Source organism: Schistocerca nitens, chromosome 3 (genome assembly GCF_023898315.1).
Source record: "Schistocerca nitens isolate TAMUIC-IGC-003100 chromosome 3, iqSchNite1.1, whole genome shotgun sequence".
Taxonomy (NCBI): Eukaryota; Metazoa; Arthropoda; class Insecta; order Orthoptera; family Acrididae; genus Schistocerca; species Schistocerca nitens.
This window is the reverse complement of record NC_064616.1, coordinates 563,055,673-564,209,105: the sequence shown is the minus strand read 5'-3', so window position 1 is coordinate 564,209,105 and position 1,153,433 is coordinate 563,055,673. Positions and strand designations below refer to the sequence as shown.

General features: G+C 43.0%; 1 protein-coding gene, 1 non-coding gene and 1 pseudogene across 2 annotated transcripts; 2 read left to right on the top strand and 1 right to left on the bottom strand.

Annotated features, from left to right (window-relative positions):
• Positions 1 to 358,511: 358,511 nt before the first annotated feature.
• Positions 358,512 to 1,114,750, top strand: LOC126249336 (uncharacterized). The gene is made up of 5 exons (XM_049950992.1): positions 358,512 to 358,519; positions 358,767 to 359,153; positions 556,548 to 556,580; positions 814,503 to 814,550; positions 1,114,664 to 1,114,750. The coding sequence occupies exons 1-5, from the start codon at positions 358,512 to 358,514 to the stop codon at positions 1,114,665 to 1,114,667; spliced, it is 480 nt and encodes a 159-aa protein (XP_049806949.1). The 3' UTR covers positions 1,114,668 to 1,114,750.
• Positions 771,319 to 771,436, bottom strand: LOC126250318 (5S ribosomal RNA; annotated as a pseudogene).
• On the top strand, positions 781,171 to 781,245 carry Trnat-ugu (transfer RNA threonine (anticodon UGU)). The gene has a single exon. It is a non-coding gene; the product is annotated as a tRNA-Thr (tRNA).
• Positions 1,114,751 to 1,153,433: the final 38,683 nt, after the last annotated feature.

Below are 1,153,433 nucleotides of genomic sequence, written 5' to 3'. Positions count from 1 at the left end.
GTGGTGATGTCATGCTCACTAGTTTGAGACAGCCTTGTATAAACTGGAGGTGTCTTTTTCCAATTGCTTTTCTCATCAGTAAGATGTCTCTTCTTCGATTTACTTCTGGAAACTTGGGATGTACTTGGCAGTGAAGTTTTACATACAGTTTCTTCGTTATTCTCTGATGAAGCAACATAATGTAATTCAATATATATATATATATATATATATATATATATATATATATATATATATATATATATATATGGTTAACTCAGCAACAAAATCTGGTAAAATTACCACGTTATAAAAAGAAAATATATCAGCAGTAGCAGAGTTTCATATTCGAACGTGCAGCAATACAAATAACTGAAATGATAACACCAAGTCCCAGTGTCCTATTTCGAGTACACCAAATTTTATAACAATGAATAAAAATCCAATTGAGCTAACAATGCAAGTAGTTTAAAAGACACATTGTTGACTATAAATAATCACAAAAAGATCTTTGCCACATATTTCAAATTTTACTAAATTGTCGATAAAGCAAATACCTGTAATAAAGAAAAGTGTGCCTTAGTATTCAATAATCAATTAATGGTAGGATTTATTGCTTTTAATTTCCTGTAAGCATACATTTGTTTTAAAGATCATCAACAAATGACGTAGAACAGTAATAGTTGCAAATTAATAATTTATTGTGTATTTATAAATAAATATGTGCTCTGTCCTCAAAGTAGGACACTGGTACTTAATCGGTTAAGGGAAATTTGTGATTATATTGAGTATATGTTGGTGGGTAGGATACAGCATGTTATTTTGGATGGACGTTTATCGACAGTTGTACAGGAAATTTCCGGCATGTCCCGAGAAAGCGTGCTGGGACCCTTTCTGTTAAAGTTGTGTATTAATGACAAGACACACGATATCAATAATACCCTCAGATGTTTTGCAGCTGATGTACTTGTAATGAAGTACTGTCTGAAAAATAGTTGCACAAATATTCAGTTAGATCTTGATAATATACGAAAGTGGTTCAAAGCCTGGCAAGTTGCTTTAAATGTTGAAATGTGTAAAACTGTGCATATCATAAAACATTACTGCGACAAGAAAATGTAATAATGCGATCATTACTCCTACATGAAATTTCTTCAAAAGGTTTTATAGAAGGCATTTTTTATTTCGTTTCTCAGCTGTACCATTCACGCATCTAGTACTTGACAAAAATTTCGATTATTTATTTCTGAAACTGATATTTGGGAATAGTGTCAGTACCGCATTACACTATCAGTTACAGCTGTATGTAAGACATTAAGACAGTGTGGACGGAACCCGACTGGGACTCGCGCAGCGGCAGTTAGTCAAGCGGACGTCGGTCAAGTATTTCTCCGGTTTTTGGACGAGCGGCCTTAGTTGGCAATATTTTGAAGAAAAAATATCACCTATCGAGGAAAAAAAATCACACTCCACACGTGTCTGGTTCAAAAAATGGTTCAAATGGCTCTGAGCACTATGGGACTCAACTTCTGAGGTCATTAGTCCCCTAGAACTTAGAACTAGTTAAACCTAACTAACCTAAGGACATCACACATATCCATGCCCGAGGCAGGATTCGAACCTGCGACCGTAGCGGTCTCGCGGTTCCAGACTGCAGCGCCTAGAACCGCACGGCCACTTCGGCCGGCCACACGTGTCTGTAAAGCGTGTTCTGATGTCAGTAAAATTAGAAGCTGAAAAGAAGGTCTTTGTGGCGTCCAAATTGTAATGTAGATCTTTACACGTCTGAGTGTTCCAAAACATGCCACAATCCGGTAGGAACAGTGTGTACAAAGTTTGTTTAGCAGAATAAAAACAAGATTCAGTAAAGCGTTTTTCATATCTCCTAATATTTATATTTTTAACAAAAATTTTAAGTATAAATTAACCAGGCTACATTGCTTCAAACGAGATATCAGACAAGTTTATTTCATGCACAGGCGCAAAGCTATGATTTTTTTAAAAATGTATTAAAAACAGCAGTCCAGCTGCCCCATCCAGAGTGTCTCAGGCCAGCCTTGAGTGTGATAAAGTGTATTGTTACCATATGCGATTTACGTCACTTTCAGACGCATCGTACATGTCGAATTTTCTAAGATATGTTTGAAGCAATTTGCATTTTACGGTAGTGAACTGTTCGCTTCTCGTTCAGTATTAAGTGACAGTTTGTAGTACGCGAGCCTACACCGAACAGTTACTATTGAGCTGCCGTACAGAAACGTAACGGTAGAGACAGGTGAACGAGCGGTGAAAATGCACACGACACATTGCAGAGGCCACGGTGTTTCCCTTAAGGCCCGCGACACCCACAGCTTGATTCGTAGACACGAGCGGAGCGGATTTATTCCGCGGCTCGGTGTCCAGCGCGGATTGAAATGCGTGCAGCATCGCGTGATTTAAGCGGCGTGTTGCCCGCCACCCGTCACCCTCGTGCCTTATTTATTTGTTTATAGTGATGGATTTACGCTTTCCCCCTTTGCATACTGTTTTTGTGGTGTTTGTATTCTGGGAAAGTGGCTTTGTCGGCCCGCGGTGCGCCTTGTAAACGTAAACAAGGAGATCTCGTTACTCGGGCCAGGTAGCGAGCGCCAGGGGGAAATTTGTTGACTTATTTACCGACGCTAACCGAGCAGCAGACATTATTTGGCTGTTGGGCAGTCTTTACCTTCACTTAGTGGCCAGTAGCCGCGACGCAGTCGCTGCGGCGCGCTCCGATCCGTGTTTAGCCGCTTCCTAGCATCTGGGTGTTAGACATTACATCGGAATGTGTACCTTCGTATCGCCGCAAATGGGCGCAATCCCTGATGGGAGGAATGTGTACCGGAGCAGCGTGGGAGACTGACAATAAACACGAGTTGGAGAACATTTCGGGGACAGTCCGGTATCTCAGACCGCAACTTAACTACACGAGGTATGAAGCATTTCTCGTGTGAAAGTTGCCGCGCGGGTTTAGCCGAGCGGAGCCGGCACGGTAACTCAGCGTGTTCGGTCAGAGGGTTAGCTGCCCTCTGTAATAAAAAAAAAAAAACTGCGTTAATGGATCAACGACGAACTGAAACGGATGTCTTGCGACGTCCGCCCCGAGCAGATACAACGAACGAAAACGAACAAAATGAGATTAAAAAAAAAAAGCGGTCTAAGGCGCTGCACCCTCGGGCACTGGTGTGTGTGTTTGTCCTTAGGATAATTTAGGTTAAGTAGTGTGTAAGCTTAGGGACTGATGACCTTAGCAGTTGAGTCCCATAAGAAATGGTTCAAATGGCTCTGAGCACTATGGGACTCAACTGCTGTGGTCATTAGTCCCCTAGAACTTAGAACTACTTAAACCTAACTAACCTAAGGACATCACACACATCCATGCCCGAGGCAGGATTCGAACCTGCGACCGTAGCAGTCGCACGGTTCCGGACTGCGCGCCTAGAACCGCGAGACCACCGCGGCCGGCAGTCCCATAAGATTTCACGCACATTTGAATTTTTTTTTTTTTTTGTTAAAGTTACAATCCGGCTACCTGCCAAGAAGTCACTGGAACAATTTGTGCTGTGAGTGGTTGATCGCTGTGTGTCGAGGCATGCCCGTACACTGTCGCATTGTGTCCCTCGAAGTGTTTAAGCACAGATGCGTGAGCTGTAATTTAAAATTATAGAAATTTTGGATCGGAAATTAACTGATTTTAGCTGACATACGACGAATTAATCTTCAGTACGGCAGTATATTCAGTCACCTTAAAACGAAACGGTAAACTACCACTGGTGAGTACTGGACTGTGGGGCAGTGACTCATAATTACAAGTTAGGATTCCCTCTAGGTCACAGACAAGAATGGAGTCGTTTGAGATCACTAACTGAGTACATTTCGGTGTGCATGCTGTGAAACTTGCTCCCACATTGGCCACAAGGTTGGTAAGGAGCTTCTCGTGGTTTCATTCCCCCACCAGCATGACTGATAACTACTGAATGGTCGTTGGTGATATGAACGTGCTGCAGTACATTTCCCCAACGATCCAACGCGTGCTCTATGAGATATATGTCAGTAGAACAGGTACATCAGTCCATCCCCTCTCTTTCCGAGAGCTGCCCCACCTGTGCTGTTCGATGTGATTGCGCACTGTTACGCACAGAAATGAAGACGGTGAAGAATTAACCCCTGAAAAGACCCAGATCCCTCTTCACAAAATAATACCTGGACCACCATAACGATCAGGTACGACAATGTTACTGGGAACATCATGGGTTCCCACCTCTCGTCATGATACTAGTCCCGAATCTTACACTAAACCTGATGTCACCCGAGAAGAGAACGCGACCCTACTTCTCACTGGCCCAGTTCCTATGCTCTTGGCACCATCGCAGACGGTATCGCCGTTGTGCAGGTGTCCAACGGAACACAGCGTACTGGTCGTCGGGCAAAGAAACAACGCCCCCGCTGTCATCGTGTCACTCCGGAGCGAGGTGCTGCGTACCTTGCAGTCCTGTTAAACGTTGTTGCAATTACAGTCAGTGTTTGAAGTGCGTACCCTCTTGCCTAATGCACAATTTAGCGGTCATCTGCTGCTATAATCGACCGTGATCGACTAACGCCTTTCCATTGGGCAGCTGTGTCTCCAGTTCTGAACACACCCCATGTACGTGAAAAGTCGCGGCGCGTACGTCTGACACTGCAGAAAACAGAGCAAACGCTTTCCAAATGTGGAGGTGATTGGATACAATCGAATACAGTGCTATACTACGCCTCCCGATCAGTGCATTTGGACTAGGTGTTGGCAGATGTACTACATTTACAAGTAAATCTAGAACACAGAACGAGAGGTTATGTCATGATCGCATGGATGGAACTGACAAAATCGAGAGAATTGCGAAAAATGGCGGGGGGGGGGGGAGAGCTATAAATTGACCGAATATACACCGAAATGCGGGGAAATTGAGGAAGTATTTGCGTATATGCGGCACCAAGAGGAATCCGAGAAAATGTCGACTTGGAAGCGAAGGGAGTCAGGGAAGCGGTCAATTTTTTTTTCCATCGAGGCAGCATTTTACTGTATGTCTATTGAGGTACCAGTGATAGACGCGAGTTGACTACTGTATTTGACGCTTTTCAGGAAGACAGAGGACCATCTGCCTCTAAAATTACATTCATCTGCGTTAAAGGATGACAGAGACTGGACGGCGTGATCAATTGAGATGGAGCTGTAACGAGGTACGATTTAATGATTGACTGATGATGCATTCTAGAGTGGGGGAAGTTGCTGTAGGTCAGTTTTTCCACTGTTCTGTCAGGATGCATCAGTTGCGTGACATAGCGTGCGTCCGACTCGTACAGAGCCATGTGTTCTGAATGTGATTTAAAGCACTGTCTACTTGCTATCGTTAACGGTAATCCTGTCGGTCATCAGAGGACTTCCACATCATGTGTGATGAAATGTGACACATTCTTCTAAAGGAACTATGATTTACGCGATGTACTCCAACCACCTGTCGCAATTTGGGTGTAAAATCAAGACTTCAGCTTCATAACTAAGTTAGCGATAGGTGCTTGTGAAGCACTACAAATGCCGTGTGTACATTTGCATGACAGATGTGCTGTTTACAGAGTTAGTGGGGGAATGACTTGTAATTTTCACATTTCGGACACTGCTACTATGTGTTTGTCTGCTTCCTCGCAAGGGTTATTTCCCGTTACTAACCATAATTTTGTATAATGCTGATGCAGGCATAGTATAATTTCTGAAGCGTGATCGGATGTGAACGGTGCACGCTATACGTCTCTGGAAAGCTATGTTGTGCTCATATTACACAGAGCCAATATTTTAAGAAAGTAGTTTTTTCGTTTTACAGTTCGATACCATAGTTTATCATTGAGAAACCGGGAAGAAGGATGTATGTCATGCGCTTGAAATATATTTTTTACATTGGAATACTAACAACGTTGCATTCCATACGACTGATGGGTCGGAAACTCAGGCGATCTAATATAACAGCCTGCTTTAAGTGCGGAACGTTGTAGACTTAGGAGTGCGTGTGTTTATGTTATCTCTTACTAATACCTTCCAGGTACTGCTCCTAGACTCTAGAACCATACTTTAAAGTTGATGGCGTAGTTGATTTTCGTAAAATGCTTTAAACTCCATCTGTCTGGGGCTCCATCTGTCTGGGGCTCCATCGAGCATAAAAATCACCCGTTTCTTTTCTTCTTAACCACCTGCTATTACAACACAACACTTTCAAATCTGTTACAATACACCGATAAGGGGTGCTAACCACCTCTACGTGGGAGCATCTGGAGAAATATTGTGTACTTGGATGGGTGAGGACTCGGCTACCTCCGTCCATTCACGATATGCGGAATGTAGCGGTCTACTTCTGTCAGCTGCAGATTAAGTCGGTAACAGCGCTGCAGGGCGGGCTGGCCAAAGACAGTGCAGGGAGGCATTTTAGCCTCTAATTTTATCCTAGTACTGCGAGAATACTCTGTGACTCTCATCCGCATAGAGATAGATCGTAAATTATGCACTATGCTCGAGGTGCTAGAAATAATTAGAGCTCTGTCTGGTATACTTTGTGATGGATGTGTTTGAGAATTAACAATGAATGGACGTACTGCACAGTCAGCTATACGCATTCACAATGATACTTGCAAAGTGGGGAGGGGGTGGTTTAGCTATGATACTGAAATTGGGAAACGTGCTGTCACATCATTGGTAGGTGTTGAAATAACTGTAAAATTGGTCAAATTGTTCACACAATCAACTGTAATGCTTATTATTTCAGTACATCGGAGGTGTCTTCTCCATCCCATCCGTCCGCTGGTACGCTGTTGGTTTCCACATAATGACTGACTGACATCGCTTGTTTGAGTTGGAGAAAGAGTTTTGGTGGAGGGACAACACCTTCTGGGGACGAATATCACCGAAACAGTGATCGCGTACATGACTGCAATATGAGGAATCAGTCGAAATGCCGGCCGTGGTGGCCGAGCGGTTCTAGGCGCTCAGTTCGGAACCGCGCGACTGCTACGGTCGCAGGTTCGAATCCTGCCTCGGGCATGGGTGTGTGTGATGTCCTTAGGTTAGTTAGGTTTAAGTAGTTCTAAGTTCTAGGGGACTGATGACCACAGCTGTTAAGTCCCATAGTGCTCAGAGCCATTTGAACCATTCAGTCGAAATGGAATGCGGAGCCATCAGCTCTTCCGTCACTGTGACAGATGCGTTTAAATGAAGAGGTCATCAATAACTTTCAGACAGCAATTTGGAAACTCTCCACAACGCCGTCACACTCTTCCAGTTTTCTTATGTTGTAACTGTATTTTATTTAAAATCATCCAGCGTGTGTGGCATGTTATGGTAGGCGCAGTAACAACATGATATACACTGTGCGATGTCTTGTTTTCTGCGGAGGCAACGGATTAGAACGTGTTAATGTCAGTTTAGAACCTGACACAGACCTCGAAGTCGTGACGGAAAATCAAAATGTATGGCAGTGTACAAAGCGTGTTACAGCAGAAAAAGAGCAATGTTTCAAACAATGACACAGGGTCACAGGGAGCATGTCTTGCGACTTACAGTATAGTGTGTGGGATACGGTCATCGTCCTACAGTAGTGTGTAGTTGATAAATACCTGTATATTTAAGAGGATTGTCACATGTGCTCGATGCCGGCATGCAGATGGGATTTGTTTTCTATATATAGGAGGAGAGAGGTGTGCTAAAGATCTTATCAAGTTCTATATCGGATGAAGTTAGTGAAGCTTTTATATTTCGTAATTTTTCTCTATTGGATGGTACAGAATAACGATGATAGCATGTTGGGCTGATTGACATGAATGGGACCTGAGGGACGTGGATCTGCTTCAGACTATAGTATCTGTATGTAGTTTGGGGACGCATCACAATGTGCCAATTTCCGCCGAATCGTCAAAACACGGTCCTGTCTCAATAACTCAGGTCGCTCCGTTTCTCCACGGGTTGCAGAAGGTGGTGGATATGGCTTTCTCAGACTTCTACCCAGTTCCGACTTAAATTGGAACGATCACATGTGCAAAGCTGGAGAAATAGCAGCAGTCGCAAGATGCGTATGGACCAACTAAAACCACGTTTACTGTAGCAGACAGGTTCGAGAAAGGTGACCCATTTCAAGATATGAGAGTGCCAGAAATGTGATTCACTTATGGCTGTACGGTGACTCGTTTCGAGATATTGGAGTGCCAAAAATATGATTCACTTGGGGTTGTAACCATTACAGGACTTCTCCATAGGATATAATACAGATATGTGGTTGAATGGAAATACTTGATTCCAAATCATAGGCATCATTTCTAGCAGATAGCGCAACACAGCACACCATCTACTACTGTTTCTGATCCTTCTCCAGCAGTCACCTATAATTCAATGGATATATCATAGAGCCTCTGACATGGTATCAAGACAGAACACGTTACAAATACTCGAGAAATATCTAGTGGCGGCGTCGTGATGGGGTTGCAAATAGCGGTTTCATACCACGTTCCTTAGCCGAATCACTTTCCAAATTCAGCGATTTTATGACGAGGTTGCATTTTGGGCTACGTGTAACTGGACTGCTGGTCTGATAATATACATTCCTACGATCACCGTCTCAGTATTTGTCTGGAAAAACCACATGATTCGTAGATAATGCCATACAATGATGTATAAAGCCGGTATAGCTTTTAACATTAATACCTATGTGTGCATGTAGAACGAAGACTGCTTGTGACGGTAACATACAGTAGTTGTTGGGATTGGGTTTTTTAACATCTGATGGCTTTTAAGCCGATTAAACCTGTCTTTCTAAGACACAGTGGTAGCACTTGCAAGAAAAACTTATGAGACATGTCCACCCATCGTTGATTTTCGGTCAGTATTATTTCGTATCGCCAGCGATCAGTTACTGACAAAGTATTATACTTAGTAGTAGGGAGGGTGTGATAGGTTCGCCTTGAGCATCAGGTTTATAAAAATATGTTTGTGTTCCGACATGTGCAAAGGAAATGACTGTCCATTTGTAAGGAAGGTGTGGATTTGATGTCGAGTACTGAGGTGGCAAAGGGAAGAGTATGTCAAGTCATAAGAATGGTACTCACATTTCTATTTCCAGAGCCACAGCCGTCAACAGGTTGTATTTCCAATACTTCGCTCATTGTCGAATGTCGTTTAACTGAGACTGTGATCGTAGCATTTAGTTGTAAGTACAGGGATAAAACATATATTTGACCAATTCCTTAGGATGATGATTCTACCTGTGCGTGCTTGGCATGCAGCGCCAGTGACCTGTGTGGGGATGATTCACGTTTCCCATTAACGATAGGAGCTGTCTAAATGGAGAGGCTTATTGGAGTGTAGAAATGTAGATTACTTAACTGTGTTGTCCTCTAGACGGCCGAATAGGGAACTAATACTTAGGGTGTGTTGGATATCTTTCGTGACTGCGTGGAAATTTGAGACGATTGAATATGGAGGTGTGTTTGTGCTGGACCGTTATTTCCTCCCATGTAAATTGTTCAGCTGACTACTTCTGCACATTTCACGCCTTTAATTAGTTAAGATCGATTGTGGTGTGTGCATCTAGCATGTGGAAGACATATTTGCCAGTCCTCTAGACATGAGGAACACCTTAATTGACATTGTAAATTATAGGGATGATTTGGAATGTGCTACATCACCGACATTGATATTCACAAGTGGAAATATCAGTTGTCTCTTTTTTTTTTTCGAGTTTCCATGTAAATGTCGTCACAGACGTGGGAAGTTTCTAGTTAGTCAGTGGTTTACAGCATGTCCCATCTAGCTAGAGTTTTGGGTTTGTAGAGAAATAATTTCCGGTCTATATCTTCGGAATTATGTTGCGCGAGCGATCGGTAGCATACTGCTGTGTGATTGATATCGAGAAGTATTTCGAAAATGGTATAATATTATGCAAACCATACGAAAATACATGTGTTCTTGTAATCCCAGAGTCTGGAGATGGGTGTAGACAAGCAAGCAAACAAGCAGGTCCGGACCAGAAACAGTAACGCGTTTTTGCCGAGGGGGAACAAACCCAAATTTGTAGAACCGTTTTGAGAGTGACTTCGGTCCGCTGAGGACCTTCTGATCACCTGTCGGGGGTGGAGTACTGCCGACCTCGCAGGGATATATCTGATGCTGTGAGGAGTGTATATGGTGCTGTCTGTCTTTGCAGTATATGTATGAATTATGTAAAACGGATGATTTTGTAAGGTGCAGGATATGAATTGTATGTTTGCTACATCAACATGGTACGCGGTGATATATTGCTGGGTTGGAGATCTGTTTCGTGCTCTAATATTAAAGCTCCTGTCCTTAGGGAGAGAGCAGTGTAGTTGAGTAAGAGTCTTTCTGTATTTGAGGATCTGTAGGCCACTTTGCAGGGTTTAATTTTTCTTGCAGAATGGTGATCTGTACAAAATACAATCATAATGCTCTATTCATTCATAAGATATGCTTTGTGCCAAGACTTAGGAGCATCTACAAGCTGATTCAAACAAGATGGAGGCAAGGTATGTACCGAAAGTTCGGAGAAAGCAAGTGTTCAAAGACAAGTTAAAGCAGACCATCCATCTCTGCCGGCAATGCTGTCACTCATACTGTTTGTGTAATTGTTATGATTCCCCCCCCCCCTCCCCCTTACGTCTGTGCTTAGAGAGTGCTCTCTTTCCAAACAACAAGAATCCTTTTATGAATAATGGTGTTTTCTTGGGTGCGCACAGGCTTTTAGCAGTGAGAAGGATTAACGTGTCTGCGACATATATTAATAGCAGGTTGAACATTACACATGATGCGTCAGCCACGCTAGGTATGCGTGCATGGCTAGATGCAATTTCGCACAGCCCATTATGATCACTAGGAACAAAGCACCCTGTGCTATTCTGTGATGTCAGTATCTGCAGGTTTTGCTTCAGCAACAGTAAACACACATGCTGCCTAGAGGCTTCTAGCATATGAGACCAGCGTGAGTGCGCCTTGGAGTTCTGTGACATCAGTATAACACTGGAAGAACTCTAACTGTATACCTGAAAATAGACACGAGTTTCACCTGCTCGCTGTAGGCAGTAGCGGCATGAGAGTGATTGCTCACACTGGCCTGTGTCCAGTGTTGGCTAATGGTGGCGTCGACGCTCACACGACCTTGGAACGTCTGTGCTCTGCAAATAGGTCTTCGCTCCCCTCTGGCCATATCAGCAAAGGTGCCTAGGTGATCACGTATTTTGAGACTAATTTCTCAGGTGTCAAGTATCAAAGGGATGCCACCGCCTCATGCTTGAGGCACCTGAACGGGCACCTGTGTGTGGCTTGGTATCTGATGGCCACGTCACTTCGTGGGGGCTGCCAGTGTATCCTGACTTCTGGGAACAGGTGCAGTAGCCTCCTGTGCGGTCAAGTGGATAGTGGGCAGTGGCAGTGCCCGCGCACGTTGTTTGCTTTTCTGTTGCATTATTTTGTGAGCAGGTCTGTAGGCTGTGCTATGCATTATTTGGACAGTTTGAGTTGGGTCTGAGCACTATGGGACTTAACTGCTGAGGTCATCAGTCCCCTAGAACTCAGAACTACTTAAACCTAACTAACCTAAGGACATCACACACATTCATGCCCGAGGCAGGATTCAAACCTGCGACCATAGCGGTCGCACTGTTCCAGACTGTAGCACCTAGAATCGCTCAGCCTCCCCGGCTGGCAGTTTATGAGCTGATTTCGTGTCTGCACATCAGTGTACTACATTATTTAGGAGGAGTTTGCATGTCTGTGTGCTGTGTACTGAAATTATTTCCGTAATTTAGGAGTTCTTTGCGTGTCTGCAGGGCATTATTTCAGTAATTGATGAGCAGTTTACAGGTCTGTAGCCTGTGTGGCGTGACTCCAAGCATTTCAGAGTGTGTGTTTTGTATCAGCGTGATAAATATACTTTCTAAAATCCATCCCTAAATATATTGTTCCAGAATAAATAAAGTGCACTCCTTCCTCTCTCCAGCAGCCCAGTGCAGGCTGAGTCATTTTCTTCTCCAGACAGCCATCTTGGGTTATGTCATGGAATGAATGACAGCGCCCTCTGTACTGTGTACTAGGCCAGTTGGACTCCAGACCCTATGCAACCACACTCTTTCCCACCATTTCCCTCCACCATCTTGGATTATGTCACAGAACAGACGATAGTGACCTCTGATGGCAGTACTGTGTACTAGGTCCAGACCTCGCAGTGAACCCACTGCTTCCTGCCAAATTCCGCCATCTTGGATAATGGTACTTCCATTGTCAGCTGATGTCAAGGCCGCCATCTTGGATTACGTCACAGAATGGAATGGATGACAGCACCCTCTGGTGGCAGTACTGTGTACTAGGTCAGCTGGACTCTGGACCCCAAGGTGACTACACTTGGTGGTACTGCCTCTAATTGTTTAAATAAATAGTGCATGCAAAATAGAGACTTATGTGCAGCACAGGTTGAGTCCTCTTCCCGCCATTTCCTAGGACGAGGTGGTGGTCGGATGACTTAGGTTAGTGGAGGTATCCCAAGTGATGCATCTTCCCATCATTTTCTTGGGTTAGTAGAGGAAGTTGTGGAGTGTTGAATTGTCTTGATAGTGTTAGAACTTCCCACCACTTTCTGGGGGAACGGAGGGGAGGGGGTTTGGTTAGTGGAGGTAACTCAATTGACTTGTCTTCCCACCAAAATCCGCCATATTGGATGACATCATACGCTGTTGCCATGTCTACAGGCTGCCATTTTGGATGACGTCATCGCCGCGATCTTGGTAACATCTGGCAACAATGGGAAGTTGGGTAGCAGTCTCCTAGCTCCACTACTAACAAGACTCATCTGACAAATGATTTTCTTTCATTGCTCCAGTCCATGTCCACTATTGGCATCCATGAGAACATGGAATCGCACTAGAGATGGCTCTATGGCTGCCCGCAACTTCTAGAACGTTGGACCACGGAATATTTATCTTACACGATGCAGTTCACGCACTGCTTAAAGATGGCACATTGTGTCTAGCATTCTGATCCATGGCAACAGTAAGTTCTTCAACAACTTGTAGCACAATTGCCCATTGGTCTCTACCTGGAACAATTTCCAAATCACCAGGTAATTCGAACTTTCAATCATGTTCTTCAACATCACTGGTGCTGAAAGATGACCTCTTCCTAACCCATAAATGCGTCGATAGTCGAGAGGAGCAGCAGCACTAATCCTGTTGCTTCGATAAAACAGCTTCACCTGTAGAGCGCTCCTCACCTTGTCAAGACACATGTCGACTGTCTGCAACTATAATTCACACTAATGCTTGTGTTTCAACCCCACGTCGTCACACCAGTACCGACATCTAACGGCAAGTCATGACACTAACACTACTAACAACGAAAATCATGCACAGTACTGTCGGTACATCATTCCTATAACACTGAGTACCCATACAATAAACGCTTTTACGTCTCCACGGACTCAAGTAGCTGAAGTTTTAGGCGCTACAGTCTGGAGCCGCGCGACCGCTACGGTTGCAGGCTCGAATCCTGCCTCGGGCATGGATGTGTGTGATGTCCTGAGGTTAGTTAGGTTTAAGTAGTTGTGGGTTCTAGGGGACTGATGACCTCCGAAGTTAAGTCCCATAGTGCTCAGAGCCATTTGAACCATTTTGAGCTAAAGTTTAATTATAGCCACCATGTATTATAGTTTTCTATTTTCTTTTGTTTTTGTTTTGGAAAAGGATGTATCGGTCTGTTACATGGTCCAGGTATTTGATTTGAAACTGTAAATTGGGAGTAACTGCTGTGTACCAGGTTGAACTGTAAATTACATGACGAGCAAGGGAAAAATATTTCAAAATTATCATATCCACAAGATGAAGACAGGTAACTGGTTATGATCAATGCATCTTGAATATTTTGTAGCTGGAAAGAATGCTGTAGTTTTTGGTAAACATTTAGCTGCGAAACTCATTGTAATTGAAGATATAATGAAGAGAGCTGGTGGTCCTGTATTAGCTGTTCGTACGTCAATTCCGAAATGGACTCTGGTTGCTGTAGCTACTATGTTTCGTGGACAACTATCCTGTATTTCTTAAATGACGACATTTTCTCCTTCGACTGTATATGCATGGTGTTCCAGGGAAACTGTCAATATTCAGGGATATGACAGGAATGATCATTCAAAACAAAAAAAACTAGTAAACGTGGAGACTAAGATGCATACATTAAGAGCTACGAGCACGTGTTCATCTCTTTGATACTGTGAAGAAATTCTCATCCACTGCAAGCACTGCATATTCCATACTTGAGCGCATGTTTACTACATTTTTTATCTTATTTTGGTCTATACTACCACCTCAAAGTAGTTGCAGTGGAAGAGACTTGTTTCACAGAATCGGAGATGAACACGTCCTCACAGCTCCTAAGGCATGCGTTTTAGAGCCCATTTTTACTTGACTTCTTTGCTTGCAATGGTATCCCTGAATAGTGACCGCTGCTCCTGGGATAACATGTTATTTTGTACATCCCCCATTTCAGTTTTGACTTCATGAAATTATTAAGTAATTTGGATGCTGAAACGAAATCACCAAAGAAACGAACAAAAAAATGTGAAAATGGTATCTGTTCTTTTGTCCGAAAGAACAGCTCTCAAAGAATGAAATTACAGTGAAATCCAGACCATTAGCTGCCTACAGCCGTTGATAAACATCAATGGGGACAGTTGAAAACGTGTGCCCCGACCAGGACTCGAACCCAGGATCTCCCGCTTACCTGGCAGACGTTCTGTCTCACTGAGCCATCAAGCAGGGGCACTATAAGTGTAGTGTATGGACAGTAAGTTGGAAATGTAGGTCTCACGGGGAGCGTGCCAGAGATAAAGTCCTGCAGCCTCACTGCCCTGTGTGTCCTCGATGACTCGGTCGGATAGAGCGTCTGCCATGTAAGCAGGAAATCACGGGTTCGAGTCCCGGTCGGGGCACACACATTCAAATGTCCCCGTTGATATTTATCAACGCCTGTAAGCAGCTAATAGTCTGGATTTCATTGTAATTTTAAAAATTTTTAGCAAACGGAACCCAGCATGTTATTCTCAATGGAGAGATGTCTACAGACGTTAAAGTAACCTCTGGCGTGCCACAGGGGAGTGTTATGGGACCATTGCTTTTCACAATATATATAAATGACCTAGTAGATAGTGTCGGAAGTTCCATGCGGCTTTTCGCGGATGATGCTGTAGTATACAGAGAAGTTGCAGCATTAGAAAAATTGTAGCGAAATGCAGGAAGATCTGCAGCGAACAGGCACTTGGTGCAGGGAGTGGCAACTGACCCTTAATAGACAAATGTAATGTATTGCGAGTACATAGAAAGAATGATCCTTTATTGTATGATTATATGATAGTGGAAGAAACACTGGTAGCAGTTACTTCTGTAAAATATCTGGGAGCATGCGTACGGAACGATTTGAAGTGGAATGATCATACAAAATTAATTGTTGGCAAGGCGGGTGTGATGTTGAGATTCATTGGGAGAGTCCTTAGAAAATGTAGTCCATCAACAAAGTAGGTGGCGTACAAAACACTCGTTCGACCTATACTTGAGTATTGCTCATCAGTGTGGGATCCGTACCAGGTCGGGTTGACAGAGAAGATAGAGAAGATTCAAAGAAGAGCGGCGCGTTTCGTCACAGGGTTATTTGGTAAGCGTGATAGCGTTACGCAGATATTTAGCAAACTCAAGTAGCAGACTCTGCAAGAGAGGCGCTCTGCATCGCGGTGTAGCTTGCTGTCCAGGTTTCGAGAGGAAAAAGACAGTTCGACCTCTTAAATATAAACATATAAAATAGCCACCCTGAACTTCAATCATATTTATTCTCCAAATAAAATACTAGTATTTAACCAATATTTTTGGGCCGCGGGTGTGGACGTGGCGTTCCTCCAGGAAGCCGTCTCTCACGTAACAGCAATTATACTAGGACACGAATCCATATTGAACAAACGTACGAACAGTGCATTCCATGCAACCCTATAAGGCTACTTCCGTCAGGCTATGGTATAGCGTTCAATTTAACAGCCTCTTCTTGAACATACATTCAAATAATAAAAAAAGGCACACGAATTGGTAGACATGATGTTTATGTACAGACAAACAAATGACTACAATTTCAGAAAAAATGGATGTTTTGCTCAAGATAAAAACTCCATAAATTTAGCAGTCAATAATGCGTTTGTCCACCTCTTGCCGTTATGCAAGCAGTAATTCGTCTTGGTGTCGATTGACAGAGTTGTTGAATGTCCTGCTGAGGGATGTCATGCCAAATTCTGTCCAGTTGGGGCGTTACATCGTCAAAATCCCGAGTTGGTTGGAGGGCCCCGCCCATAATCTGCCAAAAGTTCTAAATCTGGGATAAGATCCGGCGGCCTTGCTGGCCAAGGAAAGGCTTAGCATGCACGAAGACAAGCAGTAGAAACTCCCGTCGTGTGCGGGTGGGCATTATCTTGCTTAAATGTAAGCCCAGGATGGCTTGGCATGATGAGCAACGAAACGGGGCGTAGAAAATCGTTGATGTACCGCTGTGTTGCAAGGGTGTCGCGGATGACAACCAAAGGGGTCCTACTATCAAAAGAAATATCACCCCACACCATCCCTTGTGGTTGCCAGGCCGTATGGAGGGTGAAATTCAGGTTGCAATCTCACTGCTGTTAGGGGTCTCCAGACACGCTTTGGCTGGTCATCGGGGCTCAGTTCGAAGCGGGGCTCATCACTGAAGACAAATTCCACTCCAGTCAATGATATTCCAGTCCGAAGATGTGTCTGGAGACGCTCCGGACAACGGTGTGATACCGACCTGAATGTCACCCGCCATACGGACCGATAACCAGGAGTCAAGGTCGTGGGTGTCATTTCTTTGGTTGTCACTCACGGCACATTTACAGCGCAGCGGTACGTCGACCTCATTCCACGCCCAGTTTAGTTGCCCTTCATGGCAAACCATCCTGGCTTACACTTGTGCAAGATAATGTCCGCCGGGACACGGCAGGAGTTTCATATGCTTGTCTTAGTGCTTGACAAACACTACTTTGGCCAATAAGGTCACAGGATCTCTCCCAAATTGACAACTTTTGGAGCATTATGTGCAGGTGCACATCCCGAAACTCTGTTAATTAATGTCAAACCGAATAGCGACTTGCATGAGGGGCAGAGGTGGGCCTAGCGCTATTGACTTGCTCAGTTTGTGAAGCTCCTCACCTTGAGGAAATCATTCAATCTTTCTGAAACTATATAATTCGTTTGTTTGTACACATGCATCACGTCTACCGATTCGGATAAATCCTTCTTGGTGCATCGCTCCTTTTTATTTTATTTTAGAGTGTAAATGCTCCCTCTCGCTCCCTCCCGCCCCCCCCCCCTCCCCCTCCTATCACGGTTGAAAGACTCTCACTGCCCGCCGTGCTTTCTTTAGATGGAACATAAGAAAGTTAATGATTTCCGCTCACCGTTTATCATGGACGGTGATTCTGAGTGCATTCTAGCTAGCGATGGTCAGACCCCCAATTTAGTTACTGTGAAGAGCTACAGATTTGAGACCGAGAACTCCACCATGGCTGCTTCTACATTAGGGAGGACTTATATCCAACTCGATTTGTCACAAAAGATATAAGCCTGGGAATAATGGTCCTTTTCCTTTTCGGATAATACAGCTTACCACATGTCTTACACCACAGCAGAGTTATCATTGGCGTGGACGTTGGAGGTACAACTCTCAAGTTTGACAGATGTTAGGGTGGAACTTGAATTGTAACAGATATGGCACATCTCTGTCCATCAGCGGCATAAATATCCGAACAATGCAACATGATGGACACAACATGTTAAAGCCAAATTAGTATTCTTACTGAAATCTAAAGCATATTGATCCTTTTCCCTAAGGCAAACACATAGTGATTTTAACAATTTTCCACATAATATCGCTGTTATTGATCGTTTAAAGCCATGTAAATCACATTCAGATCTTCTGCTCGTTAGTATATTCGAGCCCGAGGTTTTGCAAAATGTTCCCACTACACATACTCCTCGCATCATACAGTGCAAGAACTACTGATGCACACCTTGGCCGGCCGGTGTGGCCGAGCGGTTCTAGGCGCTTCAGTCTGGAACCGCGCGACCGCTACGGTCGCAGGTTCGAATCCTGCCTCGGGCATGGATGTATGTGATGTCCTTAGGTTAGTTAGGTTTAAGTAGTTCTAAGTTCTAGGGGACTGATGACCTCAGATGTTAAGTCCCATAGTGCTCAGAGCCATTTGAACCATTTGCACACCTTGCGGGATGCAGTAGACAATCAGAATGATATAAAGAGACGTCACCTATCATTTCAAAACCTTATGTTGTTCAGCCAACATACGCGCTGCGATATTCAACTACTGGCTCAAGACACCTAACCCAACTGTGACTCATAATCTGCCATAATATTATCAGTCCGTCATGCATTTTACGCCTGATGAACTCCTCATTCTTGAAAGTGCTACCAGAAAAAAACCGCCTGGCGTGAATGGTCTTCCAACAGAGTTTTACAAAAACCTAGTACCATATTTTAGGTGACCAACAATCATGTTAAATGAACTTGTACTGCGAACACCTGTTCTTGCAGAAGGCGTAACTTATAATTCCAAGACAAACCCACTCTCTCACCATGCAAGATTATCGCCGTCTGACACTACTGAATGAGGATTTGAAACTGTTGCCTTGTACTCTTGGCGTAGGATATCAGCCCTTTTATACTTGTTGGTTGTTGATTTTCACGCAGAAGTGCTTAGCTATGGGGTTCACATGCCACTCTAACGACGTTCAAGGCAGAGTTGTCCGCTGTCATCCACCTTGTAGGCTCCTGCAACTCCACCACTTCTTAGTAAACTCCACCACACTATGACAGGATTCTGTGACGGCAAAACTGTTGGTCAGGTGTTGCAGATGACGCTACTCTTACTTTGTTTCTACAGCGAAGGGGACATACAGACAGAGAAACATTTCATCAGAAAGACAGCGAAGCCAACTTATACAGGGTGTTACAAAAAGGTACGGCCAAACTTTCAGGAAACATTCCTCACACACAAAGAAAAGATGTTATGTGGACATGTGTCCGGAAACGTTTAATTTCCATGTTAGAGCTCATTTTAGTTTCGTCCACCTACGCTCAATGGAGCACGTTATCATGATTTCATACGGGATACTCTACCTGTGCTGCTAGAACACGTGCCTTTACAAGTACGACAAAACATGTGGTTCATGCACGATGGAGCTCCTGCACATTTCAGTCGAAGTGCTCGTACGCTTCTCAACAACAGATTCGGTGACCGGTGGATTGGTAGAGGCGGACCAATTCCATGGCCTCCACGCTCTCCTGACCTCAACCCTCTTGACTTTCATTTATGGGGGCATTTGAAAGCTCTTGTCTACGCAACTCCGGTACCAAATGTAGCGACTCTTCGTGCTCGTATTGTGGACGGCTGTGATACAATACGCCATTCTCCAGGGCTGCATCAGCGAATCACGGATTCCATGCGACGGAGGGTGGATGCATGTATCCTCGCTAACGGAGGACATTTTGAACATTTCCTGTAACAAAGTGTTTAAAGTCACGCTGGTACGTTCTGTTGCTGTGTGTTTCAATTCCACGATTAATGTGATTTGAAGAGAAGTAATAAAATGAGCTCTAACATGGAAAGTAAGCGTTTCCGGACACATGTCCACATAACATATTTTCTTTCATTGTGTGTGAGGAATGTTTCCTGAAAGTTTGGCCGTACCTTTATGTAACACGAACAGGAATGGCGACATAAGCTTCTGCTCTTAGAAGCCTTGTTACACGAACAAAAGACGAGGACATTGATCGCCTCCAACGAGCTCATTTCGCCAATATCTAAGTTTTATCCTAAATCCGTCAAATTGCGGCGGTCTTACCATTTCCAAATGACATTACACACTACATACTCCATACTGCTGCTGGGTATCTATAAATCTGAACGTTTTCAGAGCGTCTATACGACCATACCAGTCTGTAACGGAGGTCTGGTGCTCTATAATCCTAAACTTGGATGTTCTGCGACGTACCTCAAACGTACGCACGAGGTTCTCATTGTCCGTTGAGATTCCATCAGTAGACAATTATTCCAACTCTTCCGGCCACGTGATTAACGCTTTATACTTACATCATTCCTACGAACTGATTATTTGTAAATTCGCGAGGTACTTCCTGGAGATCAGCTATACAGAACAATAAGTACTGGACTAGTGGGTGTCTTCCATCTCAGACTGGTAGAAAATCCTCAGCCCCACCCGAGGGTAAACAAATATCTAGGTAGACTGCTCAGACATTTCGGGAAACATGCAACACAGTGCACTACCATCGCCTGTTAGACCTATGTGGCACGATGTGGTCATGAACACGGTAACACTCCAATAAAAACAACATAAAATTCTCTTGGCGCACGCTCCACGTTGTGCTCGCTGCCGTCTAGTAGAAGCGCTTGCACACAGATTTACTTTTTGCGACCAGATTCTCATTTGACAATTGACGAGGAAGAGACGGATCTTTCTTCGGCGCACGGCGGCACACGTCACTGACGTATCAGAAGTATTCCGATCCGACCGACGACTCTTTCCATCACCTAAACCCATCCTCTTGTGCGACATGAAAGTGTTAACGAACAATGAGCTGGTCAAGTTTGTGACACCAGTTTTAGTTTACAAAGCATTGCGAAGCGAGAAATAGTGAATAAGACAAGTCAGAATTTTACCCTGTGGAGATGAACGTGCCCAGTGAAAAATAAGGTGGTGTTCTACGTCAAAAACAGAATTTGAGAGACACCAATTGGATTACGTCGTTTGCAGCTGTGTCCCATATTTGATGTCTTTTGTTTTATAATTTGCATCCTACAAATATATGCCGTTTTAAAGCACCAGCGCATTAAGGATATCCTGAAAACTCGTCGTTTTCAGTACGATTTGTTGGAATAAAATGACGGGAAACGTAATATTAGTGGTTAAAGAATTTTCGTATTTTTGGTTGTTTATAATTATAAACCACGTGTTATGAACTTATGCACTTTCAAGGTAACTGCACATTAAAGATTTATCAACAAGACGTCGTTCTTGGTACGATCATGGATGCAGGTTTCTGGACCTAGGGTATAGGGTGCAGAGCTGTAGAACTTCTCTTGATAAGTCAGATATGTACTACCAAAGAAAGCAGCTACTTGGGTAGCGGAGTACTTGTCGAGTAACATGAGGTTTTTTTTAGGCTAGGTTGTGCTATGCTGAACGGTCGCCACTCAATATGCAGGGAGCGATATCAGGTCGCGTACAAAACACACTTCGACTGTCAAAACTTCAACAGTAAATAATATAAGTGACAAAGTTCCCAAATTTAATGCTCTCCACGAAATTTGCCGGCCGTGCGGTTCTAGGCGCTTCAGTCTGGAACCGCGTGACCGCTACGGTCGCAGGTTCGAATCCTGCCTCAGGCATGGATGTGTGTCATGTCCTTAGGTTAGTTAGGTTTAAGTAGTTCTAAGTTCTAGGGGACTGATGACCACAGATGTTAAGTCCCATAGTGCTCAGAGCCATTGGAACCATTTTGAACCTCCACGAAATTTCTCAAGCTCAGATAATTTTCGAGACCGACAGTTGGCTGAAACCCGAGGTAGAAAGCTCTGAGATATTTAGCGACTAATGGAATGTATTTCGGAAGGACAGATTAGACGCGATAAGAGGTGGAGTGTTCATTGCAGTTGACAAAAGTATTGTCTCTATATCGGTGTGACAGTGATATACAGTGGACACGTAAAACAGGTTTAAGTCAAATGAAGTTAATTCCTGGGAGTTTTTACGGTCAATATCACGGAAATACCCAGAACATGCAGTATTAGGTGGAGGCGACTTTAACCTACGGTGTATTGACTAGATCATCTATGGATACACTGCATGTGATATAGACAGTCTCATAAAATACTGTCATGAAAAACTAATTAGACAAATCACACGCAATGAAAATATTTTAGTCCTTGTAACTACAAACAGACCTGACCTTATCGACTATGTAGGTATAGAAACAGAGATAAGTGATCATTATGTCATCATAGCGACTATGGTTACTAACATGAATAAATCCGCCTAGAATGCCAGCAGTGTGTTTCCGCTAGAAAGAGCAGATAAGCAGTTGTTAGCATCCCACTTGGACAATGAAGAAGAGAGAGAGAAAAAAAAAAAGATGATCGTGTGGCATTGATGGCCGGGAGGGCCCATCCGGGGAAGTTCGGCCGCCGGGTTGCAAGTGTTATTTCAGGTGACGCCTCACTGTGCGAATGGCGTGTTGTTAATGATGAAAGGATGATGACCACACAACAGCCATTCCACGAACGAAGATTATCTCCAGCACGGCCGGGAATCGAACGGGGGCCCGTTGCATGGTAGGTAAACACGTTACCACTTTTTTCTTATCTCATTTTGTTCGTTAGTGTTCGTTGTATTTGTTCGGGGCGGACGTTCCATGATTCTTGTTAGAGTTCATTGTTCGTCTATAAACTTAGTTTTTTTTTTTTATTTTTATTATTACAGAGGGCAGCTAACCCTCTGACCGAACACGCTGAGCTACCGTGCCGAGAACTCAGCTAAGCAGGCGGACACTTCGGGAATATATGGACATCACTTAGCTCCAGTATGACGGACGTAGAGGGATTATGGGAAAAGTTTAAACTGATTGTAAATTCCGCTCGAAGACTATGTGCCAGTCAAGAGGATCAAGGATATAAAGGTCACTTCGTGGTTTAATAATCAACTTCGAAAGCTGCTGAGGAAACGGATTGTTGCACTCTCAGTTCAAAAACGAGCGCTCAAATGTTTACAGGAAAAAGTTAGTACAAATTGGTGCGTCCGTAAGAAGATCAGTGCTCGAAGTATACAACTACGTCCATCTTGCCGAGAACCCGAAAAAATTCTGGTCATACGCAAAATCATCGAACGGGTCAAAGGTTTCTATTCAGTCATTCGTCGACCAACCTGGAGTGGCAATAGATGACAGGAAAAGCCAAGCTGAAACGTTAAATTTCACTTTCCAGGAACTAATGAAGGAGGGGGATCGTACACATCGCTGTTTGACTGTCGAATCAGGAACATACAAATTGGCACACGTGCAAAGAGAAGCAACTGAAAGAGTTGAAGACAAGCAAGTCACCAGGTCCAGATATAATCCCAATTCGGTTTTACTGAGAGTACTCCGCGGCATTCACCCCTTGCTTTGCCAGCGTTTATCGCGAATCTCTCTCCCAGCGAAAAATCCCAAACGAATGGGAAAAAAGTGGGGGTGACTCCTGCATATAAGAAAGGTAAAAGAACTGCCCCTCATAATTAGAGACCGATGTCCTTAACACCGGTTTGTTACAGAATTCTAGAACATATTCTGAGTTCGAATATACTAAATTCCCTAGAAACCGGTTATGTACACGAATCGGCACGGATATGGAAAATATCGCTCGTACGGAAGTCAGGTTAGCCACTTCTCGCATAATATCATATAAACCATGGATGGGGAGCAACAGACAGATTCCACAAACCAAGATTTCCGGAAAGCACCTGACACGGTGCCCCACTGCAGACTGTTGGCGAAGGTACGAGCACGTGGAATACGTTCCCAGATATGTTAGTGGCTCGAAGACTTCTTAAATAATAGAACTCAGTATGTGGTCCTCGACGGCGAGTGTTCATCAGACACAGGAGTGCCCCAAAATGGTTCTGAGCACTATGGGACTTAACATCTGTGGTCATTAGTCCCCTAGAACTTAGAACTACTTAAACCTAACTAACCTAAGGACATACACACATCCATGCCCGAGGCAGGATTCGAACCTGCGACCGTAGCGGTCGCGCGGGAGTGCCTCAGGGAAGTGTCATAGGACTGCTATTATTTCCTATATACATAAATGACCCGACTCACAGGTTGAGCAGCAAATTACGACTGTTTGATGACGATGCTGTGGTGTACGGGAAGGTGTCGTCGTTGACTGTAGGAATATACAAGATGACGTAGACAAAATTTGTTTTGATGTAATGAATGGCAGCTTGCTCTAAATGTAGAAATATGTAAGTTAATGCAGATGAGTAGGAGAAACAGTCCTGCAACTTTCAAATACAGCGTTAGTAGGGTGCAGCTTCACAAAGTCGAAAACAGTTTCAACGGTTGTATACATGGAAAATATCTTCTATGATGATTTTATCGAAAAATACTTCGGAAAAATATTGTTTGTTTGACATTACAAATACAGAACTGGAAACTGTACATTTACATACATTAAAAAAATTGTTATAAAATGTGTTGCATCGTGTGTAATAAGTTGCATTTCATCTACCATAATGACAACTTCTCATGAGGTACTAACTCAAAATGAAACACGTTACATAAAATAAATGTTTAGAATGTACGTAAATGTACAGCTTCTAGTTCCATATTTGCATTGTCAAACAAAAATGTTTTTCTCGAACACTTTTCCATAAATCATGATAGCAGATAGTTTCCATGTGTATTATGCACATTGTTGACAACAATAAAGAATAATTTATGCGATCTTGGCTACTGAAAGTTTTTATTTTTCCGCAAACTGTATGGGTTAACGATCAACAAGTTCCATGCCAGAAGAAGCTGATACCGACGAAGGTGGTTTTGATGAGCAGAAGATGGGCTGTAAAGTTTGGATGGAGACCCTCATAAAAGGAAACAAGCAGAAAAACTGGAAAAAAAAAATAAGTCACTGGCTCGAAATATGTCGATTACATGTTCGCTTCCAGCCTGGTGTATTTATTTAACAATTGTGGTTTATAGAAGATGGTAGGGCATATTTATTCACAGAGTACTGAAATTTATGAGAACATTCAATATATTTATAAACATGAACACTTCCTGTTTAGACAGGTAGTCCTCCTTCGCCTGTACACCTTGCATGCTCTACAAACGTGCTTTCAAAATTAAGCGTTACTTTTTGTTTATGAACCTCTATCGTAAAACCTGGATTCTACATTATAAAATCAAGTTTAACTGTTTATAAGTAATTTGACAATTGTCACTGTCACCCGAAATAACAGAAAACGTTCTGAACAGTGACTGCTTTCTGGTGACGCCGTAACATAGAATGTCTTCATTTTCTCGAAATCTGCCCGCAGCTCGTGGTCGTGCGGTAGCGTTCTCGTTTCCCGCGCCTGGGGTCCCGGGTTCGATTCCCGGCGGGGTCAGGGATTTTCTCTGCCTCGTGATGGCTGGGTGTTGTGTGATGTCCTTAGGTTAGTTAGGTTTAAGTAGTTCTAAGTTCGAGGGGACTGATGACCATAGATATTAAGTCCCATAGTGCTCAGAGCCATTTTTTCTCAAAATCTTAGTACAATATTCAAATTTGAACGAGAAAGATTCCAAAGTATGCAGCTACTTCATTTTCTTAAGAATCTTTATGGATTGTTATTTTCTGTATTATCTTCTTTTTTTTACTTCTTATAAACCAGGTACTGAGGCGTTCGCATTCTGTTAGTCATACTCATCAAGGGCAAGCCTTGCTTTCAGGTTTTCACACTTGAGAAGCTCCTAAAATTAAATGGCTACTAGCTCACACTTTCCTGTGTTCATCAGTCCTAGACCGGACCGGTTTATTATCCATCCACCGCTGTAAGGCGTGATAATTTTGTAGTTCCACATAGAATTTTGGTAGAAATTTGTGCCTCGGGCACAGATGTGTGTGTTGTCCTAAGGTTAGTTAGGTTTAAGTAGTTCTAAGTCTAGGGGACTGATGACTTCAGATGTTAAGTCCCATACTGCTTAGAGCCATGTGAACCATTTCTGTTAGTTGCGGCTGCGAGCTCGTCCACCCACTGAAGCTGTACAACATCTTACTTTTGCATCGCTCACAACGCTACCGCCGTGTAATACATTTTCATTTGGTGGTTGTGTTACGAAGACCGCCCTGCCTCTCGGGCGCAGCCAGGACAGAGGGTTGGTAGTAGGTCTCCTGGGTGCCGTCTCGAGTGGGGAACCGGGAGGGCCACGTGTGGGGTGCCAGCTCGCATTCTCGGCAGAAATGTTTCTGATACTGGGCCCATTACTTCTCGGTTCGGCGAGTTCTGTGGTATGAGAAGACACTGATCTCCGAATCATTATCGCTATATTGGTTCATTAAAAGCTAGTCCAGCGGATTGTCATTATACCACTGTTACATCGAAGAGAACCCCTCCTATTCAAGTATAACATGAATTCCAGTGTGTGGTTTTTTGCGATAGAGCGAATACCACAAATTATCTCAATGAAATTTCTGTGGTCAGCGCGACAAAATGTGAATCCTAAGGCCCCGGGTTCGATTCCCGGCCGGGTCGGAGATTTTCGCCTCTCAGGGACTGGGTGTTGTGTTGTCCTAATCATCATCATTTCATCCCCATCGACTCGCAAGTTGCCGAAGTGGCGTCAAATCGAAATACTTGCACCCGGAGAACTGTCTACCCGACGAGAAGCCCTAATCACAGGACATTCAGTCAGGTTGGACGTGAGTTGACGAAGAGTAGCAGTGTCATTTATTGTCTGGATTCGTAGACTAATATACAGGATATAGTGGTTCCAGGCTTGAACATCGTCTGTGACGTCATCTCACATTCAGTGGGTAAATTTGCCGTGTAGGTCCATTTCGTGACGGAAATTAAATTGCTTTGCTGTAGCAGTTATTGTTTTATCACAGTGGTTCAAACTATTCCCTCGAAGTATCATCTTCGGCGTGTCCTTAATTCTGACATGAATGTGCTTTGTCTGAGTTTTTTTTTTTTTTGCTGTATGGCGCGTTGTGTAGTTAGTTGGCCAAGTCTCAACTTAAAGGTGTTACGTGGTTCACATCCCGGTCGATTGTGCAATATTTCCGTTGCTTGCCCCTACTCTGGCAATGATGTGTGTGTTTGAGACATGCCAAATTATAACTCAGTTTGTAGTGAGAATTAAACTGTAGATTCCCCTATTAGGCTGGGTAAGTCATTCAAAGGTCGGAAAAAGGCAAGGGCGTATCAACAGTAACAGGTTCGCTCCTAGTGACGCACTGTGGTGTGCAAACCAACTTGCGGATCTAGGACAGTTACAATTTAATATTATTGTCGACAAAATTTTTAATCTCGTGGCGCTGAACAACTTAGAACAAAATGTTCTGTCCTATCGTCGAAAATGTACTTAAACGATGTGCAGATAGTCAGCTGTCTGCTGTATAGTTAGTTGGCATGGTGAGACATGTATACTATTACTGCATGAATGTCGAGCATAGTTAATTTACAGACATAGTATAATTCATTAATTACCCTATATAAACGATTTAGGAGACAATACGAGCAGCTCTTTTAGATTATTTGCAAACGATGCAGTGATTTGCCGTCTAGTAAAGTCACCAGGAGGTCAAAACCAATTGCAAAATGATTTAGATGAGATATACGTATGGTGCGAAAAGTGATAATTGACTCTAAATAATAAGTGTCGGGTTCTCCACATGAGTACTAAAAAGAATCCGTCAAATTTCTGTTACACAATGAATCACACAAGTCTGAAAGTTGTAGATTCAACTAAATACCTAGGTATTATGCTTACAAAAACCTAAACTGGAGCCATCACACAGAAGAGGTTGTGGGAAAGGCGAACCGGAGGCTTCGCACGTGCAACAAATGCAGTAAAGAGACTGTCTGCGCTAAGCTTGTTATTCCTCGTTTGGAATACTGGTGCTTGATACAGGATCCTTACCAAATGAGATTGACAGAAGACATCTAAAAAGTTGAAAAAAGGGCAGCACTTTTTGCATTAGCGCGTAATAGGGGAGAGTGTGACGGACGTCACTGGAATAGGCTGGCAATCATTAAAATAAAGTCATTTTTCATTGCGACACGGTCTTTTCACGAAATTCGTTTAATTTTCTCCTCTGAACGCGAAAATATTTTTTTAACCCCCACCTACAACGAGAAATGACAATCGTAATAAAATAAGAGGAATCAGAGCTCGCAAGGAAGAAAATTGGTATTCGTTTTCCGACAGTGGATCACTAAACGAAAAGTTTGAATGAGACTCGATGAACCCCTGCTGGGTGTCACATAGCTGTAGATGTAACTGTACTTGAAACAGATACGAATATTTGCTTTTTCGAATAAGAACTCTCTGTTGATGATTACTACTTCTGCAATGTCAATTTTTACTTTTATCTGCGCAATGCGTTTAATTTCGTATCATCTAATCTGACTGCAAAAGACACTGTTAGTGAAAGTGTCGGCAGCTTGCAATATTTATACTTGAACATTCACTCTCATAGTCTTTATATTAAAAATACGTCATAAACGGGTAAAAGACCAAAGTAATGAGAAGCAGCAAAAATGGGAGTTGCGAGAAACTTAACTTGGTGCTCACTAAGTAGACGAAGTTAAGGAATTCTGTTACCTTGCAAGAAAAATAACCATGAGAGACAAAGCAAGGAGGACATAACAAGTGTGGGGTCCTTCACATGAGTATAAAAAAGAATCCGTCACATTTTGGTTACGCAATAAATCACACAAATTTGAAAGTTATAGGTTCAACTAAATACCTAGACATTACAATTACAAACAACGTAAACTGGAACCATCACATACAAATGTGTGGACGGGCAAAGAGGTTATTCCTGGCCAAGAGAAGTCTACTGGTGCCAAAAATAGACCTCAATTGCGGTGTCATCGTAAGACACCACTCGTGCTCTGACCGTCAAATGTCCGCCAGCGCGAACGTCAGTATCTGCAGACTCTGAAGGGTGGCGCCGGCGCACAGTATAAGCAAATCAGGTGCCTCGCCTACCCCCCCCCCCCCACCCCCCACACCAGTCCCGGGAAGACTATACGACACCAGCGCCCGTTCAGGTGATAGCATAAAGGACGCCGACGAGAGCGCTCGGGGACCACTTCGTCAGCGCAGATCGTCTCCACAGTATGACAGCTCAGCTCCACTGGACATCGGCTGTCGACTTCATAGTTAATTAGGTCTGTGAGAACCAGCGCAGCTAGCAAGATCGTTTACTGTTGAGACGAAAAAAGACTTTATTCACAGATTGTAAATCCTTTATATTTTCTACATGACTGCTTCTCAACAGATAGCTAAATATGTTTGATTATTCATTTACAGCGCTGACTAATGGTATTCTGTAGTGTGCCCATCTACCCTGGTCTGTCTCCTGCTTTCTAGTTGTAACGGAACATATTAAAGGCTTTACTTTCCCGAAGTATGCGATACCCTCCAAATTCAACCAGTTTAATGAGTATTTATGATTATAGAAAAGTTATTGTGTATGTTAACAATGATTGCACAACATGTCTCCATAAACAGTCAACCCATTAAATTATACTGAATAACTGACCCACACAAAAGTTAATATCACTTGAGCACTGATACAGCAAATGTCATCATGTAAAAACACTAAGTTCATCTTAAATAATATGAAGTACGAAAAATAGTGGCCAACTTAGGTATTTTGGATCTCCTTAAATAAAAATCACCCAGTGAAACCTATTTGTTCACTAGGAGCGTTTTCACTCAGTATTCACGTAATCAATCCTATTTTAGACGAAAACCAATGTAATTCTTAATAATTCATGTTACTTACTTATTTATGCAAATTAGAGAAGTCAATTGACAAACTTCTAAAAAACGACCTTTTTGTAACAAAGAATTATTCTGTCAAGTCAACAAATCTGTCTGTCATTTTAATAACATGTTAAATTATGTCACTCGATGCAAATTAATAACTTTTCTGCACAAATTATGATAACAGATGTACATGTGACTCATAAACTATATCTCTTTTTAGTAGTTCTTTGACAATGTTATAAATACAAGCAGCGAGAAGGGTCGGGAAGCAGTCGGAGGCAGTCAGGGGCAGTCGGAATGTCACTTTGGTGAAGTGTGTTTCTATGTTATTGTTTGGGATGGAAAAACAATGCAAAGAACATGTAAAGGAAGTACTACTTTGTGTTGTGTTATGGTCTTTGGTGGACAGTGGAATTAATATGGCCACCAAAGTAATAAATGTTTGATGTTTACATATGTGTTGGTTTCGCTCGTTCTTTATCATCAAAAGCACATGAAAAACACGGGACCTCATGTGTTTACCCTAGACAACCAGATTTAGAGCCAGCATCAGCATCGAGACACAGCAGCGATCCAGCAAGCAGCAGCGATTACTACAATACAATACATTTTAATGGCGCCAACCTAACATCAAGTGCTAACAAGCTCCGTAAATTGGAGTGAAATAGTGCGATTACAGCAATTAGCAATATCTACGACCAGGCGGACCATTACATAGTCCACGAATTTCTGTTGTGAAAACCCCGAAATACAACATTAATTAAAGGAAGAAATTTCTGAGAATGTACATTTGGAACATAGCATTGTGTGGTAGTGAATCATGGACAGTGGAAAAACCGGAACAGAACAGAATCGATGCGTTTGAGGTGTGGTGCCACAGAAGAAAGTAGAAAATTATTTGGACTGATAAACTAAGAATTATTGAGGTTCTCAGCAGAATCTGCAAAGAACGGAACGTACGGAAAATACTGAAAAGAGGAAAGAACAGGATGGCAGGACATGTGTTAAGACATAAGGCAATAACCTCTTTGGTACTAGAGGCAGCTTTAGACGGTAAAAACTGTAGTGATTGATGGAGATTAGAATACCTCCAGCACATACGGTGCAAGTGTTACCTCCCAGCATCGGAAGTTTTGTAGAAAAATGCTTACATGGAAGAAGAAACCCGCAATTATTCGTTTCGAGATGTAGACTACAATTTTTCACCTTGTTCATCTGCACCAACTGTTAATACAGGGGCAGCGGATGTACATTATGTGATTAAAGGTATCCGGACACGTAGCTAAAATTGACTAACAAGTTCGTGGCGCCTTCCATCGATAATGCTGAAATTCAATACGGTGTTGGCTCACCCTTAGCCTTGATGACAGCTTCCACTCTCGCAGGCATACGTTCAATAAGGTGCTAGCAGGCTTCTTGGGGAATGGCAGTCCATTCTTCACGCAGTGGTGCACTGAGGAGAGGTATAGATGTGGACGGTGAGGTCTGGCACGAAGTCGGTGTTCCAAAACGTCCCAAGGTTTTCTATAGAAGTCAGGTCTGGACTCTGCGCAGGCCAGTCCATTACAGAGACGTTATTGTCGTGTAACCACTCAGCCATTGGACGTGCATTATGAATAGGTACTCGATCGTATTGAAAGATGCAACCGGCATCCAGGAATTGCTCTTCAACAGTGGGAAGTAAGAAGGTGCTTAAAACATCAGTGTAGGCCTGTCCTGTAATAGTGCCACGCAAAACAACAAGCCTCCTCCATGAAAAACACAACCAAACCATAACACCACTGCCTCCGAATTTTAATATTGGCACTACCCACGCTGGCAGATGACGTCACCGGGCATTCGCCATACCCACACCCTGCCATCGGATCGCCACATTGTGTACCGTGATTCGTCACTCTACACAACGTATTACCACTGTTCAATCGTCTAATGTTTACGCTCCTTACACCAAGCGAGGCGTCGCTTGGCATTTACCGGCGTGATGTGTGACTTATAAGCAGTCGCTCGACAATGAAATCCAAGTTTTCTGACCTCCTGTCACAGTACTTTCAGTGTATCCTGATGCAGTTTGAAATTCCTGTGTGAATGGTCTGGATAGATGCCTGCCTGTTACACATTACGACCCTTTTTAACTGACGGCGGTCTCTGTCAGTCAACAGACGAGGTCGGCCTGTACGTTTTTGTGCTGTACGTGTCCCTTCACATTTCCACTTCACTATCACGTCGGAAACAGTAGACCTATGGATGTTTAGGAGTGAGGAAATCCCGCGTACAGACGTATCACAGAAGTGACACCCAATCACCTGACCGCGTTCGAAGTCTGTGAGATCCGCGGAGCGCCTCATTCTGCTCTCTCACGATGTCTAATGACTACTGAGGTAGCTGGTATGGAGTACCTGGCGGTAGGTGGCAGCACAATACACCTAATATTAAAAACGTATGTTTTTGGGGGTGTCCGGATACTCTTGATCACGTAGTATAAGAGCAGATATTTTTACATGTGGTACCCTAATATGTACACCATAAGTGTGTTGGTTGTTTTGTCTCCGTGTCGACCAGTCTTCCTACAAACACACCATGTAATTTACTACTGATGTTTTCTGCACAGTTGTAACTGCTCCCCTGAGTGGGCTAAGCCTGTCAGTATAGACGTCTACGAAACGTAAAAGCATTTGACTTGTCATAGTTATAATTATTAGTCTGCAAATGACGTAAATACTGATATAATGTTGTTCAGAAAGACTGTCCTCAGTTGCCGATAGAAATATCTGTACTTTACCCGTATATAATTAAACCAGCAACGACTCAACCACTTTGGTTTCTCATATCAGACACTTTGTTTGCAACTGATATACGAAATTTATCTACTTGCAATACTCACGTCCTTCTTGCAACGTCATATTCAGTTCTATTCAACATATAAATTCTGTCAATGTTCTTGCGTACACCCTCCCTTCTTCTATCGTCGATCCCTTTACTGAACAGTCTAATCATCACTGAGTTGGCATAGCTTCCCTCGGGTGTGTGCACATGTGTTTCATGTAATGACATGAACAGCCCATTAGGGTTGATAACAACAAAGCAGCATGGTATACGCCTCTCCCATGATCGTCAGAGCAGCGTACTTCTCTTCTGGACAGTTTATTTTCCTTGTGGTGCTTTTACAATCAAACAGTTACATCAAAGAGGCACTGAGTTCATGGGAAGATCTAGATATTCATTTACGTGTAAAGGACTTTAATCGCCTGTTCATTAATAAAAACGTGCGGTGACATCTGATGTCTCCAAGAATATGGTCACCTCTCAATCGGCCAATGCTTCAACCTAAGCGCTGCAAACCAAAAAATATCATAGTGCAATATTTTTCCATTCTTCTAATTTAAACCCTGGTATATAGCTTATCTCTTATACCTAGTCTCGACTTCCTACTGACCTACAGTTTATGCTAGATTTGTAGACAGTCTGAGTAATGAGGAAGGAATCCAGGCTGGAGATTTCCAAATAAAGAGGGAGGAATACATCAGATGTGAGAGATGCTTGACGAAGATCACTTTGGTTCAAATGGCTCTGAGCACTATGGGACTTAACATCTGTGGTCATCAGTCCCCTAGAACTTAGAACTACTTAAACCTAACTAACCTAAGGACAGCACACAACACCCAGTCATCACGAGGCAGAGAAAATCCCTGACCCCGCCGGGAATCGAACCCGGGAACCCGGGCGTGGGAAGCGAGAACGCTACCGCACGACCACGAGCTGCGGACGAAGATCACTTTAATTATACTTCATGGAGTTTGAGAACAGCGTTACATTAGTATAAAATTTCAGCGCACAAAATATGCTAGTCCACAGCTCGTGGTCGTGCGGTAGCTTTCTCGCTTCCCGCGCCCGGGTTCGATTCCCGGCGGGGTCTGGGATTTTCTCTGCCTCGTGATGACTGGGTGTTGTGTGATGTCCTTAGGTTAGTTAGGTTTAAGTAGTTCTAAGTTCTAGGGGACTGATGGCCATAGATGTTAAGTCCCATAGCGCTCCGAGCCACTTGAACCATTTGAACAAAATATGTTTCAAAAGATTTGCAGTGGCACGAAATCTTCTATCTTTCTGCTGGACTAGGAAGTATTCCCTTAGCGAGTTCTTAAGAAGTACGGCCAGCCCAGAAGCGACGTTTTATGTTCCTCAGTTGAGGAAAATTGAAAAAAAAAAAATAGCTGCAGTAAACATGTAAAAAAGGTGCATGGAGGTATTTAACTGTATTATACTGAGAAAGTGAGTTAATTTAAGTAGGTATGACTTTAAGTACTAAGTGAGGAAAAGTCTTTGCCTTAAATACTGGGTGATTTTGTGCACCGTGTACAAACTGTAAGGGATTGATCGATGACAGGATACGGAACGAAAAAGATCGGATGAACTTATGTTCGGAAATGCACGGTTTCCATGCTAGAGTGCTAGAGACCATTTGTTCAATCATGCTGCGGTCTAATATGCGCTGTACCATGCAGTCACAGTTGCAGTTTGCATTGTTTCCTCCTAGAGGGTAGTGCTGTTCCTCATACGTTATGCCCTAGCGTCCTCTCCTGCCATAGTAAGTGGTAACGTTGTGTCCGATTCATTTCTGTTGCTGAATCACCTTGTAGTGAATGTGATACAGCGTTGTACACAATGGTTCCGTATTCTAATCGAGAGCTTGCCTATATGGTGTTTACTTACGAAAAGGCAAATGGCAGCGGGTGGCGGACAGCAAGGTTCTATCAGGAGACCTATCTCCGCCGACAACAACCGCAGCATTCAGTGTTTGCAACAGTTGTCAGCGTTCGTCTGAGAAAAGGTCGTTTCGGGAAGCAGGAAATCATGAAGGACGTACCCGAAATGTTCGGACCCCAGACTTGGAGGAAAATGTGATTAACATTGTGGAAGGCGACCGCCGTGTCCGTACCAGGCAGTTGGCCCACCAGTACAGGGTAAGCCAAACGACCGTGTGGAACATTCTCCATGACAATTATTACTATCCTTATCATTTACAGGGCTTACTGTCTACAGATTTCCACATCGGGAGCAGTTTTGTCACTGGTTTCTTCACCTGGCAACCTCAATCCCGGGGTTTTTGTCATCCATCCTGTTCACGGATCAGGCCACTTTTACGGGGAGCGGTGTCTTCAGCTTTCATAACAGTCATCTGTGGGATAGTATGCAGAACCCCCATTGTATGGTGACAGCGAATCATCAGCATCGATGCAGCCGGAATGTGTGGGCCGTGATAATTGGTATTGTGGGACCAGTCTTCCTCCCACGTCGCCTACAGACCGGAACTACTGGCGTTTCTTGCGGGTGACTTTGCCTCCCTTGCTGGAAGAAGTGCCACTGATGATTCGAAGAGTTACGTGGCTGCTACACGCTGGTGCTCCAGCCCACTTCACAGTTAACGTCCGAACATATCTCAGTTGTCTTCCTGGTCGATGGATAGAACGAGGGGTCCAGCTGTATGGCCAACTCGTTCACCGTACCTCAACTCCTTGCGATTTCTGGTTATGGGGCCATCTCAGAAGTATCGAGTATGCAGAGCGAATTCCAGATGTGGAGGCACTGGAGCAGCGTGTTCATGCTGCCTTTGACACTGTTGGGATGCAGCCTGGCTGATGTGAACGTGAGAGACAGAACGTGCTACGGTGCGTACACGCATGCGTTGAGGCACATTGAAACAATTTTCAACACATACTGTAACTGTGGTTGCATGGTATAGCTTGGCTTTGAGCACTATGCGACTTAACTTCTGAGGGCATCAGTCACCTAGAACTTGGAACTAATTAAACCGAACTAACCTAAGGATATCACACACATCCATGCCCGAGGCAGGATTCGAACCTGCGACCGTAGCGGCCGCTCCGCTCCAGACTGTAGCGCCCAGAACCGCACGGCCACTCAGGCCGGCAATTCCATTTTCAATCATCGTAAAGACGGAAGTAAGTATTATATTTGTGAAGTACCGAAAACATATGGAACCCACACAAGGCTGCACAGTCAGAATTCCACGCTCGCACTTAGTTATTCACAGTGCCAACGATTCATACATTATATACAGTTTGGTTATAATTAAGCTTGTGCTGTTTGAGTCAGTGTAGATGGAAAATTATTTACCCTATGGTTACTTAATTTTATAGGAATGGTTATCAGAATGTGTGCTGTAGGATCTGCGTCTTTAGTAGTGTTAGTGGCATGACTTGCCGCCAGGCGTCGGTACTGGTAGGCAACATAGGACTGGAAGACAAGTATCAGTGTGCAGTACTGTTGCAGACAGCCAACATGGGGCTGGGCAAGCTGGGCAACCTTTATTATTGGAACAACATCAATGGTGTTGCTGCTCTTCGCGACAATCGGTAAGCGGATCTAAATCCCCTATTCAGTCACTCGTTGACCACGATGGCACCGAAACAGAGGACGACCGAAGAAAGGCAGAAATACTGAATTCAGTGTTCCGAAACTGTTTCACTGCGGAAAATCGTAACACGGTCCCTTACTTCAGCCGTCGCACGGACGCCAAAATGGAAAATATTGAAATAAACGATATCGGAATTGAAAAACAACTGCTATCACTTAGTAGCGGAAAAGCATCCGGACCAGACGAGATACCCGTAAGATTCTACAGTGATTATGCTAAAGAACTTGCCCCCTTTCTATCAGCAATTTATCGTAGATCTCTGGAAGAACGTAAAGTACCTAGCGACTGGAAGAAAGCGCAGGTCGTTCCCATTTTCAAGAAGGGTCATAAATCAGATGCGAATAATTATAGGCCTATTTCGCTTACGTCAATCTGTTGTAGAATAATGGAACATGTTTTATGTTCTCGTATTATGACGTTCTTAGATAATACAAATCTCCTTCATCATAACCAACATGGATTCCGCAAACAGAGATCATGTGAAACTCAGCTCGCCCTATTTGTCCAAGAAATTCACAGTGCCGTAGACACTGGCGAGCAGATTGATGCCGTATTCCTGGACTTCAGGAAGGCATTTGATACGGTTCCGCACTTACGTTTAGTGAAAAAAATACGAGCTTACGGAATATCGGACCAGGTTTGTGATTGGATTCAGGATTTCCTAGAAGAAAGAACACAACATGTCATTCTTAACGGTTCAAAATCTGCAGATGTAGAGGTAATTTCGGGAGTACCGCAAGGAAGCGTGATAGGACCTTTATTGTTTACAATATACATAAATGACTTAGTTGACAACATCGGTAGCTCCGTGAGGCTATTTGCAGATGACACGGTTGTCTACAAGAAAGTAGCAACATCAGAAGACTCGTACGTACTCCAGGAAGACCTGCAGAGGATTAATGAATGGTGCGACAGCTGGCAGCTTTCCCTAAACGTAGATAAATGTAATATAATGCGCATACATAGGGGCAGAAATCCATTCCAGTACGATTATGCCATAGGTGGTAAATCATTGGAAGCGGTAACGACCGTAAAATACTTAGGAGTTACTATCCGGAGCGATCTGAAGTGGAATGATCACATAAAACAAATAGTGGGAAAAGCAGGCGCCAGGTTGAGATTCATAGGAAGAATTCTAAGAAAATGTGACTCATCGACGAAAGAAGTAGCTTACAAAACGCTTGTTCGTCCGATTCTTGAGTATTGCTCATCAGTATGGGACCCTTACCAGGTTGGATTAATAGAAGAGATAGACATGATCCAGCGAAAAGCAGCGCGATTCGTCATGGGGACATTTAGTCAGCGCGAGAGCGTTACGGAGATGCCGAACAAGCTCCAGTGGCGGACACTTCAAGAAAGGCGTTACGCACTACGGAATGACTGGAAAACCGTGACTTGGTCAGATAGGTCCCGATATTAGTTGGTAAGAGCTGATGGTACAGTTCAAGACCACCTACAATAAATCAGACCACAACACAGAAACCAAGATGGCGGCAGTCTTAGGCCAAGTATTTCAGCGGTACCCTAATACAAATTATTTACAAACTTCATAAATAGAAAGTAGACTCTAAATTGCCTAAGAAATGTCGTATTGTTACGTATTTTTCTATATTCAAACTTAATTAAAAAGTTATATTAAAGTCACAAATTATTTGGTAAGTACTATGACGAAGTAAAATTTGGAGATGCAACTCAAAATCAAATTCAGACTACTACAGAACACATGCAAATTGCATATTTCGACACTAACAATAATTTGCAAAATAGAAGCTACATAGCAATAATAACTGAAGGGTGCAGCTAAAGCTCGAAATTGTATTAAATAACTGCAGTTAATTCTAGTCACTGCCATTATGTAAAATGCTAGAAGTGGTTTGATTTTGAGTACCTGTTAGATTTATTTGCTGCTCAGCTTGGCCTCTTTGCGTTTTGTTATTTTTTCTGCGATGTCTTCAAGAGTTCCTCTTTTTTGTTTTACTAGTGTTCGAGCAATTTCCTTTGAAACACACTTTTTACTCAAGAGTTTTGTATAATTATTAATAAAATATTGGAAAGCACTTCAATACTTTTCTTGATTATTGTCTTTAAAGGAATGCCACATCTGCATACATCACTGAGGTTACCAATGGCATTTTAACATAATTAAGTTCCTAAGGCAAGTGCTGCATCTCTTTGATTTTTCATGTTTGAGAAATTCATATGTACCTCTAATAAAAACTTGAAAAAGTTTATATATATTACAAGTCAAGGAAATCGTTATGGAAGGAGGACACTTTAATCCCCCAAGATTCAGTTGGTTGAAATAGGAAAGATGTTCTTTGGTTTCACACTGCAACAAAATTTCATCCTCTGTCTGTAACATTTCTTCACAGTCTGAACATTTTCCACCTTTTCTCAGCTTTTCAAGCACTGTTTTGCTACTGTAGCTAGCAATGCAAAGCAAGACTTTCAAATCTTCATCCATCATGGAATTGTTTGCTAGTTCCTCTAGAGCAGTTTGTAATTTATCTAAATTTCCATATGTTTGGTATTTTATGCTGTAATTTACTTTTACTGCAAAATCATTTAAAGTAAATTCACCATGTTTAGTAGGTCCGAGCATTTGTAGACTTATTACTTTGAGTTTCCTCTCAGAGTCCAAGAATTGCTCGACTGAAACATTATATGTGCATCCACTTAGCCTTCTGTAAGTTCCAAATCTTGCTTCTAAAGCATCAGTGTGTAATTTTGCAGTAAGAATGTAGGACTAGTTGTATGTGTTAAAAATATATTTCCATAACTGAACTGTTGTTGCAAGTGTGTGAGAGAAAGCAGTATATGTTTCATTGGTTGGTTTTTCCATGACTAGGCAATGCATGCCAGATATCAACATTTGTTTTCAAATTTTCAAGTAACAGAAGTTTGGAGTCAGTGGGGCCAGTGATTGGGCTAGCATTATCATCTGATGTGTATTTGCCTTTCATGGGATGCTGCACATTAGAAACTGTCCACCATTTAATGATTAATTTTAAAAACTAAATAGTGCCATCAGAAATCTCAATCCACTGACTTTTCAAAATTTCTTGTGCTGCCACATTTTTAGAATCAAAAATATTGAGAGCAAGGGTAACATTCTGTCTCTCAATAGAAGTTGGATATATTGCCTTTCTCAGTAGCTTTGGGGCAAGTTTCAACAGTTTATTTTTCCCAGAATAAAAGAGGTTCCTTCAAATGTGAAAATTTTGTTCCACTGACATTATATTCACATGCAGCATTCCCTTCATCATTGCGTAGAAAGACGTTAATGCAAGCAAATGTATCCTCAATATTATGAATGATTAATTTTTTTCCATTCAACCAGTTATTTCTGATACACTTAAGCAAGTGCACAAGATCAAACAGAAAAAAGAGAAGTTTGGATGGAGCAATTGGATTTGTAATACACAGCTGTAAAGTGTCACCACACACAAGCTCATACATTTTCCTATTAGTGCTATTGTTATCTGTTACCAGGCATATTGCATCATATCCAACCTCATGCATTATCTATGTCAATTGTCATTTTCAGTAGTGCATCGGAATTAAAAATTTTTACAGGAAAAAGATCTACTACTTCTTTATAATCAAAATGTAAAGATGATGCCATGAAAACCTGCATTGTACTTGCTGTTGTAGTACCTGAAGTATTCTCAGCAACACCAAGTATCTTTCCTGCCTCATAAGAGAATTTTGAGTCAACATATACTTCATCAAGCATCACGGATATTACCTTGTCATTTTCCTGAAGAGATTTATTTTTTCCCTCAAAAAAGCTATGTGTGATGGACCAATACAAGGTTTATTTGGACCCATTTTCATAGAAACGGGCTTAAATAGACAGGATGAGGTAATGTCAACACATTTGTTTTTGTCGAGTTGTGGTAGGCAGAAGGAAACGAAAAGCAAATGGTTACTGCCCATATCAAAAGCTCAGTTGAATATCGACTTTGATTTGTTATTGCAAGTTGTAATTGCTCCAAAACAGATTCTATTTTAGGGGCTGTACCATCATCAAAATCACTACTAGCTTTCAGTGCTTGTTTGAGAACATTGACTAAAATTATAATCTTGTCAATGGTACCAATAGAGCTATATGTGAAACCATTTAGGATACTCACCAGATTGTCAGATTTCCTTGATCTGTCACATTTCAAGTTCTCTTGCCCCCCGATTGTAATATCCATTTCAAGGTTTCTGTAGGCAAACACACATTTTTGTGAAACACTTTTGTTTCCAAGGAATTTGATATCTTGAAGCACACTTAAACTAATGACACATCACTGACTGAATCATCCTTTAATTTAATAAAAGACACATAGTCATCCTGTAATAAAAGTGTACAAGGATAAACATTCCTTTTCTGCACTTCGCTTTTAAATTGCTGGAAGTCAGGTATATTGTCATTTTTGCACCAATTACTGAAGCTACATTCATCACATTCCAGTAGCTGTTGAACACGTTCTTCAGGATTCTTCCTTTCCTTAAGAACTGGTACTGTGTGATAAGAAGGTTGGTACTTTTCGTGGCACAAGTATGGGTTCACTATTTTCCACAGTAAAAATATATTCCCTAACAACAAACTTAGGTTCAAAATGCTTAACGCATACCACAGTTTTATCGTTCACTTGAAAATTATCTGTATGAATTAGTTCAATCCATTTGTTCCTCAATTCTGTTTCTTTGAGAAACTTAAATGAGGAAGTATCGTATGTTTTTTTTTCCGTAATTGGATTTACATATTGGTACACAACACCTACGACCCATCGCAAGAACAGTTTACACTATAAATTATGACGAACTTACTAGAGACTCTAGAAAATAAATACTAACCTAGCACTTGTGACGACACTCACAGCACGTAGCACAAATAATAGTTAGTAATAAATGATTTCGCTAATAATATCTTGAACGTGAAGTATACAATGTTACACACACACGTTACGGAAACACAAGCGCGCTGTTTCGTTTTACCCCGCGATTGCCGCCATATTGTCAACTGTCGATAGTTATGATTTATTTAGTTAGGTCTGATTTATTGCAGGTGGTCTTTTACAGTTCAGGTGTGGTACAGAACCCACGGACTATAGACCCAAGTTGTCAACAAGGCACTACGCAAGTTGGTGCGAGCTACATAAAGATGTGGGATGTGTTTACTTGCAATTGGTTTGGTCCTCTGGTCCAACTGAACCTACCATTGAATGGAAATCGATTCCGTATTTCTGGATTTCCAGAAGGATTTTGACACTGTACCACACAAGCGGCTTGTAGTCAAACTGCGTGCTTATGGAATATCGTCTCAGTTATGTGACTGGATTTGTGACTTCTTGTCAGAAAGGTCACAGTCCGTAGTAATTGACGGAAAGTCATCGAGTAAAACAGTAGTGATTTTTGGCGTTCCCCAAGGTAGTGTTACAGGCCCTGTGCTGTTCCTGATCTATGTAAATGATTAGGGGGCCAATCTGAGCAGCCGTCTTAGGTTGTTTGTAAATGACGCTGTCGTTTATCGACTAATAAAGTCATCAGAAGATCAAAACAAACAGCAAAACGATTTAGAAAAGATATCTGAATGGCGCGAACATTGGCAGTTGACCCTAAATAACGAAAAGTGTGAGGTCATCCAGATGACTGCTTAAAAGGAATTCGTTAAACTTCGGTTACACGATAAATCAGTCTAATCTAAAAGCCATAAATTCAACTAGATACCTAGGTATTACAATTACGAACAACTTAAATTGGAAGGAACACGTAGAAAATGTTGTGGGGAAGGCTAACCAAAGGCTGCGTTTTATTGGCAGGACACCTAGAAAATGTTACAGATCTTCTAAGGAGACTGCCTACATTACGCTTCTCCGTCCTCTTTTAGAATACTGCTGCGCGGTGTGGGATCCTTCCAAATAGGACTGACGGAGGACATCGGAAAAGTTCAAAGAAGGGCAGCACGTTTTGTATTATCGCTAAATATGGGAGAGAGTGTCACAGATATGATACAGGATTTGGGCTAGACATCATTAAAAGAAAGGCGTTTTTCATTGAGACGGAATCTTCTCACGAAATTCCAATCACCAACTTTCTCCTCAGAATGCGAAAACAGTTTGTTGACACCGATCTACATAGCGAGAAATGATCACCACTATCAAATGAGGGAAATCAGAGCTCGTACGGAAAGATATAGGTGTTCGTTCTTTCCGCGCGCTATATGAGGTTGGAATAATAGAGAATTGTGAAGGTGGTTCTATGAACCCTCTGCCAGGCACTTGAATGTTATTTGCAGAGTATCCATGTAGATGTAGATGTGTTCGGCTACTTGGAGATGATTTGTAGCTATTCATGGACTTCATGTTCCTAAACAACCATGGAATCTTTATGCATGTTACCGGCCCACTGTTGTTTGCCATTGGTGTGAAGAACATTCTTGACTATTCAAGCTGTTGATTTGGCGACTTAGACCACCCAACATTTATGAAACATATTTGAGAGGTCAGTTCGTGCACAAAACCCTCAGCAGCGGATCACTTGCGCATTTATGGAAGGCTGTAGAGGCAGCATGGCTCAATAATTCTGCAGGGTTCTTCATCAATGTAGTCTCTTTTTAAGACAATGTATTTTTTGCAGCATTTTACAATGGATGTATTCCCTCTCTGCAGCACGACTACGTAAGGCCTAAAAGATGCACATTTACGGCTAGTACAACGAATATCACATAGTTTTCGCCTAAAAAAATAATTTGTATAAAAGTGCGTCCTACTGATTCATTTTTATTTTCTTTAACCGATAGCAGTTCTCCAATGCGATATTTCAAGCTTTTCCAGTGGCAGATTTTCGAGCTCTGAACTGAGTAGCATTGTAACTTTTTCACTATACTGACACTTCATTCCATATATATTATTCATGTGTGTCGAGCATTGATCTAGGATGCCAGCCAAACTGTGAACCAAAGAAGGGGGGCACATAAAATGGTTTCTCTTTTGCAACTGCGCGACTGAACCGTTCCACGAGTCAGACTGATGTGGTTTGTTAATAATTTATAACATATTTGGCGCCAGGCTCCACACTTCAATTAATTTACTCTCTACTGCGTTGATGGTTATCGAACTCTGTCCTCATGATTGCCTTCACTATCAAGCTACCCCAAATGTTTGGTGCCAGCACAACTATGCACGTTATTTTCGCTTAGCATCCTACGCCTACAAGTGAAGCAGTACTCTGCGACAGCTCATGGAATTAAACAACATTAATCAGTGCCCTTAAATGAAATGTACAGATGGATGCTGATTAAATCAATGAAAATGCAATGTCATATCATTTCAAAGCACTCAGATATGCCGAACTTGCTACGTAATAAATCCTGTTTTCGTTACACTGCATATCTGAATGGATTTCAGCGTTTTTAGTGAGAAGATTCTAGCCCTGAAGTGCCATTCTCGGAGATCGATAAATCCCATCTGTGGCTTCCATAAGTTTTTCGTTGATCTCAAATCTCTTTTCAGCATCATAGTTCTGTAGATAGGGAATATCTGGAAGTAAGAATGACAGATATACCAAATAAGATAAATATTAGAACAATTTATGCTTAATGCCGTTTATTCTGCTGTTACCGAAGCATATTCATGAGCAGATGCATAGTCCTAACCTTTATCGTTTGCAGTCTTCGGCTTTTTTTCAGTTTTACTAATCCACGGACTTGCCTATATTTACAATGTGACATCTCCACAGTCAGGTGGCATTCTGCGTTTAGCGCTTCAGCTAAAGCTTCTCGACCAACGCTCAGGAGCATTTGAATAACAGGTAGCTGCTATGTTGCAGAGAGACTCTTCTTGTTGCCTAGGCGATTAGAAAACTTACCGTGTCACATGACTGGGATATCGTCAGAACTTTTACAATTCGTCGACATGAGTATCGACCACAGGATCGACAAGACGCACGACACCATCGCGGCCACATCACGGATGTTGGACCCATGGGACACTCCCATTTCTGAGACCGTGCGAACACTGTGAATTTCCGTGACACCGTCCCAAGAGAGTATCTCGATTCATGGAAGTCCGCCGTCGCATTTGTCAGCAGCCGTACGAAACGACGTGGTAATGGCAGGACTGTCCGTTGACTGGTGGATTGCAACAATGGACACAAGGACTACAAAGCAGGACATCACACGTTGTTTCAATGCTGAACAATAACCAATGAGCAGCCATCCATCAGGGCCATCTTCTCGCTATGGGTCACTACAGAAGCAACAGACTCAAGCGTGTCTCTCTGATCTTTGCCCGTCACAGATGACACTGTTTAGTACAGGCACGGGATAAAAGCACTGCATACTCGAAGCATCATAAACGATGACTTGTGCTGACGAATAGCGAGAAACGATGATGGCACGATACGGCACCACGACGCCTCCATGCATTCATCAGGTGAAATTAATGGCTACAAGTTGCTAGGTAGACGTCTAAAATTAAACTGCTTACGGGTATAGTTTTATTTTTCCTGTCTAGGACATGAAATTGTTACAGTACAATTTAAATGCAGGTACGGATGAAATTCAATGAAGTACGTATAGAAAGTAATAACAATAAAAAATATGTATATTAATATTTTAAACAAGAATGCATGGAAAAAACACAGGAATATAAAAAAACAGTAAGATGATTGTCCTCATATTCTGTGGAGAGCCCAGAATTCGGTGGTTTTGACTGTTTTCTTATTAGCTGCAGCAAGACCAGAAGGCATTTTTGGTCCTGCATGTCACCACACTGATAAATTTCATACTCACTGCCACAGCCCCATCTCCCGAGGGTGGCTTTGCATCGTGACACCCCAGTGCTCAGTCTGTTCAGTCTTCCATGACTTGAACCTGCGATTGGTGCGTGTGCCTTAGGCAATAATCTCGCCAAAGCTCCACTCTGCGACTTCCGGGAGATGAAGGAATTGCTGTAGTTGACTACATGAAGCTCTGAGTCTTGCTAGTTGAGGCTCGTGTCAAACAAGGGATGCCTGGGATCAGTTTTCTGTTTCTTCTTCTCTACTTCTGAAGCTGCTTTTCTGCGAGTACCTGGCGGCGCCACACCCATAATTAGGTACTGTTTTTGCTGACAGGAGATGATTGTAGACAGACTGTCATAATGCGACCAGTCTCTTCCAAGGTTGTATCAACCTGTCTGGCATGCTCCGAATTTTGGGATGTTGATGCAAAATATTGTGCTGTGGAGAAACATAGTGCCAAGACAGATGTTCGAAGCATTTTGGTTCAGCGTCCCAGATGGTTCCCCTAAACTTACGGATGATGTTTTTCCGTGAAGATACTTTGAGTTTCATTTCTTCGCAGTGGCCTTTTAATGTAAGACAATGGTCCATATTTATTTCGAAATATTTGGGAGTGATGGCAGTGGAATAATTTTTCTCTTATCCAAGTGATGTACAGTTTCATTTTAGCTTCCGATGGAATGCACAGACTTGTCTTCCCATGATTTGGCTTCAGATCACTAGAAAGTACTTTATACATACTTTTTGAGCCAATATGAGTCCGCAGCTCGTGGTCGTCCGGTAGCGTTCTCGCTTCCCACGCCCGGCTTCCCGGGTTCGATTCCCGGCGGGGTCACGTATTTTCTCTGCCTCGTGATGACTGGGTGTTGTGCGACGTCCTTAGGTTAGTTAGGTTTAATTAGTTCTAAGTTCTAGGGGACTGATGACCATAGATGTTAAGTCCTATAGTGCTCAGAGCCATTTGAACCATTTTTAGCTTTGATGATGTTCACAAAAAAAAAAAAAGACAGAACACCTTGAACGGCTAGAGACAGGACGTTCATATTCAAAGAACACGTACATTAGTATGCTCTGTAGAAATGATTAGCATGAACCTTGTCGGCCCACGGATTCAAGGTCAACATCGATAAGGCGGCGCAACGTCACCTACCGGTAAAATGTGCCTGCGGCTCTCGTTGTCGCTATAAACCGAAGGTACTGGATCAGTGTGACTTGCACAGACGTGTAGGATGCCTCGCAGACGTACCGCCAAATCAGTGAGTTTGAAAGAGGCCGCATTATTGGCGTGAGAGAATGTGATGCATCCATCCGCGAAATTGCTGCTCGTGTGGGACGAAGTGTTTGGGTAGTGCAACGAGTGTGTACAGAATGGTTCACGGAAGGCGGCAGAACATGACGAAATGGGTCAGGTCGTGCCATCCAGACCAACCCCAGAGAAGATCAACACCTCATCCCAATTTCATTGTAGAACAGGTCTGCGTCCTCATCGGCTCTGGCGTAACAGTGGACCAGTGTAACACATCATACGCTATAAGGGTGACAGTCCGTCGCCGTTTATTACGGCATACGTTACGTGCGCCTCGTCCATTTCTCCGCCAACCTCTGACGAGTGTGCAGAAACATGCTAGATGGAAGTGGTGTATGGAACGACGTCACTGCGTACAGGAATGACTTCAGACAGGGTTTTTCGGACGAATTCAGTTTCTGTTTGTTTGAAAATGATGGTCGCATTTTGGTTCGCCGCAGACAGGGGGAGCGGCATCACAGTGACTGCATTCGTAAAAGACATACAGCGCCAACCCAAACAAAGCCTTCTGCTGTGTGGTGCTATTGGGTACTACCACAAATCAAAGTTGGTGGTAGCCATACCCCTTCTGCACAACACCCCAGACGTCGTTTTACAGCAATACAACGCACAACCACATGTTTCAGCACAACCACATGCTTCTGCACGAACACGTGCCTTCTTGGTGCCACTGGACGTCAGCCTTTTGGACTGGCCCGCCAGATCACCAGAATTCTCGCCAATCGAAAATGTGTGCGATATCGTTAAACGACAGGTGCAGCGCAGTTACCCAATGCCAACCACCACAGATGAACTTTGGAACCTGGTGAATGGAGGATGGATGGCTACACCACAGAACAACTTTCGCGCCTTATACGAGTCGATGCCATCATGTACGGAACAAGTTATTAGGGCCCTTGGGGACTCTGCCTGCATCGCCACAGGAGACGTGCTGAATCGAGGTGACTGAAATGCTAATCATTTCTGCAGAACATACTACTGTACATGTCCTGTGAATACGAACGTCCTATATCCAATCGTTCAAGGTGTTCTGTTTTTTTCTGAACATGAGTGTATTATGTAAGACCCACATGAACTCCAGTAGTTACGTTTACAAGAATGTATTACAAAATCGTTATGTTCGGTGACGTTATTGTATAAAAATACAAACCGGGCGATATTTTGCCGCAAACATGTTCACCTTTAAATTTTGAAGAGATCGTGTAGTTAGTTAGCTCTGTCTGCACGAAGTTCCAGTCGACAGGTACTAGTATAAGTCAGTACTATAAGTTTCGTATGGTTTAGTTGTCACCTAAAACTTGTAAGTAGGCTGTTTAGGTTTTTATATTGATAACGCCACGTAGCGCTCTGATGAAAATCACTGGCTGTGCTGTGTGCAGTCAGTGGCTGGTTGGCATTGTTGTAATACTCGCCATTGTAGTGTTGGGCAGCTGGATGTGAACAGCGCGTAGCGTTGCGCAGTTGGAGGTGAGCCGCCAGCAGTGGTGGATGTGGGGAGATAGATGGCGGAGTTTTGAAATTTGTAAGACTGGGTGTCATGAACTGCTATATATATTATGACTATTAAGGTAAATACATTGTTTGTTCTCCATTAAAATATTTCATTTGCTAACTATGCCTCTCAGTAGTTAGTGCCTTCCGTAGTTTGAATCTTTTATTTAGCTGGCAGTAGTGGCGCTCGCTGTATTGCAGTAGTTCGAGTAACGACGATTTTTGAGAGGTAAGTGATTTGTGAAAGGTATAGGTTAATGTTAGTCAGGGCCATTCTTTTGTAGGGATTATTGAAAGTCAGATTGCGTTGCGCTAAAAAATATTGTGTGTCAGTTTAAGCACAGTCATGTATAATTGTTCAAAGGGGACGTTGCATATGTCGACCCTTAGCCGAGGATACCTCACTGGAATCTTCTGATTTTTTTCTTGTAGTTTGTGTAATTAGTGTAGCTTTTGTTTATTGCTAGCGCGTAATTATAGAGAGAATTTCCTTTGTAGTTGCAGTTTTTCATTGTTGTACAGTGAAACAGTTGTGGCATGCATGTAGATTTGCAGCAAGTATTTCGCAGCTGCGTTTGCAATTAACGAGATACTATTTTCAGTGCTACGTTAATGTTTGCTCTTCAAATTGTGCTTTTCTGTGTTATCGTGTGAAATATTGTGACAATAATGGCGTGTGAAAAACGTAATACTAGGCTCCAAAGTAAACTGAGAAACGACAGTGAAGACGAAAGCAGTGTGTTCGCGCAGCCGAGAAATGAATTAACTAATGTTCAAAGTAGTAATTTGGTAATTGTGCATAGGGAAATGGAGCGGGCTGCAAACAATGGTGTAGACAGTGAAACAATTAGTGAACAGGGAAGCATTATCGATCGATTGGTCGGCAACAGCTTGCCTCAGGAATCCGAAATGACAGGACACTATCTTGCAAATACTGTAGATTCAGGTTTTGCGTCCTCACCGTTTTCTCAAATAAGTCAAGACACATTTTCTGCTTTTCAAACTGCGAATATCGCCGGTTCAAATGCACTGCCGAATAGCACTGAGGAACATGTTTCAGACACCGGTGCATTGTTATTACAATTAATGCAACAAATGGGACAAAAGCTTCAAAAGTTAGACAAAATGGAACAAAATCAGAGACAAACACAGCAACAGTTAGACACAATGGAACAAAATCAGAGACAAACACAGCAAAAGCTTCAAAAGTTAGACACCACACTTGAACAAACACGTGAAGATTTAACTACTGAGTTACATAACATTGAAGTCTGTAATGACGTAAAAACACGGATTTGTGAGCATTTTCAACTTATTTTTTCGCGGCATGAAAATGCATTACAGAATCACGAAGCAGCCATAAAAGAACTGCAAACTATTGTTCATCAAAATCATGAGACCTAGTAAGCTAAAATTGACTCAGTTGCATCTACCGATTCGGTTACGCAACTTGCAAAAACTCAAGAAAACTTAAAGGACACAGTAGATGCTCTGAAAATTGGTTCAGAAAGACACATGGAGGAAATTAGTTCATTATCAGAGAAAGTAGTTGAACTTTCGGATCAGCTAAATAATTTATCTACGAAGGTAGATGATAATCTGAATGACACAAAACCGGTAGTCTTTAATGACACAGAAGAGTGCGAACAAATTAGGAAATTCAAACAAAATCAGAATCAAATTAATACGCAACACCAAAGAGAAATCCGGGAAGTACAAGATCACCTGACACAGGTAATACAAGAATTACGTATTTCAGAGGACACTCGCGCTCCAATACGGGAAGGGGGACATAGAAATACGGAACAGCCACAAAATAATAACTCAGGGCACATCGGAAATTATGAAAGAAATTGGCAAGGTACACCGAATTTTGAGATGGAATCGCCGAAACGACGTAACAATGACCGACATGCGACTCGCCGACATGATGATTTTGACTATACGCAGTTCATTACTACACGTAAATTCAAAACATTTAAGAATTCTGGCAATGACATTCATCCACAAGCATGGCTCCATCAATTCTCTCATTGTTTTCCTCCCAACTGGTCATTAGAGCACAGATTAGAATTTATGTGTGGCTATTTAGAGAATGAACCAGCTGTAAGAATGCGATCGGTCATTCACGATTGCCACAGTGAAGGTGAATTTTATCATGCCTTCCTCTCAGCATATTGGTCTCAAGCTACACAAGACCGAGTAAAACATAGCATCATAATGATGAAACATTTCGAACAATCTGAATTCTCCAGTCTTGTGAAATATTTTGAAGACATGTTGCACAAGAATCAGTACCTGTCAAACCCATACAGCCCCTCAGAACTCATCCGCATTTGCTTAATCAAATTACCTGAACATTTGCGACATATTATTTTGGCAGGACGTTGCAAAGACGACATTGAAGCTTTTCAGGGACTCTCACAAGAATTAGAAATTGACACTGACAATCGCGGAACGCGAAAACAGGTACACAACAATTACAGGTCACATCCGTCGCAATTCTGCGATGAAAGAAATAATAACTGAACACGACAAGGCTATTCTCACAACACAAATCGTGACCAAAACAGACACCACCCGTATGACAACCGTTGGCAGAGTAGTAATAATTACAGGGAAAGATCACCTCTCCGCAGTAATGACTATCACAGAGACAATCAGAGGAACAGACAATATGGGAACCAAAATAAATATTATCAGGGGAGACAGAATAACTTTGCCGGCCGCGGTGGTCTCGCGGTTCTAGGCGCGCAGTCCGGAACCGTACGACTGCTACGGTCGCAGGTTCGAATCCTGCCTCGGGCATGGATGTGTGTGATGTCCTTAGGTTAGTTAGGTTTAAGTAGTTCTAAGTTCTAGGGGACTGATGACCACAGCAGTTGAGTCCCATAGTGCTCAGAGCCATTTGAACCATTTTGAACAGAATAACTTTAGACGGAACAGTCCAGCGCGCAGTTACGATTCAGGGAGAAATTCTCCACCACGTGACCGACAAGAAAGAAATTATGGAAACTACCGACATGGCGACAGACGATATGATCGTAACGACAGACCTGAATTGCATCAGAACTGGCGGGATTCAAACAGAGCAGGGCCCTCTCGACAAGGGGAATTTGTAGAAGTTAGGTCTCCAAATCCCAATAACGACGCGCGCCAACAAAGAGACAATAGGTAATGACTCATACCGCTGGCAGCCACAAAACGTACGTATGAAACTGACGCCGTAGCTAGTAATTATGTAAAAATGGAAGACATTAGGGACATCTTACTCCAGGAACACGACGTAAAACATAACAACATTGCATATCCTGTGATTCACATTACAGTAAATGATGTAAAATTTACGGCACTACTTGACTCTGGCAGTCCCATTTCAGTAATTAGTGAAACAGCTTTTAGCAAATGCAACAAATCGAACGATTGCCCCACACCTCCATTACGTAAGATTAAATTACAAGGTGCAATCTTAGCAAAAAGTGTATGCGAACAAACCAACTTAGAATTCTTTTGTCAAAGCCACAGCTTCTCTACGAACTTTCTTATTGTTCCATTATTGTCGACGGAAATTATACTGGGAGTAGACTTTTTGAATGAATACAAAGCAATCTTAAACTTTCATGATGCTGAAATAAGTTTAGAGAAAGAAGGTAAGTCAATAGCTTTGAAATTTGAAGATTGGCTCTCAAACCATGACGAGGAAATTAATCGGTTTTACCTTCTGTTAGACAACAGTTCGGAATTTTCTACGGAACTAGACACTAACAATCACTCTGCAAGTACTGACAGGGATGATGTCGACGGCATATTAGAAACTAATGAGTTAATTCAGAATAAAATTCAAACAATTGAGAATTGTAATGACACTGATGGGCAGGACCTTTTTGAGATTTTACAAGCACATTCAAAAATGGTTCAAATGGCTCTGAGCACTATGGGACTCAACTGCTGAGATCATAAGTCCCCTAGAACTTAGAACTACTTAAACCTAACTAACCTAAGGACACCACACACATCCATGCCCGAGGCAGGATTCGAACCTGCGACCGTGGCTACAAGCACATTCCACAGTTTTTACTCACAAAACAGGAACAATAAAGGAATTTCAATACCAATTTCGTGTTCGTGAGCATACTAAATTTTGTGTTAGACCATACGTAATTCCAGCACATTATAGGGACCGTGTTAGAACAGATATACAATCTATGCTTGACGAGGGCATTATTGAGCCTGCAGTAAGCTCATACAACAATCCATTACATGTTGTTGAGAAGAAAAATGGATCGATCAGGCTTGTCTTAGATTCGAGACAAATCTATACTATTATTATTCCTGAAACAGACGGGCCGCAAACGTTGGAAGAACTTCTTCAAAATTTTAATGGTGTAAAAGTGTTGTCTTCCATTGATCTCAGATCCAGCTTTTATCAGATCGAACTTCATCTCACTGGAAAAAATACTATTTGGAACTGGGACGAACAAGCACAGTTGAAATTCAATTGTTTGAAAGAATCGCTACTTAACGCGCCAATACTAGCTCATCCAGATTTGTCACAAGATTTCTGCCTTAGCACGGATTCTTCTAAAGTCGGTCTTGGTGCCCATTTATTTCAAGAAGCCATAGAAAATGACATTACTGTTCAGAAAACCATTGCTTTTGCTAGTCGAGTGTTAACAAAATCTGAAAAAAATTATTCCGTTACTGAATTAGAAGCTTTAGCTATCGTTTGGGCATTTAACAAATTCCGTTTCTTTCTTTCTGGTAAGCACGTAAAAGTATACAGTGATCATCGTGCACTACCGTTTCTTATGTCTTCAAAATTAAATCATGACAGTTTGAAACGTTGGGCATTGTTTCTGCAAGAATTCGACTTCACAATAGTCTACATTCCCGGCAAGGAGAACATTGTTGCGGACGCACTGTCACGCGCACCGGCTGGGCTCGAGAAAAGTAACACAGTAGGCAACCTCGAAAAAAATTTCAGTATTCTTTACATTCAGAAAGTCGCCTTTGAAAACTTCATCACCACAGCTTTAAAGGACATTGCTCATGAACAAGATAAAGATCCGATTTGGAAAGACATCAAAAGTAAATGGCATGAAAAGCCGCACACTCAGATTCGGAATTATCTGGTTAGAAACAACATACTCTTCAAACGCTGCACTGTTGATGAAAAGCTATGGGTACTTTGCATTCCAGACGATTTTGTTAATAAGCTCATTTGGTACATTCATTTCAGCTACGCACATTTTGGTCCACGAAATGGTTATCATATTCTTCGAACGACTTGTTATTTTAACAATATGGAAAAGAGAATTAGAAGAGTCTTGTCTATTTGTAAACTTTGTCAAAAGGCGAAACCATCTACTATCTCACATCGTGCTCCGTTGTTTCCTCACTCCTGCCAGCTAAATAAAAGATTCAGACTACGGAAGGCACTAACTACTGATAGGCATAGCAAATGAAAGATTTTAATGGAGAACAAACAATGTATTTACCTTAATAGTCATAATATATATAGCAGTTCATGACATCCAGTCTTAAAAATTTCAAAACTCCGCCATCTCTCTCCCCACATCCACCACTGCTGGCGGCTCACCTCAAACTGCGCAACGCTACGCGCTGTTCACATCCAGCTGCCCAACACTACAATGGCGAGTATTACAACAATGCCAACCAGCCACTGACTGCACACAGCACAGCCAGTGATTTTCATCAGAGCACTACGTGGCGTTACCAATATAAAAACCTAAACAGCCTACTTACAAACTCCACTCCGCTGGATGTGAACATATGCAACAACCTTTCGCTTTTACGGTAAATGCAACAGTAACTGAAATTTCTTTAAACATCGTGATAGAAAATCTAAGATAATAAACTATAATGGAAAAAATATTGTGTTATCGTTCCAGACTAATTTAAAGTTAAAAGTCGTGGCTTCTCTTTCCCTGTAGTCTAGCATCATTATGATGATAAAAAGAAACTGCTGTTTCACAAGTCTCAGTTTGTTCCGGACATTTATTCAACACAAGGGAAGCAACTGCAGTTCGCGAGTATGGAGCGTAGTCATAGCAGACACCTTGAATTCCAGTGATGTCTGTCCTTGTTTTGGTAGTAAAACATGCGATACATGTAGTCTGTCACACAACTGGATACAAATGGGGAAGCCAGTGGAGACTGCTAATCCCAATGTGGTCGTCGTTCCCTTTACACACAAATTTCCATCTCTTTTTGTTCTTCTCAGTGGACGATTATTATTATGACACTCATAATTTCCTTCACTATGAGTGATGCTGTGGTGCAGTTACACAATTTTCCTGCGCATCTTAACAGCTGTTCCTTTCCAGTTACATTATTTGGGAAAATGTAAAAAATTGCCTATCGTAGGAAATACACAATTAATGAACATCATTTCATAAGAATATGTCCGTATCGCCTTCCGTCTTCTTGGCGGCGATTCTAATGAGGCGCACTTGAACTACATACAGTTTCAAAGACTGTAGTCTTATTTTTTCAACGTAAAATCTGTGAACTTTAATCAGTCCAGCACACGGCTATATTAATGTCCTTACGGCTGAGCGATCACTGCATCAAGTCAGTGTTTCTTTCCCTTATAACTAAATTTGGTTACAAAAAAGGACCTATATGAAACAAAAAGAATAGAATTTGTTATGTCACTACTTTGCGAAACTTATTGTCCTTACGAGATTTACAATTAAGATTCCATTTGGCGCACCAATATATTTCTATATTATACCTATCTGAAGACGTCTACATTTTTGAACATGACACACTCACGCTCAATTGATTTTATACCTTATCGAGAGAACATAGTCGTATGACAAAGACCAAACAGCTCTTTATACACTCATAACTTAATGAAATAAATATTAATACGACAGCTGACTCACTATATTGAATATGTTGCTAACCATTCATGGTTAGTTCTTCTCAAATGTGAGTTTGATAAGTTTATGTTGGACGTACGGATAGTAGTCACTTATGTCAGCGTAGAGATGTTGTGTGAGGTAAGTGACTATTTGGACTATCATACAGACTGCTCCGTCATATTCTGGATGTGTTTTCGCAGTTTCTGTGATCGTATTACATTCGTTGTGTCCCTTATTAGGGGCTGCGTCATCGATGACTACCTGTGGATGTTACATCTATGTCGGAATTGCTGTTGCGTTATCCAAGTGACGTCATGAATTAGCGTATCTACTTGATCGGAAGTCTGACATGCAAATTTGAATGAAATTTTTTCCACTGTGTGTTGTCGTTAGCCAGTATTTTGTTTTTAATGATCAGATTTAAAGTTTGGTGGACATTCCTCCAGAAACGTTACATATTAGTTATGGGATGACTTCCTCCATGTGATTTTTCCTGTTACTGTCTGGGATGATCTCGCAGATTTTGTTGTCTGCACGATATAGGTGTGCGTAGGCATAATAAATCGAAAATCTTGTGTTTCCTCGCTATCTTTTCAGGCGTTTCAGGACTCACTGTTTCCAAACTCGTTGTTAATAAACTTTTGACCTTGCAATGGATCCGCCTTTGTTTGGTAGGTCCGTCCAATTCCGTGCGATAATTCTGTCTGGCACGGTTTCTGAGAATAAACCAAAGAACTTGTGGCAACTGCTCTGTTGCCACCAGGCAATGCAACCTTCGTCACAGACGCCTTTCCGGTCTGGAATGCAGCTTTCTTCTATTTCGATATGTGTGTTTGTAACCATTGTAAAATAATTAATAATTACTCCTGTAGTTGTGAGATCTTGGAAGGATAGACTAGGATTCATAAATAGATGGTAAACGCCATTCAGGATTTTCCGAAACTTCCGATAGTACTACCTGATGCTTCATGTGCGATACTTGCTGTCAGAGGCTCTGCGACAGTTGCAAACAAAACCATTGAAAGTGGACGACTTACGCCCATGCATGGCCCAGTGCGGTTAACCAAAATTCACAAAGCTATGAGTTTTTGGTTAAGGGGGTCTCTACATAGCCGAACTGCCTAAGGCACGCCTGTGGGATGTGTAAAAGGGAGTTGGGACTATCCAACGTGTTGCGATATCAGTCTTGACGTTAACGTAGATTTTTCTTTATTTGAACTAGTTCTGTTAATAGTACGTACATGACAGTTGTAGGAAATAGGTAATTTTTTATGAATGCTGTATTTCGTTCAAATGTATCGTTTAGAATATTAATTCTGTATTTCATTAAAATTTATTATTCACAAGTTTTACGGACTACTGATGATCATGGTACATTTTGTTCTTACCGAAAGATTACTTAAAGGAAATATTCACGATTTATTACACACGCAAACTAGATGAAGGTGAAATTTTCTGTAAGCAAATAATTGTTCGTTTCTAAATCGTTACAGTTAATTTGCAAGCCCTCATTCTCCTATTTTCAACAAGCACTTTACTTTCCCCAAAAACTTCACAATTCAAAAGCTACCAATATTCAACTTTTTTTTTTCTTCTAGGAAGTTACAGTTTTAAATTATTATTGTTTCCAAAATTCATTACCATAGTTTTGTATCCCTGATTTTTCTGATTAACTTGTTAGTGTGTTAATTATTCAAGTAGGAGAAACTCCCTTTCTATAAATTTGTGGCTGACTTAGGGAATCCCATATACCTTAAAATCAACTCCATGACGTGGTACTTAACAGTTTTTGCCTTTTTCTAGTAATACAGATTTTAGTGAAGCAAACTTCTGTCACTGTCTATTGTGTCATGGTTCCTTTTAATTTTCTCGGTTTTTGTCTATTAATATCTACATATAATAAGCTTATATTTCAACAAAATGGAATTTCTGGCACTACAGGCAACTGTAAATTGGAACGTTGTACAAAAATTCAGTCAGTCTGTGTTTGGCTACCAGAATGTAAACATCGTGTTGCAAGTCAGTCGCTAGTTAGCATTTATTACGTAAACATCATGTAATCTGTAGCTATCTACATGTGTAGTCCATGTACGAATCGTGTAAATGGTGTTAGCCTTCCACCATAAAGCTTCGTGATATAGTGCTAATTGGTGTAGCGTGCGAACGTACACTGAAGAGCCAAAGAAACTGGGACACCTGCCTAATATCGTGTAGGGCCCCGCGAGTACCCAGAAGTACCGCAACACGACGTAGCCTGGACTCGACTAACGTCTGAAATAGTGGTGGAGGGAATCGACATGATGAATTCCGCAGGGCTGTCCATAAATCCGTAAGAGTACGAGGGGGTGGAGATTTCTTCTGAACAGCACGTTGCAAGGCATCCCAGATATGCTCAATAATGTTAATGTCTGGGGAGTTTAGTGGCCAGCGGAAGTCCGACGCAGTGCACAACGGACATGAATGGACGCAGGTGATCAGACAGGATGCTTACGTACGTGTCACCTGTCAGAGTAGTACCTGGACGTATCAGGGGTCCCATATCACTCCAACTGCACACGCCCCACATTATTACAGAGCCTCCAACAACTTTAACAGTCCCCTGCTGACATACAGGGTCCATGGATTCATGAAGCCTCCTTACTCGCACACGTCCATCTGCTCCATACAATTTGAAACGACACTTGTCCGACCAAGCAACATGTTTCCAGTCATCAACAGTCCACTGTAGGTGTAGACGGTCCCAGGCGAGGTTTAAGCCTTTGTGTCGTGCAGTCATTAAGGATACACGAGTGGACCTTCGGCTCCGAAAGCCCATATCGATGTTGTTTCGTTGAATGGTTCGCACGCTGAGCCTTGCTGATGGTCCGGCATAGAGATCTGCAGCAATTTGGGGAAGGGTTGCACTTCTGTCAGTCGTCGTTGGTCCCGTTCTTGCAGGATTTTTTTCCGGCTGCAGCGATGTCGGAGATTTGATGTTTTATCGGATTCCTGATATTGACGGTACACTCGTGAAATGGTGGTACGGGAACATCCACACTTCATTGCTAAGTCGGAAATGATGTGTCCCATAGTTTGTGCGCTGACTGTAACACCACGTTGAAACTCACTTAAACCTTGATGACTTACCATTGTGGCAACAGTAACCGATCTAACAACCACGCCAGACACATGTTCACTTATATAGGCGTTGACGTCAGTATTCTGCCTATTTACATATTCCTGTATTTGAATATGCATGCCTATACCAGTTTGACAAATTGCCTATTGGCTTCTGTCTCGGGTTCTTCGGCCGACGTTCATCTAATGATTTTTCTGACGTTTCGCCAGCACGAGTGGCTGGCATTGTCAAAGCTTCACCCTCCATTGCCGGTGGTGAACTGGAGCCGAGCTCGCGGGCGCAGACTATATGTACCTGGCGCGCCAACGTCCGAGGGCTTCTCCGCGGTCATTTCCGGTGCGGTTCTCCTCTTGCTACCTGCGACGGTCGTTCGCTGCAGTACGGGAAGCCAGGATCCGTTGACCTTAAGGCTTTCCTCTTTCTTGTTCAAACTGTTCGCGTGTTTTTGTATTTCTACAGCTTCTCTGAACAAGCGCGTGTGATAGTGGTTCTCTACAGCCAGAACTTCCGTGTCGGCGAATTTTATTACGTGGTCGGTCTCATTCAGTGCGTGTTCTGCCACGGCCGATTTCTCCACCTGCCCCAACCTGCAATGTCGATTATGCTCCTTGATCCTGGTGTTAATGGATCGTCCAGTCATCCCGACATAAACTTTTCCGCATGTGCATGGTATGCGGTATATTCCCGACATTGAAAGTGGGTCTCTTTTCTCCTTCGCCGATCTAAGACACTCTTTGATCTTCCTTGTCGGTTTGAAGATCGTCTTTACGCCATGTTTGCGCAATATACGGCCGATTCTGTCCGTCACTCTGGGAATGTATGGCAGAAAGGCCGTACCCGACATTTCTTTTTCTGGTTCCTTACTTCGCCGAGTGTTTGGCTCAGTTACACTTCTAATATAATTTGTGGAGTACCCATTGCTCCTCAGGACTGTTTCCAGGTGTTGCATTTCTCGTTTGAGGTGTTGCGGCTCACATATTCGTCCTGCTCTCGTTACGAGCGTACTAATCATGCCCCTTTTCTGGCTCGGGTGGTGGTTTGACAGTTTGTGCAGGTATCGGTCCGTGTGAGTCGGTTTTCGATACACGCTGTGTCCCAGGTTTTCGCCGTCCCTTGTGACCAGCACATCTATAAATGGCAGTTTCTTGTCCTTTTCTACTTCCATGGTAAATGTTATGTTGGCATGGAGGCTGTTCAAGTGTCTTAGGAAGTCACCGAGCTGTTCTTCACCATGGCTCCACACCACGAAAGTATCATCGACGTACCTGTACCACACCTTAGGTTTGCAAGTGGCCGAGTCCAGTGCCTGTGCTTCGAATTGTTCCATGAAGAAGTTGGCCACCACTGGACTGAGAGGACTACCCATGGCGACGCCTTCCAGCTGTTCGTAGAAGTCGCCATTCCACGTGAAATAGCTCGTGGTAAGACATGCATGGAAGAGCTTTCTGATGTCTAGCGGGAAAATGGAACCGATGTGCTCCAGAGCGTCACTGAGTGGCACTTTCGTAAATAACGAAACAACATCAAAGCTGACCAGGATGTCGTTTGGTGCAAGCTTCAGTTTCTTCAGCTTCTCAATGAAATGTCCTGAGTCCTTAATGTATGTGTCGGTCTTCCCCACGTGTGGTTGGAGCAGAGAGGCCAAGTGTTTTGCCAGCTTATATGTCGGTGATCCAGGAGCGCTAACGATCGGTCTCAGTGGAACGTTGTTCTTATGGATCTTGGGTAATCCATACAGCCGAGGTGGTAGGGCTTCTGTGTTGCGCAGGTTTCTCTGTATGTCCGCCGGCAGAGAAGACGCCTTGATCAATCGATTCGTATTCCGTGTGATACGTTGCGTCGGAACTGCGCTTAGTTTTCGGTACGTCGTCGGATCTAATAGGTCTCGGATCTTTTGCTCATAATCTTCGGTCTTCATTACGACGGTCGCATTCCCCTTATCGGCAGGCAGTACCAATATACTCTTGTCGGCGTTGAGATTCTTAATGGCTTGTACCTCTTCTTTCTTCAGGTTGCAAGCTGGCGGTTTTGCTCGGCGCAGTATCCTGGCTGTTTCCGTGCGTATTTCCTCTGCCCTTTCACAAGGAAGGGCACGAATGGCTGCTTCGGTGTTGGCAATGATGTCCTCCATAGGTATGGTTCTCGGGATGATAGCGAAATTACCTCCTTTTTGAAGAACAGACACTTCCGCTTCGGTCAATTGTCGTTCAGTGAGGTTGACCACTGTGTGTGACATGTCGGGAGTCGCCTTGTCGGTCTGCTTTGGCATCTTTCAAACTTTTTCTTCTGTCGCTCGGTGCAGCGCTCGAGTTCGTTCTGCATGCTCCTGTGAGTGATGCTGTCGATCTTGTCCCAGTCGTCTCGATGCATTCTGCTACTTAGTTGATAGAAAATGTCCAGAAGTTCCTGATCCGTTCTTGCCAAGTCTCTCCGTGTTGTATGTATTCGCTCACGAAGAAAAGCTCGTTCCATTCTGTCGTAGATACGATGTGCTTGGGCGGTGGTGAATAGGCGCTTGCATCTCAAGAACTTCGGTGTAGCACATTCATCTCGGCACCGTGACAGAAAGGCGAGAGAGGACATCAGTCGCGCTTTCTTCTTCCGTCGTTGGTCAAGGCGTCGGTACAATCTGCAAATCTCCTCCCTGTAGAGGCGTAATACAAAATTGTTGAGGCTTTCGTGGCCACTTGTTGACAAATTGCCTATTGGCTTCTGTCTCGGGTTCTTCGGCCGACGTTCATTTAATGATTTTTCTGACGTTTCGCCAGCACGAGTGTAACTGAGCCAAACACTCGGCGAAGTAAGGAACCAGAAAAAGAAATGTCGGGTACGGCCTTTCTGCCATACATTCCCAGAGTGACGGACAGAATCGGCCGTATATTGCGCAAACATGGCGTAAAGACGATCTTCAAACCGACAAGGAAGATCAAAGAGTGTCTTAGATCGGCGAAGGAGAAAAGAGACCCACTTTCAATGTCGGGAATATACCGCATACCATGCACATGCGGAAAAGTTTATGTCGGGATGACTGGACGATCCATTAACACCAGGATCAAGGAGCATAATCGACATTGCAGGTTGGGGCAGGTGGAGAAATCGGCCGTGGCAGAACACGCACTGAATGAGACCGACCACGTAATAAAATTCGCCGACACGGAAGTTCTGGCTGTAGAGAACCACTATCACACGCGCTTGTTCAGAGAAGCTGTAGAAATACAAAAACACGCGAACAGTTTGAACAAGAAAGAGGAAAGCCTTAAGGTCAACGGATCCTGGCTTCCCGTACTGCAGCGAACGACCGTCGCAGGTAGCAAGAGGAGAACCGCACCGGAAATGACCGCGGAGAAGCCCTCGGACGTTGGCGCGCCAGGTACATATAGTCTGCGCCCGCGAGCTCGGCTCCAGTTCACCACCGGCAATGGAGGGTGAAGCTTTGACAATGCCAGCCACTCGTGCTGGCGAAACGTCAGAAAAATCATTAGATGAACGTCGGCCGAAGAACCCGAGACAGAAGCCAATAGGCAATTTGTCAACAAGTGGCCACGAAAGCCTCAACAATTTTCTATACCAGTTTCTTTGACGCTTCAGTCTAATTCGAATATTTTGTCTTCTGCTTGTTATCAAGCAGATCATCAGGCAGGGAACACTGTTTGAAAAAAAAATAACAAATGTTTTTCAAAGTTATTAAAAGCTAGAGGACAATCAACAACGACAGACCAAGATAGGCTTAGTATCAGAGGTAACCGGTTTGAATCCTCCTGGTGGAAGACATTTTCACCAACATTATTTGATCAGTATGGGGGTGTGAGGTGGTGGCGTAAGGTTCTTGCTTTTGTTTCAGTGTCTTAGATTAAATTCCAAACCTTTCCATAGTGTCTCATGGAATGACGATCTGTGACACTATTTATGGTGACTCGTCTGTCTGATGGGGAAGTTAAGTTCGACTGCTATGTTTATGCTATTTGAGAGCAATAGGCTGTGTCCATGCACAGATCCTAGTGGTAACGAACCCTCTCTCCTCACCAAAAGAACATTTCATTAAGTATTCCTCCTACTTCTACATTATCAATTTACAGATTTCTCAGCCAACTTTCGGAGTATAAAGTAGCATAAAAACTGAGTCTCGTAAACGCCTACCAAGTTTAAAAAGTTGCGAGCTATGTTTAACTCTGAATACTTTCGAGAGTTTGTCTGAGTGTTAGACCAAGTGGATGAGTTTGCGGCCTGACCGGCAGCAAAAAACATTTCATCTGGGTAAAGGCCCACTGATAGAAGCAACAATCCTACCTCACTTACAAGCTCGCATAGGCATGATCGGCAGACCTATGATCACGTGCACAGTACTAACTGAAATACTGATAATGCCGAGTATATTAGGACACCATCGAAATTGCTTTAAGTCATTTGCATGGCACAAGTACGTCTCAAATTTTCGGACAAATGCTTCTTAAGTGGTGCGTTTCTCTGACTGGCAATTAGCCGAAAGTTATGCTAAAGCAATCTACAAACCTCTGATGTAAGGAAATTATGCTAAAGTGGGGGAGACGGTTAGTTATATTTGGTAATGGTGGAAGTGTGTGTGTGGGGGGGGGGGGGGTGCGGGGGAGACAATAGCAGCCTGTGAACCCCCGGCCCCTTCTGAATCGAAACCTGGATGCACACCGCTATATGACGGCCGTCTCTCTTCTCTCACCACGATACAACACAGTCATGGCACCACTCCGTCTACACTTGGGTGGACAGCTAGCATTAGGGTGGTCCTTGGTCCTTATCTGGGGGTTAAATAAAAATGTCACGTGATTTGAGTACTGCCCCTCCCCCACTTTTTTTTACTTTTGGCATCTTTTGACAATGTGCCACATTTCGTCATAATTGATTAATACTGATCCATGCTGCAACGTACTTAAATATTTATGTAAGATAAGTGTGAATATTTTATATTGTAATGCATATCTGAAATAAAGCTGTATATCTATGTTTCGCAAATATGCTTAAACATATACAAATGGGAGAACTTTAAGGACTACTATGTAACACACTACTGCCATGTAGCATAAGAAATTTGTGTTAAAACTCGTCCTGATTTATGCTACATTCACAATTTTCTTTTTAGCGTCTTTTGTTTTTACAGTCAGGTTATTGCCCCCAGTGACCTTGTACACATCGCAAAATTAATTAATTCCTTTTGCTCTTCATAGGATGTTGATAGTCCGTTAAAATTTTACATTACTTTCTTCCTTCCACATCATATGTCCCCTTAAGATTTCTCGTAACCGGTTTGGCACTAAGGTAAGAAATAGAAAAAAGAACCTTACTTAAGAAATTTAAATCTGCGCTTAATCTCTTCAACATATGCAAACTCTTGACTGAAAGAAAGTCATCACTCCGCTGAAGAGTGAAAATTTCATTCTGAATTTTTTTCAAAGAAATTTTCACCATTTGACTGTGAACTGTTCAATTATTTTACACAGTCATGATTTAGGCTTTCTATCCGTTCACAGGCGCATGTTAAAATGTTAAAATATGTCTGACCTGACTGTGACATGTCCTCGAAAAAACGTAGTTCTGTTCTTATAGATCAATTGTCGTATTACAAGGTACGAATACATACCCTGTCACAGACGAAGACATGTCACATACAGGTCAGACGTATTTTAACATTTCAACATGCACTTGAGAATGGCTACAAATCCGAAATCAAGACGGCTTAAAATAAATGAACAATTAACAGTCAAATGGCGGAATTTTCTGTCAAGACATTTCCATATGACTGTGGTCTACCATAAAGGAAAGATCATTCTGGGATCATCCCCCAGGCTGTGGCGAAGCCTTGTTTCCGTAATGTCATTTCTTCCAGGAGTGCTAGTCCCGAAAGTTTTGGAGGAGAGCTTCTGTGAAATTTGGAGGGAAGGAGGTGAGGTACTGGCGGAAGTAAAGCTTTATAGGGCGGGTCTCGAGTCGTGCTTGTGTACCGTAGCCGCGAAAGGCAAAGGTCCCGACCACAAGTTTCAATTCGGCATACAGTTTTAATCTGGCAGGAAGTTTCGTACAACACACACTCCGCTGCAGAGCGAAAATTTCATTCTGGAATATAATAGCAGTCAAGCACACGCGTAAGCAGTAACAAACAACAGATAGTGACATGACGCAGCTTCTCGATCACTGCGCGGTGGACTCCTCGTCTTTAGTTTCAACAAAATAAGTCTTAACGTTCTTGTTAAAACAAAAGGAAAAAAAAACCAAGGGGGTGTTCGTGAAAACACGAAATTCAAGAAAAGAAGGACCACCCTAGTATACACTTCTATTACTCACCGCCGCGCGGGATTAGCCAAGCTCCGGCCAGAGTGGCCGAGCGGTTCTAGGCGCTACAGTCTGGAACCGCGAGATAGCTACGGTCGCAGGTCCGAATCCTGCCTCGGGCATGGATGTTTGTGATGTCCTTAGGTTAGTTAGGTTTAAGTAGTTCTGAGTTCTAGGGGACTGATGACCTCAGAAGTTAAGTCCCATAGTGGTCAGAACCATTAGATTAGCCAAGCGGTCTAAGGCGCTGCAGTCATGGGCTGTGCGGCTGGTCACGGCGGAGGTTCGAGTCCTCCCTCGGGCAAGGGTGTGTGTGTTTGTCCTTAGGATGATTTAGGTTAAGTAGTGTGTAAGCTTAGGGACTGATGACCTTAGCCTTCCGAGAAGGTTTCGGTGCCTAGGTGCATCTGGCCACTATGTATTTCTTAGTCGGAGGGACTGAAAGCTATGGCGACTTCGAAATAAAAAGTCTACTGTACGCTAAGCTATATGTTTACTGCAGCTAAGGCTTCCCCTAGCGGATATTACTCACCCGGAGACATTCCCAATGAAACACATCTCCGCGAGGTCGTAACCGCGCTGTTTTTATGTCTGTGCAGTCATTAAAGTTACTGCAGCGAGCCCTGCTTTCGCTTCATTTGTCACCTTTCCACCTAATCTTCCCATAACCCCTGCCCCCACCTCAACTCCACGCTCCCCTGTTCATTCAAAATTTTAATTTGGTTTTCTCTCCCTTTCTCCTGGCAAAACACTCTTCTTTTTCCCTTGTTCTTATCAACTGAACGAAGTCTTTTGTCTGCTCACTAAACTGGACAGAATACAAAGAAGCTACTGATAACTCAAGAAACTATTCTCACATGTTGTTTTCGGTTCACTTGTATGCAGAAAAGTGCGAACACGCCTTGACTCTTTTTTGTAGCTGTTATGACACCCTTACAAACGAATGACTGCCTTGCAATCATTTGTGTACCACTAATAACAGCAATCAGCGTCGAATAACATTTGAAGAAAGATAAACGGCCTATATGAATACTAATATTAAATGTGACTGATCGTTAAATGTTGGGTAATCTATTTTCGGATTACTTCCAAGACTTAGTCATGTAACTGCAATGACAGATTATAGGAAAAAGAATTCCAGTTAATAGACACTGACCCGAGAATTTTTTATGTACAGTGAAGTAAATGTGTTAATTCCTACACTTTCACGGTGTTATGCTTTTCTGTTGAACATTTATTCTCACGGTTCGAGCAGACGATCGACTGCATCAAGTTTTCTATATTTTGAAGCACATGATAGAAGCAGAATCATAGTTTAACTACAGCAGTAGTACAAAGGAGTGCTACAGTTATAATGATGCAGTGTAATGGAGAAACGAATAAATATTACAGGTAAAAATATGAACAACACTTTAACATTGCAGGGCTGATAAAGGAAGGATAAGTGCAAGAGAGAATTCAATACAAAACTGCATCCCAACGTAGTTGCATCTCAGATCAATATATTATAGATAATATAGATATGTACGCTATAAGACTGCAGCAGAAAATTACTTTTTGGAGCAAAAGGATGAAAGTCCAGCTGTTAAGAAACTACATCATGCAAGAATATGGCTGAATATGAAACTTGTTTTAGTAGAATCTATAAAACAGCGTCCACAGGCAACTCTGGCTATTTCGTAAAACACAGAACCACGAAGTCTAAGCTCTGGAGCACTCAGTTTGGCACAGCTCACACAAACTTTAGCTCGTGATCTGCCTAGGTTAATAACAAATTTCAAACCATATAGTATGACAACAAATCAAATGTCCTACTTAAAGATTTGAAATGAAGCTGTAAGGTAAACATATAAAAGCTCTGTCACCAGCAAATTACAAAAATAGCTTCAGTTCATAACACTGGAGGTACTGTGCCTTCCTTACATTCGTTAGCTTTGTGGAGATTAGAATCGAAAGTGTTTGATTGAAAGAAGATATTTTTGATATATGTTTAAGAAGAATTGGCATGTTCGAATCCATAAAACACTTGAGGTTTTCTTTGTCTTTTATAGTACATTGAACCTCAGTGAGCTAAAACAATAGCCATTGGAAAAAAGTCTTAATAAAACGCCGATTGACAATGCAACATTTGTGAAAGTGAGTTTAGCAGGAAAACATGTATATTATACAAAATTTCTCTAATTCTGTGAGATTATAAAATTAATTATATGAGAAAAGAACGTTTATGTATTCGCCATTTCAAGACTGATTGACATCATTAATTGATGAAAACCGTTGATAAAAAAATACTTAAGATGAGTCAGCTGAAGGAATGTAAAAGAATAGAAAAATAGAAATGTTTTCAGTATATGGAATTCTGTAAGTATATGAGCAAATTGAAGTGTTCAGATACTTTTCTGGTCGCTGTGTTGGGGATATAGTTGAACGTCCCTGTCTAAGAGTCGAATTAAAATTAAAGATCAATGGTTGTTTACTTCAAATCACTGAGCCAAACAGCAAAGCGAGCACTGACAAAATTGTGAAAAATATTTATGAAGCATGCTTTGCTGTTTTTCGTAGTCTTTGCTTCAAAATAAGTTTAAATCTACCTCCCCTTTTAGAATTTCGGTCTTATAATATTCCGAGACAGCATATACATTAAAAATAACTTGTGAAATGCTAAATCAGACGTAAGAAAGAGACTGAAGAAATAATTCAGATAAATACACACAGTAGTCCATTTCACACGATTTGTCATGATAAATGTCTGACGATAACTGTAAAAAAGGAATTTTACTTATCTATCTACCTAACTTTTATCTACCAACTGAAAAAAATCTGACAGTACAAGAGTAAAAATGAAGTATAATTAGTTGTAAAGTTCAGTCTGAACATTTATCTCAAGAGTCCTCAGTACATTATTACAGTCTTTCATTCAAAAAGAGCTGCAAAAATTGAAGATTTAACGCCTCGTTCTTTAATAGCTACGTAGGCCTAATAAACAAAGGAACAGAAGGCATGCTGTCCTGATTCACTCCGTGGCCATGAGTGATGCGAATCACGTGCTGACGAAAAATCACTCTCGTGCTGATAGTTGAATTTCTTAAAATTTGTTTTTAATATGAATTCCTGAGATGCACTAACAGCTGCGTTCGACGAGCCTGAATTACGATTAATGTCCGTTACTGCAACCGCGTGAGACTACGAACTGCAGTAGAATGACGAATTTGTAAAATGAGATCGCATCCTTATGTCCAAAGTATACCTGTCCTAGTAACGTATTTTTGCAGAGAAAGAGTCATCCACATTCTCTACATATCGGTACTGTATGAAGCACAGCCACCCATACAGGTCACACTAATATTCAAACAGTCGGATGTGCTGTACTCTGGCCGGAGAATACTGAGATGCAGGACAAATTTCAAATCCTGAAATCCAGTCTTCACGGGAAAAACGTTTAACGTACTTTTTGATTCTCTTGTATGTCAATAATACCTTTTCAACTTCGTAAGAAGTTTAACCAATATCAAGACTTAACCTAAATGAATGTCAATAATTCTGAATCTGATAGGAGAGTTATTACACATCATGGTTCTAAGTAATTACACCTGTGGTTCTGTATTTCCAAACGTAGCTATAATTTCATATGCGATTTTTTATATATTTTCAAATCTTGCAGGTGAATCATTGTAAAATTCAAGCATATCCTTCTCAATGATGTTGCCTTCAAATATGAATCGCACTCGACATCAGTTATCTCAATTTGCATTTCATTAGGTGATACTGAAATATTAATTTAAAAATTAAAGAAAAATAAGACTTATTTTCTAAAGTATTATAATCTGTGAAACTTGTTACAAATTTACTCCCAGGTTTCTTACTTTTTCTTCATTGTTTCTAGTATCATACAATTTCTCTTAAACTGTATTTGTACATATTATATATCGAGATACGAGTCAACTCTACATTCTTCGGTTACTTTTCCCGAAGAACTAATTTGTATTTGAATGCATTAACTTGGTCTCACATGTTTGTAATCATCATTGCCTTGTAATTCGCTTAAGAAAGTAGAAATTTGTCGTTGAATTAGGCCTAGAGACTTAACCAAATTAATTACTTTTTTGGTAGATATTAATATATTTTCTGTGTTAAATTTTTTGCCATAAGATTATGTATAAAGAAGTCTATATAGTCAACTTGCATTCATCATAAAACCATACTTTTTTCAATGATAATATACAATTACTTTGATACGCTAATGAATAACGAAGGTAATTCTCTTGGATATCTGAAGATCGATACGTACGTACACACACACACACACACACACACACACACACACACACACACACACACACATCATTTGAAGATTATATGGTAAGATACCAAGATCTTCGTCACGGGCTATCAGTTTGACACCCATGTTCTACGATGAAAAATTCTTTTTTCGTTTAATTGTCGCTACTTTATCAACACAGAAGAACGTTTTATTCTGTTCGCCTTGACAAGAGAGCTCTTTCTGTGTGATGTTGCCCTAAAAGCGAAATTATTCACAAACAATGTAAATGTAGCCTACCTTTCAATGCTCCTATCCTTGGGTCTCGCTTTTTTATGGACTTTCGGTTATGCTGCATTCTGCAGCATAAAAAACAATATGGCAGTCATGCAGAGTAATATGGAAACATGTGCTGTAATTCAGATTATGGGTTTTCAATGGAAGTAGAAAAGAAATTATGTAATTAATTTGTCACTGAAAAAATACTTATCCAGTAAATAATAAACTGGAAACTTGGGAAACATTGTTTCTTTGTGGCTACACAAAGCCTATCTTGAAGAAGACTATTGGGAAATTAGAAATGTTTGTGTGATTTAACATGTGCGGAATAGAACCATTTACATGTTCGTCTGAGATGTTGGCCAGGACCTAGAATTGTAGCACAGTATTTTACATATCAAACTACATGTGTAAGTGTAGAGGCGTTGGTTCGTCACTTGTTGAGATAATTTTGAAAAGATGTGCAGTCCCCTTCTCATAACGAAGCAAAGTGTAATACCGACCGTCTTTTAGGATTGTTATAGTGAAATACGAACAGTCAGTGCACACAAATGCTGTTATCAAATTGTACAGAAAGAGGTGCATCAAACAGTCAAGCAGGAGAGACGATGAAGAGTAGCAAGGGGGGTTCGAGACTTTGTATATCACTCTCTCTTCCCCTCACTCCACCTAACAAACAGAGGAGCATTGCTGGAGCCACGGCTACAATATCTTAATATGCACCAAAATAGTATTACGTGAATGAGATTTTCACTCTGCAAGCCGGCCGCGGTGGTCTAGCGGTTCTGGCGCTGCAGTCCGGAACCGCGGGACTGCTGCGGTCGCAGGTTCGAATCCTGCCTCGGGCATGGGTGTGTGTGATGTCCTTAGGTTAGTTAGGTTTAAGTAGTTCTAAGTTCTAGGGGACTTATGACCTAAGATGTTGAGTCCCATAGTGCTCAGAGCCATTTGAACCATTTTTTTTCACTCTGCAGCGGGGTGTGTTCCAACAAACTTCCTGGCAGAATAAAACTGTGTGTCGGCCCGAGACCTCTGCCTTTGTTGGGCAAGTGCTCTACCAACCTAGCTACCCAAGCACAACTGACAACCCCTCCTCACAGCTTCAATTCCGCCAGTAACTCGTCTCCTACATTCCAAACTTCACAGAAGTTCTTCTGCGAACCTTTTTTAGCATTCCGTGACTTTTTCTTCTGTCGTAGACAGAAAACAGTATTTAGACTCTCCACTTTACCAAATTTACTCGATGGTGTGTTAGTGTGTTTCTAAGCCTAGTGTCAATGTTAGAATCGTTGTATATGTGCAGGTTCTGTTGAAGTAAATGGAACTCGTGAACAGATTCCCAACATACGACAAATAACCGAGAAATCGTGGGAGTTCTGTGTTATTCTCTTCATCTGGTTTCTTGACTATAGGAAAGTCTTTGATTGTGTTGTTTGGGAAAAGTTGTGACAGGTTCTTGCAGGACCTCGTGTCCCACCACACTTGACAGCGCTGATCAGAAATCTGGACAATAATCATCTCGCAACTGTGAAGACAAGTGCTAGCACATCTGATTTCTTTAGTGTATCAAAAGATGCCAGAGAGGGTTGTGTTCTATAGCCCCAACTGTACAAAATCTACGCAGAGCATGCCATTAGGAAAGCTCTTGTTGGATGGAGTAAGGCATCTAAATTGGTGGTAGAATTAGTAACAGCCTTCGATTTTCTGATGACACCGTGCTCTTAGTCAGCAGCGTAGGTGAACTTGCTGAGATACTTATGAAAGTAAAGGACTTTAGCCTTTCATACAGGTTAGACCTCAGCCGCAACATGTCCATACTCATGATAATTGATCGAGGAGCACAGGTTCAACTCACAGATCAATTAAAGGAACTGGAAGTAGAGCATTCTTTCATCTATCTAGGGTCAACCATATGTGATACGGGAAGCGGTGAAAATGAGATGAAAAGACGGATCACCCTAGGGCGAGTGGCTGTGAGTAAACTCGCCAAGATCTGTCAGGACACAGAGGTCCGGCTTTTTGAAACATTCGTGTTTTCCATCTTCTTTCATGGTTGTGAAACTTGGACCTTTAAAGCCAGAGACAAGCAGCTTATTGATGGATTTGAGATTTGGTGCCGCCGCAGGATGCTGCACACAACATGAACTGACAAAAAGGAAGAAATGTGTCCATTAGTGAGCATCACAATATCGCCAGGCGTTATCTTCCCTTATCACCCAAAACATTTTTCAATTTTTTGGCAATATTGTGAGAAGAGATGGAGGAAACCTAGAGAAAATAATCGTGGAAGAAAGATCGACGGCAAACGACTGAGGGGCAGAGCAGCAAACAGGTACAAGCATTAAATCAAGAAGCTCTCTGGCTTTCCTCTTCATCAAAAATGGTTCAAATGGCTCGGAGCACTATGGGACTCAACTGCTGAGGTCATTAGTCCCCTAGAACTTAGAACTAGTTAAACCTAACTAACCTAAGGACATCACAAACATCCATGCCCGAGGCAGGATTCGAACCTGCGACCGTAGCGGTCTTGCGGTTCCAGACTGCAGCGCCTTCAACCGCACGGCCACTTCGGCCGGCCTCTTCATCAAGTTCTAAGAGAAATTGGTAACCATCGAGGACGGAGACACCTGGTTCGTGGGGTTACGGCTCTCAACAATGAGCTCAGCGACTTGTGATGGTGGTGATTTGAGCCAAGGAGAATTACACGTCTTTTTAAATCAGCCACACTGAATTACAATGGAGGGACCGGGCAGCAGAAAGTAAGGACTGGGGCAGGGTGTTCACTTGGAATAGACAAGCTTGCATCTGGGGCTGGATGATGTCCTTCTCGCTGCACAACATCGGCAGGGACAGCTAGCCACAACCGCGCCGCGATTAAAATATTTATCGTCGACGTGTGCGTCATTATGGTACGCGAGATGGACGGTCTCGAGTTATTAGGCCGTTGTCCCGGCTTGTCGCAGCAAATAAACCTGCTAACAAAGTGGGCGGCCGCTGCAGCTTTCTATATAAGGGCGGCGGGACTCGTCAACTTTTTCCCCGGCGGCTGGCTCGAACCCGCGACCTCCTGTCTTCATTGTCTTACGTGCTATTGAGTTTTCTTACGTCCTGATCGGCGGGTTTGACCGCGTCCGTTGCTGGCGTGCGTCTTTTATTTCGTGTGCGGCCTTTGAAGGCCTATATTTTTACTCAGCGGATCGGCTGCAGGATAACGCTGTGTCAGTTTCCGAAGGTGAATTTTCTCCATTACATTTCCAAGTCGACTCTCGCTTCGTACGTTATTCAGGAGGCAGAGTTTGATCGTAGTTACGTATGGAAATTCACTATTTCTGTCGTCTCGTGCCCTAGCCTCAAGTAAAAGCACTGACACTACGTGAGCTGACGAATACGAGCAAACACTCCGTCGCAAATTGCAGACAGCCGTAATCTGTATTAATCGCTCGGACAGAATTAAGCACCATGGCAATGAGCCTCGCTGTAAATGAATTTGATAAAATAATTCAAGATTCAGGTGACTTCAGAATCGATTGATAAAAAGAAACATCGCAAAATGCTGCAATACACACGAAAATAATACTTTTTACTTGATAAATAACGTGACATTTGTCTATCCCATATTCTTGTTTCAAACGAAGATGCAGGCAGACTTTAGTGAAAAACTAATTTCAGCTCGTGCATCTGTAATCAAGAGTAAACACGAAGCCTACAATAATTTCCATAACGTTACTTAACAGAAAGTTATAGGATATTCAGATGGTATGTAATCTTCCACCCAAGAAGTGGCAGATCACTCAGGCGTTGGAACCGAAGAGCCGGCCGGAGTGGCCGTGCGTTTCTAGGCGATACAGTCTGGAACCGAGCGACCGCTACGGTCGCAGGTTCGAATCCTGCCTCGGGCATGGATGTGTGTGATGTCCTTACGTTAGTTAGGTTTCATTGGTTCTAAGTTCTAGGCGACAGATGACCTCAGAAGTTAATTCGCATAGTGCTCAGAGCCATTTGAATCATTTGAACCATTTGGAACCGAAGACAACAAACAGAGAGGCGAAATACACAGTCCAATCATACTAATGTGACCACCGTCAGTGTTCGATGTCAACATCCAATAACCACTCACAGATGGCTGGAGGCAGCACTGGCAGTGGAGGGTATATAAAGCGTGTCGGATAGACGCGCTAAAAGGTGCAGTCGTTGTCGTAATGGGGAAACGGAGCGATTTATCTGACGTCCAAAGGGGCATGATCGTTTGTTTTCAGGCCGAAAAAAAATGGTTCAAATGGCTCTGAGCACTATGGGACCTAACTTCTGAGGTCATCAGTCCCCTAGAACTTAGAACTAATTAAACCTAACTAACCTAAGGACATCGCACACATCCATTCCCGAGACAGGATTCGAACCTGCGACCGCAGCGGTGCGCGGTTCCAGACTGATGCGCCTAGAACCGCTCGGCCACTCCGGCCGGCCTTTTCAGGCTGAAGGTGGAAGCATTTCCCAACTGGCTAAGTCTGTAAACTTCTCGCGTGCCGCTGTGGTTAAAGTATACCGTACATGACAAAATGGTACTATCCAAAAGCCCCACCGAAGCAACTATGGTGCATCACGGACCATAGATTACCAGGACGAAAGACGGCTGAGCAGTTTTGTAAGAGTGAATAGGAATGCAACTGTTAAACAACGGACCGCCCAGATGAACCAAGGGGCTACCAAGTGTCGTCTCAATGACCGTTCTGCAACGCTGCGTTTAGGTCTCCACAGCTTTCGCCTGGTTCACACACCCGTGCTCACTGCTATTCATCGGCAATGAAGATTGGAATTTGCACGCCAGTAGCGCAACTGGACTTTCGCTGAGTGGCGACAGGTGGTCTTTACAGACGAATCACGTCTTATGCTTTATCGGCTAGATGGACGTTGGTGTGTACTGCGTGAAACGTCTAGAACCAAATAATCCAGGCCGGAGGAGACATCGTTATGGTCTAGCGAATATTTTCGTGGTATTCCCTGGGTGATCTCGTCTATCTGGAAGGCACAGTAGATCAACACAAGTATGCATCTATCCTTGGCGACCGTGTCCAACTCCATATGCAGTGTGTTCTTCCTCGGTTCGATGGGATCTACCAGCAGGTCAGTGCAACGTGTCTCACAGATCGCTGTGTACGTGTGCGGTTCAAAGAGCACCATGGTGAGTTTACCATAGTTCCCTGCCCACCAAGCCCCCCGGCCTTAAACTCAGTCCAGAATCTGGAGTTACCTCGATCGGGTTGTTCGCGCCATGGATCATCAATCGAGAAATGTAGCTCAGCTGGCCACAGCACTGGAGTGGGCATGGCTCCAGATCCCTGCCGGCACTTCCAGAACTCTCTTCCTCACAGGGGTCCGCGCTGCAAATGATGGTCATTCAAGTTTTTGACAGCTGGTCACATTCTGGCACAGTAATACATCTTGGTTTTACAAATGGAATCACAAATTGGGTGACTTCCATAACAATGTTTGACACCGCCATACATTCACAAATGAGAAATTCTTAAATAAGCAAGCCTGGTGTAAAAAAACCAACATGACACGAGAATTTGACAACATTCAAGTTAGATTTTACAGTTAATATGACACGAATGGTTTGTTAACTCATATTTATCGAGCCAGACTAGCGCTGCGAACAGTCACACGTGGTTGGTGTACTCCTGTTCACAAAAAGAATGGATGCGTCGAATTGCGGACCAAGATCACTAATGTCTGTCTGCTGCAGGATCTTGAAGCACATTCTAAGCTCGAACATTATGATGTTCAGCTACCATGGGAATATTAACTGTCATGGATGCCATTCTTGCCACTTAGCTCGTTGCAAAGATATAAGGAGAAGTAAGCCTTTCTTAAAATTAACTCTATACTTTTCATGTGGTGGAGAACTGCTGTTTATATCCCTAACGAACACGGTTACAAGAAAGACAACCATGCTGATTAATATTTACTTGGTAGCTAAACAACACTTGCTTTATACTTTTTTCATTTTTCTTCCAACTAAAAAGTTATAGGCGTGGTTAAGACAAATGAGTCCCCTGTATACCGATGATTCCGTTTTCCTAGCTTTCCGGAAGGTGTTCGACAGTGTGGCACACTGCCATCTAATAATCATTATCAGTAGCATACGCAATATCTTCTCAAATATGCGATTGGCTTGAAGAATTTTTGACTGGTTGAACCCAGTGCATTATTATGTACGATGAATGTTCAGTAGAAACGAAAGTAAGAGCGGAAATCACCAAGCAAGCGTACAGGGCTGATAATGTTCGCAATATAAGTAGGTAAAATATAACTTGTAATACAGCGTTGGCAAGTCTCTCTGCTCGCGGACGATGCTGTTGTTTGCAGGAGCGCATCATGGGTGAATTATCGTGTGGATAATGTGAGTGAATTTGGCAGTATTTTCAACATCGCATATTGTTATATTATAGTGAAACAGAAAACATATCGTAATTTATTACGTAACTACATATGAGGCCTGGCTATAAAATAACGGTACTATTGCTGAAAAACATTTTATTTTAAAAACATACATATTTAGCTATTATCACACGCAATATACCTCTCTCCTCCAACCCTACAACTCTCCTTTCGAATTTTCCACTGATGGAAACAGTGCTGGGAGTCTTTCTCTGTTGGCTCCTTGATCACACGTGCTGCTTCTTCTTTCATTGCTTCAACGGACCGAAATCTTGTTCCTTTTAATAGAGATTTGACCTTGGAGAACACACAAAAATCACATGGTGCTAGTTCAGCCGAGTAGAGTGGCTAATCTCACGCTGGGACGCTGTACTTCGCCATAAATCTCTTAACAGATAATGCGGTATGAGCCAGTGTGTTGGCTTGTTGCAGACTCCATGACTTGTTCTGCTACAGTTCGTTTCGGTTCATACTTATTTTCTCACGGAATTAAGCAAGAACCTCAAGGTAATAATACTGATAAATAGTTTGACCTTCAGGAACCAAAAGAAGTTACACAATTCCATGAATATCGAAAAAGTTACTATCGCTTTAAATCTTTAGTAGCTCATTCGAGCTCTTTCGCTCTCGGTGAAGTTGGGCCCTTAGGTGAGCCCTTCAATTGCATGGATTGGCGCTTGGTATCTGGATTGTAAGTGAAAAACCAAACTGCAGTCACATGTTATCACTCTTACCAAGAAATTAGGATTATTTTCAGTGGTATTCAAAGTGCCCGTACAAACATTTTCACTACCTTCTTTTTGTTGGGTCGAGATAATTTTCAGCGCCAGTTTCGAAAACTCTTTCCTCATAGCAAATAGGTGATGTAATATTTGTCTTACACGTTCTTTGACAGTTCCTACAGTTTCAGCAATCGATCTAATAATACTCAACCGCCGGTCAGGCAGAATCAGAATACCTACTTTCTCGATATTTTCATCCGTTTGCGATGCTGAAGGGCGTCCCGTGCGTGAGTCATTTTCAACGTAGACTTGGCCATCTTGGAAAAGCTTGAACCATTCAAAAACTCGCGTACGTGACATACAGTAGCAGTTTCTCCAAGTTTAATGTGCAACTTCACGATCATTCGTTGCGCTATTATTACAGTTATCACTTTTCTGGCGAAACTAAATAACAGCTCTTGCACAAACGAAGGCACGGCATGATTTGTCTGCAGACACCAGAGATGCTGCATTCGACTGAGAACGCATTATACTTCACAGCTATTTGTCATTCATCTTTGGCCTTGCATACTTACTCTGTTGACAGTATGACGCACCCCTCCTATGTGAGCCACATCTGACAAACGTACAACGCTCTTCTTATTCTTAGCACCGTTAATCATTGATGACAAGGTTGAACATCACAGTGGAAGGCAATTTTGCAGTAGTGGTAAGTTAAATATCCAAAATAAAGCTTCATTCAACCTCCTTCATCAGTCTTCATCTTCACAATGTTGACAACACTCGTCACATATGTAGCCAGCCGCCTTTCTCTGTTGTTTTTGGCAGCTGTCATGGCATGGTGTTAAGCAACAACAGCATTGTGTCCGTGATGCACCTGTTTTTCTTTCCACAACATGTAAGTAAGTTTTCTAGCAGTCGTCATCTTTCCCGTTGCCTAGACATTGTTGTTTTGATGAACTGGGTTCAACTATGTGGAATTGTTTACAGTTGTGTGAACAGATGTTGATGAACTGGAATCATAGTTGCTTTCTACTACAACGAGACTTTTGGCAAACGAATCCTTTTTCCTTCTACTCTGATGTGGTGTTGACTCCATAGGTCCATTAGGAACCTTCTACATATTCGACAGATTCTCTGGAACCCTTAAACTATAACCAAAACGTTCTTTGACTTTAGATCACTACCGCTTACTAGCAACCTATTTTGCAGAATTAAGCGTATTCTCTGTTTCTTGTGTTGCATCTAAATCGTACACAATTTCCTGACATTTAACACGGTTAATCAAAAATATCTACTGCTCTATTTTAGGCGATGATGAAAGTAGTCTGCCCGATTTTTGCATTTGTGGGTGTTTAGTGTCTTTATTGTCCAACACAGACTTTTGATAGTATTGTATTGGGTACCATGTAGTCCTGATGCTTTCTACTATTATATAAAGATAAGTCGTTGTTTAACGTTGTTACCAAAAATCTCGAAAAGTACTTGACCGATTTACTTCGTGTATATATATTGTTAGCAACAATCTAGAAGATTTCTTGATCGATTTACTTCAGATTTTTACACAGTACTCTAATAAATATTCTGAGTGTCATAGGCTATATATTTTTTTAGACAATAATGTATATATTTTCTGTTAAAACCGACTGCGAGAAAGCAAATGCACTGCTGTGATAATGTGTGGTTTCGTTTTCTTTCTGACACTCAGTTTTTTCTGCGATCGCATGGCATTTAAACCATTAGACAAATAGTTTCTCCCACATATATTCTTTCTCCTTATACATGGTTTTAAACCAAAACTGTGTACACAAGGTGCTGTTTTCTTTTCTTCCTCACAGTCGGTTTTAACAGAAAAAAGTTGCATTTATGGTTTATCGGCTTACGATTTGAATACTACCTTGGAACATGAATCGTCCAAAACTTTGTAAACCTACTCGTTTCCAGATTAAAATTATGCAAAATACTGTCATTGAAGCTACTATCCTTACAGATTCAGCAGGAGGAGAGGCCTCTCACATTCCGTATATCAACGACCCTAATCAATTTAGCCATTTATTTCAAGCGACTTCAATTATTAGTCAAGTTTTCGTTAGCTATAACATTAAACAAGGCTGAAGGTCAGCGAGAGTGGGGAAAAGGAGATGGCATGAGTTTGTGTGTGTGTGGGGGGGGGGGGGGAGAAGGGAATGGACATTGGGAGAGAGGGAAGGAGAGGTTGGTTCAAATCAAATGGCTCTGAGCACTATGGGACTTAACATCTTAGGTCATCAGCCCCCTAGAACTTAGAACTACTTAAACCTAACTAACCTAAGGACATCACACACATCCATGCCCGAGGCAGGATTCGAACCTGCGACCGTAGCAGTCCCGCGGTTCCGGACTGCAGCGCCTAGAACCGCACGGCCACCGCGGCCGGCGGAGAGGTTGGAGACAGAGAGAGAGGCAGAGAGAGAGAGAGAGAGAGAGAGAGAGAGAGAGAGAGGGAGAGAGGGAGAGAGAGAGAGGAGGGAGAGAGAGAGAGGCGACGAGGTGAAGGACAGAGAGAAAGGGGAGAGATGATTGACAGAGAGAGCGGGATAAGATCAGTACTTATATCCAGTTGCCATGCATGTTTAGCAATTACAAGGCATAGCCGGGTTCGCTAGTATAATCATATTTTCACATTCCAATCGTTTAGTAGCAACAAAGAGATTCCAAGTTTCGTAAGGTGTGCACACTTTTACACTTCTCACTTTATTCGTTTCTATAGGTTCTAGTTTCACGCGCGTTCCTTGTTTATCAGTAGCTTCCTTCTTAGGGGCCACGTTGAACCAAATCCTGAACAGTTCGAAACAAAATATATTAGCAAAAAACTTAAAATGCATTTTAAATGTTCGTGTATATTTAAAATAATTCTTCTATTGTAAGGAAAGGTAAAAAAGTAAATACGTATGGCAAGAACGCCAGAGAAACCACGAAAGGGCAGGTACAGCCTCCTAAGTATGAAAGTTTTTAATATACTTCGCATCCGTTGTCATCTTGCCTACGAGATGTATGAAAGTCGTGTGGGTAAGTAGATCTGCTAACTGTAGGTGACTGTCCTGTTAGAAGTGTAGTGTTGGAGATCATGAGAGAAAGGAGAGTGTGATACGTAGTATCGGAACATTACCTACTCCTCTCTAACAGCACCAACGGTGTCTCCGAGCTTATCGTCTCCGTCACACGGACGGATAACCATCAACGATGTCGCATGCCCTTACTTCATGGAACACAGCGGAGAGGTCTGGAATTCAGTCCAGAACCTTAGAGCAAGGATTATTGATCGGGTGACCCGTCCTGTCCCATCTGCCGTAAAGCCAAAGGGAAAATCGTCAATAGCATGCGGCGTACCTGGACGGTAACCCAGCCTAGTACTGGCCACGCCCGACGAAGCTTAACTTCAACCGTCGTATCCGTGTCGGTACGACCGTCGACGTAAATGAAGGTAATTTAGGGACAGTATGTTAAATAATTTGACAATAGTCGGAAATTCAAATTTGTTTATAGTTACGTGAGTGAAATACTTGGCTTCAGTAACATTTACAATAGATGTCTTGGGGGAACGCGAGAACTAATGTAAGAACAACTTTAACAGTTGTCCAACTGAGTGAAATAAGATGGAGTCCGACTCTCGTAATGCCAATCGTTGACTTCCTAAGGTGTCTGTCTTCGCGTACATTACAAAATAAATATAATACGTTATTTACCTTGCACTATAGGTCTCATAATACCTATTGTGTACAAATAAAATTACTGCCTACTTCTTGCGTTATTACTTACTTCTTAGTAAGTAGTAGGTGTATTATTTACTTCTTGCAGCTCTAAGGTGGATTTACAACCATGCTTCCACCTTGAGGTGCGTCACCCAACAGTAACTTGTTTTGTCAGTGTATTTCAATGACAACAGGAGGGTTCAGCTGTAGCGCATCCCGAGAAAACCTTACCATTGCATCTGTTGTCAAAAACAGGAAACATTACATTGGCTGGATTCATCACAGCAAGCTTATAACAAAGGCTGCAAAATTTCTTATACTGCGAAACTATCTTAACTTACCCTACAGGCAATCTTTTCACTTTTAATGAACGGCAACCCTCTCTAAATATGAGTAATCGCAAGATTATTTCCATAAGATGGAGTATCCGGTTAAAAGATTACTGTTAAACGTTTGCAGCTCGTCACAATGTTTAAATATTTGGGGTAGTAAAACGAAGGGGAAATGAAATGAACATTTGAAATCAGTAGCATGGAAGATGATTAACAGAATTAAATTTGTTGATATGCTTCTGGCAAAGAGGAGGGCTGCGAAAATTCTGCTTCCTTCATCACGTATCTCGCATGAGAAAAACATAAGACAGATCTGAGGGCATTCCAAAGCATATAGAAAGCCATTTTTTACTCACACCTTAACCATACTTGCTGAAAATGTAAGTGGATTTAGATATGTACCTTTAACGAATTCAAACAGTGGCATTAGCGCTGTTGTGGCTCTAGTAGTGAAAATTTCATTATGGTACGTCAGGTATGTGTCCCTTAGTCCACTACAGCGCATTAACATAGAATATAGCATGTATGTCTTTTAAGTGGTACGAATCATGTCGGTACATTACTGATAACAAGAAAATTGAAATTTATAGGACGATTTAGAGTGCGTAGTAGAACGCAGTCAGATTACGAGTGGAAGGAACTCGAAGGAAAAATTCACATCGCAGTTACGCGGTGCTTATTTATGCACCGAGTCTTCCAAAATTCCATTGAGTGTCTTTTATAATGTACAAGAGACGCTGTTTGATTAGGAGTAGTTTTCTGTTTCCTTAGGGATCTGTCTTTCAATTTCGATATTTTATTCGGCGCACTGATCATCTTGTTACAGCTAACAAAATCGGTTCGCATGGTTTCGAGCCACTTAATTATTTATAATTACCTGAGCTAAAAACTACCGCTAATCGTAGTACACCAACCAAAATTTGTGTAACATAACACAAGTAGATCAATTTAAAATTTCTACATTGAATTTTTATTTCGTCTTTAAAGAAAGCGAACTTCAATTTTAAAAAAACACATTCACCGTAATCATTTAGAGACATCCAAGATGAAGAGAGCTTAGAAGAATAAAGAAAATATTCTTTTGGTTATTTTACGCAAACAGAACTAAATTTCATTACATCTATCTGTTTATATTAAAAAAAAGGGCTACCAATTATTTGTTGGTGCCTCCAACATGACGGCTGCATGCCGCGTGGTTGTGTGTCATTTATTGACTCTTATTTAGATTATAGTATGCCTCTGGGTACAGAAGAGTTTGACGTGGGACAGCCACGACAGACAGAATAAAAAATTACATAACCAATCATAGCTAGATAAACCAGTGGAAGCAAAAACGATAAACAACTAATAAGTACACGCGAAAAGAACTAAATACGGAAAACAAAATGTACACTTGCTACACAAGAAGACTATGTCGAATGATCTACAAGTGTGATAATTCTCTTATTATTTTACGGAAAAGTACTGTCGGTGATCTAATATCGCTATCGCAAAAGCGAATTGTTTGCGGAGAATTTTTATGTTGTTGGGGTTTCGTGTTGCTCTGGTTACACCTGACGCTACAATCAGATATTTTCAATAAATTTGGTTCCGCTATTTGAAACTAGTGGTTCTCTTCGTTTTCTGGCTCCTGAATCTGTTTTTTCATGCAATGGATACAAAGTAAACGCCTTTCTATTCTGTATTAGGCCTAAAATTCAATGTGACTGAAACTTCGTTAGTACAGAAAGTGGCAGTGTAAATGTTTAAGGGGCTGATATATACTGGTAGTGTAAATGTTTAAGGCACTGACAATTATTGTGTAATCGTGGATACTTTTTTCTTTCTAAGGAGTTCTTAAAACTGCTACGTGGAAAATGTTAAAAGGTAAATCATGAATTCAGTGTCTTACTTTATACTGGCAGCTTAAAAATTTCGACGTTTTCACCTCAAAAATATTCGTCTTATGACATGCAAGAGTGTAAACGTCCTGCTATTCACGCTTACATAATTGTGATAATAGTATCAGAACTGCAAAAGAATATTTATTTTCGTAAGTTTGAAAATAACTTTATATGCAGGACTGTAATATAGACAAAGCATAACTTAAAGATAACAAATTTTAGTGGCGTGACAACCATTCTTAGTCAACCATTATTAGTGTATTCCCATAAGGAGACACAAACGAGCACGAAGTCCGCACACCATGCTAGTTACAGCAGGTGCCCATATCGTCTCATCTACTGTTCTACAGAAAATTCATCAAGACCATCCCACACTTCCTGTAGACATTGGTGTTGGTCATCGTTGTGCTGAAACCAGTGTACAATCGCAGGTCAGCAAGCTATAAAAATGCATGGTCAATATGTTTAGATACTTTGGTACTTTGATTGTTGTGTTTGTGAGAAAAAAGAGCGTTAGTCTGCACAAAACAATAACTTTGCAACTATCTAGCCTTTGTTCGAGCAAAATACATGGATATTGTGTCCCGTGCTCTGACATTGTGTTTCGTAACTGCTTCCTAAACATGGAATGTAAACGTGAAGGTGAGTACAAGGTCTTCTATCTGTGTAATACAACATGGCACTTGAGAGGTTGTATCACTGCGGCTTGTCTGTTAACATCAGCTTCCGCAGAGTCATCTTATTGTATTTATACAGATTGAGCTAGTTCTTGAAGAGATCATGCACGGATGTTTTTTGACATCTGCAATTGTGGAGCATTAATTTCACAGGGCGCATATGATAGCACAGTCCCTATTCAATTATAGAAGTAGCCGAAAACGCTTAAGTTTCTATTATAGACACGACTTTTGATCGCAACCCATAATGATAATGGGAGCTGTTTCTGATCTGGGTCCTGCAGAGGCCAACATAATGTTCAGCGCAGTCTATCCAGCCACACAGAAATGTGCAGCTGGTATGCACCAGCTCTCAAAAAATTTCGTGATTGGTTTAATGAAAATGGTTCAAATGGCTATGAGCACTATGGGACTTAACATCTGAGGTCATCAGTCCCCTAGAACTTAGAACTACTTAAACCTAACTAACCTAAGGACATCACACACATCCATGCCCGAGGCAGGATTCGAACCTGCGACAGTAGCAGCAGTGCGGTTCCAGACTGAAGCGCCTAGAACCGCTCGGCCACATCGGCCGGCGATTAATGAAAAAAGAAGTTGAGATGGGGTAATACTTCACCCTGTGAAACTTTCAGAGAAGTCCTTATTTGCGATGTCGTTTATCGCGTGTCACAATGACTTGAAGGTTGTATATGTTGTAAAGCGTTGACCCTATATGTAAATTTTTGCACCATGTCGTTTTGTGGTAGGTTCGTATGATAGCACCAAGTCTCTTCACCCGCGATAATTTTTTCGAGAAAAGACCTGTCCGCGTTTTGCACGTCAATCTAGTTGTTTTTGTGCCGGAGTTATGGTGTTCGGGACAAACTTTTCTCTTCTTCAAAACATTCTGAAGAATGTCTTGAAGACCTGAGTTATAGATGTTGCTCCATTCTGATTTATGACAGAATAACGTTGACAGACTACTGCCGCACGTTACCACTAAACACTGCCTCCTCACAAATGAATGGTCGTATGCCCATCTGTTGTTTACAGTGTTGTTAGTTCAAGTTAGTACTATAGTTACTGCGCTGATGTCACTTATACGCCAGGAATAAAATCTGTCTCGGAAGTTTTCAGACAGACTGTGTAGTCACGCTGTGTTCGTAGACAATTGAATTCACTGGAGAGTATCGAAAAAGTAAGGGTCGCAGTAACTACACACCGCACATTCACTTGCGGCAAGTCACGTTCGTGCTGTCATAAGACGTATGAACACTCAACAACATTTCTTTAGTTTTCATGTCTACTTGCGTGAAATATCACTCGACCACTAAAAGGTATCAGATACTGTTGGTTACTTGTCATTTCAGATAACATCTCGCGGCATACAAAGCCTGTATGCTTTTGTCTTGAATTCAGTGCTTTCACGACTTCTATATCGTATCTTCTTAATGCGAAGTTGTGTTTTGCAATTTCCACACTACAGTATGTGCAGTACCTGATTCCAAACTGCACCATCTACAGCACTATCATGGACTCTGTAACAAAGCTTGTTGTACTTTAGCAGGATTTATGCTACTTCAACGTGTTCTCGATCACTATTCACTATACATTGCCTCTGTAGTCGTGCGCTCCCAAACCAATAGCAACTAACTTTTTACAGATACTATAAACCGTAACGCAGCATTTGAACCTTTCAGGCAGGCTAGAATCAGTGAATCAAACACTTCCACCACGCTTGCAACCATTCTTCTTTGTTCTAGTGTTAGTCGGCCATTCGTGACATAGTTTTATCTTAAGCAAAAGATGAATTTATTTGCCTGCTAATTTAATTTTTAAACACGCTCTATAATCGTGCTAAATCCAGGAGTGAAGAGTGTCCATCATGTGCGGACTCTTAGATCTGCCTACACTTTATTCTTGTGAAGAAAAGCACACTGTAGATTCTCAAATCCACGTCTCGCATGGATTTATTTATACTTACCTTGGTCAGGTTAATCCTTGCACTAAATTAATAACAGTGCCCAGACACTTTTAATAATGCCATTTATAAGGGACAAACCTGCCTCCATAGCCTATGTCACTAACGCACTCCTGTGCGGTAGCGTTCGAATCGGAGGTAAGCCGGTTCTAATCCTGGTTGTGGATGAAATTTCCACAACCAGTATTTGGCCAGTCATTTGAGAAGAGGTGGTGACGCAAAGTTTATCATCAGTCTTTGCCCCAGTATCGGCAGTGTCTCGTGAAGTGAAACCATGTGATATTTTTGATAGTGAACCGTCGGTCGGACAGAGACATTAAACCGGCGACCCCCTTGGTGTTATCCTAGGGATATAGGCTATGTGCCGGCACCTGGTTTCACCCTCTGCCTTTTCTCATCATCATGCAACACATACATGACTACACACACCTATTGCAGTAGTTTGCACTTAAACAACACACAACAAACACACTTCGCGACGAATACAAAACACCTTTCCAATTCAGATGGCTGAACCTGCCCTTCGGGTTCTCCCAGACAATCATGCCATACGACTTGACTTTTTACTGTGTTAGTAACTGGCGTAACAAACGGAACGCTCCCCAGATCTGTCTACACCTGCCCACCTTCATCTAAGATATCTTCCTTTATTGTAATGGCTTGTTATGTCAGTTCTATGAAGTCAAAGTAAGCCCTGCATCAGAGTTACACAGAGTTTTATGAAGAAAATGAATTTTTCTACATTTTTCAGTGACTCTGGAGGTCAATTTTAACAATGATTCAGTAACTCAAACAAGTGTTCCAGAAGGCTCACATATTGTCGGTCCTGTTTCCATGAAAATCTTGTTTATAATATGCTGACTGAACCGGGCCAACAAACGGACAGAAGGGTTAAAACATAAAAGAGCTAAGATACATGTCAAACAGAATGTGATTAGATTGCATTTTAATTATGGATTACAAATCTGTTCTTCGATCTTGGTAAAAGAATCTCGTACGTTATCGATACAATTAATTAATATTAACTGGAAAATTTTCCATAAGGTTCGGGATTCGGGATTTCAGTCGGATGACGTCGACATCTTGAGGCGATATTTCGGCTAATAACCCTTCAGCCATCATTAGGAATCACATGGAGCATTGCCTTTTCGATTAAAGAAATGGCCTGTTTCGAAGTGTTTAGACTTTGTACATAGACTGCGATTCTTTACTTGCTTCATAATGTCTTTAAAGCAACTGTCGAAAATTAAGTTGAGCAAGGCTCTCAGATCAGGCTTTGCACATTACTTTGTGGTAGCCATGCCCCACAAAACCTATTATGGCACTATGAGTAATCTGAATTCTAGTAGAAGTTAGCAATGCTGGGGATAATTTCTAAAACAAAACAAAAATACGAAAACTTGAACCATACGAACAAAGCTGATAAAGCAAATAGAGGTAAAAACGTAGATATGAAAACAGATGACAAATTTTAAGAAGTTTTATGCACTAGTCAATAATATCTGTTATGGTAAATCAGAAGTAACTTGTATGACACGAAATTTTAGGTTATTATGGGCAATCGAATAGGAATAGATCGAGTGTCTCAATCAATTTTTGATTTACGGAAAGAGCCAAGAATTAAACAGAGTTGTATCACAACTCGAAACAGTGGGAACAATGTGTCAAACAGAGGACAATGTAGCTACAGCAATGCCTTTCAATATGAGACGCTAACAGATTATTCTGTAGCAGTCTTGTATCACAAGATTCATTGTTCTTCATTATTGTCAATTCTGTTCCAGGAAATCTCCACATGTCAACTGTAGCCTGACAAAGAGTAAGTTACAAAAGTTATTCATTTTTATGTCGTAAGGAGAACCATGACCACTGTGTTAATAGTAAGGTTTTATCTAGCATATTGGAATCGCTTTGATACTAAATAAAATCTTATTATCACAATGGGTGCGTTTCCCCTTACGAAGTAAGAATGTCCAACTTTTGTAAATAAATGTAGTGATACCTGTAAGATGGAAACGTCTCCTTTCGAAGGTTGGATACTTTATGCTTGCGACTACCACATGCCGAAAGTAAGCTTTATGTTTCGTAGATATGCAGAAGTGTATTTATGAATACTATAACTGCTTTAACGCGTGGTTAACTCAGTTCATCAGCTTTCTTAAATCGACTGAATTGCGGCCAGTAGTACTGGTAATGTAGATTCTGGTCTACTTTAACTTTTGGCCATCGGGTTGCCTACACACACAGGCTGAGGACTGAAAACATGTTAGCGGCAATGGCATCATCAAGATGGCGGATAATTAAAAAGTCCAAGATGGCGTTGACGGGAAATTTATAAATGCAAAATGTCTGGAAATTCTAAAGTGCAAGATGGCAAGAAATAAAAAAAATTAAAAAATCTAAAAATATGAAAGGCAGAACTATAGTCAATTCTTTTATCTTGGCGGTTCGCACACGCCCGCCCAGACGCGGGAGATTGCTGCGTTGCCAGTTGTACGCGCCAAGAGAAGCAGCGCCATAGTATAGTTCGCTAACTTACGTTTAGGGGGGAGCGCGCAGTTTATGAAGTATAGCCACCACGGCCGCATTAACCCTTTCGCTGCTACAGAGACGTGCTCCCTGCATTCTGCGATGTGCGCGATTTTGTCATCATTGCACTGCTCGCCTGTACAGACACATGGTGTTTCGACTGCTTTGACACACTTTATCATTCGATTTCACAAAAACTATTTGGCTCAAAAATTTGATTTTTACACATCTTCTTGACTGATACCTTCCCCCCATAAATGACTGAATTTTGTTTCGATGTTCAACGCAGTTACTGTGCAGCATTAGATGTAGTAAACCAGTGCACGAAATTTTGAAGAGTTTGCAGAGGTAAAAGTCCATAGCGTATACTTTCCACATGGTCGATTTTAGTTGCCACTAGAAATTTCAAAAAATTACATTCAAACGAATAAAATTCATGAAGTAAGACACTTCGATATTGTTTTTAAAATAAAGAAAATATTCAGCACCTATCAAGGTTCGAACTCGGAACCTTTCACTTAGCTGCCCTACACTTAACCATTACGCTAACACAGCTCGTCCTTAGGTACATCTCCTGGAGGACTTTAAAATATCACGCAAAATACGGACAAACTCTGTTGGTATGATTACGAATTACTCACGTTTCGTCGAAGTTCAATAGGAAATAAACAATTACCGCTGTTCTTTATTGCGAAAAAGCGGTTAGTGAGAATGATACAAACACCTTTCCTTGCTATCGCCTGAATTAGGAGGCTTATTGCTTGTTTGGTTTAATTAATTAATAGAATATGAAGTAATTAGTATAAAGAATGCTTTTTTCCAAACTTTCCGTAAAAGAAAGTCTGCTATCAAGACATTACTATTGTTCAATTACTTTATTTATGACTGAACGTTTCTAAAACTGAAGACACTCGTCTGTGCTCTGCACTGCAGTCGAGCTCTGGCAACGTCGTTCTCTGTTCATTGGCTGACTTTGTTTTGTGACGTCAGATGCGGAGAACGAACCTAAACTCGGCCGCCTTCATATATTACGCGCACTTTAGCCTACCTTTACTTTACATGCCACCCCTTTCTACTCTCCAGCAAATCATAGCGAAGTATTAAAAAAATGTTCAAATGTGTGTGTGAAATCTTGTGGGACTCAACTGCTAAGGTCATCAATCCCTAAGCTTACACACTACTTAACCTATATTATCCTAAGGACAAACACACACACACCCATGCCCGAGGGAGGACTCGAACCTCCGCCAGGACCAGCCACACAGTCCATGACTGCAGCGCCTCAGACTGCTCGGCTAATCCCGCACAGCAGCGAAGTATTAAAATGAAGCAGCCTATCACAATGTAGTTTCAAAGATTAAGTACATAAAACAAGTTAATGAAAGCAAAACCCAGTTGTGCCTTGTACCCGACACACCCATTTCCTTTCCCTCCAGCCAATCACAGTGAAGTATTAAAGCAAGGTGCCAAGATCGAAGACAAGCAGTAAAGTAAAGTATGTAACCTTGAATTGAAAGTCAAAGAAACGCATTATTTACAAATGCCAAAGATATTCATGTGTACATACCTCTCCATTTAGTCAGCGTGTTTTGCAAATGATGAGTAAAAAAGGCGAAAAGTTGCATTATTTCCGTGAAAGTCAAGTGTATTTCCATTTACAAAGCTGTATTTAATCAGCGCAATTTTAACATTATATGTAAAAATTGCGCCGAGTTACATTATTTTCGAGGAAGCCAAAGATAATTACATGAGATATTTGTCTCTGAATTGCATGTACACACACACACACACACACACACACACACACGTATCCAAAAAATTCATACGATTGTATCTTGCAGTATTTCATAGTAGTTTACAGGGTGCTCAAAAGAACTCAAACACTTTAGTTTTTTTTGCACATTGTTGAAAAGTATGTATCCAAAAAATTAAGAAGAGGTGAAACTTGTAGTATTTTTGGCTGTGTTCAAAAGCATCCGAATACTCTAATGCTTCTTTGTGTCATAGTCCAAAGAATACCCAAAAAATGCATAAAGGTTACAATTTGCAGTATTTTTGACTATGCTCAGAAGTTCCCAAACACACTGAATTTTTTGCATCATAGTCGAAAGTATTTATGCAAACAATTACATGTTGGGTATAACATGCAGTAATTTTGGCCTTGCACATTAGTATCCGAATACGCTGATCTTTTTCCACTTGTTCAAAACATTTTTCCAAATAATAACGTAAGGGGTGTAACTTGCAGCATTTCCACATCTAAAAGTGTTTAACAGATCATTATAATGAAACAGCCAATCACAATGTAGTCATCTCGGCCACACTCAAAATTATATGAAGGGTCTAACTTCCAGTATTTCTACAAAAAATGGTTCAAATGGCTCTGAGCACTATGGGACTCAACTGCTGTGGTCATAAGTCCCCTAGAACTTAGAACTACTTAAACCTAACTAACCTAAGGACATCACACACATCCATGCCCGAGGCAGGATTCGAACCTGCGACCGTAGCAGTCGCACGGTTCCGGACTGCGCGCCTAGAGTATTTCTACATCACATGTCACAAGGTAGACAGGCAGGCAGGCATAGCGAAGATTGAACTCGCTAAGTGTTTTGCTTGTTCCAAGTATTGTCTTACTGACATCTAATTGGCATAATACGATATTCATGCCATCTTGCGTAACACACTTGGGCACTATTGTTTAAAGTATACTTTTCGACCAGAGTAAAAAACGTCATTGTCAGGTCAAAAAGTCGTCTCTAAAACTGATACCAAAATCAGTCAAACGTTATAGTGACCCCTAAACTATTTTCCTCATCTATGATGCTTATTAATTGTCACAGTGTCCTTTCCACGTTGAATCTGTCTGTAGAAATATGTGAGCAACGTTAAAAGTGCAACGTTCGGCTCACACACACACACACACACACACACACACACACACACACACTCTCACACGCACGCACATAAACGCGCGCGCGCATCAAATTTGTGTCTAACGTAAGATCGCGAATTGCAAAGTACGTGCCCTAACGTTATTTTCGTACAGAAAACACATGTGGTCTGCTATGAAGATGGGTGAACTTCCTGCAGAATAAGAAAATGAGTGTAAAACATACTCCCCATTATTTGAAAAAATGTTTATGTAGTGTAATTACCGAATTAGTAACACATAGTTACTGAAGGTAAATTTTACTGCAAAACTTCAAGACCCAAAATAAAATCAACTGCAGCTTTATACTCCAAGTGCTTGTCGTCGCCAACAGATGGCTGCACTTGTAGTTGCTCGTAATTCGATTATAGTAATGCCGTGTAAGACACAACAGAGCCTCAAATTAATGATTCTCCACATCTAGGATGCTTGCCGATCGCCACAATGCCAATTCAACTTTTAAAATGTCCGCAAAAATACGTCAGCAAGTCATAAAAGCGCGATGTTTACGGCGAGAAGTGGAAAGCTCTTCAACAAGAGCTCTTCACCAACCTTGTGACCAGCCTGGAAGCAAATTATAGAGCATTCACTGACGTCTGTGGTGATCACACATTCTACTGAGAACCACCTTTGTGATGCCCAGGGTATCACAGTAACTGATGGTGACACCAGCGTATTTATTTACTGTGAATAAAAGTGTCATCTCTTGCGTATTTCTTTCACTTACGTTCTGTACTCCACTGCAGCAGGTCTTTCTTTTTATGGTCAAAGTTTCATTGAGTTATGTTAGTTGGCAGTGATGCATCATGCTGAAGTTACTTTTCACCTTCAGTTCTGCATAGCAGTATATTTTTCAATCGGAAATATGGTGCTAAGGCCCTCTAAACGCATTACATACTTTATTTCTTGTAAAACACTACTAAATAACACGAACAGGCCGGCCGCGGTGGTCTCGCGGTTCTAGGCGCTCAGTCCGGAACCGCGCGACTGGTACGGTCGCAGGTTCGAATCCTGCCTCGGGCATGGATGTGTGTGATGTCCTTAGGTTAGTTAGGTTTAAGTAGTTCTAAGTTCTAGGGGACTGATGACCACAGATGTTAAGTCCCATAGTGCTCAGAGCCATTTGAACCATTTAACACGAACATCTAATAAAATACGAATTGTAAAACACCACACACACGCAACATAGCCAAACACCGTTTTCGGAAGGAAGATGATGTTCTTATTACCTTCCATCACTAAACAGGACAACTTCTCCTTTCTTTACACAAAACATGACCACAGACGTTGACTGACACATAACATATTCAAAGAAGATGACAGAGTCGATATCTCAGAAGAAAAAGATTTGATAAAATTATTTATCGTTTATCGAACACAAAAAACAGATGTAGTTTGTTTATCGTAATACCTGAGTATAATTACAGATTTAGAAAATTTAGACTTCGCTTCAAAATAAAACTGTGACATTTCGAGCTCAGAACACACCTTGCGAACGCAATAGATATTCAAATTAAATATTTTCAGATCTAAGTTCTCTGTATTATTTACAAAAATATATGCAGTTTGCATACTGGCGTTGCTGATAAAAAGTTTAGGTTAAGATGCACTTGTTGATGACGAAAGTATGATTGCTGTGCCACTGTTTGAAAGCTATATGGGCCTTGATATTAAATACGTCTATGTCTAAATTGTCTGTATAGCTTACTGAAAGGCACACAGCTCATTAACTGACATTACTTCAATAAATTACAGGTTAGTACAGAGATATAGTTCTATGCCTGTACCATATATTAAATTCATCTAAATATGTAAAAACTGCAGATCTACCTTACAACAAGGAGTGCACTGAGCATTAGCGAAGTAAACGTGACAACATTTTATGCACACGAAAAGCACTTAATCTAAGCACCTTTGGTTCCATAGCAACTTCATCAAAATGCAAATGCTTTTTGTTGATACATCAAACAACGACTGTCGAACACAACCTCTGGTAAGATGAGGGTGTTGAGACACGTTTCCTCCCAGTATCATTATCATCTTACCCAGTTTTGTTCAGTTGGCAAGGATCCAGCTCTGTGGATTAATTTCATCATTATTTATTTATGGAACGTTTGATGTTTTTATATGTCACTCATCACTGTGTCTTTCACTTTTTTTCTGTAGTCATTGTAAACTTCATCTGACAAAAATTTTCGGGCAAGTTGATACTTTTTGGGGAGAGTTGATATGTTTTCTGGGCAAGCTGATATATTTTGAGGTAAGTTGATTTAGTTTTTTGACATGTTGGTAGTAGCTACAGAATTGCATTTTTGCAAAAATTCACCAATGACAAGCAGGTATATAGCTGTAATCTAAAAACTAGCAAATTAAATACCGTAAGTTACAATCTAAAAGCCAACTTTTAATATGCCTGCAGCAGTGAAAGTTCCCTGGGCTATATCTCTCTGATGTGTCGATTAGTGATCATACACGCACCCCCCCCCCCAGCCCCCCCCCCCTCCTCGCCAGTATATTGGAGTTTAGTCTTGTGACGTATCCCAATAAGTCTGCAATATAATTTAGAATTTCAATTGAAGTGCTGATGTTGCATTCTTTCAAACCCAAATTTTTCGGAACTTGGGACCATCCAATGACCACCACAGGAACGAGTTATGACAAGAATAATTAAAGATGTTAATACCATAGTAGTATTACTTCTACTACAGATGGTCGACTTACATTAATTGGGTTACTTGCGAGGATAGTTGTCAGGCTCCAAATCGTTGTGGGGCCCCAGATGATTTTGATGACAGCAGACCGTATTTGTAAGTACTGTAATGCAATGCAACAATATGACTTGCATCAAATTAAAAGACTTAAATCAGACCTTGCACCGAGCGGGTTAGCGCAGTGGTTAGCACACTGGACTCGAATTCGGGAGAACGACGGTTCAGACACTGGTCCGATCATCCTTTTTAGGTTTTCCGTGATTTCCCTAAGTCGTTTAAGGAAAGGCCTCTTTCCATCTTCGTCCTTCCATAATCCGAGCTTGTGCTCCGACTCTAATGACCTCGTAGTCGACGGGACATTAAACACTAATCTCCTCCTTCTCAGACTTGGTTGAACAATTTTAGACTACAAGGTTCGACTTCTTCTATATCATGCAAATCTGCACATAATGATGCGCAGACGACACACAAGTCGCCAAGTCGCCAAACTGATCTCCTTCCAACGTAGCCGGCTGCTGTGGCCGTGCCCTTCTAGGCACTTCAGTCCGGAACCGCGTGACTGCTACGGTCGCAGGTTCGAATCCTGCCTCGGGCATGGATGTGTGTGATGTTCTTAGGTTAGTTAGGTTTAAGTAGTTCTAAGTTCTAGGGGACTGATTACCTCAGATGTTGAGTCCCATAGTGCTCAGAGCCATTTTTGAACCTTCCAACGTAATTTATACTGAAATATAACAAACTCTACATATCATTAATGAGAGGTAGTAACCTCAAAAACATTGACCAAATCAGGATTTCCAGCTATTGTATCTGAACAACTTATGAACAAATACGAGATATACTTACACTCTAAGATGCAGTAAGAGGCGGACTGAAGATAGGTCATTCGTGCCTCTCTTATTTTGAAAAATGAATATCGAAAATAACAGCACCGATGGCTATACAAAATGGTAATAGTAATATACATTTAATCTTTGAACAGCGAAAGAATTACGCTCTTCACATTGTACTCAATGATTTTTAACATGCTGCGCTTGTCCGCAACAATGGTTACCATTTCATACTTCAGACTGCAGTCACTATAGTAAAATCTAACTTTTGCGTATCCACGACTGAAGAATATACTGAAGAAGAACTTTTTCGAAAATGCTACATTTTGCAACTTCCTGATCAACATGACAGCGATGGCACTCACATGGTCATTTCTACCTGTTGCATTTATGGTTTTTGGAGAAAGGAACCAAATGTAAAGGCATATGCACCATCTGACAGCAGATGTTATCGAGCCTTAGATGTAATATCCTGAAATGCAGCAGAACACAGCATGTGACCAGTGCCTGAGACAGGGCGCTGGATCTCAAGAACTCGATGCGGCCAGAAAATGCCCTGACTTAATGGTTCAAATGGCTCTGAGCACTATGGGACCTAACATCTGAGGTCATCAGTCCCCTAGAACTTAGAATTACTTAAACCTAACTAACGTGAGTACATTACACACATCCATGCCCGAGGCAGGATTCGAACCTGCAACCGTAGCGGTCGCGTGGTTCCAGATTGAAATGCACTGACTGTTCAGCAACTCCACCAACAGTGAACCGCTTCCATACTGCCTGACCAGCTTTCAGGAAACTTCTGCAGTTCGACCTACTATTGTGAGGTAGCTGCTTAAACTCACTCACAAACTTTGTTCCGGACATTTCTGGGCGACACAGAAACGTGGGCATGTATAGTTGTTTCTTCTACTCGTGCTTTTCTTTGTTATTTTGAATATAGTGTGTGCTTGTGGTAGTAGTAAGTAAGCAACATGTCTAAACAGGCTCTGGCTCATGATACAATTCAGCATCTGCTAGATTAGGTACCTCAGTTGCAGACAGGAAGTTGAACAGAGGGGAGTCGATCAGTTTTTATGGAAATTATCACTGGAAATGTCATGTAGAGTTCGCTTGCTATTTTCAAAGACTTTGAATGAAGCGGTATACACTGTGGGGGCATTAGCTGAAATTGATGTCACCGAACCACTGGAAAAGTAAATGACATTTAACACAGGTATCAAGTGTTTCAAATGATACCGTTAAGCATAATTGTAGGGAGCAGCAACTCCAAACATGTAAACATTTTGGAAAATCGGAACGGTATTGTACATGAAAAAGTTGGCTGAGACGGAAGGTGGTCACAGGGTAATCCTCTGTTAGTTGAGGCAGGGGGTGTTATGTCCGCTGTACAATGCTGCCAGTAAAGCTTAGCATGGGTCACCTCCGTGCAGAATCAATGGTAGACTGTTTTCTGAGAAGCTGCGTGAAAGGGGAAGTTGTGCAAATTCTTATTAGACACTAGACACAAAGTACTGGTAACAGTGTATTTGGTGTAGTAGAATTAAATCAGCGATGCTGGAGGTTCAATGGCATTGCTGGGGAATGTTGATTCTCTCGGTCGGGCAGTGTTAGGAATACGAGTAGTGGAAAGTAACTTCTGGATAATCGTAGCTCTCCCTACAACTGATAAGGCTATGAAGTCATATTTGGTCTAGATTTCCTGGTTGCTCATCACGTCAAAGTCAAGTCAGATCAATGTATATTAGAACTGAATGGAACACAGTCACATCTCGGTTTTATGGCCAGAAAACGAACATTAGCACAAGGAAGACCTGAGAAGCCAAGTAAGACGGCTAAACTGTGTACACTGACTGGACCATTGCCTGTCACACCTCTAACTCAGTATCATACTCCCACGGGGAATGAATTGCCTGTCGATAAGGAACTATATAGGGTTCTGTGACATTTGCGACCTGTCAGGGAAGAGTTTATAAATCAATAACTTTAAGGTGGGATCACAGAAGAGAGTAGCAGCCCTTGGTCGGCTCCTACTGTCATTGTCCTAAATGAGTCAGATAGCTGTAAGGCATATCGATAATGTTCTCATTACCCTTATTTAGATCAGAAAATAGTTACAGACACTTACCTGATGCCCAATATAACAGAGACTCCAGATAATCTGGGCCAGTGTAGTTATTTTACAACTATGGACCTGCGAAGTGCGTACCGTCAGTTACAGTTAGCGCCTGAAGATCGTCTGAAAACCGTATTATCAGTGCCGTCCAGACCTTTATAATATTTTTATGTGCCATTTGGTGTGAAACACACATCTGCAACCTTCCAGCAGCTGTTGGATGATGTATTACGAGGATTAAAAGTAAAGCGATGCATGGTATATTTAGACATCATTATGTTTTCCAAGGGTATCTAATAGCATGTAATGCACTTATACAAAACTTTTGTCCATTTATGTGTACGACACTTTACTTTTTGCCCAGAAGAATCCTATTTCGTATCACGAGCAGTCTGTTACTTGGGCCATATTATCGGCGAGGATAGTGTATACTTCTGATGTCACGAGAAATTTTCCGACATACACTACTGAAAAGGCATGCTGTGTTATTTAGGCTAATTATTATAGAAAATTGATCCCCAAATTCCTGAAATTTCAAGGCACCTCACACAGCTATTAAAGAAAGGAGTTAAATTTCAATGGTCTCTTGATTGCGAAACGGTATTTGTAAAACTGAATCATTTTTTGACCTCTAGTCCAATTCTCACTTTTTCAGACTACCAAAAGTAATTTATGCTGCCATGTGACACAAGGAATTTGTACTTTAAGCCAGGAAGTAGACAAGTAGTAACATCTAACAGCAAATGTGTCATGACAACTTCGCAAGGGACAGAAAAATTATTAGACTACTGAGAAAAAATTGGTAGCCTCAATATTTGGGGAAGTGTATCTCTGTTGCTGTTTTTATGGATGAAGCGTCAAAGTAATAACTGATCATGCAGCATTGAAATGTTACTAGAGCTCAAACATCCAGTCAGGTGTTTAACTATATGAACATTATGACTGAGTGAATTCGATTTTGAAGTTGTATATCGATAAGGTAAATCACCAGGCAACGCAGATATTCTTAGTTGCAAAATGTGCGCCAAAGAATGTGTTACTACAGACACAGAAGAATGGTGAGAAACACAGAGTCCTAACCTAGACTGTGAACAGTTCCCAAAGCAGTCACAATTAACCATACTAAAAAAAGCATTATTATCAAAGAAACATTTCAGACAATGTGTGATGAAAACCAACCTCTATGTAACAAAGGGAAAGACTAAAAATGTTTGCACACTATCAAGGGCCCTATCAAGTAATAGAAATGACACCCCCACACCCCCACCCCACCCCTATTACTGTTAAGCTGCCACTAACAGCCAGCACATCGGAAGTGCATGCAAGTCGTGTTAACCCATTAAAAGGGACCCCAGAAGCGCTGCTACCATTTCTTTCAGCATCTTTGGAATAGAGGATGGGAGTGCGTGGGAAGAAACAAAATAAGTGGAAAACTGGGCGAGGATGACAGGACACTCCTATAGTTATTCCGACACATTGCGACGAGCAGGAGCCGGCCGCGGTGGTCTCGCGGTTCTAGGCGCTCAGTCCGGAGCCGCGCGACCGATACGGTCGCAGGTTCGAATCCTGCCTCGGGCATGGATGTGTGTGATGTCCTTAGGTTAGTTAGGTTTAAGTAGTTCTAAGTTCTAGGGGACTGATGACCAAAGATGTTAAGTCCCATAGTGCTCAGAGCCATTTGAACCATTTGACGAGCAGGAATAATAAAGTAACAAAAGGATTTCCTCTTCCATTAGGGCATGGTGTGGTTCTACCCATAACGGAGGGTGGCAGTTCTAGTACCAGGTATCGAGCTCAGGAAGAAGGGGAAAAAGAACATGGGAAGCCTTGCCATAAGTCCGCTGTGCTGTTGTGGACTGGCAGAAGCTCTCAAAGTAGATCTTCTAATAAGTGACATGTTGTTCACACAACAACCAGACGTAATAATATCAGACCATCAATGGATCTTGAGACTGAATTGTAAAGTTTGGGCACTGGAAAACGAAATTCAGCGGTTAGAAAATACTTTTAGCAAACTAAAAATCGTGATGAAAAACAAGAGAAGGTTTAACGATACACCGAGGCAGTATCAGCTGCTACAGTCAGCTTTTATACGATTACAGAGGCAGCTACACTAAATTATGGAGTTAGTCCCATGAGTCTGACGAAAAAGTGGTTGGTTAGATACAGGTGGTCGAAATCTGGAAACCGTTTTCGGTACAGCGGACACAGATGATCTAGGAAAGATTAATAAGGTAGTACAGAAAGTACAACCGGTTTAGAAGTCAACCAGGGAACTGTAGACCTACAATCCTTGCAACTCGCCGGCCTTGAAAAGGATGTAGTAAAAAATACTAGACAGCTATGTTCCTTACCTGCAATACTGATGTCCCACTTTCAGGCATCGGCAGACGCAACTAATCAAAGTCTTGTTACGTACTGCCTTCAGTCATTTAAAATCAATCCTCTACCATGGATCAGTTCCTAGAAGGGCAATGTAAGATTCAGGCAGAACTGCCTGCACTATTACAACTGCTAACTGCGGTAGGGCAAGAATTTTTATCGCTGTACCATCATTTGGCCACAGTCATCAGTACACAAGAGGGTAATCGGCTGAAAATTCATACACAAATAGCATTAACTTGCAGAGACCACAGATTTGAGTGTTATGCCCTCCATACTTACCCTGTAGCCTGGGGAGCCTCGCAAAAGCTCGTGAATCTGAAAGCAGGCGAAATATTATTAGTGACCCTGAAAAGACAGTCGCACGCCATGCACTGCACGCCGGAATTACTGTGCTACCGAGTAGAGCCAATCACCATCTGCCATACACAACAGATACACACTATTCCAAAGTCGTTCAAGCTCATCCTCTTTGCAATTGAATGTCCTAAACAGATAAGCACAGTTAAAACGGAATTCTTCCAAAGAACAGGATTTCGTTGGTTATACTCTGTGGCAAACCCAATGTTCATCGTTGTTATTTGTTTTGCGCAAGGTCGTTACAGTGGCCCACATCATATAGAGCTAAAGGGATAAGCGTTATTAATCAACAGCACAATATTAGGTATTCCCACACCGACCTTCAGATTATCCGCCACCACCATTAGAAACACAACCCTAAATATCATTTACATATTAATATACCTAGACAACCTATCTTTTGAGATCCTACCCATTGTACACCTAACTTGCTTGCATGGCTGTTTGGACCCGACTCTGCTCGCCTTTCTGTATCAGATGATAGCTATGAAAAATGCTTGCGTATTAATGGAGAACCATTTAGACCACGTGAAAAGGTATTGTACAGAACATCATTGCGAACTCGTACCTGTAGGAACCACAATCTCAGCTGCCAGCATGATTTTATCGGTAACATGTACTGCTTACTACCAGTACAAGCGAAAAGTTATTCAGATCCAGTTCATACCAACCTACCAACTACCGCTCTAACCACTAACAACGGTACCAATGAGGGACAGTCTTGCGAAGGACAGAATAAATAATGGACCACAAACTCAGTGCTTGTCAGATTTCGTAAACAGTGTAAGGACCGACTGTCACTGAGAGCAGTGTGGAGGGTGTGAAGTGTAAATACTTGCAAGCAAATCAGTGCTTATGCTACAGTCTGTTATCAACAGGAACCCAGATGGCCAAATTTTTCTTAGAGGGAAGGTCGTGTAACAGAGTAGGACACAGCCCGTGCTCAGTGCCTTAGACAGAATGCTGCGTCCCAGGCATTGACAGCCGCTGGTCAACGCCTTGCCTGTTCAGCAACTTTCGTAACAGCGAGACACTTCTGTGCCACTGCTTCAATGCTTGGGACCCTGACAAGCCACCAGGAAGCTTCTGCAGTTCGACCCACTCACGTGACGCCGCTGCCGAACTTCTGTCACAGACCTCTACTCCAGACGTTTCCGCAGAACACAGAAACGTAATCCCTTTAGTCTAGTTAGCCCCAGGCAGCTGCATTGGAACTCCTAGGGCCACCCTGTAATTGTTGAATAGCGGGGCACTAGTATGACGTCAAGTCTGCGCCGATCGACGACATAACAATGACGCTGCCGTCACTACTGTCACCCTGCCTCGAATCTCTGTCTGTCGCCTAACCACCCAGGCACTTGGGTAGCTCAGCACTCTCCTACCTCCAAGGTTCTACGATACGGAGGTCCAACCATCCTCATCTTTGCCGAAGTTCCAGCAGAAGACCCCTTCATTATGTGTCACTGGGAGCACATTAAAAAAAAATCTTTATTTACCATCAACAATAATATTTATACATCACAAGCCCACCTCCTTATTTGATTTGTGGGTCTTACTTGCTACTGTTAGTTACAATTAGCAGCTAATTACAATATATTAAGTCGTGAGCTACAGCTATAATCTAATTTCAATGGGCAGCTATATACAGCTATTTATTTTAACTCCTAAGATTTTTAACTAAACCTACGTTCTACTTCCTGCAGCGTCACAGATGTGTCAGCAATGTACAAACCTACTTTATTGCCTTGCCCATCGAGCTAATCCCGATGGGCGTGCCCCTGACACTAGGCAGGTCAGGATGTTAATCGCTGCAGGTTCCTAAATCTAGATTTCTAGACTAATTCCTACTAACTAGTTCTAACCTAAGTCATCTCCAGTGTATTGTCAAATCCAGGTTATTTTTTTCCCCACTCCCCCTAATCCCGTACGCGGCGGATTCCAGACTAAAGGGTCGGCCTATCCACGCACAGGCGGTATGGGAGTAGGGCACGTATTTGTCGTAATCTGTGCTATTTAGTTTTGTTCCCTCATGTATTCTCTCAACACTTTCTGTGATACCTCGTTGGCAAGTCTATACAGTGTTTGGAAGGTGTCTTCTTGTCTTATCAGGTGGTATGTGTCATAGTCGGGTAGTTGTTCGCGTAATGTAGAGGCAACATCATTGAAGAGGGGGCACTAGTAAATCACATGATCGGGAGTGCCCTCCGGTTCACCACATTCACACGCGGGTGTGGCCCCTTTCCCGAACCGACATAGGTATGCTGGGTAAGGTCCATGTCCAGTGAGAAAATGGATTAGTCCTCTGGTGGGTTCAAAGTACTTCATTTTTAGCCGTTCCCTAATGCTTGGTATCAACTCATGTGTCCTGCGCCCTGTTTCATCCGCGTCCCACAGTTCTTGCCATAATTGTACTCCCCTTTGCCGAATCTCACCCTTGTCCCCTGCCCCAATGCCTAAAATCTCCTCTATTTTTGTTACATTTCCCTTTTTAATCCAGAACCATGCAGCCTGCTCCCTGATTTTGATGTCCAAGGGGCAAAGCCCCATTATGACTAGTAGTGCTCCCCCTGGTGATGTTCTGTAAGCCCCAACCGATCTAAGAATCATATTCCTCTGAACCCTTCTCACTGTCATGGCGGGCACCACCCTCGTGAGCCTGTGTGCCCAGACTCCCGAGCCGTAACCCACTTTCGATGTTAATATACTGTTATGATAGAGTCTTATGAGATGAGGTGGAAGATGAAATCTTTTGTGTCCTATGGATATGAGGTTGTTCAATGTTTGGAGGGCTTTCTGGGTTACGGTTTCGATGTGTTTCCCAAAATTCCACTTCTCATCAATGATGATGCCCAAGTATCGTGCGTCAGTCTCCGAAGAACCGGCGAGCGCTCGATTCGTACAGTCGGGTTACGGATTAATTGTCCCTTCAATAGTAAGTAGGTTGACTTACTTGGTGACACCGTCATTTTGGTGTTTTGGCACCATAGTTGTAACTTGTTTAGGGCACTCTCTATTTTAGGTTCAATGTCTTCGCGGCTACGGCCGCCGACCAACAGGAGGAGGTCATCTGCATAGGCTATCACCTCTAGCACTTCTTCACTTTGTTGCAGGGTGTCTAATAAAGGCTCCATGTGAGTGTCCCAAAACAGGGGCCCTAGCACGGAACCCTGAGGACAACCCTTCGTTATAGATTTTCCAATTGTCTTGCTAGAAGATGATAGCCAGACCTCCCGTTCCTCGCAATAGCTCCTCAGACAACCATATAGCGGCCCTGGGCACTCCTTCTCCCGCAAACAGGAGAAGAGCGAAGGCCACCACAGGTTGTCGAAGGCGCCACTGATGTCAACCATGATGCCCGCCACGTACTTATGTGGGGTAGAGCCACAGACCCCAGCAGCCAGGGCGATTGCATCAGATGTCGATCACCCAGGCCTGAAGCCGAACTGCCTGTCGCTCACCCCACGCAGCACTCTATGTGCAGCCAGTCTGTCAGCTAGTAGCTTTTCTAATATTTTCCCTAGTATGTTAATCAAGCAGATTGGTCTGTAGGATTTTACATTTGTTGGATCTTTATCTAACCCTTTCCGAATAATGACTACATTCGCGGACTTCCACACCCTTGGAATTCTTTGTTGTATCAGACATTCGTTGTATAAGTGGTGCAGCTAGGTGGGGAGCTAGGAATTGCACCACCTCGGCTACAATGCCGTCTGGCCCGGGAGCTTTACCCCTTTTAAGTGATTTTATGTGGGCAGCCACCTCTTCCTCCGAGAAAGGGTAGACTGCCGTATTGTTGGTGTATTCATTGAGGTTGTCTTGTCTTAGTTGTTGTTACTGATCAGATTCCCCATCCGCGCTATCATCAGGCAGCAGGGACCGGAGGAGGACCTCAGCAGTTTCCTGCCAGGATTCCGTCATCCTGTCCCCGTGCCTGACTGTTGATAATTCCAGTGGAGAGCGGATCTTCTCTCGTACTAATTTATACGGTGTACCCCAGGGGTCCAATGCCAATTGGCTCTGGACGAAATTTTCCCAACTTTGTATTCTAACAGCCTGGAGTTCTTTCTGAAAACGAAGTTTAGCCTCCCGATACTGCATCAGCCATCTTTGCCGTTCCGGCCAGACGACACTGCGCTGGTAATATCTTCTCAGCCTTCTAACAGACCGGCGCATATCCTCAAGTTCGGGCGACCATGGTGATGGAGAGGCTGCTATGGCCTTCCTCCTGGTCGGTACGGCAGCTTTCACCGCGCTAGTTATTGCATTGGTCAGTTTCTCTGCTCGGTCGTTTACGTCTATGTCAAAGTCTGCGCCATCTTCTGGCAAGGCAGGAATTACGCACTCCCTCGCTAGTCGTTCCCAATCGGCCCTTCTGTAATTACACTGCATCTCCCACCCCATGGCCCATCGGGACCCTCTTCCACCTACAATGAATGTGATTAGGTTGTGGTCACTTGTAGTGGCGTTTTCTTCTACTCTCCACTCTTGTACTGTGTTAATTGCATTGGGGGTGGCTAGAGTTATATGAATGTTCGTGCCTGGTCCTCCTCCCCCTGCATAGGTTGGAGGATTAACAGGCTTGTTGGCTATCAGTAGTTGTGATGCCATGATAAAATCCTCTACTTTCTCTCCGTTGGTGTCCCTTGTGCCGCTGTGCCACAGGGGGGATTTTGCATTAATATCAGCAGTGATTATCATCTTTCGTCCTTGCAATGCCGTTGTTACTGTAGCTAGATGGTCAAGATGTGTTTCAATGTTATCTCCGTACTGAAAGTACATATTAATTAGTATTATTGTTTCACTGGGAGATAGCAGTTCCACGACATTGCAGTGACTATTGGTGAACTGTGATAGTGTAGTTACTTTCAGGGCTTTGTTCGTGATTATTATTGCCGCTGTCGGATTATCTCTTTGGCTGATGACCTGCCACGTCGCGGCTGCAAATGCAATTTTTCCAGCTAGGGAGTACGGCTCTTGTAGACAGAGCACATCCAGTCTCCTCTCCTCCCCTTCTTTTCGCAGCTCCTGCATTACAAGTCGACTGTTATGTGTGTTGAGTTTGCCAATGGTAATTTTTGTCATCTACGGAAAGTATGTATGTATGTGGTCTTCTGGCCATGTCTTGTTCCAGTCATACGTAATACGTCCATTAGCCAGAACTGACTGTTCGTAAATGTCGTTTAGGTCAAATTTTTCTCCTCTTCTCTCGAACACTTTCTTTAGTAAGTCTCGCAGGGCTCCGAAGTCGGTGGGGAGATTCACTGACTTAAGCTGTATTCTGTCTACAGCCTCCATTACCGAGAAGGTGACTCCTCTTCCATATTCGTGTCCTACGCGGACCACATGTCGTAAGGCAGTGGTCAAGGTAGCCGGCTGCTCCAATCTCGCCAGTTGCATGGTAAATTCTAAATTTGGATATATCCGAACCGGATCTATTGGCGGTAGTCTTACCACTGGGGTGTCTAGAGAGCTTGTTATTGTGCTCTCTTGCACCGGCTTTTGTTCTTTCTGGTTACTTTCATTTACTAGGACCTCAGGATAGGATGCCTTTGCCGTTGCTGGTGTTTTGTCGGGTTCACTTCCCTGCTGAGAGAGGAGGGAGTAGCCATAGGGATAGTTTCCGTCTGGATACATTTATCGATTTTCGGTGGATCTGTTTGGATACTTTTGTCAGCTGTCTCAGGTTTCGGATCCCTCGAAAGAGACTTTATGAATTCTTTGAACCTATTTGCCCTGATGGCATCCCTCCTCCTTTTGCTAGGGGATTTTCGCTTTGGCATCCTGTTCTGTTTGACGTACTCAGCCATAGTCCGTTCTGGATATCAGTCTCTGCTCCAGCATGCGGTACGTAGGGCAATTTCGTCCCGAGGCTCCGCAGCTTTTCTTCCCACGTCTTTTGCAGGGAATGCATACACTTGCGGCTTTACATTCTTTTCGTGTGTGACCATCTTCGCCGCACCTGGAGCAAGCCGACCCCCTGGTGCAGTGCCTCAGAATGTGGTTCAGGTCTCCACAATTATGGCAACGAGGTACCACAAGGTAATCCCTAATATTAATGGCATGAAAGCCAACATACAGTCTGCCCATTGTTATTATCTGCTTCCACATTGGTGCTGTGACCTCGGCGACGTGATGCACAACATCACGATCCCGAGGTCCCGTTTTAAATCTCAGCTTAAAAGAATCCTTGAACTCATTTTCATTCATTTGGTCAAAGTTTTGGTCCTTTATGCTCTGGTACAGTTCTTCGTTTGTCATTTTTGCTGGTACGTCGTATAGGATGACCAAATGGTTCCTTTTTCTCGGTGGTTCACACTTGACCACCGAGTTCAGCTTGGGATTCTTTAACAATTTTTCTTTGTCTTCTTCTGTAGCCACCTCCACAATCACTGAGTTTCTACTAGGTTTAACCTTATTTATTCTAATTTTATCTTTTGCCGGATCAATACTGGGAGCACATTGCAGCCAATATTCACAGTGACAGCAGCGACGCAGGGCCGAGCACCTACGGGAAGCAGCGTGAGATTCCAACGACGTTCAGCAGCCGCGGTGGTAGTGCAGAGTAAGTGCATCAGCCTACATAGCCCGATCGGAGGCCGGCGTACCGAGAGCCGCCGTGTCGGTGTACCTGCCGCGCTCGCCATCGACACTAGCAGCATCGATATCTAACGAATGTAAATAAACAGAGGAAAAGGGTTTCTTATATCCACGAGCTGCCTTCTCTGCTTCGGCGGAGAATCACCGCCAACACCTAGCCATCATAAAAAATCCATTATAACTCGTTGTAGTGTTCAGGTAACGAGCCAACAGTGTGGACAATACTGATTATTCCATAGTGTGGTTACAGGGTGCGTTGTGTAGCAGTCACTGTCCGCTGCTTCATCTTACCAGTGGAAATGCCAGGCTATGGCAAATCCACTACACAGAAAGTGTCATTTTACTCTATTAAACCTCTCTAACATTCTGGATGACATGACGAACTGGTGATTGTTTCCACGTTTCTGTTTCATTTTATGATTCTGCTGTGTCGTTCGAACAACATACTGCCAGGGCAAAAGCGCCACAGGCGCAAAGATGTGAGCTGGTACCAGTGCCATAGAGACTTGCCACTTGCGCGAGTTCTACCAGCACCACGGACGTCGTTGAGAATGAAGATATCGGCCTCGGCCAATTCCCGGCCGAGTACAATCTGCCAATGATCGAATGACAGCGGACAGAAGCCTACTCGAAAGTTAGAAGAGGAGTTCTCGCCCATTTGGTTAACGAACATCGTCCAGGGCTGACATAAACAGGGAACGTCGTTTAGTGAACTCTTAGAAGTGAACAGACAGTTGTTGTAAATTGCACTGTGAAGTTTGCGTACGATTATTTGCCGTTGAGCGCCTTTTCTGTGTTATATTACAAGTAGTGTTGCAGACTTCAACTAGTCACCAAGATAAGTGAACCTTTTCAACTCATTTGTGTGACTTTGTTACTAATTTGTTGGAGTGTTGTAGAACCTTCGTTCTATCCTGTTAGCTGGCCTTTGGGCATAGCTGTGTAATAGTGACACGAAGAAATTGCCTTAGCGGTGTACTGCACCAGAAGCCGTTCCACGAACTCACAAACTCGGCCTACCGTAACAACAGTGGCAACTAGCCGTGCACGGCAGTAGCAAAGAGTCCTTTACTAAACTGGCGACGAAGATTTACAAAAGATTCTTCACTGACTGAACTCTGCAGAACCGTGATCTTCTGATTACACAAAGTTGGCACTGCTGGGCTTATGTAAACACAGTTTCACAGCATTGGAAATCCCTTATTTCTGATATACTACACATTCCAGACTTTGGATTCAATCGGATCATTCTTTCTGACTACCGCCATATCATCAGAAAAGTTTTTCTTTGGGTGTGTCGTATGTGGGTATAAAATACGGTTGTAATTCTTTCTCATCTCGAAACTTCGGTTGCAAGTAGCCAGGCCTAAGTCTCTGATAAGGTCAGAGATTGTTCTAGTAATTTCTTCGATCTGCTGGAAAATTCAATGTAGACGCCGAGCAGGACATCCAGAAGCGGTTCTATTACTCATTGAAAAGACAATGGGGACAGTTTCACTTCAGGCCAATTGTCAGTAAAAATCGATGACCTGCGTAAGGCAAAATTACTCTGCAAATGTTCAATACTTTTTGTTCAAGAACAGGTGAAAAGCAGAGCAAGAAGTTAAAGATACTTGCCGTTCCAACACTCTGTTTACTCACGCTGCGAATGAGTAACTACAGGCACGTTTACAGAATACCAGAACAGTGGTATCTTTGGTAACTAATATAAATTAAAATTAATTTGACATAAAATATACAATAATTGACCTAAAGTGCTCATTAGGGTACAGACTCATATCTGAGTGAAAAAAAGCAAATTGGCGAACGCTTTCACATAAAATTAAAATTTTTTTCTAATACACCTAATTCATTCGCCCACCTAGATAACTGGCTGCGTTAATAGCCAGTTTCCGGGATTCGGGGAGGCGGGCCGGCGGGCCGGCTCGGGATCGAATCCAACCGGTGGATTAACTACGAGGGTCGGTATTTCGCCCAGCCTGTATCTGGTACTTCGACGATTGCCCACATCGGATTATTTCGATATCGGGCTGGTACCCACGTCCTGCTTCAGTTATTCAATTCGCAAACATTTCGAAAACGTTCAAATGTTTTAAATAGGATAACATTTTATTCCTTTATTTATTTCTCAAGTAAAGACCTGCTGCCTGGTGTTATACGTCAGGTCGTACATTATGTGATTATACATGTCAAATCGTACAAATTATGTTTTATTACTAGCACCTTTTTTGAGAATTTTGCAAAAGGATAACAAATTATATATATAAATTTTTATAAATTTATGGATATATAATTTGTTATACTTTTGCAAAATTCTCAAAAACATGTTCTAGAAATAAAACTGAATATACCGGGTGATCAAAAAGTCAGTATAAATTTGAAAACTGAATAAATCACGGAATAATATAGATAGAGAGGTACAAATTGACACACATGCTTGGTATAACATGGGGTCTTATTAGAACAAAAAAAAATAAAAAAGTTCAAAAAACGTCCGACAGATGGCGCTTCATCTGATCAGAATAGCAATAATTAGCATAACAAAGTAAGACAAAGCAAAGATGATGTTCTTTACAGGAAATGCTCAATATGTCCACCATAATTCCACAACAATAGCTGTAGTCTAGGAATAACGTTGTGAACAGCACTGTAAAGCATGTCCGGAGTTATGGTGAGGCATTGGCGTCGGATGCTGTCTTTCAGCACCCCTAGAGATGTCGGTCGATCTCGATACACTTGCGACTTCAGGTAACCCCAAAGCCAATAATCGCACGGACTGAGGTCTGGGGACCTGGGAGGCCAAGCATGACGAAAGTGGCGGCTGAGCACACGATCATCACCAAACGATGCGCGCAAGAGGAGATCTGTTGGACATTTTGTGAACTTTGGGTTTTATTAGAACAAAAAAAAAAAAAACAATGTCATTCCAAGCATGTGTGTCAATTTTTACCTCTCTATCTACATTATTCCGTGGTTTATTAAGTTTTCAAATTTATACTGCCTTTTTGATAACTCGGTATATACAGGGTGTTACAAAAAGGTACGGCCAAACTTTCAAGAAACATTCCTCACACACAAATAAAGAAAAGATGACCGTTATGTGGTCATGTGTCCGGAAACGCTTAATTTCCATGTTACAGCTCATTTTAGTTTTGTCAGTATGTATTGTACTTCCTCGATTCACCGCCAGTTGGCCCAATTGAAGGAAGGTAATATTGACTTCGGTGCTTGTGTTGACATGCGACTCATTGCCCTACAGTACTAGCATCAAAGACATCAGTGCGTAGCATCAACAGGTTAGTGTTCGTCACGAACGTGGTTTTGCAGTCAGTGCAATGTTTACAAATGCGGAGTTTGCTGATGCCCATTTGATGTATGGATTAGCACGGGGCAATAGCCGTGGCGCTGTCCGTTTGCATCGAGACAGATTTCCAGAACGAAGGTGTCCCGACAGGAAGACGTTCGAAGCAATTGATCGGCGTCTTAGGGAGCACGGAACATTCCAGCCTATGACTCGCGACTAGGGAAGACCTAGAACGACGAGGACACCTGCAATGGACGAGGCAATTCTTCGTGCAGTTGACGATAACCCTAATGTCAGCGTCAGAGAAGTTGCTGCTGTACAAGGTAACGTTGACCACGTCACAGTATGGAGAGTGCTACGGGACAACCAGTTGTTTCCGTACCATGTACAGCGTGTGCAGGCACTATCAGCAGCTGATTGGCCTCCACGGGTACACTTCTGCGAATGGTTCATCCAACAATGCGTCAATCCTCATTTACGTGCAAATGTTCTCTTTACGGATGAAGCTTCATTCCAACGTGATAAAATTGTAAATTTTCACAATCAACATGTGTGGGCTGACGAGAATCCGCACGCAATTGTGCAATCACGTCATCAACACAGATTTTCTGTGAACGTTTGGGCAGGCATTGTTGGTGATGTCTTGATTGGGCCCCATGTTCTTCCACCTACGCTCAATGGAGCACGTTATCATGATTTCATACTGGATACTCTACCTGTGCTGCTAGAACATGTGCCTTTACAAGTACGACACAACATGTGGTTCATGCACGATGGAGCTCCTGCACATTTCAGTCGAAGTGCTCGTACGCTTCTGAACAACAGATTCGGTGACCGATGGATTGGTAGAGGCGGACCAATTCCGTGGTCTCCACGCTCTCCTGACCTCAATCCTCTTGACTTTCATTTATGGGGGCATTTGAAAGCTCTTGTCTACGCAACCCCGGTACCAGATGTAGAGACTCTTCGTGGTCGTATTGTGGACGGTTGTGATACAATACGCCATTCTCCAGGACTGCATCAGCGCATCAGGGATTCCATGCGACGTAGGGTGGATGCGTGTATCCTCGCTAACGGAGGACGTTTTGAACATTTCCTGTAACAAAGTGTTCGAAGTCACGCTGGTACGTTCTGTTGCTGTGTGCTTCCATTCCATGATTAATGTGATTTGAAAAGAAGTAATAAAATGAGCTCTAACATAGAAAGTAAGCGTTTCCGGACACTGGTCCACATAACATATTTTCTTTCTTTGTGCCGGCCGAAGTGGCCGTGCGGTTAAAGGCGCTGCAGTCTGGAACCGCAAGACCGCTACGGTCGCAGGTTCGAATCCTGCCTCGGGCATGGATGTTTGTGATGTCATTAGGTTAGTTAGGTTTAACTAGTTCTAAGTTCTAGGGGACTAATGACCTCAGCAGTTGAGTCCCATAGTGCTCAGAGCCATTTGACCTTTCTTTGTGTGTGAGGAATGTTTCCTGAAAGTTTGGCCGTACCTTTTTGTAACACCCTGTATAATTTGTTGAAGTACAAATGTATATAAACAATTTTGTTGGTAACTTAGAAAATGATGATAAATAAGATACATGATAGGTTGTGGATGTATTTTAAATTAAATTTGAAAGTTTATTTAATGCTAGAAGCAAGGGATGGCAATTTGACATAGATATGATGTGATTACATCTGTTGCGTATGTTGTCTTGACTGCGGTAATACTTAATTTATAAGGTATTGAGTAATTACATTAATTAGTGTTTAAATGGGATGACACCACATGCAAACTGTTATGGTGCACAAATTCCTTCCCCTCTATCATTAACACTAACAAATCCAAACGTTAACGCGTCAGCCCACCGAAAATACGGGATAAGGTAAGGAAAAGGAGGAATAAATAAAGAACATATGAAGAATAATGAAGAAAGAACACGAGGAAAGGCCTGCTATCAGCAATAAAACAATTATAAATAAATGCCATGTGTTTCAGTGTTATATTACCTCGCAATGGCTTGTCATGGTCGTTGAGTTACCAAAATTATTATGTAGCCACTTGTTGACTCGAATTTCCGGCTCCTCATCTACTGGCGATCTGCGAGTGAATTTATATTTAAAATTTTCTCGGTGTTACCTTAGAAGTTACTGTCCCTACAGTAGAGAAGGAAATGAGACTGTGTATTTAATTACCGCAGCTCCATTGCTAATGGATTGTGGTCGATACGTAGAACCATGAACGAGATCTTGTTTCATCTGTTTTGTTTTTTCCTAAGCTCTGAAAAGAAAGTATTATTATACTGACTGAGAAGAGTGTGGCGGTTATTCAGTTTTTGTGGACAAAGAGACAGCACCGATTGAAATTCACCGTGAAATTAAATCTGTTTCTCGGCCAGGTCTGATCGTTGTACTTCGGTTTCAATCAGATGACGTCGCCAACAACGCGGACAAAAATGACTGCGTGAAAATAGAGAGCTGGTCTGGAGTGCCCCACCAGATAACAGCTACGGCGGAAACGACGTTTCACTGTCTCGTCAGAAGAAACAAATTGTTAAAAAGCATGCAGTGGTGTCATTGTACATCTCGATTTACATCGTAAAATGTGACTTGGCACAATGTATCTTCCTTTGCGAAAAAGAGAAAACTGTGGTAATTGAAATCAACTGTTAACCTCTGATACTTCTGTAGTAATTTTGATAATGACAATACAGCGCCTCCAATGTGAATTAAGATTGAAATTTTACTTTGGGATACAACTGTTAGATTTTTTTTTATTTTCAAAAGAAACACTCCCGTTTACAAGGGAGTATCTGAATTTACATCTACCTCTACGAACCCATCCAGAAGCCACCGTATGGTGCATGGCGGAGGGTACCTTGTACCACTGCCAGTCATATCCTTTCCTGTTCCACTCGCAGAAAGATCGAGGGGAAAAACGATTGTCTATATGCCTCCACATGAGCCTTATTTTCTCTTCTCTTACCTCCGTGGTCCTTACGCGAAACGTACGTGCACGGTAACAGAATCGTTGTGCAGTCTACTTAAAATGCCGCTTCTCGAAATTTTCTCAATAATGTTTCGTGAAAGGGATGTCTTACCTCAAGGGATTCTTATTTGAGTTCCCCAGAGCATTACCGTAATACTCGCGTGCTGATGGAATCTACCGATAACAAATCTAGTAACTCGTCTCTGAATTGCATCGATGTCTTCCGTTAATCCGACCTGTTGGGAATCCCAAACACTCGCGCAGTACTCAAGAATGGGTCGCACTTGTGTTCTATTCACTGTTTCCTTTGCAGATGAATCACACCTTCCTAAAATTCTACAAACAAACTGAATTCGATCATTCGCTTCCCAATTACCGTCCCTACGTGCTCTTACTATTTCATATCGCTTTGCAACTTCACGCTTAGACACTGCGTCAAGAAGCACACTACTAATGCTGTATTCTAACGTTATTGGATTGTCTTTCCTACTCATCTGCATTAACTTAATTTTTATACATTCACAGGAAGTCATTTTTTCTGTTGTCCGTCATTCTGTAGTTGCTTCAAAAATACGCAGTGGTGTGTTCTGTCTATGCAACTAATTGAAGGCAGTTTGTCTATTGCCGGCCGGCCGAAGTGGCCGTGCGGTTAAAGGCGCTGCAGTCTGGAACCGCAAGACCGCTACGGTCGCAGGTTCGAATCCTGCCTCGGGCATGGATGTTTGTGATGTCCTTAGGTTAGTTAGGTTTAACTAGTTCTAAGTTCTAGGGGACTAATGACCTCAGCAGTTGAGTCCCATAGTGCTCAGAGCCAGCCATCTATTGCCATACGCGTTTCGCTTCTTTTATTTGTTTAGCAGCTTCAGTGGCCTGTCATACATGTTTCCTTTTATACATACGATAAATGTATTATGTGGTAGTTACAATATGTTACTACTTTACATTTCTTCATGATTTTCTCTTGTTTTTCAGGTTAGAATCAACTACTGTAGCACAAATTTCGTGCTGAGAAATTATTGTTGTATGTTACTTACGATTTCCAGCACTGTTAGCCTATGTGCGTGGTTCTGGAGATGTGTTCGTTAGTCTCCATGCTCCAGTTGGCCGATTTCCGGCGTTCTTTCACCAACATTTGTTTCAACACATCGTATACATCACTTGCACTTTAAATTTTGTGTGCAACGTGTGTGTGTTTACGGTGTGTAGTATTGACATCAGTCGCTCTCTATTTATCTTTCGTCTTTTGTTTGTGGTGTATGTGTGTGGAGCGTTGCTTCCTGGTGTGTCCTTCTGTGTCAGACGATGGCAACGACTGACGACGTTCCGGCGCAAAGGCCGCCGTTGGCACAATAAGCGAGTCTACTGCCACGCTATCGTCTTGTGTCGCGTCATCCGTCGATGGGGGCAGCGTCATCGGGTTGAATCCGTAACTTGTAGAACGGATGTGTCGTCATCGCCCTGTATTGGAGGATGGAGCTGCGACTAGACAGTGGATATTGGCTCTAGTGGTGAAGTGGTAGCGGTCGTGAGGGGTGCTACAAAAGTCACAGGAAGCAGCGTCGGCTGCGATGGCGAGTCCGCGTCACCTAGCGGCAGTTGAGTGATTCGAAGTTGGATACATTCGAATCTGAGGTGTCCCTCCTTCCCACAACTATAGCCGGTCATCGGTTTCCCGTCGTAGATGACGATGACACGGCAACCACCGAAATTCAGATATGGAGGTACAGGTTTTTAAGTTCTATTCGGACCTGTTGGACGCCGTTCAGTACAGGATATGTCTGGAATTGCGTCCATTTTTCCGCAATATGATTATGCACCGTGGCGTAGGGGCGCAGCACTGCCACGGCGTCCTCCGCCGGTATTTCGAATGAAAGTTCGAATAGTCTGATCGTGCAGAGTCCCATGCCAACCAATCGACGTGCACAGTTCCCACATTGCCATCAGCGTGGCAGAAACGGAGGCCCTGTTCGGTCTCCCGAAGGATCCGTTCATATGTTGCGTCGCTGACGCACGCCCGGGTTCCCGGGTTCGATTCCCGGCGGGGTCAGGGATTTTCTCTGCCTCGTGATGGCTGGGTGTTGTGTGCTGTCCTTAGGTTAGTTAGGTTTAAGTAGTTCTAAGTTCTAGGGGACTTATGACCACAGCAGTTGAGTCCCATAGTGCTCAGAGCCATTTGAACCATTTTTTTTGAAATCACGTACTCTCTCTTTGCAAACTGCAGCACACAAAACGCCTTCTGTTGAGCGGACACCATCTTACTTCTGATCTTACTTCTGACTGAGGCCACACCCATTCAAACAATACACATTGCCTTGCCAGCACGTCCCATGTTTCGTAATTCTTACCGTCCAAAATCAGGCCATTCTTTTTGTAACACTCTCTTCTAGCACTATTTTTTTTGTCACTAATCTATTATAAGCCAGAAAAAATTTAAGTAGGCAAGCGATGTGGTGTTTACCGGTTTCTCAGCTTCGAAATTATGAGGACCTCTCCTCATATACCAAATACTTATAACCATACCATAACTATAGTAGAAAACATAAATTTGTTGGTTGGTTGGTTGTTTGGGGAAGGAGACCAGACAGCGTGGTCATCGGTCTCATCAGATTAGGGAAGGATGGGGAAGGAAGTCGGCCGTGCCCTTTCACAGGAACCATCTCGGCATTTGCCTGGAGCGATTTAGGGAAATCACGGAAAACCTAAATCAGGATGGCCGGACGCGGGATTGAACCGTCGTCCTCCCGAATGCGAGTCCAGTGTCATAAATTTGTCTCTGCATGAGTAAATACTGTACAACCATGTCTAACTTCTTGTTCGCATCAGCAGACTTCTCTGTAAAATAATCACCTTGGGGTTGAAGCTCTTTCTTCCTGGTTTGATTTATCAGTACATATGTTTTTGGATAGGGTTCGCCTTCAGCAAAACACAGTTTTGTTTTTTAACCCAAACATGTTTCACTGCAGTTGTAGCATCTTCAGTGGGCTTTTATTTTATGACTGTTAAAGATAAAGAATGTTATTTACTGTTTGTGTACATGTAACTATTAGTTTTTAAATCGTAATTACAGATATTTGAAAAGAAACATAAAATTATGAGTTCATACCTTTTTACGGCATGGTGTGGTTTTTCTGATGTATTGTTGTTCTACAGTGACTGTTTTGTTCCACAGTTTGTAGTCTGCAACCGCTTACACCTTAAAGTAGATAAATTGTTTAAGCCAAAATTATGATCTGAAAATTGTTATTTCTATGTATGTAAGTAATTAAATCTGTCTCTCTCTCTCTCTCTCTCTCTCTCTCTCTCTCTCTCTCTCTCTCTCTCTGTGTGTGTGTGTGTGTGTGTGTGTGTGTGTGTGTGTGAGGGACGGGGGGTGGGGAGAGAGAGAGAGAGAGAGAGAGAGAGAGAGAGAGAGCAGGTTTGAGAATTTTTCATTATTATTATTATTATTATTATTATAAATATTCCTTAATTCGAAACCAGAACAGGTGTTAGCATTAGTGACATAAAAGTAGATATCTTAAGTGTTGCGAAACAACTCAAATCACTTAAGAGAGGCAAGTCTTCCGGTCCAGGTGGTATACCAATCACGTCCCTTCCAGAGTATACAGACACAATAGCGCCTTTCTTAGCAATCATATACAACCGCTTACTTGACGAAAGATCTGTTCCTAAAGACTGGAAAGTAGCACAGGTCATCCCAATATTCAAGAAAGGAAATAGGAGTAACCCATTGAATTACAGGCCCCTATCACTGACCTCAATTTGCAGTAGGATTTTGGAGCATATACTGTACTCGAACATTATGAACCACCTTGAAGGAAATGACTTACTGATACATAACCAACACTGACAGAGAAAATATCACTCTTGTGCAACACAGATAGCTTTTTATTCCCATGGAGCAATGAGTGCTGTCGGCAAGGGATCTCAGATCGATTCCATATTCCTGGATTTCCAGAAGGCTTTTGATACCGTTTCTCACAAGCGACTATTAATCAAACGCGTGCGTATGGAATATCGTCTCAGTTCTGTGATTTCCTCTCAGAGAGGTCACAGTTCGTAGTCATAGACAGGAAATCATCGAGTAGAACAGAAGTGATATCTGGCATTCCGCAAGGTAGTGTCATAGGCCTTCTGCTGTTCCTCGTAAATGATGTAGGTGATAATCTGAGCAGCCCACTTAGATTGTTTGCAGATGACGCTGTATTTAGCCGTCTAGTAAAATCATCAGACGATCAATTTCAATTACAAAATGATCTAGAGAGAATTTCTGTATTGTGCGAAAAGTGTCAATTAGCACTAAACAAAGAAAAGTGCGAGGTCATCCACATGGATACTAAAAGAAATCCGATAAATTTTGGGTATACGAAAAATCGCACAAATCTAAGGGCTGTCAATTCGACTAAATACCTAGAAATTACAATTACGAGCAACTTAAATTGGGAAGAACACATAGATGATATTGTGGGGATGACGAAACAAAGACTGCGCTTTGTTGGCGGAACACTTAGAAGATGCGACAAACCCACTAAAGAGAGAGCCTACATTACACTTGTCCGTCCTCTACTGGAATATTGCTGCGCGGTATGGGGTCCTTACCAGGTAGGATTGACGGAGGACATCGAAAAAGTGCAAACAAGGGGAGCTCGTTTCGTGTTATCGCGCAGTAGGGGCGAGAGTGTCACTGACATGATACACGAGTTGGGGTTGCAGTCACTGAAACAATGGCGGTTTTCTTTGCAGCGACATCTATTTACGATATTTTAATCACCAACTTTCTCTTCTGAATGCGAAAATATTTTGTTGACACCCTCCTACGTAGGGAGAAATGATCATCATAACAAAATAGGAGAAATCAGAGCTCAAACTAAAAGATTTAGGTGTTCCTTTTTCCCACGCGCCATTCGAGAGTGGAATGGTAGAGAAGTAGTATGAAAATGGTTCGATGAACCCTCTGCCAGGCACTTACGTGTGAACTGCAGAGTAGCCATGTAGATGTAGATTATTATTATTATTATTATTATTATTATAAGTACTTTTGTGAGTGTGTGTAAAGGGATTGGTCTTGTCTAATAATTCTTTGAGGGCAGAGAGCAGAGTTCCATGTGTATTCATTTATAACTTGTTGCTGTATTTGAGAATTTTCAAATCAGTACTGATGTTTGTTGGGTTATGTTTCTTGTCCATAAGGTGTTCAGCAAATGTGGAATGACAGCTGTTACTTTTTAACGCTCTTCTGGGTATCTGGTATTAAAGTTTCTGCTTGTCTATATAAACTGATTTGCAGTCCTGCCATGTTAGTTAGTAAATACCAGATGTGTTTGTCTGTGCTTGTGTTGGTTGTCCTTAGGTTTCTCTGTGTTGAGTTGTCTGTCCTGTAGGCTATTTTTACCCCTTCCATATGCTACACACACTGATCAAAACCCCACTCACTGAAAACAACTCTCCCTCTCTCTCTCTCTCTCTCCCTCCCTCCCTCTCCCTCCCCTCCCCCTCCCCCTCCCCCTCCCTCTCCGTCCCTCCCTCCCTCCCTCCCTCCCTCCCTCCCTCCCTTTTCACACACACAAAAAATGCACAGACACCTCTGAAAGATTCAGAACAACAACCAGGGACACCTTCAACTGTTCCACCGTGAGCCATCTTGTTTTTACACCTTCAACTGTTCCACTGTCCGCCATGTTTGTTTTTACAGCTGGTAAACAGTGAAACAGTGATAGTGACAGCGACAGTGACAGCTCAGTATATAGTGTTTGACAGTGATTAAGATGAGGAAAAAGAAAACTTAAGTTTCAGTGAAACATAATGTAAATACACACACACACACACACACACACACACACACACAGGTTTAATTAATTTCAGACATAGAAATAACAATTTTCAAATCGTAATTTTGGCGTAAACAAATTATCTACTTCAAGGTGTAAGTGGTTGCAGATTACAAACTGTGGAACGAAACAGTCACTGTAGAAAACCAATATATCAGAAAATCCACACCATATATTAAAGAGGTATGAATTCATAATTTTATGTGTTGTTTGAAATACCTGTAATTACGATTTAAAAACTAATAGTTACATGTACACTAACAGTAAAGAACATTCTTTATCTTTAACAGCTATAGAATAAAAGCCCACTGAAGATGATGCAACTGCAGTGAACTATGTTTGGGTTAAAATACAAAATTTTGTTTTGCTAAATGCGGACCTTATCCAAAAACATATGTATTCTCTGTAAAAGCTGCCGAGTGATCTACGAACAGTACAAAATCACGTAGCATTCGAAAGAAAACTAAATAATTTTTATTATTATAGGTGTAACTCTCCACTCGATATACCCATCAATTTTCTCTCTGCCAACATTGTACTCAGTGCGACTCGTGCCTTCCTTCACCTTTCAAACATTTTTTTTTTTTGTGCTTGCTATCTTCGTTCCTTTCCCCTCACATAATTGTCTGTTGAAACGTATGTATAAGGTGTGTCACAGTTGTTTACGCATAAGCATTTCATGCTGCCTCCCGAAAATTCATATGAACAAAAGACAAAGAAGACATCGTCTACTAGAACCATTTACAGGAGCAGAAAACATATGGCTGACAATACTGACAGTGGAATAAAACGAGTTTAGCCATTTGAATACGAGCATACTGACAACTAAATACATCTGTTTTAAAGAGTTTGTGACTGTAACGTCTGCTAGGTTAAAAACCGGGATTCTAACCAGGAACGTTTCCTTTCGGAGGAATATTCTTACCTACTACGCTGCCAATTTATGACTCACCATACACGACTTACCCTCACAGCTCAACTCCTTCAATAGTTTTTAAGTAGTGGTGTATGTAAGATACAAGTTGCTTTAGGTTTACTGCACACAAATTATTTCTCGAAAACATCGCACACAATCTTTATACAGGTAATGTGTGTTGTTGGCAAGACAATGAGGGCGAGCAGAAAGGTAATAGTTACCTTGGCTGGAAACTGTTAGAAAATAGAGAAAACGAGCTCAATGTCAGCATTTCAAATGTCATTCTGCGGGAAAAAATTGTTCCGTTTAAATGAACTGTTGAAACTGTATTTTTTATTTAAATTCTTTTGTCTCCATTTTACCCCGTTTCAATGACAACATCAAAAAACTCTTAGTGGCAACGTGCCTGCCACGGATGTCATTCAACCAAAGCGATTGTGAAATGTTGTCGCCAGACTGCGTACCTGCAAATACCATGCCGCTAGTGCCATTATTCCTGTTTTAGAAGGAGCGTTTTGGCGGTATAGCGTCAGAAATTACTGTAATAGTCTTAAATTTGTCTGTGTTATTGATTCAGTGATTGTATATTCAACGAATAGACAAGTTGATATACTTATGGCGTTCGGAGAATGTCGGTAGAATTGCTTAGATTCGAAGCAGAGCAAATTGAAGATGGGAGGTATCTAAATCATGCTGCAGGTAACGAACTGTGTTTCAGCGACTTGTGGCACGGATCCGCTTTAATGGCTAGATGCAACCGAACCAGAATCTTTCAAAGAAGGCAGAAGACCTCTTAGAGGCAATGGAAGTGCGAAATTCTCAATGATACTTCCATTCCTGCGTCGCGCTTACATGTTCATGAAGCGTGACATAATCTCGTTGAAACATACCGAATTTTTTCTCCGTTTCCTTCATTTTAGACCGACATCGATCTACGAGATCAACGTCAGATACATCTGTTTTCCTAATTTGGTAAACAAACCATACAATAAACTTGTAGCCAAGGTAGGCACCATCAAAAGATATAGAAGTATAATAAAATTGCGACAAACACTTGATAATGGCCGGCCGGGGTGGCCGAGCGGTTCTAGGCGCTACAGTCTGGAACCGCGCGACCGTTACGGTCGCAGGTTCGAACCCTGGCTCGGGCATGGATGTGTGTGATCTCCTTAGGTTAGTTAGGTTTAAGTAGTTCTAAGTTCTAGGGGACTGATAACCTCAGAAGTTAAGTTCCATAGTGCTCAGAGCCATTTGAGCCATTTGAACTTGATAATGACTACTGGTCATTTGTGTTTATCACAACTTTATTATGATTTTACACCTTATAACTTTGCCTTCTTAGCTACAAGTTTTTCTTATATTTTGTTTACTAGCTGAGAACAACAGATGGGTCTCATAACGATTTCATAAATCGAAACCAGTCTAAAACAAAGCTAAAAGACATTTACGATCAAAGAGTGACTTAAAATCCACCAACATACGTACTCACCAGTCACTAAGTGTAGTTCATTTTCAGACAAGATTCATCATCCACACCTCATTTATAAATCAAAATCTGGACTTCATGAATGAAATACATTGCACTGACAAAACTAATTTGAAATCCAGTTGTGAGGAAAATATCCGGAACGCCCACTGTTCTTCAGAAGAAAACCCACACTGGTTGCGTCAGCGAGACAACTAGCACGTCTGGAGCATAAATAGTACGTGTGGACTCATCCATGATAAAATCATCACATCTTTATTTTTCTAATGAACAAGCAAATACTTAGTGGTATTTTGAATTTCTCCAGCACACACTGACAGAATTGCTAGATGCTGTTCCACTAGAAACATGATTGTTAGCGTTGTTGGAGCAATACGAGTGTCCAGCACATTTTTTGTTGGTGGTATGGCGTACATTAAATCATTTTTCTCTTTTTGTTTTTGAAGGCTTAGAACCTATAATTTTTTTTAACAACGATATATTCTAATATTGTATTTTGAATATTGCATTTGTGGATAATCTAATCAATATTTGGAATGAAACTATAGTCATATTATACACAACTACAACATAGTTGTTTAAGACATAAATACAGTATAATAAATATGTTCATGTCGTTCTGAGTTATAGATGTTTGGCTTTTCTGTCTCGGAAGTTGAGATGTAGGTTTGTTTGATCGTGTTCTGTGAGACGTAACACTGTCGGTGCGACATGACGATGCTTGTTGGATATATTTTTTTTCAGTGTAGGTTCCAGGTGTATGTGTTTGGATTCGAGCGCTTTTTTTCTTGCTGGTAGTTTCTACGAAAAACATGTTTATATCTGCTTTGTTGTCGAAGTAATGTCGACCATAATTTACTCTCTCTGCAGGAATCATTGTGGTTCATTGTACACTTTGACGATATAAATCAAAGGTAAATGTTTGGCTGAGCTGTGAATCTTCGGTATTTAGTGGCAAAAAGACTTCTAATAATTTTACCGTATACTAATGTCAGTCTCACAAATGCAGTACGGTTAGGTTTTGGTGTGTTCTGAGCATCGATGTATGAGCTACTGCATACGTAATAGCCATGTACTCTAGTACTGTTTTATTCACACATCTTACTAGGATCTTTTTCTATAGTACTCTAACCACTGTGTGTCTTGCAGCACTTTTAGAACGGGCATAGGATGTAGCTGGAGTTACTTTATTTTACATCCGCTCGAAATTGTGTGAAGGATGTTAAAAGATTACAGTACGGCATTCGCCTTACAGTGAAGAAGAAATGTTCAGTTTTTATTTATTTATCGTATATTCTTTAAACACAATATTAAACATGATACAAACAATAACGCATGTAATTTATAAGCAGAGATTTAAATTTTTGACATCAGTTGCGCTGTTCGTTGGCACCAGGAAACCGTCGAAAGTTCCACAATACGCCATATTACGACATTCTGTAATAATGTGACGACCTGTTTGCCTGGCTGCTCCACAACCGCATTTTGGGGATGAAACCTTACCCCATCTATCCGTGCTTCTGCCATGATTACTGCATATTCTATGAATCGCGGTCCATATTTTGCTCGATTTGTCGAAGCCTAGAGATTTCTTTCTCATGCAGGGCAAGTTATGGCTGTGCGGAGGTCGTTCCCACGAATCGGATAAGTTGAACTGAGACGTGTTCAATTCCATGGCTGTTTGCGCGGATGGCTTTCTTCATCGAAGCCGGTTTCTTTCTATGATAACGTCGTATTCATGGATAGGGAGTAGTGGGTTGCCTAGTAAGTGTTTAAACTCGGGGGGCGGAACAAGGCTCAGTATGGGGACCATTAGACGACAGTTGATATTGCTGTACCACTGATAATCCTCATTGCGTTGCAGAGCTTTGCGTCTAGTGTTTGTGTTTGTATGTGCTGTTGAGCCATCAGGGACACCATTTTTCGCAGTATAGTAGACCAGTGCAGGTGCTGATGTGCGCAGAGTTTTAGCAGCCGAGCCCCTGGTCGTTCCACACAGCTTATGTAGGATGTTGTTTCTTCGCAGCGGTGTTTTCCTGATGCTTCTTATAATACAGTCTCTGAACCAATGAAACCCCTAGATACTTTGAGTGCTGACTGTGGTGCAGTGGTCCGTCGATTGCAGACTCAGGCTGTCGAGGACATGCACTACCTCAACAGAGGCACTATGTGTGGTGTTCGGTGTCTTCGCGATCGACATAACGATCAGATATCGGGCGACATGCTACTGCCTTCAGAGGAGAAGACATGATAAGATCAGGGAAATAACAAGGGAAGACATCGAACACAAACGTCAACTAAACAGTTGGCGGTTGGATTTCTGGCAACGGGAATGGGACCTAAGTGACAAAGGCCGCTGTGCTTACAACTTTTTCCCGAACATCAGCGAACAGTTACAGGTGCATCATGCCAATCCTGGCCACAGCATACTTCATTTGCTGTCTGGGCACGGTCCATATTCAGCGCACCTACAGCGCTTCTCACTTTCTGCAGACGGCAGCTGCCAATACGGTCAACGTGGTTTCCTTGAACACACCGTTCTGTAGAGTGAGCGGTACTCGCACACACGGCGGAACATAACAGGAATCACAACAGAACCACTACAAAACACACTTAAGGACTCAAAAAAATTGGGACAGCTAAAGGAACTGACAGGCCACAACTCTAAGACAGAACCCACCATGTACAAACAAATTAGGTTTTACAAGCATCGTAGCAGACGACAGAGAGACGACTGGGTTAGATCAGATGAGGAACCCAGCGCTACGGACTCCTCAAACACCGACAGAGGACGTAACACATGATGAAGAACATGTAGACACCCAAAAATAGGAACATTAAACACAGATCAAACCTGAGAGATATAGTTATCATTTAATCGTAGCCGGTTACTGTACCAGATGCCACGTTGAACCTGTTACTATAATAACATAGACTTTTAGCATATAGCGTAAGTTAGAATAAGAATAAACACACGATAGAATACATGAAGAGAGACAACACATAGTATACATAACACATATCAATAGTAATCCTTTATCACATAATATACGGACACAATGTAGGACCTACAACCTAGTGTGGTCGGTTATTGGACGAGGCGCCACGGTAAAATTGTAAAACACTAACTTAGAATTAATCAGACTATCATATCAACATTCCTTATTAAGTAACCTTGGAAGGCACTGCACAGAAATGTCGGGCTCGATGCCACATTCTGAGACCACCTCCCTTCGCAGCGCAGTTGAAGGGACCTCTACTACTCAAATTATCCTATCCTCTTTTATTGTCCTTCTTAAACAGCTTTTTATTTTACAATTTCCTGTTTCCAGTGAGATGTATAATAGTTTCATAAGCATAAAACAGCTGCTATTTACGCAAAGAAAGATGACAAAAGATGTCCACAAGACCACATCTCCATGTCGTGCAGCCTCAGACACACAGGAGAGCTGCAAGGTGGGGCCGTTGGTCCCGGCTGAATGGACCGAGTATATCACTACAACCCGCACTCAACTTACTAGTCTATTAGTCTAAATGCAGAACGAAAAAAATTACCAAAATAGACCTGGAGCTGTCTATTTGCTGATTTGTTGCACAAATGAGAACAAGGCGTCTCTGTCTTGGTGGGATTTGGCTTCAGTCTCCCTCTTCGAAAGCATGTTCCCAATGTCGCCGAATCAGATGTTAAGATGGCTTCTGTTTCTACAAAATTTCGAGGTCCCACTGCCATCGCCCAGTCATCGGCATATTCGAACTTACTAAATCTAATTCCATGGGTATCGGAGATGTACAGATGAAGCAGTACTGGGGTGAGGACAGATCCTCCCTGAGGTAGGCCATCATTTAGCGTCTTTGAAGAGTTTATACTGTTGCCTAGTGTGACCCGAAATAACCAGCCAGTGTGTATGCTATTAATAAATTGGATTGTTTTTTGCACAGGATTATTTGAATGCGTTAGAAGAAAAAACCCTGTCTCCGTACTGTTTCACAACCTGCCGAGAGATCTATTAATGCAGTTGCTTTTAAATTCTCTCGAAAGCCTGTTTCTGTATAGATCTTGAGTGACATTGTCTGGTCTGTATAGTTTCTTTCTGGGAGAAAACCATCTTGTTCAGCTGGATTTTTCTCAAGTATTGTAGCCGAGATTCTTTTGTAGATGATGCTTTAATGAAGCTTGTATATTCAGCTAAGAGGGGCTATAGGGCCATAGTTATTCGGCTCGTTGCTTTGTTTTTCTGGATTAAGGATAAAGATGACGTTAGAATTTTTCATTCCTTTCTCGATTCTTCCTCTCTTCATATAAAAGTGAAGAAATACCCTAGACGTTTTTGGCATATTTACCACAGATTATGGTGGATTAATGAAGAATTCCATAAGGCTTTAGTGTCTTTCTCGCTTTAACTTATTTGAATGACACTGTTTTCCCTTGACAATCAATGTCTGGAAAAATACGGTCTGGTGGGAGCTGGATGTCTTCAAAGCCGTGAATTCATATATGTTACAAGTGGTATGTACTGTGTCCCCTGGGTTTCTCAGAGCAGTCACAACGTGGGATATGGATGCTCACCATCGAGGTTATCAACGCCCGAAGTGATTCGCAGTCCTATCTGGGTGCTAGGGCGCTTCACTCCTTGCATCCTTAAGACTTCCACCTAATTTTTTTAAAAGTGCCCAGCCTTCTCTGCTAGATCTTTTGAACGACAGATTCGTAATTGTTTCTGCCCATTTCTCGCCTCGAGCCATGTGCAATGTGCGTAGCAGATCGTCAGCTATCTCTCTGTCCCCTCCTTGAAGGGACTCCTTGTATAGGCCTTCACGCTGAGCTTTCCATCCTACTATGTACGTCTTGCGGAATTATCTAGTGATGATATTCTCGTTTATTTCAGTCAGTGCTCTTCTGAACCATTTATAGCTTTCGATAACACGTGGAATCCAGCCTACGGATTTGTGAAGGTGTTTGGGGAGTTCTTCCAGTCTGCCGTCTTAAAAATCCACCTTGGACGGGAACATCTTCAATCATCGTCCGTGTTTACGAAGCATAAATAAGGGTTTTATTCTAGGTTCCAAGCAGCTTATTTAAAGATCCCTTCATTTTTGCATCAAGTAGCTGAAATAGACTGTTATCATCGGCCAAGTTCTCTAGTCTTTCAACGATGCTGTCGTTGTTTCTATATTTCCATTGTGTGTGATGACTGTTAAAGTCCCCCACATAGATCGCTGGGAGGCAGCAGAGGCAGGATTTCAGGTGTTCAATCGGTGGCGGTGTATTTCTGACAGTTTGATGACTACTTCATGAGTGTTGCTTGTGACCGATGACTTAACCAGGTGAGTGTGTTCCACGGAGGAGCGAACACACGTTGCTTTTTTATGTTTTTTTTAGGTATATGTCCGTGAGGTAGACCTATGCCATACAGATATACTGCCGGCCGGTGTGGCCGTGCGGTTAAAGGCGCTTCAGTCTGAAACCGCGTGACCGCTACGGCATGGATGTGTGTGATGTCCTTAGGTTAGTTAGGTTTAATTAGTTCTAAGTTCTAGGCGACTGATGACCTCAGAAGTTGAGTCGCATAGTGCTCAGAGCCATTTGAACAGATATACTGGAATTGTTGATCCACGAAGGATGACACTTACAGAGTACGCAACCACTCCTTGAGTATTGTTCGTCGGTCGGTAATTCTAACCAGGCTCTGCTAGCGGAAGAGCTAGAGATTATTCAGAGAATAATTACGTGCGCTATCATGAGAGGTTTTAGTCAGCCTGAGAAATATTAATAAAATCTAAAAGAGGACGCTACAAGAAAGGTGTGGTATCTCGGAAAATTATTTTGGAAATGCTCTGCAGTCACGTAACGAATCTGGGTTTATATTAATTTCTCCAACGTATATTTAACGTAGTTACCACGATATTAAGATTAGAGATTCGGGCATATACAGAAATGTACCGACATTCCTCTACCATCTAGAAACGGAATCAGGAGGATGGGAAATAATCTGTTTATAGGATGTTTCAGAACTCGACAGCAGAACTTACATCTACATCTACATCCATACTCCGCAAGCCACCTGACGGTGTGTGGCGGAGGGTACCCTGAGTACCTCTATCGGTTCTCCCTTCTATTCCAGTCTCGTATTGTTCGTGGAAAGAAGGATTGTCGGTATGCTTCTGTGTGGGCTCTAATCTCTCTGATTTTATCCTCATGGTCTCTTCGCGAGATATACGTAGGGGGAAGCAATATACTGCTTGACTCTTCGGTGAAGATATGTTCTCGAAACTTTAACAAAAGCCCGTACCGAGCTACTGAGCGTCTCTCCTGCAGAGTCTTCCACTGGAGTTTATCATCTCCGTAACGCTTTCGCGATTACTAAATGATCCTGTAACGAAGCGCGCTGCTCTCCGTTGGATCTTCTCTATCTCTTCTATCAACCCTATCTGGCACGGATCCCACACTGCTGAGCAGTATTCAAGCAGTGGGCGAACAAGCGTACTGTAACCTACTTCCTTTGTTTTCGGATTGCATTTCCTTAGGATTCTTCCAATGAATCTCAGTCTGGCATCTGCTTTACCGACGATCAACTTCATATGATCATTCCATTTTAAATCACTCCTAATGCGTACTCCCAGATAATTTATGGAATTAACTGCTTCCAGTTGCTGACCTGCTATTTTGTAGCTAAATGATAATGGATCTATCTTTCTATGTATTCGCAGCACATTACACTTGTCTACATTGAGATTCAATTGCCATTCCCTGCACCATGCGTCAATTCGCTGCAGATCCTCCTGCATTTCAGTACAATTTTCCATTGTTACAACCTCTCGATACACCACAGCATCATCTGCAAAAAGCCTCAGTGAACTTCCGATGTCATCCACAAGGTCATTTATGTATATTGTGAATAGCAACGGTCCTATGACACTCCCCTGCGGCACACCTGATATCACTCTTACTTCGGAAGACTTCTTTCCATTGAGAATGACATGCTGCGTTCTGTTATCTAGGAACTCCTCAATCCAATCACACAATTGGTCTGATAGTCCATATGCTCTTACTTTGTTCATTAAACGACTGTGGGGAACTGCATCGAACGCCTTGCGGAAGTCCAGGAACACGGAATCTACCTGTGAACCCCTGTCTATGGCCCTCTGAGTCTCGTGGACATATAGCGCGAGCTGGGTTTCACATGACCGTCTTTTTCGAAACCCATGCTGATTCCTACAGAGTAGATTTCTAGTCTCCAGAAAAGTCATTATACTCGAACATAATACGTGTTCCAAAATTCTACAACTGATCGACGTTAGAGATATAGGTCTATAGTTCTGCACATCTGTTCGACGTCCCTTCTTGAAAACGGGGATGACCTGTGCCCTTTTCCAATCCCTTGGAACGCTGCGCTCTTCTAGAGACCTACGGTACACCGCTGCAAGAAGGGGGGCAAGTTCCTTCGCGTACTCTGTGTAAAATCGAACTGGTATCCCATCAGGTCCAGCGGCCTTTCCTCTTTTGAGCGATTTTAATTGTTTCTCTATCCCTCTGCCGTCGAAATAATCTACCATTTTGTCATCTGTGCGACAATCTAGAGAAGGAACTACAGTGCTGTCTTCCTTTGTGAAACAATTTCGGAAAAAGACATTTAGTATTTCGGCCTTTAGTCTGTCATCCTCTGTTACAGTACCATTTTGGTCACAGAGTGTCTGGACATTTTGTTTTGATCCACCTACCGCTTTGACATAAGACCAAAATTTCTTAGGATTTTCCGCCAAGTCAGTACATAGAACTTTACTTTCGAATTCATTGAACGCCTCTCGCATAGCCCTCCTCACACTACATTTCGCTTCGCGTAATTTTTGTTTGTCTGCAAGGCTTTGGCTATGTTTATGTTTGCTGTGAAGTTCCCTTTGCTTCCGCAGCAGTTTTCAAACTCGGTTGTTGTACCACGGTGGCTCTTTTCCATCTCTTACGATCTTGCTTGGCACATATTCATCTAACGCATATTGTACGATGGTTTTGAACTTTGTCCACTGATCCTCAACACTATCTGTACTTGAGACAAAACTTTTGTGTTGAGCCGTCAGGTACTCTGAAATCTGCTTTTTGTCACTTTTGCTAAACATAAAAATCTTCCTACCCTTTTTAATATTTCTATTTGCGGCTGAAATCATCGATGCCGTAACCGCTTTATGATCGCTGATTCCCTGTTCTGCGTTAACTGTTTCAAATAGTTCGGGTCTGTTTGTCACTAGAAGGTCTAATATGTTATCGCCACGAGTCGGTTCTCTGTTTAACTGCTCAAGGTAGTTTTCAGATAAAGCATTTTAAAAAATTTCACTGGATTCTTTGTCCCTGCCACCCGTTACGAAGGTTTAAGTCTCCCAGTCTATATCCGGCAAATTAAAATCTCCACCCAGAACTATAACATGGTGGTGAAATCTACTCGAAATATTTTCCAAATTATCCTTCAGGTGCTCAGCCACAGCAGCTGCTGAGCCAGGGGGCCTATAGAGACATCCAGTTACCATGTCTGAGCCTGCTTTAATCGTGACCTTCACCCAAATCATTTCACATTTCGGATCTCCGTCAATTTCCTTCGATACTATTGCACTTCTTATCGCTATAAACACGCTTCCCTCAGCCACAGCAGCTGCTGAGCCAGGGGGCCTATAGAGACATCCAATTACCATGTCTGAGCCTGCTTTAACCGTGACCTTCACCCAAATCATTTCACATTTCGGATCTCCGTCAATTTCCTTCGATACTATTGCACTTCTTATCGCTATAAACACGCCTTCCCCTTCACTGTCCAGCTTGTTTCTGCGGTATACATTCCAATCTGAGTTTAGGATTTCATTACTGTTTACGTCTGGTTTCAGCCAACTTTCTGTCCCTAGTACTATATGGGCGTTGTGACCGTTTATTAATGAGAGCAGTTCTGGGACCTTTCTATAGACGCTCCTGCAGTTTACTATTAGCACATTAATATTGTTATTCAGGGAGACCCTACATTTCTCCACCCGATAGCGGAGGTCGAGAAATTTGCACCCCAGATCTCCACAGAATCGTCTGAGCCTCTGGTTTAAACCTTCCACTCGGCTCCAAACCAGAGGACCGCGATCGGTTCTGGGAACGATACTACAAATAGTTAGCTCTGATTCCACCCCGCGAGCGAGGCTTTCCGCCTTCACCAATTCCGCCAACCGCCTGTACGAACTGAGGATGACCTCTGAACCCAGACGGCAGGAGTCATTGGTGCCGACGTGAGCAACAATTTGCAAAAAAATGGCTCTGAGCACTATGGGACTTAACATCTATGGTCATCAGTCCCCTAGAACTTAGAACTACTTAAACCTAACTAACCTAAGGACAACACACAACACCCAGCCATCACGAGGCAGAGAAAATCCCCGACCCCGCCGGGAATCGAACCCGGGAACCCGGGCGTGGGAAGCGAGAACGCTACCGCACGACCACGAGATGCGGGCAACAATTTGCAGTCGGGTGCACCCAGTGCTCTCTATCGCCGCCGGTAGGGCCTCCTCCACATCTCGGATGAGACCCCCCGGCAAGCAGACAGAGTGAACACTGGCCTTCTTCCCCGACCTTTCCGCTATTTCCTTAAGGGGCTCCATCACCCGCCTAACGTTGGAGCTCCCAATAACTAATAAACCCCTCCCCCCGTGTGCCTGCTCGGACCTTGCTGAAGGAGCAGTCACATGTCCACTCACAGGCAGAGCGGGCGATGCCACACGGCCAGCCTCCACATTTACCCTCCGCCTCGTGCGCCGCGAACGCCGCTGAACCCGCAACTCCCCTTGGGGAGAGGGTGGCCCAACCGCGCCCGGTACCCGCGAAGATGCCTCGACAGCAGGGACAGTGGGTGAAGCATGTAACACCTGGGGTGTACCATGCGACGCACCAGACTCCCCACTGCCGCTACACTCCGAGGCTGTAGCCTGAAGACGGCTGACCGCGGCCATCAACACGCTCAGCTGTTCGCGAACAGTGGGCAGCTCCTCCTGCGTCCGTACACAGCAGTCACACATCCTGTCCATCCTAAGGAATCAATTTACTGAAGAGAGTTAATCAACTTTTAACTAGACTGCTAATTCTCTAAAGGCGGCTGTTTATTGACTAAACTGTGGTTGCTAGCCACTTCTTGTAGAAAACAATGAAAATAGCACTACCTGTCTCTGGACTGTATTGAAAACAAACACTAGCACTACTGGCACTATGGTTGACTAAAGGGACTCTCTCTGACTGTATTCAAAACAAACACGAAATCTATGGAACACTATTAACAGCACTCGACAATTAAAGCTTCCTAAAAGCAAAAACACACGGAAGAAGAAGTGACAAGTAAGAATGGATTCCACATAAAACAAGAAAGAAAAACTGTTAGGTTGTGCACGCTGACCAGTTATGTAGATCTACGAGGGCTATTCGGAAAGTAAGGTCCGATAAGTTGCGAAATTGGAACGATAGTGAAATAAAAAATGTTTTATTTGAAACTGTTAGCTACACCTTCCAATTACTTCTCTACATATTCGTCGCTCCGAGTGAGACATTTGTCGTAGCACTGAACCAATTTTCCAATATCCTCGTCATAGAAAGAGCCGCCTGCGCTATCTGCCAATTCTCTACGCTGATCTGCAGCTTGTTACAAGAATATTGTCTTCATATTCAGCAGTTCATGTGAGCATAGATGAAAATTAGACAGAGCCAAGTCCGGGCTGTATGGTGGCTGATCAAACACAACCCAACGAAAACGCTGCAGGGCCGTTCTCATTGTGCAGTGTACGGCGGAGAATTACGAGGGCTATTGCGAAAGAAGGTCCGATCAGTCGCAAAATGGAAACCACCGTAAAAGTGAAAAATGTTTTATTTGCAGCAGTGAGCTACGCCTTTCAGCTAGTTCTCTACATAATCGCCGCTCAGGCTTAGACAACTGTCGTAACACTGTACCAACTTTCCATTACCATCATCATAGAAGGTAGCCACCTGTGCTTTCTGCCAATTCCCTATTCTCGTCTGCTGCTCGTGGTCTGTGCCAAAAGATGACTTCACTGGCAGCGGTTCATTTAATCAGAAATGAAACTCAGGAGGAGCCAGTTACGGGCTGTTTTGTGGGTGATCAAAGACTTCTCTTGGAAAACGCTGAAGAAGCATCTTCATTGCCCCTGCACAGTGCTTCCCCTCATTTGTACCATTTAATTTTGTGACGATTGAAATGAGTTACGTATCTGTTCTGTTCTTTTCACATACTGCATGCCTTTATTTGAAGCACATAGCATCAGTTATGAAAATTATAGTTGTTTTCAACAAGGGGACTGGTTTTCATAGGCAAAAAAGAGAAAAACCAAGACATTCTCTCAGTATTACGACGGACCATATCGCATTTTGGCACTCGCATCCCTATGCACACTGATTTGCAAAAGTGGTTCAAATGGCTCTGAGCACTATGCGACTTAGCTTCTGAGGTCATCAGTCGCCTAGAACTTAGAACTAATTAAACCTAACTAACCTAAGGACATCACACACATCCATGCCCGAGGCAGGATTCGAACCTGCGACCGTAGCGGTCGCTCGGCTCCAGACTGAAGCGCCCAGAACCGCACGGCCACTCCGGCCGGCCACACTGATTTGCAAACAGCACTGAGACCGTATATTTTGACAGGTCAAAGCCATGCTGCGGTAATCTGATACCATCACCAACTGCTATTCCTCTCGATCCCGCACGAGCTAAACCTGGCATATAACAAGGGATTCAATAACGTGAAAATTTACCGCTTCTGGCGCCCCTTCGGTACGTTCTACTTTCCAAGCATCCGTATGGGCTACGGGCAGGTGATTAAACTTTATTTCGACAATCTGTGTTTCACTGAAAGTATAGTACTCTTTCGTCATGTATCCTTGTTCTTTTAACGTTACTAACTTTCTTCTGTGTCATAAACTTACAGACCTCCCTTACATATTCACTAAAGAGCCAAAGAAACTGGTACACCTGCCTAATATCGTGTAGGACCCCCGTCAGCACGCAGAAGTGCCGCAAAACGACCTGACATGGGCTCGACTAATGTCTGAAATAGTGCTGGAGGGAATTTGACACCATGAATCTTGCAGGGCTGTCCATAAATCCGTAGGAGTACCAGGCGGTTGAGATCTCTTCTGAACACCACGCTGCAAGGCATCCCAGGTATGCTCAATAATGTTCATATTTGGTGGCCAGCGGAAGTGTTTAAACTCTGAAGAGTGTCCCTGGAGCCACTCTGTAGCAATTATGGACGTGTTGTGTGTCGCATTGTCCTGCTGGAATTGCCCAAGTCCGTCGCAATGCACAACGGACATGAATGGAATCAGGTGATCAGACAGGATGCTTACGTACGTGTCACCTGTCAGAGTCGTATCTAGACGTATGGGAGATCCCACATTACTCCGACTGCACATGCCCCACACCATTACAGAGCCTCCACCAGCTTGAACAGTCCCCTGCTGACATGCAGGGTCCATGGAATCGTGAGTTTGTCTCCATACCTGTACACGTCCATCCGCTCGATACAATTTGAAACGAGACTCTTCCGACCAGGTAACATGTTTCCAGTCATCAACAGTCCAACGTCGGTGTTGACAAGCCCAGGCGAGGCGTAAAGCTTTGTGTCCTGCAGTCATCAAGGATACACGAGTGGGCCTTCGGCTCCGAAAGTCCATATCGATGATGTTTCGTTGAATGGTTCGCACGCAAGTGTTGTTAATCCATTCCCAGCATTGAAATCTGCAGCAGTTTTCGGAAGGTTTGCGCTTCTGTCACGTTGAACGATCCTCTTCAGTCTCGTTGGTCCCGTTCATGTAGGATCTTTTTCCGGCCGCAGCGATGTCAAAGATTTGATGTTTTACTGGATTTCTGATATTCACAGTACGCTCGTGAAATGATCGTACGGGAAAATTCCTACTTTATTGCTACGTCGGAGATGCTGTGTCCCATTGCTCGTGCGCCCACTAGAATATCACGTTCAAACTCACGTAAACCTTGCAAACCTGCCATCGTTACAGCAGTTACCGATCTAACAACTGCGCTAGACACCTGTTGTCTTATATAGTGTTTCCGATCGCAGCACCGTATTCTGCCTGTTTAAAAACCTGTGTATTTGACTACACATGCCTATACCAGTTTCTTTGGCGCTTCAGTGTATTATTCTCGGGACGAGAGGCCCTTCATCTCAGAGACATATTGAGGATAGGCGTGCAGACCAGTACGACGCCAATACGTTGCTCTCTCCCGGATATTTAAGGTCCGATGAGGTGAACTGCGCCGCAACTGCACTGCGGATCACGCACGATTCGTCTTGTTTACAAGCAATTTCTCGATTAAAAGAAAGCGCGTGTTCGGTTTTGTCCCTCAAACCGAGGCGTTCCTATCAATTTTCCCGGGAAGGGAACCTCGTTAGTCCATTCCTGCTTCCCACTAATTAGGTGACGAGGTATTTATAAAACGATACAAAACACATGACGCCGGCCGGAGTGGCCGAGCGGTTCTAGGCGCTTCAGTCTGGAACCGCGCGACCACTACGGTCGCAGGTTCGAATCCTGCCTCGGGCATGGATGTGTGTGATGTCCTTAGAACTACTTAAACCGAACTAACCCAAGTTCTAGGGGACTTATGACCTCAGCAGTTGAGTCCCATAGTGCTCAGAGCCATTGGAACCATTTTTGAAAACACATGACGGGCGCGATCACTGCGCTGCCCATTTTAAGGAAATACTGACCTCAAGCCATTGACATCTAACATCGCGATGGGAATAATAGAGTTTAACAATGAAGATGGGGTCATTAAAGATGAAGCAAAAGCTAGAATTGTTAATTTCTTCACCGAAAAGGATTTTAACGACAGTCGGTAAAGAAGCTAAATGTAACAGAGTAAAGTTGTCGCCGGCATCTGTGACCGAGTGGTTCTAGGCGCTTTAGTCCGGAACCTCACTGCTGCTACGGTCGTTGGTTCGAATCCTGCCTCGGGCATGGATTTGTGTGATGTCCTTAGGTTAATTAGGTTTAAGTAGTTCTAAGTCTAGGGGACTGATGACCTCAGATGTTAAGGCCCATACTGCTCAGAAGCATTTGAACTATTTCGTTTTTTAAATTGTCGTTTAGTTGCTCACATTTACCATTTAATTTTGTGATGCTCTATGCCGTTGTAAAACACACATAACATCATTTAATTAAATGATAATTGTTCCGAGGTACAAGGAAAATTAGATTGCTCACGCTCTCCTGGTCGAAGAGATTATTAGTGATGAAGCATAAGCTCATACTGCAGATGGATAGGGAAGGAAATCGGCCGTAGAATGAATTTCTTTATTTCCGCCACTCATCACAAAACCTTTGGTCTTTAGAATATCGGTTTCAGTTAGTAGTGGCGGAAACAAAAGACAATAATTCTACACTTCCTGCATTATTTCGCCACCACGTCGCAACTTGTGAAATCGACCCTGTTTCTATCAAAGGATACATTTCGGTATTTGACTTAAGCCATTTAGGAGAACCGCAGGGAGCCTGAATCTGGGTAATCTGGATGGCCGAAAGGGGATCTGAACCATCGTCTTACACAGTGCGCCACTTCGCTCCATATCGTTGTTCAATTTGGCGACTGATTAGTTGTTGCAAACATTATTTCTGGCAAGTGTATGACGTATTAGTGGCGTTTACTTCACCTGCGTGTGTGCGTGTTAAATCAAGCTGTATGTTGCAGTATATAGAATCCTATTGAAGAAGTGCTGGGTACCGAACAGCAGTTTTAGCTGTGTATCATGGCAATGTTGCATAACGTGGCTGATATTGAGTTATGCTGGCACATTTGGGTATCACAGTCAGCTTATTTACAGAATATTTATGCGAAAAATAGATAGAAAGCTGTATATAATTACATCCATGTTCTGGGAAAATGTCAAACGCTTATAAAATCATACACTATTCGACTAACAAATTTAACGCACATTTTTCCTCGACTATCTCACTATATAAATTGTCGCGAATATTAAGCATGCCGTTTCTTGTAGAGTACTATCATTTAATGGAAACCATTGAATTTATATCTTGAATCAGTGAGGAAAATTAGAAATTTGAAGTTACGCGTAAGACCTAACAATGTGTATGAAAAAAGAGATCGTGGATTGTAAGCGGATATTGTTCTGTATAACAAAAACTATTCTCTAACGTTGGCTACATGCGCTGAGCTGAATTTTGCCAGTAATTTGACAAAGAAATATAAATCCAATATTGAACAACTTCTGTATCAGCTTACACAGCACTTGGCTGGTCGAACGACCACACTTGATACCATTTATAGAGGTGCAGATTTACATTTTAGAGGCACATGTCAGTGTTCACCAGTTACAAACATTTCCGATTGCAGATTATGTAAGTGGATGTAGATGTGGAAGTAGATGTAGATGCAGAGGTAGATGTAGATGCAGAGGTAGATGTAGATCTAGAGATTTGGATTTTGGTTGTGGCGTGAAGTGGTCGACAGCGCACCATGCACAGCAACTGTCTCCACCAAAAATTCGTTGTGTTCTGTTTACAACAGTCCAAATATTTCTAAGAAAATAGTTTTCACACTCTCTTTTGGTCAGTATTCTCCAAATGCAACAAACGCATTGCCCAAAAATTTCTCAGAGGTAATTCTTCAAGTTATATGACCGTTTTCTTTGTTGCGCTATACCAATGGCGTCAGGTATTTCATCCACCTTTAATTATCGGTCGTCCGAAAACACAGTGTCTTCACCTGCACTTTCAGGTTTGGAACGTCTTTCACATGGATCATCTTCGAGAGAAGTAAGACTCGTTTGAAATCAGTCGCCCATTTCTCAGTTCTTGATAGAGGGGTGACCCTCTTTATAAACCATCACACACTTTATACGAACTTTCATTGATAATATGCGGTAGGAAACAATTATTTTTACAAGAGAACCATATTAGAGTGCATCAATTGGGCTGAAATAAACAACATATCGTTAACAACACGCGTAAGGATAATTAATCCACAGATCACACTGATCGTTGACTTAGGTTATTGTGCAACATGTATCAACGTAACAAAAATAAATTTTATTGATATCAACACCATATCTTTGCCAGGCCGAGTTAGTTTCACCTTAAGAGCTCAGTTCCCATTTTCTGTTCCCTGTTGCTCTTACAGCTGCAACGCAGACGAATTTATTATTTGCATGTTTCAGTTTTTTGTAGGTTCTGTTTCTCATCTTGTGTTGTAAGGCGCGTACCAACGAGGCTTTGCTCTTTGTGTGGCTGAGATTGGAAACCATTCAGACTAAAAGGGGGTTCCAAATATCGAGTTAAAAAACTCATCCAGACGTGCCTGTAGTACTGGAGCAACGTCTGTTAATGCGGTCCACAGATTCCATCTAGGTCTGTCTCTCCTCGCTGTACCCCTAGCTCATGTTCTGTGCTTTAACTACAAGTACAGAGACGTGTAACTCTCATTATGTGTCCCAGTTTTCTATATCATGCCACGGATCCTACTACATTTTTATAAAGGGTGTTCCGGAACTATTCGTTGAGAATAATACAGCAGGAAGAGAACATCAAATGGTTCAAGTGGCACTAAGCGCTGTGGGACTTAACATCTGAGGTCATCAGTCCCCTAGAACTCAGAACTACCTCAACCTAACTAACCTAAGGACGACATCACACATCCATGCCCAAGGCAGGATTCGAACCTGCGACCGTAGTGGTCGCGCGGTTCCAGACTGAAGCGCCTATAACCGCTCGGCCACACCGGCCGGCAAAGAACATGAAAACAAATATATTTATGTACGGCACATACGGTCCCTGAAGGTAATTTCTGTTTCTAGGGCCGATTTATATTTAAGGTAGTTTAGCACGCTAATTACAGCAGTGGAATTTGCAGGAACTGCTCGAATGCGGGAACACTGGCCTGTATACACGCAGTACATCGCCGGACCATTGATTATTGCCTTGTCCGTTCGAATATTCCTGGCATGTCCGATATGGTACCAGCAGCGACGGCAGTTTTAACAACGAAATTTTCTTTTGTTTGCACAACGATTTCATACACCAGCTGTTCCTCATTTTTCCAGAGGAAGAAATACAGACACGTGACGCCAGATAAGCTGGGCGGCCAAGCCCAATGACCACCTCTGCCGATCCATCGATACCCAATCTTGGCTCTCAGATGATTCCTCACTGCAGTGCTTAAATGGGCTGACGCCCCATCGTGCTAGAAGTACATCCATTTCCTAACGTTCAGAGGTACATGTCCCATGAAGATACCATATCTCTTTCCACTGAGGCGGAATGGAACAATGTGTGGCCTAATCAACCTATCACCGAGAATGGCAGGCCACACATGAACACCGAATCGCTATTGATGAGGACGAGGTCGGGTGCCTCGTGGATTTACGTGTGCCCAATCGTGCGATTTGGGATATTCGAAAGTCAGTACACATTCCCAGGCAGCGACACCGACACAACAGCCTACGTCAGTATTACTAACAAAATGTTCCCCGACATTACAAGCTGACTTCAGAGCCTTATCGAAATGTATTTGTTTTAATGTTCTTTAGTTCCTGTATTGTGAACGAATAGTTTCGGAAAATTGTTTCATGAGACGACTTTGGAGTTAATGAAGGGTTTCTTGTAAGGAGTAAAAAACTCACCAACAGACGGGTAACTCTTCCTTGAACTCGATTTATCTATTCCTCCATTACATCTCGTTAAGAAATTGAGACACTTGAGTAACATCCAAGAATATTTTCAACCATAATTTTCTATACGAACTACGCTACTGGCTGTTGCAGCTACAACACCAGAGAGGATAGCTAATAACAAACTTTTACTGATTGTGCTTATTCAGTATATGGGGAGAATACCTTATTAAACTTGTAGGAGTTTTGAGGGTACACTGAGTGTGAAATTAAGTGCATGAAACTGCCACCTCTGGCAACAACAATAGCACTAATCCCCTTGTGTATCGAATCGAACTGAGTTTGGATGACGGAGACGGAAGACGTCCTATGCGCTTTAGCTCCTTGCCAGGGTCCATCAATCGTAGTGGCTGGTGAGTGCTGGGGTGCCAGGTCTCTCAGCAGCAAATGATATTTTTTCAGAGGGTGGAAGATTTGGACAGCGTTCTGGCCAGGGCAATAATTGATCACCATCTGTAACGACGTAGTTCAGTGCAGCACGGGGAACTTGTTGTCACAAACATCTCGAAGATAGCGGCAACACTGGGATTATCGTGGCAGACGTCTAATGGCTGCTGTCCAAATTGCCAGCTATGTGGACCAAAGATGGTCGCGTTGTGTCGCCATTGGCATTCCATAAAGTGAGCCCGTACGAAGATGATGAGTGCAGCTTGTCAACGTTCGTTCTCTTTCGAGTCTTCACACGTATACAAGTCCATCGCGATGCTGTACACAGAATTTGGACTCCTCTGAAAGGACGACGTGTTGCCACTCTTGTTTCCAATGTTGTTGTTGGACTCCCCACTGCCCGCTCGACTGTCTGTTGCCGTGTCAAAGGAAGCTGCGAAAACAGTCCCCATGCTGAGAGATCAGACGTCGTACTTTCCATAATTCCCTCTCGGGTCCTATTGTCGTGAGGCAGTTGTGATTTTGCATGGCGTTAAATACGGCCAACCAGAACCCACAGATTCCGTGTCTGCTCGACTTTCGCGGTATTCCGACCAATGCGAACAACATTATTTTGGAAAAATAAACCGCAGTCTCGATAGGCCACTATCCTGCTACTGTCGAACTCCGACACTTTATGCTAGACGATACTGCCGTTGAAAGAAGGCATAGTGCGATCTTTTCACACACAAACAACATTCAAATGCGATTTCTGAGTAGGAAACACGCTGCGTAACTTTCCTTATACAGAAAATGCAGGTGGAGTTACTCCTATCTACGAGGGTGGTCCCTACTTTATTTCTCCACCTTATAAACTTACCCGGGACATGCGAGGGCCGGCGAGTTCGTCTGGTATGTGTTGACCAGACTCACTCCGGCTTTTGATGCACACTGCACTATCTAGCTAGCATGTTGCCAGTTAGCACGGAATTACCACTACAAAGAGTGTCCGCATGTGAGCTGCCCTCTGTCATGCATTTATTCGAAGCAAAACAACTATCAGCTGTCGACATCCATCTGGAGTTCACCTATGTCTATTGGAAAAGCTATATGATCATTCAAATGGGGATGAGACCTGCCTCCATAATTCGGCCCCTGTGACAAAACGTCAGAGTTTGGCGTGGAAGAAACATGACGAAAGTGCCTCAAAAAAGGCAGAGGTCACATGTTCGACATGGAAAGTGATGGTAACCATCTTTTGGGACTGTTAGGGGTTGTTACTCGTTAACTACCTGCCTCGCAAACACCACAACGAATGCAAGGGGGTACTGTAATGTGTTGACGAAACTGCGAGCTGCCATCAAAAGAAAAGGTCCTGGATTTTATCTCACAAGTTCTTTTCCTTCATGACAATGCCCGGCCTCATACAGCACGGATGACCCAGGCGGTCGGAAGATTCAACTGGGAAGTGTTCCCGCATCCTCCATAATGTGCCCCATGTGCAGTGTTTTGATCTACGCTAGCAACAGCCGAACTTGGTTGACGGGACGTCATTGTCCCGGTGTAGCGGAACCCCTCTCCTTCAAACGGGTTTATCTGGAAGCACGAGCGAGCTTTGGGGGAGAAGAAAGTTGACGGCAGAATATGTAACAGTTTTGCCGACGGACAGTGGAGAACGGTACGCTGGTTGTCTGAAGCGCCGCCGTTTGTTTAGTGGAGGCTACGCTCGACAGAGCGGTTAGCGGCTTGCACGGTGTGTGTGGGAGACAGTGGCTTGCAACAGCCGGCGTGCACATAACGTATCTCTGGAGTACAAATGCGTGAAGTGAAATGGAGCTGTGACGTTGATGGTACATTGCTACAAGCACTGTCGCTCAGCAAAATTATTGTCTTTTTTGCGCTACAATATTAGAAGGTGCATCCATTTTATTACTACTGATCTTCATGATTAAAATTGATGTTTTGTAATTGTGCAGCTTCAGTTTAGAGACGAGGCAGCTGCTGAGAACATATTTCATAAATAGTATTGTGAAATAAAGATGGCACTATATAAACTACTAGTTCAGGTCTACTTGTTAAAACAGTTATTACTACGCTATTATTAGGCCACGGCAGTGATGAGAGTGATAGAAACATAGTAAAAACCGTTGAAATTTACTGTAGAAAAAGATTAGGTTGCTTTATTAAATTGTGAAGTTTTTTGATTCAATTCAGAGGTTGTTGGTGCCTTTATAAGGTTTGTTTCAGAACTATTGTATTGTTTTTCAATGTTTGCTTCCAAAATTATATTTTTTTCAATGTTTCAGTGTTTATGGTAATTATGGACAAATCTGAAAAGAAATTTTTATTCAGATTTGGTCTTTAATAAAGGTTTCCATTTAAAAAATAGACAAACGTAAACCAAGACACAATCAATGGTTCCACCGTTTCTTACTGTGACCCAGCTACCTGTAACAATATTCACCAGATCTTCTCCCAAGAGATTTTCACATATTCCCCCAGTTCAAAGGTCGTTTTGGAGGTAAGCTCTTCAACACCGATGATGAAGTGACATCAACAGTGAACAGCTGGTTACGAGCACAGAACCCGACCTGATACGACACCAGTTTGGAGAAGCTTGTGTCACATTACGAAAAATGCTCCGAAAAACATGGCGGCCATGTAGAAAGATGACAGAATCATTGTGCAGTGTCAATAAAACTATTTCGAAGTGATAAATCGTGTATAACGTTATTTCGTAAGATAAGGAGACTTACTCATTGGACGCCCCTGGCAACTTTACGGTTGCGCTGAAATGCTAATCATTTGAATATACGAACCTGTATTGTTGCATGCTGTCTTCATGGTGTTGCAGTTTTAATGGCCAGCATTGTATTAGTGGCGTTCAATAAGTAATGCAACACATTTTTTTTTCTGAATGCAGGTTGCTTTCATTCAGGATTACAATACCCCATTGTTATTCCCCACTCTTTGAGCTATGAAATCTTTTCTTTCTAACATAATCTCCGTTGAATGCGACGGCGTTACGCTATCTTTCCGGGAGGGCCTGTATGCCCGCAAGGTACCACTCTACTGGTCGGAAACAACGTCGTGCTGCATCAGTAACCTCCCCACCATCCACGCACTCCTTCCTGTGGAGAGCCTCCTAACAGGGGGAAGTCGGAAGGTGCGAGATCTGGGCTGTAGCGTGGATGAGGAAGAACTGTCCAGTGAAGTTTTGTGAACTCCTCATGGATGCCCAGACTTCTGTGCGGCTTTGCCTTTTCATGGAGAAGCAGAAGTTCGTTTGCTTTTGTGTGGCGACGAACACGTTGAAGACCCACATTTCAGTCACTACTGTGTGCGACCGGAAGATCGGACAGGTTTGCACGACCCTTTTGCGATGGATACAGACGCCTCTCAATGGTTCACCCTGATTTTGGTCACTGCCAGATCTCTCTGCAAGCGCCTATGAATATCTAATACGCTCTAATTTTCCGCCAAAAAATGGTTCAAATGGCTCTGAGTACTATGGGACTTAACATCTGAGGTCATCAGTCCCCTAGAACTTAGAACTACTTAAACCTAACTAACCTAAGGACATCACACACATCCATGCCCGAGGCAGGATTCGAACCTGCGACGGTAGCGGTCGCGCGGTTCCAGACTGTAGCGCCTAAAACCGCTCGGCCACTGCGGCCGGCTTCATAAAAGGACACTTAAAACTTTCATCAAAGTACAGTTACTAAGAGAAGATTTATAATATTCAGCTTAAAGCTTCCTATTAGTGAAATAACAGTGTTTATAATGTCATGTGTTACGTAGTTAATATTTTTTCTCATATTACGTTGTAACTAAAGTGCTCAGACATAATCATAGTCTACTGACAGATTCATTTCTGGGTCCCCATGCTAGTAGCTGAGCCAGATTTAAATTTCATATTTACTCTCTAACATTTGTGTGCTATAATAAGCAACTGGCTACAACTACTCCATATACTATATCCAGGGACCACATGTTCCATTTGAGCTAAACGGTATAAGGAAGTGAATGCACCTCGACAACAAAAATAGTAATCAGGACAAGTGATGCAGTTACTTGAAAACTCCTTCAATAGTACTAATTCCCGACAATTAGATTGACAGACGAAACCTTTGTCCAAGTTAGTAGTGCTCCATCAGTAAACATTTAGCTATAATGATTATTAGCTCCCTACTGTAATGTACATACAGTAAGTGTTACTGAGAGCCAGTTGTTGCCTAAACGTATTAATACTCCTCCCGTATAGTTAATGTCAACTCGTACATTACTTGCTAAACTGGAGTACTGCGTAGTATGTTATCAGCAAAAGGCAGTTTCGCTATCAAGTAAAGTCAACCCCAACAGTTAACTTTCTTCATGAACCGTGATGGTACTTGGTACAACGTTGTCTAATTAGGCTGGAGACCGTTTCCTTTTACGTAATTACAGTTTACCTAATTAGTAATAGAACCGCCTTCCTCGGTGGCCGAGCGGTTCTAGTCGCTTCAGTCTGTAATCGCGCGAGTGCTACGCTCGCAGGTTCGTATCCTGCCTCGGGCATGGATGTGTGTGATGTCTTTAGATTAGTTAGGTTTAAGTAGTTCTAAGTTCTAGGGTACTGATGACCTCAGATGAAGTCCCATAGTGCTCAGAGCCATTTGAACTAACAGAATCATGGTTCGATTCCCACTGGTTCTGCTATTGCTTCATTTCAATAGAAATCTTTAGAGAAATGAAAATAGTCCGAAACCTTATCCAGCATACGCACTATTACGGTCAAAGCAAAAATCCTTTCAAATAAGTAACATTATCAGTGTGTTGCTAATGGAGTCGTAGCCGGTGGTCTTGTAAGTGACTTCAGAAAGCGTTACAAGACCAGTATCTTTTTGCGAACTAGTGTTTAAATGACCATTTGAGGATTCAAATTTTCATTTAAGATTTGCGTTACGCGTGAGACGGTAGCTAGTGCGGTAACTGGCAGAGGGGAAATGGCGAGGTCGGAACCGCGCGCGGGGCTCGCCCGCCGGCGGCAGGAAGTGCGTCTTATCGGTACCGATGCGGGCGGCACGGTTGCCCAATTTGAAGTGTCCCGTGACTCATATTTACGGAGGCGCGGGTGTAGAGTTACCGCAGGCGGATGCGCTATCCCGCGGCGATCTGGGCCCGGCGGGCGCACTGTCCATCTCCGGCGACAGCTCTGGGAAGCCGGCGCGCCGCACCGAGCCAGTAGCCGCCGCCCCCGCCCCCGCCCCCGCCGCCCGCGCCACTGCTTTTTGTCAGTCACGCTCCGCCAGCGCCACCGCCCGCTCCCACCCCCACTGCTCCTTCTCCTCTCCTCACCGTCTTGCTCAGAGCTTCGCTATTCTTGGTGTGCTCGTATGACTCCGGTTCCCATCAACCACCGTTAGCGTGAGAGCATCATTTTGTTTAATACCTAGTCTCACGTGGTTTGTTCGCGGTCTCCCGTGCTGCTCCTGACCAATGTTAAATCACCTCTTGAGGTACAATTAACCGGCCAAAATGTGAGGGACGTTCAATATGTAATGCAAGACTTTTTTCTCGGCAAATTTCGGTTGAAAAAATGCGGAATTTGTTGTGGGACATGGGGATGCATTCCCGATTCAGGCCATATAGTTTCATTAAGTTCCGGTAAGTGCTGGCACTATAAGTACTCTTCAAAATCTCGTATGTAATGGAGTTGCGTTCCAAGCACAGTGACGTCATTGAGTTTCTTTTGGCGGAAAATCAGCCGGCCGGAGTGGCCGAGCGGTTCTAGTCGCGTTTGAGTAGTTCTAAGTTCTAGGGGACTGATGACCTCAGCAGTTAAGTCCCATAGTACTCAGAGCCATTTTGAACCTTTTATGAAAATTACGTGGAGTATTTCAGAACTTATGCTCAGTAAATAGTTATACACTTTACAATTCTACAAAGTTTGTTAACTTTTGTTAAGGTAGATAGTTGCTTTTCAGTTCCATAAAACAGGATATTCGGAATAATCGTAGCACTTGGGATAGGGCCCTGCCTAAGCAAAGGCTGAGGATAAAATACGGGTGCTCAACACAAAGTTTGCTGGACACAAATTTATTATTGAAAAAGAAACCGCGTAACTGGTCCACGCAGTTTTACAATACTCAACTGGTAATTTGAGATGAAGGAGGTGGCAATGTCAGTCTCTTGTGCTATTCAAAAAAGGCGGCAAAGGTATCCATGGCTCTTGTTGTGTAACTAGCTCTGATAGTTCTCTCTTAGCGTCAGATTTTCGTTGTACAGAGCCAGCCAAAGTATGCCATGAATAATAATCCAAATTACGACCACAGCTGAGGCTTTATTATATAATCTTGTAGTTCTTGCCTCGTTCAGTTCACAAGATGCGAACACTTTGCCTGCTAGACACGAACTGACTCATGCCACAAAGAAGCTTTGCAGTTCGACTTCCAGATCCACCTTTCCTATTCCTGCCAAGCCAATTTCGTTGCAGAGGGGTTTTCTCCATGTTTTACATGATCACATACCTACATGCCCTATGTATGGACCAGTACCATTGTTTTAAAGTATATTATTTTTGATGGTTGGTTGGTTGTTTTGGGGAAGGAGACCAGACAGCGAGGTCATCGGTCTCATCGGATTAGGGAAGGACGGGGAAGGAAGTCGGCCGTGCCCTTTGAAAGGAACCATCCCGGTATTTGCCTGGAGAGATTTAGGTAAATCACGGAAAACCTAAATCAGGATGGCCGGACGCGGGATTGAACCGTCGTCCTCCCGAATGCGAGTCCAGTGTCTAACCACTGCGCCACCACGCTCGGTTATTATTTTTGAAATTACATCCATAGATTAATTACAATTTCATAAATTATCATAAATAATGAATAAAACATTTACGTGGATGTTACATCAAAGAGCATGGTTACATAGAAGTCACATCAAATAAAAGCAGACGAAGAGGAGGAGGAGGATCTTGGTGTTTAACGTCCCGTCGACAACGGGGTCATTAGAGACGGAGCACAAGCTCGGATTAGGGAAGGATGGGGAAGGAAGTCGGCCGTGCCCTTTGAAAGGAACCATCCCGGCATTTGCCTGGAGTGATCTAGGGAAATCACGGAAAACCTAAATCAGGATGGCCGGACGCGGGATTGAACCGTCGTCCTCCCGAATGCGAGTCCAGTGTGCCAACCACTGCGCCATCTCGCTCGGTGCAGACGAAGAAGTTAGATAAGACAATTATAGGTAATATCGATAATAGTGTTACAACTTCTCTACAAACGCACTTTTAGACGGCAAATTTTAATATCTTGTGGCACTGTTGGCCATGGAGTGTTGCAAAAGTTCAACAGCCCATACTGAAAAGACGCTTTACCCACACTCAATGGACGCGGTTTCTTTGAATTACGCGAGTCTCCTCTTCCTCCTTCCTCTTCTTCTTTTACCTCCTTCCGTTTCTCTTACTGAGCTGATATTGTTACATGGGTTTTGGCAATGTCAGAAGTAGTTGGTCTCCAGATACCCTTCTTGAGGCCACCACTCCCCCTCCCCCCACCAACGGACGGAATTTGTGTACCCCATTTGATTGCATCTAGAGTTATCTCATGTTCAAGTGGGAGAATGTGTTTCTCAATGTTTGCATAGCGTGTATCTGAGGTTGGACGTGGAGTCCAGCCCAGTATTTACCTATTTCGATGCTGGAAACCGCCTAAAAACCACGTCCATGCTGCCCGACTCAACAGAACTGTCGTTAACTGGCGAGGAGAATTCGGCTCGGGTCAGACTCGCGTCCCCGTATCCGGAAAGCGGCGCGTTTAAGCGCTTGGCTATCCGGGCTGGTTCTGTGGGTAATGTTAGTTCAAATGGCTCTGAGCACTATGGGAATTAACTTCTGAGGTCATCGTCCCCTAGAACTTAGAACTACATAAACCTAATTAACCTAAGGACATCACACACGTCCATGCCCGAGGCAGGATTCGAACCTGCGACCGTAGCGGTCGCGCGGCTCCAGACTGTAGCGCCTACAACCGCGTAATGTTAGTGTTATAGCCGTAAATGTATGAGGGTCGTCCAGAAGATAAAGAACATTTTGGCTTAACTAAATAACCACAGATGATATCAACATAAAACTTTATTTATGAAGTTGCAGTACCTTACCTACGGTATCGTACCTACCTTTCCAATGTAGTCACCTTAGCTGTCAAGACACTTATTGTGACGTGGGACCAATTTTTCAGTTCCCATGTTGTCAGTGCTTCTTTGATGTCTCCATTGTTTGGAAACCGTTTTCCACCCAAAAATTCGTTTGGTTTCGGAAACAAGTGAAAATTACTTAGTGCCACTGTAAGTAGGCTGTTTATGTTTTCTTATTGGCAACGTTACGTAGCGCTCTGTATGAAAATCACTGGCTGTGCTGTGTGCAGTCTGTGGCTAGTTTGCATTGTTGTCTGCCATTGTAGTGTTGGGCAGCGGCAGCTGGATGTTAACAGCGTGTAGCGTTGCGCAGTTGGAGGTGAGCCGCCAGCAGTGGTGGATGTGGGGAGAGAGATGGCGGAGTTTTGAAATTTTTAAAATTGGATGTCATGAACTGCTATGTATATTATGAGTTTTCAACATTATTAAGGTAAATACATAGTTTGTTCTCTATTAAAATCTTTCATTTGCTAACTATGCCTATCAGTAGTCAGTGCCTTCAGTAGTTTGAATCTTTTATTTAGCTGGCAGTAGTGGCGCTCGCTGTATTGCAGTAGCTTGAGTAGCGAAGATTTTTTGTGAGGTAAGTGATATGTGAAAGGTATAGGTTAATGTTAGTCAGGGCCATTCTTTTGTAGGGATTTTTGAAAGTCAGATTGCGTTGCGCTAACAAAATACTGTGTGTCAGTTTAAGCACAGTCATGTATAATTGTTTAAAAGGGGACGTTTCACCACATAAGGTGAACTTCTTGTGTTCTTATCCGCCTGCTTAGTTGAGTGGCAAGGTGTTTGCCTACCATACAGCGGGCTAAGGTTCAATTTCCGCCCAGATTGGAGATATTCTCTGCTCGATGACTGTTCGTTGTGTTGTTCTCATCATCCTTCATCATCATCACCGACGCGCAAGTCGCCCATGTGGCGTCACCTGAAATAGAATTTGCACCCCGGCGATCGAGCTACCCCGGATGGGGTCCCCCGGCCAACAATACCACACGATCATTTCATTACCTGCGCTGTTGCTGATTCCGTAATGAGGCTGATGCGCTCCCACTCGGATCCTCATCTCGCACACTGGTTCTTGCTTGATTAAACATAAGCCACCATTTCCTCACTGAAGAACTGCTCATTGTACCTAAACCACAAACATTTTATACTTGCAGAATGAGATTTTCACTCTGCAGCGGAGTGTGCGCTGATATGAAACTTCCTGGCAGATTAAAACTGTGTGCCCGACCGAGACTCGAACTCGGGACCGAGTTCGAGTCTCGGTCGGGCACACAGTTTTAATCTGCCAGGAAGTTTCATTTTATACTTGCCTATAAATTTTGATAGTCCGAACATTTTGTGCATTCAGAAAGCGAATAACACGACACACTTCGCATTTGGCGAGATTTTCGATGGGTGCCGCCACTTCGAAAGATTACTGAACAAACAGGTGTAATCGCTCGCCAACAAAACTTAGCTCACAGTGAGACGAGGCGTGGAGCTAACTGACACTCTTGCGATAGCGATCTTGGGGGATCGGCAGCAGACGTGGGGCTCAATCGTTCTTTACTTTCTGGACGGCCCTCGTAACATAAGGAGGTTCCTTTAGAAGATCGTACAGTCCAGAATCAGTATGCCTATCAGGCAAAATCACCGTGAGCATTGAGGAAATCATTCCACCGACGCACCACGTTGCGGATACCCGTTTGATAAAACACCATGCCCTGCTCCGTGAAGAAGTCCGTAACTGCCTGCTGCGTATTCTTGTCCGACAGGAATGGTGGATCCTTCAAGGTCTTTTTTCAGGGACCAAAGGTGTGATAATCACGCGGCGAGAGGTCAGCACTACAGGACGGGTACTCGAGTGTCTGCCACTTGAATTAGCGTAACTTCTGCGATGCGCCACTTGCGATATGGAAACGTGCGTTACCATGAAGCAACACCACCCCTTGGTGCCCTATTCCACAACTGTGATTTTGACAGGCATGCTGCCCCACACGCATTCTTCACTCTCCGATGGATGGAAAAGAGTAAGAACACATTGGTCCTGTTTGGACTCAGTTGGTAATAACGTCGCCGTAGCACATTTACCGCAAGTACGTGGTAAAGACACGAATGTCACACTGATTCCTTGTCTACACGTCTGTGCTTATATGCCTCCATAGGAGTCGCGCTACGTTGGATATACGCTGCAGCAACTCCCTCAAACGGAAACTTTTTGATCACATTTATAGTTTACTGTAGCACTCGATGACGACTGTGTTTTTAAAGTGTAGCTTCGCGTTTCTGTTGTTGTATCCGACGAGAGACATAAAGGAGACAGTGCTTCGTATTGCCTAATCATAGCATTTTTCTTTCCAACAATAAGGGATCGCCAACTTTAACGAATGTTAAAATGTGTGTGAATTCCTAATGGACCAAACTGGTTGGTTCAAATGGCTCTGAGCACTATGGGACTCAACATCTTAGGTCATAAGTCCCCTAGAACTTAGAACTACTTAAACCTAACTAACCTAAGGACATCACACACACCCATGCCCGAGGCAGGATTCGAACCTGCGACCGTAGCAGTCCCGCGGTTCCGGACTGCAGCGCCAGAACCGCTAGACCACCGCGGCCGGCACCAAACTGGTGATGTCATCGGTCCCTAGACTTTAAACACTACTTGTACTAACTTAATGTAACTTAGGCCAAGAACAACACATACATCCATGCCTGAGGGAGGACTCGAACCTCCGGTGGGAGGGGCCGCGCAATCCGTGACACGGCGCCTCAAACGCCGCGGCCACTCCGCGAGGCAACCTTAACGTTCCTGTTTGATAATCACCACCAACTGTTTCACTTGTCATTCTAATCGGACATGGCCAAATGAATTGATGATTAACCAGAAATCTAGCAGATGTGTCCTTGCCGATCACATATTGGTGGTGAAAAATTCTTCCAGTACGATAATTCGAGCCTACTACTTTCGAACCGAGCATTACTTCACTAGCAAGCGTTAATCATCTAGGCTACAGTAATCCCTTAGAAGTTCCAAACAAAAATATAAACTGGAATGAAATTTTCACTCTGCAGCGGAGTGTGCACTGATATGAAACTTCCTGGCAGATTAAAACTGTGTGCCGAACCGGGACTCGAACTCGAAACGCAGTGCTCCAGAGTTCGAGACTCGGTCCGGCACGCAGTTTTAATCTGCCAGGAAGTTTCAAAAATATAAACTCAGAGGAGTAGTGACCAAACTGCGCAAGCTTGGTTACATGATACTACTGCAGTTACTACAAAAGTACATTATAGACTTGATGTATCAGATGCGAACCAGGTTTTTCGTGTTGAATGATCAGGTTGCTACTTCATGAGAGGTAAGGCAGGAGAAGACACGTTCGTATCACTACGCAGTATGATTCCTGAGGAGCACTACCAGAGGTAAGTGTCAGTAAAAATCCAATATTTTCCCACACCCTCTTGCTGTGCTTTACACCTGTATCTTACTCCTCAGCGCTGATAGTAAGAATTACTATCCATAGGAATCATTATTCAGATTTTAGATATTGGTAAACAGGAGTTTTCGCGAAATGAAACCGGCCTCCCGCACACTGTTGGGTCCAGTAAAGGGTCGTTGTATCACTGGAGTGACCGACGTGCCTAACTTGCACGAAACGACACACATTTACACACTATGACGTTCCAGAGCCTATCATATTACATACATACTGTGAGGACTGTTTTGTAGTTTCTCTTTTGACGAAGAATCTTACTCTGTACGTGGCTCATCAGTGCTGTGGCATCAGTAAGAAATCCATGTTGTAGCCATTTCAAATCACCACAAATTTTGCCATTAATATTCGCAGGTCATGTGAAACCTCTTCACGTTTTTTGATAAGAGACACGTGTATCAAATGACCGATTTTCTCTTCAAGGCACTTATCGTTTTATTAGCGTTCAAATGTTAATCAAACGCAAAAGATGAGAGCGTATTTCTCGAACAGGAAGTGAGCGAATATTGTTAACTGTAGATATCACATGTGATTTTGGACGTCTTGGCATGTTCACACTGAGATTTCCTGACTGCGGATGATGGCATTAAATTCCACTCCAAAATACATTTCATACATGTCCTACAGGATTAAGATCCGGAGAAGCTGGAAAATTTAACTGCGAGAAACTCATTCTCCGCAGCAGTTCGACGCGGACGCGCAATATACGAGCCCATGAAGAACGCACCTTCACCAACCTGATATCTTTCAACGATGTTACTGTAACCGTAATGGATACCATTTCCCGTCCAGATGAAAGTGAATGGATAATCATTCTACAAACTGAAATGGGACTTAATTGTGTTCAGCAGGACTATATTTCTGTGCCGGCCGTTGTGGCCGAGCGGTTCTAAGCGCTTCAGTCCGGAACCGCGCTGCTGCTACGGTCGCAGGTTCGAATCCTGCCTCGGGCATGGCCGTGTGTGCTGTCCTTAGGTTAGTTAGGTTTAAGAAGTTCTAAGTCTAGGGGACTGATGACCTCAGATGTTAAGTCCCATAGTGCTCAGAACCATTTGAACCATTTTTTTATATTTCTGCATTCATTCAAGAATAAAGATACGGGTCATGCGCTGGCTTGATTTGATTAAAATGCGAGAGGCTTGGTCCCTGGGCTTTGACTTTGACATCAGGTCTCTGGTCTCATCTCATTCTTTGACGTCAAATGTAAAAGAGGCGATTCATCCGAATAGCGTAAGGCAATAATTATCAACCTCCGGACTGAGGATGGCATGGAACTCACAATTTCTGAAACTAAATAGCTGATAAATATGTTCGCTAGCAAGTGTAATACGAGTTTGACATCGAATGACATATGTGCCTTGTCAACAATTTTAAACCAAATTTTGTGGTCCACTTTCATAGGAAATGCTGAGGCAGGATTTATCTTCTTTAGTCAGCGAAGTGTACTCAAGTTTGTGCGTGTAATGTGTGGATGACTGCGATGTGTGTTTGTTCAGAGCAGTGGTGCGTTTGTTTCACTGTGGTTGATTTTAAATACTTCTTCACGACGTGGAGTCAATCTGGCTACACTGGGGTTAGAAAATAAAAAGGAAGACAACTTAAACAGTCAATAGACGAGAGCTCATTAGTAACCGGACACTAGCTCCAGTTAGATAACGATGCGAATTAACTTTGATATTGCCTGTTCAAGAGAACCATCGCGGCGCTTACCTTAAGCGTGTTACGCAAATAATGAAATGTCTCGATCTGAAGAATCGGTCTCGCATCTGAACTCCGGTCTTCCTGAACGCAAGCCCATTGAGCAACCACTGAGTCCTCTCGCTCAGTATTGTGGGGATAACCTTTCTACGTTTAGCGGAGAATGTAGGGACAATGTGACTCTAACTACATTTTTGCACGAATTCACTTATTTTAGTAATGACGATCACTTCCATTCAACAGATAACATGATAAGGCACCTAATTCAGGCCACCCCAAATACATAAGTAAATACAAGATGCGTCTGTAAAGTTCAGTGAATGATCACAGAAAATAAAGAAACCGAGAGTTACATACGAAATACCTTTACTGGACTTCACAGTAATCACCATTAGCTACAACGAACTTCTACTATCGGTTCTAGAAAAAAAAAGCACTCCGTCTTCAGGCCACGAGTGGCCTACCGGAACCATCCGACCGCCGTGTCATCCTCACAGGAGGATGCGGATAGGAGGGGCGTGGGGTCAGCACACCGCTCTCCCGGTCGGAAGATGGTATTCTTGACCGAAGCCGCAACTATTCGGTCGAGTAGCTCCTCAATTGGCATCACGAGGCTGAATGCATCCCGAAAAATGGCAACAGCGCATGGCGGCCTGGATAGTCAGCCATCCATGTGCCGACCACGCCCGACAGCGCTTAACTTCGGTGTTATCACGGGAACCGGTGTATCCACTGCGGCAAGGCCGTTGCCCATCGGTTCTAGAGCTGTTGGAAAATGTTAGCAAACAATGCTTGTGGGATCTCTCGAAGCATCGTGAACATGCGTTGTTGGATATCCTCATCATTACAGGAGAAGAGACCTGGTGCTACCAGTGCGATCCGGAGACCAAGCGACAGTCAATGGCATGGTGTTCATCATCTCCCCCTCCTCCCTCGGGTAGAAATTCATAATGGATCAAGCTCTTGCCGTCGAAAGAGGCGATCAACATCGCCTTAATCTTGGATTTTATCAGCAGTTATTTTTTCTTCTTTTTGTTTGGTGGGGAAGGGGAGTAGGCGGCGTGGAAAACTATGAACACTGTGTCACTGACTATCACTTGGTGTCAGCGTCGTACGCGTAGCACCAGGTCTCACCTCCTCTAATGGTGCGGATATCCAGCAACGCGAGTACACGATGCTAAGAGCGATTCCACAACAAACGTTTCCTGACAGATGACGACAGCTTTACAATCGCTGTCAGAAGTGTGTTGTAGCTAATGGTGATCGCTTTGAAAACCAGTAAGACAATTTGTTTGTAACAAGCTCTTGTTTTCTTTATTTTTCGAGACCATTCTCCGAAATTTCCAGACTAATTTGTGTATCTATGTGCGGTTTCCACTAAGTTATAGATGATATAGTCACGAAATTTCTGAAATACTCAAATATCTGTTAGCTTTCACACAAGCTTTGCCAACTGCACCAAATATAAGAAAACACCGAACTCAGGTACGCTTTTTGGCTTTAGCTGAGCTGTTGAAGCCCATCAGCTTGTACTCTGCTGTTGTAGCGATCAGACAGATTGTCCGTGAATCTATTCAGACTACCACAGTTTTGCGTCGCCAAACTGTTAGAGCAGCGCTTTGATACTGTGCTGAAGTTGTCCTGATCAAGGCAAGTCTACACGTTCTGTACCTACGATCTTTATTTAAAATATTCAAGAAACTGGAAGCGCGAAGAATAAAATACACCAACAAAAAATGACAGCAACTGATGCGAGAAGTGCAAATACCATTTTAACAGCAATAACACTCAAACCAGGTAGCTTGAATGTGTGAGTTGGATCAGCCAAAGGATTGCTGTCCGAATACAACATTCCAACGAATTTCATCCTTTCCACATTTCGCTCCATCAACAGTTTCATCTCAATGACTTGCAAAACAGCTTGCAGTTCTCCGAATGGTGTCTAGGAAAGCTGTAAAGTGATGCAGTATTTCAGTGTAAGAGGCTGTTTACGGATAAAAAAATTGCTTGACAAGCCATTGGGCAAACCAGTCTTCGCAATATGCGCTACCGATCAGTTTCAAACCCAAGTCGGCTGTAAGAAATGCATGGACAATTACTTTTGTCTGCCAACGTATGGACCGGGCTTTTAAAGAACAGTGTCATTTGTCCCTCTTTTATTCACAACACTCCAGACTTTACTAACAGATCGGCTGCTGCACTTATTGGAAGAAATCTCACAGGACATAAAGCAGAGATAACCAAACTTTTTTGTCTTGTAGATCATGTGCCAACTTTCTATTGTTTTGGGTAGTCCCGTGCCTTTCATATATTGAATTTTTCAAATTCGTCGACTTCAATACAGTGCTACTCATTTTGACAGATTTGATTGTAGAGATGTAGAGTAAAAAACAGGCTGAGTTTTGTACATTTGCTGATTTAAAGTAACAAAATGTAACTCTAGTAAAATTAATACGTACGAGGGTAGCCCAGAAAGTAATACAACGCATTTTTTTCCTCAACCAAAAACAATTGTACGAATACGAAAAGTTATGTACGTATTATTTGAAGTCTCCTGAGTGAGCGCACCAAGTTTCCGTCACTTGCGACAGATAGCGTAGCTGCAGGACAGTTTCAAAATGGCATCTGTAGGTGATGTACGTTACAAACAACGTGCCGTCATTGAATTTCTTACTGCGGGGAAAGAAACTGTGGGAAATATTCACAAACGCTTGTGTAAAGTCTATGGAACATCTGCTGTCGACAGAAGTACAGTTAGTCGCTGGGCACGGAGGTTGAGGCGGGGCTGCACGAATTGCAGCGGTTGGGGAGACCATCCACACCTAACATGTTGCAGCGAGGTAATGTCATGCGCGAGGAGAGACGCCATTAAAAGATGTCATTCGTGGAAGACGTTTTGGGGACGATGAGAAGGTGATTCGCACAGCGAAGCGCTGGCTCCGCCATCAGGACAAGGATTGGTACCGCCATTGTTTCGCGCTGGAGGAAGGCCATAGAACGGGATGGAGATTACGTGGAAAAATAGGGTGTGAAGATAAAACACTATTCTTTCGTGTGTGTAATTCTCATTGTGTTCAATAAAGATTTGCTGAAGAGAAAAATGCGGTGCATTACTTTCTGGGCAACCCTCGTAAACGCTTGTGATGTGAGGGAGAAGCCTGATGCTTATTTTTAGAAGACTTTCAACTGCGTTGAAATCCCTTTCTACGAGGTGTTAAGACAGAAAAGCTATCACAAACTTCCTCGTGTTAGTCCATATTACAGGATAAGTAATAGGCATATGTCACTGAAGCCAGAAGTGCTGATATTCCTTTCTAAGCTGTACCTTAAACCATTCATCACGAGGAGCGGGCCGGCACGCTCCTGCAATCCCTAACCAGCGACGGAAGGCGTGACGGAGCGTTGCCCCTAACCCTTCTCAATGACTAAGAGCGTGATGATGATTATGTTTGGTTTTGGGGCGCTCAACCGCACGGTCATCGACACCCTTACGAGATCCCAGTTTTTACACAGTACAATCTTGCCACCGTCACGAATGAAGAAGAAGATGATGATGATGAAATGATGAGGATAACACAAACACCCAGTCCCCGGGCAGAGAAAATTCCGAACACGGCCGGGAATCGAACCCGGGACCCTGTGATCCAGAGGCAGCAACGCTAGCCACTAGACCACGAGCTGCGGAAGACAGAGCGTGCCCGCGCGATCGCCGTCCGTGGGAGATGATTTTGACCTGTGTTGCTGGCTTGAATAGTAGAACTTTATGCTTGGCTGTACATCGAAAATACGTAGTCCAATTCAAATGTACAAATTTCTGAATTGAAAATTACCGTTGAGGCAGTTTTTACGTATATGGTTTTTAAAAGTTGAAATAAGGTTTTTGATAAAAAGAAACAGTTCATATTTCAGAAACTATAATTTAACTGAATTATAATCGAATCTAAATAAATATAAAATGGTTCAAATGGCTCTGAGCACTATGGGACTCAACTGCTGAGGTCATTAGTCCCCTAGAACTTAGAACTAGTTAAACCTAATAACCTAAGGACATGACACACATCCATGCCCGAGGCAGGATTCGAACCTGCGACCGTAGCGGTCTCGCGGTTCCAGACTGCAGCGCCTTTAACCGGGCGGCCACTTCGGCCGGCAAATAAATATATACCCTACATTTTGAAAAAATCACACACAAAATATTAAAGTCTCATATCTTTACGATAATATTGAAAACAGATTGTTATGCATAAAGTTGGCATATCTGTGCAGATCAGCCTTCTCAAATTCTGTGGGGGAATTATCAGATAGTCCTTTGACACGAGTTGTTTTAAAAGATCGACTCATTGTTGGCGTTGTGGTGACGGTACTTGCCACTCGAGAGAGTACCGCAGTACAGTCGAAACCTGTATGGGTTGGCAGTACGAACTACACCGAGGTCCGCCTGGGGCCGCAGCTACCAACCCCTTGGGCATCACGTGTGTGGATAGCGACTGGTACCTGAGCACTGAGCGACGGCAAACAGTTCTCTTCAGTGCGCCGAGTCGTGTACAGCCTGCAGTTACCCCCAAGTCTACAAGCTGCAGTGTCCGTCCGTCGTCTCCGAGACTCGAGCTCAGCAGGCATCGTAGGCCAGCTCTGGACAAGACTTAATATTTGAGAGGACTTTTAACAAATTTCAAACGTCTAAGAAGCATAAATTTGTACCTCTCCATACTTAATAAATAGACTATCATTTTATTACTAATTGTTGGGATTCGTTCTGGTTCAAGATAAGCTACGCAGTCCTCCTGCTTTCCCAACAGGCGTGTGTGTAACAGGGGGAAGTAGGGATTTTATTACTGAATTACGAAAGTCATAAAAGCTTTTTTGGCCAATATTTGTTATTTATTGTGTACGAGTTATATATGGATGAATGGAGAAAATGTACGTCGAGGTTTCTCCTTCATTTAAGACTCTTTCTTTGAATCCTATAATATGCCGTCATGTGATCGAAATGGTCGAGACCGCCCATTGATCTTTTGTACTTCAGAACCATCTCAGCTTTCTGAATTACAACGCTTCGACGAGTTGTGGTATCAACCACTTCCCAGAAAACTCTGAGATAATCATCAGCACTTATCTTTTGTCTTTTTATTTGAGTACACAGATTCCCTCATAATTATAAACATCCACTAGTTCCACATTTTTTTTGGTTTTGAAGTAACCATTTCTAATGAGTTGCCTCTACGGTTTTTCCTGATGGTTCCTGTAACATACGTATTCCTCTGAAGGAGTTCTTGGACGAGATTTACACTGCTATAGAAATGATCCATAACTAATGGATGTCCAGACCCCAATATTCCATACATTAATTATACTGATATGACAGTCATAGTAATAAATACACGAACAGCACCAGAGTATAGTAAGGCATACTTTAGTGGAACCTTTTCTTCCGTCGGCGTGACAGACTTACGGCGATGTTACCTTATTATTATTTGGAAACGTTTCTCACATGTTATGTAGCTGAAGTACAATTCTAAGGCTTTCCCCCGTTCTACAGAAAATACTACTTATTTCGATTTAAAAAATAACAAATTCGGTGTCGTAATCCAGCAACAATAAAAGCCAAAGTTATTGCTTACATCAGAAAATTCACCACATTGCCCCTATAGATTAGCGAAATCGGCATCTTGATGTGTTTACTCGTTCTGCACATATTTGAAATGGCCTATCTTATCTGCCTCGTCATGTGTATTACCCGACTTCTATTGATATGCTACACACGAACACAAGTTTGCTATGTTACAATAAAGTACATAAGATGAGTGCTTCCCACACAGAGCGGAAATGAATTCTTGTCACGTACATCCAGGTAATTAGTATTAGTGTCCGACACTGCAGCAACCGAGTAAGACAAGTACGGGCGGGGCAAAAGTGATCATGGCTTATGAAGGAATCATCATGGTATTCAAGTGAATTTGCGGTATCGATATTGTCCTTGGCGACCACACACGGCGCTCCACGCGCTGCACATATCGCCGTGGAAGACAAGACTCTTAATGCTTAGAGTTCCATGTCTGTAATATTACGTTGTTTTCCATACTGGAAAGAATGCCATGCTCCTAACATTACGGGCACAACATCTTAGTGAGGGCCACCACGCCCGTAAAATTACGCGCAATATTTCTGATTCAACTGTTACCTCTGGTGAGACGTCCAGCAGATATATGACGGCGTGTAAATACTTCTAGTACATATTTCTGCCAGTCTGGTTCACGACAGCGCAGTCTGATAATCGAAACAAATTAGTCAGGTAAGTATGAGACAGCACTCTTCGTGCGTTGTGTACTGGAAGCAATATGTCTGGTCATAGTTCTTTCAACGATGCATATATTCTTCGCAATCTCGAAGAATCTGAAGATGATCGTAGAGATCGTTTTGATACTGCCGACACAGATGAAGATCCTATCTTACACAGATAGGAAAGCAGTCACCCAGGACGACATTCGAATATTTATTGTAGTCGTTTCGCATATGAGTGTCAGTGAGCGACAATCAACTACAGATTACTCGAGAACAGATGCGGATACGTAGTTTCAGTGTGCTGTATGGGAAGTGGCGTTTAGTGTGGAGCCAGTTCTACCACACAAAAAAGAACTATTTGAAATATTAATCTTTCTCCTAATATATTTTTCCATTTCACCGTACACAATCCAGTCACATTAACGTGACCACTATCTATGTTCGACGTCAGCGTGAAATTACCACTCACAGGCGGTAAATGGCAGCACTAAGTGTATAAAGCGTGTCGGGGGGACGAGGATAACAACGCATCATTGTCTAATGCGGAAAAGTAGGGATTTATCTGATGTCCAGAAGGGCAAGATCACTGACTTTCGGGCCAAGGGTGGACACGTTTCCGAACGAATAAGTCTGTAAACTGTTCGGGTGCTGCTGTGGTTAAATTATTCCGTGCATGGCAAAATGGTGCTATCTAAAACCGGAACCGAAGCAACTGTGGTGCACCACCGACTGTAGATGACATTGGTGAATGACAGCTGCAGTGAGGTGTAGAGGCGAACAAACGTGCTACTGTTGAGCAAGTGACCGCACGGATGAACCCAGAGGCTACCAACAGTGTCTCCTCAACGACCGTTCAGAGAAAGTTGCTGCATATGGCCTCAGGAGCTGGTGCCTAGTTCACTCACCCGTGCTGACTGACTGCTATTCATTGACGATGTAACGGGACGTCCACTTGTAAGTAGGCTGTTTAGGCTTTTATGTTGGTAACGTCACGTAGGGCTCTGTTTGAAAATCACTGACTGTGCTGTGTGCAGTCTGTGGCTGGTTTGCATTGTTGGAATATCTGCCATTGTAGTGTTGGGCAGTTGGAGGTGAGCCGCCAGCAGTGTTGGATGTGCGAAGAAAGATGGTGGAGTTTTGAGAGCGGATGATCTCGACGTGTGTCCATCAGAAAGAGTAAATTTGTAAGACTGGATGTCATGAACTGATATATTATGACTTTTGAACACTATTAAGGTAAATATACTGTTTGTTCTCTATCAAAATCTTTCATTTGCTAAGTATACCTATCAGTAGTTAGTGCCTTCAGTAGTTAGAATCTTTTATTTAGCTGGCAGTATTGGCGCTCGCTGTATTGCAGTAGTTCGAGTAACGAAGATTTTTGTGAGGTAAGTGATTCATGAAAGGTATAGGTTATTGTTAGTCAGGGCCATTCTTTTGTAGGGGTTATTGACAGTCAGATTGCGTTGCGCTAAAAATATTGTGTGTCAGTTTAGTGAATGTCTGAGAAATTTCAGTTTTGCTCAGCTGTTTGAAAAACAAATAACGTAAGGAGTTTATCAGCACAATCATTCATAAATTTTTCTAAGGAGAGGTTTCACACTGAGTGGTGGCAGGTGGCCTTTTCAGATGAATCACGTTTCATGCTCCATCGGGCAGATGGGCGTTGGCGTGCACTGCTAAAACATCTGAAAACAAACACCCTGCAACAATCACCCAAGTGTCTGCGCCGGAGGAGGGAGCGTTATGGTCTGGGGAATGTTTCCGTGGCATTCCTGGACGGTCACCTCATTGTGAAAGGCGCAGTAGATCAGCACAAGTATGCATCTATACTTGGGGGTAATTTCCACCCCTAAATGCAGTTTGTTTTTCCTCGGCATCATGACGCCTACCAGCAGGACAGTGAAATGTGTCACACTGCTCGCAGTCTACACTACCGTATACCCCTGGCCACTAAACTCCGCGATTGAAACCCAGTTCGGACTCTGCGGGACCACTTTCATCTGACTGTTCGCGACATGGATCCTCAATTCATAAACCTAGCGCTGCTGCCAGTGGCACCGGAGTCGGCATGGCTCCACGTCACAGTCTGTAGCTTCCACAACCTCATTGTCACTCTTCCTGGACGTATCTCAGTGGTCCGAGCTGCAGAAGAGGTGGTTATTCAGGCATTTGACAGGTGGTCACATTAATGTGACTCGACAGTGTCTATTCTTTCATTTCATTGAATATTGAGACATAAACTCGTAGTTTTTACTCGTAAACTGTATACGAAACGCAAAATTTTTTTGCGCCTGTAAAAGGCAATCTCTTTCACCTCCTGTGACGTTGAAAGGTTTAATAGTAGAATGGTATAGTTACGCTTACTTGAAAACCAATTAATAAGCTTTATTTCAAAGTAAGGTAAATAAATTTACGTTCATTCTTGAGTTTGTACCAGAGAGTCACATCGTAGTAAAAATGCACAGCACTCGATGGAGACGGAGATAACAGGCTGGCACTAGGGTGGGTGGATTTATGTAAGTGACTGGCAGTCAAAGTATTGAACAGAGAGCCGCCTCGAACCTTGCGCCGGCCGCTGTGGCCGAGCAGTTGTAGGCGTTTCAGTCCGGAACCGCGCTCCTGCTACGGTAGCAGGTTAAAATCCTGCCTCGGGCATGGATGTGTATGATGTCCTTAGGTTAGTTAGGTTTAAGTTGTTCTAAGTCTAGGGGACTGATGACCTCAGATGTTAAGTCCCATAGTGCTTAGAGCCATTTCAACTATTTCGAACGTTGCTGTATCCAGACTTCGCCGTCTTACAATGGGTGGCGGCACGGACGCCACCAGATGACACCATCCTTGTTTCGATTCCCAGCATGCAAATGCAACCACAAGCGAGCCTTTTTAAAGACACTACACACCGATCCCCACCCAGATCTCGGAAGACTCGCATTCAGAATCGAAGGACGTAGCACAACGCTAATGGTCTCATAACAGCTAGCAAGTGAATGTAGATTGAAAGTGCTAGCCCGTGATCTACAGCACTGTAATAGACAGTGTGAAACTGGAATTACCAAGGATATAAATGTTATGTATAAATACATCACTCTTGTAAACAGCATAAATAAATATACTTGTCCTTCAACCATTTCAAATGGTTCAAATGGCTCTGAGCACTATGCGACTTAACTTCTGAGGTCATCAGTCGCCTAGAACTAATTAAACCTAACTAACCTAAGGACATCACACACATCCATGCCCGAGGCAGGATTCGAACCTGCGACCGGAGCGGTCGCTCGGCTCCAGACTGTAGCGCCTAGAACCGCACGGCCACTCCGGCCGGCTTCAACCATTTAATAAATGTTGAAATGTCTGTCCCACCTCGTACCATAATTTATTCAGGGATACCTAAATCTTAATGGTCCAAATACGAACTTAGTGTCTTAATCACTGCATCACCTCGCCCAGTATTTTCCATGAATACTTGTATACGCACAGCAACCTTTCGAGAGGTGCCTGAATTGTGAACTACGATGATATACTAACTTTTGTTGTGTGTTCCGAAACCGTGATTGTTTTATCATGTCAGGGATGGTCATTTATTATATAAACATTTCAGACTGTGAAAATATTTGATTGACAAACTTATGGGTTGTACCTCATTTCTGCACTGGTAGCTAGTACCGATTACTGTTTAGAATAACTGCCAGCAAGTATTCGCGAATGCTGTATAGAGCTCTGCAGCGTATCGGGAAATTTCGGGCTCATTAGAACGTTAGTATCGTTTTTCCAGTTTGTGTTAAATAGCTGCAACTCATTCAGAAAATCTTAGAGTAAGAGCAGCCCCCACCACCTCCCGCACTTTCAGGTAACTTCATTTACCATATTTCATCAATGTCCGGTCCCATATAGCGAGGAGTATGGAAACCGCCTTCAGAGCTTGTTCCACTGACCCTTCACCAATCGAACATGTTTGTATTGTGGTTAATCGCGGTCCTACAACAACCAATGACGACGCTTTATGGGCACGCTTTGTGTAAGACTACTTTCCTTGAAATTAACCCGCACTGCCTCTACCCTATGCCACGAAATTTAGAAGCTCTCACTGCTGCACGTTTGGTCATCACATTACCCTCAATTCAGGAATTCAGAGATGCTGTCTAATACACTGTCCACTTACATTAATCTGACTACATGTCAAAATAACCACTTTTTCTAGTGCCAATCGCTGCGAGATGCGCAGGAAGAGTGTCAAGTCAGCTTCTGGAAGGTACAGGCAGGGACGTATAGCCATGCCGACCCCAATGCAGTGTCCAGCTGTGTTTCTCGGTTGAGGATCCGTGGTGTAAGCAGACCCATCGAGATGGTCTCACAGATTCTCGATTGTGTTTCAAATCAGGGAAGTTTGGTGGCCAGAGGAATGCGGTAAACTCATCCTGGCGCTCGTGGAACCATGAACATATGCTGTGAGCTGTGTGACAGGTTGGATTTCCCTGCTGGTAGATGCCACGAAATTCGTGTATGGGTGGACATGAGCCCCAAGTATAGATGCATGGTTGTGTTAATTCATTGTGCCTTCCAGAACGACGAAATCATCCAGGGTATGCCGCGAACACATGGCACAGACCAAAACGCTAGCTCCTGGTTGAGGAAATTTGCTTTTAGACATATCACGCCGTACATGAAAACGTCCATATCTCCTATACAGCACAGAACGTGAGTCATCTGAAATGGTCACATGTCGCCACTCAGTGTACTTCTAGTTTCGATATTTTTGTGCAAATTCCAACCTTCGTTGCCGAAGGACAGCAGTCAGCACGGGTGCATGGGCCAGGCGTCTGTTGTGGAGACCCATAGACAGCAACGTATGCTGAACGGTCGTTGAGGAGATACTGTTGGTAGCCCGTTGTTTCATCTGTTCAGTCAGTTGCTCAACAGGTGAACGTCTGTTCTCCCATACACGTGCCGTCGTTCAGCTCTATGAGCTATGGCCCATGGTGCACTGCAGTTGCCTCGGTGCCGGTTTTGGATACCGCAGTTTTGGCATGAACGGTATACTTTAAGCACGGCGGCACTCAAGCAGTTCACAAACTTAGCCATTTCAGAAATGCTCCCATCCTTGGTCGAAAAGCCAATGAGCATGTCCTTTTGGACGTGAGATAAATAGCTCTAATTCCACATTACGAGAACGACTGTACAGTTTTCTGCATCTCCCCGACATGCTTTATTTATATACCCTCCACTGCTCGTGCTGCCATCTGTCACCTGCGAATGGTTATTGCACGTGTACATCAAACGTACGTGGTGTTTACATTAATAAGATTGGACTGTGTAAGTCCTTTATTGTAATGTAGGCCTAGTTAATCGATTGGATTAACTTCATTTCCATCACGTGTGTCATTCTATAGGCTGTAGTTTTCATATATTTTAGTGTGTAATCTTCGATGTTCAGTCTCATATTCCTGGCTTACGCAGTAAATAATAATTTGCCTCCCATACTAATCAATTGTCTGTGCTACCAGACAAACCAACTTTGACCCCCTACCTTTTCTCTCCACACATGCTACGCGAGCCACCGTGCGGTGCTTCGCGGAAGGTACCCTGTACCGCTACTAAGCATTTCCTTTCCTAAGTCCTGTTCCTCTCTCTTAAAACATTACGCTAATATCGTATACACCGCCTATGGCCTTGATAATGGCCTCAGATCGGCGAGGAAGAAAGATCCCAAGTTTCTTCAGGAATGCCACATCCAGCTAACGCCATTCCTTGATGGTTAGATCCTGTAGAGCTACCGAACTGCGGGGTTGTTGACAGCTATATTCCACCCACTGTTCCATATAGTCCCATACGCGTTCTGTGGCATTAACATAAGATGATTTGGCGGGCTAGTCCAGATGCGATAGGGTGCTCGAGTGTCTGTAAAACCAGAAAAGTACGTGGTAGATCTGTGAAAATGGTTCCCATCGTCTTGGCAGACGAGAGTGGCCACACATTGCGGGTTAAACGCCTCACTGAGTCGTCGGTACACTAGACGTCCTGCTTCACTGGAAACAGGCAAAATCGCCACTCGTCACTCTACGCGCCTTCCGACAGCTACTCGCCAGTTTTTGTGTTGTTTGGCTTACTGAATACCTGCAACTTTATGTGACGCTGTAAGCAATGGCCTTTTGCTAAGTACCAGACAGCAGATGTCCATTGCATGCAGATTTCTTCGTAATGTTGGCTCGAAAACTGGTTGAGATGAGCCATTATTCAGTAACAGCTGCAGTTTCTTTCGGCTTTGAAGCGGGCGCCATTCCTTGTCGGCGCGTTGGACAGACCGCGTTGATACACCGACATAATGGGCAGCTTGATTCACTGGCTGTTAATATGCATGTCCAAACACGGTAGCTGTTTTAAGCCAATCTGTCACGTCCCAGCATAGATGCGTCTCAGTGCGCTGATTCCGTACAAAAAAATGGTTCAAATGGCTCTGAGCAGTATGGGACTCAACTTCTGAGGTCATTAGTCCCCTAGAACTTAGAACTAGGTAAACCTAACTAACCTAAGGAAATCACACACATCCATGCCCGAGGCAGGATTCGAACCTGCGACCGTAGCGGTCTCGCGGTTCCAGACTGCAGCGCCTAGAACCGCACGGCCACTTCGGCCGGCTGATTCCGTACAGTCGAATGGCTCATACATAGTACTGCAATGACTTATGTGATCTGCTTCATCGATGGAGGATCACATGACCACCTACTGCCAATTCTATGCCATCTGCAGCGCCCCAAAGTGACCAATATGCTGTTTTCACGGAGTGACTAACATTTTGAGCAATGAGGGTATCAAAACTTAACAGATAAATGAAATCTGAGATATATCGAATAAAGACTTCTGGAATGAAACATACGTACCATTTTATAAAAGTAAGATCACGTTGCAGCTCACAAGGAGACTGTGCGAACTTCCCCTCATCGATTTGATTCATATTAACGGGGTACTGGACCCGAGTAGGATACCAACGTATGTAAACAGGAAGACACAACTCTTAACCGTTTTCGAGAAAACCGAGATCGAAAATTTCAGACATGCTTACGTACTTCGTAGGGCCGCTAGTACTGAAGGAGTCCATAGCGGAGCAATTGGGCTGTTGGCTTCGTAAATGCTACTTCTCTGGATCGAATCTGGCTAACGGTTTGCTTTTCATTCCCACGTACTTCTAACAACAGATTCATTACGACCATGCCCGCATCTCGTGGTCGTGCGGTAGCGTTCTCGCTTCCCACGCTCGGGTTCCCGGGTTCGATTCCCGGCGGGGTCAGGGATTTTCTCTGCCTCGTGATGGCTGGGTGTTGTGTGATGTCCTTAGGTTAGTTAGGTTAAAGTAGTTCTAAGTTCTAGGGGACTGATGACCATAGATGTTTAGTCCCATAGTGCTCAGAGCCATTTGAACCATTACGACCATGAAAATTATCAACTCCTAATCATTTATTTACTATTTTCCTAGCTTCATCCCGGAAAAAGGGGAGGAAGATTTTTTTCAAGTAAATCGGAAATAAAAGGAAGATACACGAGAACTTCAATCAAATCAGTATAGTCATTTTATTTGGGATATTCTATCTACATTTGTGACAAGTATAATGTGTAGCCCAAGGAACACTGCACCCATCGTGATGATACTGATGGTTCATATATGGAAGGCAATAATTTTAGCGACATACAGCACATGTAACGAAAGCCGAAATTTTGCGTGTGCGTGGTTATTTCAGTGTGTCTATTGCAAAACAAACTTGGTTTACATTTATAAGCGGTTCACAGACGCACATGACTTCGCGGCCTACGACGCATATCGAAGCATATCACCTGATATTGGTGCCGATAGCACATAAAAAAGAAGTACGGGCAGCGAGGTTCGATCCAGAGACCTCGCGGTTATAACACTAAGAGATTACTCTCTCGACTGCGGACTGCATGAAAAATAGCGTCCATACAAAGTACGTAATCACGGATAAAATTTTCAAACTCGATTTTTTCGAAAACGGTCGACAGCTGCGTGTTCCTGTTTACGTATGTTGAAGTCCTAGTCGAGCCCTACAAACCCTGTCAATATGAATCATATCGGTGAGGCGACTTTCGTACGGTCCCCTAGTCAGGAGGTTTAAAGACAGTGAAGTTACGAATAGTGTCCGATCCCGCAATTAGTCATCATATGATTGTTGAGGCAGACTTCCGTGCCTCAATCGGATGTTGAGGGGCGGGAAGTGGAGGCTAACCGCCGGAAGTCAGTTAAAAAAATAAAAACCAAGCTCCGTTACACCTCCAACACGTTTTATGGTCGTAAAAAGTAGACTCATCACAATATTATGTAAGGGTCTGTCCTTTAACATATGCCATTTTGCGCTAATAGGCGTACCCACCAGGTTTTTGGTGCATGTGATGCACAAGAAGTTAACAAATTACATTTAAATAGCATTTATCACGGAGAAGAGGATGCCTTCTAGTTTATATGAGAGCCTACAATCCACATCATGTAATGAAGGTGCGAGCAATGCGGTATATCATGTTTTGACTGGCATAATATCTAGCCCTTCCATTTTCGTATATTAATGGGCCAGACACTTATTCTGCAATATTATTCAGTCACTTCAAGCGACAAAGTGAAAAAAAATCATCAAACGGGTCTCCTTAAAAATATTGTTTTACCTGCCAATACTTCCATTCCAAAAGCAGCAACTGACAACGAATTCCACCAAATGGTTCTTTTGAGAACCTACTGCATGTGCTGTATCCATAAATATTGGAGGCATGTCACAGCCAAAGAATAAATGTTACACGATTTCGGTCACTGTAAAAAATGTGTTCTCTTCGACTTCCTAGAAACACACGGAAATTTTTGCAGAGGCGTCCAAAGATTGTAGGATTATTGCCAATGGCTGAAAGACAGTACAGTCAATATGGAAGTGAAAGCAAATAGTGCATTGTAAGTCGTACGGATACGAATGACATTGGCATAATTCCTTATAGCTCGGTAGCATAACATCAGTTTATGAATTTCCAATTGAAGAATTAACCTTCATGCCACATATAAATTATAATATAAGCAAGAAATTTATTGTGCCACAGTTTTGCATGGGGCTACCTTCTAAGAGTACAAAATTTGTTGCACTGCTGTCATTACTGAACGTATGTATTTTCCCATAATTACAATAGCAAGCTCCCTGCTTCGTTTACCAGTGGAAGGCAGCAATGAGGCTATAGCTGTGTCTTACTTTTTAGAACTGACTGCCCAGTTCAGCAATATTCTGTATGTGTACGCATTTTCTGAACACTCAACATAGTATTCCAAGCTGGGAGTCGGATTCAAAAGGAGATGGACCTTAGAACAAATGACTAAGAAGCGTTCGTCTATTGTTCATGAAAATATTCGATTACTCCTCACAACCATACTTAATGATTACTGTGGTGACTATCAAATAGTGCTCAAGGGCTGCTGTCCGGAGAGATTGTAAGACAAGACACCTTTGAGGGGTAAAATTCGAATTGCTCCCATTCTGAACGAGTACTATAGACCTTACAATGAATATTCATTTATGGAGAGACCTTTTCTATTATAAGGACATATACGGTCTTCCATATCTTAGATTCAGATCCAACAAGAATAAAGTTGATGATGGAAGCTGACATAAGCAAGAGCACTCTACAGTCCTGACACTCATATATAGTAAGTCTATGTAAATAGGTATTCATTTAGTACTAAAGATGAGATTGCTTATCAACCGTTACTAAACGGTCATCCAACTTTTTCCATCAAACCAGAGGTGAAAACCGTCATAAGGCGACTTAGTGAAGAAAACAACCGTACTGTATGATTCGAGAGGTGAGCACAAATAATAGGAACTGACACTTACAGCATAACTAAACACAATCTTGCAAAGTATAACAAATTTTGAGGAGAGCTTTGCCAGCAAATATCGCAGCCATTCAAGAAGTTAATGACAGATTTCATTTGTCTCTTTTATGTGCTGCTTGAGAGAATAATCTTGCAATTAATAAATGAAAAAATCGACCCGCTGCTCATCCGAGAACGACAGCTCGTGTAAATGTTAATCATAATATCTTCTTTCCCAAAACAAAATTTCTTTATCTACTACCAGAAATCTTCACGACTGAATACCTTTTTACGGAACTCCAAAGCCATAAAAGCAGACAGACGAACAAAGAAAGGCTTACCTTAAGCAAGTGCATTGGCGTCGTCTTTGTTCAACACATATGGAACTGATTAACTTCTACATGCAGTGACCCAAAGTTTTACCTAAGCTGGCAATCGTGCTGTCTCAGCACAAGGGAGGAAAGTTGAAATTGTTCAAATGGTTCCAATGGCTCTGAGCACTATGGGACTGAACTTCTGAGGTCATCAGTGCCCTAGAACTTAGAACTACTTAAACCTAACTAACCTAAGGACATCACACACATCTATGCCCGAGGCAGGATTCGAACCTGCGACCGTAGCGGTCGCGCGGTTCCAAACTGAAGCACCTAGAACCGCACGGCCAAAGCCGGCAGTTGAAATTGTAAAGCAGAAGTTTTTCACAGCCCGAAACACTCTTTGAATACTATAAAAGGAACTTTTTAGAAATGAAACCTTTGAAAACACACACACATATTTTCCGTCTGAGGAACGGTGCAATTTCTTCTAAGAAATAATTCCATTGGAATACTGCGTAATCCCAAAATACATACACTATCTGATGGAAAGTATCCGGACAGCCCTGTCTAAAACGAAATTAACCACGAAAAGACGCGAGAGGTGGACTCGCTTGTATAACAGTGGCGGGGAGTATTGTTTTGTCAGTAAAGAACCAATTAGGCATAACTGGTCGGTCCGGAGAGCACAGTCACTTCGAGCGTAGATTAGTCACTGCATATCATTTGAGAAGCAAATCGATTAGGTACATTTCAACCCTTCTAAAGCTGCCGAGGTGGACTGTTGGTGATGAGACTGCGAAGTGTAAATGCGAAGCAACAACCACAGCTAAATCAAAGTAAGGCAGGCCTCTTGTACTAACGGTCAGGGACCAACGAACGTTGCGGGAGAGGGGGGGGGGGGGAGGGAGAGGAGGGAAGTGGTTGTAAAGAACCGCATGAAATTAGTTGAAGTCACTCTTGAGTTCCAAAGTGCTAATAGCAGTCGATCTACCACAATAACTGTGCTTGGGGAGTTAAAAAGGGTGGAGAATAATGGTCGAGCCGCTGCTCATAAGCCACTACACTTGAGATGGCGTTAAGGGCGACTCCGCTGGAAAGTGGAGTGAGTTTGAGTGATGAATCGCGTGAAATCCTGTGGAAATCCGATGGAAGGGTCTGGGTTTGACGAATGTCTGGACAAAGTTACCTGCTATCGTGTGTAGTCTCAGTGTTGAAGTACAGAGGAGCTGGTTTTACCACAAGGAGGTATTTTTCGTAGTTAGTGTGTGAGCCCCATATTGCACATCAGAAAACGCTAAATACGGAAGGATATGAACAGAGGAACAGTTCAGAGACGATGATTGTATCAGCATGACAGTAGACCATCTCGCAAAGCAGCATCTGTAAGGCAATGGTCTGTTACTTATTTTTATTTATTTATTTATTTATTTACACGTCCAGTTCCGTAGGACCAAACTGAGGAGCAAATCTCCAAACTCATGGAACGTGTCAGTACAGGAAATTTCAACATAAAAGTAATAACAGATAAAAATAAAATGTTTATGAATCCGAAAAAAGTCAATCCATAAGTTTAAGTAAACGCAATCAACAACACAACAAGAATCAGCTTAATTTTTCAAGGAACTCCTCGACATAGTAGAAGGAGTGACCCATAATGAAATTCTTCAGTTTCAATTTGAAAGCCCATGGATTACTGCAAAGTGTTTTTAATTCCAGCGGTAGCTTATTGAAAATGGATACAGTACTATACTGCACACCTTTGTGCACAGGAGTTAAGGAAGTCCTATCCAAATGTAGGTTTGATTTCTGCCGAGTATTAACTGAGTGAAAGCTGCTTACTCTTGGGAATAAGCTAATATTGTTAACAAGAAAAGACAGTAAGGAATATATATATATATATATATATATATATATATATATATATATATAGAGAGAGAGAGAGAGAGAGAGAGAGAGAGAGAGAGAGAGAGAGAAGCCAATGTCAAAATACCTAGACCCGTGAACAGGGTTCGAGAAGAGGTTCGTGGACTCACACCACTTATTGCCCGAACCGCCCGTGACTGAGCCAAAAATATCCTTTTACAATGGGGAGAGCCTCCCCAGAATGTAACACTATTCGACATTAGCAAATGAAAATAAGCGAAGTAGACTAATTTTCGTGTCGAACGATCACTTACTTCAGATACCGTTCGAATAGTAAAAATGGCAGCATTAAGTCTTTGAACAAGATCCTGTACGTGGGCTTTCTACGACAGTTTTCTATCTGTCTGAACACCTAAAAATTGGAGCTCTTCAGTTTCACCAATAATATGCCCATTCCGTGAAATTAAAAAGGCAGGTTTTGTTGAAATGTGTGTTAGAAACTGTAAAAACTGAGTATTACTCTGATTTAGCGTTAGTTTATTTTCTACAAGCCATGAACTTAGGTCATGACCTGCACTATCTAAAACCTGGCCAGTGTTGCACACAACATCCTTACTACCAAGCTAGTGTCTTCAACAAACAGAAATATTTTAGAAATACCCGTAGTACTAGAAGGCATATCATTTATATAAATAAGGAACAGGAGTGGCCCCAACACTGATACCTGGGGCACCCCCCACTTGAGTGTACCCCACTCAGACTCCACATCACAGCCATTCTCAACATCGTGAATAATGACCTTTTGCTGTCTGTTGCTAAAGTAAGAGGTGAACCAGTTGCGAGCTACTCCCCGTATTCCGTAACAGTCCAACTTCTGGAGCAATATTTTGTGATTAACACAATCAAAAGCCTTAGTTAAATCAAAAAATATGCCTAGAGTTCAAAACCTTTGGTTTAACCCATCCAGTACCTCACAGAGAAACGAGAATATAGCATTTTCAGTTGTCAAACGACTTCTAAGGCCGAACAGTACATTTGATAGCAAATCATGTGATATAAAATGATCAATTATCCTTACATATACAGTCTTTTCAATAACTTTAGCAAACACTGATGGCATAGAAATAGACCTAAAATTGTCTACATTATCCTTTTCTCCCTTTTTATAAAGCGGCTTTACTACTGAGTACTTTAATCGTTCAGGAAACTGACTACTCCTAAAGGAAAAAATTACAGATATGGCTAAATACAGGGCTAACATGTGCAGCACAGTACTTTAATATTCTGCTAGACATGAGAGTCCTTAGTCTTCAGTGATTTAATTATTGACTCAATCTCCCCTTGTCTGTATCACAGTGGAGTATTTCAGACATGAATCTCGGAAAGACATTTGCCGAGAAAGTGATATGATTGCCTGTAGAAACTAAATTTTTATTTAATTCACCAGCAATGCTAAGAAAATGATTGTTAAATACTGTGCATATAGCTGACTTATCAGTAACAGAAATATTTTTACTACGAACTGACTTTATATCGTCGATCTTCTGCTGCTGACCAGACACTCCTTTCACAACTGACCATATGGTTTTAACGTTATCCTGTGAATTAGCTATTCTATTTGCATATCACATACTCTTTGACTTCCTAATAACATTTTTTAAGCACCTTACAATACAGTTTGTAATGGGCTACTGTAACCTGATTGTGACTACTGCTAACATTTTGATATAATTCCCGCTTTGTTCTACACGATATTCTTATCCCACTAGTCAGCCACCCGGGCTGCCTGTTATTGCTAGTACCCCGTTTAGAACGTTTTAATACAAAGCAACTCTCAAAGAGCATGAGAAATGTGTTAAGGAAGGCATTATATTTATCATCTGTGCTATCGGAACTATAAACATCCCGCCACTCTTGTTCCTTGACGAGGTTTAAGAAACTCTCTATTGCTGTTGGATTAACTTTCCTACATAGTTTGTAATTATATGTGACATTTGTTTGGGTACAAAAGGCTGTTAGTGTTAAAATTTGTGCATCATGGTCTGTACGGATATTCACCCTTTTACTAACAGAATGACCATCTAGTAATGAAGAATGAATAAAAATATTATCTATGTCTGTGCTACTGTTCCTCTGCACCCTAGTTGGAAAAAACACAGTCTGCATCAGATCATATGCATTTAGGAGATCTCCCAACATCCTTTTTCTTGCACCGTCATATACAAAATTTATATTGAAATCACCATCTATAACTAATTTCTGGTACTTCCTACAAAGTAAATCAAGAACCCTCTCTAGCTTGAGCTGAAATGCTCTGAAGTCAGAGTTAGGCGACCTATAAACAACAACAATTTGAAGTTTCGTTTTACGAATTTCAACTGCCCCTGCACAACATTCAAATATCTGCTCTGTGCAGTGCCATGATACGTCTATGGACTCAAATTAAATACTGTTTTTTATGTACATAGCCACTCCCCCACCCCGCAAGGAACTCGTTGAAAAACAGCCAGTTAATCTGTATCCTGGTAAAGGAAGCCACAGAATTGTCAAATCATTTAAGTGGTGCTCCGATATACCAATAATTTCAGAGACAACATCTGTAAGCAGTTCACTAACCTTATCTCTAATACCTCTTATATTTTGATCAAATATACTAATTCCTTCTCTACTTGGAAACCTAACGTCCTCTGAAGGTGAGCTCATAGTTAGAAGGACTTCCTTTAAGCAGGTATACCTACCAGCTGACTTCAATCTAAAAAAGGTGCAGCTCTAACATCAACTACTACAGGAATTTTTCCATGAGTGATCCCACCACCGCCGGCCGCGGTGGTCTCGCGGTTCTAGGCGCGCAGTCCGGAACCGTGCGACTGCTACGGTCGCAGGTTCGAATCCTGCCTCGGGCATGGATGTGTGTGATGTCCTTAGGTTAGTTAGGTTTAAGTAGTTCTAAGTTCTAGGGGACTGATGACCACAGCAGTTGAGTCCCATAGTGCTCAGAGCCATTTGATCCAACCACCACCCACTACGCTGTCACCTATAAGCTGTGCCGGCCTCCCCTTCCCATACCTACATACCTATTGAGGTGCAGACCATGCCTAGTGAAACCTCATATACTGATAGAACCAACTGATACAAGTGAAATGTGACCCATGCCCTCTGCCATCAGCGCCTTCTCCAGCCCCAAGTTAACGCGCCTAGCAGCCGCATTAAGATGAGGCAGATCATGAAGCTGAAACAGTTGCACGAAATACACATTAGTGCCACCAGTTTGAGTAGCTATCTTTACCAGGTCACCACCTACATCATATTCCCCGTCCCCATCAAGACTGTTCCCTGCTCCACCCACTATCACTATCTGATCCTCCTTAGTAAAACCCCTACCTAACTCCCCTATGCCGACAGTCACCTGAGCCAACCCTACACTAGGCTTCACAATGCTGGTGACCTGGTACTCACTAACTAGCACTTCCTGCAACTGCTGGCCCACACCTCTACCGTGCAAACTACCTATCACCAGTACCTTCTTCTTTCTGTTAGACTTTACAACTGACCTAGGCCTTCTAACTGCTGAGGCCTTCTAACTGCCTGTTCCCTACAACTACAGCCACAATGGACTCCACTCAACTCAGGCAGTTGGTCAAATCTATTGCATGTACGCAAAGTATAATTGTCTGAATACCTCCTCCTCCTAGCTGCCTTCTTGCCAGCTGCCAGTCCCCATTCCCCACCACCCTTCACCCTCCTCAACATATGTAGATCCTCCTTTGCGCGTTGTAACTGCACCTGAATGGCACAGATCTTACGCTCTTGCTCTTCTATCAACTTATTTCTACTACAGATTCTGAATTCCCAGGAAAGGATCTCGCTAGAATGCCCACTGGATTCCCCACTGCATTCCCCCCAATGAAAATACTTTGAACAAATCCCACACCATAACCCACTACTTACAAACTACGACAGAGCCCACACTTCTCACTCATGGTAAAATTTTACAGTTACTGAAAAAAAACTATATGTCTACGTTACCTAAGGTCAGTTACACCAGTAGAACTATTTATAGAGCTATAGTGGTCTCGAAATTCTCTCTCTACTAAGAAAGCAACTACTTGTATTAATACTACTACATCACAGCTAATACCAATACCAATAAAACTTCAAAAAATAATTAGCTGAAACCAAAAAGTCAAGCGTCCACTGGAACACCCAACGAAGTTAAAACACTGAATGAATATTTCAGTGAAATATTTCACTAGAAACAATAAGAAACGTCAGCTGAAAACTAAAGCACGAAATTTACTAAACGACTTCAACGCACAGAAGACTCTAAAAAACACAGTGAGCGAATCTTTCCAAAAGTTTATTAAATCGCTATTTCACCACAAACAGCACGAAACGCCGCTAAAAACTATTAAATTTAATAACTGTATAACAGGTCACAAATGACTTTGTCATTAATTAGTTTTATAACCGCTACAGCTGCAACTGCACGCCGCAAAATGTAAACACACTACTGAGGCGCGAGTCTTGGGCGAACGACGCAAGCAAACTCACGAATAACTGTGAGTCAATACCACACGAGATTAATGAAAATCCACTAACAAGTTACTTTTAAAGCAAATATTAACAGAAATAAAGTTTAAAATAAGTAACTGAAGACTAAAACTTTATAAAATATTGACGAGCAATTTCAACAGCAGTCCAGCACACAAGGACAATAATATTCTGGAAATGGACTTACATCCCCAGAGACCCGATATGAACTCAGTAGAATACTTTCGGGATGAGTTGTAACGTCGACTTTGTTCCACATCCCAGCATCCGACATCACTACCTTCTCTGGTTTCGGCTCCTGAGGAAGCATGGGCTGCCATTACTCCATAGACATTCAGATACTTCATTGAAAGTGTCCCCAGCACATTTCAAGCCGTCATAAAGGCAAAGGATGGACACACCCTCCATTAATTTCCATTAACGTGGGTCTGGATACTTGTGATCACATAGTGTAGCCGTTTATTGGATCTCATATTGCCTTTTGAGCAAAAATGTCTGTACAGAAAGCTGCAGGTGATTGCCAGGAATAGTGCTGCTCCCAAATTGATGGGAACAGCTTTGTTTGCATAACCATAAACTGCGAGTATTTCTGCTCTTGCTTTGTGTTTCTATACATGGTGAATCACCTCAAATTTGTACCGTGAATATTGCGGAAATGGAAAGGGCTACTTCTGTGCGGTTTTCACAGAATGGATTGGTAATCAGGGGCTCACATTGTTTGACAATAAACAGATTGTAATAATATTTAGAAAGTTTTTTTTGTGCAAACATAGACTTTTCAAATGTAACAATGCCTGTTGACACTAACAAACTAAAAATAGAAAAAATTGGAGTGTCAGTAGTGTTTGTTGTTGGATTCTAGTGCGAGTCTTTTACGACATATCGTGTTTTGAAAGGTTCCCACGCCGACACTTGTACAATACCTGTGGTATCACACACTAACGAACAACTCAAGTGCATACACTAGTTATGTGGATTCTGAACAGCAAGAAGACAGCTGATCATCACAGGTTGTGTTTAAAATGACCACCGGCAGCTGTAATATACGCTTCCAATCTGGTATGGAAGGACAGCTGTACACGTTCCAGCATTTCAGCGAAGATGTCTGAGCAGGCTGCATACGATCGGTCGTAGTCGGTATGCCCCTGTAGACATCATCTTTCGGCTTTCCCCACATGAAAGAGTCTACAGGCTTGAAATCTGGGGAACAGGCAGGACAAGCTGCAAGCCCTCTTCGTCCAGTCCAACGACTTGGAAACAACGTGTGAAGACATGCTGTGGTACTTCGTGCACTATGGGCTGGCCAGCCATCGTACTGGCACCACAGACTATTCTTAGTCTGCAGAGGAACGTCTTCTATCAACCGTAGAACATGGTCCGCGAGGAGGCTGCTATAATTGTGCGTGTTGAGTATTTCGTCTATGAAGCACGGGCTTGCGAGCTGATGGTACGCTATCCCACGCCACACGTTTACACTCCACGGACGCTGACGTTCCTCCTGACGAAGCCAATGCGGAGTTTCAACAGACGAAAAGTGCATCTCTCGGTGGTTTACCTGGCCATGATTGGTAAATGTGGCCTCATCACTAAACAAGATAAACGACACTTGTGGGTATCCTAGCATAACCCACATGTATAGAAATTAACATTATTCTTATAATCGTTTCCATGCAGTTATTGATAGAGAGAGATTTGACAGGGATGGAACCAATGTCGGTGGAGAATGCTTAGGACACTTGCCTGGCTCATGCCAGTTCCTCGTGTGATTGCCCAGGAGCCAACGAGTGGCTCAAATGGCTCTGAGCACTATGAGTCTTAATATCTGAGGTCATCAGTCCCCTAGAACTTAGAACTACGTAAACCTAACTAACCTAAGGACATCACACACATCCGTGCCCGAGGTAGGATTCGAACCTGCGTCCGTAGCAGTCGCGCGGTTCCGGACTGAAGCGCCTAGATCCGCTCGGCCACCGTGGCCGACGCTAACGAGTGGATCAACTGCAACAGCACCAAGAACATTAATTTCCTTATTTTCTGTCTTCACTTGTTTCCTTCAGTAATGATGTCTACATGTTACATTACCACTTTCACGTAGAGACCGATGACCTTGCTGTCTGGTCTCCTTCCCCAAACCAACCAACCACTTTCACGTAACTAGTGGAAGAACTTAATAAATAACTGCCGAGATGGTTGACATCTGTTACGACATCTAGCCCCATACACCGTACAAGAACGAACTGCACTTTACTGCCACTCTCCATTAACCATATGAAAACGTCGTCTTTTTCTGCATTGGTAAATCCCTTCGTCCACTCGCTACCTGCTGCTTGGACTGTCACACAGTAACTGACTAGCAAGTTTCAGGGCACTCAAGGAACGCACAAGCACACTGTAAGCATACATAACAACATCGTCGGCCGAAGTGGCCGTGCGGTTAAAGGCGCTGCAGTCTGGAACCGCAAGACCGCTACGGTCGCAGGTTCGAATCCTGCCTCGGGCATGGATGTTTGTGATGTCCTTAGGTTAGTTAGGTTTAACTAGTTCTAAGTTCTAGGGGACTAATGACCTCAGCAGTTGAGTCCCATAGTGCTCAGAGCCAGCCAACATCGTACCTAGCAAGAACACAGACTGAATAGCGCAAACAAGTGTCGGTGTGGGAACTTTTCAAAATGCGGTATCTCGTAAAAGACTTGCACTCGACTCCTGTAACAAACACCACTGACATTCTAATATACCCTACCTTTAGTTTGTTAATGTCAATAGCCATTGTTCCATTTAAAGAAGTGTATGTTTGCAGAAAAACACTCTTTCTAAGTATTACTACAAACTTTTTATTAGCTAACAGTACTGGCCCCTGACTATCAATCCATTCTGTGAAAACCGCACTTCAATAACACTTTCCGTTTCCGCAGTATTTAGGTGATTCACCCAGTATATCTCGGTACCCATGTCTTGTATAACACAGATCACAGCATACAAAAGCAGTGACTGCAGCTATCAGTGAGACATATCGAATCATTACACGTTGTCTACAGCTCATGCCTCTGGAGATGTTAAACGGATTTGTTGAAAATGAACTACACCCTTCTGGAAGAGGTATGATATTTGAATTACTACTTTCTTCTGGCCACACAGAAGAACGAACCACTTAGAAATTACTCAGTCTGCTTGGTTATGGTATCACAAGAAGCACAAATAATCTTCAGGTTTATGGTTTCACTGGAAAGTCTGCGTTTTGTGACTGACAGGCTTAGAAAAAGTTCCTGTTAGCGACATGCGGCTGTCCAGTTCTGAAAAATAGGTGTGTAGTATTTGTAACTTTTTCATTTTATTCTTAGTTGACCCGTGTACATACGTTTTCTTTGCCTATGATAAAACCAGAAGATACTATGTTATTTATACCTAAATCGCTCCTGTGACCAGATGTCATCCGTATCTTATCTACTGTTTCCAGCAGTCAGTAGCAAAATTTTAACACTACATTAAGTACTGAAGTACCTAGTCTTCATATAAAATAGTTTATATCTAATATAATTTGATTCCTCTAAGAATTACGCCAATATGATCTGTTGTTTCAGGAGAATGTTTTGGTCTTCTTCCTACTGTGTAAGTGGATTTTTACCTTCTTCAGTTATAATCTCTCCATCGTATAGAATCATCAGTCACCTGTTGTTTCTCTCCTAGAATTTAATTTTTCTTTTGTATAATTTTCCTTGATGTTGTGCACAGGAAACATGTAAAGTCTTACTTGTTGGACTCTGTCGCTTAGATTTTATTAACGCCGAAATAGTCAACTCTGATTAGCTTAAAGCCTTTTGGTAGTCTCATCACATAAGATAAAATATTACTTTTCTTGTGCGCTGCAGGGTGCAAGTAACTGCTCCGGGACTGACATATTACGTTATAAGGCGCGCCTCACGACTCCTGATGCCGTCTCCTTACAGCAACTCAGAAGAAACTGGATTCGAAGTCCACGTCTTGGCTGAAGGCCCCCCACCGGGCGCCGTCTAGCGGCCTCCTGCAACCTGCCACATCCCACGTGAAAGCGTGTCGGCAACACCCCTGCGCAGAAAGACCTGGCAAGCCGTACAGCACATTTACGAACATATCCTGTACCTCTTCTAATTATGAAGTGGCAGCCAAACAGAAATCTTTCAAAATTATTCTAAACGAGCTAGCCGCATATTAGTTTGGTTTGTTGTTAAGAAGATAACGCACAATCGCCAGAATCAAATTTATGACGAATTATAGCACACGTAAAATAAATCATACGACTGTTTGAAAATCGATTATACATTTTTTAGAAATAAACATTCAATACAAGTGTCAACGAATACAGTATAAATATATTTGCATTAACTCTCATTACAAGGCACAACGTTCCAGCATTTTTCACGCTAATTAGTCACTTCTCAGTTTTGGTCCTGGTAGTTCGCATTCAGATATCTTAAATGCCGTTTTCTTGCGTGTGTATCGTTGTGCACATAGTAGTGTCGTACTATGTTGTATTCTCACAAATTATTCCAGTCTCCCATGTGACGGAAACTCGTTGCAACGTTCAAGTCGTAACCACTTGAAATAACATTCTGGAATATTTTGTGCTTTTCGAGGACGCTGTGTACCTCAACTGATTCAGTGTTACAGTATTTTATGGAACGTCGTGAAAGACGTAGTAATAAGAATTTGAAGTGCTGGTGAATACCACTACTTAATAAAAAAAGTCATAATGATCACATCATAGTATCGCACTTAGTTTCTAAATGTTTGTTTGATCCGAATCGTTGGAAAGTGTGCTGAAGTTTATTTACAACTATACACACAAACAAATCTCTTCTTTGTTAATTAATCATAGCCATACTGGCTACGTTCAGGAACCATGAGCTGTGCTGATTAATTATTTATTTGTATTTTCTGCTACCTGTTATTTGATTTATATTTAATTCAACATACTGCGACGCGTTTTGAGCATGTTCTGCATATCTTCAGGCGTTTATGCATATAGGAAATTGTTACTTAAAAAACTGTCTTCAGTTAAATTAACATAGAATTTATTGTTCAATTTTTGCTTCTGGAGTGACTGTAGGGTATGTGGAGTGAGCGGGTGGCATCGGTTGGCCAGAAACTGATGTCAGTGCCGTCTTCTGCTAGTATGGAGCTGTGTCTCGTTGTTTATTATGACTGACACTACAGCTATTTTGGCGTCACATCGTTTGTATCATTGGTACACTTTCGGAGCCGTTGTGTAATATTAAACTATTTCACTGCTTATATTGGCACTGTTTACATAAAGATTGTGTAGCGAATTATTTAAAAAAAGACATGTACTTTTCCGAGTCTGTCCATGTAGTGTATACTGCCAACCTGCTGTTACTATGGGGAACATCAATTGCTGCATTATCTTGTTTTAAAGCAGATATACTTATAGAGCTGCCGGCATCTAGAGCCACAGAATGCTTCTTTTCTTTTTGAGAGCAATCGAAGAACTGTATTATGTCATTTACGTCACCAGTCTGAGTCATTTGCGGTAAAGACTTCTAAAATGACGTATGTTTTACGATTTACATACAGTAGTTCAAATGCTATGAAGTAAGTGTTCTGCTGTAATAAAATTATGTAAAAAGTAAGCTCCTGCAAGCTTATTGGTCTAAATTGGCAATTAGTATGATTATCTTGAGATGGCAAATAACGATTGCGTAAATTGTCTAGCAGCACATCACTTTTTATTTCAGGTGAGCTATTCTTCACCGTGTATGATTTAAACGACCTTTTCACTAAAACGAGAATATTAAACATGGCGAAAAACGAAATTAAATGAGTTTCGACTAAGGTGAGAGTAATTTGTCACTTACCAAATGTTTGCCGGCCGGTGTGGCGAGCGGTTCTAGACGTTGCAGTCTGGAACCGAAAGACCGCTACGGTCGCAGGTAGGAACCCTGATTCGGGCATGGATGTGTGTGATGTCCTTAGGTTAGTTAGGTTTTAGTTCGAAGTTCTAGGGGACTGATGACCTCAGATGTTAAGTCCCATAGTGCTCAGAGCCATTTGAACCATTTTACCAAATGTTTAAATGAGGTATTTGTTGTCTTCGCCGCCACGTCAGGGAAACGCTTTCAACAACTAGCGATGAATCTCCGTGAATAGCTCGTTGGACGGATACGTAGATGATGACCCCACAACGCTTTAAATATAGTGGGTGCTCAGCAATATATCCCAGGTGTCCGATTCTTTCAAAATCAATCCAACAAGCGCTTACGAGGTTTGTCACCACGGTAGCTCTTCTTCCACAGTTTTCTTTCCTTTTCAGTGATTTGATAGAGGACTTAAATTATTCTCGGAAATGAAACAACAGAACTATAGGTATTTGAAAGACACAACTGCCTTTGTTCTCTCTTGAAGAAATGCTGTTATCCCTGTTTTAATGCTGGTAAGATACCTAATTTCACTGTTTATATTATAAAGAGACGAAACTGCACAGCCGGTCAGCATGTGATAATTTTTTCGTTTTCATAATTAACTGTCACCATGTTTTACAATTACGCATGGTACTACTGCTCAGTTTTACAACAGTGAAATGAGGAGTAGAATACCTATTCTGAGTGAAGACACACTGTGATTTCAGGCTGACTGTACTTTATTAGAAGCATAATTGTGACTACTCAGAAATCAAGAATTAACGTGGTGAGTTAATCGAAACGTGTTGCATTCAGAAGTGAGGCGACATTCTTTACCCGTTAAGCGAAAGTCAAGGAGTCCCACCGACGGCTACATCTACATGACTACTCCGCAATTCACACTTAAGTGCCTGACGGAGGGTTCATCTAACCACCTTCAGACTATTGCTTTACCGTTCCACTCTTGAAAAGCGCGCGAGAAAAAGGAACACTTAAATCTTTGCACGTGACCTCTTATGTCTCTTATTTTATTGCATGTTCGGAGGAGAAAGTTTGTGACCGAATTCGTTAGAAGATCTCGCCGGACGAGAAACGCCTTTGTTTTGGCAATTGACACCCCAGTTCACGTATCATATTCGTGACACTCTGTCCCCTATTTCGCGATAATACAGAACGAGACGCCCTTCTCTGAATTTTTTCAATGTCCTTCGCAGTCATATCTGGAAAGGATCTCATTCCACACAGTAATACCCAAACAGATGACGGATAAGCGTGTTGTAAGTAGCGTCTTCAGTAGATCTGTTGCATATTCAGGATGGTCAAGTGTAGTGCAAGCAGTTGCATATTCTAAGTGTTCTGGCAGTAAAACACAAACTAGTTCGTTTTCCCACAACTTTACCTGTTTGATCGTTCAAGTTTAAGTTGTTCGTAATTGTGATCCTTAGTAATTTAGTTGAAAGACAGCCATTAGGTTTGTGTGGTTCACCGTGTAACCAAAATTAAACAAATTCCTTTCAGTACTCATGTGAATGACCTTACACTTTTCAGTATTTAAAGCCAGTTGCCACTTTTCACACCATATTAACATGTCTAAATCATTTTGCAATTGGTTTTGATCTTCTGAATGACAGCATCATTTGCAAAAAATCTCAGATAGGGCTGCTCACATCTCCTAAACCGTTTGTATGGTTAGGAACAGCAGAGAGCCTATCACACTTCTGTTTTACTCGATGTATTTCCGTCATTTACTACGAACTGTGACTTTTCTGAAAGAAAATCACGAATCGAGTCGGACAACTGAGATGGTACTCCGTAGACACGCAATTTGATTAGAAGTCGCTTGTGAGGAACGGCATCAAAAGTCTTCTGCAAATCTAGAAATATGGAATCAGTTTAACATCCCTTGTCTATAGCACTCATTAATTCGTGTGAATAAGGAGCTAGTTCTGTTTCATAAGAACGATATTTTCTGAATACGTACTGACAATCTGTCAACAGATCGTTTTCTTCAAGGTAATTCATAATAATCCAACAAAGCACGTGTTCCATAATCCTTCTGCAAGTCGGTATCAATTAAATGTAATGGTTATTCCGCGGTTTACTCGTTTTCTTGAGTATGGTGTGATTTGTACAAGTTTCCAGTCTTTAGCTACAGATTTTTCTTCGAGTGAACGTTTTTATATGATGGCTAAGTATGGAGCTGTTATATTAGTATACTCTAAAAATAAACCTAACTGTTATACAATGTGGACCGCAAGACTTTCCTTTATTGAGTGATTTACACTGCTTCGCTACACAGAGGATATCTACTTCTAAGTTACTCATGTTAGCAGCTTTTCATGATTCGCATTCTGGAATATTTAATAACTGAGATAGTTTCTGAGTAGCGTTTAACATCTCGCCAACGGAGGCATTATTGCAGACGGGGTCGTATTCAGCTATAAGATGCATCCGTATACCACTTTTCAGTCTCAGAGGAATGCGAACGGAAAATACAAATCATTTATATTAAGGTCAGTAAATCTGGAGTCAAACGACGGTCGTTTCGAAATCAGTTCGAGCGGGATGGTAAATGGTGACGTTGTTTGGTGGCAATATTCCACGGGTTTGGTTAGTTTCGATTGGAACGTGTTGAATATTCACGAAGATTTGGTGCAGAATCAAGGGATAGAACCTGATATCAGGAAAACACAGATAAGAAAAGACGTAAATCTTATTTAAAGCTGTAATTTTTTATCTTCTTAATTTCCAAGAAAAAAATTTGTTTAACACTCACTGCCAATAAAAGATCCAGCAGAAGGTTATTTTTGTGACTGCAAGTAGCTTAAGCACATACCTAACTTATTTATTTATAAGCCTATATAGACTAGCACGAAATTTTAACATTAGTTTACTTCCATTTGCAACTGTTTTAATATCAGTTTATTCCTTGTTTTTCTGAAGGCGAATTTTCTTTATTCTTCATAATGAGCTTCTTAATTTAACCCACATAAGGAATATTTTTATTATCATTTTATGGAAAGCAGCTTAATATAAGAAAATATTCATCTAAAAGAAGCACCATTCACTCTATAACAGTTTCATATTGCGTAACTCGGAATCCTGACACTGGAAACGTATACAGAGAAGTTTATACTAACTAATTAGTATCAGTAATCTATTGCCATCCTAGCAGTTTGGAAGGTTCGACGACTGCATTTAATCCGTGGATCTGAAATAGATGAGAATTTAAGGGATGTGAGCAGTCTTCTTTTCGCTTAAGCATGACTGAATAAAGAACTTGCCGGCCCATTTTTCTCGTATTACCGTCATTAAGTCACATAGGTCTTTCTCTCTTCTTTAAATCTGAACAATGCTCTTAGTGATCCTACACATCAGGTCGTACAGTATTTTAACACAATTAACTCAATACTTTAGCTTTGACTTAAAAATTTACCAACAATATTTTTTCAGGAAGGCTTTATGGCCACGCCTTTTGTACCAAGTTTGAAAACAATGATAACGCTAGTGATTTAGTTATTTGTTTTAAGAAATGAAAACTAAAATACAGAAATCTAATTTTTTATTTAGTTACTTCTTACTTGCAGATGCAACACCGCAGCTTGCGGTGGACAGGTGAAAACTTCGATATTGATAAAACTGATAGTGAAGTAGTGGGTAAAGGAATGAAGTACCAACGGCACGCGGAGTTTCTCATTATCACAAGACATGATGAGAATTAAAACACTTAAATTTCTTTGATATCTTGCTTCCTCAAGGCAGCCTCCTGGGTGCACCTCCATATGTACTGATAAAGATAACTTTAAAAATTCTTGGATTAATGTCAGTGAGACACCTTATTCTGTGTGTAAACTGATCATGACTGGTGCTTATGTCGAAATTTATCTAAATATGAACAAAATCTACCTTATTAACAAAAGTTTTTAAGAGTTGTTTCAGAACGAAAAAAATGGTTCAAATGGCTCTGAGCACTATGGGACTCAACTGCTGTGGTCATTAGTCCCCTAGAACTTAGAACTACTTAAACCTAACTAACCTAAGGACATCACACACATCCATGCCCGAGGCAGGATTCGAACCTGCGACCGTAGCAGTCGCACGGTTCCGGACTGCGCGCCTAGAACCGCGAGACCACCGCGGCCGGCGTTTCAGAACGCTCAGTGCATTAAGAACTGGCTGTAGCCACCTTTTTTTTTTATTACGGATGAATTCATGCCATGTTTTCGATGAATATGTGCTGGACTCTTGAGTATATCGTTAGCTACCCTCTCAATAACAGATCGCTCTGCTAAAAAGAAAAGGTTCTTGAAGATACAACGTACTTGTTTGGAGTTTTGATGTTGTGGAGCCGCCATGCTTGCTTACAGAGTGAGTGGCTAGCTGTGGGTGCTATTTGTATTCGCAGGACAGCCTTCCTACGCACTGGCACCTGCTACGCCATACAGACGCCACTGCATCGTCGCTTCCTGGCGGCCAAGTCTTCAATCGAAACAAAGAATATATTCAGTAATACCATTACTACATAAAAACTCTCATTTTTATACAAATGTTCAGCTCAGGCAATTCTAAGACACACATGTATTTTCCGCTTTTGTTGCTGTATGACTTCCATAGAAAATATTACAGATAGAAAACACATAGTTCCTGCCAACGTGAATCTTCTCGTAAGCAGATGGTTCGATGTAGGATACGATCGGAATTTTATTATGCTTCATTTTTCTGTATGGTAATTATTTTGGTGAAGATACATATTTCTGCCGCGAAATCTCCAGTCAGTTTCCATACTGGATCCTGCTCTTCACGTTGATAATTGTCTCCATACCGATATATTCATCAGCTAACTATAGATTTTCGGTCATTTTTGATATTTATTTGAACAATTGTTAATCCTCACTTACCCCATTCACAAATATATAGAGTAAACAGAGCTGCCTATCAAATGGAGCTTAAATGGTTTCACTATCAGAAATTACGCACCCCTTTCTACATCTAAATATATACTCTTGAAAGCCACAGTAGGATGCATGGTGGAAGATACCTTGTGCCATTGCTAGTCACCACCGCTCCTGTTCCACTCGCAAATGGAGCGAGACAAAACGACTCTCTACATACACTGTTGCTTTTATGGTTTTTTCTTAAAAAAAGGGCAAGCCACGAAGGAGTTACGAAAATTGTTCACAAATTGATATTCATAGAGGTATCGGAGAAAAACCATAAATTGTAAGCTTTTGCTGCCGACGGATGAATGTGCTGTGGCGCTTCAGGGGAATTTCACCACGCAGGAGACATGCATTCCGTGAACTCAGTTGGACAGTAACTATGTCTCGCATACAACAGCGTGAACAATATAGCCGGCCGGCGTGGCCGAGCGGTTCTAGGCGCTACAGTCTGGAACCGCGCGACCGCTACGGTCGCAGGTTCGAATCCTGCCTCGGGCATGGATGCGTGTGATGTCCTTAGGTTAGTTAGGTTTAAGTAGTTCTAAGTTCTAGGGGACTGATGACCTCAGAAGTTAAGTCCCATAGTGCTCAGAGTCATTTGAACCATTTTTGAACAATATACGCAGATGTCAGCATCTGAAAGAGAACGTGTAGTTGGACTGAAAGAAGCCGGTTGGTGTAATCTGAGAATCACTCGACATTTAAATAGGACCGATGCCACTATTCGACGATGTTGGCAGGAATGAGCGGACCGTGGCCGAACATAGCGTCAAGAAATAAACGGTTGACCTAGAGAGATGACAGTACGTAAAGACTGAGCAATCGTCAGAGAGGCACTCAGAACCCCGGATTCATCATCATGATCGATCCGACGTGCAACTGGTGCTTCAGTGACCACAAGGACTCACAGAAAGGGGGCTGAGTTCACGGCGGCCCTTGTACCGACTGCCATTGACCTCTGTACATCAACAAGATCGTTTGCAGTAGAGTCGGGAACATCCGGCCTGGAATCTCATTGAGTGAAGTAGAATTGTCTTCACTGATGAGAAACGTTTCTAACCGAGCCCCGATGAGCAGCGAAGCCGTGTCTTGAGACGCCACGGAGTGCGGTGGGATACCAACCCGATTGTCGCCAGCCAAACGGCCCGATATTTAGGAGTCATGGTCTAGGGTGCCATTCCATTTCATAGCACGACTTGGTACGTTGACGATATTTTAAGCCCTGTTTTATTGCCCTTCATGGCAAGCCATCCTGTCCTTGCATTTCAGCAAGATAATGGCGGCCCGCACACGACGAGAGTTTCTAGAGCTTGTCTTTCTGCCTGCCAATCGTTTTGCAGTGTGTCGCAAATATCTGTTCTCTAAATTTTCTGAATAATGTTTCGTGAAAAGAACATCGTCCTCCTTCCGTGGATTTCCATTTGAGTTGACGGAGTATTTCCGTGATGCTCGGGTGCTGATGGAACGTACCGATGGCATATCTAGCATTACACCTCAGAATTGATTCGATGTTTTCGTTTAATCTGATCTGGTCCCCACCAAAAGCTCGAGCAGTACTCAAGAATGGGTTGCACAAGTGTTCTGTCCACAGTCTTCTTTGTAGATGTCTTTCACTGTCATCGAAATCTCCTAAAGAAGCTAAATCAATCATTCGCCTTGCCTATAACTGATCATATGTGCTCATTCCATTTCATGTCGATTTGAAACGTTACGCCTAGTTATTTAACTACCGTGTAAAGCAGCAAACCATTACACTGTATTCGAAGATTACATGACTATTTTTTCTGGTCATCTTCACTCACTTACGTTTTTCTACATTTAGAGCAAGCCGTCATTCATCACACCAAACAGAAATTCTGTCAAAGTCATCCTGTGTCGTCTTGCTGTCATTCAACGACGACAGTTTCCTGTACACCACCGCGCCACCAGAAAACAGTATCAGATTGCTGTTTATCCCCGGTGACATAAGTTGGAGTACGTTACAGAGTTCATTACCTTCTGTTACTGGTGTTGTGTTCCCAATGTTGTACTGGCGTTCAGACCTTGGGTTTGTGCCACCCATCTACGTTTGGTGGTGAAATTGGCCTTACTTTGGATTGTTATCTCCTTTACTTGTTTCCTCTTTCTTCCTCTTCGCTGTCTGCAGAAGCAGCTGACAGCAATAAAAGTAAGACCAATGGCCAAGACAAGGACAGAAGGCTATAAACCAAGTAAACATAATGAATTCAAAATCTGTGTATTTCAGTTGGTTATTATACAATACGTGGCGGGGAAAGCTCTCGAATCTTTTCTGCAACTAAGCATAAGAGTTTGTATGAATTAGGAATAAGTCCTTTTTACAACTTTATTCTGCAGATGGTAAAGACGTGACCAGCGTTTGGAATAGATTTTGACTACGTGCTGGACTGGAAATCGTCTAAAAACGCTTAGGTCTAGGGTATCACAATTTTTTTTAAGATCACCCCGATACAGCTCCGTTTTCTCCGCAGTGGTATTTTGGTGGTAATATACTGCGTTGCCTGTGTACATACGGTTATTCAAAATGTATAACATCGATTTTTATCACAAAGAAAGTCGAATGACTTCAGCCAGAGATTTAATATTGGAGAACTTACTATTCTCACACCGGAGGGAAATGATGCTATGGTTTAGCGTCCCGTAAACATCGCAGTCGATACGAATAACTAACACATGGTAGGAAGTGATGCAAAAAGGTATCGACCATAGCCTTTTTTGAGGACGTAGCTGCTGAATAGTCTTAGAGTAGCCATTGAAAGTCTAAATTGTGCTGGTCTAACGGGTATTTGAACCCACATCATCAGTAAAACAAGTCCAATGAAAACCTAAACTGTGATGGTCTAACGGGCATTTGAACCCATATCGTCATTAAAACAAGTCCAGTGCCTTAACAATCGATGTGCAACTCCCCTCACCAGTTCCAATCTAAATTACAGCCTTCATTAGTTTTACTAAAAGAGTTAGATATCTTTCGTTGGCATATTTTTTTCAGGGGTGCTGTACTGTATAGGTGCGTAGAAGCTACATGTTTTTCCTGGTGCACCCAAACTACAAGAGCAAAGTTCTAATATTAAGTAGTAACCTACCTGTTGATTTTCTGTTATTATATCTTCTATGGAACAAAGCTGATCATCTGAATCTCTGCAGAACATTAAATAATATCGTTTTTCCTGTCTGCTTAGCACTTACAGTTCGCTTTTGTAAACTGATGGACTGATGAGACATACATTTATTGTAAGAAACTCATTATAATTTAATGAAACATATTTTATAATTGTTTAGTATCGTTGAACATGTCTGGTATGCTGTCTGAGGTGCCAGTGATGTTATACCTACACAAGATAAAATTTGTATTATTAATATCGTCGTATTGGAATTCCGTTAAATTTCCGATCCGTTGTAACTTCGTGATTGTGACACCTGCCTTATGCATTTCCTGTAATGTAATCACTGACAAACTCCTCAAAATATAGTTTGACGGAACTAAAAAGAATATATTGTCATATGAATAAATGAAATCTCTATCAGGAACAATACTTAACAGTCTGACTGGACAGTATTCAATTACCATGCGGTAATGAATCATTGGTTGCTCGGTGTGATTCTTGGTATATAAACGTAAACAAACTAACTAAATTTGCAACATTTTATCTAGATGGGTTTTCAGTGTGGTTTTTTGATGCTATATTCTTTGCCTCGTAAGGGGGATACTAGCTGGTAAGTTGTGAAAGGTAAGTGATTTCGGGCCTCTTCCTCCATGAAACGGTACGTCTTTCTTTATTTTCAATAAAATAATAATATCGGCCTAAAATTTATTTATCATAAGCTGGAGCAGTTATCCTATCCGAACGTTTTCTCAACTACAGAGATTCAGATTGGAGTGCATATAATAATAGTTAAAACACTGTATAATGGACGATAGCTGTAACATTGTAAATTACCGTTTGGGAAGTAACAAATTCGGCCAAAAAATGGCTTGGTCGTCAAAATACATCAGTAAAGTATACTATCCCAATAGTCGCAAAATATTTTTTTCTTACGTACGGGTACAATTTGTGATAGGTTGTCAGAGTCTGTTGTCATCGCATCAAGGCCGAATACTATCTAGAGCTACGTTAAAATAAAATCAAGTATGACGGACCGAGTAAACTCAGGCGACTTTTAAAGACTGCGCCTTCAATAGCGAGAATAACAGTCGATAATTTAGTCCAAAGAAGCTAAATTGTCGTCCTTGCTTCTCACAGTACACTTCACGGTTAATCAACTCTCCATCATCCTTTATCTTTATCATTCTTGGCCCATAAATTCCTTTTAATAATAACGGTGATTTTGGTACCATGTTATATTAGTGAAAATAAAACAAAAAGTGGTCTTTATGTACATGCACTTACTGAATGTGGCTTGACTTATTAATTAACTTTTCTACTTTAGCAACAAAGTGGTTAATAGGCGACTAAGTAGGACACTCCAGATATTGATTAAACAGCCGAAAAGAAAGGGCTAGAAACGGCACAAACTAATAGACGTGACAAAACTGATTCTTCACCTTCAGAGTGACTTAATGAAAAATCCAAACACTATAATTGTACAACAATGTCAGAAAACAGCCTGGATTAAAACAAGACTTGAGGCATACACTTGACAGCACGAGTGGACGACTAATAGTCGTTGCAAACAGGGAAGAAATAACTTATGAGCGTCACATTTTGAGTGAAGAGTCTTACAATGGAACTGAGAATGATACAACTGACGAACCGAGTAACGAACGTTAATTGTAACATAGAGAGGTTATTTGAAGCTAAAATAAGAGTTGAACTGTACTCTGAGTAATACAGTGTTAACAAACAGAATAGAGACAAAAAAAAAAAAGAAACTGGTTTAACCTCTCAACGCATAGTAGTTGTGAAAAATTATGTTAATTGAATAATAAACGGGAAACACTGTGTCGAATTTCAGACGAAGTGAAACGACGATAATAAAAATAATCCTACATCATGCCGCACCCCAAAGAAAACCATACTACTGAATCAATTCGTATCCTCTTCTTAGCAACACTGTTAATGAAACAAAAGCGTTGACAGCGTGAATGTCTGAAAATTTCTGACACATTAATAAATAATTCTAGGTGGGCTAACAGGCAGTGATAAAATGGAAATAAGGTAGTCACGAACTACGTTAGCGAAATACTGATAACGTCTGTTAAACTTAGATACCACAGTAGCATAGTATCCCAATAACACGACAGCAACAGACATGAACAAAGCGCATGAGAAATACCAAACGTCCACGACAGGCAAACCGGACCAGAGAGCTGCTGCATCTTGTTAAATGCTGTGTGGAAAACAGAACACTTACGACGAAAATCAAAAGACAAAAAATTCATAAGAAACTGAAAAATTATTTTAAAGAAAGTTAGGAATAACCCCATGAACATTTAAATTTTGTCCAGTACCTGAGGTTTAAGTCGTTATTTTATTAGATACATACGATACCAATAAAACCATATGAAATTCTCTTTTTCGTATCTTCGGAGTAACATATTGTATACAAAATTTGTACATGTTGTTGTCTTCAGTGTGGAAACTGGTTAGATGTAGCTCTCCACGGAAGTCCACCCCGAGCAATCATTTTCATCCTTGGTTGACTACAGCATTCTACATCGATTTGAAGTTACTGTCTTCTAGCTAAAGACTCACTTTACAATTTTTACTCCATACTTCCATTGACTACCAAATTGACGATTCCTAGATGCCTCAGGATGCGTTCTGTCAACCCATCCCGCCTTTTATTCAAGTAGTGTCAGAAATCTTTTCTCCAATTCGGTTCAGTACCACTTCATTACTCATTCCATCTACCCGTATAATCTTCGGCATTCTTCTGCAGCATCACATTTCAAAAGTTTCTATCCTCTTCTTGCCCTAATCTTTTATTGCCCGCGTTTCACGTCCTTGAAATAGTATTGTCTAGACTTTGTGGCTAAATATCGGATTGTATTAACGGAATGAAACCTGACACACCGACACATAATCCGTAGGTGCTACAGGCCCTAAGTTACACTGCTTCGTTTCTTGTTATGATTATACTGCTCTTCACACTTCGGTCGAGTGTTGTATTATATTTCATCAATATAGCTCTTTCCACTGGAATCCAACAGCTACTCAATTGGTATTTCGTTAATGTTCATCTTTATTATACCATTTAATTACCAAATGATGCTAGTTTTGTCAACACAATATATAGGAACTATATGCTGGAAAAGTTGTAAATCGCAATGGAGGTATAGATGCACCCAAACGCATAAAGAAATGACTGCGTCTGTACCCGAAGGCGGAATATACAGTAAATTGCACTTCCATTTGAATATTTTACGTACTAAACAGAGAACAAAAAGCAGCTTTGAGAATAAACTGACTTCCGGAAGAAATTCTCGAGATATGATCATAAATACACTCAAAATAGGTTCATAGAGAAGTACGAAGAATGGAAGAAGTTCATTCCGATCGCCTGAACAACAGTGTAATTGAAGTTCTATTCATGACAGGAATATCATAACACAAGACGATGCTCTGGAGGCTTCGCTCCTATACAACAAAATGAACTGGCTGCAGTTTCAGAACAATCATTTAGAAGTATAGCTGAAGGCACGATGATGTGAAGTTCAGACTGCACTATTCTAAGAAAGGCAAATAGATAGAAGCAGATGACTGGACACCGGTATAAAATGGATTAACGGAACACGGAAAATAGTAAAAGAAGAACTGTGTAATTTGTTGTGGGTTTGTCCAGTCAGAGTGGCAGCACTAAGGAAACGTTCAGCAACGACACTGGGGGACGTTACAAACGCCATTGTGCATCAAAATTCCGAAAGCGTAAGTCCCAAGGATGAGACAAGAAACATATTACTTCCTTCTACATACTCGTGCATCTCCCGTTATTTTCCTGGCGGTGAAACTAAAAAAAAATCGGCTTTGTGCGGAGGCGCACACACATTCGTTCTTCCGCGAACGGAATAGGAAGAGCGCCTAATGATATGGGAACAGTACGTAGCCTTTATGACACAAAGAAGGATGATTTGTGAAGGTCAAATGTAGGAGGAAGAAAAGGAAAATGAAACATCGGATATTCAAAACCAATGAAGTCACAACGACTCGATCTTACACTTCAATAATTTCGGTAAGGTACGATGCTGACCTCGGTCGGTATATATCGTGCATAGACAGAATAAGAATGGAGAACGTTTTGGGAAGCTCAGAGGCTAAAAAAGAAGCTAACTGTTTGTAAATGAAAACATCCAAAGAAAACACCTTTACTGCTTTTAATATTCCTCTGACTCTGTTTCTGTACCATGGCGTAAAAACGTAGCTCGTCGCAGAGAAGAACGGATAGGCATTAAAAGTAGCACACCGAGAAACGGTAATAAATGGGCTTTATATTCCACGAAAGAACATAGCTGATACTGAAATACTGAAAGAGAAGTTAGATGTAAAACAAGTGGTCAGGAAATGAATTTAACCTACTCCTTGTAGGTCTAGCTACCAAGCAGAGCAAACAGTGAAATGGAGGTATGAGTTGGGCTCTTTTCAGGACAAAATTGGCCAGAGTCACAAAGTAACAGCTGGCACCGGAAAACCTTTGATGAAGACTGTTCACACCGAAGGGATATTAGTTGGTAGTAGTAATAACAACAGAACAGCTGCCAGCCGGAATGGCCGTGCTGTTCTAGGCGCTACAGTCTGGAACCGCGCGACCGCTACGGTCGCAGGTTCGAATCCTGCCTCGGGCATGGATGTGTGTGTTGTCCTTAGGTTAGTTAGGTTTAAGTAGTTCTAAGTTCTAGGGGACTTATGACCTCAGCAGTTGAGTCCCATAGTGCTCAGAGCCATTTTTTGAAGTAACGGAACTCAGTAACTATATCAACCATGCAATGATTAAATGAAGATGGTAACCGATCGTATACGTTTCAATTTATTACACCACTATCCTTCGTTCGTTTTCTGAGGGTGGCATACCTTTGTTTTACGCAAATTTCATTTCCACAATGCATATGTTTGCCCTGAACATCAACAGAAAATTAAGCTGGACATCAGGGTACAAGCCTTCTTTTGTATGAAGGAAATGCAAGCCAAAATGGTGGATACACTTACATTACTCAGTGAAAACTTGTTTTCTTTGACATATTTGTTTCCACTAATTTCAGGACGACAGAATTTATTGATTTTGACAACATAATCATGCAACAAATATGGATCTTATGCCTGTTAAATCATCTCTTCGAATAAACAAACAGCGAGGTATGAACCCATCACATATAGAATATTGAACGTCAGAAGGATCTGTCCTTAAAAACCACTGCTTCAATTTTGTTTATCTTTATCCCAAACACTTTATGTTAAATGTCTTAACTGTCAGCAGCACATATTCGGAAGTGCTACTAATGCCATTTCTTAGTTTTTGTTCTTAAAGTTAGCATGAGAAATGAGTGTCTCGTAAGGGAAAAAAACTATTTTGCGTTAAGTACTTCAGCTCTTTATTGCCTACCTGAAAATTTCGAGCTCTGCGATCTTTGTTTCCGTGGCAATCGAAAGCTATTGTAACTCAAATTTTTGAGTATATTTACACTCAAGCTCAATGTTTTGATAACTGGGTTTGTCTGCAGTGCTTTCAGTCATTTTTAATCTACAGTGCCACGCATGCAGGGATAATCTAGAGAAATTGCAAAGCCTTGCATGACTCAGCAAAGTTCTCCAATTCCTGTAGCTATTTGAACAGCTTCATCTGAGAGCATCTTGCGGTTGCTCTTGACCTTTTATCGGTCTTCTTTCACGTATATTGTGAGAAACGGCGTTCTATTACGTTGCACAGCAGGAGACCTGACGTTAATCATGTCTCTGATGACGACCCTTCCTCCGCAGGTTGCCAGTTGGGAAGTCTTTGATCAGCTCACAGATTTATGAGGTAACTGACGAGACTTTAACTTGTTTACGAACCAGCATGGGGGTGCGTATCGAACCTTTTTTGAAACCAGGCATTTGAGCGTGCAATCAAATTTTCCGTGAAGACATCCAAAGGTATCTCACGCGATAATAAACAGCAGTTCATAAAACACACTCTTGAATAACTACTGTGATTTGTGTGTGAAAGCCCTTCCCTTAAAATGAATAACGCGTTGTTTTGTTCCACGGCTTCGGTTCACATCAGTAAAATATTTCTGCGATTCCTCTGAAGCTCGTGCTAAATAAAACTGTAAATTTTCCACAGTATCTTATTATTCGAGTGATGGCATCTGCGTACTGATTTCGCAAGTCCTAAAAATTCCATAAAATTTTGCTGTAGTAAAATAAGCAATTTCTGGTCAAAACCTGTTGTTTTCTCATACGATGTTTAACAATACTAAGTATTGTCACACTTCTCAATTCCGTTTGTAAAGCTCACTGATTCCGCTCATGGCTTTCATGATGGAATCGTACAGTTAAATAGAAGTCATAGAATAATATCTTCGTGCAATTTTCATTGAGTGAGATATCTTCCTACAATTTTCAGTGAGGAAGTTGTCGTAGTGAATCCACATTTGGAGGGAGTGAGGTACAAATAAAAGTGCGTTTATTCATATTTAGGTCTTCTGTAGCTCATTACAAGCCAAAACTTTAATGTCTCCTTCAGAAAGTATAAATCCAATCCTCCGGCTTGTCATTGTCCTTCTCAGTTGGTGGTATCTTAAAACATTGACGTCTTTGCGATGCTATTTTCTAATCTTACCTTTTTCGGCGAGTTGAGATTCACATTCTAATTTGATTCAGAACCACACTTGGACAGAAAGGAGGTAGTATAGCGGGATGTCCACACGAAAGAATACAGAAAACTATTTAGACAGCAGGAAAACATCTATATTCAAATTCATAGGGCGATAAACAAATCCTTTGCTCTTTAAAACAAGATAAAGGAGTTATCTTCCATTTTGTTCGATAACGACAGTGGAGTCCCTGGAGATATTTTTTAGGGATTCATCTTGTAATGTGTCCGGAATGGTTTAGACAAGTCACATAACCCATGTATTCCCACTGTGCCGCTTTACAACACAGTAAAGGAGTGGTGCTCACTGACATTTCTCACACAGTGAAACAATTAATTATGTAACCCTTGTCCTTCATGTAAAACGCTAACTTTAAGAAACATTTATAGTTTCCATATGCTGACTGTTTTTCCGGCAACAGCTACTTAATTGCAGTGGCAATTCCAGTTGCAGATACAACAATGATGAAGTCTAGTCACATCCCATTTGTCACGCATAAAACATTCTACACAATGATGAAATGAAAAATTGCGAATGATGGAATTCAGAGATAAAGAGAAGAAGAGGTCAATGTGGACCCACTTCAAGGGCAAAGAAGTAATTTCAGTATGATGGATGTATCTAAGAGCCTACGCGATGGAACTAAAAGCAAATGAGACGAAGACGTGAGTCAAGCGCTAAGTGAAGTTAACATACCGAACGATTTGGTTTTGTAGTTAAAGCACTGTATTTCAAAATCCCCACCTTTGTCAAAAATTGGTCTCTACTGGCCTCGTCGTCAATTACTGAATGTTAAACCCTAATCCTTCTTCCATGTTTTTCAATTAAGGATACTAACTGAAATAATATTGGCGTATTCCAATAGCAGAAAGAACTTCGAGAAAGGAAGTAGTATTCACAACACTACAAGATATCAAGAAGAGAGGAAAGGACATAAAAGGTAAATGGCATCAGCAGCAACTTTATGCTGACCTGACATAGTGTAGAGACGCGCGCGATATATGAATCATTAAAGTGTCTTTTATTTCAATCTAATGCCGCTCACGTATGATTATATTAGATTAGTTCGGTACGATTACTCTAAGCAAGTCGTTTTATTCGTTTTTAACTTACCGTAATATATTCAGTACTGGAAAGAAATCAGTTGTCAGTGTCAAAATGTGTGACGTTAAACTGTATTAAAAGACTTTTAGGAGCAACATTATAATTTCTGGAAATATGTATTAGAACAGACTACAAGATAATGCTACTGTGGTTGATTGTGTACCATGTAAATACGAAGTGCATTCAAGTTCTAAGGCCTCCGATTTTTTTTCTAATTAACTACTCACCCGAAATCGATGAAACTGGCGTTACTTCTCGACGTAATCGCCCTGCATACGTACACATTTTTCACAACGCTGACGCCATGATTCCATGGCAGCGGCGAAGGCTTCTTTAGGAGTCTGTTTTGACCACTGGAAAATCGCTGAGGCAATAGCAGCACGGCTGGTGAATGTGCGGCCACGGAGAGTGTCTTTCATTGTTGGAAAAAGCCAAAAGTCACTAGGGGCCAGGTCAGGTGAGTAGGGAGCATGAGGAATCACTTCAAAGTTGTTATCACGAAGAAACTGTTGCGTAACGTTAGCTCGATGTGCGGGTGCGTTGTCTTGGTGAAACAGCACACGCGCAGCCCTTCCCGGACGTTTTTGTTGCAGTGCAGGAAGGAATTTGTTCTTCAAAACATTTTCGTAGGATGCACCTGTTACCGTAGTGCCCTTTGGAACGCAATGGCTAAGGATTACGCCCTCGCTGTCCCAGAACATGGACACCATCATTTTTTCAGAAGTGGCGGTTACCCGACATTTTTTTGGTGGCGGTGAATCTGTGTGCTACCATTGAGCTGACTGGCGCTTTGTTTCTGGATTGAAAAATGGCATCCACATCTCATCCATTGTCACAAACGATGAAAAGAAAGTCCCATTCATGCTGTCGTTGCGCGTCAACATTGCTTGGCAACATGCCACACGGGCAGCCATGTGGTCGTCCGTCAGCATTCGTGGCACCCACCTGGATGACACTTTTCGCTTTTTCAGGTCGTCATGCAGGATTGTGTGCACAGAACCCACAGAAATGCCAACTCTGGAGGCGATCTGTTCAACAGTCATTCGGCGATCCCCCAAAACAATTCTCTCCACTTTCTCGATCATGTCGTCAGACCGGCTTGTGCGAGCCTGAGGTTGTTTCGGTTTGTTGTCACACAATGTTCGGCCTTCATTAAACTGTCGCACCCACGAACGCACTTTCGACACATCCATAACTCCATCACCACGTCTCCTTCAACTGTCGATGAATTTCAATTGGTTTCACACCACGCAAATTCAGAAAACGAATGATTGCACGCTGTTCAAGTAAGGAAAACGTCGCCATTTGAAGTATTTAAAACAGTTCTCATTGTCGCCGCTGGCGGTAAAATTCCATCTGCCGTACGGTGCTGCCATCTCCGGGACGTATTGACAGTGAACGCGGCCTCATTTTAAAACAATGCGCATGATCCTATCTCTTTCCAGTCTGGAGAAAAAAAATCGGAGGCCTTAGAACTTGAATGCACCTCGTAGGTGGAAACAGCTCGGCCGACCGTAGTACCTAGAATAGCAGCAATCATAGGACTGTAGTATTTGACACATACTAGATTTTCTAACAGTAAGAATGGAACATCAAACTGTCTCTGTTGCAGATAAATGACGAAAGAAATAAGTATGCGGAACTACCGGCTAAGGAATACGAAAGGATATTCGACTGACTGAAGTTAATAGATATTGCGACTGCTACGGTCGCAGGTTCGAATCCTTCCTCGGGCATGGATGTGTATGATGTCCTTAGGTTAGTTAGGTTTAAGTAGTTCTAAATTCTAGGGGACTGATGACCACAGCAGTTGAGTCCCATAGCGCTCAGAGCCATTTTTAATAGATATTGTCAACTTTCCTTTGCTACAGATGAGCGCTGTGCTTTAGATTTCCCTTTCACTGTAAACATTTCGTGCAGAGTATAGTATTGGATTTGCGTAGTTGACGAAAAAGAGGATAAGTGGAGTTGGATGCTGGAGCACAGCACTGGCCTGCTCTTCTACAGTAGCAGTAACAAAGGGACCTACGAACTTCTCTTCACCGATTTGATTCGTTTTGATAGGGCGCATGGGACTCGAATAAGACTTCAACATACGTAAACAGGAAGTCGCAACTCTCAGCCTTTTGCAAGAAAATCGATTTTTAAAGTTTTAGGCCTCTTACACAATTAAGTAATTTATGTGGTCGCTATTATTAAAGGAATCCGCATCTAAGCGAGTAAGCGGGTAGTTTCATAAGCGCGAGGCCCCTGGTTGGAACCTGGCTACGGGTACTTTTTGTTTTCATTCCCGCATTATTCTGCCAAGGTGCAGTATTGAAGTAATTCCTCCCAACTGTACATTGCTGGTGAAGGCTTGCGACTTTTTTTTTGTACATGTAGGTGAAATATCTTATAATACTACTACATAATAGCGCGTACGTTATCGAACAAAATAGAGAGATAGCTTCTAAAGAAGACTGCATATAAATTCAATCAACTGTACACCATCAGTTGTCTGTACCAATATACGGTGATATGATTCGATACGCGCGGTACGCCAGTCAATTGTGAGATGACAGAGAAGCGTTTACGAATGTAAACCAAGTTTGTTTTACAGTAGACCCACTGAAAAATCATGCACACGCGAGAATTCGGCATTCATAACATATGCTCAATGTCGCAATAATTCTTGTTTTCCATGTTTTTACGATCAGTATCATCCTGATTCGTGCAGTGCTTCATAGACTACATATTATACTTGTCACAAATGCAGATACAATGATATAAATGAAATGACTATGCTGATTGGATTGAATGATCTCGTGTATCCTTTTTTTATTTCTAGTGTCCATGCGAAAAAAAGTATTTCTAATTTTTCGAGAATAAATATCATGTAAATAAAAATGGAGCATTAAATATTGATAAAGAATTGAGTGGGAATGAAAAAAAAGCATTAGCAGTAAGATTCGATTCAGAAACTTCGCGCTTATGCAACTACATACTTACTCGATCGGCTGCGAGCTGCTTCCATATTTGCGACCAAACAAAGTACACGTGTTATGACTGCTGATAACACTAGTAATTATGAACAAAAAACATCGTATGAACGTAGGTTATGCTTTTTACAGGTTCCGAAGAAACTAATGAAAACAATAGGGAACAGAACAAATGCAGGTGATAGTAAATGACACATTGTGAGCTAACGTTTTATTTAATTTTGTACACTTCCTCACAAAATAAGTGCAAAAAGCCCACCGTCAACAGCAACGCATTTTTCCGCTCTTGTGGACAGCTACTGGGCTGCTGATCTGAGCTGATTGGAACTGTCCGTCACTCGAGCACACGCGTATAAAATACGAGCGAGAAGTTCCTCCCTTTGTGTCCACTCGGCGCTTGTAGGCTTTACTCTTAAGACAACCCCATAACCATTAATCTATTGGAGTAGGACTGGGTGACCTCGTTGGCCAAGAAAGGAATCCACGGCGACAGATCCAAAGCCAAACGAAAGTTTCAGTGAGGTACTGTGTCACTGGCCGTACGGAATGTGCAGGAGCTCCGTCGTGCTGAAAATACGTACGAAATGGTCAGTAAAAGCAACACTACGTAGCCTACTGTCACTTTGGTTATATTCGCATGTGAGTTCTGGTGAAATAGTACATGCGACTGACGCCCGTGATCTTCAAACTTCTGCATAATGCTGTAGTATACAGAGAAGTTGCAGCATTAGAAAACTGCAGCGAAATGCAGGAAGATCTGCAGCGGATAGGCACTTGGTGCAGGGAGTGGCAACTGACCCTTAACATAGACAAATGTAATGTATTGCGAATACATAGAAAGAAGGATCCTTTATTGTATGATTATATGATAGCGGAACAAACACTGGTAGCAGTTACTCCTGTAAAATATCTGGGAGTATGCGTACGGAAAGATTTGAAGTGGAATGATCATATAAAATTAATTGTTGGTAAGGCGGGTGTCAGGTTGAGATTCATTTGGGGAGTCCTTAGAAAATGTAGTCCATCAACAAAGGAGGTGGCTTACAAAACACTCGTTGGACCTGTACTTGAGTCTTGCTCATTTAGTGTGGGATCCGTACCAGGTCTGGTTGACAGAGGAGATAGAGAAGATCGAAAGAAGAGCGGCGTGTTTCGTCACAGGGTTATTTGGTAACCGTGATAGCGTTGCGGAGATATTTAGCAAACTTCAGTGGCAGACTCTGGAAGAGAGGCGCTCTGCATCGCGGTGTAGCTTGCTGTCCAGGTTTCGAGAGGGTGCGTTTCTGGATGAGGTATGGAATATATTGCTTCCCTCTACTTATACCTCCTGAGGAGATCACGAATGTAAAATTAGAGAGACTTGAGGGCGCACGGAGGCTTTCTAGCAGTCGTTCTTCCCGCGAACCATACGCGACTGGAACAGGAAAGGGAGGAAATGACAGTGGCACGTAAAGTGCCCTCCGCCACACACCGTTGGTTGGCTTGTCGATTATAAATGTGGATGTAGATGTATGTCGGATACGGTAAGAAATTAGCATATGTTCATTTGAAGTTTTTTGATCAGAATCACCAGAACTATCACCCTTCAAAGCATGCACCTTTCCTCCTGCCTCAGCCTGAAAAAGCACGCCTCAAATTTCCGAACTCGATCTTACAGTAGACGGTCGAGAGTTGCATCTTCCTGTTTACAAACGTCGACGTCCTAGTCGTACCCTATACTCTCTGTCAATATGAATCAAAGCGGCAAAGGCAAGTTCGTACGGTCCCTTGTAAGAGCCCCTCCGAATGCCATGTCACCATCTGAGGAACGGCTCGCCCTCAACAATACCACACCACCAGCCACCTAGGCTAATGGCTGGGAATAAAAGTCATGATACAGGCACACTGTGTACGCTACCATCTCTCCTCCCCCTGGAAGATATTGGTAATGACGGTATTCTCCACTGTCGGAATTCGAGCCGGCTACCTCAGAGACGAAGGCCAGCCTACCTCTGCTTCGGAGACCGGTCTGATATATGGTGTTTCACCAAAGTACTAACTCTGCGTGTAGAAAATAATTTCCCATTTCTTCGTCCTCGACCTGGATGCGAAGCGGAGCCCGCGGTGCCGGTGCCAAGAAGCGCGTGCCTTACTATAAATACGGAGAGAGGGCGGCAGTCCGCGAACGCAGATGGAGATGCAGATGTACCGAGGAGACAAATATATTCGCTGCCGTGTAACACAAATCCTGTGGCCGGGAGCCGAGGGATATTTCAGACGGGAGCGGCGTCCTCGTCATTTTATTAAATAAAGCTGTTATCAGCTTTTATCGGGTGTCAGTCGCAACCGTAGAAGCAACACTTGGCTGCCGGGCGCGGCGCAAAAAAACGGAGCTCGGAGGCAGGGCGCAGGTAGAGGCGCACTCTTCCTTCTCTCGCCAGACCAGCCGCTGGCACTGCTTTCCCTAAAGCTTTCGGCTTTTCCACTCACTGTCACGTCGCACTGGAAGGTACATAATACCTTTAATCAATGTTAACAGGGCTCTGTGGCTAAATTAAAAAACTAATAAATAAATACATGGTCATTTAGAAGTCCGCTAACATGTGAATATTTAGTACCTCGCCGGATAATGTAGGTTGAGAGGTAAAAATTGACCCACATGCTTGAAATACCGTGACGTTTAATTGAAACAAAAAATTGCATAAAATGAGCAAAATATGGCACTTCATTTGATACAAAAGCAATGATTAGTATCACAATTAATTTATAGCAAAGACAATATTCTTTATAGTAAATGTGCGTCATGCCGGTCGTCATTCGTCAACAATGCATGTAATCGAGGAAAAATGATGTGAACAGCACTGTACAGTATATTAGCGGTCGGACGATCGCGGTAGACTTGTGACTTCAGGTACCCCCATAATCTATAATCGCATAACTTGAAGTCTAGGCACCTGGGAGGCCGAGCGTGGCGAAAGTTGCACGCGAGCCGCAGCAAACGATGTGCCCAAGAGATCTTTCACGCGTATGGAGAGCAATTATACATAAAAGTCACACTTCCCACCATGTGTTTATCAGCCAGGCTAAGGATGACACAATTCTGTAACACATCGGCGTACCTCGGACCCGTCACGCCGACGTTTTGTAAAGCAGCTACTCGTACTTCCTCGAAGACAAAGGAAACGATCACGATTGTTGTGGTAAATTCACGCCACGCCGTGACTTTCTCGACATTCAACGGCCTTCCCACGACAGTTCTAGGATTTTCGGTAGCTCATACTCTGCAGTTGCGGGTGTTGTCAGACCCTCGGAGTGTGAAATGGGCTTCTTCCATACAGAACACGTTAGGCAATCAATCGATATGTTCCCCCATTTTTTGAATGCCCACACCACAAATGATCTCCGCGCTAGAAAATGGGTAGCTAACAGTTCATGATGACTCTGGATTTTGTACGGACAGCATTGGAGGGCGCGTTTTAGTGCTTTCCAAACAGTAGTGCGTGGAATGCAGGTGCGACGTGCGACTTCACGAGCGCTTACTTCACCATGCGGAGGTGAACCCGCTAATGTCACCATTTGTTCCTGAACTGTCCGAGCAGCAGTAAGTAGCACCTCTGCCTGGTCGCCCACTATGGGACCGATCGTCTAAAGAACCCGTGGCTTCGGACTTCGTGATTATTTTCTTCCCAGCGACACATGTTACACTACCTTTAATCGTACGAACACCCTTCTTATGGCGATTGGATCGCAAAGCTGCGGTAGTGGATTCTCTATTGTGATAGTAAAGCTTCACTAACAGTGCCTTTCCTAGTAAACTCAACATGCCGCAATTCCTGGCGCATCTGACTCCCTTACAGTTCTTTCTACACACGATTCTCATGCGGCGTCACTTACGTGGTGTTGTCAAGCGCCATCTGCTCGCCAGTTTTTGCACTCGTTTCTGGTTTCAATAAACCTCGTATCACTTCAGGGTCGTATATCAATTTTTACCTCTCTACATACGTTATTCCCTGAACTGGTGCAATTTCAAATGTGAACGGACTTTTGACTCACCCTGTATATCAACACATTGTTTCTGATGTAAAGTATGGCAGAATGGAACTTACGACTCATGACAGGCACGTTTAGTTAAATTAATTGTTGGATAGTTTTTCATTACGTGCCTGCAGGCAAAGAACTCTAATGATAAATTGTGACGATATTTACAACATTCATTAAAATTGGATAATGTTCACAATACCAGTCATATAAACATCTTTTAGTGATAAATTTTTCTCAGTTTTTTTAAAAGGGTAAAATTACAAATGTGAATTATTAATAACAGACCGAACGCAAGCATCTGAAACAGCTATCGACAGTGAAGGGTCAAATCACCGGTAATGTTAATAAATAAACCAACGTTAGCCTAAAGCCGCTGAAGACGATGTATGCATGAAAATAATGTTCTTCAGAGCCACTCTTTCAGTGTGACGATGCAGTAGGAACTGTACTGGAAACGCCAACACAATAGACACTTGCTACTCATGCTGAATCACAAAAGCGCGATATGGGGTGTGGCACTCACGTTCAATAGGCAGCCACGTGTCGCCGAGTGGAATGCTGTGGGAGGCAAGCAGAGAAAACTAACTCCGGTGCATCGCGACAGGATAGGTGTAAAACAAAATATAAAGCTATAGCTAGAGAAATGGCGACTGCAACGCATTTGGCTGTAAAAAAGGCAATGAGTGGAGCTATCAGGGGCTACCGTAGCAGAATCTTATCTAAAGACCTCTCACAAAAGCCAAAGAAATTCTGGTCGTATGTAAACGCAATCAGACACGGAAAAAAAAGAATATCAGAGGAAAAACAAAAATCCTGAACTCCGTTTCCATATGTTCCTTAACAACCAAATTACAAAAGTGCTATTGTGAAGTAGGCCGGCCGGTGTAGCCGTGCGGTCTGGGCGCTTCAGTCTGGAACCGCGTGACCGCTCCGGTCGCAGGTTCGAATCCTGCCTCGGGCATGGGTGTGTGTGAGATGTCCTTAGGTTAGTTAGGTTTAAGTAGTTCTAAGTTCTAGGGGACTGATGACCACAGAAGTTAAGTCCCATAGTGCTCAGAGCCATTTGAACCATTTTTTTGTTGTGAAGTAATGGCTATTTCTTGTTGGAAACATCATAGCCTGGAGCGTTGCTCCCATTATGAACTGTTCTACCAGTACATATAAGGGATGATCAAAAATTTCCCGTATAGGGGCGTTGCTGCAGCGTATATTCAACGTATTGTGACACCGGTACGGGTATATAAGTATCGACAAGTAGGCAAGGGGTTAGTGTGGTATTCGTGTCCTTCCGACATGCGTTCATTAAAGACGAAACGTGAACTATGGCGACGTTATTACAAAATGCATATCTAACGTGTTGTTATTCTGTTCTTGGCTGCCGAAGTGACAACCATCGCATAATGTAGAATGTGAATGGGGCTGCATCTGAATCGAAAACCATCGTTGTGGAACAGTGCGCCAAGTTCCACGCTACGTAAAATGTCTTCGCAGTTGCGAATATGGACAACCATCAGCTGTAAGACGGAACGAGGACAATGAAAATTTGTGCATGACCGTAGTAAAATTCCATGGGAATTCGGAATAACACAGGCAGTGCAATACGATATCTTAAGTTCCGTGCTGGTCGCGATTCGACACAGTACACACGTCTCCATATGGCAAATGTAGCGTAGAAGTTTCGTCAACTTCAGTGAGAGACACTCAGGCACCTGACCTATAGTCTTCATCTCTTCCCCGAGCGACTATCACGGCTCCAGTCCCTTAAAAGAGGCCTTGAAGGGTCGACGATTCCTGTCGGACTATGATGTACAGCACGCAGTCACGGACTTCCTTACGCAGCAGGACACGGTGTTTTACCAAACTGGTATCTTCCACATGGTGCCTCGGTGGGATGATTGGCTCAATGCTCACGGCGATTTTTCCTAATTGACATACTGATTCTGAACTGTACGGCCTTCGAACAGAAACTGTTTGATCGTCTCTTATACATGTCCAGTTTTTGATCAATTATCTTTTAAATTTCGGACACAATTTCTCCACATGCTATTGCCCAGAGACAAATATTACAAGTTCCTCATTGAGATATGACATTACTATCTCTTTATCTAGTCTGCTGAACATTTAAACCATTCCACATGGTTTAGTTGCCCTTTGTACCTTGGTAATCACTGTCACTATGAAAGCCACAAGGTCACTAATATCTGTTTCAACATGGATATCTTCATAATGCTTTAGCTACAAGAATAGCAATAACACCACCAAACTAGTGATTGGAAAGAGGTGGCAGGGAAATTTCCATCTCGATCACCTGATCGAACTTCAGAAACAAGGGAAGTTCAAATCAAATGGCTCAGAGCACTATGGGACTTAACATCTGAGGTCATCAGTCTCCTAGACTTAGAACTATTTAAACTTAACTAACCTAAGGACATCACACACATCAATGCCTGAGGCAGGATTCGAACCTGCGACCGTAGCAGCCGTGTGGTTCCGGAGTGAAGCGCCTAGAACCGCTCGGTCACCGCGGCCGGCACAAGTGAAGTGCCCAGGAAGATTGCCGCTAAAACAGTAGATATGAATGTCAGTGCGTTGCACATTGTATTACTCGTGGCTTCTCTGCCATCGTGTTTTTTCCCACCCTTCATTACATGCGTTGTATGGACACGCTTTATGTTTTTAGAAGTGGTAAAATGCATTGAAATCGTGGATAAGTGAGAGCTCGTTGTGATTTAACCCCTTTGTCAAGATGGGCACGTACCCGTTTTCTCGTTTTGTTTCAGATCTCTGTGGGACGGAATCCAGATAAACTTCAACGAAATTCCGTACAGCTGCAGTTTCACAATCCTCCAACAATGTTGTCTGTCCGTATTGCTGTGGTGCCGAGAAGTGCGCGGAACACAAATATGAATTGTGAAATCTGTTCGCTGTGTTTATCCACAAGGCTCTAAAAGATAGCAGATACTTTCGCCTATGTTGGAACCGTTGTCATTGGCTTCCGAAATGGCCGAACGGTTCTAGGCGCTTCAGTCTGGAACCGCGTGACCGCTACGGTCGCAGGTTCGAATCCTGCCTCGGGCATGGATGTGTGTGATGTCCTTAGGTTAGTTACGTTAAAGTAGTTCTAAGTTTTAGGGGTCTGATGACCTCAGATGTTAAGTCCCATAGTGCTTAGAGCCATTTGAACCATTTGACTTCCGAAAAGTTTTCAATACATTTCCGAAATTTGTCCTCATGGAGAAAATACCAGCGCACGGAATACCAGACCAGCTATGTGATGGATTCTGTTCCTAGCAACTAGAAGACAACATTTCGATCATAACAAAGAGATACCTTCAGGCGTGAAAGCAGCTTCGAGCTTGCTCGAAGGGAGTGTTATATTTTATATGTTTATTTAACCTGTTCTGATTAGGAGAATCAGGCTCTCTGTTACATCAGACAAGAGTTTCACGCACACAGTACCTTTTTTCATCATAGTTGCCTAGGGAATAATAGTTTTACTAAGACAAATAGTATTAAAATTATCTACGTGTGTACAGTGACAATGTGAGATGTGTTCGATCGGTTTCATATCCGGCCAGTTGGGGGACCACTACATCAACTGGAACTCGCTAGTCTGTTCCTCGATCCACTCGAACACGCCCCTGGCTTTGTGTATTGACTGTGAACTAATAAAGTTAATACTAGAAGTTCTTGTGTTACTGCAGTTGCTGCTACTGATAGTGACCATAGTAGTAATAATAATAGTAGTAGTAGTAGTAATGACAATAATAATAACGATAATGATAGTAGCAGCGGAAAAAAACTTTGGAAGTGTATAAAGTAGATTTTTTCTGATACAGCGAGTTCTAAGGAAAGTAACTTTAAGGAGCACTGCGTCAGCTAAGAATAGTGGGAAATGAGGAAGATCAGATTGGAAAGAGTGATGTACAAGAGCAACGAGTGCGTTCAGGAAAAATTGTAATCATTATCGTTGATTTAGCAGATATGTGATTAACTGTCTTCTGAAACAGGAGCTGTTATTTATTTCCCTAATATATTGCGGAGGTTATTCCAGAGTAGAGTTTCTTCTACTGAGAAGGATTTCGAGAAAATGGCTGAACAATAGAGGGGGCCAGAAAGAATTTCTCTCTTATTGGAACGGGTGCTTCTGCCATGTTCTTCAGACAACAGCGTTTAGGTCGAGGAGGGATTTGGTGGACAGAGAGGTAACTAGCAAAACCTCATTCTGTCTCTTCGAACAGTCAAATGCAGACCGTTTCTGTTCAGTCTGTGACCATCACCAGGTGGTACTGACAGAGGAAATAGTGAAGATCATAGGCAAAGAAGCATGTTTCGCCATTGGTTTGTTCAGTATACACGAACACGTTCATTCCATCCCAGTGGTAAACGCTACAAGAGAGGGGCTATGCATTACTGTGTGGTTTAGTGTTAACATTCCGAGAACGTCAGTTTCTAGAAGAGACAACCAACATATTGCTTCCCGCGGCACAGATCTCGCAGAAACACAACGAAGGTGAAGAAAATGAATCATCCGACTAGGCGACACGATTCCATTGACCCATGGTTCAAATGGCTCTGAGCACTATGGGACTCAACTGCTGTGGTCATCAGTCCCCTAGAACTTAGAACTACTTAAACCTAACTAACCTAAGGACATCACACACATCCATGCCCGAGGCAGGATTCGAACCTGCAACCGTAGCAGTCGCACGATTCCTGACTGCGCGCCTAGAACCGCGAGACCACCGCGGCCGGCCCATTGACCCATGGTCTAGTCTTAATGGTTCTGCGCCCACGGCATCCGTAACTGACGAAGTCTATAGGTCAGCATGGAAAAACATAGAAGTCGTCTGCTGCAGACCTCCATGTTCTCGAAAATGACAAAAAAAAAACCTTGGTGAAAAGTTAGTATTAGTAAAGAGGACATTTATCTGTGCTACAACTGGCCACCTCCTAACCGCCCCTTCTGCATGGGTGCGGTCAACTTTATATTTTCAAAGGGGTACCCCCCCCCCCCACAATTACTGCATACATTTCATTTACGATGTTAATATAAACCTTTGTGTTCTAGCGCTTGCTATTGATATTCAAACGTTACTTGAGTGTTGAAAATGTGATTGTACGGTTCAAGTAATATCGCTAGACACTGACATTTCTGGCACATAAGATACTTACATGGTAACGTAGTTTTCTGTGCCCTACAGCGTTGATTATGGTGGGTCCCCACACGATCGGAACGCTTGATTCGGTGACCGCTCTAGAGCCCCGCCATCAGAGCTGCTGATTTCGGTGTGTGTTTCCATCCACAGCCATTGTAAGACGGTGAAATGTCCGTGAAGTGATATGATACTGAAAGGCGCACGTGTCGTCGATACTCAGCGGACTCAAGCACTCCAATGGTGAGAGGCAAATGCACTTACCGATATCAAGCATACCGATGGGAACAGCAAACCGTTACAGCCACATCGTTTTTCCTGGAATACGCTAAACGTAGTTTATAATAGACAATGAAATGGTTAAGCATATTGTACTGTACAACCAAATGTGCAACACTAAAATAAATTTTTGACGTAAATATCAACTGTAGGAACACATTTACATCGTAAATGAAACGTAGAATCAAACCCGCCGGTTCTTAATTGCAAAAGCAGCACACTTGATAACTGTCGATTCCAGCGCCACAAACCAGTCACCGTCATGAATTGAAAACACTGATTTGGTAAACCGTGCGTACATTTTGGCGTAGAACTCGAATATGCAATAAAATGGGGGGCTCTGATTTGAAAATTCGGGATAGTTTGGTGTCTCAAGTTAAAACAAATATCCTGTATATTTATTACTGTCGCCGAGTACAATAACACTGTTTATACTTGAATGGTACTGAAGTACAGTCACAGTCCAATGTAAATCTAACTTTAAACTCTGGCACACAGTTCCGATTATTAATACTAGCGCTTCCAGATATGTGTTATGTTGATGTAACTGTGGAGCGAGCGGTGCTGCGCTCTGACGTAAGTAGTCTTCCAGCAGAGGCGGCGTGTGGAACCTCTTGATGGCGTTTCTTCACCGACGACTCTCATTCGTACATTCGTAGCTGCATCTGGAAGCGACTATCTTTAGCTTGCGAAGCCCTTGTGAAATACGAACGGTAAACTGGACTCTCACTCTCCGTACGACAAGACTCTGAAAAGAAAGGTTGCATTCTTCATACACAGTACGGTGTCATGTGTGAGCTGTGAGACGTGGACATTCAACTCCTTTTCGCCTACTAGTGGTTTTACCATTCCTCAACAACTTTCTATAGATGCTCACGACAGTAACACGCAAACAGCCAACCAGTATCACCTTTTCCGAAGTACTGGCTCCCAGGTACCAGGCCCCACAATCCTCCTCCCGTTGTCAAAGTCGCGTATGTCAGTGGACTTCACCATTTGCAGTCCGTATTATGGCCACAGCAATTTCCCATTCGTCTCTACTCTGCTGATACACTTTCTTTAACTCGTTATATGGCTTCAATACCACCAGGTGGTATTCAGTTTTGTGGTGTGCAGTGGTCATAATATTTTCGGTCATGAGTGTATACCTAACTGTAGTAGTCACACTATCAACTTATTACGCACAACACGTATTGTGTTTTCAACAATTACCAGTAGGGAGTTGTGGGCTAAGCCACTGGTTAACTGTACATTCTCCCGTTCATGATCTGTTCAGTCCATTCTCAAGTTAATCAAAGTGTCTGTCGAGGAGAATATTGTTATCAGATCAAGAGAAACTACGTTTCTAAACCCACAGCTTGTCGAGAGAAAATACGTGCCGTGCGGATTTTGCTTCAGAATTTTTGTAAGATCAGGAACTATTGTAAAGTTAAGCTTATCCATTACGAATATTGTAGAACCCGTGACTGTTGATTGAATGTAAATACATAAAAATGAAAGCAGTCTTTTTTTGAATATTTATTTTTATTTGCATGAACTAGTTTTCGAACCTTTTCAGGTTCATACTCAGATCGTTTTCCGGAAGTTACATATCTATTTCTAGCATAATGGTGGGTGCTGGCTCTGTGACAATAAAATGGGACATGAGTATTGTTTAAGTGTCTATATGGATGCAAAATGTTTAGTTTTGTACATACTGCGACGGTATGGGCGGCTATTTTCTGTAGTGTCCACCTGTCTGCTTCCATTGTGATGGGCAGTTGGTTACACCACTTGTGTAGAAGTGTGTGAAGTGATGTACCAACTGGCCATCATAATCGGAGCTACAGATGGACACTAACAGTAAAAAGCCGCCCATATTGTCGCACTACTTACAAAACTAAACATTTTGCATCCATATAGACAGATAAACGATACTCATGGCGATACGTTAAAGCATGTTCCATTTTATTGTCACAGAGCCAGCACCTAGCATTATGCTAGAAATAGATAGCTAACTTCCGGAGAACGATCTGAATATGAACCTGAATAGGTTCGAAAACTGGTTCATGCAATAATAAATAACTATTCAAAAAAGTGACTGGTTGCAGTTTTATGTATTTACATTACTGTAAAGTTATTTTACAACCTGTGTTCCTTCAGACACGCATGCATGTCTGAAGGAACAGACATTGTAAACAAGTATTACAAGGCAAGACGTACAAAACGATGATAATAACACTACCGCTGAAGACGTTTCTCTGATTAACTCTGTTGCAGAAATCCAAGTAAAGCTGCGAGCAATAAGAGCGTACAGTTTGGCGTATCGAGGTTTCGATCCGGCACACATTTTCATGTCACCAAGAGGTAATATTTCCATACCTAATACAATTGATGTCGAAAGAACTCGCAGTTGGCGAATAAATTTCGTAGTATTGTAAACTTCGAACAGTCGGAATGCCCGTGTTTGGTTCTAAACATGACTGATATTTCAGTTCCTAAATCCCGACTGTTATGAGTTCGGGCTACCGTATCTCCTCCTTCCACGGCCGGTCTCTCTCTCTCTCTCTCTCTCTCTCTCTCTCTCTCTCTCTCTCTCTCATATACGAGTAGGGAAATATGGGCTCTAAGATGCATAACTGAAGGGAAATTCCTTGTATTTGACACTGTGAAACACTTATTTTCTACTGAACAACTCCTCATAACTCTTAAGGTATGCATTTTAGATTGAATGTTTTCCCGACAATTTTTTCTTGTTTTGGTCCATAGTAACCCTTCCTAAAATGTGGAAAGTAGAGAGCTTGCAGTAGATATTTGTTTCACAGTACTGAAGATGAAGCTGTGCTCAAAGCTTCAAGCTTACTAAGCATTGCTGCTTCGAAGGATCGTTCCTGTCATATTTCTGAATATTGACCATTCCTCCTGGGACATCCTGTATTTCTCTCCCTCCACCTCTTTCCCACTTTCTTTCCTACGCACGAACGCACGTATGCTTGAAAATAATTTGATTATGATCTGTGCACATTTCACATATTTTTCTCTTAAGATTACAAACATTTGCTTATGTACACTTCATATCCTTCACTGATGTGTGAGACAGAAACCTAGCTGCAACATTTTCGGATCTTTGAGTCTGAATCACGTTATGATTTTCGTCTCTGTCAGACTGAGATGTATTTCATTTATGACAGGCAAGAACATTCCATCAAAAAACAGAAAGAATACAGTTTACTTTTTGTAGTGGGTGCCGTAGTGTTATTGGAGCTTCTGTAACAATGTAACGATTTTTATGAAAACGCAAAATTCGTAAAATTTGATTGAAATAGTGACAGGAGGATAGAGAGGTTAACATGCGTTATTTGTAGGGAAGAAAGAAGTGGATGGTTTATTGTCCCTCCGACGACGGGGTTACCAATGGTGCAGCACAAGCTCTGATGCGACTTGACTGGAGCACTGAATCGACTACGGCCTTTTCACAGGAAGTATACTGGTATTTCCTTTAAGCGATCTGGATAAACCACAGAATGGTCGGGCGAGGATCAGTGTTTAGTCATGGCGCCACTTCGTTCGGGACAGACTTCAATCAGAAGAAGAATGCAACGTTAAAGCGAGCGACGTTTCGACTTACTACAAACAATAATCATTACAGTAGTTGGCTGTTAACACACTGCGGACGGATTCCTAGCTTAGCCAAGTTTTGCACGCCATCCGTTACGGACGGATCTCTAGATAACTCGTGTTTTCTACACACTGTCTGTAGATCCCGTCTTCTGAGTTACACTGTAACTATTTAGTTTACTTAGATGTTTACACCAGTAATCAATGTAACACACTTGATTGCTTCCATGTACTTTTCACGTATTTATTAGCACTTTCATTGTATTTTGATATTTCAAATAGTTGCTACTTTCGTCTTAGTGTTCCTCCAGCTTTTGTAGACGGTCCTATTCAGAAAATGGAAGGAAATGAACGAATCTGAAATCCTTTCTGAGGTTTTGACGATGATTATTCAGATGTTTCTAGTGAAAATGAAGATACAGATGACTGTGCGAATGAATGTTTTTATGGTTCTTCGGACGATTCGAGTGACAGTAACATCACTAGACCTGCAAAAAAGCTTAAGGTGGCAGGGTTTTGAAGTGATTCCTGCAATAATGATGAAGATGATTCTGTTCTTGCGAATGACTCATTTTGTTGCAAGGTTTATATTTATTTCTCCTAAAGCTTTTTTTTTTAATTTATCGGCTTTCGGTAAGTACCCTTACAGCCATCCCAACACCGAAAATCTGATTCTGTGGTTTGTTTTGACGATGCAGAGTATACGTTAGCGTAAGTCGTATCCTGGTTAGAAGTTACAAAGGCTTAACAAAGGACAAATCCCGACATGAACCAACGTTTACATCCACGTTTTACGAGTAAAGAAGACGAAAATGTAACACAGGACACACAGCTGTAGCAAGCGTAAATCCTACTGGCAACACATTTAGGATTTTCCTAATTCAACCCATATTAATGACTTTGTTTGTAAATTAATAATAAAATATTCTTTTGTATTTCCTGTAAGAATTGTCTCAAAAGCAGCGTATGGAAAACTGAATATTTCTGCAGGTCTACAAGTACCATCTGGACAGTGTGCAATAGATTTGGGTATTACAGCCATACGTATAGGTATACCAGGATTCAGACACATACATGTAAGAGGAACTTAGTGACATACATTTATAGGCTGAGAGTTCCACGTAGGAGTGTAGTCAGTTACTTGTGCTTTGGTCTTCTCCTGGCATTGTAATTACCAAGATCATTAGATTAGCAGCCCAGGGAGCTATATCTGGATGTTCGCATTGTTACTGAACTCGTATAGTATTTCATACGTTGCTATATGGTTGGATGCTAACAAGGTTTGGAGGCAGCTTGGAAACTGATGACCAAGCGCCAGAAGATTGCTTTTAAGGACGTTGATGTGATACTTTTTCCGAGGATATTTCAGGAACATATGGTCTGAATCTTCTTCCTTTTCACAAACACTTGGAGATGTGGCGCTTAGGTTGTGCCGACAGAAGTGTTTGTTGAACTTCCAATGATTAAAATTCAGCCGTACCATAACTTTCGTGAAGCTCCTCGATGTTTCTACGTGGACTATTCGGTAAGTAATGTCCGATCGGGCGCGAAATGCAAACCAAATCGAAAATACGATGAAGCTTTGCACAGATGTGTTGGGCATTGTCTATAGTATGCACGTCGATCGCGTCAAATCGCTCCTAGATAAAGTGTGTCTCCCTCAAGGTATGAGGGCTGAGGGCCTGGTGAGAGATTTCGCCTGATGTCATTTAGCACACATAACATAACTGTCGTGCGTTTCCTTCTTCATGACAATTCTCGGCCGCACTCTGCAGGTGCAATGAAGATGCTGCCGCAACTTTTTCGATGCAAAGTGTTTGATCACGCACAATACATCCCGTAATTGGATCCTCCTGAGTTTCATCTCTACTGATCACATGAACCGCTGACTATGAAGACAATATTTTGGCACAAACAACGAGCTGTAGACCAACATAGAGAATTGGCGGGAAACACAGGGGGCTACTTTCTATGACAGGGGTATTGTAAAGTTGGTATAACGCTACGACGGCTGTCTATGTAAGAGCGGCGACTATGTGAAGAAGTAGCGAGAAGATGTAGACAATTGTTGCAAACAAAACATTTTTTACTTTCAGAGTGGTTTCCATTTCGCGACCGATAGAACCTTACTTTCTGGACAGCCGTCTTATCTTATTATATCAAGATATTGTTTAATCGTGGGACGATTAGTGCGTAGAGACTGCCTTAGATTTCAGATGTCCTCGATCATTCCTATTGCTAGTCCGATGACAACCATTTTCTGGGCATGGGTGTTATGTCGGTGAGAGTCAATTTATCACATACAATTAGTTCATTTTAACTGGAGACATTGAAATATCTCGCAACTAAACATCGGATCAAGAAAAGTTGTAATTCCAATTTGTCTCGGAGGTGGACACCCAGTGTTATAGCCCTCTGCGTGGATGGCGAGGGCCAACTTATAAATCTTCAATGGGAACCTCCGCTTTTTGTTGCAGATTAAAATTCTACAAAATTTACATAGTTTTGTCTGAAGCATTTTCTTCGTTTCACTACAGATGGCGCTGTAATCGGAGGAATAGAAATGGGTACACAGTTGTAATATATACACTCCTGGAAATTGAAATAAGAACACCGTGAATTCATTGTCCCAGGAAGGGGAAACTTTATTGACACATTCCTGGGGTCAGATACATCACATGATCACACTGACAGAACCACAGGCACATAGACACAGGCAACAGAGCATGCACAATGTCGGCACTAGTACAGTGTATATCCACCTTTCGCAGCAATGCAGGCTGCTATTCTCCCATGGAGACGATCGCAGAGATGCTGGATGTAGTCCTGTGGAACGGCTTGCCATGCCATTTCCACCTGGCGCCTCAGTTGGACCAGCGTTCGTGCTGGACGTGCAGACCGCGTGAGACGACGCTTCATCCAGTCCCAAACATGCTCAATGGGGGACAGATCCGGAGATCTTGCTGGCCAGGGTAGTTGACTTACACCTTCTAGAGCACGTTGGGTGGCACGGGATACATGCGGACGTGCATTGTCCTGTTGGAACAGCAAGTTCCCTTGCCGGTCTAGGAATGGTAGAACGATGGGTTCGATGACGGTTTGGATGTACCGTGCACTATTCAGTGTCCCCTCGACGATCACCAGTGGTGTACGCCCAGTGTAGGAGATCGCTCCCCACACTATGATGCCGGGTGTTGGCCCTGTGTGCCTCGGTCGTATGCAGTCCTGATTGTGGCGCTCACCTGCACGGCGCCAAACACGCATACGACCATCATTGGCACCAAGGCAGAAGCGACTCTCATCGCTGAAGACGACACGTCTCCATTCGTCCCTCCATTCACGCCTGTCGCGACACCACTGGAGGCGGGCTGCACGATGTTGGGGCGTGAGCGGAAGACGGCCTAACGGTGTGCGGGACCGTAGCCCAGCTTCATGGAGACGGTTGCGAATGGTCCTCGCCGATACCCCAGGAGCAACAGTGTCCCTAATTTGCTGGGAAGTGGCGGTGCGGTCCCCTACGGCACTGCGTAGGATCCTACGGTCTTGGCGTGCATCCGTGCGTCGCTGCGGTCCGGTCCCAGGTCGACGGGCACGTGCACCTTCCGCCGACCACTGGCGACAACATCGATGTACTGTGGAGACCTCACGCCCCACGTGTTGAGCAATTCGGCGGTACGTCCACCCGGCCTCCCGCATGCCCACTATACGCCCTCGCTCAAAGTCCGTCAACTGCACATACGGTTCACGTCCACGCTGTCGCGGCATGCTACCAGTGTTAAAGACTGCGATGGAGCTCCGTATGCCACGGCAAACTGGCTGACACTGACGGTGGCGGTGCACAAATGCTGCGCAGCTAGCGCCATTCGACGGCCAACACCGCGGTTCCTGGTGTGTCCGCTGTGCCGTGCGTGTGATCATTGCTTGTACAGCCCTCTCGCAGTGTCCGGAGCAAGTATGGTGAGTCTGACACACCGGTGTCAATGTGTTCTTTTTTCCATTTCCAGGAGTGTAACATGCTACTTAATGGCCCTTGAATATACAATGGCACGTACGACCCTAACTCCATGTTGCGAGGGTAGAACAGGCCAGTATTTCATAACTTTTAAGTAGAAACCCCATTCGCAACGTCGTATTCCTCCAACATATCAAACAGGCGGCTACTCGGCGCTCCACCGTTGCTGTGTAGCGAACTACGACGTATCATAATAGGCAGTACACTGCGACCGGACTCACATATCGTGCAGACTTAGAACAGAGAGCGGCTCTAGACATTACGATAAATGCGCAGTGTTTATTGCCTGCACACCTACCTATCATATGGAGAACAGACATGCAAGCCGACGATGAATGTTGCAACAACAGAACAAAAAACTGAAATGATCCTAATTTGCGAAGAATGTAGGAGAAATGTTGTGACTGCTGTTGTCTTGTAAGCCAAGCGTTTCCCAGAGAGAGCTCGTTCTCGTTCTTTCGTTTATGATGTGTGATGTATGATGGCAGCGTAAAGACTAGCAAAAGGAAGCGAAGCAACCGTGTTTCAGGAGAAGCTACTGAAATAGCTATACTAGCGGCAGTGCACCACAACCCACGGACGAGCCTGGCAACTACACTGCGGTATGCGCGTAGTTAATATTGTCACAATATTGCATCGTCATAAGTATCATCCACACCACGTGTCACTGTATCAAGAACTTCATGGCGCCGATTTCCATAACCGGGTCGTGTTTTGTGGATGGACACGTCAAGAAATGCAAACGACCCGCACTTTCGTCGAGGTACCATTTTCCAATGAATCTACGTTCACAAACCACGTTAGCGTTAACCGGCTACATGCATTACTGGAGTGAAGACAATCCCCACTGGTTACAGCAAGTTGACCATCAACGTCCTTGGTCGGTTAATGTATGATGTGGCATCATGGGAAACAAACTCATTGGTCCGTCTTTTATCGATGGCATGTAGAATCGACGCAAATATCGTATGTTTTTGGAACAGGAAGTACCGGTACTACTGCCGGATGTTGCCCTGGACGCTCAACAACGTATGTGGTTTCAGCATGACGGTTACTTAGCACATTACACAACTGAAGCATGGGAGATATTAGACCGTGTTTACACTGGTCGGTGGATCGGCAGAGGTGACCCTATTTATTGGCCCGTCCGCCCGGATAGCTGAGTGGTCAGCGTGACGGATTGCCGTCCTACCGGCCCGTGTTTGATTCCCGGCTGGGTCAGAGATTTTCTCTGATCAGGGACTGGGTGTTGCATTGTCTTCATCATTATATCCCCATCCGGGACGCAGGTCGCCCAATATGGCGTCGAATGTAATAAGACCTGCACCAAGGCGGCCGGACCTGCCCCGCAAGGGGCCTCCCGGCCAATGAAGCCAAACGCTCATTTCCATTGATTGGCCCGCTACGTCGCCGGAATTGACGTCACCGGATTTCTTTGTATGGGGATATTTTAAAGATAAGCTGTACCAGAAAGTGCCAATAGACCGTGAGGACATTGTTAATCGCTTCAGAAACGCCTGTGTTACATTCCCGCAGATCTGCTTTTGTCCTGTGGACGGTCGTTTGAAAATCGGGTCACTAAGTGCACTGAAGTTGGCGGTACTACCTTTGAACACTTACTGTAATTGGAAATGTAGAGAACCATTCGCTTCGAGCCACGCGGATAGTGGCGCGTTGAGTAGTCCCCCTGTTCGATATAACGGAGCAGTGTGATGTTGCGAATGGAGTTTCGAATTAAAAGTTACGAAATACTGGCCTGTCCTACCCCCGCAGCGTAGAGGTGTGGTCTCACGTGCCATTGTATATTCAAGGGTCATTGAGTAGCATGTCGTAAATTACGATTGTGTATCCATCTCTATTCCTCCGATTACAGCTCCAGCTGTGGCGAAAAGAAGAAAATGCTTGAGACAAAACGTATGGAGATTTTGCCGCAGAATCGTAATCTGCAATAAAAAGCGGTGGTTCCCATTGAAGATTTCAAAGTTACCCACAACCGCCCACGCACGTCGTGGGGTGGGGGATCGAGTGTGGCATCATTGGATGGCCCCCTCAAACAAAAATTGGAATTATAACTTTTTTTTGAACCGATATTTAGTTTTCGAGATATTTCATTACCTTCAGTTAAAAGGAACACCCTGTATAATAGCTCATGTAGAGATGCTCTCTTTGCGCTTCACATGCGCTTAAGCACCGTCGCGGGATAACTAACGCGAGCAATGAATCACAGAGCTACGTCTGCACAGATTGTTTCGTCTTTTAGGTGGCAAAAGCAAAATGTCAATGCACTAAAGTCACAGCCGAGAAAGGCAGCGGCGCGACAAACATCGCGTGGCAGGGAGGCGGTGACGGGCGCGGACCGCAACGAGCTTTGTGAAAGTCCGCTCGGCGCCCGCCACTTATCAGACCCACCATTTCACAGTCGGCTGCGCTCCTTCTTAAGCAGAGCATTTTTTCCGAGCTCTCTTTTTCTGGAGCCTTTGTGGTTTGGCGTGAAACGCGCGGCCAGGGAGCGCCGAGCGCTAGGGTGCCCGCCGGCAGCTGCCCCGGCACCTCCCTGCCGGCACTCCGCGGCTATTCACCCAACCGGGGGTTTCATCCCAGCGCAGCTAACCGAATTACTCAGGCAGCGTCACGCCCTTACTACGTCCAGGAGGTCTACTTCAATATTCAGACCGCAACTGGGAGCAGGCGAAGTCCAATTTTAAATGCCCGAAACCTGAGTTTGTCATAATTTTAAATATCCGTATATGTGGATAATCGGAATACAAAATATCACATCTTTGCAAAACGTTGACAACATACAACTGGTGTTTACGAGCACTATCGTATCAAAAGTGTGCGGACGCCGCTACGCAAGGCGGTATTGACCACTAGATGTCACGAACCATTTAGTAAGAGGAAGCTGGCAGTGTTGTGTTGTCGGTAGAGCAGCAGTAGCAGCCGAACAGGTCGGCCAGGAAAGCTCAGTGAATTCGAACGTGGAGTAGTCAATGGATAATACCTAAGTGACGTATTTGTTTTCAGCCCTTCTAAAGATCCCCACATGCCTGTTGGTGATGCGATTGTGAAGTGGAAACACGAAGAAACAACCAGAGGTACATGAATACAAGGCACACGTCCTGTACTGACGCGCAGGAACCGTCGAGCGTTGCGGAGGGTGGTTATAAATAAATCGCTTGAAATCAGCGGAAGGAATTAATCGTTGGTTCCAAAGTACCAGCAGCAGCGCAGCTGGTACAATTCTTGAGCGTAAAGAGTTAGAGTGGAGTACAATGCTAATACGGAACACGTTTCTGTGGTCGATGCTAAGCGATACTTGAGGTGGTGTTAAGAGTGACAACACTGGACAGTGGATGACTGGAAACGCGTGATTTGGAGGGAGGAAACAAGCTGCACCTTGCGTCAATCCGATGGTAGGGTTTGGGTCTGGCGAATGCCTGGAGAATGTTACCTACCGTCACGTGTAGTGCCAATAATGAAGCACCGAGGAGACTGTGTTAACGTGTGGGGGTGTTTTTCGTGGTTAGGGTACAGTCTCCTTATTGTGTTCAAGAAAACGCTAAATGCGGAAGCATATGAACCAATCTTACAGCCTTGTGTAATGCGTACACTAGAGGCACGGTTTTGAGGCGATAACTGTATCAGCGTGACAGTTTACTATGTCATAAAGCAGTATCTGTGAGGGAGTGGTGTGTGGGTGACAACATTCCTGGAATGGGCTGGCCTGTACACAGTTGCGACCTGAACTCAACGAAACACCTTTGGGATGAGTTAGAATGTCGATTTCGCTCCAGTCCCAACAAAGGAAATTGCTTACAATACATTAATACGTCCAGTCTTAGAGTAGACTATTGTTGTCTGTATGGGACCGACCCTTACAAGTTGGGTCTCATTAGAGAGACTGAGAAGGTTCAAAGAAGAGCAGCAATATTCGTGACTGGTACATTTAGCCATCGCGAGAGCGTTACAAGTGTCATAAAAAGTTTGAAGTGGGATACGCTTGCAGATAGACGACGCGCTAAACGGAAGGGGCTGCTCACTAACTTCCGAAATCCGATCTTCGCCGAGGATGTAGAGCATATATTACTATCACCAACTTTCACATCGCGCAATGATCACCATTCCAAGATAAGGGAAATTAGAGCTCGTACTGAGGCGTCCAGTCAGTCGTTTTCCCCTCGCGCAATCCGCGAGTGGAACTGAGGGGGGGGGGGGGGGGAGGGAATATGACTTTGGGGCCAATTGTGCCCTCCGCCACACATCGTTTGGTGGCTAACGGAGTATATACACTCCTGGAAATGGAAAAAAGAACACATTGACACCGGTGTGTCAGACCCACCATACTTGCTCCGGACACTGCGAGAGGGCTGTACAAGCAATGATCACACGCACGGCACAGCGGACACACCAGGAACCGCGGTGTTGGCCGTCGAATGGCGCTAGCTGCGCAGCATTTGTGCACCGCCGCCGTCAGTGTCAGCCAGTTTGCCGTGGCATACGGAGCTCCATCGCAGTCTTTAACACTGGTAGCATGCCGCGACAGCGTGGACGTGAACCGTATGTGCAGTTGACGGACTTTGAGCGAGGGCGTATAGTGGGCATGCGGGAGGCCGGGTGGACGTACCGCCGAATTGCTCAACACGTGGGGCGTGAGGTCTCCACAGTACATCGATGTTGTCGCCAGTGGTCGGCGGAAGGTGCACGTGCCCGTCGACCTGGGACCGGACCGCAGCGACGCACGGATGCACGCCAAGACCGTAGGATCCTACGCAGTGCCGTAGGGGACCGCACCGCCACTTCCCAGCAAATTAGGGACACTGTTGCTCCTGGGGTATCGGCGGGGACCATTCGCAACCGTCTCCGTGAAGCTGGGCTACGGTCCCGCACACCGTTAGGCCGTCTTCCGCTCACGCCCCAACATCGTGCAGCCCGCCTCCAGTGGTGTCGCGACAGGCGTGAATGGAGGGACGAATGGAGACGTGTCGTCTTCAGCGATGAGAGTCACTTCTGCATTGGTGCCAATGATGGTCGTATGCGTGTTTGGCACCGTGCAGGTGAGCGCCACAATCAGGACTGCATACGACCGAGGCACACAGGGCCAACACCCGGCATCATGGTGTGGGGAGCGATCTCCTACACTGGCCGTACACCACTGGTGATCGTCGAGGGGACACTGAATAGTGCACGGTACATCCAAACCGTCATCGAACCCATCGTTCTACCATTCCTAGACCGGCAAGGGAACTTGCTGTTCCAACAGGACAATGCACGTCCGCATGTATCCCGTGCCACCCAACGTGCTCTAGAAGGTGTAAGTCAACTACCCTGGCCAGCAAGATCTCCGGATCCGTCCCCCATTGAGCATGTTTGGGACTGGATGAAGCGTCGTCTCACGCGGTCTGCACGTCCGGCACGAACGCTGGTCCAACTGAGGCGCCAGGTGGAAATGGCATGGCAAGCCGTTCCACAGGACTACATCCAGCATCTCTACGATCGTCTCCATGGGAGAATAGCAGCCTGCATTGCTGCGAAAGGTGGATATACACTGTACTAGTGCCGACATTGTGCATGCTCTGTTGCCTGTGTCTATGTGCCTGTGGTTCTGTCAGTGTGATCATGTGATGTATCTGACCCCAGGAATGTGTCAATAAAGTTTCCCCTTCCTGGGACAATGAATTCACGGTGTTCTTATTTCAATTTCCAGGAGTGTATTTATATTTGCTGATGACACTAGTTTGGTAATAAAGAATGCTGTGTGCAACATTGGCTAGGTTTCAAATAGTGCAAATTCGTGACATAAATTTATGGCTTGTACAAAATAAACTAACGCTAAATCATAGTAAGACTCAGTTTTTACAATTTCTAAGACACAACTCAACAAAACCCGACGTTTTAATTTCACAGAATTGGCAATTAATTAGTTAAACTGAACAGTTCAAATTTCTAGGTGTTCAGATAGATAGTAAACTGTCGTGAAATCCCACGTTCAGGATCTTGTTCAAAGACTTAATGCTGCCATTTTTACTATTTGAACGGTATCTGAAGTAAGTGATAGTTCGACACGAAAAGTAGTCTCCTTTGCTTATTTTCATTCGCATATGACGTATGGTATTATATTTTGGGGTAACTCTTCCCATTCTCAAAGGATATTTTTGGCTCAGAAATGGGCGGTTCGGGCATAAGTGGTGTAAGTTCGCGAACTTATCGTCGACCCCTGTACGTTAGTCTGGGTATTCTGACATTGGCCTCTCAATGTATATTCCTTACTGTCGTTTCTTGTTAACAATATAAATTTATTCCCGAGAATCAGCAGCTTTCATTCAGTTAATACTAGGCAGACATCCAATCTGCATTTGGATCGCACTTCCTTGGCTCTTGTGCAGAAAGGTGTACAGTATAGTGCTGCATCAATTTTCAGAAAGTTACCACAAGAATTGAAAGATTTTGGCAGTAATCCAAGCGCTTTCAAATCGAAACTGAAGAGTTTCCTCATGGGTCACTCCTAATCTGTCGATGAGTTCCTTGACAAATAAAGCTGATTCCTGTGTTATATTGTTGATTGCATTTACATAAACGTATGGCTTGTCATTTTTGGATTCAAAAACATTTTATTTATCTGTTGATATTTTTATGTTGTAATATCATGTACTGACTCGTTCCATGACCTTGGAGATTTGCTCCTCAGTTTGATCCCACGGAACTAGACGTGTAAAATAAAAAATAAAAAACGCGTAGCACAGCAAATTAGTGTGAGAGCCTCCTCTGAATCTTTACAACAGGTTTTGACTTTGACTTTAAGCACGCCAGTCTTTTCTAAGCTCAGTTAGTGGAGATGCGACCGTATAACCGATTGCTGAATCCAAACTCGACGTTGCCTCCACACCTCGGTGTGATACCCACAAGGAGCTGTTGTGCCCTGTACACCAGTACCCGTCTGTACTTTGCGGCAACGTCGCTGAAAAGCATATCATGAGTCTCCAAACTCTACAGGATCGAGCGTTAAGGATGGTGGTACATGTGGAGCTCCACCTTCAGGGATGGTGCACCACAAAAATGGCGTTCTGCTGCTGGAAAACGCAGGCTTCGTAAAACCCGAAGATTCAGTCACTTGGACACACAATATACACTTCCGAGTGTCAACGAGATGGCCGAAACTGCTCTTTGGTGACGCCAGTTAGCACCAGAGTACAACAAAGAAACTGAATACGGAATAAGATAAACCGTAACTGAAAAATAAGAAGAAAAAGCGCAACAAGAATAGAAGGAGTTACCGCAAGGTTTAAATTCGACAAAATAGTAGGGAAGAAGAAATTCCAATGAAGACCGGTCGTTGCATAAGTGACATCATTTTCACAAGCTCTGTTTTCTTCATATGTTTCTTACTTGCTGCTGTCCTCAATACTACTCCTTGCGTATCAGGTACAGTAGCTATCATCATTACATACCTGCAGTACATGATGTGGTACACACAGCGCATTAGCTGTGCGTATGTACAACAATAAACTTATCTTTATCTCCATCTCCATTTCACTTATACGACTGTGAAACGAACTACCCAGTAATCTGCTTTTTATTCAAAATGGCTGTGCTTTCGAGAGTAGATTGAAGCCTTACCTTTATCACGGGCGTGGCCTCCCTCCCCGCATGTCTCAACTGTTATCATTCCGTTCAACAGAGGACCAGTATTTCTGTCACATTATCAACACTATCCGTGCTATCCTCGTCCTTATCTATTTCTGTTTTCTTTTCTCCATCTCATTTGCTACCTGTACCCTGTTGTTACTTGCTCTTCTCGTGACCGATCAACTACCTACCCTCTTTTCATTCCTTTTGTACTGTCGCCTACATTTCTGTTTGATGACTTTCCTCACATTCAAACAAAAACTTAATGCATTTAAGAGAGTGTTAATTAGACTGACAGTTCTATAATATCGTATATTAATTACTTTATCTATTGATATTATCAGTTTTAATACTATCATTATTATGGACCGATCATACACTGTGCATTTTGTAACGGTTACCACATCAGTTACTATCGTTATTATTATAATTGTTCCTGTTATTATGTGCCTCGGTGGCTACAAATCCAGAGGCTCGTGTTCGGTGCCCTAACAATCCTAGGACTTTTGCCTGTCACTTATCACTTCTTTCACTCTGGCAATGATTATTGATATGAAGAATGCCGAGTTGCTGTGGTGCTGAACCCACATTAAAGTGTCGGTGCCCCTATAACTGGCTGAGTAAGCCAGTTCAAAGGTCGAAGGAAGGCAACAGCATGCGACTACCAACAGGACCATGCCAAGTAAAGCACCGTGGTATTCAAAACCATCTCCAGACTGATGACTGATTTACTACTGCTACTATTATATACTACACACACTGTAATGCTGTCTTACTGAGGAAACTTTGTTAGGCCTGCATTACATTGTCGAAGTTCTTTGATCATAGACCTTTGTTAAAGACTTCACCAGACTTTTCTGACCGAAGTACTTCACTGGAGTTATTACACTATTAACAAATTTTTCGCCATAGTTTTTGCGGAATGAATGCTGAACAGTTAATGGGCTGTGCAGCAGCATTTAATCTAATGCTGGCGGCGAGCGCATTTCTCAAAAGGAAAGATAAACGGAAACGATTGTGGGTGAAATCATGGATAGTGAGAAGAGAAGCTCGAAGCGTTCATCAGAATTTGCTTCGTGAGCTACAGTGCGAGGACATAAAGAGCTTCGAAAATTATTTGAGAATGGAAGAACAAACATTTCAATTTGAAATCCTCCACGGCGCAGCCATATTGAAGACAGCTGATGGCTGCAGCTATTTCTTTATGGTAGTGTAACCGATTATTTAGGTTTTTATAATAATTCCTGCAAACAATATATTCATTTAAGAAATTCGACTTCTGCTAAAGATCGTCTGATGGCTAAGTTATGATTTTTAGTAACAGGCGAGAGCTAATTCGAATTTGCAGTATATTAATTGCATCCCACAGTGTAACGTATCATGTACTGTTCCAGAAACGAGTGGACCAATACATAAATCACTTAAGGAGGAATATATAAAGTTTAGGTTACATTATATAGAGTAAGAAATATGTTTATTTCACTTTTGTACACTTCGCTGACAACACTTTTGTTTACACATCACCATAAATACCTTAATCCCTTTAATTTCTTCTTTACATCATTCATGCTGTAGCCACTTCGAACGCTGCTGATGATACAACTTTATGACGGTCTAACTGCTCATTTCGGTTTATACACGGTGGTCAGAAACCGTGTGAAAAGCTTGTAAGGATGTCTCATGGTCGGTTGTGCTGAGAAGTAACTGCTAAGAAAAAAATTCGATATGTTGCGCCTTTTCTGGATTGATTAGCACTGAAGTTAGCCAATTAGGCCGTTGGTGTCACCATACGTGTTGTTCGTTTGATTATCTAAAGCCGAACAAGATAGCGATGTAACAAATTGGACATAGGACTGTAGTGAGGATTGACCCCCAGCCAAAGGCTGAGCTGTCTCGTGCGTTATCATTTACGCTATGAGAACAACTAACACGAATTATATTTGGCGGGCAGCTTGAATTTGCGCGCGCAACGGCCTGATTGCCTAACTTTAATGCTTAATTAACTCGGAAACGGTGAAACGTATCGAATTTGTTTCTTAACTATTATTTCTCAGCACAATGTACGCTGCAACACCCTTTCACTATTTTCAGACCGTTTCAGACAATCCTGTATAATCAATGTCTTTGGTGTGCGAAGAACGTCGTTTTCTTCATGCCTGCAAATCATCAATGTGGTGGCAGCCACACACCAAATAAACTTTGAAGTCATTTTAAAGGTTAGAAACCACTGAAGCGAGTCAAATAAGCATACAATATGGCGAACTAGGCCCGCACTGTAACTTTGATCAAAGAAATCCTTCATAGCTCCCTAGTTCACTGTCAAAGATCTGATCATCGGAATTTGATTAAACATCTTTTCAAAGCAATTTGACAGAGTAAACGGGCCTTAGAAGAGAGGGGTTCAAAACTCTAATTCTGCCACATGAAATAAATGGTTAAATAAATTATTGAATGCTATAAGCCCTGCGGCTGTAGTGGGAATATCGATGAATCTCGCAAAGCTATCAGGCTGCTGCTCGCACCCAAACAGCAGGAGACGCTGGTCACACTTGTTTCCACAACTTCACTGCTGCTGGCACTTCTCCGAGTTCAATGAGTGCGACAGTTTTCTCAGTTGAACTTAGTTTCAGGCAACCTGGCTATAACGCATGCTGTATCGGCAACGTAGGTGCTGGTATGTGTGTGTGTGTGTGTGTGTGTGTGTGTGTGTGTGTGGATTTAGAGCACTCAACGGCGACATGTACCGTGACCGCATGTTACCAACGTTACTTCGAGTACGCTGCAGAAGTTTTGCTCGGGAGCCTTTGCACACCTCCATACAGCCCCTATCTCTCCCCATGCAATTTACATTCTTCTACTTTTTTACCGTAAATACTTTTCCATGAAAGTACTGACCGTTTTGTCTTACAAAGTGATGAATTTATGTTCAGTTTTGACGAGTCTTAACAATAAACGTAAATTCAGTTGGTAACGACTGCCTGTTATCAGGGCGACGTACTTTTTAAATTACTTTCATATGGTTTGTGAAATGTTTTTAGTACAGCTTTCCTGTGAAATGACTACCTGATAAATACTGTAAATACTGTAATACATAGTTAACGCCTTTGATTTGCATAGCATCATTACCTTCTTCTGCGTTTGTTGCCAGGAAGATGGGGTGATAATAAATATCTACGATGTCCTATTGTTAGAGTCAGTTGCAAATTTCAATTCCAGTTACCACAGTACGTCGACTTTAAAAACATTCATTGTAATAAAAACCACAAAAAAGTGATAGTTGCGCAAAGAAATACACGTGAGAGTGTAGTAACGGAAGTTGAACCCAGATATATCAGACAACGCAAAAATTTTGCACTAAATATTTCCCCGGCTTATAAGAAATTCTACTTGTATGGAAGCAAGTTTGCTTTGGTAGCTGAGCGGTTAATAAATTTCGGGATCATTACTTAATGCCACAGCCCATCTCTTTCATCATCCTCGTAAGTACTAGCTTGTACTACTCATACTCCGTGGGTAATGACCTCGAAGTCGACAGGATGTAAAAGTCAGTACTGCCTTTTTCTTTCTCAGCTGTGAGTTCAAAACACAACGCAAAATAAATTGCACGAACCAGGCCTCTTTACATTAACTACTGCACGGACAGCAGAGTATTCGATTTTGTTCCCCGGTATTGCTAAGTTTTTTTCCTAGGAGACAGCTACTATTAGCCTCACCGGGATAACTGAAGAGTTTCTTGAAGGAGAAGCAGTGGTTCCACTTTGAGAAAACCGATATAAACGGTGGAGATAAATCCGCATCGAGTGGGTACACGAGTCCGCACTACTAAGTTATTAATCTCTTAAGGCCAGTCAAAGAAAGACCTTGAAAAACTTCCAAAATATGTTTCTCATTAGCAGATAGAGACGCTTTATATTTATTACTCTCAAGGCATTAGCTCTCGCGAAACAGCGTGAGTGGCAGATGAAATAGGCAATTGAGTACAGGCTGTAAGGTGACTATGTCTTCAGATGTCTCTTATATCATCTAAAATTTTCACTGATGTGCATAAAATTCAAATTATTTATATGTAAATGAATATTTAACTTTGCTCCTGGACTCATTGCCCTTAGCTGTTTGATCATCAAACTGCCGCAAAGAGACTATAATTGTCCAGAAGAGTATTACATTCCTCTTAGGATCACCTGTAATGAGTGTGCCTTTTGCTTTTTTTTCTGTCAACCCCTGTGGGTTGTTCACGTGATTACGGCGTACGACGCAGGTGGACGCGTCCGGCCAAAGGGACGCCAGAACAGTGTCGGAGTATGAATCGAACGGTAGCAGAGAAGCGATCGACCACGGATGCTGCGAGAGTGGGCACAAAAACATTGATAAAATCAACATCTAGAATAGAAAGCTTCGAGTATTATAAGTAAAATGATGGAATGAGGTTGTATCGACAAAGTGTCGAACATGAGTAATCAGTACTAGTTTTGTATATAACAGCTAGCGTTGACAGACAAAGTGAGTATAATAATCCACAACTTAAATCGAATGATTGTGGGTCTCTACTTTCATTTAATCGTTTTCCTACAAAGCATCAGTAGGAAAGGAGCGATGCACTCAAACAAGGCTCTCCGCCATATTACAGGTAAAACAGAGCGGATTAATTGCATGCTCCGGAGGACACTCCTTGAATGTAGAAGACATCATGAAACTCTCTGAATATAAAACCTATGGAATTCAGTGCTCAAGAATAAATGTTGCATGTTGCCGACTCTTTCATTGTTATTTGCTCCTTCAGTCCGATTACAGCAAATAAAAATGAAACTACTGGACGGAACAACAGTAAAATTGACATTTAACAGACATAAATTTTGATAGTGCTGTTGTGTTATATGGCTATCGTAATTAACTTCACTGGTTTTCACATACACTAATGAGCAACAACATTATGACCATCTGACTAACACCGGGTTCGTCCATCCCTGGAACGCAATGCAGGAGCGATTGTGCGTGGCACGGATTCGACAAGTCCTTTGTAGGTTTCCAGAAGTATATGACACCAGATGTCTACACACTGGTGACAGAACGCCCTTAAGTTATGTGTATGTAGATTCTGGGCAGGGAGCTGGCTCCTGGTAGCATTCAAGGTGTGTTCCACCATGTTCTTATCAGGCGAATTTGCTGGCCACTGCATCAACATGAGTTTGCTATCATGTTCCTCAAGCTACTGTAGTACTATTCTGGCCTTCTGAGACGGACAATTTGTACTGGAGTAAGCTGTCACCAGCGCACCGTTAGGCAAAGATATAGCACGAAGACAGATAGTAGGCGCTGGACCAAGTGCGCCTATCACGAGAGAGGCCAGACACACCGACAAGCAACACGCCGCCAACGCCCTCTCGATAGCAAGTATTTAGGCCGCTGTCGCTGACCGGAGGGCCTCACTGACTTACTCAGTCATGCGGTTGGCGTCCGTCATTAATTCGTGGAGCGGCATAGTTCAGCACAGGTTACGCCAACACATAGCGTGACCAGACTAGTGTAATAGCAAGATTATCGATATTGTCTGCAAGAGGACTATTATAGCTGAGTCTGTACCACGACACATGGACTCTATACAAGATAAGTTCAAATGGCTCTGAGCACTATGGGACTTAACATCTGAGGTCATCAGTCCCCTAGAACTTAGAACTACTTAAACCTAACTAACCTAAGCACATCACACACATCCATGCCCGAGGCAGAATTCGAACCTGCGACCGTAGCAGTCACGCGGACTGACGCGCCTAGAACCGCACGGCCACCGCGGCCGGCACAAGATAAGTAGCTTTTTGTTCTCGTAAATAAAGAACCGTGTTAATCCAAGTGTGCATTTGTGTTGTAGAAGTGAATACTGGCCACCCATAACAACATCCTCTCCCTTGCTCGCTTGGTACAAGAGTCTACACAGTTGTCCTGTTGAATGATATCATTGCCATCGAGAAAGACATCAAACTGGAATGGATTCAAGTCTTCCGCAAAAATGTTCACGCAGTGCACAGCTCTCACTGTGCCTTCAATTACCACCAAAAGTCCCATGGAAGCCCAAGTAAATGTCTTTTTTTTTAGCAGCTGTCTTCCAGTATGATAGTTCATCCGGGCACGACCATTCTGACCTGACGCAATAAGGAACACGACTCTGTAGCTAGATACGCCACTGTTCGCCACCTATCCTACTTTAGAGAGCGGGCAAGCCTCCGGGCCCCACGTTATGTGATAAGGTGTGGACACCCAACACGTTGTCACCTGTTCGCGGTTACGTCATCCTTCAACCACCCTTCGTGGAAGCTAACGACAGCTCCACCATTTTCAAGATGATACTTCCCTGGCGTCAGGCCATAACGACTTGCTGTTTGTCGAAATCGCTTGTGTCAATTGATTTTTCCCATTTGCAGCCCATATATTCACTACAATGATTCGCCATTGATCTCTGCTCCGCTTATATACTTTGCTTATCGCGTCACGTGCCAGAATTGCCACAAGACGGCATTCAGTGTAGCGCTGGGTAGTGGTTCAAATGGTTCAAATGGCTCTGAGCACTATGGGACTTAACTTCTGAGGTCATCAGTCCCCTAGAACTTAGAACTACTTAAACCTCTAACCTAAGGACATCACACACATCCATGCCCGAGGCAGGATTCGAACCTGCGACCGTAGCGGTCGCGCGGTTCCAGACTGTAGCGCCTAGAACCGCTCGGCCACAAAGGCCGGCTGGGTAGTGGTCATAATGTTTTGACCTAACAGTGTGTTTATTGTAACACTACGAGCTCTATATCCTACTGTAATTTCGCATTTTGTTTCGTTTCAGCTAATACAGTGCAAATATATAAAACAGGAATCGCTCGGAGTTCAAAAACGTTCAAATGTGTGTGAAATCTTATGGGACTTAACTGCTAAGGTCATCAGTCCCTAAGCTTACACACTACTTAACCTAAATTATCCTAAGGACAAACACACACACACCCATGCCCCAGGGAGGACTCGAACCTCCGCCGGGACTAGCCGCACAGTCCATGACTGCAGCGCCTGAGACCGCTCGGCTAATCCCGCGCAGTTCGCTCGGAGTAGCTACCGGTCATACAATATAGGAATTGCGAGTCCGCCTTGATGGAAAATACTTTTTGTTATTTATTTATTTATTCCCCAAACTAGTTTCAGCGACAAATATCTCCATCATCAGCGGATTCTATACACCTACAACATGCAGAAAATACGAGTAGCATAGTTATACAAACACTGTATCACATTATCACATTTGTAGTGTTTGTTTTTTTAATACAGTTTTCTGTGTCTACTTTCATAGTTCCTTATTTATTGTACGTTATAGCATTTTTTAAGAATTGTTGTCGCTGTTTGAGGCATATTTTCTGTGCTTTTTCTGTTGCCGTTTCTTTCGGCGTACATCGTATCATTTGCAACTATATGAGCGGCTGTTGTAAACAAATAAGAAAACGTGAACTTATGATGCTGACATACATAAGTCCATGTTTTAGTATTTGTTTACTGACAGCCGTCGACGCAGTTGCAGATGACATGATGTATGCCGACAGCAACGGCAACAGAAAAAGCACAGCTGGTCGTGGTGGCCGAGCGGTTCTAAGCGGTACAGTCTGGAACCGTGCGACCGCTACGGTCGCAGGTTCGAATCCTGCCTTGAGCATGGATGTGTGTGATGTCCTTAGGTTAGTTAGGTTTAGGTAGTTCTAAGTTCTAGGGGGCTGATGACCGCAGAAGTCAAGTCCCATAGTGCTCAGAGCCATTTGAACCATTTTTTTGAAAAAGCACAGAAAACATGCCGCAAACAGCGACAACAATTCTTATAAATATGCTACAAAGTACAATAAATAAGCTAGTATGAAAGTATCCACAGGAAACTGTATTCAAAAAAACAAACAGTACAAAAGAAATAATGTGTTACAGTGTATGTATAAAACACTTAACACTTGTGTAAAACGCTTAACTTCGGTGGTCTGACGGGAACCGCTGTTACCACTGCAGCAAGGCCACTGGCTCGTAATTAATAAAGTGAAGGAAAATAATACGATGACTTTTAGACTCTGTAATTAATTAGAAGGAAACGAAGTGGGGGATACGCCGAAATGAAATATGCTAGTAGCATTACTTGTTTCTATATAGGCCTACGATAATATCTATATAGGCGGAAACGAAAATGAACCCCCTGATACAATAGTTCCACAAGAATGAAGCCCTTACACAAAGTGTACTTAGCATCACAGTGTTACATGCTCATAGTCATACTGTCTTGGACAACAATTTCTATATTTTGTACCGGCCTAAAGCTATAATGCAGTCATTCAAACGTGTGTAGACATGACTATCGAATATTCCTTTGCTTCTGTTTTACGCTACTTCCACCTGTTGTAGCAATTATTCGTTGGATATTGTTAGCAACGGAAACCGGTTGCGAAGCCGTCCCTTATTTTCCACACGTACAGAGGGACAAATGTGAAGATCGTGCTAACAAGGGAGCTGAACGAACATCTCGGATGGCGCCATGGATAACGCAAGTATGTGAGTCCTTCCGGAAGGGCATTTCTTTTTTATGTTCCAGGAAACGCCTGGAATGTGTTCAACGTTCTGTCAACAAATGCTAAGAGTAATTTTATCATTGTAGACTATGGTATTCCATTTCAGCATGCCCGTAATTAGCCCTGTTTGTCTCTGTCTCATACATGTCTGGTCGTCGTCGGGCCCACACATCAGCATTGATGCAAAAGCAGATTTTTCTCTCATCACATACACAATTCATCCCTCCAAATGCGTCTTTCGCTACGTTATTGGAGATATGTCTCCATTGTGGTGAGATTTGAGAGGAAGCTCAGCGAGCGTAGCTTTTGCTCATAGCGATGCCCCAGCAAACAGTTCCAAATTGTCTTCAGAAACACTTTGGGTGCAGTATAGGTTTTAATTTATGCCATAGTCGTGATGTAGTCACCAATAGCGTCTCCTCTGATGTGGCAGTCCACGAATGAATCTGTTTTCTGCTGTTGCCCAAAAACATGAAATTAAAATAAGCGATAACCGGGAAGTGTAGTCAAGGGGAACCGAAAGAAAGTGTGCCGCAGCTACACAAAGTGTCCATCCAGTGAGTCGTAAGGCGCATTTTCTCTGATATTTCAGCAGGGGTTTGCTATTTCGTTTTTGCAATGTGTAGCTGGAGTCAGCACAAACAAATGCTGCTCATCACGTCTTTGATGTACGCCCAGTGTCGACGGAAAGCTTAAGCTTCATTCTCACTGCAAAAATGACTATATTTAAAGAGGAATTTTACTTGTTCATTCGACAGAGTGGTCCCAAATTAGTATAGTGCGATACTTGTTTTGACGATATACATTAACAGGAACTGTGAAATAGGAAGACTAACCTTGGCGATAGCAGTCAGCGAGTGCCAGGGCGTCACGCGGGGCGCTGCTGGAGCACCGGTTATCCATCGGGTTTTACTGGCTCTGTTACTACATATCGATAGAACGAATATCGCACTAGACTAATTTTGGACCACTCTTTCGAATGGGTACGCGGAATTCCGCTTTAAAAATAGTTTTGTTTGTAAAGGGAAACAAACCGACGCTTTCCGTCGACACTCGGCGTCGCGTGAAAGACGTGATAAGCAGTATTTGTTTGGATTGACTCCAGATTCCCACTGCAAACATATAATTGCAAGTATCTGCCGAAGCACCACAGCAAATTCGCGTCAAGATTCTTAGGAGGGATACCAGATACATGAAGTGCGTTTAGTTAGGCACTTGCAACTGAATAAATTGCAGAAAGGATACATTGAGGGAACGAGACCCTGATAAATTGGAAGAACCAGATGTTGTTGAGACTTTCAAAGTTACCATTAGGCAACGATTGATGGCAACAAAAGAGCTGAATACAACAGTAAACGACTAGGTAGTTTTGAGAGACGAAATAGTGAAGAAAGTAGATGATTAAATGGGCAGAAAAACAAGATTTAGCAGAAATCCTGGGATAACACACGAGCTATTTAATTTAATTAACCAAACGATAAAATATAAAAATGCAACAAATGAAGTTAAAGGAAATGCAGACGTCTATAAAGTGAGACTGGCAGGAATCGCCAGGCGTCAAAGCAAGTGAGAAGTTTAAAGTTTTAGTATAAGGCGTGCATGGTTGGGCGAAATGTGGACGCTGAACAGTTCAGACAGTGAGAGAATAAAAGCTTTTGGAATATGTTGCTAGAACAGGTTACCTAAGGCGGAACGGATCCGACCGGCAGCCGCAACGGAACCGACCGGCCGCCATGTCATCGTCAGCGCTTAGGCATCACCGCAAGATCATACAAAGGGGCATGTGGTCAGCACACCGCTCTCCCGGCCGTTGTCAGTTTTCGTGAACGGTGCTGTGACTTCTCAATCAAGTAGCTTCTCAATTGGCCTCACAGGGGCTGAGTGCACCTCGCTTCCCAACAGCACACGCTAGCCAAGCCCGAAAGCAATTAATTTCGGTGATCTAATGGGAATCGGTGGTACCATCGTGGCAAGGCTGTTGGCCTGAAAATTAGATAGGCAGACCGAAAAACAATTAAGGAGGTACTGAATCTAACAGATGAAAAGAGAAATTCGAGTAATGGAAGGGACTGGTTAGGAGAACACGCACTGAGACACTGGGGAATCGTCAGTCTGGTATTGAAAGCAAGTGTGGAGAGGAAAATTCTAGATAAAAACCAAAGTTGTCCGTAATAAGCGCACTGAAATGGATGTGGGTTGCAGCAGATGTGAGAGATGAAGAGGCTTGCTCAGGATACTCTAGCGTGGATAGCTGCTTCAAGCCAGTTTTAGAACTGAAGACCACAACTACGCGATACATTACATGTTTGACTACGTGGTGCAACACACACACAAACACAGTGTATTCAAAGAGGATACTTCATGAGAAAATAAAATTTCAATACTAAATATTAATACACAGACCCCTCATGCGAAAAACAAATCCATGCTGCACCAAACATGAATCATGATCTGTAATGAAACAAGGTTGTGACATAATAGATGGTACTACCCATGAGTAGCTGCCTAAATCCAATTTGGTATCCCGCCAGAGTTCCTGATCTGCACGCATTTCCGTGTTCTTTCTCATGCTGCCCATCTCGATGGAAGAATACAAGTGTATATTTTATACCCAGCGTTAATATGTAAAACTCCCCTTACTGTTACTGAGTTAAGTAAGTCTGTGGCCAGGCGACTAATGGTGACACTGTCACAGAAATAGCTCTAAGTACATCTACATGGACACCTTCAAAATATTGGGCTGGTGCATAAGTTCATGGCGTTTTTCCATAACAGATACACATAACAAGACTTAAGTCTTTAATAATACATTCTCCTTCCCTATTTACATCAGTCTCCCAACGCTGGTGTAACTTTTCGATTCGGCGACTGGAGAAATAACGTGGTTTTGGGGAGCAGAACCCGTCGAGCCATGTGCGGAGCGCATTTTCATCAGGAAAGGAAATTCCTTGAAGATTGTTCGACTGAGAGCGGGAAAGGTGAAAAGCAGAGGGTGCAAGATCAGATGAATAAGGTGGCTGCAGAATGACTTTCCAACCCACATCCTCCGTAGAGTTTTCGTCAGTCTAGCAGAATGCGGGAGGACGATGGTTCAAATGGCTCTGAGCACTATGGGACTCAACTGCTGTGGTCATCAGTCCCCTAGAACTTAGAACTACTTAAACCTAACTAACCTAAGGACATCACACACATCCATGCCCGAGGCAGGATTCGAACCTGCGACCGTAGCAGTCGCACGGTTCCGGACTGCGCGCCTAGAACCGCGAGACCACCGCGGCCGGCTGCGGGAGGACGTTATAGTGGAGTAGCATCACTTTATGTAGTCTTCCTGGTCGTTCTTAGACTGCGCCTGCAAGACGTCTCATTTGTTGACAATAAACGTCAGCAACGATGGTTACACCTCGGGGAAGCAATTCGTAGTATAAGTACATCACACAGTCGCTGTTTCACCAGATGCATAACATTATCTTTTGTGGAGGGGTGCAGGTATTTGTAGTGGAGTTGCTGCTTTGTTTGAGCTCCACCATTCCTTTCTTTTCCTTATGTCAGCATAAAGACATAGTTTATCGTCACTAGTAACGCCTCTGCCTCTGAGCACTATGGGACTTAACATCTGAGGTCATCAGTCCCCTAGAACTTAGTACTACTTAAACCTAACTAACCTAAGGGCACCACACACATCCATGCCCGAAGCAGGATTCGAACCTGCGACCGTAGCGGTCGCGCGGTTCCAGACTGAAGTGCCTAGAAGCGCTCGGCCACAACGGCCGGCCACCAGTAACGGTACAGGATAGGAACGGTAGGTGTTGTTCAAATGGTTCAAATGGCTCTGAGCACTATGGGACTCAACTGCTGTGGTCATAAGTCCCCTAGAACTTAGAACTACTTAAACCTAACTAACCTAAGGACATCACACACATCCATGCCCGAGGCAGGATTCGAACCTGCGACCGTAGCAGTCGCACGGTTCCGGACTGCGCGCCTAGAACCGCGAGACCACCGCGGCCGGCTGCGGGAGGACGTTATAGTGGAGTAGCATCACTTTATGTAGTCTTCCTGGTCGTTCTTAGACTGCGCCTGCAAGACGTCTCATTTGTTGACAATAAACGTCAGCAACGATGGTTACACCTCGGGGAAGCAATTCGTAGTATAAGTACATCACACAGTCGCTGTTTCACCAGATGCATAACATTATCTTTTGTGGAGGGGTGCAGGTATTTGTAGTGGAGTTGCTGCTTTGTTTGAGCTCCACCATTCCTTTCTTTTCCTTATGTCAGCATAAAGACATAGTTTATCGTCACTAGTAACGCCTCTGCCTCTGAGCACTATGGGACTTAACATCTGAGGTCATCAGTCCCCTAGAACTTAGTACTACTTAAACCTAACTAACCTAAGGGCACCACACACATCCATGCCCGAAGCAGGATTCGAACCTGCGACCGTAGCGGTCGCGCGGTTCCAGACTGAAGTGCCTAGAAGCGCTCGGCCACAACGGCCGGCCACCAGTAACGGTACAGGATAGGAACGGTAGGTGTTGTTCAAATGGTTCAAATGGCTCTGAGCACTATGGGACTCAACTGCTGTGGTCATAAGTCCCCTAGAACTTAGAACTACTTAAACCTAACTAACCTAAGGACAGCACACAACACCCAGCCATCACGAGGCAGAGAAAATCCCTGACCCCGCCGGGAATCGAACCCGGGAACCCGGGCGTGGGAAGCGAGAACGCTACCGCACGACCACGAGATGCGGGCGGTAGGTGTTGTTCACGAGCCAGTTGTGACGAGCAAGCAGAAATGCACATATGACCTCCCGCAGATATTTGTGATTTTGCCATAGAGCGTGCGGTATCCATGTACCCTATTTTTCAACCTTCCCCATTGCATGAAGATGTCACACAATGTATAATGGCCGCAGTTGATCACATTTGCAGTTCTCGAGTACAGTAACATGGATCCTTGTGGATTAATGGGCATAAACGATGTTCATCAACCCCCGAAGGTCTTCGTCAACATGGAGAGTTACTAACGAGAAAACCAATTTCTTCTCGCGCTCTGTCCAGTGGCGTTATCTCCATACACGGTGCAAATTTTTCTGGCTGTCTCCGCTGCTGTCACTCCTCTACTGAACTCAAATACAAGAATACGTCGGAAATATTAAGATTTCTCTACTTGACACTCCATTTTCTAGCGTCCACAGCTCCACTCACTATCTCCAGATGTCTAAATGACAATATGTAAATTCACATAGCAATAATGAACTGCAAATAAAAAATGGAAATCTATAAATAAACACACAGCAACCGGAATTCCAACATGCAAAACAAAACCGCTACGAACTTATACACCAACCTAATACATATCGACAAAACGAATATCACACCAAACTAATTTCACGCCGCTCTGTCGAATGAGCACTTTAAAAATTATCTTGTTTGTAATAGGAAACAAACAGACGCTTTTAGTCTATACTCGGTGTCACATGAGAGATGTGATGAATGGTATTTTTGTTTGGGTTGACTCCAGCTACACAATGCAAACATAAATATCCAAATATCTGCCGAATCACCTGTGGAAATTCACCTGAAGGTGGGATACCCGGTATATGAAGTGCATTTATTTAAGAGTTTATAAGTAAAAAGAATCCAGAAAGGTAGGTTCAAATGGCTCTGAGCTCTATGGGACTTAACATCTATGGTCATCAGTCCCCTAGAACTTAGAACTACTTAAACCTAACTAACCTAAGGACATCACACAACACCCAGTCATCACGAGGCAGAGAAAATCCCTGACCCCGCCGGGAATCGAACCCGGGAACCCGGGCGCGGGAAGCCAGAACGCTACCACACGACCACGAGCTGCGGACAGAAAGGTAGGAAATTAAGGAGATGGGTCTTGGATAAATTAAAAGAAGCGGAAGTTGTTGTCAGTTTCAAAGGTACCATTAGACAAAAATTGACGGAAAAGGAAGACAGGAATTCAATGGAAAATAACTGGATGGTTTTGAGAGATGAATTAGTGAAAGCAGCAGAAGATCAAATAGGTGAAAAGACATAGCCTAGTAGAAGTCCTTGGATAGTACACACGATATTTAATTTAACTAACGAAACGACAAAACATAAAAAGGCGGCAAATGAAGGACGTTAAACGGAATACAGATATCTAAAAGAAGAGATTGACAGAAAGTGCAGAATGGCAAAGCAGGTGAGTAATGTAAGGCTGTAGGTGACGGCATGTTTAAGGAAAACGTGGACGATAAACAGTTCAGGCAAGAAGAAAATAAAAGCTTTCCAAATATGGTGTTGAGTATTAGATGGTTAGATCGAAAAACTACTGAGGACACACTGAAGCCGGCCAGTGTGGCCGAGCGGTTCTAGGCTCTTCAGTCTGGAACCGCGCGACCGCTACGGTCGCAGGTTCGAATCCTGCTTCGGGCATGGATGTGTGTGGTGCCCTTAGGTTAGTTAGGTTTAAGTAGTACTAAGTTCTAGGGGACTGATGACCTCAGATGTTAAGTCCCATAGTGCTCAGAGTCATTTGAACCATTTTTTGACACACTGACTCAAATAGTGGAGAAAATGAGTTTGAGTAATAGAAAGGACCAGTTATTAAGACACACACAGAGGTGTCAAGGAATCGTCAGTTTGGTAATCAAAGGAAGTGCGAGGGGAGGGGGTGAATTGCAGAGGGAGACCAAAGCCTGAGTATAGTGAGCAGGTTGAAATGGATGTAGGTTGCAGTAGTTATGAGAAACAGAAGAGGCTTTCTCAGGTTACACTAGCGTGAATAGCTGTATGAAACCAGTCTTCGGACAGAAGATGACAACAACAATGTTATACGTTACACGTTCGACTAAATGGTGCAGCACACACACACCGACACTGTATATTCAAACAGGATAGTTATGAAAAATAAAATTTTTCTACCAAACACACAGCACTATTATAGCCACAACCTGTCTCTAACAATCGGTGTTACCCCAAAGCGTGACCCCAAAGCGTGACCCTGTAATGAAAAAGAGTTGTGAAATAATCTGTGGCACTACCCACTAATAGCTGCCTAATACCGTTTGGTATCTCACCAAAGATCCAATTTCGTATTCTTTCTCACGTTGTTTACCTCGATGCAAAGACGTACACATGAATCTTTGTCGCCAGCGATAATATCGAAAACTTCCTTTCATGCTACTGAATTAACAGTTGGTGGCTAGGCGACAGAAGGTGACACTATCACTTCACACAAACGGAAACAGCGCCATCAACATTAAATACTTCGGTGTGTTAGAGAGACACAGTAATAACACTCCCTCGCCCGCCCAGCTAGCCGCGCTGTCTAACGCGCTGCTTCCCGAGCGGCGAGCGGTTCTAGGCACTACAGTCTGCATCCGCGCGACCGCTACGGTCGCAGGTTCGGATCATGCCTCGCGCATGGATGTGTGTGATGTCCTTAGGTTAGTTAGGTTTAAGTAGTTCTAAGTTCTAGGGGACTGATGACCTGAGCAGTTAAGTCCCATAGTGCTCAGAGCCATTTGAACCATCTGAACCTTCCCGAGCGGGAAGGCGTGCCGGTCCCCGGCACGAATCCGCCCGGCGGATTAGTGTCGAGGTCCGGTGTGCCGGCCATCCTGTGGATGATTTTTAAGTAGGTTTTCCATCTGCCTCGGCGAATGCGGTCTGTTTCCCCTCATTCCGCCTCAGTTACACTCTGTCGACGATTGATGCGCAAATACTGTCTCCACGCACGCGTACGCCATAATTACTCTACCATGCAAACATTTGGGGCTACACTCGTCTCGTATGAGACGATCCAGGGGCCTGCGCGGGGGGGGGGGGGGGGGGGGGGGGGGGGAGGCGCTCAGTTACTCTCTGTTCGGTGTCGGGTGTCGGTGAGGTCTGTGGACTGCTGTGGCCTGTTATGGGGTTGTGAACCACTGATGGCTACGGTGGGACGAAGCCTCTCCGTCGTTTCTAGGTCTCCAGTCCAATACACAGTACTTCTCTCAGTTCCTTCGCGAAACCGAATAGGAACCGAAACGACTGCACTGTATGATGACTTCCAGAGCATGTGAACCAAAATGTGAGTACACTGGAAAGTATGTTGACGACTACATGGTTCCGTTTATTTCGCGGAGAAATCACTACCACAGATTTAATGAAAATATGAAATAGAATTTTAAAGTAGATAAGGTAGAATTATGGACACAAAGAAGTTGGAAATGTTTAAGCGAAGAAAAATTGAAGTGCACGCGTCGCCGGAGGAACTGAAGTCGTCCCAGCAGCGTAGTGTAGCGATTAGCTGCGCCGCTGTTCCCGCGGCAGGTCGAGGTTAGTCGCGGTCTCTTTGTCGCTTGATCGGGGCCCACAGTTGCTTGTCAGCCGTTCTCGCGCTACCTACTTTGCGCCCTTCGACACAACTGAAGCGGCGAAGCGCTTTCACTATGTCTCTGACAAATGACTGGCAATTTGTAAATGTAGCTCAGAGCATTACTCTCGCTTTCAACCCGCGTGTCTTCATTCTCGATTTGAGAATGACTGAACTGCCTGTGGACCGCTGGCTGCTCCTTGCACTGTTCCGAGAAGTGAACCTACTAAAAACGCTTCTGCTGCCAAAGATATTGAACTGTAGTTTCAAACAGCTTTAAAAACTGTTAAAGGTATCACCTGCTACCGAAAAATTCGTCTCATGTTATTTATCAGTAGCAGTTGTTAATAGAAAGAGCCCCAAAATACAACAGGCAGTTATTTTCTCCTAGCTGCATTAAACAAAGCTGTTCGCATGACAGTGCACTGTTATCTTCGTGTATAGCAAAAATCTTATTTCAGAATGCATTCGGTCTTTAGATTGAACTTTAGGGTGTTGCACACAGATGGGCAAAATGTGTACTGCTGTAATTAAAGCTGTTTGTTAGCTCACATAGTTTTGTTTCTTGCCTTTTAACTACACACATCATAAAAACTTTTGCATCACCTCGGTTCCGAGAGTTCCGGAACCTGTACAGAAAATACGAATAGAGATCAACATAAACATCATTTCCACCCTTTTTATTGCTCATGAAAACCACACATTACATGTTGTACCACCATACAGCGAGATCTTCATAGGTGGTGGTCCAGATTGCTGCACACACTGGTTCCTCTGATACCCAGTAGCACGTCCTCTTGCATTGATGCGTGCCTGTATTCGTCGTGGCATACTACCTACAAGTTCATCAAGGCACTGATGGTCCAGATTGTCCTACTCCTCAACGGCGATTAGACATAGATCCCTCAGAGTAGTTGGTGGGTCACGTCGTCCACAAAACAGCAATTTTCAATCTATCCCATGCATGTTCGATAGGGTTCATGTCTGGAGAACATGCTCGACACTCTAGTCGAGCAATGTCGTTATCCTGAAGGAAGTCATTCACAAAATGTGCACGATGAGGGAGTGAATTGTCGTCCATGAAGACGAATGCCTCGTCAATATGCTGCCGATATGGTACCCGTGGTCCAGGGGTAGCGTCTTTGATTCGTAATCAAAACGTCTTCGGTCCCGGGTTCGATCCCCGCCACTGCCTAAATTTTGATAAATAATCAGCATTGGCGGCCGAAGACTTCCGGCATAAGAAGTCAGCCTCATTCTGCCAACGGCCTTGTCAAGGAGGGCGGAGGGAGCGGATAGAGGTTCAGGGCACTCTCTTGTCCTAGGGGTGGGAAATTGCCCCTGAAGGCGGAAGAATCAGCAATGATCAACGACATGAGGATGCAGAAGGCAATGAAAACCACTGCATTAAAGACACGTAACGTGTATCCACAGGACATGTGGCCTGTAATTGAAGAAGTGTCATGATGATCTCTCCATTGGCAAAAGATTCCGGAATAGTCCCCCATTCGGATCTCCGGGAGGGGACTGCCAAGGAGGAGGTTACCATGAGAAAAAGATTGAATAATCAATGAAAGGATAGCGTTCTACGAGTCGGGGCGTGGAATGTCAGAAGCTTGAAGATGGTAGGGAAGCTAGAAAATCTGAAAAGGGAAATGCAAAGGCTCAATCTAGATATAGTAGGGGTCAGTGAAGTGAAGTGGAAGGAAGACAAGGATTTCTGGTCAGATGAGTATCGGGTAATATCAACAGCAGCAGAAAATGGTATAACAGGTGTAGGATTCGTTATGAATAGGAAGGTAGGGCAGAGGGTGTGTTTCTGTGAACAGTTCAGTGACTGGGTTGTTCTAATCAGAATCGACAGCAGACCAACACCGACAACGATAGTTTAGGTATACATGCCGACGTCGCAAGCTTAAGATGAACAGATAGAGAAAGTGTATGAGGATATTGAAAGGGTAATGCAGTATGTAAAGGGGGACGAAAATCTAATAGTCATGGGCGACTGGAATGCAGTTGTAGGGGAAGGAGTAGAAGAAAAGGTTACAGGAGAATATGGGGTTGGGACAAGGAATGAAAGAGGAGAAAGACTAATTGAGTTCTGTAACAAGTTTCAGCTAGTAATAGCGAATACCCTGTTCAAGAATCACAGGAGGAGGAGGTATACTTGGAAAAGGCCGGGAGATACGGGAAGATTTCAATAAGATTACATCATGGTCAGACAGAGATTCCGAAATCAGATACTGGATTGTAAGGCGTACCCAGGAGCAGATATAGACTCATATCACAATATAGTAGTGATGAAGAGTAGGCTGAAGTTCAAGACATTAGTCAGGAAGAATCAATACGCAAAGAAGTGGAATACGGAAGTACTAAGGAATGACGAGATACGTTGAAGTTCTCTAACGCTATAGATACAGCAATAAGGAATAGCGCAGTGGGCAGCACAGTTGAAGAGGAATAGACATCTCTAAAAAGGGCCATCACAGAAGTTGGGAAGGAAAACATAGGTTCAAAGAAGGTAGCTGCGAAGAAACCATGGGTAACAGAAGAAATACTTCAGTTGATTGATGAAAGAAAGAAGTACAAACATGTTCCGGAAAAATCAGGAATACAGAAATACAAGTCGCTGAGGAATGAAATAAATAGGAAGTGCAGGGAAGCTAAGACGAAATGGCTGCAGGAAAAATGTGAAGACATCGAAAAAGATATGATTGTCGGAAGGACAGACTCAGCATATTGGAAAGTCAAATCAACCTTTGGTGACATTAAAAGCAACGGTGGTAACATTAAGAGTGCAACGGGAATTCCACTGTTAAATGCAGAGGAGAGAGCAGATAGGTGGAAAGAATACATTGAAAACCTCTATGAGGGTGAAGATTTGTCTGATGTAATAGAAGAAGAAACAGGAGTCGATTTAGAAGAGATAGGGGATCCAGTATTAGAATCGGAATTTAAAAGAGCTTTGGAGGACTTACGGTCAAATAAGGCAGAAGGGATAGATAACATTCCATCAGAATTTCTAAAATCATTGGGGGAAGTGGCAACAAAACGACTATTCACGTTGGTGTATAGAACATATGAGTCTGGCGACATACCATCTGACTTTCGGAAAAGCATCATCCACACAATTACGAAGACGGCAAGAGCTGACAAGTGCGAGAATTATCGCACAATCAGCTTAACAGCTCATGCAGCGAAGCTGCTTGCAAGAATAATATGCAGAAGAATGGAAAAGAAAATTGAGAGTGCGCTAGGTGACGATCAGTTTGGCTTTAGGAAAAGTAAAGGGACGAGAGAGGCAATTCTGACGTTACGGCTAATAATGGAAGCAAGGCTTAAAAAAAAATCAAGACACGTTCATAGGATTTGTCGACCTGGAAAACGCGTTCGACAATATAAAATGGTGCAAGCTGTTCGAGATTCTGAAAAAAGTAGGGGTAAGCTATAGGGAGAGACGGGTCATATACAATATGTACAACAACCAAGAGGGAATAATAAGAGTGGACGATCAAGAACGAAGTGCTCGTATTAAGAAGGTTGTAAGACAAGGCTGTAGCCTTTCGCCCCTACTCTTCAATCTGTACATCGAGGAATCAATGATGAAAATAAAAGAAAGGTTCAGGAGTGGAATTAAAATACAAGGTGAAAGGATATCAATGATACGATTCGCTGATGACATTGCTATCCTGAGTGAAAGTGAAGAAGAATTAAATGATCTGCTGAATGGAATGAACAGTCTAATTAGTACACAGTATGGTTTGAGAGTAAATCGGAGAAAGACGAAGGTAATGAGTAGTAGTAGAAATGAGAACAGCGAGAAACTTAACATCAGGATTGATGGTCATGAAGTCAATGAAGTTAAGGAATTCTGCTACCTAGGCAGTAAAATAACCAATGACGGACGGAGCAAGGAGGCCATCAAAAGCAGACTCGCTATGGCAAAAAAGGCATTTCTGGCCAAGAGAAGTCTACTAATATCAAATACCGGCCTTAATTTGAGGAAGAAATTTCTGAGGATGTACGTCTGGAGTACATCATTGTATGGTAGTGTTACATGGACTGTGGGAAAACCGGAACAGAAGAGAATCGAAGCATTTGAGATGTGGTGCTATAGACGAATGTTGAAAATTAGGTGGACTGATAAGGTAAGGAATGAGGAGGTTCTACGCAGAACCGGAGAGGAAAGGAATATGTGGAAAACACTGATAAGGAGAACGGACAGGATGATAGGACATCTGTTAAGACATGAGGGAATGACTTCCATGGTACTAGAGGGAGCTGTAGAGGGCAAAAACTGTAGAGGAAGACATAGATTGGAATACGTCAAGCAAATACTTGAGGACGTAGGTTGCAAGTGCTACTCTGAGATGAAGAGGTTAGCACAGGAAAGGAATTCGTGGCGGGCCGCATCAAACGAGTCAGTAGACTGATGAAAAAAAAAAAATGGTTACACTATCGGTCGGAGGGTGGCGTTCACGTATCGTACAGCCGTTACTGCACCTTCCATGACTGCCAGCGGCGTACGTCGGGACCACATAATGCCACCCCAAAAGAGCAGGGAACCTCCACCTTATTGCACTCGCTGGACAGTGTGTCTAAGGCCTTCAGTCTGTCCGGATTGTCTCCAAACACATCTCCGACGATTGTCTGGTTGAAGGCATACGCGACACTCATGGGTGAAGAGAACGTGACGCCAGTCCTGAGCGGTCCATTCGGCATGTTGTTGGTCCCATCTGTACCGCGCTGCATGGTGTCGTGGTTGCAAAGATGGACCTGCTCATGCATGATTGTTTACATCTTTGCGCGGGTTTAGTGACATCTATGAACAGTCAAAGGGACTATGTATATGATACAATACCCACAGTCAACGTCTACCTTCAGGAGTTCTGGGAACCGGGGTGATGCAAAACTTTTTTTGATGAGTGTATTTGCTATGTTACAACTTATAAAAATAGATACGCGTTTCAAAGTTTTACTGTCCTTCAAAGTAGTCACCTTCATTGTGTATAACCCGTTGCCAGAAATGTGGAAGTAGTAGAATACCCTTAGCAGTGCCATTCGTATTGATAGGGTGAGACGAGAGGTCTGTTGCCCGACGAATCCTTGTAATATTTCTGAAGCGAATGCCATGAAGTGCTTCCTTCAATTTAAGAATTAAGTTGAAGCCACAAGGACTTAAGACCGGGCAGTGTACAGGCAGACTCCGAACCAAGCAGTCGCACCAGCAGCGGTAGCAGAGCAGCGGTTGTCTGATTCACAGTAATTTGAGACTAGTGGTTAGCAAATTAATGAAAGTTATCATTTTTGCTTAAGTCTTGGTGCATATCCTTGTGTACGGCGGCTTCCTAGTGTAATTTTCCCTCCGCCAGGCCGCCACGTCACAACACTAAGTTTATATCTCGTGCTGGTACACAGCATATAGTTTCGTTCAGTGCATTCTATTAGTTTGCAAACTTATCTCGTGCAGTAGCTTTCGGGTAAGGATTGTTTCTATTAACAGGTAAATGTAGATACATTCACTTCATTAGAGAAATTTATTTCTGTTTAAGGGCATAGTCAGAAATCTGCACGGAAGTTTTTAGTGTTTCTTTATTCTCGTCCTTATATTTTGCGCACATTCCAAACTCAGTAGTGCCATTTGAGATCTTATGACTATTTTTACACAGTACAATATGGCTAGGAACTGTGTTTGTTGTGAGCGGACCCAAGGAGAACTGGCTGCTGTTCGCAGAAAGATGGAAGCAGTGTTGGCTACCGTCGACATGCTTTTGAGTAAAGCTCAAAGTTGCGGCGCTGGGAACGAGATCTGCGACACCTTTGGAGGCGTTGGAATCCCCTGGTGACCCAGGTGTCGCTGCATCTTCTGATACATAACCATCTGTCCTGTCCGTCCTCATTCGAGAAGGGGTGACAAAAGGTGGTGGATTCGTGTGTCACTGGGCGGAAGGAGAAAGAGGGAGCAGATCGGGTGGCTTTCTCCCTACGCCTTAGTAACAGGTACGAGGTGCTATGGCTGATTTGGTGAAGACAACTAGCATTCCCCTCCGGGTGCAGGCTACGCTGTCTATTTGTAGCATCGCTCCCAGGGTTGATCGCGGTTCTCTAGTTTGGAGGAGAGCGGATGGTCTAAACCAGAGGCTCAGACGACTCTGCGACGGTATCTAGATCTCCGCTATCGAGTACAGAATTTTAGGGTTTCCCTTAAGGGGTCAGGCGTGCACTACACGCAGGAAGCGGATACTGGGGTAGCAGAGTATGTGTAGCGTGCACATGGGACTTTTTAGGTCAGAGAAACCCTTCCTTGGGATCAAAGACGATTTGCCTGATAAATTAGCCACAGTGTCCGCAGAGAACGTTCGTCGTCGTAGATCAGAGACAGAAAAGGTTAATATGATTTTACTAAACTGCAGGAGCACCTAAAGAAAGGTCCCGGAATTAGTATCGTTTACTGAAGGTATGGAAGGTATGAAGGAATGCACAGATAGCCTTAGGAACAGAAAGTTTGTTGAAACCAGACGTTAATGACAACGAGATCCTAAATTCACATGGGAATATTTATCGTAAGGATAGGTTAGTTGTCAATAGAAGTGTAGTGTTAATTGCAGTAAATAATTCGATAAAATCTAGCGAGGTTATCACGGATTTCGATTGTGAATTAATCTGGGCGAAGTTAACAATCAAAGATCGACCAAATATGGTAATCGGATGCTTTCATAGAGCGCCTGGGTCAGGAGCCCTAGTCGCAGAGCGCTTCAGACAGAACTTTCAGAATATCTAGTGATTTTCCTGATCATGCTGTTGTAATATAGGGTGATTTCAACCTCCCAGGTATAGATTGGGAGTGTCATGCTGTCAAAACTGGTGCCAGAGACAGCGATTCGTGTCACATTATTCTGGATGTCTTGTCCGAAAATTACTTTTAGCAGATAGTTAGAGAAACAACTCGTGAAGGTAACGACTTAGACCTCATGGCAACAGACCTGAACTTATCGAATCAGTTGACGTAGAGGAAGGTATCAGTGATCATAAGGCTGTGATAGCGCCTATGACAACGCGTCTGACAAAGAATGTTAAGAAAGGTAGGAAGATATTTTTGCTTAGCAAGAGTGACAATATACAAATTTCTGCGTGTCTCAGCAGTCAGCACCAAATATTCGGTGATGAGAACAAAGATGTGGAACACGAAAGGAAAAAATTTCAAAGGAATCGTGCAATATTCCGTAGACAAGTTTGTTCCGAGTAAGGTCTTAAGGTATGGGAAAGACCTACCATGGTTTAACATCCGTGTTAGAAAACTGCTACCTAAACAAAGAGAACTTCAGCTCAGATTCAAGAGAAGTAAAAACCTAACTGACAAACAAAAGCTGAACGAAGCGTAAATGAGAGTAAGGAGAGCAATGAGAGAAGCGTTCAATGTCTTTGAGAGTAAAACTTTGTCAGCCGATCTGAGCAAAAATCCTAAGTGGTTTTGGCCATACGTAAAATCAGTAAGTGGATCAAAATCATCTATTCACTCACTCAGTGACTGGCACCGAAACGGAAGATAACAGAGAGACGGCCGAAATACTGTATTCGGTCTTCCAAAATTGTTTCATCGCGGAAGATCGTAACACGGTCCCTCCTTTCAATAGTCGTACGAACTTCAAATTGACAGATGTTGAGATAGCAGATCGCGGAACAGAAAAACAACTAAAATAACTTACTAGTGGAAAGGCGTCAGGATTATGGGAAAGAACTTGCTCCCCTTCTAGCATTAATTTATCGTAGATCGCTTGAGCAACGAAGGGTACCTAGCGACTGGAAGAAAGCGCAGGTCTTTCCCATTATTAAGGAGGCCCGTAGGACCTACATCGTTGACGTCAATCTGTTGTAGAATTATGGAATATATTTTATGCTGAAGAATTATGACGGCCGTGGACAACGAAAATCTCCTCTATAAAAATTAACATGGATTCCGCAAACAGTGATCCAGCGAAACTCAGCTCGCTCTGTTCCTCCATAATAGACCGGCCGCTGTGACCGAGCGGTTCTAGGGGCTTCAGTCTGGAACCGCGCTGCTGCTACGATCGCAGGTTCGAATACTGCCTCGGGCATGGATGTGTGTGCTGTCCTTAGGTTAGTTAGGTCTACGTAGTTCTAAGTCTAGGGGACTGATGACCTCAGATGTTAAGTCCCATAGTGCTTAGAGCCATTTGAATCATTTGAACCTCCAAATATGAAGAGCGCCGTAGGCAATGGCGCTCAGGTTGATGCCATGCTCCTTGACTTCAGGAAGACGACACCGTCCCGCACTGCGGTTTAGTGAAAAAAAAAAAATACGAGCTTATCGAGTATCGAGGCAGATTTGCGACTGATTCAAGACTTCCGTGCCGACAGAACTCAACACGCCGCTCTTAACGGAACAAAATCGACAGATGTAAAGAAAATTTCCGGAGTACCACAAGGAAGTGAGATAGGAACATTTTCGCTTAAAATATATATAAATGGTGTATTAGAAAATGTCGGAGACTCTGAGACTGTTCGAAGATGATGCGGTTGTCTATAACAAAGCAGCAACGCCAGGAGATAGTAATGATTTGCAGAAAGACCTCCAGAGATTTGATGAATGGTGCAGGCTCTGGCGGTTGACCCTGAACGTAAATAAATGTAACATACTGCGCATACATAGGAAAAGAAATATCTACACTATTGATGACAAACCGCTGCGAACAGTATATACCGTAAAATATATAGGAGTAACAATCCAGAGCGACCTTAAGTGGAATAACCACATAAAACAAATATCAGGAAAAGCAAGAATCTTAAGGGAATGTAACTCATCCACGAGGGTAGTGGCTTATAAGGCGCTTGTTCGACTGATTCTTGAGTATTGTTCATCTGTCTGGGATCCCTACCAGATAGGACTGATGGAAGAGATGAATGTCCAACGAAATGCGACACGTTTCGTCATGGGACCGTTTAATCGGTACGAGAGCGTTATGGAGATGCTCAACAAACTCCATTGACAGACATTACAAGAGAAGCGTTCTGCATCACGGAGAGGTATACTACTGAAATTTCGAGAGAGCGCTTTCCAGGAAGAATCGGAAAACATATTACTTGCGTCCACATACGTCTCGTGTAATGACAACGAGGAGAAACTTCGAGGAATTAGAGCCAATACAGAGGCTTATCGACAATCATTCTTCCCACACACTATTCGCGGGTAGAACAGGGTTGGAGAGCTTAGTTGCCGGCCTGATTGGCCGAGCGGTTCTAGGCGCTTCAGTCTGGAACTGCGCGACCGCTACGGTCGCAGGTTCGAATCCTGCCTCGGGCATGGATGTGTGTGATGTCCTTAGGTTAGTTATGTTTAAGTAGTTCTAAGTTCTAGATGACTGATGACCTCAGAAGTTAAGTCCCATAGTGCTCAGAGCCATTTGAACCATATGGAGAGCTTAGTTAGCGGTACAAAACGTACCATCCGCTACACACCATTAGGTGGCATCCGGAGTATGATGAAGATGTAGATGATGTAGATGTGGAGTGTGGTGGTTGGTACAGCACTTCCCGGCGTCATCGAGCGAACAAAACAGTCACATCTCGCGCCATATGCGCCGGAACATTGTCCTGAAAAATGATGGGTGGTTCTGCAGAAATTGTCGGCGCTTCTTTCTCTAAGTTGGTTGCAGGTTGTGTTCCAAAAACGAACGTCTTAGAGAAAGGCGTGGCAACAGTTTCTATAGAACCATACATCATTTTGCAGGATAGTGCTCTGGCGTATATGGCGCAATGTGTAACTGATTTGTCCGATGGATGGGACATCAAAGTGCTGTACAACGCACCACTCTCCCGGACTTAAGCCCTTGTGATTTCAGATTGATTCATAAACTGAAGCAAGTACTTCATATCATTCGCTTCAGAACTATTACAGAGATTCGTCAGCCAATTGGCCGCTCCACTCGCACTGTCGAAACAACTGGCGCTGCTAAGTGTATCCTACGACCTATCCGTTGCTGGCAATGAGTTATATACACTGCTGGTGACTATTCTGAAGGACTGTTAAGCATTAAACATGTACTTATTTTGTAGAAGTTGTAAATACGTAGTTGGCAACATTAAACTTGCAAACCTAGTGTTAAAGTGGAAGGTCGCACAGTCTTGCTTTAGCCTTGAGAGCCTGTCCATGTATTCATGTGCAAGTTATACTTTGTGTCACCTGTTCAGAAACATTGCACAAACTTCCATTAACAATTTGAATAACTTCTTTATGCATCCATTATCATCATGTCGGACAATACACGCTACGCAAACGTTTAGAAGACTTTGTCACATTTGCACATTGATGGAGTACATTGATGTCGTACTATGGGAGGGGATGGGGAAGAGTATTTAATGGGGAATTTATGACCTTGCTTAGAAGTTTGGTCTTCTTAAACCCATAAGCAGTAGCAGCAGTATCACGTTAGATGCTAGACTTCACTGTTAACTCTTTAGTTTTCAGTTTACCACCGTCTCAGGAAGTATTTCGCCCTCCTGTATTTCCATCGCAGTTCCGATGGTAGTTCATGCGCTTCTACAAGGAAATGATGGAAGGTTACAGTCATTAGACAGAGCATAGGCTGGGAATGGGGACAGATATACCGCGAAACTCCCTTATTTTACCTTCGTGGTCTTTCCAAGAGAGATGCATAGGAGGAAGTAATATACTGATTTACCCTTCTGGGAACATAGCACTCAGAATTTTAACAGAAAAGCATTTCTTCATGTAAAACACCTTTCGTCTAGCGTCGGGCGCAGTAGGTGGATGGGCATCACCACGACGTTTCAGCGTATACTAAACCTACTTGTGACAAAAGGTGCTCCTCCTCTCTGGATCTTGTCTGTTTCATCTATGAATCCTATCTGGTGAGAGCCCCAGAGATACCAGCAATGTTCAAGTATCGGTCGAGGGAGGGTACTGAAAGCTACCTCCTCGTGGGTGCACTACACTTCCTGAGGACGCTCAGTAAATCTGCCATTAGTTTTATGTTGCCGTTCCACTTTAAAATCGCTCAATACGCAAGCTGCCATATATATAGTTAGTTCTGGTACCTATGGCCCTTATGACTATTTCTAATTCTAGGGATGATTTCCACAGGAGGTAATTTATCATGCTAATTACAGCTCTGGAAGTGACAGGAACTGCTCGAATGTGCGACCATTGGCCAGTACGCACGCAGTACGTCGTCGGATCATTGACTGCCGTGTCCATTCGCAGATTCCTGGTATGTTCGCAATGGAACCAGCAGCGACGGCAGTTCTAGCGAAGAGGTCTTCTGTTTCCACAAGTGAGGTCAGGTGACCCGGGCGGCCATGCCACAGGGCACCTCGACCGATCCATCGGTTCCCGAAGGTGGCTCTCAGATGATTCCTCACGGCAATGTTGAATTAGTGCTGGAAGTACATCCCATGTCCAACATTCAGGGGTACATTCTCCAGCAGGTCTGGCAACAACTATTTCCCCGTATTGTAGAACGTATGGTTCGATCAGCCTATTACCGAGAATTCCGGCCAACACATTAACATCGAATCGCTTTTGATGACCACGAGGTCGAGTACCTGGCCAAGTCACGTGCGCCCAAAGATGAGAATTGGGGATATTTGAATGGCAGTACTCATTCCCAGTCAGCGACACCGACGCAACAGCTTACGTCAGCATTACTAACAAAATATTTCCTAACGGTATAAGCGGACTTCAGAGACCGTATGTTTTCATTAATGTTTAATCATGAACACACATCCTGTAAAGTGACTCGTTCCAGATCATTTTGATAAAATGATGGTTGAAATGGTCTATGGAACATGTAACTGCCTAACAAACTACCTAACTACATTTTTTATGTTCTCTAGCTCCTGTATTAATCTGAACTAATAGTTTCAGAACAACCCGTATTTAATACTCATGACAGCTTCTAGTAAACGTTCTGCTAGGGTGTAATCATATAGTAAAGTATTTTTCCACCTATTTATTGGCAGTACATCACATCTGTTTAAGATGGTGGTCAACAAATTGTGCCAGTAGTGAATTATGGTGAATTGTCACCATGGCTCCTGAGTATACTCTGGGGAGGGAGAGGTTATTCTATTTAGTGTAATTCTTTTAAAGCGTATTTCGGTTAATAACCCATAGAACTCGTGAGCACAGCGTGTTAGCAATGTGAAGAGTTTTCGGCAAATTGTCAGAGTAGCGAAATAGTTCACGGGTGAACTATTTCGGCCGGGTATCAGTTTCCAAAGGGCACAATATTCATACAGGTGACCATTTTGTCACCATCAGATGCGCTGATCAACTGCCGAAATATTGCTGAAATGCTGCGCCCGTTGGACACAGAATCTGGCCATTCACCCCTGAATTACTTAGTCATGAATTACGCTGGGAAAGGTAGAGAAAGTGCATTGTCAGAGTAGTTTGAGTCTTGAATGAAATTTTCACTCTACAGCGGAGTGTGCGCTGATATGAAACTTCCTGGCAGATTAAAACTGTGTACCAGACCGAGACTCAAGTTGTGCCACAAGCGACTTATGGTATTACTCGAAGTATATTACATGATTTTATTTTTATTTTCTGTCACCAGATGTTTAAATGTCGATGTGTCGTGTACGGCAAGAAAGGAAGAATGGAATCCATTGTTGGTGTTAATAATGATCATCCTCCTTTACCCCCTGCATTACTGCAGATCTGTATCTTGAGGCTGAAACTGACTTTTAGCGAGGTTCTGTTCTGAAATAATGTATCACTTCTTTGGGATGCCACTCGCGTATTTTAATATAGCCACACGAGAAGACTACATGATCTTAATACAACACTTTCTGATACAGCAAAGTACATGATCAAACACAGCCGGCCGCGGTGGCCGAGCGGTTCTAGGCGCTACAGTCTGGACCCGCGCGACCGCTACGGTCGCAGGTTCGAATTCTGCCTCGGCATGGATGTGTGTGATGTCCTTAGGTTAGTTAGGTTTAAGTAGTTGTAAGTTCTAGGGGACTGATGACCTCAGAAGTTAAGTCCTATAGTGCTCAGAGCCATTTGAACCATTTGATCAAACACAATGTTTACGAAAATGTAGCTTTACACTATTTGTGGCACGTGTCTGTGCCTCATAACTACCGGAGTGCTGAATACTGGCAAACACATTCTGCCACAGACAACATGACTGTACATCTCGACTACCTAAGCCAGAGTGACGAACAGGAACTTAAACAAAAATTGGAAACACATCCTACGACAGACAACATGTCTGTTCTTCGCGACTGCCTAATGCAGAGTGGCGAACAGCCCAAAACACTTCGCGCGCCATTCCAGAAAAGGCGTGACCCGAACGCTTCCGAAGTGCTTCGTCTGCAGTTTCGTCAGTCTTTTATTTTTGATATAAATTGTTTTTAATAATTCTAAAATGACTGTTTGATAGTCAGCTGTTGAGAGATATTTATATTAAAAAATGAAGTCACTCCAATGAGTACATCAACTAATAATAATAACAATACTTCAACGTTTTGACGCCCTTGCTTCGAACGCAGCAGCCAATCACAGAGCAGTAGCATTATGCAGGCAGTCTTTCTCACGAAATGGTACCGAATCGAACATCTGTCACAGGTACCTCACAGTACATTTCGCCATCTATAAACTTCTTGCATCTCCACTGATCTCGGAACAGCTTCTTGGAGCCTAATACGATGGCTGACTAAGCCAGAAATATTACACGGGTCCATCTGAATTATAGTGGAAACAATGTTTCAAGAACTTAGTTGTTTTAACCTCGATCAGGTTGTAGTTTCCAAGGTAAATTCACTGAACTTATTATGGCCGTGCCTTGTGGAGACCATGACAGCAGACTTCATCAGTTGATGTTTGTAGGTCAATGTTGTACAATGATTTTTGTGGATTAGATCGGACTTTGATGACATTTTTCCGTATCCTGATCTTCAGTGCGGGAGCAGCTGTTAGGAGGGATAAATACAGCGATGGAGCCTTTGAAAACATCAGGCAGATCATGCCCAATACTCTACAATCTGAACTGCTGTTATCTCTAATGACTTCCACGTAGACGAGATGTTAACCTCAAACCTTCCGGCTTTATTTTAGACACGAACGCGTTTATCATGAGTAATGAGTCAGAGAGATTTCTGAAAAGTCTCTCTGGAAATTTTTTTACGTAAGTTTCGCTTGTGCGCCTGTCATTTCAGAGGCACTGTTACAGTAGCTTAAATTATTTATTATTTCATTCAGAATTCAATTGCGTTTTGGTTAACGTTTCTTGCTAATGGGCACTACTCAGCGGTTGTTCAAAAATGTGTTCAAATGTGTGTGAAACCTTATGGGACTTAACTGCTAAAGTCGTTAGTCCCTATGCTTACACACTGCTTAACCTAAATTATCCTAAGGACAAACACACACACCCATGCCAGAGGGAGGACTCGAACCTCCGCCGGGACCAGCCGTACAGTCCATGACTGAAGCGCCTCAGACCGCTTGGCTAATCCCGCGCGGCTCAGCGGTTGTTAATTTATGTAAAAATGTGAAACTGAACACTGTATCTGACACATGTTAATTAATCACCGTGTAAAAGAATGAATTAGGGGTCCCACAGCGACTAAATGAGACAAGAATCACACTTATTTTGGTTTATTCTGATAAAGTTATTTATAAAACAAATTACAAAAAAAGACAATATTAATCTAATAATACCTTGGCACATCTGACAAAAAGGTCAGTAGGAAGAATGTGAATAATCACGCAAGTGACTTAAATGTATTCACGAAGTGTTTAGTGATTGTTGTGATGTTAATTGAAAGTCAAATAGTACTACAGAAGGGAGTACATCGCACCTGTGGTTGGAGTGAAAGCAGTATGATCACTGAATTAAAAATTCATGTCTTCAAAGCGAAGCTTGAAATGGTCGAAATTTTATAAAATTACTTTAACTTCTCTATGCATTGTCTCGCAGCTACAGCTCAGTGTCACCATAGTTCTGCAGGTGGAAGCTGAAGCGTCTGTAGAATCAGTCTTTGGCAGCACCAACGACTTTTGGCAATGGTAAAGTGCTAATCAGCCCGAAATTTTTCTAAGTCCCTCGATACATCAGCCCTGGCAGCGACGATGCTGTCTGTGTTTGCGCACGATGCTTTGTATGCTCCAGTGCGCACAAAGAGGTGTCCGGTGAGTCCCTTGGGCGTCATTCTGCAAAATGACTCTGAGCATGTTGCCTACTTTTACTGCCCTGGCAGTCCGTCTGCTTCTGAACTGTGCAGTATGTTTTCAACGTCCTCTCATTCATAAAAGGCATACAAATCTGAATCAAGAGTAAATGAAGAGTAATGTTACGTTAGTCAATTGCAAACAACAACTAGTACGGTAATTCATCACATTCCTTGGCATCAATTAAACATTTGATGAAATGGGTTTTTCATTATGAATTTACATACCTTACGTGACTTTTTTCTAAAAAATGGACATGTAATATTTTATCAGTTTCCATACAATGATATTTTCATAGCGTACACTGTCCCAACTTTTCTTGTCCATAGAAAAACGTTAGCTTCATACTACCATTAGAAACACGCCTAGAAAATATTAAGAAAGGTTACACCAAACTCATCAGAAAAATATACCGCTAATGTAATAGTATGTTTAGTGAGCCTATTACGCTGGTAGTATTAAGAATTTAGTGTTGACGCGCCGCCTATCACTTATATGCCGTTTTTCAATCCTCCTTACATGCTTCCAAACATATGAATGGCGCTGCAGTGCTCTGCAACATACAAAACTACTTGAAGATATATTAGTATTCAGAGCACGTTACTGAAAGTTGGTATCTCCGAGGTAACGAAGTTGTAAAATTTTACGGTTGTTACAAGATAAACTGAATATTTGGGAGACTTGTTTTTTTTTTTTCAGAAAGAAGCCTTGAAGTAAAGACTACAGTGTATAGAAAACTGCAGTAGCATACCCATTACTGGAAAAAAAACCACCTGTAAGGAGAAAGTTGGAATACTCTAAATACAATCCAAGATAAAACACGATGCACCACAAAGAAATTATCCAAACGGGATGGAAATCAGGAAGTGTGGTGTACATGTACAGACAAACAAATGATTAGTATTTCAGAAAAAGTAGATGAGTTATTTACGAGAAAGAGCATCACAAGTTGAGCAAGTCGATAACTTGTTGGTCCACCCCTGGCCTTTACGCAACCATTTATTCGGCTGGACATTGACTAACAGGGTTGTTGTATGTCCTCTTGAGGCATATCATGCCAAATTCTATCCAATTGGCATATTAGAACGTCAATACACATAGTGCTCCAAATGTTCTCAATTGGGGAGAGATGCGGCGACCTTGCTGGCAAAGGTAGGGTTTGGTAAGCACGAAGACAGACATTGGGGACTTTCACCCTGTACTAATGGCCATTATCTTCCTGGAATGTAAGCCGAATGTGGCGTAGAAATCGCGGCGTACTGCTGTGCTGTAAGGCTACCGCAGATGAAAACCAAAGGGATCCTGATATGAAAAGAAATGGCTCTCCAGATAATTACTGCTGGTTGTCAGGCTATATGGCGGGCTACAGTCAGGTAGGTGCCCCATCGTTGTCCGTCGCGTCTCCAAATGGGTCTTCGGCCTGATTCTCATTGTCTGGAGTAGAATTGTCCCACTTCGAACTGAGCCCCAATGACCAGCAACGACGTGGCTGGAGACGCCGCAGACGAGGTGGGATACCAAACAGACTGTCGCCCTCCATACAGCCTGACAACCAGGAGTGACGGTACGGTGTGACATTTCTTTTCATAGCAGGACCCGTTGGGTTTTTTAGCGGCGGAACCCTTCAGCAGAGCGATACGTTGACGATATTCTACCCGTAATATTATTGCCATTTATGGCAAGCCATCCTCGGCTTAAATTTCAGCAAGATAATTCCTACCGAAACACATTGAGATTTTACACTGCATGACTTGGTGCTTAGCAAACCCTACCTTCGCCAGTAAGATCTGTTTCCAACTGAGAACGTTTGGAGCATTATGGGCGGGGGCCCACCAACCAGAACGGTGTTTTGAGATCTAACGTACTAGTAGGATAGAATTTGGAATGATATCCCTCAATAGGACATCCAACAACATTATCAGTCTATGCCAAGCCGAGTAACTCCTTGCATAATGGCCAGAGACGGACCAACACTTTAGTGGCTACCCCAAAAGCTCTTTCTATTGAATAATAATCCAAGTTTTCACAAGTTGTAATCATTTCTTTGTCCACATGTAAAGGGTGACAAGTATCGAGCTATATGAAATAAAATCGTCATAACTTCTGCACGAATTGCGTTAGGACGTTCAAACTGCAAGGTTGACCGAGGGGCATGCGTGATTAAGCGTGATTAAGCGTATAGCGCTTGTGAAGGCCTACTATGCGAGCAATAACAGCCCAACTGCGGCTCAAAGTAAGTTTGCGACCGAGTTCAAGCTGAAGACAACCGGTCCAGTTGTTATAACAATCAATAATTTTATTCTCAAGTTTGAGAGAACGGGTAGTGTTCGTGATGACAGTGTTGGCACTGTCGGTCGTCCAAAAAGGGTGAAAACGCCTGAAAACATCGAGAAGACACGTGCTGTGTTTCAAACCATCCCCAGGAAATCGATCGCACGGGCTGCGCAACAGGTGGGAATCAACTGGTAGACACTGTGGCAAATTGCAAAGACCTGCCTCTCTTTCCATACAAAACTCAAAGCCATCAGCCATTAAGCCCCAGTGCCATGGAAAAGCGGTTCTGTTTCGCCAACACTTTTGTCCACAGAATTGACGAACAGGACTTTGATGTGAATATGGTTTGGTTTAACGACGAAGCCCACTTTCATTTGGTTGGAGGCCGCCATATTCCCCGGATCTAAACACATGCGACTCCTTTTTGTGGGGCTATATTAAAGACAACGTGTATAACAACAGCCCCAAAACCATTGCTGAGCTAAAAACAGCCGTTCAGGAGGTCACCGACGGCATCGATTTTCTGACACTTCAGCAATTCATGCAGAATTTCGCTATTCGTCTGCGCCACATCATCGCCATTGATGGCAGATATATCGAACATGTCATAACCTAAATCCGAACATCTGCAGTGACCTTTACATGTTGAATAAAGTGTGTGCATGCCGTAGTTTGAACTAATTTACGTTTTTTTTCATATAGTTCAAAAATTGTCACCCTGTATATCACATCTACCGGTTTTCGTCGCATTCCTTTGTGGTGCGTCGTTTTTGGTCTTAGAGTGTATTTTAATACATGAAACCCATATGTAACGAATTTTGAGATGTAACGTCTAGAGAAAGTGACTGTAATACTGGACCCAGAAATACATCAGCTCTGTTGAAATACAGGATGATCAAAATGTCAGTATAAATTTGCAAACTGAATAAATCACGGAATAATGTAGATAGAGAGGTACAAATTGACACACATGCTTGGAATTACATGGGGGTTTTATTAGAACCAAAAAAATACAAAAGTTTAATTTATGGCGACAGATGGCGCTTCATCTGATCAGAATGGCAATAATTAGCATAGCAAAGTAAGACAAAGCAGAGATGATGTTCTTTACAGGAAATGCTCAATACGTCCACCATCATTCCTCAACAACAGCTGTAGTCGAGGAATAATGTTATGAACACCACTGTAAAGCATGTCCGGAGTTATGGTGAGGCATTGGCGTCGGATGTTGTCTTTCAGCATCCATAGGGATGTCGGTCGATCACGATACAGTTGCGTCTTCAGGTAACCCCATAGCCTATAATCGCACGGACTGAGGTCTGGGGACCTGGGAGGCCAAGCATGACGAAAGTGGCGGCTGAGCACACGATCAACAGCAAACGACGCGCGCAAGAGATCTTTCACGCGTCTAGCAATATGGGGTGGAGCGCCATCCTGCATAAACATCGTACGTTCCAGCAGGTGGTTATCCGCCAGGCTGGGGATGATGCGATTCTGTAACATATCGGCGTACCTCTCACCTGTCACGGTAGCAGTTCTGCTGTCCGGCGCTATCTGTCGGACATTTTGTGAACTTTGTGTTTTTTTTTTTTTTTTTGTTCTAATAAAACCCCATGTCATTCCAAGCATGTGTGTTAAATTTTACCTCTCTATCTACCTTATTTTGTGGTCTATTAAGTTTTCAAATTTATACTGACTTTTTGATCACCCGGTATAAATCGGGTACACAACACTGTAAATCTGTGTTTGCCGGAGTCTACGTTCTGCCCTGTCATGTACTTGCTTCTGATATTCTGACTGTGGTTCTGAGGTATTGTAATGCGCCGCGCGCCTAGCTTCGTTGACGATGTTTCTTTCTGGTTCTATCACATAGATTGTGGTTAGGAGTCTATGAACTTCTCTAAGGAGACTTTTGACACTAGCGATGCTGAACGTCGTAATGTGGCTTTCCGAGTACAAGCGTAGCTAAACATATACATGTAGTATCCATAGAGGTAGCTCTTAAGGATTCAGAATTTACAGGAGGCATTCAGTAAGTAGTGCTACACATTTTTTTCTGAAGAAAGGTTGGATTTATTCAGGATTCCAATACACTATATTATTCACCATTCTTTTGGTTGCAAAACCCTATTTTTCAAAATAATCTCGGTTCAATGCGACGGACTTACGCACCATACTGGGAAGTCCTGTATACCTGCTTGCATGGTAACATTTTAGCGGTCGACGTCGGAGCCTACGTCTTGCTGCACCAATAAATTCCCCATCATTCACGTTCTGCTTCCCACGGAGTGCGTCCTTCATTGGGCCAAACAGATGGAAGTCGTAAAGTGCGAGATCCGCGCTGTACTGTGGATAAGGAAAAGCAGTCTAATGAAGTGTTGTGAGCTCCTCTCGGGTGCGCAGACTTGTGTAAGGCGTTGCGTTATCATGGAGAACGAGAAGTTCATTTGCGTTTTTATGGCTACCAACACGCTGAAGTCGTTTCTTCATTTTCATGAGGGTAGCATAATACACTTCAGAGTTGATCGTTGTACTATTATGGAGATCATCAGACAAAGTAACGCCTTCAGGGTCCCAGAAGACCGTCGTAGTAACTTTAGCCGCTGAGGGTGCGGTTTTGAAGTTTTTCTTCGGAGGGAAAGTGGTGTGACGCCACTCCATGGATTGTCATTTTGTTTTCAATTTGAAGAGACGAATACATGTTTCATCGCCTGTGACAATGTTAGACAAAAAATTGTCATGTTCAGCCTCGTAGCGCGCAAGCAGTTCTGCCCAGTGCGCCTGCTTAGCTGGGTGGTAACGTGTTCGCCTCCAATGCAAGCGGGTCGGCTTCGATTACCGGCCGGGTTGGAGATTGTCTCCGCTCGGGAACAGGGTGTTGTGTTGTCCTCATGATCATTTCATCCTCATCACCGGCGCCCAAGTCGCCCAATGTGGCGTCGAATTAAATGAGACTTCCACTTGGCGGCCGAACTTACCCGAGTAGGGGCCTCCCGGCCAACGATGCCATACGCTCATTTCCATTTTTAGTTCTGCACAGATGGTTGTTCGTTGCTCTATATGGTCTCTTGTTAGGCGACGAGGAAGCCAAAGGGCACACACCTTTGAGTTCCCCAATTGGTGTGTCAACACTACCAACAGAGACAGCCAGCCGAACAGCGAGATGTTTGATTACAACCCGTCGATCACCTCGAATCAGACAGTCCGTATCCTCCAACACTGCAGTAGTCACAGCAGAGTGCAGCCGGCTGCCACCTGGGAGATGTACAGGTTGAAGCGATCCTGATTACAGACACTTCAGCCAAGGACTCACCGTGCATTTTCTCGCTGCCAGGTCTCCATAGACATTCTATAAGCGCCTATGAATATCTGCGATGCCCTGGTTTTCCGCCAAAACAAACTCAGTAACAGCTTTCTGCTTGGAACGCTCCTCCGTTACACACGCCATTTTGAACGCTGCGTATAGCGCCGCTGCCTATCGGAACTTCATGAAACTTTAGCGGCTGATTCAGGAATGTTCCATGATGTTGCACAACACATTCTGCATTTTTTCAACTGAAATTGGCCAAGAAAAAGAAATATGTTGTGTTATTTTTTGAATACTCCTCGTTGTTTACAAATTTAGCTAGAAATCGAGAGTCATAATTACTTTTTAGTTAATCAATTGAAAATCTGATGGTACACGCTGTCTAAAATAACCAACCATACGACATAAATTAGTAAATAAATACTACTCATCAATTCTAAGGCTTCTTTACAATGGAAGTAATTTACTATGTTAAAATGGATGTTAACGAAACAACAATTCAAAGAGATTTTCTGCATCGGAAGGAATAAACGCTATATAAATATCTTCAGAAAATACTTGAGAGTTATCATCATTTAAGGAAAAAATCAAATATACTGAAAGAAACCTTCATTCGACGTATATGTGAGTGAAATAGGTGAAGAGACATTTTAAAAAGCGTATACCAGTCTGAAGGAACCCTGGTGTCAACACTGAGTTTGATACTCAGTAGCCATCAAGCGGAAGATTTAGATGTAACAATCACACATTTATAGTGGAGAAAAATATCACAAAACAAAAACCTCTTTACCAAGGCCAAATGTGCACAACTTTTAAGCGAAGGCTATCCATTTCGTTCTTCGGCAACATGCTCAAGCCAACGAGAATCTTTAAAACGTTCTGTTTAAAGAGAACATCGTAGACCTACGCGACGTACTTCATATAAATTTTTTTTCAGGCACGAGCAGTACACCAATGTTAAAAGATTTATAAATATTGCGCATGCTAGTTAGTTGTGGAGGACTAATATAGACAGAAGTGCAAGCATTATTCAGACATGACATGAATAGAAAGGAAAGCGAAATTCGCGGAGCTCGCTATGTTTATAACAAGACAGCTCTTGGAGTTTTGGCTGACTTCATTGTTTCTATCAGCTTTTTACAAATGTCTAAAGCACACCGGATATTAAAGAACGGTGAAGCACTGTGGTTATGTGCAGAGCATTACACATAGTCTCAGATAAAATACAACATACGATATTGAAAAAACAGTGGTCATACAAATTTGATTATGATAGTGCTCACTATAGGATTTGAATCTGAAATCCTACTTCTTACTCGAATTAACGAACATAAGTAATTGCATCTAAGACTTGGAAGTACAATATATTTCATATTTCGCAGATTGTTCAACTTCGGTGTTGCAACGGTGAAAATATCCTACTGCAGCTCGAGAAATATACAGTTTGGCTACAACTTCGACAAAAGAGGCTTATCTTTAATTTTCTCTTGTATATCTTAACATGCGTGAAAATAAGAACATAATGATGAGTTGTGGTTGCCAGTCCACGTAATGCCCAAGAAAACTGCATTTTTACGAAATTTTGTTACCTGAAAATGGCAAACGAAACAACATCAGTTAAGAGACTCTCTTATTATTAATAACAATAAGAAGAAGATAAAGAAGAAGAAGAAAAAGAGCAAGAAGATTACTATGAGAAGATTGGTGCCCTTATTAGAAAATTGAAAGTTTATCAGTAACATACTCCTGTGTCCTCTTTAGGTGTTTCAACTTCTTTATTTATTTTTTCTTCGTCACTTTTTGTTTTAATGGCGATTCCATTTTTACTTAGTTTCTCGTTGGTGTGAAGGATAGCTGAGTATGCTGCCACCTACCCAATGGCTCTTCTATACGTGCCACCTCTTCTGATTGCTTAGTGACACACTGAAACGTACGGTGTTGCTCCTAAATATCAGCTGATTACATTATACAGCCCATGTCCTATACAAAATCCGCGAGCCCTTAAAAATCATGGAGGTTTTATTTAACTTTCATCAATTTTCACATAATTCCACTCCATGTTCGGCAATGTTATTATTTATACATTTTGTTACTGATGTACCGTCAATTCCTTCACGCACTTTCGGTCTTTGAAGAAAAATGCAACTCACACCAAAGCAAGCAGCTCTGCATGGACCTACACTACCGGTAATTAAAATTGGTACACCAAGAAGATGACGTACTACAGACGCGAAATTTAACCGACAGTAAGAAGATGCTGTGATATGCAAATGATTAGCTTTTCAGAGCATTCACACAAGGTTGGGGCCGGTGGCGACACTTGCAACGTGCTGACATGAGAAAAGTTTCCAACAGATTTCTCATACACAAACAGCAGTAGACCGGCGTTGACTGGTGAAACGTTGTTGTGATGCCTCGTGGAAGGAGGAGAAATGCGTACCATCACGTTTCCGATTTTGATAAATGTCGGATTGTAGCCTATCGCGATTGTAGTTTATCGTATCGAGACATTGCTGCTCGCGTTGGTCGAGATCCAATGACTGTTAGCAGAATATGGAATCGGTGGGTTCAGGAGGGTAATATGGAACGCCGTGCTGCATCCCAACGGCCTCGTATCACTAGCAGTCGAGATGACAGGCATCTTGTCCGCGTGGCTGTAACGGATCGTGCAGCCACGTCTCGATCCCTGAGTCAACAGATGGGGACGTTTGCAAGACAACCATCTGCACGAACCGTTCGACGACGTTTGCAGCAGCATGGACTATCAGCTCGGAGACCATGGTTGCGGTTACCCTTGACGCTGCATCACAGACAGGAGCGCCTGCGATGGTGTACTCAACGACGAACCTCGGTGCTCCAATGGCAAAACGTCATTTTTTCGGATGAATCCAGGTTCTGTTTACAGCGTCATGATGGTCGCATCCGTGTTTGGCGACATCGCGGTGAACACATATTGGAAGCGTGTATTCGTCATCGCCATACTGGTGTATTACCCGGTGTGATGGTATGGGGTACCATTGGTTACACGTCTCGGTCACCTCTTGTTCGCATTGACGGAACTTTTAACAGTGGACGTTACATTTCAGATGTGTTACGACCGGTAGCTCTACCCTTTATTCGATCCCTGCGAAACCCTACATTTCAGCAGGATAATGCACGACCGCATGTTGCAGGTCCTTTCCGGGCCTTTCTGGATACAGAAGGCCAGCATATTCTCCAGAGCTCTCACCAATTGAAAACGTCTGGTCAATGGTGGCCGAGCAACTGGCTCTTCACAATACGCCAGTCACTACTCTTGATGAACTGTGGTATCGTGTTGAAACTGCATGGACAGCTGTTCCTGTACAGGACATCCAAGCTCTGTTTGACTCAATTCCCAGGCGTTTCAAGGCCGTTATTACGGCCAGAGGTGGTTGTTCTGGGTACTAATTTCTCAGGGACTATGCACCCAAATTGCGTGAAAATGTAATCACATGTCAGCTCTAGTATAATACATGTGTCCAATGAATACACGTTTATCATCTGCATTTCTTCTTGGTGCAGCAATTTTAATGGCTAGTAGCGTAGGTTTTCATCACATTGACAAGAGCAATGGTCAAGGACATCTAAAATAAAAGGCAGTTACTACTCATTAATTCATCCCACGATTCCTAGAGTACTGTGGTATGATAAGACACAAACATCAAAGATCTTCACGAAAGTTATAGCACGGCTTACATTTAATAATCTGAAGTTCAGCAAACACCTCTAACGGCTCAGCGCCACCGCTCATGTGTTTTCGGAGAGGAAGAACATCCAAACCATACACTCCTATAATATCCTTGGAAAACGTATCCCATAAATGTACGTGCAAGTAATCATCGGGCTCTTGGTCATCAGTTCTCAAATGGTCTCAAAACCGAGTTAGTATGCAACTACATAGTACGTATAAAATACTGTACTAACTCTCCAATCCCGATATAGCTCCCTGCTCTGCTAACCTAATGCTCTTCGTAGTTAGAATGCCAGGAGAAGACCAAAGCACATGTACAGGGTTATTACAAATGATTGAAGCGATTTCACAGCTCTACAATAACTTTATTATTTGAGATATTTTCACAATGCTTTGCACACACATACAAAAACTCAAAAAGTTTTTTTAGGCATTCACAAATGTTCGATATGTGCCCCTTTAGTGATTCGGCAGACATCAAGCCGATAATCAAGTCCCTCCCACACTCGGCGCAGCATGTCCCCATCAATGAGTTCGAAAGCATTGTTGATGCGAGCTCGCAGTTCTGGCACGTTTCTTGGTAGAGGAGGTTTAAACACTGAATCTTTCACATCACTATGCGTGAAACTTGCCCGCACGCGTTCAACCGTTTCTTCGCTCACTGCAGGCCGACCCGTTGATTTCCCCTTACAGAGGCATCCAGAAGCTTTAAACTGCGCATACCATCGCCGAATGGAGTTAGCAGTTGGTGGATCTTTGTTGAACTTCGTCCTGAAGTGTCGTTGCACTGTTATGATTGACTGATGTGAGTGCATTTCAAGCACGACATACGCTTTCTCGGCTCCTGTCGCCATTTTGTCTCACTGCGCTCTCGAGGGTTCTGGCGGCAGAAACCTGAAGTGCGGCTTCAGCCGAACAAAACTTTATGAGTTTTTCTACGTATCTATAGTGTGTCGTGACCATATATCAATGAATGGAGCTACAGTGAATTTATGAAATCGCTTCAATCATTTGTAATAGCCCTGTATATGACTATATTCCCATGTGATACTCAGCAAGATGTGGGATGCTTATCCTATAAATGTATGTCACTACGTACATCCTATGTGTATTTATCTCCACTGGTGTATCTATACATATGGTAATAATATGCAAATCCGGTTCTTGCGTACTGTTTGCATGTACTGCCTAGATGGTACATAAATCTGCACAAATATTCAATTCTACATCCGCAGCTACTGAAACAATTCTTACAGGACATACAAAAAAATATTTTATAACTAATTTAGATACATAGTCATTAATATGGACTGAAGTGAGGATATTCCAGATATGTACCAACGGCAATTTTTGTGTTACGAGTAGGATTTTTGTAGCACACTATCTCTGTGTATCCGGTGTCACATTTTCGTCTTGATTATTCGTTTCCCTATACTGAGGATGTAAAATCTGTTTTATATCTGAATCTGTCCTTTATTAGGCCTATCTAACTTTGTACCAGGGTATGACTTAAAGTAATGTATACTGCGAATACTCAAAACAAACAGTAGTGTAACATGTCCGGTGTTGACATGGCTGCATGGGCACGTTCCGAAGGCCAATAAGAGAAAAAAATAAAACTGCCAACACGTAACGATGAATACGAAATAACATTTGTTTACACTACACACATCAATAAAGTTTTGCATCACCTCGGTTCCGAGTGTTCCGGAACCTGTACAGAAAATTGGAATAGAGATCAACATAAACATCATTTCCGCCCTTTCTATTACTCATGAAAACCACACATTACATGTTGTACCACCATACAGCAATACCTTCACAGGTGGTGGTCCAGATTGCTGTACACACCGGTACCTCTAATACCTAGTATCACGTCCTCTTGCACTGATGCATGCCTGTATTCGTCGTGGCATACTACCCACAAGTTCATCAAGGCACTGTTGGTCCAGATTGCCCCACTCGGTTCCAAACAGGTATCCGATGGTTGTCTGGTTGAAGGCGTATGCAACACTCATCGGTGAAGAGAACGTGATGCCAATCCCGATCGGTCTATTCGGCATCTTGTTGGGCCCATCTGTACCGCGCTGTACGGTGTCGTGGTTGCAAAGATGGACTTCGCCCTGGACGTCGGGAGTGAAGTTGCGCATCATGAAGCCTATTGCGCACAGTTGGAATGGTAACACGACGTCCTGTGGCTGCACGAAAAGCATTATTCTACATGGTGGCGTTGCTGTCAGGGTTCCTCCTATCCATGATCCGTAGGTAGCGGTCATCCACTGCAGTAGTAGTCCTTGGGGGGCCTGAGTGAGGTATGTCATCGACAGTTCCTGACTCTCTGTATCGCCTCCATGTCCGAACAACATCGCTTTGGTTTATTCCGAGACGCCTGGACACTTCCCTGGTTGAGAGCTTTTCCTGGCTCAAAGCAAAAAAAATGGTTCAGATGGCTCTGAGCACTATGGGACTTAACATCTGAGAACTACTTAAACCTAACTAACCTAAGGACATCACACACGTCCATGCCCGAGGCAAGATTCGAACCTGCAACCGTAGCGGTCGCGCGACTCCAGACTGTAGCCCCTAGAACCGCTCGGCCACCTCGGCCGGCGCTCAAAGCAACAATGCGGACGCGGGTTCGCCTGGACGGGGGTCTCGCTCGCTTGCCACTCGGCCACTCGCTCACTTGCCACAACAGTGAAACTTTTCTGTATATAAAGAACTGCCCAAATCTTAACAGGCAACATTTCAAAAACGAGGTGGCATTGGCACCTACAATTTTAGGGTGTGCTAGGTGCCTATCCACACGATAAGCAGGCGAAGTGGGAGCTTATAACTCGATGCACCTCCCAGAAGGTCCTCTCGTGAGTTTATAATGTGTCTCATCAGATCACACAACCATCTCTGCACTTTACTTGTAGCATACAAAACACCATCACATAACAAAATAAAACAACTCTTATGTGGCGACTATTACGTAACAAAACAAAACAACAGCTATGTGGAGACTGTCAGATCAGTAAACTACTACGCTAGCAATAATGAGACATTTAGGTCAATTAATTTTGAAGTTATGGACAGTCAAGCAATGTATATATTTATTGGGCTACTCTGTATCTTACACGCTCGTTATGCCTAGAATTACAAATTATATACACAAATTTTCCTCGTGAATTAGTCTATCTATTAGCAAAAACTGTATCAAAATCCCTAGACTAGTTCTTATGATTAACCTTCACATACAGACACGTAACAGCTTACTTCAGTTCATAATATTCATAGATGATAATGCTGCAACACATTTACATTTGCAGCACCATGAAGAGGGAATGCAGCAAACTTCTGATTAGCAGGAAGCGTACTGCAGGTCTAGGTATGCAAGTGATAAGCACTTCAGCCCACACACACAAAGCACGTGCGAGTAACGCTATCTACATTTTGTATATAATGGAAGACTATGTAGTGAAGTGTTATTACTGATGTAGTAAGGAGAAACGTCTATCAGCACAGAACGAGGTTCGTGGCATATCGAGATTGCGATTTACTGTTCCACAATAGTGCTGCTCCAGTTGGTCTGCATCTCATGGATATCATGTGAATACGGAATAAATGGGTTCAGGAGGACCATACTAAATGGTATACGAGGTGTGGCTAGAAAAAAACCGGACTAGTACTGGTGAAACAATAAAACGAATGCAATAAGGCTGAAAGTCGCGTGGCCTGTCACGTGACTCTCGCTCCGCCTACTGCTCGAGTTTCATCTGCCTCCTGCACTCAGTCTGCCCGTGGCGTCTGTTTTAAGTAGTTGACGTTTTGTCTGTGCGTCGGAAAATGTTGAGTGTACAGAAAGAACAGAGTGTTAACATCAAATTTTGTTTCAAACTAGGAAAATCTGCAAGTGAAACGTTTGTAATGTTACAACAAGTGTACGGCGATGATTGTTTATCGCGAACACAAGTGTTTGAGTGGTTTAAACGATTTAAAGATGGCCGCGAAGACACCAGTGATGACACTCGCACTGGCAGACCATTGTCAGCAAAAACTGACGCAAACATGGAAAAAATCGGTAAACTTGTTCGACAAGATCGCCGTTTAACAATCAGAGCAGTGTCTGAGTTAACAGGAGTTGACAAGGAAAGTGTTAGGCAGATTCTTCATGAAAGTTTCAACATGAACAAAGTGTGTTCAAAAATGGTTCCAAAGTGTCTCACAATTGAACAGAAGGAACGCCGAAGAATGATTTGTTCTGATATCCTGGAAAATATTGAAAGTGATCCCACCTTCTTACAAAATGTTATTACTTGCGATGAATCGTGGTTTTTTACTTACGATCCCGAAACTAAACGCCAATCGATGCATTGGAAAACTCCTGGTTCTCCACGACAAAAAAAAGCACGAATGTCAAAATCGAAATTCAAGGCAATGATGATTGGCTTTTTTTTTTTTTTTTTTTTTTCATCGAAGGGATTGTGCACATTGATTGGGTACCAGAGGGACAAACAGTGAATCAGCATTACTACATTAGCGTCCTGGCTACCCTACGTGAGCGAGTACGGAGAAGACGGAACGATTTGTGGAGAAAAAAGTCATGGACCCTTCACCAAGACAATGCCCCAGCTCACAGTGCGTTGTCAGTGAAGACGTTTTTGGCAAAACACAACATTCCCATCTTAGATCATCCACCCTACTCAACTGATTTGGCCCCCTGTGACTTTTTTCTTTTCCTTAAAGTCAAGTCAGCTTTGAAAGGAACTAGATTTGAGACTGTTGAAGCAGTAAAAGAAAAAGCGACGGAAGTAATGTATGGAATTACCGAAAATGATCTGCAGCATTGCTATGAACAGTGGAAAATTCGTATGGAGCGGTGTAGAGACCGAGGAGGAGAGTACATTGAAGGAGATAACATGAAATTGTAAATAATTGTAAATAAATGTTTTTTCCAGCATCAGTCCGGTTTTTTTCTAGCCGCACCTCGTATAGGATTTCAGAGGTCACGAACGATTAGCGCCAAGAGGACAGGCACACTATTTGCTCGGCCGGGCTGGACCGCAGAGCTACCCCATGCACCTTGACTCAGGAAATGAGTTTGTCTGCAGCAAGACAAATATGCTCATGGCCTGTTGGATTATTTTGGTCCATCAGGATCTTTCTGCAGAGCGACCATTGTTGTCGTAGTAGAGATAGGCGTGCCGAGGGTGTTGTGTCCAAGTACAATACTGTTCGTGATTGCGCATTAGCATCATGATTGGCGTATCCGTTGTGTGAGCTCGGTGAAGAGCGAACGTTGCAAGACTAAATTCACTATCACCATACTGGTGATTTTATACTGTGCGTAATAGCATGGGGTGCCAAGGTGTACTCAATACGATTATCTCTGATTCACATAGTTGATCCTATGGGAAGCAGATTTTACGTTTTTAACGTGTTGAGGCCAGTGGCTGTGCCCTACTTTCGTTTTCTCTGTGACAATATCTTTCAACAAGATACCGCAAGACTGCAAGTTGCCCCCACTGTTATAAGCTTTCTCGGTACAGAAGGTGTACGAACGTTGCCCTGGTCAGGACGTTTTCCATATGTTTCACGTACTGAAACATGACTTCTTTTGCTTCGTTGGGGACTACAGTCTTGCAATACTTTTTGAATGCAATGCTCGCCATTTAACTGTATGTGTTAATATTCATTTATTTATACCACTGCTATTCCTGCTTTATAGCCACTATCTGCTTTTAGTTCGCACTCACATGCAGTGATGCGACGATTAATGTATAGGGGTATTGCGATATGCACATCTGCAGATGGCAGTAGTATTATGTACACCACGTAGAGAAGGGCAATGCATTCGCAGAGCTGTCATTTGTACTCAGCTCATTCATGTGAAAAGCTTTCCGACGTGATTGTGGCCACACGACAGGATTAACCGACTTTGGACTCGGAATAGAAATTGGAGCTAGATAGTGGGACATTGCATTTCATATCTGTTGGACCCTCTACGATTTTAAAACAGTGGTCTGATCAGATGAGTCCGGATTTCAGTTGTTAAGAGCTGAAGGTAGGATTCGAGTGTGGCTTGGTCCCTATGAAGCCATAGACCCAAGTTGTCAATAAGGCACTGTGCAAGATAGTGGTGGCTCCATAAAGGTGTGGACTGTGTCCCCTGGTCAAACTGAACCAATCATTGACTGGAAATGGCTATGTTCAGCATCTTGGAGACAACCTGCAGCCATTAATCGACTTCATGTTCAGAAACAAAGGTGGAAGTTTTATGGATGACTATGCGCCATGTCACGGGCCACAATTGTTCACGATTGGTTTAAAGAACATTCAGTACTATTCGAGTGAATTATTTGGCAGCCCATGGAACATTTATGGGGCATAATCGTGAGATCACCTCGTGCACAAAATCCTGCACCGCCAACACTTTCGCAATTACGGACGGCTATAGAGGAAGTACGGCGTAATATTTCTGCACGGGCCATCCATCGACTTGTCGAGTCCATGCCACGACGAGGTGCTGCACCACGCCGGAAAAATGAGGTCCGATACCAAATTAAGAAGTATCCCACGACTTCTGTCACCCCAGTGAATATTTTGCAATATTTCGACGACAATATGTCATTTTGACGCGTCGGACATTTTGTGATCTTTCATCTTTACACCTGATAATAGATATAAACCTGAAATCGGAGAGTGCGAAAGAAATGTTTATTATAACATACAGTCAAATGACGGAAATTTCATTCAAGAAAAAAACGTGGTCATGAGTTGCCGAGAGACTGGCACGCTTCAACTCACCAGGCACTGCGATTGATGAACTCTGCTACAGTGTTGAAGCAGCATGAAGTGATGTTTCGACTCGATGTCCACCTGGGACAGAGCTGATATTGCTGCCAGAGGTGGCACCTCTATGGCTGTGAGCACTATCGAACTTAACATCTATGGTCATCAGTCCCCTAGAACTTAGAACTACTTAAACCTAACTAACCTAAGGACGGCACACAACACCCAGCCATCACGAGGCAGAGAAAATCCCTGACCCCGCCGGGAATCGAACCCGGGAACCCGGGCGTGGGAAGCGAGAACGCTACCGCACGACCACGAGATGCGGGCGGCACCTCTATGCACTAAATCGTCCTATTATACGCGCAAACGAAGTTGACACTCGGCGCGGTGGCTCATGGGAGCGACTGTAAAGGCATTTCCCATTTACAGTCGCTCCCATCAGCCAGAGCGCCGAGTGTCAACATTGTTTTGCGCGAGTAATACTTGCATACCACGTCAGTCCACGAAGGTTCGAAGCTAGATTAGTAAAAAATACAGAAAAGTTAAGATAATGCCCTTAATGGGTCATGCGTTCCACACTTGAGTACAACGATCAGAACGTTAATGCAATCATTTTAAAGTGTCAGAAAAATCCTTCTTCGAGACATTGTCCAACTCACCCTTCACTTTGACTTCAACATCAGTTATGTCGTGAAAGTGTTAATGCTTCATATAAATTTCTGCAGTAGGTCGTTTAGTCGTAGGTTCGTATTGATAACACCAAGTCTCGTCACCCGCGATGATATTTTTCAGAAAAGGATTATCCGCGTTTAACATTTTAATCAAGCTATGGCAAGCTTTCAGGCGTCGTTGTTTTTCTTCGAGAGTCAGTGTTCCGCGACAAATTTTCTCTTCTTCAAAACGTTCTGCAGATAACTTGATTTAGAGGTGTTGCACCACTGCAGTTTGTGCAACAACGACGTTGAGACACTACGGTAGCACGTACACTTCTTAACACTGCCTGCTCAGAACCAACTGGGCGAAGCTACTTCTGTTGCTTACAGTTGTTAGTTCAAGCTGCCACCCTAGTTATTGCGCTGACATCGTTTATTCGCCAGGAACAAAATCAGTCTAGAAACTTTTGGTATGGGTGGTGTTCACCCAAGTCACCAACAAATTTAATCAGAACCTCGCAGGACAAAAAATTTGTCACCTCTAGACCTATCAATACAAGCATCATTTAATAACGTACAATTCCTCCCTGTACTTGATAACCGTCTGGATTCGGTAAGGAAGCCAGTCTACAAGGTTGAGCAAGTACGTGGCATGCAGGTTAAGCCACTCGCTGAGGTTTTGATGGCGCAGTTTCACCAAATTTCGGGGATGTTGATATCGAGATTTTACCCGCTTTTCCAGCATGTCCCACAGATTTTCCGTGGGGTCGAAGTTAGGTGATTTTGCATGTCAGTCGAGATGTAATAGGGTGGAGAAGTGTCCATAAAATCAGATACGTATTCTTCCAGCCCAACGAACTTCGCTGTTGTCATCTTTAGGTGCCTGTGTGGGCAATAGCTTCTTGCGAAGTTACTGACTCCAAACGTTCTTTGTATACAGTTTCCGTCACAATGTTCTCGGTAACAGGTTGGAATGGACCTTCATTCAGTGCCTGCAGCAATTTCTGTCGGATTTAGAAGCGATTTTGATTCACAAGCTATGAAATGTGTCTCCGGCATTTCTAAGGATCTTTTCCCGACCACAATTCTGACTTCGAGTTTCCTGGCCACACATGTTACACCATTGCTCGTAGATACGTTGAACAGTCGGCCACGAAACACCAACAAATCCAGCAACTTCACACACTGTATGGTCATAGGCGCCGCCAAACACGGTTACCTCTGTTTGCCACTCTGTCACTTCCTTACAGCCGGCCGGGGTGGCCGAACGGTTCTAGGCGCTTCAGTCTGGAACCGCGCGACCGCTACGGTCGCAGGTTCGAATCCTGCCTCGGGCATGGATGTGTGTGATGTCCTTAGGTTAGTTAGGTTTAAGTAGTTCTAAGTTCTAGGGGACTTATGACCTTAGAAGTTAAGTCCCATAGTGCTCAGAGCCATTTGAACCATTTGAACTTCCTTACATTTACCAATGCCTGTGTACAATGTCCTTTTGAAACATAAATGCCTCCAGTGATCGCTACTGCCTTACGCTCACTTCGTACTTGACTCGATCTCCGGGCCATCTGTAAAGGCTCAGCGATTCATCTGGGCGTGCATACTTGTGTGATTGGTTTTCTTGTCTGGTGGTCTTATATTCCTTCTGCTATACTGTGTACGCACAATTGGCAAAATTTCATTATTTGCTGTCCTTCCCGTTGCTGCAGTTTTAATGACCAACAGTGTGATCTCAAAGGAATACTGCACCATCTCATCACTAAGGGAAAAAATATTATAAAATAAAAATAAAAATGAAAACGACCTGTTTGGCTGAGGTACAAGACGGCAGCGACTGATGCGGGCGAGTCTTGTGCACGTTTCCGGACGGCAGCGAGGGCAGGCGTCTTTGTTTTCGCGGCTGCGGTCCACGCTACGCCACGCCACCACGGCACGGCGGGGCTCGGCGCGACGCATTCCGCGGCTGCGTTTCTTGCGCGGCCGCCGTCCGCAGCGCCCGCTTCCTATATTAGGAGCCAGACTAGTTCTACAATGTGTACCGAGAATACGGAAACACTATGTCACCGTCTGCTGCCTGTCCCGCCAAAAGAAACTAGCCGCATTAACCTTATACGATTGCGCAACACTTCCATTCGATATATCTATAGCGGTATATAGGCTACAGAAAATCGCCTTCGCCGAATCCAGTTCTTTAACTTTCCTGAAACCGATACGACGCTGTGCTCGGCTCGACCTCTTGGCGACAAGTTTTCGATGCGGCCGCGTGGATTCCCCGTGTCGTGAACCTCTCTCGGTGTTGTATGCTTAATGCTAATCAGCAGACTATCGTATTTAATATTACATTGCTGAAAAACTAAAGGAACCGCCCAGATAGCCGGTAGCGTTAAGTTTAAACCGTTAACGCGCCGCTTCTAGTATTCAGGGATTCGAGCCAGCCCGGATCGAATCCACTTCGCGGATTAGCGACGAGTGCTGGGGAGCCCGCCAGCCTGGAAGGTGTTTTCAGGCGGTTTCCCACATCCAAGTCGGTAACCGCCGGTCTGGTATCCACGTCACGCCTCAGATACACACTACGCTAACATTTAGAAGACATTTTCACAGTTGAAAATGTGATTTACGTATAGACGCAGACAAATGGAGTGCGCATATTCCGTTTCGGGGAGGAGTTGAGGAAAGGCAGTTATCTCTAATGTTGCTTCAACCCATATAACAGTGCCGATCCCTCAGAGAACGGAAACGAGCAACGAAAAAGAAGATGAATAAAAATAAGATGAAGATTGAATATTGCAAATAAAAATTAGTTTACCATGCATTTTAATTTCATTTTGTTTTGATTCACCCCTGATTTTTGGTTTTAAAGTCTCCTCACCCAGTCGACCTCATCAGCTCCGAAAACCTAACTGTGCCGATAACTGCGCTGCTATACATGTAGTAGAAACAGTGTAGAGTGAAACCTATTTTTAAACGCCGCAGAAAAGTTGCCAAATAGCACGGATGATTTGGAATTATAAACAAACTTTCTTCGAAGTCACCGAAAACTGTATGTTTGTTACGGAGCTTATTTGATCTTCATTTCCCTTTTTCAGTCACTCGCCTCATCTAGCTTTTTCTTCTCTCTTGGTTGTTTGTATTTCACCCTTTACTCACCATCCTCTCTCTCTCTCTCTCTCTCTCTCTCTCTCTCTCTCTCTCTCTCTCTCCCTTTTTCCGTCTCCCCCCCCCCCCTTGATCGATTCCCATTGCTGCTACAGCCGCATGTGTAAACCCCTATACCTTTCCGCCTCTATGGCTACGCGATCATTGCGGCGGAATGCTAACCGATGGGCCTGGGTTCAGTTCCCGGCCAGTTAGGAGATTTTTCTCCAGTCAGGGGCTGGGTGTTGTCTTGCACTTACGTTCGAATCGTCATAATTGACAGTCCGCTATTTATATGGCTGTAAGGGCACGTTCTAAAAGACAATACATCAAAAAAGATCCATATACCTGTGTAGTTCTCTTTCTTTCGCTCCTATTCTCAAAACAAGATAGTAGGCTGCACTTATTTCTGTTTTTAGTATTTATATTAATGTTATTTTACATTTTGTCTTTGTTCTTTGTTTCAAATATTTCGGTTTAATACTAAATATATGACCTGTTGCAGCAAATGTGTCATTACGAGCCGGCCGCGGTGGTCTAGCGGTTCTAGGCGCTCAGTCCGGAACATCGCGACTGCTACGGTCGCAGGTTCGAATCCTGCCTCGGGCATGGATGTGTGTGATGTCCTTAGGTTAGTTAGGTTTAAGTAGTTCTAAGTTCTAGGGGACTGATGACCACAGATGTTAAGTCCCATGGTGCTCAGAGCCATTTGAACCATTTTGTCATTACGAAATAATCATTACTGTCAGTCCATAGGAGGCTTCAGTAGAGTATGTAAGCAGTTCGGCTAAAGTTTTCCCTCCGTTGAACCGAAGGTAGTATTTAACTTCCCATCGATATCAACAGACGAAATCCTCTGTTATGCCGGCCATCCTGATTTAAGTTTTCCGTGATTTCCCTCAATCACTCCAGGCAAATGCCGGGATGGTTCCTCTGAAAGGGCACGGCCCACTTCCTTCCCCATCCTTCCCTAATCCGATGACCTCGCTGTCTGCTCTCCTTCCCCAAACAACCCAACCCAACCCCTCTGTTGTGCAAGGACTGGGGAGGAAATCGGCTGCGACTCTTTAATGGAATCAACCCGGTATTCGCCTCCTTAATCATACCGGCCGGACAGTAGCATGAATCCCAGTCCTCTTGAAAAACGAGTCCATGTGTCAAGTATTTTGCCACGACCCACTTTCATTAAGGTTAGTGTTGATACTACGGTGAAAGAAACTTAGAAAACTAGCAATAGAATTTGTACTGGTATTTAGTTAAAGTTGTTGTGAAGCTTCCAATAAAAGGACAGTACCGCTAAAAACAAACGTTACATATTCTATCAATACATATTCTTCTGTTTTACGTCTTCGTTCGGGAACAAAACAGTAAACCTCACTCATTAATGACAGGACAGGAAAGTCTTAAAATGTATTTCGTGTATGTTTTGGAGCAGAGAGTCTAGAGGAAAGAGCACAGCTGTCACATATACCTCTGTGCAAAAGAGTGAAAAACGTACGAAGTAACTGCGTGACACAACAGAGTCCGTACTCAAGTGTAGACCAGTGTGTTCTTAACAGGCTGCCATTTGGCAGTTTATATTTTCTTCCCTTTAGTGTTATTTCATCCCCTCGGGGATGGGCGGGTAGGTGGTCTGTCAGCCTTACAGCTGTCCGCTCTTCAGCCAAGCGAATTATAAAAAAATTGCAATGAGAACTACACTCCTGGAAATGGAAAAAAGAACACATTGACACCGGTGTGTCAGACCCACCATACTTGCTCCGGACACTGCGAGAGGGCTGTACAAGCAATGATCACACGCACGGCACAGCGGACACACCAGGAACCGCGGTGTTGGCCGTCGAATGGCGCTAGCTGCGCAGCATTTGTGCACCGCCGCCGTCAGTGTCAGCCAGTTTGCCGTGGCATACGGAGCTCCATCGCAGTCTTTAACACTGGTAGCATGCCGCGACAGCGTGGACGTGAACCGTATGTGCAATTGACGGACTTTGAGCGAGGGCGTATAGTGGGCATGCGGGAGGCCGGGTGGACGTACCGCCGAATTGCTCAACACGTGGGGCGTGAGGTCTCCACAGTACATCGATGTTGTCGCCAGTGGTCGGCGGAAGGTGCACGTGCCCGTCGACCTGGGACCGGACCGCAGCGACGCACGGATGCACGCCAAGACCGTAGGATCCTACGCAGTGCCGTAGGGGACCGCACCGCCACTTCCCAGCAAATTAGGGATACTGTTGCTCCTGGGGTATCGGCGAGGACCATTCGCAACCGTCTCCATGAAGCTGGGCTACGTTCCCGCACACCGTTAGGCCGTCTTCCGCTCACGCCCCAACATCGTGCAGCCCGCCTCCAGTGGTGTCGCGACAGGCGTGAATGGAGGGACGAATGGAGACGTGTCGTCTTCAGCGATGAGAGTCGCTTCTGCCTTGGTGCCAATGATGGTCGTATGCGTGTTTGGCGCCGTGCAGGTGAGCGCCACAATCAGGACTGCATACGACCGAGGCACACAGGGCCAACACCCGGCATCATGGTGTGGGGAGCGATCTCCTACACTGGCCGTACACCACTGGTGATCGTCGAGGGGACACTGAATAGTGCACGGTACATCCAAACCGTCATCAAACCCATCGTTCTACCATTCCTAGACCGGCAAGGGAACTTGCTGTTCCAACAGGACAATGCACGTCCGCATGTATCCCGTGCCACCCAACGTGCTCTAGAAGGTGTAAGTCAACTACCCTGGCCAGCAAGATCTCCGGATCTGTCCCCCATTGAGCATGTTTGGGACTGGATGAAGCGTCGTCTCACGCGGTCTGTACGTCCAGCACGAACGCTGGTCCAACTGAGGCGCCAGGTGGAAATGGCATGGCAAGCCGTTCCACAGGACTACATCCAGGACCTCTACGATCGTCTCCATGGGAGAATAGCAGCCTGCATTGCTGCGAAAGGTGGATATACACTGTACTAGTGCCGACATTGTGCATGCTCTGTTGCCTGTGTCTATGTGCCTGTGGTTCTGTCAGTGTGATCATGTGATGTATCTGACCCCAGGAATGTGTCAATAAAGTTTCCCCTTCCTGGGACAATGAATTCACGGTGTTCTTATTTCAATTTCCAGGAGTGTATAAACAATATTTGGTGTTGTGTGTGTGAAATATTATGGGACGTAACTGCTAAGGTCATCAGTCCCTAAGCTTACACACTACGTAAGCTAAACCATCCTAATGACAAACACACACACCCATGCCCGAGGGAGGACTCGAACCTCCGCCGAGATCAGCCGCACAGTCCGTGACTGCAGCGCCTAAGACCGCTCGGCTAATCCCACGCGGCTATTTGTTGTTGTTTTCTACTTTAAATTAAAAAATCAAGTAGGACAGATAGAAAACGGAAACATATAAATTCCAAAAATTCGTCACAGGAAGATGAAATTTTTCTGATAAAAACACCAAATCACTGCACTTCCACTTGTAAAATGAAGGACCTGCACTAGGGTGAGAGACATTGCCGGAGGAGAGAGTATGTTCACTAGCGTTGATGGGTGTGTATAGAAAGATAGGGGTCTGTTTGATAGGAAAATCTATGGTGATGAGAGGTAGGAGATGAGGTGGATAATGCTGCGCGGGGTAGCCTCGCGGTCTCCGGCGCCTTGCCACGGTTTGCGCGGCTGGCCCCGTCGGAGGTTCGAGCCCTCCCTCGCTTCGGGCATGGGTGTGTGTGTGTTGCCCTTAGCGTATGTTAGTGCAAGTTAGATTAAGTAGTATGTAAGCCTAGGGACCGATGACCTCAGCAGTTTCGTCCCATAAGAACTTACCACCACACCACACCTGAGGTAGATAGTGAGAAATACAGTCGGTGGGAAAGACCGAGGCTTTGGATTAGTATGTCGTCTGGGTAGAAGAGTGGTTGCAAGGGAAAGGGATGGTGATGGATGGAGAGGAAAAGGCGAGAGGAGCCCTGATATGGAATGAGACCTGGCAGTAAGGGCGCAGTGGAAGTTTAGTCGGTCTGTAAGCTCCAAGCCAGTTTGAGTGTACGGTTCAGGCTGTTTCTGCACTGCACGGTAAATATTTACGATGCATCTGCTTACACTACGGTTGTCCGCCCTATTCTGGAGTACTGCTGTGCGGTGTGGGATCCGCATCAGGTGGGACTGACGGATGACATCGAAAAAGTACAAAGAAGGGCAGCTCGTTTTGTATTATCGCGAAGTAGGGGAGATAGTGTCACAGACATGATACGTGAATTGGAGTGGCAATCATTCAAACAAAGGCGTTTTTCGTTGCGACGGGATCTTCTCATGAAATTTCAATCACCAGTTTTCTCATCCGGTTGCGAGAACATTCTGTTGGCACCCATCTACATAGGGAGAAATGGTCATCACGATAAAATAAGAGAAATCAGGGCTCGCACGGAAAAATTTAAATGCTCGTTTTTCCCGCGTGCCGTTCGAGAGTCGAACGGCAGAGAGACTGCATGAAGGTGGTTCACTGAACCCTCTGCCAGTCACTTTATTGTGAATAGCAGAGTAATCACGTAGATGTAGACATCTTGCTATGAAAGTACGAAGTCAGGCTGAAAAGCAATGTCTCCAAATTTCTTATGCGAAAACTATTAAAGTTTTTTAAATAAAACAAACGTTATTAGCACTCTACATCTTTATTCGTGTCAAAATATTTGCAGCCCTCCCCCGCTAGTGGGCTGTGAACTGTAGCGTGCAAAATGGCGGTGTGTAATGTAACGACGTCGGTTCAAATGGCTCTGAGCACTATGGGACTCAACTTCTGAGGTCATTAGTCCCCTAGAACTTAGAACTAGTTAAACCTAACTAACCTAAGGACATAACAAACATCCATGCCCGAGGCAGGATTCGAACCTGCGACCGTAGCGGTCTTGCGGTTCCAGACTGCAGCGCCTTTAACCGCACGGCCACTTCGGCTAACGACGTCGGTGCGTGAGGTACAGCGTGCTGTAATCTAGTTCCGAATTCGACAAGTTCGTCCACATGTGGAGCACCCTCTCCTTCAGCGTGACAATGCCAGACCACACACGAGCGCTGCGACATCTGCAACAGTCCAATGCTTTGGGTTCACTGTTATCGATCTTCCTCCACACAGTCGCAACTTGGCCCCATCCGGTTTTCATCTGTTTCCAGAACTTAAAGAACACCTTCGAGCACTTCGCTTTCATAGTGTTGAAGTGGTGCAAGTAGATGTGAAGTTGTGACTCCGCCAATAAAGTCAGACATTCTACAGTGACTGTGTCGACAAACTGGTCTCTTCTCGGGAGAAATGTGTTTGTCGCCAGAGTGACTATGCTGAGCAGTAAATATGTAGACATGAAGACTAAAGATGTAAAATGTTTATAACGTTTATTTTATTTTAAAAGTTTGAAGAGTCTCACATAAAAAAATCCGCAGGCATTGCTTTTCAGCATCCCTCGAACTACCGAGATAGCAAAATTGTTTCACCTGATAAATTCTGACTTCGTCAGTTTCTATATTGATTTCAAATTCTCCCATATTTTTCAGTACTAAGATTACTTTCGTTTTCCGTTTGTTCACTTTAAATTTCTCTCGGGAGAAAATCAGTCTTATCTGAACGGGCATGTCTTTATCGTAATACAGTGCTCGGCCAATCTGAGATTCTTCAAAGATCTGATTACGAAATCTGGCAATTTTGTATTTTTTAATGAGGCAGAGGTGTAACTGTTGGAACAACCTTGCTGTCCAGTGTTCACTTAGAGTTACTTCGATACCCATCACTGCCCACCGTTTCCTCTCGATTGGACTTCCCACCCTATACGCGGTAAATCGTAACGAATATCGCGCATTTTCCTTTCCGTGACTGCTCCTGCAGCCATTTGTGTGGCGGTGCAGACGTCGGACCTTACCGGAGGCTGAGCGCTAGCGGCTCGTTAATGAGCTCTCATTCTGGAGAGGGAGGCCTTATTACGGTTATTATGGTTTGTGAGCCGTGTAACAGTTACAGCCGCAATGGATAATTGCTCCGCTATGGAGCACAGACGGGTTATTATGTGATACGTAGTGCGAGCAACAATCTCAGGCGGCACCCGTTAGTATAAATAGTGCAAAAAGAAGCAAACGATATTAGCTGTTCTCAGTTTTGTTGTGCATTCGACTGAAGAAGAAGCGGTCAGTAGGCTCGAATATGCCAGTGTGCATTTACTTCCGTTACTGCTGGATGTAATATTTACTGCAGCTCTGCTACAGATTGGTTTAACGATTGTCGTTCCAAACACCTCAGCAACATTCGTGGGAAAACATTTACTTCGTAAAAAGAAGTGGATACTGTTAAGGTTGCTACATCAAATGCGACAATTCGACACTGTTCTGTAGCTCTTTCTGAAGGGACGTGATTTACAAATCTTCCAGTTTTTCTTCTTTTTCTACTTTTCATATTGTGCTATTTTTCTGTCTTACAGTATTTCCGCTTATGTCTCACCTGTCGTAAACAAAAATATAACTTAACACTACACTACATTAAAATCACTCATTTAACAGAGAAACGAATTTTCTATTGGGCATAGAAATACGAGGGGGCGTCCCGTAAGAAGACTTCCCAATTTTATGAAAAACTTTATACAATTTATCATGTTCAAATAATTTTTTGACATTATATAGTGCATCTGTTACTTTTCTACATAGGTGCCACTTTTTTCCAGGCATCTTTGTTAACTAGAGACAATTTTTTTTTCCAAATCAATGTTCTACCAGGTAGGGCCTGTGCTCGTAACCGGGTGTTCACTGTTGATATTATTCCATCATCTGGTGTTGAAGCACTTACTTCCAAGATGACCTTTGAGTTGGGGGAACACGTGAAAATCACTTGGGGCAAAATCTGATGAGTACAGAGAATGCGAGAATATTTCCTAGTTGAATCTTCAGAGCTCCGCCTGGGACATTCTTGCTGTATAAGGCCGACCATTGTCATGAATAAAGAGCACTTTGCAAGACAAACGTCTAGGACGTTTTCTTTCGATGACAGCCCGCAGTTTCCTCGAGACGAGCACAGGACACAACCTGGAAAAACGCTGTTTTGGAAAAACTTGTGTCACGTTATCAGAAACGCTTGGAAAGTAACAGAAGCACTGTACAGCGCCAATAAAATTTTTTCTACATGATAAATTGTGTGAAACAGTTTTTATATGTAAAATAGGGAAACTTAATTATTGGACGCCCCTCGTACATAACTACTGTCCCAACGAAATGGTGAGGAAAGAGGAAAGGCAAATCTGTTTCTAAAAAAACGATTTATTCCATTTAACTGGCTTGGGGTTAAACTAATCTTCTTGTTGCAGGATGCACTGAAGTATACCAGTAAAATTTTCACTTATTGTCTCACGTAGGGATAGCATCCCTCCTTATAATTAGCAAATTACAATACTCGGTGAAAGACATATTTTGTAATCTCAGAGGGCACATCACATCACTTTACTGCATCCGGCACTGTAAATCACGGTAGCGCAAAGAAGCGATGCTCGCTTCACACGAGCAATTCTGCAAAACTTCTCTTAAGTGATGCTTCCGACGTCTGAAATGAATCAAAGTTTGAAAGAAATTCTGTCAAAATAAATCGCTATATAGTAAAAATTTCTGTCCTTATTATTCGTGTTTCACAATTTAACAGTTTGGTTCACCTCAACAAAACGTGGTAAACAGAAAAAAGGAAACTCTTTCCAGCCTGTGCTTTTGTTTCGTTTAACGCCTCTAAAGAAATCGATCTCGACGGAACGGAAATCCCAATTATTCCTTTTGTTTTGTGTGATATCTCACGAAAGCGGGTGAGATGGGCGTTGTTTAGGCACTAGACTCTTACACGGGAAGACCATGGTTCAGTTCCCCCAATGGCCATTCGCATTTAGATTTTCCGTGACTTCGCTAAATTGCTTAAGATCGATTTTGTAATGGTTTCTTTTAAAAGGATACGTCCGATTTTCTTCTCTATCGTTATCTGTTCGGATCTTGTACTCCGTCTTTAATGGCATAACCGTCAAACGGATGATGTAGCATCATCTTCCTTCCTCCTTCCTTTGAAATTCCATAACGCTTTTTGAGCAGTCAACCAAATCTTCTAACGGAAATAGTCCCTTAGGAATTTTCTTTTGATTCTGTGTAAGCACATGTATGAGAGCAGCTACAATACACATCAACACTAACAGATAGAAACAAACATAATTTGCTGTGAAAGATTTTTCATCACAGGCTCAGCGAAGTCAGCTCTGACATCAAATAAAACGAAACGACTTGGTGACCTTTAGCTATATTTCATTCGGTTGGTTAATGAAAATAAGCTAAACGTCCGTACCTTAGCCCTTTAGCAGTGCTTTCCATCATTGTGAAGCATGTAGCTCTTTCGGAGAAAGAAACGAGAGCATCGAGTGTGTATTCAGCATGAATGTCATTATGGTGACAGCATTTATACCCGTAATCCATTAGATTTCTGCAGCCATCAGCGGAACTGACTTTTATTATTACCCCAAAATTCACGTAGGATGAACTGGAGAAAAAGTATGGAAAACTTTGTAGGAAAACTTATATGTTTCTGTAAGAGCCTCCATGCTTCAGAAAACGTGATCAATATTTTAGCATTGCCCTTTCAGTGTCTCCATGTTTTTATTACAGTTTTCAAGTACCGATACCGGTGCAGTGACACGTGACCTCATTCACATTATCTCTAACTCACTTTCTGAACATCTGTACTGTTGACATCGGTTTGAGACGCAATGAAAACTTCGGGATATTAGTGATAGCGAAACGTTTGCCGTAACATGGTTTCAGCACATAAGAGGAAAAGAAATGTGGCGTTATTAAAATGGTTCAAATGGCTCTGAGCACAATGAGACTTAACTTCTGAGGTCATCAGTCCCCTAGAACTTAGAACTACTTAAACCTAACTAACCTAAGGACATCACACACATCAATGCCCGAGGCAGGATTCGAACCTGCGACTGTAGCACCTAGAACCGCTCGGCCTCTCCGGCCGGCGTGGATTTATTATTTTGAGCTCAGCGATAAATGGTTCAGACATTGAAGTAACATCAGCTACCAGTAATAGTAACCTTAACATCTCTCTACAACTACGCCTTAATCAATAATCCGTGGGTAATGACATTCCAGAATACCGATTTTCTCATACAGTAAAACTTGGCAACTTAGTGACACTTTTAGCTGACAACTTGCAACATAACCTTATACAAATATGTGCGGCAATATTTAAACTTTACATACATGGAATTTTTATTATTTATTCTTTAAGGATACAAAGGACTTACAAATGGTGGAAAAATCAAAATTTATGACTTTATTAAATTCTATAGCCTTTCCGGATTACATTGATATATTCATTATAGGGTTTCAAATGAAAAATAAACTATATATACCAAATTTTAAAGTTAAGGTCATGTATACCGCCATGCCCCCTTTATTTGTGTTACAGAAAAAAGTGTTATTTCGAAAAGAACTGTGAACTTTCTGTTTCCAGCGATTATACGTATGATACATTGTATATGTTGGTAACAGTGCAGGTTTATAGTGTCCGTAAATGATTACCTTTGCTAGTATTTACTTTTGTTTCGCTGAAGCAGTTTATTTACGTGTTATTGAATGTTTGTTGCCCTAGTGCTACATGCATTTGTGGAAGTACATATCCTTTCGTGCGTAATAAATACGAACTATGCCACGCATCAAGAAATTCAATTATAAGAAATTCCGTGGTAACCAGTTCACAATCAAAGAAAGCCACACTGTTGAGAGTAACCTACGTATCAGTTCTTCAGGGAAGAAACTCCCAAATGGTACGCCTCCTGGTGATTCAAATTTTTGTGTTAACAATGACGCTGTTTGTAGTGGATTTGTTGTTGTTGATGTGAGCATCTTAACTTCTTTGACGAAGGAAGTGTCGAAATGTAAACAATGTGATCGTGTAGGCTGTGTGAAGATAACTGAACAGCAAAGTAGCAAGAAGGGTTCAGTGTCAAAATTAGTTTTCTGTATAGATCCTCAATAAATTTACCTCGAAAATGACTTCGAAAATTATGCATAATTCATATGATGTGAATTTGAAGTTAGTGTATGCAATGCGTGCAATAGGAAAGGGGAAAAGGGCGCTCAAACATTTTGTGGTTTGATGGACCTTCCTCCTCCTCCCAGTAGGTTCAGAAAGTACATAAAAAGACTTTTAGGTGCCTTGACGGTTGTGTCTAAAGCATCTATGTAACGCGTAACAGAAGAAATTGTAAATATTAGTGGAAACAGGAACATTGCTGTTGCACTTTATGGGACATGGCAAAGTCGAGTACATCGTTCCTTGAATGGTGTTGTAAGTGATACTTCTCTGAAGAATGGAAAAGTTGCTGATGTTGAGTGGTTATCTAAGTACGGCCACACCAGCCATGGTAACACTGAAGGACATATTCAGCATCAGTGTTCTAAGAATTATGATGGTTACACTGGAGGAATGGAGTGTGATGGAGCTCTAAAAATATTTCAGAGGTCGATGCCCGTTTATAACGTTAAATATACAAAGTACCTAGGCGAAGCGGACTCTACAGCTTTCAATAAAATTAATGAGTTCAATGTTTATGGTGATACCTTCGTAAAAAAACTGGAGTGTTGTGGACATGTGCAAAAGAGGATAGGTGCTAGATTGAGGAAGCTACGAAGATAAATGAAAGGAAAGTTGCTATCTGATGGAAAATCTGTCTGGCCGAGGCAGATTGACAGAAACTGAAATAGACCTTCTTCAGAGTTATTATGGACTGGCCATTAGATGAACTGCAGTTCTGAATGAAGTTACAGCAATGAGAAAAGCTGTATGGGCCACCTACTTTCATAAGTTGTCCACAGATGACCATCCTGTTCACATACTTTGCCCTAAAGGAGTAGATTCTTGGTGTGGTTACCAAAAAGCAAAAGAAAGTGGTCAAATTTACCATCATAAGCATTCTCTTCCTGAGCCTGTTATGAATGAAATAAAAGCAACTTTTAGAGACCTGAGTGACCGTGTTTTGTTTGTAAATGTCTTCAAAAATGGTACAAATGACTCTGAGCACTATGGGACTTAACTTCTGAGGTCATCAGTCCCCTAGAACTTTGAACTACTTCACCTAACTAACCTAAGGACATCACACACACCCATGCCCGAGGCAGGATTCGAACCTGCGACCTTATCGGTCGCGCGGCTCCAGACATTTAGCTGGCCGGAGTTGTCGAGCGGTTCTAGGCGCTACAGTCTTCATGGGGGCACTCAGAATACAATTGAAAATTTCAACCATGGCATATTGGAAGGATTACTTAGGAATGTTTTTGTAGGACTAAATTCATTAAAAATTGGTGTTCTAGATGCAGTGATATGTTTCAATGATGGAGTGATAGGAAGGTTGGAAGTCCTGAGAAATTTAGGCATAAAATGTGAATATAATATGGAAGATCAATTGCTTGCGTGTGACAGACAACTGGTGCATGAAACTGAAAGATCCGCTCTTCAAAAGTACCAAAGAGGCAAGAAATGCTAAAAGGTCCGCTTAGAGGGAGCTTGAAGATGAAGTAATGCTACAGGATGAAAATTATGCTTCAGGAATGTTCTGAGGCACAGTTTAATTGGACTCATATCTTCCGTCGCAATTTCCCGCAAGTTCATAATTCAGGTACAAATATTTCTTAAAGTTAATAAAACACTGCTCTAATTTTTTTCTGTAACCTGCAATAGTCCATACGTATGTAGTATACCTAAGCTTTAGTGCAGACTCCACTAAAATATTTAAAAAATAACATTTTATTAGGAAAAAATTATAAAAATTAAAATGTAAGATGTGATATTTTTTATCCTTGTAATATACATAATAGGTGGAATTAAATAGGTCTAGCACCTCAGACATCATGTCATGCATATCTGGTAAACATTTGGTCTCCTTCAAATGTATAACAATGGATTAAATGGTACCTCAATTTGAGGAAGCATTTTTGAAAAAAAAATTGCATCAAATTTTTAACAATTTTTTCAATAAACCTAAGCAGGTTCAAAAATATTCAAAATACTTCTAATTTGTTTAGAAAGTGTGCTGCATTACCTGATATCAACAAAAATCATTATAAACAGTGCCTGAAAGAAATAGGTGTTGATTTTTACATAATAATGAGCCGGAAAAGTACCCTGTATCCTTAATTCTGATAGCAATAAAGGTTTTACGGGCGGTGAGGTATTTGGAATATGGAATACAGTCACAAAGATACCCTCCGCCTCAGAACAACGTTGTGATCTGAAGTCTAAGACAGGGAAAGTAGAGTTGTCACAAAGATTGACTGCCATAGCATTTCTTTATGAAACACAATTATAACATTTTTTAGAAATGCGCCCATTTTTATGAGTTTGTTTTACCCATACACAGAAGAATATTTGCGACAAAGTTTTTCAATTGCTGAGATTTTTTCCTAATTTTCTGAGTATCCAAACCTGTACAGGACTATCCTTATCGAAACAAAGTAAGAGTGGAAAAATATCTGAACTGGATTAACTAAGGTAGTTAGATACAACTGTTACACACTTACGCATCTGTTCAGTGGAAACTTATACGTTTAACTTTATAGTTTGTAAAGAAGGTAACTAGTTCAAACCTATAGACACTTACTTAGAAGTTCAGTGGTAGGAGAAAAAACAAACTCATGACTCATTCAGCACAATATTCTGAACAACTTTATTCACTTTTCCAGTGGCTGATGTGACTTTTTTTTTAAATTTAACTCATATAAAGAACGGTCTGCACATATAACTTGTTTATATCAACTTACCTTCAGCTAGTCAGCTCTTGAAAGTTTATGGCAGTAGCAGAAAGTTTCTAAAAATCTACAAACACGCCTTTCTACCTGCAAAAAAGTGGCTTTGTGACCAGCTCAAGTGTAATGTTCGTATTTGAAGCTTCCATCACTAACGGCAATGATGTATAAGAACCCACTGCAACAACTATTTACTGAATGTTGTCCAGAGTTAGAGTATTTAAGAACAGAAACTCCAGCGAGCTGTTGTCACACAGTAATACCTCAATAACAAACTTGCCCAATTTCACGGTATACTTCCGCCCGTGACCTAATCTGTGCAGTTTTATTACCAAGGTCTCTGCACGATACTCACACCGGAGATTTTAACGCATTGTTAGAATCCTCTGTAAAAACTGGCTCGCCGCGCGGAGTGGTTGCACGGTTTGAGGCGCCACGTCGCGGATTGCGAGGCCTCTCCCGCCGGTGGTTCGAGTCCTCCCTCGGGCATGGGTGTGTGTGTTGTTCTTAGCATAAGTTAGTTTAAGTAGTGTGTAAGTCTAGGGACCGATGACCTCAGCAGTTTGGTTCCTTAGGAATTCACACATATTTTTTTGAAAAACTGACTCGCGAAATTTTGAAAGCGTCTCTCGACGTAGCGCGTGACGTGTATCGGAGGCGAATAGGTGAACGCTTACGCATCTGTTCGGACTGCCTGCGGCAGAGCAGAAATTGTCCTGCATGTTGTGGAGAAATCACAATAGAAATTAGACCGCGAATAGATCAAAAAATGTATTTTCCACAGAACAATCACACTTGAATTAGTTGAATTATTATCGGTGCATACTCACGTGGAATTAGAGTGGCCCATAGCAGAGTCACAGACGTGTCATGGAAAGAGAGGTTGTGGTGGACCATTATGAGAGACGACATTATTTTGGATGTGAGTAACTACCGTCACATCTTTAGCGAATGGAGGAATACTGTCAATACTGAGAAGTACAGAGATTGGGTAATGCAACCCCATATGCATTTCTCTAAATCTGCATTTGATCCATGGGCAACACCGCCTGTCTGCACTATCGGACGCATTTCTTCTAGATACTCACCGTTACGCTGGTCGTAGTATGCTTGGAAAGCATAAGGAAGACCAATTGCAGCCTGTCAGCCTCTATCAGCTGCTATTCCGAACGTAACAAAACTATTTCCGAGGAATGGTATCGACTGACAATGGAGTTTGTGCATTACCTCTTAGTAAGCGCGTTACATGGCTGCAATAATGTGTGGTAGTAAGGCGTAACCATATCTCTTATTAAAAGTAACGATTAATGAAGCAGTAGAATCTTTCTCGAGGGGAGAGAGAGAGAGAGAGCTCCGAGAAAAAGTACTCAGTGCGTGGTGGGGACTTTCTACATCACTGTGCTACACTCGCCTGTTTCTGAACTTTTTGGAGGTGTTTTCTCCGTTTCGAGGATGCTAGTGGCTCATACTGACTTTCTTCTTCATTCACCGAAGGTAATGTTACTTCACAGGGTGTTCATCAGTCCCACTGTCATTTCAAACAACCATTACTTAGAAGCTGTCAGACGTAGAGAATCGTGGTTTATTGTAAAACTTTTAGAAGCTTTCGATTTCTTCTTTGTACTTTGTTGCACAATTGACCTGGAGTGTCACCATCTAGTGACAGAGCTGGAGAAGTCACCATGTGTTATCTGGCGTGGAGAGTCCAAATCTCAACAGTACTACGCAATTATCGACGCCAGTGTGGGAGCTCATCACCGGCAAGAACAAGCGTAATGGGGTGGTTCAAAAACTTTAAAGAGACAGTCCGTGTCATAGACCTTCCTCGAAGTGGACGTCCCTGTTTGTCTCAAGCGCGTATTTACCGAGCGCAGGCCGTAGTTCAAGGCTGCCCGCCGAAGTCAAATCGTCAGGCATCACACGAATAGCAGGAATCTAGATCAGCTGTCGATAAAGTATTACATATGGGGTTACGTCGTTTTGAACACGATGTGAAAATAGTCCAACCATTGGTAGCCAAACAATCGTCCTCTGTAGTATGCATTCGAGTGACCCATGCTGGTCTCCATATACGCTGACATAACTAACTCAAAACGTGCGTGTTTTAGATGAGGCAACTTTCCACAAAAAAAAAAAAAATGGTTCAAATAGCTCTGAGCACTATGGGACTTAACGTCTGAGATCATCAGTACCCTAGAACTTAGAACTACTTAAACCTAACTAACCTAAGGACATGACAAACATCCATGCCCGAGGCAGGATTTGAACTTGCGACCTTAGCGGTCGCGCGGCTCCGGACTGAAGCGCCTAGAACCGCTCGGCCACACCGACCGGCAGCCTTGCACATTTCTGGAACACGTGAATCGCGGCAAGATTAGGACATGGGGCTCGGAACACCTACACAACACACGTTCACACATGTTTGGTATCCCGAAGCTTAATATTTGGTGTGACCTAATGATAAGTCTCCGCAGAGAAAACCATAATGAGAAATGTATATCTGGGCATACTCCAACATTTCCAGCTACCTCAGATCGAAGAGTTAACCCATCAATCATTTTCCAGCAAGATGTTGCTCCCCCACATTGGAAATTGAACGTGCATTATGTGATGAAAGACACATTTTCGTAAAGGGGGATGAATTGTATGGTCCCATCGCGTGGTCTCCACGATCTGCCGATGTCACGTCCATAGACTGCTTTTTGTGTGGTTTTGTCAAGGATGGCGTATACACAGCACCAGTCAGTGACATTCCTACTCTTCGGGCACGGATCAATGAACCAGTCAGATTAGATGCTGTAATGTTGATCCGTACATGGGCAGAAATTGAATATCACAACGATGTTCTACGAACGACCAGCGAGGCAAACATTGAAATTGTAGCACATCAGAAAAAAAAGTTTTCCAACAAACCAAGTTTCTCTGTCTCTAATAGTTTTCAAGTTACCATTTTTCGGAATGATATAGGAACTGTATGGATGTAACAGAAATAAGTGGAAACAATAGGTATATTTCTTACAACCATGACGAGCATTCCTTGGCCAATCTGCTCCAGGATATCACAACGCTGCATAAGACGACGTCAAGTGGAAAAGCTCGGTTTTTGTGAGTACGATACTGCTTGGAAGAGGAACAGAGAACAGACGGCATAAGAGGTCTGAATATGCACTTATCGCAGTTTTAAAAGTCAGGCCATTCCCAGACGCTAATGGTGAATTTTTCCTTCAGCGTTAGTGAGGAGTTGAAACGTGTTTCGCTAGACTATCAGAAAATAGTTACAGAGAAGTCGCATAGGAGCTTAAAACCATGCGTCCAATATCGGTAACCATATTCTTTCTTTATGAAAATGCTCCGTAACATCGAAAGAACTTTCGTGTTTGATTTTTTTCTGTTGTGGTTGACGAAGTTCATCTGAAACTTACTTTCTATTGAAAAGACGGTGATTCTCTGGATGAATACCACCTGATGGCTGGAGACGAGGTTTGGTTTCATCTGACAGAAGATATTTGTAGAAAATGGTTTAATGACTGGCTTTTAATGATAAAGAGGTGCGTTAAATGTAATTAGCGGAATAAAAGTTACAGGAAAAACTCTCCTATTACCTTATTTATTTATTTCATCTGGAAAGATAGTGCTCTCAGGCCCTCTCTTACACCTAACCAGACACCCTTAGTGAATCACCATTACGAGCAATAATATTATTAATGATAAATAATAATAACATTATTAATGATGACCGGGTTTATAGTAATGAATGTACTGAATTTAGCAAATGTCAGTCACAAATTTTGGAAATTTGTGCTAAGACCTTATGGGACCATCGGTCATCGGTCCCTAAGCTTCCACATAAACTAACTTACGCTAAGGACGGCACACACACCCATGCCCGAGGGAGGACTCGAACCTCCGACGGTGGGAGCCGCTCGGATCGTGACGAGATGCCTCAGACCGCACGGCTACCACGCGCGACACTCTCTCAGTCACATTAACATTGTACTTGGACCAGTTGTTACTGCCTGTAAGAGTAAAGCAAGCGCTCTGATTGAGTGCTTTACTCATGCTGGGGCTGTGCAAACAGAAAAACTACGTTCCTCTACATATAGCCTTCCCCTGCTTTCCTTGAACCATTCCTTTGGAATTGTGGAATGAGTCCCTCACCAAGAACCACGAAACTTATTCCTCCCAAAACTGGAAAGCTTTTGCTAGTGCTCAGTTTTAAAACATATTATTAGTGGAGACCACTGACGTAATATTTCTTTTTCTAATACTACTTTGATCTGTCCTACGTCTTTTGAGAGCACAGTGGTTCACTTCTGTAGAGAAAGAGATAGAGACAGTGAACGAGAGAGAGATCTAACGCATTAGAGGATTTACGAGGTAATGTAAACTTCCGAGCTACCGGTAATGGTTCAAATGGCTCTGAGCACTATGCGACTTAACTTCTGAGGTCATCAGTCGTCTAGAGCTCAGAACTAATTAAACCTAACTAATCTAAGGACATCACACACATCCATGCCCGAGGCAGAATTCGAACTTGCGACCGTAGCTGTCATTCGGTTCTGTGGTGTCACCGCCAGACACCACACTTGCTAAGTGGTAGCCTTTAAATCGGCCGCGGTCCGTTAGTATACGTCGGACCCGCGTGTCGCCACTATCAGTGATTGCAGACCGAGCGCCGCCACACGGCAGGTCTAGAGAGACTTCCTAGCACTCGCCCCAGTTGTACAGCCGACTTTGCTAGCGAGGGTTCACTGACAAAATACGCTCTCATTTGCCGAAACGATAGTTAGCATAGCCTTAAGCTACGTTAATTGCTACGACCTAGCGAGACGCCATTACCAGTTACTATTGATGTTGTAAAACATGTACCGTCAAGAGCGATGTTCACCAATTATGGATTAAAGTTAAGTATTCCAGCAGCTACGTACGTTTTTTGCTAGTCTCATTTCCTTGACCTGTTCCAGACCTCACGCCAGCCTGCGTGAGCTAAAACGCGTGCCTTTCGGCTTCCTCTCATAGTGGGTTGGCTGTCTTGCCAATCCACAACAGGTTCCAGACTGTAGCGCCTAGAACCGCACGGCAACTCCGGCCGGCCGTACCGGTAATGATTAGATTGTAATGACTGAAACACTTCAGTATGCAAGGCTACAACAGAATTGTAAACTTGTTTTATATGCTTACACGTGTCATTGTAGAGCAGGGCTTCACAACATACGTGCTCGCGGAGCAAGCTGTGAGCAGCAAGGAGCGAGCACGGAGCAGCGCGAGCACGCTACCCCCACTACCGGACCAGAGCGGAGAGTGGGGAGAGTCATGTGAAGCACACAACAGCTGCCGCCAGTCAATGTAAATCCGCGGCCGCCTGCAGGGATATTACTCACGAATTATACTGCGACAAATGAAACAAATAAAGGAGAATGTACACGTGCCAGATAATTTTATTAGCTTAGTGTATGCCTCTACATTCGTATTAATTTGTGAACTGTTACACAATAAAAGGTGTCACTGAAGTGTGGGATTCTCGGTTATCTTGTACTTTTTGCCCTTTACAATTGCGTTTATGTTCGGAGTAATTGTTCTTGTGCATTGTAGGCGCAGCGTGCAGTTTAAATTTCGATCAGAAAATGCGTTTCTCAGGCGCGTCTTGTTACATTTCATTGCAGGGAACAGTTGTTCACAAACATACGTGGAACCGAACATTGATATTATTGTAGCCGCCGGTTTGTGCAAACGAGGAAATCTATGCTGAGAGAAGTGTCTGTAGAATTCCAAAATGTTTTTCTTGTTCTGAAATTTGTCTCTGTATTCTCTGTCACACTGCAGGTCAATAAATTCTAGTTGCAGCTCAGGACGAATCTCTTCAATATTCGCTGAATATAGAGAGGAGAACAGATCAAAATCACTGTCTAGTGCTGTCAGATCTTGAAAGCGTTGATCAAATTTTTCCTTAAGGGCAACTAAACTATGTGAATAACGTTCACAGTTTTTGTGAACATCTTGCATGGATGGTAATTTAGGAAAATGAGCTAGATTTCCTATTTCCAGCTGACTCACCCAAAATGTCAATTTCATTTTAAAAGCTCGTATTCGATCTATGAAATGAGTAATTAGCAGATCTTTACCTTGTAGTGAAATGTTCAAAGCATTCAGATGGTTAGTTAAATCTGCTAAGAACGCGAGATCACATTTCCATGAAGGCTCTTTCAGTTCAGGAACACACATGTTATTTATTTCCATGAACATATTTATCTCATCTAATAGGCAAAAAAATCTATTTAATAATTCGCCACGACTAAGCCAGCAGACCTCGCTGTAATAAGGCAGGCTACCATACTGGTTTTCTACATCCTCAAGAAAGCTTTTTAATTGCCTGTGTTGTAGCCCATGCTTCCTTATATAATTGGTTGTACGAACAACAACATTCATCACATTTTTTAGAGTGATACTCTTTGCACATAAGTTTTCCTGGTGGATCACACAGTAAACGCCCCTTATGTCATTCGGCACGGTCAATTTTTGCATTTTCTCCTTCAACAGCGCACGAAACCTGATTTTTTTCCCTGTCATCGCTGGTGCACCGTCTGTAGACACTGAAACTAAAGAATTCCACGACAATCCTATATTTTCAACACTTTCTTCAACACTACTTAAAATATCACCTCCAGTTGCAGTGTTCTTCATGGCTACTAGATCGAGGAGCTCCTCCCTCACCTGAAGGTCTCTATTAACACCTCTAATAAATATGGCAAGCTGTCTGTTCCAGTGATATCAACACTTTCGTCCAGAGCTAGAGAATACGCCATAAAAACTTTACAGATATTTGCAAGCTGGCTCTGTACGTCGTCTGCCATGTCCTGTATGCGACGCATAATGGTCATGTTAGATAATGGCACAATCAGAAACTGTTCAACTTCAGATGGACACAAATGTTCCGCTGCAGCTACCAAACATTCTTTTATTAAATCGCCATCAGTGAAGGGGCGCAGGGATTTTGCTAAAAGCAAAGCAATTTTGTAACTCACTCTGAGAGCTGCCTGTTGATTTTTCTTCGTCGTCCAGATCTTCTTCGGATAGCTTCCTTTTAAGTTTAGTAACTTCCTGTGCACGATCTGGTCCATCACATTTTCCACTTCCGTAGTCTTTCGCGTGGTACGACATATAATGTCGCTGCAAATTAAATTTCCTAAAAGAATTCAGCGTTTTGTGACATACTAAACATTTTGCAACTCCATCTTTTTCTGTAAACAGATACAATTCCTGCCAATGGCGGTTGAACTGCGAAAGCATGGTTGGGGTTACACAACGGCGACTTGATATGATTCTTAACCAGCGAAGTGACTGTTAGAGCTGATCGTAGTACTTTAAACGTTACACAGTAGGTGCGAATTCAATAGGCATGCTGCGGCCCTATTCAAACGTGCGCGCGCATTTCCCCTCCCTCCCTACTCCGCGACCTTGCACCTGCTCGCGAGCACATGCCTGAGCAGACGCGAGTACTCGCGCTCAAAACCGGCCAGTTGTTAAGCCCTGTTGTAGAGGGAGGTAGGGTGTCTGTGAAACATAGCTTACCCTGCTTTATTTAGTATGTGATCACTGGAAGATACCCTGGGGGAATTCCTAATGTTGTGCTCCTTTTCTGGACATGGCTGTGGCTGGAAATCGACCATGGGAATCTTCGAGGAATCATCCTCGAATTCATTTCTAGTCAGGCAGATGAATCACTGAGAACACACATCAGGGGAGTCGGATTGCAATTCGGATATATGGAAATATGAAGTTAGTGTTTAAAGCATTCTTTCACCTTGCTCAGCAGTTTAATAGAAGATGAGTTACGATAGGTCAGCCAAGCTGGTCGTGGCAAGGGAAGAGGGAAAGTCTCAGAATACAATCAAACGCTCATGTTTCGAATCGACAAGGTCATTCGTTGCTTCAGCACTACATTACTTCTGGGTGAAAAGTTAAGTAGATTCCAATCCGGATTCTCTCACTTGTCCTATTACTCATATTTGTTTTAGTCTAACAGCAGGATTCGAGCAAAAACTGGAAATACAGCTGCATGAATAGAAGTAATCAAACATCTGCTTTCATAGCAACACCCAAGTGACATATGAAATTATTTTGACGTAGGATGAGGAGAGTGAGTGTTCCATGTCCCGTCTACAATGCCGGCTGGGGAGGCCGAGCGGTTCTAGGCGCTACAGGCTGGAACCGCGCGACCGCTACGGTCGCAGGTTCGAATCCTGCCTCGGGCATGGATGTGTGTGATGTACTTAGGTTAGTTAGGTTTCAGTAGTTCTAAGTTCTAGGGGACTGATGACCTCAGATGTTAAGTCCCATAGTGCACAGAGCCATTTTTGAACCGTCTGCAATGAAGTTCTTGGCGACGAGTCAGTCACCCACCTGCCCAAGCCTAGATACGGAATTTGCATTCACCAATCTCCCAAAGCATAAATCGGGATAGTCGGACTGTCTACTCGCCTATCCCGAATAAATCGAGGGCATTTACCACTGCACCATCTTTACTCAGTTTGTGTAATAAGTCAGTCTTTATTTTTTTTATTTTTAGACCAAATGTGTGTTAATTCACTATCTCCCCCTAGGTTATTATTCAATAATATGCGGATTTCTACTAAATAGTGCTTTATACAGTTTCTGCTTGCACAGTACTTCTAGGCGATTAGTGACATACTGCATGGTTTCAAGTCCAAGTTCATGGCTTTTCTCTTAACGAAATCTATTATTATGAGTTGATAGTATTAATAATAACGGCCTTGCAGCAGTGGATACACCGGTTCCCGTGAAATCGCCGAAGTTAAGCGCTGTCGGCTGTGGTCGGCACTTGGATGGGTGGTTAGGTTAGTGTTGTTTAACGTCCCGTCGACAACGAGGTCATTAGAGACGGAGCGCAAGCTCGGGTTAGGGAAGGATGGGGAAGGAAATCGGCCGTGCCCTTTCAAAGGAACCATCCCGGCATTTGCCTGAAACGATTTAGGGAAATCACGGAAAACCTAAATCAGGATGGCTGGAGACGGGATTGAACCGTCGTCCTCCCGAATGCGAGTCCAGTGTGCTAACCACTGCGCCACCTCGCTCGGTTGGATGGGTGACCATCCAGACCGCCATGCGCTGTTGCCATTTTACGGGGTGCACTCAGCCTCTTGATGCCAATTGAGGAGCTACTCGACCGAATAGTAGCGGCTTCGGTCAAGAATACCACCATAACGAGCGGGAGAGCGGTGTGCTGACCTCACGTCCCTCCTATCCGCATCCTCCTCAGAGGATGACACGGCGGTCGGATGGTCCCGGTAGGCCACTCGTGGCCTGAAGACGGAGTGCTTAGTCTTAGTATTAGTAGAATTCAGCAGATCCTGTTTTTGGAATAGGGACTCAGGACTGTTGCCTGCTCCTATCGATTTTGTTTGGATGGTGGGGTTATGCAGTCATATTATTATTATTATTATTATTATTATTATTATGGACTAGAATCAGCTCGATTCTGGACCACGCTAACGATTATATTCCCTTTGTTAGTATCCTTTTTTCTATCTTCGTTGTATTTGTTTTCATTCAAACGCTCTTTTGTCTTCTCTATTCATAACTGAAAATCTGATAGAGTTTCATTAATCCATTCACCCATTTCTGATGTTTTGGTTGTAAAAATACCGGACAATTTAGTTAGCGTAATTTGACTTGGTTCCGCAGTTATTACTATCAAAAAAAGAGAGAGAATTAGAGTTTAATGAGCGGACGACAACGAGGTCCCTAGAGCAGGGGTACGAATTTGGGCTGGGGGAAAGGTGAGAAAGAATTTTGACCCTGTAACTTCCAAAGTGCAACGGGGTGTCAGGGGCAGCCTGGTGTGGTCGGTGGTTCTGTACCGCAAATGAATGTGGATGCAGTAGAAGAACGCTGCTCGTGCATTATTTACGTTCATTCAGTCTTTGATGCTGCTGATGTTCATCTTTGGCTAGAGCGACAATTAGAGAGGCACAGTGCCTCACGGTGCATTGACATGTCGCCGCTGGCCTGATCAGCTAATGAGCACCCCGCCACTGTGTCAGTTGATGTCTCGACTAGAACTGGCCGCGGCGTCAGCTGCTGTCACAGAGAATACAGCAGGCTGCGTCTCACCCCAGTGGCACAGGACGAAGGAGTCCTCAGTTTGAACCTCGTAATATGCGAAGACGGCTGGCTCCCAGCGTCGTAGTCCCACGGAGGCGGCAGAATGCAGAGCTGACAAGCACCTAGGTGGTCACTCGGTGGTTGAAAGTTCGAGGCTCGGCGGCGGTGGTAGCTGCTGCGTCATCGGTAAGGTGGCTCAGATTAAGTGTTATAGCGTAGCCCACCTGTTCAACTACGACAGGCTGGCCCCTGGAGGATTTAAGTACTGACATCTCAAGCTGACCACGCGGAAAAAAGTCGCACCGCCGTATTTCAGTGTCACACAGAAGCATCTCGAAAAGAGCCCAGTGTCCTAAGAGGGCTATTTCCACACGGCAGTGGGTTGAACGACGAGAGCGCCCTCTGTCTGCTGGGGCGTTGTGTCAGCAGGCAACTGACTGCAGCTCACGGGGTGACTGCTAATGTGCTGAATACGACACTTGGTTGCGACTATGGTCTGTATCGTTTCAAAAGGAACCATCCTGTCGGCAACCGATTTAGGGAAAACTGAGTGGCCGGCCGTGCAATTGAACACCGGTAGCCACCAGCTACGGTTCCATTATTAGAGCCAACATAGCAGCTTGCTTGGTACTCGTATTTCTGTTCTCACTCAAAGCATTTCAACTCAATATGATAGAAGAAGTTAAAAACAATAGCTATTTCCTGCGGATAATGCACACAGAAAACAGCATTACGGCAAATTACGACATGAAATCGTGATGGTTATTATGTTTTTAATATTTTAATCCAATGGGGCTAGCTTCTGAGTAACAGAGAGGATAAAGAAGATGAGGTCAGCCTTCTGCATGACGAGAGAGATATACAATAAAAAGAATATGTCCACAGAGGCAAAGATAAGCCACTACAAAGCAACAGTGAGGAATGCAGTATTATATGCTGCTGAGACTATGACACTAGGAAGAAATGGGGTAGAACGACTAGAGAAAGAATAGAGAAAAATGCTGAGAAAAATACTAGCTCCCAAAAGAGATGGAGAGAGGTGGATGCGAAGACTTAGGGAACAATTGTACCGGAACATGAGAACAATATCCGGGGAAATCAGACTCAAAAGTGCACGGTTTGCTGGGCATGTAGTTAGGACGAGTATGGACAAAATGTCGAAGAGAGTGTGGGAAACAACAGGGAGGACAAGGGGAAAGACAGAAACCAAGTAGATTGTTGAACTTCGCAACGACTGGTTGGAATTAGGGATCAAGGTCGAAGGAAAGGAAAATTGGAGGAACAAATATACACCGACAAATATGCCGGAGATCAATGACAGAGAAGAATACAGGAAAAGATTAGAATGTCACCAGTGGAGCCGCCAGGAGAAACGGAAACTGAAGATCTCGGAAGAAGAGCGGGAGAGGAGAAGAGAAAGAATGAAGAGGTTCTGGGAGAAGAAGAGGAAAATGCAATCTACGAAGGGGCCACCCGTGGTCCTACAGAGGCCGTAACGCAAGAAGAAGGAGCAGTTGGTTAGGCCAATGAAGAGCATTTTCTGCAGTGCCATTTACTAGACGTGGGCATATGTCAAAAGAAAGATCTTTCTTACGTTAGAAGGAAGGTAGTGCGTAGGTTGTGGGGAAACGGGTATCACCTGAGTTAGCACTTGGACCTAAGGGCTACACCCACTCCTAACCTTCGAAGAGAACACTGGCATCCACTACCATCACTCCTGTTGTTCGTCGTTTGCTACAAACTAGCAGAGTACCGGGCAGTGCCCGGGTATGTATTTACTCCAACGATCTATTATTCGATCTCTTCCTTCTCTTTCTGTCCATCTCCTCCTTCTTCCCTTATCTACCCATCTGCTCCTTCCCCTATGTCCATCTACTCCTGCCCCCTCTCTGCCCGACCATCTCCTCCTACCCCCTTCTCACTCCACGTTATCGCACCTGCCGCAACAGAATGTTGCTTGTTCGTACCCCCACAATATTTCCTTGCTGGTAGGTAGTACACTACTGGCCATTAAAATTGGTACACCACGAAGATGACGTGTTACAGACGCGAAATTTAACCGACAGGAAGAAGATGCTGTGATATGCAAATGATTAGCTTTTCAGAGCATTCACACAAGGTCGGCGCCGGTGGAGCCACCTAAAACGTGCTGACATGAGGGAAGTTTCCAACCGATTTCTATCACACAAACAGCGGTTGATCGGCGTTGCCTGGTGAAACGTTGTTGTGATGCTTCGTGTAAGGAGGAGAAATGCGTACCATCACATTTCAGACTTTGATAAAGGTCGGATTGTAGCCTATCGCGATTGCGGTTTATCGAAACGCGACGTTGCTACTCGCGTTGGTCGAGATCCAATGACTGTTAGCAGAATATGGAATTGGTGGGTTCAGGAGGGTAATACGGAACGCCGTGCTGGATCCCAACGGCCTCGTATCACTAGCAGTCGAGATGACAGGCATCTTGTCCGCATGGCTGTAACGGATCGTGCAGCCACGTCTCGATCCCTCAGTCACAGATGGGGACGTTTGCAGGACAACAACCATCTGCACGAACAGTTCGACGACGTTTGCAGCAGCATGGACTGTCGGCTCGGAGACCATGGCTGCGGTTACCCTTGACGCTGCATCACAGACAGGAGCGCCTGCGATGGTGTATTCAACGACGAACCTGGGTGCACGAATGGCAAAACGTCATTTTTTCCGATGAATCCAGGTTCTGTTTCAGCCTCATGATGGCCGCATCCGTGTTTGGCGACATTGCGGCGAACGCACATTGGAAGCGTGTATTCGTCATCGCCATACTGGCGTATCACCCGGCGTGATGGTATGGGGCGCCATTGGTTACACGTCTCAGTCACCTCTTGTTCGCTTTGACGGCACTTTGAACAGTGGACGTTACATTTCAGATGTGTTACGACCCGTGGCTCTACTCTTCATTCGATCCCTGCGAAACCCTACATTTCAGCAGGATAATGCACGACCGCATGTTGCAGGTCCTGTACGGGCCTTTCTGGCTACAGAAAATGTTCGACTGCTGCCCTGGCCAGCACATTCTCCAGATCTATCACCAATTGAAAACGTCTGGTCAATGGTGGCCGAGCAACTGGCTCGTCACAATACGCCAGTCACTACTCTTGATGAAGTGTGGTATCGTGTTGAAGATGCATAGTCAGCTGTACCTGTACACGCCATCCAAGCTCTGTTTGACTCAATGCCCAGGCGTATCAAGGCCGTTATTACGGCCAGAGGTTGTTGTTCTGGGTACTGATTTCTCAGGTCTATGCACCCAAATTGCGTGAAAATGTAATCACATGTCAGTTCTAGTATAATATATTTGTCCAATGAATACCCGTTTATCATCTGCATTTCTTCTTGGTGTAGCAATTTTAATGGCCAGTAGTGTGATATGTGTACCAGGTTCGGCTGAAATCCATCCAAGGGTTTAGGAGGAGCTTCTTGACCGTGGCATTGCCCGTGTACGCTCATTTCACATATATTTCATATACCTTTATCATATTTCAAACATATTTGTACACAAAGTATACCTGTATCTCTTGCAAATTTCACCCTGTAGTTTCGTTTTCACCCATATCAGAGTCTATGACGCCGTATCTCATGAACTATGTGTCGTACTATGATAATTTTGTACGGCGGAGTCAGGGATTTTCTCTGCCTCGTGATGACTGGGTGTTGTATGCTGTCCTTAGGTTAGTTAGGTTTAAGTAGTTCTAAGTTCTATGGGACTGATGACCATAGATGTTAAGTCCCATAGTGCTCAGAGCCATTTGATAATTTTGTAGGTACATTCAGTGGCATGTGTGGATACTGTCCTCGAAGTGAGTTTGCGAAAAGAGTTAGTAGCAAAGAAATAACAAATTAAAAGGTAATGCATGATGCACCAGTTTTTTACGCATCTCAGTGTTTAAGACGTCATACCTCCTGAAATTGTTTCGTACAGTGATATAATTTTACAGGTGCACCCAGGATTATATGTGAATACTACCTGCGAAATGTGTCGCGAATGCAATCGGTAGCAAAGAAGTAATAAATTACACCATCATACATGATGTGGGAGTTTTACTGCGTGAACAGTGAAATGGCGGAGGTTGTCATCGAGAAAAAATTTCTTTAAGGGTTGGAATGATGTGTAAAGTTTGTTGAAAGTCATTAAATGCTCTCGTTCTCAGATACTGGATGAACACATTTGGGTATTGCCGGCCGCTGTGCCTGAGGTGTTCTAGCCGCTTCAGTCCAGAACCGCGCTGCTGCTACGGTCGCAGGTTCGAATCCTGCCTCGGGCATGGATGTATGTGGTGTCCTTAGGTTATTTAGGTTTAAGTAGTTCTAAGTTCTAGGGGACTGATGACCTCCGATGTTAAGTCCCATAGTGCTCAGAGCCATTTTTGAACCATCTGGGTATTCGCGCGCGGTGGGATACGCTTCTTTTCACCCATTTTTCACCCCTTTGATAGGATGGTGGTTCTTACACCACAACGATTACGTTCAGACAGTAACCGATATGTGTACGAAGCTTAACGTAAACGGTCCAGTGGTTTAGAAGGAGATGTGGAAAATACATACATACGCACGTACATACGTATGTTTTTTATAAAATCTATGGATTTCTACATTTATATACTGATCTTGGAAAATGGTAGGCGTTCTAGTCTCAATATCCTCCAAGGTAGCGCCGGCCACGGAGTGCCACACATCACACGTGCAGTATTTGTGGGCCACGGGCGGGCCAAGGGCACGGTCCTCCTCCTAAATATCCCGAGCAACGCTACGCTACATTTCAGTGAGTACTGTTGTCTGGCGTAATTCGGTCGCCACTACTCTCGTCAATCGTGCAGACACGTAGTGTCAGCGCTGTTTACCATTCGCTATTTATTCCTAGTACGGAGCTCGTTCGCAGCGCCAGTGGATGTTTGTACAAGAAGAGGCAGTTTAGCGATCTATCGTCACAAGCCTTTAAAAATTAATAGGAATGATAGCAGAGAGGGATGAGAATTCTCAATATACACTGAAGCGCCAAAGAAATTGGTATAGACACGTGTATTCAAATACAGGCATATGCAAACACGCACAATACAAGTGTATGGCGCAGTTGTTAGATCGGTTACTGCTGAAACAACGGCAGTTTATCAAGATTTATGTGAGTTTGAACGTGGTGTTATAGTCGGCGCACGAGCAGTGGAACACAGCATCTCCGAGATAGCGATGTAGTGGGAATTTTCCCTTACGACTTTTTCACGATTGTACCGTGAAGATCAGGAATCCAGTAAAAGATTAAATCTCGGACATCGCTGCGGCCGGAAAAAGATCCTGCAAGAACGGAACCAACGACGACAGAAAGAATCGTTCAACGTGACAGAAATGCAACCCTTCCGCAAATTGCTGCAGATTTCAATGCTGGGCCATCAACAGGTGTAAGCGTGCAAACAATTCAACGAAACATCATCCATATGGGCTTTCGGTGCCGAAGGCCCACTCGTGTACCCTTGATGACTACACGACACAAAGCTTTACACCTCGCCTGGGCCCGTCAACGTCGACATTGGACTGTTGATGACTGGAAACATGTTGCCTCGTCGGACAAGTCTCGTTCCAAATTGTATCGAGCGAATGGATGTGTACGGGTGTGGTGACAACCTCATGAATCCATGGCCCTACATGTCAGCAGGAGACTGTTCAAGTTGGTGGAGCCCCTGTAATGGTGTGTGGCGTGTGCAGTTGGAGTGATATGGGACCTTCGATGCGTCCAGATACGACTCTGACAGGTGCCACGTAAGTAAGCATCGTGTCTGATCACCTGCATCCATTCATGTACATTGTTCCGCTCCCACTCTTCCGGATTTATGGAGAGCCCTGCAGAATTCCCTCCAGCACTACTTCAGACATTAGTCGAGTCCATGCCACGTAGTGTCGGGGTACTTCTGCATGCTCGCGGGGGCCCTACACGATGTTAGGCAGGTGTACCAGTTTCTTTGGCTCGTCAGTGTACATTATGCAGTCATATAAGCGAAGGATACTGCAAACTTGCTATGAAACAGCATTAAAATGCTATGTTAAATGTTTAGTTGACAATGAAAGAGCAGATGTTTCGACGAGGAGGAAGTCAATGTTCTGTACATCAGGAAGCACTTTGTGCTAAATTTGCAGCCACGGAGCATGTGAAGAAATTGGTGGTACGAATAGTAAGATTTCTGACCTCGCACAGATTATTCCGCAGTCAGTTGCAACACTCCTCGATTGAACTGAACGAGGACTATGGAAACTTTATACATTACTGCAAAGTACGTAGATTAACTCAAGGGGCATGCCTGGTAATATTTTTCGATTTAAAAAACGCCATTTCTTAATTTATGAAGAAAAATAAGTGCACAAACGAAAATTAGAACGTCCGGAATGGATTGTAGATCTTACTTGCACACTATCCACAGTAAGACACTACAAGGAGAGAAAAAATTTATTTCTGGTTTGATGGGAATGGATTTAAAAAGAAAATCGCTTTGTGGAAGGGTCACATCGTAGCACATAGACCACTTCCCTATTCTCAGTGGCATTATGGAAAATGCGAGGTTTGAAGAATTCCTTGTGGTCTTGAAAGATTTGCAAGAATAGTTCTTAAACATTTATGAGGACGCTGCCAGTCTTAATCTCCTTTCGAGACTGTTTGCCGTTTCAGCTGCAAGCACCCCTTTAACAAAATGGCTCTGAGCACTATGGGACTCAACATCTTAGGTCATAAGTCCCCTAGAACTTAGAACTACTTAAACCTAACTAACCTAAGGACATCACACACACCCATGTCCGAGGCAGGATTCGAACCTGCGACCGTAGCAGTCCCGCGGTTCCGGACTGCAGCGCCAGAACCGCTAGACCACCGCGGCCAGCCACCCCTTTAACATTAAAACTGTAAAAAAAATAGTTCAAATGGCTCTAAGCACTATGGGACTTAACATCTGAGACTAGACTTAGAACTACTTGAACCTAACTAGCCTAAGGACATCACACACATCCATGCCCGAGGCAGGATTCGTACCTGCGACCGTAGCAGCAGTGCGGTTCCGGACTGAAGCGCCTAGAACCGCTCGTCCACAGCCGCCGGCTTAAAACTGTTCAGTACATCTTTATTGCTCATCCCAAATAGAGTGCCGGCCGGGGTGGCCGAGTGGTTCTAGGCGCTACAGTCTGGAACCACGCGACGAATGCCCTTGAAGATGGCGTTACATTTAATAGATCTCTCACTTTCAAAAAGCACTGCATGAAATGCAAGTCGAAAGTTTCCACTGGGGGAAACTGGGCGGATCACAGTAGGGTAGCCAACCTGAAACAATCCGAACATCTGCAATGGCACTATGCTATTCTGTGGCAGAGTATGCCTGTCCTGTTTGGTATAATTCAACTCATGCCAAACAGGTGCCGGCCGGTGTGGCCGTGCGGTTCTAGGCGCTTCAGTCTGGAACCACGTGACCGCTACGGTCGCAGGTTCGAATCCTGCCTCGGGCATGGGTGTGTGTGATGTCCTTAGGTTAGTTAGGTTTAAGTAGTTCTAAGTTCTAGGGGACTTATGACCTAAGATGTTGAGTCCCATAGTGCTCAGAGCCATTTGAACCAATATCTTACTGCCTAATCTAGACCTCAAATTACAGATCAGCTAAGATACAGATCAATCTGTCATCACAACCAGTGTGCCTATACACTACCTGCGAAAAGCCACTTAACCCAAAAAGAGCCCCAGACTCCGCAGAAGTGTCTCTCTGCACAAGTGTCACTCCACCCAAATGATCCAACTCCCTTCCTCATCGACGAATATCAAGGCGGACACAGCCTGCTATGTATTGTGACGTTGCAAGGCCAGCTACCACCAACACTTTTCCGCAGTTGGCTGTCCTTAGCGTTGCCACTAGAGTTCCAGGTATTTACAGTCTTGTTTATACCTTTTATTCCTTACATTGTTCATTCTGTAACGGCGCTACTGTTTGGGAAAACTGCAATGCATATGTGACGAAAAGGAAATTATATCACAGAATAGGTAAATGACAGTGCGCAGTGAAACATATCACTCTTTACCTCGTCAGTGGGCTGTGTTCTTGGGCTGTTTTGGATGCCAACATATGGGTAAAGGGAGCTTTATTCAGCCTCGGGCTAATGGACTTGTCTTTCCACAATCCTTACAATGGGCTGTGATCGAGGTCTACTATTCTTGATTAAGGACGAATGACTGGCCCTGGAAATAAAGTTTCGAAAAGTTCAGGCAGGAAACAGCACTTTGCCGACGATTGCTATAGCGTATGCAGGAAATGGTCACTCATTCTTTTATTTGTGTTACAGCCTACTGCCTAATGTTCTAGAATAGGCCTGCTTCAATATCTACAGTTTTATTTCTACATTAACTTTACATAAAATATGGCGATGTGCTAAAAAGTAACGCCTCCGAATTTTGTATGTGAAAATTCTTAAAGCTTTTTGAATAAAATAAACGTTATTAACATTCTACATCTCATTCTTCATGTCTACATATTTATTTCTCAACATAGTCATCCTGGCAATGACCACTTTTCTCCCAACGAGAGACCAGTTTGTCGATACCGTCACTTCGAGTGTTAGACTTTGTTGACTGTGCCATAACCTCATTTCTATTTGCATCGATTCATCAGTATCAAAGTGAAGTTCTCGAAGGTGTGCTGTAAGTTTTGGAAACGGATGAAAATCGGATAGGGTTAAGTCCTGACTGTATGGGGGATGACCCATGACAGTGAACCCAAGGCGTCAGAATGATGCAGATGTTGCAGCGTTCCTCTGTTGTCTAGCATTGTCATGTTGAATCAGAGGGTGCTCCATGTTTTTACGAACTCTTCGAATTCGGAACTCGATTATAGCATGCTGTTTCTTATTCAACGACATACGATACACATCAGCATGTTACACTATCCGATTCGGAGCCCACTAGCGTCAGAGGGCTGCAATTATGTAAAGGTGAAGAATAAAGACTTAGATAGCCAATAACGTTCGTTTTATTTAAAATGCTTTAAGAGTTTAAACATAAAAAAGGTGAGCGCATTACTTTTCAATGCGCCCTCGTAATAACGACTCTAGAGTTAAAAATGAAGTAAACATTGTTATTACTATTACCGTTACTATTACTAGCGCTAGTGGTCAATGAAATGGCATCAGTTCTGCTCCTGAATTTCATTAGCTGAAGGGCTTGACTGCAAAATTGTTACGTGGAACGGAGCTCACGAGATCAAAAGTCAGCCGGCAGCCCTCACAGGGAGGTGGGGGAGTTGAGTGCCCTGCGTTGCGAAGCTGATGTTTCAAGAATGTCGAGCTCATTATTTCTGGAGCGAATGACCTTCAGTGAACAGTTAAGTTGTTCTACCTGCAGGAAAGTGTTAAAAGAGTTTGTTAATGCGTTTACATAAGCGGAGGTGGAATTTTGCTTAAGCTGCCGGTTTTTGATACTGTATGTGTTTTGCAGTCTCGTGAGCGTACAAGTACTGGGTGGAGAAAGGTCGCATAACAGAGCGAGGAGCCATCAGCTAACGAGGCAGACTGTTTCATCCCGTGGAAACCCGAAATGTTATGTTTTTGTTGTGTGTCCTTTTTCTGTTCGAGTTCAAACTGTTACCCCGTAGCTGTCTGTATTCGATGTAGTATTTCGAAAGTAGTCTGATTGCTACAAGGCATTTATTAGTGGTGTAGCAGTACTGACAGTTCGTTAGACGGGACTGATGAAGGACAGACAAACGCTCCATTTTGCAGGATATGTTCAATCACAGTCTATCGATAGCTTTTGCAACTGTTTTTCAAATGAGTCTAAAGTTTCTCGCTTTTCTCAGTTAATCTTTCACGGTGCTAAAAAGTTTTTTTTTTTTCCGACAACCATTGTATTCTAGGTGCTGTGAACGTTACAAAATTATCTACTCTCATGACTAGCTGTCGTGATGACGCACTATTTTATAGACTTTCTCGGTTTTTAGGACGAAATTAATTCAGGTCCCGTGTATATGTACTCAATTTTAGTTTTCCTATGGACTCTAGGCTGTCAGACGGTTGTCTATTGGAAACAAATCACAGAGGGATTGTTCTTCCTTTTCCGTCTATATGAACATGTGTTATTTCACTTATCACTTCCTCTTGACCAGCATATTACAAGTCGATAAAGCAAACATAAGAAAGTGAAATCAATACCAGATAAATATACAGAGTGAATGATGCATACTAGAATGTGGATTTTTGCAGTGTAGTTGAAAGTTAGTCTTGCGCTCGTTGTTAGCTGACCATTCGAGACTCAGACTAGGAGTAAATAGACCTTATATCTCACTAATGGATTTTAGAAAGACAACTTCTTTAATGATTTTGTCTCACAATGAAGCTATGCTTAGGACTCCGTTTCTCAGTGATGTCACGCCTCTTTTCGACTCAAACGTTTAGAATGACTTGGACGTTTCTGATGAAATAATTCTTGTTGTAGGAATAAAGCAACATTCAGTCTGTGGAGGAGGGTGATTAATGTATTCTTTTCATTTTAATCACAATCATAAGCTCACCGGCCAAAAAATTAGTCATCCCTGGAGAAATCGTTACAAGCATTATTTAATACCGTCCAATATTGACCCTAGTCTTAATAACCTCCTGGATTTAGTTAGGAAATGGGTCCACAAAGTTGTGCAGGAACATCGTACCAGGTTACGCCAGTCGCACAGGATTTGATCACGCAATCCACCAAATTCCTGGGATGCTGACGTCGGCGTTTTACCCGCTATTCCAACATGACCTACAGATTTTCTATGTGGTTCAAGTCAGGTGATTTTGTAGGCAGTCGTGGTATAATAGGGTGGGGTAGTGTTCAGAAAATCAGTCACATATTTTTCCAGTCAGTGAGCTCTGCTGTAGTCGTCTTGAAAAGTAGGGTATCAATAGCATACTCATCATGCAGGAGTGGACTGAAAGGGAACACTTGATCATTAACGATGTTTAAATAAACATGCTAGTTCATGTTCGTGATCACCTCTATGAGCGGGCCCAATTCATGATAAGAGAAACAGCCCTAAAACACCATAAACCCACCTCCAGGTTGAACCTGACCTCGCAAACATTCAGTTTGAAATACTTCATTTGGCCTTCGGTGCATTCGACGACGTGTGTCGTTTGAATAAGGTAAAAAAGTGATTTTTCAGACCACATTACGTCCGCCAGCCAGCTACTGTCCACGTTCGATGATTTATAGCCGATTGCAGACGCGCAAAACTATGTTCCCGTGTGAACAATGGCCTTGTACAAGGTAACCGTCTCCAGATGTTCATTGCATGCAGCAGTTCCTATCGAATTTGGAAACGATTTTGATTCATAAGTCGTGACACGAGTCTCCTCTCAGCCAGGATATTTTTTGGGCCAAAATTCCGACGTCGTGTTCCGTGGTTACGTACCTTACACCACTGCTTGTGGACACGTTGAACAGTCAGCCGCAAAACACCAATAAATCCAGCACAATTCACACACCATATGGCCAGGAGTATGGTCAAGCACAATTTTTCCTTTTTGCCACTCTGTCAAGTCCTTATATTTATCCATGTTTGCATACAATGACCGTTTCGAACATAAATGGGTCACTGATCGCTACTTCTTTATGCTCAGGTAGAGGCAGTGCGCGCGCGGTTGAACTCTGAGCCAATCGCTGCGCCATCTGTAAAGGCTTAAAGGTACATCCTTGTGCAGCGCCGACTAGCCGCGCGATTTAAGGCGTTTTGTCACAATTCGCGCGGCTGCCGCCGTCGGAGGTTCGATTCCTCCTTCGGGCATGGGTGTGTGTGTTGTTCTTAGCGTAAGTTAGTGAAAGTTAGATTAAGTAGTGTGCAAGCTTAGGGACCGATGACCTCAGCAGTTTGGTTCCATAAGATCTTACCACAAATTTCCAAATTCATTCTGGATTGCCCACAGAGTTGACTAATTGTTTGTCCGGTATGATAACGTCCTTTACAAGTTTCGTCAATATGTTGGCCACCTTCAGATTCTATACCTCTACGGCTTTTGGTGAACAGTTATCATACTACATTTAACATGAGAGATCTGAGAACCAAATTGTATACACCAAATACCACTTGTGAAGCATTGAATTTCAAGAGGGCCAATGTGTGGCTGAAGCCGTTAATGGTTGTTATTATATGATAAGCGTTACTGTGTCTCAAATACAAAAGTGTATAATACGTGTGGTGTAATTTCATCTCTCCGCGCAAGGATACAAATGTTAACACAAATCCATAATTTCGTCTGCATGCTCACTATAATTTTTCTTTAAGCTGCATGTTAAGAGACATCAGAAAACAGTTCGCTTAACAGCTACATATTTTACTTTCATTAAATATCCGATGAAGTTACTCGATTTCGCTTCCCATATTTTTGTGGAACAATGCATTAACCGCTACCAAGCACAGTTAAACATAGAAAATTATGCATAACATGCCATCAGTAAGAAATATACCACTACAGTTGCGTTTGAAAATAAACTTACGACTCTTGGAAACACTCAACGTCTTATAATGCAGCTTGGAGTGTTTTACTGTACGGATAAGTGTCAGCACGATACGTTGTCGCAACGTTTGATGTCTTCAGCAGTGTTAAGTACATCGTATTTTTATCACTTCTTATATGTCATTTACTGTCTGCACTATTTATTTTTTTATGTGCACCTCCACTTTGAAAAAAAAAAAAACATGGCATGAACTTTGTCACAGCCATGATGAATGACCAATCTTGCTATATGCTTAGAATCGGTATAGTAATACGACTGACAATTTAGATTTGAATGTACGATGGTAGATTTAAATCTACATCTTCTACGTCCCGCACTAGTGAATAATTGGTTTTAAGACTTCTACCGGACTCAGCTACAGCAGTAGGAAAAGTAATGTTTGCATTTGAGGTGACATATTAGCACACTGTATGTTTTGAAAAGACGACTCAAATGGTTCAAATGGCTCAAACCACTATGGGACTTAACATCTGAGGTCATCAGTCCCCTAGACTTAGCACTAATTAAACCTAACTAACCTAAGGACATCACACACATCCATTCCCGAGGCAGGATTCGAACCTGCGACCGTAGCAGCAGCGCGTTTCCGTACTGAAGCGCCTAGAACCGCTCGGCCACAGAGGCCGGCAAAGACGTAGGTGTGCGGTTCGCTTACGTGAAGCAGCATCAAGAGCACGTTGAAAAATTTGTTGTTGGAATGGAAGGATAATATTTAGAAAATCAAAGGTGGTAATACAGGGTGTTTCAAAAATGACCGGTATATTTGAAACGGCAATAAAAACTAAACGAGCAGCGATAGAAATGCACCGTTTGTTGCAATATGCTTGGGACAACAGTACATTTTCAGGCAGACAAACTTTCGAAATTACAGTAGTTACAATTTTCAACAACAGATGGCGCTGCAAGTGATATGAAAGATATAGAAGACAACGCCGTCTGTGGGTGCGCCATTCTGTACGTCGTCTTTCTGCTGTAAGCGTGTGCTGTTCACAACGTGCAAGTGTGCTGTAGACAACATGGTTTATTCCTTAGAACAGAGGATTTTTCTGGTGTTGGAATTCCACCGCCTAGAACACAGTGTTGTTGCAACAAGACGAAGTTTTCAGCGGAGGTTTAATGTAACCAAAGGACCGAAAAGCGATACAATAAAGGATCTGTTTGAAAAATTTCAACGGACTGGGAACGTGACGGATGAACGTGCTGGAAAGGTAGGGCGACCGCGTACGGCAACCACAGAGGGCAACGCGCAGCTAGTGCAGCAGGTGATCCAACAGCGGCCTCGGGTTTCCGTTCGCCGTGTTGCAGCTGCGGTCCAAATGACGCCGACGTCCACGTATCGTCTCATGCGCCAGAGTTTACACCTCTATCCATACAAAATTCAAACGCGGCAACCCCTCAGCGCCGCTACCATTGCTGCACGAGAGACATTCGCTAACGATATAGTGCACAGGATTGATGACGGCGATATGCATGTGGGCAGCATTTGGTTTACTGACGAAGCTTATTTTTACCTGGACGGCTTCGTCAATAAACAGAACTGGCGCATATGGGGAACCGAAAAGCCCCATGTTGCAGTCCCATCGTCCCTGCATCCTCAAAAAGTACTGGTCTGGGCCGCCATTTCTTCCAAAGGAATCATTGGCCCATTTTTCAGATCCGAAACGATTACTGCATCACGCTATCTGGACATTCTTCGTGAATTTGTGGCGGTACAAACTGCCTTAGACGACACTGCGAACACCTCGTGGTTTATGCAAGATGGTGCCCGGCCACATCGCACGGCCGGCGTCTTTAATTTCCTGAATGAATATTTCGATGATCGTGTGATTGCTTTGGGCTATCCGAAACATACTGGAGGCGGCGTGGATTGGCCTCCCTATTCGCCAGACATGAACCCCTGTGACTTCTTTCTGTGGGGACACTTGAAAGACCAGGTGTACCGCCAGAATCCAGAAACAATTGAACAGCTGAAGCAGTACATCTCATCTGCATGTGAAGCCATTCCGCCAGACACGTTGTCAAAGGTTTCGGGTAATTTCATTCAGAGACTACGCCATATTATTGCTACGCATGGTGGATATGTGGAAAATATCGTACTATAGAGTTTCCCAGACCGCAGCGCCATCTGTTGTTGAAAATTGTAACTACTGTAATTTCGAAAGTTTGTCTGCCTGAAAATGTACTGTTGTCCCAACCATATTGCAACAAACGGTGTATTTCTATCGCTGCTCGTTTAGTTTTTATTGCCGTTTCAAATATACCGGTCATTTTTGAAACACCCTGTATATATCATGGTCTGAGCGTGTGGAGGGGGTAGCTGCGAACGCACAGCATTTAAGTGAGAATGCAGTCTCATTGTATACGAACTGGTTTTGTATTTCACATTTCGCAACAACACAGATGACAAACAAAACAAATTTTCAATATTATTTAATTGTTTTTGGTGCGCTTAAGACATAATGCCATTTTTATCTGGTACGAAGTGTCGGCATGCAGATAGGCGTGGACATATTTACAGACATTTGTGCTTGGGATGCCATGTAATCATGACCTATTTTGTTTCATAATCAAAACAAAGCTTTCACAATTATACGATGATCGAAGTATTGTAACACTTTTTCAACCTCATTATGGAGATGTGGAAACTATACCTGACGAAAAAATATAGACGTAATGGACAATTTTTAATACAAAAGGATTTCTCTTTAAAATGGGAATTACATTGCAGATCAATCAGTTACATGGACACATGCGTAGGGGCACTTTCAACTGAAATGTTAAACTGTATCGAAAACAGCTCAGAAACAGATGTAAGACTGGCAGTTTTCTCAAAGCGTTTAGAAAAAAATTCATTGTATTCTTTCAAAGCGACAATGAATTCTTCGAATCTCGCGTTTTCTTTAATATCAGTAAGCGTAGGGAACTGGACTCTTCTGGTCTGAATTTTTCCCTTCTACAGTTTGATTTTATTTTTAAATACACCTCAGTCAAATCAGAAACGAGTTGTTTAACATCTTGCAGTGTCTTACTGTGGGCAGCGTGCAGTCAAGTGCACTCAAAATGCGAGGTCTGCAGTCCATCCCAGATGCTCTAATTTTCATTCCTGCAGTCCTTTTCCCTTTATAAATTCGACAATATCGAGTTTTAAATTAAAAATCGTTCCAGTCGTGCCCCTTGACTTAACCAACGTACTTCGCAAAAATATAATCTTTGTTCAGTGGAATGATGCTTGTGACTTCAGAAATTTTACTATTCGTACCTGAAATTTCTTCACGTTCTCCATGCCTGCAAATAAAGCATAAAATGCTACTTGGTGTACAGAACAATGAATCCTGTCTAATAATCGTTGTAATTTTTTTCTTTCATTGTCAACTAAATCTTTAAATTCCTTCTGTATGGCATTTTTATGTCGTTTCATAGCAAATCTGCAGTATGCGCCGATTATGCGACAGCATAACAGATATTGAGAATTCTCATCCCTCTCTTCTGTCATTCCCATTCATTTTTAAAGCTTATGACGCTAGATCGCTAGATCGCCTCTTTTTGTGCAAACATCCTCTGGACCTGTGAACGCCCTCCACACCACAAGCAAATTACGAAGGGTGAAAGCCCTAACACCTCTATTCTGTCGAACCGTTAAGAGTTGTGCTGACCGAAGAACAAGCACATCGGACATAAAAAAAAGTCACGTTACAGGTAATAAACGTATAGCATCCCAAGACCCTTAAAATAATAACTTTCCAATTTTATGCCGGTGGATGACTTCACAGTCCCGCTATTTCTGCCACCACTCGGGCATATCAGCTAAATTATTAGACTATCATCCCTGATGTTATAGGTAGTCCTGGATATTTCAAAGAAGTTCAAATTCGAATGACCCAGACGTGCGACTGATCTTGAAAATTCCTCGTTCTATTAAGTTGCACTCTTAGCCCCGAGGCTTTTTGTCTTATAAGACAAGTTAGTAATTTTACTATCCTCCTTAATATGTCGGAAAAAAAGTTATCCGGCAGTTTGATGTATACATAGGTACCATTTCAACGTAGCTGAAGTACCCTCAAAACATGAGTCAGCCTCCTCCAGCTTGCAATTTCCCTTGATAACATCGTCTCGGTAGTCTTTTTGACAAATATAACAAAATGGTTCAAATGGCTCTGAGCACTATGGGACTCAACTGCTGAGGTCATTAGTCCCCTAGAACTTAGAACTAGTTAAACCTAACTAACCTAAGGACAGCACAAACATCCATGCCCGTGGCAGGATTCGAACCTGCGACCGTAGCGGTCTCGCGGATCCAGACTGCAGCGCCTTTAACCGCACGGCCACTTCGGCCGGCACAAATATAACAAACATTCATAAATAAGCAGAATCGTGATTCGTCTGAACAAATAACACATTTTCAATTTAACGTGTTCCACTGTTGGTGTCTGCTGCTGACGTAACTGGGAAACGTTGAGAATATAAGCGAGTAAGTGTCTCATGGATGCAACTCTACAGAAAATGCGACGAAGTTCTCACCCGACTGTTCATTTGGAAACGAGACGGAAAGTTCAAAGTTGCCACTCACCAGCAATTGCAGCTTTGTAACGGAATGCTAGACAGGACACATGCCGGTACTTTTTCTCCGCCATTATCATCTTTCAGCTGCAGTTCGAAGTATCTCCGAGGATCATTGTTGGTAAACCTATTCAGAAAATTCTTTACCATTTATCTGTGAGCCCAGTGGTGTGGAACTAGTATGATCTGTGGGAGAGTCTGCATTATAGGTAAAATCCTTATCAAAGGATTATTGAGAAGGCTGAAATGCGAGCGTTCTTATCGCATTCTTGTAACAAGATATTTCTTATCGGCAATAACTCTAATTACGCACAAGACACAGTTCCAAATTCTACAGTTAACAATAATGCTAGTTTTTGGTACAGGCCACATATATGCCATACCTACCACTCTTGGAATTTGGCTACCCTTACTTCCTCCCACTCTTTTCAGCTCTTGCATATGGTTCTCATTTTTGCCTGCACTAATTTTTCGTCAGGTGAGATATAATTCGAAGGGAAACGAGGGGTGCTGTTAGAGGTCATGTTACGGCAATTGGAAATTTGTGGTAAGGTCTTATGAGACCAAACTGCTAAGGTCATAGGTTCCTAAGTGTATACACTACTTAATCTAACTTAAACTAACTTTCGCTATGGACAACACACACACCCATGCCCGATGGAGGACTCGAACCTCCAACGGGGGGAGCCGCACGGACAGTGACAAGGCGCCTCAGACCGCACGGCTACCCCGCGCGGCTATCATGTCACGTGGTCGGGTCATAATTCGTGCTTCGATAGCTTAGTCGGTACTAGAATTGCCCTCGAAAGTGTAGATTCCGTTTTTTAGCTCTTGTCGGGTATATGTTTGAAAACTGTCAGGATGTTTCGTCTGAACCTGGTTATAACTGTGTTCTGCTGAGTTGTGCTCGCATTGGTGTTTGTTGAGAGTGAAGCAACTCGATAGCTACGGAAACGCGGACTGCCGATTTACTTCGTTTTAAAATGTTGCGAAAATGTAGGCGCTGATATGATTTTCTGGTAAGTCTCTTCCCAACAGCGATTCCAGAAACATTCATCCGATTTCATAAGACCATATCTTCCAGATGACTGAAGATAGAAACTAGAGTTAATTTTAACTTACAAACAGAATTAGAAAATTCATTATTTTCAAAAGAACCACTTGACTTTACAGAAGTGTATCTATTGCTTGCATACGTATACAACATTGAGGTACTTTTTACAATTAGACTACGTTTAGGATATAAGTTTTCATTTGCTCTTTACAAATGTTCAATGTCCCCTCCACCGAACACACGGAAAACACCCAGACAATAGTCAAACTCGTCTCACACTATTGAGAGCATGCCGAGTTACCGTATTCACTGCCGTTTTTACGCGTTATCCCAGTTCACCTAAAGTTGTTGGGAGGAGAGATACTCAGACGGCCTTCTTCACAGACCACCACAAAAATAAATCACATATCTTGAGATCAGGCTACCTTGGAGGCCAATGGTGCAATAACACGTCAGTATTCCCAAAAAAATGGTTCAAATGGCTCTGAGCACTATGGGACTCAACTGCTGAGGTCATTAGTCCCCTAGAACTTAGAACTAGTTAAACCTAACTAACCTAAGGACATCACAAACATCTATGCCCGAGGCAGGATTCGAACCTGCGACCGTAGCGGTCTTGCGGTTCGAGACTGCAGCGCCTTTAACCGCACGGCCACTTCGGCCGGCCCAGTATTCCCCTTGCGGACAGTCTATCGTTGAGATATCTCATTATTAAGAAATGCTCTTACATGGATGGTCAAGAGTGGTGGTGGTGCTCCGTCCTGTTGAAAAACGCAATTTTTGGCGTACTCTCAAAATTGTATAAAAAGGCAAATGCCCAACATATAGAGGTTAATATCTGTAACCAATTATTTCTCAAAAAAAGAACGAGTCGTAAACATTTTATCGAGAAGCAGAACCATACACATGAAACTTTGAAGAGAGTCTCTTGTGCTCGTCTACGGCACGTGCCTGCCGTATTCATCATCGTGTTCTTCAAATTTAGCCGTTCACTTTTCCACTTAAATGTAACGTAGCCTCATCGCTTAACATTGAATCTGAAAGAAAATTGTCATCTTCAATCTCCACACTCAGAATGAATTCACAAAAATCTATATCTTCTTATTCACAACTGTCATGAAGGACTTTTAGACATAAACGTCGAGTCAGAAGAAGGCCAGACAGATACATGAGGAATGGCTAACTTTCAGCTGGAGTAAAGAATAGATATCTGGGGACTACGTCCAAAATTCTGTTGAATGCTCTCTACGTTTTGAACGAGCACACGGGGAGCGGCTGTGGATTTTAACTTACATGTGCAACCATTGTCTGGCAAATGCTCATGCCATCGTCGAATTCTTTCAGCTTTAAGAGGAATAATCTCATATTCCCGACGATAATTACGCCGCATAGCTGTAATGAATAGCAGATGTTGAAAAGGAGAAGACTAAACGCGTGTCTTGCTACGTTATAACCGTCTCGACTCGACGCGCATTAGTAATGAACTAGATAGCGAGTGAGGACGTGCACCAAGGAGACACCTATCAGCTAGCACATGAACCGGAGCTTACGAGTTATACCAAGGTAAACTTTTAATTTAGATACGTACGTTCAAAGTCACCCCAAGTTTGTAACTTCATTCGTGCAGAAAGTATAATCTTGTTAAACTGGATGTATCATTTTAAAACAGCCTGTGTTCCTCATCAATAAACCACGTAATTGAACACTGTTAATAATCATTAATAACTCATCGAGCACAAATTCTCGTTCTGCATTCCTAACCTTGCAGCATATCTATAATTCTCAGCTCGTGACTGCCCATTCTCTCTCGTTCTTGATAGACCACTGGGAAATACACGGTTATGAACGATAACCTTACGACCACCGGTTGTATGTCCGCTTATGGAATGCAGCTCAGTAGTGATGCTGCGTGGCGTAGATTCGACAAATCCTTGGTAGGTTTCCGGAGTTATGTGTGTACAATGGCAGTTACTAAGGCGACAAAATTCGACCTCGAACTTTCAGCTGAAGGTCACGAAGGTCGTACACGTGGCCATCACATGCAGCCACCTGTGACATCACAACCTACAGGCCACTCATGTGTCACGTTACAAGCCACGCACTTTTTCAATAACTTCACAGTAGTGGCCATTAGCACTAAACAGAACTTTCCCGGCAATTAAGACGAAACAGCCAGTCTCAGTGTAGCCCCATTCCCATCTTGGCTATGTTCAAAACTATCCGAGTGATCTGGCTCAAATGGCTCTGAGCACTAAGGGACTTAACTTCTAAGGTCATCAGTCCTCTAGAACTTAGAACGAATTAAACCTAACTAACCTAAGGACATCACACACATCCATGCCCGAGGCAGAAGTCGAGCCTGCGACCGTAGCGGTCGCACGGTTCCAGACTGTAGCGCCTAGAACTGCTCGGCCACTCCGGCCGGCCCGATTGATCTGAAAATGCGCCATGTTCAAAAGCATTTATCAGGAAAATTATGTAAAGCGTATAACTTGTACAATTTCCACGTACTAGATACATAAGTTTCATCGTCCACACACACACACACACACACACACACACACACACACACAGACACACATACGCGCGCGCTCGTGCGTGTGCTCGCAATATTAATGCCCATTAACTTACAGGTTTAGCAGCACAGCAATCGTGAAAGTTCTGAGATCGTAGTTCATAGTTAGATACACCACACCTAGTGTAAGGCACAGCGGATCTTCAAACTAAACATTTTCACATTTTAATTGTTGTTGTTGTTGTGGTCTTCAGTCCTGAGACTGGTTTGACGCAGCTCTCCATGCTACTCTATCCTGTGCAAGCTTCTTCATCTCCCAGTACCTACTGCAACCTACATCCTTCTGAATCTGCTTAGTGTATTCATCTCTTGGTCTCCCTCTACGATTTTTACCCTCCACGCTGCCCTCTAATGCTAAATTTGTGATCCCTTGATGCCTCAAAACATGTCCTACCAACCGATCCCTTCTTCTAGTCAAGTAGTGCCACAAACTTCTCTTCTCCCCAATCCTATTCAATACCTCTTCATTAGTTACGTGATCTACCCACCTTATCTTCAGCATTCTTCTGTAGCACCACATTTCGAAAGCTTCTATTCTCTTCTTGTCCATACTAGTTATCGTCCATGTTTCACTTCCATACATGGCTACACTCCATACAAATACTTTCAGAAACGACTTCCTGACACTTAAATTTATACTGGATGTTAACAAATTTCTCTTCTTCAGAAACGATTTCCTTGCCATTGCCAGTCTACATTTTATATCCTCTCTACTACGACTATCATCAGTTATTTTACTCCCTAAATAGCAAAACTCCTTTACTAATTTAAGTGTCTCATTTCCTGATCTAATTCCCTCAGCATCACCCGACTTAATTTGACTACATTCCACTATCCTCGTTTTGCTTTTGTTGATGTTCATCTTATATCCTCCTTTCAAGACATTGTCCATTCCGTTCAACTGCTCTTCCAAGTCCTTTGCTGTCTCTGATAGAATTACAATGTCATCGGCGAACCTCAAAGTTTTTACTTCTTCTCCATGAATTTTAATACCTACTCCGAATTTTTCTTTTGTTTCCTTTACTGCTTGCTCAATATACAGATTGAATAACATCGGGGAGAGGCTACAACCCTGTCTCACTCCCTTCCCAACCACTGCTTCCCTTTCATGCCCATCGACTCTTAAAACTGCCATCTGGTTTCTGTACAAATTGTAAATAGCCTTTCGCTCCCTGTATTTTACCCCTGCCACCTTTAGAATGTGAAAGGGAGTATTCCAGTCAACATTGTCAAAAGCTTTCTCTAAGTCTACAAATGCTAGAAACGTAGGTTTGCCTTTTCTTAATCTTTCTTCTAACATAAGTCGTAAGGTTAGTATTGCCTCACGTGTTCCAACATTTCTACGGAATCCAAACTGATCTTCCCCGAGGTCGGCTTCTACTAGTTTTTCCATTCGTCTGTAAAGAATTCGCGTTAGTATTTTGCAGCTGTGACTTATTAAACTGATAGTTCGGTAATTTTCACATCTGTCAACACCTGCTTTCTTTGGGATTGGAATTATTATATTCTTCTTGAAGTCTGTGGGTATTTCACCTGTCTCATACATCTTGCTCACCAGATGGTAGAGTTTTGTCATGACTGGCTCTCCCAAGGCCGTCAGTAGTTCTAATGGAATGTTGTCTACTCCTGGGGCCTTGTTTCGACTCAGGTCTTTCAGTGCTCTGTCAAACTCTTCACGCTGTATCGTATCTCCCATTTCATCTTCATCTACATCCTCTTCCATTTCCATAATATTGTCCTCAAGTACATCGCCCTTGTATAAACCCTCTATATACTCCTTCCACCTTTCTGCCTTCCCTTCTTTGCTTAGAACTGGGTTGCCATCTGAGCTCTTGATATTCATACAAGTGGTTCTCTTCTCTCCAAAGGTCTCTTTAATTTTTCTGTAGGCAGTAACTATCTTACCCTTAGTGAGACAAGCATCTACATCCTTACATTTGTCCTCTAGCCATCCCTGCTTAGCCATTTTGCACTTCCTGGCGATTTCATTTTTGAGACGTTTGTATTCCTTTTTGCCTGCTTCATTTACTGCATTTTTATATTTTCTCCTTTCATCAATTAAATTCAATATTTCTTCTGTTACCCAAGAATTTCTATTAGCCCTTGTCTTTTTACCTACTTGATCGTCTGCTGCTTTCACTACTTCATCCCTCAGAGCTACCCATTCTTCTTCTACTGTATTTCTTTCCCCCATTCCTGTCAATTGTTCCCTTATGCTCTCCCTGAAACTCTCTAAAACCTCTCGTTCTTTCAGTTTATCCAGGTCCCATCTCCTTAAATTCCCACCTTTTTGCAGTTTCTTCAGTTTCAATCTGCGTTCATAACCAAGAGATTGTGGTCAGAATCCATATCTGCCCCTGGAAATGTCTTACAATTTAAAACCTGGTTCCTAAATCTCTGTCTTACCATTATATAATCTATCTGATACCTTTTAGTATCTCCAGGATTCTTCCAGGTATACAACCTTCTTTTATGATTCTTGAACCAAGTGTTAGCTATGATTAAGTTATACTCTGTGCAAAATTCTACCAGGCAGGTTCCTCTTTCATTTCTTCCCCCCAATCCATATTCACCTACTATGTTTCCTTCTCTCCCTTTTCCTACTGACGAATTCCAGTCACCGGTGACTATTAAAATTTCGTCTCCCTTCATTACCTGAATAATTTCTTTTATCTCGTCATACATTTCATCAATTTCTTCATCATCTGCAGAGCTAGTTGGCATATAAACTTGTACTACCGTAGTAGGCATGGGCTTTGTGTCTATCTTGGCCACAATAATGCGTTCACTATGCTGTTTGTAGTAGCTAACCCGCACTCCTATTTTTTTATTCATTATTAAACCTAATCCTGCATTACCCCTATTTGATTTTGTATTTATAACCCTGTAATCACCTGACCAAAAGTCTTGTTCCTCCTGCCACCGAACTTCACTAATTCCCACTATATCTAACTTTAACCTATCCATTTCCCTTTTTAAATTTTCTAACCTACCTGCCCAATTAAGGGATCTGACGTTCCACGCTCCGATCCATAGAACGCCAGTTTTCTTTCTCCTGATAACGACGTCCTCTTGAGTAGTCCCCGCCCGGAGATCCGAATGGGGGACTATTTTACCTCCGGAATATTTTACCCAAGAGGACGCCATCATCATTTAATCATACAGTGAAGCTGCATGTCCTCGGGAAAAATTACGGCTGTAGTTTCCCCTTGCTTTCAGCCGTTCGCAGTACCAGCACAGCAAGGCCGTTTTGGTTAATGTTACAAGGCCAGATCAGTCAATCATCCAGACTGTTGCCCCTGCAACTACTGAAAAGGCTGCTGCCCCTCTTCAGGAACCACATGTTTGTCTGGCCTCTCAACAGATACCCCTCCGTTGTGGTTGCACCTACGGTACGGCCATCTGTATCGTTGAGGCACGCAAGCCTCCCCACCAACGGCAAGGTCCATGGTTCATGGGGGGTTAATTGTTGTATGAACCACATAATGTCTTCAAGTTTTACATTGTTGTTTTCCACTCTGAAAGTCTGGAAAAAACATGTCAGCAACACAAAAATGCAATGTTTACGTCAAGTGTGACTATGTTATGTCCACACTACTCATATCCATCGAAACTGATACCTAAAACATGACATGTTCCCCAATGCTATTTCCAAATCCAGTTTGACACAAAACACATGTGGATAAAAAATAAGTTCCCAAGTAGCCAGACGACATTTAATTTTTCGAACTAAATGAGGCAGTTTATAGTGCGTCCATAATTAAAGTTTCAGTTTCAAAGCACTGTGGAAAGAGAACCACTGCTCACAGTGACGTCAAATTTGAACAGCATGTTATTGACACAGGCAAAACGTCAAGGAACAAAAAATAAAAAATAAAAATGTTGACCAATAGATGGCACTGTAAGCGACGGAATATGCACACCAACAGATTCGCGGCAGACGATTATTAGTCAGTTTCTGTCCGTGACCCCCAACAGGACTGTCTCCATGAAGGGTACCGCGTTGCTGGTAAAGTTCTTTTACAAGAACGTTGACTGTGGGTCAGTAGCCCTGCAGAAGTTCCGGACATTCGAGGATATGAAAAAAGGCAATGGTCTGATGTCTGCCAAGGATATGGAAAAATAGTTACAAATTTCGAAAAGACAGGTTCTTTTAAAATGCATTGTGGCAGAGGGAGGATAGGCGTTGATCCTATGTCTGTCAAAGATATGACTACAGCACTGCAGAGAGGTCAAACGGTGGTATGCAAACATGCAGTACACGGGGAACTGCCCAAACTTCGGACATGCCTGCGATCACGGTGCACAAGATCGTACGAAAAATCCTGCACTGCTATCCGTAAAAAATCATTCCTGTTCAGGAGTTGCTTCCTGACGAACTGCCAACAAGACAAACGCTCGCTCTGGATTTCTTACACGCATGGAAGTGGGCAATGAACGGCCATGGAACATTCTTTGGACAGACGAAGTCGATTTACATCTCCAAGGACGTGTCAATATGCAGAATTGCAGAATATGGAAAATGAGAAATACGCACGCACGTAAATCGGTAGCACTTAATTCTGAAAAGGTGCCGTGTGATGTGGGATGATGGTACATTTTATCATACGGCAGCATATTTTCGAGGAGATGTGTACTGCGGGTCCTGTTAGCTGCACCGTCACTGGTATTCGCTGTGTGAGTCTTTAGCGCATCAACGTCATTCCAACCCTTCAACAGCGTGGATGTGTGGGTAGTATAATTTTTACGCAAGATAGTGCTCCTCCTCGCATTGCACAGACAGTGAAGTGGCTGCTGCAGATGCATTTCGGAAGTACTAGAATTATCAGCCGTCATATCCCTACAGCCTGGCCGTCCAGATCACCTAGGTTATCAGAAAGATGTGTCAGTGCTCCAATTCTAACGCAGATGAATTGAAGAAGTATGTTGCGCAACGCATTCTGATCGTGATCCTCAAGACACTCCGAACTGTTGTGGAATATACTGTTTCTCGATTTCAACACGGGGCAGAAAACAATGGACAGCATATTGAACATGTCTTGCGCCAGTCCCACGATAGTTAGAAACCCATGTTATTTCGCTTTTTATGCAGTTTTTGGCCTCAGGACAGTTAAAAACCGATATCATTTTGCTTTATATGCGGTTTTTGGCCTCGGGACAGTTACAAACCGATTTTCGCATCCGATGCGGTAAGACCTTACCGTGGTGGCCGGGCTTACCTAACTAACGGTATCACAGCTGTTGACTACCGCTCTTGTGCAGTCATCCACATTGGACAGTACGGACTTTGTAAAGTATAGCTCAAACCATAACCGTCGTATTGCGATCCATCTGCCATTTGTAGCCAACCCCGTTAAGATGCTTACAGGGAACTTTAATTATGGACGCATTGTACCTAAATGAACCTGCACAAAACACATGTAGCCTAAACTATTATGCTAAGCAGATAAGCATACTAACAAATAAGTAGTCTGAATTACTGTCGGCTACTGTAAGTATCCATATAATATAATCAGATGTTTCAAACATGTCTCCTCGACGCAGTAGCCAATAACCCACCTGGGCAAACTCTATACCAGTTTCCTTCGAAACACAAAAACGCTATACACTCTATTAGGCCTCTGACAAGGGAACCTCCCCGTCGCACCCCCCTCAGAATTAGTTATAAGTTGGTACAGTGGATAGGCCTTGAAAAACTGAACACAGATCAATCGAGAAAACAGGAAGAAGTTGTGTGGAACTATGAAAAAATAAGCAAAATATACAAACTGAGTAGTTCATGTGGAAGATAGACAACATCAAGGTAAACGTGACCCCAAGAGCGCCGTGGTCCCGTAGATAGCGTGTGCAGCTGCGGACCGAGAGGTCCTTGGTTCAAGTCTTCCCTCGGGTGAAAATTTTAATCTTTTATTTTCAGACAATTATCAAAGTTCAGTCACTCACACATAATCAACTTCGCTCTCCAAAATTCAAGGACATGTTCAGATTTGCTTGGACATATGCAGGATTTGACGGTCTACACACGGAAAAATTTGAAAACGTTAAAAACATATGTTTTGACAGAGCACAGGCAAAACTGTGCGACTGTGAAACTGTTGCATTCATTTGTTGCAGTTTATGTGACAAACTCTTATGTTTTCACACTTTTTTGGGAGTGATTATCACATCCGCAAGAAAACCTAAATCGGGCAAGGTAGAAGAATTTTTTTACCCATTCACCAAGTGTACAAGTTAGGTGGGTCGACAACATATTCCTGTCATGTGACGCACATGCCGTCACCAGTGTCGTATAGAATATATCAGACGTGTTTTCCTGTGGAGGAATCGGTTGACCTATGACCTTGCGATCAAATGTTTTCGGTTTCCATTGGAGAGGCACGTCCTTCAGGCTACTAATCGCACGGTTTTGCGGTGCGGTCGCAAAAGACTGACACTAAACTTATTACAGTGAACAGAGAAGTCAATGAACGAACGGACAGATCATAACTTTGCAAAAATAAATAAAGTAAAGTTTTCACTCGAAGGAAGACTTGAACCAAGGACCTCTCGGTCCGTAGTTGCTCACGGTAACCACGGGACCACCGCGCTCCTGAGTTTGCACCTTACAAGATGTTGCCTATCTTGCACATGGACTACTCAGTTTGTATATTTTGCTTACTTTTTTCATAGTTCCACACAACTTCTTCCTGCTTTCTCGATTGATCTGTGTTCAGTTTTTCAAGGCCTATCCACTGTGCCAACTTGTAACTAAATCTGAGGGGGGTGCGATGGGAAGGTTTCCTTGTGAGAACCACATTTTTCTATAGACACCAGAAAGTCTTTTCTGAAGAATTCCTTGGGACTATGCCAAATTTCTCCTGTTCAAACGCTTCTTATTGTTTCACGCTAGTAAATTATTTACTTGTTTCGCAAAAAGTAATTTGTTAGGAACTCTGCAGTCAGATGCAACTATTTGCTCAACCATTCTGCGCAACTTGCATCTCAATACAGCTAAAACTCTTATTATTAATAGTCGCTGTAATTACTCAACACCTAATAAATCAACAAAATTTTGAGGAATCCTTGGTTTCCAGTAGCTCGCTGCATTTCGTTTGATTTCTTATACCAAAGATATCTGTAAATTAAGAAGATATACAGTGTGTGTGTTGCTGTTGACAACAGTAACGTATGCTTCAAGCTCGATTCAGTTGTGCTCTGGTCTGTTTTTTCTGGAAGTGTTAGTTGAATAATAACAACATGGATAGCTTTACAAATGAATAGGTGAACAATCTGCTTTCCGTTTATCAGCTGTTTCCTCAGCGATGCCTTGAGTCATAATTATGGTGTAACAGCCTTAGTGTGTGTCATTTTCTTTTCTTTAAAGATGAAGTTGTGAGTAAAGATGACCATTTAAGCAGCAAGAGCTATCGTATCAATAGAACAATAGAAGAGGAAATATTAAAATTGTAATCTGATACATTGCTAAAATGCCCAACACCAATGATCAACATCTGCCTATATTATTTAAAGTCTCGTCTCAACGTAATTCAAAGTGAAAGTTTATTAACACAAAAACTAAAGACTACGCAGTACGATACTAGTCCAATGAATACAACGCATAATTTACTTGCACGAGCATAGCATCTTGGCTTTGAGGGTATTTCTATATCACGGACATGGATCGATAATGAATACGATGGGTCATCATACTCACCACGTATAACAACGTGCACGAAACGATGTGTACTGATACACTTGTGCCTGCACACTCTTGAACTCTGTGTTCTTACCTGCCACAGATCGTCACCTATCCTACTTACAGAACGTGCAGGTCTCCAACCACCACATTCTGTGATGAGTGGTGAACGTCAAATTGGTTCAAATGGCTCTGAGCACTTTGGGATTTAACTTCTAAGGTCATCAGTCCCCTAGAACTTAAAACTAATTAAACCTAACTAACCTAAGGACATCAGACACATCCATGCCCGAGGCAGGATTCGAACCTGCTACCGGAGCGGTCGCGCGGTTGCAGACTGTAACGCCCAGAACCGCTCGGCCACCCTGGCCGGCGGTGAACGTCTAACACCTTGTCGTGTATTCATGGGTCAGCATAATTCAACCACTTTACATAGTTGCTCATGGCGATACCACTCAACGCCGTTTTCAAAATGCTCGATCTCAGGCATCGGGAGAGAGCTGTCTACCCTTTGTCGAAACAACAAGGCTGATAGCTTCTTCTCTCTCTCTGCAAGGGTATGGCAATCTCTCTAGCAAGAGACATGTCGTATCTTGAGTTTCCCGCAGCTGGGCATGCGATGAAACACTCTACTGCTGATTAGACGAGGTCTTTTTCAGTGCCCAAGGTCTTGCACAGAACCTCTCTCCCTCTCTCTCTCTCTCTCTCTCTCTCCCTCTCCCTCTTCCTCTCTCTCTCTCTCTCTCTCTCTCTCTCTCCCTCTCTCTCTCTAGCTCCACTCTTTGAACTGCACTCAAGTTTGTAACGTGTTTCATATCATGATGCCATTTTTACGCAGTTCAGGTGAAGCTTAAGTATTTTTGACGCTGTGTGCACTTGTATTACATGACAGGTACAGTGTTTGACATAAACATCTTTATAAATATTACAGAGGTGAAAATAGTGTATATTCACGTATCTTTGAACATGACACAAGAAGAATTCAGATACTTTTGAACATTGTGACCGCGCTGAATGGCCGCGCGGCCTCAGGCGCCATGTCACGGATTGCGCGACCCTCCCGCCGGAAATTGGAGTCCTCCCTAGGGCATGAGTGTGTGTGTGTGTTCTTAGCATAAGTTAGTTTAAGTATTGTGTAAGTCTAGGGACCGATGAACTCAGCAGTTTAGTCCCTTAGGAGTTCACAAACATTTGAACATTTTTGAACATTATTATTGAATATTTTCTTTTAATGTCCTATACAGTCCTAGACTGTGATTGATTGTTGGACGAGAGAGGAGAGCGACGGGGAGAAAGGACTGATATGGCAAGGGGACGGGTGGGGAGCATGAATGCGTCATGTGCTCAAGGTGAATGATCGCATTCAAGGACGAATTTGGAGTTGTTAGTACCTTGCCGTCCTACATCTACATCTACATCTACATTTATACTCCGCAAGCCACCCAACGGTGTGTGGCGGAGGGCACTTTACGTGCCACTGTCATTACCTCCCTTTCCTGTTCCAGTCGCGTATGGTTCGCGGGAAGAACGACTGTCTGAAAGCCTCCGTGCGCGCTCTAATCTCTCTAATTTTACATTCGTGATCTCCTCGGGAGGTATAAGTAGGGGGAAGCAATATATTCGATACCTCATCCAGAAACGCACCCTCTCGAAACCTGGCGAGCAAGCTACACCGCGATGCAGAGCGCCTCTCTTGCAGAGTCTGCCACTTGAGTGTATTAAACATCTCCGTAACGCTATCACGGTTACCAAATAACCCTGTGACGAAACGCGCCGCTCTTCTTTGGATCTTCTCTATCTCCTCCGTCAACCCGATCTGGTACGGATCCCACACTGATGAGCAATACTCAAGTATAGGTCGAACGAGTGTTTTGTAAGCCACCTCCTTTGTTGATGGACTACATTTTCTAAGCACTCTCCCAATGAATCTCAACCTGGTACCCGCCTTAGCAACAATTAATTTTATATGATCATTCCACTTCAAATCGTTCCGCACGCATACTCCCAGATATTTTACAGAAGTAACTGCTACCAGCGTTTGCTCCGCTATCATATAATCATACAAATAAAGGATCCTTCTTTCTATGTATTCGCAATACATTACATTTGTCTATGTTAAGGGACAGTTGCCACTCCCTGCACCAAGTGCCTATCCGCTGCAGATCTTCCTGCATTTCGCTACAATTTTCTAACGCTGCAACTTCTCTGTATACTACAGCATCATCCGCGAAAAGCCGCATGGAACTTCCGACACTACTACTTTCGTGGTAGCAGATTTCTACGCACTAGTCGCGCAATTCCTGTGAATTAAGGCCCGGTGGTTTTTGGACACAAAGCTGGTGCCCGATTGTGTCTCAAATGAGTTCCATCGGGTTCAGATCAGGCGAATCTGGTACCATGATAAACTGAGTCCAGTAGAGTACTAAAAACTTGTTCCCAAAAAATAAACCCGGTCTTATCGGAAATGCGTATTGCATTACTAACTCAAGGCATTTTTTCCGGAGAGCCTGAAATGTGCTGTTATTAAACACCTCGTTAAGAAACGTGATAAGAGAGATGTCAATAACTACCGACTGGTTTCATTGCTGACATAATTTTCCAAAATTTTTGAGATCATGTGTTCTGGAATATTATCGCATCATCTCAACAATAATATCCTCAGCAACTCACAGTTGGTTTCAGAAGAGTTGCTCCACTGAGAACGCTATTTAGACGTTTATTCACCAAATTTTACAAGCATTAAATAATAAAATAGCACCGTCTGGTACTTCCTGCTACCTGTCTAAGGCATGGCTGTATGAATTAGAGTATCCTCCTAGATAAATTGAAGTTTTATGGGACTGATAGTATAGCAAACCGATGGAAATGTCATATCTAATGAAAAGAATACGAAATTTGTGCTTAGTAATTCAACTAATATAGTCTGAAGAAATAATTCAGAGTGGGGAGAAATCACGTATGAGGTTCCCCAAGGCTCCGTCTTAGGTCCACTATTGTTCCTCATATATGTAAAAGACCTTCCGTTTAATAAACAGGAAGCAGAATTAGTCCTTTTTGCAGATGACACTAAGATTGTGAACAATCCAACCCTACGTACAGAAACATAAGAAGTGGTAAACCAGGTTCTCAAAAGTATCATTGACTGGTTTTCTGTGAGTGGTCTCACCCTCAATTTTAAAGAGACACAACGTAGTCAATTTTACACATCTAGGGGTGCAACACCAATGATAAGTTGGGTTGTGGTTGATTTGGGGGTGAAGAGACCAAACAGCGAGGTCATCGGTCTCATAGGTTTAAAGAAAGAAATCGGTAGTGCCCTATCAAAGGAACCATCCCGTCATTTTCCTGAAGCGATTTAGGAAAATTACGGAAAACCTAAGTCAGGATGGTCGGACGCGGGATTGAACCGTCGTCCTCCCGAATGCGAGTCCAATGTGCTAACCACTACGCCCCCTAGCTCGGTTAATGATAAGTGTAACACATGGTGAGTAAATAATAAATATGGTGAAACTTCAAAATTCTTAGGTGTCCACACTGATGAGAATTGAAACTGAGAAAAGAACACTTTGGAACTCTTAAAACAACTTAGTTCAGCCACATTTCTCTTAGAGTATTGCAGATTTTGGGGACAGACAAAACAATAAGTTGACATATTTTGCATATTTTCATTCGCCAATGTCATATGGAATAATTTACTGGGGTAGCTCATCTTTAAGAAAATCTTTGTTTTGAAAAAGCGTGCTGTAAGAACAATATGTGGTTTTCACCCACGATTATCTTGTAGATAACTGTTTAAGGAATTGTGCATTCTGACTACTGCTTCACAGTGTATTTATTCCCTCACAACGTTTGCTGTAAATAATCCACTACAGTTCAAAAGGAACAGCGATGTGAATAATTAAAATAGTAGAAGGGAGAACTACATTCATTACTGCACATTAAGTATGTCTTCAGCACACAAAGGGGTGCACAATGCTGCAACAAAAGTTTTCGATCGCTTACCCAGTGATATAAAATGTCTGATAGGTAGCAAGTAAAATCTGAAAACAACCTGTAAAAGTTATTCAACGTGGTGGCATTGCTGTCGGGATTCCTCCGATCCATAATCCGTAGGCAGCGGTCATCCACTGCAGTTGTAGCCCTTTGGCGGCCTGAGCGAGGCATGTCATCGACAGTTCCTATCTCTCTGTATCTCATCCATGTCCGAACAAGAGACGCCTGGAGACTTCCCTGGTTGAGAGCCCTTTCTGGCACAAAGTAACAATGCAGATGTGATACAATATACACAGTCAACGTCTATCCTTAGAAATTCTGGGAACCGGTGTGATACAAAACTTTTTTGATGTGAGTAGTATCCGACTTATTGAAATTAATTATTGGCTCAAATAAACAGTAGTGGCTCAAGCGCTATTGGGGGAAGGATATAGTGTCGTTATTTTCCCGCTGTTACAATTGCGTATATATATATATATATATATATATATATATATATATATATATATATATATATATATATATATATGTGTGTGTGCGTGCGTGTGTGTATGTCGGGAGAGGGGGGGGGGGCAATGTATATCAGCAAACTGTTAAAAATGGGAGGTGTAAACTGTTTGCCGACACAGTTTGGTTGTCAATAAAGCTGTATGTTGTCCACCAAAATTTACGAACTGATTGATTAATCTATACTTACTCTGCCTAAATAGTGAGGTGTCAGGACTGTGAGGTAACGGGCGAGTTTTGGCGCCCTGGAAATAGAAGTTCGGAGGTGGCGTGGCCGCACGGGCCGCTCAGCAGGCCGGGGCCCGACAGGTAACACGTGTGCCGAACGTTAGCTGGACAAGAGGGGTAGCCCCAGCACATGGTCCAGGCCGATCACGTGGCTAGGAATTCCTTGGTGACGCTGTGTTGATGAAAGAGGCTTGTATGCCGAGAGTGCCAAAGATGACGGACTTTGTGAAACCATCATGACAGACATTTCACAGTTCGTATAGAAATTAATAGCAGCCAGATCAATCGTGAAACCTCAAAAAAAAAAAAGTGCATTACCATTATTTGCACGACGATTCTGATGGTGTAATCAGATTTTCAGTATCTCTATTAGTTTAAAGTACAGTATCTGACGATAAATTATACAAGTAACACCCAGCAACGAATTTCCAAAATCTAAACGGTTCGTCCGATTTTGTCGATCGACGTGTCTTAGAAAGCTATTAGTGTAAACGGAAACTGGTATAAATTACAGACACGTAACTTGAATATTACATGAGTTATTGGAGGTCAAAGTGACCGATTACTATCGATCGCGTCAGGCCATAAGTACTCCACACTTACACGAAAAAAACGTAGCAGCTTGCTTGTAAATATATTTATTCATCTATGTCTTTCTTTATATCCGTTATATATTCTTCATAAAGAAATTGGTCTATTATTTACTGTGTTTAGAAAGCACAGAGACATTAGGATACAGGCCTACTTTCTTTTTATTCTTTTGATATATGTTTATTTTATTTGTTTATGTATTTAATAATGTGTGTTAGAGCGTGTTTAAGGTCCAGCCGTAGGAATATTTATTTAATTTTAAGTTATTTAAATGTAAATCCAGTATTTCGTATGTGTTTCAAAATGTTTGTGAGTGTACATTGGCTTGGAGAAATGAAAGGAGCGCTCTAGCCAATCACAGCGCTCGTTAATAAGGGAGGCGATTACCGAAGTGAATGGAGGGGCAGTTTTGAACAGTGTGGCGCGAAGGACAGTCGCACAGGACACGAGGAGTTCTGAACAGTACGGCACAAGACATGGGAGGTGCTGGACTGTACGGGAGAGAACGGACGAGGGACTTGGGAGTGTAGAGCGGTTTGCGAGTGGCCGCGAGAGAGAGAAATACATTGGAGTGCCGACTTGTGTACTTGTGAGATTTCCGTGGCTTCTACGGTGAAGACGTAGTGTACGTTTAGAAGTGAATATCTCGTGACCTATGTTGTTGTTGTTCATAACTCATTACGTGGAGTTGGAATCTATTGTTTCCCTGTTATTCAACTTATATTTTATTTAATTGCTGGACCATCGACACCAATAAGTGTTTTGCAGAAATATACCACATTCTCAGAAGTACTTCTACTATCGTACTCATCATTTAACGTCGATAAGATAGTACCTGCAGATTTTATTTAATTGCAATCTTTCATTTATAAATTTCTACATTACATTCCCAATTGCCGAGTGATAGGAATCTTCGACCATTCGATTCATGTGTATATTCATATTGTATACTGTAGACTCAGCAGTATTTGGCTTGTAATGTGGCAACTACGTATCCCAGCCCCTACACAACGAAGCCAGCCAAAACTTAAGTATTTCAACGCTGAGTCTCAGGATACATAGTTGAGTGCCACACCACACCATCACATCATCTTTAATTTGAAAGCCCGCAGGACATTAACATGATATTTTTCAATTAAACGTTGGACTGTGCTGACAGAGGGGAGGAAAGAAAATTTTTACAGTTTAACGTCCCATCGACGACTAGCTCATTAGAGACGGAGCACAAGCTCAGATTATGGAAGAATAGGGTACGATATCGTACGGACCTTTCAAACGAACCGTCCCGACATTCGTCTTAAGCTATTCTGGGAAGCCACAGAAAATGTGGATCTGGATGGTAGAACGGAGATTTGAATCGCCTTCCTGTGTGTTACCAATGCAGCACTTCCCCCGGTACTGAGCTGACAGTGAATGTGTCCGTCGAAAGGAGAATTTTTAGTCAGGCTACGTATAGACCAGCGATGCAATGGGCGATGCTTAAAATTTCATAACCACGGCAAAAGTGAGGTCGTAGACAAATTCTGAGGAGGGGTAGGAGGAGATTAGTATTTAGCGTCCCGTCGACATCGAGGTTATTAGAGACGGAGCACATGATCAGATTATGGAAGGATGGAGAAGGAAAGCGGCCGTGCTATTTCGAAGGAACCATCCCGGCATTTATCTTACACGATTTAAGGAAATCAGGGAAAACCTAAATCAGGATGGCCGGACGCGGTTTTGAACCGTCGTCCTCCCGAATGCGAGTCCAGTGTGCTAACCACTAAGCTTCCCCGCTCGCTCACAAATTGTGAGAGAGCAAATAGAAGTGTTTGTGTTGGCAAGATAGACTATTTTGTAAATCGCACGACTGGTGTCGACCAAGCCAGAAGTGTCGTGTGGTAGGAAGCGGAGATTTTCTCTGCTTGGATACTGGGTGTTGTGTTGTCTTCATCATTTCATCCTCATCGACACACAAGTCGCCGAAGTGGCGTCAACTACAAAGACTTGCACGACCGGTCTGCTAGATGGAAGACCCTACACACGAGCAAATAATAATAAAAAACTTCTACTTCTATGATTAAATGACGGCTGAGAGTACAAGTGCTACAAGTGACATTTTAAAAGAAAATTATCTAAAGACACATTTGGAAAGACGAAGTGTGGATCTCTTCTGAGAAAAAGAAGTGCAAGCGATTTCCTGCGTAGAGCCGCAGTCTCTGATGATGAAGTTTAAGCGCAAAGCCAATGCCTGGACTGCATTTAGAATACAGCTAGTAAAAGTGAAATGGCAGACAGAACGGTTGCTGTTATATTTAATGAAGGTTCAAGCATGTATTTTTTGAAAGTACAGCAATAGCTTCATGTGTATGCTTTTAAAAGTACTTATGACAATATTTAATGCATGTTTAAATAGGCCATATTTTGAAATACCGCTTGCACATCTTTAGGCAAAATCATCATATTAACACACCAGATCATAAGGTCCTTGAACTTCGCCATACATACGTAGAATGTGATAAGGATTTTGTCCTCTCTGAAAAAGCCAAGAAGCACTTCAAACATGTATTTGTTAGACAGGATGGTAGCAATGAATTACGTCAGAAGAAAGTTTTCTGTAAAGGAAATTAAAATAGAAAACTTTCTTTCGAGTAATGCCATGGATGCCATTCCAAAGGACGAAGTTGTTAAAGACGCACAAAGAAACAAAATAGAACAGTGGAATACCACCTGGATCTGAATCAGAAAAGAAAATCCTCTTACAATGCGGTTCAAGGATTCGCTAAAGAAGGGATCTTGAATTTACAGAAGCGGATCCTAGGGGGTCCAATACTTGTACCCTATCAATACCTCTTCTGCTGCCTTTGCCTTAAGATGAGCTTTAAATAAAATTTTAAAAACGGAAAAATCTTCAGGAGGTGAAGAAATGCGTCCTTCAACATTAGCATGTGATCTGTAACAGTATATGCCGTTCCCGGAGAGTGGTTACCATGAGTACTAGAAGAGGGAGTGTAGAAAGAAAATGACGTGGTCAAAGTAGACGAGGAAGATTGAAAAATGCACCCCACAGTGGTACAGCATCACGAGTATTGCCTCAGGAAGGACATTCTTCAAGAGATACCACGGAAAGACATTTTTATGAGTCTGTAGGCACTGACTGTGAGGGGTGATAGAATGTTACTATGAACAACCACACCAATAATTTCCGTTTTGGTATATTAATTTTATTTCCTACTTAACTGTTGTTTTTCAGCTTGTATTAATTTCTCTATAACTTCTCATATATCGTTGTTTTATAGTGAACGTGTATTGTACTATGTATATCATGTGTGCAGAACCAAAAATGGTTCAAAATAAAGCACAGTACATAAAATTATTTTACACTTGTAGCCTACCTGTTGCACTCTAAAACGTTTTAAGACACAAGCAGTATGAGTATTTTTAATATCTTATGAAACATACTACTGGCGAATTAAAACTTCTACGATATCTACAGCTATACACAGACTAACTGACCATTAGGAAAAAAATATCTGATGTCTCGATAGTAACTCACATAATTTGTAAAAGTCATTTAAGTTTGGCAGTCATTTACTCTTTGCTTGAGCAAGCACTTGTGCCATTTGTACTCTCAGCCCTTCAGATATGGCATGAGTGCGTATGAACAGTAGAAAAATTTAATGGCAAATGTAGCTTAGTATTTCATCATTATTAACACTCGCTTCAGCCTGATGAGTCCAATTTTTCTCCTTTTTTACGACTGCAGTAAAGTTTCAATCGCAAAACCCAGTTCTTCTTTGCAATATACGCATCTCAAATTAAAGTGTGAGTCATCTGAAGTAAACTATTGTTGGGTTTACAATAGTCCTTTATTCTGGACATTACTAATGATACTGTATTTTGCTGTTTACGGATGCTAAAACTTCCTAAACCACAGGAGAGCAAAATGTATGGAGTTTTAATATACACGGTGTTTCAAAATTTCTGTTAACCCTTTCGCGGGCTGTGGGAGATATACTTCCCACTAATGGTATTCCTTTACTGCATTCATGGAAATATGTGTTCCCACTTCCGTACGCTCCTGGCCCCTAGTGGTAGTCCGCTGCACTAGCTCTGGTTTCTGTTTGTTGCTAAACATAGCTTTTAGGGCTGTGGGAAGTATATATCCCATCAAATAATGGTGTTCCCAGGGTTCTTGGGAAGTATGCTTACCACCAAAAGTCGTTTCTGAAAGGGGCTCGGGAAATATATATAACACAAAGTCTTTTGTGGTCCTTGGGAAGCATACTTACCACAAACGTCGAGGTACCACAATGCTTCTGGGAATACGTCTTACCACCGCTGTATTTGCCTGACATGTTGTGGTAGTACACTGAACCAGGTGTATGAAAACTGCTACAACAATCAGTCTGTGTGTATCGCGGGATCACTACTGTTGTCGGAATAGATTGCTTCGCTTCAAAAGTATATGTCTGTGTCACTATTATCAGCTCGTAGCTTTACTATTTTCACATTGTGGTAAGTAAATTTTAATATTGGTGACAAACATAATTGGAATATCACATTATCACTAATTGTTCGCCTCACAATATTTCTTTGCTTTTCGTAGCAAAAATGTCAAAGAAGCACGCCTATACTAAGAAATACACACCAGAAGAAGCATTGGAGTTGCTATTTTCACTACCTAGCGATCCTGAGGATTCTGAAATAGAAAGTAATGAAGCATCAGAAGATGAATTTGTTTCAGACGTTGATCCGTGTTTGGTTCCACAACCTAATATCAATGACAGTGCAAACAATTCTTGCTCCATGGACGTCGATATTTCTAGTGACAGTACCGTAAGTGCAGAAGAGCCATTGGCAGAAGAGGAATGGTCCGATGACACTGCTGTTTTCGACTTTCTTCGCGTTGATACAAAAGGAGAACCAGTTGTTAACCACCCATCGACAAAACACAGCACAGAGAGAGACTACTTCCTTCCTTTATTTACCGATGAGATGCTGGAGTATGTGGTTCAGCAGACAAATACGCAGAGCAACAGAAACAAAACCGGCAATCTGGTCAGACTGTAAGTGAGTCAACAAATAACTGGACAAATTTATCTGTAGAGGAGTTGCAGGCCTGGATTGGAATGAATATCTTGATCGGTGTGGTTGTGTTGCCAAGTATAGTGCACTTCTGGAGTTCAGAACATGCCTTAGGTCAGCCTTACATGTCTAAACTTATGACATGCAAACGTTTCAAAAAGATATGTGAAACTATTCACATAAATGACAACAGGCTGAATCCTCCAAGAGGGCATCCAAACCACGATAAACTTCACAAGGTCAGACTTATTATAACCTTACTGAACAACACAATTCGTAAACCATACACTGCTAGTAAGGTATTGGCTGTGGATGAAAGCATGATACCTTTCAAGGGACGGTCTTCGCTCAAGCAGTATATGCCTCTCAAGCCAGTAAAACGAGGATACAAGGTATGGTGTTTAGCAGATTCAAAGACGGGCTATGTCATAAAATTTGATATTTACACAGGAAAATCAAATGACGGATGTACAGAAAATTCTCTGGGAGAGCGTGTAGTAATTAGCCTCACCCAAAACCTGAAATATAGCAACAGTTTAGTAGCGTTTGACAACTTCTTCGCCACAGTGAATCTAATACAAATGCTTTTGAACAATGGAATCTATTCTATAGGGACTGCCAGAGCAAACCGGAAAGGGCTTCCTTCAATGATGAAGGATAAATGTACCTTGAAAAGAGGAGAATTTCAGTTTCAATGCAAACGTGGCATTACAGCTATAAAATGGACAACAAACCTGTCACTATTTTGACAACTTCAGACAATCCTATAGATACCACACTTGTCTCAAGAAAAAATAAGGGTGGCACAACCAGCATGGTTACGTGTCCCACAGCTGTGGCAACATAGAGTACCATAATGGGAGGTGTAGAACACTTTGATCAACTTAGAGAACGTTATGCAATAGATCGACGTTCTCGTAAGTCGGATTCTCTATTTCCTATTAGACATGGCAGTTGTAAATGCCTTTATATTGTAGAAAACTAATAAAGGACGAGAGGGATATGATGATCAATTGAACTTTCGATTACGACTCGCAAAACAATTGATAGATGGTTTTACATCCCGCAAATAAAAGGACGTCCAGTAACCATTCTAACCAGGCAGAACACCGTACCAGATCATGCTAGACTGGCAAAAGTAGGCGATCATATGCCTGTCTTAGAAACAACCTACAGACGGTGCCGAAAGTGTTCAACAAAAGCTCGTGACAAGAGAACAAAATATGTGTGCTGCTCCTGCAACGTACCCCTGTGTATCGAACCATGCTTCCGTCAGTTTCTTGGGAAATAAAAAGAAAATGTAACAATCATTTGAACATTTTGTTGAAAAACAATTATTACTTGTAAATTTGTGATGTAAATATTTTTGAAATAAAGTAAAATAAAAAGAAATCACCGTCTTCTTAAAAAAATTTTACATGTAATGCCAACCTGTTACAGCTTATAAAATGGAAATGGGATATCTTCTTCCCACCAAAGTGTAAAGCTCACAAATCGGTTTACCACCGAAAATGTAAGGTTTAAAAAGGTGCTGTGGTGATATATTTACCACCATAATTTTTAGACCTAAAACACAAAAATAAAATTATCAAAAAATAAAATATAATAAATTGATCACAATTCTAATTCGATGCAAAAAAAAAAAAATAGCTTCGCTGAGTCACCACAAAAAATGCGCCCGTTAAAGGATGGCATATAGGGATTGCTTCTGAGATACAGTTTGGATACGGGATTCACGTTCGGAAGTATACTATTTGGATGTGAAATAAATCTGATGGCTGAATCATTTTCAAATCTCCCCCGTGACGCCTTGCCCAAAACTCTGACCCGTGTGCTTCACAAGACCTGTTCCACGTGGCGAGCCTGCTGTTCGTTGCACAAGCTGTATGTTCGCGGCATGCTTTCACATACATGTCCGAGGAGCACCATAGTCAGCCTTACTAGTTGAGAACGTACCGGTTTCTCGCAACCGACACTGTAGTCGGACGAAAATGGTATTTGATGGAGTGAGGCAATCCGGAAATCGTTCTCGATACATTCATTGTGCAGCTTTACCATTACGCAACATACCAAGACGCGGAAGATTTCAAAATTATTTGATTTTTCAACTTATTTTTTACCCAAACTGTACATTTCCGGACGTGAAATCCTTATCAAAACATTATGTAGTAAGTTTCCCTTACAACGACCGGAAGCTTGTAAAAGCAATTATTAAGAACCCTGTGTTTTGTGCAGGCGGTGTTCCACATCTCGTAAACATTTCGAGAAAGTCAGTTTTGTGTGACCTCATAAACTGCTAACAATCGAACGCATGCTTACTACCAGTCTCAATATTTCAGATCGCCTGGCACAAAGCAAAATCTTTCATAACAGAAACCTGAAATATTCGCATAAAAATTATCTATGCACCCTATATGGCGTCAGAAATGCTATGTCGTCAGTGATAAAACTACAAAAATAAGCAGCTATTTTGCGTCATTGGAAATAAAGCACATAGCAAATAATAATACAGGACATTGCCTAGCAATAAAAGTGAAGCATGGTCGGATTCAACCTAACATCGACGAGTATGTAAATGATTCTCTGTGACAGGAAGAAACGCCACCAGAGTGCATCAGCCTTGTTCGTGTTTAGTATTGTTACCAGGTCTGGTAGGGTATATAAGGGACATGAACAGCGTCAGATGTTGACCAATCACTATGAAGGGCGCAGAAATGCCACTTACTCTTGTGAGAATGGTTACCAGCACCTCACAGTGTTTGGAATGGGCCTCATTGTGGATCTCCATTGGGGCGACTGGTAGTATCGTTCCTTGACTAGATTTCTGGGCCATTTGGACATGGCAGTGGCGTGGAGTTGGACTGCGTCGGAACGTAATGGCACAAATACTCGTCGTCAAAGTTCCAGGCGACCACGTCCGACCACCACAAGGGAGGACCGCCGTAATGTGCACCAAGGGTATCGTAGCCCCTTCACAGATGCGCATGCCATCCGAGAACAAGTAATGGACTCCAAGCAACATTCCGTGTCATCTCGTAGCAGTGGTCGGAGATGGGCAGCCGGACTAGGTGCTTACGGTCCCAGGCATAGTCTGCCGTTAGCACCACAATACAAACGGCTGCGTTTGGTGTGGTACCGTGACCAGCAAACATGGACTGCTGATGAATGACTTCACATTGTGTTCAGCAATGAATCGGACTGTGCACTACCCCGGATGACCATCGTTGGCGGAAATGGGAGGTCCCATTCTCTCAGTGTTTTGGTGAGGCACATTGGTGTTACTCTTGGCGTCATTGTGCCATCGGTTATGACTTCAGGTCACGTCTGGTGGTGACTGAAGGAACTGTGATGGCAGAATGATACGTTACGAAACAACGTACTGCGTCCTCCCTTGTTACCTCCTATGCGACAGTATCTCGGTATACGTTCCCTAATGTATACAGACATTAATGATATGGGCCCGTAATTTAGTGGATTACTTCTACTGTCTTTCTTGAATATTGGTGTGACCTGTGCAGCTTTCGATCTTATGGGTACGGATCTTCTGTCGAGCGAGCGGTTGTAAGTGATTGCTAAGAATGAAGCTATTGCATCAGAATACTCTGAAAGGAACCTAATTAGTATACTGTGTGGGCGGGAATACCTGCTTTCAATAAGTGATTTAAGTTGCTTCATTACTCCGAGGATCTCTACTTCTAAGTTACTCATGTTGGCAGCTGTTCTTGAACCGAATTCTGGAATATTTACTTCGTCTTCTTAGGTGATCATACTGATAGGTGGGCTCATACTGCCTAGTTCCTTTTAAATTTGACTTGACGTTGTAATCAATGAAATAAATTCATATACCCTCTCAGTCCGCCAAGTTTCATTTCGTTTCTTCCTCCCCTTCCGCATGCTTCACCTGTTTTGGTCGAGCAGTGTTCACATGAGTGATTTTTAATTGGTGTGGGTAATATTTTCTCAAGGGAGAATCTTGACCACAATGGAACTGTAATATGCAGGCTGAAAAATCATATGCGAGAAAATGGTTACGTTCGCAGTGTATTTTATGTGGCAATTGGGATATAAAAATGTTAAAATAGGGCGTCACTACGCTGATGGCTCAAGTCAGGCCACGTGCCTACTTCATTTGTAGCTTCTATCTGACACATTGTACGAATAACTCGAACGGACCGCCATTTTAGACCATAACGTACACAATTTGTTAATTTACATATCACACTGAGAACCAAAACCATAATGTTCTGAATATGGATGTTAACCACAGAACTGATAAATTTCACAGCATGGACATTTTATAATGATGGAAATGTATACAGATATACAGGGTTTAGCGTCCCGGCGACGAGGAAGTCATTTTAGACAGAGCACAAGCTTGGAATTGGGGCAGATAAAGAAGGATACTGCCTTCGTCATTTATTAAGGAAACCATCCTGGCATATACTCCAGTAGTTTTAAGAATATCACGAAAAATCTAAATCTGGATGGCCAAACGTCGATTCGAGCCGTTAAAGGGATCACTGAGGCATAAGGCATTGTCTCCATAGAGTCACTGTCAGTCAAACTGTAGACGTATCCGATAGACGTTTCGGCACAGGTACCCGGTACCGAGGTCTAGCTATTGTAAGGTGGCTATAATTTCGCACGTTACAAGCACTCATCTACATACTTTGGCGTGATTTACAACCGGAATTAGGTAGGATTTGGTAGGTTGTATTTCGTATATATGAATATTTAAAGAAGACTGACATTGTCACGTACACCTTGTAAATAGTTGTTAACGCTTATTGCATGAAAGGTGACGGAGTGTCTTTGTTATCAAATCGGCGCAATGAATGACCGCCTATACTACTAGAGGTTGGAACGCCAGTGGAAATGAAACGGCAGGCATAACTCAAGCCCTGGGTTGAAAAGCCAGCACAGGTGTGTTGGTCCTGCTTGACACAGGAAGTAGCAGAAACAAATGGTTCAAATGGCTCTGAGCACTATGGGATTTAACATCTAAGGTCATCAGTCCCCTAGAACTTAGAACTACTTAAACCTAACTAACCTAAGGACATCACACACATCCATGCCCGAGGCAGGATTCGAACCTGCGACCGTAGGGGTCGCGCGGTTCCAGACTGAAGCGCCTAGAACCGCTCGGCCACAACGGCCGGCTAGCCGAAACAGATAGACGGTCTGGGCACCTGAGCGCGGAAGCACAATACACGGCGGCCGGCCGGTGTTGCAACGGGGGCCGAAAGGATAACCGGATAATACTTCCGAAACTCTGAAAATCTTGGACGCAGCAGAGAGGGACGAGGAAGCGTTACCTCGGAAATCGCAGGCTGCGTTGTTTCCGAGGATTTTTACTCTGAGAAGCGTACCATTGTATGAGTATAGGTATTTCCTCGCAAACTTTCCGCGCTGGACGACAAAAGATTAAAATATGGTTGGCCGGCGTTTGGAAGAATCTGTAGAGAAGAAGAATATTCCTTGGTATCGGGGACATGATTCGCCTTCTGACTTACGAGGGAGGGGAGCCGAGCTTTGCTGGGAAGCCAGCAGTGGAGAGAAGAAGTCTTCCGTTTTGAGCGCACGGGTTTCACGGTCGCCCATTATCAGCTTTTGTTGGTACAGACGGACTTGCTGTCTTTGCTCTCAGGAGATTTTATAGTTAGAGCGGTTAGGCACTGTACTGTTGCGAACTTATACGATTCTGGACTTCGCCTCCAGGTAGGGATTCGTCGTTGAGTACGCAGTGTTCAGTGATTTAAAGCACTTACTCTGTCTAGATTCACGTAGAGACGTTATGTGAATTCCGTCCTTGCGGCTTGGAGTTCGCGTTTCTTGTCTGTAGAACACAGAAAGGAGAAGGCAGTATTAGGTTATAATAGTCAGAGGACTACCTTCTGCCGTCCTAGTCTTCGAAAGAGTTTTATTTTTTAGCTGGGATCCTTCCATCATCACAGTCATGTACGAGAACCATCACTCCGACGCACGGGATGCAGTTCATACAGTGATATTGCTAATTGCTTTGGCTTATTAGAGCTATAAAGCTAAACAGCTATAATCACGTAAATTTTATTTCCACTGAGTTTGCACACCACTGTAGATCATCTTTGAAAGTAGTGTCTTCTAGTGTTTGGTACGTAGGTGATGTCAGTCATCTTGTGTTAGTTATATTATATCGGGTAGCCATAAAAAGGGGCTGATTTGGGCAATTGATCAAACATATTATTTAGGAAATCCATTTTTAACTCTTCATGTCTATTGCACATTGATATATAAACACTTGTAATTGTATAAAAGGGTTTTAGTCTACAATAAATGTATAAGCAGAAGTAACATTTATCATTTAGTAGTTACTAGTTCCCTTAATCATTAATTTATGTTTATGCTGTAATTTATATGTTAAAGACCAAGAAGTTGGTAATCACAACTAAGAGATTCTAAGATCTGCATCAGGGGGTAGTCAAACATGGCCAAATCTTCATTTTCGTGTTCAGTATTTCCGTTGCGCACATTCATTTTTACACCCACCTGGATGAGGATGATGATGATGTTTGGATTGTGGGGCGCTCAATTGCGCCGTTATCAGCGCCCGTACAAATTCCCAACCTTTTCTCAGTCCAGTTTTGCCACTTGCATGAATGATGATGAAATGATGAGGACAACACAAACACCCAGTCATCTCGAGGCAGGTGAAAATCTCTGGCCCCGCCGGGAATAGAACCCGGGACCTCGTGCTCGTCCTGGAGTATCACCTTGGACTACAGAGCAGTGACTTTCAAGAGGTGTACGGGTTGATGGAATGAGAACAGAATAACAAATAGGTTCCATCTTAAACACTGAAGGATGGAAACAATGGGAAGGTGAAGATATTGATAAGGGCCAAAAATACAAGATTAGTTCCTGATATCAGCTAGTGGCTAAAACTTCTCCATGGAGCGCTTCTCAACTGTCATCCAGTAACTAAAATTTCTTCTTTCTCTTTTTCTTTTCACCTGTACAGGGGCCTTCTGCCACACACGTACATAGAAGTGGGTGACCGTAGTGTTAAATGAGAATATAGTGACGAAAGAACCCCAGAGCATGTTGTTGTGCAATGTCGGGATAAGCCGATCTGTAGTGACACTGAGCCAATGAGGCAACTGATAGGCTACATTAGGAACTGATATACACTACAGCACAAATGACAGGATCTCAATCTGCTTGTATGAGGAGTACGTTCCGTGATGAATCCTACCAGTGATGCTGCGCTCGCAGCTTGAGCGGTAGTGATACTGCTGAAAGAATGAGTGCTGCAGAAGCTGCTACACGGACTTTCAAGGCTTTCCAGTTTGCGCCACCACATGGCAAGAACCAACAACTGAGAAGTCATCACCAAGGGATGAGGAAATCATAGAGGAGTACAGAATGATCATTGTCATTAGACAATGATGCACATGGCGCCGATGATTTGCAGCATAATAAAGAGAGTTTTTGTCAAATGTAGTTACAGATCTGTTGTAGTTAAAGAAGTACTGTAGTTTGGTGGTTTGGCCTATATAGGCAGCCTCCAACTCACAGGGGAAAGGAGGATACGATGGCCGGGGCTGCAGTAAGTTATGGAAAGCAGGCAGAGCAGTCTGCCGACCGCAAAAGTAAGACTCCCCCGTCGAGGTGGAGGTAGCTTTCTCATCATTTTCTGTGCTTTTTTTGTTCTTATAAAATAGTACTAATAATAACAGTTCACTATAGTATGAATGTAAATGTGATACATAATCCTGTAAGGAAAATGGTATAACGTAAAGGAGTAAATTTCACAGTTATAAAACACTTCGACAATCTGTCCACATAAATGACAAATATAAGTGGGAGAAGTTATGATTGCAAATGAAAATTAAATTTATTTCTCTGTGACAGCTTCCATATCACAAATGAATTCCTCAGTACAGCTGAAAAGGCAGTTAATTACGTATAAATTACTAGCTTGTGTTTTAATGTATGTGTGCAACTGTTGTTGAAACGACATGTTCCATATCAAAATAGTTATCCAAGATGCGATCTAGGGGACACGTAAGTAAATAACTAATATTAATTTCGTGTGACTAAATGGCCGGATGCAAGCCTTTCAATCGAACGCCATTTCATTGAATTGCGTGAGCCCAATCTACACAGCTGGCCACCGTAAATGCAACACCCTGAAGGAAGCATCCGAATCAAGTGAAATTTACACCATGGGTTTGCAGCGATGAGATATGCAACTGATTAGAATTTCAGCGCAGACGCACATCACGCGCGCCTGTGGCGCCACCTCATAGCGCCATTTAAGGCTTGGCGATTTCGACGAGTGTACGTTCGGCACGTGTGTTTACCTTGTGGTTGTTTCACAAGACGATCAGTTGTGCCTCGTAGACAACAGCGAACATCTTTTGATCAAGTATCCGAGTTCGACAGAGGAAGGATAGCGGCTTACCGAGATTGTGGATTATCATACAGAGAAATCGCTAGTCGTGTTGGACGAAACCAAACAACTGTAATGCGGATATGTGACCGTTGGATGCAGGAGGGTACGACGGACCGACGTGGTCGATCGCATTCACCTCGGTGCACCACTGCACGTGCTGATAGGCAAATTGTGCTCATGGCAGTGACGGATCGCTCAGTGACATCCCGAACCATAGCACAGCACATTGCGTCTGTAACGCATCATCCAGTGTCTGCGCGTACCATTCGACGCCGTTTACAGCAGAGTGATCTGTCCGCAAGACGTCCATTGCTTCGTCTACCATTGACGCAGAACCACAGACGTCTCCGTCGCCAATGGTGTGATGACAGACGGATGTGGACGGCAGAATGGAATGACTTTGTCTTTACTGACGAGGCACGCTTCTGTCTTCAGCACCACGATGGTCGAATTCGAGTGTGGAGACACCGTGGAGAGAGGATGATGGACAGCTGCATTATGCACCGCCACACTGGTCTTGCAACGGGTATTATGGTATGGGGCGGTATTTGATATTACTCTCGCACGCCTCTAGTACGCATTGCCGGTACTTTAAATAGCCGGCGCTACATATCCGAGGTGCTGGAGCCAGTTGTCCTTCCTTACCTTCAGGGCTCGGCCACAGCCATAATTCAACAGGATAATGCGCGACCACACGTGGCACGCATTGTCCAAAGGTTCTTCGTCAATAACCAGATTGAATTGCTTCCCTGGCCGACTCGCTCTCCGGATCTTTCGCCGATAGAAAACATGTGGTCCATGGTTGCTCAACGAGTGACCCAGATTACATCCCCAGCTGCCACACCAGATGATCTTTGGCAACGTGTGGAAGCTGCTTGGGCTGCTGTACCCCAGGAACACATCCAACGTCTCTTTGACTCAATGCCGAGACGTATGGCTGCGGTTATCTCCAACAATGGCGACTACTCTGGCTACTGATTCTGGCAGGAACCACATGTCACAGACGTCTGTAAATGTAATCATTTGAAACTTGGTCAACATGTTATCTACAAAATAAATTTTGTTGTGCTACCTCTTGTCTTTCTTGGTGTTGCATTTACGGTGGCCAGCAGTGTATATCGGTTATCTAGCCGGGGAAAGGTGACATACAGTTCTACTGGGGAACCGAATCACATGTCGTTCCTGGCGACTCTCCACATAATTAAGAGCTGAGGGCTTGTTTAAATGCAGACTGAAGGTTTTCAAGATGCGATCGGGATTCGACCCCTGGACCTCTCACTTTCTAATTAGTGAATTCATTTATTTTTTCGTCTCTGTTTGCTGTTATGAATTCTTTTAGTCTTGCGCTTTTAGTTGTAATTTCCTTCAGTTTAAAAAGGATTTATGTTCTGGGAAATCAATCGTATGAACAGTGGTACAGTGACGTCAACTTGGTTCATGGACTAATTTACGCATCAGATTAATGGGTGCATAGGCACTGCAACAACAAAGTACAAGGGACAGTAAATCTTATTGCTGCCACAGAACGTGATGACTTACTGTTTGTGTAACCACATAAAAGTTTCATTGATGTGTCTAGCACTGAATTTGATATCTCCAGAGACACTGCCTGTCAAAAAAAAGTGAAGCACCCAGAATGGAAGGGAGGAAACGAAACAAAGCTTCACAGATATAGAAGGTATATGATGTAATTTCAGTGATTACAAAACTGAGTCAAATTCAAAAGGAGCTTGTCAGTATGAGACCACATATCAGTGTAGTGTTGTACCCTTTCTAGCCTAAATGCATGCACTGATTCGATTGGGGAGGCCGCTTTATCCTCTCCTGAGGAAAGCTGGCCCAAAGCTGTTGTAATTGGTCCTTCATAGACTGTATATTGGCATTGGGACGGAGTTAACTTCCGAGCTAGTCCCACATATTTTCCATCGGGAACCGACCTGAGCATCTTGCTGCCCGCAGGTGCACCTCAACATCACGCAAACAGTTCAAAAAGACACGAACTACGTATGGACGTGCGTCATCCTATTGAAAAATGCCACACAATATTGTCGTATGGGAGGTAAGACATGAGGATGTCCGTGACGTACCGTCGTGCCGTCAGAATTCCCTCAGTCTCTACCAGCTGTGATCTGAAGCTATACTCCTTGGCTCTCCACACTATGACGCCACGAGTAACGCCGCTGTGCCTCTTCAAAACATTGGAAGAATGAGGTCTTACCCCAGGTCGCCGTTGTACTCGCCGACGATGTTCATCCGGGGTACTGCAAAGCCCGATTTATCGCTGAGCACAATGCGACGCCAGTCATCGGCAGTTAATACTTCCGGTCACGGCATCACTCCAAACGCATCGTTTTTGTTGTGCTGTTAGCGACAGCCTACGCTTGGGACGGTAATTCACTTCTCCGACTGCTGCTAATCTCTAACCAATGGTGTGGGGACACACACAATGTTATAGAGGGTCTATTACTTGTTTTCGGATGGCGGGCGCAGATATGAATGTATTGTGATGCTTGGTGCACAATACGGCGATTTTCCCTTGGTCAGATGTGATCGATCAGTACCTTGACATCGAGTATGCCTGCCCTCGAGTCCCATGCAGTCCAACAGGGGGCCTGTCCAAAAAATTTGGATATTGTGCAATTCTACCAACCCGCCAAATGGAGATCCTCAATAATGACGCTCTTCCAACCTCTGTCAGGCGCTGATAACGCAGTCGCACACGAGTACGCGACATCTTGCATCCTCCAAACTGATCACTCAAAATCCGATGCTGCTCACGTCCCTTGCGTGCATTGCCCAGTTGTCCATGATGGCATAGTCCCTACAAGGCCTGGTAACAACACTGTACACGGGCAACCCTAATACAGTCTGGTGGCCTTTCTGTGACAGTGGCCTGCAGCTCTAATCATTTACATACCCGCCGATTGGATGTACGTGTACGACGTTACATTGACGTCTTACCATGTCTTCTGGGTGCTTCACTTTTATTTGTTAGGCGGAGTACGTTCAAAATCTCTATAAAACGGAGGAAACAAGAAGTATAAACAATATGTTTATTCGCCTGTTGGCCACAAGACCGTACTGACAAAATTTACAAGGCTGCTGCCGATAAAGGCCTGTCTGGAATCAATCAAGCCTCGATTTCGTGGTGTACGATATTCACTGAAATTTGAAGCAGACAGCTGTGCAGTGCGACGCGATGGTTGCCTAACCTACTGCGGATAAAACTGACAGCATGAAGTCTACATTTACGTCTCCATCTGCGTCTGCACTCACCAAGCCACGTTGTTATGTGTGGCGGAGAATTATTTACAGCCCTCTCCTGTTCCATTCGCGAATGGTAAGTGCCGGCCGGGATGGCCAAGCTGTTCTAGGCGCTACAGTCTGGAACCGCGCGACCGCTACGGTCGCAGGTTCGAATCCTGCCTCGGGCATGGATGTGTGTGATGTCCTTAGGTTAGTCAGGTTTAAGTAGTTCTAAGTCTAGGGGACTGACGACCTCAGATGTTAAATCCCATAGTGCTCAGAGCCATTTGAACCATTTTTGAATGGTAAGTGGGAAAAACTAGTGTCTCTAAGCTTCCATATGAATGCTAAACTCTGTGCTTTTTTTACCCCGTGTTCAGCTCACAAGGTGTAAGAGAAGGAAATGTGTGTCACCCTGTGCAAGCCTTTCCCATTGGCGTCTACTGTTCAAAGTAAGCCATTAGCAGCTAACAGCTTACTGCTCTTATTATTCGTGCTGACACTTCCGAACTGTCCTCCACGTACCTCACAACTGTGGCCTGGATGTTATGCTCGTTGGTTATGTCTTCGGTCTTCAAACACTGTGATCGATCTCGGCGCGATGTTCAACTCCAGCTTTGCTTAGACTTCCACAGAGTGTAAATTTAAGCAAAACGCAAATCTTTGGAGACTATTGTGATAACCCTGTCTTTGTTCGTTCCCAGTTTCTCCGATACAAGTATTGCAGACAGTTGCTGAATTTCCATCCGCATTTGTGTGACTTGGTCGATATTACCTGCTGTTATGTTCTATGGAACGCGAACTGCATGAAGGGTATCGTAGACAGTTCTCTTTCAGTGCTGAAAGCATTTGAAACAACCGTTAACACGTGTTCTCCTGGATGACCCCGTCACCTCCACCTGACGCGTCTATGTCGATCTTGGACAAGTGATACGGCATTTTGTTGGGAATCTAACGCCTCAACATACGCGTAATAATGTACTGAAAGGTAGCACTTCCCGAAACCCACACTGACATCAGCGGGCGATAAGCCAACCCCAAGTCGTAAGTACGTAGACTTAAGTCCCGACTAGCAACAGTAATGAAAGAAAATTGACAATATGCGCAAAAAGTAGCCTATTAATTCAGTCTACTGCCACCAGAACTGTTGCCGTTGGAGGTATTATCAGAGAGCCACATCTATTAAGCTAAAACAGTGTGTAGATATGGACAAGAAGTAGTGGAAGTACTGGAAAGGCTCCCGGAATTTTACAGCTCTGGAGTTTAATGAGTATCATCATAATAGTCTCTCGCTTACTAAATCAACCTATTACGCCTCTATTCTTCGGAACTTCTCTATTTTGCATGTAAATCCTACCTCTTAAGTAGTGTGCCATACTATCGAGTGATACTCAAGACTCTGTCAGACGAATGTTTTGAGAGCTACTTCTATCGTGAATGAGTTACAGTCCCGTCTGAAACAATGAATGTCAGCCAGGTATCTGCTTTTCCTACAACTGGTTAACGTAATCGTTCTAGTGTTTATCGCTCAAGACAGTTACTATTAGATTTTTTATGGTCTTATGAAGCATCATAATACTGTCGTTTGAAAACGTCCATGACTGCAACATTTTTAAATGTTTTTTTATCATCACACATAATCACATTATGAATTTGATAAACGGTTTCAATCATCTTAAATGGTTCAGAAGTTTCCATCCATACTGTTTTCCACTTTTTAGTCTGTATTTTGTGAAACAGAAATCAGGGACAGATCTTCCATATAAATAAATATTTGAGGACTATTGTGATAACCCTATATTTGTTCGTTCCCAATTTCTCCGATACCAATATTGCAGATAGTTGCTGAATTTCCGTCCGCATTTGTGTCACTTGGCGATATTACCTGCTGTTATATTCTATGGAACGCGAACGGCATGAAGAGTATCGTCGACAGATCTCTTTCAGTGCTGAAAGCATTTGAGACAACCGTTAACACGTGTTCTCCTGGAGGACCCCGTCACCTCCACATCACGCATCTATGTCGATCTTCTTCGTGACGCGTGACAAAAGAAAAAAAGTTCAAATGTGTGTGAAGTCTTATGGGACTTAACTGCTAAGGTCATCAGTCCCTAAGCTTACATACTACTTAACCTAAATTATCCTAAGGACAATCACACACACTCATGCCCGAGGGAGGACTCGAACCTCCGCCGAGATCAGCCGCACAGTCCATGACTGCAGCGCCCTAGACCGCTCGGCTAATCCCGCGTGGCCGATGCGTGACAAAATGTGGTGTTTATATGATGCTCCGTTACACTTTCTTCCTTGTCACCACGTTCGACTAGCCACAGTAGATATATTTTCTTTAAATTAGCGTCTTAGATGCTCCGTTCGCATCTCTGTATGTCCATCGATGCGCCTCTACATGCCGTTTCCATAATTATTGGTAATTAGATATCTAACAATTCACCGTTTTTGACAGACTCACCTTCTACTACCGTGCATTGAAGGACACTCACGTTAGAGATAAGCTGCATGACCGTTTCGTTCGAAATCGGATCCATGGCATCACTTACCACAGATTCTCACCAAATCGCTATGAGTTCCACAGTAGTGCATACATGGCTGATCGTCCTGGGCGCAAAGAGCTCGGCTGTGATCTTCCTGCAGTAAGTGTTTTTACTCCAGTGGAGAGTCCTTGTTTCATTCACCATTCTCAGAGGAAGATAAATAGATTTTTTCCTAAAATTTCATAATTGAAGACATGATGTCTCAGGAAACTGTGATCACCTATAATTACAACAAAAGAAGACTCCGTCTGTGCCACTTGTTATGTTTTGTTAGGATCACCGATTTCGATCCTTGGTACAAGTAATTCTCAGATTATACATCTAATAAATGAAGGTAAAGGAGTACTGTACTACAAATCTGATTTAATGTGGCGTAAACAATACAAACAGTGGTAGTATACGAATAAAAAATAAAAAATCATGAAGTACTGTCACATTACGATCAGCTTTGTACATTTATTGCATGTGTGGTTCTGGGGATCGCCTGTATCAAAACTCGAAAGCTATTATCTCAACAAAACATACCAAGAGGCCTAAACTGTTTGTTAACTATTTTTTAAGTTTACTTACGACGACAATTACGTGGAGTGTAGAACATACGTTCCACAGCTGATTCCTTTCTACAGACTCTGTGCATTCCATTGCCATTGGCATCTACTGCACAAGGTGTGACATTGGCAGCTAACATTTTACTGGTCTCATTATTCGTGCTGGCAATTCCGAACAGTACACCCTATCGTCACAGTTGGAACCCGGAAGCTATCCTCGTTGGTAGCAAGTGTTACTTCTCCATAGCTGTGACGGATCTCGATGCCGTGTTAAACTCGAGCTTTCTCCCACAGAGTATATACACTCCTGGAAATTGAAATAAGAACACCGTGAATTCATTGTCCCAGGAAGGGGAAACTTTATTGACACATTCCTGGGGTCAGATACATCACATGATCACACTGACAGAACCACAGGCACATAGACACAGGCAACAGAGCATGCACAATGTCGGCACTAGTACAGTGTATATCCACCTTTCGCAGCAATGCAGGCTGCTATTCTCCCATGGAGACGATCGTAGAGATGCTGGATGTAGTCCTGTGGAACGGCTTGCCATGCCATTTCCACCTGGCGCCTCAGTTGGACCAGCGTTCGTGCTGGACGTGCAGACCGCGTGAGACGACACTTCATCCAGTCCCAAACACGCTCAATGGGGGACAGATCCGGAGATCTTGCTGGCCAGGGTAGTTGACTTACACCTTCTAGAGCACGTTGGGTGGCACGGGATACATGCGGACGTGCATTGTCCTGTTGGAACAGCAAGTTCCCTTGCCGGTCTAGGAATGGTAGAACGATGGGTTCGATGACGGTTTGGATGTACCGTGCACTATTCAGTGTCCCCTCGACGATCACCAGTGGTGTACGGCCAGTGTAGGAGATCGCTCCCCACACCATGATGCCGGGTGTTGGCCCTGTGTGCCTCGGTCGTATGCAGTCCTGATTGTGGCGCTCACCTGCACGGCGCCAAACACGCATACGACCATCATTGGCACCAAGGCAGAAGCGACTCTCATCGCTGAAGACGACACGTCTCCATTCGTCCCTCCATTCACGCCTGTCGCGACACCACTGGAGGCGGGCTGCACGATGTTGGGGCGTGAGCGGAAGACGGCCTAACGGTGTGCGGGACCGTAGCCCAGCTTCATGGAGACGGTTGCGAATGGTCCTCGCCGATACCCCAGGAGCAACAGTGTCCCTAATTTGCTGGGAAGTGGCGGTGCGGTCCCCTACGGCACTGCGTAGGATCCTACGGTCTTGGCGTGCATCCGTGCGTCGCTGCGGTCCGGTCCCAGGTCGACGGGCACGTGCACCTTCCGCCGACCACTGGCGACAACATGGATGTACTGTGGAGACCTCACGCCCCACGTGTTGAGCAATTCGGCGGTACGTCCACCCGGCCTCCCGCATGCCCACTATACGCCCTCGCTCAAAGTCCGTCAACTGCACATACGGTTCACGTCCACGCTGTCGCGGCATGCTACCAGTGTTAAAGACTGCGATGGAGCTCCGTATGCCACGGCAAACTGGCTGACACTGACGGCGGCGGTGCACAAATGCTGCGCAGCTAGCGCCATTCGACGGCCAACACCGCGGTTCCTGGTGTGTCCGCTGTGCCGTGCGTGTGATCATTGCTTGTACAGCCCTCTCGCAGTGTCCGGAGCAAGTATGGTGGGTCTGACACACCGGTGTCAATGTGTTCTTTTTTCCATTTCCAGGAGTGTATTTAAGAAAAACGCTGAGGGATTGTTTGTCCCATTACGTTGTAAATCTAAGGCCTCAACTAACGAGTAATGTACCGAAATATAGCACTTCCAGAAACCTATACTGACATCATTGGACGATGAGACAGCCCCAAGTCGTTAAGTATGTAGACTAAAGTCCTGATTAGCAGCACAAAGTCAGTAACTAAAGGAAACTGACAATACGTGCAACTAATAGCCTATTAATGTAGTCTATTGTCACCAGAACTGTTGCCATTGCAGGTATTATCAAACAACCATATATCTTAAACTAATAAAAAATAAACCTCATGTTTAAATATTACGTCACTTTTGGATTGGCACATACTATCAACCCTTAACTCGTATATGCTTTCTCCTGAAACATTCAGTGTTTAGATGCGTTCAAGAAGTACTAAAAGGGCTCATTTCAGTTCTCGAAACTAAGCATTAACGGTGGCACAACTTGCCTTTTACTGGTAAAACATGTAATAGGATAAGCAACATTTTAAAAATAAAGGGATTCTCTAGGGTTTTCGAAGTCCCACATACATTAGGAAGATGTTTCATCAGTTTGAAGTATAATTAACTGACCACGAGAAGAGGAGTTAATAAGAACACCTGTCAAGAGCATCAGTTCAGCTATATAGGACAGACTGGGAAGTCAACCCATACTAGACCCAGGAACATCACATAAGCTGGAGATTAAAGAAGCCAGACTCGTTTGCTGAACATTGCTTGAACCAGGACCACAAATATGTAACAGATACAGAAGTCCCACACACAAAGGGAAAGGGTGCAAGGCACACTCAATTACAAATATTAGGAATTAGAGACAGATGCGCGTATCCCCACATTTAATATTGAATTAGAAAACTCATTTCAATTATTCACGGATTGTAGATAACGTTGCAATTTTCACATGGGAGAAAAATCTTGGTGTCTGCATACATGAGCAGACAATCACAGAAATACCCGTTTCTGTGCACATAACTCTACAACACTGTATGTTTACTTACAATTAGAGTAAATTATGTCCTAATGAATGTTACAAGGCTGTACAATATAAACTCATCTATGTCAGAACCGTCAACAGATATTTATAGTTTTAATCGTGAATCGTTAGATTTTGGGGTTGATATGTTTTTATCTTTGCTTGGTTGCTATCTTTGGAATTAGTTGTGTGCTGGATAATAGGCTTACAACCATAAACATAGCTCTTAAGAAAATAACAAAGTTTCGGGAAACTAAGCAAAACTATTTCGTGTAGTTAATGCAGTATACAAAGTTTCACCAAGAACCCAAATCTGAATTAGTTAAAATGGCTATACAGAAATTTCCTTCTTTCAGTTCATGGAATACCGCAATGGATAGTCTGCACACACAATCTGCAAGCGTAGCGCGCGTTGGTTGAAGCTCGTATACGAAAGGGCTGAAATTTAGATTCCCATCGGCCGTTCACCTGTCCCATACAATGTTTCCCGCAATTTCCCTGGATGGCATAGGATGAATTTCGGGATGGTGCCTTTAAGAACGGTGTGGCCGATTTCTTTTTCTAGCATTTCCAGTCAATAGCTGGTACTCTGTCCTCGGCACATAAATGCCTTTGTTGCTAAAATTAAAAATTATGGCAAACGACAAATAAAAATGGTGGACTACGGGAGATTATAAGTAATGACGTACAAACAAATTCTTGACGAATGGGGTCAATGCCGAATTAAGGATTTGGTGATTATGTAGGATGAACCTGAACAATGTAGCCAAACTAAGATATCACGATTAAATAAAGTGTATTGAGTAAATAATCCTTTCCAGAAAAGTGTGATTCACACACGTTATTCATAACGTTCAGCATAGACTAACGCATTGGCAAATTTTATAAGAAATGGTAATTAAACCTCCAGAACACTCATCATTGGGATACACTGGAATCCAGTGCCCCGCTGGTCACCGACCGCCGACGTCGAAAGAGCTTGTGATATTAGTAACCACGTCGTGGAGGTGAGGCGTATTTACACGTCCTGAGGCACGCTATGGAAGTAGTGCCTTCGCTGGCATCGAGGTACAAATGCTGCTACATGTCGTTGCTTCAGCCCACTTCCTCGTGAACGTGCGAACGAACAACGAAAGTGTCTTCCTCAGCCGATGTTCCGGACCAGTTACGTGTTTCGGCAGTCGCTCAACGTCAACATTTCCGACCTCCCCTGAACAAGATTCGCTGAAAGGTGTCTTGTTTCAGATCCCCGCCACTTGAAAAACTCAGTCATGCTGTCTGTAATGCCACCTGAGTTCGGGCCGGTCTATTAGAATGAATGCGGCAGTCCACGTTACGCTGTGGGCGTAGATATCTCCAAATCCGTGGGGTAATTGGAACACCACCTCTATTGATACGTGGCGGCTTTCGGTTTGCTAGACTGTACCAGTGCTGAGTAAGGTGCTACATGCTATGCCTCTTGCTTGGAAACCAAGCTTCTCGGAACATATGCTCGTAAGAACATACTTGTTCCATATCCTCGAAGGGACGGTGTCCAACATTTTGTTCTAGCGTTCAAAATCACCTGTGTGGACCTACAATGCAGTTATAAGAAATATACTGTGTCATCAAAAGGGATAACTTCATCAAATGTTTCATTTATTTGAAGAACTATGTGTAAACTAATATAGGCTATCCTTCAAAACCTATATATACCCTTACTCTTGAGCTCTAGTGTCAGAAATTATAGGAATTTCATAAATTAAAATAACATTTATCAGCAAAAAGAATTTAAAAAAAGTCAGCGATGATGAAGTTAACATGAAAACGGGCAACATTCCCAGATGTCATAAAGAAGGTAGAAATTACCAAAAAATAAGAGAGGAAAGGTTATTTAAATATGATAACTCTTTTGGAACGATGTGTATCACATGTAAATATTCAAAACATTAAAATAGACAAATTTAAATACACACACGTTAGACTTCAAAGAAATTTCTGAATTTTTAATCGGAAAAGGATAATTTTTACAAGATTTTATTGGAAGGATGGTCAATTACACACATAATGACTTGTACATTGAAAACCCTTCATCAGGCATGTTTGAGAAATAAAAACGTTTCCCTCTATCATTTGTTCAGAGATACCAACCTTTCATCTCCGCAGAACCGGCAACAACATGTTTTAGCCTCTCTTCTTCCTCAGCACTACTCAATACAGCCAGACGTCGTTGTGTCTTTGAATTGAGGCACTTTTCTTTATTTTCAGTAGTTCTAAGCGGAATATTATCTCTTTCAGTTGTTTCTCCTTTGCTCATCTCGTTGCTAACCACTGCAGGGAAGCTAGTTGCAGACCAGCATTCTCATAATTTTATTAGATGCGGTCACCCATCTTGATGTTGATCCGTCTTGGCATTTTAACAGCATATAAAACAAAACTAAAGTGCAAGATCTGAAAAAAGCATGGAAAAGTGTAGAAAATTCTGTGTTGTCAAAGTTGTTCAGTTTCCACCAAGTTTCCTGGGGTAATACCACTTACTCTTACTCTCCTGGCCTAAAAACCTCAGTAGGTTTTTGGGGTTGTGATGTAGCCTTCTCCACAGCGTTCTATCCTTGGCATCTTCTTCCCTGGCTGCAAGTATCTGAAGATACGTGCCCACCCGCTCTCTCGAACTTATTTTCCGTCTGTCTAAAGGTCTACGTCCTTCCGGTTTTTTTCTGACACTGCTCTCAATCTTGATCCTTCCTCCTCTCTATAAACGTGGCACAGCCCCTATCCTGGACATCTAGTTCATTAGACAGTGTGAGCCGGAACCGGAACTTCACCGACGATCCTTCTGGGATACCTCCCGAGTAATTTGACACAATGGACCGACAGTCTTCGGCGTCTCGTTAGAGTAATAATGTAATTATGATTTATTCAGTTTATTAGCCCAGCTACCTCCGTTTCTGTGAAAATGACGTCAAAACACTGAAAAAGACTGCAATACACAATGAACAAAACGTACAACACATTTGATTTCATATAAAGCCTGTGTACAGACGCAAAAGGACTGTGTTGTGTTTGCCGTCACTGCCGGCACAGCTGAGTATAGGCGTCGTTGTGCCGCTATTCCACTGCATTCAGTGAAACCACACGCGAAGTACACACCTGTCAACCCTCCATCATTAAGCATATCCATACTGCTCTGTATATCTGTTAACGTACAACTAACACTGCTGGAAAAACAAACCCGACAGAGGGCGAAGAATAACGTCGGCGTTATGCCGTTATTATTGTGAACAGCAAGTACCGTGAGTGTATGGAATAAATTTGTTTCCAAACAATACTCGAAGCGGCTACCGTGGACATTTGCACTGTTGTGCACTATTTTCTGTGCAATATAGATACGAAGTTAGTTGAGGCAAGAAACCAAACGGAATGCAATAACTCCATAACAAACCGGTGGAGACCGTGGTTCCTTCGTACCAAGATACTCGGAAGGTATCCCTGAAGAACCTCTGAAAGTTTGTTGGTGGAGTCATGGTTCACCCTGTATATCTCCATGAGCTCCCTGTTCTTTCTTCTTCGCCACTCTCATCCCTCACAAATTGGTCCAGATATCTTCCGCAGCATTTTATTTTCAAAAGCCTTCTTCATTCTCTCTGTATACGTATCTATTCTCCATTCTACCAGATAAAGTAATACTCGTCCGATTGAACTTTCTCATTTTGAGAAGACAGAAGGAGCGATCTGTTTTGCTTACTAAAAACATTCTACAGCCAATATCACATAAATATTTCTTTATTTAAAACGAGCGGTTTTGTCAGACTTTGCTGACCTGAAGATTACAACAAAGTCTGCCGCAATCGATTGTTTTGAATAAAAAAATATTGATGCGATCCTGGCTTTAGAATGTTTTTAGTTACTCGTCTGATTATAGTTTAATATGTCCTTATGTTGGTTCTTCTTTCATCTACTTCTTCGAAGGCGAAGATATCATCAAACTGTGGGAAACATTCTCAAGTCATATTATGAAATCAAATATAACATAATATTTTCATCTATAACTGATTTTGAAAGAAAATTATGCGACGTTTCAAGCAAAGCAAGTAGATTTTTCTCAGATGTGAGTGAATGAGCAGGGCGAGAGACATATGAAGATTACCAGTAAATCGTCTCCTCCAAGACGGAAGCAAAAATGTCGACAAAGACATGTAATAAACACGTACAATGTGGCAAACGAGCTAACTATACTCTACGTGCAGCGCAAACTATCGTGCCTCTGTTGGCTAATTAAGGGATTTTGCAGGTCTTTAAATAGGCTACAGCCGTTTTCAAAAACTGGCGAACTTATCCTGTTTGACAAAGTTATCCTACTTGACAGTAAGGCTGTCACACGGGATATATATAGTTACGTCAATGACGAAGTGAGTGAATGACGATTCGTATATAATGAGTGAAGGATTACACAAGTACCGGTAACGGAATTCACTCAGCGATAATGTAACTCTAGCTTCGCGTCTGAGATCATTTCCATTAGCCGCAAGAATAGGGCGGCGCTTCGTCACAGTATCTCGCGGTAGTCGCGATACGAAAAGAAACGAGTGGCGAGTCAAAAAAACCGTCGGTAATTACGAGTGCGATTGTTTGCGCGGGTGTGCTTACGGCTGGCAGCGTGCGCCCGCGCGGGGCGGCCCCGTGGCGGGTGGGGCGGGGCGAGGGGTGGGGGGCGGCCGGCGGCCAACGGGCGCGCGCCTCGGCCGTGGGGGCGTGGCTCCCGCCCACGGCGGCGGGCCAGCACGTGTGCGCGCCTCAGTGCGGTGCGCGAGCGTGCGGCGTGCGGAGACCAGGCAGTGCGGCGTGCCGCGAGCGCGACCGAGCGCGTGTGTACGTGCAGGGTGCTGCGGTGATGGAGCAGAGCGGCTACACGTCGCCGTGGGCCGCGGTGCTGGGCCGCCACCACGCCGCCGCCGTGCCCGTCATGCAGGACCACCACGGATACGGCCCGCCCGGCGCCGCGCCCATCGACCTCCACGTGTCGCAGCCCTTCCCGTACTACAGGTGCTCACCCTAGCTACTTGTATTCTCCGCTGTCGTAAGTCGCCGACCCTCGACCCTCCTCACCCAGCCGTCGACGCGCCCCGCAGGCCTGCGGGACGACAGCTTTCCTTAGCGCGGTCGTCGATCCACGTGTGTCACCTGTGTTCTCGTCACACACCACGGGCATAACGACGCAGCACCAACGCACCCCCTCCTCCTCGCAGAAACATCACGGCAAGAAACCGTACTGTTTAAGTCTGCGCGCATTGTTCAAATGGTTCAAATGGCTCTGAGCACTATGGGACTTAACATCTGAGGTCATCAGTCCCCTAGAACTTAGAACTACTTATACCTAACTAACCTAAGGACATCACACACATCCATGCCCGCGGCAGGATTCGAACCTGCGACCGTAGCAGTCGCGCGGTTCCGGACTGCGCGCCTAGAACCGCTAGACCACCGCGGCCGGCTGCGCGCATTGTTATTATAGGTAATAGGTTATGGTACCCACAACAGGATGCTGACCTTTGATGTGTCCGTCACTCATAGCGTCATCTCGTACATTTATTACCGGCCTTCGAAACCTGTGTCAGCTAGAAATATTTTACCAGCTTTAACTTTCTTTTTATTTATTTTGACGTACTGATTGGCGAAAGATGGCGTCACCTTACTGAATTTCTCAAGTTTTCGTTGAAGGGAACGACAGTAAGATTGTCATCTTTAATTAGATTATTTCCCAAAAAATATGCACTTCACAATTTCTCCTCCGGATACTTATTGGCTGGTGGTGTCAACGGAGCTGAGTGCAATGGCCAGCCTCTTCTGCGAGAGATTGTCACAGTTATGCCTCTCTTTTGACAGACATTCTTTTATCTCATTTGCACATGGAAAACAGGTGACTGATAGACGAGACTACAGCTAATGTCGGAGTCGGTAAAAAAAGGTCTTACGCAGGATATTAACCTAAAAAACCGCTTGTTCATTTCCATGCTAAACTCTTTCCCGCTACATCAAGTTAAAAGAAGAATTTGACCAGAACCGGTCTTGACAAGATGCCTGGATACTCGTCGACCAACAAGCTCTCTTCTTTTTTTCCTCTTTTCTTACAATTTTTTATACCTCTGGGAGCAACATTTCGGAAAATATACAGCGGAAAGAATGATCAGTTCGGCGGAAAATATTTTGACGACAACCGCATTCGCTGCACAAATTCTTGGTAGGAATAATACCGCATTTCTGTGGCTAGGAAAGGGCGTTTCACAAGGAGTTCGGTTTGTTTCGAGATACTGTGTACTTGTGGGTAGATTTTGAAACTACATGCGCGCGTGCTCCTAGCTTCAGCCGGCTATTAGTGAGCTGTCACTTTCGCTCGCGAGAGAATTTGTAAACACGCACGGGACGGGCGTCGCCCGGCCCCGAGACCGGTTTGCTATTTGATGTGAAGCGACCCGCGATTTGCGTGCCTCACAAGTGGAGCTGCCAGCGGCTGACGTGCGTTCTTCTTCGCACGCCGGCCGGACATAAACAACGCTAGTGCCACGAGGGGCCTCTCGTTTACTTCTATTTTGGAAGGCCGCCTGCATACCGTTATGCTAGGCCGATTAAAAAAGAGCACAAAAAGAGGCGGCAGTGGGCTTTTGTCGCACGGCGAGTTGTTCCATCAGACGCGCCACGGTCGGCTGCGCCAGCATCCAGAGGGCTGCTAGGCCGCTGCTGTCAAATTGGCCATTCACTACTCGCACTCACACACTCTCCTACGCTTCTTCACGCACAGATCCAGGCCCACATGCTGCCGCTCCTCCACCACACATACATGTATTGTATTCTAAGAACAAGGGAGCCACTACACGTTTCACCAAAGTTCTTAAAGCGCATCATGTAACTTGGAAACTTTCTCCAAGGTCTCAACAATGGAGAAAAGTGTCCTTCAAAAAAAAATACGTTTCCGTTTTTTATTATGAACAGATGCCAACTACAAATAAAACTATGCCTTAAAGGAAGCGCTTTCGCAGAAGGATCTGTGAGACGTAGGTCATCCCTGAAGCATTATTCTAAGCGCCTATCGGGAATAGGAATTTCATTGTAACGCAACCTCATTAGATTAAATTTATCCGTTAGGATGTTTAAGAATCGTGAATGTTTATTGAATATGAACACAGAAAACGGCAACCAGTCACATTTTTGAAACAGTTATTTATTACATAAACTAGTTTTCCGAACCTATTCAGATTCATATTCAGATAGTGCACAGGAGGTTACATAAATATTCCAAAATGTAATTCTGAGTGCTGTCTTTGTGACAAGAAGACGGAACATGTCCTAATGCATCTCCATGAGTATAGTTTATATGGCGATTTGGATCCACAAATGCATTTTGTACTTACTGCGACAGTATGAGGACTTTGTTGTTAATATCCAATCATCATCTTCCGCACGTGTGAAATAATAAACTTCGACCATCCCAAGAGACTGTTTAGTACGAGTGTCTTTCCAAATCCAGGCCGGGGATACAGCAACAGTTGTAATTAATGTACGCAACACAACCACATATAGCGCATTATTCCATTTATTTTGCTCAGATTTTTCAGACAATTGCCCCAGCGGTGACACGTGACAAGTTAAAAGCACCGCTCGGTACCATCATCAGTGCAAAGTCTCACTTTCCATCTCCTCAAATAGAATCTAGAAACATCAAAAGTAACAAAGAAACAAATTATTAAAATAAGTGCAAAACATTTTCGCAAGCTATGTAGCCTGCAAATCGTCGGCTGAGAGTAATAGTAAACTATATTTCAAGGGCTTGTCACTGTGCAATTGGACAAGCGCTTCTGTTCTCGCCCGTGGCTTTTCTACGTCTGCATCTCATCAATTAATTGTGAAGCATCTTGAGTATCGAAGCGCGTTGCTCCTATAGTCCCTGTGCGTTTCCTCCACTGCAGCTGAGATCTGCGTCTTCTTCTCTGGCGCGGTATGCACTTGTCAGCACTGCACACCGACTGGAAAGGAAAAAAAAAGGAACTTGTCGCAAAGGTGTAAATATATTTTGACAAAATATAAGAACATATTAAAATGCAGCAAAGCAAGCGCATATGTATTGCAGCAGTAACACACTGTCACTGAAAATGTTGCACGGTAATTTGAAGCAAGGCGAGTGCGTCATAAATTAATCGCGCTTATTCCACTGCGCAGATACGTACCTTTTTTTATGTATTGATAGAAGATCGTCTACAAATGATAATGGCTACTGTTTAAAACCTTCTCGATTTTCACGGACATTTTTGAAGAGTTGAAGGTAGAATCTGGTTTCACAACAAACGTACCTAAATATTAAGTTGCATCGTCTACATAGACACTCGCTCCATACCAATTGTTTGTATACAACTTGGGGAGAAGCCATATTTCAGTCATTTTGTAAAAGAGTTAAGTTCTTTTGTTTACTCAGTGTGTCCGTTGATATCACGCCTAATTTTTGATAACTGAAAAATTTGTTAGGAAGGCAGACTTGTTGTTTGTCTTGGAATAGGGTAGCTTAATAATTTCGTGAATGTCAAAGGATCGAGAAAGCACTTGTGGAGCCTGGCGTGACTATCCTGGTTTGTGAATGGCCCGTGCGAGAGTTACAAAAACTATTAGGGGCGGCATAGCGCCCCTTTCGTGCGTAATTAGCGGCACGCGACTCCGCGATGGGGATGCTCAACGAGGAGCACTCCACCTGAGTGGCCGCTCGAGCAGGGGCTGTTTTAGAGGATATTTTCTCATTGTTGTGGTTCGCTTCCAGGGTTGGCAACTTCCACCAGCAATTACTTTTGTATACACATTCCTCTAAAACGCTACTTGCTACATGCGAGGCTGTCATTTAATTTCAAGCAAAGGAAAAATCACTACGACAAAATACGTAACTCGGTTTAAAATACTAGAGGGCAAAACGTATGATTTAATTTCTGGAACCTGGTAATATTAGGATTTAGTTTGCATATCGAACAAACGTATAAAATTTGACAGATATTTTTCTGAATGTTCGAGCTGTGAATTGCAACGCGAAATTTGATATGCCTCCTGTAAGTGGAAGAAGGAATTGCTGATTGCCATTTCAGCACCCATTTAAAGTGTAATATGACGCATTTTTGTATTTGTGTTTTGCTTCGCAGACTGATATTCAGTATAACAATAATGCCTAAGTAGCATTACCGTAAATTACTGATGGGGAACGGAATACTACATATAATTCTAAATATGCTGAAAGTTTCTTTTCTGTTACTGAGAGTCATATTTTAATCCTTTCAAACTTTGTCTTTCTATCCATAAATTTGTGGTATTAGAAGATGATATAAACTAAAAATAATTCTCCTTTTTATTACTTAGCAAATTGTCTTGGCATAAATTCAAAGTGTTGTGTTTTAATAAAGACAAGGATGTCAAAAAGAATATATTCCTCCCGTTCTCAAATAAAATATGGGAAATATTTTTTAAACCTCTGTTGCCTTAAAGTGCTTGGCAAATATTTTTACTGTAGTCAATTAGAAAATTACTTATTTTCAAACAGAGCACTAAATACATATTGTCTTATATTAAGCAGATCATTCTCAAAAAATAAATATGACAGGCAAAGGGTGAAAGAGTAGTTCTAAATCACATTTTACGTGATACTATTTGTGGATTTTAAGAGTTTTCTGCGTCATTTTAACCCAGAGATATCTTTTAAAGCATCAAAATAAAGTATCATAATGGTTACAATATCATACTATTGACAACATCTAAAACACCTGAAGTTTTGTAATACAGTAGTCAGTTTTGTTTGTGCTCTAGAGCGTTTCACAAATATATAGAAAAAGCAGTAAATTCCCATGTTTATTACCGGACTATCTGGACAGTCTTGTTTGAATAGTCCGTTACAGACTTGTACTGTAGAACGCATGTTGTAATTTTGTACCACCCGCTACAAGAAGATATAAAATATTAAGACTTCTTGAGCGAACAGTGAAATAGCATGAAAATTTAAGATCTTATTACCAAGATTTAATTTTTATCTGCTAGTAACATGAAGTATGTTTATTAGTGACTGCCTTCAAACAGCAGCATAATAATTTCTCGGATTTTATATCATTTTTTGGGATTTAGACAATTTTCTGAAAAGGTTTCTTAAAAAAGAGGCATTTGATTTCCCCTTTAAAGTTTGTGTCCTGCTGTGTTACGATAAGAATTTTGTCTGCATTCCAGGCTTTGAGTTTGCATGGAAACAGAAGTTGCTTTTCGTCTAATCAGAAAATAGGCGCAATTGTGCAGTTATATGCCAGAAATATTCGTGCAATTGAATGTGTGTATAGTTACAATTTATGTCCGCATACGTATGTTTGCAATTATTGAAGTTTGTTACTGCTGGAAAGTGGTTTCATCTCTTGTTTTGTTTTCGTTGTATCATCAAATAATCGCGTTTTACGCTTTTCCCTTTTTTATTGCCGACAAAATTTGATACAAAGTCTTTTCGTAACAGCCCAACATCAGATATCTAGACCCTACATAGATATCTAATGTGGAATTGAATGATACCGGGGCATACAGTCTGTTTTTAATATTTTTAATTACGATTGTATTGATAAATGTGCCACGTAAATAATGTGACAAAATATCGTCGTCCTTGTCCAGAGGAAATGGAATATGTAAGCTCATACAACGAATAAATATTTATTTTGACAATTGATGTTAAGGACTACTACGATTAATTGAGTTGTACATTATGTTTTCTTTGTCACTGATAAAAATACAGTGTAACGTAGTCCAAGTTGCATAGTTTGGAAAATGGGATTGATGAGCTGCTGGTTTTACGTACGACCTACGTTTTAAATGTTACTGCACGCATTGTTTCCCAGTTATTAATAACAACAATAATGGTAATAATATTAAGAGCCACAGTACATTAATATGGAATTCTTCTATTATAAATAATTTACTATACAGCCCAGTCACAGTGAAAAACATAACGTGTGCTCTGGTTATATTCAATTTTGTGTTAAAGACGTACATACACAGTTGAATATGGTACCATCCTTTCGAAATGTACCGGGACAATGTTATTTGGTGATAAATAATTTGCCTGATGCAGAAAATGCTACGTTGATTTTGTGAGATTTCCAGTTACCGTCACAGACATCAGCGAGTCATTTTGTAACATGGAAAACCCCAAAATTATATTTTTTCGTCCATGTTACATGAATCTACTTGCAGTAATTTTAGTATTCATTCAGTTTGCTCGCTGTGGGTGACGATGCCTGCAAATCGTTCACAAAATTATTAAGTGTGGGTGGCAGCTGGTCATAACAAAAGTAGAGGTCATGACATTTTGTGAAGCAGTTTTGAGTTCCGAATCTTCGGCCCCATTTTCGGAAGAAGCTTTGCAGTGAAACTAATGCAGACATTATGTACGGCATTGTTGGATGCTAGCGGCCCAAATATAATAGAAAGCGACTGGGAGATAGGTGGACGTTGACGCGAGATCCGAAGAAGGCAAGCGGATGGTCGTAGGTAGGAGTAATATGGCACGGCCACGGCTGGGGACCAGTTTCTGGTTTCTTGCGCGCTGCCGATGCGCGTGATGGATGTGCCCCACGGTGACAGATGGCACAATCCCGCTGCCATTGTAGTCTGACCCCAAGGACACTCCTCCTTTTTCTCGGCCGGTCGGGAGTTGGAATAATTTGGCTGTTATGATATGAAACTGAATCCCCCCCTTGCGCCATGTCAAAGCGCAAGAAAACCTTAATTATCATCTCGCAGGAACTGAAATACGTCCATCTTTGTGTAACGGATCACCAAGTACCCTTCATAATGTCTTCTGCGTTTTCTCTCCTGCTGACAGATGAATAATTGCCGCTGTATTATGCTTCGAAGCGAGCATCGTTGTGAAAAAAAAAATTTCTACCTTCGGGACATCAGCAGTATAACGCAAAAATTATGTCGCTGGGTAGTACGAGTGTGTTTGAAAAAACTGCTTCCGTTTCTTATGTTTGTGGGCAAACAGCATACTCTGATAAACCGTCATGGTCGCTCGAGACCGCGATACCTAGCTCATCGAGACTAACACACTTTCAGATACATAATTTCTAATTCTCATCGTAGGTGAGCTTGTCTTCCGAAACCGTCATCTTATACTTCTTAGCCACCATTATACACCATTCCTGACGAAAAGAAGAAAAAGCAGTTACCACACTGTAGGACCATCAGGCCCTCTCTTACATTTAACGAGGCATTTTGCATTACAGTATTCCCATTACGACAATTTTATGAATTAGATCTAATATAGGATCCAACAATTAAATGTACTATGACATAAATAGTGGGAACAGTAGTAGCTACAAAAGAAAAAGAAACACAATTTTCTCAGAAAACTTTTATGTCGACTGACGCTGGCCGCGGAAGCCTACGCAATTACAATAAAGACAAGTTACACGCAGCTAGGTTGGAGCTGTGAGCTCTAGAACGAACAGACATGAGAGAGGATTAGGACAGGGAATGAAAAAGAAAAATGATAAAACACAAGTCATGATGATAGGAAAAAAATAAGGCGTCATGGCGGAGAAATGGTAAGCGTCGCTGGGAGAAGATGGGGGCATTTGATTTACTCTTTGACGGAGGGAAACTCTCCCTGACGTCGACATTTTTGGGGACAAATAATGATATGCACAGGAAGAACTGCTTCAGCTCTCGCGGTACAATACGAACTTTACATTACAAAAGACTGGACTGTTTACATCGACAATATATTTTGAAGTGCGTCAGTTACTGAAAATGACTGCTTCCTGTCAGATAAACTAAGTGACAATTTGAAAAGAGAGACTTGCTTGTCCTCATAAACATATTTTTCTAAAAATATTAAAAGTTCTTCATCTTGCACAGCCGAATTATTGATAATTGTTTCCAACTGTGATGACGGGAGTAAGTTAGTGATGATGCAGCTTATCCAAACAGAAGTTTTCTATTTGTAATTACCTAAAAATGCCCTAAAGTTATTGCATATTTCTAATATTTCCACGGTAAACTTCTAAATTAATGGAAAGCCTTCTGATGCCGCATTACTACTGACAAATTTAAAGGGATGTTTCGAAAAGAGAGTAAATTTTCTTAAGATGGTCAACCGAATAAAATTTATCCGTTTACATGGAACACGTGTTACCTGTGTAGTTCTTGGTGAATGAACGCGGGGAGCCAGGCAGAACATTCGTTGTCAACTCGACTTGGTGGACTTGTAGCACAAACACAGCAAAAAAAATTGCCCGTATCTTTTCCCAGAGGACACACACATCAGCCTCCGCATCGCGTTTCCTGCTTCGGTTTACTTCCGACTGCATAATTTATTTACTTGAAATCTGCTGAAGAACTGGGTATGAAATCTTTTTCAAACACGTCCCGCATTGAGCTGCTTGTGTTGTGCTGATTAATGAGCCATGCCGCATTGTTATCTGAAGTGTGCGTCTGGGCTAAGTCCAGGAACCTGATTGACCATATTCTTTTCATAATATCTTCGTGTGTGTGTGTGTGTGTGTGTGTGTGTGACGGGGGGAGGGGGGGGGGAGGATCTTGTGCTGTCTGTCTTTCGTTCCCTGTTGCTTTTGCCGTTTTACGTTTATTTCATGTACTTTCAATTTCCGAATGCGTTTATTCTTTGCCGGCCATACCTTTCTTCGACATTAACACAGTTCGCATTAGTAGGAACGTTAATTGTACATGTGTACTTATGTACCTATGTAACAATTTTGGCTAACATAGACATCTATTTCGGTTATCTGGATTGTAATTAGAGACACTTCGTGTCTAAAATAAACCGATTAGATACCGATATAACTTTCTTATTGTATATAAAAAGCCAAGTGATGATTATGAGCTCGTTCAGTATGTACTGATTTGTTTGGTAAATAAATATGTGACTGACTGAAAATAGTGATTGTTTCTAGACAGTTTCAGACTCATTGGTACTCCAACTTTAAATCTACTTCTCACATGTGAACTGAAAATGCAACGTTTTCGCAACATAAATCTGTCGCTTTTAGCGTGTGGTTGCAGAAGAACGAAGCATTTCGTCAAAGAACTTGGGAACTGCAAAGAACGACGTAATTTCCTTTAGGCTAAACCCCCTTATTTATGTCAGTGCTGCTGCACTACAGTAGACAACGTATTTATCGATAAAATGCCGTCAGAAAAACTGGAGAGAGGTAGTAAAATTTCGCATCTCTACTAGTAATTATAGCTGTTTGGTGTACCTAACGTTTACTGATGTTCCTGTAGCCATATTCCGCTAAACCCCACAATAAAACCTGTCCGCTCAACAGCTCCCGTCGATGCCTCCCGTCGGTACTCGCGCCAGTGTGGAGTTAACACGAATATAAAATTTCTCTCCGGCTACAGTGTGCTTATGATTATGGCTTCTATTTATGTTAATTCAATTCAGTTGTGCGCATTACTCAGCAGCTCCGGGCTTATCCCAATAAACAAGACGTACGCAGCTCTTAGCAACTTGTACGGCGGGAAATATACGACTATTTGGTGTAATAATATCAATTTGGGCCACGGCGGTGGTAGGCGGGTTCGGCTGTTACACATGCCGGCGGCGGGACGCGTGGGAGCTGACAGCTTTACATTTCACAGCTGAGTCGTCTTTTTCACTGTTCGCTGCAAAGAATCTCTGTGCCTGCCTGTAGCAGCTTCGCGTGTTATGTGATGTTTCCAACTGCTCAAAACAAATACAGATCAACATCCTTTCTTTCTTTATTTGCTTCTACCGTATTTGGTCAGCGTAGCCAGCCGTGTCACCTGACAAGTTATAAGTAACAAAACCGTCACAAGGATGTATTTTAATAATGTTCTTCGTTTTGATAAATTTCTTTGTTGTCTACCGGTGGAGGCTACACCTGACGCTGGGCCCACTGAGGCTCACTGACGCCAGTGCCTAGGATGCTCCACAAAAATGCTAAGGCATCTCACAGGAAACGACATACATTACACGTCAACTATTATGTATTTGGCAATTACATATTGACTAATTTATCTGGACAGCGTATATATAATATATAATGAATACACATTTCAACCGCCGGGAGCTGCTGTTAAGTAGTTCTTTATTTACAATCTGTTTTACTTACTTCACATTATCTTCAGATATCAAGATTATTTACAGCAGAGTCCATGGCAACAATGATACGACATCAAATTATATAAAAGTTATTCTGCATCGCTGTCGTCAAAATTAAGTACGTTAACCAGTCAGTATTAAAATTCACAAACACTTCGTCTACCGATGTGATAAAATTCTACGTAGTACATGGAGTGCTTCCAAACTGAAAGGTAGAATTGTATTAATCGACTGTTCCGTCAGTTCTTGGTAGAATATTTTATATATTACGAATGAGAAAACACGCGACACTGGTGAAACAGTCAACAATAGTTATTATCTACTATTTACCTGTTTAGTTCCACTTGTTACGTTGTTCCTGTGCGTGTTATTGGACCTTTAAAATGGATTATCATGTTCAGTCACCTCCTTGGAACATGTCACCAAATTTTACTGTATATTGTTGAATTTATTTTTCCTCTCTCAACAGTTGTTGTAATTTGTCATGTAGTTAATTATATAATGTGTCACCTATTGTCCCTATCCTAAATGCTTTTACATCGCAGTTTTTACTACAATAATCACTCTCGTTTTTGTCTTAAACCAAACATCAACGGTTGTCATCTTTGGAAACCAACTGAGATATTCTGTAATTGCCATATTTTAAAATCTTTAATCCTACAAAAATATCACAGCCACATGCACATACATCTTTGTACCTGACACACCAGTGTTGTGGGTTTTTTCATTCATAATGAGAAGATGGAAATTTATCATAACAGCATGCGAAGATTAACTGTGTTTCTAGATTTTATTATTGACTTCTTAATGTACTTTATTATTGATGGCAGAGATGCAGAGTTTATTGTATTTGACGCCAAAGCATTGTTGCCATGTGGGTTACTGTAAATTATTTTGATGCCTGAAGATCGAAACTATAAGTAAATAAGGATTTATCTAACACTAGCTCTTGGTGGTTGAAATATGATGTTTTTTTTTTCCATACGCGTATGATTTGTGAGGTATCATACCGCTGAATAATAACGTCAAACGTTACATTCATGGGGTATTTTATTTATTTGTGGGGTGTTGGTCATTTAACTCGTCGTCAGTTAAAAGTTGTACACACATTGTATTCTAATAAGTAAATGCAAAATAAAATGCGGTAGGAAGGTTGTTTGGCAGCCTACTAGAACCTTTCCTGGTTTTTCGAGTTTTGCCACTATGAAACTTCTTAACAGATATATCATATATCTGCCTCCTTTATTTCAGCTTATATTCAGTTGTCAGAGAAGAAACACGAAGTGGTCCTTTTACGCAGTATGTTTATATCTGACGACTCATATAGATGAAATGCATTGCACACAAAAAATAAAAGCAGTTCTGAACACGAAGGTAGTGAAAAAATAATTTTAGATTTGCAATTATTTCTCATTATTTCATTTAGCCTTTCAAAGAGTACGTACAGTCACTACTTATCTTTAGTCTTCTTCTTCTTCTTCCTCCTCCTCCCCTAAACTTCATCCTGTTACAATGAGTCTGTCGGTCTTTAAGTGTCCATGTATTTTTTTAATTTCAGACTTTTCTCGGTTGGTTGTTTGGTGGTGAATTTATGTGGAAAGGTCTTCTGAGACTCTGTGTGCTTTCTGCAGTCGCCAGTAGGTCAACAGCGACTTCCTTGATACTCTTTTGGGTATTGATTAGTCATAGGAATTTGGTTTTTGAATCCCATTTACGACACTGAAAACTATCGTAGCTAATCGTGAGTCGTCCGTTCGTACTCTATGTAATTTCAGACGTCTCATCCGTGCTTTTACACAGTCATTCCGCTAGGGTATAAAATTCTTTTGAGCTTTAATGCATCCAGATACCGTATTGGATCTTGCGTCCGAATATTTGCCACTATATTTGTCGTTACATTTTCTCGATGACATTGACATTTGTGGTTTATCATGATGTCTCAACTGTTTGGTAGTGCCGTCTTTTATCTTCATTGGAAATGGATTTTCCGTTACAAATATAACAGATGTTTGTTTAGACTTTGCGTATGTCATATTAGATTCTTGTTAGGCTGTTCTTCGTTGGGGTAGAGGTCTTGCACTCCAAAGAGTTATTAATATGTCGCGCTATATGTGAGACCGTAGGCATGTGTGTTTGTGTTTATTTACATGCTTCTGTTATCGGAAGAGGCTGTAGCGCGTATCAACGAGAAGTTAGTATCACCAGGCGATCTGTATTTAATGATTAAAAGAAATATTGAATTACTGTCTGGAAACGGTATTTTTAATATTTGTGGATTAAATCTTCGACGTCCCTGCTTTTTTCCTGGAAATTATAAGAAAGTTCTTGTTAATATTGGCTTACAGTCATACAGTGAAAATGTTGTTTCCCTCTTGAGCCAGTGTGCAGAAATTGATAACATACTGGGTTTACAAAGATAGGTTTAATATTTCCCATAGATGTCGTGAAGGTAGCCATGGTCTTATAGGAAAAAGTTCACGAAATCACAGCAATAATCTTCTGATGACTAGTGCATAGTGGTTGTATTATCACGGCTGTAGCATCACACGATTATAGCTTCTAGTTCACGTTACACAAATGTGGCGGGGCGCTATTCCGCTTCAATAAAACACATTATACGAAAAAACGAAAATGTTTTACTTTATTTTAACATCGAAGGATTTGACATCTGCTGGAACAACTTTTGTTTCGGATCTGGTGTTAAAACAGTGTGCTATGGCACAGAAACACTCTACAGTGAAAGGCTGTATAGCTGATAGGGGAGCTATACATCACCGCGGTACACATTATGTTCTTCACTTGTAGACGGCGTATCTTACTAATGTTGGCAATAAGCTTACGTGGTAATATTTTCAAGAGTTTTATGCCTATAGGCCCTAACACTGGAGATAAAAATTAGAATTTCGGTTTCTGTAGAACGGTGTCTTCGATGTGCATCTGGCGAAGGTTATGTTTTGTTAATATTACTATCAAGATTTTATCTTCGTTAGTGTCTCACACTTGGTCATGTGCGAGCCACATTTCATCTGAAAACTCATATCAAAGTACCTTCAAACTCTGACAATAGCAGCTAACCCTTCGATCTGTAGCTGCAAAGTACTTGGTCTAAATAGTACGTCCTTATAGGATTGTTGGGCGAAACACGTCAGTAATATCAAACTTAAGACTGCCCTGTGACTACATGTGATCACGTTCTTTTTGCGTTGGCTCTAGAAATAGCGGTACATTTGCCTTTCATGCCTGGTGTTGCTCTTTAGTAGTTATTTACCCTTTCTATGCACTACGAGATCGATGGAATCAAATCACTACGTTATTTGTGCTATGATTCAGGAAGAAGGTATCCTTCACGTTGCCGAGAAAGGGGGTAAAAGGAGGGTTCAAATGACTGTTTATCTGTAAAGGAAGCCTACACTAGGTCTGCCGGACGAGGCGTCATGTGTACCGGCACATGTGTCATCCTACATGAATGAAGGGGAACTGAAACGATCCTGCACTGTGCTTTCGTATCTCTACCCAGTCCAATCTAAACAAAAAAAGAAAAAGAAAATGAAATGAACAGCAGCACAGATTTAGCATCTTCATGATTTACTGTCAACTGCATACCTCGCTTAGTAGTGTGACTTTTCAGTGAAATGTATGAATTTTGTTGGTTGCAGATATATGTAGGAAGTGTTGTCGTGGTATCTAACTAGGCACGGGCTGGAGATCACAGCCGGAGAGCGTGCCAGACGATTTCAGATTCTCTTGATCTGCGTATTCGAACTAAGTGCCGTTATTTCTTTCACTGGCATCATGGAAATCTGTCACCTGACGCCCTCCGCTAAATATGCAACGTACACCAGACCACAGATGACGTTTTGGAACAAAAAAAAAGTGAAACGCACCTGGTGTAAAATTCTCGTTTATTAACTGCACAAATCTTAAGACGGAGAAACCAGTGATAATTGCGCTTAAGATTTATTTCTGTTTGTCAAAAGGTGCTGTTAAAGTGAGTACGATATCTCTGCAAAATATCGCTCTTTAAAATTAGTTCGTGGCTAGTTTACAAAAGGCCATCATCACGAGAAATTTCGTTCTCAGTTTACAAAAACGAGTGGCATATTTTGTGGTTGTTGGGAGCTTTTATGTCTATGTTCGTTTACTATATGTTCAGCCCCCTACACTCGCATCCAGTTACATCCAGACTTGTGCGCCCAAAATTGATATAGCTCAAACCCTTCCAGCTGTCGTGGTGTCTTTCGTTGTTGCAGGCTGAAGGGAGAACAAGCGTCGGACCATCGGTGTAGCTAACGCTCTTTTGACAAAATACGAGGGTTACCGGAAACTACGGTTACAAGACGTGTAGTTTCAGCACGGAATGTCCGTGGGGGAAGTTGGTCACACTTCCGTGTAGCGGGAAGCCAGCGGAAGGAACGAGCATTTCCAACAATCAGTTGCTCGTCGATTAATGTTGTGGTGACTGCTATAAATGAGCGTTCTCATTCCAGCTTCCGCCAAATGCGAAGTGCGCGCTGTAATTCGCTACCTAAATGCTAAGGGATGAACGAAGCTGCGATTCGACGCGAAATTATTTCAGTTTATGGAGAGGACGTAATTACAAGGCAGCATGTGACGAAATGGATACGGAATTTCAATTTTGGAATGACGGAAATTGACGATGAAAACAGAAGTGGAAAGCCGTCTGTGTTGTGACTGATGATGTGCTGCAGAAAATTGAAGAACATCTTCTCTCTGATCGCCGTTCGACAACTGACGACCTGCATGCAGTTTGTCCAGGCATTTCACGAACTGTTGTTCATGAAATCGTAACTGATCGACAAAATTATCGCATGTTGTGTGCGCGATGGGTGCCCAAGCACACAAAACGAACAGAGTCAGTGCCGCTCGCGAATTTCTTCACCGTTTTGAGACTGAAGGCGAGGCTTTTCTCAACTCTATACTGACAGGAGATGAAACTTGGGCTTATCACCAACTCCAGAGAGCAAACGGCAATCAATTCAGTGGCGCCACACTCATTCTACTTCAGCCAAAAAATTGAAAACTCAGCAAACAGCGAGGAAAATCGTAGTGTCAGTGTTTTGGGACAGAAATAGGGGCTGTCCTCGTTGACTTTTTGGAAAGAGGTGAAACAGTAAAGGCTGCAAGATATTGTGAAACTATGAAGAAACTTTGGAGGGCCATGCAATCCATCATCGCGGGATTCTGACAACGGGAGTCTGTTTCCTTCATAACAACGCGCGTCCTCACACCGCTCGTGCAGCACACGAGTTGTTGACTTCGTTTGGTTGTTTCCAGCCACCCCTCTCACTCCCCCGATCACGCACCTAGTGACTATCATCTGTTCACTAATTGAAGGAACGTCTTCGTGGAAAACACTTTTCCGACGACGACGAGGTAAAAATCGAAGTGAAGAACTGGCTGAAAAAGATGGCGGAAGATGTCTATGATACAGGGATAAAAGAACTCGTCCCACGGATGAAAAAAGTATATTGAAGTGAATGGTGATATGTGGAAAAATAATGCAAGACCTATACTACAATGCATGCAAATTTTATTAAAATAAATTCATTTTTTGTACTTCAAAAAATTCTTCTAACCATACTTTCCGGATTAGCCTCCTGCAACATCGCGAGGACGACTTGGCATTCTCTGCCACGAAAGACACATGAAACGACTACTTGATCTGGTGCACTGAACGGTGGATGCCGCATATAATTTGTCATACAATGTATTCGACTTCGCTTCCAATGACCGTTCAAGAGGGGACAGTGGTTCAGAGAACAGGCGCGCTTTTGCAAAAGCGGGATTCACGTCCGTGTACGTCTACGGCGATTTTCGTTTCATGTGGTCTGCCTAAATCGATAATGACGAACGTAAGAATGACTGTTTCAACAAGTACACCGCCGAATTATTTTCTCGTTTTCTTTCAATCACGCTAACTCTCCACGAATAATCGCCTGTTTACATCACATGCACTGTCTCTAAATGAAGCACGAATAATCTTATTTGTGTCTGCAAGCTTAACGTTAAAGTGTTTTAGGAGCCTCTGGTATAGGTCTGACATCCGTGAGGCACGGAATTGTCAAGCTTAAAAATGTGTCAGTGTTAATGAAATGTGAAGTGCGAAGTTCGTAAGTGAAAACGACATATTGACCTTAACGATATATGATAGTTCTGTGAGTGAACCCTTTGAGGTTCGTTGTAACTAGCCATTAATTTCACGCAGCTGGGTAATTCTGGCAGTCTTTTTCTTGACTAGTAACAAATGTGAAAATGGAATGAAATAATTGAGGCACTTCGCAAAATATGAAAATAGCTCAGTCTAGAATATTTTCAGGAGTAGCATTGGCTGATCAATAAATTTGTGGACACAGTGCCCAGGAAAAGAAGATTTGGCATACCTGAAGGGGAGACATGTTACTCACAACAGTGATGTTCTAACGTTCTTCACAGTACAGCAGTTGTAGTAAAAGTTGCTCAAGTGTTGATCGAAATTTTTTGCCATTTTAGAAGGTGTTATTTACTGTCACGCAACACAATGAAAAACTTATTCAGCTCCGACTGGGTATATACCTGTGCATAGGCTTTATGATTTGGGAGCGTGATTAAAAAAAGTGATTTTCAAATTATAGAATAGGTTTATTCTAAAAGTGTCATTCATGGTTAGTTATTTTGATGATTTCAAATCTTCATATTCTTTATATAAGTTTAATTTTTTTCGGGAAGCATGTTTGTTTTTTGTAGAACCTATAGCCTACCTCTAACAACATCTAGCATGTAACTGTCTGCGGGGAATGAAGGATACGCAGTTGCAATAGTTACTTCACTCTGCTATTAATAAATACAGAAATTTGTTCTCAAGAGAATACCTACCTACTAAAAATTCCCTTTTCTTTCTTGCGTGCGCATGTACAAACCAAAATACTTCTTTTATATTTTCATTTTAAAAATAAGCGTTGAATTCATGACACTTTCTCTGCGTTTTGACTTGTTATCAGATTTTTTCAAACTATTTGGTTATGTTTAAGACAGTACAGAATGAAATTATACTTTGATCGCGTTTCTGGATAGTTTAATAATTTACGAAGAAGCCTTTTGTTTATCTTCCTGTTTATTGAAAGCCAAATAACTTAACCACATCTGTTAATACGATTCTTAAGTTACGTTATACACGTTCGATGATGGTGCTAGAAAGGCATACGTGAAATTTAGCTTTAGTTCATTTTTATTTCCCATTGAGATTTTTCTATAAGAGGCTATTATTGGAATAATTGTTTAAAGCTACAGTCCGAATTACACCTACGATGGTAACATATGATTACACACAGAAAAGTATGCCGTTTGCCGAACAGTTGCTTGACATACTGATTGTCGAGCAGTGACAGAACAAACCCATTCCACTGTTTTTACTTGCGTGCTAAACCACTCACTTCGAGCAGTGATAGAACACAAACCCATTCTACTGTTTTTGCATGCGTGCTAGACCACTAACAGAAAAAAAATGGTTCAAATGGCTCTGAGCACTATGGGACTTAACATCTGTGGTCATCAGTCCCATAGAACTTAGAACTACTTAAACCTAACTAACCTAAGGACATCACACACATCCATGCCCGAGGCAGGATTCGAACCTGCGACCGTAGCAGTCGCGCGGTTCCGGACTGAGCGCCTAGCACCGCTTGACCACCGCGGCCGGCCCACTAACAGAAAATAGTATTTTTGCGAGCGGACAGTTATGTATTAACTGTATGGAATAAAGCAGTAAAAAAAATATTCCATCATCTTCAGATCGTGCATCCAGAACAGTAGTACTTCTTCGGCTGTCAAACACACAGCCATCTTAAAGGCGAGTCGATGATATGATTCTAAACTTTTGGAAGAAGTCAACACTGTTCTGAGGATGATATAATTGTTGATTGTTCGTGTTCATTAAAGGGATCTGAAATTGATCTTACAGTGTTCTGCTGGTGATATATTGACTGTTCATGTTTGTAGCTCCTTAAAGGGATTTGCATCTGGTTTCACAGTCAAAGTCTGATAGTTGAGATGTTGGAATATTTTAATATCATGAAGGCTGATATTTGGAGAACAATTAAAGTATTTCATTTTGTTGAATCTTAGCAAAATTTCACACTCCCTACGTCTTTAATGAATCCTTTAGTATGCAGCAGATTGTAGACTATGGCAGCCCTACCAACTTTCCAACAAACCATTAATCGTAGGCTTTAAAATCTGTTACAAAATGAATGAATGACTAAAACTTTAGTTTGTTAATAATCTTATTCCAAACAGTAAATCTAGTGTCAAAGCGAACACCACGCACAATTCGTGTACTACCGGACTTTTGAGGAGATCGTTGAACGTAATAAATGCTAAGTTCACTCTTTAAAGAGTTGCTTCCGGTATGTTAGAAGTATGATTTTACTGCTTCTTGTGTCGGGTAAATAGTAAAATATATCTAACCGCCGTGCTGTAATCGAAAGTTATTGTTTACACAGTCTTGTCCCCCTCGCGATAGAAAGTGCTTTCGGTATTCAGCCGACGATCTGGACATGCTGGAACTCTGTCGACATCAGCGTGACAATGCTGTTTCTCTTGTATACAGTCGCCGTATCAGATAGACAGGCGAACACGTATTCACTAGCAAACAGGAATAAGAGTTGTTATACTCTGAATGAAAAGCCAGGTCAACTTAAGGAGTCAATGCAGTGTACTGTTCAGTTGTGTATATTGACTACCTATCGTATTAGAGTGACAACCGTCAAGAGAAGTTTACGTTAAAAAAAAAAAAAATGCACTCTTCGCTTACCACCTGAGGCGGAGCATTGCTATAGAGTGTTAACTAGCTAATAAATACATATTACTGAAAAGATCCTACTATTTGCTGGGGGATGTATACCATATAAAAATGTTGTTTTACCTTCTTATACAATGCAGGTCTCGTATGTAACTAACGTATAGAAATTGTACAGTCTCTTCTCAACGTTTCGGCAACTGGTTATGTTCAGTCCCCCAAAGCTGCACAGTAAAACGTATTGAATCATTCACATCCCATTGCAAGCACTATATGTCACAACTTTTTAGTAGGCTACGCTATTTCTCATTGGAAACTATTCCCACAGTATTTGAGGGTAGAATAATGTCTTTACTATCTGTGTATAATGCAAACGTTGCACGTACGTGGGACTGAGTGGGAGCAACTTAAAGTCGAGGAGTGTACAACGACGTTATATGGATTAGAACAACTGTACGACGCCTTCTACGATTACATGTTTCCCCCCGAAACATTCACACTTCTTTTATATAAGTAGCCGTATGTCTCAATACTTACCAAGACCAGACTGTTTTAGTGTATTATTAGTTTCTTCTTTCACACGTAATAGAGTTAAGATATGCCTATGTCCAACAAAACATCACTCTATGCATAAAGTTTCAGGATTCATTTTATAGATTTCTGGCGTTTTGGATCGTCATATTGTGGTGGCCGATACTATTTCTTGTTAGCGATATTAGGGTGTGACAGTGATACAGATGGATTACTGGCTGATACAGTATCATCAGTTCCTGAACATTTTATTATTAATATCGCCTGATTTGAGCGTTACACTAATCTTCAAAGATGGGTCAAGAATATAATATAAATAGCAAACGAAAAAAAAAACACTGTTGACTATGAAGAAAATAATTTTTATCATTTTGTGACTATAAAAGCAAGTTCTAACAAAAATGCAGTGCAATGCTCGTGTGTTGAAAATATGACACGCCAATTATCAATGAAGAGATCCGCTACGAATTGCTATATGTGTTACTTCCTATCGTTAATGTCGAACATGATTTTGACCTGCTTCCACAAGCTGTGTTCCATACCCTGAACTTCGCAGCTTAAATAGTGAGTATATCCAAATCATTAAGATGTTTGTTTAGAAATTAACTTTTACAATAGATAAATGCTGTAAGTTTCCTTAATGTATGTCCGAATGGAAGTATAGCGCTCGAAAAGCGTAGCCTACACTGAATATGGAGCAACCACTAACGTTTTAGGGGATGGTCCAATCAAGCAATCTGTAGTGAAGTGCGTCATTGAAATTGACCTTTAATCACAGCCTAAAATATTTTCTTCATTTCGTTTCTGAACCCAAAGCGCGTTTATTAATTGCTTGCCCTCCTGTTGCGCTCTTCCCGTCGACGCCGGCGGCTGTGCGGGCTGCCAGATCGGCTGATAACGTCCAGCTAATCTCCATAGATGAAATAATTGACGTAATGAAGCGCGCAGTGCCCCCATCTGGCACGCTCCATTGTGTCCGGGTAACAATCTCGTGGTATATTGCGGATGCCTCGCGAAGCGCAGATACGGGCTGGCAATCAACCTCGCAGATCAGAGATTAATGACTTCGGCCGCCGGGCTCACTGCTTACATAGTAATTATCACGCGGAATCGGCTTCGGATCGAAGTCGAACCTGGACCTCCCGTCGATTAAGTCTCTCGAGGGTTGATGGGCTGCCAATCCCCCTGCGCTAAGAAGTCCAAAAGAACGACTGCGATATAAGATTACTGCTTCACACATGGATACGTTCACATACTCAGTTTATGAAAAAAAAAATGAAAATAAAATGGCCACACTTCTTTGCAACTCAGTGACGGTGAACTGCAACTTTATAGGACGGGAACATGGAGGACGATTTTCACGAAATAACATGCATTCCGATGCTTCACTTGTGTATTTGCGCTTTTGCTGCAAGTCCGGTTTCGCAGCATTTCCATCGTAATTGTGAGGATGACGGTGAGTATGTGCCAATTAATACATGGCTGACCTCTGTACCGTGCAGTTGTAACCGTCATTCAGTGAAAAATATCGGTAATCGGAAGAGACTAAAAACATAACGTAACATTTTGGTTATTTATTTAAATTCATGTTATGAGACTTTCACCTCGAAACGCATGTTAAGATGGCTACATGTGCTTGTAATACAGTAAATGAATGTTAGTCGGTATGCCAAAGTTTGCTGAATAGTACTTTCTTTACCTACTCTGACAAGGGAACTGAAATTGTAACCAGAACTATACCGAACAAAAAAGTTGAGGCGCTATGAAGGTTACTTATTTAAATAAAGATGGTGCCAATCGCATATTCTTCAGTAAAAATTTTAACAGCAGTACATTTCACAGCGAGTCCGTTATCGATCTACAACATTCCTCTAAATAACTTACCTACGGTCGTTACACTGTATTATAGTTAACGAAATTCATTTTACTTGTGGCTGTACATAATAAACAGAACCCATACCATTTTTCATTAGGCCTAGGAAAACAAATTCAAACACAGATAGCAATCTGGAAAAGGTAGCCTAATTTGAATCCTGTAGTGAAGGTAATTTGGATACGTAAATATATAATGTAAGTCAATGACTGCGTCAAGTCACTTTCCTTTTTTTCACGTAACAGTTGCAGAGAGCGCACCATCCACCAGGACTTGCCGTTCTAATCATTATTCTGTAGGTTCTTCTTGTCTATGCGACAATTAGGATAACGATGTCACAGTGTTTATTTTATGTTTTTTGACTTTGGCTTTTTCCTCTATTATTGGTGCATCATCTGTGCAACCATCTTGAGTTTCTGCCGTTTTACTCATGGATATTTCCAGAAATTACTTGTAGCATGTTAGAAACTGGACCCGTCTTAAGAAAATGAAATTTCATTTTACATTCACATTGAAATCGGTACCATTGTTCAAATATAATCATTTCATGTATGAGTATGTATTTCAAAACATACACAGAAGAGAGTTTGCTTCACTGATCAACGCTACAAATTACAGACAGGAAACGTCTCAAAATACACGTGTACGAAATTTTCATATCCGAACATCGCAGAAAATTTCAATTTCGGTACACAGGGTAAGCTACATCTTATTCCAATTTTCATCAGTCAAACGATAAGATTGGAAGGTAGGAGACGAGGTACTGGCAGAAGTAAAGCTGTGAGTACCGGGCGTGAGTCGTGCTTCGGTAGCTCAGTAGGTAGAGCACTTGCCTGCGAAAGGCAAAGGTCCCGAGTTCGAGTCTCGGTCGGGCACACAGTTTTAATCTGCCACGAAGTTTGATAAATATAAAGTATAAAAAAACTGTATCCATGGAAATATGAGTTATAAATCTACATCTGGCTCATCGAGATGAGAGCACTATAAATAAAAATTATTGTTCCATAAAGCAGACTGAGTTTCAAAAAATAGGTATACTTACGAGAATGTTTTCTTGTTGGACACGATCTGAACAAAAATTTCTGTAGCTCCTCGTACCCTCAACGAAACGTGTTTTGATTTTAACCTGATTTAGTTGCTATACAATGGAAGCGTAAATTTCTTTAATGTATAGCAATGAGAATCAGAATATTCTGTACACAGAACACGGTTTTATGCAGTATTTTGCATTTTTAAAAGTACTTAATGTACGAAATCTTCCTGTTTGCTTGACGCTATCCTGGAATTTACTTCAATAAAAGTGAATTCGAAATTGAAACTGTCTTGTTAACTAGTGGAATTGAATTCGTTCTTTTTACACTTGTGTGATAGTGAACTTGTTTTCCGCCTTCTACAGTAAGAAACAAATCTTTTTCAAAACTTGATGGTAGCGATAGTATTCACGTCACAAAGATTACGGCGAGTCGCATACGCCTTTTCCGTAGCGTTTTTTCGCGAAAATAGTTAGACTTCCGATTTCAGTTTACAGGAAAGGTCTACACATTTGCCTTCCAGAACGAATTCGATAAATGAAGTTCTCTGCTGATGGTTACTGCATAATCTTAAACATAGCTATACCTGCCGTGCTTTAGAACTATTACGAATGTGGGCTGTTAGGCGCTGGAAGTTCGTCCCGACAAGCAAACGAGCTGCCGAAATACACTTGTTAGCGTTTTCACGGTGTCGGTGAGCTGCGATTCCTGTAGGTAGCCGAAGCAAGAAACAGCCGTTCACACCGATACAAATGCCTGTGTTGCTATGACATCAGGTAGCCGAGCTGCGTATGTAAATGAGACAGTGGCGCTCACGGTGTGTGCTGTGGTGTGAAGAGGGCTACATGTACAAATAAAAAATAAAAAATAGTCCACCACTCCGCGACATAAACGAAAAAAAACCTGACTTCGAAGGTTATCGGCAGGGAAATATTTTAGCCCCTCGATGAAAATCCTTCTGAAACGGTAGGCTTTTTAAAAGAGGGGTTGTAAGACTATTAAAACTCACTAACATGGCTTTAGGCGTTTCTTGAGAAAGGTAATAGACGCACAAACTAATTTAGTACACAGCAGATCATGGTCAGAAGGCGGCAGATTATCTGTAATGGCGGCTTTAATAGAGGAGGCAATCTACAGAGGAAGCTGTGCCGTGGGTCAGCGGTCAGCGGGCAGACAACTTGGACCGCTTGTTCGGGACAATCCCCCACCCTACTGCCGCTCCATGGCATTCCCTACTCGCTCCCCACACCGCCTCAATCTCCACCACGGCTGTGAATATCCAATGAAATATGTCAACTCTCATCACGATACGTTGCAGCGCAGTTTTGACATTCTCCTAATTTCAATTTTTTTCATCGGAAATTTCTTAATAGACTATACTTAAATCCTTTAACGAAAAAGAATGAAACTTTCCGGCAGAATTAGTGGTCGGTAGACCCCATCTGGAGTTGTACTGCCGCCTAGTGCATGTCTTTTCATTTGACGCCCATTCAGCGGTTTTCGCGTCGATGGTGCTGAAATGATGATGAGGACAACACAGTACCCACGTTCCGGACGGATAAAATCTCCGACCTGGTCATGAATCGAACCCAGGACCCCCTGTTTAGAGGCAGCAATGCTAATCCGTATACCACAAACTGCGGTCATTTCATTTACTGATTGACTCTCAAGAAAATACCCACTCGATTTCTTTAAAGACTTACCCGCAAGAATCCACACTTGTGACTTCACTATACTTTGATATTTGCGCTTATTATTGAATCTGCAGTGCAGAGAATCAGAGCTCGACGTAGAACTGGTGGGCCTTACAGCATATCAGTGAAACCACCCGATGTCGAACCCCGAGACGTTACCTCATGAAGACAACAAAGTTTCCTTTCGTGTTAGTTCCAATCGTTGTCGTCTGTTTCACCTCTGCGAACCCTGTGTCGGCGAGACTGGTAGTGATCGCGTGTGACAGTAATAAGACAGCCTGAGCCGAAAGCGCCCGGTGTGATGGCTGTATGCTCGCTGTCCGGTTTCTCAGGCTCAGTGCACGCGTCACCTCGCTTCACGCTGCGGCCACATGTGCGGTGAGATACAATTACCGTTATCTGTAACTTCAATTGAAACGCTGGACTAACTGCCCGTAACCTTTAACGAAGTGCACCTCTAATTTTGTCTGTTATTGTGATCAGAGAACAACGCTAGCGTGACACGTCGCCACGAGACTCTTAAGACACAAATCGCATGTGCCTACTCAGTCACATCGCAGCTGATTTCCTTTCAGTTCTTATTTCAATCTCTCGCTATATTCTGCGAAACAATGAGAGACCTGAAATTAAAGCAAGTATTTCTGAGGGGTACATTTTCCCCTGTAATAGGATCAAAAAGTTATCTTTATTATAATCGAAAGACGTATACGAAGTTTATAATAAAATGCTTTCAGGACTTAGACGTTGTTCGACATCTAGGCCATCAGTGCTTTTACGGTGTTTTCATTGCTTCGTTTTTAGAAATATTACTTCGTCACCATGTCGTACAAATATATACATTATTTTAAATTTGAGATTACTCTTGTTCGGATCATGAGCAGACATACTTTACGCAGCTGTGAAGAAAACGTCTACACCATGTATGAAAACATTTTTAATTTAAAAATAAAAAAGTAAGCAAATTACGTTAGTCCAAAAGAGTTGAAAATGATTAATAGTACTTGGCATGAAAAGTATGTTACTTTGGTAAAGTGTAAAAATCTTATAAGAAACTGAAGTCAGCTTTCTCACGCGACACCTAACATCTTAGTCAATTTGTATGAGAAAGTTAATTTTTATGACTGTCTATAATGTCCGTATTCTCAACGGGAAATTACTCCTTATTAAAAAAAATCATGATAAATTATTGATTGTGACCGATTACAAGCTCATATCTCCGAATAGGATTTCTTTCGAAATTTGTCTACGGAAGTTGCAGTGAATTTATTAGAGACCTAAAACGCAAGCGTATTTACATTGTACTTTACTATTACTACTTGTGACTAGTTATTGTCGCATTAAGTGGAAACCAGAAATCTAAAGAGTAATTCAAATGAAAGTGTGCAAAAATTATCGCTTCTGGATAATACAGTACTGAGTACATATGACGTTTATAACTGACAGCGAAACACTGGTGCGATCGTGGCAGCAAACAGTTACGGAAATTCATAATTTTGGTACTTACTAAGATCGTGTGCCTTGTTAAAAAAACTGTTAATTAACTTCCTCCGAGTGAGAATGCAAACCTAAAAATTTAAACATAGTTCCAGTCGTGAGTAATCACTAAATAATCCATCGGAATGAATAATTTAGGTGTTAATTTTTATATGGACAACAATAATGCATCATCTCTGTCTTAATAATATAGTCCCCACACACGAAAATAATCACTTGTTTCAGTATTTTCCTCTAATATATCACATACACTAAGTGCTTTGAGGTTGTGAAGTGTCAGCTGTATATATGCCATCAGTTTCTGCTCTGACATTATTAGTACGCTAGCCAAAAGAAGCACTTTAACAACTTCACACAATAATTCAACATCGATTGCACCTAATCAGCACCAGTGGTAAGGGTTCCTGATACTCCTTAGCATTGTCTCTGTTTCCAGTCGCACTTACTCGCCGATCCAAAACTGTTATTTTACTTTTCTGACATGGCAGTTACTTCAGCTGACAGACTTCCCAAGAAGAATTCATGTAGTCATAGATGCGTGTGAGAACTGACTCGTAACAGGCCGTGAAACTGCAGTTTTATTTCTAATTTAAAAACTAGATATAATACGAGCGTCATCCGCCCTCTCCACTCATTCTCTTTTTTACTAATATCGTATTTATGAATACAATGCGCTCTTCTCTATGTCTTTTCTTTCGATGATAAACTGGAAAAGTTATTGTCCCGTTGTTTATGACTAAGTTCAAAAAATGGTTCAAATGGCTCTGAGCACTATGGGACTCAACTGCTGTGGTCATAAGTCCCCTAGAACTTAGAACTACTTAAACCTAACGAACCTAAGGACAGCACACAACACCCAGCCATCACGAGGCAGAGAAAATCCCTGATCCCGCCGGGAATCGAACCCGGGAACCCGGGCGTGGGAAGCGAGAACGCTACCGCACGACCACGAGATGCGGGCTGACTAAGTTCTCACACATCTTTTTCTTACTGTTAGGTAATGCATTTTGCAGATTGTTACCTGATACCCTGCAATAGTTTAAGCAGCTGGCTTTCATTGTCTGTTCCACAATAAAATTCCCAGATACAGTGCACGTCTTTCGATCTGGCAGGAATTATGGAATGAGTTGTCTGTGCCATTGTCTAGATCTCCGTCTCGCTGTAGCCATAGAGTGAGTTAACGAATCGACAATATCTCTGATTCAGAACGGCTAGACAGATATTTGAACCATTTCTTTATTGGTTTAGAGTATAGCTGCACTACGTTTGGAAAACAGACGCTCGTATTCGGCTACACGTTTACCTTCGCGCTCGTTATTCTGAATCATTCTGTATTGTATCTTTATGGGCACGTACGTAGGATAAAGTTGAAAGACCCTACAAGGTGCAAAATCTGTAGCTTTCAAGCCAATGACTGGTGAGATCTCAGCAACAATAATTCGTAACGTGTCTAATTTTCCACAAACTGTTTCTATTTTGATGTGTTGTCGGAACCGTGATTTGAAAATGTGTATTCTCTCATACATAGCATAGCTGAAATTTCTGATTAAATTACTGTTGGGGCAGCTTATCACCTGTATTTAAATATGACGATGTTCTTGACGGTAAGTTTGCTTTATTTCCCAAGAAGATAGTGCCAGTTAATTAAATCGATGGATACTGAAACTGAACTAACCACTTCAAATACGCAGAGGCCAAGCTTCCTCGCATTTTTGTTGCCTAAGAACACTCTGCTCTTTGGAGATTCAGACACACGCTGGTACCAGCATTGTTTTCGACGTCTGGAATCTGACGTCGCGGAATAAGTTTTCTTTTTTGTATCGTGTAATCCTCCTTTCCAGATAGGCCTCTTGGACGTTATGCTCCACTCAGTAGTCCTTATTTATGATATTAATATTTACATTATGTTATATTACCCCATCTTCAGACCGTCATACAGTTGTCCAGATTAATAGGCCACGGAGCAGATACAGCAAATAAAATTGCTTGCAAACAGTAGATCCGCTGTGTCGGTCAATTATAGAAGTTGATAATCGAAGAGCGCACTATCAACAGTGATGACAACGTTAAGGCACATACGAATGTCAGAGAGACTGAACTTATTATGAAAAGCTTTTTATTATCTGTTAGAATAACTGTTGTTAGCGCGTTCTTGGATCATCTGGTTATTAAGTTGGCTTGGACATGGAACTCCTACATGATGGACCCGAACTCGATCGATAAAATTTCGGAGGTTGCTCTGGGATATTTTCTGAATATATTGATATGAAGGACCCACGGTCTCCGATGACTCGTTGCAGAATAATTGCATTCCGTTTGATTTCGCACCTCCATTTACGTTTGTATTTGCGTTGCACTGAATATATCGGCACAGCGGTGGAAATGTAAATGGTATGTGCTGTGTGTCTTGTTTGGTAACAAACTCATTCCATTTACTCACAGTACTTACTGGTGGTAACAGTAATGTACAATTCAGTCGTCGCCCTCAAATTTGCATTCAGCACTAGTTGGTTCTGCCCCATGATTGTTTCTCTGACATTGTTAGTTGTATGTTAACAGTGGTACAGAGCATTATGGATGAGTATACTGATGAAGATTGGTCGATATGCACTTCGTGCATGGATTCGCTGAATGCAGTGGAAGAGCGGCAGCCGGCCGCTGTGCCCGAGCGGCTCTAAGCGCTTTAGTCCGGAGCCGCGCTGCTGCTACGGTCGAAGGTTAGAATCCTGCCTCTGGCATGGATGTGTGTGATGTCCTTAGGTTAATTAGGTTTATGTAGTTCTAAGTCTAGGTGACTGACGACCCCGGGTTCGATTCCCGGCGGGATCAGGGATTTTCTCTGCCTCGTGATGACTGGGTGTTGTGTGATGTCCTTAGGTTAGTTAGGTTTAAGTATTTCTAAGTTCTAGGGGACTGATGACTATAGATGTTAAGTCCCTTAGTGCCCAGAGCCATTTGAACCATTTTTGACTGATGACCTCAGATGTTAAGTCCCATAGTGCTTGGAGCCATTTGAACCATTTTTTGAAGAGCGGTACAACGACTGTTCCCGCAGCGACAACAATCACATCATAATACTTTTGCAGTTGTCTGATGGTTTTTTGTGTTGTAAAAAAAAATGGCTCTGAGCACTATGGGACTCAACATCTTAGGTCATAAGTCCCCTAGAACTTAGAACTACTTAAACCTAACTAACCTAAGGACATCACACACACCCATGCCCGAGGCAGGATTCGAACCTGCGACCGTAGCAGTCCCGCGGTTCCGGACTGCAGCGCCAGAACCGCACGGCCACCGCGGCCGGCTCATTTTGTGTTGTACGTTTAGGTGACTTTATTAGTGTTGTGAAGGTATTATCAGAGAAACAAAGATGACTGACGTAACAAACCGAATGAATCATAATTATATCGTTAGCCTAAATTATTAAGGGCTACCGGAGACAACAGATCCTCTGTATCAAATTAACCATTAAATATGCGTGAACAATCTTCGACATTTTATCGATGGAGTTCTGGTTCACGCCGTATGTGTACGCCATATGATCTACTCGATGTACTCCGTGGTCGCCTCATATGGACATCAATAAGGACGGCTGTGTTTGGAATTGGTTCAAATGGCTCTGAGCACTATGGGACTCAACTGCTGTGGTCATCAGTCCCCTAGAACTTAGAACTACTTAAACCTAACTAACCTAAGGAAAATACACACATCCATGCCCGAGGCAGTATTCGAACCTGCGACCGTAGCAGTCGCACGGTTCCGGACTGCGCGCCTAGAACCGCGAGACCACCGCGGCCGGCTGTTTGGAATTATTTAACTCTGAAGTCGATAATATAATGTAAATATATACGTCATAAATACAGACACATGAGTCATATACTCCTACCTCGAGTTGTAAAACTACTGTAAGCTACCATAAGTAAGCGTAGACTACGGTAATTTTGCTAGTAGCTATGGTCAGTTGAGATAGGACCCCCGTTACCTATACATTGGGTATGTTCTTATCTATCAGGCATTACCTCATAACGATCGCTTTCTTTACAAATTCGATCAGTGTCTTACTATATTCCACTAAATACAGGAAGTGGTGAACGGTCTAGAAACTGAGTGAGGGTATATAAATGGCCGGGTAAACTACGGAACAATTTTGTTCTACGTAGTTATTCTCCAGTCTGTTACTTAAGAATAAAAGGTATTTATAGTAAAACTGAAACTACCAAAGTTTAATTCGGGTCTTGCCGGCCGCGGTGGTCTAGCGGTTCTAGGCGCGCAGTCCGGAACCGCGCAACTGCTACGGTCGCAGGTTCGAATCCTGCCTCGGGCATGGATGTGTGTGATGTCCTTAGGTTAGTTAGGTTTAAGTAGTTCTAAGTTCTAGGGGACTGATGACCACAGATGTTAAGTTCCATAGTGCTCAGAGCCATTTGAACCATTTTGAAATTCGGGTCTTATTCGAAAATTGTTGACTTTTTAACGCGAAACAGAGGGCCGTTGTAGCAAAAATAAAGTAAGCAATACAGATTTATCATATAGCGCTAGAAAATGCCATTTCCTCAACAAAAAGGTAAAATAAAAATACAACAAAACAAAAATACATAAAACGTCGCTTCAATACTTCGTCGAACTTATATAAAACATGTTCCTGTTATTTATAAACAGCTTTCGCATTTATCAGTAAGAGCAGTGAACTCTTGTCTTTGATCATGATGATGACGATCTATTGAGAACAAAATAAATATAATAGGTATACATATTTTTTATGTCTGTGAATGTAAACTGTACTTTCATCAAAAATAATTGCTTTGGTTATGTAACAGAGCAGCATTTATGCGATCAACTAATTTTTATTACTTATAAAATGAAATTTATATTCTGTAAGGGTGTAAAATACACAGTGGACTAACACTGAATGATGCGCCGTTCTCATTATGCGCAAAACAAACAACAAGAAAAGAGAAGTCGACGGCTCCCAGTTTCTCTCTTACACATGCATTTGTGTTGGTTTCCCCACCAAATCTATCAATTCTACCAATACTACAGGCAATCCTACCATTTTCTATGTCATTTCTATAGCGCAGCCGGCTGTTGTGGCCGAGCAGTTCTAGGCGCTTCAGTCTGGAACCGCGCGACCGCTACGGTCGCAGGTTCGAATCCTGCCTCGCTCATTGATGTGTGTGATGTCCTTAGGTTAGTTAGGTTTAAATAGTTGTAATTTCTTGGGGACTGATGACCTCAGATGTTAAGTCCCATAGTGCTCAGAGCCATTTTTCTATAGTGCACCAAAACTACCGAACCTTAGAACACAAGTCTACTCCTAACCACAATTCTGACGTCGAGCGACTTAAGGTGGGTAGGAATAAGAGTATGTAGTGGTTGAACTGTGGGTACACTTTGTCCAAAGTGTAGCCACCAAGCATGAAGGTGAAATGGTGTTTTAGAGACTAAACTCATACTCGTGACAGACGAGGTCAAACCACCGCGGAGCCATCATATTCTGATTGTTCATAGTTTCCTAAAATTACTCCATGTGAATGTCAGAATGGTTCCGTGAACTTGACGTAGTCCAATTCATTCCTCCTCCTTTCTTCAACTTTTGACACGTCAGTAATATTTTTTGGGTCGAAAGGATGGTTCTCTTCTCAGTTGCAAAGCCACGATGGCACAGCTTCCTCACATCTTTTTTTCGACTTCGGAGACTAATGGCGTTTCTCTAGTAACTTATACAGTATAGTTAAGCGACGAACTGATCATCACCATGGACAGATCTGTCTTTACTACACAGCTTTGATTTTCATTTGTTTATTCCTAATAGAGTGATATACTGGAGGGAGCCTCGTCAAGTGTAAAATGAACGACGGACTTCTTTGGACCTGAAATTTAATAGAGCAAGAAATTTTACACGCAAATTGGATTAATCATCCTTCTTAATAAAATGACACTCATAATTCTAACACGCTCAGCAGGAGAAACGTATCTGGGTGAAAATGTGGCACTGACATTGTAAATGTATGTTTATATACGGTATGAGTAACGACGCGGGCGTGTTCATTATGCTAAGAGGCTGACATTAATTGTGGCGCGTTTATATATTACGGCAATTAGCGCGCAGTCGTATGCAATTACCAGCGGTGGCACGCCGATCGCGTGCGGGATAGCTCCCGCCTCTGCGGGCTGCCGCTGCCCCCACAAATTACCAAATTCCGTCTAACGACGCTCACAAGCACGGCTATTGTCAACGAGCGGCCAACACCTCTGCCCGGCCCCATCCACGCTTTTCGTTGCAGATTCAGAAGTTCTGTACGTTGTGAACCTTCCCAGACCCAGAGGATATTGGTTCCTATCGCGGACTGTTTATTATTCACCCCATATCTCGATCTTTGATGTATGTGGGCCATTCACACCTTCTCATTTCGTATGATTACTAAACTAGTCCTTCGCGAAACTCGTCAGTGCAGCTCGAGATTCAGAAACGAAAAAACCATACAGCTTCCACAAGAAAATAAAAATAAACGCTGCCTGTAACGTCCTTAATAAAATGAATGGCCCATTTGTTTATAATTAACTGTGTCAATATAATATGCTACTATACAGATTCTAACTCGTTGTAAATGGTTGGACATCACTACCGCTCTATTTTCTATAGGACTGAACACAATATTAACGACATGCCACCTCTTACGTTTATTATAGGCCAAAAGAACTATTTGTCATAATTCTTGTACGACTAACACCTCCAAACAGGCTTCTCAAAAAATGAAAAAAATCTTAATTCCTCTGCAAAAACGGCCGGTACACATGGGAAGATTCCACCTGGATTACGTCATTATCAGACAGAGATTCTGGAATGAGATATTGGATTGTAAAGCGCACCCAGCGGGAGAAGTATATTCCGATCAGAATTTAGTATTGACGAAGAGCAGTCTTCTGAAGTTTAAGAGACTCGTCTGGAAGAATCAATGTGTTACAAGTGGGATACTGAAGTGCTACGGAATGGTGGGATGCGTTTTAAGTTCTCTGTCTGTAGATACTGCAATAATGAATACCTTAGCAGTCAGTTCAGTTGAAGAGCTGATCTAAAAAGGGTAATAACAGAAATTGGACAGACGAATATAGGCGCAAGGAAGCCAACAGTGAAGAAACCTTGGGTACAGAAGAAATACTTCAACCAGTGGACGGAAGAAGGAAGTACAAAAATATTCAGGCAAAGACAGGAATACAACAATGTAAGTCACTTAGGAACGAAATAAATAGAAACTGCAGGAAAGCCAAGGCGAAATGGCTGCGAAAAAAAGTCAGGAAATATATATATATATATATATATATATATATATATATATATATATATATATATATATTTATTTATTTATTCGTCGGAAGGACTAATTCAGCCTCGTAGAAGAGCCAAAACAACCTCCACTGAAATTAAAAGCAAGGGTGACAACATTGAGAGTGCAATGGGAACTCTACTGTCAAATGCACAGGAGGAAGCGAAGAGGTGGCAAGAGTGTTTGGAGAACCTCAACTAAGGGGAAGACTTGCCTAATGACGTCATGGAATAATACGTGGGAGTCGATACGGAAGACAAAGGGGATCCAGGTTCAGAATCTTAGCTTAACAGTGATTTGGAAGACTTGCGATCAAAGAAGGCAGGTAAATAACATTCTTTCGGGATTTCTAAAATCATTGGGGTGAGCCGTGTTCAATCGAATATTCAAGTCAGTGTGTAGAATCTATGAGACTGGAGACATATCATCACGCTTTTGAAAAAATTTCTGTCGCACAGACGTGAATCAAGGCATTAGAGATGGCTGTATTATAGATGGGTGTTGTAAATTAGATGGACTGATAAGATCAGGAATGAGCAGCTTTTCCGCAGAATCGGCGAGGAGAGGAACATAGGGAAAACACTGAATGAGGAACAGTATGATAGGACATATGTTAAGACATCAGAGAATAGCTTTCATATCTATAGAGGGAGCTGAATAGGATAAATCTGTAGGGGAAGACATATATGGGAACAGTTGAACAAAAACAGTATACTTGTCATTCAACCTTACATATGACATTGTTCTACCAGGAAGTAAAGAGAGGATCCACAAATAAGATATTGGAATTATCTGACAAATAATTGAGGACGTAGTGTGCGAGTACTACTATGAGATGAAGTGGTTGGCACAAGAGAGGAATTAGTTTCCTTCAATCTACTGATAGTATTCAAAAACGTGAACCCTCATTAGTAAACGATGTCTATGTAATATCTTCTTAATTTGGACTGTAAAATATCGTTTTAATGTAATATTCTTGTAACAAATAACATTAAAATATGGTGTGCTATCGTCGTCGTCAACTAACAACGCCATCGAAGATGAACGGAAACGTGAGTATCGAGCAGTACCACCAACGTGAATTACAATGTCTTCCATTCGTCATAAGTTAGAAATGGTGTGTGATGGTCGCACGTGGAGATACGGGACAGATGGCTCAGCAACAAGCCCTACTTGCTTGGCTGTGATGTTGGAACATTCTATACGTTTACCGAAACCTATTAGTAAACAGTATTGAGGCTTGAGACTGGGGCTAGTATTTTCAGCGTGCAGCGTGTGAGTGAAAAACTCAGCACCGTTAATATTATTCCCCTTCCTGTAGAGAGAAAGCGTATAGAAATTAGCGAAAGTAACAACTAAACTAATTTATTACCAAACAAACTGATGAAATAGATGTATACACTAAGACACGCACTTTGGTTGGTCGAAAACGTTGGGCCGGCCGGAGTGGCAGAGCGGTTCTAGGCGCTACAGTCTGGAACAGCGCGACCGCTACGGTCGTAGGTTGGAAACCTGCCTCGGGCATGGCTGTGTGTGATGTCCTTAAATTAGTTAGGTTTAAGTAGTTCTAAGTTCTATGGGACTGATGACCTCAGCAGTTAAGTCCCATAGTGCTCAGAGCAATTTTTTTTGAAAACGTTGGAAAGCGATGCTTCGTCTGGACTGGCATACAGCGATGTAAATGGACCATTCTGTTTTAAATGCACAGAAGCGACAATAGGTAACTGAAATACTGAGCGCATCTGGGTCACTCGCGATTCGTATGATCTACAGAAGCAAGAAGTTTTCTCATGGTGGTGTCACTAAATGTATCAACTGATCTTTCTAACAATCTTCCTGAACAGTGACTAGAACGAAGGTGTGCAGCTAAGTTCTCTCCACGTCCTCCAGATTGAATACCGCTGGGCGTCTACCCACGGAAAATCCTACAAGACGTGTAACGGCTAAAACAGCTGCTCCCTCTAGATCTACATCATACACCGCAAGATACCTAATGGTGTGTGGCGGAGGGTACTTTTTGTAGCACTGAGCCCTCCAACCCTGTTCCAGAAGCGAATAGCGCGTGGGATGAATGATTGTTGTTAAGCCTCTGTATTGGCTCTAATTTCTCGAATTTCCTCCTCATGGTCATTACGCGAGAATATGGGAGCACGTAATATGTTGTCCGACTCTTTCTGAAAAGTGCTCTCATGAAATTTCAATAGTAAATCTCTCCATGATGAACAAGGCCTCTCTTGTAACGTCCGCCAATGGAGTTTGCTGATCACCTCCGTAACGCTTTCGTGCCGACTAAACGATCCCGCGAAGAGGGTGCCGCTCTTCGTTGGGTCTTCTCTATCTCTTCTGTCAGTCCTATCCGGTAAGAATACGAGCTAGGTGAACAGTACTTAAGAAGCGGGCGAACAAATCCCTTATAAGCCACTTCCTTCGTGGATGAGTTACATTTCCTTAAGATTCTTCGTATGAATCTGAGTCTGGCATCTGCTTTATCCACTATTTCCTTTATGTGGTCATTCCATATAACGTCACTCTGGATAGTTATTCCTAGATATATTACGGCAGATACTGTTTCCAGAGGTTTGTTATCAATAGTGTAGCTATACAGTTATGGATTTCTTTTCCTATATATGCGCAATATGTTACATTTACTTACCTTCAGGGTCAACTGCCAGAGTCTGCACCATTCATAATTTCCCTGGAGGTCATTCTGCAAATCGTTACTATCTTCTGCCGTTGCTACTTCCTTATAGACAGCTGCATCTTTTGCGAATAGCCTTAGAGAGCATCTGACGCTTTCTACTAGATCATTTATACATATTGAGATTCAATAAGAAATCTGAACTGTAAGCGCAGCTATGGGAGTGCACACCGTGACAACTACTACTCAAGTAACAGCTCGCCGTTACTCCAAGTTTCCGGGTTCTGGCGGTGAATGTGTTGGGCAACTATAGTAGTTCTGTATTTACAACTACATATATACTCCACTAGCCACTCTGCATTGTATGTCAAAGGGGTACTCCGTACCATTACTATCAGTTTTATTTGCGTCTTGAAGGAGAAAAAAATGACTCGGTGTTTGCCTCTGTGTACATCCCTTAATCTTCCTAATCTCTTCCTTGTGATTTCCACACCAGATATCCGATTGTGGCGGAATAATGGTCGCACAGTATTGTTCCAATGCAGATTCCTTGAATTTGCTCAACAGGGTTTGGCGAGAATTTCGTCATACCTCTTCGAAGAATTCCCACAAAGTTCCGCGAGCATTTCTGTTAGAGGTTCGTGTTTGCTGTACGAACCTGTTATGGTCCCAATAGTGCGTCACCGAATTCTTTCAGTGTCCGGCTACTTGATGATTCCTAACACCGGAACAACAGAACTGTCCGCCATAGCGCGTTCTATGCGATTTCATTTTACAAATACATTGCATTTTCTCAACAAATCCAAGACTTTCACCTTCTTGTCTTTTTACCAGTTTGATATCACCATGTTTATTTCTTTTATTTTCCTAAAGTGAACCGCATATACATTCTTACAGGCCATATATATTTTGCTAAAAAACTTACATCGTCACGTGTTTGTATTGCAAGGTAAATAATACATTCAAAATGTATCAGCAGTAGCGCATCCTCAAAAGATCTCGGATGCGACTACTATAGATCCTGTGCCAAGAGAAAATGCTGAGTAATCATTGGTTCTCTAGAGCATGCCTGAAAGCGGCCAGAAAGGAGGAGGAAAGAAACTGAACAAAGAAACTGTTCCACGGCAGATTTCGGCTGTAAGCTGATCACTAGGAACCTACCTAATCGAACGACCTTCATCTTACGAGGTGGCGTCATGTTAAGACACTAGACACTCATTCGGGAAGAGAGGGGTTGAAACTTCTTCTCTGCCATAAGGCTTTAGTTTTCCATTGCTTTCAGCGCATCACGTGATGCGTATGCTGGGGTAGTTTCTTCAGAATCCACGACTGACATATGTCCCCCCCCCCCCCCCCCGCATCACGCTCCAACAGCGGTGGTGTTCCGTCGCTGATGACCACATTGTCGACAAGACGTTAAACTCTGACCTTTCTTGCTTCTTTCCTAACGCGGGAATTCCCTGCTTTGCCCCATGTCTTTGGATGGTAAACCAGTTCTTGTTACACTTTGAAACGTGGACACGTACGACCACCACTTATGACTAATTGCTTTATTGGGACACTAAGAAGGCATTCAGGACTTTGCGTCATCCGAACGTTTACTGCTGTTTTGCTTTGTTCCTGCCAATATTTGAGAATATTTCTTCCTGGCTATACGAATATTATTATTATGATGGCTAGGTACTTTGTTTCCGAGGCTGACACTGACGTAGGTGAATTAGTTGTTACGTGAAGCGACCACATAATGGAAAATGGAAACATTTTTCTGTTTATCTGATTCACAAATAATCTAAAAAAGGAGGAGCCTCTAGTGTCACTTATCGCATACACAAAGCCTGTTGTCACGACAGTGTGTGAGAGAATCGCGCATAATGAGAAACTTTGTGCTAAAAGTGGAACTTAACTTTTCGCAAAAATTATTGTGTGATAACAGTAGTAATCTCTTTACACATTTGTTATTGTTCGCAGTATAAATTTATGCTCTTGAACGGTAACAGATGTATGACCACCACTCTCATCTATGCATAACCGCCACTCTTGTTCTTGGACACTATGTGTAGTTTTCTCTCAGGAACAAAATAAATCATTGCACAAGCATGAGCGTAACTAGTAATTTCCAGTGCCGTATTTTTTCAGTCTTGTTCTAGGTTCATTGAGAGGAAAAGACAAATAATCATAGACAATCAATCATTTAGCAACTTACGAAATATGAGTCTTGTATTCCTTTTGTTCGTTAAGGTTTTCCGCATCTCCGATGAGATAAAAATTGTTATAACCGGTGTTCATAATGCAGAGCTTAAGACGGTTATTTACAAACTGATTGTGTTTGTTTGTGACTCGTATGTAACCAAATTTGATCGCCTGTCATGATATTTAGATAGCTCCTTTTACTACACTTAATCCCAAATTATTTTGCAGTAGAAGTGATACTATTCAAAGAAACGTTCTCGAATTTTGTTGGGAGTAATATAAAAAGCATTATTTGGAAATTTACATCGCTCAACCTGGGTACAGCATACGTAATAGTTGTTTTATTTTTAATGTATTATGATGACGATTGTTTTCTAAACGTAATGCATTATTCGTCCCAGTCTGTGCTTCCTTTCTCTAACACAGAGGACACATAATTCGTACTTTACCCTAGTTTTGTCCTTTGATCAGTAATGCAGATTTTGATCACTTCAACGAAACCGCATTAATTCTATACATATTTTGTATTTTCTTGTAATGTTGGAATTTTTTACTGTACACTTCCCCCCCCCCCCCATTTACGTTTTAGATAGGCACTGACGTAGATTTGGTAACATAAGAGAAGTAACACTAGACAGATATAACCAGCTGAAAGTAAAAGCTAAAGCGTACACCGATAATGCACAAAAACCTCTCGCATTTAGCGCCAGAGAACCGTGTTAGTAGTGGGCATATTTGTTCTTGCACGCTTCGTCGCCTCCCATGTAGTTTCTCCGATAACTTCGAATAATCAAATATGGCGCTCTTAGGAAAGTTACTCCCATGTAGTTTCTCCGATAACTTCGAATAATCAAATATGGGGCTCTTAGGAAAGTTACTGTGACTACAGCTAGTTAATTTCTAGGTATTTAAACTATTATACCACTACACGTATGTTCTCTGTAGTCGCTCTAACGAGTTTAAGCTTTTAAACCCACAGTGGGGTTGGTAATGAAGTTCACTGGACTGCACCTTGCCTTCTTTTGAATACTAAATTCGTTATTCCGTATGAAAAGCCAATGAAGAACTTTTAGTTTTTTTTTTTTTTTTGCTTAATCAGGAAAACAAATTATTAATAATTTAAATCACTTCGCTTGCTCTTAATACTTGTTACAGGCTCATTGCCTTCCTGGCGGTAATTTAATAAAATGTTACAGCTATCCCCATTAATTTAAGACGCAGAGCGCAAAATTAATCAATATTGTACCAGCAGGCAGAGTACAACTCTCGTACTACTGCAGCTAGAGTTAGCCGTGCGGTTTGTGATACGCAGCAAGGGCATGCGGGGTATCATGACACAAACATACCGCACCAGCCCGTTACCTGTCAGTTTTTCCGGGTATAATGCGTCTTAGGCAAAACATTAAGGAGGACTGCAACACTGTTGGAAACTGAAGGAGCCGTGGCTAATTTTCAAATGTCAGCTATTCAGATGAGGTTAATAATTTTCTTGCAATGTCTATAAAAATATTTTGTCACTGTGCAAGAAAAAGTATTGACTTTTTACCTTTAAATAATCTTCTTTATTATGAAATTTTATAAAGGGTAGAAAAATTACGTGTTTTTAATTTACAGTGGCAAACTTCCGAAATGCTTGTTTGTAAGCGCTGTTGCGCTTCGTCTTCATGTATACTGAGTGTTCCAAGGCATTTTTACAAATGGATATGACAGCCATGCTTTTAGAAAATGGTCTATTATTAAATCTTTCGGTAGTAATGGCCAGGAAAAAATTTATTTAATGTACTTCCAACCAACAAGAAACAACGATCTGGAATACTGTAGCCAAAAGATGTAAATGAGTTTTCTGTAATTATTTTCAACCGAAGACCTGATTTCCAGTCTAAAAATTATCTTTTTAATCAGCAAATGGACATTTTAGAAACATAAATGTAACAAAAAGACTTTGCTCTCTACAACATAAGAAATAAATTGTAAGTTGATCAATACTGCTACAGAATTTTCTTTCCTTTAATGTAGCTTGAATAGTCAATTCATAGAAGATTACTTTGATAATATCATGGGATCGCTTCTATATACTAAGAACTTCCCAGGGATTTTTTTTTTTTTTCCGAGAGCCTTATTCTATCACACTTACTTAGCCATCCTCCCATTTAAGACACTGAAGTTCACCATTCAATTCGTGCTTAATAGTATTTCTAATGCGTATTTTTTTTAAAATGCTGTAGCCGTAGATCTACGACACACAGCAAAGTCGTCACGGTGATAGTTATATCATGATAATTCATGGTATTACCCTGAACTAGATTTATTAGGGAACAATGTGAAACGCATAACTCACACAAGATGTCCAGCTGATCAAGAATCTCCTAAGTTGCTCACGTCTAATTCTTTACAATTTTTCTCTGTTTGATGGCCACTACAATTAACAAATTATACGCATTGGTTTCCAGAGCCCTTCCATAGTTCTCTCTCTCTCTCTTTCTCTCTCTCTCTCTCTCTCTCTCTCTCTCTCTCTCTCTCTCTCTCTCTCTCTGTGTGTGTGTGTTTTCATGAAATCATCTTGTCTCGTTTTCTTGGATAACAGTTCGATAGAATCACTAGTAAGTAAAACAAAATGGAAGTTGTAACGAATGAACTTATGTGACTTTTCGCATCTAAATAATTTGAATCATGATTTAAGATTTGTCATGACTGCAAAGTTAAAAAGGAATTTGAATCTATTTAATTTCGTGTAGTATTTAAAACCCTCAAGTTTTGAGTACAGAGATTTTACGTCTTTTTACATGTTAACGTTGTCTCGCCGGGTTTCATAGTAAAGCATAGGAGCAAGGGCTCCTGTTACGGTCTGAGTTTGCTACAAATATTAATTTATATTTACATAAACAGTCGATACTTTTTAAACGTCATTGTAAGAGTAATCTTTCTACGTACCCACAAAACTAGGTAAACTGGACGTTGTGTAAATTTATTGATCCGCCCGTTCTGAGTCGCCTTGCCACGGTTAGCGCGGCTCCCTCCATCGGAGGTTCGAGTCCTCCCTCGGGCATGGGTATGTGTGTTGTCCTTAGCGTAAGTTAGTTTAAGTTAGATGAAGCAGTATGTAAGCCTAGGGACCGATGACCTTAGCAGTTTGGTCCCATAGGAACGTACCACAGATTTCCAATTTCCAAATTTATTGACTGCTTTTACGAATATTGAGCATACTGTAACGAAATGTATTTTTTGTGACTAGGGATCGTTTATACTTTCACGTAATTACTATGTGCTGTACTTCTCACTAGCTTATTCAGTCCTTTCGTAAAACTCTCGACTAGACTTATCCATAATTTCGAGTAACTGCTTCAGTCGCTTAAGTTTTGAATAAACATATTAAAAACCTACATATTGCTGACGTATGTACCACCGCAGTCAGTTGCATTTGTTTTTGTCGATATTTATGATGCTGACCTCGCAATAAGTGTTTATGGCGCATTACAACCTTTACATTTCCTTCGGTAGGCAATTTATATATTGAATACTTACCCTGATTTAATCTATTTCCTATATTTCACCAATCTTTTGTTGTACTTCTACCTACAATACGTTTATAAATAGGTGGGTAGTTCTTGTTGTAGATATCGTTACTTCATTTAAATCGAAATGCTTCGGGGAAAGACTGTCTTAGGTGCTACTAAATAACTCATACTTCATTAAAAGACGGTGCCTGATGTCAAAATTCGTATATCTCTTTCTTCACGGTGACGGAGTATCTCAACGAAGTCTTCTTTGTAGACGTTGCATTTTTCGGAAATACAGTGCAATTAATATGATAATATAATGACACAAGAGCTCATGGCTGTGCTGTCGGTTGTTGGTGTCCGAAAGTCACAATGATTTAGTTATTGGTCCTATCGCTATCATCAGGTGCGTTGATTTTTTGATGGAAGAATAACACGGGCGGTATATTTGTGCACTATTTTGTTATAAAATACTATTGGGGGAAGCAGAGGAATCAAATACTATTATGATTTTGTAGCACACTGTATAATACGAGAAAGCTCGAATGTGTATTGCAAGGTCAGTTTAAAAATTAGACACAAAAGAAAAATTCGCATCATTGGTCACCAGTGTATATACAGCTACATTTCCGACACATCTATGGTCTCTCTTGTGTGTACATTGACCTGAACAGTCTATAATTACTGCTGAGTTTATTATCCTAGACAATTAGCCCAATTACGAATAGTATCCTGGACTAGGAATACCTTTCAGTTTCTCTCCTCTAATACACGGATATTTGGTAATTCACTAACCCAAACGTATCGCTGTATTATCGTAGACTGTCAGAAGGAACAACGTGGATAATTAGGAGACTAACTAGTAATCGAGGCTATTTTTAGATATTTCACGTCAGAAGAGCTTAACGTCACTGAAAATAAGAGAGCATTTCGTGTATCGCATTCGAAATACTATTTAAGTTATCACGAGCCCGATATCTGCGAACATGAAACATTGCTTTTGAATTCAGGATTGTTGTGACGTTTTGTGTGCTGATCTAGTCTAACATTTGGAGGAATTACCACCATAATTTGAAAATACTTTTAGAAATTTCATTAACGTGATAAATTTTATCGTCGGTTATACAAGTTTCATTAAACATCGTAAAACGACTGTCCCAGAATTATTCGTTCCATAGAATAGCCTAATACGTCAGTAAACGTATGCACACAAGGATTGTCCCTAAACCCACCTCCCCCACTCTCCTCTCTCTCTCTCTCATATTTTTCTTTCTACAGTGAAATAAAGGAGTCATCGTGGAGCACTCTTTCTCCCTCTATTCTGCCAATATGACGACTAGAACTTGCAATGAAGTACCCTTTGTCGCCTTTTCCACCTATCACATTCCGTGGCGAATGCTATGCAAATTATTAACGCAAGGGACAAGGGTTTTTTCCCCTAGATTATTAGGGGAGCATTGTCGACAGCACAATTGTCACTTTCTGCAAGACAAGTTCAGAAGAAAAGCATGATCAATATATCTTCTGAAGTAATGGCACTATGCAATACAGTGAAAAATTAAAGCGTTCGGGGTTGGTCGGTAAATTTCAGTGTACGGTTCCATATTAGCGCAGTTGATCATCCAGCTGTTGGTATTTATTTCCGTTTCATATGTCATCAACAAAGCAAACCAGCAAATTGAATACTTGTAAATCTGATATCGGACAGCTCTGAGCGAAGCACGTTAAGTAACTGAAAGCCTTTCCAATGAGCTGTCAGGAGAGTGCAGCATCTGATAGACGGCACTTGGGCTAAGCTGCAGGCAACGCAGCGCAGCGCCGCGCCGCAGGGAATTAATACGGCAGCTGATCCGATAAGTCTCTATTGAGTGTCCATTGTTTCCCAGCTCGGTAATAACCTTTAATGTGAAGAGTTGCCTCATCTCAGCAAGTCCCCAAAAACACACACAAAAATTTGCTGGGCGTCTAGAGGACTGTAGGATACATCGGAATTCAATACAATACGTCCTGCCCAACGGACATGGTTGTTTGTGAAGGCATACCAAAACCCACGGCAATAAAAATTTATAATTAAATTAGTTACTGTAGACATAAAGAAAATCGTTAGTGTAGACTGACAATTTTATTTTAAATATTGTTAACAGTAAATGAAACAGTTACCTTCATATTGGATTACATAGTGTCACTAAGCGTAATGCGGCCATCGACCTGCAGACTAGTTTGACTACAGAAGTGGTTTATTAGAAATGGTCGTTTTTGAGGCTATACTTCCTTGGCTTTCTTCACACGTTTATTAAGTGCTTTAATTGAAGTTTTGAAATCTTGCAAAATGGCTCAAATGGCTCTGAGCACTATGGGACTTAACATCTATGGTCATCAGTCCCCTAGAACTTAGAACTACTTAAACCTAACTAACCTAAGGACATCACAGAACACCCAGTCATCACGAGGCAGAGAAAATCCCTGACCCCGCCGGGAATCGAACCCGGGAACCCGGGCGCGGGAAGCGAGAACGCTACCGCACGACCACGAGCTGCGGACAAAATCTTGCATAAACCATAGCACAGCAGAGGATGATCAAAGTAGCAAACACAATATAAGGTAATGAAAGTTGGATGTATTCTGAATGTGAATGTTTGTTTAGTGCAATATACCAAAGCCAGTCCAGTGACGGTAATTGGGTTGACTCTTGCGCAGCCTTTTCAATAGACAGCGGCGTATTTTGGAATTATTGCAGATGCAGTGCGCCCAAGGCCTCTTTTTTGCTTATTACGCTGCATCCTTTACTAAACAGTACATTAAAACGGTCGTTTTATGCTGTGTTCAATTTTTTTTTGCCCTGGGAATATGTTTCTCTGTAGATAGCATTACTGTAGACTACAGCACCCTTCGCCAAATACACACTTCACTTGACCAAGCCGTGCATATCCTTAGCATTGGTGTCAGTATCCTGTTATCTTCTGTGGTGTCACGAAGTATCAATATCACGACGATAGGAACATAGTTATACAGGGTGTTTCGAAGCAGTTCGTCCGATTTCATAATATTACATGTTGTTGTTGTGGTCTTCAGTCAGAAGACTGGTTCGGTGCAGCTCTCCATGGTACTCTATTCTGTTCAAGCCTCCTCATCTCCGAGTAACTACTGCAACCTACATACTTCTGAATCTGCTTACTGTATTCATTTCTTGGTCTCCCTCTACGATTTTTACCCCACATGCTTCCCTCCAGTACTAAATTGGTGATCCCTTGATGTCTCAGATTGTGTCCTATCAACCGATCCCTTCTTTTGGTCAGGTTGTACCACAAATTTATTTTCTCCCCAGTTCTATTCAGTACCTCCTCAATAGTTACGTGATCTACCCGTCTAATCTTATATATGAATAAAGAAAGATAGTAGTGATGGATTTCAACTTACACATAAGACCACAAAATTTTTATTTCAAAAGAAGGATCCGATTTTACAAGGGTATGTCTATTCCATGTTTGCACATACAACCCTTAAGTAATTTTTACAATGACTTTTAGAATCAAAATTTTCATTTTTATTGCGATTTAGTATAACATTGGTGTTGTTTCTTGCAGCTTAGGTTCCAAAGTTTTCTATCTTTCCCATCTTCCACCTGCAGATTACTCTCTGACACACCTCTACGTCTCACTGTACCAATCTCTTTTCGACCGTCCTCTTTTTCTTGTCTTAGTTGGGGTTCATTCCATCACCTTCTTAGGCCACTCAAGCGGCGTACATACCCATAACATCGCAGTAGTTTTGCGTCGAATGTATCCACTACAATGGTTTCCAGGTTCATTCCTTTATGTATGTCCTCATATTTAATCTTATCCCGTAGTGACAACCTACGGCAACACCTCCATAATCCCATCTGCATTGACAATAATTTCCTCTTAATTCTTTTACTTATTTCACGTTTGTGCTTCAGATGCTTCTACACTTTCTACAATACTTTCCAAAATCCTAATATTCGTTTTCTACCTAACCCGGCTGGATTGCCATGAGTGTTTAGCCGGCCGCTGTGACCGAGCGGTTCTAGGCGCTTGAGTCCGGAATCGTGCCTCGGGCATGGATGTGTCCTTAGGTTAGTTAGGTTTAAGTAGTTCTAAGTCTAGGGGATTGATGACCTCAGATGTTAAGTCCCATAGTGCTTAGAGCCATTTGAACTGTGTGTGTTTAAGTGCCCTTTCCGAGACGGGCATGATCACCGGCCCCGGGTCGAATTCGCCCTGCGGATTAACGACGAGGATCGGCGTGTTGGCTAGCCTGGATGTAGTTTTTAGATGGTTGCTCACATCCCACTAGGTGAATACCGCCCTGGCACCAAAACCCGCCTCAGTTACACGATTCTCAAACATTTGGAAAACTTTTACTCACTTTCACATGAATAATACTACACGCATATAGTTCCATTACAGGGGGTAACGGGGTGGCGTCAGGAAAGGCAGCCGGACACCCCTTAAACCAACCATGCCAAATCCGTTCATAACCAAGCCGACCTTGCGCTGATGCGGGACAAAGGCACAACAAATGAAGGCTCCCCATTACTGACATAATTCGAGTGCACCATAAAACTCTATTTAATAGTTCGGCTGCTTATCTACCCGGCCCACACCGCTTCTTAATTTCGCTTTTACTGGATCCTTCTATGTTAATAATGACTCCCAAATATTTATACAAGTCCACAGACGTTACTACCCCAAAATCGAACTTCAGGTCTTGACTCACTGCCCCTGTAATCAAATATTCCGTTTTCTCTAAATTAGTGGTTAAATCTCATTTCTGATATTCTCTATGCAACTTTTTAACCATTACGCGAGCACGTCTGGAGTTAACTGCATTCACTTTAGTTATGCACCGTCACCGTTCATCCAAAGTTGTTTGTAGGGGAACCACATAAACAGTTACCTCCACAACCCCCCCCCCCCCCCCCCCCCGATCCGAACAAATCACGTATCATAAAGTCAGGCGACGTTGAAGTCCAGTGGTACAATGCGAGATATGCGAGATCTGTAGGCTCCTTATCGGTGACACAGTTCACTGTTTGAAATGCTCTGATATGCAAGGGACAGTGGGGTGGCTTTCAGTCATCTTGAAGAATGAAATTTTCGGCATGTTCTCGCAAGTGTGGAGAAAGGCAGATCTCCAACATATCCAGGTACGTGTTTCCTGTAACCGATTTTTCCGAGTGAGCGAGCTAATTAGTTGCTCCAGAGAGACCCTTCCGGGAAACGCATGACTCAGCAGCTTACATCCAGCTCCACTATACATTTTTTTATTTCGACGCGTATGTAGAACTGCGAGGGCGTGCTGAAAAGTAGTGTCTCCAATGTTTTTTTCTGAAAACTCTTGAAGCTTTTTAAATAAACCGTTATTAGCATTCTACGTTCTTCGTGTCTACAGTCATATTATTTCTTAAAATAGTCATCCTGACTAAGAACAACTTTCACCCAACGAGAGACTTGTTAGTTGAAAGCGCGACCGAAGAAAATTTGACTTTGTTGACGGAGCCACAATCTCGCCTCTGCTTGTACCGCTTCATCGCTGTCCAAGTGACGTACTCGAAGGTGGTATTTAAAATCGGGTGGTGCCAAGACGGGACTGTGTGGAGGATGACCGATGACAGTGAAACCAAGGCGCCGGATTGTTGCAGAAGTCGCATCGCTCGTGTGTGGCCTGGCATTGTCGTTCTGAAGAAGAAGGTGCTCCACGTGTGGACGAAGTTTTCTGCAGTTACAAACTCGATTACAGCACACAGTTTCTCAGGCTCCGACATAGTTACGTGACATACCGCCATGTTACACGTTAAAATTCGGAGCCCTCTGGCGGCATAGGGCTACAAGTATGCAGACGTGAAGAATAAACATGTAGAGTGTTAACAACGTTTGTTTTGTTCAATAATCTGAACGTGCTTTCACCTAAAAAAATACGGAGGCATTACTTTTCAGCGCACCCTAATTGGATGAATCTTTTCATACTCCCTGTGCACGTTGTCAGGATAGTACACACCTTTTTTATTGAGCCCTTAAGTGCATCAATACTGCGCCCCTGTCAACAAGTGGACAGTCTTTTGGGGTGTTGCGGCTGATGTTGTCTGTTGCAGCTGCCGCTACAGGTGCATGTGCAAGTAGGGAGCCAGCTCCTCATACCGCATTCATATTACTTCGCGGTATTCAAATTTGTGAGGGGAGACGAAATGTGCGATGAGCGGAGTTTTCTTTCAAGAAGCACCTTGTATACTTATGAATATTTTATTTCGCGAGGGTTGCTCGTCTGTCGTGGAGCCGCCACCTTACGGGCCGCCGATGAGTTCGTTACACGGCAATAAATCTCTTATGCAGACTGCACCTCAGTGCTGTGTTCCAAAGGAATCCGAAATTCATCTGCAGTGGTGCATTGTAAGGAAGGGTCTTTCGGCTGCTGAACAGTTAGAGGGCAATGTTACTGTATAGGGTCTGTAGTTCAAAGGAATTTCACAGAGAAAGCCAGAACACCTAAAATTTTATAGTTGGGAAAAATGTATTTTTGCGTTACTTAATTAACCACTTTAGTTCTCGTCCAACAAATATTAGTTTTTAGGTCATACTTCACGATTAATGTGTTCGTAATGGTGAATATAACATTACGATGACTTTTCCAGTTTCGGAGCAGACAGAGCTATTCCTACTGGTGCTTACAAAAGGATGAATTGTCTATTTTCCTTATTGTACTCAACTCCTTATCTCTTCTATATTATTCTTTCTTCACTCTTTTAATTTTATAGCATTCCTATAAATTGCGGTTCATACAGGAGAATTTGACGATATTCAGAAGAAGACTCACAGCCACATCATTTACAGACATATGTTTCAAAATCTACTGACCTCAGACTAACATGCCATCAAACATTTTATAGAAGGGAAAAGTAGCAAATTTACTACGTTTAAGGATATGATTCAAATTTAAAGGCTAATCAGCATCGAGCCAGAAATCTGTGTACTCGGGGAACATTGAATAATAGAACAAAGAAAGCACCTAGGATCGAGTTTCATAGAAACAATGGAACTGAAATGCCAATGCAACTCGGAATAATAGTAAAACAAATTGGAAGCAGACTGCAAAGATCACGGACAAAATTTTCAAGACGAATTAAAGCTTTCAGAATGTAATTACATTATAAGTGATGATACCAGAGAACATACACGCCGCGCGGGATTAGCCAAGCGGTCTGAGGCGCTGCAGTCATGGACTGTGCGACTGGTTCCGGCGGAGGTTCGAGTCCTCCCTCGGGCATGGGTGTTTGTGTTTGTCATTAGGATAATTTAGGTTAAGTAGTGTGTAAGCTTAGGGACTGATGACCTTTGCAGTTAAGTCCCACAAGATTTCACACACATTTGAACAGAACACACACACACACACACACACACACACACACACACACACACACACACACACACACACACGGAGAGTATAACAGACCAAGGAGAGCAAAATTAATTAATCTCGTTTACATTAAACTGAAGGAGATGGAACAGTCAGGAGGCCGTAGTTAACAATGACCCATACATTCCATAAGCTACTAAAGAAAATCACAATACAATTCGTTTAAGGCCGAGCAACTGATCGAAGTGATTATGAACAGAAAATAATCATAATGTACATGATTTCAATACCAGAAGGGAAAATGGCATTTATTACTCCACATTAAGGTTGTCTTTTGCACAAAAAGGAGTGCAAAGTTTTTGATCATTTACCCACTGACATAAAATATCTCCTACAGCTAAATAAAATTGAAAATTAACTGAAACCGTTTCTCCTTGACAACTTCTTCTGTTCCGCAGAATAATTTCTATCAGTATGATGCGCAAAAGATGGTAGGTATAAATTATCAACTCACATCTGTATGTTTATTAGTAATAACAGCGATAACTTGTAAATGATCAGCATGTAGACACATTTACAAAATATTTTGCGATGTGAATATAAAATGACTCCACATCATTACGATGTAGCTTGCAAATGATCATGAAACTAACTAACTACCATTCTGAGTACTCACGAGAAGATTTCTCGAATAGCGGTGCGCTTTTGAGTAAAAGTAGCCTAAACATAGGCTCACTGTAACTCTGTTCGTAGCTCCATGAGCGACCAGCGATATGGCCGGTCGGCATATAGTATTCATGTAGTTTTCCACTCTCATTGTACGTTTTTTGAATTCATTTTACGCTTTACTCCCGTGTTCTAGTTACTTCACATTTATAGTGATCAAAGTAAGTGTAGTACATTACAAAACAGAAAGCATGTGTAACACTGCCATCCATTTGCGTATCCGCTGGCAATTAGATGGAGAGTGTTTTGCACGTAGACTGCCGCTGAAAAATTTTCCTGGGTATTGTGGAGTGATGAATGGTGATTTTACACGAATATCAGCCACAGAAGTGCGTAATCCCTCAGTTATTAATGGAGCTTCATGGTAAAGCGCGTCTCCAGGTACTCCTTGTTTTCTCTTCACATTTAAATTCAATTTTTTTGAAATGCAATCACAACACTTATTTCGTCCTCTTACATTATTTGTCCCTTTCACTGATGTATCCATTGTTGATTCATTCTTGCCCAACGCATGCGTGGCAATTGGTGACTTAGACGGAGTGGACACCTTTGTAAACCGTACGTAACGAAGTCCTGCACCTTCTCACGAGAGGTGTTGAATAAGTAATGCAACACTTTTTTTTTGGGGGGGGGGGGGGACCAGGTTGCTTCTATCCAGGACTCCAATGTGCCATATTATTCCCCACTCTTTTGACTACAAAACTATCTTTCTTCAAAATAATCCCCGTTCGATGCGACGGCCTTACGCCACCTGACTGCGAGGGCATGTTTTCACGCATGATACCAATCCACTGATCGACGTCGCAGCCAACGTCTTGCTCCATCAATAACCTCCCCACCATCCACGTACTCCTTCCCGCGGAATGCATCCTTCATTGGGCGAAACAGATGGAAGTCGCAAGGTGCGAGGTTCTGGCTGTAAGATGGACGAGGAAGAACCGGCCAATAAAGTTTTTCGACCTCCTCTCGAAGTGCAAACTCTTCTGAGGCCTTGCGTTGTCATGGAGAAGGAAAAATTCGTTTGCATTTTTGTGGCGACGAACATGCTGAAGCTGTTTCTTCAATTTCCTGATGGTGTGTATGGCCGGTCGGAACACGAGAGATCGGACAGGTCTGCGCGATCTTGATGCGATGATGACAGACGCTTCACCAAACAACTCACCGTGCTTTTGTTCACCGCCCGGTCTCCGTAGACAATCTGCAACCGGGTATGAATATCTGCGATGCTCTGGTTTTCCGCCAAAACAACTCAGTGACGGCTCTCTACTTGGTACGCAAATCCGTTACGGACGCCATTTTGAAGGCTGCATAGAGCGCCGCCACCTATCGAAACTTCATGAAAGTATAGGAGCTGAAGCAGGAATATTCCACGATGTCCCGCAACAAATACCGCATTTTTCAGCCGAAAGTGTCCGAGAAGAAAAGTATTGCACTACTTATAGAACGTTCCTCTTACTAAACGTGACTACTCTTCCTTCACTTGGATATAGGAGACATATAGGATAACACTGTGCCAAGGATTTCACGTTAAATTGCTGGTATCACCACACTTTGCTGCAAAACTGTTTCCTAGGTAGGAGGAAGACAAGGCTTGCTATTTTCAGTAGGATCATGCCCAGAAAAACGCCTAGCGGTCAAACTTTCAGGTCGCTACGTACTTCTCTTTATTATAAACATGTAAATGCGAATTATCGCATGAAGTGTCTAATTTCGTAAACTATTCCGAATCACATATTTTGTACAACTGCAAAACTGACCCGCCCGGATAGCCGCACGCGTTAGTACTCCCTTTCCGCCATTCGTGTAGACGCACTGGTCGAATCGCCCGGCGGATTAACAACAACGGCCGATGTACAGGCCAGACTGAATGTGGTTTGTAGACGGTTTCCCACACCCCACTAGGTGAATACCAGGCTGGCACCCACGCCTCGCCTCGGTTACAAGATTCTGAAACATTTCGAAACACGGTCTCGAACTTTCTCGAGGGATAACACTAGACGCAGATAGTTGGAGTGGCGACAGGAAGTGCTTCGGGCAAACCTCTATCAGTAACATTGCCAAATCCGGAAATTAGCATGCCGCTCCCGTGAAGATACGGGATAAGGGCCACAATAAAGAAAAGACGTTAAGTACGATAGTGCAGCTGTGGAGATGTACATTAGCATGCATGACTGTATAAGGAAACAGCCAGGTTCGATGTGAATCCACAGTTCCAAGATCGGACAAAATAAGACCGCCATTCATAGTGAGAGTGGTTTTTTGAATCTTTGCTGATTCCTTTTGGGAGAATGCTGTATCGAAAGCACCTTGCCCATTTCAAATGTAATGCTAAGGAATATAATGACATTTAGTGCCAATCTATATGCTTCAGTAACAAGTCGACAGCATGTTTAATACCTATAAAAACGATAAGTATCTCAAATAATGACGTATCTAATTTCAAATATAAAGTTAAATATTTGTTTGTGCTATACTGCTACCAGTCTCGATGCAGTAATGCTGTGTTTCATTTCAATGGCCGCAGGTAGAAATCTGGGAGCAATGAGAGTCGGTACTTACATATACATATACAGGGTGGTCACAAACCGTCTAAAAAGCTTATTAAGAGGGTTGCACGGTAGGTTGTGCTTAGAAACAGTTATGAAGAAAATAATAGATATGTTGCGCCGTTTCCGAGTTAATTGCTATTGAAGTTAGGCAGCCAGGCTTTTGGGGGCGCAAATACAAGCGGCCTGCCAGAGACGGTGTCGCCAACTGTGTATATCGTTTGGTTTCCTAAAACCGTACAAGGGAGCGATACAAAACTGGACACGGGACAGTAGTCAGGATGGAACCAGAGCCAAAGACTGAACAGTCTCGTGCGCTATTTTCTACTCTATCAGAACAATTGACACTAATTGTCTCTGGTGGGCCGCTTGAATTTTCTCGTGCAACGGCCTGATTGGCTAACTTCAATGCTAATTAACTCGTAAACTGCGCAACGTATCGAATTTTTTTCTTAACAATTATTTCTCAGCATAACCTACCCTGCAACACCTTTACAAGCATTTCAGACTGTTTCTGACAACCCTATATATTCCGCAAGCCACATTTCAGTGCGTAGCGGAGGCTACACCGTGCCAATTTTCTTTCCTGTTCCATTCGCGTGTTCTGCGGGGAGAAAATGACTAGCTATAGGATTCCTTACGTGCTCTAATTGCGTAAAAGTAAACATAAGCATAATCGTAAACAATCCTGCGGGGCTAGGCCTTAAGCCTCTTCTGACTAACCGACCGCTGCTTACAAGGCAGTAAGCGGAGTGATCTATCATTGTGGGACATGTGATCAGCTTGTCGCCATTGCCTCCAGACGTTTTTACCAAAAGATAAATCCTGATGATACGGCCACTACTTTACTCCAGCAGCCCCTCGTTTGGCCTCGCGAAGCTGAGTGGACCCTCTTACCGACCCTCTTCCCCACAAAAATCCGAGGAGGCATTTGGAATAGAACCCAGGGCCTTCCCACCAAAGACAGCAATGCGAACTATTTTTTTGTCTTCTTCCTCTAGATCTGTTGCTTCGTCGTTTTCTTTAATGAGTGGTTGTGAGTGGATGTGGCATGACATTCAGTAGATGAGAACTCCACTCGGTTTTTCGCATTACAGAGTGTGGCTAGTCGTCTGACGCAACAGGCTGAGCTTTCATGCTGGCTAAATAAAGGACTAAGTGGACTCGAACCCACTACTTTGCGCAGCGTTTACCACTAGATCAACAGCAGATACTGCATTCTCCTACTGAGACGGCTTGCTCTAATCTCATACATCTTATTCTCGCGTCGGATGGACGATGTTGGCGGCATCGCATTGCCTTTTCCGAATACAGGCTCTGTAAATTCACCCAACAGTGTTTGGCGAGAACTACATCGTCTTGCTTCCAAGGATTCTCAGTTGAAGTCTCGAGCACTGCTGTTGCTGCTGTTGCACTTTTATGTCGGTACACCCACCTGTTAAAATCCTTGCAGCGCGTCTGTGATTTCGTTAGATGTCTGACGTCATACCTACTTTGTAAGCAGGCTAATCTGTAAAACAACACTCCAGAATCGGTCACACTAGCGTCTTGTATGCGAGTTTCTTTACAGAATCATAGAATTTTCCCAGAGCTCTTCCAGAAAATCTGAGACTTCCATAAACTGATCATACGTTATCGTTCCATTTGATATCGCTTCTTAGTGTATTACCTAAATACAGAAAGATTATAACTAAACTTCCACTACTTCAGAGGGCCCCCTATGAAAAACGAGTGATCGTAGGACAATGAAACTTCGTGGAAACATTTCTAAAGACATCAAGAGAAGTAATGAATAAACCACTGAAAAAAACACATTTTAATTTTCACATGAGATGGTAACATTTATTAACTGTGTACCATGTTTACGTTCCAGGTTACAAACGTTGCTCAATGTGACGACCGTCTTCATGCACGACAGCCTGGAACCACACAAACGATAGCATTTCGCAATTGTTCGCAGCACTTTTCGAATGGTGGACCACGGGTTGAGCTGTCGTCACACAGCTCGTGCATAGCTTGAAGATCGCACATTCCGTCCAGCGTTCTCAGCCACGGCAAGAGTAACTTCTTCAACAGTCTGTGGCGCAACTGGCCGTCGGCCTCTCCCAGGAGCAATTCTCAAATCGCTAGTTAATTCGAACTTGCGAATCGTGCATTCCAACTCCGGCGCGGAAAGGGGACCTCTCCGTGTTCCATCTACATCTACACGGGTACTCTGCAAATCACATTTAAGTGCCTGGCAGAGGGTACATGGAACCACCTTCACAATTATTTATTATTCCAGTCTCGTATAGCGCGCGGAAAGAACTTTCCGTACGAGCTCTGATTTCCTTTATTTTATCGTGGCGATCGTGTCTCCCTATGTAGGTCGGTGTCAACAAAATATTTTCGCATTCGGAGGAGAAAGTTGGTGATTGGAATTTCGTGAGAAGATTCTGTCGCAACGAAAAGCACCTTTCTTTTAATGATGTCCAGCCAAAATCCTGTGTCATTTCTGTGACACTCTCACCCCTATTTCGCGATAATACAAAACGTGCCGCCCTTCTTTGCACTTTTTCGATGTACTCCGTCAGTCCTATCTGGTAATAATCCCACACCGCATAGCAGTATTCTAAAAAGAGGACGAACAAGCGTAGTGTAGGCAGTCTCCTTAGTAGATCTGTTACATTTTCTAAGTGTCCTGCCAATAAAACGCAGTCTTTGGCTAGCCTTCCCCACAACATGCGGCTTTTCGCGGATGATACTGTAGTATACAGAGAAGTTGCAGCATTAGAAAATTGTAGCGAAATGCAGGAAGATCTGCAGCGGATAGGCACTTGGTGCAGGGAGTGGCAACTGTCCCTAACATAGACAAATGTAATGTATTGCGAATACATAGAAAGAAGGATCCTTTATTTGTATGATTATATGATAGCGGAGCAAACGCTGGTAGCAGTTACTTCTGTAAAATATCTGGGAGTATGCGTGCGGAACGATTTGAAGTGGAATGATCATATAAAATTAATTGTTGCTAAGGCGGGTACCAGGTTGAGATTCATTGGGAGAGTGCTTAGAAAATGTAGTCCATCAACAAAGGAGGTGGCTTACAAAACACTCGTTCGACCTATACTTGAGTATTGCTCATCAGTGTGGGATCCGTACCAGATCGGGTTGACGGAGGAGATAGAGAAGATCCAAAGAAGAGCGGCGCGTTTCGTCACAGGGTTATTTGGTAACCGTGATAGCGTTACGGAGATGTTTAATAAACTCAAGTGGCAGACTCTGCAAGAGAGGCGCTCTGCATCGTGGTGTAGCTTGCTCGCCAGGTTTCGAGAGGGTGCGTTTCTGGATGAGGTATCGAATATATTGCTTCCGCCTACTTATACCTCCCGAGGAGATCACGAATGTAAAATTAGAGAGATTAGAGCGCACACGGAGGCTTTCAGACAGTCGTTCTTCCCGCGAACCATACGCGACTGGAACAGGAAAGGGAGGTAATGACAGTGGCACGTAAAGTGCTCTCCGCCACACACCGTTGGGTGGCTTGCGGAGTATAAATGTAGATGTAGATGTAGATGTAGAACATTTTCTATGTGTTCCTTCCAATTTAAGTTGTTCATAATTGTAATTTCTAGGTATTTAGTTGAATTTGAGGCCTTTAGATTTGACTGATTTATCGTGTAACAGAAGTTTAACGAATTCCTTTTAGCACCCATGTGGATGACCACACTTTTCGTTATTTAGGGTCAGCTGCTAATTTTCGCACCGTTCAGATACGTTTTATAAATCGTTTTGCAATTTGTTTTGATCTACTGATGACTTTATTAGTCGATAATCGACAGCGTCGTCCGGAGACAAACTAAGACGGCTGCTCAGATTCTGTCGCAAACCGTTTACATAGATATGGAACTGCAAAGGGCCTATAACACTACCTTGGGGAACACCAGAAATCACTTCTGTTTTACTAGATGTGACGATATTGTCGATATTCACGAAGAGCAGCAGAGCTATTGTTGTTTTCATAAATTAGCTTTACGAGTAAAGAAAGCCCTGCTCACCCTGTCCATACACATGTTGACTGTCTGCAGCTATAATGCGCATTGATGCTCATGTTTCAGCCTTACTCGCTCTACAAGTATGTTCGCCGAAAGGCGAGTTGTGACACTAATACTACTACAAACGTAAATCCTGCAGACACAGTCTGACCGTCATTCGTATAAAGTTATGTGTCCATACAGTACTATACTGGCTGCAGTAGTGAAAGTTTAATTATAATCACACCGTACTTATAGGATGTGACGTGCCCAAGAAAAGAAAGCAAGGAAGGAAGATTAGTTGACAATGAGGTCATTAGAGACGGAACACAAGCTCGAATTATGATAGGATGGGAAAACAAATCGGCCGTGCCTTAAGTGAGTTGGGGAAATCAAGGAAACCCTAAATCTGGGTGACCGAACGACTATTTGAACCGTCGTCCTGCCGAATGCGAGTCCATTGTGCTAACAACTGCGTCACCTCGCTCAGTAACGTACTGGAGATATTCACCACTAGTATCGTACCGCACACAGGTTTCTGGATCACGACGACAACAACGGACGACAAGTTGACTCTCTCACTGCTTCTGAAAGTAGCTGTTCTCGAGAAACGCTTAAAGGCTGTATCTACAGAGTACGTTCGGTCGAATAAGCGCGAGACGTTGGTCGGCAGAAGCCGAGAAAGTAGCGGAAGTGTCGACAGAGGCGCCGCCAAGTAATTTCAGTAACGGGGGTGGCTGTAGAGGGCGAGGCGGCCGGCGTAGGTGGCACCTGCAGCCGCCTTCTCGTTATGCGGAGCCCATTTCATTTTGGCGCAATCTCTTAAAGAAGTGTAACGGTCTAATTTGCGCGGATCTCAAGCGCACCGCTTGCATCGCCGCCGGCCGTTCAACTTAATTCTGAATAAACAATAAGTACCCGGGCGCGCGGCCTTCATTAGCTGTGACCCTAATACACAGATGAAATGTCATTTGCAGCCGTTGTGCGGCGCCGCTGGCTGAACACATAGTCTAAAGTGTACCCCTCTCCCACCTTCTCTCTACGACACCTCCCCACCTCTCTCACACAGCCTCCCTACGAGCTCAAACCCACACTTCCGAAAATTACACCCTATCAAAATTTGCATCGCAAATTGGTGCGAGGACGAGCTGTTATTAAGGCTCTATCAAGGGAAGGCGATGGCCTCTAATAGCGACTGATGTCTCGACGTGGAAAAGCAAAACAGGACTTCCTCGCCGGTTCTGGGATTCCGTCGTTGCGCAGCTTTTATTTCGTACCGTTGCTAAATCGCTGTCGCGTCTTTTCTGGGTCAAAGCGTGTGACACGGGCTGGCGGATAATTTCGGGAGCCCGGGGTCTCCTCGGCTGCGAGATTATTCGGCTGCCGGGCCCCGGCTCGTCACTTGTGGCGCAGTGCGTAGCCGCCGCCTGCAACATCCTGTCTGCTTGTTGTGCAACGCGGGACACCGGCCCGCCGCTCATTAACGTCATTCTATGTGCTTTGCACCTCCTGGATTGCTGCTTCCGAATCAGTTCGGTGCCAAAACATCCAAGGGACGTCCCCTTGCATAATTGCCTCATCTCGCGTGGCCGATATTTGGGGAAACCTCGTGTGCGCGCCCACTTCACTTCAGAAATTGCTTAAATGAGAGTCCGCAAATCAGAGCGAAATGAAGCCTCTCTTGATCATTTGGAAGGTGAGTGGTTTTTTATGGCTGCATGAAATATTAGCGAATGAATCATCTCTCGACGACAACTTCTTTAGACTTTGTGATGATGTCAGTCAAGGCTGCTACACGGTTGACAGGTTTCCTTCAGAAGATGTTTTCTACCAATATTACCGTTTGGTTTCAAAACACGAGTCAGCTGAAGTGCATGTACAGATACAGTTGAAAACACAGATAGGCCGCATCCAAAAATCAGAAAACGTCTGATCACAATATAAGCTGCCGAAAGTTGATGCCGAAGAATTTATATTCCCACCCTCTTAAACTTATCCTCAATTACAACATCAACTAGGCATAATGGTTAATTATGACAAAGTGAAACAGATAAATTAATCATGACAGCTACAGCACTGGAAGCAGTAAATCTGAGAGAACCTTGAAGAACGGCGACTCCACACCTAAACAGGTGGATCGTTAGTGGAAAATGTAGGAAACTTTGTCGTAGGAATATAAAACAAAATTTCCTCTTTCTACCAGAGTTCAGGATCTCCACACCACTCAAATTTTGATTATGAAGTTGAAGCTATCATTACTGCCGTAAGTCTGCTAAACTACCTTCTACACACATTGCACAAAGCTGCCAATTTTGTGATTCCAGAGGAGCAATATCAGCAGTTATTAACAAACATGTTCGAAAATATCATTCAAGTTAAAGAAATCCAAGAATTATTAAATTACTAAAACAGAAGAACAAGAAAACTGCAATTCAGTGGATATCCTCTCACTGTCGATTACATGCTATTCAAGAAGCAGATTTTCTCTCTAAAAAGTGCACGAAAATTAAAAAGATTAGAAAAACTAACAGATCGTATTTGCAGTGAACAAAGAGCATCTCAAAGAGTGTGCAAAATTAATAGTAACACAGACTTAACAACACTGTGAAGCAAAAAGGCGAATGAGTGCCAGAGCATTATAACAGTGATACTTAAACTTATCAAGTGCAAGCCAATTTCCATTATTTGTGCGTTCGAAATTTTATATGTGTAATCGTATATTGTCGGTGTCAGTAATGAGTGCATGTAGAAGGTAGTTTCCCTTTTTTTGTAGCTATTGACATTTTCAGTAGCACCCATGTGACCTCTGGATTTCACGTTTTCTTTCGACAACGTCCGGCCGGCCGGTGTGGCCGAGCGGTTCTAGGCGCTTCAGTCTGGAACTGCGCGACCACTACGGTCGCAGGTTCGAATCCTGCCTCGGGCATGGATGTGTGTGATGTCCTTTGGTTAGTTAGGTTTAAGTAGTTCTAAGTTCTAGGGAACTGATGACCTCAGATGTTAAGTCCGATAGTGCTCAGAGTCTTTTGAACCATTTTTTCGACAACGTCCAAGCAAGATGGTAATACACTGGACTCGTATTCTGGATGAGGGCAGTTCTAATCCCCATCCGGCTATCCGAATTTCCCTAAATAGCATAATGCAAATGCCGGTATGATCTCTTTTGAAAAGGACACGGCCGATTTCCTCTTGCCATTCCTCACCAATTCGTGCACGTGCTCCTTCTCTAATGAACTCATCGTCGACGAGACGTTAAACGCTAACGTTCCTTTTCATCTTTTTTTTTTTTTTTTCATTCGAGTGACGAATCACTGTCAACACTGTCACATGTCCTCACTTCATTAAATGCTCTATAGAGGCACGGAAATTAACTTGAGACATGAACATAAAATTATTTGATAATAAACTTCACCCTGCAGCCTCTCTTCCGCTTTCATGACAATATCATGACGAAAATTTCTCCCACCATCGGCGTAGGAGCCGGCTACCTCCAAGGGAAGCGTCATCGTGTTAGTACTGGGGTAAGTTAACGGTGCGCAAGTCGTCGAAGTGGCGTCCAATCGAAGGAACTTGGGAGCAGGCGGCTGATCATCTCTCTTGAGGGACTCGACGACAATTCTGCCAAACGGCTTTACTTTTGTGCGTTAACAGACTTAACTGCGGAGGCGACTGTGTACAGAAGCGGTTTACAAGATTAGGTTGCTTCTGCTTTCTCCGTACTTACGTATTTTCCAGTTAGTGTACACAGAAGTGAAACCATTTCTTCCAAGGATATAACTTATCTGTCGACACACTTACAAGATTTTTCAGTTTGGCGAACGTAATGAAAGTTCATCTGTATCTTGCATATATCAACAGGCAAGTACGATATAGTAACTTAAATGAGAATAATTATGGTTGAGCATGGCCGTTACCGTTATGAGTATCAATTGGAAATACAAATTGCGTCCACATTACACGTGACTGTTCACAGCAGACTGTACTTTCAACTGACGTTATGGTAAGAAGCAGACGAGTCATAGGAAAACATATGCATAGCGCGAACGTGGTTCATGCGTTCCGAAAGACGTAGTTTAAAATAAAACGGGAAAAAAGACATGCAATGGCTATGATTTCATTATTTATCTCGTATTTTCAACCAGTTCTTTGTGCTCTGTTGACTATTAAAAGCCATGGATTTTAATGTGTGAACTGAGTACAATTGGAACTCGATCGTGCATCGATGCTGCAACATATTTGAGTATAGCTTGAAGAATTAGTCAGGAAGGTGCAGGAAAATCTTATTGAAAGCACAACTTCTCTTCCAAACATGTACTTAGGTACTGTCCACCTTATTTCTAGGAATCCACCAGTTGCATTAGTTACTCTTTGTAAATTAGTCGCGGTTTAACGGTTACTTAGTAATGTCCCAGTATGTTATGTACAACGTTACACAATCAGACGAGGAAAACAAAGAAACTGTGAGGAAGAAGCAGTGCACACTGTCAGAGGCCGATATCCGTTCTTCGAATCAACGGTTGTTCTAATTTCCCAGCTTGCCTCATTAGCAGAAATGCCATTATTCGTGCTGTCATTTTTACTCGAAAGCCGGCGCAAAAAGTGCCGCCTCGCAAAGGCCCGTGTGACACCGCGCTCGTTAGAAGCTCGCCCGCTTCATTACGCTCACGTAACTTAGAGCTCTTCAAATACGCGTATTAGTAACAGTACTATTCGCGTCCAGAATAAAATAGCGCTCCATCTGGTACAAGTAACGTCAGATCAGGTTGCAGAATGCAATTGATCACTCTCAAGTACGTAACAAATTCTTTTCCTTAGCGCGCTTCACTTTATCCGCACATCTTTTCGCAGCTGACGAAGCTTAGAGGTGTGCATACGTGTGAGCATGCGGAGAATAGTAGCGCTGACGGTGATTGCGAGATTTTTAGGCTTTTTGCAACGGTTTCGACATAAAACGATCTATTTACTAAGACGAGTGGTACTACAATCTTCGTATCATACCATTGTCTTTAAGGTAGCATTTTGTTTGATTGATAACTTCAGCAGACGACTCTATTATATAAACATCCAGTCATCACTGGAATTATTTAAGGGGAGATATCGATCATTTTCTGTATAAAACCAAAAGAATATTCTTGACTGTTCTGCACTCGAAGTGTGTGTGTCCCTGAAAATATGACATTCACTTTCTCGAGAATCAAATAATGTCCAGTTCTGTGCGTGCAATAACGAAAATTATTACAATAAAAATAAATGTTTGATGTACCGCCTTTTTTAAGTGGGACTTGAAAAGTGTAATATAATTTCCCATAACCCCATACTTGTGACTTCTGAATAGCTATGAAAATACTTGTAAAATTTAAAATAAACACGGGAGTCACATGCAACAGGTAATAGTAAGGAGGTGAAATATTCATGCCTCAATTACGTATGTATTGCATGCTCTCCACATTTTTTTGTTTTGTATCTTAAAATCATGTTCATACCTATTAAAAAAGCACAGTCACAATTTTTCGGGTCTGTATATACGGGATTAGAAATCTGCATGGGGTTAGGAGAAATTATTTTAAAATTTTTAGTTCGATTTTAAAAAGTGGTATATTAAAATTCGCTTTTATTCAAACAATTATTTTCTTGTTTCTGGTCTTGTGTGTGTGAAACTTTTCAGTCGATCTCAAACATACTAACTAGATCATAACAGAGACACGGGGTACATTTCAGGTTTATTCATTTTGTCTTGACCTGATTCAACAAATATTCTGCTTCCTCCTACTTATATCCCGGAAAAGACAGAAGGTAAAAATTAAAGAGCTTGGAGCTCACACGGAGCCTCACCAGCAATCGTTCTTCTCATGAACTATTCGTTAATGGGACAGGAAAAGGGGGAAAATGGCAGTGGTACACAAAGTAGCCTCCAGCACACATCAGACAAGAAAGCGAATTAATATTCCACTGTCATCCAGTTTTGAACTTTGTTTAAAATTTTAAGTCTCTAGCTCATTAGAAAGTTGATAAAAATGAATTTCATAATTTTTGTCAAACAGATAGACAGAGAAGAAAGAGATATTCATCTCCTCTCCCTTCCTCTCTCTGCTGAGCTGTGCCCATCCGCCTGCATACCACCAGGAACGCTTTCCGATGCTACCCACACACCACCCTGGTTTTTCAAGGTAGTTGAGATGTCAGGCGTTACCAAACTTTATCACCCCCCACCTCTGCCAGAACAGACCGACGAGAAAACAAGTTAGTATTGCATTATCATCCACTTCTGAGCTATATTTAAGATTTCAAGCTTCAATCTCGTAGGGAAGTTGGTTTAAAATCAGTTTCAAATTTTGTACCGAACAGACAGACAGACAGACAGACAAGAAAGCGAACTAATAAACTAATAAAAACGTCGTAGAAATAGAGGATTCATTGGCGAATTTCTTTAGCATAAAGTAAATTAATGTAGGACTGATGGGTGATGCATCCCTCATGCGCTTTCAGCCCCCACAATTTGACAGGCATCTGTGATAAGGTCTGGTATCATTTCTTCAGGAGTTGACAGCAATTTACTACAGTCTATAGGTTCAATGTGGGTGATTTTTATGGCAGCATCCGAGAGAGATAGCTAAGTGGGTACGGCTGGGTATTCGCGTTCGGTAGATGCGCGAATCTAATCCCCACCGGGACACCTCGATTCAGGTTTTCTATGGTTTCATCAAACTGCTTAAGGGAAACCTCGGGATTGTTCCTTTCAAAAGGATATGGACGATGTTCTTTCCCTCTAATGGCATTGTCGCCGATGGCCCGTTGAGTCTCAATCTTCCTTCCATCCTTCGCTACGTGAGCACGCAGTGTAAAGTCGTGTCTGCCTAGCTGATTATGGAGGTAAGTACAAAACCAGAGACGAAACGTAGCCTATTCCGCTCGCAAGCGCCTACGGACCATTAGGACTGTTTTACCCAACTTGGTATCTCAGAAGTGTTTTAAATTTCCGAATATTTGGTGCACCCTCAGGTGACCGTAAACTGCATAACATCCTTTGTCTATCTTACCAATCGAATTCCGGCTATGAAAATATTTTTTTTCACTTCTTGGGATACTATATGTGAAACTACGATGCAAGCGACACGAGGCGATCTAACGACCTCCACGACCATGTGGTGTGCAATTTAGACGTGGTCTATGGCAACAGAATTCCCATTCACAGTGTAAGACTATCAGTATCTCTGTTTCACTGCTGCAGCCGATACAGTTGTGACCTATCTAGCATATGTCTATGTATTTTTAAGAGCACGCGTTATTGTAGTTTCTCTTCGACAACAGAGTAATTTTGTTGGTGCATTTTGGTCATGTATTAGATTTCATGTATCAGTCTCTGTAGCTTAGTGGGCAACGTAGCTGACAGCCATGCGGGGGAACCAGCTTCGATTTCCAGTACTGTCAGGGATTTTATTTTCATGGAAGGGATGGGGCGGAGGGCGCTGAGCCTCACGACGCCAGTTTTGAAGCTGCTTGACAAAGTAGTAGCGGTTCCAAGACACGATAACTGACAACCACCGGCAGGGCGGTGTGCTGATCCCACGCTCCCTCTATACCACATCCAATGACGCAATCAGTGGAGGATGACACAGTGGTTGGTCGGTACCGAAGGGCCCACCAGGGCCTGTGGATGGAGTTTCACATCTCATCTCTGGGGACGTAAACCGAGCCTTAGTCAATAGAGCTCAGTGCAGTGATGCTGGGCGGTACAATTTTAACCCAGTCTGGCTCTTCACTCAACAAACGCGACACCTTGGGTTTCAGTGTAATCACATAGTCACCTCGATCTGGATTTCGTGCACAGTTTGACGATATCGCCCAGTTTATTAAGGCTGTGACTTGTCTGCGATGCTACGAGTATGTGAGCTAAACGAGGTTGAGGGTTAAATATCAGAATAGGAGTTGGCGTAGTATCTACTCCTTTGTAATGACGTGGCGCTGCGTATGGCTAATAATTGGAAGAATCCGGGATAAAATCTCACTCTGCTTATTCTGCTCTAGGTATGCCTTCTGTGCAGGTCAACCGTTCCAGGCGAATCCTGACAAGGGTTCTTGGACAACGTTGCCTTCAGCCCTCCTTATAAACTTCCTTGTTGTCGGTATGTCAACATTAAGAGTAAAAAAGAAGCCAGTAGCTTTGCGTTATTAACGCAAGTATAACTTGGGCTACATCGCTGCTAGTGACATAGCTTTCAATCGGAGATATAAGTTCACAATGAAAAGAAAAACATATTTTCGACCATAAAAATTCGTAATTAAACACTACAGCTGTTATTATTCATATTATTATTATTATAGCAACAATAAACATAGGAAATGGGATCAACATACTGGATTTCATATTTTATCACCAAACGGACGCTTCTCAAGAGTCTAGGACTGCATGATGTACGGCCGGATGAATCTTGCAGATCCCAAAAACGTGGCTTTTTGTAGTTAGTAGATGAACATTTTATAGCTTTCAATGGTTTTCAAATGCCGACAAAGATCTTTTAGTACTGCTCCATTGGGCCAACAACCACGGGGACTACAGTCACTCTTAGGGTAGCCGTATTTCTGTTTTCAAACCCTCTTACCTTGAAATTTTTTCATTTCTTTCTGGTATCATCTGGGGCGGCAGTGTCAATGAACCACACATTCTATTTCTTCGCAGTTGTGATTTTTAGTAAGTTGTGTTCCTGAAAACGGTCTGACAGAGGTCAGAAGTCACTAAGTAAATATTATTACCACTACAACAGTAATTATTATTATTATTATTATTATTATTTTATCTTAGTAACAACTTCAGCTGCTTTTCGATCTTGTATGTTTGCTATCTTCTCCGTACGCCTTCTTCTTTCCTTGTCCTTTCCTTTCTTCTGTCCATGTTGTTTCAAATTTCTTACTGCTTCTGTCTCAAAATCTTAAATTGAATATTTTATTCTTAAATCGATTTCTTTCTGATATTTCTGATTCATTTATTATTATTATTATTATTATTTTGTTAGTGTGGTCTGTATCTGATTGCTCACTGCGCGTCAGCGTACATATCCAGATATAGGCAGTTAGATCCTAAACTGGTTAAGTTTTTTCTGGTTTTCTGTTTTTCAACTATTCATGTGTTGTGTTTCTGAGGAAAATATGGCGAATCTACCAGGACGAGAATGGGAAACCACCTAAGATTCACACGCTGACTGTCTGGGAATCTTGACCAAAAGTCGTTAGTTCATAGCACTGGTTGTATTCATCGGTTGGCCTTTTTGTCTAGAGACAGCAGCAAAAATGTTACGAATCACAGAAGTTAGTACGCGACTATTAACAGCGAATTATTAATTGGAGCGCAAAGAGTTAGTGGGAAACCTTTGCATTAGAGTTGTGCGAACGCGTAGCATACATACCTTTTTTGTAGCGGACTGAGGTCGGCAACGCGTAAGTGTGCACTAATATATCCCGCGCACTAAATTCGGTAACGCGATGGGACGCCACAGCGGCCGGGATTTGGCATCTAAACATGACGCGGCGAGCGGCATGGGCAGGCTGCGTATCCCGTAATGATTAACGACGAATAAAGAGGACGGAATGACCGTAATGACCCCGGTTTTTTGTATCGGCCGTGGGGTTTTTTAGCGTTTTGTTTGGTGGCCCGCTGCGGCGGCCGGTAAGTGGACACCTACGGGACCGGGTAATAGTGGCCGCGCCGGAGTCGCTCGGGCCCGGCTACGACACCGCGCCTACCCGCCACAATTACAGGCTGGCTTTAAGGTGATCGAGAATTAAAGCTGCGTGTGTGCGCGGGGCGGCTTGTTATTACGCCCGACAGATGGTCAGCAATCAGACGGACAAATTATTGGCCGCCATCGGTCACGATTCCGTCCCGCCATTACGACTCATCCGCGGAGCGCCGTCCGCCGTCCGCCGTCCGCCGACTGCGCCGCGTGCTAGTGTCAACAGCGGGCTCCCCGCCGTCGTGCCGCTCACATTCGTGGTTAGCGAACCGGCGAGCTGCGCCGAGTGACACGCTGCCGGCCACTGGCCGCCGTGCTTCCACTACAAGCGCGAAACAGAGAATTCAATTTTTGCCAGTTAATTTCGCAACGGAAGATCCTGTGCTGATAATGCACACAGTGGTCCAAACAATATATATACTGTTTAATTGGTCATATCTTCTGAATTACCTGACGTCTCACTTTCAGTGAAAATTTCACTGTCCATAATATGTACTACCAATGGGGGGGAGGGGGGGGGGCAACTTATTCGCACCACCTACCATATAAAATTTAAAAAAAGTAAAGTTCGTTCATTGCTGTTAACTTTTATCAACAACATACTTCTCGAATAGATACTGATGTTTAAGTAGGGTCCAGAACCTTACTATATCTTTTGGCACAATCTTAGCAATACCAACACATTTTCTGTAATGTGTAACCAATGGGAGAGATACTTTATGACCACAGCATTTTTTTATAAAAAACAAATTTCGTTAATTGCCGTTAACTTTGTGTAAGAATGGTCCAGAACCCGAAAATGCGAATATGAAATTTGTCTACACCTACATCTACATACATACTGCGCAAGCCACCGTACGGTGCGTGGCGGAGGGTACCCTCTATCACTAATAGACGTTACCTTTCCAGTTACACTCGTAGACAGGGTGAGGGAAAACGACTGTCCGTGTGCCACCGCATGAGCCCTAATTTCTCGTATGTTATCTTCATGGTCCTTACACCAAATGTAGACTGATCAGTCAGGACATTATGACCACCAACCTACTACCGATATAAACCCGCCGGCCGGTGTGGCCGAGCGGTTCTAGGCGCTACAGTCTGGAACCGCGTGACCGCTACGGTCGCAGGTTCGAATCCTGCCTCGGGCATGGATGTGTGTGATGTCCTTAGGTTAGTTAGGTTTAAGTAGTTCTAAGTTCTTGGGAGACTGATGACCTCAGAAGTTAAGTCCCACAGTGCTCAGAGCCATTTGATTTGATATAAACCCATCCAGGCGATAGCAGCGTCACCTAGCGAAGAAAGACTGCTAGTCCGACACACGCACGGTGCGTGTAGTATAAGTAAGCATGCCGTCCGTTGATGGAATGGGAAAGACGAGCGATCAATCTGAGTTTGACCGAGGGCAGGTTGTGATGGCTCAAATGGTTCAAATGGCTCTGAGCACTATGCGACTTAACTTCTGAGGTCGTCAGTCGCCTAGAACTTAGAACTAATTAAACCTAACTAACCTAAGGACATCACACACATCCATGCCCGAGGCAGGATTGGAACCTGCGACCGTAGCGGTCGCGCTGTTCCAGACTGTAGCGCCTAGAACCGCACGGCCACTCCGGCCGGCGATTGTGATGGCCCGGAGGGTCGACACAAGGATTTCGGAAACTGCATGACTTGTCGACTTCTCGGGTGTTCGAGACGTACTGTGGTGAGTGTCTTCAACAGGTGGCGAAACTAAGGTGAAACCACGTCCAGACGTCGTGGGTTTGGGCGGCCACACATTAAAATCGCCGGACGTCTTAGGCTGGGCAGACTGGTAAAACAGGACAGACGGCGAATTGCAGCGGAAGTAACATCAGATTTTAATGCTGGGAAAAGTACAAATGTGTCTGAACACACAGTACACCGAACATTCCTAACGATGGGCCTCCGCAGCCGACGTCCCATGCATGTGCCGGTGTTAACACCACGACATCGGCAATGGGCACGTGACCACCGGCGCTGGACGATGGCGCAGCGGTCATAATGTTCTGGCTGATCAGTGTATGTTGGCGGCAGTAGGATCGTTCTGCAGTCAGCTTCAAATACCGATTCTCTAAATTTTCACAATAGTGTCCCTCGAAAATAAGGTCGCCTTTCCTCCAGAGATTCCCATCTGAGTACCACAAGCATCTATCTAACACTTTCGTATTGTTCGATTATTACTAATACTCAAAGATTTCGATTAAGTATTACCGAAGAATTTAAAATAATTATGGATCTGGTATAAGAAAACATTGGTCTGCCATTCTGGATAAGAGGAGTGATTAAATCCCCATAAGGCTAGTCTAATCTAGATTTTCTGTTGCTTTCCTATATCGATTAAAACGAATGCTGGGACACTTCCTTTGAAAAAGGCACCGTCGTCTACCTCCTCATTCTTGCCTTATCTGAATTTGTGTTCCATCTCCAATAATCTCATGACCGACGAGACGTTAATTTCTAATTTTACGTTCCTCCTTTACCTTGCCTAGCTGGTCTGCTTTCCTGTATCTAATTATTCGAAAAAGGAAACAAAAAAAAAGGTTCAAATGGTTCTGACAAGGGAACCTCCCCATCGCACCCCCCTCAGATTTAGTTTTAAGTTGGCACAGTGGATAGGCCTTGAAAAACTGAATACAGATCAATCGAGAAAACAGGAAGAAGTTGTGTGGAACTACGAAAAAATAAGCAAAATATACAAACTGAGTAGTCCATGTGCAAGATATGCAACATCAAGACTGATCTGAGCTCGTGAGAGCCATGGTCCCGTGGTTAGCGTGAGCAGGTGCGGAACAAGAGGTCCTTGGTTCAAGTCCTCCCTCGAGTGAAAAGTTTAATCTATTTATTTTCAGTTTATGTGACAAACTCTTATGTTTTCATCACTTTTTTGGAAGTGATTATCACATCCACAAGAAAACCGAAATCGGGTTAGGTAGAAGAATCTTTTTACCCATTCGCCAAGTGTACAAGTTAGGTGGGTCGACAGCATATTCCTGTCATGTGACGCACATGCCGTCACCAGAGTCGTATAGAATACATCAGACGCGTTTTCCTGTGGAGGAATCGGTTGACCTATGACCTTGCGATCAAATGTTTTCGGTTCCAATTGGAGAGGCACGTCCTTTCCTCTACTAATCGCACGGATTACCGGTGCGGTCGCAAAACACATACACTAAACTTATTACAGTGAACAGAGACGTCAATGAACGAACGGACAGATCATAACTTTGTGAAAATACAAAAATTAAATCTTTCAGTTGAGGGAAGACTTGAACCAAGGACCTCTCGTTCCGCAGCTGCTCACGCTAACCACGGGACCACGGCGCTCCTGAGCTTAATAAACCTTGATGTTGCCTATCTTGCGCATGGACTACTCAGTTTGTATAATTTGCTTATTTTTTCATAGTTACACACAACTTCTTCCTGTTTTCTCGACTGATCTGTGTTCAGTTTCTCAAGGCCTATCCAGTGTGCCAACTTATATCTAAATCTGAGGGGGGTGCGATGGGGAGGTTCCCTTGTGAGCACTATGGGACTCAACATCTGAGGTCATCGGTCCCATAGAACTTAGAACTACTTAAACCTAACTAACCTAAGGACATCACACACATCCATGCCCGAGGGAGGATGCGAACCTGCGACCGTAGCGGTCCCGCGGTTTCAGACTGAAGCGCTTAGAACCGCTCGGCCACACCGGCCGGCGAAACAGGAAACAACTGACTGTACAAAAAGAGGTGGTGCCTCGTCTTTTGCATGCTGTACCGTTGGATGGTAGTTTTGGTGAGCACACCATTTTCTTTCACTCTAGTCTCCGATTTCGAAACCGAAAGAACTTCAAGTAACTCCTGAAGGATAATAGTTGGCAGATCCGGATACTGAACGCGTTACTGCTCAGTTACAGCGGCAGAGAAGAAGCTAAGGGTGTAACACAGAATTGCTGCTGCATCCAGTATTTGTATAAATAATGTTTCCTCCTCTTATTAGATTAGGCAAAATTGGTTAAGGGAGTCAACGAGTGAGGCACCGTACAAGCCACTGACAAGGGAACCTCCCCATCGCACCCCCCTCAGATTTAGTTATAAGTTGGCACAGTGGATAGGCCTTGAAAAACTGAACACAGATCAATCGAGAAAACAGGAAGAAGTTGTGTGGAACTATGAAAAAAATAAACAAAATATACAAACTGAGTAGTCCACGTGCAACATATGCAACTTCAAGGGTAATCTGCAGTCAGGAGCGCCGTGGTCCTGTGGTTAGTGTGAGCAGCTGTTGAGTGAGAGGTCCTTGGTTCAAGTCTTACCTCGACTGAAAATTTTAATTTTTTGTTTTCAGACATTTATTATCTGTCCGTCTGTCCGTCCGATGCGATCACTTTTTTGGGAGTGATTATCACATCCACAAGAAAACCTAAATCGGGCAAGGTAGAAGAATCTTTTTACCAATTCGCCGAGTGTACAAGTTAGGTGGGTCGAGAACATATTCCTGTCATGTGACGCACATGCCGTCACCAGTGTCGTATAGAATATATCAGACGTGTTTTCCTGTAGAGGAATGGGTTGACCTATGACCTTACGATGAAATGTTTTCAGTTCCCATTGGAGAGGCACGTCCTTTCGTCTACTAATCGCACGGTTTTGCGGTGCGGTCGCAAAACATATACACTAAACTTATTACAGTGAACAGAGATGTCAATGAACGAACGGATAGATCATAACTTTGCGAAAATAAAGAACGTAAATTTTTCACTCGGGGGAGAACTTGAACCATGGACCCCTCACTCCACAGCTCCTCACGCTAACCACAGGACCACGGCGCTCCTGACTGCACGTTACCCTTGAAGTTGCATGTGTTGCACGTGGAGTACTCAGTTTGTATATTTTGCTTATTTTTTTCATAGTTCCACACAACTTCTTCCTGTTTTCTCGATTGATCTGTGTTCAGTTTTTCAAGGCCTATCCACTGTGTCAACTTATAACTAAATCTGAGGGGGGTGCGATGGGCAGGTTCCCTTGTGAGTATCATACGGTGGAGGCCCAGAACGATGGGCCTGAGGTACTTGGCATGTACTCGTAAAATCATTCACGTGCAGTAGGGAGCTGAGATCCAGAAGAGAACATGATACATTTTTGCCTCACACAATCGTGGTCACAAGAGTCAGTTTTTTCACATCTTTCCGCTTACAAAAGACCTGCAAAACTCACTTGAAACTAGCTACAAATTGAAGAGGCATTCGTGAACAGTTATAGATGGTCCTACAATGTCGGGACAGTAAAATGTTTCGTTTAGTAAAAGGGTGTGTTTCATACTCAGTTTGATAGACTTAACGCATCTCTGCACATGGATAACAATGTTATTCAACAGCGTATCCGCATTGCTGTTGTCCTTGAACGGGATACTAGTGTCACAAAATATTCTAGTGTTCTGAATAGCGGACGTTGAACGCTCCTACAAGCAGAAAATCTAATCTTGTGGAGAGCGATCTAGCTCTGACGCCCTGTCTCAGAGGATATTGTTGTACGATAGTTTTTACACTATGCGGGCTGGTTGTTTCCACTACAAATGATTTGTCCGTCTGCCTAGCTGAGACCCTACATCACTGTGAAGGTATGACGTTTCACACTGCTACCTTTGCTGCATTTTCGTTTTCAAAAAAATGGTTCAAATGGCTTTGAGCACTATGGGACTTAACATCTGAGGTCATCAGTTCCCTAGAACTTTGAACTACTTAAACCTAACTAACCCAAGGACATCACGCACATCCATGCCCGAGGCAGGATTCGAATCTGCGACCGTAGCGGTCACGCGGTTCCAGACTGAAGCGCCTAGAACCGCTCGGCCACACCGGCCGGCTTTCGTTTTCATCCCAACCAAATAGAACGCAACACCAACTGGAGCACACCACACAGTGTACAAATTCTACCGTATGTCACACTATCCACTTTTTCTTATTTCCCATATATTTTTGTTGTCTGTGTCGGTATACAGCCTCAAATGGATACTTTATGTATCAGGTGTCGAGCTGGGTCGAGCTGGAGATAACCTAAAATCTTACTCTCGTCTTTGTGATTATGAACTTAATGAAACTCGTAATCAGAAAGCTTAGGCCCTTCTGTTTCGCGGTGGATATGAAGAAATAACGTCAACATGCAACTTACGGGTGCCTCTGTAAATTTACGTAAGGAGTATTTTCTATTTCTTTCTTAAAAACGCACTCAGCTGCGTTTCGTTATTACATTTTCCGTTGCAATGCGAATCACTGCCGTAGCTGTGGCAAAGAATGTGGCAGGGTTTGGAGAAAATCTTTTTCTTTGTCATAAACCCATATAAAATCACGCGAGGTTAGGTCTTGAGATCGTGGTGGCCATGCGCACCACACGTCATCATCAGCACCTGCACGGCCTTTCCATTTTCCAGGAGGTTGTGTGGTTAGGTGTTCCCGCACACCGAGGTGCACCATTTCGTTGCAATATGAAGTTGTTAAAGTCTGCTTGTAATTGAGAGAGAAGCCACTAAGAAAGTGTGTCGCGGCAGCAAATCCAATTGAAGGTTTTCTTTGTGAAAAAGAAGGGTCCATAGACCTTCCCCATCGACACTGCGCAGCACACATTGCCCTTTGGCGAATTTCTTTCATGTATGATGGAGAAATTGGCGTTTTCTTTTTACAAAAACGAACTTTGTGCCGATTAACTTTAGCATTAGTATGAAACGTTGCTTCAGCACTAAAAATTAACTTCTTTGATTTGTCTTTGTCATAGTCCATCCTCGCTAACATCTCGATGTGGAAGTCAGGACGTGCAGTATAATCCCCTGGATTGAGTGTCTGAACCGACGGCAATCTCTGCGGTTGCGTGCGCAAGCGTTTACGCAGGATTTTTGAAATGGTTGTTTGTTGGGTCACGACTTGCTCGGCGTGTTTGTTTCTGTGGACTTCGCAAGAATGCTGTTCAAACACGATCAACATCTTGCTCCGACACAGGAGGCGGCGAGGCCTTTGCCTTTGCAAAATATTTGCAACAGGCAATAATGGAGACTCTGCTAGTTGTTTCCTGGTGAATTTGATTGCGAAATTCTAGTTGAACAGAAGTTACCGTGTCCCTTTTCGCTTATCGAAGGACCTACCAGCGCTTCTGTTGCGGTGTAGGTGCCATTTCCTACACTAGCACCCTCTGGCGACGGCATCTTGTAACAAAAGTGATGTGCCCACACACAGAAAAGGTTCCAGAGATATTCTATTAACAGGTTAAGATCTGAAGAGAAGAAATTGTACCGTTTCGTTTGTATGAATTTTAGGATATGTTAAGTTCTTTTATGACCACCCAGTACAAGGTGAAATACGAGACATTTTATTGTGCGAAGAACGGTCGGTACTCAATGTTGTAGGTTGTCGTCCTGTTGACGTTAAGTGTACATTTTTTATTGGTTGTTCTTAGGCATTAATGAAGATGGTTACTCATAGCTGTGATTGACCTATTGGCAAGCTGTCTGCAACTTAATTGTTGTGTTTGTCTCTCTACTTCGTCCTCTGACAGTGACGCTGTTGTCAGACATAAGAAACATAATCGTCTCCTGCATCAGCCGTTCTGTACGTATCGTTCTGAAATTGTGGCGGCATCAGGACAGGATTCACGATTCCGTGGAATGGGAATAATGTAAACAGTGGAATGGTGTTCTGGTATTCAAACTGGAAATGTCAGACGTGGTATACTACGGTTTAGCCGAAGACATTAATTGCCAGGCACGTATCACGTACGCCGGATGACACCCTCAACGCCGCATGCCATCTGAAAAATGCTGAGCAAGTTGTTCCTACGACTTGCAGTCACGGACAAGATATCGCAGTGGATCTCGCACACTTCTAACTCCAAATATGGGAGATCGAGTGCTGTGACGCGTAGAAGAAGATCCTAAAACGTGTGTGCGAAGAACTGCAGGTTCTGAAGGCATGAACCACGATTTTTCGTGGTGACTTCTGAGTGATGAATTACGTTATCGGTGTCACAGCGCTTGCAAGCTCTCAGGTCATATATACACTATATTAGATTACTGTTTTGGTGGTGAATTCTAGTACAAAGTGTGGCGCTGCGCTTCGGTCCGAAGAATTGTGTTTAGACTGCATGACTACCAGTTAATCAATTCGACCATGCAACCACAACGCAAGCCCCACTGTATTCTTGAAGCATAATAGTGAAATATATCTTTGTTAAACTTACAGAGCCTTTAATTTTTCAGAATGTTTCTCTTGGAGAATAGTGGTTTTTTTGTTACTTTAAAAGAAAATAAACAGTGTCGACAGGAAGGAACCTTTTTTTTTTTCAAGGTTGCCGCCTTTGGTCTGTTTTAGGCCATCTTCAGCCTTCATACCATGATGGCATGCGGTTGTGCAATTAGCGTTCGTGGAGTCGTAAAGCATGCTCCGTTCACCGCCACCACATGAGGTCTGAAGATGGTCTAAAACAGACCGAAACAGATAACCTCAAAACAAAAAGTTTCCTGTGATCGAGACTGTTTATATTCATTCTACAGAGGCTTTGTTTCAGACTGAGACTTTATTTGAAAAAAAAAAAGAAAAAAAATCCGTTCACTTGCCCTCTAGAAATCGCATTTCAATCGTTAATAATTGAAATATGCTGTATATTGATGAAGTTTGTGCCAAAATGTAATTATCTACGATTGTAATCTCAAAGTATCAGTACGCCTGAAAAATTATTCTACTACGTGAATGTACAGAGTGGTCAGAAACAGCGTGTAAAGCTTGTAAGAGGGTTACAGGGTAGGCCGTGCTGAGAAACAATTTTTCAGAAAATAAATTGGATACATTGCATCTTTTCCGATTTAATTCGCATTGAAGTTAGCTAATCAGTACGCTGCGCGCACAAAATTACAATCTGTCGGTCGTTGTCATAGCCTGTTGTTGATGGCACACGGAACTGCCTGGTCTTTGACTCGAGGTCGATCATTAATATCGTCCCATGTCCAATTTTTGTATCGCTCGCTTGTTTGCTTTTACGAGGCCAAAGGAATATCACGTTTTGCGACACCATCTCTGGCGGGCAGCTTGAATTTGCGCGCGCTATGACCTAATTGGTAAACTTCAATGCTAATTAACGCAGAAACGGCACTGCGTATCGAATCTTTCTCTTAATAATTACTTATCAGCAAAACCTACCTTGCCACATCCTTTACAAGCTTTTCAGACTGTTTCTGATCACCTTGCATAAACAGCGTATAAACTGTCGCTCGATTTGTCTTTGTAAGTAAAGTAACTTCTTCACCCCATAAATAAGTTCTGTGTAAATTCAACTTTCATCTTTATACAAGTTTATTTCCTTCTGATTAAACTGACACATGTTTACATGTATTCTGTTAATAGCAGACAGTCACAGACTCACTTGCACATCATTACAATTTCGTTACAGTTATTATTAGTTTCTTTTTTTAGGTACAATAGCATCGATTTATACCTGAATGGAACCAGATTTTCGCAATAGTCGCGTCTGCAGGATCTTCTGGCTATCGCTGGCCGTCGCTTCAGATATAGCGGCAGCGAAGACAAGTGAGGGCAGTTTTGATCTGTAATATCTCCTGCAGGATTGTGGGACACCTTTCTTTCAAAAAATCCTGTACTAAAATTCACAAACAACTGAATTTTAAGAAAATGTTAGGTAGTGAACTGTTCTCTGCTTCATACTTAGTCAGCTACAAAACTCCGTGTTAACTGAAAGTGGTGATACAGGCAGAAGAGTATCCGTATAGACCTACCCACAGTTACTCTTTCATGACAGCAATCTTGTGGCAGGTGGTTGCGACGCTCGGGAACTTTCCTATCTCCAGTGCTGGTGACCTTTCACTCAGGGCCGAAAAGGTGGCGCACCACATTTTCATTGAATTCATATTCTAGAACACCCTGGCTTGATTATCGGAACAAGAGCTTTTTGTCTGCAATTCCTTGGCCTGTCTGGGGAGAGCCTTCTACTGTTTCCACAATAAAGGCCATGGTCAAACTGTTGCACGTTTTCTTTGTTGCATCGCTGAAGAATACTTCTTCTTTCCTGAACTCTATGTTTTGGTGTTCTTATTACCTATTGAGAGCTATTTTCTACGGTATTTTCGTTAAACTGATAATTTTGTGGATTATACAACGTTCGTGTAAAATGTTATGAGGGCTTAAGTCTATACCTGCATGTGCTGGAACCTCAACTGCAAACCCATCATCACCGTCCAATCAAATGTATGAACTTTTCAAAAGAGAATATTAAGCATATCTACAGAGCCCCTCACTTGCACATAGTCATCAGTGGAAAGAGGCCTCCACAACTGGTAAGCGTGTATCGTACAAATCTTGTTTCTAATTTTAAGTAGTCCATTTTCGCCGGAATTTGTGACACCTAGTTTCAGTTTTATGTAATAGCAGGAGATATGTCATAAGTACCAGGAAAAATACAGAAATAATAAATTCACAGTAGGATGTACAACAACATTAGAAACATGGTCATGGATACAGATAGTTTCGGGAAATTTATTTTGTAAAATGGGTTTGCTAAGTTACATGGATTTATACAAATTCCTTTTATCGAGACTGTTGTGACTACTTTCGTGTGCTCAGATACGTATTCTGGCCATTGCTCCCACATAGTTCAGTACAACCAAATATCTGTCTTCCATCATTGCGAAACGATTCTGCTGGAGAGCGGAAAGTGTATCGTGCTATATCGATGGCGAGAAGACAAGAATGGAGAAGAGCGTATCTAGAAATGAGTATAAGAAGAACATAGTCACACATTTGATATGTAATAAAACAATTTCTGCACCTATTGCCCCGCTGTCGATGAAAAGTTAAACAACACAATGGGGCAAAAAGCAACAACGCACATTATCTGTACTTCAACGCAAACTATTTGTGCAAAAATCCGCGAAGAAAATTTTCTAATTTCATCTCACAAATAATCTCCTGAAATAAAAATAAGGAAGTAAGACACGTCTAACAGCAGTTTATGGCATCGATATTTTAGCTGATTTCGCTTGACATAGTGTATTTCATATAGTACTCAATCAATCAATCTACACTAAGTTATGCTGTCACACTGTCATTCCTAGCGTCCATAAATAAACGAGCAAGAAATGCAGTACAGATATTCAGTCATGCGTTCTTTACTGCTCCTCAAGAAAGTTCATTGTACTCGAGGAAACAATATAAAATCAAAGCAAAAATAGTTGTTTTTTTTTATCACTGCCTTGATTTCACAAGCGGGTGTTCGCTTTTACTGTAGGTACTTATCAATAACGTACTTTGTGGGATTACTTCCACTTCAAATAATACCAGTGTGTTATATCCGTTCGGTTAAAAGAATTCCAGATGACATTAGGAGCTACTGTGTGGAAACTAGAAAATTCGCATCCTGAAAGAAAATTCAAAGGCTTATTTTTGTGATCTGTTCATCCTGCAGGATAATATCTAACGTTGCTGCACAGTGATAAATCATCGGACAGAAATTGCTCGTAAACACTCCCTGCGAATGTTGGAATGTTTTTATCGACAAGGTTGCGGAAGATTCCTTCTCGCGTCACAGGCTCAACCCAGAAAATTGTGTCGTAATGGCTAATACGCTCTCAACTGATGCTAAACACTAATTTCAAAAAAGTTCTTCAAGGTGTTATCCGTTACTGAAATTTCCACAAGAACATTGCAGAGCTCACTGAAATATCTGTTCCGCTTGTGGCTACACGCTTTGACAGCTTTTACGCCGCTCCCTCCCTCCACCCTCAACCTCCTCCCTCCCTCAACCTCCCCTCCCCCTACCTCCCCTCTCCCCCCCCCCCCCACCGACTCCTACACGTCTAGTTTCAATTGACTTCTTGACGGTAATGGCGGAATGTGAGTTCCTATACTTGAAACATCATTACATGGATGATGTTCAGAATACTAGTACAAATTATGTTTATCTCATGTAATCATGCTGGTAACCCTCTGTCATTCTCTTTAGCATAACCGAGCGAGGTGGCGCAATGGTTAGACACTGGACTCGCATTCGGGAGGACGACGGTTCAATTCCCCGTCCGGCCATCCTGATTTAGGTTTTCCGTGATTTCCCTAAATCACTCCAGGCAAATGCCGGGATGGTTCCTCTGAAAGGGCACGGCCGACTTCCTTCCCCATCCTTCCCTAATCCGATGAGACCGATGACCACGCTGTCTGGTCTCCTTCCCCAAAACCAACCAACCAACCAATCTTTAGCATATTTGGTCCAAAACACTCTTCTTGACAGTCTGTTTACATCTAATAATTTTGTAACAGTGACGTTCTCGCATTAAAAAACTCCTTTGAACTCCGTTTGATTTCTCCATTCCAGAGTCCTAATATTTTGTTTATTTAACTGCATTCGATTTGATATATGCGTCAGAACTCGTTTCTTTTGAACCTTATCATCCGGAATAGTACTCACTATTCTCTGTTCTAGTCGATTACCAATAACTTGTATAACCGACATATCCTTGGGACATAGCCTTCATATATACCGAAAAGTACTTTGTTTTTGATAAATATCTTCAAAACATCCGCGGTTTGAATTTCAAAATGAACTGAAGGTTTTTTCTCTGGGGCTTGTTGGACTTCTAGCAGTTCTGAATTTAGATTAATCAAACTGAGGCAAAGAGTCATGTTTAATGTATATTCGTCTTAAAACCACGAATACGTCCACTGTTTTAGTGGCCGAGACCATGTTCGGCGAATCTGCCCCATTCGGTGTCATCTGTTTTCACAGATGCAACGCCAAATACATTTATCTCACTCCAGGCAACTGTTAACTGCATAAGTGTTTCTCTGCTCAGGAAGTTTCCTTCTCTTCTGCATATCTGCTCTTCTTATTTTTTTATGTTGCCTCTCTGCCGAAGTTTTTGTTTCTGAACGCCAAATTTAGCAACATCGTGTGTTGGAAATGTAAAAGTGCTACCAAACGCAGAGAAAATTAAAAAATATGTTTTGAAAAACATTGTCTTCTGTGTGTTTATTTATAACAATCAAAGTTTTCATTTTCTCAATCATAGAATTAAGTAATGATGTCATAATATAGTTTTGTACTTTTATATTATACATTGTTTTCATTGAAAAGGGAAAATCTTTGTCCGTATGCTAAATACATTGCGCAGTGTTATACTTTTATTTCCTCATTTGTGCTTGGTTATTAAAGACCGTTATTTTGAAACTACTGTCTTCCTGAAATAGAATTATGAGCATAATTGTACTGTGCTTTGTTCATAGGTACATTTATTCTTCATTGGCCATGAATATAAATTCTCGTCGATCGCGATGTTTGCCGTCCACATATACATGCACAGATTATACCTATATGCCTGCTATTTTTTCTGAGATTCGTTGGATGCTAACCGTGGATTTTTTTCAATACTACTGGTATACTATCACACCTTTTCACTTTACGCAGGAAGTTCTCTGATCCTCACATCAACTATCTACGGTTTATCCAGTGGTCAGTGATCAGCCTCATATGTGTCAGCCGCTCTTTTGTCTATTTCAATTTAAATTTCGAGTTAATAATTGACAGAATCTTGACTACTGAATTGGGTATCTGTGGGGGGCATTATAGAAAAATCGTTTGGATGATACATTTAAAGCAATATTTAACATTTGCGTCCTGCTGTTTAGTTAAAAATTTCATATTATTTAATGCTTTTCAGTATAGTTTCCCACTGAATGGGACAGATGTAGATTTAAGCAGAACTTGATGAAACTTTAAAGAATCTCAATTACTGGGCGAAAAAGGAAGCACCAGACCGATCTGTACACATATTTTAGACAGCCGCCACAATCTTTGTGATACTGGAATGAAACAATTACGTCCTAGTCCCCTTCTGGAAGTTACTACTGAAGAGAACGATACGCCTGATCAGTTTATTTGATCTTCCGTTATATTACTAACATCAGTGATCCGGGAAAGAACTGAGTGTTCACCACCCAGTGATTTCAAAGTATTTTTTACGCTTTCGATGCCTTAAACCAGGGTAATCCGTAGACACAGAGAATTTATTACGTCGGTTACTGTCCAAACTTCCTGTGCGAGAAGTAATTTTTTTTTTTTCAAAATAGGATGCTCAGTTCACTTTTAATTGCCTAGCACTGATAATTTTATCTAGCTAATGCTTTCGCTGAGACCACCCCTGTTGTCGCTTTACATTTTTTTACGTAAAGCACAGGCTTCCGAAGGTTATTTACAGAGGTCATGAAACAGTAGGAACCTGACATTTCTGGAATTTTATTTTCTGCTTAGTTCAATGAAAACTAGATAACCTAATAAGAATGCAACACAGTACGAAGTTTATTATAAACGCTAACTGCCCTGTTACTAAGGACTCTCTATGGTACAAACATTTCACAAAATCCCGAGAATACACGGCTTTCGCATAGCCTCTTGCCGTTCCATATGTAGAACTACTGTAAATCCCTGTGTTCGCAGTCGCTGATACTTGTCAGTGTTAGAGAATAACGTTTCACTGTTTTTAAGTTGATTATTCGGCTGGCTTTCTTATGCAGATAAACAGGAGAAACTTACGAACGTGGTGGCACCATGCAGAGTTCGGCCTCCGTACGACTCTCCTTCCTGAATGTTGTAATGGAGTATCAAAGCAACAGTTTATTTGCGTCTGTTAGAAACGCCAGACACTGCTTACTTATTTATTCAGTAGTGGAAAAGGCTGCAACAAAGTGCTCTAGTCAGTAGGCAAAAGCAGGTTACGTAACTTTGAAATAGCTTACAGTCGCACCAGTGCCAACCCTTTGGTGTAGCTTTCAATAAATAACAGACCTTGATATACAATTACATGTCGGCAAAGGCTGGCTGAACGGCTTTGGTGGCGGAAGCAGAACAAGAAAGTTATAGACATGCTCCCCTCCGACGTGATCGTGTTTGAGACCATGCGTGCAAACACGAGAAAGGGATTGACTGTCTGTGATATTTCCGTTTCTCGAGTCAGACTTTCTCAATAACGCTATCTTACTTTTACCTCTTCGTGTTTGAATCTCATCTTCCCTAACATGTGCTTCTGTTTTGCGTAGTACTTCGAAGATGGTAACAAAAGGGCTGACCGCAAGTAACTAACAGCTGTCACCCGCATGTTTCTTGAAATTCTACGCATTAAATCTATTTGTTCGCATTGTGAAAGTATTCTTGACAAAGTTAGCGAGCCTCTGTATGTTGGATGGGTATCTTCGCACCGACCGAGGTAGCGTTGCGAAGACGGTGTACTACTGTTGGGGAAAAGCGGAGCTAAAACCCTAATCCAGCTGTGTTGCTACGTTTTACCGTGGTGACCCTAAACCCTTATAGACGAATATCAGATATGTTCCTTGAAGGACACCGCCGCCATTTCCTTCACGAATCCTCGTCGATGTTCCAGTTCTCGGTCTCTAACGACCCCAATATTTGTTTAAATTCGTCTTGGGCTTGCCATATTACCAACGGCATGGTAGAAATGTGGAAAGACCTGTACAAAGCAATACAGTACAAAGAGTTCGAACAATGCTTTAAGATTATTTAACAGAATCAACTTGGGCTCAAAACACGTAGTTAAATCAACTCAAGATCTCTTTCAGAGAATACACCTGGAGATGAAAATGTTTATGTAACCACTGAGCGTCTGGTGAAGCAGCATATGATAATTCGAGAGACATTATCATAATTGAGTAATTGCTAATCACTGGACAAAGCCTTCCGATGCGCTGTGGCCGATTCCTTTCATGTTGCCCTTATGACCTCAGTTTCAAACGATACTCGGTGGTAGAAAACAAGCCGCCGCAGTTCAGCTGTCAAGACACTGAATAACGATCAAGTGATCTATAAGGGCGCTCCCGTGCGGCGCTTAGAACCCGCTGGCACACATTTCGGACCCGCCAGCGAACACGGCGTAGCACGTCCACCGTCACTGCGTCTCTACGCAGACTACTAACAGACACTTTACGTCTTTGATTTCTAGATCTTTTGCAGAGCAAGAGCGTGTCGGGAATTGGATTGGGGGCTGAAGTGGCTGTTACTACCTGAAAGTAGCCGCGGTTAGGTTTTATTTGCTGGAAACTTGTCGGCTGAAAGTAAGCGAGAGTGCGTGGGTGGAGGGGCACTACACGCGCATGGAGCATTCGTTGCCAACACCGGCATCGTGCAGGTATAGCCCACACTACAAGTCATTGTGCTCATGGCACAAATGTACTCCATGTTCTTCGCAGATTCAGAGCACTTTCTCTGTTTATAATACATAGTGCGGTCGGAAACAGTCTGAAAAGCAGGGTAGGCCATACTGAGAAATAATTGTTAAGAAAAAATTTGATACGTTGCGCCGTTTCCGAGGTAATTAGTACTGCAGTTAGCCAATCAGACCGCTGCGAGCGCAAAATCAAGCGCTCACCACATACAATTAGTGTCAGTTTTTGTCATAGTGTAGACGATAGCGCACGAAATTTCTCAGCCTTTGGCTCATAGTCGATCCTTACTATCGCTCCACGTACAATTTTTGTATCGCTCTCTTGTTTGGTTTTAGGAAACAAAAAGAACACGTTTGGCGACAACGTCTCTAGCCGGCCGCTTAAATTTGCGCTCGCAGCTGCTTGATTGGCTGACTTCAGTGCTAAATGACTCAGAGACGGCGCAACGTATCAGTTTTTTCTTAAAAATTATTTCTCAGCACAACCTACCCTGCAACACTCTTGCAAGCTTTTTAGACTGTTTCTGACCGCCCTGCATGCTTCAACACACCTGTTGAATACAACTAATGGTGATAAAGGACACCTGTACATATTCCACTGACTCAGTTTGTTTTACACTTCGCTGGAAATAAAATTTCACTATATAAAAGTATGAATAGCCCACCAATTGTATTTTTTTAAGAAAAACCTCAGAATCTGGCATCACATTCAAATGAGACGTATGTGTCGATCACCCCACAGACGGAAATCCATTCACAGTTCGTTTATGTTTTGACATCTGTGTAATTACAGTACATCGAAATACTCGGAATCAAATACTGAGAGTAAGATGAATAATTATAATAAGTAAATACATCAAACACGGATAGAAAGTACACATTTTCATTGATACAAATGTTGTGCCTCACTTTGTTACGGTGCATTTAAAAGTTCTCGAGTATTGTACAAAAGGAAGTTGTTTAAGTAATCCAAATTTGTTTTTAATCAGTCAGGCCTGTGTTTACAGTAACATTTTTTTCGCACATCTTCCATCTCGTATCATAATGTGAGTCGTCTTTCCATTTTCGCATTTATTTTTATTTTGTAATGTCTCTTGCGCTCCATCACGCAGTCACTGCCCTGCTCCCTTAATTCTTCAGTCTATTACCTTCCTCGAATATGAACTTTGTGCTTTACTCTTTGATGAATACCTTCTAACATCTGAGACTCTAATATGTTGGAACCAAGTAAGGTGGAACAGTGTTTAGGATATAGTGCTTACAGTCGAAGGTGCGTGGTTTCCTCACATCGTTTAAGGCAAATGCCGATATTGTTCTTTCAGAAATGGCATGACCAGTTTCCTACTGCATTCGTTTCTAATCCGAACTTGTGCTCTGTCACTAATAACTTCGTCGACGACATGACGTTAAACGCTAGGTTTCCTTCTTACTTCGTTCTCAAATGTTGCACTTTCCTAAGTCATTCCACTTTCCGTAACCCAACCATTGCTAATAGTTTTATTACAGTGGTTACTTATCAATTTGGTTAGTAGTTTATTTTCCTTAATTCAATACAGACGTCTTGGAAATGAAGATATCCGTTTCCTCACGGTTTCAGAAGTTCTCTTCACGTTCTGCTGGACTTTCCTGTTGTTTAGAAGTTTCCATCCATCTTCATTCCGGCTTACGCCCATCATTTTTCGCAGGTTTTTCCTTTCTTCGACATTCATTGGTGTAACACGTATCTATTTTCACCGCGGTTGTATCACATTATCTCGGTTTTCTAGGACATGTATTTTTTATTGTAATATTTTATGTCAACTCATACGGTATGCCCATTTTATGAATCGATCTGTATCAGTGGATCTTCCAAATCCATTCGCAAGGAGAAATGGGGTTTAACGTTCCGTCGATGTCTTATTAGAGACGGAGAACATGCTCGGATTGGTGAAGAATGGGGAAGGAAAGCAGCCGTTTCCTTTTCGGAGGAACCATTTCGGATTTGCCTTAAATGGTTTAGGAAAATTAAGGAAAATGTAAATCAGGATGATCGGATAGGTATGTGAACTGCTGTAATCCCGAATAGGATTCCAGTGTCGTACCACTGGGCCATTTTGGTTCCCCTCAATCATTCACCTGTATAGTCTTAACAAGATACTTGAACTTTTTGATCCTTTCTGTCTGTCCTACCTCCACGCCAAAGAATGTTGTTCCTTATTTGTCGTTGCGACAATTTTTTTTGTCCTGCTGACCTTCTGAGCCCAGATGATACAGTGATCTGCAAAAGGTCAATCTCTGTGTTCGCCTCTTCGAGGCAGCTGACTTTAGGCACTTCTCTCATTTTTCCTGAGCACATTTTGCTTCTTCCAGGACCATCACATTCTGAGTTCGAAATCTTGTTTCTGCTCCATAGAATGCAACTGAGCAGGAGTTCCAATCCGTTACTTAAACGTATGATTTACTTAATTCCGCAGGATTAGGGGAGCTGTGATCTCGACCCTGGAGGTTAGATTTGTTAGGTTCTTCTCGATTATTTTCACTAACATGTTTTTTATTAAACATTTAATGGTGGTGCTCTCTAATGTCTCTTTGCCCATCAAGTCGAAAGCCTCTGTCAAAAATATCATGTTTTACTTGTCGATTAGCTTTCTACAATTACTTTTAGGAGTGGCCCTTTTCCAAAGTATTCTTGGTATCGCCGACTTGCTTATCTGGCCGGCCGGAGTGGCCGTGCGGTTCTAGGCGCTACAGTCTGGAACCGAGCGACAGCTACGGTCGCAGGTTCGAATCCTGCCTCAGGCATGGATGTGTGTGATGTTCTTAGGTTAGTTAGGTTTAATTAGTTCTAAGTTCTAGGCGACTGATGACCTCAGAATTTGAGTCGCATAGTGCTCAGAACCATTTGAACCATTTGAACTTGCTTGTCTAAGTTTTCCTCAATCTTATCCAGATATCATTTCTAGACAACTGAAAGATGCAGCCTACTTCGGTAGTTGTTGCTGTCTTGTTAGTCCCTTATCTTGTTGACCACGTGTACCAGCGTTATCTTTCATCCGTCTGTGGGTTGCTCCATTTTACAGACTTCTGCAGCTGATGTGGTTAGGGTCTCCCTCTTTAACATTTCTGATGGAGTTAAGATTACGCCTCTCAACTAATTGTTTTGATGTTGAGAACTTCAGTTTCTTATTCTGTTGGTGGTTTGTCATCTCTAGTTTATTTGTGCGGTTAAGCATTTAAAGGGTGCGTAGTGCAATTGCGAATTCGTGTTTGATATACGACATGTAAAAGAGTTTTCTTTCACCACACGCTCCATTCAGTGAATAAAGTTTTCGCTTGTTAATGTGGAATTAGATTCCGAGCTAAAGCGGCATAGATTTCAACAATGATTTTTTCTTATCATTTACTTTACTAAAATTTTCTGCCACCTCTGTCCTGTAGTGTCATTAAGAATGTTGACCAGAATCCTCGTGTAAACTAGGTGTGGGCATATCATCCATATTCAGAAACACCAAAGTTTCCTAAAGCGGTGTTGTACCTCTTCCTTGTTCATCTTTTATAAGATGAAGTAACGGGCATGGTTCTGGATATGACGCGCTCTAAAAATATAGAGTACTTATCCTCGCATATTGTACCTAAATTTTTCTTACACCAACCACTTCAGTTGTGTAAACTCACGAACGGAAATAACTGGTGGACGGTTCAAATGGCTCCAAGCACTATGGGACTTAACATCTGAGGTCATCAGTCCCCTACACTTAGAACTACTTAAACCCAACTAACTTAAGGACATCACACACATCCATGCCCGAGGCAGGATTCGAAACTGCGACAGTAGCTGCAGCGCGGTTCCGGACTGAAGCACCTAGATCCGCTCGGCCACAGCGGCCGGCTACTGTTGGACGGAATCCTATCGAGGACGAGGTCATTAAAGTTGTAGAAAAAATAGGTTTGGACAAGGGTATGAAAGGAAATAGGATGATGTTTCCCTGAAGTAATTTAGAGATTTCACAAAAAATGTAAATCTAGAGGTACATCTATATTACGAGTCCAATGAATTAACCATCTCACTTGGTCCGAACTAGGAATGTTCGAAACCACTTGTCTACGTAAACAATTCCAATCCGGGACAGAAAGAAGGAACTGGCAATCTCGTTGAACACGGTTTTAGGGGCCTCACCAGCTTTTTAATGATGTCATAATAGGAAGTAATTAATACAGCAGTATTTTACTTTAGTCGCATTGGCTTTATGCGAATGTTGTCGTACGCACATGAAATGGCTTGCAATGGACCCATTTGTCTCGAATGATAAATGTGTTCCCTGCCACTTACTGCTGACTTTTATAATCAAGTTAAAAGACACTACATAATATGAAAGTAAGACATGTTCTCCAGTTTTCTCTTTAACATCCAAACATTTTACTGCTGCTATAATGCTGCTATGGTGTATGTTGTCCCAGCCGATACTATGGGCTAAGTATGTATTTTTGGTTAGCAGGAAGCATCTCTCCCACGCTTCATAGTCTATCAGACCACTTAGAATGGAACACGTTACAGCGGCAGAAGAGTCCATCAGAAAGGTCACACAAGTCAATGTAACAAATATGACAGGCAAGGAAGAAAGCCGACGGTGAACTGAAATATGGGATGTTGAAGGTATTTGACAAACTACATCTTAAGACTATTCTCCAAGAACATTCTACAAAAAGTAAGGAAAGAAGATAAGGATTTAACTTCCCGTCAATAACGTGGCCACTCGTGACGAAGCAGAAGCTGGGATAGGACAAAGATTGGGAAGAAAATCGGCGTGTCAGGTTTCGCCTTAATCGATTTAGGGAAATCGTGGAGAAGCTTAATGGATGGCTAGACGGGTATCTGAACCCTGCTGTGCTCGAATATGAGATTAATGCTATCGCCACTGCGACACCTCAATTGGTGAATGTTTCACATGTTTCTGGAAAATGCAGTTTCTATAGGCATTTTGTTTTTGTGTCAGAAATAGAAACGGACATGAGCGTACTACTGAGTGGTTTTCAAAAATGGTTCAAATGGCTGTGAGCACTATGGGACTTAACATCTGAGGTCATCAGTCCCTTATAACTACTTAAACCTAACTAACCTAAGGACACCACACACATCCATGCCCGAGGCAGGATTCGAACCTGCGACCGTAGCAGTCGCGCGGTTCCGGACTGAAGCGCCTAGAACCGCTCGGCTACCGCGGCCGGCTGAGTGGTTTTCATTCTAACCAATGGAACATTACGTTGTGCAGTACAGGGATGTGCAACATAAGATTCCAAAAAGCTTATTGATGATTTGATTCTAGATAAATTCATTTTTATGGCTCTCATTCATATGTTTTAAGCTCTGAATAGATAACACATTTATGAAAACATAGTTCGCGTAATACAGTTATGGAAGCGATGAAGGTATGAACAGTTAGTCGTGCGGAAGGTCAGAAGAAATGTTAGCCGCAGCTTTTGAATGCACAGTACACTGCGGAAGTGACTTGAAGATTGGTGATTCCTCGTGTGCGATTGCGGAGGGAAGTCGCTATTGTTGTAGCACTGATTACTTTATCGGATACTGACCTGCTCAAGCTGTCACAGGTAAGGAAATGCAAACGAAAAAGTGGGTCAACGTGAGACATGCAAGTGTTACTGCACAAAAGTTGCCTGTAGGGATCCCATCGCCTATATGTGTATTCCCTTATTTACTTACAGGTCACAGGAGAAAACCGGAACAGTAATTAGTTGCTATAAATTGACACATTGCTGCTTTTTAAACCGTAGTAAGGAATTCTAAATTCTTCAGTTGGACAAATGAAGCTAAGCAGAAGACAAAAGATGTCTACGGAGAAGACAGACTTTGTAACTCAAAGATTTGAGACGGTTGTAGCATGATACTAGATGGTCAGTTCTGAATGTATGACGATATTGTGCAGTGACTGTAGATATCTGTGAGAGAGACAGCACACGGGAAGGAAATGCTATACTTTTAACTCTATTCTTGCTATTCGTACGTGAACAACATTACGATTTTGTTATCATACGTATTTTAAAAACTCCTACTTGCTTTTTAGCGAACGAACTCATCAACATTTGTACAAGCAGATGACCCTGAAAGAGTTACAGTTATTATAAACATCCTGATTTAAAAACTAGAAAAAATTGTGTGTAAGGAAACGTTAATGTTTTTCTTGAGGGTGTGTTCATTTGCCAGTTGGCTTTATTTATGTACTGAATACAACTTAAGTTATACAGGTCGACCAGTGGATAAGGACGCTACTGTACTCTGTTGCGTTTCGGAGGGAAACAGATGGCACAATTCGTGTAATCATCGCAAATTAAATATGGAGTTCCAGAATTACATGTTATGGTTGGCGGTATTCTCCTTTCTAGAGGAGATGTACAGAAATAGGAGCCTGAAAGACTACTTGGGAGTTCTATGTCCCAAAAGCAGGATAATGTATCGCAGTATTTCCAGGCGCACGTTTTGTTTTGTAGAGCAATACAAAAGAGTGGATTGGTTATGGCAGCTATAGTCAACATTCTAAAAAAGCTGCAGAGCAGTGTAAACTGATAGAGTAGGTGGTTAGAAGTGCATTATGAATAAGCATCTCTCTCATATCTGCACACTGATAGCCAATAAATTATCCCCTGGATTGTTGGTGCTCATCTGTTTTCTGGAATGTACCCTTCTCTACAGACCTTTCGCAAAAAAAAAAAAAAAAAAAAAAAAAAAAAAAAAAAAAAAAAAATCTAGTGCTTTGAAAGACCATGCAAGAAACTGCTGCATATGTTGTACATAGGATGCTTAAAATGCTGTGTTTATAACTTTAATACAAACAGCTTTAAGATTTACTTAAATGGCACAAGCTACATGAAAACATTCTTCTTATTAGAAATTCCTTATGCACCTTGATGTCATGTTTTGGCACGGAGGAAATGAAAGTGATGTTTCAGAATGGTTGTGAGATGTGATGTTCATTTCCACAATACAAATTAATTTATTAATTTTTCCCCGACTGAGTTGAATGCCGTTTCTTTAGCCTTGCTCCGAAGGTTTCTAATTATATATTTGGTTATAGCAGTTGGACCACTATCAACAGTATTTATAAGTACAAAATAACGACGTACAGTTTCGACGAGCCTAAACTTCTTGTCTCTATTAACAGCGTTCTTCAAATTAAATCTTTTGCTGCACATACTTACACCAATATAACAGCTACGTGTCTCTCAATAACATCGGAAAAATATTTTTAGCAACAGGACTGAGACTGAAATCAGAAATGAAATTCATGGCATTTAAGTTATTATTTATCGCTTGTAATTGTTTTCGGCAAATTTTCAGTCAATAATAATATTTTAACGCTATGTTTCTTTATTTACTGTTGGTTTATTGTAGTCTTCCTTTGTGATTACAGTCCATCCGTACGAAGATCTACCGTCCCAAGTCCCTACGCTCTCCGTATGTCTATCCAGAACTCTATGACGTCATACAGCGCAGTTTTATACCAAGGACGACACACACCGTAAACACAGGACACGGTTTGCTTAACAATTAGACGAGTGTTTAATCATCCGTGTGTACTGACTGATAAGTACCAGAGAAGTGAGGAACGAACGTGACCAGCCCATGATGTACTTCACTTATAAAGCTGTTCAACTTGAGGGTTACTTGCTTTCCAGAATCTGTGCTCTTGAAAAGCACTGACTCTTGGAGTATGTGGTTCAAGCACGTGCATTCTGCAGTACGGTCAATTAGGATAAACGTATGACTATCGATGCCATGAGAAAAAATTTTGAACGAGCTTCCCTTAACGTTATTAGTAAGCTTCGTCGTTATTTCATACTGATTTGTAGTCGTCTCTTTAGTACCTCTAGTGACATGTTAAACATCTGCATTATTTGAAACAGCTAAGAGCAGTTGTCAACATAAAACAAAATTCGATCCGTATCTTTATCAAGAAGATATAAAATATCATTATATCAAAAGTGAAGTTTAGGTTGAAATATAGCGAATGTTTACTGTAAAAACTCGATAAAACAGAATATAATGTGATAACTAGAAGACGACTTAAAAACTTGAGACTGGCGACTTAAATTTGATGCACTGTTTGATATGTGTCGTCTGTAACAAGAAAGTTTAGCGAAACACATTTTCTAGTTAATTTTCACAGTTGTAGATATATCGCAACGTCGTTTGGATTTCATGTTCTCATGACTATGTGCACGAGACTGCGGCAAAATCATACAGATCATCACATGAAGGGCACCGTCTCCATAGACATTTCCCAGCATTTTCAGGTGTTTTTGCACTGCTTGAAATTTAGGATATTTCTGTACAAAGTACTGCTCAGTATTCTGTTACCGTGTTATGTCAGCGATACATCATGTCGTAAAAGGGTACACGTGACAGAGTTGCCAAGATGAGGCCGCCACTGAAAGCAGACATGAGATTTATGTGGCACCGTAGTTTTACATTGTTGCTTGTTATTCAAAAAATGTCTATCGCCTTTGTCATAAAATTTAGCTGTTTCAGAAACATTACAACTGTAAATCCCCCATATTTCATTACTGTAAGTACAAAGTAGCTTAAAGTCTAAGCTTCTCTAAAAATGCCTCTTTTTCTAGTGCTTAAGTTTTTACGTGAGCGATGTTTTGAAGATAGTGGAGTCATCTTAGAGTCTGTCCCAACATAGCGTCCTCAAGTCCTTGCCAGTAGTTTCTCTTGCGAATGCCACAACATTCCATCATCGCCTATGAAATTTTACTTCATATTAGCGCTAATATATCATACTGCTTGAACCACCTAGATGATAATATGACAGCGCAACTACTGAGTACGTCCGATTGCGTTTTCAGACTGACTTCGTACAAATCCTAAGTAGTGCCGCTGTATACAGTAATGGATCACACGACACTTATATAACCAGTCTCCTTCGTATGGATTCTGTACGCTTGCTGTTAAGAACGGAAGTTTGCCACCCGCTTTCTCTGCTAGAAACCCAGAGTGTAGCGTGCAGTCGACGTTGAGGCATTAGAGAAGAGATCTAGTTCAAACAGACAAGACTGAGGAAGAAGATTGGCTGTCAGTTTCTTAAATAATATGTGCTAGCATTAAACTGAAATCTCAGGAGATGTAAATCTGGCTTCATGAGTATTTAAACCCCCATCCTCTCGAAAATGAGCCCCGTCATTTAAGCTTGGTTCATCATCGCTCGGTCGCTTTCTCTCCATTTCTCTTCGTGTGTTCACTGCATATTAAATTACTTATAATGGTTCTATAGCTAGTTTTTGGCTAAGATTCGTCTAAAAGTGTATCACTATTACTGTTTCGAAAACTATCAGGTTTTTCAACAATGTTACGAGGATTAGGTAGCGCTTATCCACAGATGAACTCCTCTTTACTGTATGAAACGAAATACTAGTTTTGGATTTCCATTTTCTTTCCATGCAGTATAAGTTATAGCGTTTTCTATCGAATTTCAGGAGCCTGTACGTTAATGTTCTTAATAGAAAGGTAATTAATTAACGTACATTAAACACTCGTTTGAGTTAGTATGTTTATGTGCATATGCTTTTAAACTCTAACAACATCAATAAATGCAAGCTATTCTTTGAGTCTGAGCTCACACCGGAAACTGGTCATAAATTAAAATAAATACTTTACTAATTGTAATTGCCGCTGTTTGCGGTTTTTCAGTAATAATTTGTTTTCGACTGACAACAACATTTTTCGCGATTGCAGTGTCTGCTAAAGTGGTTTACATTTTACGTCAAATTTTGATGAAATTTCCGGGAGGTTGAGGACTGTCTTCAGCGTATTCTTCTTGATAAAACACCTCTCTGTCAACTACGTTTCCTTTTTCTTATCTTATACTATTCTCGTATCGAAGTTGATTACTGAGCCCCAAACAAGACATCACATACATTTTTGTCACTAAGTTGCTTGATATTGATGAAGACAAAAAATTTTAATTTTAGACTTGATATAGGAAAAAAATTCATAGCATTTCCCCCTCTTCTCTGCACTTATCCAGAAACTGAAGCTTTCCACAAATAATGTAACTTAATTTCTCAATGCGATTGATCTTAGTATTCCTCCCTCTACATCCTCTCTCAGTTTCCACCCCAGGAAGTATATCGTGCTCGTTTGGGATTTATTATGTATAAATTTTCTTTAATTCTTATAACCATAGTAAGTATTTAAATTAGATGAGAAAGACAAAATTCGACAAAAAATGTTTGGAAAGCACGTCGATAGCAATAAAAGAGTTAATTAAAGGAGACTCAGACGTTTTAGGTGTTACGTAATACTTCCAACAGGGGAACAAAGACGCTGTAGCAGTTTATACATCGCAAAAATTTTTCAAGCACACGCACAGTCAGACGTTTAAAGCTCATATGTTACATTGTGTGGCTGTCGTCACATTCTTGTTTGATCCATTCTTACTGATATTGGTTTCCTTTCTCTCTTCACATTACAGACGAGATTTTGTGCTCCACTCTTCGCAGCCAGACTCGAAGCCTGCAGGGAAAGTTTCTTTTACGTCCGGCCACTTCGGCGAACGTGTTGTGGCTTACCATAACTGCATCCTCGTTTCTTCCTATATGGAGATCGCCTTGTGAACAGTGTACATTGAGCTTTTTCTTAGGTTTCGGATGTGCCTTTGCGCTGTGATATGGAAAGAGTGCGATGAGCAACGTTTTTTGCTGCCTTGGCTCGTTTAGATCTGACTGCAAGCTCGAGCTAGAAGCCAGGTGGACCACTGCCAGCCAGATAGCAGAGACGGCACGTAGGCACAGGTTTCAAGCACCCTTTTATTATTCTTCATGGATCTGTTAGTGGCATTACGACCTGATGTGCCTGTGTTCGCTGATGTTAGGTGGATTCTGCCGCTGTGCAACACAGAAGCGACGACATTTCACATGATCCATCTGGAAGGACAACATACGTTGGCTCCATTGTTCCTCGAAATAAACTATCCTATTTCATTACCTTTGTTTCGTATGTAATGTGTGAGATTTTCGTGTTTCATACGACATATAATCACACTTAAATACTTCCAGAGTAAACGTTTTTTCCAATTCACGTGGAGGTTTACGGTTCTAGAGTTTGACAACGCAAAAGCCGGCTTATAAAAATGCAGTATAATTTAATTTAGTCTGTTATAGCTGGAAACATTACTTACAGCATCAGTTAACAACTGTTCCACCTCCTAAAATTTTCCACTCAGCTCAGTTAGATGTTCATCGGTATATGTGATTTTCTGTGCAGGAATTGGCAAGAAGAGTAATGACACTCATACTGAACAGTAAAACCGAAACAAGTCCTGTATTGGTCAAAGTACTTAGCTCAAGGCCTTTGACCTGTCCGGCCATATCGATTTAGATATATTGTGGTTTTGCCAAATCATCTGAGGCGAATGTCTGGCTGGTTCCTTAAATAAGGCCGTAGACGATAACCTACCCCGAATGTGACCAGTCCGAGCCTGCGCTCCGTCTCTAACGTCCTTGACATCGTTGGGACGTTAAGCTCTAAAAACTTTTCCCCCCTTTCGAAGAGGAACAGTGAGGATTTAGTGTACTGGGCAGGGAAAATTCGTTGACACGTCTCTAGCAATTATGCAGCTTTCATATATGTACAATGAAATTCTAGAGCTCCAGAGCACATCTCGCCACAAATGAGAGACCATAACACATTATTGTAGTTGACTAGAGAAAACTTTTAGAGCAGTATCATAAGCCACTACCAGTTACACATTTAATCCCAAAATCAATTTATTCAGTTACTGAACCTCATTATCTGATAGATTCCTTATCTGATGTCCTGAATAACTTGTCAGTGGCGGCCTCAATCAAATTGAGAACAACATATTCGGGCTGAGCCCTTGTGTCTGCGACTTGCGGCATTTTGTGCGCTTCGCACGAGCGGCTTTTACTACATGCGTGTTCATTTTAGGGAAGAAACTTGTCTTTCTCTACCAGTCGCGTTTTTTTGTCCTTAGTATTATTTCATTCTTGGGTCTGGCATGACGTGTGTAGGCCGGCAGCGGTTGATTACCGCCTTTCAGCCGAGGTCATTAATAAAACAAAAAAGTTCCTTAAAAAATTAAAAATATGCTACTTGACAAAAAAAGGTGAAACAACCAGAAGAGGAGGAGGAAATGAAATGAATCACACGGGTTCAGAGGATATGTGACGTTATTTCAGTGTCATAAAATCGACTCAAATTTACAAAGAAATTGGCAGTATGAGCCAAGTTATCAGTACGACGTTTTACCATCTCTGGCCTGGAAGCGTGTACTAATTCACTTGGGAAGGGTGTCATACAGCCGTCGTTTCCTCTCCTGAGGCAAGCTGGCCCACAGCTGTTGTAACTGATCCTTGATATTCTGGACACTGGCAGTGGATGTAGTTGGCGCTGAGCCGGTCCCACACGTGTTCTATCAAGACAGTTCTGTGAATCTTGCTGGTTACAGGATGATCTCAATATTACGTAGACAGTTCATACAGCCACGTACATTGTGAGGATATACATCGTCCTATTGAAAAATGGTATTACGATACTGTTCCATGAGTGGGTACACGTGAGGACGCAGTATGTCCTTGGCGCACCACTGTGCCGTAAAATTTCCTTCAAACACTACCAGCCGTGACCTGAAATCATATCCGATGTCTCGCCACACCATGATGACTGGGATAACACTGCTATGCTTCTTCAAAACATAAGAATAATAGGAGCTGTCTCCAAGTCGCCGCAATACTCGCCGACTATGGCCATCCGGAGCAGTGCAGAATCGCGATTCGTCGCCGAACACAATGCGACTCCACTCAGCAATCCGTGCTTCCCGGTCAGCAGTTAGTGTTGTAGTGTTAACGGCAGCCTACACATGAGACGGTCATTCCCTAGTCCGGCTGCTGATACTCTGACCAGTGGTGCAGGAAGACACAGAATGTTACGGGGGATGGCAGCGTTGTGCAGTCCAACATTGGGCCACTGTCACGTATGAATGGACCGCAAATCTCGATATTGCGCGGTTCGACAATCCGGCCAAATGGAGATCCACAATGAACCGCCTTTCAAACTCTGCCAAGTGTCGATAATGCTGTTTCAGGTGCGTACGTGGCATCTCTGTGATCTTCACAGTGGTCACTCAACATCTGACGCTGCTGACTTCCCTTAGGCATCCTAACAGGTTGATGACGACGCCAACAACGAACGACACTAATGCCCTCTGGTGACCGTTCTATCTGTCACAGGGAATTGCAACCGTAATTAAACATACCCCCCGACGTTGTGTTTGTGTGAGAAGTTACACTGATATGCCACCAAGTCTTGTGGGTGCTCCATTTCTTGTCAAGCAGTGGATGTAACTCCATCCGAAGAGACCATGAAGCCCTAACGGTACCGGCCGGCCGCCGTGTCAACCTTAGCTCACAGGCGTCACTGGATGCGGATATGGAGGGGCATGTGGTCAGCACACAGCTCTCCCGGCCGTAAGTCAGTTTACGAGACCGGAGCCACTACTTCTCAATCAAGTAGCTCCTCAATTTGCTTCACAAGGGCTGAGTGCACCCCGCTTGCCAACAGCGCTGGGCAGACCAAATGGTTACCCATCTAACTGTTAGCCCAGCCCGACAGCGCTTAACTTTGATGGTCTGAGGGGAACCGGTGTTGTCACTGCAGCAAGGTCGTTGGTAGTGCATAGAACAGCCACGTTCTTTAAATTGTTAAAAGTGGCTGTTTTATATTGAAGATATGAAATCAAATATTGTTGTGTTATTTAAAATAGTAAATTTACTTTTAGCGTTATAAAACAAGGAACTTTACTGGTCGGGATTGCTGGAAAGGAGTGGTAAGTGTAAAGCGTTGTTGTAGGAGAGTCTTTTAGAAAAAGGATGTGGAATGAAAGAGTTGGGGAGGATGTCTTCGAACCAGGGTTGGAAATGGAGGGAAGAGAGTGGGAGAGGAGACGCAGAGAAGCCCCGACACGGACAGCAAGAGTAGTATTCTGGAAGAGTGGGTAGACACCTACGTATGTTTCATCAACGAGGAGGAGGAGGCCGTCGGAGTAGGACGTGGAGAGTGTTTAGGTGTAAGGTTAGGGGAGATGAGTCAATACAAACATGACAGAGTGGAATGGTTAATAATCAGAGATGAAACAATAAAGTAGGTGTTATCAAATTTGCGAGAACTGTGGAAAATACGAATGTGTTTATTGTGAAAGAGAAGAGAAGGGAAATTAGTGCCCTTTGTTGCATGGTTAGTAGGCGGGGTTCCCTTGTTAGTTGACGGTTAAGAGTTAGTCCGTGGCAGTTTAGTGTGTTAGTTAATGTGATAGGGCGGTTGCAGATAATGAAGAAGACACGGGTGCTGTTGGTTCGTCCTGCAATTATTACCTGCTTCTTGGAAGGGTTGATTTTGGAGAGTAATTGGTCGCACCAGGAGGTAAACTGGTGGAGATGGTGGTTGAAAGGATGTTTGGGATTCCTGAAGAATGATGAGTAGGGCTTGTGTGGAGGAAGTGTGAAGGATGTAGAAGAGTGGAGAAAGGACAGAGCCTTGGCAGCCATTATTGAACACTGTAGGCGTCAGGTTTATAATTTTCTATGAGCAGACCAAGATGTCTGAAGTAGTTCCATCGAGCTAGGTAAGGTAAAGGTAAAGTTCCGCGTTCTGGCCTCAGGTGGGCTAATCGGGCCTGACAGACCGCCATGTCATCCTCTGCCAATGGCATCATCGGAGGCGGTATGGAGGGTCATGTGGTCAGCAAACCGCTCTGCCCTGCTCTCCCGGCCGTTCTCAGGTTACTTGATCCTGTAACCGCTACTGCTCTATTAAGTAGCTCCTCTGTTGGCCTCGCGTGGCTGAGTGCTCAACGTTACAGTCCTCCCATCAGGGAAAATCTCCTGGCAGTACCGGGAATCGAATCCGGGTACCCCACTCGGTAGTCAGTCGACCACTCAGCTACAGATACGGACATCGAGTTATGTGGTACAGCTATTAAGACACTGAACTCGTATTCGGGAGCAGCGGAGTTCGAATCCCGTCTGATAATACAATTGAAGTTTGCGTTTCCTCTGAATATTCTCAAAAAAGACAAGACAGCTTCTTTTAATGACCTGAATGTAGGCGAAACGTTAAGCTTGAGCCCTCCTACCTTCCTTCCAGCTGGTAGGACAGCAGTGTTCATCGTCAGATGGTAGCAGTCCGGTGCCTCGCGCGCGTCATTTCCGTTCCGTAGTGCGGGGGCTCGCCACCGAGATTCGAGGCGTCCGTCTATCGTATTTCCGATAACCGGCGATTAGCCGCGAGGCGCAGCGCGGAAACGCGTCGCCCGCCAGCGGTCGCTGCGCTGCGGTGTAAATCGTGCGCCTGGCGTAATGGCGGCCGTAAGGATAGTTATTACGAACATAACTAAAACACGGGCGCGCCGCAGCCGGACACGGCGCGCAGATTGAAACTCGCGCGCAAAAAGGGAGAACCGAGTGCCAAATTGATTGAGATAGATCTGCTTTATGGGCGTTAAGTGGCGATACCGACGGCGATAATTGTCCTCGCAGCCCTCACTACAAAAAGTTGACCTATAAATATTGATTGCTCGCTACTGACTGACCTGTGCCTTCCATTTTGTTTCCTCGTTTTGTTCCGGTGGGAGCGTTTGGGGGCGTTTCGTTTTTTAATCTCTCTTATTATCATGATCGCCGGCGGTTCCGTCATGCACCCAGTTTAAATCAAAATCTGATTCGCCGGGAAAAGCCTCTGTTTTTTTCCGTTTTACCAGCGTCACAACTGCAGTAAGATAAAGGCTAAATAGCTGCCTTTATGTAGAGGTTGCTCGGTTTACTCTCTGAGAACATGTCTTAGTTTATATACCGTAGTACGCCGCTATCACGCCAATTATCGATATTGTTTTCTATCGTAAGGTGCTGCCCTTCCCCTCCTTCCCGGAGATGAGCTGCCCAGCTCAGGCCGAAACAATTTGTGTAGCTGGGAACACGGGCACTGACAACCTTCCTGACGCACATTGACAGACCAGCGTGAACCAGCATCACCTTTAGGTGCCCACTGACTCCTGTATAAAATAAGAATTTTGCAATCTCATCAAATAATCAAGCAAGAACAAATTGTACAAAACTCTCCTTATACTTTGGACCCCTAATAACTCTCTCCCTCCACCGATTGAGTTGGCGCAGTTCTTAGCACACTGCACTTGCATCCAGGAGGACGTCGGTTCAAATACCCATCCGGCTACCCAGATTTAGTTTTCCGTGATTAATCCTAAATCGCCCCACGTAAATGCCAGGATGGTTTCTTTGAAAAGGACACAGTCGATTTCTTTTCCCATCTTTTCGTAATCGAAGCTTGTACTCCGTCTCTAATGAGCTCGCTGTTGCTACGACATTTAACTTTAATTTTCCTTCCTTCTCTCCCTCCCTCACGCTCTCCTTTCTCACATTACCTTTCCCTGCCCCCCCCCCCTCTCTCTCTCTCTCTCTCTCTCTCTGTCTGTCTCTCTCTCTATTCCCTCTTTCTTTCACACACACACACACACACACACACACACACACACACACAAGCGAGTGTACTCACATGATATTTCGTAAATGCTCTCAGACGTTGGTATCTTCGGCCTACGCTCCACTCTATTTCTTACGATATAACTCAAGGAGAGATAAAGTAGCGTCCTTTGCCATAACAGAACAGGAGACTTTTATTACCTGAAATATTCAAGGGAAAGGAATTACTGTATTTTTATTCGTGACTTGGCGTTTAGGAGGTATCACGTAAATGTTTTGATACTTGATCCACAGAAGTAGTCTACACAGCGTATGTAACTCAAACCGTATTTGCCAAAGCGCTTGAATGTCTCACCCGGTTCTTATGAGCTGTTCTGGATAAGGGTCGTGTTACTTAGGCTTTTCTGGTGGTAAGAATCGCACGGATGAGACCAGAAGGTCCAAAACAAAGGTAAGGTTGATATTATACTCTTGGATTATTTTTTTTTTGACAAAGCTGGTTTATCAAATATATTTGACGTATTGTAATGACCCCGCCTTAGAGTTGATTAAAGAAAGCGATCGTCTTCTGTTTGCTGCAAGCGGCAGGCATGTAACCGAGTGGTTATGATTTAAGTACACACATTCACAGAGGACCAGTGTGGGCTGCAGTTATTGTACAGCAGCGGAACCTGGTAGATATTCTAACGCGTTGATGCGGAACCGATTTACGCTGCAAAAAATTCGTGCCAGGTTTGGCGATCAAGTGCGAATCTGGCGCTGTGAAAGGGAGAAAAACGTATACATATGTTTCCATATACAATGAATTAGGAACTGGACGTGGGCAGAAAAGATCAGACAGGTAAAGAAATAATGTTAACTTTACTATTAACAGCCATTTACACAATTTGTTCAGTATGATACCGGAGACATCAACTAGATGCTGTACAGCGCCAGATTTGCACCTGGCGGCCAAAATTGGAACCAAGTTTTTCAGCGTAAATTGGTTCCCCATTAGCTCATTAGCATATCCACCAAGTTTCGCTGCCATACGATAATTACACACCAAACTGGATCTCCGTGAGTAGCTGCACTTCAGTTGTAACACCCCAGTACAGACACTGTAAAACGATTGTGTATTATATACATGGAGCGTAGAAGCACATTCAGAACGTGAAAGACGTTGTATTTCTGAGCTTATTGTGGCACCATAAATACAGAAAGGCGTGTTTTTTTTTTTGCAGAGAGATGGGAAGCCACTTTCTTTCTTCAAAACGAATTGGAATAGTGTGCACTGAGATCTATATAAGAAGTCAAAACCAGGAAGTATATAAGGCAAATTCATCGTCATCATTGGTGTTAAATTGTTCACTGAAACTTGAATCAAAGAACTGTTGTTGTTTGTGAGGAATAGAAAATTAGCTAAATACGACTGATTGATGATGCAGCAATGGTAGCTGAAAGTGAACAGGATTAGAATTTTGTGCAAAATGTAATGGAACATTTGGTAGGTGTAGGTTAAGATACATAAAGACGAAAACGACACAGGCGGACATACTAGAGGACTAACCGCTGCAGTCGGGAAAGAGAGACTGATAACCACGCATTTTGGTCGCTTTAACCGACAACCCAAACCAGGAGAGAGAAATTTGATTGGTACACGCAAGGTGTAGAAGCAAGGACAAGACCAAATGGTCTTTTATAAGAATAAATAGCAGCTAATGTGCAAGAATGTAAAAATAGTGCCATTCAGAAATTCGCGGAGCGAACTGCAATTGGGGGGGATGCACCAGAGAGTGCTTGGTAAGCACGCAGATACACTCATGATCAGTTTCTTTTGGATTTGAACACATCAAGCGAAAATTCATTTTCATATTAGAGGATTTTCAGTGATAGGTTTCCGACTAGGCTACTGTGATCTGTGTAGCTACATTACGAGATCACACTCAGATTTTTATAATTATATGTTAACATTAGCAGGAGGTAGGATATTAGTTTATTCATACATCGTACTCGTACTGGAAAAACCACTGGCCCGTTTAGTGTTTGGGAACTATGGAACTAACAGCATTACAAATAGAAAATTTCGGCTGAAATCATGCGCTGCTTCTGTTACTGCATGTCTGCCATTCTGAAGCAACTATGATGAAATAATTGACGACTGTGTAACACCCGCCGGCCGCTGTGACATAGTGGTTCTAGGCGCTTCAGTCCGGAAACGCGCTGCTGCTACGGTCGCAGGTTCGAATCCTGCCTCGGGCATGGATGTGTGTGATGTCCTTAGGTTATTTAGTTGTAAGTAGTTCTAAGTCTAGGGGACTGATGACCTCAGATGTTGAGTCCCATAGTGCTTAGAGCTATCTGAACCATTTTTGTAACACCCCTCATTATGCCGCGTCAAAGAAATATGTAATCAAATTTCTTTGTCAAAGAAATTTGACAGTGTAATAATGGCCTAAGCAAGTGAGTGCCGACAGAGTAAATGCTTTTTCAGAGAAGAAAAAAGTTCTATCTTTTCTTTCTGAAAACGGCAGTGTATCGGCTGTGGAAGCTTGTGACAGGTCATGATGTTCTCAACTGCATAAATTATCCGGTCGTTCATTTTGATTCCCGAAAAGCTCATCGCGGGGCATGTATTGAGTGTACAATATAGAACTTTCCAACTATTTCTCTACAGGCTATCACGCTCGCTTGAATTTATTTTTGTCGTCATTACCAGCGGAGAAACTGCAGCGGACAAGTAGGGACTGGTTAGGTTCATTAATAAAATAGCACCTGCTGTTGGTACAAATATTGCCTCATAGCTTCTCACTGAAAGGTTTCCGACTGACGTCCTACCCCTTATTTTGCTAACTGTTGCTTCTCATCCATCTTTGAACGTACACCTCTTCTTCATGAAGACAAACTTATAATAAACACATTAAGTCCGCGGTGTAAGTAATCCCTGTATTTGAAGGGATCACTCCCATTCTTTGCAATGCAATCCAAAACAAACGAAAAAGTTGTTTGTGAAAATCATACATGAAGCATTTTTAATCACTCTCCGAGATAACTGTGCCCACGTCTCAACACTTACTGATTTTCACAAGTACTCTCATTTCTTTTCTTGATGTGTGCTGCTGGTGTCCTGCCCTCATGCTGGTGTGATGCTTTCTTTTCCAGCTGCGGATACCTCACTTAAAATTCAATGCACGTCATCCGGAACAATTGAGGAATACTGGTGGCAGTAAAATAACAAGTTTCCGCCATTCCATTCACAATGATCCAAAAAAAAACCGGAAAGGTTCTTGAAGGATATCAACAGCAAACTGAGGGAGGTGGCGCAGTGGTTATCACACTGCACTCGCATTCAAGAGGGCGACGGTTCAAACCCGGGTTCGGCCATCCAGATTTAGGTTCTCCGTGTTTTCCTTAAGTCACTTCAGGCAAATGGCGGCATGGTTCCTTTGAAAGGGCACGGCCGATTTCCTTCCCCATCCTTGACACAATCCGTGCTTGTGGTGCGTCTCTAATGACCTCGATGTCGACGGAACATTAAACCCAATCTTCGTTCCTTGACCAACAGCAACTTTAGTGATATTATCCTTGGAAGTAACTGACAAAATTGTGTGATAGTTGCTTTTTATATATAAAAATATTTATCTTTTCTAAAAGTAATGGAATGATATCTCAAAATTAGGAAATTATATTTTCCACTGCCTGTATATTTGTCTTCAGCATTCTTTGAGTATGCACAAATGCTGCTACACATAAGCGTAGAACGCTGACAATGAAGAAGGAGAAATATAAATAGAAAAATCTTCACTTTTTTTAATAAAATTCTTTTACCCAGAGGCTAGCGGATGAAAGCTGTACAACGTTGGAGAGGGCTAAGCTAGGCTGCTACGATCTTCTGCACATGGCGCTGTACCGTTGGAAGCAGCCAGCTGACGGTATCGGAATCACTGCAACATTCACGAACCTGAACCTGTTTTCGTGACATGACGCTGCCGCTGGTACATGTGTACAAGTTATCTATTCTCTAGAAGTCACTCACCTTTTATTGACCGCACTGACTACTGTAATAATCAGAGGGCAAATTGAATAGTGCACTAAGTGGTTTGTTCGTGCAAGTTAGTCATTTATTTTAAAGAAAATATGCCACAGGAATTCTTTTCAGTATGTGTGACATGCTCGCACTGCTCTCTAGGTACATGATAATTAATAGGATAAGCAGCGGTCGAAATTTTCTTGAATTTGGTGGGTGGTCAGGTGCAGCTGGATAAAAGTAAAGATTTTTTTGTGTATTTTGGTTCAATTTCGTCATCTTCAAACTCAGTCAGATATTACTTTATTACAAAGTGGGTATTCAATTTCTTGAAAACCATAGGCAGCGTCCTGTGTACTGAACCACATCTGCATGTATGAGATCTGGTCACCGACGTCGAATGGCATCGATGACATGCATCAACCACGTCTGACATCCACCTACCTTTACAGTTTATCGTGATCTATTAAATAACTCACCTGACGTGTCCGGAAAAGCCAAGCATCATTCTCACCGCACCTTAAGCCTTCTCAATTTTTTCATATATTAGTGACGTTGCTAGGAATCCAGTCCTCGGCCAGGTCCCTATTCCTTGGCCGCAGATGTATGTGAGTTGCAGGAACGTGTGCTATTCGCCAACAATATGAGTGTGTTTCTTTATTATTATTTTACGACGTTTGCACATAGGAATGGGAGATGCCATGGCCCGTAAACTATAACATTTTATTGTTGGTATCGTAATCCCTGGTCTGCTGTGTGCTGTCGAATTTGAAAATGCTTGGCTCAATTGTTAAAATTTCGGTTTCCCTTAAATTAAATTCCTGTGAGGCTTTTCCGAATTGCCTCACAGATTCAGATTAATCGAGAAACATTATTCTTTCTTCATTAAGCTATAAATAGAGCCGCTTTCCTCGTTTGAAAATATGACTGTTGGGAGTGTTCTTGTTGTTTCTCTCATTCCTCATAATAAACTTCATTAGAACTAACTAAAGCTGTCCTCAACCTGAAAGTTGGTGTTAACACCAAAGCGGTTTACTAGACATGGTCTTTTCTGGGGCTACTTTCGTAAGAAGTTCAGACAGAAAAAAGCAAATTACGTCCTTTCTGTGCTATCGAGGCCTTCGAAATCACCCGGAGGTTGTTCTGTCTGCCAAAGGTCTCTTTGAGCTTCCAGCGATTGCATGCCATGTGGCGTTAGCAAATTCCTGACGGCACTAGCTCAATGACCGTTATGTAACAGCGATAAAGAACAAAACAATTCGAGTTGTACATTTTTCTCACAGAACCGTAGATGACATGATCATGGGTCAAGATTAAAGAATACAATATTATGATACTTTCTCTATTTCCTCTGGCGTTCGAAGAATGACGCAGATGCTGCTGACAAATACGTACGTTAGCCTCCATCTTCCACGTATGACGTTTTCCAGTTGCACTCTACTCAACTTTTATCACTACATGGCTTAGTTTCTTCTAGAATCCCGCACAGATGAATGTACTGACTGATTAGAGCACCAGTTTAGGTAATGTTTTTGGCTGAGGATTACACCTATTTAAACCTCGGAAGTATAATACATTATAAGTTTATTATTTTATACTTTTCTCAGCATTTCATGACCAGACAAGAGATATTTATAAATGTTACACTTCTCCAATTGCACACAATTTTTATTCGAGTGATGTGGATTGAGCGAAGTTCTTTAAAACCACGCTGCGAGTGTTTATCTTCGGCAGGAAGATATGCAGATGCAAGAGAACGTATTTCTGAAACCTCATCATCCCAAATGCTAAACTGTAACCTTTCTCAAATGGTAACCTGGTTTTCTGTTAGCCAGTTAGAAATAAGATTCATGTTTACAGCTGCTACTGACCTTAGTGTGTCGGCATTACATAATGAGAAAGTGTAGCGGCTCTCTACTCACAGTAGCGCTTGTGATAGCAAATAGTTTTCCGTTCGTCTGATTTTAGCGGCGCAAGTAATGGCACCCGATTTGTTTCATGGTACTTTGGCTTACGTTGTTCGCATACGTGTTAACGTTTTAAGTTTGCTTGTAAAAACTGAAGAACGCGTTTCACAGTTCCATCACTAGAACGTTATGGCCGATAAGAAACTATGGTAAATAAAGCCATACTGTCACTACGTTTCTGTATAATTTTTAAAAGGAATTCATCTTGATTGCAGCTATTAGAATTTTATTTTACGACTGCAGTTTCGGCATTAGGATATTTTCAAGCATAAGGTTTTGACATATAGGTTTATGTTAGGCAATCGTAAAGTAAAATTCTAACAGCTGAAAGCGAGATTAAATCCTTTAAAATTCTATGGAAGCTTTGGATCCATATCACAAGAAAATAATATCTGTACAAAATTTTGCATGGGGAACCTGTGTAACGACGTATCCTCCAGAGCAAAGGAAGTTACATAATGTTGGAAAGACATGGTACAGAGCGACGTAGAGCTCCGAAAGACAACGAACTCACACTCAGGAGGACATCAGATCAAATCCCTGGGCGGTCATGAACATTAAGAGTAACTTGCAAATAGCAAAAGCAGGGATGGTTCTTTGGGGAGGGCGGGGTCGATTTCTTTCCTCATACTTCTACCAATCCGAGATGGTACTCTATCTCTAATGTCCGGATCATTAACGGGACATTAAAGTGTTACCTTTTTTCTGGAAAGAATTCACTTGTGAAGTGTCTAATTTAGTAGTAAACAACGGTGATTTTGTAACTTCAATCCGTGGGAAAGCAATATCTGCTTATGTTTATTTTCAGTCGTATAATCGGGCCTTCCATTAGCAAGTACCCAAATCTACAGCTGCGGAGGAAATACTTAGCTGATGTAATTGTCCATGTTTATAGGTAAATGTCTTCATTTGACGTCTGAGGTGATACTGAGGTTTGAATGAAAAAGAGTGCAAATAGCAATCGCGGACCGAGGGTTCCGTACAAATTTAGTGATATGCATAGATAGTTCATACATTCATACGTACATAGCATGTACCCTCTACACTTAGTTGAGTGAGTTTGGGAGTATGAAAATACATAACGTAAATAGCCGCACCTTTTGAGTGCATTGACTTGAAAACTTGAATTTGTTACACCACCAAGGGACCTCACCCTCGGTGTGTCACATAATTTTCAATTTAAGATGTCTACCTGTTCCTCAGAAAAAGGGGTCTTAAGAAACAGAGTGACAGAGTCGAATAACAAATTTTTAAAAATCGTGTGATGTAAGTAAAAATTGACAATTTTCGGACTTTGTCCCTCACATGTACTATGACACCTTGCTTCTTGACAAATTTAATGATTCTTGGTCAAAGGGAAGTACGTAACAGATTTTTATGAGTAAGTTTACAAGTATCAAAACATGTGACGTAAAGGCTCGTATCTTCCCATTGCACTGACTTAAAAGCTTACATTTTTTACATCGCCAATGGACTGTAGAACTTAGCATCTGACATAAATTTGAAACTGATATGTCTTTCAGTTATTGAGAAAAAAAGGGTCTTAACCGACAGATCGACAACAGTCGGATGACTAATGTAAAAATATTGTTTGATATAATTACAAATCAACAATTCCATGGACATTTGCTCCTCAGTTTGGTCCTACCGAAATAAAGGTGTAAAATAAAATAATTTTAATTGCAGTCTGCTTGAAATTGGAACAGGCAAGGGTGTTAAACCAAAACTGGATATTATTATGATGGTAATTAGGAGAGTACACTCCCTGAAATCGCTTTTCATCAAGGCGGATGTATTTTGAAAGTTACCGATGTATTTTTATCGAAGTATTTTTATCGATATTTCATATAATTATTATTAATGAAAGCATGTCCTTTGGATTATGCTAGTTTCTGAATCGAGGTGTTTTGACGTCGTGCTTCAAATGTGATACTTCAATTGCTCAAAATAATTTTGTAATAAATTTGAAAACGTGAGTTGAATAGCGTTCTCGTATCAGACTTGGCGGGACGTTATCCTTCACAAACATACAGAGCGCGGCCCTTAAATCCGGACAAATTTCAGTCTGAATTTACCGCCATATCGTAGTTTCGCCGGAGGTGGCGATTGGCGTTCTTGAAAGCCATAGGCATCTAGTAAACAGTCAACCTCAAAATTGCCGAGATGTTACAGACAAGTGCGGAGTACAACCGAAGAGCCGTGATTATCGAAAGTCTTCGCCTGGGCGTTCGCCAACTGAAATAGTTCGATTCTTCGGGTACCAGAGCTCAACTGTTTACGATATTGTGGCCAAGTATAACGCTTCCGAGAAGTCTGGGTAAGGTTCCGCTAACCCAGTGAGGAAACGTCATTCGAGGAAACGCGTGTCACGAATTGCGGCAGCCATAGAAAAGACTCAGGCGCTGAGTTCGGAGGACCCGGGCAAACAGCTGAGGAAATTGGCGTCTGTATTGAATGTAAACGAGCGAACAATGCGTCCCATGGCAAAGGAGGACCTCATACGAGCTATTTAATCCAAAACTGGCTCTGGATAACTATGGCATGTTGTGGTCAAAAGAGTTGTGCCCCCCGAATAGCCCGGAATTGAACCTCCTCGCCGGTCGTTGTGGCCGTGCAGTTAAAGGCGCTTCAGTCTGGAACCGCGTGACCGCTACGGTCGCAGGTTCGAATCCTGCCTCGGGCATGGATGTGTGTGATGTCCTTAGGTTAGTTAGGTTTAATTAGTTCTAAGTTCTAGGCGACTGATGACCTCAGAAGTTAAGTCACATAGTGCTCAGAGCCATTTGAACCATTTGAACCCCCTCGACTACTATGTTCCGAGCGTGCTCAAAAGAGTTACCAGTAAGACGACGCACCCTTATGTCGTATCTCTAAGCACCGCTATCGAAGCAGCATTAGCGAATATGGACAGAACTGTTTTGAAGAGTGCGTGCGATCGCTTCAGGACAAGATTGGAGGCAGTCATTGCAGCGAAGGCGGCTTCTTTTGAAAGATACCACTACTTATATGTAAAAGGATTTACATTTTTATTTGTATTTTGTTTTTAATGAATTTGCTTTAAAAAGTTTATTTTGCCTGGATTTAAGCGTCACATGCTGCGTTATATCACTGCGAATAAACGGTAATTATTACTGCTGGTAACGTTGGGCGTAATTTATGAAAAAATGGCCCGCATCTCGTGGTCGTGCGGTAGCGTTCTCGCTTCCCACGCCCGGGTTCCCGGGTTCGATTCCCGGCGGGGTCAGGGATTTTCTCTGCCTCGTGATGGCTGGGTGTTGTGTGCTGTCCTTAGGTTAGTTAGGTTTAAGTAGTTCTAAGTTCTAGGGGACTTATGACCACAGCAGTTGAGTCCCATAGTGCTCAGAGCCATTTGAACCATTTTTTTTATGAAAAAATGGTTCAAATGGCTCTGAGCACTATGGGACTCAACTGCTGAGGTCATTAGTCCCCTAGAACTTAGAACTAGTTAAACCTAACTAACCGAAGGACATCACAAACATCCATGCCCGAGGCAGGATTCGAACCTGCGACCGTAGCGGTCTCGCGGTTCCAGACTGCAGCGCCTTTAACCGCACGGCCACTTCGGCCGGCTAATTTATGAAAAGGAAACCAACGGTGGAACTTGAATCACACGACGAGAGACGATGGAGTAAATATACGTAAAACTACTGGCACAAAAAGAGACGAATAATTTTATGTTTTGGCTGGAAGTGTCTGATGTGCTACATCAGAACCAGCTACTCGTACTATGGCTACTATGAACATAGACGCTTCCGCCCGAAGCAGTTGATAGGCTGCAGACGGACTGCACGCAGTCGACCTTGGACTAACAAGAGGGACGGAGAATTCAGCATAACAATGTCACAATATTCATTCGGCAGTTGCGACAGTGTGAGAAATAAGTGGTCGTGCGTACGACATCCTAATGTGCGCGAAGACTTTTGACAGAAGATGAAGTTGGCGTGTGTGCAGCGGGTTAGCACATCGCGGGCAGTGATTTCCTCGGTTAATTTCCGTGCGAGGCGAGGGCGGCGACTTCCGCAGGACGGCGGTCGGCTATCGAGATGTTAGGGTGTGGGCCCACGACGCCAGATAGCGCCGCCCAGGGGAGCAACTACGCGTGTCCCGAACACGAGATTTCAATTAAACCGACACGTTTAGTAATGAACCCTGGACAGATTTATGTGCGTGGTTTCTGCTTTATTTTCGGAGTCTACACGCCAGGTACCTGCGATGGGGCTCTCTCGGGGACGCTCATGATGGCCGTCATACTCCGTCACCGCCGCAAGAGCGCTCTTCTTCCCTTCAACCTGTTGCTCTCACGATAAATCGGAAATATATCTTGCAAAATTCGAAACTTTCTGCTACTTCGTGTCTCAGATTTCGCGTTTATCTCTGTGAATGCGACGGGTTTCTTAGCGATGTTACCGCTGTCGCCCAGAAGCATAGGAGTCATATATTGTTTAGCGGAGTAATATTCTGGGTCGAGTGCTATGGAGAATCGAACGTTTATGCAAATAATTCATACTCAAGTCATTTTTCGGTGAGAAGTCGCATAGACAGTTTACATCTAGACATTTTATTTATGTTTAGGGGGTTCCAGATTACGTCTATGAAATTCATCGGGAAAGCTGCAAGTACATTTTTCGAGAGAATGTTGGTTAGGTAACCAATGAAGATCACTTAATATTTTTTCAGATAATCCTGAGTTGGGTTTCGCGGCATTCATGGCCGACATGTTTATGTATAATTACCACAAAGCTGCTGAAATCTTTGTTGTTCTCTGACTTAGTACGAGAATATGTTATGGTTCGGCAGACTTGGGTGTAATATGTAATAAGAGCTTATAATTTTATGAAGGGAGATACATATTTAATACGATAATCATATCATTTAGAATTTTAAAATGATCTAAACCACATGTTTGTACTTTGCAATATGTAATATTTTTATTTAGCCCTGTGAAAGTACGTGGGTCTGTAAACACAAGCATAATATACAGCAGAACCGTGATGCTAGTCATCAGTAACAGCTACATTTCACATTGTTACACTCTACCAGGATCAAGGCACGACAAATGAATTTTAGGGCTCCACGCATATTTCATAGTTCTACGCATGTGGTATTCACCATTTTAAAATTTTCGATTATGTGTTTAGTGATGTAATATTACAGTCGTAATTAAATACGTCTCCACCATAAAATTGTCTGCTCTTATTATATACACTATCTGGTCAAAAGGATCTGGACACAGTTATGTAATGCAGAATCGACCACTGGATGTCAAAAATGGTTCAAATGGCTCTGAGTACTATGGGACTTAACATCTGAGGTCATCAGTCCCATAGATCTTAGAACTACTTAAACCTAACTAACCTAAGGACATCACACACATCCATGCCCGAGGCAGGATTCGAACCTGCGACCGTAGCAGTCGCGCGATTCCGGACTGAAGCATCTAGAACCGCCCGGCCACCACGTCCGGCTACTCGATGTCAATAGGGTCAGATCCGCCAGAAGAAATCGAGGCGAGGAGAACTGTGTTGCCAGCAGAGAATCAGTAACAGTAGAATGGATAGGTCAGGAGAGCTTAGTGACGTCAAAAGTGGGCTAATCATTGCACGTCACCTGAGTAACAGACCTATCATCAATATTTCAACTCTTCGAAGGCTGCCCCAGTCGACTGTTGCTGATGACTGTGAAGTGCAAATACCAAGGCACAACCACAGCTCAACCAAGAACGACGGGCAGAGACTGTTGAGCATAGTGGAGGGTGGCTGCACAAATCTCATTAAATCAGCGGAAGGAATCAAGTTGCTGCAAGAGACCAGTTAGCACAATAACTGTGCATAGGGACTTAAAACGGAGGAGGTGCAATGGTCGAGTGTCTCCTCCTAAACCACACATTTCTGCAGTCTGTGACAGGCGACACCGGTCGCGGGTTCGAATCCTGCCTCGGGCATGGTTGTGTGTGATGTCCTTAGGTTAGTTAGGTTTAATTAGTTCTTAGTTCTAGGGAACTGATGACCTCAGATGTTAAGTCCCATAGTGCTCAGAGCCATTTGAACAGGCGACGCCTGAGGTGGTGTAAAGAGAGACACCACTGGACAGTGGAAAAATGGGAACAAGTGATCTGGAGGGATGACTCACGCTATAATCTGTGTTAATCCTATAGAAGGGTTTAGGAGTTCGCGAAAAACTGAAGAAATTTACCTGCCATCATCTGTACTGTGTGGTGTTACAGTATTCGGGTGTTTCTCGTGGTTAGTTTTAGTTTCGTTACCGCACGTAAGAAAACGCTAAATGCAGAAGGATATGAATACAGTTTACAGCACTGTGTACTGCGCAGAGTAGAGGAGCAGTTCGGAGACAGTGATGGTTTTTATCAGCATGACAATGCACCCCATCATGAAGCAGCATCTGTGAGGTAATGGTTTGTGGACAATGAAGTCCTAAACGCAATCGAACACCTTTGAGATGAGTTAGAACGTCGCCTTCGCTCCAGCAACAGCGTCCACCTTAACTATCTTCTCTAGTAACGGTTCCTGATTAAGAATGGGTTCATTCTTCCGCAGACATTCAAACACCTCATGGAAAGTGTACCCAGCAGAGTTTAAGCCGCCATGAAGGCGAATGGTGGGACCACCCAGTATTAATTTTCAGTAATAGGTGTACAGATACTTTTGAGCAGATAATACATCATGCCCAGGTCTACTAGGCGATAATACAGAGCTGAAAGTACTTCCAGAACTACAAGGCTTTTAACAGATTTGTGGTAGTTTTGCATAAAAATGTCTCATATTTTTTTCATTGTGTCACAGAGAAACCCGAGCCTGCTACTTGCCCATTTTGCTCGGAATGTAGCCGGTGAACACGCTCAATTTCTCCGAGTCTAATTTCTCGACAGTAACTGTGTCGCCTGGCGTGAATTTCCTTCGGCGTATGTTTAATAAGCAGTGCTCATTTCCGAGCGACGAGCCCGCGTATTCGTAGCCCAAAAAGCATTGAAGAACACATACAACCGGGACAGGAATCTCAATGATAGGCGTCAGCTTGAATGGGATGATGTATTTCATCGGGATACGGGGCTTCTGATGCAAGAATGTGTCCGGGTTAACTACTCCACATCGTTTGCAGCAGAAATCTATTCGACGTGCTACGCCTCGTTCTGGCTTTTTATTGCGGAAGGTCTCACACTGTGGGACGTGAATCGTCTCTCGCTTTGTGTACCAGCTTGCGTTTCGAATTCGGACCGTTATGCCGTGTGAGAGCGACTGAATGGATAGACGCAGCTGTAATGTCTTCTGCACGCACTGAAGGATCTTCGGGCTTTGTACCAAACGTAAGTCTCTGCGACGTAGGTTTGTTCCTTTTGCTCTTTGTGGAGCCATCGGAGTGTAACACAGGACGATTTGTCTTCAGTTTACGAACACATCCTTGCATACAGTCTGTTAAGTAATAGCGTGGTCGGCATTACACACAGATGGTAAAAGATATCGCCTTAGTTTTTTCACGACCCAACAAAAGGAACCTTTGTCCTTCATGCAGTGTAAAAGGCCAGAAGTTGATCGTTGTTGCAAGAAATAAATTTCAGAAAGACAGAGAAACGCAACGTGAAGTAGCGTGGAGGTGCACAGTAATAACCCGTAAGACATATATTTACTTAAACGATTCTTCAACCCACATTCTGTTTTAATAATGAAGTCAGTCATTACGATGTAGTAGTTGAGAACTTAAACAAATAACTCCAACAGAGTAAAATGGAAGGCTATTACTAAATTGTGTGAGAGACCTTAAAAATTAATTTTTAAATATGTTGTCTCCAATGGACTCGATATGAAAGTGAAAATGTTGCCTGTTTTGGTGATTATCTGATAACGCACTTCAGACTCCGAAAGTGTGTTTCCGCTCAAAAATTTATAAATATTATAAATTCTGAAGGAACAACCAGTGCTAGTGACTTATATCACAGGGCTTTCGGCCATAATTTTCAGGCTGCATGTCCACTTATATTACCTTTCGTTGACGCTATCGTTCAGACTCAGAAAGCGACCTGCATTAAAATGATTTATGCACATAGGCCTAACCGTCCTAACAATAAACATGAAAAACATGAGCAATATATACAGGAACTGATCTGAAAGTACAGAAATGGAACTATGATACGTTTGAATTTTTTGGAAAAACGTTTTTTGCTATTATCATAAGGAATGAAATTGTTTCCGGGCCTTTTTAAATACCCTGAGAGTGCCCCATTACGGACATGACTATTTTATCAAACATTTTTGACCATGCCTATGACTGGTCTAGCTTAGCAGTCATACAGTGTCCCAAGTCTCTGAAAATGAAAGAAAAATACTGTAGTGCCAACTTAACTTGAGATTTCCCCCGCGCGCAGTTGAGATGACACAAAAATTGACCACCGGGCGCAGGCGGCCTATTTCGAAAAGTGACAGCGCACGCAGTTGACCACTTCAAAAGCAGGTAAAATTTTGGGTCTGCGCGCAGTCGGGAACACCTGTTTCTCTATAACTCTTCTTCCGTTATTCGTTAATAGGCAATAATGAAAGCCTGACGCCATTTAAAAACAGCAGATGTCTCGTTCATTACGGAGTGGCAGACAATGAGGTTGTTAGTGCTGTCAGAGTGCTGAAAGCTCGCGCCGGGGTTGGGGTCCGGTAGCTGGACGTGAGTCAACTGTTGGGCTGCGGTTGGCGAGAGATGGGGATCTGAAGCGGCGGGCGGCGGGCGGTGGGCGGCGGGCGGCAACTTGAAAGCACCAGCCCCGCCTGCCTTATCTGCTGCGGCGGCGGGCCCACGCTCTTTATCACTGGCCCTTAATTAATTCCATCACACTGCCACGTGATACCTTTCCTAAGAGGCGTTCTGCAACCCCCAACCGGACCACCGCCCTCACCTTGCTCGTTTGTTTCTGTGAGTGTTCCAAAACGATCAAGCAATCGATGATTTCGAACATTTAAAATTTTTAGAACGCAAGATTAACGTACCGTATTATTGAAGTATCACCTTCAGGATGTCAAGCATGAACTGGATGCTGAGGTCAACAAAATGGCTCTGAGCACTATGGGACTCAACTGCTGAGGTCATTAGTCCCCTAGAACTTAGAACTAGTTAAACCTAACTAACCTAAGGACATCACAAACATCCATGCCCGAGGCAGGATTCGAACCTGCGACCGTAGCGGTCTTGCGGTTCCAGACTGCAGCGCCTTTAACCGCACGGCCACTTCGGCCGGCGCTGAGGTCAACAACAATAGAATAACCTTCACTGTCGTTTACAATGAAACACACAAGCTCGTTTACTTTTCTTAGTCTCAATCTGTTTTGTCTAACAGAATGCTAAGGTGACATTTTCAGGACACATTCCTTGCTCGTAGAAAAATAAAAATACGTTATACTATCATGGGTTCGGAAACGCTTTACTTATCCTCATTTCATACACGTCGTCATAGTAAATTAATCACAGGCATCAGACAAGTGCAGAACACACTATACGCCGTAATCTGGCAACATTTGGTAATTTTTTCCATTCATTATCTTTCAAAACTGCTCTGACCGATACAGACACGGAAAATATTCTTGAAGTGGTTAGGTTTTTCTGAATTTTGCCCAAAAATTGATAAATAACTGTCAAAATTTTGGAAGACACACCCAGTACGATCTTTTTGATTTTTCGTCTGCATCATTTTTCCTTTGTTTTTTTCCTTCTCGCGGCTGAAAATTTCTTACTTTTTACAACTGCATTTGGGTACTCTCTAGTAACAACTGAGGAAAATTAACTTCGTTCGGTATCCCTGCTGATATAGGATTTTAGAATCCTGAAAATTACTCATAATCGCAAAATTTAAAATAAATAAATTGTCTGTGTCACTTACCGATTTTGCTTAAATTTGTAAAGCATCTTGGTTACCATGAAGGAATGAATAAGTTCAGTTACTGTTATTAGTAGCATCTTAATATAACGTAGCTTTTTAAATGTTTGCGTTCTGGGAATTTTTTTTTTTCGAATTGGACGTTGTACAATTCTCTGAGCCGAAATATTAATTAATCACAATATCAGTCCAGTTCAAACTGTAATCCGTCATTTCAATATTTAAAATGTACATTCATTATTTTGTTAGTTTCTTGCTAGAGGAACAAACTCTCGTCAACATCGATGTCAAAACAAATTAAGTATTCTATAATCATACTGAACAAGGAGAAACAGACAGAAAGATGGTCTCTCACACAAACCGAAAATGTCTGCTGGTATATGTAAAATCTTCGAGCACCGATGACGTTTCGTAAGTTCCATGTAGTTCAACGATCAGGGAAATAAATTTAGAAAACCACTAAAACAGAGTACATGTGCTTAATTGCTTCCGTGTGATATTCCTTTCTCGAGTTGTGGATTCGAGATGAGTTGCAGTATCTCTGTCTGTCTGTCTGTCTGTCTCTCTCTCTCTCTCTCTCTCTCTCTGGAATGTCACGCACTCTGCGTGTTTAGTTAAATAAGATAATTTGTAACACAGCGTTTGCAAATTGTAGGAACTACAGTATAAGGTGGAGGTTGTAAGTACTTCGACAGACACATCACGTTATGTGTTATCGCAACTGCTTCTGTTCTTGACGTGCGTCCAAGTCTCCACGGAACTCGAATTCCGCCCTAGTAAAACATTAGCAGTTGAGAAAACAACAGAAGCGAGCGAAGTTACTATTCTTTCTCCAGTACACGTATTGTGGTATATTGCGTGGAAACTAATCAACATTTCACTGTTTGTTCCAAGAAGATTTTTCTTAAGTCATTTCCATGTAAATGAACTTCATTCTCTGTTGCAAGAACAGAATAACTTTCACGCCGTAGACATTCAACCTTCACCACAAACTGTAAATATGTCATATTATTAACTGTTAGACAAAAGCTGCTTTGTGAGAGTATTTTATTTCTCCGGACTATTTTCGGGCGTTGCCCATCATCAGCGGTATCTGTATTACACAATAGACACCTATTTCGTATTTTACTAGCAATAAGTTAGAGTGTATTGCAATGTCTTTTATGCATATGCGGTATTTCAATTCATTGTAATTCGACTTGCCTTAAATGTGATGTTCCCTAGCGTATCCGAATGACAATATTTCGTTATATTCATATAATAATACAATTACGTGATTTATATATACACATATTTAACCAGCAGAAGGAACTGGTTACAAAACATATGTAGTTGTCGTTGGCAGTTTCTGTGCATGAAAATACTACTTTTGGTATACATCACGTAACAGATATAATGCTGCTTCTAGTTTCTATTACCTCTCTTAGCAGAACAAAGAAATGTGTTTTCATTAAAGAATACTAGCAAAATTATCAATGGATTTTTTTTATTTTATTATTTTTAGATCCGTCTGTTCCTTTAAAGTTCGAATGTTTCGTAATATATGTGAAAATTTCTATTTCTTCCAAAATATTTAGTAAGTTGCTTATTTTGTCTATGTGTAGGACTTACAGGCATTGTGTCGTGTCACTGGCAGTGTTGTTGTGTTCTTTTAAGTCTGTACTAACTTGACAATTAGGTTCAGATGTTATTCAAATCTTGTTTTAAAATTTCGTCCAGGTTGTCCTATGTAAATTTTCTCACATTTATCGCATTTTATCTTAAAATAATAAAACCATACAGCCAGTGACATGACACAATACCTGCAGTCGGTCCTATATATTGCCGAAGAAGGCAGTTTACGGAATATTTTGGAAGAAACAGTAGTTTTCACATATATAACGAAACATCCTGACATTATATTAAACGAACAGAGCGATTTACAAAACAAAAAATTCATCGAATATAATACAAGCATATTTTAATGAAAACACATTTACTTCTTTGATCTGATAACTCAGATAATACAAATTAGAAGTAGCATTACATACATTTTGTGATGTATACCAAAAGTAATCTTTGCATGTACAGCAACTGACAATGATAACTGCATATATTCAATAAATATTCCTTATTCTGATTACATACTGTTTGTACATATGTCATTTAATCGTGTTATTACATGAACATTAAGACATATTCTCACTGGGATACGCTAGAGACCATCACGCATAAGGCAACTCGAATTACAGTGAATTGAAAAACAACATATCCATAAAACACTACAATATACATTGTAAGTAACTAATTATAATAAGAAATATATGTCTTTTGTATAATACATATACCGCTAATGATGAGCAACGCCCGAAAATAGTCCGGCGAATCAAATATTACCACAAAGCAGCTTTTGTCGAATAATTAATTAATGTGTTGTAGGAACCAGAAACCATCCCGGCATTCAGTTGTTTGTAGAAATCTGGAAGAACCTCGTTATCATGGGGTTGTGGTTTGAAGTTCGCTCCTCCCGAAATTACGTTTTCTTCTGCCCGTGATTTTTGGTATTTCTTTGCTGCAATATTTTTCAGAAATCATACTGTGTTAATAACACGCGCAAAGAAACTTATAGTTGAGTATCTGCTTCATTTTAATCAGCAGTAAATTTCTAATTGAAAATGAAAAGTAACGAAACTATTCCAGAATGAATTTTCACTCTGCAGTGACGTGTGCGCTGATATGGGAATTCTTGGCAGGTTAAAACAGTGCGCCGGACAGGGACTCGAACCTATTACCTTTGTCTTTTGCGGGAAAGTACTCGACCAACTGAAATACCCGATCATGACTCACAACCCGTCCTCACAGCTTTACTTCAGCCAGTACTTCATCTCCTAGCTTCCAAACTTCACGGACGTTTTTCCATGAAACTTGAGGGACTAGTTACTCTGGAAGAAAGGATCAAGACTCTCAAAAAAATTGAAGAAAACACAATTCCTGAAAGTTATCTCTCTTACTCTATTTACGAAATTTCAATCACCAACTTTCTCTTCCGAATGTGAAAATATTTTGTTGTCATCCACCTACGTACGAAGAAATGATAATCATAATAAAATAAGAGAAATCAGAGCTCGAACGGAAAGATTTAGGTGTTCCTTTTTCCCACACGCCATTCGAGAGTGGAATGGTAGAGAAGTAATATGAAAAGGGTTCGATGAACCCTCTGCCAGGCACTTAAGTGTGAATTGCAGAGTAACCATGTAGATGTAGATGTACGGTCGATATTTATTAATAGACTAGCCAAGTTTTCCATTACATACACTAGTCGGGGGCTGGAGACAATGAATTACTTACCGCTTATGTTAAAACATTTAAAACATTATGCCACAGACTCATGTTTTTCTTAGTGCATAAAATAGCTTAAGCATTCAAAAAAGGTTTTCATGACGAAAAAGCCTTGAAAATGTGTTTTAAATATATTTCCTTGAAGCTCAAGAAACAGACCAGAAAAGAAATAAGTGTTCGAAACTTTAATATACACTTTCTTTCAAAGAGTAAGGAAATACCTCCTTTCAGACTCCCCTGAGAGATTGTTATAAGAACTGACATACAGATTGTCTTAACACGACTAAGACGTTAAAGATAATCGCAGTTATCGCTTGAAGAAACTCAATAATAGTCCTAAAAGTATTCATCGTTTTGTAATCTGATCCAGACATACTTCTCATGTTAACGATGTCTCAATGAAGTTATCAGAAGGAATATATATATATATATATATATATATATATATATATATATATATATATATATATATATATGTGTGTGTGTGTGTGTGTGTGTGTGTGTGTGTGTGTGTGTGTCAGTAGCCACAGTCCGCACTGGTGAATATTGAGCCTAAAGAAAATAAGAAGTGACAAACTAACTTAAATCCTTGAGATCCTCTGAACATCAGCGCTGATGTGAAATATCAAAAAGACGAAAGCAAGAGTGACGTCGCAAACACTACAAAAGGACGCAAAGGAGTTACCAAGCCTTTTGCCAAATTCAAATAGTAAAACATCGACGAAAAGTGAATATGTGGAAAGATACACTGTGAATTGTCAAGCGTATGTTCTCAGAGATTTAAGTGCTTCGGTGACATAAGGAAATTGTGTGCAGAAATGATTATAATTCCTTAGCTGTCCAATTTCAGAACTAGCAATAGGTTCCTATCAGCAGTGACAAACTGTTAGGTGATGGTTTTGTTCATTATCGGTCCGACAGTGTCTCGTAGCATACTACTTGAAACAATAGAATTGCCCATTGAGATTTGAGTTAGCAGCGGCAGTTTTTTATATAATAAGTAACAGTATTATTAGGTTTTTGAAGAAATATAAATGAATATATTAGTTGTTGTTGTTGTGGTCTTCAGTCCTGAGACTGGTTTGATGCAGCTCTCCATGCTACTCTATTCTGTGCAAGCTTCTTCATCTCCCAGTACCTACTGCAACCTACATCCTTCTGAATCTGCTTAGTGTATTGATCTCTTGGTCTCCCTCTACGATTTTTACCCTCCACGCTGCCCTCCAATGCTAAATTTGTGATCCCTTGATGCCTCAAAACATGCCCTACCAACCGATCCCTTCTTCTAGTCAAGTTGTGCCACAAACTTCTCTTCTCCCCAATCCTATTCAATACCTCCTCATTAGTTACGTGATCTAACCACCTTATCTTCAGCATTCTTCTGTAGCACCACATTTCGAAAGCTTCTATTCTCTTCTTGTCCAAACTGGTTATCGTCCTTGTTTCACTTCCATACATGGCTACACTCCATACAAATACTTTCAGAAACGACTTTCTGACACTTAAATCTATACTTGATGTTAACAAATTTCTCTTCTTCAGAAACGATTTCCTTGCCATTGCCAGTCTACGTTTTATATCCTCTCTACTTCGACCATCATCAGTTATTTTACTCCCTAAATAGCAAAACTCCTTTACTACTTTAAGTGTCTCATTTCCTAATCTAATTCCCTCAGCATCACCCGATTTAATTTGACTACATTCCATTATCCTCGTTTTGCTTTTGTTGATGTTCATCTTATATCCTCCTTTCAAGACACTGTCCATTCCGTTCAACTGCTCTTCCAAGTCCTTTGCTGTCTCTGACAGAATTACAATGTCATCGGCGAACCTCAAAGTTTTTACTTCTTCTTCATGAATTTTAATACCTACTCCGAATTTTTCTTTTGTTTCCTTTACTGCTTGCTCAATATACAGATTGAACAACATCGGGGAGAGGCTACAACCCTGTCTCACTCCTTTCCCAACCACTGCTTCCCTTTCATGTCCCTCGACTCTTATAACTGCCATCTGGTTTCTGTACAAATTGTAAATAGCCTTTCGCTCCCTGTATTTTACCCCTGCCACCTTCAGAATTTGAAAGAGAGTATTCCAGTTAACGTTGTCAAAAGCTTTCTCTAAGTCTACAAATGCTAGAAAAGTAGGTTTGCCTTTCCTTAATCTTTCTTCTAAGATAAGTCGTAAGGTTAGTATTGCCTCACGTGTTCCAACATTTCTACGGAATCCAAACTGATCTTCCCCGAGGTCCGTTTCTACCAGTTTTTCCATTCGTCTGTAAAGAATTCGCGTTAGTATTTTGCAGCTGTGACTTATTAAACTGATAGTTCGGTAATTTTCACATCTGTCAACACCTGCTTTCTTTGGTATTGGAATTATTATATTCTTCTTGAAGTCTGTGGGTATTTCGCCTGTCTCATACATCTTGCTCACCAGATGGTAGAGTTTTGTCATGACTGGCTCTCCCAAGGCCATCAGTAGTTCTAATGGACTGTTGTCTACTCCCGGGGCCTTGTTTCGACTCAGGTCTTTAAGTGCTCTGTCAAACTCTTCACGCAGTATCTTATCTCCCATTTCATCTTCATCTACATCCTCTTCCATTTCCATAATACTGTCCTCAAGTACATCGTCCTTGTATAAACCCTCTATATACTCCTTCCACCTTTCTGCCTTCCCTTCTTTGCTTAGAACTGGGTTTCCATCTGAGCTCTTGATATTCATACAAGTGGTTCTATGTCCTCCAAAGGTCTCTTTAATTTTCCTGTAGGCAGTATCTATCTTACCCCTAGTGAGATAACCCTCTACATCCTTACATTTGTCCTCTAGCCATCGCTGCTTCGCCATTTTGCAATTTCTGTCGATCTCATTTTTGAGACGTTTGTATTCCCTTTTGCCTGCTTCATTTACTGCATTTTTATATTTTCTCCTTTCATCAATTAAATTCAATATTTCTTCTGTTACCCAAGGATTTCTATCAGCCCTCGTCTTTTTACCTACTTGATCCTCTGCTGCCTTCACTACTTCATCCCTCAGAGCTACCCATTCTTCTTCTACTGTATTTCTTTCCCCCATTCCTGTCAATTGTTCCCTTATGCTCTCCCTGAAACTCTCTACAACCTCGGTTTCTTTCAGTTTATCCAGGTCCCATCTCCTTAAATTCCCACCTTTTTGCAGTTTCTTCAATTTCAATCTGCAGTTCATAACCAATAGATTGTGGTCAGAATCCACATCTGCCCCTGGAAATGTCTTACAATTTAAAACCTGGTTCCTAAATCTCTGTCTTACCATTATATAATCTATCTGATACCTATTAGTATCTCCAGGATTCTTCCAGGTATACAACCTTCTTTTATGATTCTTGAACCAAGTGTTAGCTATGATTAAGTTATGCTCTGTGCAAAATTCAACAAGGCGGCTTCCTCTTTCATTTCTTCCCCCCAATCCATATTCACCTACTATGTTTCCTTCTCTCCCTTTTCCTACTGACGAATTCCAGTCATCCATGACTATTAAATTTTCGTCTCCCTTCACTACCTGAATAATTTCTTTTATCTCGTCATACATTTCATCAATTTCTTCATCATCTGCAGAGCTAGTTGGCATATAAACTTGTACTACTGTAGTAGGCATGGGCTTTGTGTCTATCTTGGCCACAATAATGCGTTCACTATGCTGTTTGTAGTAGCTAACCCGCACTCCTATTTTTTTATTCATTATTAAACCTACTCCTGCATTACCCCTATTTGATTTTGTATTTATAACCCTGTAATCACCTGACCAAAAGTCTTGTTCCTCCTGCCACCGAACTTCACTAATTCCCACTATATCTAACTTTAACCTATCAATTTCCCTTTTTAAATTTTCTAACCTACCTGCCCGATTAAGGGATCTGACATTCCACGCTCCGATCCGTAGAATGCCAGTTTTCTTTCACCTGATAACGACGTCCTCCTGAGTAGTCCCCGCCCGGAGATCCGAATGGGGGACTATTTTACCTCCGGAATATTTTACCCAAGAGGACGCCATCATCATTTAATCATACAGTAAAGCTGCATGTCCTCGGGAAAAATTACGGCTGTAGTTTCCCCTTGCTTTCAGCCGTTCGCAGTACCAGCACAGCAAGGCCGTTTTGGTTAATGTTACAAGGCCAGATCAGTCAATCATCCAGACTGTTGCCCCTGCAACTACTGAAAAGGCTGCTGCCCCTCTTCAGGAACCACATGTTTGTCTGGCCTCTCAACAGATACCCCTACGTTGTGGTTGCACCTACGGTACGGCCATCTGTATCGCTGAGGCACGCAAGCCTCCCCACCAACGGCAAGGTCCATGGTTCATGGGGGAAGATATATTAGTATGCTAATGAAATTTATGTGTATACTGTGCAACTGATGAACATCACTGCATCAGCCAAAATTTGTCTAATCCAAGACCTTATGTTCACAAAAATTGGAAAATCTCAATTATTTGCAACGTGTTTCACTAAGTATCAATTCCGAGACCTCGGTTTCGGATTATTAGCCCACTGCGTAACAGCACTGAAAACGATGTTGTGCATACTGGTAGAATCATAAACAAAGCAAAGAATTTACTGTTTAGAAAAAAATTAATTGCTGATTCTAAACAAGTAAAAGTATTCGTTTGCACTCATATAATACAAAAATACATTACTGGCTAATCCATTTAAAGTGGGACAAAATGTAACAAAAATTAACCCGACAGTCAGTCATTGTTGGCAATATAAAAGAGTTGAGAGTAACTGAAGTCGGCTTATTCATTCAGTAGCTGTACAGGATGGTTCTTGTACCTCTCCATGTCCAGCATTTCAAGCGGGAACAGAATCCAGAATTCAGTATTTATACAACCACTAAATAACTGTGTCTGGTTTCCAGACAGATTCGTGTAAAGTCACCAGAGACTGTACGTCTTTTTATTTAAACAAACTTTCGCCTACTGTTTCTGCGGTATAGCAAGTAAATGAAAATTAATTTTTCATCAAAATATTACTGTTTTGATAGACTGTCTGCCGACAAATGATAATACATTTGTTTTTCCTTGTAATTTTTTGTGACTCTGTTAATGGATGCACTAATGTTTTAACTCGAAGTTTTAGCTTTCCCTTTAAAATATTGTCAATAAGTGTTTGCTGGTAACCGTGGTTTATAGCAAATGTTATAATGACGTTTAGTTATTGTTAACGATCAGTCGTCGACACTGAAACTGGCAACAACCGGTGGATCATAAAATGAAAAGTAGCTCGTTTGTGTCAGGAAGACAATATCGAAATTGAAAATTTTTGTATGGCAACTACTAACAGCCGTCAAATAATGTACAAAATGAATGTTTGCCATGTCCGAACATAAACAGAGGATCCAGTCTATTCCAAGTAAACACAGCCCACATCATTATGGAGCCGCCACCAGCTTCCACAGTGCCTTGTTGACTACTTGAGTGGGGTCTGCGTCACATTCGAAAGCCACATCAGCTCTTACCAACTGATATCGGGATCCACATGACCAGACCTCGGTTTTCCAGTCGTCTAGGGTACAACAGACATGGTCACGAGCGCTGGAGGCGATGTCGTGCTGTTAGCCAAGGCACTCGCATCTGTCGTCTACTTTCATAGCCCATTAACGCCAAATTTTGCCGCGCTGTCGTAACGGATACTTTCATATTACGTCTCACAGTGATTTCTGCGGATTTCATGCAGTATTGCTTGTCTGAAAACTCTACGCAAACGCCTCTGCTCTGAGTCGTTAAGTAAAGGCCGTCCGCCGGCCGGGGTGGCCGAGCGGTTCTAGACGCTACAGTCTGGAACCGCGCGACCGCTACGGTCGCAGGTTCTAATCCTGCCGCGGGCATGGATGAGTGTGATGTCCTTAGGTTAGTTAGATTTAAGTAGTTCTAAGTTCTAGGGGACTGATGACCTCAGTAGTTAAGTGCCATAGCGCTCAGAGCCATTTTAAAGGCCGTCAGCCACTGCGTTGGCCGTAGTGAAAGGTTATGCCTGAAATTTGGTATTCTCGGCACACTCTTGACAATGTGGATCTCCGAATACTGAGTTCCCTACCGATTTCGAAAATGGAATGTCCCATGCGTCTAGCTGCAGCCACCACTACGCGTTCAAAGTATGTTAATTCTCGTCGTGCGCCAACAACCACGTCGTAAACGTTTTCATAGGTATTACCTGAGTACAAATGACAGGTCCGCCAATGCGCTGCGCTTTTATTAAATGGTTCAAATGGCTCTGAGCACTATGGGACTTAACATCTGAGGTCATCAGTCCCCTAGAACTTAGAACTACTTAAACCTAACTAACCTAAGGACATCACACACATCCATGCCCGAGGCAGGATTCGAACCTGCGACCTTAGCGGTTCCAGACTGTAGCGCCTACAACCGCTCGGCCACTCCGGCCGGCTGCGCTTTTATACCTTGCATACATGATACTATAGGGCAACGGCCTTGCCGCAGTGGCTACACCGGTTCCCGTGAGATCACCGAAGTTAAGCGCTGTCGGGCGTGACCGGCGCTTGGATGGGTCACCATCCTGCCGCCATGTGCTGTTGCCATTTTTCGGGGTGCACTCAGCCTCGTGATGCCAATTGAGGAGCTACTCGACCGATTGGTAGCGGCTTCGGTCAAAGAATACCGTCCTAACGGTCGGGAGTGCGGTGTGCTGACCACACGCCCCTCCTTATCCGCATCCTCCTCGGAAGATGACACGGCGGCCGGACGGTCCCGGAAGGGCCACTTGTGGCCTAAAGACGGAGCTTTTTTTTTTTTTTTTATACATGATACTATGGCTCTCTTCAGATGTGCATATCCCTATCCGATGACATTTCCATCTCAGTATAAGACATACACAGGACACCGTAGACATTTGCACTGCTGTTCAGATGATGTCAGTGCAGTACAGACATGTGGTAAAGATGGATAAAAAATTAATCGAAATGCAACTACTAAGTAACGAGCCACCGAATATGAAGAGTCCTCGATGCCAAGATGAAAGGGGATGATCAAAAAGTTCCCATTGGAGGGTGTTGCAGCAGCGTAATTGCAAGGCGGTGCGACCCCGATGCGGGTATAGAAGCACCGACAAGCATGAGAGGGATTAGTGTGGTACTCCTGTCTTTCCGACGTACGTGCGGTAAATGGGGAAATATTAACTATGGCGACGTTATACGTCCAAACAAGATCAAAGTACTGTTAGTCTTTCCTTGGCTGCCAAAGTGCAAACAGTAGTAGGTGTCCATCGGAGAATGAATATGGGGCAGCATGTTTGTCGGAAACCTCCGTTGTGAAATAGTGCGCCAATGGTTGCTGTTGCTTCCTGATAAAACACGTCCCCATATTGCAAATGCCGTAACGCAGAAGTTACGCTAAATCAAGTGGGAGACAATTGAGCACCCGCCATATATTCCTGACCTTCGCTCATACGATTATCACTCCTTCTGTCCCTTAAAAAAAGACCTTGAAGAGTCGACAATTCCTGTCAGGCGAGGATTTGCAGCAGGAAGTTATGGACTTCTTCACGCAGCAGAATACGGTATTTTACAAGAAGGGTATCTTCAACCTGATGCGTCGGTGGGATGATTTCCTCAATGCTCACAGCGATTTTGACTGATTGGCATACCAATTCTGGACTTTACGGCCTTCGAACGGAAAATATTTGATTGCCCCTTATATTTCCAAACAACCTCCAGAATTTTGTCGGTGGAGTTCAGCTTGGCACTGCAGTTTTACCGCGGAAACGAACGTGCTATAAAATGGATTACGATTCCGTTGTAGTGCGGCCAACAAAGTTCGCAGCTGAAAGACACGGAGCGCGCAGGTGCGGCGGTCGGTTTTGCGGGATATGAGGAGAGCGTGTGGCGCATCCGTCAGCGCGGGCGCAGCCGCTGCATGTAAAGTTGGCGGCAACACGTGTCCGCAAGTGTCAGCCGCGTGCCCGTAACGGCCGGCGCGCCACCCCGCCCTGTAATCACCATCTAATTGTACCTACCTGCGCCTGCTCCCCTTCCCAGCTGTTGTGTTAATCGCCATCTGTATTTCACTCGACGCCATTTCCTTCACGGCTCACGAGAAGTTTTCAGATTTTGTACCTCAGACTGTACCTACTGTTTTGTCGATTTTCAGACTGAATTATATCGAGTGGTCAGAAACAGCTAAAAAGCTTGTAGGGGTGTTGCACGATAAGCTGTGCTGACAAATAATTGTTAGCAAAAAATTTCGGTATGTTCGAGCTAACTAGCATTGAAATTAGCCAGTCAGACGGTAGCGCGCAGAAATTCAAGGGGCCTCCCAGATACAATTAGTATCAGTTTTTCTCATATCGTGTATGAGAGCACACGAGACTGCTCAGCCCTTGGCTCGGGTCCAGTCCTTACTAACGTCCCATGTCCAATGTTTGTATCGCTCTCTTGTTCGGTTTTAGGAAACAAAACGAAGCACACAACGAAGAACACATTTGTTATGACAGACCGCTTGAATCTGCGTGCCCAACGGCCTGAGTGTCTAACTTCAACTCTAATTAACTCGGAAACGGGGTATCGTATCAAATTTTTATCTTCCCAATTATTTCTCACAAGGGAACCTCCCCATCGCACCCCCCTCAGATTTAGTTATAAGTTGGCACAGTGGATAGGCCTTGAAAAACTGAACACAGATCAATCGAGAAAACAGGAAGAAGTTGTGTGGAACTATGAAAAAATAAGCAAAATATACAAACTGAGTAGTCCATGCGCAAGATATGCAACATCAAGGACAATGTAAGCAAATGTGCGTCGTGGTCTCGTAGTTAGCGTGAGCAGCTGCGGAACGAGAGGTCCTTGGTTCAAGTCTTCCCTCGAGTGATAAGTTTACTATCTTTATTTTCCTAAAGTTATGATCTGTCCGTTCGTTCATTGACGTCTCTGTTCACTGTAATAAGTTTAGTGTCTTTGTTTTGCGACCGCACCGCAAAACCGTGCGATTAGTCGACGAAAGGACGTGCCTCTTCAATGGGAACCGAAAACATTTGATCGCAATGTCATAGGTCAATCGATTCCTCCACAGGAAAACACGTCTGATATATTCTATACGACACCGGTGACGGCATGTGCGTCACATGACAGGAATATGTTGTCGACCCACCTAACTTTTACACTTGGCGAATGGGTAAAAAGATTCTTCTACCTTTCCCGATTTAGGTTTCCTTGTGGATGTAATAATCACTCCTAAAAAAGTGATGAAAACATAAGAGTTTGTGACATAAACTGAAAACAAAAAATTAAAATTTCCCCTCGAGGGAAGACTTGAACCAGGGACCTCTTGTTTCGCATCTGCTCACGCTAGCCACATGACCACAGCGCTCCTGAGCTCACCTTGCCCTTGATGTTGCTTATATTCCGCATGGATACTCAGTTTGTATATTTTGCTTATTTTTTCATAGTTCCACACAACTTCTTCTTGTTTTGTCGATTGATCTGTCTTCAGTTTTTCAAGGTCTATCCACTGTACCAACTTAGAATTAAATCTGAGGGGGGTGCGATGGGGAGGTTCCCTTGTCAGCACAACTTGCCCTGAAACATCCTTACGAGCTTTCAGACTTTTCTGACCTTCCTGTATAAGAATAGCCAGGTTCACAACCCAGTCACTGCGCTTAACAGAAATTCATAAGAAGCAGAAGCTGCTCCGCTCACCTAATGTACGAAAGAAAAGGTTTCTCTTCAGCACCAAGAATTATTCTACAGGGGCTGCTAGGTAATGAAAGTCGAAACTGATGAGAAGCAAACTATTTTGCATAAAATTAGCAGCTGTTTGTAGGAAAAAAAATAACTCTAAACGCTATGGGACTTAACATCTGAGGTCATCAGTCCCCCAGACTTAGAGCTACTTAAACCTAACCAACCTAAGGACATCACACACATCCATGCCCGAGGCGGAATTCGAACCTGCGACCGCAGCAGCAGCGCGGTTCCAGACTGAAGCGCGTAGACCCGCTCGTCCACGGAGGCCGGCTCTTTGTAGAAAATGACGACCTTAAAAGTGAAAGTAAAATGCCGTTAAATCGAAGAGGGTATGAATGTGATGCTGTTTCAATCAGGTCAAATTTGCAAAGTAGTATGAGCCATCTTATCAGTATGACGTTACATTCCATTTGATCTTGATGCATGCACTGATTCGGTTGTAAAGGATTTAATGGAGCCGTTCTATCCTGATTCAACCTGTTCTGCAGCCTTCGTATCATGTTTTATATCTTTGATACTGGCAATGAGATGGAATTACTGTCCGAGCTAGTCCCGTGTTCTGTGGGGGAAGGATCTGGAGACCTCTCTGCCACGTGAGTTCATCAGAACCACGTAGACTCTTCACAAAGGCAGGTGCCATGTATGGACGCGAATTTTCTGTTGAAAAGTGGTATGATAATACTGTCGCATGAGCGGTAACAGATGAGGACACAGGATGTCGGCGACGTACCATTGTGCCGTCAGATTTCCCTCAGTCACCGCCAGCCATGAACTGATGTCATATGCGATGGCTCCCTATACCACGAGGCCAGTAATAAACCAGCTGTGCCTCTCCAAACCATTGTAAGAATAACTTTTCCCTGGTCGCCGTCATAGTTGCCGACGATGGTTGTCCGGGGTATGGTAGAACAGCGACGCCATTGGTTACCAGTCAATATGCTTCCTGGTCACGGCGCCACTCGGAACGCAGTCGTTTGTGTTGTGTTGTTAAAGAGAACCTAAGTATGGAACGGTAATTCCCTTGTCTGGCTGATGCTAGTCCCTGACCAATGGTGTGTGGTGACACAGAATGTTTGCAAGGAGTCCATTATATGTTCTCAATGGCAGGCGCAGATGTGGAGGAGCTAAGATTACTTGATGCCCAATACTGCGATCCTCCCTTGTGGTGGTCACTCGTGGTAGACCGAAAACTTGACTTCGTGCATGCCGGCCCTTAAGTAGTCCAACATCGGGCCTCTGTCGTATCCGAATGCCCCAAAAATTTGGATATTGCACAGTTCGACCAACTGGCCAAATAGAGATACACAGTGAGGTCCCTTTCAGACTCCTTCAGGTGGTTTGTTCAAATGTGTGTGAAATACTATGAGACTTAACTGCTAAGGTCATCAGTCCCTAAGCTTACACGCTACTTAACCTAAATTATCCTAAGGACAAACATAGACCCATGCCCGAGGGAGGACTCGAACCTTCAGATGGTTTAACGCTGTCTCATGCGAGTACCCTCCAGTTTCGTGTCCTTCACAGTGATCACTCAAGATTTGATGCTTTCACTCCCCTCATACACTGAAGCGCCAAAGAAACTGGTATAGGCATGTGTATTCAAATACAGAGATATGTAAACAGGCTGAATACGGCGCTGTGGTCCGAAACGCCTATATAAGACAAGAAGTATCTGGCGCAGTTGTTAGCTCGGTTACTGCTGCTACAATGGCAGGTTATCAAGCTTTAAGCGAGTTTGAACGTGGTGTTATAGTCGGTGCACGAGCGATGAGACACAGCATCTCCGAGGTAGCGATGAAGTGCGAATTTTCTCGTACGACCATTTCACGAGTGTACCGTGAACATCAGGAATAAGGTAAAACATAAAATCTCCGACATCGCTGCGGCCGTAAAAAGATCCTGCACGAATGGGACCAACGACAAAATCGATCAACGTGACAGAAGTGCAACAAATTGCCGCAGATTTCAATGCTGGGTCATCAACAATGAGCAAGTGTCAGCGTGCGAACCATTCAACGAAATATCATCGATATGGGCTTTCTGAGCTGAAGGCCTACTCGTTTAACCTTTACAACACAAAGCTTTGCGCCTCGCCTGGGCCCCTCGACACCGACATTGGACTGTTGATGACTGGAAACTTGTTGCCTGGTCGGACGAGTCTCGCTTCAAAGTGTATCGAGCGGATGGACGTGTACGGGTATGGAGACAACCTCATGAATCCATAGACGCTGCATGTTAGTAGGTGATCATTCAAGCTGGTGAAGCCTCTGTAATCGTGTGGGTCGTGTGCAGTTGGAGTGATATGGGACCCCTGATACGTTTAGATTCGACTGTGACAGATGACACGTACGTAAGCAACCTGTCTGATCACCTGCATCCATTCATGTTCATTGTGTATTTAGACGGACTTGCGCAATTCCAGCAGGGTAATGCGACTTTCCCACGTCAAGAATTGCTACAGAGTCGCTCCAGGAATACTCTTCTGAGTAAACACTTCCGCTAACCACCAAACTCCCCAGACATGAACATTATTGAGCATATCTGGGATGCCTTGCAACGTGCTGTTCAGAAGAGATCTGCACTCCCTCGCACTCTTACGGTTTTATGGACAGCCCTGCAGGGTTCATGGTGTCAATTTCCTCCAGTACTGCTTCAGACATTAATCGCCTCCATGACAAGTTGTGTCGCGGCACTTTTGCGTGCTTGCGGGGACCCTGCCTGATATTAGGCAGGTGTACCATCTTCTTTGGTTCTTGAGTGTATAACTAGAAACGGACACAACCCACTCTGGTGGCCGTTCTACCTGTCACAGAGAACTGCCACTAAATCATTTACACACCTGTTGACGGTGCGTACCTACACGAACCGTACGCTGCCATCCGACCACGTCTACCGACTGGTTCACTTTTTTAGTCAGGCATTGTACGTTAACGGTTACGAACTGATTCTATAAGAAAAATAAGGAAGAATTTAACTGTGGCTTAGCGGTGCTGCCATTCCGAAACTCGACTCTTTGAATTTAAGAAAACCACCTGATACCTTAATCTGCACAGACGGACGGGGTTACGAATGCAGTGTCATGCCCCTGTGCCATATTGTCCAATGTACGTTAGCGCTGGAGCGTAACACTCGAAAATGCCGACGTGGGCCCGGCGGCCTTAGCTACTGGAGCGTTGCTGGGGTCTTTGGCACTGCGTGCTCTGGCTGTACACTTCGTGGCAGGTAAGGGCCACGTGCAGAGGACCATCTCGCCGTCACCGTGGCTGTGCATGGGCCGACATGCAAAGCAGCCCAAAGGCCTGCCAGGCGGCACGGCAGCGACGAGAAGGAGCGCCGAGACTCGTGAATACGGTAGCTCCACGACGTGATTCGAATCCTGGACCGGCCACACTCAGCTAGTTATACTGGCGTTTTTCCTGCAGCTCTACGTGAATGTCGGTATGGCTCCACAAACAAGTTTACAGCCTGTGGCAATGCTCTGTGGTATTCCGTGTCTGGTAGTCGTAGAAAAACATAGGGGAGGAAGAACGTCGATAGTTATGATTTCCTGCGTCAAAACAATATCTGCACAAGAACTACATCAAAAAACTAAGGGCAGCACGGTACTTCCAGATGCGTTCGGTGCCCTTTTTTGCCGTTGAGAATTACCGAAGCAATAGGCATGACTGAAAAGAGAGAGAAGAGGTGATAATACTGCTACCACATATCCCCCGTCACACACCGTACACCATAGGAAATGAAGTCCGCCTGCAAATGAAGTCTAATCTAATCTCCGCCCGAACAGGGCATTAAGGCCCAACAGTACCGACCGGCCGCAGTGTCATCTTCAGCCCACAGGCGTCACTGGATGCGGGTATGGAGGGGCATGTGGTCAGCATACCGCTCTCCCGGCCGCACGTCAGTTTGAGACCGGAGCCGCTACAACTCAAGTAGCTCCTCAGTTTGTCTCACAAGGGCTGAGTGAATCCCGCTTGCCAACAGCGCGAGTCAGACCGGATAGTCACCCATCCAAGTGCCAGCCCAGACCGACAGCGCCTTACTTCGGTGTTACCACTGCGACAAGGCCGTTAGCCACAAATGAGGTAGCTCACAAAAGTCTTGTTCGAGCGGTACTTGAATACTGCTCGTCAGTCTGAAATCCGTACCAAATAGCATTGCAGAGAAAGTAAAAAAAAGCTGCCAAAACGAGAAAAATCTCCTCAGTGTAATGAAGAAAGTCCAATCAATTAACCGCACGCTCCAGATTGTATACCAGTTAGCTTCTTTTCAGAGTACGATGATACAATAGCTGCATACTTAACAATCATGTACAATCGCTCACTCGACGAAATATCCGTACCGAAAGGCTGGAAAGTTGCACATGTCACACCAGTACTCAGCCGGCCGCTGTGGTCGAGCGGTTCTAGGCACTTCAGTCCGGAACCGCGCTGCTGCTACGGTCGCAGGTTACAATCCTGTCTCGGGAATGGATGTGTGTGATGTCCTTAGGTTACTTATGTTTAAGTAGTTCTAAGTCTGGGGACTGATGACCTCAGATGTTAAGTCCCATAGTGCTCAGAGCCAGCCAGTTCTAAGTCTAGGGGACTGGTGACCTCAGATGTTAAGTTCTATAGTACTTAGAGACATTTGAGCCATTTTTTTTACACCAATACTCAAGAAAGGAGGTAGGAATAATCCGTTGAAACACAGACCCAGTTCACTGAAATCGGTTGAAGCAAGATTTTTTAACACATTTTCTGTTCGAATATTATGAACTGACTCGAAGAATACGGTAGATTGACACATCGTCAGTACGAATTCAGAGAACATCGCTCTTGTGATACACGAGTAGCTTTTTACTCACGCGAGGTAATGAGTGGTATCACCAGGTATGTCAAATTGACTCCATGTTGATTTCCTGTCAGAAAGATCACAGAAAGTAATGGCCGGAGAAGCAGTAACAGCAGTATGTCTCACGTGAGCTCAGTGACTCCCAACGCGGCCTAGTCATTAAATTTCACCCGAGAAAAAATTTATAAAGAACAGTTCAACACTTCGAAAGCTGCCCAACTCAACTGTTTTTTATGTGATTGTGAAGTGAAAACACGAAGGAACAGCAGGAGCTTAACCAAGACTTTGTAGACCTCATGTACTGATTGGTCAGGGAAGTCCGGCATTACTGAAGGTGGCTGTAAAAAATCGCATGAAATCAGCGGAAAGGATCACTCGTGAGTTCAAAAGCTCTACCAGCAGTCCAACTAGCACAATGACTGGGTGTAGGGAGTTAAAAAGAGTGGGGTACGATGGTCAAGCTACGCACCGTACGCCACCAGTTCCTGTAATTAATGCTAAGCGATGCTTGAGGTAGTGGAAACAGCGACACCACTAGAAATAGATGACTGGAAACTCATGAAGTGAAGTGATGAATCACGCTATAATCCATGGCAATCCGAGGGTAGGGTTTGGTACAGAGGAGCTGGTGTTTAGGTAGGGGAATCGTTTTTGTGGTTAGGATGAACCTGTAGTCCCTTTATTGTGCTTAAGAAAACGCTAAATATGTAGGGATATGGAAACAATTTAAAGCATAATTGCTTGTACCAGTATGACAACGAACTCTGTCATTAAGCAGTGTTTGCGAGGCAATGGCTTATAGATAGTAAAATTCCTGAAAATTACGGGCATGTCCAGAGTTCCGTTCTGAATTTAATGGAACACGTTTGGGATGAGTTAGAAAGTCACCTTCGCTGCACACCACAGCGTCAAACATCACTACCGTCTATGACTTCGGCTCTTGATTAAGAATGGTCTTCTATTCTTCTACAAACATTCAGACGCCTCATTGAAACTGTCTCCAGCAGACTCAAGGCCGTTATAAAGGCGAGCTGTGGACACATCCCATACTATTTTTCACTAACACGTGTCCGGGTAGTTTTAATCAGATGTTGTATGTGTGATTGTGGAGTAGTGTTGTGTGGGGGGCTTCGGTAGGATTTTGAGACGTGTGAGCTTTGAAGGGTCTTTAAGACAGTGTCGATTATTTCGTAAGCCTGATAAAAGTCCAGATAAAAACTCGCTGCCTTTCTGACTAATGGCAGTATTGATCAGCGTATACTACGAAGGGCGTTCACTTAGTAATGCCGCACATTTTTTTCCGAAAGCATGTTGTTTTCAGTCAGGATTTAAATACGCCATATTATTCCCCACTCTTTTGGCTACAAAACCCTATTTTTCAACCTAATCTCGATTCAATGTGACGGCCTTAGACCATCTTTCAAATAAGGATATACCTGCATGGTACGACTCAAGTGGTCGATGTCGGAGCCTTCGTTTTGCTGCATCAATAACCTCTTCATCATCCATGTACTGCTTCCCGCGGAGTGCATCCTTCATTGGGCCAAACACATGGAAGTATCCGGGCTGTAGGGTGGATGAGCGTGGATGAAGTTTCGTGATTTCCTATCGGTTGCGCATATTTGTGTGAGGCCATGAGTTGTCATGGAAAAGAAGTTCGTTTCCATTTTCGTGGCGATGAACACGCTGAAGTTATTTCTTCAGTTTCCTAGGGCTAGCACAGGTGTGTGCTGCCGGCCGGTACGCGGGAGATCGCACAGATTTGTGCAACCTTGTTGCCACGACGATAGACGCCTCACCCAAAGACTCACCGTGTTTTTGTTCACTGCCAGGTCTCCGTAGCCGGCCGATTTGGCCACCCGGTTCTACGCGCTTCAGTCTGGAACCGCGCGACCAGGTTCGAATCCTGCCTCGGGCATGGATGTGTGTGATGTCCTTAGGTTAATTAGGTTTAAGTAGTTCTAAGTTCTAGGGGACTGATGACCTTACATGTTAAGTCCCGTAGTGCTCAGAGCCATTTGAACCATTTGAACCAGGTCTCCGTAGACATTCCGCAAGCGCACATGAATATCTTGGATGCTCCGAGTTTCCAGCAAAAGAAACTCAATGATAGCTGTAATCCACCCCTCGTTCCCACTTACAGTTATTGTCCACAATAAGCAAAGTCTTTCATGAAGATTTTGAGAGGAGTGAAGGTTACAATAAACTTTATAGTTTACTTATGTTTTCGTTTAGATTCGTCTCCAGCTCTTCTTGTCTAGGGGTCTGATACTTAAAGCTGAAAATGTCACATTGTAGGTCCTCACGGTTGGCTTGATCTAAATAAATTTGAAGATTGTTGTCGGAAAATTGTTATTACCTTATATACACACAAATAAAAAAAGTTTTGCATTACCTCGGTTCCATGAATTCCGGAACATGTATAGAATATTGGAATAGAGGTCAACATAAACAACATTTCCGCCCTTTTTATTGCTCATGAAAATAACACGTTGCATGTTGTACCACCATACGGCGAGACCTTCAGAGATGGTGGTCCAGATTGCTGTACACACTGGTACCTCTAATACCCAGTAACACGTCCTATTGCATTGATGCATGCCTGTATTCGTCGTTGCACACTATCCACAAGTTCATCAACACACTGTTGGTCCAGACTGTACCACTCCTCAACGGCGATTCGGCGTAGATCCCTCAGAGTGGTTGGTGGGTTACGTCGTCCATAAATAACCCTTTTCAACCTATCCCAGGCATATTCGATAGGGTTCATGTCTGGAGAACATGCTGGCACTCTAGTCGAGCGATGTCGTTGTCCTGGAGGAAGTCATTCACGAGATGTGCACGATGGGGGCGCGAATCGTCGTCTATGAAGACGAATGACTCGCCAATATGCTACCGATATGGTTGCACTATCGGTCGGAGGATGGCATTCACGTATCGTAGCCGTTACGGCGCCTTCCGTTACTACCAGCGGTGTACGTCGGCCCCACATGATGCCACCCCAAAACAGCAGGGAACCTCCACCTTGTTGCACTCGCTGGGTAGTGTGTCTAAGGCGTTCAGCCTGACCAGGTTGCCCCCATACACGTCTCTAACGATTTTCTGGTTGAAGGCATGTGCGACACTCATCAGTGAACAGAACGTGACGCCCATCGTGAGCGGTCCATTTGGTATGTTGTTGGGCCCATCTGTACCGCGCTGCATGGTGTCGTTGCAAAGATGGACCTCGCCATGGACGTCGGGAGTGAAGTTGCGCATCATGCAGCCTATTGCGCACAGTTTGAGTCGTAACACGACGTCCTGTTGCTGCACGAAAATCATTATTCAACATGGTGGCGTTGCTGTCAGGGTTCCTCCGATCCATAATCCATAGGTAGCGGTCATCCACTGCAGTAGTAGCCCTCTGGCGACCTGAACAAGGTATGTCATTGACAGTACCTGTCTCTCCTTCATGTCCGAACAACATCGCTTGGGCTCACTCCGAGATGCCTGGACACCTCCCTTGTTGAGCGCCATTCCTGGCACAAAGTAACAATGCGTACGCGATCGAACCGCGGAATTGACCGTCTAGGCATGGTTGAACTACAGACAACACGAGCCGTGTACCTCCTTCCTGGTGGAATGACTGGAACTGATGGTCTGTCGGACCCCTCCGTCTAATAGGCGCTGCTCATGCATTGTGGTTTACATCTTTGGGCGGATTTAGTGACACCTCTGGTCAGTCAACGCGACTGTGACTGTGATACAATGTCCATAGTCAACGTCTATCTTCTGGAGTTCTGGGAACCGGGTTGATGTAAAACTTTTTTTGATGTGTGTATTTCGTTACATTTTAGTATATCATACAGTCTCTTGATTTGTTACGTTAAAAAGCCTAAATTACATTGTTCGCACAAAATACAAAACTACGCCAGATCACATCGGAGACATGCTTACCACACTCACACTCTGCGGGAATAACTATAATCCAAAAGGGTTTGCAATATTTCGTAACAAATGAATTTCTGTTAGTTTCTGTTACATTATTACGTTTGATTATTATTTCATTAACGAATCCTGAAATAAACATAGTAACCAGTACAGTATTGTGTAATTAATAATAGGAATTTTAAGTGTGCCAAATAATTCGTGATTTCAAATGTTTCTAAAAAAATAGTTTTCACTGTACATTTCTTGCTAGTACTTATCGATTATAAGATCTAGACTAAAACATTTTATAAAGTACTTCATTTTCATAAATTTTAGCTTGAAATATAACATACTGTGTATAAAATTATGTGTGTTTTCAGATAAGCAACTGAGATAATACTGACCTGTCCAAAACTCGAAAAATAATACAGGTATCCACAACTACTGTTGAGGAAAAGTATCGATGGAGGAGAGTGTCCCTTTATATAGCTCTCTCCTTGGAACGCACCTCCGTTACAGGTGCCATTTTGAAGACTACGTATAGCACCGTCACTTCTTGGAACTTCACAAAATAGCGGCTTAAGCGGCAATATTCAACGATGTCCCTCAACAAATTCCGCATATTTTCATTCGAAAGTGTTCAAGGAAAAAATGTGTTGCATTACTTATCGAATGCCCCTGGTACAATTGTTTCGGTATTAGTACAGCTTTGCGTGTTCGGCAGGATGAAAGTAGAAACTTGCACGGGTGACGCACACGTTGTGACGAGTGTCGGCCGCGAACAAATCCCGCCGCTGTTCCCGGATGTAAGAAGAAGCGCACGCGACAAACCCGGCGCCCGGCATTCCGGGCGCGCAGCGCATCCCCGATGCGCGTCCAGCTCTACCCCGCCGGGTCGGCGGTCGGCGCGCGCGCACTCGTGCGCCTCGCGTCGCGTCGGATATACAAGTGGGTCGTGATACGCTCTGCCGCGCAATATAAATTATTCGCCGCGGCCGCGTTAATGAGGAGGGATCGTCGAGAGCCACCTGGAGCGGCGCACCTCCGACAAACGCGGCCCTCGTGTTACGAGGCGATGACAGCGGCCGGCCGATGCTATCGGTGCGTCGCAATAACAAACAGTGGCGCTGGGGGCGGCCAGTGAAATATTTTAATTGCGCCGGCTATCAGCGCAGATAGTAATTGAGAGGCGGCCGTCAGGCTGGCAGCGCGGCGGGGCGCCGCCAAACCTGCTCCGCCACAGATTTATACCCGCCGTGTCACTCCGCTCCCTCCTCCGCAGCCGTCCCAGTCACCGCTTTTCCGCTCCGCGGCCGCTGCTGGCGCTGGGAGAGTTTGGTTGCGCAGTATCGTAGAAAATAAGCAAACGTTTATTGTCATTGGGAACAACTTTTGTTGAACACATAATGTTCGTTGATGCTTCCCGGCCACCCTAGGCGTCTTATGTGATTACTTATGGTAAAGGACACGGATGGGCAATCTGCGACCCGTGGGCTGGATATGGCCCGCGATTGGTTTCGGGCCAGTTCGTGGAAGAAATTCGGGAGGGTGGGGGAGGGGGGGGGCGGTGAGGGAGGTGGGAAGGGGTGGGGAGCGATGCACGTGGCGCTCGCATTGTATTTCGGCACGAGACACATTTTCAGATACTTCTGCAATCAGTCATCAAAAGAATTTTTGGAAAAAAATATTTTAAAAACGCTAGCTTATTGTGTACACGAACGCATTAAGTTTTAAACACTGGAATGACCTGCGTGTGCCTAAAAATCGCAAACTTGCTCGTTATTTCCATATCAAATGCAATTACTTATCTCACTGCCGTATTTTATCTTGCTATTTTATCTCTTATTAACATTAGTAAATAATTCTTGTCCGTTGTGGACGTACTAGAACACTGCAGATGTTGAAACTGTTGATTAATTTTTAATGTACTTTAATAGACGTTTGTTTTCCATGATACATCAGAGAGATTAGAGCCCACACAGAGGCATACCGACAATCCTTCTTTCCACGAACAATACGAGACTGGAATAGAAGGGAGAACCGATAGAGGTAATCAAGGTACCCTCCGCTACACACTGTCAGGTGGCTTGCGGAGTATGGATGTAGATGTAGATGCCTTGCATTTCTCCTTCACATGTTTACATTTATTTACGTGGCATAAAAATTATTTCCTTGCTAATGGCGTTGAAGATTTTCGCAACGGAAGTTTTTAAGACAGCTATTGTAAAACATCATAAGCAAAGAAATAATCTTCATCACACCTGAGCAAACTTAAACGTGTGAAAATGGGGTGAATATAAATAAAACGCATGTACTCTCAAAAACGTGTGTTTTAAGGCATAATTTGCTGTCATGGCGTGTCGAGAAAAGAGTGCCATTCATATCGGTGCGTTATCTCATGAACATTAACGACATGGGACTGTATCATTTTCACTTTATGTACTAGCAGCGCAGCTCTCGCGTCACGTGACGGGACGGCCCGTGAGCTTAAGTACGTGAATATTACCCGCGGGTCAGCAATGGTTGTCCATGCCTGAAGTAGGCACTCTGCGACTTTCGTATGCAATGTGTGTTGCCTATAGCCCTGTCCAGCTCCACGTGAAAGGTGGTAGGCCGTACTTCCAAAATAACTTTTTCCGCTTAGAGACACTCATTCTAAAGGTTTGTTGGAAATCACTCTATCAATTTAGTGGGGTAGGTAGTACGTAGGTGCAGCACACCTGGTTAATAGACCATGCTAGTTTGTTGAAATACCGTTTTCCCAGGGCTGGCGAATTCAATGAAATGATGCGTAGCGTCGCCGGGAAACATGAGTAAACATTTTGTCTCTACAAAACTTCTTCCCTATGACGTGATCTATCACCCTTTGAATTTTGATGCAAACACTTTGGAACACCCTGTGTAGTTAGTGGTGAATTTAGTAAAACACTTTAATTTATGGTTTGCTTGTAGTCCACGTGTAGAGAAACACATAAAGGCTACTCACAAGATTCACAGTGCACAGCACACACTGAAAACAGCAAACGCACAAAAGAAAACAGTCATAAATATATTGGCATATAGTCAACGGAGAGCACTCTATAGATCGTCTACGGCGCTTATGTACTATTTTTTCGTGCGAATGGTATTTTTCATTAGTAATCTGCATCATTATTTGCTTATATCCTTCCGGACGCTGTGGCCGAGCGGTTCTAGACGCTTCAGTCCGAAACCGCGCTGCTGCTACGATCTCAGGTTCAAATCCTGCCTCGGGCATGGATGTGTGTGATGGCCTTAGGTTAGTTAGGTTTAAGTAGTTCAAAGCCATTTGAACCATTTTTTGCTTATATATTATTGTCAGTGGTACTTCTTGCTATATAACGCTATTTTACTTGAATCTTTAATGATGCCGTCTGCGCATCTGAGGAATTTATTCACTTTTCAGTTTTTCATTCAATGTTTGGTTCTCATATTTCTTATGACGTAAATATATTTCCTGTTCTTGCAACATATCCATTTTATGACCTTTATGTGGTTGGTGAAGTGCTTTGACATTTCTCACTACATTTCCAATTCAGGTACTTTATTGCGTTTACATGTGTTGCTATTGCTGGTGTGAGTCTGTGGTGTTTTTGTAGGCTCCAGTACGGTGTGCATACCTAGTATGAAATTCTCTGCTTGTTTTCCCTGGGTAGAACATGAATAATACATCCTATGTTATTTTATGTATTCTACAATCTGAACGTCGGTCACAAATAATAACGTAATACATGAAAGAAAAACATTCAAACGTCCCCTTAGAAAAATTAATGAATTACTGTGCTGATAAACCTCTTACATTATTTGATTTTCAAACAGCTGAGCAGAGCTGAACGTACTCAGACATTTCGCTCTTTCCCTATTCTGATCAACACAAAACTGACACACAACATTTTTAGCGCAACGCAATCTGACTTTCAATAATCCCTACAAAAGAATGGCCCTGACTAACATTAACTTATACCTTTCACAAATCACTTACCTCACAAAAATATTCGTTACTCGAACTACTGCAATACAGCGAGCGCCACTGCTGCCAGCTAAATTAAAGATTCAAACTACAGAAGGCACTAACTACTGACAGGCATAGTTAGCAAATGAAAGATTTTGATAGAGAACAAACAATGTATTTTCATCATACAATGTAAACTTTCCCGGCCGGTATTGTCCTCACTTAAAACTTCCGGGCTGATAGGCCGTGGTCGAAGTATAAAACTGTCTCCTGACGTTTCGTCTCCGACTGCGGGAGACATCCTCGGAGGTAAAGCGGCGAACTGCGAAGAGAACTCGAGGAAGCGCTGATGATATAGGCAGTACAGAGGGCGCCACTGTCGATCACGTGGCGTCGGCTATGAGATTGTCTCTGGTAATGCCAACATTCTCGATTGAAAGTAATCGATCGTCACGCTTGCGGTGCAACGTTGACCTCCAAATTTTATCCAGTTTAACACCTTCGTCTTTCCTGTTAAAATTATTACGATGTTTATCAATCTCGATAGCCTCTCTATACAAGCGTGCATAATAATGCGAGGTTTTTGATATGACGCTCGTCTCGCTGAATTTTATTTCATGATCACCTTACTGGTAAACATGTTCCGCTACGGCCGATTTATCCGTGTGACCCAGGCGGCAATTCCTCTTATGTTCGACAAGACGGGTGTTCACACTTCTCTTTGTGGTACCGATGTAAACCTGTCCACAACTACAAGGAATTTTATATACCTCCGGTGCAGCCAAAGGGTGCCGTGCATCTTTTGCCGACCTTAACAATTCTTTTTTTTCTTTTTTCTTTTTTTTCCCTAAAGGGACCCTGCAGGTAATCAGTGTTACGGGCCTCACGCGATTTAAAACCTGCCGTGGTCTAAAGTTCATGTCGCGATCATCACGGGAGGGATACGTAGAGAACTGTAGCTTATTCTCCTACTCCTCATTTACAGCTCCATCTTGAAACATTGTAAGTAAGCTTTCGCAGCGTACGCAGAACAGAAATTGTGTCGACAACTTACGTTACCTCCAAAGGCACCTGACCACGGTACTACGTAAGGTTCAAATGGGTCTGAGCACTATGGGACTTAACATCTGAGGTCATCAGTCCCCTACAACTTAGAACTACTTAAACCTAACTAACCTAAAGACATCGCACACATCCATGCCCGAGGCAGGATTCGAACCTGCGGCCTTAGCGATCGCACAGTTCCAGACTGAAGCGCCTAGAACCGCTCGGTCACACAGGCCGGCGTGTAAGGTTTACCCGTAAGCGCTCTGCAGATTTGGAAGTTGAACAAAAATATGGAAACGATGCGGGAAATACGTGCTTGAACATAAATGCAGGTGTTAACCAATCCTGCAGGTTCCGCTGTTGTCTCTGACGTCACATGTGCAATGTCCTCAATACGTCGCAAGCATCAGTCGTGGGCAGGACAGTTCTCAGCATAGTTGTAAGTGCACTATGTCGGGGCCCACTGCATTCCAACGTGGGAAAATTATTGATGATAGTATGGTGACTGCTTCCGTAACCAAAGTAGCGGGTGTGTTTGGTGTTTCAGGAGGCACTGTATCGAAGATGTACTACCGCATACAGGGAAAGAGGAAAACCATCCGATAAGTCACAACGCGGAAGAACGTGTGCGTCGAGTGATTGTGATAGACGGTCACTGAGGAGGACATCACTAAAAGTCACTGCGGAACTGAATGTCGCACTCACGAACGCTGTCAGTACAAAAACAACACGAAGAGTGCTTCATTAGCTAGGAACTGCAGAGTGAGCTAGAATTCTAAAACCCATATCGTGATATTCCATGGGCCCCATGGTTACTCGTCAAGTATGGATTACTGCCAAGAATTATGTGGCCGTATTTGCTGATCAGGTCCAATCCTTGGTACAATGCTTGTTCCCCAATGGTGAAACTGTGTTCCAAGAAGACAGGGTCCCTGCTCACACAACTCGTGTCTCCAGTACTGGTTTTGTAAGCACGAAGGTGAATTCTCGCGGCTCCCATAGCCATCATAGTCTACAGATCTCAACATCATTGACCCTTTATAGTCTATTTTTGGAGACAAGGTTGCATTATCGCTACCGATCTCCATCATCGTTACCTGAACTTGGCGCTATTTTTCAAGAAGAGTGGTATAGGATTCCCTGGACAACAATATAGGACATATAGTTATCCATTACGAGACAATTGGAAGCGGTTTTTAATGCCAACTGTTTCGCTACGCCGTATTAGGCATGTTAATGTGTTCAGTGTTTGTTTTTTCAAAATTTTTGTCCTCCCATTGCCATTACGTATCTAATACAGACAGATCTCGTTTAAAGGTGCACGTGTTTGATAGGCAAATTAATGATCTGGTGTCATACGTTTCATCTTCATTAATTCTTAGTGAATATAAAATTTTAATCGCATATGCTCACCCTCCTCGACACAGCCATTAGTAAAACAGTTTCCTAGTGTGAACACTTGAAAGTAAGAACAATGATTAAAAGATCTGTATAATTTGGAGGTAATGACTCAGAATGTCACATATAAACCTTTCTTCAGGTGAAAATTGTTCGAAATAGGCATACAGTCGACGGATTGTTTGGTAGCACACTCCCACGTAACAGAATTTTTGTCTCTTGAATTTAATGCCACACGCCCTTATAAATTACTCATGTGATTATTATGTTTACACTGGGTCTCGCTATTTCTTAAGGCAAATAACGGCTGATATTATTATTATTATTATGACTATAATCAGTCCCGCGCCCGGGTTCCCGGGTTCGATTCCCGGCGGGGTCAAGGATTTTCTCTGCCTCGTGATGACTGGGTGTTGTGTGATGTACTTAGGTTAGTTAGGTTTAAGTAGTTCTAAGTTATAGGGGACTGATGACCATAGATGTTAAGTCCCATAGTGCTCAGAGCCATTTGAACCATTTTGAACTATAATCAGACGTCTATGGTACTTACCTTTTCCCCTTTTACGCATTTTTATTTGCACCCATAGCAGCAGAAATAATCCATCTTTGCTGTCATTAACAAATAAATGTGTAAGAACAGGGTAAATAAGTGTAATAGTAAGGTTTCGGTCTTAGTACAAAGTATAACAATAACCGTTATATTGAACTCATGTGACGGTTCTAGGCGCTGCAGTCTGGAACCGCGAGACCGCTACGGTCGCAGGTTCGAATCCTGCCTCGGGCATGGATGTGTGTGATGTCCTTAGGTTAGTTAGGTTTAACTAGTTCTAAGTTCTAGTCCCATAGTGCTCAGAGCCATTTGAACCATTTTTTTTGAACTCACGTGAAGACTACGGTTTGATGTCACTGACATGCATAGTACGTTATGCTCAGTCCACACTCGTCCCTGAAAACAAGCTACTAAGACAACTTAAAATGTGTGGCACAAATATGACTATGATAACTATAAAATTTTGTTTGTTTAAAGATGGCACGCGATGCTCATTAACTTAAAATGTTTACTTTATCTGCATATCTAATAAACATCGCTAACGCACGCTTTTGCGATGGCGATGCAATCACAGGTACCGATAGTCGGTTCGAATCCTGATAGCGGAAGAAACTTTCACCGCTAATATGTGACCTGTAAGGGGATAAGAAGTGGTGGCGTACTGTTCCTGATACCATAATTGGTGCCAATGGCTTGCCTTAAATTGCAAAGCTCTCTCCAGAGTGTCTCATGGTCTGACTGCACGAGGCACTGTTTATTATGAACTGGGGGTAAGATGAGGACGTTAAGCTCGGCGACCCCCTTGGTGCTATTTGAGAGAATTGAGCTGTTTACAGGCACCTTGTTTTATCCACTCCCTAATTTCATGATCATATAACACAAGCACTCAGCATACACACTTAGGACACAACACACTTTGTGGAGGAATGTGTAAGTGATGGCGTCTGAACGAACCCCTTTGGCTTACCTAGCCAACTATGTTATACGAATTTAGTTATAAGCTTCAATCTGGTGTCCAGTAATGTTTCGTTTGTACGGATTATAGTATAGTCGTTCTGTACGTGCTTCCATAGCGTGCCATCAGAAAATTGTGCACTGGCTATTTACCGCCATCAGAAATTTATTATAAACTGGTGAATGTCTATAAGAAATTTGCTCTTGGCATTTCAATAGTTCAGAAATGGGTGACTGAGTTCAAACGATTTTCTTCCCGAAGATTTTCCACGTGCAACACGTTCTAGTACTGTAACCATGGTTGGAAACACCGACAAAGTGCACAGTAGGGTGCTGGTTAGTCAGCAGTTACATATGTGAAACAGTAAACGCCTTACTCGTATTGCAAAGAAGAGTATGACACATTTTACAGGAAGATTTAGCTACGAGAATGCATTGTTTGAGGTGGATACCACACTTAATAAAATTCTAACTTTAAGCAAATGGTAACGACTTTCTCACTAACATTTGGAGCATTTTTTAACGTAAAATTCAACTGATTTCGTGCAATGGTTTGTTGCTGCCGATAAAACGTGGGGCTAGCAGTCCACGTCTGAAACGAAATGTGAATAGAAGTAGTGGGTAGAAGTCGATCTCCTTGCACCAAAAACAAAAAAAAAAGTTCAAATGTGTGTGAAATCTTAGCTTACACACTACTTAACCCAAATTATCCTAAGGACAAACACACACACCCATGCCCTAGGGAGGACTCGAAGCTCCGCCGGGACCAGCCGCACAGTCCATGAGTGCAGCACTTCAGACCGCTCGGATAATCCCGCGCGGCGCACCAAAAGCACACGAAATCGATTTCATCTGCTGGAAAGATTAGGGCCAACGTTCTTGCTGATACAAAAGGAATTCTTGTTATTAATCACCTTTCAAAGGACAAAATAATAATGGGAAAACTGAGGAACAAAATGGTTCAAATGCCTCTGAGCACTGTTGGAGTTAACATCTCAGGACATCAGTCCCCTAGAACTTAGAACTACTTAAACCTAACTAACCTAAGGACATCACACACATCCATGCCCGAGGCAGGATTGGAACCTGCGATCGTAGCGGTCGCGTGGTTCCAGACTGAAGCGCTTAGAACCTCTCGGCCACCAGCGGCCGGCTTGGAAAACTGAGGAACTGGAAGTAGGAATCATCACTGCATCCACTTCGACCACCAGTTTTTCAGCCCTCTGACCTCCGCCTACTCCTGCATTAAAAATATTTATTTGTGGTGTAAAAGTGCACTGAGTTAAGCGGAAAGGATGTTGCTTGTGGGGATATATATTTTGCAAAACTTCCAGAATCGCATCTTCTCACAAAAAAAGCTTTAAATGAAGTCTGTTGGCCTAAAATGAGGGTGCGGAGAAATATAAAAGCATTTTTATACCAAAAAAACTCAGTTGTTTGCTGTCTCAGTGAGAAATGTTCCCTTACTTTCGAACAAAGAGTATTCATAAAAGTAACTTTGAAATTTGCGCTGCAGTTCCACGAGTGTGCGTGGTCGTCGGTTGGTGATAAGTCAGCCAGGCAGAGATACCACTCTTAGAAAGCATGAAGGAAGGTCAGGGATTAAAGTGCCATCTACGACGATGTCATTAAAGACGGAGCACAAGCTCGGGTTTGGGAACTACGGGGAATGAATTCCACTGTGCACTTTCAAAAGTAACCATCCTGGCAATCTGTCTTCAGTAATTTAATGAATCTGGGAAAATCTAAATTTGGATCGCCGGACAGGGATATGAACCACTTCTCTCCTCTACGGCAATAAGTCAGCTTGTCGAAATATCCGATTATCAGGACGACGTCACCGGGAAGAATACGTCAGAACAGTTCAAAATCAGCCTTCATGTCGCGATCACTAGTTTGAAATCGCACATTGTAATCATTCACCACCCAATAATCGCGGGTATTTCAGACATTTCAGAGTATTTTTCACCATTTTTCCATTTTTAAACATTCTTTTATGCGTATAGCTCACATATCTGAAGGGCAACCATCAACGTGCTGCCAATCCGCCCCTTTTGGGGGAATGAGGGAAAGACGCTAAATAAAAAAGTAGCATTTAGTTATAAGCAAAAGGGGAACGTCGGAGAAAATCGTAGGGTTCAAGAGACATCTCGTAGCATGTATCATAATTACCAATAGTTACATGGGAACGTTGTGAACGAAGAGCTTCCCCTATGCTTCTGCGTATAAATGCTTGGGTGGAGCAGTAAATTGGATTTATTTCCGTCAGATCATTACGTTTCGTGTTAATTAACGGCACAGCAGAGTATGATTTCAAATCTCATGTCAGGTCTCTGAATGGAGCAATGGGAGAAACACGCACTGCTCAACCGTACGAAGCCTTCCTGGGATTTGTTCACTTTCGTCTTGCACTGTGTTACTGCTGCTACGTTTACGCGTTAGCGGACAACGATGAAAGCGGAATGTCGTAGTTATCTTGTTGTGGATCATAATAGATGTACTAACTCCTCGCTTGTCAAGGAATACTAAATTTGAAAAGAGCCGTTTAGTACAAGGAAGCAAGTATTTTCCAGTCATAGCATAACTTGAAGGAAGGAAGATAGTTTCACTCCCCGTCGACGTCGAGTTTATTAGAGACGGAAGCATAAATTCTTCCAAATAGCACTCGCTCAAGAAATCACTCGGACGGTAACACGATGATTGTTTCTACAGATATGCACGGAACCAACCGACCGGGTTGACCATATAATCAATTTAACTTAGAACCGACGATAATTATCTCCTAAAACTTTCACTGAGATTTTTTTGTACTTTGTGTACTAGCACCCCTCGCTTATCCATCTTCTTAGTTAGGAGTACCTGAAAGACTTTTCTCTAGAAGATTGAATGTATCACCCTACCCGTAATCTTCTGAATGGGTTTTGCAGAGGTTTTTCATTGATGACGTAAGGATGGTTTCTGGAGACGAAGCGATATAAGTGACTCAGATCCACAAGGTCTTTGATAATGCTGAATATCAGTGCGTCATTTGCCAGAGAACAAGATAAATGTCGCTGGATGTTCTGGTGTTAGTACGTGGGTGAAACTGTCAATTCCAGCATTTGTTGCTAATGTTAGAGGTTAATGCGTCTTTCACGTTTCAATTAACCTCATTTTTTAAATTTAAATTACCTGATAATTTAAATGTGAGTCATTCAGACCTCATATCTAAAAGTCGAGTCATAAAGCGAAAAACGTTTACTATATCACACACTCAGTTTACGCCGCTTCCTTCACTAACAACTGCCATAACCTGCAATACCCTCTTATAAGCTTTTGGAGCACGTTACTTTAATGTATTGAACGGAGAGACTGATTACGTATATCTAGTTTTAACACCAAATCTGTGGGCTCTTATCTTTGAGAACATCTCAGTTGCCCATTTTTCATTTTTTGTTTCTATGTAGGAATGAAATTTTGTAAATCGGCAACACATTCCTTCGTCACTTTAAAAAGAGGAGGAAGAAGAAGAAGAAGAAGGATAAACCCACTGTGTGTTCAGTGTACAGAACGAAAAGAAACTGTGGACTTTCGTTCCTTCTGTAATTCAATCCCAAAATTAATGCTCCCTGTAGTTGGTAGATCGGCCAATCGAATTCTTGTGATAGCTTTTTTTACACCAAGACTTTTAGAAAAGTATCCTAAGTGTAGAAAACACGCAGTGCTTAATGTACTGTACATGTAAAATGTAACAACGGAATGACGTAACTTTGAGAAAAGTGTTGTGTATCAACGAAAAATACTTGTGCCGTTTATTAAAGACGTATACTATTCGTTTACAGAAATATAGTTCTAGATTTGAGATAGCTTAACTTACACGAACGACAGGACATGTTGAGTATACGTTTAGAAATAATTCCTCGCCGTTTCCCTACAACTTTAAACAGTAACGTTGCAGTTTCGAATACATTTCCCGCGTACGTAGCTTTTACATTAAGTCATTAACAAGAAGAAGTCATACAATCCACAGGAAAATATAACTCTCATTTTATTCTTGACTACTTTCTCAGAATGAAGTTGAAGAAAGGATTTTCTTGTTTCTAATTTCTTCTGAATGTTAACTTTGACTATACTTTCTTCCACGCCGTTCTGCGAGATTCTAGCTTACTTCTGATGCTATTTGATAATTTAATAATCTCAAGGAACTTCGAGTATTACAGGGTCGTTATAACTGCACTTTCGCTGCTTGAGAGGGCCTCCATGAAAATGGGACAGTGAAACTTTGTGTAAACATTTGTAAGGTCATTCGGAAATGATATAACGAATAAACCATCGAAAAAGAAAACACATTTTAATTTCCATATGTGAGGGTAACGTTTGTTAACTGCGTATCATGTTTACATTCCAAATTACAAAGGTTTTACAAGGTGACGGTTATCTGTATCCACTACTGCGTGGAACCACACTACAGATACCATTTCACAGTTGTTCGCAGCAGTTTTAGATTGTAGACTATGGAATGTTCAGCTGTCGTGACACATCTCGTGCACTGTTTGAATATCGAACTTTGCATCCGGCATTCTCAGTCATGGCAGAAGTAACCTCTTCAACAGTTTGTGGCGCAATTGGCTGTCGGCCTCTCCTAGGAGCAATTCTCAAATCTCCAGTTAATTCGAACTTCCGAATCATGTTCTTAAACCCTGATGCGGAAAGAAGACCTCTCTGTATTCCTTTAACGCGTCGATACTCGCGGAGAGCAGAAGCACCATTGCTGTTGTTTTTATGAAACAGCTTTACGAGTAAAGCCCTGTTCACCTTGTCCGGGCCTCTGTAGACCGTCTGCAACTGTAAAAATGCGCACTGATGCTTGTGTTTCAACCCTACGTGGCCGTAACAGTACAGACACCTAACGGCAAGTCATGACACTAACACAACTAACAACGCAAACCCTGCGGCACACAGTCTGGACGTCATTCCTACAAAGCTGGGTAGCCATACGGTAAATAGTTTTCCGCTCAAGGAGCGTAAGTTTAATTATGATCACCCTGTATTTTAAGTGCTTCACGGTTCGATTGTGGGTTGATTATTTGCTTCGTATGACACACGGAAAATGGTTAGAGAACTGTTTATCCTGTTGAAGGTGAACCAGGGAAATGGATACGCAAGTTGATCTGACACCCTGCCCGCATGTTAGGTTACATTTGGTCGGAACATTTGCGTTGTCTATTTACATTGCGCTTTACGTCGTTTTCGTTTGTTCAACACTACTAAAAACTCTTTCCACGTCATTTGTTTGGGGTCAGTTCATCAGTTTACTTACTTACTAGTGACACTTTATCTCCAGTGTAGACGAGAGATGAACGCGAACAGTTACATATGCGTCTTCAGTGAATAAAGGTTTTGTGATTCAGCTGTCAATTACACAGATCCACAAATAAAATAAAAGAAAAAAAAAACGGAAGGAAGGAAAAAATCTTCAGAGACGAGATTTTTATATTAGTTCGAGGAAATGAACTCTCACACAGTCTGGTTTCTAGCAGCATATGCAATATTATACCGCAGGGGATAATACGGATTTTAAAACTGTTAAGAGCCTTCTTCTCCAAATTTTAAGAGCAAAATTTATGTGGCTTCGATTTGATCTCTCAACAGCTATCTCAATTTTCTGTTAATGATTAGCCAGCGACATGTACTGGATTTTTTAGACCATTTCTTTTTGGAAGATTTTTTTCTTTAAAGTGCATTTTGCGAGACGCATTGAACATAATCGTATATCAACGTCACATAATCTGCCATTTGGATAAACGATTCCACTATACTTCCCCGTAAATTACGGTCGTCAGCCATCTTCACCTTCTTTTCCTGGCCTTTCTCCCGTATCTTCACGAGGTCAGCATGTTAATTTGGATCTATCTGTGTTAATGCCACAAAGTGGCTAGATGCCCTTCCTGTGCACACTGTCCCCCCCCCCCCTTTCCCCGTCTTACCCTCTCCTCCTCACCCATAGCGATGGAATTTGTGGACCTCATTTGTTTTAACCATTTGAAAGTGTGAAACGTTTGAGAAATGCTTACAAATCGTGTAACGGAGACGGAACGTGGGCACCAGCACGGCATTCACCTACTGGGTTGTGGGAATACTGTCTTCAGCCGAACGAACCTATGTTGCTACAGAATGTAGCATGTCATGAAACCACCTTAAATTAGGGCGGCGTCCCTTTCTAGGAATACAACCAAGAAATCCTTGGACCATTTACTATCCATCCGCCAGGATACTAGTCCATCCCATTTCCATTCCTATTTATAATAGTTATGTCATCTACATTAGTTGTTCTCTACTTCATTTCCTTGCTTTCCAGTGCCTTCTACCAGTTACCAACATGTATATACAAACTAAACTAAACTCCGTCCGAACAGCCCAACGGTACCAACCGGCCGCCGTGTTATCCTCAGCCCTCAGGCGCCATTGGATGCGGATATGGAGGGGCATATGTTCAGCATACCGCTCTCCCGCCCGTACGTCAGTTTACGAGACGGGAGCCGCTGCTTCTCAATCAAGTAGCTCCTCAGTTTGCCTCACAAGGGCTGAGTGCACCCTGCTTGCCAACAGCGCTCGGCAGACCGGATGGTCACCCATCCAAGTGCTATCCCAGCGCGACAGTGATTAACTTCGGTGATATGACGGCAGCCGGTGTTACCACTGTGGCAAGGCCGTTGGCCCATGTATATACAGGGTGTATCATAATTAATGGCGTAAACGCATACGGCTGAAAGTACACGATACTAGAAGCAAAAAAGTCTCAGTAAACATAGGGTCGAAAATGCATACCTTAAGAGCTACGAGCAATTTTTCATCTTCGATACTGTGAAGCAAATCTCTTCTACTGCAAGCTCTTTGCTTTCCACATTTTGGGAAGTAGTAGTATGGACCAAAAGAAGAAAAAAATGTCCAGTAAACATTTTTTCTAAAATGCATACTTTAAAAGTTATGAGCAATTGTTCATTAGGAGAGTTGTGTTTCAAAACAGCGAAGATGAGCACATGCTCATAGCTATTAAGGTATGAATTTTAGAGCACATGTTTACTGGACCTCTTTTTCTTGTTTTGGTCCATACGACTACTTCCCAAACTGTAGTAGAAGAGATTTGCTTCACAGTAGCGAATATGAAAAATTGCTTGTAGCTATTCAGGTATGCATTTTCGACCCTATGTCTACTGAGACTTTTTTGCTTCTAGTATCGTGTACTTTCAGCTGTATGCGTTTACGCCATTAATTATGATACACCCTGTATATACATGAGCCAATTATGTTACACGCTATATACAGGGTGTTACAAAAAGGTACGGCCAAACTTTCAGGAAACATTCCTCACACACAAATAAAGAAAAGATGTTATGTGGGCATGTGTCCGGAAACGCTTAATTTCCATGTTGGAGCTCATTTTAGTTTCGTCAGTATGTACCGCACGTTATCATGATTTCATACGGGACACTCTACCTGTGCTATTAGAACATGTGCCTTTACAAGTACGACACAACGTGTGGTTCATGCACGATGGAGCTCCTGCACATTTCAGTCGAAGTGTTCGTACGCTTCTCAACAACAGATTCGGTGACCGATGGATTGGTAGAGGCGGACCAAATCCATGGCCTCCACGCTCTCCTGACCCTCTTGACTTTCATTTATGGGGGCATTTGAAAGCTCTTGTCTACGCAACCCCGGTACCAAATGTAGAGACTCTTCGTGCTCGTATTGTGGATGGCTGTGATACAATAGGCCATTCTCCAGGGCTGCATCAGCGCATCAGGGATTCCATGCGACGGAGGGTGGATGCATGTATCCTCGCTAACGGAGGACATTTTGAACATTTCCTGTAACAAAGTGTTTGAAGTCACGCTGGTACGTTCTGTTCCTGTGTGTTTCCATTCCATGATTAATGTGATTTGAAGAGGAGTAATAAAATGAGCTCTAACATGGAAAGTAAGCGTTTCCGGACACATGTCCACATAACATATTTTCTTTCTTTGTGTGTGAGGAATGTTTCCCGAAAGTTTGGCCGTACCTTTTTGTAACACCCTATATATATATATATATATATATATATATATATATATATATATATATATATATATATTCCAAATTTGAGGCGATAGGAGTAAACTTTATACATGAAAACCATGGTGAATTCCTTCGTGGTTATATGACGCTTGCTGTTTAAGTAATTAACGTGCAGGGCGCCTGCATGTAGACTGTGGCTACGATCCTCAAAATTTATGGTGGTCAACGTCAATGACTTACGTTTTGGCAGCAAAAAATTTATCATTTGTGTACATACTCGTAGTCACTGCCACAGTTCCCATGTCGAGAAATTTAGTTGTGTTTCCATTAACGTTTTTAAAATTTGCAGTGGCGTTCTTGGACTTCAAGGGAGTTGCAAATGGCGCTGTTGGCAAGAAACCTGACATTTTTTTGTAAGTAAAAGGGCGAACTTTGCGGCTGGAATGGGAGAAAGAGGAGACTTTAGTAGAACAGAGCACAGCGTCTGAGTCAAGTTCCTGACTTAGTAGAGCGTCATCTGAAACTCGTTCCCGGTAACTCGAATCTCTCTTTCAAATTTACGACTCACTTAACCGAGAGAACAAGGCATGCTCAGGAGTAAGCTGTTATCAGCCGACTCATACGGGCTGACGTAAATATTAAAACACTGCTGATATATTAAGCTTGCAGCACGCTGAAAACTTAATTACAGCAGGGCGCACTTCCAGATTTTAGATAGTTCTGAAGGCACTGTTGTTGCTTTAGCAGAATACATGCTGCTCCTATCGTACGTAGGTCATAACTCGCAGCGGTTGTTAGCGGCTTTGTGACCTGCGCCGCGGCGCGCTCGCACTCGCGGCGTTCCCACAGCCTGCTGCCAACTAATTGTTTTGGCGCTTTTCGTACTCATTGGGAACAACAGTACGTACATTAGCTTGCGCAACTACGAGAACACTAAATGGTAGTTTAGAAGCATGTCTCTTTTTGAACAAACAGTCGACGTCTGAGACGGAAGGGGACCCCCAGAACATTCAGAAACTTCCTGTGCCTTAGCGGTGTTGACGTTCGGGACAGTATTGACATGTTAGGTAATGAGTGAAGATGTATGTAGTTCACTGACTTAAACGATGGTCAAACTAACTGAACAAGATGCCTGTAAAAGAATTCTGATCCATAATCTAGTCATCTAGAATTTTACATTAACATCTCCCTTTATACTTGCTGGCCAGAATTCAGCCAAGAACATTTCTTCCGTTACCGGCTACGAGCTGGTTACTTTAGGTCGATCTATGTGGCACGACGATGATTTGGTGAAAACGACGTCGATTTGGTACCCTGTGCAGCATGTAATCCTAATCTCAATCGTGGAATACTTATGACAGTGTGCGTCTTATATAGGTAAAATAGTGCCAATGCTTCAATTTATACGTCGGTTTCACTAACATTAAACATTTTTGTAGTTCTAAATGCTAGGTGCTTTCAGGAGAAAGCTGTACTTCCGAGGTGATAGTACGAGCCATTCTGAAATGAATGCAACGTACACAGCGCAAACACGTACTGTATACTGCATGGGTTCGGATCTGTTTCACATTGTTAGAACTGGACGAGGTACAGGAAACAGAGAATTAGCTTTTCGTGCTCGAAAATACCACTGTTAACTTCAATGTTTTTGCAGTTTGTTTTTGCAGTTCATGTTGACAGATGCCGTGTCGCTAATCGGAACTGGTTTCTGACGAATACATTATTCAATACGTGCGTACGAGACGTTAAAATACTTGATTTGGACGTTTTGTCTGTAGACCGAGGTGTTTTACCAACCCTACAGGCGAGAAATTTTGCCTGAGAGAGATCGACGATGATGCCACACCCCCGCGACCTATCTATCGAGCAAACTGACGGAAGTGGCGCAGTTTTTAAGACACTGAACTATTTCTATGGGAGAAAATCCTGTTAATATGTTATGATTTGGATTTGCTTTGTGTTCCCTGGGTCACTATGAGAAAATGTTCAGATGATTCCTTAAAACTGTCGCTTTCGTGCCTACCCTCCATCTCAAATGACATCGATGAGAATTAGACTCTAATCTTCGTCCCACCAATTTCCGATGATTGATGTCATAGTCACTGCATCACTGGCATTGAGAGACGTGCAGCGGCTGCATATTGTGGGAAGTATATTCCAGTCCTAATTTCCAAAGAAATATTTTCCAACAGCTCTGAACACAGAAATTGCAGTTACCTTGCTTGGTTACGAACTTGAGTAGCAAGTTACTTACGGATGATATCTCAACCCAATGAGAAACGAAGCTGTGAATTATTGTCTACGTTAGCACTGGAATCGCATCCGTCTTTGTATGCGAGTCGTGTCTGTTTCGGGTTATCTTAAATTTACTGGTAAACAAGATCAAAAATGGTTCAAATGGCTCTGAGCACTATGGGACTTAACTTCTGAGGTCATCAGTCCCCTAGAACTTAGACATACTTAAACCTAACTAACCTAAGGACATCGCACACATCCATGCCCGAGGCAGGATTCGAACCTGCGACCGTAGCGGTCGCGCGGTTCCAGACTGTACCGCCTAGAACCGCTCGGCCACTCAGGTCGGTAACAAGATCAATTGAAACAGTTCGTCACTGTCAGTGGTCCATCGGTTCACGCAAGTGGTACATGCATTATTTTTCAAGAACGCTTCACATTAAAGTGGACAAAATGAAAAACACCGAGTTTCAGAAAGGTGCATTTAGGAAATATTTGAAAATACGAGGGCAGTTCAATAAGTAATGCAACACATTTTTTTTCTGAAACAGGGGTTGTTTTATTCAGTATTGAAATACACCAGGTTATTCCCCAATCTTTTAGCTACACAACACTATTTTTCAACGTAATCTCCATTCAATTCTATGGCCTTACGCCACCTTGAAATGAGGGCCTGTATGCCTGCACGGTACCATTCTACTGGTCGATGTCGGAGCCAACGTCGTACTGCATCAATAACTTCTTCATCATCCACGTAGTGCGTCCCACGGATTGCGTCCTTCATTGGGCCAAACATATGGAAATCCGACGGTGCGAGATCGGGGCTGTAGGGTGCATGAGGAAGAACAGTCCACTGAAGTTCTGTGAGCTCCTCTCGGGTGCGAAGACTTGTGTGAGGTCTTGCGTTGTCATGAAGAAGGAGAAGTTCGTTCTGATTTTTGTGCCTACGAACACGCTGAAGTCGTTTCTTCAATTTCTGAAGAGTAGCACAATACACTTCAGAGTTGATCGTTTGACCATGGGGAAGGACATCGAACAGAATAACCCCTTCAGCGTCCCAAAAGACTGTAACCATGACTTTACCGGCTGAGGGTATGGCTTTAAACTTTTTCTTGGTAGGGGAGTGGGTGTGGCGCCACTCCATTGATTGCCGTTTTGTTTCAGGTTCGAAGTGATGAACCCATATTTCATCGCCTGTAACAATCTTTGACAAGAAATTGTCACCCTCAGCCACATGACGAGCAAGCAATTCCGCACAGATGGTTCTCCTTTGCTCTTTATGGTGTTCGGTTAGACAACGAGGGACCCAGCGGGAACAAACCTTTGAATATCCCAACTGGTGAACAATTGTGACAGCACTACCATCAGAGATGTCAAGTTGAGCACTGAGTTGTTTGATGGTGATCCGTCGATCATCTCGAACGAGTGTGTTCGCACGCTCCGCCATTGCAGGAGTCACAGCTGTGCACGGCCGGCCCGCACGCGGGAGATCAGACAGTCTTGCTTGACCTTGCGGCGATGATGACACACGCTTCGCCCAACGACTCACCGTGCTTTTGTCCACTGCCAGATCACCGTAGACATTCTGCAAGCGCCTATGAATATCTGAGATGCCCTGTTTTTCCGCCAAAAGAAACTCGATCACTGCCCGTTGTTTGCAACGCACATCCGTTACAGACGCCATTTTAACAGCTCCGTACAGCGCTGCCACCTGTCGGAAGTCAATGAAACTATACGAGACGAAGCGGGAATGTTTGAAAATATTCCACAAGGAATTTCCGGTTTTTTCAACCAAAATTGGCCGAGAAAAAAAATGTGTTGCATTACTTATTGAACTGCCCTCGTAGATCAAATGGTTGTAGAATATCTTTCCTCCTGGATTGTCCTTATTGTCATATCTCAAAAAAATGGCTTTCTCCTCCTTAAATACCCTCAATAAGTGGATACACCAAAACGAGAAATACAATTTTCATTACAGTGAACGTTTCAAAATAAATCTAATTTATAATATGGTGCTATCGAAGCAATATTCCTTACCAGTTATTGTTGTTATGTTATTAAGCCCGAGGCCTGGTTTGATGCAGCTACTGTATCCCTGCAAGCCTTCATCCGCAATGTTTGAGAGCGACACTTCCCTCCATTACCAATTGATGCCTCAGGAAGTGTCGTATCAACTGGTCACTTATTTTAGTAAATTTGTACCATAAACTTTATTTCTCCTCAGTTCGAGTCAGTACCATCTCATTAGTTATCCGACCTACCGATCTAATTTTCAGTATTTTTCTGCAACACCACATTTTCTAAACCTTCTTTTCTCTTCTCGTCTGAACTGTTTATCATGTGCATTTCACTTCCTTATAAGGTCGAACTCTTGACAAATACCATCAGGAAAGAGATTTCAACCCGTAAATCTGAATTCGATGTTAGCTAATTTCTCTTTCTCAGTAATTTTATACAAAATGTAGAGCGTCTTCGATGCTGCTATATAAGCGGCGAAATACAAGCGAGGGATTAGCGTGGTATTAATGTCTTTCCGATGTGCGTGCAGTAAATGCAGAAACATGAATTATGGGGACGTTAACCGGCCGCGGTGGCCGAGCGGTTCTAGGCGCTTCAGTCCGGAACCACGCGGCTGCTACGGTCGCAGGTTCGAATCCCGTCGCGGGCTTGGATGTGTGTGATGTCCTTAGGTTTAAGTAGTTGTAAGTCTAGGGGACTGATGACCTCAGATGTTTTAAATCCCAAGAGCCATTTTTTATGGGGACGTTATTTCCAAATGCGTCCAAAAAGGACCAACATGCTGTTAATCTTTTCTTGACTGTTAAAGGACGAACACCAGTGGACATCTATTGGAGAATGAAAAAGGAGAATGGGGCAACATTTCTGTCGGACACCATCGTTTTGGAATGGTGTGCCAAGAGGTGTTGATGCTTCATGATAACGTACGTCCACATATCGCAAATATCGTAACGCAGAAGTTACGCCAGCTCAAGTTGGAGACGCTAGGGCACCCGCCCTATAGTCCTGATTTGTCCCCACGCGATTATCACGCCTCCGGTCCAAAAACGGCCTCGAAGGGTCGACAATTTCTGTCGGTCAAGGACGTATAGAAGTCAGTTAGGGACTTCCTAATACAGCCGCACACGATGTTCTACCAAAAGGATATCTTTAGCTCGGTGCCTAGGTGGGATGATTGCCTCGGTGCTCGCAGCGATTTTGTCTGATTCGCATACCCATTCAGATCTGTACGGCCTACGAACGGATACATTTTGATCGCCACTTGTATCATCTCTACCTCAGAACAAGTAACAAAACCAGTGTACTATTTTTAGTGTCTCACTTCCTGACTTACGTCATTCAGTATCGCCTGATTTAATTCGAACACAGTGAATTACCCTTGTTTTACTTTAGTTGATGGTATATGAGATATTTTATTTCACTTTTCGTGTCTCATGCGTACAAAAAATTATGTAAGATTTTACGAGACGTATTCCCCCTTATTGGTGAGATTAAAGACGTATGATATTGTTGGATGAGAGACCCCGAAGGGCGGATTCAGTTGCCTAACTAAAAGTATTTGTGTGATGTGCGTACTGTAAGACCTTCGGTGCACACACGATCAGATTATTTGTCTTCTCGCTCTAGCGAAGTAGGAGAGTGTCAGCAATATGTCTCGTGGTCTTGTGGCGTGTTTATCTTCTGCCGTTAGGTCAGACGATAGAAATGCCACTTGCACGCTTAGAGTAGCAGATTGACGGTGACCAACTTTAAACAGAACTTGATTAATTTTCACACACATTTATTAAAATAATAACGATCATAAACCTTACTTAACTTGATTCTGGATGCTATTTACAATTGGCAATCTGAAGTTTCTTTGGTCTTGGTACGTTAATCTTATTCTCACATATCTCTGATACTTGACAAAGTGTTTATACATTTCTCTTGATGGCTATGTACAGGAATATGGTAATCTTATTAAGCGCAGACTGAAACTTGACTATAGACTAATGCAGACTGACTAATCGGAGGTCTGTACACTCGTTATAATACCTCGAACGTTCAGGTATCACTGCGCGAGTGTGGTCCGCGAGGAGAAAAAGTTCTACGTTAGCAGCAATCTCATTGGCTGCGTGACATATTAATACGCGGATCGGCGGAAGCAGAATTTGGTCCGTCTCGTAGTGCGGAGACGGACGAGCGCTGCGCCTGCGCTGTTGTGCTTAGCGGGGCGCGCTCTAGTGGTAAAGTTCTCTACGCGCTGACTACGCGGAACTATGTACACAACAATTTGTCTGTCCTTGATGCACGATGGCACATTTCCTTCGCAAAGTGTGGTAGTTGTGTGTTTAAAGGTGTCTGGTAAGTGTTGGTGACTGTAATGGGCGTGTGCGTGTGGTGTCATATTTTTGTCGTACAATGATGAGAGAAGGGAGAGGGTGAAACCTGGTTTCAACACATATCTTACTACTCTCGAAAACCACCAAGGGGGCCGCCGTGCTTAACGTCTCCATCCGACGTACTTACTTTCTTTCTTGGAGTCTTTGTCACGCATGGTCGGCCGTGTTACTATTGATTTGCCCGTGTTAGTTGCAGAGGGTGGCCGAATGCCATTCCTGTCGCCTCCCCGAACCCTCCGGGACCGAGGTAGTGTACCTCAGCTGCCTACGTCTAGTGTAAACCATGGAATAGTGTGAACGTTTTTCAAATGTCTGCGAGTCGTGTAAGTGCGGCGGAATGGGGGGAACAGCCCGGTATTCACCGAGTGGGATGTGGAAAACCGCCTAAAAACCACAGCCAGGCTGACCGGCATACTGGCCCTCGTCGTTAATCCACCGGGCGGATTCGATCCGGGGCCGGCGCACCTACCCGAGTCCAGGAAGCAGCGCATTAGCGCTCTCGGCTAGTCTGGCGGGTCTCCATCCGCTGGACTAATCACCATCAATAGAGTCAGAAGCTCTCACTTCATGAGACGCTGAGGAGGGGTTAGAATTTAATCTAGGACACTGATGCAGATTTCAAATGGTTCAAATGGCTCTGAGCACTGTGGGACTTAACATCTGAGGTCATCGGTCCCCTAGACTTTAACTAACCTAAGGACCTCACACACATCCATGCCCGAGGCAGGATTCGAACCTGCGACCGTAGCAGTCTCGCGGTTCCGGACTGAAGTGCCTAGAACCGCTCGGCCACTACGGCCGGCCGATGCAGAGTCTGGTGATCATTAACTCTGCGCCACCACCACTTTTTCCCTTTGCTGTTAAGTTAAAGAGAAAGCTGCCAACAGCACATGACGCACCCAGGTGGTTATCCATCCAAGTACTAGACACACCCGACGTTTCTTAACCTCGGTTATGTGACGAGAACTAAGGAGGGCGGTTATTGCTGAAATAACCTGTTATATCGGTATCTTTCCACGCCAGTTTAGCTTCATTGTTAAAACCGTTCAAAGTAACCGCTTTCTGAAATTTCGTTCCTGTTATTTCCTGTAATAAAAATATAAATAGAGTAAAGATTGAAAAATATTGTGTCCCTCAGTTTCAAGACACGTAGAATCAAAGTATTAAATGAAATAGGCAAATCAAATAAAACTTTGTACGTCCACTGTTCGCTGCTATTCTCGGGAAGTGCTAAGTGGTTGAATACTAGAAAGAAAAAAAATCATCAGTATTCTCGCACTGATTCTAATTTTCTGAAACTCTACCAAAAATCAAGTTGTAATCAGGGATCATATAAGTATTTCGGTATTACGAATAGTCAGCGCTAAATGGCGAAATCTGAGGTTGGAGAATTCTGAAACGTGTTAATTTGTCCGTTTTCAAAGGCTACAACCTGGAAAAGACATGTTATGTACACGCTGACAGCAGATAAACTACTTTCTGTTTTAATTGTGCATCATGAATGAATGGTTGTTAAGTTTTTAATTTGTTATTGTTACCATAATCTCCTTCCTCTTTTAGTATTTCATGGAAAGGATACACACATATTTAATCTTTTAAAGCAAATGAAGCAGTGTACTTCGTTGTTACGTCAGTTCGTAAAAATATTTCCAGAATAGGATTGGTGCAGTTGTGTAATACAACGGATTTCTGGTGACGACAAAGAGAAACTAACGTATAGACCAAGTGGGGGCAAGTCTTGCACACTGCAGATACACGCGCACCTTAAGCCACGACACCCGCAAACAGGGACGTTGTTGTCTCAGCAATCTGTATCAATTATTCTGCAATGTGTTTGTTGCTCGTTTCTGCCAGTATTGTGATTAAGATAACACCAATCGCTTTTCTCATTTTGTATACAAATACAATACTTCAAAATAAACAATATTTTACGTATAAAAATTACTTCTTTTTTGAGAAACGTTTATTTAAAAGCGAAAAATTTTAGCGCTGTTCCCATGGCTAACTGATATTTCGGTGTTTACTCGGTTATTAGTAAAAAATTAAAAACAACTTTTACGAACGAGACCAAATAAATACTGAAAAGTATCGGTTATTCGTAACTAAAATACCGGTATCGGTTTTAATCTGTTTGTTTTACCCATCTCTAACGAGGACCGATGTATTCAACGATGCAAGGCCGTTGTTGGTATAGCATCATTAGTGGTGATACTACACTAAAGTACCGAGGAAACTGGCATAGACACGGGTTTTCAAATACAGAGATATGTAAACAGGCAGAATACGGCGCTGCTGCCGGCAATGCCTATATAAGACAACAAGTGTCTGGCGCAGTTGTTAGCTTGGTTACTGGTGCTACAGTGGCAGATCATCATGGTTTAAGTGAGTTTGAACGTGGTGTTATATACTCCTGGAAATTGAAATAAGAACACCGTGAATTCATTGTCCCAGGAAGGGGAAACTTTATTGACACATTCCTGGGGTCAGATACATCACATGATCACACTGACAGAACCACAGGCACATAGACACAGGCAACAGAGCATGCACAATGTCGGCACTAGTACAGTGTATATCCACCTTTCGCAGCAATGCAGGCTGCTATTCTCCCATGGAGACGATCGTAGAGATGCTGGATGTAGTCCTGTGGAACGGCGGGGACAGATCCGGAGATCTTGCTGGCCAGGGTAGTTGCCTTACACCTTCTAGAGCACGTTGGGTGGCACGGGATACATGCGGACGTGCATTGTCCTGTTGGAACAGCAAGTTCCCTTGCCGGTCTAGGAATGGTAGAACGATGGGTTCGATGACGGTTTGGATGTACCGTGCACTATTCAGTGTCCCCTCGACGATCACCAGTGGTGTACGGCCAGTGTAGGAGATCGCTCCCCACACCATGATGCCGGGTGTTGGCCCTGTGTGCCTCGGTCGTATGCAGTCCTGATTGTGGCGCTCACCTGCACGGCGCCAAACACGCATACGACCATCATTGGCACCAAGGCAGAAGCGACTCTCATCGCTGAAGACGACACGTCTCCATTCGTCCCTCGATTCACGCCTGTCGCGACACCACTGGAGGCGGGCTGCACGATGTTGGGGCGTGAGCGGAAGACGGCCTAACGGTGTGCGGGACCGTAGCCCAGCTTCATGGAGACGGTTGCGAATGGTCCTCGCCGATACCCCAGGAGCAACAGTGTCCCTAATTTGCTGGGAAGTGGCGGTGCGGTCCCCTACGGCACTGCGTAGGATCCTACGGTCTTGGCGTGCATCCGTGCGTCGCTGCGGTCCGGTCCCAGGTCGACGGGCACGTGCACCTTCCGCCGACCACTGGCGACAACATCGATGTACTGTGGAGACCTCACGCCCCACGTGTTGAGCAATTCGGCGGTACGTCCACCCGGCCTCCCGCATGCCCACTATACGCCCTCGCTCAAAGTCCGTCAACTGCACATACGGTTCACGTCCACGCTGTCGCGGCATGCTACCAGTGTTAAAGACTGCGATGGAGCTCCGTATGCCACGGCAAACTGGCTGACACCGACGGCGGCGGTGCACAAATGCTGCGCAGCTAGCGCCATTCGACGGCCAACACCGCGGTTCCTGGTGTGTCCGCTGTGCCGTGCGTGTGATCATTGCTTGTACAGCCCTCTCGCAGTGTCCGGAGCAAGTATGGTGGGTCTGACACACCGGTGTCAATGTGTTCTTTTTTCCATTTCCAGGAGTGTAGTTGGCGCACGAGCGATGGGCCACAGCATCTCCGAGGTAGCGATGAAGTGGGGATTTTCCTATACGACCATTTCACGAGTGTACCAAGAATATCACGAATCCGATAAAACATAAAATTTCCGACATCGCTGCGGCCGGAAAAAGTTCCTGCAAGAGCAGGATCAACGGCGACTGAAGAGAATCGTTCACGTGACAGAATGCCACCCTTCCGCAAATTGTTGCAGATTTGAATGCTAGGCCATCAATAAGTGTTAGCCTACGAACCATTCACTGAAACATCTTCGATATGGGCTTTCGGAGCCGAAGAACCACTCGTGTACCCTTGATGACTGCACGACATAAAGCTGTACGCCTCCCCTGGGCCCGCCACCGCCGACATTGGCTGTTGATGACTGAAAACTTGTTGCCTGGTCGGACGAGTCTCGCTTCAAATTGTATCGAGCGGATGGACGTGTACGGGTATGGAGACAACCTCATGAATCTGTGGACCCTGCATTGCAGCAGGGGACTGTTAAAGCTGGTGGAGTCTCTGTAATGGTGTGGGGCCTGTGCAGTTGGAGTGATATGGGACGTTTGATACGTCTAGATTCGACTGTCACAGGTGACACGTATGTAAGCATCCTGTCTGATAACCTGCATCCATTCATGTGAGTTGTGCATTCCGACGGACTTGGGCAATTTCAGCAGGACATTGCGACACCCCACACGTGCAGAATTGCTACAGAGTGGCTCCAGGAATATTCTTCTGAGTTTAAAAACTTCCACCGGCCACCAAACTCCGCAAACGTGAACATTATTGAGCATATCAAGGATGCCTTGGAACGTGCTGTTCAGAAGAGATCTCGACCCCCTCGCACTCTTACGGATTTACGGACAGCCCTGCAGGATTCATGGTGTCAGTTACCTCCAGCACTACTGCAGACATTAGTCGAGTGCATGCCACGTCGTGTTGCGGCACTTCTGCGTGCTCGCGGATGGCCCTACACGATATTGGGCAGGTGTACCAGTTTCTTTGGCTCTTCAGCGCACAAACGTTTTTCACACGTTATGTATTTGTTTATATTCAGATTAAGCAATAAATGACGTAATTAACGTGTACAAATCTTCACTTTTGTATACATAACTCTCTTTAACTCTACAATAATCGAAGTGTAAAAACAAATCATTTGTGGAAAATATTTATAGAACACCACTGATAATGCTTTGCCAACAAAGATGTACATCTGGCTAAAACTCTGTTAATTTAGCGTATGCTTAATACAGGGAAAGGTCAAATAATCTCGGGATTTATAACTTGATGCGCCCCATGCTACAAGTACGAGGTTCAGTTCTTTACACGCTATCGTGGTGGACGTATGCACAATAATTGGATGCTGCGGCCTGAACTCTTGCACGCAAACGTACGCGTAAGGCGGTTACGTAAAGGAGCGACGTGGGGTGAGGCTCGTTAGCCGGCGCAGGCGCATTGTTAATTGGCGGTTATTGCGCGGACGGCTAAGCAGCGCCGCGGCCATTCATAACGGCGCCGCTCGCCTATACATGCAGGAGAAAAGCCGAGAGCAAATGGCCGCCATTGGTCTGCTGTCGGTGGTGCCTGCCTTTTTGATCCGAAGCACGTGCCGCTCCACGTCCAGCACCTGCTGGCTCCTACTTCGGTTTCTTCCCTATTACATTCGTCCGTTTGGAGAGAAGTCTCAGAGGAATTACACACATGTCAGACGCCTGGCTCTTAAAAGTGTAAATATTACTGATTCACTCTTCGTGCCAGAAACACTATGTGATAAAAGGTATCCAGGCACGTGTTAGTGAACATCAGTACGGATTGGGTCTGCACTTTACCTTTATGGCGGCTTGAACTCTGCTGAGGACACTTTCATTGTCTCAATGTCTGCGATGGAATGGAACCCTGTTTTTATTTTTTGTCAAGAGCGGAAACCAGAGAAGGTTGTGATGTTAGACGCTGAGGTTCAGAGTGAAGCTGGCCTTCTGACTCATCCGAAAAGATGTTCTATTGAGTTCACGTAGAGACTCTGGGCAGGCCAGTTCATTTTAGGGAAGTGATTGTCCATAAACCATTGCCTCACAGATGTCGTCTTATGGCAGTTTGCATTGTCATGTTGATACATTCATCGTCTCCAAATTGTTCCTTCCCTGTACGGAGCCGGCCGTGGTGGCCCTTCCCTGTACGGAGCCGGCCGTGGTGGCCGAGCGGTTCTAAGCGCTTCAGTCCGGAACCACGCGGCTGCTGCCGTTGTAGGTTCGAATCCTGCCTCGGGCATGGATGTGTGTGATGTCCTTAGGTTAGTTAGGTTTAAGTAGTTCTAAGTTCTAGGGGACTGATGACCTCAGATGTTAAGTCCCATAGTGCTCAGAGCCATTTGAACCATTTTGAACCCTGTACGGAGTACATAATGCTATAAAGTACGTTCTTATCTTTCCGCATTTAGCGTATTCGTAAGCGCAATAAGGGGACTACATGCTAATCACGAAAACCAAGGCCGTATCGTAATGCCACCTTTTTTGCATTTCACTGTGGATACCGCAGACGATGGGAGGAATTGTTTAACAGGCATTCGCCAAACGCAAACCCTACGTTCGGATTGGCACAGGGTATAACGTAATCAATTGTCCTGTGGCGTCGCTCTTCACTCAACCTCAATCGTCGCTTAGTACTGACTACAGAAATGTGTAGCTAATGAGGAGCTCCTCGATCGTGGCATACCTTCTTTTTAATGTCTTACGCATAATAGACTACTGGTCGCATTTTGAAACTCACAAGAGATTTCCTCCGCTGACTGTTTGCAACCACCCTCCGCAATGCTCGACCATACCACGCCGTCAACATAACAGGTCTACCTGGTTTTGATTCAGCTGCGGTTATTTCTTCGCGTTTCTAATTCACAGTAACATCACCAACAGTCGACTTGGACAGCTTTAGGACAGCGAAATGTCCCTAATGGATATGTCACTTAGGTGATATCCAATGACTGGTCAACGTCTGAAGTTAATGAGCTCTTCTCAGAAAATTTCCACTTTTGAGGTAAATTTCGTGTCCGTAAGGTTTGATACGAGCGAATATAGTAAGACAAACACCAAATAAATTTTAGAGTAGGATATATATTATTGTATTTAGTTATCAATACTTGAAGTTAAACATAAATATGAAACATAGCGTGGAGAAGGAAATTTATGTTATGACTAAAAAAAACTAGCTTCTGCTTTTTAACTTCACCTGTATACATTAAAATATCGCCTAAAATCTATGAATAACGGTAAATTAGACAATATTCTTCCTAGTTTTACACTCGAAAGCGACTTTCCATACCTTGCCCAAATTGATAATGACGCTATAACTTGGCCATAAACTCTATTAGTGAGGTCAAAACACCAAACTAGTCCTACATAATTTACAACATTAGAAGTCGGCCCCGTTGTAACGGAAGAAAATACATTATCTTGGGAACCATTTAATCTCCGTGTAAGTACAACGCCCTGTTGACATCACGGACAAGACACCATTTCAGCAAGTTTGAATCAAAAAACTGCTGTCTCTTCTGAAGAAAACAGTCGAGGATTATATCGAAATTTTTTGTGGATACCAGGTATGGTCTGAATCAGTAAGGCTGAGTTGAAATCTGATCGAATACTTTCGTGTTTTATGTTTGGCAAACGAGTGTCCATACAGCGAATAAACTCTTTTCTTGAAGGCTTAGTGACCTCTCCATTCACACGTCGATCGAGACTGTAGCTGATGGATGCAAATTCTTTTCACATTTGAACTACAAGCCACCGGTCGGGGTGGTCGAGGGATTCTAGGCGCTACAGTCTGGAGCCGCGCGACCGCTACGGTCGCAGGTTCGAATCCTTCCTCGGGCATGGATGTGAGTGATGTCCTTAGGTTAGTTAGGTTTAAGTAGTTCTAAGTTCTAGGGGACTGATGACCTCAGATGTTAAGTCCCATGGTGCTCAGAGCCATTTGAACCATTTGAAACTACAAGCCACCACATTATTATTATTGTCATTATTATTATCATGTAGGTAAGAAAAATTTCGCCTGTTACAACTGACCAAACATGTTTCGCGTATTCATACTAGACATCATCATTGGTCTATCATGTAAAAGAAATGATCCAGCTACACATATTTTGTAAGGAGATATGTAGTGTTTCCTGGAAATATATTTAATTTGGTAAATGTTGACAAATAGAAGCTTTGATTTATCGTATACTTTTATTTTTCTGTTCTTTCATGTATACCACAGTTCTTCTGTAGACACTGAATGCACATAACGCATTTCCTACATATAAACTTTCCTGTTGCACACAAGCGCATGAACAGTTAATTGTACAGCAAGTGAACAAGGCCATGGGCAGTGTGGAACAGGAAAGGCTACATGTAGTGAAATGTACTGTGTGCACGTAGTGCCTACAGAAGAATCAAGGGATGTGTGCATCAAGTGCCCACAAAAGAACCATGGTGTGCATAAGAAGAATGTAAAATTTAAAGTAAATAATAAATCAAAACAGTATATTTGTAAATAGTTAGATATGTGAAATGTACTGCCAGAAAATACTAAAGATTTCCTAACAAATTATGTATAACTGAATGATTTTCTTTATATACGAGCAGTCGAATAAAAACGAGAAGGTTAGAAAGAAAGTAAGTAAACTGTTCATTATTTCAACAGTAATCACCGCCTCTGTCAATAGATTTTTCCCACTGGGACGAGACGGTCAGTGCCTTCATGGAAAAATTTTTGTGGTTGCTTACAGAATCATGACTGTACCTAGGCGAGCATCTCTTCGTCCGAAGCAGTTCGAGGCCACGAATGTCTTTCTTTGCATTACCAAAAATATGCAAATCGTATGGGGAGAGATCGGGACTGTATGGAGGATGTATAAGGGCTTCCCAGAGAAACTTCTGCAGCGTTGTCTAAACAACATTGGCAACATGTGGGCCCGGCATCAGGTCCAAACGCAAAGGAACGTTGACGGGAGGTATCATTATTTTATGGGGTAATGCCCGTCCAAATGTTGCCAACGACCTCTTTTGAAATAATGAAGAGGTTGCTTACTTTTCTATTTGTCTCGTTTTCATTTCACTGTCCCTCATATTATAAATCGCTGATGATGCCTAGCACGAACAGACGATACATGTCTCGTTAGAAAAAATATTTAGTTCCAAAAGACGGAATTTTTCTCTCCTATATGATAAACATAATTGAAGCAGAAACTAAGGAACAACGGCTGCAAATATTATTATTATTATTATTATTAGTTTTAGTATCCACTTTCGCATTGTTGTCAGAGTAAGACAAATAAAACGGTGACGATGCAATAGCGCCAGAAGAGGTATTTGGTAAAAAAAAAAAAATTATAGATACAGTGACTTTACTCACATCATAGCTCTTTTTCCTCTCATTTTATATTTTCAAAGTGTAATACTAAGCTTTAAACAGCTTTTAGTGCAATCGAATAACCACTTGCAGCTTATGCATACTAAAATTTAGTATCGTTTTATCACTCCTCGTATGATTTTAGAAACATAGAGAACAGGACGATATGAAAGATTTCCTAACCAAAAGTTTTGTTCTTTTAAGAGTGCGATTTTGAGATGAGTTTTGTTCTCTCTTTTAGGTATATACAGACTAAAATCTCACTTGCTAAGAACTTTTTTATCGAACGTACTTAAGGCTTCTCGTCAATGTTTTGCTCCTCCTGTGTGGCTCTAAATCGTTTTCTGCTTACGAACCATGACATTAGCTAGTGAGGGAGGATATCGGATGCTGTAACACTTACGATTAGCTGTCAGACAAGACGGGCGTGAATTTCACGCGCTCCAATTGCTCGTTTCGTAATGCTACGAAAGGTGTGCTGCTTCGTCAGTAGCCTCTAACAACAATCGCTGTAGCGTCTAACAGTCACGTCTCTCCGTCAATGAAAGATTCACTGTTGCCCGTGGGCCACCGGAAAGCGTGAGGCTACGGAACCCGACTAAGTACAATGTACCGTTTCCACAGGCCGCATGGACGAGAATCACCAAAAGCTTTTGAACTAATTTGTTACGTGCTTCTTTACTTTGAAGTTACCCTTGACTGGCTGACGTGTACAATATTCGACTAAGAATTACGCATTTGGGAAACAAGCTGAGACTACCCTACTTTAGGCAAACTACAAGAAATGAAACTAACGATAACTTCTTCTCTTGCATACATTCTTGACTAGCACAAATTAAAAAAAGGCCTCCCAAGACCAAACAACAAACACAAAATCATCACACACTTATAGGGCTTTCTTTCACATGCTCAGAATCACCACTGAAAAGAGATATGTACCAAATTATAAGATCCTAGCAACCTGCTGACACTCTAAAACAAACTACGCGTCAAACAGTCACCCCCTCCCCTCGCCCTTCTAAAAGAATTTTATTTGCAGATAGAAAACATAATAATAACAATAATAATAATAATAATAATAATCTACAGAACAAACCTCTCCTTGCACGTCATCAGACGTTATATGCAACTACCAGAGAGGAAAACGGAACAGTTACACAAATTCACGAAAAAAAAGACAAGTGGGAATTCAAAAATCAATAACTTTTAAGCTAACCGAATGGAAACAAGCAGCGTTAGTAAACGAAGAAATTGTAAGAAAAAACATCCATGAGAAAATACGGACAAACATGAGAATGTAGTACTTTAAGCTAATACTCATTTGCTTCCATAATCTCTAAATTAACGATGCATATGGTCAGGAACTGCCTTAGTCTAGTTTTATTAAATTAATTTGGTCATGTAATTTACTATGATATGCGATACTTAAGCACACACAGCTGCATCGTCTCTGCTGACAAGAAAAGAAAAAAAATGTAAGCAGTTATAAGAAGAATGGTTTATTAACCATTTGAACATAGGTTCAGCGGTCAGAGTCTTGCTAATTCAGTAGATTCTTACAGGTCTCTGGTATTTGTAGACAGATAGTATTGGGCACTAGAATCTTTGCACTCTGTCCAATGATTCTTCTTACCTGGAGGATTGAAGCGTCCTGAGTTTTGACTGAAATTCTTTAGAATATCCACTAAATAAAGTCTGCATTGTTATTTCCCTCCGACGTATATCACTGTGTATGGGAACATGAACTAAGCGAGACAGTGAAATTGGTCACCAGACGGCAAAAGCTAGTAACAGCCAACGTAAGGACCCGACAAGTCTCCACAGTATCTTACCAACAATCAGAATCTGAGGTCGCAAGTTCCTTACCAAAATCTAACTATCGAACTAACAAGGTCAACTCCATGACTAAATTGACGAAACCGTGTGTTCTAGTCCCCGTGTAATCGAATGGCCAGCCTCACCGCTTCAGACGAAGCCGCGACAACTGTGCTGTGGTCCCAGAAGAAACACTGTGAATAACACTGTGACTGTGTTATCTATACTGTGTATTGTCACTGCCATGTGGTGAAACCCTGTACAGGAATCTCACGTGACATATACCGTGTGGCTTGCCGACTGCTTCAGATAATGAAACTTCCTGGCAGATTGAAACTGTGTGCCGGACCGAGACTCGAACTCGGGACCTTTGCCTTTCGCGGGTAAGTGCTCTACCAACTGACCTACCCAAGCACGACTCACGATCCATCCTCACAGCTTTACTTCTGCCAGTACCTCGTCTCCTACCTTCCAAACTTATCATTCCTTCAGATAATTCTTGCTAATGGGAACAGGTTACTACGGAAAAACGGTTACGGTAGTAAAACGGGCCGATCTGGTTGATGATCCAATTCTGCATCTGCGAGTTGAGGACGCCAGCACAGTTACAAAAGAGTGAAATCGCATAATTATTGTTAAATCCTGCCTTGACGTCAAATATGTGTGTGTGTGTGTGGGGGGGGGGGGGGATGAACAATGACAATACTTAACTTCGAGAATAATACGGAAGTGTGTTGCAAGCAAAGGGGAAACATGCAAATAAGAAATCTCTTCAGTATATACAATTCCTAAGTCGCTGGTCTCGAAGTGCCTAATCTTGATGTTGCTGTAGAAGTGGGCCGTCAGCAGTCGGGAGCGATGCTTATGTTGGCGTTCCGGCACTTGACTTTCATATCCATTATTGGGTTCAACGTCGTTAATTTACCTTCTCTGACTATTAGATTAAAATTACCTTGCCTTTGGCTATCAATATACATATACACTCCTGGAAATTGAAATAAGAACACCGTGAATTCATTGTCCCAGGAAGGGGAAACTTTATTGACACATTCCTGGGGTCAGATACATCACATGATCACACTGACAGAACCACAGGCACATAGACACAGGCAACAGAGCATGCACAATGTCGGCACTAGTACAGTGTATATCCACCTTTCGCAGCAATGCAGGCTGCTATTCTCCCATGGAGACGATCGTAGAGATGCTGGATGTAGTCCTGTGGAACGGCTTGCCATGCCATTTCCACCTGGCGCCTCAGGTGGACCAGCGTTCGTGCTGGACGTGCAGACCGCGTGAGACGACGCTTCATCCAGTCCCAAACATGCTCAATGGGGGACAGATCCGGAGATCTTGCTGGCCAGGGTAGTTGACTTACACCTGGCACGGGATACATGCGGACGTGCATTGTCCTGTTGGAACAGCAAGTTCCCTTGCCGGTCTAGTAATGGTAGAACGATGGGTTCGATGACGGTTTGGATGTACCGTGCACTATTCAGTGTCCCCTCGACGATCACCAGTGGTGTACGGCCAGTGTAGGAGATCGCTCCCCACACCATGATGCCGGGTGTTGGCCCTGTGTGCCTCGGTCGTATGCAGTCCTGATTGTGGCGCTCACCTGCACGGCGCCAAACACGCATACGACCATCATTGGCACCAAGGCAGAAGCGACTCTCATCGCTGAAGACGACACGTCTCCATTCGTCCCTCGATTCACGCCTGTCGCGACACCACTGGAGGCGGGCTGCACGATGTTGGGGCGTGAGCGGAAGACGGCCTAACGGTGTGCGGGACCGTAGCCCAGCTTCATGGAGACGGTTGCGAATGGTCCTCGCCGATACCCCAGGAGCAACAGTGTCCCTAATTTGCTGGGAAGTGGCGGTGCGGTCCCCTACGGCACTGCGTAGGATCCTACGGTCTTGGCGTGCATCCGTGCGTCGCTGCGGTCCGGTCCCAGGTCGACGGGCACGTGCACCTTCCGCCGACCACTGGCGATGTACTGTGGAGACCTCACGCCCCACGTGTTGAGCAATTCGGCGGTACGTCCACCCGGCCTCCCGCATGCCCACTATACGCCCTCGCTCAAAGTCCGTCAACTGCACATACGGTTCACGTCCACGCTGTCGCGGCATGCTACCAGTGTTAAAGACTGCGATGGAGCTCCGTATGCCACGGCAAACTGGCTGACACTGACGGCGGCGGTGCACAAATGCTGCGCAGCTAGCGCCATTCGACGGCCAACACCGCGGTTCCTGGTGTGTCCGCTGTGCCGTGCGTGTGATCATTGCTTGTACAGCCCTCTCGCAGTGTCCGGAGCAAGTATGGTGGGTCTGACACACCGGTGTCACTGTGTTCTTTTTTCCATTTCCAGGAGTGTATTATAAAGATCTTCGCTTTCGTAAGTTGCTGAATGGCTTACATACCATTCATCACGAATGTCCCACTCCCTTATCCTGGCATCATCATTCTTAGATCAATTCCTTCTGCCAATTGATGCATAATAGTAAAATAGCTGAAAATATTCTTATTATGAGATTTCAGCTACTATTAAATTCAAGGATTCGGGATTGGATACAGCTACTATTAAATTCAAGGATTCAGGATTGGATTCGTGGTTGTTTCTTAAATTGTTTGTGGAACTTAAGGAGGTTTTGACACCTGGTAATTCAGTGCATATAGAAGTAAGTCAAGGTGCTTCGTACTTCAGATTGTACATAAAACTGTAGATGCTTCAAGTAATGACATATGAGGGCAATGAAGTTCAAGTCCACATTAGGTGATCCAAATTGAGTTGTAGGGGCATTGTTATGTTATGTGGGACGTTTGTCTGGGCTTCCACAGGACCTGTGGTGGTATTCTATTGTACATTATTGCGGACCATGTGTATCCCCTCATGCCTGATGCCTTGCCCGACACGATGACAGCTTCCAGCAGTATAACCCTCCGCGTCACAAGAACAGAATGGTGCTACAGTAGTTTGAGTAGCATAATATTGATCTCCTGTTGATATCTTGGCCACCAGTTCGCCTGATCTGAACACGATGAAACATATCTTGGACACTACCGACTGACAGCCTTACGCCAACAAACCACATGCCCGAAATCTATAGGAATTTCTTCTCCTGTGTGTAGACATCTGGTGCCGTATACCTCAGAAAACCTTTCAAGGACTTGTTGAATCCATGCCGCCCAAAATCGGTGGTATATTGCGTTCCAAAAGTGAAAAAACACACCGTTAAGCAGGCAATCGTAATGTCTTGGTTCATTAGTGTATGCTGTTATTTACTCTTTAATCATCATCATCATCGTCGTCGTCGTCGACGTCGTCGTCCTCGTCGTTGTCGTCGTCATCCTCATCAGTCAATTCGATCGCTTGGGGATGTGGCCTCCTTGATTCGGCGTGCAATATAGGAGCCCTGCAGGTTCTTACATTTCTAACGGTCTTGAGCTTCCTGTTGCTAATTCAGTCCGGCTATCTTTCTTAAGTCTCTGTCACATCTGTGCGGTGGTCCTCCCCTTAACCTTATTTCTTTTTTTTTTGGTAAACTCGGCTTCAATCTAGTACCGGTTTTCACCACCTGTCATCTTTTTTCGAGCGATGTCACCAGCCCACTGCCATTTTGAAGTATTCACTCTTTCCATTATGTCATTGACCCTTGTTATTTATCTGATACCAGCTGCTTCGTGTGGCTCAACATTGATCCTTCCATTCCTCTTTGGGTTACTGTTAGTGTGCCAACAATAAATACATTTAGTGTCCATGTCTCCCAGCCATAAGTTATTACCGGTGGCATACATTGGTCAAAAACTGTCTTAGACTTTAAAATTGAAGAGTATCTCCCGCAGGCTTGCCAGCCTAATTTAATACGTCGAAATAGTTTTGGTTTTAGTTGACCTTTCATATGTACAAGTTGACTCAGATAGACATATTCCGTGAATCTTAGCATTTACTTACTTCCAACAGATACGAGTACATTTTCGCACTATATCCATTCATTAATTACGATCTTGGTTTCATCATAGTTCATTTTCAGATGAGCTTCAGAGCAGACGAACGCAAGTTCATGAACCAATTTTTGAAGATATTCTAAACTATTTACAAATAGAAAAATATCTTACTACTTACTTATAATTGTTATTTCCTCGTACAAGTTATGTTCCGCTACGCATGGAAACCGTACTTGAAGAGTTGCTATTCCACGCTGGAATTTGTCCACTTTACACGACACTCTCACAGGACACAGAGCGATGGGGAGGGTGATAAAGGTCCCATAAAGCTGAATCCGCAAAACACGAGCTATACTGAACTATATTTTGAAGCACCATACATGTAGAACGCAAATGATGTCCATCCTATGTGTAACAGTTTTCGGTATGCAGAGTATCGCTTCAGCATACGGTTTACAAGTCGCGCAGCGCAGTACGAGTTTCATTAGTGACTGCGAACGTAAAAGCAGAGGCTTCTGTCTGTTGAGAGCCATTCCGGCGTCTCCCTAGAGTGCTATATGGGGACCTGAGACACGTAAATCAGGCCCGTCAAAGAGACTCTGCCCTTCGGAATACTCGCTGGCGCGCCCGGATCCTTTACTGGCGACGCGGTCACTGGCGCAGAATACTGAAGGCGACCGGTGTCCGCTGGCCAGCGAGCTGCCGAGGTACGCTCACTTTGTAGCCACCTCATAGGACACGGATTCCGTGCTATGTCCATGTCCGTCACGTCCAAATAAGCATTGCTGGGCACTGAATGAGAACACAGAAGCTCAAGTTGTCACCATTGTCTTGTAGGTAAGCTATAACGTATATCATGGCACCTTGTGATCTCGTGCCGATGCTGTTGAATGTGGAAAGCTGTACAGAATTCTAAGATTACTACTTTTTTTAAAAAATGAAGTTTTTTGACTTTGAAACAGCTTGTTCCGTGGGCAATTCTAAGGGCAGTGGTCTGTACTCAAATGGTTTCGGTTTGGAGTAGCACGCATTAAAGTTCTCGGGGACGGCTCAAAAATGCCCGGCCGAGGGATAGATGTAGATTTTAACATGTATGGCCCTCAGCTGTAGGATATCCTTCGTTGTCTGGTAATTATTGGCAACGCCGATCCTACCTCCAAAGGAGTTTCCTATGGTATCAACTTCTTTTGGTGTCGAAACGAAATAAATTCCTCTGTACTGCGACAGAATGAGAAGAGAGCCCAGCCGTTAACGTACAGGACTCTAATTCAGGTGAAATGTGGCACAAATTCCCATTCGCACATCTTGACTGTTGTTTCCCTGAATAGCTTAGGGCGAATACCGGATGAATCCTCCGATAGGACCAAGGCTTATTTCTTCCTACATCCCCGTCCAATTGAATTGGTTCTCCATCCCCAGTGACTTCGCTGTCGACGAGACAATACCTAATACACTCTTTCCTTTCTTATTTTCAACGCCGAATGATAATTAGATTAAATTATTACGAGAGAAAGATTCGAAACGTCGTCAAGCATTAATGTAAAATTAAATGGTGTGTTTCATCGTTTCTATTGGAAACGATCATTCTTAAATGACACTTGCAGTAGTGAAATGGGTTCATCAGAGTACTGTTGTTACAAAATGGTTCAAATGGCTCTGAGCACTATGCGACTTAACTTCTGAGGTCATCAGTCGCCTAGAACTTAGAACTACTTAAACCTAACTAACCTAAGGACATCACACACATCCATGCTCGAGGCAGGATTCGAACCTGCGACCGTATCGGTCGCGCGGTTCCAGACTGTAGCGCCTAGAACCGCACGGCCACTCCAGCCGGCTATTGTTGTCACAAATAGTGCTCTAATTAGTTGATGTCTATGAAACGATTATTTGTAATAAACTTCAGGAATTACTCGGTGAGAGTCGTCGTATCTCGTTTCCCCACAATTTTGTTTGGTTTTGGCTTACTAACTGAAATCCCATTTTAGCGCTGTAACTTACAGGTCGGAAAAGAGTGAGTGACACACGGGCACAGTAAGACTGAAAGTGCAATTCCATCAAACTTAAGTTTATTGTAAGACTGTAGTGGAATACTTAAGATTCTAGGAATGCCACATCTTTTTCAGTTTTTCCTGAACACTCACGCCTTAACTTCATCTCCTCTTGATAAAGTTCCGGCAGTGTGCTACATGATTTCACGTAGTGTGTGTGGGTGCAAAAGGACGGAAAAAGTTTACTTGTGCCAAATGCTGAAATACAGTGGCTGTAATAGCCTCTTGACTGGGTGGCATAGCCCACCTATTTTTATATATTGTGATTTATGTCTTTTCCAGTCGTTTGTTTAATACTTTTTATATACTGAAATATATTATCAATTAATATACCAGATTCTTTTCTTAAACTCTCGTGTCGTATTATGTAGGGCTTACATCTGAAATGATCGGAATAGCCTTGTTGTACTCTGTGAATCTGAAAAGGAATACCTCCGAACTTTTCATGTGAAAACTCTTAAACTTTCTTAAATAAAACAAACATTATTAACATTCTACATCTTTATTCTTCATGGCCACAAATTTATTTCTTAACGTAGTCACCCTGACGACGAATGCATTTCTCACAATGAGAGACCTGTCTGTTGATCGTCACTGTTGAATGTTTGACTTCGTTGACAGAGCCACGACCTCACTTCTGCTTGCATCGTTTCATCGTTGTCAAAGTGAAGTCCTCGAACGTGTTCTTTAAGTTTTAGAAACAGATAAAAATCGGATGGCGCCGAGGCGGGGCTGTATGGAGGATGATCTATGACAGTGAACACGAGGCGTCAGATTGTTGCAGATGTCGCGGTGCATAATTATTATTTTTGAGTATCCATCTTTTTGACTTGCAGCTTCTTGTATTGGCCGTGTATGCAGCTAAAATTTTTTGGATTTGAGGTCCGCCAGTTATACGAAACACCGTTTTTCTCGTGCGGTAGCGTTCTCGCTTCCCACGCCCGGGTTCCCGGGTTCGATTCTCGGCGGGGTCAGGGATTTTCTCTGCCTTGTGATGGCTGGGTGTTGTGTGCTGTCCTTAGGTTAGTTAGGTTTAAGTAGTTCTAAGTTCTAGGGGACTTATGACCACAGCAGTTGAGTCCCATAGTGCTCAGAGCCATTTTTGAACCGTTTTTCTCAGTACCCAAACATGTTTCGGCACCACTGTGCCATCATCAGTGGGTTTTCGTTTTTACTTTTGTGCAATGTGAACATTTTTGTTACTTGATTATAAAGTTATGTGCATTTTTAATTCAAACAACAGATCGTTTCTTTTTGTAAATACCTTTACATTTGGTGAGCATGAATATTCTGGACCACTTTTGTGTTAATTATTACAGGTAGCTTGTCATCTGCAACCAAACGACGTTGATAGAAAGTTTCTTTTTGCTGAGAGTTAACCTATCTTCTAGAGTGTAATTTAGATTTTCGGGATTTTTTCGCGTCTATTTTCGTATTTACTTACGTTTTCGTGTGGCAAGCACTTCTATTCTCCGCATCATGCTGAGATATTGTGATTCATACGTAGATATAACAAGTATTTTCCACAAACAACGTAGTAAAACGCTTTTCACTACACCAGAACACATCACGACATCTCAGCATGATGCGGATAATAGAAGTGCTTGCCACACGAAAACGTAAGTAATTACGAAAATAGGCGCGAAAACATCGCGAAAAACTAAATTACACTCTAGAAGATAGGTTATCTCTCAGCAAAAAAACTTTCTCGTCAATATCGTTTGGTTGCAGATGACAGGCTACCTGTAATAATTAACACAAAAGTGGTCCAGAAAGTTCATGCTCACCAAATGTAAAGGTATTTAAAGAAAGAAACGATCTGTTGTTTGAACTAAAAGTGCAATAATTTTATAATCATGTAACAAAAATGTTCACATTGCAGAAAAATAAAAACGAAAACCCATTGATGATGGCACAGTGGTGTCGAAACATGTTTGGGTACTGAGAAAAACCGTGTTTTGCATAACTGGCGGACCTCAAATCCAAAAAATTAATTTTGAGTTTTTAAAGTGATAAGGGCAATCTAAAAATAAAGACCGAGCGAGATAGTGCAATAGCACTGACATGGAAGTCGTAATTCGAAGGAACAGCTTTCGAGACATCCTAATGTAGGCTTCTTGTCGTTCACTTAATCACTTTATGTGAATGCGTCAGCCACCTGTGCTAGCAGTTTGTCTCCAATCGTGTCAACGTTGACGTGACGTTAATGCTCAAGTTCCTTCACTATGAGAAATAAAGTGTTGTATTGTCGTAGAGCTACCAAGAACTTTTTTTAGAAAAATCCTCTATGTAGATAGTCCAACTGCTCTGTTAGAGGAAGCGCAGACTTGGCATTAAAATTATGTATCTAGACGAATGTAAATTTGATTGCTCGCTGCAAGCAGTAGCCGTTAATTTGTAGCGAGCTGGCGGGAGTAATTTGGAGCTGCGGCGGCGCGGCGCCTTGCTGGCGACACCTAGAGGCCACCCCAGGCGGCGAGCAGCGCGCTTCTAGGGCGGCTTACAGCGAAAAGCTTTTTATATGAGTGTAGCGGCCGCGCGCGATATGAATGCAAAAGTCGGCAATAAATCGGCCGTGCCCTGTAAATCAAGGGTGAGTAATGCGGCAGGGGAGGGGGAGGGCGCAGGCGCTCAGCCATCACACATCCGTCTCATCGCGCCTTCTCCTCCTCGCTTCTCGCCTTCACTCAATTATTCCCCGCCCTGTCCCCCTCTCCCTTTTCCCCGTGGGATGCTTAATATTGAGAATACCATCATTCGAAGGTCTTAAATTTCTTCCCAAGTCCGGGAGCAACACCGCTTCAGAATGGCGTATTGGTTCTCGGAAATGGTTAACTTCTTGTGCCAGAGAAACATCCTCTGAGTGAACAATAGTTCTTACAACTTCGCTATACGCCGTTTAATAGCGCAGTACGCTCTGACAGACGTATTTCGCCAGGGCGAGCTTTCGAGCTTTATCGATGATAACGCTACATGTGACTAGAACCGAGGGCTCCTCAAAAATTAGTATTGTTGAAGCGTGGTCGGTTATTGAAAGATTCACAGGAGGTCACAAGGTTTTAATTATCATCTCAAAAAAAGGCACATTATCAACTTGTGAGCCGCCCGGAGTGGCCAAGTGGTTCTAGGCGCTGCACCCTGGAACCGCGCGACCGCTACGGTCCCAGGTTCGAATCCTGCCACGGGCATGGATGTGTGTGTGTTGTCCTTAGGTTACTTAGGTTTAAGTAGTTCTAAGTTCTAGGGGACTGATGACCTCAGAAGTTAAGTCCCATAGTGCTCAGAGCCATTTGAGCCATCAACTTGTGACCGTTTGCAGATACGAGTTTGCAGTCCTGGCACGAACTGAAATAAATAAAAAAAGTAGTTAGTGTCATGGATCGTTTTACACTATAAATCGTAATGCTATAGAACGAGTCATTTTACATTAACATCGCAAGTTAATTTTTAAATATGGCTAGATGTCGAACATTCATAAGGAGAAAATTTTTCAGTTTGTTTTCAGATTTTACTTTGCTGTCTGTCAGGCATTTTGTATCACTGTGCTGAAGACAACCTTAATGCGGACTATGAATGCCATTTTTCCTTCTGGTATTGTAAGTATGTACATCATTGTTCCTTTTGAACTGTAGTGGATTATGTACAACGAACTTCACGAGTAAATATACATGCTGCGAAAAGTAGCCACAATGCCCAACACCTCAAACAGATGTTTACAAGACGAACGTGGAGGAGCACCACATATTACACTTACAACACGTTTTTGCGCAACGAAGACTTTGCCCCACAACATTATTCCATATGACATGCCCTCTTACTGATATGTCTCTCCTCAAGATTTACAGTGACTCTATGTGTAAATTTGGCTGAACTAAGTTGTTTTAGAAGTTCAAAAATGTGCCTTTTCCGGCATAAATTCCCATCAATATGGACACCTAAGAATTTGAAGTTGCCACCATATTCATTATTTCCTCACCATGTGTTACACTTATCATTGTTGTAATACTCAATACTAGTGTCATAAGCAAAAAGAACCAATTCTACTTGTTGTATATTAGACGGAAGATCGTTCACATCTATGAGGAACAATAGTGGACCTAATATTGAGTCTTGGGGAACCTCATACTCAGTTTCTCCTGCCCCCCCCCTTCCCCCCCCCAAATCACAATTACTTCCAAGGACTACATTGGTTGAGTTGCAAAGAACAACTTTCTATATTATTTTGATGAGATATGCATTATGCATTGGTTGGCTGTACCCCATCAGTCCCATAAAACTTCAATTTATCTAGAAGAATACTGTGATTCACCCAGTCAAATTCATTAGATAAGTCGCAGAAAACGCCAGCCGGCGTTATTTTATTATTGAATGCTTGTAAAATTTGTTGAGTGAAGATGTAAATGATATTCTCAGTAGAGTAATTCTCCTGAAACCCAAACTGTGATTTGCTGAGGATATAGTGGTTTTAAGGTGAGATGATATTCTACAACACATCAGATTCTCAAAAAGTTAGGAAAATAATGTCCGCAGTGAAACCGCTCGGCAGTTACTGACCTCTCTCTTATCCCCTATCTTGTAAAGGTGTTTAACAGTGGCATATCTCAGTCTCTCTGGAAAAATGCCTTGAATTAGTGATGACTAGGATTTAACGTCCAGTCGACATCGAGGTCATTAGAGACGAAGAAGAAGCTCTGGTTGTTTCATGGCTGGAGAAGAAAATCGACCACGCCGTCTCAAAGGAGCCATCCCGGCATTAGCGTGATGCGATTTAGGGAAGTTAGCAAAACCAAAATCTGAATGGCCAGACGCCGATTGGTATAGTTCTCCCAAATGCGAGTCCATTGTGTCACCTCGTGACGCAATACCGTACAAGCTACATAGGTCAAATATAGTCTTTTGCGACTGTATTAAGAGTCTTACTAAGACCAAATGCGTTGCTCTTCATTTTAAGGCATGTTTAGTGGTCAGGTTTTTTTATGTCATCTTCGCGTTCTTCTACACAAATGTGGTAGATTTTAGTGCACAGCACATTCACTAACGCTAAATATATTCACGTTCTTGTGTTGTGCAGAACCACTTCCATCTCGCCATGTATGTGTAGAAGAACGAGAAGACTGACGAAATAATTAAAAAATCGACCACTGAAGATGCTTTAAAATAAGGCAAAACACGTTAGATCTTAATAAGACTTTTATTACAGTCACAAAATGCCGTATTTAACATATATAACTGTGGTGGACTGATGATCTCAGAAGTTAAGTCCCGTAGTGCTCAGAGCCATTTGAACCATTAACTGTGGTGTCGTCCGAAGAGTGAGATTCTATGGTAAAGTTGGTACCGCACGACGGCACAGCAAGCTGCCAGACGCAGCCACGAATTAGAGACGTCGACGAAGACACGCCCTCAGACATTCCGTACGCCGCCGCTGCTGAAGTCTACTTACGTCAAAGCGCAACGCCGCTCGCCCCACACTTTGATAGCCTACTCTGATAGCAGCAGCATCGTAATCGAGATTCGGCAGCGAGCTAGTCAGAAATATTCATTGTTAAATGAAAGTGATATCTGACAGTCATTCGGCACAAGACAAACACTGTTGCGTCGTTACATTACAGTATTATTCAGTACGTCCCTCATATGAACGTGAACTAATATTCTATATATATTCTGGCCTCCACTCGACGTCCCCCAGAAGTCAAGTCTATTGAACTATTGTCTAGGCTTGCTACAACATATATAAAAATAACTTCTATAACTACGATTGTTTGAAAAGAGAGATCTTACAACAAAGAAGACAACATGTGAAAACCTGTACCACGCAGCTATAACAGCTAAAACAAAATCGAGGAGACATTGTTGAGGTAATTCGTTTTCTGCTTTTGAAGGAGAACAACGTTTCACCAATCCATGCTCAGCTGGAGGATCTGTAAGACAACACATCACCAACATATGAAACAGTGTGGAATTCCGACATTGTACTGGCAAAATGATCCTTAGCTGTATTCAGTTTTTTTATTTCTTCATTTTTTCCATATCAGTGCTGTGACTATTTCGCTTATTGGTGATCAGTTCGATAATGGTTCAATGATGAAAGTAGAAGTGTGAAACTAGTCACCATTAACCCAGACTGTCAATGCGGCTGAAATGCAACAATAAAGAAATAATAATAATCTCACCGGACAAAGATTTAGTCACCCCTATAGAAATCATAACAAGCATTATTTAATACCGTGTAATTCCGCTCCTGGATTTCATAACCGCCTGGATTCTGTTAGGAAGTGAGTCCATAAGGTTATGTAGGTGCGTCGCATCCAGGTTAAACCACACGCTGAGGATGTGATCACGCAATTCCACGAAATTGCGGGGAAGCTGATATCAGGTTTTTACCCTCTGTCTCAACATGTCACACAGATGTTCTGCAGCCGGCCGCGGTGGCGAGAGCGGTTCTAGGCGCTTCAGTCTGGAACCGCGCGACTGCTACGGTCGCAGGTTTGAATCCTGCTCGGGCATAGATGTGTGTAATGTCCTTAGGTTAGTTAGGTTTAAGTAGCTCTAAGTTGTAGGGGACTGATGACGTGAGATGTTAAGTCCCATAGTGCTCAGAGCCATTAGATGTTCTGTGGGGTCCAAGTCAGGTGATTTTGTAGTCCAGTCGAGATGTAACAGGATGGGGGAGTGCTAAGCAGACCAATCATATATTTCGCCAGACCGATGAAAATTTCTGTTGCCGTCTTCATGTGCCTGTGTGAGGTGACTGGATCCAAAGGTTCATAGCATGCAGTCCCGTCTCGCTGATACGTTAGGATGGATCTTCATTCGTTGCCTGCAGAAATTCCTGTCGGATTTGGAAGCGATTTTGATTCACAAACAGTGAAACGAGTCTTCAGTCCTTCTCAGTCAGGATATTCTGCCGACGTGTTTCGTGGCTGCGTGTGTCACGCCACTGCTTGTAGACTCGTTGAACAGTCAGCTCAGAAATGCTACCACAGCCAGCAACTTCACACACTGTATGGCCATGGGGACAGCCAAACACGATCGTCTCTTTTAGCCACTCCTTATGTTATCCATGTTTATGTACAATGTCTGCTTGAAACATAAATATCTTACAGATCGCTACTGCCTTGTGCTCAAGTAGAGGTTGTGTGCGCGTGGTTGAGGGCGTGACTCGTTCGCTGCAACGTCTGTAAAGGCTTAACGATGCATTTGTTCGTGCACACTGGAGTGGCAAATTTTATGTCCGTCGAGCTTACATGACACAGTGGTTAAGTGGCTCAGACAGTTCCAGCGTGGTCAGACAAGTCTGAACGACGAAGAAAGAAATCGCAGAATATGTCTCTGTGAATAATTGGGAGTCACTAATAGAAAACGTGAAAATCAGTCATGGATCAGTTTTCAACAACTTACACAACATTTTGAACACGAAAAACCTCGCTGCCCGCTTGTATGCGTCGACTACTCACAACCAGCGGCTATGTTGAAACAGGCGGGCCAGTCTAGATGTCTCTTTAGCCAACTAAACAGTGTGGACAAGTGTTGAGCGTATCACTATGATCTAGAGACAAAGAGACAAAACAATCAATGACAATATGTGGGCTCACCACAGTCATAAAAGGCGAAAATCCAACCGTTATCGGCCAAGGTGACGCTGAGTGTGTATTGGCACTGCCACGGTTTGGTGCTAACAGATAAAGCTTAGAAGGGTCAATCGTCATAGGAGCACGCAACCAAAATCTGCCGACGAGGGTACAGGAGACTGTCAAGACGAAGCATCGCAGCAATATGTCCAAGGGGATGCTTTTCCTCTACAACAACCCTCATGCACAGGACGTAGTCACACATGCTGCTCCTTTGGGCTATCAAATTTTGCTTCCCCACTCCTCTTCAACTGACATGGCACCCAATGACTTCTTCCCCTTTGGACAGATGAACAAACCACTGCGTGACATTAATGACGAGCAGGTGATTTCCGAGATGAAATGCTTTCTGAACAACCAAAATGCAGACTTCTTACAACCAAGGTCTCGGCCGAGCCATACGAGCGATATCCGGAAACTAAGGTTACGAGGCTTGTAACTACTCCACGGAATTAAGTTTTTCACAGTTGGTACCACTGTTGTGCACATTGAAACGAATGAGTGGTAATGGAATTAGATAATTTTCTTGTTGCAGATTGTTCATTTACCGATGTTTCCGAACTATCGAGTGTTAAAAAACTGAAATGAAGAACTGTTTGTGAGTGATACACTTGGCGCGTCTTCATTATGGAACAACTCGTAGTTCGTATATTCAAAAAATGTTCGTTAATTTACAGGCTAAACGAGGAGAAAACTAGATTGTCTTTCTTTGTGTAGTAATGACATTTTTATTTAAGTTTTTGAGTTCACTGTAATGGCTAAACTCCGGGATAATCTATTCCTTTAACACTGAAAGATGGTGGGATACTTTTGAGTCACAAAAGTTTAATGATAATGGGAGGAAAAATCACTAGTATTGTGCATGAAACAAACACTTTTAAAAAGTTACCAACTGTTTGGCCAGACTTCTCGTTTTTCTACATTTGAATTCTGATATGGATGTAGAAGCCTACACCCGGTTTCTGCTAGTTACGACCTTCAATCAACAATTAGTGATAGAAACTGTTACATTAGAAAAGACATTAGTTTGTCAATATGTAACTACGTATGTATTCAGTGCAAACTGCTTCTGCCTGAAAATCCCATGTTGTGACGACGACTTGACTTCATATACAAACTGCTTCCGTAAACAAATTCACACTCTTTGAAAAGAACTTATTGAATAACGACACTTTACGAGTAATATACTGATACTTTTTCCGGTACGTTCTACCAATCAGCTATCATAGGGTTTATTCACATGAACTATCACACAACCAAGATGTGACAGACTATTTTCAGAATAAGATATTCCCACAATTTAAACAATAGAAGCATGCTAACCGCTCGAAGAACTGTACAAAACACAGCCTAAGCTCATCGGCGAAGCCTGGGATCTGATTACTCATGCACGACGATGCGCTTACTGGAAGCGAAACGCATCCGCCTTTTTTGTGTGTGAGCTGGAAATGGGCAGGAGCCATCTACCGCCGCTGCCATCTCCGCAGCGCCCGTGTAAAGTAATTTAGGGGCACAATCGACAGCGTAAATTAGGAGCCCTGAGCTGTTAATTGAACTTCGGTTTTCTCAACTAGGAAATCTACTTGCTAGCCCTACATTCCACCACTCCAGCAGTTAACGTGCTGACGAAGGGCACGAAGAGGAGTTGCGTAATTCGTTTCTTCGTCACAAGACATTTGACCGCCGTAGCTAAGCCGCTAATCTCTAGTTGTTGAAGAAAAATGAAGTAAGATAAGGATTTGACGTCCAGTCGATGAGGAGGTATTTAGAGACGGATGTATTTTGAAAAAACACGGTTCAAATTTCAGACCAGTACCGTGATTCAGTTTTTCAGTGGTTTCCTTAAAATATTTCTGGCGAATGCTTGGAAGATTCCTTCAAGAAGGCCACGACTGTTTCCCTTACCTAGCCTTATTCTTACCGTGCTACTGCTCTATCTACGACGACATCAGTGACAAGACCTAAAAACATTCATTCGTTAGTTCACCTGAAAACCTGTGATTTCCTCAGGAATTCGTTCTCCGTGGCTTGCTACGTTCACGTTGTCTGGATCCTGTCATCTCACATGTCACAGATGTGTGCAATGTTTTGGCACTGTTCTTAAGCTTTTTGTTTCATTTCGTTAAATATTGAACCATCAGCAGCCATGTAGCAACAACTGATTCCATTGTATCCAGCAGTAAAAGTAATGTTCATCACAACAATGTTCTGTGAATTATCGTTATTGTTCGCGCTGCGTGCTCGCTGGACTCACCATATTAGTGTAACCATTGGTCTTAATTCCCAGTCTCAAGTAATTCAGTGATGGCCATGGCAAAATTCATTTTTCAGAGGGTGTGAATTTTCGATTATTGGTGTTTGAGTAACAAATGAAGCAATAAATGGGAACTTTTTACCCGTAACTGACTGTTCTAAACTGAAGCCTTCATTGTGCGCGTCATTGCCCGATCCTAAGCACATCGTCAAAGTACAGGGTGTTTCAAAAAGAATATACCTATTTCTAATGCATATATTTATTAAACTTTAAGACATACGAATATGAAACTTTACACACACATTTACGAACCTCTCAAGTTCAGATTACAGGTGTCAAATACGTCCTCTGTCAGTGACACGAATAATATCACACCGATACTCAAATTCCTCCCATACTCGGGCAAGCATGTCCTTCGTCACTGATGTTATGGCAGTACGGATGCAGTTCTCGAACTCTTCCAGATTCTGTGGGAGTGCTGGTACATAAACGTTGTCTTTAAGGAAACCCCACAGGAAGAAGTCAGAGGGTGTCAAATCCGGTGACCGTGGAGCCCAGCTGAGACACGCTATGTTGCCAGCTCCTTGACGACCAATCCAAAGTTTCTGTAGAGTTTCATTCAGATATTCACGCACTTGGCGACTCCAGTGTGGGGGTGCCCCGTCTTGTTGGAAAAACGTAGTTGTCTTCATGCAGCCTCGGAAAAAACCAGTTTTGTAAGATAACAAGATACTGCTGAACCGTGTTTCCATCAAAGAAGAATGGGCCGTAAACAGATGATCAGGATATCGCACAAAACACATTCACTTCGGGCGAATCTCGTACATGTTCATTGGCTGCATGTGGGTTCTCGAGGCCCCTAATTCGAACATTGTGTTTGTTTACCTGACCACTAACACTGAACATGATGCGTTGTGCGAAAGTGTTATCATCTTCAGTAGCATCAAGAATCTCGTTACAAAATGCCACACGTTTGCGTTTGTCATCAGGACGCAGAGCTTGTAACAGCTGTAACTTGTACGGTTTCATAAACAACCGACGTCTCAAAACACACAAAATAGTTTTTGTAGGCAATTGCAACTCCCGACTGGCATGACGAGTTGATTTTGAAGGACTATGATGGATAATAGTTTGAATTCGTGCTACATTTTCTTCAGGAACACGAGGGCGGCCAGGACTCTTTACTTTACATACACTTCCTATATCTAGAAACTGTCGATACCATCTGCGAATGTTCCACCCATTCGGAGCATCAATTTGGTAGCTCAACCTGAAACGTCTTTGCATTGTAATCACGGAATTGCACTTCGCAAACTCGAGAACACAGATTGATTTCTGCTGCCGAGTAGCCATTTTAAACATATGAAGGTTACCTAGCAAAACAGAAGACAACCGACATCTGGCGGCTATTAATATAAACTAGACTACGTATTGGTTTCTCCTATAGCCGAGCCGAGGCGAAGCGATCGATAGTTTGGACAAAATAATACTTTGTAATACGTATATTATTTTTGGAACACCCTGTATAATGAAAATTGATGCAAATCGTTACGCCGGAAATAGAAACTTGTAACACACAGTTTGGGGGAAAGAAGGACAGCATTGGAATTGGTGATGAGAAGGTGAGAAATGTAACATTGCTTCTCGGCGGAAGTATTACAACGTACTATGCAGCTAATCGTGAACGAGGCGGAGGGTGTGTGCAACGTACATTGGTAACTTCCTTCCACTGGCTAACAGTTAATGTGCAGTGGAATGAACACGGTTTTGAAAATTCCTGCAAATTAAAACTGTGCTTGACCGGGACTCGACCCCGGAGCCTTGTCTCCCACGGGCAATGATCCTAACGACTGAGCTGTTCAGGCACGCCCTCGCCGCCCCACGTCCACCAATTCATCTTTCCTTCATTCCAAAGTTCATAGAATTCCTACTGAATACCCTTCGAGAATACTACTCGTGGGAGAAAGAATGCTGCAGAGAAATGGGTCAGCCGCATCTTAGGCTACTGTTTGCAGAATGAATCTCTTACACTGCAGTCGAGAGTGCACGGTTTCGAAACTTCCTGGCAGAATAAAACAGTGTGTGTAGCCTCAAGCTAATGTGCAGTCCTATTGGCTAAACGTCTTCTTGCGTTTCTTAACACGCCTCCACAGTGGGTCCGTCTCGTGCGCAAAGAAAAACTGCTGGGTCAGAGCTCCCCTTAGTGTGAGTGGAACGTGGGGTGCCATACGTGCCACCACTTATCACCCGTCAACAAGCCTCGCGTGTGTTTTGAAGACTCCGGCTTGGCAAATATACGACGCATGCTCACGCTCTGATTGAATAGAAAACAGCAGGCGCGTCGGGCTTGTTTTACGGCGCGGCGCGACGCCTAATTCATATTTCGGCGCGAAGGCATCCCGCCGCGGCATTGTCCACTCGGCACGTATTTCAGTCGCCGCTGTCGCGCCTCGAAATTACTCCGTGATTTACTTGCTGCTGTCTTCCTCCGCCGCTCTTTCCGTAATACACTATGCGGGGTCCTTTTTGTCTTACTATCTATCGATCTTCAAGTCTTCCATCTCTATCTGAAACCCCCGTTGCCCGCATCTCGTGGTCGTGCGGTAGCGTTCTCGCTTCCCACGCCCGGGTTCCCGGGTCGATTCCCGGCGGGGTCAGGGATTTTCTCTGCCTCGTGATGGCTGGGTGTTGTGTGCTGTCCTTAGGTTAGTTAGGTTTAAGTAGTTCTAAGTTCTAGGGGACTTATGACCACAGCAGTTGAGTCCCATAGTGCTCAGAGCCATTTGAACCATTTTTTTTGAAACCCCCGTTACGTATAGTACATACTGCACATTTGGGGTTTATCTTCAATACTTTCCAATCTCCCGTCGTCTACCACGTTACCTGTTGCACAACATTACAGATATTTTCATGATAGTCTAAGAATTTTTTTTTAAATAGCTCTTACTCCGACCCTTTGGTAATCACAAATTTGATTCATATAGTGGAAGTATCAGTCAGCAGAAAACAAAATATAAGACAGCTGGGAAAGCATTTAAGAAAATTCCACCTTGACTAATTGTGGGAAATGATACGTTTCATAGAGTTCTGCACTTAAAATACACTGTGTAAACAAAAATACTCATACATCTGTAAGTGGATATTAATACAATATGTGGTGTGCCCACCCTTCCCCTCTGTGTCGGCTTGAGTTCTGCTGGGCACGCTTTCAGTGAGCGGTCTGAATATTTCAATAGCATCCCATTCTTCCTCAGGAGCCGAAACCAAAGAAGGCAGTGGTGTTGAACGCTGGGGGTCTGAAGTGAAGTCGACGTTCTAACTAATCCCAAAGTTGTTCCATCCGGTTGAGGTCGGGATCCTGTGTAGGCCAGTCCATTTGAGTAATGTTAATGTCCACTCGTTTCCAGTTATCCACTGTCGAGTGGCGTCACTCTATGCACCACCTCAAGCGTCGCGTAGCACTGACTGCAGAAATGTAAGGCGTATGAGGAGCGGCTCGCCCATTGTACCCTATTCTCCTTAACTTCCTAGGCTAGGTGGGCTGCTGGTAGCACTCTGGAACTCAAGCGTCTTTCTTTCCACTGATTTCGTGCGATATTTTACAACCACCCCTATCCATCAGTACGTAAGTCTGCCTCGCTTAACAGTGGTTGTTCCTTCGCGTTTCCACGTCACAGTTACATCACTAACAGCCGACTTGTGCAGCATTAAGAGGATTGAATGTCCCTGGTGGATCTGTTACTCAGGTGACATCCAATTACTAGTCGACGTTCGAAGTTACTGAGCTCTCCTGACCGACCCATTCTGCTGTTTTCGCTTCTCTACCTACAACACACTACTCCTCGCCTCCTTTCATACTGACAGATCCGCCTCTCGTGATATCTAGTGCTCAGTTCCGCATTACATATGGGTGTCCGGATACAGTTGACAGTCACTCATTAAAATTACTCCTCTTGTAAAATCAAGAAAGAATAATCGGCAGATTAATTGGTAACAAAACGCTTATACCACCAGTACACACGTATGCTTCGGAAACTTGGTCATTAATCTCAAAAGATATTATAATTCTACGTGGCTTTGAAAGACCGGTACTTCGAAGAATCGTGGCCCAAATTGTGAAAGAGAAAGATGGAGGAGGTGCACAGTCGTGTGCTGGACACTGTATGTAAAGACTAACCTATTAGAAGAATAGTGAAAATAGCGAGATTTTGGTGGACGAGCTCATGGCACGCGTGAGTGAAGCGGAAGATAAGGATATTAGAAGAAATACAGGGGTTCCAAGAAGATGGTGTCGACAGAGAACCAGCTGGATGGGTGTAGTCAAGGAGGACCTGCAGAAGATGGGCTGTAGAGGATGAAAGCTCGAGAATTTGATTATGAGAGTTGCCGGCGAACTGTTGAGGATGCGAAGGTTCACAACGAACAGTAGAGCCACAGAGGAAGAACTGAAAAAGGAATAGCACAAATTGATCTTATGATTCCATCGCGATCTTGTAAACAGGGTTCATTCAGTAAATTTAATACGACCATCTCTCTCTCCTCACTTTCATCCCATCGTACGGCGTCCAATATTTTCACTACCTGAGAAAATTTATATTTATATCAACTTTGAAACCTGATTGTGTAGCTTAGCGCTAATCCGACATGCGTGTCGGCCGGAGTGGCCGACCGGTGCTAGGCACTTCAGTCTGCAACCACGCGACCGCTACGGTCGCAGGTTCGAATCCTGCCTCGGGCATAGATGTGTGTGATGTCCTTAGGTTTAAGTAGTTCTAAGTTCTATGGGACTGATGACGTCAGAAGTTAAGTCCCATTGTGCTCAGAGCCATTTGAACCATTTGAACCGACATACTTCTGGCTCACCTTCCTGTCTCGTAAGCTACAGTGCTCAACATTAAGCTGTCCGACCTGGTTCGGTCGAATACAGCCATCGTGAATTCAAAAGCATTCCGCCCTCTTAGTCAAATTACTTTCCGTCCAATATCGATAAATATGTATTCTGGTTGAAAACTAGATATAATTATGAGCCAACGTGTTGAAACGACATGTGTTGACAAATATTCAATCAGACTTCTTCCAGAACTCTTACGGCATTTGCTACTGAGAAGATACGCACACGTTAATCTATAGGTTGCACGGGAGATGGTACATTGCAAACAAAGAAATCACACCATTACCTATCCTCACACTTGCTACAATGAAATTACATTGTCAATTACATTGTGTCAGTGGAATGACAAATTTAACTGTGACAGACACAGCTGGCATGGTTATACCACAAGTTGAAGCAGATCCACAGACGCATTTAAGCTCATAATTGAAAAGTATCGCAAAAACACACACTGGAATGAACGTATGATATACAAGTGATAGTTGAATGTATGGGCAGAGCGTCGCTGGTGATCGTACAGAACACGCCAGACTGTAAACCATCTGAGGTATACCAGCTGCACTGAACGCACTCTTGCATGAGTTTATCTGACGCTGACGAAGCGTGGTGAGGTCAGTTGGAGCACTCGATTGGCAACCAAGCCGGTTAGTTTACGTGCTCCTCACAGTCGTTGGCTGACCCCGACACAAAAATGTTGGGTATGAAGCCAGCTGGTATCTAAAGCACTGCTGGTGAAGGTGACTAACTGCTCAATTTAGCTCCATTCAGTTTCTCTCCACATTACTTCTGCAATCTCTTTAAATGTTTATACAACGATTTTTTTATTTCGAGTCAAAAACATTACAACAATATTTACAATATACACAATATAACAAATCAGGTCAAATCATAAAAGAACAAACTAAACGGTATTAGCCCAAAATTGTGCAACGGCAGCAGCATTGTCTGAAACATCAACAAGCTCTTGTGTGGAACATGATACAGGACATCTAGGACAGTTAATTAAATGTTTGGTTGTCTGTTCTTCTCCGCAGTCACACAAGGTGGAAGATTCCTTCATAAAGCCCCATTTAAACAGATTGTCCTTAGTTCGTCCGACGCCACTCCTGAGCCGATTTAGAGACTTCCACACTGTCCAGACTTGATTTCCACCAGGAGGAAGGGTCTCAGAAGGAGTCATCCAATCATTACTGTCAGATTTTGCTGTCCACTGAGATAGTCTGGCTGCTCCAGTCCGACCGGTGAGGGGTGTAGTAGTTCTCATGAAGCTCCTCCTAGATTTGAGTCTACTAATTGGTGGCTGGTATCCATGTAGCAGGTGATCGGTGTTATGATCTGCTTTATGTCTCTCAAGTTTGGCTGCGACTTCACGCCTTATGTCTGGAGGAGCAATACCTGCTAGTTTATGAAGCTGACTCCTGCACGTGGTGCCCCTGCATAGGTACTGGACTAGATTCTCCAGTACTGAACTGAACGTCAGCATTCCAAAAGCATTGCATTATAGGTTTCACTATGAATGGAAACCAAAGGTCTTTATCAAGACCTCACCTTGTGATTGTATCAATCAACATAGAAGGATTGTCTGTTGCCAAAGAAGAACTCCTGCAACATATTGCCAAGGAACCTAGGTGTGATATTTTATGTATACAAGAAACCCATCGAGATGACACCATGAGAAGACCAAAAATCCTTGGGATGAAACTGGCAGTTGAGCGACCCCATAGACAATATGGCAGTGCTATCTTTGTGAGGAACGATATAGCTATACAACGATGATCTTTGGAAATGAAATGTCAGGTGAATTACAGCTCGAAATATGAAAGAGAAACTGTAGGATACAAATGGCCGTCATGTGTTCGGCGATGAAAGATTTCATCATTATGCCGACAAAGAACGCGGGATGCCAATCACAACCGAAGAGATATCAGTAGTGGTTCTTTCATTTAAAACAAAGCAGATACTTTAACAGCAAAAAGTAAAGTTTTCAGACGCAGAAATCCATTCCTAACGTCGTGAGCACGAAATGTAATTTTGGGAGCTCCAACGTCAGGCACGTAATGGGGCCCCTTAGGGAAATGGCAGCAAGAGAGGGGAAGAAAACCAATGTGCAGTCCGTGTGCATACCGGGGGGAGTCATTCCAGATGTGGAAAGGGTTCTTCCGGATGCCATGAAGGGTACAGGGTGCACCCATCTGCAGGTGGTCGCTCATGTCGGCACCAATGATGTGTGTCGCTATGGATAAGAGGAAATCCTCTCTGGCTTCCGGCGGCTATCTGATTTGGTGAAGACTGCCAGTCTCGCTAGCGGGATGAAAGCAGAGCTCACCATCTGCAGCATCGTCGACAGGACTGACTGCGGACCTTTGGTACAGAGCCGAGTGGAGGGTCTGAATCAGAGGCTGAGACGGTTCTGCGACTATGTGGGCTGCAGATTCCTCGACTTGCGCCATAGGGTGGTGGGGTTTCGGGTTCCGCTGGATAGGTCAGGAGTCCACTACACGCAACAAGCGGCTACACGGGTAGCAGGGGTTGTGTGGCGTGGGTTGGCCGGTTTTTTAGGTTAGATGGCCTTGGGAAAGTACAGAAAGGGCAACAGCCTCAACGGGTGCGGGGCAAATTCAGGACATTCGGGGACCAAGCAGCAATCGGAATTGTAATTGTCAACTGTCGAAGCTGCGTTGGTAAAGTACCGGAACTTCAAGCGCTGATAGAAAGCACCGAAGCTGAAATCGTTGTAGGTACAGAAAGCTGGCTGAAGCCACAGATAAATTCTGCCGAAATTTTTACAAAGGTACAGACGGTGTTTAGAAAGGATAGATTGCATGCAACCGGTGGTGGAGTGTTCGTCACTGTTAGTAGTAGTTTATCCTGTAATGAAGTAGAAGTGGATAGTTCCTGTGAATTATTATGGGTGGAGGTTACACTCAACAACCGAGCTAGGTTAATAATTGGCTCCTTTTACCGACCTCCCGACTCAACAGCATTAGTGGCAGAACAACTGAGAGAAAATTTGGAATACATTTCACATAAATTTTCTCAGCATGTTATAGTCTTAGGTGGAGATTTCAATTTACCAGATATAGACTGGGACACTCAGATGTTTAGGACGGGTGGTAGGGACAAAGCATCGAGTGACATTATACTGAGTGCACTATCCGAAAATTACCTCGAGCAATTAAACAGAGAACCGACTCGTGGAGATAACATCTTGGACCTACTGATAACAAACAGACCCGAACTTTTCGACTCTGTATGTGCAGAACAGGGAATCAGTGATCATAAGTCCGTTGCAGCATCCCTGAATATGGAAGTTAATAGGAATATAAAAAAAGGGAGGAAGGTTTATCTGTTTAGCGAGGGTAATAGAAGGCAGATTTCAGACTACCTAACAGATCAAAACGAAAATTTCTGTTCCGACACTGACAATGTTGAGTGTTTATGGAAAAAAGTTCAAGGAAATCGTAAAATGCGTTTTAGACAGGTACGTGCCGAGTAAAACTGTGAGTGACGGGAAAAACCCACCGTGGTACAACAACAAAGTTAGGAAACTACTGCGAAAGCAAAGAGAGCTTCACTCCAAGTTTAAACGCAGCCAAAACCTCTCAGACAAACAGAAGCTAAACGATGTCAAAGTTAGCGTAAGGAGGGCTATGCGTGAAGCGTTCAGTGAATTCGAAAGTAAAATTCTATGTACCGACTTGACAGAAAATCCTAGGAAGTTCTGGTCTTACGTTAAATCAGTAAGTGGCTCGAAACAGCATATCCAGACACTCCGGGATGATGATGGCATTGAAACAGAAGATGACACGCGTGAAGCTGAAATACTAAACACCTTTCTCCAAAGCTGTTTCACAGAGGAAGACCGCACTGCAGTTCCTTCTCTAAATCCTCGCACAAACGAAAAAATGGCTGACATCGAAATAAGTGTCCAAGGAATAGAAAAGCAACTGGAATCACTCAACAGAGGAAAGTCTACTGGACCTGACGGGATACCAATTCGATTCTACACAGAGTAAGCGAAAGAACTTGCCCCCCTTCTAACAGCCGTGTACCGCAAGTCTCTAGAGGAACGGAGGGTTCCAAATGATTGGAAAAGAGCACAGGTAGTCCCAGTCTTCAAGAAGGGTCGTCGAGCAGATGCGCAAAACTATAGACCTATATCTCTGACGTCGATCTGTTGTAGAATTTTAGAACATGTTTTTTCTCGAGTATCATGTCGTTTTTGGAAACCCAGAATCTACTATGTAGGAATCAACATGGATTCCGGAAACAGCGATCGTGTGAGACCCAACTCGCTTTATTTGTTCATGAGACCCAGAAAATATTAGATACAGGCTCCCAGGTAGATGCTATTTTTCTTGACTTCTGGAAGGCGTTCGATACAGTTCCGCACTGTCGCCTGATAATCAAAGTAAGAGCCTACGGAATATCAGACCAGCTGTGTGGCTGGATTGAAGAGTTTTTAGCAAACAGAACACAGCATGTTGTTATCAATGGAGAGACGTCTACAGACGTTAAAGTAACCTCTGGCGTGCCACAGGGGAGTGTTATGGGACCATTGCTTTTCACAATATATATAAATGACCTAGTAGATAGTGTCGGAAGTTCCATGCGGCTTTTCGCGGATGATGCTGTAGTATACAGAGAAGTTGCAGCATTAGAAAAATTGTAGCGAAATGCAGGAAGATCTGCAGCGGATAGGCACTTGGTGCAGGGAGTGGCAACTGTCCCTTAACATGGACAAATGTAATGTATTGCGAATACATAGAAAGAAGTATCCTTTATTGTATGATTATATGATAGCGGAACAAACACTGGTAGCAGTTACTTCTGTAAAATATCTGGGAGTATGCGTACGTAACGATTTGAAGTGGAATGATCATATAAAATTAATTGTTGGTAAAGCGGCTACCAGGTTGAGATTCATTGGGAGAGTCCTTGGAAAATGTAGTCCATCAACAAAGGAGGTGGCTTACAAAACACTCGTTCGACCTATACTTGAGTATTGCTCATCAGTGTGGGAACCGTACCAGATCTGGTTGACGGAGGAGATAGAGAAGATCCAAAGAAGAGCGGTGCGTTTCGTCACAGGGTTATTTGGTAACCGTGATAGCGTTACGGAGATGTTTAATAAACTCAAGTGGCAGACTCTGCAAGAGATGCGCTCTGCATCGCGGTGTAGCTTGCTCGCCAGGTTTCGGGAGGGTGCGTTTCTGGATGAGGTATCGAATATATTGCTTCCCCCTACTTATACCTCTCGAGGAGATCACGAATGTAAAATTAGAGAGATTAGAGCGCGCACGGAGGCTTTCAGACAGTCGTTCTTCCCGCGAACCATACGCGACTGGAACAGGAAAGGGAGGTAATGACAGTGGCACGTAAAGTGCCCTCCGCCACACACCGTTGGGTGGCTTGCGGAGTATAAATGTAGATGTAGATGTAGATGTAAAATTCCATAACAAGGTTTTCTACGGATATAAGAGCGGACTGTTAAGAGACAGGTTTGGTTTTGGAGAAAGGTGCGAATAAAATCTGGAATGAAACACAAACGTGGAGAGGGCGGCAGTGTCATTGGAGGCTGAGTACTCCTCTGTACAATGATAGAACAGGAAACTCACGTTAGTTTTGCTAAGGAACTGTCTCTGCATTCGGCTTAAGTAGTTTAAGAAAATCACGACAGTTCTCTGGGACCGCGCGGGATTCGCCGAGCGGTCTTAGGCGGCTGATCCTGGCGCAGGTTCGAGTCCTCCCTCGTGCATGCGTGTGTGTGTTTGTCCTTAGGAAATTCAGGTTAAGTAGTGTGTAAGCTTAGGGACTGATGACCTTAGCAGTTACGTCCCATACGATTTCACACACATTTGAACATTTTTTTTTAGTTATCTTCGTGGCTAAGCGATCACAAATCGGAACTCAATTCTATGTCAGTAAGAGAGGGGTACGGGAGGGCGTCGGCTATTAGCTGTCGAAAGAAACCGTCTCAGCATTTCAGTGTCTTACCCACTTTAAAAGCTGGTTCGGCAATAGTTTACAGTCACTTTGTTGATACAAACGGAGTTACTAGCCACAAAGATTAACTGGTGTCCATTACATATTGTGGATACAGAAGACCCACGCAGACAACAGAGTGACGTGAATAATAAGTAGGTAGGTCAAAATCTAATCAAAGCTCTTGAGGTGACCTGCAGTTATATATGTGTATCTCATCGCCTCATAATAGCCAACCTTTGACTTCCAGCAAATTAGTGTTCTGCGCCTTTTCTTTTTCCTTTTATGTAGTGTGAGAGGCATCTTATTACAAAAAGTACATAAATACAAATTATAACTAACGGAGAACAATAATTTATGTCTCACTGTTGTAAATATTATGAGGAATTGTTTGCTTGTTGCCGTTCAGGCAAGTGGGAGGCTTATCGGAAACAGTTCGCTATTGTTCGCGGAAGAAATTAGCGTTAGTGTATTAAAGGTTTTTCCTGCAGACTGATGTAAGGAAAACCTAACCTAAATAGTGAGGCTATCTTTCGATATGAACGCAGCTCTTCCCAACTCTGAGTTCAGCATTTTACCTCCACTCCAACTTTTCACGTAATTAATGCGCCGTCAGTCGCAGCAGTGAATGTTTTACTTCTCTATCGAAAATTTGCTTATTACTTCCATATGTTGTGTGGAAGGTATCCACTGAACCGTAATAAATATATTTTTCACGTTTCATTACATTCATCTTTCCACTGTGGACACACACACACACACACACACACACACACACACACACACACGCATGCACACACCCTCTCTCTCTCTCTCTCTCTCCCTCCCCACTTCGCTTCACTTACGTCACTTCTTGATATCTGGTGCAGGTACATGTGTAAAGAACAGTACTCTTACATGCAAACAAATCGTTTATTCAAAAAAATGATACACCTCTTTTCGGTGTAAGGGTCAAGTTAATTAATTTTTTTGAATTGTCTCCTATTTGCAGTCGCTCTTAATAAATGAAACACAAGTGCTGACAGTCTTTGGCCCTCTATAAATTTGAAAATTAGCAAGAACCACTGTTCTTAGAAATTTGCTGGTGATACTGCTATAATATGCATTCATGTCTTCTCACAAAATGTCTCTCGTTAAGATTTCGTGTGGATCCGTACTTTCCTCACCAAACTGTTTTGTGTTTCAGGTACCAGGAAGAGGCGCTGTGCTGGTCTGACAGGTGAGTATCGTCACGTCCGTCGGCCATGTTTCCTAAACAAACTTTCAGACAAAACCCCGCATACCGTGCTGTCTAGAGCGAAGAAATTCCGTGGACGCATTAGCGTTCTTCTCATGTGGCGGTAAAACAGTAACACACATTAGCTCGAGCTCAGAAACCTATCGCTGAAGCGATGGTCCGTTACCCATAAATTTGCTGTGCAGACACACTCCATTCATATGAAGTTTACTCAAAGCCGAGTACACCAGAGACGTATTTCTGTCAGACTAGTCTGTTACAACTGTTTTTAAGATGCTCGTAGAACTATAAATCGGTACCACACGTGCGCTGAACACTACCGACGTGTGGAACATAAATGATTAGAATTACGCATTTCGAGTGCGGACTGAGTAGCCTCTTATGAATGGCAACGATAAGATGTATAAGGAAGTGCAGAAACCCGACGTACGTTGTCAAACGAGGGATCACTATTCTTCGTCTTTCAGAAAAGTGCACCATTATCAAGTTACGGAATAAGAACGAGAACCAAAAATGATTCTTACGTGAATGCTGTTGCTCGTGCTGTGAAATTCTAACTCGTGCAGTAACGGTTCAACTGCAGTGGTGCATGTGTAACTGGCAAAGTTGTAAACCTGAAATTGGCCCACAACGTGATACTTTGGTTTGGGTGATAGACATTCGCAAGACAGTGTGTTTCCGTAGTCGGCCATCGAGTGTTCTATAAGCGCTGAAATATTCCCACCAAGTGTTTTGTTCTTTGACCTCACAGTTCACCAGCTTCTGCTACGCTGTGTGCATGAACTCCCTTTTCCAGGAAACCCCTAAAAACAAAAATAAACTCAGCCCGAACAGACCATGAAGGCCCAACGGTACCGACCGGCCGCCGTGTCATCCTCAGCCCACAGGCGTCACTGAATGTGGATAGGGAGGGGGATGTGGTCAGCACACCGCTCTTCCGACCGTATGTCTGTTTACGAGACCGGAGCCGCTACTTCTAAATCAAATAGCTCCTTAATTTTCCCACAAGGACTGAGTGTACCCCGCATGTCAACAGCGCTCCGCAGGCCGGATGGTCACCATCCAAGTGCTAACCCAGCCCGACAGCGCTTAACTTCGGCGATCTGACGGGGAGTGGTGTTACCACTGTGGCAAGGCCGTTGGTCGAGGAAACCCCTAGCATCAAGAAAAAGGTACCTGCTGGTGAAATGATTTCCCTGATGCTGGCAATAACATGTCGATTATCGAGAAGTCGTTGGGGGTCTCGCTCAGTTTGAATCATATTGATGGCTGAGTTCGCGTGAAACACTGTAGAGGTGAATACTGCCCTACAAAGTGAGTTATGCTGTGTCGTACTTAGACGGAAATCAGATGAGATGATGTTGGCGCTATTAGATGCTACCATGGATTCCATCTATTCGAAATAGTGATCACTCTCAAATACTAACCACAATGTCAAAAACGTTGTATAACGTGACAAAGGATAGTTCAGAGAACATTTTGCTAGAATTATTTTCTGGAAAGTAGGAAGCTCGTTTCCCTCATCTGACTCTTAGCCATACAAGACCATATATGAACTGTTCATTACTTACCAGCGTATTGTTCGTGATACATGTCCGGTTTTGAATTAACTATGGACTAGAATGAGATGATCACTCTGCAGTGGCGCGTGCGCTGATATGAAACTTCCTAGCAGATTAAAACTGTGTTTTAATTCTGTGATTCTTGCTTGGGCCTAGTTTGGAATGGCGTTGCTCTTTGAGACATTCAAAACGTTTTCAACTTAGTACCATAAAGCTTAGATGCCTACTGTTGAGAGTCTAAGACTGACTCTGTAGACGTAATATTAATTTATAGTATTATGTATTTAGCTGATCGTTGGCTACACTTCAGTGATTTTATGATGTTTAGTCATCACTGTAAAACATTTGTCTCTATGAGGTTTATAACGGAGACAGTAAACAGCCACAAGAATGATTTTAAAAAGTTTATTGAAATCAAACCATGACCGATTTCGGATTTCTTAAAAATCCGTCTTCAGATCGTTCTTAGGTTTTCTTGCTTGGGCCTAGTTTGGTATTCGTAATTGGTTTGCAGCACTAGGATAGACAGAAAGTATTTTTGTACACTATTTGGTAATAGTTATTAGAGATATAGCTCTTTTGACCTCTATAAAAACATTTATGAAAATGTTTCAAAGTTAATAAAATATGTAGTTTGCTGAAAACGTACGTGCTTTATGATTTTGCTTGACGAAATGGCCGTGTGTTTTTTATGAACTTTAAAAACAACACATAAGTGGACGAGCACTATGTGAGTGCTGTTAAGTTCATTGGAAAAGACTTTACACCAGACTTTTATGTTTAACGGCAGCACACACGATAAACATTTACAAAGTGTAACCCAGCTTCACATGAGTAACATAATTTGTAAGAAATCCGAAACCGGTCATTGTTTGACTCAAAAAAACATTTTTAAACGGTACTTGTGGCTGATTTCTGTTTGAATTATAAACCTCAAATTATTTCAGCCACGGTTCTCAAAATTTCATTTTTCGTCTAAGTAGCATTTGTCTCTATAGTTGTCTCGAAAAGTTTGTTCATAGAAATTTCCATATCAATATAATTCGTATTATTTATCGTTCAGCAGTTATATCGAAGTATACAAACGAAAAAGGAGGCCAAGAATTTTTCTCCATGACAGATATCTTAAGGGTTCTATCAAATGAGACGGTGTAGCAGTAAAAGCTAGTGGTAACATGTTGAGCTAAAAAAATTACAAATAGAAATTGAAGTGCATCACTAGTTACACGAGTGATATTAAAGACTAATATAGTTAGTCTTAGTACATTGAAGCCAGTGTGCCATGTAGTGACCTGTAAATGGCTGCTTGTAGCAAGACTCACAAACAAATCGTGTATATATTGTCTGTACACTCACTCATTCCATTTCATTTCGATAAAATCCGTGTAACTGATCTATGAAGGATATAACTAAGCAACTCGACGACAGAAGATTATGTAGCGTGTATTAGAAATTGTCATATCGCTAATATTAAAGTAACACAGTTCATACGTTGTAGCGGTGGGTGACTAGTTCTAGAAGAAACATGGTAGGACTACAGAAAATATTGCAGCAACAAATAAACGTATGCTTAAAAGCACACCAGACCCACTGGTATGGCGAGGTGGGCCAGTAGTCTGCCGTCAGTGAGAATGGCCGTTAACGTCAAACGTCTGCTGAAGGCACTCACCAGAGCGAGTCAGTTCTCCTAACTCGTGATTTTTGCCATAGACAGACTGTAGTTGTATTTTAATTACATACTGAGGTTAGATGACTCCTCTGAGTTTTATCTCGGCTCATTCACTGTCTACTTCCTATGTTCAGAGGCAGATTTAAAATGCAACCAGAGTGTCCTCAGAACAGTAGCAGTTCGGGCGCAGTGCTTAGGGAGATCCGAGCGCTGCCCACCGAGAGAGAGAGAGGGAGAGCAGCGCACCGTGGGTACCAAACTAACGCTGCTAATTTCCTGTAAGGTTCATCTTTTGACAGCAATGTTTCTAAAAATATTTTTCTGGAAGGTGTAGTCGCCAAGATTTAATCTTGTGTAACACAAGTATTCGTGATAGAGACTATCAGTCTTAACAAACGTTACATATTTTCAGTCCTTGTTCGTGAATCATGTTCGTAAAGTTCGCTGCAGTACGAGTGAAGTATTGTTTCCTAATATTTTAGCATGACCAAGTGATCCCAATTGTGCTCTATCAGCAGCCTGAATTGCGACTTTCAAACAGCTTTAATATGCTTTAATATGCTGCAAAATCGCAACAAGCGTTACATCTTGCAGGAAACAGGCCTCCCACACAGAATACGCGCTGCACTCAAGTACGCCCTCAAGGAACCACCATAAAAATGGTGAAATCGTGTCTTCATGAAATAAGAACCTTATTGCACAGTCGTCGGATGGGTTCTACATCCATTCATTTCAACTGATCGCCTCATGAGGTCATAAATAATAAAAATAGTAATTTATGTATTTGAGTGGTGTCTGTTCTATATCGAATATGACCGACAGAACAGACACCACTCAAATATACGTATACTTTTCTGTAAGAGCGCGACGGCTCCTTGACGTTTGTTTCAGTGCGAATACACTAATATCGTCCGAACTCCTACGGTAATCAATGATCTGCGAGAATGGGGTTAATGGAAGAGGGACGAAGCATTGCAGCGTATGGTAAGTTCTAAATTTGAAACGGGAGGGAACCGTGTCCGGATGGCCGAAGCGGTTACGGCAGCCGCTCATGAGAAGAGGTAAACCCGGGTTCGAATCCCGGCCGGCACAAACTGTCAACCTTTACCACAGCGTTATCACACTGCCCTTTGTGGCTGGAAGTCACGAATTCCCACCCATGGTTTCCCTTTTTTTCCTCATTCTCTGTTTCATATAAATATAAAAATAGTGGCATACACACTGAAATATTACGTCTGCTGCATGAATTTACTACAGGGTGGGGCAAATAAAAGTGGCCCGGACGAGTGGATACGATTGGACGTGAATTTGTGACAGCATTAACGGAGGAGGAAAAGACCTAAAGTTACTTCCAACAACTGCCTATAAAGCCGGCCGAACTTTGGAGCACATGTAAACAATCCTCACGCTTGACAGAGTTGTCCACCCCGGTCACCTGATCTCTCAGTGTGCGGTTACTATGTGTCAGGAGCCCTTAAGTCTAAGGTGTATCGCAACAACCATCATAGTCTTCAAGAACTGCAGCAGAACATTTGGGATGAGATTGCAGGAATTGCAGCAGTCCACCTCCGATCAGCCTTCAGCATCTTGCTAACCAGGGTCCATAAGTGCCACCACATGAATGGCGGTCACTTGCAACATCTGCGCCGGCCGGGGTGTCCAAGCGGTTAAAGGCGCTACAGTCTGGGACCGCGCGACCGCTACGGTCGCAGGTTCGAATCCTGCCACGGGCATGGATGTGTGTGATGTCCTTAGGTTAGTTAGGTTTAAGTAGTTCTAAGTTCTAGGGGACTGATGACCTTAGAAGTTAAGTCCCATAGTGCTCAGAGCCATTAGAACCATTTTGCAACATCTGCTATAGTCAGGTTAGTACTGTATTTCTTTTCCCTTCCGTTTTTCTTTGTACCCTGGAACTCTGTTCTTCGGGCCACTTTTATTTCCCTCACCCTGTACTTGTTAATAATACGGTATGAGTAGTCCCGCAGTTAATGATTTGCATTAATAGCAGCCCAGTGCTTAGCTAGAGTGCAGACACGCAGTTCTAATCTGCCAGTGTTCCAGGTGCTGACAACTGTTTGCTGACAGGTGTCGCAATGTCTCCTTCCTTCCTGTCAGCCGTCGTTGCGTCTGTCATCTGCAGCGGATAAATTTCCGCGCAGGCTGATTCGGCGAGTGCCCCCATGCAGGCGGGCGTTTTTCAGTAGCGCGGTCCAACAATGCGGGCTACTGGAGCCAGCCGCACTATTTATTGGCCCACATTGCTGTCGCGTGGTGCAATATGTCGTACCTGAGAAGTGACAACCAACCGTCGAATCGTGCGATATCTTCCTGCCGTCGAGGACAGGACTAACAGTTCATTCAGCGAGTACGGCGTGTAGTATAATGCTGTGAACTAAGGTCGGAGCACAGCCGGCTGGAAGTGCGACGTAGTATACAGCTTGACCCGGTCCTTCTACACCATCTTGTTTCACATCCTCATCATTATTATGATCATCGTCATCATCATGAGACAGACACCAAACAAGACATGATTAAAAGGAACATGTCTAACTGCACACTGCATCACACATCGAGCAGGCTATGGTCCGTTGTCAGTTTCTGTTTGTCATCTATCTACTGGTAAAAATTTCCATCGTGATGGAAGGCGTGAACGCAGTCGTGTGACGACTTGAAATTATAAGTGGCGATAGAAAGGCTTCCGTCTGAGGCCTTTGCTGCAGCGTATATGCAACATAGCACGACTCCGATGCAGGTATGTAAGCACCGACACAAAGGCAAGGGATTAGAGTTCCATTCGTGTCTTTCCAACATGCGTGTGGTAATTGCGGAAACGTGAACTGTGGCAAACTTATTACCAAATGCGTCCAAACAGTACCAGCGTGATGTTATTCTTTACTTGGCTTCCGAAAGGCGAACGTCGGTAGACATCCATGGGAGAGTGACGGATATGTATGGGGCAGCATGTCTGTCGAAAACCAGGCGAAAAGTGTGACGAGTTTCGCGCTGGTCGTGGTTCGACACAAGACGCCAGTCGATCTGGGAAGCCAACTTCATCCATTACGGACAAGTGAGGCACACTCGAGCACTCGCCCATAGTCCTCATCTCTCCCCATGCGATTATCGCGCCTTCGACCCCTTAAAAACGCCCTGAAGGGCACAGAAGGCAGTTCTGGACTTCTTCAAGGTGTTTTACCAAATGAGTACTTTCAACCTGGTGCGTCGGTGGGATGTTGCCTCAGTGCTCACAGTTATTGTGCCTCATTTGCATGCCGATTCTGGAATGTACAGCCTTCGAACGGTAACTTCTTATAGCCTTTGTATAAATAAGTTAGCCTCTGACTGCAAGAATCATCTTTAATATCCTTACTGCATTATCGATTTCTGGACTGCCAACCCCATCATCAGATGCACATTGTATGTAGATATCTAATCGATGATATGTATAATTTCCATGGGATCACCAGCTCCTGCCGACCGCTCAGGTGTCATATTGTAGACACAGGTTTTTGTACGTATTATTTATCGGTGATGACAGTAAACTGTGATCCCGAAAAAATTATACCAACATCGATTAGATGTACATGTACAAGCTGCATCTGAAGATGGGTTTGGTAGTCCCAAATTCGATAATGCAATAAAAAAATTAGATGATCCATGCAGCCAGAGCCTAATTTACTTATGAATTCAACTAATCTACTGTTCATTAAGTTTGTTGTACATTTTCGTTCACAGCGGATAACTAGCGGAAGCTCATGTCTACATCTACACCTACACACCGCAAGCCATCTTGCGGTGTGTAGCAGAGGATACTTTGTGTTCCAATGTCACTTTACTCTTTTCTCTCCCAGTCGCGTATGGTTGGCGGGAGACCTCCGTATGGGCTCGAACCTCTCTGATTACATATCCAACAATGATACATGAAACAGGTTAAATGAGGAAATCGGAACAAATGTCGAGGGACAGAGCTTATTATGAATGTTATCAACTATTGCCGAAAACATTGGAAGCTTTCTTTATAAGACTACCCTAACAACATATTCATCCAAAGCTAATATGGAAACCTTAAAATATATATAAGAAAAACTAATATCGAAGGTGTAGAGCCAATAGTATTTTCTCCGATAATGGATACAGAAGGGCGGAACCGACAGTAATACTGAATGTATCGGATAGTGTAAGTATGCGGTCATCATTACCGGAATGGTGTTAATGACTTATCTACATGATGCTCAATAATCTATACTAATATAACTAAAACAAAACACTGAGAAAGGCACTACGGATTTAGATACTACATATGTGGTGATGAAAGCGACAGCCGAAGTGTTGCTGCCTTCATTCAATAATGTCAACGTATACATATATACTCGGCAATTCACCTAATGTTGTGCGGCATAGGGTACTTCTGTTAATGCTATAATTTCAAGAATAGAACATATTACAGGGAACCACATTCTTGGCATATGAATTTCACTTTGTTCAGCGCAGATTATACACTGTGTCAAATACGTGTGATAAGCTAACACAGTGTGCAGGGCTAGGTGGCAAATCTACATACCTACCATTCTCGGTCAGGGCGCTACTAATTGCGCTACACCAGGTACATTTCACAGACTAGCATAAAGCCTCAGCTTAAACTAGCTCCTTCATATTCCTTCCAAATTCCACAGAGGATCTACTATAATGCTGTAGACCTAACACCACATGGAGAGAGGCGACATTCTTGTTCCCTATGCGCATTATGAGCAGCAGCGTCAGTATCTCAGATGTGCGAGGATAGCACAATTGGTACCGCAAAGCCTGCAGTAGACAGATGTACGGGTTCGAGTCCCGGTTCGCGTGGAGTTTTAAGCGGTCGTTATTAGTACATGTAAAGTAACTTCGCAAATGAAACCTAATTAACGCAGTAAAGAGGCCAAAGCTCCCCTCATATTCAGTCTCCTGGTGGTAGTAGACCCACAGCATCGTAGAAGAACCTCTGCGAAATTTGGGAGGAATGATGAGGAGCCAATAACATGTTGAAGCTCTAAGTTGGTCATTGGAACGCGTTGTTAGCTCTCCACCCTCGAGGCCAGATATCTGGATTGTGTCCCAGTGCGACAGAATATTACATTAACATATACAATCAAAATTCTTCTGTCTCTTAAACATTTTTGCTGTACACGAGCAATATGCTTAAGGAATTCAGCACATAAAGTGTCACATCAACAGACTTTTGTGCTGTATAGCTTAGGCATAGTGCATACAGCAATCTGGACGGGGAAACCAATTTTCAGCGTTTACCGCTCGTCGTGTCAGTGAAAATCACGTTTCTCAAACCACATTTATTGATAGATGTGCCAAGGATCATTTTCACTTCAGTCGTATAATTGTGTCGATCAGGATTATTTTAATCGCAAATTGACGGCAGTATCGTTCATTTTAGCTCCACTTGATAATCTGAGAGAGAGAGAGCGAAAATACAGACGAATACTGCGTGTGGTCGCATAAGACAGTCTAAAGAATTCCCTACTATGACATTGTTGATGGACACACGCCTTCAATTGAGACAAGCCTGTATCTCACATGAAATAATACGCCGGCAAGTCCACGTCCGCCGCATTTGAAATTAAAAATTCTGATGTACACCTGTCGCTTCACAGACCGCAATTAGTCGTGTCGTAGCAGATCTTTTCCAATTGCTTTATTACTGAATGCTGACGGAGCTTCAAGGCAGTTATTGGACTTGCTCTCGTCATATTTCACTAGGCTAAAAGAAGAAACTGACTGATGGGAATTAATTTAGATGTTCTATGAGATGAAAGTGGAGGCTAAATAGAATTTCAAATGAGCGTCGCAGTGAATCCACATTGATATGTATATGGCTCTGCAGAAGAACGTTCGTCGTCTGTGGCTGTAACACTGAGATTGTAAACAAACTGCAGCCGGACAGTAATTTTTTTCTTTTTTTTTAAGACGAAAGTTACATTTTTCTTGACTTACCACATGTTTGTAATTGAGGAAACCGTGGGTATAGAGTTCCATTTGAATTTTCAAAGAAAATTCCTACCTTAAAATTAGCTACACAATCTTAACTTACAGAAGAACAGGAACTCAGTATATTGCAAACATCTGAGACAAATAGCTACATTCATTAATAGAATACTAGTTCGCAAATGGCGCTTAAGCCTGCTTCCTTGTGTTAAATCATTATTTTATGCAGAAATCAGTTAAACTCTTTGATTATATTTTAAAAAGTCTTGGAGACAAAGGTTGTCTCGTGACTCAGATTCGTTTTTCAGTGACAACGTCTTCCATGCCAAAGAGAGCCTTCAATACAAATAAGTAGTTAGTTACAAGCCCGTAAATGGCCAGTATGTAGCACATAAATACATAAGCGTGTGCAGTTACTGTTCAGCTGACGGGTTTTGCACCATAACGTTTATTGTTAAGATTATGTCTAGAACAAATAATTAAGATGTAGTTTTTAAACAAAAATCATTGATATCCTTCGGGCTGTGATCTGCGTAAATTCAGTACTTCGTGTAGACCATCTCAGAAAAAAACAAAACAATGAGATTAACATTCTCCATCGTTCTTTTATCCTGTCTTCTATGAGAAAAAGTAGTTTATAGGACATTCTCACGACCAGATCTAGAGTACTACTGCTCACTCAGGGCTACAGATCAGATGTGACTTATTCTAGAAACAATAACGTATTGTAGAAGAGCACTGTTTGTGGAAGTCTCTTTCCTTACACAAACGACAGTAAAGTAGATATTCTACAGAAAATGTGACCCGAATATGAAGGCATGCTGTAAAATTTCGAGAAAGTGTCTTCTTCACAGAAGATTATGGAAATTTCATGTACAAACGTTTATGAGCGTATTGGCATGAGTCCCCCCATCCCGCCAGCCAAACCTCCTTCCATTAAACTTATACGGTGGCTTTGGGAGAGCAAAAGGAAACGTCCTTGAAAATTATTTGCAGAAGTAATTATTTTCACTCGCGTGTTCAGATTTGATTACAGCTGTCTTGAACAGTATCACATCTTTCCGACTTAGAACATCACGCTAGTCTCTAATAACTTGTAAAAGCAGGGGCCTTCTGCCTCTGGAAAACAAGGCCTACTTTAGATCTACTTTAATATGAAGTTGAATTCTGGCATTCTGTCCTCAAGTTAGATATTCCTCATTTATACTATCTGATCAAAAGTATCCGGACACTCCTATGTAATCAGAAATTGACCACTACATGTCAAGAGGGGTGATTCCGCCAGTGTTAAGTCAGGCGGGGTGTATTGTGTTGTCAGCAGAGAAGCAGCAACAGCACGATGGGTCAGTCAGGTGAGCTCACTGGCTTCCAACGTCGACTAATCATTGGATTTCATCTGACCAACAATTTCACCAGGGACGCGTCAACCCCTCTAAGGCTCTCCACGTCAACTGTTGGTGATGTTGTTGTGAACTGGAAACGCGAAGACCAGGCAGAGCTCATGATCTGACTGACAAGAACCGTAGAGCATTGTGAATGGTGGTAGTAAGCAATCGCATGAAATCAGTGATCGGGAATAACTCGTCAGTTTCGAAATGCTCCCAGCAGCCCACGTAGCACAGTGAATATGCGTTGGAAGCTAAAAAGATTGGGGTACAATGGTAGAGCAGATCCTCAGAAGACACGCATTTCTGTAATCATTGCTAAGCATAAAGAGCGACACTACTGGGCAGTGGATGAGAGGAGACGAGTGATTTGGAATAATGAATCACGCTCTACGCAGTGGCAATCCGATGGAAGGGCTTGGGCCTGGCGAATGTTTGGAGCACGTAGCCTGCCATGGGGCATAGTGCCAACTGTGAGGTACAGAGTAAGTGTAGTTACAGTGTGGGGGTGTTTTTCTTGGATAGGATGTGTTTCCCTTACTACTTTTAAGAGAACGCTAAGAACGGAAGCATACGAACACAGTGCAGTCGTGCGTACAGCGCGCAGTAGAGGAACAGCTCGGAGACGACAATCGTTTGTATAAGGATGACGGTGGACCCTGTCATGAACCAGCATCTGTGAGGTAATGGTTTTTAGGTAATAACATTCCTGAAATGAACTAGCCTGCTCAGGGTCCAGACCTAAATCCAATGGAACATCTGTGGGATGAGTTACAATGTTGACGTCGCTCCAGATCCCAGCGTACGACATTATTATCTTCTCTGGTTTCGGCTCTTGAGGAAGGATGGGCTACAATTCCTCCACAGACACCTCATTGAAAATGTCTCGAGCAGAGCGCAGGCCGTCAGAAAGGTGAAAGGTGGACACACCCCATATTAATTTTAAATGACAGGTGTCCGTATACTTCTGGTCAGATTGTGTATACAGGCACGGATTTTTGACGTCATATTTCAGTACCACATATGTCGTGTGATGATATTTGTTTTGACAGGTAATTCCTCAACATTGGCCTCTGAGAAGAGGCATCAAGAATTTCGCGGATGATGCCTCTGCAAATATAAAGCATTTCGTTATAAAAGTCATCAGTTACACGAACTATCGATTTTCTATATTTTTTCAAGTACTCATTTTTCGTGCTGAAAATTAAACTGAGCTTGCAGCTAAAAATATTTTAATTTCGATGCGAAGCGCTATAATGTGTCTAGTATGACAGGTATCATATACTGTCTGTCATGAACAGGATAACAACACATTCAGTACGTACTCCAAAATTTCCTATCGAATCACAACTCTCGTTTCTTGGCATTATTTGATGAAAAACTTCCGTCTTGCCTAAGAATTAAAGCTACAAGAGAAAAGTTTATTCAGGAGGAAGGAAGAGTAAGATTTAACATCCAGACGACGAAAGAGGTTATTAGATACGGAAACACTGATAAGAATGATCGCTTTTGTCCATTTCAAGGGAGCCACAACGGAATTCGCCTTAACTATCTTAGGTAAGCCACCGAGAACAGAAATATCAGATTTTTTTGTCCTTTGAGCTTCCACAGCCTCTTATTACTTTTTATGAGAGGTATTTGGAAAGTAAGGTCAGATTGGTCGCGAAATGGAAACCACTGTGAAAATCTAAAATGTTTTATTTACAACAGTTGGCTACACCTTCTAGCTACTTCTCTACATACTTGCCGATCTGACTAGACATTTGTCGTAGCGCTGTACCAACTTTCCAGTACCTTCGTAATAGAAGGCAGCTGTCTGTGCTTCCCGCCAACTCTCTGCACTGGTCTACATCTTGCTGTCTGTGCCAAAATGTTGTCTCCATAGCCAGCGGTTCACGTGAGCAGAGATGAAACGCAGGGGGGGGGGTGAATTACGAGCTGTATGTTGGGTGAGCAAACACTTTCCATCGGAAACGCTGCAGGAGCATCTTCATTGCCCCTGCAGAGTGCGCCCGAGAACTGTCGTGGAGAAGGAAGCGCATGACAGTTATGCTATGTGGGCTACATGACATCAGGCGAAATCTCTCACCAGGTCCTCATACTTGAAATGAAACACTATTTTCTTGGCATCTTTACTTGCTGACTGTATGCTCAGAGCTAAAGTGATCGACGGGAATACTAGAGACACTGTCCAACACATCTGGGTAAAGCTTCATAGGATTTTCACTGTGCTTACCATTTCACGCCCGATCGGATCTAACTTTCCGAATACTCTCATAAAAGAAAACATGGTTAGTAACAGGCTGTAATAATTTACTTTATAAAAGAAACGTCAATGCCCGTACTTGAATTTGAACCCTACTTCTGTCCAATGTTACCCCACAGCTTAAGCGACTGGTCACCTCGCACGCTAACTAGGTATGGGCCGCTTGCGAATTGACTGGTCCAAGGAACAGTTCACAAAAGTGAACGAAAGGAACGTGGAACGACTCGTAAGTAAGGAATAGTCGTTCATCATTCCCTTCAAATTGGTCTCTGTCTCATTTGATCGATCTCATTCTTTTTCGGATAGCCACTCATTTCTCGTTCCAGCTCCACCGTCCTTTGTGGAGTGCCGAGTTGTAGTTTTTTTTCATTTTTTAAAGTAGCTTTAGGGATTTGCCCATATAGCCATCTCAGTTGTGAAAGTTACGATAGTGTTGTTCTAAAAATTCAGAACATTCGTACTGATTTCGCATATGCTTAGACTTGTCATGTGACGCCATGCAGGTGATTTTAGTGTCAGCTATGACGGTACGAAGACAAGGACAATACATCACCCAGTCTCCGAGCGGAGAAAATCTCCGACGCGGCCGGCAATCGAACTCGTGCCCCTTCGATTAGCAATCTGCAGCGCTGAGTTCTTGTTGATTCCGCTCATTGTGTTCGCCCGTCTTTGTTCAATATCAAACCGTTTCCGAAATCTCGACTTACAGTTCTTTGTTAAGCCGTTCACTGTCCACGACCAGTGAGAGCCGAAGTTCTGTGCGACGTCGAAAAACTGGCTGCACGGTCGCCGTGCCAAGCTAGTATACCCGTTACGTGGCGAACTTCAACCGGTCCCGTCTGACTAGATTGACTGCGGTATTCTGTTATCCCGTTTATTACCTTGTCTGCGAAACTGTAGGCGAAAATGTATGTCACTTAAATGGCAGACTGACAGCGGCTTGTAGTAACTAGACAGATACAATTTACGAGCTGCTTACGAGGGGAATCACACATGTATGGAAATATCTCACTTAGGTTCATTCACTATGCCTTCAGGTTTGGAGTAAGTATTGCACTCAGTTCCGTATCACTAAGTAGTACTTTTAGACTATGCTCAGTGGCCGCGTTATAATGCAAGTGAAAGGCGAAATTTTTATAATGTTGATTTGTAACGAATTCACTGTCTATCAATAGATGAGCCTCCACTGACTGCGTAGTCGAGACACGTCCGTTGGCTTCGGATTCCCAGTTGCATTAGCTTTACTGCACGAAACTTCAACCCAGTTTATATCTGGGTTATTCAATGTGTGCAACCTACTTCTTTTGGATGACAGATGATGCAAAGTTGGTTATCGACATCTGAAAAGTTGAGGGGGCTGAGAAAGTAATTTTTTACTCTTCCAAGATCTTGCAGCCGTCAGTACTGCTAATACAAACAGCTCAGTAATTAGTATCAGAGTCCACAACCATCTTTTCTCAAAATGAACAGTAACGTACATAAGAGTGCTTTGAGAAAATGTAACATGTAAAGTAAAACAACACTGAATTGATTAATTTTAGTTCTGTTAGTTCTGACTTCGACTGGCACCACTGTCGTATTGTACAGGGTGACCCACAACTCTGTTAACATTTGAAACTTCAATGCTTCTCGGAATAATGTAGGTGGAGAAGTAAAAACTGACACACATGCCTGAAATCACATGGGGTGCTATTGAAACCAAATAAAGCAGAAAAATGATCAACAGCTGGCGCTTCATCCGATGCAAAAGGAATAATTAGCATAGCAATTGATTCTTAGCACAGATAATATTCTTTACAAAAAACGCTCAACATTTCAATCACCTAAAATACCTCTAGTCGAGGGACAGTGTTGTGAACAGCACTGTACAGTATATTACTAGGTATGATGAGAAACTGTCGTCTGATGTCGTCTTTTAGCATCCCGAATGAGGCCGGATGATGGCGGTAGACTAGCAGCTTGAGGTAACCCCACAACCAGTAATCACACGGACAAAGTCCGGGTACTTTGGAGGCCAAACATGGCGGAAGTGGCGGCTCACCACGCGTTCCTCCCCAAACTATGTGCACGAGGGGCATTTTACGCGTGTAGGATTATGGGGTGATGGCCATCCTACATAAAAGTTATACCTTCCAGCAGGTGTTTATTAGCCACTCAAGGCATTATGATGTTCTTTGACATGTCGGCGTACCGATCACATCGTGCGGAGTCACTGACGTTGCAGTCCAGCGCCATGTGGAAGTGGATTTTGCACTCTTTGCTGGTTTCAATAAAACCTCATGTCATTTCAGTCATGTATGTCAATGTTTACATCTCTACCTACATTATTCCGTGATTTAGCGCATTTTCAAATGTTAACCGACTCCTGGGTCACCTCGTATTTATCAAACGGCTACTTTTCAAACATGGTTCAAATGGCTCTGAGCACTATGGGACTTAACTTCTCAGGTCATCAATCCCCTAGAACTTAGAAAGAACTACTGAAACCTAACTAACCTAAGGACATCACATACATCCATGCCAACAAATTACAGTAAACGGTCTCTCTCTCTCTCTCTCTCTCTCTCTCTCTCTCTCTCTCTCTCTCTCTCACACACACACACACACACACACACACACACACACACACATACCACCCCCCCCCCCCCACACACACACACAGACACTACCTGCGTTACTTTTTATTCCTTTTACACGAGTGAACTGGTAAGTTTCCAAATGCCATCAGATATTCTAATTTTTACAATTAAAAAAACTCTAAGCTACATTAGAAAGTCACTCACTGCCTTAAAAACTTCAGTGCTTTAGGGTTGCCGACATAGCGACGACTGAATGATAAAAGTCGAATTACCATTGCTGAAACAGTTAGTTGGCTTAGGATGCAATTGCAGAAAGTTTCGGGTTCGAACAATGGTACTTTGCGTCACAAAAGTTCTTAGGGGTATTTTGAGGACCCTATTAGTATCTGACAGTTGTCTGTGAAGAGAGAGACCGAGTGAGGCGACGCAGTGGTTAAGCTACTAGATTCTCATTCTGAAGATGCCGTGCTCAGATTCCTGCCTCGCCATCCTGATTTCCGAACTGTCGACGGGCCCACTCAGTTCAGTCGGTTGTTCAGGTAATGTCATAATTAGGTCATAGCCGATTCCTTCCAGCATCCTGGACTAAGGAGTGAAGGAAAGAGGGAAGGTTTAAGTTTAGCATTCTCGTGGTCGTGCGGTAGCGTTCTCGCTTCCCACGCCCGGGTTCCCGGGTTCGATTCCCGGCGGGGTCAGGGATTTTCTCTGCCTCGTGATGACTGGGTGTTGTGTGATGTCCTTAGGTTAGTTAGGTTTAAGTAGTTCTAAGTTCTAGGGGACTGATGACCATAGATGTTAAGTCCCATAGTGCTCAGAGCCATTTTTTAGCTTTCTGTCGTCGGCTAGGTCACTAGAGATGAAGGACAAATTCGATTGGGCAGTGATGGGGAAGGAAGATCAGCTACTCTCGCACAAAGGAATCGACGTCGCTGAACATAAAATCTGTCTCTTGAAACTTTCCCAGCGGCTCGAATATTTCACCATTTTTCCGCAGTGCTTTAAAAATCTTGCAAGCAACTCATGTTTGGACAGGCTGAAAGGTATTCAGCAGAATATCGAAACAATATTTAATAATGTCCCGTATGCAGTGCCAGAAAATGATGGAATATTTAATCTGAGTAGCCAGATGGGGTTTGAGTAACAGCCCTTTCGAACCTATACAAGGGAGAAGAAGCAGCTTCAAATATTTCTTTTTCTTTTACTTTTGGCGTAGTATATGGATCAACAACACAATTTCTTATATACCATAGTGTTGGCAAACACTCTGTTTAAAATTGTTTATATGGCAGAAGCTGACATCGATTAGGGTCGTTTTGAGACCGAAAAAAAGAAAACTTGTCTTAGTGGTTAAATGTACACTAGTGAATTAATGGTCAGTGTGTTCAATCCCAGTCAGTTCTAGGACTTTTATCTGCCGCTTATTAATTTTCCCATCTCTCGCAATTTATTTACTGTAAAATATGTCGAGTTGAACCAACGATCGTAGCTCACATTAAACTGTAGATTGTCCTATAGCTGGCTTTGTAAATCAATTCGAAGGTCAGAATAAGGTAAGGGTATACCATCTCAAGTAGGATGATGCTTAGTAAAGCATTGAGGTGTTCAAACCAACCTGCGGGTTGATGAAAACTTTACTTACCACCGGAATACAATGCCACCCGACCACTGCCCCATTTCGCTCGACGCCTTCTACAACGTAACTAGTGACCCATCTCGAATGACCTCGATCCTGAAGACATGTTTGGTTTTTAACGTCCTCATCTTTACAGGGGTCATAAATAGAAACGCAATCATTTTTTGCAGAGACGAACCAAGGACTGATGTTGTCGAAGCCCTTACTTGCTACGTGAGAAAGCTGAGAGAGGGGAAGCATCAGCTGTTGGTGTATCGATCAGGTGGCGCTTAGATGACGCATGCGGAGGCTGTTGAGCAGGGAGCGGCAGGCGGGGTGTGTTAACCTCATTTGGGAGTGCATCGTCTCCGCGCTGCGACAGCTGCTTTCCGTCCTCCGCCCTCGTCGCTCCACTACACGCCGTTTTACCAGTAATTACACGCTTGCCTGCAATTTGGTGTCGCTGCAGCCGTATTGCCTGTTTATGTTATACAAGTTCCCATGCTCTACTATTCTTTAAGTCCTATCAACAATAAATTTCACTGTTATCTTCTCTAGAAATCGGCCTTTAACCGGCCGTGAAAGGGTGCTATGCACACACATTAAAGACTTTATGACAGTTACCAAATTGTAACTATGTAGATATAGATTGGTAATAGGCTGAAGACTAATTCTAAACAAAAAAGCTGGCAATGCCTTTTTTTCTACTATTTTAGAATTTTTGTACAATGACCTCTGGCGCGCAGTGCACTTTTCAATATTGATGTTGAGATACAGTATAAATTCGATCTCTTTGATAATGCTTGTCGTTGCTGATAAGCTTCGAACTATAACTATTCAAAGCTAAGTGTTCAACAAAGTACATTGGAAGACTTTAATATTCCTACGGTTGTAAGTTCAATCTATCTTGAGAGTCTCTTATTTTTCCGCATCGTTCCTGATCATCTCTTATACTAAATTTCAACTAATTGTGAGGTAAGTGGGTGACGTCCAGTTTCACTCTTTTGCACATTGGCGAATTGAATCCGATATAACTCTAAATTACATCCGACACAGCAAGGAAATGACGTGAAGTCATCTCAAAATGCCTACAAATATCGTTAACTGTAGTTTGTCATTTTATCCACTGTGGTAGAAATCGTGTACTTCGGTGAAATAAATGATAGCTTCTTACTTTAAATGAAAGCAAGAATTTTCGTCTCCTGGAAAACCTGGAAAATTTATTTCATTTTTAGTGGTATTTTACGATAACCTTATTGAGAAGAAATTATCAAGCGCAGAATTTCTTTAGATTCGCAAAATCACTACTTCTAACAAACCAGATTTCGAAAGTTTCATCCTGCTTAGCTGTCTTTCAGAAATCTGCCTAACCAAGGGTGTGTCCACCCTGAAGTTGATAGAAAACGGATGTCAGTACAATACTATAACATACTGCCTATCTGTCAGTTGTTTAGTGTTTACTGCAATTGCTTCCTTATGTACGAAGTGCTTTTGTTATTTCTAGAACACTGAAATTCAAGAATCAAGCTTTAGAATGCCAGAGTAAATAAACCTTTACCTCTAACAACAAGTAATGTAATAAGAGTTAATTACTCTGAATGTTACGGAAGCCACTGTCCCAGACGTCAACTTCTGTTCATCGTGACTCATAGTGGACAGAACCTGCATAAGTGAATTTAATAAATACTCTTCCTTATTTTATTTCAAGATCTCTGGTGGCAAGGGAGCCATCTGCTTCTATTTTTTGAGAAAAAGAAATTGGTCTTGTTGTTAGAATTGCTAACTATTGGCATAGAGGTCCTAGATTCGGTTCTCAGTCGCCTCCTCGAATTTTTATGACGCAGAAACGTCAGAAGCCACCGTCAAATCCAACTTCACTACCTGATGCATCCTCGCATCAGAGAGCTTTGCGTACCAGTGCGCCAACGATTTAGTTGCCGCCAGAGAATGTATCCAGCTTCAATTCGTGCTTGATGGAACGACATGGACGATGAGGAAGGAGACTGGAAATTTCCATGGTAGCAGCAACTTCTGAGTGGTACTTGCACTGCAAAGCTACATTTAAAACTGGTCGCCTCCAATGTACATTCACTTGTTTTTAAGTAAACCTGTAACTTAGTGGGAAAAATACTTTTATTTTTCTTGATCCTGTAATACAGTTCTTCTAATCTACGATAAAACATCTGAGCTGCCTTTCCACGTGCAGCAATATCCTTACATCGGGACAACCGAGCCTGTCTGCGCGCCAGCTAAAACAAACGTTGCAGCCGTACGGCGAAAATCGCGAGTCGCAACTTTCCGAGGCGGGGAGCTCGCTTAAAGAACGGACGATCGCATTTGCGCGTATGTTGATGCTAGTGTGTAGCATCGAGCGCGTTCTTGTAAGTGAGCTTGAAGCCAGCTCGTTTCTCTGCGCTCATGAATACTATCGGCAATCAGGCGGCTGCCGCGCTCTCGGCTTTGTAATCGCCGCACTGAGCCTTCAACGTCGCGCTGGCCTCCCAGATCGATTAAGTCCCAAGCCATATTCTAACTGGCGGCCTAGTGTTCTTGCCTGGCACATTCATCAGACGCCACTGGAGTGACAAGCGCAAAAATAATTATTCCATTGAAGCTGCGTACCTGCAGTAAGTGCGTGCGTGTGTGTGTGTGTGTGTGTGTGTGTGTGTGTGTGTGTGTCTGTGCGCACGCGGGCACACCAGGTAGTGTGTTTGAGTACTTGTTTGTCTTAGATACATAAAAGTTCACATAATATCCATCGGTGCCGTTTTCGGCGGTAAACGTTAGTATTCGTCTCCATCAGCGAAGAGAAACGGTGAGAATGAGATGAAGATGTCTGCATGGGGAACAAATAAAAGTCGTCCGCAATAGTAAACATACGCCATCATCTACCCCACTACCTTTCTGTGGTTCAATAAAGAGAGCTCGAGTCTCTATGTATAGTCGTTTCCATCTTTTTTTCTTTCTTTTTTCTTCTTCTTCTAAGTACAGGGTGTCCCTGGAGGAATAGTCAGTATGCAGGGATATGACAGGAACGATCATTCCAAGCAAAAAGTCTGGTAAACATGGGCTCTAAAATGCATACCTCAAGGGCTGTGAACACTTGCTAAGTAGAAGAGATGTGTTTCACAGTAGTGAAGATGAACAAGTGCTTATAGCTCCTAAGGTATGCACTTCAGAGCCCATGCTTGCTGGAATTTTTTGCTTGGAATGACCTTTCCTATCTTATCCATAAATACTGACCATTCCTCTTGAGACACCCTGCTATGTCATGACACTGGACTCCTGTCTCTGAGTTACAGGCTTCCCCTCTGAAACGGATTCCAGCATTCAGATACGAAATTCTGCTACATGCTGATTGTAAAGAGCATGATGCTACTTCTGGCTACTTCTGGCTACTTCTCTTCACCCTCTACTTGTATACCGTTTTATCAGGAACACACCCGCGTTACATCCGTTCTCTGTAAGTCAGTTTGCTTCTTGCTTTCTGCACTAAACTGTAGTTGATTCGAATATCTTTTTATCCTTGAAGCTCGCTTAGGAATTTATTGTGAAAGTAAAATTTTTTCAGCAGAATTCGTGAAATGTGCGCCTTATTCAGGAATATTGGTGGAATCTTATATCGCGCTCCAGCATGTGCACAAGGAAGAGGGACAGTGAGGGATGAGATTCAATTTAGAGTTTTGTAAGCGCCCTATTTTTATCTCTGTGATATCTAAAGGTCAGAAATTGAATCGTGCAGTTCCATTCACTCTCAGCGCCTTCCACAATAATGAAAATACCGTTTAGCTGTGGTGATACAAAGTGCTGCATACATTCTTCATTACCAACCGTGCTCCGGGTCTATATTCTAACCTATATTTATGAATTCCATCACTACGATTCGCAGCCATATGAAATGCTTTAGACTGATACTGTCTCTCTACTTAGTTCGTATACAGTGGCGATATCTGAAGGTTCCATCAAAAGTTAGAAGGAGACATAAAATTATAATCTTTTTGTAAGTAGACATAAAATTACAATTTTTGCTGTTAACAACACATGACGTCACAAATCAGCAATCTCAAAGCAATATTATACGGCACAATGGAATATTCAAACAATTAAATCCACTCTTAGGTGCAAATTAAGGATCATCATAATAAGGAAAGAAAAACTAGTGACAGTCCGTAAATCTACTATGGTATATGGTTCATGTTCTTGGTGGAATCGCAGGAAGCTGAGTTCGGCGTACCATGTTCATAGAACCGGTTTTTAATGACTGTTACAATTATATACCATTAGAAAAATATTCCTTACTATGTTTCAGTTCTTTTTTTCAATTTTGTTAAACTCCGAAATATTACAATTCATGTTTTGGAAACTTCCTCGCCTGCCGCTGTGGCCGAGCGGTTCCAGGTGCTTCTGTCCGGAACCGCGCTGCTGCTACGGTCGCAGATTCGAATCGTGCTTCGGGGATGGATGTGTGTGGTGTCCTTAGGTTAGTTATGTTTAAGTAATTCTAGGTCTAGGGGACTGACGACCTCAGATGTTAAGTCCCATAGTGCTTAGAGCCACTTGAACTATTTTGAAACTTCCTCACTTAATGACATGTAAGAAGATGAGACGAAAACACAAAACACACACACGCACACACACACACACACACACACACACACAATAATATACTACTAAAGCCATAAAAAATTAATTACAGGGTTGGATAGTGGCCTTACAGCCAATACATACTCCCAGAGACGGGAAATTATGTATAAAAATTTAATTTTGAATAAAGAAATGTAAACAATAGCTGACTGGAACCGTAAACAATTGGTGACTGGCGGTCCTATGCAGTTGAGCTGCCCCTGCAGAAACAGGCATAGCTACGTTTTCTATTCGCGCATTTGCATCTAACATGGAGGCCTGTTTCAGTAAGCTGGTGAGAGGACTACTTCGTTTTCGATTCGGTTTGTTTAACATTACTTCAGTTTAAGTTGATGCAATGTCGTCTTCTGAACATCTGCAATTTCCCAAGTACAAAGATAGATTATCAGACGCTACTTCGGTAGGTGACACGTCGGGGCTGATAGAACGAAGTGAATTCTCGGCCGTTTCTAGTATTTCATGTGACTCGCCGATCGTTCTAGAAAATAGGCATCTTCTATTCCAAATGCTTATGGGCAACAAAGGAGACTTTGTCAACACAGACTGGAAACTCGTGTTTCGAGGGGAGATCAAAAGTTCTTTTGGAATCAGTTTCGGCGAGCGGGGCGGGAGGTGAGAATCCTCTCCGGATGAGGCGCGGTATGGTAAAGCAGGCAATCTACATTCACATGGTGCGTATTGACGGGGCGCCGATCACTATGGAATGTATCGGGTCGCTCCTTCTCTCCGTGGATAAGCCCTGAGAGCGTTGCGGACGCTCGCTGCTGCACTTCGCCTGAAGAATGAACGCGAGGGCCGAGTGAAAGCGTCACACGAGCCACAGCTCCCGGTCCACACCGAGAAACGAAATTCGCTCCAACAGCTGCAGACAACCACACCCGATAGCGAGCTATTATGGCCAATCAGCTCAGAAGCCATGAGATCATCATTACCTCGTGCTATGCCACGTTTCGTAACCAGGCAATTGCCCCTCCAGGAACAAGATATCTGCAACCGCACTTCAGAACCGCTCTGGGATACAATAATCACAGATGGAAAATTTCTTTAAGAACTTTCCATTTCGAAATTTTATTTTCTGAGGCCGATACTAATTATTTACAGAAGAATCGGAAAACTGGTAGAACCCGACATCAGGGAACATCGTTTTGGGTTTCTAAGAAATGTAGGAACACGAGGTGCAATAGTGGTCCTATCACTTGTCTTGAAAGATAGGTTAAAGAAAGACAAATCTACGTTTATAGCATTTATAGATTAAAAAAAGCTTTTGACTACATTAAGTGGAATAGACTCATTCAAATTCTGAAGATAGATGGGGTAAAATACAGAGTGTGAAAGCCCGCATCTCGTGGTCGTGCGGTAGCGTTCTCGCTTCCCACGCCCGGGTTCCCGGGTTCGATTCCCGGCGGGGTCAGGGATTTTCTCTGCCTCGTGATGGCTGGGTGTTGTGTGCTGTCCTTAGGTTAGTTAGGTTTAAGTAGTTCTAAGTTCTAGGGGACTTATGACCACAGCAGTTGAGTCCCATAGTGCTCAGAGCCAGCCAGAGTGTGAAAGGTTGTCTACAGCTTGTTCATAAACCAGACAGCAGTTGTATGTGTCGAAGGACATGAAAGGGAAGTAGTTGCTGAGAAGCAAGTGAGACAGAGTTGTAGCCTATCCCAGGTATCATTCAGTCTGTGCCCTGAGCAAATATTAAAAGATAAAATATAACATGTAGACGATTTGTTGGAAACTGATGTTCAACGGAAACAGTGAATAATATGAGTTGAGTCATTTGGCTGTAATAGGAAGTGGTCAGAATTTTGGATAACGTCTGAATATGGGCTAGCTTGATATTTCGTACTGGGAGGTGCTGTAGCCTAGCGGAAACATGTAAAACAGCGCTTCAGGCCACGTCACTTGTTCTGTAGAACCGCCACGTCAGTTCATTGTCGCATTCGATTGTAGTCAACATAAACTCAGTTTCGGCCATCTTAAAACTTTCGTACATGTGCATTCATTATTTTTTCATAAAGTTCCTGTGTTTAGGAATAGTATTCTCTCTAGTATGTCGTGTTAAGAATAATCTCAGCTTTTAGACCATCTTTAGTTTTAAAAGCTACTTTCCGTTGTTTTGTGACTAATCTAAAAATTATATAGTGATTATGGTCTAAATCCGGGCTAGTATGTATGGACTAAATTTGGTCTATAACCAGATTTTGGACCATTTTGTCTGTATGACTAACTGTGCTGCTTTCGTTCTAGAATGTCGAGAACAAAGCCAAAACACAACGAACAGGAAAAGAGGAAGAAATAGAACCAAACAGAAACGATCAAGATGATTCGTGCAGTCATAGATAAAACTAAGGGATATTGAAGGCTACTAATATATTTAATGTGCCACTATCGACATTAAAAGCATTTTCCAAGGCGCGAAGTTTACCTAAGCCCTGTGGAACTTCATCATGTGCTCTAGGATTTAATAAAGAAAATGTTGACTCTTTCTTTAATCTATTGCAGGAGGCTTATCTCAAACACAGCTTTCCGGTTGACAGGATATACAATGTAGCTGAGATGAGATTAACAATTGCACAAAGTAAAATTCCTTATGTAAGTGGACGGAAGGGAAAGCGACAAATTGCTGCCCTTACCTCTGCTGAGCGAGGTACAAGGATTATAGTGATTGCCTATATGAGTGATTGCCTGTATGGTTTCCTCCAGGGACAATAGGTGTTCCACGTTCGTCAGAGTAGGTGCAGACCAACCTCTTCTTTTCATGGTTCAACTGTTTTGTAGAAAAAGTGAATCCCTCAAAAGAATCTTCAGTTTTACTCATCCTGGATGGACGTTTCACTCATGTGCGTAATTTCGATTTCATTGATAGAGGAAGATGTAATCACGAGCTCATTGTGTCACTTACCCTACATTACACACAGACTGCTGGGATCTTTAGAAGTTTACTACAGTGAAGAGGTAAGGTAATGGCATAGCCATTCAGATAGAGCACTAACCATTTATGAAATGACGGAATTGTTTCGAAAAGCATATCAGAAAGTACAAACAGAAGAAACTGCAATCAACGGTTTCGCAGTCACAGGGATATAACTTCTAAAAAAAAATGTCTCCACTGAAGCTGACTACTTGGAGTCCACGAATGGCGAGCGAAAATCTGTAGCTCGTTGTCAGTATTTCAGCAAAATGATCGCGAACAACTTTCTCAACATCACACACACATTTCGGGTAGTCTTACGCCGGGAACATCACAGGTGTCAGCCCCTTTAATGCAGGGGCCTCAGCGAAACAGGCCTACCACATCGCCTGTTGATCCTCATGAAATTCCTCCTGCTCCTACGGCGAACAAAGTGAAAAGTAACAAAGGATGTAAGGCCTTAGGATCTGTCCCGATAACTAGCACTCTTTGTAAAACAATGTTACAAATGTTTTCTGAAGAAAACATTCCTACCAACCTTCCCAAAGAAGCCGCTGCGAAAAATAAATTTAAGTTTGAAAAAGAAGGTGAAATCATTTGAAAAGGCGAAGGATGACAAGAATAAGAGAAAAAGAAAATATAGGAACGGAAATGAACGAAAAAGGCAAAAAGAAAATTAAGGTGAGTGAAAGATAGATAAATTGCCCACGTCACTAACCCCTGACTACATGAGTGATTTAGACTTCCCTTTTGGAAAAAACAGGGCAAACAGTGAAGATGCAGAATGCATTCATTGTGAAAGAAACTCTTCTTTTGGGTGTAAGGAGAGCTGTGGGTTATGTGCGTCATGTGTAATATGTTGGCGCATAACGAATGTACACGTGCTGATAAATACATTTATATTTGTGATTTTGGTCAGTTGGTTAGAATCTACTACATTACGAGCCCAACTTTTGATGAACCATTGATTTAAAAATATAAATACGTCATATTCTTTATCGACTGTGTTAAAAATATTCCTAATACTGCATTCCTTAAAACGATTCGTTTTCTTTCGTTTTACTGAACTGCTCTCAGTGATATCTCAATATTTTTAGAACTAGCCCCAATTTAGAGCACATATCGAAGTTTTGTCAACATTTTTTAAATGCAAAATAAGGAAAAATAGTGAAGATGTGTTACACTTAATCATAATGAAATGAAATATGATACTTCAAAGTGTTCTTTGCTGCAACATTTTGTAATTTACTTCCAAACGAACTTAAGTATTACCTTAAAAAGTAAGCGGTAGACCACATGAAGACCACTTCCTCCACACGCCACAGCAGATAAGAAGCGAATAACAATTCCTAACGGAACTCTGCAGTTGTTTCGTTCCTGCTTTTTCATCGTTACACCTTAGTTAGAGCTATGGCATGAAGAAGTGTATTCGCTGATGCTCCTTAAAATACTGGACAATAATGAGAGGACTGTCAGTATTTATCGTCTGTGTGATTATTACACAACACATCTTGTTGCCAAATAACAGCATCTGGTTTGCTTAACTGCGCAGTGTATATGCAACGAGAAATCCCAATTGGATTTTAAAAGAGGTATATTTGATTGTTAAACTTTGTTTTTAACCACACACTGTTTTTTCTGCATAGATAACAGCAGTCGCTGTCCGCAGTACCTGTGACTCGGGGCGAGAGACTGAATAAATTACATTTACGAATTTTCTGTCAAAAACTAACAAATTATCAGCGAAGAGGCAGTTTACACTGAGGTGACAAAAGTCGTGGGATAGCGATACGCACATATACAGATGGCGACAGTATCGCGTACACAATGTATGAAAGGACAGTGCATTGGCGGAACTGTTAGTAGTACTCAGGTCATTCATGTTAAAAGGTATCCGACATGATCATGGCCGCACCACGGGAATTAACACACTTTGAACGCGGAATGGTAGTTGGAGGTAGAAGTATGAGACGTTCCATTTCGGAAATCGTTAGGGAATTTAATATTCCGAAATCCACAGTGTCAATAGTGTGCTGAGAATGCCAAATTTCAGGCATTACCTCTCACCACAGACAACGCAGTGGCAAACGGCCTTCACTTAAAGACCGAGAGCAGCGGCGGTTGCGTACAATTGTCACAGCTAACAGACTAGCTACCCTGCGCGAAATAACAGAAGAAATGAATGTAGGACTTACGACGAAAGTACCCTTGTGGTCAGTGCGGCAAAATTTAACGTTAATGGGCTATGGCAGCAGACGACCGACGCGAGTGCCTTTGCTAACGGCACGACATCGCCTGCAGCGCCTCTTTTCGTCTCGTGACCATAACGGTTGGATCCTAGAAGACGAGAAAACCGTGGTCTGGTCAGATGAGTGCCGATTTCAATTACTAAGAGGTGATGGTAGGGATCGAGTGTGGTGCAGACCCCAAGTTGTTAACAAAGCACTGTGGAAGCTGGTGGTGGCACTATACTGGTGTGAGCTGTGTTTACATGGAATGGACTAGGTCTTCTGAATATTCGGCTACTTTGAGACCATTTGCAGCCATTCATGGACGTCATAATTGTGGTGTCACCGCCAGACACCACACTTGCTAGGTGGTAGCTTTAAATCGACCGCGGTCCATTAGTACACGTCGGACCCGCGTGTCGCCACTGGCAGTGATCGCAGACCGAGCGCCACCACACGGCAGGTCTCGAGAGACGGACTAGCACTCGCCCCAGTTGTACGGACGACATTGCTAGCGACTACACGTACGAAGCCTTTCTCTCATTTGCCGAGAGACAGTTAGAATAGCCTTCAGCTAAGTCCATGGATACGACCTAGCAAGGCGCCATTAACCATATCTGGAGAGAGTCTCACTTGTATTATCAAGAGAAATGTACCACAATGAATTAAAGTTAAGTATACGAGAAGCTCCGTTCTTTTCTTTATAGCTTTCATCACGTATCCTGTTTCAGACTTAACGCAAGACGGCTTGAGTTGACGCGTGCCCTTTCGGCTACCTCCCTTGTGTCTAGACTGTCTTGTCTAGACACAGCAATAATACCAAACAACGACGGAATTTTTATGGATGACAACGGATGCGCCACGTCACGGAGCACCAATTGCTCGCGATTGGTTTGAAGAAATTTCTGAACGATTGGGGTGAATGGTTTGGCCGCCCACATCGCCCGACATGAAATCCATGAAACATCTATGGGATATAATAGAAGACAGTTCGAGCACAAAATCCTACACCGGCAACGCTTTCGCATTTATTGACACTATAGAGGCAGGGGACATCCAACGAGTTGTTGAGTCCGCGCCATGTGGAGTTGCTGAACTACGCCGGACAAAGGAGGTCCGCCACGATATCACGAAGTATGCCACAACCTTCGTCACCGCAGAGTTGTGGTAGCACATTGTCGGAGGTGGTACGAGACGGGACTCGAGTTAGTGGCCGCTGGCAACGTCTCGCTACGCTGGTCGGCCACACTGGCCGATCTGAAGACGGGGAACTCCATGGGTGGGTCGTAGTGGTCTCTTTTGCTTCGGCTGGGCCACGTTTAATTTTCAGTGCTGGCGCCTGGGCCATCACTCACCGGGACTACTGCACGGAGAACCTGCAATTAGCAGCTGCCACGGCCCGCCAGCCGACAGCTGTAATCCCCCGCAAGCTTCCGCCCCGTCACCGACTCGCCACGCAGTATGACATTCTGTCTTCCCCCCTTCTAATATTTCATTAAGCTCTGCAACCTGAACTCGCAGGTTCCACTTCCTTCCAATACTGTAAAAAGGAAAAACTCCTGTCAGTGAATTTATTCCACTACACAATTATGCGCACAGACATCACATCGAAGTTCATCTCAATTATTGTTTCCTCTCCCTGTCTCGAACAAATCAGTCAAGGCGAAAAACAATATTTTTTTAAAAATTACGCCACGAATGTTTTATTAACACTTTTGTGAATATTTTCAACGTTTTCAGAGATTTCAAATCCTACAGCTATAGTATATCGAGAAGTTGCGTGACAGAAGTCATGGGATACCTTATCATATCGAAAAATGTTCAAATGTGCGTGAAATCTTATGGGACTTAACTGCTAGGTCATCAGTCCCTAAGCTTACACACTACTTAACTTAAATTATCCTAAGGACAAACACACACACCCATGCCCGAGGGAGGACTCGAACCTCCGCCGGGACCAGCCGCACAGTCCATGACTGCAGCGCCTCAGACCGTTCGGCTAATCCCGCGCGGCTCATCATATCGTGTCGGACTTCCTTTCACACGGTGTAGTGCACGAAATCGACATGACACGGACTCAACAAGTTGTTGGACGTCCCCTGCTGAACAATGAGTCATGTTGCCTCTGCAGCCGTCCGTAATTACGGAAGTGTTGCACCTGCAGAATTTTGTGCACAGACTGACCTCTCGATTACGTCAGATAAATGTTCGATGAGATTCATGTCGGGTGATCTGGATGGCCAAACCATTTGCTCGAATCGTCCAGAATGTTCTTCAAACCAGTTTGGGTACGTCTTCGAATTCATGCTTTCACTTTTCTGAGGGTCTCACAGTACCGTACATAGTTTATTGTGATGCTTTAGGACATGTACTGCAAATGCACCACACCTTGAACATCGCAGAACACTATGAGCATAACTTTTCCTATCGACGGCGTGGTCTTGAACTTTTTCGGCATCGGTGATAGTTTTTGGAGGGACTCCATTGAGGCACTCTTGTTTTCGGAGTCAAAATGGTAAACCCTCCTTTCACTACTTGGCTCAATGTTGTTAAGGAAACCATCACCCTCACGCTCAAAACGCAAATGAGGTTGTTGGCAGTTGTACAGTCTCCACTGTTCCATGTCAGGAGCGAGCATTCACAGCACCCACCGTGCACACAGTTTCCTATACCGCAATCCTGCAGCGATGACCTGTACACGCTCTCGTGACAAGCCCCAAATACCCGACAGCTGTGTCTGTGTTATCCGACGTCTTGCGCTGATGACTTCATCAGCCCTATTGCGGTAAGTCTCGTCGACTGCCGTACGCAGTCGTCCGCTCCGAGCTCTGTCACACACGCTGAGGTTACTTGCACCGACATAGTCATGTTACACGCTACAATTCGGAGCCATCTAGAGGCACAGGATTGCAACTTACGCCAGCGAATCGGGAAGGTCGAACGGGTGAAAGGCGTGTCGTGTAATTCCTCAACTGATACTGAGACAGAATAAAAAATTCGTATTCATTGCTTTTGATCGCGCCCTCCTACCTCCTACGAAACTCGGGAATGATGAATTTGGGTTCCGGATAAATGTAGGAACTCGCGAGGCAACACCGACCCTACGAATTGTCTTAGAAGATAGGTTAAGGAATGACAAAGTCATATTTATAGCATTCGTAGACTTACAGAAAGCTTTTGACAATGCTGACTGTAATAAACTCATTCAAATTCCCAAGTTAACAAGAATGAAAAAGAGGGAACGAGAGATTATATTGTACAGAAACCAGAGTCGAGTGGCATGGAAGGGAGGCTGTGCATGAGAATGGACTCGGACAGTATTGTAGCCTATCCCCGATGTTATTCAATCTATACATTGAGGAAGCAGTATAGTAAACCAAAGAAAAATTTGTAGAGGGAATCAAATTTTAGGGAGAAGAGATAAAACTGTGGTTTGCAGCTTACATTAAAATTCTGTGGGAGACAACAAACTACTTGGAAGATCAGTTGAACGGAATGTGCAGTGCAGTGTCTTGAAAGAAGGATATGAGATGAACATCAACAAAATCAAAACAAGGGCAATGGAATATTGTCAGATTAAATTAGGTGATGCTGAGGAAATTAGATCAGGAAACGAGACAGTAAAAGTAGTAGATGAGATCTTCTATTTGTGCAGTAAAATAACTGATGATAGCCGAGGTACAGATGTTATAGACTGGCAATGACTTGAAAAACCTTTCTAAAAAAAGAGAAATTTGTTAACATCGAATATAAATTTAAGTGTTGGGAAGTCTTTTATGAAGGTATTTGTCTGGAGTATAGCCTCTTGCCGAAATGAAATGTGAACGATAAGCACTTCAGACAAGAAGAGAGAATAGAAGCCCTTGAAAAGGAAAATGAAGAAGATAAGATGAGTGGATCGTGCAAGTAATGAAGTACTGAATAGAATTGGAGAAAAAAAGAAATTTGTGGCATAACTTGACTCGAAGAAAGGATCGGTTCATAGGCCACATTCTGAGACTTCAAGGAATCATCAATTTAGTATTGAAGGGAAATGTGGGAGTTCGAAATAGTAGAGGGAGACTAAGAGAGGAATACAGCAAGCACGAGCAAATGGATGCAGGTTGCAATAGTTATTCGGAGATGAAGAGGCTTGTACAGGACAGAGCAGCATGGAGAGTGGAATCAGACCAGTGCTCGAACTGAAGACCACAACAACAAATGACACCAGATACCTTTCCTCTACAGCTGGCACTATAATTGTGTTCGGAAGGAGCGAGGTTCAGATCTCCATCTGACCTTTCACATTTATCTTATTTTCTTTTCTTTCTGAAATAGATGAACGCAAATGTGTTAGAGTACCTTCAGAAAGAACTCAGGTAATTTCCTTTCGTAAACCGCATTTGTGCTCTGTTACTAAAGATTCATCATCTATAGGACATTAAACTTCGATCTTTCCTTGCATTCCTTCCAAAGCTAAAGAAAAATTGCGCGCTGCTCTAACTGCAGTTGAAAGAGTGGAGTCGCCGGTCGCTGTGGCCGAGCGGTTCTAGGCGCTTCAGTCCGGAACAGCGCTGCTACTACGATCGCAGGTTCGAATCCCGCTTCGGGCACGGATGTGTGTGATGTCCTTAGGTTAGTTAGCTTTAAGTAGTTCTAAGTCTAGGGGACTGATGACCTCAGATGTTAAGTCCCATAGTGCTTAGAGCGATCAGCGATCCGATCTGAAAGAGTGGGGGGAAGTACTTGATGCAGATATTTATGCAGATGCAGTAACCGTGAAACAAAGAAAGAATTTCTGTGTGTGCAGTTCAATCTCCCCCCCGCACCGTAGATTTTATTCTGAAAAGTGTTTCGTATAAATGTGTGATTTTATTATCAATCTCTTTAATACAGTGGTTATGCAGAGTAGCATAATGGTTAAAAATAGGTAAATCGCAAGTTTAAGACATGTAGCGTCAGCTGACAACATGATTATGTTTGGTGATGCGTTACATACTCGTGTGGCGCTGTCACGTTGCCGTCTATGATTATAGTACTACCGTTTTCTGCATTTCCTTCCAGAGACGTCAGCACATGATCCGTAGTCGCTGTATGCCCGATGGGCCAGCTACGTAATCGCTTAGGGCGGTTTTTTCATTTCGTCTTCCACTCTGCTGTGGCTTTCGCATTCGTCAGGTACTGGAAGTTTTAGGCTTTTTGGATTCCTTTCGACGCGAGCTTTCCTCTGACTTCAGTTTTCTTTAACTCCGAGGATATTTACGGGTCATACGATTCGACATCTTTCATTATTTTGTAATTTTCAGTTTAATACCAATTTTCACTTATATTTCGACGAATACTTTTATTGTCTCATTTTGGATCCTAGTAATCTTCCACAAAATCTTCGTAGACACCCGAATCTGTGTCCTAGCTAATCGACTTTCCACGATACACCAATTTGTGACTTTACACAAAGCTAATTCGTAACAATCACCCGCATGAACCTACACTGGTATGACGACGTCACAGGCAAAACAAATACTGTACGAAGAGTATGTACAGACTTGCTCTGTCCGCTGTGGGCTCAACGATTGTTTACGCATTATCAGCTTCATAGTTAGTAGCGGCTCAAAGCTGACGACATATTGTCAAACAAGAAAGTTCGACCGACTAACACTTAACGAACGTATAGACGTTTTCACCCCAGGAAAGGTAAGCTTAGAGTTTGAAGTCACGTCGACGGCGAAATTGTTACAGACGGACGACTGAATGAGTTGGAGAGCACTGGAAGAAGAAATTAATAAATCCCTTGTTGAATGAGCTATTATGCTGTTCGTCTGAAGTAATTAGTGGAAATTGCAGAAAACTTGGACTGGAATAGGCGGGAGTGGATCTGAATTCAGCTCCTCTCAAATCAGAACCCAATGTCTTAATGAGAGCGTTAAAATGTTGAAATGGATAATTACTTTAGCTGTAACAAAGGTGATTGTTACAGAAGCGTGCCTGGAGGCGCTTCTACCTTTATCTCTAAAGTGAAAGTAAGAGGTGGCTATATGCAATCGCATTTACTTAAAAGAATCCTTGAAGTATCGGTGAGGTGGGTCTTTACGGCCGGATGCGCTGCCTCCATAGTTCATCTCCTTAAGTTGCCCCTGTGGCCGTTGCATTATTTGTAGTTTAATTCATCTAATGCGGCCGCGGAATGAAATAATTCATGAGGCGGGCGAGCGCTATGTATATTAAGAAGCGAGCGAGCCGCTGCTCCGTCGCCGCCGTCTTATCCGAGGCACGTTGAGCATTACCAAATTGACTCCCTATCAGCGCGAGGGTGAACCAGGATTAATCACACGAGCCGTTGTAATTTATTATCAGTTTGAGAATGTTATTAACGCTCTTCTAATGAATCTTTATTACGGCGTGACTCGAATACTAAATCGGCTGTGTCCTTGCCAAATTACGGCGACAGTCGGCTCTGGTTTACCGCCGAGCCTTATTAGATGTTTTTAATATGTGGAGGCGTCTAGCGCGGAGGATAGGAACTACGTTAACGAAGTGTGTCAACGAGGCACCTTCTACGTCTAGTGGAGTTACCTACAGAATCTTGTTCCATGGACGGTTAAGTTGCCGTTAGAGCACTGTCTTCTTGTAGAGACTTGAAAGTGTTGTCAAAAATGCAGCCGACATCAGAGCTGTGGACTTTGTGTGACAACGCTGTAGACACTTTGTCAGTGCACCAAGAATGGGCCCTTGACGACCAGAGCAAGTATTCCGCTGCATTCCCAGCCCTTACGTATACTTGGGCACCACACAGAACAGAGCTAACAGTCAGGGCGAAGGATTGACAATCGGCTGTTCTCGCTTCGTAGTATTGTCAGTTGTCTTATGAACATCAGATTTGCTCATATCTCAGACTAAATTGTGGTCTACTGGCTGAAACTGTAGTGTACTCTCCACTTCTACAAAAATAAGAGAAATATATATCTTTTACTGAAGTTTTCCTTTTACTTTACGCTGTAGAGCAATGGTTCCCAACCTTAGAGAGTCCATTACCCCTGAGTGAATTCAAATATCAGCTTGTACTACCCTCCTTCCCCCACCCCACCCTTATTAACCTAGTGCCCAACTAAACTTTAGAATGAAAATGAGTACTTTTAAAACGATGGAAGCTGAAAAATGTTAAAATTTTTATAGTGTTTTATTAAACCACGAAATAATGAGTCAATGAGGGAATTGGTGCTGTTTCTTTCTAACAATTTTTTTCATGGAGTGATAAAGCAGTTCTCAGTGATCTTGAGTGCTAGCTACAACTGCTTCTTAGAAAAGAAAACTAACTATCCACATTGAAGGTATACACTTGTTACAAAACATGCTTCCTTTGTACCAGACTTCTCCCTAGAATTGCAAACTTCACCCTCACCATACACCCCCATTTAAAATCAACAAAATTTAAATGTGTGCACAGTACTTACTGTTTGTAAATCACTTGATTACTGGACTCCTTACTCCTGAACTGACAGAAACTGGAAGACGTTATGCCATGAAGGGTTTGGATCTAGCCACGGTCACTAATGATAAAAATAATAATTACAATAATAATAGTGATAATACTGTAGACCATGCAGCAGTGTCGTAATCGTTTGATACATACTATCGTGTTGTGCTGTCAATTTGTTCGTTTATTGTTGCGAAGTGAATCATGAAACAACTTCTGGGCTCCTGCGCGAACTACCTACCTCTCTGAAAAGCTATTATCATGAGATGTTTAAGCAATGTGATACATATGTCTCTTTATTGTTAAAGATGCGAGGTACAAAGTCTGTGTGTAGTGGGTTGACTGTGTGAGGAAGATGAGCAGGGTCGGCATGTTTATTTACGGGTTTGGTATGGTTCATTTAAGGGGTGCCCGTATGTTCTTCCTCGTAACCCCCCCACCCCCACCCCCCACCACCACCCTCCCCGCCTTTTCGGGACGGAATACGAGTACCCCAACTGTCTGTGTGCTGTGTGTGGTGTTATTCGAAAGTTTCCAGAATTTTTGAGAATAGTGTTACTGAGGCGAGACTAGAATACCCGCCCGGTATGCACATAGTGGGATATGAGAAATCGCCAAAACATCTCATCCAAGCTGGCCAGCATACCGACCCTCGCCGTTAATTCGGCGGGCGGATTCGATCCGGGGTCGGATCACCTTCCCGTCCCGGAAGCGGCTCTGTAGCACGTACCACTATCCGGGAGGGTAATCATTGTAACAACAATACGGGCCACAAATGGGTAAATCCACTGAGATAAGTGACTTTGACAAAGAACAGGTGGTTTTGCCCTTCGCCTGGGAACGAGCATCTCGGAAACTGCAAAGCTGGAGCTCCTGTCAGGAACATCTATGGAGAGTGGCTGAAGGACAGCGAAAACGCAAGAAGGCGACAAGGTGTCTGACACCCACGCCTCATCACAAGTGCAAGCAGGTGCAGGCGCAAGCGGAAGTATTTCGAAGCACATCGTTCGGCGCACGTTGCGGAACACGGAGCTCCGCAACAGACGACCCATACGTCTTCCCATGATGATCCAACTGCATAGTCAGTTACGATTCCAATGGGCGCAGGATCATCGAGACTGGGCAGTGGATCGATGAAGAAGTGTCGCTTCGTCGGATGTATTACATTCCTTTTAACACCAGGTCGATGGTCGTGTCCGCATACGCCATAACACATGCGGAAAACTGCTCGAAACACGGCCCGCACCACGGACGTAGGCCGGTGGGGGGCCGTACCATGATACTGGGGTCATTCACCTCGCCTTCCATGGCACGTAAAGTAGTAATTTGAAGTACCACGACAACTATGGACTACGTGAATATTATTGTGGACGACCTGCAGCTCTTCATATTAGATCCCTCGGTGTCTGCCTAGACAGCGATGACATCCTTCCGTGTCCCAGAACCAGAACCGTACTACACTGGTCTGAGGAGAAATGACAGTGTAGTTGATGTCTTGGCTACCAAATTAGCCTGGTCTGAACCCTATGAAACATGGGCCGCTGTCGGGCGTCAGCTCCACGCCCACAAACCACCGGCCCGTAATTTACGGGACCTGCGTGACGACATCTGGTGCCTCATACCTCCAGAAACCTACTAAACACTTGTCGAATTACTGTAACACAGAATCTCTGCTGTATTGAGCTCCAAAGATGGACCACCACACCGTTAAGTGGATGGTCACAATTTTTTGGCTCATACCTGTAGGTGTATTTGTAGCTAATGCGCCTTCATCAACTCTGTCAGCGAGAGCACACTCCAGATGTTTCTATCATTTGTCTGCATAATGAGACATGATGTTCTGTGACTCCACAGCCAAGATGTCCGGTACCCACAAAGAAAACATGCCTCATCAGTGTAATGTAGCCTTCCAGTAACAAAAGAAACATCACAGGATCAGATACGCCCAAGGATTAGTCTGTCTGTTGATATTGATACACTGGTTTCCACCCATAGCATCCACATGGTGACAAACGAAGAGTTTCGTTCTGAATGCGGAATGTACTCTTGGCTGAAATTGCATGTCTGAAATTGTCTGAGTCGTCTGGGCATGCTAAAGCGATGCGAACACTCTACTCCATGCTTATCAATAATTCGTCCATGAGGGCTGCGACTGTTGATACATACAAATAAAACAGTTTTATGCGTCATTCAGGTATTTATTTTGCCACTGAATGATTCAACGGTTCATTCCATCATCTTGAGGCGGAGAGTTGCTTAATTACATAGCTGGCCTTAGTGAAGAGCACAGACGTCTTTTCACAGCAGGATACCAGGGGCAATGTTGCGTCTTTCGCTGACTATAAAACAATATTTATCATCAGCAAAAGACGCAAATAACTTATATTGCTCTTGGTCTGTTTCTGTGAAAAGACGTCTGCGCTCTTCACTAACACCGGCTATGTAAATAAACAACACCTGAATATGACGGTGTGAACCGTTGAAACGCTTAGTGACAAAATACACGGTCCAGTCAAGTTAATGTGACCACCGCCTGTGTTCGACGTCAACGTGCAATAACCACTCACAGACGGCAGGTGCCAGCAGTAGCATTGGTGGTTATATAAAGTGTGTCGGAGGGACGCGGAAAACAATGCAGTCGTTATCCTAACGCGGTAACGGAGCGATTTATCTTGAGTCCAAAATGGCATTCTCATGGGTTTTCGGGCCAAGAGTGGAAGCATTTCCGAAATGGATATGTTCGCATGACGCCTTGGTTAAAGTATACCTCCCATGGAAAAACAACGCTATCCAAAACCGGCGCCGAGGCAATCGTGGTGCACCAAGGATCATAGATGACAAGGGGGACGATGGCGGCAGAAACGCGTTTGGGCTAATAGACGTGCAGCTTTTGAGCACCTGACCGCCAATATGGTCCAAAGGGCTACCAACAGTGTCTCCTCAACGGTCGTTCTGGAAATGTTGCTGCGTATGGGCCTCCGCAGCAGGCACCTGGTTCATGCACCCATGCTTACTACTGTTCATCGGCTGGAATTTCCATGCCAAAACCGCAACTGAACGTCCACCAAATGGAACAAGATGGTATTCTCAGATGAATCACGGTTTATGCTACAACAGACAGGTGGCCGTTGGCGAGTACAGCGTGAAACATCTGAAAACAAACACACTGCAATAATCGTCCAAAGGGTCCAGGCCTGAGAGCATTCCATGTGTGATCTCATCATTCTGGAAGGCACATAGATTCAAAACAAGTACGTATCTATCCTTGGGGACCACGTTACCCTCTACTTGCAGTTTGTTTTTCCTCGGCGCGATGGCATCTACCAGCAGGACAATGCAATGTACTACACAGCTCGCATTCTACGTGCGTGGTTCGAAGACCACCACGATGAGTTTACCGTACTCCCCTGTCAATCAAATTCCCCGGATTACAACCCAATCGAGAATCTGTGAGACCACTTCGATCTGGCCCGCACGCGCATGGATCCTCAACTGAGAAACCTAGCGCAGCTGGCCGCGGCAGTGGAGTCGGCATGGGACCACATCCCTGTCGGTACCGCACTGAGTCTTCCTGTACGTCTCGCAGCCGTCCGCGCTGCAAAATGCGTTTATTCAGGTTTTTGACATGTGGTCAGATTAATGTGAATAGACAGTGTAGACAGTGACTGCCGCAGGAAACTGTTTTATTTCTAACTGCTCCATGCAGTGATGACACCTCGTCGAAGCGCCGACACGATGTATTCTTTTTTGATCTTTAACTACTGAGAAGAAATTCCTAGTGTCAGAAAGTGAAATGTATTCCAAGGAGAAAAAGACGCTGACACACACACACACACACACACACACACACCACACACACGTTGTAACTGTTGAGGCAGTTCCATTCTCTATATCTCATCGACTTACCGGTTTCAGAGGTCGGTCCGCAGCTCGTGGCCGTGCGGTAGCGTTCTCGCTTCCCGCGCCCGGGTTCCCGGGTTCGATTCCCGGACGGGTCAGGAATTTTCTCTGCCTCGTGATGTCTGGGTGTTGTGTGATGTCCTTAGGTTAGTTAGGTTTAAGTAGTTCTAAGTTCTAGGGGACTGATGACCATAGATGTTAAGTCCCATAGTGCTCAGAGCCATTTGAACCATTTTTTTAGAGGTCGTATGTTGTTGCTTTCGTGTACTGAAAGTCGGCATGTGCTTTGTATTTTGTGAGTTGAACATTGAGGGCGTGTTCAAGTTTGGTAATCACAGGCTACAGTCTATATCGTCATGAGCCTAAATGAATGCACGGAAAACACGGAAACAGTAAATGTGGAGAAGCTTTCCTCTCGATTGCGAATACTACGTTTTGAAGCAGCGACACTGCAGTCAGCCTGTGTGGTGATTAGGTATTTGCCTCTAACAGCTGAAGAAAACCTTACTGGTTATATTCATCGACGTCTTAGCGCTACTCTAGTGTTCCCCACGGCCAGTGTCGCTTCCTGAGTGCGTGGTTAGTTGTTACACTGTAAATGTAAAAGTTAGAGTTGCGAGTTATGCTTTGTTCCATGTTTCTTCTTCTGTACTACGCTAAACTTCGTCTCTCCCTATGACTGACTAGTAAAATGTGAGGGACGATCAAAAAGTTTCCGTTTTAGAACATTGCTGCAGCATATACGCAACATATCACGACTCTGATGCGGCTATATAAGCACTGACATATAGGTAAGGCATCAGTGTGGCTCTCCCGTGTTTCCGACTTGCTTGCTGCAAATACGAAAACGTGAAATGTGGTGATGTTATTACTAAATGTTTCCAAGCAGGACCAGCTTGCTGTTATTCGTGTTTTGGCTGCCGAAATATATACATCGATAGACATCCATCGGGGAATGAGAAATGAGTATGGGTAGCAAGTCTGTCGAAAACCAGCGTTGGGAATGGTGCGCAAGGGGTGCTGTTGCTTCATGACGTACGTGCCCATATCGCAAATGTCGTAACAAAGAAGTTACTCCAGTTCAAGTGGGTTCAAAATGATTCAAATGGCTCTAAGCACTATGGGACTTAACATCTGAGGTCATCAGTCCCCTAGACTTAGAACTACTTAAACCTAACTAACCTAAGGACATCACACACATCCATGCCCGAGGCAGGGTTCGTACCTGCGACCGCAGCGGTCGCGCGGTTCCGGACTGAAGCGCCTAGAACCGCTCGGCCACATCGGCCGGCGGTTCAAGTGGGAGACACTCGAAGCACCCGCCCTATTGTCCTGATCCCTCCCCACGCGATTATCACTCCTTCGGCACCTTGAAGGGTCGACGATTCCTGTCAGACGAGGATGTGCTTCAGGAAGTTACGGACTTCTTCACGCCACAGGACACGGTGTTTTACCAAACGGGTATCTTTAAGCTGGTGCATCAGCAGAATTATAGTCTCAATGCTCACGGTTATTTCGCCTGATTAGCATACATATTCTCGACTGTACGGTGTTCGAAAGGTTTTTATGTCGGACGAAGGTTGGGGCACACTTCTACCGGGTAAATATATGTCTAGTACCCACTGTGGTATTCAGATCGATCCTCCTATTTACTAGTGCTTAAGTTTTAACATGGATTTCCTCGCTCATTCCAAAGGCGTTTTATAAGAGCTATGCATCAACAATGAAAGAAGAACTGGAGCTTAGGATTACGTTAATGAATAACCTATGCTCAAGTGTGTGCAACCGATATCACATAGTACTAACGGAGGATAATGAATGAATGCAAAGATGATAGTTGGTGCGAGTGGTCATAGGTTTGTTTTAATCACGGGGGAGCGTCACGAAAATGATAAAAAACTTAAATTGGCAGATCCTAGAAGAGACATTCTTCAACTCCCCCCACTTTTCGCTCCCGTTGAGACCGTGGAGACAAGATTAGATTGGTCACGGCACGCACAGATACATTTAAGCAGCCATTTTTCCGCGTTCCATTCGCGATTGGAACGGGAAAAAACACTATCATGTGGCTCCGTGGTTTAGTACTCAGTGGTTTGCAGGGTACGTACGTAGATGTCCATGTAGAGTCTGAGGATGGTTGTTGACAGAGTTCAAGAACAAACTACCGGAGTGAAAAGTCAGTTCGTGGAAAAATCTCTTCTGTACAGCACTGAAGCTGTCACCGAGTGTGTCGGTGACGGAGACTCCAGCCGCTCCACGTTCCTTCGGTCAGTTCCCTTCGAGGAACCAAAAAACGAAGGCGACTAGGGTGAGAAGGATCGTATCTCTCAATATTCCCCACTCTGTCTCCATAACTAATTTCGCCTGCGTGGATAATGAATTACTGTTAGAGGCCCGCAAGTCGTCAAATCCGCCACGGGGCAGCGCGCAATTAGCGACGTAAAAGTCGAGAAAACCGCTACGAAGCGAGAAATTTCCGGAGAGCGGCGCTATTTGTTCCGGAAGGGCCGGCTTGGCCAGTGCTGTACCTCCATTCATGTTGGCGGGAAGAACCTGTTCTTCTTGTTTGTATTGGCGAGCTGGCGGCTTCGGCGGCCGTGGCTGCGTCGCTGGCGACAAGCGCGTCTGCTGACGACCGCCTCCGATAAGGACAGACGCCCGTGCAGAAAAACTCCCGCCCCACCGGCCAGCTGTAACTCATAAGTAAGATCGCCCGGCGGAAAATTTGATGTCACTTTCGTAGCGACACTAAACATCCCCCTTCTGACCTAATGACTGCTCTTACTACACTGTCTTCGCGTTTCCACCACATTCACTCTCCTGTCATCGATAACATCCTCATTGTTCTGTGGCGCCAAAATATCTAGCGTTCCCACCAGCTTTCAGTTACTGAAGAAGTTGCAAAGGCCCAACAAACGGTGACTCGTGGCAAGTATGTCTGATTAGCATTTTTTATCATGGGAACTCACTAAAACCAAACTAGCAAAACTAAAGAAGAACCGCCGTTTTTACATCAACAACTTTCCCATCTTACCTAATGCTTTATATCACCAGTCTGTCTCTTCGCACATGTTCACTTCTCCCTTGTCACGAACAACATCTTCATTATTCTGTGGTGCCAAAATATCTAGAGTTCTCAAGAGCTTCCATTGATTGAAGAATCGGAATCGCGGTTACACTGGTTAGAGCAAACCACGGGTATGCCAACAACTAGGGAATTGCACCAAGTAACGATATTTTGTATGGAAACTGGCACTCGGATAAGGATATGGCGCCTTTACGGAACAGAAACTGCAGCGATTCACAATTAAGCATTTACCTACAGAAGTCAAATCAAGATAATGACTCGGAAATAAATCTGCCCGAGATGACATAAAAATGTTCAGTCTGTAACTGGAAACAGTGTGTTGCACCTACGTAATAAAAATTTTCCTTTTCTTATTTTATACCATATCATTATCGATGCTCTATGAAGACTGATAGTGTATTGCTCAGAAAGATGTGTTCCAACCATAAAGAAATCCTACATAAAGGTCTACTGGAAACTTCTTATAGCAACATAAACATACCATTCTAACGTGGTAAAAATCAATGAGGAAATCTTTCACCTCTGATCCAAACCGTGGATATTTTTATTAACGTTTTGATTAAGAGTTAGGATCGTCCCTTGAATGAGGTAGTTGACGAAAGAGTACCACATAAATTTCGACAGTAATTACGGAAAATAATGAACGTCGAATTTCAGAAGGAACTATTCCGGAATTCTCGCGAGATTATTTAAGAAAACCAACGAGAACGAAAATAATGATAGCCAACAGGGCACGTGGAGTCACATAAGCGAACTGATGTAACAGGTGAGGCACTGAGGAGGTAGGAGGACGTAGGTGAAGATGAAATGGGAGATACGATACTGCGTGAAGAATTTCACAGAGCACTGAAAGACTTAAGGCTCCAGGAGTAGACAACACTCCATTAGAACTACTGATGGATGAGTCAGCCCTGACAAAACTCTACCATCTGGAGAGCAAGATGTATGAGACACGCGATATACCATCAGACTTCAAGAAGAATATAATAATTCCGATCCCATTGAAAGCAGGTGTTGACAGGTGTGAAAATTACCGAACTATCAGTTTAATAAGACACGGCTCCAAAATACTGACACGAATTCTTTACAGACGAATGGAAAACTGGCAGAAGCCGACCTTGGGGAATATTAGTTCGGATTCTGTAGAAATGTTGGAACACGTGAGGCAATACAGACCCTACGACTTGTCTTAGAAGATAGATTAAGGAACGGCAAAAATACGTTTCTAGCATTTGTAGACTTGAACAAAGCTTTTGACAGTGTTTATTGGAATACTCTCTTTCAAATTCTGAAGGTGGCAGGGGACAAATACAAGGAGCGAAAGGCTATTTACAATCTGTACAGAAACCAGATGGCAGTTATAGGAGTCGAGGGGCATCAAGGGGAAGCAGTGGTTGGGAAGGGAGTGAGGCAGGGTTGTAGCCTCTCCCCGATGTTATTCAATCTGTATATTGAGCAAGCAGTAAAGGAAACAAAAGAAAGATTCGGAGTAGGAATTAAAATCCATGAAGAAGAAATAAAAACTTTGAGGTTTGCCGATGACATTGTAATTCTCTCAGAGACAGCAAAGGACCTGGAAGAGCAGCTGAACGGAATGGGGAGCATCTTGAAAGGGGGATACAAGATGAACATCAACAAAAGCAAGACGAAGATAGTGGAATGTAGTGTAATTAAATCAGGTGATACTGAGGGAATTAGATTAGGAAATGAGACACTTAAAGTAGTAGATGTGTTTTGTTATTTGGGGAGCAAAATAACTGATGATAGTCGAAGTAGAGAGGATATAAAATGTAGACTGGCAATGGCAAGAAAAGCGTTTCTGAGGAAGAGAAGTTCGTTAACATCTAGTATAGATTTAAGTGTCAGGAAGTTTTTTCTAAAAGTATTTGTATGGAGTGTAGCCATGTATGGAAGTGAAACATGGACGATAAATAATTTAGACAAGAAGAGAATAGAAGCTTTCGAAATGTGGTGCTACAGAAGAATGCTGAAGATAAGATGGGTAGACCACGTAACTACTGAAGAGGTACTGAATATAATTGGGGAGAAGAGGAATTTGTGGCACAACTTGACTAGAAGAAGGAATCGGTTGGTAGGACATGTTCTGAGGCATCAAGGGATCACCAATTTAGAATTTGAGGCAGCGTGGAGGGTAAAAATCGTAAAGGGAGACCAAGAGATGAATACACTAGACAGATTCAGAAGGACGTATGTTCCAGTAGTTACTTGGAGATCAAGAAGCTTACACGAGATAGAGTAGCATGGAGAGTTGATTCATACCAGTCCCTGCACTGAAGACCGCAACAACAGAAGTGGGATTCAACCCTCCATCCGCCTATCGTATTTACAAACGTAATTGACTTAATGCGAATGTCAGAATGTTATCGAAGAAACCATGATCGATGTCCTGTTCCATCCTTCCTCAGTTCTACCTTGTGCCTTGTCCCTTATGATCTCGTCATTGACTCGATGTTGACTCCTAATCTCCATTCCAACTCTTGTACTAGGCTCCACCCAATAATGTCTGGCGTTTTATTACTAGCTCAGTGAAAACACCACCTAGTAATATAAATGTAGGGTTGCGGTTTATCTAAAATGGGAGGAACCTATCAAAACGTTAGTTTTGAGTAATTATGAGTGGTGGCTGTTACAGCTAAAATGTCACTAGGAAACGAGTCATTTAATATACAGTAGTTTACCTGACGACCGAATATGAGATTCGCCGCTCTGATGCCCTCGGAAAGTAACTTTTATTTCTTGTGCAACTCAGAGAAAGTGGCACGCCATTCGCTGAACAAATATATCTCAGTTAGTTGTCCGTTATAATTGAACAACAAGAGAACAAAGACAAGGTTTTACCCCGAAGTAAGATTTAATCGCCAAATTTAAGCACGTTCGAAGTAGCACAGTCCCACATTGTATTCAAAGGAGCATTCCTATAAATTGAACTTTATCTTGCTGCGGTAATGTTAGCAGTAGTTAACCACTAAGCTTATCAAGATGTTTTAGCTGCAGGTGGAACATGTCCCCCCTGAAAGGCTTCAGCATTCAGCCGCCTCAATGGCCATTACTTCTGTCGCCGATTCTTCTGTTCACAGCCATTGCTTCAGTTTTGCCACTCTCATGAGTGTAAGCTTTATCTGAGTCTGAAAAACAACCAGCGAAGTTTGGGTAATCGATTGAAAACTATATATCTTAACGAACTTGTAGCAAAAGGTCATTTTCTGCAACAGCTGTAAGAATAATTATTTATAAAAAAAATCCTTAGAGAACAACAATGTCGATATTTGCTATCCCATAGGCGTTTCGCATCCTGAAGATGGGTTTCACATAATAGACGAAACACGTGTATGACAGTTAATGCAAACATTACGGGACAAGAAAGTTGTTTTATTTATAAAAGAATAATTATAATTATATTTATCTCACAGGAATAACACATTTTGGCTCTTCTTAGAATGTATTCGTACATTTCTTCTGCTTAACACTGGTACTAATCACCTGGAGAAATGAAAAAGATAGTTTACTGGCATCGTGTATCCATCGAAATTTCAAGGCTACCTCTCCGATTTTTATTATACTACTATATTTCTTCCAGAGTATAAATATAAGCAATGTATTTCCTGTATAATAAAAATCCATTCATTTTTCTGCTTAATATTTATTTGCTTTTATCAGAAACTTTCCCAAATAGCTGAACTTTGTTTACATGTATGTTACTGTATCATAGCAAAGCAACACGACTATGACGCCATGTGTTAGGTAAACTCGTAATCATTCGTTAATCATAAATACTAGTTTTCCATTTGGAAATAAGAACGAAAGGGTGGTTTGCAACCGTCTGAGAGCTGATCTACGTGAATGCTAAAAACATCTTATTATCACTTGTGGACGTCACTGCACTGTTTTATCCAAGAAATTAAAAAAAATCATCTACATCAGTCCCTTTTCTTTGCTTCCAAGACATGTTTTGACGGCTTACACCCTCACATCCAGATGGGTCAAAGGTTTAAGTTAAAATTTATTGTTTTGGGCGTAGTTAATTGTCTATTTTAATCTCCACTTCGAATATGTTCCAGAAAAACGAACACTGAGAATAATTATAAATACACATTTGTAATGTGCTTTTTTTGCGGAGTACGTTTGTCTTTTGTTTACTTAGATGGTAGCGGGAGTGTTCGCTATTACTCTGTTAGTGTGAGTGTTCATAGTTTTCGACAGGTGTGTGTGTGTGTGTGTATGTGTGTGTGTGTGTGTGTGTGTGTGTGTGTATAAAATGTATAAACATACACACTCACACACACACCAGTCAAAAATTATAAACATTCACACTAGTAGAGTATTAGCGAACTCTCCCGCTACCACCTATCTAAACAAAAGACATACGTTTTCCGCACATAAAAAAATTACACAAAGTGTCTAGGTGGCGGTGTTCCCCCACAACAAAAAACCTCGAAAACAATTAGTGTGAGTGAAAGTGCTGTCTGCTGAAATCTACCACATACGTGCAAAAGAACTTGAAGAATGGCGTGTGAAACAAAATAGGGCGAGTAACGATAAAAAATTATGTTGTCTATAGCGTTACGTTAAAGCACGAGAACTGCCCATGGTCCAAGCAAACCAAAACCATAAGAAAAACTATGTTTTACGGTGCCTGCTGAAGATACTTTAGAATAAAACGAAACGCATTTGGTTTATTACAGTCACAAAAGATGGTATTTAACCTATATTACTTGAAAACTCTCCATTTTGTGTTTGTATGCCATTCAATAATTCCAATATTTATTTATAATGAATTTCTGTGTTCTTTCTGGTGAAACATACTCGAAATGAAGGATAAGACAGACATCTGGCTACACAAAGGAAGAGAAATTGTTGCATAATCTGTTGATCCACCTGAAGATCAAATTGTGAGCACTCGAAACGCTTAGTGGAAGAAAATAAAAGTGCCTTACACAAACCTTTTTTAAAAATTTGTATCATGATCAGTCACAGTTTCCAAATCACATTTCATTTTAGATATCAAAGGTGATACATTCAAACTAAGTATTCACCAACTAGTGATAAAGATCATTTAACACGCACAGACTCTTATCTGTAAAGTTAACCGCCTCCAAAGTCTAGTAGTCAGTATTCCTGACTGCTGATGTGGAAGTCCTGTGTTTGATTGTCAGGAAATACTTATGATTTTCTTAGCTTAAACATGTAAAAACTGTGTCCCCCCCCAGCTTCGTTGTGCTTGAAAAAATAATCAGCGTGAAACAGGTAACCACCGAAGTTTTCGATTCTGTTGTATTGAATGGCTTGTATCTGCCTGTGAGTCATACGAAATTTAGTTAGTTAAAGTAAAACTTGATTTCAGGCTATACTGTAATACTGAATTAAGCAGATGGTATCTAGTATAGCCGGCCGCGGTGGTCTCGCGGTTCTAGGCGCGCAGTCCGGAACCGTGCGACTGCTACGGTCGCAGGTTCGAATCCTGCCTCGGGCATGGATGTGTGTGATGTCCTTAGGTTAGTTAGGTTTAAGTAGTTCTAAGTTCTAGGGGACTGATAACCACAGCAGTTGAGTCCCATAGTGCTCAGAGCCATTTGAACCATTTTTATCTAGTATACACGAGCGTGTAACACAACACAGTCGGCAGCAGTAGTAGTGACGTTGGTTTTTTCAGTACACTATCTGATTTCAGTATTATTAAAATCTCAGAAGATGGAGATTATGCAAACTGTAGTCGAAAGAATTTGGATACCGATGAAGGTCACCAATCTCACTTTGTATGTGACTAAAGATGAAAAATGTTGCCTAACTACACATTTACTATCATGCAGGAGGCATTTCTTTTATAAAACTGGTATTCAGTTAAAAAATAGGCACTGCGAGATATTAAGATTCCCGTAAAAATTCAGGACACATTAAATGAAATACCAGCACAGATTTCATTTTTCCCTACTGAAAATAAAGAAGAGCACTATCTCCCTTACAATCAATGACACCAGTGGATCCTTTTTTCATAGGTTCTTGCATTGGCTTGAGGTATAATTCGGACGCTTGCGAAATTAACGTCATATAGGAGAAATGAAGGCCATGTGTTTTTGTGTAAAGACTGGCCAAGATGCGGTTGTTAAGCATGTGAATGTTATCTAGATGGTTTTCACGCATTTTTGAACACACAGACGCACAATTCTAATGGTATTATTATTGAAATCTAAGGTTAGCCGCAAGTGTTCGGGAAACAGGTTATTTAGAACAGAAGTTCGCACATGTACATCCGGAGCTATTACGCCAGTACCCCCGTTGAAAAGTTAGCGTCTAATAATGTATTACATTATCTGTATGTTGCTGAATTTTGTCTACTGCAGCTCATAAATTCTTGAATTGTTCCACAGATATATTGAGGTAATTTGTTTCGTTTGATTATCTTCCATCAAGCTTGAGAAACTAGATTACACCTATTTCGTATTCAACAACTTCGGTGTTGCTGGGACACGGAATGTTGAGTGTTCCACCGAACCAAAGTTTCTGAAATTTGTGCCAGAAGCTCTATTTTAAGGGATAAACGATCCATTAATGAATGCACCAACGGTTATTAGGTAATGAGTGCGATAATTTTGTAAAATTACAGCAGAACTGTAGCGTCTCCGGTGCACTCGAATCTTTAATTATTCGCTTTTACTTGCTTTTCGAGATTTCTGTCGCAGCAATCAAGACATGCTACTCGTACTATTGACGGGACAAGTCGATTTTCCGGTTCAGTAAGAGTGATCTTGTTTTTCGCAGCTTGATATTACTGTTTCGTATTCGGGGCTGTAACATACATCGTGTACCGACATTAGTAGCCGCATCCATACTGCCAGTTTTTGCTGTGACCTGATACAGGTTGACGACGACGCTTTGAAATCAGCATCATTTGAACTACATCCATGAGTGTATATCCAAGTGCGTCTTCGGATACATAACAACTACGTCACATGCATCCGTATAATACTCTTAGAATCTAAAATAACGTGAATAATAGAAAGCATCACACTTCCCATGTCAGAGTTCGGCGTATAACCAGCTCAGCACGGTTTGGGTGAAGTCCAAGTTGGTCGCTGGCTAACAATATAAGAGTCAGAGTATAAATTCACAGTCGAGGCTCAGCCTTCAGTGAATTCCATAACTTTTTCTATCACTTATCGCTTCTTTAAGTGAAGGACAGCTTGATTTGTACGGATGTAGGTACAGGGTGGTGCACTTAAAAGTAGCCCTCTTCCCCTTTGAATTCGAATGGAATATTTCGACATCTGAAATAAAAACCTACAACAATGGACAGTTTTACGTAGTAATCGATTGTTAGCATTCTTCTATCAGCATTTCAGTTTATTTCATCAGTGGAGTTATACGTTTCTCTTCGTAGTCTGCAAAACGACTTTTTGGATAGAAGATAGAATTGAAATTGGCGAAGCATGAGTATTGTCGCTTAGGGAGGTCAAACCAATCCTGTGCTGCAGTGGGAGGAGGATTTGCAGAGAGATGAGACATGGTAAGAGATGTGATACTCAGAAGAGCGGGCGTGAAACTGTTGAATGTTGTTTGCTTGAGTGTGATGTGGCAACGATGATATTAGGTGACTGTAGTGTGATAATATGGGGCTGTTTCAGGGTGTACCAAGGCTTTTTATCGATAGTAAAATGAGCGTAAGCGTTTATGAAAACACTTTAGATCGTATCATCCTTTTCACTCTACGATAAAAATTTGTAATGAGCCATTCCTGTTCCTGGATGGTAGTACTCCTGTCTTAGCTGCTGGTAAGCCTTTCTGGATGTGGGGTAGTGGTCCAAGAAACTCTTCCGTTCCTGACTTTTCGTCCAGGACTGCGCTGGACATCTTCAGAGGCGCTCCTCCGCTGTCTTGCAGACTGACTGGTCGGACGTCTGAGAGCGGAGGCAATGAAACTTAGCGACATATGGACAGTAGCTCTGCAGAATCGCTAGCCAATTTTATATTTGACAAGACGACAATCGATAGTTAAGTTTTATCTTTGACAAGGATTATCTCTGCCTACCACGTGTTACTTCGACAACGGCCCCTTTGCTACAGAATATATGACGCTTTGGGACGTCCGACCAGTCAGTCGGCAAGACTCAGCCGAGGAGCTCCTCTGAAAATGCCCAGTGTAGTCCTGGATGAAACGTCAGGAACGGAAAAGAGTTTCTTTCTTGGACCACGACCTCACATTCCGAAAGATTTACCAGCAGCTATGTCATCCGGTGGTGAAAGCTTTCTTTGTATGATCAGTATTGGTAGGGATGGGGAGTATAACATAGATGGTGACCTGGAAAAGATAGCCACTCAGACTGGCAACACGAATGTGCATTTCGTGGAACTGTTTCAGCGTCACGATCGGCCTCATCTTAATACAGCCGTCAGGCGTAATAACATGAGACTTGGGGGTGCGCTGATGACAGAAAGCATGGGTCACATTTCAGTGGTGTCGGTGGAGTCTATCAGCAGGACGGGTTTCACTAGACACGGCCTGCACCTCAACAGGTATGGGAAGGGGAGGTTGGCAAAGCTTATAGGTGACAGCATAGGTGGGGTTGGTGGGATCACTCATGGGAAAATTCCTGCAGTAGTGTGTGTTAGAGCTGCACCTTTTTTAGATTGAAGTCAGCTGATAGGTATTCCTGCTTAAGGGAAGTCTCTCTAACAAGGGAATCACTTTTGACAAAGCTTAGGTATCCGAGTAATGAGGGAATTAGTATATTTCATCAAAATATACAGGGTATTAGGGATAAAGTTAGTGAACTGCTTATAGATGTTGACTCTGAAATTATTGGTATATCTGAACACTTCTTAAATAAGGAGATAATTCAGAGGCTTCCTTTACCAGGATACAGGTTGGCTGGCTGCTTTTCTAGGAGCTCTTTGCGGTGTGGGGGAGTAGCCATGTATGTGAAAAACGGCATCGCATTTGAGTCAATTGATGTTTCAAAGTACTGCACTGAAAAGGTGTTTGAATGTTGTGCAGGTGTGGTTAAATTTAACGGAGTTAAACTTGTAACTGTTGTTATTTATAGATCCCCAGACTCCGATTTCACAGCATTTTTGCTAAAGCTAGAGGAGGTTCTTGGTTCACTTTATAGGAAATACAAAAAGTTAGTTATATGTGGTGACTTCAATATTAATTGTATAAGTGATTGTGCAAGGAAGAGGATGCTGGTAGACCTCTTTAATTCATATAATCTTATGCAAACCGTATTCTTTCCAACGAGAGTGCAAGGGAACAGTAGAACAACCATAGACAACATTTTTGTTCATTCCTCATTACTAGAAGGGCATTCTGTTAGAAAAAAGGTGAATGGCCTTTCAGATCATGATGCGCAAATTTTAACTTTAAAAAATTTTTATGCTGCAACTCGTGTTAAATATAGTCATCAGCTGTTCAGGAAAGCTGATCCGGTTGCTGTAGAGACCTTTGTAAACCTTATAAAGGAACAAGAGTGGCAAGATGTTTATAGCGCTGAGACAGTAAACGATAATATAATGCTTTTCTAAAGACCTTTCTCATGCTCTTTGAAAGTTGCTTTCCGTTACAACGTTTAAAACAGGGTACTAGCACAAACAGGCAGCCTGGGTGGCTGACTAGAGGGATAAGAATATCTCGTAGAACAAAGTGGCAATTATATCAAAACGTTAGAAACAGTCAAAATCTAAATGCAGCAGCCCATTACAAACAGTATTGTAAGGTGCTTAAAAATGTTATTAGGAAGGCAAAAAGTATGTGGTATGCAGATAGAATAGCTAAGTCTCAGGATAAAATTAAAACCATATGGTCAGTCGTAAAGGAAGTTGCTGGTCTGCAGAGACGACAGGTCGAGGATATAGAATCAGTGCGTAGTGGGAATGTCCGTGTTACTGATAAGTCGCATATATGTACAGTATTTAATAATCACTTTCTGAATATAGCAGGTGAACTAAATAGAAACCTAATTCCAACAGGGAATCATATAGCGCTCTTAGAAAAAAGTGTTCCGAGACTGTTACCTGAAATGCTCCTCCATGATACTGACAAGAGGGAGATTGAGTTAATAATTAAATCACTAAAGACCAAGAACTCTCATGGATATGACGGGGTATCTAGCAGAATACTGAAGTATTGTTCTATGTATGTTAGCCCAGTACTTAGCCATATCTGTAACTTTTCCTTTAGGAGTGGTCGGTTTCCTGATCGATTAAAATACTCGGTAGTGAAGCCACTTTATAAAAAGGGAGACATTGATAATGTTGACAATTTTAGACCTATTTCTATGTCATCGGTGTTTGCTAAAGTTATCGAGAAGGTTGTATATACAAGGTTACTGGAGCATTTAAATTCACATAATTTGCTGTCAAATGTTCAGTTTGGTTTTAGAAATGGTTTAACAACTGAAAATGCTATATTCTCTTTTCTCTGTGAGGTTTTCGACGGATTAAATGAAAGGTTGCGAACGCTAGGTGTTTTCTTTGATTTAACGAAGGCTTTTGACTGTGTTGACCACAAAATATTACTGCAGAAGTTGGACCATTATGGAGTAAGGGGAGTAGCTTACAATTGGTTCGCCTCTTACTTTAAGAACAGAAAGCAGAGGGTAATTCTCCGCAATATTGAGAGTGGTAGTGATGTTCAGTCCCAATGGGGCACTGTTAAGTGGGGCGTTCCCCAAGGGTCGGTGCTGGGGCCACTGCTGTTTCTTATTTATATAAATGATATGCCTTCTAGTATTACAGGTGATTCAAAAATATTTCTGTTTGCTGATGACACCAGCTTGATAGTGAAGGATCTTGTGTGTAATATTGAAACAGTAACAAATAATTTAGTTCATGAAATAAGTTCGTGGCTTGTGGAAAATAATTTGATGCTAAATCACAGTAAGACTCAGTTTTTACACTTTCTAACTCACAATTCAACAAGAACTGACATTTTAATCAGACAGAATGGGCATGTTATAAGCGAGACGGAACAGTTCAAGTTCCTAGGCGTACGGATAGATAGTAAGCTGTTGTGGAAAGCCCATGTTCAGGATCTTGTTCAGAAACTAAATGCTGCTTTATTTACCATTAGAACAGTATCTGAAATAAGTGACACTTCAACACGAAAAGTAGTCTACTTCGCATATTTTCATACGCTTATGTCGTATGGTATTATTTTTTGGGGTAATTCTTCTGATTCAAAAAAGGTATTTTTGGCTCAAAAACGGGCTGTTCGAGCTATATGTGGTGTAAGTTCGAGAACCTCTTGTCGACCCCTATTCAAAAATCTGGGAATTCTGACATTGCCCTCACAGTATATATTTTCTTTAATGTCGTTTGTTGTTAGCAATATTAGCCTATTCCCAAGAGTTAGCAGCTTTCACTCAGTTAATACTAGGCAGAAATCAAATCTGCATGTAGAATGCAGTTCCTTGACTCTTGTGCAGAAAGGAGTGCAGTATTCTGCTGCATCCATTTTCAATAAGCTACCACAAGAACTCAAAAATCTTAGCAGTAGCCCAAACTCTTTTAAGTCTAAACTGAAGAGTTTCCTCATGGCTCACTCCTTCTATTCTGTCGAGGAGCTCCTGGAAGAGCTAAAAAATTAAGCAAATTCCAGTGTTACATTGTTGATTGTCTTCATTTAAACTTATGACTTGTCACCTGAATATGTTTTTTTTTCTATATTTCATTTTATCTGTTTCTAATATCGTGTTATAATTTCATGTATTGACTCGTTCCATGACCATGGAGATTTCTCCTTAATTTGGTCCCACGGAACAATAAATAAATAAATAAGTAGTCCTGTCTACCAAGTAAGGACCTTTGCCTTATTATTCCCAGGACAGCGAGTGTCGTTGGTGCTCTGGCATGCTCAAAATTCATAACTGAGCCCCACAGAAAGTCTTTTGTCATTAACAAACATTTCGATTGCGTGAGAGACTATTTCGCCGTCAACAGTCATTCGTCAAATTAATTACGAAGTTATCATATAATATTGTGACCGTAATAAATTTTATAATTCTTAATGCAATGTACTATTGCCCTGTTTCGGCAATCATGTCATTTAAAAGCGAGTTTGCCTTAGAAATTTATCGAGTGTAGACAGGAATGTCTGTCTATTCATTGCGGGTGGAAAGGACAGACAGTCTTGCGAAATTGTTCCTAACACATTTTCCGAACACTGTCTTGTGGAACTCGTTCGACATCCCTCGCGTAGTGGAAATGTTTTAGATCTTGTAGCTACAAATAGGTCTGACCTTATCGACGGCGTCGGTATAGAGACGGGGATTGGTGATCATGATATATAGCAACTATGGTTACTAAAGTTAATAAATCAATCGAGAAGGCTAGATCAGTATTTTTTTGCTGGAAAGAACAAATAGGCAGTTGCTGGTATCCCACTTAGACAAAGAACTGAAATCATTTAGTTACAATGTGATGGACGTAGATGAAATACAGGCAAAGTTTAAACTGTTGTAAATCGCGCTGTGGAGAAATATGTGCTTAGTAAGTGGATTAAGGACGGAAATGGCCTACAATGTTTTGGTAACAAAATTCTAAAATCCTGAGGAAACAGACTGTTGCGCTCTCGGTTCAAGAAAGAACGCAGAAATGTCGACAGGTAGACGTTCGTAGCAATTTGTGCGCGTGTAATAATATCGATGAGTGAAGCATTCAACTATTTCCACCGTCATACGTTAAAAAAAACTATTGCCGAACACCCCAGAAGATTCTGATTCTACGTAAACGAACTCAGCGGGTCTAAGGCTTCTATTCAGTCACTCGTCGAAAAGCCTGATGTGTCAATAGAGGACAGCGAAAGGAGAAGATGAAGTTTGAAACATCCCGTCTGAAAAAAAAAATCACTCTCATGAGGCTCGTACATACATACATACCATCGTTTGACTGTCGCTCAGACTCCCCTATGAAGGACTTAGAAATAGGCATCCCTGGCGCTGAGAAGCAAATGAGAGAGTTGAAAACCAATAAGTCGCCAAGTCCGTATGGAATCCCAATTCGGTTTTATGAGAGAACTCGTCGGCACTAGGCCCTTACTTAGCTTGCATTTATTGTGAATCTCTGGTCTATCGTAAAGTATCAAGAAAGTGGAAAATCCAGCAGATGACTCCCGTATGTAGTAAGGGTAAAACAACGGACACGCAAAATTACAGACCACTATCCTTAACGTCGATTTGCAACAAAATTTTTGAGCATATACTGAGTTCGAATACAAAAAAAGCCATGAGACAGAAAAGCTTCTGTCCGCAAATCAAGAGATTTAAAAAACATCGCTCGTATTAAACTCAGCTTGCACGATATCCGCCGGCCGCGGTGGTCGATCGGTTCTAGGCTCTTCAGTCCGGAACCGCGCGACTGCTACGATCGCAGGTTCGAATCCTGCCTCGGGCATGGATGTGTTTGATGTCCTTAGGTTAGTTAGTTTTAAGTAGTTCTAAGTTTTTTTTGCACGATATCCTGCGAACCGAGGATGTAGGGCGACAGGTAGATTCCACATCTCTAGATATCCAGAAACAAGAAAATGATTGACACAGAGCCCTACTGCAGACTGTTACTGAAAGTCTGAGTATACGGAATAGGTTTTCAGATATGTGAAAGATTCGAAGACATCTTCAGTATTTGGACCTAGTACGATGTCCTAGACGAGTGGTCACCAGAAGCAACAGTATCGTCAGGAGTGCTCCAGGGAAGAGTAATAGGACCGTTCGTTTTCTCTATACACGTAAATGATCGGACGGTTAAGGTGAACAGCAATCTGCGACTATTTGCTGATAACATTCTAGTGTATGAGAGAGTGTGTCGTTGAGTGGCTGTAGGAGGATTCAGGACGACTATTAGACAATAGTTCTCTTTGGTGTGATCAATGGTAGCTTGCTATAAATGTAAAAAAGTAGGTTACCGCAGAGGAGTGGGTAAAATTCCTATTCTGTTCGTATACAGTACTAGTAGTGTGTTACCTGACACAAACACGTCGATTAAGTATCTAGGTGTGACGTTGCAAAGGGACATGAAATGGAACTAGCACGTAAGGTCTGTAGTTCGAAATTTATTTGGGGAGTTCAAGATAAGTGCAGCTCAGCTATAAGGATATCGCGTATAGAACACTAGTGCGACACATCCATGAGTATTGCTAGAGTGTTTGGGATCTCCACCAGGTCAGGCTGAAGGAAGACATGGAAACAATTCAAAGACGTGCAGCTCGATTTGTAACCAGCAAATTCCATCAACAGGCTAGTGTTACGAAACCGCCCTGTGAACTCAAATGGGAATCCTTCGACCTAAGACGAAGTTCTTTTCGCAAAACACTATTGAGAAAGTTTAAAAATTGCATCGTATAGTACTCAGTGGTACTTTCTTATTTTTATTAAAGACGATCGATTTCTGTGATGACTCTGACCATCTTCGAGTCGAAAAAAAGTGTTCAGCTAAGCAGTACACAGTTGGAATACGCATTGCAACTCTTAATATGCTCCATTCTTAATACTACTGCCAACGTTTAACAACCATGTCATGGAAATACCAATTGATCAGATACATGACTGAAATCGATCATTTTTAACAAAAATAAGAAATTAGAGCTGTTTATTGTGTGATGCAGTTTTTAAAGTTTATCGAATTTGTCCAGCACTGTCTACACAAAGTATTACTTTTGAGAAAGTTTATAGAACCGGCATTTGCGGCTGACTTTAGACAGATTCTACTGCTACCAACGTACATCCTGCTTGCATAGCTGCTAATGCAAGATAAGTGAATGTAGGGCTCGTACGAAGGTATATAGACAGTTTTTCCCTCGCTCCATCTGCGAGTGGAAAATGAAAGGGAATGACTAGTAGCTGTAAAAGTTATCCTCCGCCATGCACCATATCGTAGTTTGCAGAGGATGTAAGTAGATATAGATTTAGAATCAAACAATTAAACACATCAGGACAGTAGAAAGTCTTCAGATCCTAAAAATGAGAACTGCGATAAGGAATACGAGTTTACGGACCGTATAGGTGCAACCTACGTTTCACTGATGACACTGCATCGTTTGCTTCTAATGCACATACATTTGAATAAGTGATGGAAGAGCCTAATAGAGAAAAGAGGAAGGGATTCCTGAAAATTATATACAATAACGCTTAAAGTAATTTATAATCATAAAACCGAAAACAATTGCTTGTGGTGGAGGAAAGTTTTTTTCCGAAAGAACGCCTTTTCTACCGCACAGGCACACTCTGAATCTGTTTCCTGTGTAGTAGTGCAGTGTAGGGTGCGCTGATTTACGTAGTCTGTTGATGTGTGATTATTATGGTAGTTACGAGTTACTAATTTCTGTATTCTGCATATTTTTTATTACATTTAGAAGAAAATATGCACTCGTGGGCGTCGTCACTGATTTAAAAGGCGCGCTGATAAGCTGCCAGGTCATCTTGATGAAACAGCTGGTGGGTGCCCCTTGTAATTTATTTGGGTAGAGTTGAATAGAGAGAGCGAGGACTTATCTGCTTGTTGTTCAGTTTAGAGACAGACGAAGTCATAGAAGCAGTCGATTAGCTACTTTATTTAGGGCAGGTAAGGAAAACGACTCTGTCGACAACAAAATAAACAGAAGAAGAGAAGATACGTGAATTTCTTCTGGTAAACTAATTCGCATTTTGAAAACTAAATTTCCCATGTGTGTGAAACAGGAAGTATTCAAGCAGTGTCTACTATCAGTACTGACGTATGAGAGTGTGTTCGAGAATTGTGGACTCCAGGTGAAAAATTGAGCGAAGAATGCTGACAATTACTAGAAGCAGGGTATCAAAGAAATGGACGAGAGAACATACCGAAATAAGGCAAAATTTCGAATATAAAGAAAAGAAAATGAAGATTAGAAGGTCGTGCAGACAGGCGAATGCAAGGCAAAAGCATCAAGACGATTATTTGTTGGATTCCTAGAGCTATGAAAAGACGGCCACAACGATCAAGTGGAAGGCGGGAAGACGAGTGTCAACGCTGGTCGTTCGTTAAATGTGATTATTGTTTCTTATTGGAGTGCAGAAACTAAGCTTACTGCACACTAAGCTGTCTGCTGGCTTTGCAATTATGCAATTAGCCAGAGATATATAAGGTGAAATTGGGGACCTCAGTGACTTTCAGGATGAGTAGATTGGTGGAGTACTTCTTGTTGGAGAGAGGGCACCAGAGACTGCAAATGTCTTTGCTTATATCGTCGGCAACAGGGTACAAGGTGGTGATGACGTAAACGACTCTTCAAGGTATCATCGACAGTTATTAAGTTGTCAAAATCACCGAACACTGAAGAGGACTGTCACAGTAAATGAAATATGAGGGTACGATGTCAGACTCTAACAACTTGTTTTTGCGTTTCCACGAAATCTGTAACGACTTAAGAAGCGCTGCTGTATGCAAAACTTGTGATTAACAAGAACCTCTAAGGGAATGCTGCCGACACCATCAAACACGAACCAATCATGATTGGAAGAGAGCAGTGTTCTCCGATACATCACACTAAAATTTGTCTTCAACACCTGGTACGGTTTATGTATGGTGGACACCAAAAGACCCTTACGCATTGGACTCTTAACCTTCTGACGCTAAATCCTGAGGTGGTTGTAGATAGTATATACTTCCGTTTCGTGGTATTCTGTTGATTCTTTTGTTATATCTACAATTAAGAATTCCGGCTAACGATTGTGTATACGTTTTGAGTGATCGTACGTATCTTTTACTGCCTATCACGTTGTCAGACCAGATAATAATGCCGCAGACCTTTTTTCTGTTTTAACTTGAAGGTTATAGATCATCTGTTGTCGAATTTTGAGCGAGGAATGCACGGTACAGTATATATCCTACCCGTCACCACCAACGGAACTAAGTGACGCAGTACGTGACGAAAACATTCACGAGCCCTGTGCAACAATGCGGCCACAAATATGAGCTCAACGGCAGAGTAAGCGTAGTCCTTTAACAATTTGTGCTTCGTGTCTTAATAATGAACAGTATAAATATTAAATATCGTGTAAGAAGTACAAGCAAAAACAGAAGATACTTTATTAAATTTCAGTACGCATCACGTATTGCACGGAATTATTATTAAAATATGAAATACAGTAAGAATACCGTTGTCAACTAATGACGGCTTTGAAAGGTGAAAGCTTAAAGGGAGGAACGAAAGAAGATTAGGGTTTAATATTCCGTCGAGAACCAGGTCTTCGGCAACGAACCATAAGTTCGATTGGTAAGGACGGACCACGAAACTGGCTGTAGCCTTTTCAAGGGTCCTACCCTAGTATACAAATGTGAGTCCGCTCGTATCGCACTGAGATGTTCAGAATGTTTGTTCGTTACTAAACATGAAACTGTTCCACTAAGGAGCAACAAAACAAAATATTAATATATAGTACGGTATATAAAGGACAGATATGAAATTCTTGTGAAGGCAGTTTTCCAGAACGCACTGTTTTTACTGAGATGCACAAAAGGCATTAAGTTAGTTCTGAACAGGCTCCCACTTAAGGTCAATACTAATTCATGATCGTGCGGCTTTGGTTTCTGCCTTTCTGTTTTGAACACTTTCATTTCCCCCTATGAATAACACAAGCGCCTTTTTTGAAGATCCGATCGGTTTCGAAATGGAAACCTCATTAAAATCATATTCATTTTATTTGCGACATTCAGGTACGGCTTCCAGTTACTTCTCTGTATAGTCGCCGCTCCTGCTTATACTTTCGTCGTAGCGTGGTACCAACTTCCCAATGCCCACGTCATAGAGGGCAGGCAGCCACCTGTGCTCTCCGTCAATTCTCTACGCTAGTCTGCAGCTCGTCGTCTATGCGAAAACGTTGTCCTCAAAGCTGGCGAAACATGTGAGCAAAGAAATGAAAATTAGACGGAGCCAAGTCCGATCTGTGCAGTGGGTGATAAAACACTTCCCATCCTTCAAGTTGCAAGAGCGCCCCTTGTTGCAGCTTTAGTGCGCGTCCCAGAATTGTCACGAAGAGAGACAATGCCTGAAGACAATATTCCTCTTCTCTTGTTATGAATTGCCCTTCGTAGACCATTTTCTCAAATCGCCTGATACACTCGCCGAGAAAGATCATTGGTTGACACTCGTTTCCTTCCCTGACTGCCTGTACGTCCTGTTTCGAAGTTCCTGCACCATTACCGCACTTTGCTTTCACTCACGACAGTTGCGTTATGTGGGCTGCGTGGAAACCAGGCAGAATCCCTCAGCATGAAGAAATCGAATGACGGCACGCACTTCATACTTGGCGGGAGACACTTGTTTCAGGCATCTTTTCGTGCTCTCTATGCGCTCATGACTGAAATATGCCACTAGATGCGATCGACGGGCCTTCCAGAGACACTGCACAATACGTCTGCGCAGAGAATCATCACATTTTCACAGTGGTCTTAATTTCGCGAACGATCTGACCTTGAAAAAAAAACCCGCCCTCTCATTTAGTGTAGTAGGTGTTTTATGGTTTCAGTCCCGTCGGCGGTAGTTTACGGTTGCTCATTGTAGCCTCTGATCGCATATCCATGAATTCAGCTCTTCTTTGAATGAATAACGGAAGGAAGACTAGCGCTTAACGTTCTGTCGACAAACGGGCCATTACAAACGGAGCACAAGGGCGGATTGGGTAAAAAAATCAGCCGTGACTCTTCAACGTGACAGTTGTGGCATTTGTACTAAGTAGTTTAAGGAAATCGTAGAAAGTCCATATCTGGATGGTCATACAAGGATTTGAGTCGCCGTTCTCCGAATACGAATCTAGTTTCTTAATACTGTCCCTCCTTGCTCGGTCCGTCTTTGGAGAGACCGGGGTGAATGTATTGAGGGTGAAGCTGAACCGGTGAAGCCACTGACAGCCGGTGACGCTTCTCGTGTGATATCTGCGAGCGTCTTCGTAAAAATCGCTCTGGGTTTTATGTTCCTTGTCATTTTATTTAGACAGCACCAAAATGAAATCTAATCTCTATTAATTTTGGTTTACCTTCGACTTTGATGAATGATTAAGTAGCTATTAAGAGTTTCAAAGCCACTTACCTCTGAGAATCACAAATGTAAGTCGCACCTACTGTCACATATTCGATAATTTTTTATCGATATAATTTCTGTACTTAGCTCATCAGACTCTAATCGACACGATTTTGACAGAAATGTTATATAAAAGGAAATACGTCACGACTACTCGTGTCAGTACCGATCTAAGTTTACTCCTGCGACACCTTACATCGCAGAACCGTCAGTCTCAGTAACAAACAGTTAATCCTTAAAATTGCAAGAATGTGTTACAGCTGTTCAAGCGAAGAAAGTGAGATAAAAATTACTAAAAATTACTCTGCTGTTTCCAAAGAAGTTTCCTCAGTTGAATTACGTGATTTGAAAGTGTATAGTGACAGAAATCTCTTGTGTCCCTGTTTTAAAAACGTCTCAATAAAACAGTGAAAAATTGTTGTCGATTCGGGTGATGAAAACACTAATAATTTGATGGCACCCACAACGAACAAGCACAAGTCAAAATATTCTGTTCATTATTGATTATTTGTATCAAGGCGATGCCTGAGACACCAGTATAGTAATAAAGATGTGTAATTCCGATTATTAAGTGAGCTTCATTTTATCCACTGGGAATGCTGAAGGCTATCCAATGCGATCAGGTACTTTTGGCTATGGGAGTACTTATTCTGTATTATGTTTCTGTATTACGTTATCTTGTACTGGGGGGTTATAATTAAAGTGCAGCTACTCACTGGGGTCCAATGTGGGCTGTGATTATCATATGGAAACGAATGTTTGTAGATATTCAATGTGTTAAAGCGAAACTGATTTACGCTGGGAAAACTAGGGGAAAAATTAGTTCCACTTTTGGCCACCAGGTTCAAATCTGGCACTGTGAATGCAAGAAAGACTTATAGAAATGTTTCCATAGGTAATGGATTAGGGACGGGACGTGGACAGTAAAGGTTAAACAAGTGAGAATAGCATAATTTTGATTTTTTTGATAACCGCTGCTTATACAGTTTGTTCAATATGAGCAACAGAGGCGTCGACGGGATGCTGCATCCGTAGAACGACGTGGTCAACTGTTGCTCTCAGGAGTTCCGGTGGAACCCGAGCAACGTCTTCCTGCATACTGGCCTTCAGATCGAATAGAGACCGAACGTGTCCCTGGTAAAAGCTCTCTTTTAGACATCCCCAGAACCAAAAGTCATATGGATTCAGATCAGGTGATCTTGAAGGTCATGTATGCGGAGAACCTCAGGAGATAACACCTTCGTGGAAGGTTGTATTAAGCAGATCTTTACGAGGACGAGAGACATGAGGTTTTTGCCATATCTTGCATGAAAACAGTGGTTTTCACGCAAGTGTGCTCTACGAAAGCAGGTATCACGTTCTGTACAAGGAGGTCTCGATAACGTGCACACATCATGGCTCACCTGACATGTCCTCTCGGAGTATTCTCTTCAAAGAAGCACTAACCGAGAGTAAAGCTGTTTGTGAATCCTCACCAAACAGCCACATACGGCGAGTGCAGCGCCTCTTTGCGCACATCACGTGGTTTACCAGTACCCCCAATTCGACAGTTCTGTGTATTCACGGCGTCTCTACTGTAAAATGCCCCTTTTCACTCCATAGAATATAGCCTGCCCACATGTCATCAACTTCGACCCGTGCTAGAAATCCTAGAGCAAATTCAGGACGCTGCTGCCGATCGTGAGATTTTAATTATTGCACAGTCTGGATCTTCTACCGGTACCAGTGTAAAATACACAACAAAACTTTCGGTACTGCTGACCATGGGATGGAAAATTATCTTAACAGTACACGAGTACTAGCATTGCACGTGGCACGTGCTGCATGGTCAGTTACAGCAACAGCAACCTCGTCAATAACTTCCATTGTGATAGGATGTCTTGCTGTTCCAGGTGCCATACCAAACCCACCCGTGTTTTCGAATTTCATTATCATCTTCTTTAAACCATTTAATGACATCGCGCTTCTCCTCAGACCTTTCAGATGGCGATATTCTCTCAATGCAGCACTGTAATTTGTGCCGTTCACATAAAATAGTTTCACTGACAGTGCACGATCTCTCTTCTCATTAGCTATATTGTTCATTCACTTTAAGGCTTGTCGAATGATAGCGTGGACGTCATACCGTCCAACAAACTGTGTACAGTGCCAAATTTTTACCTGGTGGCCACAACTTGAATGACGTCCCCCCCCCCCCCCCCCACCCACAACGCAAATCGGTTCCGCATTAACGCACTAGCAAATCCACCGCGTTGCGCTGCCATACGATAGTTACAGCCCACACTGGAATTCCGCAAGTAGCTGCACTTTAATTATAATTAGCCGATAGCATCAAAATAGTGCTCCCGAACAAAGGAGTATTTACAATATTAACATTGGTTCCTTGTTCAGCGAAATTATCGACTGGTTCAAAAGAGTAGTACGTTAGGTGGTATACTAGTAATTTTTTAGAACACGCTACTTACAGCTGCCGAATGGTCTCTGACTGTATTTCAATGGAAGGGAGAAAAAACTATTTGTTTTCCGCTGAAAATGTTTGTTACGAGTGGAGCGGCCGACTGTCTGGTGTGCAGAATATCCGGGCCGGCAGCAGCCTTGGGGCTCGGCCGAACAGCTCACGGCATGAATGGCTCGATTAGCCGTTATGACCGAGAGGCCCCACTTAAATTCGTCACGAGGCCAGTATTACACGCCGCAGACGTGTCTTCACTGTTTGCGTTAAACGGCTCGGACCTACACGCACAGGAAATCATGCCCAACGTATGATGTCTCTCTTATCTTGCTTCCAGTCTAATCAGACTCACTTTTGTCTCATTTTGGCCTGGCATGCTTTTTAATTAACCCTTTTCAGAAAGTTTGCTGTGTCTTTTTTTTTCATTTCCGTACATACATTTCTCCTTAGAGCATCATTAAGTACATTTAATCCTCTTTTTATTTCTTAGGTCACTTTTATAGAAATTATTGTGATAAATGTGCACAAGGACAACCATTATAGCAGGCGTTTGTTCAGATTAGAAAAACATGAACATACCAGAGCCGCTGTACCTCACGAACTTTCTCTATTCATCGCAGATATATTTCTTCCTTCTCTTTTATTTGAAACGCTGATTTACCACTAACTTTAAAACAGCGGTTGGGCCGGCCGGATGGCCGAGCGGTTCTAGGCGCTACAGTCTGGAACCGCGCGACCGCTACGCTCGCAGGTTCGAATCCTGCCTCGGGCATGGATGTGTGTGTTGTCCTTACGTTAGTTAGGTTTAAGTAGTTCTAAGTTCTAGGGGACTGATGACCTCAGAAGTTAAGTCCCATAGTTCTCAAAGCCATTTGAACTATTTGAAAACAGCGGTTAACTTCTCATCTCTCAGTAAGGTTTACATTAAATGAAGGGCTTCTTTCAATAGTGGTACAAGTCCATTTTTGTTCATTCTGATATACAGAGTCCTAAAGTTAAATGAGCGCTGAAAAATCCGTAGTTGAGATACCAGAGATATTCAAGTATATATAGTTGAATATTTTTGGTATCTCAACGGCATATTTTTCAAGTATATATTCTTGAATACTTTTGGTATCTCAACTGCAGATTTTTCAGCGCTCATTTAACTTTAGGACTCTGTATCTCAGAATGAGCAAAAATGGACTTGTAGCACTATTAAAATAAGCCCTTCAAATGTTCCCATTAGTTCTCCTACTGGCGCCATCTTCTGAGCGACACTGCCATACTTCAGACCTTCGAAGCCTTTTACAGATATTTCTGGGCACGTTCTGGCAGGAAATCCAACACAACAATGGAAAAATTACATTAAAGATATAGATGATCATTATACGTAATTTAAGTGCGACGTCGCGATGTAACTCAAGCTTACATTCGAATGGGAAAGACGAGTAGTAGTCTGACGGGTATTATCGGCGCTAGTCCATAAATATGAGTTAAGCACGAGAAGAAGCTGGATGATGTGATTCATGAGATTCAGTGGAGGAGATGCGCTCAGTTATCAAACTTTTTTACTAAAATAAAATCACGTTAGTGATAGAATACATTCCAGTCACCAGAAGAATAGAGGGTGGACAAAAAAAATATAGGACCGTCGCGATAAATACAAGCTTGAACACAAATACAGATACTAGTGAATCCTGCAGGTTGCGGTGTTCTATTTGACAATGAACGGCATCTGTCAGTCATCTCAATAATACGTTACAAGTAGCAGTTGTGGCCAGAACAGTGTTCTGCGTAGTTGCTAATGTACTATGTCGGAGCTCAGTGCATTCTAACGTGAGCAAGTTGTTGGTGCATATATGGTGCGTTCTATCGTAACCAACGTAGTATTCAATGTTTAGAGAGGCACTATATCGAAGATTTGTACCGCATGCAGGAAATGTCCCCGGGTGGAGGCATTTCCGAAACGTCTAAGTTTGTAGACTACGGCAGCAGTTAAAGTATACCGTGCATGGCAAAACGGCGCTATCCAAAACTGGCGCCGAGGCATCTGTGGTGCGGCAAGACCATAGATGTCAGGGGTGATCGACTGCTGCAGACATGTGTACGGGCGAATATACGTGCAGTTGTTGAGCAACTGACCGCCCAGATGGACCAACGGGTTACCAACAACGTCTCCCCAACAACCGTTCAGCGAACATTGCTACGTGTGGTCCTCTGCAGCAGGCGACTGGCTCATGCACTACATCTACATCTACATGATTACTCTGCAATTCCCATTTAAGTGCTTGGCAGAGGGTTCATCGAACCACAATCATACTATCTCTCTACCATTCCACTCCCGAACAGCGCGTGGGAAAAACGAACACCTAAACCTTTCTGTTCGAGCTCTGATTTCTCTTATTTTATTTTGATGATCATTCCTACCTATGTAGGTTGGGCTCAAAAAAATATTTTCCCATTCGGAAGAGAAAGTTGGTGACTGAAATTTCGTAAATAGATCTCGCCACGACGATAAACGTCTTTGCTTTAATGACTTCCATCCCAACTCGCGTATCATATCTGCCACACTCTCTCCCCTATTACGAGATAATACAAAACGAGCTCCTTTCTTGCACCCTTTCGATGTCCTCCGTCAATCCCACCTGGTAAGGATCCCACACCGCGCAGCAATATTCTAACAGAGGACGAACGAGTGTAGTGTAAGCTGTCTCTTTAGTGGACTTGTTGCATCTTCTAAGTGTCCTGCCAATGAAACGCAACCTTTGGCTCGCCTTCCCCACAATATTATCTATGTGGTCTTTCCAACTGAAGTTGTTCGTAATTTTAACACCCAGGTACTTAGTTGAATTGACAACCTTGAGAATTGTACTATTTATCGAGTAATCGAATTCCAACGGATTTCTTTTGGAACTCATGTCGATCACCTCACACTTTTCGTTATTTAGCGTCAACTGCCACCTGCCACACCATACAGCAATCTTTTCTAAATCGCTTTGAAACTGATACTGGTCTTCGGATGACCTTACTAGACGGTAAATTACATCATCATCTTGGAACAACCTAAGAGAACTGCTCAGATTGTCACCCATGTCATTTATAGAGATCAGGAACAGCAGAGGTCCCAGGACGCTTCCCTGGGGAACACCTGATATCACTTCAGTTTTACTCGATGATTTGCCGTCTATTACTACGAACTGCGACCTTCCTGACAGGAAATTACGAATCCAGTCGCACAACTGAGACGATACCCCATAGGCCCGCAGCTTGATTAGAAGTCGCTTGTGAGGAACGGTGTCAAAAGCTTTCCGGAAATGTAGAAATACGGAATCAACTTGAGATCCCCTGTCGATAGCGGCCATTACTTCGTGCGAATAAAGAGCTAGCTGCGTTGCACAAGGACGATGTTTTCTGAAACCATGCTGATTGCGTATCAATAGATCGTTCCCTTCGAGGTGATTCATAATCAATACCCTACTGCAACCGACGTCAATGATATAGGTCTGTAGTTCGATGCATTACTCCTACTACCCTTCTTAAACACTGGTGCGACCTGACTCAAATTTCATGCTGACTGCTGTTCAGCGGCGACCAAGTGTGGAATATGCGCACCAGTATTGTTGCTAGATGCCCACTGAATGGTGACCGGTGGCCTTATCAGATGAATCACGTTTTATGCCCCTTCGGAGTGAAAAGTCTGAAAGCAGACACCCTGTAACAATCGACGGAATGGTCCAGGCGTTATCGTCTAGGGAATGTATTCGTAGCATTCCCTGGGTAATGTCGTCATTGTGGAAGGCCCAACGGTTCAACACAGGTATGCATCTATCCTAGGGGACCTTGTCAACCCGTATACGCAGTTTGCTTTTTCTCGACAATGGCATCTACCGGCAGCACAATGCAACGTATCACGGCTCGCAGTGTACGTTCGTGGTTCAGAGAGCTCCAGGGCGAATTTACCACACTACACTGGCCACCTCTGTCGGGCTGTTCGCTCCATGGATCCTCAACGGAAGTTCAAAATGGTTCAAATGGCTCTGAGCACTATGGGACTTAACATCTGTGGTCATCAGTCCCTTAGAACTTAGAACTACTTAAACCTAACTAACCTAAGGACATCACGCACATCCATGCCCGAGGCAGGATTCGAACCTGCAACCATAGCGGTCACGCGGTTCCAGACTGAAGCGCCTAGAACCGCACGGCCACACCGGCCGGCAACGGAAGTTCATTTGGCCGCGGTGCAAAAGGTGGTTATTCAGGCTTTTGACAGGTAGTCACATTAATGTGACTGGACAGTGTACTTGTTTCCGTGACGGCGCGGAGAAAATCTAACTGTAAATATGCCTACAAACGACTCTCGTACTTATTTTACACTTCCCAATGTAGGAAATGTTACTGTGAATTAAACTGATCGTCGTTTATATCAGAAGAGTAAATCCATAGGTGGTAAATGTTAGCTGGACACAAAACCAGCTATGAAGACGAGTGCCTCAGAGACCATCAATAAATGCTCATATCATTACTCATTTGTCCGCTGATATCTCAAGCCCACCGACTTAGAAACCTAAAAATGGTACTCAAGCTTACCATAAAAATTATTGTGAATTTAGCGATAGCAACAAAATCGGTTGTTTGTAGCAAATAGAGTAATAAACAGAATTTAAGACCCGTGAAATACCTATTTATCAGTGTTACTTTAAGGTTTAAAATATTGTATACGATCGCTGTGTTCCGTAATGATGCCAGAAATTATTCATTCAAGTTAAATGCCGGGATGGCTGCTCTGAGAAGGACAATGCCGATTTCCTATCCTATTCACCCCCAGTCCGAGCTTGTTCCCCGACTTTAATGACCATGTTTTTGGCGGGAGTTTGAACCCTACTCTTCTGTCGTTTCCTATCCCCTCGTCACTGTGCGAAGGCCGTCGTGCACGATATTGATCCGCGAATCGTGTGTACTTCGCTGTGTTTGTGTTGCGTGTTTGACTGTTTAGTGACGGTGTTTTATTTCTGATGTGGAGATGGAGAATCAGTCAGGAATTCATTTAAATCGATACAGGAAACCGTCTAAGAAGCTACAGTTAAGGGCAGCCGTATCCGAAGTTGTAAAGAAGGCAGATCTGTAAATTGAAGGAACAGAGCAACATTTTCAACGCTCACTGTAAAGTAGATGTGAGTAGATGTAATAAAGCAGTTCATAGCATCAACAGCGCCTGAAACTTGTTTTATACGAGTGACTTTATGGTCAACATCGACTACTAGTAAAGAGTGCGCCTCACATGACAACGTGTAAATCAGCCACCCCCACGTCACATTTGGGTCCACTCACCTCTTTTTTTTGTTACGAGTAAAGATTCTAAAATCCTGACTATTCTGAATATGGTGTATACGCAAAGACAGGGGTTGCTGGTGTCGTCTGCTAACACTGTAAATTAACCAATTTCGCCGCGGTCTCTTACACACTGACGGAAAAAAATCGCAAAACTAAAAAATAATTAATGTAGAGAAATGAAATTTCGAGAATACATTTTTCTAGGTAGCATATTTAAGTGATTATCATTGCAAGTTAACAGGTTAATTTAAATGCGAGATAAGCCATTGCAAATGTGAAATTCTCGTACGTTAACAACCGGTGTACCGCCAGAATGTTGAATGCAAACATGCAAACGTGCATGCATTGTGTTGTACAAGTGCCGGATGTCAGTTTGTGGGATGGAGTTCAATACCTGTTGCACTTGGTCGGCCAATACAGAGACGGTTAATGCCAGTTGTGGATGACGCTGGAGTTGTCGTCCGTCGATGTTCCACATGTGCTCGATTGGAGACAGATCTGGTGATCGAGCAGGCCAAGGAAAAATTTCCATTATTTCAGTTCTCAGCTGTGCTAGGAGTTTACCATACGTATGTTCACTACAAATGTTGCTTTGGTTATTAATAATCTGTATTTTCATTGCAAGTTCCTTAATTCTGTTACCGTGATCTTACTCTCTGTAAAAAGGACGGTCCCTCATAAACCTCGCGGAGTGGCCGCGCGGTTAGAGGCACCATGGCACTAATTGTGCGGTCCCTCCCGCCGGAGGTTCGAGTCCTCCCTCGGGCATGGATGTGTGTGTGTGTGTGTGTTTTGTCCTTAGCGTTAAGTTAGTTTAAGTAATGTGTAAGTCTAGGGACCGATGACCTCAGCAGTTTTGTCCCTTATGAATTCACACATAAACCGCACTTTTACTATTCAGGTGACAAACTGCAAAGCAGACATCTTCACAACACACACAGTTTTGGAACCGACGTATAAACAAAAATGGTCTCTCGCGACAGATGAATCTCAGTTCAAGAATGAAACACCAGAGGCTCTGCAGTAGAATCATCTGCCACGAGTTATCAATTGAGACAAGAAAGTCGCTCTTGTAAAAGGGGCTTAAGATGCATATCCAGACTAACAGGTATAAAAGACGAACGGTCTGCGACACCTTACAATCTCACAAGCTAAATTATGGTAGCAACAGCCTCGTATCTGGTCCCAACACCAAACCGCATTGCAAATCTTCGGGGTGCCGTACGTCGCCAGTCGCATTCGTGGCACAATGGCTGAACCTACGAATGTTTGCGGCGTCTGTACGAAGAGACTCTGTTATTTCAGATACGGTCAAATAATATAATCTAGATCATCAGGCAGTTATATAATGTAAAGGAGCCGTGGCTGGGCTTGGTTGATAGCAGCGGCCATTACGGAAGTGGTGGCGAGTTCCGGCAGGAGCGCGGGCGCCGTGTGGCTGTCCAGTCTGTGAGAGGCCGCCAGGCCACTCGCTGTATCTGCCGCATCGGACGCCGCGGGATTCGCCTTTATCGGTTTTTAACTCGGCGTTAAACGTTACGTTTTTCTCCGGCGTGCCGCTGCACAGCATCCTAAATTTAATTGCCGCCCACTAACATTTGAATGTGTATGTTTATCGGATGCACGGTTCGCGCCATTTTCTTAGGCAACGTATCTAGATGCCTTCCGGCTGAAAATCGAAACAGTCCATAAAATGAGCATAAACAGTATACAGTACCGGCGTCCACGGGCCACAGGCAGCTCCCCTCCCTTCCCCTCTTCTTCACTCGCTAAGGACCGGAGCGTTAAGAATTAAGGACGCTTATGACGAGCGTGCAGATAAGCCTAACAAATGCGAGTGAACTTTGAAGCAAAGATTTTTCGTCACCTAGCTTTATCCAGTGACCATCAGCTATTTCTCAGGACCGAATCAGCTTTACTAATGATTTGGAGATGACCGTAAGGTATTATGGGTATCGTTACCGACCTATGTTGCTGAAATCGAAAGGAGGACAGAAGATTCAGTGACCCCTCTATGACGGTATAATCAAAGACGAAGCGCATGCTCTCAATAGGGAAGGGTTGGGAATGAAATAAGCGCAGTCCTATTGGTAGCAACCATCCAAGCATTTACCTTAAGCGATTGAGGGAAACCATGGAAAACATAAATGTAGATGGACATACGGGTACTTGAACTGCCATCGTCTAGCATGCGAGTCCATTGTCATAACATTGCGTCACCTCGCTCGATGGATGAACTAAATTAAGTTCAAAGTTCTTATCACTCTTTTTCGCCTCTCATCAGCAGTAAGGAAATAAAATTGCGTTAGGAGAAAAGCCTTCAGATAGGTGACTGACGGTTATGTTATCTCCTTGAGTGGTAATACACTTGCAGAGGTACACATGATCGTCACATCTCTTCCAGTGGCAGGTAGTATTATTATTATACTCATGTTCAGAAAAAAAGAACAGAACACCTTGAACGACTAGAGATAGGACATTCATATCCACACGACATGTACAGCAGTATGTTCTGCGGAAAAGATTAACATTTCAATCAGCTCAGTGCAGCAAGTGTCGTGTTGCCTAGTAGGCGCAGGGTCCGCCATGGGCACTATCTGTTGCCACTCCTGTCCACAGTGACGTCGTTCCATACACCATTGCCATCTAGCACGTCTCTGCACATTCGTCAAAGGTAGGCGGAGAACCGGACGACGCGCACGTAACCCGTGCCGTAATAAACGGCGACCGACTGCCACCCCTGATGGTGTACGATGTGTTACACTGTTCCACTGTTGCGCCAGAGCCGAGCACGGCGCAGATCTGTCCTGCAATGCCATTAAGATGAGTTGTCGGCCTTTTCGTGGGGGGTGGTCTCTCGTTGAGGTTCTACGGCCTTCCGTGAACAGTTCTGCACACACCTGTTGCACTGCCGAAACACTTCGTCCCACAAGAGCAACAGTTTCCCAGATGGATGCATCACAGTCTCTCGTGCCAGTAATGCGCCCTCTTTCAGTACTCACCGATTTGACGGTACGGTTTGTGCATACGTGTACGAGGCATTCTTCACGTCTGCTCAAGTCGCACTGGTCCATTACCGTCAATTTACAGCAACGACGAGATCCGCAGGCACATTTTACCGGTAGGTGGTGTTGGGCCGTGACATTGATGTTGTCCTTGAACCTGCGATCCGGCATGGTTCAAATGCTAATCATTTCTGCATAATATACTAATGTACATGTCCTGTGAATATGAACGTCCGATCTCTAGTCGTTCAAGGTGTTCTGTTTTTATCTGAACATGAGTGTATTATTATTTATTGATGTTTTTCTTATTTCCACTCCTAAAATTTTATGGTCCCTGTTATATAAGAATGACTTTTTTCCAGAACAAACACGGTCCAGTCACATTAATGTGACCACCTCGAGAAGCCCGAATAACCACCTTTTCACCGCGGCCCCTGTGAGATGTGGAGGAAGAGTCTCAGTGACTCAGTGAAGTTCTAGAATGTACCCAGAGGGAGGTGAAGCCATGCCGACTCCAATTCCGAGGCCAGATGCGCTGTAGGTTTCTCGGTTGAGGATCCATGGGGCGAACAGCCCGACATAGGTGGTCCCACAGATTCTCGATTGCGTTTAAACCCGGGGAATTTGGTGGCCAGGGGAGTGTGCTAAACTCGCCCTGGTGCTCTCTGAACCACACACGTACACTAAAATAACACTGACCCAACTGAGATCTGGTGAATTTTGACAGGTTCTGCAAATTATTCTGCAAGAAGCATACTATTCTATATCAGAAGACGTTCGTGGGTGAACCTAACTTAGCTGTGTGCACAAATCTCTTCTTATAAGGCGTCCTGGCACTTTTTCTCAAGTATCTGTACTGTTAGAAATACGTGGCAATGTCCTGCCGGTAGACGTATTCGTGTCAAGGAAAAAATCAAACTGCATGTAGCGGTGGGCATGGTGCCCTAGGATAGATACGTACTTACGTTGATCCATTGTGCCTCCCAGAATAACTAGGTCACCCATGGAATGCAACGAAAACATTCCCCACACCATAACCCTCTCTCGTCCTGCCTGTACCCTTTCGACGATCGTCGCAGGGCCGCACCCACCAACTGCTTTCTGTCTAATGGAGATGAAAACATATTTCTTCTGAGAAGGCCACTCCCCACTAAGTGGACGCCCATTTCCGGTACTGGTGTGCAAATTCGAGCCTTCGTCGCCGATGAATAGCAATCCCTCGGTGAACGGTCGTTGAGGAGACACTGCTGATAGCCTCTTGGTTCATTTGGGAGGTCAGATGCTCAGTAGTTGTACGTCTATTCGCCCGTACGCATCTCCGTAGCCGTCGTTCACCTCTGTCATCTATGGGCCTGCGCTGCTCTACACTTGCCTCTTTGTCGATTTTGGATAGCGCCATTTTGCCATGCACGATATACTTTAACCACGGCGGCACGCAAACAATTTACAAACTTCGCCGTTTCGGAAATGCTTCCTGGCCCGAAAGCCAATGATCATGCCCTTCTGGACGTCAGTTAACTCGCTCCATTTACACATGACAACGACTGCACTTTTTTCCGCGTCCTCCGACGTGCTTCGCACGCCCTCCACTGCTAGTGGTGCCACCCGCTGACTGTAAACGGTTACTGCACGTTGACGTCAGACATTAATGTGACTGGACCGTGTTTCAAGATGTATTGTATGATGTTGTGTTTCTGACAAAGAGATCATATCGAATACAAATGAATTGGAAAACGAGCAAAAAGTAAGACTCGAGTATACTTTTTTTTCTAAAATAACAGTGACCCAACTGAGATCTGGTGAATTTTGAGAGGTTTTGTAAATGATTCAGCAAGCGGCATACTATCCTCTATTTGAAGACGTTCGTACGTGAACCTTATGTAGCTGTGTTTACAAATCTCTTCTTATATGGCGTCCTAGCACTTTTTCTCAGGGATATGTACTGTTAAAAATAAGAAAGATTACATTTCACCTTCTGCCGTCTTCCAGGTTATAAAAGACGGATCACAGTATCGGGGAGGACGACGACATGTAAGGAAATCGGCCACGCTGTTTTCAGAGGAACCATCCCAGAACTTCCCTCCATTGATATAAGTGATCCACAGGTAACCTAATTTTAAATAACTAGACGGGGATATGAGACTCACTTCTCACGCTTGCGAGTGCAGATACGCCTAGTTCGATGTGCTGTAACATAAACAGACACCGTCCGGAGCAGACCTTGAAGGCCCAAAGATACTGACCGGCCGCCGCGTCATTCTCAGCCCTTGGGCGTCACCGGATGCGGATACGGAGGGGAATGAGTGTGGTAGGCACACCGCTCGCCCGGCCGTTGTCAGGTTTCGTGACCGGATGCTGTAACATACTAAAGTAGGAAAAGGAAATGACACCGACATCTGTAACCAGAGGTTTTTTTGTTAAAAACAAAGATCTGCAAAGCTGCCATGAAAACTATTATATGGCCCGAAGATGAAAATCTTGTATCGAAACTGCAATCCATTTGCATTTTAAACCGCTATACGCAGCCCACAAGTTTCGCTTTTCATCTTAGTAGCCTCAAATACATTTTAATGTAGGCTCTAAAGCTTCCATAGATTGATTGCATTTATTCTATTATTCATGCTACTCAAAACTCTATTTCAAGCAAAAGACATAATAAGGAACGATGATTTGAGATTCGGTCGACTATAACGTTATTCTAGATTGCAGACTAGCTCGCATGGAAGAAGAAGCTGAACACGGCATTTTAAAAAGGAACATTCCTCCAGTCACCTAAAATATTTTTTTCTGAAATCACGGAAGAGATTAAAGTGGCTGAACGGCCGGCAATTTGAATGCGAGCTCGGTACCTTAACCAACAACGATAGGTTAACACATGCAGGAATTAAGAGATGCCATTAGAAATTTTAGCCTGCTAGGGCTTAACCACAGACTGGCGTTGTAATACTACAGTGAAAGATCAGCAGTTGGAATTGCTATCATTCGAACAGTGTGAGTCATTTTAGTGGTTATTTGTTCTAAATACTGAATTGTGTCGTCTGTGCATCTGTATCGTAAGGATGACCATCACGAGTGACTGTGTAGGGTAGTATTGCTACGGATGATTATGGATAGTTCTGAAGAAAATAAGCCTCGGAGCTTAACCCCAATTGCCGCAGCCTCAGAGCTTAGTGTCAGATCAGAATCAACTACGTAACGTGGTTCTCGATATGAGAAGCTGAGGAGAGGCAGTAGATTAAATGAGAGACATAGGCATACAGTCTGATTTTCCTCTTCTAACAAGTCTATAATATAGCTGAAAATTTGCTTCCACCACGACAACGCCAAACGGTTACCTTGCTGTCTAAGGTACCATACCATCTGAGTGTGCGCTCTCGGCAACAAACGTAGGTCGTAAATAAGATTGATATTCGGTAGTAAAATATCACCGTTCCATTTACTAGTTTCCACCATCATTTCAGTTTCCTCGAGTACTCGGTTTTAACAAGAAGTGGCGAAATACATAACAAACCAACATCAATAACAGGGTTTTGAGAACCCACAGTTTTTACTGTAACGGACGCTGTTTAAGAAGTATCAGTACGGTTATCAAAGCGGACATCGACGTATATCGTAGAAAACTGTTCTGAAGTAAGTTTTATCTCCACATGTCGACACCAAATCTCAGAGAATTTCAATGGACAAGACACACGAAGCAGGCGCGCTTCCTCGGGCTCCCGAATTTTCTCATGGAAACTATCTACGCGTGCATCGCAAGCCGCGGGGCGGATATGTAGTTAGATATTTACTCTCGATATGATAATCGAGGAGCGGCAATATTGATAAAGCGCGAGGATAAGAGGGAGAGGACATCAGATAGGTGCGACCAGCTCCGGACGTTGGCCGGCGCTCGTTGCAGGACAACACAGACGCGGCGCTGGAAGGCGCGTGCTTTACTCCGCTCAGCACAGACTTGCCTGCGATCAGATTCGCAATTCACGTTCTTGTGTTTGGGTTGTCGGCGGTTACTTGAACTAATTGTCATATGCGAACAATGCGCTTATCGTTAGAGGTCGAACGACAACTGTGTGGCGAAATGGTAAATGATGTGAGAAATGACCCAAGTATGCTCCGAATTGGAAAAAAACCTGTTCTGAAGTAAGCTTTATCTCTGTGGGTCCGACGATAGTGTTACTCGTAAAAGGTTTGTTAAGGAACATTTTTCTGATGAAAAAGATCGATTTAATTAATATGTCGAAAAAATAAGCCGGCCGTGGTGGCCGAGCGGTTCTAGGTGCGAAGTCCGGAACCGCGTGACTGCTACGGTCACAGGTTCGAGTCCTCCCTCGGGCATTGATATGTGTGATGTCCTTAAGTTAGTTAGGTTTAAGTAGTTCTACGTTCTAGGGGACTGATGACCTCATATGTTGAGTCCCATAGTGCTCACAGCCATTTGAACCATTTTTGAAAAAATAAAATTACGTAATTATTATTTTAATGAGAAAGCCATTCACCAGTTCACCATAGGCTGTCAAAATATTTTTATACGCACACTGAAGCGCCACAGAAACTGGCATAGGCATGCGTAGTCAAATATGGATATACGTAAACAGGCATGATACGGCGCTGCGGTAGGCAAAGCCTATATAAGACGACAAGTCTCCGACGCAGTTGTTAGATCGGTTACTGCTGCTACAATGGCAGGTTATAAAGATTTGAGTTTGAACATGGTGTTATAGTCGTCGCACGAGCGATGGGACACAGCATCTTCGAGGTAGTGATGAAGTGGGGATTTTCCCTTACGACCATTTCACGAATGTACCGTGAGTACCAGGAATCCGGTAAAATATCAAATCTCCGACATAGCTGCGGCTGGAAAAAGATCCTGCAAGAATGGGACCAACGACGATTGAAGATAATCGTTCAACGTGACAGAATGCAACCCTTCCCCATATTGCTGCAGATTTCAAAGCTGAGCCATCGACAAATGTCAGCGTGCGAACCATTCAACGAAACATCTTCGATATGGGCTTTCTTTCAGCATATGAGGTAAGTTTTCCGCTGCACGAGCTTACGAGATGCGGGACGTATGCATTGAAATTCCTTTGCTGAAATTATTAGTAATAATTTCAATGCATACGTCCCGCATCTCGTAAGCTCGTGCAGCGTAAAACTTACCTCATATGCTGAAAGAGAGAACATTATGTGCCAAGTGTATGCAAGGAGCAAGCAAGTAGCTCAGTCCATTACAACAAGTCAAACTCTTGACCATGTGGAAAGATAGAGGACTCCTGGTGTCTGAAATCCGTAACAATAATTTCGAATTAATCTCTACTAAAACGAACATAAACGTAACGTTTACTCCAGTCGGAATGCAAGTATGCAGTTGGCCGAATACTGAAGACACACCAGTGCATAACCACATATTACCGAAAGTGCAAATTCATGAACCATTAAAATTATTTTAACTATAAAAAGTCATTAAAAACACACTGAGAATTGGTATAGGAAAATAAAAAGAACTAATAACGGAGACAAGAACGACAATGTGGGTCAGAACACGTGTCGAATTACCGGTTGGTCGTCATGCACGCTAAGAACCGCCAAAAACAGCTAATCGAAAATCTGCGGCAATAATAAGTCCATAATATGGCGTCAATTCTAACAGTTTAAGCAAGTATGAGGAAATAACAAAAACCTTACGCGAAACGTACAGAACAGTGGAGAAACAGGTACCCACAACTTGCAGCGTAGCTCATTAGAAGTAAGATCTCTCTCTCTCTCTCTCTCTCTCTCTCTCTCTCTCTCTCTCTGTGTGTGTGTGTGTGTGTGTGTGTGTGTGTGTGTGATAGTCATTCGAAAAATGACTTTTCATCAAAACGTGATACCCTCCTTTCCGCGTTGCCAGAAATGATCGTTACTTACTGTGATCACCGTAGCGACGAACACGTTCTACAACTGTCATTACCTTCCTTTTCTGTTCCAGTCGCGTATGGTTCGCGGGAAGAACGACTGTCTGAAAGCCTCCGTGCGCGCTCGTATCTCTCTAATTTTACATTCGTGATCTCCTCGGGAGGTATAAGTAGCGGGAAGCAATATATTCGATACCTCATCCAGAAACGCACCCTCTTTAAACCTGGCGAGCAAGCTACATCGCGATGCAGAGCGCCTCTCTTGCAGAGTCTGCCACTTGAGTTTGCTAAACATCTCCGTAACGCTATCACGGTTACCAAATAACCCTGTGACGAAACGCACCGCTCTTCTTTGGATCTTCTCTATCTCCTCCGTCAACCAGATCTGGTATGGATCCCACACTGATGAGCAATACTCAAGTACAGGTCGAACGAGTGTTTTGTAAGCCACCTTCTTTGTTGATGGACTACATTTTCTAAGGACTCTCCCAATGAATCTCAACCTGGTACCCGCCTTACCAACAATTAATTTTATATGATCATTCCACTTCAAATCGTTCCGTACGCATACTCCCAGATATTTTACAGAAGTAACTGCTACCAGTGTTTGTTCCGCTATCATATAATCATACAATAAAGGATCCTTCTTTCTATGTATTCGCAATACATTACGTTTGTCTATGTTAAGGGTCAGTTGCCATTCCCTGCACCAAGTGCCTATCCGCTGCAGATCTTCCTGCATTTCGCTACAATTTTCTAATGCTGCAACTTCTCTGTATACTACATCATCATCCGCGAAAAGCCGCATGGAACTTCCGACACTATCTACTAGGTCATTTATATATATTGTGAAAAGTAATGGTCCCATAACATTCCCCTGTGGCACGCCAGAGGTTACTTTAACGTCTGTAGACGTCTCTCCATTGATAACAACATGCTGTGTTCTGTTTGCTAAAAACTCTTCAATCCAGCCACACAGCTGGTCTGATATGCCGTAGGCTCTTACTTTGTTTATCAGGCGACAGTGCGGAACTGTATCGAACGCCTTCCGGAAGTCAAGAAAAATAGCATCTACCTGGGATCCTGTATCTAATATTTTCTGGGTCTCATGAACAAATAAACACGATCACTGTTTCCGGAATCCATGTTGATTCCTACAGAGTAGATTCTGGGTTTCCAAAAACGACATGATACTCGAGAAAAAACATGTTCTAAAATTCTACAACAGATCGACGTCAGAGATATAGGTCTATAGTTTTGCGCATCTGCTCGACGACTCTTCTTGAAGACTGGGACTACCTGTGCTCTTTTCCAATCATTTGGAACCTTCCGTTCCTCTAGAGACTTGCGGTACACGGCTGTTAGAAGGGGGGCAAGTTCTTTCGCTTACTCTGTGTAGAATCGAATTGGTATCTCGTCAGGTCCAGTGGACTTTCCTCTGTTGAGTGATTCCAGTTGCTTTTCTATTCCTTGGACACTTATTTCGATGTCAGCCATTTTTTCGTTTGTGCGAGGATTTAGAGAAGGAACTGATGTCTTAAGAGTTTTCTGCTACAGGCATGTCGGTACTGACAGGCTACCTTTGCTTCAGCAGGCACTTCGTCTGCTGAAAGCTGACGTAGTCGTAGAAGCGTGATGAAAGTTCGTGCGTTAATATTTGTGGCCGCAGAAATCGTCAATACAGTCAGCTTTTATCTTATTGCACTGTCACAGACGAATGTATGTTAATGGTCGTCTCTTTTTAGACTCCGGCGTCATTCATTCTACAGAAAGAGTGGTAACACTTCACTTACATTGCGTCTACAATTACAAAATTCTCTGATAGGTGGCATCGTAGTTACTAGCTCTGCACAGCTAGGCTGAAAAAAAGTACTACTGTTTTCATACTTCGCTAACAACCAGAGTGTTGATATTATGTTAAAAGGAACATGAATATATCAAAAAAAATTATTTTACCAGTACGGACAGATCTTGTGTCATATCTTGGCTTAAAAACATCACCCCTCACTGAATGAAGTGTCATACAGCTATTGTCCTGAATAGAGTGGTCACTACTCAGGTTTCCGTTCCAAAGCTGTGGAACGTGACACGAGCAAGTGACTGCTCTTGGGGTAATCTGTGGCTGTTTCCAAAGTTTATTTAAGGCTGCGAAAAAATGTGTTCGGATTAATCCTTAATCGGGGGCACTGTCGGTTTCACTGTGGAATTTTTTCATGCAAAACACGTGCAGGGGAGGGAAGGAAAATCGATTTGATCTTTTCACTGTATAAACAGAATGAGTATAGAAAATTTCAATACAATACGACCATCAGTGGTTTCAAAACACCGTTTCGCTTGGATACAACGAGATTAAATTTTCTTGTGACGGGTTTCGTTACCACTCCTCACCACTTATTTCACTTCCATTGCGACTTAAGATCTTGCCACGCGTTGCCTCATCGAGAGGCCGAAGCAAATAATAATCAGTTCGTGTCTGACAAGGACATAGCAAATAGAAGGTGCGAAGGATAGGGCAGAATTCTTGTGTATTTGATTGTAATTGATGGTTTCTTTAGTTATAATCCTTCAAAATAACCTAAAACACGAAGGAATCGCTACTTTTCTTAACTTCACACAAGGTTTCAAATAATTCTTAAGTGATTAACTATTTCATTCATCCTTCACAAAACATTCCCCCCCCCCCGTCCCCCATGGAGAAAGCCGTTTATAACTTTTTCTGAAGGAATTAACTATTTGTGTATCTACGACCTGTCATCGGTACAACTTCAATATTTTTCTAATAACTTTCCTATACAGTTCCAACAAAAATACACATTGATTTATTCGGGTGAAGAGTTAAGTTACCTTTGTCCCCTTCTAGTGGAAAGTATCTACTGCTGCAACATGTTGCGAACGATACGATCAAGTTAAGTTACCTTTGTCCCCTTCTAGTGGAAAGTATCTACTGCTGCAACATGTTGCGAACGATACGATCAACACATCCTTCTATTGGCTATTTGTCGATGTTGACACACCAGCTTTGCAATATGATTCAATCTACTATAGCGACAATGCATCACATTTATCATATACTATCGACTTGAGCAAGCAGAATTAGTAAGTTTATGAGTAAAATGTTTTCGAAGAACGAGGCCTTCATATGTGGTCCGTATTCGCCTGCATTTACCTATACGACTTTTAACAGACTGTGCAGTTATCAATAAGAGAATGTTACTTCCACTTCCAGATATTTTTTCTTGTACTTTACTAGTGATAGTATCACCGTAGTTTCAGTATCATCTGATTACCCGTTCGTGATTAACTTCTTTCAAAAATCACGAAGAGCATTGTCTTCTTTTAGGCATATCTCGCTTCTCGCTCAGTGGTAGTCTCATGTGTTATGGACCATCTTCAACGTCTCTCTTCTTCTACCTTAAACACTGGCTTTCTAGATGTACGGTAGCTTATTTCTTTGAAATAAAATTAGAAACTTATTCTAAACAGAGGTTTAAACAGTATGTGTAAAAAGAGAAAGTGGGTGTCATAATAAAGCAACCAATTGTGTTTAAAGTTACACTCAATTATCTCAAACGAATAACGTTTGCTTTTGGAGTATTTCTTAGTTCCTTTGTGGGAAACTGGTAAGAATGTCTGTATCGACTACAAGATCATATTAAACATGGAACATAAAAGGGTCTAAAAGACCTCGCTAAGATATACCGGGATGATTACAAAACAAAATAGTCTCGCTGATAGTAAGCACATGTAATGAAAAAAATGAATTGTTTCCAACATAAAATTAACAAAGTATCGATTAAAACATGCATATTGACCGTGGAGATGATTATCGGTGCATGTGAGGAAGTAATGAAGCATCGTCGTAAGGCTGGTCCGATGTTAGCCGCCTAGCCGCCTCAGGTAATTGGAGTGAGAATCAAGATTGGGACTCTCCTTTTTTTCCACTCCCAGCAGCATTCTCATGTTTTTATTAATCCAGCTCATATGATAGCTTCCTTTTTTCAACATTGACCAGTTACTGTCGTATTTTGCTAGTGGCCATCAAATACGATTTAATTATGCGGCGCATACCTTTTCGCTATTGGCAAGCGTCTTCAGGAAGTGTTTATATCAATTCCAACTAAGCCTACATCATCTGCGCCAGAAATTAACATGATGTTACGATAAAAAATCACCACTACTACTGTTGTGACTTTCTTCCATTTGTTGTCACATTTGTAAACGCTGGCTTTCCCTTTGAGTACAAAGGGGGAAGAATATCCGATGCAGAGTCTACCAGTAACACAGCAAAGTATTAACCTATATAAACTGAGATCCTAGTCTTAAATACCTTCAACTTCGTAAGATTGTGGGAAGTAATGGTGCAAACATCGGTAGAAACCACTTTTAAATTAGATCGGATATATGACTCATTAAGAACCAGACCTTCCAGTGAATGATGGTGTGACGCGTCACTGGAACAGCTAATTATGAGTTACGTTTTACAATAAGATTGTTAACATCTACAGCTATTTTCCTCAGTTGCTAATAGTAACTTCCATTATGATTTATTATAAAGATAAAATATTTCCGTCTTTTGCAACTGAAATTTATTCTTGAGTACCAGACATGTTTCACCTATTCATGTTAGGCACCTTCAGTGGACCATAAAACATATAAAATTATTTAAGTATGCATATTTTGTGAGAGATTTCACAAATAAAAACTAAAATGTTCTCAATGACCAAAAGAACAATAACAGAAGACGAATATCCAAACGTATTCACAGTCTACCACAAAAAATATTCAAAAATAATTTAAAATTTAGAAAAAATGAAAATAATAATAGTAAAGGTACACACACATTATACATCTACATCTACATCTATACTCCGCGAGCCACCTTACGGTGTGTGGCGGAGGGTACTTATTGTACCACTATCTGATCCCCCCTTCCCTGTTCCATTCACGAATTGTGCGTGGGAAGAACGACTGCTTGTAAGTCTCCGTATTTGCTCTAATTTCTCGGATCTTTTCGTTGTGATCATTACGCGAGATATATGTGGGCGGTAGTAATATGTTGCCCATCTCTTCCCGGAATGTGCTCTCTCGTAATTTCGATAATAAACCTCTCCGTATTGCGTAACGCCTTTCTTGAAGTGTCCGCCACTGGAGCTTGTTCAGCATCTCCGTAACGCTCTCGCGCTGACTAAATGTCCCCATGACGAATCGCGCTGCTTTTCGCTGGATCATGTCTATCTCTTCTATTAATCCAACCTGGTAAGGGTCCCATACTGATGAGCAATACTCAAGAATCGGACGAACAAGCGTTTTGTAAGCTACTTCTTTCGTCGATGAGTCACATTTTCTTAGAATTCTTCCTATGAATCTCAACCTGGCGCCTGCTTTTCCCACTATTTGTTTTATGTGATCATTCCACTTCAGATCGCTCCGGATAGTAACTCCTAAGTATTTTACGGTCGTTACCGCTTCCAATGATTTACCACCTATGGCATAATCGTACTGGAATGGATTTCTGCCCCTATGTATGCGCATTATATTACATTTATCTACGTTTAGGGAAAGCTGCCAGCTGTCGCACCATTCATTAATCCTCTGCAGGTCTTCCTGGAGTACGTACGAGTCTTCTGATGTTGCTACTTTCTTGTAGACAACCGTGTCATCTGCAAATAGCCTCACGGAGCTACCGATGTTGTCAACTAAGTCATTTATGTATATTGTAAACAATAAAGGTCCTATCACGCTTCCTTGCGGTACTCCCGAAATTACCTCTACATCTGCAGATTTTGAACCGTTAAGAATGACATGTTGTGTTCTTTCTTCTAGGAAATCCTGAATCCAATCACAAACCTGGTCCGATATTCCGTAAGCTCGTATTTTTTTCACTAAACGTAAGTGCGGAACCGTATCAAATGCCTTCCTGAAGTCCAGGAATGCGGCATCAATCTGCTCGCCAGTGTCTACGGCACTGTGAATTTCTTGGACAAATAGGGCGAGCTGAGTTTCACATGATCTCTGTTTGCGGAATCCATGTTGGTTATGATGAAGGAGATTTGTATTATCTAAGAACGTCATAATACGAGAACATAAAACATGTTCCATTATTCTACAACAGATTGACGTAAGCGAAATAGGCCTATAATTATTCGCATCTGATTTATGACCCATCTTGAAAATGGGAACGACCTGCGCTTTCTTCCAGTCGCTAGGTACTTTACGTTCTTCCAGAGATCTACGATAAATTGCTGATAGAAAGGGGGCAAGTTCTTTAGCATAATCACTGTAGAATCTTACGGGTATCTCGTCTGGTCCGGATGCTTTTCCGCTACTAAGTGATAGCAGTTGTTTTTCAATTCCGATATCGTTTATTTCAATATTTTCCATTTTGGCGTCCGTGCGACGGCTGAAGTCAGGGACCGTGTTACGATTTTCCGCAGTGAAACAGTTTCGGAACACTGAATTCAGTATTTCTGCCTTTCTTCGGTCGTCCTCTGTTTCGGTGCCATCGTGGTCAACGAGTGACTGAATAGGGGATTTAGATCCGCTTACCGATTTTACATATGACCAAAACTTTTTAGGGTTCTTGTTTAGATTGTTTGCCAATGTTTTATATTCGAATTCGTTGAATGCTTCTCTCATTGCTCTCTTTACGCTCTTTTTCGCTTCGTTCAGCTTTTCCTTATCAGCTATGATTCGACTACTCTTAAACCTATGATGAAGCTTTCTTTGTTTCCGTAGTACCTTTCGTACATGATTGTTATACCACGGTGGATCTTTCCCCTCGCTTTGGACCTTAGTCGGTACGAACTTATCTAAGGCGTACTGGACGATGTTTCTGAATTTTTTCCATTTTTGTTCCACATCCTCTTCCTCAGAAATGAACGTTTGATGGTGGTCACTCAGATATTCTGCGATTTGTGCCCTATCACTCTTGTTAAGCAAATATATTTTCCTTCCTTTCTTGGCATTTCTTATTACACTTGTAGTCATTGATGCAACCACTGACTTACTCCTGGAAATGGAAAAAAGAACACATTGACACCGGTGTGTCAGACCCACCATACTTGCTCCGGACACTGCGAGAGGGCTGTACAAGCAATGATCGCACGCACGGCACAGCGGACACACCAGGAACCGCGGTGCTGGCCGTCGAATGGCGCTAGCTGCGCAGCATTTGTGCACCGCCGCCGTCAGTGTCAGCCAGTTTGCCGTGGCATACGGAGCTCCATCACAGTCTTTAACACTGGTAGCATGCCGCGACAGCGTGGACGTGAACCGTATGTGCAGTTGACGGACTTTGAGCGAGGGCGTATAGTGGGCATGCGGGAGGCCGGGTGGACGTACCGCCGAATTGCTCAACACGTGGGGCGTGAGGTCTCCACAGTACATCGATGTTGTCGCCAGTGGTCGGCGGAAGGTGCACGTGCCCGTCGACCTGGGACCGGACCGCAGCGACGCACGGATGCACGCCAAGACCGTAGGATCCTACGCAGTGCCGTAGGGGACCGCACCGCCACTTCCCAGCAAATTAGGGACACTGTTGCTCCTGGGGTATCGGCGAGGACCATTCGCAACCGTCTCCATGAAGCTGGACTACGGTCCCGCACACCGTTAGGCCGTCTTCCGCTCACGCCCCAACATCGTGCAGCCCGCCTCCAGTGGTGTCGCGACAGGCGTGAATGGAGGGACGAATGGAGACGTGTCGTCTTCAGCGATGAGAGTCGCTTCTGCCTTGGTGCCAATGATGGTCGTATGCGTGTTTGGCGCCGTGCAGGTGAGCGCCACAATCAGGACTGCATACGACCGAGGCACACAGGGCCAACACCCGGCATCATGGTGTGGGGAGCGGTCTCCTACACTGGCCGTACACCACTGGTGATCGTCGAGGGGACACTGAATAGTGCACGGTACATCCAAACCGTCATCGAACCCATCGTTCTACCATTCCTAGACCGGCAAGGGAACTTGCTGTTCCAACAGGACAATGCACGTCCGCATGTATCCCGTGCCACCCAACGTGCTCTAGAAGGTGTAAGTCAACTACCCTGGCCAGCAAGATCTCCGGATCTGTCCCCCATTGAGCATGTTTGGGACTGGATGAAGCGTCGTCTCACGCGGTCTGCACGTCCAGCACGAACGCTGGTCCAACTGAGGCGCCAGGTGGAAATGGCATGGCAAGCCGTTCCACAGGACTACATCCAGCATCTCTACAATCGTCTCCATGAGAGAATAGCAGCCTGCATTGCTGCGAAAGGTGGATATACACTGTACTAGTGCCGACATTGTGCATGCTCTGTTGCCTGTGTCTATGTGCCTGTGGTTCTGTCAGTGTGATCATGTGATGTATCTGACCCCAGGAATGTGCCAATAAAGTTTCCCCTTCCTGGGACAATGAATTCACGGTGTTCTTATTTCAATTTCCAGGAATATATATATATATATATATATATATATATATATATATATATATAGAGAGAGAGAGAGAGAGAGAGAGAGAGAGAGAGTCTGCCTGTCAGTCAGTGCCGGCCGTGCCCACCATCCATTGTTCCACTTCACTCTCCCAGAGTCCCTTAGCCAGGTTACATGCAAAACATATTTACTGGACGAAACACATACAATGTGCACTTAGCACATATAGGACAACAAATAGCCACATGAAGAGGACACAGAAATGAATGTAAGTAAAAAGAATCCAAAGATATAATTGTAAATAGAAACAACTAGATCCAAACAAATTGCAAGAGAATTACCACAAATCTCGCATCAAAATATGAATAAGCTGTATAAGTATTATAGATCATTAAAGACGCGTAACATGAATAGGCAAAACATATCTTTGCAAAAGACGAAAGTATACTTATCTTTATGATAAAACATAATTGAAGTTACAATAATATAGGTATCATATGTTTCAGTGAGGCCTTAAAGTCCGGTCTACATCTGCATCTACACCTTTACTTAGTTATGCTTTATGGCAATATGGTACTTCGTATGCCACCATAATTTCTCCCTACGCTTTACCATTTCCTAAAGAAGGAAACAACAAACTTCCCATGATCTTGAATTTTTTCTGATTGTACCATCATGATCATTCTACAGGTGATATTTGTGAGAGACTCTTTGGAATTTTAACATTCTCAGGATTATTAAACGAACCTTTGGTGAAACGTACTGCTACTCTTGAAACCATCTCTCTTAATCTGACTTTATAAAAGACCAAAGCTGATCATCAGTACCCACGAATCTGCGGATTGTTGGTTTTATGCGCTGCTTCCTTACGGATGAGTCATATTTTCGTAGTACCTACTCTTCCGAGGTGTCTCAGTATGCCTATGTTTCATATAGCTGCTTTATGTGATCGTTTCACTTAAAATATCCTACACGTTTAACGGTTGTAACTGATACCAGGTGATTGATTGCCAGTCACTGAATCCAGCAATATTGGTTCCTCCTGCTGTTTGTGTTAATGTCGATGGTCAATTATCGATCCTTGCAGTAAGCATCGCTCTTCTGTAGGTCTTCCAGCATTTCGCAACAGTTTCATCGAGACGCGATTTCCCGATACTGCGGCATCCTCTACCACTGGCTTCATGGAGCTCCCGACGCTATCGACCTCTTAATTTTTGCAGTCCGCAGCTCGTGGTGTAGTGGCTAGCGTTGCTACCTCTAGATCACAGGGTCCCGAGTTCAATTTCCGTCCAGGTTGGGGATTTTCTCTGCCCGGGGACTGGGTGTTTGTTTTGTCCTCATCATTTCTTCATCATCATCATCATCATCATTCGTGGCAGTAGCTAGACTGGACCGTGTAAAAATTGAGACTTCGCTGATGACCGCGCAGCTGAGAGTCCCACAAACCAATCATCATCATCATCACTTAATTTATGTATGTCGTAAACAGTATAAAAGGATAGGGCTTAACGAAATGTCTATGTCGACCTTTACTAGACACGACTCACCGACATGGACCGAACAAGAATATGGGAGAAAATCGACCGTGACTTTGCTTAACGAGTTCTCATGGCGTTCGCCTTAAGCAGATTAGGGTAGCGACAGAGAAGGTCAATATCAGTGTATATACTGGAATCTGTAACTGTCTTCCATTGGATGTGAGTGCGGAGTAAACCACTTCTCTTGGAATGCGAAATCGCATTTAAATACGGAAAAGAAGCTAATGAGAAGGGATGTTCCCACCGACTATAATACTACACCATATGATGCAACCATCTTGTGCCTTTGTCACGTATCGGCGGAGAGTTGACATAGTTATTTACGGATTTGGCATGTTTAGTTTTAGGGATGGCCGTATGCCTTCTTTGTCGCCACCCCGTTACCCCCTGATACGGAATACGTGTACCCCTAACTGCCTGCGTGTAGTGTTATTCATGTGAAAGTGGGCGAAAGTTTTCTGAATGTTTGCAAATCGTGAAACTGAGGCAGGACTTTGGTACCAGCACGGTATTCACCAAGTACGACGTGGAAAACCGCCTAAAAACCAATCCAGGCCGACCCACACGCCGCCGGCCGGAGTGGCTGAGCGGTTCTAGGCGCTACGGTCTGGAATCGCGCGACCGCTACGGTCGCAGGTTCGAATCCTGCCTCGGGCATGGATGTATGTGATGTCCTTAGGTTAGTTAGGTTTAAGTAGTTCTAAGTTCTAGGGGACTGATGACCTAAGAAGTTAAGTCCCATAGTGCTCAGAGCCATTTGTACCATTTTTTTTTTTCGACCCACACGCCGGCCGTCGTCGTTAATCCGCCTGCCAAATTCGGTCCGGGGCTGATCTACCTACGCGTTCCGGAATCTGAACTTTCACACGCACGACTGTTCCGGTAGCTAGACAATGTGTTGCAATGAAACTTTCAAAGTTGTACAGATGCGATTAGGACCTTCGCCTGCATAAATACAACCAGCATTTTTACCGATGCATAAAAATTACAAATATTTTCCTGTTGTAGGTACATTCGAAAAATCTGTCAGTCGTTTGTTTCCAAAATGCGAAATGATTTTTGCAATCCTTCGAAGCTACAGTTACAAGGGCGTATATCAACTAGTATGTAATTCAATTATGTCGTTGCTAATTATGTCTTTAGTTAATACGATTATTCATCCAAAGACAAGTCGCTGGACGTGACTGGTGCACTGACGCTCCCTTGTTACCAGGTGACGTAGTTTCCCACCGCTGCCGTGAGCATTTTAACGTTAGTGGCGCTACTTCTTTCACGACAGTGTTATGAAGGAGATTATTCCACAGATATCACTGTGAGCAATAATTAAGTTTCGGTAGTACATTACTCCGGCTTCAGTAAAAACTGACACCATCGACGAGATTTAATATGTGCATGTGTCGTTTAATCAAATTTTTACATTATTATATCCGACAAGTCGGGCCCGTGAGCGTCCCGATTAGTGATACTGTATATTTTTCTCGTTTCCACAAACGAGCAAAAAGTATCAGGCCTTTCACATCTAAATCGTTGTCAATTAATTAAGAAGGGGAACTGAGAACAGCGTCTGGTGCTGAAAATGTTATCGACAGCTCGGCATGCGTTCTCCGCTACCTGGGAAACGACCGCAGACGGCTACGTCGTGGCGGTAGTAATTTATTTTTCATTTTCGTCAGTCATGCCAATCAATTACTGTGTGAACCAAATCTTCCTGTTTCTAAGGGGACACTTTTTAGGCATTACTGAAATATTGAATCCTCCTTGAATACTTTAATCGTATATACAATTTGAATCATAAATAAATTCATGTTTACCCTAAAAAGAAAAATACTTGACTGTTGCTGCATAATTAGCCAATAAAGCCAACCACAGTTCTGCGTCGAAAATAGTGATCGAATGACACTATATTAGTGGTTTGGCATTGTCATTTGTTATGTGTGCAACAACCGTGTTTCTAACGTACGGTATAGTAAAAATATTTTTGACGTCATTTAGGAACCACTGCGATCGTAAATTACACTTTTAACAAAACGAAATAGGAAATTCTTTCGGTATTAACACGCTGTCGATATTTCCATGCGTTTATGTCCTTAGAATCCATTGCGATGCATGATCAAACAATAAGTGAGGTACTTCACCAGTTGTGATGTGAAATATAATTCTCAAGAGAACAAAATGTTTCTGGTAACTAGATTTTTTATACCACGTCATAATGTAAAAACTACTGCTGCTGGAGAAAAACCAACGTTTCGGCCACGATTGCAGCGGCCTTTTTCTGGGTCTAATAATGCAATCGTGGCCGAAACGTTGGTTTTTCTCCAGCAGCAGCAGTTTTTACATTATGACGCGGTACCAAACCCAGAAAACTTTTATGTCGACTGACTCTGGCCGCGGAAGCCTACGTAATTATATTAGATTTTTTAAAAATGTCCCAGAATATAAAACATGTGGGACTGGTTTTCGACCATATTCGTCAAATGAGCTTGATGTTGAAGATTCGTATTTGAACATACGATCACGAAAAGAGTACTATTTCATCTATCTGTGTTGAGACGAGAACCTAGGCGGAACACAGTTTCCTGCTACGTTCAGTGTTCTTTCAAATGACTGACTGTTAAAGGCCAGTTAGGAGGAGGATAAACTGTTTTTTCACGTAGACTAGGAAACAAAGACGGAAGATTTGATATTAACATCCCATCGAAAACGCAAACTGAAAAAAGTGACAGAATTCGGCCGATCCTTTTTCACAACAACTATTCCAACATTTACCTTAACTGATATAGGGAAATTTACGAAAAATATAAACCTGTTCGGATGGACGGTGATCGGAACACTCCCCATGTCTACATTCGAAGGAAGGAACATTGTAACGTTCTTCTTAGCAACACAGGCCCTACAGTATCGTATTTAACCGCCGATTCCTGGGAGCGACTTTCAATTAAAATAGTCACCTCTGCACGAGAATTACGTAATGTATCTACGAGTACAGACTGTGCCGCAGGAACGACGACATATCCAAGTTTAAGTCTGGCAAGTGAGTGGTGCAGGGATAGCCCGAACGGTTAAGGTGACTGGGCGCGTAAAGCGGGAAATCCGCGATCGAGTCCCGGTGCGGCACTAATTTTTATTGTCATCCTTCTCTAATACAGGTGATGGTTGTTCGTATTCGCAATTGCGAATACGTTTCATGTATTTCAAAATCAGTATATGTCATATTTCTATAAGTTTCAAAGTGCTGAAATGTAACTCTAAAACGTATTCTCCTATGATTCCAATATAAATGCGTCATAAATGGTAACAATCATCTAATCGAATAACAGGGTATGACAGTCTCTGCGGATATCGAATGGAATCACGACGTATGTTCAGTCGCAGATAAAGCAAGTGGCAGGTAGGAAACTGCGAAATTTCGAGCAGTCTGCAAGAAAAGTGCTTACAAACACTCGTGCGATCCATTGTGCTGTATTGAAATAGTAAGTGAGAGCCGTACGAAGCACGTTCAGCAGGGGATATTGAAAATGTATACGTACACTATCGGATCAAAAGTATCCGGACACCTATTAACGGAATTTAATTAGTGGTGTGCTCACCCTTCTCTTTTATGACGATTTGATCTCTGATGACACCTTCAGTAAGGTGTCTGTGTTGGAATGGCAGACCATTCTTGTTCAAGAGCTAGTGATGTTGGACGCTAGTGTCTGGAGCGAAGTCGATGCTTTGATATATCTCTGAGGTATTCCTCTGGCTCCAGGTCCATTTCAAAAATATTATTGTCCACTAACGATTTCTCATACATCCTGCTTCATGACAGGGTGCATTGTCATGCTGATACAGTCACCATCTACATACAGTTCGTCTACTGTATGCAGTACATAATGCTAGAAACTATTTTCATATCCTTATTAATTTCGTGTTTTTTTAAGCGCAATAGTGGGACCATACCCTAACCACAACTGCCGGTAGCGCTTCGGAACTCTCGAATGATTCCTTCTGCTGATTCATGCCATTTTTTGACAAACACCCTCCGCAGTGTTCGACGGTTCCTGCCCGTCGGACGCGCGGGATAGCCGTGCGGTCCGAGGCGTTTTGTCACGGTTCGCGCGACTCACCTCCGTCGGAGGTTCGAGTCCTCCCTCGGGAATTGGTGTGTGTTGTCCCTAGCGTAAGTTAGTTTAAGTTAGATTAAGTAGTGCGTAAGCCTAGGGACCGAAGACCTCAGCAGTTTGGTCCCATAGTCCTTACCACAAATTTCAATTCCTGACCGTCAGTACATGAGGTGTGGCTATCCTTCGATTAGCTGTGGTTGTTCCTTCTTGTTTTCACGTCACAATTACATCACCAACAGTCGATTTGGGCATCTTTAGAAGGGTTGACATGCCCCTTACATATCTGTTAATTAGATCACCCTTTTATACTGGAGGGCCTGCCTCAGGTGATTTCCAGCAGTCAGATTCGCATTACGTAGTGGTGTTCGCATACTTATTATCAGATAGTTTAGAAGAGCAATAGAAACGGTCACAGGTTTGTCTGTCTCGTGAGAGAGCGTCACGAAGATATCTAAAAACCTAAACTGGCAGACGTTTGAAGAAATGCGACACCTATACAGTGAAATCTTACTTACAAAGTTTCAAGAGCCGGCCGCTGGTGGCCGAGCGGTTCTAGGCGCTACAGTCTGGAACCGCGCGACCGCTACGGTCGCAGGTTCGAATCCTGCCTCGGGCATGGATGTGGGTGACGTCATTAAGTTATTTCGCATTAAGTAGTTCTAAGTTCTAGGGGACTGATGACCTGAGATGTTAAGTCCCATAGTGCTCAGAGCCATTTGAACCATTTTGAAAATTTCAAGAGCCAGTTTTAAGTGAGGTGTCGTGGAATATGGTACAACTATATACGTACCGTTTCCGGGATGACCGCGAGGAAACTCTAGCAAATTACATTTCAGATCGGAGCGTTTAAGCAACCATTCTTCCTACGTTCCAGACGCAAATGGAAGGGGAGGAAGGCCTTATAAATGATAGAATTATAAGTTCCCTCTGCCATGGACTTCAAATTGGTTTGCAGGTTATAGATTTGGATGTAGGTGAAACTACCAGGCGGAGTATGACTGTGCGCTCGATCGGGAGTCGACCTGTGACCGTTGCCTTTCGCGAGCAAGTGCTCTACCGACTGAGACAACTCACGACACGCCCTTCTTCTACTTCCCAAGCTTCACAGAAGTTTTAAGCTGACCCGAAGTTTCGAATCAGCGGACACTCTGCTGCTTAGTGGAAATTCATTATAGATGTAGATATTTGTCATGACTAATGTTGAAAGTCACACGAATGGCAAGTAGATACAGCTGCACTTCGGTGCGTGTGTGCTGTCGCGGTTTGCAACTGATTGCGCAAGAGAAATGCAGCAGCCGGAACTGGGAAGCAGCAGCGGGCAGTGAGGAGTCTGCGGTGAGCAATTAATGCGAGTGGGCGTTGCGCAGCGGTGACGGACGTGGCCGGCTCCGTCTGCGTCCGCGGCTGACCGCCTCGTCTCCCGTGCAGAAAAACCTACCATTGTCTGAGCTTCCTTATCGGGCGGCCTCTGCATGAATTAGCCAGCGCCGTGTCCTTTTGTTGCGGTAACGAAGCCAGATAAATCTCTGCGAGGCAGGGCGCGGGTCGCCGCCCGCCGCCGACGCCCGCTGCACGGGGTGCGCACCACGGCCACATGCCGCGGGGTGGCTCTGGGAGGGTGGCTCCAGAGTTGGCGGCCTTGCTCACAGATGGCGTTGATAGCAGCCTAATTTCGCTTTAGTTAGGTTGGTACACGCTGCGCAATAACGTAGCTCATTTATCACAATTATAAAGTCTTGTTTATTTCCTGACACAGTCACTTTTTTTATGACACAGTCGTAATTGATTTCGGCCACGATGGTCATCTTCAGATACCGAAAAATAAAAAAGCATATATTAAAATCTTAAAAAGCAACAATATGTTTACTAGGTCTGCTTGTCAGCTAAATAAAGTGCTGTTCAAATACTTGTGGATAATACCTAAAGGGGACATTTGGTGAACACATGTTCATGTGTTGTCAAACTGAACGAAAAACCAAAAATCTGGAAGTTATATAGGAACCTGTAAGTGTTCTTTCCTATCCATACCTTTTGCATTAGTTGCGAGCTTCCTCCATAAGACAATCTGTACGTTTGAATACCATAAAACATGACAGATATACCAATAATATTTCAGTCAGTTATTCGTAAAATATAAAAACAGAGTACAGGTCATTAAATCAATAAAAACATATTTAAGAATAGAATATTATTTTTATATTAAAAGAAACAACAGAACAAGCTGTGTACTGTGAAGTTTCGACAGCTGATGGCGCTGCACTTCTGGTTGTTAGATATTTACCTACTGCCCCTAAGCTTAAAAGAGATGATACGGCCGGCCGCGGTGGTCTCGCGGTTCTAGGCGCGCAGTCCGGAACCGTGCGACTGCTACGGTCGCAGGTTCGAATCCTGCCTCGGGCATGGATGTGTGTGATGTAGTTAGGTTTAAGTAGTTCTAAGTTTCTAGGGGACTGATGACCACAGCTGTTAAGTCCCATAGTGCTCAGAGCCATTTTTTTGAGATGATACGGGCTGGCATTCTGTGCTCGCTGACACTCTTCTTCCGGCTGCGACGTGTGTTTACATTTGCTGGGCAGATGCTAGCAAGTGGCGGCGTGGCCATGATCACACAGGGCAGCACTCGGTCACAGGGGGCGGGTGCGGGGGTGGGGGGCAGGAGGCGGGAGCCGTGGGACGGTGGGCGGAGGCCCGGCGGGAGGGGGGCGTCATTAGTTGGCGTGTATGTAGGACGCAGCAACCCGTTCAACTGTATAATAAATAAACAAAACTTTATAAGTCACTCACCGTCTCCTTAAACGAAATGTCGTATAACTATTTTTAGCAAAAACTGACACGGATGAGAATATACAATAACTGAGAGACTACTGAATAATACTAAAGAGACTGCTTAAACTACGTTTGTCTGCCCTCTTATGGAGTAGTGCTGTGCAGTGTGGAATCCACATCAGTTATATGAGGAGGAGATTAATGTTTAACGTCCCGTCGACAACGAGGTTATAGAGACGGAGCGCAAGCTCGTAGTAGGGAAGGAAATGGGCCGTGACCTTCCAAAAGAACCACCCTGGCATTTGCTTGAAGCGATTTAGGGAAATCACGAAAAACTTAAATCTGGATGGCCGGACGCGGCTGTGAATCGTCGTCCTGCCCGATTCGAGTCCACTGCGCTACCTCGCACGGTCACATCACTTAGAATTGGCGCAGGACATCGAAAAAATCCAAAAAAGGGCCGTTCGTTTTGTATTACCACGAAATACGGGAAAGAGTGCGACGGATTTTACACGCAAACTGAGGTGACAATCCCTAAAACAGAGACTTTTTGTTACTATAGGATCTTCTCATGAAATTTCAATCACCATCTTTGTGGTCCGAATGTGAAAATATTTTGTTAGCGCTCAGCAGCATAGGAAGAAATAATCAACGTAATAAAATAAGAGAAGTCAGAGCTCGCACGAAAAGATTTAAGTGTTCGTCTTCCCGAGCTGTTCGAAAGTGGAACTGCAGAGAAATAGGTTGAAGATGGTTCCCTCCACCAGGCACTTAATTGTGAACTGAAGAGTAATCGTGTAGATGTAGATGCTCCAGTAAATGTTCCAGTAAACCTAGATTTAACTGGGAATGTGTGGTTACGAGCTGAAATATTAGATATTGTCCTGGTGCTTCCAGATGTATTTGAACTATGAAGATTTCCATTAAATCCACACCCATTATGGGCTCAGATTTCACTGATGTCATTGGCTGGGGAATGTGGTAAATGCGTGATGGAGCACCGGCATATTTTTGTTGCTGATGTGTGGATGGGTGGATTTTAAATTGTTGGGCACGAAACAGCGTGGTCATCGCCGCCCTTCCTCAAGGTCGTGGTACCGTTGTACGAGTAGTCATTCTTATTAAAACGAAAACTAAAGCCATAGTCATAAAAATTTCACATACGTTCTCTAGCAGATCTGTTCATGCCGTTGTCATACGTTAATAGTATTAAAAAAATAGTCGACGGCGTAATTGTGGCAGATTCACCGCGGAACTAAAAGAATGAACCATGACGCAGGACTACATTAAAATCTTCGTCCATTTAAACTGGGCAGGAGTGCCGACGCCACACAAAATATCTACAGTTTTCTTGATATTGTCTCGTAATCGCCTAAAATTCAGCGTAAGTCCATCGGTAGACCAAAAGCTTCCGGCTATCAACATACAAACCACACGACATTGAAGCATTATGCAGTGTGTGTGTGTGTGTGTGTGTGTGTGTGTGTGTGTGTGTGTGGGTGGGTGGGTGACGCTGCTGCTGATGTAACACTATATGATAAGCGCCAATATGGTCCTAGATGAATAGGTCGAGAGGCGCACTTAATTGGTTTCCGAGATCATCTGACTTCAATCGTCTGTTTTTTTTTTTTTTTTTTTTTCCAGTCTGGGGTCATATCAAAAGTGAAGAGTACAGCATTACCGCTGATAAGGTTGAAGAACTGAAGCTGCGAATTACGCATTATTGTCAAGATTTAAGAGATAATGCTTGACTGTTTGAAATAATTCGTAACTCACTTAAGAGACGGGTGCATTCAAAGGCGAGGACGACATTAGGAACAAATCCTTCATGAGTATGAAGTAAACTGTTACATGTAACGAGCAGCAACACCATTGTATTTCTTGTTAAGTTAGACAATGGTTGCAATTTGAGCCCAATGACATGAGGAATTAATCGAAATCTCTCATTTACAGTACATTCATGCAACTATAAAGATATTTCATACTGAACTAAGCGTCTAGTAACCATACATTCGTTTGCGGAATGTTTATTGGGATTTTTCTGTTAATTATGATGCACCATGTGTTGCCGGCCATTTTTTGTGTGTTCCGTTCAACTGGAGAAACTGGTATGCTGTCTCGTCATAAAATTTACTGTTTTGTAAAATTTTTCGCTAACAGAAACCTATCTAAAGCTGATGAAAGGGCATAACATCTTCGAGAACTGACGATCGGTCATCCGGATTCGGTTCATACTTTCCAGTCTGCTCTCGAAACTGATTCACGTGTAGGATGTCCCAAAACTACAAACACAAAAACAACGGGAGGTTGCTCAATAAGATGTGAAAATGTGGGTGATTTAAGTTGTATGAAATACAAATATAAAATGCAGAAACGAAATTTTCGGCATAATTTGGCCATTTTGAAAAGAATCTGTTTGATTTTATGCATAGATTTGCTGCGGTGGCAGAGAATTTGGTACGACAAGTCACGCTAGAAATAAAACAGTAATAAAAAAGTGATGCGTAGGCATGAAAACAGTCGAGGCCTGAAAGTATACGGCCAGTATTACTAAGGTTGTTTTTATTGATCGCTTTCAGAATGATAGAAGAATTACTGACAAATATCACGCAAATCTTTTGGATCACTGGATGCAAAAAAGAAGCCCATACAACAAAGATCGGTTTCCAATGGGAAAACTAAAGGATCTGAGGTATGAGTAATTCGAACGTCCATTCTATCCACACGGCTTGGCACCAACTGACCAAAAACAAAAAAGATAACATGAGCCGTGGGTATATAGTCTATAGTGCGTAGACCTAAATGAGGACGCCGTAGCAAAAGAAGTGCTTTTTTATTCAAATGACGAAGTACATAATTTACTACTGTATGGCTAAGACCTGTTAACTATGCCCTCGTATAACGGCTGAAGACCGGCTCAAATGCCAATTTCCAGACTTGGATAGAGAGACTGACTGATTACAGTGAGACGGGGAACTTCTGGTTCTCAGTGGTTAACTGTGAAAGAAATGACAGGTCTAGTTTCTTGCTACACCGACATCGATGTCATCAGAGACGAAGCGCTGGCGCAGTTGGAGTGAATTTGGGGTATTAAGCTGCTGTGGTCATTCTAAGAAATCGCCGGAATAAGTTAAGGGAAATACGGAAAATCTAAAATAGGGTGGCTGAACGAGTGATTGAACTTTCAACGGGCGAACACAGTTCCTCAACAACTAAGATGCCTCGTCCAATACTGATAATTGTGTGCTCAAATGAAATTCCACTGTCCCATAGCGAACGAGTTTAGGGGCAGTGTGTAGCTCTGGTCTCCATTTGCCCATTGGGGAACCTACAGGTTGACTGTGAACTTCAAGATAGCTCCCTGTGGAATACTAGGCTGGCCTTCAGTTTTCGTATAAAATACTTGAGTACATGCTGACAGATATGACGAGGGACGAGTGTGTGTTACCTTTGTGTCCTACCGTGAAAGCTGGTTAAGGCCAAGGGAATTGGGTGTGTTACGCTATCGACATTTTTACTATTAGGTACGACATGGAAGTAACTTTTACGTAACAGAACCCTGAGCCAGGTGTTGTAATACAATTATGTAGCTGTCTAATATGGAAAGTTCGTTCAGGATTAACAAGAGGGCTGTCCTTGTTTATATTTGCTTCTGCTGCATCGGCAATGGTAAGCTACGCCCAGTACTGTTCAACGCGGAGGCGGCTCTGCGTTCATTGCTATTCTAAGCAGGAACGTCCCGTGTCTAATGACTTGGATGTTAGGGAGGCTCTAACACCATAACCACGGACAGCACCTATTGTCCCTGCAGTAGCGCCTCGATACGTCTGAGACGAAGGAAACGCTGAAAAAGTGTACAGGAGCGCTTCTTTGTGTTGCCGTTGTCCGAGCTGCAGCCAGACGTATCGAGACAAAAACACGCCCTGCAAGCCGCCAGACGCTCGCTCTGTCCCCACCGCACCTTCGCTTTTTGCTCGGTACTCACGCGCGGTCGTAAGGGTACTATTTTGACTTGATCGCACTATACTGACTTGCGGTACATTGACCATCTGTTCATTTATGTGTAAATATTAGGGGAACAGAATAGTAATAAAACGACTAGCGTTCTCCTGCTGGAAAAGCCAATAGAAAACTGCACCCAAAATTGGAAATCCAGAATTTGTTATTTGTCGGTCTTACCTACGTCGCAGATTAAAAACTGTTTAAATACATTTTACAAGGCCTACCGTTGCTACCTCGTGTTCTAGATGTATTACAAAAGAATGCCATGCCAATGTTACATATTGCCACTTATTGATAAATAAACGTGGTGAACAGTACTGGTTTTATACAAAGTCATCACGTTAGAACAAAACTCAGTGGGTAAAAAGAACAATGGTGTTAGTGGAATTGCATAGCCGAAACAAAAGTCACATAATGCATTTGTTTTTTTTTCATCTCGCTGCGATAAATGAAGGCTGGTCAATAATCCAGGGTGCCTGATCTTCATTGCGCAACAGAACTGAATGGTCACTTTTTCGAAACCCCTTAATTTCCTTCCACTGCGACGCATAAGTTTGAAATTTGGCTCAAAGATGCCTACACCCTTCCTCTATAATACAAAAAACGAATTCAGAGCTGCGAATATGGACAACTATCAGCAGTTTGATGGAATGATGACAACAAAAATTTTGTGCCAGACTGGGACTCGAATCCGGATTGCCCGCTTACCCAGATCAGATGCCATACCACTTTTTTAACATTATGTTCTTTATTATTTTTGGCATTTGATATGGGTGGACGTCACATGACATCTAGTCAAGTTCATCGTTGATGTCTTCACACAGTTCTTTTGTTACACATGGCAGCAAGCCCTCTGATAGAACAATCTGAGTAATCGCGTCGGTATGTCATTAGGCTATCCGAACACGCTTCATGGAAAAACCCTAACTTCCATACGTCGTCAAACATGTGTCTCCAACCTGCACTTGCACATCCATTACTTATATTCCCGCACAGGGGAGACATTTTAATTGAAAGTCGCTTGCACGGTGTTGGCGGATAAATACGACACTGCAGGGCCTGTATTGTTCAAAAGTACGGTGCAGCGTTCCTTCAGACATACATGAATGTCCGAAGGAACATAGCGTCGTACTTTTGAACAACATAGGCACTGCAATAGTATATTCCTCTGTAGTGGTGCAGAAGCTTGGCCCACTGTGACGTCACCCTCGGGCTCGGCGACGTGTCAGACAGCAAGGTGTCGACACATGCGCAAGAAAGGCCACAGCTCGGAAGTCCCTGTGAGCTGTAAGGTTGGTTAATGATGCGACATTGGCACCAAATTTCAACACAATTCTACTCAACGCCACAGTGGATGTGTCACACGATGAGAAGGATGTCACATCCCTTCTTACCCGCATTTCACCCCTTCTTTTGACGTCTCTGCAGTGGAGGTCAAAATCCCAACACCCATCGTTGAATCACGCGGTTTTCTTATGGGTGGCCGAGGAAAACATTTCAGACCCACAGCACGATACGAAAATGGTTCAGGGGGTGACATAATGGGCGTTAACGAAACCCCCTTCTTCCTGGATCGTTGATTCCCACGCATTTCGTGGTCTAAAACGACGGTTCGTAGTGCGATGAGCAGCAGGAAGATGTTCTTGACAATCTTCGACACTGCTGACACCATCGGAGATTCAGCCCTTCTCTAAGGAAGCTTTGGGGCTGCATACCCATTGAATGTGATCGCACCCCTTTGGAGTGCAAAGTGACCACAATTCTGCTTTAGTGTACAGTATGAAACAGCTAGGGATCGTTAAAAACCATTCGAAGAAATCTGAACGCGATCCGAATCAGAAAAGGGTAATTACTCGTTTTGAACCCTCCTGTTTTTCTTCATCTAGTGGCGTGATCACTAGGGAGTGCAACATTAACATGTGCGTAAATAAAACGGCAAAATGTGTCTATAAGACACCCCCCCCCCTTCCGGTTCGGCAATACACTCGGTGCCACCCACACACACTTGCTGAGCTCATTGGAAGTGTACCCTCAGAAATTTCGACATCAAATAAGCCTGGCGGCTGCTCTACTGCTTGAAGGTAGGACAACCTCATCCAAGTGGCGACGAAGGGGTTGCCAAACCATCAGGCGCTAGAGCAGTCGCCACGCAGTATGATCCGCTTATTAGTGTGATGATGTACCCACTCTGGTTGGATACATGCACAGATTCGGTTGGGAAGGGTGTATGAAGCCGCTGTATCCTCTTCTGACGTAATCTGGCTTCCAACTGCTGCAATTGGTCCTCCATATCCTGGATACTGGCGCTGAGATGTCGTTCACGTCCGAACTGATCTCTTACATCTTCTATCGGGGACAGATCTGAGGATCCTGCTGGCCATAGGAGTGCCTCATCATGTAGACAGGACATGGAACACGTGCTCTATTTGGACGAGAACTATCCTCTTGAAAAACAGCGCCACAATACTGCACATGAGAGGTGACACGTGAGGACGCAGGATGTCCGTGATGTACAATTGTACCGTCAGAGCTTCCTCAATCTCTACCAGCCGTGACCTGAAGTCCACCCCATGACACCTCTTTAAAACACTGGAAGAATGAGAGCTCTCCCGAAGTTGCCGCCATACTCGCCGAAGATGGTCATCCGGGGTAATGCAGAACTACGATTCATCTTTGCCCACAATGCGACGCCAATCATCAGCAGTCCATGCTTCCTGGTCACACCAAAACTCCAATCCCAGCCGTTTGTGTTGCTGTGCTGACGTCAGTCTATGCGTGGGACGGTAACTCTCCAGTCCTGCTGCTGTTTTTATCCAATGGTGCGAGATGACACAGAACGTTGCAAGTAGTCCATGATTTGTTCGTGGATGACAGGTGCAGACGTTAATAAGTTACGATGTGTTTGGTGCACAGTGCAGTTATGGTCCGTTGTGGTGGTCAGACGTGGTCTACCGGAAGCTTGCGTGCTCTCACGTTCCCGTGCAGTCCAACGTCGGGCCACCGTCACATCCGAGTACCTAAACAAATCTTGGATTGCACGATTCGATCAGCCGCTGTTAAGAATAATTTATTGTTAACAGCACCCAGTAAATCATGCTGAATAGTGAATGTTCAATACAAATCAAGTTAACATTGATTATTCCGCAGACAAGCATTGTTAAATCGCCAATGGTGTCATTGTACGTGTCCTTCTTACTAAACAGAGTTGGCAGCACTGTCCGTTTATTTAGTAAAGTTGGTGTTACTATAGGAAAGGTATATAGGAAAGGTATTATGTTGTATGACTGCAGCGAAACTGGAAGCAACTTAGATAGTATTTTCACTGGCTGGAATGAACGACAGTGTGCATAGATACAAGGTAACGGTCACCGCAAAGAGAATTAACGCAATTGTACCGAATTATAAGATTAGTGGCTAAGCTTGTGGACTGTATCACATAGTTTATGTATCAGGGGAAGGAAGAATTACGTCTGTTGGGAGGTTTCTGGGAATGTGCGCCGCGTCTGTGAAGAAAAGCACATGTAAAAGCTAGTGCCACTTAATCGAGAGTACTTCTCCTTTGTTTGGCATCCGCGTCACGTGGACGTAACAGCAGACTTCGAAAGAATTCAGAGCCGCCCTGCTGAAACACCAAAGACAAAAGTAGAGCCGAGAAGTCAAGTGACTTAAGTGGAAATCATTGTATGAAGGGCGACACGTTCTCGGGAAACCCTCTTGGGTGGATTTAGAATACTGCCGTTCGAGGCAGTTGTGTAACAACCCTGCGGTCTCCATTTCATATGTCACATAGGAACGATGCGAATAACATTAGAAGCATTTGGGTGCCTGTGGAGACATGCAGACAACTGCCCTCACTTCGCTCCATATGCAAATGGTACACGGCAGGAGTTGTATGATATTTTTCCGAAGTAATCTTCTCTGCTCACTTTTCTACGACCTGAGGAGTATACTCGTAAATGCCGATGTAGATATATAAATGAAAAGAGGAGACGATCAAGAACAACATAAGTGTATTATATTCCACTACATTACTAGTTAACAACGAACATCGGGAGCAACGAACAGATGTAATGACTGTCGCACTTGACTTTGGAAAAACTTAAATAAGGAGACTAATATCAATTTATTACCTTTTTATGCAGTTGTATCCATCAATCATAGGAAACAGATTACATCATCTATTAGTTTGAGTTGTGAGAATTTAAATTTTTATTCTTTTAACTAAACGTCCAAAGTCTGATATTTCGATGTATCGTTTCTGATCTAGGGTGTCTTGTCAAATTTAGCCATGCAGTTCAAATGCTTAACGAACACTGGATGAAAATAGCCGCAGCGAACATATTCTACTAATCAGACGAAAAGATGTAGATTGGCTTCTATGAAAATGAAGCAGAGCACATAAACTAACACATTCACCTCTCATCCACAATACACAGAAAGAAAAACAGTTCGTATTGGTTAAGAAACGTACAACCTAGGATGGAGTGCTAACAAAGCAAACAACAAGAAGGCACGTAACGCAGAACACATGCGAAAAATATGTGCTTGGAGAGAAAATACAAAGCAGCAAATTTCCAGGCACATTATAGGGCACATTTATAGAGGTGGTAGCTTAAGCTACCTTATCAAATTTGTGAACTGCAGTAAAAATCTGATTGCCTCAAGAAATACGGAGTTCATAGATATACTAGTGTATAATTTACAGATGGACAGTAAACTGTGAATCTCTACGACAGCTGTTATGCAGTTTTGATACGTTTGCCTAACCTACAACATGTTTGATTTGTGCGTAAATAATATGTGACAGCCCAGTTTTTAGACAGTCAGGATGCCCAAATGGAAATTGCTGATTACACTGTACTTAAAATATTAATATTTATAAACAGAAAATTGTTTCCTACTCACTAAACTCTACGCAAGTGCAGCGTAATATAACGAAAAACACTATAAACGCTGCACACGTTATTAAAACAGTTTGTGTGAAGAATTCTGAGTAAATAAAATTTGTAATTGAAGGAATAAGTTGATTTACCTGCTTGCGTAAGTAACACAGTCTGTTTTTGGAGAAATAAAAGGGAATAAATGCTGTCGAAATCAGTGTAAACATGACATGCTTTACGTTTAGCGGACCAGGTCCTAAATCATTATGGAAAGTCTGAAACTTTTAATTTGTTTATTTCATATGAACTGTGGCGTTCAGCCACCTCTTGCTGGTCCCGTAGCTGTGTAAGCAAGAGACGGTGGTTTCCTGCAGTTAGCCCAAAGCATTTCCTTTACCGTCCTCGCGACATGGCGCGAGATATTTTTGTGTCGGCCGTTTCCGCGGCACATAGAGAACTGACCTCTGTCAAGAGTCTCGGTGGCGCAGGTGGACTGTTATAATTATTTTGACCTTGTCGGGCGAGCCGCAGGGCATTTTTGTATTTTTTGCGGCGGGTCTTGCAGTCGCGAGTGGCGGGCTACAAAAGGGGGTTGCGGCGGAGCGACCGCTGATTGAGAACAAGAAGTATCGCCGGGACCGGTTCGCCTGCCATTGTCGGTGTGTCGTCCATGTTGATGAAATGTGCCGACCGATGTTTGGAATCTCGCCTGCTCGGGAGGCCGCATCTCATTACTCGCCATTGTTGAGTGTGGACACTTTGATTGATCATTGCCAAGCGGCGCACCGGCTCACCACGCACTCTTCCAACTATTGCACTTTTTAGCGGCGGTGCACGCGAAAAAGATGTGCGCCGCACCCAAGTCGCTGCTGCTCCCCTCGTCATTTTTGAAGACTCCACCAGATCTGTCCCGCCGCCTACACCAGGACACGGTCTTCCGGACATATGTACCAGATGGTGGTCAGTTATTCCCCATTCGTCCAAACCCGAGGTCATTCCTCCGTGCGGTTTCATATTGCTGTGTGTGTCATACTAAGACCACTGTTTGTGTAGCAGGCAGCACTTCTGTTTCATAGTAGCATTAGGGAAACACTTGATCACCATAAGACTTCTTTATGTCACCGTCCCACAACATGCATCCTCAAAATCCATGCCCTAGCTCCGTTTCCACAGATATAATTTCGACCGGTAATATTTTTGCTAAACATCTGCAGGTGAGTTCCTTACGGCCTGACAAACTAGTGAAGCACCCAGAAGACACTCTAGGGAGTAAATGTAACCTCGAACACATAAACACCATCGGCCCGGATGTAAATGATGAAAACTGCAATTATATATGAAAGGCAGAACGGCCACCAGAGTGCATTAGTGTCGTCCGTATTCAGTGTTGTTACGAGGCCTGGTGGGGTGAATAACGTAAGCGAACAGCGACAGGTGTTATGTGAACACTGTGAAGTCCACACGAAGAAGCCGCGTACTTCGTGTCACACAGCGTTTTCAGCACCTGAAACAGTTTGAAAGGGGTGTCATTGTCGGTCTTTATTTGGCCAGTTGGTCGAACCGTGCAATATCCCTATCTCCGGAGAATTCAGATGTCACAGTGGCCCAGTGGTGGACTGAACGTTAACTTGAAGGCAGGCATACTCGTCGTGAAGCTTCCGGTCTACCAAGGGAGGATCGCCGTATTGTGCACCAAGCACATCATAACCCCTTCACATCTGCGCCTGCCATCCGAGAATGGACTCCCTGCAACGTTCTGAGTGATCCCTTACCAGTGATCGGCGAGTATCAGCAGCCGGATAGGGGAATACGGTCCCATGTGCAGCCTGCCATTAACATGACAACACAAACGGCTTCGTTTGGAGCTGTGCCACGACGTGGAAGCGTGGACTGCTGACGAATGGTGTCGCGTAGTGTTTAGCGATAGATAACGGTTTTGCACTAGCTAGGATGACCATCGTCGGTGAGTATGGCGACGACCTGGGCAGAGGTCCCATTATTTCAATGTTTAGGAGAGCCGCAGCGGTGTTACTCCTACCGTCATCGAGTGGCTCACAGCTTCCAATACTTGGACTATATACCATACACAGAGTTATATACACCAATTACACCATGCAAAAAAAAACGCAACCCATCTGCATTACTTATGGACACCTCAAAGAATGGTAGCGACTGAAGCAACTCTGACGGCACAGGAGTACGTCACGGACATCCTGTATCCTCACACGTTACCCACCTTCCGACAGGATCGCGAAACCATTTTTCAACAGGACAATGCTTTTCCACACATCGCACGTGTGTGTATCTGCGTGCTGTTGAGGTACTCGCGTGGCCGATATTTTCTTCGGATCTGTCCCAGATACTGCATGTGTAGGAGCAGCTGGGTCGCCAACGCCGTCCTAATGCCAGTACCCAGGATAGGAAGGACCTGTTGCAGCAGTTGTGGGCCAGCTTTCCTCAGGAGTGGGTACAACGGCTTTATGCCCCCCCTCCCCCAAATCGGATTATACATCCAGGCCACAGGGGATGAGACGTCATAATAATAAGTGTGTTCATACTGCCAAGTTCTATGTCAATTAGTGCAATAGCATCACATACCATCTCAACGTGTGTAGTTTCATTTCTTTTTCTCCTTCCCATCTGGGTGCTTCTCTGTTTTGTCAGGTAGTATGTGTGTGTGTGTGTGTGTGTGTGTGTGTGTGTGTGTTTGTGTTTGTGTGCTACATCTACGTTTATACACCGCAACCCACCATACTCTGTGTGGCAAAGGGTACTTCCGGTACCACTATCTTCACTCTCCTCTTTCCTGTTCGACTCACAAATGACACGCAAAAAGAATTAATTGTTGGTAAATCTCCGTATGAAATCTAGTTTCGATGATTTTTGGTCGTGACCATTTTGAGAGACGTATCTGTAAGGAAGTAACATGTTGGCCAACTCTTCTTGGAACGTACGGTCTCTACATTTCAACAGTAAACCTCTCTCTGGTACACAACGCTTCGTTTATAGCGTCTGTACTGCAGTTTATTTTCACCAAAATTCCTTTGTAGCCCTCAAAAAATGAGCACCGTTTGTGGAGATAGCCACATGTTCGCAATGCAGCAGATGAAACCTCGCAATCCCATGCCTACACTTAAAATCTAACGTCAGACCTAACGAACTGATAAATACCGCCGAATCTTATTTATAGCATCTGTTTAAAGGGAAAGTCGGACTGCAGTGCGAGACACGAGAGTAATTTCGAAATTTTGTATTTGTGTCAGGCTACACAAAATGTCGTCGTCGGCATTCACCTCGTTCATCAACGGCACATCCAGTTTCGCAGTTTCCACAGCGGTTCTTCACAGTGTTGCTATTAATCCATTCGCGATAAGTTTTCTTCACAAAAGCACAAAAATACTTCACGGACGTTGCTGTTTCAGTAATAGTGTCCATCTGGTCCGACATCGAATGATTGCGTCTACTTGAAAATTGAATTAATTGTTCCTTTCTATTACAATGACAGTGAGGTATAAGCGTGTACACATACTGTCAGTACCTTCGTTGCCGGTGCACATCTTGTGACATACGAGAGGAAGTACATTCTAACGGCGGCACTATAAGTCTCGGTCACAATCAGGTGTCTCGACAATGTATTTCTACACTCAGTGTTAGCAATGAACGTGCCTGATTATGGGTCAGAAATTTCTTATAAATATGATCCTCCACAACATAGCAGGTATATTTATCCATGCTCGCTGCTATCTTGAATAGAGGCTTTGAGAATACCAGGCTAGATAATAATTATTATTCGAAAGTCCCACTCTACCAAATGAGATTCCTGGTTCGAGGAAGACAGTGACTGATGTTCTTTACAGTAACCTCCACCGGGACATTGAACTTTCCTTTTACCATTGCAGCCAACGTTCACTATCAGAGACACGCCGTTTGTCAGCTACATATTCTGCCTACTGCTCTAAACAGAAGTGGAGGTAACCGAGTGAGTACGGAGGGAGAACAACGCCCTTATTCAATAGTTTGTACTACGAGCATCTAAACATCATTTGACCAACACTGAATCCGTATACTGGTATCAATCTAGGTTTAATTAGAACGCCTCATCGAATATTGTTAGTGTTAGTGTGTTAGTGTTGTTTTTTTTTAACGTCTCGTCGACAACGAGGTCATTAGAGACGGAGCGCAAGCTCGGGTTAGGGAAGGATGGGGAAGGAAATCGGCCGTGCCCTTTCAAAGGAACCATCCCGGCATTTGCCTGAAACGATTTAGGGAAATCACGGAAAACCTAAATCAGGATGGCTGGAGACGGGATTGAACCGTCGTCCTCCCGAATGCGAGTCCAGTGGAATATTGTTAATACCCCGTTAAGCCTCATTTACTCTGTCGCAAAGATGCTCTTAAACCGTAAGAGTTGTGAACAAATTTCATATAAGCTTTCCAGCAGGACGCTAAGGTCAAGTTGGGGTGATGGAGTGGGAAATCTGCAGCCGTCTCTTTGTTACTAAGTGTGTCCGATGGTTTAAATCAGGTGATTGTCCAGACAGGGCCAAGCACTGAAGGAGATTTCAGTTACCCAGAACTTACATCTGAGCGGGGGCAGCTATGTGAAGTGGGTAGGTCACTGTCTTCTTGACGGATCAAGAGAGACATGTGTACCCCGAGATGCACTCGGTCTGCTAAAATATCTGTAACGAGCGAGGTGACGAAGTGGTTAAAACGCAAGTCTTATTCTGCAGCAGCTGAATTGAAATCACTGATACCTCCTTGTCCATTCCCACCATTAACCCGTCTCCATCGACCTTCCTCTTACAATACTGTAGGGACCTTAGTTCATAGTTACTCAGTGAAAAGGTACCGGTACCGGTACTGGTGTGTCAGACGAATGACATGAATCTCATCTTCACGTCTCTAGTGCTATCGCCACAATAAACAGTCGGAGATAAACAGGACTTGGACCGAAAGGATTGTTTGGATATCTGCCATATATATAACCGACCTAACGCGTTACTGTTAATGATCAAATAAAGAAAGGAAAGTTGTAGTTTAACGTCCAGCCCAGATTCGGGTTGTTAGGGATGGAGCGCTGTCTCAGGATGACAAGGAAATTTACGAGGTATATTCTGAGGAGCCACGTCAGCAGCTGCCTAAACTGATTTAGTGAAACTGTGGAAAAATTGAATCTCTCTGGACGTAGATGGATCTGAAACGCAGTTCTCCCGAATATGAGTGCAGTGTCTCAACCACAGCGCCATCTCACTAGCTAACAGTGCTCAGAGGTCTATAGACAGAAATCTCAGAGTATACTGAAATTTCTCCCTCTTCCCTTTGCATCTGCTGATGAGCTCCTACACTGTATACAATACTCTGGTAGCATTTAGCATCTGTTTCATTCTTGATGATGATGATGATGATGATGATGATGATGACAGCGATTAGACGTAGTTCACATACAGCAGTTTAAACGCGGTTACTGGACGTAGCCATCCATCCTAACAAAGAGATATAGGTGGTATCATGGCCATCATGGTCAAGGCAAGAACACTCATGTCTGTGCAGTCTTCATCAACCGACTCGCACACACATTGTACTCGCTGAGATGGTGACTTGCCTTTTCAAATGTTCAGGTTGTCAGCGGGATGAAGTAGCCGAATAAACAGTTGCAAATTTCTTGCTGTGAGGGCATCGTATCTTTCGCCTGTTAGCTCCTCAAGCAGACTTACCAGTCGCTGAATTTCAACGCAGATAGATGACGTCAGTATTAGGACCATCATCTGCTTGAAGTGTAACTTTCTTTGCAGTTTAATAGTATACCGATATCACGATCGCCATCACGTAAGGCGAGACTTATTAAATCCAGGAGCCCTTTTACCATGTTTAGGATGTTTATATTCGTGGACTTAGCGTCACTGCCTTCGGTGTGGGAGGACTGGTGTTCGATTCCCGGTACCTCCTCAGATATATCTGGAATCGGGAAAACACATCCTCATGACACCAAACAAGGGACGGCTTGAATAGAGAAGCAGCGGCATCGTCAGGTTTCATCTACTGGCAATAACAGCTGGAGGGATTGACGACATACTGATCACACGTCCTACGATCATAGATCGTTCCTCGAACTGCCTTGTACGCAGCACTCGGTCAGTCGGAACAGGGAAAAAACCTAATCCTTAGCCGATGTTTACATTTATGTATTCCTCAGCAAATTTCTGCACCCTAAGGTTCTGAGGTACACGTACAGGGCACTGACTTTCGCTCATCATAGCGTGAAGAAAGTTCTGAATTGTAAGATGCTTTCATGTTGTCATCCGTTTCGTTGTTGTTGGCCAAAACACCAGAAAGTGCAAGTTTTATCCTAATTGAGGTATTAGCAGTAACCCCTTCAGATGGCGATGCGTAAAATATCCAGCACCTGGTCGATTTACGATATGGAGTTGACCCATTACCTTGTCCCGATGATCTCACAACGATGGAATGTTCTGTGATTCCTTGTCTTGCAGATTCTGCGAACGATATCATTTAGACTGTCAGTGCAATATCAGACGACACTGACACCACTTTCCATACCGACCTGTTCTAGTCACTGTGGTGGCAACAGCTCAAATACTTCAGCGTGGCAGCATCCTTATATCAATTGTTCAGCCATGTAAATAAAAATATTGAAAGTGTAAGTTGATATAAGAAACTCGGCCAGAGCGGCGAAGGATTGCACATTCGTCTTCTCTTTGCTATAAGACAATCAAGTGACAGATGAGTGAACGGAAAGCGCTGGGCGCCAAGGTGCTCTAGGAAAAACAGTGAGCGGGAGCGGAGGAGGGCGGAACAATATCTCGGGTGATTAGCCGCCGAGATTCCAGCACGGCTCGTTAACGGCGGCCGCCTAGCCTTTTAATTACATGCCATTGTTGTCTCCGTATTGTCAGCTCTTGGCAAAAGGAAAACCTTCGTGACGCGGCTCCTTAGCAATGCGTAATTCGCGGCACTGCCCACTTGCCGCTAACTGATATTTCCAGTTGCCAGCTCCTATTCGTCTTTCTTGCTCACTTTGGATAAATTCGATACTGTCTGATTCTTCATCTTCTTTGACGAGTGACTCCGACCAACAGTTACCTTTTCAAACGTACGATGTTATTCGAAAATAATTAAACCGACTTGCATAAAATATCCTCCGACTTCTTGCCACGTCAGTTCAGGGTGTACTCGCGAGCTTTCGTCGATTACCTTCATCGTCTTCGTCAGGAGCAAATGTATGTCAAAACTGCTGCTGTTGTGGCCTTATATTTCCCTTAGACGACTTCTGATTGGTCGGTAATTAGGTAATGGTGTCGCAGACGGTGTCAACGTCCGCGCTAGTAGCGCAACCGCTGCCATTATAGCGTAAACATTGCGACGAATATCTCTGCCTCTTCTCTGCATCGAGAGCTTGCTTTTTGACAGTCAGTTGCTCCTGACTAATACAATGGAGGTAATCGTCGAAAGTTCAAATGGTTCAAATGGCTCTGAGCACTATGGGACTCAACTGCTGAGGTCATTAGTCCCCTAGAACTTAGAACTAGTTAAACCTAACTAACCTAAGCACATCACACACATCCATGCCCGAGGCAGGATTCGAACCTGCGACCGTAGCGGTCTCGCGGTTCCAGACTGCAGCGCCTAGAACCGCACGGCCACTTCGGCTGGCAATCGTCGAAAGCTCCAGGATTTAGGCTGAACTGATGAGGCAAAAAGTCCGAGAATGTTTTGAATTGATGTTCTCGTGATCCGTGTTTTTTCCATTCCTTCATTAAGACCTGGTACGACGCCAATGATAGCCGGCCGGTGTGGCCGAGCGGTTCTAGACGCTTCAGTCTGGAACCGCGCGACCGCTACGGCTGCAGGTTCGAATCCTGCCTCGGGCATGGATTTGTGTGATGTTAGTTATGTTTAAGTAGTTCTAAGTTCTAGGGGACTGATGACCTCACATGTTAAGTCCCATAGTGCTCAGAGTCATTTGAACCATTTGACGCCAATGATAACCACCAAAATGATATTAAATGTATATATTTGGTAATAATTATCCCATTTTGTCGTTAATGGATATGAGAAATGTATGAATTTGAGGACAATAGCAAATTATATGAAGAAGTACCAAATGACCACCAGCTCCGTCAAAGTAGTGGGATACTAAATAAAAAGAAGTATCTGAAGTAAAGTATCCATTAATCTGCCGTATCTCTTAAAAACGCAAGAGGAGCACTACAAGGAAATAAAGCAAACAAGTTATAGAACATACAGCACTAAAAGCACTGGGAACTGAAACTTCGTGACAGACTAAAAATGAGTCCCGATCTTGAACCTAAAGAGTGGGACAAAGTTGAAAGTATAAATAAATTAGCCTCTCGGAGCAAGCATGGTTTTCAATTTCTTTATTGCTTTGTCAATTTCCGGGTTACCAACCCCATCTTCTGATACACCTGGTAACGTACCTCTAATCCATGTTTTATAACTTACTGGGGACTAAAATTAGCTGCCATCAGCGACCATCAATACGAGAAACAAACATGTGCCTCCTACACTACACAAAATAAACACCTCAGTGATCGGTAGTGGTTTTGTAGACACAGGTTTTTTGCACGTAGTGTTCATCGGTAATGGCAGCAACCTATAATCCCGAGGTAGTTAAACTTAACACAGATTAGACGTATATTAGAAGGTGCATCTTAATATGGCTCTGGTAGCCCCGAAATAGATAGTGCAAGGAAGAAATTGAAAAACATCCCTGCAGCCAGAAGCCAATTTATTTATCATCCATCACAATGGAAAATTTAAAGATGGGACAGGGTTACTGATACTGTTGAACGCGTAGTGGTGGGTCCTAAGCTCTAGCACTGATGACTCATTCGGTAAAAAGGGAAGAGCCCCTATCAGAGTTCCATTCGTGAATAGAGTTTTAATCCATCAGAAAGTTTCCGAAGTACGCACACTTAGTTGCAGAGTGAAAGATTCATTCTGTAGCACTAAGAACTTTTAATATCAAAAGAAAATAAAGACAAGTATGACGGATCACACACGCGCTATGTTCACATGACACAATGCAAAGATGAAAAATAGTACTAAATTAAAGATCAGCGAATTGGTGAGACGTTGCTGGTAGAAAAATACAGATTCGTAGTAGAAAGGTTATCTTTCTCTTGTTCGAAAACCGAAATATGAAGGAGAAATAAGAAGCAAAAGAAGAAGAAGGAGAAGGAGGAGGAGGAGGAGGGAGAAGGAAGAAAAGGGAGGAAGATAAAGCGAGAACAGGAAAGGAATAGGCTGACAATTTAAGACAATACCTACATTGCATCAGCATTCTACTGAAGCACAAAATTTCACCAACAAACGTCGAGGGGATCTAGAAGGTGTCTTGAAGAACATCGTGAAGATAGGAGGCGTGACCGAAAATGGCATCCAACGACGCTACAGAGTGTCGAAGTTACAGGCACCGGCGCCTGTACAGGGTGATTGCGTGGTGATACTACAAACTTTCAGGGGTAACGTAAAAGGATAAATGTATCAATCAGAGTTAAGGGACCCTGGTCCGGAAGCGAATCAGTCACAGGGTTAGAAGTGAAAATCGTTCTGATACCTCTGACAGTGGAATACATGTACCGGTACTGTTGTTGCTAAAACTGCGGGGTAAGCAACATCCAGAGGTGGAAGTATAGGCCAAAACAAGAAAAAATGTCCAATGATAAAAAATAGTCCAATGGTACACGCCGGCGTCTGTAACTCCGACGCTCTATATACAGGGTGTTTCAAAAATGACCGGTATGTTTGAAACGGCAATACAAACTAAACGAGCAGCGATAGAAATACACCGTTTGTTGCAATATGCTTGGGACAACAGTACATTTTCAGGCAGACAAACTTTCGAAATTACAGTAGTTACAATTGTCAACAACAGATGGCGCTGCGGTCTGGGAAACTCTATAGTACGATATTTTCCACATATCCACCATGCGTAGCAATAATATGGCGTAGTCTCTGAATGAAATTACCCGAAACCTTTGACAACGTGTCTGGCGGAATGGCTTCACATGCAGATGAGATGTACTGCTTCAGCTGTTCAATTGTTTCTGGATTCTGGCGGTACACCTGGTCTTTCAAGTGTCCCCACAGAAAGAAGTCACAGGGGTTCATATCTGGCGAATAGGGAGGCCAATCCACGCCGCCTCCTGTATGTTTCGGATAGCCCAAATCAATCACACGATCATCGAAATATTCATTCAGGAAATTAAAGACGTTGGCCGTGCGATGTGGCCGGGCACCATCTTGCATAAACCACGAGGTGTTCGCAGTGTCGTCTAAGGCAGTTTGTACCGCCACAAATTCACGAAGAATGTCCAGATAGCGTGATGCAGTAATCGTTTCGGATCGGAAAAATGGGCCAATGATTCCTTTGGAAGAAATGGCGGCCCAGACCAGTACTTTTTGAGGATGCAGGGACGATGGGATCGCAACATGGGGCTTTTCGGTTCCCCATATGCGCCAGTTCTGTTTATTGACGAAGCCGTCCAGGTAAAAATAAGCTTCGTCAGTAAACCAAATGCTGCCCACATGCATATCGCCGTCATCAATCCTGTGCACTATATCGTTAGCGAATGTCTCTCGTGCAGCAATGGTAGCGGCGCTGAGGGGTTGCCGCGTTTGAATTTTGTATGGATAGAGGTGTAAACTCTGGCGCATGAGACGATACGTGGACGTTGGCGTCATTTGGACCGCAGCTGCAACACGGCGAACGGAAACCCGAGGCCGCTGTTGGATCACCTGCTGCACTAGCTGCGCGTTGCCCTCTGTGGTTGCCGTACGCGGTCGCCCTACCTTTCCAGCACGTTCATCCGTCACGTTCCCAGTCCGTTGAAATTTTGCAAACAGATCCTTTATTGTATCGCTTTTCGGTCCTTTGGTTACATTAAACCTCCGTTGAAAACTTCGTCTTGTTGCAACAACACTGTGTTCTAGGCGGTGGAATTCCAACACCAGAAAAGTCCTCTGTTCTAAGGAATAAACCATGTTGTCCACAGCACACTTGCACGTTGTGAACAGCACACGCTTACAGCAGAAAGACGACGTACAGAATGGCGCACCCACAGACTGCGTTGTCGTCTATATCTTTCACATCACTTGCAGCGCCATCTGTTGTTGAAAATTGTAACTACTGTAATTTCGAAAGTTTGTCCGCCTGAAAATGCACTGTTGTCCCAAGCATATTGCAACAAACGGTGTATTTCTATCGCTGCTTGTTTAGTTTTTATTGCCGTTTCAAAATATACCGATCATTTCTGAAACACCCTGTAGATGCTGCATAACGTTCCCCGACACGTGTTCCTATCCGCGATTCGTTCCTTAAGACACACTTTACAAACGCTCGAAGTTTGTCGCAACACTTCTGGATTACTCTGTATGACGGGAAACATAAGTTACGAATAATTAACACTGAATAATTACCTGCTATCCCACTTCCGCAGTTTGTGTTTTTCCACGCAGTTCTTGAGGTCCTTCGTTGATACCCCACGGATATGACTCTAGTGGCCTGGCGTGAAACAGCTTTGTGCTGCAGAGAGAGCAAAAATTAGAGTAGGCCCACATTAGTATAAGTTATAGTGAAGAAAGAGAGAAATAGTGACTGAAATAAAGCGTTTACATCGTTGAATGCATGATTTTTGCAAAAACTAATCTTAGTCCGTATTTGAAAATCTATACTAAGTACCAAGTTCCTTAGTATGAGCTTTAATGAAAAGACCTGAAACTGTTTCGGAAGACACAAAAAGAAAAATAAATGACACGCGAAATGGTATTAAGCATCTATGCTTGGTGTGGCAGGTGCTATTTGTGTTGCAAATCGATTTTCTCGAATGCCTTCGATTGCGCAGTGTATTAAACTCTTTCCGTACTTTGTCACACAGCGTTTTTTTTTTAAAAAAATCACGTGAGATGCCCTATCTACATCTACATCCATACTCCGCAAGCCACCTGACGGTGTGTGGCCATTCTTCCAAATAGACAAACAGCCAATCCTTAAAATGCTTTGACATGCTGTAGTGATATATAACATAGTATGTAATAATCTTTCATACTGAACCAAAAACGGAAAATATTTCAAGTTGCATTTTCGAAACGTTCACAAGAGAACAGTGGATTTGCAGCAGATTCAGTTCAAAAATTTCTCCGTCAAGTTTTAAAATTCTCAGTTCCTGATCGGAGTGCACGAGGCAGAGATAACAGGATTTCCCTTAGATACTCAGGCTTCAAATGGATTCTGTATTTGTTTCTGATGCAGCCAGCCGTAAGAATAAAGTGACAATAACGTCTGTGCTGAACTGGCAGAAAGCGTTTAACAACCAGTTAGGCAAACAAACACGCGTAATTTATTTTTCTCGGAAATATTTCTGAGCTTGCTAAGTTTCATTTCATAGTGCAACACTTCCAGAGACGTAAAAGCGCTTGTAAAAGAGTCTCTTGTAGGCAGCGTGACAACTTTTGCAAGAAAAGTGGCAGGGGACGCAGGTCCTGATGAGGTCTGAGCAGTATCTTGCTACTTGAATGCTATGCAAATGTGCAGAGGGCTTCTTTGCAGGGGAGCCGGCAGGAATATATGCCATTCCCCCGCGATTGGCTTGTTATAATTAAGTGCGGGGCTGCAACAAGTTCGTCGCTGCCGCAAGAAGTTGGCGCTGTCCCCTCCGCCTTCGTCGAGTAGCTTCACGCTTCGGTGAAACACTGCCCAACTTTTGCGTGTGCGTAAAATTCTGACGTTGCTGAAGGGAGAGAGGCGATAGGTATATTGACTAGAGTTTAAAATCCCGTAGACGGTGATGACATTAGAGACGCAGCAATAGTTCGGTAGGAGAGTAATGAAAGAGCAAATTGGCCCTGGCCGCCTTAAGGAATCTTACATACGTACTCCCGAAGTCATTCTGGGTGACCATGGAGAATCAAAATCAAAAGAGAGTGACAAGACTTTGTCTCCAGTTTTTGGGTAGAGGTTGCACACTCACTTTTTTTAAAACAATTCAGTAAAAAATAAGAATCCAGATTGAATATATATATATATATATATATATATATATATATATATATATATATATATATATATATATATATGATCAAAAGTATCCGGACACCTAGCTGAAAATGAGTTTTAAGTTCGTGGCGCCCTCCATCGGTAATGCTGGAATTCAGTATGGTCTTGGCCCACCCTTAGCCTTGATGACAGCTTCCACTCTCGCAGGTATACTTGCAATCAGGTGCTGGAAGGTTTCTTGGGGAATGGCAGCCCATTCTTCAGAGTGCTGCGCTGAGGAGGGGTATCGATGTCGGTCGGTGGGGCCTGACACGAAGTCGGCATTCCAAAACATCCCTAACGTGTTCTGTAGGATTCAGGTCAGGACTCTGTGCAGGCCAGTCCATTACAGGGATGTTATTGTCGTGTAACCACTCCGTCGTAGGCCGTGCATTATCAACAGGTGCTCGATAGTGTTGAAAGATGCAATTGCCATGCCCGAATTGCTCTTCAACAGTGGGAAACAAGAAGGTGCTTAAAACATCAATTTAGGCCTGTGCTGTGATAGCGCCACGCAAATCAACAAAGGGTGCAAGTCCCCTCCGTGAAAAACACGACCATACCATAACATCACTGCCTCCGAATTTTACTGTTGGCACTACACACTCTGGCAGATGAAGTTCATCGGGTATTCGCCATACCCACACCATGCCATCGGATCGCCACATTGTGTACTGTGATTTGTCACTCCACACAACGTTTTTCCACTGTTCAATCGTCCAATATTTAAGCCCCTTTTACCAAGCGAGGCCTCGTTTGGTATTTACCGGCTTGATGTGTGGCTTATGAGCAGCCGATCGACCATGAAATCCAAGTTTTCTCACCTCCCGCATAACTTCATAGTACTTGCAGTGGATCCTGATGCAGTTTGGAATTCCTGTGCGATGGTCTGGATAGATGTCTGCCTATTACACATTACGACTCTCTTCAATTGTCAGTCGACAGACGAGGTCGGCCTGTACGCTTTTGTGCTGTACGTGTCCCTTCGAGTTTCCACTTCACTATCATATCGGAAACAGTAAACTTAGGTATGCTTAGGAGTCGGGAAATCTCGCGTAGAAACGTATGACACAAGTGCAAGTGACACCCAATCACCTGACCACGTTCAAAGCGTGAGTTCCGCAAAGGGTCTTATTCTGCTCTGTCTCTCGATGTCTAATGACTACTCACGATGTCTAATGACTATATGGAGTACCTGGCAGTAGGTAGCAGCACAATGCACCTAATATGAAAAACGTATGTTTTTGGGGTGTCTGGATACTTTTGATTACATAGTGTTTATATTCCATCTGACCCGACTGACTAGGGTCTGCTACTCGCACAGTAGTACATCGTCCCCTTCGACATGACTGAACAGGAAAGCAAAGCGGCGTTTTGAGTAACTGAAATCCTGACCATGTGTCTAACATAGTTCCTTGACCTCCGGAAAAGTAGCAGATATTGAACCTGAGAGTTTTGATACAAAGTGGAAATGAGTAGCTGAGATTAGTTACGGTAGACTCGAGTTTACTCTGTGTGTCTGAATTCTTACCTCGTTCAGGTGTACATCTGCGTCTACATACATACTCAGAGAGCCACCGTACGGTGTGTGGCGGAGAGCACCCTGTATCACTACTGGTCATTTCCTTTCCTGTTCCACTCGCAAACAGATCAGGGGAAAAACGACTGTCTTTATGCATCTAAATCTATGTTGGCGGCAGTAGGACCGTTATGCAGTCAGCCTCAAATGCTGGTTCTCTGAATTTTCTCAGTAGTGTTCCTCGAAAAGAACGTCGCCTTCCCTCCAGGGATTCCCATTTGAGTTCCCGAAGCATCTCCATAACAATTGAGTGTTGCTCGAACCTACCGGTAACAAATCTAGGAGTCCGACTCCGTATAGCTTCGATGTCTTCCTTTAATCCGAAATCATAAGGATCCTAAACGCTCGAGAGGTACTTAAGAATAGTTCGCACTAGCGCCCTATATGCTATCTCGTTTACAGATGAATCACACATTCTCAAAATTCTACCAATAAACCAAAGCCGACCATTCACCTTCCCTACCACAATTGTCACATGATCGTTCCATTTCGCATCGCTTTGCAGCGATACACCCAGGTATTTAAACACCTTGACTGTGTCAAACAGGACACTACTTTCGCTGTATCCGAACATCACGGGATTGTTTCTCCTACTCATCTGCAGTAACTTACATTTTTCTACATTTAGAGCTAGCTGCCATTCATTACATCGACTAGAAATTTTATCTAAGTCACTCAACTTTGACACTCGTACACCACAGTATCATCAGCAAGTAACGGCAGATTGCTGTCCACCCTGTTCACCAGATTATTTATGTATACAGAAAATAACAGTGGTCCTGTCACACTTCCCTAGGGCACTCCTGACGATACCCGTTGTATGTGATGAACACTCACCGTCGAGGACACCATACTGGGCTCTATAATTAAGAAGTCTTCCAACCGCTCACTGGGAACTTATTCCACATGCTCGTACCTTCGTTAACAGTCTGCAATAGGGTACCGTGTCAAATGCTTTTTGAACTCTTTAAACATAGAATCTTTCTGTTGCTCTTCATCCATAGTTCGCAGTATATCATGTGAGAAAAGAACAAGCCGAGTTTCGCACGACCGATGCTTTCTAAAACCGTACTGATTCGTCAACATAAACTTTTCTGTCTCAAGGAAATTTATGGTATTCGAACTGGGAATACCTTCAAGTATTCTTTAGCAAACTGATGCTAGGGTTACAGTTACAGGGTTTCCGTCTCGTAAGTGGCGGCAGGAAAAGTGTTACAAAAATCTTAGTAGAAGAGGAAATGAGACCAAATTTTCTCATGACATACCTTCATGATTGAGAAATAAAAGCACAGTACAAGAGTTGCTTGAAGTAACCTCCCACCACCTGTATACACAATTCAACACGGCGCTGCATGTTCCTGAATGTTGCTGCCAGAGAATCGGATTTCACGGTGGATGTTCTCACGTAAGTCGTCGACGTGGCAGCACCTGTAAATGTGATAACGGTGCGATCCGCGAGCTGTGTGTCTGTCTCCTGTTTCAGTGTGGAGCTTACGGAGTAGTGACGACCAGCATGCAGTCGTTCCCTCAAAACAGGTGGAAGTGTTTTGAGCATTATCTGTGCCTTTTTTTGAAATTACTTATTTTTGTTACACAACTGTGACCAGTGAAGCGTGCTGGATGAATTTGTCAAACCAAGTTGGATGGTTCGATAGGTGGGAGTAGGTCACTACCAGCACTTCTTGTAACCATAAAGGTATGTCATGTACGAATTTGGTTTCATATCAACTTTTATTGAGATTTTTGTAACACTTTTATCGCGGTCATGTGGGACACCCGGTACCAATAAAGAGTGTCTGTGTTATCACCTACAGGATCCATATTCACTACTGACAAATGCGGCTTCCTGGTCACTTTGAACTCTCTGCACAGGAAAATCATGCACAATTCCTGCGAACTCCACGCAGCTCTACAGACATGCAACTTTGTCTGGGGTCCCTGGTGAATATTCTACTGAGGCTTACGCCGATGTTGCATACACGATAATTCACTTAAGAACGCCACCGGTGTGATACGGCCTCTTTTTTTTTTTATACGAGGGAACTGCTTCAGACACAGTATTGCAGAAGATAGTGTGATGTTAACATGCAACGAGTCGGTGCTCATATGGAGGAGATAATACAGAAAAGGTTTTTATTTAAATACTACTATTCTGTGCGTTTTCTCCAAAACAGTGTGCTTGATGCGACACATTCAGTGTCGTAAGTATTTCGAGGGAATAAATAACCCAATTAATACTGGAATTTTACTGTTGGTATTGCTGTCGGCTCATCGGTGCACACATAGAACTTAGGCATTTTCAAGCTAAATATACGTTCTTCATTCGCTGTAAGTTACCCATCGAAGGAACTGGGTAAAGTGTAGTGGAACCACGTCTGTCCAAATCAAGTTTGTTGTGATGTATACCAATGCTAATTTAGTACTAGACTCTAGAACATTTTTCCCATATCTCCGTCAAACGAAATTCCATTTAATTACATACAACTGATAATTATAATATCAAAAAGTTAGATGAGTGTGACAGTAGGTAAAAATTGTTGGATAATAAGCAAATAAATTATCTGCAGCTAGTGACATCTTGAGGAACAAAGTTAGTCTCCCCTATAACACAGTTGTTTCAGCACTTTATCTTTTACAAGAATACACCTAAGAAACGTAACGCTTGAGGTAATCTGGGTAGGTGCCACTGTCAGAACAATGACGAAATTGACTCGACATTTAATTTTTCTTGAAGTCGTATTACAGCTGCGTAGAAATACTTATGAATTCATTGCGTCTTAAGATCATTGTTTACAACTTATTTCAGTTCGTCATACACATTTGTGTGATATCTTGTTTATCTGCACGCGACTTACCTGATCAGTTTTGAAAGTTGGATGAAATACATTGACAAGAAACTTTCAAACAAATGACATTGCTTACACAAAGACAGGTACTATAGCGCAGTTGCTTGATTCGTTACTTAATTTTGTTACATGGTTATCAGGGTATTGGCAAGAGAAGACATTTTTATTTTGTTGTTAAAGATTTTTGTGGCTATAAAATTCAGACTTTCACGGATGGTGTGTACTATGTAGCTGAAATATGGTATTTATGCATTAGGTCACGATCATAGACGAAATTTTCTGCACGATTATTCTCCGAATACGATTCACATCGTCGGAGTCTATGGCTGTAGTTGTCTTGATCACCCACAGTTCATTGTTAAGAAAATTCATTGATTCTAACACTTAACAGCTACAAACAGGTCAACAGCTCTGTAACCACTGACATTTGTTAGGAAACAACGTTACACATGTCTACAAACGAATATCTTTCGATTTTTTTCATAGTCATTGTAGGTGATTCTAATGTTATTGATATGCAAAGTTCAAAAATGCTAATGGTTTCCCCCTATTATTTGAGATTTGTTCACAAGATAATGATGAATTTTTGGGAAATTCATACAAAACAAGCATTCATGAAAACCTTGTTAAATACACTCACAGCAACTAGAGTTTCTAGGAAACAGCTGACACGAGAATTCAGAAAGTCCAGCTTCAAGTTATTTGAAGCATCCTATACTTCGAAGTAATATAGCATGTTGCTTACATATTCCCGTAATCAAGATCTTTCTAGTTCCCAAGAAATTTGTTGATAACTTGTTTAAAGGACGTGCAAGACGATCTTTCAATTTCGTTCACTTCGTCTTCAAATGTTTCGCGTGTCAGTTTCCAAACTTATTTTCTTTTATCTGAGCTTCTTGTAGTTACGGTAACTTAACTGGCCAGAGTCTTTGAGACCAGTGCTTGTCTTTACCACGACTTTTCCATTTTCATAGGAAGCAAGGGTCTTCACAACGTGAACACAGTAGATGTGGGGCGCATGACTTGTTCTGATCCCCAACCTTTACGCCACAGTACGCAAAATACACTTCCCTGACAGAATCTGAGATTGTCCGCTGCTGCTTTTTCACTACAAGTTTGCCACAGATGTATCGGAAGTGGTCAGGAGAAGTAATATAATCCTTTGAAGCCACGGAATTCCCAAAAGCAGGCACCAGTCGATTTATCACTCGTCGTTGAAGTTTGCACGAAAAACGATATTTAAAACAAACGTATAGGACTGAACACTACAATATCACCAAAATATATGGGTGTATGTATTATAGACTATAAAATTAAACTTACTTTTGTAGCAGGATACATTGCGAACCTTCACAGAACAAAACTGACATTATTATAACAATTAAATGTGATAAAATCTTCTGAGGTGATCAGTCGAGTGGTGGTGTCGACTTGCGACGTTTCGATAAGTTTCGTACCTATCGTTTTCAGGCGAATATGATCATCTTCGCCTGAAGATTATGAGTACAAAACTGACTGAAACGTTGTGACATGACGACGGCATCACTCGGCTGATCACCCTAGAAGACTTTATCATTGGAATGCCCCCAAAAAGCCTACAATCAGAAACAATTACATAGCTACATTTTGCATACCTCACAGAAATTCTATATTTATACCAAAACTGCATGTGGCTGAAGTACTTTACCTGGAATCAGCATCCAAAAATACGGACACCGCAAAAACCTTCTACCTTTTAGAAAAATTTCATTGTGAATGGTGTTATCAGTCACCTTTCCAGGAAAGTAACATTTGTAATTCCTTCTTCACGATAAACAAATTTTTTTCCTTAAGAACGTTTCGGTAATTGGCATCTGGTTTTTATTTTTGAAACGTGGAAAATAAATAAGATTTACTAAGACTGCATGGTAAACTAAGATGATACAAGTTGTTCGTTTTCCGCAGTTGAGAAATAATGACCCATTTACGATAGCTCATATTTCTCGACGTGTTAAAAGCAAAGCGGTGTTTTGCGCCACGGCACACCTAAGAATGCTAAGTTGTTTTCATCAGGCCTGGCTCAATTAACAGAAGAGCTAGAAGTGTATAATTAATCTGAGTATTTTCGTCGATCTTCCAATCTTAAAATTCTATGTAACTCGGAACTCCGTTATTTGTCGTTTGTGTGGAGTGTGTGAAAGCGGCAGAATTTGCGCGCGGGGGCGCAGAAGGGGTGAAGCAGCGTGGACTCGGACAGACAGGGGTGCTCAGAGCAGCGCTTGTCTTACACACGATACTGCGCCGGCAACTGCTTGTAATATGATGTGCAAAATATGCAGATTGCGCCCTAAGCCATCTGGAGGAAAGAGCTAGTTTAACGCGAGGAAATGGAAGCGTTTTCAAGATTGAGGTTACAAGCGGAGCTCGTTGCGGCGTCAAATGTTCATTTCCTGGCTCACATGCACTTAGCGCGGCCGTCCTCGCGCTGGCTGCAACTTCAGCTTCAGCCTCCTCTGCGGCCGCATTAGTCTGCCCCCTAACAGCCGACTCACAAGTGAAAACAAACTAAAACACTAGCGCGCTCTCATGCTACACAGTCGGACGTCTTCTATAAACGAGGTGGGGCACACGCTTGCTCTCGCATTGCAATAACCTCAACGAATGACACGTTTAAGTACCTACACAGATTAAAAAATAAAGAAAACAACGCCTGTGTGTAAAAATGCTGCTCAGTGGTCTTTCTTTGATCTTAATGCTACCTATTGTAATTCTGATTACCTTATGTAACTCCTTCCTCTAGTGGTTCGTACATTCCTAGAAACATCTGTCTTGACGACTCATGAACAGAGAAACAAACTGTGTCATTAGTGTTCTGACTTGTTTGATGTGGTCCGACGAATTCCTCTCTTTCGCCTACCTCTTCATCTCGGAGCAGCACTTGTGTCCTCAATTATTTGTTGGATATACTCAAAACTTTGTTTTCCCATTCAGTTTTAACCCTCAACATCTCACTTAATTAACATGGAAGTCATTCCTTGATGTATTAACAAATATTCTACCATCCTTTCCCTTCTTCCTGTCAATGTTTTCCACGTGTTCCTCTCACAGCCGATTCTAGAGAGAACCTCCTCATTCCTAATCTTATCAGTACACTTAATTTACAACACCCTTCTGTACCACCACATGTCAAACGCTTCGATTCTCTACTTTTCCTGTTTTCGCACAGTCCATGATTTGCTACCAGACAGTGTTGTGCTCCAAACGTACGCTCCCTGAAATTTCTTCCTTAAATGAAGGTCTATATTTGATACTAGAAAACTTCTCCGGGTCTGGAATACCCTCTTTGCATGTGCTAATCTATTATTTATGTCCTCTCTGCTTCGTTCATCATATGTTATTTTGTTTCCTAGACGGGGAATTTCCTTCTAGACGGGGAATTTCCTTCAGGTCTTTAACTACATGATCCACAATTCTGATGTTAAAGTTCATCGCTAATCTCATTACTTTCGTATTTCTTCGGTTTGCTCTCATTTCATCGCGTGTGCTCATTAGAGCACAGGTTCTGCAGTTCTTCTTGACTTTCACACAGAACAGCAATGTCATCAGCGAATCTTATGATTGACGTTCCCTTACCCTTAATCTAAATCTCGCTCCTCAACCATTCTTTCATTTACGTCATTGCTTCTTCCATATGTAGATCGAACAAAAGGGGCGAAACAAACATCCCTGTCTCATACGCTTCCTAGTCCGTTCTTGGTCTCCCATTCTTCTTTTTCTCTCTTGGTTTTTGTACAGAATGTATATTACGTATCTTTCTTTACCTGTGGCTTACATCTACTTTCTTGAGAATTTCGAACATCTTGCACCATTTTGCATTGTGTAACATTTTTTTCTAGGTCGGGGTCTTGATTTTTTAAAGTCTTGCTTCCATTATCAAGCACAACGTCAGAACTGCCACTTTAATGCCTTTACCTTTCCCGAAGACAAACTGAAGGAATATAGTTCCTTTGAAAGGGGTACTTCAGATTTTCTTCCCCGTCCTTGTTCTATCTGCGCCCATGTTCCATCACTAATGAGTTGATCGGCGACTGAACAGTAAGGGCTAACTTATTTCACCCGGTTCTCTGTTCTGTTCCATTTACATAAGGAACGAGAAAACAGTGTCTGTACTCCTCCGGTTGTTCAATAATCACACTTACGTTACTCTTGCGATCCATACGCTACACATACACACATCAAGAACAGTTTTGAATCATCTCGGTTCCGAGAGTTCCGGAACCTGTACAGAAAATTGGAATACAGATCATCATAAACAACATTTCCGCCTTTTTTATTGCTCATGAAAACCATATATTGCATGTTGTGCCAACATCTGGTGGTCCAGATAGCTGTACACACCGGTACCTCTAATACCCAGTAGCACGTCCTCTTGCATTGATGCATGCCTGTATTCGTCGTGGCACACTATCCACAACCTCATCAAGGCACTGTTGGTCCAGATTGTCCCACTTCTCAACGGCGATTCGACGTAGATCCCTCAGAGTGGTTGGTGGGTCACGTCGTCCACAAACAGCTTTTTTCAGTCTATCCCAGGCATGTTCGATAGGGTTCATGTCTGGAGAACATGCCGGCCACTCTAGTCGAGCGATGTCGTTATCCTGAAGCAAGTCATTCTCAATATGTGCACGAAGAGGGCGCGAATTGTCTTCCATGAAGACAAATACCTCGCCAATATGCTGCCGGTATGGTTGCACTATCGGTCGGAGGATGACATTTACGTATCGTACAGCTGTTTGCCTTCCATGACCACCAGCGGTGTACGTCGTCCCCACATAATGCTACCCCAAAGCAGCAGGGAAACTTCACCTTGCTACACTCGCTGTAAGGTGTGTCTAAGGCGTTCAGTCTGACCGGATTGCCTGAAAACACGTCTCCGACGATTGTCTGGTTGAAGGCATATGCGACACTCGTCGGTGAAGAGAACGTGATGCCAATCCTGAGCGGTCCATTCGGCATGTTGTTGGGCCCATCTCTACCGTGCTGCATGGTGTCGTGGTTGCAAAGATAGACATCGCTATGGACGTCGGGAGTGAAGTTGCGCATCATGCAGCATATTGCGCACAGTTTGAGTCGTAACACGACGTCCTGTGGCTACACGAAAAGCATTATTCAACATGGTGGCGATGCTGTCAGGGTTCCTCCGAGCCATAATCCGTAGGTAGCGGTCATCCACCGCAGTAGTAGCCCTTGGGCTGCCTGAGCGAGGCATGTCATCGACAGCACCTGTCTCTCTGTATCTCGTCCATGTCCGAACAACATCGCTTTGGTTCACTCCGAGACGCCTGAACACTTCCCTTGTTGAGAGCCCTTCCTAGCACAAAGTACCAATGCGGACGCGATCGAACCACGGTATTGACCGTGTAGGCGCGGTTGAACTACAAACACCACGAGCCGTGTAACTCCTTCCTGGTGGAGTGACTGGAACTGATCGGCTGTCGGGACCCCTCCGTCTAATAGGCGCTGCTCATGCATGGTTGTTTACATCTTTGGTCGGGTTTAGTGACACTTCTAAGCAGTCAAAGGGACTGTGCCTGTGATACTGTATCCACAGTCAACGTCTATCTTACGTGTTCTGGGAACCTGGGTGATGCAAAACTTTTTTTGATGTGTGTACAATGGAAGCAACAAGATTGTCGCATAATGTAACTGAAATACTTTTTGCTTTTCTTTATCCAGCCGGCCGGAGTGGCCGTGCGGTTCTAGGCACTACAGTCTGTAACCGAGCGACCGCTACGGTCGCAGGTTCGAATCCTGCCTCGGGCATGGATGTGTGTGATGTCCTTAGGTTAGTTAGGTTTAAGTAGTTCTAAGTTCTAGGGGACTGATGACCTCAGATGTTAAGTCCCATAGTGCTCAGAGCCATTTGAACCATTTTTGAATATTGCATAACGTGAGTTGTCAACACAGACATTGTACAATAACATAATACATATAACGCGCCTCTACGGGTTAAAACGACGATTACATCGAATGTCCCCCTCTGGTGAAAATCACATGGTGTGTGTGTGTGTGAGTGAGAGAGAGAGAGAGAGAGAGAGAGAGAGAGAGAGAGAGCATTAGGAGACTTGGGCAAGTGTGACATTTGGAGATTCGGATCGGTTCCCTGAGGCGTGTTCCAACAGCCGAAGTGGTTAAGGCGACCGCGGGAAATGCGAGTGTGACTCCTGGTCCAGCACAGATTTTTATACGTCACCGGTAACTAATACAGTTGAAGTCAATTTAAATTTGCAATCTTAGAATCAAATTTCATAATGGACGATATCAATAAGACACAGCTGGGTTCGTTCAACTCATAAAAACACATGGGTGTAACAGTTTGTAGGATATGCAATGGAACTGTCACATAGGATCGTAGATAAAGCGGGTGGCGCGCTTTGTTAATAGAATACTAGGGAAATACTATCAGACTACAAAGGAGATGGCTTACAAAACACCTAACTAACCTAAACACAACACACATCCATGCCCGAGGCAGGATTCGAACCTGCCACCGTATCGGTCGCGCGGTTCCAAATTGAAGCGCCTAGAACCGCACGGCCACACCGACCGGCTGTACAATATTCCTTCAGACATGTACACATAAATTTCTAAAGGAATACAAACTACGTAGCGATCGAATGTTCCTCCTTGGTGGGAATCACACTGTGTGTGTGTGTGTGTGTGTGTGTGTGTGTGTGTGTGTAACTGAAATACTTTTTGCTTTTCTTTATCCAGCCGGCCGGAGTGGCCGTGCGGTTCTAGGCACCACAGTCTGTAACCGAGCGACCGCTACGGTCGCAGGTTCGAATCCTGCCTCGGGCATGGATGTGTGTGATGTCCTTAGGTTAGTTAGGTTTAAGTAGTTCTAAGTTCTAGGGGACTGATGACCTTAGATGTTAAGTCCCATAGTGCTCAGAGCCATTTGAACCATTTGTGGACAAGTGTGACATATGGAGATTCTGATCGGTCTTGGAGGTGTGCACGGATAGACAAAGTGGTTAAGGCGACAGCCCATGTTAAGCGGGAAATCCGGGTTCAAGTCCCGCTCCGGCACAAATTTTCATATGTCGCCGATAAATAGTACAGTCAATTCACAATTTGGGAATCAAATTTCGTAATATTTAATAAGCAGCTGTGGATTGTTACCCAGTGTCTGTTCCTTGAGGCATGCATGGATGTCTGAAGGAACATTGTATAACGTGACTCAACAGAGATATTGTTCAATATTATAGTAAGTATTGACATTGTAATCACAGGATACTATGTTTTCTCGTTTTTTGAAGAGCAAAATTTTACATTTATGAACATTAAAGCTAAGTTCCCAGTCTATATACCACTTTGAAATCTCATCAAGATCTGACTTAATATCTGTGCAGCTTTTTTTTTCAGACAGTTCTTCATAATAGTAACAACATTATCTCCAAAAAGTCTGAGGCTACTATTAATATTTACTGCTAAGTCATTTATATAAAGACGAACGGAAGTGGTCCCAAGAGGGTATCATGGGGCATTTTCATATGATATTCTGGACTCATAGGCCAACATTGTAAGGGACATGTCGTAAAGATACCGTCTGTGGAAGGTTTCCGACTGACTGCCTTCAGCAGACGAGGCATGGCTGCTTTCAGAGGCGAGGCGTAACGATACATTGACAAATTGGGCGGTTTTTGCCATAAACAAGCTGGAAAAGATTCTCTTTATGCAGTTGGAAGACACACAGAATTCGAATCCGAACAAATACTGAGATGTTAACATTGTCATCAAAAGAGGTACTGAAAACGGTGTAACAGTACGTGACATCTTGCTCGTGAAATGTGTTAATTACGTAGAAGTGTTGTCATTATTAGACAATAGCATTCCTGCAAAGCTGGTGCTTTTGCGAGATAGCTAGCGGAGAGTGTGCGCTAGCGCAGTATGTGAGAGGTGGCAGCCGTAATGGTTTTTAGGGCGCAAGGAGCGGAGGGGCGCGGGCCCCGGTCATATTGCACACGCCACGCCGGGGCACAGATCACGCAAAATACAAAAAAATAGCTTCGCACTTCTGGCTGTGCTTTAATGTCCTCCTCGCTAACGAACATTTGATGGCGCCGTCGCTAGTGCCATCAAGGTGAAACAAATAAAGCGCGCGCCGCGTTGTTTGTATTTGTAACGGGGGAAAGAAGCCAGCTGCGATTTTTCGCTAACTTCAGATTTTCACTCAGAAGAAAAGGAAATATGTGCTCCGTTTCAGCGACTTGCTGATATTGCCCAGTGAATAAAAGGTGGTGTGAATTTTAACGAATTCGATGGTGCTTTGTTGAAGACACTGGACTCGTTTTTGGGAGGAGCAGTGTTCAAGTCCACGTACAGTCATGCAAACGTAAGTCTCTTATCGCTTCCCGAAATTGCTTAGGCCATGCCCGGCTGGGTTCGCTTGTAAACAACGCAACTGAGTTCCTTCCCACCAGTTCTCCTATCTGAACTTGCACACCGTCTTTGATGACTTCTCCTTCAACGAGAAGTTTGTGGCAACGCTGTTTTGAGAGTCGTCCACACTTTTAGTCACGGTCCGTATTAGCATTTTGTAGTTATCACTCTGGAAAATAATTCCAGCAATATTCTGTTATCGCCGGCCGGGGTGGCCGTGCGGTTCTAGGCGCTACAGTCTGGAACGGTGCGACCACTACAGTCGCAGGTTCGAATCCTGCCTCGGGCATTGATGTGGGTGATGTCCTTAGGTTAGTTAGGTTTAAGTAGTTCTAAGTTCTAGGGGACTGATGACCTCAGATGTTAAGTCCCATAGTGCTCAGAGCCATTTGAACCATTATTCTGTTATCATGCTGGAGGAACTCCAAAACTGAGACTCTTACACTCTACAGAGCACAAGTACTTGCGTTGTTTTGCTTTTTTCTCATTAACTTCTCCTAAAGCACCGCAAACCGCTATGAAATTATGAGGTTTTCATGAAGTTTGAAAACTGTAGTCGAATTCACGCGCAAGAAATGGTAGATCAGTGCTTCTGATTGTAGATTTCCTGCGATCTGACACAGTAGAATGTTTGGTAAGTTTGCGACTACAGCCTAAAGTATCACCAGCAGGGTAATGGGTACGCTGTATACAGATGCACTTCGTAATTCCGCTAGCCTAAGGTAGCCTCTATCCGAGCACTAATTGTTCTTATTTTACAAGATAAACACTACCTGATCAAAAGTACCTGGGCATCTATTAGTGGACATTAATATCAGGTATGTCTATCCTTCTCCTTCGTGAACTCTCTTCGGGACACTGTCAGTGAGGTGTGTGAATTCTTGTGGAGAAATGGTGTCCCATTCTTCCTCAAGAGCCGAAACCAGACAAGGTAGTCATGATTGACGCTGCTGTCTAGAGCCGATACAACGTCCTAATTCATCCCAAAGGTGTTGCATTCAGTTCAGATTGGGACTCTGGGCAGGTCAGTCCACTTCAGGAAAGTTATTGTCCCTAAATCATTGCCTTACATTTACTGCTTTATGGCAGCGCCTATTTTCATGCCGATGCAAACACGTCATCGTCTCAGTGCTGTTCCTCTAATCAGCGCAGTACACACTGCTGTAAAATGTGTTCACATTCTTTCGCAAATACCGTTTTATTAAGTGCAGTAAGGGGCTACACCTAACTGTGAATATCACTCCCATACCCTAATACCACGCACTCTATTTTTCACTATTGGCCCACAAATGATGGGAGGTAATTATTTCCGGGTGTGCTTCTAACCCAAACCGTTCCATCTGATTGCCTCGTTATTTTTGACTCCAAATCACTCGTTTCCAGTGCAGTGGCATCGCTCTGTACACCACCTCGTGCCTCTCTTAGCACTGACTACAGACACGCGTGGCTTCTGAGGAGCTACTCGACCATCATAGCTCATTCTTTTTAACTTCCCAGTACTTTCATTGTGCTAAGTGGACTGCTGGTAGCACTTCCAAACTCACGAGTGATTCCTTATGCTCGTTTCATGAGATTGTTTACAACTAAACTTAGCATTCTCGACGGTCCCTGTCCGTCAGTAAATTAAGTCTGTGTCTGGCCTTGGTTTACCTACGGTTGTTCCTTCGTGTTTACACTTCACAATCACATCGCCCACAATTTAAATAATAGGGCTGCTTTAGAAGGGTTTAAATGTCTCTTATGGATTTGTTACTAAGATGACTTCCAATGATTAGTCCACGTTTGAACTCAGTGAACTCTACTGACAGATCTGTTTTGGTTCAAAAATGGTTCAAATGGCTCTGAGTACTATGGGACTTAACTTCTAAGGTCATCAGTCCCCTAGAACTTAGAACTACTTAAACCTAACTAACCTAAGGACATCACACACATCCATGCCCGAGGCAGGATTCTAACCTGAGACCGCAGCGTTTGCGCGGTTCCAGACTGTAGCGCCTAGAACCGCTCGGCCAGCCCGGCAGGCGATCTGTTTTGGTGTAAGTGCTTTTCTCTCAACTTTACCCCTCTTATACTGGTGGATCCGTCTCTAGTGACGTCTGCTGGACAATGTCCGGATATTTTGATCAAATAGTGTACGTGGGAAGACTTTTGGGAACGTACGCTCTGACAATTTTACCTGTAATTACACCCGTGATGCATATGTCTCTCTTGAAGCGTCTGCCATTGGAGTTGGAAGAGCACCTCGGTAAGGCTCTTGCGCTTACTTAAAGAACCCGTGGAGAAACACACCGCTCTGCTTCAGATATTTTTACCTCTTGTATTGAGCCTAGTTGGTAAGCGTCCCAGTTTGTAATCTGCTTTTCTTAACGTTAATTTTATTTCATTGTTCCACTTCAAGTTGCTCCGGACGGTTACGCCCAGATATTTTAGGGTTGTTACTTTTTCCGTTAACGTATCGCAAATAGTGTAATCGTACAGTAATATTTCTTTTCGCCAATTTAAGCAGAATATGTGATATTTGTTTACATTGGTGGTCAATTGCCAGTCCCTGTAATAAATGTCAAGGTTCTGTAGATCTTCTTGAGTTCGCTGTACTTTTCTGGGATTTCAACTTTCCTATATACTACAGCATCATCCACGAACAGCTTCTGACGTTATTCGTGATAGCCCTCCGAGTTGGCAGCAAGCACATGAAGGAGATTGTTGTTTAACGAGTCCTGACATAGCCAGAAGGCACACCCCATGGATGAACGGGGCAATCTGTGAAGGAAATATATGCGAAAGATTTTGTGAGCTGATTACACCATTTCGATACGACTGACGTCATTACGAAATACGGTGCTATTAAAAAAGAAGGAACAGATTTCAAACACTTTTTGTTTACAAATGGCTCTGAGCACTATGGGGCTTACATCTGAGGTCATCAGTCCCCTAGAACTTAGAACTACTTAAACGCAACTAACCTAAGGGCATCACACACATCCATGCCCGAGGCAGGATTCGAACCTGCGACCGTAGCGGTCGTTCGGTTCCAGACTGAAGCGTTTGGAACCGCTCGGCCACAACGGCCAGCGCTTTGTTTAGAAACTACGAAAGATAGATACACGATTCCAACGTTTCTGGAAAGAGAAAGTTCAAATTTTTATGCATTCAATGTCAGCACCATGTGTCGCCCGAAAAATATCAAAACGGTGTCTCATTTCCTGCCACATCGTCTCTCGTTATCGAATTCATGGCTTCAACAATGCGATGTCACAGACTTCTAAGGGCGTCAGGCAAAGGGGGATGAAAACGAGGTTATTTACGCAACCTCACAGATAAGTCACAAGTTGTGAGGTCTGGAGACCTGGGAGACTACCAGCGATGAAGTTCATCTTCCGCTCCTCCTCTTCCACTCCAACGTTCTACGATGGTGTCATTAAGGTAACGTCGGACGTGCACACGCCTTCTGACTTTCATCAGTGAGGGGGGGGGGGGGGGGTTACGTAAATGACCGCGTTTTATCACCCCTATGCCGCGTGATAATTTAAACTGTTCTCTTTCCTAGACCGTTGGAATTCTGTTTCTATATTTTGTAGTTTGGAAGTAATAAATGCTTGAAATCTGTTCCTTCTTTTTGAACAGACCTGTATATTTCCATGCTTCTGACGCTAGATGAAGTTTAACAGATGGACTGTTAGTGCATCCCGAATGAAACTGAATAATTTGAATCAAATTTACTTTCAAAAACGTAAGAAGTTGTTCTTATTGTTTGACTATGACAGCTAAATGATACGCGGGTATTATGTGTGAGTGTTTCAGTCTACGAGTGTTCTGCATGGAGCAATGGCACTGAATCATGAAAAGATCTCTTACTATCTGTCGATATGAACTACAAAACAAGGAAACAGCAAACATTATTTTATGGGTTTCATCAACGATGGATGCAATTAAAATGGTAACTGCATATTATCTTCAATGTGTCGATTCAAAGTGAGATTACCGAGCGAAATGGCGCAGAAATTGAAGTACGTACTTACATTCCAGGTGAGTGGGATTTTCTTGGACAGCCGAACTTAGATATACCACAGCCGATTGTCTCCCCCGTCCCTGTCTAATTATGGTCTGTTCTCCGTATGTGATAACAACGACATAGATAGGACGTTAAACAACAACATTTCTTTCTTCCCTGTATTCCATTTTGAATTTCCCTGTAATGTGCATTGTGTGAAAGGAACTGAGGGCACTGCTTTCTGTTATAGTTGTAATCAATTTTTTGTCGGATATTGATAACATTCACTGTTGTGCTTTCACGATACTCATTACAGCGAACGCTGGTGTCACCTTCAAGCTTAATATGTTGGTGTAACTCCGGATATCCGTTGGTTTGTTATAGGTGGATGTTAGAGAAAGAAATGGGCCTAGTATGGACCCTTTACTATATTAGTTGGAAAGTGAGATAACAAAGGTAACAATCATACATGTTGTTTCAGCGCGAAACTGCTACATTTATACTAAATGTTATATACCATGATTGATTAAAGAGCAGTTTTCATTTGGTGCTTCTATGTAAAATCTGAGTTTGCACATAGATGCTTAACACTTCTTCTTCTGAACTATGTACAATGAATACTGAGCACATAGTCCAGAAACCGGATTGAAATTTTTTACACCTCTCAGCTAAAAAGAAGACTCTCAGGTTTTTCTGCGCAAATCTTTCACGCTATTTCCCAAACAGCAAGCTCCGACTAGTACAATGGCTCTCAACCTGTGGTAATTACTTCACGAAAGGTAAAAACTAAAAGGTACGATTGAGTTCAGGTCACGAAATTAGATTATTTGTGAAATATTATGACTAATATCATTCCAAAATACGGTGCTATTAAAAAGGAAGGAACAGATTTCAAACACTTTTTGTTTACAAATGGCTCTGAGCACTATTGGACTTAACTTCTAAGGTCATTAGTCCCCTAGAACTTAGAACTACTTAAACCCAACTATTCTAAGAACATCACATTATTTAATGAGGGTGTCATACTAATTACCTAAGTTAGCAACACTTAAATTTTTTAAATAAATACTAGCATTAACATATGAAACAATGTGGAGGGCCCTAAAGCCCGTGAAACAAATGATGAACATCATCTGCCTCACCCAAACCACGCACTACACACATGCTTTGCACTTTGTATCATGCATCTATGACATTAAAACTCACACATAACAGACACCACTTACAGGGTGTTACAAAAAGGTACGGCCAAACTTTCAGGAAACATTCCTCACACACAAATAAAGAAAAGATGTTATGTGGACATGTGTCCGGAAACGCTTAGTTTCCATGTTAGAGCTCTTTTTAGTTTCGTCAGTATGTACTGTACTTCCTCGATTCACAGCCAGTTGGCCCAATTGAAGGAAGGTAATGTTGACTTCGGTGCTTGTGTTGACATGCGACTCATTTCTGTGAACGTTTGGGCAGGCATTGTTGGTGATGTCTTGATTGGGCCCCGTGTTCTTCCACCTACGCTCAATGGAGCTCGTTATCATGATTTCATACGGGATACTCTACCTGTGCTGCTAGAACATGTGCCTTTACAAGTACGACACAACATGTGGTTCATGCACGATGGAGCTCCTGCACATTTCAGTCGAAGTGTTCGTACGCTTCTCAACAACAGATTCGGTGACCGATGGATTGGTAGAGACGGACCAATTCCATGGCCTCCACGCTCTCCTGACCTCAACCCTCTTGACTTTCATTTATGGGGGCATTTGAAAGCTCTTGTCTACGCAACCCCGGTACCAGATGTAGAGACTCTTCGTGCTCGTATTGTGGACGGCTGTGATACAATACGCCATTCTCCAGGGCTGCATCAGCGCATCAGGGATTCCATGCGACGGAGGGTGGATGCATGTATCCTCGCTAACGGAGGACATTTTGAACATTTCATGTGACAAAGTGTTTGAAGTCACGCTGGTACGTTCTGTTGCTGTGTGTTTCCATTCCATGATTAATGTGATTTGAAGAGAAGTAATAAAATGAGCTCTAACATGGAAAGTAAGCGTTTCCGGACACATGTCCACATAACATATTTTCTTTCTTTGTGTGTGAGGAATGTTTCCTGAAAGTTTGGCCGTACCTTTTTGTAACACCCTGTATACAAGGTGAGTTACTAACTATTGCCACCAAGAATAACTCCGAAAGTATAACAGGAGCTGAAACGTTTGTGGGACGGTTTTTTTTTTTTTTTTTTTTTTTTTGTTGCTAGGTGGGGTCACTTCAGAGATACGAAGGTCAACTTTGTTTTTTTTTTTAATTGGATGCTACAGTTTGCTACTTATTTTCTGATAGCGGCTATCGAGACGAATCCAGTGATGTGCAACAGTAAGGTCTTTGAAGGTCAACGAAGGTCAAAAAGGTGGCATGAACGTCCATTTACAGAAGGTGTTAGAAGTGATGACTATTGGTATCAATGCAGTGCTCCAATCTTCTTATCATGGATTGAGTGGTATTCTTTATCACTTCGGCACTTATCGAAGCATATGCTCTGACAATTCTGCCTTGTATAACGTCCAAATCTACGTAGTAAATATTCACCGAATACGTGCCATGGACATGTAAACACCATTCGACGGTTTCGCAATACAACACTGACAGGAACGGTAAGATTATCGTTGAATCAAGAGAATGTGAATGATGAATTCCTTCGAAGAACAAGTCGATATGCTTCTCATTTACGGAGAATGCCAGGGAAATTCAGTGAGAGGTAGAGACTTTTAAGCTGAAAGATATCCTCAACGTACTCACCCTGCACGCCGTACATTTAAATATATGTATGACACATTGAGAACAACTGGATCTTTAACGCATCGGAAACATACCCGGCAAAGGAAAGTTACTAACGAGGAAACGAAAATTGGTACCCTGCCACTGTGGTTCGAGATCCTGGTGTTAGTTCGCGTCAAATCGCAACGGAATCTGGCAAGAGCCAGAGTAATGTTGTTCGTGTTCTGCATCGCCATAAATATCATCCTTACCACATCAGTCTCCATCAAGAATTAACTGGTACTGATTGTATGCGTCGCAAGGAATTCTGCCGATGGGCTCAACTTCGGATTGAGAGGGATGACACATTTATTAATCTGATTTTATACAATCACGAACCAAGGAAATGTTAATTTGCATAACATGCATTACAGGGCAACGGAAAATCCATGTTGACTGCTGCAAGTTGCACACCAAAAACCGTGGTCGGTGAATGTATGGCGTGGGGTTCTGGAGGACAGCATTATAGGGACCTATTTCATCGAAGGAAATCTTAATGGTAGGAAGTACACCACATTCCTGCAAGAAACATTGGGTCTGTTTTTGGAAGAAATACCTTTAGGAACAAGACTGCAGCACTGCATTGATACCAATGGTCATCACTTCGAACGCTTTCTGTAAATGGACGGTCATGCCACCTTTGTGACCTTCGTTGACTTTCGAGGACCTTCCTGTTCCAAGTCATTGGATTCGTCTCGATAGCCGCTAAAAGAAAATAAATACCAAGCTATAGCATCCCATTTAGAAAACGAAGTAGACCTTCATATCTCTGAAGCGACCCCACCTAGCAACAAAACACCAACGTCATATTATGGCCCCCGTTGTTCCATGCAACATTTGTCCCACAAACATTTCAGCTACTATCGTACTTTCGGAGTTAGGTGACGCTACGCTAGTAGTGCGTAACAGGGTGGGAATTCGGGAAGCGTGCCCGGATGGCCGAGGCGGTTAAGTCAACTGCCCGAGTTAAGAGCGAGATCGGGGTTGGAGTCCCACTCCGGCACAAATTTTCACCTGTCATCAACGATTCCTTTTGACGCGCAAATGCGCTTAATGTCACTGAAAACCTTTGGCTCAGATATTTATGTCACATATGTTTAAATATCTCATGAAAATGTCTTCTCCTGTTGGTAGGTACCTACCAAAAAGTACTTGCTACGTTATTCGCTTTGCAACAGATAAACGAACTAATTAACAGCAGAACACAAGAGTAACTGTGTAACCGCTATTACATTGCCGTAGGACCTATACAGTGTTGTTATTATATTATTATTAGTGGCAGTTTGAAGTCTGTCAGTTTAGAACTGATTCACAAACAAAAAATACAATGCACACAATTTAACTTACTTGACTTTAAGTGAGGGTGCTGGGCATGGGTGTCGCTTCGGAGAGGCGTGGTCTAGAGAAAGCATTTTTGTAACAGGTGTCTACCCTCAATGCGGACAGATAGATTTCGTTTCTGAGGAATTGTAGGTAGCGCTCGCGATGCACTAAAAACTGCTTCTTCATTCTATAAAAATGTTGATATAAATAAGCATTACCAATTGTCTCATTGTACCAATTGTCTCATTGGTGTTTAGTAAAACACCTACAAAAACTAAATGTCATCTATCTTTCGTCATTTTAAAAAAGTACTATTTTGCAGCGTCTGTGTTTTACGGTGTAGTATGCAATGTCTTTCAGCAACTGTGCGAGCGCAGGATGTGGACATACGGTAACATATGGCGGTTTGGGGCGGTCCTGAAAGCGTGCTCGGGTAGCTGACGATAGCTCAGCATGTTCGTTCAGAGGGTTAGCTGCAATCTGTAATAACAAATTGAGTGAATGGATCAACGATGAACTTGAACGGGTTTCGTGGGACATCCACCCCAAACAAATGTGACGAACGATAATGAACAAAATGAGATAAAAAAGTTGTTAAGGCGACAGCGCGCATAAAGCAAGAAATACAGGTTCGAGTCCCGATCCCACACAGATTTTCATGTCTCACTAATCAATGTTGCAGCTGAAGTCTAATCGTGTTGCAATTGCGAATACATTTCTTCTGTTAAAAATAAGTGTCCCATAAATAAGAGTACATTCTTTTTCATTCTAAAGTTAAGTTAGACGCAATGTTGATGATAGTGAGGGCGGAGAGGGTTACTAGCTAATATCTGTTTACACTCAGGGTTAATGGTCTCGGACAGGTCGGGAGCCATTGGACTTGGATCATATGTAAACAGCAGCGCGGCGTGGAATGCCACGATCCGTTGTGCGTAGCTGGCTGGAGCGTTTTTGCGCACGGCGGGCAGCGGAGCGTGCGCCGGGGCAGCCGCCGCCTTAACGGAGTGGGCAGGCGACCTCGTTGCTCGTTGACCCCTCGGCTGCCGTGCAGACGCAGACAGGCGCACACGTCGTACCACGCGTCGTCGCTTCCGGAAAACGGCGCCTCAGGTAGCTCGCTTTCCACAGAGATTGGAAAAGCCATCTTGTCGGTTCCTAACAACGATGTTATTTCGAACTTTATGGACCACAGTGTGATGTCTGCGAATGATCAATTATGTATAAATAAAACTCATTTTGTGTAATTCACAATTCTACGCATTTTCAGAGGCGTAGCCAGAAATTTCAGAACGATTACTCGTCTATAAACTAAAACTTTACTCCGCCAGAACGGAAGGCCTAACGGTACGGAACGACTATAGTGTTGTCCTCAGCCGAAAGGCGTCACTGTCGGCGGATATTGAGGGGGTGGGGGCGAGGGAGGGACATGAGGTCAGTACACCGCTCTCCCGGCCGTTGTCAGTTTTCGTGACGGAGCCGGCACGTCTCAGTTACGTAGATCCTCAGCTGTTCTCAGAAGGGTTGAGTGCACTCCACTTTGCCAAACAGCGATTGGCAGACCCGGACGGTCACCCATCCAAGTGATAGCCAAGCCCGACAGCGCTTAACCTCCGTGACCTGACGGGAAGCAGTGTTACCACTGCAGCAAGGCGGCTGGCCATTACTTGTCTTCAGCTCATTCAGTTCTACTAGTCACACGTACGAACAGTTATGATAAAGTTTCAATTATCACTTCGAACAAATCAAGCTGGGGCTACTACACTTGATGTAGGTGGCAGTCCTTCTTTAAATATTCATCCTTCAACTCTAAACTAAAACACCGCCCACAGACTCTGGCGAACCCATTCCTACCTATCGGCCGCGCGCAGTCGGCTAACTCACTTGAAAACCTATCATAATAGAAAAATGGATATAAAATCCGACAAAACTGTGCTCCTTTTATATTTTTGAGGTCGCTGATTATGAATCCGATGACGAAATTGCAAAATTAAAATTGGCGAATCCAATATTGCGAATCAGAATTTACAAATTTATCGAATTTGAGTAAAATTTATGGTACAAGATATTGCGAGGTCGCTTATAACGAACTAGGAGTCGGAATTGCCACATTGAGAATGCTTTATTTGATATTATACATTTTTCAATGGAAATCTTAGTCACATTTTTCGCTTCCGTCGTTATCGCTATTGTATAATATAAAATTAACGTTATCACACTAATATAAGTGTTGAAATGAACGATAATACGAACGCGAATGGTAATCATTACAAGCCGGCCGCGGTGGTCGAGCGGTTGTAGGGGCTCAGTCCGGAACCGCACGACTGTTACGGTCGCAGGTTCGAATCCGGCCTCGGGCATGGATGTGTGTGATGTCCTTAGGTTAGTTAGGTTTAAGTAGTTCTAAGTTCTAGGGGACTTATGACCATAGATGTTAAGTCCCATAGTGCTCAGAGCCATTTCAACCAATCATTACAAATGCAGTTTTTCCGTCCAAACACAGTTTACTGACAATGTCAAATCGATCACGTACCCACTGACCCTGGTTCCACATCCACAATTTCGATAAAATTAATCACAGTTGCTTTTCATTACCAGCACTCAGCTGAAACGGACTGCCTACGTCCTCGGACAATTTTTACTGTACAGCCGCGACTTGAAGTTTAAGTCCTGCAATCCTTACATCTCGCACAAAGTCAAGTACTTGGCTACGCTTTCAGTTCTCTGAAAGGGAAGCAGATGCTGAAAAAAAGTCATTCAAAATGTTCATCACTGAATTATCCACGACTATTGATTAATTTTCAGTTCAATAATGAAGCAAGTATTTACTTCAGTTTTAATTAATTCATTATTTTTGTTGCTTTATTGCACAATAATTTCCATAATATTGTCTATTATTTGCAGAATATTGTTCATTATTGCACAATATATGTCTACTGTGTACCACTGCCGCAGTAGATAAATGACCAGCGTCCACTAAAAATGCACAAATATGCGCATGCAAATACATTTGAACTTGTTAACTATATGACTACTATTAAGGTAGTAGGAGAGCCATTTCCAAAAGTGGAGCCACGCAAGGGAAATTTTGTAGTCAACGATTTCGGATAATAGCGGTAGTCGTTTAGTTTTCATTCGATATAGGTCATTACACCGATTGAAAATGTCATAAATGTACGTTCTGGAATGCTGCTCGCCTAATTTTATCTCGACAACTGGGCATGATTGCTGTACGTACTGCATAAAAACAACGTAAACAACATCTGAAAAAATGTTTCGTTGTCCGATTCACTGTTTACCGGCAATAATGACACGTATCATATCGACTTCTGTCTAGAAAGCCACCGCCACATTCGACAAGACGTGTGCACCAGTGCCATCTACACAATATTCCGCGAGAGTAAAATCAGAACGCGCACCTTTTTCTATTTGTATTCTGTCCAGGTTTTGAAGCTAGCTGCTGTGTCGAGCGCTGCCAGTGGCGTCATTGGATGCAGTCTGGAGGGGCGTAGGTTCAGGACACCGCTCTGCCGGCTGTTACCAGTTCTTGTGACCCGGAGCCGCTACTACTCGGTCGAGTAACTTCTCAGTTGGCATCACGAGGCTGAGTGCACCCCGTTTCAGTCCTCCCACCAAGGAAAAATCCCTGGCAGTACTAGGAATGGAACCTGTGGCCTGCACACGCGCTGATCACTCAACAACGGAGGTGTACATTACTTTTTCTTAACGATGGGTGACTTGGTGGAGACCTCGGTAGCAGAAGTGTGCATTTTGGCTGTTCAGCTTACATTCTACCACTGAAATCATCTCGTCATCATCCTGGAAATAACTGCCACGCAGTGATTTCTTCATCCGGTGAAAGAGGAGGAAGTCACTGGGTATAATAATAATGTCGTGTGACGAGGGCCTCCCGTCGGGTAGACCGCTCGCCTGGTGCGAGTCTTTCGATTTGACGCCACTTCGGCGACTTGCGCGTCCCTGAGCGGAGAAAATCTCCGACCCAGCCGGGAATCGAACCCGGGCCCTTAGTATTGACAGTCCGTCACGCTGACCACTTTTTTTTTTAATCTCATTTTGTTCGCTTGTGTTCGTTGTATCTGCTCGGGGCGGACGTCGTAAGACATCCGATTAAGTTCGTTGATGATCGATTAACTCAGTTTTTTTATTACATAGGGTACGTAACCCTCTGACCGAACTCCACTCAGCTACCGGGGGCGGACAGTCACTGGGCGCCATATTACGAGACTCAGGGGGCGAGGCAAAATCTGATAGCACGGAGAAGCATCATGTGTGGCTGTGTTCTGGGGCGTTTTGGTGGAGCAGAACCACCCCCTTTGGACAGCCTCACGTAATCTCGTCAGAAAATTCCATTAGTATGCTCCTCGATATAAATAAATAAATGAAATTATGCTCCTAGGACATTTTGCAACTTACGAGCATGATACACTGACAGAAAAAAGTCGCAACACCAAAAAATAATTAATGTAGAGTAATGAAATTTTGGGAATACATTTGTACAGGTAATACATTTAAGTGATTAACATTGCAAGATGATCAGTTAATATAAGAGCGAATTAAGCCATTGCAAAGGTGAAACGCTCGCACATTAATAAACGGTGTAACCGGCAGAGTGTCGAATGCAAGCACGCAAACGTGCATGCATTGTGTTGTATACATACCGGATGTCAGTGTGTGGGATTGAGTTCCATGTCTGTGACACGTGATCGGACAATACAGGGACTGTTAATGCTGTTTGTGGATGACACTGGAGTTGTCACCCGATGATGTCTCGTATACACTGGATTGGAGACAGATCTGGTGGTCAAGCAGGCCAAGGTAACATGTCGACACTCTTTAGAGCGTATTGGCTTATAACAACGGTTTGTGGGCAACAATTATCTTGTTGGAAAACACCGCTAGAATGCCATTCATGAATAGAAGCACAAGTGGTCGAATCACCAAGAACGACGTACAGATTTGCAGTGCGGGTACGGAGGGTAACCAAGAGACTGCTCCTGCTGTCATACGAAATCGCTTCCCTGACCGAACTCCAGGTGTAGGTCCAGTGTGTCTAACACGCAGACAGGTTGGTTGGCAGGCACTCGACTGACTTCCTTCTAACTAACGCACGTGCATCACTGGCACCGAGCCACAACTAAATTTCATCAGAAAATACAAAAGACCTCCACTCTGCCCTCCCATGAGATCTCGCTTGACACCATTGAAGTCGAAAATGACGGTGCCTTGGGCTCAGTGGAATGCACGCTACAGAGCGTCTGGCTCTGAGCCGTCGTTGAAGTAATCGACTTGCAACTGTTTGTTGCGCCACTGTGGTGCAAACTGCTGCTCAAATTGCTGCTGCAGATGCAGTACGATGCGACAGAGCCACATGCCGAACACCAAGATCTTCCCTCTCGGTAGTGCTACTTAGGCATCTGGAGCCCGGTCTTCTTGCGACCGTACATTATCGTGACCACCGCTGCCTGCAATCATATATAGAGGCTACATTCCTGCCGAGTCTTTCTACAGTATCGCAGAAGGAACATCCAGTTTCTCATAGCCCTAATACACTACCTCTTTCAAAGTCAGTGAGGTGTTCATAATGGCGTCTTTGTTGCCGTAAAGGCATTCTTCGCTAACATCAACTCATCACGCCCAATCTGAAAGGTAACTAACGCTCAAGACCGTTACAGCGTGTATTTAAATCAAATCTGATTTTCATCCTCATAGTGGCGCTACTAGTGCCTCTCTTATGCGACTGGCGCGAAATTGGAATAGTAATCATCTTTCGATGTAGAAACACGCCTACCAACTTCCCTTTATGTCACACAACTAGAGTGGAAATCCCAATACATACTCATTACCACCTTGGCCGATGATGGTTGGGTCTTAGCATTTTTCTATCTTGGTTAATCCACATATTTCCACTGTTTGCTTTGCCCATTAATTCGGTATGATACTGATACTCCTAGCACTCGTCCACGGTGATCAGGCAACTTTTGAAGTCATCTGGATTGATGTGAAGTGCTGTAACGTTCCACCTGCGGCCTCAGTTCTCCGGGCGTTTTGAATGGGTGTGAACAGTCGTGGAATCCAGGGGCCATTGCAATTTGTCATTTTCAAAATGGCATTCAGGATGTTGAGAACTGACCCGTGACTGATATTAATTTTTTAGAGAATCGCCTCTATTGTAATACGCCGATCTTCGAGCATCACCTCCTTCACTTGTCTTGCGGTTCTCCACAGGGAGATGGGCCGCCACTTCATTCTATGTTATTCGGACTTTTTTTTTACCACAATGGAGGAGTCTGTGCCATCTGAATGCAGTGTCATATGATGGTTCATTGATGCTATATACTTCCACCAACTCAACATAGATTCATGCGGAGTAGTTGTTCATAAAATGCAGAAAACGAACCACCGCACGATACTCCACCTTGCCAATGGACTACGCCATTTTCATTTGGCTCCTGTAGCGGTATGCTACATTACTGTAGCGTTGAGTTGCCCGTCAGTACAGTCAGTACGTAACAGGACTGCAGACACGTTCCTGAAAAAACAAATTGGACAATTTTATATCATCTAGATGATAATTAAAGCATAATGACTACCTGCTCCTATCGTAACACGAAAAAGGGGAATATGTCCTGGGCAGATTTAAGGATGTAAAGAAGGGAACTAACTTTTCCACTTATCTGGCATCTTCAAAAACATTTAAATCAGAACACACGCACATTTTTACTTGTTGGTATTAGTACCCATGTCATGTAATACAATGCATCGTGTCAAGTAAAGTAACATAATGCATGACGTCATGTCATATAAGATGGCACATGCCATCATGTCATTCAGAATGGCGTTTGTCATTTGGTTCAGTATGAGACAATGTGCCATTAAAGCTACCACTCTGGGATACTTCCTATTATAGATGCACTCCCGCTCTTGTACACTTCCTATTGTAGATGCAGCGCACTCTGTAGGAGCACATAAATCTGTGTCTATTTCTTCTTAAACCCCTCACCATACATTAACATGAGGTGGGGTCTAAAAAAGCTCACTGAGCTGGGGAAGCAGTGTTAAATCGTAAAGAAGTGCTAATGTGTAGGGATGTTTTGATTTAAATGTCTTTGTAGCGGCCAGGTAAAATACATCCCTAACTCTGCCCTGGACGAATTCGCCCTTCTTTTGTGTAAGCATCGATAGGAGCATTTTTCAGTCTGGTTCCCACCTTTTACTCTACAATAATTTTGACATTAGACTGCCATAGCTTCGCAACCAATGGAGATTTTTGTCGACTCAGGTCACAACTTATCCGGTGTAGGTATTATTTTTATTGTCTCTCGAAACATGTTGTTTATATCGTGGCAACGGATAAAGCTTTTACAAAATAACGGGATGGCCATTAATTATATGTATTGTCTATTTTCTTACAAAATTTGAACCGATTCACACAGGTTTGAAACACAGAAGTGACAGCGTAAGAAAACTCGCAAAAATGTGTTTTTTGGACGTAAGATCCGAATCATGCTAGATTTTCGAAAGCGAGTTTTCAATTTCATCGTAAGAATGCAGTTTTTATTTGATTCACTTTAAACCGTTTCGTGCATTCAGTTCACGAAATAAAGAATTTTAAGTGCTACATTTAGGTCGACTTTAAGCCATCGTACTTCGACAAGGGACAAAGATCATTGCACAAAAAAATTTCGTTTTGACCTTATCCATTTGTATACCTTCGCGCAAAGTTTTAACGGATTTGTACAATTTAAGGTATAGGTATGGTGCGCTTCAAACCCCCCCCCCCCCCAGAAAAAAACGTGTTTTTACACATAAAGTACAAACAAAGCAGTATCTTCTCAGATGGTTAAAACTTACCTCAGAACAGGTTCCGATACATTTGTGGACCAAATTTGAATCATCAGCCTTGCTCCAGTCCGGGGTTATTTAAAGGGTGACTGTTATTGCACGTAAAATCCGAACCGTGCACTACAAGAGGAGTCATTAGCTGAGCATTAATTTCAGCCCAGTTAAAATCTTTAGCAAAAGCAGTTAATCGATTCGCATAATTTGCCTAGGCGCCAGCTCCGGTTCGTCGTTCAAACCTTGTTTAATATACCGTAATATAGCTGTGGTAAGACAGATGTTCGAGTGTCTATGCCATCGGCCACTGGTCCTGACTACACCATATATTTTTCACCCCATGTTCCTAGCTCAAATAGGGGCCGAGCACCAAGACTGAACCTGCGCGCGGCCTTTCAGACATACACTGAGGTAACAATAGTCATGAGATACCTCTTAACGTCGTGTCAGACCTCCCTTGAGTTCCCTGCAAAAGCATTGAGCCATGCTGTCTCTATAGCCGCCCATACTAACGAAGGTGTTGCCCGTGAAGGATTTTATGCACAAACTAACCTGTAAATTATGTCACACAAGTGTTCGATGGGCTTCATGTCGGGCGATCTGGGCGGCCAAATCATTTGCTCGAACCGTCCAGAATGTTCTTAAAATCAGTCACGGACAGTTGTGGCCCAGTGACATGACATTGGTGATTGGAAACATGAAGTTGATGAGTGGCTGCAAATGGTCTCCAAGTAGCCGAACATAACCATTTTCAGTCAATTATCGGTTCAGTTGGACCAGAGGAGCCACTCTATTCCATATTAACACAGCCCACACGGCTATGGAGCCACTACCAGCTTGCACAGTGTCTTCTTGACAACTTGTCTTCATGGCTTCGTGGTGTTTGCGCCACACTCGAACGCTAACATCAGGTCTTACCAACTGAAATCGGGACTCATCTGTCCACGGCACGGTTTTGCACTCGTCCAGGGTCCAACCGATACGGTGACGAGTCCAGGGGAGGCGCTGAAGGCGTCAGTCGTCTGCTGCCATAGCCCATTAACGCCAAATTTCGCCGCACACTCCTAACGGATACATTCGTCGTGCGTCCCACATCTGTGGTTATTTCACGCAGGGTTGCTTGCCTATTAGCACTGACAAAAGCCGCTGCTCTCGGTCGTTAGGCCGCGCGGGGTAGCCGAGCGGTCTAGGCCGCCTTGTTACGGTCACGGTACGCCCCCCCCCCCCCCCGTCGGAGGTTCGAGTCCTCACTCGGGCATGGTTCTGTGTGTTGTCCTTAGCGTAGTGTGTAAGCTTAGGGACCGATGACTTCAGCAGTTTGGTCCCTTAGTCCCTTAAGACCTTACCACATATTTCCAGTCTGGGTCGGTAGCGAAGGCTCTCGGCCACTGGGTTATCCGTGGTGAGAGGTAGTGCCTGAAATTTGGTATCCTCGGTACACCCTTAACACAGAGGATCTCGGAATATTGAATTCCCTGACGATTTCCGAAATGCAGTGTCTCATGTTCCTAGCTCCAAGTACAATTCCGCATTCAAAGTCTGTTTATTCCCGTCGTGCGGCCATAACCACGCCGGGGAACTTTTCATACGAATCACCTGAGTACAAATGACATTTCCACAATGCGCTGTCCTTTTATGCCTTGTGTACGCGGTACTAGCGCCATCTGCACACGTGTATATCACTATCCCATGACTTTTGTCACCTCAGTGTATTTTTTACAGCTCTTTCGCGCTGTAACGATACGTTAAGAGATGCTTTACTCTAGTGGTAAAGTTCTAATATTATATGTCTCACTGTCATGTGTTACGCTCGTTAATAGACACATACGTAACGTGTATTGTGATCTTCTGCCTCATCACCAACACCTGTTTAAGACTCAATCCCTGTAAAATTTCCTGGTAACCTGTACGGTACTTAGCGCTCGTACGCATTCGTGCGTGCCCGCACACATACACACACGCACGCACACGCACACACACACACACACACACACACACACACACCTCTTTATTTCACATGTCTAACGCATCCAAGTGTATTGATATTCGATCGGAAGGTAGCTACGTCGAAACCTGGCTGTAGAACAAATTTTAATTACTTGTGTTGCACCAACTAAGGAAGGAGAGATTTTACAATAGTTACCGATCGTTAGTGTGTGCCAAAGTCATCGATTAAATTTTAAGCCTCTCTGCAATATATTGACGATAGAGGGCTACACAAGTGACGATTATAATATGGTAATTTGGTATGGAATTTCAGCTCGGTAATCCAAGAGGTTTAGCTATGTACCTCCTCAGTATATCACCCTCCCCGTTTTTGTGTTCCATGATCAGCCATAACAACACAGCATTACACTACACAAACACTTACGGCAGTCATCCACACGACACAGGGAAGATAACGACAAACCCATCTCTATTAGCATCTTGCGTACGACACCAATAGGATTTTCTCTTGCCGGCCGGAGTGGCCGATCGGTTCTAGGCGCTACAGTCTGGAACCGAGCGACTGCTACGGTCGCAGGTTCGAATCCTGCCTCGGGCATGGATGTGTGTGATGTCCTTAGGTTAGGCAGGTTTAATTAGTTCTAAGCTCTAGGCGACTGATGACCTCAGAAGTTAAGTCGCATAGTGCTCAGAGCCATTTGATTTTCTCATTGTCCTCAAAACTCGAACGACTGCACACATGTGAAGCCTGTCGAGTCTATTATTGACTTTTCTGAAGAAAAATCACTATGTAAAATTCAGTATTTTTATCATTGGTGTCACGTGAAACGTTTTATACAATTATTCTCTATCTTGTTTTTGATGCAGTGCCTAACATCTGAGCAAAAACATCAAAATATAACTGTGCAGTGACAGGTAAATTTGTTGCGCTGTGGCATTACACAGCATTTGACAGACGGATTACATCAAAAGTGTCACACGCCCTCACTCAGTAAGGCACTGTGGAAAGGTTTGGGGTTCAAGCCAGGACACTGGCGTAGAGGCTGATGTCAACTAAAATATAAGCCTTCAAGTCTTTTCCTGTAGTTGGTATAATACCAGAGCGTATATGCAAGAGTCGAATCGGAGTTTTCCATATCGGGCGCTACTGCTGTAGCGTGCATTAGAAGTCTCGGCTATGAAGACTGACAGTGCAGTGTGTTTATAAAGTCACTTACCATTTATGTCTGAACGTTAAAATTTTTGACTTTCTGCACAGAATCTAAATTAATGTACACAACAGAAAAATTAACAGCTGTGCGTGGAAAATCGTATCATGAGACACGGAACAATTTCGCACGTAAATTACACAAACCAGCTCCTTCCAGGCTTGCAATTAGGAATATGATCAACAAATTAGTGCGAACTGGTCGTGTTACTAATGCATAGCGTTCAGGAAGGCTGGCTGTAGCAGAAGAATGTGTAGAAAAGATTCAGGAAGTTATAACTCTAAGCACCACAACATCAACCAGAGGCCTAATCAGAGAACTTGGTATCGCACACACACAGCAGCGTGTGGAAGACACTGCGATTCAAATCGGACAAACGTGTCTACAACTTTCAAATTGTCTATAACCTTGAATATGAGGACTATGCTACCATACAAGCTATGTGATATGAGTTAATGATTGCCGCTAGAAATATAGATTTAATCCATCACCTTCTGTTCAGCGACAAGGCACCATTTCCCACCTGTCCGAGGTCACGCGAATGTCACTTCTGATGGGAGACTGACTGACCGTGCCTCGCCAAGACTTGGGCTACCCGCTCACCCGATTTGTCCCGAATGAAATTTTTCGTCTGCGGATTTATCAAGTCGGAGTTGTATCAAGTGAAAATAACAATCTCCCACAACTAAAAAACCTCATTTTTGTCGCTGTGGGGTGTTAGCAAGGGTGTTCCGGTCCACACAGGAATGATGGAACTCGTGCTTACATTTCTAGAGACGTCACATTGAAATGTATTAAATTTTTATAAAGAAATGTCTCAGCGGCTGTTCATGTTGTTTATAATCCACAATAAAGTGATTTAATGGAAAATTGTATGTGGCTTCATAAACATCCCGTGCAATGTTAATCTGAAAAGAAGGGAATGGATTACATCTGTGGTTAGGTTATTATTTCAGAATTTTCGTTGAATGGTATTGGGAAACGATTGCATATCTTTACACTACATAACAGTACTAGTTGCTGTGTAAAGCTCCTCAGAAGTATCTAGACAATGTGTTAATGCTGTTCCATATAACTCTCTATGGGTTTTGCACGTCACGCCTGTGAGATTCCTACTTAGTCGCCTTACAAAGGTTGCATTACGTTTTTACCAAAAGATCTGACGCAAAGCGTTTTCAGCAGTTTTTTTACGTGCTGAACATAGTTTCAACTTTTATGCAGAGTTTTTAAAGGTAAAGGATAAATCTCATGCCTTTTAATGGCAAGTGGCAGCATATTCCGATACAAAACGTACGTTGCAATTTTCAGTGCTGCATGTTGCGTTAGTACTAGAAATAATACGACGATAATCTCTTATTGTTTTCTGATAACTTGGAACGTACCGGAGATTCATGCAACCAGCACGTGTTCTGCAGCGAAATGCAGTAAGTGCCCTAATCTCCAAATCATTTCCTCAGACGACGATAGGAAGGAAAAGCAAATGCTCAGGTCTCAAAATCGTTAGGGTCTTGTTTATTGCTTTACAAATATAGTGCAAGAATAAAAGAAACAACGCATGAATACTTTTAGACACAACTTTTAGTGAAGTATCGTACTGTATCAGAACTAAATGTAAGTTACTAACGTTCCACAAATTTCATATACGACAGAAACTGATTAAAGTTGGAGAACATAAACGTGTGTGGCGTTTCAGGTAACGCTTATACTTGTTGTGGCTAGGTAAACATTCCTCGTCTTGGTCATACACAGCAGTCTCAGTCCGTCTTTTTTTTTGCAGTGCTACACATATGTGAGTGAAATATAAGAATCGTAAGTAATAACCTCACAGTAGTATTGAATTTTGTCCCCATTAATTTCTTTTTCGCCGCGCGGGATTAGCCGAGCAGTCTAGGGCTGCAGTCATGGACTGTACGGCTGGTCCCGGCGGAGGTTCGAGTCCTCCCTCGGGCATGGGTGTGTGTGTGTGTGTGTGTGTGTGTGTGTGTGTGTGTGTGTGTGTGTGTGTGTGTGTGTGTGTGTGTGTGTGTGTGTGTGTGTGTGTGTGTTTGTCCTTAGGATAATTTAGGTTAAGTAGTGTGTAAGCTTAGGGACTGATGACCTTAGCAGTAAAGTCCCATAAGATTTCACACACATTTTGAATTTCTTTTTTCATGTGAGAAAAAAACACGCAAGTGTTCCTCAGGCACCACTAATGTTTATAAGGCTTATTGATTTTTCCTTAATTTAAGGCCGTAATGACTTAAGTGATTAAATTAATTAAATTAATTTGTGTGATATTGTTCATGTGCGATATTGTTCATGAGAAATCTCTACTAATTTATTATATTTAATGGAAGATTGTAAACAACATATTAATATCATTTGTACTTAGATCTAAGCAAATAGCTGCTCCATCTGGGACTGGCTCGAAGTTGTTCCGATGCCCTCCCACCTGGAACAGCCAGGTAGTGGGACACTTTCGTCCATTAAAAACCTCCCCTATCATCTGTTAGCTTCTTCTTAAATTTTTAAATTGTTTCTCTTTTATTTTCTTCAGTTTATGTTCTTTTTATTCCACTACCAACTCATTATTGTTACTCTTATTTTATTGCTCAAAAACGGTAGAAAAATGGAACAATGTATTGTAACATGCAAAATTGTAAAATGTATGACCTGGTTTTTCAAATAGGCAGCAGGTCTTTCAATATGCAATAAACGAAATGGCTCTGAGCATTATGGGACTTAACATCTATGGTCATCAGTCCCCTAGAACTTGGAACTACTTAAATCTAATTAACCTAAGGACAGCACACAACACCCAGTCATCACGAGGCAGAGAAAATCCCTGACCCCGCCGGGAATCGAACCCGGGAACCCGGGCATGGGAAGCGAGAACGCTACCGCACGACCACGAGCTGCGGACACAATAAATGAAATGAAATGTTCATAGTTATAGGATAAAGCTATTCATATCGGGGTATGACTAGCTGTGAGTGCAGATCTAGTCATCCGGGTCGGCTGCGCACCTGCGTATCTATCTAAACTAGTCTCCCCTGTTCTGCCGATTTGCCGACTTGTTCGCAGCAGCTCCTCTAAGACAATGTCCATAGGCTGGTGTAGCCACTAATGAAGCAGTCGAGCAGCCTGTCTGCACGAGTACACAGCTTTCTTCATGCTTGCGTACTGAATTGGCTTATCTCAGGTGCAGTTGGCTAACCAACACAGCATTCCCGTAAACAGGCGTGCAATACACCGCCATATCGACATGCAGGCGGGCGGGTCAACCTTTCAGTGCTAGCCCTGCTGACGGGTATAATACGTCTCTGTCTACACTCCCTTTTCCTCAAAATAATGCTTAATTGACTAGGTTATTCTGAGGCAACAGACTACAAGAGTAAATATTACATTTTATTTTGCTCTTACAGTTTGTAATAAGTGGTTCAAATGGCTCTAAGCACCATGATGGGACTGGGATGGGGGAGGGGGGAGGGGATCTGAGGTCATCAATCCCCTAGAATTAGAATTACTTAAACCTAACTAACCTAAGGACATCACGCACATCTATGCCCGAGGCAGGATTCGAACCTGCGACCGTAGCAGCAGCGAGGTTCCGGACTAAAGCGCCTAGAACCGCTCGGCCACAGCGGCCGGCACAGTTTGTAATAATATGACAGCATTCATAATTCGGGCGTTATTATTCAGTAAGTATATTACTGAACTACGAGGCCGCTCAGTTGAATGTATACGGAAAAAGGAAATAATTGCACCAATCTCATCAAATATCATTGCTAGCAGACCCTGATCAATATGACTAAGCCAGTCGCCGAAGATTGAGCATAAAAATGAAACCTATACATGCACTATAAATCTTAAAAAAACAACTTCTGTAAATCACGCGTTGAAAACCACAGAGGAACCGCAAGACCGCTACGGTCGCAGGTTCGAATCCTGCCTCGGGCATGGATGTTTGTGATGTCCTTAGGTTAGTTAGGTTTAACTAGTTCTAAGTTCTAGGGGACTAATGACCTCAGCAGTTGAGTCCCTTAGTGCTCAGAGCCATTTGAACCATTTGAAAACCACAGAAATAATGTCGTAGAGTTTTTGGTGATTTGGGGTTTTGAAGATGATTTGTCTCTACGACTTTTCTGTGTGCAGCTGTTATTGTAGCTCCAAATCAGCTCCATCGGTTTCACGTTCCATTCGGTTACAAAACCGGAATGAGTTGACTTGTGTATGGGAGACTGGGTCTAGCTTCCCGTCGAGGATACTATCCTTAGGGACTAAGCACAATCTCGTAAGATAAATATGGGCGGAAAATACACCATTTAATTTGAAAATATCTTTCCCATCATTCGATTTAATCTACAAGGTTGTTATAATTAAACTTCCGCTACTTCAGAAGACACTCACGAAAAATGAGTGATCGCAGGAGATCGAAATTTTGTGCAACATTTCTAAGGACATACGAAAGAGAAATCACGTCTAAGTCATTAAATAAACAGACATTTTAATTTCCAAATGAGAGAGTAACGTTTGTTAGTTGTATACCATATTTAAGCTCCAGGTTGCATACGTTGCTCAATGTGGCGACAATCTGTGTCCACGACAGCCTGGAAGTTTGTACAGGAACAGTTTCACAAGTGTTCACAGCACTTTTCCAACGGTGGACAACGGAATGTTCAGCTGTCCTCACACACTCGTGCACTGCTTGAAGTTCGCATATTGCATCTAGCATTCTCAGCCATGGCAATAGTAACTTTTTCAACAATTTGTGGCGCCTTCCACCGTCGGCCTCTCCCAGAAGCAGTTGCCAAATCGCCTGTTACTTCGAACTCCGAATCATGTTCTCCATCCTCGGTGCGGAAAGAGGACCCCTCTCTGTATTCCTTTAATGCGTCGATACTCGAGGAGAGCAGCAGACCTATTGCTGTTGTTTTGATGAAACAGCTTTACGAGTAAAACCCTGGTGTCCTTGTCCAGAACCAGGACTGTCTGCAACAGAATTGCACACTGATGCTTGTTTGTCACCGTACCAGTGCTGGCGGCTAAAGGTAAGTCATGTCCCCAACACCAATAACAAGTTGGTTCAATATGGTTCAAAAATGTTCAGATGTGTGTGATTTCTTATGGGACGAAACTGCAGAGGCCATCAGTCCCTAGACTTACACACTACTTGAACTAACCTATGCTAAGAACAACACACACACACACCCGTGACCGAGAGAGGACTCGAACCTCTGGCGGGAGGGGCCGCGCAGTCAGTGGCATGGCGCCTCTTACCGCACGGCCACTCCGCGCGGCTGCCGATATGGTAAATAGTATTGCTTCTAAACTTGCTCAACTAACCTAAGATTAATTGTAACAACGCTGAATTTAGGAAAACCATCGAAATACTAAATCAGGATGCCCGGATGCTGATTTGGACACCGCTCCACCAGCAACATAATTCACGGTGTGGTTATGGGCATATCAAAACACGATAGCTCTTTTCACCTGTTCTGTAACGTCTACACTTCGACCAATCTTACTGAGCTAATTACATATACCGACACCTGCCCATCATTTTATTAGCATGACATGTCTGCGGTGGAAGGTAACATGACCATCTGTTACCAATTCTAGGTCATCTACAGCGAGAAGTAATTAATGTTTTGTCTGATGAACTGTGTGTTTACACTATTGACCATATTCGGTACTGTATTCACTAAACAACTCCAGGAAACTAAATTCACCAACTACCTCTCTGCTTTAGCAACCCTGTAAATAAGTTTTCAATGCGTTAGACGTCAACGGCAAGACAAGAGGCAAGTCTTAGCTTTCGGGAGTCTGGCAGGTGCACAGTAGCCCGTATGGCATGGAGAAGAAAGACCGGCCCTGGGTACAGCAATCGTTAAGTTGGAGTGTGGGGCTCTGTGAGGCGCTATGTTTGCATGGCTCGTTAGAGACTTCTCAACTCTCGGGACGCTGTGTGTCTGCCCCCGAATCTGTAGCATCTTCCAGCGGATTTATTGCTTCACGGCCGTAGCCTTCATTTCTCGGACACTTTCGCCGAGCTAGTTGGCTGGGATTACGGACATGTATTCAGGAGAAGCGAGAATAACGAAATCGTGAAGAAATGAAACTGTTGATTACAACTTCGAAATACATGTAGAAAATTATACCAAAAACAGAACGTACTTATAGGGATACAATGCTCACATAGATCCAACAGCGCTTTTTCTTATTTTATGAAAAAGGTGAGTGTCACGCCAAGCTCATTCAGTGAAGATTCGTCAAATGGCGTGGAAAAGTAAAATCAAGTTGCGAGAATGCCCCGCCCACATCAAAGCACACATGCCTGTGAGAGAGTTCGAATGTGGCAGATCGATCGGCCTCCAGACAACGTATTTTTCTCCTCGTGGTACTTCGACTCGCACAGGATATTCTGCGTGTGTGGAAACAATTCACAGGTGGATGTCGTATAAAGCGACGACCACGTAGTGGACCACTCAGTGTATACACAGCACGAGATGATCGCCATCCTTGCCATCCAGCCGTGTGGTTTTGTCGATAGTGGATTACTGCAGTGGTTGTGGACTTATCCGTGACACCAGCTTTGCAAAAGACGGGAGCAGTAACACCATGTTATCGCATGGCTTTCCATTGTACAGAAACCTCAGTAAAATTTAATGCTTCCGAACGTGTCTTACTTCAATCTTTCCAACGGTTACAGCCTTGTAAGTTCTAGAAGCTACAGTGTGACCATATCTGCCAGCCTTTATGCATTGGTCAAAACAATTAGGGGATCAAAAAAATGGCTCTGAGCACTATGGGACTCAACATCTGAGGTCATCAGTCCCCTAGAACTTAGAACTACTTAAACCTAACTAACCTAAGGACAACACACACATCCATGCTCGAGGCAGGATTCGAACCTGCGACCGTAGCGGTCGAATTAGGGGATCATTTGAGATATCTAGGTTCTGAAGTATTGTCATCGGCAGAGAACTAAAATAGTTCGACGCCTTTCCGTCGGTTCTACGGAATGGAGACAACAACTTGACGGTATTAACGGAAAGTTGCTGCAGAGGAGTTGGTGTTGACTTGTGTTTACTCTACCAAACGAATTGCACAAGCATTTGGGTTCAGGTAGTGTAGTGCAGTGCAACAACAACGTGACTTACCCGAAGCTATGGCACGGAGAGCTGTAGGATTGTTGGAAGCTGGATAGACACAGAGGGAGGTGGCTGCAGCTATTGGAGTGTCCCAAAGTGTACTTTCCACGGCCTGGACGCGATTTCAGACAACAGGAACTGTTAAAAGAAAGCAAGGCCAAGGTCGTCCATGTGTAACATCAGCAAGAGATGACCGTTATCTCCGGTTAACAGCCCGTCGAGGCAGGAGGCTGAATGCACCTGAGCTGCATCGCACCCTCCAGGCCGCAACAGGACGCCCAATATCAACACAAAGTCAGAAATCGCCTTCGGGAATGTGGCCTCTGTGCACGTAGGCCTATGGTGCGTGTCCCATTAAATCCACGACACCGTTTACCCCGAAGAAACTGGTCGGAAGAACATCAGGCTTGGAGTCGTAACGAATGGCACCGGGTGCTGTTCACAGATGAGTCAAGATTTTGTGTTCAGCCAGACAATCGTCGTTCGCTCATCTGGAGAGAACGTGGAACTCGGAACAAGGAACAATCCTGCTTATGTGCAGGAAACGTCACCATTTGATGGTGGTGGACGAATGGTGTGGGCAGTAGTCAGTATTGGCGGACGTAAGGACCTCTGTGCCGTTCAGAATAGCGCTTTGACTGCTCAGAGGTAGAGACAAGAGATCCTTCGACCTTTCGTTGTGCCCCACGCTGGTGCCATAGGAGATGTGTTCCTTCTGGTGGACGATAACTCTCATCCCCACAGAGCTGCACTGGTGGACAACATACTTGAAGCTGAGGGAATTGAACGAATGGAGTGGCCAGCGTGTTCACCGGACTTAAACCCGATTGAGCATGTCCTGGATGCACTTGGCAGACGCATTGCAGCCAGACCCGCACCTCCCACAACTGTTGCAGAGCTGGATAGTGCACTCCTGGAAGAATTGCCAAATATCCCTCAAGAGCTGATTGATAACACCATACTTCCCATGCCATGCAGGTATGCAACTGTATTGGCCGTCCGAGGTGATTACACACCATATTACAGGGCAACGAGAATTACTCCTTCACTATTATGGTAGCCCCATGGTGCCTCGCTCTAAGTAAACTCCATGTAAACCTCAAGTAAAGGGTTGAGACAGCATAATATCGTACTGTATAACACAAAAACTACAATTGTAATCGATATCTGAATAAAATGCGTTACCATATGTCTATTGTGTATGATATTTCACCTGATCCCCTAATTTTTTTGAGCAGTGTATTTCAGCCGCATAGCAAAAATCATGGCTTGGGACGCAACTGGGTACAACAATCGATCTCGATTCGGACGTATTGAGGGTAATCTGAACCGCAGTATCTACGTCTTATTAATCTGGAGGTTTGGAGCGTCTTATTAATCCGAATACGGCAAATTCTAGAAGGGGAGGATGGTGTTCAATTAAGTATTCACATTTACTTAATCTTTGATATTTGGTTAATTTTAGTCACGTGTGTCCTCCTTGCAGTTGGAAATTTTCGCAAGCATGAGAGCAATGTGTCTTCAGCATCTGCAGAAAGACTCTGTTTTTTTCTTACTTCCTTGCCCATAATAGTAATGTCGTGTGACTAGGGCCTCCCGTCGGGTAGACCGTTCGCCGGGTGCAAGTCTCTCGATTTGACGCCACTTCGGCGACTTGCGCGTCGATTGGGATGAAATGATGATGATTAGGACAACACAACACCCAGTCCCTGAGCGAAGAAAATCTCCGACCCAGCCGGGAGTCGAACCCGAGTCCTTAGGATAGACATTCTGTCGCGCTGACCACTCAGCTAGCGGGAGCGGACTCCTTGCCCATACATAGGTATCGATACCACTCCTGCTTTTATTTCTGAAATTGTGTGCTACGTTGAAAGAAGTGAGTAATACAGGGTGGTTATAATTAAATTTTTGCTACTTGAGAGTGGTCCCATGGAGAAAGAGTGATCGTAGGACAATGAAACTTTATGGAAACATTCGTAAAGTCGTGCTGAAGAGAAATAACAGATACATTACTGGGAGAAACACATTTAAATTTCCATATGAGATGGTAATATTTGTTAAGTGAGCGCCACTTTCACGTTTGAGGTTACAAACGTTGCTAGACGTGACAACCATCTACAGCCACGACATCCTGGAACCTCTCTGGAGCTACAATTTCACAATTGTTTCTAGCACTTTCCGAACGGTGGACCACGGAATATTCAGCTGTGGTGAGGCAGCTCGTGCACTGCTTCAACATCGTACATTGCTTCCAGCATTATCAGTCATGGAAACAGTAAGTTCTTGAACAATTGTTGGCGCAACTGATCCTCGACCTCTCCCAAGTGCAATTCCCAAATCGCCAGTTAATCCGGTCTTACGAATCGTGTTCTTCAATCCCCATGCGGAAAGATAGCCTCTCCGCGTTTCTTTAATGTGTCGGTACTCGCGAAGAACAGGTGCACTAGTACTGTTGATTTGATAAAACAGCTGTGCGAGTAAAGCCCAGCTCACCTTGCACAGGCCCACGTTGACTGTCTGCTACTGTGATGTACAATGATGCTTGTGTTTCAACCCTACGTTGCCGTACCAGTACCGGCGCCTAACGGCAAGTCCGGCTAGTCATGATACTAACACTAATAACAAAGGAAATCTTGCAGCGCACAGTCGGAACATCGTTCCTATAAAGCTGAGTACCCATACGGTAAATAATTTTCCCTCTACAGAGGCTCAAGTATTGAAAATTTAATTCTAACCACCCTGTGCAATAGATATAACTTCATTAGATGAATAATTTCGCTTTTAATAACATAACATATCCTTGCTGAAATAAAAGATCCTGTTCATGAAGGTTCAATAATAATGATACATATAAGGATGGAAGAAAATAGACTTTTTTTAAAAAGTTTTTGAGTTCAAATTATTTCATTCTATAGCACTTCTGCACTCGACCCTAACTAGTTTATTTGCGTAATTTAATTCACATGCCAAGCAAAACCGACTAACTTGGCGAGTTAAAACTACAAATGTGACAACCGTCCCGCTGACATCGTCTATTAGCGCGGATTACAAAGAACTATGTTTATCTTATGCTGAAAGAACTTCATTTCTTGAAAATTTAGTTTGTTTCGGTTGCCTTGGCCAAGGGAAGAGATGCTCGGTTTCGCTGGAGACGATGTGCAGGCAGTGTCTTAAGTTTTTGTGGCTACCATGAATATGGAGTGACACTCGTACAACATTGGTTCCAATTACGCATCGCCCCATAACTCATGGCGTGCGGCTCGTGATGCACCTGACTGCGAATGCCTACATACGTTAAGGACGACGCGCCGCGGGCTCTTTTTGTCGGGCACTCTGCAGGCGGTGCCCCTTCGCCTTTCGTTGTTAGCGTCGTGTTTCTCACAGCACAGCCAGGTATAAATCTGAACCGACGCATAGCTGCCGCATATACCTCAGCTAGCTCCAAATTTCACTTTCGGGTGCACAGAAATTACTCAAGACAGCCCGTTATCGAAGATACTTCTTTTTTTAATTTCTTTATGTTACCGGAAGTTCGGTGGCAGGAGGAACAGGACTTCTGGTGAATACAGGGTTATAAATAGAAAAACAAATAGGGGAAATGCAAGAGTAGGTTTAATAATGAGTAAGAAAAATGGGAACGCGGATAAGCTACTATGAACAGAATAGTGAACGCATTATTGCAGATAAGATAGACACGAAGCCCATACTCACCGCAGTAGTACAACTTTATATGCTATCTATCTCCGCAGGTGCGAAGAAGATTGAGGAAATGTATGATGAGGTAAAATAAATTATTCAAATAGTTAAAGGAGTAGAAAATTTAATAGTCATGGGAACCGGAATTGCATAGTAGGGAATGGAAGAGAAGGAAAAGTAGTAGGTGAATATGGACTGGGGGAAAGGAATGAAAGAAGAAGCCGCCTCGTAGAATTTTGTACAGAGCATAATTTAATCATAGCTAACCCTTGGTTTAAGAATCACAAGAGAAGACTGTATACGTGGAAGAGACCTGGAGACACTGGATGGTGCAAATCGGTATCCATAAATCCAGATTAGATGTTCCACTAGCTTCCTAAATCACTCCAGGTAGACGGCCGGATGCTTACATTGAGCCGGCCGGTGTGACCGAACGGTTCTAGGCGCTACAGTCTGGAACCGCGCGACCGCTCCGTTCGCAGGTTCGAATCCTGCCTCGGGCATGGATGTATGTGATGTCCTTAGGTTAGTTAGGTTTAAGTAGTTCTAAATCTAGGGGACTGATGACCTCAGATGTTAAGTCCCATAGTGCTCAGAGCCCTTTGAACCATTTGAGGTTCCATTGAAAGGGCACAGCCAATTTCCTTTCCCATCCTTGACACAATCGGAGCTTGTGCTTCGTCTCTAACGATTTCGATCTCGACGGAAAGTTAAACCCTAATCTTTGTTTTTTCCTCCCTGACCAGCCATGTGTATACACCAACATGTCGATAAACTAGGAATGTTCTTCCTGCTCAAAAACTAGTCCTGCCACAACACTAATTTTAGATAATCAGTCATCGTAGAGGAGAATAACGCGACCTTTTTTGTTCTTTTTGAAGAACTTCCTCTCATATTTACAATGCAAAACTTAGTGTCATCCTTTGCCTATAACACTTAGGTAAATTTTGTTTTTTAGGCTAAAGGTTAGGCGCCGCTACTTAAATGAAATGCTCTAATCTGGCCGTTCATGTAAATGAGTGCGGTGTTCCAACCGGGAACTCTGTTGGTGCGATCAACGTGCAGACGCGAGGCTGGCAATGAGCGCACACTGTGTCGTCACACGGAGCCGTTATTAAATCTCGGAGCATAACAAGCCGGTTTACGGGCCTTTTATGAGAGCAACTTGCAGATGTTATCTACCGATCTCTCTACAAATCCGCGACACACAGCAGAGCTATCTTCCGCACCAGCAAAAGCTCCACAATCGCAACGAAAGTACAACGCTGGAAGCTACTAACTGTCCTTCCCCTGCGCGCCTCCCATGCCTAACAAAGTCAGGCCTCCAGTGCTTGGGCACTGACATAAATTTTTACACGAGCAAGAGAGAGACTTAATACATTTATGTCCTCCTCCATTCTCCTGTTTCCAGCAACTGACATTGTAAACACTGTTTTATATTTGTCTTTTGTTTTTCTCTTTGTCAATTCAAATCCCTTTTTTCAGTCTGTATCTCCAGACTGTTCTTCATTTGGCAATATTTTTATTTTCTTGTTTACTTTTTAGATCGGTTACAGGTATCTAAGGGTTGATACTTCATTTAACTTTAAAATGTGAGTAGATAAAACAAAAGCAAAGATCGTATGACAAAATTATTCTATGTACAGTCTGCCACAATACTCGTATCTTGGACACACAGATACCTCTTGGCGGAAATCTTGTATGTTGATAATTGTGGCAAAAACGTAGGTGATACCTGCAGAGTTGTACCTGTCATCAGCAGCCCTATAAAACTAGCCACCAACAAGATAGAATGAGTGACATGTTTCTGATATTTGGGAAGCATGAGTTGGAGCAACAACAGCTTATAAACATAAATAACTACCCGCATTGCTGATACTGTTGCCGCTGCCTCGCTAAATTAAACCATTTAATTTGAAAACCAAATCAGCCGTCGATCTTGCTCTTTCTGCTGTATGTATCTGTTGCATGGTGTCTGCGCAGATGTGATATCAGACATTTGGGAAACTCCGACATGAAACGGCTTTCGAAAATTCTTAAACTGAAACGGAAAAACATGTGCAAAACAATGAAATTCGTATGAAGGGCCAGCTAAAATGACGTGGTCACGTGGCGCTGTACTTTATTCAGAACTTCAGAGCTGCAAGCGCAAGGTTGAGAGTCAATAATACCTCCACTACAAGGATGCCCTAAAGCGTAGACTAGCGTCTTGCGGTTTGTCAGTGGAGAATTTGTATCAACTTGCTCAAAAAGCTATGAGGGCCGATTCAAAATAAAAGGTATGGAAACATTTATAGAAACATGCGTAGACTATCTTAACGGAAACACACGCCCGAAGTCAGCGTACGTCTGCACTGATAACGACAGCAGCCATTTCTCCTACCTGGCTAACGACCGATGCTTCAACACTAAGATACGCCATCCTTGTTACACCCACCCCAGCAGATGAAGCAGTGCTGGCTGTCGGTTAATATGTCGATGGGAGCGTTATCATCACTATCATGAACAGCAGGTGTGTTTGAGAACTAACAGACCAGAAGTTTTGCAGTTAGTTATTCACCAGTGCTATCTGAGGAAAAGGGACAGAGTATCTATTAGCGAATATTAATGTCGGATGTGTTCACCCATTGCCTTTATAACGACTTGAACTCTGCTGGGGAAACTTTCAATAAGATGTCTGTATGTCTGTGGAGGTGACTGGGTGTTGTGTGATGTCCTTAGGTTAGTTAGGTTTAAGTAGTTCTAAGTTCTAGGGAACTGATGACCATAGCTGTTAAGTCCCATAGTGCTCAGAGCCATTAGAACCATTTTTGTCTGTGGAGGAATGGCTTTCCATTCTTCCTCAAAAGCCGAAACCAGAGAAGGTGGTGAATACGGACGCTGCGAGCTGGAGCGAAGTCGATCTTCGGAGTTATCCCAAAGGTGTTCCTTTCGGTTCAGGTTGGGAATATGGATAGGCCAGACCATTTCAAGAATCTTATTGTCCACAAAGTATTGCCTCACAGATGCTTCTTACTGGTAGGGTGCATTGCACTGCGAATATAATCAATGATTGTCTCCTAACTGTTCCTCTACTGTACGCAGTACACAGTGTTGAAATATGTGTTCATATCCTTCCTCCTTTAGTGTTTTCCTAGCGCAATAGAGAGACCCCACCCTAACTACGGCAGCCAACTGCATACCGTAACACCATCTCTTCCATATTTCCTGTTGGCACTAAACATGGCTGGTAACGTACTCCAGGTATTCACCAAATCCAAACCCTTCCATCGTACTGCTGTAAGGTATAGTGTGATTCATCAATAGAATACACTTACTTACAGTCACCCAGCGTCCAGTGGCATTGTTCTTTACATCACCTTAAGCGCCGCTTCAGATATGTGTGGCGTATGAATAGCTGCTTGACCAGACCATTATACGCCACTTCTTGAACTCCCTATGCACAGTCACTGTGCTAGGTGGACTGCTGGCAGCACTCTGGAACTTGAGTTATTTGTTTCAGTGATTTCACGTAGTCTTTTACGAAGAGCCTCCGAATGCTCGATGGTTCCTGTCCGTCAGCACATGAGGTCTGCTCGGTCTTGGTGATATGACTGGTAAGTGGCAACACGAAGGAACAACCACAGCTAAACCAGCAGTCGACTTGGGCAGTTCTATAAAATGTGTGTGAAATCTTACGGGACTTAAGTGCTAAGGTCATCAGTCCCTAAGTTTACACACTACTTAACCTAAATTATCCTAAGGACGAACACACACATCCATGCCCGAGGGAGGACTCGAACCTCCGCCGGGACCAGCCGCACAGGGGCAGTTCTAGAAGGTTGGAATATCCCTGATGGGTTTGCTTCTCAGGTAACATCCAGTGACTCGTCCACGTTCTAAGTACCGGGCTCTCTTGACCGGCCCATTCTACTGTAATTCCTTCCCCCGAATTCGTGTGATTTTTATACAGCCACCCTTTGCGATGTTCAGCGATCCCTGGGCGCAAGTACTTGAGGACTGCCTGGTCTTGGTTTAGTTTTGGTTGTTCCTTCGCATTTCCATTTCACAATTACACCACCAACAGTTGACTTGGTAGCTTTACAAGGATTGGAATGTCCCCGAGAGAACCCTTTAGCTGTTACTGCTTCTCTATTGACAACAAAATACTCTCCGCCTCCTTTTATACTGCCGGCGAGTCCGCCTCTCGTGGCATCTGGTGGTTCAAATGGCTCTGAGCACTACGGGACTTAACATCTGAGGTCATCAGTCCCCTAGAACTTAGAACTACTTAAACCTAACTAACCTAAGGACATCACACAAGTCCATGCCCGAGGCAGGATTCGAACCTGCGACCGTACCAGCGCGCGGTTCCGGACTGAGCGCCTAGAACCGCTCGGCCACCGCGGCCATCTAGTGGTCAATAGTGCATTGTATAGGGGTGTCCACATATTTGATCCGACAACGAGTATAAGTCATCAGATGTAGTACAGCAAATGATATACTCCTGTAACCGAAACTGACAGTCCTGAAGTACAAGAATATAAGGGACCGCTGCTACGAATGATGCATGGGTTGTCGTGAGTTAGCAGAACTGATGCTCATGTAATCGAACAAGACTTCCAGATTAAATTGTATCTGACTTGGAACAACTGATGTGGCGTTAGACATACACAGCAGGCGATTTAGAATGTTCGACGGGCATTCAATGGATGTACTAGATTTGACAACAGAAGAAACCATTTACAGGGACAAGTTGAAAACAATGTTGCATCAGAGACGGCTGTAACGCTCTATCAGTAAATATTTATTGGGCTGCGAAAACATGATGTAGACTCATTTAGAATGCCCAGCATTGATTAGCTGTTCACGCTGGCAGTCATTCAACATGCAACATTATATATCTATACACAAGCCATCCTTAGAACTCATTTTCTATACAAAAAAAAAATGTCATTTAGTTTATAATTTTAACCAAGCGACCATGAAGTTTCCATCACCTCCACGTACAGTGTCCCCTTGCGTAACTGATCATAAGCGGTCTACAGCTACTGCATGACTCCAAGGAACGCAGGGTGAACATTAATAAAAACCGACGAACTGCAGCGACGGATTCATGACTGGAAATGGAATAAAAAAGGTCCTATGAAAATGTGTCCGGAAATGCGTCGTTGCCGCGGTAGCCGTGTGTTCCTCGAGTATTGCAGGCTGTGTGATTGACGCAGCGTACTGAAAGCAACAGAATGGTCCGGCATTCATGTCGGGAACAAGCCGAGATGGTGTCAGATAGAAAAGGTTGAGAGGCAGCACGGCTATACCAATGCAAGTACCCCCACAGACACCAACCACACCTGGTTCTACAGAATGTTGAGACGAACCCTAGTACACGCCTCAAGCAAGTGACCCGCCAACATGGTGTAAGCCAAAGTACGATTACGTGTATCCTGCAGAACAACCGCTACTATCCCTATCACGTACAATCCCCACTTTGAATATCTGTTGTGACGTGTATGTGATTCAGTTCCATACTGCGTTCCGGAACGATTTCTCGTCGTTGCACGCAGACGGTCCATTTCCGGAGACATGTTCGTAGGACCTTTTTTCCTACAGTTCCAGTTAGGAAACCGTCCCTGCAGTTTGTCGGTTTTATTGATGTTCACCCTGCATAAGTAAAATTAAATAATTTCATCAGTGATTTAATTTTATCGTTACTTCCAGGTTAAGGAACTAACTCAGTTTTTGACATTAGCTGGGTTTAGAGCAATAACACGTAACAAAAAGGATGACAAAAATTTAACTAGTTTGTACCTACTTTACAGTGACTAATTATGTTGAGGTAAAGAGCAGAACAAATGAGAGATCTTTGACCTTCTGAAAAAGCTGAGCATTTTAGGTCGGCATTAAAGTCATCGTCGTGAAAGTTTATTGGAAACGAAGAGTACTTTACTCGAGACTTGTTCGCCTCCATAGTTTAGTGGTCAGAGCGTCTGGTTGCTACTCGGAGGACCTTGGCTCGATTCCCGGTGTTGCGAGTGACTTGTCCACGGTGGACGACTGGAAGGTGCACTCACATTCTTGAGACCAACTGGAGAGCTACTTGAGTGAGAAGTAGAGGCTTGAAGATCAACAAAGCCTGCAACGACTGGGGGAGCTGTGTACTGACCGCTTGCTCCTCCATACCGCCTCCGAATGATGCGATTGGCAGAGCATGACACGGACGTCAGTCGGCAACTATTGGCCCGTCTGTGACAGAACGTGAAATTTTGCTTTGCTTATTTTCAGGAGAAGTGAGAGTTCGGTCCTTGCCTAAGAATCTGCTGAACAAGCTATGAATGTGAGTAGATGGGACAGAGTTACTGTATTTTAACGTGAAATCGAAACAAAAGGCAGTTTGAGCAATATCGCATATAAGGTCACAAATTAAAAACCTCTTAGCTGCCAGGCCCCATCTTTATATCAACTTCAAACATTCCGTTTTTATCAGACTCGGGATGCAATGCGCTGTTAAGCCGCACTGAGTAGCGTGAATGAACACCGTAAAAATTTCTGAAATCGTGTCAGCAGTTCAGAATCATTGGAAACTATCGATTTGCTCAAAACGTATGTTGGGTTAGTGCCACTTCTACTACACCATGGTTGCGACGCTAGCGGAATAACGCGGAAAAAATAGCGTACGGACTAAGGGCGAGAGACTTCCATGTTACAGCAAATGTAATGAGGCATAAAATCTGTTACGGCTTGGGAAAGGTGTAATTTGGAACAAGGCCTCCAACGACAGCTAAAACGTAATGCGAATTTTACTGTTACCGCAATGATTACCGGCGGTTTACATCTTCTTTTCGACCCCAAGTAGCCTAAACGCGCGAGCGGCAGATAACTTTATGCCGAATGGCCGGTGCGTAACACGGGAGCCGGAAGGTGGCATTTAAAAGGCGCGTAGTGTGGCGCCAGACCATACATCGGTTACTCGCCACCTGTTAGATTTCCGTGAGAACGACACCGTAAAGCCGCAAGTGTTGGCGCAGTAAAAGCGGCGCAAAGCGGCCGGCCGCGCCTCGCGTCGCCCTATCATCTCCATAACAGCGGCGCCCCGCCGAGAACAGACCTCATATTGCGAGGAATGCGCCCGTGATGAAGGACTTCATATAAATGTCCGGCAAATTCCGATTGCCGGCGTGTTTATGAGTTCTCATAACGCGACCGATAAATCAACTCGGCGCCGCTCTTCTCGCGCTGGCGCATGCGCGCTGACTGCGCTGACTCAACGGCGCGCTGTGGCCTTCACTGCCAGCCAGCATCCGCTGTCGACGAACCGAAAAACCACCAGTATCGTGTATCAGATGTACGCAATGTTCTTCTCGCCTTGACTGAATATAAATTCCAAGCTTTCGACAATATTCTCTGTAACATTCTGCAGGAAAGCAATCGACTGTCCAAAACCACTGTCTGAGAAAAAAAGTGAAGCACAACGTAACATATGGTAGGATGTCAATGTACACCTGCACACCATCGACAGGTATGCAAATGATTAGTGTTGCAATTCTCTGAGACAGGTAGGAGGACAACAACAGTGTGTCAGTGTTATCCGTGTTTAGTGTCGTCAGCAGGCCTCTTGGGGTATATAACGGACATGCACGACATCAGATGTCGAGTGATCACTGTGAAGAACACGGGGATGCCATGTAATCTTGTAAGACAGTGTTATCAGCTCAATTGGCCGGCTGGTCGAACCGTGCAATGTGCAAATTTGTAGGGCATTCGGCTGTGGCAGTGGCCCGATGCTGGACTGGACGTGAGGGCAGCCGTACTCTCCGTGAAGCTTCCGGTCTACCACGTGTGACCACCACAAGGGAGATCGCCGTATCGTGTACCAAGCACATCGCAACCCTTTCATATCTGCGCCTGCCATCCGACAACAAGTAATGGACTCCCTGCAACGTTCTGTGTCATCCCGCACCATTGGTCGGCGACAAGCAGCAGCCAGACTACGGAATTATCGTCCTACGCGTAGGCTGCCGTAACACCAAAACTCAAACGGCTGCGTTTGGAGTGGTGCCACGAACGGGGAGCATGGACTGCTGATGAATGGTATCACATAGTGCTCAGCGATTTTGCACTATCCCGGATGAACATCATCGGCGAGTATGGCGGTGACCTGGGGAGAGGTCCCATTATTCCAATGTTTTGGAGAGGCACAGCGGCGTCATGATGTAGGGATCCATCGGACATGACTTCAGCTCCCAGCTGGAACTCTGACGGCACATTTCTACTCCACGTCCTCATGTGTTAGTTCTTATGAAACAGTAACGTTGAGTTATTTTTCAACAGGACTGTGCCCGTCCACACATGGTACGTGTCTCTATGAACTTTTTGCGTGCTGCCGTGTTACTCCAGTGGCCAGCAAGATCTCCAGAGATGTCCCCAGTAGAACACATATGTTACAAACTCCGTCCCAGAACCATTACCCATGATATTACATCTACATCATACTCTGCTAGCCACCTAATGATATGTGGTGGAGGGTACTTTCGGTGCCACTATCTGATCCCTGGCCGGCCGCGGTGGTCTAGCGGTTCTGGCGCTGCAGTCCGGAACCGCGGGACTGCTACGGTCGCAGGTTCGAATCCTGCCTCGGGCATGGGTGTGTGTGATGTCCTTAGGTTAGTTAGGTTTAAGTAGTTCTAAGTTCTAGGGGACTTATGACCTAAGATGTTGAGTCCCATAGTGCTCAGAGCCATTTGAACCATTTTTTATCTGATCCCTCCAACCCTGTTCCACTCACGAATACTGCGCGGAAAGAATGATTGTCGGTAAGCCTCTGTATTAGCTCTAATTTCTCGTATTTTCTCATCGTGGTCAATACACGAGATGAGTGTGGGGTAAAGTAGTATGTTGTCAGACTCCTCCTGAAAAGTGCTGCCTGAAATTTCAACAGTAACTCTCACCGTGAGAGAAATGAAGGACCAGTTACAACAGCTGTGTCCAGCTTTCCCCAGGAGAGGCTGCAACGGCTTTAAGACAACCTTCCCCACCCAGTCAGCGTATACATCCAGGCCAGAGGGGATTCAACACCAAACTGATAAGTGTTCCCATAATACTACGTCTCGACCTTTTCCATCTGCAACATCACATATCCTCTCGTACCGTGAAGTTTCATTTGGTTTCCTCCTAGTCGTATGACAGTACTCGTATTCACCAGGCACGATGGATCACAGCGATTTTTTCTCAGTAATCTTGTAAGTGGTTTGATGCAGCCCACCACGATTGCTTCTCCGTCTCAGAGTACCAGATTGTTCGCTGACGTTGCCGTTGCGTACAACAAAGTATAGGCGTTGATCTTTCATAGGGAATAGTATCATGGGCAGGCCACTGTGAACGAGCGGTTCTATGCGCTTCAATCAGGAACCGCGCGACTGCTACGGCCGCAGATTCAAATCCTGCCTCGGGCATGGTTGTGTGTGATATCCTTAGGTTAGTTAGGTTTAAGTAGTTCTAAGTCTAGGGGACTGGTGACCTCAGATGTTAAGTCACATAGTGCTTAGAGCCATTTGAATAGTATGATGACTTGAAGAAATTATCCATCTAGTGTGACGTATGGTAGCTCTTTTCGGTTATTTGGAAAAATGTAGGATGATAATAGTAACAAAGAGAAATGAATTGGTAGTATCTGATTACAAAATTAATCTCAGAGCACGTAACGACGCATAGGTGTCTGAGGGTAATATTAAATAGCCCATACGGAAATGTAACAGAAATTCTCGTGAAATTTAAATAATAATTCTTGGAAGAAAGACGATGAATTGATAGATAAACTCTGTTGGGTAACTTCAGAAAACCTGTATATGAAGAAGATTGTGTCTTCATTATGATCCCACGACTGTATATCTCGCGTTAGGAACCGTCATAAGATGAGAGAAATTAGGGTGCGTAGAGAAGGATGTACTCGTCTCGTAGACTCATCTTTCTCTCGCCAAATATGCCAATGGAATAAAAATAAAATTGATAATATTGGTGCAATATACCACAGTCACGCATTATACGGTGGCTTGCAGAGTATATACGTAGATGTAGATTTAGTACTTACACAACGCCCTCAATTACGCGTTTTATATGTACCAATATTAGTCTTCCACAAATTTTACCTCTGCACCCCCCCCCCCCCCACCTAGTATCACGGAAACTATTCGCTCATGCCTTAACACGCGTTCTGCCAGTCTGTCCCTTCTTCCACTTACTGTTTTTCGCATTTTCTTTCCCTCGTCGATTCTGCGAGGAACCTTCCCATTTATTATGTTATCAGTCGTTCTAATTTTTAGCATCCTTCTGTGACACCACATGACGAACAGTTCAATTCTCTCATTTTTCGCTTATCCCGCAGTCCATGATTTTGTATCCCGCCTGGGAGGCGCCGCGTGTGTTGGAACGGGAAAAGGTAATACAAGTCGGTACTGCAAGAACGTGGTTTACTGGTGCAAAAACAAGGCGATAAACGATTACATAGCTTTGTACGTAGGTGCGATGCTGTAGGAAAGTGTCCTGGCTGGCTGCACCTGATCAAATGGGCTGAAGCAGTCGCGGAGCTCGTAGACCTCGACAGCACCGGCTAGAGGGCGCTGTCGTCTGTGTATCTCGTAGTGCCAACTTGAGAAACCCCCCTTTCTAAAAATCTTTCATGTGATAGTCTTTCAAATGTTTACTTGCTAATGTATAGGGTGTTTCAAGTATTCATGTCAAACGTGATGGATCATGTCACGAGGAACAATTTTTGTTTTTGTATTGGTTATGCCCCTGAGAGGCAGCAAGCCATAGACACTCTGCAGTGTGTGTATGCCTTGTGTGTTTCCTACACTCCCGTCATTTTCTTCATATGAAATGGGGTACGCCCTGCAAAATTAAAGTTCCTGATTCGCTTCTAAAATAATTTTCTCCGTTTCAGACATTCATTCTTCAGAGTTTCATGTTCAAAATTGCTGTCGGTTAATGGGGTAAGTAGTATGTAGTACATCTCGTTATTTGACTCTACTAGTTCGCCTAAGTGTATCGTCGTCCGTGGTCAGGCGAATACTACAAAAGAGCGATCAAAAAGTTTCCATTCTAAGGCTGTATAGTCCAAAATCTGTATGCCAATCAAGCAAAACCGCAGTGAGCACTGAGGCAATCACCCCACTGACTCACCACGTTGAAGATATCCGTTGGGTAAAACATTGCGTCCTGCTGCGTGAAGAAGTCCGTAACTGCCTGCTGCCCATTGTCGTCCAAAAGGCATCGTCAACCCTTCAAGGTATATTTTAAGGGACCGCAGACGTGATAATCACGTGGGGAGAGATCAGGACTATAGGGCGTGTGCTCGAGTGTCTCCCACTTGAGTTGGCGTAATTCATGCGTTACGACATTCGCGATATGGGAACGTGCGTTATCATGAAGCAGCAACACCTCTTGTCGCGCATCATTCCAAAACGGTGGTTTTTGACAGACATGCAGACATGCTGCCGCATATACTTTCTTCATTCACCGATGGATGCCTAATGGCCTTCGGCAGTCAAGAAAAGAATAACAGCATGTTGGTTCTGTTTGGACACTTTTTATGGTAACGTCGCCATAATTCATGTTTTCACATTTACCCATCGCACGTCGGAGAGACACCAGTGCCACACTAATCCCTTTCGTACACGTCGGTGCTTATGTACCAGCATCTGAACCGTTGTATATAAGCCGCAGCAACGTCCTCAAACGGGAAGTTTTTGATCGCCCCTTGAAGATGACGCTTGTGGCGTCAGGAAGCGTGTGCGAAGATATTGCGTCTAACAAAAGTTATTCACTATGACGTGAACTATCATCCCTAGACGTATGATGCAAAGACACTGAAAACACTCTGTATTTAAGTGAAACATTGATGGATTCACTGATTTTATACGACATACTACAAATGTGCGTATTACGTAAATACATGAAAATTGTTATACTTACACTGTCCTTTAATTTTTAACCACAGATTAATTATTATTCCGGATATCCACAGATACAGCATACCGGTGCAGGCTTTTATTCGTAATGTAATCATTACCGCTGATTTGTCCTAGATATCTATATCGGGGCAGACCTCTAGTTACAGAGTATCGGTTTATAATGTTGTCCATTGGAACACAAATTCTCGTACGAAATTTTCCAAGCCTAGCTTCAAAGTAATACGTACGCAAGCGAAACCGCAGAGGGACGTATCGAGGAACGTGTATGCTCCGAAGCAAAATAGTTCGAATTTCGTCAGCGGTTCCTGGGAGCGCAGCAACACGATTTCGGGGGAGGTAGGAAGTGTCCCGATGTAAATGCGCCGGTTCACAATCAGCAGAAATCACAGCTGCGACACGGCCGTCCACGATCAGCCTTTTGTCTGCCTCACAAAGGCCACCAGACATGCGGAATTTTCTGCCCGGAGCTGCTCTACGCTACGACGGCCGCGACGGAAGAACAAAAATAACGAAAAAACCGGAGGAATAAAATTTAAGGCAAAACCCCGGATATAAATAACGCATTACAAAAAGAGAGAACCGTTTTGACATTGTTCTGTGTTTGGTAATACAAGACGTAATGGTATCGTTTAGAATTCCCGGCGGGGCAAAAGGAAGCAGACGCGAGCGGAGCCTTGATGGAAGCCTTGTTACGCGTCGTGTCGGCGGGCAGCCGGGCCGCGCGCATATTTTAATTTACGAATATGTTGCGCGCTTTTTCACGGCGCTGGGCTGCGCCTTTGATCGCGCGCATGCGCACGCAGAGCTACCTTCCTAAAATGGGCAGCGGCCGGCGTACTGCATACTTCCGCGCCGGCGACATACGACGCCGGCCCGGTAATGATCTTTGGCCGGGGGCCGACCTCTCGTAAATCCTGCGCTTCCTTAAGTCCGCGGCCGGCTAATACGGCTCCCTCAAAGCAAATGTGACGTGTCTCGTCCCGCCACTGTCAGCCGATACCCAGATACCCGGCTACCTGTTTCGTTTTTGCCGCGAGTGCTCTTTCCTAACGGCTAGTGGCGTCACTGTTTAAATGTGGGCCACAACTCCCTCATGTTTGCACACATGTAGTCTGGCACACCGGGGCGGAACTTTCGGACTGCGAGGCTGTGTCCACGTCCTCAGTTCCTGGTCTTTGTCACTATCGCTGCCTCTGGAGCGTGCGGTCCCGGGTTTGATTCCCGACCACGTTGGATATTTTCTTCTGTTAGGGATCGGATGGTTGTGTTGTCCTAATCGTACTACCTCATCTTCATCAACGTCCGCCCCCGGTAGCTGAGTGGTAAGTTCGGCGCTAGCGGCCGTGCGAAGCGGAGGTCCGATACTTCCGCCTGTGCGGCGTGTGCGAGTGTATGTTTACTTGTGGTCTGTAGAGTAATGTGCCTAGTAAGTGGATGAAGGATGGAAAAAACCCACCATGATTTAATGACAAAATTCGGAAGATGCTGAGGAAAAAATGGCTGTTGCATTCTTGGTTCAAAGGAGAATGCACAAACGAGACAAGGAAAGGTTAGTAGAGTTTCATCTGTCTGTGAAGGGATCTGTACGCAAAACATACAACTATCACCATCGTCACACGTTAGTAAAAGATCTGGCAGAGAAGCCAAGAAAATTGTGGTCCTATTGAAAATCACTAAGCAGGTCTAAGTCTCTCATTCAGTCCCTTGTTGACCAGTCAGGTGTGCCAGTTGAAAGATGAAATTTTAAATTTCACATTCAAGAAATTGTTCACCCAGGAGACTCACAAAAGCATACTGTCGGGCAGACTCCCATATGGATGATGTAGTAATAAGCATAAAAAAACAACTGAAAGATTTGAAAGCAAATAAATCACAAGGTCTGGATGGAATCCCAGTTCGATTTTAAAAAGAGTACTCTATGGCATAGGCCCCTTACCTATCTGGCATTTATTGTGAATCTTTTGCCCAGCACTTAGCCCCCAGCGATGGAAAAAAAGGGCAGGTGACTCCAGTAGGTAAAAAGGGTAAAAGAACTGACCCGCAAAATGACAGACCAATCTCCCTAACTACTGTTTGCTGCAGCATTCTTGTACCTATTCTCAGTTCTAATATAATAAACTTTCTCGAGACTTTTTCTAATGCATTACTATACTCATTGTCCTTCCTTCTAGCTCTTCTTTCCTGTGTTTCTCTTGTCGCGTTACAAGCTGCACTGCACACTGTACTTACAAGCCCTCGATTCAATCGTCTTGGCCGTGTACAAATACGGCTACAAGACCATGCTAATTGTTTGTGCAGCATCTTACATTCCACGTTACTCCCACCATTGTCATTAATTCTATACCTTCAATTTGATCACTCTCCGTGTGTTTTCACATGTTATTTGTCTCACATTTCTGGTGCCACACGATGTTGTATCTCATCCTACCAACCACTCCCCACCCGCCACACTTTCTCCGTACTGTCGCAGTTGACACTTATTAATTTCACCTCATCCGCTCACATGTGCCGTCCCTGTCTGCGCGCGGGCTAGTAACAACGATCATGGCGAACAAGTACAGGAAAACTACATTACGATTCAATTTCTGCAAAGACTACGAACGACCAAAGGCTTTAGCAGTGAAACGATTAATTCGAGAGGACGTCAAGATACCGCCAAACGATATTGTCGGAATTCACCTGTCCATCGTTAGTCCCACGGTGTATGTTAAGATGGTAAATGACGCGGCGTGTGAGAGAATTCTACAGGCGACAAAAGCAGGTCTCCGATTTTGCCATAGTGACGGGAATGTCGGCACGGTAACTGTAGAACATGCTGGTCTGGGTGCACGGACAATACGTGTTTTTGAGCTGCCATTTGAGCTCCCGGCTGACGAAGTCGTCGAGGCTTTTAAGCCATGCGGCACGGTACATGGTCACACAGCAGAACGCTGGACACAATTCGCCACGTACCCCGTTCTTAACGGAGTGCGACAGATCACTATTGATCTTCAGAAGCATGTACCGTCCTATCTGACAATTGGTGGTTGTCGGGCGGTGGTGATTTACGATGGTCAGCCACGTACATGTTCTGGCTGTGGCCAGGAGGGACACCTCAGCTCGAACTGTATGCAACGGCGGATTACGCAACTGCCTTCAGATGTGCGGGTGCCGTCGCCGGCGATGACAGTACTACCGATCACCTATGCCAAAGCCCTCACTGCGTCCGCTGATGACCGAAAGGACACAGCCCCGGTGGAAGATCAAGATGGCACTCTCCAAAACCTTGTCGCAGACGTCGGGATGACAGAGGATGCTGCTCCATCGAGCATACAATCTACGGCGACAACATCAGATGCGACCGAACTCCCACCAAACACACCGATAGTACACGAAGCAGTTCCAGCCACTACGGATGCTGTGCCGTCTGGAACGCACTCTGTCACGACAACATCAGATTCGACCGAACTCTCGCTAAATACAACGATGGGACTCGAAACACTTCCAGTCGGGCAGCCGTGATTTCCTACAATCTGAGGACACGGAAGGAAGATCACGCAAACAACGTTCCCCGAAAAGGAGAAAACGGCGTTGTCGCACGACATCTCCTAGGGATGACTCCCCTTGCCCCGACGACGATGTGCCTGTGGACCAAGACGACACAACAGCCTCTATGAAACAGGATGAGGCAATGGAAACTGTTCGATCAGACCCGCAGCGGTCTGTCACATTGACGCTACCGGGACGTGGTGATGCTGAAGATGAATCACAACCAGTTGGCTCTCCAGACGCAGATGCTGTGGCTATGGACACGAATATATCACTGCCTGCAAAGATGTGGTATGACGATATTGAGGAGGCGCCGGACATTATACAGAGGCAGCCGGCACTCACGAAGACGGCCTAATAATTGCTGAAGGTGAAGGGAGAGGGGTGAGAGAATGTCTTCTAACTCAGCCCCCAGCGCCGATGCAGGGAGATGTTGTTGCGCCTCGACAAAGTGGGATTAAACGCCATGCGAACCGTATTGCGACATTAAATATAAATGACGTGCGTTCACCGGCCAAAATACACCTACTGAAGGAAACAATTTGGGCATCTGATGTGGACATTGCTTTGCTGCAGGAAGTCCACATAGCTGCACTCCCATACATCGCAGGCTACCACTCCTATTCATCACATGGGAGTGGGGTGGCAGTTTACGTGCGAGATAGCTTCCCAGTGGAAAACGTGTGTTACCTTCCGTCGGCCAGGGGAATGGCTTTCACAACGTTTGGGACACGCATCATCAATCTTTATGCACCGTCGGGAAACAATCAGCGGCGGGAACGGGCGCGATTTTATGCAGAAGACATTGCCCCACTTTTCCGTGGACGTTATGAATGTGTAATAATTGGTGGAGATTTCAACTGTGTTCTCAGCCAGAAAGACCAATGGCCGCAAGCAAACATCAGCGAAGAGTTGCGAATCGTTGTCAACGACCTTGTACTTAGTGACACGTGGGAATTACGACATCGAGATGCACCGGGATACACCTATATGACAAGTCATTCGGCGAGCAGGTTAGATCGCATTTATATCTCACGGGCTCATGCAAATGATGTCCAGGACGCGGAACGCTGGCCATTGGCATTTTCCGATCACAGCGCTTACATCTGTACGGTGCTTCTTCCCCGTAGAGAGGTGTGGAACAGTAAGGCCCCGTGGAAATTAAACATTCAACATCTACATGATCCGGAATGCCGTCAACGGATCCTTGAGACATGGACGATGTGCGAGCGAAGGGTTGGAAGGTATGCGACGAAGCTTGATTGGTGGCTGACTTGTGCTAAACCGGCGCTTCGCCGTACGTTCATCTCATATAGCAGGGAGATGGAAGAATGGCGCCGCCGTACGACCGACTTTTATTTTGCAGCGCTACGCGACCTGGACGATGGTCCGCCGGGACAGGACGTCTGGATCGAACGCAAAAGGATAAAAGCTAAACTAGTGGCTTTAGCTCGGAAACATCTTCAGGGAACCATGGTGCGCGCCAGATGTCACGATACGATAATGCACGAGATTCCTTCCATGCATCACGTCGTGAATGAACGAAAGCACCGACGACGCGTTTTGGTACGGGAATTAATTACCCGCGAAGACCGAAGAGTGACGCGTCAAGCGGACATTGTCTCTGCATTCGTCGACCATTACCAACACATCTATCGGGAAGAAGCAGCCCCTGTCGATGACCTCGAACGTATAGCCACGTACGTCTCCCGTACACTGACGGGGGAAGCCGCGGGAACCTTACTGGAAGCCATTAGCTGTGAGGAAGTGATTTCAATGTAGATTTCCTTAAAGACTCTCCCAATAAGAACTTATTTGAGTTAGTAACACTATCATTCAACTTAATTCCCACTGTAAAGTTCCCCACTGGGATAGACACTTGCTCACAAAAAGCCATTGATAATATCTTTATAGAAAAGTCCAATGAACAAAATTATATTACAAAACCAATAGTCAATGGCCTCTCAGACCATGACATGCAGTTCCTTCTGTTAAATGTTAATACTGACCAGGATATAAAATCTGTTAAATCTGAACTCAAGAGGGTAATCAGTAAGCCAAAATTTGATTATTTTAGGACACTCCTCAGAGACATTCACTGGACTGATGTTTACAGTGCTCATGGCATGAATGAAAAATATAACATTTTTGCTAATAAAGTGCTTACCTTATTCGAGCACTGCTTTCCCCCAAAACTTACCAAGGTTAGAGCAAAGTCTACAAAGAAGCCATGGATTACTCGAGGAATAGGGGTATCTTGTAAAACAAAAACAAAACTGTATCTGTCAATCCGAAACATTTCCAATGTTGATGCTATAGCACATTATAAGAAATACTGCAAATTATTAAAGACTGTAATACGGATGTCAAAGCAAATATATTACAAGGAAAAGATAATCATATCAGATAACAAAATAAAGACAATATGGGATATAGCGAAGGAGGAGACCGGTAGAACCAGACATGAAGAGGAACAAATAGCATTAAGAGTAAATGATACATTGGTGACAGATGTGTATAGTGTTGCAGAACTTTTTAACAAACATTTTATAACTGTTACTGAAAAGATGGGGTTGTCAGGTTCGGTAGATGCTGCTATGGATTACCTTAGACCAGACATTTCAAGTAACTTCCATAATATGAATTTGACCCTCACTACCACAACAGAAGTAATGTCCATCATAAAATCTTTAAAATCAAAAACATCTAGTGGGTATGATGAAATATCAACAAAGTTAATTAAAGAATGTGATTCTGAGCTAAGTAACATATTAAGCTATCTGTGTAACCAGTCGTTTTTTAGTGGAATATTTCCTGAATGGCTGAAATATGCTGAAGTTAAGCCACTGTTTAAGAAGGGAGATAAAGAAATAGCATCAAATTTCCGTCCAATTTCACTGTTGCCAGCATTCTCAAAAATTTTCGAAAAAGTAATGTACAGTCGTCTTTATAACCATCTTATCTCAAATAACATGCTGTCAAAGTCACGGTTTGGATTTCTAAAAGGTTCTGATATTGAGAAGGCTATCTACACTTACAGTGAAAATGTGCTTAATTCATTAGACAAAAAATTGCAGGCAACTGGGATATTTTGTGATCTGTCGAAGACATTTGACTGTGTAAATCACAATATCCTTTTAAGTAAACTAGAATATTATAGTATAACAGGAAATGCTGCAAAATGGTTCAAATCTTATATCTCTGGCAGGAAACAAAGGGTGTTATTAGGAAAGAGACATGTATCAAGCTATCAGGCATCATCCAACTGGGAACTAATTACATGTGGGGTCCCACAAGGTTCCATTTTGGGGCCCTTACTTTTTCTTGTGTATTTCAATGACCTTTCATCAGTAACATTACCAGATGCCAAGTTTGTTTTGTTTGCCGATGATACAAACATTGCAATAAATAGCAAATCAAGTGTAGTCTTAGAAAGATCAGCCAATAAAATGTTTGTGGACATTAATCACTGGTTCCTAGCCAATTCTTTGTCACTAAACTTTGAAAAAACACACTACATGCAGTTCAGAACTTGTAAGGGGTGTCCCAAGAGTATATGTCTAACATACGATGACAAGAAGATAGGAGAAGTGGACAGTGTTAAATTCTTGGGATTACAGCTTGATAATAAATTCAACTGGGAGGAGCACACCACAGAACTGCTGAAGCGTCTTAACAAATCTCTGTTTGCAATGCGAATTTTGTGAGACATAGGGGATATAAAAAGGAAAAAGCTGGCATACTATGCTTACTTTCATTCCATAATGTCATATGGGATTATTTTTTGGGGTAATTCATCAAGCCAAGCTAAAGTTTTCCGGGCACAAAAACGTGCAGTGAGAGTTATATGTGGTGTGAACTCAAGAACATGCTGCAGAAGCCTGTTTAGGGAGCTAGGGATACTAACTACTGCTTCCCAATATATTTATTCCTTAATGAAATGTGTCATTAAAAATATATCACTTTTTCAAACCAACAGCTCAATTCATGGAATCAATACTAGAAATAAGAATAATCTTCACAAGGATTTAAAGTCACTTAGTCTTGTACAAAAAGGTGTGCATTATTCAGGAATACACATTTTCAATAACTTGCCAGCAGCCATAAAAAGCTTAACAACCAATGAAATTCAGTTTAAGAGAAGCCTAAAGGATTTATTGGTAGCCAACTCCTTCTACTCCATTGACGAATTTCTTAGTAAAACCAACTGATTTGTATATAAGTACAACATAACTTCTGCACAATTTCAGTGCAGTAATGTGTTCATTGAAAATTTGTGTGTGTGTGTGTGTGTGTGTGTGTGTGTGTGATAGTATGATCTAACTTCTGCACCATTTCAGTGCAGTAATGTGTTCATTGTAAATAAGTATTACAGTAGTTGCATTACCTTATAAATAAATAAAAAACTTTTTTATTTTAAATTCAGTGCATTAGTATTTGTAAAATGACTCTTAGTGTTCATTAAAAAATGACGATCATTCCACTTGGGACCTGTGGAATGGTACATTAGCTTATTTGTTTTAGTTGTAAATATTTGTCATGTATTGTTGTTTTTCTGACATGTTCCACATCCTGATCGAATCCTGCCTCGGGCATGGGTGTGTGTGATGTCCTTAGGTTAGTTAGGTTTAAGTAGTTCTAAGTTCTAGGGGACTTATGACCTAAGATGTTGAGTCCCATAGTGCTCAGAGCCATTTTTTTTTTTCCACATCCTGGAGGACCTCCTCACTACGGATCTATTGGAATGAAAGTAAATCTAATCTAATCTAATCGTAATGCACCTGAACAGATCTGGTGTGGAAGTATTTGTGGAGCATTTCATATTCAGCTCTGTCGGACAATCAGGTGTAGTACATTGTGTTGGTACCTACTGTGCTTCGATGACAGGGGTATGACATGTTTCCCCATCTTGTGCCGGGGACAAGTGAAATAACTCCAGGCATTTCCACTTTAGACTGGAGAAAATTTTGAACTTTCACTTAAAGCAAAAGAAAGCAGTTTTACGAAGGATAGTAGTCTTTTCTGTATGCTCCCTTAAACAGGATGCTCCAAATCTCTGGGATGGGAGTTATACAGAAGGTAGAGGATACTAAGTTAGGTTCTTTCATAGAAGGTACTAGTGTTCGGAATTGCACATACGTTGTTTTTGTTGACAAAAGCTACTCGTTACTTACAGCAGCAAGTTATGACAATAGCAGCTGACGACCGTTCATATTCTCTTAGATATTCTTGTTGTCCATTGTGCAACGAGACAAGCAGATAGGATCTTGTAAACCTATTCCTCTTCAGTTCCTCCTGGGAGCTTATACACCAACGATTTCATGGAATCCAACAGGAAACATTCCGACGTGGACACATCGCCGATAACAGTGTATTGTTTCTCTACGTCAGGAAACTTACGTCGGTATAGAAATAGAAGCAATATACGTACAGATGTGTTGCCCATCCAACACCCATTAGAACCAGAAATATTCATTAACGACTATTGGTTCTTTATCTCAAAACATTCAATTTAGATCCTTCCTCTGCCTTTATAATTTTGACTCTGACGTACTGGAATGCCTTGAAGTCGTATTCGTAATAACGACGTCATGAAAATATGATTAAATGCTTCCTGACTCAAATAAACGACTTGCTTCGTAAGGAATAACAAGCAGAATCTAGAAGAAGCAAAGATAAATAGTGTTGGCAATCTTCCTGACAGATGAAGGGAAAGAAGACTTAAAACTGTAATTGCAATTAGTTCCATTTGAATGCTTGGTAATTTTCTTTCTTATTATTTCTATAGGCGGTTGTCAAAATGGTTCAATCCGAAAGAAACTTTCAGTAACTAGTTCTTCCGTTATTCAACAAGGGAACTGTTTCTACCAGCCCTTTCCAAAGTGTGTTCGTTCTTCGAATCGAATGACCACATAGCGGAATGGTAGAGAATTGTTCGTATTTCTTACCACGATGCGGCAGGTTTATGTAACTGTATGCCCACAACTCAGACCACTGTCGTGATGTGTGACGCATCCAAGTACAGCTGTTGGACAGTTACAGTTATCACGCGTACCTCTGACTTAAGGAATCTGCCTTTTCTCGAGAGTAGCGAGGGCATTGTAGAAGAAAAGCCCAAGTTGCCGCAGTGTCTCAGGTTCCTGAAGCAAGTGGTGACAATAGAGGCTAAATGTTTGTCAATTGGATAATAGTAGCGGACCGCAACGAGGCTCGGGCAGCCACGGCCTGAGTCCAACTGCACCTGCCCCGCCATGATTCACTCACCAGCATCGCGACCTTTCTCCCGATTTTGCTGGAGACGTAGCCCACATCTTTCGTCGGTGGCTGTCAGATCGCGTCCAAGACACAGTTTCCCTTTAATTGGAGCGGTTGCTTCACTTAAACCGTGAGCGAGAGTAGTCTTGCACTGTAAATCATCACGAAATAAAGCTGCTGAATGAAGTAATCGCTTCCATTACGTAAAAATGGGCTTGCACACATCTTTAAAAAATCTCAAAATATTTGCCTCCTTAGGTGGTGACTCCTGTTTGTGTGAAGTAACAGGAACCACATTTTCGTAGGAGCATCCGTTAGATTTCCATTAGATACGTAGCTCAGAGGGAAAGTGACAAAGTAAGACTCCAAAGTTCAAGGTTTCGATCTCTGGTCGGTACTAGGATTTTTGTGTGCCCCTTACCTCTTCTTTCGTCAGTGATAACGAACGTTAATGTGAAAAATTCCGAGTTGCACCGTCGATCGGAATCCACAATAAACGGTAGATCCCCTTATAACTGGCTGCGTACCTCAGTTCGGAGATCGCAGGAAAACAACGGCTTACCACCTCCCATTGGATCACGCATAATAAACCAGTGCGGTGTTGAAAGCTATCTTCGGCCTGGCCCTGACAGCTTTACCTGTAACTATCTGCTGAGTCTGTAAAGCAATTACAAACGTATATATAAAAATATCAGTGATAGTTGCTACTGGTGTTTTTATGTGAATTTATTTATTTCTATTTAGTGAGACTTTTCATGAATGTATACGATGTTTTCGGAAAAATAATCTGGAATAATAGAGGCTAAATTGTTCCTGCTTCCCGAGAAAGAGTATGCTTTAATTAAAACACAGTATAAGACTAAACTAATTGAAATATTGCTCCTGATTCGTTGTGATGTTTAAGTAAAACGACTCGGATACGCCACTCAAAAAATGTTCGATGAAGTGAGGTAGCCGCCATTTCTATATTCAAAACGTGCGGTGTTCAAATCCCCGTTCTGCCATCTGACTTTACGATTTCTACGGTTTTCGTAAGAATGCTGAGATGTTACCAACGACTAGCACATGCTCGGTCTCCTTCTCCATATTTATAATATAATCCGAAAAAAGTAAATTAATAAACGGAGATTACACTGTGAAAAGGTATATTAGCATTTAAAGTATCGTCAGCACCGAGGTTACTATAGACTATTCAAGCCTCGTATTTTTACGCGTTTAAAAAGGTAGACTGGTGTTTAGAGTATGGTCACCGTTGAAGTTAGTGTAGACTATTTGCAGTCTCGTACCGAGTGGGAAAAGATATCGGTCATAATTGTTTAAGGAAACGTCTCAGTATTCACCTCCGATGATTTAGCAAAACCTGAATGTGGCCGGCTGTCTCGAGATTGGAATCATGTTTCTGTCTCAGAAGAGCGCACTATCTTAACCACAGAAGATAGCTCAGTCGCTCGAATGGACTTAATAAAACAGTAAAGCAGTAAAAATCACAATTTCAAGATAAATATTATTTTTTCTGTATCGCGACGGGTAATGGATACTATAAGATGTGGATGGGAAACTTTACGTCAGTCTTAAAGTATTGCTTTGCTAACAGCACTGAAATAAATTTATATCTCAATTTTGTGTTGTTCTTAGTGCCTCGGGTCCAGCTGTACAGGCCGTTTCCTCATTTTGGATTCTTTCTGTGATCGGGTAACGGGATGTGTTCAAAAAAATGGCTCTGAGCACCATGCGATTTAACATCTATGGTCATCAGTCCCCTAGAACTTAGAACTACTTAAACCTAACTAACCTATGGACATCACACAACACCCAGTCATCACGAGGCAGAGAAAATCCCTGACCCCGCCGGAAATCGAACCCGGGAACCCGGGCGTGGGAAGGTATGTGTTGTCTTAACGTCATCTATACCCAGAACTGGAGAGAGAATTGAGTGCTCAGTCGAGTGTACATGGTAAATGGTTTTCGTATATTAACTGTTTTATAGTGTAATCCTCAAGTGAAAATGAGGAATCAGTCCGAAATATGCGTGGATGTAGCGCCGAACCACTTACAAACCACAGTTAAATACGAATAGACCGATATTACAGATCAGCGGTTGTCAATACATCACATCGATTCTAAGGAACATTAAGATTAAAACCCAACGACTATTGTATTGCCAGCTGTGGTGGCCGAGCGGTTCTAGACGCTTCATTCTGGAACCGCGCGACCGCTACGGTCACAGGTTCGAATCCTGCCTCGGGCATGGATGTGTGTGATGTCCTTAGGTTAGTTAGGTTTAAGTTGTTCTAAGTTCTAGGGGACTGATGACCTCAGAAGTTAAGTCCCATAGTGCTCAGAGCCATTTGAACCATATGAACTATTGTATTAGATACATGAAATGTATTCGCAGAAGCGAACATAGACAACCATCAGCTGTATAACGAATGACGACAATGAAAATTTGTGCCGGAGGAGGACTCGACCCCGGATTTCCACTTTACGCGAGCGATCACCTTAATCGCTCAAAGTACCCTTGCGTAACTCACGGCCAGACACAAACTTCCATACATCGTCTTTCATGCGTCACAACCCTCACTCGTACAGATTATCTTATTCCCGTACAGGAGGAGGACATGTTAATTAAAAGTCGCTGCCTGGTATCATCAGGTAATTACGATACTGCTATGCCTGTGACGATCAATGCAATATCGATTGTATGAGAGTTTGGGCACGGGCTCCGATCGCGAAGGATGAAGGATGAAGAAAGATATGGCCCCTCTATTTTTCTGAGGAATCGTAACGGTATTTACCTTACAGTATTTAGGGAAACCATGAAAAACCTAAATATTAATGACCGGATTACAATCCGAAACGCTATCCTGCCGGTTGCGAGTCAAGTTACTTACGCTCATATTTTATCCGAGTTCGACACGGCTGTGCATTTTGTTCTGTACAGTGGACTGTGCGGGCGGGCTCGAGTATCGGTATTAGCACTAAGTTAATTTTTGTCCCTGGGTGCAACTCGATTTAAAATTACATGGTGCGGCAGCTCGGCGGTGTGCGTATTGTGGAATTTAATCAAGAGGGCGATAGCCGGCCGCTCAGTTTTAACGAGTGCAATTGTTTCTGAAGACTGTTTTACGACGGCGGAATCAGTGTCCGGCAGCGGGCGGCTTTTTTCTGTTATTCTGCTTTATTAACCCTAATCTGGGACGAATCCTTGTCCCTTGTCTGGTTATGCAAATAGGGAGGGTGCGCGGCGCGGCGCGTTCCCTTAATCCTGGCGTGCTCTTGCTTGATGATATCATCTGGGGTATAAGGGCCTTAATACGCGCCATCCGGGGGGACCGCGGCCACTGGACGCAGCCTTTCTTCCGAGCCGCAGTTGCACCTTGCCCTCGCCCCCCGTCCCTCGCCATACGGCCGCACGGCCACCGAACCGCGCAATCTCTCTTGCGTCTCCCGCTGCCGTTCTCTGACATTTCTAGTGTTCGTTCACTAGCCCTGAAAGTAGATCATTATAGCTCCGTACACCATCCCATAAACAATAAAAAAGTCTATGTTGCAAAGCAGTTTAACTGAAATGAACGAAACAGTGCGTTTGATTTTAATCTACATCTACATCTACACTACAAATCACTTTACGGCTGTGGCGGAGGGTACTTCTGTTAGTAGTATATATTCCCTCCTTCTCTCTTCCATTCGCGAAAGATGCGAGCGGAGAGCCACAGTCGATAAATCTCTGTATCAAATCTAATTCTTCAGATTTTCTCGCCGTGGCCATTTCGGATGCATATGCGAGAGGAAGTAATATGTTGCCCCACTCCTAGAGCATTCACTCTGTGAATAACACCCTAGCGGTGATGCATAATGCCTTTGTTGTAGAGTATGCCCTGCAGTTTACTGAGCATATCTATAACGCCCTCGCGGTTAATGAATGACCCCGTGACGACACGTGCCACTCTTCGTTGCATTTTCCCTGTCTCTTCTATTAATCCAAGTTAAAAAGCGTCCCATACTGATAAACAGTATTCAAGAAACAGTGTTACAAGTGTATTGTAAGCCACATCTTTCTTGGATGAATTTTACTTCCATGGTATTCTTTCAATGAATTTCAACCTTGTTTCTGCTGTTTCTACAGTTAGTTTTATATCTTCATTCCACTTTAGTCCGCCACCGGTAGCTGAATGGTCAGCGTGACGGATTGTCAGTCCTCTGGGCCCGGGTTCGATTCCCGGCTGGGTCGGGGAATTTTCTTCGCCCAGGGACTGGGTGTTGTGCTGCCCTCATCATCATCCTATCATCCTCATTGACTGCAGGTCGCCGAAGTGGCGTCAAATTGAAAGACGACACCCGGCGAACGGTCTGCCCGACGGGGGGCCATAGCCATACGATTGAATAGATTAAATAAATTCCGCTTTAGGTTGCTGTGGATGCAGAATCCTAGGTATCTTGCGGTTGCTACCGGTTTCGACAGCAAAGTAAAGCTCCGCGTTCTGGCCCTAATGTGCCAATCGCGGCCGACCGACCGCCATGTCATCCTGTGGCAGTGGCGTCACTGTACGCGTGGTGGAGGGATGTGGGGTCAGCACACAGCTCTCCCAGTCGTTGCCCGCTTTCTTGCCTTCGAACCGCTACTTTGCTCTCAGTTGGCATCACGAGGCTGAATGAAACTTGTTCCAGTCCTCCCACCGAAAATCCCTGAGATTAACGGGAATAGAACCCGTGTCCTTCGCATAGCGGCCGGATACGCTGACCACTGAGCTACGGAGGCGGACCATTGTTCCCAAAGCTTTATCGCTAATAGTGTAATCGAACGGTAATGGACATCTTGGTCTTTTTATGTCCAATACGTTAAATTTATTCATGTTCCACGTCTGCAGCTAATCCCAACCCCACCCCACTCATAGAATGTTTGCAGGTATTCCTGCATTTCACTATAGTTTTCTAGCGTGACAATCTTTCTATAGATAATACCACAGTCAATATGCTGGACAATACGTTGACCATGACATGACTCTTCGTTATTTCGGGACATATGGTGACAAATTCTAACGTAACATGTTGTGTCTGATGTTATGATGACTATATCCGAATATGAATTACATTTTTCTCATTCAAGATGTAAACCTTGTATATGTAAAACTACAGTATTTGTTAATTCAGCGAGATATGGGACGCCTTTACATGTTTATATTAAGGCAGTCAAATGAGAACCGAAAACCCGCCACAACTGGACCATGGATTGGTTCCATTCAAAAGTATTCACAACACGCGTTAAGACAGTTATCCCACTGGGAGACGAGACATTCAGTTCCTGATACGTAGAACACGATCCGTCGCTGATGGATCCAAAATCGTCCCCACTCTTGCGCTCGTCCGATTGAAACCGTCGACCACGCATATCTTTCTTCAGAATGCCAAAAATGTGAAAATCACACGGTTGAAGATCTGGGATGACGGAGGATGTTACAGTGTTTCCCAACCAAATCACTCATGCGTAACCTTCATCCCATTGGCAGCGTCGGGCAGGCGTTATCGTACATCTGGATGATTCCTTCCGACATCATTGCTGGGCGTTTTGACTTTAGCAAACGCCGCAGTTTCTGCAAAATGTCTTCGTAGGTTGCACATTGATTGTGGTTCCACGGTCGGGAACTCGACGAGCAGAGGGCCTTGAGTCGAAGAAGGGGGTCATCATGACCTTACCGGAACTTTTGTGAACAACTTTGAATTTCTTTGGCGGGCGAGATGTGGAATGTTTCCATTACTGACTTTTCGTTTACCCTCGGGCTGTCGGCATTCTGTCGGACAGAAGGATCCTGTTGCACGATAATACCCGCCCCCACACTGTCAATCGGACGAAGGCTACAATGCAGCCATTTGGTTGGGAAACATTGCACCATACTACGTACAGCCCGGAGCTTTCACCGTGTGATTTTCACACACTTGGCTACCTCAAAAAAGACATGCGCGGACGTCGGACGAGAAAGTGCACGAGTGGGTGCGGTTGTGGATTCGTCAGCGGCTGACTGCGTTCTATGAAACAGGAATTGATCATCTCCTCTCCCAATGGGATAAATGTCTTAACAGGTGTTGTGATTACCTTTGAATAGAACCATTCCATAGCCCAATTGTGGCGGCTGTTGGGTTTTCTTCTGACTGCACTTTACGTATTTAATACTGCTTCTTGGATCATGAAATGCCGGGAAATGGAAGCATATAACACGTTGCATTGCGTGACATTCCTTGGTAATATCTAAGGGGTGAAATTAGCTAACTGTCATTGAAATAACATCTTAGAGATTGTTTCAGATTTTTAAAAAAGCATGATGCTGGAAAATGACTTCCTTGAAGGGACGAGTGTTACTAGACTGAGCAGAAAATTTAATCAGTAATGTATTATTTGTGGCGTTATTCTGCAAGTTCCCTGCTGTCTGTCTCATGGTCCTGCAATTTTTCAGTATTTCAGAAAACATTTGTGGAGCTAGGAAGAGAAGGTGAAAGCGTTACATCCCAACAGGGTAACAATTATGCGATGTGGAAAAAAACGGAAGAGGGGAGGATAATTACACATTACGGAAAATGTGGTCTAACTTCTGTATAACCAACAAGGAAGACTGAGTCATTTTCCTTTATTTTCAGCTTCGTAAGCTATTTAACTGAAAACAGGAAAAGGTAACACGGGTACACAAATCTACGAGCCCCTTTACTGACTGTTTGGTACTATTAACTGTTGGTAACTTTGAAAAAATTGACACGAGCAGACAAGAGTATCTGTACAGAAGAGAGGCCCTTTGAGAGTGAATAGACACTCTGCCTCTTTAGCAACTGGGGATTTGTTGTATTAATTCAGTGCCTACAGGCGAGCTTGTCGATAACATTAAGGCGTATCTATATATACCCAATATGTGTTGGGATTTTGTATGTATGGGAGTACTTCACAAGTGGTACAGGGATATTGTAACATCGAGTAGCACAGCAAAACGCGCTATGTTGTCTCCGTTGGTTCAACGTTGCTCGCAAAAGGCAAAACCATGGACTCGAATCCGTGGTCTAACACACAGTTCCAGCCAACTATCAAGTTTCACTACAGAGTGTTACCGTTACAGAGTGAAGATTTCACTCTGAGAATGCTTATGTGTATGTTGCTGTTACAACTTTATAAACAGTACTGGATACTATTAAGTTCAGAGCAACACCGTGGACAATGGCTACGAGGAACTGTGAAATGAATTAGGATCTAAAACTCTTCGGGTTATATTATAGTCAACGTACAACAGAGTCCCTTGTATATCTTTACAGAACAGTGTGTGTGAGTTGAGTTGCCTTAGTTGTTGATCATGACTAAGGAATTTCGTTTGCTGATTAGATGTAAGAAGGCAGTAGGCAAATATGAGTATTTTTAAACACAGTCGAGACACTTTGTAACGTTCATATTGAAGTCTGCAAACCAACCTACGTTAGCAACACACACAGTAGGAAGGCGAACCAAATGAGTCTCAGATACAGTGATTCTAACAGCAGTTAAAGCGCGCATGTCGAAAGATTCTCACAATGAGTTCGGAAGTTTCAGTGGTCCCAAAATGCTCCACTGGGTTAAGATCTAGGGAAACAGTAGACCAGGAAAGTATAACAAAATCGCAATCACAATGTGCCAGTTAGCTATACACACGTTCAGCTATGTGGAAAGAAGTATTACCTTGCTCAATGAATTCTTAGATATTTGGTTGAAATTGCCTTCCCTGTTGATTATTGCTCATATCGAATGCCGCAAAAACATTTCTGACACAGTAACCTTAGCCTTACTTCCTAGTCATCTTTCATAAATGATAACAGAGTATCTGTATTGTGATATATCTCACTGGAACAATAACGTCCATCTTCCATATGAAGCAGAGGACGTGATTTGCCGTGTATTAACTAACAGTCACCAGTTAACAGCGGCTCGGAAAATTCAAATTTTTTCCATCGATGCATCGTCGACATAATGGATGTAAACACTATCGATCTGCCTCCGGAACCCCAGATTCTGCAGGTTTCACTGAGACACGATTTTGTTCTCCCCTGGTTTGTTTGACACTACTGCATCTCACGTACTTACGTACGTCGTACATGTTCAAGTAGACCTAGAAGTTTAGAACGCTACAAAGTCCACTATGGTTATATGCAATGGAGCCATTAGTTCATTTGTTTCACACTTACGTCGCAGAAGAAGTTTAAATAACGCACCCATTCCTCCACACCCGCAGCCTCCTTCACAGAACCGTGTCTACATGTTGGATGGATCGCTTCCTTTATCAGTGACAACACTGAACGAAATAGCCATGTATTCTCTTCTGTATCTACTTCAGATGTTTTATGACATAAGTTGTAAACGGTACACATGGTTTTTGGTCGTAATAATGTGAATCGAAATTGCAGATTATAACATGTAGAAAACGTAAGAACGCATTTATGTACGAATGAAGAAATGAAAAGTAACAGAGGTACTTACCTAATATGTAAAGAAATTAAGAAACTCGGTGAACTCATGTCATGGAAAGAAACACGAAACCTGTTATTACTGACTACACGATTTCGTTGACGTCTCAGTCTCTTCAGAGCGTTCCGGAAACCACCTGACAGGCTGGAAACTGCTCATATCTCACGTTCGGTTAGTACAGTGAAACCTTTAAGTGCATTACCGCGTACCGTGTGCTGTCATCTTCTGTTAGGGAAGACGAGGCGTAATTACGTTAGGATTATTTCTTTATCACGATTTTCATTTTGCATAATTGCACATACAGAGGGCCGCTCCTCCATTATTCTGTGTGGCAATCAAGGTAATTTGGATCTATTGTTTGGAAGTTTTCAGGTGAAGATACCGCTCGATCTCTTGAATGGTTTTCGCAATGTCGGGGGTATGCAGCGCGGCCGCCATGTTTTATTCATTGTGCTTGACGAAACGGCGTGCTCCGCGCCTCAGTTTGGGAGGCTGAACGAACGGTGGGAGTCGTGAGAACTCCTGTAGCGCCTTCTTTTTTTTCGGCCAGCTTCCCACTTCTGCTCCTCGCCAACAAAGTGTGCGCTAACTGCTGCTCAGCTCTGTAACACTGGCTACGTTGCAGTACTGCCGCCTTTTGGCATTCAGAATTTCCGGGAACGTGCGGAACGGACGCAATCTTTTGATTTGCTTTTATAGAATACGTGTTGCTAATTGTTGAAAGGAGCTCAATGTGCAATGATGCTGATGCAGATGCAAAACACGCAAATAACGTAAGTGTTCGATGTTTTACAGCTTGTTTTTTCCTCCGAAGTACGAGAGTAATTGTCAAGACACACTAGATGCTCGCATGAGGAGTCTCTCTGTTCAGATGCCCAGCTTCACACGTAAGCAACCGGCACACTGTGCTCGAGTGTATGCTTCCGCGTTCGTTTTCGCGTTCAGTAAAACGTTTCCACTTCTGTGACTGTGTCGTCACGTTGTTCATAAATCCAACGTTCTGGTCACTGTCGCAATGAGAGTATCTCTCACATATCAGGAAAAGTATTGCTGAAGATAGCAGATTGATAAAAGTCCCGTGCGCGAACCTGTTCGAATATTGTCTGTTAGATTTACTTAGCATAATCAACTGGAAAAGAACACTCAAATACTGTCAACAAATTTCCTCCTTCCCCCTCATTTTTGCCCTCTGTCCTAAGGTACATCTACAGGGTGTTTCAAAAATGACCGGTATATTTGAAACGGAAATAAAAACTAAACGAGCAGCGATAGAAATACACCGTTTGTTGCAATATGCTTGGGACAACAGTACATTTTCAGGCAGACAAACTGTCGAAATTACAGTAGTTACAATTTTCAACAACAGATGGCGCTGCGGTTTGGGAAACTCTATAGTACGATATTTTTCATATATCCACCATGCGTAGCAATAATATGGCGTAGTCTCTGAATGAAATTACCCGAAACCTTTGACAACGTGTCTGGCGGAATGGCTTCACATGCAGATGAGATGTACTGCTTCAGCTGTTCAATTGTTTCTGGATTCTGGCGGTACACCTGGTCTTTCAAGTGTCCCAACAGAAAGAAGTCACAGGGGTTCATGTCTGGCGAATAGGGAGGCCAATCCATGCCGCCTCCTGTATGTTTCGGATAGCCCAAAGCAATCACACGATCATCGAAATATTCATTCAGGAAATTAAAGACGTCGGCCGTGTGATGTGGCCGGGCACCATCTTGCATAAACCACGAGGTGTTCGCAGTGTCCTCTAAGGCAGTTTGTACCGCCACAAATTCACGAAGAATGTCCAGATAGCGTGATGCAGTAATCGTTTCGGATCTGAAAAATGGGCCAATGATTCCTTTGGAAGACATGGCGGCCCAGACCAGTACTTTTTGAGGATGCAGGGACGATGGGACTGCAACATGGGGCTTTTCGGTTCCCCATATGCGCCAGTTCTGTTTATTGACGAAGCCGTCCAGGTAAAAATAAGCTACGTCAGTAAACCAAATGCTGCCCACATGCATATCGCCGTCATCAATCCTGTGCACTATATCGTTAGCGAATGTCTCTCGTGCAGCAATGGTAGCGGCGCTGAGGGGTTGCCGCGTTTGAATTTTGTATGGATAGAGGTGTAAACTCTGGCGCATGAGACGATACATGGACGTTGGCGTCATTTGGACCGCAGCTGCAACACGGCGAACGGAAACCCGAGGCCGCTGTTGGATCACCTGCTGCACTAGCTGCGCGTTGCCCTCTGTGGTTGCCGTACGCGATCGCCCTACCTTTCCAGCACGTTCATCCGTCACGTTCCCAGTCCGTTGAAATTTTTCAAACAGATCCTTTATTGTATCGCTTTTCGGTCCTTTGGTTACATTAAACCTCCGTTGAAAACTTCGTCTTGTAGCAACAACACTGTGTTCTAGGCGGTGGAATTCCAACACCAGAAAAATCCTCTGTTCTAAGGAATAAACCATGTTGTCTACAGCACACTTGCACGTTGTGAACAGCACACGCTTACAGCAGAAAGACGACGTACAGAATAGCGCACCCACAGACTGCGTTGTCTTCTATATCTTTCACATCACTTGCAGCGCCATCTGTTGTTGAAAATTGTAACTACTGTAATTTCGAAAGTTTGTCCGCCTGAAAATGTACTGTTGTCCCAAGCATATTGCAACAAACGGTGTATTTCTATCGCTGCTCGTTTAGTTTTTATTGCCGTTTCAAATATACCGGTCATTTTTGAAACACCCTGTATATCTACGTATATACTCTGCAGGCCACCGTACGTTGTGTGACAAAAGTTTCCCTGTAGCATTGTTACTCATTTTATTTCCTGTTCCACTCGCAAATAGAGCGACGGAGAAACACCTGTCAAAATGGTTCTGTATGAGCCCTGATTTATCGTAACTTATCTTCTTGAACCTTAAGCGAGATGTATGTTGGTGGCAGTAGAATCGTTCTGCAGTCAATCTGAAATGCCGGTTCTCCAAATTTTCTCAGTAGTGTTCCTCGAAAATAGTCCCTTTCCCACCAGGGACTCCCATTTCAGGTCCCGAAGCATCTCTGGGACGCTTGCGTTTTGTACGAACCTATCGGTAATAAATAGAACAGCGCATCTCTGAATTGCTTCGATGTCTCCCTGTGAGGATCCCAAACACTCGAGCATTTCTCGAGAGTAGGTCGCGCTGGGGTCCTGTGTGGGGTCTCGCTTGCAGATAGGCCACACTTTCCCAAAATTCTCTCAATAAACCGAGGTCTACGATTCGCCTCCACTACCATAATCCTCACATGCTCGTTTCATTTTATATCCCTTCGCAACGTTACACCCAGATATTTAAACGGCGTGGCAGTGTCAAGCAGGGCCAGCCGGAGTGGCCGAGCGGTTCTAGGCGCTTCAGTCTGGAACCGCGCTACCGCTACGGTCGCAGATTCGAATCCTGCCTCGGCCATGGATGTGTTTGGTGTCCTTAGGTTGGTTAGGTTTAAGTAGTTCTAAGTTCTAGGGGACTGATGACCTCAGATGTTAAGTCCCATAGTGCTCAGAGCCATAGTGTCGAGCAGGACATTAGTAATGCCGCTTCCGAACATTACAGGCTTGTTTTTCCTACACTTCCGCATTAACTTACATTTTTCCACATTTAGAGCTAGCTGCCATTCATTACACCAATTAGAAATTTCGCCTAAGTTATCTTGTTTTCTCCTACAGTCACTGAGCTTCCACACCTTCCCGCACCCCACATCATCATCAGCGAACAACCGCAGATTGCTGCCCACCCTGTAAGCCAGATCATTTATGTATATAAAAAATAATATAGGTCCTATCACATTTCCCTGGGGCACTCTTGACGATGCCCTTGTCCCTGATGAACACTCGCCGTCGATGACAACGCACTGGATTTTATTACTTAAGAAGTCTTCGAGCCACTCACATATCTGGGAACATATTCCATATGCTTGTACCTTCGTTACACAGGGGCACTGTGTCAAATGCTTTTCGAAAATCTAGAAATATGGAGTCTGCCTGTTGCCCTTCATCCATAGTTCGCAGCATATCATGTGAGACAAGGGCTAGCTGAGATTCACACGAGCGAAGCTTTCTAAAACATTGCTGATTCGTGGACATACGCTTTTCGGTCTCAAGGAAATTTTTGATATTCGAACTGTGATGTATTCAAGATTACTGCTGCAAACCAATGTTAAGGATATGGGCCACTTCTTTTACTCTCCTTATATACAGGAGTACTCTCTGTGAAATCGAACTGATATTCCATCCGGACCTTGCGACTGGTTTATTTTCAACTTTTTCTGCTGATCCTCTATGCCAAGGATGCTTGTTACTGTGCCACCCATATTAGACTCTGTGTGATGGTCAGAACAATTCACCATGAAGACTACTTGCCGCTTTCCATGCTTGCATGAAATGGGCGCTGTAAAGCTTTTGAAGACATCTTTGTGGAATATAGTTGAAAATGCACGATTCCCTTGAACCCTATGATGACAAAAATTAAAACAGAAAGATTTGCTGAAGAACGGAATTGAACATCATGCTATTCTTTAACACGTCACTGGTATCAACTTTCAGTGTCCAGAAGTCAAATAAAATAAAGTACTTTAGATTATGAAGTCTCATTAAATACATGTATTTTTAATTTTTTTACGAGTACACTGTAGTACGTAAGAAATAAAAAACAGAATTGGTGTTCCTCGCGTTCAAAAAATAAAATAAGAATGCGTTACATAATAACTCTTGAACTAATTAGGAACACTAGCTTATAATAATTTGTGCGCATTTTCTCGTGAAATTGTATCCAGGCAGGATGTACCCTATTAGTAGCTGCGGAATAGTTTTAAGAGATGAGATATCGATCTTCTTCTCACTCATGTTTGTCGTTGCTCAGTTCACTCCAGCCAAATACATAGTGAAGGTCTAAATTTTCTCAAAAGAGCCGGCCGAAGTGGCCGTGCGGTTAAAGGCGCTGCAGTCTGGAACCGCAAGACCGCTACGGTCGCAGGTTCGAATCCTGCCTCGGGCATGGATGTTTGTGATGTCCTTAGGTTAGTTAGGTTTAACTAGTTCTAAGTTCTAGGGGACTAATGACCTCAGCAGTTGAGTCCCATAGTGCTCAGAGCCAGCCATTTTCTCAAAAGACATAAACGATTTATCAGTTAAGATCAGCACTATAATATGTTTCAATGACGATGATGTTGTGTACAGGAATATATCTCCATTCGACGATCGTAAGGAATTGCGCGAAGCCTTTGGCAAAATTTCCACTTAGTGAAACGAATGGAAGCTCTCATTAAATGTGGGTGGATGCAAGATAATGCCTATAGCAAAGTGAGAGAATTCGATGGCATCTAGTTGCAAGAACTGAGGGCAACATCTTGGGCGCGATAAATCGTAGAAGTAAGAGGGAGTGCTGAAAAGTAATGCCTCCGAAATTTTTATGTGAAAATCTTAAAGCTTTTTACATAAAACAAACGTTTTTAACATTCTACAGCCTTCGTCTTCATTTCTTCATATTTATTTCTGAACATAATCATGCTGGCGACGAACACACTTCTCTCATCGAGAGACCAGTTTGTTGACACCGTCACTGTAGAATATTTGATTTTGTAAAAGGAGCCACAACTCCACGTCTTCGTGAAAGGCTTCATCACTATCAGACTGAATTTCTCGAAGGTGTTCTTAAAGTTTTCGGAACAGATGAAAATCGGATGAGGTCAAATCGGGACTGTACGGGGGATCATCGATGACAGTGAACCCAAGGCGTCGGATTATTGCAGATGTCGCAGCGCTCGTGTGTGGTCTGGCATTGTCAAGCTGAAGGAGAAAGTTATCCGTGGGGGGACTAACTCTTCGAATTCATCCCTTCATTACTCTGAGGGTTTCTCTCCCGCCGACATAGTTAAAAAGTTCGGAGGTATTACCTTTTAACACGCCCTCGTATCAGTATTAAGGAAGCCGACATGAAGACTTGATTTCTTGGAAGGTTTCTCGGAAAACACAATATGCCTGTAAAGAAAAAAGTATACAACAGCTTATGTCGACCAACTATTGTTACATTATTTGACTAGTTATTGCGTAGGCATGACAAAAGTCATGGAACGAATTCAGAGACGTGCTGTTAGGTTTCAAACAGGTCGGTGTAGCCCATATGAAAGGGTAATAGAGATGCTCGGGAATCTTAGATAAGAATCCTTGGAAGAAACACATTGTAGCTCTCACGAAACAGTGTAGGGTAAATTAGAGAACCTGTATTCGTGCTATCACTATATTGTCACCATCCTGCATCCAGCGCAGACGAGATATGAAAGTTAAGGACACGTATAGAGACGTAAAGACAATCATTTTCTCTTCGTTGAAGATGTGAATAGAACAGGAAAGAAAATCGATAATATTGGTACGATGTAGCTTCTGCCATGCACTGGTCAGTGATTAGCACAGTATATACAGAGTAACCCGGTGATAATGTTATCAACTTTGGAGGATGATGGAAAAGGGTAAATGGATCAATATGAGGTAAAGGACCCTGATCCGGAAATGACCGAGTAGAAAGTGATAACCGAAAATCGTTCTTATACTTCTGAAAGCGGAATATATACTACCTGGGTTCCTGAAACATATCCCACTTGTTATTCGTCGACGGATGTGGTTCCAACACGACGGAGCACCACCTCACATTAAACTGAGTGTCCCTGAACACCTGGATCAAACAGAGTTAGGCAGATGAGTTCCTGCTTAGCGACCAGCACGTTCACCTGATCTCACCCCACTTGATCTTTTCTTTATGGGGCCATGTAAAAAGTCTTGCGCACGAGACACCTGTCGAGTCTGAAGAGGACTTCCTGGCAACAATTCTCGGTATGACAGAACTTTTTGCGACGATGCAATGCCTACATTGAAGGTGTGTGACGCCAGTTTAAACAACTGTCGTAGATGTAGCAGCTTGTGAAACTTGTGCACGTAAATGGAATTTATTATTACTGTACCGTAGACTTACGATTTTCAGTCTCTCTGAAATCAAATTATCTGAGGGTATTGCGAAGTATTCAGCCAGAATTCTGACCGAGCGAGATGGCGCAGTGGCTAGCACACAGGACTCGCATTCGGGAGGACGGCGGTTCAAACCCACGTCAAGAGGTCCTGCTTAAGGTTTTCCGTGGTTTCCCTAAATCTCTTCAGGCAAGTGCCGGGATGGTTCCTCTGAAGAGGCACGGCCAATTTCCTTCCTCATCCTTCCTTAATCCGGTGGGACCGATGGCCTCGCTGTTTGGTTCCCTCCCCGAAAACCAGCCAGCCAGTCTGAATTCTGTACATCTTGATCAGAGTTCGGAAATCTGGGTCCTTGGTTTGAGCGCTGCGCGAGGCATAGGCGGAACGGAGCATATTTTCGCTTTGACTCGGTCGGGTCCGTTACATGAAACTTTTCTTTATCACTGAAATTTTGTAACATCATCATGGCATCACTCAGTGTCTACGAGGGCTATTTGTTTGCTACCTTCGTTGGGTTGAGTAATAGAAGGCGCAGTGAAAATCAGAAATGTTTTATTTACAGAATTTAGTTACATCGTTCAGCTATTTTTCTACATAGTCGCCGTTCCGAATTAGACATCTGTTGTAGCGTGGTACCAACTTTCCAATACCTCTTCATAGAAGGCAACCGCCAGTGATCTCCACCAATTCCCTACGCTGGTCTGCAGCTCGTTGTTTGTGCCAATATGCTGTCCTTATAGCCAGCGGTTCATGTGAACGAAGAAATGAAAATCAGAGGGAGCCAAGTCCGGGCTGAATGATGGACGATCAAACGCTTCCCACTGAAAACGTTGCAGTAGCGCCTTCGTTGCACCTGCCGTCTGCGGGCGAGAAGTGTCGTGAAAAAGGAAACGCATGACAGTTATGTTATGTGGGCTGCATAAAATCAAGCGAAACCCCTTTACCAGACCTTCGAATTTGGTGGGTGACACTACCTTCTAGACATCTTTACGTGCTCACTGTGCCCTCATAACAGAAAGGTGCGACGTAACGCGATAGACGGGTATACTAGAGACACTGCATAACACATCTGTGCAAAGCTACACATTGGATTTTCACGGTGGTTTTAATTTCGCGAGCGATCGGATGTTAAAGAAATAGCCCTCGTACGTTTAGATGAAGATACACAGAAATAGCCCAAGAAGCCGATTAAATCCATTATTTAACAGACTGAAGAATCTATTCCAAACTGTAGTGACGACAATAAAAACAGACACGTTTGTTGTGTGGCTCACGCAGGCTAGCGCCTTGCCTTGGTCTGCGGCAACTAACAGTCTATAGCACTACTGCGCCGTCTTTTCATAGTCCGTCGATTTTCGACACGCTGAGTACAGCTGGTTCTGGCTATTATCTGAAATTTATTTGCATGGCTTTCCGATATTTATGTATTCTCAGCCATAATTCTAGGGACCTATGACCTCAACAGTTTGGTCCCATAAGGCCTTACCACAAATTTCCAAAATTTTCAGTTATAATTCGCTAAAGAATAGAACAACAGCGACAATTTCACGTAGACACTGCATCATCGTGCACATGACAACACCAATACCGAACTGTGTAGAGCACATGACTCATATTCGGGAGGAGCGGGGTTCATATCTAGCCTCAGTCATCTAGATTTATATTTTCAGCGGTTGACCTAAACCAAAAAAGATGAATGCCGTGATGGTTGCTTCGAAACGGACATGGCCTATTTCCTTTCACGTTCTAGTCATATCAGATGTGCTCTATCTATACTGCCAGACAGAAAAAGTGCAGCAACCAAACAGGGAGGAGGAAACGGAACGAAAATTCACAGCTTCAGAGGGTATGTGACATTATTTCAATGATTACATTGTAGAGTCAAATATACAAATAACTTGGCAATATGAGGCTACTTTTCAGAATGTCGTTGCGCCCCCTCTGACAGGATGCATACACTGGTTAGGTTGGAAGGGTGTCATAAAGACGTTGTATCCTCTCCTGAGGCAAGGTGGCACTCAACTGGTATAAAAGGTCTTCCACAGCCTTGTTACTGGCATTGGAAACGAGTGGTCGTTCGATCTGAGCCTACCCGTGTTCTATTAGAGACAGATCTTGGGATCATGCTGGCTACGGGGGCACCTCAGCATCGTGCAGACAGTTCAGAGAGACACGTGCCATGTGTCGGCAAACATTGTCCTCTCGAAAAAAATGGCACCATGATACTGCCTCATGAGTGAGAGCACATAAGGTATCAGGATGTCCATGAGCTACCACTGTGTCGTTATAATTCTCTGTCACTACCAGGCGTGACTGAAGTCACAACCAATGGCTGCTTATACCATGACACCAGGAGTAACGTTGCTGTGCCTTTCCAAACCGTTTGAGGAATGGAATCTCTCCCCAAGTCGCCGCTATGCTCGTCGACGATTGATCATCTGGGGTAGTGCAGAACCGCGGTTCGCCAAATGCAGCCGTTTCTGTTGTGGTGTTAACGGCAGCCTACGCATGAGACATCAGTTCCCTAGTCCGGCTGCTGCTAGTCTCTTACCAATGGTGCGGTAGAAAACAGAATGTTGCCCAGAGGCCATTACTTGTTTTCGCATGGCAGGCTAAGACGTGAAAGGGTTACGATGTGCTTGGTGCCGAATACGGTTATCCTCCATCATGTTGGTCAGCCGAGGTCGACCGGATCCTTGTCGACGAGTATGCCGACCCTCACCTTCCCATGCCGTCCAACATAGGCTCACTTCACATCCGAATGCCAGGGAAATCTGGATATTGCATGGTTCGACCAGCCGACCAAACGCTGTCTCACACGAGTACAGGGCACCTCCGTGTCCTTCACAGTGATCATTTAACGTCTGACACTGTCCACGCCGCCTCTAAACTAATGCACTCTAGTGGCCATCTTATCTGTCACAGACAGTTTCAACTCTAATCATTTATATACCTGCTGATGGAGTATACATGTGCAAAGTTGTATTAATCATTGACCATGTCTTCTGGGTGCTTCAACTTTTTTGTCAGCCAATATGTAATATAAATTTTGTCGTCGGCGGAATGTTAAACCTTTTTCTTCCTTCATTTACCACCCAAAATATTCTCATTGGAGCTTCCATTATAAATTTCTTAGCGTAGCGTTCGGTTGAAGATATGAATATTCAAATATAGCTGCAGTTGGTCTTAACCTCAGTACTTTCCTGCTATAAGATTCACTTTTTGAGGAATACATGGGTTAAACACCCAAAACAGTTTACATTACGCATATAAAGCTTTCTCATACTTATTTTACTTTGCAGTTGTTCCTACTTACTCGGCGACTTCATGTGATTGACACACTCTCCATCTAAATTCCGTGGTATTGTATAGCTGCTCCAGATAATGATCCTAGCGCTACAACATGTCCTTGGTCCAGTATGAACGTACATTTTTTTAAAGCTGTTGTGGGCTGTATTTGTGAGTCTGAGAATGGGAACCAGTTCGCATTTGCTTAGGTGTGTGTGTGTGTGAAGCTGTTCCAAGCTTACAGTCGTTAATCTCACGCGTATATTCAAGCCTTTTACGGTTCACCAGTTTGCCTCTGTCTTAGGTGTTATTCTAATGGAAGTCCGAGTTTGGCAAAATAAGAAGCAAAATGTTTTTAGGAAAGAAAAATTGTTTCGCATCGTGATCCTCACCGTAGTTAATACATTAGAAGTAATGAAATTCTGATCGCCAAAGCCAAGTAATGTTTCCATCTATGCATAATAATCATATACAGCTCAAATAATCCGTTTATTCAACAAAAATGTTTTCTCTCCAAGTTAATCTTTTGGTATTAGGAAATAGAAACAAGTCACATCGGACAAAATTCGGAGAGTGGGGTCGGTGTGAAACTTCGGTTACCCATCTCATACCAGTTTAAAATAATCTCAACAAACTTTAAGGAATTACATTTTTATGTCGAATGTAGTTCATTCTCAGAATTAACAGGTTTTATCGTTAAATGATGCTCATCTTTATCTATGAGTAAGAAACTCGTGACACTTGTTGCAGCTTCTACAAACAACTATGCATTGTATGTTTCTAAACTTTGCACGAACATATGCAAGGCCCACACTTACTAATAGTGTTGTCGCTTAACATTTGATAGAAGTTACCAAGCTTGTCGATCCACCCCCATAAAGCTCTCACCAGGATACACAAATAGCGGTAAAGGTTAGACGAAGGTAGTGGTAACGCTATTCTGTTAGAAAGTTCATTAACGCATCAGTCAGATTTGTTCTAAATTGATTGGTACACTAAATATGGTATTGTCCTAACGGTTTGACTATATATCATACTACTGAAAATTTGATGAAGTTTTTTGTCCCCCTCTTCGTTAGTTGCTAATGCATCGTCAATGCCAAGGTCACTACATTGGCAAGAAACTGCCAATGCCTTTGTCGAAGGAGACATTCCAGCATTCACCCGTAGTGATTTAATGAAACAACGGGATCGATGTGCCTAGATAGGCAGACCGGATTTTTAACCCAGTTACCTCAACTATGAGCTGACCGAATTACTCGTACCACTGTTCCATCCCTGTGGTATGCGTAGTAGCGTCCCAAAACGGCGAAACGTGGTTTGGCGCACTTGAGCAACCGAGTGTCACGAGGACGCGTGCCTCCTAAGACGGTCGCAGTGCAGATGATAGAACAGAACAAAAGTCAGGAAACCTAGCACCGTTTGAAAATAATACATAATCTCGCACTGGGAAGGTGTTAGGTGGGACAATGAAACATGTATACTTAAAAAAAAAAAAAAAGGAAGAATGCCTCACGAATCGTGACAAGAAATATAGGCGGCAATTTGGAATGTTGCCCAGCGTAAGCTTATAAAAGTCCCACCCCTGCCCCCACCCCTCCGCCTGAACGGTCGGAGAATGGTATTCTCACAGAGCCACAGTCTCTCAGTAGTCTTTTTTGCCGCGAGAGAACAGGTTCTTTAAGGCTTAAATTTTGAGGTGATGATGACTATCGATTTCTCTGCAGCGTGACTAGCACGGAATTTTTTGTTTATCGGGATTGCTACTGGAGTAAGCACTAAACACCGTAGCATTTCGCCGAAACGTCCGTCCGAGCTAGGTCACAATGGAACGATTTTGCGTGGTAAATTCGTGGAGATTAGCCGACGCTGGAGCCACGTTGTAAAGGTGGTGTACAGCTTGACCACGGTGCCTAAATGTGAAAAGAGAGAGAATTCTTAGGGAGCAAATTGTTCATCTGAAGTGTCTCATTATAAGGAAGTGTCAAAGTGACAAGACGCGTAATAGAAGGTGGAAATCAAGTTGTTATTTTCAGATGAAGTACTTGCCTGAGGGGTCAACCAGTTTAAAGACAATTTTTTCTTTGTTGTGCATTTTCCTCCGCTGGCGGTGTAAGTAATTAGCATGACGAGTACTTGAGTGTAAGGATGTAATAGCGGCCGAGAACGAATATGGCCCAAAAGACCCTAACTGCTTGCTGGGTGGTCATCGTGCTAAGTGAGTTTTCTGGGATATCGCCGTGTACATGCTGGCGTGCTGAGTATAGTAAGTGAACCTGTCACATGTTTTTCAGCATTTACGTCGCTAAATATTTAATTGGACCCCCTTAGTGCTGTTATACTAACTACATCCCCAAATGTGTTGAACGAATTTTCCATTATTTTACTTATTGGAAAGATGAGATACATTTTTATTTGATGGGATGATTGGCTGCCAGCTCTATGAATAGATGCAGTAACTGAAGGAATGAAACAACAAGTTCAGATATAAAAATCTTTTCAGTTAATGATAAGAAGGAGGTGAATAGAATGAAATGGGAGGATCATGTTGGTAAAATTACATAAAACAGATTGCCAAAAAAAGATAAGAAATTATTGGTCCAATGGAAGAGAGAACTAGGTAGACCTCGTGAAAGGTGGATGGATGGATGGCTGGATGATTGGACGATAGAGTTCGGAACAGGTGACAACAGCATCTAATCCTTGGAAGGAGATGATGAACTGAAAACCTTGCGATCTCATGGGAGTAAATGTTTCCTATCACCACCAACATGTGGCCGCTAGATTGTTAGGCTCTTGATTGCCTAGGGGAGCGACCACACACGGTACCAATTTGTTCCACTCGCGTTCAGAATTTGTGCTTATAACTGAACTGGCTCTGAGCACTATGGGACTTAACTGCTGTGGTCATCAGTCCCCTTGAAGTTAGAACTACTTAAACCTAACTAACCTAAGGACATCACACACATCCATGCCCGAAGCAGGATTCGAACCTGCGACCGTAGCGGTCTGTGCTTATAACACCAGTGATTATTGAAATATAGGAAGTGGGTAATCAATAACTAGGCAACACACGTGAATTTGTTTGATATTCCATTTAAGTAACAAACTTCGGCAGCCCATTCCTCAGAGTGGGCGTTCGAGAATCTAGTCAAACGTGACACTGCACGAGTGATGTTACCTTTCAGATCCAAGCTGCAGTCTTAGGTCAACTGGTTCTGCAAATTTCAGCACCGTAAACTAAGTTGAAGACAGTCATGAATCAGCTACTAAAACTGACAGTACCGCCTGTTCACTGTAAATCGGTAAAAATTGGTGACACTAAATAACAATTCTGCTAAACACGAAACTTTTGCTTCCGCACTGAATTGTACAAAGTTTCACACTGCGCCGCCCCAGCAACCCACAATCTGTCTCCGTAACTTCTACTAAACTTTCCGACTCTAATAACAAGCGAATCCCACACAAGTAAGCCTTGGTTCGTACAATGTCCCTCGCTCTGCGTGTTCATTCCTTACGTACCTGCACCCCCACTCTTCCTCCAAAATCTTACTTTTACCATCCAGATACAGAAAAAGGAAGATAAAAATACAGCTTAAAACCCACATTAAAACTACTGACACCACAGTGTGTCACTTTCAAGCTTCATCTACCAACACCAAACACGGCAATTTTGGCCCCAGTTTCTTGATAGGTACACAATGTTTCATTCTATTATTGTGTATGTCATTTTAAAATTTTCTTTTGTGATTTGCTGTTACTTTACTCTAAAATAGTTAATCACTAAACTGCAATTACAATTATGTCAAATAAATGCTTGAAGTTTGTATACTGATCAGACTTTTCATAAGCATTCGTTACCGCGTGTGTAATATGTCGTCGCATGACATCTTCATTACAGCTGTAACATTTTTCCTATGAATGTTAAAGTTTCAAAGTAAATGTTAAAATGCACTCTTTACGTTTGTCGTGACTCGATCATTTATTGTCCAATGAAAAGTGTTCCTGTTTTAAAAAGAAGTGTATATTTTTGCTGAGTAGTACGCTGGTTTTGGCTTTTAAATACTATCTATTGTAGAGAAGGTTTCAAGACTTGGTACTGATAGGAGTCCCTGCCAGTTTCCAGCAACAGCGATCAGGTACAATCTTGTACGGTAGACCGCCGGAGGCGCTCTCGACAGCTAGACCGGCACACACTTCGCCAGTGCTGGCTCTCTCGCGGAGTTTCCCAAGCTGCCTTCGCTCAGGACTCGCCTAACGCTAATTCGGGCTGCGCAACATTATGTCTCACTCAACCGGAGATTTATTTCGATAGAGGACGTAACATGTGAGTGTGTGTTTAAAGACAGAAAAAAATCCTGAAAGCGATCTTAATACATTGTCAGTCACCTGCTTACATCAGTTGACAAAACAGAAATTTCGTGTTAATGAGGAACAGGACGTTGACAGTACCAGTAAATTTGTATGTTTGTGAGCTTTGAAAGACCCACAGACAAGACTATTCCGATATTCTCGTTTTTGAGGGACTCTGTTAAGAAGCAGCTTTTTCCGATATTACAACTAATTCGTGTGGTTCAATGGCTGAGTGCAAGTCTTTCAATTGGACGCCGCTTAGACGACTTGCGTTTGCCTCGTCTACCCCAGTTATCCAATCGTGGACAGCGGACCTGTAATTTATTGTAGCATCCGAAACACATGTCGTCCCTGGCGACTCCACATATCGTTGAGAGGTGAAAGCTAGATCAAAGGCAGAATGAAAATTTTTGCGCTCCGCCCCGGACCCGATCCCGTGACCTCTAGGTTTCCAGACACGCGCCTTACCGTTGGACCGCTAGGCCCAACTTTTTGACATAAAACTTAGCCACTGGAGAATTGGGAATCTGATACATTTCTTAGTTGGAGTAAGTGCACTACAGCACAGCATTTTAGGACTGATCAGAGGCAAACTTCTTACGTGAGCAGATTATCTCGTCAGAATGGGATGTCGCTGGTGTACTGTAAAGCTTCTCGATTCTGTTCCCGGTGGTAGAAGCTCATGGCTCACGGAGTGGGACAAGAGAAAGGTGACGAGATTTATTCCGCGAGGACTTCCTGCAGACCTTACACAAAATGATTAGCCTAAGGGAACAAGAAATGCGACACAGTGATGATGGAGCGCTGTAGCCCTTCGCAGTTCCCGAGGTCTGGTCACGAAAAGAAAAAAAAATTTTCAAATTTGTGTGAAATCTTATGGGACTTAACTGCTAAGGTCATCAGTCCCCAAGCTTTCACACTACTTAACCTAAATTATCCTAAGGACAAAAACACACACACACCCATGCCCGAGGGAGGACTCGAACCTCCGCCGGGACCAGCCGCACAGTCACGATAAGATATGATAGTGATTTGTCGGGTCATTTCCCAGTTCCTGTTATAAGCGTGTTGAACTGACTACACGAATTCTTCCCCGTGGCCGTACTGCGTAAACAGCGACATCGTAAAAGCGCTTCATACAAGGTTATATCGCATGCGTCTGCCTGCCGAAAAGAAAATGCATCACTTTTATTTTGTCGCTGTCGTTGGGTAGATTATACTGTACATTCTCAAGCTGAAAAACGGAGCGCCAGCGCACTGATTACGTGGAGAAACGTCTATACATGATTAGTCGAGCAAATGCATAATAATGTTTTGAGGATCATCAAACGTGTCAATTCCTAAAGCACCAAACTACTGAGGTCATCGGTCCCTAGACTTACACATTACTTAAACTAACTTACGCTAAGAACAACACACTCACCCATGCCCGAGGGAGGACTCAAACCTCCGGCTGGAGGGGCCGCGCAATCCGTGACATTGCGCCCTAAACCGCGCGGCCACTCCGAGCGACTGAGGATCACGGTTCTTCTGAAGTGGCGTACAGCTTCGGCAGGAGCAGATTAAGCTCCGTATACGTTTTCTGTCTTCGCCATTCCCATTTTTACATCTAGAACGTCATCTACGTAGGGAAAAGTGTGTGAAATCTTATGGGACTTAACTGCTAAGGTCATCAGTCCCTAAGCTTACACACTACTTAACCTAAATTATCATAAGGACAAACACACACACCCATGCCCGAGGGAGGACGCGAAACCCCGCCGGGACCAGCCGCACAGTCCATGACGGCAGCGCCCAAGACCGCTCGGCTAATCCCGCGCGGCTCTACGTAGCATTCATTTTCTCGAAAATGTTCACGATAAGCACAACAGTACATTCAGTATTAACTAAGAGACTATCTTACCGTTCTTATATTAAATAAAATAGCATATTGTTTCCGCTGAGTAATTATACACAGAGAAACTGACATCCGTTTGTTTACTGTTGTATGTGATGTGTGCCTTTGACCTTGAACAGCAGATATTTGTTTTGCTGGTACTACCAGAGATAGCCGGATTAACGAATATAAGGGTAAGACGTGGGCATTTCTTAATATGTTAGTTGGTATCCTGGCGCGAAAATTTTTACATTTTTTCTTTTTATCAGTATTACAAAAATGGTTCAAATGGCTCTGAGCACTATGGGACTTATCTTCTAAGGTCATCAGTCCCCTAGAACTTAGAACTACTTAAACCTAACTAACCTAAGGACATCACACACTTCCATGCCCGGGGCAGGATTCGAACGTGCGACCGTAGTAGCCGCGTGGTTCCGCACTGAAGCGCCTAGAACCGCTCGGCCACAGCGGCCTGCTATGAGGAAAAGATCTTCTGAGTATAATATGTTAGACTGTTGCTTATCGGATAGCGAAGATGTGTAGGGTAACAGTCAAATTGTTATGTAACAAACGAAAAATCTGTTCAGATTCATTAGATATACGAAAGAACTCACCCAGACCCTCGCATTTAGCGGAGAATTATTTTACACACTGCGCTATGCAATTATGCGTCTTCTTGTTGAGGTCTTCAGTCCCACGGTCTGACTCCGTAGCACAGTCGTCAGGACGTCTGGCTATCTTGCGGGGAAGCCAGGTGCAATTCCTGGTATTCCCACGGATCTTTGAGATGGCTGATAAATAGGGTTTTGTTGCAAAAAGAGTGTGGAATAATATGGTCTATTGTAATCCTGAATAAAAACAACCTAGCTTCAGAAAAAAATGTGTTGCATTATGTATTGAAAGCCCTTCATACATGCAGTTGAACTGGCTTATTGTAGTCAAGCCTTGGTCACCCTCTACAACTTTTAGCCTCCAACCCCGCAGATAAATATTTCGCTTCATTATTAGAATGACAATGCCTCAGTATATCTCCTATCAACCGATCCGTTCTTTCAGACAAGTTGTGCCATAAACTGGTTTTCTCCACAGTTCGATTCAGAATCTCTTCATGAACCCACCTAATCTTTGGTATTCTTCTGTGGTACATTACTCATGCAGTGAGGCTCTATCCAAAACTTTAGTCTGTCGTCTCTTTACTGGATAGCTTGTCCGTAAGAGCACTTCTCGCAAAAGTGAAGGGCAGAGCTTGGTCTTCTGATCCGGCATATAATATTGTTTTTCAGGACATCTCGTCACAACTGTAGGGCAAAAGGTTTATTAAAATACCTGCAACTCTATTGATTACCCAAAAATTCGTCAGTTACGCAGGGTTAGTCTGCTAAATGGGGACAAACTGCAGGAAACGATTCCTGAGAGGATATTCAACAATAATGTTAATATGGACGTATGGCCGTAAATACTTTCCAAGGGAAGTATACCCACTTGGAGGAGGAGAGAAACGATATTTGACGGTGATCCCGTTATCAGCACCAGGCAGGTGGCCCACCATCTTGGAATAAGCCAGACGACTGTGTGGAACAATCTCCATGACAACTACCGCTATCCTTATCACTTACAGCGCGTTCAGTCCTCATTAACTACAGACTCCCCAGAGCGACGGTTTTGTAGCAGGTTCCTCAGTCGGGCCACAACGATGCTGGGATTTCTGTCATCCATCCCATTTACTGATGATGCTACTTTCTAGATTGCGGTATAGTTAACCCAGATACGCCATTCCGTAGGCTAGAAGGATCCCCAGTGGTATGGTGGCAGCAGCCAACCATCAGCACCAGTTCAGCCTCGATATTTGGGAGGGGTTAATGACGACCGCCTCGTGAGACACGTAATCCTTCCTGAACGCCTCACAGACGAGGTAAATCTTCAGTTCATGCCAGTGAACCTGTCTCCCCTGCTGGAACATGTTCCTTTGGTCGTATGAACGGTAATGTCGCTACTACGAGAGGAGTTCAATAGGTAATGTAACGTATTTTTTTCTGAAAGCAGGTTGATTTTATTCAGAATTCGGCTACATCATACTGTTTCCCACTCTTTTGGCTACAAAACCCTGGTTTTCAACGTTATCTCCGTTCAATGAGACGGCCTTGCGTCACCTTAGTTGGAGGACCTGTATGCTCGTATGGTACCTCGCCATTGGTCGACGTCGGAGCCAACGTCTTGCTGCATCAGTAACCTCCACATCATCCACAAACTGCTACGAGCTAAGTGCATCGTTCATTGTGACAAACGGATGGATGTCGGCAGGTGCGAGATCCAGGCTGAAGGGTGCATGATGATGAACAGTCCAATGAAGTTTTGTGAGCTCCTCCCGGATGCACAGACTTGTGTAAGGCCTTGCGTTGTCATGGATAATGAGGAGTTCGTTTGCATTTTTGTTGTGACGAACACCCTGAAGTCGTTTCTTCAGTTTCCTGAAGGTTGCATAACACACTTCAGAGTTTATCATTGCACCATGAGGGAGGACATCAAACAGGATAACACCTTCAGAGTCACAGAACATCGTCGTCATGATTTTACCGGCTGACGGTGCGGCTTTGAACTTCTTTCGGAGGAGAGGTGATGTGGTGCCTCTCCATGGCTTGCCGCTTTGTTTCCGGTTCGAACTCATGAACTAATGCTTCGTCTCATATGACGATGTTCGACAAAAAATTGTCACCATCAAATTCGTAACGAGCAAGCAGTTCCGCATAGAAGGTCCTTCGTTGCTCTTTATGGTCTCGGATGAGAGTGTCCGCACGTTCAAACACTGCAGGTGGCACAGCTGTGAGCGGCCGGCCGGCACGCGGGACATCAGACAGGTTTGCGCGACCTTGTTGCGATGATGACGACAGATTCCTTGTTCAACAACTCACCGTGCTTTTGCTCTCTGTCAGGTCTCCGAAGACACTCTGAAGGTGACTATGAATATCTGCGATGCTCCGGTTTTCCGCCAAAAGCAGCTCAATGACAGCTCTCTGTTTGGAACGCACCTGCACTACAGACGCCATTTTGAAGTCTACGTATAGCGCCAGCACCAGTCGAAACTTCATGAATCTGTAGATCCTGAGGCGTGAATATTCCACGATATCCCACAACAAATTCCGGATTTTCCCAGTCGAAATTTGGCAAGAAAATAAATGTGTTTCGTTACTTATTGAACGTACTTCGTTCTACAACTCGCCGCCCTCTTGAGTGTGGAGGTAAAACACTAGAACAGAAGTAAAATTCCCACTTGGCTGGTGTCTTCTCATGTGTGCTTTCAGTCATTGATACCTATGTATACTATCACAGATCTGTAATCTCCACCTTCGTGTGGGTGTTTCTCCTTTGGAACGCATTGCGGCCATACATCCATATGGACTTCTTTGCTCCTTATCATACAAGGAACATTTCCTGCAGTTTGTCCCCATTTAGCAAACTCAGTCTATGTATCAATGCGGGAAATTAATTTTAATTAATGCTAAATCGAACCGTGTGTAAATAATTTAATGACTCTTGTGTCAGTATTGAGAATCCACATCGCTTGAGCCTCTCCATCCACTCATCTCCCGTAAGGAGCCACGTGCTGGGACAGAACGTATTACAAATGCGTATTCTGCTTCCTGGTCGCGAGTAGCGAGTTGTGCGGAAATGAGTTAGTGAAATATTGCAACGCGAAGTGCAGTGTTCCTGTCAAAATCTGGATAGGGGATTTTCGTGTAGCTCATCCTTTTTTTCCTTTGTGACCCACGACTAAAAAGATCTTATTATTCATTCACCTGTATCAAATTACTTTTTAGATTTGAGAAACGACGCTGGCGTTTAAAGGCGGGCCGCGGTGGCGCAAGAAAAGAAACAGAAAGGAAAGGCGCTCGCAGAATATGGCGGCGCGCATTCCGGCAGCCGCGTGTAGCTGTGCGTGCGGCTCGTATTAATCCCGGAGTTTGTCACCCCGCTATGCCGGGCATCTCCGCGTGTCCGGACCACTTGCTAACCCATCAGCCTCCCCATATTCGTTTACGCTTCGCTTCTTCGGGCCGCCAAATTTATTACGTTTTCTTCGTCTAGGCACTTATCTGCTGAAATACGGTCCCAGAAGACGTGTTCCGGTTTGAATATTACAAATGGGCAGGTGCGACAGTTGCAGATGTGCGATAGGGCAGCATCTCGAAGCGAGTGAGTAGATTACGGCCGTGTTTCTAAACAGACTTGACTCGGCTACGCTACCACCGCCTGACTGCCGCACGAGCCCCAACGTGTGTTGTGTGTTACTGAAGCGAGCATCACCGAGTTGGAAAGCCACCTCCTTTGGGAAAAGATGCATTTATTGCTCCATTTTCGAATTATTGGCCAAAAGACATGAAAATACACTGTCAAACAAGTCTGTAGTTGTCTATTGAAGCCTATATGTTGCATTTGTACTCGACATCGTACAGTCCTGGTAGAAACGGGTTTCTGACACCGAAAATTCAAATTGGTGGCGGTCTGTGGCACAGTAGTTCCTCGATTGCACCGTTGACGAAATTCCAATCACCAACCTTCTCCTCCGAATGCGATAATATTGTATTGGCGCCCACTTACTAAGGAAGAAATGATCACCGTAATAAAATAAGCGTAATCAGAGCTTGCACGGAGAAATTTAATTGTTCGTTCTTCCCGCGCGCTGATGGGGAGTGCAACAGTAGAGAAACAGTGTGAAAGAAGTTGGACGAACCCTCTGCAAGGCACATAAGTGTGAGCTGCAGAGTAGTCGTGTAGATGTAGACGTTTGGCACTATGCAGGCGACGTGGCATCCGTTCGTTCGAGAGGCAGTTTATGCGTGTATTTGTCTCATCTGTATTAAAGACCTCCCCCCCCCCTTACCCCACTAGACACTGCAACCTGAGAAATTCGAATTCCTGTGTAATTACCGATATGTTATAGCCCATGCATCTTCACCGGCAATCATCCTACATTCAAATTGGGTTAACTTGCGACGTGTTGCCGATTGCATTACACACCTGCGCACAGACAGTTGCGCTCGCGCCGAGTGCAACGTCTCCCGAAACATTAAGGCGTCTTCTAGTCAGACAAGAATGGCCTTAACTTTTGGTCACTCAACTTACTTTCATTATGTAATTTTCGTCTTAAACTGTCCAGTCACGCTAATATGCCCAGCTGTCAAAAGCCTGAATAACCACCTTCTGCAGCGCGGACCGTTGCGAGGCGTGCAGGAAGAGAGTCAGTGAGGTTCTGGAAGGTATCGACAGAGATGTGGTTAGCCGAGCGGTCTAAGGTGCTGCAGTCATGGACTGTGCAGCTGGTCCCTGCGCAGGTTCGAGTCCTCCCTCAGGCATGGGTGTGTGTGTTTGTCCTTAGGATAATTTAGGTTAAGTAGTGTGTAAGCTTAGGGACTGATGACCTTAGCAGTTGAGTCCCATAAGATTTCACGCACATTTGAACATTTTTGACAGAGATGTGGAACCAGGCACATTTTAGAGCCGTGGCCGGCTGCACTAGATTTCTCGGTTGAGAATCCGTGGCATGAACTGGCCGAGCGAGGTGGTCCCATAGATTCTCGATTTAGGTTAAATCTAGGGAATTTGGTGGTCAAGGGGGTTCAGTAAACTCATTCTGGTGCTCTTCGAACCACGCACGTGCACAGCAAGCAGTGTGGTAGATGACACCATGCCGAGGAAAAAACAAACTGCATGTGGGGGTGGACATGGTCTCCAAGGATAGATGCATACTTGCGCTGATCCATTGTGCCTTCCAAAACGACGAGATCACTCAGGGAATGCGCTCCCGCCTGGAGCCTCCGGACGATTGTTGCACGATGTTTGCTTCCAGACGTTTCACGCCGTACGCTCCAGTGGCCAACTGTCCGATGAAGCATAACACGTGATTCATCTGAAAAGATCAACTGTCGCCACTAAGTGGATGTGCACTTGAGGTATTAGCGTGCAGATTCCAGCAGTCAGCATGGGTGCATGAACCAGGTACCTGTTGCGGAGGCCCATACGCAGCAATGTTCGCTGAACAGTCGTTGAGGAGACACTGTTGGTAGCCCCTTAGTTCAACTGGGCTGTCAGTTGCTCAACAGTTGCACGTCTATTCGCCAGTAAACATTTCGCAGACATCGGTCACCTCTGTCCTCTACGACCAGTGGTAGACACAGCTACCTCGCCGCTGGTGTTGGATAGCTTCATTTTACCTGCACGGTGTACTTTAACCACGGCAGCACGCGAGCAGTTAACAAACACAGCCTTTTCGGAAATGTTTCCAACCCTGACTCGAAAGCAAATGATGATTTTCTTTTGAATCTCAAATAAATCGCTCCGTTTCCACATTACGAGCCGGCCGCGGTGGCCGAGCGGTTCTAGGCGCTTCAGTCCTGAACCACAAGGCTGCTGCGTTCGCTGCGGTTTCAGGTTCGAATCCCGCCTCGGGCATGGATGTGTGTGATGTCCTTAGGTTAGTTAGGTTTAAGTAGTTCTAAGCTTATGGGACTGATGACCTCAGCTGTTAAGTTTCATAGAGCTTAGCGCCATTTGAACCATTTTTGAACCACATTACGACAACGACTGCACTTTTTGTTCGCATCCTCTCCCCTCTCCCACCCCACCGAAACACACTTTGTATATATGCCCTGCATTGTTAGTGCTGTCACCTGCCATCTATTAGTGGTTATTGCACATTGATGTCGAATGTAGACGGTGGTCACATTAGTGTGACTGGACTGTGCATTTGGAGTATAGTTTCCGATTGTCTCACTCAGCGAATAGGCCAACAGAGAAAATTTATGACCAATATTCTTGATCGTCGACTATTGCAGGATCATGAAATATATTCCACATTGGAATAACGTTGCTTTACGAACAGGTTTTTTTTTCAGTTAACCAGTATAGATTTCAGAAGAACCCTCATTTCAGACATGCACTACGGCCCAGCGTGGGACTGAATGTAGCCTGGTGACGTTGCGGGTACGTGAGGCTCAACCCGAGCAGGGAGAAAAGTGAGTCATTCTAGCGGCCATATGGGTGGTCCATATGGTCGCTAGAATGTCTCGCTTTTCGCCATGCATGGTGAAAAACCACTGACATAAGAGACTTTGACAAAGGCAGATGTTATTATCGACACCTGGGGACGAACATCTCGGAAACGGTGGAGTTGGTCGGCCGCTCGTGTCTTACTGTCGTGAGCACCGACAGAATGTGGTTGAAAGACGATCAAATCAAGAGTAGACGACAAAGAGTTGGACGTCCACGAATCATCACCGAACGTGAAGCTCGGAGACCTGCCGGCTCTGTAAATCACGAAAGGCGGCGATGATATCAGTTCTGGCGACAGGACACAATGCTTGTGCAGGCAGAAATGTTTCGGAATACACCATGCACGCACGTTGTTGAAGATAGGGCTCCTCGGCAGACTACCCCATGTTCCTCTGTTGTCATAACGACCTCGTGTGTGTGTGTGTGTGTGTGTGTGTGTGTGTGTGTGTGTGTGTGTGTGTATGTGTGTGTGTGTGTGAGTGAGAGAGAGAGTTCCTAAGGGACCAAACTGCTGAGGTCATCGGTTCCTAGACTCAACATTACTTATACTAACTAAATTAAACTAACTTATGCTAAGAAGAACACACACACCCATGCCCGAAGGAGGACTCGGACCTCCAGCGGGACGACCTTATCAGTTACGGTTGCAGTGGGCACAGGATCACTGATAATCGACCATGGATCCATGGATACGTGTTGCCTGGTCGGATGAACCACGTGTCTCGTTACACCTATTGGTTGGTCGTGTCCAGACACGTCACCTTGCAGGCCAACGGCTGCCGCATCATGCACAGCGCCACGGATGCAGATCAATGCGGCCACTAATGTACTAAGGGGGATATTCCCCTGGACTTTCATGGGACCTGTGGTGGTAATCGAAGGCACCGTGATAGCTGTGGATTACGCAAACATTATTGCGGACCGCCTGTACCCCTTCATGCTTAACATCTTCCCCGACGGCGATGGCGTGTTTCAGTAGGATAACCGTCCGGGTCACAAGGCCATAAGCGCGCTAAAGTACTTTGAGAAGCGTAGTAGTGACCTCACGCTGATGTCTTGGCCACCAAATTTCCCTGGTCTGAAAACGATGGAACATATCTGGGATCCGATCGGCTGCCGCCTCCGCTACCGTAATATACGGGAATTGCGTGACGCGTGCGTAGATAATCTGGTTAAATGAACTTCCGGAAACTAACTGTAGTGGACTGATAAGGCAGCCAGTCCACAGAGACGGGTAGCCGAAAGGGCACGCGTACACACACGCCGACTGGCGCGAAGTCTGGAACAGGATTCGTAATGAATGTGATAAAGGAAAGAACGTAGCTACTAGAACACTTAACTTTTATATCGTCCTTTGGTATACAGCATTCTTGATGATACAAGTGAGACTATCTTGAGATACATGCAATGGTACAAATGGCGCCTTGCTAGGTCGTAGCCATTAACTTAGCTGAAGGCTATTCTAACTGTCTCTCGGCAGATGAGAGAAAGGCTTCGTCAGTGTAGTCGCTAGCAACGTCGTCGTACAACTGGGGCGAGTGCTAGTCCGTCTCTCGAGACCTGCCGTGTGGTGGCGCTCGGTCTGCGATCCTGACAGTGGCGACACGCGGGTCCGACATGTACTAATGGACCGCGGCCGATTTAAGCTACCACCTAGCAAGTGTGGTGTCTGGCGGTGACACCACACTAACCAACAATATGTTGAATCTATATCATGCAGAATCGCTACTGTCTTGCTCTCCAAAGGTGGACAACCACGCTATTAAGCATGTGGTCACAGTGTTTTGACTTAGCAGTGTATTCCACTCTCAGTACATGTGATTACATTGGAATTCGTGGAGGCGAATGGCGCGTGGGAAGAAAGATTGTCGGCAAGCCTCTGTATTGGCTCTAAATAGTTGAACTTTCGAATAGTGGTCCTTTCGCGAGATGTTTATGGGAGGAAGTACTATGGTTCCTAACTCTTCCCGGAAGTCTTGTATGTATGCCACTGGAGTTTGAGATCATCTCTGTACCGCTCTTATGCCGGCTAAATGTTTCCGCAACGAAACGTGCAGCTCTTCGCTGGATATTCTCTATCTCATCTAGCAGTCCTACCTGGTAAGTGTCCCAGATTGATGAACAATACTCAAGAGTCGGTCGAACAAGCGCCTTGTAAGCCACTTCTTTCGCTGGCGTGGTACTTTTCCTTAAAAATTCACTCCGTCTTCAGGCCATAAGCGGCCCATCGGGACCATCCGACCGCCGTGTCATCCTCAGATGAGGATGCGGATAGGAGCGGCATGTGGTCAGCATACCGCTCTCCCAGTCGTTATGATGGTTTTCTTTGACCGGAGGCGCTACTATTCGATCGAGTAGCTCCTCAATTGGCATCACGATGCTGAGTGCACCCCGAAAAATGGCAACAGTGCATGCCAGCCCAGATGGTCACCCATCCAAGTGCCGACCACGCCCGACAGCACTTAACTTCGGTGATCTGACGGGAACCGGTGTATCCACTGCGGCAAGGCCGTTGTCACTTTTTCGTAAGATCATTCGTATGAATTTCAATTTTGCATCCTCTTTCCCTAATATTTGTTTTATATGGTCATTCCACTTAAGATGGCTCTGAATAGTTACTCCTAGACATTTTTCGATAGGTTAGCTACTAGGCAACGACCGTCTTCCAGTTTTTTCGAAGGTCGTTTACTTTATGCACTGTATGTGTCCAAGAGAATCGTTCTTCAGCATTTACATAAACATTTTATGTGAAGTGAAGGTGGAGGGGACAGAAAGGAAAGGAAAGGGGAGGAACTCATGTGAGCTGCATCGGGACTTTATGCGGAATCAGCGGCGCAGTTCTCCATGCTCGCCATTTTGAGATTCCCGGAGGAGGAATCGCGCTGAAGGTGGTGGATTTATTGCCCATAGAGGCTACTCAATTATATGAATGCGTGGCGTCTGTTCCGAAAAAACAGAAACCACGCGGAATCCGCAACTGTGATACATATTACGCAAACGTTCAACCTCCTGCAGAATCCAAACCATCGAGCACGAATTACGTGGACTGGTACTGGGACTGTGGATAGGTGGCGCTGGGTGGGAATGAAGGTCGGCCGGAAGGCGTACCGCGATAGTTCGCGCAAGAGCGCTCAAACTGTGTCCGGGTGGCGCAGGTGATCCCGACTTCTAATCCAGGTCCGGCACGCTTTTTCACTCGTCACCGCTGATTCTCCAAGAAGTCCCGATGCAGATAACATCATGAGTTCCTTCTTGTTGCTTCATTTTCTCCCCCTTCACCTTCAGTTTACATAATATGTATGACAGCTGCGGATTCCGCATGGTGTCTGTGCTTTCGGATATGTCCGAAAGAACGAAAGACGTCACGCATTCATATAATTTAAATAAACATCTTATGTTACAGAGTGAAAAACACTTTCAGATGGTGTCGATGATGCTGCTGTTTTTTACGGGTAAATATCGTTGATGAATGACTGGGGAATTCCAGACAATGTAGTGAATGGGTTCACGGTTTAAATGTCGATAATTGCAAGGTGACATGTATATGAGATAAAATACTCAGTTCCACCATCGATTAGTCTTTGCAGTTTTAACATTGGTTAATCTCGTAGAGGAAATGATATGTTACCTGAAACTGAGCGAAACAAAAATATATAGTGGTAACTGTGAAGGTGAGACATGATTGTATTGGTTGAATTCTGAGTAAAATTAGTGGATCCGCGAAGGATGCCACACATGAGGCTCGTGCAAACGATGTTGGGATGTTGCTGGAGTCCTCATCAAGTCGACCTGAAGGGAGAGATCGGAGGGTTTTTATAGCTCCGTTTACTCCACATAAAACTATTAATTAGACGCACGTGGAACTGAATCGGCAATTATTCGAAGATTTGTGGCATATTTCAGTATTTCAAAGAAATTCAATTAAGGACTGTAACTGTGAGGTAGGAGAGGTAACTGTTCATTCGGAGCCACAGAAATAGTTATTTTTCACTAACTCTACACGAGAAAGGTTTAGGAAAGGCAGCGATTTGGAGTTACGTACATTCTTCTATGCCCTGTACAGTAGCCTAGTGAAACCTTCTTAACACCAGAGGAGCTACACGTTTCACCAATCCAAAAATAAACCTCAGTCATAGCCCGTGAAGTTACGGTAGCAGAATCTCAATCTATTCCTGAGTGCCTGTGTGTAGTACGAGTTCCACCTCTTGTACTAAGGCATCTACAATTTTCTCCCTGTGGTCTTCTGTTTCCCCTTTTAGTCGTTACGTACACTTGATGTGGCATGTTACTTGTCTGATCGGATGAGAGCGAGAGCGGAGATAACTAATGGAATAAATAAATTAAAAAACTAATTTCTCGGTTTTTTAATTACTTCCAATTTCCACCAATCTTAAATAACTAATTGCAACAGTACTATTGTGCTTTCGCGCTAGATTTTACGTATTCCATAAGAATTGGTCCATATTCTTTTAAACGTAGACAACTATGTCACATTAACGTGCAGTATTTACTTTCACCTGTACCTGCAGCAAAAACACAAATATCAAGCGTTTTCTGACTTGTGTTTCAGGTTTTTAAAAATGAAAATGTCAGTTATTGTAAATAAAAGCTTGAGAATGATGAATAGTAATCAAATCTTTTTTTCATTAGATTCTATAATCGTGGTACAATTACTGTATGACAATATTTTATTCGGATTATTTCACATCGTTTCTGTCCCTCGCATCTATTCTTAGGACATTCTAGTACTGAATGGTGGATCCTGTATAGCAGTTGTTACGCATGCATTACTCGGTCGCTACATATTCGCAATTCATTTTCAAGTTTACTTCCAGAAAAACGAGGAAACGTTGCAGGAGGAACAGCACACGCACATAATCAGATCATAAACGAGAAGACAAATACTGTACCCTTTTAACAATATTTGTAGAATTTTTTGTACCTAACTAGCTGGACTGAGTAATACTGTAGCATAATTAAACGAGGCGGGAGCCACAAACCCAGATTGCTCTCTTCCTTTTATCTCCGGGAGCTACTTCCACTTCCACTGGCGGTGATTACTATAAAGATCTAACGCAGGGAAACTGTAGGGACGAAGAATGTCCATTATCGGAAGTGAACTTGCCTGTGGTATCTTATCAGCGTGACGGCGATTCCAGAGAGAGAACAAGCGACCGATTCTCCCATTCATTAACGATACTGGAGTTGAATTGCTGAGTGTGTTTACTTACATCGTGCGAGGCCACTGTTTCGTTCACGGGCCCACGCAGCCTTCTTCGGAAGATAAGCAGCTGCCCCCACCAAGACGTGGCATCTTAGGCTCGTCCGTTAAGGTTACTAAAAAAATCAGCTGGAGGAAGCTGAACACTGTCGAAGTAGTGAACAGAATAGAAGCAATGGTCCTTACAGATGCCTTGGAAGGCTTAATTCAGATCTTTCCGCGCATGAGAAAGGCAGTGGACGTCACAGCATAACATTGTGCGTATTTGTTTCCCAAGGCAAGTAGTAAGCTAGAGTGAAGAAAATGATGTATTTATGTGTACAGTTAAATGTTCGCAGTATATTTTATGGGACTTAAGTAAGATGGAGTACTCTTCTTATTTAAAGTGGCTCCATATTTATTAAATTAATAGTCAGAGCTCTGCATAAGTTGAAACTCAGAGATAAATTTAAAGCCTTCACTACCTGAGAATCATGGTGTAATGTAGATGCACGTTTAGAACTTCATTGTTTGAAGATTGCTGGGGTCTAATTCGAGCCCGACGTTTCAAATAACCATTTTCCTTGTTTTCTTAAATTATCTCAGACGAATTCGCTGATTGTTCCTTTGAAACGGTTCACACACACACACACACACACACACACACACACACACACTTTCATAAAGCTGAAGCAAGGTAGCAATAAACAAAGTTAAGAGTAAATGCAGTTATAAGCCAACCAGATATTAAAAAAACATGGACTTCGTTGTACGAGAACAGTACGCTCATTCAAAAGACAGAGAGTTTTAGTTATTAGATTAGGTGCAGCGTAGACATCGCGCATATGTTTTTCTGCGTTTCGTCAGCACTGATCAGAAATGTTCGTAGACTGGGTGTGACTGTTAGTAACTCAGTTAAGAGCGGTTTCCAGTTATGGATTTTTGAATGCAGAAGAAATGAGGAAGAGTATTACCCAGCACTGGTGATGGGTTCTGTATGACGCTGATGTATAAAGCTGAAACTAAGCACAAGTACGCTTGCGGTCTTGTATGTGCGTACTCTCTGCTTTGTTTATTACTTCTCTTGCCTCACCGCTGGCTCGTCAGGACGATTAGAGAAAGTTATTATTTTTACTCTGGCGCTAGTTTGTTTAGTTTTTGTTTATGAACTACGTCATTACTTTTAAGTAATCAACACTGAAGTGTCATGCTTACAAAAAGTGCCTGTTTCTGAGAAATCGTGTAAGAGAAATCTATTGAAAGATGGTCCAAAGTACAAGTAAGACGGAATGCTAGATAGTTTGCCATACATTCAACAAAGGTATCCCACTTCTCTTGTGTGATATATCTTACGGTGAAGGTAGCATATACATTGAAAGTATGTAAACACACACATTACACATAACTAAGGATACATTGTTCTCGGATGAAACTTCCTGGCAGATTAAAACTGTGTGCCGGACCGAGACTCGAACTCGGGAACTTTGCCTTCCACGGGCAAAGGTCCTGAGTTCGAGTCTCGGTCCGGCACACAGTTTTAATCTGCCAGGAAGTTTCATATCAGCGCACACTCCGCTGCAGACTGAAAATCTCATTGTTCTCGGATGTTTCTGTAAAATCTTTTGGTGTGATTCCCTTAGATAGAACATGTTTGAAAATCGACGGTCTTAGATATTACACGCAAGCGTTAGTAAGGTACCTGTGGATGGCAGTATGCTGTTGAAATCTATGGTTTAAATTTCACTAGTAATTAGTAAGTAGCACGGAAAACTATTTTTAAATTATCAGGTCCGTCACACACAGCAGAGAAATTATCATTTCCAAAATGTATAAGATTAAGAAAGTCGAGAACGTTAGAGGAGGAACATTGATTGAATTAATCGGAAAATGAGATGGGTATAAGTTAGGTGTATCCCTTTGAAGGAGTCATGCTGGAATTTACCTAAAGTGATTTAGTGTTTTCAGAAAATCCACTGGATACCTACATCACGGAGTTCAGACTAGGATTTAGTTCCTACTTCTCTGAAAACAAGTACTTTACAACACGTCGTTCTGTCTCAGTGGCGGATTTTTCTGTAAAATAAAAGCACTATAACACGTGTTCTGTAAAAGAAACAATTTCTCACTCCTCCAAGCTTGTACAATAGTCATATCTAGCTATCAGTAAGTATGAAAGAGTAAAACACGAAAACGTTTATTTTTGGAATCATGATAATATGATGACCAGGAGAAAGAAAACTGGCGTTCTACGGATCGGAGCGTGGAATGTCAGGTCCCTTAATCGGGCAGGTAGGTTAGAAAATTTGAAAAGGGAAATGGATAGGTTAAAGTTAGATATAGTGGGAATTAGTGAAGTTCGGTGGCAGGAGGAACAAGACTTCTGGTCAGATGACTACAGGGTTATAAACACAAAGTCAAATAGGGGTAATGCAGGAGTAGGTTTAATAATGAATAGGAAAATAGGAACGCGGGTAAGCTACTACAAACAGCTTAGTGAACGCATTATTGTGGCCAAGATAGATATGAAGCCCACACCTACTACAGTAATACAAGTTTATATGCCAACTAGCTCTGCAGATGACGAAGAAATTGAAGAAATGTATGATGAAATAAAAGAAATTATTCAGATAGTGAAGGGAGACGAAAATTTAATAGTCATGGGTGACTGGAATTCGAGTGTAGGAAAAGGGAGAGAAGGAAACGTAGTAGGTGAATATGGATTGGGGCTAAGAAATGAAAGAGGAAGCCGCCTGGTAGAATTTTGCACAAGCTAACACTTGGTTTAAGAATCATGATAGAAGGTTGTATACATGGAAGAACCCTGGAGATACTAAAAGGTATCAGATAGATTATATAATGGTAAGACAGAGATTTAGGAACCAGGTTTTAAATTGTAAGACATTTCCAGGGGCAGATGTGGACTCTGACCACAATCTATTGGTTATGACCTGTAGATTAAAACTGAAGAAACTGCAAAAAGGTGGGAATTTAAGGAGGTGGGACCTGGATAAACTGAAAGAACCAGAGGTTGTACAGAGTTTCAGGGAGAGCATAAGGGAACAATTGACAGGAATGGGGGAAAGAAATACAGTAGAAGAAGAATGGGTAGCTTTGAGGGATGAAGTAGTGAAGGCAGCAGAGGATCAAGTAGGTAAAAAGACGAGGGCTAGTAGAAATCCTTGGGTAACAGAAGAAATATTGAATTTAATTGATGAAAGGAGAAAATATAAAAATGCAGTAAATGAAGCAGGCAAAAAGGAATACAAACGTCTCAAAAATGAGATCGACAGGAAGTGCAAAATGGCTAAGCAGGGATGGCTAGAGGACAAATGTAAGGATGTAGAGGCTTATCTCACTAGGGGTAAGATAGATACTGCCTACAGGAAAATTAAAGAGACCTTTGGAGATAAGAGAACCACTTGTATGAACATCAAGAGCTCAGATGGAAACCCAGTTCTAAGCAAAGAAGGGAAAGCAGAAAGGTGGAAGGAGTATATAGAGGGTCTATACAAGGGCGATGTACTTGAGGACAATATTATGGAAATGGAAGAGGATGTAGATGAAGATGAAATGGGAGATACGATACTGCGTGAAGAGTTTGACAGAGCACTGAAAGACCTGAGTCGAAACAAGGCCCCCGGAGTAGACAACATTCCATTGGAACTACTGACGGCCTTTGGAGAGCCAGTCCTGACAAAACTCTACCATCTGGTGAGCAAGATGTATGAAACAGGCGAAATACCCTCAGACTTCAAGAAGAATATAATAATTCCAATCCCAAAGAAAGCAGGTGTTGACAGATGTGAGAATTACCGAACAATCAGTTTAATAAGCCACAGCTGCAAAATACTAACACGAATTCTTTACAGACGAATGGAAAAACTAGTAGAAGCCGACCTCGGGGAAGATCAGTCTGGATTCCGTAGAAATACTGGAACACGTGAGGCAATACTGACCTTACGACTTATCTTAGAAGAAAGATTAAGGAAAGGCAAACCTACGTTTCTAGCATTTGTAGACTTAGAGAAAGCTTTTGACAACGTTAACTGGAATACTCTCTTTCAAATTCTAAAGGTGGCAGGGGTAAAATACAGGGAGCGAAAGGCTATTTACAATTTGTACAGAAACCAGATGGCAGTTATAAGAGTCGAGGGGCATGAAAGGGAAGCAGTGGTTGGGAAAGGAGTGAGACAGGGTTGTAGCCTCTCCCCGATGTTATTCAATCTGTATATTCAGCAAGCAGTAAAGGAAACAAAAGAAAAATTCGGAGTAGGTATTAAAATTCATGGAGAAGAAATAAAAACTTTGAGGTTCGCCGATGACATTGTAATTCTGTCAGAGACAGCAAAGGACTTGGAAGAGCAGTTGAACGGAATGGATGGTGTCTTGAAGGGAGGATATAAGATGAACATCAACAAAAGCAAAACGAGGATAATGGAATGTAGTCGAATTAAGTCGGGTGATGTTGAGGGTATTAGATTAGGAAATGAGACACTTAAAGTAGTAAAGGAGTTTTGCTATTTGGGGAGTAAAATAACTGATGATGGTCGAAGTAGAGAGGATATAAAATGTAGACTGGCAATGGCAAGGAAAGCGTTTCTGAAGAAGAGAAATTTGTTAACATCGAGTATAGATTTAAGTGTCAGGAAGTCTTTTCTGAAAGTATTTGTATGGAGTGTAGCCATGTATGGAAGTGAAACATGGACGATAAATAGTTTGGACAAGAAGAGAATAGAAGCTTTCGAAATGTGGTGCTACAGAAGAATGCTGAAGATTAGATGGGTAGATCACATAACTAATGAGGAGGTACTGAATAGGATTGGGGAGAAGAGGAGTTTGTGGCACAACTTGACCAGAAGAAGGGATCGGTTGGTAGGACATGTTCTGAGGCATCAAGGGATCACCAATTTAGTACTGGAGGGCAGCGTGGAGGGTAAAAATCGTAGGGGGAGACCAAGAGATGCATACACTAAGCAGATTCAGAAGGATGTAGGTTGCAGTAGGTACTGGGAGATGAAGAAGCTTGCACAGGATAGAGTAGCATGGAGAGCTGCATCAAACCAGTCTCAGGACTGAAGACCACAACAAAAACAACAATCGTTGCTTATTCTAGTTAGTGAGGACGTGATAGGGAAATTATGCACTATCCTAGATCATTGTATTTTGTAGACTCTTTATAGCGAACAGCAATAACGAACGACAAATTGATTTTGGTTTCGAATTAACATATTCATCGTCAACAGTTTGCATAGTTTTATCAAAACACACCAGCTTGTAAAAGTAAACAAGTACTCTCTATTTTGTTTTCGCTTGGTACAAGTCAGTCAGAACACGTGATGCTCCTCCATAATTTGTGTTATATCTCATCGAACGTGACTAGTAATCAAGAACACTATGAGGAATGTGAAAAAACTACAACGTGGTTGTTATTTGTTGTAGAAATCCGCTAAAAACGAATGTAGCGGGCGGACATTTCACGGCAGCTCACCTTTAAATCACCGTACCATTTGTTTTGATAGTAGCATGCAAGCCGTCTGACGATGAATTTGTAAATTCAAAACCTTTAACTGTGCTTTTGCGATAGTATAAACAAAAATCAAATTGTGGCTGATTGCTGCTGTACGTTATAAACATTCTGCATGACAATACTGTAGTTATTCGGGAAAACAGCAGTAAGAATACTTTGAAAGTCTTTATCCGCTTCAAGAATTGCAGAGAGACTACGAAGAGAGGTTTTTGTGCGTAGGTGGTGAACGTTTCCTCTTGTGATTGTATGGTTATAGTGTTGAAAAATTCAGATCTGACGGTGGAGTGCACAGGGCCTAGCATCGATAAATTCCGCTCGCACATTTGTCGAACTCGATTCGCCAGGGACGGAAAACGGAAGACCGCCCACGTAAGGGTTATGCTCTGGCCCGCTATTATCTTACATGAGATGTGCTAACATTCGGAGAGCCGCTGATCTTTCGCGCTCATGAAATTTTAAATTCAAGTAGGCACTTGCTCCCCGTGCTGAGGGCGTCCTCCCCGGGTGCTGTATTGACACCATCGGTTTTAACGGAATGGCTGCCAGTATGTGGCCGCGCATCGCAGTTAACCGCGGAATCTATGTGAACGTTACTGTCAATAAAAGGGGAAGAAAGTACGCGAGGCAAACAGCTTGGCTAACCGCCTTCATTACGTCTTTTTTTCTCCCTCGCGACGTGAATCAGAAGATGCGAGCCCGTCTGCGGCTTCCCCATATTGCTCTTCAGCTAGGAAACAAAATTTAACGGTGTGGTTTCATCGATGTTGCAGCCCGGTTCACCTCAAATTATCGCTTACGTGGTGGTTCCAGTTGCCACATTTTATAACGCCAAAAAATAAATCGTTTCTCTGGCGAAAGACAGTGGGTTCTCATGTTTCTTTTATGAGCTCTTGGTAAATGCTACACATCCTTATAGTACGTGAAAGTAGCAAAGACATGCTCGGAAGGTGCTAACCAGTTTTAACCCTTGTCTACCACTGGGACGAACGTATGCCACGATAGGTTAACTAGTGGTAATTTACTGCATGATATTGCTATGTATCAATGTCTCGCTGGTAAAGGGAAGCCACCAATATTTTGCAGAATTCTTACAATTACATGCTGTACCTGTAGATTGTGCTGTCTTCAACTTTAATCGCTAAACCTCTGCTCCGTATTGTCATGTTGAATTACTTCTCCACTGCAGATAGGCAACCCAGTGAACACATTTGCATAGCAAGCTGCTGTCGCACCTTACTGGAAAATTCGTGTCATATGAAGATGGTATCTGCTCTTTCGGACATGTCCACAAGAACAGATACCATCTTCATTTAGTTAAGGCTAACCAGCCATTGGCCTTCTTCTTCTGTGCAGATGTACACGTATTGCCCGAACTCTTACTGGGGTCGGTAAGATTGTCTGCCGCGAGTAATGAGTGTAATGGGCAGGGACACTACGAATGTAGTGTGTGGACATTAAGTAGGGAATGTGGGCCTCACGGGGAGCGTGCAAGGGATAAGTCCCTGCAGTCGCACTATCCTGTTTGCCCTCGGTGGCTCAGATGGATAGAGCGCCTGCCATGTAAGCAGGAGATCCTGGGTTCGAGTCCCGGTCGGGGCACACATTTTCAACTGTCCCCGTTGATGTATATCAACGTCTGTCGACAGTGTAGGGTCTTGATTCAATTATCATTCAATTCGTGTCATGGATTGCACTCACTTACTGACATTTACCGCATCACAAGCGGTATCCATATTGAGAACCTATATTGCGAGTTACAAAGTTGCAGAGATGGTCTATCCACTCATATCTGTCTGTTTTCTGTATGTCTTTTAGTTTTAAAACAGACGTTTTCTGAAACCCAGCAGTACTGGATGGTTTTAATTAAAGTACAGCTACCCACAGAGTTCCAGTTTGGGGTATAATTGCTGTATAGCAGCGAAACTTGGTAGATTTTCTAATGAGTTAATGTGGAACAAGTTTACGCTGGAAACAAATTAGTTTCAGTTTTGGCCTCCAGATGCAAATCTGGCGCTGTGAATGCAAGAGAGACATAGAAATGTTTCCAATGCAATGGATTAGAAACGGGATGTGGACAGAAAATGCCAAACAAGTGAGAAAGGCAAAATGTTGATTTTATTATTATTAACAGCCGCTTACACGATTTGTTCAACCGGAGACGTCGACGAGATGCTGTACAGCGCCAGATTGCACATGGTGGCCAAAATTGGAACTATTTTTTTTTCATTGTAAATCGGTTCCGCATTAACATATTAGCATATCTACCGAGTTTCACCTCCGTGAGTAATTGCACTTTAATTATAACTTCCTGGTACTTCAACAATACACTGTATGTATTTCCTCTCCCCGCGTTGGAATACGAAACAGCAGGAGATTTTCTTTTTTTTTTTCGTGTTGCTACATACGACTATGACATTAACTGAAATTAATATACATTAATGTGTTTCACTCAGAAAAAAATATTGATAGTCAAAGGGTTAAATTGAAGTTGGTTTTTCATTAGAAGAACAGAGAAATCGACTATATTTTTACGTAGTTTCATAAGCCATTCATCAGTCTGAGCGCCGTGTTCTTGAGTCGCAGTTGTTCTCCTACAGCACAGATCCTCAGTTTTACATAACGTTAAATAGTGACAGTCACTGAATAGACATCTACATATTTCAGAAACAGGAACGGTAGTCTCTATACCAAGGGTCTCCTGTGGGTCGTCAGGCGCATTTTCTCTGGTGTTTCGTCAGATATTTGCAATTTCGTATTTGCCACCTGCAGCTGCAGTCAGCTCAAACGAATTCTGCTTATCACGTCTTTCATACGACGCCCAGCTAGGGCGGAAAGAGTCTGTCTGTTTCACATTACAAACAAAATGACATTCAAAATGGCATTTTATGTGCCCATCTTTAACATAGTGCAGCTCTTCAGCAACTGTGAATTATTCAGAAATTAAGAAAATCAGCCTTCAGCTTCTGAATTTTACCCGTCCATTAGATAGAGCGGTCCCAAATTAGTCTAGTACGTTATTCGTTTTATCGATATGTACTAACAGGAACAGCGAAACACCAAGAACAATCAGTTCTCCAACAACGACTGAACAGAGCTTCTGCTTGGCGGTAGGAGTCAGTGCAGGGAGGTGCTGTAGCTGCTAGGCTACGCGTTATCCTGCATGTTCTACTATCCCTGTTAATACACATCGTTAAAATGACTGTCACTCTATCGAATGGGCACGTAAAATTCCACTTAATTTTTTTGTAGTGGGAAATAAATCGCGCCTTCGATCGGTGCTGGGCGTTGCATGAAAGGTGTGATAGATGTAATTGTTGTTTGGCGGAGCGTCCCACTCTGCTCGCTCACGATATCTAATGACTACTGAGGTCGCTGATATGAAGTACCTGGCAGTAGGTGGCAGCAAAATGCACCTAATATGAAACACGTATATTTTGGGGGTGTCTGGATACTTTTGATCACATAGTGTTGTTTTTACACACATATCTTCAGTGTACTTCCTTTGCTTTTGAAGTTGGCATAACGCACTTTACTTCTCTGCGAAGTATTAGTGACAGTACTTTAATATGAACTATACACCGATGAACGGAAGTTTTCTTACAGTGATGTAATGTGTCGGGTATACTAAAAGCCGGTTCCGAACTGAAACGTGTGTTATAAATCATCTGCTGCTTGAAAGAGGTCCCGAGAATTCTAAGGATGGCGCCTCCGAAAACTAGCTGACATCCTTGGGTTTTTTCGTACTTCCTAGTTCTCTTCTCGTATCTGTAGAGGGCAGCTTGAAGTGCAGAGAAAAGAATACGTTCAGGTACTCAACTTGAAAAATATCTCCGGAGAAGCTGGTGCAAACGGGTCGACGTACGGCGGCTGTGAGCCTCCACGTCCAGGGATCTGAATATGAATGTGGCTTGTGTTTGGTGGGGGGTCAGGTTGTTTATCTCTCAGCCGCGTGACCACCATATCGAATCTGGCGTGTTTGTAGCGCACGTACCTGATGTCAACAGGTCCACGCTGCGCTTCCCTCTGCTACTTCCTACCATCTACCGCACGCAGTTGCTCTCGCTCAGTTTTTTACCATGTCTTTTGAGTGCCTAAATCTATTTTTGTGAGAACAGAATTACCTTAAAAAGCTTAGGCCGTACTTAATTCTGTGCGCTAGTCCTGACGTGTACGAGAATAACAGAGCTTCCCTGGAACCAAATTATTTGAACCGCAATGTAGCTAATGAATGTGGAATAAATGACAAATTTTGCTTACTGCGTATTTTGCTGCTGCTACAATAATGACAGGATGCGGAGAATTAAGACTGATAACAATCCGGTATAGCAACTTCCCTAAATGGGACTGAAGTGCTCCGAGGAGGTTGACGACCGACATAGTTCCATAAAAATTTAAGTACTCGTGTAGCACCTCAGCTATCCACGATAGCTAACTATTTAACATTTTATTTCTGTTTAATGTTACATGAGGCTGTTTAAATTCTTCTCTTTTTCAAAATTGTAACCAGTGTTCAAATTTCGACTTTCATCAAGAACATTTTAGTTCTGACATATTCTACATCTGAATGATTTTGGTTCGACCGCATAAATATGGATCGCACAAAATGGTGCAACGTTCCTATGCGTAAATTATTGTTTCGTGGTCCTCAGTCCGAAGACTGGTTTGATGTAGTTTTCAATGGTACTCCATCCTGTGTGAGCCTCAACCACATCTTTCTGAATCTGCTTACTGTATTCATCTCTTGGTCTCCCTCAACGATTTTTACCTTCCACACTTTTCCTCCAGTACTAAATTGGTGATACCGTGATGTCTCAGAATGTGTCCTATCAACCGATCCCTTCTTTTGGTAAGGTTGTGCCGCAAATTACTTGTCTCTCCAATTCTGTTCTGTACCTCCTCGTTAATTACGTGATCGACCAATCTAATCTTCAACATTCTTCTGTAGCACTACATTTCGAAAGCTTCTATTCTCTTTTTGTCTAAATAATTGTCTAAATAATTTTATATTCTCCCTACTTCGGCCATCATCAGTTATTTTGTCCCCCAAATAGCAAAGTTGATCATATGAACATTTTATTTGGTCGCACAAGATTACGTTTTTGTAGGGTTAAGGCCGTGTTCCAAGATACAATAGACAGTGCCAGTTGTGTACTGTGGCTGAAGATCATCACACGAGAACTCTAAGTTGTTCTACTTTGCTTAACGCCACGTAGAGAACTTAGCTAAACGAAAGCTAGATTATTCTTTAGTGAATTGTGGAAATTTTTGCAATTTTGTCGTCTTGCGAGGCGGCGCACTGATTAAAACGCTGAACTAGTATTCGACAGGAGCAGGATTTTGATCCTCGTCAGTTTATTTCGATGCAGAAGTTACGAGATTTCTATGAATCAGCTCCATCCAAATATAGTATACTGGGTTTTCATAAATCCTATTCACGTGTCTATGGGTTGCAGAGGGGACGTAGTAGATAAAGTTCGATAAGGAACCCATGGCCGAAAATGGTCTGTTTGGACATACGAGGGGTCTTCAATAAGTAATGCAGCACACATTTTTCTTAGGTCAATTTCGTTTGAAAAAAAAAGTGGAATTTCTTTTGGGACATCATGGAATAGTCGCTCTTCAGACCGTATCGTTTCAATAAGTTCCCATAGGTGGCGGCGCAATACGTAGTCTTCAAAATGGCGTCTGTGACGGAGGTGCATTCCAAGCAGAGAGCTGTTATTGAGTTTCTTTTGGCGGAAAGCCAGAGCATCGCAGTTATTCATAGGCGCCCACACAATGTCTACGGAGACCTAGTCGTGAACAGAAGCACGGTGAGTCGTGTGCCTGGCGTCTGTAGTCATCCCAACAAGGTTGCACAAACCTGTCCGATCTCCGGCGTGCCGACCGGTCGCACACGGCTGTCACTCCTGCAGTGTTGGAACGTGCGGACCCTCCCATTCGAGGTATACACTGCAAAATTGGAAGTGTCTGTTGGTAGCGCTGACACACTCGTCCACAAGATGGGTTACTCAAAGATGTGTACCCACTATCCTCAGGATATTGAAGAAACGACTTCAACGTGTTCGTCGCCACAAAAATGCAAACGACCTTCTCCATGACAACGCAAGGCCTCGCAAGTCTGCACTTCTGAGAGGAACCCACAAAACTTCATTGAACTGTTCTTCCTCATCCAGCCTACAGCACAGATCTCACATCTTCCGACTTCTATATGTTTTGCCCAATGAGCGGGGTACTCCACGGGAAGCAATATGTGGATGATGGGGAGCTTATTGATGCAACAAGTTGTTGGCTCCGACGTCGACAAGTTGAGTGCGGGCATACAGGCTCTCCCAGGAAGGAGGCGTAAGGCCGCCGCATTCAACGGAGATTATGACGAAAAATAGGGATTTGTAGCCAAAATAATAGAAAATAATAGAATGTTTTGGAATCCGGAATAACACTGGCATTTTGAAGGAAAAAATGTGTTGCGTTACTTATTGAACATTCCTCCTGAAATTAGTTTGAAGAACAGATCACTTTTAAAGCTCTCGTCACTCGGTGCGGCACATAATGGTAGAACTGTACAACGAATATACGGAGAATGCTTCACGAATCGCCTCATTCAATCACGTACCGTTTTCGTCCGACTATTGCGAGAAACTGGCACGTTCGCAACGAGAAAGATTGCCTGTGGCGATCCGGGGACGTACGCCATTGTCTGTGGGCCGTGTGTATGAAAGCTCGCGTCTCAGATTCATCTCGCGCAATGAATAGTAGGGTCACCACGCGGAACAGCTCGAGTAGAGCACACAGATCAGAGCTCTCCGCTGTTTGCGTACCGTTAAGCGGGAGATTTGAAAGTGATTCGTTCTTTAAACTTATTTTACATCCAAAATGTACATTTCCGAACTTGGGTTACTTATCAAAACTTTATCAGCCAAGTTCCCTCTACAAAACCTAGACGCCTGAAATAGGAATCATGAAACACATTATATAGCGCAACATTCCTGTATGTAGGTTAACTAAGTAAGGAGACTCGTGTTATTATGTATAGTAGACTGCATAACTTACAGAACTTGTCTATCCAATGAGCATTTCGTTTGCTCAGAAAATCCCAGTAAAAACAACATTCAAACGGAGACGTACCTCACCATTCCGCACGCAAAAGAACCATTATGCGTCTACGCTAAAAAAGCCTAACAGATCGTCCGAAACAGTGGGAGCAGAAAACCTAAGGATACCGATGCGAATTGTCCGCGGCGCTACTCTTCCATCCATACCAGCTGCCCATATAAACCGCGAGCTGCACCGGAGGGTTAAGCTCCACCGTTCAGCCGTAAACTGAAAGCCGAGTAACGCTAACATTTTGTGATTTGGCCCCGCAACATTCTCTCCTGTGAGAGCCAAGACGCAACGCGCAAGCTGCGACGTCCCGAAGGAACGGCCGCAGGCGCGCCGAACATCTGCTGTCGGATAAGCTCATTAGGGCCTCAAGAACAGTGTACCAGAAAATCGCACCTTACGGTGGCTGTGTGTTCTCGCTCCATTGGTTATCGCAAGGCGCGGATTAGGACTTGATCAATAGCATTAGGCTGCGAGCGGACGAGAGAAAGAGTTGCCATTGTACCAGGATTACCTGCTTCCCCGAGGCAGCTAGTCGGCCACACTCAGCCGTCACCTGAAAAAATTCTGCAACGGGAGCAGCAAAGGGCACAATCTCTGTAGTATGGCAACACACATTTTCTTTCAAAGATTCAGATAATTATCTTTCGGTGACCACGTTTCTACCCTGGCTAAATATTGATTGGCGACGACATCAATATTACTCTTTCTTCATTGGAACAAGACATTACTATTAACTTATGAGGATATTTTCATTATCCAATATGTAGACTAATGACTATCATGGTGTATCTTTATTATAGTAAATATGGGCGTGCCCTTCTCTAAAAATACGAGTGGTGTATCGAAATATTGGTAGAGAAATCTATAAGGGGCTGTCAAATGAAAACGAGACGGATGGAAAAAATTAAGTAAAGTTGTCTATGATTTCAGAAGTATTCGCCATTACTGTTAATACATTTGTCTCACAAACAGACAAGACGGTCAATGCCTTCACGGGAAAAATATTTGCGGTTCCCTAAGGAACCATGATTGTATCCAGGTGTTCACCTCTTCGTCCGAAGCAAATCATCGGCCACGAATATCTTTCTTCAGGGCTTCAGGACTATGGAAAATGTTTGAGGAGGCATCGGGACTGTATGGACGATGCGTAAGAGCTTCTTAGCGAAACTTCTGCAGCGTTGTCGGAACAAATTGCCAAGGTTGTTGTGACTACGGCGCAGAAGTTTCGCTACAAAGCCCTTCGCGCCCTCCATACAGTCCCAATCTCTCCAGATGGGATTTCCATGTTTCTGGAGCCTTTAAGAAAGACGTTCATGTCCATCGATTTGCTTCGGACGAATGGGCGCATGCCTGGATACAATCACTGCTCCATAGGCGACCGCAAATATTTTTCCATGAAGGCATTGACAGTCTTGTCTCTCGGCGGGATAAATGTATTAACAGTTATGGCAACTACATTTGAAGAAATAAACTGTTTACTTGCGTTTTTTCTACCTGCCCCGTTTTCATTTGACTGCCCCTTTAGAATATGTTTGTCGTATGGGATATAATGTAACATAGATAAAAACAAAAACTGACATAAAGTATTACATTGTCCAAAGCTTCGGGATAAACTACACTTGGCTTGTATATGTTGAAAAAATTTGTTGAAAACAAATTTTTTTTAGAAGTGGTCCTAGCACCACTGAAGTTTTAAAGGACCACGAAAATAGTGCTGGATAGTTTTATATGCTGTGCTGCCATGCGGCTGTCCATTCTTTTGTGCTATACCATGTTCCACTAACCCCTTCGGGACTCCAAGGCTGTGAATGAAAGTAAGAAAGGGAAGAGAAATTCAGTGAAGCTGTGAACAAAGACCAAAGATGACGGTTCTGACATTGATTTAACATGATAGATCCGAACAAGGTGCTATATTTCTCTGAGAATGATTTTGTCGTTTGTCTTACGTGGTTTAGTAGCTTGTTCAATCAAGATATTAAATAATTTTGGTCATATGGAAATAGCTGCGGAGTTCTTTAGTTATTTTGCCTACAGTTCAGATCTCCTCGAATCTTTATTGTTTGTGATAATTCGTTTGATACAACCTAGAAGGAAATCACTCAGTTTATTTATATGTAGGCCCAATGTGTAATAATGATCAATGAACTGATTTCAACGCCTGGCCGCTTAATGTTATCACTGCCTGGAGGTAACGATGAGCGTTCAGCCTACAGTAATTATTCAACAGTAATTTGTGTACACTTAACTTGGCAGCGTACATGTTTCGACTTACGTGAAGCTATGTTATTAACAGGTCCATGAACGGAGATTACAAATTTCTCATGTTGATCACACAACCTGTCAACAAGGCTGCCTTCTCAAACTCTCATGCTGCAAAATGAATCTAAACGAAATTCCTCTGTCAGTCAAAAATAACACCGGGAATAATATATCTCCTAAATAATGTGATAGCTTCAATAAAAATCCGGATTAGATTAGTGGGTATTCTCATAAGCAGAAATATAAGTCATCTCGTTCCTTGTTTTTTTTTTTTTTTTTTTTTTTTTGTAAGTGAGTTTCCTTATTTATGATTTCGCACCAGTGACCGTATTCACAACAATATCAGTCCTAGAAATCTTCGAAAATTACACAACCTTCCTTTCACAGTACGTTTGCTGCAAGCGGATGACGGTATTCCGATAATTTTTATGATTCATGTGGTAGTCTGTCAGCATTATTATTTGTGCGTCTTACTGCCGATCTTCTCGCAACTGTTATTACATATCTGAGGAAGATGCGTCGGTCTGGTAGTCATATATTGTTCTTTGCCGTATCTACAGAGTGCGGCAAATAAAAGTATCTCAGATGACTGGATACGTTTGGACGTGAATGTTTGCATATAACCACACCCCATGACACGCACACCACGTGTACGCCCGCCACGTCATCCACACCGGTTCAAATGGTTCAAATGGCCCTAAGCACTATGGGGCTTAACATCTGAGGTCATCAGTCCTCTAGACTTAGAACTACTTAAACCTAAATAACCTAAAGACATCACACACATCCATGCCCGAGGCAGGATTCGAACCTGCGACTGTAGCAGCAGCGCGGTTCCGGACTGAAGCGCCTAGAACCACTCGGCCACACCCGCTCGGCCACAACAGCCAGCATCCACACCGGTTCAGAGCTTAGTGCGAGCTGTGTCAGTGCGAGTGGATCGGTGCAAAGAGGACGATGGTACTCATAGTGGAGCAGCGGGTGTTCATTGTGGAGAGTTACGCGACAACAAAGTCGCGGCAACGGTGTGACCAGTTGTTTTCTGAGAAGTTAAATGATATCAAAGTGCCAGTAAAGAGTGTCAGGCAACGCTTAGTCCGAAAATTGCGTCAGACAGGATGTTTTGAACAAGTCTAAAAACATTCCGAAACACGCCCTCACACCAGAAAATTTGGCTGCAGTTCACCAGAGAATGCTTCAGAGTCTTACCAAATCAACCCAACACCTATCGATAGAGACCAGAATATCATGTCGAACATGTGGACGAATACTCCACCTGGACCTGCACATGCATCACAACCGAGAGACTGTTGTTTATGCATTAAAACCAGCAGACGCTCCTCAGCGCCTCCAGTTTTGAGAGTCTCTGTTCACTCAGATAACAATGAATGGCTTGGACATGGATCTGTTCTTTATGCCTGATGAAGCCTGGTTTCGCCTGAGTGGTTATGTCAACTCGCAGAATCGCAGGTTCTGGGCAGCGAAGAATCCGCGTAGCTTCCACGAAACAGCGTTGCATGATCAGAAGGTTGGGGTTTCGTGTGCAGTGTCTGCACGTCGCATTATTGGTCCCATCTTCGTTCACCAGACGCTGATTTCGGCGCTTTACATTGCCAACATTTTGAAACCATTTATGGCAGCATTAACGGAGGAGGGAAAGACCTACAGTTACTTCCAACAGGATGAAGCAACTGCCCATTCAGCCGGCCAAACTTTGGACCACATGTGCACAATTTCACGGCTGACAGATTTCTCAGCAGACGTCTGTCTGGTCGAGGTCCTAGCTGACCACACAGGTCACCTGATCTGTCAGGGATTTTCGTCTGCCTCGAGATGACTGGGTGTCTGTGTCGTCCTCATCATTCATGAAAGTGGCGAGATTGGACTGAGCAAAGGTTGGAAATTTGTACGGGAGCTGATAACTGCGCAGTTGAACGCCCCAAAACCAAACATCATCATCATCACCTTATACATCAGCGTGTGATTACTTTTTGTGGGGAGCGTTCATGTCTAAGGTGTGTGGCAACAAACCTCGTAGTCCTCATGAACAGCAGCAGAATATTTCGGATGTGATTGCAGCATTTCTAGCAGTCCAGCTTCGGTCCGCCTTCACCAGCTTGCTGACCATTGGCCAGAAGTGCCAAGAGGTAAATGATGATCACTTTCGACATCTTCTACAGTTACGTTAGCGCTGTATTTCATTTTCGCTGCTGTGGTTCTTTGTACACTCGAACTCTGTTCTGCGAGATACTTTTATTTGCCCGACTTTACATAAAATAGCGCCCGTTTCACCACAACAAGCATTTAAAGCTGCAGCTAGTAAACTAACAAGGTGTTTTGTTCAGAGGTAGATAAATTCGGCACAAATATATATGATGGCGAACAATTTCACGTCGCTGCAAAATTCCCCACATGCAGGTAATATATCCATTCACCGTTGTTCCCAAGCGTGACTGCAGAACCTTTTTTGGTTGTGAAAGTTTAATGTCCTGTGGAAGACGACTGCATTACAGGGGGAATAGTAGCATAGTTTTCACAAGGACGCGGGACTCATATGGCTGTGTGCTCGTCGAAGGAGTCATTATTATACATTCCAGGAGGCATTGTAGGTTACCGCGAATCATCTAGGAGGCAATAACTTTGTGTCATACCCTGTCCTCGAGACTGATGACGGTTTACACCGTTATGTCCATTACACATCCCAACATCCCAATACGACTTCCTTCCGCGTGGATCGCGATGGAATACAGTTCAGTAAGCCCTATTCCTTCTTCCGGGATTAATGTGTGTCTTCGCAAAATGTACATTTAATGGAGTCAGTGGTATCAGCCATGAAGTTCAATGACGGTAGCTACTTGAACATGAAATAAAAACTCTACATCTCTTCAACCCCTAGGCATGTGATGTGAATGTTCAAATGTGTGTGAATTGCTAAGGCACCAAACTGCCGAAGTCATCGGTTCCTAGACTACACACACACACACACACACACACACACACACACATGCCCATGGGAGGACTCGAACCTGCGGCGGGAGGGGCCGCGCAATCCGTCACATGGCGCCTCAAGCCACGCGGCCACTCCGCGCGGCTAGTGAGGAGAATATCAAAACGATAAACGTATGTTCGATGAGAGTAAGGTCAAATACCACTCAAGCTTTAGTTTTTCTGGTTTCCTTAAATCACTTCAGGTGAAAGCTTGAACAGTTCCTTCAGCAAGTCCGCGACCGATGTTCTCTCGGATCCTTTTCCAGTTGAGCTAGCCCTGCTCTTTAATGACCTTGATGCCGATGGGACACCCAACTAGTCTTTCCTTTTTTAAATGATAGAGACTGAAGGTTCTCACTGTTCAAGTTACGTTGAAAATACCTTTACGTTTACCTAAGTCGACCTTCTAGCCAAGGATGAGGCGGAGACGAGTTGATGAGCAACTAGCTTGTAGCATTGCTCCTCGGTGTGAGTTACCTATCACATAACGGAATGTCGGCCATGTGAGATCGGTGAGTGTAGCAACACGGCCGAGGCTCGGCGCAGCGGTAACTAAATTTTCACTCTGCGGAGAGAAATTTACTACCGTTCCGATCCGGCGCGTGTTTCTGCGCGCGGCCTTTCTTACACGAATTGCCGCAACGGCGGTGGTACGGCGATGACGCAACCGCATTCCCACGTCAGATTGAGAATGGCTGCAAGCGGACCACAGGGTCTGCGGCCCGCGCCGAGTCCACCCCATGATTCTCTCCAATACGACGACTCCTATTGCACGTTCCACACTTTTCCACGCTTAACGCTTCATCCATTTTCATACATAAACGATTTGTTCATTGAGAATATTTTAGACATTTTGGAACTACATCCTGGTGTAGCTACGAAGACAAAAAAGGGACAGAAGTAAGATCAGCTCATTCAAGCGATTTGCCAGTTTTCTCTATGTGGATAGTTTCTTAAGGCCGCAATACCTGTCCATGGGAAGGTATCAACCAATTAAGTGACTAGTTCACTGGTTTTGATGTGAAAGTTATGTCTCCGTTGTAAATGTAGCCTCTCTGCCACCACATAATTGGAGAAAACTCACGAAGCCACGAATTAACAATGACTGCATGCTTACCAAAAGTTAAAAATATGAAGTTCCTAACATCGAGGGGTATCAAAAAGGATAGTCTGAAGATTCTCCTGCAACAAAACATGAGATGATTATTGTTCTGCTACTGTAAAGACAGACTTCCGCCATTGGTTTTTCCACAGCCTTGATACCATTCTAAGAGTTTCAGCTTCTCCTGAAGCCTACTGTTGCTGCACTTCCTCTCCTGCTGTCTTTAATTCAGCCCCTCCTTCTAGAATCCTGCACATCTCATTCTAGAGACAGTCTAACAACACTTCCTTCTTCACCGCTTAGAGATTGTGCAATCAACACACACTTCATCTGGTGAATACGAATATCTATGGTAGTTTGATTCGCTGTGACCGACAGTTTCTAGACACGTTTGATTTCAGATCATAGTAAGTCGGAACGATCTGGGGGTTGTAAAGATGAACAAGTTTCGAAATTATTTGCTAGACCCAGCAGCCTCAGTTACACAACCGAGCCGTTGCGACCTTCCCCGAACGTATCGAGGAGTTTCTGCGATCAGTGGCGCGATAGCACGCAGCTGCCTGGAGTCTGGGTTGTTTTCAAACTAGAGTGTGAGAATGTCAGGGCGATTTGCTACATTTACGTCCAGTCACAGTCATATATGACTACTATGAATATTCGGCGTTTAGGAGAGTATAATTGCTGGATTTACAGCTCTGCACTTAGCGAGTAAATAAGAGAATCTGTCATTTGCGAAAGGCATCCAGAAGACCAGCGCCCAGAAAGGGGAATCCTTGTTGCACTATGGCGTCATATGTTCCAAGCTGTGTAGCTTTGCTAAAGCTGAGAGACTATTAAGTCACTAGCAGCTATTTGGCCAAATAATGACGTTGTTGGAGAACCGTGACCGTTTTATAGTACAGAATGTTGAATGTACACCGCTTTGATCTTCTATATAATAAAGTAAATGAGAACCAAATTGTAACTGGTTGCTGCTGTATACTGTCAACAATCTGCTACGTTGCAGAAGTGAATGCAGTAGTCGTTTCTCAACAACAGGCTGCTGAGAACAAAGTTAATCGTTGAGAAGTGGGTAGAGGATTAAGTAAATCCTTTGACTCCGCGTGGAAGTTTTAAGGATATTTGATGCATGTTTAAAAAAATCTCTCTTTCGGAGTGGCTGCGACAATTATAGATGTGCCAGCACCACATACGAAGATGCCAAAAAAACATGAAAACTGGAACATTTAGCCTCATTTCTAAAACATATATTAAGAGAGAGCAAGAGCTTGTTACCATTTTCACACACTTGCGGCTTGTTTAGTGGTTTTAAGTACAATTGCAGCGTATAACTGTTTAGAGAGCGTTCTTCAGCGTCGCAGAGACAAACCTGTACTAGAATCGTAAACGGAAGTTGACATCGCAAACTTGGGAGCGAAAAACCATTTCTTTCATAAGTGTGTCTGAGGTACAGATTTTTACTGTTTTTGTTGGTCTCCGTAAAATGTTACGTACGTAAGAGTAGATAAAATTATTGGAATGATTTGGAGAATATAAAAATTACGAATTGTGCAAAATGGGCATTTAACATTCGATATGTAAATAATGATACCGACAGAATACGAAGAAATATAAAAATATAATTTAAACATTTGTCTTTTTATGTAATTGCATCGTTGTGTTGGTATAAAGATAAGCAGCTCAATATGTCTGTAATTTATTAACTAAGGTTTCCGTCAGAGTTGCAGATAATATTTTTATTAGTGACTAGTTTCGCCGCGTGGGATTAGCCGAGCGGTCTCAGGCGCTGCAGTCATGGACGGGGCGGCTGGTCTAGGGGGAGGTTCGAGTCCTCCCTCGGGCATGGGTGTGTGTGTTTGTTTGTCCTTATGATAATTTAGATTAAGTAGTGTGTAAGCTAACGGACTGATGACCTTAGCAGTAGAGTCCCATAAGATTTCACACACATTTGAACATTTGACTAGTTTCGAACTTTTTGCTCATTCTCAAATCACTACCTATGTTAGAAGATAAAATGTTTTTGACATTGGTTTGAGAATGAACGAAAAGTTGGAAACTAGTAACTAATAAAACTATTATTTGCAATTCTGAAGGAAAACTTAATTAATAAATTAAAAATAGCTTTTTGACCAAATATAGGTAAACAAGATATGCAACGTACCACAGTGGTTTATGGGAACTCAAGACGAACAGTTTTATATAAGACATTTGTGGTCTATCAAGCCATGACACAACCTCAAATTGGCCTATAAAATCCACCTAAGATACACCATTTACGTTCCACGCGAGATCTTGAATGTCCTCTCTCCATCTTAGACCAACAGGTTTCGTTAACAGTAGTAAGTTCATCTTTTCTGTGAGGCCGATGAAGAGAAAAAAAGACTTTTGAACACGTTCTGTGAAAACTAATTGTGCTTCCAGTTCGATTTGAACTTAACACTTACAAGCACAGTAGACTTGTATAAGAGGGCCAGAGAAACAAAATGCTGCAAACTTTACGCTGTTAAAATTCACTAAGTTGTAAGGTAAAATATGCACAAATGTCGATTTTAAATTTTTAAGTGCACGACTAAGCCGTTGGCATGAGAGACCGTGAGGATATTCAACAACTGGCGCGGTGCGCATGCGTTGTACCGCTGTAGCAAATTTGAGACTGTTTCCTGGCTTGACAGACCACACGTGTCCTGCATCAAAATGTTTGTCTCGACTTGAGATACACCACTGTCATATGCTGTAAGCAGTTACCGTTCACCCTCTGTTTATACAGACTGACGTAACGGAAAAATGTAAGTTGAGAGACGTAAGATTAGTTGCAGTGTTACAAATACTTTGACTATGGTGTAGATTGCCTGCAAACTGCTCGCATTTAATTACCGTCGGCGGTTCTGCCTTCTGCGAATAGTGGGCCAACAGGACGGAAAGCAACCGAGTTAGAGCCCTAGCCGCCAAGAACGGGGACCTCACTGCTAATAATTGGCTCTTCCTGGCGGCACACATTTATTAATATTCATACATGTGATCGTGTCGCTCACCGTAAGGTGTGTTTTTGTTCGCACCGGTGGCCGGAGCGGCCGCCCCGTGAAGCTGAGGAACGGCTGGAAGGAGAGGGGGGAAGGGGGTGAGACAAGTAAAAATCGTGTAGAAAACGAAACATCAAAAAAAGGGGGATAGTGAAGGAGAGGGGAAGGGTTGGCGGGTGGGGGGGTGTGAGGGGAGCAGCGTGCTGTCGGGCGCGGCTTAATCACACTGAGAGTGCGCCAGCGCAAAAAACGCCGCCGCCGCAGCAGCAGCAACAGCAGCGCAGGGCCATGCCGGCCCACCGTCATGCAGTCGCACACGCAGACGCCCCCGCCGGACTCCACGTGCTGGTGAGCGCCCCATACTCACCTCAGTCGCCTTCTATACGCCGAAAGTACTACCGAAATTTTTTCAATCAGCGATGTGTGTGTTTACGATCCAAACGGTGCGGAAACGTAGGGACTGTACTCTGCTGCTTCGGGTAAAAGAGAGGTGTTCTACATAGAGAATCTTCCAGGAGGTCTAACCAGTTCGGGACGTTTCTGTTTGACAGTTTCGTGTTAAAAACTTTTTATAGCCGAGTATCCAGTTTTTAGTGTGTGTGGAGGTACGGCTGCTTCGAGTCGTCACGTACATTTCGGATCCGAGAGCTTAATCTCTGGCGTGATTCCGGTCTCAGGTCTACTGCCTATGACAACACGAGTGTTTAAAACAGTGTTTATAGCGTACGGTAGCAACCAGCTGCAATTTCTTTCAGTCTGCTTTGCTGAAAATGCACCGTTACCGGTTTCAGCTTTACACATTCAGCGTCAGATGCTTTTTTTCAAATCATCGGTTTTATGTCGTTTTGAGAAAAAACGTGAAAACTTTCTGGTGATGAATCTGTAATTTACACAGCGGTAATAGTATCTTTTCAATAAAATAAACCGAAATCAAATTGTTGCTGGTTGCTATTGTGCACAATCAACATTATATGTCATATAATAGTCATGGCAACTGAAGAAAACTTCGAAAGACAAGATCGCTAAAAAAGAAATTTATTGATTGACCGGTGTGTCACCATCGGATGTGCAAGAGGAGGAACAAAAGTTGATTGGAAAATATTTTGCAATCATGATATTACAACTTGCTAAATTATCTTGCTATAAAACCTACGGAATTATAACATACTTTATGTTTCGAAATTTTTACAACGTAAGGTGTGCTATAAGTCCATAGGTTATGTAACAAGACAGTTCATCAAGTTTTAATATCATGATTGTAAAATATTTTCCCATCAACTTTTGTTCGTCCTCCTGCAGATCCTTATAGTGGCAGCACAGCTCTGTCGAAACTCGTCATTCAATAAAATGCCTTTTTTTTTAGCAACCTTGGCTTGTGATGTTTTCTTCACTTACCATACACTGCAGATCGCCCAACGGTTGAAAGTGTCAGGAAAATATATAACAGTCAAGGTTCTCCAATAATGTCATTGTTTGACAAAGTAGCATCCAAAACAATGCCGTATTCCTTTAGACATCTTGAATAGGTGGACGTGATTTGGGGGTTTTCAAGTGGAAACGTTACTAATGCTTGCGGAGAATGACGCAGAAGGTTTTCTATCATCATATTCACGGATTTAAAAGTGTTTCTTTGTGTTTTTGCGAACCTTAAGACTTCCCAGCGCACATATTTTTACCTAAAGTGGAATTGAATAAGTGAGCTTGAAATAGGAGTTACAATAGTCCTACGTCAAGAAGTCATAAATTAAACATGCCATGTATGATCAGTATGCAAAGATATACCTAATATTTCGTCGACATGGATTTTATGCATGGCATCATCAACTGCTGCTATTTCTACTACTAAGCTCGAAGAGTTGGATTTTGTCGATGCATAATTGGAAATCACGGATTAATACCATTCGTACTGATTACTAATGAATTTACTTTCAGTTTACTTTCACGAGCAACGACATAAGCTACATGCGCAACTCACATTTGTTGTGCGACGGAAATTCTAATACCACCGTGGAGAAATACTTTGAGTATCACTTCTCTGTACATAATTGTTGCTTTGCGGCTGCCAGTCGTTTGACTGGTCCGCTTAACAAATCCTGACGTTACAGCAGGCAGTTGCTCCACCAGACGGGCTTAGAGTACACTGCACTGTACCTCTGACTCTTTGTCATGGCTCTGCACAGTTGGCGTTGCCGCTAATGGCTGCAAATTGTGCACTTTTAGAATGGCGACTTCGTCGTGGTTACCTGTTCCGTATTGAAATTATGTACGTTGTTCGCGTTATGACCTCCAAATCCTCGAAGTCGCTAAACTACTGCCTCTTTTCTTAAATGCTCATAAAAAGTTTCGTACTTACCATAAGCAGTAATCTACATTACGCACGACGTCGCATTTAGTTGCCAAACACATTGTATGTATAAACATTCCGGAACACTGCTCAGAATTTCGTAAATGTTCTACGCCGCATTTGACAATTCCCTGGCGGTAGATGTTTGTTTTTTATCTGCATAACATGCACTGAGGAGCCAAAACATTTAGACCACTCCCCACCGCGAACCTTAATGCCGCTTGCTGCCTTTGCAGGCGTATGGCACGTGAAGGGAAGTATACAAAGTGGTCCAAAACCGTCTGAAAAGCTTTTAAGGGTGTTGGAGGGTAGGCAGCGCAGAGAAATAATTGTTAAGAAAAAATTCGATCCGTTGCGCCGTTTCCGATTTAGTTAGCACTAAATTTAGCCAGTCAGGCCGTTACGCTCGCAAATTCTAGTAGCCTACCCGAGACTTCCGAGAAAGACACATTTTAACTGGTAATCAGGATCTGAACACGTGGTAACTCACGGACCCTCAAATGTCTGTGCATTGCCGCATTTTAGAGCGTGCAAGTGCTTGCATTTGTGCGCACAACGACCTCATTGGTTAACTTCACAGCTAAATATCACGAACCGGCACAACGTATTGAATTTCTGTTTTAACAGTTATATCCCGGCACAACATAGCCTTCAACAGTCTTACACGCTTTCCAGACTTGCTGACCCTGTATAAGCTGAGCAGAGACGAATGGCGAACCATTCTGGCGACTATAAGGGCCGAAGATGGAGAGATTCAGTGTGACATAAGTGACTTTGACTGCGGGCAGCTTGTTACGGCCCGGCGCCTAGGAGCGAGTTATCTTGGAAACGACGAAAATGGTCGTCCATTCGCGTGCTGCTGACGTGAGCATTTATGGAAAGTAGTTGAAGGACAGTGACACCACAAATAGGCGACGAAGTGTTACACGTCCAAGCCTCATCACAGAACGAGTTGGCAAGAGGATTGCACAATCCGTAAAGCTAGATTGGCGGTGATCTGTGGCAGATCTGGCGACACAGGACAATGCAGGCGCGGCAAATCTTTTTCGGAGTACACCTACTCCTACGTGTTCCCTTGTTGACCCATCGACATCGTCAACTGCGACTGCTCTGGGAACCGGATCATCGACATTGGACAATGGACATGTTCCTCTTGGTCGGATAAATTACGTTTCTTGTTACACAATGTCGACGGTCTTCCGGAATATGCACCGCGCGATGAACACAGGCCGGCAGGGGCAGTACTGCGCTATAGCAGACATTTATCTCGGCTTGCTTGGGTCCTATTGAAGTAATCGAAGGGATCATCAAAACTGGGGACAACGTGAAAATTATTGCGTACCACGTGAATCCCTCCATCCTTGATGTCTTCTCCAACTTCTATGGCATCTTCCATCAGGGAAACTGTCTGTATAACAAAGCCACAATTGTGTTACAGCGGCTTCAGTATCATGATGGCGAACTCACGTTTCAGATTCTCCCAGTCTGAAGCTGACCACGAGTTACAGAAAATGTGTGATTTGTGTGTAGACGTCAGTTGCCAGTTACCTCCCGAAGACTACCAAGGAGTTTTAGAAACCATGCAAGGCAGAATCATCGCTGTTTTTTCTTCCAAAGACCGACGAACCGGGTATGAAGTACGTGATCATAGTGTTTTGTCTCATTAGTCCATTTTCAGCAAATCAATTCGTCGTAATGATGTTAATTCCAATGATTTCTCTTTGATGCATTCCAATATATTCAAGCATACAGTGCAAGTAATAATGTTACGTTCAGATATTTTTATTCTTTTTCTTCGAAGCGTATGACAGGTTGCTGTTATATTTTGGCGGTCATTTTGTTATACGACTGATGTACTAAGATCGTAAATATTTTCGTATCTAATGTTCACTTTTTGATTTACAAGTACTTAAATTGCATCAGCAGTCAACAGAAAATAGGAATTAGGCCTGGTAAAAGACTTACACCACAGGTTTAGCGAAAATTCGAAACGCGTCTTACAGCAGCAATCGCTGCAGAAGGCGCAAATGACCTGTATAAGTTACATTCAGCTTGTAAGCTGTCAGATTGTCCAGCCATCGTCAGAAACCGCCCAACGTGGCAATATACACTCCTGGAAATGGAAAAAAGAACACATTGACACCGGTGTGTCAGACCCACCATACTTGCTCCGGACACTGCGAGAGGGCTGTACAAGCAATGATCACACGCACGGCACAGCGGACACACCAGGAACCGCGGTGTTGGCCGTCGAATGGCGCTAGCTGCGCAGCATTTGTGCACCGCCGCCGTCAGTGTCAGCCAGTTTGCCGTGGCATACGGAGCTCCATCGCAGTCTTTAACACTGGTAGCATGCCGCGACAGGGTGGACGTGAACCGTATGTGCAGTTGACGGACTTTGAGCGAGGGCGTATAGTGGGCATGCGGGAGACCGGGTGGACGTACCGCCGAATTGCTCAACACGTGGGGCGTGAGGTCTCCACAGTACATCGATGTTGTCGCCAGTGGTCGGCGGAAGGTGCACGTGCCCGTCGACCTGGGACCGGACCGCAGCGACGCACGGATGCACGCCAAGACCGTAGGACCCTACGCAGTGCCGTAGGGGACCGCACCGCCACTTCCCAGCAAATTAGGGACACTGTTGCTCCTTGGGTATCGGCGAGGACCATTCGCAACCGTCTCCATGAAGCTGGGCTACGGTCCCGCACACCGTTAGGCCGTCTTCCGCTCACGCCCCAACATCGTGCAGCCCGCCTCCAGTGGTGTCGCGACAGGCGTGAATGGAGGGACGAATGGAGACGTGTCGTCTTCAGCGATGAGAGTCGCTTCTGCCTTGGTGCCAATGATGGTCGTATGCGTGTTTGGCGCCGTGCAGGTGAGCGCCACAATCAGGACTGCATACGACCGAGGCACACAGGGCCAACACCCGCATCATGGTGTGGGGAGCGATCTCCTACACTGGCCGTACACCACTGGTGATCGTCGAGGGGACACTGAATAGTGCACGGTACATCCAAACTGTCATCGAACCCATCGTTCTACCATTCCTAGACCGGCAAGGGAACTTGCTGTTCCAACAGGACAATGCACGTCCGCATGTATCCCGTGCCACCCAACGTGCTCTAGAAGGTGTAAGTCAACTACCCTGGCCAGCAAGATCTCCGCATCTGTCCCCCATTGAGCATGTTTGGGGCTGGATGAAGCGTCGTCTCACGCGGTCTGCACGTCCAGCACGAACGCTGGTCCAACTGAGGCGCCAGGTGGAAATGGCATGGCAAGCCGTTCCACAGGACTACATCCAGCATCTCTACGATCGTCTCCATGGGAGAATAGCAGCCTGCATTGCTGCGAAAGGTGGATATACACTGTACTAGTGCCGACATTGTGCATGCTCTGTTGCCTGTGTCTATGTGCCTGTGGTTCTGTCAATGTGATCATGTGATGTATCTGACCCCAGGAATGTGTCAATAAAGTTTCCCCTTCCTGGGACAATGAATTCACGGTGTTCTTATTTCAATTTCCAGGAGTGTATATTTATGAAACGTTTCTAAGCCAGTCTGATGGCCCCTATCCACGATTAACGCGCTGCACTAAGTCGTAGAGCTCCTTTTTCGGAAGTATTGTTTTCTCCTTTCCTCCGCCACCACATATTTGTCGAACAGTTTTCTGTAACTTCTGCTTACGCTAACTTTACTAATACCAAAAAGGATTTTTTCGAGGATGAACCCTATGGGCTTTTCTTCTGCAGTTTCATGAAAATTATCCATCTACAGCTACAGCTACACTCCAGAAGACACCTTACGATGTGTGGTGGAGAGTTCTTCCGTACCATTACCGTTTCTCCCCTTTCCTGTTCCATTTACGAATTGTGCGTGTGAAGAACGACTTTCGGTGAACCTCGAAATGGGATGTAATTTCTCCAATTTTCTCTTCGTGATCATTCTGCGAGATGTATGTGAAGGAAGTAATATGTTGCCCGTTTCTTCTGGGAACGTAGCCTCCCGGAATTCCAATCGTAAACCTCTCCGTAATGCACGTCGTCTCTCTTGCAGCGTCTGCCAGTGGAGATTGATGAGCATACCTGTGGCGTTCTAACGCTTACTAAACGATCACGATCACGTCGCGAAACGCACCGCTCTTCTTTGGGTCTTTTCTGCCTCTTCCATTAATATCATCTTTGAAGGGTGCCATACTAATGTGCAATTCGTAAGAATAAGCCAAACGAGTGATTTATAAGTCAGTTCTTTTTGTATGAAACCCATTTACTGTTATTAGTTTTTTACATATGATACACAGAACATTTTTTTCTAGGCCTCCAATAGCCCGTTGGTCAACTTTTGTCACACGTAACATCTTTAGTTCGAGATGACATGTATTGTACAGAACCTGGATACGTTACCGGCGGTGCTTATCACTAGTTGTCCACGCCTAGGTCACGTAATTGAAATAAGCTACCACGAGATAGATTCTTACCTGTGAGGCTGTGTTCTATAACATGTCAGATAAGTCCGATGACACTGAATTACTAGTAATTTTGGAGAAAGGACATCAACTAGAATTCATTTACATGTTCTTCAGTTCATTGTATAACAGTTCTGGCTTAGTGGGTGCTGTAAGTTGCTTTTCAATGTGTAGAAGTCATCTGATACAAAAGCATTCAAGTAGTCAACAACCTTACTGACGTACTAAATGGTTCAAATGGCTCTGAGCACTATGGGACTTCACATCTGAGGTCATCAGTCCCCTAGAACTTAGAACTACTTAAACCTAACTAACCTAAGGACATCACACATATCCATGCCCGAGGCAGGATTCGAACCTGCGACCGTAGCAGTCGCGCGGTTCCGGACTGAAGCGCCTAGAACCGCTTGGCCACCGCGGCTGGTTACTGACGTACTATAAAGCGTTTGTTGTCCCTCTGTCACAATACTAGGCCCCAGTAGAACGCCTCCTGTAGCACTCACATGTGTCCATGTGTCGGTGCATTTTTCCAGCAGCCGATATTTCGGAAGATGACACATCCTGACACAACCACCAATGTGGTGTGACGGGAAACGTGATTACTCCAACCAGGCAATTCGTTTCCATTGCTCTACTGGTTAATGACGATGTTTCCCTCCCCACTGCAATCGTAGTTTTCATGCCACCGCTAAACGAAGACACGCTTACGGATCGTCAGCTGAATAGGCCACCTCACAGCACAATGCTATGAACAATGCACTCTGTATTAATGTGAGTGGTCAAAAGTCACAGGAATGTTTGTCACATTTAAATATGTCAGCTGAATGTTACGGACAGATAGAGCGAAAGCCACTAGTGATTTATACGATATCTGAGCAGTCTGTTGCAGACAGGTGTGTAGCGAACTTGGAGCAAGTCACGAGTTAACCGACTTGGAACATGGGATGATTATCGGTGCAAGACGCAGAGCCTTACGGAGCGATCGACGGCCTACTGCGGCCGACTTCACATCCAGTACCTTCCCATGACCTTTGGCCACTCTCCAGTACTGCAGCCTGCCGTCGGTATGTCCACTCTAGTTACCTGTTATGATTTACAAAGCATGCAAGCCTCTGACGTGCCCTTCCTTTGACGAAGTATAGACAGCCATCCGTAGCTTTGTCATTCATCCGCTCTGAATACGTACTGATTATAGCAACACGGGGATATTTCACGATATATGATGTTTCTGTGACTCTCGTCTCGACCAGTCGTTACATCATAATCTGCCTTTTCTCAAAATCGCTTCAGCAGCTTACCCATTCTCTGTAGATGGATTCGAGCTATTTGCTCCTCCATATTTTCTGCTCGTATTACGCATCTTTCCTATCACGTCGCACACCATCGAGATGGAGCAGATGTCCCAAACGGATTAGTCACTGCATGTGATGTGAAATCCAGATTCACATGAGGATTTGAAACAGACAACTATCACCTTCCGGTGCGACTATTCGATCAACATCTGCCCAACTTCCCTGTGCTTAAAACAAGCTTTCAGCGGAAACCTGTTTATTGAACGTGTGCTACATTTACTACCAACACTTTACACATATGTTTTTGCATTCATTTACAGTGCACTTCTCATTAATAATTTTTGTGTCTTCAATAACGGTAACTAATGATATTATTAATTTGACCTGATGATACACCGAGACTGTGGAACGGAAACTCAAAGTCTGTGGTACAAGTTATTGTGATACGCAGTAAGGCACCCAGCAGCCCAGCCTGTACTACCTCTCTCTCTCTCTCTCTCTCTCTCTCTCTCTCTCTCTCTCTGTCTGTGTATATGTGTGTGTGTGTGTGTGTGTGTGTGTGTGTGTGTGTGTGTGTGCGCTAGAAGACAATATTTCAATAGTTTTTGTCCTCAGTCCTTTATATGTCTAGAGCATCTACCATATACCTATATATACTACTCTCAGTATCGACGGTAAGTGACTTGTCCTTTTCATTCCATATTACGCTGCAGATATGAATGTGCATCAATTCCCCATACTCATCGTCCCAAATATGGAGTTGGTTAGAATAATTTTAGAACTGCTAAAGTTCTTTAAGTACTTTATTGCAATTGATGATTATAAAAATCTAACGAACCTTGTTTCCAGTATCGTACATTATCTGCTGATTCGTAATGGATTCGGAATGGGACATTCCACTCAGATAAAGAATTCAGTCTTGCACATTTATCATTATTAGGGACAATATTCTGTATTTGAGGTGAAAGATTACCCCAACTAGAGGTGAATTTCTGTCAACAAGACTAACGGATGATCAGTGGAGACGAGAGTATGATTCCAGCCAATGGTTCTCAAAGATTTACATCATTCCCTAAACCACATATATCACAGGCTCAAAAAGAACTCCTTCCTCATACCTGGCGCCCAGTCACGCGTTTCTCAGTATTAAATGAAGAACTTAAACTACGTTACGCAATCGATATCCTCCACGTTTAGGGATCCATTATTCCTAGCTCACATATTGCGAAATGTTTATTCCTGCACACCACTTGACATGATTGTTTATATCTGATAACAATACTTAGTTCAATTCTCTTTTACTTATCTACGATTTTCACCGTCAAATTTTGTGTAATAGAAAGACGTAATGACAATTTACCACATTCCTAAAGTTTATTCAGTACCAGCCATACCGAATTTGGTTGTGTGTGTACCATAAAGTGTTATCCCGCCGAGCTTTCCCCGTGAAGGAGTTAAAGCAATGCCCCGATGAGGCATTTACCACTTTAGATATCAATTGGATCTGAATATGCACATGATCCTTTAAGAGACGTTTTGTGTCAGCTCCTAGTGACAAACGTATGCCACTGGTCGTACAACCAATCACGTTCTTTGTTGTGTGCGACCTACAAAAGTTGCTAAGTTTTTGTCGCAAAACAGCAAGGCACTGCAAAAGGGCCACTAAACATGTGAAATGTGTATTCACAGAGCCTAGTGGCACTGATACCCATGTAGGACAGAGCATTCAGTAATACACGGACAACATCAGTTTAAGAAGGTGGTAAGATATTTTTAATGTTGTATCTGCTGTTGGACAATCCAATTTGTCCTTTTAATAATAAGAAATAAGTACAGTTTACACAGAGGCATCTTCCATGTTGTATTTAATGTTATAAGTCGCTTTTCCAATGATATATTTCATATCTGAATATTGGTTTCGAAAACTACTTCCCTAGAAACTTCAGTATTCGATTCGATTATTTAAGGGACACCACGCGACCTACATGATGTTATATAGTTCAGTATTTTGAGTCTATACTAATAGACTGACCGTTTGTGCCCTACTGGATGTAAGTGTATGCCTCAGAAGGTCTGCGCGGCCTTATAATTTACGTCACCGACACACAAGTAGACAACGGCAGGACACGGACCACCGGAGACTGAGACAGTGTTAAGTACTTGCCTACTCATATCAGATGCAGGGCAACTGCGAGAGCTGTGTTCACACGCACGTATCGAATTCGAAACAAGTTTAGATGTCTTACTCACAGCTGTCTTCCTGGCACTGCCTGGCGTCACTGCCTACTGGCACAGGTGCCAGGATACGCAAGTTCGTTTACATCCATCTGAATAAGGCAACACCAAATGACTGTCTGCAACTGTGCCAAGAAAAATCGAGAAGTGACATGGTTACTAACACCTTGTTGAGTTCTTCCTCGTTTGCCAGGAATTCAAATTTACTACTGACCTCACGGATGTTTAACAATGTACTGCTCTTACGAAAACAGAATTACAAATTTAATTCGTAGTACCTGGCAATTGCTACACGTGTACCAGAGCGTCTTATTTATCTTTTTTAGACCAATGTCTCATAAAGGATTTTACGCTTCAAAACTAATTTGTGTGCCACTGTTAACTAGCAGATATAGGGGGTAGTGCAGAAACCTTGATTTGCCGTCGCAATTCGCACACTTCGGCACATTTTCTGAAGGATATTAATGTGTCTTAAGTGTTACTGTAGATGACTTCTATGACTGCTTCTGAAGTGCAACGTTGTGTTTCTGTTACAGATAACGGAAATGTATGAAAAGGTACTGGAATCTAAGTTTTCTCCTCTTGATACAGAACAACATGGCTGACAAATTTAACGTCTCTATCTGGCTGATACTTTACCTTTTAGAGTCTCCAAGACATCCTACTCTGTACGAAAGTGCAGAGAGATTTGAGAGGGGAAAGGATGGGCAGAATTTAACATCTTATCGACATCGACATCAAAGACAGGGCATTGTTCTGTTGGACAAGAGTTATGGAAAGGATCTGACACGAGCTACACCTGGGGACCGCTGTGGAATTCGCCCAAGGTTGTAGGGAAGTGCAGGCAAACCTACTTCGAAAATATCGGGCCGGGATTTTGACAATGGCTGCTCCTAACTATGAGTCCATAATTTTGATGAATGTGCAACATCACATAATGGTGAAAATTGTAATCAGTCTGGTTCTCAGGATCTCTACGCCACCACCGCTCTGTTCGTCAGTCCCCCTTTAGCACCGGAATACGATCAGCCTGCCACTGGTTCGAACACGAATGCCTCATCGTGATATGGCGACCTCGGGCACAGGCTCAGACACCTACAACTTGTTCACGGTCTGCTAGCTAACGAAAGCAATACACGCTCACATGTCAGCGAATTTACTGTTAAATGGGACAAGGTCGTAGAGTGAGGAATGTTTAACAGTAATTTTGAGAACAATCCATGACTCAATTGCAAAAGAAGCAGCTTCCAGATTGTATGGGAAAAAATGGAGATCAGGCTGCTGACCACACACTACATGATACAACTTTTTTACTCTGGTTGTATGCCAACAAAGCCTTGCTTTGATGTTTACAAAAATAATTCAAAAATGTTCAGATGTGTGTGAAATCTTATGGGACTTAACTTCTAAGGTCATCAGTCCCTAAGCTTACACAATACTTAACCTAAATTACCCTAAGGGCAAACACACACACCCATGCCCGAGGGAGGACTCGAACCTCCGCCGGGATCAGCCGCACAGTCCATGACTGCAGCGCCTTAGACCGCTCGGATAATCCCGCGCGGCTACAAAAATAGTCAGTTAATCGGACATTCTGTGTAGTGATTGGTTTCCTCGTGTTGCACGGAAGCTTACTGCACCATGCTTTTGACACCACTCGTCACAAGAGACTTCTAATCATACTGCATGGCTATGAAATACGCTTCAGTTGTGTGACTGGATTCATTATTTCCCGTCAGAAAGGTCACAGTACGTAGTAATTGACGGAAAATCATCGAATGAAGCAGAAGTGATAACCGGCCTTCCTCAAGGATGTGTTCTAGGTCCTCTGCAGTTCCTAATCTATATGAACGACATAGGAGACAATTTGAGCAGCCCTCATGAGATTGTTTGCAGATGATGCTGTCATTTACCGTTTAGTAAGGTCATCAGAAGATCAAAACCAATTGCAAAATGACTTGGAATCGACATCTGTATGGTGCGAAAAGTGGCAATTGTCCTCAATAAGGAAAAGTTTGAGGTCATCCACATGAGTACGAAATGAAATCTGTTAAATGTTAGATGATAAATTACACAAATTTAAAACCTGGAAATTCCACTAAATACCTAGAAATCACAAATACGAACAACTGAAATTTGAATGATCACATTGCCTAATGTTGATGGGAAAGTCATGCCAGAGACTACGTTTTATTGGCATAACACTAAAAAGATGCAGCAGGTCTATTAATGTGGTTGCCTACACGATGCTTGTTCGTCCTCTGCTGGTGTACTACTGGGCGGTATGGCATCCTCACCAAATATGACTGACATCGCAGAAGTTCAAATAAGGGCAGCGCGTTTTGTCTTGTCGAGAAACTGGGGAAGGAGTCACGGATGTGATAAGCGAGTTGGGGTGGCAATCACTATAACAAAGGCATTTTGCGTTGCGGCAAGATCTTTTTACGAAATTTCAGTGACCAACTTTCTCCTCTGAATGGGAAAATATTTTATTGTCATCAGCTTACATTGGGAGGAATGATCATCTCAATAAAATCAGAGAAATCAGAGCTCGTACAGAAAGACTTACTTGCTCTTTTTTTCCCACGCACTGTTAGAGAGTGGAATGGTAGATAAATAACCTGAAGGTTGTTCGAGGAACCCTCTGCCATGCACTTAAGTGTGAATTGCTGAATGGTCAAGCAGATATGGATGTGGATGTTTTGCGACGCTTTTGAACACTGAGCTCGCAATATAGAGAGACCCTTATATGCATGTGCATAATAAGAGCTAAATATTTGACATACGAGTATATCAAATATCTGGACACGGATTCTAAGTTCTCCTAAAAGTTTATCGTGCCTTTGAACGAAAATTATAGCTTTAACCTGTGTGCGATTGCTACGTCCTAGCTAGATGGAAAAACAGTACCGAAACTTATCCAGGTGAAAGTAAAAAGTTGCCTACGAAAGCTTCAAGTCTTTCTAAATAACACATAATGTTTACTTAGCAATGGATCTCTTTTCTTTCGAACCGAGTTTTCTCGTATCTGAAGTCAGACGCAAACATAGTGAACGTAAACATTAGTGTCCACCATTTTTATCCTTAGTCTACTCCATGGTTGAGCTTGTCACGTATCAATGAAGCACACCTCGATGTTGTACTGTACTCGTATAAAGTAAAACTTCTCCTCAAGTAAGTAAAAGTTATGCATCTTACATATAATGTGAAAAAACTTTAGTAACTTACAAAATTACGAATATTTTGCTTTACTATAAGATAAATATGTGGAATTTCTACGAGAGATCCTTTCCGCCGTGTGAAGAGGGTGAAATTAATCATTCACTAAAAAAAAAAGGTGTCGCTGGTTGCGGTTTTTTTCTTCAGTGACCTTTCCCAACACAGCTTCGACTTTCCCAAAATATCATTGATAAATTTCTTCATAGGTTAACAGGTGAGCCGTAGATGGTTTGCTTGGACTTTTTGTGATTGCTCGTAGCTGACGGGCTGTGGATCGATAAGTCTGAGAGCAGGTGTGGTGCAGAGCGCGGAGTGCAGAGCTGAGAGCGCACACTCATGCTCGCGTGACCCTTCGCTGGGTGGGCCCGCACTCCCACGCCTTCCTTTTCGTTTTTGCTCTCAGCTACTAGTCTCTGCAGCGCCTCTTGTATTCGAGAGCTCGTAGTCAACACTTTTTATCAGTTTCTTGTCCCGTCAGCAGCGCGATAATTAGAAATCGAGTACTCGCTCAGAATTGATTGTAGTTGGGGAAATAACACGCTCTATCTTTGTGCAACTGCCTATTCCAGCTCTCTGCAACAGTTAAGAAATTATAAATACCCTTGGAGTCCAGCATAAACATGGAAGGAAGGTAACCCCCTACAACCGAAAGTAGTTTCTGTTATTAACGTGGCTTGCTTGCACCCAGCAACTGCACAGCCTCGTCACAGGGCATAATAGGTTTAGTCAGACTACGGTAAAACAACACAAATTAACAAGAATTTACAATAATTTATCAAAGGAATTTATTCACTAAATAACTTGAATTTGAAGAGAATGCGCCGGCAGGGGTGGCCGAGCGGTTCTAGGCGCTACAGTCTGGAACCGCGCGACCGCTATGGTCGCAGATTCGAATCCTGCCTCGGGCATGGCTGTGTGTGATGTCCTTAGGTTAGTTAGGTTTAAGTAGTTCTAAGTTCTAGAGGACTGATGACCGTAGAAGTTATGTCCCATAGTGCTCAGAGCCATTTGAACCATTTGAAGAGAATGCGTTGTAATGCAGTTCGAAGTTCACTTTCATGTATCAGTCTTTGAACACTAGTCCAGTACTGACTCCAGCGAATGACGATTAAATTTTACTTACAGGCATTATTGACGATCCACAGCTGTACGAAATACTTCGAAATGTATTCGCTGACAGCGAGTTCCTTCGTATCAGCGGTATTAGGTATAGATACAATGCACATTAGTGACAGATGTAAATTTGTGCTGGACCGGGACTCGAACCAGGACTTACCGCTTATCGCGAGCGGTCGCCTTAGCACTTCGGACATCCGTGCACGCTCGCTGAACCGACCCAACGCTCCTTATGTCACATTGTCTACTCCCTACGTCATAATCCGCTACTGACATGGAGAATGGGACTAAGACGAATCGAGACCATTGTTGTTACCGACGTATGACCGCCTAGGCATACAATGATGACAAGATTGGTCTCGATTCGTCGTAGTCTTATTCTCCTTGTTGATGGATTCCAAGTAATGATACGAGCACTGGGTGACACAGTGAACTATGACATAAGGATGTAGACAGTGTGAGATGTGGAGGTTTGCGTCGGTCCGGGGAACGTGCACAGAGAGCTGAAGTTGTTGAGGAGACCACTCCGGATAAACGGAGAAGTCAGGTTCGAGTCCCGCGCCGGCCCACATTTTCATATGTCACTAACGGGTAGTGCACCTATAACTAACACAGTTGATGCGAAGCAATTCGCAGTCAGAAAATGTATTTCAAATGATGGCAAATGCAACTTGTAGAAGGTCCAGTCTGGGTGGCGACTTTACGTAGTCCTGATGTGGTCTTGAGGCTCGGTGTTACTGTCGAAATGTCTGTTGATACCCGCTCTGAGCGGACCTGTGTGTCCGTTCACATCTACCTTTGGCGGATGGATGCTCACTTGGAAACTACTTGCCGGCCGGAGTGGCCGAGCGGTTCTAGGCGCTACAGTCAGGATCCGTGCGACCGCTACGATCGCAGGTTCGAATCCTGCCTCGGGAATGGATGTGTGTGATGTCGTTAGGTTAGTTAGGTTGAAGTAGTTCTAAGTTCTAGGGGACTGATGACCTGAGAAGTTAAGTCCCATAGTGCTCAGAGCCATTTGAGCCATTTGAAACTACTTGCGTGACGTTAGGCGGAAGCATAACACAGTCTGTGCTGTATGGGATCTATGTAGCGTCTGGCCATAGCTATATTGCGCCTTATGGAGGCTGTCCATGCCGTGTGGCACTCTCTCCGTATAGTGTTCTTCTGGAGGACACAACAATATCCCAAGATGGACGGACACGCTGAGATGCGAATCCAGCACGCTGCTTTGAAACACCCCACTCGTTACCAGACAGTACTACAACTTTAGTGGTATATAAAGTGATTTTCTTTGTATTTCATTACATTATTATTGTGCGTATTGTTACACGGACTTACCTGTGACGTCGCATACTCTAAATTGTGTTAATGAAGTTGTGATCGACCAGTAAGTAGCGCATATGAAGTATGATGATAAGGGAGTTTTCTACATCAAAATTTAACTGATGTAGGAGAGGAGAGATGGTGCAGATCCTTGTCATCAATTGTAAAAGGTGAAATAAAAATCTCTCTTCAGTGTCTCATGGTGTGAAAGCGTAAGAGACAGGTGATAGTAATCCACTCGTGTGAGACGTTATGCTCAGTGACCTCTGTGATGCTGACAGAGAGGAATGACTGAGTGGGAGTACCACAAGCATGCTAACAACACGGGGAGCATGCGAAACAATACGAACACAACACTGAATTGCACATGTACATATGGCAGCCATCTGCACGATACAACTAATGCCACAGCCACAGGTGGATGAAGGCAAAGGTGACTCTCATATATCGACTAACATTTTGCCATGAACACTTGCGGTGTGTGCCCCATACTTTCTGCTCACACAAAAAAAGCATATTATTTCACTAGAATATTCATTCTTTGGCAACAAAATTTCAGGTTCAGTATTCCAAAGTGTTTGACCAAATGGAACATGACCGAAAATTATGTAAATTCGGTTGCAAGATAGCTATTTAGAGCGATATTTAGAAACACATAGGACACATTATTCGCACAGTCCAATGAAAAGTTCACCAAGTGTATCAAAGACGTCCTTTCTAATAATGAAACTGAATCACCCCTAATCAACCAAACCACCGTATATCTGTAACTACATATCTTGAGTTTCGTAATAAAAACAATATCTCTAAGCATTACAGTGTTCCACTTCAGCATGTGTGTTATAAATGTAAGTCACAGGTTTTTTTTTTTTTGCACTTATATGAAGAGAGTTAGTTCTAAAATTTGCACTCTGTTGATGAGTCACGAAAGTACCATCACAAAAAAACAGACAACAACAAATAGCCAGTTCTGAATCACACAGAAGGTTTCACTTTTAATTTTATACTGTCGCTCATGCATTACAATAAATATATTCTTACAGAAACGCCCCTACGAAGCTTCTGAACTGAATTTTACGTCGAATGATGATTTCGGCATCTGTGCGTGTACTGCGATTACTGATGTAAGGCTCCAAAATGAGTTCCCTCAAACAGGACTAAAATTATCCACTGTCCACACCTTCAAAAGTTCTATGTATTAATTATGCCAACAATTTCTCGCCTACAACGACAGACTGATAACATCGATACCATCGTCAGTCACCGTTCGGACAGAGGACTGTAGAAAGGTATGTGGTGCCTCCGCATTCACTATTAAAATCTTTGAGATACTTTGTTTTATTTTCATTGGCTGTTACTCAGCTCAGAAGCTTTAAATTATCCGTGAAACGAAAAATTACTTTGTTAAAATGACAAAAATTGGTTGTCCGTGGATGTACTTCCATCTTTGTTACCTTGAGGTACATTTTTCTCTGCGTAATACAACATCAGTCTAGAATCTATTAGCAGAAGCTGATCTGTGTGAAAACAGTATCACTCAGTCGCATCAATAAACACTCCTTTTATTTCTATGCCTTCATTTCTAACTTATGTGGTGACTTTAGAATTTAGTTAGCTATTTTCGGGTTAGGTTATATGTTTAATATGTCTATCACTTTACGAGTCTGCTGTGATTAACAACCATACAGAGACGAAATTTTACCCGTTTCTTTACCAGAGGTTGCTGTGTGTTCAAATGGCTCTGAGCACTATGGGACTCAATTTCTGAGGTCATTAGTCCCCTAGAACTTAGAACTAGGTAAACCTAACTAACCTAAGGACATCACACACATCCATGCCCGAGGCAGGATTCGAACCTGCGACCGTAGCGGTCTCGCGGTTCCAGACTGCAGCGCCTAGAACCGCATAGCCACTTCGACCGGCTGCTGTGTGTTGAATTACAGTTGTTAACTAACGCATTGTATCCTGGTGCTCTAGCACACCATATCCAGTTGCCTATATTCGCAACATAGTGTCTCGTGTTATCTGCCCGTTGTAATATATGTTCATGTGCTGCCGCGAAAGGTTGGAGGTATCTCGTTCAGATGACACAAAATAAGACGAGAATTTAAGGGGACACGCACGGTATGACTGGGAAAGGACACAGTAGGGATTTCCTCCAAGCCAAATAAAAATAGTTCACAATTTTTAATTCAGTACTTTGCATGTACGAAAAGAACGTATTCCATGACTATTCAGCAGTAACAGCTTTTTTAGTGACGTATAAATGTTTTTTTGTACAAGTATCCTTAGGGCTTTTAATGCAATTTAGGTTTTGATTTCGGTAACGGACGGGAAATTCACGATGAGCCAATTGCTAATGGTGTGGGTACTTGCTTCTCTTGCAGGAAACACTCCGTAGACGATGTGAGCAACCCCACGTCCGTGAACGCTCGGTAAGTGAAGCTGCATCGCTCTGATTTTTCTTACCGGTGAAGCTTGTGCGGCAGCGAAACACTCATCAGTGTAATGTGCGAAATTGAGGAAACAGCCTGTTCCGTAGTTGTTAGATGAGATGAAGTCTCTTGCCTGATCTCTGCATGAAAACAACACTGGCAAGAGAGAGGAACAGTTAGAATAAATGCTTACGACTTTCCCGCAGATACCGAATGTCTAATTGAAAGTTTGTATTACAGTACAGAAGTACAGCTGTCCCCAACCCAGTAGTTGGTTTGAACAGTGGAAGGAATGGTCCTATCGGATGCTTGTTCTTGCCTTACAACGACATTGGAAATGACTTACCCAGTCAGTTGTAGGGGGAACCTATATTATATCGTGCACTCCGAAGAACGGTGAAACTTAGCAGTCTTCACATACACACATCAGTTACGTAGTGCGCAACAGATATGTCGACACAGACTGAAGCTTTGGAGTACTTACAGTTCCTAAAACGCACATCGTTTATTAAAGTTAACTACGCCATAATTTTGATTTTACATTTCCATTACAGTATTGTAGCTCAAATAGTTGTTGCTCTGCCAACCTGTACCCAGATACGTATCTTCCTTGCACATAGAACGCAACCCCACTTACAGCCAAAATTGTTGCTAACCGTCGATAGAACCGATTAACATCACGACTCTTGTTTTAAGTTCTTTCAAAATTGGCTTGGATTACATGTAATATCGCGTGTCTCTGTAGTGAAACAGGAAGATAGTCGGTATCGTTTCACATTACACATCCGTCTATCATCCTGAACCATTTCCTCTTACCTATGAATTGTTTGTAATGGTGATGCTAAGTGCTTCTATTCTGTGACTGATTTTTTTTCTACATTTCCCTCACATTTGTGTTTTTGTAAGTAAAATATTGAATAAAAAAGGTTTGTATTTTCTTCTTTTTTAGTAGGCTCGTGGTCAAGATTACTGATAATGAAACACAATTAGACGTACTGCACAAGTGCGAATCTTCAGGAAATTTCTTGAGTAAAACGGCAGAAATATTTACCGATGTCGTGGATTAGATCCTAAACACTCATGCAGTGTTTCACGAACTGGGCGCACGTGACACAGTCACGATGATCCATCCAGCAGACACAGATATAAGCTCGGCGGCCCCCTGGTGAAGTTCAAGAGGAGTGGGTTGTGTCTCATAGTCGTGAATTACATAATCACCGTACTGACTCTTGACGCATGCCACGTAACATCCTGCACTAACCAGCTACACTTAAAACACAGTATTCAGGATCCACGAAAGAGAAGTGCCAGAATGTGCGAAGACAGAAAACCTCTGCAGTCAGGCGGGTGAACAGTCACGGGTGTTGTGTGATGTCCTTAGGTTAGTTAGGTTTAAGTAGTTCTAAGTTCTAGGGGACTGATGAACATAGGTGTAAAGTCCCATTGTGCTCAGAGCCATTTGAACCATTTGAACTTCAGTCACGATGTTCGGATCAGAATTCAAATCAGACTTCTCTCATGTATGAAGGAACTATTGTACTACTACGTCACCTGTTTCGATCTATTACCAGGCAACTACAAGCAGCTCCTAACAGGTTAAAGAATGTGATGGCCTGGCCTTCCTTCACGAATTTCTGCCCTCGGAAGGATAGGGGAGAGCTGGCGATAGGTTTTAAGCTATGCGAATATGAAAGTTGTAGTTTCGGATAGCTCAGATGAACGACTGCCGATACAGTTTGCTTAATACATGCTTCTGAAACAGGAACAAGGAGCGCTTACGAATATTTCGCCGAGGATGAACTAACCCGTTGTTGAAACTAGAAGTCTACGGATACCATTTACATAATACTGGCCCCTATTTCGACAGGAAGTGGGGTTAGATTCCACGTACACCTTTGCCAGGGGGTCTAGAGATTGCGTACTGAAACGTCGAAACTGGTTGCATAAATAAATTACATTCACAAGCTGCAGGTGTTTTTAGTTTTACATTCTGGTTAATGTCCACCCGGTAATTGGTACATTTCGTTTTAATTTTCCTTCTGGGCAAAAAGTAGTCAAGAGAAATAGGATACCGTGTATATTGGCAATAGTGCAGACGATTATGAATTTGTACCGAGAAATGCGAAGATGAGAAAATGTTATGCTACCCAGAGGCGCCTCCGGTTGCGAGGTGTGCTCAGAGAAGGCCGGCGATATGGCCTAAATTATGTAAGGCGGCTATGGCGCGTGCGAGGCCTACAATGGGCACCCGCGCGCCTCGCATGCCAAGACGGTGTACGGTACCGGCCTTTGTCCCCGTTCCGTTCCGTTCGACTTTTCTTCCGGCAGCCTTCTTTGAGGCGGCCACAAAGCTGCTGACACTATCTAATAAAACATACCGAGCGACACTGCTTTCAGAAGTCTGTGCTCTTATTGTGGAGGAAACAAAGACGCCAATCGTCGACATTGTTGCTCGGATGTCGGTACAAGCTACCCCTAACGAAGGCAGCACCTCGCCCTCACGAGAAGCCCTCTCTGTAATCCCCAGCCTATTAACATCACCTCTATTTACCGTTTTGATTTAATTTTGTTCCACATGAATCAGCTAATAGGAACTTGTACGTTTTCGGAATCTTTTTAGTTAGTATCGAAAAGATATGGGGAAACTAGTGATATGAAGCGAGTGTTGTCAAGGAAGTCTTGTGGAGAGAATGAGTTAGAAACTCCAAGACAAAGAAGCGAGACACCACGAAGAAATTACCCGAATGGTACGGAAATCGGGAGATGAGATGTACATGTACAGACAAACAAATGTTTACAACTTCGTAAACTACTAGAGTTGGTTGGAGGGCTCTTCGCATAATGCTCCAAACGTCCTCAATTGGGGAAATATCCGGTGACCTTGCTGGCCAACGGAGGGTTTGGCAAGTACGGAGACAAGCAGTAGAAACTCGCGCCGTGTGTGGGCGGGCATTATCTCGCTGAAATGTAAGCCCAGGATGACTTGCCATGAAGGGCAAGAAACGAGGTGTAGAATATCGTCGACGTGCCACTGTGCTGTAAGGGTGCCACAGATGACAACCAAAGGGGTCATACCGTGAAATCAAATACTATCCATTACATTAAATGAATTTGCAGTTGCGAACATGAATAACCATCAGCTGTATAAGGGAATGACGACAATGAAAATTTTTGTCGGACTGGGACTCGAATCCGGATTTTCCGCTTATCGCGAGCGGTCGCCTTACAATTTGGCGACCTGAGCATGATTCACGGCCCGACCCAAACTTCCATATGTTGTCAGCTATGTGTCTACAACCTGTACTCGTACGTCCATTATGTATATTCCCGTACAGGGGAGACATTTTACTTGAAATTCGCTTGCCCGGATTCGGCGGATAAATACAATACTGCAGAGCCTATATTATTCCGAATTACGATGTAATGTTCCTTCACAACAAGTCAGTCTATTCTTTACAAAATTCAGGATTAGCACTTTCATCCTTTGACCTTTCATTTATAATGAGCAAACAGACGCACCAATTGCACTGCTTTATTAGTAAAGCGGCTTTCTATTAGTGTCGAATCATTGTTAGGTATTCTGTAAATTGGTTTGACATTAATGAGTGTCTGGAAAATTAGCGTTCCATTAGAATATTCATAGCTAAAGTATATAATAACGTACCAACATGTCCTACATCTGTTGAGATGGTTATTTTCTCAGAAACAACTATTATTCTGTTGCGACACTCAATGAACATAGAACACTTTATTGAACGCATAGTAACGATAATCCTCTAGTCTACAGCAGTCGTACCAGTCCAAGTGGAACTCTCTCGCTGACAGTAAGTACGTGTCATTTCTTTGAAGCATAGCAGTATAATAATCTTTTCGAGTGAATTAGTTCTTGGGAATATGTGAACTATAAAGTTTCGCAGAGAACTTATGTATTAATAGTTTGAATGATCACGACTTCTCTATCGGGGCACTGTTGGGTGAATACCGAGACCCAAGCGCTTGGACAGTATCTAAAACATTTCTACTGTCTGAAGCATATACGTAACGGGTGTCCGGCAACGGTGATATTAAACCTAAATATTGAAGTCCGAGAGGCAATTTGAATCCCGTTCCTCCCGAATGCTGACCCAGTCTTTTAACTGTAGCCACACTTCTCTTGGTTTCCTTTGAAGCCTCTATGGTTGTGAAAGTCTGTGGGTGGATTCATATGGTGTTGATTTTCTTTTTTGTTTTTTATTTTGTTGTCATTGACGAACTGAGTAGCGATGTAACTGTCGCCGGATTTTATATGTAAATAAATCTATTCTCAAACCCAAAACTCGTTCAGATAAGAAGTGATATCAACTAGCAGGTCATTAGCTTTTTTATGCGTCCGACTGATTCGCTTTGATTTTCTAATTCTCTCCGAATTTCTGAAACACTGTGTATTTGCCTTGCAAGGCACCGCACAACGCTCTATCCACGCGGGGATGCTTCACTACAGTACTACGTCGACTACGAAGCAATCATTATTTTTCCAGAGACCATTTGTCTTCCGCAGCAATAAATCGACCCTTCATGACAAAACGATTGACGAGTTCAAGCGGAATGCAGATATCCGTTAAACATGTACGCTAAACAGAAATCTTGTACCCATACTAGCAATAAGACGCGAAGCAGCTTTTAGTGCGGCGTACGGCCTCCCCGTGGCATTTCCGTTATTTTTGTGACGGCCCTTTGGGTATCGGATTTTTATTACTCCCATTACTCATCCATCTTCGGGGCCAGCGCGCGACTGCTAACTAATGGCTCCTGAGCCGATAAGCCGATCGCAGCAATATTTTGCATCCTTGCCGCATTCCTGTGTAATTTGGGAGTTGGGGCCATCAGTGAACAGAGGGCAGGCCTAATTAAATAGCAAACGGTAGCCGATCGGGCGGCAGTCTGAGGCCGTAGTTGATTTATCTGCGCCCGATGGACTTCATACGCTTCGTCGACATAAATCCAGCGCGGCGCGGCGCCGGCCTAAGCACGCGATATTTCACGCCGGCTTTTGCGGCCGCGCGTCCAGCTTTCACGGCGCCGCATCCGATTTATTTCTCCGCTTCCATACAACACCTGCGAAGCGCACGCCACGCGGACCACATGCGGCGATTTCTGGGAACGGGGAGGCATGAAGGCGGCGAGTCTCCTGTGGGGTTAATCGTTGATGTCCCCGCAGCTAATGCCAAAGGTTTGGCCGCTAGCTGGGCTAGCCGCGTGTACCTACTAAACAGGCACGTTGCGGCGGTGGGCCGTACGGGAACGCCGTGAAACAGAATTTGGAGCCGCCCCCACACAGACCTATATCTCTCACGTCGATCTGTTGCAGAATTTTAGAACAAAAAAAAATGGCTCTGAGCACTATGGGACTTAACATCTGAGGTCATCAGTCCCCTAGAACTTAGAACTACTTAAACCTAACTAACCTAAGGACATCACACACATCCATGCCCGAGGCAGGATTCGAACCTGCAACCCTGGCGGTCTCGCGGTTCCAGACTGAAGCGCCTAGAACCGCTCGGCCACACCGGCCGGCTTTTAGAACATGTTTTTTGCTCGCGTATCATGTCGTTTCTGGAAACCCAGAATCTACTCTGTAGGAATCAACATGGATTCCGGAAACAGCGATCGTGTGAGACCCAACTCGCTTTATTTGTTCATGAGATCCAGAAAATATTAGATACAGGCTCCCAGGTAGATGCTATTTTCCTTGACTTCCGGAAGGCGTTCGATACAGTTCCGCACTGTCGCCTGATAAACAAAGTAAGAGCCTACGGAATATCAGACCAGCTGTGTGGCTGGATTGAAGAGTTTTTAGCAAACAGAACACAGCATGTTGTTATCAATGGAGAGACGTCTACAGACGTTAAAGTAACCTCTGGCGTGCCACAGGGGAGTGTTATGGGACCATTACTTTTCACAATATATATATAAATGACCTAGTAGATAGTGTCGGAACTTCCATGAGGCTTTTCGCGGATGATGCTGTAGTATACAGAGAAGTTGCAGATTAGAAAATTGTAGCGAAATGCAGGAAGATCCGCAGCGGATAGGCACTTGGTGCAGGGAGTGTCAACTGACCCTTAACATAGACAAATGTAATGTATTGCAAATACATAGAAAGAAGGATCCTTTATTGTATGATTATATGATAGCGGAACAAACACTGGTAGCAGTTACTTCTGTAAAATATCTGGGTGTATGAATGCGGAATGATTTGAAGTGGAATGATCATATAAAATTAATTGTTGGTAAGGCGGGTACCAGGTTGAGATTCATTGGGAGAGTCCTTAGAAAATGTAGTCCATCAACAAAGGAGGTGGCTTACAAAACACTCGTTCGACCTATACTTGCGTATTGCTCATCAGTGTGGGATCCGTACCAGATCGGGTTGACGGAGGAAATAGAGAAGATCCAAAGAAGAGCGGCGCGTTTCGTCACAGGGTTATTTGGTAAGCGTGATAGCGTTACGGAGATGTTTAGCAAACTCAGGTGGCAGACTGTGCAAGAGAGGCGCTCTGCATCGCGGTGTAGCTTGCTGTCCAGGATTCGAGAGGGCGCGTTTCTGGATGAGGTATCGAATATATTGCTTCCCCCTACTTATACCTCCAGAGGAGATCACAAATGTAAAATTAGAGAGATTAGAGTGCGCACGGAGGCTTTCAGACAGTCGTTCTTCCCGCGAACCATACGCGACTGGAACAGGAAAGGGAGGTAATGACAGTGGCACGTAAAGTGCCCTCCGCCACACACCGTTGGGTGGCTTGCGGAGTATAAATGTAGATGTAGATGTAGAAACCACATCAGCAATGAGGTCTAAGCACTCGGAATAGATTCTCAGATTTGTGAGTAGCTCGAAACTTCATAAGTCATAGAAGACGGTACGTTTTACTGGACGGCGAATGTTCATCGGAGACTATGGTGTCGCCAGGAGAGCCCAGGGAAGTGTGATATGATCGTTCTTGTTCTCTATGCAGGGTGGTCAGAAACAGTCTGAAAGTCTGTAAGGGCGGTGCAGTGCAGATTGTGCTCAGAAATAACTGTTCCGAAAAAAAATCTATATGTTGCGCCATTCCAGAGTAAATTAGCGTAGAAGTTAGCCAATCAGGCCATTATGTGCGCAAATTCAAGCGGCTCGCCAGAGACGGTGTCGCCAAAGTTGTTTTCTTTTTGTTTCCTAAGATCGAAAAAGATAGCGACGCAAAAATGGGACATGTAACTATAGTAAAGATCGCACCCGAGCCAAAGCCTGGGCAGTCTCGTACGCTATCATCTGGGCTATGAGAGTAAGTGACACTACTTGTATTTGGGCACATAATGGCCTGATTGGCTAACTTCAGTGCTAATTAACTCGGAAGCGGCGCAACATACAGAATTTTCTTCTTAACAATCATTTCTCAGTACAACGTACCCTGCAACACCATTACTAGCTTTTCAGATTATTTCTGAGCACTCAGGCTCAACCTACTGTCATACTGTTTATAAATACAGTCTGCCACTGTATGCTGATCACACTGTGTGTACGAGAAACTCGTCGTTGACGGACTGTAGGACAATACAGGACTTGGATAGAACTTGTATTTTGTGGCATGAGTTACAGCTTATTCTAAAAGTGGAAAAATTTTAAGTTCATGTAGATGAGTAGGAAAAACAGTAATCTAATATTAGAATACAACATTTTGTAAAGTAACATGAAATGGAACGAGCAAGTAAGTTCAGTAGTAAAAAGGAAAAAATGAAATGACCGTCTGACAGTGATAGCCGGGACCGAACCCGGGCCCGCTGCATGGGAGGCAAGCACGTTACCACTCAGCTTAGCAGGCCGACATGTCTGTTATAGTGAACGCAAATGATGAGATCGGTTTACTGAAAGATCTATAGGAACGTGTAGCTCATCTATTGAGTTCGCCTGTTTAAAACTGATGCGATCTACTCTTGAGTGTTGCTCGAGTGTTTGACAATCGCATCAGGTCAGGTTACAGGAAGACATTGAAGCAATTCAGAGGCGGGCAGCTAGACTGGTTACCGGCAGGTTCGGTCAACACCCTTGTATTGCGAGAATTCTCTATGAAATCAAATGGGAATCCCTGGACGGAATAAGTCGTTCTTTTCGTTAAACACTATTGAGAAAGTTTATAGACGCGGCATTTGCGACAGACAGCACAATGATACTACTGCTACCAATATATACCTTGCGTAAGGACCGTGACGACAAAATGAGATAAATTAGGACACATACTGAAGAAGACAGGCCATTGTTTTTCCCTCGGTCCATTTATGAGTCGAACAGGAAATGAAATGACTACAGTATGCACCGTATGGTGACTTGCGGAGTATGTATGTAGTTGTAGGTCAGGTCATTTAGCTGTGTCTTCCTGCAGTAAGGCAACAGCATTGCTCGACTCCTTTTCTGCAATGACACAGACTAGAAATCAGAATCAGAGTTGAAATTACCGTCGACATTTAACTCATTAGAAATTAAGAACTGGCTCAACTGCACAAGAGTAGATGAGGAAATTAATTGGGCATGGCCTTGTTCAACGATCCAGCCCAGTATTCCAATGAAGTGGTGTAGGGAAACGTAAGTCAGTATGTCTGGGTGACAATCTGAACCGAATGTAGATTTGTAGCCCGTTCCGACTGAATATGAGTTAAGTATGACAGCTACTACATCCCCTCCATTGGTGTATATTCAGGACACAGATCAATTCTGAAGACTACGGCGATGATGATGATGATGATGAGGAGGAGGAGGAGGAGGAGGAGAAGGAGAAGCAAGATAGTGATTTTTGATTTGAGTTGGTCCAATGTCACTGTGTTCACTGCTATGTTATTGTTACTTTTCTTTCGTTTCGTCTTTTTCTTCCTCTCTGCCTTCCTTACTTGCTTCTCCGGTTTCCTTTATAGGATCCTTTGTTAATCGTTCTAGATACGTGTATCATCACCTAGTTATCTTTCCCGAGAAACGATAACTCTCAAAGTGTAAATCTGTGCAAGTGCTTTTAATTGGAGATCTGTGTTAAAGTTTGGCGCTATTTGTATAACAAAAAAGTAATTTACCACAAGATCAACAACTGCAACATTTTACTTTGCCATGAATTTGAAGCAACCATGTTTCTCATGAAACGATGTAATTTTCTTTATCGGTAATTAGGTCTATCGAAATGAGGTATAAAGTGAAATTTCAGTGTTCTCAGTAAAATATATCATGAAAAAAAGTAGGGAATATGGTGGACGTGCAAGTCCAGTGACATTAGGTTGTCCTCCCACCTGTGCGAGAAGTTTCGCTGCAGACATTAACAAGGGTAATCCTCACGACCTGTTGAGTTCCGTTAAGAAAAATTATTTAGTTTTTTTTTTTTTAAATATATACATTTTATTATTTTGGCGTCTCGATAAATAAAAATGTTAAGCGCATTAGCTACACAGTAATTTACCTTTGTTTGTATATTTTGCACAGCTTACGAAATATTATGGATTGTGAATCCCTATTACGTACGACACCCTATATTGAGATTTAATCGGTATTAAAATATAACTGTTAAACCGAGTGTTATTAGAATATATATCAGCTTAGTACTGTTGCTTCAGTTTGTGACTGAACATCGATTTACTTGGCAGCAAATATCAAATGTATAGTTGTAACTGTTTCCTTGATGAATACACCATACAGTTTTACTATAATGCTCGATAAATAAAAATGTTAAGCGCATTAGCTACACAGTAATTTACCTTTGTTTGTATATTTTGCACAGCTTACGAAATATTATGGATTGTGAATCCCTATTACGTACGACACCCTATATTGAGATTTAATCGGTATTAAAATATAACTGTTAAACCGAGTGTTATTAGAATATATATCAGCTTAGTACTGTTGCTTCAGTTTGTGACTGAACATCGATTTACTTGGCAGCAAATATCAAATGTATAGTTGTAACTGTTTCCTTGATGAATACACCATACAGTTTTACTATAATGCTCGATAAATAAAAATGTTAAGCGCATTAGCTACACAGTAATTTACCTTTGTTTGTATATTTTGCACAGCTTACGAAATATTATGGATTGTGAATCCCTATTACGTACGACACCCTATATTGAGATTTAATCGGTATTAAAATATAACTGTTAAACCGAGTGTTATTAGAATATATATCAGCTTAGTACTGTTGCTTCAGTTTGTGACTGAACATCGATTTACTTGGCAGCAAATATCAAATGTATAGTTGTAACTGTTTCCTTGATGAATACACCATACAGTTTTACTATAATGTGATTTTGAATCAAGGCATTCCACGACGTAGCCTGCAGAACAGTTGTTAAAGTCCAGTACGCATCATTCTACCTCCTTGCTATGACCCACCATCCTATACCATACTGTGCATTTATTTAATCGACATTTTAATCTGTCACTAGATGGATCGCTCTTCACGTGGATAACCTTCAAGGAAAGTACAGTCACCTTTGGGTTTACGGATTAGTTCATAATTAAATTTCCTTTACTCTGTGTCTATGGTCACAAACTTTTTGTCAACAGATTACCAGTTTCGGTCTATAATGACCATCTTCAGATCTGTTTTATAAAAGCAATGTCCTAATGTACTGCAGCCATAGTTCACAATTGTTGAAAATAAAATAGCAAGCCTCTTCGCTAACTTTACACGAATTCCGGTGGTTTGTACGCTGTTATGATAGAACACGTAACGTTCCAGAGATAAAGTTTTGCACAGAGTTCAATTACTTCGCAACATTTGTCAACAGAAAGAAAAAAATCGTTGACATCGACACAGTCTCTGTTAAAGACGCAGAACTTTTTATCATATTCTCAGGCGTTCTGCATCACGATGTGCTTTACTGTTGCTATTCCGAGAGCGTACAGTACTTGAAGTGTGAAATAGTATATTATTTCCTCCTACATATAGATGTCGCGAGAAGACCATGAAGGTCAAATTTGAGAGATTCAAGCTCACACGGAGGCTAACCAGCAATCGTTCTTCCCGCTAGTCATTCGCGCAAAGAATAGGAAAATGAGGAACTGACATTGGTACAAAAAGTACTCTCAGCCACACACCGTGACGTGACTTACGGAGTATACTTACAAATGTAGACATCTACCACCAGACGAATGTACATTTTCGCTTCATTAAAATGTAGCAGTTTGCTCATATTGTTTTCCGATGAAGGCAAAATTTCTTTGAACGCCGAAACAGCTGGCACTACAACCAGAACGAGAAGCAGTGGAGGAGACCCAGCGGCGGATGCGATTTTTAGCAGCTGTGTGGTTTGGTGCAGGGCGCCGTAATGCTCGCAAGCCGGGCTAAGACCGCCATTACACACGTGTGATCCCGCGCACCCCAGGGGACAGCACGTGACCTGGAACGCAACGCTGCCCAGCAGCCAGCATTAACAACTACCACCTTACGGCGCTCTCTGATAACAACTACAGTGGCTCCAAAAAGTATTCTTCCGACCATAGCGCGTAGAATACGACAAGCGCAATCATACAAATAGAGCTAAGAAACGAAGAATGACTACACTGTAAGTAAAAAAGTCCGCACCACGAGGGAATCATCAGAATGAGACGGAAATCGGTAGATACGATGAGCGTGTGCAGACAAAACAAATGATTAAAAATTCAGAACAATTCTATCATTCATTCAAAAGAAAGAGCTTCACAAATTGAACAAGTTAATAATGCGATAGTCCACCTATTGCCCTTATGCAAGCAGTTATTCGGCTTGGCACTGATTGATAGAATTGTTGGATATCCTCCTGAAGGATATCGTGCCAATTGTGTCCTATCGTCACGTTGGTTCGTCGAAAGCAGGAGCTGGTTGCAGGACCCTGTTCACAACGCTCCAAACGTCCTGAAATCGGGAGAGATACGGCGATCTTGCTGGCCATGGTAGGGTTTGGCAGTAGTAACTCTCGTCGTGTGTGTGCAGGCGGTATCATACTGTAATGCAATCCCAGAATGGCTTGCCGTGAAGAGCAACAAAACGGGGCGTACAATATCGTTGACGTACCACTGTGCAGTAAAGGTGCCGCGGATGACAACTAAAGCGGTCCAGCTATGAAATGAAATGGTACGCCAGAGTTTCACTCCTGGTTGTCGGACCATGTGGCGGACGACAATCAAGTTGGTATCCCACTACTGTCCGGGGCGTTTCCAGACACATCTTCGCTACCGACCGCGGTGACTGAGCGGTTCTAGCCTCTTCAGTCCGGAACCGCGCGACTGCTACGTTCGCAGGTTCAAATCCTGCCTCGGGCATGGATGTGTGTGATGTCCTTAGGTTAGTTAGGTTTAAATACCTCTACGTTCGAGGGGACTGATGACCTCAGATGTTAAGTCCCATAGTGCTTAGAGCCATTTGAACCATCTGAACATCTTCGCTGCTCATCGGGGCTCAGTTCGAAGCGGGACACATCACTGAACGCAATTCTACTTTAGTCATTGACATTCTAGGCCGAAGACTTGTCTGAAGACACAGTGTCCTTCAGCTTCATTAAAGTGACAAATAAATGGCTCTGAGCACTATGGGATTTAACTTCTGAGGTCATCAGTCCCCTAGAACTTAGAACTACTTAGACCTAACTAACCTAAGGACATCACACATACCCATGCCCGAGGCAGGATTCGAACCTGCGACCGTAGCGGTCACGCGGTTCCAGGCTGTAGCGCCTAGAACCGCTCGGCCATCCCGGCCGGCCATTAAAGTGACAAACCCATCGTCTAACAGTGCTGATATCCACTGTTGCATCACCATACACATTTCCCAGTCTTTCATGAATGCGACTGGGAGGTTCACCTTCTGCGTCCAAGAATTCAGTCACAGAACGTTGTCTAATACGTACTTTGATGTCGCCCATTTTGCGAGCGACTGCAACACTTGCCTCTGTTCGAACAGAAAATTACTACTGCAGTTGACTGGGAAGAAGTACTGCCGAATAGCGCTAATTCTAAATTTACCTCAATAAACATTATTTAAGGAGAAAAAAAATTATGAAGCACTACTTTTTGACTGACCCTCGTAGAATAAAGAGAATGGACAATATTACAGGATACTGGAATGGGGAGGAGGCAGAAATGTACTAAAGAAAATCATGAGATTCCGGTTATCTTGTGTTGTGCAGCAGTTCCAGAAGACCTGCACCTCCCCGGTATATAAACGCTTCTGTCTTTTTTCGGCTAGGAGACGGAGCCACTCGTTATGTCAAGTAAGCCAACGAAAGTGTAAAGAGTATGTATAGCGTTTGTTTTTGTGTTTGTTACGATTTTGCGTTGCTCGGCAATGAAACAATGAAAAGGAATCGCGTTACTGTCGCAACCAATGCAACGTTGGACTGTTTTTTTCTCCAGTTTATTGAAATGCGAGCATTTTACGTCGTTATGAAGTCGTGTTGATCTCAGTAACGAATAAACAGACTAAGCAGGACTGAGGATTAAAGAAAAGGAAAAAAGGGGAAGACATCGGGTAGGTGGGCGGGAGGTACGGGGGAGGGGGGGGGGGGCGGATGGTGCGAGAAATTATAGTTTGCCATGGACACCAAATACCCTGAGCTTTTCTCAGGACTGTAGAAAATATTTTTGCTACACAGACAAAAATGAAATATGAGCCTGAATAATGATATGTACTGTATACTATGAGCGGATATCGTCTACGTTCCAATCTGTTATTAATGATGCTTGATAATTTTATTCTCTTGCGATGCTTTCCAAAATAGAAACCTCACTGGGTTAATACTTGGAACACTCCTTATTCTTTTCCCTGCCTGTTTCCGTTTCTGTATGGAGTCAGCATTCTACAGGTTTTGGAAATGTCAGTGACAGCTGGAGACGGGATGCCGTCCCTGACGTCACCACTCTCCACGGGACGGAATACGTCTGTGTCTAGAATAAGTCTGAGGTTCGAGTGTAAAATCGTTTACTAAATATTTGTGTAGCGAGTAGCTTACGCTGGACATAGGTACCAACCCGAAAATTACCAAGTGGGATGTGGGAAACTGCCTAAAAACCGCGTCCGGGCTGGCTAGCACACCAGCCATCGTTGTAAATCCGTGAGTCGGATACGATCCGGGGCAGGTTCGATCCCAGAATCCAGGACACACAGCGTTAACGCGTTTTTTTTTTTTTTTTAATCTCATTTTGTTCGCTTTTGTTCGTTGTGTCTGCTCGGGGCGGACGCCGTAAGACATCCTTTTATGTTCGTTGTTGATCGATTGACTCAGTTTTTTTATTACAGAGGGCACGTAACCCTCTGACCGAACACGCTGAGCTACCGTGCCGGCATATCCGTTTAAGTTCGTTGTTGATCGACTAGCTCAGTTTTTTTATTACAGAGGGCTGTTAACCCTCTGACCGAACACGCTGAGCTACCGTGCCGGCACGTTCGGCTGTCCGTGCATGTAATACTTGGAGCACTGAACAGTTGACAAATAAAAATTTACCATTTCTCCTTGGTAATTCAACATCTTAGTTATAAAAATTATAACACAACTTGAAATTATTTTCGTGAAAAATTTCAACATATTATTTATGTTGTGTGTATGAATGTGAGGCCGCGCGGGATTAGCCGAGCGGTTTCAGGCGCTGCAGTCATGGACTGTACGACTGGTCCCAGCGGAGGTTCGAGTCCTCCCTCTGCCATGGGTGTCTGTGTTTGTCCTTAGGATAATTTAGGTTAAGTAGTGTGTAAGCTTAGGGACTGATGACCTTAGCAGTTAAGTCCCATAAGATTTCACACACATTTTTTTTTATGAACGTGATCTGCTTTGCAGAAGCATTGCTTGATGATTTCGGATAGAATATCTTTGAAACACACGTACTTTATTTATCTCTGGCTCACGTTGCGGTTTCCTACGGGTTCATCGACGCTGATCAACCAGTTGAAGTTTTCTCTGACTTCCCTGAACCGCGTAAGGCAAATGCCGAAATGTCCCCTTTTGAAACTGACACAGCTGATTTCCTTTCAGAAGTTTCCTCAATCTGAGATTGTGCTCCGCCTCTTTCTTTTTCTTTTTTTATTTCAACTTATCTGCTTTCGGTTCGTGCACATTCAGGCTTCTCAGTAATGGAAAGACGATGTGACAGTTTATTGCAGACAATTTTCTTGTCAGTTACGAACGTAAGGACAATACAGCACACAGTCACCGAGAGGGGAAAATCTCCGACTTGGCCGGGGATCGAACCCGGGCCCTTTCGGTTGGCAATCTGCCACGCTGACCCTGCAGCTACCGAGGAGGACCACCGCCTCTAATTAGATCGATGCTGGCGAATTTAAGCCCTAATCTCCTTTTCTGTTTTCGACGTATGGCCGCGAACTAGAAAGTCTGATGAGCTGGAAGCTAGCGCGGCTGAATCCATTATTCGCAGCACCTGGCGACGACTTCTAGATCAGTCGGTGCAAAATTGTGAATAAAAATGGAATCATCAATCCTGTTGGGCACCTTTTTTTTCTTATTTTCCACCATCTTTGCACTCAAACATACTAAGAATTACAGTCTTTATATGAAAATTCTCCTCGCTGTTTGTATTCAAAGAGGCTAAACTGTTATAACGCTGTACTCATTAATAATGCGAAAATGAAAAAAAAAATGTTGTTTATTATTTTCATAAATTACTTCCTGTCCTTCTAGATTTCCGTCTGTGGCTTCTGCTGAATGAGAAAAACTGTAAACTTTTCTTAACTAACTTTTAAATCTATCAATACAGTTGATGTACAAGCTATCCACTGACGTCTATGAAGTAGGTATAAATACATCAGTTGCTCAGATCTCACACTCTCTCACTCAGATTAATTATCTTTATATAAGAATGTACCTCTGATTTACACACGAGTAAATTTGATTTTTGTTTAACATGAAAACCATTGTAAGTCGTGTATGCTGGTCGTCCTGGAGAGGAAATTTCATTGATTTCTGCTTTGGTGTATCGCGCATTTATCTCGCAGCACTTGGCGACGTCTGTGGAAACTGTCAGACCAAGTTACTTTGACAGCCATACGAGAGCAGCTCCGCAGCGAGAGAAGTTATTACTCCGTTGCGCCACAGGTACATCCATTTACATAGCCGCACACTGTGTTCATCTTCTCAACCATCCTCGTGTTTTTTTTATTCTTCTCTCAGAAACTCTTAATTGCATTCCATTTTTAGCTTGCAATGCTTTCGTACAGACCGCTACGCTAGACAGTGTGTTTCTCCCTGTGATATAAACGAGACAGTATTAATTTACATAATCGGCATGAAAATATTAGGGAAATAGACTTGCGCTGATCACCACGAAATTGTTACCCATGAGGTTGTGATCTTTCAGCTGAGAGCGGTCTGTTGAGAATGTTATAAACAGAAGCTTCTGACAGAACATTTGAGAGTACCACGAGCAACAGCGTAATTCTCACTTCCTGATCGAGCGCCACAGTTACCTATTTATATGCGCCTTTGTAATTCATACGCAGTTGCTACAGATGATTTCACTCACAATATTCTCGGATTGCAGTTAGTTAAACAATACGTATCTGAGGGGCGAGAAAAATCAAAGGTTAAAACCGATACCAGTATTTTATTCTGAATAACCGGTATTTGTCGGTGTTTGTATGGTATCGGTTATAACAGGTCCTTTCTTCATTTTTTGCTAACAACTGGGTAAAAGAACGGCTTATCAGCTTGCCATAGCAGCAGTGCTAAACTTTTTGATTGTAAGTAAAACATCTTTTTAAAAAACTAGTAATGTTTATTCGTAAATGATCCACTGCTTTCAAATATTGGACTATTGTAGAAATTGGGAAAAGCGATCGGCACTATTTTTATAACAACACCTGTGGTGTCACCGCCAGACACCACACTTGCTAGGTGGTAGCCTTTAAATCGGCCGCGGTCCATTAGTATACGTCGGACCCGCGTGTCGCCACTATCAGTGATTGCAGACCGAGCGCCGCCACACGGCAGGTCTAGAGAGACTTCCTAGCACTCGCCCCAGTTGTACAGCCGACTTTGCTAGCGATGGTTCACTGACAAAATACGCTCTCATTTGCCGAGACGATAGTTAGCATAGCCTGCAGCTACGTCATTTGCTACGACCTAGCAAGGCGCCATTGTCAGTTGCTATTGATATTGTAAAGAATGTACAGGCAAGAGCTACGTTCAACATTAATGGATTAAAGTTAAGTATTCCACCAGCTACATCCTTTTTTTCTAGTCTAACTTCCTTGTCCTGTTCCAGACCTCACGCCAGCCTGCGTGAGCTAAAACGCGTGCCTTTCGGCTTCCTCTTACATTAGTAGATTGGCCCTCCTGCCAATCCACAACAACACCTACAGTTAGAAACTAGCAACACAGACGTGTTTCCACGTGACTTGGTGTATTAGACGGTACGCGGGTACGTGCATTGTACAAGACTTGCCCCAAACTGGTCTATACAGCAGTTTCTCGCTGTCGTATCCGCACGTCAGTTGTATTGCAGAATGATACCATCCCTAGTGTGGAAGTATTTTACGAAGTGTGGGAGCAATAAAGTACAATGCTTTATTTGCTTCAAAAGATTAAAAACGGGACGAGGCACAACAAACTTGCAACACCATATAAGAAGAAAATATCCGCGATGTTAATTGGAAGAGAAGGCAGATTTAATCGATACACCTATTGCCGGCCGCGGTGGTCTCGCGGTTCTAGGCGCGCAGTCCGGAACCGTGCGACTGCTACGGTCGCAGGTTCGAATCCTGCCTCGGGCATGGATGTGTGTGATGTCCTTAGGTTAGTTAGGTTTAAGTAGTTCTAAGTTCTAGGGGACTGATGACCACAGCAGTTGAGTCCCATAGTGCTCAGAGCCATTTGATACACCTATTATTTTAATGACGAGCGACAAATCTCAGATAATAAATGAAGCCTTAATTTTTTGGTTGGTTCACATCATCCAAAAATGAAGATGCAGGGAACTCATCAACTAGTGACTTTCCGTTCTCGCTGTCGCCGCCCCCATCTCCTCCACCTTCACAATCTACGCTGGAGATAATGAGACCGATTTCTGTCACTGACACAACCACATACCGATCGCGATCTCCTAGACATTCACCTTCATTAGAATTTTTCAATAAATGTTCAAAGCTTATGTTTATTACTGAAAGTGATAGTAATAAAAAAAAAAAAACAGAAAATCGCTTATTTCTGAAACCGGTTATTATTGAACGGTAGTATAACCGAAAACCAGATGTTTCAGTGACAACCGTCGTCCCTAGTTTTCACCTTGAAACATCACTGTACAGAAATTCCATCGCAGTTTTCTGTCCAGAACCTTTCCAGGGGAAAAGGTTTAAATAAAGAGCCGTGATTAGTTTTTTTTTTCTCCACAGAGCGCTATTAGGGCAACTTTTAGTCCCTTGTTGCAAGAGCCTCACGTTAACGTTATTTTGTAACTTATTTACCTCAGTAATAATCACTTAACAGCTTAAATGAGGCAGAGGAACCAGCTCCGAGACTTGAAAGTTATCGTCAAACTAGCTAAGACAGTTAAAACCAGTGAGTATGAACAAGCGATACATAAATGTTCGTCTTCGAATTAGGGTCTAGTTCCCAGTTTCAGTCTCGCGATGGTTCCATACTTATGCATGTCAACCGGTCAGGATCAAGGGCAACAACTTGAAAAGACTTGGAAACTTGACTGTATTTGAGTGCTCAGTCCCAAGTGTCCAGAAAAATGTATTGCATTAGAAAGATACAAAATGTTAAGGGCCATTTATACCAAAAAGGCAATGTAGCGAATTGTTTTAAAGTGTTACCAATACATTTGCCAAGCGAAAGTGAGGTCAGCATCCGTGGCCTACGTCTAAGAACGATTCAATCTCCCCTGCACTTATCTGTCAGTTTTACTTGCTGTTTGAGTGATAACTGAGACCGAACGAGATAGCAGAGGTTAGCACACAGTACTCGCATTCGTGTGGATGACGGTTCAAATCCGCATTCGGTCATCCTGATTTAGGTTTCCTGTGATTTCCCTAAATCTGTTAAGGCAAATGCCCGGGCAGTTCCTTTGAAAGGACACGGCCGATTTCCTTCATCCTTCTTCCTTAATCCGAGCTTGTGCTCCGTCTCTAATGACCTCGTTGTTCAAATGGTTGAAATGGCTCTGAGCACTAAGGGACTGAACATCTGTGGTCATCAGTCCCCTAGAACTTAGAACTACTTAAACCTAACTAACCTAAGGACATCACACACATCCATGCCCGAGGCAAGATTCGAACCTGCGACCGTAGCAGTCGCGCGGTTCCGGACTGAGAGCCTAGAACCGCTAGACCTCCGCGGCCGGCCAACCTCGTTGTCGATGATATGTTAACCATTAACTTTCCTTTTGATAACTAAGATTCATGAATAGGAATCGGATCAGGGTCTTTTTTCATCTCTTGCATGGAGCAAATGGGTTGCTTTAAAGACCAGAGCAACGATGTTTTGTTAGTCGACATAGCTGCTGGTCGTTGTGACCGAGCGGTTCTAGGCGCTTCAGTCCTGAACCGCGCTGCTGCTACGGTCAGAGGTTCACATCCTGCCTCAGGCATGGGTGTGTGTGATGTCCTTAGGTTAGTTAGGTTTAAGTAGTTCTAAGTCTGGGGGACTGATGACCTCATATGTTTAGTCCCATAGTGCTTAGAGCCATTTGAACCATTTACGAGTAATCCACTAAATTACAGGCACATATCATTAACGTAGAGGTTTAGCAGGATTTTGCAACATATGTTGTGTTCGAAAATTACGAATTATCTCAAAGGAAACGATCTATTGACGCGCAGTCAACATGCATTTACAAAATATAGTTCTTTTGAAACACAACTTGCTCTTTACCCGCATGAAATGTTGAGTGCTATTAACAAGGGATTTCAAATTGATTATCTGTATATCTGTTACCTCTGGCTTCGCCTTGTCCGTAAGAATAAAAAAAGGCACGAAGGCGTTTTACCAAAGCGACTCGTGATGGTTCGTGAATCACTTAAAAGTATTCACTTGGATGTCCACAATTTCTTCATTATTAAAGCTATGGCTTCTACAAATAATGTGAGCATTTTCAAAGCTATTAGCATCACCGATAATTCATTGGCTTGTGTCTGCACACTGATCAAAGAAACCTTTCATAAAATAGAGTCCGGCCATAGGATAGATGCTGTCAAGTTTAGGGATGCTTAAGATATTTCAATGCCTGCATATTGGAAATGATACTATAATTGTACAGAAAAGAACACAGAAAACCTGATTCAGACGTAAATTTTGTGACGTCTCTTTACACTTTTCATAAATCTTAATGTCTGGCCTCTTATTAAACTGTAACCTGACTGTATTATCAAACCGTCAATAAGACAACACTAGAAAATAGTTACTGTATCTGTAATGCAGTTTTGGAGACTGATAAGGCAGTAAGGTACACTTGATTTTTTATTAAAACTTCTGCCCCTACGTTTTAAGCTTTAAACCTTTTCATTGATAAGTATCCAATGCCATATTTTTTAAAAAAATATTTAAATGCCTTTCTCATAGTAGTTTCTGATTGATCCCTTCAAATGGCGAAGTTCCAAAGTTCAGCCCTGCAAACATGAGTTGCAGAATTCCGTAACGACAGTAAGCAACACTGAGACAGGGCCAGCAGTTCTGCTGTTTCTTCTGACATTTATGAAATGTACAGTTTCAGCTCCAAAACTGTTAACAACATATCAGTGTTTCCTATGACACGGCTTACAGCCGTTCTCTGTAAAGTTTCTTGGCTTCTGCTCCCATCAGATTTAGGTGCATCAACCTCCAGCTCGGAATGCACCTGAGTTCTTTGGCACTGGGCTGTTTCCAGCTGTGCCATTGTCCGAGCGATCGCCAGATATTTCACCTATCGAATCGAAAACGTGTACTGGTAAAAAGTGGTCGCCGGGGAATGCCCAGCCAGTGTGCCCACGAGAAGACAAAGAGTGCAGTGGGATATTTCTGAGCAAACCAGTCACACACTTTTTCCTCTAACTGTTACCGAGTATTTATGCCTGTTTGGAGATAGACAGTCTTCCGTAACTCTAAAAGATTATCCCCATCTCCTTAAGGAATCCAAATAGAAAGGAAAACGTGAAAACAATATATGACGCAGGGTGTCCATAATTAAAGTTACGGTTTAGAAACGCTGTTGAAAGAGCATCGCAGCTAAGAACGACGTTAAATATGAACAGAGTGTTATTGACGCAGGGGGAACACCATGAAGAAAAAAAAGCGGAAGTATGATCAATAGATGGCGCTGTAAACATCGGAATATCGGAATATGCACGCCAACAGACGCGCGGCACACAGCTGTTTCTCAGTTTGTGTCCTACACGCCCAATACGGTTGTCTCCATGAAGGATCAAATCAAAAAATGTGTTAAATCTTATGCGACTTAACTGCTAAGGTCATCAGTCCCTAAGCTTACACACTACTTAACCTAAATTATCCTAAGGACAAACACAGACACCCATGGCCGAGGGAGGACTCGAACCTCCACCGGGACCAGCCGCACAGTTCATTATGAAGGATCGCTTGCTGCTGGTAAAGCGCTCTTACAAGAACGGTGACTGTGCGCCAGTAGCCCTGCGGAAGTTCCGGACATTCAAGGGTATGAAAAAAGGCATTGGTCCGATGTCTGCTGAGGATCTAGAATGGTCATGGAACATTCTGTAGATTGATGAAGCCCATTTCCATATCCAAATCCGCACGCACATCAACCGGTACCACTTCTGTCTGAAAAGGTGATTGTGTGGTGTATCGTTTATCGTGGGGCCGTATTTTTTCGAGCAGATGAGTCCTGCGGGTCCTATTATCTGTGCCGTCAGTGGCGAATGCTGTGAGAGTCTCCTCCGCTCATGGCACAGCCAATGAAGCAGCTGCATTTTGGAAACACTCCACTTACCAGACGTCATTTCCCTGCAGCCTGGTTGGCCAGATCACCTGATCTTAATCTGTGTGACTTCTGGCTATGGAGCTACCTGAAAAATGTTGTGTTCAGTGCTCCAATTACAAACGTAACTGAAATGAAGGCAAGCAGTGCGCAATGAATTCTGAATGTGACCCCGATACACTTAGATCTGTTCTCCATTTCAGCTTGTGTCAGAACACGGTGGACAGCATATTGAACATGACTTGCCTCACTCTCACGACAATTAGAGACCGATGCCATTTTGCTTTTTATTCGGTTTTTGGGACATGGACAGTTAAAACTGATGTCATTTTGCTTTTTACGCGTGTTTTGGCAGCAGGAAAATTAAAAACCTTCCTCATTTTGCGTTTTATGTGGTTTTAGGCCTCAGGACAATTAAAAACCACGCCGTGATGGATGGGCTTACCTAACTAACAGTGCCAAACTTTTGACTGCCGAACTTGTGCAGCGATGCACATTGAACAGTACCGATGGTGTAATGTGCAGTTCAAACCACAGCCATCGTATTGCGATTCATCTGTTATTTGTAGCAGACCCCATTTACGTTAAGACACTTACAGCGCCAGCTACTGGTAATTCTTTTTCCATGACGTTACCACATGCGTCAGTCATATGCTGTTCAGATTTAACGTCATTCTGCGCAGTGTGTCTCTTTCTACAGCGTCAAAGCATTTCTTTTACCAGACAACTAAATAACTGTCTGACAAAGATGTCTAGCAGTGATCTGAAGAGGGCAGTGTGCTTTCCATAAGCATTTTGTGTATTTAATTCCTAAATAAACAATCCATGAGGAGCTAGATATTTTATTTTTGTAATGAACGTCACAGAAAGAAAGGAAGGTAGGTTTATGTGCAACATCTAGTCGATGTCGAGATCATTAATGACACAGGACTTGCTGAGGTGAACAAATATGGTGATGAAAATCGTACATGGTTCCTTCTTCTTCCTTAAAGAATCAATCCTGAAATTACCAGAAATGATTTAGGGAATTCGCTGATAATCTACATCTGCAGACGGAACGCAGCTCCTCCGAAGTGGATGTCCATTGACTTAACCGCCGCCTCCGTTCGTCTGGTCGTAATTAAATTTGCAAATGCTATCATGCACCGTTCGTATCGTGGGAAAAATGTTAAAAGCCCTCCTTCCCGTAATTTCCGCATTTCTGCTAGAGAAATGTACACGAAAAAGTTAGCGGCTATAATAAGAGCGATCGTCGTACAGCTGCTGAAGCCAAAACCTCAAACCTTATGGGTAAGATCCCGTTCTGAACCCCACTCATTTTATGGCAGGGATAGTAATGCTGACATTAACCACTAGTTTGGTCTGACCAGCAAAGTGCTTCACTAGACATTGCTTTATTAGAGGTGAGTAGCCGTCTTAGATTGTTTGCAGATGATGCTGTAATTGACCGTCTTGTAAAGTCATCAGATGATCAAACCGACTTACAAACTGATTTAGATAAGATATCTGTATGGTGTGAAGTTATTCACATGAGTACTAAAAAAAATCAGCTAAATTTCGATTAAGCGACAAGTCACACAAATCTGAAGGCTGTAAATTCAACCAAATACTTAGGGATTACAATTACAAATAACCTAAACTGGAACGATCACATAGATAATATTGTGGGTAGAGCAAACCAAAGACTGCGATTCATTGGCAGAACACTTAGAAGGTGCAACAGGTCTACTAAAGAGACTGCTAACACCACGCTTGTCCGCCATATTCTGGAGTATTGCTGTGCGGTGTGGGATCCGCATCAGGTGGGACTGACGGATAACATCGAAAAAGTACAAAGAAGGGCAACTCGTCTTGTATCATCGCGAAATAGGGAAGATAGTGTTACAGGCATGATACTGGAATTGGAGTGGCAATCATTAAAACAAAGGCATTTTTCGTTGTGACCGGATCTTCTCATGAAATTTCAATCACCAGTTTTCTCCTCCGATTGCGAAAACATTATTTTGGCACCCACCTACATAGAGAGAAATTATCATCACGATAAAATAAGAGAAATCAGGGCTCGCACAGAAAAATTTAAGTGCTCGTTTTTCCCGCGTGCCGTTCGAGAGTGGAGCGGTAGGGAGACAGCATGAAGGTGGTTCATTGAACCATCTGCCAGGCACTTTGTTGTGAATAGCAGAGTAATCACGTATATGTAGATGTCTCTAGGCTTTCTCCGACCTCTGCACTGACTTACTCAGACAATTTCAGAGGGGCCCAAGTTTAACGTGAATTCCGAACTACATTGTTTTCCGACGTTTTTCACATTATTAACTGTCTTACGTGAAAGAGTGAATAAGTGCAACACAAAAATTCAGAGAATGATCAGGGATCAAACTCCAGACGTTTATATCCATAATCTGGCAATAAAGTAGAAAGCTGAAGTTTCAGTTCCCATCAGAACACAATGCAGTCTAAAGTGTCGCTGGTAATAATATGTAATTTTTGTTCTAACACGCACACTCTTTCCAACTCCCAGAGAACGTTTCTTTATGTGCCTGAGACATTAACTGCAGTTCCTGAATCACAGAGTGAAGAGCCACGAAACGTGCCTGCTATTTGCCCCAGAGTGTTTCCCCACGGACTAGCTGCAGTGCAGAGGCGAGCGTTCCGCGGCGCTTCTATAGGAACGCTGCTGGCTGCCATAGGTCATTCTGCTCAGGCGCTTAGTAAAAACTGAGCAGTATGTGAAAGCAGTAGCAGCCGAGCGAAAGCGTCACCACAACGTTCGCATACCAGTACAGGCCGATCGTAGGTTTCGATCGAAAGCTATAAGGCCGGCGAATATTTATGCCGCAATATGCCTCGGCTGGGAATTTCGTAGTTCTTGTGCTCCCGCTTTGCGGAGCGGTGCATTGCTTAAATGGCTAGCTTGCGACACACGGAGAGATCTCCGCCGCTAGAGCGTAATTACCGAGTGAGCCAAATTGTTGCAGTATAGTGTAACAAAAGGAACCGCCGGCTGCTGTACTTTTTGAGGGTCTGGAAACTGATTGCTACAAAAACCGCCGACATTCTTTGCTGTAAGCGAGCTTTCGGTAAATGTTTTTTTTTTTTTTTTGCTTTCGCTTGACTCAAGATTCGCTGCGGTACATTTGTCTACGGTGTTTCAGATGCAATACTGGAAGTGTGCAATTGATTTCATTTCGAAGAAAGCGGAGACGTCACGATAACGGACGAAATCTGTTCGTGTTTCTTCCGTATGCGCGCTGTAACAGTAAATGCAATAAGTGGCAAAGAAGTAGCCTTTTCTACACAACGGCCTTGCTGTGGTCTTACGAAATCGGAACTAGAGCGGCGTTACTGGCACTGGCGCCCGAATTCTAACGAAGTAGTCCGACAGAAAGCATTTGTTGTAAGCTACGCTGTACCACCTGCGGCTTTGTAACGATGAGACATCCTTTATGTCTCGTGCTATACCTTGTAGTAAAAACTGATTTTGGCCGTAAGAAGTAAGTTCTGTCATTTGCTACTTGTTGTTGTTGTTGTGGTCTTCAGCCCTGAGACTGGTTTGATGCAGCTCTCCATGCTACTCTATCCTGTGCAAGCTTCTATATCTCCCAGTACTTACTGCAACCTACATCCTTCTGAATCTGCTTAGTGTATTCATCTCTTGGTCTCCCTCTACGATTTTTACCCTCCACGCTGCCCTCCAATGCTAAATTTGTGACCCCTTGATGCCTCAGAACATGTCCTACCAACCGGTCCCTTCTTCTTGTCAAGCTGTGCCACAAACTCCCCTCTCCCCAATTCTATTCAGTACCTCCTCATTAGTTATGTGATCTATCCATCTAATCTTTAGCATTCTCCTGTTGTACCACATTTCGAAAGCTTCTATTCTCTTCTTGTCCAAACTATTTATCGTCCATGTTTCACTTCCATACATGGCTACACTCCATACAAACACTTTCAGAAAAGATTTCCTGACACTTAAATCTATACTCGATGTTAACAAATTTCTCTTCTTCAGAAACGCTTTCCTTGCCATTGCCAGTCTACATTTTATATCCTCTCTACTTCGATCATCATCAATTATTTTGCTCCCCAAATAGCAAAACTCCTTTACTACTTTAAGCGTCTCATTTCCTAATCTAATTCCCGCAGCATCACCCGATTTAATTCGACTACATTCCACTATCCTCGTTTTGCTTTTGTTGATGTTCATCTTATATCCTCCTTTCAAGACACTGTCCATTCCGTTCAACTACTCTTCCAAGTCCTTTGCTGTCTCTGACAGAATTACAATGTCATCGGCGAACCTCAAAGTTTGTATTTCATCTCCATGGATGTTAATACCTACTCCGAATTTTTCTTTTGTTTCTTTACTGCTTGCTCAATATACAGATTGAATAACATCAGGGAGAGGCTACAACCATGTCTCACTCCCTTCCCAACCACTGATTCCCTTTCATGCCGCCGGCCGAAGTGGCCGCGCGGTTCTGGCGCTGCAGTCTGGAACCGCGAGACCGCTACGGTCGCAGGTTCGAATCCTGCCTCGGGCATGGATGTGTGTGATGTCCTTAGGTTAGTTAGGTTTAACTAGTTCTAAGTTCTAGGGGACTAATGACCTCAGCAGTTGAGTCCCATAGTGCTCAGAGCCATTTGAACCATTTTTGAACCTTTCATGCCCCCCAACTCTTGTAACTGCCATCTAGTTTCTGTACAAATTGTAAATAGCCTTTCGCTCCCTGTATTTTACCCCTGCCACCTTTAGAATTTGAAAGAGAGTATTCCAGTCAACATTGTCAATAGCTTTCTCTAAGTCTATAGATGCTGGAAACGTGGGTTTGCCTTTCCTTAATCTTTCTTCTAAGATACGTCGTAAGGTCAGTATTGCCTCACGTGATTTGCTACTTAGTTTATAGAAACAATATCGTTACAAGCAGTATACTCCTTGATAGCATACATATTATTATGTATGTATACCTTGCTCTATCTTTTTCCTTATGACGGAGTGAAATGGCGCTGTAGAAAGAAAACTAGACTTGTATTTCGAAGAACAGAAGTTGAAAGCCCCGTCTAGGAATGCATATTTGGGTTTACCGTGATTTCCCTAAAATCACATAAGGCAAATGCCAGGGTTGATATCATCCCAAATGGTTCTGGACCATATTTCGTATGCTGAAAATTGTCACGAAAATATGTCAGCTTCCGTCTTTATGTGAACTTCGCTGCAGCTACGGCTGATTCAATGGTTCCGGCACACATACAAAATTCCAGAGCTGGGCGCCGGCGACGGGCTCGGAGACTGGACGTTGAGCGGCGAGGAGTGACGCAGCGTGAGACGCGCGTCCAGAAGGCGGTGGGCTGGCGGCGGCATGGTGCAGCGGCCAGCGTGCTGGGTTAATCGGTGCGGTGGAAGGCCTGGTGTCCGGTCGGGGCTAATGGGGCCAATTGACCTTGCTCCCGCTGCCGCCGCCGCCGCCGCCGCACCGGCGTGGGCTGCCTCTTCACTCCTGCGCGCACGGCGGGCCCTCGCCAATCACGGCCCACCTGCCTCTCCCAGGATGCATCTCTGCATCTAAAACGAGTACCAAAACTTACAAATTTCACGTGAAAACCCAGGAGGATATCTGCTTCGATGAGACAGCATGGAACAGCGATTTATGTTCCCGCTTAGTGTCTCATACCTCCTTTCTTGCCCATAGGTATGGGGGGGGGGGGGGGGCGTGTTCTGCTGAAGCGCATTCGCTGGTCCGGCGGGGGCTGGTCGCAGAGAACTGTTCGTCTCAACTGCTTGATTCTTCAAAAAGACCCATCATACACCGTCCAATTTTATGATACCCATCTGTACTGGAATCTTATAACCTATCCTGAGCTCAAACGTAATGAGGTTTCTCGATCAGAAAGACATCCTCCATGTTAACCAGCATCGATTCTGAAAACATTGGTCTTGTGCAACCCAACTCGTGCTTTTCTCACAAGGCGCCCTAAAAGCCATGGATCAAGGCAGCAACGTAGATCAAGTATTTCTCGACTTATAAGTATTTGACACAGTATCAGACCATCACTTAGTAGCAGAAGTATTATCATATGGGGTAGTTGTGGTCTTCAACCCCAAGATTGAACTCGTGCCGCCCTCCACGCTAGTCTATTCTGTGCAAGCCTCTTCATCTCCGCATAACTACCGCAAGCCATCCCCATTTCAACCCTGCTTACTGTATTCAAGCCTTGCTTGCTTTCTCTCTCTCTCTCTCTCTCTCTCTCTCTCTCTCTCTCTGTCCAGCTGTCCAGCTGTTACCCCTTCCCATTTCCTTCCAATAATAAAATAATTCCTTGATGCCTCCCAAAGTCTGATACCTTAGTAAATTTGAATTATAATTTTTCCCCCCAATTCGCTTCAGTGCTACCGCGTTTGATGAGGCCTTAGTTGGCGTGACTAAATGTGTGTCCTAAATCTCTTTTTTCCTCAATTCGATGCAGTACTCATTTGTTATTCGTTCTACCCATCCCATCTTGAGCATTCTTCCATTGGATCATTCTTCAAAGCCTTTTTTTTTCTTGTCTGAATGCTTATCGTCCATGTATCAATATTAAACTCAAGATCAATATCTTCAGAAAAGATTTCTTAACACTTAAATTGGTACTAGATGTTACCAATTCTTCTTTTCCAGAAAAGTTTTTATTGACACTGCCAGTCTCTTACATTCTCTCTACTTCGGCCATCATCAGTTATTTTACTGCCCAAATGGCGAAACTTATCTACTGCATCTAGTTTCTCATTTTCTACTCCCATTCTGATTTAATTCGATTACACCCCATTACCCTTGGTTTAATCTTGTTGATGTTCATCTTATAATTCCTTTTCAAGACACTATCCATTCCGGTGAACTGTTATTGCAAGCCCTTTGCCGTCTCTGACAGAATAGGAAAGCCATCTTCAAATCTTAAAAAGGCACTGATTCGAATTGGGGAAAAATGAATTTATTCCACAACTTGCCTAAAGGAACGGTTGCAAAGCATAGACTAGCGTGGAGAGTTGTATTACAACAGCCTTCAAGCTGACGATGACGACGACAAGGCCGGCCGTTGTGGCCGAGTGGTTCTAGGCGCTTCAGTCTGGAACCGCGCGACCGCTACGGTCGCAGGTTCGAACCCTGCCTCGGGAATGGATGTGTGTGCTGTCCTTAGGTTAGTTAGATTTAAGTATTTCCAAGTTCTAGGAGACTGAAGACCTCAGATGTTAAGTCTGATAGTGCTCAGAGCCATTTGAACCTTTTTTTTTTTTTTTGACAGCGACAGCAACAACAGTTTAACATACGTAAGAAAATGATGGTAGCATATCGCGATTCGCCATGTTCCAATGTTATTTACCCGCGTATTTAATTCATAGGTGGAAACTGAAATACATTTAACTTTCTTCACATCACCTCGGTGTTGGGTGAATGTTTTCTACAAACTGTTCCAAAACTACTGGCACCACTACCCAAGCAACATTAAAATGCCATCAATCAGCACTGCAATAACTGGAAAAAACATATGTTCATATTCATGTTTTCGCGGCGTAAAGACTGTTCCATAAAATTTCGGGCACTGAACCACTTCTTCATCTTTCTGGGACTCAGTAGTGAAAGAAGCAATTGAAATTCGGTTGGCGACGAATTTAATTAACAGAGATAGCGGCTTCAGCTTGGACAAATCATGGAATCCGGCAATTTCTGTAATTAAATCACAAAGACGTCGCGACGATGCAGCTCTCCGTGACACATCGATATCACCCTGTGGATCGACTGCGCAGCTATAGATTTAATTTCCATGCATATTTTACAGCTCTTTGCCGCCCATCAACGTCTCTGGCGCCTTGTGTATCTTTGGCCGCTTCCGCAGTGGTTCAGTCCTCGGGTTTAAAAGGACGGAGCAAGTGCTGGAGCGTTACTCACCTCGGCTCACTCTGAAGATGGCTGGACGGTATTCAGCCGAAATATTAGAAGAAGAAACTGAATTTATGGGACTGCACGCCCGAAATTTTATGGAAAACATATGTTTTTGGATTTATCCCGACGATGAAATTAATGTGAAAGATACGACTTCGGTACAAAGCGAAAGTAAATATAAAGCAGGGAAATTTCGTAAAGAAGAGTGTACATATTTAGATAACCGCCGCTAGCATGGCTTTTACGCAGTTTTACAAACAATTTCATTTTAACAAAGCTTATTTCGTCAAGTGACAGATGACGCCAAATATGTTCTTTTCGCCTGTAATGACCCCTAATGTAACTGAAGCGCTTATTTAAAAAATGAGTGGGTGTATAAGGTGTCAAAATATTGATACCTCTCTCCAGCTGACGTTAGGGCTGATGAGACGCTACAGTCGTGTATTAAAATCCGACACATTTTCCGTGCTTCACACAGTAGCAGCAAACCAGCCTCGTCTTGAAGACTAACGGAATTCATACAGTGCGTTTGTAATTCATAGCAGCCATGCGTATGTCGAACGTTCTTTTCTTACTACTACCACAAATTTGTTTCTTATTTGTTATGCTGTGTGACTGTATTCTTATTGTCACTACATTTTTAAAGATCACGAGATTTGTGAGTAAAACATGTATCGTCGTCTTGGACAGTCTTTTTGCTTTCTCTTGTGTATAGGTTACACTCGATGACGAAACCCAGAGAGAAGCTCGGATCGGGTTACGTGAAATTACGTGAACAATTAAGTCACTGTTTCCACATATGGATATATGTTTTGATGTAACCTCAACGGTCGACCGATGAGAGCAATAAATCATTGTATACGTGCAGCGATTTCTGACGCTGGGCATTAAATCACAGTTCTCTGAAACACTGCTTTTCATTCTGTCGCGACAGTTCTGCGCAGACTTTTCAACAAAAGAGTCACCGCTGTTTCTGTATTATGTGGTGGAGATGAGTATTGCTTACAAGACTCGCCGATTAAGTGATATTACAGCAATATCCTCCTGTCGACGATGAAATACGATTCTGGGTGACGGAAGCGGTAACAGAAACGAGTATAGATCAGTTTTGGACATTAAATTTGCCATTTTATCAACCAGAACAGTGGTTCTGATCACATATTTCTCACGAAATTTCCCTTTTATTGGGACGACACGATAATATTACTTCGCTTTCTTGACTGGTCTGCGGGAATAAGATACCAAACTTGAAGGTAACTGGCATTATTATTTAATATATGCTTTTTGAGATTCTGCAGTCTAAGTTGTTGATTCATTTAGATGAGTGCCACCTGTTTTCCTAAATGACAGCGATTTCTCCTCAGAATACGCAAATTTAAGGAGAAGCGCCAGCCTTGCTATACCTTCACTATCGGATTTGTTTTCTTTCGCTTAGTACAACCTGCCATATGCTCCAACTGAAGCTGTGCCAGTATCTCTCAAACTCCCAATAGCTATACTGATCAAATAGCTGCACAATCACATAAAACTGAGATATGACATGAGGTACGTTCAACCGTATAGGCTACATTACTGGAGCAATTTTTCATACATATATGCTGGACTATTTTTGGCAATTGAACGACAGTTGTATCGAGACGGTGATTGAATCGTTTTTTGTGCGTATGTTATGCATTGAATACTCTTCTTCAAAATACCGTTTTGTTCAGAGGCAACACGTTTCACCGAGAATACATATAAAACATAAGCAACATCAGAGACCTCAGTCCTTGAAGTATCAATTACAGAAGATGTACTTCCAGATTTGGATTATAGGAATATAAATGACCATGGTAGGGAGTTGAATACCCCGCAATATTCAACTTTACATAAGGAACGGGAAAAATCAAATATACCACTGCCGAAAGAAGAAGAACGCTTACGTCGCTGACAAAGTAATAAATGAAGATCTGTTGAATCAGGCGAAAACGGAGTTAGTTTATCAAAAGATGAAAGAATGCTGTATCATATATGCCAAACCAGCAAGGAGTAACCAATTTAATTGTTGAGTGTGTAGTAGATCATCAAGACTGAAAGCTCATTACGAAAACACCCCATCTCAGTTGTTGGAAGAGGAGGAAAGAAAGCTAGTTCAAAAAACTATCCCGGCATACATGCGTTACGCTCTAATCTTGCTCCCTTTCTTTCACATCGATCTGCTTCTAGCTGAAGTTACAGAAAACGGAGTGAAGATATTATATATACATATATATAGTCGTGTGCGAAGTAATTCAAGGGAGCACAGTGAAATATTCCAAGTACGGCTAGAAATAATGTTGGGACTAAGGACTTGCCGTTTACCAACAAAAGGATTTGTTCCCCCACCGCCGCCGTTAATATTCTTAGTCTTACTGTTTTCCATTCTGTCCAAGGAGAGATCACTGGTGCAGATTAAGACGACGCTAATGTATGAGACCGGGAGAAAGACTCTATATCTCATACCTCCAAATAAGGGAACGTGGCAGAATGTGTAATTGTCCTACAGTTTAATGCTAAATAGAGCATGTCAACGGAAACTATTCAATTATTGATCAAGTTCGGCGTAGAAAACTGCTTACAAAAGTCTCATAGCTGAGCCAGCTTCTGATAATTGGACTAGGCGAGGCTCCCTGAAAATCGCTGCTTGTCTTTATTCAAATGATATATTCCAACTTACTAGTATCTCATTACAGATCCTGCTCGGTTAAGTCGATCTTTGCCATCTCACATTTCATCCTCCTCTGTTTTTTAAAGACTCAGTCTTTTATGTCGGGAGGTTTAGACTGCAATTGCCCTGCTAGGCGGCAATGTACGAGTAGCATCCTCCCTATAAATCAAGTGCCAATTCGGGAGGCGAGAGTGAATGCAAGCAATTTGCATGTGGCGATGGGTATCTGCGGACACGGTATCGCTGCCCTGAATACTAAGTAGCGAGAGTGCCTCGCGCGATACCAGCATTTCTTGCCAGCGACACGACGTTGTCTTCAATGGCGTCTCATTAATAAAACTCTATGAAGGAAAGAGCAAGCACTGCTAAATTAATGTTCGCAGAGCCACATCCCCGAGACTATCATCGCCGCTCTTAGAAAAGAAAAGTTCAATGAAATAAAAAAAAAAGGTAACGTTCATGAGAAGGTGAGCAACCTGCATGTATGAAATGGTAGAATGTACGAAGAATGTAGAGCGCATCTCCAAATATGCGAGAACTATATGATGAGCTGCAGAATGGCGTGTTCGTCCTCTCGCGAATTTATGCAACACGTGGAAGCAATACCTAACGTGAGAAGTTCATTTGGTGTATGTGAGGCGGTTGTGAAAAATGTAAAACATGTCGTTCACAAGACACTTCAAAATGACCTTTGATATTTGACAATGAGAAAAATTTACATCTACGGTATATGGTATGAGAACGGTGACAGAAACTGGGAGAAAATGATTCCATTTAGGTATAGAATTATAGAGAAGGAGGAATCAGATGAAACAGAAATAAAAAGGAATGAACAATAAATCTTCCGTAACAACACAATACTTTCTTCCCAAAGAAAACCTTAAATTTGTTGCTTGCACAATGTACGTAAAAGCACTTTCTGTAATTTTAAACAGAGAGGTTCAATACTAATATAATTATTATCTCCATTATATGTAGATAAATGTCATGCTAATGGTTAAATTGTTTCGTGCCTCACTGTACTTATCAAACTGAAATTAAGTCGAAGTTAAAACAAGTAGGAGAGCATTTTCGAGTATCATTCTAGACACTAACGGTATACATCAGGGAACAGTGGTACATCCTTCTATAATTTCTTAAGTCTTTATTATGGTAAACTGGTAGGTTACTAGACGCATGAAATTTGGGTCTGGTCGTGAGTCGTGCAACAGGTAGCAAAAGTGGGTAAAACGATCTCTCGCGTAAAGCAGGAAATCTGGAGCCCAGTTCGGCACAAATTTTCATTGCCGTCACTCCATTATACAACTGATGGTTGTCCGATTTCGCACCTGCGAATACATTACATTTAGTTCATGTAATCCAAAAGATTTGGAAAACGTATTTCTCTGTATCATATAATTATTGCGAAATGACCACGATGAAAAAATCAGAGAAATTTGATCTCATCTGGAGGCTTTCAGACAGTAGTTCTTCCTACGCACCAACCTGAATGAAGAGGGAAGTGGGTCCCTCCTACATACGCCATAAGACGGCTTACGGGTTATGCAGTAGATGTAGATGCCATGCATAGTGCAGAATGATGTCGCTACTTGAAATTCCTTGCATTGCGAGGAAACGTAGCAGTTTGTAGGCTTGTCAGCTGGCGCCTACGCTGCAGTCTGAACTATCAACATTAGCCCATTTACTACGCTACCAATGAGTCGACTGATGTTTGCCGCCAGGACTTCGCTACTCCAGTTGCGCATGGGCAAGGGCCACTTTCCTCTTGTATGCGCCTCGCTCCTCTGGTGTGACCGTGGTACAAGTACACAGGAACCAGAGCTAAAACAACGGCAGACCATTTCCATTGAGACCTTTCTCAACGTTCGTTGACGAGAGGGGAATCGACTTTGGCTGAGAGGTGTGGACTTTGTAGTGTTAGCGGCTGCTGCGGATTGCGGGGGCCTGGCCGTTTGGTTGCCGGGTGTGACAGGGTGGGGGTTAGGGGGGGGGGGTATAGGAGGGTTGGAGAGGAGGGCGCGCCGAGATCCATTCAGCTGGGGTGGCAAGCCGAGCCGTCTGCCGAAATGCACTCGCCCGGAATCGCTAATAGAGGGCCGATATTAGGTCAGGGATGGGCTGACAGACGCACCGACCGGTTTCCGGCAGCCGTCGCGTCCCGCCTAGAGCCATGAATAATGCTGCTCCCGTACGTCATTCAGTCGAATGTCGGATAGATCACTAACCGAACCCGACTGTCCAAATAAATGAGCTCCAGAGGCGTTCTCGGTCTACGGCACGTTGGTTCCAATCAGTTTTCTGTACATTCGAAGCTAGACGCTGTCTCTTCCCTCATTTGGAAATTACATGTAGTGCCTACTAGCCTCCTATGTCCGTGTCTATGTTGTACAGCACATAGGCGACAGCTACACCGTCATGATGGCCTCCTGTGCTCTTCTAAATTCTGTGATAAATATGTCAACGAAATAATGAAGTCTAACTTTCGGCATAATGCAACTTACACTCAGCACCACGCTCGTTAGAGACGGGTTGTTGCCTTTGGTTGGCCATGGATGGGAATAGGAATCCAAAGTGATCTTGTTGGAAAAGCGACTTGGGCCTGACGGATGGGCGGAGATATGTATTTCGATACTCCCGGATACCAACCGAGCGAGATGGCGCAGTGATTCGATCACTGGACTCGGATTCGGGAAGAGACGAGCTCAAGTCCCCATCTGACCTTTCTGATCTAGATTTTAGTTTCTTTTCTTTTTACGATGAAGGCTAATACTGGGGTATTTCCATTGTAAAGGACACGGCCGAACTCCTTTAATACCCTTCTCCATTTCAATGTTACGTTTCCCCTCCAATTTTCTTTTTCCTAGCCTTATCCCTTACTTTCATGGGGTCGGCATGTTTTTCTGATTTGACGGTGTTGCCCTTCCTGTAGTCCTTAGTCCTTGCCCCCCGCAAACCACCGGCAAAGAATATACCCTCTCTGTCCGTGTCTAGTGGTATCTATGCTAAAGTGTGAGAAAGTTTTCGAAATGTTTGCAAATCGTGGAACTGAGGTGGGACGTGGGAATCAGCCCGGTAATCTTCCTACTCGGGTGCGGGGAAACCTTCTAAAAACAACAACCAGGCTGGCCGGCACACCAACCTTAGTCGTTAATCCGCATGATGCAGTAGATCCGGGGGCGGCATACCTCCCCAAATCTCGAAATTGGCGTGCTCATGCAAGTGGCTATATGCGCGGGAGGTACCGCAATCACAGTGCAACAGTTTCCTGGATTACTGTAAAGACGGAGTAGTAGAATGGCAGATGGATAGCCGGAAATTAATTTAAAAAATTACAAAAGGCTTTCCTCAAGAGTCGATCTGCGGCCCATCTTCTGGGATATAACAATCGATCCCGTCCTAAAACTCCTAGATGGGGATGACGGGTCAGACGGAATTGTCACCTACGCAGATGACCTATTAGTTGTAATCACTGCAAACAACAGATCACAGCTAGAAGAGAAATCCAGTTGAATACTACAAACAATTACACAACGGTATCACAAGAAACAACTCAGGATAGCTAAAAACAAAACAACATACACATTACTGAAAGGATCACTCCAAAGGAACTCTTCAGTTAAAATAGCACCAAATGTTGTACACGGATGAGCACCTAATGTTAGTGCGTAGGATTACCAATACTATTTCTCTAATACTAACCAAACTTCTTTTGTTGTGACTGGCGGTCAACAGCTCGAAGAAACCATCCCGAGGTATTCACCGCCGGTCAGAATTGGTGATGCCACTAACAAATTTCTCGTCTATTCTACCATCTGTTTACATTCTTCTGAAAACAACAAAATTTTATTTACATTTCGGCCTTATGTTGCTGTTATTTAAAAAGTATTATTCTTTGTCAAATGCTGTAGACGAAAGCAAAACAAAAAGCTACAAAAAAGATGACAACGAAAATTTAAAACACCAGATAACAGGCCTTTAATCCTCCAATAAATAAATAAAGATATAATGTATGGGCGGCTCCATTGCTTTGTCTTCAGTGATCTTTTTCATTGATGAGACGCTATTTCTTCAGCTCCCTTCCTTCCTGAACATAATTTCTATACATTACCTTACGTCTACGTCTTTCAATAGTCTCACTTAGTTGTCCCATACGTGACTGCTGAAATCCGTCCCAGTGACACATTCTGGTTTACTGCCATGGCTATTGAATTTCATAAGGAGTGGCATGGCTGCGAGGAAAGGAGAGAAACATTGTTAAGAGTAATATTAAGGTAGTACAAGGCGTGGTAGTAGGCGGAAATCAAAAAGTGGGACAGCACTTCGTAAGAAGTCAGATTTGTTGACAGCCTGTCGAGGAAGCGGCGGTGCCGTAATGGTTATGCGGGGCAACACACTCAGGCACCAAGGTAACTAGCAGACGCCGGCCAGAATGTTCGAGAATCTTCTAGATGGCTTTACAGGAATCTTTACGAAGACTTTCTGAAGAGTCAGTGTAAAATATCTCTATGCGAAAAACTCGCACAAAAGCCTCTGAGAAACCGATGAATAAACGGCTGGCGCGTTGGGCCAAGTCAGTTAGTACCATGAGTTAGGAGGAGTGATTACCAGGAAACAGCTAGGAACAGTATAACAGCCGAGTCGTCGGGAGCAGCCACCGTAGTGTGACCCTCTGATGTCGATGCAGTAAAAACTACGTGAAGTCTGTACACCTTCGAGGAAAGACAAATGGATTTCCGATATATGTCCACCAACAGCTGTTATCTTGAGTTTCCTGTCTGTTAGAAAAGAACAAGCTTTATAGGGTTTGTGTCTAGTAGTAGGAATCAGTAATTGGCGATTATTCCGTGCGTCAGAATATGAAAGCTGTCTCGCACATTTATTGGAACGAGTTGAGAGCAGAGCACTCGTCTCTGATAGCGAAAAGTGAAACTCAGAAAATGGGAGTTGCTGCAACCCACATCTGCACTAAATTTTCTTTAGAAATCTACCTGTAGTGATATAGAAATAGCAGGAATAGTTATAATTTACACAGTCAGGCCAAAACCGGACCTGACTTCCTTGCATATTAATTAACGATCTCTCAACCTCTAAAGCTGATGTTTCCCTAAATAATTTCACGAGAATGCTGGGAGCATGCCTTCAAGTGTTCACATCAAGTTCATTGCCAGTCTACGCAGATTTGAGAGACTGCTGTGTCTCTGCAGGTCTAGATACGAGCGCGATGATGAGCTCCAACCTTCGTTCTTCGCCAAATTATTCAAGCTGAAGACTATACGGTATGAAACACCGAATATTTTTTTCCTGAAATCCAAAATCCGGTAATCTCTCGTGTTTTAGAATAGAGTGGTGTGAGAATAAATCCAAGCACAAGTAAGGTGGGAGCTGTAATACTGATTAGAACAGCATGTGTTTTAATCTAGACGCTGCGAACGCCGGGCGAGACGTGATCGGCTGCTTGCCAGTTGACAGCCGCGTCCCTCTGCGTAATGACCGTCATTTTCTGTGCTCAATTTCCACAGCCTCCCAAGTCTCTCTTGTTTTGTTTGGTAGACTGTCCGCGCCGTGTTTTTAAGTCGCTTGGGCCCTGGCAAGGAATGCAGTCCGAACAAAGCGGACGACCGTCTCCTCACTCAAAAGCTATCTTTTTATTCATTCAGAGATGACATTTCGGGATCAGAGAGCCTTGTTCGTCATCTGCAACATGGTGATTTAAGTGTCTCGTTGATTTTTGATTACTGAAGCTTACATAACATGCTCCAGAAAATTTCGCATTCGAATAAATCTAAATAGAATATAGCGCTTTCCAGAACCACTAATTGCCTAATATACGTAAAAATAAAGCAATAAAGACAGAATTGGTTTTTTTGCTTGCGTAGAGTCGTTCCATATAATGCTTGGGACTATTGATGCGTGACACAAGAAATAATTCTCTGTCATCTATTGACACACGTCTTGATGTCGAGCACTGGCTAATCCTTGAATTGTGTTACTGACAGGTCATAGTGATTCGCAATTAAAATCAGTTCCATGCTCTTCTACGAGAGATGGGGAATCGCAAATGTGCGAGGTTACAGACCTCCCGAAGTGCCACGTGCATGTGGTTTGACGCTGTGATGGAGACCTTCTAACGACTTCTCAACATAGTCTCCAGTGTTAAGTCTCTATCAAGTGAGTTGTGGGTCTAGCAGAAAGAAGTTATATTTTACTTCTGTTGGAAGAAATGGAGCTATTCGTGTTCCTAGATAAAAAAGTAACACTAAGTACATTCATTTCCCGACATCCCAGGCATTCTCCTCGCGGGAGAAAAGAAAGAATTAACATCGACTCGCTATTATACTCCACGTAGTTAGTTCCAAGATGGACCGCTATCCTTCCATGCACTTACTTCCCCCGGCTGAGCTGTATCTACAAAATGATTTTGGTAAATGGGGCAAACTGCAGGAAACCATCCCTGAGACGACAACGAGCAAAAACCGTCATTTGGACATGAGGTCAGAAATGTGTTCCAAGGGAGTTACCCCACTTGAAGTTGGAGATGAAGAACCTTTTACAGTGACCTCGGTATCGGTACCAGACAGGTACTCTGCCATCATGAAATGAAATGAAATGATCATGTAGTAATAATGGCCGGGAGGCCCCATTCGGGGTAGTTCGGCCGCCGAATTGCAAGTCTTATTTCAGGTGTCGCCACATTGGGCGACTTATGCGTCGGTGATGATGAGATGACGATAATGGTGATGATGATAATGGTGCTGATGACAACACAAAACCCAGTCTACGAGCGGAGAAAATCTCCAACCCGGCAGGGAATCGAACCCAGGGCCGCTGCGTGGTAGACAAACACGTTACCACGCCCTGTCATCATGGGAAGAAGGAACAAGATTAGCTTTTAAGGTCCCGTCAAGAAAGAGGTCATTGGAGCCGGATCACAATCTCGGTCTGTATTCAAGGATGGGGAAGGATATCGGCTGTGCCCTTTGAAAGGAGCCACCCCAGCAATCACCTCGAACGATATAGGGAAATCACCGAACACCTAAACCTGGTGGCCGGACATGGATTTCAACCACCGACCTTCCGAATGAGTTCATTGTGCTAGCCACTCTACCATCTCGCTCGGTGCCAGCATGGTGTAAGCCAGACGACCGTGTGGAGTGATCTCCACGCTGATTGCCACCAGCCGAATTATTTATAGTGCGTGCAAGCCTTATTACCTATGGACTGTCTCGGTGGCGACAGCTTCGTCGCTGGTTCCCTCGCACACGCCACCACCGTGTTGGGATTTCTGTCATTCACATATTCACAGATGAAGCTACCTTTGCGAGGGGCAGCATCGTCAACCTTCACAACACTCAACTGTGGACTATGGAGAATCCGAATGGTATGGTGGCACCGAACCATAAACACCAGTTCAGCCTTAATGAGATGGTGGGGCTATTGGCTACCAACTCGTGGGAGTCATCCTTCCACAACGCCTCACAGGCGATGCTTATCTGCGTTTCTTGCGGATTACCCTGTCTCCTCTGCTGGAAGATGTGCCTTTGTTGGTACAATGGGTAATGGCTACCACATCATGGTGCTCCAGCTCATTTCCGTCTTGAGCGTGGAGCTACAACACTAGGACACACGGAACATTCCCACTTTTCTGGTGTGTTCTCTTGTGTGCTTCCAATCATTGAAACCTACGCCGTCGAAGATCTTTTATCTCCAGCTTCACGTGGGTGAACTTCCCATGGAACACATTTCCGACTATATGACGATACTACCTATTTTTCTCCTTATCCTCTTAGGGATCGCTTCCTGCAGTTTGCCTCCATTGAGCAAGGACGTCTGCTGTGAGAGCCTTTGCGGTGTAGTGTTACGATTCTGTTTCTGTTGGTGAAAGAAAAGGGCAGAATGACAGACGTTTCAGGTACATAGTCTATTCCGTTTCATACCAAAATGGGAACCTCGGAGCATAACGACCCCATCCAACTGAGGGACCAATAATAGTGTCACATGTTTCATTCCATTAGGTTTTAGAATTAGCCCCAGGGTACTTAGTACACGGTCTGGTCATCACGGACTGTATATTACACCACCCTCTCGCATCTCCTTGCCGGCTGAATACTAGTAATGAAACTTCTTCCACTAGCGAGGTTAGGATCAGCTACCTCCGGTTCGACGACAATGCACTGTGTGCATATGAATGTGGAGGAGGGAAGCCCGGTCATTGTCGCTGACGCGCTCAACAGCCAATTTTAGTGGCCTTTGAACTCGGGTAGAAACTTTAGGACGCCATTTCTCAGGGAAATTTTGATATGTTGCATGTGATCCGCTATAATTTTGCATGCAATGTTCTTATCGCGACGTGTAATCACTTCACTAAATATTATTATATAATAAAATATTTATAGTAATGTAAATAAATATTTTACATTAATATATGATACGTACAATACGATTGTTTAATGAATAATATTAAGGAAGGTGTACCAAATAAGACTACCTTAAGGTTTCACGATATTTCTTCGCCAATCATCTCTGGTGATTAACTGGAAACTTCAAATGCCTTTGGAATAGCTCGTGATCTAGTAAGAAAGGAAATATCTGTTCATTGAAAACTGCTGAGGTATATTCTAAATTGAAATTCCAGAAAGTAGTAAACGGCCTTTTTGGGCATACAGCGTGTCCAATAACTCCACCCCATGCAACTCAATAAGGCCAAGTGTAGAAAAGGATAGGTTGGAAGCAGTCAAATGTCAGTAAAAAAAAAGTTACATATTAAGAGAAAATCAGTAAGAAAAATTGAAATTTTCAGACTGAGACTTGAACAGTACCATTTCGCAGTAGGGGGACGGATAGGTCTCAAAACTCTCCCTCTCTTGTCGATCGCGGCAAGAAGCTCTTGAACATGTAGTCTATACAGTGGGCAGCGAATCATACCTCTAACAAGATCTAGTACAGATTAAACAATGCTAGATGTAGATGTATCCGGTTTTGAGGTGTTGGGGGGATCTACACAAAACTTTTCGCCCTTTCCGCACAGTTTCTGCCATTTCTAAAAAACCCACTTTAAAATAACGGTTGCAGATCTACTATAAATATGCTTCAAAAGAATCACCAGTTCATAAAACAGCCGCAAAGATCACTTTCTCTAGAGCTTAGGAAAAACTTACCGCAGTAGCTTAGCAGAAAACTCCAACACCAACGATTCACGTCTGCAATTGAATAACGTAAAACACGGCACCTCTTCTCCCCTTTCAATAGGACGCCATTTCCCGTCATGTAGGTGCTGCCATCCGACGGATTTAACAGGAAGTTAGTAAAATAAAATGTGGTAGCCTTACTGGAAACTATATATCCCGTTTTGCTCACCTACCTTACTATTTCAAAATAATCGATTATATTAATTATGATTATATAATTATTTTACTAAGATAATAATATAATGTATCTCATTTAATCAGTCATCAATAACTATTATCCAGAAGTATTGACTATATTAATATAAATGGCTTATATGATTTAATCTTCCATAAGTTGTGATAGAAAAGGAAGATTAAATAGTAAAGATAATAATACAATGCATTCATCAGAATACTAGTTCTATATTTATCAGTATTTATATATAATAGAGAAGTAATTGTGGTCATGAGGAGCTTTTGATCTAAAATTTTTTGATGTCTGTTTGATTCCTCTTCTTTTTTTCCAATTTTTTTGGTTTTAGTAAAACAATCTTATTTAATTATTATTACCATTATTATATATTTTTTTATTATCATATTATTTAATTATTGCTCGATACTTTGAATACAAATTTTATATCATTGTACGTTACACATTAGACTAAATTTCATTCTATCCTGGTGATTCTCATAGTACGTCGCAATCTACACAATTCGTAGTAAATTGATACACATGTAATTTCGTCTGTTATAGGCCTATCCAAAATGTGGAACAGTAGTCTTCAAAACAACGTTGCTCTATCACTTCCTGTCGTGAAAGCCGAAAATTCTGTGCCAGCAACTCTCCTTTCTGTGTTTCCCACCGAGAGAGGTGGCGCAGTGGTTGGCACACTGGACTCGCATTCGGAGGTACGACGGTTCAGTCCCGCGTCCGGCCATCCTGATTTAGGTTTGCCGTGATTTCTGTCAATCGCTCCAGGCTAATGCCTGGATGGTTCCTCTGAAAGAGCACGGCCGACTCCCTTCCCCATCCTTCCCTAAACCAATGAGACCGATGGTCTCGCTGTCTGGTCTCCTCCCCCAAACAACCCTCTGTGTTTTCCAGGTGTGTTTTATAGATAGCACATTTTGCAGCTACCATCTGGATTGACTGTTCCATGTTTCTGCACTCCTATCTTGAAAACACACCCATTCCCATTCGTCAAGTGCCGCGAGATAAATTATTAGGTGTGCTCGCAGAGCATGATGAAAACGACAGTCAGTAGACGATTGATTGTAATCCGCAGATGAGTCGCTCAGTTTTGAAATTTATGTGCATAAAGATTGAACCGTTGACCGGGACAGGCTCCTTTAAGTACAACTGCACCGTCTCACTCTCTTGCTTTTATCCTTAGGACTCTTATCAAATGTTAATGATATAAAGGTTATGGTATTCCTCTTTGTTTAATAGTTACTTAACAACAACGTACTAACAGTATAAATTGACTAGTTGCAAAGCTACTTTTTATTAGTGACATTACTCCTAGAAATGTGTAGCGGCCTTATAAATAATTGATCAATGTAAATCCTTCGTGAGCTAGTACTGTTTTTGCCAACAGAAATAAAATTTCATTACGAGCTATATAAATGTTTACAGCCTCGGTGCTGGAATTTGCCATATTGATTCTAGCACACCAGCCAGTCTATGTGCATACTGTATGCGATGTTTATTGCGTTTTATTTGAACAGTAATATCATACAAATATTCAGGAGAGCTACGCTAAATTTATCGAATAATATGTGAGAAAAACTGGAACCAGAACTCATTCCTTCTGTGGGAGGTATATCGCACACGACGTTCCATGAAACACATTAACATCTGTGGCATTTGTTTCTTTACGAGGTACGACACTTTAAATTTATGGCGAATGGAACTGCCATTGGTACGTGATGGTAGGCGTAACTGATCGTAATAATTGAAGAACTCTTTATTCCGTAGTGGAATGCTGGCTGCAGTATGACTGTTATGGCTACAGAAATTACAAGTACCAGAAATCCGGGCTAACCTGTTCGGCCGATTACTCCTCCAATAAATACGGCTTATGCCACACGACGCTACTCCGAAAAACGAGTTCACGTTGTTGAAACAAACTTCTCTTCCAGTATGATACCTGTTCTTATGCTACTGCTTCTTAGGACACTGCAACGATTAGAATTCTTGTATGTCCTCCTTTGCCGTGGGAGCATTCAAGTTGCATAATGTGGTTAAATAAACATACATTTCTAAATTTTTATTCCATTCGCAAAGTTCTGATTTTAGTAGTGTTACAAAAACATTGTGAGTGTTGTAATTGTTATTAGTCACTTTAAAATGTAATTATTCTAGTTTTGTTTCATAGCTTCTGTTCGCTGTACACCATTGTCCTCATGTACATGTTACAGCTACGCGTCAACAATTCTCGATCAGAGACAAGTTACTCTTTCTGACGATCACTTTCATACACTTAACACAAAATAACAACCGTAATAAATATCCATGCTAGAATTCCACGCTTGTCTAGGTGGATTCCGAATACAGTGCACATTTATTTGTAACAATAAGTTCCAAGAGCCCTAAGTAGCCGCCAAAACTATGCTGTTAAGCCATACTACCTGTTAGACTTCAACCTGCGTGCATAACAATTATGGCTCTGATACTAATTACCTAAAAATATTATCCTTCTTGCACAAAATTTTGACCCGTGAATGAAACCAGCGCAATCTGACTATTGTTAACGGAGTATTAGGCAGTAAGCACACTTTCATAGTGCAACATAATATATGAAGAGATCTTTAGCAAGTGTTAAAGAAATACAATATTATAACCAAGATGTATCACCATTCGAACACAGCCTATACGTACAGGTGCGTCTTGTCTTGTACAGAAAATGCGTATAATGCAGATATAAAGTGCACTTTCTCTTGCTTAACATCTAATACAAGAAACATGGATCCGAAGGAAACCAACTATCCCTATATTCAGAGCTGTAACAAGTATCTCTAAGTTCTCTGCAGCTGATATCTACTCTACACTGGCTGAAAATTACATGCAAAGAAGAAAATATTCTATCTGATAAAAGCCGTTTATAATATTATTAATTCTGCCGCAGGTAGATTGTTTCCAAATAAGCAGTGCTCGTATCGGTTACTGAAGTGAATAATTGATAACCGAGCAAATGTAGATTGAACGTAAAAGTCGTAAGGCTGAGCGATCATGTCAGGAAGAAAATATTAGAGTCTCAAATGGCTCAAATGGCTCTGAGCACTATGGGAATTAGCAGCTGAGGTCATCAGTCCCCTATAACTTAGAACTACTTAAACCTAACTAACCTAAGGACATCACACACATCCATGCCCGAGGCAGGATTCGAACCTGCGACCGTAGCGGTCGCGCGGTTCCAGACTGAAGCGCCTAGAAGCGCTCGGCCACTCCGGCCGGCAATATTAGAGGAAGAAGTTGACACTAATTCCAATTAACAAACAACAAATGAGAATCAAAGTTCCAGAACAGTAGATACTTATGACCTCCACGAAGCCCCGTGGATATACGAAGCTTAATATTGGCAACTATTTATTCACATCTTATACGCAATAGATACATGTTTGAAAGTTTTGCTGTCCTCTAGAGTAGTCATGAACAGGTGCTCGATCGTGTTGAAAGATGCAGTCACCATCCACGAATTGCTCTTCCAACAGTGGGAACCAAGAAGGTGCTTAGAACATCAACGTAGGCCTGCGCTGTGATAGTGCCACGCAAAACATCTAGTGGTGCAAGCCCCCTCCATGAAAAACACGGCCACATCGTAACACCACCGCCTCCGAATTTTACTGTTGGTACTACACACGCTGGCAGATGACGTTCACCGGGCTTTCGCCATGCCCACACCCTGCCATCGGATCGCCACATTGTGTACCGTGATTCGTCACTCCACGCCGTTTTTCCAGTCCAATGTTTACGCTCCTTACACCAAGCGAGGCGTCGTTTGGCAATTACCGGTGTGATGTGTGGCTTATGAGCAGCCGCAAGGCCATGTAATCCAAGTTTTCTCACCTCCAGCTTAACTGTCATAGTACTTGCAGTGGATCCTGATGCAGTTTGGAATTCCTGTGTGATGGTCTGGATAGATGTCTGCCTATTACGACCCTCTTCAAATGTCGACGGTCTCTCTCTGTCAACAGACGAGGGCGACCTGTACGCTTTTGTGCTGTACGTGTCCTTTCACGTTTCCACTTCACTATCACATCGGAAACAGTGGACGTAGGGATGTTTAGGAGTGTGATACTCTCGTGTACAGACGTATAACACAAGTGACACCCAATCACTTGACCACGTTCAAAGTCCGTGAGTTACGCGGAGCGCCCCATTCTGCTCTCTTACGATGTCTAATGACTACTGAGGTCTCTGATACCGAGTGCCTGGCACTATGTGGCAGCACACTGTACCTAATATGAAAAGCATATGCTTTTGGGGGTGTCCGGATACTTTTTATCGCAACGACACAATTTGTTTGTGATTCTTTTGACATTTAGACTACACTTTTAATGTCCAACTCTCCAATGACAACAACAGGAAGGAAAGTGGGACAATGTTTCCGACAGAGGCTACGACTGCCATAAGAGAAAAGGATAATACTGGAGATAAGTTTAAATGAAGATACAGTTGTTAAAGCGTTCACACTTTTGCTGCGGAGTCCACAGATATCATTACGGGAACCCAGCCAACAACTACCGTTATCAACATATACAATGGGGAATATCAAAAGGAAGAGCTGGCAGTAGACACTGTACAAACTGCTAAGGGATATCACCTGCAATCTGATGGTTACGTAAAGAGTAAGGCTGGCTTTGAGAATTTTACGGCCTTTGCGCGAGGAGGATTTCTGTTTTCCAGAAGGAATCATTATGAATCATGAAAAACCAGTAGGTATGATGAATGGATATGCGGGTCAGAGAAACAAAGTGCTGTAGTTGTGTCAGAGGAAAACGTGTTTCGGCCGATATTTAAATTACTTGTTTTTTGCTCAATTTTCTTCGCCGGGGAAACTGTCATTGGACAGTACGGGAACGTGGTCGCATTCTGTCATAGGCTAATGATAAAATTATATGGGAGGAGGAGAAAGAAAAGACAGATTCCACCATAGAGACATACGTTCGCGTGTCAAGTACCATGCAGGTGGACCCAGACAATACATTTTGGTCACATTCTGTCATAGGCTAATGATAAAATTATATCGGAGGAGGAGAAAAAAAGACAGTTTCCACCATAGCGACATACGTTCGCGTGTCAAGTACCATGTAGGTGGACCCAGACAATACATTTTGGACATGATCACGGCAGTCGTAGGGCCACTTAGCCTGTGGTTTATTTCTTTGACACTTCATCAAGGACAGTGTTTATATGTCTACACTTGAGAGACACTGACAGAGATGAGAAGACATAACACCAAGCCATCATAAACATCGCATGATACCTGCTATAGAAGGATTGTCGAGAATGGGACGCTGGTGCACGTAAAAATTTAAGTTTCCCTCTTTATGGCAATGCACATACGATGTATTCCTTTTGTGTTGGTACATACATAGACTTACGAAGTATTTAGTAAGTGAAAACATGATGCCTGATGGCACTTTTTACGTTTATTCGGTTTACCGGTTTCCAGTTTTGTTACATGTCGTTTGCAGACCCACATCTAACAAGAGATGAGAAAGGGGTGTCATAGTAAGAGGAGCATCCAATAAGTGATGCAACATATTTTTTTTTAGACATTGTCGGTTCAAAAAATGCGGAATTTGTTATGAGACATCGTGGAATATTCCCCCTTAAGCCCCCTATAGTTTCTTGAAGTTCCGATACGTGGCGGCTCTGTAACCTCTGTAACGAAGGTGTATTCCAAGCAGAGAGCTGTCATTGAGTTTCTTTGGTGGAAAATCAGAGCATCGCAGATATTCGTAGGCGCTTGCAGAATTTCTACGGGGACCTGGCAGTGGTCAGTTGTTGGGCGAGGCGTGTGTCATCATCGCAACGAGGTCGCGCAAACCTGTCCGCTCTCCCACGTGCCGGCTGGCCGCTCACAGCTGGGACTCCTGCGATGTTGGACTTCAACGTTTTCCGTTTTAATACCAAACAGTGAGGACTAATATGGTGTATCGGAATAATGAATAAAACCAATACGCTTTCAGAAAAAAAAGTGTTGCATGAGATATTGAACTCCTTGGCATAAAGATGACCCTGACTTCTATACATATTATGAAGTTCCCCGCTGTGCTTTTTTTGTCTAAATGTGAATAATTATTTGTTAGGAACTACTGTAGGGATTTTAATATGGTTAGAACATCTGAATAAGATGGCAGATGGCAGGATAACCAAACAAATAATGAAAGGAAGATTGATTCCACCAGAAAGATCGACCTAAAGCTGGAAGTCTGATAATGTGTTGGCTGGTCTTACCAAGAAGGAGATACGAGGATGGAACAGAAAAGCGAGATCAGGGATTGATGGAGGCACATTGTTGAGGACGCCAAAGCCGGTCAAAGTTTGTAATGGCTAATAAGAACAAGAAGAAGAAGAAGATGACGAAAAAGAAGTAGTATGATGGGTGCGTAATAGATGTACTGTTACCTGATGCATATTTAATTGAACTTTGGAGTGACATCTCGAGGCACTGATGATAGCTACTAACTGGTCAACGACGGAGGAGGCGGTATCTGGCGGGAAAAGTAGTATAGCGAGTAGCCGCAGCAACTGCAGAGAACAGCGAAGTTTGACCACATATATATACCTCAGCGTTTTTCTCTCTCTATGTGAAGTCTAATTTCAGGGACTCCTGTAGTGAAATTGTAGGGATATTGATATGGTTTTCGCTAAAAGATAAACTGATTAGCGAGGAAGGTTAGTGTATACAATTTATTACCACTTCGCCATACAAGTCGTGCTGCCGCAAATAGTGCAACCCGTGGGAAGATGGCGCTGAGCGCTGCTTTATTATATATGGATATATAATTATGTAGTCAGGCATCTGACAACGTTCCTTATAGTTTAATGTGCACAATGTCTGTAGTTTTAGCTGTATCTTCGCCCTACTGACGAACTGCGGTTCGCAGTAATTAGGTATGAAGTTCCTTACGATGTTTCATTTCACTCTGAAAATGACAGGTAACAAAGGTCGAAACCGGCAATCCGAATAAACATAAAAATTTACCCAGAAGGTGTCTGTCTTTCTACATTATATTAGGTGGTGTATAAGTTCTCAGCGTTTTTCCATAGGTTTAATAAACACAACAGATACACATAAAAGAGACTTTGGTCCTAAATAACTTATTCTCCTACACTACTCACAACAGTCTGCCAACGCTGTGGTAACTTTTCGATTCCGAGACTATAGAAATCACTCAGGTTTCAGACGAAGAAATCCCCAAGCCATGTTCGAAGTCTATTTTCATTCGGAAAGAAAGTTCCGTGAAGGTTTTTAGATAGAGAGTGGAAAAGCTGTAAATCTGAGGGCTCAAGATCAAGTGAATAAGGTGGGTGCTGAATGTCTTCCCAACCCAATCCCCGCATTGTGTTTTCTGTCAGTCTAGCAGAATGCGGGCGGCCGTCATCGTGAAGTAGCGTCGCGTCACGCAGTCTTCGTGGTCGTTGTCCTTGGACTGCATCTGTTCACAACAAATGTAAGCAGTGATGGTTACACCTCGGGGAAGCAATTCGTCAAACACCACACCGACCCTGCTCCACCACATGCATAAATTATCTTTAGTGGATGTGCCCATGTCTTTGTACGGGGAGTTGCTGCCTTGTTTGCGTTCAACGATTCCTTTCTTTTGCTTGTGTTAGCATGAAGAAAGCATTCTTCGTCACCGGTAACAATACAAGATAGGAGTGGTCGGTGTTGTTCACGAGCTAATTGATGACGAGTAAGCAGAAGTGCACATATTTCCAAAGGTTGATTTTTGTGATTTTGGTGTACAGCACGGGGTACCCACACACCAGGTTTTTGAACCTTCCACATTGAATACGAATGTCGCACGATGGCGGAATGATATCACAGTTCATCACATTTGTCATTTCTCGAATACACTAATGTGCAGCATGGTGGATCAATGCGTTTAAACGATCTTCGTCTAACCCCGAATGTCTTCTTGAACGATCAGACTCATTAATGTCAAAACGATCCTGCTTAAAAGGAGAAAGCCATTTTCTTGTCGTGCTCTATCCAATGTCATTAAGCCCACACATGGCGCAAATGTTTCCGGCTGCCTCCGCCGCTGTCATCCCTCTACTGAACTCGAACGGAAGATTATGTCGAAAAAGTTCCGATTTCTCCACTTCGCACTCCATTTTCTATCGTTCACATCAAAAATGGCTCTGAGCACTGTGGGACTTAACTTCCCCCTAGAACTTAGAACTACTTAAACCTAACTAACCTAAGGACATCACACACATCTACGCCCGAGGCAGGATTCGAGCCTGCGACCGTAGCGGTCGCTCGGTTACAGACTGTAGCGCCTAGAACCGCTCGGCCATCCCGGCCGGCTATCGTTCACATCCCCACTCACTATCTGCAAATGACAATATGTAAACTCAAATAGGAACAGTGAACTACGAATAGAAAATGAGAGTCGATAAATAAACCCATAGCAACCGGAATAGCAACATGCAAAACAAAAAAACTGCGAACTTTCGCATCAGCCTAGTACTTACGAAGTAGCTCGTAATTTGTAATCTGTCTGATTCTTTGCCACTGATCAGGTATAAGAATTCTTAACAGTTCAGCTGCATGTGTTATCGGTACTACCGTATTACCGTAGACGATGTTGAAAATGCACTGTAGTCGTAAATCGAGAGGATCGAAACGTGTGTCGTAGTCGGTTGTCTGCTCTGGTCGACTGGCGCCGTTCCAGCCGGCAGGGTAGCTGCTGCTAATACGCGCACGGGGGGCATTTAGATGGGCCGTCGGATTGAGAGCTTGCCCTCTTGTCTGGCGCATCTCGGCGCAGCGCTCGCCGCGGTTTCGGCGAGTGAGTAAATCGAATCGCTGCGAGATAAGCGCGCCAGTCGGCGGCCGCGGCGCGCCGGCGCTGATGTGACAGATAGCGCGCGCTGTGTGCGCATGAATTATAAATCCCGCTATTATCTGTGACGGAAGTGGGCGGCCGAGGTGTTGGTTTCCTCTTTATCTCCGCATTCTCCCCGAGTCATTTCGTTGCGTGGTAGGATAAACATCCAGGAATGTTAGGAGCCGGGGCCCCGCGGCAGGCGCCGTTCGCTCACCCCGGCCGCGTCTTTAGTGGACTGACTTCTTCATTTGGCGCTCATTCCCTTCTGTGGCGGCCCGTCTTTAGCGTCGCCTTTAGGCCATTCTCCTTTGGGAAAAAAGTCGGACGACCTTTTTTTTTTTTTAAGTAGAGTGGCTGCCGACCCACTGGCTTGTCTGCGTGAGTTGAGGCTGCCTCCCCTGCTTAAGGATGAGTAACGAGGCCATCCTCAAAACCTTCAGCATTTGTCTTCGAGAGTCATCGACATTGGAAGAACTTCCCATTTATTTGAAGACCTCCGTTGTAAACAGTGGTAAGAGACAAGTGGGTTGTTTTGAGATAATGTACAGTAAAGTTTCACCAAAATCTTCGTGAAGAAATAATAAGCAGCCAGTCATTTGCAAATGGATGGTTTATTTAAACCCATTGACCATGGTCTCAACGTTTATAAAAAGTCGTCTTCGGAACGAAATTAGCTATAACTGGGTTAAATGTAGCAGAGGTACGTTAAAAATAGTCGAAAGGCATCGGTAAAATATAAATTTCCACTTCCATAATATTAAAATCATGCCCAACACAGTGGTCGCCATTGAGAAGTACCTCATCACTGTAGAGTATGATGGGCATTAATACAGAGTCTAGGGCAGTAAAACGGCCGAGCAGTGATTTCAAAGGCAAAAACTTTCTCCCGATTCTACGCTATGCACCCAAGCCTCCAACACAATTTACCTATCTAGATCCGTGCCGGCCACAGTTACACTACTAGCGAGTCACTGACCTCGGTTACAGACAAGCGTTCCGTTTAATTAAACAGCTCCTAACTGATTTTACAAACTTGAAGTGCTTTAACACCGAAAGAACAAAGAACGAGCAGAAATGAAAGAAGAATGCAGGCAATTTCTTTGTCACTAGAAGATGACCTACTTGCTTCATTCTTAATCGAGGAATTAAATATTTCGTTACAAATGGCTCTGAGCACTATGCGACTTAACGTCTGAGGTCATCAGTCGCCTAGAACTTAGAACTAATTATACCTAACTAACCTAAGGACATCACACACATCCATGCCCGAGGCAGGATTCGAACCTGCGACCGGAGCGGTCGCTCGGCTCCAGACTGTAGCGCCTAGAACCGTACGGCCTATTTCGTTACAGCTTAGCCGCGTGTGTAGTACACGACTTAGTCTGATCAGTAGCAGAAAATTTTGTCTGGAGACGGTGTAAGTTCTAGGAAAGTGTAACATGTACACCTAGGCTGTGTAAAAGCCAAAAAGTTCGAAACTAATGCCATATACGACGCAAACGATCAACCAGTAGAATCACATCACCGATGCAAAATCCATTTTGCTTCACGAGTTACATGAAACAGTCAGTTAAGTAGAGAATAATTCTACGGTATTTCCTACCAGGCTGTTTCGATGCGAGTTCACAGATGACTGGTCCTGAATGCCAAAGGTCGATCATGAGTCGGTTAGCGAGTGACCTTATTTCACACACGTTCAATTGCTGACGTGTCGGGCTGACGAACAGGATAACAAAGAAATGGCATTTGCTGTGGTATGGAGAAGACATCGGTATTCCGGAGCAGAGAAACATGAGTTTCATTTTATTGAAAATTACAAGGTGTCCAAAAGGTACTTTGCAACTTCAATATCAGATAATTCGACTTGTAATTAGCGTAGAGAAAAAAAAAGTAAAGTTCGTCCGACGCACCAATTCAGAAAGATTTTTTGGAGGCTTTAATGAGTTTCTGCATGCGTTATATTTATTGACGTTCCGACACACGCGAAGAGTTGATTCATCTGAAAATACAACATGCTTCATAAATTATTCACTCCTATCGATAAATGCAATAATGCACCGAGGAAACGAAGCACGTTTCGGCTTGTCATATGGTTTGATTTTCTGTGACAACTGCAGTCTGTACGGAAACGGATGAAGACTCCGTCGCAATACATAGTGCACTGTCGTACGAGAGATTCGCTGTTCTTTTGATGCCTTGCGAACAGACTTCTGTGGTGAACGTTGGAAACCTGTCGTATTCACTCCGTGTCGTCCTCACTTCTCCTTGGCCAGCCTACATGTTGCTTCAAATTGAGACTCCCGATTTCCATGAAGCTCCTGTGCACTTTTTATGGATGGGCGAGAGGGTGGTGGTGCTGCGTATCGCGTTCTGAAATTTTTCTGGAATTGGGTGTCCGACTTCGTTTCGAGACAAACCAAGCCACACGCTGTGCGTTTTGGAAGGAAGGAAGGAGGGAAGCAAGGAAAGAAGGCTGGGTTTAACGTCCCGTCCCCAGCTGTGCCTTTTCCTGTGCAGGCTCCATTCATTTATGGTGCTCCCACCACACTTCAACAATACAGAAAAAACTTTTTCAGTTATGTTGCTCTTGTCACCTAGAAAGGCAAAACATTTATTCATTACCTTCCAAAAAACCATTTTGCTTCGATACATCAGACAAACTTTACTTTTTTCTGTAAGTTATCACAGATCAAGTTATATGACAATTGAAATTGAAAAGTACATTTCGGGATACTCTGTAGAACGATGGTTGTATCGAAGCTAAGCCATCTGCGCCTATAAATTTCTTGAAGCTGTGATTTTAATTTTTAATTTTTATTATCTTTGATTTTTAGAATCATATAGCTTTACCTTATCTATGAAAACACAACTCGCTGTTTACGCTGTTTATACTCTCTCTCTCTCTCTCTCTCTCTCTCTCTCTCTCTCTCTCTCTCTCACACACACACACACACACACACACACACACACACACACACTCACATATATTCAAACATACTCTGTGCCATGTCCATCAGCCCATTCAGAATTCCGCTTGTCGAGACTGCCAAGGACGTACTTGTATAACACCGGGTATGTTAGTGATGTCTCTTGCAAACCTAGAAAAGTAAAATGGTTCAAATGGCTCTGAGCACTATAGGACTTAACTTCTGAGGTCATCAGTCCCCTAGAACTTAGAACTACTTAAAACTAACTAACCTAAGGACATCACACACATCCATGCCCGAGGCAGGATTCGAACCTGCGAACGTAGCGGTCGCGCGGTTCCAGACTGAAGCGCCTAGAACCGCTCGGCCACCCCGACCGACTAGAAAAGCATGTGATACCTGTATCGCATATATAAACAACAGCATAACAAACTAAAGTTTCGCTAAGATCTCGTCTCTGTATTATGGGAGAACTAGGATCCCACTGCCGCAAGGAAATTCAACGATAATCTAACAATTGTTGCCTGGGGAGTTTTCACACTGCAAAATTTCCTGTATAGCATGCTCTTCATATGCAGAATTATGGTGTCCAAGGCCTGTATCCGTCTTTGACAACCAAGTTTCTCAGGCAGTGGTTGCTACTGGTAATATTCACAGCTCCCAACATTCGTGACCATTGGTGGCACTAAAGGACGTCCCAAACTATCAAACCTGCCGTTATTGTAACACTCTCTTTTATAACACAGTGTCAGTTGTTCTCATAGTGTAGATGGAGCACGAGACTGCTAAGCTTTTGGCTCGGGTAGGGTCCTTACTGCCGTCAGATTTCTGTATCGCCCTCTTGGTCGTGTTTACGAAACCGAACAAAGTAAACGTTTGGGGACATCGCCACTGGCGAGCCGCTTGAAGCAGCGCGCTTTACGGTCTAACTGGATAACTTCAGTGCTAATTAACTCGGAAAAGGCGCAACCCATCGAATTTATTTTTTGACTATTATTTCTCAGCACAACCTACCCTTTTACGCCGTTACAAGCTTACCAAACTGTTTATGACTACCATGTATGTACTCCAGATATTTCTAATCACTTTCTGGCATGGTTTCTCGAAAGTATTTAATGTCGATGATTCTTGCTATTTATTTTACGAAATGTATTCACAGATTGCGCAAACAATATTACACCAACTGTGTGGTTTACTATAGACACGTGAAAATTTGCGTCGGACCTGGACTTCAACCTGGCACAGATTATTCGTGTGTGTATAGCAAGCCGTACAGCTGGTGTAATATTGTATTCGCAGTTTGCAAATACATTTCACAATATAATACGGCTGTAGGTTATCGGCAGTGTCGGTTCCTTCAGATACGGATGCATGTATGAAGGACATTTGCATCGACCTATACTGACACTGTCAAATACAAAATCAGTGCTAATTGTTTTGCTATTTAAATTTTCTATGTTTCTGTGTATTTTGGCGTATCTTTGATATTTGTACGGACCCTATTCATTTCTTCAGCCAGAATTCTGCCATTAGTGCTGTTCGTTAACTCCCTCTTTAAAATGATTATTTGAGTACTAGATTTCCCCGAAACTACTCTGGATTCATCTGCGAATCCGTTATTTCCATTTGACTTGCAACTGATAAACATGGATTGAACTTTGTAAAATTGGAGCCCCTAATTACTGTTAAAAAATAAAAATGATAAGCCTCTTCCATGACTTAACTCACTTAGTATTTCAAACTGCTTAGATGTTCCTCCGACAAATTTCACTTTACATGTGTCTCTTATACTGTTCGGAATTATGATTCTCTGTTTTAGTATAACAGAAAATTCTGTGACTGCTTTGTTCATTGGTTCTGTGTCTACTGAGCTGAATTCTTTCTTGGGATGAAAAAATCTTGCTGTTTATGACGGGTGAAAGTTATTTATGTATTTTTTTCGTATCATGGAAGAACAAGAAAGACAGAAACTTCGTGTGTTGCAACTGAAATATTTGGGGCAAAGGTTGGGACTATTGCGTGACGTGGTGGCATTTAATTGCGGATGTCACGAGCATAAACGCGAGCGACTCGCACAAAAGGCGGCGGGAATGCGATAATCCGCACGGAGATTTCAATATCGGCGCCCGCGGCATTCCTCAGCCTCCACTCTCTTTTCAAGATTGTCCTCCCGGACCCCACGCGCTCACGACCCCTCTATAAAGCGGCAGAAAAATTAACTGGAGTGTTATATAGTCTCACTTCACGGAATTTCTCTACTTTAATCGTTTTAGTAATTCATCCACGAAAGAAATGGCTTACAAGGCGCTTCGACTGATTCTTGAGTGTTGCTCGTCAGTTTGGGATCTTTATGGGGTTGGATTAATAGAAGAAACAGATAAATTCAACAAAGAGAGGCGATTTTCGTCACGGGATTTTAGTCGGAGCGGGAGCCTTACGAAAATGCTCAACGAATTCCAATGGCAGACGCTATAACAGAGGTGTTGTGGACCACGGAGAGGTTTGCGATTTAAATTCGGAGAGATTATGTCCCAGGAAAAGTCAGGCAACATGTTACTTCCTCCGATGTACGTCCTATAAAACGACTGGAGCTAATACGGAGGTTTACCGATTACCACTCGCCATTTGCGAATGGAACGGGATAAGGGGCGACGGGAGCAGGGGGGGGGGGGGGGGAGATAGTGGTACCAGAAGTGCGCTCCGGCGTATACTGTAACGTGGCTTCCGGAGTGTACATGTAGATGTAGAGTAGGTTATGGAGAAATGTTCTCCACTTGATAGTAAAAATTGATTTTAGCATCAAAAAAAATTATAATTTCCAGTTGTTTTCTTTAGGTCAAGTGTACAATGCTTTTCTTTTTTTTTCCCTGTGAGTAGATTCCATTAGCGAAGTGTGACTCCTGAAGGTCTGCAGATTTCCCATCCATAGCTCCCGTAAGTTCTTCACTGGAGTCTAAAGGTTTCCCAACCACAAATTATTTTGAATATGGGATTAGTTGGAAAGCAGAAGGTACCAAACCTGGTGAATAGGCTGGTTGTTTCAAGAATTCGTACCTCAAAACGTTCATTTTTCCATTCTTCAACATCTTTGTGCATTGTCTTGTCACCTCCTGTGCATTTTGTATTCATTTTATTCAAGCGATTTGTATCTGTGGCGTTCTTTTTCTTTGTGGCAGTTACAATCAGTACTTATTTTTTGGTATACAGCTTCCGTATTGCACTTATTGGTTGGTGTGTTGCACTTCTGTCACGCTGATCGATTCTCTTCAGTCGTCGTTGGTCCGTTTTTGTAGGATCTTTTTCTAGCCTCATCGATGTCGAAGATTTGATGTTTTACCTGCCGGCCGGAGTGGCCGAGCGGTTCTAGGCGCTACAGTCTGGAACCGCGCGACCGCTACGGTCGCAGGTTCGAATCCTACCTCGGGCATGGATGTGTGTGATGTCCTTAGGTTAGTTAGGTTTAAGTAGTTCTAAGTTCTAGGGGACTGATGACCTCAGAAGTTAAGTCCCATAGTGCTCAGAGCCATTTGAACCATTTTTGATGTTTTACCGGATTCCTGATATTCAGGGTACGCTCGTGAAATGGTCGTACGGGAAAATCCCCGTTTCATCGCTACCTCGGATTGCTGTGGCCTATCGCTCATGAGCCTACTATAACACCATGTTCAAACTCACTTAAATCTTATTGACCTGCCATTGTAGCAGCAGTAACCGATCCAACAACTGCGCAGACACTTGTTGTCTTACTTATATAGGCGTTGGCGACCGCAGCGCCGTATACTGCCTGTTTACGTACCGTTGTACTTGAACACGTATGCCAATATTAGTTTCTTTGCCAATACAGTGTAGTATGACCTGTGTCAAGACAATGTTCTGCAATGGCGGATGTGCGTGTGTGCCGCTTATGCTCAGTACATCGGTCCTCCACTGTTTTGATAGTCTGACCAACATACGACATACCACAACTGCGAGGAATACGGTAGGCACCCGCCTTATGCAAACCAAGATAGTCGTTTACGCAACCTAATAGGACCCTGATCTTGGATGGTGGTCGAAAAACAGTCACCACATCTTACTTCAGCAAAATATGACCAATTCTGTTTGAAATGCACCCTGCGTAGGGCGAAAGGGCCGTAGACTTTGGTGCCACCATTCTGACAAAAGGTGACTTCAAGATGGGCTAATTCAGCTGACAAACTCTCAGGGTCCGATATGACATGCGCACTGTGAACCAAGGTACGAAGTATCCCTTCACGTTGAGCCGTATGGTGACAGCTGTCAGCCAGCAGACACAAGTCAGTGTGAGTAGACTTCTTGTAAACAGCATATCCCTACGTACCATCCAATATCCTCCTGACCAACACATAAGGGAAGGGAAAACAGCCATCCTTTTCCATCCCCATTCTCAAACGAATATTCACGTGGATTGAAATCAGGTGTCGTTCAAACTCTCACTTCCATGAATCCCACGCAAAAGTGTTGTCTACAAGTCTGAAAAAATACCTACGTTTCAACCCCGCCGACTCCAATTCACGTTCCTCGAAACCTTTAATAAACAAAGTGGCAGTAATGGGTGACAACGGGCTTCCCATTGCAACTCCATCTCTCTGCTCGTAATAGCGGACATTGAATAAAACGTAATGGAACACTTGTCAAAATAGGTTCGTTAAATCGGCACTAGGCGCGCAGTCTGGAACCGTGCGACTGCTACGGTCGCAGGTTCGAACCCTGCCTCGGGCATGGATGTGTGTGATGTCCTTAGGTTAGTTAGGTTTAAGTAGTTCTAAGTTCTAGGGGACTTATGACCACAGCAGTTGAGTCCCATAGTGCTCAGAGCCATTTTTAAATCGGCACTAAATCTAACCTCAATCAACCGTAACGAATCAGACAGAAAAACACAAGTGAAGAGAGAGAGAGAGAGACCACATCAGACCTTACTAGAATATCAGTCATTCTAAGGGCCTCGTGATGACTGGGTGTTGTGTGCTGTCCTTAGGTTAGTTAGGTTTAAGTTCAAAAATGGTTCAAATGGCTCTGAGCACTATGGGACTTAACATCTATGGTCATCAGTCCCCTAGAACCTAGAACTACTTAAACCTAACTAACCTAAGGACATCACACAACACCCAGCCATCACGAGGCAGAGAAAATCCCTGACCCCGCCGGGAATCGAACCCGGGAACCCGGGCGTGGGAAGCGAGAACGCTACCGCACGACCTAGGTTTAAGTAGTTCTAAGTTCTAGGGGACTGATGACCATAGCTGTTCCGTCCCATAGTGCTCAGAACCATTTTCATTCTAAGGCATACCCTTTAACCGACGTAAGAAATCTGCCTAGTTCTTAATGTGGTGCTCACACCGACCTACTATAGGGCTCAATAGGGTGTTTTGCTACACTATATGTCGGAGCACCAATGTTACTCACAATCGGACGAAGAAGAACCTTTTCCTTGTTGACCTTAGGTAGGTCATATAACCTAGGGGGAACAACACAATAAGAATTGAGAGTCTTGATGGTCTCCTACGATAAGAAACTTTTCTACAGGTAACTGTTATTCCTTCTCTCAACACTTCTTGTGTGGCAGCACTGATAATACAATACGTTGAGTCAAACAGTGAACACTGCATCTTTCGAACGTAATCCCGCTTTCTCAAATCAACGGTAGCATTGCCCTTGTCCGTAGGTAAAATAATATCTGGATCAACTCTGAGTGAACGTAAAGCAGCCCTCGCAGCCACTGTGATATTTTGGAGGTAGTTTCAAAGCAGCCTGTTTAATTGAACTAATAAAATCAGCCACTGGAAAACGCTTGCGAGTCGGTGCAAAATTTAAACCCTTCCCTAGCATGGATAAAGCGGCATCGTCAATAGATTTCTGCACGATATTAATCACAGAACGTCGAGAAATAGTATTAGACTATGAGCCCTGGAAACGTTCAAACTTCGCCAAATGCCAGGCAGTCATAGAATGAAATTCCCAGGCAGACGACGACCATGAAGCACTGTCCAGCCAATCCCAAGAAAAAGCCGAAATTGTAGAAGCAAACATTAAATGAAGCCAGAACAATTCCTTGGAAACAAAATCCAGCTGTTGACGAGTGTAATGGATCCTTTCGTGAACAAGAGCTAGGCCAGCACGTCGCTCGGCTGTTGACGGCAGGAGTATTCTACATCTACATCTACATCCATACTCCGCAAGCCACCTGACGGTGTGTGGCGGAGGGTACCCCGAATACCTCTCCCTTCTATTCCAGTCTCGTATTGTTCGTGGAAAGAAGGATTGTCGGTATGCTTCTGTGTGGGCTCTAATCTCTCTGATTTTATCCTCATGGTCTCTTCGCGAAATATACGTAGGAGGGAGCAATATACTGCTTGACTCTTCGGTGAAAGTATGTTCTCGAAACTTTAACAAAAGCCCGTACCGAGCTACTGAGCGTCTCTCCTGCAGAGTCTTCCACTAGAGTTTATCTACCACCTCCGTAACGCTTTCGCGATTACTAAATGATCCTGTAACGAAGCGCGCTGTTCTCCGTTGGATCTTCTCTATCTCTTCTATCGACGCTATCTGGTACGGATCCCACACTGCTGAGCAGTATTCAAGCAGTGGGCGAACAAGCGTACTGTAACCTACTTCCTTTGTTTTCGTATTGCACAACTTTGGCAAGCGTTGGGACAATATTTTGATCACGACACCACAGCAAAAACGACAACGCACATAGCAGTCTTTCGCTACTGCTGCGCATGTTATCAAACCTTCACAAGCACAGCACATTTCCTCCCCGTATAGGTAAACAATGTAAGACCCAAGTTTCTCCCGGCCTATGCAGTGTTCAAATAACTTACGGTAAAGTAGCCGGGTGAGGTCGCCGACAACCGCCGATATTTGGACACGAGCACACACTGCCATTTTCAAGGCAAAACTGCAGCAAGTAAGCGCTGTGCAGTCTATCGACAATTTCCCACGTCGGTCATCTTTGGCTTGCGATGACGCTAGTGCTTACAGTTCGTGCGTGTATGTTATCTTTACGGCGTTTCTGTGGAAACCGAGGTTATAAATTCGCTTGCACAGCGCTTACTTGCTGCAGAGTTGCCTAGAAAATGGCAGAGTGTACTTCTGTCGAAATATCAATGGTTGTCGACGACGTCACCCTGACGTTCCTATCCGGCGAACGGATAATCGCCGTCAATATCTTTTCCCCTAATTCCACCAGGCGTATCACGCAGGTGTGGAAATCAACCAATATCATAGAGATGCAGTTAAGCGATGGTGAACTTGACATTGCTCTTTGCATCTCCGTCGTTGCCCAAGTTCAGTGAGCGAAGTAGGGATAAGTGAAGCGATAGCCCAAATAAATCATGCGGGTAAGAAAACGGAGGTCCCAGTCAAAAGTCCATTACTTGGGAAAACATCAGGAAGAAGTCAACTGCTCGTACCGCCGAAGATGTCCTTCGTGTGCGGAACTGGATAACTCTTCTTCAATATCCATGATAAAAACCACCATTTTTTGGATACCTGTGTCTTCACATGGTCATCAAACACAGATTGCAGATAGTTATGACTCGCGTGTCTCGATATGTGATGCAACTGTATTTATCCTCTCGGCGAAGACGGAGGGGCCGAATACCAGTCAGGCTAGACCGAATTTAATTTTTATTTTGTTTCACTAAAGCGTGTTAGGTGAATGGGCGGGATGCTTCACTTGATCAGCGTTCTGTTACTTGAAGCTCGCGATACACTGGTTATATCCCTAACTTTCATTCGGGAGCAGCGGAGTACAAATGTCCGTTCAGCCATCCTGACTTGTATTTCCCCTAAATCTCTTACGACGTATGCCGGGATGAGACTCCAAAGAGGATCGGTCTCCAAAGCCCTCGTCTGGGCGGACGCTAAACCATAATTTTCTGTTTCTGTTACAATATTTAGTACGACATTGTCAATTTATCAGTATCTGTCTGCGAATGCAGTAAACTTGTAGTAGTAGTTGTCTGAAAGGTGCCACGTAACTGAAATGAATTTTGCATCGGATGTTTGCCATACTGGCCGCTCGTAACGTCTTAATGCACCGGAAACTGGATGGTTTATCGAATAGTGAAGAGGACTGTACGTTTAACAAAGCCAGCGACTATATATTTAATCCTCAGACTGAGTCGTTGTTACAGTTTAAGAGAAGAATTCGTCTCAGCCACATTCGGAACGTTAATCACCTTGAAACCTTGTTTCGTTAAAACTGACGCTTTGCTTTTGATGGTGTGTGTCAGTATATGGAAGCTCGATCTTCCGAAAGGCGCCTATTTTGATGTGAACTAGAGTCTACGATGGTCAACATAGTAATTGCGGTTGAGGTGAATTATTTTCTTGGATTTTTAATTTGCGAGAGCGTGCTGAAAAGTAATGCCTCCAATTTTTTATATCAAAAGTCTTAAAGTTTTTAAAAATAAAACAAAGATTCTTTCTCCCTATGCCTCATCCCTACATATTTTCAGCACTCTACCATTAGATGGCTCCGAACTGTAGCGTGTAATATGGTGGTGTGTAACGTAACTATGTCGCTATGTGAGAAACAGGATACTGTAATGGAATTTCGATTTCATATAGTTCGTCCACACGTGGAACACTCTCTCCTTCAACATGACAGTGGAAGACCACACACGAGCGCTGCGACACCTGCAACAATCCGACGCTTTGAGTTCAGTGTCGTCGACCATCTTCCATGCAGTTCCAGATTGGCACCATCTGATTGTCATCTGCTTCCAAAACTTAAAGAACCCCTTCGAGTACTTTAGTTTGATAGTGATGAAGCGGTGGAAGCAAAGGTGAGGTAGTGGTTCCGTCAACAAAGTCAAATATTCTACGCCCGCATCTCGTGGTCGTGCGGTAGCGTTCTCGCTTCCCACGCCCGGGTTCCCGGGTTCGATTCCCGGCGGGGTCAGGGATTTTCTCTGCCTCGTGATGGCTGGGTGTTGTGTGATGTCCTTAGGTTAGTTAGGTTTAAGTAGTTCTAAGTTCTAGGGGACTGATGACCATCGATGTTAAGTCTCATAGTGCTCAGAGCCATTTGAACCAAATATTCTACAGTGACGATCAATAAAGAGGGTTGTCATTTGGAGAAATGCGTCCGTCGCCAGGGTGACTACGTTGAGAAATAAATACACATACACGACGAATCAACATTTAGAAGGTTAATGAGCTTGCTTTTATGTAAAAAGTTTTAAGAGTTTCACATAAGAAAATCGGAGGCATTACTCTTCAGCAAGCCCTCGTATAACCACAATGCCGCTTCCACTGAGCTGTGCATAAAAATAAAGAATTGTTATTAGTTTCATAATATCTGTTACCCTTTTAAGAATAAATAAATCGATTTTTATTAATTTTTATCATAATAGCATAAAATGCAAACAGTCACTAGTTGATAAAATTCATCTTTAACGTGTAACTGGTTTCAATCTACTGTGCCCATTTACGTGTGGGTGAACTTATTTCCCCTACTTTGTGTATGAGGTTAGAAATATGTCGTTTTCTGCTGTGTTATGTGAGAAACAGCGCCATTTTAGAAGATGAAGAATTAATTACAGTGATTAAAAAGCTTATTTGTGGGTTATGTGCTTGAGACTAGTTATTGAAAGATGCAATAAATAAATAGAATATGCCGATTCAGAAATTCATCATGGCTCGACTCTTATGTGGCAAGTTAGTTGCAGACTAAAGATAGTTACGACTCGCGTGTCTCGATATGTGATGCAACTCTGTATTTATCCTCTCGGCGAAGACGGAGGGGCCGAATACTAGTAAGGGTAGACCTAGTTTAATTTTTGCTTGTTTCACTACGGTAATTATGCACAGCAATTATGCTCATTTTTTATATGATACTTAAGAATGATGTTTTTTCCAAGGAAACTGTCGAAAACTTTTTATAACCGCTAAATGTTATCTAATAACAGGTGATAATTAACAAGCCTCGTAGTAACTAGAGAGCAACCTGTGAGTTAAGAATCAGCCGTACCTGAGCAAATACGGCTTTAACCATAGATTACTAAACCCTCGTAAAATTTACGATTGCGCCAGTGTATAAAATGGCTCTGAGCACTATGGGACTTAACATCTGAGGTCATCAGTCCCCTAGACTTAGAACTACTTAAACCTAACTAACCTAAGGACATCACACACATCCATGCCCGAGGCAGGATTCGAACCTGCGAACGTAGCAGTCGCGCGGTTCCCGACTGAGCGCCTAGAACCGCTCGGCCACCGCGGCTGGCGCACTAGTGTATAAAACAAGACGTTTTATACATACTTTGGTGTCTAACATACCATTGCAGATCTAATAATAGTAATTAACTAATGCATAACCTATAAATTTTGAATTACTTTGAATAAATTTGGGCTAGCAATTTACTATGGTTTAGTAGTAATGTAACAATTTATCCTCTTTAGTGGAGTAGGGTTAAGTTCTGTTGAACTACGATATTAATATGTTCAGTCGGTGATATGTATTCCACTGACTGAGCGTCAGTTCTTTAGCGTCCGTTCTCTCCAGAGGCGGCGGTAGGTAGGGGTGGGACTCTTAGGTTGCGATCCCGCGCGAGTACGCAGTTCTTGCGCAGAGCTGTTCAATATTAGAAGCGCATCGGCGCCTGGGGCGCGAGCGGAAGTTCTCACATCAGAGATTACTTCAGTGACGATTCCGCCCGAGGTGTGTACATAAAAAGAGAGCGCCTCAGCAGCGCGCCGACAACAATAGTGGTATTGATCGCGGCGTGGCCTTCCACCCCAGCTGTTCCATCCCCGCAGATCGGATCGCATCGGCAGTTTAGCGCCGCCTCCTCGCCGGACAGCCGGTCATTTAAAATATTGAAAGTGCCGCCTTGTTTCCCGGAGAATGGAGCCATTGCGAGGTGCGGCCCGATCGAGCCGAGCGCCCTAGCCGCTAGCCCTCTAGCCTCCCGGCGCCACCCCACACTCGTTCTCCCGACCCCGACCTCGGCCTGCTGTCTACTGCTCCCGCTGCCGCCGCCAGACATCCTAAAGTCGCTACCTCCCCGTCTCCATTCTCTTCCAAGAGTTGGACCAACTGTTGTTCCTTATAACAAAGGTGATACAGGTCTATCACAAATGAGTCATTAGATTTTAACATGTTTCTTTTCATTGGCAACTACCACAGCAGATGATAATTTTACCATGATTTGGGGCGACAGTCATGTAATACTTTTTAAATGAAAGTTTCGCCATAACTAGTGTGCGTAACTTCATGCGATCTTAAAATCGGTCTCTAGACTGAAACAACTACGAGCAAAATTCTATTGTTGCCAGGTACACTATCTTCCAGGTGCAACACTCGCCCCTACTATGTCTACGGGAACAACGTTTACGATGTTTAAAAAAACAAAGCGGAAAAAATACAAATGCACCGAAAGAAAAAGTTGGTTTGCAAAAGCCGAAAAATCGTAAAATACTTTTTAAATGAAAGTTTCGCCATTTGACTTGGGTTAGATCGTTTATTCTACTTTACAATCATGATTTCGGCCATTGGACATTTTCAAGTACCACAATGTTTGTCGTGATCCAACTTTTATAAAGGAAGTCATTTTCGGAATATAACAAACTTGTTATATAATGTAGACATAAAAACGAGAACATATTCACAGAGAGTCTGGCAGAAATAAAACAAACATATATGATACACAATGAATAACTGTATCATAAAATGGTTACCAAAAACGGTCATTATATGCGCAGGCTCTGTTATCTACAGTGACGAAATCAGGTTGCTGAAGTCAACAAAAAGTTGCATTTACTAATATCCGATACAACTTCATTTCAAATGGACATATTGCCTCAACAACACATGATTAACAAACTCTTCCATGCTAATTTCGAGAGCCTGACAAAAACTGACAAGTGCAGAGACAAGAGATGACAAAACAAAGAAGAGTGCGAATGCAACAATCCTAGATAAAATTCTGGAGCTATGTAAAAGAAAAACTACTTCCATAATCGATGCAGTAATGACCATGACTGAAACACGAATATAAAACAGAATGAGAATTTTGTAATTGTGCTAATTCTGGAAATGCACCCTGTTATGGTAAAAGAATGTAAAAGACGACACGGGATCGAATGAAAGAAATATAATAATACATGTGAAACGCTGAAATACCAAGAATTACTTTTCTTTAAAATGTGAAACCACTGTTTATGACTTAAAATAAGAAATTGTATAAGATTATGCAGTATTCGTATGCAGAGGAATAAGGAAATAATGGGCACCAACATCTGCTGCTGATGAAATGGATTCTACCTAAACGTTGAGCATGCGCTAATACCGGATAGCAAAATAGAATACTGTGTTTCGAATCTAGGCGGAAAATTAAGCTGTAATTGGTGTTTTAAATAAAGATGCGGCTCTAGGACAGTTTTGTACATAATGTATGAAGCTGCATTTGTGTTACATGGTGTTATCGTCCAATATAAAAAAGGCTTCGTCGCTTTAATTGAGGCAGATTCCTTCGTCTTAAATCTAATCTTCCGTTTTAGTCATCAATATCATGTAGATGCATAAATATTCTGTTCCTTCCAGCAAATATTGAGTTTACAGTTTTGCTGCACTTCAGACAGATAATGGTTGGGTCGAGAAGAGGGTCTTTTAGATAAGCCACTGTTGGTTTCCCACTCTATCCTAGCCCAATCGAACTATTCTGTGTCTAAAGATTTCGATTTCGGCAACCTCGAAAACCAGCCCTCCCTTCTTTTCCTTGCGATTTACACACTTGTTACATCGAAATGGGTCTCCTAGATCAGTCTGTAGATATAAATCTAGAGGATGTTTAACAATTTTTGCATCTAAAATCTGGGGGTGACAGATCACGTTATAGAGAACTACTTTTGTTAGAAACAAAATGTTGACTGCAGCTTCCCCGCGGCACTAGGCGTTCCTCTGTGGAATTCAGTGGCCCTGGGACGACAAGATTTTACCGAACTAGCAAGGTATACTAACCATCTGTGCGGCATTTGTTTGCTACCTACCCCAGTAAATCAGCAGAGTGATTTTATACAAGAAAACCTTAAGAATGAGTGTCTCTAATCGCAGAAAGATATTTTGGAAACTCGGCCTACTCCCTTCCATGTGGAGCAGATGACTGGATTATAGGCAACACATGAACATGGCAAAGTTGGGAGCGGTGAACATCGGCAGAGGACTCCCAAGGGGAAGTTGGGCACCGTTACAGCCGACAGACGTGATGAAATACTTGTGAATTATCTTCACTACAGACGTTCGACGCACGGCGGCTACAGACATCTTCTGCAAACTATTCGTGAAAGTGTTCTAAGTCACAGGTTAAGAGTGTTATACATGATACAACGGGTCACCTTTGCCAACACTGATCTAGCATCTCGCATCGCCCTACCTAGCTCAAGTTCTTCCGAAGCCGGTGGTGTTGGCGGGCCGAATCATGGCGGCACTAGGATATTTAGCGACCACAGGGTTGCTTTTTAAAGTCGGGTATGAAACCCTCACCCTCCCTAGTTGTTGTGGAGGTCTTGGGGTAGTCCACGTCCGCGACCGGTCAGTGGCGATTTGTGAAAGCACGATGGTCAATATGTGGAGACGACACCAGGTAAATCTGACGGCCACCTTGATGGAAGGACTGGCACCATCTTCTCGTCTGGCACCGGTAGCTGTGGCTCACATCTCACCATCTCTTGCCCACATACGAACCTTTTTTGTGGAACACTGTTATGTACATATGGAAACACCGACTACCAGCATAACAACGACACGCGATATTTATCGCACCTTGACTCAAGCGCGGCTGAGTAATACCATAGAGAGGCGGCAACCAACAGTGACAAATGGTTCAAATGGCTCTGAACACTATGGGACTTAACATCTCAGGTCATTAGTCCCCTAGAATTAGAACTAATTAAACCTAACTAACCTAAGGACATCACACACATCGATGCCCGAGGCAGGATTCGAACCGGCGACCGTAGCGGTCGCGCGGTTCCAGACTGAATCGCCTAGAACCGCTCGACCACCAGCGGCCGGCAACAGTTACATGGTCAGTGGTATGGCGTGTAGTGCACCACCTACACCTTCATACGGGGACGTGCGCACTGCGGTATCAGGTGGTAAATGGGAAATATGTAACACGTTCCAGATTACATTACAATTCACATGACGGATACGCCACTGTGTCCACAGTGCAGTGTTGTAGACACAGGTGAGTATCGCCTTATATGCGGGCCTTCGGCGGCAGTGTGATGATTGGTTCAAAAGATGATCACCTTATTCCTTCGGATGGTGCCGAAAGCAATAGAACCACGGATACTACTTGTCCTAGATATGACATATTTTCCCCGAACTAAGACCAACGCAGTAACTTAGATTCCGGGTCTGACTGTACTTTACCAGTCAGTATGTGCTAGACTTCTGGGCCTTACCACGAGACCTTCACTCATTGATTATGGAAAATCAGAGATAAACTTATTACGCAAATCTATTAGGGAATGTCTTGATTGATCCCCCACCCAATTGAGGTGTTCCGGGTAGGAGACTGTAATTACTACATACGATTATTCTTAATAAGAAAGGACGAGGGCAGTGGAGAGGATTGAAGACATACCCGTCAGCAACACGAGGTACTACGGGACTGGCGAGGAACGTGCGTCCACGAACACGGACGGAGTCCGTTGTTGTTTTGTACTGAAGGAAGCAGTTTATTATTTGTTACACCATTTATGTAAAAAAAGTGATGTTGAAACCGTCCACTTATTTACGTTTTCCTCATATATTTTATTTTATAAAGAACATCGTCTTATTTTCAGACAGTAGAATATTTATTACCTTTGTCATTTTAGCTGCAGCATTTTATTCGTGTGATGGGAGCTTTTCTTCTTTGTTCTCTATAAGAAAACTTTATTCCTTATTTCAACAAGAGGCATATAAATAAAAGAGCGGTTAAAGTGAAAAATCGCGACAAGCGGGAAAAATTGTTGGTGACTGCTCGCGATTAGCCGGAAATCCGGGTTCGAGTCCCGGTCCGCAACAAATTTTCATTGTCATCACTCCATTATACAGCTGATGGTTGTCCATATTCGCAACTGGGAATACATTTCATGTATTTCATAACGACTGTAGTCGCCGCTGTACGTGTTCCTTCGCCCATGCATGCGTGTCAAAGGAAAATTGCATTGTAATTCGGAATGACACAGGCAGTGCAATAACGTGTTTGTAAAAGACGCCTTGGGTCGCCGGGTAGCGTCAGCGAACATTTTGTATCTTACAAAAGTTGTTCCCCATGATGTTGCTCTCGCGATCCTAAGCCTTTCGCTTTCTCAGCAGTTTAAATGTTTAGTAAACTGCCACTCAATGGATAGCATATTAAACAAAATATATTTTACTTCCATGAAGATGCTAGAGGACGCCTTCAACCACTCATTGTACTCTAGTATCCAGATAGCATCACAGATATCTGAAAACTTCATAACGTGTCTCTGAAAGCAGCAGCAGCAGTAGTATGTCGTCGTTGTTAGCATACATGAGGTCTAATAGACATGCGAAACGTTATAGTTAACTGCAATTATTTCATTTTTTTATATTTTTTCACGTCGAGGTTGGTATCTTTCCTCGATTCAGCTGGGTAATAGAAAGTGTACTGCTAAGACACTTTTGGAATGGGCGTGCTTAAAAATTAGAAGAAATTTACAATATTATTTTAGAATCACAACTGAAAATGTCCTCTTCTGAGATTTTCACCACGTTTCCGTTTCGAAGGAGACGTGTTTTTGGTTTTCTTCTTTCGTAAAACATAACTGCTGGTTGACAGACTGGGAGCACAGTTAACATGACGGAAGAAAATATTCCTTTTCGTTGAATATTTAATTTCTTAAACAGTAAGTTTAAAAAATCAGCTACTGGTACTAAAGAGAACATGACGAAATTCAAAAATTACAACGGAAAAAATATGTTGAATTTTGTATCTGAAGCGTCATTATCGGATTAATACTTTATTTTTAAGACTTCTGTAAAGCGTAGGACATGGCTCCCCGAGTATAAGGAATATAGAGTGGACCACGGTATCGCACATCCTGCACATAAGAACTTTCATTTAATTGAATACATGTGATTAAGAATAACGTGCAATTAAAAATGCATCTTCTATGACGTTCAACTATGATATTAAACGCCCTCTACACTTCAAAGATCGGGTGTTTATTACAGAAATGCAATATAACCGTAATGGTCAAAACAAGAGAAGGCGTTAATCACCATTAGTATACTTAGGTAATTGACCATCGATTCGTTGTTACGTGATAAATTTCATGAGAATACTGCAGCCAGAATGTACCCGTAGCCCGATGGTCACATATTCACAAGCATTCTCTACTTCTCTACTCTTTAACGCTTCACAGTTTACTACTTCTGTTCTGTAGTGCTTCCGGAAAACTGAGCTTCTTTACTCCCTTTTACAAATAAAAAGAGTTATGATTAACATACCGTCGACAACGAGGTCATTACTGGTGTAGCGAGTCCGTAGCTCGTGGTCTCGCGGTCGCGTTCTCGCTTCCCGAGCACGGGGTCCCGGGTTCGATTCCCATCGGGGTCAGGGATTTTCACATGCCTCGAGATAACTGGATGTTTGTGTTGTCCTCATTATTTCATCATCATTCATGAAGGTGGTGAGATTGGATTGAGCAAAGGTTGGGAATTTGTACGGGCGCTGATAACCTCGCAGTTGAGCGCCCCACAAACCAATAATCATCATCATCATCACTGTTGGAGCGAAAGCTGGAATCGGGCACAGATTGGGAAGGAAATCGGTCATGTCCTTTCCACAGAAATTATTCGGCTTAATTGAGTCGGTGAAATCATGGAAACACAAACACGGGCGGCTTCTCCTGAATGGTCGTGCGATGTCTCTCAGTGGGTACCATAGTGAACTCGCGTCCAGAAAGACTGGAGTTCAGGTCTCCGTCTGGCCATCCACATTTAAATTTCCGTGATGTCCATAAACAGCTAAACACCGAATTCGAAATGGGTCCTTCAAAACAGACAACACCGATTCAGTTCTCCATCCTTGTTCAATAAAATATTGTGCTCAATCTCCAATAACTCCCCTGTCAACGGAACGTTCAACTCAGTCTTCCTTCCGAATGCGAGTCGAACGCCTTACACTGAAGCACCTCGCCTTTACTGTAACCACGTGCCTTCCTCTTCTAACTTGACAGGCGAATATTATGCTGCAGTTCTCAAATGCTTCCAGGGTGTTCAAAATAAGTACCGTATTCCATGTTTTGGGAAGTGGCAGTATGTACAAAACCAAGAAGAAAGTCCATTTAACATGGGTTCTCAAATGTATACCTTAAGGGCAATGAGCACTAATTCATCTCTGCTACTGTGAAACACATCTCTTCTACTGCAAGTCCTTCGCTATTACGAACAACCTGCGCAATATTGTAAGTAAATGAGGACACGTTACTCTGTCACTGTTCATGGTTACAGAGAGTAGTAAACATCTCTTAGTGTTGCTACAGTAACCCGTATTCACAGCTGTAGGTAAGCGCAAGCGCATTGGCTAGTTCTAATGAAACCAGTTTGTGTCAGGGAGGTCCAGTACGTTGGCCAACACGTTCCCCAGTCATAAACTTCTGGATCTCTGGTGGTTGTGGGGACACTTGGCATCTTTGGAGTTTGCAAGCCCCATTACTCATGTACAAAAACTACACATCAGTGTCTCCCATCAAAGCGATGACCAACCTGCTGGAGTTTTTCAGAGTGCGTGATTCCCTAAGACTTTGGACGGAAGCATGCCTTACTATGAATGGATACCATATTGATCACATACTTAAGCGATGTCTCACAACTGCAGGTCGTATGTAATAGCAAACAGAAAACACAAGAACCTCTACTTTTTGAGAGTAACAGAATGACGTGTCCTCATTTTTTTTCCTATCTTCTCCAGGTCAATCGTAATAGCAAATGAACTTTCCGAGAGAGATATATATTTCACAGTAGTGAAGTTGAATAATTGCTCATAACTCTTAAGTATGCATTTTATAGCCCATCTCCACTGGTCATTTTTTTTTTTTTTGTTTTAGTTCATACTACCAGATCTCAAAATATGGAATGCTTTTTTTACACCCTGTATATTCGTTCTACATTTCATGTGTTCCTGTCTTTTACTAATTTTTAGTTATGCAGTATAACGTCAAGGTAACGGCCTTGCCGCAGTGTTTACACCCGTTCCCGTCAGATTATCGAAATTGAGCGCTGTCGGACAGGGCTAGTTCTTGGATGGGTGACCATCCGGTCTGCCGAGCGCTGCTGGCAAGCGAGGTGCACTCAGCCGTTGTGAGGCAAACGGCAAACTGAGGAGCTACTTGACTCAGAAGTAGCGGCTCTGGTCTCGTAAACTGATATACTGCCGGGAGAGCGGTGTGCTACCGCATCCCCCTCCATACCGCATCCAGTGACGCCTGTGAGCTGAGGGTGATACGACGGCCGGTCGGTACCATTGCGCCCTCATAGCCTGTTTTGGCGGAGTTTAGTTCTTTAGTATAACGTAAAGACAAGTTAATTTTATCTATCCTTATTTTCCTACTTATTTCTACAAGGTCTTGTTGAAAAGTAATGCCTCCGAATTTTTATTCTGCTCTCAATATCGGTTAAAGTATTACACTTCATGCATATTACTCGGTCGACTTTCCCGTTTAGCTGACGCAAGTTGCTGCCCTGTGTCGCTAGACGGCTCCAAACTGTAGTGGTATGTAACGTAACTATGCCGGTACGTGAGAAACAGCATGCTGTAATCGGCTTTCAATCGAAGAGTTCGTCCACACGCGGAGCACCCACTTCTTCAGCATGACAATGCCAGACCACACACGAGCGCTGCGACATCTGCAACAATCCGACGCCTTGGGTTCAAATGGTTCTAAGCACTTAACATCTGAGGTCATCAGTCCCTTAGACTTAGAACTACTTAAACCTAACTAACCTAAGGACATCACACACATCCATGCCCGAAGCAGGATTCGAACCTGCGACCGTAGCAGCAACGCAGTTCCGGACTGAAGCGCCTAGGACCGCTCGGTGACAGCGGCCGGATGCCTTGGGTTCGCTGTCATCGATCATCCTGCGTACAATCCCGTCCTGGCCCCATCCGATTTTCGTTTGTTCACAAAAACTTGTGTCTGTGAAATCCCTAAGCTTACACACTACTTAACCTAAATTATCCTAAGGACAAACACACACACACTCATGCCCGATGGAGGAATCGAACCTCCGCCGGGACCAGCCGCACAGTCCATGACTGCAGTGCCATAGACCGTTCGGCTAATCCCGCGCGGCGAAGAACACCACCTTCCGGGACTTCACTACCATAGTGATGAAGCAGAGGTGAGGTCATGACTCCGTCAACAAAGTGAAACATCTTATAGCGACGATCAACAAACTGGTCTCTCATACGGAGAAATGAGATCATCGCCAGGATGACTATGTCGAGAAAGACATGATAAATAAAGATATAGACTGTTAATAAAGGTTGTTTTATTTAAAAAGCTTTAAGAGTTTTCACATAAGAAATTCGGAGGCATTACTTTTGAGCACCTCCTCGTACTTTTGTCTACACACAATTTCGGCAGCTTGCGAACAAGCTGAAGTGTTTGACCGACGATAGCATTTCAATACAGAGGCGAAACTGAGAAGCCAGAAATTTGTGTCGGTCTCTTCTATAAGATAGTTGGTTCGTCCAGTCGGTCGAGGGATGGGGGGGCACGAGCGGGAAGAGCAGAAGTTGAGGACAGCGAGCAGCGGGCAGTGAGGCACCGTGGGGGCTGCTGCAATCCTGTTTAATTTAAGTGGGATTTGTCCGGCCGCAGCTGGCGCCCTCTGGGACCGCAGCTTACGGCACGGACGCGTGCGTCACCTGTTGGAACGCTACGCGAGCCGACCCGAGGCGTGCCGCGGTATGGTGACGTATTCACAGACACCCCACTGACTTTAGCAGTCGGACTTTTTAAACGAAACCAAAGCGGAAGCAACAGCTTCGCCTAGCTTGACGATACTGAGCCAGCAAAAAATAATGTCAGTGTTTTACTTAGCATGCCCACATAGTGTGACTTTGTGCTAAGTGAGAAGTTTTCCAGGATAAAGGAATTTATGCTCCTAATGCCTAAAGTATATGTTTCTATTTTATTTTGTTTGTGGCCTTCGTACATGAGCCATTCTGCCAGATTTTGATTCATGACATGCCATCCAGTTTCTCTCTCTCTCTCTCTCTCTCTCTCTCTCTCACACACACACACACACACACACACACACACACACACACACACATCGTGTGTCTCCCAAAAGTCCTCAGGCACATTTTCCCTGATGTTTCGGCAGATATTTGCGATTTTGTTTTTGGAATGTGTAGCTTGAGCAAGTCCAAACAAATACTGCTCATCAGGTCTTCCTTGCGACGCCCATAGCTGACGGAAAGCGTCGGTTTGTTTCCCGTTACCTACAAAATGGTTTAAGCGGAATTTTACTTGTCCATTCAAATGGCTCTGAGCACTACGCGACTTAACTTCTGAGGTCATCAGTCGCCTAGAACCTAGAACTAATTAAACCTAACTAACCTAAGGACATCACACACATCCATGCCCGAGACAGGATTCGAACCTGCGACCGTAGCAGTCGTTCGGTTCCAGACTGTAGCGCCTAGAATCGCTGGCCACTCCGGCCGGCACTTGTCCATTCAACTGAGCGGTCTCAAATTAGTCTAGTGCGATATTCATTTTATCGATCTGTCTTAACAGGGACAGTAAAAGACGAATAATATCCAGTACTCCAGCACAGAAACGACTGAAAAATCCTGCTGCGTGGCTGACAACTTACGTCGACACTGGGTGTGGCGTGAAAGAAGTGATGAGCAGTATTTGTTCGGAGTGATCCCAGCTACATATTGCAAAAACTAAATTGCAAATATCTGGCGAAACACCAGAGAAAAAGCCCCTGACGAGTCATAGGAGAAACACACTATCTACATTGATTATGAACATCGTAATTATATGTTCACCGGCTGTCCAAAAAGTTCCGAGATGTTTTATTCCTGGCGAATAAGCAACGCCAGAGCAGTAACTACGGTGGCAACAAGAACTAACATCTGTAAACAACAGATGTGCATTCGACCAGTCATTTGTGGCCAGGCAGTGTTGAGTAGTGAACGTGCAGCCGTTGTGTGCCAACGTTGTTGTCTATCTACATCCAAAGTTCAAGATTTTTCCAGAATTTTTTGCAGAAGAGAAAAGTGTGTGCATAATTTGTCCTGTGTACCTTGGCTCACGAACAGAAACAACGACGCTTGGACACCTCCCGTGACCTGACTGAAACACAAAACGTGGGCAGTTATTTTCTAGAAGAAATCGGCAGGGGTGACGAGGCTTCGTGTTATCAATCGAACGTGCCACAAAACGTCAAAGTGCAAAGTTTCACATTTGGCCTCATAACGGGCATTCACACCGACATGATGCCTGAGTTGAACGACATCACAAAGTAGGACTTTTCTGACAATTTCACAAGGTTGAACGAACGATCTGTGCATTGTAACCAAGAGCGGGGTGACTATGTAGAATACCTGAAGCACTAAAACCGCCATCTCAACTTTTACCTATTTTTTGCTCATCCAGTCTTGTAACTTTCTGTACTGACTAGGTAAGCTTTTATGACTTGTAATTAGTTCTTCACTTATGACAGCAGTTTGATTCATAAATTATATTGAACGTTATGTCCCTCACTTGATATGTATGGAAACAATGTTTTTTGCCTTTTTCTTGCACACTCCCCCCAGAAACCTCCAGTATTTTCATCCTTATTTAAATCCTTTTCGAAATGCAAGCACGCTCTTGACCTATTATTTTAGCTCACCGCGAAGCACTCTGGATTGGGAGACATGGAGGTGAGGCAGATCCGGATCGAATCAGCGCAGCGGATTAACGACCATTCGCCTGGTACATCGTCCATTATGAGTGCGGGTTTTGTGCCGTTTTCCACGCTCGTTAGGCAAATGCTGGCCTGATCCCAAATTGAGGTTGAAATATATCCTAAGTGCGTGATTATTCTGTAACGAACTACAGGATACCACGGGCCCTTATGACAAAGTACACAGGAAATATACCTGAACAACCTCCGAAATGTTGTCTGTGGAGTTAGTGTCCACCCTGTACATCTTACGCCCTGAGACGGAATGGTGCAGGTAAATTTATGATGAGGTTCAGGAGAGCTTGCAATTTCGACCTTTTGATGTTGCAGCCTCTGCGGAGTCATTGGACAGAGCACACCGACAGCTTTCCAGAGCAAAGCCTCTAACCTTCTTTAAGAACCTACGAAATACTCCTCAGTCCTCTTACCATAAAAATAGTTTTGTCAGGATGGGGGTCTAATGCGGGTCCTTCGCTTTAGAATGAGACACACAGGAACACTCAGCTACTGAGGCTGGCTGATTAATGTGGTCGAAAGAAACTTCGCGTATTTAGAGATAGTATCACCCAGTCTGCAGCGCACTGGCTGCACCTAAGAAGCCGTTATGTCGCCGTATATTGCGTATACCTCTGTTGGGCGAAACGCCCGAGATTTACTGCGTCATTGAATGGCAAGACTAGCGGCAGTGGCACGCGCGCAGATTGACAGCTTCTGGGGCAGGTTCAAAGACCCTGCGCCGATATTGAACTGGTTGCTGCAGTACGCGCTGACCGCGTTGCTTTTTACCTCCGTGTGGCCGGCCGGACTCTAATTTATTGGTCATTGAAGACGGTCTGGCGGCGCTGTCAGCTGCCCAATATTTATGCTGAGCCGACTCGGGTCCCCTTGTCAATCGCCGTTTAGCGACCCATACAAATGGGGGCAATAGATCCGTCACATTAGCAGGCTCCACAATTATAGAACGCCTGCCGAGCGCACGCACATTTATTACTGGCCAGGCCTGCCTCGCCAATAACTCCGTCAGACGGCCGCGATAGCGCCCACCGACGCCGTAAAGACCTCCGAAAGCAGGACGACAAGCCGGCTTCGCTTTTAAGTACGCGCCTCCCTTTCCGCGGTGTATATTTCTCTCAACAGAAAAGGGGCTGATCCGCGACTCTTCTACCGCTATACCCTTCCACATGGGAGCTTTTTGTAGAAACGAGATCAGGTCGGTCGCAAATGGATGTCTAAGAAGCCTGATCGGGCGAAAACACTGAAGTAACTACTGTATTTTAACCACTCTTGTTTGCTGCGAAGAGAACCTTGTAGTCGCTGGATCTGGTTCGAAGATGACTATCTCGTTAACAGACGTCTCAAGTTGAAGAGAAAATTCCTCGGTGCGCTAACATTTACCTATAATTTAAAGAGAATTCCTCTGAATGCTAACGGTCATTACATTGCTGTCACTGCACGTGAAACGCTTGTCTACATCAATGACTTTCGCTTTAGGCTCACAAAAGACATACCCCTTCTCCACTTCTGTACAGTTTACTTCGCAGTCTGATTGTGCTCAAGTGCGTCTCCTTTCGTCATCTAGCAAAATTTTATGGACGAATCTATCACACTTTAAACTGTGTACATAAGGTTTGAATAACAGCTACATATCTTCAAAAGTACTGACAAATTTATCGCGTTAAGTTTCCGGTTGGCAGCCAGATGAAGCCAACATCTTGACACCATATTCCGGCTGATATCCAGGCAACCACTTCCAACTGGGTTTTATCTGCAGATTTCTGCCTAGTTTTCAGCCAAAATTCTGTAGCAAAATGTCGATGACCAGGTCAGCAATCCCGGAACTCCATGGAATACTCGACACGCTCTCAAACCTCCAAAATTCACACAATGTATAAATCTGTTCATGTAACTTACAGAATCAGTTGAGGTCTTTTTATTAAGCAAAACATACGTTTTCCGAATTAAATAGCAATTTTGAACATATCTGTCTATAATCGGCGATACAAAAAATATTGTAGGTGAACTCATTTTAATGCAAAATCTGTTCCATAAAGTCAGGAGTTATTTTAACAGCTGCGGTTTGAGTTCATTCTCGCAGCTTAGCGGTATCTGTAGGTCAGTGTGGAACAAAACCTCGATCTTCGATGACATATGGTGAACATGTCACTTCACTGTCATTTCTGTACCGGTAAAAGCTCTAATACAAGAAAAAATCATTCTATTGACGTTTTGGGCACTCTCACATTAATATTACGTTCCAGTAATCTCTAAAAGCTTTCAGAGTCGCTTATTTTAAGTTCACATATACAATTCTGTAGTTCAATATTTATTTTTATCAAGCTTTGTATCAATTAGTTCTGTAGTACCGCCAATACTGCTCGAATAATTTCTCTGATACCATGCTTTGGACCGTACGTACGTTCCGCAATGACATTACCCAGATGCCGAAATGGTTATCACACAAAGCTCTTCTCGATTTCTATCCTGAATTTTGACAAATCCAGGCTATTTCTTCATTGTTAATAATTCTACCATAAACGGGACCTTAAAGAAGCACCGGAAGTACAATAAGATCAACATTTCCTCCCTGATACGTTTCCTCTGCAATCAAAAACCATGCCTCACTCCGAGTGGTTTGGCATCCTAGGCAAATATATCTGACAGTACTCAACCCAAGTTATTTTTAGTCCGTTCCCGCCCAGAACTGTTCTAAATTTTTAATTTTTATTTTAAGCTATTTAGACCGCTAATGCAATGTTAAAATACGCCAGAAGTGTCTCAGTAAAAAAATGTGGTACTTAATTTTGAAAAAGAAGAGCGGCAGAACATTTGAAAATTATCATAATTATAAGAAATCAAGAAACAATAATTATAACTGCAATAAAGCACACAAATTAACACAAAGCACTGTGTATTGCGTACCGTGCGTGCAGTAGACAAAATAGAAGATTCCTTTCATTTATTAAAAAGACGTATTCATTTTCCACCTTGGCCGTATTGCAAAGGTTCAGAAAACAGTAACCATGAACCTCTCATCCATCCTGCAGCTCTCGACAAATTTCCGTTTACTTTTCCTTGTGTAAGCTGCCGCGGGACCAAGCTCGCACACACTCGGCAATAACCAAAGTTGCGTAACTTCTTGTCCAAGGTAGTAGAGTCGAATTCGACTGTTTACACAATTACTTGGTCGTAGTCCATCGATTATGACGGATGAGTTGATGCTGACACTTTTGTCAGGTATGACAGCTGAGCAAGTTCATTTACATCTACATCATTTACACCTACATTTTAATTCCGCAAGCCACATTACGGTGTGTGACGGAGGGTACTTCCGTTAGCACTAGATTTTTCCTTCCTTTTTTGTTCCATTATCGGATAGCGCTTCGGAAGAACGACTGTCGATAAATCTAAACAATCCGGCCGCAGTGGCCGAGCGGTTCTAGGCGCTACGGTCTGGAACCACGCGACCGCCACGGTCGCAGGTTCACATCCTGCCTCGGGCATGGATGTGTGTGATGTCCTTAGGTCAGTTAGGTTTAAGTAGTTCTAAGTTTTAGGGGACTGATGACCTCGGCAGTTAAGTCCCATAGTGCTCAGAGCCATTTGAACCAAATCTAAACATGAGCTCGAATTTCTCTGATTTTCTCGTTGTGATTATTCCGCGAGACGTATGTGGAAAAAAGTAACACGCAACCTGACTGTTCTTGGGAAGCACGCTCTCGAAATTTCAACAGCAAACCTCTCCGCGATGTGCTGTGCCTCTCTTGCGTTTCCAATAGAGTTTCTTGAGCGTCTCGGCAAGCTCTCGAGCAGACTAAACGATTCTGTGACGAAACGCGAAGCTCATCGTTGAATCTTTTCTACCTCTTCCATTAACCCTATCTGGAAAGGGTTCCAGACTGATGAACAGTACTTAATGATTATAGGAACTAGTAGCTTGCAAGCAACTTCTTTCGTGGAGAAATGAATTTCCTTAAGATTCCGCCAATGAGTCTCAATCTGGCATCTGTTTTTCCCGTGTTTGTTGTGCATATCCTTTTCATAACTACCGAAACGCAGTACCAACCGCCTCATGATACTTAAGTCTCCATACGCCTTTAGCAAGCGCCGATGGATATCAGTGGTACAGTTTGTTCATCAGTGAGGGATTCAGTGACACATCTCTGTTTTGCACGCACCAGGTACCGTTTTAGGACGCTCCCTTGCTGTTGCTATCTATCGCAGGACAATGAAACCGAGAGGACATTAGCGGGAAAGGTTCGAAAGTTTGTACAGCACCAACAGAATGAAGTTCGGACACACAGTGTCAACAGAAAGAAATGGGAGGCCTTAGTTTCGGAATGACCCCCGTAGTTCTCCGTCTTTCGTCCTGCACAGCACAAGCAGTCTGGCATAGCTTCAGCTTTCTCCCGATGGCTCTCAGACGCCGATGGGAAGCATATTGGCGGTGGTGGCTGCGGAGTACGAGCAGTGTGGCCGCGGAGCGAGTGCGAGGAGAGCTTGCGCTAGCCGGGGCCGGCGAGTTGAAGGTCGGGGAGCCGGCCCCCAGCCTTTCATTATGCCGCATTCCCAGTATTCGTGTGTGCGCAGCTCGCCGCACGCGCAGCCTCCATTCTCCGTCACGGCTCGTCTCCAGCCAGGGCGCATATATGACACAGCGCTGATTTTGAGATCCTCACAGTTCATATTTATCGCGTATCTCCTGGAGACAATACTGAGTCCAAGGTTAACGCTGCTAGAGTCTACCGTTTTTCTGAAGGATTACGAAGAAAATAAGCAGGGGTAGTCGTAAAGTTTTAATCACCTCAAAAAAAAAAAATAAAAATAAAAGCAAATGAGGATGCGACCGTGAAATCTAATGAAGGTGTCAGTGATTCTCTACATACCCACACTTAAATGCGACACATCTTTCCCAACGATAGATATTTGGGGAGGACCATGGATATAGAAGGCTTCATGTGGGCTGTTTCAACTCGAAAATCACCTCGTCGTCGTTTTGGAAATCCCTGCCACGAAATGGTTTCTTCATCCGAAGCAAGAATAATAATTCACTGTGTTCCATTGTCGCAGGATACGGGGTGAGGCAAAACTTGACTTCCTAGAGAAGCAACATCTGTGACCGTGTCCTGTATAGAATGAGTTGGGGCGTTGTCGTGGAGCAAAAACACACCTTAGACAGCTTTCCGCGATGCTACGTGTTGAACCACACAACGGCAATCACATACAACGCTCGCGAGTAGAACACGGCAAGTGCCATAACCCGATTTCCCAGAAACGCCGCTCAGTGGAAGAGGAGTCAAAATCAGCGAATACGTGTCTCAAAATGGTTCAAATGGCTCTGAGCACTATGGGACTAAACATCTGTCGTCATCAGTCCCCTAGAACTGAGAACTACTTAAACCTAACTGACCTAAGGACATCACACACATCCATGCCCGAGGCAGGATTCGAGCCTGCGACCGTAGCAGTCGCGCGGTTCCGGACTGAGCGCCTAGAACCGCTAGACCACCGCGGCCGGCATACGTGTCTCGGCTTAGCCGTAGATATACAACTGTTTCTGAGAAAACGACGGTCAATGTTTTCAATTTAATTTAAATACCTTTCAGCGCTCGATAATCTCAGCGTAAATGGTGGCACAGGGGCTAGCAACACGACCTTCCACTTATGCGCCCCGTTTTCGGAACCCGATAATTATTTTTATTAATGTTTTTTCCCATTTATCCACACACGTCCGTAGAAGGTACAGGAGTAGGCAACAGTTACAGCAAAATGATAGCAACACAGATTAGTAACAATTTACAATAATTCATTATAGACACCCTCCAAATACTTAACTGTAAAGTGGAGATGATGCATGGGAACACTTCAGTGTTCACTCACACTGATCTGTCTTTAACTCTAGTGCAGCCCTGAATCCAGTGAATGATAACTGCGATCACTAGTGGAATGTCCAGGGCGGCTCTTCTTGGCAGCGACTGTAGAAATGCTGTTTTTGGGTACTGTTGATCTCGTTTTTACTGGCCTTTATCCCATCTCCGCACGGGGTCGGCACGTTGATCAGGACTTGCTAATGTTAGTGGTGGAGGGTAGATGAATGCCATTACTGAAGCTCTGAGACGGGGTCCAATGAGAAGTGCGGGCAAAGAACCTGCTCCAACAAATAAGCCAACTCGTGTAGGTAGGCACATCGCTGTCCAATTGAAATCGAATGAGGCGCGGACCCAGCATTCGGATTTGTACGGGGGCTTCAGTTTGCTAAGAGCTCCACCATCCTCTCACATTCAGCTTGTCGTCACTTTCACTTTAAAACTGCCACAGATGTCTAACGCTTCAATAATAATAAAAATAATTATTATATAATGTTTTAATATAATAATAATAAAGATATAAAGTCTGTGGTGCGAGCTATACGCGGTCCCCCTTACTGTTTATTGATTTATTACTGATCATTACTTGCTAAAGTATGGCTGGTTGGAAAATTAGTCATCGGATATTCATAAGTAGCTAGATTTGGAGAGCGAACTTACTCCCAATGGACATGCGCTGATAACTTAAGTTCTCACCGTCAGTCCACAGCTCTATCTATTGTACCACACTATCTTATAATTTCTTCCCTTCCAAAGTATTGTAATAATAATGACTAGGTTGTAATACATCATTACTTTTGTACGGCACAGTTAATTTATTCCGCTTTAAACTTGATTATCATTTCCCTACTTGATCTGATCTTGCCCACACAAAGGTTACAATCAATTTGTCACGAGCTTATATGAGTTTACCATTACAGGTTCCCTACTGCACGAGCTCCTTTTCACATTATAACAACTCCTCCAATATGATATTAATAATATGCTTCAAAATTCTCACTTCGCTCACACACATCCGCGTGGCACTCGCGTGATGGCTCTAGCGTCACTTTCCGTAATCTTTCAACAAAATACTTCATTTTTATACGCAGTCGCGGGAAGCACGTGTCATAAGCATATGCCCTGCAGGTATACTCCGGCACGGCTGAATCATTCCTTCGCGCCAAAGGATCCCCAGGCACCAATCACTCCGTTGCAGAACTGTGGGGCATCCCCGTTATAGACGCCACTGTGCTGTAGCAAAAAAGTGTATAGGAGATGAGATCCTTCAAGTATAGGATCGATATCTGTACCCTTACTAGGCCGGAACAGTGACCGGGCTATTGGCCTGACTGTTGGGAGAATACATCCTTTCATACCCGCGGCACGAGGGCCTGGGCCCGCCAACACCGACATTGGACTGTTGATGACTGGAAACATGTTGCTTGGTCGGACGAGCTTCGTTTCAAATTGTATCGAGCGGATGAACATGTACGGATATGCAGACAACTTCATGAATCCATGGACCCTGCATGTCAGCAGGGGACTATTCAAGCTGGTGGAGGATCTGTAACGGTGTTGGGCGCGTGCATTTCGAGTGACCCCTGATACGTCTAGATACGAGTCTGATGGGTGACACGTACGTAAGCATTCTGTCTGATCAGCTGCATCCATTCATATCCACTGTGCATTCCGACGTACTTGGGCAATTCCAGCAGGACAATGTGACACACCACACGTCTAGAATTGCTACAGAGTGGCTCCAGGAACACTCTTTTGAGTTTAAGCACTTCCGCTGGCCATCAGACTCCCCAGACATGAGCATTATTGAGCATATCTAGGATGTCTTGCAGCGTGCTGTTAAGAACAGATCTCCACGTCCTCGTACTCTTACGGATTTATGGACAACCCTGCAGGACTCATAACGTCAGTTCCCTCCGGCACTACTTCTGACATAAGTCGAGTCCATGCCACGTCGTGCTGGGGCACTACTGCGTGCTCGCGGGGCCCCTACACGGTATTAGGGAGGTGTACCAGTTTCTCTGGCTCTTCAGTGTATTTCAAGCGGATCTTGTAAGTAAACGTGGGTAAATGTAAGGACCTGACAGAGTGGCAAAAAGGGACAATCGTGCTTGGCCGTGCCACGGCCATACAGTGTGTGATATTGCTGGATTTGTTGCTGTTTCGCGGCGGACTGATCACCGTTCAAATGGTTCTGAACACTATGGGACTTAACATCTGCGGTCATCAGTCCTCTAGAACGTAGAACTACTTAAACCTAACTAACTTAAGGACATCACACACATCCAAGCCCGAGGCAAGATTCGAACCTGTGACCGTAGCAGTCGCGTGGTTCTGGACTGAAGCGCCTAGAACCGCTCGGCTACCGCGGCCGGCCACTTGAACCCCATAGAATATCTGTGGGACATCTTGGCACAGCGGGTAAAATGGCGACATCAGGATCCCCGCAATTAGGTGGAATTGCGCTAACAAGTCATCGGCGAGTTTTTTAACCTGGCTGCGACGTAGATGCTCAACCCTGTGGATTCATTCCCTAAACGAATCCAAGCGGTTATCACCCCCACGGACGGAACTACACGGTATTAAATGATGTCTATAATGATTTCTGTGCGGGGGAGTAATTCGTTGTCCGGTGAGCTTAGATTTATACTAGATGCCGACAAATGGGATATACAGATTCCGTTTCGGCGAGATTGGTGGCGACACTATGGGCATCGTACTGAAACGGGACAAAGAAAAAGAAGAAATAGGTAAAGCAATGTTCTAACCATGACATAAACACTGTATTATTAGTATTATATTTATCAAAATATGTTACATATTTTATTGTTGTTATTATAATCGTACACCTACGTGGCACGCTAAGATTGAGGTTAGGGGTAACGGCAAATTATATTTGTAGTGGTGGTGGTGGTGGTGGTAAGGGTAGGGGGGGGGGGGGAGGAGAAACGAGACACAATGACTGTGACGCCTCCCATACTCCCAATCCCGCCGAACCAAACCTTGGACCCTGGATCCGCGCTGATTCGTATTGGGCCAGTTTTGCTCGCGACTAATCACAAAATGTTGTACTTGGTGCGCAAAGCGAACACAATGACGTCGCTAGACTAAAAACCTGTTGTGGAACGTAGGAGCCGTGGGCAGTGACCTGCAGCAAATCCGGAGTGCGGTGTCGGCGGCAGGAAGCCGAGACGTGCGGCACGGAGCGATGCGGAATGCGTCACAGGCTCATCGCGCCGCCGTGACTTGGGAGCCAACCGCGCCACTGGCACGCAAATAATGCTGTCTGCTTTTTACTGCCCGCAGCTTACGGTACACTCAAAACTGGGTTACGGGAGAACTTTATCGTCTCGCATTGACGCTTTGCGCTATCACATAAAACACAGTCGAATTTTGATTCGCTTTAGTCCGCGTTCGATGCATTACTGGCTTTCAAACAATAGCAAACTAGAGCAACTACTGTAGTCGTTGCTGAGGGCATTGAGGTTTTGGATACTTCTACGGGAGTCTGTCATAATGTTGGATAATTTGTGGGTTTCAGCATTACGCTATGTGAGGTAACAAACACTTGCTTTTCCTATTCTAATCATGTATACCCAGCTTTTCGGAATTAGTAGTAAATATTATAGGAGATGATGATGATGAAGGCAGTTACTACTAAAACAAAATTTCGGAGGTTGTTCAGAGTTATTTTTTGAGTTCAAAATGGTTCAAATGGTTCTGAACACTATGCGACTTAACTTCTGAGGTCATCAGTCGCCTAGAACTTAGAACTAATTAAACCTAACTAACCTAAGGACATCACACACATCCATGCCCGAGGCAGGATTCGAACCTACGACCTTAGCGGTCGCTCGGTTCCAGACTGTAGCGTCTCGAACCGCACGGCCACTCCGGCCGGCATTTTATGAGTATTTAGTACTGGGTACCCTTGGGAACAGCGGCTCGTTACAGGGTAATTATATTCCGTTTAATTTCAAACCTAAAGTCATTTTTGTATCTGTATTGCACTTCTGCAGAACAGTGCAAATTTCGACAGTACGCTCCACTTTTTTTAAAAAATAAACTTGTTCCATTCACTCACGTAACTTTCTGCTGACAACAGTAATGCCCACTTTATTTTGGGCATCAAGATAGCGTTCAGTATTGTTCGTTTCTGTTTCATATTGCTTTTGCGGAAGCGTTATTTGTACGTCAATAATCATACATGAGAGTATGGATAGATATATTGGTGAATATTTAGTCAATATGTACGTCATGTGTAGATTTACTGAATGCAGTGGAAGGACGGCACAACGACATTATGCTATGCTGTACTTGTAGTGACGGCAGACGCATCACAGTAATTCTGAGGGTTGTTGCATTACTGAGGGTTATTTGTTATAAGTTTTGGAGAATTCGTATTACAGGATTTCTCACTATTTTGATCGTACAAGATGCTGCAGTGGGAGCTGTACACATCGCAGAACGCTGAAATATCGCAGTTACGTTCATTAACCGGGGCGCTCGCGGAGTATGCTGAAAAGTAATAATTCTACTTTCTGCCACCAGGTGAAAACGTAGCTCTTTAAGCAGGCAGAATGTAGTGCGGGTCCAGGAAAAGAGGAGGAATGACCAAACACATTAAAACGGTGATTCTGGCACGTTTATTAGGATATGGTCACAAGTTACAACATGTGTTCAGTATGGTCTCCCGACTCAGCAACACGCCGCAACCGTTACACGTCATGGTAAACAGTTGCTCGCAATATATCCGGTGTAATTATAGTGATATGTCACCGTATGCTATCCTTCAGATTAGTAGTAGTCCGGATGTGTCCCTGATAAACACGATGTTTCAGAAATATTCCCAAAACCAGACGTCACAAGAATTTAGGTCGGGGGATTTGGGAGACCACACCTCTTGAAATTGCCTAGAATTATGCGGTCGTTACCGAAGGTTTCTCGAAGCAAATCCACCTGGCAAGTGACATGTGGTATCGCTTCATCATGCATGAAAATAGTACTGTGGACACAGTTGCGTTCTTGCAGAGCTGGAATCACGTGTTACAGGAGGTGGTCTTAATAACATGCAGATGTCACTGTACACCTAACAGGCCGGCGAGGAGTCATTTCCTCGAAGAAAAAAGGACCAAGAACGAAGGAGGTTGCGAAAACACGCCACACAGTTACAAAAGCTGAGTGCACTGGGTGTTCCTGCACAACTTGTGGCGGGGAAGAGCGGCAAACGTGACAGTTCTCTGCACTCAAGGCACCATGCAGGGTAAAATACGCCCCGTCCGTCCCAAGAATATTCCCCGGCCACATATCATCCATTTCCAGTCGTGACAAAAAAAAGGAAATGCAGATTCGTGGCGTTTTAACCTCTCTTGAGACTTGAATTGGTGCACATCCTTTTAGGGATAATAATGTAAAATGCGCCCCAAAATCTTTTGAACTGACAGTCAGAGGAAAGACAATTCCCGTGACGCAGCTCGAGCACTGGCTGCAGAATTTGAGGTGTGTGCTGCACTGTCCGCTATGGCTACAGCAACTTCGTCAACAACAGCCAAGGTAGTGAGCCGCCTGTCTCTCCATGCTGCGCTACCGAATTCACCTGCTTTTCAAATTTCTTGATCATTTTTTAGCCCATTTATTGGCATGGACCCTCTTCGCGTGTGTTTCTCCCGGCGACATTCACGCAGTGGAACGCTGCTCTTGGTGGTGTTCTAATAAAACTACTTACGACCAGAGCACGGTCTTTTTCTTCAACAGCCATTGCATTTCGTATGGAAAACCTTCTTAACCCTTAACACGAACAGTCACTTCACAAAAGAAATCAATACGCTACGACAAGCGACAAACAGCATACTGACGTCAAAACTGGAAACATTGTCATTATGACTGCTTCCTGCGTCAAATTTTCACCTGATCGCAGGAAGTGGAATTATTATTTTTTTCAGCATACTCCGCTAGCGTACTTTTTAATGAACATACGTAAGTTGTTTCAGTATCCTGCGATGTATACAACCCGCACTGCAGCTCTCGGGACACCGTCAGATTAATTATAACTACCTTGTATTTTCATAGAAGGTTAGGTCACTGGTAAACAAACCAAACAGATCATAAGTGCATTATTATTCCGTCACGAGCCATTGGCGACCAAGATACCCTTGTAAAAATACTAAGAGAATGACCCTGAAAAACCACATAAATTTTGTCAGTAGAGTTCAGGTTCGCTCGTTTTACGTATCACAGTGTACAGAGACCTAGCTTTGGAGAATCACATCCCTTGATGCTCTCGCAGACCATGCATTTCCAAATATGAAGACATGCGCGGAAAAACGGGCTAATCCTCAAATGTAAAAACTTATAGATAAGTGTTGCTATCTGTTGCTGGTTAAGGAACTATCAAAACTGACATTGGGTTACCGCTAAGTGATATTTAGGGGTGAGATCAATGTCAATTTTGATAGTTCCCGTACCCAGCAACAGATGGCAACACTTATATCTAAGTTTTTACATTTGAGGGTTAGCCAGTTTTTCCGCACATGTCATCATACGTAATTATATTTTCAACAGAAAATTGTTTTTCTGTGTTGTTTTGTAGACTGTCCGATTATCGAGAGCACTTTTTCTTTGGTTCGTAGGGAGAAGTCCTCCTCTCCGCGAGGGTTTTGATCTGGCGTAAACTCAATGTGTGATGCTTTTCCATGATGCTTAAGTAGAAGTTAGATGAACGAAGAAATTTAAAAAATTAAAATAATAATTAAAGAAAAAGAAAAAGATCTAATTATATTGCAAATGCTGAACAATCCTAAACTTTGCAATTGTTTTTGAAAAGTATCACCCAGAAAAAATAGAACCAACAACTCGGTGGAACATTCGAAAACGCACTGTTACTCAATCACGGCGAGAAAACCTGAGCGCTCATGAAAATTGCTTACTATAACAAGTTTCTAACAGGCTACCTCATGCTTGAGATGCTCCGTATCGCAGTTCCTTGCTCTTCTCAGAGACGTGGATGTCGTCGGACAAGGAGACCTTACGGACTCTGTTACCTTAGATTTTCTTCGCAGTTACAGATTTTGCAATGTCAGTGACCCCACATTAATTAGTTAATGCTGTACGACGCAGTTCTCAAAGAAACTCAGGAAATATTACCTTTGAAGATGAGAAGATTTCGGAGTGTTGTTAAGAAAAAATTATTTTTAGCTTCTTGACGTATTCGTCAGTAGCTAAGCGCATAGCGTAATCGTGCTGTGGCAGGGTCTTATCTAGCTTGTTGTAACTTCTTTTTTTCCTTTTATTTTAATTCGCTGTTAATTACAAAATTGAAATGTCAATTAACAAATATTGAATCATAATTTTAATAAAAATAACATCTTTTTGTTGTAAATTCCTGTTCATATGAAAATTAATAAAATTTGATACTTACATGCGGCTTGCTTATTGCTGAATAAAAGTTGTATATAAGCTGCATTCAAAAATAAACAACCCAGAGTCTGTAAAATGAATATCACTGAAAGCAACGTAATGTTACGCCGCCGTTCCACGCACTCCTTCCAGTATCAGGAACCGTTCTATACCCTTTTGTTCTTCTTTTGAAACTATCATTTCTCTGTTTGCAGCACAACTGAGTGCGGTGGACAGCCGATGCGTGGGTGCGCTCGCTCTGCCATCCCGAGTGTGTGCGGCCACGCTCCCCTACTAGCGAATTTAGGACATCAGCGCTCTTATAGGGACAGCACACTCTTCGGCAGGCAATGACAGTACGATCGTTTTAGCGTTTCCATTTTACGGCTGCCTGCTCGTTACTTTTTGAATGCACCTTGCATATCAATAATACTGTTAAGTTCTAAAAATAAAAGAGGATTGTTATTTTATATGTGATGTTTCGCATCTTTTACGAAATTTCAGTTTACTGTGAATACTTACGTTTTCATGTGAATATTAATTAAAAATAAAATGTTATTTTCATGAAAAATTAGTAGTCAGTGTCCGTTAAGTAACATTTCTATTTGTTAATAAACAACGAATTCATATAAAAGTAAAAAAAAGTTTCTATCAGGATTCAAACTACATCTAAATCTACATCTACATTTATACTCCGCAAGCCACCCAACGGTGTGTGGCGGAGGGCACTTTACGTGCCACTGTCATTACCTCCCTTTCCTGTTCCAGTCGCGTATGGTTCGCGGGAAGAACGACTGTCTGAAAGCCTCCGTACGCGCTCTAACCTCCCTAATTTTACATTCGTGATCTCCTCCGGAGGTATAAGTAAGGGGAAGCAATATATTCGATACCTCATCCAGGAACGCACCCTCTCGAAACCTGGCGAGCAAGGTACACCGCGATGCAGAGCGCCTCTCTTGCAGAGTCTGCCACTTGAGTTTATTAAACATCTCCGTAACGCTATCACGGTTACCAAATAACCCTGTGACGAAACGCGCCGCTCTTCTTTGGATCTTCTCTATCTCCTCCGTCAACCCGATCTGGTACGGAACCCACACTGATGAGCAATACTCAAGTATAGGTCGAACGAGTGTTTTGCAAGCCACCTCCTTTGTTGATGGACTACATTTTCTAAGCACTCTCCCAATGAATCTCAACCTGGTACCCGCCTTACCAACAATTAATTTTATATGATCATTCCACTTCAAATCGTTCCGCACGGATACTCCCAGATATTTTACAGAAGTAACTGCTACTAGTGTTTGTTCCGCTATCATATAATCATACAATAAGGGATCCTTCTTTCTATGTATTCGCAATACATTACATTTGTCTATGTTAAGGGTCAGTTGCCACTCACTGCACCAAGTGCCTATCCGCTGCAGATCTTCCTGCATTTCGCTACAATTTTCTAATGCTGCAACTTCTCTGTATACTACAGCATCATCCGCGAAAAGCTGCATGGAACTTCCGACACTATCTACTAGGTCATTTGTACACTCCTGGAAATTGAAAAAAGAACACATTGACACCGGTGTGTCAAACCCACCATACTTGCTCCGGACACTGCGAGAGGGCTGTACAAGCAATGATCACACGCACGGCACAGCGGACACACCAGGAACCGCGGTGTTGGCCGTCGAATGGCGCTAGCTGCGCAGCATTTGTGCACCGCCGCCGTCAGTGTCAGCCAGTTTGCCGTGGCATACGGAGCTCCATCGCAGTCTTTAACACTGGTAGCATGCCGCGACAGCGTGGACGTGAACCGTATGTGCAGTTGACGGACTTTGAGCGAGGGCGTATAGTGGGCATGCGGGAGGCCGGGTGGACGTACCGCCGAATTGCTCAACACGTGGGGCGTGAGGTCTCCACAGTACACCGATGTTGTCGCCAGTGGTCGGCGGAAGGTGCACGTGCCCGTCGACCTGGGACCGGACCGCAGCGACGCACGGATGCACGCCAAGACCGTAGGATCCTACGCAGTGCCGTAGGGGACCGCACCGCCACTTCCCAGCAAATTAGGGACACTGTTGCTCCTGGGGTATCGGCGAGGACCATTCGCAACCGTCTCCATGAAGCTGGGCTACGGTCCCGCACACCGTTAGGCCGTCTTCCGCTCACGCCCCAACATCGTGCAGCCCGCCTCCAGTGGTGTCGCGACAGGCGTGAATGGAGGGACGAATGGAGACGTGTCGTCTTCAGCGATGAGAGTCGCTTCTGCCTTGGTGCCAATGATGGTCGTATGCGTGTTTGGCGCCGTGCAGGTGAGCGCCACAATCAGGACTGCATACGACCGAGGCACACAGGGCCAACACCCGGCATCATGGTGTGGGGGGCGATCTCCTACACTGGCCGTACACCACTGGTGATCGTCGAGGGGACACTGAATAGTGCACGGTACATCCAAACCGTCATCGAACCCATCGTTCTACCATTCCTAGACCGGCAAGGGAACTTGCTGTTCCAACAGGACAATGCACGTCCGCATGTATCCCGTGCCACCCAACGTGCTCTAGAAGGTGTAAGTCAACTACCCTGGCCAGCAAGATCTCCGGATCTGTCCCCCATTGAGCATGTTTGGGACTGGATGAAGCGTCGTCTCACGCGGTCTGCACGTCCAGCACGAACGCTGGTCCAACTGAGGCGCCAGGTGGAAATGGCATGGCAAGCCGTTCCACAGGACTACATCCAGCATCTCTACGATCGTCTCCATGGGAGAATAGCAGCCTGCATTGCTACGAAAGGTGGATATACACTGTACTAGTGCCGACATTGTGCATGCTCTGTTGCCTGTGTCTATGTGCCTGTGGTTCTGTCAGTGTGATCATGTGATGTATCTGACCCCGGGAATGTGTCAATAAAGATTCCCCTTCCTGGGACAGTGAATTCACGGTGTTCTTATTTCAATTTCCAGGAGTGTATGTATTGTGAAAAGCAATGGTCCCATAACACTCCCCTGTGGCACGCCAGAGGTTACTTTAACGTCTGTAGACGTCTCTCCATTGATAACAACATGCTGTGTTCTGTTTGCTAAAAACTCTTCAATCCAGCCACACAGCTGGTCTGATATTCCGTAGGCTCTTACTTTGTTTATCAGGCGACAGTGCGGAACTGTATCGAACACCTTCCGGAAGTCAAGAAAAATAGCATCTACCTGGGAGCCTGTATCTAATACTTTCTGGGTCTCATGAACAAATAAAGCGAGTTGGGTCTCACACGTTCGCTGTTTCCGGAATCCATGTTGATTCCTACAGAGTAGATTCTGGGTTTCCAAAAACGACATGATACTCGAGCAAAAAACATGTTCTAAAATTCTACAACAGACTAGCAACCTGTTACAATCCTGTTACACTATGCGGTAAGCCAAAACAATTTATACTTAACAGCAGTCGAAAATCTTCTAACCTTCAAAGTTCGTAAGGTCCCATTGTTAAGTACTGCTACCTTATTTGCATTTTCTTGCAGAGCAAAAGTGCGTCGGGCAAAGTGTGGCCGGAAAACCTGCTGTTACCTGTAATGTGTATGGCAGCTGGCCATCTTCAGCCACAGGTGAGACAAGACGCGAGGCACTGCGTATCGAGGATTGTTGGCGAGAGCAGGAAGAAACGCAGAGGAGGAGGCGGCGCCACCTGAGGCCGCGGACGGGCTTGCGATGCGGAGCACGGCGCGGCCTCTCAGGATTAGCGTGTATCACAACACCGGATTCAATTTCGCCTCTGCCCGTGATTGAAGAGGGTGCAGGGGCTCATTCCCATGCATAACTCGACACCCTATACCGCGGCCGTCGCGCTCCACTATTCTTTACCGCGACTTGGCGTACCCCGTCCGCCCTCGACACCGCGCCTGTGTTCCGCCCTCGGGTGAGAACGGCGAGCCTAGCACAGCCGTGCGGGCTAAGGCTTACTCGCGGCGCACGAAGGATCTAGTGCAAAGAACGAGCCCATAACTTGCCGAGGTGTGAGCAGCTTCTTTGAACAGAGGACTCCATAATGAGATTTTCACTCTGCAGCGGAGTGTGCGCTGTGAGGACGGGGCGTGAGTCGTGCTTGGGTAGCTCAGGTGGTAGAGCACTTTACCGCGAAAGGCAAAGGTTCCGAGTTCGAGTCTCGGTCCGGCACACGGTTTTAATCTGCCAGGAAGTTCCAGAGGACACCATGTTACACAAGTTGATACCGTTACGTCTGAAATTCCCCTTAAGTAACAGAACTGATATAAAACTCTAGTGCTAGTTTTACGTCTAGTTAATGCTCAACAGCGATCTTCCATTCCACCTCATCAGACACACGTCACTGAGTCTCCGTTCTACATGCATTTTTATTTCTATACTATAGGCCTCCGTAGCCGTGGTCGCTAACGTATGTCTGTGTGATGGCGGTCAACTCGGCGGTAAGCCGGTTCGTATCCTGGTGGTGGATGAAATTCTCACTGTCTGTATTCGGCCAGCAGCAGGAGGAGAAAAAAATGATTCTGAGCACTATGGGACTCAACATATGAGGTCATCAGTCCCCTAGAACTTAGAACTACTTAAACCTAACTAACCTAAGGACATCACACACATCCATGCCCGAGGCAGGATTCGAAACTGCGACCATAGTGGTCACGCGGCTCCAGACTGAAGCGCCTAGAACCGCTCGGCCACACCGGACGGTGCAGGAGGAGAGGTGGTGATGTACATTTCTCGATCACCACCCTAGGCGCCAATATTCAGGGTTAAACTCCAAACCTCTCCGCACTGTCTCAGTAAGGGGGGGGGGGAGGGGGGCATTTTACACTGTCGATGGTGATTCGTCCGTGGCATGGGGACGTGAACCCAAGGGGTTGGTGCTATTCATGAGGAGTAGGTTATGTACCGGTATCAGGTGTCCCACTCTCCCTTCTCTGATCACGCGCATATGAAATAAATCCACTACTGTAGGGCTACACTATTGATGACAAACCACTGGAAACAGTATCTACCGTAAAATATCCAGGAGTAACTATCCAGAGCGACCTTAAATGGAACGACCACACGAAAAGCTAGTTGTAAAAGCAGATGCCAGACCTAGATCCTTCCCGGCCGGTGTGGCCGAGCGGTTCCAGACGCTTCAGTCTGGAGCCGCGCGACCGCTACGGTCGCAGGTTCGAATCCTGCCTCTGGCATGGATGTGCGTGATGCTCTTAGGTTAGTTAGGTTTAAGTAGTTCTAAGTTCAAGGGGACTGATGACCTCAGATGTTAAGTACCATAGTGCTCAGAGCCATTTTTGAACCTAGATCCTTAAGAAGAACCTTAAGGAAATGTAACTCATCCACGAAGGAAGTGGGTTATAAGGCGCTTGTTCGACGGATTCTTGAGTATTGTTCGTCTACATGGGATCCCTACCAGGTAGGACTGATAGAAGAGATAGAGGAGATCCAACGAAGAGCGCCGCGTTTCGTCACGGGATCGTCTAGCCGGCACGAGAGCTTGACGCAGATGCTCAACAAACTCCATTGGCAGACGTTACAAGAGTGTCGTTCTGCATCACGGAGAGATTTACTATTGAAATTGCGAGAGAGCCGGAAAACGTATTACTTGCCTTATATACGTCTCGCGTAATGACTGCGAGGAGAAATTCGAGAAATTAGAACTAATGCGGAGGCGTTCCGTCAATCATCCTTCCCACGCGCTATTTGCGAGCGGAGCGGGGTTGGAGGCCTCAGTTAGTGGTATAAAAGTACCCTCCGCCACTTGCTATTTGGTCGCTTACGGAGTAAGATGTAGATGTAGACAAAAAATCAACACAATATTCACATATTCGGTACAAACACCTACAGGCGGCAAATACAAATACGTCACAACTCTCACATACACGTAGAGAAAGGAGCCGTTGTGAACAGAGGAAGAAACCCTATTCGACTAGTCTCCCGAACCTACCTTTTACTCATCTCCCAGCCAACGATACCCTACGATTCCACCTTTTTATTTATATTTGTGCTGCTCCAGATTTCATGATCTCCGGGCAACATCTTACATATCCCACTGTCTAGCCTTTCTTCAAAATGAGCTTCCAGCAATACTGTGAGTTCCTAGGGTAAAACGACAGGTACGTTCTTCCAGCATGATGGGACAACTCAAACTTCTAGGAGTCAGATTACACATTGGCTAAGCCTAACATTTCCCAGTATATGGGTTGGGAAAAATATTCACGTTTCTTGGGCACCAACTTGTCCAGGTATTACCACCTTCAGATTTTTTCCTGTGGGGATGATTAAAAGACGATGTCTGCAAAGAAAAAGTAAACAAAAGAGACCAACTGATCGTTGGGAGTGTGAATAGTGCTGCTCTGATAGACGAATGCTACGATACCTTCAGTAAAGCTACACCCGATGTCGTCATGTTAAGTCGAAAGAGCATTGAAGTTCAAGGTGTAAATCATGAAAAAATACTTTGGACTGAATTGTAACCCTGTACTTAACACGTTGTGTGAGAATGTCATTGCGTACATTTTAATAGCTGTAACTATGTAACCAATAATAAATAGACAAATTTTATATGGAGTGTTTTATTCGAATTAATCTATACTAATAATTGGTAAATTATATATTATTCCTCTTGAAACACCGTGTATAAAAGATATATAATAATTAATAGTGAAAACTTACAGGGGCGGAAGTATGCGATAATAGAAGAAAATTTGTGGTAAGTTCCTACGGGACCAAACTGCTAAGTTCATCGGTCCCTAGGCTTACACACAACTTAATCTAACGTAAACTAACTTAGGCTGAGAACAACACACACACACACACACACACACACACACATATGCCCGAGGAAGGACTCTAACCAGATTTCTTTCCCTCTCCGCGCTTGTATCCTGTCTATAGCGATCTCGTCACCGGCTGGACGTCGAACCCCAGTCCTCCTCCTTTAACAACACCTGTTGCAGAGCTGAATGTGTAAGTGTAACATCTCTAAAAAACACTATTAATTCGTAGAAAATGAGATATTACTTGCAAGGAACATTTAGGAACTATCACTTCCCACTTATAACAGTGCAAAATAAAGGAAAATATCTTTGATGAAAGTCCAGCAGCAGTAGTAACCACATTATCGATTACTACTTTTTGATGGTAACTTTTTGAAATAGTACTTTAAAAATAAAATCCGTGTCTGATATTAATTTAACATTCTGGTCTCATCACTATTCACAACTGACATGACGGCGCGCATTATTCTTATGCTTTCAAAAAAAAAAATTGTATATAGAAACTCAGACAATAGAGTTGACTGTGTTTCTCCGTATATCGTGCCCTTTACGTGAAGTAGATATCATGGTAGCAAGTAACTACCAATATTAATAGTCTAGTAATTCAATTTTAACGAACTGCACCATTACGTCATACCACAAGTAATGTACACGGTCCCCAAAATGAAAGCAACAGACGGGAATTTTGCAAGGATGTCTTTATTTTGCCACAAAGCAGTATATACAGGTGATAGTAAAGTAGAAACAATGTAAAGAAAACACAGCGTAAACAACTGCAATATGCATAACAGTAGACAAAAATGTTCTTCGTTTTATCCAACTTAACGGATTTGCACACACATTCCGATAACTGGTTAATATGCTCACTATCGGGTGTGACCACCTCTGGCAGCAATACGGACCTGAGAACGGCGGGGCATGCTGTGAATGATATCATCAATCTCATGTTGAGGCAATAACGTCCATTCTTTCTGGAGAGCTGCTCGCAAGTCTTCGAGAGTGGTTGGTGGATGCTGCAGTGATGCATCGCATTTCCCTAGTGCACCCCAGACATGCTCTGTGGGATTCAAATCCGAGGAGCGAGCAGGTCACGCCATGCGTGCAGTATCTCCCGTTTCCAAGAAAACATCAACCGCTCTTGCCCTATGAGGTCGATCACTATCGTCCATCAGTACGAAGTCTGGGCCCGCACAACCTCGCAACAACCGCGCATGAAGTCCCAAGATCTCGTCACAATACCTTAAAGCACTTAAACCTTGCAGAATCATACATACAATTTCATGAAGAGATGTTCCTGAGCGCAACATAATCCCTGCTTACAACATTGGGGATCCTCCTCGATAACCATATCTTTCCATGACGTTTGGGTCCTGAAATCGTGTTCCACGTTTCCTCCACATGCGAATGCGTCAAGAACCACTCTCCAGATCAAATCGGGATTCATCTGTGTAAAGAACAACGGCCCACTGTTCGCCCGCCTAGGTGGAATATTGAAGGCTACACTCTAGACGTTTCCTTCTCTGAAGAAGCATCAGAGGTACACATACAGCAGGTCTCCAACAATAAAGGCCATGTGCCGAATTCTTCTGTGCAACTTTTGTCTCGATACAACGCGTCCAGTGGATGCCGCAAGGTCACATACCAACGGTCGCAAGTTCGAATCCTGCCTCGGGCATGGATGTGTGTGATGTCCTTAGGTTAGTTAGGTTTAAGTAGTTCTAAGTTCTAGGGGACTAATGACCTCAGATGTTAAGTCCCATAGTGCTTAGAGCCATTTGAACTTCAAAACTGAAATTATCAGTCACGAATAAAGTATTCTTTACTTTTGGGACGGGTAGTGTGTTGATTGATACTAGAAATAGTCTGTCCCTGTTGTTTTTATTACAGTGGTAGCTTTTGCTAACATCAGACATTTAAAAAAGCTAAAATGTATCACTTTCTAAGGTGATACACTCGTCACTCGTCTCCCCAAATACGGTAAAAATCCGGTCATTGAACTACGTATGCAAAAATTGCTACTGGGGAGATGAAACGCTGTAGTGGCCGGGTATACAAAAACTGTCAGTGAGCGTCCAACCGGAATAGTTAGGCCCACTATAAATACTAGCCAAAAAACACACGGTAATGCCTAACTGCGCAATGCGTGTCCCTTGCTTTAACATTCCTTCCACGTTGTACCAATCGGTATGAATAGTGTAGTTATCGTTCATCCTCATACGAAATGCTTGTTTTCAGTTTATTAAAACAGAGGCCTCCATAACGAGTCGTACGCGAAAGCAAAATCCATTCATAACCGCACTTCAGCCGCTCACACGTATTGTCGCTGGGTGCCTGAGTTCAGGACGAGCTTTTTCCGCGGCTTCTGCGCGGCGCTGAAAATGTCGAGCCATCCCGGCGTTGGCTTCTATTCAGCGCGTCCTGCTGCATTCATTCACTCCTGGCGTCCGTTCCAGTGGGGCCGGTTCTTCTCTTTAGCAGCCGCCACGGAAAACGCGCCGCGTGCTCGTCTGCGAGGCAGCGGTATTCTTCGTTGCTCACTTCAGGACACGCACTATGTAGTCACTTTTTTTATCCGAAAGTATTTCTTTTAACTCTATAGCACGTACCACGAAAATATATCTAGTTTCTGTCTTACTAGTCGACCACAATATTATTGCACCTGGTAGTGAGGACGTTTCGCTCGACTTGTCGTGAGTTAGCGCGTGATCGGGGTTGACAGTACATGCCCAGCTCACTAGAAAGCAGTGACGAAACAATGCCTTTTCCTTAATCGCCACTGCACTTGTTAACTGTAACGTCACCGTGTGCTTTCTGTAAGGGCCAAATACAACTATACCGTGGTTGAGTACTGCGTCTTATTTTAGCGAAGCAAACATCTTCACCTGTTTTTAAAACTTGAAGGCCGGCCGGAGTGGCCGAGCGGTTCTAGGCGCTTCAGCCTGGAACCGCGCGACCGCTACGATCGCAGGTTCGAATCCTGCCTCGGGCATGGATGTGTGTGATGTCAATAGGTTAGTTAGGTTTAAGTAGTTCTACGTTCTAGGGGACTGATGACCTCAGATGTTAAGTCCCATAGTGCTCAGAGCCATTTGAACCATCTTTTTTAAAACTTGAAATCCGAATTTTTTCGTGACCAGAAATGACAGCAATACACTGGATGTGAAAAAAATTTAAGAATACATTGAAATGTTTGATATTTTATGATAAATGCAGTTGCTGTAGGGAAACACTGAGAGACCGCAGTTAACATTAATTTGGAGAGAAAACACTCTCTTTATGAAATAAAATTTAGTGAACAGTCGGTTTACATCGTTTAATGCTGGATTTATCCGGTTCGCCTCTTTCTCTCTTCTTGGTTGTCGATTTGGGGGAGGGGACCAAACAGTGAGGTCATCGGTCCCATCGTATTAGGGGAGGATGGGGAAGGAAGTCGACCGTGCCATTTCAGAGGAACCAGCCCGGAATTGGCCCGGAGCGATTTTGGAAAATCAAGCCGGCCGCTGTGGCCGAGTGGTTCTAGGTGCTTCAGTCCGGAACCGCGCTGATACTACGGTCGCAAGTTCGAATCCTGCCTCGGGCATTGATGTGTGTAATGTCCTTAGTTTAGTTAGGTTTAAGTATTTCTAAGTCTAGGGGACTGATGACCTCAGATGTTAAGTCCCATAGTGCATAGAGCCACTTCACCCATTTGGGAAAATCACGGAAAATCTAAATCAGGATGGCCGGACGCGGGTTTGAGCCGTCGTCCTCCCAAATACGATTCTTGTGTGCTAACCACTGCGCCACCTCGCTCTGACGTCTGCTCTTCACACAAATAAAAATTCTCCCTCTCTCTCTCTCTCTCTCTCTCTCTCTCTCTCTCTCACACACACACACACACACACACACACACATTTCTTGTGGAACGAAACTAACTCTTCAATCTTTGCAGTGGACAGACTGTGTATTGCTCCTCAGATCGAATACTTCTAATCACTATCCTGGACAGGCAACAGACCAACAGGGACTACATATGTCGCGGCTTGTAATAAGAAAATGGGAGTTGTTTCCTCGTCTCGGCGAGCGCCGTAGGAGGGTTCATCGCTCTAATTGTACGTATCCACCTAGCGAGCCCGTATCTGTCTTACAAGCGGCAATAAAACACGCGCAGCTCTTCAATATTGCAGGTTTATAGGGCTGCACCTCTCGACATTCGTCACGATTTGCGGGGAGGTGCTCCCCTCGGTGTAACCCAGTAACCCGGTACAACCCTCGCGGGAGCAGCATGTCATTTCCCTTTCTTCCTCCATTCTTCGTGGCTCCCGCCAGCCGTACATTTGCCTGCTTTATTCGACCCCGCGCTCTCCCTCGCACGGGGGCGCCAGGCGCCTCGCCTTCCGTTTCTTCTCCGGCATATTGCTTTTTTATTTTTTCACAAATCGCGATGTGGTCTCCGACAGTTGGGCGAATATTTTAATGTTAAATCCACGTTGAAAAGGCCTCGGCCGAGCCATGTGTTTTGATCCGCAGGGCGCGCGCTGCGTGCCGTGAAATATTGATGTCCCTCCTAAGCGAGGAGACGGCTGGCTACCACAATAAGAAACTTCCTCGTCCGCTGCCTCGGCTGCTTAACGCGACGCGCCCGTGCCAGGTTAGGAAGCGTCACACTTAACACAGAACCGCAGATGGAGGAACCCCGGTTAATAAGCTCGTCCAACGAAATACACTGACGAAAAAAAATCGCAAAATCCAAAAAAGTAATGTAGACTAATGAAATTTCGGGAGTGTATTTGTATATGTACCAGATGTAAGTTATTAACATTACGAGATAACAGGTTAATGTAAGCGGGAAATAAGCCATTGCAAATGTAAAATGGTGGCACATTAACAAACAGTGGAACCACCAGGAAGTTGAAGGCAAGAATGCAAACGTGAATGCATTGTGCCGTAGAGATGCGCAGGTATCAATTTTTGGGATAGAGTTCCATGCTAGCCGAGCGGTCTAAGGCGTTGCAGTCATAGACTGTGTGGCTGGTCCCGGCGGAGGTTCGAGTCCTCCCTTGGGCATGGGTGTGTGTGTTTGTCCTTAGGATAATTTAGGTTAAGTAGAGTGTAAGCTTAGGAACTGATGACCTTAACAGTTAAGTCCCATAAGATAAAAAACGAAAAAAACAACGAAAAAGCTCTATGCCTATTGCACTTGGCCGATCAGTACAGGGACGGTTAATGTTGTTTGTGTATGACGCTGGAATTGTCGTCCGCTGATGTCCCATATGTGCGCGACTGGAGACAGATTCACTATGTGATCAAAAGTATCCGGACACCTGGCTGAAAATGACTTAAAAGTTCATGGCGCCCTCCATTGGTAATGCTGGAATTCAGTACGGTGTTGGGCCACCCTTAGCCTTGATGACAGCTTCCACTCTCGCAGGCATACGTTCAGTCAGGTGCTGGAAGGTTTCTTGGGGACTGGCAGCCCATTTTTCATGGACTGCTGCACTGAGGAGAGGTATCGATGTCAATGGGTGAGGCCTAGCACGAAGTCGGAGTTCCAAAATATCCCAAAGGTGTTCTGTAGGATTCAGGTCATGACTCTGCACAGGTCAGTCCATTCCAGGGATAATATTGTGGTGTAACCAATCCGCCACAGGCCATGCATTATGAACAGGTGGTCGATCGTGTTGAAAGATGCAATCGCCATCCCCGAATTGCTCTTCAACAGTGGGAAGGAAGAAGGTGTTTAAAACATCAATGTAGGCCTGTGGTGTGAAACCACAAGGGGTGGAAGCCTGCTCCATGAAAACCACGACCACAACATGACACCACCGCCTCCCAATTTTACTGTTGGCACTACACACGGTGACAGATGAAGTTAACTGGGCATTCGCCATACCCACGCCAGATCGTCACATTATGAACCCTGATTCGTCACTCCACGCAGCGTTTTTCTACTGTTCAATCGTCCAATGTTAACGCTCCTTACACCAAGCGAGGCGTCGTTTTGCATTTATCGACGTGATGCGTGGCTTATGAGCAGCCGCTCGACCATGAAATCCAAGTTTTCTCACCACCCGCCTAACTGTCATAGAACTTGCAGTGGATCCTGATGCAGTTTGTAATTCCTGTGTGATGGTCTGGATAGATGTCTACCTATTACAAGTCACGACCCTCTTCAACTATCAGTCGACAGACGAAGTCGGCCTGTACGCTTTTGTGCTGTACATGTCTCTTCACGTTTCCACTTCACTATCACATCGGAAACAGAGAACCTAGGGATGCTTAGGAGTGTGGAAATCTCGCCTACAGACGTATAAAACAAATGACACTCAGTCACCTGACGACGTTCGTAGTCCGTGAGTTCCACGGAGCGCTCCATTCTGCTCTCTCACGATGTGTAATGACTACTGAGGTCGCTGATATGGAGTCCCTGGCAGTAGGTGGCAGCACTATGCACCTAATATGAAAAACGTATGTTTCTGGGGGGGTGTGGATACTTTTGATCACATAGTGTATGATGATCGAGCAGACCAAGGTAACATGTCGACACTCTGTAGAGCATGTTGGGTTACAACGGCGGTGTTTGGATGAGCGTTATCCTGCTGGTAAAACCACCCTAGGATGGAACTCATGAATGGCAGCATAACAGGTCGAATCAAAAGACTGACGCGAAAATTTTCTGTCAGGGTGCTGCTCCTGCTGTCATACGAAATCGCACAGTAACTTCAGGTGTAGGTCCAATGTGTCTAGCAAGCAGACAGCTTGGTTGGAAGCTCTCAACTGGCCTCCCTATGACCAATACAGGGCCATCACTGGCACAGAGGCAGAACCGGCTTTCATCAGCAAACAAGCAGACCTCAATCCTGCCGTCCAATGAGCTCCCCCTTGACGACACTGAACTGGTGGACGAATGTGTGAACACTACCAATAGAGACGTCCAGTAGAGCAGCGAGGTGTTTGGTTGTGATCCGTCGATCACCTCAAATGAGAGTTCCGAAAGTATCTACATTGCTGACGTCACTGATGGGTGCAGCCGGCGGAGACGCGAGAGATCGGATAGGTTTTCGCGACTTTGTTGTGATGATGACAGACGCCTCGCTCAATGATCGCCGCACTTTTGTTCAATGGCAGGTCTCCATAGACATTCTGCAAGCGTTTACGAACATCTGCGATGCTTTCGTTTTCCGCCAAGAGAAACTCAATGACAGCTCTCTGTTTGGAACACTTCTCCGTTACAGACGGCAATTTGAAGGCTGCGTATAACGCCGCCACCTACTGGAATTTCTTGAAATTATATGGGCTGAAGCGGTAATATTCCACGATGACCCACAACAAATTCTGCATTTTTTCCTACCGAAAACTGAATGCGCATCGTACTTGTATCACTGCAACACGTGCTCTCAAAGCCACCATGCGGTATTCAGTCTCGGTGTGGTCAGTGTCATAATGTTTCGGCTCATCGAGGATTGGAATCTCAGTAGAAATTAATCGGCGAAGTTCAACATACTCTACTAAACCATTTTGAGAACATTTCTGGATTTGGTCAGTATGACATATGCTAACAAACAACAATTTGATGAAGAAATTTACCGTCTCTTTAGTGAAGAAATAGTAATTTTTAAACTAGATAGTTGCAGATAGTGTATTATCGATATCACTACAACGTAACAGAATGTTTATGGGGACCATTTTGGTTACGGCACTAAAAGGTTAATAGTTTCCAATTACACATATGGTAGAAAGTCTCTTATGTGTGTGCGTAAAATATCTTATTTTGTAACCTAATTTCCGTCTTTGTAATAAAAAAGGGGTTAGCACCTTACGGAAACTGGTATGAAGCTGTTTTCATTCATTCGGACAGCTTTATCTTACTCTGTAAGAGAAAGTAACCTCCTGCTTCTCTCTTTATCTCTCTTTCTCTTTCTCTTTCTCTCTCTCTCTCTCTCTCTCTCTCTCTCTCTCCCTCTCCCTCTCCCTCTCCCTCTCCCCATCTCTTTCCATCTGTCTCTCGCACATTCACTCACCTGTTTTCAGTTCGCTGATTTTATCATTGCACCAGGAACTGGTATAAAGTTTTGCGAATATAAGAGAGCGAGAGAGAGAGAGAGAGAGACGGTTAATCACAATTACACCAATTCTCTCTGTGAAAACAGACCTAAAAATTATGATAATGTTACATAATCGCCTTTACCTGTGTTGATGTGCTCTATAATATTTATTTTTGCCTTAAACAAATGTTTTGTCTATTTAGCACAGTTCTGAATACAGGATATGTGCATTCATAGTTCGTCACCTGTGTGTGACAGTATCATGCATCAAACCAAAAAGAAGTTGCTTTTTTATCACATGAGATACCTCTCCTTCACCTTTAGAACCGAGCTAGGTGTGCTGGTCGGAGCAGTTTTAAGTCGTTTGTGCACACGTGTCGGGGGAGAAGAGGAGGATTTGGCTCAGCGGCGGCAAATGGTATGCACAGAAAGCGAGATCCAGCACCTTATCTCACCAAGAAGTAGAAAAGAAGTAACCAGAACGCAGGAATGAAAAAGTAAAAAAGAGTGAAAAAAGACTCATCATTACAAGAAATAGCGGGCTCATACTTGAAATTTCTGCATAATTGTTCCAATCGAAGAGCCCGCGAGTGGCATTTGTGGAGACGGCCGTCTTTGTGGAATCGTTGCGCGGCATAATGCGAGGCGTGTGCGATACATCACAGGCTCACAAGGCACCGCCGTCATAAATCAGGGACCGGCCAGGCGGGCAAACTTGCACTCCCCTAAACACACAGCCGGCCTGAAAGTGGGTGGCGATATTAAATAAGTGCCTCGCCCGTGTCTCCGGCATGGCAATAAATATTAAGCAGACTCACGTGAGCCGTGACGAGATTTAAGTGCCGAAAGACGTGAAGTTGATCCGAGAAGAAGGGACACAAGAAAAGGAAGGCAAAAGTTTGGTGTGAAATTTATGTAGGCTGCGATCTTACGGGAAATATTAATGTCTCCGTGTAAAATAAAGATTAATGGCCATATCCGAAAGGTAACTAGCTTTTCATCAAACTCTGAACGAAGATCAGGCAGCAGGACACCTCGATAAATACAAATAGAAGTTGAATCCAAGGACGTGGTTCGTCACCGAGAGTGTTCAGGTGTGCCTCCACTGAGAGGAAGTACGTTTACAGTCCCTTTCAGGATGATTTCATTAAAGGTGGTGCGAAGGATACATGGGAATAGCAGTTTTGTTAAAGGAACTTGACCGATATCCGAATTAAATATCTTAGGGGAATCAACGGAACTCAAAATGAGGATGATTGGACAAGATGTCAGCCGCGTTCATCCGCAATATAAATCTACGTTAAAACCTTTATATCATATGCTCCGTCCCAAGAAGAGACTTTTCCACTCGTCACGATTTATTGTGCCTACCTTTAGCGATGTACCGCTGTCCTCTCCGACTGCAAGGGTTCCAACGTCATAGATAAATCTGTGCCATCGTCTCAAATAATTCCGTACAGACGGCAAGAGGTCGTCTTTTTCGAAGCAACAATCGTCGGCTTATATTATTATGACAACAATTGCACTTTGCAACTTCGTGGGGAATAAACATTGATAAGAGCTACATGGATGATACCCAGTGTTATGGTTTGGAAAGAAAAAACTTGGAAAACAGATCGGTCAAATATTTTGGGAAATGATTTATCTAAAATAAAGTAATTAAATAGGTTAGGCAAACATGACGCACATTCGAAAGATGCTCGATATCATGTAGAGTAAATGAGGTATCGATTGAGAATTTGAAGTTCTGCGTCGAATTTAGAATTTTAAAGAGTAGTAGAGGATATTTGTCTTGCCGATTATGTACACCACGCAGCCTGCGGTTGTGTGGCTTTGTAATACAATTGCCGTGTGAAGTCAAGCGGTAAAATATGTAAGCAGTTGAGATACTGTATTTCAAATGGCTCTGAGCACTATGGGACTTAACATCTGAGGTCATCAGTCCCCTAGAACTTAGAACTACTTAAACCTAACTAACCTTAGGACATCACACACATCCATGCCCGAGGCGGGATTCGAACCTGCGACCGTAGCAGTCGCGCGGTTCCAGACTGAAGCACCTAGAACCATCGGCCACACCAGCCGGCTCAGATACCGTAGATATGTAAATAATTATCCGTGATGTCTGAGATGATCATACATTAATGATCTTACGAGACCACTGACTGCGAATTCTACTGGTCGAATGTCTCACTTTTATTCAATTTTCTCGATTAACCTTTTCCTATTGACAAACTTTAGTGAGCAAGAACGATGTTATCAACAGCACTGTGAAGAGCTATACTACTTCTTTCACCACACGCATCCCTTTTTCTAGTGGTGGTGGTGGTGGTGGTTAGTGTTTAACGTCCCGTCGACAACGAGGTCATTAGAGACGGAGCGCAAGCTCGGGTTAGGGAAGGATTGGGAAGGAAATCGGCCGTGCCCTTTCAAAGGAACCATCCCGGCATTTGCCTGAAACGATTTAGGGAAATCACGGAAAACCTAAATCAGGATGGCCGGAGACGGGATTGAACCGTCGTCCTCCCGAATGCGAGTCCAGTGTGCTAACCACTGCGCCACCTCGCTCGGTCTTTTTCTAGTATTTGAGCGATTCTCTAGTGAAAAGTTATTTCAGGGTCTAAAACTGTTGAAGCCTTTTCACACATAATTTCACAAATCAAGGAACTATGTCATTGCCACACAGCAGCTCTGAGTATTTTGAGAAATATCCGGCAGGGAAATATTTTCTAGAACCACTGAAAATTTCAGTTCGAACACTAAAATAAAAATATGGTTGACGTTGGTGTGTAAACTCAAGTATTTATATATTTAAAGTCAGAAACAAAGAAACGTAGCAGCTGCAACGCCCACGCGCTAGTTATGTAGACAGAGCACTAAGTATAATCCCTAGCTTGATTGTAACTGCTGTCTGAGTTACGATTGTACGTAATTTTATTCTTTTCTTTTCATATTTACTTTTATAACGGAAAAAATGGGTAAATAAGAACAATGATGTCAAAATCACGTGTAACAGAGACATTAATTCTTGCTCCTCACGCATTCACTTCCCTGATGTTTGATGGATTATGCAGAGTAGTCAGGAACAGTCTGGAAAGCTTTTAAGGGTATTGCAGGGCAGGTTGTGCTGAAAAATAGTTTTTAAGAAAAAAATTCGATACGTTGCGACGTTCCCGACTTAATCAGCAAATTTGAAGTTAGGCAATCAGGCCATTTCTCTCACAAATCGTATTGGCCGCCAGTGACGATGTTGCCGAAGATTGGACACGGGGACGGTAGTAAGGATCGAATCCGAGCTAAAGAGTGAGCAGTCTTGTGCGCTGTCATCTACACTATCACAACATCTGACAGTAATTGTGTCTGACTGGCCGCTTGAATTTGCGAGCACAAAGGCCTGATTGGCTAACTTCAATGATGATTAACTCTGAAACGACGCAACGTATCGAATTCTCAACACAACCCACCCTGCAGCACACTTACAAGCTTTTCAGACTGTGTCTGACCGCCCCGTATATTGAAAAATGTTATCATAGTCGTATATGTTAGAAACTGAAAAATGTCGGAACTTTTTTACACCTTTGGGCATACATGATAGAAATGTCAAGGCCACACAGCACAGACTGCACGGTCTAGACCAGACAAATATGAATTCGTCTCTTTAACATTTTAAATTTCCAAGTTAATCGTTGAACTTCAAATTCTCATTCGACCCCTCATTTGCTGTATATTATTTCGAGTATCATTCGAAGGCACGTCAAATGTTTGATAACCTGTTTTAGTACTTGCTTTTAGACCAAACATTTCACAAAATATTTGAACAACTGTTTCAAATATTTTACTTTCTAGTTCTGTTCAGAAATCAATTAAATCTTTTTTGCTAAAGTAGACGTGACGCTCGTGAATTTTACACCTCATTCCTCCATTTTTCGCTCTTTTTTTGTCCACGAAAATTCGGACGAAAATCAAAGAGCCTTGTTTTCGCTCCGTTTAAAATTTTTTGACAAAATAACGTTTCGACGATTCTCAAGCTCTGATCGGTTGAAGACGAATAAGGAAGTAGGCGCGTGGTTTTCAGTGGAAACATACATAAGGGCTAGTAATTATTTTCATTTCTATAAATGTAAAACGATGGAATGTTCCAACAGGTTGGTCAGAAACTTAACATTACGTCCTTTAAGTAAAAGATGGATAACAGTGTTTTGTGTATAAGATTTTACTCTGTTATTGGCTGCGAGAATTATAACATATTTCTTCAACGGCTTGTCGAAAACTGAGCAGTCGTTAGCATCTATGGCATTTTATACTGCAAACGGGCGTGCACAATGTTTTTTTTTTTCCCTAGAGAAACGAATAAAGAAACAATGAAAGACTATAAAGTGAAACCTGGACCCAATGTGCCCAAGAAGTGACTGTAACAGGAAAACTCAATAGGGAACAGCATTCTTTTCTTAATATCCGAGACCATAAATATTTTCAGTCAATGTGTTGAAAGCATTTAAGTTTATTCTGCAGTAATTGAATTCTTTCGCTGAGAAATGTTTAATTACCGAACAGACGCCGCGTTTATTCTCCTTTCCCTCTTCAGAATGAGCAGCGTGCATTGAAGAAACTGAGGGGGAGTGTGGGAGGAGACTGAGAGATGTGTTACGACGTGCAGGAGTTTATCAACAGTAAATTCTCTTAATTAAAAGTGCGGACGTTTCTAAAAGTTTCTCTGTTTTTTATGTTTCTAAGCTCCTAACGGAACAACTGTTAATTAGAGGCGCCCGATCTTCACGCCAATTTTTAACCCTTCCTCGCAGCGTACAAAATAGAATACGTTCGCTACACAGTAATCTTTGTTCCTTTCGCGGATGAATACGCTGTCGCGATTGTTCTACCTTTTACTCCATGTAAGCGATACTCGCTCGGTTATACATAAGTCACTGGATGTTCCTATTTCTTTTGAGATCTCTGATTTGCTTTCGACTAGAGTATCAATTGAGTCCGAAGAGTATATCCTATTTTTCTGCACCTAACAGTATTGTATTTTTTTTTAATTTATGGGTGTTTGGCATTAACCATTTAGCCACAGAAGTGAGTAACTACAGATTTGGTACACAATATTATATATACAACATAGTCATTATTAATTGCATTAATTTCAGTTAAACTTCATGGTGTACTTTGCACATTCACACATTCAACACAGTCCATGCATCGAAACTTATCACGTTGGATCCTCTGTGTCTGACTCATAAGTGGATTCCGCTCCTTGCAGAAACAAGGCAATACTGACGTAACTCGTTGTGGACAGTTCCGAAACAGGTCCGTCACATATGTTGTAACGTAAATGTTCCTGACAGACTCAAATTATATGTCTGATCTCGAGCTGGACTCATATGCTCAGCTTCCTCTATAACGTTTGAAGCTCAAAGCCTGAAGCCGACCGTGCAAAGTGTCGCAGTGGTCACGACCTGGACTCGCATTCGGGAGGATGGCGGTTCAAGTCCGCGTGCGGCCATCCAAATTAAAATTTTCCTTGGTTTCCCTAAATCGCCACCGACAAATGACGGGATGGTTCGTTTTAAAGTGTACGGTAGATTTCCTTGCTTGTCTTCGAAACATTCCAAGCTTCGACTCCGACTCTAATGACCTCGATGTCGACTGGACGTTGATAACTAATGTTCCTTCCTTTTTCAAGGCTCAGTTCACGGTTTTAAGGCATCAGTAGCACCATCCTACTTATAAAAGCCTAACACTATTTTATTAAACTGTCTGACATTAAAGAGTATGAGGTTCAAATGGCTCTGAGCACTATGGGACTTAACTTCTGAGGTCATCAGTCCCCAAGAGCTTAGAACTACTTAAACCTAACTAACCTAAGCACATCACACACATCCATGCCCGAGGCAGGATTCGAACCTGCGACCGTAGCGGTCGCGCGATTCCAGACTGTAGCGCCTAGAGTAGGAGGATGACTAGAGTTAAAGGTTCCGTCAATGGAGAGGCCATTAGACAGAATGCCAAACTCGTGATGGACAAGGTTGGGACAAGAAATGGGAGAGGCATTTTCAAAGGAACAAACTCAGCATGCACCTGATGTGACTAAAAGAAACCACGGGAGACATAACTGTGGGTAGTGCGACGGGGATTTGAACTCAGACTTTCGAAAATGAGTCCACTCATGCACCACTTCTGTGGATTTCGTTTGACAGGATTTGTATTTTTTTAAATAACACAAGGAAAAAACAAGAATGGGAGTTTTAGATGCTTCACAATTCCGCGAAAATTCATCATAATGAAAAGAGAACTCCCAATTGGATGGCATTCTTCCTTTTTTTCCAGCACTGTCGTCTGTTTTCCAGGAGATTAAATAAAGAATTTGCTAAACACCCCGGCGACATTTCACGAATCCTCTAGTCGGAGTATCCTGTTGCGACGTTTTTTTCCGTGTGTCGTTTGTGTAATGAAAGAGGAGTTACTAAATGGCCCGAAGCAACATACTAGACTGGAAACTAAGCTCTGCTGCTTGCTGGCGGCTGGCTCGCTTGGTTTCCTCGGGAACCAGAGGGTACCAGCGCGTTTAACACACCATTAGCGCCTGCAGGAATGAAAGGCTGAGACAAGAGAGGGGAAAAATAAATAAGAAAGGGGAAAAATTAAGGAGTCGCGCTAGCCGGTTGGGGTGTGGCGGGGGAAGGGGTGGGGGAGGGGGGGGGCGAAGCGAACAAATGGCTAACACACAGTTGGAATAAGAAACGGGACAACGAGCAAACAAATTGCTGCCGGGCTCTTTTAATTAGTATGAGTCTCTTTGAATGAAACGTGTCTTGTTTTTATAATTACGATCCCTTTCTCCCTGACGCTTAGCAAAATGTCACTTCTGTTCTTGCTTTTGTGCAAAATGGAACACGGAAACAAATGCACGGCGCAGAAAGCCGGTCGTAACACATTTACTATCGACGCCTCTGATACTTCATAAAGGAGATACCGAAGCAATGTTTTAGATAACAAATTCTTCGCAAGGAAACCAGTATTTTGTTGTATCGTTAACTTTAGAATTTTTTTAAATACAGCGATGTGTTAAATTACGCGTTGTATATTAGTTTTAAAGAACCTTTAAAGTATAAGGACATTAAGTTTTTAAAGATTTCACAAAGAATTTTTCGCATACAGAAAATCTGCCAAATACGAAAGCCAAGAGCTGACTCGTTTTCGTTGAACATTAAACATTAAATCTGAGATAAAGAGCAAAATCTTCGTTATACCGTCTACTTTAGTCTTTATATGCAGCTCATAATTTTTATATTTTAATTTAATAAGTGTATTATCTGAAGAATTCTATTTTCAAGGGCTCTTGAATCACATTGGAAGAACTCTGCGATTCCACAGAGAAGAAGTTATTTCAGTATATCGGTAGAGTTAATCACTTTGTTGTGTATTTACGACGCGTAACATATTTACCGGACGCAAGTGAAACGCATTCTTTTAAACGAAATCCGATAGCCGTCAAAAAGGCTAGTATAGTGATAAAAGCTCATGCTCAATGTTCACATTAGAATTTTGTGCATAAAACATTCGGGAAATATTCTAATTATCAAGGCGTTAGGGGATTTTACATTTTACATTTTACAGACAATAGAGGTGAAAGATGAATCTTACAATTAATTTTTGTTACCTACATTTTTTCTTTTGTAGAAGATTCACTGTGGACGTTAAAATCGTTATACAGTTTTAGTCCCCTTCCAAAAACTCAAATACAGATAAAGAAGTACGTCATTCAAAATTAAAAGTCGTGTTACTCCTTCGAAATCTGAGCAGATCAAGTAGTTTAGGGTATTTATAAAAAGAGTAAGATGAAACAGAGATGTTCCTTTGCGTACTGCCGAAACGTTACCCTTCATATACAGTCGTTTGTGAAGCATTAGGTGTGTCTTGATAACATGCGCGCCCTGTATATCCAAGACTAAATCACCGTAAGAGTAATAAAGTTCCTTAATTAATATCTGCGTCTTAACTAGAGAATTTTCATCAGTTCATATTTATTACAGGCTTTCAAAGCTACCTACTTTCATTGAAATCAGTTTATTTGTTACAATATCCATTGTGTATTTGTGACAAATCTCCTCCTTGTTTTCCTTGTATGACAGCTGAAGATATAAGCTACAGACTATAATAGCAAGAGATCTGTTGCTGTAAGTGACGATGCCTAACTCTTCATTCACAGCGTCCATTCAACACTCGTGGAGTAACACTTCAGATTAAATGTGTTGTTGATAATGTATGCGTGTTCTAGGGAGCTAAAGCGTTATTCATCTATGAAATAAATATACTCACACTCAACTGTTTTCGTGCAATGTTAAAGAACTGAAATATCTGTATATTTTCATTCAAATGTAAAGTGATCTTTGACTGAAAAATTAGACTGTCGAAGCTATAATTGCTGCTATAGCCTATCCATCACGTATTCGTAGAAAAACTTGTGATTCCTTGCTTTTTCAAGCAAGGGCTTTTTAATGCAGTTTTTCACACTCGTGTAAGGGATTCATGGCTTGAAAGGGCGTTGATATTTCACCATTTTTTTGGACATTTTATATGTATCTCATACATTTTGTTTTACACGTCACATTCTTCTGGTAATCTTCTTCATAAATGCTGCGTCGTAAGACGTCTGTATCTACAGTTTTAAAAATAACCATATGCTAATTTTGTAAATACACATGTGAGTTCTTTACGTACACTTTTTCGTTATTAAATTGTTTTCGACTCGAAAAGCATTTCTGTGTTATTGCGATCAACATATCGGGATTTGTTGGGATCGTCCCATTCCAATTTTTACAAACTATAGTATATGAATTTATGAGTCTACATCGCAAAAATGCCGATATAACGATGTTGACTAAATTCTGTCTGTGTGTCGCTGGAGCTACATTTTTAGAAACTGACGCTTCAGGATTTTTCCGTAATTGCTTAAAGCCGTTGGTCGGACCCTCCATCCCTTCGGTGTATTGAAAGAAATGGAAACAAATGCGGGAGGCAGTTTATTGGATCTGGAGACTGGAGTGCCCCGTCTGAGGAAATGAACACCCTCCACGACCCTCGCCGCCGCCTGAGGTAATTTCCTTTTGGGTGCAACGTTTTTCTTTATGGTAATTCGTGTCTATTTGTTAGGGTGACGAGTAATGAAACTGCTCTCCGCTCTTGCTTTATGTCGCGACATATTGTTCGTATTTCCGCACTCGGTGATAAATGAGCTATGTGGCCATAATAATCCCTGCACAAATTAAGTGAAGGCTGCCTCCATTCCCAGTGTAACTTCGGTCCGTATTCCCTGTTGTGATGAGATGCATAATGCAGTCGACTCCTCGAGCGCTACAGCTTCTTCACGTGTTGCGGAAAATGACCTCTATAAAAGCGATGGAAAAGATTTGCTTTCCTTCATACTATTTCCGAAAAGAAACACGCCAATAACGCCGTTTTTTGGTACGTTTTTACAATGTGTGACTTGCAAACTAATTTAAAAAAATATATTTTCTTCATTAATTTATGGTTCCATGCAGATCAGGTGAGAACTTCTAACTCAAGTTTACATTGTACTCAGTACGTGATTAAATTGGTTTACTGAAACACACACACCACATACACTATTTATAGATATTTTCTTTATGGAGAAGACGGGGATGTAAAGCAAAAATGATTTCAGTTGGTTTTTAAATTTGTTTGTACTGTCTGTTGGCATTCACTAGAGAGGGTATTGAATAAATTTTTTGGCGTATCATTCTCCACTTTCTGTGCAACAATATGGTTCATTCGTAAATAATGGAGGTCTTACTGTATTAATTCCAAGGATATACTTATGGATTGTACCATTGTTCTCAAATTCTTACCGTTTCTATTTAACTGCTTCGTAAGAGAGTGAATGTAGAACAAAGGCGATGTTAGCGTTCCTAACTGGTTCAATACTCTTCTACTGGATACTTGAAGATGATGAAGGTACATCAACCACTTAACATCTAAATGTAGACATTCCCAGAATATTATTGCATTGGATATCGGCTAATAGAATACGGCAGAGCCAAGAAAGGCTGTAACATTTTGAGCAATAAAGTCAATAATCATACGCAAGGCGTAAGTTGCAAGAAATTTACAACTTCAGTTCTTATCAGTACGCACGAGTGGAATTAATATCTTGTTTTCCGTATTGTCCTTTTCCCAGTTTCTTCAGTATTTTGGGAAATTGTGTTGCACGAGGACTGTTGCTATTTAAAGGCTGGAAGGAGTGGGATGAGAAAATAGAAATAATTTAAATCTCCTTTTCTATACAGTAGTTCCTTGTTATTAATTTTTATTATTTTCATTGGAAACATTATTTCTCAGTGTAAACTTTAACCATCGTCACTCTTAACCCAGTGGTAGTGCATACGGATGAACCCTCCCCAGTCAACGTTTAACCTATTTCTTTCCCACGCGTAATTTCCATGCATGACAGGCGTGATATTGGGTGAATAGTTCGGTACTTTACCATTGCAGTTCACTTTCGGAGCGATAGTCGGTAAATAGGCTGCACCTGCGGCAGGAATGCTTTTATCCAGAAGGTATTGGCGTCTAGATTCCTGCGACAGAGCCCAGCCCGGAGAGGTGAGATAGCTGTAAAACGCTCGAATAACAATGAGCGATATGCATGTTCAGATAGTAAATGTATCGTTTCAGTAATACTCCCGCGCTTTTCCGAAATCGCCTTAGACGCTCGGTAAGCATCTTGCCGCAACACTCCTACGACCAATTTCTTTCCCCATCCTTCCCAAAGCTGGGCGAATTCCTTTTCTCCAGTGACATCACTGTCAATGAAGATTGAATACAAGAAAACTAGAATACACCAGTAACTGACATCAGTGAAGAACAGAACATCATTTATGTTGCCTGCCAAAGGCAAAGGTCCCGAGTTCGAGTATCGGTCCGGAACACAGTTTTAATCTGCCAGGAAGTTTCATATCAGCGCACACTCCGCTGCAGAGTGAAAATCTCATTCTGGAAACATCCCCCGGGCTGTGGCTAAGCCATGTCTCCGCAATATCCTTTCTTTCAGCAGTGCTAGTTCTGCAAGGTTCGCAGGAGAACTTCTGTAAAGTTTGAAAGGTAGGAGACGAGGTACTGACAGAAGTAAAGTTGTGAGGACGGGGCGTGAGTCGTGCTTGGGTAGCTCAATTGGTAGAGCACTTGCCTGCGAAAGGCAAAGGTCCCGGATTCAAGTCTCAGTCCGGTACACAGTTTTGATCTGCCAGAAAGTTTCATATCAGCACACACTCCACTGCAGAGTGAAAATCTCATTCTGGAATCATTTATGTACGTAGCTCCGAACAATACAAAGCCTGCTGCCTGTTACCATAAAAAGGTTAGTTGTAAATATTAATTACCTAAATGTTCTTGAGATTGTTGGAAGAAACGTACAGTCGGAAACAATACAGTTTTGCTCTTGCTTCAGGAGTTTTTAATTACCATTTCTCTTTCGACAAAAAGTGTCATGCTTTACACTTTGTTCTGGTTATTACCAGCACGCAATTTTCTTCCTTGTTAGTTCCAGCCTTGACTGCATTTTCGAACAATGTCCGTCTCGTTTTATGTTGATTAACTTTTTATAACGTCTTACTAATAACGGTGTAAATTCTAGTTAATCAGTCACCTAGCTCTGGATAAAGGAATGGAATCAATACTTTATTTCTGTTTCCCGATTACTATGTTTTCGATTTCTATTTCCGATGTGGAGGACACTTTCTTACGCTATTGGTTGATTACAGTCGTGAATAACGAATTTCTTTAGCAACTAAGATAATAATTCACACAACCAGAAACGACAGAAAAGATTAGTTTGTCGCACACTGCATTATACCGTCAGTACTCTTCCTAAACTGTACTACTGTTGTATAAAATGTGCCATTTTAGTAAACTACTTTTGGAACATCACAGTCCTGCCAAGTTGGTATCACATGGAAATCTTAGCTTTCATGAACCTAAGCAAGGTATTTCTGCAAATACAACATATTTGCAGTAAAATGAAACTACATATACAACTACATGTATACTCCGCAAGCCACCTCGCGGTATGTCGCGGAGGGTGAATTGCATATCGCTGTCATTTCTCACTTTCCTGTTCCAGTCGCAAGAAGAACGATTGCCGGTAAGTCTCAGTGCGGGCTCTCTCTGATTTTATCTTCATAGTCTTTATGTGAGATATACATAGGACGAAACAATAAATTTGTTGTCTGTTCTAGGAACGTACGCTCTCGGAATTCAGGTCAAGATTCAAACAGCCTCTCCTGCAGGGTCTGCAATTGGCCGATCATCTCCTTGAAGTTTTCGTACTTACTAAACGAACCTGTAAGGAAACCCACTGCTCTTCCTTGGATCTTCTGTATTTCCTCTATTCATCCTGTCTGGTACGGATCCCACACTGGCGAGCAGTATTCAACTACTGGCCGAACGAGGGTTTTGTAAGCTACCTCCTATGTCGACGGACTAAATTTCCTGGGGATTCTTCCAATGAATCTGTCTGGCGTCTGCCTTTCCTGCGATTAGTTTTATGTGGTTGTTCCACTTCAAATAGCTCCGTACGTGCAATCCTACCTGTTTAATGGAAGTAACTGTTCAATATGGCCCTGAGCACTATGGGACTTAACATCTATGGTCATCAGTCCCCTAGAACTTAGAACTACTTAAACCTAACTAACCTAAGGACATCACACAACACCCAGTCATCACGAGGAAGAGAAAATCCCTGACCCCGCCGGGAATCGAACCCGGGAACCCCGGCGTGGGAAGCGAGAACGCTACCGCACGACCACGAGTTGCGGACGAAGTAACTGTTTCCAGCGAGTGTTCTTCAATCGTGCCATCATACAACAATGGGTCATTCTGTCTCCTTATACGCAATACGTTACATTTGTTTAGGTTTAGGGTAATTTGCCACTCCCTAAACCAAGCGTTGATGTTCTGCTTCTCTTCCTGCATTTAGATACAATTTTCAAGCGTGGGCGTTCTCTCTATACAACAGCATCATCACGAAAAGCCTCATAGAACTTGACAAGTTGCCCAATACGTTTCTTGTGCATATTGTGAAAAGTATGAGACTATAGCACTTCTATCGGAAAAACTCAAAGTCACTTTTCTGTCTAAAGATTGCCCTCCATTTAGAATGATATGTAGTGTTTTGTTTGCTACAAACTCTTTGCTCCAACTACGCAGTTTGATATTCTGTGTGCTCGTATTTTGTTCATTAGGCTTCACTGAGAAACTGTATGGAATGCTTTTCGAAAGTCAACAAGGCAGCAACCCAGGCATCGTTATTTACAGCCTCCTGGGTCTCGCGGATGAACAGAGCGAGCTGGGTTTCACACGATCGCTGTTTACGAAACCCGTGTTAAGCGTTTGATAATGTTAATTACGTGATTTCTGTACGTTTAAGTGCTCCATTTGTCAAGGTACACACAGTAAGCATGTTGTTATGTTTTTACTGTTGTCGTACACTTAAATTAATACACAAAGCGTTTCCGGGTGAAGAGGAAAAGCTGGCCGCGGTGGTCTAGCGGTTCGCGCTGCAGTCCGGAACCGCGGGACTGCTACGGTCGCAGGTTCGAATCCTGCCTCGGGCATGGGTGTGTGTGATGTCCTTAGGTTAGTTAGGTTTAAGTAGTTCTAAGTTCTAGGGGACTTATGACCTAAGATGTTGAGTCCCATAGTGCTCAGAGCCATTTGAACCATTTTTTTGAAGAGGAAAATCATTTGACAAAAGAATTTTCTCGGACTTGGTTTTCGAAGTCATATTTCTCATGTTAACCTAGAGCTTACTGGAGAAGAGGTCTGTGCATGTGAGCGTCGTGACCGCTTTGCGGTATGTCCTTAGGTTTGCAGAAGGGTGGAAGGACACACATTAAGCCGGCGCACAATTAACCAGAAGGATGAGTGGCCGCATCTTTCATTCGTGTTTCCACTGCTACGTGCCTCTATTCACGACGGTGCTCGGCCGCACAGTTAACTCGTTTGGAATCTCGTAGCTGCTTACTTATTCTGTAAGTTCTTTCCTAACTCGTTTAAATGCTGATGTTCGAAAATACTGTAAAACGTAACAAATATGAAAGTTAAAACAGTAATATTGATAATTTATTGTCGTCGCAGAGATAACTGTTATCCATAAAGAAACGAAGTAGAGAAAACAGAGCTTACTGGATTGTAAAAAATTACGTCGTGCATGAAGAGCAGCGCTAATGCATAGCTGACTACCATCCTCATGTAACTAATCGTCGACGTGGTGCCAGCCGCCATGTTTTCCAAGAAAGAGGGATGCGGGGTAATACTTCCAATATATCTTGTAAACGGGTGTAGGAACAGCCGCAGATGAAATTTCATCAGTGGTTTTCCCTCAGCTTTGGGAGAGTCGTTTACGTGTTGTGTAGATTATGCGTGTATTATCACGCACAAGAACGGCTAGTCAGTTTCACGAAGGTTAATTATACAAGATTCACGTGTACATCCCGCTATAAGCGTCGCTTTTTACAGCTAGAAAATGAAACACTGAAGAGTATTTAACGTAATACATACGATTTCTTCGTGCTCGAACGCACGCGTGGGCGCAAACACACACACACACACACACACACACACACACACACACAGAGAGAGAGAGAGAGAGAGAGAGAGAGAGAATATCGCTGGATACCAAATCTATAGCGCAGAATATTTTGCAACATGAAATGCTTAACTCATCTTCATGTCTATGTTTGCTGTCAGTGGATTAGTACAGCTTTCAGCAAATGGGAGAGGTTTAATGCAATTCATTTTACTTTTTCCTTTGTTACGTTGTAAATCTATGAATATTTTTTGTGCAGAATCCTCTTGTTTAGTTCTTTGTCTTCCCTCCTCGCGATTAACTACCGTATCTAAATGAATAGTAAAGGAAACTTTACTTCGCACTACAAACTAGCTGAATTTCGTATGCTAGGTAGGTCTCAAAGTAAATCGCTAGGCTGTTATTTTCATAACATTTTCGTTTGTCTGAATTAATATTATACAACATTTTTATACTTCTCACGCCCATAATATGTCAGCCGAACTGTCAACAGCATCTCATTAGTATATTTTGTTCTTTAGTTAATATATAATTAAGTGCAATGTCGACTAAAATTCTGTTAAGCAGACTTCTTAATCGTATGTTATTCTTTGCAGGTGAGTACCAGTCGCTGTATATACTTCATTGCAAAGACTTGAGAGCTCTGCGATCTGTGGCACTGGCGGTAAGTGTCAATAACTGCATCTTTTGCTGCGCTTGTAGCGAGTGTTTCTTCTAATAACCATCAGGCGTATTTCCTCTGGTGTTCCGGCAGATATTTGGTATTTCTTTTTGCAAACAGATACTGTTTATTACGTATTTCATGCGGCAGGGTAAACAGAAAACGTCGGTTTCTTTCCCATTGCAAACAAAATGATTTTTAAAGAGGAATTTTATATGCCCATTCGACAGAGCGGTCCCAAGTTAGTCTAGTACGGTAGTCGGTTTAGCGATATGTATTAAAAGCGACAGTAAAACAGGAAGAATAACCAGTACTTCAGAAGCAACAGCCTGGCCCTGTCCCGCGCTTGCTGCCACTACAAAGCAGCGCTGCTCAGTCGCTGCTGGAGTACTGTTTACCTTCCGTGTTTCACTATAACTGTTAAAACATATCACTAAACCGCATCTCGAGCTATACTAATTTAGGTACTGCTCTATCGAATGTGCTTGTAAAATTTCGCTTTAAAATCATTTGATTTTAATGAGAAACAAACAGACAATTTCAGTTGACTCTGGGCGTCACATGAAGGACGTGATGAGCAGTATTTGTTTCAGCTCAGTCTACCTACCCACTACAAAAATGAAATTGCAAATATCTGCCGAAACACCAGAGAAAATGCGCTCGACGACTCTAAGGGCAGCCCTTCTCTATCGTCCGCAGCTCGTGGTCTCGCGGTCGCGTTCTAGCTTCCCAAGCACGGGGTCCCGTGTTCGATTCCCAGCGAGGTCAGGGATTTTCGTCTGCCTCGAGATGACTGGGTGTTTGTGTTGTCCTCATCATTTCATCATCACTCCTGAAAGTGGCGAGATTGGGCTGAGCAAAGGTTGGGAATCTGTACCGGCGCTGATAACCGCGCAGTTGAGCGCCCCACAAACCAAACACCATTACCATCCTCTATGTATACAAAGATAGATATTTCGGTTCATCGAGAATCAGTTGCATATTGCACTCCGAAAAAAAAGAAAGTTGTGACAGAGTGACGATGGGGGATCGCCGGGAATTGTGCTCGCACAATTTTGCGCAGACAAACTGCAGACCTGTAATACAATCAGAGAAGGCCACGAAATTACTAAAGCCGAAAAAATAGTGATACTGAGTGAGTTGTTACGATGTTTCTCAGAATGTGATATACTCGTACTTCATAAAACCGATTCAGAGAGGTGTTTCGTGTGTTCGTAGGGCATCGGCGATCAGACTGCTTCGATCCAAATCCAAAGTTGATACTTAATGAGTTCTAGAGTACGGCATTAGCAGATCGCACACTGTATTTAAGTAATTAGTGACGCGTCTGTCAAAACAAATGGAAGCATGAGTTTTCTGCTGCGCCAGGAAGAAAATTTCAGTACTGTTGGCAGAGCCGGCCACTGTGGCCGAGCGGTTCTAGGCGCTTCAGTCCGGAACCGCGCTGCTGCTACGGTCGCAGGTTCAAATCCTGCCTCGGGCATGGATGTGTGTGATGTCCTTAGGTTACTTAGGTTTAAGTAGTTCGAAGTCTAGGGGACCTCAGATGTTAAGTCCCATAGTGCTTAGAGCCATTTTGAATTGTTGGCAGTTTCCGTATAATTTCATCGGTATACCGAAGGAAGGGATTAGTTTGTTTTCTACAGCTTCCAAGAGGTTGTGATTTCGAACTGGCTCATTCGCAATTAATGTCAGTCGTAATTATTGATTACAACACATCACCCACCACATATTATGCCTATGTTCATGACGTATAGTGCTGCAAATGCCAGTTTGCCATGATGCACATACACTGACGCCTCACGCCAAGGTTGGCGCAAGAGTACAGTCATTGGGTAGTCGGCCAGACAACAGCTTGCGCTGTCCAAAAGGTATCGTCAATTTTCGGTTACAATTATGGCCGCGTACTGATTCGGTAACTACTGTGTTGGGCCCGATGGGACCCATTAAATGAATCACAGACAAGAAAACATGTTGTTTTTCCTGCTTCTCTTCGATCTATACTTTTCCACCTATCGAGTATTCACAACAGCAGTTGTCGCATGTCGAGAGGTGCCAGAAGCCAAGCTGCACGCTTTTATCAGCAGATTTATAGTATGGTTCTAACACCGGAATATCTCTTGAGAAACTTTCTGGAACATAACATGGCTATAAAGGACACTAATCAGTACCTGCTGAGGCTCAAGACTGCCGAGAAAATATAAGTCTTATCCGTCTTAGTTATAATGGACTCAGGCACGAGCTGTCTGCTTCATAGTCCTAAATAATGCAAAATTCGCTAAATGGCAGCGAAAGAAACGAGCTTGGTGGACCCCGGTTTATTTGGACTGCAAGATGTTCAACCGTAGCATGTTTTTTGAACTCGACACACCCTGTTCCTTTCACCCTACCTCAGACGTAAGTGTCACATGAAGCTCTGTAGTTCCTACCACGTCGCACACAATGATGTCATTTCAAAATGGCTCTGAGCACTACGGCACTTACTATCTGAGGTCATCAGTCCCCTAAAACTTAGAACTACTTAAACTTAACTAATCTAAGGACATCACACACATTCATACCCGTAGCAGGATTCGAACCTGCCACCGTAGCGGTCGCGCAGTTCCGAACTGAAGCGCCTAGAACCGCTCGGCCAAACCGGCAATGGTGTCATTTTATCAACACATTATACACTATCATGACAATGGCACAACAACAGGTCACGAAGCACATATTTTCAGAAAGTCTTCGCCGTTTGATCGAAATGTCCATTACTCGTTCCTCCTATAACTTGGTTATATCTCTTCCCTGAACCATGATAGCAGTGAGAAATGTACACTCAGCCTCCTGGTCCAATCACATACCCACCCTTTCAGTGTATGTTACACCACCTAAGGGGTAGTGGTCATGCTAATGAGGGTTCGGCTGTGTATATATGCACTCAATAACTAGAGCACCAATTCCCTTCAGAAGTCTTTGGCCGTTAATTGTTGTTTAGGACTGAAAATCTGACAGGTAATACCTAAACAAAATGATCTAAATACCCTGATTATTGTACAGGGAGAACTCAGACTCCGTAGACAATTTTTTTGAGGTTATCCGCGGATATTTTCTGTGAATTTGGAAACATTTCAGGAGATCATGATGGGGACTGTTACCACTAAAACAATTTTTTTATTATTTTGGTATAGGGGACCCGTGGCGAACGGTGGCTCGTTGCGGAGTAATTGCACTTCGTTTGATTTCATACACTCCTTTATCTTTGTGTCTTTATTACACTGAAAATACGTGCGAAGTATTTCCAGTGTCGACAGTATACACAGCTTGTGTCTTGTTTAGAAACATGTGAAGAACCTAGTATAGGAGACTCTCTGCGATACACACAAGGACTTGTTGCTATGATTGTCACAGCCGTAGTAGCAGCTCGCTAAACTATTAGGATTCTTGAGTTTTTAAAACAGTCGATAGTGCGTCGCAGTACGCGCTAGTGCAAGGGCTCCCAAACTTTTCCCCAGACGGAACACTTTGAGAATCCTGGTACTCTGATGAGACACCTTGTTTATTTTGAAGGTTAATAATTTTTCTAAAAATGTGGAAAACTTGATTTATGCAGTGATTACTTCAATTTTAAATCACAAGTACGAGCTCCTCGCCCGGCCGAAAAGTCCCAGGGATAACTAGCGGTCGCCGTGTCAACCTCTGCCTTGCACCATCATATGGATGCGGTGTGGAGAGTATGTGGCCAGCACATCGCTCTCCCTGCCATTTTGCCAAGTTCCCAGACCGTCGAGCCGCTACTGCGCGGTCAAGTAGCTCCTCCGTTAGCGTCACGAGCGCAACTCGTATCAGTCCTCCCACCAAAGAAAAATCCTTTGCGGTACCGGGCATCGAACCCGGGTGCTCTGGATGCGGACTTAAAGCATAACTAACAACACAGAAATCTTACCAAAATTCTAAAAAAAAAATAGTTTTGTCAAAATGTTGAAAAGACGCCATGTTATTAGTAGTTTTTCACGGAGCACTTATTCACTTCCCGAAGAACACCAATCTTCCGCGGAACACCTTTTGAGTAGCTCTGCTCTTGTGTGATCAACATGGTCGACATTTTGAACAGTGCCTGTAAGGGACAGTTGTGCAATTGTTGCGTCCTATACTGCACACTGATAAAGCCGTAGTGATAAAACTACACATGTTTCGTCTGCTGGTTGTTCCATTACATATGTGGTAAGCTTTGACGATTGCGTATTACAAGCTTCTTCTCTGTGTAACGCGGATTTTCAGAGTAGCAAACGTAATTGTGACGACAAAACCGCATAAATCCCGTAACGATCCACCAGAGACCATGTGTCCTGTATACCAAAGTACTCAGAAAATATCCCTGAACAACCTACGAAAAGTTTTGCTTCCACTTGTATAATTCAAAAGCCGTTCAAAGCGCGATCGATTTTTTGCACTCACCTAAACGAGACTTTACAGCTGGAAGAAGCGGCTCAAAACATCAGTTTTCGGCTGTGACATAGTTTTGATAGGTACTTCGCTTGTTTGCTCCCATTACCATTAGGCAATGGTGCTGCAAATTGAGGTTTTCTAGTGTACCGTATATCGTTTAGTAAATTCTTTTTAAATTGTGTGCATAGAATATTGAGCTTTACAAGGTAGTCGTACCCAAATCCTGAGATTTTTACGGGGACTAGTAATAAAGTTATAATCTCGAAGAAATATACATAGTTATGTAAGTAAGTTTTTTCTGTTTGCAGGTATGGGAAAATGTCTACATTCTTGATACACAATGAAATCGCCACACCGCAGTTCCATAGCACGGCACTAGAGGATTCAAAACAAAATGGCACACCCCGTCGACGAACTGGAGTCCTTTAATTCGTTTTCAGCTGAAGAGGAAATGTTGGAGATGTGACAGTCCAATCCAGACGACTTATTTAGTCCTCTGAATTGGCCTGACACAGATGCAACATTTCCTGTTCCGCAGAAAAGGAATTACTACACGAAACTCCGCTTTATCGTAGCTGAGTTCCGAAAGCAACTGACTGCCATGCGGAAAACCCGAGTTCGATTCCCTGTACTGCCAGTGATTTTTCTTTGGTAAGAGGACTAGAGCAGGGTGCACTCAGCATCGTGATGCCATTTGAGGAGCAACTTGAGCGAGTAGTAGCGGCTCCAGGTCACGAAAACTGACAACGGCCGGGAGAGTTGTGCGGACCCCGTGTTCCTCCATACCACACCCAGTACCACGATTGGCGAAGGATGACACAGCGGTCTGTCGGTACCGATGGGACCGCTACAGCCTGTGGAAGGAGTTTTGATCCACTTTATCAACGGGTTGCGCCATTTTGTTTTTTACTTCTGTAGCGCTGTCCTGTGATACTGTAGCGCGGGGTTTCAATGTTTACCAAGCCCACAAACACACACACACACACACACACACACACACACACACACACACACACACATACATCATACATACACACACACGCGCGAATAAAAAATTAATTAGGTAACTTTATTTTTCGAGGCGATAATTAAAACTCTGACTGCCCCTGGTGTATGAGACGGTCACAGGCCGGTTGCACCCTTGCCATAAGGACAATTTGCAGCGGCACAGCGTGTAAGCGAGAACAGCGGGCGGGAGCGGAAGGAAGGCGGCAAATCTTGGCTGCGTAATGAAGACGCGGCCCCGAGGGCGTCCGTCAATTAGACCTCGTGTCGCGCTGATGGCCCGACTCCGCAAATCAACGGACACCCCCTCCCTCAGCCGCAGACCGCCTCACGGCTCCCAGCTCCCTGCTCACGCCTTGCCTTCCCGAGCTACTTCCGAGCCTCCAGGTTCCGTCGCCCCTTTCTCCCACGTCCTCAGAAGGTAGGCTGAAGAAAAAGCAAACCCACATTTATTAGTTTCGCACACTTAGACAAAGCTTTTGACAGTGTTGCATCGAGTACACTCTTTGGAACTCTGAAGTTACCGTGGACAAATACAGGGAGCGAGAGTTTATTTATATCTAGTACGGAAACCAGAGAGAAGATGTGAATCGAACGACATGAAAGGGATGCGGTAATTGAGATGGGAGTGAGACAGGGCTGGAGCCTATCCCCAGTGTTATTCAGCTTGTATATAGAGCAAATGGCACAGGAAACCATGAAGAAATATAGAAAGGGAGTTGAAAGTCACGGAGAAGGAAAAAAAAATATTTACCTTTCTATGTAAATTGAAGAGGGAGGAGATGGGGTGGGGGAGAGAAAGGAAAGGAAAAGGGAGGAACTAATAATATCAGCTGCATCGGGACTTCATGCAGAGTCAGTGGTGATGATTGAAAATGTGTGCTGGATCGGGATTCGAATCCGGGATCTCCCGCTTATTATGCAGTTGCGTTAACCACTGCGCCCCCAGACACAGTAGTTATGGCAAATGTGCAGCAGACTGCTCGCCGGCCGACGAACATTCTTACCTAGCGCCACATATCCGCCGCCCCCGTCCATGTCCTTTATGCTCCATAATTTTAGATTCCCGCTGGAAATCGAATGTCAAAAATGGTTCAAATGGCTCTGAGCACTATGGGACTCAACATCTGAGGTCATCAGTCCCCTAGAACTTAAAACTACCTAAACCTAACTAACCTAAGGACATCACACACATCCATGCCTGAGGCAGGATTCGAACTTGCGACCGTAGCAGTCACGCGGTTCCGGACTGAAGTGCCTAGAACCGCCCGGCCACCGCGGCCGGCAAATCGAATGTCAATGAGCTTCCGAACTGAATTTGTGGATTTCGACATGTCCAAAAGAAGAGACGCCAATCATTCATATAATACACACATCAAAAAAAGTTTTGCATCACCACTGCTCCCAGAACTCCTGAAGACAGATGTTAATTGTGGATGTTGTATCACAGACACAGTCACTTTGACTGTGCAGAGATGTCACTAAACCCGCCCAAAGATGTAAACAACGATGCATGAGCAGCGCCTATTAGACGGAGGGGGTCCGACAACCTATCAGTTCCAGTCATTCCACCAGGAAGGAGGTACACGGCTCGTGTTGTCTGCAGTTCAACCGTGCCTACACGTTCAATACCTCGGTTCGATCGCGTCCGCATTGTTACTTTGTGCCAGGAAGGGCTCTCAACAAGGGAAGTGTCCAGGCGTCTCGGAGTGAACCAAAGCGATGTTGTTCGGACATGGAGGAGATACAGAGAGACAGGAAGTGTCGGTGACATGCCTCGCTCAGGCCGCCAAAGGGATACTACTGCAATGGATGACAGCTGCCTAAGGATTATGGCTCGGAGGAACCCTGACAGCAACGCCACCATGTTGAATAATGCCTTTCCTGTAGCCACAGGACGTCGTGTTACGGCGCAAACTGTCCACAATAGGCTGCATGATGCGCAACTTCACTCCCGACGTCCATGGCGAGGTCCATGTTTGCAACCACACCATGCAGCGCGATGCAGATGGGCCCAACAACATGCCGAATGTATCTCTCAAGTTTGGCATCACGTTCTCTTCACCGATGAGTGTCGCTTATGCCTCCAACCAGACAATCGTCGGAGACGTTTTTGGAGGCAACCCAATCAGGCTGAATGCCTTAGACGCACCGTCTAGCAAGTGCAGCGAGGTGGAGGTTCCCTGGTGTTTTGGGGTGGCATTATGTAGGGCCAACGTACGTCGCTGGTGGTCATGGCAGACGCCGTAACGACTGTACGATACTTGGATGTCATCCTCCGAACGATAGTGCATTCATATCGGCAGCATATTGGCGAGGCGTTCGTCTTCGTGGACGACAATTCGCGTGCAAATCATGAAAGTCTTGTGAATGACTCCATCAGGATAACGACATCGCTCGACTAGAAAAAAATGGTTCAAATGGCTCTGAGCACTATGGGACTCAACTGCTGTGGTTATCAGTCCCCTAGAACTTAGAACTACTTAAACCTAACTAACCTAAGGACATCACACACATCCATGCCCGAGGCAGGATTCGAACCTGCGACCGTAGCAGTCCCACGGTTCCGGACTGCGCGCCTAGAACCGCGAGACCACCGTGGCCGGCCCGCTCGACTAGAGTGGCTGGCATGTTCTCCAGATATGAACCCTATCGAATATGCCTAGGATTGATTGAAAAGGGCTGTTTATGGACGCCGTGACCCACCAACTACTCTGAGGGATGTACGCCGAATAGCCGTTGAGAAGTGGGACAATCTGGACCAACAGTGCCTTGATGAACTTGAGGTTAGTATGCTATGACGAATACAGGCAATCATCAATGCAAGAGGACGTGCTACTGGACATTAGAGGTACCGGTGTGTACAGCAATCTTGCCCACCACCTCTGAATAACTCGCTGTATGGTGCCACAACATGCAATGTGTGGTTTTCATGAGTAATAAAAAGGGCTGAAATGATGTTTATGTTGATCTCTATCCCAGTTTTCTGTACAGGTTCCGGAACTTCGGAAGCGAGATGATGCAAAACTTTTTTTGATGTGTGTATTTACGTTTTGCCAATGCCATTGTAATTCTGTCATAGAAAGTAATAAAATGGATAGCGTCTTGAAAATTGAACACAAATAAAAGTGAAAAATGGTAACAGAATGTAATAGTACTAACTCACTGACTCTGTGTCATTGTGGCGCATATGAGGACGTCGATCAGGTCGTTTCGGCTACCTATTGCAATACCACTCGACAACCGATTTCCTGCAGTGTCGAACTCTTCGTTGACAACTCTCCACCTGAATGAAGACATTACTAACAACGTATGACGTGCCACTGTAGATACATATATATAACTTTTTAGCAGCTGATCATACACGATACAGCTATACCCCTAACCAATGTAAATATTCTATGTGAGTCGTGTGTGTGTGTGGGGGGGGGGGAGGTAGAGGGAAGGAGGGAGGGTTTGAACATGTCATTTAATTTGTAGCACATCATCACATCACATCAAAGGCTGAGTAAGAGGATCATTTCCGGATGCCATACATAAAATGGAAAAAATGCGGGTGATATTGAGAGAACTGGAGTAGTCAGAAAATGAAAGCAGCAGACGAGTTACATTACTTTGGCAACATAATCATCCATAATCGCAAAATTGAAGAGGATGTAAATTGTAGGCTGTCACTAGCAAGGAAAACATTCCTGAAAAAGAGCAAAATCTTAACACCGTATATAAATTAAGACATTGGGTATTGTTTTCTGAAAGTATGTGTTTCGAGTGTAACCTTATAGTGGAATGTGAACGATAAATAGTACAAACAAAAAGAGAACAGAAGCTTCAAAATGTTCTGAATATGAGATGGGTAGATCCAATAGCTAAAGAAGAGGTAGTGAACCAAATTGCGAAGAAAAGAGCTTTGTGGCAAAAACTTGACTAACAGAAGAAAGAAGTTGGTAGAATGCATCAGGGGATATCAAGAAATGGTTTACAGAAGAGCTTTGATTATCCATATCCCGATCAACCGAAACATCAGTTAAACGAAGGCCTCCAGACTGTTAATTAAGTCTGCGCGCGGCCTGTAGAAGTTCCGCTGGCTATGGGGTGGCCAGTTTGGTGATTACACCCTCCCTGATAACCGCCACTGCTGTTCTGTGTTGACGTCAGAACGTTATTTTTCGAAATATAGTACTGTTATACCGTTCGGAATATTGAGTACTCGTAAACATGTTGTTCTTAGTGATCCTACAACAATAAACCTGTTGACAAAAGATGCTAGTGTTCAAGCATAGCTCGAAAACATGAAGTTGCAAATGCACCAATATTCGACATTGAAAGTAACTGTGATATTATTGCAAAATTTGCGAATGTACTTGACAATGAAGATGGAATACTGTACAGAAAAACAATGAAAATGGCAGAAAACCGGGATTTGAGCACTGCACAAAGCTTGGAATGAGCTCCTATCTTCAGATGAATCTATCACTTCATCTGAAGAGCCATCAACAGCCAATTGGTATCCGAACTGGCTGGGCTGATTAAATAACATTACTATTTAAATAATACGATCAAGGAATACAAACTAAGATCAAAAAGAGAAAAAGACGCACCACGAAGGACCAATTCTCATGGGACGGAAACTGGTAGAAGTGATGTACTTGTTCAGAAAAACAAATGATTACAATTTCAGAAAAAAATAGAATGGTTTATTCTAGAGAAAAGCTTCACAAATTAAGCAAGTCAGTAACACGTTGGTCCACCGCTAGCCCTTTGGTAAGCAGTTGTTCGACTTGGCTTTGATTGACAGAGTTCTTAGATGTCATCGTGAGGGATATCGTGCCAAATTCTGTCCAGCTGGCGCGTTAGATCGTCACCGTTTGGAGGACCGTGCCCCTAATGCTCCAGAGTTTCTCAACTGGGGAGAGATTCGGCGACCTTTCTGGCCAAGGTAGGGTTTGGCAAGCACGAAGACAAGCGATAGAAACTTTAGTCGTGTGCAGGCGGGTATTAACTTGCTGAAGTATAAGCCCAGCAAGGCTTGTCTTCAAGGGAACAAAGCGAGGCGTCCAATACCGTCGACGTACCGTTGTCCTGTAAGGGTGCCGCGGATTATAACTAAAGGGGTCCTGTTACGAAAAGAAATGTCACCACAGACCATCTCTCTTGGCTGTCGGGCTGTATGGCAGGCAACAGTCACGTAGGTATCCCTCCGCTGTCCGAGGCGTCTGGTCGTCGGGGCTCACTTCAAAGCGGGACTCGTCACTGAAGACAGTTCTATTGTAAGATTCCTGGCCGAATGCGTCCGACACCACTGCAAACAGGCTTGTTGATGCAGAGAGGTCAATGGTAGTCAGCGCAAGGTGTGCCGTGAGTTCAGCCGCGTACTAGTGATCTTTGTGGTTACTGAAGCACCAGTTGCACGTCGGACCGATGATAATGATGAATCCAGCGCTTTGAGGGGCTCTCTGACGTTTTCTCAGTCCTCACGGTATGCCTTCTCTCTAGATCGACCGCTTTCTTCTTGACACTACGTTCGGCCATGGTTCACCCATTCTCGCCGACATCGCCGAAAAGTGGTGTCGCTCCCATTCAAATGTCGAGCGATTCGCCAATAACTCCATCCGGCTTCTTTCAACCCAGCTACACACACATCTCTAAGATATTGACATCTGCGTATTTTACTCGTCCGCCTGTCTGCGAGGCACAGTTACTGTCCTATTGAGTGCACGGAATGAAATTTGAAAAGATTTTATGACCTGGTATCGACATCCCCATGTTTTTATTGTCCTTTCCAGCTGCGATGTGAAATTGCGCTGCAGAGTCACACATCCTTCCATCGGCACCCGAAGTTTACGATTTTGTATTTCCCATCGATACCTGTAAGAATATAAATTTGTGACCAATTTGCACTACTCCTTCGTGGTGCGGCATTTTTTTTACACTCGGCGTGTATTCACGACTGCCTCATATGTCATATTTATGATCTTGGCTGTCATGTACTGACAGCCGATGAGATAAGTGTCACTGCCATCGTCGACCGATACCCTTGCGACGACGAGGAAGAGCCTAGCGGCAACGACCGTGGTGAAAAAGTACCACCCAAGGAGGAAGCTTTCACTGCCTTGAGACAGGCATGAAGTGGTCACAGCAACAAGAGGATTCAGTCCAGTTGCTGTCTTTAAAACGTTTGCGATATATGGCGACAAAAACAGAGTCTCCACTCTGAGGCAGAAACAAATTTTTGACTTCTTTTCCTAAACTGCAGGGCTACGTTAGTTGCCATTTTGAACTTCTAAGTCTAGGATATGTAGTCTCTGCGTTATTACGTAGTTCTTTTTGTTATTTGTAGGACGTGATATTCAAAATATATAGGTAAAAGCTTTGTTTCTTATGTCTGTGAACACTGGTACACTAAGGTCTTCGTAAAAGATCGGTTATCCGAAAAGTCAGTTGTGTCGATACCTGTTTCAGATAATCGATGCTCTACCGTATTTGATAACTGAGGGACGCTGGGCGGCAGAGCGGTGGGTGGGTGAGGGGGGGGGGGGAGGAGGTGAGGACAGAGTTGGGTGTGGGGGGGGATTGAAGTTACAGAGCGAGACGTAAATTTAAATACAGTAGGAAAGTTAAATGGATGTAGGTCGTAGCAACTATGAAAATCTAAAAAGACTTGCACAAGAATTGTATCCAGCCAGTCGTCAAACTAATAGCAAGAACAACAGAAAATGTCTTTCTTAGAAAGTCTCACTTCACCTTTGACGGCACTTGTAACATATTTGATTGGCACTGGCACCAGTTCCATTGAGCGATTCACATTTGAATTCCACTCATATTTATACTAAACGTGCTCCAGATTAGGAATAGCTGGATAAGAGGGGCGCGTAGCTGAAGTCATCTCGGCGACGCAGCCCTGCCGCAAATTGGCAGGCATTAATAGAAAGTGGGATCTGTTGCTGGAGGCGCGTCCCGCTAAATGGACTTCCGATACGATATTTTATTCAGCAGCTGTCCGCGGCCGCTATTGCTTCTCTCTTGGCGTTGATCCCGCGGCCGTCCTCCCGGACCAATCTTCGCGCGCCTGGCCACGGGGAGAGTCCGGCGCACGCAGCTGCTCACCAGATGAAATTCGTGCGTGGGCGCCTGCCCGGTTACACTCCTCGCTAGCTTGTCGCACTTACATCTTCACTTGCATCTAACAAACAAAGATTGCGAGATTTAATTCACGAGGCATAAGGTGCATCATCACAGCTCACACGTCATTCAGGTGTAGTTACATAGCCTGACAAAAAGAGTGAAAAATGAAGAAGAAATGGTCGGATGCTAATGTAGCTTCTTGCACGTACGAGTACACACCATCGACGGTGTATGTAAATTACGAGGGGCGGTCAACAAGTAAGGCAACACTTTTTTTTTCTGAAAGCAGGTTGGTTTTATTCAGGATTCCAATATACCATATTATTCCCCATCTTTTTGGCTGAAAAACCCTATGCTGCAACAATAACCTCTCCAAACTATTTTATATTCCGGGCAACCGGAGCTGTTGAAAGGCATGATATTAGGAAGAACTCAGCTTACAGGTTATGACATTGTTCTTTATTAACACACGACCGGTTTCGCGGCTTCAAGCCGCATCATCAAGTGAACAACTTTAAACGATCATAGGCATATCCATCCTTCCTACTCAAAATTCAGCATTCAGGGAATATCGTCAATACTGTGACTAGCGAAAGGTAAAGACAACGTGCTACATTCTTTAAAATTTGCTTGCAAGTCTTCTCAGCTTTCTCGGGTCCGCGGAATTTTGTGAAGCCTTGCGTTGTCATGATGAAGGAGAAGTTCGTTTGCATTTTTTTGGCGACGCAGGCACTGAAGTCGTTTCTTTAATTTCCTGAGGGTAGCACAGTACACTTCCGAGGATTGCTGCACCGTGAGGGAGGCCATCAAACAGAAAAACCCTTTCTGAATCCCAGAAGTCCGTCTCCATGTCTTTACCGGTTGAGAGTGCGACTTTGAACGGTTTCTTCAGAGGGGGGGTTTGTATGGTACCACTCCATATAATGCCGTTTTCCTCCCGGTTCGAAGTGATGAACCCGTGTACCATCACCTAAGGCGTTTTCCGACAAAAATATTGTCACGATGAGCCTCGTAACACGCAAGCCATTCCGCACAGATGCTCCTTCGTTGCTCTTCATGGTCTTCTGTTAGGCGACTGGTGGAAGAGTGTGTCAACACTACCAACAGAGACGTCGAGGTGTTTGACTGTGATTCGTCGACCACTTCGAATGTGAGTGTCGGTGCGTGGCAACACTACAAGGGTCACAGATGCGTGCGGCCAGCCGGCACGTGAGAGATTGTACAGGTTTGCGCGACCTTGGTGCGATGATCCAGACTCCTCGCCCAACGACTCACCCTGCTGTTGTTCACTGCCAGGTCTCTGAAGACATTTCGCAAGCGCCTATGAATATCTACGATGCTCTGGTGTTCCGCCAAAAGAAACTGAATGACAGCTCTCTGTCTGGCTACTTACGGCGCCGCCACCTATCAGAAACTGTAGGGGCTGAAGCGATAATTTTCCACTCTGTCCCAAAACAAATTCTGCATTTTTAAGCCGAAATTGTGCGAGAAAAAAATGTGTGTATTACTTACTGAACGCCTCTTGTATTAGAGCTGCAATTCTGTGTGACAGGCAGAACGGTCATCAGAGTGATTTAGTGTTGCTCGTGTTTATAGTTGTTACCTGTACTGGTAGTGTATATAAGGGGCGTGAACAGTGCCACGTAATGGGTGATCACTGTGAAGGACACGGATTTGCCACGTACTAGTGTGAGTCAGCGTTGTCGGCATCTGAGAGAGTTTGGAAGGGGCTTCATTGTGGGTCACCATTTGGCCAGCACGTCGAAACGTGCAATATCCGTATTTGTGGGGCAATCAGATATGACAGCAACCTGATGCTGGACTACATAGGAACCTGAGCACAGGTATACCCGTCGTCAAGTTACCGGTCGGCAAAGTGTGACCACCACAAAAGAGGATCGCCGTATTGCCGACTGCAATTGATCCAAATGGTTCAAATGGCTCTGAGCACTATGGGACTTAACATCTGAGGTAATCAGTCCCCTAGAACTTAGAACTACTTAAACCTAACTAACCTAAGGACATCACACACATCCATGCTCGAGGCAGGATTCGAACCTACGACCGTAGCAGCAGCGCGATTCCGGACTGAAGCGCCTAGAGCCGCTCGGCCACCGCGGCCGGCGACTGCAATTGACCTCTGTACATCAGCAAGCCCGTTTTCAGTGGTGTTGGACACTTTCGGCCAGGAATCTTAGGGTAGAACTGTCTTCAGTGACGAGTCTCGCTTTGAATTGAGCTCCGATGACCAGCGAAAACGTGTCTGGAGGAGACACCTCGGACAGCGGAGGAATACCAACATGACTGTTGCACGCCGTACAGCCCGAGAACAAGTAATGGGCTCCCTACAACATTATGTCATCCCGCACAATCGGTAGGAAACTAGCAGCAGCCGTACTACGAAACTACCGTCCCATCCGTATGCTGAGTTACCGCAACACAAACGGCTGCGTTTGGAATGGCGTCGTGACAGGGAAGCATGCCCTGCCAGTTAATTGGCTCTGAGCACTATGGGACTTAACGTCTAAGGTCATCAGTCCCCTAGAACTTAGAACTACTTAAACCTAACTAACGTAAGGACATCACACACATCCATGCCCGAGGCAGGATTCGAACCTGCGACCGTAGCGGTCGCGCGGTTCCAGACTGCAGCGCCTTTAACCGCTTGGCCACCCCGGCCGGCTGCCAGTTAATTGCGTCGCATTGTGTTCAGCAGTGAGTCGTAGTTCCGAAATGCCCCAATGACCACCATCGGAGAGTATGGAGGTTATGTGAGGAGAGGTCCCACACTTGCAATGCATTGTAGAGGCACGGTGGTGTTATTCCTGGCTTCGTGTTGTGGGGAGCCATCGGGTATGGTTTCGCGAGACGGCTGGTAGTGATTGAAGGAACTCTGACGACACAACAATGTAACGAACATCCAAAGCTGTCATGTATTATCTGTCGCGCGACAGTATCACAACAGCTGTCAGGTGTTTTCTGTCGTGCGACAGTATCACGGTGAAATTTTTCAACAGTGGAGTACTCGTCCAGATATGGCACTTATCGCACTTATCGCTATGAAATGACTGCGTGATTTTGAATTACTCACGTGGACAGCATGATTATCAGGTCTGTCCCCGAGCCGCGCGGGGTAGCCGTGCGGTCTGGGACGCCTTGCTATGGTTCGCGCGGCTCCCCCCGTAGGAGGTTCGAGTCCTCGCTCGGGCATGGGTGTGTCTATGTTGTCCTTAGCGTAAGTTAGTTTAAGATAGATTAAGTAGTGTGTAAGTCTAGGGACCGATGACCTCAGCAGTTTGGTCCAATGGAAATTTCAAAGTTTTCTGTCTCCAACGGGACATATGTGGCACTGTGTCCCAGTGCCAGTATTGAGAGTATCAATTACCTCAGGAGAGGATACAACGGCTGAGTGACACCTCAACCGAGTCAGTACGTGCATCCAGGCCAGAGCACTTGTAACGACATACTGGTGGCTCTGAGCACTATGCGACTTAACTTCTGAGGTCATCGACATACTGATAAGTATGTCAAATCACTATAATAACGTCACAAGTCCTCTCGTTTTCTCTTCCCACTGTGGGTGCCTCACTATTTTTTTTTCTCAGTCAGTGTATTTTATTATCGCTTCGTCCGAATTTTACCGAGTGATATGCAGTAGCTGACCCCGGACATAAATTCGGTAGAAGCGAAGTTCAAGCCCACTCAAGACCTTTGAAACTCTGCTTTTCTGTGGTTTACCTAAATCATTTTAGGTGGATCCCGAGACAGTTCCTTCGAATGAACCGGGGCTATTTCCGTTCTCAACCTTGTCCAGCTGAGCACAAATCTCTCTCGATTGTGACCTTTCTTCCATTACTTATGATTTTTTTCTTTCAATTTAGGCAGCCGGCAACTGCCAAAACTTCGTATAGTGCAAATGACGTAAAGACGGAATATAAAGTACCGGATTTTTCAAAACGTTATTGCGGTGTTGAGAGAATTTATCATATATACTAAAATAAAAGATTACGCTTACACTTTCACTCAATTTGAAAAAAAAATGTATGTAACCGCTATGATGACAGAGCACGAAGTTCAAGTGTTAAGGCTGTCCTGCATTGCCGAGTACTTCGTTCCACTGACCAGATTAAAAGAAACATGAGAGAACCAGGGAAGAATGTGAAATAAAATCGTCAAATAAAAGTGCCAATTGCTACTAATAACCTGATATTTCAGGCACAGGTGTTTGAAAGTAAATGTCGCCAGTAAATGAGCGTGTTTTAAAAACCCTTACTTATCCATCATGTAGTATTGAGTAGTTAATGATGATACATGAGAACGAGAAATCAGCTGAAATAACAGACATCATTACTGTAAGCATAAAACAGAGAAATGATGTCACCTTTCCGTCTTATTTACTAGTAAAGTGAAAGGAAATCTACTTTTAGTGATGTGCTTCAGTGAAACGCCTAGTAGGTATGCCTGCTACCAATGAAGAGGAATTTTGTCTTTACCTGCTGTCTAAAAGGATGAATTCCGTCTTCGCTACAACTAAATATAAACAATTTACGAAGTCGATTAGATACACCCTTGTAAACTCGATCGTACGGAAAGATACATACATATAATCCTCCTCTCACTTTGAGGCAGCTAAGTACCTGCGGGAATATCCGATAAGGAACAACGGACAGCTATTCTTTTGAGGACTATTGTTGTAAAGTAGTTAATGCACAGAATTTATACAGGGTGTTACAAAAAGTTACGGCAAAACTTTCAGGAAACATTCCTCACACACAAAGAAAGAAAATATGTTATGTGGACATGTGTCCGGAAACGCTTACTTTCCATGTTAGAGCTCATTTTATTAATTCTCTTCAAATCGCATTAATCATGGAATGGGAACACACAGCAGCAGAACGTACCAGCGTGACTTCAAACACTTTGTTACAGGAAATTTTCAAAATGTCCTCCGTTAGCGAGGATACATGCATCCACCCTCCGTCGCATGTAATTCCTGATGCGCTGATGCAGCCCTGGAGAATGGCGTATTGTATCACAGCCGCCCACAATACGAGCACGAGGAGTCTCTACATTTGGTACCGGGGTTGCGTAGACAAGAGCTTTCAAATGCCCCCATAAATGAAAGTGAAGAGGGTTGAGGTCAGGAGAGCGTGGAGGCCATGGATTTGGTCCGCCTCTACCAATCCATCGGTCACCGAATCTGTTGTTGAGAAGCGTACGAACACTTCGACTGAAATGTGCAGGAGCTCCATCGTGGATGAACCACATGTTGTGTCGTACTTGTAAAGGCACATGCTCTAGCACCACAGGTAGAGTTTCCCGTATGAAATCATGATAACGTGCTCACTTGAGCGTAGGTGGACGACGAAACTAAAATGAGCACTAACACGGAAATTAAGCGTTTCCGGACAAATGTCCATGTAACATCTTTTCTTTATTTGTGTGTGAGGAATGTTTCCTGAAAGTTTGGCCGTACCTTTTTGTAACACCCTGTATAGTTGCGGGCATTTGCTGGCGATATTTTTGTATGTTTACTTCTGTGCTCCAAAATAGTACCTCAACAAGTAATTAGCTGCTTCAACCCAACGAATAAAGATGTATAAAATATGTAGTTGAGGAATGGTAATTCTAAGTATGTGTTGATTTCTAAATCTTCATTAGAATTAAGACATTAAACACTATACTGTTTCATTAATTTACCAGTAAATTACATTTTTACATTTTCCATACACTCTCCTCCATGAAACAGTCTGTGCAACTACTGAAACCACTGTCATAATCATACTGATTCCATAAACTGCCGCAAAGAAAATCAATCTAAGAAAGTTTAGCGTCAGTAAGGACTGAAACAAAGGAGTTTTTGCATTTATTGCCCTCATCACACTTTGCGAAAGACAGAAATAATGAGGATGCAAATGTCATCTAATGTCTTTCCTCGTGATTCGTCTGAAGTAAGCCACATAAGAATACTAGTTTTTATTTGACAAATGTATCTTAAGCTGAATAAGTTTCTTTATTGACCTAAGAAGTAAAAAGGCGTAGGAAGGCTTGATGCCATTCAGTAGTTAGCAAGTCAGTGTGCGTAAGTTATATTTCTTTACTCAGACAAGTACCGAGGACAAAACAGAGGAGAGGGACAAAGATGTTACATGAATGCTTACATAAACAGTCTGGAACCACCTTCCTTCTGACAGCAAGTAAAGCCTAGAGAAAGAATGCCGCCTTCACCGTAGTGCAAACTGACCAACGCGAACGTTAGAAAGCCACCACGACGTGACGCATTCCACGCGTTTGGTCACGTCCACTCTCGGATATGGCCACAGGTGGATGAAAGTAGAGGGATACCTAAAGAAAGAGCTTAGAGTACATGGAAAGAAGTGCCACAGCAAGCAGGGGTAGAAAAAAATTCTAAGACGGTATGAAAGACAGCAGTTTTTTAGTTGCGTGCCAAAAGCGAGTTTCCCTGTGTCTGCTACACCCTGGCAATTCAGTTCCCGATACGAAATAGATCATGAAGGTTTAGTTATTCTGTAGTGGACTGCTAGAGGTTACGTATGGTGTTGCATCACAAAGTGTTTAGTTACTATAGTTAAATTTCCTGTGAGATTCCGCACAGTTCCTTATTTTTGGTTAATAAGCTGGCGAAGCTAGGCCAGGATTAATGAACAGGAGCTTACTGTGTTACGCAACACTAAGTAAAACGTATAACTGGCCACTACGAGTATAGCTGGCGTCAACATATGTTCTGGTTGTTTGCCTTAAGAGTGCGGATCAATTTCATCGAGGTTCTTGAAATTCCCCGAAAGTCTTTACAGATCAATCCTGGACTCTGGAGTCGAATCACTTGGTACTGCTGGCCATAGAACCCTCACTATAGCTCCTTATCCTTTCCTCTCAACAGGCGGTAAATATATGCTTTGTGTGGAATTTAGTACAATTTATGAGGCCAAAAATAAGATACTTAAAGTAGCTTTACCCTCCTCTTTGGCAGAGCCCTCATTGGCTCAATTTGGCTTGCTCTTTCTGTGAATAGTGGAGTGTAGCTACTGTTTCCGTCTTACTTTCCACACAATACTGAGACCAATACCAATTTCAAGAGTGTCTGATAAAATTCTGATTAACACAAATCATCCACGTCTCTTCCGTATCGAGTTTCTACAGTCTGTTGGTTTTCACGATCGTTCTGTTGTAGCACTACTTATCCTGTTCACTTTAATTGATGGAGCAGTTTGGGAAACGTGATGTACGAGGGAGATCTCCGACGTGGGTACTTAGTACAATACAACCTCTCAGCTCGTCTTCAGAGCACGAAAATTATGTTTGCTAAGTCCATAACACTGTACAACAACATTACATTGCAGCAGATCGACTGTACACTTCAACATGACACCCGGCAAGCAGTCTTACAGTCCTTTGCGTCATGACTGATAAAGTCATTACACATATCACGCCGACTCCAATGTATTCATGTAGTTGCCTGACAACACTTCTGACGATATACTCCTATAAGGTGGTCGGATTTGTCTTAAATATAATGTGAACAATCATGTACATAATAAATCATTTTATGACACTGCAGAAAGAACAGTTCGAAGGTTCTCGTTTCCGATTTGAATGTTATTCCACAGCGTCGTAACTTTCGACTCAGTCATTTTCGGACCAAGGTTCACTATCTCTCATTATTACGTTAATCCTCCACCATCACCATTGAAAAATTTTATCACCACCAAGGAAACTATCTGCACATTTCGTACAGCATCTAAAACTATGAAAGCCTTCTCTAAGACATTTTTAAATCAACAGTGTGAGATTACCCACAGAGCTCATTGATGGTTGTTGGAGTGACTTTGAGTTTGTAACTAAGTTTCGTGTCTACTTTACACCTTTGGGGATCAGGAAATAGTCTCTAAATTAACATATACTCAGAATATTTTGAACACTTGTGAAAATTCCTAGTAGATTAAAAATGTGTGCTGGACTGAGACTCAAATCTGAAAATTTTGGAAATTTGTGGTAAATTCCTATAGGACCAAACTGCTGAGGTCATCGGTCCCTAGGCTTACACACTACTTAATCTAACTTAAACTAACTTACGCTAAGGACAACACACACACCCATGCCCGAGGGAGGACTCTAACCTCCGACGGGGGGAGCCGCGTGAACTGTGGTAAGGCGCCTCAAACAACGCTGTTACCCCTCGCGGCTCTCAAATCTGAAACCTGCTTTTACAGGGCATTATCCTTACCGATTGAAATATTCAGGTAGAACACACGACTCACCATCACAGCTCTATTTCAGCGAGTACCTCTCTCCTAGTTTCCAAACTTCACAGTAGTTCTCCTGCATACCTTGCGGGACTAGCACTTCCGGAAGAAAAGATAGTGTGTAGAAATGGCTTGGTCATAGCCTAGGGGATTGTTTACAGAATAAAGTTTCACTCTGCAGTGGAATGTGGGGTTCTTTTTCTCTGCCATAAAGTTTCCTAACAGTGCACACTTAGCTGCAGACTGAAAATTGAAAAAAATCCCCTAGGCTGTGGCTAAGCTACTTCTCTGCAGTATTATTTCTTCCAGCAGTGCTAGTCGTGAGAGGTATGCTGAAGTGTGTGGCACGCACACAAAATGTCACTAACTGGGATATTGGACACATACAAAGAAGGGCAGCACGAATGCTCGCAGATTTGTTTGACTCATCGGGGAGCGTCACGGAAATGCTCTGAACCTTAATTGTCAGACATCTTAAGACAGACGTCAAGTATCTCGCGCAAGCCTTTTTACAAAGTTACAAGAACCGGCATTAAGCAAAGAATCTAAGAATATATATCAACTCCCGTAGGGATCTTTGAATGGATTAGTTCTTCCAACGCCAGGGATCACATCGGGCAACAAGCTTCTTCCACCGGACTTCGATCAGATGCCAGATTTTCAGCTTCCTCCCAGTTCATGCCCATGTACTGAAGATCCTCCATCTTTGTATCAATCCATCGATTTCCACAACAATGTTGATTTGAGGGTACTTCATCTTTCATGCGCAGAACATGAAGTTTCAGTCTCCTTTCAGCAATGATTTTGTGCAGGCTGTCATCATTTGAAACGTGGCCGCGATAACTCATCTTCAAAATTCGCCTCAGGCAACGTTGGTGCAGATGATTGAGATTGTATGCTTATTTTACTGACATTTTCAAGGTCTCACTTATTTATATGGCCATCGGTAGGATGTTAAAAGAGTACAGTCTTATCTTTGTGGACACACTTATAGAGCCTAATTGCCATTGGTATCGTATTCGTTGGAAGACTGCAGAAGCTTTCCCAGTTCTGCTGTTAATGTCTGTATCTACGTCTCCGTTGTTACAGATGGGGCTGTCGCGATATGGGACTCGGTCAACGTCTTGTAGTACCTTCTGTTGCACTGTAATTTCCGCAGATACATTTCCACTTTATATGCACATTGCTTTTGTCTTTTCATCATTTATTTTTAACCCCGCAGAAATGACCATTACCTACAGTTTGGTAGTGATCAGTTGAAAATTTAGGGTATTTCTGCCAGAAGAACTGTGTCACCAGCAAAATCCACGAAGACAAAATTAGGTTCATTACAGCGCGCACAAAGGCATTCAAACAGTCACTTTTGGCCGGCTCCATACGCGATTAGCACAGGAAGGCATCTCAACATATGATACAAGGATAATTACACTTTGCTATGTACTTACAGTGTTTTGCATAGTACGTGTGTAGACGTAGATAGATTCAAAGCTGAACCCAGTTACTCCCCTTCGGAGTCAAATAAAACAACTTGATTGTACCCACCTAATGGCTACACTGTATGAATCGTGGAAGGACCCGTTTTAAACCCCTACATATAAACTTTGATGTGCGGGGCAGAGAGTTTGTCTTCTTCTCTGTATACATAAATGACCTGACGAACAGGGTGTGTAGCAATTTACATCAGTTCGCTGATGACGCTGTGGTGTACGGGAAGGTGTCATCATTGAGTGACTGTAGGAGTATGCAAGATAACTTACGCAAAATTTCTAGTTGTTGTGATGAATGGGCTTGCTCTAAATGCGAATGAGTAGTAAAAGTAATTCTGTAAGGTTCACAGTGCTGCTTGACACAGTCACGTCGATTAAATATTTCGGCGTAACGTTGCAAAGCGATATTAAATGGGATGAGCACGTCTTGTTGATAGAAAGGAAGGCGACCGATCAACTTCGTTTTATTGGGACAATTTTGGGAAGGTGAAGATTATCCATAAAGGAGACGGCGTGTAGAACGCTATCGCGACCCATTCTAGAGTACTGTTAGAGTGGCCTGGATCCTCACCAGATCAGATTAAACGAAGACATCGAAGCAGTTCAGAGGCGGGCTACTAGATTTGTTATCGGTAGGTTCGATAAGCACGCAAGTATTACGGAGATGCTTCATGAGCTCAAATGGGAATCCCTGGAGAGAAGACGACGCTGTTTTCAAATTTAGAGAACAAGCATTTAAGGCCGACTGTAGAATTATTGTACTGCCACAAAGTGCCTTTCGCGTAAAGACCACTGAGATAAGGTGCGAGAAATAAGGGCTCCTACAGAGGCTTTTAGACAATTATTTTTTCCCTCGTTCTATTTTCGAGAGGAACTGGACAGGAAATGACTAGTACTGGTACGTGGTACCCTCCGCCATCCGCCACGCAAAGTACGGTGGCTTGCGGAGTATATATGTAGATGCAGATGTATATCCCATTCTACCAGTTTTTAGGAGTTCTTCCCATTCTGGTCGTCTATGAAGGGCGAGAAGTTTGATTGCTTAAAAGCCTCTGTGCGCGGAGTAATCAGGCTGATTCTGTCTGCGGAAGCGATACGTAGACGGTTGTTGTACATTCCAAGAGTCTTCAATTAAAACTGGTTCTTGAAAATAAAACCGAGAGAAGGAGGCACTCTACGTTCGTGCCCCACTACAGATTTTACTGGCAACATGAATTTGTATTAAGAGTCATCATTACACCCACGTTTAATAAGAATTGCGCGTAGTAAAGAAGAAACTGGGGATGTGCAGGCAGAATGATCAGCTGGCGGCCCCGGGATGCGGGACTGGGGAGTGGGCGGCCGGTCAAGATAGGCTGGTTGCGGCGACAGGCAGCCGTCCCCTCGTTGCGGTCGTAACTACGCCGTCACCTTGCTGTAGTGGCCACACTGACCTCTGAACTCCGCGATGGCCGGGGCGACCCTCTCGTTTGCATAATGACAGCCATTCGGCGGGCGCTCTCCCCCGTAATGTGTACAGGGGCACGCTCAAATGGAATTTTGTTCTTCTCCGAGACCGCCTCTTGGCAACACGGATAGGGCGCCCCGACCCCGCGCGCTGCGTCGGAAATCGTTCACCGAGGAAAGCTCCGTCTGTGTATTTGCTCGCAGGTTGCCAGGCCGGCGCGGAGAATTACTGCCGCAAAAACACGTTCTGCATGGAACAGCCCGCGTGATTCCAGTTTAATTCGCGTGAGCTGGATCCGAGCACCTAGTGCGACGTAATATTACGTTCTAATTTCACAATCATATCACATTGAGCTTCATTAATGTTCAAAAAATTCTAAATATTTTTTTTTTTACATTCCGTCACTTAAATTTTGCCGCAACATATCTTTAGTGAACTAGATCAACGGTAAGTTTCGTAATAACTGAAACAATTTGGGTGTTTCTGCAAGTCTGCAGTTGTTATCGGCGGAATCCACACCATATCTAACGTGTATCCGATGTATCCTCGAGTATTCTGACAAAAAAGGCAACGCTTTTTAACTCGGCTGTATTAATGAAATTCCCCGCCAGTAGGGGATAAGCAGCCAGTCGGGTAATATCACGCCGTGTAACGTCGTTATGAACAATTACGTATGTAAATCGAGCAGTTTGCGCTATGTACTTTCTTCTTAAAATATGTCCTTGTAGATACCTCGAGCAGAAAGAATCGCTCGCTGTCTCCAGTTAAGACGAAAATATCCCCTTATGATTATTCCGGTGGCCGTAATCTTTTATTACTTAAAAACGACGAGCGGCTCAAAATGGAAGAGAATGGTTAGCCTGGACACATAATGCGTAATATTAGTTTTAATAGCGGGCCGTATAGGCCGGAGTTGTCTCGGAATGTGGTCGGGGGACGGGAGGCCGGCGAACCATTACGTAGCTTGGGAGCCTGCCTGTCATCGGGGCCCTGCCAAAACGTCTCACTTCTGCTGCCGTCCAGTCTCATTAAAATTAGTCGACCTTTTCCGCACTAAAATGCAAATGTTAAACTTTACTGTAGCTGATATTGCTCTGCAAACCTCAGAGAGTTGAGAAAAATCGCCCGATATCGTTACCTTATATTCTTTTCCTTCTGGAGTTGAACGTCCTGTTGCGCACAACGTTGTTAGAGAGAGAACAGAAGCTCAGCTGGATTACTTTGGGGGTACGGAATTGGCTGCGACCTTTTGAAAAAGGATTTTGGGAATATCCACCTGAAATACGTTAAGGAAACAACAGAAAACATTTCAGGTTGCCTACATTTGGACGTTTCCGCTCTCGAATCACAAGGAATGAGTTCGCAGATGTGTTAGACACGAATGTTTGGAAGAACAAATGTGCCGTCATGTTATCAGTTTTGTTCTGTCTGTTGAGATACCGCAAGGTGAGGCAATATCGGACGGAATTGCAATATTTGCAGCAGCTTCGCAAAGAATAGGAAGGAATAGAAAAGCAACTGGAATCACTCAACAGAGGAAAGTCCGCTGGACCTGACGGGATACCAATTCTTTTCCACACAGAGTACGCGAAAGAACTTGCCCCCCTTCTGACAGCCGTGTACCGCAAGTCTCTAGAGGAACGGAAGGTTCCAAATGATTGGAAAAGAGCACAGGTAGTCCCAGTCTTCAAGAAGGGTCGTCGAGCAGATGCGCAAAACTATAGACCTATATCTCTGACGTCGATCTGTTGTAGAATTTTAGAACATGTTTTTTGCTCGAGTATCATGTCGTTTTTGGAAACCCAGAATCTACTATGTAGGAATCAACATGGATTCCGGAAACAGCGATCGTGTGAGACCCAACTCGCTTTATTTGTTCATGAGACCCAGAAAATATTAGATACAGGCTCCCAGGTAGATGCTATTTTCCTTGACTTCCGGAAGGCGTTCGATACAGTTCCGCACTGTCGCCTGATAAACAAAGTAAGAGCCTACGGAATATCAGACCAGCTGTGTGGCTGGATTGAAGAGTTTTTAGCAAACAGAACACAGCATGTTGTTATCAATGGAGAGACGTCTACAGACGTTAAAGTAACCTCTGGCGTGCCACAGGGGAGTGTTATGGGACCATTGCTTTTCACAATATATACAAATGACCTAGTAGATAGTGTCGGAAGTTCCATGCGGCTTTTCGCGGATGATGCTGTAGTATACAGAGAAGTTGCACCATTAGAAAATTGTAGCGAAATGCAGGAAGATCTGCAGCGGATAGGCACTTGGTGCAGGGAGTGGCAACTGACCCTTAACATAGACAAATGTAATGTATTGCGAATACATAGAAAGAAGGATCCCTTATTGTATGATTATATGATAGCGGAACAAACACTAGTAGCAGTTACTTCTGTAAAATATCTGGGAGTATGCGTGCGGAACGATTTGAAGTGGAATGATCATATAAAATTAATTGTTGGTAAGGCGGGTACCAGGTTGAGATTCATTGGGAGAGTCCTTAGAAAATGTAGTCCATCAACAAATGAGGTGGCTTACAAAACACTCGTTCGACCTATACTTGAGTATTGCTCATCAGTGTGGGATCCGTACCAGATCGGGTTGACGGAGGAGATAGAGAAGATCCAAAGAAGAGCGGCGCGTTTCGTCACAGGGTTATTTGGTAACCGTGATAGCGTTACGGAGATGTTTAGCAAACTCAAGTGGCAGACTCTGCAAGATAGGCGCTCTGCATCGCGGTGTAGCTTGCTCGCCAGGTTTCGAGAGGGTGCGTTTCTGGATGAGGTATCGAACATATTGCTTCCCCCTACTTATACCTCCCGAGGAGATCACGAATGTAAAATTAGAGAGATTCGAGCGCGCACGGAGGCTTTCAGACAGTCGTTCTTCCCGCGAACCATATGCGACTGGAACAGAAAAGGGAGGTAATGACAGTGACACGTAAAGTGCCCTCCGCCACACACCGTTGGGTGGCTTGCGGAGTATAAATGTAGATGTAGAATATTGAATTCATGTCTCAAAAAGCGCGAGATATTCGGAAAGATACTGAAGAACAATATTATCAAAAAAATTTAACCGAAAATATTAATTAAGCTACTAGATCATAAAAAACAAAAGTGTCCGACGTTACCCCGCACGATGTAATTTGGGAGGCTCCTTGAATTTCCATCCGAAGTTCCATATTTCACTTCAGTGAGTTAATTTCGGGCACAAACTATCTTTTTAAATAATACATCTGCTTAGAAATTCATTTTCCATGTTTAGAAAATATTTTACACATGATCACAAAATAATTTACGCGTGTTCAGAAAACAGTTGACACATGCTTAGAAAAATTTAGACACACACATTTAGAAAATATTTGGTTACAATGACAGTCAACTCATAGCATCAATCATAAATCTGTAATATGTTCTCAGTGGATAAAAAGTTCCTCTCCCCTTTTTTTTGTTTTTGTTTTGTTTTAAATCTTATGGGACTTAACTGCTGAGGTCATCAGTCCCTAAGCTTACACACTACTTAACCTAAATTAACCTAAGGACAAACACACACACCCATGACCGAGGGAGGACTCTAACCTCCGCCGGGACCAGTCGCGTCTCCCTTTCTCTAGGAATTGGCAACACTCTGACAGTTTGGTGTTTTCTACAGTATCATCATCTGCAACCTAAGGAAAAATAAACACAGTTTTGCTGCCTTGAAACGGACGCAGAAATTTGACATGCATTTCTTTGGAACCCACTTCTGCTACTATTCCGACAAAATACCCGTTAAGCTGTTTGCTTCTAATCATGTGTTTGTAATCTAATATTGTACGTGGTATACTGAATTTGCATGATGCCTTACTGTTCGACAGTTTTCTGATCTTGTGGCAGCACCTGCCTTTTCAACATTTTGATGCTCAGATCTGCGCCTTGGAAGGGCACCAAGTCTCCTTTCATAAATCCACACATTGTCCGATATTCCCCCAAAGTACTTAGATATCAGTAAATAGTTTCCTATAAATTAGTGCATGTAAAATACATGGACAAACTACATTCACATTTCCCTCTTAATATTTAAATAAGTAAATTATAAGAAAATTATGCTTACCATGTTTTTCTCTTCAAGTACAATGACGAAAGTATTCCCATAAAGATAACTAGAAATAGTTGTACATTGCACTGAAATCTGCAACACACTACAGTCTCAAGTTCCTAGGGCAACAATGCGTGTTTGAATCTGCTTGACAATTCGTAGGGTGTAATCATCAAAACGAGTAATCGAAATTCCAGTTTGCATTCAGTGGTACCATTGCATGAACACAAATATAGTGTTCCTGTGCGAACTTATACCTGTGTCCGATATTTCTCCATCTTACGGTACGGGATCATGCCACAGTGAGAGCTTCAGTGGCTGCCAATCGACGAACCTATCACCCGTCTGTTGGATACGTCATCGCAACCACTAACGCGAAATCGAGTAATTTCTCCTGTGCCTCGAAGTGGAAAGGAATCAAGCTGTAAATGCAACAAAGGAGAAGGGGATTAAAGTCCAGAAAGAAAAATAATAACTTTAAGGTTAACCTATTACGATGTGACTCTGTCAGAGACGGAGAAGGACTGGAAGATCGATTGAACGAAATGGATGTCTTGAAAAGAAGTTAGAAGATGAAAATCAACAAAATTAAAAGAAGGATAACGGGATTTAGTAGAAAGAAATCAGGCGATGCTGAGGGAATTCGATTATTAAAAGGGATATCAAAGTAGCACATGAGTATTTGGGCAGCAAGAGAACTGATGATAGCCGAAGCAGTGACGATATAAAATGTAGACTGGCAATGGCAAGAAAAGCATTTCTGAAGAAAAGAAATTTCTTTAGACCTAATAGAAGTTTAAGTGACAGGAAGTATTTTCTGCAGGATCGAATCCTGCCTCGGGCATGGATGTGTGTGATGTCCTTAGGTTAGTTAGGTTTAAGTAGTTCTAAGTTCTAGGGGACTGATGACCTCAGAAGTTAAGTCCCATAGTGCTCAGAGCCATTTGAACCATTTTGAAGTCTTTTACGAAGGTACATGTCAGGATTGCAGCCTTGTAGCCTTGTCTTCAGACAAGAGGAGAATAGCAGCTTTTGAAATGTTATGCTACAAAAGAATGATATAGATTAGATGGGTAGCTCAGATAACTAATGATGGGATACTCAATACACTTCGGGATAAAATAAATTCGTGGCACAACTTGACCATAACAAGGGATCTGTTGATACGACACGTTCTGATACATCGAGGAATGATCAGTTTAGAAGTGCAGGGAAGTGTGGGGGGTAAAAATTGTAGAGGGAGACCAAGAGATGAATGCAATAACTTTATTCAAATGAACAGGTGGCAGTAGTTATTCGGAGAGGAAGAGACTTGTGCATTATAGACTAACGAGGTGAGCTGCATCAAACCAGTCCCAAGACTAAAGACCACAACAATCAAATTATTATTTATCGTCCCGTCATCAATGACCTCATTAGGGATGGAACGCAAACTTGAACTGACCAAGGTTGGGAGAGTAAAACCACTCAAGTGTTCGTTTTAAACTATGCTGGGAGACCACAGCAAATCTAGACCTAGATGACCAGACAGAGATGTGAACCCCGTTCCTTCTGAATGCGAATCCAGTACCTCATCTGCTTTATATAGTTAAGGCAATGACGAGCAATGATACCCTCAGTGCAGATGCACACCAAGATCGAGATGCCGCGAGTAACGAGGCTAATGAGCAGGGGCACTACATCACTAGTGTGTGGTATTACCTGAGAATTCTGGTCTGATGGGGTGGTGTGTACTAGGGTAATCTGTAAGGCTATGGTGACAACTGTGTCTGAATGGCGTAGTGGTTAATGCGTCTGCCTGGTAAGCTGGAGGGCCGGGTCTGAATCCTGACCCAGCACAAATTTTCAGCTTGCCCCATTGATGTAAACCGATGCCCACTGGCAGCTAATGTCTTTAATTCCATTGTTGCTTGCCTCAACTACTTTATCGCCTCGCTTCGTCTGTTGTTCGAATGGGGCTCTAACGAATGACACTCGGGGTCTCCCACAGTCTAGAGGGTCCTGTGGTGTGCATTGCTAGTGACGTGCAATTGTTTCCATTGCCACTTTTAACTGAGTTTATATTATACTGCAACAAGAGAGCAGCTGTCAGTTAACCAGAAGAGTTTTTTTTCCGAGAGGCAAATTTCGCTAGATTTTTTTAATTAGCAGGATAAATATTCTAAAATACGTGAACCTCGATCCTAAATTACTAGGTGGCTGCTTTTGACAGTAGCTAATGCTCCTTATCGAACTCTTCAGTTATCGACTTCTCTGTTCGTGGTCAGTCCTAGCAAACTCTCCATCTATAATGACTTTCTTGTCAACAGTTATGGATGTGGAATGAGACCTAAAAAGTAAGGCTATATTGTTTCTTTGTGCATGTTAATAGTATTGCGAACGCTAAAGGTAATCTTAATTATCCAGAATTTGTATGTAAACCGAGTCGAACAATAAATTTTAGCTCGGTGTTTACAAATTTCTGAAGCATGTCCTGGTGCAGATTAACTAAATGAAGCATTAACGTAAATCACGTCTCTCTAGGTAGTCTAGCGACCTCGCGCATTTCATTAGAAATAGCAATCTTTTTCTAGAAAACAGCATACTTCGACGTAGACGTAGCTGATAAAGCGTACTGCTAACCAATGGTAGGTAAAGAAAAATCTGTGATACGGTCATTATAAATCTTGAAAACTTGTCCCCATTACAAAATTTGAATAGAATTTTTTTTTTTTTTTTTTGCCAATATTCGGAGAGAAGCGTGAAAGTTCCGCAGACGGGAATATCTGACTGTTTAAAAAATTCGTTAGTTGTCCTCCACTAGGAAAAGCATTTAATCTTTGAATGACCTTACTCTTGAGATTACTCTGAAGATGACAAATTATATTTTTACATCAAGATTAAAATGCAGAAACCTCTCTCTAGTGTCCAATGAAAATATCCTTCGTACCCTGTACGAATTACATCTGAGTGCAGAGCACGGAAGAAAGACTACCTTGCGCTCCTTTACATGTCCTGAATTCTCTTACATTTCTGTAGAAGAACTGAAGGATGCTCCCTGTAGGCAGACACGCAAATCTAAATCTACAGTTCTGTACGCAATAAATGACGTCTTGCGTTTAGTGTCGTCTATCGAAGACCATCGTTCACTTCCATCGTATTCCACGCCATTTAAACATGACGTCAAGAATTTCCTAGCGTTTCATTCGATCAGCTCAATCCATCTAGTCCATCCAATGTTTAATACTACGAAAATGATCCGCTGCATAAAGCTGTCAGACGTCTCTTTCGTAAATAAGTTACAATGGCACAAACGTCTCTTCCTGTAAAGAAATCAGTCACGTTTTCTTCATCACTACTTGGTTCACACAGTCACCTGACTTTTCGTCGACCTGAATACTTCCTTCGAGATATTTGAATGCGACTGGCCACTTAAGTAGAAGAAACGCTGCGTCTTAAAGTTAGTAGAATTTGTCGCCTGTCTACGGGCGCCACATGCGTTTTAGTTTCGACAGTCACCATACCGCTATTGCACCAGATGATGCTATTTTGAAAGTAACTTCAGTAACTTTGAAATAACGTTTTTAGAAATAACGTGCGTAAAAAGGAACAGTTTTTTCCTAGAAAAATCGTATTTGTCTTTCAAAAGATGTTTTATGCACCTACAATCTTTTCACAATGCATATGTTAGGACGTGGCCCAAGAAGTTACTTTTTTGAGTGTGGAACTTCCTGGCAGATAAAAACTGTGTGCCTGACCAAGAGTCGACCTCGGGACCTCTGCCTTTCGCGGGCAAATCTGTCGCAATCTGGAAATACTTATTTATCCATGCTTGCGGGCGATGTGTTTGTTTCGAATCCTGCCTCGGGCATGGATGTGTGTGATGTCCTTAGGTTAGTTAGGTTTAATTAGTTCTAAGTTCTAGGCGACTGATGATCTCAGAAGTTAAGTCGCATAGTTCTCAGAGCCATTTGATGTGTTTGTTTGGGTCATTTGTTATCAGACAGATTGCTACAAAGCGTGCTATAAAGTAATGTCTCCGATTTTCTTATGCGAAACTCTTAAAGTTCAAAATGTTTCAAATGGCTCTGAGCACTATGGGACTTAACTTCTGAGGTCATCAGTCCCCTAGGACTTAGAACTACTTAAACCTCACTAACCTAAGGACATCACACACACCCATGCCCGAGGCAGGATTCGAACCTGCAGCCGTAGCGGTCGCGCGGTTCCAGACTGAAGCGCCTAGAACCGCTAGGCCACCCCGGCCAAATTCTTAAAGTGTTTTAAATAAAAGAAACATGAGTAACATTCTAAATGTCTTGTTCTTCATGTCTACATATTTGCAGCCCCTAGGCACTACATGATGCTGAAATGTTGCGTGTAACATAGTGGTGTGTAACGTATCTATGTCGGTGCCTGAGAAGAAGCGTGCTTTAATCGAGTTTCGAATTCGAAGAGTTTGTACACACATGGAGCATCCTCTCCTTCAGCATCACAATACCAGACCGAACACGAGTGCTGCGACGTCTCCAACAATCCGAAGCTATGGATTCACTGTCCCCGATCATCCTCCATACACTCTCGACTTGGCCCCATTATATTTTCTTCTGTTTCCAAACCTCAAAGAACACCTTCGAGGAATTCACTTTGTGATGAAGCGGTGCAAGCAGAGGTGAGGTTGTGGCTCCGTCAACAAGATCCAACATTCTACTTTGACTATATCAACAAACTAGTCTCTCGTTGGGTGAAATGTCTTCGTCGCCAGGGTGACTATATTGAGAAATAAATATGTAGGCATGAAGAGTAAAGATGTAGTATGTTCATAGCGTTTGTTTTATTTAAAAACTTAAGAGTTTTCTCACAAAAATTTCGGATGCATTACTTCTAGCACGCCCTTGTAGTAGATCTTCTGTTAAAGCAACAGTTTGAAGTATATAGAGTTAAGTAACATCTTGCCGAGGCCAGCAACAAGTCGGAAAAATATGAAAGAATAACAGATTGTACTGATCAGGCAGTCATAAGTTCTTCACGTAATATGCATTGTGTATCACGTAACTCGGACACTGGCAGTACTTAATAAGCAGTAAAGATATCGGATCAAGGCGTACGGTAAGTGATTGTAAATAAAAAGACCAGTATGTTATTGTATAGGTAGTATTAGTAACGTTTATGGTTACAGAAATAAATAAGCAATTATCGCTGTTTCAGTATAAAATGGAGTTTGCAATCATTCAGTAACTCTTGAAAAGAGGAGCGTTGTAATGCAACATAAGTCAGTGCGTTCAATGAAAGTTGTTGCAAAGGAAGCCACGGGTGCTACTTGCGAGGACAGTTTCGGCGCCTTTTCCCTTCCATTATCATCTAAAGATCTCTAATGGTTCAAATGGCTCTGAGCACTATGGGACTTAACTGCTGTGGTCATAAGTCCCCTAGAACTTAGAACTACTTAAACCTAACTAACCTAAGGACATCACACACATCCATACCCGAGGCAGGATTCGAACCTGCGACCGTAGCAGTCGCACGGTTCCGGACTGCGCGCCTAGAACCGCGAGACCACCGCGGCCGGCCTAAAGATCTCACAACGGTGGTGAATTTGCACTGTGTTGGCAGACGTTCGCCTCAAGTTCATGATATTTCTGGTTTCTTTTGCGAAAAGTTTCTCTGCTAACCGTCAAATGTGTAATAGTACTAAACTGTTCTCTCGAACTATCGAATGAATTTGAAAAATAAGCTCACGGCACCAATAAAACAGAAAGAATTATAGGTGCCTAAGTATTGTGGAAATAAAAAAATTAAGTACATTAAAATAGCCACTCTTCTTTCAAAATCTATAACTGTATGACTTGGTCAGTATCAACATGCTGTGAAGTCCAGATATTCTAAGCAAGAAGAGTAAGAAAAGGCCAGTGGGGCTGAAACTTATTATTATTATTTTTTTTTTCAAGAAAGGAAATAAGAATACAGAAGCGACTGATCTTCAAAAAGAAACACATCTGGCGACCTGGTTAGATAACCTAGATAACCTGAAATTATCGGCGAGAACTTTGCCACCCAGAATTGTGTCGAAAATCGAATACGTTACTTACATTGCCTTTCTGCAAAAATTGTAGGAAAAGAAACCTGATTGCTATCGATTACACTACGTATCCCCTATTTACCTCGATAGGATAATTTCTATCATCTAAGGTCCTCCTTATCGGTAGCCTATAGTGCCAACTGGACGCGGAAGCTCTAGGACCTATACTGGTGTGTCAAAAGCGCCATTACTCCGAAATACGACTAGGAAGAATATGGGGACAGGCAACGGGAGGATGTGCACAGCACCTTTGATCAATTTTTAGGGTCTACTGGGGTGAGGGCGCAGGAGCGGAAGATCATTGCGATCCGAGTTATAGCTTGATAAATGATTCATCGCGTGGCCTTTTTACGGCCTGCCCGCCGGACACGTTGGCTAGCTCGCGGTCGGGATGCGGCGCTCTTACTGCGAGCCCCAAGTGCCCGTTGCCGGCCGCCCGCTGCCAGACGTTCCTATGTAGACGGCGGACTCCCTCCACATGGTGACGCAATGGCTGCGACAGTGGACTCATATCTGGGAGAAGCAGAATCAACGTACCCATTGATCATCCAAAATATAAGTTCTCCGTGTTTTCCCCCACGATACTTCAGACGAGAGATGAAATAGTGAAGGCAGCAGAGGATCAAGTAGGTTATAAGACGAGGGCTAGCAGATATCCTTGGTAACAGAAGAGATACTGAATTTAATTGATGAAAGAAGGAAATATAAAAATGCAGCAAATGAAGCAGGCAAAAAGGAATACAAACGTCTCAAAAATGAAATCACCAGGAAGTGCAAAATGGCTAAGCAGGGATGTAGAGGCGCATATCACTAGGGGTAAGATAGATACTGCCTACAGGAAAATTAAAGAGACCTTTGGAGAAGAGAGAACCACTTGCATGAATATCAAGAGCTCAGATGGAAACCCAGTTCTAAGCAAAGAAGGGAAAGCAGAAAGGTGGAAGTAGTATATGGAGGGTCTATACAAGGGCGATGTTCTTGAGGACAATATTATAGAAATGGAAGAGAATGTAGATGAAGATGAAATGGGAGATATGATACTACGTGAAGAGTTTTACAGAGCGCTGTAAGACCTAAGTCGAAACAAGGACCCGGGTGTAGATAACATTCCATTAGAACTACTGACAGCCTTGGGAGAGCCAGGCCTAACAAAACTTTATCATCTAGTGAGCAAGATGTATGAGACAGGCGAAATACCCTCAGGCTTCAAGAAGAATATAATAATTCCAATCCCAAAGAAAGCAGGTGTTGACAGATGTGAAAATTACCGAACTATCAGTTTAATAAGCCACGGCTGCAAAATACTGACACGAATTCTTTACAGACGAATGGAAAAACTGGTAGAAGCCGACCTCGGGGAAGATCAGTTTGGATTCCGTAGAAATGTTGGAACACGTGAGGAAATACTGACCTTACGATTTACCCTAGAAAACAGATTAAGGAAAGGCAAACCTACGTTTCTAGCTTTTGACAATGTTGACTGGAATACTCTCTTTCAAATTCTGATGGTGGCAGGGGAAAAATAGAGGGAGCGAAAGTCTATTTACAATTTGTACAGAAACCAGATGGCATGAAAGGGAAGCAGTGATTGGGAAGGGAGTGAGACAGTGTTGTAGCCTATCCCTGATGTTATTCAATCTGTATATTGAGCAAGCAGTAAAGTAAACAAAAGAAAAATTCGGAGTAGGAATTAAAATTCATGGAGAAGAAATAAAAACTTTGAGGTTTTTCCGATGACATTGTAATTCTATCAGAGACAGCAAAGGACCTGGAAGAGCAGCTGAACGGAATGGACAGTGTCTTGAAAGGAGGATATAAGATGAACATCAACAGAAGCAAAACGAGGATAATGGAATGTAGTCGAATTTAATCGGGTGATGCTGAGGGAATTAGATTAGGAAATGAGACGCTTAAAGTAGTAAAGGAGTTTTGCTATTTGGGGAGCAAAATAACTGATGATGGTCGAAGTAGAGAGGATATAAAATGTAGACTGACAATGGCAAGGAAAGTGTTTCTGAAGAACAGAAGTTCGTTAACATTGAGTATAGATTTAAGTGTCAGTAAGTTTTTTCTAAAAGTATTTGTATGGAGCGTAGCCATGTATGGATGTGAAACATGGACGATAAATAGTTTAGACAAGCAGAGAATAGAAGCTTTCGAAATGTGGTGCTACAGTAGATTGCTGAAGATTAGATGGGTAGATCACATATCTAATGAGGAGGTATTGAATAGAATTGGTGAGAAGAGAAATTTTGGGCACAACTTGACTAGGAGAAGGGATCGTTTGGCGGGGCATATTCTGAGACTTCAAGGGATCACCAATTTAGTATTGGATGGTAGCGTGGAGGGTAAAAATTGTAGAGGGAGACCAAGAGATGAATACATTAAACAGATTCAGAAGGAGGTAGGTTGCAGTAGGTACTGGGAGATGAAGCAGCTTGCACAGTAGCATGGAGAGCAGCATTAACCAGTCTCAGGACTGAGGACCACAACAACAACACTTCAGACGATATTCGGAACAGTCCTTTCGAATAGGCCACGGTCGATTTACTTCATCGTCAATGTTTGACTGAGCTACTTTAATTAATGAAATTTGTAACGGAATACGTGTTTTGAAGCTGAAATTTACAGCTGCCATGGAATTCCACTGAAAGCAATTCGTAATGGAACAACTGATTTCTATAAACTACTGCGAGGGATACCTGCAATTCTCAAGGCCATAGCAAATTCCCTTCTCATCACAATTTGTCTGAGAACAGCTCCATATCAATGTCTTCAATGTCCACTGCATCTTTAATTCAAAGCGTTTTTCCTTTTTAGATTACTGCTATTCGCACCGCTTCTTCCTGGCAAATTTCCTTCTATCCGTATTTTCTTGCTCCTGGCTTACCGAGTACTATCAATCGCAAGATGACGGATGTGCATTGTATACAAGGCGCTCCGATACCCCCCTCCAGAAACTCTGAAGCAAAGTGCGTACTGCGAATCCCTTGTAGGGAGGCGTAGGGTCGCAGGCGAGAATTCTTGTAAGATAGGCCTATTATGCATACAGGGGGAAACTGAACTGTATAGAGAAAATTTGGAGGTAATTCAGGGATACTTTCTGAGTATTTCTGTATTTCGTACCAATGGCTTACGATGGCTCGTTCTAGAGCAATAATATAATTACGGTTTATTCGGCTTGTTACCCCAATAACTATTATTTCTGTAAAAACTCTTTCACAGAGGTGAGGAAGCCTGTAACATGCTTTCACCAAAACGTACAACGCAAAACACACAGTAAGGCAATATCCATTAGATGCAAAAATACTGTGATATGGTTGCCGTCGTTGCGGGAAGCGCACTGCATAGTGACGTTGCGCAACTCTTCCATTGCATTCGGTGAATACTTAGCACCGAGTGAGCTGACGCAGTGCTTAGCATACTGGCCTCGCATTCGGGGGGAAGTCGGTTCAAATCCGCGTGCGGCCATCCTGATTTGGATTTTCCGTGATTTCCCTAAATGGCTTCGGGCAAATGCCGGGATGGTTCCTTTGAAAGGGCGCGGCTGACTACCTACCCCCTTCTTCCCTAATCCGATAAAACCGATGACCTCGCTGTTTGCTCCCCTCCCCAAAATCAACTAACCAACCAAGTAACCAACATGTAGCAGAAGATGCATATCAGCCAACTCTTCATCACTAAATGTATCGAAACTGCTGTGTATCCCTGTTAACGCACAATTAACATAGCAAAAAAAAAAAGAAAAAAAATACAACTGAACAGTACTTAATGCAGTCTTTAGGGTCAAGAGAAACGTGGGCGTTACTGTTGTCAACAGTGAGTACAGTGAATGAATCAAACAAGTTTATTTCCAAACTAAACACATGGCACTTATTGTCGATATTTGCACTGTTGTGCAGAACATATATGAAGATAACGGGGCTTAGTAATTAAACTAAATGCACTTATTCTGCAATGTGCCATGGAGACAATGAGTCCCATATACCAAAATACTCAAAAAATATCCCAGAAGAATCTACGAAATTTTTTCGGTTGAATTCGGGTTTATCCTGTGGACTCTTGAAACTCGTTCTCTTATAGTTCAGGTATTGAGAAAGATTTATCCGATATGCTCTTTATGTAAATGGAAATGAAATGAGCTTATGGCATCGTTGGCCGGGAGGCCACATCCAGGGAAGTTCGGCTGCCAAGTGCATGTCTTATTTCAATCGACGCCATATTGGACGGCTTGCGCGCCGGTGACGAGGGTGAAATGATGATGAGGACAACATAACACCCAGTCCCCGAGCAGAGAAAATCTCCCACCTGGCCGGAATCGAACCCGAACCCGCTTGCACGCTACCACTCAGCTAAGCAGGCAGACCTTATGTAAATGAACTTGAGGCATAAAGCATATACTGAAGCATATACTGGGCATCCAGCGAAGGAGTCCCTGATTTCAAAAGTAAATATCTCGAAGACTAAGATCGATAGACGAGTGAAGCAGAAGAAATGATTACTGTGAAAGCTGTGACAATTTTGTACAGCAGTTATACATAAGTTTCGAAATAGTTCGAAAAGCTGCTAACAGATGAAGCTGTACGCTATGCAGCTCGTATAGTATCAGTATCGTCCTCTGCAAGCAGTCATTGCAATTACATCTCAGTCTTTTCGAAATGTTCTCCACTCGCAGTACGGAGATGGCGCAAACGAACAATGAAATTAAGGAGTCAGATCGGGCGAACATGGAGGACACTCCATCCCTGTGTCAGTAAATTTGCAATAATCCAACGCAATGACTCTATTCCCCAATTGTTAATCAAGAAAGCGAAATACCTGTTCTGTGCTATGTGGTCTGGCCCCATTTTGTATGAACCAAAATGCCTGGTCGTTCTTCCAACGCTGCAGCGTAACGTTCGCTAGTGATCAGACCTCGTATGAATAAAGGGCCAATAATACCGCAGCCCAAACACTAATTTTGGGAGAATACAGTAGTTTCGCTTCACACACATGGGGATTTTTGAAAGCCCAGTTTTGTTCATTCACGATTCCATCCAGGTGAAAGTATGCTTCACCTATGAACCAGATGAATACAACATCAAATCCTTCACTATCAATCATTGTGAGAATCTGGTTCGCAAAGTCAGCCCGCTGTCGTACAGCTCTTAAAGCTAGAGCCTGGTAGCTTTGGATTTTGAATGGAAACATATGTCGGCTCTGTCTCAGTATTTCCTGCGTGCTGGAATCCTGCAAAATAGACTCTGATGCAGTTCTTCGTAATGTACTTAATAATTCCAGAAATCGGAACGAAATATTCAGGAGTAACTCCAGTTTGCATGGGGCCAACATTCCGCGATAGATCAGCGGCCACGCTGCCTATCCGCTGGAAGAGCTTGCGAATGGTTTTTGCATCGGGTATTTTTGGAACATTAAACCTTGTTTGAAAACGGCACCTTGTTGCTGTAGAACTATGTTCTAACCTGTAGTATTCCAGTATCAGAAAACACGTTCAATGGAATACATGATTTCAACCCATTTCTTCGGAACGCTAACCTCCTTTCACGTTTCAACGGCGGAACTGATCGCTCTGAGCTGAGGCACACTATTTATAGGCACTACGTATTGCGATTACATCACTATGTGTTAGCAGCTTTTCGAACTATTTCGAAAATTCTGTATAACTTTTGTATAAAATTTTTCACAATAAACATACCCTGTGTTTCATTCGTCTGTCAATCGTAGTGTTCGAAATTATTTTTAGATCAAGGACTCCTTCGCTGAACACACTCCAAAATGATCGTGTCTTCTGGAGAGGGAACCCTGACTACGTTATTTTCAAGCAGAGAGCAAAGGATACAGGTACGCTTACTTTAAAAACAAATCCGTTTCCTTTATAATGTAATGTGTCATACGATTTAGTAAATCTGCAAGTACTAGAAGAAAAGGGAGAGATTTCTACATGTACTTCGGGTAGACTAGCTAATTAACGCAAAAAATTGTAATACGTATTAATATATTCATATTATGAACATTATAAGTATCGAAGATTGGGATAAATCAGCATGCATGCTTTTTACCGCTATTGAAAATAAACCTGGCAGTTACTGCGTTCGCTAGAGAAGGGACAGTATACTTGGCCGAATGACAAAAAATTATCAGATAATCGTCAAGCAAAACTTGAAAGGCGACAAATAAATTGCAGGAGGAGCATTATTTAATGAGGGAGTAGCGCTCGGCGACTTCTTTTGGGGAGTAATTTTCGTAGCCACGATACCAATTTGTTCCAGTTACGTAATGCGGCGACAGACGTTACACGAAATTCCAGTCGCATAGAAAAACTTGCCCACCGACGAAGATTTTGACGGTTAGGTGGTGAGTTATTACAAATAAAAAGAAAAGCTGCTGTTCAGTATCGCATCAGAAGTGTAACACATTGCGCAAGAATGCAGAAGTGGCTCTCGGGAAGTGGTTTACTGGCTTTTGTAGGAACTTCTTGGAAGCTCTCGGTGGTGATTTTTGATAGACATCACAACGAACTGTAGAAAAATTGAGCATATCAAGATTACGTAATTGCGAGTACATCAGAGTATTTTGAAGGTGGACAGAAAGCACGTATGATGACGTCTCTCAATGAATTAAGCGAAAACCTTTGAAATATTATTTATATGTTTCCGTTTATGGCTCGAGTAATGAAGATTGGAGAGGCGAAGCAGCTCAGCATTCTTTCAGTCTTATCATGAAAAACAAGCTTAAAATCTGAGTCAGTGCACCTCATCCGAGAGGGGAGAGATTCACTTTTAGGTGTTCAATAGATTCCGTAAATCAATTAAGATGAAAACCGAAATGTTTCCTTTAGAAAAGGACATGGCCTAATTCCTTCCCCATGCTTGTCCTATTCGTGCTTGTGTTACATTTCAAGAAGTATCATCGTCAACAGTACTTTCAGTTCTAATCTTTCTTTTATCCTTATTCTTACTATTACTTTCTTTTATTTTTCATCACTGTTCAACAAGGCAAGGTGACGCATTGGTTAAGACACTAGACTTTCATTCGCAAATAGCGGCATCGAAATCGTCACACAGGAAGTCTGATTAGGCTTGCCGTAATTTTCAAAATAATTTCATCCAAAGCACTAGAATGGCTATTTCGATAAGACCGCAGCCAGATGACTTCACCGACCTTGCCAGTACAGACGGGGACGTCTATAGACTCATTGTTGGGGGCTCGACCAGGCATTCTCGTGAAGTACTTTTAAACAGGTTTTCCGAAGACTGTCTTAAGCAGCTAGTTCGAGAGCCCACTCGCAATGGAAATACTTTAAGCCTCGTAGCCACAAACAGGCCTGACCATATCGACGGCGTCAGTATAGAGACTGTGGCCGAGCGGTTCTGGCGCTACAGTCTGGAACCGCGCGACCGCTACGGTCGCAGGTTCGAATCCTGCCTCGGGCATGGATGTGTGTGTTGTCCTTAGGTTAGTTAGGTTTAAGTAGTTCTAAGTTCTAGGGGACTTATGACCTCAGCAGTTGAGTCGCATACTGCTCAGAGCCATTTGAACCATTTAGTATAGGGACTGGGATTAGTGATCATGACGTCATCATAGCGACGATAATTACTAAAGTTAATAAATCAATCACGAAGGTTAGGAGAGATTTTTTGCTAGAAAGAGCAGATAAGCAGTTGTTAACATCTCTCTTAGATAATGAATGGACATCATTTAGTTCCAGTATTATGGACGTAGAGGAATTATGGGCAAAGCTTAAACGAGCTATAAATCACGCTCTGGAGAAGTATGCGCAGAGAAAGTGGATTAGGAACGGAAAAGAGCAACCGTCATTTATTTATATAATTCGGAAAACGCTGAGGAATCAAAGAAGAACGTGAAAATAACAACAAACAAAAGTTATCATAGATTCGTGCGACTCTAAAAAGATCGATGCCCGAAGCATACAACTGCTACCATCGTCACAAATTTGTCAAACTTCTTGCCGAGAGCCCGAGGAAATTCTGGTCACATGTAAATTCGCCAAGCGGGTCCAGTCACTACTTGACAAGTCTGGGGTGGCAATTGAGGACAGCAGAACGAAAGCTTAAGTTTTAAATTTCGCATTTGAGAAGTCGTTCACTCAAGATGATCGTACAGACATACCATCGTTTGACCATTGGACAGACACCCGTATGAAGGACGGAGTATCATTGGCAACTGAAAGGGTCACCAGATCCGGATGGAATCCCAGTTCGGTTTTACAAAGAGTACTCTACGGTATTAGCCCCCTACGAAGCGTGCATTTACCGCAAATGTCTCGTCCTGCGGCAGGTCCCGATCTATTGGAAAAAAGCACAGGTGGCTTCTATATACAAGAGAGGCAAAAGGAAGGATCCACAAAATTACAGACCCATATCTTTAACATCGGTTTGTTGCAGTATTCTTGAACATATTCTCAGTTCGAATATAATAAATTTCTCTCCCCGTCGGAGGTTCTAGTCCTCCCTCGGTCATGGGTGTGTGTGTTGTCATTAGCGTAAGTTAGTTGAAGTTAGATTAAGTAGTGTGTAAGCTTAGGGACCGATGACCTCAGCAGTTTGGTCTCATAGGATCTTACCACCAATTTCCAAATTTCCTTGAGGCGGAAAAACTCCTGTCCAGAAATGAGCACCGATTTAGATAGCATCACACGTGCAAATCTCAGCTTAACCTTTTCTCACATGATAGCCTGTGAACCATGGATGAAGGGCAACACCAGATTACATGTTTCTAGATTTCAGAGAAGCGTTTGGCACGGGGTTCCACTGCAGACTTAAGGAAGATACGAGCGTACAGAATATGATACCACCAGATATGTGAGTGACTCGAATACTTCTTAAATGATAGAACCTAGTACGTTGTCCTCGGCGGTGAGTGTTCATCAGAAATAAGGATATCGGCAGGTGTGTCCCAGGGAAGTGTGATACGAGAGCTCTTATTCTCGGTCACATAAATGATCTTACAGAATGGGTGAGCGGCGGTCTGCGGCTGTTTACTAATGTGCTATGGTGTACGGGAAGGTTGAGTGACTGTAGGAGGTTACAAGATGACATAGACAAAATTTATAGTTGGTGTGATTAATGGTAGCTAGCTCTAAATTTAGAAAAAATTTAAGTTAATATAGGCGAGTGGCAAAAATAATCCCGTAATGTTCAAATAAAGCATTAGTGGTGTATTGCTTGATGCTGTCAAGCCCGTTAAATATCTAGGCGAGGAAATGGAACGAACATGTGAGAATTGTAGTAGGAAAGTCGAATGGTCGACTTCGGTTAATTGGTAAAATTTTAGGAAAATGTGGTTCACCTGTAAAGTACGCCGCGTATAGAATACTGGTGCGACCAATTCTTGAGTGTTGTTTGAGTGTTTGGGATCCCCACGAGGTCGAATTAATAGACGGCGTAGAAGTAATTTAGAGTCGGTTTGCTAGATTCGTTACTGACAGATTCGATCAACACGCAAGTATTATGGAGATGCTTTGGAAGTCAAATGTGAATCCCTGGAGGGAAGATGACGTTCTTTTTGAGAAAATTTTGAGAAAGTTTGGAAAGTAGGTATCTGACGCAGACTGCAGAACGATTCTACTGCCGCCAACGAACATTTTGCGTAAGGACCACGAAGATGAGATAAGAAAATCAGGGACCATACGGAGGGATATGGACAGTCACTTTTCCTTCGCTCTATATGCAAGCAGAACAGGAAAGGAAATTAGTTGTAGTGGAACGAGGTGCCATCCACCACGCACGTACGTTGGCTTGAGGAAATGGATGTAGACATAGAGTTCAACTCTAATCGCTTCCATGTGGGCAGGATGCTAAATTCTAAACACCTTTATTCCACTGATTTACATGCCAAGTGGCATATAAAAAGATTTTTCGAGATAGAAATTTTATCGTAAATGGAGTTTAATTCTACAGTTTTATCCCAGAATTGGTTACACCATTCGTATAAATCCGGATTTTGACAGTAATTCCTGTATCGAAGTAATGCCGTCTGGTGTTTCATTCGCTTTTTTTTATCTGTCTTTTATATTATTTGGCTTATGTGCATGAAGGAATGAGCAGCTTTTTTACGTCCAACACAAGAAATTTTGTCAAATTCCAGTCGAACTCGTACACCGGATTAATAATGACACCCTGGTTTTCCACATCTATTAATACAAACACAAAATGGATTCTTGTTTCATTCTCAGCTGTGTAGACAAAAAAATGAAGCATCCAGAAGGCATGGTCGGATGTCAATTTCACTTCGTACACGCACCCAACATCGGCTGGTATGTAAATGATTAACAGCTGCAATTTACTGTCAGAGGTAGCGGTTTATATTTAGAGTTGTTACTAGGGCTGGTAGAGCGTATAAGGGGGAAGAACAGCGTCAGACGTTAAGTGATCGGTCTGAAGGACACGGAGATGTCGCGTACCCGTGTGCGTCAGCATTATCAACACCTGACAGAGTTTGAGGAGCAGGGATGAGGGTAGTGTTTAACGTCCCGTCGGCAGCGGGGTCATTAGATACGGAGCACAAGCTCGGGTTAGAGAAGGATAGGGAAGGAACACGGCCGTGTCTTTTTGAAGGAACCATCCCGGCATTTGCCTGAAGCGATTTAGGGAAATCAAACAGAATCTGCGTTGAAATGCGTGTGAGTTCTTAAGGGACCAAACTGCAGAGGCCATCGGTCCCTAGGCTTAGACACTACTTAAACTAACTTAAACTAACCAATGCTAAGAACATCACACACACGCATGCCCGAGGGAGGACTCGAACCTCCAGCGGGAGGGGCCGCGCAGTCAAACAGAGCCTGAAAGGGTACTATTATGTGTAATGTGTTTCCATTTTGCCAGCTAGTCGAACAGTGCAATTAAGGTTTTTGGGGCTTTCGTATGAGACAGTGGCCCGATATTGGACTGCATATGCACTTTAGTGCAGGCATGATCGTCATCAGGTTCCGGGTGACTAAGCTAACACAAGGGAGGAGCGTCTTACTGTGCACCAACCACATCGTAAATCCCTCTCATCTGCGGCTACCATCTGAGAACAAGCACTAGACTCCCTGCAACGTTCTGTCCCATCCCGCACCATTGGCTGGACTTGGCTATTGCCGTACTGTTAATACCGCACTAAAGGCTGCAATTGGAGTGACGCCGTGACCAAGAACCGTGGACTGCTAACAAATAACATCGCGTTGAGTTCAGTGGTGAATCGCGGTTCTGCACTATCCAGGAATATGGTGGCGATCTGGGGAGATGTGGAATTCTTCCAATGTGCTCGAAAGGAACAATATTGTTACTTCCGGCCTCATGTTGTGGGGTGTCAATGGGTCACGGTTGACCGTTAGTGGGGCTTGTCTGGCGGCACAGCGGTACTTCAGACATCCTACGTCCTTATGTGTTACCCCTCATGCGATAGTATCATGGTGCCATTTTTCAGCAAGATAATGCTCGCCCAAGTATGGCACATTTCTCTGTTATTTGTCTGCATGATGTTGAGGTTCTCTCGTGGCCACAAGATCTCCAGAGTTGTCCCCTTTACAGAATGTGTTGTGTCAGATCGGACGTCAACTGCGTCTCAGTGTGAGTATGGAGGATATCACGTACAAGTTACAACATTTGGGTGCCTGTTTGCCTCAGGAAAGGATGCAACGGCTCTCTACCCCTTAAGTTTCATTACGTTCACTTCTCTCTTCTGGGTGCTACACTTTTTTTGTCAGGCTGTGTGGTTACAGAACGCAAATGCAGAATAAAGTTATTTGATTGATTGTATCGCGATGTACTCCGTCGGCACAAAAGAATCAAGGCTGCTCGTATTACTAAGGACCTGTCACAGTGAATTTTCGCTGCGCGACTCGTTTTCGACCCTGTACTCAGTCTTACTCTGTGAATGTTTCATCAGAATCCATCGATTCCGTTGCAGTGGATGAGGAATGTTTTTACTGTTCTCCTGGAAGGGCCGAGTATGATGTGGATCAAAAAAGAAGCAAGACCGGTGTGACAAGTTTGGATACCTACGAAATGTATTAAGGTTGTGCTGCTTTCCTTCAAAGTATTCGCCACTTGAGCCAGTGTACACAGAAAACTGTTTATTATATGGGAACTTAACACTATAGCAGTGATGTTCCGACTGTGCGCCGCATGATTCGCGTTGATAGCAGTGTCAGTGTCATGACTTGCTGTTAGGCGCCGGTAATGAGACGTAGGACTGAAACACAAGCACCAGAGTGCATTACAGTTGCAGGCAGTTAACTTGGGCCTGGACAACGTGAGCAGGTCTTTAATCGCAAAGCTCTCCTGTTTTGTGAAAACAACAGTAATAGTGCTGTTGCTCTTCGCGAGTATGGTCGCATTAAAGGAATACGAAGGTGTCCTCTTTCCACATTGTGGTCGAAGAATATGAGTCGAAGAGTTCGAATAAACTGGGAATTTGGGAATTGCTCTTGGGAGAGACCGACCATCAATTGCCCCATAACTTGTTGAAGAAGTTACTGTTGCCACGACTGAGAATGCTGCAAGCAATGTGCGAACTTCAAGCCGTGCACGAGCTTTGTCACGAAAGCTGAACATTCCATGGCCCACCATTCGAAAAGTGCTGCGAACAGTTGTGAAACGGGATCCCTAGTGCGGTTCCAGGCTGTCCTGGATGCTGATGGTCGTGACATTAAGCAGTGTTTCTAACCTGGAACGTAAACATGGTACACAGTTAACAAATGTTGCCTTCTCATGTCGAAATTAAAATTTCTTTATTTCTGTGGTTCATTCGTTACTTCTAATTCCGCTTGTCCTTACATTTTCACAAAGTTTCAGTGCCCTATGATCATTTATTTTTCATGGGGTCCTCTCAAGTAGAGGAAGTTTAATTACAACCACCCTATAAGCCTGTTTAACTCCACATACGTTTGCTGTCGTTCCTTCCACTGTCCAAAACATTTGTAAATGTCGAATGAATGCTTCACGGTTACTCACGGCTTTCTCAGGTTACCAGTATCTCGAGAACGAAGCGAGATCGGGAAAAATTTTCAATGAAAATCTTGTATGGTTTCTGAACTCTGTCTACTGGTGAAATTTTCGTGAACTTGAAATGGCCTTGAAATTCTGCATTAGGGATTAACCTGAAAGCAAATATCATTGGCATTTGCGGAACTCAATGTGCACCACGTGGTGGTTGCCCAGCGGACTTGGCACATCGTTAGCCCTGAAGTTGGGGTTACCAATTGCAAAAATTAACTTGACCTTGGTTTAATCTTGAAAGCAGGGTTCAGGGTCATTTCGAGATAACCACTCCATGACCCCCTCCGAACCTTACAACTTTTACTAGTGACTTATTTTGCAGAATTGTGGCGCTCCAGAGATATCGACTGGTATAGATTTAAATGGGACTCCCTGTATATTCAGCCTCAAAACTTTCGACGACCTCCTCTGTCGTCATCGCCCGAAGTTATACTTGGGTCGTACAATAATTCATTTATTTGAGCGAATTATGTGATGTAGACATTATGAAGTTAAGGAAATTTCATATGCTACACGAGATGACGTCAGTTCCTATGACGGAAGACCATTAGCAGCGATGCTGATTTCGGCAGATGGTGAAAGATGACGCTCATTTCTCTATTGCCTTTCAGCTACCAAGCGACCATTCCATACACTAATACCGGTGTAGCCGCTGACCCGGTTAAATTTGTTGTTAAACATTCTGATCTCAACCTATTCTTTCATGATAGAATCCCAGCAGACTGGTTCATGGATTAATTTTTCCATTTCATCAAACATAATCGTATTTGTGTTCATAAGGCTGTGTTCGGCGACGGCATACTTGTAGAAATCGCGGTATTTAATGTGGCGTCGATGATCTGTATAGCGTTCTAAAATGCAAGGGAATAGTTGCCTTATTCTGAAAGCAACAGATATACAAGCTGAGTCATCCATTACCTAAGGAAATCAACATCGCTACCAATCATACAATGTAAGCTTTCACTGCTGGTACTGACGTCATTTAAAACTTCCGGGCTATTAGGCCGTGGTCAATGTATAACACTTTCTCCTAAGGTTTCCTGTCCGACAGCGGGACACATCTTCAGAGGTAAAATGGCTAAATGCCATGACCATTTATATATCTAATTTAAGTAACTACATATGTTTTCTTCAAAGTACTTCTGTGTGAACCAAATAAAGAGGCAAGAGTATATATCAAGGAATCAATGTAATTGCTAACTACATGGTTTATTATTCCGGCGTACGTTAATAATGCACCACAGGTTTACAGATCCGTTGGAGGAAATGCAGCCCAAAGCTTGAAGGTTAAATGTTCAGATGTACATTCTCTCTTGGATATTAAAAAGGAAGTTTATAGTGCAACACCTCGTCGACGACAATATCGTTAGAGGCGAATCACAAGAGCAAGTGAACAAGAACGGACAAGGAAATCGGCAATGGCCACGCCGGAGGAAGTACGCGGACAGTTCGTCTGAAGCGATTTAGAGTAGCCACAGATGACCTAATTAAGATCGTCAGGGATGCATTAAAATCCCGCCCCTCCAGAAAATAAAACCACTTAATTGGGAGATCCTTTGATTTCTTTCTCATACAGACATCACGAACTTCATAGCATATGTGCAGACAAGGTTGTCGTTCGACAGAGCAGCATCGTTTTTCATACGATATACGAATTAGTTTTCTGCCTTTCTGCAAATACCTGTTCTTAAGTGCATATATTCATTAACCTGGTCCCAGGGGACGCTGGTGCTAATGACCGTAATATGCGCGTCAGCGCAGCGCGGATGCCTACTGCGCGGTGTCAAAGAAGCCAGCTAAGCCCTGCCAATTAAGTGTAACGGCGCTTATAGCGGAGATGGCAACATACACTACACACTTTATAGGACCAGTAGCTACCTAATATATTCATCTCCGACGTTCCGTCAGGCCCCTACAGTTTTTCGCCCAAATTTAACGGCATTTTCCAAGCCAAATATTTCAGGTGGTCATTGGAAATGCAAATGAATAAGTAGCTCGAAATGGAGAGGAAGGCTGTTGTTTGATGTCCATAAATGGAGTGAGTTAGCTGTTTTGTGCTGTAGTGAACCAATATCGAAGCAGTTACCGTGTAAAAGACGCGACTTTGAGGCCCGCAATTGTCTTTACGTGTGATAAACCTGCGAGCCCTGCTGTGCAAGTGTGTCTGTGTCTAGACATTTCATCAACGAAAATTAATAACTAAAAAATTTAGTGGCTTAGCGCAATTTTATCGGAAATTTGCATCAACTTTTCTGGGCAGTTGGCAATTTGCTCGTCTCGCGCGGAGAGAAAATAGATACCAATTAAAAGCTTTTATGTGCCTCATAAATGAGAGTAGTACATGTCTAGTTACTAGTCATAACGATGCTACTTAGAGTGAGAAATGTCTGAGTGATGTATATATCACACTGGGTGGTTTATGTAACTGTATTAATCAGCTACTACGCAGATAAATGCTAGAAGCGACTCCAACAGAAATTTGAAGTGACCACTTCCGTATGATTGATATTTATGGTCAGTCATTAGCGAAAAATGGTGTATTTGTACATAAAGTGAATTTGAGTGACGCGACGATCATTAATTTTTCAAATACACGCGTTGTTCGACTAAAGTGGGCATAGCTAACGCTGCATTTTTCAGGTAAATTATATAATTCTCTTAAATAGTGTTCGAGATGCCTTGAAAAAAGGAGCCTAATGATTTGTAGCTTGTTATAACATGCAGAGAAAATTCTTGCAAAAAAAATGAGACAAATGTACAAAGTGTGAAAGTTATAGCAGTCGGTGCAACTCATTTTTCGCCTCGTTATGTTATGTTTACATAGTACTGGAGTCAGAGACGCTCTCAGTGTTCACTAACTCTGTTTGCGTAAACGTTCCGTTGAAACTTTAATATGCTTCATATTATTATGCACTCTTTAAGGGTTCTCTAATCTGTACAGAAAAATGAACAGTTACAGTACAGTAAGACTACATAGTTTCCTATGTGTATGTCTAGATAAATCATGTTTCAATCTTAAGCTACACCAGCATATGCTTTTTTGATGCGCACTTAGCTCTTCCATCCCATGTGTACTCAAATTATTATTTTTTTTTTTTTACGCAAGAACAAAATATTTGACAATGGAGCAAACTTTGTCTGTGAAGGAAGCAGGATGATATCTACAGCAAATAGGTGATAATGGAAAACAATATAACCTCATTGCCTGCAGGATTTTTAAACCAAAAATCGAAAGAAAAGATAGAAGAATTCCACTTTCCCCTAATTCATCCTACTAGTTTTCTATTGTTGTATTCTCGACGTAGTTCTTTCCTGTTTGAGCCAGTATGCCCGTTGTTATGTCATGGTTCGAGGATAATACGATATACAGCGTTGGTTTGCTCCTCTCATTTTCAGGCGAATGTCATCAACAGGTTCTCAGAAAAATAAGACGACTGATTCCTACACTTGTGTACCATATCCAACTGACATAGTGTCAAGTTTCTCATAAACTCCGTGTCAAGATGAAATCAATGCCCGAAAAGGATGAATATTTACATTTAGTATTTAATCTGTGTGGTATGATTATGGTCATCTGTGCGACTTCATTCGCGGTATTATGTCATGATTAACGCTTAAATTACAACTAGTACTGTCCAACAGATGCGATGCGTGTCCTTCCGCGTACATTTAAAAATACAGTAGTTTGTCAGTTTATTCAAAATTATCTGTTTTCATAACTGTATACTATTTGCCTTTTTTGATGATTTATACAACTTCGCAAAGAGCTTTTTGAATCATATCTAAGGAAAATAAATATCGCACGTCTCTTTTGTCAGTTTTGTTGTTCTTATGCCAATAGATTTTCACGCTTAATGCTATGTAGGCTGTCAGTTACCGTGATTATATCGCAAATGTCCTTGTTTACTTTTCAGTATGTCTCCACACCCCTCTCTTTAAAACCTTCAGTGCAGTGCCACAACCTACTAAGAAAAAATGGTTCAAATGGCTCTGAGCACAATGGGACTTAACTTCTGAGGTCATCAGTCTCCTAGAACTTAGAACTACTTAAACCTAACTAACCTAAGGATATCACACACATCCATGCCCGAGGCAGGATTCGAACCTACGACCGTAGCGCTCGCGCAGTTCCAGACTGTAGCGCCTAGAACCACTCGGCTACGCCGGCCGGCCCTACTAAGAAAATACTATTAACTGGGACATGTAACAAGGTTTGTGACTGGTCTGAATATTTCTCGGAAGCCATAATACAGCTTGTTATTTTATACATACCCACAGACTACTCCCAGTGTGAGTCCGGGAAGATCATTGCTGTTCGTGGTACACATTAACAACTTGACAGATGATGTTAGCTGTATCGCCAGACATTCCGCATGTGATACTGTTGTACATGAGTGTTGCCCGAAGAGAACTACTCCAGAGTCCAGTCACTTGCAGAGTCTTCTTCAAGCTCTAGAAGCTTTTTGTAAATGTAGAAAAACAAAACTGTGAAATACATTAAATGTGTGGGTATTGTACCTGATTATAGGATTTTGAGAGGGAAATGAGTTTGTCATATCATATAAGTACTTTGGTGCAACAATATGAAAATGCGAAATGTAACAATAGCATAGGCTCTTTTTTGGTGCCAAGTTGGAGGGCTGTGGATACCGGGAAAACGCAGTTAATGTACAAAGGCACTTCAATACAAAACGCTCCTAAGATTTACCGTTAACACTACTCGGCCGTTAGGGATCCGTATCACATTGAGCCTACTCTTCGTAGCTAGAGTGTTTCGAGATCTAAAATTAGATAGATTCTGATTTGTGCAACTAATCAAAGAATAGCAAAAATATAAAAGGAAGTTGTTGCAACGACGCTATGGTTATGTTCTGTCACAGTTTGCTTTTATTGTAAACGGTGTTATTTATTTTGTTAGAAATTTAGCTTTTCCTACAGGTGTTTTATATTTTCCTACATATTACTATCTTCCAACACGAAAATGAGTTGCTGTCTGATGATGCTTTTGTAAGTCACAATCAAGGCTGCTACATAAATATGTAGAAGACGAACATTCACAGTCTTGCTTTCCATTCTTAAAATTTTGTTACTTAGTTTTATTATAACATAAAACGTATTTTATTTTGGCGCTGCAGATGCTTTATTTAAGTGTGATACATTTAGAAGATCTGCAATAAGTACTGCAATAAGACATCGGAATACTAAAGGAGAATTTCTGTAAATGCGCGACAATATGTGTTTCGTGTTTCCTTGTTACCTCTTCCATCCATGAACTAGTCAATTACTCGCGCAACTGATGCAATAAAATGTCAGCTGTTCATTAGCTGGCTATCCGGCGTATTGTGTTTAGTATCAGTCTCAACAACTAAACTGGATTCTGAGCATGATAGACTTGTGGGAACGTTTCATAGAAAGCCAGAGCTCTAAGCAAAAATTGTTTTTCTCATCGAGACTCATTTTCATGTAAGATACTCTACTATAACCATTAAATAAAACAATCACGAGCATAGCGGCTCTCTGTGTGAGACGTTTTTTTTCTGTATATCCCGTTAACCTGAGCTCATGTTTATTCATTCTAGCGTAACAGCACCGGACAAAAGGCCGCACCGCAGTCACGTAAGGTGGGTCTTCTGCAGTCGCACTGCGCTCTACGAGAGTTCGCCGTGAAACCTGGCCAAGGCACTGACTGCGTGTCGCAGAGGTTATCAAACCTCTCACCTTTATTTTCTCGACCTCCATGTAGGCTGGCAGTCTCTATGAACCATAAATTCCGTCAGCGCTCAAAAATATTGACATTTTACTGAAATATACGATATTCTCCTAGAAGTAATTCATTAATATAAAATGTAGAATTCGGTGCATAGTTAGGTCATGCTGTGTGCTGCAAGATGCCAAGGGCTAAGTGTCAGTCTCAAACACGTATACGCCGTAGCAGCTGTGTCTCTCAATAGCACGCACAGAACATCGTATCAGTGCATGACGACATTGAACAGCTGACTCCTGTATGTCCTCAAAAGTGCTATTTTAATCTATAATAGAATATTATTATGTTAGTACATCGGACTTTCCAGTAGTTTTATCGGCTACATTCTTCGAAAGACGTAATTGTTAATTTGTCTTCCACTAGTAAAGCATAAGTTTGTATTTTTACATTTCTCATTATCCTTAGCTTACCAGAAGTGCTTCAGTCCTTCTGATGCTCCCGGTCAGGAAATTTTAAACTTGTACGGATTGCTTTCCAAAGTCTGGGTCAAATTGTGGCAACTCAAGAGTCGTCTCCTTGTTAAGTATTGTTAGTTATTTGTCAAAAAGGCATGGATTGTCTGACTGCCCGTAAGGAAATATAACCGTCGCCAGTCGAGTCATCAGAGACTGAGTAAGTACAAGGAAACCGGCCTCGGCTTCCTTGAAAGAATCATTGAATTAGTAAAGCCAAGAAAAATATAAATTAGAATTCCATAATGTCGATTTAACCCCTCTCATTACCTACATGAGTCCGGCGTCCTAACAGCTTCACCATTTCGCTCGATCTTCTATATGTGAGTTGGCACTTCAGCGTCCGGAAGGGTCGCCGAACACAGGACATGTGCCACGTCTGCAGGGAAGAAAATTTCAGCAGCTGTAACGACAGCAGCGTAAAGTCAATAAGATGGAAAAGATATCTTACAAAACCAAATATGCGTCACTAATATGCGAGCCGCAGCACCTCGCACATCAGATGCAATACTTGAAATGCTTCCTGAGAAGCAATGGATAGTCCAGCAGAGGTATAAGAATTGTCACGGAACCGTATACTGCGCAGCGAGAAGTTAGAATGAGAAATGTCGAGAGCGTCCTCTCTGCCATGCATCCTCAGAGTGAAGTACATAATCAGCCGTATATTGCATGAACACGGCGGAAGGGCTGTATACAAGGTGTTAATAAAAGAGTATTCCATGCTCTGATAGGCAGAGGTATGGGCCATAATAAGACAAAAATGCTTTACTATGAATGGGCACCTCCTTAGCAATGGCTCACAAGTGCAGGTCATATGTTTAAGGAGCAATCAGAAAGTTTCGGTTTGAGGGCGTTGCTGTAGCGTATATGCAATGTAGCACGACTCCGGTGTAGATATACACTAATGGCCATTAAAATTGCTACACCACGAAGATGACGTGCTACAGACGCGAAATTTAACCGACAGGAAGAAGATGCTGTGATATGTAAATGATCAGCTTTTCAAAATATTCACACAAGGTTGGCGCCAGTGGCGACACCTACAACGTGCTGACATGAGGAAAGTTTCCAACCCATTTCTCATACACAAACAGCAGTTGATCGTTGTTGCCTGGTGAAACGTTGTTGTGATGCCTCGTGTAAGGAGGAGAAATGCGTACCATCACGTTTCAGAATTTGATAAAGGCCGGATTGTAGCCTATCGTGATTGCGGTTTATCGTATCGCGACATTGCTGCTCGCGTTCGTCGAGATCCAATGACTGATAGCAGAATATGGAATCGGTGGATTCAGGAGGGTAATACGGAACGCCGTGCTGGATCCCAACGGCCTCGTATCACTAGCAGTCGAGATGACAGGCATCTTATCCGCATGGCTGTAACGGATCGTGCAGCCACGTCTCGATCCCTGAGTCAGCATATGGGGACGTTTGCAAGACAACAACCATCTGCACGAACAGTTCGACGACGTTTGCAGCAGCATGGACTATCAGCTCGGAGACCATGGCTGCGGTTACCCTTGACGCTGCATCACAGACAGGAGTGCCTGCGATGGTGTACTCAACGACGAACCTGGGCGCACGAATGGCAAAACGTCATTTTTTCGGATGAATCCAGGTTCTGTTTACAGCATCATGATGGTCGCATCCGTGTTTGGCGACATCGCGGTGAACGCACATTGGAAACGTGTATTCGTCATCGCCATACCGGCGTATCACCCGGCTTGATGGTATGAGGTGCCATTGGTTACACGTCTCGGTCACCTCTTGTTCGCATTGACGGCACTTTGAACAGTGGACGTTACATTTCAGATGTGTTACGACCCGTGGCTCTACCTTCCATTCGATCCCTGCGAAACCCTACATTTCAGCAGGATAATGCACGACCGCATGTTGCAGGTCCTGTGCGGGCCTTTCTGGATACAAAAAATGTTCGACTGCTGCTCTGGCCAGCACATTCTCCAGATCTCTCACCAATTGAAAACGTCCTGTCAATGGTGGCTGAGCAACTGGCTCGTCACAATACGCCAGTCACTACTCTTGATGAACTGTGGTATCGTGTTGAAGCTGCATGGGCAGCTGTACGTGTAATCGCCATCCAAGCTCTGTTTGACACAATGCTCAAGCGTATCAAGGCCGTTATTACGGCCAGAGGTGGTTGTTCTGGGTACTGATTTCTCAGGATCTATGCACCCAAATTGCGTGAAAATGTAATCACATATCTGTTCTAGTATATTTGTCCAATGAACACCCGTTTATTATCTGCATTTCTTCTTGGTGTAGCAATTTTAATGGCCAGTAGTGTTTAAGCACAGACACGTAGGCAAGGGATTAGTGTGGCATTCGTGTCTTTAGGGCGTGCTTGCGGTAAATGCGGAAACGTGAACTTTGTGACGTTATTGCCAAATGGGTTTAAACAGGACCAACGTGCTGTTATTCTTTTCTTGGCTGCCGAAGGACATTATCCATCGGGTCAGCATTTCTGCTGAATGGTGCGCGGCAAGGGGTACTGCTGCTCCATGATAACGCACGTCCCCATATCGCAAATGTCGTAACGCAGAAGTTACGTCAACTCAAGTCGGAGACAATCGGTCACCCGACCTATGGTTCTGATCTCTCCCCATGCGATTATCACTTCTAACGTCCCTTAAGAAAGCCCTAAATGGTCCTTGATCTCTGTCGGACGAGGGTGTACAGCGGGCAGTTACGAAATTCTTCAAGCAGCAGAACACAGTGTTTTACCAAACGGGTATCTTCAACATGGTGTGTCGGAACGGAAACTTTTTGGTCGCCCCTTATAATAGCAAGCAGATTATATTAGAAGCTCTGCTTTTTCACCGTAACAGAACATTTGTTTACTGCATGCCGTAGGTCGTACTTAATAGCAAAGAGCTTGCAGTAGTAGAGATGTGTTTCACAGTTGAGACCCAAGTGCTCATGGCTCTTAAAATGTGCAGTTTAGAGCGCATGTTCATAGGAAGTTTTTTCTTGTTTTGGTCCATAATACCGCCTCTATAAATATGGAATACCTTTTATGACAATCTTTACATACAAACCGCCCAAGAAGATCAGAGTGTGTTATCGGCAATGGACAAACGAGACTCATTCGCAGTGTTGTGCGAAGGCCACAGACTACATACTATTTGAAAAGTCTGTGTTGGAATGACGAGACGATCCATTAAGGCAAAGAGATGCCGAGTTGGATACTGAACGTGTGTAAGTGCTTGTGTGAGAGAGACAGAGAGAGAGAGAGAGAGAGAGGGAGGGAGAGAGAGGGAGGTGGTGAGAGGAGGGGGGAGGAAGGGGGGAGGCTTGTCACGATGTGGTGCTAACAGATTATTCTCGTAAGGAGCGAACCGACACAGGAGCACACTATCGAAATATCATGCAGAGGTTTCGGGGTGCTGTGAAGACGAAGCCTCGTGGTACATTGTTCAAGGGGGTGTTTTTTCTACAGGAGAACGCCTCAGCTCAATCTATACACGACGCAAGCAGCTTCTCTGGAATGTCGAATTTTGCTTCAACCTTCGTGTTCTCCTCTCGTAGAACTCAATGACGTCTTCCTCTTTTCTCGGATGAAGAGTCATTGCCTGCCAGGCGTTTTGAGACTGGCGACGAGGTGACTGTTCTGCAGATGGAACGTTTCCTAAACAGCCAAAATTCAGACTTCTACAGCCATAGTCTCCCCCAAGTCATCCAGCTCTGCAAAACTACGTCGCACTGAAAGAAGGGAGATTCGTGTTTGACGTTCCGTCGACATCGTGGTCATTGGAGATGGAGCACAAGCTCCGATTGAGGTAGGAAGGGGGGAGGGAATCAGCTGTGTCCATTCACAGGATTAGATTAGATTGCATTAGATTAGTACTTGTTCCATAGATTATGAATACGACACTTCGTAATGATGTGGAACGTGTCAGGTTAATAAAAGGTGTCTATACAAGATATTACATTAGACAAAATATTACATGACACTCAATATTTTTTTTTCCATTCCGACATTTAAGGAAACTTTATAATATGGGCATCTGTAGCTGAAGGTATACATTCTTCAAAAATAAACCGCAAACAACTGAAGTACGACCGGTTTCACAACGTCAGAATTGTATTTTCAGGTACATCTGAACAACAAAGAATAACACATGAGGGATTTAGAAATTATAAAAAATATTTAGAAATGGCATGAATCTAGGGAGAAGAAAATATGACATGATACGCGATACGTAAAACTGTCAAAAACCAATTTAAATAAAGCAGTCAACTTACTTATTTTAAGGTCATTTACATCAAAAAGTTGAGGGCATTGGAAGTCCCATCACTTCCCGTTAGGTTATAATGAATTCGTCGAAGTAGTGACGACAGTCAAAATTTGAAATAGAAAAAACGAAGAAGACGGCCATCAAAGCAGAACAGCTCTAAAAAGAACAATGAAGTTGCAAAACCAGGAAAAGAGGGATTTAAAGATGAACAGCTATACTAAATAGTAGTTGCGATCAAAAGACAGGACGTAGTGAAAAGCACTAAAAAATGGGGTAATATGTTTTTGTTTTGCGTCTCTTCACCGTTCTTTTATTCGTTCTAATTTTATTCTATGACCCTATTTCTTTGGTATTTTTCACTACGTCCTGTCTTTTGATCGCGACTACTATTTAATATCGCTGTTCATCTTTAAGTCCCCTTTTCCATGTTTTCAAACTTAATTGCTCTTTTCAAAGCTCTTCTGCTTTTATGGCCGTCTTGTTCCTTCCGTCTGTTTCAAATTTTGACTATAGTCACTGTTTCGACGAATTTACTGTAACCTGTCTGGGAATGATGGGAAATTCAAGCGCTAAGCTTTTTGATGTGCTTCATCTGAAAATAAGTAAGCTGACTATTATATTTAATGATTGGAATAAGAAATACAACTGCGGCTGTTAGAATTCTTCATTGGAGAACATGACTGGTTTCACAAATTAAATTTGCGTTTTCAGGTGCTTCACTGTATACAGAGGGATAAAAGAATTTATCAGATATTCAGCCATTCCAAGAAACGGACAAGTAAAAGCGGTAAGGTCTATATATACTTGCAGTCAAAAGATTAAAGGTTCTAATTAAACCGGATAAAGCCATTCCCAACATTTATATCCAGGTATTTAAAACTTCTGACTCACGAATGTGCGAGCGTCTATGTTAAAATGTATTGGGGGCTAAGGCCATCCCCAAACCAAAAAAAGAATTCAATAAAAACATCATAGTAAGAAAGTTGTACCTATTAAAAGGGATTTATCTGAAACTTCCTGACACATTAAAACTGTGTTCCGGACCGGCACACGTTTTAATCTGCCAGGAAGTTTCATATCAGCGCACACACCGCTGCAGAGTGAAAATCTCATTCTGGGATTTATCCGGTTTAAACAGAACCTTTAATCTTTTGAAATGCACCTGAAGATGAAATTACGAGGTCTTGTTGATTCAAATAATGGAATATTTGGGCAGTGTTTGCCCTGCATATAAAGCAGTGTTATATTTAAATTTGTTTTTGTCCATTACGTATCGTATATCACGTTATATTTTCTTCTCCCTAGATTCTTAACATTTCTAAAAAATTTCATAATTTTTAATTCCCTCATGTGCTATTTTCCTTTATATAGGTGTACCTAAAAATGCAACTCTAGCGTTGTGAAACCGGTGGTACTGCTAAATAATCATACATCTGCTGGCTGTTTATTTTTCAAGATACACGATATTTGCCTTATGCAATTTTGAGAAAATTTCTGTAAACTTAAATCAGGAAGCCCGGACAGGGTTTTGAACCGTCGTCCTTCCGAATACCAGTCCACGGTGCTAACCGCTGCACTACCTCGGTCGGTCACGCTGAAGGGAGAATATGTAGAGAAGAAATGTCGTGGTCGAAGCTTAATTTTTTCGGGTTGATGATTAAATCTTTACGCCTACTCGTTGTAGTAAGCCCGTAATGAAAACCGTGTGGATAAAATACTACAGCCGACAAGCGGTTTTTTTTCCGTGCTGGACGAGTGTTTAGGTGACCGTGAGAATGGTGCGGCGCCTGTAAGCACTAGCGGCCGGTATGCTTCCCTTGTTTACGTCGATCCAGGAGTGACCGCCTACTTTTGTTTGCACGCTGCCGTTTAATTTTAGTGAGCAGCCTGCGGGGAGCTCTTGATAGAGCGGGAGCTAACAGGGGGCAGCCCGCTAAATTACAGCCTCTCTCACAACATTACATTCGCCGCCGGACACCCCTTAAGTAGGTAATCCCTGACGCCGTGTTGTAGCCTACGGAGGGATATGTGCTGGGACAAGTGCCACTGAACAGCCTTCCACCTGTCTATCGCCGGCCATTTCCGTATGGCGAGACCATTAGCTCCGCTGCAGAATCGTAAAGACGGTGGCTGCTATGTTGCTATCACACACAAGTGGACCAAAGCTATGGTACGCCATTTCGTCGTAAACGGAGGCTAAGACCTTCTCTAGTCCATTGAAACTAACCAGGATCATTCGTTTCGCCACTCACTTAGTCAGCTACATGTTTCGTAGATCATTTAAACGATTATTTTCTCGAGATGATGTGGAATGAGTCAGTTTACATCATATGTATACATGATTGGCGTTAACATTAATGAATACGTTATTTTTCAGTCCTACTCACGCAACAACACTTAAAAGCAAACTTTTACTGGCTACCAATTTTTAAGTATAAATTCGACAATGGAATAGAAGAAGTGACCAGGAGAAATAATTTTAAGTCAGATTTTACACTTGCTTAGGTACCTATCAGACATTTTGAGTTATTGGGTAAATGATCAAAAACTTTTGTTACTACGTATTGAGCTCTTTCCTGACCCACTCACCGCTTTAATAATGGGTAATAATGGTCATTTTTCCCTCTAGTGTTGTAGGTATCGACATCACTATTAATCTCAAATTGTGATGGATTATTTATGACGAATTTCGCTACAGAATATATATACTGTTATGGCGCAGTTAAACTGCGTCCTTGGGTGCACGCCACATTTCATTCCTACTGCTCGCATTTTCTCAGTAAGTACTTTCTTCCTAAATGATGAGATACCCGAGAAAATTATTCCATAAGGCATCACTGAGGAGAAATATGTCAACTATATCGGGCAGTTTGTTCCCAAGATTAGCAAGAGAAAAAGTAGGTAAACTTAATTGTCTGAGAAGCTCAGTAATATGCTTCTTCCAGTTCAAGTTTTCGTCGGTATGTACACCCAAAAATTTGTAACGCTATTTATTGACTCCTACTCATGCGCCACCTCAATCGTTGGTATGACATTTGTTGATACAGAACTGAATACCCTGTGTACAGAATGTGACATAAAATGAACATCCGGAAAGCGATAATGATGTATATAATTTTTATTTAGTTGTCTTGATCCCACAGCTTTTCGAATAGAATTACGTTTCGGCTATGGAATAGTCATCTTCAGACTCTACAATAGTCTTTATTACTTACTAGCCTAATAAAAATATAAACTGGAATAGACTATGAGAAACAGGATAATATGCATGTTCTCGAAGTTTATTCCCTCTTCTTCCTTTATAAGACTAATTTTAGAGCCCCCACGATGTATTCTGTTTTAGAATTATTTCTGTAATCAGTTTTTATTTTTAATTTTTGAACATTTTCTTACATTGCGGACGGTTTTAAACTGTCAGAAGACAAATACATTTTTCGTATGGCTAAACTTGTTTTTAAATATCTTTCTTGCTTATATGAAACCGAGAATAATTTAAAAACTACACGTTGCAATGAAATTCCTGTTAATTATCTCGTATAATTATTTTGCGTTGTTTACGCGTCAACGATCCCTAGGATTGCTTTACACCCTGTATATAACTGGTTGGAGCATGCGTGGAAGTTGTGACTCATTTTTTGTGGGTTATGACTTGTTGCAGCGCAGCAGAATGAGAGATAGATTGTGTTTTTGTTATAACTTCTATCATTTCGTTTTAATCTCTTAATGTAGTAGCTAGTAATGCAACTTCTTTCACTTCTGTTGTAGAGGCTGACGATAGCTATTGCATAATCGAAACCGGTAACTGTATTCAAAACGCTATGTGATCGAGACAATTAAATACAAGTTATGAATATGGTGTATTTTTTCAGAATTTAGGGAGACTCCATTTTCTGAGAACCTCTTTATAATTCTTTGGAAAATATCATGTACCATCTCTTCTGTTTATTTCTCTCTAATGGGAGTTATTATAACATCAGTATCGTATGCAAAAAGTACCAATTCTGCTTGTTTAATACAAAGTGGAATGTCAATCGCATATATAAAGAACATGAGTGAACCGAAAATTGAAGCCTATGGGACTCCCTTGGAATTTCTCCCTTGTCAGTAAAATTTTCTACCCTTCCGACAGTGCTTGAATTATTCATATTATATTTTATCCGGGTTGAACCTGAACTCTACTAACTGGGGATATTGTCTGAGTATTTTTGTGTAAGGGACCCGTGGTCTTCGATGGCTCGTTCCAGAATAATTCCATTTTTTTGGATTTCTTACCCTCCATTTATTTTTGTACCGCATTGAAAATATCAGCACAACAGTTCAGAGGTCGGCGGTATGCACTGATGTCTTGTTTCGAAACAAACTTATTCAATACACTCATGGTATATGCTATTGACGATAGTAACGTCCGCTTTACTCTTCTCTCCCAAGCTTGTATTCGCTATTGCTCGGTACTGTCTCGGGTTTGTTTTTCCACCAGTTTTAGTGGTTCTTTAAAACTGATACAACGCTGTATGAATAGGTTTATTGATAAAGAGTTGGCCTATACGCCCCTTTTGTATCGGTTAACTTAATATAATGCAGTGGCGGCACAACAACACTACCCTGGCCTGTTCCCACAGCGATAGCCACCACACCAGTGCTTTTGCATCTGTACATAGGCGCCAATGAGAAAACCGATCATTTCGTGTTAAGGTGACTACATATTACAACATTTTTCAATTTTGCGGAAGTAGTTTCACAGGAACGAAGATAAATGGGATAATAAACCGAAAAAATCGTAATTACATAACTAGTCTGTTACGTGCCAACGGAGACTACTGGACATTATACCAAAATATTCAGAAAGTTATCAGGACAGTCAAAGGTTGCGCACTGATGGACAAGATATGAAACAGAGAAATAGAAAAATAGAACAAGAGCTAAAGATTTTTGATTTGGAAAGTAAGATTGGAAAACATGAAATCGATGGGTGTAACCATTTATTAGTGGGATATCGCTCTAGTGAATGACTGCTGCTTTGTCGAACACCAGAGTGCACGTACAGTAGCGACTGCGATTAAAATTTCTTACCTGCCACTTGATAATCTTACATGTTTTGCGGTCGTTGGGTTACTAGTAAATTTCATCCATTCTTATCCATTGACTGGTACTCCAAGCAACGAAAGTCATTTTTCACCCAATGCATCAGCTGAGGACATTTTACGTACTTCACGCACGATGTCATATACTGTAGTGTATAATAAGTGAATGCTGCCATATTGACGTGATTTTATTTCGTCATCATACTGTACACTTTTTTAATTGTCTGCCCAATGAATCATTCATTTATATTGTGCATCGTAAGAGCTAGCCTAGAAGTAGTATATGGATGAAATCCAGGCCCGTGTAGGCGAATTGCGGGCTGGTTCCCATTTCTGCCTCAGAAATGTAACAAAGGTAATTGAAATAAAAAAATAACAAACAACAAACCCACATACAAAATAAAAATTTGAAGAGTCGTAAACATAAAGCGCACATGCTTGATAAGAGAACAAACTATCGAGTGATCGACAACAGAACAAATTGCCAGACCCAATTACTGCGTACAACACCTGGCGTGTAAAGTGACCAATAAGCGATTAGATTATCTGCGCCCGCGTGTTTACCGGATAGTTTATACGCCAAGGATTAATTCACAGTTTCGATCTATAAGCGCTCTTTCACTCGTTAATTTGTTCTGTATTTTGGGATTTACGTTAAAGTGACGTTCCTATACCGGGAAGGATATCTGGCAAGGGAAGCAAGTGACAGCTGCAACGTGAGGGAGTGCAGGTTCATGTAGTGCTAAGCTTACAATATGGACTACCAACAGAGAGAAGAGAAAGAAAATAACTAGCATAATAAATCATAGAACAAAAAGAAAGAGTTGTTCCGAAGTTATAATCAGTTCTTGAACAGTTAATGGCCAGTGGTAACACTAAGACGAAGTACAGGGTAGTTATAGTTAAGCTTTGGCTACTTGGGGCAGTATAGACGGAAAACTATATACCGGATGAGTACCCAAATAAGAATGCTGTTCAGACTGTGTGCTGCAGGATTTGCGTTGTTGGTAGTGTTAGTGCCATGACTTGCCGTTAGGCGCAGTTACTGGTGAGGAACTTGTACTCCAAAGAACCAAGGACATGCGGCGTGAACCGCACTTGTTACTTTGTTCTGGTTCGCCAATATGTGATCCTTGCTGTAAGGGAGAGAGGTGTTTTGCACTCAGCTATTTCGATGGACGATGGAGCTCCACCCCACCTTGATCGTGAGGTCACACGGTTACTCAACGTATTTGGAGAAATCTAAATCGTTGATCTATCGTCCCAAACTACGCGGCCACGAAGATCACCAAATTTGGACCAGTGCGATTTCTGGATGTGCGGTTACCTGAAGGACGGGGTTTATTAACGGGACATTGACATACACTGAAGGTTGAAGATGAGCAGACCGAGGGATGTAGCCGACATCCCACCTGAGATGTTTCGGACAGCAGTAGGACAATCTCTAGTGCTGTTTCAGGCTGTCGTGGATCCAGATAGTCGTCACGTTGAGCAACGTTTGTAACCTGAAACGTAAATATGGTTCGCTACTAACTAACGTTACCTTGTCATGTGGAAATTGAAATGTGTTTATTTCAGTGATTTATTGGTTACTTCTATTCTGCATGTCCTTACAAATGTTTCCACACAGTTGCATTGTCCCACCATCACTCGTTCTCAGGGAGGACTTCTCAGGTAGAGAAAATTTGATTATAACCACCCTGCACTTCTTCTTAAATGTTAGCACTGGGCATTAACTGTTTAAAAATGTTTACAACTTCTGTACTACTATTTCTTTTGGTTCTTTAATTTATTATGCTAGTTGCATCCTTTTTCTTCTCCTTGTTGGTAGCCCACATCGGAAGTAGGCACGGTATGAGGCATTACCGACTCTACTCCAAAGCAGTAAAACACCTTTGCTAGAGAACTGCTGTGCGGGGTTGGTGATTAGTAGAAACATTTGTCTCGTGAACTGCAGTTGCATATAGCAGGGAGTAGGACAGATACAAACAGACATTTCGAATAGACTCGTACCTCGACGTTCGTAGACTACGGAAGAAGCTAGAGGCGAAGCATTTCATACTGCGTAGTTACAGTGGATCTCGGTTGCATGTTAAATCGGCCACTTATTAGTGATACATTTTCACGGATGTTTGAAGGAACAGCCAAACTACATAGAAGTAGTAGAGTTCTGATACTAAGGCTGCCACTGACGGATACTAACCCAAATGCGTTTCAGAAATACCTTCACGAAGGTGCACTGCATGCTCGTGTCTACTGATTAATTATCCAGCAATAAATAAGACAGTGTTTAAGATGAAAACACGAATGAGACCCGCAGTCATTGGGTGTTATTCTCCTTCACGTGTGGTTCCTGATTTTATTAGACAACAGTATTGACACACCGTTGCCTGAAGCAAAATAGGGACATGTTACTGAGAGATACTGAGGTGCAGTTCACGTTGCATGCTCCTACAGCGAATTGTTTGGATGATGGCACTGAGTCTGGGTACAGATGCAACATTTTCCAGAATACTAACATGATGCGCCGCCAGTATAAAACCATCCGGCATAATTATACCGGGTGGTTATAATTAAAGTGCAGCTAGTCACAGAGATGCAGCATGGGATTTAATTATCGTATGACAGCGAAACTTGGTTGATTTCCGAATGCGTAAATGCGGAATCGATTTACGCTATAAAAATTATTTCCAATTTTGGCCACCAGGTACAAATCTGGCGCTGTACAGCATCTCGTCGATATCTCTGATACTCGTATTGAAGAAATTGTGTAACTGGCTGTTAATAATATCAACATTATGCCTTTTTTCACTTGTTTGACCTTTTCTGCCCACGTCCCGTTCCTAACCTGTACATATGGAGACATTTCTATACGTTTTTCTTGCATTTACAGCGCCAGATTCGCACCTGGTGGCCAAAATAGGAACCTTTTTTTCAGCGTAAATCGTTTCTGCATTAACGCATTAGAATATCTATCAAGTTGTGTTATCATATCATAATTACAGCCGACAGTGGATCTCTGTGAGTAGCTGCACTTCAGTTATAATCACCCAGTAGTTAGCTCCATCTCCAGACTGTTTCATATCGCTTGGTCAGAACTCTGTTTTCCTTGGAACACACCGACGTAGCAGCGACGAAAGCTACAGCTCCAGCACATGTTGAAGTGCAATAGCGATGCGTCACGGAAAGAGGACCTTCCTTCGCCTTGGCTGTAGTCGTTATGGTTGTGGTTCTGTCTGTTTATGACTCGCTGACAACGGATAATTACGTAGCCAGCCTCATTTAGGTTTTAATTTTCCCCATAACCGACGCCTCGCCAGTACGCTGTAACAAAATTCCTTACAAGAAGACTGGTTACTACTCTGTCTCCTGGAAGCAAGTTTGTGTACACCTCCACTTGAAATTTTGTTGTCAGCTTCGCGGTGTAATGAATTAGTGACGCCTCACAGTACCGTTGTAAAGAACTGTCATTAAAAGATTTTGTAAACATTCGAGAGTGAGCAGCTCATGTAGTTTGCCGTTTGTGTCGATGTACAGAGAAATCATTTACAGTGATTTAGGATGTAACATAAAGCACTGACATACCATAGACTCTGTGACATCATTTAGTCATCTATTGAGGTTATATGGACAGTGGGTCGTTTCTACTCTTCTCGATGTTACGATTTATACTTACCATCTACAATGTTGTCACAAAGAGCAACTACTTGGGTTTATCGTGTAATATTCGTGTAGGTAGGTGTATTTTACTATTATAAAGGGCATGCCGTGTCACGTAACATGCTTTGTACAAGGAATATCACAATTAACAGCGAAAATTGACACAGGTGATTGAATATGATAACAGAAACGAAACTCGTTCCAGTAAACGTGGGTACGCAAACGAGCCGTTTACGAGATAATTGCGAATGTGTATTTACGATCCGCTACTGACTTCACTATGAAATATTGTCCCAGTTAGTACAAACGTATTTGAAATGTAAACTTTTCAATTAAGTCCTCATGTAATTGGGCACAAATTCACTTACAGCACCTTAACAAGAAGTGCATTACTACTTCAGCACGTTACTTGTTATACAGGGTAAGTCACCTAACGTTACCGCTGGATATACAGGGTGTTTCAAAAATGACCGGTATATTTGAAACGGCAATACAAACTAAACGAGGAGCGATAGAAATACACCGTTTGTTGCAATATGCTTGGGACAACAGTACATTTTCAGGCAGACAAACTTTCGAAATTACAGTAGTTACAATTGTCAACAACAGATGGCGCTGCGGTCTGGGAAACTCTATAGTACGATATTTTCCACATATCCACCATGCGTAGCAATAATATGGCGTAGTCTCTGAATGAAATTACCCGAAACCTTTGACAACGTATCTGGCGGAATGGCTTCACATGCAGATGAGATGTACTGCTTCAGCTGTTCAATTGTTTCTGGATTCTGGCGGTACACCTGGTCTTTCACGTGTCCCCACAGAAAGAAGTCACAGGGGTTCATGTCTGGCGAATAGGGAGGCCAATCCACGCCGCCTCCTGTATGTTTCGGATAGCCCAAAGCAATCACACGATCATCGAAATATTCATTCAGGAAATTAAAGACGTCGGCCGTGCGATGTGGCCGGGCACCATCTTGCATAAACCACGAGGTGTTCGCAGTGTCGTCTAAGGCAGTTTGTACCGCCACAAATTCACGAAGAATGTCCAGATAGCGAGATGCAGTAATCGTTTCGGATCTGAAAAATGGGCCAATGATTCCTTTGGAAGAAATGGCGGCCCAGACCAGTACTTTTTGAGGATGCAGGGACGATGGGACTGCAACATGGGGCTTTTCGGTTCCCCATATGCGACAGTTCTGTTTATTGACGAAGCCGTCCAGGTAAAAATAAGCTTCGTCAGTAAACCAAATGCTGCCCACATGCATATCGCCGTCATCAATCCTGTGCACTATATCGTTAGCGAATGTCTCTCGTGCAGCAATGGTAGCGGCGCTGAGGGGTTGCCGCGTTTGAATTTTGTATGGATAGAGGTGTAAACTCTGGCGCATGAGACGATACGTGGACGTTGGCGTCATTTGGACCGCAGCTGCAACACGGCGAACGGAAACCCGAGGCCGCTGTTGGATCACCTGCTGCACTAGCTGCGCGTTGCCCTCTGTGGTTGCCGTACGCGGTCGCCCTACCTTTCCAGCACGTTCATCCGTCACGTTCCCAGTCCGTTGACATTTTTCAAACAGATCCTTTATTGTATCGCTTTTCGGTCCTTTGGTTACATTAAACCTCCGTTGAAAACTTCGTCTTATTGCAACAACACTGTGTTCTAGGCGGTGGAATTCCAACACCAGAAAAATCCTCTGTTCTAAGGAATAAACCATGTTGTCCACAGCACACTTGCACGTTGTGAACAGCACACGCTTACAGCAGAAAGACGACGTACAGAATGGCGCACCCACAGACTGCGTTGTCTTCTATATCTTTCACATTACTTGCAGCGCCATCTGTTGTTGAAAATTGTAACTACTGTAATTTCGAAAGTTTGTCCGCCTGAAAATGTACTGTTGTCCCAAGCATATTGCAACAAACGGTGTATTTCTATCGCTGTTCGTTTAGTTTTTATTGCCGTTTCAAATATACCGGTCATTTTTGAAACACCCTGTATTTCGTAAACCACATCAAATACTGACGAACCGATTCCATAGACCGAACTTGAGGAGAGGGGCTAGTGTAATTGTTTAATACAAACCATACAAAAATGCACGGAAGTATGTTTTTTAACACAAACCTACGTTTTTTTAAGTGGAACCACGTTAGTTTTGTTAGCACATCTGAACATATAAAGAAATACGTAATCAGTGCCGTTTGTTGCATTGTGAAATGTTAATTACATCCGGAGATATTCTAACCTAAAGTTGACGCTTGAGTACCACTCCTCCGCTGTTCAATCGTGTGTATCGGAGAGCACTGCAATATACATCGCGTTTCTACAGAATGATCTGCCAACGTTGCTCGAAAATGTCCCACTGGAAACGCGTCGACGTATGTGGTATCAGCATGATGGTGCACCTGCACATTCCGCAATTAACACTAGGCTGACCCTTGACAGGATGTTCGACGGGCTTTTCGTAGGACGAGGAGGACGCATAAATTGGCCAGCCCGTTCTCCTGATCTTACACCTCTGGACTTCTTTCTGTGGGATACGTTAAAGGAGAATGTGTACCGTGATGTGCCTACAACCCCAGAGGATATGAAACAACGTATTGTGGCAGCCTGCGGCGACATTACACCAGATGTACTGCGGCGTGTACGACATTCATTACGCCAGAGATTGCAATTGTGTGCAGCAAATGATGGCCACCACGTTGAACATCTATTGGCCTGACATGTCGGGACACTCTATTCCACTCCGTAATTGAAAACGGAAACCACGTGTGTATGTGTACCTCACCCCTCATGGTAATGTACATGTGCGTCAGTGAAAAAGACCAATAAAAAGGTGTTAGCATGTGGACGTAATGTGCTGTTCCAGTCTCTTCTGTACCTAAGGTCCATCACCGTTCCCTTTGGATCCTACGTAATTCGGTGCTCTCCGATACACACGATCGAACAGCGGAGGAGTGGTACTCAAGCGTCAACTTTAGGTTACAATATCTCCGGAAGTAATTAACATTTTACAATGCAACAAACGACACTGATTACGCATTTTTTTATGGTTTCTATTAACCAATTACACTAGCCCCTCTCCTCACGTTCGGTCTGTGGAATCGGATCGTCAGTATTTGATGTGGTTTACGAAATATATCCAGCGGTAGCGTTAGGTGTCTCACCCTGTATACTGAAGTGATAAAATTCATGGGACACTTCCTAATATCGTACAGAACCTTCTTTTTCCAGTTGCAGTGCAGCACGTCGAAGTAGCATGTACTCAACAAGTCGTTGGAAGCCCCTGCAGAATTATTGACCCATAATACTTCTATAGCTATCCATAATTGCGGAAGTGTTGCCGGTGCTGGATTTTGTGCATGAACTGACCTCTAGATTGTGTCCCATAAATCTTCGATGGATGGCCAGATCATTCGCTCTGATTAGCAGAATGTTCTTCAACCCAATTGCGAACAATTGTGGTCTGGTGACATGGCACATTTTCATCCATATAAATTCCTTTGTTTTTGGCAACATGAAGTTAATGACTGGTTGAAAATGGTCTTCTGAAAGATTGTAACTCTAATTTGCTTTGCTGAATAGCGTAAGATTGTGACTTGAATTTGGTATGCTGAAATCGGGTGCTAATTAGACCATGAAAGCGGTTTAAAACTGTGAGCTGTCTTGGGAGGTTAACCGTGCGTTTACTGAGCCACTGTTTCAGCAGGTAACTAGTCTAGGTTTACCACCTTACCAATCAGACTAACATTGATTATAATCTTTTACAGTCATACAACAACCGGTAATATATCTATATAAAAGGAGAATTTAAATAAAAAGAAAGAAATCAGTTTATATTTGCAAATTTATTTTAAAGATTGTTCATTGAAATTTCAGCATATTATACGTGAGTTATAACTGAGCTGGTGCCTTATTTACGATTGTGAGACTGTGAGATTGGAATATTACGGAACACATAAAATATGGAGCCAAGATTGGGAGACTGGATATAACACTGCATTCATAAAACAACACACAAAGAACATTGAAACGCATGCAAGAGAAAGTTAATCACTACAAACAGATTCAAATTTTTTTAGTTAAGGAATTTACTTTCGTAGCACAATCCTGTCCGTCTTGTAATTACCCTTCACGTGGTCAACTTGGTTTACAGAAAGCGTATAACTCCGCAATAATTTAGATAATAAAAATAAATTAGATCAAAAAGCAAATTACAAAACAAAAACCTCGAACTGGTTACTAACGTCTTACTACTAACCTGATGGGTCAAACAGTTATATAAGCACGTGGTACTGGTCTCACAAAGTACACGCCACGTGGGTTGAACATAAAGAAAAGTTGGTATATTCAAAATCTTTTCAAGACGATACGTTATAATCACACAAGCATTTGCCTTTAAGATTGATCTTACTTAGAGTTACTGACCAACACGTGGTTCCACTTTACTCACAAAGTAATAACAAAGCAACTACCGCCAAATAATCTGAACTGGACACGAGAATCACACTCCGCTGCAATTAAAGATAACCTTAGCTATTTTAAAGCTAACCCGAAATAAAATGATTAAATTCTCAGTTAACCTGAACTTAACAAATCCATTGTCCTATGGACTTAACAGACACGCGCTTGGCCGGAGATCTTACCACTTCAGACGCTCGCTACCGCCAGACTGCTACTGCTGGACTGCCCTGCGCTACCACTGGACTCCAACTGCCTACTGCTCGGCTGCAACTCTCCAACTGCCAGACTCCCACTGAACTACCCAGCGTGCTCCCGAGAGTCGCTCACAAAGACCAACGGAAGGCGCCAGAGGGGCAGCTTCCTATACCAACATGACAGGGGACGGACCGGACCATACTAAGAATGGAAACCTCTCTGCTTTTAGGAACCGTAGCTACCTGTTTCAACGTTGGTCCTACTGTTCTCTAGCAGACAGCCTTGTCTGCTACCCTCAAGCATGCAGCTACAAACACATTTGATCATTCATCCTCTCACACAGAAGGGAAGGGGGATGACAGAATCTTATCATACACAGTATATAAAAGAAAGCGGATGTAGGTTCCGTATGAGACTGTGTGACATGAATTACATATAAGAATTACATATAAACTGTGCTTTAAAGTGTAGTAGTGTGAGAGATCGTTCTTGTTTACATGTAAAAGTAACACGTTCCACTACTCAGTCTCCTCCCAGATAGTCAGAAACGCCACAGTAAATTTAGAAGAGGAATTTATTCCATAAAAGACAACAAATTTGAGAAATTAAACATGAAAGGAATCCAACAGAGACCTTTCACTTCAAGTAGCCGAACTTAACCATTTGCTGGCAGTGATCGGTTCAGTTGGACCAGAGGACCCAGTCCATTCCATGTAAACACAGTTTACGCCATTATGGAGCCACCACCAGCTCGCACAGTGCCTTGTGGACAACTTGAGTCCATGTTCTCGTAGAGTGGGCGCCAGACTTGAACCATAAAAAAGCTCGTACCAGCTGAAATCGGGACTAATCTGACCAGGCCACAGTTTTTCAGTTGTCTAGTGTCCAGTCGATATAGTCACGAGACCAGGAGAGGCGCTGCTGGCGATTTCGTGCACTTAGTAAAAGCACTCGCGTCGGCCGTCCGCTGCCATAGCACATTAATGCAGATTTCGCCACACTGTCCTAACGGATACGTTCGTCGTCCGCCCCACATTGATCTCGCGTTTATTTCACGCAGTTTTGCTTGTCTGTTAGCACTAACAACTGTTCGCAAACGCCGCTGCTCACGGTTGTGTGGTAAAGGCCATCGGCCACTGCGTTGTCCGTGATGAGAGGTAATGCCTGAAATCTGGTATTCTCGGCACACTCTTGAAACTGTGGATCTCGGGGTACTGAATTCCCAAACGCCTTCCGAAATGGAATGTCCCATGCGTCTAGTCCAAACTACCATTCCGCGTCCAAAATTTGTTAGTTCTCGTCGTTCGGCCATAATCACGTCAGAAACCTTTTCGCATCAATCACCTAAGTGCAAATAATAGCTCCGCCAATGCACTACCGTTTTATGCCTTGTGTACACGATACTGCCGCCATCTGTACATATTCACATCGCTATCCCATCACGTTTGCCACCTCAGTGTATAACAGTAGTATCTTAAATGATAATTTATTGAAACCCTCAGCTGCCGAGAGGTGTAGTTGATACACCTCAATGGGGACAGCTGAAAATGTGTGTACCCGGGATTACCTGCCTACATGACAGACGCTCTATCCATTTTTTTTTTCGTTGTTGATCATTGGGTTTGGTTGTTGTGGACGTCACATGACCTCCGTTAAAGTTCTTTGTTAATCCTTCTACTCAGTTTTTTTTATTAGAGAGGCCAACCAGCTCTCTGACCGAACACGCTGAGCTACAGTGCCGGCTCCATCTGAGCCACCAAGGACACAGATGAATAGCGTGACTGCACGGACTTATACCTTGCACGCTTCCCGTGAGACCCACATTCCCAACTGTCCACAATCGCATACGTGATGTTCCTAATAGATATGGTATCTGTTCTTTCGAGAACAGTTACTATCTTCATATACAGTTGTATCTGTTAACAGAGGTATTCCAGGTTTCGTCCCCGCATTTGGATGCAATATTACACTCGTTATATTATTTACCCCACTCTATTTTTCCCTATTAATTATGGTGTACATATATAATAACCACTGAAGTTCCAGCAGGTTAATTTATTACGTACTAGTAACAGTTCGGCGTTTGTCCTATTTTCTCACTCGTAGTATTTGTATTATGTCAATGTTTTCTCAACTTCATTTCCGTCAAATACTAAGATAGTTTACAGCAAAATAAAGTATGTTGCATCTTAACTTTATCCAAACCGCGGCCTCTCTTGTAATTATATGGGAAATGCGCAAGAACGATAGCAGAATGCGGTCTCTGAAGAGAGGGGTTCAGTTGATTAAGATGTGTATCTCCGGACAGAACGGAAAAAGAACAGAATGAGTGCAAGCAGGACACAGTCGACGCAATCGAGCAAGGCGGGCGTGGGTGACAAAGTGGTATATCTCACTGACCCACATCCCTACGCGGTTTACGAGCCCCGTTTTAATCGCCATAACCCCCACACCTTGCGCGACCGTAAAAGTGCAGTAAAACGCCGCCGCCAAGTCGAGGAACATGGAATTGCAATATCGGCAGCAGGGGAGGACGGTAACTGCCCGACTGGGGAAGATTCGGCTATCAAGCCAGTGCCGACCTTATTTTATTTATACGCCGTTTCTGTAGCGGGCAGTTGTGCATAATAACCCCATAACGCGATGGCCGGGCAGTAAACATAACGGCGGCCATAATAATAGAAATAACCAATTATTCGGCAGATGTCATGTATGCATGTTTGTATGGAGCAACCCTCCCAGGAGCGTATAAAGCTTCTGGCTTGCAGCTACCGCACTATCAGTCTCTACGCGGGGCATAAAAATTCATCGTGCGGCACATCCCAAGAGGAATGGCTCGGGATTTGCTTTAAATGTGGTTTATAGTAGCATTTACTGTAAATTTCCGAACGATCTGACCCGAACTATTAGCTGCGCGTGCTCGTGAAAGTAATTTATGAGCTGCTCTTAGTCCGTTCTAGCTGTAACGAATTATTGTGAGTATAGTTCGCACGTCCTAGGTTACTTGCATATTGTGAACGTGGTGTTAAATGAAAATTTTTAAGGGAAAGACGGAATAAAGGTTAGAGAATAATCTCTCGTCGACGTCGGCGATAACATTAGAGGCGGAGCACGGGCACAAAAGTAGAAGCCGGCAATAATAGATTACAGATTTTGATGACATTTTGAGCGAAAGTTTCTCACTAAAAGAATTTCGACGTTTTTAAAGACGAAGTTCTAACCAAATGCCGAAATTTGTGTAGAATAGTTTTTCATTCATTACTTTTTTAGAGACGAAAAACTGGTTAAAATTTCATCACAGTCCGTGACCCACAACGTATGAACTTATATAGGAAAACAATGTTTAGATGATTGCCGTAAATCAAAATGCCCTAATAGGATATGCATTTTACTAACCACGAATACGAATAATGAAGGATGGTGTGCGTAACAAACATGAACTTATGACTTACGAACGAAATTCTCTGCTAATGCAGTCAGCCACAATGGGAGATTTACAATAAATATATTTATTCTACTCTGCGGTACCTAACCACTGTGCCATACCGTGCAACTACGTGATTATAAGGTGTGTGAATTTTTGGCTACAAATGACAAACAGTAGGTCCTACGTTTTGTCAAAACTACTAGCACATCGCTCAGACAACGCGAAATCAGAATATGTACCTCGACAAAAAATACAGCTGCTCTCATCACTAAGGAACTATTTGACTTAACATGCTATGAGTGATACTTTTCATTCTTGAACTGTGGTCTCGCGGTTCTAGGCGCGCAGTCCGGAGCCGTGCGACTGCTACGGTCGCAGGTTCGAATCCTGCCTCGGGCATGGATGTGTGTGATGTCCGTAGGTTAGTTAGGTTTAAGTAGTTCTAAGTTCTAGGGGACTTATGACCACAGCCGTTGAGTCCCATAGTGCTCAGAGCCATTTGAACCATTTGAACCATTCTTGAACTGTATCATTACGCGGCAACACGACCTTGTGCTCCACCGACGGCAAAAACGGCGATTCGCTCTATAAGCTTTACAGAAAATAACGTGCAAAAACATTTTAAGCAGTGGAAGAAACAAATGCAGATGTATGCGTACTCAGATGCGTCCTTCTTCGATGATGACCATCACTAATTCACCATCTGACCTCTCAAGTATTCTCTTCATAATTCATTAATGTTTTATTTTTGGGTTTTCAGTCGAGATGTTGTCTCCATTTTATGCTCCATATTTGCAAAAAATGGAAACCACAACTCGGCTGAACATCTGTCAGTACACTATTAACTAATGAAGGACATGCGTCTTTTTATATACCTGACGCGTATAATGTTTTAAGATTGTTTACCATAATGCATAAGTTATGCATAAATCATGTTCCGTTTTATCTGTTCGTCGTTATCGAATAGACTTCCGTAAATGTTAGTTCTACGGGTTAGCTCTGACAGTTCAATTATTTCCCTTAGTTCTCTGTTTTACGTATACGAACTGAAACTTCCCCTTAGAAAAATTGTACAAGACTGTGCTTAAACTGACACACAATATTTTTTAGCGCAACGCAATCTGACTTTCAATAATCCCTACAAGAGAATGGCCCTGACTAAATTAACCTATACGTTTCACAAATCACTTACCTCACAAAACTTCGTTACTCAAACTACTGCAATACAGCGAGCGCCAATACTGCTAGCTAAATAAAAGATTCAAACTACTGAAGGCAGTAACTACTGATACGCATAGTTAGCATCATCATCATCATCATCATCATCATCATTTAAGACTGATTATGCCTTTCAGCGTTCAGTCTGGAGCATAGCCCCCGTTATAAAATTCCTCCATGGTCCCCTATTCAGTGCTAACATTGGTGCCTCTTCTGATGTTAAACCTATTACTTTAAAATCATTCTTAACCGAATCCAGGTACCTTCTCCTTGGTCTGCCCCGACTCCTCCTACCCTCTACTGCTGAACCCATGAGTCTCTTGGGTAACCTTGCTTCTCCCATGCGTGTAACATGACCCCACCATCTAAGCCTGTTCGCCCTGACTGCTACATCTATAGCGTTCATTCCCAGTTTTTCTTTGATTTCCTCACTGTGGACACCCTCCTGCCATTGTTCCCATCTACTAGTACCTGCAATCATCCTAGCTACTTTCATATCCGTAACCTCAACCTTGTTGATAAGGTAATCTGAATCCACCCAGCTTTCGCTCCCATACAGCAAAGTTGGTCGAAAGATTAAACGGTGCACAGATAACTTAGTTTTAGTACTGACTTCCTTCTTGCAGAAGAGAGTAATCGTAGCTGAGCGCTCACTGCATTAGCTTTGCTACACCTCGCTTCCAGTTTTTTCACTATGTTGCCATCCTGTGAGAATATGCATCCTAAGTACTTGAAACCGTCCACCTGTTCTAACTTTGTTCCCCCTATTTGGCACTCAATCCGTTTATATTTCTTTCCCACTGACATTACTTTCGTTTTGGAGATGCTAATCTTCATACCATAGTCCTTACATTTCTAATCTAGCTATGAAATATTACTTTGCAAACTTACAATCGAATCTGCCATCACAACTAAGTCATCCGCATATGCAAGACTGCTTATTTTGTGTTCACATATCTTAATCTCACCCAGCCAGTCTATTGTTTTCAACATATGATCCATGAATAATATGAACAACACAGGAGACAGGTTGCAGCCTTGTCTTACCCCTGAAACTACTCTGAACCATGAACTCAATTTACCGTCAACTCTAACTGCTGCCTGACTATCCATGTAAAGACTGTTGTGTCTAGACAAGACAGCCTAGACTGAATGAGAGGTAGCCGAAAGGCACGCGCTTAAACTCACGCAGGCTGGCGTGAGGTCTGAAACAGGATACGTAATGAATGCTATAAAGAAAAGTACGTAGCTTCTGGAATACTTAACTTTAATCCACATTTGTAGAAAATCGCTCTTGATGATACATTAATAGAATCTCAATATCAATTGAATACGGCGCCTTGCTAGGTCGTAGCAAATGTAGCTGAAGGCTATACTAACTATCGTCTCGGCAAATGAGAGCGTATTTGTCAGTGAACCTTTCCTTGCAAAGTCGGCTGTACAACTGGGGCGAGTGCCAGGACGTCTCTCTAGACCTGCCGTGTGGTGGCGCTCGGTCTGCAATTACTGACAGTGGCGACACGCGGGTCCGACGTATACTAATGGACCGCGGCCGATTTAAAGGCTACCACCTAGCAAGTGTGGTGTCTGGCGGTGACACCTCAAAGGCCTTTAATTGCTTGCAAAAGTTTGCCTCCTATTCCATAATCTCGTAGAACAGACAATAACTTCCTCCTAGGAACCCGGTCATATGCCTTTTCTAGATCTATAAAGCATAGATACAGTTTCCTGTTCCACTCATAACACTTCTCCATTATTTGCCGTAAGCTAAAGATCTGGTCCTGACAACCTCTAAGAGGCCTAAACCCACACTGATTTTCATCCAATTGGTCCTCAACCAATACTCGCACTTTCCTTTCAACAATCCCTGAGAATATTTTACCCACAACGCTGATTAAAGAGATACCTCTGTAGTTGTTACAATCTTTTCTGTTTCCATGTTTAAAGATTGGTGTGATTACTGCTTTTGTCCAGTCTGACGGAACCTGTCGCGACTCCCAGGCCAATTCAATTATACTGTGTAGCCATTTAAGACCTGACATTCCACTGTATTTGATGAGTTCCGACTTAATTTCATCCACCCCAGCTGCTTTATTGCACTGCAATCGATTGACCATTTTCTCCTTTTCCTCAAATGTGATCCTATTTCCATCATCATTCCTATCCCATTCTACCTCGAAATCTGAAACATTACTGATCGTATTTTCACCTACATTGAGCAACTCTTCAAAATATTCCCTCCATCTGCCCAAGGCATCCACAGGATTCACCAGCAGTTTTCATGACCTGTCCAAAATACTTGTCATTTCCTTCTTACCTCCCTTTCGAAGAGTGCTAATTACACTCCAGAATGGTTTTCCAGCAGCTTGACCCATGGTCTCCAACCTGTTTCCAAAGTCTTCCCAAGATTTCTTCTTGGATGCTGCAATTATCTGTTTGGCTTTGTTTCTTTCTTCAACATAACTTTCTATGTCTACCTGAGTTCTAGTATGTAGCCATTTTTGATATGCCTTCTTTTTCCTTTTACAGGCTGCCTTGACTTTGTCATTCCACCAAGCTGTTTGCTTCATCCTACTTTTACACACTACTGTTCCAAGACATTCTTTAGCCACTTCTAGTACTGCGTCCCTGTACCTTGTCCATTCCTTTTCCAATGACTGTAATTGACTACATTCAACTAACTGGTACCTTTCTGAAATCGCTGTTATTTACTTGTGCCTGATTTCCTTATCCTGAAGTTTCTCCACTCTTATCCTCCTACGTATGGACCTGACCTCCTACACTTTCGGCCTCACAATCCCAATTTCACTGCAGATTAAATAATGATCAGTGTCATCAAAGAATCCCCTGAATACAAGTGTGTCCCTCACAGCCTTCCTGAATTCCTGATCTGTTATTATATAGTCAATGACAGATCTGGTTCCCCTGCCTTCCCAAGTATACCGGTGAATGTTTTTATGTTTAAAAAAGGAGTTTGTGATTACTAAGCCCATACTGGCACAGAAATCCAAGAGTTGTTTCCCATTCCTGTTGGCCTCCATATCCTCTCCAAATTTACCCATAACCTTTTCATACCCTTCTGTTCGATTTCCAATCCTGGCGTTAAAATCACCCATGAGCAGAACACTGTCGTCTTTTACTCTAACAACTACATCACTGAGTGGCTCATAAAAACTATCCATCTTATCTTGATCTGTCCCTTCACAATGCGAATATACTGACACAATCCTAATTTTCTTGCTAGACACTGTCAAATCTATCCACATCAGTCGTTCGTTTACGTACCTTATTGCAACTACGCTGGGTTCCATTTCTTTCCTGATGTAAAGCCCTACACCCCATTGTGCTATTCCTGCTTTGACTCCTGACAGGTAGACCTTGTATTCTCCCACTTCCTCTTCTTTCTCACCCCCTTACCCGAATGTCACTAACAGCTAAAACGTCCAGCCCTATCTTGCTTGCAGCCTCTGCCAGCTCTACCTTCTTCCCAGAGAAGCCCCCATTGATATTAATAGCTCCCCATCTCATTATCATTTGTTTGCCAAGTCGTATCTTAGGAGTCCCTGGTTTGTCAGTTAGAGGTGGGACTCCGTCACCTCCAAAGGTCCGAGGCATTTTGCTCTGATTGTTGCCAGCATCATATTTAAAGTACCAGGGAAGCAGGTTGCTAGCCTTACTTGCCCCGAGTCCCATTGGGTTTTACCCCTAACGGCTGAGGGACTAACCGGTGGATTTGGTAGTCTTTGCCGTATGAACACAAAGGTGACCACGACTCAGAATATGTCCGAGATGCCCAACCTTATTGCAAAGTAACAGGTATCCCGACTGTCGGAACCACTTACTTGGCCACTCATACGTTGCCCGTGGTTCATGAACTAGGACATGACTACAGGAACCCACACCATGAACCACGCAAATGAAAGATTTTGATAGAGAACAAACAATGTATTTACCTTAATAGTCATAATATATATAGCAGTTCATGACATCCATTCTTACAAATGTACTGTTTCTGATGGACACACCTCCAGATTATCCATCCTCAAAAATCCGCCATCTCACTTCCCCACATCCACCACTGCTGGCGGCTCACCTCCAACTGCGCAACGCTATGCGCTGTTAACATCCAGCTGCCCAACACTACAATAGCCAACAACAATGCAAACCAGCCACAGACTGCACACAGCACAGCCAGTGATTTTCATACAGAGCGCTACGTGGCGTTACCAATATAAAAACCTAAACAGCCTACTTACATAGCCCCCATACTCCCCACAAAAAATTTTACAAATTGTTTTGGGCAGTGGCCAATACAAATTTGAAAAAAAAATTTATAATTACAATAACAAAGAAATCAAATGCACACACTTATTGATACAATGTTGGTCAAAAGCTAAAATTTTCTCACAGTCCATAAAGACAGTCCTGATCATTCATCACAGTAAAATTGCAGTAAAAGAAAATGCACACGGAAGTAGTGGATTTCAATGCAGTCTTGAAGAAGTAGTGTTGTCCTTCCAACGGAAAGACAGTGCTGACTCTTGACATGCAGACAGGTAATGGGCCACAACAGAGCAAACCCACAGCAGAGTCAGTCGAAATTTTGAAGAATATTGGTAGGTAGGTCATCACAGAGCAGACCCATTGCAGTCCTGGTAGAGATTATGGTAGTGGTGGGCCATCAGAGGTGCAGACCCACTGCGGTCCTTGTAGAAATAATGGTACTGGTGGGCCATCAAAGATGCAAGCCCACTGTAGTCCTTGTCAAGACGGCCATCAACCATCTGTTGAGACTGTGCAGGTGCACAATCACCATCGAAGAGTCTTGCGGACAATATAGCAAGTCCATAAACAACCACTTGTGCACTCACAAAAAATTTTTTTTGAAATGTCCTTAGAACCAGCAATGCTGTTATCCAGTCCCTTGCTGAATTATAAACACACGTACAAACACTAACAGTCCCAACTTCTCACATACTGTGCATATATTATGACCAACAGAAACGTGTGCAGTGAAATGATACTTAATTTGGAGAACTGGTGTCTATAAAATCATAAATTTACAATATAAGAATACAATTACAAAGGTACAAAATACATCATTAAAGAACATAACCATACAGATAACATTTGTAGTAACACAGGCTTTACAAAAGAATAGAAATAAACATATACATCAGTGTTACAGGAATTATGACATAAGTACATACATAAAGATCAGAATAACTTTTGACACATCAACTTCACATATGAGCAACAAAACAGAATAGATAAACATCTTTACAAAGTAAATAACATATTATCAGAAAAATTCTACAATGTAACTCTCATCAGATAAACACATAAAGACAGGAAGAACACAAATACCCAAGGGTACACAATCACATAGTGGGATAACACAAGGAAAGGACAGGGTTTGTTTTACTGCAGTATTTTGCAAACAAAACTTTCTTTACTTCTCGGAGATCTCCCTTCGTTCCTCATTATTTCCAAAAAGTCCTATCTATACCTGCTTTCTGTACTTTTTTCGTATAACTTCTCTATGCATTTCTTCCAATTCATCACAACTCGTTTTCTTATATAGCCTACCCCCTCTTAAGCTAACTTAAATATACTGAGCTCAGATGCTAAAGTAAGGGACGAGGCAATGCAGCAGCACAAAACAATTAACACAAACATCAATGACAAAAAAATGGAAATTGGGAAAGCAAGCAGCAATATATATATAAGTTAGCAAAGAAAATTCAACATTATCACTAATATGAGCCAATGTGCAGCAAAAAGAAAAATAAATCAGTAGTAAAACTGGCTTAACAGAGTAATACAAAGTGAAATTCAGTAGCACTATGCCTGGCAAACAGCAGCAGCAAATGCAATAACTTATGTCTAAACATGACAAAGCTCAAGCAGAAAAAATATTACAGTAAAATGGCCATGTTCAATACCTATGTCACATCTTAACACTAGAGTGATGCATCACGATAACTTACTCTACCAAAAAAATTACCAAGTAGTTGAAAAGAAAATTATGTATGCAGTTACTGCTATTAATCCCTTCTTATTGTTCTTTCCATTCCAAAGGCTCCTTTTTCGAAGAATGTAGATCATAAAATTATTATTTAATAGATCTGTTGGCAGAAAGTGTTCACATTAGCAAATGCATTTAATTTTATTTTATAAAACCAATGTTGCAACACAGCTGGAAACCAGATATCAAATGAAATAAGCAACTATGTACAAAGTAAAGCATAAAAATATCATTCAATAGTCATGTGGCATTTCATAAGTTAGTAGAAATTCTCTCAACTCTCGTAGAAAGACGCTTGTCATAATCAGGTGTGCAGATGTATCTTTCCAAGTAATGAGCGTGTCGTATTTACGATGCTTTCTAGAAAGGAGTCTCAATAGCGAGGTTAATGGCCTCCTTTTTTTCTCCACCAGTGCCTCTGAAAGGCACACACTAATGGCTTTTCTCCAGGCGACCGTAGTGCAACTGGGTGCCCACGACGCATTACGTGAAGGTGGTCACTTAACTTTCTTACCGAAATATTTACGACAGCAGTTTCTGCTACAGTGGCAGTCTCACATAAAAAAATTAGACAGGTTGAAAATTTGTGTTACAAATGTGTAGAAACAAAATCCTATAAATATAAGTGTCCAAAAAATTTTCGTCGGCATTGTGATACATTACGCATATACACACATTTCATAACTCTTAAAGTACAATTCTTGGTTTCCAACATCCTTTTTCACAAACCAGAGTCGCTAACCACTACTCATTATTCCTTACCTTATTACACATATACATATTCATCAACACGTCTTCAATATTTCATCATAATAAATACATAGCATAATCAGATTCCTCATATAGCATCATCTCATTGATCATAAACATACCTCAACAGCATGATACACATCGTCGTAGTAATAATAACATCATAACAGATCAATCACATCTCAAAATCGTCGTAGCTTTCTGAATATTTTAAAACCTAAAAACAAATTCTCTGCTCATTTCAAAAGTGTCATCTACCTCAAACGTACTTTAAAATCATGATCCCATACCAAATACATCATTCAAAGCTCTAATAGTGTCACAATGGTTCCGAAAAAATATGAACAGTTCACAAAGTACAGACAAAATACAATTTCATAAGTGTGAAATTATCCAACTGTGTAATTACATAAACATCTGTCACTGACGTAGTAAAAAAAAGTTTCTTTCTGTGTTAAATAATCAGATAGCTGTGTAATTTATGTGTTAGAGAAATATGGTACCGATGTGTAAAGTTGTATAAGCAAATACCATATTAGCTAGGGCTCCTTGTGCTTGCCAAACACATGGTACACAAAGTAAGCGTGTACCTCCCCTGAGGATTAATGTAATTATACCCTTAGGTGTTACAGATTACAGCAATGTAATGAAACGTATCACGGAAAACTTTCTTTGTAATTCAAAAATCTTTAAAAATAAATGTTTTAAGTACAAAATTAATCACTCAAATGCGTGTCTTGTAGCGCTAAATGTGCGTCTTGCTGTAAGATAATTCTGTGGACGTGTCGTAGTTATCGTCCACTGTAAGCAAAGTTCTGCTGAAGTCAATGTACTTACCTCATCATAAACAAAAGTGAAATGCTTTGCGTATAGATATCTTAGTTATTACGCTTATTGCCGTGATGAAGATAGTACTGTGCTGTAACGTATTGTTGTGCTAAGGAAAACGCTGTCTCATTGTAGCTATACCACAAAAGTTGCTACTGAAACACGTTTTACTTTCCAGAATAATACAGAAAAACTGTGCAGTATATTGCCGATGTCATCTCCGAAAGATTAGCCATCGAGATAACTTCGGGATCTTCACTTCAGTGTCGCAAATAAGGAAGTAGACAAAGAAATTCTAAAGGTGGCAATTTATCCTAAGTAACAGTCACGAATCGGTGTTAAATAAAACTCTCAGCTGTATCTATTCGTTTGACGGTGTAATTCCTACAGTGTAGAAGTTCCGTGTGGACATTAATAGAAATAGAGAAGAGATATTTAAAGCTTTGAGCTGGTCTGGGAATTGTTTTCAGTTAGCCCATCGTTAGAGTACCATTTGCAGAAAGAAGCTGTTCAGTATGGAGGCCTGGTCCGGCACATACAGATTGAAATCGGACACCATTGTCAAAGTGTCAGAGGCAGCTCACGGATACTTTCAAAGTATTTTGCTGTAAAGGTCGGTGGTCCACGGCAGCTCATTACAGAGTAATAATGTAATTATGACACAGAATTCAGTAACAGTATACACGAGGGGCATATCGACCAACTCTCCGCCAGTAAACATATTAAATGTTGTTTCCAAACCAAACAAACAGCACATGCCGTCGACATTTGTACTGTTGTGTAAATACTTTCAATGAAGTGCAGATACAAAGATAAATGATTATAAAAGTTACTATAGAACGAGCAACGGAAGACCACGAGTTCCTCATATCGAAATAGTCAGGAAATCTCGCTGAACAGCCATCAAGCTTGTCGCTGGAGCTCGGGTTAGCCACGTACACTATGTGATCAAAAGTATCCGGACACCTGGCTGAAAATGACTTAGAAGTTCGTGGCGCCCTCCATCGGTAATGCTGGAATTCAGTATGGTGTTGGCCAACCCTTAGCCTTGGTGACAGCTTCCACTCTCGCTGGCATACGTTCTATCAGGTGCTGAAAGGTTTCTTGGGGAATGGCAGCTCATTCCTGACGGAGTACTGCACTGAGGAGAGGTATCGATGTCGGTCGGTGAGGCATGGCGCGAACTCACCGTTCCAAAACAACCCAAAGGCATTCTATAGTATTCAGGTCAGGACTATGGGCAGGCCAGTCCATTACAGGGATGTTATTATCGTGTAACCACTCCGCCACAGGCCATGTATTATGAACAGGTGCTCGATCGTGTTGACAGATGCAGTCGCCATGCCCGAATTGCTCTTCAACAGTGGGAAGCAAGAAGGTGCTTAAAACATCAGTATAGGACTATGCTGTGATAGTGCCAGCAAAACAACAAGGGGTGCAAGCCCCCTCCATGAAAAACACGACTACACCATTACAACACCCCCTCCGAATTTTACTGTTGGTACTATACATGCTGGCAGATGACGTTCACTGGGCATTCGCCATACCCACTCCCTGCCATGGGATCGCCACATTGTGTACCGTGATTCGTCATTCCACACAACGTTTTTCCACTGTTCAGTCGTCCAATGTTTACGCTCCTTACACCAAGCGAGGCCTCGTTTGGCATTTACCGGCGTGATGTGTGGCTTATGACCAGCCGCTCGAACATGAAATCCAAGTTTTCTCACCTCCCGCCTAACTATCATAGTACTTGCAGTGGATCCTGATGCAGTTTGGAATTCCTATATGATGGTCTGAATAGATGTCTGCCTATTACACATTACGACCATCTTCAATTGTCTGCGGTCTCTGTCAGTCAACAGACGAGGTCGGCCTGTACGCTTTTGTGCTGTACGTGTCCCTTTACGTTTCCACTTCACTATCACATAGGAAACAGTCGACCTAGGGATGCTTATTAGTCTGGAAATCTCCGCTACAGACGTATGACACAAGTGACACCCAATCACGTTCGAAGGCCGTGAGTTCCGCGGAGCGCCGCATCCTGCTCTTTCACGATACCTAATGACTACTGAGGTTGCTGATGTGGAGTACCTGGCAGTAGGTGGCAGCACAATGCACCTAATAGGAAAATCGTATGTTTTTGGTGGTGTCCGGATACTTTTGATCACACAGTGCAGATAACATATAAAAAATAGTCAACAAGATGTACACTTCGCGAAGATCAACAAAACCCCATCCTCAGATTTTAGGGATTAGACCATCGGCATATGCTTACATAACGTGCACTAATTGCTATTCACAATATGTGTTACACAACGCTACGTAAGTGCCAACCGACTTATCGGAAGAAGCGAATTGCTTCATGAAAATAGATCTACCGCTTTCAGCTCGTGACAGGGAGCTCGGGACTAGGCCTGTATGGTTTTTCTGGTGTCACAATGATTATTTTGCGATTGTGGGCCCGGTTTTCTTGTGCTGCCGATGGCATTTTCTTCCTTTATAGGGTGTCACGAGTAAGAAACTTAAGTTCCATACAAATTTATTATGGTGCTACTGTGAAATGTGAAGGTGGTCACGTTCTGCAGAGCGAGATTTCTCGTAACCCTCCCGGCGCTGACGCGAGCCGTATAACGGCAAGCACAAATTAAACATCCTGCACACCTCGCTATCCTGTTTTACAACTGTCGTGTTTCATTCCGGCATTGCTCAAAATGAAGGAACGGCCGCGAGTTTATAATAAAGTTAGTGCGCATTGAAAAAGTTAGGGGCAGGTTTACGACGCCAGGAAGACGTGTGATACGAATTTTCAGATTACGACTTTTCACACAATAAAGTCGTCTCCGGTAAGGGCGGTTAAATGCGTCGCCTGTGATGAAGTCGAAACCGAGATTGCGTTTCTGTGGGCAGGGGTCGCGGGGGAAAACTTTTTGGTGAAGTTCAGTTCCTAAAGATTTAATGGGTATGGGGTAAAGGGAAAATTTGATTGCATGCACGTCGTAGAGTGGATGAGATTTTGTCATTCCGTCAATTATCCATAATGTGAGGTGGATCATGACTGGCGTGAAAAAAAAATTAAGGAAGACGGGTACGTATTCGGTCTGTCTTAGCACAGCATTTCACTTAGTATCAACAGAGGACGCTGTCTGCTTGTAGCCAGGGAGTATAATCTTAGAATGAACAGTCAGCACCTCTCCCACGATTCTCAGGATTTTACTCGCCCCCAGGAACTTCAGTTGCAACGCTTCTTTTATGCTGTATTCTGGATCGAAAATCTGGGGATAAGAAATGCAAGTCATTCACACAAAGTACAACATACGATTTAAAGCACAACTTCTTAGTGAGGTGATGTTAAATAAGAACTGTAATGGCACAGCATCCGAAACTGGGTTACCCTTATGTATTAGCCGCGCGGAGTAGCCGCATGGTCTAAGGCGCCTTGTCACGGTCTACGCGGCTCCCCCCCCCCCCCCTCGGAGGTTCGAGTCCTCCCTCGGACATGGGTGTGTGTGTGTTGTCCTTAGTGTAAATTAATTTAAGTTAGATTAAGTAGTGCATAAGCTTAGGGGCCGATGACCTCAGCAGTTTGGCCCCATAAGACCTTACCAGAAATTTCCAAAAATATTTCCTTATGTATTCTATCACTAATACCTGGTCTTTCCAGCCACCTCTCGCTATAACAGGTCAGCTACTGGAAACAGTTAATTCCATAAATTATCTGGGAGTAGGCATTAGGAGTGATTTAAAATGGAATGACCACACAAAATTAAGCAGGTGCCAGACTGACATTCATTGGAAGAATGCTAAGGAAATGCAGTCCGAAAACAAAGGAAGTAGGTTACAGTACACTTGTTCGTCCACTGCTTGAATACTGCTCACCGGTGTGGGATCCGTACCAGATAGGGTTCATAGAAGAGATAGAGAAGATCCAACGGATAGCAGCGCGCTTCGTTACAGGGTCATTTAGTAATCGCGAAAGTGTTACGGAGATGATAGATAAACTCCAGTGGAAGACTCTGCGAGAGAGACGCCCAGTAGCTCAGTACGGACTTTTGTTGAAGTTTCGAGATCATACCTTCACCGAGGAGTCAAGCAGTATATTGCTCCCTCCTACGTATATCTCGCCAACAGACCATGAGGATAAAATCAGAGAGATTAGAGCCCACACAGAGGCATACCGACAATCGTTCTTTCCACGAACAGTACGAGACTGGAATAGAAGGGAGAACCGATAGAGGTACTCAAGGTACCTTCCGCCACACACCGTCAGGTGGCTTGCGGAGTATGGATGTAGATGAAGATGTAGAAACAAACAGTCTGAAGGACATTAATATTAGTAACGAAACGGTTTTGAAAGGTTTTTCGGTTATTTGGTGACTATATTATCAGACCGGGTATGCCGTTCAATATGGTGAATTTTCCCTCGTATAAGAGAGCCAATCATCTTACTTTGTTTGTCAAAGAGTGACCACTACACTACCACAGACAGCCATCCAGAAAGCCGGATACTTCTGCTACCACCCTGCAACGGAAACTTTATCAAAGAGGTTCTATGCGTAGTGGAGTCCCGAGTGCACGCATATTTTGCGAATTTACATACATGGAAAAGCAAATTATCCAGTTTACCTAGAAATGTGACACGGCCTTCAGGCGTTGCCGGCCGGGGTGGCCGTGCGGTTCTAGGCGCTACAGTTTGGAACCGCGTGACCGCTACGGTCGCAGGTTCGAATCATGCCTCGGGCATGGATGTGTGTGATGTCCTTATGTTAGTTAGGTTTAAGTAGTTCTAAGTTCTAGGGGACTGATGACCTTAGAAGTCAAGTCCCATAGTGCTCAGAGCCATTTGAACCATTTTTTGGCGTTATTAATCCATCTTGTTTATACCACAAAGGACACAAAGAACTGAATCTGTTAAAGTGAAAATGAAGTCCACGATTTAACAGTTATTAATGACGTAGCGTATGCACTGATGTTGCCCACCGATGCTAGCTTATTGTGTGAATTAAATTAGAGTGCTTCAAAGCGTTGCTCGCAAAGACGCCGAAATGCATACACGGAGACAATCGACTTCTGTGCTACATCAGTTAATAACATCTGAAATTTTTCTATAAGAGAAAGAAATTCCTTACAACTTATTACATGTATTGGCGAATATACACATTTCACCTTCCATGATACTAATCACTGCTACGAAAAAAGTAAGATCAGAGTGTAGCGTCCCATCGAATTAAGCCAAACTAAAAGCTCGTATTAAGGTAGGATGAAGAAGAAATTCGGCCGTGCCCTTCACACATAAACAAAGGATAGACTGACGTAAAAAAGTTCGGACACTGGTTCTATTCCTGGCGAATAAGCGACGCTAGAGCAGTAAATATGGTTGTAGCTTTAACTAACAACTGTAAACAATAGATATATATTCAACCAGCTAGTTGTGAGCAGGTAATTTTAAGTTGTGAACGTGCGGCCGTAGTGTGTCAACGCTGCTGTGTCACAGATCGGAGTGGAGCAACATCTCTAAATCAACTGTTGAAGACATTCTCCAGAACGTTTTGAAGAAGAGAAAAGTGTCTGCGAAGCCTGTCTCGCACACATTGACACCTGAACAGAAACAACGGCACGTGGACACTTGCCATGGCTTGAAATGCGAAACGTGTAAAATACTTTTCTGGAGGAGATCGCCACGGGTGACGAGACTTCATCACTACGACCTGCCACAAAAAAAAGTGCAGAAATTCAAATAAAGGGTCACCGCTTTGATTGTGTAACTGACATTCAAGTCAATGAGACGCGTGAGTTCAGCAACATCCCAAACGACGACTGTTCTGAAAGTTTCATATGGCTGTATGAAGCTTTTGTGCGTTATAATCAAGTGGCGGGCGAGACAGTATGTAGAACACCTGAAGCATAAAAGCCACCACCATCTCAGCTTTTCTTTATTTTTTACCAACCCCATTTTCGAAACATTTTGGACTGGCGTTGTAAATAGGCTGCCGTGGAATGTTTCAGTCTCATTAAACTCTTTCTGGGTGTACTGGCCGGCCGAGGTGGCCGAGCGGTTCTAGGCGCTACAGTCTGGAACCGCTCAACCGCTACGGTCGCAGGTTCGAATCCTGCCTCGGGCATGGATGTGTGTGATGTCCTTAGGTTAGTTAGGTTTAAGTAGTTCTAAGTTCTAGGGGACTGATGACCATAGTTGTTAAGTCCCATAGTGCTCAGAGCCATTTTTGACTGCTACGGTCGCAGGTTCGAATCCTGCCTCGGGCATGGATGTGTGTGATGTCCTTAGGTTAGTTAGGTTTAAGTAGTTCTAAGTTCTAGGGGACTGATGACCACAGCATTTGGGTCCCATAGTGCTCAGAGCCATTTTAACCGTCTCTATGGTTCGGAGTTAAAGATTTAAATTCTTCAGCAATGTAATTGAGGTGGGTAAAATGGAAGATTTTGCAAATCATCGGTAGGTAGATAAAAAAGTTCGACACTTAAGCGCAGAACATAAATAATGAATTTAGCAGATAAAATATTTTAAATGTCGTGTGACTAGGGCCTCCCGTCCGTTAGACCGTTCGCCGGCTGCAAGTCCTTCGATTTGACACCACTTCGGCGACTCACGCCTCGATGGAGATGATGATGATGATGATGCTGATTAGGGCAACACAACACGCACTCCCTGAGAGAAGAAAATCACCGACGCAGCTGGGAATCGAACCCGGGCCCTTAGGATTGACATTCTGGCGCGCTGACCACTCAGCTACCGGGTGCGGACAATTTAGGAGATAAAAATCCATAAAAACGGGACAGTGAGATGTGATGGTCATTCTTTAAAGCCACGAGAAATTAAGTTAAGGGGGAAGACTAGAGTTTGTTGATCTCTCTAACATCGAGATAAACAGAGACGTGCACTAACTGGGCAAGGATCGGGTGCCTTTTGGCCAGAGTCTTGTTTTCAGGACACGACGTGGCATTCGACTCAAGTGATTTAGGGAAACCACAGAAAATATGAAACACGTTGGCAAATTCGAACTCGCTCCTCCCCAATACGAGACGTGTGTCTCAAATACTGCAGTTCACTCGGTGAGATAAATTGAAACATGTTAAAAAAAAAAAAAAAAACAAGGCTCTATCAAATTAAAACTGTGTGCTCGACCGGGACTTGAACATGGGACTTTTGACTTCCGCAGTCAACCGCACCACCGTTTTGAAATATCCAAGCATGACTCAAGGCAAACCCTCATCGTTTTACTTCCACAAGTACTTCATCCCCTAGCTCCCAAATTCCATAGTTCTCCTGCATACGTTGTGGAACTAGAAGAAATTATATTGCGGTGTCATGGCTTAGCCACAGACTGTTGGTTTGTTTTCAGATTGAATTTTCACTCCTCAGCGGAGTGTGCGCTGATCTGAAACTTTCTTACAGATTAAAACTTTATACCGGAGCAGGACTCGTACCTGGCTTGGACCATTGCCTTTCGCAAGCAATTGATGTGTCGACTGAGCTATCCAAATACGACTCACGACTCGCCCTCACAGCTTTACCTTCACTAGCACCTTATCCCTCAACTTGCAAACTTCGCAGATGTCCTGTATACCTTGCGGAACTAGCTCTCCTGGAAAATCCCTAGAAGATCACAGATTTGAAACTTCAGATAAGAGAATACTCCGCTGTAGACTACCGAGCGAGGTGGCGCAGTGGTTAACACACTGGACTCGCGTTCGGGAGGACGACGGTTCAATCCCGCGTCCGGCCATCCTGATTTAGGTTTTCCGTGATTTCCCTAAATCACTCCAGGCAAATGCCGGGATGGTTCCTTTGAAAGGGCACGGCCGAATTCCTTCCCTATCCTTCCCTGATCCGAGCTTGCGCTCCGTCTCTAATGACCTCGATGTCGACGGGACGTTAAACACCAATATCCTCCTCCTTTTCCGCTGTAGACTGGAAATTCACTCTGGAAGGCACTGTTAATTCACAGAATTTGAAATCGAGCAGCCAAGGAGATTGTTTGACGATTTCGAGGATGTATCTCAGCTAGTTCGTCTAGGAATGTGAAGAGTATAGAGCCCCGTGGCCTGGGGCAGCGAGTGTGCCACCGCTGGCCGCGGGCCTTGTTTTGAGCGGCAACAGATTTGGCCGGTGGGCAGTTGAGCGGCCGCCGGGCCAGCTAACTGAGGTCAATGTCAGCCGACCTCTGCGACGCCGGGCCCACCGTGGGAAGTCGGCCCGCGCGCAGCTCCGCACTACGCTAATTGCCTATTCCTGCACCGCCAACACGCTGGAATGTGTCACCCACCCTTCACCTTCCCACAATTGCGCTGCAGCTCATTAGCTAATAGAACCGTCGCTAGCTCCAGATTTTGCCGACCCCATCGCACGGGTCTCTTAAATCTGATTTGCTCTAAGCGGACTGAAGTGAACTGCACGCTCTATATGCTAGAAAAACAGATGAATAGCACATTATAGTATGCTTCATTGATCTTCTTCCACTTCATGCAAAATATGTAATATCGCTTACGAGAACGGCTACCTCTGTCCAGCAGAAACCAGGTTCTGAATAAATTAACCCTTAGTTCGACAAGAAACTCTCGTAGTCAGATATCAACTGAAAGTTTTTTATGCTATCCAGGAAACGGTGCGTCGCTCTGTTAGTTTATAAGTACTGACAAATGCATTTTATGCTATCGTGCTGTCCGACAATCTGTGATATACTTATTTATTTAACACATGCGCGACCGGTTTCGACAAGTAATTCAGACTCTCATCTTCGTTTCTTTATGATGAAGTGTCCTACATGTTCTATTTACTTTATGTTACTATAATGTTGGTAACTTCGCTGTATTATTAGACGAGTTTGTTAGTCTTCAGGTACAGAACAATGTAAAGTATGTCGTACTTCTGTAATGCCTTCATGCTGTTGATATCGGTATTTCTCTTTCATCGTGTTGGAAGAAAAGTGACGTTATTCTCGCAAAGCCCTGTTGGGTAAGTATAGAGAACCAGTATGCGATGAACACAATTCTACAATTTGGTGCCATCCTCGTACATCTCGTGTAGGTATATAAGAAGAATAAGATTAAGATTAGGATGCGTAGAGAGGTATATCGACAGTCATTATTCCCTAGCTCAACATGCGAATGGAATAGCGAAGAAAATCGATAATATTAGTATGAAGTACTCTCTGCCACCACTGTACAGTGGCTTGCGGAGCATAAATAGTGTGTCTCTTCCATTAGAAAAGTAAAAAATGTTCCAAGAAAATGTTGTTTAGCTACCAGCGGGACACCATGACTGCCTTTCATATAACTTTGATCGTTACGAAAACATGAGCAGCAGGACGTCTTTTTTAAATAGCGCCCTTTCTTGTTTAGGCGGTAATCCACATGCTCTACTGAAGCTCCGCAAAAAAAAAAATAAATAAATAAAAAAATAAAATAAAATAAAATAAAAAATAAAAATAGAAAATAAAAAAAATCGCAGTGTACTTTTCACATAAACACGACGTTGTTAAAAGCGTAACACAAATTAGACTTTGTAGTGTACTAGCACTCAGTGCAGAGACCCACAGTAACTCGTCCACTTGCTGCAGATACATGGAGACACTTTGTATAAATACTCGGCAGTCCCCAAGGTGCTGTTTACGAGGAGAAGGTTATGTTCCGACACATCCACTCCGTTTCATTAATAACAACAACGACAAAAACACGATACTGCATTCTCCACACACTCATCACACACAGACGCTGACACTATACTGTTACACATCACACAGGTCGAACACTCACAACCGAAGTGGATTCAGTAGAAACGATTCCATCGGGCAAGAACCTCCCAGGAAGTAAATAAGACAGTATAAGTTATACGGCCACTCATTAGTCCAGGCGACCTGTTCTCACGCTTCAAGTGTCCACTGGTAATGTTTTAGTACTCAGGCCAATATTTACGCCCCGTGGAGGTGTATCCTGTAGAGTTGCTACAATGGTACAATCATTCTGCGTGGTATAGGTGATCGCATGTAGTTGTGTAGCACTGAAATGGGAAGAGATGAGCTGTATAGTGACCGATCTGTCCACTGTTAATATCTCGGATAGTTAACTGTGAAACTTATAGTCTGTATATAGTTGATAATAGCAGCAGATATTGGTAGTGGAAACCTTGCGTGGAAAGTAATATCCAAGGTAGAAAGATATAAATTGCATAGATATTCGTAGAAAAGTGATGCATGACATCAGAGTTGAAGTTCCTCACACACCTGTTTTGATAAAGTGGTAACTGTAAAAAGCATTGTATTTTGACCATTCTGTCTGGAACAGACAACTACATGACCAATAAAATTTGTGACAACACGACGGTAACATACCATGTCTTGGCGACACGACACTTCACGTGGGATTCCACTTTTGGGCAAATATGAGTATATGAAAGTACATGTCTGTCCCATGTACAACTTCGAGCACAGGACAAAGACGTAGTACTACTTTCAATGTATGCTGTTGTTTTCCTCCAACCTGTTAATAAAGTGTCTAGTATGTACACTGTGTGATCACAGTTATCAGTACACATACACTGTAGGTGCCAAAGAAACCAGTATAGGCATGCTTATTCAAATACAGAGATATGTAAACCCGCAGGATACGGCGCTGAGGTCGGCAACGCCTATATAAGAAACAAGTATCTGGCGAAGTTTTTAGATCGGTTACTGCTACTATAATGGCAGGTTATCAAGATTTAAGTGAGTTTCAACGTCGTGTAGTTGGTGCAGGAGCGATGGGACACAGCATCTCCGAGGTAGCGATGACGTGGGAATTTTCACGTACGACCATTTCACGAGTGAACCGCGAATATCAGGAATCCGCTGAAACATCAAATCTCCGACATCACTACGGCCGGAAAAAGATCGGGTCCAACGTCGACTGAAGCGAATCGTTCAACGTGACAGAAGTGCGACCCTTCCGCAAATTGCTGCATATTTCAATACTGGGCTCTCAACAAGTGTCAGCGTGCGAACCCTTCAACGAAAAATCATCTATATGGGCTTTCGGAGTCGAAGGCTCACTCGTGCACCCTTGATGACTTCTCCTGGGCCCGTCAACACCGTGATCGAACTGTTGATGACTGGAAACATGTTGCCTGGTCGGACGAGTCTCGTTTCAAATTGTATCGAGCGGATGGACGTGAACGGGTATGGAAACAACCTCATGAATCCATGGACCCTGCATTTCAGCAGGAGACCGTTCAAGCTGGTGGAGGCTCTGTAAGAGTGTGGAGCGTGTACAGTTGGAGTGATATGGGACCCCTGATACGTCTAGATACGACTCTGACAGGTGACACGTACGAAGCATCCTGTCTGATCACCTGCAACCATTCATGTCCATTGTGCATTCCAGCGGACTTGGACAATTCCAGCAGGACAGTGCGACACCCCACACGTCCAGAATTGCTATGGAGTGGCTCCAGGAACGCTCTTGTGAGTTTAAACAGTTCCGCTGTCCACCAAACTCCCCAGACATGAACATTATTGAGCATATCTGGGATGCCTTACAACGTGCTGTCTGGAAGAGATCTCCACCCCCACGTACTCTTACGGATTTATGGACAGCCCTGCAGAGTTCATGGTGTCAATTCCCTCCAGCAGTACATAAGACAGTAGTCGAGTCCATGCCACGTCGTGTTGCGGCATTTCTGCGTGCTCGCGGGGGTGCTGCACGATATTAGGCACTTGTACATGTTTCTTTGGCTCTTTAGTGCAAATTTTTCAGTTTATCCCTAGCACAACTCAGTATAGTAGGTTGGAACAGGAAGTCCTACAGTACACACATCGCGTATGAAACACCGTGTACTTATGCAGCTGACAGCATAGGACAACTCGTCATGCTGTCAGCTTCAAAACTATGTTCCATTTCCTCATTTTGTCCCACAATGTTTAACATCTACGCACGGTAAACACAACAAAATAACATTTTGCAGTTTTTTATCGTTTGACAACACATGCGGACAGTAAGCAGCAAAAAGGCAAACGGTGTCAGAGGATAGAGCCAACAAGAAGTAAAACGTAGAGTGCTTTGATAAATATATGTGTGTTGTGGGGTGTAATGGCAGGCGGGCGCTGATATTGTGGCGGAGTAATTGAAAGTAGGGCTATAAAGCGCACGTGCGCGGCTCTCGTAACTCACAGCTACGCGCCGATTATTATTGCGGCCGCGACAAGCACATATTGCGCCTCGTCCACACATCCTTCTGGCAAACCCACTTGCACGATTCCTGCCGTGAGTTATGGTTCTGTTTCGCCAAACTTTCCACTGTTTTCTCACTTCCTCGCGCTGTCTATAACCGGGGAAAGCAGTTCTTTCCTGTAGTAAGCGCCAGACGAGAAATCTGCTGTGCGACGACATCACACGAGGGTGCCGCGTTCATAAAACAGAAAGATAAAAAGAACTGAGGTTCCACCTTGCTATTTATTCATCTTTTAAATACTGAATGAAACAAACGCTTAGTTTGATTAAGCTTTCAAATGAAATATCCTCATCGCTAACGATTCTACGTTGTATGTTGTAGAACGAGCGATATGCGAGTTTATGTTAAATAGTAGGACGTGATACAATATTAGAAAATGCTCAGAAGAAATAAACTTTTACTTCATTACAGAAAGACGGCGTTTTAGAGCTAATTTTAACACCTAAGGAAGCAGCGTACAGCTATTAGTCGGGGTCAAAATGACACAATTAGTAGTGTATGCCTAACTGGGTAATTGTCGAAATCGTCTAGTTCTAATACAACACGATCAGAAACAAGAACCGGTGTAGAATAATAAAAGCCGGCCGAAGTGGCCGTGCGGTTAAAGGCGCTGCAGTCTGGAACCGCAAGACCGCTACGGTCGCAGGTTCGAATCCTGCCTCGGGCATGGATGTTTGTGATGTCCTTAGGTTAGTTAGGTTTAACTAGTTCTAAGTTCTAGGGGACTAATGACCTCAGCAGTTGAGTCCCATAGTGCTCAGAGCCATTTAGAATAATAAAAACACTGCTTCTTTGTTGATGAAAGCACAAAGAACCGTCTCTGTCTAAAAAGAACATGAACTCAAAAATGGCTCTGAGCACTATGGAACTTAACTTCTGAGGTCATCAGTCCCCTAGAACTTAGAACTACCTAAACCTAACTAACCTAAGGACATCACACACATCCATGCCCGAGGCAAGATTCGAACTTGCGACCGTAGCGGTCGCGCGGTTCCGGACTGTAGCGCCTAGAACCGGAGATGGTGGTTCCATGCATAAACCACAGAGGGGTCAAATGCTTGAACAGGAAACCAATTCTTAGACGTGCTGTTTTGCTGTTACAGAAATACACATGTAAAATAATGTGCTGTATTCTTCTACCCCTGGTGGCTAAAAAGATTACAGATTTTAAATTAACTGTTGAATTTTTAGGCAATTAACTAACGTGGTAACTAGACTTAATGCTAACACTCAAACGATGCATTCAATACGAGTAACGTGGTTCCATGGGTATCTCGACATCTTATCCCACTAGCAAAACAGAGCAAAGGTGCTATTGCCCGCGAAGGACAGGAAATCTTTTCCACTTAGGAGCTGAGTCTGCTCTACGGATCTTTAAGTCAACAGTGCCATACGACTTTATTTTTTACCACACTAATCAATGGTGAAAAATGCAGTATTAAGGCGAATCCTATTTATTTAGCCGGCAGAAGTTGGACAATGTAATTCCTGGATTTTTATCTTTGTTGTTGCCGTGCGGGAACCACTACGCTTTTGCGCTAATTTTCTATGCGTAATGATAACTACTCGGTTCACGACAGAATGCATAAAAGAGTGTAATGGGAATTTAGAAGAGGCCTGTCTGAAAAATAGTGATTACCGACACTGCTGTTGGATATAAAAACCTTCTCCCATCTGGGAGCTGATGAGTTATGAGAATGACTGGGTTGGAAAAATAAAACCATGATATTCTGATTGGTCATTGGAATTATTAGTAGATCACTCAATAACAAGATCAGGAAAGTCACAGCATAGAAAATCTGAATGGAAATATGAACTGTCATCTCTCGAACTGAGACATAGGATCCGCCAGAGAAATACAGGGTGATCCAAAAGTCCGCTTCGATTTGAAAATGCACTAACACGAAGTAATGTAGGTGAAACTTGACATACACGTCTGAAATGAAATGGATTTTTATTGAAATCAAAAACGATGGGAAAACCGGCTAACAGGTGGAACTGGACAGCAACACGTCAGTGATGACGCACGTGAATCGTGCATAAAATGAGTTGTGACTTGTACGTGGTACGCCGATATGTAACAGGATCGTATCATCCCTAGCCTGCCTGATAAACACCTGCTGGAAGTCACGACTTTTATTTGGTGTGGCACTCAACCCCATATTGCGCGCATCGTTTGATGGGGATTGCGTGCTGATCCGCCCCTTCCGTCATGCTTGACCACCAAGGACCCCAAACCTCAAGCCGTGTGATTATTGGTTGTGATGATACACGAAGTCGCAATTCTACAGCGATAGTTCGTCCACATTAGGGACGCTAGAGGTCAACACCCGACGACAATTTCTCACAATTCCTACTGATACGCTGTACAGTGCTGTTCATAATATTGTTCCTCAACAATAGGTTGGGCTGTTGTTGTTGATGAATGACGGACGTCATTTAGAGCATCTGTTACACATAACATTGTCTTTGCTTAAAGTCAAAAAAATGGTTCAAATGGCACTGAGCACTATGGGACTTAACATCTATGGTCATCAGTCCCCTAGAACTACTTAAACCTAACTAACCTAAGGACAGCACACAACAGCCAGTCATCACGAGGCAGAGAAAATCCCTGACTCCGGCGGGAATCGAACCCGGGAACCCGGGCGTGGGAAGCGAGAACGCTACCACACGACCACGAGCTGCGGACTGCTAAAAGTCAATTGTAATGCTAATTATTGCTTTTGTATCATACGAAGCGCCGTCTGTTGGTCATTTTGTGCACCTTCTTTTGCTTTCAATAAAACCTCATGTCATTTCAAGCATGTGTGTCAATGTTACCTTTCTACCTACATTATTCCGTGAAGTATTGAATTTTCAAATATAAATAGACTTCAGGATCACCCTGTACTCCAAAAAAATACAAGCAACGGAAAGAGAAATATCAGTGTACTTTCAGGACTAGATAGGACAAGAAAAGATAAGATACTGATAGAACTGAATATTATTAAAACTGTGACAAGAAGAAAGAATTGGAAAGACCACAATAATAGGAGCGCCAAGAGAAGATTATCCTAAGTTGTAACAGCCTTCTGAGTAAACGAGCAAGGAGATGCTGGAAGACCTTGGAAATGATGGGAGCTGCTATTTGCGTGGAGTTGATATTGGAATTTTATCTATATTGTGAGGTGCTGTTAATAATGACGATTATAACTCAATTAATTGAAGCGCTGTTGTAAAACTTATCAGATGTTTGAAGTAGTAAGTCTGCTTCCAGATTCATGAAGCTTCGCAGTATGGAAATAACGTAATAAACTTCATGAATGCAGAAACTGAGTACAAATCTTCATTTTTTCTTAGTGCCTGTAACTCAATCGATCGTTAACACTCCCTAAGAAATTAACGAAGAGGAATTGTAAAATGGTTTCTGTTTTACTTTCGCAATTAAGATTGTTCAGTAAGCAAGCGCTCCCTGTTTGGCCACGAAATAAAAGATCGGAGGCTCGAGTAACTATTTTGGCTTATAGCTTGAAATTACATAGGCGCAAATTCTAGCGAGCTCCGTACGCCTCCCATTGTTCGGATAGCAGGCCTGTAATTAACGCTGTGACAGGCGCCTCTACGCTGTAATTAGGAATCTCGATACTTAAAAAGCCGATGTCGTTTCCCAATGAAGTCTATTGTTTTACACCATGTTTGTGTTGTCTGAGATAATGGAAATGGTCAGGGTATGGCTCATAAACACACATTACACGTTCTTCAAGACACGAAATATGTAATATTCCCCGAACACCGCACACCTTCTTTTGTATAACAGTCAATAAGAAATCGGTTTTACAATGAATTACCGCGGTATCACTAAAAGCTGCTTCTTTTGAATAAAAGTACTGGCTAATTTCCCTACATCATAAGAACAAATGTGTTGACGCTTGTTGTTTAAGCATCGTCCGGGTTAAAAGCTTTTGGTAGAACCAGAAGAAAAATTAAACCATTTGTCTATTTCACACTGTATTACTACAACTGTTTCCAACATAATACACTGTAATCCTATTCACTTGTACAGCCATGTTATCCGTAGTTACTATATAAGAAATTAAAGCCGGCCGGTGTGGCCGAGCGGTTCTAGGCGCTTCAGTCTGGAACGGCGCGACCGCTACGGTCGCAGGTTCGAATCCTGCCTCGGGCATGGATGTGTGTGATGTTTTTAGCTTAGTTGGGTTTAAGTAGTTCTAAGTTATAGGGGATTGATGACCTCAGATGTTAAGTCCCATAGTGCTCAGAGCCATTTGAACCATTTTTAAGAAAATAAGAAATTTAGTTGTTCAGGTTTCGGCAGTGCAAATATCAACAACTCAGACAGACATACGGGTCGGTCTCTCTCTCTTTCTTTTTCATTTTCTTTGAACACACACACACACACACACCACAAAAACAAGTAGAAGTTTTTGTGATTGATACCTCTAAACTAATTATGGAATCAAGTTGGAAGCACGTGTATACAAAACTAAACAGAAACTCCAGAAACATCTTTATAACAATAAGCCCGTTTTTACACATACTATTACTTCCAAAAATTTAGACACAGGTGACAGAAGAGATATGCACCATCAAGAAGAAGAACTAAGAACAAAACTTAGTTTTGCCGGCCGTGGTGGCCGTGCGGTTCTAGGCGCTACAGTCTGGAACCGCGGGACTGCTACGGTCGCAGGTTCGAATCCTGCCTCGGGCATGGATGTGTGTGATGTCCTTAGGTTAGTTAGGTTTAAGTAGTTCTAAGCTCTATGGGACTGATGACCTGAGATGTTAAGTCCCATGGTGCTCAGAGTCAAAACTTAGTTTCATGCTGTAAGGGATACTTTTTTTTTTTTTTTTTTTTTTTTTTTTTTTTTTTTTGTCATCAGTCTACTGAGTGGTTTGATGCGGCCCGCCACGAATTCCTTTCCTGCGCTAACCTCTTCATCTCAGATTAGCACTTGCAACCTACGTCCTCAATTATTTGCTTGACGTATTCCAATCTCTGTCTTCCTCTACAGTTTTTGCCCTCTACAGCTCCCTCTAGTACTATGGAAGTCATTCCCTCATGTCTTAGCAGATGTCCTATCATCCTGTCCCTTCTCCTTATCAGTGTTTTCCACATATTCCTTTCCTCTCCGATTCTGCGTAGAACCTCCTCATTCCTTACCTTATCAGTCCACCTAATTTTCAACATTCGTCTATAGCACCACATCTCAAATGCTTCGATTCTCTTCTGTTCCGATTTTCCCACAGTCCATGTTTCACTACCATACAATGCTGTACTCCAGACGTACATCCTCAGAAATTTCTTCCTCAAATTAAGGCCGGTATTTGATATTAGTAGACTTCTCTTGGCCAGAAATGCCTTTTTTGCCATAGCGAGTCTGCTTTTGATGTCCTCCTTGCTCCGTCCGTCATTGGTTATTTTACTGCTTAGGTAGCAGAATTCCTTAACTTCATTGACTTCGTGACCATCAATCCTGATGTTACGTTTCTCGCTGTTCTCATTTCTACTACTTCTCATTACCTTCGTCTTTCTCCGATTTACTCTCAAACCATACTGTGTACTCATTAGACTGTTCATTCCGTTCAGCAGATCATTTAATTCTTCTTCACTTTCACTCAGAATAGCAATGTCATCAGCGAATCGTATCATTGATATCCTTTCACCTTGTGTTTTAATTCCACTCCTGAACCTTTCTTTTATTTCCATCATTGCTTCCTCGATGTACAGATTGAAGAGTAGAGGCGAAAGGCTACAGGCTTGTCTTACACCCTTCTCAATACGAGCACTTCGTTCTTCATCGTCCACTCTTATTATTCCCTCTTGGTTGTTGTACATATTGTATATGACCCGTCTCTCCCTATAGCCTACCCCTACTTTTTTCAGAATCTCGAACAGCTTGCACCATTTTATATTGTTGAACTCTTTTTCCAGGTCGACAAATCCTATGAAAGTGTCCTGATTTTTCTTTAGTCTGGCTTCCATTATTAGCCGTAACGTCAGAATTGCCTCTCTCGTCCCTTTACTTTTCCTAAAGCCAAACTGATCGTCACCTAGCGCATTCTCAATTTTCTTTTCCATTCTTCTGTATATTATTCTTGTAAGCAGCTTCGACGCATGAGCTGTTAAACTGATTGTGCGATAATTCTCGCACTTGTCAGCTCTTACCGTCTTCGGAATTGTGTGGATGATGCTTTTCCGAAAATCAGATGGTATGTCGCCAGACTCATATATTCTACACACCAACGTGAATAGTCGTTTTGTTGCCACTTCCCCCAATGATTTTAGAAATTCTGATGGAATGTTATCTATCCCTTCTGCCTTATTTGACCGTAAGTCCTCCAAAGCTCTTTTAAATTCCTATTCTAATACTGGATCCCCTATCTCTTCTAAATCGACTCCTGTTTCTTCTTCTATCACATCAGACAAATCTTCACCCTCATAGAGGTTTTCATTGTATTCTTTCCACCTATCTGCTCTCTCCTCTGCATTTAACAGTGGAATTCCCGTTGCACTCTTAATGTTACCACCGTTGCTTTTAATGTCACCAAAGGTTGTTTTGACTTTCCTGTATGCTGAGTCTGTCCTTCCGACAATCATATCTTTTTCGATGTCTTCACATTTTTCCTGCAGCCATTTCGTCTTAGCTTCCCTGCACTTCCTATTTATTTCATTCCTCAGCGACTTGTATTTCTGTATTCCTGATTTTCCCGTAACATGTTTGTACTTCTTCCTTTCATCAATCAACTGAAGTATTTCTTCTGTTACCCATAGTTTCTTCGCAGCTACCTTCTTTGTACCTATGTTTTCCTTCCCAACTTCTGTGATGGCCCTTTTTAGAGATGTCCATTCCTCTTCAACTGTACTGCCTACTGCGCTATTCCTTATTGCTGTATCTATCGCGTTAGAGAACTTCAAACGTATCTCGTCATTCCTTAGTACTTCCGTGTTCCACTTCTTGGCGTATTGATTCTTCCTGACTAATGTCTTGAACTTCAGCCTACTCTTCATCACTACTATATTGTGATCTGAGTCTATATCTGCTCCTGGGTACGCCTTACAATCCAGTATCTGATTTCGGAATCTCTGTCTGACCATGATGTAATCTAATTGAAATCTTCCCGTATCTCCGGGCCTTTTCCAAGTATACCTCCTCCTCTTGTGATTCTTGAACAGGGTATTCGCTATCACTAGCTGAAACGTGTTACAGAACTCAATTAGTCTTTCTCCTCTTTCATTCCTTATCCCAAGCCCATATTCTCCTGTAACCTTTTCTTCTACTCCTTCCCCTACAACTGCATTCCAGTCGCCCATGACTATTAGATTTTCGTCCCCCTTTACATACTGCATTACCCTTTCAATATCCTCATACACTTTCTCTATCTGTTCATCTTCAGCTTGCGACGTCGGCATGTATACCTGAACTATCGTTGTCGGTGTTGGTCTGCTGTCGATTCTGATTAGAACAACCCGGTCATTGAACTGTTATAGTACTCAGAGCCATTTGAACCAGAAATCCTTGTCTTCCTTCCACTTCACTTCACTGACCCCTACTATATCTAGATTGAGCCTTTGCATTTCCCTTTTCAGATTTTCTAGTTTCCCTACCACGTTCAAGCTTCTGACATTCCACGCCCTGACTCGTAGAACGTTATCCTTTCGTTGATTATTCAATCTTTTTCTCATGGTAACTTCCCCCTTGGCAGTCCCCTCTCGGAGATCCGAATGGGGGACTATTCCGGAATCTTTTGCCAATGGAGAGATCATCATGACACTTCTTCAATTACAGGCCACATGGCCTGTGGATACACGTTACGTGTTTTAAATGCAGTGGTTTCCATTGCCTTCTGCATCCTCATGTCGTTGATCGTTGCTGATTCTTCCGCCTTTAGGGGCAATTTCCCACCCCTAGGACAAGAGAGTGCCCTGAACCTCTATCCGCTCCTCCGTCCTCTTTGACAAGGGCGTTGGCAGAATAAGGCTGACTTCTTATGCCGGAAGTCTTCGGCCGCCAATGCTGATTATTTATCAAAATTTATGCATTGCCGGGGATCGAACCCGGGACCGAAGACGTTTGTGATTATGAATCAAAGACGCTACCCCCCCTTTTTTTTTTTTTTTTTTTTTTTTAATCTGCTCAGGGCGGACGTTGTAAGACATCCGTTTATGTTCGTTGGTGATCGATTTACTCAGTTTTTTTTTATTATAGAGGACAGATAACCCTCCGACCGAACACGCTGAGCTACCATGCCGGCAACCCCTAGACCACGGGTACATTACTTCTTTAACCATGATAGGGAAATTCATCTTACACGTACAGTATTGTAACCAATAGTACTCATTATGATACCAAATTTGGTTGACAGTTTTCTGCTTCATATTAGATACTTTTTGTCACATGTGTGTAATGTATAACTAGCAAACTTATTTCTAGAGTCGTGAATTATAATTATAGTGCCAGATCTCCTGTTTGTTGTTACTTCGGTGCCTTGGGCTCTTCTCGTGTGAATTAACAGCGATGTCAGAATATTATTATACGTACTATTCCGGAGTTTTTTTCGATATTTTCCTGCATATCATGTTTTTTGACGACGATTTTGAGCTGTTTCCTGGAGATCACCTTGAATGTCTAAAACCATTTCGTAAAATAAATACATGTAAGTCATTTAACGTTTTTAGTTCATTTTTTTGTTTTGTTTTTAAACGTAAGATCATTGTACTTCCCAGTGACGAGGAATCAATTTCATGAAGTCTGTGTGAAGTTTATCGTAATTGACAGTCTCTTTGTGTCAGTGTTAATAACAATTACCTCAGCTGCAATACGAGTTCTTCAGAAAGTGTATGCAAACATAAGGGATTAAACCTGTAAAGTGCGTGAGGCTACGACTGTAAAACTGATTTAAGGCATCTGTCCGTTTTCTGTTTCGCGAAGAACTTTTCCTGCGCTTTCTCAAATATAATCACAGCTCCCCTGTTCGCAGTACTTATATGATAAAGTTGTGCAGATAATACGAGTGAAATATTTTCAAGTGCGGGGAGTTGTACAAAGTACTGACAAGGGAACCTCCCCATCGCACCCCCCTCAGATTTAGTTATAAGTTGGCACAGTGGATAGGCCTTGATAAACTGAACACAGATCAATTGAGAAAACAGGATGAAGTTGTGTGGAACTGTGAAAAAATAAGCAAAATATACAAACTGAGTAGTCCATGGGCCACATAAGCAACATAATGGACAAAGTGAGATTGGGAGCGCCGTGGTCCCGTGGTAGCGTGAGCAGATGCTGAATGAGAGGTCCTTGGTCCAAGTCTACCCTTGACTGAAAATTTTACTTTCTTTATTTTTGCATAGTTATTATCTGTCCGTTCGTTCATTGACATCTCTGTTCACTGTAATAAGTTTAGTGTCTGTGTTTTGCGACCGCATCGCAAAACCGTGCGATTAGTAGACGAAAGGACGTGCCTCTCCAATGGGAACAGAAAACATTTGATCGCAAGGTCATAGGTCAACCGATTCCTCCACAGGAAAACACATCTGATATATTCTATACGACACTGGTGACGGCATGTGCGTCACATGACAGGAATATGTTGTCGACCCACCTCACTTGTACACTTGGCGAATGGGTAAAAAGATTCTTCTACCTTGACCGATTTAGGTTTTCTTGTGGATGTGATAATCACTCCCAAAAAAGTGATGAAAACATAAGAGTTTGTCACATAAACTGAAAATAAAAAATTAAACTTTTCATTCGATGGAAGATTTGAACCAAGGACCTTTCGTTCCGCAGCTGCTCACGTTACCACGAGACCACGGCGCTCCTGCGTTCCCATCGTCCTTAATGTTGCTTATCTTCCCTCGAACTACACAGTTTGTATATTTTGCTTATTTTTTCACAGTTCCACACAACTTCTTCCTGTTTTCTCAATTGATCTGTGTTCAGTTTTTCAAGGCCTATCCACTGTGCCAACTTATAACTAAATCTGAGGGGGTTGCGATGGGGAGGTTCCCTTGTGAGGTCCCATACATGGAGCGTGCTACCCTAGTTATAATGTTAGCTTCACTTTGTTTAGAGAGTGGAAGTTTTATGCGATTTCATGTCATTCAACCCTTCTGTTGTACGCAGGTGTGGCTGCTATGAGGTAACATAAAAATTTAGCTCGAATTTTACCTACGTTTACAATACAAAAAACAGTAATCTTCTGAGTCCGAGGTGATAGGTAAGGCAAGTGACGGAATTTAATTAATTTTTTCTGCCTCCGCTGAGTCGCAGGTCTGTGCTTTATAACGCTTTCGTTTATCAAACCGAAACGAATGGGGTATGCACAAATGAGGATGAAGTCTTAATTCGTTGATTAGAGAGGGAGTGCTGGCGAGTGGTTTCGTCGTAGTTTCGAGATCACAGTTCCGTGCAGAATCGATTATTCCATTTGAAAGCCAGTAACTAATTGTAAGGTGAGAGCCAATTTCGTGCAGTAAAAGAGATTCAGTCAACCCTTCTGTGCGCTGTGATTAAAGAGGAAAGGATTGAAATACCACTGAATAATATACTTTTTAAATTAGTTTCTGCCCGATTATCGCTAGGACGGTGAACTTAATTATTTAATTAAACAGATGTAATTACGACTGTGGAACGTACCAGGTTTTATAAGTCATGTAATAAAAGTTCATCTTGCCGTGAGAACAGTTCAAAAGTAATTTACCTTGACTGCTCTCTTTCATGATAACGTGTATGTACTTCTCGATAAAACTGAAGCCTGATTTCGGTGTTATAAACTTTTATTTTACAGCCTTGTAAATAATCAGAAACAGAAAAATCGTGTTTATACAACTTGCAGATTTATCGAGATTTGTCGTAGAGATTCAAAGTGAGCATAGCTGACATGTGCTCCGTGCGCACCGAACATTTTACAATGAACACTCTAATAAAATGTTTGACTTCATTTCTCAGACAAACAGCTGCATTTTGTATCGAATGAATTTATCAAGTTCTTGTTACACTGTCAGGCTAGACTGCTTCAGATGTCATAGCACAGGTCATTCGCTTCCTGCAGTTACTGTAGCAATCTCTGATCCCTCAACGGCATCCCATACGTCTTAGTAATCTACGCGATTCGTAGAAGGCTGCCACGCGCCTTGGTGTGAGCGCTGCTTCGTTTTCCGCCCAAATTCTCGCCGGATATCAGTATTTCTCCCCAAGTGCAATGCACTGGCTTCACTCATATCTGACGTCTCGCCAGCAATGCGTCATGTCCGCCACCATACAGTCACAATGGAGAAAGGTGGTATTAGGCGAACATCAGGGCTCGGCATTAGGCTCTATACTCTTTCCATTTTATGTCAGAGATGTATAATCAGTTTTGTCCTACGGTAAATACCTCGTATACGCTGATGATCTCCAGTTGAAGACAGATACCGAGCATTTCAACACTGACTTGCGTGCACTATCAAAACCTAGCAACACACAAGTGGTCCTACTTAGTCGTACAAGGCTCATTATCCCGATATATCGGGAATCAGTACCATCTTTAACCTGAAATGAAAAAAAAATCCAATTCTCTCCCTCAGCAAAGAGCGTAAAAGTAATAACAGATGAAGAGGAGAACTGATCTAGGCGCGTAGTTGCATGGTGCAAGAAGGCTCAGCATAATTCCATGGCCTATATAAATATAAAAAGATCTATTTTAATCTAAAAAAGAAACTTGTACAAACGCTTGTACTTCCAATTGTCGAGTTAGGTATGGCCGAGCGGTTCTAGGCGCTTCAGTCTGGAACTGCGCGACCGCTACGGTCGCAGGTTCGAATCCTGCCTCGGGCATGGATGTGTGTAATGTCCTTAGGTTAGTTAGGTTTAAGTAGTTCTAAGTTCTATGGGACTGATGACCTCAGATGTTAAGTCCCATAGTGCTCAGAGCCATTTGAACCACTTTTTGACAACTAAGTTATCCTACCAGGTATTTCTCAGAAAAGCTACGGCACCTGGAACTGCTCATGAACGCCTGTGTTCGATTGATCTGTGACATTCGACTCTTTGATCATATTACACCATCTCAAACGCAGCTATTCTGGTTACAGGCATTTCCATACACTCTGTCTCCTCTGCTGTCTTATCGACGTACCCTGTCCCTCATACCTCTCCTCCACCTTAACACTCTTGTCTGAACAACACAGCAGTAACACTCGTCCTCATCAGAGCAAAATCCTTTCTGTTCTAATCCGTGTCCCAGACGCTTTCTCGAAGTCCTTTTCAGTAACAGCGAACCGAGTGTGGAATGGTCTGCTTTACCATATCAGAGAACTGGATAACCTCTCCTGCTTCAAGAGACAGTTAATGACTTATCTACTGAAGCAACAATAATATCACCCTGTTTCCCTGTACGCAGTCATTACCCCATTATATCCTTCTTTTCAGCCAGATCTTTCTCATTAACCAATGCTCTTACCTGGTGCACTCGACCTAAATTTGTTTCATGCAGAACTCGTTATGTCAGAAAATATCACTTTCGTTCACCCATAAATACATTCTGCATCTGCCACTATAATTATACATTATTATAACAGCAATAATAATAAAAATAATAATAGTTAGTATATTATTATTATTATTATTATTATGTTACTATAGCGGCTGCATCACAAGCAGTGGTAGTGGTACTGCTAGTATTAAATTCATTAGTTCTTAATCGGTACTATGAAGTTCACATTCTCTCTACATACATTCAAATCACTTGTAATTCTATTTATACTATTATATTACTGTTCGTGAAACGAATATTATTGTTATTTTTAGGTAATTATGGTGTCAAAAAATTACTGTCTCTGTGATACCCTGGCCCAATGTTAGAGAGGACCTAAAGGCCCTAATCTGATCAGGTTAAATAAAAAAAAAAAAACAAATACATATTTAAGGGCTACGTGGTCCGTACACTGTTACTGGTCGTTAATTTTGGCTTTCGAAAGCGCAACCACCACTTCACCTTCCAGTATCTTCCTTCTTGCACTAACAAATCGTATTGGACCCCATTCCAAAACTTGCCCACACGGAAATATCCGATTTCACCACCGAGAATCGAAACTGGGAACGAGTGATTTGTAGTGTTGAATCACGCTCTACAATGTGGAAATCCGATGAATAGATTTGGGTTTGGCGAAACCCTGAGGAACTTTATCTGCCATCACGTGTAGTGCCAACAGTGATGTTACGATGTGGCGGTGGTTTTCGTGGTTTGGGTGTGATCCCTTTATTACACTTTAGCAAACGCTAAATGTGGAAGGACAGGAACACATTCTACAGAACTGTGTACTTCGTGCAGTAGAGAAACGTTTGTTGTTTGTATCATCTTCATAATGCACCCTTGTCATGCTGCAGCATCTGTGAGGCAGTGGTTTGTGGATAATAACATTCCTGAAATGACTTGCCTACCCAGAGTTCCGACCCGAACTCAATGGAGCACCTTAGGGATGAATTAGAACGTCGGTGCCGCTCCATGCTTTAATGTCCATCTACACTACATTCTGTGTTTTCAACTCTTGAGGAAGAATGGTCCGCCATTCCTTCACAGACATTCACACGCCTCATTGAATGTGTTCCCAGCAGATTTTAAGTCGTCATAAAGGCGAAGGGTGGACACCCCATATTAATGTCCACTAATACGTGTCCGGACACTTTCGAGCAGATAGTGTACAGTTGGTACCGCCTATCGTGCTGTTCACGGGAGTAACACGTGATCATTCGAAAGGCAGTAGGGAGCTCATATTCGGGCTAATTAGTGTTTGTGAAAATATAATGACAGATCATCACTGCTGCAAATATAGGTTTTCAGAGTGCTAAAATGTTCTTCATATTTAAATACGTGACTTTTTAATTATTTGTTTATTTTGGTGCGATAATTCAGTGCGCGAGGAATTAGTTTTAATTTCTAAATTTCATCAGAAAATTATCTTGTTTTTGAAACACATTCACATCCGAAACGTTTGTGTCTCCATATATCACTGAATACGGAGTATCTACTTGCAGTTGAATAAGTCGTTTTCACTATGCAATCAAAGTTAAATTTAATTTACATACAATTAGGAAATAACATAATGCCATGAACATTACTTTCTATAGCACCTAGAAATATTTATTTGAGAAATCATAAACGTTCTTAGAATTATACCAATTTTGTAATTTTTTGACTTTAAGGGGCTCCGGAAAGGCTCAAAATCATGAAAAGTTCAATTTTTACTTTTTTGCGTTTTCTGAATCTGCAGACTATTAACTTTTAATAGATATATAATTTATTCAATTCCGAAGACTACAACTATTTTTAATTTTTTTTTTTTTTTTTTTTGAAATGTGTTCTACATGAGCGTGACCCACTGTGGCGCTGTTAAACTGCTGTCTAATGGTGTTATTATTAACGTCCGTGTTCATCAGACACATTTTAGTGATGTGAGATAAAGTATGTGTTGTGGCTAACCTGTGATGGTTCAATATATATCGCTGGTGTGATTGTCGATTGTTTCATGTTTATTTACTCTGTCGTTATCTCGAAAATATTCGTAATTAATTCTGTTTCTTGAGTCTCAGTTTTGTTGAAGTATAATAATGAGTAAAAGTAAAGTTATTAGAAATCCTCTGAAGGCTTTTAAGAAAAGGAGAAATGTTGGAAAGCCAAAGGTATGTGTTATTATTGTAAACAATAAAGATGATGAAAATCCCCAACATAGCTTGTGTCCCAAAGAAGAAGACAGTTGGTGTAAATATAACAAAGGATTGCCAACTGGTGAAGTGTACACTCATAAGCATAGTCTGCCTCATGCAATAATGGAGGTGATAAAACCTATTTTCAGAGACTTAGCAGCACCTGAACTGTTGAAAAAGTGTATTCACAGAAAAACTCAAAACCCCAATGAAAGTGTAAATAGTGTTATATGGTCGAGAATCCCCAAGACTGTATTTGTTGGAATAGAAACACTTCACTTTGGTGTGTATGATGCTGTTGCGACTTTCAATGATGGCAACATTGTAAGGTGCAAGGTATTTAGAAATATGGGAATGAAGATAGGTTCTAACATGGTACGAGCGATGCTTGCTTTAGACAAGGAACGCCTTCGGGCTGGAGACAGGGCTGTAAAGAGTCTAGAAATACAAGCAAGAGTAAACAGGTGGAGGAACAAGAGGAAGCTCGAGGAGGAGTTTGCAGAGGATGAAGATAATCCATCCTATGGACCTGGAATGCACTAAAAAGTTAATCCAATCTTTGTCGCTCGATTCCCAAAACTTTTATTTTCTCATACTAATTACATGTTTTCTGAGGATCTTCCAAACATATTTGTTTCAAACTTTCAGTAAATGTTACACAGTACCTTCTGCATAATTTAACACAGCCTTTTTCCAAAAAACTGTATATTTTTGAATATATAAATAAAAAATTGCAAAAAAATGTTGTGAATTTTCATTACAATTGAAAAAAATCATCTTTAATAACTGAACTAAAATTTTGTAAAATCCCTGTGTTAAGCTGTAGCCCATATTCCAATAAATAATCTGTAAAAAGTTCAACTTCCTACCTCAAATACTTTGTGAGGAAAGATGTAATTTATAAGCGTTATTTTAACATTGCAAGAATAGGGCGTTCCGCAGCCCCTTAATTCTTTGAGACAATTGATTTGGGATGAACATTAGATAGGGAGGCAAAAGAGAAAAACTGGTCGTTAAAGATGTCCAAGTCTGGGACATAGCCTTTTGAGAAGCTGACGGATTCATTGCAACTATTGGTCTGTAAATCACCACTAGCTTTTTAAGCAACATTGCTCTTTTTCTCTTACGTCGGGTGCTACAGCGCTAACGAAATTACGTAAATGACTGACAAGGTGAACGGCGTTTGCCAGGTTTGGTCCGAGTACCAGTGTTTTCAAACTTAGCTCTCTCTCTCTCTCTCTCTCTCTCTCTCTCTCTCTCTCTCTCTCTCACACACACACACACATACATATATACACATACACAAAAGCGTCGCAAATTCTTGGATCTTCTATGTTAATCCAAGTATATTCTATGTTAATGCAAATATATATATATATATATATATATATATATATATATATATATATATATATGTCAGGTCCAGACAGACATACCCCAGGCACGTAAATACCACACAAGAGAATAATCGTCGCTCTTGGTTAATTATTGGTTTGTATATCTACCTCACCGGTGGGTTAAAAGGGAACTTACTAGCTCAGTTTTTTCGTACCTGCTAGAGAAGCCATTCTTATCACGTACGACTAATATGGACGATATTCCATAACAGACGTAAGGTTTACAACTGCGATAATGTAAATGTAATATAGTGCATATTGAACTTCTCTTTTTGTCCCCTAGCATTTTCTGCGTCGTTATTAGTGAGACCATACCAGAAGGATCAGAAGTGCAAGTAGGACAGGACTGAACAAGAGTCGATGGTGAACTTTTAAACGAAATCGTCGTAGCATACGATAGAAAATAATTTACTGAAATGGAGTTGTAAAATATTCATGTTGCTTGATGTCAAAATCAATACGGTCCAAGGAGGTGGTCATAAGTTAAAACTATTAGGTAGACGTCTGACTATAACAGATCAATGAGAAAGTTGCTCCTTTTCGGAAACTGTTGTTTCTTCAATTCAGATACAATATATGCTTCACCAGTACACTCAGTAGTGATAATTTGTATGTCAGCAATTTCTGTCCAGATTCCATATCATTTGCAACTGTCCTTTTTTTTTGGTTCCATTATCCACAAGGAGTACTCTCTAACGTTATCCAAAGACAACGAAATAATTAATATTCGGACAACTTTTGTTAAATACGAATCCAGTGTGATATCGTAAGGGTTAAGATATTGGATCGGAATTTGTAGGCAGTGATTCCTACACCTTGTCTGCCCATTCTGAATTTGACCTCCCATTGTTTCCGTAACTAACTTCATGGGAATACCTGGGTGCTTCCTAATAATGACTTCCGAAGTGAGGGCTACAGAAGATGAGACTTGATTTAAGTTCTCCTGAATAGCGGTACACTCTCTTTGGCGCTCCAGTATTTTTCCGAAATAGCATATACGTTTCTCCGAACTCAGAAATTTTTTTTAATTTTGTCTGTGTATTGGTGCTTTTGATGTCTATCTTTGGATGCTGGCTATTAGCCTTCTTCAGTTTTACCCATTGCAGTGGTGTAAGTAATCCAGCCGGATGACGTTTCAAGAGCACTGTTGCCAAATCAAGCATTCTGATTTCGGTGCGAGAAGCGGAAACTTGCGGCGGTTATGAGCTCGCAGAAATCATTGTGGGCCGGTGGGTGGGTCGCGGCGCGGTTCGCCGGACGGCCGCGGCGGCGCTGTGATCGACGGCGGCTGGCGCCACCCCTTTGGCGCCGCGGCGCACGCAGCGAGCATCGGTATTTCGAATTGAGCGTGCGCCTACCTGGCCCAATGTGGCAACGCCGCCGGCACGCCTGCCGGCCAATGGCAGCTGCTGTTCGCGCGCCACGCGGCCAATGGTTGATATGGAAACACGATCGTCTGCATGTGGTGCGGCTGAATTTTGTCCCAGAACAGTCGGTGCGCTGCCGGGGAAGCGATTGCTTCGGTCCGAGCTATCTTTCCTGACAAGGCAAATGTGTCGACAGTTTCGCGACGAATTTCATTAAATGTACCATACTGTACACAACACCGTGATTTATCAGGTTGAATCAAAAGCCTGCTGCAGGTTCTCTCTATAAACCATCAACGAAAACAATTTTATTACGAGGTATTGTTGACTTATCCGAAAGGACATCTGCATGCTCAAAGAATATTAATAATAAGAAGACGAAATATCTATGATGATGAACGAAAAGATAGACGCACACACACACACACACACACACACACACACACACAATGAGAGAGAGGCAGAGAGAGAGAGATTAGCATAGTGTAAATAATCGTGCTCGCAAGAGAAGGATCAGTAGCTACGTTGGAGAAGAGTAAGAGAGGGAATCAGCCTTCACATCCCAGAATTACATGAAAGTCGGGAGAAAATTTTAACAAAAACTTGAGTGGTCGGATGGGAGATGACATTCCCCTTCTCCCAAGAACTTGCCCATTATTTTAACCACTACGGCATTATGCTAGGGAAAAGTTAGTGAAAAAGACAATTGTGAAGACAGTTATTTTGTTATAATACGACGGCCATGGTGATAAAACAAGTACTAAGAACTATGAAACTATTATTTTCATGCCATGGAACGGGAGGAAAATTGGGTCCATGTCAAGAAAGGGTTGCCTTCAGATGTATGTTTCTACGGGATAGCAACGGCCGAAAACTGTTAGATCGCAGCTTTTCCGCTCGGTTGCTTCCTTCGATTGAGGTTACCATTTGTTCTGAGTTGCAACTAAGTGAGTTTGTACTAGATTTATTTTCTGATGGAAAAGTTCTCAAAACTCACTTCACGATGGCGAGGTATCATAGTGCGCGATGAAAGACATGCATAGTCATGGTAATTTGTATGGTCCTGTTATAGGCCTATTAAAACGGTTCAGATGTATACTAGACTGTTCCCGTCAACAACATGACTGCCGATTCCATCACATTTCAGCTAGTGCTCCACAGTTCATTGTGACAATAAATGCGCGTTGGAACTTGGAGAGATCGTATAACCCTGTTAAACCCACGTTCCAAGGCGAGAGACGTCTCTTCAAATGTGGAACAAGTGAGGCTGTTGCGAAATCTTTTGTATGATGGGTGCAATTTGCGGACTACGACTAAGGTAGACGAACAAACGGCAGAAGCGACGAAAGTTTAAACACGAAGATGTTCAAGCTACAACTGAAGAACGTCAATCCCTCAAGGAAATACGAAAAGAGAAAAGCATAATGTGTGCCAACTGACACGTAACAAATGGATAACGAATATTTCACAACGTAATGACACAAAAGTAAAACACTCAGATGGGGAGGAGGAACCGAAATGAAATTTCATTTGTTGAGAGGGTAGGTATTATTATTTGAACGATTATAAACTCCAGTCAAATTTACAAAGAAGATGGCAGTATGACTTTGTACTCCCTCTGACCTGGATGGGTGCAGGATTCTGTTGGGAAAGGTCCATCTTCTCCTGGGACAATGTAATTTGACCTTGATATCTTGGACACTGGTACTGATACAGAATTGACGTCCGAGTTGCTCCCACATGTGTTCTATCTAGACACATACAATATGTATATGAGCATTGTCGCCGGCCGCGGTGGTCTAGCGGTTCTAGGCGCTCAGTCCGGAGCCGCGCGACTGCTACGGTCGCAGGTTCGAATCCTGCCTCGGGCATGGATGTGTGTGATGTCCTTAGGTTAGTTAGGTTTAAGTAGTTCTAAGTTCTAGGGGACTGATGACCATAGATGTTAAGTCCCATAGTGCTCAGAGCCATTTGAACCATTTTTTTAGCATTGTCCTGTTGAAAAATGGCACCATGATTCCGCCACATAAGAGGTAACTCACGGGGACGCAGGATTTCCGTGACATAACGTAGTGCCGTTCCCTCAATCACTTCCAGCTGGGACTGGAAGTCATACCCGATAGTTCCTCACACCATGACGCCAGGCTGCGTCTTCCCAAAATATTGGAAGAATGGGACTCCTCCCCACGTCGCCGCCATACTCGCCGACGATAGTCATCCGTGGTACCGCGTAACCGCGATTCATCGCTAAAGAAATTAGACGCCATTCGTCACCAGTAGATACTTCCCGGTCATAACACCACACGAAACGCAGCAGTATGTCCTGTGGTGTTAACGGAACCTCGCGCATGGAACGGTAATTCTGTAGTCCAACTACTGCTAGCCTCTGACTAATGGTAAGGGATGGTAAACAGTCTTGCACGGAGTCCATGCATTAGTTGTTCTCAGATGGCAGCTGCTGATGTGAGTAGGTTACGATGCGCTTGATGAACAATGGAGAGACCCCCTTGTGGTGATCGACCGGAAGCCTGATGGCGAGTATGCCTGTCCTGACGTTCTCATGCATTACCATTAGATGTCAAGAGAGACTGATCCGCCAGTACAAGGGGACATGTGGAGTATTGTTCTGCCAGAAGACAAGCAGTAACAGCGGAATGGGCAGGTCAGTGACTTCGAACGTGGACTAATCATCGGATGAACCCTGAGTAACCAATACATTAGGGACATTTCAACCCTCGTAAGGCCACCCAAGTCGGCTGTTGGTGAACTGATTGCGAAGTGCAAAATGGCAGGAAGAACTGCAGCTAAGCCGAGACCAGACAGACCTCATCTTCCGAAGCGCTACCACCAGTCGCGCTAGCACAATGATTATGCAAGAGGCCGTTGTAAAGAATGGGCCACAATGATTGAGGACCACCTCATAAGTCACCATTTCTGTAGCGATGCTTGGGGCAGTGCGAAGAACGACGCTGCTAAACAGTGGATGACTGGAAACGATGGATTTGGAGTGCTGAATCACGCCGCAGCTTGTGGCAATCCGATGGAAGGGTTTGGGTTTAACGAATGCCTGGAGAACGTTACCAGCCATTATGTGTAGTGCTAACAGTGAAGTACAGAGGAGGTGGAGTTACGGTATAGGGGTGTTTTACGTTGTTGGGGCGTGGTTACCTCACTGCGCTTAACAAAATGCCAGATGCGGAAGGATTTGAACACATTTGACAGCATCACGTTCTGCGAACAGCAGAGGGACGTTTTTGAGACCATAATTATTTGTACCAACATGACAATTCACCTAGTCATAAAGCAGCATCGTTGAGACAATGTCTTGTCATTAATATCATGCCTCAAATGGACTTTCCTGCTCTTAGTCGCGACCTGAACCCAGCGGAATCCCCTTGCGATGAGTTAGAATGTCGACTTCGCTCCCGACATATACTTACCTTCTCTGGTTTCGCGTCCGCAGCTCGTGGTTTCGCGGTTGCGTTCTCGTTTCCCGAGCACGGGGTCCCGGTTTCGATTTCCGGCGGGGTCGAGATGACTGGGTGTTTGTGTTGTCCTCCTCATTTCATTTTCATTCATGAATGTGGCGAGTTTGGACTGAGCAAAGGTTGGGAATTTGTACGGGCGCTGATAACCGCCCAGTTGACGCACCCCACATACCACTCATCATCATCATCATCGTCATCATCATCATTCTCTGGTTTCGCGTCTTGTGGAAGAATGGAAATCCACTGACACTTTGGCTTCCTCTCTTTCTGAATTCATTTCATTAGACCTGATGAGATATCGTTACGAGATGAGTAGGACACTGGTTATTACATGAATTCGACTGAACTCCGTGCATGACCATATTTAAGGTGGTACAGTGTTGCCTTCCTCCGCCTTGTAAACAGACTCATAGACTCGTTTTAGTGTGATCTACACTATGACATAGGTTGCGAGCCATGGTGAAACTTCGGATTCTAGAGTACCATAGCACTGCCAGAGAATAGTGCCAGAACAAACCCTACAACAAACTGTAGATTGCTAAAATTTATAGTGCGATTATTCGCATTGTATCAGTATGAGTACTGTGGTCGGCTTAACTTTTAACAGCTGACTGTAAATGTAAGAGGATAATGTCAGTATTAACAGTATTGCATCAGTCGCCTTCTTGGTTTACAGTAACGAGCACTTTCTTTCCCATTCTGCTCTGAAAACAAGGCTTCATCGTCTCATCCTCTCCGCCCAGTGTCACGTGCCACTACTTACAAAATCCACACAATAGCTCGCTGCTACCATTCCACACTTCCTAGATACACCTTACTGGTTTGCCCAAACCCTCAGACTTGTTTTCCAATCAACGAATTGGTGCAGTGGTTTGCACACTAGACTCACATTCCCAAGAAGCGGGTTTAGTTTCCAGTCTCACCATTCAGATATAAGTCTTCTGTCATTTTCCGAAAACATATGAGTGCGTTATTCTTGTATACTCTAAACCTGTTTTCTGTCTCTGTTGACAATAACGTATGGGAGACATTTAAGTCTTACCTTAATTCCTTTTCGTATATTCCCTACTTCCTCACTTCACTCCTATTCGGCTACCAGAAAATGGCCGTTCAACAACATACCCCACCACAATTACGCTTCCAGCAACATCGTTACCAACAGCCATGCCTTGGCCTCACTTTCCACGTCGTCACATGATTTAAATAATGTACATTGGCATGTTAATATACACTACTGTGTCAGATTGTTTTAAATTGTCAAACTTAATTATTTATTTAACCTCTCAGATACGTCACTCAACATAAACATAAAATTTCGAATATTTGAAAAATTCTGGCAGAAAGTAACTTCCCATCATACATCATAAAAGCAATTTTGAACGTATACAGCCAAAATGTCGTGGTAGTCACAACCATAAAACAACTGTTGGAATGAAAAAAATACTGACCAAGCATACATACAAAGCGGTTGCTTCTCACCTCTTCTGTTAAGTAAGTATATAAATGAAACATAAGTGAATGGAGACAAAATCCCCATTACACAAACAAGACAGACTGACCTAGACGCACTACTGTTTGCAGAAGCCCGAGTCGGATCTACAGGGATGAGAGTATAACCTGCACCCAATAACAAAAGTATACAACATGATATCGCCCGAAATAAAACCAACATTATGGTCTTAATCGGAAAAGACTACAAGAGAATCGAAATTTCAATAGACAACATAATCACGGAGCAAGTGTCAACATTCAAATACCTATGGTACAACATCAGCTACATTCAAGAAAACTAAACATAACACAAAATCAGAAACTTCACAACCGCCACTCGACTAATAAATGGCATCTTCAGGCTATAGAGTGTTCAGCGGCACTCCAGACCGAGGCTATACTGCACCGTGGCCAAACCTACCTTCTTGTACGCAGCGAATTTGAACACGGAGATTAAAGAGCGCCGAGATGCGGTTCACGAGGAAAACAGCTGGTTGCATAGTTCGGGACAGATGAAGATTTGGTGACATCATAAGGATCTCAAAACCAGTTCTCAACACGGTGCAGAACTACAGAACTTCTTGGAAAGAGCTTGTACTACGGATGAAAAGCGGCCGGATCCGACGAGCAATCCTCAAATGCGAACACAGAGGTAGAAGAGATGTAGGAACGCCAATAAGGACATGGAGTGATACCTCAACAAGCCACTAGGTCTAATACTGGATAGGGGGAGGAGGACGAAGAAGAAAGTGTGTAAGGAGGCAATTATTTTCTGTACAAATAATATTCGTGAATTTTGTATTAGGAATGTAATGGGGCATTGTTATCTGTTCTTAACAGACCAATAACATTCTACAATAATAGTCGAAAGCTCTTGAAAAGACGAGATTCCTTGAATGACGTTTATTTAAGTTTGCAGTTAAACGTTTCGCAGAGGAAATCAGCATGGAAAGTGTGTTAAATTTAATAGGCCAAGTATCCATTAAGAGTTGTTTACACAGCAATGGAGATGACGTTGAGCTTTACTGGCAGTCTTGGCCCTCACATTTAACAAATATTCCGCTTGTTTCTAAACGAATTCACTGCAGAACGAGACAGCAGAATCGTCTTCTCTTTGAGAACGCCCAAGTTTCGAAACATTTCATCATTGTATTAAGACAAAATCGTAATTTTTCCAATTACTTGATAAATAAAGTGTATAATATTCACCAACCAACAAAATTATTACTCTTTTAGTGCAGTATTACTTGCAATAAGGCTTGTTTTTGTATACTGAATTACACTGCCCGGCAAAGGAACGTATCGAACAGAATACATGGTTGGATGTCAATGTCACTTCGTACACGAACAAACCGGTATCTACATATACATCTACATCCATACACCGCAAGCCACCTGACGGTGTGTGGCGGAGGGTACCCTGAGTACCTCTATCGGATCTCCCTTCTATTCCAGTCTCGTATTGTTCGTGGAAAGAAGGATTGTCGGTATGCTTCTGTGTGGGCTCTAATCTCTCTGATTTTATCCACATGGTCTCTTCGCGAGATATACGTAGGAGGGAGCAATATACTGCTTGACTCTTCGGTGAAGGTATGTTCTCGAAACTTCAACAGAAACCCGTACCGAGCTACTGAGCGTCTCTCCTGCAGAGTCTTCCACTGGAGTTTATCTATCAATTCCGTAACGCTTTCGCGATTAGTAAATGATCCTGTAACGAAGCGTGCTGCTCTCCGCTGGATCTTCTCTATCTCTTCTATCAACCCTATCTGGTACGGATCCCACACTGCTGAGCAGTATTCAAGCAGTGGGCGAACAAGCGTACTGTAACCTACTTCCTTTGTTTTCGGATTGCATTTCCTTAGGATTCTTCCAATGAATCTTAGTCTGGCATCTGCTTTACCGACGATCAACTTTATATGACCATTCCATTTTAAATCACTCCTAATGCGTACTCCCAGATAATTTATGGAATTAACTGCTTCCAGTTGCTGACATGCTATTTTGTAGCTAAATGATAAGGGATCTATCTTTCTATGTATTCGCAGCACATTACACTTGTCTACATTGAGATTCAATTGCCATTCCCTGCACCATGCGTCAATTCGCTGCAGATCCTCCTGCATTTCAGTACAATTTTCCATTGTTACAACCTCTCGATACACCACAGCATCATCTGCAAAAAGCCTCAGTGAACTTCCGATGTCATCCACCAGGTCATTTATGTATACTGTGAATAGCAACGGTCCTATGACGCTCCCCTGCGGCACACCAGAAATCACTCTTACTTCGGAAGACTTCTCTCCATTGAGAATGACATGCTGCGTTATGTTATCTAGGAACTCCTCAATCCAATCACTCAATTGGTCTGATAGTCCATATGCTCTTACTTTGTTCATTAAACGACTGTGGGGAACTGTATCGAACGCCTTGCGGAAGTCAAGAAACACGGCATCTACCTGGGAACCTGTGTCTATGGCCCTCTGAGTCTCGTGGACGAATAGCGCGAGCTGGGTTTCACACGACCGTCTTTTTCGAAACCCATGCTGATTCCTACAGAGTAGATTTCTAGTCTCCAGAAAAGTCATTATACTCGAACATAATACGTGTTCCAAAATTCTGCAACTGATCGACGTTGGAGATATAGGTCTATAGTTCTGCACATCTGATCGACGTCCCTTCTTGAAAACGGGGATGACCTCTGCCCTTTTCCAATCCTTTGGAACGCTACGCTCTTATAGAGACCTACGGTACACCGCTACAAGAAGGGGGGCACGTTCCTTCGCGTACTCTGTGTAAAATCGAACTGGTATCCCATCAGGTCCTGCGGCCTTTCCTCTTTTGAGCGATTTTAATTGTTTCTCTATCCCTCTGTCGTCTATTTCGATATCTACTATTTTGTCATCTGTGCGACAATGTAGAGAAGGAACTACAGTGCAGTCTTCCTCTGTGAAACAGCTTTGGAAAAAGACATTTAGTATTTCGGCCTTTAGTCTTCACCCTCTGTTTCAGTACCATTTTGGTCACAGAGTGTCTGGACATTTTGTTTTAATCCACCTACCGCTTTGACATAAGACCAAAATTTCTTAGGATTTTCTGCCAAGTCAGTTCATAGAACTTTACTTTCGAATTCATTGAACGCCTCTCGCATAGCCCTCCTCACACTACATTTCGCTTCGCGTAATTTTTGTTTGTCTGCAAGGCTTTGGCTATGTTTATGTTTGCTGTGAAGTTCCCTTTGCTTCCGCAGCAGTTTTCTAACTCGGTTGTTGTACCACGGTGGCTCTTTTCCATCTCTCGGCGGCTCGGTGGCTCGGTAGTGGGTATGTAAATGTTTGGAGCTACAATTCTCTGTGACAAGTGTAACAGCCACTAGAGAGCATTAGTATTGTTCGTGCTTAGTGTTATTACCTGGCCAGATAGCGTATATAAGAGGCACGAACAGCATCAGGTGTTGAGTGATTACTGTGAAGGACACGGAGATGCCGCGTACTCGGAGACACCCTTATCAGAACTCGACAGTTTGAACGGGGCCTCTTTGTTGGCCTCCATCTGGTCAGCTGGTCGAATCATGCAACAGTCAGATTCGTGGGGCATTCGGATGCGACAGAGGCCAGATGTTGGACTGCATCGTAATCCCTTCACAAAAAATGGTTCAAATGGCTCTGAACACTATGGGACTTAACAGCTGAGGTTATCAGTCCCCTATAACTTAGAACGAGTTAAACCTAGCTAACCTAAGGACATCACACACACCCATGCCCGAGGCAGGATTCGAACCTGCGACCGTAGCGGTCGTGCGGTTCCAGACTGAAGCGCCTAGAACCGCTTGGCCAATCCCTGCACATTTGCGCTTGCTACGCTAGAAGAAGTAATGAACTCCACGCAACTCTCTGTGTCCTCTCGCACCATTGGTCGGAGACTAACAGGAGCCGGAGTAAGGAATTATCGGGCTAAACGCAGGTCGTCGTTAACAGTACAGCACAAACGGCTGCGTTTGGAGTGGCGCCGGAACCGGCGATCATGGACTGTTGGTGAATGACAATGCACTGTGTTCAGTGGTCATTTCCGGTTCTCGCTACCCCAGATGACGAATGACGGCGCTTATGGCGGCGACTTTCGGAGAGGTCCCGTTTTTCCATTGTTTCGGAGAGACACAAGAGTGTTACTCTTGGCTTGATGGTGTGGGAAGCCATTGAGTATGACTTCAGATCACAGCTGGTAATTATTGAGGGAACTCTGCTCGCGCAACGGTAAATCACTGACATTCAACGCCCTCGTGAGCCACCTCTCATGTGACAGTATCGTGGTGACACTTTTCAACAGAACAATGTTCTTCTGCGCATGGAACTTGTCTCTGTGAACAGTCTGCGTGATGTTGAGACACTCCCGTGGCCAACAGACTCCCCAAATCTGTCCCCGATGGAGCATAAGTAGCTCGGACGTTAAGCTTGTCCCACTGCCATATCGGTGATATCAAGGAACAGTCGAGTACCAGCTTGTCTCAGAAGTTGATACAATGGCTTTATCATACTCTTCCCAATCGAATGAGGGCAGGTGTCCAGGCCAGAGGACCTGCAACCTCATACCAAAACTTTGTCTCAAACTGCCACGTTCTTTGTAAATTTTAAACGATTTCCTAATTACTGAACTTACATCACGTACCCTCTCAGTCCGTGAAGTTTCACTGCGTTTCCTCCTCCGCCTCTTGGTGATTCACTTTTCTATCAGACGGCTTATTTATGACATATTAGAGTTGCTCACTTTAGATGACAAACCATGTACATAAACTGCTGCACGGCTGCAGAGCAGCAGCAAGACGTGCCCTCACGCTCCGTACCGAACAAGAGCTGAAATGACATCGTCATCTGTGAGAGCATCGCTTAGATTTCCGTTCCTACAAAATCCTTATCGCTCATCGCCATCCATTCCACCTCGTCTTCCTCTTCTGTTTCCCTGTCTAAACACGAATCGTTTCTAGCATATCAATTTTATGACTTATCTGACAAATATTCAACATTTTTATGTATCCTACGAGATCTGCGAAGTAAACACTAAGAATCTCACCCACGCCTCCGTCTCCCATCTCCCCCTCCCCCCCACCCAACCTACATGCCATTTCCAACGTAAAATCATGGCGTATCTCTGCCATAACATTCCTGTAATCTTACATCTACAAACAGTCCAAATCCTTTACCTACGCGTAACTACCCGATTATTGTCAATTCCAAACTATCAGTACAGACCATGACACCTGTCTTTCCCATCAGATCAAACTCTGATCCCCATCCTTACCCCTCCTTTCTTTTCCTTTCATTTCCCCTTCATAGTCAACGCCAGGGATACAAGGAGCTACTACACTTATACCTAGTCCAATAATTTCTAACCATAAACGTTCCACATTACACCAAACGCCAAACCACTTTCCCCATCGTTGCGCCTGCCCCATAGCTTCAAATTTTCAAATGTGTGTAAATTCCTATGGGACCAAACTGCTGAGGTCATCGGTCCCTAGACTTACACACTACTTAAACTAACTTACGCTAAGGACAATACACACACACCCATGCCCGAGGGAGGACTCGAACCTCCGGCGGGAGTGGCCGCCCGATTCGTGCATGGTGCCTCTAACCATGCGGCCACTGAGCGCGGGCTCCATAGCTTAACAGAATCATTCAACCACCACGTCACTAATTTTTGATGACATGTCTCTCTGGAGTACAGCTGTTTATTTATTATTTAGAAATAAATACGAACAGTCACATCCGCAGTACAAAAAATGGCTCTGAGCACTATGGGACAACATCTGAGGTCTTCAGTCCCCTAGAACTTAGAACTACTTAAACCTAACTAACTTAAGGACATCACCCACATCCATGCCCGAGGCAGTATTCGAACCTGCGACCGTAGCGGTCGCGCGGTTTCAGACTGAAGCGCCTAGAACCGCTCGGCCACACCGGCCACCTTCGCAACACACTTTTGTTTATATATGGTCACCGGTTTCGGTCTGTTATAGACCATCTTCATACCCACAGCATGATGGCAGATGGTTGCTGTGCACGGAGCAGCCGCTATACCTCCACGAACGCTAACTGCTGTTACTTTATATCACATCACTTTCCAAAATTATTCTTCCTCAGCGTTGTTTCCTCCCGCCCACTCTCACGATCATCGGTTTATCAACACCACCTTAAAATTATTAGTGTTCCCCTATAGTTTTTAATTTAGGTGAAAATTCTTTAAATGATGGGAGTATTTTACCAGCTGCCCTAAACTAACTGATCTGGTACTTTTCAAATCCTTACGGCTGAAAAGCAGAAATTTATACCAGTGTCAGCCAATTTACTACACTCACCATCACCGCCATGTTAAGAATATTAGTGGTCTAGAATAGTTCTTACTGTTTAGATTTTAATTTTTTTAATGACGTTAGGTTCGCCTATTCCTTATAATTTCCGCAATTGCAATTTTGCCCGTAAGTCATCTGTAGTGTTTAAGGTGCTGAAAATACAGCAGTTGTCAACATCAATAAAATAAGTAAAAAGGCTATATGGCTCATTGTCAGCAATAGTCACATGTACAGTACCTACGCAAGAGACGCAAATATATATCGTAAAAATGACTTAAGACCGAAATTGAAGTTGTGGAAATTATAATAAATAGTACAATTGATTGTGAACGTAACGTCGTTTTAAAAGATCAGTCCCAAAACAAATTCAATTGCGTAGTTAAATTTCTTTAAACGACAGGACTTTTTTATTTTCCCAACTCAACTACTCAACCATTCCTTCCAAATTCTCACGGCTGAAGAGTAGAAAATTGTAGTGCCGCTGTCAATCAATCCTCCCCCTTGCAGAAAGGCAAAAGAGATGAAATTCTGGTACTGTTTTTGATTCAAATTTTTGAGGACATGTCTCTCTGAAGTTTATTTATTATTTAAAAATAAATTCGATCAGTCACAACATGCAATACACATTTTTTTTTTTTTTTTTATATATGGTTACCGGTTACGGTCTGTTTTAGACCATCTTCAGACCCACACAATGATGGTAAATAGTGGCTGTGCACGGAGCAGCCGGTATAGCTCCACGAACACTAACTGCTGAGATTATATATCACATCACCTCTGTTATGCTTCAGGTCATACATAGGACAACAATACCTTATCCCACGCGCCGGTATTTCGCACAGTCACAGACCGTGCTCGCGAACTGGCAGAGTGGAGGACTGTGCAGTGTAGTAGTTGTCGGGGCATTAAGAGCGCGCCAAACGGCAGATCGCAGGGCCCCGCCAACTTCCGGCGTAAACAGAGAAGGCCAGATTATCCCGCATTGGTATTCCGGCGTGCGCCGCCTTCTGCACGAATTGAAAAAAGAATGTGTTTCTTAAGTAGCCGCCTCCGGAATAACTTGTCGCCACGCCTGCAAGTAAGCACGTCGTTTATTCCTTACGGTTGTGAATCGCGCCTGCATGTATAATCTGCCAGCCTTATGGGCACGGGCGAACTGTTTGGCGGTCCTCGGCCGATATTGCGAGTTGGCGACGATATTGCGGCCGGGGGCGTTCTGTTGTCGATGGGGCACCGTACACGCTGCGGCCTCATCTGCGCCTCCTCCGGCGTGTGCCACACTTACGCCAAAGTTATTGCTAGAATACAGATTACTCCGATCCATTTATTGCCTTGCTTTTTGGACGGCGCGCGACTGCTTACGCGCTCTCTACGTCCGTGTGGGAATCCTCAAAACTATGACGAAAGAAAGAAAGAAAATTATTTCGTTACTGACTTCAGTTCGTCGTCATTTCCACCTGCTGTTTCCTCAGTATCATACAAACGCTGCCGCCATTTGTTTTTATGAATGCATACACAGTGCGATTCGTCTATCTGTTGCTCACGAGCTCTATACATATACCGCGGGCATTTTCACCTGTCAGTTTTCAATAGACATTTTAATCTATTAACATTCGATGTTGGCTTACAATATTCCCTATCTTCCTCTTAAATATTAGTCTGTGGTGCTAGCCCGTGACCGCACTATCGGCCTGACTGCAGTCCTCCTATTAGATTCGCCACTCCCCCCCCCCCCCCACCCGTCTCCAAGTGGACCTGCTGGGGCTGTCCTGGAGCGAGTGCGATTGAACCCGGGACCTCAAAGCTAGACCACCACGTCCACTTGTCTTGATTCGTAGTGGCTTATAACCGTACGTAATGAATGAAACACAACGGTTATTATATTAACAGAATCTTCCGTCGGTTCTTGGTAGAACAACATTATAATAAATGAAAAGCACCAGTTTGCTTTTGTTCTACAATATTACTTTTATTGTTAACCGGTTTTCGGCTTACAAGGCCATCTTCAGACATTTACTGAGTATTATCACCAAAGAAGTTAAATGTTAGCAGACAACATTGGAAGAGAAGTAACACATCTAGACTGATGTAGAAACATACAGTAAGTAACATCTTTACAATGAAAAAATAGCAATGGAGTAGACAGGAAAACCTATAGCACAAAATAGGAATAGCATGCCTACATAACAGTTTCTATTAATAAACAAAACTAATAAAATACACTCCTGGAAATGGAAAAAAGAACACATTGACACCGGTGTGTCAGACCCACCATACTTGCTCCGGACACTGCGAGAGGGCTGTACAAGCAATGATCACACGCACGGCACAGCGGACACACCAGGAACCGCGGTGTTGGCCGTCGAATGGCGCTAGCTGCGCAGCATTTGTGCACCGCCGCCGTCAGTGTTAGCCAGTTTGCCGTGGCATACGGAGCTCCATCGCAGTCTTTAACACTGGTAGCATGCCGCGACAGCGTGGACGTGAACCGTATGTGCAGTTGACGGACTTTGAGCGAGGGCGTATAGTGGGCATGCGGGAGGCCGGGTGGACGTACCGCCGAATTGCTCAACACGTGGGGCGTGAGGTCTCCACAGTACATCGATGTTGTCGCCAGTGGTCGGCGGAAGGTGCACGTGCCCGTCGACCTGGGACCGGACCGCAGCGACGCACGGATGCACGCCAAGACCGTAGGATCCTACGCAGTGCCGTAGGGGACCGCACCGCCACTTCCCAGCAAATTAGGGACACTGTTGCTCCTGGGGTATCGGCGAGGACCATTCGCAACCGTCTCCATGAAGCTGGGCTACGGTCCCGCACACCGTTAGGCCGTCTTCCGCTCACGCCCCAACATCGTGCAGCCCGCCTCTGCCTTGGTGCCCATGACGGTCGTATGCGTGTTTGGCGCCGTGCAGGTGAGCGCCACAATCAGGACTGCATACGACCGAGGCACACAGGGCCAACACCCGGCATCATGGTGTGGGGAGCGATCTCCTACACTGGCCGTACACCACTGGTGATCGTCGAGGGGACACTGAATAGTGCACGGTACATCCAAACCGTCATCGAACCCATCGTTCTACCATTCCTAGACCGGCAAGGGAACTTGCTGTTCCAACAGGACAATGCACGTCCGCATGTATCCCGTGCCACCCAACGTGCTCTAGAAGGTGTAAGTCAACTACCCTGGCCAGCAAGATCTCCGGATCTGTCCCCCATTGAGCATGTTTGGGAGTGGATGAAGCGTCGTCTCACGTGGTCTGCACGTCCAGCACGAACGCTGGTCCAACTGAGGCGCCAGGTGGAAATGGCATGGCAAGCCGTTCCACAGGACTACATCCAGCATCTCTACGATCGTCTCCATGGGAGAATAGCAGCCTGCATTGCTGCGAAGGGTGGATATACACTGTACTAGTGCCGACATTGTGCATGGTCTGTTGCCTGTGTCTATGTGCCTGTGGTTCTGTCAGTGTGATCATGTGATGTATCTGACCCCAGGAATGTGTCAATAGTTTCCCCTTCCTGGGACAATGAATTCACGGTGTTCTTATTTCAATTTCCAGGAGTGTAAAATAAAATTAGTACTAGACAAGGTTTAGTTTTGTTTATTAATAGAAGGTGCTCAACGTTTTCCTGTCTACTTCATTGTAATTTATGTACAGTTCAGTTTTTACTTACATTTATCCTCTAGCCATCCATGTGCCTGCTTTATTTACCGCATCTTTATATTTTGTCCGTTCATCAGTTAAATTCAATATATCTTCTGTTACTCAAGGATTTCTACTAGCCTTCGTCATTTTACCTACTTGATCATCTGCTGCCTTCACTATTTCATCTCTCAAAGCTACCCATTCTTCTTCTACTGTGTTTCATTCCCCTGTTCTTGTCAACCGTTCCCTAATGCTCTCTTTGAAACACTTTAAAACCTGTTTTTTTTCAGTTTATCCAGGCCCCATCTCCTTAAATTCCCACCTATTTTGCAGTTTCTTCAGCTTTAATCTAAAGGTCATGATCAATAGATTGTGGCCAGAATCCACATCTGCCCCTGGAAATGTCTTACAATTTAAAACCTGGTTGCTAAGTCTCTGTCTTACCATTATATAATCTGTCTGAAACCTTCCAGTGTCTACAGGCCTCTTCCACGTATACAACATCCTTTCATGATTCTTAAAACAAGTGTTAGCTATGATTAATTTATGCTTACCACCATTCCATATGCCCCTACTACTTTCCCTTCTATTCCCTTTCCTACTATCGAATTCCAATCCCCCATGACTATTAAATTTTCGTCTTCCATCGCTATCTGAATAATTTCTTTTATCTCATCATGCATTTCTTCAATCCCCTCGTCATCTGCGGAGCTAGTTGGCATATAAACTTGTATCACTGCGGTAGGCCTGGACTTCGTGTCTATCTTGGCTACAATGATGCGTTCACTACGCTGTTCGTAGTAGCTTACCCGTGCTCCTAATTTTTTATTCATTATTAAGCCTACTCCTGTATTACCCCCATTTGATTTTGTATTTATAACCCTGTATTCACCTGACCAGAAATCTTATTCCTCCTGCCACCGAACTTCACTAATTCCCATTATATCTAACTTTAATCTATCCATTTCCCTTTTTAAATTTTCTAACCTACCTGCCCGATTAAGGGATCTGGCATTCCACTCTCCGATCCGTAGAACGCGAGTTTTGTTTCTCCTGATAACGATATCCTCATGAGTAGTCCCCGCCCGGAGATCCGAATGGGAGACTATTTTACCTCCGGAATATTTTATGCACGTGGACGCCATCATCATTTAACCATACAGTAAAGCTGCATGCCTTCGGGAAAAATTACGACTGTAGTTTCCCCTTGCTTTCAGCTGTTCGCAGTGCCAGCACAGCAAGGCCGTTTTGGTTAATGTTACAAGGCCAGATTAATCAGTCATCCAGACTGTTGCCCCTGCAACTACTGAAAAAGCTGCTGCCCCTCTTCAGGACCCACATGTTTGTCTGGCCTCTCAACAGATACCCTCCGCTGCGGTTGCACCTACGGTACGGCTATCTGTATCGCTGAGGAACACAAGTCTCCCCACCAGCTGCAAGGTCCATGGTTCATGGGGGGAGGTCGCCCTGTATTTATAAAGAAAACCAACGTAGACAGAATAGAATCTTTTGGCAGCCCCCTCTCCCCCCCCCTCCCCAATCCTTTACACACACATCACATTGCCTCAGTCAGAGTTGTCTTGTGACAGCCAGAGCGAGAGCACCAGCAGCAGCGAGTACTGTTTGTATAAAGCGTTTATTTTGCATTTTGTTTACGACCTTCCACTAAGGAAGGGATTCTATTTGTGTTTATCTGCTCTGCATAGAAACTAACAGTTCTTGATCGTTAGGAGAGAAATTTATTTTGTACTTATTTGCTGCGCTTAGCTTTTAAATAGTTTTTCTGGGAAAACCTAGCGTAGTTTTCGCGTCTCGTATTTCAGTGAGTGTTTCTTGATTATCAGAGCAGCTCATCAGAAGATTATCTTGGGAATTTGTCACCGTATAGAGTAGGGTAAACATAGTCATGTGTAGGGACTGTGGTTGTTGTGAGCGGACGCAAGGAGAATTGGCCACTCTTCGGGGGCAGGTGGAGGCTCTGTCTGTTAGGCTCATCGAGCTCGAGGCGCAGGCGTCGGCTCGTAGTGGCGTTGGGGCAACTGTGGTGAGACCTATGCCTACTTCGGTGGCCTTGGAATCACATGGAACCCCTGATGTCGCTGCGTCTTCCGGCAGTGAGCATCTTACCGGTCAGCCATCACTCCAGGGTGAATGGCGGACAGTGGTGGGCTCGCGCGAGCCTGGCCGAAAGGCGAAGGTGGGATCTGGCCGCGTGGCAGCTGCCTTACCCCTTTCCAACAGGTACGGGGTGCTTCCTAGTGGTGATGACATCGTTTCCGAGCCACCACAGGATGCCTCGCCTGTTGGGCCAGTGGCCGATTCTCCGGCAAGGTCCCGACAGTCACAGAGGGCGGGCCTATTAGTTATAGGGAGCTCCAACGCTAGGCGGATTATGGAGCCCCTCAGGAAAATAGCGGGTAGGTCGGGGAAGAATTCCAGTGTGCACTCGGTGTGCTTGCCGGGGGGTCTCGTCCGTAATGTGGAGGAGGCCCTTCCGGCAGCTATTGAACGCACTGGGTGTGACCGGCTGCAGATAGTAGCACATGTCGGAACGAATGACGCCTGCCGCTTGGGTTCTGAGGCCATCCTTGGTTCCTTCCGGCGGCTGGCTGATTTGGTGAAGACAACCAGCATCGCACGCGGAGTGCAAGCTGAGCTTAATATCTGCAGCATAGTGCCCAGAGTCGATCGCGGTCCTCTGGTTTGGAGCCGTGTGGAGGGTCTAAACCAGAGGCTCAGACGACTCTGCGACTATAATGGTTGCAAATTCATCGACCTCCGTTATTGGGTGGAGAACTGTAGGGCCCCCCTAGACAGGTCAGGCTACTAGGGTAGCAGAGTACGTGTGGCGTGCACACGGGGGTTTTTTAGGTTAGAGCGACCCCCCCTTGGGCGAAACGATAAAATACCTGACGGCTTACCAGAGAGAACATTATCATCGTTGACAAAGAACGTCCGTCCTCAGAGACCAAAAACAGGAAAAGTTAACGTAATATTGGTAAACTGCAGGAGTATCCAGGGCAAGGTTCCTGAATTAGTATCTCTTATTGAAGGAAATAGTGCGCATATAGTATTAGGAACGGAAAGTTGGTTAAAACCGGAAGTGAACAGTAACGAAATCCTAGACACAGAATGGAATATATACCGCAAGGATAGGATAAACGCCAATGGTGGAGGAGTATTTATAGCAGTAAAGAATTCAATAATATCCAGTGAAGTTATTAGCGAATGCGAATGTGACATAATCTGGGTTAAGTTAAGTATCAAAGGTGGGTCAGATATGATAGTCGGATGCTTCTATAGACCACCTGCATCAGCAACCGTAGTAGTTGAGCGCCTCAGAGAGAACCTGCAGAACGTCGTGAAGAAGTTTCGTGATCATACTATTGTAATAGGGGGAGACTTCAATCTACCAGGTATAGAATGGGATAGTCACACAATCAGAACTGGAGCCAGGGACAGAGACTCTTGTGACATTATCCTGACTGCCTTGTCCGAGAATTACTTCGAGCAGATAGTTAGAGAACCAACTCGTGAAGCTAACGTTTTAGACCTCATAGCAACAAATAGACCGGAACTTTTCGACTCTGTGAATGTAGAAGAGGGTATCAGTGATCATAAGTCAGTGGTTGCATCAATGACTACAAGTGTAATAAGAAATGCCAAGAAAGGAAGGAAAATATATTTGCTTAACAAGAGTGATAGGGCACAAATCGCAGAATATCTGAGTGACCACCATCAAACGTTCATTTCTGAGGAAGAGGATGTGGAACAAAAATGGAAAAAATTCAGAAACATCGTCCAGTACGCCTTAGATAAGTTCGTACCGACTAAGGTCCAAAGCGAGGGGAAAGATCCACCGTGGTATAACAATCATGTACGAAAGGTACTACGGAAACAAAGAAAGCTTCTTCATAGGTTTAAGAGTAGTCGAATCATAGCTGATAAGGAAAAGCTGAACGAAGCGAAAAAGAGCGTAAAGAGAGCAATGAGAAAAGCATTCAACGAATTCGAACATAAAACATTGGCAAACAATCTAAACAAGAACCCTAAAAAGTTTTGGTCATATGTAAAATCGGTAAGCGGATCTAAATCCCCTATTCAGTCACTCGTTGACCACGATGGCACCGAAACAGAGGACGACCGAAGAAAGGCAGAAATACTGAATTCAGTGTTCCGAAACTGTTTCACTGCGGAAAATCGTAACACGGTCCCTGACTTCAGCCGTCGCACGGACGCCAAAATGGAAAATATTGAAATAAACGATATCGGAATTGAAAAACAACTGCTATCACTTAGTAGCGGAAAAGCATCCGGACCAGACGAGATACCCTTAAGATTCTACAGTGATTATGCTAAAGAACTTGCCCCGTTTCTATCAGCAATTTATCGTAGATCTCTGGAAGAACGTAAAGTACCTAGCGACTGGAAGAAAGCGCAGGTCGTTCCCATTTTCAAGAAGGGTCATAAATCAGATGCGAATAATTATAGGCCTATTTCGCTTACGTCAATCTGTTGTAGAATAATGGAACATGTTTTGTGTTCTCGTATTATGACGTTCTTAGATAATACAAATCTCCTTCATCATAACCAACATGGATTCCGCAAACAGAGATCATGTGAAACTCAGCTCGCCCTATTTGCCCAAGAAATTCACAGTGCCGTAGACACTGGCGAGCAGATTGATGTCGTATTCCTGGACTTCAGGAAGGCATTTGATACGGTTCCGCACTTACGTTTAGTGAAAAAAATACGAGCTTACGGAATATCGGACCAGGTTTGTGATTGGATTCAGGATTTCCTAGAAGAAAGAACACAACATGTCATTCTTAACGGTTCAAAATCTGCAGATGTAGAGGTAATTTCGGGAGTACCGCAAGGAAGCGTGATAGGACCTTTATTGTTTACAATATACATAAATGACTTAGTTGACAACATCGGTAGCTCCGTGAGGCTATTTGCAGATGACACGGTTGTCTACAAGAAAGTAGCAACATCAGAAGACTCGTACGTACTCCAGGAAGACCTGCAGAGGATTAATGAATGGTGCGACAGCTGGCAGCTTTTCCTAAACGTAGATAAATGTAATATAATGCGCATACATAGGGGCAGAAATCCATTCCAGTACGATTATGCCATAGGTGGTAAATCATTGGAAGCGGTAACGACCGTAAAATACTTAGGAGTTACTATCCGGAGCGATCTGAAGTGGAATGATCACATAAAACAAATAGTGGGAAAAGCAGGCGCCAGGTTGAGATTCATAGGAAGAATTCTAAGAAAATGTGACTCATCGACGAAAGAAGTAGCTTACAAAACGCTTGTTCGTCCGATTCTTGAGTATTGCTCATCAGTGTGGGACCCTTACCAGGTTGGATTAATAGAAGAGATAGACATGATCCAGCGAAAAGCAGCGCGATTCGTCATGGGGACATTTAGTCAGCGCGAGAGCGTTACGGAGATGCTGAACAAGCTCCAGTGGCGGACACTTCAAGAAAGGCGTTACGCAATACGGAGAGGTTTATTATCGAAATTACGAGAGAGCACATTCCGGGAAGAGATGGGCAACATATTACTACCGCCCACATATATCTCGCGTAATGATCACAACGAAAAGATCCGAGAAATTAGAGCAAATACGGAGACTTACAAGCAGTCGTTCTTCCCACGCACAATTCGTGAATGGAACAGGGAAGGGGGGATCAGATAGTGGTACAATAAGTACCCTCCGCCACACACCGTAAGGTGGCTCGCGGAGTATAGATGTAGATGTAGATGTAGATTCAAATCTCTCCTATTTTTGTAGACACTGGAGAACATTACACTCCTTCCTACTGTCCAGATATGAAGTGGAACACTGATGAGTGTTTCCGCTACTAAAGTTCCACTTTATTCACAACGAGCATGGTTCTGTATTGTTAGGTTGTGTACGGCCTCTGTCGGCCGCTGGTGGCCGAGCGGTTCTGGCGCTACAGTCTGGAACCGCGCGACCGCTACGGTCGCAGGTTCGAATCCTGCCTCGGGCATGGATGTGTGTGTTGTCCTTAGGTTAGTTAGGTTTAAGTAGTTCTAAGTTCTAGGGGACTTATGACCTCAGCAGGTGAATCCCATAGTGCTCAGAGCCATTTGAACCATTTTTTTGTACGGCCTCAACGATGTAGATAATCGCGCACGCCTCTTGAGAATACGAATGTTTTGGTTCTGATTCAGAGATGAGAAACAGCCCAACATTCGTCTAAAAAGTTCCAGCCGAGATGTCTGACGTCCCAGACAAATGATCGCTTGTCAGAGACGTATCGGTCCGTGTCTGGTTCACCTCCCCGATACGCGAACTGCGCTTTAACGCTTCACAGAATAATAGCGAGTGTTCTCATTGAAATCTAAATCCGATGGATAATGTGACTGATGTGGAAATCATTCAACCTTAACCGCAAGTGTACAGGGAGAATGCCCTCAAAACGATGCACAGATGTCAGGATCCTGACCACGAAAGAGAAACAAACTGCTGCACAAGAGAGGAGGTGTTGAAGCGTATCGGTGTCAGAGAGCCGACGAGAGGTTAAGGCAGACAAGTGGAGTTATCGAGAAAGGCAGCGATAAATCGGGGTGCTCGCTAAGATAAGCAGCGGCGTCGTCTGTCGGCCGTTGGGTGTTGATTGCGCGGAGCAGGTGGCGCCTAATCCCCGCCAGCCGCAGCACGCGTACTACAGCGCTGCCTGCCGCCTCCCCGAGTGCAAACTCTTGTTAAGAAACCCCCTCCGCCCTCTCCTTTATTAGAGAGGAGCAAGTCTTAAGCCTGTCGCCGCATTAAGCTAACTCCCACCAACTTCAACTTTATTATATTGTTTTATGTCAGTTGCTCCCGGGAAGTGCAAATCTGCGCGTACGGAAGTCGCCGGCTAAAGGTTGTGTTTTAGCGCCGCTGTTATAAAGCCGGCACGAAGCAAAAACAGAACTTGGCACGACCTCGCAACGCTTACGAGCAACAACCCGCGCTTCCCGTACAACTGGTATGCTCTCGCCGAACAAAGCGGAGGAATGTTAAGGTGCTACGTGTTGTGGTCACAAGAAGCCACAGTGATTACTTCTTTTAACATTCTTGGCCCACTTACACCGCTAATACGCTGATATTATATGCTTTACTGTCCTGTCCATGTCAGTATTTCTTTACGTAGACATTGTGTGTGTGTCGGGCGGGGGGGGGGGGGGGGGTGAGGAGAGTGGGTGGTCAGACGCTTTTCAACCGTCCGTCGTTCATAGAACGAGAAGATACAGTGAAACAACGATATTGCTGTGTCAGTATTTCAATGTTGTTAAAATGGAAATGGAAATGCCGTGTGGCTAGGGCCTCCCTTCGGGTAGACCGTTCGCCTGGTGCAAGTCTTTCGAGTTGACGCCACTTCGGTGACTTGCGTGTCTATGGGGATGAAATGATGATGATAAGGACAACACAACACCCAGTCCCTGCGCGGAGAAAATCTCCGACCCAGCCGGGAATCGAACCCGGGCCGTTAGGTATGACATTCTGTTGCGCAGACCGCTCAGCTACCAGGGGCGGACGTTAATGTTGTTAAGAATCACTATACAGTGTTCCTTAGGACATGCATACACGTACATAGGAACAGGCACTGCGGCGACTACAGCCGCCATGAAGTACATGAAGTGTATCCGCAGTTACGAATACGGACAACCATCAGCTGTCTTATGGAATGACAACAATGAAAATTTGTGCCCGACCGGGACTCGAACCCGGATTTCCCGCTTTACGTGAGCAGTGCCTTACCCGCTTTTGTTTATTTTCTCATAACTTAAGACCGAAATGTGGTAAAAAAAACAGTTGGACGCGAACAGGCGACCATAAGTTTAGAATGCACGAAAATTACCATTTTTTTTAATATAAATCAATGGGGAAGGCTGAAAATTTGTGCCGGACTGGGATTTGTTTTTAATTTATTTATTTATTTTTTACATGAGTACATTTAGGAAACGTGTACAAATGAGAATTCTAGGAACTCAGTGTTACAAGTAAATGTTACAACAACAAAGGTGGTATAAAAGAGTAATCAAAAAAATAAAATGTAAATCACTGATACAATTCCAACTAAAAGGTTCTTCAATAAATGTAACTGGTTCCACTTGGTGCTTCGCCATCGTTATCTGATATCTCCAACAGCGCCTTGTAAGGGCACCGCTTCGGCTATCCGTGCACGACTCTTGACCAGACCCAAACTTCCATATTTTTGTCGTTCATACGTCACAACCTGTAATCGTACATATTCCTGTGTGTTGAGAAATTCTCGTACTGCGGGAGGAAATTTAATTGAAAGTCGCTGCCTCGTATCGGCGGCTAAGTACGATGTAGCACTGCCTGCGTTGTTAAAAAGTGCTGTGAAATGTTCTTTCGGACATGCATTCCTTCAAAAGAAAGACGATTAGCCAACGTGAGAGCGTCACAGTGTGTTCAGCAGTCAATAGTTGGAGCCGCTAAAACTGTTACAATCCGAGGCTGTACCTTCCTGGACAAGTCAAGAAATGCATTACTTCCTCCTGAAACCATTTCACTTTACAATCACGTCATTTTATGCTGGTGGCTCAAGGCTCTCCTGAGGGATCAGCGACAATGCTCCTATGGGCACGAGTCGTAAGGTGAAACCTATGTTATGGCGAAACGACAGAACTTCTAGCATTCAAAGCACTATACAGAATGAATGAAAACTGCAGTTCTTAGATAGGCACTTTAGAGCCCATGTTTACTGGACGTCTTTTTCTTGGTGTGCTGTAGCATATCAAATCATTCTCCATATCTATAATAACGTTCCAGTATTACTGCGTTGTGTAACAGCCTCGAATTTACTGTGTCATTACACGTGACACATGTGTATTTTTACGTTGTAGTGGTAACCGAAGCTATTTTTGAGACTATAGAAATGTTGTTATATGTAGGAAACAATGCTAAGTCATGATTTACAAACACAATATGAATGAGAATCGGTAACTAAAGCACGATATTGAAAACTGTCCTAGGTGTGTAACGACAATAAATGGATCGGAAAGAAACTACACCGTCAGATTCCACATATAATTAATTTCAGCACATTTTAAATTTACAGTCAGTGCCAGTTTTGTGAATGAAGGGGCCACTAACTTAATTTTATTTATCAATTTTTGTACTATCATGTTTATAGTTTTTGCCTGATTAATTCCTTAAGCCTTTTTATACGGAAACATGTTTTCAAAGTATCACACAATCTGTTATAAATGTTGTTTATGTGTTTTAACGTAACAAATATTATGACAAAAACTGCGTTCGCTATATTTCTTTAAATTCGTCTGCGCTTCCCATTGAGCTCCCATTGTGTGCCGCGCGGGATTGGCCGAGCGGTTCAAAATGGCTCTGAGCACTATGGGACTTAACTTCTGAGGTCATCAGTCCCCTAGACTTAGAACTACTTAAAACCTAACTAACCTAAGGACATCACACACCTCCATGCCCGAGGCAGTATTCGAACCAGCGACCGTAGCAGCAGCACGGTTCCGAACTGAAGCACTTACAACCGCTCGGCCACAGCGGCCAGTCCAAACACGTTGACCACTGAGCTATAGAGGCTGATATTGTGTGACAGACTACCTGAAATATAACATAAATGAATATATCTTTGTAAGAAACTTAAAGCAATTTTTTATTGATGATTCCTATTACTTTTCGAACCGTTTTCTTTCTGACGCAAAATGAGCGATATAAGTAATGCGTAACCGTCGCTAAACACAAACATGCATAACTGTAAACGACTGGGTTGCAGATAACTTATACTAGTGTCTGATTGTCTTGCATGATGATTTTGTAAAACTGAGACGTTTGTCATATTAAGAGGTAGGGTGTCCTTGTGCTTGTAATAAGAAGTGTAGAGGGTAATATGGTAGCTGTAATGAGTCTCATAAAATGTTAATTTCATGAATATTTGCAACATATTTTGAGTACTTGGCAAGTAAATTTTAAATCGTAAAGGAAAAACTGTCAGTCGCTTCCTTGTTCACACGAAGTGAGCACCAACCGTTCAGTGTCGCAATGGTACATTTAGGAATGCCCAACTTGTGACATACCTTGTGGGAATTTGACAATCAGTGCAGCGCTTGTTTCACGCATTCTGTTATGTTTTACGTATTTTGTGTTCTTCAGCACGTCGGCTTTGTAACACGACTACGTACAACATGTAGAAGGAGTAATGTTGGTGGCGGGACATTGTCGTCACACAGTTGCGAGGCATTAGCAGGACCCTGTCTGGCGGTCGTAACGTGTTATTAGAGCGAAAGCCGCGCTCGTAGTGGATGCGGGCCTGCGGTTCCCAGCGCAGTACAGCCCATACGCAACCGCTGATGGGCGCTCTTTACCGCAGCTTCCTTTCTCAAGAATCGGGATGTTCACTGCACACCCTCACACGGAAAGAGGTGCAGTAATTGCTCAGTCTAATGCCAGTACTGTTCCCTCTCGCGCTACACAGTCAGGAGGCAAGCGATCATTAATTTTATTGCTTACCCCTTATTGCTCCTCCGTTTTCAGAGCTTACATTCTTTACTAAACTAAAATAATAAAGATTTCTGAACGAAAAAGGAGGCTTCAAGAAAAATATATGGCTTTTCAAATCCATTATTTCAGTGTTCAAAGCGGGACGATTATAGCTTTTCGTACACGGACTACTCGCTGTCCGCGAGTTATTACAAGAGGTAAGCGATTAGCCAGTGGATACTTTTAGGTGGAAGCCGATAATAGAACGAAGAAATATAAAAAATTTCAGGCACTTCTAAATGGAAAATCTATCTATGATGCAATTGTTTTGAGTGGTCTTACGGGATGCCGATGACTCACCGAATATATTCGATGGCAAAGCTCGAAGCTAAAACTGAATGTGATCTAAGATTGCATAAGATCATTGGCTTTCCTAAGTGACTGATTATGGTATCTTGGGATACAGTGTATGGACGACAGAGGAGTGTGCTTGTGATGCTGTCAAGGGCGTTCCGAACCACTCCAGTGAAGTCATACACGTGGATCTCGTAATATACCAGACAGACGTCGCTTTAGGTGCAGTGCTGCTATGTACTGGGTAAGGGAAGGAAATACACTACTGGCCATTAAAACTGCTACACCAAGAAGAAATGCAGATGATAAACGGGTATTCAAATGGTTCAAATGGGTCTGAGCACTATGCGACTTAACTTCTGAAGTCATCAGTCGCCTAGAACTTAGAACTAATTAAACCTAACTAACCTAAGGACATCGCACAATTCCATGCCCGAGGCAGGATTCATACCTGCGACCGTAGCGGTCGCTCGGTTCCAGACTGTAGCGCCTAGAACCGCACGGCCACTCCGGCCGGCTAAACGGGCATTCATTGGACAAATATATTATACTAGAACTGACATATGATTACATTTTCACACAATTTGGGTGCATAGATCCTGAGAAATCAGTACCCAGAACAATTACCTCTGGCCGTAATAACGGCCTTGATACGCCTGGGCATTGAGTCAAACAGAGCTTGAACGATGGTCGATCTGCTAGGCCAGCCACACCCATTACGTACCAATACCCACCCTAGTATAGTCCTGCTCCCTCCCCATGCGATTATCACGCCTTCGGTCCCTTAAAAAAATGCCGTGAAGAGTCGTGTTTCCTGTTGGACGAGGATATGCAGCAGACAGTTCTGAACTTCTTCACACAGGAAGGCAGAATGTTTTATCAGACGGGTATCTTCAACTGGGTGCCTCGGTGGGTTGATGACCTCAATGCTCACGGTGATTCTGTATGATTGGCATACCGATTCTGGGCTGTACGGTCTTAGAACAGAAACTTTTGATTGCCATTTAAATGATAAGCCAGATTAAATCTGCTAAACTGAATTTCAGTACCAAGAAAAATAGAAGAAACGTAATTTCGTAGGTAATTCCTCCACCTGTCCGAAGGTTGGTTTGAACACAACGGCGGTTTATGAGACAGGGTCCTGTTGAATGTTGTTTACCGTTGTCGTCTTACGACCTTTGAGCTGACTTATCCATTCAGTTATAGAGGGACCTACATCGACCCTTAACATCGACTCTCAAGCACGGTTCAGTTTGGCACTGACAAACATTGATAAGAAGTGAATGACATAAAATCCTACGACTGACCAAGAATCGAATTTATAGACTTCGTTAATATCTTCATTTGTGTGGCCATATTGCCCGTAGTTGCTTTAAAATATTTATAAATACGATGTGTTAATTTTGTAATAATTAACACAATTTAAACCCAAATTGTGAGACTGCTCTTCAATAGGTAATTATGCCTCTCCTTGACGATGATGGGTTGTTTGATAGCTAGTATTATTTGGCTATCGTTATCATGAAGTTCATTCAGAACAGTACATTGGGGCGTCACTATTATTTTATTATATCCTTTGTCGAAAGGTGTTATTGAATTGTAGTAACGAAATCATACCACGTGATTCGAATAAAACGTCAAATTTCATGAATGTTTCATTCTTTGACAGCGCACCCTACTTGCGAATTACTGTTCAATATTCTTACTACACGTGACTGTAAAATTCAGTACACTACTTGGCTTCCTTTCGAATATTTCCCCTGACCGAATGTTCGCGACCGAGCACATCTGAAAACTCCTCAATAACGACTGCCGCACTGGCGCGCTCCCAAAGATAAGATACAGTGAAACTCATTGTTGAGGCCAAAAATGATTAACTGCGCGTTGTCGCACCTCACAGAGACTGCATTTGTTCTCGTATCGATCGAGATGCAGAAACGGCAACCTCACAAAGTATAATTTTACTGTCATCAGAGATCAACGTGGAACTATCGATATTGCGAGTTTTGACCAAAAGAAACCTCTACTACAACGGAAATTTTCGAATATTTGCGTCCCTCACACTATCTGGTTTGTTTGTTGAAGTTGTTATCTGCGGGAAATAGTGTGCATCGTCGTAGAATTAACGTAACTGGAGGGCATAAACAATATTTTCCAAACTGACTTTTGCACCAAGAGTAATCTCTTAGACTCAAAATATTTCAAGTAATGTCTTCTTATGATTTTATGATGTAAAGAACTCTAGACACCTCTCCACTTTCAGTAATTATTTCTTTCGATCCTTTGCTGTCTTGCTACAGCTACAAAACGGCCCCAATAATGCTATGAACGATCACTAAGAACGGTACTGTCTGATGATAAGTCTGTAGGCGACTTGAAACAGGTATCTGCAAGTTTGCATGGGAAAATAAAAATTCTACCCTCTCGGAAAGCCAATAGTTGCAGTCCTTTTTCAAAACCTCTAGTTAGCTACTTTTCTCGTTAATTTTTGTCAACTGAACTAGTGTCCTAGCTCGAATGTAGTTCTCTTAGCCACATATTACGAAACATGCAGGACATTCAAAACGAAATCATCATGATCTTTTCATTTTTCTGCCAAATACTAGATAGCGATGAAAATTTCTTATGTGATCCGATTAAAAAAAAAAATTAGCAAAGTTCTCTTCTCTGTCGCTCATTTCCTGAGCGTTTTTGTGGCCTTCTTCTGACTATTACCAACTATTTTGATGTGTAACTATTGACCCTGATACCTCTCCGTCATCCTTGAAAGATTTTCTATCGTCACGTGTTCATTACAGATCCAACAGTGTAGTTCAAACGTCGCTATTCATTCCCTGTATACGATTTAGTTCTGTGATTCACATTAATTACAACATATCACGTTCTGTTTTGAACGTACAGGGTGTCCAGAAAAGGACTCCCTGATTTCAAAATTAAATATCTCGAAAACAAAGATCGATAGAGGAATGCAGTAAACGGTATGTTTATTGTGAAAGCTGTAAGAAGTTTATACAGCGGTTTGAAATAATAGTTACAAAAGCTGCTAACAGATGGCGCTGTAATCGCCATACGTAATGCCAAGTATAAATAGTGATCCGAAGCCCAGAGCGATCATTTCCACTATTGAAACGTGAAAGGAGGTTAGCGTACCGAAGGAAGAGATTAAAACCATGTACTCCATTGAACAACGCGTTTTTCTGGTGCTAGAGTACCACAGGTTAGAAGAGAGTCTTACGGCAACAAGGCGAAGTTTTCAAGCACGATTTAATGTTCCAAAAGGACCCGATGCGAAAACCATTCGTACGCTCTTCGCAAAATTTCAACGAACAGGCAGCGTAACTGATGATCTAGTGGGGCATGTTAGCCGCAAGCAAACCGCAGTTACGCCTGAAAATATCGCCACAGTTTCTGGAATTAATCAGCGAAATCCAATGTAATCCGTCCGTAGAATTGCATCTGAGACTGGTTTGAAGCGTTCCAGTACGCAGAAAATATTGAGAAAGACCCTACACATGTTTCCATTCAAAATTCAAACGCACCAGGCCATACCCGTACGAGCTGTGCAACAAAGGGTTGCCTTTGCTAATCAGATGCTCACAATGATTGATAGTGAAGGATTTGATGTGGGCTGCATCTGGTTTACAGATGAAGCACACTTCCACCTGAATGGATACGTGAATAAGCAGAACTGGCGATTTTGGGGTTCCGAAAAGCCAGATTGGTGTGAAGCGAAACCCCTGTATTCTCCTGAAGTTACTGTGTGGGCTGCAGTAAGCAGCAGAGGCATTATTGGCCCTTTTTCCATTCGAGAAATGGTCACTGGTGCACGTTACGTTGCAATTTTGGAACAATTTGTCGCCACACAGCAAGCGTTAGAGGATCGACCAGGTACTGAATGGTTTATGCAAGATGGAGCGCGACCACATCGGACCGAACAAGTGTTTCGCTTTCTTGAGGAATACTTCGGGAATCGAGTCATTGCTTTGGAATATCCCAAATTTACTGGTGCAGGCATGGATTGCCCTCCATATTCGCCGGATTTGACTCTCTGTGACTTTTCTTTGTGGGGCACAGTGAAAGACATGGTCTACCCGAAGCATCCCGCCACGCTGGGCGAGCTTGAATCGGCGATCTCTGTGGCATGTGAATCCATTTCGGTTGAGACACTACGAAATGTGATGGCGAATTTCATTCTTCGTTTGCGCCACCTCTGTAGTGCCAATGGTCAACATTTTGAAAACATTGTGATGTGATTGTTTGCAAAGATTGTTTTCATACGATTATTTCACTTATGTATGCTGATATGAGCTGTACAGCGTACAGTGCCATCTGTTAGCAGCTTTTGTAACTATTATTTCAAACTGCTGTATAAACTTCTTACAGCTTTCACAATAAACATACCGTTTACTGCATTCCTCTATCGATCTTTATTTTCGAGATATTTAATTTTGAAATCAGGGAGCCCTTTTCTGGACACCCTGTACCTCCACAGGCTAGGTCAGTAATACCTGTTACTGCAATGGCACTCTTCCGGAGGTAGATGGTTTGAATTTGGATCATATAAGAAATTTTCGTCGCCCTCTACTATTTGGCAAGCAAAATGAGAAGGTCATGATTATTTCGTTTTGGAATGTCTTGCACTTTACGTAATATTAGAGCATTTCCTTTTTTGTGTTGCTACTATCAAAAACCATAGATTTTCCACTTCTGAACCGATTTTACAGAATATCCGTAAAATATGTCTTAGCAACTCCTATGGAAGAAAGTAAGTTTTTTGGGTGGTAGGCCAGCTGACTCTTTCTGGAGAATCCCCGCTGTAAGCAACGATGAAGCTAGCGGAGACTTTTGTGGTCGCCGTGTACGGAGTAACCCCGCGTCCTCTCACCGTCGCGGAGACACGTCTGAGGAAACGGCGGAAGGAGTAGTGTGTGTGTGTGTGTGTGTGTGTGTGTGTGTGTGTGTGTGTGTATCTTGAGGCCGTCGGAGTGCGCCCAAGGAGACGGTCGTAAAGAGGCCTGCACTTCGCCAGGGGTAATTGTGTAATGAAGGTCCGGGGACCGCGTGGTCTTAAAAAGTTATTAGTGTGTTGTGTCCGAGGTTACGAGCGCGGCCACATTACTGGATTACACGGCGTCTCCCGGGACACTAACGCCGCCCCACACCTGTCGCGGCCGCCCCCGTGCCGCCTCTGCACCACCCCCGCTAGTCATGTAGGAATGCGACTGCCATCCCACGACCTGCCTCGCTCTTCACTAATCTAAGGTAGCCGATGTGTCACTCATTTGGCCGACCAGCTTTGCCAAGCTGTGGCATTTACAATGCCAGACTGCATAGAATACATCCTCCCCAATGAACGACCCAAAATTTATTCTCTGCAGCCTACATTGACGAGAGCCACCGAGGCAACGACGAAGTGATTGAGAGCGAATGGCACTACTGATATTCTAGCCCTCAAATAAGCAGTGGTGATTGCAGCGGACCTTTTACACTTCTAATGAACTCCTTATCGCCGGTCTTTCAATAACCAATCAAGAACTCGTCTCCATGTACCCTCCCATATTTCTGTCTCTACCCCCTCCCCTCTTCTCTCTCCCTCTGTCACCCTCAGCCCCACCCCTCACCCCGTCTCTCTCTCTCACTTCCATGCCTGCTTGTGTTTCCGAAGACAAGAAGTAGGCTTCATTACTGCACGGATGTTTATAAGAGACATTACACAGATCACCCTAGCACACACAGACGTACAATTCAGTAATCGCAAAATGGCAGTAAGTGCGCATATTCCTACAAATGTAAAGTTCGCCTGCTTTCCTAGTATAAATGCAAATGACAGAACAGGAATCCTTGTCACTATCAAGTTAAAAATGCTCCTCTTCTGTATTCTGTTCTTACTTTTTGTATATGTTCCCTGAATTCATGACTGTTTCTTATGTTTTTGTCGTTATTCCCAACTCTAGTAAATCTGTCTTAACTACTACGATCCATGAAATGAGCGTTTTGGGATTTTTGACAAAGAAGTTGAATATTTTTTGTCAGTCTGTCGGTATTCATCTTTTGTAAGTGGTCATGAAATGTAATCCTCCACTTTTTCATTAGATCTATTATATTACAATTTTTCATACATATCCTTGTTGCCTACCAATTCCGAAAGCCTGTTATCATGCTTTTTACCTAAAATTTTTCGAATTATTTCTTTCTTCTTCAAATTATTTAACTGTTTGGTTGTGTATATGGCGAGGCACTATGAGGCACAAAGACAATCGGTTTTAATCACAACTTTATAATGCCTCAATTTTGTATTAACAGGTAAAGATTTTTAATATGCGTCTCCTTTGTTAAATGGAATGCCATTTCCATTTTTTTGTCTCTAATTATATTAGCTGCGTTGTCCAGAGCATTCGGAAGGATTGTTTGTACCAATTATTTGAATTACGAAACTTAATTACTTTTCAACATTTTGGTTATATATATTTTGGTGTACCTTAAACGTTTGTCCCATATACGTTTTGTTTGTTCGTTTCTCTCTCTCTCTTTTTTCTTTTTTTTTCAAACGAAATTCTTAATCCAATTTTTTCTGCTACCTCTTGAGGAATGCTTATATGTTTCGTTGCATCTTGTAGACTCTCTGCTACGATTCCTAAATCATAAGCAAATGCTAAGCAGTCAGTTTCAATGTTCTCTGTCTTTCTTCTAAGTTTTTCTTCATCTAGTCCCTGATCTCCTGTCCTTTTTATCCATTCTCGCACTACTTTCTCCAACATGGAACTGAATAATAATGGAGACAGTCCATTTCCCCCTGCCTCACCTTGTTTTAATTTCGACAGGTTTTGTTATTTCATGTAAAAATTTATCTTTCTGAATTGTATTAGGCAAAGTTTGCTTAATTATTACTTTTTTTTTACAGTCAGCACCAAATTCTTGTAGGTCACTGAATAGTGTATTTCTATTTAGAACAGTTTCCATCATGCATCTGCTATCTCAAATTATCTTGAAACTGTTATTATACAATTCAAAACTTAAAACTGGGATTATGAGTCGTAGAGAGCTAGTTTTGGTCTGCCCCGGGTATTTCATTTCCGTGGTACCACCCATATCTAGGATGCGTTAGCTTATTGGCTACCTGGGGTGGCGCCCAGTGAAGGATCTAGCACCATCCCACGGGTTTGGATTTCCATATTAGGCAGATTTTAAGCCTCATATCCGTTTCACTAGAAATAAGTGGAAAACAGAAAATATCTTGACATATTTCTCCTCGTGAGACTTCACGAGCAACAATACTGAAATTTGAATTTCTGTTTCCAAACGCGAAGCATCTATACAAGCAATGTAACCACAAAATCTAATCTAGTCCCATGTTTAGCCAGTGAGTGCAGCGGACTACGTAGTAATCTCTCGTCTCTTACAAGCTCCTTGTGGATGTGGTTTGCCAATGACTTCCTCCGACTTATTAATACGATATAAAGTGTATATCCGTGTCATGTTGGTGACTGTGACAAGTGCTGGTAGGGTGCTGGTAGAGTGCTGCGTTGTGTTTGCGCTGTTCTCACCTAATATGGAATGAAGGAAGCGAGATGGCGAAACCCGGCACCAGTAATTACGTGCCTTCTCTCGACTGGCATCAAAACGGTCACTTGGCTGAACGTCCCCATTGCCATCGATAATATCGCATGCCTATGATATGTGAACCACTGCTGAGCTGTTTTGACTTTAACCTAGGACGGTATAACCCAAGGTCTGTTCCTTACTTTTTGACCAAATCCTCATGATTAAAAATTCTTCATTCACTCCTTTTTCAGGTCTGTTTGTACTTCCAATGTATCTTCTTGTTGCATATGGAAGGGTGGATTATGAAGTGCACTTTGAGAAAAACGTAAACCACTAGAATGTTTTATGAATCAAATATGGCAAATTGACATAGAATACAGTTCATCGACTAGACGACAGTGGGTTAATAAGAGTTCCGTAAAATTTCAGTGAGCTGCGTGTAAGAAAAATTCCTTTAAACATTATATAGCGCATGCTTCATTGGAAAAACATTTCCTTGACAAAAACAACACACATACACCCATGTCTAAATAAAAACAATAGTCGGTTTGCGAGAGGTTTCAATTACGAATCCAGGCGAATGTATTCTTGCAAACCGAAATTTCTACAGTGTCATCCTGTAATATTTATGTTTCGTCAGTCAGCGTGTAGTACTTACCCATTACTCTTTGTCTCCGGAGATGAGTACCAGCAGAACACCATACGTCCTCGTTATCTCCCTCGAATGAAAAGTCATTTGCAGCATGTGTCTCGAGTCCTCATCAGCATCCATCTGTCATGCACGATGACGACGATTGCTAGGTAATACTCAAATGGCGTAATGCAGTCGTCGTCTGCTGTTAATTCTTACAAATGCATGAATATTATCGAAATGTGGCTAAATACAAATGAACCCTGTATGGGGAAGACATTCTGTTGATTTCGAGATTTGAAAGTGATACGCTACTCATTTTACTTACAATAATCTCGAATCGATACTTCTCTGTTGACGATTAACAACAGTGATACTATGACACCAACCAGCGAAATATTCGAAGTAAAACTCATGTTATCGTGACACACTCGTTGCGAATTACGCGATCGGCAGTCGCTTAACTGGTCTGCTTACACATTATAAATCGAGAGTTTCATTAACATCCGTCTTCTGGTCTTTGCAGGTTATGTAGGATCACTGAAGCCAAAGCAACTCGCTCGTGGAACAAATCATTACACAAGGCACAAGACACTGATAAAAATTGAAATCTAACACATAAGAAAAAAGAAAATAAGCAATTTGGAATACAAAAAGAACATGAATAACACATCAAAGCGAATGGCTCATTAACACTACGAAGAAATCGTGGGTAGAAAGTAATGTATTAGCTTTTGAGTATTGTACATTCTTTTAATTCTCTTGCTAACGAACAAAAATTAGAGAAAATTTCCGTATGGTGCAAGATGTAATTCATTTATTTAAAGAAATAACGCACCCTCGATTCGCGAAAAATTCCTATAATCTTCCTAATAACACGTATGAACTACTATACTCCAACAAATAAGTTGGAAATACAAAATTTATATCATAATAATTGTTCTAAAAGTCCAAATCCGAAAATAAAGCATAGTGCTGGTTACAACTTCACATATTGTAGTCTTCGTAAAATTCATGCACTGAACGGGCCACGCCACTGGATGTAATATATACCCTCTGTACACATTCTGTACAATCATCAGGAAGTACTGAATTGCATTAATTTGCCATGATTGTCGGTCTTGTAAGTCTATTTTTGTATATGTTTCTTAATGTACAAAAACAAAAAATATCTGATGGTGCAAATGGTTCAAATGGCTCTGAGCACTATGGGACTTAACTGCTGAGGTCATCAGTCCCCTAGACCTTAGAACTACTTAAACCTAACTGACCTAAGGTCATCACACACATCCATGCCCGAGGCAGGATTCGAACCTGCGACCGTAGTGGTCGCGCGGTTCCAGACTATAGCGCCTAGAACCCCTCGGCCACTCCGGCCGGCAAGGAAGGAAGAAGATTAAAGTTTAACGTATCGTCGACAACGACGTCTCTAGAATAAGAGCACACTCTCGTTTAGGGAAATAAATTTGCCGTGCCCTTTGAAAGGAACCACACCGGCATTCGCCCTATGTGAATTAGAGGAATCATGGGAAATCTAAATCTGGTTGGCCAGACGCAGATCTGAGCTGCCGTCCTTCTTAATACGAATACAGAATAAGTTCACACATTGTTTATTCACACCATGTAGGCTTTCGCCGACGTATTTGCGTTCTTGGCGATTTTTGTTTTCTGGTCACTAGAACGTGGCCAGATGAGTTGGCTAAATTGACATGGAGCTCTACGAATTTTGCACGTCACTTCCTGTTATTTCACGCTAAGGAGTCATTGCCTCGCGTGAAACACAAAATAAGTTCTACGGGATTTCGGGAACGTGCTACGAAAGACTGAACCAATAAGATACAAGAACGTTCTCGCGTCACAAGCAGAATTTTTGAGACGCCATCTTGGTCTTCGTCGTTTTCAGTTGAGGCCATATCTGATGGGTTTTGTATCATAACTTACATCCTATGAATATATGCTTTTTCAAAGAGCTAGCACAATTAGGATATCGCAAAAAAGCTTTGTTAATGGTACGATTTGTTTTAATGAATTACGAGCAAAGTCATACTGGTGGTTAAACAGTTATCGTAATTAGAAACTTTCGGGAACGGCATATTGAAGATTTACCAAAAATCCGTTGCTCTTGGTAGGATTTGTTATAATTAATCGGGTAATAAACCCTTCAATAGATCGTAGCGTAAAATACAAGGTCGTATGTATTACTGGCTAGAGGCACCAAACTATGAAATCATAGGCAGTTTATTTGTGTCTTTCTGTATCAGTTTTTTTAGTCACCTTCGCATTTTCTAAAAGGCTGTGGTACTTTCTTATTAACTGAATAGATGTATTGGCTGTAATATTCGATGTAACGCAAATAAAAGTGCTGTCCCTCTCTCTCTCTCTCTCTCTCTCTCTCTCTCTCTCTCTCTCGGGAACTCTTATAAGCTGATATCCTTAATTACTGGACATGGAAAAATTGGAAATTTCTGGTAAATTCCTAGAGGACCAAACTGCTGAGGGCATCGGTCCTTAGGCCTACGTACCCTTACAAGCAGCAAAAATCGATCCAATAGAAATTGAAGACAGAAATATATACAGAACGAGATACGCAAGTGGAATGTGAGAGCCGCGTGGTTTGAGGCGCCCTTTCACGGATTGCGCGGCCTCTCCCGCCGGAGGTTCGAGTCCTCCCTCGGGCATGGGTGTATGTGTGTTCTCAGCATACGTTAGTTTAATTAGTGTGTAAGTCTAGGGACCGATGACCTCAGCAGCTTGGTCCCTTAGGAATTCACACACATCTGAACATTTGAAGTGTGAGGTCAGAGAATGAAGCCTGAAAGAAACCAGGGACAAAGTGGACTGAAGACAGAAAGAGACTCTATGGATAAAAAATGAGAGAATCGTGGAAGATTAGAAATAACACTCAAATGAGGCACAATGCTTTGCGTGATCCTACAGGATCTCTATGCAAATAATGATAGTAATAATAACAATAACAATATATGGCGGTCAGAAACGGTGTGAAGAGCTTGTAAGGGTGTTGCAACCGGGTAGATTGTGCTAAGAAATAATTGTGACCGAAAAAAATAGATACATTGCGCTGTTTCCCCGTTAATTAGCGTTGAAGTTAGCCAGACAGTTGCGCGCGCAAATTCAAACGGCCTGCCATGGACGATGTTGCCAAACGTTATTTTCGTTTGGGTCCCTCAAACCGAACAACAGAGCGATACAGAAATTGGACACTGGAACGTAGTGAGGATCGAACCCGAGCCAAAGGCTGAGAGGTCTCGTGCGCTATCATCTACGGTAAGAGAACAACTGACACTAACTTTATCTGGAGGGCCGCTTGAATTTGCGCGCGGAACGGCCTGAATGGCTAACTTCAAAGCTAATTAACTCGGTAACAACACAACGTAATGAATTTTTTTCCCTAAACAATTACATTTCAGCACAACTTACCCTGAAACACCCTTATGAGCTTCTCAGACTACTACTGAAAACTAACATATATCAATGTCAAGAAACTACAAAACTGGTTTATTTGCTGTTAATCCCACCTTACTTTGTTCTCATTACGTTGTATTATGCACTGTAGATGCTTGAAAATGGCATAATGCCGAAATTACGATTGTAAAATAAAATACTAACCGCTGACTGCAAAATGACGACATTTAAAGAACTTATTAAAGCTGTGGACCTATATTACAAGAAATTAATAGCTATAACTAAATTGCACCTCTCGAAACGTCTTTTTCTTAGTATGTCATCGCCATATTGCGTATTGGATGAACTAGCTGTACCAGGGAGACCCCCACAGGAAAGCACAAGTGCCAGTAATTTACAACTACTGCCAAAGTAAACTTTCAGTTTCGGTGCGTAAGTTAAAGTTAACCCCAAGTCTCTAGCTTCATTCGTGTAGAAGATATAGTCTTGTGAAATGGGGCGAATCTTTTTGAAACACCCTGCACAGTTGGGCGTCCTGGTCGCTGACGTAGCGCCGCTTTCGGACGTTAACGGAAACAGGATTGTGTTGTCGGTGACGTCTTTCCCTCGTTCAGAGCGCGGACGGCGCGCCGAAATTAATGTTCTCCCTCCCAGTGACTAAGCTAAATACTGGCAAACGGATGGCTTTGTGAGTGGCGGCGCGGGTCTAGTCAGTAGATCGCGCCAGCTTGATTGAGTTGCTGGGCTGTGCATTAACGGCCGGCGAACACGGCGCCGGAGTCATAGGTCGCCATCGGCGATGTTATTTGTGCGATCGCAGATCAGCGCGACGGCGACATTCATCAGCCGCTCTCCCACATCGCGGTGCACCGCGCACAGCCAGCACTTCGTTCTAGATAACGTTCTGCACGATCATGCATCTCCTCCCAAGGGAAGCGACTACAATTCTATCTATAACTTCTTTTTTAATTCTTCCTCTGGATCGTAGGGTCCACATTTTCGAGTAAATCACAAACAAGATGGCAGTTATTCACCTACTGATTGCATCTATAAGGAAACACTATTAGGTGTTATCCTGAAAGTTATTGGTAAATTTCGGCTACTTTCTACTTCTTCGGTAAAAAATTCAAAAATAAAAAAAAATATTTTTAAAACCAGAAGACTACAGATAATAAGACACTGGAGAAAAAAATTGGTCACGATTGGAAGACTAACGCTAAAACAGTGTGATACCGCTTCTAGCGTTGATAATTACCTCCGTTACGCGAAGAAAAGAGTTCACGAGTTTCTTCAGCTACGCTACAGTCATCTGAAGTCACTCTTTGATATAGGGGACGATGAAAAAGTTTCCAGGCCGTACAGTCCGGAATCGGTATGTAGTCAGGCAAAATCGCGGTAAGCACTGAGGCAATCATTCCACCTACGCACCAGGTTGAAGATATCCGATTGGTAACACACCGTGTCCTTCTGCGTGAAGAAATCCTTAACTGCCTACTGCACATCCTCGTCCGACAGGAATCGTCGACCCTTCACGGCCTTTTTTAAGGGACCGAAGGCGTGATAATCACACGAGGAGAGATCAGGACTGTAGGGCGGATGCTCGAGTGAGACACACTTAGGTTCGTTGACCAGAGGAGGAGCACTGCTACGGCGAGGGTGGATGACATGTGGCAACTGCTCTGCAGTCAGATGCAGATGTGCAGCAGTTGTTGTTGGATACAAGACCATTCTGCAATGTTGCAGCCAGGCGTAGCTTAAAACTGATGTGTGTCAAATATATTCTGCGAGTAATACTTGATCCAACAAAGCGCCTCTGATTGAAGAAAAGAAGCGCCATAGCATTGTTCTCGAGTCTCAGTTTTTCGCTAGTCGTTATTGAAGAAACGTTCAGAACTTTAGCCTTAGCTACTTCATTACAGTTCAAAACTACGAAACTACTACCCTCAAATGAACAAGGAAGCAGCTCGTACTGTGGCGCACTACAGCGAAATGTCTATCTTACTTCACGGAAATGTTTTTGTACCTTTAGCAAACAAACAAAATTTCAGTATCGAGAAGCAATAAGCAATTCTACTTTTGATTATGAGTGCTACAAATAAAAACACTGAGCATCAAATCACAGGTGGAATTAACGTGAGCGACAAGCGTTGAAGGTACGAGAGCTACAAGAATGTGCCTGGACAATTTGCTCAATGCTCCAAAGCGTGCTACCAGTAGGCATAGTACTATACATGTCACGGGTAGATTAGTTGGCACGCGATGCTAAGGGGGCCTCACACAACAACGTACATGTAGCTGCTTTTCTATGACCTATTAGTGACAAGTAAGGCCTGTAATATGGAAATAATTACGAATTTTTTTTAGTATCTGCATTCTGTTAAGCAAATCAGGAAAAAATTTGTGATTTACAGTGAGAAAGCTTAGTTTCCAGCCGAATGTAACTTTTAAACCGACTTCTTTCAAAGACCGTTCTAATTTATTTCTCCCCAAAACTTTTGCTTCTGTGAGAGATGATGACTTAGTGGTCCTCCGCGAGTTTGGCTCTTCAAATGGCTCTGAGCACTATGGGACTCAACATCTTAGGTCATAAGTCCCCTAGAACTTAGAACTACTTAAACCTAACTAACCTAAGGACATCACACACACCCATGCCCGAGGCAGGATTCGAACCTGCGACCGTAGCAGTCCCGCGGTTCCGTCCGCGAGTTTAATTTGATCTCCACATCGGTTGGAGGGGGGGGGGGGGAGGGGAGGGGTGCTTCAAAAATATCCAAAGTTTCGGTCGTAAAAACTGGTTCTTTTGATAGATTATTAGATGTTTTTCTTACAATATATGCCGGGTGAGATTTTAAAATATTTCTGTTGCACTTTCGTGCGAGGCAAATAAGCACGTGTTTCTCCCGTATAAATGTTTTTCAAGCAAGCTATTTCGTAGACAAACAGCAATTTCTTTACGTCCTATCAATATATGGAACTCTGCCAGTCGCTTTCACTCCAAATGAGCCTATGTTAGCACCCGTCGACCTCGAAGTCATTTGAGACAGAGAACTGGCACAGGTGGGGAAGGTTGGTGGACGCAGGGGGCCTCGGCCGTTCTAAGGAACTATAACCTGAAGCCGCTTAGAGGAATACCGGAAAACTGAAATCACTATCAATGGACGGGGAATTGAGCTCGCTCCTGCCGAATACGAATCCAGTGTTTTAACAACTGCCATATCTTGCCTCTTGCCACTTTTTTCTTCCATGCAGTTTGAGAACAGTTCATTTAACTGACATCACTGTTTCCTTTCTGCAGCATGTAAATGGTTTAATAAATTACCAGGCATAAAGACCATGTCTTCAATCATAAATATTTTATGCGGCTAAAACACTTAATTTCGAGCCTTCATGACCAATAACAAATACTGAAACAACGATGTGAATTAACGGCCCTTAGTTGATTCACCTTTTTTCATAATGATGTCTATCATAGTTAAATATAAATTCAGTTTTGTGTGCATAAGACCCTTCTTTAATGACGTTAGACGTTGAAACTTAAATCTCTTTGTTCTCCTTAAAAGGTTTTTAATATTATTATTAATGATAATTCTTCAATAAACCACATTTCTAAAAATAATAAACACTACACACAATCAACGTTGTCCGTATATATATATATATATATATATATATATATATATATATATATATATATATATATGAACCCGCAATGCTCATGAACAAACTCGGAAATATATTAATTAATAAAGGATAACATTAAATATATTGATCTTACATGTGTTAACATGGTGAACGATTTACGTTAATTTCTTCTTTAGAGACGAAAGCACACCTCTGTTCAAAATATTCTTTCCGCCTTATCCCTTGTAAAAACTGCAGTAACCAACCCGACGTACTCAGTTTCGTTATCAAATTCATAAAACTAACTTTTTTCCACTTTTTAACTTTGCTGATCTTTGAAAGTCCTACTGCAACGCTGTAGAAATAACCTAAAAAATTCTGGATACTATAAATCAAGTCTGACATATTCCAAACTGACGCCCATGCAGTGGGTAAACGTCCTCAGAAAACTAGTGTCTATTGCGAACACTAGAATCTGAATTAATATGCCTCCTGCACGAGCAAAAAGACCAGGAGCAATAGGCTCCCAGGTACACGACGCTTCTTTCGATTCAGTCCTCTTAATATGACAAAAATGGAATGGTTGTAAAGAAACTGTCGAATGTTCATACATCATTGGTGGTAACTGAGGAAACGAGAGCTCAGCCGGGAACTGCGAACCACATTTAAATCCCTTGAAAGCAACTTATCTGGGATTCAGTATAATGAATTTTCTCTCAGGCCGATATTTAGAAAGCTTCTTTTACATGATAGACGTTTCCTGTTCCTTCATTGTAAATAATAGTTCATATGCAGAATTGAGGAAACGTAAGGGGTTCAAAAATTACCCCTTAAATCTTAAAAAAAAGTTATGAAACTAATAATCTGTAAAACTATTTCAAGCAAACGTAGTACAAGAAAGCGTCGTAGATCTGATTACGAGATTGGTAGTGAACATCTTAAACACGTAACATACTGCTGAGGGGTAACATTAAGAAGTGATATGATATGAGACGATCACGTGAAATCATTGTTCGAGAAGGCGAATGAGAGACATAGATTTGCTGGAAGGAGAAAATGCAATGCACATAAATGTACAGGAGGTGCGCAAAAACATGGAAGCACCACAAACACAACAATATACTGTAGTAAAACCTATGGCATTCAAAACAGCTTCCAGTCGTCTCGGAATGGACGAATATAAATCATGTATGGTTTTTTAGCGAATCGTATACCATTCGTCTTGCAAAATACTGGTAAGTTGACGTAACAATGAAGGAGGTGGATAGCGATCACGCATCATGCTCTCCAAAATAGACCACAAAGGCTCAGTAATATTGAGATAGATTGATTACGGGGGCCAGGTGAGATGCTACATTTTATCCTCGTGCTCACAAAATCTGATCTGGACAACGCTATCTACGAACGGAATAACTGTTGAAACTTCCTGGAAGATTAAAACTGTGTGCCGGACCAAGACTCGAACTCGATACCTTTGCCTTTCGCGGGCAAGTGCTCTACCAGGAGAGCAGCTGTTAAGATTGGAAGATAGGAGACGAGGTACTGGCAGAAGTAAAGCTGTGAGGACGGGACGCGAGTCGTGCTTGGGTAGCTCAGTTGGTAGAACACTTGTCCGCGAAAGACAAAGGTCCTGAGTTCGAGTTTCGGTCCGGCACACAGTTTTAATCTGCCGGGAAGTTTCATATGAGCGCACACTCCGCTGCAGAGTGGAAATCTCATTCTAGAAGCCCTGTTGTTTAGTCACAGTAAGCCGGCCGGTGTGGCCGTGCCGTCTAGGCGCTTCAGTCTGGAACCGCGTGACCGCTCCGGTCGCAGGTTCCAATCCTGCCTCGGGCATGGATGTGTGTGATGTCCTTAGGTTAGTTAGGTTTAAGTAGTTCTAAGTTCTAGGGGACTGATAACCACAGCAGTTAAGTCCCATAGTGCTCAGAGCCATTTTGTTTAGTCACAGTATTATGATTTGCGAACAGATATTAGACCATGGGATGGACCCGATGAGCCAAAATGGTCACTTAATCCTTGGAAGTAACGTGACATTGCAGAGTAACCAATTAGGCCCATGGAATACCACGAGATGGCTGCCCAGATCATCACCGAACTCCCCACCACGTTTTGCATTTGGGAGGTGAACTCTGCTAGAAGCAGGAAACCGTGTAAACAAGATTTATCCGACCTAATGACTTTCTTCCATTGTACAACAGTTCATGGTTTCGGCACCACGTTTTCCTGTTACGGGCAATCGCATCACTGATAACGGTGTTGGAATTCTAGCTCGCCCTACAGTTCCCTGCTTCTGGAACTCCCTTTGTGTTGCGGTGATGACAGGGTTCGCGAGTGCGACATTCAGTTCTGCAGTTACCATCTGTCTCAACCACTCAACTCACACTTTCGATCGCTGTGTGGCTTGGCGGATGATGAATTTCACTTTCCCGTTATGCGGTATAAATCGTCGATACGGTGCCTTCGGAAACACCAAGGACTACCTTGCACACTGAAGCACCCACCATAGTAACACCATCAGTTTGCCCACGTTCGAATTCACTTAGCTCCGACATATAATGCACTCACGGGACTGCTACGGTCGCAGGTTCGAATCCTGCCTCGGGCATGGGTGTGTGTGGTGTCCTTAGGTTAGTTAGGTTTAAGTAGTTCTAAGTTCTAGGGGACTTATGACCTAAGATGTTGAGTCCCATAGTGCTCCGAGCCATTTGAACCATTTATAATGCACTCACAACTACACAGACATTTGTTCTGACAACTGACGCTTGCAACGATATCGAGGACACTCCGCGGGTGCTGTTGGTGGTCCAATACAACATCGCACGTAGGCGTGGCTAGCATCTGCATTTATTTTCAAGCATGCATTTCTCGCAGTGTTTCCATTTTTTCGTCCAACCCACTTTATAAATGAAATAAAAAAATAGTTAAAATTCAGACATGACGTCCATCTTCGGTTGTGCAATAGAAAGCTTTATTTCGTGAATGTTAACTTACCGAAACGTTGAGTGGTAACACACGGAGATATATGCAGAGTTGCGCTAGCAAACAGTTATCGCCGCTAGTAAATAACGAGCTGTAGGCAAGTATGACATGGCCGCGTGTGATTGAGCACGCGTTTTGCGCTCGGCCTGAGCGCGCATCGATCATTTGAGGAGAGACGGAGACCGCAAGGCAGGCGTTGTGGGGCCCTCGGCTCTCGGGTCGCTCCTATCCCCTCGCGTTATAAATCTGAACAACAAACAAGCTCCGCGGCGAGATTCATTACAGCTCCGGCCGCCGCACTGGGTTAGGGGGGCAGTCGCAGCCCAGGCGCACACTCTCCTCCGAGGTGCCAACACCACCTACAGTGTCTCAGCATCAAAGGCTCAACGCAAACACACACCGTGTGTATTCTTCATTTGTGTGGCCATAGTATCAGCCGTTGCTTTACAATCATTCAAGGGATTTGAAATACGTCTTTGCAATTAATATACTGTACGTATTTATTTTACCGTACTCGTTTCGCTTTATTTGTTTAGAACATCGCCAGTGATGTAGAATGAAACATATTTATAGTCTTTGTTTGCTTCCGCATCGAAAAAAAGTTTGTTATAAAATATATTAAAATGTGAATTTATTTGCAGCATTTTATCTGATTCCCATTCACCTCTGCAGGTGTCAGCCGGCCGGTGTGGCCGAGCGGTTCTAGGCGCTTCAGTCTGGAACCTCGCGACCGCTACGGTCGCAGGTTCGAATCCTGCCTCGGGCATGGATGTGTGTGATGTCCTTAGGTTAGTTAGGTTTAAGTAGTTCTAAATCTAGGAGACTGATGACCTCAGATGTTAAGTTCCACGCCCGCATCTCGTGGTCGTGCGGTAGCGTTCTCGCTTCTCACGCCCGGGTTCCCGGGTTCGATTCCCGGCGGGGTCAGGGATTTTCTCTGCCTCGTGATGGCTGGGTGTTGTGTGCTGTCCTTAGGTTAGTTAGGTTTAAGTAGTTCTAAGTTCTAGGGGACTTATGACCACAGCAGTTGAGTCCCATAGTGCTCAGAGCCATTTTCGTTAAGTTCCACAGTGTTTACAGCCATTTGAACCATTTTTTTTTGCAGGTGTCAAATTGTTCAAATGGCTCTAAACACTATGGAACTTAACATCTGTAGTCATCCGTCTCCTAGATTTAGAACTACTTAAACCTAACTAACCTAAGGACATCACACACATCCATGACGGAGGCAGGATTCGAACCTGGATCCGTACCAGCAGCGAGGTTCCGGACTCAAGCGCCTAGAACCACTCGGTCACAACGGCCGGCTCTGCAAGTGTCGCGTACTTGCATAATTTCCAGGTATTCCTACTTTTGGAACTGATGTTTTAGGCCTAATTTGATGCTGGCAGATTTCTTGAAAATAATTATTTTTGGAGTGTTTTTACGTCAATAAATGTGTAGTGCTGCAAGCCAACGCGAAATTAAGCCAAAACGATCAGAGTCAAATGCAGGAATACCTGGAAAATGTGAAACGTACGATATTTCCAGACGTAAGCTGAAGTGAGACAAAAATGCTCTAAATAAAAATCACACTTCAATATCTTTTGTAAAGAATTGTTTTAGTTCTAGAAGCGAACCAGAACTGTAAATATATTTCATTCCAGGCCACTGATGACGTTTCAAATTAATAAAACGGAACGCATGGTTCAAATGGCTCTGAGCGCTATGGGACCCAACATCTTAGGTCATCAGTCCCCTAGAACTTAGAACTACTTAAACCTAAATAACCTAAGGACATCACACACATCCATGCCCGAGGCAGGATTCGAACCTGCGACCGTAGCAGTCCAGCGGTTCCGGACTGAAGCGCCTAGAACCGCGCGGCCACCGCGGCCGGCTGAACGCATGTTTAAAATAAACACGCACTTCTTAGAGAACAGCAAAGACAGATTACAAATAGCTTTAATAATTATACAGAATTTATTTATGTTGTTAATGGCTTTCGGCTTACAAAGCTGTCGACATACATAATTGTCTAACAATGGATTTTTAATATGGGAACTGATTAACAAGTATCGTATAGCTCCAATACTTTCTGTTTTCATTGATAAGTACGAAACGGTTTGTTTTTCCGAGAGGTCACCATTCCCCCAAAGATTCCTATTTAAAATTTCTGAGAATCTCCGTTAGGCTTTCGTGTGGGCTATGCCGATCTTTTACGATGCTAGTAGAATGTCTCTGAATTCTGATTTCTGCTATTATGCCTGCACATGCTAATAAATGCAATCGCTGGGACAGTACCCTGGCATTGGCAGAGCTAGCCTCTTGTATGCAGTGTCCTTTATAGATCCACTCCAGTTTCCAGGAACCCTTCCAACACATTTTCGTCTTCAATTCGATATCCAATCATAATTTTTTTTGTGTTCTTCCCATTTTGTATCACTTCTTCCTGTCACCCCTAAATATTTAACCGATGTAATGCGGTTTGTTTATCGATAACCTTGTTAACGTATGCTATCTGGTTCTGTATCTTTGTTACGGTCATTATCTCGCATCTAATAAGTGTACCTTCTTTATTGACAGACATGACTGAAACAAATGTAAGATTGACTTTATTCAACCACATCCGATGACTATTCAGAAACAGGACACAGTATAAAATTTGTTGAAGTCTACATTGAAAATTTTCGCAAACATTACCCGGAAAATGAATGACACACAGTCGGCACAAAGAATTTTGCCGCAATTACCACATAAATACCGCGTAATGGGGTGGAGATCAGACTGCGCCGACAACTATTCCTTTCTCTTACAATACGTGTGACGGCCTATCTTGCAAAAAGTTTCAGTGCAAACGTGAGCAAGTTTCATATCAAATTACTTACTATCGACTATCGAAAGCGTTTAACTTTCCATTGTCCTATTTTAAAAGCCACAGTTTTTTCAGTATCAGTCTAGTTAAAAAGACTATGCTAAATGTTGTTTCTCTGCTAACAACAAGAAAATAATGTAGTAATATATCTATAATTATTATATAACGCAATTATTATATGCATAAAACAGATATACATTGCAGGACACTCAAGATGCGTCACCAAAACAGAAGCGAAATGCGTCCAACACGAAACAAATATCCTTTCATTTAGTTGCATACACGGGCCAAGTTACAGATAATATCAGGGCTGTTTGTACTGGAATGTCAATGTCGTAGTGCAAACGGCCTTTATCAGAGGTCAACACGTCTTCTGCGACTGATAATGGGTGGTTCTTTGACACATGAACCTCAGCATGCCTCACTGTTCCTTCAGCTTACGAAGTAAGAGGTCTGTCTTCGTTGTGGCTGCGACGCTGTCTCGCCCACTCTCAGCTCACCCACGTGCTATTTACATGTCATTCGCAGTAATGAGGTAATTGCGCATCCGTTGTACAGCTAGAAATGGGACATCATGGTTTCTGTGGCTGAGACCAATAAGATTCTATCGTATGCCTAACGTTTTTCGCCGTTTACAGCACTGCTTCCAACGTAATTGTCGTTACAGTTCCGTATAAAGCCTTTTGTATCCTGCAGGGCACCAGCAGCTGAAGATAAACTGATCACTAATGTGCTAGAGAATTAGGGCATATAAACACCTCGGAAATGTGTCACATGCGCAACAATACATCTGGCGTTCATGACATGATTCTTAGACCAATTAAATTACACTCCTTGCAAAAATTCTGCCAGATATCTTCCCCTTTCACTCCTTTCCCCCAGTCCATGTCCCCCGACTACTTTTTTTCTCTATCTTTTTCTACTATCGAATACAGTTCCCCACGACAGTTTTCTTCGCCCTTTTCTTTCCATCTTTCCATCATCTGGGCTATTAGCTGACATAGAAGCTTGTACTACTGAACTGGGTGTTGGCTTAGCATCTGTCTTGGCTATGATAATGCGTTCACTATGTTGTTCATAGTAGCTTCCCCGAATTCCTGTTTTATTATTCATTATTAGACCTACTCAAACGCTACTCCTATTGATTTTGTATTACTAATCCTGTACTCACATGACCAGAAGTCCTGTTCTTCTGCTATCACACTTTGCTAATACCCATTATCCATTTCCATTTTTAAATTCTCTAACTTACCTACACGGTTAAAGGATATAACATTCCCAGGTTTTTGTTTTTTCCTGATGACAACATCCTCTCGAGTAGTTCCAGTCAGGAGATACGAATGTGGGATCATTTTTTTCTCCGGAATATTTTACTCAAGAGGATGCGATCATCCTTGCCTCATGGCTCAGGAAAAATATCGGCTGTGGTTTCCCTTTCCTTTCAGCCGTTCGCAGTTCCAACACAATAGGCCATGTTTGCTAATATTGCAAGGTCAGATGAGTCAACCATCCGCACTGTTGCGCCCGCGACCACTGCAGTGGCTGCCGTACCTCTTCAGGAACCGTAAGTTCGTCTGGCCTCCACAGATACCCCTCAGTTGTGGCTGCACCTATGGTAAGAATGTTTCTGTCGTTGAGGTACGCAAGCCACCCGACGTCGGGCAAGTTCATATTTCACGGGGAGATTGCATACGCTGAACAGACGTGTTGGCACTGGGAGGTTTCATATAGGTATACAGGGTGTTACAAAAAGGTACGGCCAAACTTTCAGGAAACATTCCTCACACACAAATAAAGAAAAGATGTTAAGTGGACATGTGTCCGGAGACGCTTAATTTCCATGTTAGAGCTCATTTTAGTTTCGTCAGTATGTGCTGTACTTCCTCGATTCACCGCCAGTTGGCCCAATTGAAGGAAGGTAATGTTGACTTCGGTGCTTGTGTTGACATGCGACTCATTGCTCTACAGTACTAGCATCAAGCACATCAGTACGTAGCATCAACAGGTTAGTGTTCATCACGAACGTGGTTTTGCAGTCAGTGCAATGTTTACAAATGCGAAGTTGGCAGATGCCCATTTGATGTATGGATTAGCACGCGGCAATAGCCGTGGCGCGGTACGTTTGTATCGAGACAGATTTCCAGACCGAAGGTGTCCCGACAGGAAAACGTTCGAAGCAATTGATCGGCGTCTTAGGGAGCACGGAACATTCCAGCCTATGACTCGCGACTGGGGAAGGCCTAGAACGACGAGGACACCTGCAATGGACGAGGAAATTCTTCGTGCAGTTGACGATAACCCTAATATCAGCGTCAGAGAATTTGCTGCTGTACAAGGTAACGTTGAGCACGTCACTGTATGGAGAGTGCTACGGGAGAACTAGTTGTTTCCGTACCATGTACAGCGTGTGCAGGCACTATCAGCAGATGATTGGCCTCCACGGGTACACTTCTGCGAATGGTTCATCCAACAATGTGTCAATCCTCATTTCAGTGCAAATGTTCTCTTTACGGATGAAGCTTCATTCCAACGTGATCAAATTGTAAATTTTCACAATCAACATGTGTGGGCTCACGAGAATCCGCACGCAATTGTGCAATCACGTCATCAACACAGATTTTCTGTGAATGTTTGGGCAGGCATTGTTGGTAATGTCTTGATTGGGCCCCATGTTCTTCCACCTACGCTCAATGGAGCACGTTATCATGATTTCATACGGGATACTCTACCTGTGTTGCTAGAACATGTGCCTCTACAAGTACGACACAACATGTAGTTCATGCACGATGGAGCTCCTGCACATTTCAGTCGAAGTGTTCGTACACTTCTCAACAACAGATTCGGTGACCGATGGATTGGTAGAGGCGGACCAATTCCATGGCCTCCACGTTCTCCTGACCTCAACCCTCTTGACTTTCATTTATGGGGGCATTTAAAAGCTCTTGTCTACGCAACCACGGTACCAAATGTAGAGACTCTTCGTGCTCGTATTCTGGACGGCTGTGATACAATACACCATTCTCCAGGGCTGCATCAGCGCATCAGGGATTCCATGCGACGGAGGGTGGATGCATGTATCCTCGCTAACGGAGGACATTTTGAACATTTCCTATAACAAAGTGTTTGAAGTCACGCTGGTACGTTCTGCTTCTGTGTGTTTCCATTCCATGATTAATGCGATTTGAAGAGAAGTAATAAAATGAGCTCTAACATGGAAAGTAAGCGTTTCCGGACACATGTCCACATAACATATTTCCTTTCTTTGTGTGTGAGGAATGTTTCCTGAAAGTCTGGCCGTACCTTTTTGTAACACCCTGTATAACTGTGAGACAAAGAGGTTGATACCAGATTTTAAACTGTAAGATATTTCCAGGGACAAATGCGGACATGTACGATAGTTTATTCGTTATGAACTGCAGATTAAAACGGAAGAGACTGCAAAAAAGATAGGAAAGTAAGGAGATGGTACGTGGATACACTGAAACAATCAGAGGTACTTGAGAGTATCAGAGGGTGCATTAGCCAACGATTGACTGAAACTAGGGAAAGGATTACAACATACGACGAATGGATATTGTACAGCGATGTAATAGTGAATCCAGTAGAGAATCGCATAGATAAAAAGACAAGACAAAGTACAAATGCTTCGATAATTCAAGATACATTGAATTTAATCACGAAAGAAGAAAATATAAAAAATATAAAAATGCCGTCAGTGAAGCAAGAGAAATGGAATACAGACGTATAAAAGAGGAGATACACCGAAAATGCAAAATGGCTAAGCAGTTATGGCTAGAGGACAAATGCTAGGCTGTAGAAACATATATTTCTTGGGGAAAGATAGATGCTACCTGTATTCGTAGGAAGATGTAAGCGACCTATGGAGAAAAGAGAAGCAACTGTGTGAATATCAAAGGTTCAGATGGCAAGCCAATACTAAGCAGAGAGGGGAAAGCTGAAAGGTAGAGAAAGGGAAGAGGAAATAAATGAAGATGAGATGCCAGACATTTTCTGCAAGAAGAATTTGGCAGAGCACTGACACAAGTCGAAACAAAGCTCTTGGAGTAGATGACATTCTGTCAGAACTTCTGATATCCTTGGGAGAATCAGACACAATTACACTGCTGCACGTAGTGTGCAAGATATATAAGACATGAAAGGACCGGGCGTGAGTCGTACTTCGGTAGCTCAGTTGGTAGAGCACTTGCTCGCAAAAGGCGAAGGTCCCGAGTTCGAGTCTCGGTCGGGCACACAGTTTTAATCTGCCAGGAAGTTTCATATCAGCGCACACTCCGCTGCAGAGTGAAAATCTCATTCTGGAAACATCCCCCAGGCTGTGGCTAAGCCATGTCTCCGCAGTATCCTTTCTTTCAGGAGTGCTAGTTCTGCAAGGTTCGCAGGAGAGCTTCTGTAAAGTTTGGAAGGTAGGAGACGAGATACTGGCAGAAGTAAAGCTGTGAGGACCGGCCGTGAGTCGCACTTCGGGAGCTCAGTTGGTAGAGCACTTGCCCGCGAAAGGCAAAGGTCCCGAGTTCGAGTCTCGGTCGGGCACACAGTTTTAATCTGCCAGGAAGTTTCATATCAGCGCACACTCCGCTGCAGAGTGAAAATTTCATTCTGGATATATAAGACAAGCAAAAAACCCCTAGGCTTCCCGAAGAATGGAATAACTCCATTTCCAAACATGTCAGAAGCTGACAAATGTGAATACTACCGAATCATTAGTTTAATATGTCGTGGTTGTAATATACTGACACGAATTGTTTAGAGAAGAATGGTAAATTTGGTAAAATCCGACCTAGGGGGCAATCAGCTTGGGTGCCAGAGCGATGTAGGAACACCATTAGCAATATTGACCTTACGATTTATGTTAGAAGGTAGGTTAAAGAAAAGTTAATGTTCGTTTGTAACATTTGCAGATTTAAAATAAGCTTTTAACAGTGATGAGTGCACTCTGAAATTCTGAAGGATGCAGGGATAAAATACAGGAAGGAAACGGTTATTTACTACTTGTAGCGAGACAATGTTTAATCCTACCCTCGGTGTTATTCAGTCTGTACATTGAACAAAATGGTTCAAATGGCTCTGAGCACTATGGGACTCAACTGCTGTGGTCATCAGTCCCCTAGAACTTAGAACTACTTAAACCTAACTAACCTAAGGACATCACACACACCCATGCCCGAGGCAGGATTCGAACCTGCGACCGTAGCAGCAGCACGGCTCCGGACTGGAGCGCCTAGAACCGCACGGCCACCACGGCCGGCGTACATTGAACAAGCAGTAAAGAAAACGAAGGAGAAATTTTGAAAGGGAATTAAAGGTCTCGGAGAAGAAATAAAAACATCGAGGTTCGCCGATGACATTGTAATGTCTTCAGAGACAGCAAAGGACTTGGAAGATCAAATGGTTCAAATGGCTCTGAGCACTATGGGACTTAACATCTATGGTCATCAGTCCCCTAGAACTTAGAACTACTTAAACCTAACTAACCTAAGGACATCACACAACACCCAGCCATCACGAGGCAGAAAAAATCCCTGACCCCGCCGGGAATCGAACCCGGGAACCCGGGCGTGGGAAGCGAGAACGCTACCGCACTACCACGAGATGCGGGCTTTGGAAGATCAGTTGAACGGAATGGGTAGTGTTTTAAAAAGAAGTGATAAGTTGAACATTAATGAAAGTAAAACAAAGTAAAAAAAAGTCATTATAGTCGAATTAAATGAGGCGATTCTGACGGAATTAAATTATGGTATGAGACACTAAAAGCAGTCAGTGAGTTTTACCATTTTGGCAGCTGGTCGGGACAGAGAGTACATGAAATACAGACTGACAGTGGCGTTACAGAAAAAAGTAGAATTTGTTAATATTTAAGATAAATTTAAAAGTTAGGAAGTCTTTTCTGAAGGTACTTGTCTGGAGTGTATCCTTACATGGAAATAAAAGTGGACAGTAAACAATACAAATAACAAGAGAATAGAACTTGAGAAATGCGGTGATACAGAAGAATGCTAAAGGTGAGATGGTTAGATCGGATAACTAATGAGGAGATACTGAATCAAAATGAACGAAAATTATGGACAGCTTGACCAAAAGAAAGGATCTGTTGGTACGACACATTATGAGGCATCAAGAAACCGTCAGTTAGATATAGGAAGGCGGTGTTTGGAGTAAGAGCTGTAGAGTGAGACCAAGGCATGAATACAGCAATCAGGTTCAAATGGATATGGGTTACAGTAATTATGCAGAGATAAAGAGATTCGCACAGGATATACTAGCGTGGAGAGTTGCATCAAATCAGTCTTCGGACTGAAGACCACAAGCAAAAGGTCTGTATCCCAACAGGCGTTGTATTTCTGTTCCGTAAGCTTTACGACCCAATCCGTGCGCCGAGTTAACTGTTGCTTGTTTGTTGCTTGCTTTTCCTTGTTCGACAGTCTCTGCTTTTTTCCTAAAAAATATTTTAACAGCTGATTTCGACGTCGGACAAAGGTGTGGGCCAGATGGTTTGTTAATAACTTGTCACGTGACCGACAGACTGAGGCCGATATTTACGACTGTGTGCTCTCTTCGCTTACGGCGAGTTTAGCGCCTTTGGCTGAGCTCGTAAACGTCACATTTGCGGCCGAAGGGCTCAATCACCAGTCGTCCGACCCCCTGGGACGTTTCTGAAAGAAGGAACTGCGCTGTGATGCCCATCTATTTGCTCACTCTCCCTCGTTATCCGTTTTCCCAGAGAAGGGAAGCGTGTGTGAGAGATGCTAGATGCTATATGCTTCAGTTCTTTTTCAACTGGGAAGGGTGAAGTAAATGTTTTTTTTCCAGTTTCCACATTGCTTCAAGTACCATCCCAACTTCCTCAGACGTTGCACAATTCTATGGCGAGACATAGCACTAATATTTCGTCTTATCTTGGCTTTACCCAATGACGAGACGAATTTGTCACGAAAGCGACAATTATCCTTTCACTTACTTTGTCATTTCTCACGCATTCCTTCTTTTCTTACATTCATGCCCTTTCTTAAAGCATTTACAATCTTCACGGTGTGTCATCTTCTTTGTGTTGTAATTAGACAGTGTAAGATACCTCATTAACCATACATGTAATTAAATGAGAAAGGGGACCACTTACCGAAAGTTTTTATGGTAAAGAATAATACAATTATATATTGTGTAATCGTGAACTGTGGAACCAGGGGTATTCTTTTCACTTACATTACTTTTCGTATGATAATTCTAAATAGATTATAAACCATCTTTATATATCAAGCGAATCCACGTGGACTTCGGAGATAGTACATGAAACCATTTTCAATCACGGTACCTCACTTACTTTATGGTGTCGTGTCAGACAAAACTGGTATAGGTCAAGCAGCAATTTACGAGTCCGAAATTGGCCTGCCACGAAGCATATCAGCCTCTTACCGATCTATAAATTGCTAGTACTTATCTGTGTTTAGACTTGCTCGTAAGAATAAACTTTTTTTTCTGAAGATGCACCATGAGGGTATGTGGTTAAAACTTCAGACAGTAACCTTGCATCTGAAAAGTGAATATTTCATGGAAAGGAAGATTAGGATTTTATTTCCCGTCCGCAATAAGTTCGTCACAAGGTCGGATTGAATAAGGATAGGGAACGGAATTCGTTGTGTCCTAAAAGCAGCCATCGCGGTGTCCGCCTGAAGTGATTTAGGAAAACCTCAGAGAACTTAAATTAGGATTGCCAGACGGGAATAGAATGGCGTTTCTTCCGAATGCGGATCCCGAGCACAGTTCAAGTCAAGATCTGGAAATCCTGAATTTATGTTTCCTTGATTTTCCTAAGTTACTTGAGGCAAATACGAGGATGGTTCTTCTAATAACTGGACAGGCGATATTCCGTTGTCATTTTCAAACTGAACGACTATTCTGCGTTTACTGATCTCTTTTATACTAGACGTAAACCTCTAACGTACTCACGAATGAATTTTCACTCTGCAGCGGAGTGTGCGCTGATACAAATCTGTCTAGCAAATTGGAATTGTGTGCCGAATAGGGACTCGAAACCGGGACCTTTGTCTTTCATGGGCAAGTACTCTACCAACTGAGCTACCCGAGCATGGGTCACGACCCGTACTCACAGTTTTACTTCCGCCAGTGCCTCATTTCCCGTCTTCCAAACTTCACAGTTCTTCTGCATGATTTGAGGGAGTAGCACTCCTTTATCCCAGGTTTGCTAGTACCGCAAGTACAAGCAGGAGAACTTGTGTGAAGTTTGGAAGGAAGGAGATTAGATATTGGTGGAAGTTCAGCTCTGAGGAGGGGTCTTGAATTATGCTCAGGTAGCTCAGTTGTCTACGAAACGCAAAGGTCCCGGGTTCGAAGCCCGGTCCGGCCAGGAGGTATGTAATATACTGTATTTTCTGTCGAAAATTTCATAGCTCATTGATACTTTTTCTGTTCCTCCTTCCATCTACAGTAAACCTTTTGTTTAAAGATATGGATACGTTCCTTATAAGGAAACATAAATGAATCACAGATGAACAATGGAATATTAAATCGTAGTTACTAAAAGTTCAAACTTCTAACAGTCCTTGTTAATTAAACAACGCTCAAAATTCGGATAAATGGGACCGTTGATGGTCAGAGACATTTTAAACGCTTTATTTGAAGTTCCTTGACGTTTCTAAAGACAACATAAGAATATAGTCTCCCTCGCACCGACAACGCAGTTTTCCGATACCATACACTTTTCCCCTAAAATTTGGTTCAAAAAATGGCTCTGAGCACTATGGTACTTAACATCTGAGGTCATTAGTCCCCTAGAACTTAGAACTACTTAAACGTAACCAACCTAAGGACATCACACACATCCATGCCCGAGACAGGATTCGAACCTGCGATCGTAGCAGTCGCGCGGTTCCGGAATGAAGCGCCTAGAACCGCTCGGCCACCGCGGCCGGCTCTAACATTTGGAACATGCGGTGAAATTGAAATGAATGGATCAAAAAACAATACCTCGTGTGTCTTAAAAATTTAATAATAAACATAAAAAAGTAGAATTATTACATATGGTGTCCTGAACTGACCTCTACACAACACTGCCGTTGCACATAGTCACCACGCATTTGCACACATTTGCGCCATCTTTGAACCTAGACATCAAAAACCGAGCGAGGTGGCGCAGTGGTTAGACACTGGACTCGCATTCGGGAGGACGACGGTTCAATCCCGCGTCTGGCCATCCTGATTTAGGTTTTCCGTGATTTCCCTAAATCGCTTCAGGCAAACGCCGGGATGGTTCCTTTGAAAGGACACGGTCGACTTCCTTCCCATCCTTCCCTAATCCGATGAGACCGATGACTTCGCTGTCTGGTCTCCTTCCCCAAACAACCCAACCCAACCCTAGACATCAAAACCAGTTTGAAAAAATTGAGGATTTTGCTTCTTTACCCATTTTGTTCAGAATCATTTTAAAGCTGCTCACTGTGAAATCTAGCGCGTCTGTCTCCTCGAATCACATCATCAGCACGTCCACGGCCTGTGTTCAAAGATGGTAAAAATGTGTACAAATGCATGGTGACTACACTGTCCAGACACATTACCGTGACCACCAATCAATAGTCTGAATTATCATCTTTCGCAGTGCGGACCGCAGGAAAATAGCCATGGGGTGCCGACAGGGATGAGGAGCGATGCTGACTCCAGTGCCGTGGCCAGCTGCCCTCGGTTTCTCGGTTGAGGATCCATGGTGCGAGCAGCCCGATCGAGGTGATCCCACAGATTCTCGATTGGGTTTAAATCTGGGAAGTCTGGTGGCCAGAAGGTCCCGGTAAACTCATGCTGGCGCCCTTCGAACCCCACACGCACACTGCGAGGTTTATGACACATTGCATTGTCCTGCCGGTAGGTGCCATCGTGCCAAGGAAAAACAAACTATACGTAGGGGTGGACATTGTCCTCAAGGATAGATACACACCTGTGTTGACTCATTGTTCCTTTCAGAATGAGCAGACCACCCACGAAAACATTCCCCAGACCGTAACCCTCCCCCTTTCGGCCTCAATCCTTCCCACGATTGTTGCAGGGTGTTTGCTTTCAGAAGTTTAGCACCGTACACGCCAACGATCATCTCCGATAGAGCATAAAACGAGATTGATCTGAAAATGTCATCTATCGCCACTCAGTGGACGTCCGATTGCGTTCCACGCCGCTGAATAGCAGACAGCGTAGGTGCATGAACTAGGCGACTGCTGCGGAGGCCCATACACAGCTACATTCGCCGAAATTCCGTTGAGGACACACTGTTGGTAACCCCTTGGTTCATTTAGGTGGCCGCTCTTAACACCTCTCTGCAGCCGTCGTTCACTCCTGTCGTCAGTGGCCCGTGGTGTATCACAGTCGCCAAGGTGCTGGTTTTGGATGGTACTATTTTGTCATGGATGGTATACTTCAACCACGGCAGCCCGCACACAGTTTACAACTTGCCGTTTCAGAAATGCATCCACCCTTGCCTCGCTAACCAATCATCGTGTCCTTTTGGACGTGAGATAAATCGCTTCTACATCTACGTCTATATCTACATGATTACTGTGCAAGTCACAATTAAGTGCCTGACAGAAGGTTTATCGAACACTCTTCAAGCTATTTTCTCTACCGTTCCACTCTCGAACAGAGCGTGAAAAACGAGCACTTAAATCTTTCCTTGCGGGTTCTGATTTCTCTTATTTTGTTCAAATGGTTCAAATGGCTCTAAGCAATATGGGACTTAACATCTGAGGTCATCAGTCCCCTAGACTTAGACCTACTTAAAACCTAACTAACCTAAGGACATCACACACATCCATGCCCGAGGCAGGATTCGGAGCTGCGACCGTAGCTGTCGCGCGGTTCCAGACAGAAGCGCCTAGAACCGCTCTGTCACAGCGGCCGGCCTCTTATTTTTTATGATGATCATTCCTCCCAATGTAGTTGGGCGCCAACAAAATATTTTCACAATCTTAAGAGAAAATTGATGACTGACATTTCATGATAAGTGCCTGTTGCAACGAAAAACGCTTTTGTTTTAATGATTTACCCCCAATTAGCGTATCACATCCGTGGCACTCTCTCCCTTATTTCGCGACAATACAAAACAAGCTGCCATTCTTTGAAATACCACACCGCACAGCAATGCTCCAGAAAAGAGCGGAATAATGTACCGTAAACAGGCTCTTTAGTAGACCTATTGTATTTTCTAAGTGTGTTGCCAATAACTGCAGATTTTGGTTTGCTTTCCCCACAACATTATCTATGTAATCGATCCAATTTAAGTTATTCATAACTGTAATCCCTAAGTATTTAGCTGAATTTACAGCCTTTAGATTTGTGTATATATCCTGTAACCACAATTTACAATTTAGTGAGCTCGTGTGGATGAGGTCACACTTTTCGTTATTTAAAGTCGTTTCCGCGTAACGACAGCGACTGCACTGTTTCCCACGTCCCTCCCCCCACCCCCTCCCCTCCGACACGCTTTATATACAGTCCACTGCTGGTTCTGACAACTGCCATATGTGAGATTTTATTGCAAGTTGGCGTTGAACATAAACATCTGTCACGTTAATTTTTTTGGACTGTTTATTTTTAACGATTGTGTTGTGTAGAGGAGAGTTCAGGCTATAACCTGTACTAATTTCGCAGTTTTATGTCTATTATTACATTTTTTCATGACACAGGTTGTCTTACGGTTTGATCCACTGTCGTAGAAGTCAACATCCCCGTAATTTGGTGGCTCTGCGGGATCTGACCATCAACATACGGCTTCAGCTGGTTATTGCGTCCTTGAGGAATCTTGTGGACTTTCTTCGACGCCCAGTTGAGGCTGTAATCAGTGCCAGAGACGACGTTACACGGCACTGGCGTCATATCTCCTGGAGGTCAATAATTTTTTGTACAGCATTCTTTTTATATGTCATAAGGGAATCGACGTCACCGTCAATCTGGCACTGAAGATGTGGAATTAAGTCAGGAAAAAAAATTCTGTTCGTATTGTCTCCACGCGTCGTGCAACACGACAGAGATCGTATTATTTTCATCTTACGCGGCGGCGTTGCATCTTTCTTCAAAGAAGTGGAAGCGTAAGGGAAGAAGGAAAATGACCAGCTAGGCGCTAGCAGCTTTCGGAGCCGCGCGAAGTTCCACCGTATCGCGTTACAGCAATCACAACCGTGGCAACGATAAATCTTTGATTAAAATTCGGCACTTGACGTGCGGCGTCCGAGGTGAGGTATGATTGGGCGCGGGGAACCGCAGCCGCCATTACCGCTCACATGCGGTGCGCTACAAATGTGAATGCCTGCGGAATTACGGGGTACTGCGCCGGCCTGGCTCCGGCGCGCTCTCCGGATTTCAATTATTTGAGGCCAATTACGTGATGGTTGTCCGATGGCCGGGCCGCAGGCACGTCCCAGGGATGGACAACGACATTCGCGCTTCCTCAGTTATCGAGTGGCCACATCATCTCGCCGGATGGGCGGTCCCTTTGTCTGAAAGCGACGCCTACGCCCGATTCACGGAAAGCCTGCCTTATTGTGTTTCCCACGTAGCCGCCGCACTTGTCGCCCCATTCTTTATGCGTGCGCCAAATGCAACGCGCCGCAGGTCTTAATCTGACAGGCTGAAATATTCGAATCTGCTTCACGGCAACTGACAACCATTTTTGTAATGTAAAATTATGACAGAAGTCGAGACTCTGTTCTACATCTACCTCAGAAATCGTGTGGGGATCTTAACACATGGGCCGTTCTACATTTATGTCTTCGTCTTTATCTGCACTTCGCAAGATACACAGTTTGTGACAGAAGGCAGAAAGTGTGATAGAATCTTTTCTCCCGTCCTCATTTCTGCTTAACTCCCGGATGATAGATGGCATCTGACAGTATAAGGCAGTCTTAGAACTGACTTACGAGTGTATATTATTAATAATATCAAATAATTGAACGTTACGTAAAATCTGACCGTTCTACATTTTCAGTGTAGTACTTTGATCAATGTAAATAAGCATTCTGATATGATTTTCTCTCAGAACGCGTTGTTACAGTAGTCTAAGAATTACCGTATGTACTTCAGTGTAATGCACATTTACATGTTTGCGACAAGTTTGTTATTACCTTTTAAGTGAAAATATGTTTCAGATTTTTTTGCCTTATTCCATATCCATGAGGTCCATTTCATTTAGGATCTGTGAAAGAAACGTTAGAAACACTCTTTTCCTGCGTAAATATTTATTGTTTATTGTTGTTTAAACCATGCTCTACATCCCAGAGGATATAGATGTATGGAACAAAAAGGACATATAATCAAATCTAATGAAGTCCTCCATTTGTTGCTACGCTATACACGATGAACTCTAACCTTAACACCATAATTTAGGGTACTTGAATATTGCTCCAGGTATGACTGGTAGAGGAAATAGAGAAGATCCTACGAGCAGCAGCACGTTTCCTTACAGCTTCATTTACTAAGCCCAAAAGCGCCACGGAAATGCTCATCCAGCCGCTTGGTACACGTTAGAAGATAGGCGTTGTGCGTAAAAGTGTGGTTCACTAGCTGACTTTCAGAGCATTGATGTAGATGTATATGTATTTTGAGAGCGTACGTTCCTAGAAGAGCGAACCAATATATTGCTTTTTCTTAAATGTATCTCATGCAAAGACCATGAAGGTAAAATTAGGGAAACTAGAGTTTATGCAGAGGCTTGCCAACAATTGTTTTCCTGCGGAAAATTCGCGACTGGAACAGGAAAGAATGAAGTGACAATAGTACACAAAGTACCCTCCCTCACATACTATATGGTGGTTTGCGGGGTATAGATGTATAGAGGTAGCTGTATTGTGGTATAAGGGACTCGTAGTCTTCGGTGGATCGTTACAGTGTAAGAACATTATTATGATTTATTCGATTTTACCTCAGATACCTTTGTTTATGTGAAAATTACTTCAGAACAGTAGAAAATGCCTGTAATATGCGAAGTGCAAACCGTGCAACACAACTCAACAAAGCGTCTTTGTGACATTCTTCCATTGTATTCAGTCAATCCATACTTAAGGTGCATATCCGCCCTCTTCATCAGTAAACCTATCCTTATTGATGGGTATGTGTTTTAACGCACAACTACTGGCAGTACTCAATGCAAGCTTGAAGACGAAGAGTAAAGTGGTCATTACTATTGTCAACAGCAAACACCGTTAGTGAACGGAAGAAGTATTTTTCCTGGAAGGACACACAGCGCACATCGTCGACATTAGCAATGTTGTCCAGGTATTTTCAGTGCAATACAGATACAGAGATAAATGGCGCTAAGAACTCAAACTAAATGCAGTTACTCTGTTTGGAGCCACTGGAGACCACAGGTCTCTCATACCAAAGTACTCACAAAATATTCCTGGACAATCTCGGAAATTTTGTCGTTGGAGTTGCGGATCGCCCTACATGTTTCTTGGGTCGTATTGGAAAATAGGCCCGCTGAATTTTTAGGTTTAAATTCTCCGCTAAGCGCAACGTTTTTATTTTTATATATTATTTTTTGTTGCATCTCCCGTTAGAGGTCTTAGAGCATTGCTGTGAAATTCTCTCGAAGGTAACAAACCTGTGACGAACCGTACAGCTTGTCTTTGAGCACCTCTCCTCCACTAATTCCGACTCTAATGACCTCTTTCTCGACGGGACGTTAAACCCTAAACTTCCTTCCTTCGTTCCTCCCTTCTTTCTTCCACTAATGCAAGTAGATGAGAGTCCCAGACCGACGAAGAATACTTAATAAATGGTCGCAATACGGGTTTTTAGTGACCTTCATAGAAATTACGTTGTCGTTCCTTTTTTTGGTTTCTAGTATCTTGTAAATAATTGTTTAGTCAGATGATGTCAGAACATAGCGCTGTATTGCATTTATTTATGTTGAGGCTCAGCTTCCAATCTTCCTTTGTTTCGTAAAGACTTTCGAACAACCTGTCCTTCGTAGTTACAATAGCATCACCGTCGTACAACCTCATAGACAATAAGAGGTCAAAATAGCAAAGCAGAAAACAACTGACTCAAAAGTCATTCGGGGTTGCTATCAAATTAAATTTTGGATTTTCCGTTTTGCTGTGGTAGCTGACTTTGAATATCAACTTAGAAACGAGAAAGAACGATATAGTACAATGCTTGGATGGAGAACGGGTAAGTAACCTGCTGAAAACCATTTCAGGAACTTTCCCAGCGTGCTCATTTAATGGCTTAGGAAACAGCGGAAACGTAAACTGGGACGACCGGACGTTTAATCCTTGTTCCTTCCAACTATCAGCGAAGTATCTCATTCACTTTTCCACATCGCTTATCATTCTACAGCGGAACCGAAAAAACGACTGAATATAATTCTGCTATTGACATCTGTGAGGCAGAAGAGAGTTAAATTCTCTCTCAAAACAGAGATTTTTCACAGAACGTATAGGACCATAAGAACTAAGTCGGCTAATTCTTATACGTGATTTTTAAAGACAATTTTACAATGTGTACTGCGCCAAATATTTGGCGTTTTCAAACTTTTTGTTTCATGAGTTGAACCTATAAACCACAAGCAATGCTAAATATTTAAGAGCGCGAACGAAAAAGCGTCATGTATCTGAAACGGAATTCGATTGATGGATACAAACTGTTCACACTGAGTTCCTTCGTTCTGAAAGCATCAGCAACATGACGAATATTGTAGGTTATCTAGAACAAACTGCTGCATTAAAATTGATATTACTTTGGCAAATTATATGTTAAAAAGACATAAAAAATCCAGTTTATGATAATTTTTAAAGAGGTCCTTAATTTATTGAAGTGTTTACGAAATTAGTATCATATGGAAAATGCTTGCGGTATTCATCCGATGAAAATCTTCGTTTATATGTCTGGGTTATTCGTTATGTCTACATTCCGAATGCTTATAATAGTTTCGCGTATCCCTCGAAAGGGAAAGCAGAAACGTATTGTGTTGTCGGCTCTGTGATTTCTGATAAACTTTCTATTGTCACCAATACTTATTTTCATATTGTAAGCTAAATTTTCTTTTAATGCAACTACAGAATTTTTCAGTTCGTTTGTTTAATGACTGTGCACGATCCTTTTTATGAACTTATTATTATGAACAAAATGTCAACTGTCGTCATTTGTGATGCATCTTATATCTCGATACACTCTATTCCCCCAGAAACCACTTGCCGTCGGTGGGGTGGCTTGCGTGCCTCAGCGATACAGATAGCCGTACCGTAGGTGCAACCACAACGGAGGAGTATCTGTTGAGAGGCCTGACAAACGTGTGGTTCCTGAAGATGGGCAGCAGCGTTTTCAGTAGTTGCGGGGCAACAGTATAGATGAGTGACTGACATGGCCTTGTAACATCAACCAAAACGGCCATACTGTGCTGGTACTGCAAACGGATCAAAGCAAGGAGAAACTACAGCCGTAATTTTTTCCGAGGGCATGCAGCTCCGCTGTATGGTTAATTCAGAAGATGTAGGTTTCAGTAGTTATTCGAAGCTGAAGAGGCTTGCAGAGGACAGAGTGTCATGCAGAGCTGCATCATACCAGTCTTCGGACTGAAGACCACAATAACAATAACAACACAAACACTCTATGTACAAGAAACTGTGGGGAGAAAAGCACCAATGGTAGACACTTAGCTATTATAATGAAAGTCAAAAGCTTGAGGAATTTAGTCATTTTAATCTCATACAGTGGACCATGTTTAGAAAAAATTGAGTGAGTAAATTTTATACAGCCTTTCATTAACAGATATCCACATAACGTACAGAAAAATATTTGCTTAGCCGCAAGTGAAAATGTATATAAGTTTGTTAGAGCAGGGAATTCATTAGCAACTGCGAGAAGGTAAAAGTGCAAGTTCCACAGAAGGTGAATCAGATAACCCAAAGCTTGATTAACGTTTTGCAACTGCAGAAAAATATATCTTACTGCATTTCAATTTTTTGGCATCTCTCCAAAGTCAATGCTGTCCAAGCGGTACCTTTCCATAAATGGTTGCAAAACTGTAGAATAGACCGTAGTAGGACGGTGGACGTGCAGCTAGTGGGCTGGAAACGTGCCCGTAGCCGGGAATGGACAGCCCTGTACTGTCACCTTGTAGCCGCGCTGTGTAATTGTTGGTCCTGATTACAGGCTGGACGCCGTACCTGCCCTCGTCGTCGCCTACATGCTTACACTACCGGTCGTCTCCAGCTCTGTCTCAAACACCGCTCCCAAAAATTCCACATCATGAAATCTGACTAAGCTTTACTCTCCGTGGCGAGTCTAACATAGAGCTAACACCATAATATTTCTTCGTTTATACTCGTATTTTATTTGAAGAGCGAACACGAGCGCGTTTTCGGTGAGGGCTTTGATTGATTTTAGAGTGATAGATGTCTCAAAATCTCAGGCAAAACAAGTTATCACCAGCTGATCAACATACTCGTGCATTAGACTTCAAATACAAAGACACCAATTGACTAGCGTCCACAAGAGGCACTAGTCTATAAGGAACCAAACATTCTGGTAGCATCCACGCACTGAATCTTTCTTCGTGACATTAGATGAGAAATTTCTTGATTCAAAAAACTTTAGCAACAGACGTATGTTTTGTTTATTTTATTTTATATCTCAAATGCTACCAGTATCGGCAACTCAATATTGCCATCTTCAAGCCCCTTACGCTATTATCGTATTAACAATCTTATCGAATGGTGCCATTAAAGTGGAATCGTAAATCAGATCGTTATGCAACAGATTCCTGTGAACGGGTGACACTGACTGAGCCTACATTCAGTCCTCGAAACGTGGTCAAAAATAGTGCCCCTAAAAAAATAAACCAAAACATTCGGCTGTTGGTAAAGTTTTTTGAATCGATAAATACGTACCAGCCGATGTCCCCCAGGCCATAATGGACCGACAGAGACTTAGGTGAGAAATGTCAAATCGAGTGATCATCACTCATGTTATGCACCAAGATTTAACGCTGTAATTTAACATGTGTGGTGTATTACCTGAGTGAGGAACGCTCGATATATTTCTCACCTATTGCTAAGATCAAAGATTCTGTGTATGTTGATAGCAGACTATTTTTGCACCTAATTTTTGTTTTCCTACATTTTAATGTCTCTTGCAGGTGCTAGTCAGCTGTCTCGTGATGATGGTCCAATTAGCCGAAAACCTGTTCAAAATAAACAAATATGCGCTCTCACTTATCCTTGACATAAGAAAGGAAATAAGACAGATTTTAACAACTATAAAGGGATATGTTTAGTGGCTATTACGTACAAAATTCTATTCAAGGCCCTTCAAAATCGTTTGGAAGTGAATAGCAAGTGGCATGTAGAATGGGCAGGTCCTGCGTGGAATAGATGATAACACTGAAACTAATCGTAAGGAATTATTACCTATGAAGCAAAAAAGTACTGCCTAGAAAGGATTATAGCACAGGATCTGATAGCTGGGAATTATTATCTACGAAGCAAAAGTATTGTCATAACCTTCGTAGACTTCGACAAAGCCTACGACTCCATAGACAGAGAAACACTCTTCAGTGCGTCAGAAGAGTTCGACAGCAATTAAAAAACATCGACAGAAACACAGCGGCTTATGAAAAGCACGGATGGAGCGGTGAAGAGCTCATGTGAGAATTCACATTACTTTTCAGGCATTTGGTAGCTCCGCGACGAAATGTTATATGGAGTTTCCTTAGAGAGATCTACTTTGAAGTTATTGCGTTTCACTGCATATCATGAATCAAACGTGACTTACTCCAAAGCACCTCATCCGGCAATATTAACGACAGAAAAAGTTTAAAAACGTAACCCAGGGAGACATATTTTTTTAATCTAATTGTGTTCAAACAACGTACGATAAACTTTTTCCTACATGTCCAAAACACACACACACACACACACACACACACCAGACGTCGAAACATTGTTAAGAATGTTGACGTACTTATTGCAGTTACACAATGCCTCATCAGTCTGCAGAACTCATAGACACATTGTCCGTAAAAGTTCGTAAAATGTCTACGAATAATCGGTCCTTCCGGTGTCATAGTCGTTGGTACGCACAAATTATCAGCATATTCAATATTTTCTCTGCAGATAACCTCAATATTCATGAACCTCCGCTTCACCAAATGAACGTAATTCTAAACTAGCGTAATATCAATTGATTGGCGACTCCATGTTGTCCTGTGCACCACGACCAGATAACAGGTTTACTTGAAAAAAAGAGACAGCATTGGTCGTATATTTTTTACTATTGCAAAATCGATTTTCTGTCACTGAGTGACCATCTTCAGTGCTATATTGTATAACTTAAATTGGGATGCACTGTTGTCACTAATCTTACGGCGATCACATAGTCTATGTGATCGCCGTAAGATTAGTGACAACAGTGCATCCCAATTTAAGTTATACAATATAGCACTGAAGATGGTCACTCAGTGACAGAAAATCGATTTTGCAATAGTAAAAAATATACGACCAATGCTGTCTCTTTTTTTCAAGTAATATCAATTGTTAACAGCGATCGTATTTCATATTTTAACAAGAAGTACTCCAGATTGCAACAATTATCTTTTAAGTTTGATTTGGTCTGAGGATGGTCTTACAGACCGAAAACTGTTACCAAGAACTTAAGTAAAAAAGCATTGCAATTGGGCTGCTTTTTATTAAAAACTATGTTGGTTTTGTCTGTATTACGTAAGAGCCTGTCGATGCAATATTAATCACGAAACATGAACCATAAATAAATAAAAATAAGAAGTGTAATACTTATAATATGCCGCGTATTAAGAGTAAAATCTAATATATGTTGTGTAGGGTATAATAAGTTCATTTTCTAACAAGCCAGTCACGAAATTCATCTCTTTTGAATAACATAAATGAAGTGACGATGAAACAACTTTAACTTAGGTCTATTATCATGGCGTCAGTAGGTAGCATAACTAACACAATCGAACATTTTTTAAAGAGTCAAGAAACAAATGAACTAACAGGGTCATGTACATATTTTCGCTTCTGAAAGAAAGCATTTCTCATTGATCACTTTTTGATGTGTGCATTGGTAAGAAAAGAAACTTTTTATCGTTATACTGTATTCTCAGCAAGTCGTCGTTAATCACGCCTGTGAGTCACCGAGTCTTGCCCTTGTTGCTATTCATTCGATATAAACAGTGGAGTAATGTAGCTCATGAAACATTTTCCACCTTATCTTCGTTTCCAAGACAGCAGTACAATTTTTAAACCGATCTGTGTGTTGTTTACGGTATAATCTACGCTAAATATTATTATCTGATGATGGGAAAGCATTAAAAGTGAACTAGTGGGCAATAAACATGAATGAAAAAAATATGGACAGGTTGCTTTCTGCTGTAGTGTATCTTCAGTTTACAGTCGCAACGATTAGCAAAATCTACGATAGACAAGATAGATGTATTTCAATAGTAACACCATGCGACGTACAATAAAAATTGGTCTTGCACTAGCATTTATTGAATTATTAGTTTCTCCGGGTGTTGATTCCGCAACTTTGTTAAATTAACGATATTGACTCAAAGTTCCAAACAGCAACTGGAGCGGTTTTTCATTATTTTCTTATCGAATTCTCCAAAATGATACGAGTTTTTATCAGTACACAGATAGAGCTTGCACTTGGTGGGCATGGTCACTGTTGACACTAAATCTCTTTACAGTCTGCATATTTGCCTATTTCTATTAGCAAGGCCAATGACAGGCTCCATTAACTCGACCAGACTGGTCAGGTAACGATATTATTGTACCCTTGAACTTACTATTTACAATTCTCTTTCCATATTTACAGCCTATTTTTCCTTTTCCTTATCATATTACTTTCTAGCATGCAGAGATTTGCAATTGTGCATTTATTTACAGATCATTTTCTTTGTCAGCATGAATACCAAATATTTCGTAGCTCGTACCACATTTTGAACAAGAGTTCATCTCAGGCAGGTCAACAACTTCTCCGAGAATGAACTTGATGCTTCTTTTCCAATTGCAACACACGGACAACTGTCGCAATAAAGTGTAATAAGGGCTAAGAATATGTCAGTTCTTGCGATAATCATAGGTGCAGTTTATCTAGGACATTTTGCGTTATCCACTGGAGCCCGTAATCGATACAGCGAATTTCAACTGCTATTGTATTCATTCGTGATGTAAGACGTTAGGGTAGCAGTCTCAGAAATCATTTTAAAATTGCAACTGAGGTATTGTTTAGGGCGAGTATGTGCAGCCCGCTGTCGTGTTGCAAGTTGCTGGAGTTTGTTTACCCGTTAGTGTGTCACTGACTTTCCCCGGGTCGTTGCACTCCGGCTTGAGAACTTATTTTTAACTTAGATATGGAAGAGAGATACATAACTGTGAGGCCTCCGACTCCCAGAAGAAAACGAATGCGAAGATCAGACGAGAAGATAAATTTACCTCACATTCTACTACATTTTGTTTTCGTTTCGCAATCTCTAACCATGATAAGTAATGCAAAAGAAAGAACACACATTTTTCATTGTGAGTAATGCAATCTCTGTTTTTCTTTTTCAGGTAAGTCTGTGTCCTAGAGTTGTCAAGAAGCTAACTCATCCGGCACAAGGTAAGACTACAAATGATGCTTAAAAAGAGCTGAGAAACACAAGCTGTATGCGTTTACTGTTACAGCAAAAAATTCATTAAAATATATTCCACAACATAATATTTGATACGGCAAATGAACATATAAACTCCAGAAAGATTGTATCATGTTCTGTAATAATTCCACATAACGGTTTTAAATGAAGATGACACTTCATTTCTGAAACCTACCACAGAGAGTTGTATGAACACTGTGGGAAGTTTACGAGTTCATGCCTTTCGTATTAGTAGCACAAGTACTTGGAACTGATACGAAGGCACTTGTAACTAGTTAACTCTTGGTTTACTTTTTATAAGTTAACTAAATTTCATGAGTTTGCAGCTTCAGGAAGCATCATTTGCGTATTTTTGACAACAAAATACATTTTGAATAATTACTACATGTGAAACAGACGTCTACGTCTCTAACAAGATATTGAAACAAAAATATCGGCATAGTACGTCAAACTTCTTCCTAACAAGTGTTGTAGGTTGCCATCATATATTTCAGAATGAGACTAACGAATGATTCATTTGGTGTGATGCAACCACGCAGTTCGACTATATTCCAAATTTTTCCTGAGTTTTTTAAAATCCCAAATGGCGCTTCAAGCCACGAACAGTCGTTTCACGCAGAGAACTGTAGTCAAATTTTAGTGGTTGAATTATCAGATGTCTTCGGAGCAGCACAAAGTCTGGAGCCACGCAAGTAAAAATCTTTAATTTGTGTGAGAAAGTGCGCTACTTATGTAGTTACTTCATGTGTATTAAGTGTTGAACATAATGAGAAATTATACTTCACATAGCTTAGGAGTAGTTTGAAATCCTGTTTACAGTGATACTTATTACATTTATCACAAAACAACAATATTTTTGTGAGCCGACAGCCATACTTTCCTGAGCGCCGTGCACGCAGAAAAGGTAAAGCTTTTCCTAAGAGTAACTTTTTGTCTTAGAAACGTAATAACCCCGATTAAAACGTTAATGGCAGTGCGCGAGACGCTGGTCATGGTCAGAGGGAGCGGGACTGTGTAAATATTATTTTCGAATGCGGCCAGCGCGGCTCAGTTTCCAAACCGTGATGGATCAATTCGTTTTTATTGTGCGGGGATGTCCAGGCGCGTCCACCCTTGTGGCTGCAATCTTGAGCAATATTCCCCGGGCCACCCCCCTCCTCGGATTACGGCAACAGACTTCGCCAATATGTCGGCCGCCATAAATCATAGTTAGGAATGACTAACAGCCGCGGGGCTCGCCACGAGAACCTGCCCCCTGGAAAATATGATGTAATTTATATGGAAATGCTTCGGAAATCTTGTGTCATTTAGAGATATGAATGAAAAATTCAGTGTATAGAGAGGCGGGCGACCGGCGGAAGAAATACAAGAAGACTTCGTCCAGTGTAGTCGCTTGTAAAGCGAGTTCCGCAAACAAGCCACAATTTACTACGCGCGATAAGAGAGCGACCAGCTCGGCTGTTCGTCTGCCGGAACGAGCGACGGCGTCCCGATGCATTCCACCTGCCTGCTCACCACTGCCGCATATATTTTCAGCAAAAATACCATTTGCACCGTGCGGAACACACAGCTTAGGACAAAACACAAACATTAAATCTGGCAGTGATCGTCCTGTTGATACGGTAAAAGGCTGTTGGAAGGAATGTCACTTGACTCCAGAACGCAAAGTCCGAGGTTCGATTCCCATTGGGAGAGGGAGGTGGTGGAGTGTGAAAAATTTCAGTCGGTACATTTTGTCCGAAAAAACTGCCCTACATTTTAAGTATCAAGACAGTATTGTCTCGTGCTGAATGAACACATTTCCAAAATAGTTTCCTGAAACTCGTTTTGTCATCAAACAAGAAGTCTTTTTCTTTAATAGTTAGTTACATGTTCCATAGATCATGTGAACGATTCTCTTATAGAAATGTTGTGGAACGAATTTGTTTACGGGATATGTATATGTAAGTAGTGTTAACATTAACGAACCCATTAGTTTTTTGATCCTACTTGACCTACTACACCTTAAAGCCAGATTTCCTTACGGGCTACACGTTTTGAGATATAAATTGGTCCATCGAATAGAAGCAGTTGTGCAGGAGAACTGATTTTAGATTAGATTTAAAACTTGCTTTTCTACCTGAGAGACATTTTATGGTTTGGGGCCGATGATCAAAAAATTTTGTAGTTGCATATTGGACTCCTTTCAGCGCCATTGACAGCTTCAGTAATGGGTTACTCCTCTCTCTAGTGTTTTAGGTACGGAAACCACTATTCTTCTCAAATTGTGATGGATTTTATACGACGAATTTCATTAACGAATGTGTGTATTGAGATGGTGTAGTTAAATGCCCAAATCCTTGAGGAGGTACAGCATGTACGTGACGACCGCAATTGAACACTACTGCGCGCTTTTGTGCAATCAATACTTTCTTTTTAAGTGAAGAGTTACCCCAGAAAATTATTCCAAAAGCATTACTGAGTGTAACAGCGGAAAAATATTTCAGGAGGCTGATTCTTTTGTTTCCAAGAATAGCAATTATACGAAGAGCAAGAAGAACTGAGACGTTCAATAAAACGCGTCTTACAGTTTTAGGTTTCACCAACATGTACACCAAAAAATCTAAAGCGGTCTACCCTATTTACTTGTTCATATGTTACATCAGTTGTCGGTATAACTCTATTTGTTTTACAGAACTGAATATTGTGTGCCCACTCAAAATATAAGGAGAGTCCATTTTCATAGAAGCACTTCATAATTCTTAGTAAAACATCATTAACAATCTCCTCTGTTGCTTTCTTTCTAATGGGGTTTATTATAATACTACTATCATCTGCACAAAGTACCGGTTCTGCTTGTTTAATGTTAAGTCGAAGGTCATTCATATATTTAAGAAACAGGAGTGGACCCAAAATTGAGCCCTGTGGGAGTCCTTTAGTGATTTTTCTCCATTCACTAAGATTTTCTACTTTCCCAACATTATGTGAACCATTCCGTCCAATTTTATTTTATTATTATTTTTTTCATCCTGTTTGTCAAGTATGGTTCACGTAAGTTTTGTGTACAGCCATCAATTCAATGAAACTTACGTTTCTCTAAGGTTGTAACATGATCTAGAAAATTAAACGCTGTGGAAAGATCACAAAAAATACCAACGCGCGATATTTTATTATTTAAGCCTTTAATATTTGATGGGTGAACATGTAAGTAGCATTCACAGTTCGGTAAACGTTCTGAAATCCAAAATCTATTGAGCTAAGTCAGTTTTTTCTAATTAAATGTTAGACTACTTTAGAGTACACAACTTTTTCGAATATTTTGGAAAAAGATGTCAGTAAGCAAATCGGACGACAATTACTTAAGTCTTTCCTGTCACCTTTCTCATAATGAGGCTTAATATTTACATATTTCAACCTGCCTAGAAACATTCTCCTTGACAGTGATACACTACATATGTTATTAAGAAATTTAATTATTAAGTTAGACCAGCTAATCAGAATACTGTATGAAATTCCATCAACACCAAATGGGCCCCTGTTTTTTAGAATTTTTACTATTGTTTTAATTTCCGTGAAGGTTGCTGGTGCTATTTCTAGTTGCTAAAAGTTTTCTGGAATGACGTTTCTAATACATCCTCTCACAACTTCAATTGAACCATTTAATCCTGCTTTTGCTGCTACATTTTTAAACTGGTTGTTGAAAGCACTTCCAGCTGGCGAATAATCATTCACAACATTGTCACTTCGTTAAATTGTTACGGTATCTTTCTAGTCGTTGGCGGTCCTTTCTCCTGTTTGACAATATTCCATCAGGCAGTACAAATGGATGAATCCATTGATTTCATAAAACCTTTGTTTCGATCCCTTATCTTCTAGGATGAGCTAATAGTGACAAAATACCTTCTTCTTTCCTTCAGATTTGAAATATAATAGCTGTTGTGCCAAACCCAAAATTTGTCCTCATGGAGACGCAGTTGACGTAGTCCTCTCTTCATCGTATTCTACGTGGCATCAAACTGCCATTTACTACCTACGTCTACATTAGTTCATTTTAAGTGAGCTTATACTTGTATTTTAAAATTTTCGTTTGCAGTTCTTAGATCGTTTCTCACTTTGTGTTTTACTTTTATCGTTCCAACTTCAATTTTGCTTTTGACTGACTTGTAAACTACAGTTACCAAAAGCACCAGTCAGATATTTTATGAAATACACAATTCGACAACTATAGTCGTTCTATATCAAGCTCATTCACATATGAGACGTGCATTCACCTTACACTTCACTTCAAAGAAATCTACTGGTCATCGAATTTGTTTCAGGAGGCAAAAAAGCATGAAATTAACAAGCTGCTGAAGCGGCAGCTGTTTTTTGTGATTTTTATCGACGTGCGAACTAACAAATCCCGTTAACAGACGCTGCCGGCCCATCGTCTCCGACCGACCGCCGTGTCATCCTCCTCCAGTGGCACTACTGGACGCGGTATGGACGGACGTGGGACGAGCATATCGTCTTCCTGGCCGTCAGAGAAGCTACTACTCGGTGAATTACCTCCTCAGTTGCCATCGCGAGGCTGAGTGCACACCGTTCCAGTCCTTCACCAAGGAAAAACCCCTAGCAGTACCAAGAAGCGAGCCCCAGCCGTCCGCATGGCAGTCAGGAAAGCTGATCACACAGCTACGGAGGCAGACGACGTACTTAGTAAGTTCGCTTTATTTGGCAATTTTCGCGACGTTGATCCCAAAGTTCTCTTTTCATTTTTTTAACGCCTTCGTTTTCATTGGTCTCCACATCTACTGAATTGACGAATGTACAATGTCTCTGCTTGGAAGTCCGCACCGCGTGATCTTGAGGTTAGCGACACTGCTTCTAGATCGCGAGGTCCAGGGTTCGATTTCCGGCTGCATCGGAGATCTTTCTCGCTCTGTCGCTCTGCGACTGGGTGTTTGTGTTGTCTCCTGACCAGTAATGCCACACAAACATTTCATTTCTTGTAGGATGTGAGTACTTTCACCATACTCTCTTCTTACTTCGAATGTTATCTCGTTATATTTCTGCTAAGCAAACTACATATTTAGTTTTCACGCTACGTGACTCAATAGTTCCTGAAAAAAACAGGACAAGCACGAGTAGAGCTCACACTTCGAGAGTTTCGCAAAAATTTAACTATGTATACAGATAATTTATCTACAGGTTTTGATGAGTGAGTTTGTGACCATCAAAATATGTGACATAAATGGCCGTATCTTTTGATTGCATTTATTTAGAAGCTTAATTTTTTTTTACACTGCCCAGGGACTGTAGACCTTAGCGACAAAAATTTCAACATCTACACGTTGCCGAGAAAAGTGAGTCTAAACAGACGGAGAGAGAGACGCACAACAGAGTGATCGTATAAGGGTTCCGTGTTTACCAATCGCGGTACGTCAGGTGATCTGAATCGTGCATCAATAGTAATTGTTCGTAAGCATTCTACATCATTTTTTTTAATTTTATTTTTTACTGGCTGTCGGGACGTGCCCATACAACCATCTCATCAGGGGAATGCCATTTTTGATAATACGAAAGTTAGGCCAGCACAATACCAAGTCCCCGAGCGGAGAATATCTCCGACCCAGCCGGGAATCAAACCCGCGCCCCTTCGGTTAGCAATCCGCCTCCCTGACCACGCTGCCACTGGGACGGACAGCATTCTACTCACGGACGCAGTTTCTGACGTTCACGTATGCTTTAAAACAGCCAGCGTTAATCTTCACCTGCGCTACAACTTTATTCCACAAGTGCTCTCAGAAAAGAAGGCTTCGCTATTTGTTTTGATGTCTCATATATGATGGTACTGCTCATCTTACATACCACTCTGTTCAGCATTGTCTCTTAGAAACGTTAGTTCGTTGTGTAATTTCAAAAGCATCCACCTTTGCACATAGTTTTTTTTTTCTTTTGCTTGTACAGACCTTGGACTGTTGCAGTTCTTTAAGGTATTCTTTGCATTTTAATTTTAATGTCTAGAATAACTATATGCCACGATTTCCCCTTCTTCATGCTTATCCCTTCGCGTAAGAAACCTATTTTGTCTTACTTGGCATCAAGCTTTCTTTGTATTCTGTCTCGGAACAACGAGCACTGCACATGCTCTGTCATAGACTACCCCTATCTGATGCAAATTTTAACGTCCGGTGACAGTATGGGCGTTGTGTTCACAGTACTCGCACTGTCATAGTTGCTTGCCATTCCAGATCCGCCCACTTCTTATCGTCGGATAGGTGCAGTTCCTGTCCACATATTGCCTCTAGATTTCGTAAGTTTCTTCTTCACAGTCGGCGCGTATACTCTCCCCTCCACTACTGCAGGTCCATTGGGTATAGCTCCAAGATTACCAACAGGAGCTCGAGCGAAGATAGCGACAATAGGCGAAGGACGCAGTCGGGGCTTCTTAAGGCGAGGAGGGCGCGAGGTAATAGCTCGCGCCCTCGGCGCCCAGCAATATGCCACCCCGCGCAAGTAATTAATGACGTCATCGCAGCGTCAACCCTTCGTGGTCGGCGTCCAGCGCGGCCGAGCAAGCTGTGCCCCACACTCCGCGTCGCCGTCCTTCTTACTCAGCCGAGAAGGGGGAGCCGCCGACTGGAGGGGCCACCGGGCTATAAAGAGGCAGCGAGCAGGCGGTATGTAGCGGCTCCTTCCGCACCGAGGGAGCCCGGAAAGCGAGGGCGAGATAATCCCCATATTGAATATCGTCGTCCTTTCTCGTATTAAATGACGAATTTTTTTCTAGTATTGTGTTGCTGGACACAAAATGTCTGATTTTGTAGTGCAGATTAGAGCTACCGTAACTGTGTGGAAACGAGCTTTTAATGTCAGAATAAGACAACATGTCTTGCTTCACTCTTAACCGTCCTGATTTAGATTTTCCGTGCTTAGCCTGAATCACTTCAGGTAAATGCTAGGGTGCATCCTACTATAAGTCCACAGCTATTTACGTATTCCATCATTGTTAAACTAAACTTGTAAGTAAATTCCTGTACATATGAGTTTTTTGTTGTTATGAAACTGTAGTACCATAATTTGTCGATATTTTTTGGAAGGTATCAACGGATGAATAAAATTACTACTGTTACAATACTACTACTACTACTACTACTACTAATAATAATAATAATAATAATAATAACGACTATTAATATCCAATAACATCCAATTCCATTCTAGACTGAAGAGGATAGTGAAATTATTTTATTCATGGCTGAAATTTTCAGTAACTGTAATATATATTTCAGAGTAAACGACAGTCGTGAGTTACAACTTTATTTTTATTTCGCTTTACCGGTTTCGGCCGCGCGGGGTTAGCCGAGCGGTCTCGGGCGCTGCAGTCATGGACTGTGCGGCTGGTCCCGGCGGAGGTTCGAGTCCTCCCTCGGGCATGGGTGTTTGTGTTTGTCCTTAAGATAATTTAGGTTAAGTAGCGTGTAAGCTTAGGGACTGATGACCTTAGCAGTTAAGTCCCGTAAGATTTCATACACATTTTAACATTTTTATACCGGTTTCGAAAATTAATTTGTCTTCTTCAGAGCCTACAAAATTAGGGATATTATAAATCTCTAGAGCTTGGCTGTACATTTATGTGAAGTATAAGATGTACATTATAGAAACTTACTATTGATTTGGCAGATGTCAATATCTTCTTCATAGAAGCATAACTTTATGATGTGCCCAAAAATGTACGTATTCTGTGTGGTTATTGTAAACAAAGATTGACATCTATGTACATGTCAAGCTGTTGTGCTAGCAGCAAGGAACCTATATAAAAGTAAATAAAAAGTACAAATAAGGCATATAAAGAAGTTGTATGTAATGCATTTCAAAAAATATGGCACATAGTTTTAGTAAACAGGGTGATTTTTTCCACCGTGTACGAACACTAGGAGTTGATCGATGAGAGGATACGGAACAAAAAGATTCTAATGAACTTATGTCCAAAAATACATGATTTCCTTGCTAGAGACCATTTATTCAATCATATTTCGTTACAGAGACTGCGGTCTAATACGCGCTGTACAATGAAGTCACATTTACAGTATGCATGGTTTCCTCCTAGAGGGTGGAACTTTTCCTTGATACTGTTCCTCATACGTCATGCCCTCGCGCCCTCTCCTGGCATATTAATTGGTAATGTTGTGTCCAATTCATTTCTCTTGCTGACTCAACTTGTGGTGGATGTGATACACCGTTGTACGCAATGGTTCAGTATTCGATTCGAGAGCTTGCCGATGTGGTGTTTACTTACGGAAAGGCAAATGGCAACGGGCGGCGGGCAACAATGTTGTATCACGAGACCTACCCCGCCGACAACAACCACAGCATTCAATGTCTGCAACAGTGTGTCCCCGTTTGTCTGATACAGGATCGTTTCAGGAAGCAGGAAGTCATGAAGGACGTACCCGAAATGTTCTAACAACAGACTTGGCGAAAAATACGATTGACACTGTGGAAGGCGACCGGCATGTCAGTACCAGGCAGTTGGCCCGCCAGTATAGGGTAAGCCAGACGACCATGTGAAACATTCTCCATGACAATTGTTACTGCCCTTATCACTTACAGCGTGCGCATGGCTTACTAGCGACAGACTTTCCACATCGGGAGCAGTTTTTTCACTGGTTTCTTCACCAGGCGATCACGATTCCGGCATTTGTGTCATCCATTCCGTTCAGAGATGAGGCAACCTTTACGCGGAGTGGTATCTTCAACTTTCAGAACCCCCATGGTGTGGCGACAGCAAATCATCAGCATCGATGTAGCCGGAATGTGTGGGCCGTCGCCTGACAGGCTGGAGCTATTGGCGTTTCTTGCGGGTCCCCCCCCCCCCCCCCCCCCTGCTGGAAGAAGTGACATTGATGATTCGAAGGGTTATGTGGCCGCTAGATGGTGGTGCTCCAGCCCACTACGCCTTTAACGTCCGGACACATCTCAATTGTTTCTTCCCAGGTCGATAGATCGGACGAGGGTGTCCAGTTGCATGACCTTCTCGTTTACTGGATCTCAACCCCTGCGATTTCTGGTTATGGGACCATCTGAAAAGTATCGTGTATGCAGTGCCCATTCCAGATGTGGAGACACTGGAACAACGTATTCAGGCTTCCTTTGACACTGTTCGGATGCAGCCTGGCCGAGGTGAACGTGAGAGACAAAACATGCTACGGCGCGTACACGCATGCGTTGAGACACATGGGAACCATTTTCAGCACATACTGTAACTGTGGCTGCGTGGTACAGCGCGTACTAGGTCGCAGTCTCTGTAACAATGTATCACTGAATAAATGGTTTGTAGCATGAAAGTCATGCACATCCGGACGTAAGTTCATTAGACCTTTTTTGTTCCGGATCCTCTCATCCCTAAAGTTTGTACACGGTTGAAAAAATAACCTTGTATAAAAGGAATGGCTTAATTTTCACATTTTATAAAAGATGAAATGCAATCAGGATAGTGTCGTTTTTTAATACAAGTTGATCATTCAACAAATCTTTTAAATTTAGATGGGAATATTGTACTTATATATTTCAAATTCTTCTAAAACGTTCACATCGTACAACTAATTTGTGTTAAAAATATATCACCCTGTCCTTTACCACCAATAATGCCACCAAGTAGCTCTTTATACATAATGAGAAACCTCCAACTGACAAATTTCTCAAATCTGGGGTATGATAAATACAATGTAATAAATGTCTGAGTTTTTATAGAAGACAGACAGGGTGGGCATTTAAGACCCGCTTTGGTGATCACCCGCTCCACAAAGATGGAGAGAACTTACATAAGTCAACTTATGCAGAACATCTGAAAATCGAGGAACACACTCTTCCTCCTCCATCCTTGCGCAACATAGAAATTTTGCGTATCGTTGACTAAGGCAACAAAATGAACCTTTTAGAATAATTTAAAATATATAAACATTCCCACCTAAATTTAAAAAAGTTGAATGATCAGCTTGCGTTAAAAAACAGACATTACCTTCACTGCATTGCGTCTCTCATAAAATGTGAAAATTAGGCCATTACTTTTATGTACTGTATTAGAGCTACGTGCCATATTTTTTCAAATGCGTTATATGCAACTTCTTTATATACCTTATTTGTACTTTCTGTATACTTGTATATATGTTTCTTGCTCCTAGCACAGCAGCTTGACGTGTACATAGATGAGATACATTTATCCTAAATTGTCAATCTTTGTTTTCAATAATCACATACAATATGTACATTTTTGGAAGTATTATGGCATTATGCTTCCATGAAGAAGATATTGACATCTGGTATACCAATACTAAGTAATTTTCTGTAATATATATTTTATACTTCACATAAATGTACAGCCATGGTCTAAAGATTTATAATATTCCTAATTTTGTAGTCTCCTAAAGATGACAAATCAATTTGTCGAAACCAGTAAAGCGAAATAAAAATAAATTTGCAACTGATGACAGAATTTCAATTCTGAAGAATAGTGAAAGCTATTTCTTAGAGAAACTTCGCTGGATAAACTTGTACATACTAGAAGACTGTGACGGCTCGTTGCGTATTCTTCCCAGTAATATTGTAGCTACAATCTGTCTCGCCTCCTCTTGAAGCACTTAAGCTCCATTTCCGGTTGTGCTGAGCTATCAGTTTTTTGTGTATCACATCCAGATCTGCTCGGTGCTAATTCACTTAAAAACGATCTTATGTGTAAAATATGCCGATGGATAAATTGCGCTCCATTTGAAGCAAAGGCTAGTTTTTCACGCGTGTCAGTGTTGACGACGTCATACCTCCAGAACTATGAGTGTTTAGTGATATAATTTTGCAAGTACATTCAGTGTTTTATGTAAATACAATCTGCAAATTGTACTGCGAATATAGATTGTATTAAATAAATGATAAATTAAAACGTCACGCCTGCTGTTGAAGGTTTATTGCATGAACAGCGAAAATGTAGTAAGCAACAAACTTTTCTCCTCTTGAACCTACATAAGACAACAAGTGTCTGACGCAGTTGTAGATCGCTTACTGCTGCTATAATGGCACGTTATCAAGATTTTGTGATTGTGTGTGCGGGGGGGGGGAGGGGGAGGAGGAGGAGGAGGAGGGAGGAGGGGTGTCAGCAAGAAAAAGTTTCGTGAAGGTGAGAATTTTTTTGTAGAGTTTGTTGGAAGGCGCTAAGTGATCTTATTCTCAAATACTGGAGGAATATAGTCCAAGTATTTGCGCGCCGTAACTTACGATGCCTCAAGACAGACACAGTTTCTAACTGTGATACTTGTCTTATTGTGTTAAACTTGTAATATAAGGTCATGCTTCTTAATGATTAGATTAAGACAGCATTTTAAACTTTTAAATGTGGTCAATAATAACTCGAAATAGTGAAAATCAAATCTTTGTTGCTCCTGAAAACTGTTAGACAGGCAACCTGCAACTGGTTTCGGGTTCAGGGAGAGGAGTTTAGTAATATACACTGAAGCGCCAAAAAAATCAGGAAGGCATGCGTATTCAAATTCAGATATATGTAAACACGCAGAATACGGCGCTGCGCTCGGCAAAGCCTATATGAGATAACAAGTGTCTGGCGAAGTTGTTATATCGGTTACTGCTGCTACAATGGCAAGTTATCAAGATTTAAGTGAGTTTGAACATGGCGTTATAGTCGGCGCACGAGTGATGGAACACAGCATCTCCGAAGTAGCGATGAAGTGGGAATTTTTCCATACGATCGTTTCATGAGTGTACCGTGAATATCACACATCCGGTAAGATACCAAATCTCCGACATCGCCGCGGCCGGAAAAAGATCCTGAAAGAAAGGAACCAACGATGACTGAAGAGAATTGTTCACCGTGACAGAAGTGCAACCCTTTCGCATATTGCCGCAGATTTCAATGCTGGGCCATCAACAAGTGTCAGCGTGCGAACCATTCAACGAAAAATCGTCGATATGGTCTTTCGGAGTGGAAGGCCCACTCGTGTACCCTTGATGACTGCACGACACAAAGCTTTACACCTTGCCTGGCTGGTAGCCGCGCAGTCTGAGGCGTCTTGTCACGGTCCACGCGGCTCCCCCCGTCGGAGATTCGAGTCCTCCCTCGGGCATGGCTGTGTTTGTCGTCCTTAGTGTAAGTTAGTTTAAGTTAGATTGAATAGTGTATAAGCATAGGGACCGATAACCTAAGCAGTTTGGTCCCATATTACCTTACCACAAATTTCCAAAAAAATTTCCTTGCCTGGGCCCGTCAACACCTACATTGGACTGTTCATGACTGGAAACATGTTGCCTGGTCGGACGAGTCTCGTTTCAAACTATATCGAGTGGATGGACGTGCACGGGTGGAGACAACCTCATCAATCCATGGACCCTGCATGTCAGCAAGAGACTGTTCAAGCTGGTGGAGGCTCTGTAATGGTTTGGGGTGCGTACAGTTGGAGTGATATGGGACCCCTGATACGTCTAGATACGACTCTGACAGGTGGCACGTACGTAACCATCCTGTCTGATCATCTGCGTCCATTCATATCCATTGTGCATTCCGACGGACTGGGCAATTCCAGCAGGACAATGCGACACCCCACACGTCCAGAACTGCTACAGAGTGGCTCCATGGACACTCTTCTGAGTTTAAACACTTGTGCTGCCCACCAAACTGGCCACACATGAACATGATTGAGCATGCCTGGGACGCCTTGCAACGTGTTGTTCAGAAGAGATCTCCACCCCCTCGTACTCTTACGGATTTATGGACAGCTCTGCAGGATTCATGGTGTCAGTTCCCTCCAGCACTACTTCAGACATTTGTCGAGTCCATGTCACGTCGTGCTGCGGCACTTCTGCGTGCTCGCGGGAGCCCTACACGATATTAGACAGGTGTACCAGTTTCTTTGGCTCTTCTGTGTATATTGTAAATTAAACTCCTCTGCCGCGTTTCTCTGTCTGTATATGAAGGCTAATCTTAGAAACTGCAGCGCAGATTTTGATATTGTTCTCACTAATAGACAGACTGATTTACGAGCAAAGTTTGTTTATAAATTTATTACTGCTCCGTCAGACATGTCGTGTGCCTGTATATACTTAGTGTTATCCATGCGAAGCCACAACAAATTTTACTTCATTTGCAAATGCTTTTTTGGATTGCAAGTAGTGTGTGTGTGTGTGTGTGTGTGTGTGTGTGTGTGTGTGTGTGTGTGTGTGTGTGTGTGTAAATACTGTAGTTTGACTGTAACACCATCGGTATCCTTCTGTCATTGTGGTGACGTCAGGACCATAAAATAAAACACATTTTATCACATTCCGCCGTTTTGCGCAGAAATAGCAAATCTCCACTCAGAGAGAGGAATGACGTTTATAATTGCAGACGACGTTTGTACGTTTTTAGGCTTATCCAGTCAACATTCAGTGTCTTGCGAGTGTTTGAAAAGCGTCGTGCTCGCTTTTAGATACATACGGTTACGTTTTAAGATACGAGTACATTAAATGTAATGTCAGAGCTGTTTGTAGATCTTTCTTAGAAGTTGTTAAGACTATATTCTGGCATGAAAATAAGGTTTCCAACGTGGAGGAATGTGTCTGGGACTGAAAAGAGACTCGTGAGATAGCGTTGCCATGCTTCATGCGTTTAAGGATAGCAACCATTCTCATGTTTCGTCACAATGAAAGGTTTCCACAAAAGAGGCCGTAAGAAGGAATTCGCTACATAACAACATACTTGGCCATCTAGCTGGAGGCCTGACATCTTCCATTCGGAAGCTACAAAGAGCCTTCCGACGTTCAGCTCACGCACTGGAAAGACTACTCCGAATAAACACAACGTTGCGGCCGAGTAACAATGATGCTAGACAATACAAGACCCACATATCTGATTCAGATCAGCTTTCTGCGTTGTCAGATCGTAAAAGGAAAGCGCACCGAGCGAGGTATAGAGCATCTCAAGTTTGATTTTGCTTCTGCATGGTGTAATCTTTCACTCATTATAATGTTTTCTAGTAACGAACATTTGTTTTTGAAAAACTTTACGCCTGATTCCACATACTGCATCCATGTACGTTATTTTGTGCAATAAGAGGTTAAAGGTACTAATTTTCTAACTTCGTTCAAGTTGGCGGTGTTGCTGGTATTCAGCATCCCTTAGACATCTAGGTAACTAAATGTGATTCGGTAGCTCAGTTTGATTAGGTTAGAAGAAATAAATTGCTGTAACCTCCCTGAAGTTGTGGTCCTTTTTCGTAACTAAACGAAAAGCTATTTGTTTTGTGCCATATGCGTTTCGTTACTTTTTATTTATGAAATACCTTCAGTGGCCTGCAAAACATGTTTGATTTATATATTATAATAATTATGTAATGTAATTATCCCAGATAGGTTATTGTATTACAGTTGGATGGGCAAAATAACACTGGCTCAGAAAATATTTCATGCACATGAAGATACACAACCAATCTCACTTGCCTATTTTATAGTGTATGAAGTATTTCCCGTTTTTTTTTTTTTTTTGTCTTGTGGAAATCTATCGGGAATAATACACAACGTTGATGCATTACAGGCCGCCGGAAATGATTCATAGATAAAAAGAAGCGAAACGTGTATGAGACAAAAAAACAGCCTTTCATTTATTTATATAGACGGACTACATCTCAGGGAATACATAAGCAACTGAGTAACGACGGCAAACTTAAAGATGACTGTTGCAACCCTGTTTTATAAACGAGTGAGAGAGATTTTGAAATTTAGGGATATCACCGAAAGCCTACACTAGGATAGTCGGATGGGAATTTGACCCCCGCTTAATCTACTTGTCACTCCTATCGTATCAAACAGGACCTCTCTCGGTACATGTATAAAACGGCTGGTGAAATTACTTTGCAAATGTCTTTCCATGCCTTCTGTAATTTAATTGTAGACTGTAAGAAACTGTTTCAACAGGATCCTTTTACCTACCATCCACGTTAGTACGTCGGTAAAACTACAGACCCGTACTCTGTGTACCAGTTGCAGCGTGATCTTTCAGTGGTATGTTTCCCATAGTTTGCCCAAAGGACTCTGCACAGACGCCGCCTAATTCTTCGTCATTGGTAGCAATGAGACAACGTTCTGCTCTCTATGGCGGTAATGTCGATGGATGGCCTATAACTGCCTTCCATTATCTTCTGAGTTGTTAGAAGCTAGTTAGGGACTTTCCTTGCTCCGAGTACGGTTCTTGGAGGAAGAGCATGTCGTATTTCTGTTCTTCTGAAAGCCTGTACCACTCATATAGCATAGTCACACTGTGCGATGCAGCATCAGGGGTTTCTCATTGGCAAGTGCATTTCAGGTTTTTCATTTTTTTTTCGAGTGTTTCTCTTCACTTGCCTACGTTTCGGAACATCTAGCAAACTCACGAGAATCACATAAAAATCCTCTGTAACTCTTCGATTTTGTGCCATTGCTTCTGCAGTAACTATTTTCTGTCAACAACGGGATTTTGCGCAGACAGAAGTCTCGGTAAGACACTGGAATCATATTCGGGAGGACAGCGGTTCAGATCCCTATCCAACCATCTAGATTTAGGTTTTCCGCAGTTTCCCTAAACCTCTTGAGTTAAATGCCGGAGCGGTTCCTTTGAAAATGACGTGGCTGATTTCCTTCGCTATCCTTCCGTTAACCGAACTCGTGCTCTGTCTGTAATGCTTTCGCCAATGACGGGGCGCGTAACTTGAATCTTCCTACCTTTCACAGATATCTGGACGCTTTGTTACAGCACTTTTTGCTAGCGGAAATCATCTACACTTTACCACGTACTCTCACTAGCCAAAACATTATGACCACTTGGTTAATAGCTTATTCGTCCATTTTTCTAACGAAATACATCACTGATTCTGCTTATCAGGGATTCGGCAGTTTGTTGGTAAGTTTGTGGAGGTATATGGCATTAGATGTCTACGCACAGGTACGTAATAAGCGTAAATAACGGGCCGCCAATTTGCGTACGCGGTGTGGGCGCCGAATAACGACCCAGACGGGCTCTATAGGATTTACATCAGGAGAATTTCTTAAATGTAAAGCTGCTCAAACCACCGTAGCACGGTTCTGGCTCCGAGGTACGGGCAATTATACTGCTGAAAGATGACATCGTGGTCGGGGAAGACACCGAGCATGAAGGGATGCAGGTGGTTCGCAGCTGTCAGAGCGACTGCGATTACTACCACAGGTCCCACGCAAGAACAGGAGAATGTCTCCCATAGCATAATACTGCTTCCACCAGCCTACGTCCGTGGCGTGCTGCACGTTTCGAGCCGCCGATCACCTCGACGACGGCACTTGTGGAGACGGCCATCGACCTAGTGTAGCGTAGCAACAATGTGATTCACCCAAAGAGCTACCACGTTTCTATTAATCAAAGTTCGAATCCCGATGCTCCCGTGCCCACTGCAATCGTAATCGACGATGTCGTTGGGTTAACAAGGGGACACGAAGGAGTGCTGCGGAGCTGCAAGTTCAACAATGTTACATGAACGGTGTGCTGCGAAACACTTGTGTGTGCGCCAGCGTTGTGCTCTTTCGGCAGAGATGCTACAGATCACCACCTATCCTACTTTACAGAGCAGACAAACCTCCGAATTCCACGTTCTGTGACTGTCCTACGTCTTTCCGGAGATGCTCACGACAGTAGCACGTGGACGTGCGACCAGCTTCGCCGTTTTCGAGATACTTGTTCACAGGCTTTGCGTAATAATAATCTACCCTTTGTCAAAGTCAGTTACCTCAATGGATTTCCCGATTTTCAGCCCACATCTTTGCTAAGATGATCCGCCACTCTTGTCTGTTCCGCTTACATTTGTTACCACGTCACGTGGCCGCAACGCCACCAGGTGACATCCAACACCGCGGTGTGCGTTGTTCATAATGTTTCGGCTGATCAATGTATATGCATTTGTCTGGACGATTACCCATCCTAAAAGAACTATTCATCAGCGACCATGCCCTGGGAAGGAAGCGCCTATAGCGTCTTTGCATGTCTTAATAGCGAAGCATGCGATTAGCACATCACTCGCTTGGCAATGAATATGTTTTATAGGCGGAATCGTTAATTCTCCTCCTAATAATTCCTCAGCTATCTTAATGAGGCAGAGTGCATCCAGTTCAAGACCGGGCCTCCTCCCCCTCCCCTCCACACAAACCACGATTGGTTAGATTGTTACATGTTCAATAGATAATTCGAACTATTCTTTTACGGAAATGATGTGAAACGAGTCAGCTTATAGGACAGGATTAGTGTTAGCATTAATGAACATGTTTTTTTAGTCACACTCATGCAACTTTTTATCCATGCTACACGTTTTAAATTAAAATTTGTCCATGGAATAGAAAGAATAGGTCAGGATAAATGATTTTATGTTGAATTTAAAACTTGCTTTGCTACCTATCAGACATTTTACATTATTGGGCAAACGATCAAAAATTTTTGTTTTGATGCGTATTGCCTTTGACAGCTTCAGTAATGAACAAAAAAGATCTTTTTTTTTCTGTAGTGTTGTAGGCATGGACATAACTATTCTTCTCAAATTGTGATGGATTACTTATGACGAATTTTATTAGCAAATACATGTATTGTGATGACCAGTTCCTCGATGAGGTACCTACATGACCGACCGCTGGTGAACACACAAATTATTCTTACTACTAGGTTTTGAGCAATTAATAACTTCTTTCTAAATAATGAATTACAACAGAAAGTTATTCCATAAGACATTATTGAGCGTAAATGAGCAAAATACGTTTTGAGGCTGACTCGTCTGTGTGCAAGACTAGCAGTTACACGAAGAGCAGAAGTAGCTTTTTTGAGTGGCCAAAAGTTTTTGTCAGTATGTATACTCACAAATTTGGAGAATTCTTCCCTGTTTGCCGACTCCTGTTCATCTGCTACATCAAACTTTATTAGGACTTTTTCCTTGTACAGTACTGAATATTTTCTCAAAATTTAGGGAGAGACCATTTTCAGAGAACCACTTAATAATTCTTTGAATGTGTCGTTACCAATCTCTTCTGTTCCATGACAGAACTGAGAAACTGAGAACCCAAACAGAGTCCTTAACGTGCAGGCACTTCCGATGACTACATCACTACGTAGGCAGACGCGTCCTTCGGTAGTGGAGAATATTTTTCCGGGAATAGAGAATACTCAACCCCCCCCCCCCCCGCACATAAATCATTTGTTAAAATTTCGTTAGCGACAGGAGCGACCTTTATCTCACGCGTCTGCGGGTACAATGTCCCCGTTGAATTTTGCAGAGCAGCCGTCTTCCTTCTTTATTTTTAGGTACTTATACGTAAAAATAGACCCTGCAGGTGTCGAGCGATTAAAATGACTGAAGGAGACGGATGAGATTTATCGACAAGAGATTTTTATGAGTCCGTGTCAGCTCAGAGCGGGAATAAATTGGCGCCCGTGACGTAGATGCAGACAACACCTAAAGCACCAAACGGCCTCCGCGTGGCAATAACGAGAAGCGACGCCCGTTTCGCCGCCTGTAAAAATGTGGCGACGCGAGCCATAAAAGCAAAGCGAAGGGGCGGTAATGAACGCTGCCCTCTGCCTAATTACGGCCAACACCGGCACACCGCGCCACAAATTGGCCAACTTGGCGCGCCGCAGATGCTAACAAGCGCGGCCGCAGCCACACACGCCCCGCCGAGGCGCGCCCGCGGCTTGTGATCGATACGACAACTGCCTGGCTAACACCCGACTACCGCACTCCGCATGTCTCCCTTGCAATTATTGTTGTCGCAACACGGCCACCGCGCCAGCGTGCCAGCTGTTTACTTACTTCAGATGCGGGGGTGTGGGCGCGAAGCAGAGCAGTGGCAGAATTCGTTATGTCCATAGGCACGTTCCGTTCCTTCGAACTTGTCCACTTCAAAGAAAGCTAAGGTACGGATCCCAGTTTCGGTACACCTGTAAAAGAGATGTACAGTAATTTCCGAAACGGCCATATTGCAGCCCAAAGAAAATGAAAATTGCTGCTCGATATCTCAAATTTGATCACCACTTTGTACTGAACTCCGAGGGGAATGTGGACATGACAGAGTAGGAAGTTCTATTCGGTGCCATCATCGAGAACCATAAATACACTCAGCTGTATTTATTCCTTTATTTTTAAAACATTACAGGTTTCATGGAACTAAAAGCCACATATTCCGGCGAACATCTGCATAACAATAAATCAAGAAGGAATAACAACCCTGAGACATCCATTGATTTGGTAATTATCTCAAATTATTTAAGATTAAAAAAAAATTAAAATGATTAAAAAGTCTTACATAAGAATATTAAAATATTGGTACTCATATAACGAAACTATTACAGCTAAAATGCTCGGAACGTTGTCCCCAACATTCGTTGTGCGTCAGAACAAAATGACGCTAAAAGGCAGCATGTTATTCAATACAACAGCAGGATGCATGGATTCCAGTCCAATAAGATGGTTCGGACCGAAACAAATTATACCACAGTGCTCCATTGGTAAGGTGAAAATAAATGGAAAACCATTAAGACCTATTTTGTGGCTAACATAAAAACCAAGGAATCTGAATAGTTCTCATATACAGTCGAGAAGCATCACGAGAAAGGAAAGCCGCTGCATCTTGCCTTCCTGGATCTCGGAAAGGCCTTTGATCGGGTGCCACACAGTCTCATCTAGCTAGCACTTCGACAACATGATGTGCCAGAGCGGCTTATTGACTGGGTGCAGTTACTTTATGCACAGCCAAGAAGTTATGTCCGTACAACCTCAGGACTATCCGAGGACTTCCCCATCACAGTCGGCGTCCATCAAGGTTGTGCATTATCACCACTTCTGTTCATTCTCGTAATGGGCACCGTGACAGCTGACCTGACACCGTCCATTACCACGGGCCCTACTTTATGCTGACAACGTGATGCTGGCAGCAGAAAACAAGCTTGATTTGCAGAGGCAAACTCAAAAATGGGGTGACCGGTTGGCGCATCACGGTTTGCGCCTTAATTAGAAAAAAACCGAGTACATTACGTCAGACAGACATAAAATGGGAACCATCACGATTAATGGTGAAGATCTGACTTGAGTCAGTAAGTTTAAGTACCTTGGTTCCACGATTACCGAAGAGGTCAACACCATAACTCAAGCAGTCTGGATGAAGTGGTGAACAACAAACGGAGTCACTTGCGACCACAGGATTAAAGATAATTTAAAATCAAAAATCTATCCCACTGTCATCCGACCAGTCGCCTTGTATGGTTGTGAGTGCTGGCCGACTACAGTTGAGACAGAACGCCGCCTAAGTGTAATGGAAACGAAGACGCTGAGGTGGACAGCGAGCCTCACTAAGTTAGATCAAATTTCCAATGACTGCATTAGAATCAGTTTGGTGTTGCACCGATCCAAGACAAGATGCTTGAGAGTCGTCTTCGGTGGTTTGGGCATCTTTTACGGGCCGGTGATGACTCTATTGCCAAGGCGGGTTACACACTTGAAGTCGTCTGCAGAAGACCCAAAGGACGACATTGGGCTCATACGATTCATAAAGACCTTAAATGCGTGAACATTCACCCAGATGGAGCCCTTGATAGAGCGAAATGGAGACAACAGACCCATGTGGCGTACTCCGCAGGTAGGCGGGACAAACGCTGAAGAAAAAAAAAGGAAGATATAAATGGTTCAAATGGCTCTGAGAACTATGGGACCTAACATCTGAGGTCATCAGTCCCCTAGAACTTAGAACTACTTAAACCTAACTAACCTAAGGACGTCACACACATCCATGCCCGAGGCAGGATTCGAACCTGCGACCGTAGCGGTCGCGCGGTTCCAGACTGAAGCGCCTAGAACCGCTCGGCCACAACGGCCGGCGGAAGATATAGTTACCTTACCGATGGATCACTGTGGTATAATTTGTTTAGGTCCCATTCACAATACTGGGTTGGAATCAATGCATCCAGCTGTTTTATCCAGTGACATATCGACAGGGCATTAAACCCAATCTTCCTTCTCTCACTTCGAACTGCACGGACAGAAATCGTAAGTTCCTGAGCTATATCTTCTGAGTATTTTGTATTAAGGAAACCATGATCTCCGGTAGCTCGTTACAGAGTAATAATGCAATTATGATTTATTCGATTTGGTATCCCAGTTGCCTTCGTTTTTGTGAAAAAGCCTTCACAACTGTGGAAAAGCCAGTAGTGTACAATCATCAAAACGTAGAATGTACAGTACAGAGCAATTCGAGAACCCTCAGACGATGCACAAGTATTGCAATGTGGTTGCCGTAATAGCTCCGGATTCCGTCGATGTGCTGTCTTACATAACATTCAATGAAGCCATCTGCGAGTTGCATATTCGTCAATTCGTCATCAGTAAACCTACCCTTACCGCTATGTATCAGAGTCATCGTATAATTAACGCTTACGGAAAAATAAACCCGATAAAGATCAGAGCATGGACATCAGTAAGAGTTTTTCCAGGGAGAGGGGCAATGCTTTAAAATTGCCGTAAGGTTTAAGTCTTACAGGTGACACAAAAAACTTATTACACCCCAGAGAATTGATGGTAGTCCACTCAATAGATGGCTGAAAGCTCTTTACTCCACATTACATTGGGGAGCACCAAATGTGCTGCCCCTGCCCCCCCAGCCGGCCGACGTGGCCGTGCGGTTAAAGGCGCTGCAGTCTGGAACCGCAAGACCGCTACGTCGCAGGTTCGAATCCTGCCTCGGGCATGGATGTTTGTGATGTCCTTAGGTTAGTTAGGTTTAACTAGTTCTAAGTTCTAGGGGACTAATGACCTCAGCAGTTGAGTCCCATAGTGCTCAGAGCCATTTGAACCATTTGAACCTGCCCCCCCCCCCCTTCCCCGCCCCACCGTTGTGGCCACCTATGGATCAGAGTGGTACTAAGCGCAATCTTGAGGGCGAAGAGAAAAGTAGGAATTACTGTATTACTGTAGTCAATACTAAATACCTTGAGTCAGCGAATCAAGTTTGCATTGATTGACTGTTCCGTCAGTTCTTGGTAGAATATTTTATACATTACAGATGAAACACACACAACACTGGTGTAATATTCCACAATATTTTTTATTTATTACACGAACCGGTTTTCAGCTATTACGCCATCATGAGGTACGAAGATACCTATGTGGTGAAGTGAAATTTTGTTGCATCTAAGATTTTAAACTAGTGAATGTACCGAGTATCTCCATTTCCAGAGAAGGAAAATGTTAATGTTAGAGTTAGGAATAAAACGAGGAATTATTTCAGTGTAAATGCGATGTAAGATTATTTAACTAAGATGAAATATGTGACACATTGACAAATGAATTATAGACAATTTACAACAGTTTTACATATTACAACATGACTGAACAATAAACTTTCGTGGCGTATTCCAAAGATTTGGCTGAACAAAATAATTTTGTCTTTAATAGGTCCTAAATTAAAAACCGGTAATATATAATAGTGATATTAAGCAGGTAAGTGAAGCAGTTGTGATTATACAAAGTAAAACCTTTTGAACACAACATGAGAAATTATAGTGATTGAAATAAAGGAAATGGGGCATTTGGGTAAGAGGGGTAATTTAAAACATGTCCTGGATGTAATTATGAGGAGTATCTGCAATCAGAAGTGGTGAATAAGGGAACTGTGTATGGTCATTCAGTAGTAAGCTTGGGTTGATGGATGAGTGTTTCTTAATTTCTATTATTTCAAGATGAACTTATCTTGAAGTAATTTCAAGATAGTTCGTCTTGAAATAATGGATATTAGTTATTACGTGACCATCAATATCCGTATTTGTGGACCATTGGGCTATGACAGTGACCCAATGCTGGACTGCAAGGAAACATGAAGTCGCTCAGCTATACCCGTCGTCAAGGCTACGGTCGACCACGTGTGACCATCACAAGTGAGAATCACCATATTGTGCACCGTAACCCCTTTAAATCTGCACCTGCCATCCGAGAACAAGCACTGGCCTCCGTGCAACGCTCCGGATCAAAATTTTGGAAATTTGTGGTAAGTTCTATGGGACCAAACTACAGAGGTCATCGGTCCCTAAGCTTACACATTATTTAATCTAACTTTAACTTACGCTAAGGACAACACAGAGACACCCAGGCCCGAGGGAGGACTCGAACCTCCGACGGCGGTAGACGCGCACTCCGTATCATCCCGCATCGTTGGTGGCAGACTAGCGACAGCCGGACTAGGAAATTACCGTCCGATGCGTAGGCTACGTTTCACCAAAGCACAAATAGCTACTGTGACCGGGAAGCATGGACTGCTGGGCAATGGCTTCGCATTTTGTTCAGAGATTAATCACGGTTCTGCACTATCCCAGACGACCACCGTCGGTGTGTATGACGGCGACCTGGGGAGAGATCCCGTTCTTACAATGTTTTGAACAGGCAGAACAGCATTACTCCTGATTTCACGGCGTGGAAAGCCATCGGGCATGACTTCATGTCACAGCTGGTATTCATTGAGGGAACTCTGCTGACACAACGGTATGTCACGGACAACCTACGCACTTACGCGTTACCACTCACGTGACAGCATCGTGGTGCCGTTTTTCAACATGGCACGTGTCTCTATGAACTGTCTGCGTGACGTTAGGTACTCCCGTGGCCAGAAAGTTCTCCAAATCTGTCCCCGACAGAACATGAGTAGGACCAGCTCGGACGTCAACCTTGTTGCAGTACCAGTACGCGCGATACCAACGGCAAGTTGTGGGCCAGCTTTCTTCTGAAGAGGGTACAACGGCTTTATGACACCCTTACCAGAGGAAGCAGTGCATGACTCCTGGACAGACGGGGTGCAACGTCGTACTGATCTGTGCGCTCTAACTCGCTAGTTCTTTTTAAATTTGGGAGCGTCTGAAGTCACTGGAATAACAACACATACTCTGATAACCCGTGTAGTTTCATTTCGTTTCCTCTTCCCCTTCGTGGTGCTTCACTTTTTTTCGAGGCAGTGTATATAATAATAATTCACAAAATTCACAGTAAAGTTTCAGCAAAAGTTTTCTGTAATTCTGTATATTTTCCATTATAGTTTTGCAAATAACTATTAAGAATTCGCTATAACCGACACTGATACGCTATTTTGATTTGTTGACGTGGCAGTGAGTGTCCTTACACATCTCGGTGATATATACCATTGGTGCAGAATAAAAATATTACAGAATTATACAACAAATGTTTACGTGCTAGAAGTCTGACATGCTTCAGACACGTGATTCGGTGAAGCAGTGTCTTTGAAAAATGTACATCTGACTTCACAAGACTATAGGAGTCACATGAGAGAAGATCGACAGTTGGGGTAAATTTTACTCATGCAATGGGCTGCTAAATTTTTATTTTTAACTGTATGCTTTTTACGTGAATGCACATACAACCTTGGTGTTCTTTATGCAGTTACGTTTACGATTAAAGTTTTCATTTAACTTTCACAAATGTTTAATGTGTCCTCTACCAGACGCATATAAAACATCCAGACGATAGTCAAACTCGTCCCATAGTTACGCATGCATGTCTGGAGATGCGGCATTCACTGCTGTAGCTATGCGCCGTAGCAGCTCACCCAATGTTACTAGAAGGGAAGGCACGTACACTAACAAGGGAACCTCCCCATCGCACCCCCCTCAGACTTAGTTATAAGTTGGCACAGTTCATAGGCCTTGAAAACCTGAACACAGATCAATCGAGAAAACAGGAAGAAGTTGTGTGGAACTATGAAAAAATAAGCAAAATATACGAACTGAGTAGTCCATGTGCAAGATAGGCAATATTAAGGATAATATGAGCTGAGGAGCACCGTGGTCCCGTGGTTAGCGTGAGCAGCTGTGGAATGAGAGGTCCTTGGTTCAAGCCTTCCCTCGCACGAAAATTTTAACTTTTTATTTTCAGTTTATGTGACAAACACTTATGTTTTCATCACTTTTTAGGAGTGATTATCACATCCACAAGAAAACCTAAATCGGGCAAGGTACAAGAATCTTTTTACCCATTCGCCAAGTATACAAGTTAGGTGGGTCGACAACATATTCCTGTCATGTGACGCACATGCCGTCACCAGTGTCGTATAGAATACATCAGACGTGTTTTCCTGTGGAGGAATCGGTTGACCGTTGGAGAAGCACGTCCTTTCGTCGACTAATCGCACGGTTTTGCAGTGCGATTGCAAAGCACAGACACTAAACTTATTACAGTGAACAGAGACGTCAATGATCGAACGGACAGATCATAACTTTGTGAAAATAAAGAAAGTATACTTTTCACCCGAGGGAAGACTTGAACCAAGGACCTCTCATTCCACAGCTGCTCACGCTAACCACGGGACCACGGTGCTCCTGAGCTCACATTATCCTTGATTTGCCTATCTTGCACATGGACTACTCAGTTCGTATATTTTGCTTATTTTTTTCATAGTTCCACACAGCTTCTTCCTGTTTTCTCGATTGATCTGTGCTTAGTTTTTCAAGGCCTATCCACTGTGCCAACTTATAACTAAATCTGAGGGGGGTGCGATGGGGAGGTTCCCTTGTAAGTCCCTTACAAACCCCCACAAAAGATCCGAATATCTTGAGATCAAGCAATCTTTGAGGCCAATGGCGCACTGCGAAATCCGTACGCCCATCAGGGCGCGCTCAGAAAGAAAGCGGGTTACCTGTGCAGAGGGGCCCAGCGCGAGGCAGCTTGAACCATTGCGGAAAATATCCCTCGTTATCTAATGAGGCAGCACACAATGGCAGCCGGGTGGCGCACGGCTTTCGGCGCACGGACGGCCACGCGCTGCGCTAACAGAATCGAGGAGCGCGTCTTTGAATCTTTCCCCATGGATGTTACAGAAACCATTCGATAAAAAAGTTTTATTTTTGCGTTACCTATAGTTTTATATGTCAGCTTTATGGTGAAATGCCCATCTCTCTAATGGTCATTCTTATTGTGATGTTCGCTTTGAAGTAATACTCTGTGCGAAATTCGAAAAGTTTGCAATGAAACAAGTGTGTGATGGGGGAGGGAGGTAGGGGGAGGAGGAATGCTGGGAAGCTTTCGCTAGGGTGCCGCCGTCTTTAAATGCGGCACTGCACGTCGGTATAGCAGCTGGATATTTTAGTGCCATTGACTGTTTGTTTACTCGGAATGCAGAATGTGCACTGTTGCGAGCTGCGAGAGGGAAACACGATGACGGGATGAGCTCGCCTGTTAGCAACGGACAACATAGTGCGGCCAACCAGGCCGTGTAACAAATACACTTAAAACCTGCCTCCGAAAGAGTTCTCGTACGACTTTCTCGATATGGAGTGAAGTAATACATCAGGCCGCGACTTGTCCGGGCGAGCCGATCACTCGCTTTCTGCGCGCGACCTGAGTGTGCGGCTCTTATCTGATGTTATTCGCGGCCGCAGACGCGCACCTGACCTTGTAGGGCCCGCGTAAACTGCGCTATCACCACCACAAACGTTCAAATTGCGGCCCCGCTTATTCACCAGTCACAGCGTTGTTCGTGCCATTCGATTACGTTTAGCGTACACATGGGTCCGCTAGCGGGCATAGGCACGTGATCGCCGGGAACTGTGGCTAAGCCCGCAGCTCGTGGTCGTGCGGTAGCGTTCTCGCTCCCCACGCCCGGGTTCCCGGGTTCGATTCCCGGCGGGGTCAGGGATTTTCTCTGCCTCGTGATGGCTGGGTGTTGTGTGATGTCCTTAGGTTAGTTAGGTTTAAGTAGTTCTAAGTTCTAGGGAACTGATGACCATAGATGTTAAGTCCCATAATGCTCAGAGCCATTTGAACTGTGGCTAAGTGTCGCGTGTTTTCCACCGTATGTTTTGAAACGTCCCCTTTAAACATTTTTACACGATTGTGCTTAAACTGACGCACAATATTTTTAGCGCAACGCAATCTGACTTTCAATAATCTCTACAAGAGAATGGCCCTGACTAACATTAACCTGTACTTTTCACAAATCACTTACCTCACAAAAATCTTGGTTACTCCCACTACTGCAATACAGCTAGCGCCACTACTGCTAGCTACATAAAAGATTCAAACTATGGAAGGCACTAACTACTGATAGGGATGGTTAGCAAATGAAAGATATTAATAGAGAACAAACAATGTATTTACCTTGATATCATCATATATAAATATAGCAGTTCATGACAAATTTCAAAACTCCGCCATCTCTCTCCCCACATCCACCACTGCTGGCGGCTCACCTCCAACTGCGCAACGCTACGCGCTGTTCACAGCCAGCTTCCTAACACTACAATGGCGAGTATTACAACAATGCAAAGCAGCCACAGACTGCACACAGCACAGCCAGTGATTTTCATACAGAGGTGGCGTTACCAATAAAAAAACCTAAACAGCCTACTTACAGTTTACAGATCCGCTATAAGAATATAGTGCAATGCGCAGTGCTAATGACAGCCATTGGCTATAGATCAGTTACATAAGGAATTCCAGTTACACTTTCTCTTTTGTCTTTTCCTCTCACGTATTACGTATTGTGGACACCCGAAGCTGTTCACGTCCCTTGAGTAACTTATCAGGCCTGGAAACAAGATTAAACACGAACAACACTGATGCTCGCTGGAGGCCATTCTTCCTGCCACAGATAATTGCAACTATATATATCCCGGTACACAGTTGAAAGTACACGATACTAGTAGCAAAAAAGTCTCAGTAAACATAGGGTCGAAAATGCATACCTGAAGAGCTACAAGCAATTTTTCACCTTCGATACTGTGAAGCAAGGTACATTCAGTGGTATATGTGCCTACTGCCAACGAAATTTGTTGCGAATAGAGTTAGTAGTAAGGAAGCAATGAATTAAAACGTCATGCATAACGCAGTAGTTTCTCACGCATCTCAGTATTTGACGTCCTAACTCCTGAGCTATGTGCCGTACAATGATATAATTTTTCTGGTAGTTCAGTGGTATATGTGAAAACCATCCGGAAAATGTATCACGATTACATTTAGTAATAAAGAAGTACTAAATTAAAACGTCATAATTCATGTGGCAGTTTTGCTGGATGAACAGCGCAAATGTAGTAATCGATAAACTTTTTTTTTCTTTTCATCGTTTTCTGGAATTCGCCAGCGATAAAATATTTCGTAAGGGTTTGAAATTATTTGTAAAGGTTGATAAAAGTACCTAAGTGCTCTAATTCCCAAATACTGGATGACTAAATTACGGGTTTTCTCGCGTCGTGGGGTACACTGCTTTTTCACTCCCACCCTCACCCCTCTCATAGATGGGTAGTTCTTTCCAAACACTAAATGATGTGTGTACCAAGTTTGTATATATTTAAACCATAAAGATACGCCTGGAATCTCTAAGCGTCATAAAGCAAAACTATTGAAGATTTGGTTCACAATAACTCGAAACCGTCCATATATAGATGCAGATGGATAATTTTTAACAATTTTATGACGTATCTGATGAGAACTAACTTTCTCTAATGAAAATTTAGCTTAAGATGAACAAAGTATTTCTCGAGTAAATAATCGATTATATGAAAATCGTGAGTACTTAATCGTCCTTATTCTGACAAAAAGAGCGGAGTATTCAGCAGAGTTACATCTCAACGCATCGCGTGTGAAATATTGGTAGCTCGCAGAGGCGATTCGATCACCGCAGAGCAGAGCCCGGGTTTCTCGAAATGCAGTTGACCGATCGTCCGCTGTTTCTTCGTGGCAGTCCCGGCGCCCCCGAGGAAGTGTGCCCGGGAAGAGAGAGACTGGGCCAAGACGCGGGGCTCTCCTTTATGCGCGACGGCGCAATTCCATCAGCGGGGTGGCAACGCGAGCGGCATATTAGGATCGAAAACTCGCCCGCCGAAGAAGCGGGGGCTGATGAACACGTACACACTGAAGCAACAAGCCGCCGCACTGACGCTGATCTGAGCAGATTTGCCATATACCTTGTTACGACATGCAAATTGTGCGTATCCATATGCAAAGACTCTGGCCGGGCTCGCCTTCAAGGAAGCGTCGAGCACTGCTAATCAAATGCAGCCAGCCCAGATAAGATTGCGCCCGGAAATTTTATTTAAATTATGTATAAACATATCGATCTATTGTTCTGATATCCTCAGGCGGAGACAGTAAATGGTGTCTTACGTACCCAGTTAACGAACGCCCGTGAGGCCTCCCGGGACTGCTGTTGCAGAAAAATGGATCCCACATCTAGAGTTTCCTAAGAAGTGCAGAGAGCTACTCGGATTAAATTAATGGCGTTGTCTAGGTTTTTCAGTCATTGATCCGTTACTTTTAACCCAAAATAACAAAGGAAATACTTCCTTTATATTTCCGTATTGCAGTCAGTAAAAGCGGAACCTTTATAGGATTACTTTGTTTTTTGTCTGTCAATCTGCCTCTCCGTCCATCCGGCGTTTAAGAACCCTTTTTCTCAGGAACGGGTTGACGTACCAAGTTGAAATTAAGGCCACATACTAACGTGTACGGTCCCTTGGCGCTGTAAAAAAGTGAAGCGTCTAAAACAATGAAATCAAAAGATACGGTCATTTATGTCACATATTTGGATACTCAAAACACTCACGGACCAAAACCTATAATGCATGCCCACTTGACATGGAATCATGCAATTTGACAAGCAGCAAGCTTACGCGGTAAAAACAAAGGAAAATATACGAAAATGGTTGATTTGAAAATATACCACACGAAAGAAAATTTTTGTAACTTATTACCCAACTGTCTGTCTGTCCGTGTGTTAAGACAACTTTATCTCAGCAACGGTAAGACGTTGTTGTTTGTTGTGTTGTTGTAGTCTTCAGTCCAGAGACTGGTTTGATGCAGCTCTCCATGCTACTCTATCATGTGCAAGCTTCTTCATCTCGCAGTACCTACTGCAACCTACATCATTCTGAATCTGCTTAGTGTATTCATCTCTTGGTCTCCCTCTACGATTTTTACCCTCCACGCTGCCCTCCAGTACTCAACTGGTGGTCCCTTGATGCCTCAGAACATGTCCTACCAACCGATCCCTTCTTCTAGTCAAGGTGTGCCACAAATTTCTCTTCTACATAACTCTATTCAATACCTCCTCATTAAACTTCCTGGCAGATTAAAACTGTGTGCCCGACCGAGACTCGAACTCGGGACCTTTGCCTTTCGCGGTAGGTAGGTAGGAGACGAGAAACTGGCAGAAGTAAAGCTGTGAGTACCGGGCGTGAGTCGTGCTTCGGTAGCTCAGATGGTAGAGCACTTGCCCGCGAAAGGCAAAGGTCCCGAGTTCGAGTCTCGGTCGGGCACACAGTTTTAATCTGTCAGGAAGTTTCATATCAGCGCACACTCCGCTGCAGAGTGAAAATCTCATTCTGGAAACCTCCTCATTAGTTATGTGATCTACCGATCTAATCTTCAACATTCTTCTGTAGCACCACATTTCGAAAGCTTCTATTCTCTTCTTGTCCAAACTATTTATCGTCCACGTTTGACTTCCATACATGGACACACTCCATACAAATACTTTCAGAAACGACTTCCTGACGCTTAAATCTATACTCGATGTTAACAAATTTCTCTTCTTCAGAAACGCTTTCCTTGCCATTGCCAGTCTACGTTTTATATCCCCTCTACTTCGACCATCATCAGTTATTTTGCTCCCCAAATAGCAAAACTTCTTTACTACTTTAAGCGTCTCATTTCCTAATCTAATTCCCTCACCGTCACCTGATGTAATTCGCCTACATTCCATTATCCTCGTTTTGCTTTTGTTGATGTTCATCTTATATCCTCCTTTGAAGACACTGTCCATTCCGTTCAGCTGCTCTTCCAGGTCCTTTGCTGTCTCTGAAAGAATTACAATGTCATCGGCGAACCTTAAAGTTTTTATTTCTTCTCCATGGTTTTTAATACCTACTCCGAATTTTTCTTTTGTTTCCTTCACTTCTTGCTCAATATACAGATTGAATAACATCGGGGATAGGCTACAACACTGTCTCACTCCCTTCCCAACCACTGCGTCCCTTTCATGCCCCTCGACTCTTATAACTGCCAGACGTATCAAGTTGAAATTTATGTCACGTACTAAGGTCTGTGGTCCGTTGGTAGTGTAAAAGTGTTAAGCTTCAAAGTCAATGCAGTCAAAAGATACGGCCATTTATGTCACATATTTTGATACTCGCATACTTATTCATTAAAACCTATAGGGTACTTTCTGTTGATCAGAATCATTACATTTGGCAGGAACTAAGGTTTCGTAGTACACAGTGAAGGAAAAGCTGTTAACTTGTAAATACGTCACGCAAAAAATATATTACTTTTGTTATCCGACTTCAAACTTAATATTAACTAAAAATTAAAACATTCTAGAGAGTCTTAGAATTTCCAGGATCGATCTCTTGCCTGTATCAACGTCTATAACAGGCATAAATCGTCGATATTCTCGTTTCACGGGATCGATAACTTTATACAGACAGTATTAACTTTGTACGGAAGAACCCTCAGAGCTCGAGTCGTCCTCGCACCTGCTCATTTTTTATTTATTTGTTTTGTACTTTGTACATCTCGCATCCATGAAACACTCCTACATCTTAACCAGACGTTTAAGGTGTATGACGTCGTTTGAAGTGCTTGACATAACGTACTTTGCAGACTGTCTTGTACTAAGATCGCTATAATGAAAAGGTTCGTGCGGTAGCGTTATCGCTTCCCACGCCCGGGTTCCCGGGTTCGATTCCCGGCGGGGTCAGGGATTTTCTCTGCCTCGTGATGACTGGGTGTTGTGTGCTGTCCTTAGGTTAGGTTTAAGTAGTTCTAAGTTCAAGGGGACTGATGACCATAGATGTTAAGTCCCATAGTGCTCAGAGCCATTTGAACCATTTTTTGAAAAGGTTTGCGTGAGGACTCTGACGTATGCAGCGTGCACCGCTAAGGCAAAACATGATCACTGCCCACCGCGAGATGGAGAGCCGTCTGATGGCTCTGCGGGCACGTGAGACAGCAAGGGAAGTAAATGGAGAAGAGACGAATAGGGAATCAATTCTTGTGACGATACTGGCCACAAATGAATAAATCCTCTGACATAATCGACTTTGGCAAAGGGCAGATTTTGTAAATTGAAGGTGGAGAGGGGAGAAAGGAAAGGATATAAGCTGCATCGATAAACTGTGCGGAATCATCGACGAGTGAAAAATGTGTGCCGGACCGGGACTCGAACCCAGACTCTCCTACTTTTTAGACAGTTGCGTTACCACTGCAGTACCCGGACACAATGTTTATCGCAAATGTGCGGACTATCTCGGTACGTTCACTGGCGACCCACACCTGGCACCGCCTATCCACAGTCCCCGCCCAAACGCTCCATGCTCGCTAATTTTAGATTCCCGCTGGAGATCGAACGGAAATGTGCACCCCCCTGAAAGTCATGAATTCATTGCCCATTGAAGCAAATCGACTATATGAGTGCCTGGTGTCTGTTTTTTCGGATATGTCTGAAAGAACAGACACCACGCATTGGGAACGAGTATCTCAGAAACGACGAAGCTGTTCGGCTGCTTAGGTACTACTGTCGTGAGCACCTGAAATTGGTTGAAGGACGGTGAAACCACGAGTATGCACCAAGGTTTTGACGTCGACGCCTCATAGCACTAAACCCTCTCCGCAAAGCAGCATAGATGGCATCTGTAACAGATCTGGCGACAGAGGACAAAGCTGATGCAGACTCAAGCGTTTCGGAACACACTGTTCGGCGCACATTCTAGAACAATGGGCCCTGCAGTAGACGAGCTGTACATGTCCCACGTCCGCCCAAAGAAATCATCGATTATGATGTGAGTGGGCACGGGATTAACGAGTGTGAATGGTGGACGAAAGTAAACGTATCGCTCGGTCTGATGAATCACGTTTCTAGTTACACCAGGCCGATGGTGGTGTCCGTAGAACCTTTCATCCAGGCCGAAGGCTGCTGGAAAATGCACCGCGTCACGAGCGCAGGTAATATGCTGTGGGGAACATTCGCCTGAGCTTCTGTGGGACATCGTAGTATTGAAAGCCATGATGGCAGCTGTGGACTACGTGAACATTATTGCGAGCAATCTGCATCCCTTCTTGTTTGATGTCTTCCCTGTCGAAGAACGCATATTTCGGCACGATAACTGTCTCTATCAGAAGGCCACAATTGTGCTACAATGATTTGAGGAGCACAAAAGTGAACTCACGTTGATGTCTTGGTCAGCAAATTCGTCTGATCTGAAGCAAATGGAACATACCTGGGACGCTATTGGGCGCCAGCTATACGCCTACAAACCACCGGCCAGTTAATTTCCAAGAATTGTGTGACCTGTGCGTACGTATCTGGTGTCACCCATCTCCAGAAACTTACCAAAGGTTTGTCGAATAATCCATGCCGAACAGAATCGCTTTTGTATTACTTTCCAAATGTGGACCAACACAGTATTAAATAAGCGGGCGTAATGTGGTCAGTGGATATCGATATTGTGTTGGGTGGTTGGGGGTCAACGGACTAAATAGTGAAGTCATCAATCCCTTGATATTGTGTTTCCAGAACATATGTCTTCATAGTGTAGTGTGTAAGTAGTACTGCCTGATCTGCATTTCAGTTAAGTCGTTGTTCCAGAGAACGCCTCAGTTAACATCAGTTTCACCGACAATAATGAAATATGGTGAGAGAAACAGTCGGATAAGTTGGTGGATGAGCCAGGTGGGAGCCCCCGGACCCAGCACGTGACAGGGACCATCCTTGCAGCCGTACGACCTCCGGTCCGTTAGAGTCAAGGGATTAAATGTGGGAATATCACACAATATTTCGCACAAAGTATAAAAAGCTGTTCAACTGTTTTTTCGTCATCAGCTTGTATCAGGGACAAGGAATCCTATAATGTCTAGCGTTCACCGAAGTGCTATTCCTGAAATATACAAAAGAGTGCAACAGAGAAAAGGATTAAGTGCATCTAAAAGCAACTAAGTCAGACTAAACGAGGGATGACATAGACAGCTGGCAGAGGAGGTAGAGCCGACAGTCGCCCAGACCCAGCACCCGCCGGAATACACCCCAAAAGTAATTTAAAACGTTGCATATGAGAATAAAAACTACATTCTCAGAAAAAATAAAGAACCCGTTCAGCTATCCCTATGTCGGCCGCCAGCATCAGGAATCCGCAAGACCATGCTTAGCATGGAGAGCCAGGAGCGGGGGGCAATTGATGTAGTGTCCATCCGGACAAAAAAGAAATAAAGAAATTGCGTCGCTGTTAACCGCACCACTGGTGACGAATGCGTCGTTTCAAGGTGCAACATCGCAAATATACAGTGCGAACTTCCTAAGTTATAGCGTCTCTAAAACTCCGCAAACGGTTCGAGATATCGAGACCAAGTATACGGAAAATGAATATCTCAAAAGGCTATGGTTATGGTTAAAAATGCACTAGCTTTATGCCATTAAATCCTAGATTCCGTAAAGAGTTGAACTCCAATGTATAAAAGAGCTTCAGACGTTCTTTGCTTTGCAAGTGAGTTTGTTGGACGTCATTATGTGTACCCACTATGACACACTGGATTAATGCAGACTGCATAATTTGCGCTCCATTTTAAGCAAAAGCTTGTTTTTCAAGCAACTCAATGTTCATGACGACATAATTTTGCAAGTACATTCACTGATATATGGAGATAGTGTCAATAAAGTGTGTTACGATTAGATTTAGTAGGATATAAGTAATAAATTAAAACGTCATACCTGATGTTGAAGTCATACTACGTGCCATTTTTAGTAGTAGCTAGATTTTCATGCATCTAAAAGCCTATTATGGCATATCTTTTGAACTATGAGTCGTACAATGACGTAATTTTGCAGTTACATTCAGTGGCATACTTGAGTGCTGTCTGCAGACTGTGTTGCGAATAGAGCCTGTAGTAAAGAAGTAAAAAATTGAAACGTAATTTCTGATGTTGGAGGTCGACTGCATGAGTGGCGAAAATGTAGTAAGCAATAAGCGTTTTTTTTTTTTTTTTATTTTGTGTGTGTACATGTGTGTGTGTGTGTGTGTGTGTGTGTGTGTGTGTGTGTGTGTAAAGGGGGAGGGGTTGACAGCTAGAAAAAGTTACGTAAGGATTTGAAAGTATGTGTAAAGTATTCTGAAAATCGCTTCGTTCTCTCATTCTCAAATACTGGATAAAGCCAGGGTATTTGGGCTCCGTTAGTTATGCTGCCTCTAGATGCTACGTAAGCATTTAAGGAGCCCAACAGCTAAAGTCATTAGTCTCTTGCTCACACTTCATGACAGAAGCTGTGTACGCAATCTCTCTGCACATAGAGTAAATTCTGTGTGAGAAAGTGTTCTGAATATTTGCCTGGTGTGTACCTGAGGGGGAACCAGCCAGGTATTCACCTCGTGGGATGTGGGCAACCACCTAAACACCGCATCCAGGTTGGCCGGCACACAGACCCGTCTCTGTTAACATGGCCAGCGGATTCGACCTGGGGACGGCATACGTCCCCGTCCAAGAGCCAGTCGCCTTAATACACACGAATATTCGTGCGGGTGCCTCAAGACAAATACAAGGTTTCTAACTGTAATACTGTTCTTATTGTGTTCAACTTTAAACGTAAGAGTGTACCTCTCAATGAGTAGATTCTGCCAGCATTTTAAATTGGTCAATACTTACGTGAAATATTCAAAATAAAATTTTTATTGCTCCTAGGAGACGTTAGATAGGCAACCTAGAATGATACTGGGTTCTGTGTTCTGGGATAGTCGCTTAGTAATATAGATACCGAGAATTTGAATAACTTCTGTCGTTATTTCAGTCATAAGGATTAAAAGGCAAACGAGGAGGATTAGGATTTAATGTCACGTCGATGACTTCATCATTAGAGACAAAGCACAAGCTCGAATTGAAAAAAACGGTGGGAAATCAGCCGTGGCCTATCTAAAGGGACCATATCGCCATTCACTTTCAATGATTTAGGGACCACGGACACAATAACTGCGATGGTAGACTGTGGTTTGAAGTCCAATACTCGTGAATGCGTCTTCAGTGCAGTGATATAGCATATGATAATGATAATGAGGGAAGCCGACTTCCAATGCCCGTCTCATCATTTTCATTGCCGTTTTCGTGTTTTACTTGAATCGACTGAGGTGGATCCTCGGAAATGGACAGGGCCGATTTCCTTCCCCAGTGCTACCCTATCCGCACTTCACCTCACTCAGTCGTCGATCGGTCATCGAGCCCTCATCTAATCTTCCTTTTTCTACCGTAAAGCAAATTTTTAGCATTGACAGACTAGAGTTACAAGGAAGTGGCCCTTAAAATGCTCCTGCTACTGACTAACATCGACTTATTTACCAGAGCCCACAGATTTTCTTGTGAAAAGTTTCCCTATTGCCTATCATTGGCATAAATTTTACCGCCGTACTGTCGTTTTCACGAACTGTGCAATGCTCTCAAAATCTGATCGTACAACTCAACAAAAAAACACAGTTTGTTTCTACATCTCGACAAGTGAAAGAGGTTCTAATACTGAGCGCATAGTAAAATTATCCCACATTTATGTACTATCGTAGATCAAAGTTCTTATTTCAATACTAACGCTTATTAAATATTACAGGATGTACTAATGCTACATAGCATTTACAGGTTTACCTACGAAGCAATGCTACAAAATCAGTAAACAAATCTGCATACAGCATTGAAATGCTTTTCACAGCAAAGACTGATTTACTATAAAACAAGGAACTAGTTTCGGAAATAAATAATTAGTTTTAATCATGCATAGGAAGAAGCTGGATTCAGAAGTCGTGAATGATGTGGTGCCGTGCGAAGAGCGATTTGTGAAAGCAAGGTTGGTACCTCGCAACGCAACCACAAGAAAAAATAGTCGCTGCAGTCCGTATCAACGAAAGAGCAACAACAGCGTAGCCACGCGCAGAAACGTTGCACCACGCTGCTGCAACGTATCCTCTGCTTATGGCCGAGCACTGTACCGCTCACCCCAATCCGCGATCATCGACTAAGACGACAGCATCGAATTCCTGTAGACCAGCGGTGCGGTCAGTATGTTAGGCAGAGCTCCACGCGAAAGTTATTGTTAAATGTACTCTGTGTTTGTTAAACTTACTCTGAATGAGAGACATATTTTGTTTGTATGAAATTATACGTTAATGTTCACAGACAGTTCTAAATACATTCTTGCGGTTCAAATGGCTCTAAGCTCTATGGGACTTAACATCTGACGTCATCAGTCCCCTGGACTTAGAACTACTTAAACCTAAATAACCTAAGGACATCACACACATCCATGCCCGAGGCAGGATTCGAACCTGCGACCGTAGCAGCAGCGTGGTTCCGGACTGAAGCGTCTAGAACCGCTCGGTCACAGCGGCCGTCGGAGCAAAGTAAAGAACCCTCCATTGTACCGGTGAGCGTATTTTCGTCCGGTTCAACAAATGAAATTAAAGAAAGAAGCAAAGAATATGAACAGTTTTGACTTGGTAACACGGGTTTTGAGAAAGATTTTGACGCAGCTTACACAAAAGCTGTAGTAATATCTTTTGAGAAACAAGATATCGCCGACCGGAGTGGCCGTGCCGTTCTAGGCGCTACAGTCTGTAACCGAGCGACCGCTACGGTCGCAGGTTCGAATCCTGCCTAGGGCATGGATGTGTGTGATGTCCTTAGGTTAGTTAGGTTTAAGTAGTTCTAAGTTCTAGGGGACTGATGACCTCACAAGGTAAGTCCTATAGTGCTCAGAGCCATTTGAACCATTTTATATGGTTCAAATGGCTCTGAGCACTATGGGACTCAACATCTTAGGTCATAAGTCCCCTAGAACTTAGAACTACTTAAACCTAACTAACCTAAGGACATCACACACACCCATGCCCGAGGCAGGATTCGAACCTGCGACCGTAGCGGCCCCGCGGTTCCGGACTGCAGCGCCAGAACCGCACGGCCACCGCGGCCGGCGAACCATTTTGTACCTCAGAGTTTTTCTCTCTCTATGTGAAGTCTAATCTCAGGGACTCCTGAAGTGAAATCGTAGGGTTATTGATACGGTTTTCGCTAATAGATAAACTGATTAGCGAGGAAGGTTAGTGTATACAATTTATTACCGCTACGCTATACAAGTCGTGCGGCCGCAAATATATATGGACATATAATTAAGTCGTATAGTGCTCAGAGCCATTTGAACCATTTGAACAAGATATCGAGGTAACCTATGATAGTGCGCTATACAATATACACACGATTGGTGCATCTATCGGTAGACTCTATCCCGACATTGGAAACTGGAAATTGAAGGAGCGGTAGGGAATGGGCATTCCATATAGCCCAAACTATTCGCAGCTTCCCAGGAAGCTTTATATCCCTTAACTGAGGAGGAAAACGAACTAATTTTAGAAACCCGAAATATCTTCATTTTTCCGACAACATTGTATTGTTTGTCGCTACTGCACATTTTCAATGACAGTAAGCGTAAAATAATGTGCACTACTTCACCAAAAGTGTCCTGACACTTCTACACAGTCCACTCACAATGTGACCACCGCCTCCATTTGACGTCAACGTGCAATAACTGCTCATAGACGGGAGCTAGCAGCACTAGCAGTGGAGTGTATATGAAGCGTGTCGGGGGAAGGGGTGGAAGCGGAAGGATTTACCTGAAGTCCAAAAGGGCATTATCATTGGTTT

Coding starts and splice junctions, on each gene's coding strand:
- LOC126249336 (XM_049950992.1), top strand. Junction 359,154..556,547: donor CAGCCCTTCCCGTACTACAG/GTGCTCACCCTA, acceptor TTTGTGTTTCAG/GTACCAGGAAGAGGCGCTGT. Junction 556,581..814,502: donor GCGCTGTGCTGGTCTGACAG/GTGAGTATCGTC, acceptor CTTCTCTTGCAG/GAAACACTCCGTAGACGATG.